The 870621-nt window shown below is 40.1% G+C and overlaps 5 protein-coding genes, 1 long non-coding RNA gene and 2 pseudogenes across 11 annotated transcripts; 2 read left to right on the forward strand and 6 right to left on the reverse strand.

Annotated features, from left to right (window-relative positions):
* The first annotated feature begins 23147 nt into the window (after positions 1-23147).
* On the forward strand, positions 23148-554741 carry CapaR (Capability receptor). Of its 3 annotated transcripts, none has more exons than XM_065217358.1 (11): positions 23148-24432; positions 121994-122687; positions 130275-130981; positions 236649-236799; positions 367094-367384; positions 373035-373211; positions 373497-373568; positions 405200-405344; positions 502048-502216; positions 546811-546927; positions 553767-554741. In XM_065217358.1, the coding sequence occupies exons 3-11, from the start codon at positions 130592-130594 to the stop codon at positions 554349-554351; spliced, it is 2097 nt and encodes a 698-aa protein (XP_065073430.1). In that variant the 5' UTR covers positions 23148-24432; positions 121994-122687; positions 130275-130591; the 3' UTR covers positions 554352-554741. The 3 variants fall into 3 exon arrangements, with proteins under 3 accessions (XP_065073430.1, XP_065073447.1, XP_065073439.1); XM_065217375.1 differs by having other exon boundaries at positions 121994-122653; XM_065217367.1 differs by having other exon boundaries at positions 121994-122504.
* On the reverse strand, positions 173826-174842 carry LOC135696893 (uncharacterized; annotated as a pseudogene).
* On the reverse strand, positions 175739-177413 carry LOC135696901 (uncharacterized; annotated as a pseudogene).
* LOC135696911 (uncharacterized) lies at positions 308889-310855 on the reverse strand. Its single transcript, XM_065216449.1, has 4 exons — positions 310423-310855; positions 310265-310354; positions 309544-309736; positions 308889-309349 (listed from the first exon to the last, which is right to left on the reverse strand). Exons 1-4 carry the CDS (start codon positions 310519-310521, stop codon positions 308889-308891), a joined length of 843 nt encoding a protein of 280 aa, XP_065072521.1. The 5' UTR covers positions 310522-310855.
* Positions 554742-560646: 5905 nt separating the features above from the next.
* Positions 560647-562118, reverse strand: Cyp40 (Cyclophilin 40). Its single transcript, XM_065216986.1, has 4 exons — positions 561976-562118; positions 561660-561907; positions 561274-561591; positions 560647-561215 (listed from the first exon to the last, which is right to left on the reverse strand). Exons 1-4 carry the CDS (start codon positions 562079-562081, stop codon positions 560745-560747), a joined length of 1143 nt encoding a protein of 380 aa, XP_065073058.1. The 5' UTR covers positions 562082-562118; the 3' UTR covers positions 560647-560744.
* A 21600-nt stretch (positions 562119-583718) lies between these two features.
* LOC135697442 (myotubularin-related protein 9) lies at positions 583719-599774 on the forward strand. 4 transcript variants are annotated; one of them, XM_065217184.1, is made up of 4 exons: positions 583719-584000; positions 584059-584283; positions 586678-587612; positions 596923-599774. In XM_065217184.1, exons 2-4 carry the CDS (start codon positions 584134-584136, stop codon positions 597554-597556), a joined length of 1719 nt encoding a protein of 572 aa, XP_065073256.1. In that variant the 5' UTR covers positions 583719-584000; positions 584059-584133; the 3' UTR covers positions 597557-599774. The 4 variants fall into 4 exon arrangements, with proteins under 4 accessions (XP_065073256.1, XP_065073238.1, XP_065073248.1 ...); XM_065217166.1 differs by having other exon boundaries at positions 584064-584283; XM_065217176.1 differs by having other exon boundaries at positions 583719-583996.
* Positions 599775-634831: 35057 nt separating this feature from the next.
* Positions 634832-637006, reverse strand: LOC135697461 (uncharacterized). Its single transcript, XR_010517425.1, has 2 exons — positions 636928-637006; positions 634832-636891 (listed from the first exon to the last, which is right to left on the reverse strand). It is a non-coding gene; the product is annotated as an uncharacterized LOC135697461 (long non-coding RNA).
* Positions 637007-685265: 48259 nt separating this feature from the next.
* Positions 685266-800923, reverse strand: RasGAP1 (Ras GTPase activating protein 1). The gene is made up of 6 exons (XM_065217333.1): positions 800165-800923; positions 742610-744534; positions 736090-736337; positions 735025-735223; positions 694835-694986; positions 685266-686646 (listed from the first exon to the last, which is right to left on the reverse strand). The coding sequence occupies exons 1-6, from the start codon at positions 800217-800219 to the stop codon at positions 686148-686150; spliced, it is 3078 nt and encodes a 1025-aa protein (XP_065073405.1). The 5' UTR covers positions 800220-800923; the 3' UTR covers positions 685266-686147.
* Between the last annotated feature and the right edge of the window lie 69698 nt (positions 800924-870621).

The raw sequence follows: 870621 nt of genomic DNA on the forward strand, positions 1-870621 counted from the left end.
ACGAACAAGGAAAAAAACATAAAGCAGATAAAGTCAACACAAATGTCACTATCACAAACGCGGAGCTTATGGCTATTCACGTGGCCCTCGAGTGGGCTATGGAGGAAAAAATATGAAAAAACAGTCATCCTGACCGACTCGGCCAGTGCGTGTGCTGTTCTAGAAAACAGAAACGAGCTGAGTAACAATTACGTGGCGTGGAACAAATACAAAATACTTCAAAAGCAAGAATGCAAGTCCTACAAGAGAAAGCCTCCTAAATAAAGCTAAATAATAATAATAATCCTACAAGATCCAGTGGATACCAAGCCATTCCGGCATAGAGGGCAACAACCGTGCGGATGAAGAAGCAGTTAAAAGAACAGCAGGAAGGCAGTCCGTTTTCAACTGTTTAACGGTGGATGATGCACTACTGCTGGCCAAAAACGAGACATGGGAAGAATGGACGAGAAAGTTCGAGGAGATGAGCCAGGACAAAGGGCTTTGGTATAAAAAAATACAAGCAGTTCCACTCAGGAAAATATGGTACAAAAATATTGTACTCAAAAGCAGCGATATCAAGACGTTAAGTAGAATACGGACTGGACATGTATTAACGAAAGACAGAAAAGCGAAATGGAAGTGGGAGTTAAATGAAGAATGCGACTACTGTGGAGAAACGGAAGATCTAAATCACTTGCTTTATTTGTGTCACAAATACAATAACATTTGCTGCAATTTTCCGGCGCTGGAATATTGTAAGTCTCTGGAAGACATACTAAAAGAAAAATGTGAAGCAAGCATGACTCAAATAGCAAAATTCACCAAACTCTGCAAAATACAAATTTGAATTAAAAACATGCCAGCTGGCAACAATGCTACTACGACAACACCGAGGCGAGATGGACCAAACTATGGTCTTAGCCGTCTGTAAAGACAACCACAAAAAAAAAACACAATCAAAATATTCTTAACTTCTGCAGAAGCTTCTTCGAACGGCAGCATACAAATCTTCGTAATCGGACGACGGATGATTCCCTTGCTGGTTTGCAGATCGACGACTCGGATGAGCCCATCTGGTCCGGGGATGGTGTTGACGATTCTTGAGAGTGGCCACTTCACGGGAGCGAGAAACTCATCGACGACGACGACTAATCTTTCGGGCTGGAATGCAGTGTTCGGTGTGATGTGTCGGTTTTCCTTCTGCAGCTCCTGCAAGTATTCGGTCTTCCACTGGTACCAAAATTGCTGGACTCTTTGCTGGAGACGCCGGTAGTGGTCCAAACGACTGGTGTCAATGTTGCTAACGTCGACTTCGGGGAGAGCGGTCATTGTAGTACCAATAAGGAAGTGTCCCGGAGTGAGCACAGCCAAATCATTCAGGTCCTCAGTCAGTGGAGTCAATGGCCGGGAATTCATTGCTGCCTCAATTTGTGCCAGCACGGTGGTCATATCTTCGAACGAGAGCATTGCGTTGCCGAACTGTCGATGTAAGTGCTTCTTTGCGATCTTCACTGCTGCTTCCCACAACCCACCAAAATGTGAGGCTTTCGGCGGTGCCATATGCCACTGGATTCCCTGGTTCGCACAGTGGGTGGCTATTTCACCGGTCGTCTTCTCCTTCTGCATCAGCTGGTATAATTCGCGAAGTTCATTTTGGGCACCCTGAAAGTTTTTTCCGTTATCGGAATGGATGTGTGCAGGGCAACCACGACGAGCGATGAATCTTCGCAGTGCAGTGATAAATGCGGGGGTGGATAAATCACTCACAAGCTCCAGGTGCACGGCTTTGGTGACGAAGCATACAAACACGCTGATGTAGGCCTTGGTTGGTGCAGCTCGTTTGTGGATTGGCCTGATGTATACTGGGCCGGCGTAGTCAACTCCGGTGACTGAAAACGGACGGCTAGGAGTGATTCCAACAATCAATACGAAACTAACGATTTTAAATTGGCTCACTACTTGACTAGCCTATTGGTCCCAAGCAAACGATTAACGTACCCCATTCTAGTCGAATTCTAGTACTACACAATGTTTGTTTTGATTCGCTATGAAAGTTTGACAGATAAAATGAGGGGTTAGTGGATTTTCCTATGTTTCGAGCAAGGGGGGGAGGTGGCTGTCAAATACGAACAATCGTCGCCTACCTCGCATGCCTCGCATAACTGGTTCCAAACGTAAACAAGCCATAAGAAACTTACAGCGTTTGTTTACGTTTGGAAGCAGTTTCATACAAGAATGCTCAGTAGGCTGATTTGACCGCACGTCCCCCCTCAGGTTTCGAGGGGTGAATCGATATGCTTGGGACCGAAGAGAGTAACAGAGCTGAGCCAAAAAGTTGAGCACGTTATTTCGGGACCTTCTAGTCTTAGAGTTACCTCTATGGTGATTCTGTCTTGGGGCAACTGTCCGGTTTGTTGCTTGGTGGGTACGGGTGAAGCACGAGCGCATCGAAAGCAGTTTCTAACGATACCATTGACCAATCTACGTTCTTGAATTGGCCAGTATTCTTGCCGGATGGCTGCTAGGGTTACACGGTTACACGGCCGCCACCGTGTAACAGTCTCAGGTGATAATGGTTGGCAACTAACCGTGTAAATGGATGGGAGCTGGGTAGGAGGATGGGATGTTTGGTTAAATAAGGCTGCTCTGAAAGACGTAATCTACCTCCAACTCTCAGAATGCCTTCCGGATCGACGAAGGGGCACAAAAGGCGTAAGTGCGAATGCTTCGGAACCGCTTTTCCCTTCCCCAAGTACCTAATCTCCTCCTCGAAAACATCTGCTTGGAATAGTTTAATTAATTTTATGCGAACCAGTTCCATTTCGTCCACGGTGATCATTGTTGTCATTTCTGCAGGGTCGCTTGACGTTTGACGACGACAGGCTCTGATGAAACGAAAACAATACGCTGTCACTCGAATCAATCGATTGTAGGAGGATGACGTGCAAAATATCGGATTCTTGCTGGGTTTGTTTTGGATCGCCGCCACCATCTCTCGCCGCTCTAGGATGTCCTCCGGTGATTTCTGCCGCGGCATTGCCACAGGCCAATCCGCTTCGGGAAGTTTTAGCCACACTGGTCCATCATGCCAAAGATCGCTCCCGAGGAAATCATCAACTTTCATCCCCCTCGAGACGAGATCAGCTGGATTCTGCTTGCCGGCGACGTGATGCCAACGTGATCCCGGAGTAGTGGTTTGGACTTCAGATACCCGATTCGCGACGAAAGTATCCCAGGTGTGCGGTGGTGAACGTAGCCATTCAAGTACGATGGTGGAATCTGACCAGAAATGTGAGGCCGAAATGGGCATATCCAGGGCCAGGATGACCTTTTGATGCAATCTAACAGCGAGAACCGCTGCCGACAATTCCAGCCGGGGAATGGATAATCGCTTGAGCGGGGCTACCTTCGATTTCGATGCAATCAGCTGGACGTGGATGTGACCTTCGGGATTGGTGGATCGGGCATAAATGCAAGCGCCGTATGCTTGCTGAGATGCATCCGCGAAAGTGTGCAACTGTACAGTGGAGTTTGGCAAGAATGCGTATCGGCTGACTCGGAAAGACGAAATTTTGAGTAGTTCGGTGCAGTAGGTGTTCTATTTTGCTCGTATAGTGTCACTTACTTCTTCATCCCATCCGCAGGGTTGCAGCCACAGCTCCTGTAGTAGCATTTTTGCCCGTATGATGACCGGTGCTGTAAGACCAAGCCGGTCGAAGTGCTTCGATACAGCCGACAGAATGGATCGCTTCGTGGGTGGTCCGTTTGTGAGAATCGGAGTGGAATCGAATCGTAGCTGATCTGTCCCGGGTTCCCAGCTAACTCCCAGTGCCTTGATGGGTTCCTCATGGCCTAATTTCAGAGCTGGTTGGGTTCCAATCTTCGAAGCATCGAGTCCTTCCAATACGGTTTGGTTGTTTGATGCCCACTTCCTAAGCTCAAAGCCACCCTTAGCTAGCAGCTCATCTAGCTCGTTGCGTAGGCGGATAGCTTTCTCCTCCGTGTCTGCTCCCCCTATGTAGTCATCAACGTAGAATCCTTTCTTCAACGCGGGACCACCGAGTGGGTACGAATCACCTTCGTCCGAAGCAAGCTGCTGTAGGGTACGCGTGGCAAGAAATGACGATGGGGCCAATCCGTAGGTTACCGTTAGCAGCTCGTAGATGGAAATCGGTTCGTTGCAATTAAAGCGCCAGAGAATTCGGACCAGTGGGGTATCTTTGGTTGGATCGTCACCGGTAGGAATCAGCACCCACAAAAACCACGATCCTGGTCACGGCACCAATATGTTAGGGCAGGATCGTGGTTTTCCGGCGGGGTATTTCGGGATCACACACGGACACTAGTCACTAAAAAATGGAACGGCAAAATCGGCGGGGTAGGCACTCAAGATCACCAAAACTTTATTTAATTGGAAAAAACGATCTTTATTTCTTGGCTGTTGGAACTTTACTAACTCCTTTTTATTCCCTTACATTGTCTATTTAAACCTACGTTGTGTTGGACCTTTTTATCTAATCAACTTGCATACAATATTGGCAGTGCAGTACTAGAACTGCCAGCACTACCTGCCTTTATCGGGCAACAATCAGTTTGAGAACTGTCAAGCACGTTAATAGTTAAGGAAAAACCTAGTCATAAGTTCAAAAGTTCTAAGAAGACAGAGAATTATAAACCACGCTATAATTATTTCAATAGAATTGACTACCCCCTTGATCCCCTTTCTCATTTTACAGCTGGTATAATCAATTTGACAGATCGATGTCTTTCTGAAATCACTGAAATGGGGTCGATTTTTGATTATCGAGTTCCACATATGTTATGTGACGGGGTATAACAAGATGATAAAATGAACTTACCTCCAGATGGCAACGGTTCACTTATTATCATTCCTATTTTCTTGAACTCTTCTTTTATTGTAAGATCATTTTCGCACAAAACTCGCAAAGCATCGTCAGCTGTAAATCGTTCGATCTCTGGTTTGGGCTTGATTGGGCAATTTGTTTAACCTTGTTCTTTGGCTATCTGGAATCCAGCCATTTTGTATATATTTTGGAAAAACAAACGCTTGTTGCGGCAGGACTTGGCATAACGTGAATCAAAGTCTGAAAAATTTAGAAATCTAAGCGATTTGTGAATGGGCTCTTCAAAGGCTTCACTTTCGGGACAAATAATTTTCTTTTGTACATGCGATTCCAGATCCCGAGCGATATTTTTTTTGAAAAATAATGTCACGATTTCCCGAACACTCACGCAGCATACTTTTATTTTCAATAATGAAATAAATACATTCTGAACTATTAAAAATAACCTACCTTCAGCCATAATTATCAGTTATATACTCCAAAATAACACAAATTATAATCCACCGGAAGAGTCAACATTACTTTGAAATAACAGAGCTTCCATTTTTGCACTTACATTTTCAGTTAGTCAATCAGTAAGTAGTAGGTGTGTGTGTGTGTGTGTGTATGTGTGTGTGTGTGTGTGTGTGTGTGTGTGTGTGTGTGTGTGTGTGTGTGTGTGTGTGTGTGTGTGTGTGTGTGTGTGTGTGTGTGTGTGTGTGTGTGTGTGTGTGTGTGTGTGTGTGTGTGTGTGTGTGTGTGTGTGTGTGTGTGTGTGTGTGTGTGTGTGTGTGTGTGTGTGTGTGTGTGTGTGTATGTGTGTGTGCGTGTGTTTTTTTTTTTTTTTTTTTTTTTTTTATAGTAAGGTTTATGAAAGCTTCAAGAAGCCTGGCCTGTAGTGAAGGTGGCACGGTGTGGTATCCACTAGTTGCCTAGTGCAGCTCCACTAAAACCCATTCCTTACTCTCTCCTCTGCCTGGATCCCCCCGGGACCACTGTGAAGCGACTACTTCGGGGGGTGGCTGTGCTCATGCACTTGTCGTACTCTCAGCGCTAGCTGGCGTTGCTAGATCGCTGCTCTTCTCTCCATTTACGCTGCAGCTCTGACATAATCTGTGTGACTGCCCTGCTGACGGCATTCCAAGAGTCCTCCTCTCGACACATTTCATCAACGACATTCTCCACGTTAAGGACGGGCATCTCCGTTCGCACTGCCTCGAACCTTGGACAGTCAAAGACCACATGCTCCGGCGTTTCATCGACGTTGCCACACTCCGGACAGAGGGGTGACGCTGCGTGTCCGAACCGATGCAGGTATTTCCTGAAGCAGCCGTGGCCAGACAGGAACTGCGTTAGGTGGAAATTGACTTCTCCGTGTTTTCTGTTCACCCAGGTCGAAAGAATCGGTATTAGTCTATGTGTCCATCTACCGTTCTCCGTCGTGTTCCACTCCTGTTGCCACTTAGCCAATGACTCCACTCTCACAACTTTCCGTACTCTTCCGGCTTCTCTCTGCCTGTAGCACTCACTGTCCTCCGCCAGGGTGATGCCGATAGGGATCATACCGGCGATAACGCATACTGCTTCCGACGAGATGGTTCTGTACGCACTCACGACTCGCATGGCCATGAGCCGGAACGTACTGCTCAGTTTCCTTTGGTTCTGCTTCGTTTCCAGCGCTGGAACCCAGGCTGGACCTCCATATCTCAGTATCGATGATGACACGCTGGCCAGAAGACGCCTCTTGCTACTGCTGGGACCAGCGTTGTTCGGCATGATTCTAGCTATCGCGTTGATGGCCTTCGAAGCCTTCTCACAGGCATATTCGACGTGGCTGTTGAAGTTTAGCCGGTCATCGATCATCACTCCCAGGTATTTTAACACACGCTTCGAGGCTATGGTGTGCTCCCCGACGGTGATTTCCGCCCGCTGTACCGCTTTACAGTTACTGACCAATAACACTTCCGTTTTGTGGTGGGCTATTTGCAGCTTCGCTCCTTTCATCCAGTTACCAATCATGTCGATTGCCTCGGTTGACAACACTTCCACCTCTTCCAGCGTCTCGCCTGTTACCGTCAAGACGACGTCGTCCGCAAAGCCAACGATCTCAACTCCTTTGGGCAGTTTCAGCGTTAGCACGCCGTTGTACATCCCGTTCCAGAGCGTTGGACCAAGGATGGAGCCTTGTGGAACTCCCGCTGTGATCCTAATCGATCTCTGTCCCATGTCTGTCTCGTAGACCAGAACCCGGTTCTGGAAATAACTCCTCAGGATCCTGCACAGGTAGTCAGGGACCCTCATTCTATGCAGTGCTTCGGCGATGGCCTCCCAGCTGGCGCTGTTGAACGCATTCTTGACGTCGATCGTTATGACGGCGCAATATCGATCTCCTCTCCGCTTCTGTTTGGACGCCTTTTCAGCTCTCTCGACCACTGTCCGAATTGCATCCACCGTCGATCTCCCTTTCCGGAATCCGAACTGCCTCTCCGACAATCCGTGCTCACTCTCCGTGTATTTCGTCAGCCTGTTTAGGATGATCTTCTCCAAGAGTTTTCCGAGTGTATCCAGCAGGCATATAGGCCTGTATGATGCTGGATCCCCCGGCGGTTTTCCTGGTTTCGGCAGCAACACTAGCTTCTGTATCTTCCACCTGTCAGGGAAGTGACCCTCGTTCAGGCATTTCTGCAGCACCATCCTGAACATGTCCGGGGATGACTGGATCGCCGCTTTCAACGCTACGTTGGGGATTCCATCCGGACCGGGAGCTTTCTTCACCTTCAATCCTTTCGCCACTACTACGAGCTCCTCGTTGGTGATTTCGACGTTATCTCCCTCTCTTTCTCCGTACGGTGTAGGTGGCCAGGTTGTTGGGTCGTGCTTCGGGAAAAGTCCTTCCACGATGACTTTCAGCTTCTCTGGGCACATTTCAGCGGGCATCGTTGGACCTCTGATCTTCGCCATCACGACTCGGTATGCGTCGCCCCAGGGGTTGGCATCAGCGTCTTGACACAGCTCCTTAAAACAGTTCGACTTGCTCTGCTTAATCACTCGTTTAAAAGCGGCCCTGGCCGCTCGAAACACTTCTCTTCGTTCCTCTCTGTCTGCTTCCGTTCTTGCTCTCTGAACACGTCTTCTGGCTCTGAGACAACTAGCGCGGAGAGTACTAAGTGCCTCGTTCCACCAGTAGACTGGACGCCGTCTGTTATTTGGCTCCAGTTTCCTCGGCATGGTCGTGTCACATGCTCTCACTAACGTTTCTGTCAGCTCGTCCGCATTTAGATCTACGGGACTCCCGTCCACACGAAGTGCCTCAACGAACAAATCCTTGTCGAAAGCTTTCGTCTTCCACTTTCGGTCACAAGTTCTCGTCCTCCGTACTGCCACAGTATTCCGTTGACCGATGCCATATCGTATCGCCTGATGGTCGCTATGGGTATATCCTTCGCACACTCTCCAATCCATGTTTGCCATCAGCGACGGACTGCAGAAAGTAACGTCGATAATGGATTCTCGGCCATCTCTGCGAAAAGTGCTGCTGGTGCCTTTATTGGCCAGCATAACTTCCAGTTTTGCCAGAGCTTCCAGCAGACTGTGCCCTCTTGCATTGGAACACCTGCTTCCCCACTCCACTGCCCAAGCATTGAAGTCTCCTCCGATGACTACCGGTCGTCGTCCGACCAGCTCTTCGGTAAGTCCATCAAGCATCTCGTAGAACTTCTCAATCGTCCATCTGGGGGGTGCGTAACAACTACACATGAAGATTCCGTTGATTTTGGCGATGACGAAGCCTTCGTATGAGCTCGCAACCACTTCTTGAATGGGGTATCTGCCCATAACTTGTATAGCTGCCATCCCAGCTCTATCCGCAACCCAGTTACCGTTATCGGGAGGGACTCGATACGGTTCCGCAATGATTGCAACGTCGCACTTTGTTTCTGTTGTCGACTGCCACAACAGTTGCTGAGCAATGTCGCAATGATTGAGGTTTATTTGAGTTACCTCCAAATTGTGTGTGTGTGTGTGTGTATGTGTGTGCGTGTGTGTGTGTGTGTGTGTGTGTGTATGTGTGTGTGTGTGTGTGTGTGTGTACAATCTAACCCCCACTATCCGGCAGTGTTATTATGGAAGAAAACTGCTTTTTATTACCCTTAAATTAAAGCTGGTTTAGTCCAGGAGTTAGAAGGTGTTAGCTCTATTGCAGCTCCAGTGACCCGCATGTTCACTCTACCTTTATCAAATGGATAATGGTATCATAAACACACTTCCAGATTCAAAAAATATTTTTTTCCAAATCTGGCACGTAGGTATATAGTTTTGAAATTTGTTCAACTGTATTAAATCGATTTGAATGGACATTTCTTATCAATTTTGTTTCGAATACCTCTTGATTCATCTGCTGGCAGCACTTACTGGCCCTTACCAGCGACCAACTCATCTGCCCGCAAATGCAACAACGCCTTAATCTCAAAGCTCTCCGAACGTCCCCTCGAAAATGCAATGGAGATATGTATAAGAACAATCTTCAACTGGAACGTACTCACCAAATCAATACATCCGGGAGCAAATTCCCGATGCTAATTTTTCTCTCGCAAACCCGTCGTCGTCGAACGGCAAAACAAGGAAATTCGGTGAGCAATTTTGTGACACGGAATTTTCACTGAACATAAACCGCGAATTCACGAATTTCACCACACCCAACTGCGAAACACGTTCAGAAGCACTTTTAATACAATTTCGATCAATTTCTTTCGAAAACACAACAAAAAAAAGTTACAAGCGAGCCAACATCAACACCGATTGTGCCGAGCTCTTTCACGCACCTTGCAGCGCGTAAATAAACTGAAATTAAAAATTATCACTCGCGATGCCACTAATTTCTGGTCCGGGAGAAAATCAAACAACGCAGATCGCGACATCTCTTCTGATGCTTGCAAACATGTTGAATCACGTCCGGGAGGCAGAGCGCCAGCGATAATCCGGCAATTGCAGCCGAAAAATATGAGAGCGAACGCACGCACAAAACAGAGAACAATCTTAAAACACAACCGTATTCAAAGGCGTTCGAAACTGCACCCGCACTTTAGGTGAATCATCCTGTCACAAAAAAGCCATGCAAGAGACGGATTCTTCATAGCCTTTCGTCAATCAGTAAGTAGTAGGTACATGTATATTCTCATTTCAACATTAGATCAGTGGGCGAAGATTTGCTGCACTCTTCTCTCACACATAAATTTTGACAGTTTTGGGTGGTTTGTTTTGGCTCCCATTCGTTGCCATCTCTTTTCCTCAGAGACATAATTATTGGAACCAAAAAGTGAGGTTAGGTTCCGTGCACTGCTCTATCAACTATCATCATCGACTTTTGTCACACGCACACATATTCGAGAATGAACATGAACATGAAGAAGCTTTGTGCATACATTAGTAGTACATAAGCAGTACATATTCCATCGTTTCCATCGCGTGCAGCCAGCAAGCCGTGCGTTGGCGAACGTTGCTTGAATAAACATTGTAGTCTATGAATTCAGATATCTCAAATACATAAAATTATATGTCCGGCAAACTTTCACCTTTGATTGATGATAAATGGTACATTGCAGAAATTAAATGACTTTTTGGTAATACTTGCTACTTTTCGAGAAACCGGATTATGAAAATCATGGTAATTTTCACTATTCGCTAATAAATTATCACACTAAAGCTTCATGTTAGCATTTTCAACCAACTCTGATATCTTTGTTATTTGAAAACCTAGAACTTTGAGTTCTCCGGCTTTTTTAAAATAATTTTTAAAGTTCTTCAACTTTGCCGTAGACATAAAACCTCTATCATGTGAAATAAGAAAGATAGTATCGCAGCACCATCTATGCGGAGAAAATTGGAACTAATTTCCCTTACTGGATGAAGGCGCATGTTAAACCGAGAAACTTTTCCAAAGACACCATTTGAATATAATGCAAACCCAATGCGCTAGAGGTTTTGTCTTGCTAATTTCGGTTCCTGGTCCAGTGTGCAATGATGCGTTCATCTAGATAAAATTGTTAAATAGCTGATTTTTAGCGATGGGCCCAATCTTAAATCCATAGCCCAACATTAGAGCCATTTTCCCTGTCATTAATTTTGTGGAAAGTCGCCAAATAGAACTTCTTTAAATTCGATCCTTTAGCTTCCCAAGTAGCAATTCAGTAACCATTTAGCATATGCTCTGATTTATGATGGTTTTATAACGGCAATGAACAATCCACTTAGTTTAAATATAGCATTTTAAAGTGTAAAACATTCCTGCTTAGTAATTCAGTTTTGCTGTTTTAAAAACCTTTTATAGTCTGGCAAGAAAGTCAAAAACTGTCTTGTTTTAAAAATAAATTTAAAACAGTTATCAATCCCTCCTTAAAACTGTTCTATAATTCAAGCATAAACGTCATTAGCAATTGTTTATTAATGTCATTATAAAATACTTTATAAACGTGTTCTATCATTATAAAAGCAACCATAAAACTATTAAGTTTTGCATTAGAGAAAAAAGTATTTATTGTTGCTTTTTAGCCTTTTTAAAAAGCATCATTAACTCCCCAATTACTTTGTTTACAAATTGAGCTTAAAAGATGGATCCTCATAGTTAATAAATGCCAAATTTATCACATGGAAATCTCGAAGGATAGACGAAGTAGGATGAAAAAATCAAGTCAATTTCAGATAAATTAACTTCTTTAGAAGAACCAGCACACCACCAACAACTTACCATCTGTCGGAGAAGAGTAAAGTGAGCCCGGCCCTCGAACTCATAAAACATTGTCTCAAGTTGAAAAACATACCAGCCTTCTCCAGATCATGCGATGACAATCGAAATAACAACCGACAGCAAACCACTGAAACTGACCTCACTGCGTCCTAGCAAGAAGTACGGTCGACTTGTTTCGCGCTCCGTTGTTTTGGAAGTTTTCTCGGTATTCGCTTGATATAAATTATCAGTTTTTTTCTCACTAAGTGACTCCTGGCATAGTTCCCGGTAAATTGATCGAAAAGTGAGTTTTTTTGTAGTAGAAAGTGTCATTTTCGGAACGATTAATCCGTGCTATTGGTAATTCGCAAACCAATTTGGTCATCATCGTTGCGTGGTCACGCATACGCGCTCACGCATACCCGCTTACGTATCATCATCATCGAGTGTGAGCACCCGTTTCTACATCTACATCGTTCATCAATCATCGTGCGCTTGTGTGCGCTGAGTACCGAGCCTCGATCAAGTGCACCACAGCGAAGGTCATCCACGCTGCGCGTCGTTTCCCAGCCATCTGTGTAAACGCCTACACATATAACGCTCGGTGGTAGTAGTATAGGATTATCAGATAAGTTTTTGTTTTTTTTTCTTGTTTCTTTTCCTCCTCCATTAGTTAAATTTTCATTTTGTATTTCTGTGTTTGTAGTGTTTTCTGTGCGTTCAGTGGGAGAGCGTTTTGCGCTCCCACTAGTTGAACAAAATGGATGTTTTGTCAGAAGACGACATGGATGACCATTCATCTCAGAAAAATGATGATGTCATCCATGGTTCGTCGTCTCAGTCTGACAATGGGCAGGCTGAGAAAAGCTCCAGATTGCGGGCCTACCCGAATGACTCGACTGGCCCATGGGTTGTCTATTTTCAGCCCAAAAACAAACCCTTGAATGTTGTTCAGATATCTGATGATCTGACAAAGCGATTCTCTGCCGTGACCGAAATAACGAAGGTTAGGCACAACAAACTTCGTGTGACCGTCGCTAACCTGAAACAGGCCAATGAAATTGCTGTTTCCCAGTTTTTCACACTGGAATATAGGGTGTACATTCCAGCCTCTGATGTGGAGATCGAAGGCGTGGTCACTGAGGCGAGCCTGAACCCCGAGATACTGGAGAAGCAAGCGGTTGGCCGATTCAAGAACCCCTTGCTTCCTCCGGTAAAGATACTGGCCGTTCATAGAATGAAGTCAGTATCGCTCAGCGAGGGTAAAAAGAGTTTTACCCCCACAGACTCGTTTCGGGTGACCTTTTCTGGATCTGCCCTTCCTCAATACATCGAGCTGGGAAAACTTCGTCTTCCTGTGCGGTTGTTTGTACCTCGGGTCATGAACTGCCAGAATTGTAAGCGGTTGGGACATACGGCCTCCCACTGCGGCAACAAGGCACGCTGCTCCACATGCGGGGAGAAGCATGAGGATGGCGCCTGCGCAGCTACTGCACCAAAATGCGTGTACTGCAACGGAACTCCTCCTCATGCTCTCTCGTCGTGCCCGGCGTACAAATAGCTCGGGGACAAAATGAAACGCTCCCTTAAGGAACGTTCCAGGCGGTCTTTTGCAGAAATGCTTAAGACAGCCAAGCCATCGACCAACGAAACAAATCCCTTCGCTCTTTTGTCAGATGACGAGTCTGGCTCTGACTTGGCTGAGGAAGGAGTTTCTTTCAGTTTTCCGGAAGGTTCTGCCCGGAAACGAAAACGCATCCGTTCGCGGAAAGTTGCAGATCAAGAACCCCAAATCAGCTTGCCCATCTCAAGGAGTGGTGGAAAAAAGGAGACTTCTACTCCTCCTGGATTCCGCAGAACTGATTATACCCAGGATTTTCCACCTCTTCCGGGGACATCCAAAACCCCTGATGCCCCAATTTTAAGAACAGAAACCCCTTCTTCATCTGGGCTGTTCTCATTTGATGACATTGTGGACGGTATTCTCAAATACCTCAACATTTCTGATCCTCTGAAAAGCATTGTCCTCACATTGCTTCCGACTGTGAAATCCTTCTTGAAGCAACTGACTTCAAAATGGCCCCTTCTTGCAGCTATCATCTCCTTCGATGGATAATTTTCCAAACGAGGTCGGGGATTTGATCACTGTTCTACAGTGGAATTGTCGAAGTCTTATTCCGAAATTAGATTCGTTCAAGTATTTAGTCCATAACAATAATTGCGATGCATTTGCCCTCTGTGAAACATGGCTCTCTTCAGAAATTGATCTCCCTTTTTTTGATTTTAACATTATTCGATTGGATCGTGAGGATTCACGTGGAGGAGGGGTACTTTTGGGGATCAAAAAGTGCCATTCCTTCTATAGAGTGAATCTTCCCGAATTCCCCGGTATTGAAGTTGTCGCATGTCAGGCTACCATTAAAGGTAAGAGCCTTTGTATTGCTTCTGTATATATTGCTCCTAGAGTCTCTGTTAATCGCAAACAACTTTTCGACATATGTGCGGTACTTCCCGCTCCATGGTTGATCATGGGAGATTTTAACTCCCACGGTACAGGCTGGGGGGAGCTGTACGATGATAACCGTTCTACTTTGATTTATGATCTCTGCGACAACTTCAACATGACAATACTTAACAATGGAGAAGTAACACGTTTGGCTGGTCCATCCTCGAATGGTAGCAGATTAGACCTCACCTTTTGCTCCAATTCACTATCGTTGGATTGCACTTGGCATGTAATCCAGGATCCGCACGGTAGTGATCATCTGCCGATCAAAATTTCGATTGCCAGTGGGTTCAACTCGTCAGAATCCGTTAACGTCGCGTATGATCTAACCCGTAACATCGATTGGACTCAGTGTTCACTCGGCTGTCGACAAAAGCAGGCCACTCTCGATGTGTGCTACGCGATCGTCTGTTTTCTCGGCAGCAACCATTGTGTGGTCCTCCTCATTGTTCTTCATCAGCAGTTCTTTCGGTCGATGCGCCGTCGACTTTGAAAAGCAACCGTTTCGTGATGAGTGTGTGAGTGCTGACCACGTTTTGCGTTCATTGATGCAATGTACGCGCTCTGACCCTCGTTGGCGTACAACAATTTGCCATACAATGAAACCACTGGAAGCGGCTCCAGTTCTGATGGAGGAGGCTTTTTGGATAGCGGAAGATAAAGTGTTTATTGTGTTGTATCTTTTGACTATAGTTTTAAAATGTATTGTATAGTGACCAAGAATCCTCGGCTCTGTAAAGTTAATTCGGTTGAGCCTTATCAAATAAATTAATAAACAAAAAAAAATCGATTGGACTAAGTTCCAATCCACGATAGACGATACAGTATCGTCAGTGGAAGAGCTTCCGCCGTTGGAGGAATATAATTTCCTCTCTAATCTCATCATCGACAGCGTACTTCAAGCTCAAACACGACCGGTGCCGCGATCGTCTATTCGTAAGAAAACACCATCGCTCTGGTGGGATCAACAATGCACGGAGGTTTACCGTAAAAAGTCCGACGCGTTTAAACTTTTTCGGAAACGCGGAACACGCGAGCATTTCGACGCATACACATCTCTTGAACGCGAACTCAAGAGCCTCATCAAGGCCAAAAAACGGGGTTACTGGCGGCAGTTTGTAGACGGATTGTCGCGCGAAACGTCTATGAATACGCTTTGGAGTACGGCGCGAAGAATGCGTAACCGGTCTACTATTAACGAAAGCGAGGAATGCTCGGATCAATGGATTCTTAAATTCGCGCGAAAAGTGTGTCCGGATTCCGTGCCGTCGCAGTTAATTCCTCGCGAAACCGCGAATTCGGTAGACGAAATCAGTCAGCCTTTTTCAATGGTCGAACTTTCACTCGCTCTCCTTTCGTGTGGCAATTCTGCCCCGGGATCTGATAGAATCAAGTTCAACTTGCTGAAAAACCTCCCAGACGTCGCTAAGAGGCGCATGTTGAACTTGTACAATCAGTTCTTGGAGCTCAATATTGTTCCCGACGATTGGAGACGAGTGAGGGTGATAGCCATTAAAAAGCCTGATAAACCCGCGTCGGATCACAATTCGTATCGGCCCATCGCGATGCTGTCGTGTATTCGGAAATTGATGGAGAAAATGATCCTTTTCCGCCTCGACAAATGGGTTGAGACGAACCACCTTCTGAGCGGTTCCATATCATTAAAGCAACGAGTAATTTTCATCTTTTTTGATTTGCATGAAACCTTGCATACAAGTTTTTGGGGAAGAAAAACGCCGTTTTGCATACTTGGTTCGCCATTTTGAATCTAGCCTTACTTATGAGAAGGGCCTATGAAAAATGCACATGATATCTTCAAAAAATTGTATCTCGGAAACGGTTTGTCCGATTGGTTTGGTGTCTTGGGCGAAGTTTTAGACAATTGTTGGTGTTATATGGAGAAAATATGCACGGTAAAAAAAAAGTTTGGTATTTGTGTTTTGAACTAAAATATAAATTTTCCCTTTAAAGTGACATGTCAATAATTTTTTTATTATCCTTATGTTATAGCTGACTGAAAATGCTATCTAGTGCACAGTAAGTTGTTCTGGAGAAAAATAGGTTACGATGAAAAAAATTGTTTTTTAAAAAAATACAATTTTCAAAAAAGCTATTAAGAAAAGTCAAAAAAGTTTGTCACCCTAATTTTATGAAAGTACATCAAATTTGCAAACAAAAAGTACTTCGGTAACATTTTTCTAAGATGCACCGTTTAGAAGATATTACTGATTTAATATTGTTTTTTTGATAACTTAATAAGTTTTGGCCCTTTTCGGATGTACTCCGTGTTTTTGCAGTTTCAAAAGTATTTTTTTCAGAAAGATTGGAAAATTTTGAGTTAAAATGACACTGACAGCTTAAAGATTCGAGTGAAATTCTCTGCCTTAAAAGTATTTTGAAAAACAAGTTACAAAATCCCACTATCAGGAACAATGATTTCTTCAAGTGATTTTTGGTGCGTTGTGCTGAAAATGTGCATTCAACTCTTGCATATCGCCTAACAGTTTAATCCATTTAAACTGGATGTGTTTATACTGTGCATATTTTCTCTCTATTGCCGAACATCGCCACAGACAAATACATTATCTCTTTCCTTTCTTGCATCTGATGCCATATTTCTACTGGTTTTAAATTCGTCTACAATTTTTTGTACTGACCATGATTTTGGCAACAATGATAAAATTGATAGTTTTTCTTGCCTTGTGGCTGAATTTAAAAATTTAATTTTCATATTTTCTATGACTTCATCAAACTCGTTTGCTTTTTCTGTTTTAGCGTCTAATTTAAAAAGATTTCTTCGTACACCTTCGACGATTTCAGCGCACTTTTTTTCAGGATAGTGAACATTTTTAACCTTACCTAAATCTATAGGCGAAACACGAATAGCTGCTATTCCTCGGTTGAATATTTCGACGTCTACAGGCATCGTGAAGTCTTCATTTGATTTAATTGTGCTTAGCGTTGACTCTGATGGTATCGTGACCAAACTTTCATAGCTTTGCGAATCAGGTACATCAGGTATGGTCTGAACAGTTGGCATCCTTGAGCCGCCGGCTACGCTTTGTTCCTCGTTTTGGGTGAGGTGAGCTCTTGAATCAATATGTAGATGGCAAGACGAACAAACACGAAAATCCTTGGTGTTCAGAGTGGATACCTTGGAAAATCCAATTGATTTTAGTTTTTGGATGATACCATCCGTGAGATATCGCAGCTCTTTCGAACACTGAATGTCTTTGAATGGGCGAATACATCTTATTTTACTCATTTTGTTATCTGTAACATAAAAAATATTTTCCAATTGTTAGTTTTGTACGAAAATATCACAAAACATATAATTAAAATGTGTATTTAAAACTTACCTTTGCACCAAAACGTGTTACACTTTCCTTTACAATTATTATGTTATCAAACAACACTGGATCTCGTTCAAAAACACAGGATTATGAGCTGAAATTACTATAATCACTATGCTACTAGCAACCTTTCTGCATTTACTGTTTGGTTTTCCCTAGTAGATACTGGATGAATTCAGAACCGAGTCAGACATTATTATACAGCTCACGGGTAGAAATCATAGAATGCTGGGTAAAGACTGTTGGAAGATAGGTAGAGTTGAACGCTCAGGTATCGTCGAACCTTCAGGTACGAGTTTGGAGAGTTGGAGCGAGGTAGATTTGCTGGCGTAGGTATATTGTTATTGAAGAAGATTGTAAATTGTATATACCTGGAATGAATAAAGAGTGCGGCGGTTGTTGATTGAGGTATCAGTCGGCAGCCCTCTAGTTTGATGGAAGGTGACTACTGCGTTCTTTTTATTTATTATTAAGGAACGGTCAACGACGGAGCTAGCCTCGTTATGGCCAGCGTGGCCATGGTGGACTAGTTCCAACAAAGACCATGTTTACAATCACCAACTGTACGTAGTACAGCTAACTGGTATCTGATTACCTGTATCTAATACTTGTTAGCACGTTTTCAGCACAACGCACCAAAAATCATTTGAATAAATCATTGTTCCTGATAGTGGGATTTTGTAACTTGTTTTTCAAAATACTTTTAAGGCAGAGAATTTCACTCGAATCTTTAAGCTGTCAGTGTCATTTTATCTCAAAATTTTCCAATATTTCCGAAAAAAATACTTTTGAAACTGGAAAAACACGGAGTACATCCGAAAAAGTATAAAAAAAAAAACAATATTAAATCAGTAATATCTTCTAAACGGTGCATCTTAGAAAAATGTTACCGAAGTACTTTTTGTTTGCAAATTTGATGTACTTTCATAAAATTAGGGTGACAAACTTTTTTGACTTTTCTTAATAGCTTTTTTAAAAATCGTATTTTTTTAAAAAACAATTTTTTTCATCGTAACCTATTTTTCTCCAGAACAACTTACTGTGCACTAGATAGCATTTTCAGTCAGCTATAACATAAAGATAATAAAAAAATTATTGACATGTCACTTTAAAGGGAAAATTTATATTTTAGTTCAAAACACAAATACCAAACTTTTTTTTTTACCGTGCATATTTTCTCCATATAACACCAACAATTGTCTAAAACTTCGCCCAAGACACCAAACCAATCGGACAAACCGTTTCCGAGATACAATTTTTTGAAGATATCATGTGCATTTTTCATAGGCCCTTCTCATAAGTAAGGCTAGATTCAAAATGGCGAACGAAGTATGAAAAACGGCGTTTTTCTTCCCCAAAAACTTGTATGCAAGGTTTCATGCAAATCAAAAAATACAAAAAATAAAAACTGGAAAAATTTCCCACTTGTTCGTGGAACCGCTCTTCTTTCAGATACTCAATTTGGTTTCCGTAGGGGTAAGGGAACGAACGACTGTCTCGCGTTGCTTTCCTCGGAAATTCAGTTGGCTTTTGCTAAGAAAGAGCAAATGGCTTCTGTGTTCTTGGATATCAAGGGGGCTTTTGATTCAGTATCCGTTGAAGTTCTTTCAGAGAAACTCCACGCTTGTGGATTGTCTCCATTAATGAATAATTTTTTGTACAATTTGCTGTCAGAAAAACATATGAGCTTTTCTCATGGAAACTCTACAGCTTTTCGATTTAGCTACATGGGTCTCCCCCAAGGCTCATGTTTAAGCCCCCTTTTGTACAATTTCTACGTTAGAGAAATTGACAATTGTCTTAGTGACAATTGCACGTTGAGACAACTTGCAGATGATGGCGTAGTTTCTATCACAGGGCCAAAAGAGGTTGACCTGCAAGGACTCTTACAGGATACCTTGGACAATTTGTCTACTTGGGCTATTCAGCTAGGTATCGAATTCTCCACGGAGAAAACTGAGTTGGTCGTTTTTTCTAGGAAGCATAGCCCAGCACAACCAAAGCTTCAACTTTTGGGTAAACCGATCACTCATTCTATGTCCTTCAAATATCTTGGGGTCTGGTTCGATTCCAAATGCACCTGGAGATCCCACATTGAGTATCTGAGACGAAAATGCCAACTAAGGATCAATTTCCTTCGATCAATTACCGGAACGTGGTGGGGAGCCCATCCACAAGATCTTCTGACGTTGTACCGGACAACGATTTTATCGGTTCTAGAATATGGTAGTTTTTGTTTCCAGTCGGCAGCTAAAACGCACATGATCAAGCTGGAACGGATCCAGTATCGTTGTCTTCGTATCGCGTTAGGATGCATGCACTCGACTCATACGATGAGTCTCGAAGTGCTGGCGGGCATGTTGCCACTATCCGTCCGTTTTTCAGAGTTATCTCTGAGGCTCCTCACCCGTTGCGAAGTAATGAACCCACTGGTGATTGCAAATTTTGAGAAGCTTCTGGAGCTAAATCCTCAAACATGTTTTATGACTTTGTACTACCTATATTTAACACAGGATGTCAGCCCTTCAAGAAATATTCCCAATCGTGTAATCTTCTCCGATTTCGGCAATTCAGTGAATTTTGATTTATCTATGACGCAGGAAATCCGCGGAATTCCAGAGCATCATCGTCCTATGATTGCTCCGTCATTATACGCTGCAAAGTTTGGCCATGTTGATTCTGCAAGAACGTTTTTCACAGATGGATCTCTAATAGAGGAGTCCGCTGGTTTTGGTGTATTTAATGAATTTCATAGCGCCTCTCGAAAACTTGAAGCTCCTTGTTCTGTGTATGTGGCTGAACTGGCAGCAATTCACTACACTTTGGAAACTATTGCTTCACTTCTTCCAGACCACTACTTTATTTTTACGGATAGTCTCAGTTCTGTCGAGGCTATCCGTTCCATTAGGCCGGTAAAGCACTTCTCGTATTTTCTCCAGAAAATACGAGAACTGCTTAGTACTTTATCCGTGCGCTCTTTCATCATCACCTTCGCGTGGGTCCCTTCGCATTGCTCAATTTTGGGCAATGAGAAGGCGGATTCACTTGCGAAGGTGGGCGCTATGGAAGGCGACATTTATGATCGACAGATCGCCTATAGTGAATTTTTCTCTATTTATCGTCAGCAGTCGCTCGTTAGCTGGCAACATCAATGGAGTGAAGGGAGCTTGGGACGATGGCTACATTCAATTATCCCTAAGGTGTCGAAGTTTGCATGGTTCAAAGGGTTGGACTTGAGTCGAGACTTCATACGCGTGATGTCTCGTCTCATGTCCAATCACTATTGTCTAAACGCTCACTTGTTCCGTGTGGGGTTGGGAGACAGCAATCTCTGTGAATGTGGACAAGGTTACCAGGACGCTGATCACATCCTTTGGTCTTGTGCGGAGTATCGTGGAGTCAGATCACATTTTTATGATTCCCTTCGGGCTCGAGGTAGACAACCTAATGTTCCAGTTCGGGATATTTTGGCTAGACGCGATCTGGAGTTTATGAAACTCATATATGTTTACTTTAAGGATATTAACCTTAGATTGTAAGTTTGATTAACCTTGTGTTTAGTTTGTATTTTGTACGTGTGGGTTTTTTTTTTCAATGTTTGTTTTCAAGATGAATAGAAATAATTTCATGCTTTAGGATTAATTAAATAGTTGTATCGTAAACCACATTTCAAACCTCCTTCTTCCCTTTTCCCATCCAAAAAATTGTAAATCTCCACTAACCTCGAGACAACCGCGAGTACTCGGTCTAGTTCCTTTAACTTTAAATTTAAGACAGTAATAATGTATAACGCAAAGGATAACTCGGCTCTGTAAAGTTTATTCGATTGAGCCTGTACAAATAAAGTAATTAAAAAAAAAAAAAAAACCACTGAAACTGTTAGTTAGCGGAGATCAGCTTGTTTCCGATCCAAAGCAGCGATTTTATTCGGCGAAAGACTCTTCGAAAATTTTATTCAACCGTACATCTCTGCATCATTGGATGGTGCACTTCTGTAACCATCCGGAAGAAGGGGATCTTTTTCGGGAACGATTGCGCTTCCAACTGTTCGAAATGCGAAATGTTGTAAAACAGTATCGCAAACTATCTGAGTAACTGCTCACAATCCATCGGGAGAAAACCACCTGGAAGAATCCTGGATCTCACAGCGCAACTCTCGAAAGATAAACAAACTTTGACGTTTAACTTTCTGCAGGCAACTTTGCCTCCATAAATGCTGCCATTAATCTGAATGGTGTAGGATCAAGCAAAATGGGTTTAGATAAATACAATTCAGCCTGCAAGTTTTCTTCATAAAAGCCATTTTTAAACCTTATTAATTTGTTAAGGAATTCTTGAAAGCAAAACAACTTTTTCACAAATGACCCATGAAAATCAACTTTTATGCCACCGCCATGTTACAATTAGTTTGCTTATTTTTTTACAATCTTTGATTTTCAATCTATGTTGCCTTGGATATAACTATGTTTTGGTAAATTTAGCAATGAGCAAACATTTAAATACGAAAATCATTTAAAAAAATGTCGGCCAAGCTCGATTTGAAGAATATATTTTTTTTTTCAATGTTAAATAATTGGTCAAATCGACGTTTTACGAGGGTGGACTTAATTTTTTCGATGTTTTCACGTACATTTCACATAAAATTGAATATGGCACTTAAAACTAGGTCACTTAATGAGAACTATTGTAATAAATTTGGATATTCAACAATATTTTTATACCATCAGTTTCTATTTTAATTATTTTGATAAGATCGGATTCATAAATCCTTTTCTATCTTGATTGATGCTTTCCTAGTGGATTCAGCATGCGGCTAGGGGAAATGGCTCGAAAAGGGTTTTTATTGTTGCTAAATAGCTTTTATTGTAGCTTTCAAATGGTTCTGAATGCGTACGTCATACAACCTTTTGCAGTAAATCAATCTTGACGAGTTTCTAGAATACACCCTTCAGAACCTTCTCCAGGGTGGGCCAACTAGACATATTCTAGTCTTAATGAGGTTTTGGTGGATGCATTAATGACAAAATAGCCTTGACCAGGGTTTTATGAATGTTGTTTTATAGTTGCTTTGTAGTATTTCATAAAACTTAAAATGTTACTTGGGTTGTCACCCTTGGTCGTTGTCACCACCCCCTCGCTACTACACTGAGTATGGCAGGAACTGTACGTATAAACCAATGAGGTACAGAGAGAGGTGGCGCAGATCGTGAAATAGGGTTGTATTAGTAAACCAAAAAATCAACGTAAACGCAAGTAGTGACGTCACTACTTGCGTGTACTTGCGTGTATCGTACAGTGGTTGTGTGAGTGATTGCTTCACCTCGGTAATCCAGCTCATTGCGTATAAACTAGCAATATGGCCCATCACAAGTATACAGCTGTGCACCACTATAGAAACGTATTCCAGTGACTGGTACATCAACAAACGATTTAATTAATTTCGATCCCTTGTAATTGTCTTATTCTGGCCAAAATAAATTCGCTCCAACACCCATGATTCAACATCACCTCCGTACTTCCAGTAGTGGCAGATACCGTGCCACGCTAGTAAGTGCAACAAAGCAACACGTGGTTTTACCCGGCATGGTAATATAGTAAACAAACCGGCTTCGCGGGCCCTGCTTCCAGTGAGTTACCTTCGGCCAATCGGTAGAGAATCCAACCTCTCTTGTCTACTCAGCTCTCATGCTCGCAGTGCCCATATTATCAACAGCTGGCGACGTGATATCCGTGATATCCCAGTGAGTACCTACCATACCTATTCTATCGTCGTTGTTGTTGGTGTTGATGCCGGCAGAGCAGCAGCTGCCGTCGTTGTACATATATCTACATTTTATCAGCATTCCTATCCTCAATCCTGCCTGGACGGAAGTGGAGTAATGCTGGAGGGCTGGCGGGGTGCAAAGCGTCCCCCGCACGGGTGAAAGAATAATTCCAAGATCACTTCTGGCAGCTCAGTTATCATCGAATGCTTGAACCGGTCGGTTCGGTTTGGTCTGCAGTCTCCGGTGCTTTCCGTTCCGTATCTACACAACCGTCGTCGGGGGTGATTGTAGGATATATGCAAAGGATAAATCGTAGATCCCGAGCTGATAATTGAACAGTAATCCGGCTGCGGAGTGCCTTTGAATTCTGAGAACTGACGACACTGTTGGGAGAGGCTTTCGAGCGGTGGGTTGGATTACCGAAATCGCGTATTCGTTAAGATCCTCACCGGAATTGTCGTGTTGATAACGAATTTGGCTGGAGTGGTCACGGTGGGCGGATGGATTTATGGGGTCGTATGGCGTAGCTACTTCCGTTCATGGTGGGAGCAATGTGCCTGGCAGTATCCGTATGACAGAGGCACGCGGAAAATGAGCATAATGGATTGAGGAAACGTGAGTGCTGAAAAGAAGTGATTTAATCTGGGAAAACATAAGTGTGGGACGGAGTAATATGTGAAACGGTGAAGACGCGCTCGAAAGCGAAGAGATTAAAAGCAATCAAATGTGAAAGGATGCTTTCCACTTGTTGATTAATTTTCGGCATATGGGTATTGATTTCAGCTTCAAGTGCCGGAACCATTCAGTTTGGCTCCCTTTGGATGAACGGAGACCGAACCCGCGTGATGGAAAGTCTTTAACGTTTTATCTTATCTCCATCATCATCGTCGTCGTCGTTGTCAAGTTCATCTCAAGATCAGTTGCAGATTCTAATCTGGTGCCACCCATCATCAGCAACATCGTGCCGTGTGGAAGTGATATTTTCTGGCCGTTTGAAGTGAACGCTGTCATTAAATGTTCCCCGGATTGTGTGGCAATTGATGGTTGTGACATACCGCGGTCGTGCTGTGGATCCATTAACGGTTGATATAAACCGATGCAACTGGCGGAAGGCGAGATGTGTCAACTGTGGTGGCTAACGAAATTAAGTTAATTGAGCGAAAATTGTTTGATTAAATGGTGGTAATGTACTGTGTAATTGAGCTGAGTGCGGAATTTTAGACACTGTTCGGCGAATCGACGGAATTCTTCAGTAGACGAGGTGAGATATTCAATTTATTTAGTTCATAATGTTCGGCACTATTAAATGAATGACTTGCGATTAAGTCATAAAACCTCCGAGGTTGATTGAAAAGACTTTTGAAATTGACCATAAGAAAATGAACCCAATACAATTACTTTTAAAGGATTCGTTTGCGTGGCGTTGACACACATTTGACAGGATTTAGCTGTCACTTTCCAAAACGCGTCATATCCGGATCTAATGTCGGTGACCCTTTATTGACAATAATCGTATTGTCATCATCATCAACATCATCAATATTATTGTTAATAATTCCCATTCGTGTCAATATATTGATACGCGTTGGGTTCGCTTATTACTTAAATTGTACGAAACATCCGCATTGCCTGTCATCTGGCAAAATGCTAATAATACGTCTTATACGAACAATACACGAACTGAATGTCGTACGAACCTGCAGATTGCTGCTCAGCTTGTCTTCTTAGGTGCCTGTTTAAATTTGAGTTGCTCCTGTTACTGATGGCGGTGATGTGCGGAGTTTTGTGTGCTGAAAAGGTTTCTGTAGCTGCTGTTGTCATCCTGCTCATATTTTTTGTTGATGTGAATGCTGGTGGCCATGAAGATGAAACCACCAAGTTGATGTTGGAGATGGGATTACAATAAGGGACGGACTTTAATCTGATGCGGGAGAATCATTGAATGGAGGCTGGTTGCCTCCAAAGTTAATTGATTCGTCAGGACCCGCTGGAATTAGTATGCTTTTTTTTTCTTCTCATCACTAATGTCGAGGACTAAATTATAGTTTAAATTGTTAGTTTAAATCATTTGTGGAATGGACAATTAAAAGGGCGATTTTACGAAATGTCTGCGTAAATGCAACGATACACAGAAAGACAATGAGTTTTTTTTTAACGAAATTTTTGTCGCCCTTTGTAGTATCATAAAAGGTGCAGAAAACAACAATCAAACGAACGATTATGTTGTATAAGCCAGATTGTATTGTCAGTGTAGGTTATTTGCTCGTTTTCAATGAATTACTCAAAATCCTTTAAAAAAAATTAAAAAAAAAATTAAAGGGTTGTGTCCTAGACCGCAGTATGACGTAGAACCTATCTACCTATCTCTATCTATGATGCATGATATATGCATTTAGGTTAACATCCGACGTCCCTCCTTTTTTACATATTTTGCAAAAAAAATACATCCGAAGTCCATCCTTTTTACATATTCTGCACAAAGCATACTATCTAAGCCCCGCAACTGACAGGATTTCCCGCCATTTTATTATGAATAGGGGCGGGGCAGAACGTTTCTTTTGTGCAGAATATGGAAAAAAGGATGGACTTTGAATGTTAATATAATTTCATATATAGAGGTACCAGATATGTTTTACAGTCAGTTGTCTGTAATTATACATTATATCGTCGAATATGTCTTTCAAGCAATTTTTTTTTCTCAAATTTGAAAGTTTTGGTGTGGGAAGAAATTAGGGGAAAAACTTCTGTTTTTACTATAATTGTGGTTTGTTTAAAATTTATTTCCCGGAAAAAAAGTGATCGTCAAAGTCCATGTCTTTTTCGGGTTATTGTTGAGGGGGGGGGGGGGGGGGAGAGGTTGTTGTGAAGGAGGAAGGTGTTTACATACATTGCTTTTCCTCATTCCTAATTGTGTCGCATTCCTCATTGTGGTCACGCCGTGATCCACCTTTAGCCAATGACTTGGTCCTGCTTGGTGCAGGACCAAGTGCCACGCCGTCCGAAGCGACAATGAGCTAAAGCACGACAACAGCGCTGTTTTATATCTTTTCAGGTTCAAGCAGAACGATGTGCAACCGAAACTGATAGGATTTCCCGCCGTTTTTTTATGAATGGGGTGGAGCAAAAAGTTTCTTTTGTTCAGAATAGGGTTTTTGATCTAATTTCCTTCCTACTAAGCACAACCCACGCTTTACCTCTCTTTTCTGAACGAGTTTAAATAAAAAATGGAATATTTTTGTCAAAGATGACTTCTAAATTTATTCACCTCTCCATACGTACCGTTGGATTTGATAAAGAGTCACAAATTGTTGAGATGTTGTTTAAAACCTAATACTGCTTCTTGATTCTAAATTCGTTCTACGAGTTTCAATTCCGTCCTAATGCATTGAAACGCCATTAGATTTTCTTCGTCCTACGGATAAACGTAGAAAAAGGGGATTCGCTAGGAGCGCTTCTTTTGTTTTGAGAACAATGATCGTACATATTCATACAATGCGCTCTAACAGGATTTATGTTGTAGCTAATGAACTAACGTAACTATTTTTGATTTGTGTACAGTGAAATCATTGATATTATTGATCTTTTCTGATCGATAGAACGGAAATGGGCGATCACGGTGAAGTAGCGCTCTACCCTATGTAAAAAAATAATGGACTTTGGATGTTAATATAATTGCATATATAGAGGTACCAGGTATGTTTTACAGTCAGTTGTTGGTAATTCATCGAGTGTATGTCTCCTGTTAAGCAATTATTTGTTGAAAATGTTGGCTCTGCATGTAAAAATATAATTGTTTATACATAATTGTGGTTTGCTTAAAATATATTTCCCGCAAAAAAAATGATCGTCACAGTTCATGTCTTTTTCGGGTTATGTTAAGGGGGGATGGGGAGAGGTTGTTAAAGGGGAGGAGGTTTTACATGCACGTTTTTTCAAGTCTCATTCCTCATTGTGGTGGACACGCCGTGTTCCACCTTTAGCCGCTGACTTAGTCCTGCTTGCTGCAGGACCTAGTGCTACGCCGTCCGAAGCGGTTATGAGCAGAGGCAGGTAGTAAGTAGTAAAATTTACGTTTATTTTCTGGGTTTTTATGTTTCAACATTTGATTTAACATTTCAATTGGTTAGCCTTTGGCTCTTCATCTTTGTTCAAGTTAATTGGTTATTCTAATGTGATGATTGCGTTTAGCGCTAATTTACAGGATACCCTTTGTGGGATTGTTTTGGTTTGAAATTGAAAATTTGAAATTTGAATTCTCAGAATTACGAGTTCGCGGTGGACTGTTAAGGATCATTCTAAGGATCTTGTTTTGGATCCTCTGAAGGATTAAGTGGTGGCACTTAGCACACCTCTCCCAGATTGACATACCATACTCAATAGCTGGCAGAATGATTTGCTTGTGGACAGTAAGCTTGTTTTTGAGGGACAGGGTGGACTTTCTGTTTATCAGAGGGTAGAGCGACCTGATCAAGATGTTACACTTGGTGGATGTCTTGTCCACATGGGATCGGAATAGCAATTTGCTATCGAGGGTGAGACCAAGGTAGACTACTTCACTCGACCATTCAATGGGAGTGCTATCAAGATGGATCTTGACGTTAGCAGGCGGAACAAGCCGAGGTGAATACGAATGTGGAAACAGAATAGTTTGTGTTTTAGCTGCATTGATACAGATCTTCCAGCTCTTAAAATAGTCGGACAAAACATCCAGGCCTGATTGTAGTTTACTCGCCAGAGCACGGATCACTCGACCCTTATAGATGATGGAGGTGTCATCTGCGAACATTGACAGGATACCACCACCCGGCAGGGGAGGAACGTCTGACGTGAAAATGTTGAATAGGATAGGCCCAAGCAGGCTACCTTGAGGGACCCCTGCATCAACGTTCAGAGGAGACATTGTTCAAGTAGACCTGGAATGATCTGCCCGACAAGTAGTTTTTGATGATCTTCACGAGGTAGTTCGGAAAGTTGTATCGATGCAGCTTGTACACTAGACCATCATGCCAGACATTGTCGAACGCCTTCTCGACGTCCAACAATGCCATGGCAGATGTATTGGAAACGGATTTGTTCCGCTTGATGATGTTAGTAACCCGTGCGAGTTGGTGGATGGTAGAGTGGCCTTTCCTAAACCCGAATTGCTCTTTGAGAAAGATGTTATTATCATTTGAAAACACCAGCAGACGGCTGAGTATCAATTTTTCGAATAGCTTCGAGATGGAGGACAAGAGGCTGATGGGGCGATAGCTTTTGGCACTGGTAGGGTCTTTGCCAGGTTTGTGAATTGGAATAACTTTGGCTAACTTCCAGCATGCAGGGAAGTAGCCAAGCATTAAACACTTGTTGAAGACCACTGCAAGGTGCTTGAAGAAGTCAACACTCAAGTTTTTCAGCTCGAGGTTGACCACTCCATCGACACCAGCGGCCTTCATGTTCTTTGTTGATTTAATCGCTGCTATTACCTCATCAGCCGATATTCTACTTTCATCAGGAACAACTACGGGGGTGGCAGCGACACTAGCCATTGCCTGTGATACTGCAGGCTCGTGGGGACTCACCATGGCGTGGCCAAGGTTATGTGAATTTACAAAGTGTTGTCCAAGAGCATTGCCCTTTTCAAATGGGGTTATTAGTAAAGATGGGTCCGAATTTTGGTTAGGAGAGGAAAGGGGAGGAATGGGCCTCGGCTTATTTTTCAAAATCTTTGCCATTTTCCAGAATGGCTTAGCACAATCTGGGAGAGAGCGAATCTTGTTTGCAAAATCGATATTTCTGAGATCCACCATCCTGGCTTGGATGATTTTGCTCAAACGGTTGCAATTGGTCTTCAGATTAGGCAGCCCAGTACGCTGGTACTGCCTACGGATCGTGTTGCGGAGTCTAATGAGGTCTTTAGTAGGCCTGTCAAGGTTCAGAGTGTTACTCACCTGTCTGGATACTGGCACATGTAGCTCCCTGGCCCGGGAAATTGCTTGATCGATGGAGCGCAGACACCGGTCAACATCTTCGGACGATTCCGGTTGGACATCGTAGTCTACAGCGGTGTCGACGCAATGTTGGAACTGACCCCAGTCAACACGATGATAGTTGCGCCGGAAAGCTTCAAATCGATTTACGGAGGATCCCACCTCAGTCACCACCGGGTAGTGGTCCGAGCTGAGTTCCTGATAGGTGATAGGTTGAGCGATGTTGTTGCCCATGTTGCTGATGAAGATATCGATGGTAGCGTGAACACCGGACCGACTCAACCGGTTGGGAGTTTCCGGACTCAAGATGTTGTACTGCGCTTCCTGCAGGTCGTTGTTCAGGATGGTGCCGTTTTGATTGCGCCGATTGTTGCCCCAAGCTTGATGTTTGGCGTTCAGGTCGCCAGCGATGATAAAGTTTTCCCGTCGTCGTGTTAGCTTGATAATATCTCGTCGCAGATCTGCTGCCGATCCGTCCCTGATGTTAACTTGTTTGGGGCAGTAAGCCGCGACGATGGTGATGGGGCCGATAGGAGTAGAAACTTCCACCCCTACGGCTTCGATGATCTTCAGCTGAAAGTTGAGCATCAGTCGACAGCAGATGTTTCTCCTTATTGCAATAGCCACTCCTCCTCCTCCAGAGTTGGTTCGATCTAGCCTCACGAGCCGGAAATCGGGAAGGTAGACGTTTGTTTCAGGCTTCAGGTGGGTTTCAGTTATGATGACAATGTCGATGTTTCGTTCATTGAGAAACTCAACAAACTCGATGTTTTTGCTCTTCAAGGAGCAAGCGTTCCAATTTACGATCTTGATGGCTTCACGGTCCATACTTAGTGACAAGGGACAGGGCAGCATGAAGCTGTTCAGATCGAGTCTTGCAGGTGCGCAAGATGATGATGACCTCGGCCACGAGCGTCACAAGTTCCTCCGAGGTGAACGGAGAATCGTCGACAGGCTCACCTGAGACAGCACCAGCGTATGATAAACCAGGGGCGGTGGAGGGACCTGGCATTGGCTGGGCAGCAGCAGCAGCGAGACGATGCTGAACTGTTCGATTGTTAGGAATACTCACATGCTTGACTTGTTGGTTGTTGAGCGGAAGTGGTTCTAAGTTCGGAACATGTCGACGGGGCTGGAGAGCTGGGTACTGGACTTCCGTGCGTGCAGGAGGCGACCGGGCTGATTATTGATCGTAGCCTTCCGACGGATATTGATGAACTCCACTCGCTTGGGACATCCGCGATTGGAGGCTTGGTGGTTACCACCGCAGTTGACACACGTTGGCTCGATGTCATCATCTTGCTCACAGGACGCAGTCGAGTGAGTTCCAGCACACTTGCCGCAGATAGTCTTCATATGGCAGTTTTTGGTGCCATGGCCGTAGGAGAGGCAGTTCATACACTGCGTAACATCACGATGTTGGGATTTGTAATGCTCACAACTGATGATGACCTGAAACAGGTCCCGGATTTTCGATCTCAGAGCCGCTAGACTTGTGGATCCCTTCGTGAAGTGCACCAGGAACAACTGGTCACGGAAGCTGGTGTTGTGGTTGGAACGCCGGTTTATTGGGAACACCGCCTCAGGTTTGAGCCCAAGCCGCTCGAGCTCGGATTTAACCACAGCCGCCTCGAACGACGGTAATCCACGCAATACCAGCTTCAGTGGCTTGCTCGATGGCAGATCGTGCGTGAAGAAGTCAACGTTGTTTTCCTTTAGGAAACATCCTGTTTGATTGTACTCCTCCAGGCTGGAGCACATGATTTTGGTGCCGATGCTGCAAAGCTTGAAGCGAGGCAGCAGCTTGTGTTTTGCCAGTTCGGCACGCAGCTTGGCAACATCCTTCTCCAGCGTGAAAAGCGGGGGAATCCGCTCTCTTGCAGCGATGGGAACGACGTCACCATCGCCATTTTCTTCGGGGAGCACCGCAAACTGGTTGGCTTGCAATACCCTTTTTCCGGCGTCATCCTGCGACGCGCTGCGCTGGATGACCACCTTCTTTGAAGGGCCCGCTGCTGAATCATTGGTACGTTTACGCACCATTTGTTTCGTGTTGGCAAGTTGCAGTAAACTTGCCAGAACGCGCGAAGATGGCGACGCTTCCACGGCGCAACGCGACAGCACAAACCGAATCGAAGCGAGAAGCAGAGGCAGGAGAGCAGCGCTGATTTATATCTTTTCAGGTTCAAGCAGAATGATGTGTAACCAAGTGGTATTTGATTATGATGACTGGGTTTGGGAAAAAGTCTTATTTCATGAAAACAGTGATAAAATTATCATTTGTACATTTTCAAAAGTTCAATTACCAACAATTTGGAAAAATATTTATTTCAGCAGGTTTGTAATGTAATATCCTATCGATTGGCGTGTTTGGATTTTAATTTTATCTATAAATGACAAAGCTACAAGCGTTCAAACCCTAACACTCACTAATTTTTGATTTGCACCCCAGTATAGTCGACAAAGACGTAGTTCTAGGTCGAAAAATCTCGTGTTAAAATGCGTTTATCTCGGTCCAGTAAGCAGATAGCCATTTATTTCCCTGGCAAAAAATAATCTTTATAAAATTGGTGTTGATGGTTGTTGCTTGAACGAAGGTTTATTTTAGACTAATGACAATTGCTAGGTTACATAGTTATATAAGCTCTTCAGTGAGTAAACTGCTACTACTCCCTCGTTTATTGAGCACTTATTAATTATGAAGTTGAGTTTTTTGAGTGCATCTAAACAAAAAAAGGTCAACTTTATTGACCGGCAGAGTGGTTAACACCCAAAACCTCTCACGTCAAAGTCACGAGTTTAACTCTCTTCCCCGGACAAGCCACAAATGACCCAAGAGTGTTTTAAAGTGACAAATTAAAAAAAAAAAAATCGGCACCTATGAACACCAAACATTGACTGTGGGTCATCAATATTTAATATTATATTTTTGATAGGATTATTGATGTCATAAGTATGAACTCGCATAGAAAAGTATTGCAACATTCATTTGAATATTGCATCACCTCACAAAAAGTTTAGCATGCCCAAAAAATGTTGCAAAACCTAACAGGCTTGCTAAATACGCTTGAGGAAGATAGAATTTGCGTCTTTGGAACTCTAAAAAGTACTGAATCACTTAAGAAAAGTTCTAAATCACTTCGGAAAGTATTCACTTACTTTTGAAAAATACATCATCACTTCGGAAAGTACTGTATCATTTCAGAAATGTTCGGAAACGCTTCGGCAAGTACGAAATCACTTCAATGAAATTCTAATTTACTTCTAAAAGAACTAAATCATTCAGCGGCGCTGGTGGTGTAGTGGTGAGCGTGATTACCTCTCATCACAGCAGGCCTGAGTTCAATCCCAGTCGGCGCCGCCGGGATGTTCGGAGGCATAAAATCTCTGATCACGCTTTCCTTCGGAAGGGAAGTAAAGCCGTTGGTCCCCGGTTCATGAGTTGATGAGTCGATAGGTACCCAAATAACATTTTAAGTTTTATAAAATACTACAAATAAACTATAAAACAACATTCACAAAACCCTGGTCAAGGTTATTTTGTCATTAATGCATCCACCAAAACCTCATTAAGACTAGAATATGTCTAGTTGGCCCACCCTGGAGAAGGTTCTGAAGGGTGTATTCTCGAAGCTCTTCAAGATTGATCTACTGCAAAAGGTTGTATGACGAACGCATTGATAACCATTTGAAAGCTACAATAAAAGCTATTTAGCAACAATAAAAACCCTTTCCGAGCCATTTCCCCTAGCCGCATGCTGAATCCACTAGGAAAGCATCAATCAAGATATAAAAGGATTTATGAATCCGATATTATCAAAATAATTAAAATAGAAACTGAAGCTATAAAAATCTTTTTTTTTTTTATCTAGTTCGTTTATTTGGAAGGCTCAATCGCGTTAGCTTTACGGAGCCGATAATTCATTGTTCACTGTGTGTAACAAAATTCACTTAATTCTATGTCTAGTAGGAGTTGGGCCGATTACTCGCGGCTTACTCGAGGTAAGAAGGGTACATTTTCGAAGGATAGGATCAGGGGAGGAGCTTGGGGTAGGGTTTCGTTGTCTCATCAGAGCGTTGTCGCCAGTATGAACGGTAGTGCTGTTCTAGCTTCGTCCGGAGTTTAACTATAAAAATCTTGTAGAATATTCAAATTTGATACAATAGTTCTCATTGAGTGGCCTAGTTTTAAGTGCCTTATTAAATGTTACGTGAAATGTAGGTGGAAACATCGAAAAAAAAAATAAGTCCGCCCTCGTTAAATGTCGATTTGAGTAATTATTTTACATTGAAAAAAAAAATTACTCAGATCGAGCTAGACCGAGATTTTTTTTTATGATTTTCGCATTTAAATGTTTGATCATTGCTAAATTTACCAAAATATAGTTATATCCAAGAAAATATAGATTGGAAATCGAAGATTGTAAAAAACAAGCAAACTAATTGTAACATGGCGTGGCAAAGAAGTTGATTTGCATGGGTCATTTGAGAAAAATTGCAGGCTGAATTGCATTTATCTAAAGCCATTTTGCTTGCTCCTAACCCGTTCAGATTTATGGCAGCATTTATGGAGGCAAAGTAGCCTGCAAAAAGTTAAACGTCAAAGTTTATTTATCTTTCGATAGTTGCGCTGTGAGATCCAGGATTCTTTTTTTTTTTGCTTTATTATAGAGACTTTCAGCCTGTAGCTGGTTCGTCTCTTTATCCAGGATTCTTCCAGGCGGTTTTCTACCGATGGAATGGGAGCAGTTACTCAGATAGTTTTCGATACTGTTTTACAACATTTCGCATTTCGAACAGCTGGAAGCGCAATCGTTCCCGAAAAAGATTTCCTTCTTCTGGATGGTTACATAAGTGCACCATCCAACGATGCAGGGATGTACGCTTGAATGAAATTTTCAAAGAGTTAATTCTTTCGCCGAATAAAATCGCTGCTGTGGATCGCAAACCAGCTAATCTCCGCTAACTAATAGTTTCAGTGGTTTTGATTGTCATCTATTCGCAAGATCTGGAGAAGGCTGGTATATTTTTAAACTTTCGACAATGCACAGTGGTCCAGAATGAAGATTTAGGTGGAATGATATGTTTTGAGCCTGAAATTGAAACGTTAGACTAAAAGTCTCTTCTACAAAGTTGTTCCTTATAGTTAGGCCCTCATTTTTATGACAATGAATTCTAGGGTGGTTCCTATTATCATTAAAATCAAAAATCTAACTTTTTTGTTTGAATAATTTAAGGTATACATTTTTTTTAGCAAAGTTATAGCTGAGCTAATTTCAAGCAACTTTGTTGGAAACAACTTTGTTGTATCTCTTAAATTGCCCGATTTAGAGCTATTTTCTTGAAATGAGTTAGGGTGGCCTTAAAAACACAGTTGTTTTTCTCTAGTTTTTTTTCGAATTTCTCAGCAAAGGTGTCTTGAAATAACTTTTAGATCTTTAGAAGGCGCAATTTTTTGCAGCACAAAGCTTGCCAATATCTTTCGCCGATCAAGAGTTATTGACGTTTTTATACTAAAAATATGCACTTTTCAAATGGCGTGGGAAACAACTCTAACCAGTTATCATAAAATTTGGATATCGCCTAGGTTTTCTTGTTCAGAATCAAATTCTGCTTAGTAATACGTATCCATATTTTCGATTTTGTCAAAAATAGATTTTTAATCCACGATTTTGTAAGCATTTTCCTAAGGCCACAACTTTTGAAAAAAAAAAATAATTAAAAAAAAAATCGGAATACGTATTTCTTACCCATAATTTCATTACTAATCAGGATTTTTGTTCGATTTATGTTACAGGATCACAGAGAAAGGAGTATTTTCCCACGCCGTTTTCCGACTTCCGTGCGAGGACGCCCGAGCGACCTGGTGCACCGGCCACGGGGAGACACCAATCGAGTTAAAAAAAATACAAATTGTAGTTCGAAAGATGACTTATAAATGGGTTATAACATATTTGCCCTCCCTGAGTGTTTTGTTGCAAAAAAAATCAACGAAAATGCCTTACTTTTTGGACGTTCAAAGTGTACTACCCCCTTAACGTTCTCACTTTAGAGTTATTTTTCGTAGTTGACTTAGGGTGTTCCTGGAAAAAATAGTTTTTTAGCTCTTACTTTTTTATTTGAAATTTCTCATGAAAGTCTACTTTTAGAGACTTTTAAGACTCTTTAAGACGAATATTTTACAGCGAAATTTGTTGCCTGTATCTCTTCTAATAAAAAAGATTAGTATAACTTTTCCGAAGAATGTATACCTCAATTTATTCAAACAAAAACGTTAGATTTTTGATTTTAATGAACCACCCCAGAATTCATTGTCATAAAAAAGAGGGCCTAACTATAAAGAACAACTTTGTAGAAGAGACTTTTAGTCTAACATTTCAATGTCAGGCTCAAAACACATCATTCCACCTAAATCTGCATTCTGGACTACTGTGCAATGTTTAATGAATTCGAGGACAACGCTCATTTTACTCTACTCCGTCAGATGGTCAGTCGTTGATGGTGTGCCTAAAAAGCAACAATAAATGCCTTTTGATCTAATGAAAAACCTAATGGTTTTATGATTGCTTTTAAATAATATAACGCGTTTATAAAGCATTTTTTCAAGACATTTATAAACAATTGCTAATGACGTTTATGCTTGAATTACAGAACAGTTTTAATTGGGGATTGAAAACTGTATTAAATTTATTTTTAAAACAAGATAGTTTTTGACTTTCTTGCCAGATTATAAAAGGTTTTTAAAACAGCTAAAAGCTGAATTACTAAGCAGGAATGTTTTAAATTTTGAAATGCTGCATTTAAACTCAATGGATTGTTCATTGCCGTTATAAAACCATCATAAATCAGAGTGGATGTCAAATGGTTACTGAATTTTTTACTTGGGTAGGGTCCAGGTGTGGGAGCCAGTGTCTGATTTTATCGTTTACCATCACAAGCATGGAGTAGCGCTTCAACCAAGTGTAGATGAATTCCGTTTGTTATGAAAATCTTCATTGTTACGTACGAGCGAAATGAACAAATGAGTTCAGTATGCAACAACTTCCTACATAGCAAAAAATAAGGAATTTACATGACATGTAAATCAAAAGCATTTTAAAATTACATCGTTTAAAACTATGTTTTAATTTAATTTTACATTAAAAATCATGCACATAAAAAAAACATGATAAAACTCGTAAAATTACACGTTTATTTGATTAATTTTCTCTTGCAGTGTAATATCACCACGTGATGTAAAAACTTGTCGAAGAGCATCGGATTTTCAACGGTAAAACCTATAAATTTACATGCTCGTGTACTTTTCGTCGAGTAACAAACTTTTCAGTCTCGGAGCACTTAATTTTACATGACATGTTTGTTTACGGTCTCATCCTTTATGTCAAAGATGGATTACGTCACGTGTAAAATTAGTTATTTCTAAGTGTGTAATATGGCGGACTAATATGGATTATTCAATCAGTTTTCTCTCCGCTCGGTTTGTTTTGTTTGTGCGCTCAGTTTTAGTTATGTGGAACGACTTATCGTGCATACGCGCGTCCACAAATAGAAAATGGATGACAGACAAAATATTGATTAAAGCGACTGCACTTTTAGTTCGTGCAGAAAATCAAAAATTTGGATATATAGAAAAATAGAAAAACATTCAAATATGCGCTCGTGGTTCCTTTTTTCTCCTAACTGATCGTTTTGATGCAGCGGTGGAAGTGTAAAGTATGTACTGTGCCGTGAAGGCGGGTATTCCACGTGGGTGAAAATTCCGCGTACTTGACAATCAGTTCGATTTTATGCAAATTGGTTCAAAAAGCCAAATGCGTGTAATTCTAAATGTCCTGTAGAATTACAAAGTGAGCCCATCTAAAGCCATTCATGTAAAATTCAAGTGACGTTTAATTTTTTCAAGTCGTGTAAATTTAAAAACCTATTTAATTTTACATGAATATGCATGCTCGTTTTATGTGCATGTTAATTCGTGTAAAATTACAAAATAATTTTAACTGTGTAGGTCCTTTTCACAAGAATCGAAGTACGCCCATGCAAACCAAGAGCACTGTTGGGAAGGGGAGAATTTTCCCTACCCGAAGGTGTTGTTAGTTTGAGTGGGCGTATTCGGTTCGCACGAAAAGGGCTTAACAAGTTTTGTGTACAAAAGTTGATAGGCCCTTTTCAAAAGTTACGCGAGCATTACTCATGTGTTAATTTTTAGTAAACAGGGCCCCGCCGGCTCCAATCCATCCGTGCATCCTGCTTAGCCTCCCAAAATTTGAACTACTTTAGTAAGAAACTGACTTGGCACAAACCATTTCAAGTTTATATGGGAATTACTATGGGAAAACTTATGTTTTTGTTCATATCTATCTAACAATTCACCACATCACTATGCTTTTAAAAATAATAGCAGTAATTGTAGCAAAATTTCTCAGCTACAACTTGATGAAAACCACTTTTCAATCAAATGTAAGGAACAAAATTTATTAATGATTCAAGCCACTGGTGTCTTATGATTATGCTCATTCAACTGTTCAGCAGGCAACATTGATGTTTCTGGTGCGAAGAATAGAGCACACATATCATGGCTACTATGTCACACTGCAGAATACAGTGTTGCCCACAGAACAGCTGCTTGATCATGCCATAAGATTATCAATCTCTTAAACAATTAACAACAATTTAATTTGACATTTGGCTGAAAAACAATATTGCGCAAAGTTGTAGCTTAGAAAATTTCCAGTAAGAATTGCTATAGAAATTTTCAAAAAAGCAATATGGAAAATGCGAAGAAGACAATGAACAAAAATTTTGGTTTTCCCATAGTAATTTCCATATAAACTTCGAATAGTTTGTGCCAAGTCAGTTTCTTGCCAAATGAGTTTAAATTTTGAGAGGCTAATGATTTAAAACCGTTTGAGCACTGTGGAGCGAAAATTCCAAATTTTGCATCAGTCTAAAATGGGTCATCACGATCATTTTTTCAGAACAATGTTTTTTTGGTTCCATTTGGGGTCCCAAACAACTGTGTAAAATTTGGAGACGATTGGTTGAAACCCGGCTTTCCGCATAGCATTTGAAATTTGTATGGAAATTAGTATGGGAAAACCTACTTTTTTGCATCTTTATTACTAGGGACCACAATTTTGCACAAATCACGCATCTAAATACGTTCAAGTATAGCCCAGGAAGTGCCTAGTAACTTTGTTAAAAAATATATTGTACTAGAATGCCTTTAAAAAAAGTTATAGCTGTTCAAAGATCAATGTTTCGAATTAAATGCCAAAAATTCCTTTTTCTGCCAACACTGCCGGTGTACCAATGAAAGTCAGACTCCAAATTCGAAGTTAATTGTTTTAACGTTTTGGTATGTTCAGATGAAATATTCACAGGGGGGATGGGGGGGGGGGGGTCACTCATATCAATAGAAGTAAAGTTTAAAAGTGAAATAACTTCGGAGTTTCTTATCTTATCGATTTGGTATGTTCAGATGAATTATTCGTTGTATAATAAATCATATTTCAAACCTCCTTCTCCCTTTCCCCATCAAAAAAATTGTAAATCTCCACTAACCTCGAGACGACCGCGAGTAATCGGTTCAATTCCTTTAACTCTAGATTTAAGACATGAATCATGTATAATGCAAATGATAACTCGGCTCTGTAAAGTTTATTCGATTGAGCCTGTACAAATAAATTAATAAAAAAAAAAAAAGATGAATTATTCAAAAACAATTTTTCAATTTCATAGGCATATAAAGAGATGAAGGGGGCTAACTATACCCCGCCCCCGTCACCCATATAAATGGAGGTAAGGCTTCGAATTGCAATAACTTCGGTGTTTGTGGTCTTGTCAAGTTGGTATGTTCAGATGTATTCAAGAACATGTGCTCCATTTTATAGGCGTAGTTAGACATGGAGGGCTTACTGTATGCTTTTCGGCCCTCACTTATATCAATGAAAGTAAAGATAAAGACTAAAATAACTTCTACTAGCAGTTGTAAAGTGAGTACTCCCATTCTCTTTTGGTGCAATATACAATGTCAGATATATTCACACAAATGCCATTGGATTGTAATGATTATATTTCATTTTAATATATTCTACGATTTCTCAGGGTACTCTTTTCGATGCTCTTCTATCCCTTGAAGCAAATATTGCTGTTGAATTAGGTCTTGGGTGGATTTCTTGATTAGTCAGAAATTAGCTTCACCCCTCATTCAGCCATATCGTTGACAACCATCAGGGAAGCAACTCGTTGTATCGCATTCAAATAATCTGTATCATTACTCCACTCGTTTGCCGGTTTTTGCATGAAGCCGGTCGAAGTTTCGAAATGGAATCAGCACTGTTAGAAGTGACGTTTGGCTTGGGAGCCCAACTGAAACTTTGCCCAACTAGCGAAATCCGACTGTATCTGTGTCTGAGACGAAACTGGTGAAGACAGTTTTCGTTTTCTCTTGTTTTTGGTTCTTGACGTACGACTACTTCTGTGTTTTCTATATGCGGGTGGCCCGAATGGCAGTTTAATATTTCAAATAAAAGCTTTGTATAGAAATTTAAAATTTCCCAGTTGCTAATAATTCAAACATTTCCTCACTAACAAATGAACCGACAGGTGGACATTAAATATTTACACTATAACAATTTTCGTTTTAAAAACTTGCATACAGTAAGCCCTTCCACCCTCCCCCCACCCCGCCGTTGCACTACGCTTACGAGATTGAGCAATATTTTGAATAATTCATCCTGAACATACCAAATCGATAAAATAAGAAACTCCGATATTATTTCAGTTTGGAATCTGACTTCCATTGGTATACCGGCAGTGTTGGCAGAAAAAGGGATTTTTGGTGTTTAATTCAAACCATAAATATTTGAATAGCTATAACTTTTTTTAAATAAACTTTAGCACCGTACTTTGTTTGACAAAGTTGTTAGGCACTTCTTGGACTATATTTGTACATACTTAGTTGCACGGTTCATGCAAAATTGTGGTCTCTAGGGATAAAAATGCAAAAAAGTTGGTTTTCCCACACTTATTTCCATACAAGTTTCAAACGCAATTCGGAAAGCCGAGTTACAACCAATGGTCCCAAAATTTTGCATAGTTGTTTGGGACTCCAAATGGAACCAAAAAAGGGTTGTTCTCGATTGGTGCGGTAAAGTTTGCGTTTTTCCATAGAACGATGACCCACTCTATTGAGTAACCTGCGATAGGAGTGAACAGTTTTGACAGGTATCGGACTGAACGGATAGGAGGAGACGAGAGAGGTGTTTGGAGGACGACGTGTGGAACGGGCGGCCGGATTGTGGACCGGATCCAGGAAGACGATAACGGATTTCAAGGGAATCCCCTACACTTACATCAACTTCAACTGATGCACATCGCCCGAATCCACCCAAATACATTACAAATTTAACTATTTTTTGCATTTTTTGCTACTTATTTACAACACCGTTAATAACTCATGCTTGATTCAAATTAATATGTTCTTAATAACCTGCCTGAATAGAGTTCATCCTAGACGTCTCTTCAAAAATATAACTTGCGTTGACTAGCGGAACAGAATCCTCAACGACGCGAAACAAAATTGCACGAAATCACACAACCGGCTCGAAAGTCAACTTTGAACTGCTACAGCAAGCGAACAGATGCGTAAAAGATAAAAACCAGTAGAGGGTATTGTTGACCTATTATTAACGTGTTCAATGCACTACTTCATTTACAGTTAGCCCCCTTTCGAAAAAATGGGTTTTGGCCAGTTGGATTGCCAAATACCCCTCCGTGCACCGGTTCACCATAAAGAACACCGTTCTCCTTAGGGTGTGCTCGATACCTGTAATACTTCTCTTCCCCCACTCCCATGCACGCAATTCATTTGTCGTCTGACGCATAAGCGCAATTTGCAATCCTTCATGTTATCCACACGCTGTAAAATATCGACACCGGTGCCGGGCTCCGGACTTGTTTTCTAAGCTCCACGATCCTACTAGAACAAATGATTTATATCGTCACGCATAAATTACAAAGACGAGATTTTTACTCAAAAACCACCAACACCCTCACCTTCCCATTCCACCACCGTTACCTGCCAATTGTCTTGCCTCCCTAGCTCCTACCAAGGTAACTTGAAATGGTAATTGACACAGGCCGTAAAGATAAAACTCAAATACCTGCTCGTTATCATGGGGCGTGAATGCTTGACGCGTGTACGAGGTGAGGTTAAAGCTAAAGAAACCGACGCCCGATGAAAGACGTCGACTACCGACCGAGACGGTGTCCTATATCAGATTCAGACTACGTGGAGCAGCGAACCATTTGCGGACGGATATCTCGCGGAAAGGTGTCACAAATTTCGAAATCGTTTGTTTTCTCCATCAACGACGCCTTGACGATGGATCAGTGTTTGATGCAACCGACAGTTTTTGCTATGTAGATGTCCTAGTAGCTTATCCAGCTAAGTTGAAACAGAAAGCATCAAAGAAGCAAAGTATATAATTCTGATTGCCATGATACATCGTTGTTTGTGACTTTTATTGCAGGGATATGATTGGATTAATGCAAAAATATCGCTTTGAAGGACGTAGGAATATTTGATACGTAATATTTGCAAATCATTGATTGAAACGGAGACTATTTGAATTGTGCAGCTTCTACTACGCCTTCGTTACCTGATTTTGCTACATTTTTTTTGCGGCTCTCAATTGACGCTATATAGTAAACACAATTTGTTTTGCAAAATTTACATATTGCTCACCTCCGCTGTATTCGTACACGTGAGCTATGAAAATACCAAACCAACTGTTTTTACCGTGCAAGCACCATGAGCTGAACAGAGTAAAATGTTGGATTGTCAGATGGATATTAAACTTTGTCCGCTAAAACTGTATTTTTGTGCATTTCTGTATGTTCTCCTAGCAGATAATCGAGTTCGTACTCACTGATTCAAAGAGTAAATGAGGTAAACATCGAACTGTCCATAATTAGGCACTGGTCAACTTATGGTGCTTCCACGGTAGTTTATACAAAAATGTAGCCATCCGACCGTTGAAAATAATTGGAATTGTTGGAATTTAATTGCAAATTCTCTTTAAATTCTTAACTATATAATGCAATATAAGGGCGAGCATAAATGAACATGCAAAAAAACTAAAATCTATGCAGTTTTCACAGCGCCGTAAGTAGCGATATATTGCTTTTTTCACATATCAAATTAATTTATTTAAAATATTTTTCGTCAATGCGAGAGATACTTTTTTATATGCTTGTCCACCGATCGTGAAGTTTTTCCATAGCCTTGATACTATGACTGGTTATCCTCATTGGGATACGAGCTCTGACCCAAACTTGTTCTGCCGATTGAACCACCTTCCAGCAGCATTGTCGTATCGTGGAGCGAGATTGTGCGCGATGAAAAAAGAAGAGCTGCTTTTCTGCTCAAATCTAGGTTTATCTGCAATCTGAGTTTCGAAAGCCAATTTCTGTTTTCCGAAGCATCAAATCGACTTGCAGCCTTCAACAAAGTTGTTCATTATAGTTTTAATTATAAAATATTTTAATTTCATGCAATTCAGTTCATTAGAATAAAAGTTGAAATGATTTTAGTGGGTCATCATTTTCTCCCATACTAATTTGATGAAAATCCTGAACAAAATTGAAATAGTTGGTGCAACCTCATAACGTTTACCAATTTATTGCATAGATGTTTGTTTTTGTATTATGAACTGAACTAGGGGGTGGCCTATCTAAAATATCGATCTTTTTCCAGAATGAAACACCCTAACGCACAACTTTCCGAAGGGCATTCTTCAAAAACATTAAGAAGAATGAGAAGGTCGATTTTGACGTCCCGTCCCGGATTTTTGCACCTGACGCATTTCGCGCCAAATCTATTCGGAGCTGGCAGCACCCTCTCAGATTTCAATGAAACTTTCTGGATGTGTGGACCTTGACTAAATATGCCACTTTGCATACTAAGTACTAGACTAACATTTGAGAAGGGCCAAACTTTTTCTGCCACTTTTTTTTTTCAAAAAAATATTATGGAAAAATGACAACTCCTACAAAAATGTGTTGTAAGAATAACTTTTAGGAAATTGTTGGAAGTTATCGAAAAAAAATACTGGAAAAAATTTCATTTGAGACCTACACTGAAAAAAACCGATTTTTAAAATTTAAAGTCGATTTAAAATTTTTCCACGTTTGATTTGGATGAAACTTTGCCTCAAGATAGGTAATTATGTTTACTACCAACCGTCCATACATTGCGAGATTGGCACTTTTAAGGAAAAAAAGTTTTTCTTACAAAAACTTTTTCATGTCTGAACTGATTTTTTTTTTTTGATTTGCCATTTTCACACAAAACTAAACCAGTGAAGCTCAAAATCATCTCAGAATCCAATGAAGCTCAATTTGCGATTCAATTTTGTCTAATCAGCACTTAAGTTCACTTAGATTAATCGAGAATTCCATATGAAAAGGGCTCATGATGCATTTCTCGCCAAATCGTATTTGGAATTGGCAGCACCCTCTCAGAGTTCAATAAAACTATTTGGACATGTAGACCTTGTCAAAAAGAATATCATTCACTTATTCTGTTGTCTACTACAAAATTTTATAATATGAGAGTGAAAAAAGACAAGATTTTTCATATATCATTTATTTATATATTTTCAATGTTTTAAACCTATTTTCATACATGATATTTTTTTCCTTTTTCCAATCAAGTTAAATATTTTTGGTTCATCTTCTGAATTAGAATATCTTTTTGCCGCTACTTTGTCACCAGTTATAGGCACAAAACTGTGGAATTTCTGTGTGCCAGATATTGTCTTTGTGCTGTTATATAGTTCTTCGAGTTCTTCTGATATTTCGATGTTCAGTGGATATGTACTCGCAACTAGCACAGTTTTATTTTTTTATTTTTTTATTGTGATGCTGCCCCATCTGACATAAAAGTAATTTTAGAAAAATCTATCGATTGTTTAATAAAATCTATCAATTTTGAGATGAACAACTGAACTGCAACTGTATCGTGAGTCATTACTGATATGATAATGAAGCTAACATTTTCAAGTTTATTGTCTTTCTTATAATAAACTTCAAATGTGGATAGCTCATCGATTCTTCCGGTTCGCCTCCTAGCATCGTGCTATAAGGTACCAGGCGATAACCAAGGTAGTTGATCGATAGCTCGATGACGTCATTTCGTTGACGTATGCAATGGGAAATTCTCGTAGCAGGCGTTGACGATGGGACGTTGTCGAGTTGTTGAATAGCAACTATCGTGGTAACTCACCGATTACCTATCGATCTGCCAAATCTGGAAAGACGTCTGCATTGAATTGTCTCATATAATAATATTCCGTCCACTATATCACAAGAAATTGCGAGTAGCTGAGAGGAATGGAGATAAGTTAAGCATTGGGTACAGGACCAAGTCTCCCCTGGGTGGTGCCAAAAGATGAGCGCAATAGAATCATCAAGTTGCCATAAGCCACGGAATGAGACTATTGCATGGCTGGGTAGTCAAAGTCTTCCATTCGTTAGTCATTTCAGGTGGATTAGAACAGGTTTAGGTGGGCGTTGGCCATATTTGGATTTTTCAGATGTAATCCTGGATAGGACCCTGTCATTGAACGTCACGTGAAAGTGGAACTTAATGAAGGCCTAAGAACTTTTTCTTAGTTTTTAGTTTTCGAATTTGAAAGATCGTCGGTTACAGTGGCCTGCTTACTGAGCAGAAAAACGCGGTCCTTACATATCAAAGAGATTTATGGTAAAATCGCTTGTGTATCGTGTATTTTGCGAAACTCGTTGTTGTCGTTGGTTCCGGGTTTGAATGGATACACAAATTTGAGCAACGGTATTATGTGATATGAGGGGCTCTGTGGCCTTAGAGCAACCGTTTTTGCTTACTGAGCAGAACATCATGAGTCTAATCTCAGGCCCATCCACATTCAAGATTCGTCAATCGTTTTATTTGTTAATATGACTACATGGTAATAACAGCAACTCGGTGATTAAAAAAGTGCTCGTCTGCCTAGTGGCAAACGTTTTTGCTTACTGAGCAGAAGACCGTGAGTTTAGTGCCAAGCTCCTTCGCGTTATATGATCGTTAAGACATCAATTCAGCTTATCGTTTACCAAAACGAACCCTGCTGCAAACCCAACCCTCTTATCCAACATTTCAGTGATTCCTCGTGGAAGTGCAGAGGTGTTCTTGGCTTCCATCAAAGCGAGTGTCATGTCAACACAATCGTTCCCATTCCTTTCTTGACCTGTGTTCGGGCGCGGCCGGCGCTGGTATTGCCAGTTTTTACACATTGAGGATGATTGCTAGTCCCAAACATCGTCTATTGGTTCTCTGTGTAATTACAGCTGATCTGGCAATAACAGAGTAGCAACCGTGGGCGGTCCATCAAGCTCAAGCAAGCTCAAGCTCATAATCCATTTTTTAATACGCCATTTTCAAAAGTGACTGTGAAGAAAAAAATTAAATGTGCAACCATTGGTAGCCGCGAACATATGAGTAATGTTTCATTAAAATCGGAAACACTCATGTCCAACCAGTTTACGTTTTGGGCTGGAATACTCTGTAGGTAATTAAAAACAATACCACTTGCTTACCAATAAGGAGGATCTCATCTAGCGTACAAAACGTCAAACACAACAGGAAATGTTTTTACCTCGGACGGGACTTGACAATCGGGTAGCGATTTCGAGCCAATTTGCTGTCAAATTCGAGCCAGTTGCTGATTGGTCGATTTGACAGTAGCAATCGTGGAATAAAAAGGACAGATCCCTCATCAATCTGGCTGGCAGTGATGTTGGAATCAATGTTGACGTCAGTGGCGTTGTTTATTGTTTGTATTTGCGAAAGGAAAATTGAAAAATTGAGCGCTCTGCGTGTTTCAAGCGATGGAGTGAGTGGCTGCTCAACTATGGTAGCAAAACCGAATAAAATCCATATTAAAATAGAAAAAAAAATATATTACATTACTGGCATCATTGGTCAACTCCGTCATATACCACGCACAACTTTCCGAAGGGCATTCTTCAAAACATAAAGAAGAATAGGAAGCTCGATTGTCAAGTCCCGTCCCGGATTTTTGCAGCTGTTTTATTAACGAAAGAGACAGTCGATGAAGAGAATCGATCGATGCAGATAGGACCTTTTGAAACGATTATCTACTAAATGCGGCTGATTCGAAGCTGCCGATAATCGAACAGTTCAGGTTGCCGAAGAAAAAGACGTTGCCGACAATAGCCACACTCACCTGAGAAGTTTGGATCGTTGTAAAAATGATTGGAATGAATATAGGGTGTCCCAGAATGTCTAAGCACGATTTAAAAATTCAAATCCGATCAGATCAGTCGTGAGCCAAGGAGTGGATTTTTGATCTCACGCTACTCATTAGCTTCAGCACAGAAGCCTTTCCAACAATTTTGGATACTTTTTCCCAGTCTTTCGCAAACTTTGTAACGTAATCCGCTGCCTTTACATGTTTCCGCAAATATGCTTCGGTCAGGGCCAAAAAAGTTTCGATTGGCCTGGCCTGGGGATAGTTTGACGGATTCATCTCCTTAGGATTTATACCAGACTACCGTGTCCTTGGAGTAATGATCCGACGCCAAATCCGGCCAAAACAGTACTGAGGCGTCGTATTTGCGGATCATGGGTAACATACGCTTGTATAAACACTCACGCATGTAAACATCGGTTGTCATTGTCTCCGTTGTCACAAACGGTTTGGAAAGCATACCACACTCACAAATGGCTTGCCAAACCATAGCCTTTTCACAAGATTTTTTGGTAAAAATCGACTTATCCGCGGCGTCAACACATTGGCCATCATGAATAGTGTAGTACTGATCTCCAGCAAGAGTTTTGTAATAAAATTTAATTCCGCACAGCAATTGGTCGTATAACTTCCGACCCTCGGTTTGACGGATGCGGTTTTTTTTCACTGTGCTTTGGCTTTTTCTGCTTCTTATACGTCTTTAGACCCATTCTTGCCTTGACCCACTGGACGTTACTCTTCGAGGATCCCACTTTTGACGAGGACTACGTCTGTGATTTCTATATGGGGGTGCACTTTCTGAAAACCGAAAATGAAACATGTATGTAATTTATGAAGATTTTGAACGCATATTTCTTCAAAGCATTAATGTGCCATTCGATGAAGGCTTCATTCAGCAATTTTTTGGCATATAGTACAAATAATGAAAATAGTTAAACAGCTAAGAATTTTTACTCAAATTGGTAGCATCAAAATTTCCCATACATATGCTTAGACCACAAGGTGTCTTTTCTAACACAGCCATCACATAGTTGGTCCCAAACGAAACAAGCCGAAGCTGAATTTCCTTTGGAACTTCGGACGTGTTCATATCGATCGCACAATACACGACATGTGGACTGGTGGACAGGCTCCCTGCAAGCAGCTTGCTTTTGCCAGAGAAGTAGTGAAGAAGCCACACCACTACTGTTCGGGTACAGTTGTTCATCGTGAGAAACGCCTCTGTGGGCCATCTTCATCAAGCGCGTCATCGTCATGCCGAAGAACATTCGTCGATGAACGAAACAAGCCGAAGCCGAACGAAAAGTCGATCTGCCTGATTGAACTTATAGAGATGTAGGATGATCGCACACAATAATGAACCATTATAAGAATCCTCCGAAAAGCCCGGTGGAAGGTGCCGTCCACCCCACAACCTTGAATAATGGTTGCTATAGTCATTCCTGAGATCTTGAACTATTTCCACATCAAACCACAAACTATCGAAACGGCCCTTTTCAGGGCCACCACAGAGGAGTTAGTTTGTAATATTTTCTAACACAAGAATACTCTGGAGTCGCATTTTACGTGTTTTTTTACACGGTTTTTTTACGCGGATTTCAGAATTTACGCGGTTTTTTTTAAATGGATTTCAGATTTTTTACGTGGATTTCAGAATTTACGCGGTTTATCGTTATACACTGGAGTCGCTTTTCACGCGGTTTTTACACGGTGTTTTTTGCACGGTTTTTTACGTGAATTTCGTAATTTACGCGGTTTTCTTACGCGGATTCCGGAATTTACGTGGGATGTATCACCCGCGTAAAAAGCGACTTCAGTGTAATTACACATGAACTAAAAAATAATCTTATTAGTAATAAACGGAAAATGGACACTGATCAATTATTACACTTCGGAAGTAATCAACGGATTTCATAATAATATCGGGAATTTTAAATAATGTTCGATCAAATAGTAATATTAATAGAATATTTAAATAGTAACTGTTTGTTGATACCGGAACAATCGGGATACCGGGAAGGCCATTCTCGTGAAACCACGTTAAACTTAGTGTTAGCTAAATGGAAAGAAAATTTGGAGCATAAAGATACGATTGTTGGTGTGTTTTTGGATCTAAAACGCGTTTTTGTGACAATTTCTAGGCCCTTATTGTTGAGAACAATCAAGCGCTTTGGAATTTCGGGTTCTGCATACAAATGGTTTGAAAGCTATTTATCTGACAGAACACAAAGGACTGTTTTTAATCATTTTGTATCTTGTCCCGTTGACAATGACCTTGGAGTGCCTCAGGGAAGTGTATTAGGGCCCCTTTTATTTATTATGTATATTAATGACATGCGACGAGTTTTACGGTTTTGTGATATTAATCTTTTTGCTGACGATACTGTGTTATTGATTGCAGCTAAAGATTTAGAAGAAGCCGTTTCACGCTTGAATGAAGATTTGCGTTCTCTAAGTAGATGGTTGAAGTATAAACAATTGAAATTGAATATAAGTAAAACTAAATTCATGGTAATTTCGCGGAATCGTGTAGATGATGATGTCTTTGTTGTTATTGATGGTGAGACAATTGATCGCGTTCAGGAAACTAAATATCTTGGTGTGATTATTGATGACAAACTCAAGTTCAATTCTCATATTGACAATGTCATCAAGAAAATTGCCAAAAAGTATGGAATCCTATGTCGCTTGAAAAACGATTTAACTATTGGTAGTAAAATACAGTTATACAAATCAATCATCTCCCCTCATCTAGACTTTTGCCCTTCCATTTTATTTTTGGCCAATGAAACACAAATATCGAGATTACAGCGTTTGCAGAATAAAGTAATGCGGTTGATTTTAAGAAGTAATAGATTCACTTCCTCAACTTTTATGCTGGACGCTTTGCAATGGCTGTCAGTGAAGCAAAGAATTGAGTTTTTGACTATGGTGTTCATTTTTAAAGTAGTTAACGGTTTGCTGCCTCGATATTTGTGTGATCGGATTGAAAGAGGAAGTGATTTCCATAGATATAACACTAGAAACGCGGATGAAGTAAGAACACCACATCTTTTGAATAATGCTTCACAAAATTCATTATTTTTCAAAGGTATAAATGTTTTCAATTCGATGCCTAGACACATCAAGCGTGCAACTACACTTACAGAATGCAAGAGACGCTGCATGTCACATGTAAAAGCTGTTTATTGAGCAGTTAAATTTTTATGAATGGATAAATCATGTATCTTGACAAAGTTATCACTAACGGATTATTTTGTATGGAGACTGTCATAAAGACATTTTAGTAATTTGTGTAGCATATACAAAAAACTACATTGTTTGCCTCGATGGTGATGATGGATTTTTAGTTTTTTGATTTTGTAGTAGTAATAGTAAAAATAGCTTTGAGTAGTCTACAATGGTTTGAGCCTCGCGCGCGGAATACAGGTATAAATGACTAATACGTGGAAATTGTGGCAAAAGCCTTGAATTAGTAAAGGGTTGGCTGGAAGTCGTTTCCTTGGATATAGTCCTGGCACTGCGGAAGCTTAAACGTGTAAATCCCAGGTCACGTGTAAATGGAAGTATTGTCGAGGACTATACTTGGACTTTTGATAACTAGTTACACCTTTGAATGTTTTTGATTGATGCCTATAGCATATTTAACAGGACATTTATACCTGTAATTGTAACCAGCTCGATTTTGTTTGCAAACCTGGTTAAAATGTTTATATTTAATTATCTTAAAGATAGCTCGTCCAGCTCAAACCTTTGTAGGGGTAAGAGGTGGGACCATCATCATCATCATCAAAAGTTAACATGTGTGAGCGTAGTCCTACGTCAACTATTCCTACAACCCCATTGGGCTGTCCCTTGTAGTTTTTTAGCCACGTCTCGAACCGAAGCATTTTTCTTGCGAGTGGAAGCCTGAACGATTCTCCAGGGTTCGGTTTACGTCAAAATGTTTGCTTGTCCGGGAAAGTTGCTTCATCACCATTGTCACGGAAATGTAAAGAACCGATACTTCCGGAGAATTTTGAGATTTGAGCGTAATTGCTTTTGTAAACAAACACGTCTATCGCCGATTTCTCGTAAATTAAAACTCAATATTGCGAACAAACCATTCCAAATGATAGAGAAATCATTTATCTACCTGTTTGTGCCTTTAATTTTTTAAATTGAGCTTTAATTTGTGAGAAATCGACAAATGGCGTATTTGTTAACAAAATCAATTACGCCCTAATCTCAAAGTTCTCCGGACTTGCGATACACGAAACTGTTGGTCGAAATGTAAACAAGATTCAGCGTCATAATCAGCTGTTTAAACGTCATCTGAAACAAGCAGGGATGTTCCAAAGTCGTGCTAAGACATTCTGGGGCACCCTATAGAGCTGCATGCAGCAAATAAATCCAAACAAACAAACACGTCCTAATTACTTTGAAAAAGATTGAACATTTGAGCGGAAAAAATTACATACGTTTTGACCAATACTGTAAAAGTATGCGACAAAGCACATCGAAATTCGAAAAACCAATCACCAATGTGAGATAAAAGTGTAGCTAACTGTTTACGATGTCAACCGGTCACTGGTCAGTCAGCGCCAGCCGGCAGTCAACAATCAGGTTTGCAACCACATATACAAAGCTCGGATGGTAATAGGTACCCAGCGCCCGGTATGTCGATCCCGTGCCCACGCAGCCCAGCGAGGGTGGATCAGGTTGCTCTACTTTGTGCATAACAATCACTCCTGCTGACTGCTGGCTGTACCGTACCCATATCTCATGCGCATACAACCGACAACGACAAAAACGGATAGAATTTTATAGAGAGCACTTCATATGTATATTATTATTTTTTATCTCATGCCCAATTATGCATATAAAACAGTAACGAACCACCCAACAGCAGTAGCAGCAATGCAGTTAGCCGAGCAAAAGCAATACTGTCTCTCTCGGTTTTGCTCGGCTTCTTGATCCACCCTGCGTCTCCATGCTTCGTTCACCATCGTTCGTCGTTTTCGTCGTTGGGGCAGCTGAAGGCGTTCCGCTCTGGATTTGATTTACGTCGTTAGATTATGGACCAGTGCATAAAATTACTCCACCAACGTGCATCCCGGTGGCTTGCCGGCTGACTCAGGCTTGGTTTGAGTGGAGCTGAGAGTCGTTTGACGCAGGTCAGCACTCGGCGAAAGCTTCTTCAGGCCTAATACGGAAATTTTAATCTTGATTGTCAATATTTTCTTACATCAAGTACCCACTCAAAATGGCTCCGGTTTGATAGGCACACAACTTCAAATAGCGAAATGTTTGCGGTATTCCTGCTGTGGGCATTATTTGGCTCATTGAAAACAAACACTGAGGATGAACCAGGAGGTGATTTGCCTCAGGCAAAGCTTTCACCTTTCAACGTTTGTGAAAATAACCATTGTTGGTTGCTGGTTGGTGGCTGATAATGGTCCGATCAATAATGATCGATTTCCTTAACCCTCCTCGGATATTAAGAAAAAGACATTAGGATCATATTGACACGAATTTCATCCCCTTGTAGAATTGTGAAATTTTAACCGACACGCAATATGTTTACCTCATTTGAAGGGTAAGAATATAATAAATACATTGCTGATAGAAAACCCGGTTACATTGGCCACCGGGAATCTGCTACAAAGGGAAGGTGGTTTTGGTATCTACAAAAGTATAATTTCACTCATAAAATCGCAGCAATTCAATGGTTGTTGATTAAGGTTGTAGTACCGGTTGTACTGGTATTGGTTTTACCGGTAATACCGGGTGATTTTCTGGTACCGAAATACCAGTACTAGCATGTGTAAATACCGATATTTTCGGTACTGGTCATTTGAAACAACCTAAAGCTAATTTCAATGTTTGATGTTAAATATGTTTTAAAGTATGTTTAGTAGCACTGTCAACGAATATTGAAATATTTCATTAACGTAGTGAACCAACAAGCTGCACAGAACAGAAGTGAAAGTGCAAAACAATCGGCAAATCAAAGAGTGAAACAGTAAGCGAAGTGCTCAATAGCACGCAGACCAACTTCCAATCTTCAAAACTACAAGCTGCATGTAATAGCGTTATATATTATATATTTGTGCTCTGGTATGTCATGGTGGTAACTCTTAGTTAATCCGATAGCTCCGTAAATCGATTTGATTTTTTTTTACGGCGGGAACTTTGTAAGTACTAACCACCTCAGTTAGGAGCAATCCTGAGACTCCCTGACTACAATGCATAGTGGTCCAGGAGGGTGTTTTTCAAGTAAAAACTAAAAAAGTGCATAAAGATGCTGTGGTGTGCTTTGAGGTGTGCAGAGTTGATTCCCCTTTGGGTACGAAGCTAACCTAAAACGTGTTTTTCTCGGATTGCTGATTTGTGCTATGGGACGAACTTGCCATGAGTGGACGTACATTTGTGGAAAAGGTTATTCAGAATGAAAAAAAACTGACGCCGGTGCGGTGGTGTAGTGGTAAGCGTGACTGCTTTCTCACCCTAATGGGTCTGGGTTCAATACCAGCCGAGGTCGGTGAGATTATTCTGATGCATACAAATCTCTGGTCACGTCTTCCTTCGGAAGGGAAGTAAAGCCGTTGGTCCCGGCCCATGTGTGTTGAATGGCTGCGATATTCTACGCAGGTGTGGAATCTGCCTTCCTGCACATTCGATTGCCGTCAATGGATGGCAATCAATGTCCGTCGGTGATTGGCACTAGATTGCGGAACAGAGACCGATGTTAAATAAAGAAAAGAAGAAGAAGAATGAAAAACGATGCTATTTGCCATAGTCATATAAGTTTCAGATCGTGCCGCATAGATGGTGCTGTAGTATATCTTTGCGAAATGGAGCTCTACCCAACTAACAATCTTCACAAAGTAAACGCTTAGCTCATTTCATTTATGCAGCCTAAAGCTGAATTCAAATGCTATGCGATATAAGGTAACCTTTACTCAACCTACATACCAGCAAATCTAGCGAACTTAGTCAGCTAAATAAACCAAGATGACTTTAAAAATGCTTCCAAAGTAGCACTAACACACTTTACTAGCTGAGTGCAGATAAAAAATACCATACCCGAATGTAATTTAGAATGTAAAACGCTGCTATTTGGCATTATCAGATTAATTTCAGATCGTGCCGCAGAGATGGTGCTGTAATCTATCTTTGCGAAATGAAGCTCTAAAGGTTATTTAGTATGTGGAATGCTGTTATTGGACATCAGAATAGTAATCTATCTTTGCAAAATGAAGCTCTAGAAAGTTGCTGTCTTCGGCAAAGTTGTTCAGTATGTCAAAAACCATAATTTGACATTATTATGCTAGTTTCAAATTGTTGGAGTAAATCGGTAACGCAGTGTGCTGATCACCTCCTTGGAGACCGAACGTCACCCCTAGCAACCTAAGTTTTCTTAAATAAACAACGGTGAAAAACTTTTCATTCCTGTTCAAGACTCCACTCAAGCTAGTCGTTAAATAAAATCCATTCTACTTTTAAACTTTGCTGTTCCGGTTCTTTCTAACAATCAAGAGGTTATGGGCGACTCACGCAAGGATTTGGTCCACGGGATCCCGCAGTTCTCGGGCACCGGTTTCGACAATTGGCAATTTCGAGTGGAGAAGTATCTGAAGTCCGTGAAGCTGTTGGATATCATCAAGAAGGATCCTCCGATGGAAGCGGCCGAGCTCACGAAGTTCCAGGAAGATGACGGTAAGGCGGCGTTCCTGCTGACGTCATTTGTTCATGACGATTTGCTGCATTTGGTGCGGGACAAGGAGACGTCCAAGGAGATGTGGATGAGCCTTGAATCCGCCTACGCCAAGAAGTCCGTCTCGTCGCAGACATTCGTCAGGAAGCAACTTGCGAAGCTACGAATGATGGAAGGTTCGTCTGTGAAAGATCACCTGAAAACCTTCGAAGAGCTGATCCGACAACTGAAGCTGGCCGGAGCGAAGCTTGAAGAGAACGATATTGTGTCCCAGCTGTTTGCTACCCTTCCCGAGTCGTTCGATCCGTTGGTTACGGCACTGGAAAATCTAGGTGAGGAAAACCTAAAACTGGATGTTGTTCGCGAGCGCCTTCTTGCCGAGGAGCTCAAGAAAACCGACCGGGCAGCGGATTCCTGCCAAGAGAAACCTGCAGCATTCCAAGGATCGAAGCAGAAGCCTGGTAAGTTCACCGGAAAGTGTAACCGTTGCCAGAAGAAGGGGCACAAGGCCAAGGACTGTCGTGTGAAGTTGAAGACAGATGGGCGCGCTGAAGCTAACGCTGCTGCTGGAGATAAGGCGGTGGCTTTTATGACCGGGATATGCTCCCAAACAAAGGACGAGGGAGCAGTTCCTTTAAGCTGGATTCCGGAGCCTCGGACCACCTTGTGAATGTGAAGCACTGTTTCGCCGACCTCACGAAGCTGAAGCACCCTGTCGTCATAAACGTGGCGAAGGATGATCAATCCCTGATTTCCCGGCACAGTGGCACGATCAACGGCGTCAACAAGGAAGGTAACTATATCAGCTTGAAGAACGTCCTCTTCGTACCAGATCTTCGAGCGAACTTGCTATCTGTGAAGAAGATGGCAAAAGCGGATCTTGATGTCACATTCACGAAAAAGGAAGCGATCATGAAGCAAGGTCGTGACCTGATTGCGAGATGTCCCATGCGGGGCGATTTTTACGAGCTCGATCTCCGTGTCGATACGGTGGCGGCCAACATGTGTGGAGCTGTGACTGGTAACCTGTGGCATCGTCGACTGGCTCATTTGGGGAGCAAGAGTTTGCAGACACTCGCGAAGCATGACATGGTAACAGGTATTCCCGAGAAACCAGATAAATTGGATTTTTGTGATGTTTGTGTTCTCGGAAAGCAGTGCCGAGAACCATTCACGGGTACTAGAGTCCGTGCTACAAGACCTCTAGAACGAGTGCACTCCGATGTGTGCGGTCCAATTACACCAGCGGCTTGGGATGATTCTCGGTACTTCGTCACCTTTATTGATGATTACACGCACTTTGCAGTAGTATATCCCATCAAGAAGAAGTCCGAGGTGTTCTAGAAGTTTCGAGAGTACGAGGCCATGGCGAGTGCCGCTCTGGGACGTTCGATTTCGAAGCTGACTGTCGACCAAGGGCGCGAGTATTGCTCCAATGACCAGCGTGATTGGTACGTTTCCAAGGGGATCCAAGTCGAGCCAACCGCAGCGTACACACCACAGCAGAATGGAGTGTTCGAACGGTTCAATCGGACAATCGTCGAAAAGGTGCGTGCGATGCTGATTGAAGCCCAAACTCCGAAGAATCTGTGGAATGAAGCGGTTCTAGCGGCGGTATACCTGACGAACAGAAGTCCAACCACCGCGGTATCTGATTGGAAGACTCCTGCGGAAATGTGGACTGGTCACAAGCCGGACGTTAGTAAACTACGTGTGTTCGGCTGTAAAGCATTTGCTTGGGTGTCCACGGCACAGAGGAAGAAACTGGATCCGAAAAGCAAGCCTGCTGTGATGATCGGCTATGCGCCGAACGCCTACCACCTGTGGAACAAAGAGAAGAAGCAGTTATTCCTAGCTAGAGATGTCAAGTTCGATGAAAACAGTTTTCCGTTTGCCACCCAGATCCGTGACGAAACTCCTTTGGTTGTTGCTCCGTACGAGTTCGAGGATCAAGATGAGGAAGACGTGCAAACCCCTGAACAGTCCGTTCAACCCGATGAGCCGCTGGTGGCTCAACATGACGACATCCTGACTGATGATGAAGAAGGCGAGGTTGAAGACGACGGTGTTGAAGAAACCGGAGCGCTCCCTTCGCAACTAGACCGTGGTTCAAACCTCGAAATGGAAACCCCGAGGCGCAGCGAACGGGAGCGCAGACTCCCCGGTAAGTTGAAAGAATTTCTGGTTGGAAAAATTTTCACTGCCGCGCAATCCCATTCTGCAGATGTTCCCCATAACGTTTCCGATGTACTATTTGACGGTTCCGTTGGACGAGATGAGGCCGAGCGTTTGATCTTCGATATCCCGGAGGCGTACAAGGAGATCGCTGGACGAGCCGACGAAGCTCTTTGGCAGCAAGCGGTCCGTGAGGAACTGCAGTCGCTAGCGGACAACCATGCTTGGCGATTGGTGAGATGCCCTGCTGGTGTGGTTCCGCTCAAATCGAAATGGGTCTTCCGAATCAAGCCGGACGAGCATGGCGAACCGATCCGTTACAAGGCGCGCTTGGTGGCGAAGGGATTCCAACAGAAGCCCGGAGTCGACTACAACGAAACATATTCCCCCGTAGCAAAGTTAGCCACGATACGAACCGTTCTTGCTGTAGCAACCCACCGAAGGATGCACGTTCACCAACTCGATGTGAAGACCGCATTCCTCTACGGTGAGCTTGAAGAAGACGTCTACATGGCCATACCCGAAGGAGTTGCAGCACCGCCGAACTTCGTTTGCAAGCTGGATCGATCGCTGTACGGACTCAAGCAAAGCCCCCGCTGTTGGAACAACAAGCTAAACGACCTTCTACTGGATTTCGGCTTTACCCGTTCCCGGCATGATTACTGTCTATATACCAGGATCGACGATCGAGGGGGGGTATACATAATCATCTACGTGGACGATTTGCTCATTGCTGGCGATCGACTGGACCTGGTGAAGGAGATCAAGCGTGCTCTTTCCAAGAAGCTCCAGATGACGGATTGCGGCGTGGTTAATCATTTCCTTGGAATGAAGATCCGATACGACCGCGCCACCGGATGCATGTACCTGGCGCAAGAAGCTGCTGTGGACCGTGTGCTGACGAAGTTCGGCATGCAAGACTGTAACCATGTCAAAACCCCAATGGAGAAAGGCTGTTTCCTGCCACCACAAGCTGCGAATCCTGTGTCGCATCCATACCGTCAATTGCTGGGCAGCCTGATGTATACGATGCTGTGTGTTCGACCGGACATATGCTACGCTGTTGGATACCTAGGGCGCTTCCAAGTTCAACCTGATGAGGCCCACTGGCAAGCCCTGAAGAGAGTGGTCCGTTACGTGAAGGGAACGAAGAACTTGAAGCTCCAGTACAAGCAAAACGACGACGCCGAGGCACTTGTCGGGTACGCAGACGCTGACTGGGCATCGGATGCTGAGGATAGGAAATCCGTTAGTGGCTTCGTCTTTAAGGTCTTTGGGAACACCGTGTCTTGGGCAAGCCGCAAGCAACAAACCGTTGCACTGTCGTCGTGTGAAGCCGAGTATGCAGCTTTAAGTGCCGCGGCCTCCGAAGGGCTGTGGCTGCACGGAATCCTTGAAGACCTGAAGCAAGTTCGACCGGACACGGCATTCAAGGTGTACGAAGACAACCGTGGGTGCATTGCAATGGCCACAAACACCGAAAGCAAGCGTGTCAAGCACATCGATGTAAAGCACCATTTTTTGCGCGACCATGTGGCACAAGGAAGACTTCAAATCGAAGCAATTGATACAGCAAACCAAATAGCGGACACGTTCACCAAGCCCCTGGAACCTGGACGTTTCCGCGAACTGAGGACCCTCCTAGGACTGACCGATTCAGGGGGGGTGTTGGAGTAAATCGGTAACGGAGTGTGCTGATCACCTCCTTGGAGACCGAACGTCACCCCTAGCAACCTAAGTTTTCTTAAATAAACAACGGTGAAAAACTTTTCATTCCTGTTCAAGACTCCACTCAAGCTAGTCGTTAAATAAAATCCATTCTACTTTTAAACTTTGCTGTTCCGGTTCTTTCTAACAATCAAGACAAATAGTGCCGCAAAGATTGTGCTGTAGTCTATTTTCACTTAATGAACATGAATCTAGACCAGACAATAAACAAAGCTACAATTGCTCTATGGATATGCAAAAAAAACATTCGGTTAACAATGGGGACTGGAACCAAAAATGATCCATTGGATTTACTCGGCAATTGTGAAACCCAGGATTATGGTGCACTGATCTGGTGAGAGAAAGTTAGAAAAACTCCAAAGGTTAGCAACTCTCTGTCAATACCAGGTGCAATGGGAAATACACCATCGAAAGCATTGGATGTTTTGCTTTATATGCTACCATAGCATCAATTTGTACAATTAGAAGCCGAAAAGTGTGCTCTAAGGATAGCAAGGTCAATGAAACTCTTTAAGGAGACCTTAGAGGACATATTAGGATTCTAAAAACTGTTAGTATCAACTCTCTTGTAAGGACCAACGAAGACTGGATGGAGAAACGATACAATTTCAATAGATTTTTTCAAGTATTTGACCCTAGGCATAATTCATGACAATTTGGTGGTCCAATTCTTCGTCCAGGATCGATTGTTTTTTTAAACAGATGGTTCAAGATGGAACAATCAAGTGGGAGCAGGAGTAACTGGCCCAAGGATAGACATATCAGTTACTATGGGCAGATGGCCAACTGTGTTCCAAGGTGAAATCCAAGCAATTTTTGAGATCCTCAAAACTGGTCTTGTCATAATTAAGTCAACTTATATTGGGTTCCTGCCCGTTGCGGGATTGACGGAAATGAAAAAGATGATGCACTAGCTAAACTCTAGGCGAGTAAGAGAGGTGACACAGTCGGAAGAAGTGTTAGTTTGTTTACTAAAATGAACCACCCATTTTGTTATGGCAATTTGCTATAAGAAATTCTCCTCGTGTTTATTAGCGAAATTCACATCAAAGATTGATTAATTGCGTAGGAAATCAGTTTGGCACGGCACACCTTCTGGTCGTATGAAACAGGTCAAAAACTGTCTAAAACCGCAGATAAAAATTTTAGTTTTGAATTTCTGTATGGCAAAATAGTGAAATTTTCGTGAACATGAACGGCAAAGAACTCACCAACACTGGGAGACCGTGAGTTCCTGCCCACCTGTCATTTCCCATCTCGAGCTAAACTCGTATCTTCTCCAGAGCGTAAAAATATTTACTACACACTTAATTTTTTCTACCGAGCTCGGCTGTGCAAATCTCGGCAAAAATAAGTTTCACTGAGATCTCAGCAGAAGTGACATTTGATTACCGAGTCTCGGATAGTACTTAGCTGAATCTCAGCAAACAAATGAAATGTTTGCTGAGATCTCAGTAAAACTTTTTTTGCTGAGATTTGCACAGCCGAGCTCGGTAGAAAAAACTAAGTGTGTACTTAGGCTGAGTGTGAAAGCACTGCACTATTCAATCCATTGTTCTGTCCAGACCGTTTTTACCAAACGGTAAAGGACGATACAATAAAAGAGCCAACAAAAACATTCAGTCACTCACGAACAGGCGACTCACACCGCTTGCCTTCGCGCACACCGAGATGGGAAATGACAGGTGGGCAGGAACTCACGGTCTCCCTGTGTTGGTGAGTTCTTTGCCGTTAATGTTCACGAAAAGTTCACTATTTTGCCATACAAAAAATTCAAAACAAAAAAAAATATCTGCGGATTTGGACAGTTTTTTACCTGTTTCATACGACCGGAAGGTGTATGCTGGTCACAAATGCCGTGCCAATCTGATTTCCTACGCAGTTAATCAATCTTTGATGTGAATTTCGCTAATAAACACGAGGAGCATTTCTTATAGCAAACTGGCCATAACAAAATGGGCTGGTTCATTTTAGTAAACAAACTAACACTTCTTCCGACTGTGTCTAGGCGAGTAAGAGAGGTGACACAGTCGGAAGAAGTGTTAGTTTGTTTACTAAAATGAACCAGCCCATTTTGTTATGGCCAGTTTGCTATAAGAAATGCTCCTCGTGTTTATTAGCGAAATTCACATCAAAGATTGATTAATTGCATAGGAAATCAGTTTGGCACGGCATTTGTGACCAGCGTACACCTTCCGGTCATATGAAACAGGTCAAAAACCGTTAAAAAAAAATTGTTTTGAATTTCTGTATGGCAAAATAGTGAACTTTTCGTGAACATTAACGGCAAAGAACTCACTAACACAGGGAGACCGTGAGTTCCTGCCCACCTGTAATTTTCCATCTCGCGACTGTGTCACCTCTCTTACTCGCCTAGCGCTCACACAGCATGTAATTGAGACAATTTTCCATAGGAAATGTACGCTCAGTCATTCAAAACAAGGATTGGGTACCATCACGGAAAAATAAACGTGCTGACTGAGCTACTGACTCGACTGTCAGTGACTCGTTTACCTCTCAATCATTCAGACTCTCACAAGGCAGTGAATGATGAGGCAGAGGGCAGTACATATTTATATGAAAATGACTTATTGAACCTGAATGTTTTGTGATCTTCTCATAAGTTCATAGGGCCAGAGCCCTTTTTTAGCTTATCGGCTGCATCTCCTAGCATGGAGCTAAAAGCGTGGGAATCTTCAAAAGTGGAGGAAAGCTGGAAGAACACTCCCATTGCTATGCAGTCGAAGCGATCCTTTAAAGCAAACATTTCTGTGACCCACAAAACCCTAGAACTTTCTAAGAAAGATCTTAGCATATATACAGGTCTTCTAACACGTTTGTGTCCGAACCGTTATCACTTGAAAATGATTGGAAAACTTCAAGGTGATGTATGTCGCTACTGTGACATAGAAAAGGAAGACTCGAAACATTTGCTATGCCACTACTGTCCAGCAATTTTCAATAAAAGGCGTAAGTTCTTCTACAAGAAGCTGATCGAACCCTTTGACATTTGGAGAACAACTCCCAGTACGGCAGTGCACTTTATTCGAAGTGTAATGCCGTGCAAACGATGGCGATCACTCCTAATAATAGTGATACGGCTACTCGATATAGCTAAAGAAGAAAATGGGGAATATATTAGACGAACGGAAGTTTGACGTAGGACCGCTAGTGGACGGAGAAATATGTTGAGCATTTAGGTCTTGATATAGGCATTAGGCATTTAGGCATTTAGGGATTGCTCGATAATCTATTATCTTAACGCTTTCCGTTCTTGAATTGTTGGCCCTGAATAGAGCCGGTTATTTTTCAAATGGTGGCTCTGAGAAGAGCCGTTATTTTTTTTTTCTCAGGTGTACTTTTGATCGTTTGGGACAGCTGATGAAAAAATAGTGATTATTGATACCTGTAATTTGAAAAGTTTGTTTGTGACATTAAATTCTGAATGACGATATTATAACTTACCTTTATAAGTAAGTATAGACCGATGGTAAGAGAAATAGGTGATGAATACTTTACATCTCAGATCTGTAATATGTAGCGCAAAGTCCGTGAGTGGTCGGAACAAACGTGTTTGCTCTTTGTTCTTTTAATTATTCGAAAATCTGTTATCTTAACTCCTTCTGTATTTGAATTGGTGACCCTAAAAAGGTCCGTTTGTTTGTTGGTGGTTGGCCCTCAAAAGGCAAATCAACTCTCCCGGACATGGTACATAGATGACATTGCGTTACGACGCCGATGATGGTGCCACTGTAACGCGCAACGCACCTAACGATGATGGCCCACAGCGGTGGATCTCATGACACATCTGTGGCCGATCAGATGTGATGCAACGTTTTTACTACGGGCTGGAGCGTTCCTGGCTGTAAGTATATGGCAGCATTCACACCAGACCAAGACGTGCTCCGGCCAGCATTGAATTGTATTGTTGAGAAAGAACAATTAGCGCTACTTGGCTCTTTCACACCAGTGCAAGTCGATGCCAACCGGATGACGGCGGCCCAGTCATGCTGCCTATTGCGGGAAACCTTTCCTCCGGTCGATGTGGGTGCATGTGTAGTCGTCTTCGTATTGGTGCGATACGTGTTGTTCCACTCATTTGCGCTATATCGTTACGTCCGTGTTTGGGATTTTTCGTTACATGTCTGAATTTTGATTTTTTCAATGTGACCCCCAGCATAGCAATTAAAAACGTAGTCCTACGTTAAAAGTTCTTCAGGATATGACATGCTGCTATTTGAAAATTCAAGATAAAAATTATTTGGCACTAGAGCCAAATCCAGTAGAACCTGGTCGTGCCACAGAGATGGTGCTATAGTATATCTTTGCGAAATAAAGCTCTAGAGAGTTGTCGTCTTCGGCAAAGTTGTTCAGTATGTAATATACTGCCATTTAACATTATAAAATCAGTTCTAGATAGTGCTACAAATATGGCGCTGTAGTCTATCGTTGCTAAATGGATTTCTAGAAGATTGCCGTTTTTTGGCGAAACTGTTCAGCACTGTTTGACGGTCAAGTTCTGTGGATCTAGAGGACTGGCAAAACTGTAACAAAGCACACAAAAGGGGATTGATATGGCAGTAACAGTCAAAAAACCCCAATACTGCACGAATTTGTTGAATATTAAGACGCCAGGACGTTTTGGAAAATCATTGGGACTGTTCTTAAGCTAAGCTAAGTCTCCTCCCTTTGAGTAAATAATCGTTCCCATAAATATAAAGAAATTTTAATGGATCTTTGTCTCAAAGTTACAAGAAGAAGTGGTAAAGTATTTACTTGAGTCGTAAACCAGAACTATGTGACTCACAGAATGTTATTGAGATGGGTGAAGATGTTTTATTTTATTCTACTCAAAATGATTTGTATTGTCATCGACATAAACCTTTTAATCAATACGAGTTCATGCTTCCAGGGTCATGAAGTGTCAATGAAAATCTCATTTCACGATTATTAGTCTCTTTGACACGTTCGCGGTCAATAACTTTTCGAGAACAATTTTGTTCCGGAATGTTTATAATTATCTCTGAAAGAAGATTTTTGAATGCTGATTACCTTTAGAGATCTTCGTTTTTAATAAGCAACTTCTTAGAAGACACCTAACCTCTAAAACAAAACAAAAATGTTTTGACCGTCTTCTTCTCAGAATGGCTACATGGTGCGACAAGCGAAGACGGGCTTCTCTGCATTACTATTAATTCGTGCAATGAGCATAAAATTAATCACCATCCTGAGATGCTTTGCCACTTTCCTTAATGCTTGTGCTAATCCACTTCTAAATTGAGCTCCCAGCATCGTTACTACCTACCTATTCAGGAGCCATCCCCTTGGAATAACTACTCGCACAATCGAACGTTCTGCATGGTTGCTAACACAACAAGCATAAATTGCATTCAACCATTCAAATAACTGTTCGCCTACATACATACGTTGCAACAGTACAAAACAATTTCTCACAAGTTACCTTCGGAACGAGTAGTTTGTAGCAGGGCGTTCCAAGTTGCTACTGAAAGCAACACTGTAGAAGAAATCGACATTCTTTTCTCAACATACGACGAACGCAGTGCTACACATACCTAAATCTTCTTTGGCTATTACATCCTTACTAGAACATAACGCCTGTCCTCAACTAACTGTTCTGGGACCTCTTCCACATAGTTAATTTTAGCATTTTCCTGGAAGGAACCGAATATCGAACTCACCACCATCTTACTTTATAGCTGAGCCTATGCCTTAGCTATGAAAGGCCCCGACTTACCAACATATTTTTATATGTTTGATATGTTGAAGCAGCCACAAAAAAACGGGAAAAAAAAAAATTCGTTTTGAAGAATTTTGAAATGTGAGGCGACTGAAAGATAGATTTTGAAGGAACAGTTTAATGCGCTTGATGTCAACAATCAGTTTAGCTTGTATGCAAGATTTCTTGAACGTTGAAAGGTTCCGGAAAGCATTTTTTTTTCTTTTTCTTTCGCAAGCATAGTGAAAGTTTTTATGTTTGATCGTGTGAGCCAGCAGTTGGCCATGAATATTTCAATGCTTAATATAAGCAACTCGTTCGATTGTAAGTTTTTCTCTTTGTACATAGTAGGTATATGGCATCTTAGGAGACTCCTTGGCAATAATTGCATGTTGATTGTGAAAGGATAAGTAAGCGTGATTACCACTCACCCTAGCAGGCGTGGGTTCATTCCTATTCTCCCATCACAACGAAAACAACATGTGAAAGAATGCCAAAAAGCACTGGATAAACTCCCACAAATCAATGCCGGTGACCATTTCCTCGGTTCCTTCCCACGACGTACAAATGAAATCCTGAAAATGAAACCAACTGTTCACCATCGTATAAGTGCTATTGAGAAATCCAACTTAAACTCATGCGCGCCTGGTGGCAGGAATAAGCACTAACCGACGGTGATAAGTCTGTGACAGCCCTTGAAAATTTCATTGATTGTTTGCAAAATTATTTAATTTCAATGTAATTTCATGAAAATTTCTTGTCAGCATGGATGAATCTTGTACAAAATGCATAAAACTATTTTGTAATGCATTGTTCTTAAATAAAAAGCTACTTCAAGACTTATAAATTACTGAAAACATGTTAAGGTTTGAAATCATCTGCCGATTGTAGGAAATGTAGGAAATGTCGAAATTGGTATAGACGTGTTCTACAAAATTTTAACAGAAATAATTTCGGAAGAAATACCTTTGAAGAAAACAAGACGTAACAGAAACACACAAAATCCAGTCTGGTTTAACAGACAAATAAAAAACTTGAAAAATCGGAAGCAAAAAGCACATAAAATTTATAAAAAAACACAATAGTAGTAATAATTTATTAATTTATTTGGATCTATGCGATCAACTGAATTTAGCTATCAGTACTGCATTTGAAGAATATAATGCAAAAACTGAACGTGAAATAAAGTCATGTCCGAAGAACTTCTTCAATTACGTAAAAACGAAATTAAAATCTGACAATTTTCCTTCAATAATGCATCTAGCGGTGCCGGTGGTGTAGTGGTAAGCGTGATTACCTCTCACCCCAGCCAGGCCTGGGTTCAATCCCAGTCGGCGCCGCCGGGATGTTCTGAGGCATAACATCTCTGATCACGCCTTCCTTCGGAAGGGAAGTAAAGCCGTTGGTCCCCGGTTCATGAGCTGATGGGTCGATAGGTAGGGTCCAGGTGTGGGAGCTGCCTTCCTGGCGTCGGTAGCATTGGTGCTCAGCACGGAAAACAAGATCGACGGAAAACAAATCAAGGAAAAAAAAATAATGCATCTAGACGAAAATGTCGGTGATAGTTCGGAAAAAAACTGTAATCTATTCGCAAATTTTTTTCAAGAAATTTATACGACATTTTCTGAAGAAGATCGTGACCGCGATTATTTTGCATTTTATCCAGAATTTTCAAGGGACATTGGCCTCAATCAACTTCAAGTGCAGGACATTTTGCAGGCTTTAAAAAATTTAGATGCCTCAAAAGGTCCTGGACCTGACGGAATTCCTCCAGTATTTATTAAATGTCTAGCAATGGAACTCACTGCTCCATTGTTTTGGCTTTTTAATATGTCCCTGGAATCCGGAACCTTCCCTAAAATTTGGAAAAGCTCATTTCTAGTACCTATCTTTAAATCTGGTCGAAAATCTGACGTACGTAATTATCGTGGTATAGCCATTATCTCTTGCATTCCTAAGCATTTCGAGTCAATTATCAACGAAAAATTATTTCTCCAAATCAAAAATAGAATTACTGACATGCAACACGGCTTTTTCAAGGGTCGTTCGACCTCGACCAACTTACTTGAATTTATAGACTATTCATTGAATGCAATGGATAATGGAAACCACGTAGAAGCTCTCTATACAGACTTTAGCAAGGCATTTGACCGCATTGACATAGGGTAAACGCTCCTATAGTTGCGGTACGTTAGAAGCGTTTGGTTCCTATAGTTGTGTATTGAGCCTCCATACACAACTATAGGAACCTAACGCTTCTAACGTACCGCAACTATAGGAGCATTTCCCCTACCAATGTTACTCTTTAAACTGCAAAACATTGGAATTAAGTCAGGGCTCCTGAAATGGCTTGAATCATATTTAACTAACCGCCAACAAATAATTAAATTCAACGGAAAGAAATCGAGCCCAATTCAAGTCACTTCAGGCGTCCCCCAAGGCTCTCATTTGGGACCTCTCCTTTTTATTCTATACATAAACGACATATCTTACATTCTCAAAAAACTTAAATTGCTTATTTATGCCGACGACATGAAGCTCTTTTTGGAAATAAGAAATGAAGAAGACATCAATATATTCCGGAATGAAATACACATATTCTACATATGGTGCAAAAAAAGTCTACTAGAATTGAATGTAAAAAAATGTAACTTAATATCATTTAGTAGAAAAAGAACAACTTCAAACATTTCAATTGTATTAGGAAATCAAACTGTAGACAAATGTGAAAGAGTTAGGGATTTAGGAATTATCTTAGACTCTAAGCTAACTTTCATAGACCATTACAATACAATTATTCACAGGGCAAATAACATGCTAGGCTTTATCAAGCGCTTTTGCTATAACTTTCAGGACCCTTACACAATTAAAACACTATATATTGCCTATGTGAGGTCAATACTGGAATATTGCAGCATTGTATGGTCTCCATTTTCAATCACGCACGAAGAAAGATTAGAATCAGTACAAAAACAATTTCTATTATACGCTCTTCGTAAATTAGGTTGGACTTCATTTCCTCTTCCATCATATGAAGCACGCTGCATGCTTATACACATACAAACATTAAAAGAGCGTCGTGAATATGCAATGGTTTCATTTGTAAATGATATCGTTTCGCAGCGAATTGACTCAACAGAACTTTTATCAAAATTAAATTTCCATGCACCCACTCGGCAACTCCGAAATCGAAATTTATTTGCCATAAAACATCATCGCACAAATTATGCAAAATATGGGCTATTAAACCGCATGATGGCCTCTTACAATAAACACTGCGAAACCATTGACTTTACAATATCTCGGCATAAACTACAGCAATATTTTTATTCCATAAGAAATAACAACTCATAAAAGAAAAGACAAGAAAGCTGACACTACTTTTTTTTATATAAATATATATTTAAGAAAACAAAACTGTATTAGTTGTACTAGTCTACGTTGGTTGACGAAATAAATAAATAAAATAAATTAAACAACAGACAAAGTTGGCCGACTAAATCAATTGACGAAAAACTATTAAATAGGCCGATTGCTCGGTGTAGCACCAGACGAAAAACGATTTAATCTGCTGATTAATACACCGACTGAAATTAATTTTTAAGTGACAATAGATTTAGTCGGTGGACGATTCGGGTGATTTGGATGAGGTTTGGATATTTGGAAGATATTTTCGAAACAAAGCACGATAAAATTCAGCATTATATACCATTATTACGAGTAGGGTAATTGATTCTGGTTGGACCTATCCAAAAACTGATGATGGTTGGACCAAGGGGTTGGTCACTCTACACAGTGTGCCAAAATCAAACTTGGGCACACCCGGGCGAAGTCATTGGTGCTGTTTGGCACCCATGGTTACAATTTTTATGATCTTTAAAGTTACTGGCAACACTGAACTTTTTCTGCGCTTGCAGTGTGCATGTGTCAAAATGTGTTATTGATGTTGCCACAATATAATCAAATTACTTTCAAAACAACCGTGAATCACCACCAAGTTTCGCCATGGATTGTCAAAACCGTTACACCCGTGACGGCAGTCGCATCCACATTTCCTCCCAGACGAAGAACAGCTGACATTGGTATCTTGACCTGAACAAGGTTTCCGGTCATGGCTACACGAACTAGCGATGCAGCTCCCACGGCTGCGGCTGCTTCCAATGCTGCTGCTGGTCCGTCTTTTTTTGGCGAATTTTACAGGAGACGAACCAGCAGAAGGATCAGCAGCAGCAGCAGCATTGGAAGCAGCCACGGGAGTTGCATCGCTAATTCGTATAGCCGTGGTCGACGATGGAAATCTCGGTCCGGTCTCGACAAGCGGTGTTTGAGATTTAATCGGAAAGTCAACAACCATACAAAAACTATACCATCCGACCATTCAAACTGCTCGAATACATCCATGGCGGTGGCTGCTACACCAACGATTCCATCATTCAACGTATAATGTTGGAGGACCGTCTTGGCAAAATCTCAAATAGTTCAACAAATTATTTGTACTTTCTTGACTTTTTGCACTTCCAACACAATAAGAAATTACCTATAATAACGAATTATAAAATTAACTACACATAAAAAGGAAAATCCTTTCTGTTCTCAGAAAAACAAACTTCCGCTCTTTCAAAGCTAACGTGTTTTCGATGTTCTCGTTGCTCCACGCACCGTTCATCTTCTTGGAGGAGGAGAAGCAAAACTTCATAATGAACGGGAATTTTGTGATGGCGTTCGCCAGGGTTGCTTGAGAACTCGACCAATCCGGTGGAGGAACTTTCCGATTTCAGCGGGAACATTCGCACTTGGGACGGGTGGCAGTCCTTGGTGGTGAATGCAGTCAGCAGCAGATCCTCGGACGGCATACGGGTGGGGTATTGCAGAAGTGGAGAATGCGATTTTTGCTGGCCTGGGAAGCGATTGTTCTTGGAGGCGCTGTAGACCTTGAAGCTGATCGAATTGTCTGGCATGGTGTACGGGTTGGTGGACTCTGACAAGTAGTTCTGCTTGGAAAATGCAATTTGAATTTTGCCACATCATTTCCATTCATTCGATGTTGTTCAAGTGATGGATGCTGCGTTCGACTGGTTCAACAACGATGGCGTCTCCCATCTGGACCATGGCGGTACCTTCGTTGGTCTTCAGGAACTTTATCCTGCCGAGATCCTGACAACATTTCCATACAGGCAGAACAGATTGAACCGCTTATTGGTGTTGACTATGTTGTTATCGTGTCCGTAGACCATCATCACTGCGCTCTGTTGCTGTGCCGGTTGAATGAAGTTGACTGGTCCGTTTCGGGTCAGCGGTGCGTCCTTCATCAGTCCGACGTGTGTTCTGGCCTGTGTTGGTTTCCAGTTTTCCGACGGATGATACTCGAGCGGTGCAAATCCGTTTCTTTCGCCGGCTCCCAGAAGGGCTGGTTGCGGGGTCGGCTCCACCGAAGATGGAAGGATCCTGTAGCAACGGAGCTCGTCCGTTGCAGGCATCCTTGGAGACGGATGCATCCAGTGTATAATCCCAACGGGAGTCCGTGTCGTTTTTGAAAACATTGAAAAACAAAACAAAAACAAGAGCTGTTAAAATACCGGGTTGCCAAGCAAGGCATTATTCACAAGCAAATGAAAGTCAGTTCAATGACTTCTTGGCACTGCCCGTACAGCTGCGGCACACTGAGGTACACTGAGAAAAATGTTGGCGCAAAATAAGTGTGTAGAGTGACCATCCCTTGGGTTCGACCTATTTTTTCAATCGCTAGTTTAGTCAATCTTCGCTAATTTTTTTTTTTTTTTTCAAAGACCACTTTACTATCATAAAAAACTCTTTTTCTTCCATTTGCATGGGTGTTTTATAGAAAAAAAAACTTCAAAATAATTGAGTTTCAATGTGTTTTCAAAACAGTTCACTTTCCACGCATTTGCTCGTCATCATGCCTTACTTTCAAACATACAAAAAAGGAATATTTTTTACATTTATTTTTATTTTCATGCAGTAAAATACTGCTTTAAGGTGTAAATAACACGTTAGTACGCCATTTATCCATTGGTTTCACTAAAATGTTTGAATAATTGACGAAATTCGAATAGATAAATATGATCATGGTTGGACCTACGCATGATGATGGTTGGACCTATGTGTTTCCTAAGACGGCCGCTAGGTGCGCTTTGGTTTGTTTACATCCTTCATGCGCAGCTGATTTAAAATTCGATTTCGTTTTGGCCGAGTGATCAGTTTCTTCGATTGAAAAAATGGCTAAAGAAAAGAGTTATACGGTCGAAAATCTTCAAGAGGCTGTTCTTTTAGTAAGAAATAAATCACTTACCGCGTGTCAGACACAGAAAAGGTACAACATTCCGAAAACGACACTTCACACAAAAATTAAGGGAAGCCACGTCAAGAAATATGGAAGGGAAATAGTGTTGAGTGTTGATTTGGAGAACCAGCTAGGGGATTGGGTTTGTATGTGCGCTGCTTCTGGCAGTGCCAAGATGACCAAAAAGATCTTGGAAGCTGCTAAACACCTTGCGTCACTAGTTTGGCGTAAATGTAAAGGAGGAATTCCATCGTCAGGTTGGCTGAAAGGGAAACCCCCGATTTCCGAACTACCACGAAAGCGCCGAAAGAATCTGTTAATATGAATTTACATTAAGCACTTCTCATACACCTTCTATGTGTAAATTAATTTGAAATAAAATGTTAACAAACTAAAAATTGCTAACTGCAACATATTTCCGAAAAAAAAACTCCTAGGAGAAAAAAGAACTATAAAACCGGAATTAAGTTCTGATATTCTGTCATTTAAAGCCCCTAAATTCCCCGGTGGCACCCAGAACATGCCCGGAAGTGGCCAATGTGGTCCAAGGCACTCAATTTTGTTATTGATCTTGTTATTGAATTTGGAAGTAATGTGAAGTGTCGCATGATAGGTTTTATTCCTTCCATGTCAAAATTAGCTCCATGTTCCATATACCCTGGAACTTGTTCCGGCCATATTTCTGGAAACAGTTGACCGATTCCAAAAAATATTCGATAGCTTTCAATGGGACCACAATACCTATAGTTTGACCTTAGAAATTTTCCAAATCGGGTCAATGATTTCCGAGAAAATGAGCCATGATGAATAACTAATGCGTGGAAAGTTAATTTTTATAAAAACGAAGTTAAAATCAAATTTTTTGATTTTTTTTAATAGGACATTCATAAAAACTGTTTTTTTTTCATAATACCAATAAGCTCTAAACAAAGTTTTTGAACAAATATGGGCTAAACTAGCATTTGCAAAAATAGGTCCAACCATCATCATTTTTTAGGTCCAACCAAGATCAGTATAGGTTCAACCAACATCATAATTCTTTGCTGAATGAAAACGTTTTATAAAATCATTTGTTCATAATATTTAACTTGCTATGTTATTATTAGAAACAAGAAAGGTAGATCTTTTCCCTAATCACGCATTTTTCATAATTATATGTTGAATTCATAAAAAAAATACTACATGAATGTTGACGTCGTGTGAAACCGGCCTAAATAGGTCCAACCATCATCAGTTACCCTACTACTTTTTTGCTCGGATCATGTTTTGACTTCCACAGAAACTCGCTGGAATAAATAGAAAATAATAGTTTTTTGGTTGAAATTTCAAAAATGTATTCAGTTTGACACATTAGTTGGAACTTATCACCGCTGCGATTGCAGCGTCACGGTGGTCGATTGAAACATGGATTTGTCAATTCCACCTGGTCAAGCAGTCCAGCTTTGGCTTCTTCTTATTGCTGACCTCAAACATCCTTTTGTAGGGTAGTTTTCTCAGCGTTTTCACAGCACCCCGAGTTTTGGCAAGTTGATTTTTCAATTGTGCTGCCTTTATATGTAGCTGCAAATGACGAACTCCTTGCAAAATTGGGTCTATGAGTTCCATCTTTTTTTCCCTCTCACTTCTTTCGAAGCATCCATTAGATATCTTCGACCAAAACCGTTTCCTCCAATTCGTCATCAGACGCTGCTGCATCCAAAATTCGTAGTTGAGTCGTGTGTCCTTCAGCACAAAGCAACAGGCTTGATAGAGCCTCACTCATGAGCGCAAATCGAGCTGAGTTTGAGGATTCCCTGAGGAGTTTGTTTTCTCTTCCCACTCACAAATTAATAGCGAATTCGTTTATTATTCAATTCCAACGTGGATCGGGTATCAAGATTTTGTCTGCTTGTTTTCTGACAAACGTCAGTTTGCTCGTTTGTTTTTAAAACCTAGCTCAGGATGAGGTTCACACTGACAAAAAGTTCGGTTTCGCACTGGGTTGGAACTGGTGTTAACCCCGATAATAAACGAATTCGCTATAAGAGTCTCAGAAAATGAGATTGCGAGTTGTGAGGAAACAAAAAATAAATAGGGGAAATGACGGCTTCGGCATGACAGACTATTTTCGGCAACCCAAATTGAAACACTATTTTCACTGGATTTTCTTACGAAAACACTTCGCTAAATGCATGCAAACGATTCTTTATGCTTTCAGCTTCAATTGTAGCTGATTTCGAGTTGCCGATAATAGAACAGCAGATTTACATGCAGTTCAAATGGAACGGTTGCCGAAGAAAAACTGGTTGCCGACAATACTCGCACTCACTAGAGAAGATTGGAGCTTTGTAAAAGCGTTTCAAAACAGCTTTTGACAATTCTTTCGACTGAAATTGTTAGAGCAGCTGGCAGCAAAAGATTGTAAACAAACCAATACTGCATATGTGTGCGTTCCTTAGAGAAAAAGGCTATAGAAAGAAGGTCGCTGCTTAGGTTGCCGAGAATACGTAAATTCCCCTAAATCATAAACTCTCACCTTCCTCTTTGATCCTGTAGCGAGTGCCTGAGCGAAAGTTATTGTAGAAGTACACTGTACACAAACATCATCCTCTGATCGAATGAAACCTCTGTAACCGATGGTTCCATAATGTGGGCTTGTGACTCTATCACAAGTGCACTCAGAATCGACTGTATAACAGTGTTGTAGAATGTCCTAAATCCAACTCTGCTGTTGGTCGCTCACTTTCCCATACCTTTCCATTCGCCTGCGGTACCACTCACTCTCATCAAACTGGTTGACAGCAGGCGCTCTGCCGAAAAGGTTGTCCATATATGGGGTAAGGGGAGAGACAACGACGGGTGAAATAAATATGTAAATACAGCAACATTTCGGGTCTGCTCGTATTTCGTGGTTTTTTGCGGATTATTGCTTGGCATGCTAGCAGGAGTCAGGTGAATTCTGTTTCAACCGCACTCGGGAACAGACTCAGTGCGCGACGTGCTAATTTTCCCAAAGGTCTAGGGCTAGTAAAAAGAAAAGTTAGTAGTGTCAGTCGTGTTTAAAAATTTCGTTAGTAAAAGTGGGTAGTTCGACCAATTGTCACCCCAAACTGACGGTTGACTGTTACCGTGCAGATAATTCTAAAAGAAAAGGTCCACAAAGGGCCTTTTTCTTTTCTTTGGCAGCATTTGTCCTGGAGCGAGCGCCATTGTGTTCGAGGTCAAAGGACAAGCCCGGCATTATTCGCGAAGCCATTTTGCAAAGGCCAAGTTGCAGCGGTAAGTCCATTGTGACACGCGTTCGGGATTGGTCCTCCAGCTGGGTTCAGGAGAACCAGCTTGGAGCAGTGCAGCAGTCGCTACCGCGGGTTCTAACGAGCCAATATCGTCCCGCTTCTTTCTCTTCCGCCACCCTCTATGCTGTTTTGGTTGCCACCGCTCCGCGAACTGCATGCACCGGGCGAGTTATCACGCAATCGCCACGCAGTCACCAGAATTAGACCAATTAGTGATTCGCCAGAATAACCACCACCCGCTTCATCACCGCCACCATCGCCCCATCGCCACCACCACCGCCACTGCCGAGAAACCCCGAAAACGAAGCCAAACCGCAAGTAAAATGTGACGTCACAATGTTAAAAACTATGTATCGTAAAATCTAGAATATAATGCTATTGTACATGTAATTTTCTTAGTCCAGAACTTTTCATACTAGTTGAAAATCTCACTACCATTTCTTTTGTGTATCGTTCTCCGGACTCGAAAGGAGTCTTCATGCCTCCCTCCCTTTGTGGTTTATTCAGTAGGAAATTGACTCTGTGGCTTTTGAGCATAGAAAACCATAAGTGAATCATTCATGTTTTCTTTCCCCTTTGCCCTGTTTATGGACAATACCCTATCGTCGTGAGTGACTACTGACAGCATAGATTGAAGAGTGAGAGTGGTATACCGTATTCCTTCCTTCCGACCCTGTTGATAACTTTTTCCACTGAGTAGCTGAGGGGTTTACACCTCAGACCATTCAAAACAAAACACCGAAATCGCTTTTTCGAATGATAGCTGCTACCGGATGACGGTTGATTTGAAATCAGATGATTTTCCTCTCGACTACAGGATGAAAATTGTTATGAGAAGAAACCGGGCCTTCAGTTGAAATGCGTAATGCTCTCTGCATAATGACTGTCATACTAAATGGAAATGCTTATGGTATTGGTTCAGCCCCATAACGAAAATCATTCAAAACGATGATGTAAATAATTCTATCGAGCGTCATTTGCTGATCGGAGCTGACAAACGAGGTGGAAGGATATGCATCGCTATCAGAGCTGTTACGAACATAGGTAAAGGATGAAAACCAATGTTTGGCTAATTCGTGGTGGAGGAGGTTTTCTCCACCACGAAAATTTTTTGTGTCCATAATGGAATGGCTTATTATGGCTATTCAGTATGGAATTGTAGATAATAAAATTATAAATCTAATTAAAAGCACTTGAATGTCACACTATTCTTAAATGTTTGTCCTCTGAGTGCCGTATGTTTTATAGCTAATTTTCAAACGAAAATCATCCTGTATTTGGATGACAGTCATTATCTGACGACGAATTCAACCATAAGAAAATCATCCGAAATTCGAATGTATATTGTTAAAGGGCTCGAGCAATGCAATAATCATTCGAAGTATTGCGGATGTTTTGGTTCAGTGTATAGAAGAAGAATCAATGAAAAAATACTCTCTAGCGTTAAGGTACACCGGGGCAAGTTGAAACGTTCAAGCAAGTTCAAATAGAGCATAAGTGATCTTTAAGCGATTTGGAATATTTAATGTAAAGCTTTCCTTAAATTTTAGAAAAAAATCTACTGTACGAGTTCAGTATAAAAAAGATAGGTTTATGAGGTTTTGTCTACTGCTTCATTTTACTCATATATTTTTCATGATTGTTCATTGCATTGGTCATCGGTATAGAACTGTGCATATTTAATTGAGTATGTACACGGATAGAAATCTCCTTATACCTTTTGGCAAATTTCCATTGCTGATTATTCATAAAATGTATAAGTCAACTAATAAGCAGACGCCTTGCAAAAAGTTAATAAAGATCATGTGTCAAATGAAATGTATAAGCGGTCACACATACCTTTTATGCATTCTAATAGCACCTATGCGGTTTGTCGTATGGAATGTATAAGGCTGATGCTTTGGCAAAAATGTATAAGTGAAACACATGAATTAAATAATTGATTTTCGTTTCGTGTAAGAAGTTGCAGTCATTGTTAAATAGTTTTTTTTTTTCTATAAAAATCTCATTTTTAGTAAGGTGTACCAAACTGAACCAAACTTTTTTTTATCCAATCAGGTGCACGCTGTCATTTTTGCAAATGTAAACAAAACGTCGCGCTCGATTTTGTACGTTCTTTAAGCAAAATGTCCAGAAAACGTTGATCCGTATTCGATATCTCAATATTTTACGAAAAAAACTGAAACGACCGGTGATACGCCAACACTCTTAACGTGTAAAACGTGTAAAAAAAAGTTAATAAGTGATCAGACATATAATTTGAAGTGGCACATCACAGCTGCGCATATTCTCTGCTTGAACGTCAAGCAGTACAGTTCAGTATTTGCTCGCTCTGTCGAGTTGTTCTATAGTTTCTAGTTTGTTCCAAACATTCGCAGTTTATTCGCGTCGTCAGTAGTGTCGGTCGCTTCGTGTGATGGGAAGACAGCGCTCCCGGAGCAGGCTCCGAGAGAAAACGGAGAAGAAGAACAGCGGTGAGGGTAGCTTGAGTGTACCTATTTCGAATAGGTACGCTACTCTTCCCACCGATGTAGAGAATACCTCCTCAGCCACGGTGAAGCGGTCAAAGAAGAGGAAGAAAAATCAAGGCCAGTCCGATGGTGCGAGTGGACTGGACGATGCCACCGCGACGAACGTCAGCGTCATTGGTGATATCGGCGACGACGTCGACAATGAAACTCCTGCCAGCCCGAGTGCAGCAAAAATGAAGCTTCCTCCACTGGTGGTGAAGCAAGTCCCACTCAACACGCTGATTGGCGATCTTTCATCGCTGGGCGTTGCAGCTGAGTTTAAGCTCGGCAGGATCGGCACCAAGGTGATGCTCCGAACGAAAGCGGAGTACGAAGTGGCCGTGAAATATCTGAAGGATACCAAGGCGGAATTCTTCACGCACGACATCCCCGGTGAGAAGCCCTTCAAGGTAGTCATCAGGGGTCTACCAAACTTCGACCCCAAGATGGTCGAAGCTGAAATCAACCGGTACAAGCTAGCCCCAATCGCTGTCTTCCGAATGACAAGGAGAGACGAAAACGTGAAGACGTACCCGGATTGTCTTTTCCTGGTGCACTTCCAGAAAGGGACGGTGACGCTCAATGCGCTGCAAGCCATCCGATCGATCTACTCCATCATCGTACGGTGGGAGCCATACCGTGGTGGATAAAATGCGCTAACTGTGGAGGTGCACATCAAGGTTCCGACAGACAGTGCTCCAAACGCGAGGACTTCAAACGCATCCGAAAGCAGGCGTCAAGCAACAATCAACCCCAGCATTCAGGACAGAGGATTTTCCGCCTCTTCGTGCTCCCCAGCAAAGGCAAGAGAATTCGCGGGTGCAACCCGCCTCCCCTCAAGAAGCTCCCGGTGATTCTGCTGGCCAAAGCTCTCAATCCCCCCTGGATTCTGGAGACAACCAACAGTGCAAAACAACAACCCCGATCTGTTCTCAGCGGATGAACTGATGGAAATTTTCGTCAACATGTCCGGTGCTCTTCGTAAGTGCCGCAATAAGCCCGAACAGATCCAAGTGCTTGGTAAGTTCATCATCCAGTATGGCGTCTAAACCGCAAACTATCGTCACCTGGAATGCTTGCTCTGTAAGAGCAAAAAAGATTGAGCTTGCCGACTTCCTCCGCAAGCACAGCATCGACGTGGGCTTTCTAACAGAGACCCATCTAAAGTCCGGCGACAGCTTCTGGTTGCGGTCGTCGTCAAGAAAGGAATAAAATACCACACTCTGTCCCATATCCGCACCTCTATCATCGAGGCCCTTGGTGTGGAGGTGGAGTCGTCGACTGGATACGTCCAGTTCATCGCCGTCTACTGCCCTCGACAGTGAGCCGCCAGCAGTGGACTAGCGGCTAAATTCAAGAAGGACCTGTCCACCATCACCCGTATTGGTTCCCGCTTCGTAGTTGGAGGAGATCTGAATGCTCGCCATGAGGCCTGGCGGAACTACCAGCAGAACCAGAACGGTCGTCTCCTGTTCGACCACTCACAGCATGGGCTGTACTCCGTTTAGTTTTCGGATGAACCAACATTCATCTCACCGGCGGGAGACCCATCGACGCTAGACCTGTTCCTGACAAATATCGGCTTGTCCAAGCCGGTAGCCTTAAACGAACTCAGCTCCGACCACCAACCGGTGGTGGCTGAACTGGGCTGCAACGTGGCTCCTGCTTCAAGCCTGCGCAAGGACTACCATCGCGATAACTGGGCCCAGTTTGGACGCGTGGTAGACAGGCACATCATCGACAACCCGCCGCTTGACACCGTGGAGGACATCGATCGAGCGTTGGAGGGACTCCAACAAGCCATAACCGTGGCTGACGAGGCGTGCGTCCGACGAGTTCCTGTGAGGGGTAAGTTTATTGCCATTGATTCCCACACCCAACTTTTGATTCGTCTGAGAAATGTTCGTAGACGCCAGTTTCAGAAGACTGGAGATCTGGGCAAAAAACGTGAAATGGCTGATCTGAACAGACAGATTGCTTCCAGAATGGACTCACTCCGAAATGAAAGTTTCGGGCGTGTTGTCCAGAATCTGGACGACCGCTCCAGACCATTCTGGAAGGTAGCCAAGGTCCTGAAAACTCATCCCAAACCCATTCCACCTCTCAGAGTCGAAAATGATGACGATCGGCTTTTAATCACCCCACAGGAGAAAGCAAATGCGATCGGCAAGCATGTCGCTTCATCGCATTTGCTTGGCTCGACTATCCAAAGTCCGCTCGAAAACCAGGTTGCGCAATGCGTTCAAAACCTAGATGCCTCCCCTTGTGTCGTGCCTCCGGCGAATATGATAACAGTACAACAAATTTGCTCAGCGCTGAAATGCACCAAGAACATGAAGGCTCCCGGGTTTGACGGTATATTCAACTTGATCTTGAAAAGACTCAGCATGAAAGTGCAGTCTCTCCTAACCGCTATCTTCAACAGATGTTTGGAACTGCACTACTTTCCAAGCATCTGGAAAGTAGCAAAAATCATACCAATCCGCAAACCCGGTAAGGATCCAACATTGCCTTCAAGCTACAGACCAATCAGCCTCCTTTCAGCGCTGAGCAAATTGTTCGAGAAACTCATTCTCAATCGTTTGCTCAAGTTTGTCGAGGAAAATAACATTATCCTTCCGGAACAATTTGGGTTCAGAAAGGGGCACTCCACCAATCACCAGCTAGTACGGGTGATGAATAACATCCGAAGTAACAAAGCTGTATCCAAGTCCACAGCCATGGCCTTGTTAGACGTTGAAAAGGCATTTGACAATGTTTGGCATGATGGACTTGTGTACAAGCTTTGTAACTTCAACTTTCCTTTACATCTGGTTAAAATTACCCGTAACTACCTCCAGCAAAGGTCGTTTAAGGTATCGTTGAATGGTTGTCTTTCCGACACGTTTTCCATCCCAGCAGGAGTCCCGCAAGGCAGTCTGCTGGGCCCCTTGCTTTACAGCATTTACACTTCCGACATTCCTCCCCTCGGTGACGGTTGCGTGTTCTTCCTGTTCGCAGATGATACCGCAATAGCCGTCAAAGGAAGGCTGCCTCGCGAAATAACGAACAAACTTCAACGATGCCTTAACGCCTTTGCTGATTATGCCACCACGTGGAAAATCAAAATCAATGCCTCCAAAACACAAGCGATCATGTTCCTCCATCGGCAATCGCCCAAACTAAAACCGGCTCCATCTTGTACTGTAATCATGGATGGCACAAGGGTTGAGTGGTCTGCCGAAGTAACCTATCTCGGGATGTTGTTCGACGAAAAGCTCCTATTCCGCTCGCATGTGGAGAAAACCGTAATCAAGTGTTCTGCCTTGGTTAGGTGTCTGTATCCGCTGATTTGCCGCAGATCTCGCTTCTCAAGGGTAAACAAACTGGCTGTCTACAAACAAATCATAGCACCTGCGATCCTCTACGCAGCTCCGGTGTGGGAATCATGTGCACAGACTCACAGGAACAAAATTCAGGTCGCTCAGAATAGAGTGCTGAGGATGGTTCTTGATCGTCCTTTCGACACTAGAATAACAAATTTACATGAAGAGGCAGGCATTGCCAAAATAGATTCCAAAATTAACGAAATTAAGACTAAATTTGCACAAAAATGTAATTTATCAGAACATGCTTTGATAAGCAATTTGTATATAGTAGGATAGGTGTATACAGTAGTTGTAGGTTAGTTGTAGTTGTAAATAGTAGTTATAAGTAGTCTCCTTTTTCCAATTCAAATCAAACCAATCCCACCAATGTGGTCATACTTTAAAATAGGCCTGATAGGACTAGTAACTGTAAATAATAATTAAAATCTCAAATGAACTAAAGTTGAAAATACGCATCTGTGTCACTTGAAAAAAATCATACATGTAAACCACACAAACACAAGAAATAAAGATCATTTAAAGTCAAAAAAACAACTGCGCATCCGGGTGTTGCAGGCAGCAATGGACTTAAACAAGAAAATACTGAACTTGGCGATCAACCTCCGACTAAGACCAGCAAAATCCAGGTAAAAATGGAGAAAACGAGTTTCTGATCAACATGGTGCGCTGGGCAACGGAGTGCAATTTGCCGATGACCTTTTTCTCTAAGGAATGTGTAAGGAATGTTCTTGGGTCGATAGAAGATGGTCTCCAAATTCAACGGGTAGCCAGATCTCGAATCATCACCTACGCTGAAGTGGTACAAGACCGCATCGAAAAGTTCATTATTAATGAAGCAAGGGGTCGCCTGGTCTGCATAAAAGCTGACCTTGCCTCCCTAAAAGGACGATCGGTACTAGGAATTAATGCACAGTACGTAAAGGATGGAAAAATAATAATCAGAGCATTAGGGATGATTGAGCGCTTCGATCGAAATACTGAACAACGCCTGGCAGAAGAGATATTGGATATTTTGAAACGATTTTCCTTAGGTATCCCACATCTTTATACGTTTACGACGGACAACGGCTCCAATTTCCTGAAAGCTGGTTCAAATTTGAGGATGGATCAGAAGTTAAAAGTTTCGGCAAGAGAAATTATTGATGAAACAGAACCGACGATGGTGGTAAAGGGTGATACGGTCAAAATTTGGTCAAGGGAAAACGCGTGTAAATCGGTGAAATCGTTTATTTAAAAAATCAAATTAAATTTCTTTTTCAAGTTCAATTAGTATAAAATTCAGGAAAAATATTCAGTTAGGCTTCCGCTTATCCAAATCCGAATTGCCGGGCCTTACGCTTGACCCCTGCCATCAGATTTTGTACAGCCACCTTGTCCACCTTCTTCGCCGCAGAAAGCCAGTTTGCCTTGAATTGCTGCTCGCCCTTAGCAGTTTTTTTGGTCTTCTTTAGGTTCCGCTTGACAATAGCCCAGTATTTCTCAATTGGGCGGAGCTCTGGCGTGTTGGGAGGGTTCTTGTCCTTGGGAACCACCTGCACGTTGTTGGCGGCGTACCACTCCATGGCCTTTTTACCGTAATGGCAAGATGCCAAATCCGGCCAAAACAGTACGGAACAACCGTGTTTCTTCAGGAAAGGCAGCAGACGTTTATTCAAACACTCTTTCACGTAAATTTCTTGGTTGACAGTCCCGGAAGCTATGAAAATGCTGCTTTTCAAGCCACAGGTACAGATGGCTTGCCAAACCAGATATTTCTTTGCGAACTTTGACAGTTTCATGTGCTTGAAAACATCTGCTACCTTTCCCCTTCCTTTTGCCGTATAAAACTCCTGTCCCGGAAGCTGCTTGTAGTCGGCTTTGACGAAGGTTTCGTCGTCCATTACCACGCAGTCAAACTTCGTCAGCATCGTCGTGTACAGCCTCCGGGATCGCGCTTTGGCCGTCGTATTTTGTTTATCATCGCGATTTGGAGTCACTACCTTCTTGTAAGTCGATAGTCCGGCTCGTTTTTTGGCTCGATGCACGGTTGTAGACGATACACCCAGCTTATTTGTGGCATCTCGGAGAGAGAGGTTAGGGTTTCGCTTGAAACTACCGGCAACTCTCTTTGTCGTCTCAGCGGCTTCCGGTTTTCGATTTCCCCCCGATCCAGACTTCCTGGCTGTCGACAAACGTTCCCCAAACACTTTAATTACATTTGTAACGGTTGATTTGGCAACTTTTAGCGATTTTGCCAACTTTGCGTGCGAGTAGCTCGGATTTTCGCGATGCGCGAGCAAAATTTTGATACGCTGCTCTTCTTGCTTGGACGGCATTTTGACAACTGAAGAGTGAATTCCAAAATCAAAATAGGAGCAACATTCTACACACACACACCTTCAAAATGAGGGGTGTTCAGGTTTTTTAAATGCAAAATTGAAAGAAATACGTCAAGTTGATATTGACCAAATTTTGACCGTATCACCCTTTAGTTTGAGGGATGCACTGGAATTAGAGGAATTGGACGATGCGCAAGATAGAAATCGCACGGACGAAGCAATTTTTTTTTTAACTCTTTATTTGTTCCAAATTCAAAATAAATTACATTTCATTTTTAACCTAGGTGCTCCAGTTACTACAGTAACTTACCAGCCTTAATTGTTATGATATATATCTAAGTGTTTTTACATTGTTCCTGTCTTGGCAATTCAGTATTTTAAACAGGTTTTTTAAACCTGCATGTCAGTATAACAATTGATAGCTTAAAACTAAATAACTAAAACTAAATCTTATCTAAGTATAAAGGGAATTAATCGTTGCAATTGAGGATTGTAACGATTTTTGCCGGAAATTATTAATTATTTTGTTGGACATTTGTGCTAAAGTCTCAACATTCGAAATTCTATGTACTTCGGTAGTACTGTACCAGGGAGGCAACTTCAAAATCATCTTCAGAATTTTGTTCTGAATCCTTTGAAGTGCTTTTTTCCTGGTAGTGCAACAACTAGACCATATTGGCACAGCGTAAAGCATGGCCGGTCTAAAAACTTGTTTAAATATTAGAAGTTTATTCGTCAGGCAAAGTTTGGATTTCCTGTTTATAAGAGGATACAAACATTTTATATATTTGTTACATTTGGCTTGAATGCCCTCAATGTGATCTTTAAAAGTTAATTTTTGGTCAAGAACTAATCCAAGATATTTCACTTGGTTTGACCAGGAAATTGGAACTCCGTTCATAGTGACTATGTGACTACTACTAGGTTTCAAAAAGGAAGCCCTAGGCTTATGTGGAAATATTATAAGTTGAGTTTTGGAAGCGTTGGGAGAAATCTTCCATTTTTGTAAATAAGAAGAGAAAATATCTAAACTTTTCTGAAGTCTGCTGCAAATAATACGAAGACTTCTTCCTTTAGCGGAAATGCCTGTGTCATCAGCGAACAAAGATTTGTGGCAACCCTGAGGCAAATCAGGGAGGTCCGAAGTGAAAATGTTATACAATATAGGCCCAAGAATGCTACCCTGAGGAACTCCTGCTTTAACAGGTAGTCGATTAGATTTGGAATTTTGATAATTTACCTGCAGAGTTCTGTCAGTTAAATAATTTTGAACTAATTTCATAATGTAAAGTGGAAAATTAAACTTTTTCAATTTAGCAATCAAACCTTCATGCCAAACACTGTCGAATGCTTTTTCTATGTCTAGAAGAGCAACTCCAGTTGAGTGGCCTTCAGATTTGTTTGAACGAATTAAATGGGTAACTCTCAAGAGTTGATGAGTAGTTGAATGCCCATGGCGAAATCCAAACTGCTCATCTGCAAAAATTGAGTTCGTATTGATGTGAAGCATCATTCTATTCAAAATTATTTTTTCAAAAAGTTTACTTATTGAAGAAAGCAAACTTATTGGACGGTAGCTAGAAGCTTCAGCTGGATTTTTATCCGGCTTCAAAATTGGAACAACTTTTGCATTTTTCCATTTATCAGGAAAGTATGCCAAATGGAAACATCTGTTAAATAATTTTACCAAGAAAGACAAGGTACTCTCTGGGAGTTTTTTGATGAGGATATAGAAAATTCCATCATCACCTGGAGCTTTCATATTTTGAAACTTTTTAGTTATAGACCTTACTTCGTCCAAATCATCACGAGAGAAAATATTCAGATAATCCCGAGCAACCTGATTCTCAATAGGAGTAGTAAGACCCAAACTGAAATTATGGGAACTCTCGAATTGCTTAGCAAGTTTCTGAGCTTTTTCCAAATTTGTGATCAAAATTTTACCACTTTCTTTAAGTGCTGGAATAGGCTTTTGAGGTTTTTTCAAAATTTTTGTGAGTTTCCAAAAGGGTTTGGAACTCGGGTCTAATTTAGAAACATTATTTTCAAAAGTTTTGTTCCTCAGGGCAGAGAATCGCTTTATAATTTGTTTTTGCAAATCCCGCCAGATAACTTTCATGGCAGGATCGCGTGTTCTTTGAAATTGTCTCCTACGGACATTTTTAAGACGGATCAAGAGCTGAAGATCATCGTCTATTATAATTGAATCGAATTTAACCTCGCATTTTGGTACTGAGGCAGCTCTTGCTTCAACTATAGAAGTAGTCAGAGATTCAAGAGCATAATTAATTTCATCTTTGGTTTGCAAAGGAATGTTTGGATCGAAGTTATATTCCATAAATGTCCGATACTGCTCCCAATCAGCCCTATGGTAATTGAAAGTAAAGCTGTTGGGATTAGAAATTATTTCTTGGGATATTTCAAAAGTTACTGGAAGGTGATCAGAACCGAAGTCAGCATGGGTAACCAATTGGCTACAAAGATGACATGAATCAGTTAAGGCCAAATCAATAGTTGAGGGATTTCTTGCAGAAGAAAAGCATGTTGGGCTGTTTGGATATTGAATAGTGTAATAACCTGCAGAACAATCATCAAACAGAATATTACCATTGGAATTGCTTTGAGCATTATTCCATGAGCGGTGTTTTGCATTAAAATCACCAATAATGAAGAATTTAGACCTATGACGGGTAAGTTTCTGAAGGTCACCCTTGAGAAAATTCTTTTGCTGGCCTACGCATTAGAATGGCAAATAGGCAGCTATAAACGTAAGTTGTCCAAATTTTGTTTCAACAGAAACTCCCAAAGTTTCAAAAACTTTGGTTTCAAATGAAGAAAGTATTTTGTGTTTGATTCGTCTATGAATAATGATGGCAACGCCACCACAGGGTCCATCAAGACGATCATTTCTATAAATTAAATAATTTGAGTCCTTCTTAACCTTATGGCCAGGTTTAAGGAACGTTTCAGTTATAACGGCAATATGCACGTTATGAACTCTTAAAAAATTAAATAGCTCGTCTTCATTATCTTTAAGAGATCGAGCATTCCAATTTAAAATGTTTAATGCTTTAAAATCCATTACTGAATTTTAAAGTCATGACAATATTATTAGCAAATTTTACTCCAGTTTGAATAGCATCAAACATAGAGTTAGATTTAAGCATATCAGAAATCATGTCAATTAATGAATTCTGTAAAAATTCCATTTTAGGAGCAGTAATGCTTCCTAAGTCAAAATTGTCAAAATTTCCGTTAGAACGTTGGTTAGTATTTTGATTTCTACCCGCTGCAATAGCAGCATAGGTAGCTCCATTAACTCGCTGAACATTGTTAGCAGCGAGGGGAGTAGGTACAGATGAAACATTTGAAGCAGGGGTGATATTTGTACCTACGGGTACGAATGTAGAATTTGTTCCTCGCTGACCGTTGTTAACAGCAGAGGAATTTGTACCTGGTCGGAAACGTGGAGCGTTTCCTACCTGACGGTTACAACGAGATTGTAGGATCGCTTTGCGAGTCTTACATTCCCAAAAATTGGATTTGTGGTTTTCACCACAATTTGAACATTTAAATTTCTTAGGATCTTCCTTCACAGGACAGTCGTCCTTTGCGTGAGAGGAATCACCACAATTCATGCATTTAGCTGGCATGTAGCAATTTTTAGTTCCGTGACCCCATCCCTGGCACTTACGGCACTGAGTGAGGTTTTGGAAATTTCCTCCAGTCTTCCTGAAGTGTTCCCACTTCACTCGGACATGGAGCATAAGGCTAGCTTTTTCTAAGGCCTTAAGGTTGTTTAGTTCACTAGACTTGAAGTGAACTAAATAAAAATCATTAGAAATCCCGTTGCGCGAATCGCCAGGACGGGATTTCATTTTCATTTTGATTACTTGGAGTGGCACAACTCCAAGTAATTTTGCCAGTTCATCTTTGATCTGATCCAGGGATTCACCACTGGGCAGTCCTTTCATGACAACCTTGAACACACGTTCAGTTTTGGTGTCGTAAGTAAAAAATTTGTGCTTCTTCTCAGTAAGATACTTGAGAAGACATTTAAATCCGTCCAAGGTTTCAGCCAATACACGGCATTCACCCCGACGTCCAATTTGTAGTGAAAACTTAACTTTCACGAAATTCAAAAGTTCCATGCGAAGAGCATGGAAATCGGTAGTGGTTATCACAATAGGGGGAATCTTTTCCTTCTTGGCATTAAGCCGGGAAAGTTTACTAGAATTTTTCTTGGATGATGGATCATTCTCATCATCCGTGAGTAAATCAAATTGATTACTCAAATTAATTTCATCAGAAGGGGGGTCAAGAGTTTGCCCCTTTCTTTTGCGTTTAGGCGCCATGGCGGCAGTAAATTTTTATCCAAATCGACTTCCAAGCAGATTACTATAAGAATCTGAAGGATCGAAGAGGAATTTTCCAAATCGATATCCAAGAAGGATTACCTCGGGTAGGGTCCAAACAAGGATCGAAGAGGAATAAGAGGAGTTGAACAAGGTAGAAAATTTTTACAGGTTTAGCACTGAAAAGTGCTGTTTAAATTTGTTGTAGCTTTAGGTAGTAGTAACACTTCCTTAAGCAAAAAGCAAATAGATCCGCACGGCAAGAGAGCACGATGCGGACTGACGGACGAAGCCATTCATTTTTCAATTGACCTTTCGGTATTCCAATCGATTCGTTGTGGAGCACATGACGTTCAGCTATCTGTATAGACCAAAGCTTGCAACAGGAACTTAGTCAAGTCAGAGAGTTAGTTAACATTATGAGAAAACTACCGTACGTCAATAATTTCCGAGATAATGGACGCAGAAAACTATTCCTCGATTCGGACACATGACGGGGATATACATTTCTAATGGTTGAATGCATAAGCTCTCAAAAGGATTGCATCACCAGTTTGCTAACAACAGAGCTGAAGGAAAAAATCAACGAGGAATTTTGGGCTTTCTCCGAAAATTTTGCAGCATCGTTGAAACCTTTGTACATCTTAACAAAGCGCATTCAAGAGCAAAATTTGACGTGTGTTGATATCTACCTATCAGTGTTCGGAAAAACTCAAATCTCATGCAAGAGTTTATGCGCCTATGAGTTTTGCCTTGCATAATTCAACGTCGCAAAAATCACCGATGAGTTTTCAGATTCAAAAATTCATTGCTTTATATTTTGGCGTTATTCGTTGTTATTACTATTGCTTGTGCATCAGGGGTTGGAAAACTAACACAACATGCATAAGCATGATATCAATTGACGTTTGAAAGATTTTTATGGAATGATTTTTCGGTGTTGTGAGTGTGAGTGTGTGAATATAGATGAGAATCTCAAGCGTGAATTTTGTTTGCCGCATTCGCACGCGAGTTTATTCTTGTAGGGAGGCTCAATGAATGAGATTTGAAAATGATTTTCCGAACACTGCTACCTATACTGGCATAAAAATACCTATACTGGCATAAAAATAAGCATTGGGAATGTACTCCCGGCTGTATTGATTTGGTGAGTTCGTTCCAGTTGAAGATTGTTCTTATACATATCTCGATTGCATTTTCGAGGGGACGTCCGGAGAGCCTTGAGATTTAGGCGTTGTTGCTTTTGCGGCAGACGAGTTGGTCGCCGGTAAGGTCCAGTAAGTTCTGCCAGCAGATGAATCAAGAGGTATTCGAAACAAAATTGGTAAGAAATGTCCATTCAAATCGTTTTATTACAGTTAAACAAATTTCAAAGCTATATACGTGCCAGATTTGGAAATAATATTTTTTGAATCTGGAAGTGTGTTTATGATACCATTATCCATTTGATAAAGGTAGAGTGAACATGCGGGGCTTATTGTAAGTAAAAGTGACCTCGGAGTGGTCGTGAATTACCAGGCATTCTGAAATGGGTCACTGGAGCTGCAATAGAGCTAACACCTCCTAACTCCCGGACTAAACCTGCTTTAATTGAAGGGTAATAAAAAGCAGTTTTCTTCCATAATAACACTGCCGGACAGTGGGGGTTAGATTGTACACACACACACACACACACTGCTACCTATACTGGCATCAATGTGTACTACATCTTATGGAGCTGAACACTCCACTTTCTTAGTCGTTGGTCACCGCTTTAAAGCAAAAAAAAAACACATGTGGTACTAAAATAAAGCATTTATTGCTGCTTTATTTGTCAACGTACGTTTGAATTGCTTTAGTCCACCAATGCTAACACAAGATGATAAAGAAATTGCAATAGTGAGTATGACTTTCTACTTTTTATGTTTAACAAAGACATTTTCAATATAGATTGCTTTTCCTATCATCAGAATATTACAGGTTTTCCACCAAATAAAGCTTGACCCTATTTCCAGATTTTTCATCATTAATTTTTAGTAAAGTAGCTTCCCTCCAATCATCAGAATATTTAGTGCAAATTTTACACTAGAAATTATTATTAAAATTTGTTTTTCTATTCAGCAGAAAGATCCAAATTTAAGACCAAAATTTTTCTGAAAATCTTGCCCATTCGTTTACCAGAACGGTCTACCACACATTTTCAATATAGCTTAATTTTAAATCAAGCTGGTGCCTTCATTTACCAGACCAGTGCGAGTTTTCCACCAGAATTTTTCAGTTCATTTCATTTATCAGAGCGATGCAAATTTTGCACCAGATATTTTCAATAAAGCATGCTCCTCCATTCGCCAGAACGGTGCACCAAAAATTGTCAGTGAAGTTTGTTTCACCATGCACCTTTGTGGTGCAATTTTCAGGCTTTGCCTCTTCATGCACCAGAATGGTGCAAATTTTCCATCATAAATTTTAAATGAAGCTTGCATTCATCAGAACGTTGTAAATTATGCACCAGAAAAATGAATTAACCTTGCTGTTACATTCACCACAATTTTGCGAACTTTCCACCAGAAATTTTCAGTTAAATATGCTCCTCCAAATTATTAGCGTGATTCAATTTTTCCACCAGAGTTATTTATTTTGATCAGTCCCTCAATGCACCACCTTGATGATATTTTTACACCAGAACTATTGCATAAAAAGCTTTTTCTTCGATTAACCACCGTGAAGGTGAATTTTCTCAACCTTAAATTTACCCTCTTCTTTTAACTCTCCATGAACCACCTTGAAAAAAAAAAATTACACCAGACATTTTTTGTATGCACCTCTGTGGTGCAATTTTTTGACCTAAAAATTTCTTTGAAGTTTGTGCCTTCATGCACCTTTGTGTTGCACTTTTCAGGCACCATCTCAAAGGAATTGATGCAATAAAAGGTTTTCAGTGCCCTTATATTATGAAATGAAGTAATTTTACCTTCAAATTAAGTTACCAAGAAATCAATTTACTTTATATCATAATTTTGTAGATGTGGAAATAAAAATCTTATTTACAAAAGGTGGGGCAATTGCCCCACCTTGGCCCACCCTGTGTACGCCAGTGATCTTTTGGCTCTTCTTTTGCAGGTAACACTTGAACAATCATAAACTAGATCCACGGAACTCAACTAAACACCGATTCTACTCAAATAAACCATCAATTAACACAACAGAACGCAACGAGAATTTGACAGAGCTACTTGTTAGACAGTTTTCTCTTGTTTGCTAGTTGTCACCAAATTTCTACAGACCCTTCTATATCAGCCACGCACGCAGGACATAGTATGCTGTTCTCCCTCAATCTTACCGAGCGAGCTGGGCTCATGAGATGCGAAATAGTATGTCTCTAAATGTACCAGGCACCTACGATGTGTACCAGGCACGTGGAGTGGAAGCACGCGTAAATTTACTCTGCTTCCGTCGTTGACAGGCCCAAAGGATGCTGACATCGTTGGCTGCCGGATGCTGATGTAGGAATATGCCTCGCTCGTTACTGTGCTACATGTGTGTTGCTGGGTGAAGAAATGCTGATGTTTGGACTTGGGTGCCGGGAGGTCATTCTGGCTTCTATTCCAACTGCTGGGTCGTTTTCAACGTCGTCGTCGGCATTGTTGTTGTTGGTATGGATGATGGTAGTGATGATGATAATAAGGATGCACCAATGAAGCAGCTTAATGTGATCTTAGAGGTTTCGTTTTTAAATATTTTTTTTGGGCGGATTTTCTTCAAAAATCATTTATGCGATATTAAAGAGGTTCTACGAACTACATTGTTTCAAAAATTAACACAGAAAGTATTGTCAGGGATGCAAAGAAAATAAGTATTAGGTTATATCCAAGGCTCGACCGTAGATTTGACGTAGGATTACGTGGTTGGTATCAATATTTGGTGACTGTGTTAAGGAAACAACTTTTTCCTATCACGGAAACGCCTCGTTTTCTGTTGACAAAGCTACGCATTTTCGTGCGCACAACGTAAGGATTTTTTGGTTTATTCAATAGATAATAAGAAAAGCGAAAATTGATCCTTGCACTTGGCTTGTACTTCAGCAGTGCTGCCATAAAGCCATTAAGCTGGCACTGTCAAAACATATTGCCATCAACTGCTTCCAAGAAATCTGCATCGCTGTCAGGACCTCAGCAATGGTATTGAAGGTGGTCGTCGCGTCTGTTTTCAACACCCGTCTCACACCCACGAATGTTTCCGTCGGCCGATCATTATCAATATACCTGATCAAAATCGCCAACTGCGTGTGGTGGCCACAATCGCTCGGCTCATATGCAAGGAATTTTTGGTTTATTCAATAGATAATAAGAAAAGCGAAAATTGATTGGAGGAATTTCTTGCTAAAATTTTCCAGTCGCGAGATATTCAATCATATAAATTCGAGATTTTTTAGCTTTTTCTAGTGTCCTGGAGAAACCTTACCTTGATTCGAAGTGTTTGTGGTTAATTGTCAACGTCATGTGGTATTCGGTCATTGCGAGAACTATTATGTACCACTTCAATACTGTTTTATAGACCACAAACGTTTGATTACTGGGTATATGATCTCCTTCTTTGGTGAACCGAGGACTCTTGAGGGCTCCTTTGATAGCTAGCTGCTAACGGGGAGCCTTTCGCTGTGTACAACGCCACGCGGTGATTGAATAATCACCGTTCGGCGAGACCGAATGGAATTCGATTTTGAAATCTGTGTGAGGGAAAGCGCTTTTTGCAAGCAATCGGTGACCTTTTCAAAATTAATAAAGTCTTAATTTTAGCAGATCAGCAGAAAAATTTCCTTAAAATCCATTGTCTCTGGATTAAAATTAGACCACTTTCATTCAACGATCGACTTTGGTTTTTGATATTGCACCCCCAATGTTGCCTTAATAATACATATGTATGTTAGATTTAAACTTATGGGAACTGACATCCAATTGATGACCTTGACAAATGCTCATTAACAAATTTATGGTGGTCCTGAAAAGGACCGTTTTGTTGTGATGGTTGAGTAATGCTGAGCTCTTAGGGTGTTCAACACAGATGAGGCTGGCGAGCTGTATGTTATTTGGAACGAGGGTGACGACCCACAGCGACTCACGAAGAGCTACTGAATCCGATCTGTAACGGTGCGACTTCTTCCTCCTTCTTCGGTGAATGGACGCTCATGAGGGCTGCAGCTCGCTGCTTGCGGGCAGCCTTTCGTTGTGTAGGTACTGGAGAACAACCCAAGTAACACATAAAATATATTTTTGAAAAATAATTAGAACGGTTTGTTTTATAAATGTATGATAAGTGATGCAGAAAACATCCCACGTTATATTTCTTATGAGGTTTTCGGAGGTTTGCCATAAAGAAAGTTGAAAGCACTTTTTTATGACATCCCATAAATTAATACAACTGAAAAGGTGCAGGTTGTCTTAGAAGAAGTAGAAAAAACTTTCAAATAACACATTAAATCTAGACTAACATTTGATAAGGGCGTAACTCCGAAATGACCATATCGAGAAAACCGCTTCCGAATTTTGATGACCTAAAAATTAATCCTATTTCACGACTTTCCATTTTTTTTGGTTTATTTTATAAGCTTGACATATAGTTAATAGTGTAATCTATCATCATGCTTCACTAAAAACTAAAAAAAAAGTTTTCTCTGTCTTGAAATTGAGCAGAAAACATCATACGCCCTGATAATTTCTTACATGTTGTTACCCCCCAGAGCTTCCACCCTTCGAACTGCCAACACTGGTGATACGTCGTGGAAGTACACCCTCGGGATTTTTTGTTTGTTGTTCCGCCTTGGTTCTTTGTTCGCAAATTTTGTGAGAGTGGAATTACGCCCGGAGATTTTTTTTTGGTCTTCTTTTTGTTCGTTGTTTACAGGTGAAATATCATTCGGATGCATTTCAAATGAATCGGGCGTCACTAGATACTACAGAATCAGTACATTTGGCATATTAAAACAATATAATTCGTAGTTTTGGTGCAAGGCGTAACAACCAGATGCATCATAGAGTTTAAAGTTGGAAATACGCCATTTAAGAAAAAACGTTTTTGATGATTTGAAGTGATATTTTCTTCAACTTTTTCGTGTTAACCGAGTAGTTTGTGAACTGTTCTCTATATATGTGGCAAAATATGGTTTGTTTACATTTTGGAGCTACGCCATTTTCAAATGTTAGTCTAGAAATGTACGCTTTGCTGCTTAAAAAACGTCTTTATGACAAATCGAAGGCGTGTTAATTGTCATGCCATTGGCAAGAACATCATAGACACTTATAAAAAAAAAACTTTCATCAAGCGGAGTTGGTCCAGTTAGGAAGTAATAAGTCTACCACGCCAAAAACCAGTGTTCGAATCCCATGCTCAAGTTTTTTTTTGTTTTTTTTTATGCCACTGGTTTCTACGATGATTCCAAAACATGTTATAAGACCATTATTTAATTTTATAAACTCCGCGTCTTGCGCTTTTTAGGTTGTTTAAATGTATTTAATGATGTATATTAAAGTATTACGGATTCTTTACGTAAGTCATTGAAAAGTATTTTCAACTTCTTTATGACAAGCCATGTTGCTTGGGAATGTTCAACACCACGCGCCGAAAGCACTGTTGCTGCTGATGATGACGACCAACCGGACACCACCCCACACGGTGAATAAGAACCGTTTGGCGACACCGGATGGAATTCGATATTGAAATCTGTGCTAGGGAAAGCGTTTTTTGTAGGCAAACAAGTGGAAAACAGAGTTAAAAATGTTACACATAGCACATATTGGTTCGTTTTGACCGTAAACTGTCCGGTGAAAAGGAAGACGGAGGAAGTTCGTGGAACGAAGAACTCTCGAGGTCACGTTCAAATTCAACTTAGCCAAAATGTTAGGGGAATCAATTATTCCGCAAAGTAATTTTCCAACAAATACAGCACGCATGTCATCTCTCCTTTTAGCCAGTGTGTCCAATCCTAAAAGCTTGCATCGGTTTTCGTATGGGGGAAGTACCACCGGATCTATCCAGGGAAGAGTTCGAAGCGCAAACCTAATGAACTTCCTCTGAATAGATTCAATCCGTGCTGACCAGATGTCGGTGTAGGGGCTCCAAACTACCGCCGCCGTCTCCAGGATGGAGCGTACAAGCGCATAATAAAGAGATCTCAAACAATACGGGTCACGAAACTCCTTTCCAACTCTCATGATGAAACTAGAGTCGGTGTACAATGAGTCACGCCAAGAGAAAAACAGTTCAACTCGCATCACGGTTTTCGAAAGATTCCCTTTCTTTTCACTTGGCAACAGAGAACTTGTGCATCAACTTCAAATGACTTCTAGCTAGGAAAAAAATTAACGGCTCTAGTAAATCATTATATCAGTGATTTTGTCGAATTATCTTAAGGAAAAATAGTAGAAATTGTCATTACTGATCATTACAAAACGTAACGCATGACAAATGTAATGCTCACTGTGTGTTTATGATCATTTCTTCGATTATATTTTATATTTAATTGCAATACCTTTCGTGGACCTTTCATAGCATCGTAATGCTTGTTTACTTTGCACGATAGGTAGCTGGTTTGACAGTTCAATAGGTAGACTTGGCTTCACTTTTGGCGTGACTCATTATACGCCGACTCTAGATGAAACTAAGGTTTTTGTTCGCTTTAGCAATAATACTATTGTAGTGGTTATGGAATGAGAGTCCTGTGTCCAACAGAACTCCAAGATCCTTCACAACTGTCACACGCTGAACTTGCTGGCAATTTATGGAATAAAGATATTCTATAGTGCTCTTCTTTCGGCTGAAACTGATTACAGAGCACTTCGGTTTTCGGTACGCTGATATTGAGCAAGTTGCAAGCACACCATCCATAAAACGTGTCAATCAATTTCTGCATCTTAATGCAGTCATCAACTGTACGAACCTCAAGGTATATTTTAAGGTCATCAGCGTACACGATTTTGCATCCTGGAGGAAGTAATAAGCACACATCGTTGAAATAAAGCGAAAAGAGTAATGGCCCGACGTTGCTGCCCTGAGGGACACCTAATGTACAGTGGAAGACTCGCGACTCAGCGTTTCCCAATTTCACAGAAAGTGAGCGATTTGCTAGGAACGATTCTAACCAGCACACAAAAGCATCGGAAGCACCTAAGTGCCTTAGTTTAGCCAACAATATAGCATGATCAACACGGTCAAATGCTGCTTTGATGTCCGTGTACACCGTATCGACTTGTGCTCCTTTATCCATGTGTTGCAGACAAAAGGAGCAGAACTCCACTAGATTTGTGTTAATCGACCGTCCAGGGAAGAAGCCGTGCTGATCAGTTGCGCAACACTACGCTGCAATAAGCCTCCAATTAAAATCTCAAAGAACTTTGAGCCAGCACAAAGTGAGGTGATGCCACGGTAGTTCGTAACATCTGCTCTGTTTCCTTTTTTGAACACGGGAAAGATGAATGACTTCTTCCAGCATTCGGGAAAAGTTTCCTGACGAAGCGACTGATTGATGATCATCTGTAACGGTTTTGATAGCGAAGTAGCACAATTCTTCAGAACAATCGAGGGTATTCCATCTGGACCAGGAGACGACAACTGTTTCATAGCATCTTCAACTTTGTTTTGTGTGAAGCTAGTTATGGTTATATCACAAACGTTCTCAGGAACGAATTGCAAGGCTTTCTGGACCTCTTGAGCTGATGCCTTGCCAGAGGCGAAAACACCAGAGAACTGCTGAGCGAAGAGGTTACAAATATCTTCAGGTGTGCTGGCTGAATGGTCACCTAGAACCATTTGCGCTGGAAGACCACTTTCTTTACGTTTATCGTTGACGAAAGACCAGAAACGTTTTGGATTTTGTTTCAGCTCATTTTGCTTACGCAAAACATATGTCGAATATAGATGACGGTTATAGTTTCTATACCGGTTGCTGGCTTTAGAAAAGTTGCGTTTGGTGATCACATCTCGCGCAAGAGAGTATTTCTTCAAAGCAGCAGAACGCTTGCGTTTAAGCCGTTGAAGCCGTGCATTTGACCAAACTGGCCTAAGCTTTGGTCTGGGTCGAGGGACATATTCACGAAGAAATGATGTCAGTGTTTGGTTGAAAAGTGAAACAGCCACATTCACATCCAGAAATGACCAATCTGTGGTCCGTAAAGCCAGCATAATCAGCACGATAGAAGTCGAACTCCCTTTCCTCAGGTATGTCATTGTACCGAACCAGAGGCGGACAGCCAAGGTTGACCAAAACTGGAGGATGGAACGGGTCAGCATCAATAAGAGCTTCAGGTGTTTCAATTACATCACAGTGTTTAACTGCATCGGAATTAGCAAATATCAAGTCCAAGGTTCGGTTCAGGTAATTCACAGTAGGGTTTATCTGCTTCATGTCGAGTAACGCCATTCCATCCACGAGTGAAGCACTTGCAGCAGTAAACGTAGAGCCCACAGAGGCAATGTAATCCTGTCCAGTAGCTGACGGCGTCCAACAAAGGCCAGGCTGGTTGTAATCGCCAAACAGCAGGTGAAAGTATTGATGTTGCAGTTTCTCAGACATGGCTAACGCGGATCCGATATGTTTATCAATGTAGGCCGCAGATGTAGATGTAGGCAGATTTTCCGAGAGCCTCCATTCACATTAACCCAGAGCTGTTCTAAGCTTCTGTCATCTTCGATAACAGATTTTGATGAACTGTACCGTTTTGAGATAGCAATCAACACACCACCACCTCTCTCTCTCTCTCTGCCCGTTCTAATAGGATCACGGTCATTGCGGTACACATTGTATCCATTTCCGAACAGCTGCGATGAATGAAACTGCCGAAAGACGTAACCCTACGTCAAAAATAAGGCCTCAAAAAAGTCGGAAAAAACGCATTATGTGATAATATTTTTCAAAAAGGCCCTTTTTCCATAAATCGACTCGTCGGAACCCCTCAATATAAATAGGTTTATTCTACAAAACTGCTTGAAATTTGTACATCTTTCGTTCTAGAGCTGAGCACCATAACTATTCAGGCCCTGATTTTTTTCGGGACAGCATACTTTTTCATACATTAATTGAGCGTATGGAAAAGTGAAAATATTTTTTTTTTATTCTCCAACTCTAAGAAATTCTTAAATTTTACTAAGATTTTAGGTAGGTGGGAAAAATTGCAGTGTCTTTCAACGGAGAAGGGGAGTCTAAAAACCCAAGTAACAATTTTGGTTTTCTGAGTTTTCTGTAGACCATGATTAAGGCTTGCAGAATGGTCTAATACCAAATATACCCTTACGTAATTTGTGGATGACCCCCTTAAAGAAACTTTTTGGCTGATAAAATTCCTTGTGGATTTCAATAAAATCAGGGGGGTGGGGATATCAAGTGGGTCCATAATTCCCTTCTGCATAACCGTAACTGAACTGTAAATAGATCACTGAGCTTAAATTAGATAAGTTTCAGTCTTTCTGGCTCAGGATTCACGGTATCTAAAATGAATTAATACAAGAATTAATATTACAATGGTTACTAGCCTTGACAAGTGACCAAGTGGCTAGTTACCCTAACATCCATGAAGAATATTTTCCCTTCAAAGAGATAAATCAATCATCATCCCGAAAACTTTTCCCGTTGTTAAGCATAAACCCACGTGCTTCTCTCAAAATACTTCCTTATCCAACTTTTACCCTGTTCTTAAGTTTCACATCCCCTCGCACGAATACTCACCCTAAACATCCCCGTATTACTCCCGATGCACGATAGCTTGAGCTAATCCAGAAAGTACGTGACTTGCTGGGAAGTTTACTGCGTTTGCGTTTACGGCTGCCTCTCACGCCTTGTCGCAAAGCTCTTCCATCATCCAGACAAGCCGCGGCAGAGCAAGATGTTTACCAAATAGGTTGTTATTGCAGTCGGATTAGGTTGTCAGCATTCGTTTCCTGACTTTTGCCGCAGTGACGACCTCTATTACTTGGAGACGACGACGACAGTTTGTGCTGCTCTTGATAAGGCCAGCACACGCACACACACCGTATACTATGTGGGCAAGGAAAGGGGGCGTGAATATAATTCTCTCGTAATGATCTTCCCCCGGGAGATAACGTTCTGTGGGCATCTCAGTCTGATTCAGCCTAGTCGAAGGTTCAACAATCCAGGTCAAAGCCGGTGTTGATTTACCGAGGCAAAACTTTTTTATCCGCACGCACAGAATCGCCGGGGAAAAGCACTCCCCGTCACATATTCGAAACGCTAGAGACAAATACTGAGAAGTCGAAACAAATTTTTTCGGGACCTTCAGAAATGCTAAATTATTCAAATTTCAGGATCTTGCGAGAATGTTGCACGCTGATTGCTGGTTTTCCTGCAATGAAGTTTCTGAGAAAATCACGACGCGCGTCCAGTGCTGACAGAAACTGATGGGCTCAATGACCATCAAAGCGAAGGTAAATGTGAAGGTGAAGGTGGTGTTGAGTGGGGCAGGAAAACGGAATCCTTGCATACTCTTTACTCCCAAGAGATTATGCATTAAGCAAACATAAAGTCAGCAACAAAAAAAAAATGTTAATGGAAAAACTTTTCTCTGAAACACCAGCTGACTGTTATCACGCATCGGAGCTATCTGAAAAGCTGAAGCCTGATTGCCATAGATAACCAACACTCGTTTGTTCACAGCCTGTGTGGAAAACGGACTGACGCGTCGCTGCAGACTATGCTCTGAACCCAGAATGAGGCCGAGCCGGAGGGAAAGGTGCCTCAGCTGAAACTGGTTCACGAAGTTTATCGTCCCGTTGTACGTTGGCATGGCAAATGTTACGATTGATGGGCCAATAATTGGTGATCTAGATGAATCTATTATGAGTAGATAATTTTCGATAATGGCATTAAAAATACAGGTTATTATATCGGAGTGGGACATTGGTTTTTGGTTATTAATGATGATGATGATGATGGTCCCACCTCTTACCCCTACAAAGGTTTGAGCTGGACGAGTTATCTTTAAGATAATTAAATATAAACATTTTAACCAGGTTTGCAAACAAAATCGAGCTGGTTACAATTACAGATATAAATGTCCTGTTAAATATGCTATAGGCATCAACCAAAAACATTCAAAGGTGTAACTAGTTATCAAAAGTCCAAGTATAGTCCTCGACAATACTTCCATTTACACGTGACCTGGGATTTACACGTTTAAGCTTCCGCAGTGCCAGGACTATATCCAAGGAAACGACTTCCAGCCAACCCTTTACTAATTCAAGGCTTTTGCCACAATTTCCACGTATTAGTCATTTATACCTGTATTCCGCGCGCGAGGCTCAAACCATCGTAGACTACTCAAAGCTATTTTTACTATTACTACTACAAAATCAAAAAACTAAAAATCCATCATCACCATCGAGGCAAACAATGTAGTTTTTTGTATATGCTACACCAATTACTAAAATGTCTTTATGACAGTCTCCATACAAAATAATCCGTTAGAGATAACTTTGTCAAGATACATGATTTATCCATTCATAAAAATTTAACTGCTCAATAAACAGCTTTTACATGTGAAATGCAGCGTCTCTTGAATTCTGTAAGTGTAGTTGCACGCTTGATGTGTCTAGGCATCGAATTGAAAACATTTATACCTTTGAAAAATAATGAATTTTGTGAAGCATTATTCAAAAGATGTGGTGTTCTTACTTCATCCGCGTTTCTAGTGTTATATCTATGAAAATCACTTCCTCTTTCAATCCGATCACACAAATATCGAGGCAGCAAACCGTTAACTACTTTAAAAATGAACACCATAGTCAAAAACACAATTCTTTGCTTCACTGACAGCCATTGCAAAGCGTCCAGCATAAAAGTTGAGGAAGTGAATCTATTACTTCTTAAAATCAACCGCATTACTTTATTCTGCAAACGCTGTAATCTCGATATTTGTGTTTCATTGGCCAAAAATAAAATGGAAGGGCAAAAGTCTAGATGAGGGGAGATGATTGATTTGTATAACTGTATTTTACTACCAATAGTTAAATCGTTTTTCAAGCGACATAGGATTCCATACTTCTTGGCAATTTTCTTGATGACATTGTCAATATGAGAATTGAACTTGAGTTTGTCATCAATAATCACGCCAAGATATTTAATTTCCTGAACGCGATCAAGTGTCTCATCATCAATAACAACAGAGACATCATCATCTACACGATTCCGCGAAATTACCATGAATTTAGTTTTACTTATATTCAATTTCAATTGTTTATACTTCAACCATCTACTTAGAGAACGCAAATCTTCATTCAAGCGTGAAACGGCTTCTTCTAAATCTTTAGCTGCAATGAATAACACAGTATCGTCAGCAAAAAGATTAATATCACAAAACCGTAAAACTCGTCGCATGTCATTAATATACATAATAAATAAAAGGGGCCCTAATACACTTCCCTGAGGCACTCCAAGGTCATTGTCAACGGGACAAGATACAAAATCATTAAAAACAGTCCTTTGTGTTCTGTCAGATAAATAGCTTTCAAACCATTTGTATGCAGAACCCGAAATTCCAAAGCGCTTGATTGTTCTCAACAATAAGGGCCTAGAAATTGTCTCAAAAGCGCGTTTTAGATCCAAAAACACAGCAACAATCGTATCTTTATGCTCCAAATTTTCTTTCCATTTAGCTAACACTAAGTTTAACGCGGTTTCACAAGAATGGCCTTCCCGGTATCCCGATTGTTCCGGTATCAACAAACAGTTACTATTTAAATATTCTAACAGCTGGCCTTTTACAACAAGTTCCAAAATTTTCTCTAATGTGTGCAACATGTTGATGGGACGAAACTCTTCGGCTTTAATCGTCCCAGCAACTTTTTGTATAGGAACAACTAAAGATTCTTTCCAAATATGCGGCACGTGCCCAGATTGCAATGATTGATTAATAAGGTCCCGCAGAGTGTGTCGAATGACATGAAAGCAATCTTGAATAACTCTAGCATTAACATTATCTACTCCAGCCGTTTTTCCTAATGAAAAGCAAATATTTTTAAGTTCATCTAATGTAATTGGGTGAAAACCATTAAATCTACAATTACTATTAATCGGCTGTTTTATTTCGTCCGGTTCATTGATCAGTTCAATAGATTGATTGATCAGTGAAACGCTCTCGACGAAATAGTCATTAAACTTAGAAGCAATTACTGGTTCTGACTGTTCTAATATGCCATCAAAAGTTATGGTCCGCGATTTACAATTACTAGGCTTCATCAAAGATTTCAAAATTTTCCATAACTCTTTGCTGTTGTTTTGATGCTGATCAATTTTCCTCTGAATATATTCACATCGAGTTTTCTTAATCGATTGTGAATATTTATTACGCACGACCGTGTACCTATTCCAATGATTATCACTATTAGATCTACAAAACTTTTTGTACCATTTGTCCCTCTTACGTTTAAGACGCAAAAGATCCAAATTGTACCAGCTGTTCGAGTTTTTCAAAGAAACAAACTTTTGTTCAACTAATTTATTGGTACAAGTTTTCAAAACGTTAGTAAGAACAGCTGCATCTTCATCTAAAGTTCCGGTAACTAATGGAAAATCCACGCTTCTCTCAACAAGATTCGAAACAGCTTGCTTCGAATATTTCCTCCAGCACTTCAATTTTACAAAATTATCGTTATCGTTAACACTGTCTAAGAAATTAATTACTAAAGTTTCATGATCGGTTATTTTCAAATCAGCTTGAGTAACTGAACTGACAGAATCAAAATTAGAATAAACATGGTCAATCAAAGTTCTACTGTGCCGGGAAATACGCGTACATTCACTTACTAATTGTTTTAAATTAAAGAAATCAGCTAATTGCTTCAGATGGTTCGAATTGCTAGTATCATGCCAATTAATGTTAAAATCACCCGCAAGTATATTTAATTTACTAGAATCTAAAAATGTCTCGAACCAGTTCTCTAAAATTTCAATAAAACGCTGATTACTTGAACTGGGAGAATGATACAAAACACCATAATTACCCATCTTCATGCCACGTTCAACTGTAATGCCTAAGAACCAATTGCCATCAAAAGCTTCGTTTTGGCAAAGATTGAATTGAACTGATTCTTTGACATAAATAGCAACACCGCCAGTGTGCCTTGAATGTGACAAACAAGCAGCAGCTTTATATCCCGGAATGCTATACTGATCAAAAGATTCAATTTCTACAATATGTGTTTCTGCTAACAAAACCAAAAGTGGACGATTTTCTTCTACAATCCGACGTAATGTTACGTAGTTTGTAGATAACCCCGCAATATTTAAATATAAAATCTCTAATTTACTCACATTACTACTGGAACTTGGTTGCTATTTATTGAAATGTAAGCTGCTTTTTTTCTGATCATATAGTTTTTTATACACAAAACAATTAGAACTAAATGCTGCGTGGTTGACGTCCAAATTTAATTTACGCTCCTTATTAGTTTTTAAACAATTAACGCATTTCAATACAGTTGACGTACACTTAGAGGTGCTATGTTGTTTGCTGCATCTAGAGCATCGTTCGCAATTTTTGCAATCCGTGCTTTTGTGCCCAAATTCTCCACATCTGAAGCATCGCAAAACATTAATCGCGGGAACTATCGAGCACCGATCAAACCCTACATTTACTTTTTTCGCACATAACAAACATTTATACGTCTCGATATCGACTTCAATCACAACACTAAACTTGTTGTAAGTGAAGCGTGGATTTTCAAACATGTTAACTACTTAATTCAAATTCAAAATTCAAAAGTGGATTTTCAAACATGTTAACTATTTAACTACTATTAAGACATTAATTAAGTCTCCCTATGCATGTGTTTATTGAGTGGAAAATTAAGCTACGTATTCGATAGAGATCAACAAGACGACACAGTGTCGGTGCCTCATTTTGTATAAAGTTTTTTTTTTAAATCTTACAGGCCAGCCTCCAGTTTAATTCATAACCCGAACCAGTATTGTAAGCGGTCACGGTAGTCGACACATTTTCTGTGATAATTGACTGCCTTTGCCTCCGACACTTGCAAAACAAGCTATCATAGTATAGTACCAAACTAAAATGACATATAACAGGCTCTGTCATACGACACTGTCGCCGAAGACCGTCACCAATTATGAATTTTAGATTTTCTCATAATAAGAGCTGCTGATGTTGTGTTTGTGTGAATTCTGAAAATAGCAAGCAATGATGTCCTAGTAATAATATTTCTGATCAGAAATGGTTTGATTTACACCAAATTCGGGAATTACAACGAAATTACATATGTCAAATGATAGCTTTTTGATAATTTTCTTTTAGCACGAATGTTATTCTACCGCTCGTGTTGTGTGAGGTAGAGCATGAGTGTTCGAATACAAACAGACTGTCGCGCACGACAACGAAGTGAGTGTAGTAAAAAACGTCAACTGTTTCAACCCCTGACCCGAACATATGGTTAAAATTGAAATTAAATTAAATGATTTGAAGTTTGTATTGAAATTATGGCGAATTTCGTTGAAGGGTAAGCGATGCATTGAGTAATTTGGCTTATTTCACCTCAAAACGAAATTCCGCGGAATTTCACGGAATAATAGGAGGTTGTTTTGATTCCTTCTTTTTTCTTTCGTTTCGCTTAGAGCAGAAAAATTCAAGCTGAATTATTTCCATGTTTTCGAAACGTAACGGAATTCCTCGGTTTTGTAGAACACATCGTCAGCCAAAAATGAAAGAATATTCAAGTGGCGTCCCAATAAATATATTCTATGGGCAACCACTTCATTAGATACGCCTTCTTTGAACTAAAAACTTCTCTGAAAACACCAAATTGATTCATCTGAAGTTTGCCCTTCTTGCAGTGTTTTCTCAATTTTGTCAGCCTCTCTTCGCGACAGTTTTTTTTTTAATTTATTTCTAATTAATGTTTTACAATCATCATCAAGATGGATGTTTTTAGCGGCGCCGGTGGTATAGTGGTAAGTGTGATTGCCTCTCACCCCAGCAGGCCTGGGGTCAATCCCAATCGGCGCCGCCGGGATGTTCTGAGGCATAACATCTCTGATCACGCCTTCCTTCGGAAGGGAAGTAAAGCCGTTGGTCCCCGGTTCATGAGTTGATGAGTCGATAGGTGGTAGGGTCCAGGTGTAGGAGCTGCCTTCCTGGCGTCGGTAGCATTGGTGCTCAGCATGGAAAACAAGATCGACGGAATACAAATCCAGAAAAAAAAGGGAAGATGTTTTTGGTATACTCCAGTGCAATCAATTCGGTGAAAAGCTTTAATCACTAGCGTGCACAGGAATCTTGTTAAGGAGGGGCAATTTTTTCTTCTATGGTGCATTCAATTTGGGGATGGAGAGAACTCCAATGTGCGTGGGAGGTGGTGCTGTCCTCCCATCACTGTTAGCCTACTGTTTAATTTAGCTAATTTTATTTATTTTTTGCTCCGGTGGTGGTTCATCTTCTTCAATGTAGACTGCTTTCAGACAGCCAATGGAAATTGGAAATTTAATCCCATCGACGATGTCAATGATGAACCGTCCCAAAGTACCGCCAGTCGGGATAACAGAAAATGATGCCGAACATTCAATATGTTTTGAAGAAGATGTAATGGACAAACCCGAATGTAACCACGGTAACAAATTACTTGAAATTTTTAGAGAAGATTCTTAGAAGAATTTTTGAAGACAATAATGGACCAAGGTTCAATCGCAAACTAATGCCCACTTTTCAATAATGGAATCCAAAAGCTGTCTTTAAACTTTGTACAGTTGCGGAAAAGTCCATACTCAGAATTCCTTGAGGTTTTTTTCGAATTTTTTTGAACTATATGAGCTCTTTTGAAATTCTTCTCAGAAGCCCTCTGGAATTATTTTTAGAACTCTTCTTGACTTTTATTCAGAACACCTTGGAACTGAAATTCCCTTAGAGTTTCAGAAGAATTTCCTCAAACAAATAATTTCCAGAATGAGCTAGAAATTATCGGTACTTCCTTGAAATTTTCCTCAAAATCCCTTTGGAATTTTACTCAAAATTTAATTTTCTCGGTATTCTTTTCGGAATTATCTTGGAACTATCTGCAGGATTCACTTGAAATTACACGTAGAATTTTTTTGGAATACTCCCAGAAATCCTTTGGAACTGTCCTCAGTATGCAATATCCTTGAGGTTCTTCTCGGATTTTTTTAGAACTCTCCTAGGAGCTCTTTTGATATTCTTCTCAGAAGTCCACTGCAATTGTAGTAAGAACTCTTCATGATTTTTCTCAGAACACATTGGAACTGAAAGAGCTAGAATTGACCTCGGAATTTGCTTGAATTTTTTTTTTAAATCCCTTTGGAATTTCACTTAAAATTTGATTTTCTCGGTATTCTTTTTGAAATTATCTTGGAACTATCTGCAAGATGCACTAAAAAATATCCGCAGAATTTTCTTTGAATTCTCCCCAGAAATATTTTGAAACTGCCATAAGAATTCATTATCCTTGAGGTTCTTCTCGAAATATTTTACCACTTTTTTTCACAGAACACCTTGGAACTGAAGTTCCCCTAATGTTTCAGAAAAATTTCCTCTGCATTCTCCAGAAATTCTTCCCAGAATGAGCTTGAAATTATTCTCGAAATTCCCTTGAAATTTTTCTCAACATACCTTTGAAATTTCATTCAAAATTTGATTCTCTCTGTATTCTTATCTTGGGACTATCTCCAGGATTCACTAGAAATTATTTGCAGAATTTTCATAAAATCATCCCCAGAAAACTTTTCTTTTAGAACTGTCCTCAGAATTCAATATCCTTGAGGTTCTTCTCGGAAGTCAAGTTTAAGTTGTCTGCCCATTCACCAAAACGTTGTAGTTTTTCTACCAGAAATGTTCAATAAAGCTTGCCCCTCCATTCACCAGAACTGTGCAATTTTTACATCAGGAATTTTCAATTCAGCTCGCCCCTCCATGCAGCAGATTGTTGCAAATCTTACACCAGCAATTTTCAATACAAACTTGCCCCCAATAAATTTTACACCAGAAAATTTCACTTGATCAGAATGATTCAAATTTTCCACCGTTAATGTTCTATAAAAATTGCTTCTCCAATCTTCTGATTGGTGCAGATTTCCTTTTTTTCATTTTCCACCAGACATTTTCAATATAGCTTGCTTCTCCTACCATCAGAATGTTGCAGGTTTTCCACCAAATAACGATTGCCTCTATTTTCAGATTTTTCAGCTTCCCTCCAATATTCGGAATGGTGAAAATTTTACACCAGAAATTATTATTAAATTTGGTTTCTCTATTCAGCAAAAGGATGCAAATTTAAGGTCAAAATTTTTCCAAAAAGCATGCCCATCCGTTCACCAGAACGGTGCAGATTTTCCACCAGAAATTTTCAAAATAGCTTAATTTTAAATAAAGCTTGTGCTCAATTACCAGACCAGTGCAAGTTTTCCACCAGAAATTTTCCGTTCATTTCATTTGTCAGAGCGATGCAAATTTTGCACCAGAATGCACCATGCATCCATGGTGCAATTTTCAGGCTTTGCATCTTGATGCACCAGAATGCTGCAAATTTTCCAACCCTAAATTTTCAATGACGCTTGCATTCATCAAAACGATGCAAATTATGCACCAGAAAAATTAATAAACCTTGCTTCTACATTCACCTCAGTGTAGCGAACTTTCCACCAGAAATTTTCAGTTAAATGTGTACCAGCAAATTTTTAGCGTGATTCAGTTTTTCCAATTTTCGCTTTGATTAGTCCCTCCATGCACCACCTTGATGATATTTTTACACCAGAAATATTCAATATTCTTCGATTTACCATAACGAAAGTGAATTTTTTCAACCTTAAATTTTAACCCTTCATGGTGGGGGAATTACACCAGAAATTGTTTTGTATGCAATTCTTTGACCAAAAAATTTCATTGAAGTTTGTCATTTCAAGCACCTTTGTGGTGTAATTTTCAGACATCATCTCAAAGGAATTGACGCAATAAAAGGTTTGCAGTGCCCCTATTTTATGAAATGAAGTTATTTTACCTTCAAATCAAGTTGTCAAGAAATCAAGTTATTTTATATCATAATTTTGTAAGTGTGGAAATAAAAATCTTATTTATAAAAGGAGGGGCAATTTACCCACCTTACCCCACACTGTGCACACCAGTGGCTTTAATATGAAAAACCATCTTCTTAATCCATCCATCATCTATTTAATATAAAAAATCCAACCTCCAGCAAAAATATGAATGGACCATCCATAAATAGCGATACATATTTTTGACAAATTTTAGACCTCCCCTCACCCTCGTAGTGAATTTTGATACAGTGCTTTCCCGATTTTGTCAGCTTTTAAACATGCATTCTTGAACTTTTCGCTATGAACTATTTTTATTCTAACCTTAGGGTAAATGAATAATGTTGAGTCAAACTATTTGTTTACTTTATGATACGATTCTAGAAGGCAAGAACATGTATTTGGGTGGTGAGATATATGAAAAAAAAAAGATAATGACAGGTACATGCTCTTGGCTTCTAGTATCGTTTTATAAAGTAAAAAAAAATAGTTTGACTCAACATTAGTCATTTACCCTTGCAATATAAAGATCATCTGACGGTACTCCGTCGCATGTCCCAAGAGTGTGTGGAAATGATGGTTATTGTACCACGACAATTTATTTTTGGATTTCGTCAAACGTCACTGACCAAACAGGCCGAACAGCTAACCCCGCTGTCAACAAGAGAACGTAGTGGTAAACAAAAGTCATCAAAATTCCGGTAGGCACTCAATAGAACATGTAGTGGTTGAGTGTGATGCGAGAATGATGAATCACATCCCGCTTACTAGCAGAGTTGAACCGTTGCTATCACATCACTGCTTCGTAAGATTGATGAGGGTCATTATATCTACGGTAGCATAGTGGTAGAGCGCCCGTATTGCGAAATGGGAGGTATGGCTTCGATTCCCACATGTAGGCAGTGGATTTTTCATTCTTACCCTTAGCTGACATTTGAAGTGAGGGTAAAACCAAAGATGAATACTAAGATGAAACTGTCGGAAGAAAAACTTTCTATTTTAGTGTCTTCTTTCACGGTCCCTTTCATCCAATGAGAACCCCCCGTATTCAAGGTAATTTTGTGGTTTTGCTGCCCCCGAGGAAGAGATGAAATTTTGCGCTCATTTTTATCAAAACAATCACACCAAAATCAGAGGTGTCCCATTTTTTAATTACTCGATTAACAACTAATCGATTATTTTTTGTTCGCTGTGCTGCCATTTTTCCACCAATGAGAGTGCAGCACATGTTTGAAACGATCGGTGATGATCCTGTGGAGATGTTAATGCTTATATCGGCATGATCTAACCGATTATAAATAGTTTACTTTTCGGTTCGTTAATGAAAATCGGACATCACTAGATGAATGTGAAACGTCATTTCAAATATAAGGCTGTTCATAAATAATGATACAATTTGAAAGGGACCGGGCTAATCACAAATTACGTCTCCATGGTAACTGGAATAAACATGAGTGTTCACCGGTTGGTAAAACGATTATACGGGGTGAGATGAGTAATTAACGATTTTAAGTACGTTTATTCATTCAAATATCAATCAATCAATAGTTAGTTAAAATGCTGAACCAGAGGGTCTTGCAGTTCAACGTGAAGGAGATTATTATTCAGAAAATCTCCCCGTTAATCATGGGAAACTTGTGGTCCTATGAACTTCCTTGAGAAGCCCCACGGAGATCCCTGTAAATTCAAAGATACTATTCGAGAAGTCCTATGAACTCCTCTGAGTACATTAACTTTGCATCAAATAAATCCTTTTATCCACTTTATTTGTTTCGAACCAGATTTCAGGGGACGCGCCGGCATCCGGAAGAGACCTTCAATGGTACAGTTTGATTTCTAAAATAAAATTCGTGTGGAATAATATGCCGCACTAGCGGCACCGGCGGTGTAGTGGTAAGCGTGATTGCTTATCACCCCATAAGGCCTGAGTTCAATACCAATCGGCACCTCCGGGATTTTCCGAGGCATAAAATCTCTGATCTACCGACGCCAGGGAAGCAGCTCCCACACATGGACCCTACATATCGACCCATCAACTCATGAACCGGGGACCAACGGCTTTACTTCCCTTCCGAAGGAAAGCGTGATCAGAGATGTTATGCCTCAGAACATCCTGGTGGCGCCGATTGGGATTGAACCCGGGCCTGCTGGGGTGAGAGGTAATCACGCTAACCACTACACCGGACCCGGCAAAGCTAAAATTGCATCTCGGAAAAAAACGCTGTAGAAAATTACCTAGCTGACCGATTCTTTTCAATCTTTCAGACAATAAAATATAACAAATAAGTAAGCTTTTGGCATATTTATTTCATTCAGCTTCAATGCCATAACCGTACGATTGCACCTTACGCTTAACTCCACTCATTAGGTTCTGTACAACATCTGGCTGCAGCTTCTTCTCTACGGAAACCAACTTTTTCTTCATTTCTTCCTCAGATTTGACCTCCTTATGATGCTTCCGTAGTGCCTGCTTCATAATATCCCAGTTTCGATAGGCCTTAGTTCTGGTGCGTTGAAGGGTTCATGTCATTGGGTACGAAAGTGACCCCGTTGGCTTCGTACCACTCCAGGACAACATTTGAATAGTGGCACAAAGCTAGATCCAGCCAGAAAATCGTAGGGCCCTCGTGTTGCTTCAACAGAAGAAGCAGATGCTTCTGTAGACAGTAGGACTTGAAGTAGATCTCCCCGTTTATAGTCCTGGTAGTCACGAACGGTGCACTCCGTTTGCCACATGAGCAGATCGCTCGCCAAATCGTATATTTCATGGCAAACTTTGAAAGTTTGTGCTTCCTTACTTCCTCCGGAACATCAAACTTGTGCTGGGCGGTGAAGAACAGTAGCCCCGGAAGCTGCCGGAAGTCCACCTGGACTTAAGTCTCATCATCCATGATGAGACAATGAGCCTTCGTCACCATCTGGGTGTACAGTTTCCGGGCCCGTGACTTTCCCAACGTATTTTGCTGTTTGTCACGATTTGGAGCCTTCTGCACTTTGTACGTATGCAGTCCCTCCCGGTCCTTGGCTCTCTGAACGAAAGACTTGGACAGATTTAACTTTTCGGCCTCATCACTGACCGAAGCATTGGGATTCCGCTTAAGGTGATTCCTTGTAGAGTCCATAAATGGCCGCTACATAGGCTATACATGCATTTCCACTTCGAATTTTCAATTACACAAATCTCAGAAATCGGTGCTCCATTTCACCTGAAATTTCTACTTCATGTATGCTGCAGTGCAGTATACGAGGAGTAGCAATTTGAATGTTGCACGTATCATAGAAGCGGATATTTGTGCACTTAAAGTTTCAAAGTGGTTACGAGAATAAGGATGTTACAGCGAATCACCTTAAACGCTTTAACGACACGCTTGTGATCCTGGTCACTAATAGAACATCCATTATAACCGCATTTTTGCTTCCGTTCGATGCTCAGAGTTTCGTAGTAACGTTTAATCACACGACTCACCGTTGACTGCACGATTCCGAGTTGTTTTCCGATTTCCCGATTTTCCAGATGATTGCGTAAAATCAATTCACGACGTTGCTATTCGGGTGACGCCATTTTTTCCAACTTTCAAAAAACTGACAGCGATAAAAATATAGTGTAAACAATACACTCTAAATTACTTTTACCTAAATGTTCAAGAGAATATACCCAATTGGTAGTTTTCTACAGCGTTTTTTCCGTGATGCAATTTGATGTGGGACTCCCCTTAGTGAAAAATAAAGCCTTGGCTCTGTTTAGTTAATTCGATTTAGGCTTATCAAATAAATTAATAATCAAAACAAAATTGACGCTATCCCATTACTATTATCTTTTTTCATTCATTACCAAATTTATTTTCATAAATCGTTAGCACATAGATTTTGTCATACATCTACGCAGATAACATCATGAAAATGTATTTCAAATTTGGGTTCGGGTGTAGGGTCTATAGTTCTATCGTTAGATCAAGTGTTTGGAATGGTGTCACAATTGAATGCATGGTCTGTCAACTCTGACGTTGTTGTGTTGAAGTTGGTGTTGTTGTCAGAAACATATTCAATTGCCCAATATTTCATGATTTGCAACTTAACATGTACCTACGTCATTATTATAGCAACCACAAATTAAATTATTCACTGCGTTTGGACTACTAGAACCATAGTTAGAACGATATTTGGGAAATAAAGGGCGTTACAATGACAATTTGTTCTACTAAAACTTGACACATTTCTTTTAATGTGTAGGTGTGTGCGTGCAGAATGATGCCTTTATATTGATTTTGACATTTGCTCTTCAGTTATCAAAATTAACGTATCTCTATTTCACTCTGTATCTTCACCAAATCCAATTTTTTAATGATGATGATGATGGTCCCACCTCTTACCCCTACAAAAGTTTGAGCTGGACGATTTATCTTTACGATAATTAAATGTAAACATTTTAACCAGGTTAGCAAAAACACGAACTGGTTAAATTTACAGATATAAATTCCCTCTAGAGTTTACAGTTGCTCCCCAGCGATATAAATGTGGAAAAGCTCAGGCGTCCACCTCTTAGTTCGCTTTTTTGTCCACCTAAGATATTCAAGCAATCAAGAGTTAATGAACAATCAACAAAGCATCCTATTACACTAGCAACCCCGGAATCTGATGCTATCATAATTTTCAGCAATGTCAGGTGAACCCCCAACATTTGCCAAAAAAACCTACTACTAACTCATGGTATCTTCCAAATAAGCTTCAAAATTGCATTTTTTTTTTTATCAAATTTTATATTCACTCCTCTTGATTCATAATTTGCGCGCAAAGCACAAACCTTTGTAGAATACTTTTTTTAATCTACTACTATTAAATGAAATAACAAACATCCATCATCACCATCATGGCGAACAAAAGTAGTTTTTGCAGTGCTACAATAATTATTAAAAAAAAGTCGTTATGACAGCTATCCATATAAAATAATCCGTTAGAGATATCTTCGTCAAGATACATAATTTGTCAATTCATAAAAAAAAAATCACTGTTCAAAAGACAGATTTGACGTGTGAAATGCAGTGTCTTTTAAATTATGTAAGTGTTGCTGAACGTTTGATATGTCTAGGCATCGAATTGAAAACATTTATTCCCTTAAAAAATAATTAATTTTGTGAAGCACAAGTCAAGAAATGTGGTGTTCTTATTTCATCCGCGTTTCTAGTATTATATCAATGATAATCACTTCCTCTTTCAATTTGATCACACAAATATCGAGGCAGCAAACCGTTAACTATTTAAAAAATGAACACCATAGTCATATATACAATTCTTTGCTTCACCGACAACCATTGTGAGGCGTCTAGCATCAAAGTTGAGGAAGTGAATCTATTACATCTCAAAATCAAACGCATTATTTTATTCTGCAATCTCGATACTTGTGTTGCATTGGTCAAAAATAAAATGGAAGGGCAAAAGTCTAGATGGGTAGAGATGATTGATTTGTATAGCTGTATTTTACTGGCAATAGTTAAATCGTTTTTCAGTCGACATAGAATTCCATACTTTTTGGCAATTTTCTTGATGACATTGTCAATGTGAGAGTTGAACTTAAGTTTGTAATCAATAATCACGCCAAGATATTTAATCTCCCGAACGCGATCAATAGTCCCATCATCAATTACAACAGAGACGTTCTCATTTAATCGATTCCGAGAAATTATCATAAATTTTGTTTAATTGCATTCAATTTCAGCTGCTTATACTTCAACCATTTACTTAGAAAACGAAAATCTTCATTCAAGTGTGAGACGGCAACTTCTTAATCCTTAGCTGCAAAGAGATTAATGTCGCAAAACCGTTAAACACGTCGCAAGTTAATAATATACATAATAAATAACAGGGGCCCTAATACACTTCAAAGGGCACTCCAAGGTTGTTCCACACGGGACTGGAATCAGAATAATTAAAAACAGTTCGTTGAGTTCTGTCAGATAAATAGCTTTCAAACCATTTATATGCAGTACTCGTACTTCCAGAGCGCTTGATTGATCTTAACAATAAAGGCTTAGACCGCGTTTTAGATCAAAAAAAACAGCAACAATCGTATCTTTACACTCCAAGTTATTTTTCCACTTCGCTAATACCAAACTCAACGCGGTTTCACAAGAATGACCTTCCCGATATCCCGATTGTTTTGGTATCAACAAACTATTACTATTCAAATACTCCAACAGCTGGCCTTTAACAACAAGTTCTAGGATTTTCTCTAATGTGTGCAACATGTTGATGCGACGAAACTCTTCGGTTTTAATCATTCCAGCAGCTATTTGAATATGGACCACTTAGGATCCCTTCCAAATTTGTGGCACATGTCCAGTTTGTAATGACTCATTAATAAGATCCAGCAAGATGTGGCCAGTGACATGATAGCAATCTTGAATAACTCCAGCATTAACATTATCTACTCCAGCTGATTTTCCTAATGAAAAAAAAAACATCTATATACTTTTAACTGGCTGTTTTATTTCGTCAGGTTCATCGACCAATTCAATGGATTGATTAAAGGGTGATACGGTCAAAATTTGGTCAATATCAACTTGACGTATTTCTTTCAATTTTGCATTTAAAAAACCTGAACACCCCTCATTTTGAAGGTGTGTGTGTGTAGAATGTTGCTCCTATTTTGATTTTGGAATTCACTCTTCAGTTGTCAAAATGCCGTCCAAGCAAGAAGAGCAGCGTATCAAAATTTTGCTCGCGCATCGCGAAAATCCGAGCTACTCGCACGCAAAGTTTGCAAAATCGCTAAAAGTTGCCAAATCAACCGTTACAAATGTAATTAAAGTGTTTGGGAAACGTTTGTCGACAGCCAGGAAGTCTGGATCGGGGGGAAATCGAAAACCGAAAGCCGCTGAGACGACAAAGAGAGTTGCCGGTAGTTTCAAGCGAAACCCTAACCTCTCTCTCCGAGATGCCGCAAATAAGCTGGGTGTATCGTCTACAACCGTACATCGAGCCAAAAAACGAGCCGGACTATCGACTTACAAGAAGGTAGTGACTCCAAATCGCGATGATAAACAAAATACGACGGCCAAAGCGCGATCCCGCGATGCTGACGAAGTTTGACTGCGTGGTAATGGACGACGAAACCTACGTCAAAGCCGACTAAAAGCAGCTTCCGGGACAGGAGTTTTATACGGCAAAAGGAAGGGGAAAGGTAGCAGATGTTTTCAAGCACATGAAACTGTCAAAGTTCGCAAAGAAATATCTGGTTTGGCAAGCCATCTGTACCTGTGGCTTGAAAAGCAGCATTTTCATAGCTTCCGGGACTGTCAACCAAGAAATTTACGTGAAAGAGTGTTTGAATAAACGTCTGCTGCCTTTCCTGAAGAAACACGGTTGTTCCGTACTGTTTTGGCCGGATTTGGCATCTTGCCATTACGGTAAAAAGGCCATGGAGTGGTACGCCGCCAACAACGTGCAGGTGGTTCCCAAGGACAAGAACCCTCCCAACACGCCAGAGCTCCGCCCAATTGAGAAATACTGGGCTATTGTCAAGCGGAACCTAAAGAAGACCAAAAAAACTGCTAAGGGCGAGCAGCAATTCAAGGCAAACTGGCTTTCTGCGGTGAAGAAGGTGGACAAGGTGGCTGTACAAAATCTGATGGCAGAGGTCAAGCGTAAGGCCCGGCAATTCGGATTTGGAAAAGCGAAAGCCTAACTGAATATTTTTCCTGAATTTTATACTAATTGAACTTGAAAAAGAAATTTAATTTGATTTTTTAAATTAACGATTTCACCGATTTACACGCGTTTTCCCTTGACCAAATTTTGACCGTATCACCCTTTAATCAATGAAACGCTGTCTACAAAATAATCACTAAACTTAGCTGCAATTACTTGTTCTGACTGTTCTAATGTGCCATTAAAAGTTATGGACCGCGGTTTGCAATTACTAGGTTTTAATAAAGATTTCAAAATTTTCCATAACTCTTTGCTGTTGTTTTGATGCTGATCAATCTTCCTTTGTACATATTCACAACGAGTTTTCTTTATCGATTGTGAATACTGATTACGCGCTATTGTGTACCTATTCCAATGATTGTCATTATTAGATCTACAAAACTTTTTGTACCATTTGTCCTTTTTCCGTTTAGGACGCAAAAGATCCAAATTGTACCAGCTGTTCGAGTTTTTCAAAGAAACAAACTTTTGCTCAACTAGTTGATTAGTACCCGTTTTCAAAGCGTTATTAAGAACAGTTGTAGATTCATCTAAGTTACCGGCCGCAAATGGAAAATCCACGCTTCTCTCAACAAGATTCGAAACAGCTTGCTTCGAATATTTCCTCCAGCACTTCAATTTTACAAAATTATCGTTATCGTTAACATGGTCTAAGACATTAATCACTAAGGTCTCATATCGGTTATTTTCAAATCAGTATCCGTAACTGAACAAATGGAATTAAAATTGGAATAAACGTGGTCAATTAATGTTCTACTGTGCCTGGAAATACGCGTATACTCATTTACCGTTTGCTTTAAATTTAAAAAACTCAGCTAAACGCTTCAAATGATTCGAATTATGGTTATCACGCCAATTAATATTAAAATCACCTGTCAATATATTTAATTTACTAGAATCAAGGAATGTCTCGAGCCGGTTCTCTAAAACTTCAACAAAACGCTGGTCACTAGAACTGGGAGAATGATACAAAACACCATAATTACCCATCTTCATGCCACGTACAACTGTAATGCCCAAGAACCAGTTGCCATCAATAACTTCGTTGGTACGAAGGTTGAATTGAACTGAATCTTTGACATAAATAGCAACACCGCCAGTGTGTCTAGAATGTGATAAACAAGCAGCAACAATATATCCCGGAATACTATACTGATCAAAAGCAACAGTTTCTACAATATGAGTTTCAGATAATAAAACTAAAAGAGGACGTTTTTCCTCAACAATCTGACGTAATGCTACGTAGTTTGTTGACAACCCCGCAATATGCAAAAAATCGAATTGATTCACATTCCTGGAGCTTGGTTGCTATTTATTGAAACACAAAGTATCTTCGCAAGGTTGTTTGGACTCTTTCGGTCTAATCACAATGACCGGACGAGTCTTACGATTATCTGGTTTGTTACTTTTACTGTTACTGTTACTAATAGTTTTACTTTGACTAGCACGACTTTGTCTTTTTACAACATCCGCAAAACTCGCATTTTTTTTGAAAAACGTTACGTTTTTTGCGTCTGGTATTTTGGTCCGATTCCGATGAACTGCGCTGATCAATCATTACAGCTTATTGGTTTTCCGCATCAATTTTAAAAAATGAACTTTTCATATTGTCCAATTTCTCACAAAAAAAAGACCATTTACATTTCGGCTAATGTCTGCCATCCCGCTTTTAACCGCGATGTCCACCTGAGCAGCAATGTGATCTCGCATGCCAGTGATCGAGTCCGAGAGTTGAAAAACCTTCTTCATCTCTACCTCTATCCTTTTGACGCGCGAGATCAGATCATTCTGCTCGTCACAACTCTGATCTGATAGACAACTATCACACTTGAACATTTGCAATATCTGGTATAAACCTTGCCGCAGTCTTAGAGCAACCGTACAATAAGGCACATTTACCAACCTCTACCATAACGCTACTTGCGTACCGGGGGTTGCTATTCAGGTGGGGGAAATTGCAATCCGCACCTTGGGAAGTAGTGAGTTCATAAATTTAGCAACCCGGTAGCAACGCATCAGACGGTTGCTATTTTGAATAAACATCAAAAGTTTGTTTTGCCGGTGTGGAAAACGGTAACTTAAATTATGACTCTGATAGCAACGACCGGTGTGGAGAGGAGTGATTAAGCTAAAATGGAAACGCTGTGCGTAAGTAAAATAATGCCGCAAATGGCAACGACTGGTACGGTTGCTCTTAGTGAGTGCCGCACAAGCGAAGTGGAACGTTCCATTGCACGGACCTACACATATAACTGGGAGCCCACTCATAGCAATAGACTGCTCGCGGACATTACACACATCCATTTTACGAAATTAAATGCTGACACTGTTAGCAGCAGACATATACAGGGGAGGAGAACACAAAATAAAATTTTACCGCCACAGCTCACTATGGGCCTGTTCATAAACTACGTAGACAGTTTTTTTTGGGATTCTTGACCCCCCCTCCCCATGCGTAGACAATCGTCCATACAAAAATTTTAAAATTTGTATGGGCCGTGGATAATTGTCAACCCCCCCCCCCCCCTAAACTGTCTGCGTAGTTTATGGACAGCCCCTATACAGAATCAATAGCGCGCCGGAGGAAAAATACAATATTAAACAAAAACGAGTTGCTAGGAAACCTTTCCTCTACTTATCCTGTTAAAAAACACAACGGGCATGCGTTGGAATAATCCTTTCGCGGCACACGGCTCAATTTCACACGAAATTATGAATTTATTTTCACAGCACAACTCAACAAAAACACTACTTTGTTCGCCATACCACCAGATTATTTCAGAATGTGCACGAAAATCGCATGTTTTGTTCAGAAAATATTCTGAAAAATACCAAAACCTGTTTGTTCCATGCATGAGAGTCTACGGATAAATGAATGTTCACCGGCGTTTTTCTCGGCTTGATTTTTTTTTTTTTTTTTTTTAACTCTTTATTTGTTTTAAATTTAAAATAAATTACATTTCATTTTAATCTAGGTGCTCCAGTTAATACAGTAACTTACCAGCCTTAATTGTTATGATATATAGGGGAAATGACGGCTTCGGCATGACAGACTATTTTCGGCAACCCAAATTAAAACGCTAATTTCGCTGGATTTTCTCACGAAAACACTTCTCTGAATGCATTCAAACGTTTCTTTAGGCTTTCAACTTCAATTTGATTACATTTTTTCACTGAGAAAAAGTAATCTAGCATGGTTTTCTTGAAATGAAACACACGCACTTCAAAATGCTGCTGATTTCGAGTTGCCGATGAAAGCACAGCCGTTTAACACGCAGCTCAAATAGAAAGGTTGCCGAATAAAAAGATGTTGCCCACAATAGTCGCTCTCACAAGAGTAGATTGGAGCTTTGTAAAAGCGTTTCAAAACAGTTTTTGACAATTCTTTCGACTGAAATTGTTAGAGCAGCTGGCAGCAAAAGAATGTAAACAAACCAATACTGCATATGTGTGCGTTCCTTAGAGAAAAAAGACTATAGAAAGATGATCGCTGATTAGGTTGCCGAGAATACGTAAATTCCCTTATCTAAGTATTTTTACATTGTTCCTGTCTTGGCAATTCAGTATTTTAAACAGGTTTTTTAAACCTGCATGTCAGTATAACAATTGATATCTTAAAACTAAAAACTAAAACTAAATCTTATCTAAGTATAAAGGGAATTAATCGTTGCAATCCTCAATTGCAACGATTAATTCCCTTTATACTTATATAAGATTTAGCTAAATCTTTGCCTGAAATTATTAATTATTTTGTTGGACATTTGTTCTAAAGTCTCAACATTCGAAATTCTATGTACTTCAGTAGTACTGTACCAGGGAGGCAACTTCAAAATCATTTTCAGAACTTTGTTCTGAATCCTTTGAAGTGCTTTTTTCCTGGTAGTGCAACAACTAGACCATATTGGCACAGCGTAAAGCATGGCCGGTCTAAAAACTTGTTTAAATATTAGAAGTTTATTCGTCAGGCAAAGTTTGGATTTCCTGTTTATAAGAGGATACAAACATTTTATATATTTGTTACATTTGGCTTGAATGCCCTCAATGTGATCTTTAAAAGTTAATTTTTGGTCAAGTATTAATCCAAGATATTTCACTTGGTTTGACCAGGAAATTGGAACTCCGATCATAGTGACTATGTGACTACTACTAGGTTTCAAAAACGAAGCTCTAGGCTTATGTGGAAATATTATAAGTTGAGTTTTGGAAGCGTTGGGAGAAATCTTCCATTTTTGTAAATAAGAAGAGAAAATATCTAAACTTTTCTGGAGTCTGCTGCAAATAACACGAAGACTTCTTCCTTTAGCGGAAATGCCTGTGTCATCAGCGAACAAAGATTTGTGGCAACCCTGAGGCAAAATGCGAAAATGTTATACAATATAGGCCCAAGAATGCTACCCTGAGGAACTCCTGCTCTAACAGGTAGTCGATTAGATTTGGAATTTTGATAATTTACCTGCAGAGTTCTGTCAGTTAAATAATTTTGAACTAATTTCATAATATAAAGTGGAAAATTAAACTTTTTCAATTTAGCAATCAAACCTTCATGCCCAACACTGTCGAATGCTTTTTCTATGTCTAGAAGAGCAACTCCAGTTGAGTTGCCTTCAGATTTGTTTGAACGAATTAAATTGGTAACTCTTAAGAGTTGATGAGTAGTTGAATGCCATGGCGAAATCCAAACTGCTCTTCTGCAAAAATTGAGTTCGTATTGATGTGAAGCATCATTCTATTTAAAATTATCTTTTCAAAAAGTTTACTTATTGAAGAAAGCAAACTTATTGGACGGTAGCTAAAAGCTTCAGCTGGATTTTTATCCGGCTTCAAAATTGGAACAACTTTTGCATTTTTCCATTTATCAGGAAAGTATGCCAAATGGAAACATCTGTTAAATAATTTTACCAAGAAAGACAAGGTTATAGACCTTACTTCGTCCAAATCATCACGAGAGAAAATATTCAGATAATCCCGAGCAACCTGATTCTCAATAGGAGTAGTAAGACCCAAACTGAAATTATGGGAACTCTCGAAATGCTTAGCAAGTTTCGGAGATTTTTCCAAATTTGTGATCAAAATTTTACCACCTTCTTTAAGCGCTGGAATAGGCTTTTGAGGTTTTTTCAAAATTTTGTGAGTTTCCAAAAGGGTTTGGAACTCGGGTCTAATTTAGAAACATTATTTTCAAAAGTTTTGTTCCTCAGGGCAGAGAATCGTTTTTTAATTTGTTTTTGTAAATCCCGCCCGATAACTTTCATGGCAGGATCACGTGTTCTTTGATATTGTCTCCTACGGACATTTTTAAGACGGATCAAGAGCTGAAGATCGTCGTCTATTATAATTGAATCGAATTTAACCTCGCATTTTGGTACTGAGGCAGCTCTTGCTTCAACTATAGAAGTAGTCAGAGATTCAAGAGCATAATTAATTTCATCTTTAGTTTGCAAAGGAATGTTTGGATCGAAGTTATATTCCATAAATGTTCGATATTGCTCCCAATCAGCTCTATGGTAATTGAAAATAGAGCTGTTGGGATTAGAAATTATTTCAAATTTTAGTGATCAGAACCGAAGTCAGCATGGGTAACCAATTGCTTACAAAGTTGACATCAATCAGTTAAGACCAAATCAATAGCTTGTTGGACTGTTTGGATATTGAATAGTGTAATAACCTGCAGAACAATCATCAAACAGAATATTACCATTGAAATTGCTTTGAGCATTATTCCATGAGCGGTGTTTTGCATTAAAATCACCAATAATGAAGAATTTAGACCTATGACGGGTAAGTTTCTGGAGGTCACCATTGAGCAGATTCCTTTGCTGGCCTATGCATTGGAATGGCAAATAGGCAGCTATAAACGTAAGTTGTCCAAATTTTGTTTCAACAGAAACTCCCAAAGTTTCAAAAACTTTGGTTTCAAATGAAGAAAGAATTTTATGTTTGATTCGTCTATGAATAATTATGGCAACGCCACCACAGGGTCCATCAAGACGATCATTTCTATAAATTAAATAATTTGCGTCCTTCTTAACCTTATGGTCAGGTTTAAGGAACGTTTCAGTTATAACGGCAAAATGCACGTTATGAACTCTCAAAAAGTTAAATAGCTCGTCTTCATTATCTTTAAGAGATCGAGCATTCCAATTTACAATGTTTAAAGCTTTAAAATCCATTACTGAATTTTAAATTCATGACAATATTATTAGCAAATTTTACTCCAGTTTGAATAGCATCAAACATGGAGTTGGATTTAAGCATATCAGAAATCATGTCAATTAATGAATTCTGTAGAAATTCCATTTTAGGGGCAGTAATGCTTCCTAAGTCAAAATTGTCAAAATTTCCGTTAGAACGTTGGTTAGTATTTTGATTTCTACCCGCTGCAATAGCAGCATAGGTAGCTCCATTAACTCGCTGAACATTGTTAGCAGCGAGGGGAGTAGGTACAGATGAAATATTTGAAGCAGGGGTGATATTTGTACCTACGGGTACGAATGTAGAATTTGTTCCTCGCTGACCGTTGTTAACAGCAGAGGAATTTGTACCTGGTCGGAAACGTGGAGCGTTTCCTACCTGACGGTTAGAACGAGATTGTAGGATCGCTTTACGAGTCTTACATTCCCAAAAATTGGATTTGTGGTTTTCACCACAATTTGAACATTTAAATTTCTTAGGATCTTCCTTCACAGGACAGTCGTCCTTTGCGTGAGAGGAATCACCACAATTCATGCATTTAGCTGGCATGTAGCAATTTTTAGTTCCGTGACCCCATCCCTGGCACTTACGGCACTGAGTGAGGTTTTGGAAATTTCCTCCAGTCTTCCTGAAGTGTTCCCACTTCACTCGGACATGGAGCATAAGGCTAGCTTTTTCTAAGGCCTTAAGGTTGTTTAGTTCACTAGACTTGAAGTGAACTAAATAAAAATCATTAGAAATCCCGTTGCGCGAATCGCCAGGACGGGATTTCATTTTCATTTTGATTACTTGGAGTGGCACAACTCCTAGTAATTTTGCCAGTTCATCTTTGATCTGATCCAGGGATTTACCACTGGGCAGTCCTTTCATGACAACCTTGAACACACGTTCAGTTTTGGTGTCGTAATTAAAAAAATTGTGCTTCTTCTCAGTAAGATGCTTGAGAAGACATTTAAATCCGTCCAAGGTTTCAGCCAATACACGGCATTCAGCCCGACGTCCAATTTGTAGTGAAAACTTAACTTTCACGAGATTCAAATGTTCCATGCGAAGAGCATGGAAATCGGAAGTGGTTATCACAATAGGGGGAATCTTTTCCTTCTTGGCATTAAGCCGGGAAAGTTTACTAGAATTTTTCTTGGATGATGGGTCATTCTCATCATCCGTGAGCAAATTAAATTGATTACTCAAATTAATTTCATCAGAAGGGGGGTCAAGAGTTTGCCCCTTTCTTTTGCGTTTAGGCAGTGGCAGGCGTGGCAGTAAATTTTTATCCAAATCGACTTCCAAGCAGATTACTATAAGAATCTGAAGGATCGAAGAGGAATTTTACAAATCGATATCCAAGAAGGATTACCTCGGGTAGGGTCCAAACAAGGATCGAAGAGGAATAAGAGTTGAACAAGGTAGAATTTTTTTTTTACAGGTTGAGCACTGAAAAGTGCTGTTTAAATTTGTTGTAGCTTTAGGTAGTAGTAACACTTCCTTAAGCAAAAAGCAAATAGATCTGCACGGCAAGAGAGCACGATGCGGACTGTGATTCTCGGCTTGCTGTTTTTCCCGATGGGACTGACATGCTTTTATGGGCAACACACTAATCTCTATACAAATTTCAGACCATTTGCGCCACCTCGGAACCCTCATCAATCTTTACAATTTTTTGCTCAGACTGATTTTTTTGGGATTATGAATCAAACTGGAGGGTGGCCTTTTAGATTGGGAATACTTTTAACAGCCTTCTGATGGAGGAGTTCCAGGCAAAGTAGCGAAACAAAATTGAAATTTTGAATCGTCGTTCTCCGATTTGTATGAAACTAAAATCTCCTAAAACCCCGTGGAATATGGACAGCCCATTAGACCAGGCATTAGGTATGGCATCATACAACATGTCAAAACATCATGTTGATGTCGTGTGGCGTGAGGTGAACGTCGATATGATGTATTGACATGCTAGCTGACGCCGCACCGCCGCCACAACAGCGCGCATCTTACGTAATATTTGAACAGACCGGCCAATTAATTTTCTTGAACATCATTTACAATCCCAAATGAAGGGCAATTTGCACTTTTAATTATACCTATCTATGCACATAATGCATCCATTTGCTACCTCTTTCCATCAAGTCAGCTCACTAACCACTATTTTTCTTCATTTCTTTTCATTTCAGAAAACGGAAAATATCTTCTGCTAGTGACATATCGCCGTGCTTAAATCCCAGGAAAATAAATTAGAAAAATGTAAACACAGATTTATCGCAAAAGCAGAAAGTAGCAGAATACTAATCACTGTTTTTATTGCGGCAACATCAGAGCAGCCACCGAAGAAGAAACCGCAAGTTGTGTAGAAGGGGAGTGAAAAATGCAATATAAGTAAATTGGAACCGTGTTCTAGTGCTTGGTTCGGAAGCTTCCGGAAAGTGCAACCGCAATCTGTGAGTTGTTTGTGAGTGTGTCGATGAAAAGTGCATCACGGTGGTGAAAAGTGGCCCCTCACGAAGTTTTCCCGTAGAGAAAGTAAAATCCACGACAAGGACGTGCGGAAAGTTGAAAAGTGTTAAGGTTTCTTCTCTTGTTTTCTTCGACTCATCTTCCGAAAAGGGTTCGCTAATGGTGGTGGCGACACGATGGTTACCTAAAAGTTGGCACAACCGACCGAAGAGTTGCCAGTCACCGAGTTGTGTAAGTGCAGTCAGTCGTTCCCGGGGCGGCCCGGTAATTGCCGAAGTAAAGTGAAATTGAGGATAAACGAAGTGAATGTGCTACTTTGTAGAACAGAGGAAAAAAAGAAGAGTGATGGATGTCAGCTTTTGTCATCCGGAAGCGGGAAGGTGACAAGGGATTTTCCACGGACTGCGCTGAAAGGTAGAGAACCGGGTGGTGGTGTGGCGTCGGGGAAATTTGATCGTTCGTCGTCGTTTGGTGAGATTGGTGGGTAACTTGGAAACCGACGACTTTGCGTTAGCGGAATCGAATGGTGTTATTGCCTATTTGAAGGGGGATTATTTTTCGCATTGATTTTCCGCGTACCTAGACAAATATGCGACTCAACCCCTCTGTCTACATTGGACATGTAGCGCAATGTGTTTCTTATCACTGCGGAACATATTGCAGGGCAAGAGCCGTACAGTTTATGTCGGCAAGCATTCATGCAACGTCGAAGCTTATGCCCGGTTTACATATATGCCCGGGCTTGTTCAGCACTGCTGGTAGCTCAAGCAACCAGCACCAGCCAACGGGGAGCCAATGTGAACTGTCAAACGGTAGTCTAATATTCTGATGCTGTTATCTTATGAAAAACAAGCATCACTATTTCTAAAAAATATATATCGATTGTTAGCTCATTTGCAGAAACCAACTAGCATAGTGAATAGAGCAACTAGCAAAATTGGTATATTGGAATCGTTTAAATGTAAGCAAACTTTATTGGAGCCATGCATTCATGCATAATTTAAGTTCCGTTCACTTACATTCGCTAAAACCACAATTACTCACAGCGCTGTCGTCAATGCGAGCTAGTAAGTCACTATTTTAACATAAGGGCACAAGTATTATGAAAGAATTAAAATGTTCAGATAAATCTCACGTCACTTTTCAAAAGGTCCTAAGTAACAAATGAAAACAAATCGAGTTAAGCCATACAAACTATTGCTCTTCTGTTATTGTATGTGATTCAAAATCACCCATCCAAATTTACTTTCATTTATTTAAGATAATCATAGGCCAAAAATTGTCCAATGCACAGTTTGAAATGATGGGTACATGATTGTTACTTGGGTAATTTGGACTGCCTAACATAATTGGTGCTCAATTTCTAAAGGCGGGGCCAATCTAAAATTCGGTACTCTACTCTGAAATCTATGAAACGGAATCTAGTATCATGTAGAACAAAACGTCCAATGTAACACTCATTGATTATGTCATTGAGAAAAATCGTCCAATGTAACATGTCCGATGTACAATTTGACTTGTCAAAATGTCCTATGTGTTTTTTTTCTATACTGTAGCATGAAATTCACAGTAAAATTGTGATTTTACCGTTTCTACTAATTTTTCAACGTTATTATTCACTACATTCAAAATAGTGTTGCAAAATGTATTGCTCTAAACAGTTAAAATAATAATCTGTCGAACAACCTCGATTTTCTCAAAATGGCAGATGTGGTCTATTTGAAAAGTGACGCGAGAAATGTCCTCGAATTTTCCTAGCACAATAGAACACTTCACGAATCCTAACCTGAAGCTCCCCGTTCCTTTTCCTCACCCGCAAATTTTGACAGTTCTGCCGGGTTTGTTTTGATTTCCGCTCGTTGCTTTCTTTTTTACCCTCATGGCGAAAAGTGAGGTTAGCTTTTGCGTGCAGATATCCATATCTTTTGTTCCTTCGACCATTTGTCCATGGACCGTTTGTCCTACTACGCTCTGAGCCCCCAATCTGTAAAGGTTAGTTTATATTAATTCAGCAGCTTCAGTAAAATTTTGAAAAAATTCATGAAGTTCTTGGAATTTCAGCGAAGGTTGATAAGTTGAGAAAATTTCATACATATTTTGAGAACTTTCGGAGAAACTCAGGGCACAGGTGGCGCCGGTGGTGTAGTGGTAAGCGTGATTACATCTCATCCCAACAGGCCTGGTCCATTGGTCCCGGTCTGTGAGTTAATGGGTCGATAGGTAGGGTCCAGGTGTGGGAGCTGTCTTTCTGACGTCGGTAGCATTGGTACTCAGTACGGAAAACAAATCAAGGAAAAAAACTCAGGGCATTTCCGAACACTTTTGAAAAGTTCCGAAATCTTCAGGGATGTCCAAAGTGATGCTTTTAGCTTTTAGGCAGTTTCATTATTTTCAGAATTGTTGCGAGAATTTCAAGGCAGATCAGAAAACATCTGAACAATTTTGTTTAATTGTTGCAAGAACTTTCAAGAAGTGTCGAGGATTGGTAAAAAATTTCAAGAATTTCAGGAAGGCTCAAAAAAATCTAAAAATTGCGGGACTTTCAAGACAATTCTATGCATACCAGAAAAAAATGATGGTACTCAATGTTGGAAGACTTTCTTGTAAATTTAAGGAAATTCAAGGAGGAATGGAAGCTTCAGGCAAGGCTAGAGAAGTTAAGAGTTAAGTTTTTTAAGGGAAGTTTCATAAGCCTCAAGGAAGTATCGGAAAACTCTGGAAAATGGGGAAAGCAAAGAATTTTCCGAAATATTAGTGAAATTTAGGTTGGTTCTGAAAATTCTTAGGAACTATAACAAAATTCCGAAGAATGGAAGGAAAAGATTCATGAACGATCTGCGGAATAATAAGGGAAGTTTCAAGAAATTCTACACAACGTCAGGCACTTCAGGGAAGCTTTGAGAACTACAAGGTAGTTCCTTCAGCTTCAGGAAAACTGCAGGAGCTTTTAGGTAGATCTAATAACTTTAGGGCTATCTGGTGAAATTTGGGGAATTTAAAAAAAAAGCTTCAGAGAAGTCCTGGGACCTTGAGAAAAAAAATTGCCAAAGAAATTCCAATAACCGCGGGGATCCTAGGTTTACAGATCTTCAGGGAAACACAGAGGTCTTAAAGGCAATCATAATAGAATTTAAAGATGAAGTTCAGAAAATTAAAAAAAAAATGTGAGCTGTTGTCATCCGGAAGCGGGAAAAAGAATTCTATATAGTTGGTAAATGTAGAAATTTATCTATCTCTTCGATGAAATTTATGTCCGGAATTCAGCTGCAAGATCATGAGAAAATTTTAAAAATCAGGATATTCAACATTCTTCTTAATTTGGGATATTTAAATTTTAACAAGCTCCAAAATCTTTCAAATTGCTCCAATGTCGACACGTTTCTATGCCTGGAAATCTATTGAATGTTTTAAAGCTTTTTTTATACGGCTTTACGAGTGGGGCCTTAAAAAACCTAAATTTAAAATTTTAAAATTTTAGGAGTATGAAACCTTGTTTCCGGTCTAAGAATATTAATAATATTTATAAGTCCGGAATTCGTCGGATCATAAATGATCCAGAATATTTTTTTCTGGTAAAAAAAGCAAAATCCAAAATCTTCAAAATAGTACGAAACCTTGAAATACGTCCCAGAAACTTTAAGAAATGGTCTATGTCTTTGATCTTTAAAAAATGCTACAAGTCAAATAATGTTTTCCTCGACTTAAAAACCCCAAGCCTCCTAAAACAATTACTTGTTTCACTTTCCTACATGATTGATGATATCATTATTATTATTATTATTATTGCAGGTATGAATGAGTATTGAGAAGTATTTTCTTGAGTTTAAAGAAATTTACCCGAAATTCCCTGAGTCATAAACGGAATTCCCTGAGATTCCTGGAATCCCCTGATTTTCCAGGGAGTCCACATCCTGATTGAATACTCAGGGAAATATTGCCACATTCAGCAATGTTCCACATGCTGCCAGAGAACTGATCAAAAATAGCCTAGAAGCAGCACCAGTTGTGTGGCAGAAATCTCATGACTAATGAAAGATTTAATCATATGAGGGCAATCTTGGGGCAAACAGTGAAATTTTATCATGAAACAAAACTTTTAATGCGAAAAAACTACATCATGAATTGACGTGTTTTTGTTTATATCGGATAAACATTATGGATAAACTACTAAATGGATTATTGGACCATTTTTCGAATTCATAAGTCAATAATTCTATAACTCGATTGTTCTTTTAATATCGAGTTATGGTGAGTGGACTGCAGCTCTATTTTCTCACTCACTGAATCAAATAAGCTCAATTAGGTGTTTCATGCTGCTTCTGGCAGCACTCACACCCAGAGCAGCCTTCAATCTTATGGGTTGGTGGAAAATCGACTGTCGAAATTCACTTCATATCAATAATGGTGCAATTTATCAAATATATTATATCTACATAATGTCACTAAAGGGTTATACGGTCAAAATTTGGTCAATATCAACTTGACGTATTTCTTTCAATTTTGCATTTAAAAAACCTGAACACCCCTCATTTTGAAGGTGTGTGTGTGTAGAATGTTGCTCCTATTTTGATTTTGGAACTCACTCTTCAGTTGTCAAAATGCCGTCCAAGCAAGAAGAGCAGCGTATCAAAATTTTGCTCGCGCATCGCGAAAATCCGAGCTACTCGCACGCAAAGTTGGCAAAATCGCTAAAAGTTGCCAAATCAACCGTTACAAATGTAATTAAAGTGTTTGGGGAACGTTTGTCGACAGCCAGGAAGTCTGGATCGGGGGGAAATCGAAAACCGGAAGCCGCTGAGACGACAAAGAGAGTTGCCGGTAGTTTCAAGCGAAACCCTAACCTCTCTCTTCGAGATGCCGCAAATAAGCTGGGTGTATCGTCTACAACCGTGCATCGAGCCAAAAAACGAGCCGGACTATCGACTTACAAGAAGGCAGTGACTCCAAATCGCGATGATAAACAAAATACGACGGCCAAAGCGCGATCCCGGAGGCTGTACACGACGATGCTGACGAAGTTTGACTGCGTGGTAATGGACGACGAAACCTACGTCAAAGCCGACTACAAGCAGCTTCCGGGACAGGAGTTTTATACGGCAAAAGGAAGGGGAAAGGTAGCAGATGTTTTCAAGCACATGAAACTGTCAAAGTTCGCAAAGAAATATCTGGTTTGGCAAGCCATCTGTACCTGTGGCTTGAAAAGCAGCATTTTCATAGCTTCCGGGACTGTCAACCAAGAAATTTACGTGAAAGAGTGTTTGAATAAACGTCTGCTGCCTTTCCTGAAGAAACACGGTTGTTCCGTACTGTTTTGGCCGGATTTGGCATCTTGCCATTACGGTAAAAAGGCCATGGAGTGGTACGCCGCCAACAACGTGCAGGTGGTTCCCAAGGACAAGAACCCTCCCAACACGCCAGAGCTCCGCCCAATTGAGAAATACTGGGCTATTGTCAAGCGGAACCTAAAGAAGACCAAAAAAACTGCTAAGGGCGAGCAGCAATTCAAGGCAAACTGGCTTTCTGCGGTGAAGAAGGTGGACAAGGTGGCTGTACAAAATCTGATGGCAGGGGTCAAGCGTAAGGCCCGGCAATTCGGATTTGGAAAAGCGGAAGCCTAACTGAATATTTTTCCTGAATTTTATACTAATTGAACTTGAAAAAGAAATTTAATTTGATTTTTTAAATAAACGATTTCACCGATTTACACGCGTTTGACCAAATTTTGACCGTATCACCCTTTATTACTTAATAGAACAAAATGTAGAAATTTTCTCACTGTTAGAAGCAGGGTTTTCGTTTTTATGGCTTTCTCAGTCTAGGGTAACCAAACAGTTAGTTGTGCATTGCCCGATGTTTCGGCCGTTTATTGTGGCCTTTTTCAAGGGTAAAACAGTCTACCGTTTGTCGTCAATTTTTTTTTGTTTGTTGCCATGATAAGCGTGTTTAGCTTAGAGGAGCTTCCTGTTCTGTGCATTAAGTTCAATATTAATTGACATAGGACACACATGAACACAGAAAAAAATTCTGAATTTTAACCATCGCGTAAAATCTCCCTTCGTTTAATTTTGAGCTATACTTGACATAAACAGTGAAATTGTTTACAAGATTGCATACAATATTGCTAATTAATGGGATATTGCGCTTAAATTTACACGAAATATCGCGTAAATTTATGCCAAATCTAGCGTTAATTTTATGTGCGCTATATCTCGTAGAAATTTACATGAATTTTTCGAACGGTGTAGCGTCATATAGTGTTCTATGTTAATTTATATTGAACTCAATGCACCATGCAGGAAGCTCCTTCAAGCTAAACACGCTTATCGTGGCAACAAACAGAAAAATTTTACGACAAACGGTAGACTGTTTTACCCTTGAAAAAGGCCACAATAAACGGCCGAAACGTCGGGCAATGCACAACTAACTGTTTGGATTACCCTAGACTGAGAAAGCCATAAAAACGAAATCTCCATACAACCAGTCGAACAACCAAATCAGTTAGAAGCAGGGTTTGAAGAGAAATCGCCGATTTTTCTAAAATCTCCATTCCACAAAACTGGTTGATCCACCACCCACGCAATACACGTGTTCTAATAACAGTTTATATAACCTTTGTATGACTGGTTTTGGTTGTAAAGCAGTTTACTCAACATAATTCTTTGTATATATGTTACTTTGGCGGGCGACATCTGTCGGATTTTATGGTGCAAATCAGGGCTGTTATCTGTTTACTCAATGCGCGCAATGTACTGATTTTCTGAAATATACAAAGTGAGAATCAAGCAAACACAAATTTGGCTTGTTTTTCACCCTGTGCAAGTGTAAAGCAGCGGAGAAGAGAAGATAGATACACACCCAGAAATAACGAAAGCTCAATGTGTAGCCATCGCTTCAAAGAGCGCCACTCAGTGTAGGGTTGCAAATGAGAAACCCAGCAAAAAGACAAAATTCTTCTTCGTTATGCCTTTCTTCATCTCATATGCATGCAGTCGTGGCAAGCAAAGTCTGCAAAGAATACAGACTCACAGATTAGCTGGAAAAGAGTGTGCGAAGTAAATGGGAGAAACACATACTCTTTGTCGAGTGTTGTGAGATGCGTGCACAAAGTTGCTTTGCTAACGCTCTGAGGTGTGCTTTCCAGCCCTGGCTGCAAACTATTACTCAATTCTATAGCGATAACCGATAAATATTTGATGAAACCAGCAGTCAATAATTCATGAATGAGGAGTCTTTCTTTATAAATGAAAGATGAAGTTTTTTGGGAAATGGTAGAAAAAGATCCACTTTATGAAAGACATTTTCTTAAATGTTCCATTTATGAGCTTGTAGGTATGCGCGAAGTACTTGGCCTACAGAAAAATGTTAATGACTGTTGGCACAGAATTCGAGTCGTTTTGCAATTTTGGACAAAGTTGTTCTGTACATATATTGTTTTCTCAATCTATGTCTCAGACTTTGAACAAAAAACAACATTTCAGTGCCATCATTTCGTAATTGCGTTTGTAAACAATGGCTTTAGCCGTCGATTTCTCGCGAACAAAAGCTCACACGTAAAATGTATAACACCAACAGGTAGAGGAATGTTGCATGAGAGCATTGTTGATTTGGCGTAAACTTTTATTTGAGATAAATTGAAGGTTTACAAAAGCAATTACGCCCCGGTGAAACTTTGGCACTGATTTGGATTAACATAAAACTGGGAACCAGCTGGTGGGAATCATCCTCATATATTTACAAAACACCAACTCAGCCGCCGTGCTAAATCTCCAAAGTTTCCCAGACAAATCGATAAGATATTCTCTTCTACCAACTTGGCAATTCCAACGAGAGTTTGCATACCACGTTCGACACCTTTCATAAAACCCTCGTCACACACGGGGATTCTACCTTTCGGCAAAAACTACATACATGATGCTCCAAAATAGAAACATTTTCATTCCAACCCTACGACAGACCGAATCATTTTCCCTTTTTCTATTCTCCCTCTCCTTCCACCACCAGCGCAACGAAATGTGTACACTTCGGCTAATAGCCTTTAAACGTGCAAATATTGAACCACCTCAAAGCGACACCAACAGTCTGATAAAGTCAGCGATAATGTTTTATATACCTACCATCAACACCATCTTCGTCGGAACCACCAGACTCGTCTTCCATCGCCATCGTTGTAGCACTGCTGCTGCTGCTGCCGTCACTATCAGATCTCAATGCAAAGTGGCACCTCATTGAGAAGCACTTGTCGTAGACAAACATACAGTCTCACCTGTCCGTATCCTTGGTCCTAACTGGCCTACAACCGCAGTCCCAGTCGGTTCAGGATGACTTTTCACAACTTTGACGACGGTAGTGCCACGGTCTCATACTGGCCTAACGCCACCACCACCACCACCATCCTCACCGCTCTCCTGACCACCACCTTTGGGACCGGCCCACCGTCTGTCACATCGACGCCACTGGATGCCGGCTGGCTGACGCTGTACGACTATGACAACAACCGATCCATCGAGACTGGTGGGGGTGGTCTATTCATCGGTGAAAATTATTCCACCTTCGGCAACCATGGGCTGACCGACGATGGCGAACCAACGCTGTGGCCACCGCTGGATCGGTGCGATCCGAGAGATATGAAAAACTTTCAGTGCACCGTGCAGGATTTTCTCGAGTATGCCCGAGGACCGCAGCAGATGCCACTGTCGACCGCTCTGTTGGTAAGTACCGAAACTTTTACGATGCCTCCTTTGAAACAATTAAACCGTATTAATTACTCCGGGCATGTCGGCTGAAGCGATCCGCAAAGGGGTCCGGGATTTGATTACACAGTCTTTGCAGACGTGTAGGGAGGTATGATAAGAGAAGCATGTCTCGTAGGGGCCAATATTATGAGAGAGCTATAAAGCCAGATATACAGACATGTCAGTACAGTCAAATTTCGCCTAAGTAAGCTACGTTTCAGTTGGGATCCCGTTAGTTGTTAGATTTATTTTAATAATAATCTAAGAGGAAGCTGAGACAACTGGCTTCTTTTTGCCTTTGACGTTTTCTTCTTCTTTCGTGGAAACGACCCAAAAACTATTTCATTATGGGGGATGCAGTCGACTGTCAATATAGGGGAAACGCTCCTATAGTTGCGGTACGTTAGAAGCGTTAGGTTCCTATAGTTGTGTATGGAGTCTCCATACACAACTATAGGAACCTAACGCTTCTAACGTACCGCAACTATAGGAGCGTTAACCCTACAAGAAAATAGATTCCCTGCTGTAAAAATGCTCGCGTTTCTATACGTTCGCCCGACCAATCAGGCGCTGGCTCGCGTTTGACAGAAAATTGGTTCATAAAAGTACCTCTATTGTCTCCTCTTCCTCTTAGATGATTTTAAACAATCGGTGTATCTCTCAACCAATTTTCAGCTATGACAGCTCAACCCAACTAACGAAAGCATTTCACTATGTGAGCTATCGGTTTAGCCCAACGAACGAAAGTTGACTGTATTAACAAAGACATTTGATCATACGAACAGGCTACGTACAGAGTACAGCCAACAATCGATACGAAGCTATCGATTTGAAATTGGCTCACTACTTGACAAGCCTATTGGTCCCAAGCAAACGATTAACGTTTCCCATTCTAGTATTAATTTCAGTACTACACTATGTTTGTTTTGATTCGCTATGAAAGTTTGACAGATAAAATGAGGGGTGTTCCTAGGTTTCGAGGGGTGAATCGATTAGCTTGGGACCGAAGAAAGTACCAGAGCTGAGCCAAAAAGTTGAGCTCGTTTCTTCTGGACCTTCTGGTCTTAGAGTTACCTCTATGGTACAGCCAACCGGTGGAAACTAACGATTTTAAATTGGCTCACTACTTGACTAGCCTATTGGTCCCAAGCAAATCGATTAACGTACCCCATGCTAGTTGAAATTCTAGTACCGTAAAATGATACATCTATAGTACAGCCTAGAGGTAGCTCTAAGACCAGAAAGTCCCGAAGAAACGTGCTCAACTTTTTGGCTCAGCTCTGGTAGTCTCTTCGGTCCCAAGCTAATCGATGCACCCCTAGAAACATAGGAAAATCCACGAGCCACTCATTTTATCTGTCAAACTTTCATAGCGAACCAAAACAAACATAATTTAGTATTAGAATTCCGACAAGAATGGGGTACGTTAATCGTTTGCTTGGTACCAATAGGCAAGTGAAGTAGTAAGCCAATTTAAAATCGTTAGTTTCCACAGCCATTAGGTTCAGTTATTTCCATCAACATTGTTTAATAGTTTCAGTGATGAATTGAGTTGTTTAAAATACATAATTTTTGAACAGCACAAATTTGCCGCAATGTAGAGTTTATATGACTACTAGGGTGCAGGGATGGATCGCTCGTGTGGGACTTTTTCATTACTTTTTAATATAGAATGCTCACGTTAAGAAAGAGGCTACTAACAGTCAGCCTCAAAAGGTGTCATGAATGATGATCATAAAAAAGTGGGATTGTCATGGTGAAAATAGTCGCCAGCAACTGTCGATGCTTTTTCCAGCACAAACACAAGAAATACATAAAAAAATTAGTGCTTGTTCCGTTGAATTATCTTTATAAACTCTCACCTTTTATTCAAGCAGTATCTTTTTTTTTTCGTTAGAAAACTGCCCTAAAAAAGAACGTATTTTGTTTCAATCCGCTTTGCGCTCTCTTGCCGTGGATCTATTTGATTTTCTCTGAAGGAAGTGATACGCTATCTGAAGCTAAAAAAAAATAAACAGAACTTCTCAGTGCTCAATATTACCTGAAAATGTAATTATTCCTCTTCGATCCTTGTTTGAACCCTACCTGAGGTAATCATGCTTGGACATCAACTTGGAAAATTTCTCTTTCATCCTTCGGATTCTTATAGTAATCTGCTTGGTCATTTTATCCGATAGATGAGTTAATGAAAGTATAGACTTGATATAATGAGAGAGAGAGAAGGATTAGTATTTTCCATTTAATTCCACTACCTTATTTGCTTATCCTTGACAGATACGCGTATTTCGTCTACAATGTGCAGACTTCTTCAGTGTCTTGTACTAATACTCGACTGAAGAAAAACATCGCATTTACCGAATATATATTAACACAGGTACATTTTCACTTAGAAACTAGGTAAACTTAAATTTAATTTTCTATAGGAACAGGTACTCCGCTGCTTACTCGTTGATGTGTCCTAGGTAGTAACTTGAAAAGCCATGTGTGTCCGTTTCCTTGATCCCTGTTGAGTAAAGTTGAATTACGTTGTTTGTTGATCTCGAGGCATTCTGCAACATCCAATTTCCATGGTGTAGATACGGTTAGTTGGTGGTCCTCTGTGAAGATGTGTTCTGCAACCTTTGATTTGAAATCATATGTTGGGGCTTTTTCCTCTTGCTTTTTGGCCTTATTAACCTCCGCTATATGTTCTTTAAATCTAGTTGCTAAAGTTCTCTTGGTTTGTCCTATGTATACTTTGTTGCAATGATTACAGCTTATTTTATATACACCTGCTTTACCTAAAACATTAACTGGGTATTTAGTGGATCCTAACAATGATTTCAACTGGTTATGTCTACTGGTGAAAACTAAATCTAATCCGAATTGTTTTAACTGTGGTCTTAGCTTGCAAGTAATATCTTGATCAAATGGAACGGACACTCGTTTCAATGGTTCAGGTGCTGCGGTGAGGGTTGTAAATAATGTCCTTTGTAGAATTCTCGCTTTTTTATCGATGATTGCCTGGATTGTGGTCTCCTTGTATCCGTTGAGTCTTGCTGTTTCGAAGATGTACTGTAATTCCTTAATCTTTCCTGTATCGCTAAGTGGAAGAGTCTGCATTCGATGAATCATGTGGTGAAAGGCGGCCATTTTCTGCTGGAACGAATGGTTGGAAGTATAGGGGATAATTCTTTTGGTGTTTGTTGGTTTCCTGTAAATTTCGTATTCAAACGAGGAAGATGATGACGATTCCCTGATGACTAGAAGATCGAGAAATGCGAGTTTCCCGTCTTTTTCTACCTTGTGAGTGAATTTGATATCCTTGTGAATTCTGTTGATCTCATCTAAAATTTGTGGAAGGGCTTCCCGTTTAACTACGCTGAAGATATCGTCAACAAACCTCCACCAACGGTTTGGTAATAGTCCTTTCTCCTTCAGGATTGTCTCCAAGTTGGCCATGAAAAGTTCACACAAGAAGGGGGATAAGGGGTTTCCCATTGGGGCTCCTTTCGTCTGCTTGTAGAAGTTACCTCGGAAAGAGAAGTAGCTATCTTCCATACAAAGGCGGGTCAGCTTAAAGTACGTCCGAACCTTGTTTCTCCATGCTGCATCCTCTCTTTGGGTTAATAGCCAGTCCTCCAAATGGTTGATCGCTTCCTTGAACCGGTACGCTGGGAAAAAGAGCTGTGACGTCGAAAGATACCATAATCTCGTTGATGTCTCCTGAAGATTGTAGCTCCTGGGCGAACTCCTGGGTGTTACTAACTGCTTTACTCTGGAACTGATTCGGCATACTCTGGAACTCTTTGACTAGCCACTTCGCTAGTTTGTGGGTGGGGGAACCAACTGCAGACACGATCTCTCGCATTTCATTTCCCGGTTTGTGGACTTTGGGGAGACCTTTGATCCTGGGTAGAATGGGATTGGGTTCCCGTAAACGACCTGCTCCATCTCCTAATATCGATTTGCACTCCTTCAGTGCTTTCTCCACGCGTTTCACTATGTTCTGTAAGGGGTCTACTCGAAGCTGTCTATACGGTCCGTTGTTAATCTTCGTTGTCATCTGATTATCGTAATCGTCCTTGTCCATGATAACGACCGCGTTTCCCTTGTCTGCCTTCACGTAGTATACTGCTTTACTTTTTAGCTCCTTTACAATCCGAATTTCTTTTTCGTTGGAGCGACTTTGTTCCTGTCCGTCCTTGATTATGTTCGATATAGTCCTAACCGTATTCTGTGATGTTGTTGGAAGCGTCTTGGTAATCGCTGTTTCTACGTCAATGATGATCTGCTCCACGTCTGGCTTGGTTGTAACCGCGTATCCTAGCCCCTTGTTGAGGTGTGGCAATTGTTCTTCCGTGAATGCGGTCGTCGATCGGTTGACAACCAACCCATCAATGGAGTGAACCCTCGGCGTCGTGGTGATGGTTGATGGGATCTGCTCACCCGTTCGGTGTGTCGCCCGTCTCCGTTGAGACTCCTGTCGTAGTCTGTTTAGCTTCCTATTCTGCAGCTTCCGCTTCCTATCCTAATCGCACTCCTCTGCTACCTTGGTCCTAGACAGAAACTCCTGGAATTTAATTGGATACTCCTTGGCCAATTTGAGATGTAGATAATAACATTCCAAAACCTTCATGTCCAGTTTGCTATATAGCCGTCTGATGCTATTCTTGATGAACTCTGCTTCCATCCTCTTTACTACGCTGGGTGGGGTGGGTGTCCGTACCTTAATCCTATGGCATATAGGTATAACCTTATATCTTTGGCATTTCTTCAGAAATGCTACGTCCTTGTGAAGCGATGCGATGGTTTTCTTCAATCCGATGAATTTATTTGGCTCCGACGGCTTGGTTGCCATGATGAATCCTGATGAATGTGGGCGTCTTAGTGGAATACCTGTATAATGAGAGAGAGAAGGATTAGTATTTTCCATTTAATTCCACTACTTTATTTGCTTATCCTTGACAGATACGCGTATTTCGTCTACAATGTGCAGATTTCTTCAGTGTCTTGTACTAATGCTCGACTGAAGAAAAACATCGCATTTACCGAATATATATTAATATAGAAAATTAAATTTAAGTTTACCTAGTTTCTAACGGAAAATGTCTTCTTCTTCTTCTTGTTCGCATTTCAAGCTTATTGCTTAGCGCATATTAACTTATTGCGTGCTCTCAGCTTAGTGTTCTAAATGCACTTCCACAGTTATTAATTGAGAGCTTTCGATGCCAATACCAATGCATGAATTTGTATATTGTGTGGCAAGCACAATGATACTCTATGCCCATGGAAGTCGAGAAAATTTCCAACCCGAAAGATTCCCTCGACCGCACCGGGAATCGTACTCGCCGCCTCCGGCTTGGTAATACCGTGCCTTTACTGACTAGGCTATGAGGCCCCTTAAGTGAAAATGTACCTGTGTTAATATATATTCGGTAAATGCGATGTTTTTTTCAGTCGAGTATTAGTACAAGACACTGAAGAAGTCTGCACATTTTAGACGAAATACGCGTATCTGTCAAGGATAAGCAAATAAAGTAGTGGAATTAAATGGAAAATACTAATCCTTCTCTCTCTCTCTCTCTCATTATACAGGTATTCCACTAAGACGCCCACATTAATCAGGATAGACTTGATAGTTCCATTAGTGTAGCGCAGTGTGAAAATTGTATATGTATAGAGAGCAGAAAGCGAGTAAAGGTCAATTTTGAGGAAGACACGAACCGATTTAATCCCCTCCTTTATCACCTTTTGCCAGAGGTGGCGGGGAGAGATACCCCTTGGTAAAAAAGATGATCAACCCAAATCGTGCCTTCCTCAAAATTGACCTTTGCTCGCTTTCTACTCTCTATATTCAATTTTCACACTCCCGTACTCTAACGGAACTATCAACTCTATGCTTTCATCTCCTCGTCTATCGTATAAAATGACCATTTTAAGTCTGATATTTGACGTTAAGCAGCTCCAACTATGTGAATTGATATTTTCACGCATGATTAGGTCAAAATCCTTTAAATGTTGTAAAAAAAGTTCTAATGTATTGTAGGGGACTTTTCTGAAGTTCTGCGAATAAGTTTCCCTATCAGCACACTTGGTTGACGGCAACTTCTTATTTTGCTTTATTTAACGTCGGTCTCTGTTCCGCAATGTAGTGCCAATCACCGACGGAAATCGATTGCCATCCTTTGACGGCAATCGAATGTGCAGGAAGGCAGCTGCGTAGGATATCGCACCCATTCAACATACATGGGCCGGGACCAACGGCTTTACTTCCCTTCCGAAGGAAGACGTGACCTGAGAATTTTATGCCTCAGCAAAATCCCACCGACCTCGGCTGGGATTGAACCCAGACCAATTGGGGTGAGAAAGCAGTCACGCTTACCACTACACCACCGCCACTGGCTGACGGCAACTTGTATGTAACTAATTTTATTCACAATCAAATTGCTGCAAGATCCTGTCGCAACTTTGTGCTGCTTGGGTTTCTGAAGTTCTGAGAAGAACTTCGCTGAAGTTCTGAGAAGAACTTCGCTAAAGTTTTGAGAAGAATTTTCCTCAAGTTTTGAGAAGCAATTTCCTCAAGTTCTGGGATGAACTTTCCTCAATTTATAGGATGAGCTTCCATTAAGTTGTGGAAAAAATGTCCTAATGTACTAAGAAGAACTCCCTTAAAGCTGCCTGAAGAGTTTCTTTAAAGTTCTGGAAAGAACTTCTTTTTCGAGTTCTGGGAAGTAGTCCCCTGAACTTGTAGGTAGGACTTTTCCGAGGTTTTTGGAAGAACTTCCCTAAAGTACTGGGAAGAACATCCCTAAAGTTCAGGGAAGAAACTCCCTAAAATTCTGGGAAGAAGTTTCATTAAGTTTTGAGAAAAACTTCCCTTAAGTTAAGGAAAGATTGTACTGGAGTTCTGAAAAAAAAAAAAAGATTCTGAAGTTCTAGGACGAACTTCGTAGTATGTCGAGGTAGAACCATAGAGGTAACCCTAAGCCCAGAAGGTCCCAAAGAAACGTGCTCCACTTTTTGGCTCAGCCCTGGTACTTTCTTCGGTCCCAACCCTACTAACAATTTTCGCAATGTAAACGCATCGATTTTATTTATACAGCCTCAAGCTGTATTAAAATGTTATACGATATGAGGAAACCTTAACTCAACATCTTTACAAGCAAATCTGGCGAACTTAGTCAGCTACTTATGGCTGTTGTGACGGTTGGGACAAGCTCTTATTGCATATCTATTTACGCTTCTACACAGCTGAACTTGAAAGGCGCTTACTCAACCTTTACCCGATTATCCAATAATTACTACACAGCTTTCTCTTGACGCCAGGGTTAATATTGTTTACGCTTTTTTGTTGTTGGTGGAATTTATCATGTTTATTTAAAGCTGTAAAACTGCACAAGTCTTAAAATAAACCTAGTTGACTGTAAAATTGCTTCCCAAGTATCGCTAACACAGGTTGTCCAGGGTACAGGTTGTTTAGTTGTTGAGTGCTTTTTTGATGTTTATGTTATTCAGCAAGAGTGGTTGGTTGTGTAGAAGCCATTAACTGAGTAATATATTCATATTATTTGCTTTGTTTTGAAGTTGAAAGTTGATTAATATTTGCATAGAAGTTACACTAGCGTTTATTGGATAATGTTATTCAGTGCGACTGACAAATTGAATAATGGTCGTGAAAAAGTTGAGTAAACGCTCTCTAAAACTTTTTTGCTAGCTTCTGCATGTGGCTGTATCTGCAGCTTTGCTTCAGCCACTTTACAGCACAACGCTGGAAAGGTTGGCTTATAGAGCTGAAAATGTTAGTTGGGAAGCTAATCGATGCACGAAACATAGGAAAATCTACGAATTCCTCATTTTATCTGTCAAACTTTCATAGCAAATCAAAACAAAAATAGTAAAGTACTACAATTTTGACTAGAATGGGGTACGTTAAACGATTGGGACCGATAGGCTAGTCCAGTAGTTTAAAATCTTTAGTTTCCACTGGTTGGTAGAATTTCCTGAATAAATGGGAACTATTTTTCTGACGTTCTGAAGAAAAAAAAACGTTCTTCAAAGTTTTTGTAACAACTTTCCTATAGTTTTTGAGAAGAACGTCTCTAAAGTTCATGGAAAATCTTCTTTTACTAACTTCATTGCAGTTCTGGAAAGAACTTCCCTGGAGTTCTGAGAAGGGGATTTTTGATGTTATGAGAATAACTTTTTTGAAGTCCTGGGAAGAACTTCTCACAAGTTTTGGATTGAAATTCCCTCAAGTTTTGGGAAGAACATCTCTGAATTTCTGGATAAAACTTTTCTGGAGTTTTGGGAAGAACTTTACTGTAGATTTGAAAAGGACTTTTCTGAAGATTTGGGAAGAACATCCCTAAAGTTCTGGGAAGAACTTCTCTGAAGATCTGGGAAGAGCTTTCTTGATATTCTTCAAAGATCATCCCTGAAGTTCTGAGAAAAAATTCTCTGAAATTCTGAAAAAAAAATGTTATCTAAAATTCTGGGAAGAACTTCCCTTCAGTCCTGGGAAAAACTTATCTAGAGTTTCGGGAAGGTTGTTCCGGAAGTTTATTTCACGGTATTGTTCAAATCTTCAGGTTGATCAGGTTTCTCTTCTCTTCAGCTGTCCTGGAATTTAAATCAACTCTCTTTCATTTTCACCCATGACACTAGAATGATCAGAAATTATTTTAAATAAAAAACGACATATGATCATACACTTCCTTTTTTTCAAGACGTCAGGTTTTTTTCCTTGATTTGTTTTCCGTCGATCTTGTTTTCCATACTGATTACCAATGCTACCAATGTCAGAAAGGCAGCTCCCTGGATTCTACCTATTGAGCTTGATTGACCGCCCACGGTTGCTACTCTGTTATTGCCAGATCAGCTGTTATTACACAGAGAACCAATAGACGATGCTTGGGACTAGCAATCATCCTCAATGTGTAAAAACTGGTGATCTTAAATTAGGCAATACCAGCGCCGGCCGCGCCTACAGGTCAAGAAAGTAATGGGAAGGATTGTGTTGACATGACACTCGCTTTGATGGAAGCCGAGAACACCTCTGCACTTCCACCAGCAATCACTGGGATGTTGGATAAGAGGGTTGAGTTTGCAGCAGGGTTCGTTTTGGTAAACGATAAGCTGAATTTATGTCCTAACGATCATATAACGCGAAGGAGCTTGGGACTAAACCCACGGTCTTCTACTCAGTAAGCAAAAACGTTTGCCACTAGGCAGTCGAGCACCTTTTTAATCACCGAGTTGCTGTTATTATCATGTAGTCATATTAACAAATAAAACGATTGACGAATCTTGAATGTGGATGGGCCTGAGATTAGACACATGATGTTCTGCTCAGTAAGCAAAAACGGTTGCTCTAAGGCCACCGAGCCCCTCATATTACATAATACCGTTGCTCAAATTTGTGTATCCATTCAAACCCGGAACCAACGACAACAACGAGTTTCGCAAAATACACGATACACAAGCGATTTTACCATAAATCTCTTTGATATGTAAGGACCTGGGACCGCGTTTTCCTGCTCAGTAAGCAGGCCACTGTAACAGACGATCTTTCAAATTCGAAAACTAAAAACTACGAAAAAGTACTTAGGCCTTCTTTAAGTTCCACTTTCACGCGACGTTCAATGTTTCAATTAGCTCTTTACGTATTTTTCAGGCTTCAAATAGGCCCTTTTCAAAAGTTACGCGAGAAATACGCACAATCGTAGCCTACCTCGCAAAACTGGTTCCAAACGACAACAAAGGCATAAGCAACGATGGATTGTTGAACTTTGCTGGCTCCGGTGGTGTAGTGCACAGCAAAAAAAATGTAATATCGATCAACGTAATTCAAGCTGATGTATGAATTGTAATTTTGTAATTTAGCAGCACACACCCTGGTCGACCACTGTAAACCAATCTGCCGTTAAGCGAGTGTGTACCAACTGAAACCTGGCCGTAGGCCTATGCTAGACCGTATAGCATAACGACCTTCTTCCACTAGCAGGCCTGTTTCTGTTTGCACAGACAGTCCCACTAGTTTCCGTTACATTTATAGGGGATAGTAGGAGATTAAAAGAATGGAGAAGAGTTATAGAGGTTTTTTTGTTGTTGTTTTGCTGAAAAGAGAGAAACAGAACTAAACGAAATTACACCTGCTGAAAAAAGATAAGTCTATTATTTTGGTTAGTGATCGTTTGGATTTGGGTCACCCCACGTTGTGTTTAGGTTAGTATAAATAAATAATACTATATAGTCATATAAATCACCACAGCTCATTATCTTCAGCGTTATCGGTTTTTGTTTCTGGATCTTTAGTTGCCTCTGTGATATACTTACTTGCGGCATACTATTTTGGGAGGGTATATGAGCGTGTACCATGTACGGTAGCTCATCTCTCATCGTGATGGTGGGACATAGTAGACAAATTAGAGAGAAAACAAGGAGGTATTAGTATTAGTTATATGTAAACAAACAAAACAAAAGAAGAGAAGAGGAAAGAAGAGCAGAAAAATAAAAAGGGGATAAAGTAGATAACAAAGAAAAGAAACGTAGGCAGATTATTAGAAAAGGCATTATCCGAGACTCAGCAATCAAATGTCACTCCCGCCGAGATCTCAGCGAAACCCTCCCCGCCGAGACCCGCACAGCTGAGCTCGGTAGAAAAAACTAAGTGTGTAGATAGATTAGTAGGAAAATAAATAAAACTACTTTATGACACAAAGTGCAATGAATGAGCGTTAGTTTCGGGATCATTTCAGTGTTAGAGTTATGTTAGTTTTGATCCGTAATCAGCCCTGCTGACCCCTCCAACATTAGTTGCAGGCAGTGGTTGTTAGATAATGCGGCACTGTAACTACTACTATTTTAGAGGTATGATTCGTCAAGTTTATACAACTCAATGTTTCAATTGAGCCAAACTATCTATCTTACAATTACAAAAGCAAACCTAAACTTACAATTATATGCAATTGCAAAATGAAACTTGACAAATCATCGTCAATCCCCTTATTACAGGGCAGGGCCTGCCGATTTGAATCTAATTTTGATCAGTGAACGGGCACCATATGGTACATTTTCTCACCATGAACCTATCATTTCCAGCCTATCTGAACTATTTAATAAATGGAAGCCATAACATGGGTTACGCTCCCCCTAAGCGGGCCCTCCGCATCCTGTCTCTGTCTTATCTCAAATACAAAATGCTAATGGTATGAAATGTATCTATATATAACTTGGAAATGACGTACAATCAAATAAACCCGTAACCCACTCACTTGGTCAGGCTTCAGAATCGTCCAGTGGGCAGTGCGCTCTACACTCCAAGTTACATTTTTTTTAAATTTACCGCAAATTTGATATTTTACCCATTGAGTGTTGATTAGTCACAATGAAAGATTGTGACAGAAGTTGAGGTTACTAGTGTATTAAATAATCTAGGTCTTATTTAGGATTATATCTGAAAAATTCAAATAGTCTCATTCCGTGCCTTATGGCAACTTGATGATTCTATTGCGCTCATCTTCTGGCACCACCTAGGGGAGACTTGGTCCTGTACTCAATGCTTAACTTATCTCCATTCCACTCAGCTACTCGCAATTTCTTGTGATATAGTGGGCGGAATATTATTATATGAGACAATTCAATGCAGACGTATTTCCAAATTTGGCAGATCGACAGGTAATCGGTGAGTTACCACGATAGTTCCATCGTCAACGCCTGCTATGAGAATTTCTCATTGCAGACGCCAACGAAATGACGTCATCGAGCTATCGATCAACTACCCTGGTTATCGCCTGGTACCTTATGGCACGATGCTAGGAGGCGAACCGGAAGAATCGATGAGCTACCTCCCCCTCCCTGGATTCTACCTATTGACCCATAAACTCATGGACCGGGGACCAACGGCTTTAATTCCTTCCGAAGAAAGGCGCGTTCAGAGATTTCATGCTTCAGAAAATCCCAGTGGCGCTGACAGGGATTGAACCCAGGCCCTTGGATTAGAGAAGTGCATGTAGATCGAAATGTCTGTGCCCAAAAATCATGTTGTGGAGTAGCCATGGGTAATAAGCTTGAATAGAACTAAAATTGTTGCACGAGTCTAAATAAAGAATAGCAGCCCTCATGGAACACCGGCAACGCCTATGAAGTCATCCACCTCAAACGACATATAACAGGAGTCAAATACGGGTTAGAATGTCAAGCTGACGAAAATTAATTGCTCTGCTTGTTGAGCGTTGTCGATGAACGTTTATTCAAAGCGCTCATCCGGCAATTCGCTGAATTTGCTGGCGAAGAAAGAGTCTACAAAAAGATAAAAAACCAAAAACCGTAAAATTGTCACCATCCGTTAATGGCTTCAAAGAAACATTACACTTGCGGTGAAAGGATTGTCATTTTCGCTTTGAAATTTAATTACAGCTATCATAAATCTGTGAAAATCCTTGTTTTCAATTGCCAGTGGAAGGAGGGTGCTTACGTCACGATTTTCTTTCGATTAAACGGACCATCTTTTACTAGTATATTGCCAGTAAAAGCCCAAACCTGGTGATAGGAAATCGTTCAGTTTTCCATCTGTGACACTCGGCGAAACTCCCAAGTGTGCCATAAAGCGAAATTTATGCACCACTTTGAATGTGCTGCTCATTTCATTACCGGTTTTACTGCCAAACCATAGTAAATTATAGGTACATAGTTCGACTGTTGACTGCGGTTGGGCCTGGCGAGAACGTATTTGCTTTTGCCAAAGCAATTTCTGTCGGTGGATAACGATCAACGTTGTGCGTATTTATTTGCCCATTACTTACTAACATATATACATAGCTTGCCGTTCGGTGGTCGTCGTTTTGACGAGGTAAATCTTGTAATCCGATTACACACAATCTGGCTCGCATCCAAGCGTCGAATCGGAGAATATTGCTATTGATATAAATGGTTGGAACAAATTTCTGCTCAGATTTACGATGGTCTGTTTTGGGACGGCAAGTGATTTTTATATCACTGCAGAACTGAAGTTCCGATTTGCTTCATGTACCATTAATAGCACCAGTCGAAAAAGAAGAATTTACGGTGGAAAATGATGGTTTTTTTTTTGGAAGTGATTGCTTCTTGTAGTTGTATTTGAACATATCACACTAGCACACTTTCTGATGTGTCATTCAATGGACTCCCTTACAAAGGTGGGCGCTATGGAGCCCTTGCTGATATGCGAGGAACGAGATAGGAGGTTTATTGGATCACACCCGTCATCATGGTGGGTAACCCGAGCAAAGTCCAGCATCGAAATGACAGCAAATTGAAATCAAGTTTTGATATCAACATCAAACTGAAATCCTAATTTGATTTCAGTTTATGCAATTGACAAATATGATAATAAATTTTGATTTTATTTTGCTGTACATTTGCTCTTCAAAAATATGTTATTGCGGGTTTGTTTTCATTATCCTTAGCATGACATCAAATTGAATACTTGTTTTGTTATCAACAGGAAAAATTGATATCAAATTGAGTTTTCAGTTTGCTCTCACTGATAGCAGAAATAATTTTCAATGTGATGTCACAGCAACCTGTGTAACCATTATCAGCGAAATCACAACATCAAATTTAGATTTCAATTTGATCTCAGACTTTGCTCGGGAAAGCTATCTGGGTGACATGGTTCCGTCCGATTGACGATCGACGATAACTCTGGACCTATCGATGTTGCCTGCAGCTCTATCAAAGTGGGAAGGGAAGCTCATCGGCGTCTGCAACAAAAAGCGGGGCGGACCCTCCGGGCATAACTGTCCTTCAGCCTCCAAAACGTCCGCTTCGCCAAGCCGAAAACGTGTGATTCAACGATAGCGAGGGGTGTCGTTGGCCACCGGCAGTATTTGTACAACTTCCGACGGGTATTTCAGGAAGGTGTGGTAGTTCTGGTGACCTGGTCGCACCCGAGTCACAAATCCACTGCTTCACACATGAGGCCGGGAATGCCGGTGGTTCTTGCGGTGAGTATTTTGAGCTCGACGGGGAATGAGTGGGTTAACGGATTCGTGGGATTCAATTAACGTGGTAATAGGGTTGCCATTTTCAAATGGCAGAACCTTCACCGGGTCACGGTGATCAATAATGAGCGAATACACACTCCAAAACTCTGGCATACGTGACTGTTAGGTTTGATCGCACATCCGAATTTAGTCATTTTCGTACAAACGGTTGCTAAAGAGCGTCGTCCGACGAAAGACACCACACGGTTCTTTAATAATTCGTTGATCAAAGCGTTGATCGCGTAGCCAAACCAAGTACGTCGTCACTTGTTGGCAGTCTCCCGTTCACTGTCCTTGGATCTTCCCCTTTCCCGTTCGTCCTCCCTTCCGCCTTCTTCTCGGACATTCTCGTGCTCGATCGGGTGGAAATTCCCTTCCATGATGACAGTAGAGACAACCGGTGGAAACATACGATTTTAAATTGGCTCACTACTTGACTAGCCTATTGGTCCCAAGCAAATCGATTAACGTACCCCATTCTAGTCGAAATTCTAGTACTACACTATGTTTGTTTTGATTCGCTATTAAAGTTTGACAGATAAAATGAGGGGTTCGTGGATTTTCTTATGTTTCGAGGAGTGCATCGATTAGCTTGGGACCGAAGAGAGTACCAGAGCTGAACCAAAAAGTTGAGCAGTAAAAGTTGATCAAAGTTTGACTGAAAATAGCTAAGAGTGTGTAACGTCTACGCTGGCAAAATTTCATCACAATCTGTCAATTGGTTATCGAGATGAAATCGAAGCAACAGCAGATTCGCCAAAACATCTTGTGCGCCGTCGTCTAAAATCTGATTGCGTCCCGTAGATGGATCAGGAAACACCTGGAAATCCATCATTCGATGATTTCCCGGGTGGTGAAGTCATTCAAGAAGACCCAGACGACTCAGCGGCGGACAGGCTGCGGTAGAAAACCATAGACAGCTAACCCGGTGAAGGCCAGGAAGGTGTTGAGTTGAGTCTGTTCAAGCGTCGGCCGAATCTTTCGATCCGCGATGCGGCGAAGAAGGCGGATGTTTCCATCTGGATTGTCCAAAAAACGATGAAACATGTCGGCATCCACGTTTACAAGGTCCGGAAGGCACCGAACCGGAACGAAAAACAAAACACGGTCGCCAAAACCCGCGCCACGAAACTGTACCGGGAGTAGCAGACGAAACCGAGGTGCATCGTGGTGGACGACGAGACTTACATCAAGGTGGACACAAATCAGTTGCTGGGGCAGGAGTTTTACGTTGCCACATCACGGTTGGTCGTTCTTGAAGAGAAAAAGAAAAAGAAGGTAGACAAATTCGCCAAAACGTTCTTGGTTTGGCAGTGCATCTGTGGGTGCGGTAAGATGAGCCAGCCGTACATCACGACGGGTACCATCAAGGGGCAAATCTACCGGGACGACTGCCTTCAGAAGCGCCTCCTACCCTTCATGCGGTCTCATGGAGGCGAGACGCTATTTTGGCCGGATTTGGCATCCTGCCACTACGCGCGTCCGGTGTTATACTCAACAGTGTTGATTTATAACCAAAAGTCGTCAACCTACCGAACTTCGTCAATTGACAAGTTTTGGGCCATTATGTAGGTCAGACTTCGTTAAACACCTAAGGTGTTGGAGGCTTTGAAGAAAAGATGGGTAAAAGTATCAAAAGAAGTCAGCCCCACCATTACCCAAAACCTTATGAGTGGTGTCAAGGGCAAGGTTTCGGTTATGGAGCGGAGATCCAAAAAAGCAATGAAGTAGAAACCTAACCATATTAGGTAAAATTTGATCAAAATCGTTTAATTTTGAATGGCTACACTAATAAAATTCCACACCTTTTTATTGACGAATTTCCATGTCAAATTCCATATGATTTTCATGTCACATCACATAAACAGAATCCACCCAGAAGCACACTTGAAATTTATGAGTCAAATTAATAGAATGTGTGGTTACACATGGCTTTTATGTGTACTCATATTAAGTATGTGTCCGACACATAGATTTCATTTGTTGATCACATTGCAAAAAATCATGTGTAGGACAAATAAAATCAATATTTGAAATTTTATTATTGTAGTCCCCCTGATATGTTTAGGGAAACATTCAAAAAAATGTTAAATTTTAAATGGCTTGCGCCCCCCTGATAAACATGTCGAGAAAACATAAATCAAAAATGGTAAATTAGAAGTGACCTGGGCCCCTGATGGAAAAATCTTATTGGCGGACAAAAGTTGGTGCACTTAATGACGAAAGATAGAAATTTTTGACATGATGATGCTTTCGAAATTCTTTCACGTTGAGGTATAGGAGGGAAGCAAGGCATAATATCATAAAAAGCTCGTAATTACTTCGGAAAGTATTGAATTCCCAAGTAGCATTTCTTGTTTTATTGCACTCTATTAGTGGTTATTGAGAACAATTTCATAAAACCGCCAATAAAATTAATAGCTCCAGCACAACCTTTTGATAACCGCTATAAGATCATCATACAGCTTAGTGGACTACTCTTGATAAGGTTTATAAAGCATGTTTGAGAATCACAATAAAGCTGTCTTAAAACCTTTTGTCAGGAAGCCTCATACTCTACAAAAGGTTCTCATAGCCTCTATAAGAGTAATATTGTATCCAAGCAGTTTTATTACGCTTTGGTGAAAATCAGTTAAAAAGCCAATTTAATTTGTATTGGCTTCAAAGCAACCGCCATAAATTAGCTTGTTGTTGTTCTGTTCTGCTGAAACTTTTTTTCCAAATGGAAATCTTTAGCGGTAAAAATAGGTTTGAGTGTTGGTGTCAAGATCACCATGCAATCAATTTTGTTTCATGGCGACATTAGTGAAAATCTTAAAGAAAATATATGACTTTTTAGAAGTTCCAAAACATATGCGCTTGAAATGTTATCGTGTATATTGAGATAATATGAGCGTTAAATAAATGCGCCTCCAAAATAATTCAAGTTAACAAAAAAGATTGTTTCAGAAATCAAATGAATTTGATGGAATCACCTTAATTTTACAGAAAATAGATCTCAATACATAAATTCATACCAATGCACACTGGAAATAATTTCGGATCTCTTATTTAGTCATTATTTTATTGAAATTTCTTGGATTTTATTCCAAGGCTAATGGTATTTTCATAATGACAATATGGCGACAGAGGACAGCAGGCAAGAAAAACACCAAGCGCAATTTCTTAAAATGTCTAATGCTTACATTGCACACTGGGTTAGGAATGCAACCTAGCGGAGCAAAATTAATAACTCCGAAACGAAGCATTTCCGCGACTTGGTGTCTTCGGCAAAATTTTTCGTCATAATAAGGACCATCTATTGACATAAACAAATAGTTCAAAACTCTTCCGCAAAGATGGTACCACAATCTAACTTCTTTCTCTGACGTTTTGGAGACTTGATGTCTTGGGCAAAGTTGTTTATCTTGACAAAATGAACAGCTCTTTCAAAGACGTTAAATTTCCACTGTCTACTGGTTCCAAGTTATATGGTGTTAAAGAAAAACATGTCGAAAATATGGTTTTTTTTCTGTTTCGGTTTTTTTGCTTACAGCTTTATAATGTTATATTTTTCTCTTATGCAAATACATTAAATAAATAGCTTTTGTGAAGAAACATACTGGATTAAGCTTCAAATTTCAAAGATATTGTTGAAAAAACGAGAAAAAAAACACAATTTTTGAACATTGATATCTCCTAAAGCGCAAAAAATCGCAACCTGACATTTTCAGCAAAAATTAAGCAATACTCGATAAACAAAATATCAAAATTTGAGAGAGGTATATTTTGGTGTTTTGTAGATTTCTTCATTTTAGTGGAACATTATTTTTTTCTATAACTTTTTTAATGCATTGAAATGGCGTTTTGAAGACTTGCATTCCTGGCCCAGTGTGCATGGGATGAAAGCAGAACAGAAAAGCATAATGCATGATTTTATTACGAGAACTATTTTCTTTTTACAAGAGCAATTCAAGCTGAACTTTGCATTAGGTCCTAAGTAACATTGATCGATTCTCTTCGTCGACTTTCTCTTTCGTTAATAACTTATTCACAGAACCGTTTCTTGATGTGTTTGTCGTATTGGATGCTAGGTAAAAGCTTCTTTTATCGATTTATGTGCTGAAAATACCTGGGAATGTCTTTACATGACCGTGGGGATGCAAAGAGAAAGTTGACGAAGCGAATCTGTCAATATTACTTAGGACCTAATGCAATGTTCAGCTTGAATTCATTTTTTTATTTGAGGGCAAATGAATATTCCTATTCTACGGGTGCAACATTTAGAAAAGTTTTGAATGGTACATTAACCTTTATGAAAAGTTATGCGTGATTTCAACCTTTTTGCCCTAGGACTGTCACCATTCCATGTATTTCGACCAAGATTCGACCGTGTCACCCCATGTATATGCGAGCGAGAACGGAAGAATCATGGAGATTGCTGACGTTTTTCTAACGCACACTACGTCGCGTACCGTGCCGATTCAAATTTCGGACACTTAAACTCGAATTTCGGACACTTTTAAAAGTTGATTATCTCGGTCGAATATGATCCACATGTCTTGTAAATTTTAAATTTTTTTGACTAGTGCCCTCCACGATCATCTAACATTATTACTTTGTTTCTAACTGGATGTAATATTTAATTAAAAATGAAAGTGTCCGAAATTTGAATCGTCCGAAATTTGAATCGGAACGGTATACGTATACACGAAATGTTTTCATGCTCATGCTTACAATTTTGTTGATTTTCTTTGCGCTCCGCTTGGAAGTACCGGAAAGTTTTGATTATTTTCTATGTTGTAAAAATAAACCACCTATTTACATTTCTGACAAGTTGCAACTGAATGCTTATAATTGTTTTAAAATAACTGTTTCATGGCCAACTAGTTTTATTGTGCTTAGTTATAAAGCAACGAAAGGATTTATTTTTTGGGTTTATAAGGGCAATTCATATTACTTTTTTGTACACTTCAAAGCAATCATAAAACCTTTCATAAGTGAAAACAGCATTAGCATCAGTTGGTTTTTTAATTAGCTTTATAGGGGTTTTGTAGATAGCTATAAGAATGTTTCATGACTTGCATTGTATATGACCGTGATAAAGCTGTAGGTAATGGTTGCAGCTGCAATAAAACCTTTATAAATTTTGAATATAGCCAAGCAGCTCTAGATTTGTTACTTGGGTTCATTTGAGAATAGTTCGGAATCACTTCGACTAGTACTAAATCGCTTCATTACAGCTTGTAGTCACTCCGGAAAGTACTGAATCGCTTAATAAAATAATTGTATCACTTCGGAAAGTAGGATTGAATCGCTTCATACAAGTTCGGAATCACTTCAGAAAGTACTGAATCATTTCAGAGAGTACTGAATAACTTATGAAAAGTTTGGACTTACTTCGGAAAGTGCTAAATCACTTCAGAAATGTTTTCAATCCTTTCGGAAAATTCTGAATCACTTCAGAATAAATTGAGAATGTTAGGAATCACTTCTGAATTTAGTGAACCGTTTCAGAACTGTTTGAAATCACTTCATAAAGTACTGAATCACTTTATAAATGTATAGAATCACTTAAAAAAGTACTAAATAACTTCAGAAAAGATCGTAAACACTTCAGATAAATTCTAAATCACTTTGGAAAGTACTGAATAATTGCGGAAAGTTCACTTCGGAAATAATTGAATCACTTCGGAAAATACTGAATAGCTTCAGGAATGTTCAGAATCACTTTGGAAGTACTGAATTCCTTTAAAGAATATTTGCGATCACTCCGGAAAGTACTGAATCATTCCAGATAGTTTGAAATCACTTTCGCAAGTACTAAATTACTTCGGAAAGAATTGATTCACTTTTGAAAAGTTTGGAATCACTTCTGAAAGAACTGAACCACATCAGAAAAGCTCTGAACTTCTTGGAATAGTATTGAACGACTTAAGAAAATTTCTGAATCTCTTTGAAAAATGCTGAATCTTTCCAAAATGTTTGTAATCACCTCCGCAAGTACTAAATCACTTTGGAAATAACTGAATCACTCTAAAAAGTTTGATGTAACTTCAGAAAGTATTGAATCCTCAACTGAATTACTTCAAAATAAGTTCGGCATCTCTTCGGAATCACACTTGAATCACTTCAGACCATTTCGGATTCACTTTGGAAAGTACTGAATCAGCCCAGAAAATTTTGTTATAATTTCCGCAAGAACGGAATCATTTCGAAAATAACTGAGTCAGTTAGGAATACACTGAATCACTTCAGACGTGTTCGGAATCCTTTCGGAAGTATTGAATCGCTTCAGAAAGTTCATAATCACTTCGGAAAGTACTGAATCATTTCAGAAAGTATCACTCCATAAAGTACTGGAATCACTCCAGAAAGTATTGAATCACTTCAGGAATGTTTGCGACAGCGTTGCCAGATATACCGATTTATCGGTATTTATACCGATTTCCGAACTAGATACCGATATACAGATAAGGTTCCTCAGAATGCCAATTTTTTAGATTTTATACCGATTTAAACCGATTTTTTTTTAATAATCAAAATTATTATTGCCTGTTCGCGCTCGAATTTCGGAGAAATTTTTTGTGAGCGACTTGTATCTTTTTGAATATCTCATATTTTTTTCAAAATTCTAAACAATCATCTCTTAAGATACCATATGCTTGATACTCTTTCGACTAATATTTGCATTTCCTCACTGTTTTTGGCTACCCATCAATCGAGAAATAGTCGATGGCTCTTTCCGGTAATTCCTAGGGAATCGAGAAAAATGTTTTAAACATCCCAGCAAACAATTTGAGCTGATTAAAAGCTGAATAAGCTATTTTTTAGCTGAAGAAGCATAATTTTCCTGAATAAGCTCTTATTCAACTTTCAATGTTTGTTGGTATTATTTAACTTCCGGAAGTTTTTACTCATTTTTAACTTCCTGAAGTTTCATCCAACTTTCCTTGGAATTTCCTTCCACCTTACCTTGCAAGCTTCTTCAGCTTTCGCTCGAATGATTCTTTCATCTTTTCCCGCCAGTCTTTTCAACTTTCCCGGAACTTCAAGGATGCTATCAGATTTTTATTGCGGATCCACACTAGCTGCAGGAATATTTAAAAAGTCCTGAAACTTCAGGAAAGTCTAGACTTTTGTGTAAGTTTCGATAAATAAAAGACAGTTTCGTTAACTTCTGTTAAAATTCGAAAACACGGACATTTCTGAAAAGCCCAGCAAACTCCAAGGAAACATCATAAATATTTTGGAAACTTTACAAGTCCAAAGAAGTTCAGGGAAATTTAATAGTTTTCATTTTCAGGAACTTTAGTGAAGCTCACAGAACATCAGGACAGATGAATTAATTTCAATGAAATTGCTGAAATTATAAAATAGTTCCAAGAAACTCAGGCAATTCCCGAAAACTTCAGCAATGTTCTGAGGGACTCATGCAAATTAAGGAAACGTAAGGGAAGCTACATGAACATTAGAACATTTTATGGGAAGTTCTATGCTTTTTCATGGCAGTGTCGATAACTTTTAAAAATTAAAAAAAATAATAGGAAGATCAGAAAACTTCAATGCTGATGTAACAATAAATTCAAGAAAATTGTGAGAGCACTTAGAAGATTTCGTAATCTTCAAGAAAGTCCAGAGATCCTCAAAGATGATTAAAGATATTCCGGTAGTCTTATTATAATAAGTGAGGTTTAGAGCGCTTCGAGGATGACATGAGAACTCCAAAAAAGCCCCTAATTTCAGGAAAATAACAAGAACTATTAAGAAATCTCGAGGAATTATGGAATATTCCTAAGTGCATTCCAGGAATATTCTGAAAACTTTAGGGAAATTGCGGAGTCTTCGGGGATGTTTCATCAGGAAATTTTTTATCAGGAATAAATATCAGGAATTTTTTTTGGATCATTAGAACATCCCCCAGGAATTTCTTTCTTCCGGAATTATGTCCTTGTTTCTTTCGACTGTTCCGTAAGCGCTCTGGCTTCCGATTTTCTTCAGATATTTCTTCCAATCTACCTTAGGAAGTTTCTTTCGTCTTCTCAATAAAGTTCAATTAATTTTCCCAGAAATGTCATTGGTCTTCTTCTTGAAGTTTGACCATAACCCAAGGTTTTTTTTTTGTTCGACTTCTATTGGAAGATTTTCTTCTTCTGGCTTTCCCTGAAAATGGCTACTTCTGGAAATTTACTACCGGTTTCCGAAACTTTTCTGGCTTCCCTTGGATGTGACATCCGATTTTTTTCCGATAGTTTATTTAAATTTTCGACACAAGTTTCTCATTACGTGTCTTGGAAGTTTCCCGGATGTTTTTCTAGCTTTTCTCGAACTTTTCTTCCGGAATTTTCCGATCATAGTTCAGAAGCTTTGCTTTGATTAACAGCTTGTCCAGTCTTAACACACTGCAACGACTAGGATGTAATCTGCCGGACATTTCGGCCACGGGTTGTGGCTTTTTTCAAGGGAAAATATTGTTTGTCATAATTGTCAATAGTTTAGTCGTTGTTGTGGCTGATTTTCCATATTTTGGTTTCATTTAATGATATCAAATTGAAAAAAAAAATACTACTTGGTTACAATTTTGATCATCACTTGAGGACAACGATAAACGATTTAAAAAAATTAAATTAAAAAAATTAAAGAGTTTTTAAAACTGAGAAAGCATTTCCCTCAAATTCCAGTCGTTTCAAAAACGGCAAAAATATATAATTAAATAAATAGTAAATACCGCTAAATACCGATATTTAATATCTTTGATACCGATAAGCTTTAATACAATCTGGCAACGCTGGTTTGCGATCACTCCGGAAAGTACTGAATCATTCCAGATAGTTTGGAATGACTTCCGCAAGTACTAAATTACTTCGGAAAGAATTGAATCACTTTTGAAAAGTTTGGAATCACTTCTGAAAGTACTGAACCTCTTAAGAAAAGCTTTGAACTTCTTGGGATAGTATTGAACGACTTAAGAAAATTTCTGAATCTCTTTGGAAGATGCTGAATCTTTCCAGAAAGCTTGTAATCACTTCCGTAAGAACTGAATCATTTCGGGAAGAACATAATTACTTCACAAAACTTTTGCAAGTACTGTATCAATTCTCTCAAGTTTGCAATCACTTCCTCAAGAACTGAATCACTTTGTAATAACTGAATCACTTCAGAAAATATTTAATCACTGCAGAAAAATTGGAATCTCTTTCGGGAGCACAGAATCATTAGAAAAAGGTGGAGATCTCTTCGGAATGTACTAAAAAACTTTAGAAAATCATGGAATCTGTACTGTACTGCATTACTGCATAAAAGCTTAAACTCACTTCAGAAAGTACTGAATCACTTCGGTACTTACAGACATAATTAAGCATGAGAATGATTAAACGCTCGCGGTTGATACTCCGTTATTTCCAGGTCACCTGTATTACACAGATAAGCAACAAACGCATCTGCAATGTGTAAAAACTGGTGATCTCATACTTTACAATAGGCAATAACAGCGTCGACCGCGTGCAAATGTAGATCAATTAGGGAATGGATAAGAATGTGTTGACGTGATTCTCGCTTTGTTAGAAACCGAGAAATCTTCCTCGCTTCCACGATTTTTTCAATAGTTTTTGAACAGGGTTCACTTAAGGGAGTATTGATTCTTAACGTTTAGCCATATTAGCACTCAATAGTGACACATCGAAAAAGGGCTCGATTTTGGCAACATAGATGAAGTATAGTCAACTCTCCGCAACTCAGTCGAGTTATAGAACCGTAGTAAAAATGAATGTCATGACTACACTGCGAAAGCGAATTTGTATGGGGATTGATAGGTCGATGATCCCTTGAATTTTGAGTTGTAGAGAGTGGACTGTAGTTATGTTTCTAAAACTGAGATCTAACTGTACTGTCATTACATTACATTAGGGAAGTTTGGAATCACTTTGGAAAAGTTTAGAAACACTTTAGTACTGAATAACTTGAGAAAAGCTTAGGATCAATTTGAAAAGTACTGCACCATTTCAGAAAAGCTTAGCACGTACAGAATCACTTGGAACAGTACTGAACTTTGCAAAAGTTATAAATCACTTCGGAAAAAATGGAAACACTGTAACCAGCCTGGGTGATCCGTCTAAAACGTAAGGCTTAAGAGCCACTCCAGAAGGGAGACCACACACCCAGTTGAGACACTCCTAAGCAGCGTTGCCAGGTCATTTTCAGAAAAATCTGGATCAGTTAAAATATAAAATCTGGAAAAATCTGGAATGCTCCAAAAAATCCTGTTTTTGATGTGCCAATCTCTCGTAAAAATGGGTCAGTTTGATTATCTGGAATTTATTTAGCAATGCTAATATAACCATCTAAAAGTAAAGAAAAATATTGACACAGTGTACCCAAAAACTTTAGGCATTCATTACGTAGCGTTTCAAAATTGATTTAAATTTTTGGTAAAATACTGCCGAAAATATTTTTAGGATTCTAAAGCAGCAAAGAGTCAAGCAACTTTGATGGGATGATTTTTTTTAACTAATAGACGATTTAGTCCCTACTATTTGATGCAGTACCAGAATATGTCTTAAAGATTATATTAGTTCTAAATAATTCTAATTTTACCCTGAGGCTGATCGGACTTGCAATTTAATTCTTGACATCATACAACTCACAACCCCCAGTAGACCAGTAGGCAATTTTATTTTAACTTAAAATTCTCCTGGCTGAACAACAACTAACATCGTGGTACTCACACACAGTTTACCTAAACTACGGGTACCTTCACATGACCATTGGAAAAAAAATTTATGCTAAAGAATAATTTTATTATATAACTAAAATGAAAGTCTGAAGCGTCATTTTTGAAGTTTCAGGATCCTTAAATGATTCTAAATTCGGAAATTTATATTTTCCTGGGTCCCAGATCATGAAATTTTTTGTTAGTCTGAATTTACTTGGAACTCTTCACAGGATATCTTCGTCCTTTTTCAAAGTGCAATTTGAATTACCCTAGAATTCCATCATACTTCTATTCTGGATTCCCCTAAACTAATCTTGATAATATTAAAACGTTCTCTGATTCCACGATTCCCTCAAATTGTTAATAATGTCCAAGAATTGGTATAATTTTGTTGCAATTTTTCTCTATGAAATACCCTTAGAATATTCTTAATAATTTCCTTGATACACTCTTTAGAATGACCGTCACATTTTTTTTTCAGACTTATCCTTTGGACTGCTTTGTAGGTAATGTCAGAATTGTTTTGAAATCTTCTTCAGTATTTGCCCCTTCAGTACTTTTCCATACTGGCCTAGAAAGTCTCTCAGAAATTGGAAGATTTCCTAAAATTTTATGAAAATGAATCTCCATTGAAAAATTGGACAGAATTCCATTGAAATTATTCTCACGATTCGTATCAGCATTCTCCTTAAATTTCATCTCTAAAATTTTCTATGCTTTCTCTTCCGAATTCTAACTATTTCCTTTCTTCACAAAATCTCCATTGCAATTTAAAAGACAATTGACACCGTCTTCAAACAGAGGTTGCACAGACTGCACTATCACACTTCACTGTAAACTATTTTCAGAATAACTTTAAAATTCTGAAATCTAGGGCAATTCAGAGTTCTAAAGTATTTCAGACTGCTAAGGTAACTCAATATTGACAGGTGCTTTAAAAAATGCTAAAAATTATCAGATGCATTTAAAATTCTCCTCAAAAATCTAATTAATTATCCTCAAAAATATTACGAACAAACTTTAAAGTCCTGGTGGTTGTCTAGATTCAAAAGCCTTGCTAATTTTCTAAAGTTCAATTTATTGCTTTCAATCCTGAACAGCATTCGATTTCTCTAAATTCTAAAATTAGGAAAATTTCTGTATACTGAAATTTTTGATTTTTATAAATCCAGGATTAAAAAAAAATAATTAAAAATAATTAAATTGACATTCATTTTAAAGGCTATTGAATTTGCAAAATAATATCAAAACATGTTCAACCTTGTTCAAATGATCACATCTTGTCATTTTAGTGGAGATTTAGTTTCAAAGTAGCTGAAAAGCAATTGAATTGAATTGCATAAATTTTACCGAAAAGTTCAGCTGTTCAGATTTCGGTAAAAATTACCGACGTCGGCGATAATTTCTAAATGTGTACTATCCTCATGAAATTACAAACACGATAGTCACTCAGAGAGTCGGTGAGAGCTCACCCATCTCAAAAAGAGAATTTTCCTCATCGGCAGTCTCGTCACTTGCCACTAGACGTCGCCCCGATCTGGAAATGGACTACTCTCCCCCAACATTCAAACTCTCAACAAGCGGACGGGACACGAAGCTGCAACCACAAACAAAGTGACAGACGACTAACTGACGAATAAATCAATTAAAATAATGTGGTTCGCTGTAATAGAATTTTCTTAAAAGCTTGTGCCATCATCCAACAGATGGGCTAGTATTTTTGTTTTGATTTGAACAAAGTTGATATTGTGTGCAATGATATTTGACAGAATCGATTCTGTTCATCGACTTTCTCTTTTGATAACCACTGCTATGCAAACAGATATCGCGCTAATTTGGTCACATGGTTTGTTAAAGGAGGTTCTTATCTAGCGTCCAAAACGTCAAATACAACAGCGAAAGGTTTTGGAGCTGAGTTTTTAACGAAAGAGAAAGTCGATGAGGAGAATGGATCAAAGCAGATTTTTTTCCTCTGTTCGGGACCTAACACTACTGCGACCAGTAAATTGATCAATTGTAGTATATTCCGTGTCCTTAGTTTAGTGCATGTCGTATTAATCCATCACTATTGAAAAATGATGAAGTATTCGATTTTTTTACAGTTGCCACTCTTGCATTTATCGCAAGGATCCGACTCTAATTGAAAGGTTCCGCTATTTATACCCTCACACCCTCCAAAGGCGCGCCCCTTTGTCAGTCAAAATTGGATTCCTTTGCAACAAAATTAAGGTATGACACCGATAATGACCATGCATCAGAACCCTAGTCTTAACCACTTCAAACTAGGGAACAACGAAAAGAAGATTAGGAATCACATATTTAGATGAAGACAACTAACTCATTTTTTTCCTTGTTTCAAGATCATCCTCGGTAGACAAAGCCGAGTCTTGTCACTATCAACAAGGCATAAAAAGTAACAAGGACTAAGATGTGTTCCTTGGATTACTGAAAAATCCTGTTCCCCTAGTTTGAAGTAGTCAGGACTAGGAATCGGTGGTAGATCTTACATCCCTTAACGTACCACGAAAAGGTGATCTACCCACGTTACGAGGGGTAATTGTGTTTCTTGTGTGTTTTAGGGTGTCGGAAGGTGTGTATGGGTGTTTCTGCATGTCGACCTAGCTTTCAAAACGTTTATTGAATATTAATGCTTACTGGCTAGCATTACATCCACTTTTGTTTATAATCAGAATTCTTTTTTTTTTGCTCTCCAAAAATTTACCAATTTAATCATGCACAGTGAAAGCACGGAATTCCAGAAATAATGCACACGTCTATGTAAACAACTTACAGGAATTCAAATTCGCATCCCTGATCGTCATCCGCAACACCTATCTAAAAGAATGTGCTGTGTATGTAGGGTATACGTCCCTAACCTCGGTCTAATATGCAGCCATAGATTACGTTTTTAATCATAACTCATCAATTAATTTACCTGCAAACGATATTCTACTGCTAAATGGTATGCTTAGATATGCTTATCATGTCGTTTGCTATCAGGAACCGCAAAAAGTTGAAAAACTTACTTTTTTTAAGACAAAAACTCACCAGGGAAATGTATGTAATATCGGTCTATTGTCCCCAAATTGGGTCTATTTATGGATGCAACTTCGTCCTATCCTGTTTGATTCTCAAAAAAAAACGCTCTTGGTAACGTTTTCTTATGTATTTTTTTTTTATCACTATCACTGTTAACTTAATACTCTTCATTCCTCAAAACATTTCTTAGAGAAAATTTTACGAAAACTACATTAAATCACTCAAGTTAAAAATTAAAAATTAAAAATTTCGCTTATCGTCTTTCGACCGCAGAATATCTAAATCAAAACATTGTGATGTTCATTATACAGATTTGGCAGAAAAAATCTCCCTTCCTGTTCGTTCCTTATCATCCAAATGCAAACCACATTGTTGACGTTACTCTTATTGCTATATGCTGTCAAATGAATTTCATGGGCCAAAGTTAGGAACATAGAAAAGAAATGTGTCCCTACAGTTGGGTCCATGATTTACTTGTGAAAACGTTGTTAAACAATTAAAATAAACATAAAATATTCAAACAGTAACTGTGAGTTTTACGTCTAGTGTGTATTATCAGGTAATTCCATTCAATAAATGCCATAATCAGGCCATTTGATGATCGTCAGTGCAACCTTCCCATCTTAACCTTAGAAGTCATGGCGGCTAAAAACTCCGAACAGAGTGATATTCTCAACCAGTTTTATTACTTACGAGAGCTGAAAATGTATTGAAATGTTGTGATATAAATTGATTTGTGTGTGGTACACATTTATCAATCATCAGTGATCAATATTTTCCTTATTTTTTGTGTAATATTCCTTAATTAATTATTTATTTGCGTGATAGGCCGAATGAAAGGACTAGACCCACATTACATACCGTAACCCTATGTCTGTAGTTCCCCTCCGATCTCAAAAAGTAAAGGGTGATACGGTCAAAATTTGGTCAAGGGAAAACGCGTGTAAATCGGTGAAATCGTTTATTTAAAAAATCAAATTAAATTTCTTTTTCAAGTTCAATTAGTATAAAATTCAGGAAAAATATTCAGTTAGGCTTCCGCTTTTCCAAATCCGAATTGCCGGGCCTTACGCTTGACCCCTGCCATCAGATTTTGTACAGCCACCTTTTCCACCTTCTTCACCGCAGAAAGCCAGTTTGCCTTGAACTGCTGCTCGCCCTTAGCAGTTTTTTGGTCTTCTTTAGGTTCCGCTTGACAATAGCCCAGTATTTCTCAATTGGCCAAATTTTGACCGTATCACCCTTTACTCCCTCAGCCGTTGCATTCTCATGTCATGATGCTTGACATCCTGGCTCTAACCAGTAAAGTCCTCTCGAATCCATCCCAACCGAATTCCAGTCGCAATCAAGCCCAGATAACCAAACTGAGCACGCCCCTAAGCAATCTCTGGATTTAAATTTCACAAAAAAAAAACAAACCTATTTGTAAGCGGCAGCTAGTAGGATGGATCTCTCTGATTTGGTATTGTGTATATGAAATCCACGACGAAAGGGCATCAAACACATTAGAACAAATATCTGTCTTCAGCTATCGATCAATAATTGATATGATAATTATTATCCGCTTCATTCATATACAGTTACAGATATTCTAGCTTGTTAGAGGTTGAAATTGTCTGTTTTTTTCAATGTTGAGCTTGATGCTGAATCTTCTTTCCTAATTGCGGGGGTGAGGGCTACTTCGGTGTCCCGGCCAGTTTTTTTTTTTTTTTTTTTTTTGTGGAATCCTACCGATTTCTGGAGGTCCCTCCTTCAGAAAAAAAAAAATCAACAAAAACAAAAAAGTGCATCAAATGAATGGCAGTGCTGCCAGAAAAGATTGAAAAATTGGTTCTCATGGTGGTTGAAGGGTGTTTGAGTGTGTCCAAGAGTGTCAAAGAGTGTTTTTGATGTGCTTAACACAAGGTGGCAAAGTGGCTTACCCCCTGAATAGAACACACAATTTTCCACTCGGTATCTGCAAACTAATGAACTATACAGATGCGCCAGAGATGCTTAAAACATAGACGTCTAAGATATGAAAAAAAATCAAAAATATCATATTTTATACGTTAATAGATGACATCTTCAAATACATTTATTTGATCTCGAAATTCTGGATCGTATGCAAAACATGAGCAAATTACAGTTTTGTCCCATATTTCACATTTTTGTCTTGTTTTATGGCTGACCATTAGAGTGTTTCAAAATAGGTCAAATCTGGGATATCAAACGCTACCCTCTGGAATGGTAGTTTTGGGGGTCAGAATCACCCTGCCAAAATTTGAAGTCATTTGGTTCACGGGAACCCCTCGCTCAAACGGCTTGAAGTTTGTATGGGGAAAATCGACAAAATGTATGGGGGAGCGAGCCACTTTCACATTCGCGGCTCTAGGTGGCGCTGTAGTGGGTCGATTTTCTTCGTGTACAAAATGTAGCATCTTTGGAAAAGTTATTAGCGTTTCAAACGAACACCACCTGCTTTACTTCTGGGGAGGGCCTAACGCGCTTGTGCAGTTTTTATTTTTACGAACAGGAATACGAATAGCAATGTTTGCATAGGTAAAACTTTTTTGTTTAACCATGAAATTGGTTGAAATTTTCACAGTGAGTAGAAAAATGTTCGAAATTATGGTCTACTAAAAATTGGAACAGATTGGTCAAGTGGTTCCGGTTTTATTTCGGGTTTCCGAGAGGCCATCGGAGGTGGTCCAGAAAATACGGAAAATCCGTAAAATTTATTGCTGCGTAAAAATTGAATAAAGCTGGCCTTGATTTTGCTCTGCAACAATGTGAAATGAAGTAAAATGGTAATTATAGATACACTAGCTGTTCAATGGCTCTGAGTAGTCACCAGATGGTCCGTCATAAGATCTGGAACATTCGTAAAATTGATTTTTGTGTAAATTTGAACGAAGTAGGCCTTGCTTTTTCTCTGCAACTATATGGAATGTGGTAAATTGGTGATTTTTTATATATTAGCTGTTCATTGTAACATCAGTAAAATTAATTGCTTCGTATGAGGACAGCTCCGGCGTAGTCGTTAGCAAGTGTGTAGGTGTGTAAGTCACACAAACATCGCATGTATTTAAATCGATTGGCAAACAGGTTGACACACATTTTCATCATCAAATAAAATATTTCAGGATAATAAAAAAAATCAGTATCTCTGAGGCACACATCCAACGAAGCCTTAAGTTATCCCCTTTCATTTCAGGGTAGTGTTCAAATATAATTTCGGGGGAACATTTTGAAACTACCCTTAACTAAATGGGATAATCTAAGATTTTGTTTGGTAAGTGTTTCAGTGATACCGTAAGTAGAGGTGATATTGGGCCAAAAAATCAAAAAAAATCGTTCCCTACCTAACAACGTTCACATTTTAGCAAGGAAAACAATGTTAAGCATGTGAATATATTCATCAATGATATATTTACGACTGTCATGGAAATGGTTTATTTTAATTGAAAGCTCATTTAACTAAAATTAATTAAAAAATAGACCAATGTAAAACCTTATGGCGGCTGACATTGGGCCAACACATAGATTTAATTAAAATATCTTAACATATCTTAAAATATATAAATTTATCGTAGCTATTAGGAGTACACTTGGTTATGATCACAACGTACTTCGTATGTATGGTTAAAGATCGCTTGTAGCCTTCGTCTATTTTCATAAAAGTGTGTTCAAACATTTTAAAAAAATCTACTACTATTTATGACACACCTTTACAGCACAAATTATATAAAATAACTAGTTAGTGTTATCTACGCTTTACCCCAGAAGCTCAAGAAACATATACTATACATCATTTTCTGTATATTCAAGATATTTGCATCAATAAACATTTTTCAATTTTGGCCCAATGTGACTACCTAGTTTCAATGTCACCCCGTCTTACAGTACTATTTATTTAATCAGTCAGAAGACCAAGGGAGCAAAATGCATGACGATGCTGCAACACTGCATGACTGTCCCGTTATTAAGAACCATGCTTGTTCACAGCATCGTCACGCGCTTTGCATCCTTAATACTCTGACTGTTAATTATGTTTCGAACAGAGATACCGTGTCCAAAACAAGTCACAAAATTGAGTTTCACAATCAGGTTGTAATGTGTATTAGTCCCACTAAGCATAATTTCCCAAGCAATACACTTCCGTCTCTAAAGGTGGAGGCAACTTGGTTGTAACCGGAATAAATCACATAGGAGTTGCCGTTTGCGACAAGTGTACTGCTAGGGTTACGTTTATTCAGGTAAATACATAAATGAAGGTAAGAGCTTCCTACCTAAGATGATGGATATTTCGTAGTCTGAATCGTGGGTACTGGGCTCATCCTACATAGGGTCGCGGATGGTTTGTTGGGTGTCGTCCTTCAAGGAATGAAGACTTCAAGGGTCCGTGTATGTGGTACCGGCTCGATGAGTTTTAGAGAGTGCCCGCCGACGGAAACTAAACTCATCGGTTAGGGTTCCAATAAACGGTGGCAATCCCCCTGGACCTAACTGGGCCTTAACCTCAAAAACTTACTAACTAATAACTTCTGAACCAGTTAATCAGGATACTGGTTACACACTACACCAGTTTAGCAGGTACCTCGCATTGTGTTGATGCTGCTGCTTCGAACCTTCGTGTTCTTACGACCACAGTACTTGAAAGCATAGTGAACTTACTGTTTACTTTCGCCGTTTTCCGTCCACCGTTTCTTTACCACTACTTGAGCTTCATGGTGTTTCTGCCCGAGCAATGTATTTCGACGCTACTGCTGCGGATTATTACTCTGACTGCGGGAAGGATGCTGCCCGTGATGACAATGCTACTTAACCACTACCACTGCTTAATGGCGAATACTCCCATGTATGATTACTTTGACTCTGTCACTCCAGATTTGTAGTCCGTTCACCGAGAGAAATGCGTGACCACGAAAGAAATGGCCCTGTATAAGCATGGCGATTAGCTTCCAGCTATAACTAAATTTAATCGGTTTGGTTACCTCATATCAAGGCCTTTTTCTGACTGGAATGCATCTAGGTATCTGTCAGATTCACCCATCCCGATGGGAGCTACAACACAAATTATAATTAGAACATTTTCTCCCAGCAAAATTATTCATATTTCTACCTTCGAAAATGTTTGTAGGACTCGTTGTGGAATTGTTCTTCAATTCGGCGGGGTAAGGGATGGTTTAGAACTGTGCTGAAAACAACACTCAATTAGTCAGGTTTCCGTTAAGTGTGCTGGTGACATTACCTCTCCAGGGTTTGATTCTGGAGGCGGAGATCATTATCACTTCTCCGATGAGCGGCAGGACAAAATTGGGTGTCCTGGCAGCTAGCTCTTTTGGTTTCTTCGGTATTCATGGAACCGTGGAGGATATCTACGAAATAGCCGTTCTTATTTTTGAGTTCCGAAGGGATAAAAAGCTGCTGTTCGGTATTGTGCTGTCGCTCCTGACATTTCACAGTCGGCGGGGGGTTTGTTGGGAGTATGTACCAAGAAACTTTTTTCAGGTTATTCTATCAATGATTTAAACCAGCGGCATCACGTTGTGTGGCAAGTACTACCAAGGCGAAAATAGTTTCTGCGCCACCGCTGCCCATGACATGACCGGTTTACAGGTCTACTTGAAACAAGCTTTTGCATGAAATAGTCCCTTCAACCACAATATTTGCCCATTTCCAAATAGTATACATAAAATAAAGTCCCCGGAAGAAATAAGCAAAATGAGTTACTGAGTGAAATACGGCCTCAAAGGTTTTATTGGAGATATAATAGTCAACAAACAAGTAACGATTACAAGAAGCTTTTTAATATAGCTGTTTTTTAGGAGTCGAATTTAAACAATTTTTAACTCCAGGAGCATACCCGAGCCAAAAGGAAAGCAAAAGTAATATATTTATGAAAATATGAGTTTATTTTTCCAGTGTACTCTGAGTTTTTTTTAGCAGTAGTGTATACCCGTTCTTTGCATATTTTGTTTAAAATTTAACAAACAAAATTTAAACATCATTTAACAACAAAATACTTGGATACTTTTTCCTTATTTGCGTGGAATGGTCTTGATCTTGCAAAAACAGTTCAGCCTATTGCTCTTTATTTAATACTAATACCAATATTTTTTTAATGCAGGTATAAAATAAACTCATCAAAACTTAATGATACTTAAGAAGGACTTGTTTGCCAAGGCATTTTTCTATTCAAAACCATCTATTGAAGAAAAGGGCATTTTTTGGTATGATAACAAAATATAAAGATCATCTTCAGTTTTCATTGAAAGTTGTTGAACAACATCCCTGCATGTTTCCAACAAGTATACGTATTACATTAAAACAAAGTATGAAATACATTAATCTTGCCCCACAGAAAGTAGATTTCCACATCATGATTTTTTTTTCTCATTAATATTACACTAAAATCTCCCATTAGTTGTTGTTGAACACTGCTTTCTATTGTGCAAGATAAATGTTACGTTTACTTTGTTTTAATGTAGTCCGTGAACTTGTTGGAAACGTGCGGCGATGTTGTTCAACAACTTTCAACATAAATTGCAGTTGTTGTTGTTGCCTGCTTTGATAAAATTTACACATAAATCAATTTTACGGATCTTCCGGATCTTCTCACGGACCATCTGGTGACTACTCAGAGCCATTGAACAGCTAATGTATCTAAAATCACCATTTTACTACACTCCACATAGTTGCAGAGTAAAATCAAGGCCTACTTTGATCAAATTTACTCAGCAATAAATTTATCAGATTTTCCGGATCTTCCGGGTTATGTCGTGACCACTCGGAGCAATTGATCGGCTAATATAACAAAAATCACCATTTTACTACATTTCACGTAGTTGCAGAGCAAAATCAAGGCCTACTTTAATCAAATTTACGCAGCAATACATTTTACGGATGTTCCGGATCTTTCGGCGAGCCACTTGGAGCCAGTGAACAGCTTGTAGCCGTCACTGGTCGATCTCGAATAAGTATGCGGCTTAAGCGCAACTCCGATAAAGGAGACCGCATACCATGTTGAGTTTGCCCGGATGAGACTGCCTCAAGGGCGAGTCCAAGTGTAATCTTCCTGAAAAGAAGAGATCGAGCCAGCTTCACTACCACCGAAATTGATCGGGTAGAAAACCTTATTGCTAAAACAGCATAATCTCTCACACCCCGAAATATTTCCCCGAAGCTCACGGTAAGAGATCACACAAACCTAAACGACGTTACACGTCAAGCTTTCCTCATCGGTAGTTCCACTTATTTCCGCCAGAGGTGCAGCTTCAACAAAAGAGGTACGCCACATACAAGTCAAATTCCAACCACGCGGAAGACAACATAATTACCCGGACCGGAAACAACGTGAAGACACTTTCTTCCTTTCATTCAAAAGTTTTAATAGGACTGATCAACAACATTACATTCAATTCAAATCAAACATTCATTTTATAACGGAAAACGGTAAGTTGAGGTTTATTGTAAACTCATGCTTTTCAGAACTTTGGATTGCTTGTATTTTCCTACTCCTCTTTATTCTATTCCTCTACCTATACTTGTGTGCGTGCGGTTCTTCTATCTACCTATCATATTGTGCTGTGCTCTTGTGTTTTTCTTCTCGGTTAATCTCACGACGATGCAGCAAGCGGGGAACGGCAAAGCTTGGCACCCGGGTGTCTCACATTAATGGGTTGGGTGGGTATCCATATATTACGATACGTGTGCACGTTGTCATGCCGACACCCAACCTCACAAATATTGGACTTATCCAAATCTTAGCAATTCATGCTCTTCGACCTGATGGTCGGCAAAAAAGGTCCTCCGTGGCGCCCTCGCCGGACGCCACACTCAACAAAGAAACAATTGGAACGGACTCACCAGTTGATGATGCTGCTGTTGACTGCTGCGCTGCTGTTACGGGCGGCGACGATGCTACTTAGCGTTCGACCGTTGGTGATTAAACGGCCAACGATTTCCACGTGGTTGGACGGATGGTAATTCTACCACAGGTGGCGCTTGACAACCACCAAGCCCCGACAAGCGATGTGGATGCGGATCGCTTTCCACCGGCCAAGGTGACGGTTGCCGGAATCTTTCGCCCCGGGGATGCAGATGATGGCGTTGGAAGAGGATGTAGCCGTCGGCTGTTGAAAATACCATTGAGCACATTGCACAGATTTTCTTTACCGAGCAGCACGTTACCTGGTCTAGCTTGTTTTTTGCACACACAAAGTCTAGCCTATGACGCACACTACTTTTAGATTGATAACTATAACTAAACAATCAACGAGGAGAAATTAGAATTCAAGTATAAAGTAAAACCACGTTGCTTTAACTCACTATACAAACTATCAAATAACGCGAACAAAAAAGGACACACTTCCACTGTTATCTGCGGTTCGGACGAAAGTGAGGCGAAACCGTGACCCTCAGATTAGGGAAGGTGACCTCAGCCGAACTTAACGGAAGTTCGATTTTCCCGCGAACTTCTTCGAACTAGATCGGCAATGCGAGAGATTATTCCGATCGCTGGTCCTTCGTTCAATGTCGGGTGTAGCCACCACTCTCTCTTTTCCCAACTTTCCCGAAGATTTCACTGGACTCGGCCTTGGGAGAAATTGCACAAGGTCGTGTGGCTTTACTCACGAGATATTCTATTTTTATAGTAAATCGACCAGTGTCGTTTCGCTACTGGCGTAGTTTTTGGCGTATGGATTAGATCCATTTCATCCTACTTTAATTATAGCTAATTTGATATTTACAACAATGAGTGACTGGCTGTTTTAATATTTGCAACACGGAGTGACTGACTGATTTAATATTTACAACACGGAGTGACTGACTGATTTAATATTTACAACATGGAGTGACCGTTACAAGCTAATATATAAAAAATCATAATTTTACTACATTATATACAGTTGCAATGAAAAATCAAGGCATACTTTGATGAAATTTACTTAGCAACCAATTTTACGGATGTTCCAGATCTTTCGGTGGGTCATCTGGTGACCATTTGGAGCCAATGACCAGCTAATATTTCAGAAATCACCATTTTACTGTATTCCATATAATTGCGGAGGAAAATCAAGGCCTACTTTGATCAAATTTACACAGCAATCAATTTTACGGATGTTCCGTATCTACCAGCGGACCATCTGGTGATAACTCGGAGCCATTGAACAGCTAACATATCAAAAATCACAATTTTACAACATTTCTCATTGTTGCAGAGAAAAATAAAGGCCTACTTTGATCGAATTTATGTAGCACTAAATTTTACGGATGTTTCGGATCTTCCGGTGGATCATCTGGTGACCACTTGGAGCCATTGAAACGCTTATATATCTAAAATCATTAATGTACTACATTTCATATAGTTGCAGAGAATAATCAAGGCCTACTTTGATCAAAAATACATAATAATCCAGATTAAGGTTGATCCAGGTCATTGGAAGGCCTTCCGGTAGACGCTCAGTATTTAGAACCAGGTTATGGGTTGATTTTGTTAAAATATTAATCAGTACTACCCATAGATGCCTGTTGCTGTGGGTTTTCAGCTCCACCATGTTGTAGACGACTGGTACCTTTTGTCCCTTCGATGGCCTCTCGGAAACCCGAAATAAAACCGGAACCACTTGGCCAATCTGTTCCAATTTTTAGTAGACCATAATTTCGAACATTTTTCTACTCACTGTGAAAATTTCAACCAATTTCATGGTTAAACAAAAAAGTTATACCTATGCAAACATTGCTATTCGTATACCTGTTCGTAAAAATAAAAACTGCACAAGCGCGTTAGGCCCTCCCCAGAAGTAAAGCAGGTGGTGTTCGTTTGAAACGCTAATAACTTTTCGGGGGTAACTCGGATTCACATCCGGTCTTCAGCCAAAATGTTCCCAATACTCCAAAAGTCCTACATTTTGTACACGAAGAAAATCGACCCACTACAGCGCCACCTAGAGCCGCGAATGTGAAAGTGGCTCGCTCCCCCATACATTTTGTCGATTTTCCCCATACAAACTTCAAGCCGTTTGAGCGAGGGGTTCCCGTGAACCAAATGACTTCAAATTTTGGCAGGGTAATTCTGACCCCCCAAACTACCATTCCAAAGGGTAGCGTTTGAAATTCCAGACTTTGACTTTTTTTTCCATATAACGCTGAAACACACTACTGACCATAAATAGTTATTTTGGCGTTCTTGTACCAAAAAATATAGATTTAGGTCCGTTTGTGCACTAACCTTCTGAAAACTTTTAAAATAATAGGTTTGGATATTAAATCCATTGCTTTAGAAAATGCATCAGAAAAATTAAAAAACACTTTTCTTTCATTTGTTTTCCCAAAATGTTACGTTGCGTTGAACTTTGTTTTAGATAATCTATCTTATGTAAAAATGCTGTGGAACATGGTGTAATCAAACCAAATATTTAGATGCATCAACTTAAAAAATCACGTTTAAAGTTTTTAGTCACTAAATTGTATTTAAATTTGGCAACACTGTTCTTGGTAATGCAATCAATTTTTTTTTCTTTAAATATTATTTGTCATGAGAATGAATCCACTTATTAAAAAAAAATGAGAAAAAAAAAGTTTTTTACTCATAATTTATGACTTTCGTTCATTCAAAATGCAATATCTCAGGAACTACGCAAATTACTTTTTGTCGTTAAGTGTTTCTTATGTAAAAAAAGATGAAAAACACGATGGTGTCCTTTAAATGAAAATTAAACGACATGAGAAAACTTCATTTGAAGTTTTCAAACAAAAATAAAAAAAAAATTTGGCAACACTGTACAGAAACAAAACTTATAGATTTAGATTTCTTGTCTAATTTCCTTATTAAAACAATACTTTATGCAATTTGTAGATTTATTTGTTCCGGATATATGAACAAAAGAAGGTACCCAACAAACAATTTGAGTTGATCAACAGCTGATTAAGCTATTTTTTAGCTGAAGAAGCTTGTTTTTGCCTGAATAAGCTCTTATTCAACATTCAATGTTTGTTGGGTAGTGCTTTCCAAAGAATCACGGAAAATGGAAAATGCGCCCCTTGGCCGAGGGGTGCTCCGATTAGCATAAAACTTTGGATTTTTGAAATTCGAACTTAAATGAGCATTCGAACTTAAAAGGTCAATTTCATGTGCGGTGTACACTTGGCGCGGAATGACCCATATGCATCTAAGTGCTCATCCAACTTGTAGTTTTTATAAATATTGCAAACGAATGTTATCTTTTTAATTTTGATAATACGGTGCGCTTTTTTGAATTAACAGTCTTGTCTCTTGATAATTAATAAAGTTCCAGATTTGATTTTCGTTTTCTCCAGCATTGCGTAATTGAGTACTTGAACGACTTTACTAGCATCGTCATGAATCAATCCATCAGGAATGGGTATGCAATCCAGTTAAATGACAATTCCAACCCTTCTTGCAGTCATAATGGTCTAAAATAAGGTATGTTTCTGAATACATTGTATGCCTCATTGAATTGGTGAGAGGGATATTTTTTCTCGATGCTGTGGTTGATGCCATTTTTTTAAATATTTATGTTTCATTTTGGGAGTAAACGTGGACGTAAATCGTGCTGGAACCATCCATTCGATTGATAGAGGATAATCCGTCAGAAAATACGTTTTAGGCTTAAAATGTTTGTCAGATAATGTTTGGTATTGATTTAAAGTGAAATTTACGAGTTCTTTGATTTCCTCTGATGAAAATGATGGTTTCGTTGTAAATGAACCATTTTTAGCAACATTTACCAGGAATATCCACTCATCTTCAGCTGGCACTAAGTCTCCTATCATTAATGTGATATTTTCCACGAAACATGTCATTTGCCTTGCTGACATCTTAAATTTCGTGGACTCAGAGTTAAGGATCGTTCGTTACGTTTTAGGTTTTTAAAAAGCTAAAACTTCACTTAACACACTTTATTCACTTAGAAACTAAACCGAGTACACAAACTGTTCAATGATGAAAGAGAGCGAACCACCTGCTCACTACCTATTTATGCACTTAAAGTGCTTACTAGGCTGTTCTACCCTACCGGCTTCCTATTGGCGCAATCCATGGCGTGATGCACCTGGATTGCGCGCCAACTGCTGCTATTGGCTAATCCAACTAACAGGATTTTCCTAACTACTCCCCGTCAACTGGAAAGCCGTCCTCGGCTTTCACGATCCTCTGCTGCTATGTCCTGGGTCTTTAGGGGTTCTCTTCTACTGTGGAATTAACCTCGGTCGCCTGGGGGGTGGAGTAGAGCTGCGTTCCTTTTCCTGTTCCGCCTGTACGTTCGCCTCCTCTGGTGGGTTGCTTCTATTTCTGCCGCATGCTGATGCCAATTTCCTTATAGCCCAAACGAATATAGCTCCGAAAATGATTGGTGTGGTTATTGAGAATGATCCAATCGATAGCCACTTCAACGTTCCCAAGTTGCCTTGTAAACTTGATGTTGTCAGGTTGAGCTTTTTTATATGCTCCCGGTGATCGACGTAGTACATCTGTAAGTATTCTAAAGGAATACGATCTATTGTCTTTGATGAATTTACCTTCAATCCAATAGTTGGAATAAATGACCTGGCTGGTATGCTGGTGTCCCAGTTGGAAAACTCCTCTCCATTTAGTTTTATAGAGCAATTTGCAAATTGTATGAGGAACGATCCAAAAAGTTGCTTACGATGAGCCAAACAGTTTGATAACATTGTCAAATTTGCATTGCTTACAACAATATTAAATTCATTAACCTTCTTTATAATATCGTTTCCGTATACCCTTTCCATAGGGCACGTTGCTGAATTTCCATTTAACAGTTGCTGGGCACATTCTTCTAGTGCTTCCAGTTGTGGGTTATTGCAGATGTAGAAATTTCGTATCTTTGGACACTGTGTTTTGACGTACCATGATTTTGGTCCTGTTAGAACATAATTTGAATGAAGGTATATTCGTGAACCATTATTAACTATTGGTTGGATGTAATTTAGTTCATAATTGACATCTTTAATTCGCGGAATTTTCAAGGCGTAAACTATGGAATTTCTGTTGTGCATGACGTATGCGCTGGCTATATCCAAAACGTTGTCGAGAGGGTCCATCTGGAGGCCATTGTCGGTTATGAATTGTTGTGCTGCTTGAAGTTCTTCGTTGGTTATGAGTCGGCTGTTTGGGATGCTGAATCTAGCTAAGGTGATTGCTTCTTCAATAATTTCTAACTGATTAATCAATTTGTCTATGTTGAATAACAAGTTTACTGAATCGAATCCATCTATTATTTCCTTTGCTATTAAATTTTGATCAGATACTAATATTGATATGCTTTTTGTTAAGTTTGCTATCCTATCTTCGAATTCCTGGTTTATTTGGATTTGTTTATCATTTTGATCAATTAACAGATTAGTAGTGGTATTTATAATTTTTAAATCGTCTGCATCTGGGCTTCCAGAAATGTATTTCCACGCTGTTCCTAAGCTGTTCCATCTTTTTTGTCTTTTAACGTGCAAGTGTTTAAGTTTCTTGTAAGTATTACCCAATTTTTCTTGTTTTGCTTTAATTAAGGGTCCAAGTATTTTGTTATCGGTTACTTTTTCTGTGACTGCTATGCCTATATAGTCTATAACTTTTTCTATCTCTTGCATATCAACTTTATGTAAAATTCTGACGTAACTACTACTAATCCTAGCTTGTCCTAACGGTATTACTGCTACTGGGTTGTGGTTCCTCTGTGATTGAAGTTGTGGCTTTTCTTAATAAAATCAATCTGTTCTTGCTCAGAGATGATATCGGGGAGCTTTAAGTTACAAAAGTGGACTTTCATGCCAGAAAGGAAATGATCCTTAAGAAGTTTCTTGCAGGATAGGATAATTTGGACAGGGGCAAATATTCCATTACTTCTGCCCGGAACAAGGCATTCTCTTAGGATTTTTAGAAGATCCTTCTGTGTATATTCGGTTTGATGGAATACATGACGCGTGTAACCTGGAAAAATAGAAACATTAATATAGGGGCATTTGGATTTGCCATCAGTAACTCTAAGGATCAGTTGCAATTTAAATTGGTTAATAATTTCGGGGTCATATGCTGGGTGATTCTCATAGTATTCGTTTTCAAGGACTAGTTGATTACTCAATTCGGCTCGAGGGATTCTTCAGAGTCCGTCGGCCACAACGTTTTGTTTGCCTCGGTCGATGACAATTCTGTACTTTTGTTTTCCAGAATTGTCCATTTTCTTCGGAACCACCCATATGGGTGATGTCCACGGGGAAGAAGATTCTCTTACTATTCCCGTTTCCAAAAGTTTCTGTATTTGATCCGATACTACACTTCTCAAATGGTATGGATACTTGTAAGTTCTCTGATGGATAGGAGATTCATGAGAGGTGTTGATCTGGTGTTTTATCTCGTGAGTGAAGGTAAGATTTTGTCCCTCTCGAAAGAAAACGTCTCTAAATGGTTGGATAGTACGAATCAATCGTGACTTTTCCTCTTTATTTAGATGATCGAGCGGAAGATCGAGCCGCGCTGGCGTTTGATCTTTCAAAATAAAATTATCGTTACGAAAGGGGTCCAGTTTGTGGGAGACAGCTTCTGATCCCTTCGTAATGTGCACAAGGGCTTCATTATCCTTTGCAGAATATAACCCCGGCTGCAAAACTACTTGAGGAGTAAGATTTACCTCCTCTTCTATTAAAAATGTCCCATTTTCCGTCGTGCAAATGGGCCCAATATTGCTTCGGTGCTCTTGGAAGTTTATTGAAGAAGGGTGATACTTCGAGAATTCAAAGGTTTTGTTGCCGATCCGCATATGATGACGCTTGGTATCAACCAATGCGTTCATTTTGGCGAGATTTTCGTATCCAATTAAGCCGTCGAAAAATTTGTTAAATTTGAAAACGTAGTACGGTAATTTTTGCTGGAAGGCTTCTGAAAAAAGGTTTGCGTGAATTACCTTATCAATAAAGAATTTTCCGTTTTTATTCGTTACTACGGATGGGTTATCAACTGTTTTAAATTTTTTGACATGTTCGGGGTTTATGTAGGACTTGTTCGCTCCAGTATCTACAAGGAAGTTTAAAATTCCTTTGGACGTTGGAAAGCGAACATATGGAATGAAATTCATGTTTGGTTCTTCGCACCTCTGGCAGTCTGAAAATTTAGTTCCTCGTCTGAGTATTCTAGGTCATCGTTCACTTCAACAGGAGTATCGGGTTCATCCACTTCCTCCAACTCATTATTGTTAGCCTCAGCTCGCTGCCTCGGTAAGAATTGCTGTTTTTTGAATGGAGCATATTTGTGCGCCGTGTTAGGTTGCGGGGTGTTGGGTTGCAATTGTTGCGAACTGCCCGCCGGTGCATTTTGCGGTTTGAATGATTTAAATTTATTTGAATGGTTTTGGTTCGAGTAAGGTTGTGGTTTGATCCGCATTTCTGCGTTTTGATTAAGCAACACAGCTTGGTATGCTTCTTCTAGGTTTTTAGGTTTTGAATTCCGGATGATGGAACTTAAAGGCTCCTGAATATTATCTAAGTATTTGGTCACGGTGATAATTTCAATTATCTCATGGCCCGTTAAGGGTCTCGACTGAAGATTGGCCTTCAGTTTGGTGTTGGTTTCTTTCATTTCATTGTAAAAACGAAGATGGGTTTTATTACCCTTCCGCGTGCGGAATAGGGTTGATAAATTCGTGGTGAAGTCTTTTTCGTCACCATAGTGTTCGACGAGAATCTTTTTGATACCGTCTATAGTGTTCGGGTTGCCGTTAGCACAAAGTAACGTCCGAGCTTCCCTTTCACCTTATTTTTGATAGCCCTTATATAGAGGCTGCTGAGGGAGAGCCCCCCGTTTTCGGTTTTGACTTTAAAGTCATTGTACAGGTCTTCGACCTCTTCCAGCCATGCTGAAAGTTCTTTCTTATTGCCCGAAAATTCGGACAAATATTTGAAAGGGTCGGGAAGCTTAAATGCGTCACCAACCTGTGGTTTTTTAATTTGCGAGCGTAGCTCATCTAACTCCGCGCGAATTTCATCGATGTCGTAGTCATTTTGATCATCGTTACGTGCAGTGAGTTGGTTTTTTAAGCTCTAGCACCATGGCTTTGAGCTGCTCAATCTCATTTTGCCGTGTCTCTGGCATTTCTTGTTGGAATAAAGCGTACACGGTAAGAAAAAAGAACCCAAAATTGAGTTCCTTTCACTCAACACGTGGCTTCCGTGGGGCTAGGTAAAATTAAGTTAAAGAAGAAAACTCAATTTTGAGTAATCCTGATCATGAATCCACGTTGACCAAGTTGACAAAAAAATAATAAAACGGAGCAGACTGGAACCGAACCATGCACGGCAAGAAAAAAATACTCAAAATTAAGTTCAAAAAAACTCAACGTTGGGTTCTATCATTTGAGGTCCGCCGTTGAGTGAATCAGAAAAGCGGCGTTGGTTAAAATTTACTCAACTATTGAGTAATAATAAATGAACTCAAATATAAGTTTATTTTCATTGAGGTTGCTCTTATGCGCCTTTAACCATTTCATTTTCACAAGCGTTGATAGACGAGTGGTCAACACACGGGCCCCGTATTCTCAATGTCCATGGTTCGGTTCCAGTCTGCTCCGTTTTATTATTTTTTTGTCAACTTGGTCAACGTGGATTCATGATCAGGATTACTCAAAATTGAGTTTTCTTCTTTAACTTAATTTTACCTAGCCCCACGGAAGCCACGTGTTGAGTGAAAGGAACTCAATGTTGGGTTCTTTTTTCTTACCGTGTGGACGTTGAGAATACGGGGCCCGTGTGTTGACCACTCGTCTATCAACGCTTGTGAAAATGAAATGGTTAAAGGCGCATAAGAGCAACCTCAATGAAAATAAACTTATATTTGAGTTCATTTATTATTACTCAATAGTTGAGTAAATTTTAACCAACGCCGCTTTTCTGATTCACTCAACGGCGGACCTCAAATGATAGAACCCAACGTTGAGTTTTTTTAACTTAATTTTGAGTATTTTTTTCTTGCCGTGTATGATAAAAGAAATGTTACTTACAGGAAGAACATAGAAGGTGCGCTTGTGGCGGATAGCAATCGGTCGTCCGGTGTTCAACTGGTCTCGCTAGGCTGCTGCTGCTGCTGCTGCTGCGGTTCGTTGATACGGGAGCAGCTTTACTATCACTTTTGAAAACACCACACTCGCGGATCCCACTTCTGACACCAGTTAAGGATCGTTCGTTACGTTTTAGGTTTTTAAAAAGCTAAAACTTCACTTAACACACTTTATTCACTTAGAAACTAAACCGAGTACACAAACTGTTCGATGATGAAAGAGAGCGAACCACCTGCTCACTACCTATTTATGCACTTAAAGTGCTTACTAGGCTGTTCTACCCTACCGGCTTCCTATTGGCGCAATCCATGGCGTGATGCACCTGGATTGCGCGCCAACTGCTGCTATTGGCTAATCCAACTAACAGGATTTTCCTAACTCAGATTTTCTTCTTTGATTCCTGAAGGAATACTCTTACGCTCATTAATATCATAATCGATTCGTTGATTCAGTATGTGTAGTGAAAAATATCCTTTTGAAATAAAACGCCTGCTGTAGGCATCATGAGCAAATGCTTCATAGAAGTCATGCATACAGTCTACTACCTTTAGGTCAGTAATATGAAAGTTCGGAATAGTGTTAAAATACGATTTTTTTTCGGTTTCCGAAAACCGACCGTTTTCAAGCGCCATTGATTCTTCAGAGCGGTATAGTGATTGATCATCCACTGTACGTTTCCTTATGTTTTCAAGATGCACTGAACAAATCCTGCATGGATGATTTGCAACGAATGATCTACTGTAATACATTATACTGTTCAAACCCATCTTCTTCTTCTTATTCGCATTTCAAGCTTCTTGCATATCGCATATTAGCTTACTGTGTGCTCTCAACTTAGTGTTCTAGATGCACTTCCACAGTTATTAATTGAGAGCTTTGGATGCCTGTACCATTTCTGGATTAGTATAATTGTGTGGCAAGAACAATCATACTCTATGCCCAGGGAAGTCGAGAAATTTTCCAACCCGAAAAATTCCTAGACCGGACCGGGAATTGAACCCAGCCACCATGGTCTTGCTTTGTAGCTGCGCCTTTACCGACTGAGCTAAGGGGGGCCCCCTGTTCAAACCTCTGTAGTATTTCTTCGTTTGAATGCGATTTTTCGACATCTGAGTATACAAATTGAAGCAGGAACATAATGTTTATTTTCCCATGAATATGCCTTGGTAAACTGGGATAATTTAAGTAAAATCCAGTAAGCGCTTGTTTGCCAGCTTTCAAACCCAATGGATTGTTAATTTCAAACGAATCTGCGAAAATAAAGAATGGAATGCAAATTTAATCAGGCCTTTTTTCAACTTTTGGCTTCCAGAATTTGCCCTTAACAAAGTTGTCAATTACACCTTCTGACGAAGTAGTGAGCTCCTGGTAGTTGTTCAATAATGCTTCGGTATTCACTCCAACAGCAAAAAAAAATTGGTAAAAAAGGTTTCTAATTTTATATACACGTTCGATTTCGATTTTTTTTTACTAATTCTTCGGTTTCAATGGAGTTTAGTTCACTAAGTAATTTGGTCAACCATAGGCATTTTTAAATTACAATGTTCTTTCAACTGCTTTACAAACATATGTTCGGTGTCTACCACATCAAATGCTTGAGTGACCTTCATGATTTAGTTTTAAACGTTGGCGTTGATAAATTACCTGTGCAAAATTTTCTATGCCACTTATTTACCTGTATTTACCTGGGGTAATGGCAAGCGATCTGCCGTTAACCTGTAGTGGTAAGTGTTCTCGTGTGTTCCACATGAGATGCACTACACTTACAAGGAGTACGGCAAAGGTTGTCATGGAGAATGTTAATCTCCTATACAAGTGTGACGATTGTCTGTCTAGTTGTGACGAGCCGAGTGATTCGATCTCGCATGTTAGAAATATTGAGGAAGAAGTGAAGAAAATATCTTCTATTTCGGCAACGATCACAAACATGCGAGATCAGATTGCTGCTCAAATTGATAACGCGTTGAAGACCGGTATGGAAGCTATCCGTTTAAATGTAAATGGTACCCTGAAGGAAGCCGTTGGCGGACTTGAAATATTATTAAATGAAAAATTGGAAAATATGACTAGTTCATTTTCGAGAATTATTGCGGACAAAAATTTAGTTGCAATGAATAATAGCAGTGGATCTGGGCCGATTCCCTCTGAAGCGGGTCAAATCCCCGATGGTAATAGTAATAGTCATGACGAAGAGAATTCTACTAATGATAAAGTTAAATGTAGTCTCGCGGATGCTTTGAAAAACGGACAAGGGGACGGTAAAAGTAAGGATATCAGTAAAAATAAAGTTGAAAATGATAAAAGTAAGTTTGGAAGTAAAAAACTGAACAACCGTAAGGCTCGCCCGGTCATTGTGATTAAACCTAAAGAGTCCAAACAAGACAGCGAGGAAACTCGCAAGTTTTTGAAAACAAACCTGGATCCAAAAACACACAAAATTAGTAACTTTAGAAACGGGAAAGATGGCTCCATTATTGTTGAGTGTGCAACAGGATACAATGTAAATGAGGTGAAAAAGGGCATTGAAAGCAATTTGGGTGAAAACTACAACGCTGTTGTTCCCACATCGGTGCCAATGTTAAAAGTGGTGGGCATGAGCGATCAGTATTCCTCCGATGTCTTCATTGACTTCTTAAAAAGTCAAAATGAAGACATCGCAATTAATGATGTAAAAGTAGTTAACATGTTTGAAAATCCACGCATACAACAAGTTTAGTGTTGTGGTTGAAGTCGATATCGAGACGTATAAATGTTTGTTATGTGCGAAAAAAGTAAATGTAGGGTTTGATCGGTGCTCGATAGTTCCCGCGATTAATGTTTTGCGATGCTTAAGATGTGGAGAATTTGGGCACAAAAGCACGGATTGCAAATATTGCGAACGATGCTCTAGACATAGACATATATATAGACAACATAGCACCTCTAAGTGTACGTCAACTGTATTGAAATGCGTTAATTGTTTAAAAACTAAGTAGGAGCGTAAATTAAATCTGGACGTCAACCACGCAGCATTTAGTTCTAATTGTTTTGTGTATAAAAAACTATATGATCAGAAAAAAGCAGCTTACATTTCAATAAATAGCAACCAAGTTCCAGTAGTAATGTGAGTAAATTAGAGATTTTGTATTTGAATATTGCGGGGTTATCTACAAACTACGTAACATTACGTCAGATTGTAGAAGATAATCGTCCACTTTTAGTTTTGTTAGCAGAAACACATATTGTAGAAATTGAATCTTTTGATCAGTATAGCATTCCGGGATATAAAGCTGCTGCTTGTTTGTCACATTCAAGGCACACTGGCGGTGTTGCTATTTATGTCAAAGAATCAGTTCAATTCAATCTTTGCCAAAACGAAGCTTTTGATGGCAATTGGTTCTTAGGCATTACAGTTGAACGTGGCATGAAGATGGGTAATTATGGTGTTTTGTATCATTCTCCCAGTTCAAGTAATCAGCGTTTTATTGAAATTTTAGAGAACTGGTTCGAGACAATTTTAGATTCTAGTAAATTAAATATACTTGCGGGTGATTTTGACATTAATTGGCATGATACTAGCAATTCGAACCATCTGAAGCAATTAGCTGATTTCTTTAATTTAAAACAATTAGTAAGTGAATTTACGCGTATTTCCCGGCACAGTAGAACTTTGATTGACCATGTTTATTCTAATTTTGATTCTGTCAGTTCAGTTGCTGTTGAGAGAAGCGTGGATTTTCCATTAGTTACCGGAACTTTAGATGAAGATGCAGCTGTTCTTACTAACGTTTTGAAAACTTGTACCAATAAATTAGTTGAACAAAAGTTTGTTTCTTTGAAAAACTCGATTGTACCAGCTAATTTGGATCTTTTGCGTCTTAAACGTAGAGGGACAAATGGTACAAAAAGTTTTGTAGATCTAATAGTGATAACACTAGTTTACAAAACAACATAAAAAGTGTGAACTTTAGTGGTTGACCAACGTTTCTTATGCAAAATCCTACGCTGAATTCAATGCCGTGGTCAGAAAAAATAAAGTAGAGCCATTTTTGAGACAAACAAAAATCTAGATTTTTTTAATTTTGGACAAAAGTACGATTACTAAAATGTCAATATCTTTGGAACTAGTGCACCAATTTTAAATCTTTTTTTATGAAAGTGAAGCTAAATAAATTTGCTATCATTTTTTAGAATATTATGTCTCAATTAAAAATTTTATTTGAAGTCATTTAAAAATTTACAGCATTTTTTTTTTTTATTTTTCCTGCGAATTTTCCATAAAAATCTTGTTTTAATCAACATTTTTAATGGGATAAAAAGATTCAAAAAATCATTCCATAACTTATTCTTAAAGTCCATTAAAAACTGGAGAAAATGAGCCTTTAATGGATGAAATCGGTTGGAAATTGTCAAAGTTATGAAATTTTTTGTAAAATCATGGAAATTGAATGTTCCAAGATTGGTCGTTGTCCCGCTCCTAGGTTCATGCACCACTTCCAGTAAGCCTTTCTGCGGACGTGTACGCATACGGTGCATTTCACTAACACTACCAGCTGTCACGCAAAATTAAATGGGATATTTTCAACAATATAATTTACGCTAGTGTTTGTGAGACCGCTCGGCGAGAACCTAACGCAACCAACTCAATTTGATAGCTTTCTTTCTTTAACATTGCTTAACGATGTATACGACAAAACGTGAATTCAAGTGTAAAAATGATCCTCAAAAGTTTTGTTACGCGTGTGGCAACTATATATTTACAAATTCGGTCAATTTCACTGCTTCGTTGCAAACTGCATACAGGCTTTATTTTAAAATTGATCCTGGAGACTTTGACGAACCGTGGATTCCAAAAGTATTATGTAGTTCGTGCAAAACGTGCTTGGCTGGGTGGATGTCAGGCGCAAGGTAAATTTATTTTTTGAATAACTTTCATATAAACAATTTATGTACAGCATGGTAGTGCTTTGTTCTTTCCTGATCGACATTATCTTACTTCATCTATTTTTGATAAGTGTTAATGTCTTACTTACTAACTCACTTATTTGTTATCTGTCAGTTGCTATTTGTCCTTTGACATGCCCACCATATGGCGTCGACCGTTTTGTCATGCAACGGATTGTTATTTCTGCTTGACAAAAGTTAAGCAACAAGGACGTCACAAAACAGTTGAGTATCCACAAGTGGCTTCTATGACAAAACCTGTTCCACATTCAAGTTCGGTCCCGTATCCTGTTTATCCAAAGCGGAAACGAGCGCCCTCTGTTGAATCGACCGTTACAAAAAGTGAAGAGGAATTCAAGGAGGAATTCGAGGAAGACTTCGAGGTGGAATTGGAAAGAAACCCAAAACTGTTTACACAATCCGAATTTAATGATTTGGTGCGAGATCTCGACTTATCGAAGGAGAAATCCGAATTGCTGGCATCACGCTTGAAAGAACACAACATGCTGAGCAAGGAGGTCAAAATTTCTTGTCACAGGAATCGTCACAAGAAATTTGACAAATATTATTCTACAAAGGACAAGGCATGTTTTTGCCATGACGTAAACGGCTTGTTTGAAGAGTTTGGTGAGCCATATGATCCAGCTGAATGGCGTTTATTCATCGATAGCAGCAAGTTGAGCTTGAAAGCCGTTTTACTGCATCAAGGGAATGAGAAACCTTCTATTCCATTAGCTCATGCCGTTAATATGAAGGAAACGTATGAATCAATGGCTCTATTGCTCAATTTGATAAATTACAATCAACACAATTGGAAAATTTGTTCCGATCTTAAAGTGGTTGCCATGTTGACTGGATTGCAACAGGGATACACAAAATATATGTGTTTTTTGTTTAAATGGGACAGTCGAGCTCGTAAGGAACACTACGTCCGAAAAGATTGGCCAAAACGGGATAATTTCACAATTGGTAAAGACAACGTTAAAAATGATCCTCTTGTGGTAAAAGAACGCATAATACTTCCACCACTACATATAAAACTTGGGCTATTCAAAAATTTCGTCAAAGCGTTGCAAAAAGAAGGGCCGGCATTCCAGTACTTGAAATCAGTATTTCCAAATTTATCTGACGCAAAGATAAAGGAAGGTGTATTTGTTGGCCCACAGATCAAAAAACTGCTCAATGATTCCGCATTCAATACAGACGGACGAAATAAAACAGCCGATTAATAGTAATTGTAGATTTAATGGTTTTCACCCAATTACATTAGATGAACTTAAAAATATTTGCTTTTCATTAGGAAAAACGGCAGGAGTAGATAATGTTAATGCTAGAGTTATTCAAGATTGCTTTCATGTCATTCGACACACTCTGCGGGACCTTATAAATCAATTATTGCAATCTGGGCACGTGCCGCATATTTGGAAAGAATCTTTAGTTGTTCCTATACAAAAAGTTGCTGGGGCGATTAAAGCCGAAGAGTTTCGTCCCATCAACATGTTGCACACATTAGAGAAAATTTTAGAACTTGTTGTAAAAGGCCAGCTGTTAGAATATTTAAATAGTAACTGTTTGTTGATACCGGAACAATCGGGATACCGAGAAGGCCATTCTTGTGAACCACGTTAAACTTAAAGTTAGCTAAATGGAAAGAAAATTTGGAGCATAAAGATACGATTGTTGCTGTCTTTTTGGATCTAAAACGCACTTTTGAGACAATTTCTAGGCCCTTATTGTTGAGAACAATCAAGCGCTTTGGAATTTCGGGTTCTGCATACAAATGGTTTGAAAGCTATTTATCTGACAGAACACAAATGACTGTTTTTAATGATTTTGTATCTTGTCCCGTTGACAATGACCTTGGAGCGCCTCAGGGAAGTGTATTAGGGCCCCTTTTATTTATTATGTATATTAATGACATGCGACGAGTTTTACGGTTTTGTGATATTAATCTTTTTGCTGACGATACTGTGTTATTCATTGCAGCTAAAGATTTAGAAGAAGCCGTTTGAATGAAGATTTGCGTTCTCTAAGTAGATGGTTGAAGTATAAACAATTGAAATTGAATATAAGTAAAACTAAATTCATGGTAATTTCGCGGAATCGTGTAGATGATGATGTCTTTGTTGTTATTGATGATGAGACAATTGATCGCGTTCAGGAAACTAAATATCTTGACGTGATTATTGATGACAAACTCAAGTTCAATTCTCATATTGACAATGTCATCAAGAAAATTGCCAAGAAGTATGGAATTCTATGTCGCTTGAAAAACGATTGAACTATTGGTAGTAAAATACAGTTATACAAATCAATCATCTCCCCTCATCTAGACTTTTGCCCTTCCATTTTATGTTTGGCCAATGAAACACAAATATCGAGATTACAGCGTTTGCAGAATAAAGTAATGCGTTTGATTTTAAGATGTAATAGATTCACTTCCTCAACTTTTATGCTGGATGCTTTGCAATGGCTGTCAGTGAAGCAAAGAATTGTGTTTTTGACTATGGTGTTCATTTTTAAAGTAGTTAACGGTATGTTGCCTCGATATTTGTGTGATCGGATTGAAAGAAGAAGTGATTTTCATAGATATAACACTAGAAACGCGGATGAAGTAAGAACACCACATCTTTTGAATAATGCTTCACAAAATTCATTATTTTTCAAAGGTATAAATGTTTTCAATTCGATGCCTAGACACATCAAGCGTGCAACTACACTTACAGAATTCAACAGACGCTGCATTTCACATGAAAAAGCTGTTTATTGAGCAGTTAAATTTTTATGAATGGATAAAACATGTATCTTGACAAAGTTATCACTAACGGATTATTTTGTATGGAGACTGTCATCAAGACATTTTAGTAATTTGTGTAGCATATACAAAAAACTACATTGTTTGCCTCGATGGTGATGATGGATTTTTAGTTTTTTGATTTTGTAGTAGTAATAGTAAAAATAGCTTTGAGTAGTCTACAATGGTTTGAGCCTCGCGCGCGGAATACAGGTATAAATGGCTAATACGTGGAAATTGTGGCAAAAGCCTTGAATTAGTAAAGGATTGGCTGGAAGTCGTTTCCTTGGATATAGTCCTGGCACTGCGGAAGCTTAAAAGTGTAAATCCCAGGTCACGTGTAAATGGAAGTATTGTCGAGGACTATACTTGGACTTTTGATAACTAGTTACACCTTTGAATGTTTTTGGTTGATGCCTAGGGGTTTTGATCTAATTTCCGTGCTACTAAGCACAACCCGCGCTTTACCTCTCTTTTCTGAACGAGTTTAAACAAAAAATGGAATATTTCTGTGAAAGATGACTTCTAAATTCATTCACCATTCCATACGTACCGTTGGATTTAATAAAGAGTCACAAATTGTGGAGATATTGTTTGAAATCTAACACTGCTTCTTGATTCTAAATTCGTTCTACGAGTTTCAATTCCGTCCTAACGCATTGAAACGCCATTAGATTTTCTTCGTCCTACGGATAAACGTAGAAAAAGAGGATTCTCTAGGAGTGCTTCTTTTGTTTTGAGAACAATGAGCGTAAATATTAATATAATGCGCTCTAACTGGATTTATGTTGTAGCTAATGAACTTACGCATCGGAACAAACCTATTATTCATTTCTGCGTGGTGAAATCATTGATATTATTGATCTTTTCTGATCGATAGAACGGAAATGGGCGATTACGACGAAGTAGTGCTCTACCCTATAGCATATTTAACAGAACATTTATATCTGTAATTGTAACCAGCTCGATTTTGTTTGCAAACCTGGTTAAAATGTTTATATTTAATTATCTTAAAGATAACTCGTCCAGCTCAAACCTTTGTAGGGGTAAGAGGTGGGACCATCATCATCATCACCTCCGACCGCAATGGACGCTGAAATTTTATGAACATGGCTTGACAGGCACGTACAGAACGCTTGCTAACGGTCATGAATTTTGTTCATGGTAGCGCTTGTTATTGTTCTTGACATTCGGCGTATCCATAATGAAATCATGAATTATTGTCATGATATCATGAATGATTTTGTTTTGTTTCATGATTTTTTATTCATGAAAATGGTAACGGATTTGTTTCCGTGTAATGTATAACGTAAATGATAACTAGGCTCTGTAAAATTTATTTGATTGAGCCTGTAGCCTATAATAAAAAAAAATATATTACACTCGGATAGCAAATATCACTATAAACCTGAAAATGGTATATTTTCTGCCTTTTTCACGCCAGATTCAATTTCTTTGGAACTGGTTTCGCTCCACTGATTCGTATTTCTATGACATTCCGTGAAGTCAGTCACTCAAATGGGCCACCGTCTTTCGACGAAAGCTCCCACTACATATTGAGAAGAGATCTTTTAGTGGAAGACGGTTTTTTTTTCTCGATAATCGAAAACGTCTGTGCGATGTCGGCAATAAATTATTCAATCCGATCCTGTACCCTTTTTCCGAAAAGGATTCTATCTAATAAAATTATCCGTTGGTGGTAGTTTACCAATTTGATAGTTGGTTCTCAAGCTCAGGGGTTGAAACAGTTGACGTTTTTTACTACACTCACTTCGTTGTCGTGCGCTACAGTCTGTTTGTATTCGTACACTCATGCTCTACCGTCATCTCTCTCACACAACACAAACGGTAGAATAACATTCGAGCAAAAAGAAAATTATCAAATAACTATCAAATAACATGTGTGATGTCGTTCTAATTCCTTAATTTGGTGTAAATTAAACCATTTTTGATCAGGATTGTTATTACTAGGACACCATTGCTAGCTATTTTCATAATTTACACAAGTACAACATCAACAGCTCTTATTATGAGAAAAACTAAAATACATACTTTCGTGACGGTCTTTGACGGTCAGTGTCGTATGACAGAGCGTGTCATATGACATTTTAGTTTGGTACTGTACTATGATAGCTTGTTTTGCAAGTTTCGGAGGCAAAGGCAGTCAATTATCACAGAAAATGTGTCGACTACCGTGACCGCTTACAAGACTGCTCAAGCTTACGTGTACTGAACATCAACCACAATGAACAGATGTTTGCCAGATACGAACAGCTACAATGACCACAAACTTTTAAAATTAGTCAGATTAATCAGACACTAAGGATTTCCGTACCTGAGTATGGATACCTACACAGTTCGAAAAAGTAGTGTAAGTGTCTGTTCAATATGGTGCACACAAATGGAGCGCCGCATATCATTCAAGTTAACATTATAAATCGTGTAAAGTTCTGAGACATTTCATGGAATGTTGCAAATATTGTAAGTAACATTTCTTGCAAACGGCCCAGTTTGCGTGAAATGAAATAAAAGTTTACATCACAGTTAAAATTCAGATTATTTTGCTGTGCACCTCCAATAAATGCTTTCACAATTACGTTCCAAGAACATCTGGTTATTCTGGTGAACAACTTCCAGTAACCGACACATGGTACGTACATATTCATGATTGTTACATCATTCAACCAACCCTGAACAACAGGCATTCATAAACATTTTAATTGGTAAACTTTATCCTTCCATCCTGGCTGACTGACTGAATCCAACCGGTAGCACTTTGGTCATGTGTGTGTGTGTGTGTGTGTGTGTGTGTGTGTGTGTGTGTGTGTGTGTGTGTGTGTGTGTGTGTGTGTGTGTGTGTGTGTGTGTGTGTGTGTGTGTGTGTGTGTGTGTGTGTGTGTGTGTGTGTGAGTCGGTGGTGGAGTTAAGCATTCAGGTGTTGGACTCAATTTTCAGACAAAGCGAGATTACTGCGGGTTTTCACCCATTGGCATCACGTTACCGTTACTGTGATCCACCTTTTTCAATCACCAACGGTGATGTGACGAAAATTTACCGATGACGATGCGATTACCTTGACAAAATAGCAGCATTTTTCCTTGATTTTTGGGGGAATCTTCTACCCAAGCCGGAAGGAAGACGGTCGGTGGCAGTGAGTGTGAAAAACTAATTTTCCCAAACGCCGTGCAGCCCGACTGGTCGGTGTATATTTTGGCAAATTCCATTACAAACGGTGGCACGAAAAACCCGTTTTCACGTCAAACCGAGCGCGAAAATGATATCATTCCGGCAACAACGGAAAAGACGACGCATTTTTCAGGCCACAATTAAATTGAAAGTAAATTCCAGCCATGATCGTTCTTTCTTTACGCTGCGGAGGAATCTTGTGGAAAAGTCAACTAAATAACGTTTGGATGCTGCGGGAAAGGAAATTGGTCTCATAATGAAATGTAAATGAGCATTAAATTATTTGAATTTGGGGTGCGAAATCAGCTGGGGGCATGTTTATCAGTACGGAGTAAAGGTCGTTAGGCCGCTGCACTATCAGGATATCAGGAGGATGAAAATCGAAAAACCGACTTTTATCAATCCTTCTTTCGGCGATAGTAAATACTTCAACTAAGAGAAATTCAAAATTCAAGCCTCGAGCAGTTTTCGTGCTTGAGATATCGGATGGCAAAGCCAAAAAAGAATAAGAAAATTTCGCTTTTTGCCTCAAAAACACATTTCAACTCACGTCAATTTTAGACCACTACACGCAAACCAAAAATCTATTACAATGAATGTTAGTTCCGTTTCCTATCATCCTCTGTTCATGAACATCGCAGCGAATGTTAGAAGTTGACCTTACAGGCGATGTAATGGTTTTTTGTCTTTTTCATTTCGTGTTCCATCTACGCTTTCGACTATACCAGTAAGCTTGTCGAACGACGCACATTGTAGAACATTGTAGAACGACGCACACACTTGCCTCGAATCTCTCCAGCAGAAAAAGCATACGAAGTATGCGAGAAAATAAGCGCTGCTTGCTTTTAGGCTATCCATATTCAGGAACATGGAGAGAGCAGTGGAGAAAGCACAGGTCTGATAATCGAAGCGTTCTTGGTTCGAGTCCAGTCGGCAATCGGATTCCTTTTTTTTTTCGACATAACTAATTTACCTCACTAATACACTCTACATTTTTCGGTCTCCAATTTTCTTGCATTGGACCGCAGCTAGGTATATCGCATCCTCGGTTCATGCGGTCTCCACTAACATCCTCTGATGATGAATTCCACATAATTGTAAGCGAATCTTACATCGGTTGGGTGTAGTACCAAAATAACCTCAAGGTAATTAAACATCGTAAGCTAGGTAATACAATAAGCTTTCCAAGCATAAAATGATTTTGTAAATTGTTTTAAAAAATGTTAAAAATATATAAAATAACTAAAAAAATAAAAAATAATCAGGAATTTTAATTACGTTGATCACAGACTTTTGAATCTTGCACATTCTCAGGCTAATTCTTAACTCTGGGTAAAGTTTTGAGTGTATCCTAGCAAATGCTGAAAGAAAATCCGGCCCCAGCTTACCCCATTTGTAAATAAAGCGATTTGACGGTCACTATTGTGAGGTTTCGACCGTATCCCGCCGGAATCACCCAACCCTTTTGGAGAGCACGCACAACCTACCTATTCAACTGCACTGCGACGAAAGAGGGGAGTCAAGGCTGCACACGCTCACGTGGGCTGATACGATGGTGGAAGACTGATGACGTGGAAGTTGCTTGTCATTCTGCTTCTGCTGCGTCGCTGCGTTATAGATGTCAACTGACAGCGAGGGGTACATAATCGCGCGTATTCGACCTGGCGATAGGGTGCTCCTCACATCCCACTCCTACTCTGGAAGAAAACAAAATGAAAAAAAAAAGAAAAAAAAAATGGACCCTACACCTAATGTTTCCGGATTTAATAAAAAACAACAAAATGTATATCCTTTATGTTCAACAGTTTTCTTATATTGCCTTAATTCTCTTCAGAAATCTACCTGATCTAGTTTTAAACTTTTACCGGCTTGGTCATAGCCAGTTTTTCTTCTCCTCCTCTACCAGACGTACATAGTCCGCGAGGTATGCCGGGATTCTCTTCTCCCTAGACGGTCGGCGTTGTGCCTGCATCTGCTCAGCTGGTGATTTTACTCCTGTGTCCTCCGTCCTCCATTCGTAAACCTTTCTTGTTTGGGATACATGCCGCTTCAATTGTTGACCGTCGCCATCCGAAAGCAAAAGATTCCCCTTGGACTGCTCCAGGACGGTGAACTTCTTTGGATCAAATCTGCTATCTCCTTTTGACCGCAAATGGCGTTCGATGATAACGGTGTCACCTGGTAATACTTTACTATCACGTGCACTGCGGCGTGCGTCCTCACGAATCTTTCCCTCCAACTTAGCTTCTCGATCCCTTTTATCGATTAATTCGTCATTGAGGCTAACTTTCCCTGGAGTTATAAGTGGAAGTCCTCGTTGTATTTTTCTGCCATTCATCATCTCTTCAGGAGCGATCTTGGTAATTGCGTGAGTAGAGGAATTATGAGCTCTAACAGCAGCTAGTAGTTCTTCTGAATATTGGGTTCCATTAGAAACGGCTGCTGCCATGGCCTTGTTAATAAGTTTCATATACCTCTCCACGAGGCCATTTTGTTGAGGAAATAGCGGCATAGAAAAAATATTCTTAATTCCTCGCTTGGCGCAATATTGCGTGAAGTCTTGGCCGTTAAAGGGAGGACCGTTATCAGTCTTAATATTTTTTGGAAACCCTTCCCTGTTGAAAATGTCCTCCAAAACTTTTCGGGTATGATCGAAGCTTGTCGACTTAACTGGACGAGCGTAAATGTACCTTGATCTGTACTCAACTAGAACCAATATGTAGATTCCTCCAAATTTTGCATACGGCCCGTTGAAGTCGAGTGCAATCGTTTCCCAGATGTTTTTAGGGGAGAAAATACGCTCCATAGGAGTGGTTTTCTCAGGTCTTCCATTGGTCGCGCAGGTTGCACAAGATTTAACCCAATCCTCCGCGTCTCTTGGCATGCCAGGCCACCACACTCGCTCTCTTAATATAGTTTTCAGCTTTCCTGCCATAGGATGACCCTCATGGGATACTTCCAAAGCCTTGTGGCGGAGAACCTCCGGAACAACCGCACGTCCTTCTTTAACCACGATCCCGTCCTTGATGCAGAGGCTGTCTGCTAGCATCTCGTATCTACGTAACTCTTTTGGCCAGCTTCCCGTTTCCAAAGCTTGCGATACCTGGGTTAGTGTACAATCTACCGCGGTCGCCTTTCTTAGTTCATCTTCTGTTAGAAATCCAACAGTATTGGCTTCTATTATTGCAATCTCCCACGGACTAACCGTTTCGTCGAAAGCTCCATCTTCTCCTTCATAGAGGCGTGATGATGGATCGGCTATGTTAAACCGTACTTTAATGTATTCCACCACATAACTGTACGGGGAGAGACGTAAGGCCCAGCCATCGGCTCTGGTGAGCGCTCTCTTGGAATCCTCCCTTGACCGATTCAAAATGAAGCTAACTCCTTTAGCATCTGTTCGAAGAATAAAGTGTCTTCCGAGGAGGTAATAAGAAAAATGTTCCACAGCCCAGACGGCACCCAGAGCTTCTCGTTGATTTTGGGCATATTTCTTTTCCGTGGATGTCAACGCTTTTGAAGCAAAGCTAATAATGCAAGGAGTTCCATGCCGACTCTCTTGGACTAGAACCGCTCCCAGTGCAATTGGGGAAGCATCAGTGAACAATACTGTTTTGTCTGCATCGGAAAAATAGCCCAAGGTAGTCGTACAGTGAGCAATTTTTTGTTTTGTAGCTGCAAAGGCTTCAGACTGACGTTGTCCCCAAGTCCAAGTTTTGGTAGTTGCGACTTCCCACAAGGGGCCCGTGAGATCAGAAAAGTTTTGAATATAAGGGCTAATGAAGGATGCGAGACCAAGGAAACTTCGTAGTTCCGAGGCGGTTGTTGGTTCGCGGAATTTTTCAACATGTCGTATTTTCGCTTCTTCGATATGGAAGCCTTTATCATCCAGCTCATGACCAAGAAATTTTATGCACTTCTTATCAAATTCACATTTAGCAACGTTTAAGCTAAGGTTGTTGACTCGTAATATTTGTAATATTTTGGTCACCGTTTGGTGAAGTTCTTCCAGGGAATCGGCAAAAAACGAGTATATCATCTATGTAAATTATAACGTTCTCAATCCCTTCTAAGATCCGGGTCATCTCACGCTGGAAGATCTCAGGTGCGCAGTTGACTCCAAACATGAGTCGTGTAAAACGATACATTCCACTTTCCGAGAGAAACGTCGTAAGGTCTCGTGATTCCTTTGATAACTCCAGGTGGTAATAAGCACTGGTTAAGTCCAGTTTGGAGAAAAATCTTGCCCCATTTAGCTTCACCTTCATTTCGTGAATTAGCGGTAATCTGAAGTATTCACGCTTTATAGCTTTATTAGGGCCCCGCATATTTACAACGAAAGTCATCTTTACCCTTTGCGACGGCTGACATACCACTGATCCATTCAGGTGCTGAGTGCACCTTTTCGATGATACCTCGATTTTCCATTTCTTGGAGTCTAATTCTTGCCCCTTCCCGGAATGCCGCGGGTACGTTGTAGTAGGCGTTCCGTTCTGGAGGGACGGATCGATCAATACTGAACTTAACTTTAACTCCCGGCATTTTTGGGAAGACTTCCACTTCCGCAACTTTTTCACAAATGTTAACAAAAGGACCAACTTTGAGAAGATTCATATCGCTTGCAGTAACTCTGCCAAGGAGGGATCGTTTTCCATTTGGTACTACCAAGAAATCAGCTTCCACCGGAGGATTGTATGATCCATCCACAGCTATACCTGCCTTGAATGCACATTCTACGTGCAAAGGTTGGTTCGCAGCATAGGATTTTAAATTTGTGGTTCTTGTGAGCTTTATTTTTGCTATCGTCACGAGGCCCATCCTACAGTCGTTTTGCAATTGTTCCCAATCTCGCCCTCCAATTATATTTACGTCCGCACCCGAATCAATAAGAAATGTTATCGGGCTAGAAGAGTCCAGTTTGCAGCTGACGAGTACATCTTCTAGTGACAGAGCGTTGATGTAATATACATAAGTTTAGGAGAGGGGTGAAAAAAAAGAAGAAGAAAAAAAATGAGAGAGTAAAACAAAAGTCACATTATCAAATTGTTTGAGATCATAGCTTGATTTGTCGAATAATTTATAATTTTGAAGAATATTTTTTTTTATTTCGATTGGAATCCGTTTCGTTTTGTAAGACTTCTGAGCCTAGATTATTGTCTAGGTAATTTGATTAATTAGATCTAAGTGAACTTGTAAACAAGCTCAATATTCATACAAGTCATTAAGCAATTGAATCGTTATCAAATAACGTATACACAGAAGTGGTCTTGATGTTACGGTGTAGTTACGGAAGGAATCGATGCATAAGATGAAACACAGTTGGTGCATAAAATGTGAATGACTTAGCTTTCTATTTAAATTAACTTGAATAAAACTAATTAATTTCCTTTTCATTCACTGTAAGCAAACGTTGTCGGTGCACATTGTCAATAACATTATTGAGACGATAATTTGGACATGAATTTCCTGTCAATTAAGCTGTTTAATAGGAGGTCAATTATAATAAATCTATCCTATCCTTCAAGGACATAATCTGGAGGGTTTTATAGCAGCCATTGGAAAATAAGAAATTATGTACAAAGTCAATTTATTTCAGCACAGAACATATCTCGAAATAACATGTTTTACGAATTCAAATCACTGTTATTTTACGTTAAATAATAATAAAAAATAATCAGGTCGTTCCCTAAATGTTGATAATGATAACAACCCAAAACAAGAAAAAAAAAAAAAAAAAACTCATACCTGTTGGTCTTCTTCCTCTGATTTTGGTGGATTTTGCTGGATAACTTGATCGACTTGGTCAACCCTTTTTAGGCGACAAGCTGCCTCGAAGTGACCTCGCTTACCGCATCGGCGGCAGTCTTTGTCCAACGCTGGGCATCCTCTTCCTCTATGATTAGAACGATCACAACGCGAACATCGGTTTCGTTTACCAGGTCTGTCAAATTTGGCATCAGCCGTTTGCCTGCCGTAGTTCTGATGCTTCCAAGGGGGGTCGTCGAATGAACCATGTGTATTGGGACGTTTGTTTCTATACCGGTCGAATGATGGGCCACTAGACTGTCCTCGAGTTGAGTTTGAGTGGTGAGCCCGTTTTTTTCTTGTTTGGTCCTCGATTCTCTTACTGCAAGCACATCCCCACCAGATAAGGTCGTATCTCCTTCGAAAGCTTCACATCTAGTCGCCGATTGGACCACAAAAGCTGTTTCATAATCGAACATCCGAGCTGTTCTCGCAAGCTCCCTGTTAGCCATTCCTTTAAGCAGCTGCGATCTGACAAAACGGATTTGATCTTCCGCGCTGTATTTGCAGAGTCGAACCTGGGCCACTAATCTGGCGTGGAAAGCTACAATAGATTCTCCACGGGCCTGCATCATAGCCGTGAACTTATCGTGTTCTGCGCCAACGTCCGGCATTGCACGAAAGTAGCTGGATATGTTTCCTACCATTCGCCTGTAACAATCTGGATCGGTAAGACTCGGTCGGAGGTCTGCGGCACGAATTATCCCTTGCATCTCATCTCCTAGCGCCAGGTACAGTAATTGGGCTTGTTGGGCAGAGTTTGTGATGCAGTTAAGTGAGATCGCGATCTCAAACTTTTCTTGGTACCTGGTGAACGCGTCCCACATACAGGTCGATGGTGTACCCTTGGGAAAAGGCGGAATATTATCAAACCTGATGTTAGGGTTTGATGCGGGAGCCGGAGGACAAGTCAATCCGCTCCAGCTTTGGTCCGTGGAAGAATTTTGCCCTAATGCCTGTTTACCAAGCACCACTTGCGTTAGGTCAGCCAGTGCCTTCTGTAATGCCGCCAACGTTGCATTTGAACTAGCTGCTGGGGTCTCGGTCGAAGCCGTGATTGCCGACTCATTCGTGCCATCATACCGGATACCCTTGTTGGTACCAGGCAAATGATTTGGATTCGTATCTTCCGCTTCTTCTATGTTGTCGCACATCGGATTATCTGCACTCAGAACTTCTGAAACGTTGCCTGGTGCACGCGATGCCTCTTCTTCACTTGACGACTCCACCCGTTCTTCATCACTTGAGTAGATTTCATACTCGTGGGGTGAGTCACTACTGTAATGTTCACTGTTCTTCGTAATTTTGACGTATTTACCGTCACTCTCCATTTTGTTGCTAAAGAAAACAACGAAACAAAAAAAAAACACAAACACAACAGGATTAGTTTGCAGTAAGCTTCACCTCATCGCTATACGATTTTTTGTTTGTTGAAAGTATATTTAAAAAAAATCCTTTACTACTTCCAGAAGTAGCTTTCTAACGGGCGTTCCAACTTGTGGAAAAACAAATCCACAGACCTTCTTACGAGCGTCCCACTTCGTTACTAAAGGTTTGCCGTAATCTTTCCACCGAGCGTCCCACACCATGGCAAAGATAGTCTTCTAGTGGGCATCTGACACCACTGTTCACCAACGAGCGTCCCACTTCGTGGCATACTTATCGTCCATCAGGCGTCCCACTCCGCGGAAGATTTTTCTTCGTAGTCGTCCAATCACGGAATAATCATTCCACCGGGCGTCCCACACCGTGGCAATGATCACATAACGTAGCCGTCTCGAACAACTTTTTCCACGGGCGTCCCACCACGTGTTTGATACCTGTTATGATTGCCTTTCAATTTCCACTTTTTAGCCCTCTCAAATCGTTGGATGATTCCAATGGAAAATGGTTCAATTTATTTTAGCACTGAATAGTAGCTAAAACCTGGCAGGATCGCCATTGTGAGGTTTCGACCGTATCCCGCCGGAATCACCCAACCCTTTTGGAGAGCACGTACAACCTACCTATTCAACTGCACTGCGACGAAAGAGGGGAGTCAAGGCTGCACACGCTCACGTGGGCTGATACGATGGTGGAAGACTGATGACGTGGAAGTTGCTTGTCATTCTGCTTCTGCTGCGTCGCTGCGTTATAGATGTCAACTGACAGCGAGGGGTACATAATCGCGCGTATTCGACCTGGCGATAGGGTGCTCCTCACAACTATGGGAGATTTCAAGACAAGTCAAGCAGGCGTAATCGGACAAAAATGTTCAACGATTGTTTTGCGATAAGCTATAGTCGCTATATTTATAGTCTGGTGGATAGAATTTCGATCTACCAAAAAGCGGAACAAATTCAGAGTTTCGAACCCCTTCGGATACGGTTGTGTGGTAAGTTTGCTTTCTGTTTTGTGCGTGCGTTCGCTTTCATAGTTTTCGGGTGCTTTTGCCTGATTAGCGCTGGCACTCTGTCTCCCGGACGGTTATACACTGAACAAAATTTTCACTTAGTTTCACATTAGGAAAGCACATAATGGAGGACGTCAAGTGAGTGTTTCATTGCAGTAGTGTAGAAGAGAAAAAGTGAAAGAGTGAACTCCAACCGAAATGTTTTGTGTTGGCGGCGATTTTGATGCGGACAACATCGAAGCAATCAAAAGTGTATTTCTAGACAAACATTTCAAAGGGTCCTATCTGCATTGATTGCCCACGTTACTGGGTAGATCACATTTTCGTGGTACGTTACGGGATGTAAGATCTACCACCGATTCCTAGTCCTGACTACTTCAAACTAGGAGAACAGGATTTTTCAGTAATCCAAGGAACACATCTTAGTCCTTGTTACTTGTTATGCCTTGTTGATAGTGACACGACTCGGCTTTGTCTACCGAGGATGATCTTGAAACAAGGAAAAAAATGAGTTAGTTGTCTTCATCTTTGTGATTCCTAATCTTCTATTTGTTGTTCCCTAGTTTGAAGTGGTTAAGACTAGGGTTCTGATGCATGGTCATTATCGGTGTCATACCTTAATTTTGTTGCTAAGGAATCCAATTTTGACTGACAAAGGGGCGCGCCTTAGGAGGGTGTTTCAACACTCCGAAGGGTATAAATAGAAATCATCATTTCTCATTAGTGATGGATTAATTTACTGGTCGCAGTAGTGCTAGGTCCCGCACAGAGGAAAAAAATCTGCATTGATCCATTCTTTTCATCGACTTTCTCTTTCGTTAAAAACTCAGCTCCAAAACCTTTCACTGTTGTATTTGACGTTTGGGACGATAGATTAGAACCTCCTTTGACAAACTATGTGATCAAATTAACGCGATATCTGTTTGCATATCAGAGGTTATCAGAAAGAGAAAGTCAATGTTGAGAATCGATCAAAGCAGATAGGACCTATTGAAATGTTCATCGAGATTTATGGTGATGCAAATCATGGTTTTGATAAAGCATGGCTTCAAACATTTTGTATATACAAATAAAATATATTACATACTAAATACGCACAGGGCATCCTCTGCTTAGTTAACCTTTTTGAAGTACTAGTCTTCACAACATAAAGGGCACCATTACGGAGCAAAAGATTTAATCAAATTATTCGCAGTTCTACTTGTTCAACGCCCCTGGCTGAGTGAGGGATGGAGGATGACAAACACACACACACACGCACACACACACACACACACACACACACACACACACACACACACACACACACACACACACACACACACACACACACACACACACACACACACATACACACACACACACACACACATACACACGCACACACACACACACACACACACACACACACACACACACACACACACACACACACACACACACACACACACCCACACACAACATTGGAGAAAAAACAAAAAAGACGAAAACGAAAAAACCAAAAAAAAATATGAAGGACGACGGCAAGACGCCAGATAGTGAAAACGGAGGAGCGAAGGTGTTCGCAAGAAGCGGAAAGCTGCAGAGATCACCAGAGTCAAACCAGGTGACCATAGCGAGTTCCAGTAGTAGCATACCCCAAGTGGAACAGCATGGACCCCAAGGAGAGCAGCTAAGTGAGGTGCCATGCCAAATATTCACACCGAAATCCAGCAGTGGCAAACAGCAAGAATTGCAGCTTGGGAAAACCAAAATGATGGAGGTTAGAAGGAAGATCGAAGAACTCTATGTGTTCGTGAAGGATAAGAACAACATACACAAGGAGGTCAAGCTACTAGCGACGGTCTTCAAATCCGGCATAACTGTGGCAGATCGGGAACTGCAAGAATGGAGAAGAAGAGCCGAAGCGGCCGAAAAGGCTCTGCTTGAGGCCAAGGAGAATGCAATGCTGGCTGTAGCGCAGGAGACGCCGAAGGGACCAACGAACCCACGTCCGGAAAAAAGAGATAGGGAAACGCCAGGAGACGAAGAGGACCCCAAAAAACACAAGGACGACGAATACGGGGACAAGGAGCAAGAAGATGGAGAAGACAATGATTGGCGTAAAGTCGAAAACCAGAAGGAGAAGAGGAAAAAACTGAAGGAAGAGGAAAAAAGGAAGACGGAACAGAAGAAGAACGAGGAGAAGGAAAAGAAGAATGAAGAGGAAGATAAGAAGAAGAAGAAGACGGAAGAGAGGAAGAAGGAAGTCAAGAAGAAGGAAAACCCCAGGCATCATAGGGAGAGAAGTAAGGGTGACGCTCTGGTTATCGAGGTGAAAGATAAAACGACATACGCAGCACTCCTCCGGAAAGTGAGAGAGGATCCGGATTTGAAGCAACTGGGCGAGAACGTGGTGAAAACCAGGCGCACCCAGAAAGGCGAGATGCTCTTTGAGCTGAAGAAGGACCCGTCGATGAGGAGTTCAGCCTTCAAGGAACTCGTAGAAAAATCTCTTGGCGAGGACGCGAACGTAAGAGCCTTATCGCAGGAGTCAGTGGTCGAGTGCAAGGATCTGGATGAGATCACAACGGAAGACGAGGTACGATGTGCGCTGAAGGTGCAAGGAAATCTGGGAGATGTGCCTATGACAATCCGCTTGAGGAAGGCGTACGTTGGTACACAAACGGCGTCGATACGACTTGCGACGGACGCAGCTAACAAGTTGCTGAAGACAGGACGAGTCAAAGTTGGGTGGTCAGTATGCCCCCTGAAAGCTATCCCTCGGGTTACCAAGCAAATGGAGAGATGCTTTAAGTGCATGAACTTTGGTCACCAGGCGAGAAACTGTAAAGGCCCTGATAGATCGGATCTGTGCAGGAAATGCGGAGAGAAGGGGCACGTTGCTAAAGACTGTATGAAGCAACCGAGGTGCATGCTCTGCAGAAAGGAGGACGGAAACGGTCATATGACGGGAAGTTTCAGGTGCCCAGCTTACAAAAAGGCGATAGCGGGCCAATAGTAATGGAGATAACCCAAATAAATCTCAATCATTGTGACACAGCACAGCAACTGTTGTGGCAGTCGACAACGGAAACAAAGTGCGACGTTGCAATGATTGCGGAGCCGTATCGAGTCCCTCCCGATAACGATAAGTGGGTGGCCGATAAAGCAGGGATGGCGGCAATACAAGTTATGGGCAGGTATCCCATACAAGAAGTGGTGACGAGGTCTTACGAAGGTTTTGTGATTGCCAAAATTAATGGAACCTTCGTATGTAGTTGCTATGCACCCCCGAGATGGACAATGGAGCAGTTTCACCAGATGCTAGATGAACTCACCGAGGAGCTCACCGGACGGAGACCAATCGTCATTGGAGGAGATTTCAATACTTGGGCAGTGGACTGGGGAAGCAGATGTACCAACGCAAGAGGGTATAGCCTGCTGGAAGCTCTGGCAAAGTTGGACGTCAGTCTGGCCAACGAAGGAACCATCAGCACCTTCCGCAAAGATGGTAGGGAATCCATTATCGACGTCACTTTCTGCAGTTCGTCGTTAGTGACAAGTATGAACTGGAGAGTGTGTGAGGAGTACACTCATAGTGACCATCAGGCGATTAGGTACAGCTTTGGCCAACGGATACCTATGGCAATGTGGAAAACGAAAGTAAGCAAGCGGAGGTGGAAGACGAAGGCATTCGACAAGGATCTCTTTGTAGAAGCTCTCCGGGTAGACAGCAGCGTCCCAGACCAAAGCGCGGACGAGTTGACCGAATCGTTAGTGAGGGCATGTGACACAACCATGCCGAGGAAATCGGAACCAAGGAACAGACGGCGCCCAGCTTACTGGTGGAACGAGGCACTTAGCAGAGCGAAGGGTGGTGTTTCGAGCAGCCAAGGTTGCTCTAAAACGGGGTGGCGCATACCGAGTCGCGATGGCGAAGATTAGAGGTCCAACGATGCCCGTTGAAATGTGCCCAGACAAGCTGAAAGTCATCGTGGAGGGACTTTTCCCGAAGCACGACCAAATGACCTGGCCACCTACACCGTACGGCGAGGCAGAGGCAGACAACACCGAAGGTAGACAAGTCTCCAACGAGGAACTCGTAGCAGTGGCGAAAGGACTGAAGACGAAGAAAGCTCCCGGTCCAGATGGAATCCCCAACGTGGCGTTGAAGGCGGCAATCCAGGCGTTCCCGGACATGTTCAGGATAGTGCTGCAGTAAGTGTCTGCATGAAGGTCACTTCCCGGACCGATGGAAGATACAGAAGCTAGTGCTGCTGCCGAAACCCGGAAAACCGCCGGGGGATCCAGCATCGTATAGGCCTATATGCTTGCTGGATACAGTCGGAAAGCTATTGGAGAAGATCATCCTCAACAGGTTAACGAAATTCACGGAGAGTGAGCATGGATTGTCGGTGAGGCAGTTTGGATTCCGGAAAGGGAGATCAACGGTGGATGCAATTCGGACAGTGGTCGAGAGTGCCGAGAAAGCGTCTAAAAAGAAGCGGAGAGGAGATCGATATTGCGCCGTGATAACGATCGACGTGAAGAATGCATTCAACTGCGCCAGCTGGGAGGTCATCGCCGAAGCACTGCATGGAATGAGAGTTCCTGATTACCTGTGTAGCATTATAAGGAATTACTTCCAGAACCGGGTTCTAGTCTACGAGACGGACATGGGAGAGAAATCAATCCGGATCACGGCGGGTGTGCCACAAGGCTCCATCCTTGGCCCAACGCTCTGGAACGCGATGTACAACGGCGTGCTAACGCTGAAGCTGCCCAAAAGAGTCGAAATCGTAGGATTTGTGGACGACGTCGTCTTGGCGGTAGTAGGCGAGACGTTGGAAGAGGTGGAAATGCTGGCCACCGAGGCGATCGACACGGTTTCCAACTGGATGCAAGGAGCGAAGCTGCAGATAGCCCACGACAAAACGGAAGTGCTGTTGGTCAGTAACTGTAAAGCTGTTCAGCGGGCAGAAATTACCGTCGGGGAGAACGCCATAGCATCAAAGCACGTGCTGAAGTATCTTGAAGTGATACTCGATGACCGACTTAACTTCAATAGCCACGTCGACTACGCATGTGAGAAGGCGGCGAAGGCCATCAATGCAATAGCCAGACTTATGCCGAACAATTCTGGTCCAAACAGCAGCAAGAAGCGTCTTCTGGCTAGTGTGTCCGCATCGATACTAAGGTACGGAGGTCCAGCCTGGATTGAAGCGCTGAAAACAAAGCAGAACCAAAGGAAATTGAGCAGTATGTTCCGGCTCATGGCCATGCGAGTCGTGAGTGCGTACAGAACCATTTCGATCGAGGCAGTATGCGTTATCGCCGGTATGATCCCAATCGGCATCACCTTGGCGGAGGACTACGAGTGCTATATGACGAAAGAAAGCAGAGGAGTACGAAAAATGGTGAGAACGGTGTCGATGGCTAAGTGGCAACAGGAGTGGGATGCAGCAGAGAACGGTAGATGGACACACAGGCTAATACCGACTCTTTCGACCTGGGTGAACAGGAAGCATAGAGAAGTCAACTTCCACTTGACGCAGTTCCTGTCTGGTCATGGCTGCTTCAGGAAGTACCTGCATCGGTTCGGACACACAACGTCACCCTTCTGTCCGGAGTGTGGGAATGTGGAAGAATCACCAGAGCACGTGGTCTTCGAATGTCCTAGATTTGATGATGTGTGAGAGGATATGCTCGCCCTTAGCACGGAGAATGTCGTCGAAGAAATGTGTCCAATTAGAAAGTAGTAATGTGCTCACACAAGTGCGAACTCTCCGTCAGAGTAGGCTGAATCCACCACCGGGGATAACCGAGAAGAACGTGACGCTGGGAGCTAAATGGCTCACAAATTGGAGAGACGATCAGCGAACTGGAAGCGCCAATTAGCTGAGGTAAAGTGAGGTGCGTAATGCACGGCCCCCTCCGAAGTAATACGACAAGTGGTTCCGGGGGAAAAGGGCAAGGTGTCCAAGGAGGTTTTAGTGCGGTAAGAATCCCACACACCGTGTCAGCGCGACTGTGCGCCCAGTCGTCAAGCGGTGGCACGATGGCCTTTTTGAAGGTTTCCTCCTTGCCAAAACAAAAAAAAAACACACACACACAAACATACACTAATTCATTAATATTGTAGACCAACAATTGAAAAGCTACTATCAACTTATAAACAAAACTTTGATATTTCTTTCCTCGCCAACCGAACGCAAATTAACAGCATCACTGGATAGCGGAAACTTTTTCCAATTCAATGATGGTGTTAGTTTGCCTAGGCGAGCCATGAGTCACGAGAAAAGGATTTCCGAAGTTTTGTTCGCAAAAGCTGATGTGCTCTTTTCTGTTGTTGGTCGTGATATGCTCGATTGGTTCCGCTATAGAGATTAGTGTCGTTTAACGCACGCACACTAGCGGGTGCATCGCCATGTATATTTGCTTATAATTTTCCTCTAGCTAACCTAGAAAAAGTATGAAATTAGTTTGACAGCGATTTGTTATGTATTTTCCTCGGATTTTCACTAACACGGACTCACAAACCGCAACAATCCAACCGGACGTGAAAATCTCTATTTGACAGCTCAATTTGTTCCCGAGATTGTATGGTATAATCCTCAATTTAAATATCGGATTTCACTTTAATACCCCGATTTCGATCCGAGATTTTCAAAAAGTACGCAGCCAACACAAAATCTGGCTCTCTCCGCTATCACACCGCTGCCTTCGTTAGTATTAGTCAGCATTTTCACTAATACCTATGTTTACCTGATTGAAAATAAAAAAAAACAAACCCCTGTAAAGTCGACAGCTGATTTCGTAGTTAAAAATAATAAACAAATCTATTTTACACGGCTACACTTGCTAGGTTGCATTAGTGAGATCTTGCGTCGAAAAGTCAATGTGCAACAAATCGACAGTGAGCATGCAACAGGGTGTACACGCGATGATCGATTCTCTTTGTCGATTTTATCTTTTGTTAATAACTCGCTTTTATTAACATTTGTGCGTTTTTTTTTTTTTTTTTATTTTTTTTTTTAACTCTTTATTTGTTCCAAATTCAAAATAAATTACATTTCATTTTAACCTAGGTGCTCCAGTTACTGCAGTAACGTACCAGCCTTAATTGTTATGATATATATCTAAGTGTTTTTACATTGTTCATGTCTTGGCAATTCAGTATTTTAAACAGGTTTTTTAACCTGCATGTCAGTATAACAATTGATATCTTAAAACTAAATACTAAAACTAAATCTTATCTAAGTATAAAGGGAATTAATCGTTGCAATTGAGGATTGCAACGATTTTTGCCTGAAATTATTAATTATTTTGTTGGACATTTGTGCTAAAGTCTCAACATTCGAAATTCTATGTACTTCGGTTGTACTGTACCAGGGAGGCAACTTCAAAATCATTTTCAGAATTTTGTTCTGAATCCTTTGAAGTGCTTTTTTCCTGGTAGTGCAGCAACTAGACCATATTGGCACAGCGTAAAGCATGGCCGGTCTAAAAACTTGTTTAAATATTAGAAGTTTATTCGTCAGGCAAAGTTTGGATTTCCTGTTTATAAGAGGATACAAACATTTTATATATTTGTTACATTTGGCTTGAATGCCCTCAATGTGATCTTTAAAAGTTAATTTTTGGTCAAGTATTAATCCAAGATATTTCACTTGGTTTGACCAGGAAATTGGAACTCCGTTCATAGTGACTATGTGACTACTACTAGGTTTCAAAAACGAAGCTCTAGGCTTATGTGGAAATATTATAAGTTGAGTTTTGGAAGCGTTGGGAGAAATCTTCCATTTTTGTAAATAAGAAGAGAAAATATCTAAACTTTTCTGCAGTCTGCTGCAAATAACACGAAGACTTCTTCCTTTAGCGGAAATGCCTGTGTCATCAGCGAACAAAGATTTGTGGCAACCCTGAGGCAAATCAGGGAGGTCCGAAGTGAAAATGTTATACAATATAGGCCCAAGAATGCTACCCTGAGGAACTCCTGCTCTAACAGGTAGTCGATTAGATTTGGAATTTTGATAATTTACCTGCAGAGTTCTGTCAGTTAAATAATTTTGAACTAATTTCATAATATAAAGTGGAAAATTAAACTTTTTCAATTTAGCAATCAAACCTTCATGCCAAACACTGTCGAATGCTTTTTCTATGTCTAGAAGAGCACCTCCAGTTGAGTGGCCTTCAGATTTGTTTGAACGAATTAAATTGTTAACTCTTAAGAGTTGATGAGTAGTTGAATGCCCATGGCGAAATCCAAACTGCTCATCTGCAAAAATTGAGTTCGTATTGATGTGAAGCATCATTCTATTCAAAATTATTTTTTCAAAAAGTTTACTTATTGAAGAAAGCAAACTTATTGGGCGGTAGCTAGAAGCTTCAGCTGGATTTTTATCCGGCTTCAAAATTGGAACAACTTTTGCATTTTTCCATTTATCAGGAAAGTATGCCAAATGGAAACATCTGTTAAATAATTTTACCAAGAAAGACAAGGTACTCTCTGGGAGTTTTTTGATGAGGATATAGAAAATTCCATCATCACCTGGAGCTTTCATATTTTGAAAATTTTTAGTTATAGACCTTACTTCGTCCAAATCAGTCCCCCAGGAATCATCAAAAATATTTTCCCGAGAGAAAATATTCAGAAAATCCCGAGCAACCTGATTCTCAATAGGACTAGTAAGACCCAAACTGAAATTATGGGAACTCTCGAATTGCTTAGCAAGTTTCTGAGCTTTTTCCAAATTTGTGATCAAAATTTTACCACCTTCTTTAAGCGCTGGAATAGGCTTTTGAGGTTTTTTCAAAATTTTTGTGAGTTTCCAAAAGGGTTTGGAACTCGGGTCTAATTTAGAAATATTATTTTCAAAAGTTTTGTTCCTCAGGGCAGAGAATCGCTTTTTAATTTGTTTTTGCAAATCCCGCCAGATAACCTTCATGGCAGGATCGCGTGTTCTTTGATATTGTCTCCTACGGACATTTTTAAGACGGATCAAGAGCTGAAGATCATCGTCTATTATAATTGAATCGAATTTAACCTCGCATTTTGGTACTGAGGCAGCTCTTGCTTCAACTATAGAAGTAGTCAGAGATTCAAGAGCATAATTAATTTCATCTTTGGTTTGCAAAGGAATGTTTGGATCGAAGTTATATTCCATAAATGTTCGATACTGCTCCCAATCAGCTCTATGGTAATTGAAAGTAGAGCTGTTGGGATTACAAATTATTTCTTGGGATATTTCAAAAGTTACTGGAAGGTGATCAGAACCGAAGTCAGCATGGGTAACCAATTGGCTACAAAGTTGACATGAATCAGTTAAGACCAAATCAATAGTGGAGGGATTTCTTATAGAAGAAAAGCATGTTGGGCTGTTTGGATATTGAATAGTGTAATAACCTGCAGAACAATCATCAAACAGAATATTACCATTGGAATTGCTTTGAGCATTATTCCATGAGCGGTGTTTTGCATTAAAATCACCAATAATGAAGAATTTAGACCTATGACGGGTAAGTTTCTGGAGGTCACCCTTGAGAAAATTCTTTTGCTGGCCTACGCATTGGAATGGCAAATAGGCAGCTATAAACGTAAGTTGTCCAAATTTTGTTTCAACAGAAACTCCCAAAGTTTCAAAAACTTTGGTTTCAAATGAAGAAAGAATTTTATGTTTGATTCGTCTATGAATAATGATGGCAACGCCACCACAGGGTCCATCAAGACGATCATTTCTATAAATCAAGTAGTTTGCGTCCTTCTTAACCTTATGGGCAGGTTTAAGGAACGTTTCAGTTATAACGGCAATATGCACGTTATGAACTCTTAAAAAGTTAAATAGCTCGTCTTCATTATCTTTAAGAGATCGAGCATTCCAATTTACAATATTTAATGCTTTAAAATCCATTACTGAATTTTAAAGTCATGACAATATTATTTGCAAATTTTACTCCAGTTTGAATAGCATCAAACATGGAGTTAGATTTAAGCATATCAGAAATCATGTCAATTAATGAATTCTGTAAAAATTCCATTTTGGGGGCAGTAATGCTTCCTAAGTCAAAATTGTCAAAATTTCCGTTAGAACGTTGGTGAGTATTTTGATTTCTACCCGCTGCAATAGCAGCATAGGTAGCTCCATTAACTCGCTGAACATTGTTAGCAGCGAGGGGAGTAGGTACAGATGAAACATTTGAAGCAGGGGAGATATGTGTACCTACGGGTACGAATGTAGAATTTGTTCCTCGCTGACCGTTGTTAACAGCAGAAGAATTTGTACCTGGTCGGAAACGTGGAGCGTTTCCTACCTGACGGTTAGAACGAGATTGTAGGATCGCTTTGCGAGTCTTACATTCCCAAAAATTGGATTTGTGGTTTTCACCACAATTTGAACATTTAAATTTCTTAGGATCTTCCTTCACAGGACAGTCGTCCTTTGCGTGAGAGGAATCACCACAATTCATGCATTTAGCTGGCATGTAGCAATTTTTAGTTCCGTGACCCCATCCCTGGCACTTACGGCACTGGGTGAGGTTTTGGAAATTTCCTCCAGTCTTCCTGAAGTGTTCCCACTTCACTCGGACATGGAGCATAAGGCTAGCTTTTTCTAAGGCCTTAAGGTTGTTTAGTTCACTAGACTTGAAGTGAACTAAATAAACATCATTAGAAATCCCGTTGCGCGAATCGCCAGGACGGGATTTCATTTTCATTTTGATTACTTGGAGTGGCACAACTCCAAGTAATTTTGCCAGTTCATCTTTGATCTGATCCAGGGATTCACCACTGGGCAGTCCTTTCATGACAACCTTGAACACACGTTCAGTTTTGGTGTCGTAAGTAAAAAATTTGTGCTTCTTCTCAGTAAGATACTTGAGAAGACATTTAAATCCGTCCAAGGTTTCAGCCAATACACGGCATTCACCCCGACGTCCAATTTGTAGTGAAAACTTAACTTTCACGAAATTCAAAAGTTCCATGCGAAGAGCATGGAAATCGGTAGTGGTTATCACAATAGGGGGAATCTTTTCCTTCTTGGCATTAAGCCGGGAAAGTTTACTAGAATTTTTCTTGGATGATGGATCATTCTCATCATCCGTGAGCAAATCAAATTTATTACTCAAATTAATTTCATCAGAAGGGGCGTCAATAGTTTGCCCCTTTCTTTTGCGTTTAGGCGCCATGGCGGCAGTAAATTTTTATCCAATTCGACTTCCAAGCAGATTACTATAAGAATCTGAAGGATCGAAGAGGAATTTTCCAAATCGATATCCAAGAAGGATTACCTCGGGTAGGGTCCAAACAAGGATCGAAGAGGAATAAGAGTTGGAACAAGGTAGAAAATTTTTACAGGTTGAGCACTGAAAAGTGCTGTTTAAATTTGTTGTAGCTTTAGGTAGTAGTAACACTTCCTTCAGCAAAAAGCAAATAGATCCGCACGGCAAGAGAGCACGATGCGGACTGTGAACATTTGTGCGTTTGTTCTTGCTGTTGATGGCCAATACAACCTGTTACAGCACTGTATTGGACAAATTTAAGAAACTTGCTTCTTTTAGCTGTAGCAATTGAAAGAGAAAATCGGCGAAGAGAATCGATCATTGCGTTTACGCCCTTATGCATGCTCACTGTCGAAATGTCATTTGCATAAAAAACATATACTGAAAAAAGTTATCACAAAGATCTTCAATTGATCAAATAGAGGAAATGGCTCTAATGTTGGCCTATGGATCTAATATTGGGCCCATCGCTAAAAATCTGCTATTTATCAATTTTATCTACATGAACACGTCATTGAGACGGTACTAATGGATATTTTTGGTCGCTATTGATTTTTTTTTTCGATTGCTGAATTAATATATGGACCCAAATTAGGGGCATTTAGGCCAACATTACATCCATTTCTCCTACCTGCATTATGTCTTCTTGATATTTTGGATAATTCTTCTGGCTTATTAACAATTATTCTGCTGATTTCTAATGATTCAAAAAATCAAATTATTTCTCTAAGATATTCCTTGAAACAAAGTCAACTGATCAGGAATTATTTCAAATACCTTCAATTGATCAAATACCTGCATAATGTCCTCTTCATATTTTGGCAATCCTTCTGATTGATTAGCAGTTATTCTGGAGATTTATAATTATTCAAAAAAAATCATATCATTTCTCTAAAATATTTATGCATGAAAATGGGTTGATCAGGAATTATTTTAAGGACCTTCAATGGATCAAATACCAGCATTATATTTTCTGGGTATGTAGGCACTTCTTTTGGTTGATAAGTGATTATTCTGGGGATCTCTATTGGTACCTTACCTTAGCGATCACGCTAAGGCCGTTGTCCTCAGCTGTCCGAAGAAGTCATCTCCACTCTACTCGATCTACGACCACACTTTGGTAGCCCCGTAAGCTGCGAAGGGTCCGCAGGTCGCCTTCTACTTGGTCGATCCATCAAAGTAGGTTGATCTGGAATTATTGCAAAGACCTTCAATTGCTCAAATTCCTGCATAACGCCATCTTGATATCATGATTATCATGATTCTTCTGATAGATTAATAATTATTCTTAAGATCTATTCTTGTTCAACAGGACAAATCATGCCTCTAAGATATTCTTTGAGTAAGTTGATTGATCAGGAATTATTCCAAAGATCTTCAATTGATGAAATACCTGCATAATGCTCTCTGGATATTATGCAGTTTTTTAATAGTTCAGTAAATCGAATCATGCATCTACGATATCCTTGCACGAATGTCGGATTATTAAATCTAATTTTTCAAAATGGCGTTTTCGATATTTTTCATTACAACTGAATAGCTCTTTTGGAAAAAAAAAGTACACACTGAGAATAAAAACACACTTTAATATTGGACCAAAATCGAAGAACATCAGCTTTAAAAAAAAAATTACAAGCAATTTTTATTGATTTTAATGCAGAAAACACTAATGGATTTGGAACCGTAGAAATCTGAGCAGCCGTTTGGAGCGAAAATTTCATATTTTGACTGTACTGTTAACTTGAGTTACCGTGTCTCTAGTTGGATTGACAAACTAGATGTTATAAGGTGTTGGTCTGACACAAGCATCAATGATTCTACTTAATAATCCAATAACTTTAGAGCAATTCGATTAGTAACCATGTCCTGTTTCCACTTCAGCAGTTCCAACGGATGTACAACGATTTAATTGAGTATCCTTCCAGTACCTACACAATTCAATTAAAGTGCTGCCATCATCAACCCCCCCTTTTGCTCTTCCCATGCTGCATGGCATACTCTAACCTGGAGTAGAGTAGTAAAATCCCCAATTAAACCATAGTTATTCAATTGAGTCAACGTTTGATGTGCTGTGGCCAGTCATGCGTGTAACTCCACCGCATCAATGTGTGCATGTCCTCCGGTTGTCGCCGCCAATTGCCTATAACGTATGTGACATGCTAATTAGAAGTCGTAGCGGGTACAATTTCCATATCAACTATATATCCATGGGAATAGCATAAGGAGTCTCTCATTACAACTACCGGAGCAAATTTGATACCAGTTTTCCGGGAGGTACGACTCGGATGGAAGTAAAATTAATTCCGTCTTACTTAGCATAACTGGGTTATTGGATAGAATCTACCAAACGCGTTAATGTTTGATGATCGGAGAGAGTCTGGTTGCGAAATTCGTCTGCAGCAATTTCAAGAATTGTCACAAAAAATCCACTCATAACAGCCAACAGTCTTGCTAGTTTAATTGGTCTGGTAGTTCCACTGGAATCAAACAGAGTCACGTTTCCCAAATAACACATCGGCTTGGACGTGAGGAGCACATCTGTGCTAGAGCTCTGCTACGCGCTTTAATGCTCATGCAAAATGGTTCCTTGTTAGCTTGCTGTATAGTAAGTATACGTGAAACTTTAGTAACCGTAACAAGGATTACGTGGTTGCGTGGTTGATTATAGGAAAAGTGAAACCTATCTTTGGCGTTGAGACTCCATTAGGGTGTATCGTTTTCATGATAATATCAAATGAAAATGTTTTAAAATTCTCCCTACCCTTTAAATTTATTGCAAACCAAGTAAAGCCATATCGTATGTCTTACAATGGTGCACCCTAATGTGCAGAACCTTGGAGGGAAACTTTCTTAACCCCAAGGGTAAACTAAACCGGAAGCAGCATAAAGTTCCTATACATAGTTAATCTGCTACCAGCTCACTGCGATATCTATACCGTCATGACAGGCTTACTTTGGACATTTCAATCTTGTTTCATGAAGTAGAATAAATAATCGATTGCTGATTGTAATGGCGAACATTTTAGTTTTTGCTAGCACTACTCTTCTTTTGTCTTCGGGACCCCTTCACCTGCCACTACCGTCGTCGTCGTTCCTCTCCTTCCTCTGGTACCGCTTCACCTTTTTGGGCCAGGGGTGGACGCCTCTACCTGTCCCGTACGCCCCTCGAGTATGGTGACGGACTCGAGGTTTCAACGAACCACAAGGGTAAGTTGGCTTGCCTGGATTGGTGGCGCACACTGTAGCTGAGGGATCAGGTTCTTGAACTGCGATTCGGACACACTACAGGCGATTGGCGTGGTCGACTCCGGAAAAATACGTTGAGTACGCAAATGTTACGGTAAAACCGCGAGGTCCTGTGGGCGCGAAGGAGAATTCGAAATGACGGTTATCGATCTTGGCGGTTATTTTCTTGGTGATGGTAATTACCTGGCTGTCCAATGATACTTTTTTTTTTTTATTTTTTTATTATGTCACTTTAACGAACTTGGGTCATTCGTGACTTGTCTGGGGGTGAGATATGAACTCGTGACTTTGACGTGAGAGGTATGGATTTAAGTCCAATGATACGTGGCAACTTCCTCTACAACTTCTTCAAACTTCCAACTTAGCTCACTTTAGCACTTTAGCTTTAGTTTTGACCTTCAAACTATTAATTTTTAGCTTTGACTTTCGCTATGTGACCGTAGTCTATAATGCTCACCAGGCTTATGACTGTGCCTCTTGGTGGACGATGACCCCGAACCGTGACCGTTGAACCGTCGTACGTACCACGAATTCTCCACGCAATGGCCCCCATTACGCCACCCCTATGGCCGTCCATTCATGACTTCACACAGCGTGCTCTGGCGGTGGCTAGTGGCATTGTCCTACAATTTATATGGAAATGTCTCCTACTGGCTGCGTTCGTGGGGATGGTTGTTTTACTTGTCCCTCTATAGTAGTAGTTGAATATAGCGTCTCCGTAATTAACTCTGTACGCTGTGCCGAAACACATAACGGCACACTAATTGGCTCGTTAGGGCACTCTTTGACAAGTATGACAAAGAATATAATATAAAACGGCATCACTGTTTTTGCTAACGTTTTTCTAATAGGCCCTTATTACGAGTGTCAATGCACGGTGAAAACGAATTGAAGTTAACAGTTGTCACTTACGGTGAAGTGATTGCCGTGTAAATAAAATGGGAATCACTTCACCGTGAAGTGACATCGGTAATAAAGGTTTCACACTTTGTTGTCAGTCGTTGATCTACGCTTTAGGATTAAATTAACAAATCCATCGGACTAGACGATCAGTTTTCAGATTAGAAGACAAACATATACTTTACTCGGATCTCTCATCCATAGAAGGAGGAGGAAGCCGCACCGCTATTGATAGGAATCATTAGCTCTTCGTGAGTCGTTGTGGGCCATCTATGCCAAGCGCGTCACCCTCATTCCAAACAACATACAGCTCACCAGCCTCATATGTGTTTAACACTCCAATAGATCAGCATTACTCAACCATCACTACAAAACAGTCCTTTTCAGAACCAATATAAATTAGTAAAAGAGTATTTTTTGGACATTTTTCAAGGTCATCAATCAAAAAGAGCTGTACTTAGGGTGTAACAGCTTTTGTAAACAATGACTTCTTTCGATGATGTCTTTAAAGTCAAGGCTCGCCCACGCAAATCAACATCACCATCAGGTAGGGTAAGACTTCCCTTACCCGACGGAAATGTTGGTTTGCGTGGGTGTGCCTTAAATTCCTAAAAATCATCGAGATAAGTCATTGTTTACAAAAGCTGTTATGCCTAATTTCAGCTGTATCTAGATATGTTTAAATCTAACATACCATGTTCTTGAAGGCAACATTGGGGGTGCAATTTTAAAAACCAACGTCGGTCGCGGCATGAAAGTGGTCTGATTTTGATCCAGAGATGATGGATTTTGATTCTTCATACGCCAATAGATAGGAATATTTTCTATGAATCTGTTAAAATTAAGACTTTATTAAAATGTAACTATTGAAATTTTCACGAATGTGCCACTGTTTCTATGATAATTAAAATCATCCCCGATCGCCTGCTAAAAGCGATTTCCCTAGCACAGATTTCAAAGTTGAATTCTATCCGGTCTCACCAAACGGTGTTTATTCAATCACCGCATAATTCGTGGTGGTGTTCTCCAGTGCACAACGAAATGCTGATTGAAAGCAGCGATCTGCAGCCCACATGAACATCTATGGAAGGAGGAAGAAGCCGCATCGCTATTGATCCGAAGCAGTAGCTCTTCGTGAGTCGCTGTGGGCCATCTATGTGAAGCGCGTCATACTAAAGATTATGAACAGAGAGAACCCCGCTCAGATTCCTATTCCTATACAAAACACAAGCTCCTGTGGCAGTTAATAAATAATATTTATTATATAAGACCACGTAGTCCTACGTCACCATTGCGTACAACCCCATTGGGCTGTTCCTTGTAGTTTTTTCTGATATAAAACTACTGTCCTGATATTTGTTGGAAGTCAGCTTTGGCATTTCTTTCATCTTCCATCACACAGCAACTGTATGTATCTGGTCAACATTTCCGTGTAGAGCTTCTTTGTGCAGGTTTTGCAACAGTTTGCTGGCGTTCACCGTGGTTTGGGAAGTTTTGAACCTTGAATACATGTAGTCTTAGATAATTAAAACATAGATTTGCCACTTCGGATAAGCAACTGGCAACAAAAATATGGCGTCTGACTGAGAAAGGCTGTCAACGGGTAAACTTTTTATGCCTCCCTGCGCATTCATAACTTTGCACACTAAGATAAATTTACCCAGATTGCACAAAGAAATTATCTTGATTGGGCGCACAGCGAGTAAACCCCAATTGTGTTCATATTTGATTTATTTTTATGCAAAATTGACCTAAATTAGCCCGTGTTTTGGTTCGTCCAATTGGAGTAAACATAATCTATATGGCTTATTTAATCATAGCGTGCAGAGTAATTTGTGATTAACGTGTATATCTGCATTTGCGTGAACAAACACTTTGAGTACCGATTTCTGTCTGGAACAACAGTGATTCATATCAGAAACCAAAATGGGATTTCGATGCTGCGAGTTTCAAAATTGTACGAGAGCTGCGGTGTCACGAAATTCTCGAAGGAATCGGTTATTTGCAGCGATCACTTCCAGGATAACGACTTCATTAATTAGCTTTGCAAAACTCAGGGGTTGATGCCTATTAATTCTCAAAAATATATTATTACTTTTCTTATCTGCAGACTGCTACCGACAGTTGTTCCGTCTTCAAATCCAAACGTTGCAAGCCAAATTTCACGATTGGATGGCATTAGTTCGATGGATGTTGATTGTCAATTTAGCGATTCCGGAACCGGATTGTATATATATTGACGATATTCATATAGTTGCGCATTATCAATATTATTGACTATATTTCCCCTCAACTTAAGATTGAACACAGCTATTAAAAAAGCAAAACAAAACCGATGTAACATAAAAAAATGTCGATTTTCAACGTCAGACGTGGAATGCGCCATCCAAAACATTAATGCACCCAGGGCAGTTTTGATTCAAAATGCGCACCAATTTCGGCTGCTAAACTTTTAGCTCACCCGTTGGCCGACAGATAGCGCGCTATCAATGTTGCTTTTCGAGTAACAGCAGGAACGCCCGACTGAGAAATCTATGTTTTAATTGTCTAAGATGTAATCCAGCTCTTGCCTTGACCTTCTGCACGTAACTTTGCGAAACATCGACCATTGAGGCGTCTTCCTACATGCTGCTCCCGGTTTCCTTCCTGCTCCGTGCTTGTGATCTAATGTCAACAAATTCTTGAACCTCAGCGGCTCCGGTGGTGTAGTGATAAGCGTGATTACCTCTCACCCCAGCGGGCCTGGGGTCAATCCCAGTCGGCGCGCCTGAGGCATAACTCCGCTCTGGATTTTCCATTTTTTCACGCGTCTTCACTTCACTCACTTCCATCTTAGCAGCATCGAAAGGGTTGATGCATATATTATGTCACGCTCTAAGGGGGGAGAGGGGTCTATGATTTTGTGACAAGCAATGCATTAGGTATAGTAAAAACGTCACGATAGGGGGGGAGGGGGTAATTTTTTGCTCGATTTAGCGTGACATAAATAATGCATGGGCCCCAACAGACAATGACGCAATTTACAGGATGTAAACAATACACTTCAAAGAGAAACTATGCACAATTTGGCACAATTTCCGCCTGGTAGGATTAAAGATACAGCCATCTGTAAGTGTTGAAATAATTTCGTGATCGCCCTTTATTAACAAGGTATAAAAAAATGACTAAGATTTGTTCCTTTGATTACTGAAAAATCCTGTTTCCCTAGTTTAAAGTAGTCAGGACTAGGAACCGGTGGTAGATCTTACATCCCGTAACGTACCACGAATATGTATTACGTATTACGGATAGAGAGGACTAAATTTAACATTTGATAAACAAAAAAAAAAGCGCTATTTGGAAGATGAATAGCATCTCTCCCGTTGATGCTTCACTACGGACTTGTCATCAAAATTAAGTCCACACTCTCCCGTGTCTAGATTAGGCAAGATCCCTCTATTTTCTCTTCAGCTTACATTTATATTTCCTACGACTAGAGTTACCTAGATTCATGCTACCTCGCACAGACAGTTTATTGACAATATTTGGAATAACCCGACTGAGACAACATAAACATAGCTCGGGTGACGCCCTTGCAAAGGTTGCAATTCGGCATAACCATGAGACATGCTTAACGGTCTCGCTATGTGTAATAAACAATAATAATTCAGCGTCTGCAGGTAAAGGTCGCAAGCGCATCAAATTCAAAAATAACCAACGTTACTGTTTTATGACCGTGATAATGAGCGTACACATCTTGTAAGCAGATTGTGCGAAATTGCTAATTCAGGAGGCGGGGGTAATCACGCCTAATAATTGATTTGGAAAAATCCTATGACTGATGCGTAGCAGGAATGCTACACCTATCCCCTTTTGAAAGAATAGCGAAGCTATTCTCAAAGATTGCGTAAACTCTCTGTCTGTGGTAGCTTATTTTATTATATTATATTTTTATATGTTATATGTTATGAATTATTTTCCTTGTGATTGAATCAGTGATGTATTACTATATTATTTTCTAGTTTTACTATTATTATTATTTTTTGAATAATTGATATAAGATTATTTATTAAATGTGATGTTTTGATTACATTTTGATTATTTATTAAATGTGATTTTTCATTGTCCCCTTCCCCCTGAAGAAGAGGAAAGAGTAAGAAGTGATTAAATTTTAATTATACGATTTTTATGTACAACTGTAGTATATCCGTTATTATCTGATAAAGTTACATTCGGATGTTCAATTTCTGTGATGTAATATGGTCCTTTATATACTTTATCTAATTTACGTCTATTTTCGTTTGTTAACATTACCTTATCTCCTATCATTACATTAATTGGGTTTGCTTTTACACTCTGATCAATAATTCGCTTATCTTTGATTTTGGTTATGATTTGTCTAGCTGTTATTGTTGCTTTTTGGAGACGATGCTTCAATTCTTGATAATATAAGTCTGTATTGTATACTGGATCAACTTTGGATGGATTTCGGATATCTTGAGGGAGGTTGGGAGGTTTTCCAAAAATTAATTCAAAAGGTGTGTACCGAACCTCTGTGTTTGGAGTGGTATTATAACAAAATGCATAATAAGGTAACCATTCATCCCAATCAGTTTGGGACTCGTTCACAAACTGTCTGACATACTCGTTCAAACAACGATGGTTACGTTCTAAGCCTCCAATTGTTTGTGGGTGATAAGGCGTACTGAATTGTTGATTTATGTGTAAATATTCTGAAATTTTTTCAAAAACTTCATTTTTGTATTCGGTGCCCTGATCCGTTCTGATGACAGATGGAGCTCCGTAAATTAAAATAAAACTCTCTACAAATGCTTTTGCTATTGAGTTTGTGGATTTATCAATAATTGGTTTAATGACAACATATTTCGACAGATCACATTGAATAGTCAATGCATATCTGTTGCCTGTATTTGATTTGTTAAACGGTCCAATTGTGTCCATAGCAATGGAATCAAAAGTTTTAAATGTTGTCGGGTACGATGTAAAATTTTCGTTCGTTTTTACACCGTGTTTGTTTTCTTTACACTTTACGCATTGTTTGACATAATCGGTAATAGTTTTTCTCATGTTGGGCCAGTTGTATAGGTTATTAAGCTTCTTATATAATCTGTTGACACCAACATGTCCTCCTAAAGGGGTGTCATGGTTGATTTTGATGATTTCCAATTGCTCATTTTTATTTTCAATAAGTCTTTTAGGCTGATAAATTATTATTTGCAGAGAATTCAGTTCTTGTGCACATTTCTCCTTAAAGATATGTGGATTAACAAGCTGAAAAATATCGCTGTTTAGCGCTAGAGCTAAAGCATTGATGTTCATTTTTGTGGCCATTCTTTCAATTTCATTCAGGATATCCATAATATTTGTGTTCTCAGGTATGAGCTTACCTTTTGATGTCGCTAGCTGACATTTTTTTGTTTTGTTGAATATTCGTATTTCTACATTTCTGACATTAAAGTCTCCTCGTGCTAATTCTATGACGAGTTTTGGTAAATCAAAAACTTCACTTAAGTTCAACGCCTCATACGCATTGAGTTGATCAGGCTCAGGCATATCGTTGCTATTCTGTGTTGGTTCTCGATCTTTTCCTTTAAGTTTCTTTGAACTGGCTCGCGTTTGGACAATGAGCGTTTGTATGTTTTTCAGAGTTTCGGAGTCGATGCTGATTCTAGACAAAGCGTCGGCTCCCACATTAAGTTTTCCTTGAACGTATTCAACGTCAAAAACAAATTCTTCAAGATCTACTCTCATCCTTGTTAGTCTAGATGAAGGATTTTTGATTGAGAATAGGTACACTAAAGGTCTGTGGTCCGTTTTGATTAAAAATTTTCGGCCATAGAGGTATGGTCTAAAGTGCATAACTGCCCAATGAATTGCAATTAGCTCTTGTTCGATAGTCGATTTATTGGATTCGCCTTTTGTGAATGCTTTGCTGGCGAATGCAATAGGAAGTTCAATATTGCCGTGTTGCTGAGCAAGCACTGCTCCGCAAGCTGTTTTAGACGCATCGGTTGTTAAAATAAACTGCTTTTTGAAATCAGGGAACTGTAGAATTGTTTCTGAAATTAGTGTGCTCTTAAGAGTATCGAATGCTGCCTGACATTCTGTTGTCCAGCTAAAAGTAACGTTTTTCCTCAATAATTTGTTGAGCGGGTAGGCAACATTAGCGAAATTTTGAATGAACCTTCTGTAGTAATTGCAAAAGGCTACGAAACGACGTACTTCGTCAGAATTCGTAGGTACAGGATATTTTTTTATAACTTCAAATTTGGACTTATCAGGCTGTATGCCTTTGTCAGAAATGTGGTGACCTAAATAGGTAACCTCGTTTTTGAAAAAGTTACACTTCGACGGATTCAATTTTAAGTTATAAAATCTCAATTTTTCAAAGACCTTTTCGAGATTCGCTAGGTGATGATTAACTGAACATCCGACGACAATAATGTCATCGATGTATAGAAATGCGCATTCTGGTGGTAACCCACTTAATGCAATCGTCATCATCCTCTGGAAGCTGTTTGGGGAAATGTTTAGACCAAAAGGCAATCGATTGAATTCATAATGCCCAGTAGTTGTTGAAAAAGCTGTTGCCTTTTTAGAGTCTTCATCAAGTTCAATTTGATGAAATCCGGACATTAAGTCCAAAGTTGTGAAATACTTTGCCCTGCCCAGATGATCTAAAATTTCATCTATTCGTGGCAGTGGGAATTTGTCTGGGATTATTCGTTTGTTCAATTGACGAAAATCCACCACTAAACGCCATTTTTTCTCATCCGTTACTGATTTCTTAGGGACTAGTAAAATTGGCGAATTGAAAGAGCTTATCGACGGTTGGATTATTTTGTCGTCTAACATTTTGTTAACCTGTTTATCGATCTCTTCAAGATGGGCTTCTGGGGTCCGATAATTTTTTATGTACACAGGATTTTCATCCTGAAGGGTGATTTTCTGTTTATAAAAATTGTTTGCTGTTAAAGTGTCGCCTTGTAAAGCGAAAATGTCGTTATATTTAAAACAAAGTTCCTTCAACTTTTCCTTTGCTTCTGGGTAAGTCTCTAAATTTATTTCATCGGATAATTTCTGTAACCTTTCCTTTTTACGATTAACCTTACGTGGTTGCGTTTTGAACTCGAATTTTCGTAGTGGTATCAATTTTGGTTTGAAGGTAGTAACGTGAACTGTAACAGGTTGTTCTTTCGAATTGACAATTTGAACATATTTCGATGTTGGACTTATGATAGTATTAGAATAGAAAACTCCAGTGTCCATTTGATCACCAATAATGACACAATCTTCTGTAACTCCTTCAATATCTACTTCCCTAATTATTTGACACCTTGGTGGGATAATGATTTTGCTATCGAATTTATCTTCGATAGGAATTTCAAAGGTTTGATTTTGGTAATCAAAAGACAAAAGCCATGTTTTTAAACAAATCTTGGTACCATAATGTGCAAGAAAGTCTCGACCAAGAATTCCATCTGTTGTAATAGGGAATTCTTTATCGACAACTTGAAAATTGAGTGGTATTTTAACGCCGTTCATTAGGATATTTGTGTGTGAAATACCGATGGTTTCAATTTGTCCACTAGTTACTCCGTTAATCATACATTTGTGATTTGTGTATATATTGGTTGTGGGTTGTAGGATGTTTTCCTTGATTAACGAAACATCCGCTCCCGTATCGACTATTAGAGTGCATGACTTGTCACACATCTCTAGTTTCAGAGTTACAAAATTCGTGTAATTTATGTCTAAATTGAAAACTTTTACGCTCTTGGTTGAGCAACCCCGGTGGGTGCGTTCGTCTCCGGCTGGGGACGGGCCGATGACGTTTGCTCGTTTTCCGCGTAATACACATTTCGACTTCTGTTTTGGCCTTCATTAGTTCGACTGCTATTATTGTCGTTACGGTTGTTATTATCGTAACGCCTATTGTCAGCATTATTATTGCGATTACGATAGCGATTATCACAGTTGCGGCTACGGTTCTCGTTCTGGGAATCGTAGTTACGGCTATGGTTGTCGTTATTGTAACCTCGATTAAAATACTGTCTTCCAGAATTTTGACCATATCCCCGGTTGTAGTTTGGCCTTTGATAATTATTCTGAAAGTTTCTTGCATTTCCGTGAAAGTCTCGTTGGTAGTTATTTCTACTGAAATTATTTCTACCTCTGCTGGCAAATGTGAATATTTCCGCATTTGGTAGGCTAGGAGAATTTGAGTTCTCCACCACTTTTGTAATGGCATCCCTAATATTGTTGAAAGTTCCGGCTTTTAAGATTAACTTTGTATCACTATTAGTGACACCGTTTATGAGGGCATCTACTCCGGCTTTATTGGCCATACTTGACGCCACATCATCCGGTATTTTATTACTTAAATACACGGATTGTAATTTTGCCGTAAGGTTTTCCAGTTCATCACATAGTGTTTGAACGGACTGTTTTTGTTTGACGTTCCTCATTTTCGCGATAATGCTGTCTGGAGTGATCTTTTCTTGGCAACGGTCTCGCACGTTGCTAATAATCAGTTCAATTGTATTGGCCGTTTCGGGTAAGCCAAGCCTTGCCTTACCCGTTAGTCTTGTTCGTAAAAATTTTGCTGCCAAAGGTTTGTGATCAGCTTTGACTAGTTCGTTTAGAAGATTCGCTGAGTCGACGAATGCTTCTAGGCCATCTGCATCTCCATTGTATGGCTGGACTAATGCAGGAGCCGTTTTAATGTCAAAATCGGTCATTTTGGGGAATCGGTTTAACCAAATGATTAGTTTTACAAGTGTTTTGAATCTGATAATTGGGTTGTCTGCGAACACTGTTGGGAAGTTATATCGTCGTAATAATACGATAAGTTTTGCTAACGATTTGAATTTAATTTTTGTAGGACGTGGAATTTGAGAGGTTGAGGTTGGAAAACGCTTCAGGAGTATACTTAGTCTCGCGACGCTTTTAAATTTAATTTTCGGTGGGCAGACCTTTGGAGGCGCTAAACGATTAACGAATATAATAGTTTTTGCAATAGTTTTCAATTTATATTTTGGCGTTCTAGAACTGATAATCGCTTTAGATAAAAGTTGTTTGCACCCTTCAAATTTCGTCTTCGTTATTTCGTAAGTTTCGTAATGCGCTTTCCAGGTGCCTTTTTGTTCAAATTCTTTCTTGCTTGACTTCAAAAGACTAACATACTCGCTGAATAAATTTCCCAAGGTTTCTTCCTTCAAAGTAATCGTCTCAAGAGTTTTAGCCTTGTTGACGCTTTTCCGGAGGTTCGTAAACTCTTTTGAGATATAATCCTCGATAAAACTTAATCTGCTCATTTAGAAGAAAAATCACACGTTTTGCCCAAGCATACAACACATTTCTTTCACTTGCTTTGACCGAGAATTGAATACATCGCCTGTTAAACGATCTACTTACTCAGAATGTTTCAATAATTTACAGAAAACACTTGACTATGGAAAAACTATAAATCTACATTTTCTAGTTATTTATTATCATCTTTGTTGATGGGTACTTATCTTGAGGCTTGAAATTTTCATCAGGGTGTCTGGTGACTGCTCGTCCTGGACTTGTGATGCGTTCACAGGGTGTCTGGTAACCGTTCGCCCCTGGTAATTGATGAGTCCTCAGGGTGTCTTGTGACTGTTCGCCCTGGAATTGTGATGCGTTCTCAGGGTGGTCATTGACCGCTGACCGTTCGCCCCTGACTGTTGACGTCTCTGTTAGAACGGACTGCTGTGCCATCAAAACGACTACTTTAATCAATTTAGTTTTTTCACTTCTTTTCTTCTTTTGTCTGCGTCTGTACCAAACAACGCTAATTATCACTGTTGACACAATTAGTAATGTTAATGTTGCTATCCCGTATATCAAATGTTTTTCGACAGTTCCACTATTTTCCACTACCTTATTTACATGATTAACGTCCGTGCTCAAAACGTTACTCCGTGTTTCTTCGATTGGAGTTGTCGGAATCGTGGTAGTTGATGTGCTTACGATTATGGGTAAACAGCCCCATACATCACACGCTGAGTAAAACATGTGTACGGTTTTCGCGATTCATTATGTTATAACACACGCGATAGTTATATTGTTCTTAGTGATCACGAACTTCTTACATTGTTCAGTTGGATCTCGTGTTGAACCACGTTTTTGATCCCCTTTTTCATGTACTTGCTGTGAAGTCTCAGCAGGAGATACGCGATGATCACAACCACCATTGTCACGCACGCGCCTGCTAGGATTTTCATTTCCGTGGTGTTCATTTCCACTTGGTTCGTGATGTAGTTGTCGGATGTGAACCAACCCATTTTAGCACTTATCACTGCACAACTTTGTACGAACACTTTAGCAACACTTGGTTTCGCGGCGTGATGAACTTATTTTTCGGAGAAGGCAGGTCATTGGCCACTTAGTCGCGGTTCGCCAAATAGCATCTCTCCCGTTGATGCTTCACTACGGACTTGTCATCAAAATTAAGTCCACACTCTCCCGTGTCTAGATTAGGCAAGATCCCTCTATTTTCTCTTCAGCTTACATTTATATTTCCTACGACTAGAGTTACCTAGATTCATGCTACCTCGCACAGACAGTTTATTGACAATATTTGGAATAACCCGACTGAGACAACATAAACATAGCTCGGGTGACGCCCTTGCAAAGGTTGCAATTCGGCATAACCATGAGACATGCTTAACGGTCTCGCTATGTGTAATAAACAATAATAATTCAGCGTCTGCAGGTAAAGGTCGCAAGCGCATCAAATTCAAAAATAACCAACGTTACTGTTTTATGACCGTGATAATGAGCGTACACATCTTGTAAGCAGATTGTGCGAAATTGCTAATTCAGGAGGCGGGGGTAATCACGCCTAATAATTGATTTGGAAAAATCCTATGACTGATGCGTAGCAGGAATGCTACAGATGCCATGAATTAGTAATAATTTTTTTGGCTGAATGTCGCGGTTTTGTGAGCATTCCTGACGTTGCTGAATATAGCATCAGATTGCTAGGTTGCTACTATATAAGAATGCTTTGTTGGCTATTCATGAACTCTTAACCACTGAGAATGCTTGTGAATATTTGAGGTGGACAAAAGGGTGAACCAAGAGGTAACCCAAGTGACAATTCAAGCTGAATAGTAAGATCAGAAGCTTATTATTGGTTGATTTAAGGTGTACAAAGCTGATTAACATCAGACTGAATATATAGTTGATTAGTAGTGCATGAAGCGAATTGTATCCCCATAATCCAACCTCAATAAGTTAACTAATCTAAAGATTGAACAAGCCTTATTTAAGCTTAACACTACTCCACAAACCAGCAATGCGTTACACAAATTTTGATAGCTTGATTTTTTAAATGTCGTCAGTATCTGTGTCACTTGGGGCATTTTCGGCATTTTAGTTCTTCTAAATTTACTGTCTACCTTCTAATTACAAGCGGTGCACGCTGGGATAGGAATGCATTAAAACAATGTATTTAAAATTAAAACACTTATTTTCACTTTTTTTGTCCGTAATTGCATTTAACTCAAAAACAGTAGGCTGTGGAGTTTTGACCTCTTAAGAAGAGTTGTTTATTTTATCAAGATGAACAACTTTTCCTTAGTCGTCAAGTCTTCAAAAGCATTAAAAAAAAGTTTATTGAAAAAAAACATGTTCCACTAAAATGAAGAAATCTAATAAACACCCAAATATACGTCTCTCAAATTGTGATACTTTTTTTTATCGAGAAATGCCTATATTTTGCTGAAAATGACAGATTGCGATTTTTTGCGCGTTGGGAGATATTAAAGTTAAAAAACTTGCTGTTTTTTTCTTAATTTTTTTTTCAATAATATCTTTAAAATTTGAAGACTAAACCAGTATGTTTCTTCACAAAAGTTATTTATTTAATGAATTTGCATATGAGAAATATATAACATTATATGGTTATAAGCAAAAACCGAAACAGAAAGAAAAAAAAACGTATTTTCAACAACTTTTTTTTTAACTCCATATAACTCGGAACCAGTAGGCTGTGGAAATTTTACGTCTTCAAAAAGGGTTGTTTATTTTGTCAAGATAAACAACTTTGCCCAAGACATCAAGTCTCCAAAACGTCAGAGAAAGAAGTTAGATTGTGGCGCCATCTTTGCGGAAGAGTTTTGAACTATTTGTTTATGTCAATAGATGGTTCCTATGATGATGAGATGCTTTTCCCAAGACACCAAGTCGCGGAAATGCTTCGTTTCGGAGTTATTAATTTTGCTCCGCTAGATTGCATTCCTGGCCAATGTGTGCAGTGGCAGCAGTAGAGACAATGAAGAGGAGATTTTTAGGAATAGCTCCAGGTAGATGTAGGCTGCGATGACGTCGGAAGAATTAACATTTATATTCCTGTGTTTTGTCTGTTATATTGCACTGAAGTTTCAAACCACATTGTGTTAACTGCACTTGAAAATGAGAGGAATGTTTTACTGTCACCAGTTGTTGTTTACAATTCTGCATTGCTGTATAATACTCTTGCGGTTGCTGTTATTCAACTTAAATTTGACGTACTTCAAGTCAATAATCATACCTTTTGTCACACATATGCTTAAGTGGTCCAGTAGGCATGGTTGACGCCTGTGACTTATATTAACAATATAAATATGTAAATTCAATTAGTGAGCAACAAGTTAAAGCAGTCCCATATAAATGCATAATATATTAAGCGGTCTTCCATTATTATTTTTGAAATAAAACTAGAAGGCTGAACAAAAGTTGGCAAATACTGTTATTTAATCTATGAACCTAAACCATACGTTAAATCGATCTTTCCTTATGTGGTATTGATGCATGTTTAACTTTTTGCGGCTGTCGGAATCAACGCGCCAACGTCTACGGAGCTTACGCAGAAGTGATTATTACAATGCGGTAGAGCTCACCAAAAGTTTTTTTGAGCTTCTGTAGTATAGAATTTGTTCGGTACGGTCGCGAAATCTTGAAATGATTGATACGTTCTTTAAATTAACTAATATGATACAAAGCTCACTAGTAAATAAAAAGAATATCTAGGGAGGAAACCAAAATTAATCAACTTGCCAACATAGACTAACACATTTATTTTTGTGGCTCTCTTTAAATGATAATAAGCTTTTTTTTCTCGCTTCGGTTGTCTCGCACGGTTTTCGGAATTCGCACGGTTTTCGTAAGTTACATAATTTAGATATTTCGTTCGAAACGGATTTACTTATTCAATCGGTTTACTACGCGCATGCATCTACGCGCACACGTCACAGCATTTTTTCTATAACTATCTAGAAGCAATACACATGGAATCCAGTGTTCAAGCGGCCAACATAGGCTAGTCCTTCTGCTGTATTGTCAAACATAGAAGCAAAATTTATTCAAATGGGACAAGTCTTGAAAACTAAGCTGTCACGCAGCTCCAGCTTGATACCCAATAAAAAAAGATTGCCCATTGCTAGTATCTAGACGAAACTTTCTCCACTGAAACACGTGTACTCTCAAAACAAATTGCTGTCAAAACATTCCAAATCTGACCACTAAATATGCTGCTATAGGATACATAAAGTTTCCATGCTTTAAGAAGGATATAAATGACTAAATTATTGGCGTTACCTTTGCATGAAAATATGTATTGATAAATCCCAAATAGCATACCTCTATTGCACCCATTGCTGACGTACGGGACATAAACTTTGGCCAAATTAATTAAAGTTTGTTTTTTTTTTTTCATTTCCGCCATATTTTTGCAAGTTAAAGCTGATTATCGTTGGTCTGCTTTCATTTTTCCCAACTTATCTTAATATGAAATAAGGTGACCGCGGTGCGAAATCATCCAAAAACTGCCCACAATTTTGTATTATCTTCTCTCTCGAATAGAACGGAAAATTCCCTTGTGCAAGTACAGAATTCCAATTTAGCAGACTTCACCTCGAGTGCTTCCTTATCACTCAAGCTCATCACTGGAAATAAAAAAACGAGTTACGTCAAATCAGAAGTAGCAATCAATATCTTCCACCGCTGAATTCATACATCAACAGTAACGTGTGCCGCAGCCGCTGCTTCCGGTACATGGTTATGAACGTACGCACGTGGAATAGAACTTTACCTTAACATCTTCATCCTCTCATCCTTCTCCCACCATCACTTCACATCATTTCGAGCGAATCCAATCAATCTGCTCGCACTGGCAGATGATTTTTCCATTACGTCATTTGTCGAGGGTGGAGAAAAAAGATTACCCATCGGTGAAAGTTTGCCACTAAAACAAATCAAGTCTTAGTCATAACATCAACCTCTCTGGGAGAAGTCGAGAAATTTTATTACGGTTTCAAAGAACTTATCCGCACGCGGTGTCAGTTTGGCTTACTGAAGTGGACCAAATGGGAGAATTTGAACGACATCAAAATTCAGATGAAATTTATTCCTCGTTTCAGTCGCAGAAAATCAGATATCTGAAAGCAACCGAGAATGAATCCTCCCAAATGGTATGCTTCATAATCGCACTACTTTTCCTGTCTAGGCTTAACGGATGATCCTTCACCCTATTTGCATAAGACTAGGATCATCAGCTCTCATCAACCACCAGGTTCAGCAGAGACCAATTCTATTGCCGTGAATAACTTTATCTTAACATGTCTGTGAATGAATCACGGGAAATGAAAAAAGAAAAGTTCCATTTCCCTACTTTTCCCCGTCTGAACGAAAATTGCTTTAAGAGCCATTCCATGTAGCTATCACCCTGCGTGTGGCAGGAAAAATAATCGTTCACTGTTGCCCGCCCAATCTGGATCCAATCTGTCCGGATTTCATCCAGTCATCGGTCAGGTGTGGTTGGGGAATAAATCTCTTTGTTTAATGTACTGTGGCACTATAAAATGGGCTCATGTATTTTTACGGGACAACTGAGACCCGGGAGCAAAATCATTACCGTCTGGATTGATCATAAACTTTCCAAGGGCAGGGCTTTCCGTACCGTTTTAAGTCCTACGCATTCGACAAACCGAGAGACATTTGAATATTATTGTGTTGAACTTTGTTCGGATCACCAAACGCCAATTTGCCCTCTCTTCTCATTCCACTACTCTCGCACGCATACAATGATCCGGATGTAAAAATACAATGGCCGGAGGGGACGTAAAAATTGGAAAACTTCTTTCATATCATCAGTAGGATCTGCTGTATAAATATTTGTCATTCGGCACTTGGCCGTCCCCACTTTGTAGGTAGATTTTCTACCTACACAAAGACTTCTGTAGTTTACCCCCGGAAAACAATAAAGCGCTTAATAAGCACCCTCTGAAATCCCAATTGCTATTTCAAATCCAGTAAAATATTTTAGGTAGAGCATTCCGAAAGGCGGGGAAGCACGTCAAACGTGTATCACAGAGGGGTTTCCGCAAAGCTTGGAAGATGACCGGTAATCAATGATAACCGCATTTTTGACGTAGGACTACGTCTTTGATTTCTATATGGGGGTACACTTTGTGAAAACCGAAAATGGAACATGTAACAAATTAAGAAAGATTTTGAACGTTAATAACTCAGCTACCCCTGGTCCAATTTCAATAATTTTATCACCAATCGATCAGAAATATGGCTACGCATTGATAACAATGCTTCCGAATGTTTAATTTCATCAAGAAACTATTGAAAAACTGGTAAATGTTCAGCATTGTCCAAAAGCGTCGAATTAACTAACAAATCCACCAATTACCTACATGCATATGCTGCTTCCCCAGCACAGTCGTCAGAGAGTAGTAAGTAGACGAAACAAGTCGAAGTGGCATTCGCCTCCGATCCTCGGGCGCGTGCGAATAGGGAGGATGGAATTGCGTAATATTTTACACACTCATCGCCATGTTCAGAACCAAACGCAAATTCTTCGAGATAACCACCATCCGTCGTCTGGCTCGCCGTGGCGGTGTCTGACGTATCTCCGGTTTGATTTACGAGGTGTGCTGAAGGTGTTCCTGAAAAATGAGATCTGTGATGCTGTCACCTGCACTAAACACGCCAAGCGTAAGCGGCCATGGATGTCATCTACGTTTTTGAAGTGACAGAGACGCACTCTGTTTGGTTTCAGAGGTTAAATCATCACCAACATTGGAAACAAAACGGCTCTTTTCAGGGCCACCAAGCTTATTACAGTAAAGAGTAGCAATAGAATTCATCTGCCTGTTTTTCCATATTCAGAACCACCGACCACACAAAATGCTCATGTGATCAAACTGGAAGCAGGGATACAAATTGTTTTGATCAACCTTGATCAACTTTGAATCGCCACGGCCGGATATTTTCGATGGAAGAAGCAACAATCTAGCATCTAATTCGACGAAGACGGCAGGAAACATTTCTGGATCAACAATAGAATAGGGCCCATCAGCATTTGTAAACAAACCGTTCCAAATCCTCACAAATTGAAGGCCGCTCACACAAACCAACACCAACATCTTGTAGGTAGAAGTTTCCCCTATCCGATGATGGTGTTGGTTTGTGTGGGTGGCCTTCGCTTTGTGAGTAAAGGGCTTTGGAACGGTTTGTTTACAAATGCTGATGGGCTCTTTTCTATTGTTGATCCAGATTTGTGAAGCCGAGTTATTTACGAAAGAGAGTGTCGATGAAGAGAATCGATCAATGTAGATAGGACCTATTGAAAAGTGACCCGAGATTTGTTTTCCGTACTGAGCTCCAATGCTACCGACGCCAGGGAGGCAGCTCCCAGAGATGTTATGCCTTAGAACATGCCGATGGCGCCGACTGAGATTGGACCCAGGCCTGCTGGGGTGAGAGGTAATCACGCAAACCACCGGCGCCGATATCTATCACGGCGAATGAGAACGACCCAAATTTGAGTTTAGTTATCTCAGAAATAAGAAATAAAGTGCAGGAACTCAGCGATGAGTAAATATTCCTCATGTTTTCCCAGGTTTTTCCAGGATTTTCCAGGGAAAAATTCCCGAATTTGAGAAGATTCTCTGCTTGTTCGTCAAGCAGTTCAGTCCGGTATTTGCTCGCTCTGTCGAGTTGTTCGATAGTTATTCCAAACGTTTATTCGCGTCGTCAGTAGTGTCGGTCGCATCGTGTGATGGGAAGACAGCGCTCCCGGAGCAGGCTCCGTGAGAAAGCGGAGAAGAACAGTGGTGAGTGTAGCACGAGTGTACCTATTTCAAATAGGTACGCTACTCTTCCCACCGATGTTGGAAATACCACCACCGCCACGGTGAAGCGATCCAAGAAGAGGAAGAAAAACCAAGGCCAGTCCGATGGTGCGAGTGGACGTGATGACGTCACAGCAACGAACGCCAGCGACATCGGTGATTTCGGCGACGCCATCGACAACGAAAATTCTGCCGGCCCGAGTGCGGCAAAAGTGAAGCTACCTCCGTTGGTAGTGAAAAATGCTCATCTTAATGAGCTCATCGCGGATCTAGCGACGCTGGGCGTTAAAGCCGAATACAAGTTGGGCAGAGTCGGCACCAAGGTGGTGCTCCGTACCAAAGCGGAGTATGACTTGGTCGTCGCCCACCTGAGGACTTCCAAGGTGGAATTCTTCACCCACGACATTCCCGGTGAGAAACCATTCAAGGTCGTCATCAGGGGCCTACCAAACTTCGACCCGAAGTTTATCGAAGCTGAAATCAGGGACCGGTACAAGCTGGCCCCAAGTGCCGTCTATCGGATGACAAGAAGAGACGAGAATGTGAAGGCGTATCCGGATAGCCTTTTCCTGGTACACTTCCAGAAGGGAACGGTGACACTCAACGCGCTGAAAGCCATCCGCTCCATCAATTGCATCATCGTCCGCTGGGAGCCATACCGTGGCGGCCATCGCGATGTGACTCAGTGCCAACGGTGTCTGAACTTTGGACACGGCACCCGCAACTGCAACATTAAGCCACGCTGCGGCAATTGCGCTCAAGACCACGCCACTTCCGACTGCCCTGCGGATGGAGCTGTGGTGTTAAAATGCGCCAACTGTGGTGGTGCTCACCAAGGTTCCGACAGACAGTGCTCCAAACGCGAGGACTTCAAACGGATCCGAAAACAGGCGGCAGCTAACAGCCAACCAGGACGCAAGAAGGACAAAGTCCCGGCATTTCGGACGGAGGATTTCCCGCCTCTTCGTGCTCCTCAGCAAAGGCAAGCGAATTCGCGGGTGCATTCCGTTCAAGCAACTTCTGGTGATTCTGCTGGCCAAAGCTCTCCATCCCCCCCTGGAGTCTGGAGACAACCACCAGCGCAAAACAACAACCCCGATCTGTTTTCAGCGGATGAACTGATGGAAATTTTCGTCAACATGACCGGTGCTCTACGTAAGGGCCGCAATAAGCCCGAACAGATCCAAGTGCTCGGTAAGTTCATCATCCAGTATGGTGTCTAAACCGCTAACCATCGCTACCTGGAACGCTTGCTCTGTAAGAGCAAAACATATTGAGCTTGCCGACTTCCTCCGCCAGCATAGCATCGACGTGGTTCTTCTAACTGAGACCCACCTAAAGTCCGGTGACAGCTTCTGGTTGCCTGACCACAACATTATCCGGCTTGATCGCACCAGCTCCAGGGGGGGTGGTGTAGCGGTCATCGTCAGAAAGGGAATCAAGTTTTGCACTCTGCCCCACATCCGCACTTCTATCATCGAGGCCATTAGTGTTGGAGGTGGAATCACCAACTGGAAACGTCCGGTTCATCGCTGTTTACTGCCCACGCCAGTGTACCGCAAGCAACGGATTAGGAATCCAATTCAAGAAGGACCTGACCGCCATCACCCGTACTAGCTCCCGATTCATCGTTGGGGGCGACCTGAACGCCCGCCATGAAGCTTGGCGGAACTACCAGAGGAACCGGAACGGATGTCTATTGTTCGACCACGCACAACATGGATTGTATACTGTGCAATTTCCGGACGAACCAACTTTCATCTCTCCAGCGGGAAATCCCTCCACGCTGGACTTTTTCCTGTCAAACATCGGACTATCCAAGCCGGAGGCGCACAACGATCTCAGCTCCGACCACCAACCGGTGGTGACTGAAGTCGGTGTCAACGTGGTTCCTGCTAGAAGCTGCCTGCGTAAAGACTACCATCATGTCAACTGGGTGCAGTACGGACGAATGGTGGACAGCAACATCGATGAAAATCCACTGCTCAACACCGTAGATGACATCGACCGGACGTTGAAAGGGCTCCAACAGGCCATATCCATGGCTGACGAGGCATACGTTCGACAAGTTCCTGTGAGGGGTAAGTTTGTTGCTATTGATTCCCACACCCAATTACTGATTCGGTTGAGAAATGTTCGTAGACGCCAGTTTCAGAGGACTGGAGACCTGGTTAAAAAACGTGAAATGGCCGATCTGAATAGGCAGATTGCTTCCAGAATGGACTCACTCCGAAATGAAAGTTTCGGGCGTGTTGTCCAGAATCTGGATGACCGCTCCAGACCATTCTGGAAGGTAGCCAAGGTCCTGAAAAATCATCCCAAACCCGTTCCACCTCTCAAAGTCGAAAATGATGACGATCGGCTTTTAATCACCCCACAGGAGAAAGCAAATGCGATCGGCGAGCATGTAGCTTCATCGCATTTGCTTGGCTCGACTATCCAAAGTCCGCTCGATGATCAGGTTGCGCAATGCGTTCAAAACCTAGATACCTCCCCTTGTGTCGTGCCTCCGGCGGATATGATTACAGTACAACAGATTTGCTCAGCGCTGAAATGCACCAAGAACATGAAGGCTCCCGGGTTTGACGGTATATTCAACTTGATCTTGAAGAGACTCAGCATGAAAGTGCAGTCTCTTCTAACCGCTATCTTCAACAGATGTTTGGAACTGCACTACTTTCCAAGCATCTGGAAAGTAGCAAAAATCATACCAATCCGCAAACCCGGTAAGGATCCAACATTGTCTTCAAGCTACAGACCAATCAGCCTCCTTTCAGCGCTGAGCAAATTGTTCGAGAAACTCATTCTCAATCGTTTGCTCAAGTTTGTGGAGGAAAATAACATTCTCCTTCCGGAACAGTTTGGATTCAGAAAGGGGCACTCTACCAATCACCAGCTAGTACGGGTGATGAATAACATCCGAAGTAACAAAGCTGTATCCAAGTCCACAGCCATGGCCTTGTTAGACGTTGAAAAGGCGTTTGACAATGTTTGGCATGACGGACTTGTGTACAAGCTTTCTAACTTCAACTTCCCATTACATCTGGTTAAAATCACCCGTAACTACCTTCAGCAAAGGTCGTTTAAGGTATCATTGAATGGTTGTCTTTCAGACACGTTTTCCATCCCAGCAGGAGTCCCGCAAGGCAGTCTGCTGGGCCCCTTGCTTTACAGCATTTACACTTCCGACATTCCTCCCCTTGGAGACGGTTGCGTGTTTTTCCTGTTCGCAGATGATACCGCAATAGCCGTCAAAGGAAGGATGCCTCGCGAAATAACGAACAAACTTCAACGATGCCTTAACGCCTTTGCTGATTATGCCACCACGTGGAAAATCAAAATCAATGCCTCCAAAACACAAGCGATCATGTTCCTCCATCGGCAATCGCCCAAACTAAAACCGGCTCCTTCTTGTACTGTAATTATGTATGGCACAAGGGTTGAGTGGTCCGCTGAAGTAACCTATCTCGGGATGTTGTTCGATGAAAAGCTCCTCTTCCGTTCGCATGTGGAGAAAACCGTAATCAAGTGTTCTGCCTTGGTTAGGTGTCTGTATCCGCTGATTTGCCGCAGATCCCGCCTCTCAAGGGTGAACAAACTGGCCGTCTACAAACAAATCATAGCACCTGCGATCCTCTACGCAGCTCCGGTGTGGGAATCATGTGCACAGACTCACAGGAACAAAATTCAGGTCGCACAGAATAGAGTGCTGAGGATGGTTCTTGATCGTCCTGTCGACACTAGAATAACAAATTTACACGAAGAGGCAGGAATTGCCAAAATAGATTCAAGAATTAACGAAATTAAGACTAAATTTGCAGAAAAATGTAATTTATCAGAACAGCCGGCGCCGGTGGTGTAGTGGTAAGCGTGACTGCTTTCTAACACCCCAGTGGGTCTGGGTTCAATCCCAGCCGAGGTCGGTGGGATTTTTCTGAGGCATAAAAATCTCTGGTCACGTCTTCCTTCGGAAGGGAAGTAAAGCCGTTGGTCCCGGCCCATGTGTGTGTTGAATGGGTGCGATATCCTACGCAGGTGTGGAAGCTGCCTTCCTGCACATTCGATTGCCGTCAATGGATGGAAATCGATGTCCGTCGGTGATTGGCACTAGATTGCGGAACAGAGACCGACGTTAAATAAAGGAAAGAAGAACATGCTTTGATAAGCAATTTGTATATAGTAGGTTAGGTGTATATAGTAGTTGTAGGTTAGTTGTAGTTGTAAATAGTAGTTATAAGTAGTCTCCTTTTTTCCAATTCAAATCAAACCAATCCCACCAAGGTGGTCATACTTTAAAATAGGCCTGACAGGACTAGTAACTGTAAATAATAATTAAAATCTCAAATGAACTAAAGTTGAAAAGACGCATCTGTGTCACTTGAAAAATTCATCAATGTAAACCACACAAACACAAGAAATAAAGATAATTTTTAAGTCAAGTAAGTCTGGTATCAGCTGCATCGATACAACTTTCCGAACTACCTCGTGAAGATCATCAAAAACTACTACTCATTCCAGGTCTACTTGAACAATGTCTCCTCTGATACGTTCAACGTTGATGCAGGGGTCCCTCAAGGTAGCCTGCTTGGGCCTATCCTATTCAACATTTTCACGTCAGACGTTCCTCCCCTGCCGGGTGGTGGTATCCTGTCAATGTTCGCAGATGACACCTCCATCATCTATAAGGGTCGAGTGATCCGTGCTCTGGCGAGTAAACTACAATCAGGCCTGGATGTTTTGTCCGACTATTTTAAGAGCTGGAAGATTTGTATCAATGCAGCTAAAACACAAACCATTCTGTTTCCACATTCGTATTCACCTCGGCTTGTCCCGCCTGCTAACGTCAAGATCCATCTTGATAGCACTCCCATTGAATGGTCGAGTGAAGTAGTCTACCTTGGTCTCACCCTCGATAGCAAATTGCTATTCCGATCCCATGTGGACAAGACATCCACCAAGTGTAACATCTTGATCAGGTCGCTCTACCCTCTGATAAACAGGAAGTCCACCCTGTCCCTCAAAAACAAGCTTGCTGTCCACAAGCAAATCATTCTGCCGGCTATTGAGTATGGTATGCCAATCTGGGAGAGTTGTGCTAAGTGCTACCACTTAAAGCTTCAGAGGATCCAAAACAAGATCCTCAGAATGATCCTTAACAGTCCACCGCGAACTCGTAATTCTGAGATTCACCACCTGGCCGGTCTTCAAACACTCGAGGAGCGAAAGACTTCCACGCTGGAAAGGTTCAGAGTCGCCTGTCTGCGATCAAACCACCAGATCATTCGTGATTTGGCAACCTAGTTTAAGTAGTTAGGTGCTCAAGTAGGTAGGTTATCAAATTTTTAAATTCAAACCAAAACAATCCCACAAAGGGTATCCTGTAAATTAGCGCTAAACGCAATCATCACATTAGAATAACCAATTAACTAGAACAAAGATGAAGAGCCAAAGGCTAACCAATTGAAATGTTAAATCAAATGTTGAAACATAAAACCCAGAAAATAAACGTAAATTTTACTACTACTGGTATCAGCTCATTTTCGCTTCGGACGGCGTGGTGAGCAATAGCAGCAGTAGGTCGTGGCAAAGGAGGTGCCAATCGTCATAGCAAATTCTTCGAGATAACTACCATCCGTCGTCTGGCTCGCCGTCGCAGTGTCTGACGTATCTCCGGTCTGATCTACGAGGTGTGCTGAAGGTGTTCGTGGAAAATGAGGTCCGTGATGCTGTCACCTACACTAAACACGCCAAGCGTAAGTGGCCATGGATGTCCTCTTCAATAAAACGGCCCTTTTCAGGGCCATCTAGCTTACATCAGTAAAGAGTTGGAATAGAATTTATCTATGCTTGTTTGTCCATATTCAGAACCACAAGCCCCCAACGACCACACAAGCTTGGAAGCAGGGGTGCAAGTGATTTTGATTGATTATCGTAATCAACTTTCTTTTTGAAAAAGATTACTACAAATTTGGATCGCCTACAATTCAAAACCGGAAAGAGTTGAGATAATAGATATTTCAGGCATAACATTTGATAACGGCACAAAAGCATTTGTAAACAAACCTTCTTAGGCCCTTTACACGCGAACCAAAGTACGCCCACGCAAACCAACAACATCATCGCATAGGGGCAACTATCACCTTTCCGTAAGTGGTATTGGTTTGCGTGAGCGTACTTTCGGTCGCGTGTAAAGGGCCTTAGAAAGTTTGTTTACAAAAGCTTTTGTGCCATTATCAAATGTTACGCCTGATATAAGACCACGTAGTCCTACGTCACCATTGCGTACAACCCCATAAGGCTGTCCCTTGTAGTTTTTTTTTTGCCTTGATCTGTTTTTCCATAGATCTTGTTTTCCGTACTGAGTACCAATGCTACAAACGCCAGGGAGGCAGCTCCGACACCTGAACCCTACCTATCGACCCATCAACTCATTGACCGAAGACTCTTCGAGCACCATCCATCAAGATACAAAAATCAGAAATGCGTTGAAAATTACTGAAGACTTATACTTTAGTTCGCGTGTTAAGGGCCTTAGAATGTTTGTTTACAAATGCTTTTGTGCCGTTATCAAATGTTATGCCTGATTTGATCAATTAAATGAACTTAATGCTCTTCACATTTATTCCGTCCACTAGCGGTCCTACGTCAAGCTTCCGTTTGTGCCCCTAGGCACAGACACTTCTACTTTTTTTTTTTTTTTACGTAGGACTACGTCTGTCATTTCTATATGGGGGTACACTTTGTGAAAACCGAAAATGGAACATGTAACAAAAATATGAAAGATTTTGAATGTTAATAAGTCAGCTGCCCCTGGACCAATTTCAATAATCGTATCACCAATCGATCAGATATATTTCTACGCATCTGTTAAATTTAAGATTTCTTTTTAAATGTCACCATTGAAAATTGCACGATTGCACAACATTTGCAATGATTAATAAAATTATCACCGATTATCTGTGAAAAGCGATTTCCCTTACACAGATTTTAAAGTTGAATTCCATCCGGTCTTACCAAACGGTGTTTATTCAATCACCGCGTGGTGAGTGGTGGTGTTCTCCAGAGCACAACGAAAGGCTCCCCGCAAGCAGATAGCTATCAAGGCTGGCCTCAACCGCGAGCTGCAGCCGACATGAGCATTCATAGAAGGAGGAAGAAGCCGAGCCGCTATTAATCGGAATCAGTAGCTCTTCCTGAGTCGCTGTGGGCCATCTATGCCAAGCGTGTCAGCGTTATTCCAAACAACATACAGGTCACCAGCCTCATCTGTGTTTATCAGCTCAGCATTACCCAACCATCACTACAAAACGGTTCTTTTCAGGGCCACCATAAATTTGTAAAAGTATATTTTTTGGACATTTGTCAACGTCATCAATCGGATGTCAGTTCCCATTTCAATGTACAGCTAGAATGAAAGGATCGCCCACGCAAATCAACATCACTATCAGGTAGGGTAAGACTTCCTCCACCCGACGGTAACATTGGTTTGCGTGGATGTGCCTTGAATTCCTAAAAATCATTGAGAGAAGTCATTGTTTACAAAAGCTGTTACTTCTAATTCCAGCTCTATCTAGATATGTGTAAATCTAACATACCATGTACTTTAAGGCAACATTGGGAGTGCGATTTAAAAAACCAAAGCCGGTCGCGGCATGAAAGTGGTCTGATTTTGATCCAGAGATGATGGATTTTGATTCTTAATACGCCAATCGATAGGATTTTTTTCAATGAACCTGTTAAAATTAAGACTTTATCATTTTTTTCAAAAAGGCACTATCGAAAAATGCACGGATGAGCAACTGTTGCTATGACAATTAAAATTTTCACCGAAAAGCGATTTTCCTAACACAGATTTCAAAGATGAAATCCATCCAGCCTCACCAAACGGTGTATATTCAATCACCGCGTGGTGAGTGGTGGCGTTTTCCAGTACACAATGAAAGGCTGCCTGCAGTCAGCGAGCTGCAGCCCACATGAGCATCCATAGAAGGAGGAAGAAGCCGCGCCGCTATTGATCGGAATCAGTAGCTCTTCCTGAGTCGCTGTGGACCATCTATGTCAAGCGCGTCATACTGTATAAACAGAGAGAACCCTGGACAAATTCCTATTCCTACACAAAACACAAGCTCCTGTTGCAGTTTACAAATAAGGTTTATTACAGGCGTAACCTTTGATAATGGTACAAAAGCTTTTGTAAACCCTTTACATGTGAACCGAAGTACACTCACGCAAACCAACAACATCATCGGATAGGGGCAACTCTCACCTTTCCGAAAATGGTATTGGTTTGCGTGAGCGTACTTTCGGTCGCGTGTAAAGGGCCTTAGAAAGTTTGTTTACAAAAGCTTTTGTGCCGTTATCAAATGTTACGCCTGATATAAGACCACGTAGTCCTACGTCACCATTACGTACAACCCCATAAGGCTGTCCCTTGTAGTTTGTTTTTGCCTTGATCTGTTTTTCCATAGATCTTGTTTTCCGTACTGAGTACCAATGCTACCAACGCCAGGGAGGCAGCTCCCACACCTGAACCCTACCTATCAACCCATCAACTCATGGACCGATGACTCTTCGAGCACCATCCATCAAGATACAAAAATCAGAAATGCGTTGAAAATTACTGAAGATATTTTAAAAATAGCGAAACATGTGATTTTTGATTGATGCTCGAAAGTTAACCAATTTTGTTAGAAGTGGTGGTTAGTTAATTTAAAAATAAAATCAAAAGCGTGTAAGGTTGTGAAGGTTTTTGTAAGGAGTAACCTTATCTCTCACATCACATATCTTATTAAAAGTTACAAACTTAGAAATGATTATTTTTACTCCAGAATTTATCTTTGAAGTAAATCATGGGACGTAAGCAAATATATCATGTAAAACTAAATGTTCCAAGACCGAAACATATGCGACGCGACGAAAAGTGCGGATGATTGAATTGAGTTTCTCGCTGATTATTCTGTCTTTAAGGACACCTAGCATGCAGTGTTCGAAAGTCGGTCGATTTAGATTCAACTCCACAGCCCTGTTTTTTTTAATATCGACAATTTAACATCGAAAAACATGGTAAAATTCTTGTAGTACTTCTTGTTACAGAAGTTTTTAATGTTTTTAATTTTTAATAATTTGGGGTACTTTCATCTTCAGATGTTATTGACATATATTTTTGTTCCATTTCTCTTCTCCACAGGTCACCATCCTTTTTACCGGTATCCTGATTACCGGTGTCATCGGTAACCTGATTGTGTGTCTGGTGATCATCCGGCATCCACAGATGCACACCGCCACCAACTACTACCTGTTCAGCCTGGCCGTTTCCGATCTGATCCTGCTGTTACTAGGTAAGCTTGAAAGACAAAAAAAAAACTGTTTATCAAACAAATAAAACTATTGTGTTAGTACCATAGAGGTAACTCTAAGACCAGAAGGTCCCGAAGAAACGTGCTCAAACGGGCTCAGCTCTGGTAGGGGAAATGACGGCTTCGGCATGACAGACTATTTTCGGCAACACAAATTGAAACACTATTTTCACTGGATTTTCTTACGAAAACACTTCGCTGAATGCATGCAAACGATACTTTATGCTTTCAGCTTCAATTTGACTATATTTTTACCACTGAGAAAAAGCAATCTAGCAAGGTTTCCTTGAAATGCAACACACGCACTACAAATTGTAGCTGATTTCGAGTTGCCGATAATAGAACAGCAGATTTACATGTAGTTCAAATGGAACGGTTGCCGAAGAAAAACTGGTTGCCGACAATACTCGCTCTCACTAGAGAAGATTGGAGCTTTTTAAAAGCGGTTCAAAACAGTTTTTGACAATTCTTTCGACTGAAATTGTTAGAGCAGCTGGCAGCAAAAGATTGTAAACAAACCAATACTGCATATGTGTGCGTTCCTTAGAGAAAAAGGCTATAGAAAGAAGGTCGCTGCTTAGGTTGCCGAGAATACGTAAATTCCCCTACTATCTTCGGTCTCAAGCTAATCGATGCACCCTTCGAAACATAGGAAAATCCACGAATCCCTCATTTTATCTGTCAAACTTTCATAGTGAATAAAAAAAAACTTAAGGACTGAACACAATGATAGCGGCATAGCGGCAATCGCAAATTATCCAATACACTGAAATCCGTTTGACAACCCACTATGAGTGCGTGGCGGCAAAAGCGGCATTGTACTAAAACGCGTTTTTCGCAACATTATGGAAATACGCGCTGCGGTTGAGCGGCAGCCTGAGAAGTGCTCAACGCTTTCAGTTTTATTTTTTGTAATTTTGAGTAAACCAGAACCTTCAAGACGTAAACCAAATAATCATCCAAGGTCGTAATATGTAATCAGAACCATGCATTCGAACATATTTCGGGTACGCCCGAGGAACTGGTCAGGCACCCACATGCGATACATCAAATTACATGATAATTCAAAAATATGATCATTGGTGGCCATATTGAGTACTGAAGACCATGTTAGCCAGATCTGGACATGTTCCGGGTACCCCCGGGGAAGTAAACCTACACCCTCATGCGACACACAAATAAGATCATTGGTGGCCATATTAAGTACCCAGTACCACGTTGGCCAGATCCGAACATATTACGGATACCCCCGGAGAAGTGAAACTTGAACCTACATCCTCATGTGACACACCAAACGATATGAGAATTCAAAAGTAAGAACATTTGTGACCATATTAAGTGCTCGGGACCCCACTGGGTGCTCCCGGGGAGATTCATAAATTGCTCGAAATTATCCTGAAGCCAATGGAACTTCACTGGAGTTCTCGGAACTTCCTTGAAATTCTCTTCAGAACTTCTCTGAAGTTCTCCTCAGAACTACTGTGAATGTCTCCTTAGAACTACTCTGACACTCTCCACAGAAATATTCTGAAGTTCTCATCAGAACTACTCTGAAATTCTCCTCCGAATTTCTCTAAAGTTCTCCTAAGCACTACTTTGAAGTTTTCGTCAGAACTACTTTGAACTTCCCAACAAACAATTGAGAGCTCTTATAAAACACCTGAGTTGATCAAACGTTGAATAATAGCTTCCAGAGTTGAACAAGAATGTAGTTGTATTGCCATTTGATTAAAAGTTTTAAAAGCTGTTGGATCACTCTTAAATGATTGTTTACGTTCGATTTAACTAATGCTTTATAAGACCTACGATAACTTTTATAGCACCTTAGTTAAACTGATTCACAAGAGCTATATAGAACGTGGAATAAACGCATCAAAACAAACCATTGGGAGCTCTTATACAACACCTGAGTTGATCAAACGTTGAATAATAGCTTCCAGAGTTGAACAAGAATGTAGTTGTATCATAGAGGTAACTCTAAGACTAGTAGGTCCCGAAGAAACGTGCTCAACTTTTTGGCTCAGCTCTGGTACTATCTTCGGTCCCAAGCTAATCGATGCACCCCTCGAAACATGGGAAAATCCACGAACCTCTCATTTTATCTGTCAAACTTTCATAGAGAATCAAAACAAACATAGTTTAGTGCTAGACATTCGACTAGAATGGGATACGTTAATCGTTGGCTTGGGACCAATAGGCTAGTCAAGTAGTGAGCCAATTTTAAATCGATAGTTTCCACCGGTTGGTTGTATTGCCTTTTTGGTTAAAAGCTTCAAAAACTGCTTGGAGCACTCTTAAATGATTGTTTACGTTCGGTTAAACTGTTTGACAGGAGCCATATAGGATGTGGAATAAACGCATCAAAACAAACCATTGGGAGCTCTTATACAACACCTGAGTTGATCAAACTTTGAATAATAGCTTCCAGAGTTGAACAAGAATGTAGTTGTATTGCCATTTGGTTAAAAGCTTCAAAAGCTGCTTGGAGCACTCTTAAATTATTGTTTACGTTCGACCAACCACCAACCACAATTTTGTTGCTAAAAATAGCACAAGTGATAGGCACGTTTATATGACCATAAGGCAATGATTATTCGACTGCAAGAGAAGTCACTCAAGATGAGCTTCATATACTTCTCTCATATGATCAAAATATGTATTCAAGAATAGAGCAGATGGAAACAGAAGCGGCTGGCAATCCGGGATCATGAGTTCGAATCTTGCTTCGAGAAACCCTCGGTGAAGTAGAGGTAAATTATATATAGGTGTTATATTAATAAATGCAAACATTAATTTAAGACATATATCATATTATCAACGATAACATTTCTAGATAAATTCTCTCAATTAATGATTAGAGAGATTAATTGAAAGAATATCAGTCAAAGATTAAACAGATGCCTGTTGCTACTTCCTCCATGATCACAGAATGTTAATTATGGCATAATTACATATTTTTTCAATGTGCACAAATCAATTAAATTAATAAAAACTGTACAAGCAATTATTTTGGCGTACCACGACAATTGTTAAACTAATTTTAATCTGTGAATATTGTGAGTACTTACACAACGGTTATTAAGGAGTCATTAAAAAGTGCTATAAACGTTTTTCACCGCTTGCTGTACAATGATTATTTAGGAGTCATAAAAGAGTGCAACAAACGCCTCTCAGGTTTACTCTCTACTAAATTTCAAAGCAGCTGTCAAGAAGTATCTACAAACGTTGTATAAGAGCTTTCACCAAAATAATAAAGCTTGAGTTTAAATATGTATCTATAAACGTTGTATAAAAGTTGCTTCTACTCCTATACCGCGTATACATATAATGCTGTAGTTGAACAGGTTCTCCAAACCAGTGTAAACAAGAGTTTTACAGAAGTTGTAATAAACAAATTGTGCAGTTATTATTCAGCATGCAGTTGAATAAAATCACAATGGAAGCGTTTCTTCAACAAGAAATTGATTTTGGGTAAACGTTTTACTGAATACGTTAGACAACACCTTTGTGTTGCAGTTGTATAGGTTCTCCAAACCAGTGTAAACAAGGGTTTTATAAAAGTTGTGGTGAACACATTGTGCAATTATTATTCAACATGCAGCTGAACAAAATCAAACCGAAAGCGTTTCTTCAACTGGAAATTGTTACTTGGGTTCTCCTCAGAACTACTCAAAAGTTCTCCTCAGAATTACTTTGAACTTTTTCTTATGAACTATTCTGAAGGTCTCCTCTGAATTACGTTGAAATTCTCCTCAGAACTACTCTGAAGTTCTCCTCAGAACTACTCTGAGGTTCTCCTAAAAACTTCTCTAGATCTTCGATGAAGTTTTCAACATTTTCCTGAAATGTACGAAGTTGTCTGAATATTCTCTTGAAGATCTTTAAACTTTCCCGCAAGTCGGGACTAGACCTGTGCGCCGTCGCGCTGTGCCGCCGCCGCCGACACTTTTTCACACGCCGCCACCGCCGTGATCACTCTTAACACGCCGCCGTTATAATTTTCCATACGCCGTTGATTTAAAGGCTTAAATACGCTTCTAAATTTTAGAAGAGGTATTTCTCGTAAACTGCCCCAAATTGGAAAATAGTACAAGCATGTTAAACGCATAAGGATTCAAACACAATATCTTTCATTGGTGGAAACAGTGCCATAATGACGTTCGGAAGCCAGGGGTATTCTACAGCTGCCAAACCCCCCAAACTTTTGGTTGAATTGCAACATGTATTCGATTTTGACGTTCTAGTTTAATAATAGTTGACGTTTTGATTCAGAAACCTACCCTGTATAATGGGAAAATTAACAGGTTGCGTAGATATTTATTCCGTTTTCATTATTCTTTCAAACGCATGTTCAGTAACAGTCCTCTTCAAGGAACCCCCAGGGAAGTGGCCAGATTATTACATTAGCCAAAACAAGCCGCATTGAGTACCAAGATCCTCATTATAGCAGATGTATTCCGGATTCTCCCGAGCAAATAAAAATAATCTGCACTTACACAATGTTTACATCCGAGAAAATTGCAGAATACACACTAAAACTCTGTAAAACACACTTAAGTCGTAGTATCCGTTTGGGGTGGATAAACTTTTTTTACGTAATTTTTTACCCTTTTTCATTATTTATCACATGAAATCTCAAGAAAAGATATAAACGCCGTATATTCAATGGCAATGTGATAAATAAACATAAATTGATAAATCATGGAGAAACACTCATAAAATTACACTGATTTTAAGGTTTTTCGAGAACAAGGCGATTTTTCTTAAATTTCTCTAACTTTTTATAAGCTCAACCAAATATGCCCAATACTGAACCATGTATGCTGTATTATGCTGAGTCAGCTGCCAAAAATTCAAAAACATTTCTTTTTAACTTGCGGTTTTAGAGCCGTTTTTCTAAAATTTAAGTACAGCTGTACGATCAATTTTGAGAAACACTATACATATACCTATGTTCCGAGTATCATCAAAGCCATTTGAAGAATAGTTCTATCATTTGGGCTACCGTTCGATTATGGTTTTGTTTTATTAGGAAACATTCAAACGCAGCAAACAACTTAAATATGTATTGTTTGCGAAAGAAAACACTGTCTTCTTCATTTTCTCTCGTGTTGGTCCTTAGTTGGCTCAAACCATTAGAGCATTACGACGATTCTGATCAGCTGATTTTTCAATTTATAAATGAACATTAGACTGCCAATGAATGTATGGGAAAAATTTGACCATCAAATTTCGCTAACAAACCATATACAAAATGTTTATTGCCTCGAAAAATGACCCTATGCAAAATTTGAGCTCAATCGGACATGATTTGGGGGTGGCGCAAACGCGTCAAAGTTTGACTTTTTTCACTCTCGAAAATCTCCCAATGAAATTTCGGAAATCGAAAATTTTGTTTTGTTGCCAAATGTCTTAAAAATGCATGAAACGTCGAGTTTTGGTGTTATCTCGAATTTTTTTTTTTTTTTTTTTTCAAAAATCGACTTTCTGAGGTCGGCTTCTAAAACTGTTCACAATTGTCTCTAACCTGCTTATATATAGAATTAAACCACCATTTAGGATCTAATACGAAATAATTCACTAGGGTGGTCCAATTATTCTTCATTAGGGTGGTGCAAAAATCAAAATAGGTATGTAAAAACCATTACTTTTTACCAAACGCATGTATCTGAAAATATCATCATGTTGTGTTTTGGAATTTTTAAGAATCCAAACTTCAAAACCTTTGATGATATTACTTTTTAGTATCTGAGACCACGTAAAATAGAAGCATAGACAGACATAAATCGTAGAATAATTCCGAAAATTGTACAGGACAACCGTTAGTGCTGTTTAGTTTACAGTACAATCAGACGAAAGTACAATGACTTTTAACATATCCACCTAATACGGGACAACCCTTTTTATGTGTTTCTTTTAAATTCCTACCCTATAGAGGTGCCAAAAAAGTACCCGCATAAAGTAGATTGTTTATCTGGCTTCCTTTTGGGTATTAATTAAAAAAACACACACTAACAGTGTTGTCCTACAGGCAAGCAACGGTCTCAAGTACTTATTTCTACGTAAACTTTTCTACCTTGGCTTTTTCTACCTATGCTTTAGTATAAAAAAGGATGCGATCTGAGGATGTATGATCAATCAGTAGTGCGTTTGAAGAAGACAACAAGCAGAGAACTGATAGAGAATAGTACGACAGTTTGTTAAAAATGGTTGACATTCGGCTAGTTGGAGAATATCTGCCGTCGTTCGGCCATTCTGATAACTTGCCGACGTATAGTGAAGTTTTTCGTAAATATATGTTTCATTTGCGTGCTGAAAAAAAAAGTTGTAAGCTTAGTGCCTTCCTAACAATAAAGGAATTAAAGGATGCTTGGAAGAAAAAAAAACTAACACATTTCATAATAATGACATAAGCATAAAGAAAAACTGTTGCTATTTGTCAATACCTGGAAAGCCTTATTAAAATGCAAACTTAGACTGGCTAAGAAAGACGTCGAACAAAGGAACACATTTCATGGATCATTGCGGAGTTTGTTTGATATCGGGAAGAATTTTAAGGCAAAAACCCGTGAAGAAAAGTAGGCGATGCAATATTTGCAAAAACAGCGGTAACAAGCTCATCTTGAAGAAGAAACTGAGGTTCTCCCTACCAATGAAACCATTTCGTGTAGCGATTTTGAGGTAGAAGGGTCAAGCCAAAGACCGGATCAAATTTGTAGTGCAACCTCAATTGAAACATCATCACAAAACGACAGCCAGGCTGGGTCAGTGTACTCGCCTAGCACATCTGAAAGAGCTTCTTCAAAAACAGGTACGTTGTGATGTTTTACTAATGTTTTTTTTTTTCTTTTAGATTGTTATACACCTATTACCATCCATATTAATATATTTTGAACGTTCTAGGTTCTCCAAAACCAGCTTTGACACGTAAATCGCAACTGATACGAGTTGTTACAGTTGAGGTAGCTGCTGCATTGGACCGCTGTAAAGTGAGTGATCGAAATGCTGTGTTTCTAATATCATCGATCGCTAAAGCTTTAGGGCACGATGTTTCATCATTATTGTTGAACAAGGAATCTGTCAGAATCGCCAGAGCAGGAATTCGCTTACAAATGAAATATGATTTAAAAGCGTCGTTTAAGCCAGATATAAATTTAACAGTACATTGGGATTCTAAGCTGCTACCTAACATATTACCATCCAAAGCTGTACCAAAAACCGAGCGCTTGGCCCATAGTTGTATCAGGCGAAGACATTAGCAAATTATTGGCTGTTCCACCCATCGAAAACTCTACGGGGGCACAACAAGCAGAAGCGGTGTACAATGCAGTCGTCAAATGGGGGCTTGCGGACAGATATGATCTTAAATATTGTATGTTCACATCAGAATTGTGACTATTTTATCGTTTGTTTTCAGAATTATGTTTACATCTTTTGATACTACTGCATCAAAAACCGGTAGAAAAAAAGGTGCGTGTCAGTACCTGGACAAATTGTTTAAGAGGCAGCTTATAGGCCTTCCTTGTAGAAACCACATACATGAACTGCTACTTGGCAAAGCTTTTAAAATTCTGAAATTTGAAACGTCAAAGTCTCCAAGTGTTGAGATTTTTAAAGGAATTCCAATCAAAATGGCACATTTTTGAAAAGACTTCATACCACTCAGGTATGGATGATGATTTTTTTAAAATAGCTATTTCGGAAACAGAAAGATTGGCGTTATTGGAGTTTTATGAAAAACAAATTAGAGAGCAACACCACCGTGGTGATTACCGAGACGTTCTACAACTTGCCATTTTATATTTGGGTGGAAAAATCGATGAAAAATTACAGATAAGAGCTCCTGGTGCGTCCCACAATGCAAGGGGATGGCAAAAATCATTTATTCTTTGGAAATGTTTATTCTTCGGCATGAATTTGCTTTACCAGATAAAACTAAAAATCAACTAGCTCGATTTTGTGTGTTCATTGTAAAAAATTATTTGAAAAGTTGGTTTCTTTCTCCGTGTGCTGCGATGGCACCCAACAACGATCTGAACCTGTTAAAAATATTGAAGGAATATGAAACTGTTGATGAAGACGTTGCGAAAGCAGTACATAAAGGAATTTTAACTCACTTGCAATATTTGGACAACAGTCTTATCGAACTACGTCTGTTCGACGAAAATGTAGACCTCCCGGTTAAGAAAAAGGTCATCGAAGCCTTACTTCTATCAGGTAAATGCTTTAATAGATACGTTTGCATTTAATTTTCTAATGATTTTTTTATTACAGATACTCATAAAAACATTACAGCCAGATCCATTGTTGAGTCCAACAATATTTCAACGATTGAAATACACTCGTTTGTACAAGGCAGCAGTGGTATTGAAAACTTATTCAAAGCCTTCAAATTCCGAAGTCGTTGCTGAATGTCGATATGGAGCAGTGGAGTAGTTCCATCGAGTTTAAACATGCCAAAAGACGGGTTCAATGTTTGGAAGTAGTTAATGATAATGCAGAGCGTGGTATAGCATTGATTAAAACATACAATTCAAAACTATCAACGGATGAAGATCAAAAGCAGTGCATTTTACAATTAGTTGAAGATCATCGAAAAAATTCTGATTTGATTTGGTGTAGCTAATAAGGAAATATATGGCAAAATATAAAACAAGTATTTTTCATCTTTTCAGGCAAATGTTCCTCTTGTGTAAAGCTCGTGATTCCCAAAAAAAACAGATTAACGCAATTCAAGATATTTTTACAATTGATTTTAGGAATTTCTGATGAAAAGTTGTGGTTTTTCATATATTTTTGAATTGTTGAACCACACTAATGAAGAATAATTGGACCACCCTAGTGAATTATTTCGTATAAGATCCTAAATGGTGGTTTAATTCGATATATAAGCAGGTTGGAGACAATTGTGAACAGTTTTAGAAGCCGACTCATCAATCTTCTATATTCCATATAGAACTCATGAAAAAAATTCTAAGTCCAAGAAAGTCGATTTTTGAAAAAAAATTGTTTTCGAGATAACACCAAATCTCGACGTTTCATGCATTTTTAAGACATTTGGCATCCAAAAAAAAATTTCTGATTTCCGAAATTTTCGAGAGTGAAAAAATTCAAACTTTGACGCGTTTGCGCCATGTCCGATTGAGCTCAAATTTTACATAGGGTCATTTTTCGAGGCAATAAACATTTTGTATATGGTTTGTTAGCGAAATTAAAAATTACCATTTTCGCTGGCAGTCTTTTTTTTTTTTTTTTTTTAACTCTTTATTTGTTCCAAATTTAAAATAAATTACATTTCATTTTAACCTAGGTGCTCCAGTTACTGCAGTAACGTACCAGCCTTAATTGTTATGATATATATCTAAGTGTTTTTACATTGTTCATGTCTTGGCAATTCAGTATTTTAAACAGGTTTTTTAACCTGCATGTCAGTATAACAATTGATATCTTAAAACTAAAAACTAAAACTAAATCTTATCTAAGTATAAAGGGAATTAATCGTTGCAATTGAGGATTGCAACGATTTTTGCCTGAAATTATTAATTATTTTGTTGGACATTTGTGCTAAAGTCTCAACATTCGAAATTCTATGTACTTCGGTTGTACTGTACCAGGGAGGCAACTTCAAAATCATTTTCAGAATTTTGTTCTGAATCCTTTGAAGTGCTTTTTTCCTGGTAGTGCAGCAACTAGACCATATTGGCACAGCGTAAAGCATGGCCGGTCTAAAAACTTGTTTAAATATTAGAAGTTTATTCGTCAGGCAAAGTTTGGATTTCCTGTTTATAAGAGGATACAAACATTTTATATATTTGTTACATTTGGCTTGAATGCCCTCAATGTGATCTTTAAAAGTTAATTTTTGGTCAAGTATTAATCCAAGATATTTCACTTGGTTTGACCAGGAAATTGGAACTCCGTTCATAGTGACTATGTGACTACTACTAGGTTTCAAAAACGAAGCTCTAGGCTTATGTGGAAATATTATAAGTTGAGTTTTGGAAGCGTTGGGAGAAATCTTCCATTTTTGTAAATAAGAAGAGAAAATATCTAAACTTTTCTGCAGTCTGCTGCAAATAACACGAAGACTTCTTCCTTTAGCGGAAATGCCTGTGTCATCAGCGAACAAAGATTTGTGGCAACCCTGAGGCAAATCAGGGAGGTCCGAAGTGAAAATGTTATACAATATAGGCCCAAGAATGCTACCCTGAGGAACTCCTGCACTAACAGGTAGTCTATTGGATTTGGAATTTTGATAATTTACTTGAAGAGTTCTGTCAGTTAAATAATTTTGAACTAATTTCATAATATAAAGTGGAAAATTAAACTTTTTCAATTTAGCAATCAAACCTTCATGCCAAACACTGTCGAATGCTTTTTCTATGTCTAGAAGAGCAACTCCAGTTGAGTGGCCTTCAGATTTGTTTGAACGAATTAAATTGTTAACTCTTAAGAGTTGATGAGTAGTTGAATGCCCATGGCGAAATCCAAACTGCTCATCTGCAAAAATTGAGTTCGTATTGATGTGAAGCATCATTCTATTCAAAATTATCTTTTCAAAAAGTTTACTTATTGAAGAAAGCAAACTTATTGGACGGTAGCTAGAAGCTTCAGCTGGATTTTTATCCGGCTTCAAAATTGGAACAACTTTTGCATTTTTCCATTTATCAGGAAAGTATGCCAAATGGAAACATCTGTTAAATAATTTTACCAGGAAAGACAAGGTGCTCTCTGGGAGTTTTTTGATGAGGATATAGAAAATTCCATCATCACCTGGAGCTTTCATATTTTGAAAATTTTTAGTTATAGACCTTACTTCGTCCAAATCAGTCCCCCAGGAATCATCAAAAATATTTTCCCGAGAGAAAATATTCAGAAAATCCCGAGCAACCTGATTCTCAATAGGACTAGTAAGACCCAAACTGAAATTATGGGAACTCTCGAATTGCTTAGCAAGTTTCTGAGCTTTTTCCAAATTTGTGATCAAAATTTTACCACCTTCTTTAAGCGCTGGAATAGGCTTTTGAGGTTTTTTCAAAATTTTTGTGAGTTTCCAAAAGGGTTTGGAACTCGGGTCTAATTTAGAAATATTATTTTCAAAAGTTTTGTTCCTCAGGGCAGAGAATCGCTTTTTAATTTGTTTTTGCAAATCCCGCCAGATAACTTTCATGGCAGGATCGCGTGTTCTTTGATATTGTCTCCTACGGACATTTTTAAGACGGATCAAGAGCTGAAGATCATCGTCTATTATAATTGAATCGAATTTAACCTCGCATTTTGGTACTGAGGCAGCTCTTGCTTCAACTATAGAAGTAGTCAGAGATTCAAGAGCATAATTAATTTCATCTTTGGTTTGCAAAGGAATGTTTGGATCGAAGTTATATTCCATAAATGTTCGATACTGCTCCCAATCAGCTCTATGGTAATTGAAAGTAGAGCTGTTGGGATTACAAATTATTTCTTGGGATATTTCAAAAGTTACTGGAAGGTGATCAGAACCGAAGTCAGCATGGGTAACCAATTGGCTACAAAGTTGACATGAATCAGTTAAGACCAAATCAATAGTGGAGGGATTTCTTGCAGAAGAAAAGCATGTTGGGCTGTTTGGATATTGAATAGTGTAATAACCTGCAGAACAATCATCAAACAGAATATTACCATTGGAATTGCTTTGAGCATTATTCCATGAGCGGTGTTTTGCATTAAAATCACCAATAATGAAGAATTTAGACCTATGACGGGTAAGTTTCTGGAGGTCACCCTTGAGAAAATTCTTTTGCTGGCCTACGCATTGGAATGGCAAATAGGCAGCTATAAACGTAAGTTGTCCAAATTTTGTTTCAACAGAAACTCCCAAAGTTTCAAAAACTTTGGTTTCAAATGAAGAAAGAATTTTATGTTTGATTCGTCTATGAATAATGATGGCAACGCCACCACAGGGTCCATCAAGACGATCATTTCTATAAATCAAGTAATTTGCGTCCTTCTTAACCTTATGGGCAGGTTTAAGGAACGTTTCAGTTATAACGGCAATATGCACGTTATGAACTCGCAAAAAGTTAAATAGCTCGTCTTCATTATCTTTAAGAGATCGAGCATTCCAATTTACAATATTTAATGCTTTAAAATCCATTACTGAATTTTAAAGTCATGACAATATTATTTGCAAATTTTACTCCAGTTTGAATAGCATCAAACATGGAGTTAGATTTAAGCATATCAGAAATCATGTCAATTAATGAATTCTGTAAAAATTCCATTTTGGGGGCAGTAATGCTTCCTAAGTCAAAATTGTCAAAATTTCCGTTAGAACGTTGGTTAGTATTTTGATTTCTACCCGCTGCAATAGCAGCATAGGTAGCTCCATTAACTCGCTGAACATTGTTAGCAGCGAGGGGAGTAGGTACAGATGAAACATTTGAAGCAGGGGAGATATTTGTACCTACGGGTACGAATGTAGAATTTGTTCCTCGCTGACCGTTGTTAACAGCAGAGGAATTTGTACCTGGTCGGAAACGTGGAGCGTTTCCTACCTGACGGTTAGAACGAGATTGTAGGATCGCTTTGCGAGTCTTACATTCCCAAAAATTGGATTTGTGGTTTTCACCACAATTTGAACATTTAAATTTCTTAGGATCTTCCTTCACAGGACAGTCGTCCTTTGCGTGAGAGGAATCACCACAATTCATGCATTTAGCTGGCATGTAGCAATTTTTAGTTCCGTGACCCCATCCCTGGCACTTACGGCACTGGGTGAGGTTTTGGAAATTTCCTCCAGTCTTCCTGAAGTGTTCCCACTTCACTCGGACATGGAGCATAAGGCTAGCTTTTTCTAAGGCCTTAAGGTTGTTTAGTTCACTAGACTTGAAGTGAACTAAATAAAAATCATTAGAAATCCCGTTGCGTGAATCGCCAGGACGGGATTTCATTTTCATTTTGATTACTTGGAGTGGCACAACTCCAAGTAATTTTGCCAGTTCATCTTTGATCTGATCCAGGGATTCACCACTGGGCAGTCCTTTCATGACAACCTTGAACACACGTTCAGTTTTGGTGTCGTAAGTAAAAAATTTGTGCTTCTTCTCAGTAAGATACTTGAGAAGACATTTAAATCCGTCCAAGGTTTCAGCCAATACACGGCATTCACCCCGACGTCCAATTTGTAGTGAAAACTTAACTTTCACGAAATTCAAAAGTTCCATGCGAAGAGCATGGAAATCGGTAGTGGTTATCACAATAGGGGGAATCTTTTCCTTCTTGGCATTAAGCCGGGAAAGTTTACTAGAATTTTTCTTGGATGATGGATCATTCTCATCATCCGTGAGCAAATCAAATTGATTACTCAAATTAATTTCATCAGAAGGGGGGTCAAGAGTTTGCCCCTTTCTTTTGCGTTTAGGTGCCATGGCGGCAGTAAATTTTTATCCAGATCAACTTCCAAGCAGATTACTATAAGAATCTGAAGGATCGAAGAGGAATTTTCCAAATCGATATCCAAGAAGGATTACCTCGGGTAGGGTCCAAACAAGGATCGAATAGGAATAAGAGGAGTTGAACAAGGTAGAAAATTTTTACAGGTTGAGCACTGAAAAGTGCTGTTTAAATTTGTTGTAGCTTTAGGTAGTAGTAACACTTCCTTCAGCAAAAAGCAAATAGATCCGCACGGCAAGAGAGCACGATGCGGACTGATCGCTGGCAGTCTAATGAACATTTACCGCAGGCAGTAACCTATCGACTGTGAGAAGCAACACCAATATCATTAAATTCTGCCGACCAACTATTATCGATTCACCTGATTACATCCCAGTGGGCTCAAACGCTCATTTAATGCACTTATGCTTGGACTCCAGCAACACGCTATCAAATATTTTCGGTGTCCAATGGGAGATCAAAAAGTGTTCTCACCGATTTCGGGAGAGTGATATTTTCATTGTTTGGATAGGAGAAGAAAATTAAAAATCGTTGAAGAATAAAATATGAAAATATTGTAACTCGCAGCTGTGTACGAATTTCGATCTCTGCTCCTGGTGTTTGCGCAGAATTATTATTCTTATGTCAAGTACCATAGTCTATAACTTCAAAACGCGATGAAAGAAAAAAGTTTGTACATAGTTCCAATCACTAACGACACAATTCCACAACATCCAGATTATCCATTTACCAGGCTTTACTCCCAAAATTTTAGCTCATATGGTTGTTTTCTCACACAGCACTGGCCTATTGAAGAAAATGGAACTGTTAGTGTCTGTTCAACTGTTGTCGAAACAGGGAGCAGCAGTAGTTGATTTCTCGGTGTTTATCACGCGTTCACCGCTCGTTTTGACTTCGAAAAAAGAAGTGCGAATGCAACCATGGGCTAAATTGCCAATTTCGTCAAGACAATGGATGCGAATGCTGCAGAGATGGAAGCAACTTTCTGGATTTCGGAGGATAAATCACTTTTCATTGATTTCAAGTAAGAAAAGTACATTTTCCATTATGCTGATGGAAAGTAGACTGTCAAATTTCAGGACTGAACTTAAAGCACTTTTTGCAAGATGCACGTAACATGAAAGGCCCGGTACATGGTCGTTCCATTGTCTCCATTCTCATGTAGCAATAGAAGTATTCCCCGAGACAGTGTCCTATACCTCTCTGGTGCGAAAACTCTCTGAATGGTCTTGTGGATTCCTTGACATGTCAACGTCTGAAAAGGCACGACCTCCAAGCACAGCAGTACATCGTTGCTTCCGTGTAAATTTCCACAGCGTGTAAATTTTCGAAAAGCAAGCCAACGACAGAACCGAAAGCTTGGATTATGAACGTCGATTCCGATGGCCCTGCTGACGATTTGGATGTTTCGAAAAACTTGATTGAATTTGTTCAACACTGCCACTGTCGGCGGTTGAGGCATGATTGCTGAATGATGCGAGTGATTCGATGGGTCGCTAGATGGTGACTGAATTGAAATAGGGATCCCATAGAACTGGTGCTCGAGCATTTATTGAGGAATGAGGAATGAGGAATCACTGTAAGTTTTTATTTATTTTAAAAGCTTCGTGCGAAAAATTCTAGAGAACAGTATGCTTAATCGATAGTCATAAAATATAGATGGTGATGCATAAGGTTCAGGATTGGAATTTGATACAGAAGCATGTAAACAAAAAACTAGACAACACTCATTTTCGAGTAAACAAGTTTCCTCGATGATTGGGCAGTATGCTAATTTGGTAAACCAATGAAATGAGAATATTGGTGGACATTATTTTTTTTTTTCAATTTGTTAAACTATTTGGAATACCTATCTTCAAATTATTTCCAACCATTTATTTTCGGAAGCATTCGAATGGTAGAAATTAAATGTATGAATCAACGTTGAAAAGTGCTCCAATTAAAAAACTTTGAATTCTTCACAGCACGCTGCCAAATCTGCACAATTTCTCATCGCAAAAACACTCATAACTAAATGCAAAAAATCCAACCTACTCACTCATCTAAATCCATGATGCCTTTTCATGAGTTCAATAAAACTTTCCACGAACCCCCTCGGCCTCAATCAACAAAAGATAAGCCAAAGTACCTATCAGAATAGAAAAAAAAACTTTCCCTTCAATGGAAAAGTAAATTTATATTCAATTCAGAGATAATATTCTTTATGTTCCCTTTTTTACGAGTAGTTATCTGCACGGAACAATCTTCCACCGAGTGTTCTCCATGCATTCGTACTGGAGCGGATTATGCAGTTCAGCTACAATTCCGTTCGGGCGAAGGAGGAAAAATCGGTTCCACTCGAGTTCAATTCGACTTTATCTCCCTCATTGAGGCTATACAATCATCCACACATCCTAAATTCCCAAATACTGCCGAGGACAGGAAACACACAAAACCGAATCGGGCGAAAATCTATAAATCAGTCAGCTGTCTGCTCTCCGGCAGCATTCTCCCAATTCTGGCTACTGTCCAGCACCGACCAATGCAAACAGGGATTATCCAGAATTTGTTTTTATCCAGCCTTTCTTTTACTATTCAGATTCAGACGCAGTCAATATGGGACTTGGTGCTCATGTAAGATCTAACTGGAATGGCCACCGGGCTCCAGCATGTTTATTACCCGGTTCCGGTCTGTCGGTCGGTGGCGGCAAAGCTTCTACATCATACAGCAATAGAGTTTTATAGCTTCCCAAAGCTGGCCAGGTGGAAATTGGACAACATTTTTGTTTAGCTCTCATAGCACATTTTCCCGTTTTCTTTGTGGCAGCCAAAGAAAAAAAAACAAGCACTTGCTTCAAATGGGGTCTTGGGAAACTCGAGCAAAATGAGTACCGTGAAACGGAGTATCTTTGATAATGCGGGATACTTTGATAGTATGATATAAAGAATAAATTTACTCGCTGTGCTTTTCCAAATAAGAAACATTGGTTCCATATTGTAGCTTAGGGTATTTCCGTTGATATGGTATATAATTTTTAAATAGTATGTGTTACATATTTTACAAAATATTAATAAACCATTTTCGTGTTTTTTGCCTTTTTGAAAAAGTACTCAAACCATCACTTATGAAATGGATTTCCGATACAGCCATCACAAATTCAATGTTGTATTCTTATTGCTAATGAAGTTTCTTGATTATATACTTATTCAAAGTTTCATATTTAAAGAACTAAATTGTTTGAGTTCCACTCAGTTTTTTTCTACATTCATCGAGCATTATCAAAGTAACCCCAAATCAAAATACTGAAGTTCGGTCACAAAACTAAAAAAATTGTGCAAACGCTTCAATTTTTGTTCAACATATTACTAACGAATTAACTCTTGGATCCTCAGTACTTGTTTTAAAAATATAAAATTTGAAAAACAGTCATTGCTGTTAAAAATATTTAGAATATACTTTAAAAAACTATCAATGTTACCCCGTTTTACGGTACTTTAATCAGTTATTTGCACTGTCATCGTCAGTTTCTCTCGTGGTGGAAAAAAATTGAATAAAAACACGTGTTGCAGCTCGTGTACGGTGGACTAGGTGCCACCATAAAATAAAAGCTGCTTTTCTGCTGAGATAGGGTTTCGATCGAATTTTGGGCCTCCATTAGCTCAGGCGGTAAAGCTCTCAATTCACAACTGTGTACGTGTTCGGGAGAAAACTTTCTTGGCGGGATGTAAAAGAAACACCTCTCTGTTAGCAGGTTCAAAGCTGAAAATTTATTTCGGGGTTAGCTTGGGTCAAATCGTTTTAAAGAAACTTACATTTTGGTGCCTTTTATAAATGTTTCCACGCTAAATTTCTCCAACAATCCTTCGTGCAAATCACTGCTATCAAAATAGCCGCAGGGCAGTCGCCACCGGGACTCACTTGGTAGCCGGCGGTGACTGCCCTGTGGGTTCGCCAACATTCCCCCGCCCGTGTAGTTCCAGTTCGCTTGAACTCTCCTCTTCTGGCTCTCCAGATGGTTCCTGAATGTCCAGCAAAGCAAACTTGGTTGCCGGTCGGCTGATCACCCCCCCCCCCCCCCCCCCCGGAAGTGTGCACCACTGCTCTTCAAACTTGACCATCCTTTCCTGACACTACATCCGTGATCATCCCTCGCAGCCATCCGTTGCGCTTGCCTTCGTCGACCACGACCACCAAGTCACCGGGTTTCGAAGGTTTTGCCGGTCGGAACTACTTGGTGCGTCGGGAAAGTGTAGGTAAATCTTCGTGTACCCAGTGGCTCCAGAAAGTATCAACTAGATTCTGGGCAAGCTTCCAGCTGTCCCGTAGAGTTGAGTGGTCTTGCACCAGATCCCCGCTAGGTTGCCTTGCGTCCCGTAGACCAAGAAGTGGTTCGGCGTGAGAGCCTCTTGCTCCGAATGATCCAAGGGGATATAGGTTAGCGGTCTCGAGTTAACTATCGACTCAGCTTCGAGCGTGACGGTTTCCAGGACCTCGTCACTGGGGCGATGTGGATGGTCTGCGATTGCCGCCATTGCCACCTTCACTGACCTGACCATGCGCTCCCACGGTCCTCCCACGTGGGGCGCTAGGGGCGGATTGAATAGCCATCTCGTGCTCACATTTGTGAATATCACACTACAGTGTTCGTTGATGGGTTTCAGCTGCTCCTTCAGCAAGTTGCTGGCTCCCACAAAGTTGGTCCCGTTGTCTGAGCAAAACGTTGCCGAGGAGCCCCGACGTGCCACAAACCTTCTTATGGCCATCAAGCACGACTGAGTGGACGATCTCGAGATGAACAGCTCTGATGGACAGGCACGTGAAGAGCGCTACCCAACGCTTGACTAAGCTGCGACATTGTTTTACAAAGACGGGTCCGAAGTAGTCCACCCCAGTGTGCGGTCAGCCAGATTTCTGGAAGAGGCGCCATGATCGGTGCCCGAGGTGCCTTCTGGATTCGATAATATTGGCACTGCTTACAATCACTGCGCGAAGTTGTGGAATCCGGAAACGCTGTCGTATCTCGTTGACTACCGTTTCGTTGTTCCCATGTAGAAAACGGACATGATAGTGTTCCACGAGCAACTCCGTCACCCGATGATCCTTGGGGAGGAAGATTGGATACCTCACATCCTTTGCTACCATCGGTGCAGCTATTATTCGACTATTCATCCGAAGTGTACAACGCGCTCGATCCTGCTATCTGCTTCGGTTCCGCGTCCGGGTGCTCTTTGTTGTAACTGAGCGTGGCGTATTCATCCGGATATTCTTGCTTCTTCACCTGCTGCCAGATCAGAGTTTCGGCCCTTCGCAACTCTTCTTGCGTAAGTGGGCCCTTTGCATTCATACCCAGGAACACGTATCCGGTCGTCCGCTGTAGCCTCGACCACTTGGAGAATCGTTGAAAATTTATCACCGGCGGTGGTGTGACTCGATAATGTAGAAAGACCGTTCGCAAATCCTCTGCCGTCGAAAAATCCTCCGAAATGCCCTTTCGCCAGTTCTCGTCCGGTTTCATCAGGAAAGCCGATCCTACATACCACCAGTCGTCGGGTCTGAAACTGGGTCCGTCTCTCCACTTCGTTGCTTGATCCGCTACGTTCACTTTTGATTGTACCTTTCGCCACTCGTCCACGGTAGTCATGCTCAGAATTTCTCCTACCCGGAAGCCGACGAATTGATGATATCGTCGTGTCTCGGATTTCAACCACGCAAGGACGGTCGTCGAGTCTGACCAGAGGTATCGAGCAGCCACTGGTATCGTCAGCGCCTTACAAATATTGTCCAGCAGTCGGGAGCCGATTAAGGCTGCCTGCAATTCTAGTCTCGGTATTGAGAGCTTTGGAGGCGAACCAGCCCAAGGCTGAAAGCCTCCCTAATAAAGTTAAATTAATTAATCGGTATTGAGAGGGGTTTTAACGGCGCTACCTTAGTCTTCGCGGCTATCAGCGTGCATCGAGGCATCCCATTGCGCATACTCCGAAGATACGCAACACAGGCGTACGCGTTCTCGCTTGCATCGACAAAGACGTGAATGTGCGAATCGCTCGGTGTAGCTCCGGTTGCCGAGAAGAAGCATCTGGGGACTTTGACTTCACTTATATTCACCAGCAATCCGATCCACTGGCGCCAGTCTTCCAGTATTTCACCACTAATCGTTTCGTCCCAGCCCGATCCAGTCCTCCAGATTCACTGCATGAGTATCTTCCCGTCCTAACGGATCAAACATAGACATGATCGTCCGTAGTACTTGACGTTTGGTAGGTGCATCCTGACTCTTTACAATGTTTCGAACCTCCTCCTTCAGACTGACCTCGAAACTGAAAACGTCTTCTGGTGGTCTCCATACTATACCAAGCACTCTCTCTACATCCGAATCCAGGTTGCGCTCGAGCACTTCTGAGGAGTTCGACGAAAAGTTTCGAATCTCCATCCCAGCCTTAGAATGCACATGTGTCACTTCCTCTATCAGCTCTACCGCTTCTTCTACCGTCTCCACACTGTCCAGGTAGTCGTCAACGTAGTGGTTTTCGATTATGGCTTTGGCTGCGTCAGGGAATGGGCCCGCATACTCCTCTGCATTCCTGTTTTTCAGATACTGTGCGATGCACGGGGAGCACGCTGCGCCAAATGTAGCAACATCCATCACGAAAATCTGCGGTGGCTGCCCAGGGCACTCTCGGAATATGAACCTCTGTGCCTGTTTGTCCCTTTTCCGGATCAGGAACTGGTGGAACCCGGAAACGCAGTAAAACAGCAAGAAGAGCAGTCAGCATGTCTGGCCCCTTAAGCATTAGATCGTTGAAAGAAACGCCGTTCACTCGGGCTGCAGCATCCCAAATCAGTCGTACCTTTCCTGGTTTATTAGGGTTCCTTACTACCCCGAGTGGCAGATACCAGACGCGTCCCGGTTCCGTAGACTCCAGTTCAGCTGCAGTTATGCGATGAGCGTACCCCTTTTCGAGATACTCTGCGATCTGTCCCCTTACCTTCCCGTCGAGGTAGGAATCCTTGGACAACCTCCCTTCGAGCGCTTCCATTCTACGCACTGCCATTGGGTAGCTGTTTGGAAGGCACGGATCATCGTTTCGCCATAGCAGTCCGGTCTCCAATCTTCCGTCAACTCTTCGAGTGGTTTCCTGGAGAATCTTTAAGGCACGCTTGTCTTCCTCCGATTGAGGACTGTGCTTGATGTTTGCCTCGTCTACTGCCAGAAACTGCCTCAACAGGTCGTGAAGTTCTGTCTCTTTTTCGCATTGCTCCACGTGAGCGTTCACGTACTCCACAAGACTACTTTGGATAGCATGTCGTCCGTAAATGCACCAACCCAGTCGAGTTTTTGCTGCAACCAACTCTCCAGTACCGCTTTCTCGACTCTTGAGTGCACTAATCAGTTTAGCGTTGTCTACTCCGATTATCAGTCGAGGAGCGACATCTGCGTATCCACGCAGTGGTAGTTTTCTCAGATGGGGATGCACTTCGCAGAGCTCCTCGTAATCGACAGTCTGACTAGGTTGTTTCAACTGTTCTACCGTCCTTGCTCTCAACGGGAAACTCTTCTCCTCGCTCCGTCCTGAGATGGTTATCTCAATACGTTGCGATCCATTCTCGGTTCTTTTCACATTACCCGTCCAGCACAGACACAACGGTTCACTGGGCCCTTTTACTCCTAGCACGTTCGCCACTTCCGGTTAAAAAAAGGTTGACGAAGATCCGTCGTCGAGGAACGCGTACACGTCCACGCTCTTCACGTTTCCGTATAGTGTCACGGGAATATAGCGCAGCAACGCAGATGAAGTTAGGGAGTGATGATGCTGGTGACCGACGTTTCTGTGATGGTGTAGTTGACTCTGGTTTCCTCGAGTACAGCAGAGGATGGTGACGCATGTAACAGTCTCCGACTCCACACTCTTGTTTGGAGCGACAAGGCCATGATGTATGAGGAACTAAGGATAGCCGACACAATCCTTTGTGCCGCATTACCTTCCACCGTTCGTCTATATTCAGCTTCTTGAACTCTGGGCACTCAGCGATACGATGGTCCGATTTTCCGCAGTGTAAACAGGGCTTACTAACTGGGCTGATGACTTCCTTTTGACCAGTGCTGCTTTCTGCAGGTCCCGTTGTTATCGACGCTTTTTGATGCACGAACAGCTTCTCCTTCGTAGGTTTTTCCCGCCTACTTTTCTCCAACTTTCCCGAACTCTGCAATCCCAGATCTTCGTGTAGAGTTACATCACTTGCCATTATTACAAGCTCCTTCATGAAGTCGTTGAATGCGGCCTAGTTGACAGTATAGTAGCTGCGTTTGTAGGATGCCCATTGTAGCTTCAGGTTCGGTGGAAGTCTATCTATCATCTCTTGCAATAGCATAGGGTTACTAATATGCTGCTGTTGGTCTGCCAGAATCATGTGCTCAACTAGATTTTCCACCCCCATACCAAACTTGATCAAGGTTTTGAGATCATCGCCTCTGGGAGAGGGAATTTCGCGCATCCGCCTCAGAAGTGAAATGATGATAACTTCTGGCCTTCCGTAGAGTCTTTGCAGTGTAGCCATAACCAAGGTTGCAAAGACTCATTTCAGCTAAAATAATGTTTTTCGGAATAATAAAACCAAAAGATGGTATGATGGCATGTTTTACTTGTAACTTACAAGAAGAGGTTACAAAGTATGCGTTGGAAACATAAAACCTGTAAATTTTGCTTTCTATGAGTCACAATCAGCGATTTGCTGATCGCTGAGTGAGTGAGTGAGTGAGTGAGTGAGTGAGTGAGTGAGTGAGTGAGTGAGTGAGTTTGTGAAAAATCGCTGATTGTGACTCTCATGAAGTGAAATAAACAGGTTTAGTATGTCAAACACATTCATTGCAACCTCTTCTTGTATCCTACCAATTCAAAATTTGATCATGGCATCTAATTATTTCATAATTTAGAAAAACATTGTTTTAGCTGAAATGAGTCTTTGCAACCTTGGCCATAACGTGAGGGACTGACTCCGGTATCAGCAAACGGCTGCGAACACTTTGCAAAGCATGACCGCGAAGGCACCGTTGAAGTCTTGCCAAATTCTCAGCATCATTGTATCCGCACGCTTCAGTAGAATTCCGGAAAGAGCTGAAGAACAGCGGCCAAAAAAATGCCTTATCGACAACATATGCAATGTGTTGCTGGAATGAAAGCCGCGAATCCAAGATCACGCCCAAGTCTTTCACCTGATTCACGCGTTCGATTGTCGAGCCAAGCAGGTCATTGGTAAATATTATCGGTTGTTATTTTCGTGAGAACGTAATAGCGGAGCATTTGGCTGGGATCATTACCATTCTGTTTAAACTGCACCAACTAGCGAATACATTCAGCTGACGTTGAAGAAAGTGACAGTCAGCAATGGAGCAGATTCGTAGGAAGATTTTGAGGTCATCTGCATATGATAACCAAGGAGCTTCGATGAGCAGATGCACGTCGTTCAAGTACACTATAAAAATCAACGGGCCCATTGTGCTTCCATGAAGTATACCTGATGTGGCGAAGAAGCGGTGAGATATGATCGAAACCAACTCAGAAGATTACCGCATACACCGAGCCTGCCGAGTTTAGCAATCGCAATAGCATGGTTCAACTTGTCGAATGCGGCGGATAGGTCTGAATAAATAGCGTCCGTTTGAACCCGATCCGACATGCTTTCGGTTATATACGATGTGCAGATTGGTGGTTGTAGAGCGGCCGACAGTAAACCCATCTTGATCAGCATTCCAATACTGCTTGCAATGGGACAGCAACGGTTCCATAATCACTAGCACGAATAGCTTCGAAACGGCACTTTTTTTTTTTTTTTTCCTTTGGTTTGTTTTTTCCGTCGATCTTGTTTTCCGTGCTGAGCACCAATGCTACCGACGTGCCAGGAAGGTAGCTCCCACACCTGGACCCTACCTATCGACCCATCAACTCATGAACCGGGGACCAACGGCTTTACTTCCCATCCGAAGGAAGGCGTGATCAGAGATGTTATGCCTCAGAACATCCCGGCGGCGCCGACTGGGAGTGAACCCAGGCCTGCTGGGGTGAGAGGCAATCACGCTTACCACTACACCACCGGCGCCGTTGAAACGGCACTTAACGATTTAATTCCTCGATAGTTACCCACAGCTAGTTTCCTTCCTTTTTTGTGGACGGGAAACATGTGCGCAAATTTCCAGCAAGATGGAAATATGTCACTGGAGAGAGACATTCGGAACAGGCGATGAAGCGGAATTAACAAGCTAGCAATATGTCTCTTCAAAAATACACATGGAACTCCATCATGTCCAGGATTGAAGGATGACTTGAGCAGAGACGCGGCCTTGGACATCATCTCAGCATTAATTGTACCCAGCGTTTGATCGTTTACTGGAACGTTCCTGGTGGCCAGGGTAGTATGGTCGTAAGTTAGTATCCCATTAGTGAATACACTGGCAAACTTGTCGGAAAAGAGGCGCCATATATCCTGAACGGTTGCAGCAACTAATCCGTTGAATTCCATAGACGATGGTAGGCCGGACTCCCTGCGTTGCTCGTTCACGTAGTTCCAAAAGGATTTCGGGTGTAGCTTAAGTTTGCACTGGAACTTGAAAAGCATTCACGACTGACTCACATAATGTAGTTTCAGAGGAAGCGTGCGATACTTCGTAAATCTTCTCAATGCTGCTCTCTTGATTGACAGTTTGTGGTGAGTTCTTTCCTGAACGTGTCTGTCAATGACATATGTGAAAAGGTTTGCGCTGCAGTCTCAACGTCATCTGGATCAAGGATGTTATCCCATACCATGCTAGACAATACATCTATGATGCTACGGTGGTTAGCTTTACGGAAGTCATAAGAAACCGTAGCAGAATAATCGTCGAAATCACGCACGCGTTTGTCCTCAACAGTGACAATTAGAGGAGGGTGATGTGGAACTAGCTTATTTAGTGCACAAGGAGCCGAGGAAATTAATGGAGCCCTGTCCTGTGTGATCACGAAGCAGAGGTCCAAACTACGATCATTTTAGTTTACTACGTGGTTAATTTGAGAAAACGTTTCTTCGCTGTAGTTGTCGAGAAGACTAATAGCTCCTGCGTGAAATGTAGAGCTATCAGGATCTGGATACAGGAATTTGCTATGAGATGGACTCCACGAAACGCCTGGCAGATTGAAGTCTCCAAAAAATGAATATCTCATCAAGTGGAGGGCCACTCCAGTCGATAACTCCAGTCGATAACTCCAGTCGATAACTCCAGTCGATAACTCCAGTCGATAACTCCAGTCGATAACTGTGAAAACTGACCGACAGTGAGTATTGATGAGCTCATTGTCCCGGGCTCGATCAGGTGGAGTGTACAGAGCGCATTGAAATAGTGTGCGATTACCCAGATTGCTGGCTCTCCAAACCTGCTCCACATAGGACACCTCCACCAGTAGATTTACGGCTGTTGTTAGGATTCCAATCGCAATGAAAGACCTCGTAGTCAGGACCGAAGACTTGACTCGAAAGCGTTCGATAATCGAGCCACGTTTCGCACAGGACAATTACATCGTAGCAACAGTCCGATACAGCTAGGCGGTACTCTTCAACATCAGAATTCATTCCACTGGCATTTTGGTAGAAGATTCCGACGTCCTGCTTGCGGCAAGGAATCGAACGACTGCGCTTTTAAGCATAACATTGTAAAACGACACACACACAATCGTTTCGATTCTCTCCAATTCCCTTTCAGCAGAAAATGCATACAAAATAAAATTATTGTACTACGAGCGCTTCTTATTCGCTTTTAGGCTATCCAAGTTCCGAAGCATGGAGAGAGAAGTGGAAAAGCACAGGTCTGATAATCGCAACGTTTGTGATTCGTGTCAAGTCGGCATCCATTGTTTTATTTTATTTATCTTTTTCGTCATAATTAATTTCCCACACTTACACACTTAGAAATTATCGCCGACTTTGGTAATTTTTACCGAAATCTGAACAGCTGAACAGTTCGGTAAAATTTATGCAATTTAATTAAATTGCTTTTCAGTTACTTTGAAACTAAATCTGCACTAAAATGACAAGATTTGATCGTTTAAACAAGGTTGAGCATGTTTTGAAATTATTCTGATCACCGAACGTTCAGCTGTTCTGATTTCGGTAAAATTTACCGAACACGAAAACAAAATCTTAGTGTGTATACACTCCACGTCATTATTCGGTTTTCTTGCATTGGACCGCAACACAGTATATCGTATCCTTCGTTCATATGGTCTACACTAACATCCAGCGATGATGAATCCCACAATTGTTAGAAAAATGTTCATCCCCCGGTTGGGTGCAGTATTCAAATAACACTAAGCTGAGAGCCGGCGCTAAGTCCCAGTAGAGACGTAATAAAACCAAATTCTTCTACTACTTTCAATTCCGTCCTAACGCTTTGAAATGACATTGAATTTCAGTCGTCCTACGGATGAAGGTAAAAATGGATTCATTTGGAGTGGATTTATTGGTTTTTGAAAACAAAAGATGTAAATATTCATACAATGCGCAGCTAAAGACTTTGTTTTGAACTAATGTATGTGATGTTTTGGAGGTGGCATGAGATGTTGATGGCTGGTTGGCCGTCGAAACTTGAAGAAGTTGTTCGAAGTGCTCAAACCAGCGTTTCAGCTGGTCAGTGGGGTCGGTAAGCAATTGTCCAGTCGTGTCCTTCACTGGCATCCTCGGGTTCATCCTTGCTCCAATCAGGCGTCGTGAGACATCGTAGAGGAGGCGTATATCGCCAGTGTTTGCGGCTTTCTCCCCTTCGTCGGCCAGGGAGTTCACCCACGCTCGCTTGTCCCGTCTGCAAGAGCGCTTGACTTCCTTCTCTAGAGCCGAGTACCGTTGACGGGCTTCGTTCTTGGCTCCTCTGGTTCTCGCCCGCTCTATCGCGGCTTTTGCTTCTCTACACGCAAACCAAACATCTATTACAATGAATGTTAGTTCCATTTCCTATCATCCTCTGTTCATGAACATCGCAGCGAATGTTAGAAGTTGACCTTACAGGCGATGTAATGGTTTTTTGCCTTTTTTATTTCGTGTTCTGTCTGTGCTTTCACCTACACAAGCAAGCATTTGCCTTGATTTTTATGTATAACATGGTAGAACAACGCACACCCTTGCCGCAAATCTCTCCAGCAGAAAAAGCATACGAAGTCGAGTGTGAGAGGAAAGGAACACTTCTTGTTTGCTTTTAGGCTATCCTTATTCAGAAGCATGGACAGAGCAGTGGAGAAAGCACAGGTCTGATAATCACAATGTTCGTGGTTCGAGTCCAGTCGGCAACCTTTTTCCTATTTTTTTTCGACATAATAAATTTACCTCACTAATACACTCTACATTTTTCGGTCTCCAATTTTCTTGCATTGGACCGCAGCTAGGTATATCGCATCCTCGGTTCATGCGGTCTCCACTTACATCCTCTGATGATGAATCCCACATAATTGTAAGCGAATCTTACATCCACCGGTTGGGTGTACGCTCCTCAATCTTCCGCCAGGTTTCATCTGTGATCCACTCTTTCCTCTGGGTGCGCAGCTCACCCAAGTTGTTCTCGCTTGTTTCTATAAAGGCATTCTTGATGGCCGTCCATTGTTCTTCTACGATGCCACCTTCTGGAACGTCCGCAGCTCGAGTCTCAAGTTCTTTAACAAAAGACCTTTTTACCGCTGGATCTTCAAGTCGGCGTGTGTTGAACCGCCGCCCGAGTCTCTCCTCCCGTCACTGGATCCGCACCATGCGTAGGCGGTTTCACCGATTAGAAGGTGATGGTCAGACGTGATGTCGGCGCTGCGTTTATTCCGGACATCAAGAAGGCTCCGTCTCCATTTTCGGCTGATGCAGATGTGGTCGATCTGATTTTCGGTATGTCCATCACGGGAAACCCACGTGACTTTGTGCACTGGCCGATGGGGGAAGAGCGAGCCCCCGATCACCATGTCGTTATTGCCACAAAATTCTGCAAACAGCTCACTGTTCTCGCTCATTTCGCCGAGACCATGGCGTCCCATGACACGCTCATCCACGACGGCATTCAGTTGACTGTAAAAATTCTCCTCGTCCTGTAGCTCGGCAGCATCGGTTGGCGCATAACATTGGATTATGGTAAGGTTACGAGCCCGTGTTCTAAATCTGGCAACGATTATCCTCTCATTAACAGGCTCCTACTTGATGAGCGCAGCACTTGCCTGGACGCTAAGTAGGAGACCAACTCCACGATGGCGGGGAGCGTTTTCACCTCGAATACCAGAGTATAGTAGTACCTGTCCCGACGGCAGTTTGTGTTCTCCAAAGTTTGGCCAACGAACTTCACTCAGTCCCAGGATTTCTAGCTTCATGCGTCGCGCCTCGTTGGCGAGTTGTGCCAGTTTACCCTGCTGGGCTAACGTCAATAAAGGGTGATACGGTCAAAATTTGGTCAATATCAACTTGACGTATTTCTTTCAATTTTGCATTTAAAAAACCTGAACACCCCTCATTTTGAAGGTGTGTGTGTGTAGAATGTTGCTCCTATTTTGATTCCGGAATTCACTATTCAGTTGTCAAAATGCCGTCCAAGCAAGAAGAGCAGCGTATCAAAATTTTGCTCGCGGATCGCGAAAATCCGAGCTACTCGCACGCAAAGTTGGCAAAATCGCTAAAAGTTGCCAAATCAACCGTTACAAATGTAATTAAAGTGTTTGGGGAACGTTTGTCGACAGCCACGAAGTCTGGATCGGGGGGAAATCGAAAACCGGAAGCCGTTGAGACGACAAAGAGAGTTGCCGGTAGTTTCAAGCGAAACCCTAACCTCTCTCTCCGAGATGCCGCAAATAAGCTGGGTGTATCGTCTACAACCGTGCATCGAGCCAAAAAACGAGCCGGACTATCGACTTACAAGAAGGTAGTGACTCCAAATCGCGATGATAAACAAAATACGACGGCCAAAGCGCGATCCCGGAGGCTGTACACGACGATGCTGACGAAGTTTGACTGCGTGGTAATGGACGACGAAACCTACGTTAAAGCCGACTACAAGCAGCTTCCGGGACAGGAGTTTTATACGGCAAAATGAAGGGGAAAGGTAGCAGATGTTTTCAAGCACATGAAACTGTCAAAGTTCGCAAAGAAATATCTGGTTTGGCAAGCCACCTGTACCTGTGGCTTGAAAAGCAGCATTTTCATAGCTTCCGGGACTGTCAACCAAGAAATTTACGTGAAAGAGTGTTTGAATAAACGTCTGCTGCCTTTCCTGAAGAAACACGGTTGTTCCGTACTGTTTTGGCCGGATTTGGCATCTTGCCATTACGGTAAAAAGGCCATGGAGTGGTACGCCGCCAACAACGTGCAGGTGGTTCCCAAGGACAAGAACCCTCCCAACACGCCAGAGCTCCGCTTAATTGAGAAATACTGGGCTATTGTCAAGCGGAACCTAAAGAAGACCAAAAAAACTGCTAAGGGCGAGCAGCAGTTCAAAGCAAACTGGCTTTCTGCGGCGAAGAAGGTGGACAAGGTGGCTGTACAAAATCTGATGGCAGGGGTCAAGCGTAAGGCCCAGCAATTCGGATTTGGAAAAGCGGAAGCCTAACTGAATATTTTTCCTGAATTTTATACTAATTGAACTTGAAAAAGAAATTTAATTTGATTTTTTAAATAAACGATTTCACCGATTTACACGCGTTTTCCCTTGACCAAATTTTGACCGTATCACCCTTTACATTCCATGATCAAATTCGTGTCCGTTGCTTTGCGCTAAAAGTCGTTGCCGTTAAATCAGTTCGTTGTCTTTCTCTGTTGGTTTCTGTAACAATTGTAAAGGTTTCAGAGACAGTAGGTGATTGGCCTAAGGTCTCCTATCCGCCGTGATGGGGCTGCCATCTTAGGTGTAGTTTCCGGGGAAGAGCATTTCTTATTCAGCCGCTGGATGCCAGTCAGACGCAGTTTGAGCCGCACCTCCATGGTGATCAGACGCTCGGGTTGGCGAAGCATTTCCTCTATCACCGTGCTATGGTTACCGCGCCAGTGTTCGCGTTGCACCTCCTCACTCTGCTATTGTCGGATTGACAACATTGCCCAGGCTACACCAACCAGCTGTGTCCATGTTTCAGCTGGCAGTCTTTTGTGATCATATGACTCGTGGAGGCGTGAGGTAGGAACTTGTGAGGACCGGAGCTAGGTATATCGCTACTTCCAGATTGTTACTCACCATTTTGTAGCCCGCTTCGGGTCGTTGCCCTGCTGAAATACGAACTTCTCTTCAAGGCCCGTCTGGATCAGCAAAACCTCCAGATTTTCCCGCAGGATGTTGATGTAGGAATCTGCCTTCATTATCCCGTCGATTTTCACGAGGCTTCCCACTACACCCCACAAAAAACACCCCCAGACTATCACATTTCCACCTCCAAGCTTCACCGTGCCTTGGATGTGCCGCTCCTGAAGCTCCTCACTCGAGTTGCACCACAAGCAAACCCACCGCTTTCGGTTAAATAGCTCGAATTTTTATTCGTCCGTCCAGAGAACCGTTTTCCAGGTCTCAACCCAAGTAACAATTTTGGTTTTATGAAGGTTCTGTAGACCATGATTTAGACTTGTAGAATGCTATAAAACCGCGATAAAACCTGCAATGTTACTTGAGAAGCGGCCTATCAGCATGCTCCTTAAGCCGTTGACTTTGTTTGCCTTACTGATAAATGGGCGCTTCCGGGCAACTCTGCTAGTCAACCCCTGTGCTACGAGACGGCGACGAACAGTTCGACATAAAACTGATAGCTGAAGGGTTTCCTGGATCTCGCGGACAGTTGCATTTGGGTTCTTCTTGACTTGGCGCATCTTGGTGTCCGTTCTCGCATCAGTTTTGCGCTTCCAGCCTCTACCAGGACGGTCCGCCACTGATCCGAACGTTTTTAGTTTCAGAAGAATTTTCCCAACCGCTGCCTTGCTGATACTGTTCAACAGAATCAAATTCGATCACTGAACAAACGCACCAGGTTGAACCGTTTGCTTGAAAACAGGTCAAAATATCAAAACATAAACAATCGAGGGATTTTCCGATGGAAACTCATCGAAAACATATCGATTTTTGAAGTGGGTACTGTTTCTTTTTTCAAAACAAATTAATTTTTTTTTTTAGTAAAATTCTTTTTGTTTCAGTATTGAGTAGTGAAACTATAAAAGAATATAGAAAATAAGATATCGAAAAAGACTGAGTGTGTTTACTTTAATTTGAACCAAATATATGAGAGCAGTTTAAAAAATGAATAAATACTGGAACGCGCAAAAATTGATCGACAAAAAAATCGTTTCTTTCAGTCAAAATTCATATCACAAAAATCTTCTTGTTTTTCTTTTGGTAGTTCAATTCATATATTAAAAGGAAAAATGTTGGTTTATTTTTTTGGTTTGTCAAATCCAAAGTGCCGTGCCTTCCCTTCAAGCCCTTCCATTAAATTTTGCACAGTGGTATCATCGACCTTATTCGCCGTCGAACGCCAGTTAGATTTAAACTGCTGCTCGTTTTCCATGGATTTATTAGTTTTTTTTAGATTCCATTTGACCAAGGCCCAATACCGTTCGATAGGGCGGAGTTCTGGGCTGTTGGGAGGGTTGTGGTCTTTCGGTACCACAACCACGTTGTTCGCATCGTACCACTCGATTGCCTTTTTCCCATAGTGGCAGCTCGCCAAGTCCGGCCAGAACAGCACAGGTCTATTAATGTTGCTTTAGGAATGGTAGCAGCCGCTTTTTCAGGCACTCCTGGACGTAGATCTCTTGATTGATGGTTCCCGTAGTAATGAAAATGCCGCTTTTTAGACCACACGTGCAGACCTGCAGGCCTGCCAGACGAGATATTTTTTTCGGGAACTTCGATAGTTTGATGGGTTTTGAAAATTTCAGTCACCTTCCCTTTTCCTGATGCGGTATAAAACTACTGTCCCGGAAGCGGCTTGAAATCTGCCTTCACATAAGTTTCATCGTCCCATGACGACACAGTCGAACTTTATGAGCAGATTCGTATACAGCTTTCGGGACCGCTGCTTTGCCGACGTGTTTTGTTTGTAATCTCGGTTCGCCACCTTCACCTTCTTAAACGTCGACAACCCGGCTCATTTCCTAGCCCACTGCACAGTATCATGGGAGACATTGAGTTTTCCAGCGACGTCCCGGATGGAGAGGTTAGGATTCCGCTTATATTTCACCGCCACCTTCTTCTTCGTCGCTGCCACGTCCGGATTACGATTGCCACCGCTTCCAGGCTTCCTGGCGGTCGACAGACGCTCCCCGAACACGTTTGTGACGGTCGATTTGGCCACATCCAGCAATTTTGCCAACTTGCCGTGTGAGAACGTCGGATTCTCTTGCTGCGCGAACAAAATTTTGACACGCTGCTCCTCTTGCTTGCATAGCAATCATTGTAAATACACTCAACTTCCAAATGCAGCAATTCAGGTTATTTTCATGCATTTTTAGCAGAAATACACCAATTTGAAGTTGACCCATTTTTGCGCGTTCCAGACTTTAGTCGCATATTAACCGTATATTGCAAAAAGGCGAATTAGCGGGCTTGTTGGTTACTTGGGTAAGTTGAGAGCACGCAATAAGCTTGAAATGCGAAGAAGAAGAGTGTGATGTTTTCCACTGGATAGGCCCAAAATAGGCTATTAGGACGAAGTAAGTTTTTACCCTACTACTATCTTGCATCTTTCCAAGAGTTGATAAAATTGGTGGCAGGTACGCAGTTGGTTCATTGAGGAAGTTTTTGTCAGTGAGGAGGAAAACTTTCATACCCGCTAGACGGTGCCACAGTACGATAAAGGCACCAAAGCAGCCAGTGTCGCATTTCCGTTTCCGCTCAGCTCAAGTTCAAGGGTATTCGGTTGTAGGGAAGCTTTCAAATGGTTCGCGTTTCTCGATGAAGGTGAACTCGGAGAACAGTTTCAAAAAGGAAATCAGACTTTATTGCTGGTTGTAGCTTTTCAAACAAATCGCTTACCTCACAATGTACACATTCATGCATTGATTGGGGCATAGAAATCTCACAATTAATAACTGTAGAATTGCATCCAGTACTCTAAGTTGAGAGCCGGGAAAACGCTCACTTCTGAAGCGTAAAAAGCCATAACCTGTAGTAAAGCTAATTATTGCACGTCTTGGTTAGTACATTAGACTTTCCTTTATTCGACATTCTTCGTAACTTAATGGACCCTCCACCATCATGATGTAGAAAAAAAAAGCACGTAAATTTTCTTAAGAATCACAGGAAAATAATGATTTTTTCGGATGTTTTACTTAAGTTTTTGTTATTTTTAGAAAAATTAAAATGTAATTTTTTTCCCGGGTCCCAACAAACGAAGCAACGACGATTTTATTCAACTGCATGCTAAATAATTTTTGCACTATTTTTAATAATAGCTTCTGCTCAGGCTTTGCTCACACAAATCTGAAGAATTTATTTAACCAAATTTGAACTACTTTGGTGTTGTATAAGGTATGTCGAGAAACTTTTATTCGACTTGCATGAGTTGTACAGAGCTTATTCAATCATTTTTTTATTATTCAGCGTTTATTAAACAAAATCATTGCTTCCTTAAGCAGCGATACTGTTATATATTACTTGATTCTCAAGTTTAATAAGACACTATTATACATTTAATAAAATAATTAATCAAGCCGCAGGAAAATTTTCATGAAAATAAGAACAGGAGACAGGCTGCCATTGGTGGTGGGTCGTGGGGTTTCCTTTAGTGATAGTGATGATTGTTTTCATTGCGAAGCACGCACTACCAGATATTAGAAAATTTATTACATACATACAAAGATATGTCGTCGTTGAACGGGGATTCGAACCATGTACCTTCTGATCACCAGCCCCTTACCTTGCCATCTGAGTCATGCCAGGTTATCTTGTTGGTCATCTACGCATCTTACAATACTTCCAAAGAGGACCAGTGATGAGTATGAATGAAGACTGGATGAAACCAGAGGACAACTATGAAATTCCTTTCAACTTATGTGAAACGGCACGTTCGGATTGGGAAACTGGTGGTCCTAACGTTCGTCAAGGCTCAATCATATTTTTCACAGATGGCTCAAAAATTGGAATACGAACAGATGCAGGAATCTTTGCCTTATATCCTTCCCTGGCAAGGATGTTCCGCACCGTTTGAAAGTTAGCGTTGTACCTTCTGGCCACATCTCGGATCAAAAGACCGGGGTTGGCTTTAACGCACCTCAGCACCTTGCTGCGCAGCTGACGATCCCTGGTTCCAGTTTTTTTCGTAGGTCCGCTGATTCATTGTTGTTTTCGGCATCTTCTAGCTTGGAACCGGACCACTCCGGATTTTTTCTGCTTTCGAGTTCCATTTGTCGTTATTTCTGAACGCGATCGACTACTTTGATCAAATTTGCACCAGTTGTTCTCTATAGAAGTGTAAACAAACCACTATCAAAGATTTTCGATCCCCAACACTAGAAGTTACTACACATCACTAGAGTTACTACACATCACTCCTCGATGAACATTTCAAATGGTCCTATCTGCTTTGATCGATTCTCTTCATAGACTGCTATGCAAACAGATTTCGCGCTAATTCTACCACACAGTTTGAAAAAGGAGGTTCTTATCTAGCGTCCAAAACGTCAAATACAACAGGGCAAGGTTTTGCAGCTGAGCTATTGACGAAAGAGAATTTGTAATGTTTATCTAGACTCCTCCCTAATCCGCGACGCCTATGAAACGACAAAACTTTTGCTGGTTCTGCGTCGTCATCAGTTTGGTGAACCCATCTGCCGGTTGGTTTGAAGTGGAGGTGTAATCAAGATTAACCACTTCGTTTCTCAAACTCTCGTGCACGAAATGATAGCGTATGCTAACGTGCTTAGTACGGGGATTATAGGATCCATTGTTTGCGATGCTGATTGCTGGCTGGTTGTCGCAGAGCATCGGAACCGGTCCAGGGGTGGTGAATTCTAACCGCAGGTTGCTTCACCACATGGCTTCTTGAATGATTCGTGAAAGTGTCATGTACTCCGCTTCGCACTATAAAAAAAAGTCAATGTCGGTTGCTTCTTCACGATCCAGGCTATAGCTGCTCCCTGCATCGTGAACACATATCCACTAGTCGATCGGTGGATATCAGGATCTCCTCCCCAATCGGCATAGCTATATCCTATTGATTCGCAGTCTTCGTTCTTCATGTACTATTTTGTACTGTTTTTTTGCAGCAGGGTTCGTTTTGGTAAACGATAAGCTGAATTGATGTCCTAACGACCGTATAACGCGAAAGAGCTTGGGATTGAACCCACGGTCTTCTGCTCAGTAAGCAAAAACGTTTGCTACTAGGCAAACGAGCTCCTTTTAATCATCGAGTTGCTGTTATTACCATGTAGTCATATTAACAAATAAAACGATTGACGAACCTTGATGTGGATGGGCTTGAGATTAGACTCAGGATGTTCTGCTCAGTAAGCAAAAACGGTTGCTCTAAGGCCACCGAGCCCCTCATATCACATCATACCGTTACTCAAGTTGTTATAACTATTCAAACCCGGCACCGACGACAACGAAAGGTTAAGCAAAATACACGATAAACAAGCGATCTTACCATACATTTTTAATATGAAAGGGCCTGGGACCGCGTTTTTCTGCTCAGTAAGCAAGCCACTGCAACCGACGATCTTTCAAATCCGAAAACAAAAGGCTACGAAAAAGTATTTAGGCCTTGACTAAATTCCACTATCACGCCGCGTTCAATGTTTCGATTTGCTCTTTACGCATTGTGCAGGCAATCATAACAAGCTATGACCGACGTGACGATTGTTTAAAGTAATATGAGTATTATTGTACAAATTACAGTACATTGTAGAAGTTACCTCATTATTCTGCAGCGCCATTGGTTTTTATTTCTGGATCTTGAGTTGTTTTGGCGATATACTTACTTGCGGCATACTATTTTGGGCGCACATATAGACGTGTACTATGTAGGGTAGCTCATCTGCCACAAACGTTTAAAATATTATCGCGACCCATCACTCGATGATGATGACGACGGTGGCGACAAGATGGCATGAAGGAAAATGGTAGCCATGCAGCAGGGAAATGAAATAAAAATATAAGAAGCACCACCGTAAGCTCAGTCAAGAAGCAAAGTGGCTCTATCTCCCCCATTTTCTGCTTTCGTGCGAACATTGCGTATACGATCAACCAAATTGCCTTATCCGTGGGCTCTCTGACGTATTCCGTTGACTGCTTGGTATGCACTCTACTCTTCTGCTTGTGCCTGTTTACGATTGTGTACTCACGGTTTTCGCGGATATTTTGGAAAGTTACCACGAAAAAAACTCCATTGCCCTATCTGTCAAGACGTTCAGAAGCACTCTGCGACAGCGTTTCATTCACAAATACACCGTTCTGTTTACAAAATGGAATCCCACACCAACACTACCGCGCGCGGCAAATCATGTTCGAAACAGGGATGCAAAATTTCATAACACTCACGTGACACTCGTCTTCGCATCAACCGACTATCGCTGACAGATCGTTTTGTCACGCAGTGAGAGTTAGAGCCATTGAAAACAACAATCACCAGTAATGGTTGCTGCTCACAAGCAAAACGTTACACTCGCTGCTGATAATAAAAAGCACAACGAAGAACAGTGAAGAATTCTGCAGTACGATTATGAGAAAAAGCGAAACGACAGAAGAAAATGAAAACAATGCCTACACTGAAACAAAAACCATAGTTAGGAATACTATTTTGCAGAAAACACTTATTTTCAGTATAACTACGCTGTTAAATCTACCATGATTTAAGTATTTTTGATTAAAAATATAATCAAATTTACTACCATTCTGTCAAAACTACTATGCTTACTCAAACGGCATAGTAGTTATGATAGAAAAAATAGTAAAATTAAATGAATTTCGTTTCTGCACAAATCTATTGGTGGGAGTATTTAATTTAAACCATCAATATAGTATTTTTGCCAATGGATTTTGTTTCTGTGTACGCATTCCAAGTTCGTCTCGGCAGGCGTGAGTGTGTGAGTTACAAACAAAGCAGGCAACATTAAACGGAAGCTGTTGGGCTCACTCACCAACACACTCACATTAGCAAGCAAAGCAGCAACTGCTTCAAAACGAACACACAGTGATGGAAAAGTTCGCAAAAACTCACTATGACTAGCGAACTTTTCCCATGGTGAACTTCATGAAATATCGCAAACTTTTCCAACACTGCGAACACATATGAGTGTAGTGATTGTCGGGAATGACCAGATCGGTGATGGATCACAACCAAAGACGACATTCACCAGTAGCTTTTTACTTCTTTCGTCAACTTGATGGATGGTCATGGAGAGAGCTTCGACGAGCACATTGATAGGAATGTACAAAGCGTTACAACCATCAGCTGTTTGATGATCGTGATTGCGATAGGTCGCAACTCTGGTTCGAAAACCGTTTTTCATTTGCTTGATGGTTCTTCTGTCAGTTTTGCTTCGCGAAAATCGGACGGCCTTCCATCTGTGGAAAGAAGAAAATGAAAGCATTTCGACTGTGTACATACCGGACTGACCGCACCGAACTAACTCACACACTCACTGCCCACGCAAATCGATTAAAATCCCTTCAGGAGCACCATCTCCAATAACCCTATCGAAACGGATAATCATTCGGTCCAATCGAAAGAGCAGAATTTTTCCAGCCCATTCCACCCAGTGCCATCGATCCGTGCCTTGATTTCCGCTCAGATTATGCTCCGTCAATTTTCTTCTTCGAACGTAGCGATCGCCAGCTCAGGTTCGATGCAAGCAGCAGCAGCCATTCATGCCGTTCGTTCTGAATGAATGACGACCAGACATTTTCAAAGCACTTTTTCCACTGCTATTACGTTGCAACCGGACCGAAAAATATCACAAATTGATTCAGCACGACCGTAACTTTACACTTTCAACACTTTTAACAAATTTCTCGCCGTTTTTCAGCGTAAAAATTGCACTTCATATCACTGCCGTCGAGAACCGTCTCATCTACCCATCCCCTTTTTCAACGGATTTTCTGTTCCGAGGTTTCACGTTCTATGCTACAGAAACGGCAGATATCGCTCTGAACCCGACCAATGTTCTTCAAATGATATCTACTCGGACAGTGCCCAGTTACTAGGCCAGTGTATATACTAAGAGCCCGTTTATTGAGCTTCAAGAGCTTTTTGGTATATGTTACATTTGGAGTTATAAATCTTTTCGACTGGTTGCACATCGTGACGGCCATCAAGTTAGACATCACCCTTTGTTCTTCCCAGCGTTTGAGTTCCATTTTTACCGTACAGTTTGATATTCCACAGTATGGTTCTGGGCCAATAAACGGTGAATTGGAACTTAATTTTGCGATATCGTCTGCCCTTTCAACCCAATATAAGTTTACTGAGTTCTGTTTGCACAGCTGTCGCAACAAGAGAATACATTCCCAGACAATCTTTGATGTACATTTGTAAGCTCGAAGCGCTTTTAAGCTGGGTTTAGACTAGGCAAGTCAAATGATCAACTCAGTTGAATTCAATTGGCTTGAAAAGTTGAGCCTGGTTCAACTTTTTTCAATTCAAGTGAGTTGATCAAGTCAGTTGAATGGCATGGTTTACACGTTCAATTCGCGTTCAAGTCAGTTGAATTCAACTGACTTGATCAATTGACTTGCCCTGTCTAAACCCAGCTTTAGTGCTGCTTGACTGTCAGAAAAATACAGATATTTGCACATCTATATTTTCTCCTTAGGCAAACACTTACACATTCAAGTATGGCCACGATTTCCGCTTGAAACACTGTTGGACAATGTCCCATCGCTGCTGAAATCTCGCGTAACATTTGAAAAGGGCCTATCCTCGTTGATCGATTCTCTTCATCGACTTTCTCTTTGGTTTACCATGGCTAAATAAACGAATTTCTCGCTAAGCTCGCAGCACAGTTCGACAGAAGATGATATTAGCTTGCGCCTAAAACAACACACTCAATGGAAAATTCATTTGCAGTCGGGTTATTCGCAAAAGAGAAAATCGATGAAGAGAATCGATCAACAATGATAGGCCCTTTTCTCGTGCTGCGCGAGAAATATTTGTCCCAGAGCCAAAGATTCCTGCACCTTTTTGTGTTCCAATTTTTGAACCATCTGTGAAAAATATGATTGAGCCATGACGAACGCTAGGACCACCGACTTCCCAATCCGAACGCAACATTTCACATACGTTGAAGGGAGTGTCATAATTGTCCTCTGGTTTCATCCAGTCTCCATTCATACTCATCACTGGTCCTCTTTGGAAGTATTGTAAAATGCTTAGGTGATCAACCAGGTCACCAGGCATGACTTTTTTTTTAACCTTTTGAGCCTTAGAGCACTTCTTTCCGCTTCTAGTTGCACTTATTCATGCAAAGGCAGTAGATTGAGGATTGCATCTAATGCTTTTGATGGGGTGCTGCGCATCGCACCCGTTATAGCAATACATGATAGACGTTGTAGTTTTGCCAGCTTCCTCTGTGCGGTAGCCTCTTTCGTTTTTGGCCACCACACTAACGAAGCATAAGTTACTTTTGGACGGATTACTGATGTGTAAATCCACATTGTCATTGTTGGTTTTTTTTTTTTTGTTTATTAATTTATTTGATAAGGCTCAACCGAATTAACTTTACAGAGCCGATGATTTTTGGTCACTATACAATACATCTTAAAACTATAGTCAAAAGGTACAACACAATGAACACTTTATCTTCCGCTATCCAAAAAGCCTCCTCCATCAGAACTGGAGCCGCTTCCAGTTGTTTCATTGTATGGCAAATTGTTGTACGCCAACGAGGGTCAGAGCGCGTCCATTGCAGCAATGGACGCAAAACGTGGTCAGCACTCACACACTCATCACGAAACGGTTGCTTTCCAAAGTCGACGACGCATCGACCGAAAGAACTGCTGATGAAGAACAATGAGGAGGACCACACAATGGTTGCTGCCGAGAAAACAGACGATCGCGTGGCACACATCGAGAGTGGCCTGCTTTTGTCGACAGCCGAGTGAACACTGTAAACATTGTTGGTTTCAAACCCCATTTCCTACCAACAGTTGTGGAGCATAACCACAGGGCACTGATTGCTTTGTTGATCACAGAATCAATCTGAGCATTCCAATTCAACTTGGCATCCAATATAAGTCCTAGGTATTTGACCTGTTCACTAAGATGGATCTGTTCTCCTCCAAGCTTGAACTCCTTTAGGTTGAACTTCCTCTTTCTAGTCAAAGGAGCGATTACTACTTTTGACGGATTAATGTTTAGGTCCTCCTTGATACACCAAGATTGGGTAAACTTTAGAGCCTGTTGCATTCTTTCTGAAATGATAGCGTCAAACTTTTCTCTAACTACGATGACTATATCAGCCCACAACTTCGAAACCTTTCGCCTCTAGGCTTCTTAGAAGATCATCATCTAAAGACCACATTAGTGGTGAGAGGACTCCTCCGTAAGGATAGCCTTTCGTTGCCTTTACTGTTATAGATGAGCTTCCCAGCCCAGAAGTGACTTTTCGTTTTTGCAAGCATAGGATGAATCCAATAAACGATGTGCGTGTCGAAGTTCCTTTTCTTCATTGTGTCAACCATAGAAGAATAGGATACGTTGTCAAAAGCTCCTTCAATATCCAAGAAAGAACAAAGTGCCAATCACTGAAAGTGATTTTTCGATTTTAGTTACCAAAGTATGGAGAGCAGTAACTGTTGATTTTCCAGATTGATACGCAAACTGAAAATTAGATATTGAATGCGTTAACATGTACATAAGTTGAATTGATGAAGTCATTCATCATCTTTTCCATAGTCTTCAGTAAAATTGACGAGAGACTAATGGGCCTAAATGCTTTTGGTTGCTTTTTATCACGCCTCCCGTTTTTCGGTATAAATATAATTCTTACCAATCTTCATTTTGATGGAATGTAGTTTAATCTTAAGCTCGCCTTATACATCTTAGTTAGAGACGGAATCAGCATTGCTTCCCCGTTTTGAAGTAGTGCCGGGAATATGCCATTCACATCCGCAGATTTAAAAGGCTGAAAAGATCTCACAGCATTCTCCACTCTGGCAATTGTGAAAATTTCATCAGCTATATCTGGTATGGTGTTTTCTGTTCTCTGAGACACTGGCGAGGTCTCTATAGAACACACTTCACCAACAGAATCAGAATTATCTGATTCCAGACACAATACCGAGCCTGGAAAATGTTTTTCCATCATTAAATTAAAAGATTCAGTGGGAGATTTGGTAAAACCTCCATCATGACATTTAAGATTACCAAGTTCAATCGTATGGTCTTTCGCAAGAGTTTTCTGTAATCTCGCGACTATAGGAGTACTTACTTTCAATTACCATAGAGCTGATTGGGAGCAATATCGAACATTGATGGAATATAGCTTTGATCCAAACATTCCTTTGCAAACCAAAGATGACTTCTGTAGTTGAAGCAAGAGCTGCCTGAGTACCAAAATGCGAGGTTAAATTCGATTCTATTATATTGCACGACGATCTACAGCTCTTGATCCGTCTGAAAAATGTCCGTAGGAGGCAATATCAACGAACACGCGATCCTGCCATGAAAGTTATCTGGCGGAATTTTCAAAAACAAATAACAAAGCGATTATTTGCCCTGCGGAACAAAACTTTTGAAAATAATGTTTCGAAGTTAGAACCGAGTTACGAACCCTTTTGGAAGCTCATACCAAAATTTTGAAGAAAAAAAAACCTCAAATCCCTATGCCAACCCAACAGGTTGCTCACAAATTCAGAAAAAGCTCAGAAGCTTGCTAAGCAATTTGAGAGTCAGGTTCGAACCTCTTCGGATACGGTTGTGTTTGTTTCTGTTTTGTGCGTGCGTTCGCTGATTTTGCCAGATAAGCGCTGGCACTCTGCCTCCCGGACGGTTATACGTGTGTGATTGGTGGTTTTCTCGCTTTCCGAGAAGTTTTGGAATCGAAAAAGAAAACGTGATGCACCATGTTTGCAGGCATCAGAAGAGATGTCGCTATCTGCGTTGTTTGTTTTTTTTTTCGCTTATTCCCCCGGTACAGAAATTTTTGGCGTCGCGAGTCATAGTTTTTGATTTCAGTTTGTTTACGCTTTGTATGATTTTGTGAGCGGTCGCTTCGTGTTCGCGTCATGGAGCAATCGACTACATTCGACCAGAGGATTGATCCCCGTAGGGCGGGTCTATGATCGGAGCTACTACACCAAGCGTGACATAGCTGCTTGCAAGGGATTCAGTTGGACTGATTTGGTGAGATAGTTCCTTTTTTCTACTTTTGTCTATTTAAACTAAATTTCTATGAATGCGTATCGTTTGGAATCATTTGATTCGGATGAGACTCTTAACTTTTATTTTTTTACATTGTGTTTCAATCGGTATTCTTAAGAACTTCACAAAATAAGGTCCCAATATTTAAATTGAGCAGCTCGACTAGCCTGGTGGCTGCCACTTTTGCTTACTGAGTAGAAGACCGTGGGGGATCCACATTGTAAAGATTCCCTATTTTCAGCTTTTCTACAGGCTGGGGTTGTTGTTTGAACCATTTAGTCTATCAATTTAATTTATCTGTATAACAATTATTCACAAGCATTCTTCCAGGTTAATTCAAGAATAAATTGATGATGATAAATCTTCCTAATATTCGCATTACAGTTATGACCCGATCCTGTCAACCTCTCCACGCATCATACTGTTATTTTTCAATAATTCCACATAATTGTAATTTCATACCTTCCTCTTTCAAGATGAATGTTTAAGGTACACATACTTTGCTAGCTGACAAAATGGGGTCATTGCTGTATAATTATTCTATTTTTGTAGCCTTCATTCAGACTGGATCTATTGATTTAAATTATTTGAGTTTTCTTCCAGCTCTTTGATGACGGAACATCATTAGATTTATACTTACAGCTTTCACCCTGGTTTTGTCTGTTGATTTGATTTGTTTGAATTGGTTTTCAGCTCTTTGGTGTTGGCAGTCGCGGGCGATCAATTTTGCTCATGCTCATGCTCTAAGTTTATTTCCAGCATTTCGATGATGGAACGTCTTCAGATTTATATTATAATGGGGCTTATTACGGGTGTCACAACACGGTGAAAAGTTGTCACTTGTCGTCACGATGAAGTGATTCCCATTTGATTTGTACGGTAATCACGGCTCTTATTCTGAGTATCACTTGCTTATCACCGTGTAGTGACACCCGTAATAAGGCCCATTGATACACCATTTGGTTTTGGCTTCGGGCAAATCCAAGTATAATGCATGATAACACTGATTCATTTAAAACCATGGTCGCATCACTTATCAAGGTGAATCCTGATCCAACGAACCCAACTTACTAACAAAATCTCCTTTCCTGTGTCTTTTGTTGGGGTGCAGAGGTAAACACGGCCCACAAACAAAAAAGGTCACTCTAATATTACTTCCCTACTCCCACCTGATTGCAAGGACGTGGCCGGCGCCGTTATTGATCTTCAAAATATAAAGTCACTGAAACTTGTACAATGAGAATGGACGGTCACTCCCAGCCCCATTCAATTGATTCATTGTACAATTTCACTGATTCTGATCAATCACGGAGGAGCAACCATTGATATGTGCAGTCAATCTAAGCTAAGCTAAGCTAAGAAGCTTGCTAAGCAATTTGAGAGATATCAGAATTTCAGTTTGGATCTTACTTGTCCTATTGAGAATCAGGTTGCCCGGAATTATCTGAATATTTTCTCTCGGGAATATATTTTTGATGATTCCTGGGGGACTGATTTGAACGAAGTAAGATCTATCACTGAAAAGTTTCATAATATGACAGCTCCTCATCAAAAAACTCCCAGAGAGTACCTTGTCTTTCTTGGTAAAATTATTTAACAGATGTGTTCATTTGCCATACTTTCCTGATAAATGAAAAAAATGCAAAAGTTGTTCCAATATTGAAGCCGGATAAAAATTCCAGCTGAAGCTTCTAGCTACCATCCAATAAGTTTGCTGTCTTCGGTAAGTAAACTTTTTGAAAAGATAATTTTAAATAGAATGATGCTTCACATCAATACGAATTCATTTTTTTCAGATGAGCAGTTTGGATTTCGCCATGGGCATTCAACTACTCATTAACTCTTAAAAGCTACCCATTTAATTCGTCCAAACAAATCTGAAGGCTGCTCAACTGGAGTTACTCTTCTAGACATAGAAAAATCATTCGACAGTGTTTGGCATGAAGGTTTGATTGCTAAATTGAAAATGTTTAATTTTCCACTATATATTATGAGTTCAAAATTATTTAACTGACAGAACTGTGTAGGTAAATTATTAAAATTCTAAATCTAATCGACTACCTGTTAGAGCAGGAGTTCCTCAGGGTAGCATTCTTGGGCCTATATTGTATAACATTTTCACTTCGGTCCTGCCTGATTCGCCTCAGGGTTTCCACTAATCTTTGTTCGCTGATGACACAGGCATTTCCACTAAAGGAAGAAGTCTTCGTGTTATTTGCAGGAGACTGCAGAAAAGTTTAGATATTTTCTCTTCTTATTAACAAAAATGGAAGATTTCTCCCAACGCTTCCAAAACTCAACTTATAATAATTCCACATAAGCCTAGAGCTTCCTTTTTGAAACCTAATAATAGTCACATAGTCACTATGAACGGAGTTCCAATTCCCTGGTCAAATCAAGTGAAATATCTTGGATTAATACTTGACCAAAAATTAACTTTTAAAGATCACATTGAGGGCATTCAAGCCAAATGTAACAAATATATAAAATGTTTGTATCCTCTTATAAACAGCAAATACAAACTTAGCCTGAAGAATAAACTTCTAATATTTAAACAAGTTTTTAAACCGGCCATGCTTTATGCTGTGCCAATATTGTCTAGTTGTTGCACTACCAACAGTTCTGGCGATGATTTTGAAGTTGTCTCTCTGGTGTAGCAATACCATAGAGGTAACTCTAAGACTAGAAGGTCCCGAAATAACGTGCTCAACTTTTTGGCTCAGCTCTGGTACTCTCTTCGGTCCCAACCTAATCGATTCACCCCTCGAAACATAGGAAAATACACGAACCCCTCATTTTATCTGTCAATCTTTCATAGCGAATCAAAACAAACATTGTGTAGTACTAGAATTTTGACTAGAATGGGGTACGTTAATCGATTTGCTTGGGATCAATAGGCTAGTCAAGTTGTGAGCCAATTGAAAATCGATAGTTTCGTATTGATTGTTGGTAATACCGAGGTACATAGTATTTCGAATGTTGAGACTTTAGAATAAATATCCAACAAAATAATTACTTATTTCAGGCAAAAATCGTTACAATACACTGTTTACATAAAAAAATGGACTTTTTTCGGATGGTGATAAAAAAAAGCTAAGATAGATAATTTATTTTGATAAATTTCACATGGAAGGTAATTATTTAAGCTTACTTCCAAAAAAATTCTACGCCCTTGCGAGCGGCCTTCCGGCAGTTAGCCGGAAAATTCGCCATGGCGGACGAAAACATGCGTGTAGGCATGTTTTTGAGTTCTTTCTTCGTTTTATTTATCAATTCCTCCTCATTTTCGCGTCAAAATTGTTGGAGTAGATCTTAGGCTTCAGGTTGGCCTAGAAATTTCTCGATAGGACGCAGCTGGGGGACGTTGGGCGGGTTCGCCGACTTGGGTACCACATCGATATTGAGCCGCTTCATCTCCTCCAACGATCGCTTCGAGTAGTGGGCCGATGCCAGATCCGGCCAGAACACCGCGTCCTCGCCCTTATGGTATTTCTTGATGAACGACGCAACTTCCGGCAGGCATTTCGTACTATAAATTTCCCCGTTCACGACCAGTCCGGAGCGAAAGAAGAGCGGCTTTGACATCCCCTTCGCGTTGATTGTCAGCGGCAGCAGCACCTTCTTGGGGAACTTGGTGTGTGAAATGAACTTCACCTCGGAGCTCACTTCCTTCGCGGGGAAGTAAAATACGAAGTGCCCTGCCAGTCGTTGCCATCCAGGGTGAAATTGGTCTCGTCGTCCATCACCAGCGCCACGTCGCGATTCGCCGGGAAAAACGAGTTGACCATCTTATTCAGCCGCTGCCGCTGCGTCATTGCTTGCAGCTCCGAAACCAGTGGACGTGACTTCCGCTTCCTGACATGTATGTTCATGTTCGCCAGGTACTTTTGCACTGTTTGGCCGGTTGCACCATAGAGGTAACTCTAAGACTAGAAGGTCCCGAAATAACGTGCTCAACTTCTTGGCTCAGCTCTGGTACTCTCTTCGGTCCCAAGCTAATCGATTTACCCCTCGAAACATAGGAAAAACCAATAATCCCTCATTTTATCTGTCAAACTTTCATAGCGAAACAAAACAAACATTGCGTAGTACTAGAATTTTGGCTAGAATGCGGTACGTTAATCGTTCGCTTGGGACCAATAGGCTAGTCAAGTAGTGAGCCAATTTAAAATCGTTAGTTTCGTATTGATTGTTGGTTGCACCGACCTCCCGGCCAAGCGCACGCAGCAATGTAGCCTCTTTTCCCTCGGTCTTCCTCTTCAACATCCTTTGGAGCTTCTTGTCGCTCAGGGTCGTCGGCCGTCCAGAAACGGGCATTCTTCCCATGCTCTGATTGTTGCCTAATAGTGCCAAGATGTTGTAGATGCCGGAATGGGCGTATCCGGCGTCCAAAAAGTGCCGCACGATGTCCATTTTCGACGCGGCGGGGTGCCGTTCTTTGAACGCGCACACTTCTGAACGGCCCAGACAACCAGAATGCACGTATATTCAAAGTTTTTTTCGTGATATACAAACATATATACAAACAAACAAGTCGTATACAATGCAAATAAATGGCTTATACGTACAAAAGTGGAGGCCATGTACGTGCATATTTTCGTTTAATTTTAAACGAGTTGATTTAACATCATATACGATTTAATCTGTAATAACAAATTCATTTTTAAAAGTCTTACGATGTAATCCGATTCAATTTGTGATACAATACGACGGAAAAATGAGCCATCGCATATAAGTCAGAAATTTGCATTCTATACGATTTAACTTAAACATAATACGAGGTATGCCATTCTTATATGCGATTTTGACTAAACCTGTAGCATTGTTATACGACTTCTGGTTGTCTGGGGGAGTTGCTTCACTGTTTTTGCCATCACGGTTAGAGTTCCACTGATAGAGCTGTCAAATTTTGTCTGCTGACTCATTGGTTACTATGATAGATGCTGCATGGGTAGTTTTGTCAGTGCGGATCGACAATTTTTGTCCATTTTTTTAAAAGCAAACGTTAGGTAAGATTTAGTTTTTGTTTTTAGATTTAAGATGTCTATTGTTGACATAAAGGTATATGGATTCATAAAAGTTAAACCAAAATAAACTTCTCCTCCAAGTTTGGTCCAAATCAGAAGAGGCCGATTTCACCTGTCTCGGACACTTGGCGCGGAATGACCCATATACAATGTATGTCATAGTTTATAATAGAAACATCAAATTTTCGAACATGGCTGACCCGATTTCTGCGTCTTATTGAATTCCATTGCATTGAATCACCGTCTTATAATGTGAGTTTGCTTAAGATAAAAGGTTCCTACAAAATCTTGTAAGTTGATTTACGATGAAGGGCAATTAGCTCCAAGAGCTGCAATTTTAGTAAATGGAAGAGTAAATTTAGTTCCTATTACAGAATTTATAAAAAGAGACATTGTTGCGGTCCTGATGGAGGTTCCAACAACTCACGGGAAAACGGAAATATATATTGCTTCAGCATACTTTCCAGGAGACTTGGGAGATGTACCTCCACCAGAAGTAGCGGCGTTTGTTTCATACTGCAAGAAACAAAATAAGGCATTTATAATTGGCTGTGATGCAAATGCTCATCACACAATATGGGCTAGCACGGACATCAATACCAGAGGTGAGTACCTTTTAGATTATATTTCTAACAATGATATAGATATATGTAACAGAGGAGATGCTCCAACATTTGTAAATGCAATTAGACAAGAAGTTCTTGATTTGACTTTGTGTAGTCCAATAATCTTAGACAAAATCAAAAATTGGCATGTGTCAGACGAAATATCTTTGTCTGATCGCAAGCAAATATTATTTGAATATGAGGCTGGTGAACAACTCACACAAACTTTTAGAGATCCTAGGAAAACAGACTGGGAGCTATATAATTCAGAGCTAGTGGCAGGAAGAGACACGATAGCAATTAACTTAAACACTTGTGAAGAACTTGAGAATAGTTCCAAACAACTTTCAAATTTGATCCAACATGCCTTTTATGAGAGTTGCATCGAAAAGGAACGCTCTACAAACAGGGATGTACCTTGGTGGAACAACAGGCTACAGAAACTTCGTAAAAAAAAGCCCGGAAGCTTTTCAATAGGGCTAAACGAACACAACAGTGGGAACAATATAAGGAATCCCTCACCGCCTATAGTAAGGAAATACGGAGATCAAAGAGGATACACTGGAGGCATACATGTGAGAACATTGAAAATACTCCAGCAACTGCTAGGTTGCAGAAAATACTCGCTAAAGATCATTCCAATGGTCTGGGCACTTTGAAAAAAGAGGATGGCTCTTTTACTACTTCTACAAATGAAACGTTAGAGTTGATGATGAGAACGCATTTTCCATGTTTTATTATTAATTCAAACGAAGACCAAAACGTGACGACAACAGCAATTGGTATCGATGAAACCAGGACGGATATTCATGAAATATTGAATGAAACGACTGAGTTAAACAGAACAAGAGCTGATGCTTGCACTTAGGCCAACAAAATCTTTACTGAAAGAAAAGTTGAATGGGCGATTGACTCCTTTGAACCTTTCAAGTCACCAGGCAGGGATAGAATTTTTCCTTTACTACTACAGAAGGGAAAAGCGGTTTTAATGCCTATTCTTACAAAGATATTTCGAGCAAGCTTAATATTAAGCTAGGCAGTGTGGCGACAAGTGCGGTTTATTTTTATCCCCAAGGCTAATAAAAAGGATAAAACTTCACCAAAATCCTTCAGACCAATAAGCTTATCGTCTATTTTGCTAAAAATAATGGAAAAAATAATAGATGAACACATAAAGTCATCATATTTAGTTACAAATCGTCTGAGAAAATATCAATTTGCATACCAGGAAGGTAAGTCATCAGTAACAGCACTTCATGCGGTTGTTACAAAACTAGAAAGATCTTTTGAAGCAAAAGAAATTTCACTTGCTGCTTTCCTTGACATTGAAGGTGCATTCGATAATTCATCTCACGATTCAATGACTACAGCTATGATGAAACGTGGTTTCGATCAAAGCATTGTAAATTGGATCAATGAAATGTTATCAAAAAGAGAAATATCAGCAAACCTTGGAAGCTCACTCATCAGTGTAAGAGCAACCAAAGGATGCCCGCAAGGAGGCGTGTTATCACCTCTATTGTGGTCTTTAATAGTTGATGATATTTTCAAAAATTTAATAGCCCAAGGCTTCGAAATAATTGGCTTCGCAGATGATATAGTCATAAGTGTACGTGGCAAATATGATTGTATTATCGCTAACAGAATGCAAATTGCTTTAAATTTTGTCTCATCGTGGTGTGATAGGGAAGGATTAAACATAAATCCTTCTAAAACTACTATCGTGCCATTTACCCGAAGGAAGAAATTTTCATTAGACAACATAAGATTGAAAGGCACACTTTTGGAACTTTCTAATGCTGTCAAATATCTTGGAGTAATCCTCGATAGTAAACTTAATTGGAATATGCACCTAGAGCAGGCAATAAACAAAGCTACTAATGCTCTATGGATATGCAAAAGCAGGGCATCTGATCGTTCCTTTTTTCTAGCGAACGGCAGCAGCAGTATGAATTCAATTTCACCACTCCCTTATGTGCGGTACTTTGTATACCATTCAATACCCCCACACTACGCTTTGCATTCATACATACCGATGCACAGTAAAGCGAATAGATACCAAAAAGCATTCCCACTTTCTCTTCTTCAAAATCCTCTCCCGTACAGTCGCTCCCTTTCGCTCTGGTTTCATTCCCATTTTGATTTCATTCAGGTTCCTTTTTTCGTTTTGGGTTGGGAATGTCCGAAAAAACAGTCAATGAACGGCATTCATCGAGCAAAGTGGTTGGTGTGTTAGATGCTAAAAAATAATATGTTGGTTTGAAAGAACAATGTTTGGTTTTTGAATAACAACATTCAAGAATCAATATGATTTTTGTTTATCAGAATGAGAGTATTTGAATGAATCTATAGTGCCTTTTCATATAGGATTGTTTATTGACAATTTTATTAAATTGTCAACCTATTAACTTCTACTTTTTAGAAATTCATCATAAATACATTCGCACGGGTTTCAGACCTTGCACTGGACAGTTTTTTAGCGGACATGTTTGGAGGCTGTCTAGCAGGTTCAAGCGGAGACCCGAAATGTATCCCAAACAAAACGCTTCCAGAACAGTTAAGTGTGTTGGATGTTAGATTGCGACAACCACACCATGTCAACGTTTGGGAGTACTGGGTACAGAAGAAAATCATGCAAAAGGATCTCTTTGAAGCAGCTGCTGTAATTTAGGCCGTTCCATCGATGCAAGTATCAGAGGAACGTGCTTTCAGTGCTCTGGCGTTAACGATTTTAGATCAGCGCACATCCTTGGGTGAAAACACCCTAGAAGATTTGCTCACTATCAAAATAAACCAACCAACTCAAATAATAGAAGTAATGGAATGGTGATGATTTAATGAACTTCAAGGCAACGTGCAATCATTTTTTAACAAGCAGAGACATAAAAACCTAAGTCTACTCTACTTAGGTTTTTTTATTTCTATGCTTGAAGTTCATTAAATCATCACCCTTCCATTACTTCTATTATTTGAGTTCAACAAGTAGTAGAGTAGATGTTTGGGGCCTCCCTTAGCTCAGTCGATAAGGAGCAGCTACAAAGCAAGATCATGCTGGAAATGGCTGGGTTCGATTCCCGGTCTGGTCTAGGAATTATTCGGGTTGGAAAATTTCTCGACTTTCCTGGGCATAGAGTATGATTGGACTTGCCACACAATTATACTACTGCAAAAATGGTACAGGCATCGGAAGCGCTCAATTAATAACTGTGGAAGTGCATCTAGAACATTAAGTTGAGAGCACGAAATAAGCTAATATGCGATAAGCAATAAGCTTGAAATGCGAAGAAGAAGAAGACTAGATGTTTGTATATTTTTTGACTTATTAATGTCATGCCGAGTTCTTATATATCAACATCGTATGACATTTGACGAGTTTAGTCACGTTAGCTCCGTAAATATTAATATTTTAATAGATTTCTTGAGTTCTAAAATGGTATCAAACATCCATTTCCGACTTCTACAAGTTACGCTGTTTCCGGAAATATCCATGTTGTATGGTATTTGCAGATTCATAGTGTTCTAGTACATCGGAAGTCGTTATCTTGTATTCCAAAATGGCGTCGAAGATCCATTTCTGGCATTTACATTCTGCACCGGTTCCAAAAATATCCATATTGTATGGTATTTGACGAGTATTCATAGTGTTCTAGCATATCGGAGGTCACCATCTTGGATTTCAAAATGGCATCGAACATCCATTTCTGGTATCTACATTCCACACCGGTTCCGGAAATATCCATATTGTAAGGTTTTTGACGAGTATTTATAGTATTCTAGAATATCGGAAGTCACCATCTTGAATTCCAAAATGGCGTCGAACATACATTTCTGGCATCTACATTCCGCACCAGTTCCGGAAATACCCATATTGCATAATGTTTGACGAGTTTTCACAGTTTTATAGCAAACATAGGTCGCCATCTTGGATTCCAAAATGGCGTCAAACTTCCATTTCCTGCATCTACATGCCACACCGGTTCCAAAAATACTCATTACTTACCTTACCAATCAGGCTAAGGCCTTGTTGTCCTCTGCTGTCCGAAGAAGTCGTCTCCACTCTACTCGATCCATGGCCACAGTTCGCCAGCCTCGTAGTCTGCGAAGGGTCCGCAGGTCACCTTCTACTTGGTCAATCCACCTTGCCCGCTGCGCGCCTCTTCTTCTTGTTCCTGTTGGGTCGCTTTCTAGAACCATTTTCACTGGGTCGTCGTGCGGCATTCTTACGACGTGCCCAGCCCACCGTAGTCGCCCAATTTTTGCAATGTGGACGATGGATGGTTCTCCCAGCAGCTGGTGCAATTCGTGGTTCATTCGCCTCCTCCACGTTCCGTCATCCATCTGCACTCCACCGTAGATGGTACGCAACACCTTCCGTTCGAAAACACCAAGGGCGCGTTGGTCCTCCACGAGCATAGTCCAGGTCTCGTGGCCGTAAAGGACCACCGGTCTAATCAGCGTCTTGTAGACAGTCAACTTCGTGCGGCGGCGAATTTTATTCGACCGGAGCGTCCTCCGGAGTCCAAAGTAGGCACGATTCCCTGCCATAATGCGTCTTTGAATTTCTCTGCTGGTATCATTTTCGGCGGTCACCAGTGAGCCCAAATACACGAACTCATCGACCACCTCGATTTCGTCACCGTCAATCTGAACTCGGGGTGGGAGGCTAACATTGTCTTCCCTAGAACCTCTTGCTTTCATATATTTTGTCTTTGATGCGTTGATGGCAAGTCCAATCCGTCTAGCTTCAGCCTTCAGTCTGATGTACGTTTCCGCCATCATCTCAAAGTTCCGTGCCATAATGTCAATGTCATCGGCGAAACCAAGGAGCTGGATGGACTTCCTGAATATCGTGCCACTCGTGTCTATCCCAGCTCTTCTGATCACACCTTCTAACGCGATGTTGAACAGCAGACACGAAAGTCCATCACCCTGCCGTAACCCCCTTCGAGATTCAAAGGGACTCGAGAGTGTCCCCGATACTCGAACAACGCACGTCACTCGATCCATCGTCGCCTTGACCAATCGCGTCAGTTTATCCGGAAATCCGTACTCGTGCATAATCTGCCATAGCTGATCTCGATCGATTGTGATAAAAAATACTCATATTGTGTGGTATTTGACAAGTTTAATTGTTTGCCTAATCGTGCGGGAGTCCTTCATTTACGCGAAATCCGCGTCGCGGATCGCTGTTTTCCAACGCTTAACCCGCTTAATATGACTGCCGATATATAAAAAAAGATATCATCGAGATGAATCGTATCATACGTATATATTCCAAGCGCTGCTATTTCACACTGGAAAGGAAAATAATGTGTGTGCGAAATGCTTCCGTGCGGTAGCCGATAGGTAATCCCGTCTGAATTTACAGCTCCCGCAGTTGGCGATCAACTTGAACAAAGCAGAAGGAATGAATTTAAAAATCGGCATCTGCAAAGCAACTGCACAAAGCACAATGCAGCGTAGAAAGGAAATCTGACTGTTTTTAGATCCCATTCAGTGCGACTGTTTTTTCATCAGGTTCAGTGAATGCCGATCACTGCGAATGATGAATGCGGAAAATGTACAAGTTCATGCAGTCACAGGCAGAATGCGTTCCCTCTTCAAGCCCTGTGCAAAAGAACATTCGGTAAACAGTGGGGACTGAAACCGAAAATGATCCATTGGATTTACTCGGCAATTGTAAAACCCAGGATTACTTATGGTGGATTGGTCTGGTGGCCAAAAACAAAAGAGAGTGTTGTTCAGAGAAAGTTAGAAAAACTCCAAAGGTTAGCAACTCTCTCAATAACAGGTGCAATGAGAAGTACACCATCGAAGGCATGGGATGCTTTGCTTTATATGCAACCATTGCATCAATTTGTACAATAAGAAGCCGAAAAGTGTGCTCTAAGGATTACAAGGTCAGTGAAACTCTTTGAAGGAGACCTTAGAGCACATCTTAGGATTCTCAAAACTGTTAGTATCAACTCTCTAGTAAGGAACAACGAAGACTGGATGAAGTAAAGATACAATTTCAATCGACTTTTTCAAGTAGTTGACCCTGGGCGTAATTCATGGCAATTTGGTGGCCCGGTTCTTCGTCCAGAATCGATTATTTTTTATACAGATGGTTCAAGATTGAACAATCAAGTGGGAGCAGGAGTAACTGGCCCAGGGATAGAATTATCGGTTCCTATGGGCAGATGGCCAACTATGTTCCAAGCTGAAATCCAAGCAATTTTAGAGTGTTCCGTTATATGTTTGCGTAGAAACTATAAGAGTTCAAATATATGCGTCATGTCCGACAGTCAAGCTGCTCTAAATGCTTTAAAGTCGGCGACATGTACTTCAAAACTTGTCTGGGAGTGTGTTCAATCACTTCAAAAATTGTCTTGTCATAATCAAGTCAACTTCTATTGGGTTCCTGGTCATTGCGGGATTGAGGGAAATGAAAGAGCTGATGCACTAGCAAGACTAGGATCTTCTCCTAAGTTCATCGGGCCAGAGACCTTTTGTGGCTTATCGGCTGCATCTCTTAGAATGGAGCTAAAAGCGTGGGAACCTTCAAAAGTGGAGGAAAGCTGGAAGAACACTTCTATTGCTAGGCAGTCGAAGCGATTTATTAATCCAAACATTTCTGTGACCCACAAAATCCTGAAACTTTCTAAGAAAGATCTTAGTATATATGCAGGTCTTATAACAGGTCGTTGTCCGAGCCGTTATCACTTGAAGCTTGATTGGAAAACTTCAAGGTGATGAATGTCGCTACTGTGACATAGAAAAGAAAGACTCGAAACATTTGCTATGCCACTGTCCGACAATTTTCAATAAAAGGCGTAAGTTCTTCGACAAGGGGCTGATGGAACCCTTTGACATTTGGAGAACAACTCCCAGTACGGCAGTGCACTTTATTCGAAGTATAATTCCGTGCTGGAATAATGCTATTAGTCAAACGATGGCGATCACTCCTAATATAGCTTGATATAGCTAAAGAAAAAAATGGGGAATATATCACAATAGATCAGAAAAATGGTCGCAGTGATGAAAATACCCGACAAGGAAAAAAAAAAAAGATAAAAGGTAATTGTGTACCAGAAGAGTACATCTCACCGATAGGTGGATAAATCAGCCCATTTCTTTCGTTTCTTGAGAAAGATTCGAAATTGCCATCCACAATGGATTGGCTGGTCGAGGCTATTTCACGGACAATTTATGCTTCATAGGAATTGTGCCTTGTTGGCGAGCTGTGTTCATTTGGTAGGTATTCGTAGAATCGGATAAAGCGATAAAGCTTCTCGCACAGCAGATTTCCTCAGGGTGTTCGTTTACGATTAACGGCTGATCCTGATACGTTGAAAAATACAACATATATTTCCTGTCGGCTTCCAGTGTGCTGATACGGTGGGAAAATGTCCATGAGCATGACGAAAATATACCATTCACGCACAGCCAGTCGATGACAGTTAGATTCACATCATAGCTGTGGATTTGGAGAACTCTCGGAGGGGTTTCGGTCAGTTTCAGAAATGCTCCTTTCACGAGTTTTCGCCTGCTCTCACTTCCACAGCTATTCATTGAAAGCTTTCTATGACAACCAATGCTTGAAACTGTTTGAATTTTCAATTCCGAAAAATGTTCTAGACCGGACCGGGGATGGAACCCGCACAAAAGCTGACAAATTAATTTAATTTTCCAGCAAGTTTTCTCTTTTCCTAACGCAACGAGTCGTTTATCGGAAAGGTAAACATGAACCGTGAGTATCGTATGATCCGGCCAGGATGTTTTCTCCTTGAGCGTTTACTGATTTCGTAAACTCTTATTCGTGTTATCCCGGTTTCGCACATTCGACACAGGGAAATGTTTTCGCCTGAAACCGGGATATTTGTTTGCATTTTTCAAGCTTCTATTGAAAATTTAATTTCACCCGTTCTGCGTCGGCTTTTTCCTGGAAGTAGATTTGCTCCCATGTGGGCATATTCGCTCATTGTTAGGATTCGATGCTCCGTTTTGGGTTTGACGGTGTAGGAGGGAGGCGTAATTAAAATTTGCCTTATAATTTCGGTTCCTGGAGGCCCGACGGTTGGTGGAAGGGGGGAAATCCTGCCGAGGACAGATGTAAAATGTTCCTTCTCGTTCCCTGGTGGTTCTTATTTTTCGTAGAAATGGAGGGCAATTTAGAAAAAAAAGAAGCCTTGGGTGGTTGGGGTGTATAAATTTTTGTAATTCCTATCATATTAGCGGCGAAATTAATTTAACAGTTCGTAATCTGGAGGGGGAGACAGCAAGAATTGCTAATGATACTCGTCCTTGGTGCGGAGAGGCTTTCAATGTTTCCGTTATGGCTTCTGTTTCTACGTGGTGGCTTGAATTCGAGGGAATGAGGGGAAGGATTTCTGACAGGCTTCTTTAAAGTGTTTGTTGATCATTGGAAACGGTATACAAATGTGTGTATTACGACTTAACTTTGTCTTGTTGAAAGATGGGGATGGCGATGTCAATTTAAATTGCCTAGATTTTCGCTTGGTATAAAATATTCAATTCTTTTCCAATTAGGTTTGTCATTACCGAATATGTTTTCCAAAAACCACGCTGAGCTACTGCGGTTTTACAAATTTCGAATTCAACTGATTAAAAGTTATTCTCTCTCTCTCTCTCTCTCTCTCTCAATCTCTCTCTGAGTAACTCTCATCGGTGGTGGAATATTCAGTTTAGCAACTTGCTCACCAGACAACGCTAGTGCACCATTTATTTTCATATTGTTAGTTTTATCTTGGCATCTCGGCAGTGAATGATGAGGCAGATGGCGGTTCATAGCCATCACTCATTGAACCTAACTACATTAGGGTTGCATTAATTTTATGAGATATATTGATTTAAATCATGCAAAAAAATTTAATCAGGCAAATTGAAATGAATATTTTTTTTTTTCAAAAAAATCAGTCAAATTGTCAAAATTGATGATGAAAATTTTATCAAGTGTGGGTTCTTAAAAAAGTTCAGTAAACTCAGAATCTTTGAAAATTAGTCATATGCTTTCATGTCCAATAAATCAAGTAAATCATAATCATAACTACAGGGCGATTCAGAATAACTGCCAACGATTTTCCAAGCATGCAATTCTCAGTGGGTAAAACGGGTATATGTTCACGTATTTTTGTTTTAAAGTGTTCACAAATATCAGCTTGTATTGATAGAAGGATTTGAAATTTCATTCGTCTTCGATTTCAAGCAGCCAAGGACGTGAAAATGGAACATGTCATAAATCTGAATAAATTCGTGTGTTATCTCTTAGAAACTTAAATCTCTTCGAAAGAATGCATCATTTATTTTTCGCATCATAATAGAGGTAAAAAGGAATTATGCGTGGAAAATCTGTTGAATATCAGAGGTTATGCCGCGGATACACTTGTACGTCCAACTATGAGCATGAGCTATATTTGTATAATAAATTATGAGCACATCCATGGTCAAACTCGTATAGTTTATGCATTTGCTCATAATTAATTATACAAATAATGATCATGTTCATAGATTTTCATTCAAGTGTATCCGCCAGGACTCCAAAGGTGCTTGAACTACATTCGTGCCAGCTGTGGTACATTTTCGCGACAAATTTTACTCTTCTTCTTCGCATTTCAAGCTTAATGCTTATCACTCTCGTGCGTGCTCTCAACTTAGTGTTCTAGATGCACTTCCACAGTTATTAATTGAGAGCTTTCGATGCCTGTATCAGTTTTGCATTAGTATAATTATGTGGCAAGTACAATCATACTGTATGCGCAGGAAAGTCGAGAAATTTTTCAACCCGAAAAATTCCTAGACCGAACGGGGAAACGTACCCAGCCACTTTCAGCATGGTCTTGCATTGTAGCTACGCCTTTACTGACTGAGCTAAGGGAGGCGTGACAAATGTGGTTGGTAGTTAATGGTAAACTGAGAGAGATTTGACTTAAAGTATGCTATTTTTAAGGTTATAAAGACCGTTCCGATAATTATAAATACACTAACGATGAACCATCATTTCAAAATGCGTGAAATATTTCACAAAATTCTGGCTCCATCCTGATGATTACATCCTACTCTAACACGTGTTGTCAGAACAAAGAAAACGGATTGTGCACAAATTGTGTACCGTGGGTGGACTTTCCTTAAGAAAACTGGCTATGGAGGAGGGTGTGAGCATTGGAGCAGTACAAACCGCATTACGGAAGTATGAAGAATCCTGTACTTTCTTAAAGTTACTGGCAACACTGTACTATATCTGCGCCTGCTGTGTCTGCGTGTGTCAAAATTTTAATCTTTGTTGTTGACACAATCCAATTTTTGGTTTCATAACTTCAACCGTGAATTTCCGGCGAAGTTCTGCCATGGATTCCACACAGCGCACGTATTTTCAAATGATAAGCTAAAAACCGGTCAAAAGTCAAAGCGGTATGAGCGAGGTCCTCAAGGCGATGCCAAGTACAACTGTAATCTGGGGTGATACTGGAAGAAGGTGCTGGAGACGCTACCGGAAGACTTCGAGATTGGAGAACCTCCACTCAAGACGATCGAACTGTTCAAGGGTCTGGTTCGGAAGGCTTTGATCGAAGTTGGAAAGGGGGTGGGATCGTTCCGGAAGCTGATTAAAAAGATGACCATGAAGGGACTGCTACTGGTCATAATGCCGATTCGGAATGTGGTTAGTGGGGAGAGCGAGACCCTGCAGCAGGAAGTGAAGGGAACAACGGCGCCGGTGGTGTAGTGATAAGCGTGATTACCTCTCACCCCAGTAGGCCTGGGTTCAATCCCAGTCGGCGCCGCCGGGATGTTCTGAGGCATAACATCTCTGATCACGCCTTCCTTCGGATGGGAAGTAAAGCCGTTGGTCCCCGGTTCATGAGTTGATGGGTCGATAGGTAGGGTCCAGGTGTGGGAGCTGCCTTCCTGGCACGTCGGTAGCATTGGTGCTCAGCACGGAAAACAAGATCGACGGAAAAAACAAACCAAAGGAAAAAAAAAGTGAAGGGAACGTTGAAGACGTTGGTAGACGGAGGTGAAATCACAGCTGAAGAAGGTTAAATGTAATTGTAAGATGTTTATTGGTAAGTTGTTGTGCTTGAAGGTGAGTTGGTTGAAGGATAGGTTTAGCTCTCGAACACAACCCTGGTAAACCAGCGTCCCGGCAAACACAACCCTGGTAACGAAGAAGTTCCGGCAAAGTGTAAAGTGACCGGTGCCCAGTGATTGGAGCAGTTCGGTGAGCATTTCAACATCGCGATGTTTGCAATAATACACGTAGAACTGATCCAATCACAGCCTTTAGAACTCTATGAGGTACGAATTGATTATGGAATCCGAGCCGCCCTAAATGTCGTAAGGGGATCGGTTTCCATATAACGCTTCACCTTCGTTGATCAGCCAACCGATATTCTATTCCATGATTCGTTGATCACTCGGACCATGTTCGGAGGTAGAATCTTCACCGGTGTTTGCATTCCTACCATCGACAGCGCCCCAGCTTTTACAGGTGTTCTCTGGCCGGCACTGCTTTTCGCCAGAGACATCATACTTCTCTCCATTTGTCCGAACGTTGGTCTGTCTGACCGTGTGGACATATTAAACCCCACCTCCAGCAGGGAAGTCTGATTCTGGTTGAAACTCCCACTAGAACGCTGGCGACGCATCTTTGACTGAGTCGATGGCTTACGGGAGAAACTCTTCCCGGAAGCGTTCATCAGAATCTATAGAGTATCTCGATGATGTACGCTCGCTTCGTCTACATACCCCGTCACCTGTGGTTCATCCGAGTCCTCATCATACTCCAATCCAGTAGAAGTTATTGTCCTATCGGAAATTGGATGTGCCTCCCCAGGAGAACGTTCTCGCTCGAAACTTCGGTTCTGTGGCCGAGGCCGTTGCTTATTAGGTTCAGTGTAGCCCTTTTCCGATAGAATTTGGTAACGACATAATTACTTTATTCAATTTCCTTTCCATCGCTGAAAGCCCCACCTTTCCCTTAAGACCCCTCATTACATTTTATGCAATGGTGGAGCCGACGTTTTTGGTCACTTTCATCCATTATTTCTTCAACTCCAGCTCGTTCTTAAACACCTTGGACGATTTTCGAACTTTGGCCTTCATTATGGCCCAAAATCTTTCTACCGGATGAATCTCTGGTGAATTTGGGGTTGGCGGTTTTTGGTATAAAAACAACGTTATTGTCTCTCTTCCGTGTGACCGCAGGAAGGGCAACAGACGCTTCTGGAGGCACTCGGTGCGGTAAATTTCGCTGTTGATGGTACTGAGTGATGTACGGTTTACTCAGTTTACCGCATTGCCAGAGCAAATATTTTTAACGAATTTGTCCACTTTCTTCTTCCTTATGTCTTCCGGAACATCAAACCGTGATTTGGCAACGTAGAACTCCAGCCCCAGTATGGGCCCATGCATTAATTATGTCACGCTAAATCGAGCAAAAAATTACCCCCTCCCCCCTATCGTGACGTTTTTCCTATACCTATTGTCACAAAATCTTAGACCCCCCTCCCTCCTTAGAGCGTGACATAATATATGCATCAACCCTATCTGATTTGCGTCTGCCTTGATGTAGGTTTCGTCATCCATAACCACACACATCGATTTCGTTAACCACTCTCGATACAGCTTCCTTGCGCGGGATTTGGCCGCCGTGTTTTGTTGATCACGCCGGTCCGGTGCCGGACCATGAATACACGAAGCCCAGCTCGTTTCATGGTTTGCTGAACGAACCAGGCGGAACATTTTGCCTTCAGAGCCGCGTCGCGAATCGAAAGGTTCGGATTACGCTTGAAATAATCCAAAACCTTCCGGGCCTTCCCAGGGTCAGCTGTCTTCGATTTTCTTCCACTTCCAGCCCGCCGCTCGGTCGTCTGGGACTCCTTAAACGATTTTCCCACCCGAGACACAGTTGTATGGGTGATTCCCAGTTGTCTTCCGATCCATCTCATGGTCGCAGTCGGATTTTCCATGACGGCGCGCAAAATTCTCCGGCGATTTTCTTCTTGTTTCGATGACATCTCAATAACCACTGAACCGATTGTTAACAATGTAACAATGTAAACAATTCACTCCAAACCAGTTATACCCAGATTTTCATCAATTTTTAACCACGGATGAAAAAGTTACACACGGTTAAAAATGGTGCATTTTTTTCGAATACAAGCCTTAGATACAATTTAAATTCCTTTCCACAAAAGCTTTTAGGTTTATTTTATTTTTCATAGAAATGGAGTAAGTTTTGGTTTAACTCATTCGGTGCCAATTTATTATTTATTGATACTTTATACAGATACTAGCTTTTTCAGTGGTTTTTATTTTATTTGATGAAAAAACACACACATAATAGAACAGAAATTTTATTTAATGTTCTAAACCATCCACACTATCCTGGAGCGTTAATTCTTGAAAAACTAGCTAAATCACCAGTTGTTCCTTATAGAGAATGTGCAAACATCTAGGTTCATCATTCAAGAATCCAATAGTTTCTATTAGCTGGGGTACTTTTGAATACTATTTAATCAACCTGCAGTCTTGAAAGAATATATGAGAGACTTAATTTGTATTTCAAACAGTTGGAGATCTTCAGAACTTGATCAACCAGAAATATCCAAAGAAATTTACTAATATCTTCGTCTATTTATCTGGAGATCTTTTGAGTATGACCTGCTGTTTAGGAAGGATTTCTGAAAAGATATCCTGTAACCTATGCAACGTTCCCTCCACATCTATACAACTCCCTTAAGTTTTACAAAATATCCTCAACTTCTACGAAGTACGCTGAATTCATTCCAAATTCCATATTTTCCATCCCTCCATTCCCCGTTCTGCGATTACTTCTGGAAAGAACCCACCATCTTGAAATATTCTTGAACATCTGGAAATTTCCTTGAAATTCAACGAAGTTCCCAAAATTTCCAAGCAGTTCATTGAGCAGTGAGTTCATCTTGCTTCAAAGATCTCTGACAAACTGCAACGAAGTTCTCTAAGCAGAAGCGAGCATCTTTGAAGATCTCAGATGTTGCTGAATTATTTTTAGATCTTCCACAACATTCCTGAGCTTATAAGAAGTTTTATGCAGCTTCTCAAAATGCTACGAAATTTCCAAAACTTCTACAAAGTTTGCTACACTTCTACGTTTCTCGTTGATTTTCCGTGAAGTTCAACGAATGGAATTTCTTGAACTTGCACGTAATTCCATGAACTATTTCAAGCTCATGAGGCTTCAAAAAAGTATCCTTAAATTATATTTAGATCCCCAAACAATAATCAGGTTTCCTAAAATTAAATAATGTTTAACTTCTACGAAGATCTCAAAACGTAAATAGAGTTCCCAATGCTACGCAGTTTTCTGAACATTGCCAAAGCTCCCCGAGTTTCTAAGAATTATTCTGAAGCTATATGAAGTTCCCAGAATTTCTACTAAGTTTCGTTCATTTCTACGATGTTTCCTGAACTTCTTAGAATTCCTTGAAGTATTACGAAGAAACCCAACGTTAACGATAAATCCCTGAACTTGGCCAATTTGTAGAGCCTGAAGCCGTCTTATTAAGCTATGGATTAAATGTCGATATAATATCGACATTGTTTCTTCTAGTCTAGAACAATAAGAAAAGTAGACATTCATAAGGATTAATAAAAATAAAAAGTAACCTCGAACGAAACTGCTTGACAAAATACCGGTGTATAAAAAAAAATCCTGGAAGGGGCCTTAAATAGCTCTGGAGGGGGCCTGGCCCCTTGGCACCCCCCTCAGCTACGCCAACGCGCATTGCCAATGACTGTAAGAAAATTCCAAGATGTATGCTCTGTAAAACTGAGAGTGGAAACGACTCCATCATGGGTGGCTTAAAATGCCCAGCATCCGAAAAGGCCCAATCATTGCGACACAGTCCAACATATGTTGTGGCATTCCACGTGCGACGTCGCAATCACTGCAGAGCCTTATCGAGTTCCTTTCGAAAATGGTAACTGGGTGCGGATAGAGCATAGAACCCGAGCAATGTCCAGCATCAAAGTGACAGGAAATCGAAATCAAATTTTGATATCAACATCAAACTAAAATCATAATTTGATTTCAGCTTGCGCGATCGACTAATTTGATAACGAATTTTGTTTTAATTTTGCTGTATTAATTTGTCTTCAAAAATATGTTGTTGCAGTTTTGTTTTCCTTGCCTTAGCAGACCATCAAATTGAATACTCGTTTTGTTATCAACAGGAAAAATGTACATGACATAGAGTTTTCACTGATAAAGGGTTATACGGTCAAAATTTGGTCAATATCAACTTGACGTATTTCTTTCAATTTTGCATTTTAAAAACCTGAACACCCCTCATTTTGAAGATGTGTGTGTGTAGAATGTTGCTCCTATTTTGATTTTGGAACTCACTCTTCAGTTGTCAAAATGCCGTCCAAGCAAGAAGAGCAGCGTATCAAAATTTTGCTCGCGCATCGCGAAAATCCGAGCTACTCGCACGCAAAGTTGGCAAAATCGCTAAAAGTTGCCAAATCAACCGTTACAAATGTAATTAAAGTGTTTGGGGAACGTTTGTCGACAGCCAGGAAGTCTGAATCGGGGGGAAATCGAAAACCGGAAGCCGCTGAGACGACAAAGAGAGTTGCCGGTAGTTTCAAGCGAAACCCCAGCCTCTCTCTCCGAGATGCCGCAAATAAGCTGGGTGTATCGTCTACAACCGTGCATCGAGCCAAAAAACGAGCCGGACTATCGACTTACAAGAAGGTAGTGACTCCAAATCGCGATGATAAACAAAATACGACGGCCAAAGCGCGATCCCGGAGGCTGTACACGACGATGCTGACGAAGTTTGACTGCGTGGTAATGGACGACGAAACCTACGTCAAAGCCGACTACAAGCAGCTTCCGGGACAGAAGGGTTATACAGCAAAAGGAAGGGGAAAGGTAGCAGATGTTTTCAAGCACATGAAACTGTCAAAGTTCGCAAAGAAATATCTGGTTTGGCAAGCCATCTGTACCTGTGGCTTGAAAAGCAGCATTTTCATAGCTTCCGGGACTGTCAACCAAGAAATTTACGTGAAAGAGTGTTTGAATAAACGTCTGCTGCCTTTCCTGAAGAAACACGGTTGTTCCGTACTGTTTTGGCCGGATTTGGCATCTTGCCATTACGGTAAAAAGGCACTCCATGGCCTTTTTACCGTAATGGCAAGATGCCAAATCGCCGCCAACAACGTGCAGGTGGTTCCCAAGGACAAGAACCCTCCCAACACGCCAGAGCTCCGCCCAATTGAGAAATACTGGGCTATTGTCAAGCGGAACCTAAAGAAAACCAAAAAAACTGCTAAGGGCGAGCAGCAGTTCAAGGCAAACTGGCTTTCTGCGGCGAAGAAGGTGGTTGTACAAAATCTGATGGCAGGGGTCAAGCGTAAGGCCCGGCAATTCGGATTTGGAAAAGCGGAAGCCTAACTGAATATTTTTCCTGAATTTTATACTAATTGAACTTGAAAAAGAAATTTAATTTGATCTTTTAAATAAACGATTTCACCGATTTACACGCGTTTTCCCTTGACCAAATTTTGACCGTATCACCCTTTAGCAGAAATAAATTTCAATGTGATGCCACAGGAAAATTTTGTTCCTCTCAATTTTGATATTTGAACCGTTAAAACGGCCAAAACGACAGCAACCTCAGTAATCATTATCAATGACATGACAACAACAAATTTAGTTTTCACTTGCATCTCAGACATTACTCGAGACGCCATTCAAGAAGTGGTTGCAATCTCAAATCATCCCCAAGATGGAGCAGTTCCACCAGATCCAGAATGAACTTTCCGAGGTGCTCATCAAATAAGAGACCGATCGTCATCGGAGGAGATTTAAATGCTTGGGCAGTTGATTTGGATCCCACGTTGGATTTTATGAGGGTTCTGTAGACCATGATTTAGGTTTGTTGAATGTTTTAAAACCACAATAAAACATGCAAGTTACATGGGATGGGTATTCACCGTCTTAGTTTTTTTTTTTCGTCATGGTTACGTTTTTGTGAACTCAGACATACAATAAAGAAATGCCCTACCCTTCTCACTGCGATAAAGATAAATTGAAACTGTCTCCGGCTGGACGACGACGGTCGTAGAAAAAAAAAATACCCTCCACCGATATTGTCTCCTGCATGGAACGCGAAATGCGAGGAAACAAGATCCTTCGAATCAGTAGAATTTATTCGTTTTTATTTATCTTCTTCAACGGTTTTTCCACTTTTACCGAGGCAGCGATAGGAGTTTGCACACAGTGGATAGGTATGTGTAAAAAAAACAAAAGGCAATACAAACGAATGAGATTCAAATCTTATCTCATTTTCAGCATTCCGGGAAAATTTTCTAGGCTTCCGTTTGTCGACAATTTGCCAATATCCCGATCCGAAAACAATTTCGATCGAAACGGCTATGATTACTAACATTACATCCATTGCACACTGGAATAAGTAGAGATAAAAATCTGACCAAAATTGTTTACTGTTGCTTTGAGAGAAATTATTGGTATAGGATAATACGTACACTCAAAAATAAATCACATAGCCAATGGAAAATATCTACGTGAACTTATAATAACTTTCATGTGATCTAACAACTTGAACATTGCACTACAAATTCACATAAGTCGTCATATGAAATCTATGTGATTACATTCATAGAATTTATGTGATTATGTGATTATGTGAAATTCAGATAAAAACATTGATTTTGTTATTGAAGAAATATTGCGTTCCCATTAGAAAGCATGTGAAAACTATTGTCAGTGTAGTGTTAATTGATTTTGAGGCAAATAGGAGCTAAACAAAATACTATCTTTTTTAACTAAATTTGCTCTAAAATTATGAAAAAAAACAAAGTTTCCAAATGGCTCGAAAATGCCAACCCGAACGTGAGTTCAAGTGGAAGTTTTATCCGTCCATAGATTAAGATGACCAGATCTCGAAAGATTCTACAACTTAAAAAAAGGGTTGTAGTCATTATGAACTGTTTATATTTAAACTCTCGGAGCCAACCACTTCAATACGGTCTAGCACTGGACTTCGGATAAGTTCAGATATTTTTATTTTTTAACGTAGGACTACGTCTGTGATTTCTATATGGGGGAACACTTTGTGAAAACCGACAATGGAGCAACTCAGCTGCCCCTGGACCAATTTCCATAATTTTATAACCAATCAATCAGAAATATTTCTACGCATCTGTTAAAACTTCGTCATTTTTCAAAATGTCACTATTGATAATTGCACGAATGTGCAACTGTCGCTATGATAGTTAAAATTATCACCGATTGCCTGCGACAAGCAATTTCCCTAACAGATTTCAAAGTTGAATTCCATCCGGTCTCACCAAACGGTGTTTATTCAATCACCGCGTGGTGAGTGGTGGTGTTTTCCAGTACACAACGAAAGATTGCCTGCAAGTAGTAGAACTCTAGCCCACATGAGCATTAGACTGATGCAAAATTTGAAATTTTCGCTCCACAGTGTTCAAACGGTTTCACATCGGGTCCTGATAAGCCTTCGAAAGTTTAAACTCATTTGATAAGAAACAGACTTGGCACAAACCATTTGTAATTTATGTATATGGAAATTACTATGGGAAAACAAAACTTTTTGTTCATTGTCTTTTAGCCTTCTTTTACATATTGTACTGTTAACAAATTCTATTGCTATTCTTATGGGAATTTTTATCAGCTACAACTTTGCAGAAAATCGTTTTTCAGCCAATCGTCAAATTAAATAGTAATTAATTTTTTAAGAGATTGATAATCTTATGGCAAGATTAAACAACTGTATTGTGGGCAACACTGTATTCTGCAGTGTGACATAGTAGCCATGATTTTTGTCCTCTATTCTACGCGCCATGAACACCAATGTTGCCTGCTGAACGGTTGATTGAGCATAATCGTAAGACATCAGTGACTTGAATCATTGATAACTTTTGATCCTTACATTTGATCGAAAACTGGTCTTGAACAAAGTTGTAGCTGAGAAAATTTTCAACAAGCTTAGCTATCATTTTCTAAAGTAGAGTGAACTGGTGAATTTGGAGATAGATATGAATCAAAATTATGGTTTCTCCATAGTAATTCCCATATAAACTTCAAATGGTTTGTGCCAAGTCAGTTTCTCACTAAATGCGTTCAAATTTTGGGAGGCTAATCAGGGCCCAATTTGGAACCGTTCGAGCACTGTGGAGCGAAAATTTCAATTATTGCATCAGTCTAATGAGCATCCATAGAAGGAGGAAGAAGCCGCACCGCTATTGATCGGAATCAGTAGCTCTTTGTGAATCGCTGTGAACCATCTATGTCAGACAGAGATAACCCCGCTCAAATTCCTATTCCTACAGAAAACACAAGCTCCTGCTCCGGAGACGAACCAGCGTTCGGCTGAAAGTCTCCTTAATAAAGATAACGAACTTATAGCAAGACTAATAGCAGGAGCTCTGCAGTTAACAATTAACATTTATTATTTAAGAACAAATAGTCCTAGGTCCCTATTGCGTACAACCTTATAGAGCTGTCCCTTGTAGTTTTTTGCAAAGGGTTCGAAAAAATAAGATTTTTTATGTTTTCATGTTCATTTTAATCTCTCGTTCACTTCTTACTAAAATTAGCGTTTTTTTAATTAAACATACATTAAAAATATGCTAAAACAGATTTTAGAGATGTGTCCCAAACATACATGAGCATAAATGAATTATTTGCATTACATGATTCTGCTCTATATACCTTCTATTCGAATATCCATGATCAGTGTTGGAAAAAACATTTCCCAAAAAAACTCTTTCGCTGTTCTTCAGAGAATCATTTCGCTGAAGAACTAGCTATGCAAAAATCGCGAACAAAATACGAATAAAAGTTCCCGAACGAGCTGTTCGAAACGGTGCAGCAAACGATTCCGAAAGGGAATTCTATTTTCACTCTCTCAACCTAATTCACACAAAATCGCGAAACGAGCTATATAGTAATTAATCATTTTGTCAAGCTTCTGCATTCATGTTCCATCAGATGTCACTGCTGTTGTTCGCGGTGACATCTGTCGGAAACTACACACAATCTGTTTTCCTATAATTGTTCACAGAGGACACTGAAGTGCTATTCTTCAATCATCATCATTGGTTTACACATACATTCACATAATATTAATACAAAAATTTAACACTTGTATTTCATGATTTTAGAACGAAAACTTCTTGGGTAAAACATATTCACTGTATTTACTTACTTGTGTTCTTCGAAGCATAGCACAATAACACACCATTGAATACACAAAACCTAAAACAACTGCTTCTCAAAACTCTTGGTGAACAAAATTGAGCACCAAGAAAACCACTTCAACTTTACTGCTTTGCCAGCAATCGTAAAACTATCATTGAAAAAGCGTTGCCAGATGACTCATTGATATATATGAGTGGATGTATTTAATGGTGAATAAATATCAGAAACTGAGTAAATAAAACAAAAACGACCATTATAGGCATTTTACCGGTCCAATTTAAAAAGCCACAGAAGATTGAATTCAACACTAACAGGGTTGATGGCAGCAGTGCACGTAGCCTCCCGAGCAAAGTCTGAGATCAAATTGAAATCTAAATTTGATGTTGTGATGTCGCTGAAAATTATTACTCAGGCTGCTGTCGTTTTGTTCGTTTTAACGGTTAAAATATCAAAATTAAGAGCAAAAAAATCATCCTGTGACATCAAATTGAAATCCGATTCTGCTATCAGTGAGAGCAAACTGAAAACTCAATTTGATATACATTTGTTCCTGTTGATAACACAACGAGTATTCAATTTGATGTTCTTCCAAGGCAATAAAAATAAAACTGCAACAACATATTGAGTTGTTGATTTGCTGTAAAAAGACACTACTGAAAACAACAAAATCAACAGCATATTCAGATGTAGATTTGCTTTAAAAATGTTCTACTGAAAACAAAATTTTAATAGCAAAATCAGTTATCGTTTTGCTTTTAAAATGTACTAGTGATAACAGAATATAATTTGATTTATTTGGTTTTATTTCTTTTGAGCTTGAGCTTGAGCTTGAGCTTGATTGACCGCCCACGGTTGCTACTCTGTTATTGCCAGATCAGCTGTAATTACACATAGAACCAATAGATAATGCTTGGGACTAGCAATCATCCTCAACGTGTAAAAACTGGTGATCTTAAATTAGGCAATACCAGCGCCGGCCGCGCCCGAACACAGGTCAAGAAAGGAATGAGAAGGATTGTGTTGACATGACACTCGTTTTGATGGAAGCCGAGAACACCTCTGCACTTCCACGAGGAATCACTGGGATGTTGGATAAGAGGGTTGGGTTTGCAGCAGGGTTCGTTTTGGTAAACGATAAGCTGAATTGATGTCCTAACGATCATATAACGCGAACGAGCTTGGGATCAAACCCACGGTCTTTTGCTCAGTAAGCAAAAACGTTTGCCACTAGGCAGACGAGCACCTTTTTAATCACCGAGTTGCTGTTATTACCATGTAGTCATATTAACAAATAAAACGATTGACGAATCTTGAATGCGGATGGGCCTGAGATTAGACTCATGATGTTCTGCTCAGTAAGTAAAAACGGTTGCTCTAAGGCCACCGAGCCCCTCATATCACATAATACCGTTGCTCAAATTTGTGTATCCATTCAAACCCGGAACCAACGACAACAACGAGTTTCGCAAAATACACGATACACAAGCGATTTTACCATAAATCTCTGGACCTGGGACCGCGTTTTTCTGCTCAGTAAGCTGGCCACTGTAACCGACGATCTTTCAAATCCGAAAACTAAAAACTACGAAAAAGTACTTAGGCCTTCATTAACTTCCACTTTCACGCGACGTTCAATGTTTCAATTTGCTCTTTACGTATTGTTCAGGCTATAAATAGGCTCTTTTAAAAAGTTACGCGAGAAATACGCACAATCGTTGCCTACCTCGCAAAACTGGTTCCAAACGACAACAAAGGCATAAGCAACGATGGATTATTGAACTTTGCTGGCTGGTGTAGTGCACAGCAAAAAAAAATGTAACATCGATCAACGCAATTCAAGCTGATGTATGAAATAATGATGTAATTGTAATTTTGTAATTTATCAGCACACACCCTGGTCGACCACTGTAAACCAATCTGCCGTTAAGCGAGTGCGAGTACGAGTTAAGCGAGTTATAACGACCTTCTTCCACTAGCAGGTCTGTTTCTGTTTGCACAGACAGTCCCACTAGTTTCCGATACATTTATAGGGGATAGTAGGAGATTAAAAGAATAGAGAAGAGTTATAGAGGTTTTTTTGTAGTTGTTTTGCTGAAAAGAGAGAAACAGAACTAAACGAAATTACACCTGCTGAAAAAAGATAAGTCTATTATTTTGGTTAGTGATCGTTTGGATTTGGGTCACCCCACGTTGTGTTTAGGTTAGTATAAATAAATAATACTATATAGTCATATAAATCACCACAGCTCATTATCTTCAGCGTTATCGGCGTTTCTGGATCTTTAGTTGCCTCTGTGATATACTTACTTGCGGCATACTATTTTGGGAGTGTATATGAGCGTGTACCATGTACGGTAGCTCATCTCTCATCGTGATGGTGGGACATAGTAGACAAATTAGAGAGAAAACAAGGAGGTATTAGTATTAGTTATATGTAAACAAACAAAACAAAAGAAGAGAAGAGGAAAGAAGAGCAGAAAAATAAAAAGGGGATAAAGTAGATAACAAAGAAAAGAAACGTAGGCAGATTATTAGAAAAGGCATTATCCGAGACTCAGCAATCAAATGTCACTCCCGCCGAGATCTCAGCGAAACCCCCTTCCCGCCGAGACCCGCACAGCCGAGCTCGGTAGAAAAAACGGTGTGTAGATAGATTAGTAGGAAAATAAATAAAACTACTTTATGACTCAAAGTGCAATGAATGAGCGTTAGTTTCGGGATCATTTCAGTGTTAGAGTTATGTTAGTTTTGATCCGTAATCAGCCCTGCCGACCCCTCAACATTAGTTGCAGGCAGTGGTTGTTAGATAATGCGGCACTGTAACTACTACTATTTTAGAGGTATGATTCGTCAAGTTTATACAACTCAATGTTTCAATTGAGGCAAACTATCTATCTTACAATTACAAAAGCAAACCTAAACTTACAATTATATGCAGGGCAGGGCCTGACGATTTGAATCTAATTTTGATCAGTGAACGGGCACCATATGGTACATTTTCTCACCATGAACCTATCATTTCCAGCCTATCTGAACTATTTAATAAATGGAAGCCATAACATGGGTTACGCTCCCCCTAAGCAGGCCCTCCGCATCCTGTCTCTGTCTTATCTCAAATACAAAATGCCAATGGTATGAATGTATCTATAACTTGGAAATGACGTACAATCAAATAAACCCGTAACCCACTCACTTGGTCAGGCTTCAGAATCGTCCAGTGGGCAGTGCGCTCTACACGCCAAGTTACCTTTTTTTCAAATTGACCGCAAATTTGATATTTTACCCATTGAGTGTTGATTAGTCACAATGAAACATTGTGAGAGAAGTTGAGGTTACTAGTGTATTAAATAATCTAGGTCCTATTTAAAATTATATCTGAAAAATCCAAATCTGGCCAACGCCCACCCTAATCCTAAACCTGTTCTAATCCACCTGAAATGACTAACGCATGGAAGACTTTCACTACCCAGCCATGCAATAGTCTCATTCCGTGCCTTATGGCAACTTGATAATTCTATTGCGCTCATCTTCTGGCACCACCCAGGGGAGACTTGGTCCTGTACTCAATGCTTAACTTATCTCCATTCCACTCAGCTACTCGCAATTTCTTGTGATATAGTGGGCGGAATATTATTATATGAGACAATTCAATGCAGACGTCTTTCCAAATTTGGCAGATCGACAGGTAATCGGTGAGTTACCACGATAGTTGCTATTCAACAACTCGACAACGTTCCATCGTCAACGCATGCTATGAGAATTTCCCATTGCAGACGCCAACGAAATGACGTCATCGAGCTATCGATCAACTACCCTGGTTATCGCCTGGTACCTTATAGCACGATGCTAGGAGGCGAACCGGAAGAATCGATGAGCTAGCTCCCCCATAATTTGATTTATTTGGTTTTATTTCTTTGGATTAAATAACTAAAACCATGGTTAATTTATCATTTTGAATTCGATTTTTATTTTAGTCGAATTAACAAATCATAACAGTTGATTTAATGCTGAGTAGTTCGTTTATATGTCTATAATAGTCGCTACACTACTAATCTACTGAATAAGTTGATTCTGTAATTCTCATCCAGAGCAAGTATGCTTACAAAAAGTTGATTTGCCATTAAAATATAAAATAAATCGTTTCAATTCATAAAAGCAAGTCACAAATTAAAAATGACAATGCTAATATAAATATATCAGTGTGCCTGAGGGCATTTCTAGCGACATTTTTAGAGTAAAAGCAAGTTAAGATAAAATTCAGCAATACTATCGCATAAAATTAATCTTAATAATAAAGTTATAACAAATTAAATTCAACGAACGATTTGACAGTCACAACTCAATAATCCAGATCTAACTACGGCGAATGGTAACGGTTTCCGGGCCACCAAATCATCGTCGTGCAGCAGAAGACGTCTCTCAATGAGGCAATCTAATAAAACAATTAAAATTAAGAAAAATAAAATCAAATATGTTTTTTCATACATTACCATTGACAAACTTCACTTTGTTTACTTCCAGCACAGTACGACCAGGGATTGTGTTGTTATTAGCATCTGTTGGATCATCATCGATTGGTTGCTGGTTTTTTTTTCCACGGCCTTTTGGATTATTCGATGTACGTCCTGTAACTGACCTTCCTGCGAATCCTTCAGGCCATATGGCATACATGAGCAGCTTGACAAAGATATAGTCACTGTCCTTTGCTACCATGGACATCTTTAATATCATGTCAGCGGTCGGACATTCAGAAAATCCATTGATTTTCTTAAAAGGCTTATGAGTCGAAGGCAGCAACTTTGACACCAAAGCCTGTTGCAGCTTGGAATGCGACCTCTCAAGATTGATTTTCCGTTTTTTCAGGAAATTGTTCTGCTTCCGAAATTTATGATTTTCAGCTTTCAGTTTTGCCACTTCCTCTGTCAAATCACAGGAACATTCTAAATAAAAGCATGAAAGAGATTACAAGTATAACCTTTTTCGAAAGTAGCATTCCAAAAACAACACGTATTTCCAAATATATTTTGCATTACTTGCAACCATGTCGTTAGAACAGATCTCAATCACGTGACACTTACGAAAATGGAAATACGCACTATTAATGTGTCTATCTGAACTTCGATAAATTACTTACCTGAATTAATTTTCATTTGCTGGTCAGAGGTCAATCCGTTCATGGTTTCCTCCAATTCATCGTCGTCGTCATCATTACAACCATACAGATCGTTTTCGATATCAGATTCACCCGAAGTCTCTTCAAAATCGGTAGCAGTTTGCTCAACTCTAGATTCTCGAGGTTTGCTTGGACCAGGTTGTGGTTCATCCTCCTGTTCAATGGAATTATTTGTTGCTTCTGGCCTTGCGCCAGTTTTACCTGATATTGATCGTTTTGGAGCCTCAGAAGCCGGTGCCAATTTTGAGGAGGATTTTGGTCCTGCAAAGCGAGGATTCTGAGAATTATTGGAGCACGGTACAGTAGTTTCTCGAGGTCTGATTGAATTAGCTTGTGGTTCATCATCCGGTTCAATGGAATTTTTATTTTCCTCTGGTCTTGGGAGAATTTTACCTGGTATTGGTCGTTTTGGAGCCTTAGCAGCCGGTGCTGATTTTGAGGAGAATTTTGGTCCTATAAAGCGAGGATTCTGAGTGGAACACGGTAGAGCAGTTTGCTCGACTCTAGATTCTCGAGGTCTGCTTGGACCAGCTTGTGGTTCGTCATCTAGTCCAACGAAATTATTTGTTTCCTCTGGTCTTGGGCGCGTTTTGCCTGTTGTTCGTTTAGGACCTTCAGTAGTCAGTGCCAAGTAAGAGGATGATCTTGGCTCTACAAAGCGAGGAATTTGGGAATTAATGACCCCAGACTTAACGTCGTTTTGCATTCCTTTGCTAAGTGAAGGTTTTTTGCTGTCAGGCTCGCCACTCAACATGCAGGATCTTGATGATTTCTGAAAACCAAAAATACGAAGTGAGTTTATGGATATGAGAATTCAGATTAATTCGCAGATTGACTTACCCTTGATTCTGGAATCTCGTTTAAAAGAAACTCAGAGTTTCTTTCGTTGGACAGCTGAAGCACACGTTTTTTTGATGCAGTAGTGCGTTTCCGAGCCATTTTAAGAAACTTTAAAACTTGAAGAAACGTTTGGCGTCCTCAATAACTACGCACACACGAGACAACGGATTATGCGGAATAAAAATAATTCATAGTTGATCGAATCGATACAGGTTGTCTAGAATTAACATCATAGTAGAACCTCACTATCATGAATAAAAAAATGTGTATACCGTTATACAGCATGCGAAATGCTTTAAAAGTAAAATGGAATACCAAAACCCAAATCTCATGCCTAAGTTTATTCACCTGTGAGTTTAACCTTGCAAAATTCAGCTGAGAAAAAGTCACCGATGAGTTTTTAGACTAAACAATTAATTGCTTTATATTTTGGCATTATTCATTGTTATTACTGTTGTTTTGACATCATTAGATGGGAAACTAACACGACATGCATAAGCTATCGATTAACGCGAGGGGGGCGACACGTTGTACGATGTACATCGATTTTGCGCAAAATTACATCTATTGATGTAATATTTTATCTGCTTTTTGCTATTACATCATTATTTCGTACATCAGCTTGAATTACATTGATCGATATTACATTTTTTTTTTTTTTTGATTATTTTTAAGAAAAAGAGCATTAATTTTTAATCATTCGATATGATTAAACTGAGTTTAATGTCAAATTGATTAAATTTCAAGCTAAATGGGAATAGTTTAATTTATCAGTGTAGCAAACTATCGATGACAAGTTTTACCCGTTCCGTAGTTTGAGAATTTACCCAACTCTGGTATGATCACACCAGCTATGATATCGTTTGTGTATGATTCCCATATGTAAGGGTGCAGCTTCCATTCGGAAAAGTGATTTCGATGTTTCGATATGAATGGTAGGAGGATTCATACGAACCGAGGTATTCTGGTGCAGTGTAAGAGCCATCCCTTCCCCATTTGAAAGATTCCCTTTTATTATCGAAATCTCACTCAGTTAGCAGCACCATAGGTACGGTTGGATGGCCTAAATCGCACCCCTGGAGTAAAATGGCCACGCGCTGTTTTTCATAGCTTTCCGATTGTCAATTCGTGAGCTTAACGAGCATCATTGCTAATTCAGTACTTAACACATAAAATCCCAGAATTACTATAGGGAAGACAATGAAAAACCACGTGGAACCATTTTACCGCAGGGTTGCATTGTGGACTTTCTCCCCTATACCTGAAAATAGGATTGCCACTCATCGAAGTTGAGGATAAAAATAAATTTCAATTTTCGTTTTGACGGTTCGTCTCGATTGGAATTGCGCGACGACAACGACGACGACATAATCTACATGAAGGAGGACGTGAGTGGAATCAAACCCCCAATGGGAACCATGGGCTTTTTACGATACAGCATGATTACCAGAGGGATCCGATTGCTCTCATGCTTCGTTCGCTTCGGTCGAACGGTTGATTTATTATTTTGAATTCAGTTGCTTTGCTGGTTCGTTTGCTGGAAATTGATATGAGAAGCTTGCAGCCACTTGTTGTTTCCACTGATTCGTGGAATAGAAGCACTACATAGAAGTGGATGGAAATCGGTTGTCGATGGGGAACGTCGCGGTCGTCGTTGATCTGAAGGGGTTGTTTGGTGAATCGAATTATCTAACGAGCACATGATGGGTTTATGGAAGTCCGTTTAATCCATTCTCCTGATGGAATTTGGGTGAAAATTATTTTCAAACGGCCATGGAATAGACGATGGAAAGCCATTGATTACATCACCAAAAGTGGCAAATCCATTTGAGAAATTGCAGTTACTCGTAATGATAAAAATAACGACCGTATGTAGACGGAGCATAGTCGTTTAGTATTCAAAATGAACCGAATTATTGCGTGAAATGTCGAAAATAGCCGAGAAATATGGTTGCAATAAAGAGTATTTTTATTTTGGTATCACATTGAAGAGAGAAAAAACAAGAGTGTCATATTATTGATTTTGATTTAAAAGCAGCTTTAAAGAATTTATTCTCCAGTTCAGCAAATTCAGCATGCCAATAAATGCTAAAGTCCTACTCAAGCACAAGTCTTGCTCGTAGATCTCGTCAGCTAATCCAAGAATAAAATCATCCTCAAGAGCCTGTAAGCAAAGAAAGGAACAGTAACTTCACAGACAAACAGACATAACACTTCATTGTGTATCTTCGTTCACGCATTCAACGGTTGTTTTGAATATTATCAGTTCCGCGAACTACTCGCTGCAGCACTGGTTTCGATCACTTTGACGTTTCTATACATTCTATAGAACTTTTATGCAATATTGTTTGCGAGTTAGCGAGCAATCTTGTTTTCCGCGAGAAGCCAGAGAGATGTCGTTACTGAGGTCTTATGTTTTGAGATACTATGTTTTCAAGAAAAACTTGTTCAAAGTGTTACGTCTGTTTGTCTGTGGTAACTTCATGCAAACGCTGATCCAGAAAGTGTTTACTCTGATGATTGAGAAATCAACAACGATTTTTTCTTCCTCAAATCATTTTATATATAACGTGTTCGTTTATGCCAGTTGAATCTGGAATAAAATGGTATAATTTCTGACTACGTTTTGAAAAGACCGTTAGCTTTACGGTTCATCCTGCTAAATATTTTTTTACAAAAAAAGTTTTTTTTTTGTATTTATGTATATATCTAGATTAACATTTCAATGGACATATCTAGATTAACATTTCAAGAGGTCCTGATTGCATTTATCTATTAATTTCATGATTAATTCGATATTCTAATTGAGTAACCACAGTTTTGCAAACATGCTTCATGCTATTTGTGACAATTGGTTTAAAGAAAAAAAAATGTAATCTTCTTTGGCTATAATGCCCCCACTAGAACTTTACGCTTGCTCTCAACTGAGGGGATTAGAGGCAAAGGGGTGCAATCGATTTGGATTGATTCTCTTCATCGACTTTGTCTTTCGTTAATAACTCACCGGCAAACATACTCCTTGATGCGGTAGCTATCCTGCATGACAGACAATAACCTCATTTATCAAACTATGTAGCGAAAATAGTGAGAAATTGGTTGGTAAAGCCGTAATTATCAAAAGAGAAAGTCGAAGAGAATCAATCAAAATCACTTGTACCCCTTTCCTCTAGCCCCTCAACTTAGTGTCCTATGAGCAATTTCACTGTTGATAATGGAGATTTCTTAGCCTGCACCATTTTTGCCCACATCTCAAATTAGTGTCTTCAATAAAGTTGTTCTCTTGACTATGGCCTTGCAGGTGGTAGACATATAAGTTCAAAATTTTCTCACTATGTGGCACAAGTAATAATGTCTTCCGTTAGCTCTATTTTGGAGAATAATATAGAAAGATTATGATTTCAGTTTGAATATTTCCGGAACAGGAGCAACATGAAGTGATCTGATATCGATATTCGACACCGTTTTTGAGTAAGGTAACAGTTGTTGAGAAATTTGAGACCCCCATAAATAGAAGACACATGGTTCCTGAGAGTTTCCGGATTCCTTGGGTCATTAACATGAAACTTCAGTATCCCTAGAAATTCCGATATATCATGTTTCACTATGTGGCTTCCGCGAAGTTCCATGCTTGAATCTAAACGCGGAGTCCTTTTTGATATTCTTATGCCCCATTTAGTTGGAAAAGCAAATGTTTTACCCTTCTTACAAAGAAGGGTATAGATATCACTTGAAAAACCGACTATCGATCCGAGGCCCGGAGGGCCGAGTGTCATATACCATTCGACTCAGCTCGACGAGATCGGAACATGTCTGTGTGTGTGTGTACGTGTGTATGTGTGTATGTGTGTGTGTGTATGTAACGAAATGAATGCGCTCACGTTTCTCAGCAACCGCTCAACCGATTTGGACAAACTCGGCGCCAAATGATAGGTCCCATTGAACGCTATTGAACGGTTTTGGAATCGGTGAACCGGTTCCGGAGATATGGCCGGAATAATATCCGGTGAATATGGGCCTTCACGCTGGATTTAACGGAAAACGTATCAAAACCATCATGCGACACATCAAATTACTACAGAATTCAAAAATAAGATCAATGCAAGTCGTGTTAAGTGTTCCAGACCACATTGGACACACTTGGACATGTTCCGGGTACCCCGGGGAAGTTGCACTTAAATATGAATTGAATTAAAACCCATTAAATCACATTAAAATACGATGATAAGGTGATTGGTAGCCTCACCAAATAGACTACACCCGGATATATTCCGGGTACCCCCAGGCAGTGGCGTAGCGTCACTGGATGACACGGGGGGGGGGGGGCTTGGTCACTGATAATGACAATAAAATAAATAAACTTGAATAAGTAAGAAGGGTCTGATCACACCATAGGTGGATAAATTCGGGTTTTTTTTTATGATGTTGAAACGACGAAAGCGCTTTTTTAAACTAAAACAAAAACATAAATTCGACGAAACTTTCACCACTTCCACGCAAACCACCACCACCATCAGAGAGGTGCCCAAGTAACAATCTAAATGCTTGGAAGATTTATTCTTATTTTATCATTGTTTTATCATAGCATCCCTTCCAGTCTGTGGTTGTATTACGGTTTTGTGTGCTAGTCATAAAATCAGGCCATCAAGTCGTCTATAAAACTGTTTTATGACTACTAAATTAAAACTCAGACTTCATAGTTTTAACGGTAGCTGTAAGGTGGTTCTGCATCACTACTTATAACTGAAGAATAAAACCAAAACAAAACATACAATTATGTTTTATGGTACCCTTTTTATGACCGATATAAAATTTGAAGCAGTCTTAGACCTTAATTAAAGCTTCATTACAACTATCATCTTTATCAGAGGCCTAAGATTCACAGATAAGAAATATACTGCTACAACAAAAAATACTCTGAAATTTTTTGTCATTATAAAAAACAAATCTATTCAGATATATGAAATGAAAACCCCTTCAGTGCTTCTGAACACGATGAAGATGAGACGATCGACAATATGAAACTCCTGGAGGAACTACAGTTATACGATCCCTACATAAGGCACAGTGCGGTGAAGGAGCTCTTAAAAATATTGAACAAGCGGCTTTCCGATACACTTCCGAAAGATCCACGAATCCTTTTTGAAGCAACGCCGACAGTTTCACTAAATCCGTTTGGAGATGGCCAGTATTGACATCACGGCTTTAAACCTTGTATTGAAAAAGCTTTTAGTGGATCCAATAAGCATTTCTTACATCTTGATTACAAGCGAAAATAGGAGGATCGCTTTGAATGTTGACTTTTTGACAGGTGGTCATGGTTTTTGTTTTGTTTTGATTCGCTGTACCGAATAAAACCAGCAAGCTAGTTATATAGCTTAAATATAACTTAACGCTCTCAATTTGGACTACGAAATGCTAAGATACAACCATTAGGTTTATGTTATGCTATAGAATTCCAATCTAGGAGAATATGTTATATTGAGGTATTTTTAAGGAGTAGCAAGTTATAACGAAAAAAAATGTCGCCGTATGAACAAATTTCACACAGTATGAATAATTACGCTTTAATTGATAGGCAATAAAACACTTTCATACATCTATGTATAATTAAATAATATGTGACTGGTTATTGCTCAACAGTAGGAACAGTTTTTTACTAAATAGATAATCTTTGAATGACTCTTTAATGCATGGTGCTAATGCAGACAAATTAAAAATATCCCTATATTTTAGTATTCATATGGCGCACTAAATTTATGCTCCTATTTGGTATAATAATCACCATAAATATTGCACGGCATGCTGTTAAGCATATACAGATTGGTTTAAAATTATAATAAAGTCGTCTTATTTTCAATGTACAATAATATCAGCCATTATTACCAACTGACAAGGATCATGATTTCACATCAAACATCGAAAGAATAAAACCACAATAAAATATTTCTCAATATTAACTATCATCCAAAAACCCCAACTTAAAACCTTCAAAGTTGTCAAAATATTTTGCGTATCATGTTTTATCAACTTCTTCAGGAGCGATTTATGCGGTTGTAATATAGTTTTATGGTAGTCATTAGAAGGCTGTTAAAACTTTCTGACCTGGAGGAGGTTTTATGTTTTCATTTTTAACAATCACGTCTAGAGTGTGATAAAACTGACATAAATCCTATGCTCCTAAAGTAGTTCGCATATCAAGTTTTAATGACTGCATTAAAACTGGGCCAATTGGCCATGACATGGCTGTATTGCGGTTCTCAGGAGATTGTTAAAGCAATGTGGTCGTCAGTGAAGGTTTTATAATTTGGTTATATCAACTGCTATAAAACTTAAATAAAACAAAAATTGTTGCTTGGGTGGTGTTAGTTTATGTGGAAGTATTGAGAGTTTCGTCGAAGCGACGTTTGATTTTTTTTTTTTAAACACATTCATCGCTATGAAAAATCATCCTTGATTTAATATTATAGAGCATTTTACAAGACGTATGTTAGACGCTCAGTTAGCTTTTCAATTAATTATTATTAATAAGAAATATCGTTTGGCTACCACTCAAACTAAGAATCACATTGCACCTTGAATAATATTTTTGTTATTTACAAGAGAAAATAATAAATGTTTAGAATCGAGACTAGAAATAGGATCGTTTTCTTTGTGCGTTCCAATGATTCGTTCCAATGACATCATTCCACGGAGGAACAATACCCGGCATTCCAGCCTCGTCGCTTGGTCCCAAATCTCCCACCGCTACCCCTCAACAATCAACGAGCCGCCCCTTCAGCTCAGCATCACCTCACTGCTGCAGCGGCCCTGCCAAATCAAGTTTCTGCCTCGGCACCTGGACTATCGTATGCCCGTGTTGCCTCAGGCGATTCAGTTGACGAATTTCCGTTTGCATCGGAGGAACTAGTAACGCTGGTTGCAGAGGTGATCGTCATCCTGCGCACCTGCAAGACTCGATCTGAACAGCTTCATGCTGCCTTATCTCTCGTCACCAAGTATGGACCGTGATGCTCTAAAAATAGCAAATCAGCGAGCAAGCGTTCCATGATGAACAAGCATAGAGAGCTACTCGATTTCCTTAACACCAAGGAGGTCGACATTGCTATCATCACCGAGACGCACTTGAAACTCCAGCTGAACGTATTCCTTCCCGACTTCCGGCTCGTCAGACGCTGGCGACCTGAACGCAAAACACCAAGCTTGGGGCAACGGTTGGAGCAATCGAAATGGCACCATCCTGAATTAAGACCTGCAAGAGGGCCACTATACCATCTTGACCCCAGACACTCCCACCCAGTTGAGTCGGTCTGAGGCCCATACGACCATCGACATCTTCGTCAACAACATAGGACACAACATCCCGCAACCTGCGACCTTCCAGGAGCTGAGCTCGGACCACTACCCGGTGGTGGCCGAAGTAGGCTTCTCGGCTAACAAATTTCAAGCATCCCGGCGAAACTACCATCGTGTTGAATGAGATCGGTTCTAGCACTGTGTCAACACCGCCGTCGACTACGAAGTACATCCGGACGCCCCCGAAGACGTTGACTGATGTCTGCGTTCCTTGAAGGAGGCGATATCCCGAGCCAGGGAACAACACGTGCCAGTATCCAGACAGGTGAGCAATACTCTGAACTATGATATTCCCACTAAAAACCTTATCAGACTCCGTAACACCATGCGTGGGCAGTACCGACGCACTAGTCTGCCTGCCTTGAAGACCCACTGCAACCGTCTAACAAAAATTATCCAAGTCAGGATGATGGACCTCATAAATGAGGACCTCAGTAGCAAGATGAACTCTCTCCCATATTCTGCTAAGCCATTCTGGAAGCTTACCAAAATCCTCAAAAATAAGCCACCACTTGTGCCGTTGAATGAACCCAATGATTCAGTCGCCGAACTTATAACCCATGAAGAGAAGGCTGATGCTATAGGTCAACACTTCGTCAGCTCTCATAATCTCGGGCTGAACATGCCTAGCCCATTCGATACTGCAGCTGCGGTAAATGCAACCAACCTTCATCGAATTCCCAACAACTTTCCTGTGGAATTCGAGGTTACTGCTGACGAACTGTTGGCCTACCTATACTAAATCATCTAAAAATATGAAGACCCCACACAGCAAAAAATTAATTTTAATATCACATCAAAGTGGATGCACTTCAATCGTGTCGAAAATATGGTGTAATATTATTTCCCAAAAAGGACAAAATTATCATTAACACAGTGCATGAACTGACATTACGCTGCTTTTACTGCATTTGTTTATTGTTGTGGCCATAAAAATTACATGAGGTTTTCGACATGATTGAAATGCATCCTCTTGGATGTAATATTAAAATTTATTTTTTGCTGTGCAGGTTGCGATCAAATTCTGAATGTGGAACTCAAACACCACACCACACACTGATTTTTAACCAGTGCCTCAGACTCGGCTACTTCCCCTCGTGCTGCAAGTCAGCTAAAGTCATCCCCATCCGGAAACCTGGGAAAAATCCATCCTCTCCTTCAAGCTACCGACCAATCAGCCTTCTCTCGGGGTTATCCAAGCTGTTCGAAAGAGCAGTCTACCATCGACTCCTGGCATCTGCCGAGGAAAACAACTTATTGCTCGAGGAGCAGTTTGGCTTTCGTAACGGTCGCTCGACGGTTCACCAGCTGACTCGAAAAACAAACATTCTCAGACAATATTTGGCATGATGGCCTGGTCTACAAATTGCAGCGATACGGTCTTCCAATCTTCTCAGTGAAGATAATTAAAAATTTCCTCTCGGACAGGGCATTCAGAGCCTCTCTCAATGGCATCACGGATACTTTCCACATCGGTGCGGGTGTCCCACAGGGAAGCATCCTTGGCCCCATCTTATTCAACCTGTTCACCTCTCTGATGTGCTGGTGGATCGCTGTCTCTGTTCGCAGATGGAAAAACCATCATATTTAAGGGTAGGGTCATCGAAACTCTGACCGCCAAAGTTCAGAGAGGTCTAAATGTCCTGTCAGAATATTTCAACAGCTGGAAGATCCGTATCAACACAGCAAAGACCCAGGTCATCATCTTTCCTCATTCAAAATCACCCAGACTTATTCCGTCTGAGAATAATAACATCAACTTACAATACAATACAATACAATCATATTTGCCACGTACAAATCTGCGAAGCCAATTATTTCGAAGCCTTGGGCTATTACATTTTTGAGAATATCATCAACTATTAAAGACCACAATAGAGGTGATAACACCCCTCCTTGCGGGCATCTTTTGGTTGCTCTTACACTGATGAGTGAGCTTCCAAGGTTTGCTGATATTTCTCTTTTTGATAACATTTCATTGATCCAATTTACAATGCTTTGATCGAAACCACGTTTCATCATAGCTGTAGTCATTGAATCGTGAGATGAATTATCGAATGCACCTTCAATGTCAAGGAAAGCAGCAAGTGAAATTTCTTTTGCTTCAAAAGATCTTTCTTGTTTTGTAACAACCGCATGAAGTGCTGTTACTGATGACTTACCTTCCTGGTATGCAAATTGATATTTTCTCAGACGATTTGTAACTAAATATGATGACTTTATGTGTTCATCTATTATTTTTTCCATTATTTTTAGCAAAATAGACGATAAGCTTATTGGTCTGAAGGATTTTGGTGAAGTTTTATCCTTTTTATTAGCCTTGGGGATAAAAATAAACCGCACTTGTCGCCACACTGCCGGTATATAGCTTAATATTAAGCTTGCTCGAAATATCTTTGTTAGAATAGGCATTAAAACCGCTTTTCCCTTCTGTAAAGGGTGTCCACGATGAAATTGCCACACTAAGAAATTGCTCTAACGTTTTAACCGTTGGGTAGAATTTAATGAAAATTTGGGTGGATTTAGTTCATAGTGCATTATTTACATCCTGCAAGTTTTAAAGTCCTGTGATCAAAACTCGCGGAAATGGAGTCGAAAGAACAGCTCGTGCGTGATAAAATCTTGCGCATTCATCACGAGAACAAGTATCTCTCGCATCGTTCCATCGCTAAAACGTTGGGAATCGCGGGCAGGTGCGGGCATTTGCGTATGGACTGTAAATAAAATACGAGTAAAATGGTAAAATGAAGTTTAATAGTTATTTCTCAATCCCTGAAAATTTGATGGCAATCGGATGAAAACTCGAATTTTGCGAATCAATTTTGTGTGTGGCAATTTCATCGTGGACACCCTTTAGTAGTAAAGGAAAAATTCCATCCCTGCCTGGTGACTTGAAAGGTTCAAAGGAGTCAATCGCCCATTCAACTTTTCTTTCAGTAAAGATTTTGTTGGCCAAAGTGCAAGCATCAGCTCTTGTTCTGTCTAACTCAGTCGTTTCATTCAATATTTCATGAATATCCGTCCTGGTTTCATCGATACCAATTGCTGTTGTCGTCACGTTTTGGTCTTCGTTTGAATTAATAATAGAACATGGAAAATGCGTTCTCATCATCAACTCTAACGTTTCATTTGTAGAAGTAGTAAAAGAGCCCAGACCATTGGAATGATCTTTAGCGAGTATTTTCTGCAACCTAGCAGTTGCTGGAGTATTTTCAATGTTCTCACATGTATGCCTCCAGTGTATCCTTTTTGATCTCCGTATTTCCTTGCTATAGGCGGTGAGGGATTCCTTATATTGTTCCCACTGTTGTGTTCGTTTAGCCCTATTGAAAAGCTTCCGGGCTTTTTTTACGAAGTTTCTGTAGCCTGTTGTTCCACCAAGGTACATCCCTGTTTGTAGAGCGTTCCTTTTCGATGCAACTCTCATAAAAGGCATGTTGGATCAAATTTGAAAGTGGTTTAGAACTATTCTCAAGTTCTTCACAAGTGTTTAAGTTAATTGCTATCGTGTCTCTTCCTGCCACTAGCTCTGAATTATATAGCTCCCAGTCTGTTTTCCTACGATCTCTAAAAGTTTGTGTGAGTTGTTCACCAGCCTCATATTCAAATAATATTTGCTTGTGATCAGACAAAGATATTTCGTCGGACACATGCCAATTTTTGATTTTGTCTGAGATTATTAGACTACACAAAGTCAAATTAAGAGCTTCTTGTCTAATTGCATTTATAAATATTGGAGCATCTCCTCTGTTACATATATCTATATCATTGTTAGAAATATAATCTAAAAGGTCACCTCTGGTATTGATGTCCGTGCTAGCCCATATTGTGTGATGAGTATTTGCATCACTGCCAATTATAAATGCCATATTTTGTTTCATGCAGTATGAAATAAACGCCGCTACTTCTGGTGGAGGTACATCTCCCAAGTCTCCTGGAAAGTATGCTGAAGCAATATATATTTCCGTTTTCCCGTGAGTTGTTGGAACCTCCATCAGGACCACAACAATGTCTCTTTTTATAAATTCTGTAATAGGAACTAAATTTACTCTTCCATTTACTAAAATTGCAGCTCTTGGAGCTAATTGCCCTTCATCGTAAATTAACTTACAAGATTTTGTAGGAACTCCTAATATCCTACTTTTATTTGTCCATGGCTCCTGGATAAGGTCAATGTCCAGTTTTCTCTCTGTGAACCTTTTACAAAGTACAGCAGTTGCTCCCTTTGCATGGTGAAGGTTCATTTGAACAAATTTGATTTTATTGTTGTTGAAGTTGTTGTTGTTCGCCGCTCGCATGGGGATTTAGTTCTTCTCCAACATTGGTTTTGCTGTTCCCCTTATTTGGATTGTTTTCTGCTTGGATCCTAGTAATTTTGTATCCTGGCTTCGATCCTTGTTTTTGTGGTGTATTCTTTTCTTTTCTTTTGTCACCGACTGTATTTGTAGTGTGGCCAGGAGCATTACAGTTTGTTTTATTGCTCTCGACACCACTTGGTCCTGGGATTCCGTCAATTTGATCTACGATCATCTTGTCATCGCCAGTGCTTACGTGGGTCTTTTGAGATTCAGTATCATCCCTTTGCCCTGGTCTTTCACTACCATCATGTAGATTTCTCTTCTGGAACTTTTTTCTTATGTTGGCATTTTCAAACTTGAAATCAAGGATGAATTTACTGTTTTTGATGGAGTTCAAGGAGTCTTTGTTGGGTAGTGTGACGGGTACGCGGTTAAACTCGAGCGAGGTTTGATAAAAGTGTTTTTATAAGCATTACAGTTGTGCGAAAAAAATGAAGTGAGGTGGAAGATCTTGGAGTGGCGTCCCTTGGACCAAAAACGCGGCTACTCGGACCGGCAGTGATTGTCTGGTACCGATAGAGGTTCATTAGCGTGCCGCATACCCGATTCAGTTTTTGTGCGACTTTCTCTGGGAAAAATCAATTCCTTGTGCACCTGTGATACCGAAAAACTAGTGTCCGCTTGAGTCCGCCACGACCGTCTGTCAACACACGGTCCCGCTACCCACGGAAGTAATGATACCTCGTCGAACGAGCTATCATCGAAAAAGAGTATTTTTGGTTCTTAATTTATTTTCTGTCGATCATGTTTTCCGTACTGAGTACCAATGCAAACGATGCCAGGGACTCAACATAATTTCGTATGATTTGCAACACGATTTATTTGCGCTATTCTACATTCACAACTCAACATCCAAAGCAAAAACCACTTAAAATGCATAAAATTCCCTCAAAATTCCTCCAAATCACTCCAAAAATGTGTTCAACAAGGTAGCATAGCTGTAGATGGTGTTCAAAATGCGCACATAGGTTTGTACGTTCAGTGGTGCCAGCTTTCCGATGGTCAAACCGGATGAGTTTTGCGCTCGCTGCAGTGCCAGGATGAGTTGTTTCACATGTTCTCTCTTCATCAGGTTCCACTTGATGTCGTACAAATCGCCGGTTAATTGATCATTCTGAAATAGCACGCAAATGAGAACCTTATCTCAAATTAACCACAGCAAAATTGAACCGACTAACCTTGACCGTCATAACCGTTCCCATAAAGCAGTACTGCGTCAACTGGGCACTAAGCATTGCCAGTGGGAAGAAGGACTTGCGAAAATCTCCTTTGAAGGCCATGAAGATGGTGCTGATCAAACCGAATATTATCGACGCGATCTTGGTGAAATTAGGATAAACGTAGTGCTCCTCAACCATGGCTTCGTACTCGAGCAGTTCCTGATGAATTCGGAATATACGAACCAATTGTTTGGAGATCTCATCTTCCTTTCTCTGTGGGCTCTCCAGCAGACTATTCAGCTCGCGTACCTCATTCTGAATACCGTCAACATAGGCACTGATTGGGATAAGTATTGCCAGATACTGGCAGTCAACAGTCACGAAACCAAATATTCCAAAAATCCAAAAAGCAGCGTGTATGCTCATGAGCATGATAAATCCCTCACCTGTAGACTCATCGACTCCGGGGAAAAACAGCGGCATATCAAAGACTCTTTCGCCAGTTCTGATGAATATCCAGCTCGTCACTATCGGCATCATGGCAATTACGGAACAGTACAGAACTTGAAGCACTTTTTGCAGGATGCACGTAACATGAAAGGCCCGGTACATGATCGCACCATTACCTCCATTCTCGTTGAGCAACAGAAGTATTCCCCGGGACTTGTCATGCAATGCCCTGTACCTTTCGGGTGCGAAAACTCTCAGAATAGTCTTGTGGATCCCTTGACATGTCAACATCTGAAAAGGCACGACCTCCAGGCACAGCAGCACATCGTTGCGTCCGATCCACAGCGTGTACAATCCCGAGAAACAAGCCAGCACAAGAATCGTCGATAGCATGAACGTTCGAAAGCCGAACCGAAAGCTTGGATCATGAACGTCGATTCCGATGGCCCGGCTGACGATTTGGATGTTTCGGAAAACTTGATTGAATTTGTTCACCACTGCCACTGTCGGCGGTTGAGGCATGATTGCAGAATGATGCGAGTGATTCGATGGGTCGCTAGACGGTGACTGCATTGAAATAGGAATCCCATTAAAAACGGGTGCATCGAGGTTGAGCATGCTCGAGCAATTATTGATGAAGAATCACTGTAACGGTTTTTTTTTATGGAAAGTATCGTGCGAAAAATGCAAGTGCTAGAACTTAATCGATAGTCATAAATTATAGATGGTGATGCATAAGGATCGGGATCGGGAGTTGTTCCCGTTGCATGTAAACAAAAAACTAACGTCCGGAATTCACAAGTGTCAGCAAAAACAAGCTGCCTCATTGATTTATTCAATATGCTATAGGGTAGGTGTTCCAGTTATGGCTATACGTTCCTATTATGGTGTGTTCCAATTATGACCTGTGGAATTCTACAGGCCATCAATGGAACACACCATAATAGGAACGAATAGACATAACTGGAACACTTACCCTTTGAGTATTAAGAAACTAGTTTTTCAGCAATCGACTTGTGACGTCTCAATCTTGGGGAAAAAAATCAGTAAGAAGGAAGCGTTTTCAAGGTTCTGGGACATAACAAACTTTCAAGATTCTAATGAAAGCAAATTTAGAATCGCAAACGCGACGATAATCGACGCTGCGTAGGCTCTAATTCGGGATGGGGTTTATAAATTCCTAAAATCTCACGCAATTGCAGATTGAAGCAAATTTTCTGAGCGTGCAATTTTCAAAGAGTGATAACAGAGTGCTTTCCAGATGGTATGAAGTTCGCATGCATTAAACCCGCAAATATGTTTTTAGATCGCTCATTTTGTCGTGTAACCGTGTTTAAACATTGCTGTCAGCACATTTGAAAATCACTTGCTGCTCTTATTAGCGGTTACGGCATCATTCAGTTGCGATTCTGCTACAGAAAGACACGCCGGATGTGCATTAGGGTGCCCCAAAAATGTTTTTTTTTTACAACACATGTGGGCTTCCCGTCCCTTCACGAAATATCTCGATGTACAGATTTATCTGTAATTATAAAGATTTTTTCAATATTTTGATACAGACATCTGTATACATAGATTACAGATTTTTAGAAAATATACAGATTTTTTAAATAAGTGGATTATCCTTTTTACTATATATTAATTCCAATAAATAATAATTTCTTCCTTTTGAGCAGCTTGAATTCACTATTTGAGCATCAAATCAAAAACTTATTTTTCACAAAACTAAAATATTATTCATAATTTTGAATGGACTTTTGATGTTCAGATGTTCAAATGATCTGATTTCTCGTTGGGAGAGATATTAGGTCGCATGAATAAATGCGGCTACTTAACTTTTTCCGTAAGAAATGCACGGGAAAGTAAAGTCAACTCTTTTTATTCATACGGCCCATTAGTTTCCCATTCTTATGGTTTAATTAACCATGTGACCGACACCATGGCTCATTCATTTTTAATTTTTTGACAAATGGGTAAACAAGCGATTTTTGCAAACTCTCTAGAAGAGTTATCTGGATATTTTGAAATTTGAATAGCATCATTTATTTATTTATTTATTTTGTTTTTCTTCATCGGACTTAACGTGTCTAAATGAAGCCTGATGGGGAAAAGCCTAGAAAAGGCGTAAAAACTCCATATCTTTTCGAAATACATGAATCAAAATAATACAATACAATACAATTACAACGAACATTAATGAAGTCGAAAAACTCGCAAAACTCGTTGAAACGCCCAGACATGAACCGTATTGGGTCATGCAAGCTGTAGTTCGCAGCACGAGGTCCAAGATGCAGGAAACTCCTCGACCGAAGAACTCGTTCGGGTGCGTAGATTCCGAATTCAGCCAAGATTCCTGGAGAGTCAATATCACCAATAAGTACTTTCGCTGCGAACACGGCCTGACTAATCGTCCGCCTATGTTCTAGTGTTTCAAGGCGGAAGGTTCACAGGGTCATTCCAAGGAAGGTGACGAAAGGCATACCGAACAAATTTCCTTTGAACAGATTCAATCCTCGCTATCCAAACTGCTTGATACGGGCACCATACTACCGAGCTGAATTCCAAGATCGATCGAACTAGAGAGCAGTATAGAGCTTTTAGACAGACAGGATCGCGAAACTCGTCAGCGATCTTGAAAATGAACCCGAGTTGCCTGTTAGCTTTCGCAACGATGCCCGAGTAATGAAGCTTGAATGTTAAGGCGCAGTCCAGCGTGATTCCTAGGTAACGAACATTGTCCACACGTTTGCAGAAGTTGGTGATTTATCGTATAGTTGAATGCCACTGGTTTCAGCTTGCGATGAAATGAAATAATATTACATTTTTGTACATTCAACGTGAGATAGTTTCTTGAGCACCACTCTTCGAAAGTATCGATTAGGTGCTGAAGCCGCAAGCAATCGGCGAAGCTACGAACAATCACATAGATCTTCACATCATCCGCGTAGAACGATCGGCAACCAGTTGGGAGGATCAGTTCGGCCTCATTCACAAAAATCGAGAATAGCGATGGTCCCAAGTTGCTACCTTGAGGAACACCGGAGCTGTTTGTAAAATAGTCCGATTGCTCTGATCCGATTCTAACACAAAGCTACCGATTGGTCAGATAGGACTTGAACCAACGAGTTAAACCCGAGGATACACCGAGTGAATAGACTGCCAAATAATTGAGATGAATTATTGCGGTCATCGAGCCAAGTTTCCGTAAGAACTATGACATCGTAGTCAGAGTCAACGGCAGTCAGGAGAAAATCATCAATCTTTGTTCGCAGGCCACGAACGTTCTGGTAATACACCAACAGGCGGTCGAACGAAGTCGCTTGGAGGTCTGCAGAATGATCGATCAGCCGAAACGAGCATGGTGGTACTCTGGAACACAGAGACGGATCAGGAGAAGAACTGTGTTCTTGTCTGATGTAGAAGGTTGGAAGACCCCTTCACCATTCTCAACCACAGGGCTGAGTGGCTCAGGGGCTTCCTTGAGGCAGCAGGCAACGCGTTCTGGTCTGGGATGATCCAAAACGTGGCGAGCAAGATCCGGTGCAGTGCTGTATGTCCCATCGGTGATGTGGGATTTGAAGCCATCGGAGTATGACGTTTCAGTCGAACCAGCCGGTTGTTGCTCTTGAGACGGTGAGGCGCTGGAAGCAACGAACGAATCAGGAGCGGAACTGATGATGACACGAACATACTTGCCTTGAGTTGCGGGTTGGAAGACCCCTTCTCCAAGCCCACACACAAGTCCAGGACGACTGCAGGACGATGACTGGATTAACTCGACTGTGGCGGGAGAAGAAGGGGCTTCCGCAGTGCAAACTTCAATGCGTCCCAGAGTGTTCAGGTGACAGGCGGGCGATGGATGGTTGATGACTGATAATGCGCTGGAACCAATGAACGAATCAGGAGTGGTACTGGTCGAGAAACAGATGATACTTGCCTGACGTAACAGACTGGAAGACCACCTTTTCAACTCACACACAGGGCCGGGACGACTGTAGAACGCTGGCACGAATGGCTCGACTGTGGTGAGAGAATTGGTGGCTTCCATGGTGCTAACATCGGTGCGTCCCAGAATGTTTTTTAACTTCACTATGCCTGGTCCATTGTTGGGGTGTCCGTTTTGGGTGTTTGCGTATTTGGATCCAGTTTTGCCAGCTTCGTTGGATGTTGAGATTTTTGCGCACCAAAATTTTCGAACTCGCGGAACATGATGCCCTCGGGCCAGGTTGCAGCATCCAGTGCCTTAGTCTTCAATCTTTTGTCGATGCCAACTTTGAAGGATACGAATGACAGCGTGCTGATGTCCTTTCCCTTGGGTACAAGTTTTATGACAACAGGGGTGTATCTGTTTCCAAATTAGCTTTCACCATGGCAGAAACCGCTTCATTGGCAGCTTCCGGATGAATATGAGATAAGTACAGCCAGAATTTTAGTTCTCTCTGGTCAGTACTTGTGGGAACAACAACTACATTGTCAGCTGGTTGCTTGCTACCCACCTGACACATCAACATCTCGTTGGCGTTTGGATGTCACGAGAGGACCTACTGTAGGTCCTCTCGTGACATCCAAACGCCAACGAACGTGACTTTTCCTCGATGGCGTTGTCGGCGCAGTGGACTTAACGGCCATCTGCTGTATTTCGTTGCGTAGCTCCGTGATAGCATTTGTTAATGAACAAATCGGCCCTGCATTGTTAGTTGGCATAGTCATTGTCCGAAAATGTGAGTTTTCGAACAGTTCCGCACATCCATCACACATCCAGAACAAGTTCTTTTTGTTGGATGTGAAATACGACAGCAAAGCGCGACTCATTCCAGGGCACGTCATGTGAAAAGTGGATCCACAGTAGCTACGACAAGTGGCGAAGTCAATATATCATATCAAGAGCAAATTTTCATTACGTCGAATGTAACAAAGGTAAACAAAGTCGAGCTATCAGTGTCAATCGATGCTCCTGCTATTACACTATATACTGTCCGAATATATGATCACATCCCATTTTGACGTAGGACTACGTCTGTGATTTCTATATGGGGGTACACTTTGTGAAAACCGAAAATGGAACATGTAACAAAATTATGAAAGATTTTGAACATTAATATCTCAGCTGCCCCTGGACCAATTTCAATCATTTTATCACCAATCGATCAGAAATATTTCTACGCATCAATAGCATTGCTCCCGACTGATGGTTTTCAACAAGAAACTATTGAAAAAGTGGTAATGTCAAGCATTGCCCAATGTAGAAATAAAAAGTGATAATTTTATCACTGTTTCTTCGTGAAATAAACGTTCTTCTCAAACCCAGTCGTCATAATCGAGTACCACTTGGTCATTCTGCTTCTACCTGAGCGCTGCTGTCTAGCCTCAACTCATTTTCGCTTCGGACGGCATGGTGAGTAGGCAGCAGAAGTATCAATAGCAGCAGTAGGAAGGTGGTTCAAGGTTGGGTAGTCCACTCTTCTACCTAACAAGCAATACCAGGAAAAGTTCTTGGTAAAGAAGGCGCCAAGCGTCATCGCAAAGTTCTTCAAGATAACCACCATCCGTCGTCTGGTTCGCCGTGGCGGTGGCAAACGTATCTCCGGTCGGATCTACGAGGTGTGCTGAAGGTGTTCCTGGAAAATGAGATCCGCGATGCTGTCACCTACACTGAACACGCCAAGCGTAAGCGGCCATCGATATCATCTACGCTTTGAAGCGACAGAGAAGCACTCTGTACGGTTTGGGAGGTTAAATCATGAACAACTTTAGCTCTTCTCAGTGCCAAAAAGTTAAGATAATAGATGACCGATCAATTAAAAGAACTCCCAAGTAACATTCGTCGAGGTTTTATAGCATTCTACAAGTCTAAATTATAGTCTACAGAACCCTCATAAAACCAAAATTTATTGTACCTTGGGCTAACTGCTCTACACATTTGTTCCGTCCACTAGCGGTCCTACGGCAAGCTTTCGTTCGTATCCCTAGGCACAGACCCTTCTACTTTTTAAATTTATTTACCAGTCGAATTGCTTTTTGACGTAATCACCTTCCGATCAAAATAGTTTTCGATGTTACTTAAGTCATCCGATTTCTATGGAGATGCCGTTTGCCTTAAGTAACAGCACTGAGAAACCCGTGAAAAGTGTACTTTCGTCGTTTCGTTTTCTCATTATTAAAGTGAATAAATCGAACTGTTTGTTGCTAAAATGATTTCGGTGGTCCTAAAATGATGAATGGGCTGCAAGTAAGGAGACGTAATTGATAATTCTCCCGAATATCCTGGTAAATACACTTTGACTTAAGTAACAATAGGGGTCACCAAACGACGTATAATAACTTTTGACTCAAAAACCAGTATTTCTTAGCATGAAAGCTAGCGATTTGCCTTTGTATGATTAAAACCCGGCTGAATATGTTAAACATTGCTATCACTATGAGATTATATGTGTTTAATTGGAAATAGGAATAACTTTTCGGTCATCAAAACAAAACTTTATTTTTCTCGGATCGGTGCGAATGTTACTTACGACATAATGAAAATTTGCTCTTAAATATTATATACCAAACAATAATGTATGCAATAAATCGGCGCCGGTGGTGTAGTGGTAAGCGTGATTGCCTCTCACCCCAGCAGGCCTGGGTTCAATCCCAGTCGGCACCGCCGGGATGTTCTGAGGCATAACATCTCTGATCACACCTTCCTTCGAAAGGGAAGTAAAGCCGTTGGTCCCCGGTTCATGAGTTGATGGGTCGAGGTCCAGGTGTGGAAGCTGCCTCCCTGGAGTCGGTAGCATTGGTGCTCAGCATGGAAAAAAAGATCTACGGAAAATAAATCAATGAAAAAAAAATAATGTATTCAATTCGACTAAAAAAGTTCTGAGTAAAAACTTAAGAAATTTTTCGGAGTAGACAAAAAACAATAACCAGATAAAAAAAAATCGTAATCTCAAACATAGAAAAAAAATCAAATTATAGTGAAATGTGACTGTTACTTCATTAAGGGGGGAAATACAAGTAACACGTCAAAAACTCGACGATTTTCGGAATTTTTTTGTGACCAAATGAAACAACACAAACGTTTGAGGTTTTTTGCATTAAATTGCTTAAATCTTCCTCTACATTTGAGATTTTTTCATTGGTGTGTGACCTCTGTGGCTCCTTGGGGTCACATCGGAAGGAGGTCGCCTCCGGTGGGGATTGGTAACTGCCGGGCGTTCTAGAGACCTGAAAAATGGACAAAACTTACTTTTATCAATTGGACCTTATTCAGAAAAGATGTTTGTTCTATGTGAACCTCTAAAACTAAAAAAAAAAACGATTTAAAAATTTAGAAAAAATATCTGAAAAAAAAGTTAATTTTTCACTGTTTTTTTTTTCACTTTAGAATAAGAAAGAGGAATAAGAGATGTGCGAACAGCTCCCGAGCTGTTCTAAAGAGTCGATTCACTAAAGTGAGCTGATAACCCACGGTTTAATTTTTAGGAACCGCAGCTCATCAGCTCACTGATATAACAAGTCTAATCCATTCAATCCGTCACTTATAGAGGCACTTTTCAATGAAGGACTCCACACTCCACTTACGCATTCGATAGCATCAACGGTAAAAGCAAACTTCCAAGCGACTTTATGGGAGAGAGACATATTTACATGTTTTACACTATGTTAAATGTCTACTGATGTTATCCAATGTATTTACGTTCCCGGCTCTTATTGCTGCAGCATATGTGCTTTCATCTCTCTTCCCAGCATTATCTGGGTGAGCGGATCCGCAAAAAAGCAGATCACCGAACAGCGAAATGCAGCTCTCCACCTGACAGCTCAGCTCCGGATCTGAATCATCAACCCGAATGATTCACTGGGAGCTGTTCAGGATGACAACTCTTGGATCCGTCCAGCTTTTCGGATCATTTTTCTCTCTCGATTCTTTACGATTCTGCTCCGGAACCGGATCCGAGCCGAGAATAGTGAGAGCAATTTTGCTGGAGAATTAACATCAGCATTAAAATCTGTATGTAAACTTAATTGCATAACATGAGAAAAGGCGTCGATTCTATCATCGCGTGTGATATAGGTATAGCTCTCTCGTATACATTTTTTGCTTTTCTTTTACTGATATGGCAATTTTGCGTGCATTTTGGTTTACGCGGTGGTTGTTCAGTTGATGCGTTAGAGGCGTTTTCAATTGAAAAGTAGGGCAATGTTGTAAGCTACGGATTTAGTGGTTTAGATTACTTTTAATATTTTATGCAGTTTTGAGATATAGGTCTATTGGGGTAGGGTCACAAAAACCATCTATTTCTTTTACGATTTAGAATTTGTGTTAAAATTTCTATAATTTCAATGTGAGCTGAAGAGCTGTTCAAAAGAATCAGCTCTCCTTATTGAGCTGAACGGGTCTGATCCGCTCAGTCAGATGAGCTGTTTTGCCCACCTCTAGGCGGAATCGGCGCTCGGAGCGCTGTTACATAAATATCGATATCTTGGCAGCTACTCGTCTGATCGCTTAGATATTATGCATACAAAAACTTCAAAGTATAAGCAATTTTTGAAGTAAAATACAAAAAAAAATCGATAAAAAAAATTTACTTGTATTTCCCCCCTTAAGGAATTGTTTTAGCCGGAAACAGATTTGTCTGTTGGAACTTTATTTTTTGTATTTTTAGACTTGTATAAAATAAACAAATCTCTTAAAAAATCATGAATGTCGGATTTCAATTTTTTTTAATAGATGAATTCCTTAGAAAGCTACCTTTATTCATTTTTCAAAATTCTATACTTCGAAATTTTTCAGATTTTTTGACAGATTTTTGTCAGTCAGACACAGATTAAAAAGATTTTTTGCTATGAAAATACAGATTGAAACATGAAAAAACGTGGCAACACTGCTCGTGATCCTGACTAAATAGAAGGTTTCAGTCTCCATCAAATTTGTTCAGTAGGTCAAGGACTTTTGGTGGGCGGACAGAAATTCAGAACTATTTCACTACGCGTCACTAATGTGCAAATGAATTTCCTCAATATGCTCTATCTTGGAATCCAGGCCATATAGAACGTTACAGTCTTAGGGAAATTTGTTCAGTTGGTCAAGAACTTTTGTTTTTGACGTAAGACTAAGTCTTTAATTATTATACAATAAAAAAAAATCAAAACGCAGACATGTAACGAAAAATCCCAAACACGGACGTAACGATAGAGCGCAATTCGAACACACGACACATTGCGCATGCTCACATGAGCGAGCTCAATGCTCGGTTGACCGCTCACCATTTCACCAATCAAAGGGAAGGAAGGAGATAAAAACTCTTGCGAAATCGTTTTCTTTGTCGAGCAACGGACGGATAAGCGTCGGACACGACGTATGAGTGGAACAACACGTATCGCACCAATACAAAGACGGCGACGAATGCACCCACATCGACCGGAGGAAAGGTTTTCCGCAAAAGAGGCAACATGACTGGGCCACCGTCATTCGGTCGGCATCGACTTGCACTGGTGTGGAAGAGCCAAGTAGCGCTAGTTTTTCTTTCACAACAATCCAATTCAATGCTGGCCGGAGCACGTCTTGGGCTGATGTGAATGCTGTCATATACTTGCAACCAGCGTTGCCAGTATTTCAGATTTACCTGGATTTTCCAGATTTTTAGTCGTCTTGCCAGATTTTTTTAAATATGTTCCAGATTTTCCCAGATTTTTTAAACATGTTGCTTTAAAATTATCACTGCAGTTGATTTACCCTCTAATAAAAAAATAAAAAGCCAAACTTGCTACTTTAATTATTAAAGGCCATCAACGTTGGACATTATTGGAACTTTAAGGTAATTCTGAAAATAGTTCACAGTTAAGTGTGAGGCGAATTCTTTGTAAAATCAAAGGAGAATTTCAAGCTACTTCGGAGTAGAATTACATCCATCTTTGTGGGCTTCGGGGTCGTGTGGCGTTATCCATCATTTAGGCGTATTGTGAGTGCCACGAAGTGAGGGTTCGATTCCCGCTCCAGCCGGTGCAAATTTTGGCAACCTGAAAATTTCCCTACTGGTCTAATGGGTGTGGTGTGTTGTCCGTTGTCTAGTGTTAAATATTCAGTCTGTGAAACCTCTGCTTCAAGACGCTGTCAATTGTCTTGTCAACTCTGATGACAATTGCATGGAGCTTTTGTCAATAAAGGAAATACAATCCGGAAGAGAAATCATAGAAAATTCTTATGATGAAAATTAAGGAGTATGCTGATACGAATCGTGAGAATAATTTCAATGGAATACTGTCCAATGTTTATATGGAGATAAATTTTAATAAAATTTTATGCGCAATTTCTGGGAGACTTTCAAAACTATTTTGGCAAAGTACTTGAGTACTTAGGTAATACTGAAAAGGATTTCAAAACAATTCTACCCCAAGCTCCTCCCCTGATCCTATCCTTCGACAATGTACCTCTCTAACCTCGAGTAAGCCGCGAGTATTCGGCCCAACTCCTACTAGACATAGAATTAAGAAAATTTTGTTGCAAACAAAGAAAAATGAACTATCGGCTCCATAAAGCTAACGCGATTGAGCCTTCCAAATAAACGAACTAGATAAAAAAAAACAATTCTGACCTTCCCTACAAAGCAGTTTAAAGGAAATTATCGGATAAGTCTGAGAAGAGTGTGACGGTCATTCTGAAGAGTGTACCAAGGAAATTGTTAAGAATATTTTAAGAATTTCATAGAGAAAAATGGACACAAAATTGAGCCAATTGCTGGGAATTATTACCAATTTGAGGGAGTTGTGGGATTGAAGAGTGATTTATAAGAGATTTCAAGAGGTAATGATAAGAACTCTTAGAATGTTACTGGAAAAGTTTAGATATTTTCAAGATTATTTTAGGGGAATATAGAAAAGAAATATGATGGAATTCTAGGATGATTCGAATTGAACTAAAAAAAAAAGCGAAGATATCCTGTGAAGAGTAAGTTCCAATTAAATTCAGACTCTATGATCTGGGACGCAGGAAAAATATAAATTCTGAAATTTAGAATCATTGCAAGATCCTGAGACTTCAAAAATGAAGCTATCAGACTTTCATTTTAGTAATATAATAAAATTATTCTTTGGCATAATGGTCATGCGAATAGTGGAGTTACCCCCCAGACAACCAGAAGTCGTATAACGATGCACAGACAGTATCGTATATAACAACAGTTTAAGGGGTTACGCAAGACCGAAAAAAACCGAAAGTTTGGATTTTTTTTTCTCGAAAATGACGCAACATATTGAAAATCGGTTTTCTGCCGTTTATTGAACACACATTAAATGGTTCATTTATCAGTCGATGCGGTAAAAACTAAAAACACTTTATACAAAGACTTGCGAAGATTTGTTTTATGCAGCCAAACAAGCTGTCAAAAAGTGCAGCCAAATGAACATGTAAGATTCGATGGTTCGGTAAGGGGGAAGCATTGTTATCCAGATTTAACATTTTCGAATAGGTGTGTGTGTGTGTCATCCTCTATCCCTCACCCAGCCGGGGGCGTTGAACAAGTAGAACTGCGAATAATTTGAACAAATCTCATGTTCCGTAATGGTGCCCTTTATGTTGTGAAGACTAGTACTTCAAAAAGGGTAACTTTTGAGGCAAGACAGGTTGTCCTCAACAAGTTAAGGGAACAGGATGCACTAGATGTCCACAACAGGTACAGCAAAACATCACATAGACGCCCTTATTCACACTAACTACTCAGGGGGTAGAAGGTCAAGAAGAGCCACCGCCGCCAACTAAAGCTTGAACCGGGTACCTGGGACTCCCACGATATACCCGCGGCAATGGTCAGCAGACGATGCCCTGTGCGTATTTAGTATGTAATATGTTTTATTTGGATACACAAAATGTTTGAAGCCATGCGTCATCTAAACCATAATTTGCATCACCACAAATACACTTGTCAACAATCTTCAACTGGAACGTACTCACCAAATCACTTCACCCGGGAGCGGATAGATTTAACATTTTCGAATAGGTAACTTAAAATGGAAAATAAAGAAAAATGCTGCAAACATGTTTTTGTTGTTCCATGCCGATTTTAATTCAATCTTTCTTTCATTAAGCGTTAAAATCTAGTGAAACTTCAATCAATTGTGTATATTTTAAATATTGTCATTCATATGGCCATAGATTTGCTGTCATGTCGTTTGTCTCGAGGAAAAATTTGCCGGCTTACTCGTAAGCGGAATTGAATATATCGTCTGATGATTTTTTCTTTCATCTTGTGACATTCTGGCAAGTGTGGTGCTGATACTACTTTCATCATCAGGTTATAATATTTCAACTCTAGATTCTCATTCAGCAATCGGAATACTGAAATATTACGTTTAAATATATCTTCCAGCTCCAAAAACAAGTTATACGTTTCAACGTTGACGTAATTTAAAGCGTTGCCTGTATAATCCTTGAACTGGGTAAACACAGCAAACTGATCGGAAACCGTATTTTTGTTCATACAACTCTCGATGCATGCACTGCATACACTCGCTCTCTCAGACAGCTGACGCATAATCATCCCAGCCAAATAGTACACCACGTTTTCTTCAGATACACGAGTTACCAGATTTTCACACTCATCTATCAATCCATCGACATCGTAGATAGACTCTGGCTGCTGATCTTTTGTGATGCTATCGAGCTTTACATTTTGTAATAATGGTTCTACTTCCGATTCCAATTTTCGTTTCTTTGCTAAGTCCTCCAAACGCTCTGGAAAGCGAGTCAGCCATTCACATGAGTCCCAGTCGTAAGATGAATTTTTCACATTCGTCATGTATTGGGATACAGTAAGGAGCTTCAAATTATCCTTAATTTGAAGAGCAGTAGGTCGTAATTGCTGACGCCGTAACTGTGAGAAAATGTTCTCCAAACAGTCTTGTGTCAGTCGTCCGTCAAAACAAACATTATCAAGCGTTCATGTGAAGTTTGCATGATTTGCAGTGAGGCCAGTTTTTAAGTAGCTTTTGTTGTTATTTTCGCTGGTTGCTAGTTCTACTGTTTTTACATCCGCAAGTCTTTGTATAAAGTGTTTTTAGTAAAAACGAGGTCCTGGTGCCCCGCACGGCTGCTCCCCGTGGACGATGTTCTAAAAAACGCTTTTTGCGGTGCCAACTGCGGTTTGTGATGTCATCATCTGAAATAAAAAAAAAAAACCATGCCAAATCGTTAAGCATGTGTTAAACTAGTCCTTGATCGTTCGGTTTTTTTTTTTTACAAAATGGCGGCCTTGCAAAGTTGAAGTGCCGATTTTTGATCCTTAAAATTAGTCTTTGATCAGCTGTAAAAAATCGAAATTAAATGATAGACGAAATCCGAACGATCGTGGACTGCACAAAATAGTTCTGAACAGAAATCAAAACGAATCGGACGAATCGAATGTATACATTTCGAGAAATTTTTGGCACCGGTTTTGAAAATATGATTCCGAGATAATCGCGTTTAAAGTTTCAAGTTGGGTTTAGTCCACTATAAGTGAATATTTTTGTAAGTCGCATAACTTTCACAATTTTCACAATTTGATCTTTTGAGGAAATATTCTTGACTTTATATACTTTCGATTAGGACAATAAAAAAATCGATTTTTTGAAAGTTTGCAGGTAGGCGTAACCCCTTAAGTCAACATCGCATATAAGTATGACATACATCGAATTGTGTTTAAGTTAAATCATGTAGAATGCAAATTTCCGACTTATATGCGATGAATAATTTTTCCATCGTACCACAAATTAGATTTGTTATGACAGATTAAATTTTATATGATGTCAAATCAACTCGTTTAAATAAATAAAAATTTGCACGTATATGGCCCCCACTTTTGTAGGTATAAGCCCTTTTTTTGCATTCTATACGATTTGATTGTTTGTATATATGTTTGTATATCACAGAAACAACTTTGAATATACGTGCAATCTGGTTAACTGGGCCGTAGTTTAGGTAAACTGTGTGTGAGTTCCACGATGTTAGGCTTTGATTCCCACTTCAGCCCGGTGAATTTTGCTTCAAAATAAAATTGCCTACTGGTCTGCTGGATGTTGTGTGTTGTATGATTTTAAGAAATCAACTGTTAATCTGATCAACTTCAGAGTAATATTAGAATTATTTAGAACTAATAAAATCTTTAAATTCTGGTACTGCGTCAAATAGTAAGGACTACATCGACTATTAGTTCAAAAAATCCATCCCATCAAATTTCCTTGATTCTTTGCTTCTCATTCTTTTTAAAAAAGTTGCAGTTTAAAAAACAATTCTAACCATATTTTCTGCTGTTTTTTACCCACATTTAACTCCATGTTTGAAATCCTGCGTAATTGATATTTGAACTTTTTGGGCACATCGTGTCAATACTTTTCATTTTTTGGATGATTTTAGCAATGCTATCAAGTTATTTGCTTTATTTAATTTATTTAAACATGTAATTTAAAACTATTCTAGTACTTTAAATAAATTCCAGATGATCATACTGACCTATTTTTATGGGAGATTGGCTCATCACTTTGATTTTATGAAGCATCCCAGATTTTTCCAGATATTATATTTTAGCTGGTCCAGATTTTTCTGAAAATGACCTGGCAACGCTGCTTGCAACTAGGAACGCTCCAGTCTGTAGTACAAAAGTTGCATCACTTCTGATCGGCCAAAGATCTATGAGATTCACCGCTGTGGGTCATCATCGTTAAGCTTCGTTGCGCGTTACAGCGTCACCATCATCGACGTCGTGAAGCAATGTCATCTATGTACCAGGTCCGGGCGAGTGAATTTTCTTTTTCAGGGCCAACAACCAACAAACAAACGGCCCTTTTCAGGGCCACCAATTCAAATACAGAAGGCGTACATGTGGATTTTTCATGACCTGTTGTTAATTTGTAGATTTTTATATATATATAATAAAGTGATCTTTTACACTGCACTGCAACGTTTGTTTTAAATAACTGCAGGGCATGAAAAATCCACATGTACGCTGTTCACAATGCGTAAAAGTTTTTAACGGGAAACGATAGACATAGGCCGAAACCAAACGGTTGAAACGTCGGGAACGTAAAAAACAAATCGTTTCTACTTAAAGACTGAGAAAGCCTCCCCATAAAGTAATTACAATCAACCAGTCGAAACCACCATTAGCTTTAAAATTACAGGTATCACTAATCACAAGTTTTTCATCAGCTACACGGTAGCCGTCCCGAACGATCAAAAGGGTACCATGAAAAAAAAGGCCCTTCTTAGGGCCACCATTTGAAAAACAACCGGCCAACAATTCAAAAACGGAAAGAGGTAAGATATTAGATGATCAATTAAAAGGACTAAATGCTCACCTGAGAAAATAAACGGTGACACCTCCGAATGGAATGATACTACGAGCCGATGGGAACAATAGGTCTTATCCCGGCTCCGATCCGGACACACACGAGTGACCCACAACATCGGTAGCGCTACCTCTTTTCGGAAGATTTGCGACTCCTGCAACACGATTATGACTGTCGAACACTTGATTGTTAACTGTCCCTGCCTCCATAACATCCGGCTATTCTATGGAATACCGAACAGCATACGTAACGCCCTGTCTAGCTACCCTTCCACGGAAGCAGCCCTTATAGTTTTCCTAAAAGATGCTGGATTGTTCTTTAAAATGTAATCACCCAATATATAGGAGACAATGGTATCCAACGCACCCCCTGGGCAGAACGCACCAGCTGACTTTCATTTGTGTTTTTCATGGCGTTTACGTAACTTTTTGCTGTCTTATCATGCAACACTTCTAGCATAGCATCTGAACTCAAAATCCTGCATGATAAATCCTAGAATTGGATTAAAAATTCCAATAAAAACTCAAAATAAAATGGAAAAGTGCGTCCTACCCCGGAGGTGCGTTATGTACCGTTCTCCCCTACAAAATAACTACGCCTCGAACATGGATACCACTGGAATAAGCCTGGAGATCACGTAACGATTACCTGACTGCCTTCGACAACGACCACCGCCATTGACACCATGATCCGCCAACCACGCTAGGAACCAAAACAGGAACTATAATGAACTCTGTTAAAAAACAGTCTGTACTAAAGGGACTCCCTTCGGCCCCACCCACCTCTAGGAGAACTCCTTCTAGGTTTTCCAAACTCTCAACTATGTAACTAGGGGAGCCACCTTCTGGGGCTACCGGAGAGGAACCAACCTGCGGCTGAAAATCTCCTAACTAAAATAAATCAATCAACTAAATGCTCAACATATTAGTTGCGTTCACTAGCGGTCCTACGTCAAGCTTCCGTTCGTGCCCCTAGGCACAGACCCTGCTACTTTGTTTGTTAATTACTATATTTTTACAAGATTAGAAGACACTGGATACGTTCCAGTTTGATGATATGCGTTTTAGCCGTTTTAAGTGTGCAGAATGAGTGATCGATTTACCCAAAAGTTGAAGCTTCGGTTGTGCTGGGCTATGTTTGCTAGAAAAAAACGACCAACTCAGTTTTCTCCGTGAAGAATTCGATATCTAACTGGATAGCCCAAGAAGACAAATTGTCTAAAGTACACTGGAACCTCCATTTACGAACCAAAACGGGGGTTCGTAAATCGAATTAGTTCGTAAAAAAAAACCTCGTTATTTGGGATTTACTTCGTAAAAAGAAAACTCGTTATTTGGGATTTACTTCGTAAAAAGAGGTTTTTGACAATATTGTCAAATACCCTACAATATGGGTATTTTTGGTATCAGGGTGACGTGTAGGGACCGGAAATCGATATCTGATGCCATTTTTAAATCCAAGATGGCGGCTTCCGGTTACAGGAAAACATCGAATATCTGTCAAATACCCCACAATACCCCACAATCGGAGTGCCGTCTAGGGACTGGAAATCGATATGTGACCCCATTTTGAAATCCAAGATGGTGGCTTCCGGTTACAGGAAAACAGAAAAATACCGATAAATACACAACAATTTGGATATTTTTGGAATCGGGGTGACCTGTGAGAACCGGGAATCCATGTCTGACGCCATTTCGAAATCCAAGATGATGACATCCGGTTACAGTAACACTGGAAAATACTGTCAAATACTCCACAATATGGGTTTTTTGGAATCGGGGTGACTTATTAGGACTGAAAACCCATGTCTGACGACATTTTGAAATTCAATATGGCGACTTCCGGTCACATAAAAATATAAAAATAATGTTAAATAACCTACAATATGGGTATCTTAAGAATCGGGGTGATGTAGTAGTATTTTCCAATTTTTTCGTAACCGGAAGCCACCATCTTGGATTTCGAAATAGCGTCAGACATAAATTTCCGGTTCTTACACGTCACTCCAATTAAAAAAACACATATTGTGGGGTATATGACAGAATTTCCAAGCTTTTCTGTTACCAGAAGCCACCATCTTGGATTTCAAAATGGCGTCAGACATCGCTTTTCGGTCACTCCGTTTCCAAAAATACCCATATTCTGGTGTATTTGGCAGAATTTCCAAGTTTTTATGTAACTGGAAGTCGCCATCTTGGATTTAAAAATGGCGTCAGACATGGATTTCCGGTCTCTACACGTCACTCCGATTCCAAAAATACACATATTGTGGGGTATTTGGCAGAATTTCCAAGTTTTTATGTAACCGGAAGTCGCCATCTTGGATTTCTAAATGGCGTCAGATACCGATTTCCGGTCCCTACACGTCACTCCGATTCCAAAAATACCCATATTGTGGGGTATTTCACAGTAAATCCCAGTTTCTCAAAATCACAAAAAAAAACTCGTTATTTGGAATTTACTTCGTAAAAAGAAAACTCGTTATTTGCGATTTACTTCGTAAAAAAAAACCTCGTTATTTGGGATTTACTTCGTAAAAAGAGGGACGTAAATTGAATACTGCGTAAAAAAAAAGACTTCGTAAACGGAGGTTTCAGTGTATCCTGTAAGGATCATTGCAGGTTGACCCCTTTGGGCCCTGTGACAGACACTACACCGTCATCTGCAAGTTGTCTCAACGTGCAGTTGTCACAAAGACAATTATCAATTTCTCTGACGTAGAAATTAAACAAAAGGTGGCTTAAACATGAGCCCTGGGGGAGTCCCATGTAACTAAGTCGTGACGCTGTAGAGTTTCCATGAGAAAAGTTCATATGTTTCTCTGACTGCAATTGATATCCTAACGATCATATAACACGAAGGAGATTGGGATTGAACCCACAATTTTCTGCTCAGTAAGCAAAAACGCTTGCCACTAGGCAAACGAGCTCCTTTTATTACAACACACCAATGATGGATTTGTTGTTAGTCCAATGTATTCTCATTAACTAATAAAGCGATTAACGAATCTTGAATATGAAGGGGCTTGAAATTAAGCTCATGATGTTCTACTCAGTAAGCAAAATTGGTCACTCTAAGGCCACCAAGCCCCTCATATCACATCATACAAGCTACGATCGTGTTGTTATTTCAATCCTTCAAAACCGACCGCGTCGGTGACGTTGATGACGATGTTAAGTTTCACAAAACACACGATAATCAAGCAATGTTACTATAAGTCTCCTTAATATTATAGGACCGCCCAAATGAAAATGTTATGGTTAATTTGCTTAACGACGTGTTCGGGGTATCATCCAAACCATTTGTGGAATAGTTCTATCATTTGGGTTATCGTTAGTTTATGGTATTTTTTATTAGGGCTGGGATTAATTAAAACTCAAACTCGACGGTGGTGCCCTTTACACTAGAATTAAATTCTACTTCTACGCAACGTTCGTTGTTTCGAATTGGTCCTTACGTAAGACGGGAACAGAATCCAAAAAACTTTCACTTTTTTTTTTTGGGTTACCGTGCCCCTTACTTCACAAAGTAAACTACGACTGACGCGATGATTTTACCAGCATACAAATATTGTACAAATTTTAAACTAGCTCGACCGAACTCTATTGCGTTTTAAAACGACTGTTTTCTCCTTCATATTTCACCGGAGCGCCCCGATTATGCGTCAAAACACCGCATCAAAACCAACAAACTACACAATCAAACACGACCCGCCGTGACTACCAGTGATGGAAAAAAATCAAGAAAATCCAAAATCAGGAACGGTCGAAAATCACTGCTGATCTTGAGATCAGCAAAATCACAAACCGAAAATCAGGGCCGATTTTACCTTAGTTGATCTTGAGAGTAGCAAAATCACAAGGCAGAAAATCAAGGCGGACTTTAACCTTAGCTGATTTTGAGGCAGGGTTGCTTCCACTCACTTGTTATAAAAAATTGTTTTCCAGAGTAATGAAATCATTAGATGATATAATGATATATTGTACTTACAAGTAACAAGAAGAGGGTGAAAAGTGTTTGTTTGACTCACAAAACCTGTCAATTTCGCTTTCAGAGCGTCACAATCAGCGATCTTAAGATTCGTGAGCGTTCACTCAGAGTGAGCGCTCACGAATGGTAAAATCGCTGATTGTGACGCACTGAAATCAATATTGACAGGTTAAATGTGTCAAATACATGCTTCACGACCCCTTCTTTTAACCTTCAAGCACTAATAACCATTATAACATCTAATGATTTCATAATTCCAAAAAACAATTTTTTATAGCAAGTGAGTGGAAGCAACCCTGTTTTGAGGTAACGAAAACCAAACGGAAAATCAATCGCTTGGTATTACAGTCAAAGTAAAAATCCAAACATCCACCGCCATTTTAGAATCCAAGATGGCGGACCAAAATCTAATATGGCGGCCCCCGGACTAGGAATATGCATCTAAACACATGCAATATGGGTATCTGCGGAATGGGCTCGATAAGTGCAAGTGGAAAATTGACATCCGCCGCAATTTTGGAATCCAAGATGGTGGACCAAATCCAATATGGTGGCCCCTGGACAGAGAATATGCATCTAAACCCATGCAATATGGGTATCTACGCAATGGGATCGAGAAGTGGAAGTAGAAATTTGAAATCCACCGCCATTTTGGAACTCAAGATGGTGGATCAAAATTCAATTGGCGGCCCCGGACTAGGAATATCAATTTTCCACTTTTCCTCATCGAGCTTATTCCGTTGATACCCATATTGCATGGGTTTCGATGCATATTCCTTGTCCGGGGGCCGCCATATTGGAATTTGGTCCACCATCTTGGATTCAAAAATGGCGGCGGATGTAATTTTTCCACTTCCACTCATCGAGCCCATTCCGTAGATACCCATATTGCATGCGTTTACATGCATATACGCTGTTTAGAGGCTCCCATATTGGATTTTGGACCGCCATCTTGGATTTGTGGAAGCCATCTTGGGTTGAATCCACCATTTTAATTTAATCCGGAATGTTGACTTGAATTTCGCAATGCCTCAAACTCTAGAGTTACACATATCTTCTAATCCTATGATTTTCGACGATTTTGATCTTGGTTGATATTGATGTTGGTTGATTTTGGGAATCATATTGGTGCCTGTGATTTTTGGTGATATTGATCTTGAAAGATTGCTGATGCGGCCCTCATGTTCGTGTCAAGGACACACCTAACAACACATGCAAAACTAATCGGTCAAGTGCCAAGCTTGCATGTGTTCGAACGTGACATTTATTTTCTTAACGAATCATGCTTCAAACTCGGCTTCAGCATGAAAAAAAAATCATGAACACATAGGGTTATTTACCCCATCTCCGGCCTATTAAGCACAACCCGCACTTAGTCGTTCTTAATCTAGCGCAGTTTAGCACCAAACAAAATGTTATTATTACTAATGGCTTCTAAATTTATTTACCTTTCCGTACGTACCGTAAGATTTGATAAAGAGAAACCAATCGTTGATATATTGTTAAAATTCTAACACTGCTTCTTGACGCCAAACTCGGCCTACTGATTGAAAACTCGGCCTAGCGTACTGAAACGTCATTGAAACGCCAATGAATTCACTTCGGCCTATCGGATGAAGATAAACATTGATTCGGTAGGAGCGCTTCATTTGTATTTAAGAATATTGCTTGCAAACATTCATATCACACGTTCTTATTGACTTCGTTCGGTAGCATTTGAACTAAAGTATCGTACCAAACGCATAATTTACTTGTTAAAGCCGTAATCATTGATTTATTTGATGTGATAGGCCCAAAATGGGCGATTAGGCCGAAGTAGTTCTCTACCCTACCATTCCAAATCAAACTATCGCGCCCGGGACACTAAACTAATCAAATTCGAGCACCGAAAACCTCCACGCTAGCACAAGGACAGCCCGAACTAAAAAAAAAAGCCCGCAGTGGAGCAAAAACACACAACCGTTCTCTAACGATTCTCAAAGCGAGCTTCTCGTCTCGACCCATTTGTCGAGAAGAAAAAGTATTATTTTCTCCAACAATTTACGTATGCACGACAACATTGCGAAGGATCGGTACGAGTTGCAATCTGACGCGGGTTTGCCTGACTTTTTAATGGCTATAACTCTCACCCGTCTCCAATCATCCGGAACAATATTAAGTTCCAGGAACTGACCAAACAAGTTCAACGTGCGCCTCTTAGCAACGCCTGGGAGGTTCTTCAACAAGTTGAACTTGATCCTATATCAGCCCCCGGAGCCGAATTGCCACACAAAAGGAGCGCGAGTGAGAGCTCCAGCGTTTGTAAAAGGCTGGCTGATCTCGTCTACCGACTTCGTCGTTTTGCGAGGAATCATCTGTGCCGGCACATAATCAGAACATACTTTTCGCGCGAACTTGAGAATCCAACTATCCGAGTACTCCTCGCTCTCGTTGATCCTTCGCACTGCGCTCCACAGCGTGTTCATCGACGTTTCGCGTGATAATCCGTCCACGAATTGCCGCCAGTATCCGCGTTTCTTGGCTTTGATGAGGCTCTTGAGTTCGCGTTCAAGAGCCGAGTACGCTTCGAAATGTACGGGTGTTCCACGCTTGCGGAAAAGCTTAGACGCGTCGGACTTTTTACGATAAACCTCAGCGCATTGCTGGTCCCACCAAGGAGAAGAAGGTTTCCTACAGAATGACGTTCCTGGAACCGGTCGAGTTTGAGCTTGAAGCGCGCAGTCCAAGATCAGATTGGAGAGGAAGTTATATTCCTCCAACGGTGGAAGCCCTTCTACCGACGTTAGGGCATCTGCTATCACATTCTTGAACTTTGTCCAATCGATATTACGGGTAAGATCGTACGCGACGTTGGCGGGTTTCGACGGATTGAACCCACTGACAACTGAAACTTTGATCGGCGAGTGTTGTTTTCGATTAACAACGGCTCTTGGAGGAATATATACAGAAGCAATACAAAAGCTCTTACCTTTAAAAATAGCCTGACATGCGACAACTTCAATACCTGGAAATTTTGGAAGATTCACTCTATAGAAGGAATGGCGATCCAGTCGAATAATGTTAAAATCATAACGTGCTCAACTGTTTGGATCAGCTCTGCTATCTTCGGTCCCAACCTAATCGATTCACCCCTCGAAACATAGGAAAATACACGAACCCCTCATTTTATCTGTCAATCTTTCATAGCGAATCAAATCAAACATAGTGTAGTACTAGAATTTTGACTAGAACGGGGTACGCTTATAGATGTACTTGTGACCAATAGGCTAGTCAAGTAGTGAGCCAATTTAAAATCGTTAGTTTCCACCGGTTTTTAATACAGATTAATTTTAATTTGGCTCTCTACTTGACTAGCCTATTGTCCCAAGCAAATCGATTAACGTACCCCCTTCTAGTCGAAATTCTAGTAATACACTACGTTTGTTGTGATTCGCTATGAAAGTTTGACAGGTTAAATGAGGGGTTCGTGGATTTTCTTATGTTTCGAGGTGTGCATCGATTAGCTTGGGACCGAAGATAGTACCAGAGCTGAGCCAAAAAGTTGAGCACGTTTCTTCGAGACCTTCTGGTCAAAGAGTTACCTGGTATTACTGTTGCGTCTTTTCAGAAACATAGGGTTTTTGATCTAATTTCCGTCCTACTAAGCACATCCCGCACTTTACCTCTCTTTTTGAAAGGGTTTGAACAAAACATGGAATGTTTTCATCAAAGATAACTTCTAACCGTACCGTTGGATTTGATAAAGAGTCAAACAATGTTGAGATATTATTAAAAATCTAACACTGCTTCTTGATTCCAAATTCGTCTTACGAGTTTCAACTCCGTCCTAACGCATTGAAACGCCACTAGATTTTCTTCGTCCTAGGGATGATGGTAGAAAAAGTGAATTCGCTTGGAGCGCTTATTTTGTTTTGAGAACAATAAGTGTAAATATTCATACAATGCGGTGTAAAAGTCTTCATGTTGTGGCTTATGAACTAACGGATCGGAACAAAGGTAGGGTAGAGCGCTACTTCGTCGTAATCGCCCATTTCCGTTCTATCGATCAAAAAAGATCAATAATATCAATGATTTCACCGTACACAAATCATCAATAGGTTTGTTTCGATGCGTTAGTTCATTAGCTACAACATAAATCCTGTTAGAGCGCATTGTATGAATATTTACGCTCATTGTTCTCAAAACAAAAGAAGCGCTCTCTGCGAATCCCCTTTTCTACGTTTATCCGTAGGACGAAGAAAATCTAATGGCATTTCAATGCGTTTGGACGGAATTGAAACTCGTAGAACGAATTTAGAATCAAGAAGCAGTATTATATTTTACACAATATCTCAACAATTTGTGGCTCTTTATCAAATCCAACGGTACGTATGGAAAGGTGAATAAATTTAAAAGTCATCTTTGACAGAAATATTCCATTTTTAGTTTAAACTCGTTCAGAAAAGAGAGGTAAAGTGTGCGTTGTGCTTAGTAGGACGGAAATTAGATCAAAAACCCTATTATTGTTTAGTACATGGTGAAATCATTGATATTATTGATGGTTTCTGCTCGATAGAACAAAGTAGCGCTCTTCCCTATGAGAATTCGGGAAGATATTGTTAATTTATTATGTTTGATGACATCGAGGATGATATCATAGAGGTAACTCTAAGACCAGAAGGTCCCGAAGAAACGAGCTCAACTTTTTGGCTCAGCTCTGGTACTATCTTCGGTCGCAAGCTAATCGATGCACCCCTCGAAACATAGGAAAATCCATCCATTTTATCTGTCAAACTTTCATAGCGAATCAAAACAAACATAGTGTAGTACTGGAATTTATACTAGAATGGGGTTCGTTAATCGATTTGCTTGGGACCAATAGGCTAGTCAAGTAGTGAGCCAAATTAAAATCGTTGGTTTCGAATTGATTGTTGATGATATCGTCCTCTTCCCTCGGCTGACCATCAACGTCCGGGCTGGCATCTGTCATGCTGAAGCCTGTCTGTTATTGAGCCCTGTTGGTGAAGTTAGCCCGGGACTTTCAACAGTTTCAATGTTCACTCAACAGATGGCACTGCATCCATTGCCTTGTTCGAGAAATTGATTAGTGGCATATCTTGTTAATTAGATATCTTTGCTAAAATGCATATATCTCGATCCAGTAAGCAGATTGCTAAAATCTTCCTGTGATAAAAATAATCTACACTAAATTTGCAATAAAAATAGTCCATTTACAATAATATAAAAAATTGGCAAGTCCCCTTTTATTGAGTATTAATAAATTGTATTCTTGAAAATTTGAGTTTTTTTTCGACCATAACGGATATAGTTGATTTCTTTGTTAAGTATTTCTAATCAAGAGAAATCCACTTTATTCACACATATCAATACGAAACATTGGCTGCTGGACTACATACTTCAATCCTATGGTATTAATTAAATATGCTTCGGTGATTTTTTCTATCCCTTGTGTTCAGTGAATATTGTTCTAAAAAAAACAGATTTTTTTCAGAAAATCGAAAAGAGAGTTTTCATGAATAAAGCTATTGTTTCTAACAGCCAAATCTACAAATCTAGCTGAGAGACAATTAACTTCTCGTAAACAATAATTTCCAGGACACCCTAGTGAACATGTGAGAGAAAATATGATTTATGATGGCGGGTCTCCAATGCGTGCGAGAAGTGGCAATCGCAGACTGAATGCGAACATGCTCGCAGAAAACTTAATGACACATTTTGTTCATTCTGAATTCCACGTCTGCACGAAGAAGGACATTGTTCTGTTGCAGTAGCAGGCACAAGGAGGTTGGTAAACAGACAGTCGGCAAACAGCAGAAATACGTAACACAGTAGCTAATACGTGCCAGGAATGAACTGCAAAATTCAGTCAAGTGCGGATCTCGTTTTGCCCTCCTTGTTTTCGTCATATTTGGGTGCTATTTGCAGAGAAGGTAAATATTTACCAGTCAACGTCACGTCGAGTCAAACATTTAGGTATTGTTGAGAGCAAAGCAAAACGGTTCCGACACCGAAAGGCACTTGGAAGTTCCGGGAAGCCAGCATCGCGAATCATTGTTTCCGTATTCGGTTCTGAGACCTGCTAAGCAAGACGGCAGTCTGGAAATCGGTGCGCGTGTGGGGATGAAACACATTTTTTCCAAGATGAACATCATCTCAGCTTAAGTACAAGTTGTTAGGCAAATCGTATTAAAAGCACATGGCAGACATGGCACTGTGGTGTCGATGTCGTCGGTGGAGATGATAGCTGTGTGAAAGTAAAAGACATACATGGTGTGTTTGCTATAGAGCAGTTCCAGGCCAAATAGCAAAAAAGTTAACCAATTTTAGATGTTTGCACTCAGAATTCCTTTGAACTTCGCATAATTGTTCGCACATTGTGTCAAGCGTCTTTTCAATTGGATGAGCTGCCCTCCCCATGGACATGAAGGTTGACGGTACTGAAGCAAAGGGTTATGTTTAGTCTCTTTATATCTGCAACTATGATGATTTCCCATAGTGAAACATATCATCTCTTCATAATGCTTCCGTATGCCTCAAACGATTAATTCTTGGTTGTTAAAGGGTGTCCCACATCAAATTGCATCACGGAAAAAAACGCTGTAGAAAATTACCTAGTTGACCGATCCTTTTCAAACTTTCAGACAATAAAATATAACCCATTAGTAAGCTTTTGGCATATTTATTTCATTCAACTACCATAACCATAACCGTACGCTCTCACCTTACGCTTAACTCCACTCCTTAGGTTCTGTACAACATCTGGCTGCAGCTTCTTATGTACGGAAATCCACTTTTTCTTCATGTCTTCCTCAGATTTGACCTCCTTGGGATGCTTCCGTAGTATCTGCTTCATAACAGCCCAGTATTTTTTTTTTCGATAGGCCTTAGTTCCGGTGCGTTGGAGGGTTTCATGTCCTTGGGTATGAAAGTGAATCCGTTGGCTTCGTACCGCTCCAGGACAACATTTGAATAGTGGCACGAAGCTAATTCCGGCCAGAAGATCGTTGCTTCAACAGAGGAAGCAGACGCTTCTGTAAGTACTCCTTGAGGTAGAACTCCCCGTTTAAAGTCACGGTAGTCACGAACGGCGCACTCCGTTTGCTACATGAGCAGCTCGCTTGCCAAATCATGTATTTCTTGGAAAACTTTGAAAGTTTCTGCTTCCTTACTTCCTCCGGAACATCAAACTTGTGCTGAGCGGTGAAAAACAATAGCCCTGGAAGCTGCCTTGACGTAAGTCTCATCATCCATGATGAGACAATGAGGCTTCGTCAGCATCTGGGTGTACAGTTTCCGGGCCCGTGACTTTCCCACCGTATTTTGCCGTTCGTCACGATTTGGAGCCTTCTGCACTTTGTACGTATGCAGTCCCTCCCGGTCCTTGGCTCTCTGAACTAAAGACTTGGACAGATTCAACTTTTTGGCCACATCCCTGACCGAAGCATTGGGCTTCCGCTTAAACGCTTTCACGACACGCTTGTGATCCTGATCACTAATAGAACATCCATTATGACTGTATTTCTTCTTCCGTTCGATGCTCAGAGTTTCGTAGTAACGTTTAATCACACGTCTCACCGTTGACTGTACGATTCCAAGTTGTTTTCCGATGTCCCGATGAGAGAGTTGAGGATTTTCCATTAAACGAACATTAAATTAACGAGGCCATTCTGGAGTCCAAGATGGCGGCCATAGGGGTCAGGAAAAGTCTCAAATACCCTACAATATGGGTATTTTCGGAACGGGGACGACACGAAGATGCCGAAAATCGATTTCCGACGCCATTTTGCAATTCAAAATAGTGATCATTGGCGTTGACGGCACCGCCGAAAAATCGTCTCTTCTAGCAAAGATTGACAGTTTCTTATGGGAATTTTCAGTGGAGTGAAAAGATAGTGCAAAGTCCGCCATGTTTCACGCGCAGTTTGACGTTTGCTTATGGATTTTACCATTGGAGTAAAGAGCTACAGAGACGCCGTCAACGCCAATTGATTTTCGGAAGTGTCAAATACTCTAAGATATGGGTATTTTAGGAACGGGAACAACGCGTAGATGTCTAAAATCGATATCCGACGCTATGTTGGAATCCAATATGGCAGCCATCAGGATTCAGAAAGTGTCAAATACCCTACAATATTGGTATCTTTGGAACGGGGACGACGCGTGGATGCCAAAAATCGATATTCGATGCCATTTTGGAATCCAAGATGGTGGCCATCAAGTTTCATAAAACGGGTAAAATACCCTAAGATAAGGGTATTTCCGGAACGGGGACAACGCGTGGATGCCGAAAATCGGTATTAGATACCATATTTGAATCCAATACGGCGCCCATCAGCGTTCAGAAAGCGTCAAATACCCTACAATATGGGTATTTTCAAAACAGGGACAACGTGTAGGGGCTGTTCATAAACTACGTAAACAGTTTAGGGGGGGGTTGGAAATTATCCACGGCCCATACAAATTAAAAAAAATGTATGTACAATTATCTACGCAGGAGGGGGGGTCAAGAATCCCAAAAAAGCTTTCTACGTAGTTAATGAACAGATGCCGAAAATCGATATCCGATGCCATTTTGGAATCTAATATGGCGGCCATCAGGTTTCATAAAAAGTGTCAAATATGTACCTAATATCAGGGTATTTTTCGGAACAGAGATGGCGCGTAGATGCTGAAAATCGATATTCGATGCCATTTGCAGGCCATCTGAAATTAGAAATCATCATCTTGACTTTCAAGATGGCGTCGGAGATCGGTTTCTGGCTTCTAGATGTCACCACGATTCCAAAAAACCCACATTGATCGGTATTTGACAGTATTTCACAGTGTCTCTAAACCAAAGCCACCATATTGGATTTAAAGACGGCTTGTCATCAATTTTCGGCATCTACGTCTCTTCCCCTTTCTGAAAATAATTTTATTTTAGGGTATTTGACACTTTTACGCAAATCGGAAGTCGCCGTCTTGGATTTCAAAATGGCGACGGATATCGATTTTCTTCCTCTAGACGCCATCCCGATTCCAAAAACACCTATATTGATGGGTATTTGATCATATTTCCCATATGTTCTTAAATTGGAAGCCGCCATTTTGGATTGCTAAATGGCGTCAAATATTAATTTTTGATCTGTAGACTTCATACTGATTACAAAAATATCAATATTGATGTGTATTTGACTGTATTTCCACTTTTTGTAAAGTCGGAAGCCGCCATCTTCGATTTCAAAATGATGTCGCATATCAATTTTCGATCTCTAGACGTCACCCCGATTCAAAAAATATCCATATTTATTGGTAAACAAACCGGCCGAAAATGATAAATTTGACATCCACGTGCACAGATCTATGCGCATACGCTTCAATGAACCAAGTGAACAATCAACAAAAGTCATAAAAACTGCGCGGATCGAACAGCTTCGCTTCAATGCAAAATTTGACAATGAAAGAAGAAATGAACACGAGTCAGAAAATTGATCGAAAGTGGTTCTGTTGATGTTGGTGGGGATCTGCTCGAAGAGAAGACAGAATGGGTTTCAATTGATAGTGACGGTTTACAGCTTCATCGTCAATTGATGATTTTCGATTGAAAGTGACTTTGTGGGGCCCTGGTGGTGAATATCAACAAACGCGTATTCGTTGATGTATAATGAACTCATTTTTCGTTTCGCTCGTACTTCACAGCGAAGATATTCAAAACGAACACAATTCATCTAAACTGGGTTGAAGCGCTACTCCTTGCGTGTGATGGAAAATGATGAAAACAAACACAGGTCACCCATCTTGCCCGCCTTACAGTTATTTTGTATGCTATTTTTGGAGCATGGGTATATTTTGTTTACCTTGCTGGACTTCTCCCACCTCCAGTATCGCTGAGAATAAGTTGAAAAAAATTCTTCATAATGGCACTTTACTCATACGATCATAGAAACACGTGCTGGTCAACTTACATATTGGGAAACCTCTCACCTCGAACCCAGAGCTCAAAATTGGTTCTGGTAAAGGAAAGTTACTTCATTGAGTTGGAGGCGAACCAGCCCAAGGCTGAAAGCCTCCTTAATAAAGTTAAATAATAATAATACTTCATTGAATGATGTTCGCACTTATGAGAGCTTCATTCCAAAATGTACCGAATGAGACATTGAATTGCAAAAATGCTAGCTCTCTATCCAATATCTATACAGCAGCAATTTGTCAACCGGCTGACAACACGACGACCGACGTGTGGATTGGAATTTCATAGCTACGTTGGAAAAAATGGTAAATGTCATCGCTTTAAAGCAGGCACCACACGGGCAAAAATATTGTCAATACTCAAAAGTATTGACAATCATATTGATGCAAATATTGACGACGCAAAATAAAAAAAAGGTTTGATTTCATGTTTTGATATTTGCCCTCTCGGTAGCTTTTGTCAAGGTGGTTGTAATGTGATTCGAAATATTCCATCGGATACCACAAATGTTAGTGAGGAGGGACCCTATATTGATGACTCCCCCTAAAATATTGATGGAAATTTTGACGAAACTTGTGTCGTGTGGGGTGCACTTGAGTCGATTAGCTGGTTGGTTTATTGCTTACATGTACAGATGGTTTTCTGAGAGCTTGTCCTCATGCCTCGCCCGATGCCCCGATATGGCACATGTCACATTCCACGGAACGATTTCATAAGCCATTGCTCTTGCTTTAGCGTAGGCGCCTCTTCTGTTTGATGACTCTATTTGGTTTTCGGTTTCAGAAAAATTGCAAGAATCGATGGAATTTTCCTATTCGATTTAGATTGTTTATCATCCTGTTGTTTGCATTTTCCGAATGATGGAGCTAATTATCTTTGCGTTTAAAAAAATCCTAATTACACATCGGTTAACATTGCACGCTTAGATTATTTTACAGAAGTCGGTTTTTATTTGCTGGGCGTTTGATTTGCTGAACAGCCGGTAAAAATTTAAATGATCGTTATTTGTGCACCCAACCGGGGGATGTAAGATTTGCTTAAAATTATATGGGATTCATCATCGAAGGATATTAGTGGAGACCGCATTAGGCCGGAACAAATATCAAGTTTTTCTTTTGTCACACCCCCCCCCCCCCCTTCAAAATTTTGGAATATCACCAAGGAAGAAATAAAAAAAAGTTTTAGTGTATATTTATTTTTCGCAAATTCATTTGGGTATGGATACCCAATGGCTCATCAGCGGTCTCATAGCCTTGTCCGTAAAGGCACGGTATTACCAAGCCGGAGGCGGCGGGTTCGATTCCCGGTCCGGTCGAGGGAATCTTTTCGGGTCGGAAATTTTCTCGACTTCCCTGGGCATAGAGTATCATTGTGTTTGCCACACAATATACAAATTCATGCATTGGTATTGGCATTGAAAGCTCTCAATTATTAGCTGTGGAAGTGCATTTAGAACACTAAGTTGAGAGCACGCAATAAGCTAATGTGCACTAAACAATAAGCTTGAAATTCGAATAAGAAGATAAGGCCCAAACGCAATGTGGACGGAAGCGGAACGGAAACGGAAAGTTTGACAGTTGTCACAAATTACATCAAGAAGCCTAACCGATGTCGATTTGGTTCTAACTAGTTTTCAATCCGACAAGTAGGCTTACTCAGAACGGGCTTTTCCGCTGCCGCTGCCGTTCCGCTTCCGCTGTCATTGCGCTTGGGCCTTGCTCGATTTTATTATGTTTTTGTTGTTGTTGTTGTTGTTGTTGTTGTTGTTGTTGTTGTTGTATCACCTTGTTCTTTTAAAGAATTTTCACATAAATTGGTACTTGATAAGCACCGCATGACAGGTCCATGAAATCGGATCAGCCGGTTTCAGTTGTTGAAAACGGATTTTATCGAACATCATTCCTAATCTTGTTTGGCAACTCACTAGGTAAGCCACCTTCAATCTGTTCGATCCCTCTTGTTCGTTGCGCACATCTTCGTCTTGTCCCAGTCGGATCACTACAAAGAACCATTTTCAGTGGGTCGTTATCCGACATTATTACGATGTGCCCAGCCCACCGTAGTCGCCAAATTTTTGCATTCGATCTACATTTCTTCTGCAATGATACTTAATGATTCACTTCTTTTCTACAGTGATTCAACAATTTCCGAGCTAAATCCAATCTTTTCAAAATTGGTTTGAAATTTTTAGAAGTGAGACCTAATCAGAAACGATTCAGGAAATTCCTAGCTGAGGTGACACTTTTCAAAGCAGATTCAAAACTGAGTCTGAACTTTTTTGAAGTGAGTTCAAACTTTCGAATAAGTCATCAATATTTTTCTAACTGAGTCTAAACTTTTCTGTTATGTTATTCAATCATTTTAAAGTTGTCAAAACTTTCCTGAAGTGATCCAACATATTCCAAATCCAATATATAAAGAATTGGTTTCGCATTTTCTGAAGTGAGGCAACATTAGCTGATTAATCCTTTTCCTAAATGAATCCAAGGTTTCCTGCATTGATTCAACTTTTTCCGGACTGAAACCAAACTAGTCAGAACGGGTTTGATATTTTCCTAAGTGAGCTTGAGATTTTTGTTAACTGCTTTGGCTTTTGGCAAGGACACAATCTTGCTTAGTGAAAGTGTAGAAAGTTTTCCGAAGTGAAGCGACAATTTTTTTAGCTTAAATTTTCCAAATGGAGTCCAACCTTTTCTGAAGTGGTTCAAAACCTTCATTAGGGAGTCCAAACTTTTCTGTTGAGTGATTGAATTATATTGAATGTTACTCTGAGCTTTCCTGAAGTGATTTACCTAACTTTTAACGTAGATTCCGCTCCCTTAGATCCCTTCCTCATTCTTGTGAGATTCACATCCTTTGAAAATTAGGCTGAGATTTTAAAGAATGGACCTTTGTGTGTTCATAGCTGATGGTAGATTTTTTTTTAAAGCAAGCACAATTGTTGAGAAAACTGAGATTACATTCTCAAAAGTACGTATTTTAATAGAAATTTGGGTTTCTTGATCAGCCAAGTTGGATTTTGGCTCCGTCCTTTGAAAAACAGGCTTGGATGTTATGGAATAGACTTTTGTGAGTTCATACGTGACGGTAGATTTTTTGAAGCCAGGTTGGATTTCGGTTCAATCTTTTGAAATTTGTGCTTGGATTTTATAGAATGGAACTTGCTGAATACTGGAAGGACGAACCTGGTTAATATTCACAAAAGAAGGTATTTTCATTGAAAATTAATTTTTCTGTTTTTCCGAACTGAATTTTGGCTTCTATCTTTGAAAAATAGGCTTGTATTTTAATAGAAGTTGCTGCATCCATACGTGGGGTGAATTTCTTCAATTTTTGAGATAAACTCGGTATAATTCACAAAAGTACGTATTTTCATAAAAAAACTTTGATTTTCTGTTCTGCCAAGTTGAATTTGGGCTCCGATCTTTGAAAATAGACTTGAATTTTATAGAATGGACTTTGCTGAATCCATACGTGATGGTGAATTTTTTGAAGCATGCAAAACTTTTTAGAAAACTGGTTTTGAATTATCAAAAGTACGTATTTTTATAGAAATTTGGGTTTCTTGTTCAGCCAAGTTGAATTCCGGCTCCTGCCTTTGAAAAATAGGAGTGGATTATACCGAATTGCGGAATTCATCCGTATTTTCATAGAAATTTGGATTTTCGGTTCTGCCAAATTGCATTTTGGCACATATCTTCGAAAAATTGGCTTGTGTTTTTTAGAATGGACCTTGCTGAATCCATTCGTGAAGGTTGAACCGGGTTTGTAATTCGAAAAAGGTTTTTTTTTTTTGGTTTTCCTTTTCTGCTAGGTTGGATTTTGATACTGTCCTTTGAAAGTTATGATTAGATTTTAAAGAATTGACCTTGCTGAATTAATATTATTTGTTAAGCCAGGTTTAAATTAACAAAACTACGTATTTTTGTTAAAATTTGGTTTTTATGTTCAGACAAGATGGATTTTGGCTCCGTTCTTTGTATATTCCGCTTGGATTTTGTTGAATAGACCTTCCTGAATCCATACGGCTAGTTAGATTTTTTTTGAAGCACGAGCAATTGAACTGTTAGGTTTGTGATATTCCGCTGGATGGTTAATCCGGAATTTATCAATACCCAAAAATCAATTACTTTGATCCTATTCATCTACATTACCAATGTTCTTCCTTGAAAAGATACAAAAACTTATGCGTGAAATGTCTTGTTGATAACTTGAGTGTAACACATAATAAAGTCAACATTTGTGGCATTAGTGTCAAAAATCACGGCTTCAAAGAAGTAGGGTAGAGAACTACTTCGACCTAATCGCCCATTTTGGGCCTATCGAGCAGAAAACTTCAAATAAATCCATGATTTCAGAGTTAACAAGTCAATTATGCGTTTGGTACAATACTTTAGTTAATAAGCTACCGAACAAAGTAAATGAGAACGCGTGATATGAATGTTTGCACTCATTATTCCCAAAAACAAAAGAAGCGCTCCGAACGAATCAATTTTTATCTTCATCCGGTAGGCCGAAGTCAATTCATTGGCGTTTCAATGCGTTAGGCCGAGTTTAAAATTCGTAGGCCGAGTTTGGCGTCAAGAAGCAGTGTTGGACTTTTGACAATATCTCAACTATTAGTTTCTTGTTTTCAAATACGGTACGTACGGAAAGGTAAATAAATTTGGAAGCCATCAGTAATAATAACATTCCGTTTGGTGCTAAACTCAACTAGATTAAGAAAGACTAAGTGCGGATTATGTTTAATAGGCCGGAAATGGGGTAGTTAACCCTATAAGGCTAAAGCGGAGGCTAAGAAAAAATGTTAGCGTTTGAAACATACGGTTTAGATATAATGTAAAACGAATTTTAAATGTTTTATTTTTCTTGTTTATTTTTTATCCCCCCTTCCCCCTCTCGACTGGTGCGAGCATCGACTGACAAAAGAAAAACATGTGATTTGTTCCGGCCTTATTATGACGAAAAAAGGGTGCCGACTGGACTTGAACCATGAACGTTGTGATTATCAGACCTGTGCTTTCTCCACTGCTTCGGATCATCGATAGACTAAAAGCGAATAAGAAGCGCTGATATTACGATAATTTGATTTCGTATGTTTTTTTTCTTCTGCTGAACAGAAATTGGAGATAATCGAAGCAAGTGTATGCGTCGTTCTACAATGTTATAAATAAAATGCTTTCTGGTATAGTCGAAAGCGTAGACAGAACACAAAAAAAAAGATACAAAACATTGCTTCGTCTGCATGGCCAACCTATATAATTCTCTGCGGAATTCGCTGCGGAGGATGATAGGAAATGCAACTAACATTGAATATAATATTTTTTTGGTTTGCGTGTATAACCATCCAAAAAAATGTAGGAGACGGGCTCTTGTCACTGTTTCTCCCGTCGCTTCATTCGTCTTTTTTTCAAGCTTCGGTAAAGCGGACGAGTGAAAAAGCGCTCGACTTTGATAGTATCTTCTTTCATGAAACGCATCAACCGAGGTTTCAAGACGTGCATGATGGAAAATGAAAATATATTTAAAGCATTTCTCACGTGAAAACACTTAAAATTTACACCTAATATGATTAATTTGTTTTCCATACACATATTTATAAATAAAACGGGACATAACGCATATTAAACAAATTGAAAGTGCGGTAATAGCAACAATCAATTCGAAACTAACGATTTTAAATTGGCTCACTACTTGACTAGCCTATTGGTCCCAAGCAAATCGATTAACGTTCCCCATTCTAGTCAAAATTCTAGTACTACACTATGTCTGTTTTGATTCTCTTTGAAAGTTTGACAGATGAAATGAGGGGTTCGTGGATTTTCCTTTGTTTCGAGGGGTGCATCGATTAGTTTGGGACCGAAGATAGTACCAGAGCTGAGCCAAAAAGTTGAGCACTTTTCTTCGGGACCTTCTGGTCTTAGAGTTACCTCTATGGTAATAGAGTGTCGGTGAAAGGGATTGAAAGTCATAATGAGGTTTTGTTTCACTCGAAAATCGACGATACTTTCATTGAAAAAGGTTATCATAACAACGACGAGTAAATCCGCAGCCAGCCTTTCGTTCCAATCGTGCTTCTTTTTCATTTTTGTTTCGTGCTGATTCTCAAGCTAGGCGTTATAGAATTGATGTGTTAAACACGTTGTACGAAAGAAATTAAACTCGAGTTCATTTTAGAGGCGCAAAAATGTAGAGCCCTGGCTGAGGCATAAGGCAACATAGCACAGTGTATTGTGCAATTTAATTATTTCGACAACATGCCGAAAATAGCTACAGAAAAAAATATATGAACATCGTGCTTGAAATTTAATGCGCATCGTATTAATTGACAGCAGATTTTTCAGCAAAATGAAGCCATCATTCGAGCAAGAGGAATTAGCATCATTTACCAACGCAAACACAGTCCGGGAGCAGGTAAGCAGTACCACCAAATCGTGTTTTGGTCTGAGAGGGCTCCCTGCTTCGAAATTAATACAAACTACATCCTGAAGAGCTGAATACGCTGTGTTGGCATCATCAGCATCCCTGTCACCAGCTGGTTCCATTTTGGGAGGGGGGAAATGATGGCTTTCAATTAATTATCCCTCGCAGATGTTGTTGACCTGTTTCGAGGGCCCTCTGCCAACCTGGAGGAGACAGGCGGCAGTGAAATGCCACTGAATTGCATAATTATCACCTAGTCGTATACCTGTGTGGCTATTGGTTCAGTATCCAATTTTAATCACTGATGAAGCCATATACTGACCGTTGGACATTCAGACACACCGAAAATGTTTTTCCTCGTCGCAAACCTGGATGAATATGCGCGGGAGTGGCACCATCTGGAATTCATTGCATATTTATGTTTATCATCTTCTTTATCGATGCGTTCGTGAAGAGGAATGCGACTGGTATTTTTATGGATTGTTTGCTGGGGTTCTAAATTTATTCAATTAAATGGCTACTTTCCGCAAATAAGAATTCCGTTCGAAGAACGTTGATTATTTTATTTTATCTTGAAAAGGTCGCACTCAACTAAGCAACTTTGCCAGGGACGGAAACTTTTCATATGATCAGGATAAGTAGTAGCATAGAGGTAACTCTAAGACTAGAAGGTCCCGAAGAAACGTGCTCAACCTTTTGGCTCAGCTCTGGTACTATCTTCGGTCCCAAGCTAATCGATGCACCCCTCGAAACATAGGAAAATCCACGAACCCCTCATTTTATCTGACAAACTTTCATAGCGAATCAAAACAAACATTGCGTAGTACTAGAATTTCGACTAGAATGGGGTACGTTAATGGATTTGTTTGGGACCACCGGTTGGTATTAGCTACATTCATTCCCCGATGTACTGCCTGAAGCTTGGGAAATATTTCGCCAACTCTTGTGGTGGCGATGTTGCGTGCTTAAGCTGTTCGTGCGTGTGCGCTGACGAAGAGTTCGAATTTGCCCATAGAAGCCAAGAGCTGCGGTGGCCTTCAAGATCTTGATGGCTCTTGTTGAATGCGCACCACTACCAACCGGTGGAAACTAACGATTTTAAATTGGCTCACTACTTGACTAGCCTATTGGTCCCAAGCAAATCGATTAACGTACCCCATTCTAGTAGAAATTCTAAGGTTGTGTTGATTCGCTATGTAAGTTTGACAGATAAAATGAGGGGTTCGTGGATTCTCCTATTTTAAGAGGGGTGCATCGATTAGCTTGGGACCGAAGATAGTACCAGAGCTGAGCCAAAAAGTTGAGCACGTTTCTTCAGGACCATCTGGTCTAAGAGTTACCTCTATGCCAGTACGGTCCGGATTACGCAATACGCTTTGATGTTGAGAGTTGGTTTCCAGGCTTGTGAAATACACATATACGTGTACTTTGATGCATTTACCTCTCCATGTTGTTACCACTAGTGGGGTCAGGCTAGTTACAAGGTAAGTTTTGCGCTTCGATGGATCTTGCAACGTTAAAAAATTAGAAATATCCTCTTGACTAGGCTATACCAACCGGTGGAAACTAACGATTTTAAATTGGCTCACTACTTGACTAGCATATTGGTCCCAAGCAAATCGATTAACTTGCCACTATCCGTCCGTTTTTCAGAGTTATCTCTGAGGCTCCTCACCCGTTGCGAAGTAATGATCCCACTGGTGATCGAAAACTTTGAGAAGCTTCTGGATCTAAATCCTCAAACATGTTTTATGACTTTGTACTACCTATATTTAACACAGGATGTCAGCCCTTCAAGAAATATTCACAATCGTTTAGTCTTCTCCGATTTCGGCAAGTCAGTGAATTTTGATACATCTTTAACGCAGGAAATCCGCGGAGTACCAGAGCATCATCGTTCTATGATTGCTCCGTCATTATACTCTGCAAATTTTGGCCATGTTGATTCTGCAAGAACGTTTTTCACAGATGGATCTCTAATAGAGGAGTCCGCTGGTTTTGGTGTATTTAATGAATTTCATAGCGCCTCTCGAAAACTTGAAGCTCCTTGTTCTGTATATGTGGCTGAACTGGCAGCAATTCACTTCACTTTGGAAACTATTGTTTCACTTCTTCCAGACCACTACTTTATTTTCACGGATAGTCTCAGTTCTGTCGAGGCTATCCGTTCCATTAGGCAGGTAAAGCACTTCTCGTATTTTCTCTTGAAAATACGAGAGCTGCTTAGTGCTTTATCCGTGCGCTCTTTCATCATCACCTTCGCGTGGGTCCCTTCGCATTGCTCAATTTTGGGCAATGAGAAGGCGGATTCACTTGCGAAGGTGGGCGCTATGGAAGGCGACATTTATGATCGACAAATCGCCTATAGTGATTTTTTCTCTATTTATCGTCAGCAGTCGCTCGACAGCTGGCAACATCAATGGAGTGAAGGGAGCTTGGGACGATGGCTACATTCAATTATCCCTAAGGTGTCGAAGTTTGCATGGTTCAAAGGGTTGGACTTGAGTCGAGACTTCATACGCGTGATGTCTCGTCTCATGTCCAATCACTATTGTCTAAACGCTCACTTGTTCCGTGTGGGGTTGTGAGACAGCAATCTCTGTGCATGTGGACAAGGTTACCAGGACACTGATCACATCCTTTGGTCTTGTGCGGAGTAGCGTGGAGTCAGATCACATTTTTATGATTCCCTTCGGGCTCGAGGTAGACAACCTAATATTCCAGTTCGGGATATTTTGGCTAGATGCGATCGGGATTTTATGAAACTCATATATGTTAACTTTAAGAATATTAACCTTAGATTTTAAGTTTGATTAACCTTGTGTTTAGTTTGTATTTTGTACGTGTGGGTTTTTTATCTCAATGTTTGTTTTCAAGATGAATAGAAACAATTTCATGTCTTAGGATTAATTAAATATTTGTATCGTACACCACATTTCAAACCTCCTTCTTTCCTTTTCCCATCCAAAAAAATTGTAGATCTCAACTAACCTCGAGACAACTGCGAGTACTCGGTCCAGTTCATTTAACTTTAAATATAAGACAATAATAATGTATAACCGAAAGGATAACTCGGCTCTGTAAAGTTTATTCGATTGAGCCTGTACAAATAAAGTAATTATTAAAAAAAAATCGAATAACGTACCTCATTGTAGTCAAAATTCTAGTACTACACAATGCTTGTTTTGATTCGCTATGAAAGCTTGACAGATAAAATGAGGGGTTCGTGGATTTTCCTTTGTTTCTAGGGGTGCATCGATTAGCTTGGGACCGAAGATAGTACCAGAGCTGAGCCAAAAAGTTGAGCACGCTTCTTCGGGACCTTCTGGTCTTAGAGTTATCTCTATGGCTATACTGTGTCAGACCTGTGAATTGGCACACATTTTTTTTTTTTTTACTTTTTATTTGTTCCAAATTCAAAATAAATTACATTTCATTTAAACCTAGGTGCTCCAGTTACTGCAGTAACTTACCAGCCTTAATTGTTATGATATATAGCTAAGTGTTTTTACATTGTTCCTGTCTTGGCAATTCAGTATTTTAAACAGGTTTTTTAAACCTGCATGTCAGTATAACAATTGATATCTTAAAACTAAATACTAAAACTAAATCTTATCTAAGTATAAAGGGAATTAATCGTTGCAATTGAGGATTGCAACGATTTTTGCCTGAAATTATTAATTATTTTGTTGGACATTTGTTCTAAAGTCTCAACATTCGAAATTCTATGTACTTCGGTAGTACTGTACCAGGGAGGCAACTTCAAAATCATTTTCAGAACTTTGTTCTGAATCCTTTGAAGTGCTTTTTTTCCTGGTAATGTAACAACTAGACCATATTGGCACAGCGTAAAGCATGGCCGGTCTAAAAACTTGTTTAAATATTAGAAGTTTATTCGTCAGGCAAAGTTTGGATTTCTTGTTTATAAGATGATACAAACATTTTATATATTGAATGCCCTCAATGTGACTATAAAAGTTAATTTTTGGTCAAGTACTAATCCAAGATATTTCACTGGAGAAAAGGACAGTTGTTGTTATTCACATCGTCGTGATTGTGCGCTGCTAAAATTGTCGATTTTTTATCACACGGGCTATCGTTATTCGTTTTTTTCCGTTCGGTATACCTGTAATATTGTACTGGTTGTTAGTGGAAAGTGCAGTTCGTTGCGATAATCATCTAATTAGAGCATATTTTGTGTTGTGAAAACAGTGAAAAAAATATCCAATCAGACATATTGTCTAGCATTGGGCGATCTTGAGAATCCAATTCCTCTTTGCGTATTAGAGCATCTCCACCGCTGTTTCTAAATCACTTTTGGAAAATGAGTCAGCCTGACTTTCGCCTGTGACCAATGCGCTAAACCAGTTAAAGGCGATGAAGAATCCGTCTTGCATGGCTTTTTTGCGACAGGATGCGTGCGTTTGCTCTCATAGTTTTCGGCTGCAATTGCCGGATTATCGCTGGCGCTCTACCTCCCGGACGTTTATACGTGTGTGATTGGTAGTTTTCTCGCTTTCCGGGAAGTTTTAGAATAAAGAAAGAAAACGTGATTCAACATGTTTGCAAGCATCAGAAGAGATGTCGCGATCTGCGTTGTTTGATTTTCTCCCGGACCATAAATTAGTGGCATCGCGAGTGATAATTTTTAATTTCAGTTTATTTACGCGCTGCAAGGTGCGTGAAAGAGCTCGGCACATTCGGTGTTGATGTTGGCTCGCTTGTAACTTTTTTGGTTGTGTTTTCCAAAGAAATTGATCGAAATTGTACCAAAAGTGCTTCTGAACGTGTTTCGCAGTTGGGGGTAGTGAAATTCGTGAATTCGCGGTTTATAGTCAGTGAAAATTCCGTCTCACAAAATTGCTCACCGAGTTTCCTTTTTTTGCCGTTTGACGACGACGGGTTTGCGAGAGAAAATAAGCATCGGGAATTTGCTCCCGGATGTATTGATTTGGTGAGTACGTTCCAGTTGAAGATTGTTCTTATACATATCTCGCTTGCATTTTCGAAGGGACGTTCGAAGAGATTTGAGATTTAAACGTTGTTGCATTTGCGGGCAGATGAGTTGGTCGCCGGTAAGGGCCAGCAAGTGCTGCCAGCAGATGAATCAAAAGGTATTCGAAACAAAATTGATAAGAAATGTCCATTCAAATCGATTTAATACAGTTGAACAAATTTCAAACTATATACGTGCCAGATTTGGAAATAATATTTTTTGAATCTGGAAGTGTGTTTATGATACCATTATCCATTTGATAAAGGTAGAGTGAACATGCGGGGCTTATTGTAAGTGAAAGTGACCTCGGAGTGGTCGTGAATTACCAGGCATTCTGAAATGGGTCACTGGAGCTGCAATAGAGCTAACACCTTCTAACTCCCGGACTAAACCTGCTTTAATTTAAGGGTAATAAAAAGCAGTTTTCTTCCATAATAACACTGCCGGACAGTGGGGGTTAGATTGTACACACACACACACACACAAGTACTAATCCAAGATATTTCACTTGGTTTGACCAGGAAATTGGAACTCCGTTCATAGTGACTATGTGACTACTACTAGGTTTCAAAAGTGAAGCTCTAGGCTTATGTGGAAATATTATAAGTTGAGTTTTGGAAGCGTTGGGAGAAATCTGCCATTTTTGTAAATAAGAAGAGAAAATATCTAAACTTTTCTGCAGTCTCCTGCAAATAACACGAAGACTTCTTCCTTTAGCTGAAATGCCTGTGTCATCAGCGAACAAACATTTGTGGCAACCCTGAGGCAAATCAGGGAGGTCCGAAGTGAAAATGTTATACAATATAGGCCCAAGAATGCTACCCTGAGGAACTCCTGCTCTAACAGGTAGTCGATTAGATTTGGAATTTTGATAATTTTCCTGCAGAGTTCTGTCAGTCAAATAATTTTGAACTTATTTCATAATATAAAGTGGAAAATTAAACTTTTTCAATTTAGCAATCAAACCTTCATGCCAAACACTGTCGAATGCTTTTTCTATGTCTAGAAGAGCAACTCCAGTTGAGTGGCCTTCAGATTTGTTTGAACGAATTAAATTGGTAACTCTTAAGAGTTGATGAGTAGTTGAATGCCCATGGTGAAATCCAAACTGCTCATCTGCAAAAAAAATGAGTTCGTATTGATGTGAAGCATCATTCTATTTAAAATTATCATTTCAAAAAGTTTACTTATTGAAGAAAGCAAACTTATTGGGCGGTAGCTAGAAGCTTCAGCTGGATTTTTATCCGGCTTCAAAATTGGAACAACTTTTGCATTTTTCCATTTATCAGGAAAGTATGCCAAATGGAAACATCTGTTAAATAATTTTACCAAGAAAGACAAGGTACTCTCTGGGAGTTTTTTGATGAGGATATAGAAAATTCCATCATCACCTGGAGCTTTCATATTTTGAAACTTTTTAGTTATAGACCTTACTTCGTCCAAATCAGTCCCCCAGGAATCATCAACAATATTTTCCCGAGAGAAAATATTCAGAAAATCCCGAGCAACCTGATTCTCGATAGGACTAGTAAGACCCAAACTGAAATTATGGGAACTCTCGAATTGCTTAGCAAGTTTCTGAGCTTTTTCCAAATTTGTGATCAAAATTTTACCACCTTCTTTAAGCGCTGGAATAGGCTTTTGAGGTTTTTTCAAAATTTTTGTGAGTTTCCAAAAAGGTTTGGAACTCGGGTCTAATTTAGAAACATTATTTTCAAAAGTTTTGTTCCTCAGAGCAGAGAATCGCTTTTTAATTTGTTTTTGCAAATCCCGCCAGATAATTTTCATGGCAGGATCGCGTGTTCTTTGATATTGTCTCCTACGGACATTTTTAAGACGGATCAAGAGCTGAAGATCATCGTCTATTATAATTGAATCGAATTTAACCTCGCATTTTGGTACTGAGGCAGCTCTTGCTTCAACTATAGAAGTAGTCAGAGATTCAAGAGCATAATTAATTTCATCTTTGGTTTGCAAAGGAATGTTTGGATCGAAGTTATATTCCATAAATGTTCGATACTTCTCCCAGTCAGCTCTATGGTTATTGAAAGTAGAGCTGTTGGGATTACATATTGTTTCTTGGGATATTTCAAAAGTTACTGGAACGTGATCAGAACCGAAGTCAGCATGGGTAACCAATTGGCTACAAAGTTGACATGAATCAGTTAAGACCAAATCAATAGTGGAGGGATTTCTCGCAGAAGAAAAGCATGTTGGGCTGTTTGGATATTGAATAGTGTAATAACCTGCAGAACAATCATCAAACAGAATATTACCATTGGAATTGCTTTGAGCATTATTCCATGAGCGGTGTTTTGCATTAAAATCACCAATAATGAAGAATTTAGACCTTTGACGGGTAAGTTTCTGGAGGTCACCCTTGAGAAAATTCTTTTTCTGGCCTACGCATTGGAATGGCAAAAAGGCAGCTATAAACGTAAGTTGTCCAAATTTTGTTTCAACAGAAACTCCCAAAGTTTCAAAAACTTTGGTTTCAAATGAAGAAAGAATTTTATGTTTGATTCGTCTACGAATAATGATGGCAACGCCACCACAGGGTCCATCAAGAGGATCATTTCTATAAATCAAATAATAAAATAATAAATAATAAAATAGACACTCAATTTTTTGCCCAACCGAACGTCAACCGAAATGTATCTCTTTCCTTCTCTCTCTCTTTCTCCCACAGGTCTTCCGTACGAAATCAGCCTCTACTGGCACCAGTATCCGTACAACCTGGGGCTGGTCTTCTGCAAAATGCGGGCCCTCATCTCGGAGGCATCGACGTACGTGTCGGTGCTGACGATAGTGGCCTTCTCGATGGAGCGCTTCCTGGCCATCTGTCATCCGCTGCACCTGTACACCATGTCCGGGCTGCAGCGTCCGGTGCGAATCATCGCCGGCCTGTGGGTCGTCAGCCTCTTCAGCGCTGTGCCTTTTGCCGTGTTCACCGACATCGATTACATCGAGTATCCACCGAGTGAGTATCGTTGTACTATATACATAATTTGTGGGGTGGGTATCGATATTTAGAGAACATGGTCCATGGTTCTACATTTGGAATACACAAATATCTCGAAGAGCGCGGTGTGTGGTGCCATCCAACTGATTTTTTTTTTAATGTGATTAGGGTCAATCTCAAACTAGGTACCTACAGAAAATAAGCGCAATTGGTTGAAGGACAGCCGTGAAAAAGCTGTGGGCACTAGCCTCCACGCCATTCCTGTATATGCAGAACACTTATAGAGTGGGTGACTATTCATAGATAGAGACGGCCGCTCATGGCAAGCCCGTCCCTTAGGACAAATCAGCAAGCCGAGAAAAACGCTTTTAACCCTCCGTTACTCGCGCCAACTTTTGTAACACGAGTACTCGCGCGTTGTACTTTGTACAACAGTGTGAGTTTTCCATTGCCATTTTGCAGCCGAGCTACCAATCGATGTGAAACCAACGAGTATTCATTAAAAAAAACTTGTTTTTAACTAAACAAGCTAAACTTTTATCACAGTTAACCCCCAAAAAATGCGGATAATAGAGAAAATGTGAATGGAAACCTCGTAAACGGTGTCCGTACCACGTGGGATTTGACTTAATTGGTTACAACATGAAAAATCTCGAGATCCTGACCAGATAGAAAGTTACTGTCTTGGGCAAAGTTATTCTAGAGATCATAACCTTTTGAGTGGTTGAGAGTAGTTCAGAATTTTATCACTACGTAGCGCTAGAATACATGTGAAATTATCGCATGTGATATATCTCGAGATCATGACCAGATAGAAAGTTACTGTCGTCGATAAAGTTGTTGATGAGATTAAAGCCTATTTCTTGGTGCACAATAGTTGAACATTTTCTCAATACGCGGCGCTAGTATACACGTGAAATTCTCATATAAAATATCTCGAGATCCTGACCAAATAGAAAGTTACTATCTTCGGCAAAGTTGTTCAGAAGGCCAAGGCCTTTTCGTTGGTGGACAGTTGTTCAAAGTTTTCTCACTTCGCGGTGCTAGTATACATGTAAAATTATTGCATATATAAAATATCTCTAGATCCTTTCTAGATAAAAAGTTACTGTCTTCGGCAAAGTTTTTCAGGATGTCGTTGATGAAGTAGTTCAGAAAATTCTTACTACGTGGCGCTATTATATACGTGCAATTTTCGCATATACAATAGCTCGAGATCCTGAGCTGATAGAAAGTTACTGTTTTCGGCAAACTTGTTCAGGGGGTCAAGACTTTTTGGCTGGTGGACAGTAGTCCAGAATTTTCTCACCACGTGGCGCTAGTAAACGTGTACAATTCTCGCGTATGCTATAGCTCGAGATTCTGAACAGGTAGAACATTACTGTCTTCAAAAAAGTTGTTCATGAGGTCAATGCCTATTGCTTGGTGCACAATAGTTCAGAATTTTCACACTACGTGTCGCCAGAATACACGTGAAATTCTCGCATGTGGTTTGTTGCGAGATCCTGACCAGATAGAAAGTTACTGTCTTCGACAAAGTTGTTCAGGAGGTCAAAGAATATTGCTTGGTGTACAATAATTGAGAATTTCCTAAGCGACGCTAGTATACACGTGAAATTTTCACTTATAAAATATCACGAGATCCTGATCAAATAGAATGTTACTGGCTTCGGCAAAATTGTTCAGGGAGCCAAGGCTTTTTGGCTGGTGGACAGAAATTCATTTTTTTTCACATCATTGCACTTGTATACACGTGCAATTCTCGCATAAGATATATTTTGAAACCGGATAAACTGTCATCGGCAAAGTTGTCCAGGAGATCAAAACTTTTTCGTTGGTCGACAGTACATAACTTTCTCACTACGTGGCGCTAGGATATACGTGACGGCTGATGAACAGTAGTTCAAAAATGTCTCAAAACTTGGCGGGCAATTCTCGCATATCAAATATTATAAAAAATAAAAATACAATTTATATCAGCCTAAGTGGGATAAGACAAGTATATTCTGGATTTCTTTTACTGGTGAAGATTTGCATACAGATTTGTGGATGCATAAATTGGGGTGAGTCGTTCCACTTGTATACCTCTGATAAATTAGTGGTAACACGTATCTCAGATGGAAAACATTATCTTAAAAGATCAATATCGCTGAAACTTGCACCAAATTAATGTTTAGGGCCTCCCTTTCATTTAGGCTAGTTTCAAAATGTCTTATCGTCTAGAACAAAAAAATCCCTGTATTTACGTGTGCACGGAGAGTGAGGCACTTTTGCTCAGTTGAATGGAGAAATTTATTAAACCGTACACTCCCGATCATAAGTTTAAGGACACGCCCTAATAACGTCCAATTTTCGTTCTTTTTAGAACATTTAAAAAAATTTGAATGAAAATATGAAGAGGCAAATTGCTCAAATTTTATATACCAAAGGTTCACCCAAATTTACACTATTTTTCAGAATTTACTCTGAAGAATCATGATTGATTTTCTCAGAATTGACCAAAGAAATAATTTGAAATTAAAAGTAGTAGTAGAACCCTTATGCTAAACCCAAAGAGATCAAAAATTGGACGTAAAATGAGAGAGCTTTGAACAAAACACATTTGCATGTTCACCATCCGGAAGAACTTTGCCGCATGTACAATTTTGACGATGACAGTTGCTTCCTGACCTTAAGCTATAGCAGATACAAATATTTTACATGCACACTAGCGCCGCATACCGAAAATATTCTGAACTATTTATTGTTCACCAGCAAAAAAAAATTTGATCTCCTGTCTCCGAAGACAGAAATTTACTAGCTGTTCGGGATCTCGAGCTGTAGCATATGTGAGGATTGCACGTGTATACTAGCGCGACGCATTGAGAAAATTCTGAACTACTGTTCATCAGCCTAAAGACCTTGACCTCCTGAACAACTTTTCCCAAGGCAGTAGCTTTCTATTTTGTCAGGATCTTGAAACATTTTATACGTGAAAATGTCACGTGAATACTAGCGCCGTGTAGTGAGAAAATTCTGAAACATTGTGCACCAACAATAGGCTTTAACCTCCTGAACAACTTTGTTCAAAACAGTAACTTTCTATCTGGTCAGGATCTCGAGGTATATCACAGGCGATAATTTTACATTTCACTAGCGATACGTAGTGAGCAAATTTTGAACAACTGTCCACGAGCAAAAATTTTGTGATATCCTGCACAACTTTGGCGACGACAGTAATTTTCTATCTGGTATGCGAGAATTTCACATGTATACTAGCACCACGAAGTGAGAAAATTCTGAACTACTGTCCACCAGCCACTACTTTGTCGTAGACAGTAACTTTCTATCTGATCAGGATCTCGAGATATAGAATATTAGACTGATGCAAAATTCGAAATTTTCGCTCCACAGTGCTCAAACGGTTTCAAATCAGGTCCTGATTAGCCTCCCAAAATTTAAACTGATAAGAAACTGACTTGGCACAAACTATTCGAAGTTTATATGGAAATGACTATGGGAAACCCAAACTTTTTGTTCATTGTCTTCTACCCATTTTCCATATTGCTTTTTAGAAAATTTCTATCACTATTCTTACGGCTTATTCTTTCTCAAGCTACAACTTGCGCAATATTGTTTTTCAGCCAAATGTCAAATTAAATTGTTATTAATTGTTTAAGAGATTGATAATCTTATGGCATGATCAAGCAGCTCTTCTGTGGGCAACACTGTATTCTGCAGTGTGACATAGTAGCCATGATATTTGTGCTCTATTCTTCGTACAAGAAACACCAATGTTGCCTGCTGAACAGTTGAATGAGCATAATCATAAGACATCAGTGACTTGAATCATTAATAATTTTTGTTCCTCATATTTGATTGAAAAGTGGTTTTCAACAAAGTTGTAGTAGAGAACATTTGCTACAACGACTGCTATCATTTTTAGAAGCATAGTTATGTGGTGAATTGTTAGATAGATATGAACAAAAACATAAGTTTTCCCATAGTAATTCCCATATAAACTTGAAATGGTTTGTGCCAAGTCAGTTTCTTACTAAAGCAGTTCAAATTTTGGGAGGCTAAGCAGGACCTAATTTGCAACCGTTTAAGCACTGTGGAGCAAAAATTTCAAATTTTGCATCAGTCTAATAGAATATGCAAGAAGGGTAAATGTATACTAACGCCACATGGTGAGAAAATTCTTAACTACTGTATACCAGCCAAAATGTCTAGACCCCCTAAGCAACTTTACCGAAGACAGCAACTTTCTAGCTGATCAAGATCTCGAGCTATTGAATATGCGAGAAAGGCACGTATATACTAGCGCCGCATAGTGAGAAAATTCTGAATTATTGTCACCCAACAAAAAGATCTTGACTTCCTGAAAAACTTCGCCGGAAACATTTACTTTCTATCTGGTCAGGATCTAGAGATATTTTATATGCAAGAGTTTCACATGTATAGTAGCACCGCAAAGTGAGAAAACTCTGAACTAGTGTCCACGTGCGAAAAAACCTTGACCACCTGAACAACAATGCCGAAGACAGTACCTTTCTATCTGGTTGGGAACTCGAGATATTTTATATGAGAATTTCACGTGCATACTAGCGTCGCGTAGTGATCTAATTCTCAACTATTGAGCACCAAGGAATAGACTTTGACCTCCTGAAAAACTTTGTAAAAGACAGTAACTTTCTATCTGGTCAGGATCTCGAGATATATCACATGCGAGAATTTCACATGCATACTAGCGCCACGTAGTGAGAAAATACTGAACTACTGTCCGCCAGCGACTAGGCGATGATCTCCTGAAAAACTTTGTCGGAGACAGAAACTTTCCATCTGGTCAGGATCTCGATATATTCCATGTTGTAATCAATTAAGTCAAATCCCACGTAGTATGGTCACGTGGTTTCCATTTACATTTTCCTTATTATCCGCATTTTTTAGGTGTTTACTGTAATCAAAGTTTAGCTTGTTTAGATCAAAACAAGTTTTTTGAGGAATACTCGATGGTTTCAGATCGATTGGTAACTCAGCAACAAAATGGCAATGGAAAACTCATGTGTGTATGTGTATACAAAGTACAACAGCGCGAGTAACGGAGGGTTAAATTTGCATCGTACCATTGCTCCTTATGTCAATAATGGGACAACCCATTTGGCTGATTTTCAAAACTTTTCCTGAATAAAATTGTTGAGTTCATTTAGTATCATGGAAATATGGGTGATTAGCTACCATCATTTTCAATGAAAACCTCAATTTTGACAAAAACGCGATGACCGGCAGTAGGTATAAGGACGGATATTGAATTAAACTAGGCTAACAAGACCGTTCGAAGGGACCGAAATAACCATCGACATAGATAGAAAATAGTTGTGACTTATCGATGCATCGAGATATGAAGAGATGACTGTAGTAAAAAAGAATCGCAACCATTACCAATAAAATACCATTTGATTGAGAAAATCATCGAACAAACATGGGATACAGTAGGTAATATTACTTTAAAATTGATTTGAAAATTGGGCCGCCACCAACTGCTTTCATTTTAAGGCGGATATTTTATCAGGGAGATTGGATCGTAGCGAAAACCAAATTTTCCTTCTCGCGTACAATTGCCTTCCAGTTTTGTTTATTTTTGGTAACCATTTCCTATCGCATTCTCCTCCATTCCCCCAACTTCCAGCACAAGAGAAAATCGAGGATTCGGCATTCTGCGCGATGCTGAGCAATCCGGAAGGAATTCCCCTGTGGGAGCTGTCGACATGCCTATTTTTCGCCGTGCCAATGGTGGTGATGATTGTTCTCTACGGCCGAATGGGAATGCAGATTCGGTCCCGGACGCAGCGGACCGAGGAGCTAGGTACGTAATATCGGGATAAAGATTTTTCTTCTCTCCGCTGTAAAATCATGGTGTGATTGTTATGAGCTCTGATGTTGATGCCGCTCAGCAAAGAACAACAAGCATGTGCTTCACGTCAATCTTCACCAACGGGCAATTGTAACGTCCATAGTCCGCGGAACGTTAAGAACGTGCCGAAAAGTGGAACGTTCGAAAATGAAATTAGTTGAATAAATCATGTTTGCGTCCCCATGAGTGCCGTACAGAATTGAATTTGCTAGTTTTTCTACGTTTTTCTACTTTCAGGAGTGCGAAACGGATCCGTTAATGGGCCCTCGAGGATATCCCAATCTAGGAAAGCGATCATTCGCATGCTTGGTGAGTATGGAGCGTTGTAATGAAATTAATTGATGTGAAGAAGTGCGTGCTCACAGCTGCGAGTGACGTGCGAACGTTCCCAATGGAGTTTAGATTGTGGATGGTGTTTTAAGGGGTGATTTTCGTTCAGTCGGTCAGTCCAAACAAATATATTTCGGTCAGTAAAAAAAAAAGATATTTCCAAGAATGAATTTTCAAATTGGCGTTGACGGCACCGTCGAAAAATCTTCTCTTCCAGCAAATATAGGCAGTTTCTTATGGGAATTTTTGGTGGAGTGAAAGGATCGAAAGGATAGTATGAAGTTTGCCATATTTCACGACGTTTGCCTATGGATTTTCTCATAGGAGTAAAGAGCTACAGAGTCGCTGTCAACGCAAATAGCCGGGTCTGCTGTTGTAAACAAAGATTCAAATGTCAATTTGACAAAACTCTTAGCTCGCCCTCGCCACCATAATGTTGGGGAAACTTTACCCTAAACGGTAAGAAAAAAGTACTCTAAAGTAGTACTTACTTTCACTCATCCCGGCACTATATTGCAGGTAGCCAAAAGTAAGTAAAGCGGGTCAAAGTAGTTTTCATTTAGTTGTGTGCAATTCGTATGGAATTTTCTACTCGCTTTCCACCCAAAAGTAAGTTAGTTGTACCCAAAAGTAGGTGAATAAAATTATACTCAACGTTGGGTTCCCACAGCAGTGTTTGGTTCACTGTTTATTTTTGCAATTTGAGATGGAAGTGTTTCCCTATTTTGGACATAACTGAACATAACCTGAACATTATATCCTTGATTTCCTCATAATTGTAAAACTTTTTTTTATCATTGTCGTTTGTAATGTGATAAGTCTAACGGTTCACAGCTGATAGACAAAATGATCAAAAATTTAAATTGGATTGACGGGGTTGGATTGAATTTTTTTCATTTACTGAAAACGAATCATACTCAGCGCCCACAAATGAGAAATTGGCTAATGTGCCTGAAACACGAAATCGATAAAAATACAATTTTAACATTTTTGTTGGTTAAATAAGGTTTACTAGATTAAATTTACCTTTGAAATGTTCATAACTGTATTTTCCTATGCAGGAAACATGTCGTTAAAAAAAATACGGAACAATTAACCAATTTCCTTAAATACTGATTTTGATACTTCACGTCGAATTTGGATGGCTGACTCGACATTATCGGCACCTGACAGAAAGTCATCGACGTAAAAGTTCTTGGCCACTGGTTCCACAGCGGTAGGGAATGAGTGACCTGCATTACTCGCCAATTTTTGGAGAGTTTTAGTGGCAAGATACGGGGCAGAAGCAGTGCCGTAGGTCACGGTCTGCAACTCGTAGGTAGCTATCGATTCGGATGCATCCTTGCGCCATTTGATCCTGTGGTACGGTCAGTCTGCCTTGTGGAGAAGCATCTGACGGTACATCTTCTCGACGTCACCGTTGAGGGCAATGGGGTAGAAGCAAAACCGCATGACGAGCGACAGTAAATCGTCTTGAACGACTGGTCCGACAAGAAGTAGATCGTTCAACGAATAGCCTTATACTGTCTTACACGATGCATCAAACACTACTCTCGTCTTCGTGGTGGTACTCGAGAGCTTGAACACGGGATGATGTGGAAGGTAGCAGTGCGGCATCGTGTTGTCCACAGGTTCGTCAATCTGTACCATGTGCCCGAGACGTTCATATTCCTCCATGAATTGGTGGTAAGAGGATTTGGTGCTGGGATCACGCTCGAGTCGGCGTTCCAAGCTGAGGAATCGGCGTTCGGCAATGGATTCCGAATTTCCCCAAACGACTGCCGGATTGTCCGTTTTTGGTAGGCGAACTACGTATCGCCCGGTAGGATCTCGGGTTGTGGTTGTCATGTAGAGTTCTTCACAGGCCTTTTCGGTAGCGGAATGAACGGATTGGTTCGGAATCGTCTCAATCTCCCAAAACCTTTGGAGAGTGGCATCCAGAAGTGCATCAGTGCTAGACATTTGGCATACCATCGTATTAGAGGAATCTTGAGAAGTTGAACCACAGAATGTCCAACCAAAGTATGTCTCAATGATGTGGGGTAGGCCTGGACCTAGATCGAGCTTCTTACCGGTGGGTGTGTAGGTCCCAATACGCTTCACCACCGATGACTAAGTCGATCTTGTTGGGAATGTGAAACTCAGGATCAGCTAACTGCACGTTCGGAAGGTTCCATGAAGTAATCTGCACGTATATGGTGGGTAGATCAGCAGTGGGATGCTCGATCACGAGGAATTGGAGTTTCGTAGAAAACGATCCGACTCTTGACTGGATTGTAGTGGCTACTACATGCTTGATCTTCCGGTGGGATTGTCCGATTCCAGCTACGGACAGATCAACCTTGGATTGGGAGCTGGAGAGCAGATTCGCAGGATCCTTAGACATAAAATGCGACATCGAAGTGGAATCCAGTAGAGCTCGGGCTTGGAAAACATGTCCGTGATCGTCAACGATTTGGAGAACGACTGTTTCAAGGAGAACCGTGCTGGCGTGGGACTGAACCGACATGCTTATTTGTTGGGATGAGGTAGACGGTCCTCGGGTAGCCAACATGGGTGGAACTTGCGCCGTTTCGTGGAAATTTGACATCACGGCGGGGTGGACGAACTCTTACCAGACTGGGATGAATCATGCAGCAACGTATGGTGCCGTTCTCGACCTGTTCGGAAGCAATTCCAACACAGCTTTCGTTGGGATACCAGCTCTCTCCGTTGGCTGACGGGCAATTTAGCGAAAGCTTGACACTGAAAGAGGAAGTGTCGTTCGGAACAAGCGAAACAAGAAGGCAAGTTTGGCCTGCTATCAGATGCAGCAGCGTTGGCAGCAACCTTGGGTTGAATGTACTTCTTTGGAGGAGGAAAGTTGCCAGCCACCTTTGCTTGAACCGGCTGGGAGCGTTGTAGCAGATCGGATGCTACGGATTTCAGAATTCGTACACGCTGGTACAGGAATTCAACAAGGTCGTTGTACTTGACGTCGTCTTGCTGGCTGGTCTTTTCTTCCCACGCACGAAGAGTAGCTGGATCGAGCTTGTAGGACAGGATGTTTACGAGGGGGGTGTCCCAATACTGGACAGGTTCATCCAACTTTGCCAGGGCCTTCACGTGCCGCTGGAACTCGTCCACGAGCTCGTGTAACTCGTTGGCGGATTCCCTTTTCAACGATGGGAAGTCATGGATACTACGGAAAAGCTGCTTTTTCAAAAATCTACGATTATCATACCTTTTTAGCAGGGCATCCCACACGGCAGCGTAGTTATCGGCCTCGATGTCCACGCTCTCGAACGGCTTGCGTGCCTCGCCTACGAGTGACTGGATGAGGTATTGGAGTTTTGCCACGGTGGGAATATCCGCATTCGAATGCACCATCGACGTGTAGGTGTCTCAAAACGACAACCACTTCGAGAAATCCCCGTTAAACTTGGGGAGGTCAATCTGCGGAAGTCTAAGGTGGAATGTACCTGTATTGGCTGGTGCAGGATGGATCGATGAGTTGAGTGCCACTTGGTTGGTATCTGCTGTTCGCTTGGACAGCAAGAAGCCTTTCGCCGAACAGTAAATAACGTGCTTCGAAATTGGCTCGTTCCGTCAGGTGATCGTTCAGCTGTTCTTCGTCATCCAACCGTTCGACTTCACCTTGCGCTTCCAGGAATTCGTGGTACACTCTGTCCAGAGATTCAAGCCGCACGGGTATCTGGCATGAATCACGATCTTCTTGAAAGTCCTTCACAAACCATTCAACGCCATCGCGATGCACGTACAGGCCTTTCTTCACGATTTCCAAATCAGTCAGCCTTTTTTCGATCTTCTTGTCCAGCATTTTGCACCGATCTAGTACGAAACGATCGCGAAAAACGGTTTCGAAATGCTCCTTCCCGACGCGGACGATATCGAAATAATCCTCGATTATTTTCGTCGGACGAAAATCCTTCTCGCCGAAATACACGGATTGCGTCGCGAATTCGCGGATCGGTGCAAACACTGTCACTATGGTCACTTTAACGTGTCGTTCGTATCTGCATTGCCGCCAATAAGGCCAAAAAATCAATAATCACTCTTCAATTTGGGCCGCACTACGGGCAAATTCTATTAGGCTAATTGCAGCACACTTCTCCTATCAAAGCAAGGCACAGCAACAATGCTTTGCTTGCCGGAGATCACACACTATTCTTTCTCGGGGATCGTACAATGCCAGCAGCAATGGTTAACGGCTATTCAGTAGCCACACAAATGGAATCTGGCGTATCCAGTATTCCGCACAACACTTGGCGCAATTGCGAGCCACCAATGCAATGGCGCAAATTTCTATACGGTCTCTTGCCGGCTATCACTTGGTCGAACGGATCGGGAAATTAGTCACCACTCGTGCACTAAACCTTCTGACCTGGGTCTCCTTCGATCCGGCTCGAAGGACCAAAATGTACAAAGCCAGTTGGCTGTAATTGCTGGACCGAAGGTTTTTCTTCGCCGTCGAAACGGCTGCCAAAAGGGCCAGTAGAATGGCTACACTAACTAGCACTTATTTTTGCTATCTTCGCTCTTTCACTAGAGCGCAAGACTAGCACACATCGATCGCGCACCGTTGGAGGAATTGAATAATCTTCTGCTTTCCCACTTTGCACTAAAGTCGCGGACAAGCACTAAAACCCAATTTCGGACCTTGGATCAAGAAAATTTGTCTTTCGTTTTGTCGCGCACAATCGACCGTGTATTCACGCTGTGAGTTGGGTTTGGACTACTTGTTTTGATCGGGTTGACCACTGACCTCTCATCGATCGGGTGATCAAATGTATTACTTGTGTTGTACAATGGTATTCGTTATCACTCTCTCTCATCTCTTATCACACATGCATCTTTAGGTATATAAGCCGTAGCTTTAGGGTAGGTTTGACAATCTTTGACTTAAATATATATAATTTAGATTAAGGATTACGGTAAGGCCTCAACACATCCATTCCATAATGCATTTTAATAAAGACTGATAAGGTGTAAAAACCGAAAAATATCTGAATCTTTAACATTTATAAAAAGTTTTTAGTTTTAAAATACTACCCAAGTAACATTTTAAGTTTTATGAAATACTGTAAAGCAACAATAAAACATCATTCATAAAACTCTGGTCAAGGCTGTTTTGTCATTAATGCATCCACCTAAACCTCATTAAGACTAGAATATGTCTACCCAAGTAACAATTTCCAGTTGAAGAAACGCTTTCGTTTTGATTTTGTTCAGCTGCATGTTGAATAATAATTGCACAATGTGTTCACTACAACTTTTATAAAACCCTTGTTTACACTGGTTTGGAGAATCTATACAACTGCAACACAAAGGTGTTGTCTAACGTATTCAGTAAAACGTTTATCCAAAATCAATTTCTTGTTGAAGAAACGCTTCCATTGTGATTTTATTCAACTGCATGCTGAATAATAACTGTACAATTTGTTTATTACAACTTCTGTAAAACTCTTGTTTACACTGGTTTGGAGAACCTGTTCAACTACAGCATTATATGTATACGTGGTATAGGAGTAGAAGCAACTTTTATACAACGTTTATAGATACATATTTAAACTCAAGCTTTATTATTTTGGTGAAAGCTCTTATACAACGTTTGTAGACACTTCTTGACAGCTACTTTGAAATTTAGTAGATAGTAAACATGAGAGGCGTTTGTTGCACTCTTTTATGACTCCTAAATTATCATTGTACAGCAAGCGGTGAAAAGCGTTTATAGCACTTTTCAATGACTCCTTAACAACCGGATAGAAGCAACTTTTATACAACGTTTATAGATACATATTTGTCAAGCTTTATTGTTTTGGTGAAAGCTCTTATACAACGTTTGTAGACACTTCTTGACAGCTGCTTTGAAATTTAGTAGAGAGTAAACCTGAGAGGCGTTTGTTGCACTCTTTTATGACTCCTAAATAATCATTGTACAGCAAGCGGTGAAAAGCGTTTATAGCACTTTTCAATGACTCCTTAACAACCGGATAGAAGCAACTTTTATACAACGTTTATAGATACATATTTAAACTCAAGCTTTATTATTTTGATGAAAGCTCGTATACAACGTTTGTAGACACCTCCTAACAGCTGCTTCGAAATGTTTTAGAGATTGAACCTGAGAGGCGTTTGTTACACTCTTTTATGACTCCTAAATAATTACTATACAGCAAGCGGTGAAAAGCGTTTATAGCACTTTTTAATGACTCCTTAATAACCGTTGTGTAAGTACTCACAATATTCACAGATTAAAATTAGTTTAACAATTGTCGTGGTACGCCAAAATAATTGCTTGTACAGTTTTTATTAATTTAATTTATTTGTGCACATTGAAAAAATATGTAATTATGCCATAATTCACATTCTGTGATCATGGAGGAAGTAGTAACAAGCATCTGTTTAATCTTTGATTGATATTGTTTCAATTAATCTCTCTAATCATTAATTGAGAGAATTTATCTAGAAATGTTATCGTTGATTATATGATATATGTCTTAAATTAATGTTTGCATTTATTAATAGCACCTATATATAATTTACCCCTACTCCACCGAGGGTTTCTCGAAGCAAGATTCGAACTCATGATCCCGGATTGCCAGCCGCTTCTGTTTCCATCTGCTCTATTCTTGAATACATATTTTTTTTTTTTTTTTTTTTTTGAAGTTACTTTATTTGTACAGGCTCAGTCGAATAAACTTTACAGAGCCGAGTTATCCTTTGCGTTATACATTGTTACTGTCTTATATTTAAAGTTAAAGGAACTGGACCGAGTACTCGCGGTCGTCTCGAGGTTAGTGGAGATTTACAATTTTTTTGGATGGGAAAAGGGAAGAAGGAGGTTTTAAATGTGGTTTACGATATAACTATTTAATTAATCCTAAAGCATGAAATTATTTCTATTCATCTTGAAAACAAACATTGAAAAAAAAAACCCCCCAGACGTACAAAACACAAACTAAACACAAGGTTAATCAAACTTACAATCTAAGGTTAATATCCTTAAAGTAAACATATATGAGTTTCATAAACTCCAGATCGCGTCTAGCCAAAATATCCCGAACTGGAACATTAGGTTGTCTACCTCGAGCCCGAAGGAAATCATAAAAATGTGATCTGACTCCACGATACTCCACACAAGACCAAAGGATGTGATCAGCGTCCTGGTAACCTTGTCCACATTCACAGAGATTGCTGTCTCCCAACCCCACACGGAACAAGTGAGCGTTTAGACAATAGTGATTGGACATGAGACGAGACATCACGCGTATGAAGTCTCGACTCAAGTCCAACCCTTTGAACCATGCAAACTTCGACACCTTAGGGATAATTGAATGTAGCCATCGTCCCAAGCTCCCTTCACTCCATTAATGTTGCCAGCTGTCGAGCGACTGCTGACGATAAATAGAGAAAAAATCACTATAGGCGATTTGTCGATCATAAATGTCGCCTTCCATAGCGCCCACCTTCGCAAGTGAATCCGCCTTCTCATTGCAATGCGAAGGGACCCACGCGAAGGTGATGATGAAAGAGCGCACGGATAAAGCACTAAGCAGTTCTCGTATTTTCAAGAGAAAATACGAGAAGTGCTTTACCGGTCTAATGGAACGGATAGCCTCGACAGAACTGAGACTATCCGTAAAAATAAAGTAGTGGTCTGGAAGAAGTGAAACAATAGTTTCCAAAGTGAAGTGAATTGCTGCCAGTTCAGCCACATACACAGAACAAGGAGCTTCAAGTTTTCTAGAGGCGCTATGAAATTCATTAAATACACCAAAACCAGCGGACTCCTCTATTAGAGATCCATCTGTGAAAAACGTTCTTGCAGAATCAACATGGCCAAACTTTGCAGCGTATAATGACGGAGCAATCATAGGACGATGATGCTCTGGAATTCCGCGGATTTCCTGCGTCATAGATAAATCAAAATTCACTGAATTGCCGAAATCGGAGAAGATTACACGATTGGGAATATTTCTTGAAGGGCTGACATCCTGTGTTAAATATAGGTAGTACAAAGTCATAAAACATGTTTGAGGATTTAGCTCCAGAAGCTTCTCAAAATTTTCGATCACCAGTGGGTTCATTACTTCGCAACGGGTGAGGAGCCTCAGAGATAACTCTGAAAAACGGACGGATAGTGGCAACATGCCCGCCAGCACTTCGAGACTCATAGTATGAGTCGAGTGCATGCATCCTAACGCGATACGAAGACAACGATACTGGATCCATTCCAGCTTGATGATGTGCGTTTTAGCTGCCGACTGGAAGCAAAAACTGCCGTACTCTAAAACCGATAAAATCGTTGTCCGGTACAACGTCAGAAGATCTTGTGGATGGGCTCCCCACCACGTTCCGGTAATTGATCGAAGGAAATTGATCCTTAGTTGGCATTTTCTTCTCAGATACTCAATGTGGGATCTCCAGGTGCATTTGGAATCGAACCAGACCCCGAGATATTTAAAAGATATGGAATGAGTGATCGGTTTACCCAAAAGTTGAAGCTTTGGTTGTGCTGGGCTATGCTTCCTAGAAAAAACGACCAACTCAGTTTTCTCCGTGGAGAATTCGATACCTAGCTGAATAGCCCAAGTAGACAAATTGTCCAAGGTATCCTGTAAGGGTCCTTGCAGGTCAACCTCTTTTGGCCCTGTGATAGACACTACGCCATCATCTGCAAGTTGTCTCAACGTGCAATTGTCACTAAGACAATTGTCAATTTCTCTAACGTAGAAATTGTACAAAAGGGGGCTTAAACATGAGCCTTGGGGGAGACCCATGTAGCTAAATCGAAAAGCTGTAGAGTTTCCATGAGAAAAGCTCATATGTTTTTCTGACAGCAAATTGTACAAAAAATTATTCATTAATGGAGACAATCCACAAGCGTGGAGTTTCTTTGAAAGAACTTCAACGGATACTGAATCAAAAGCCCCCTTGATATCCAAGAACACAGAAGCCATTTGCTCTTTCTTAGCAAAAGCCAACTGAATTTCCGAGGAAAGCAACGCGAGACAGTCGTTCGTTCCCTTACCCCTACGGAAACCAAATTGAGTATCTGAAAGAAGGTGGTTCGACGCAACCCATTTGTCGAGGCGAAAAAGGATCATTTTCTCCATCAATTTCCGAATACACGACAGCATCGCGATGGGCCGATACGAATTGTGATCCGACGCGGGTTTATCAGGCTTTTTAATGGCTATCACCCTCACTCGTCTCCAATCGTCGGGAACAATATTGAGCTCCAAGAACTGATTGTACAAGTTCAACATGCGCCTCTTAGCGACGTCTGGGAGGTTTTTCAGCAAGTTGAACTTGATTCTATCAGATCCCGGGGCCGAATTGCCACACGAAAGGAGAGCGAGTGAAAGTTCGACCATTGAAAAAGGCTGACTGATTTCGTCTACCGAATTCGCGGTTTCGTGAGGAATCAACTGCGACGGCACGGAATCTGGACACACTTTTCGCGCGAATTTAAGAATCCATTGATCCGAGCATTCCTCGCTTTCGTTGTTAGTAGACCGGTTACGCATTCTTCGCGCCGTACTCCAAAGCGTATTCATAGACGTTTCGCGCGACAATCCGTCTACAAACTGCCGCCAGTAACCTCGTTTTTTGGCCTTGATGAGGCTCTTGAGTTCGCGTTCAAGAGATGTGTATGCGTCGAAATGCTCGCGTGTTCCACGTTTCCGAAAAAGTTTAAACGCGTCGGACTTTTTACGGTAAACCTCCGTGCATTGTTGATCCCACCAGAGCGATGGTGTTTTCTTACGAATAGACGATCGCGGCACCGGTCGTGTTTGAGCTTGAAGTGCGCTGTCGACGATGAGATTAGAGAGGAAATTATATTCCTCCAACGGCGGAAGCTCTTCCACTGACGATACTGTATCGTCTATCGCGGATTGGAACTTAGTCCAATCGATGTTACGGGTTAGATCATACGCGACGTTAACGGATTCTGACGAGTTGAACCCACTGGCAATCGAAATTTTGATCGGCAAATGATCACTACCGTGCGGATCCTGGATTACATGCCAAGTGCAATCCAACGATAGTGAATTGGAGCAAAAGGTGAGGTCTAATCTGCTACCATTCGAGGATGGACCAGCCAAACGTGTTACTTCTCCATTGTTAAGGATTGTCATGTTGAAGTTGTCGCAGAGATCATAAATCAAAGTAGAACGGTTATCATCGTACAGTTCCCCCCAGCCTGTACCGTGGGAGTTAAAATCTCCCATGATCAACCATGGAGCGGGAAGTACCGCGCATATGTCGAAAAGTTGTTTGCGATTAACAGAGACTCTAGGAGCAATATATACAGAAGCAATACAAAGGCTCTTACCTTTAATGGTAGCCTGACATGCGACAACTTCAATACCGGGGAATTCGGGAAGATTCACTCTATAGAAGGAATGGCACTTTTTGATCCCCAAAAGTACCCCTCCTCCACGTGAATCCTTACGATCCAATCGAATAATGTTAAAATCGTAAAAAGGGAGATCAATTTCTGAAGAGAGCCATGTTTCACAGAGGGCAAATGCATCGCAATTATTGTTATGGACTAAATACTTGAACGAATCTAATTTCGGAATAAGACTTCGACAATTCCACTGTAGAACAGTGATCAAATCCCCGACCTCGTTTGGAAAATTATCCATCGAAGGAGATGATAGCTGCAAGAAGGGGCCATTTTGAAGTCAATTGCTTCAAGAAGGATTTCACAGTGGGAAGCAATGTGAGGACAATGCTTTTCAGAGGATCAGAAATGTTGAGGTATTTGAGAATACCGTCCACAATGTCATCAAATGAGAACAACCCAGATGAAGAAGGCGTTTCTGTTCTTAAAATTGGGGCATCAGGGGTTTTGGATGTCCCCGGAAGTGGTGGAAAATCCTGGGTATAGTCAGTTCTGCGGAATCCAGGAGGAGTAGAAGTCTCCTTTTTTCCACCACTCCTTGATTTAGGCAAGCTGATTTGGGGTTCTTTATTTGCAACAATCCGCGAACGGATGCGCTTTCGTTTCCGTGCAGAACCTTCCGGAAAACTGAAAGAAGTTCCCTCCTCAGCCAAGTCAGAGTCAGTCTCGTCATCTGACAAAAGAGAAAAGGGATTTTTGTCATTGGTCGATGGCGTGGCTGTCTTAAGCATTTCTGCAAAAGACCGCCTGGAACGTTCCTTAAGGGAGCGTTTCATTTTGTCCCCGAGCTGTTTGTACGCCGGGCACGACGAGAGAGCATGAGGAGGAGTTCCGTTGCAGTACACGCATTTTGGTGCAGTAGCTGCGCAGGCGCCATCCTCATGCTTCTCCCCGCATTTGGAGCAGCGTGCCTTGTTGCCGCAGTGGGAGGCCGTATGTCCCAACCGCTTACAATTCTGGCAGTTCATGACCCGAGGTACAAACAACCGCACAGGAAGACGAAGTTTTCCCAGCTCGATGTATTGAGGAAGGGCAGATCCAGAAAAGGTCACCCGAAACGAGTCTGTGGGGGTAAAACTCTTTTTACCCTCGCTGAGCGATACTGACTTCATTCTATGAACGGCCAGTATCTTTACCGGAGGAAGCAAGGGGTTCTTAAATCGGCCAACCGCTTGCTTCTCCAGTATCTCGGGGTTCAGGCTCGCCTCAGTGACCACGCCTTCGATCTCCACATCAGAGGCTGGAATGTACACCCTATATTCCAGTGTGAAAAACTGGGAAACAGCAATTTCATTGGCCTGTTTCAGGTTAGCGACGGTCACACGAAGTTTGTTGTGCCTAACCTTCGTTATTTCGGTCACGGCAGAGAATCGCTTTGTCAGATCATCAGATATCTGAACAACATTCAAGGGTTTGTTTTTGGGCTGAAAATAGACAACCCATGGGCCAGTCGAGTCATTCGGGTAGGCCCGCAATCTGGAGCTTTTCTCAGCCTGCCCATTGTCAGACTGAGACGACGAACCATGGATGACATCATCATTTTTTTGAGATGAATGGTCATCCATGTCGTCTTCTGACAAAACATCCATTTTGTTCAACTAGTGGGAGCGCAAAACGCTCTCCCACTGAACGCAGAGACACAATACACAGAAAACACTACAAACACAGAAATACAAAATGAAAATTTAACTAATGGGGGAGGAAAAGAAACAAGAAAAAAACAAAAACTTATCTGATAATCCTATACTACTACCACCGAGCGTTATATGTGTAGGCGTTTACACAGATGGCTGGGAAGCAACGCGCAGCGTGGATGACCTTCGCTGTGGTGCACTTGATCGAGGCGCGGCACTCAGCGCACACAGGCGCACGATGATTGATGAACTATGTAGATGTAGAAACGGGTGCTCACACTCGATGATGATGATACGTGAGCGGGTATGCGTAAGCGCGTATGCGTGACCACGCAACGATGATGCCCAAATTTGTTTGCGAATTTCCAATAGCACGGATTAATCTTTCCGAAAATGACACTTTCTACTAAAAAAACTCACTTTTCGATCAATTTACCGGGAACTATGCCAGGAGTCACTTAGTGAGAAAAAACTGATAAATTATATCAAGCGAATACCGAAAAAAACTTCCAAAACAACGGAGCGCGAAACAAGTCGACCGTACTTCTTGCTAGGACGCAGTGGGATGAATACATATTTTGATCATATGAGAGAAGTATATCAAGCTCATCTTGAGTGACTTCTCTTGAAGTCGAATAATCATTGCCTTATGGTTATATAAACATGCCTATCACTTGTGCTATTTTTAGCAACAAAATTGTGGTTGGTCGAACGTAAACAATCATTTAAGAGTGCTCCAAGCAGCTTTGAAGCTTCTAACCAAAAAGGCAATACAACTACATTCTTGTTCAACTCTGGAAGCTATTATTCAACGTTTGATCAACTCAGGTGTTTTATAAGAGCTCCCAATGGTTTGTTTTGATGCGTTTATTCCACATCCTATATGGCTCCTGTCAAACAGTTTAACCGAACGTAAACAATCATTTAAGAGTGCTCCAAGCAGTTTTTGAAGCTTTTAACCAAATGGCAATACAACTACATTCTTGTACAACTCTGGAAGTTATTATTCAACGTTTGATCAACTCAGGTGTTGTATAAGAGCTCCCAATGGTTTGTTTTGATGCGTTTATTTCACGTTCTATATAGCTCTTGTCAATCAGTTTAACAAAGGTGCTATAAAAGTTATCGTAGGTCTTATAAAGCATATAGTTAAACCGAACGTAAACAATCATTTAAGAGTGCTCCAACAGCTTTTAAAACTTTTAATCAAATGGTAATACAACTACATTCTTGTCCAACTCTGGAAGCTATTATTCAACGTTTGATCAACTCAGGTGTTTTATAAGAGCTCTCAATTGTTTGTTGGGTAGTTGGCCCACCCTGGAGAAGGTTCTGAAGGGTGTATTCTCGAAGCTCTTCAAGATTGATTTACTGCAAAAGGTTGTATGTCGAACGCATTGAGAACCATTTGAAAGCTACATCAAAAGCTATTAAGCAACAATAAAATCCACTAGGAAAGCATCAATCAAGGTAGAAAAGGATTTATGAATCCGATCTTATCAAAATAATTAAAATAGAAACTGATGGAATAAAAATCTTGTTGAATATCCAAATTTATTACAATAGTTCTCATCAACTGGTCTAGTTTTAAGTGCCATATTGAATTTTATGTGAAATGTACGTGAAAACAACGAAAAAATTAAGTCCACCCTCGTAAAACGTCGATTTGACTAATTATTTAACATTGAAAAAAAATATTCTTCAGATCGAGCTTGGCTGAGATTTTTTCTATGATTTTCGCATTTAAATGTTTGCTCATTGCTAAATTTACCAAAATATAGTCATATCTAAGGAAATATAGATTAAAAATCGAAGATTGTAAAAAACAAGCAAACTAATTGGTGGCATAAAAGTTGATTTTCATGGGTCATTTGTGAAAAAGTTGTTTTGCTTTCAAGAATTCCTTAACAAATGAATAAGGTTTTAAAATGGCTTTTATGAAGAAAACTTGCAGGCTGAATTGTATTTATCTAAAGCCATTTTGCTTGATCCTAACCCGTTCAGATTTATGGCAGCATTTATGGAGGCGAAGTAGCCTGCAAAAATTTTAACGTCAAAGTTTGTTTATCTTTCGATATTTGCGCTGTGGGATCCAGGATTTTACCAAGCGGTTTTCTCCAGATGGATTGTGAGCAGTTACTCAGATAGTTTGCGATACTGTTTTACAACATTTCGCATTTCGAACAGTTGGAAGCGCAATCGTTCCCGAAAAAGATCCCCTTCTCCCGGATGGTTACAGAAGTGCACCATCCAACGATGCAGGGATGTACGTTTGAATGAAATTTTCCGAGAGTTGATTCTTTCGCCGAATAAAATCGCTGCTATGGATCGGAAACCAGCTAAACTCCGCTAACTAACAATTTCAGTGGTTTGCTGTCGGTTGTCATCTATTCGCAAGATCTGGAGAAGGCTGGGATGCTTTTAAACTTCTCACGCTCACTTTACTCTTCTCCGCCAGATAGTCAGTCATTGATGGTGTGCTGGTTTTTCTAAAGAAGTAAATTTTGCTGAAATTGACTTGAACTTTTTTCATCCTACTTCGTCTATCCTTCGAGATTTCATTGTCATAAATTTGGCTTTTATTAACTATGAAAAACTATCTTTAAGCTAAATTTGTAAACAGAATAATTGGGGAGTTTATGATGCACTTTAAAAAGCCTAAAAAGCAACAATAAATGCTTTTTGCTCTAATGCAAAACCTAATTGTTTTATTATTTTTTTCCTCTGTTCGGGACATAACACTACTGCGACCAGTAATTTGATCTATTGTAGTATATCCCGTGTCCTTAGTTTAGTGCATGTCGTATTACTCCATCACTATTGAGAAATGATGAAGTATTCGGTTTTGATACAGTTGTCATTCTTGCCTTCATCGCACGGAATCGATTCTAACTGAAAGGTTCCGCTATTTATACCCTTCGGAGTGTTGAAACATCCTCCAGGCGCGCCCCTTTGTCAGTCAAAATTGGATTCCTTAACAACAAAAACAAGCTATGAAACCGATAATGACCATGCATCAGAACCCTAGTCTTAACCACTTCAAACTAGGGAACAACGAATAGAAGATTAGGAATCACATACATAGGTGAAGACTAACTAACTCATTTTTTCCTTGTTTCAAGATCATCCTCGGTCCAGGCAACCCGAGGACTTATCACTATCAACAAGACATAAAAAGTAACAAGGACTAAGATGTGTTCCTTTGATTACTGAAAAAAACCTGTTCCCCTAGTTTGAAGAAGTCAGGACTAGGAATCGGTGGTAGATCTTACATCCCGTAACGTACCACGAAAAGGTGATCTACCCACGTTACGGGGCTTGTTTTATGGTTGCTTTTATAATGATAGAACACGTTTATAAAGAATTTTATCAAGACATCCATAAACAATTTCTAATGACGTTCATGCTTTAATTACAGAGGTAGATTCTACTCATCAGAACAAAATTAGTTTGCCCAGATATTGACAACTCCTTACTGGATACAAGAATGGGTGCCATCTACCCAGTCACTGGGTAGATTCAGAATAGCGTGTAGAGCGGAGTGCTTCAGCTGTCATATAAGTGAAACGTTTCAGCGTTTCGTGAAATATTTCAAAAACTACGCTGAAAGAAAAGTGTCCGAAATTTAACGTGGACAGGCTTTACACGTGTCACAAGAAGAAACATGATTAATTTCACTCACTAATGTACTGCACATTTTTCATTCTCCTTTTTTGCATTGGACTGCCGCTCGGTTTTATATCCTCCTCCGTACATGCGGTCGCCACTAACATCCTGCGATGACGAATCCCTTATTGTTGTAAGCAAATCTTACATCCCCTGGTTAGGTGTAAAAATTGCTAATAATTACATAATAAATCATCCCATACAACAATGTTGGTTTTATGAGTGTTCTGTAGAATTAGATGATAGAGAATGCTTTATGCGCGATAAAACTTGAAATTTTACTTGGGATGACTATGAAAAATTACAATATCAAGGCACACCTGATAATGTTTGGATGTCAAGAAGGGAAAACATCGAATCAAACATGCAAAATCTTGTTTTTTATGCATTTATTTTCTACATAGTGTAACACCTGGTGACTCTCTCTTCGGTACAATTCATAACCGGAAAACACGACACGCGATAATCGATTTTACTCTTGCTCTGCACTATGTCCGATGTTATGTTTAACGTACAGAACGAGAGTAAAATCGAATGTCAAGTGTAGGATTTTCTGTTGTCCAACTTACTGTCGATAATTGGTAAGCATTGAAAAGAGCTGACAACGGGGTGCCTGTTTTTGCCCCTATTTGATTGATGATACACAGAAGTTTGCATGATTTTGTCGTTAATATAACAAAATAAAATTTTCAAGTAAAATTATAATTTCACACATTTCCTGAATTTAAGATGTAAAAAAATAATATAAACTATTTTATCGTGGAATTGACCAAAATTTTAGAATATCCCATCTCATTTTTTGCTATGTTAATTCTGTCAAAACCTAGTCCTAAGAAATTAGGGCAGAAGTTTGACTTAGTGCTTAGATAATTTTAATTATCTAAGCTTAATGACTCATTGGTATGATTTTGACAGTTCAAACTGGTTCGGAAACCATCTTAAACTTCAAAGGACCCAAGATCCTTGGAATGTTTCTGAACAGTCTTGTTGTTGGGTAAATATTCAAGCTTTATTATAGCCTATCAGTGCACCTAGGTGTACGAGGAAGGCATACAGAACAAACAGAACCGCAACCGCATCACGCTAGGTCTTGTGGCAACAATAAACTCTCCCCACAACAGGGTATTTACTTACCTATAACTTTCAACTAAACAATTAATATAGATGATACAATTACAACCTGAAGGACATAGAATCGGTTTCCCTGAAATCAAACTGTGGGCACTCATGTCAATAGCTTCCGGATGTGTGAAAGGTTAGATATACGATATCGAAACATAAATAGACGAAGACCTGTCTGAAGCCTCCAGAGTAAACATCTCTGCTGGTAGGTCAATTATAAACATATGCCGCACTGGCCGGAGCACGTTTCCCACCGTAATCCAACCTAATTCTAAACACCCGGACTTTGAAGAAATGATGCTAGGACTCCGTTGGGAATGTCACTTTGGCACGGCAGACAATAATCGGATGGGTATTAATTGTGTTCTCTAGATGTATACGTATGTCTGTGCACAAAGAGACTCTCTCACTATTGTACCATAGCACGAGTGTAAGACAAAGCAAACAAACCACATCCTGATCCCCTCCGGAACTGAACCACTAAACAACTGCCTGTGGCTGCCGAGAATCACAGAATACCCCGACCGACAGGGAAGTGCTGCACAAAGGCAAACAGATACAAACATAAATTTCCCAAGACGACCTTGTGGACCGCAGACCACAGCCTGCTAACCGTCGCCTTCCTCAACCCGACTCTCAGGCGCAACATGTCTGCCAACTCGGCAATGACCCATTAAAGAGTCAGAATGTGAATATAATAAACTCTTCGACAAAGTTGGAGCAATTCCGTGTATATCCCATGGATGGGTGCAAGCTGAAAGACAATTTTAGAAAAGCAGTGGATGCCTGGTAGTTTATTTCGGGAAACAGGCAGTCAGGAAATGTACTTCCTATTTTTCCTTGATTTGCTACGGATACCAGGAGAGGCAGCTCCCATATCTGGACCCTACCACCTATCGACCCATCAACGGAATAGGCCCTTTTGGAGTGAGAGGCAGTCACGGTTACCACTACACCACCGGCGCCGCTGGCGAAATGTATATGAACAATATGGTATCATGAGCAGCAATAAACATGGAAACATTACACAGACATTTTTAGTTTGATTTAGTTTTCTTCGATTCCTGAGGCTTTAGGATTCATTTCCTGTTGGATTTTAACTCATCACTTGGCCAAATCATATCTCTCCGAAGAGAAATAAGTTCTAGTTTTCTTACGTGCAAAACTGACAATTCGTCTTACCCACTAGCCTTTAAAGACACTCACACAGGACAACAGCACTAATGATAAGCCATCAGTTTGCAGTTTTATAACCCAACTTGCTCCCCATCAGGGGTAATTTATCGGCAAAATATCAACGACACTTATTCCCATCCACCCAGAGTCTCGTGCTGTCCGATTTATACACCATCGCATGAATGGTGGTGCTGTGCAATGCCAAGCAATGTCGAGAGCAGATACCGGAGCAATGTACGGCACCTCCCACGAGGACCCAGCCCCGGAGGGAATATCCATCTTCCGGCAAACCGCTTGACCTCGTTGCCATATCCGCTTGATGCAGAACGAGGCGATGATGATGAAAAAAGTGGTGGTGAGAAATTACAAACCTGTGCTCTTGCCTGCTGCTTACAGGGGACAAGAAAGCAGTCGGTGCGTCGACATGATTGCTGCAAACAGAGAAAAAACAAGTGTTCTGATTGCGCAAAACAAGGAGGGTAAGGAGCAGTGTAGGTGGGGAAAAATGCGAATTGCTACCATTTCTGGAAATTGGATGCCGAAGGTGGCTTGGTTGGTCGTTCAATACAATTGGCTTTTAGTTTGCTGCGGTAGGGGATAGTGGGGCAGTTTGGCCATCTTAAGAAAATCATCACTAATCGTACAAAATTCAGTGGAAAATTCGAATGATGTTTAACCAAATGGATAGTTTCAGGCCCTATTTACCATACCCATGAATGCAAATTGAATATTAAAAATAAATTTTTGAAACTTATACCTACAAGATGATTTAAAAAATGTTCGTTTTGTAGCCAAAATTCAACAGTTGGGGTAAAATTAGCACCCTGTCGGGGTGGAATGTGCGACCTTGTTAATAACGAGTAAGAATATTTTGTTCTCTTGAGGCTTTATGAAGGGTTAACAATGAACAATTTTAGCAAAAAAAGTAGAAGGGTCTGTGCCTAGGGGCATGAACGGACGCTTGACGTAGGACCGCTAGTGGACTGAATAAATGTGAAGAGCATTCAGTTCTTTTAATTGATCAATTATCTATTATCTCAACTCTTTCCGTTTTTGAATTGTAGGCGTACCAAATTTGTAGTAATTTTTTTTTTTCAAAGAGAAAGTTGATTAAGAGAACCAATCAAAATCACTTGCACCCCTGCTTCCAAGTTTGGTTACAAGATTACAACTCTGGAGAGCATTTTGTGTGGTCGTTGGGGGCTTGTGGTTCTGAATATGGACAAACAAGCACAGATAAATTCTATTCCAACTCTTTACTGATGTAAGCTTGATGGCCCTGAAAAGGGCCGTTTTATTGAAGAGGACATCCATGGCCACTTACGCTTGGCGTGTTTAGTGTAGGTGACAGCATCACGGACCTCATTTTTCAGGAACACCTTCAGCACACCTCGTAAATCAGACCGGAGATACGTCAGACACCGCCACGGCGAGCCAGACGACCGATGGCGGTTATCTCGAAGAACTTTGCGATGACGCTTGGCGCCTCCTTTACCAGACCTTTTGCTCCTTTGCCACGACCAGTCAATTGTTGCTTGTTGGATGTGGAAGAATGGACTAGCCACCACCTTCCTACTGCTGCTATTGCTGTTCACCACGCCGTCCGAAGTAAAAATAAGCTAATGCCATTTTTTGACTTTTTTTTTACTTTAAATGTTCTATATTTCTTGAATTTGTGTGGTTTACATGTATTACAACTTTAGTTCCTTTGAAATTTCAATTATTATTAATTACAGTTCCTAGTCCTATCAGGCCTGTTTTAGAGAACGACCACCTTGGTGGGATTGGTTTGTTTTAAAATTTGAAAAAGGAGACTACTTATAACTACTATTTACAACTACAAATAACCTACAACTACTATATACACCTAAATCTACTATATACAAATTGCTTATCAAAGCATGTTCTGATAAATTACATTTTTGTGCAAATTTAGTCTTAATTTCGTTAATTCTGGAATCTATTTTGGCAATGCCTGCCTCTTCGTGTAAATTTGTTATTCTAGTGTCAAAAGGACGATCAAGTACCATCCTCAGCACTCTATTCTGAGCGACCTGGATTTTGTTCCTGTGAGTCTGTGCACATGATTCCCACACCGGAGCTGCGTAGAGGATCGCAGGTGCTATGATTTGTTTGTAGACGGCCAGTTTGTTCACCCTTGAGACACCTAACCAAGGCAGAACACTTGACTACGGTTTTCTCTACATGCGAACGGAAGAGGAGCTTTTCATCGAACAACATCCCGAGATAGGTTACTTCGGCAGACCACTCAACCCTTGTGTCATTCATGATTACAGTACAAGATGGAGCCGGTTTCAGTTTCGGCGATTGCCGATGGAGGAACATGATCGCTTGTGTTTTGGAGGCATTGATTTTGATTAAAAAAGGCGTTAAGGCATCGTTGAAGTTTGTTCGTTATTTCGCGAGGCATCCTTCCTTTGACGGCTATTGCGGTATCATCTGCGAACAGGAAAAACACGCAACCGTCACCGAGGGGAGGAATGTCGGAAGTATAAATGCTGTAAAGCAAGGGGCCAAGCAGACTGCCTTGCGGAACTGCTGCTGGGATGGAAAACGTGTCGGAAAGACAACCATTCAACGATACCTTAAACGACCTTTGCTGGAGGTAGTTACGGGTGATTTTAACCAGATGTAAAGGAAAGTTGAAGTTACAAAGCTTGTACACAAGTCCATCATGCCAAACATTGTCAAACGCTTTCTCAACGTCTAACAAGGCCATGGCTGTGGACTTGGATACAGCTTTGTTACTTCGGATGTTATTCATCACCCGTACTAGCTGATGATTGGTGGAGTGCCCCTTTCTGAATCCAAACTGTTCCGGAAGGAGAATGTTGTTTTCCTCGACAAACTTGTGCAAACGATTGAGAATGAGTTTCTCGAACAATTTGCTCAGCGCTGAAAGGAGGCTGATTGGTCTGTAGCTTGAAGGCAATGTTGGATCCTTACCGGGTTTGCGGATTGGTATGATTTTTGCTACTTTCCAGATGCTTGGAAAGTAGTGCAGTTCCAAACATCTGTTGAAGATAGCGGTTAGGAGAGACTGCACTTTCATGCTGAGTCTTTTCAAGATCAAGTTGAATATACCGTCAAACCCGGGAGCCTTCATGTTCTTGGTGCATTTCAGCGCTGAGCAAATCTGTTGTACTGTAATCATATCCGCCGGAGGCATGACACAAGGGGAGGCATCAAGGTTTTGAACGCATTGCGCAACCTGATCTTCGAGCGGACTTTGGATATTCGAGCCAAGCAAATGCGATGAAGCGACATGCTCGCCGATCGCATTTGTTTTCTCTTGTGGGGTGATTAAAAGCCGATCGTCATCATTTTCGACTTTGAGAGGTGGAATGGGGTTGGGATGATTTTTCAGGACCTTGGCTACCTTCCAGAATGGTCTGGAGCGGTCGTCCAGATTCTGGACAACACGCCCGAAACTTTCATTTCGGAGTGAGTCCATTCTGGAAGCAATATGCCTGTTCAGATTGGCCACTTCACGTTTTTTGCCCAGATCTCCAGTCCTCTGAAACTGGCGTCTACGAACATTTCTCAACCGAATAAGTAATTGGGTGTGGGAATCAATAGCAACAAACTTACCCCTCACAGGAACTTGTCGAACACACGCCTCGTCAGCCACGGATATGGCCTGTTGGACTCCTTCCAACGCCCGGTCGATGTCATCTACAGTGTCGAGCAGTGGATTTTCATCGATGTTGCTGTCCACCATTCGTCCGTACTGCACCCAGTTGACATGGTGGTAGTCTTTACGCAGGCAGCTTCTAGCAGGAACCACGTTGACACCGACTTCAGTCACCACCGGTTGGTGATCGGAGCTGAGATCGTTGTGCGCCTCCGGCTTGGATAGTACGATGTTTGACAAGAAAAAGTCCAGGGTGGACGGATTTCCCGCCGGAGAGATAAAAGTTGGTTCGTCCGAAAACTGCACAGTGTACAGTCCATGTTGTGCGTGGTCGAACAATAGACATCCATTCCGGTTCCGCTGGTTGTTCCGCCAAGCTTCATGGCGGGCGTTCAGGTCGCCCCCAACGATGAATCGGGAGCTAGTACGAGTGATGGCGGTCAGGTCGTTCTTGAATTGAGTTCCTAGTCCATTGTTGGCGGTGCACTGGCGTGGGCAGTAAACAGCGATAAACCGGACGTTTCCAGTTGGTGATTCCACCTCCACACTAACGGCCTCGATGATAGAAGTGCGGACGTGGGGCAGAGTGCAGAACTTGATTCCCTTTCTGACGATGACCGCTAAACCACCCCCCCTGGAGCTGGTGCGATCAAGCCGGATAATGTTGTGGTCAGGCAACCAGAAGCTGTCGCCGGACTTTAGATGGGTCTCGGTTAGAAGACCCACGTCGATGCTGTGCTTGCGGAGGAAGTCGGCAAGCTCAATCTGTTTTGCTTTTACAGAGCAAGCGTTCCAGGTAGCGATGGTTAGCGGTTTAGACACCATACTGGATGATGAACTTACCGAGCACTTGGATCTCTTCGGGTTTATTGCGGCACTTACGAAGAGCACCGGACATGTTGACGAAAATTTCCATCAGTTGATCCGCTGAGAACAGATCGGGGTTGTTGTTTTGCGCTGGTGGTTGTCTCCAGAATCCAGGGGGGATGGAGAGTTTTGGCCAGCAGAATCACCAGAAGTTGCTTGAGCGGAATGCACCCGCGAATTCTCTTGCCTTTGCTGAGGAGCACGAAGAGGCGGGAAATCCTCCGTCCGAAATGCCGGGACTTTGTCCTTCTTGCGTCCTGGTTGGTTGTTAGTTGCCGCCTGTTTTCGGATGCGTTTGAAGTCCTCGCGTTTGGAGCACTGTCTGTCGGAACCTTGGTGAGCACCACCACAGTTGGCGCATTTTAACGCCACGGCTCCATCCGCAGGGCAGTCGGAAGTGGCGTGGTCTTGAGCGCAATTGCCACAGCGTGGCTTAATGTTGCAGTTGCGGGTGCCGTGTCCAAAGTTCAGACACCGTTGGTACTGAGTCACATCACGATGGCTACCACGGTATGGCTCCCAGCGGACGATGATGGAATTGATGGAGCGGATGGCCTTCAGCGCGTTGAGCGTCACCGTTCCCTTCTGGAAGTGTACCAGGAAAAGGCTATCCGGATACGCCTTCACATTTTCGTCCTTCCTTGTCATCCGATAGACGGCACTTGGGGCCAGCTTGTACCGGTCTCTGATTTCAGCTTCGATAAACTTCGGGTCGAAGTTTGGTAGGCTCCTAATGACGACCTTGAATGGCTTCTCACCGGGAATGTCGTGGGTGAAGAATTCCACCTTGGAAGTCCTCAGGTGCGCGACGACCAAGTCATACTCCGCTTTGGTACGGAGCACCACCTTGGTGCCGACTCTGCCCAACTTGTATTTGGCTTTAACGCCCAGCGTCGCTAGATCTGCGATGAGCTCATTAAGATGGGCATTTTTCACTACCAATGGAGGTATCTTCACTTTTGCCGCACTCGGGCCGGCAGAATTTTCGTTGCCGATGGCGTCGCCGAAATCACCGATGTCGCTGGCGTTCGTCGCAGTGACATCGGACTGGCCTCGATTCTTCTTTCTTTTCTTGCTGCGTTTTTCCAACACAGCTGGCTGGATATTCCCATCCATGGGGAGAACAGCAAACCTGTTCGAGGTAGGCGCCGGGCTTCGCGACCGATGCTTCCCCATTTCGGGGCACACACACACGCACGACAAACCGCGAAAGAGAGCGTGAACACTATCGCCACGAACTTTTCAAACAACTCGAGAGAGCGAGCTAATACCGAACTGAACTGCTTGACGATCAAGCAGAGAATGAGCTAATGCCATACAGCAGCGCTCTTTTACATCTTTTCAGGTTAAAGCAGAATGATGTGCAACCAAGTGGTATACAAGCTACAAAGACTCCTCCCATTATGAGTAGTTTGCTATCAAGTAGCGACACTGGCTCTTTTCCTTTTGCGTACACGGCGAATGAAAACGACCCAAATTTGAGTTTAGTTCACTCATAATCGCCAAAAGTGCGGGAACTCAGCGATGAGTAAATTTGTCTCATGGTTTCCTGTGGAAAACCTAAAAAATCTGCCAGAAAATGAGGAAATTGACGAAAATTTTATTCAGTCTCGGAATAGTACCAATAGATTGAGTGAATCCAATCTTTACCTTTCTCAAATTCGGGAATTTTTCCCTGGAAAATCCTGGTAAAACCTGGGAAAACATGACAAACTCATAGCTGAGTTCCTGCACTTTATTTCTTATTTCTGAGATAACTAAACTCAAATTTGGGTCGATCTTATTCGCCGTGATATCACTTTGAAAGATATCGGCGCCGGTGGTTAGCGTGATTACCTCCCAAGCAACACAGAAAACATCTCAATTCTTTTATTTTTTATTTAAGTTGCCCAGAAATCCTTTAAATGGTACAGGAAATACATCTTGATACGACTAAGTTTCAACATTGATGCTTCATTTACTTCAGGTTACAATAATGAAACTCAACTGTTTCAATGTACTGCTTGGATGACCTGTCAAATCATGCCTCAAATGGGAGGAGCAAACATGTTACACTCAAATTGGTATGAAGTTATATGTTACGTGATATTGTATTAAACACTTGAGCAACAAATCTATCTTGTGTTGTGTTTGTTGAATGAGAGTTCCATAAAATATTATGTTCCTTAAAACTTTGGTGCGACAGAGTGTGAACTATATGTTTTTGAACCTATTGAGCAACTGTTTCATGATGTTACTAAAAAGTTGACGAACCAAGATGTGTTGAAGAACCTATTTGCAATCTTGTTCCAACTAAGCGTATGAATCTATATGTTTTCAAACTTCGTTTTGCAACCAACTGAACCAAGTTGTCACTGTAAAGGTTTGTTGTAACCATCTAGTAACATTGATGTTGTTTTTGGACAACATTGGCAAAAGTGGAGAAATCGTAATGCATGTGCTAACATCTGCATAGGAAATAGAAGACCACGATGAGGACGATAGGATTTCGGATGGCGGGGGACGATTGTAACTAAAGACGATGCCAATAGCGGCTGGCGTGGCCGTAGTCTCTCAACCGACCGGGTGTTCCAAAGGGCTAAATAGAACGGTGAGAAGCCTGAGGTGACGATGGATTGGTTGTTGCGTGAGCTGGGGGCAGCAAATATGTTGATGTGGTCGTTGAGGATCCGTTAGAGACTGTGCTCATATATGCCGGAACTTCTGGCGAACTGGAAACGGCACCACCCGCTAGGATTGCCAGAACTAGTGGCTCAAAATGCCGAAACCTAATGGCTGCTGACGGAGGAGCTGCCCCGATGTCGCTATCACTCGATGTCACATTGCTACTGGCAAGTGACGTTTAAAGCACGCACATACTCAACCAATTCTATGATTGTTCAAACTACGCATTTGCTACTTATTTTCAACATAAATGGAACATGGATACCATCGATAATACGTAATGGTGCAGTTATGTTGACAAATCGTTGCGGTTTTGTTGCAGTTCAATATGAATAATTAATTTTAAAATCCACTCATCTGCAACGTAAAAAATACTTGTTGTTAACTTTTCATGATGTCTTGAAAAATAGTTACATTATTGTAACGTACTATTTAACATGTTTGCAACAGTTCAGTGAGCTGGATTATATCTGGATGAACCGTACACTACCGGCCGAAACTATGTTGCTATAATGGAGAATGTTCACAAATATTCCAAACATTAAAAAATTAAATCAATTCAGAATTTTACACTTGTTAATGGTAATGAGAGGACGTTTTGATTTGCTATCGGTGCAGGACATTAAAGAACTATATTAAATACTCCATTCTGGTTATTTTCTTATGGTGTAATGTTGTTCAGGTGAAGGCTTTGATTTGTATTTTGTCAAAATTTCGATAGAAATTTTGCTTTATAATTATAAGCTATTTTTTAAAGATCAGTGAATGATGACTATATGACTATGAAAAAGAAGTCTTATGGTTTGCGTAATTGACGTAGTGAAATCGCTTTAATTATCGCGCAATAAACTGGGAGTTTGAGTCTTTAGGGTTTGAAGTAAGAACTCTAAGCGTTGAAATATCGATCCCATTCACTAATTATTGAATAGTAATAATAAATCATAATGACCAAGAGCAAGGATTTATGTATTGACCAGAATTGGATGATACGCAGCAGCTAGCATGGTATATTTATTTGGAGTTGAACTTTTGTTTCTTGTTTCCGGGAGTCATACGAGTTCTACTACTAATCTTCAACGACCGGCTTTGGAATCCGTAACCGCTCAAGTTTTCTCTTTTTTTTTAGAGAATATTCTCGAGTTCCTTTTTTTTCTCAGACATCGTCGTACAAAGATGGACTCAGAAAATCAACCTTTCGGTTTTGTTGGGAGTCCAACTTTCTTTGATGAGATTGAAAGCGTATTGTTGCATGCTAATTTTCTATGAAATCTTTGGAAAAAAAATGATTTTCTTGGATTATTTATATCTTTTCCAACATTTGGGATCATCCACAAATTTAGTAACGGAATGGGGGGAGAGGGGGGTTGACATTTCCATACATACAATTTAGTAGGTGAAAAAGATAATTTTATCATAAGCGATTTAATGCCAAAACACCTCCAAATACATTAAATGCGCAAATGCATGTAAAAGTTTACCCAAATCGATATCTAACGATTTTCTGAAAATTTTAACATCTTAGAAAGATTTTCGGGGGAAGGGTTGCGAACTGCAAACTTTACAGAGATTTAATGATCATTCAAAAACCCTTACATAATTTGTGGATGGCTTCCTATTAGAAAAATTAAAACGTACCGAAAAAAAAAATCGAACCGGTGAACTTTTGTCTGATTTTCAAACCCCCTATGTCAAAAAATTACACTTTTTTAGTTCATAATATTTTCAGAATCATAAGTTTTTTTTTAATACTGCAATGCTCATCAAAACTTGAGGAGTTTGCGATTCTATTTCAATAGATAGATAAAAATTTTCTGTTCAAAAATGACGAAATTATGAAAGTTTTAGCATTTTTCAGTAAAAACAGTGGCAGTTTATGATTTTAAGTCATTAATTTCAATTGGTTTACAGGCTTCTTTAATTTGATTTTATTTCATTTATTTAACTGCTTATTGATTGATTGTTTTTTAATTGATAAAAATGTATAACATTTATTTTATTTAAAAAAATATATATTTAAGTTTAAATAGATGCATAAAATACTTCGTCAAATTAGTTTCTGCATTCAATAAACTTTCTGTCAGCTAAAAAATATTCTGTAATTATATTAATTAATATGATCTATCGGTACTGCATAAAAAACGCTTATTTGGTTTGAAAATGCTGATCACTTATTAGGCCTTGATTGTTACTTGCGAAGTGTTTATTTTAAATTAACTATGCTGGTGTGGCATCTACCAGCTTGTCAGAATATCTTGTCGGTAATTGGCTGCCTTGCCTGGGTACATTATTTACAGTGACCACTGACCATCCCAATGATTATTACTTTTTTTTTAAACATAATTTTGAGTTTTAAGTACTCATCATTATGCCAATTTCATTCGGTTAGAATGAAACCAAAAATTAATCAGATTCGCAAACACAACCGCACATACAAATAAATATGATTGTACTGAACATGTTGACCCGCAATGTACACAATCAGAATGCTGTTGTTAAGACTGGCAGCCATATGTAATCCACCAGAAATAAACATAACAAACTTATTTTTCAATTTATTCATCTTTCACTCCCTATTAACATAAAAACATGTAATACTTATTACAGCTGTAATGTTTTCCAATAGTTTGAATATAAATATATATTTTAAGAGACCGATTTTTTATTTCAACATACTTTTAAGCTGCAAATTTGTGGCATCAATTTTTAAGTTTTTGAAGGCGTACATATTTAATCGAAGCAAAATGTGTAATTTCACCATAAAACTATACGCGTTTAAAAAAAACGCACTAGTTATCAATATTTTAAAATAATTAATTTCATACTTTTATTAAAATGTTTTTTTCTACGATGACAATCTCTGATTTTTCAGTCTATATAAAAACAGCAGTATGCTTTTTTCGTATCACCTCACAAAAATATCCAATACATTTACGTGGTTAACTTGAATGTCATTTACATGTATTCGAAAACATCACAGTACTGTTTTAAAAATTTCAGTGAAACATTGCAGTTAAGTCAGTTAAAAACTCATTTACAACTTGTGTCATTCAAATATCATGTTACATGCACCTTAATTGCAACACCTTATGCCACAAACATAAGTTGCAAAGAGACTCCACCTTCTGCGCTTTTTAAGGTACAATGAGGTTTTATACGCGGTGCGTTGTTCATAATTTAGACCGTCTATTAGTCACACTAAGGTTGTTGTTACTCGCTGAGAAACAAATGGTGTTGCTTGGGCTCTCACCCCAGCAGGCCTGGGTCCAACCTCAGTGGGCGTCACCGGCATGTTCTAAGGCATAACATCTCTGATCACGCCTTCCTTCGGGAAGTACAGCCGTTGGTCCCCGGTTGAGTTGATGGGTCGGTTGGTAGGGTCCAGGTGTGGGAGCTGCCTCCCTGGCATCGGTTGCATTGGAGCTCAGTACACAAAAAAAAATCTCGCGTCACTTTTCAATAGGTCCTATCTACATTGATCGATTCTCTTCATCCACACTCTCTTTCGTAAATAACTCGGCTTCACAAATTATTCCTGCCGTCTTCGTCGAATTAGATGCTAGATTGTTGCTTCTTCCATCGAAAATATCCGGCCGTGGCGATTCAAAGTTGATCAAGGTTGATCAAATTAATTTGTACCCCTGCTTCCAGTTTGATTACATAAGCATTTTGTGTGATCGTTGGTTCTGAATATGGACAAACAGGCAGATGAATTCTATTCCTACTCTTTACTGTAATAAGCTTGGTGGCCCTGAAAAGAGCCGTTTTGTTGCCAAAGTTGGTGATGATTTAACCTCCGAAACCAAACAGAGTGCGTCTCTGTCACTTCAAAACGTAGATGACATCCATGGCCGCTTACGCTTGGCGTGTTTAGTGTAGGTGACAGCTTCACGGATCTCATTTTTAAGGAACACCTTCAGCACACCTCGTAAATCAGACCGGAGATACGTCAGACACCGCCACGGCGAGCCAGACGACGGATGGTGGTTATCTCGAAGAATTTGCGTTTGGTTCTGAATATGGCGATGAGTGTGCGAAATATTACGCAATTCCATCCTCCCTTTTCGCACGCGCCCGAGGATCGGAGGCGAATGCCACTTCGACTTGTATCGTCTACTTACTACTCTCTGACGACTGTGCTGGGGAAGCAGCATATGCATGTAGGTAATTAATGGATTTGTTAGTTATTTCGACGCTTTTGGACAATGCTGGACATTTACCAGTTTTTCAATAGTTTCTTGTTGAAAATCAACATTCGGAAGCGTTGTTATGCGATGTATAGCCATATTTCTGATCGATTGGTGATAAAATTATTGAAATTGGACCAGGAGCAGCTGAGTTATTAACGTTCAAAACCTTTCTTAATTTGTTACATGTTCCATTTTCGGTTTTCACAAAGTGTACCCCCATATAGAAATCAAAGACGTAGTCCTACGTCAAAAGCCGCCTATTTGTGAGCGGTGCTGAGAGGATGTAAACAAAGTCAAGGAATTCAATATTTATCAAGATAAATATCTTGAAAATTGAAAACGATCAACAGTTATTTACCACACCACGTGTATTCTTTAAGTCTATAAGCGTACTCGAAAACACATGAATTAGCATCAACCTTCCATCAAGTGAATAATTTTCCTGGCATATAGAAATTGAACATACATACTAAAGCAAATTCAAATTTTTCAAGAACCTAAGCACCTCAAATTGCCAGCAAACAATTCATACCTTTCGGCCATCCATGGGAAACTGTCACATTGTCAGCTCTAATTTTCATGCCGAATTGAAAATCTCTCTTCTTAAATGCAGCCTCTGCAAGCCGTCAGCCGAATCGACTCCTACTCCCACCTATCGTCGTTCCAGCAATAAATTAACTTAATTGTTCGAAAGTTTCCAAACTCTTTCATTACAAATTACAACCCGACACGAATTTCTCCCCGCTCACCATTCCGTTCTACTGCCCCGACCCCTGGCTATTCCGTGAAAAATGCCATCCAACAATCCAGGACCTCCCTCCTAACCGAGCCGTGCCAATGACGATGTAAATCGTAAATATCCAAACCACCCCCACCCTCATTTTATCAAATCAATTGTTTCCTGTTGTTTCCCTCTTCTGAGAGTTTTCAAAATTAACAACCGGGAAAACAAAACTGTTGAGCCGTGAAGATGGGAAATCGAGTTACGGAAAGATTGACGAGGTTGGGTCGTCGTGCAAGAGGGTTTGTACTTTCATTTGTTACGAAATGTCAAATAAATCTTCTCCCATCGATTCTTATAATTGTCACCTACTAAAAATATACGTGTAAAAAAATTAACAACACATGCCAATGCGTTTTTGTTTCTTGGGCAAAACAAATAGGGTAGACGTACCAGTTATGGCTATACGTTCCCATTATGGTATGTTCCAATTATGGCCTATGGAATTCCATAGGCCATAATTGGAACACACCATAATGGGAACGTATAGCCATAACTGGTACGTCTACCCTATAAAAACAGTTCTGTCAAACAAAAACCTTTCACGATAATTCGACCTGGTCGAAACAAACATTTTAATTTTTATGTAAATAACGCTATCTCACACTTGAATATTATTTACGAAATTGCAAATTTTTCATAAAAAAACCCTTGGGACCATTATCATACTTTTCTTATGCTTAAGTACACGTTGCTATTGTTTACAATTTAAGTGGACAGTATTATGAACTATTATCATTTTTTAGAGCAATAAATCAAAAACCAACCTACATGAATAATTGTTGAGGAGATTTAAAAGTTAGCAATACTCAACACTTGTTCCGCTTGCGAAACACCAAAAGGACCATTGTGACAATTGCTACGTCCCTAGATCACTCCTAGGCTCGTACCAGTAACTTTTCGTTTAAATGGGATAAATTTCCCATTATAGCTGAATTATGACAACGACGCTCTCCTCGGAGTAGGGAAAGTGAAATTTACTCAACTATATCCCATTCGTTGAAGGAGTAGATTAATGGATGGATTTCAACGTCCGACGGAGGCGACGACCCAAAAGGGTTTTGACGATGGCGATAAAAGTGAATTTCAGCAGCTAATTAAGTCGACATTTGTATTATTCCCATACAACGAATCACCGCTGATCGCAGTTGCTCAACTCAGAACATTGTTTCGCTCATTAGAGAAGAACACAGCACTCTTTTTTTTTTTTTTGGGCGTTAGCATCGTCACTCGTAGCAACAAGCCATCCACCGATAAAGGGATCTCAGCGTGCGGGTCAGCCCAATTAATTGTGTCATTAAAATTAAACACCCACCCGCCGGCTTTTCACGGTGGGATTTTATATACGTTTCAACTGCTTTTGTTATCCTTTCCTTTTCTCTATTTATTACTTGTTCAATTGGTATTCTAATTAAAAATTCCTTTCACCACCCACCTACAGCGGCTGTTGTGATCACGTTCTTCGTCTGCTGGGCACCGTTCCACGCGCAGAGGTTGCTGTTTCTGTACGCGCGGAACTGGCAACACTTCAACACTGTCAACACGTGGCTGTTCTCGGTCGCCGGGTGGCTGTACTACGTTTCTTGGTAAGTAACATTCTCCCGTCCCGTCATTGATTGATTCTTTTCGGGTAATCCAAACTGTATGAATCAATCACATGCTTATTTTAAAGAAGTATACAAATCTTAACGATCAAACAGAAATTTTGCAGGGATTTCAAGCAAACCCCACAAGTATCAATATATTGACGCGAAGGGGAATTATTGACATTAATATTGATGATGTGAATACAGAAATATTGTCAATACCGATGTATTGACGTCAATATTGATACGATTATTGTCAATAAAAGCAATCGTGTAGGGTCCACATCAGCCAAAATAATTAATCATTTTGTCAAGCTTCTGCATTCATGTTCCATCAGATGTCACTGCTGTTTGCGGTGACATCTATCGGACACTACACACAATCTGTTTTCCTGTAATTGTTCACAGAGGACACTGCAGTGCAAAACATGTCTGGTACCTCTATATATGCATTTAGATTATTATTCGAAGTCCCTCCTTTTTTACACATTCTGCACACAAAATAGCTCACCCCTCACAGAATTTCCCGCCGAATTTTATGTATGGGGCGGGGCATAAAGTATCTTTTGCGCAGAATATGTAAAAAAGGAGGGACTTCAAATGTTAAAGCTTTTGTAGTGTCAGGTACTCTATTTTGTAATCTGTGAAAGGGAAATCACAAATCTAGTGTCAACAAAATACATGGCATGTTGAGAAATTGAGGTCGTGAGAGAGAATTTCTCTCTCAAATTTGAATTGTTTTGGCTCTCTGGGGACTGGTAGTAAAGCAGGTAAAATTGTATGGGGAAAAATCATTTTTATTTAATTGTAGCTTGTTTAACAATAATTTCCGGGAAAAAACTGAACGACAAAGTCCCTGATTAATTTCTTTAGGTTGGCGTTCACTTTTTTTGACCTGAATATGCACCGAAAGCGAATTATTCCCACTTCTCTCAATTTTTATATGGGGGTTTTTATCACTTCCTACCAGCAGAACAGCGCCATCTCTGTGGAAAATGGTCGAACAAAATGATTAATTGTCGAGCTACTCGGCTCAACCTCCTGCAATGCGATCCAGTTCTTGAAACTGCCGAAAACATCAGCAGTGCTGGTGATCCATAACATATTTAAGCTCCAACCATGTAACATTAAATGCGGCATGGTTTTTTTTTTTATCTAGTTCGTTTATTTGGAAGGCTCGATCGCGTTAGCTTTACGGAGCCGATCATTCATTGTTCACTGTGTGTAACAAAATTCACTTAATTCTATGTCTAGTAGGAGTTGGGCCGATTACTCGCGGCTTACTCGAGGTTAGAAGGGTACATTTTCGAAGGATAGGATCAGGGGAGGAGCTTGGGGTAGGGTTTCGTTGTCTCATCAGAGCGTTGTCGCCAGTATGAACGGTAGTGCTGTTCTAGCTTCGTCCGGAGTTCGACCGGCTATGGTGGGTGACCAGTGGGCGACGATGAGACTCATCGAGACGGGGGGACAAGACAAACAAAAACTAATAAAGAGAGACAAAAGACAAAAGGAATTAAATTCTTATACTAGACATTTGAAGAAAAACATAAACGGACTGCATATAGCAGAGATCACGGGTTGCCAACACGTCTCTGATAGGAACATAGGGTTGTCTTCCTTGGGCCTCGAGGGTATTCAAAAGTCGCTCTCTGGCGGCGTCATTATCCGTACATTGCCAAACTGCGTGTTCGATGTCATCGTAACCGTTTCCACACCGACAGATGTTGCTGTCCACGAGGTTTATTCTATTGAGATGAGCATCTAGCGAGTAGTGGTTGGACATAAGTCTACTCATCACGCGAATGAAGTCACGACTTAAGCCCAAGCCTTTAAACCACGCTCTCGAAGAAACATTAGGAATAATTGAATGTAACCACCGTCCAAGATTTCCAGTGTCCCAATCGGTTTGCCAACTCGAAAAGGTACTCTGACGCACTAAATGGTAAAATTCATCGTGTGAAATTTGCCTGTCATACAATTCGCCTTCCTGCGCGCCCACCTTTGCGAGAGAGTCCGCCTTCTCATTGCCTGGGATTGAGCAATGTGAGGGGACCCATACAAAGGTAATCATATATGATCTTTCGACCAGCACACACATCTGCTCCCTTACCTTTGAAAGGAAATAAGATGAGTGCCTACCTTGTTTCATCGACCGAATAGCCTCAATCGAACTGAGACTATCCGAGAAGATGAAGTAATGGTCTGCGGGCATGTTGGAAATCATCCCCAATGCGAAGTTGATTGCTGCCAGCTCAGCAACAAAAACGGAACAAGGTTCCTGAAGTTTGCGGAAGGCGCTAGAGTTTTCATTGAAGACACCGAAGCCAGTGGATCCATTGAGACGGGACCCGTCTGTAAAATATCTTTTCATGCAATTGACTTGTTGGTACTTTTCAGTAAAAATACGCGGAATAATAATAGGTCGAAGTTGATCGGGAATCCCATGAGTTTCTTGTTTCATGGTCAGATCATATTCAATTGAGGAACTGCGATTGGTGAAGTGAACACGGTCTGGAGTATAACAAGGAAGACACATATCTGATGATATGTAGTGGTGGTAGATTCTCATAAATCGAGATTGTGTGTTCAGCCCAAGAATTTCTTCAAAATTAGTAATTATAAGTGTGTTCGTCACTCCGCATTTGATTAGTATTCTGAGAGAGAGCTCCCAGAAACGGTTCTGGAGGGGTGTTACTCCTGCCAGAACCTCGAGACTCATGTTATGCGTTGAGTGCATACAGCCTAGAGCAATACGCAGACAACGATATTGAATTCGTTCCAATTTTATTAGGTGACTTTTTCTTGCCGAGAGAAAGCAGAAAGAGCCGTACTCTAGAACAGAGAGAATAGTTGTTTTATAAAGCGTTATGAGGTCTCCCGGATGAGCACCCCACCATGTGCCGCAAATTGAACGGAGAAAGTTGATCCTCTGCTGACATTTTTGCTTCAAATACGTAATATGGGCATTCCAAGTGCACTTTGAATCAAACCAGACCCCAAGGTACTTGAAAGACAATGATTGAGTAATGTTTCTGCCCAAAAGATTTAGTTGCATTTGGGCTGGGTACCGCTTTCGAGTAAACACTACCAGTTCAGTTTTCTGCGGCGAGAATTCGATCCCTAGATTCATAGCCCAAGAAGATAAGTTATCTAAGGAATTTTGCAGTGGTCCTTGCAAGTCCATGGCATGTGGACCTCTTACGGACACCACACCGTCATCTGCAAGTTGTCTTAGCGTGCATTGTTCTGCCAAACAGTTGTCGATATCTTTGACATAAAAGTTATAAAGAAGAGGGCTGAGACATGAGCCTTGGGGCAGGCCCATGTAACTAATTCTGGAAGTTGTCAGTTTTCCAAGAGAAAAGTTCATTTGCTTTTCTGACAACAAATTGTACAAGAAATTATTTAAAATTCCAGAAAGTCCACATCTGTGCAGATTTTCTGACAGAATTTCAATGGAAACTGAATCAAAAGCCCCCTTAATGTCCAAGAATACTGAAGCCAATTGCTCCTTGTGCGCAAAGGCCAGTTGAATATCTGTGGAAAGCAGCGCTAGACAATCGTTTGTTCCTTTACTCTTGCGGAACCCAAACTGTGTATTTGATAGCAAGTTATTTGATTCGACCCAGTGATCGAGTCTCCGAAGGATCATTTTCTCCAACAATTTCCTAATGCACGAAAGCATAGCAATCGGACGGTATGAGTTATGGTCAGACGCTGATTTGCCAGGTTTTTTAATGGCTATTACTTTGACCTGTCTCCATTTAGGCGGTACAATGTTGTTTTCTAGCAAGGAATTGAATAAATCTAGCAAGCGTCTTTTAGCGATATCTGGGAGATTTTTCAGAAGATTGAATTTAATCATATCGCTTCCCGGTGAGGAGTTGTTCGATGAAAGAAGAGCCATAGAGAAATCCAGCATTGAGAATGGTCTATCCAGAGAGCCGCCGCTAGGAGACGCTTCTCGAAGAATATGTTGTGCTGGAACTGAGTCCGGACAGACCTTTTTAGCGAAATCGAATATCCATCGGTTGGAGTATTCTTCACTCTCATTGAAAGATGAGCGGTTACGCATGTTGCGAGCCACCCTCCACAAGGTGTTCATTGAGGTTTCTCGTGAGAGTCCCTCGACGAAATTGCGCCAATAACCGCGTTTTTTTGCTTTGATTAATTGTTTCAGCTTTGTCTCAAGCTTTGAATATTCCTCGAAGTAAGTGGAGGTTTTGTGTCTACGAAAAGCTTTGAAAGCATCAGATTTTTCTACATACAATTTTGTGCATTCTTCGTCCCAACCAGGTGTGGCTGGTCTCCTTTTAAAGGGTGCACTTGGAACTTTTCTTTTTTGTGCTTCCAGTGAGCTTTTGTAAATCAAATCGGCTAGGAATCGATATTCTTCCAATGGTGGAAGCGCATCTATTGATTCGACCTCGATTGTCACCGCCGTTGCATATTTCTGCCAGTCGATGTTCCTTGTAAGATCAAATGGAACCCGAGATGGTTCTGCAGAGTGAGGGCCACACTTTATTGAAATGATGATTGGCAAATGATCGCTACCATGGGGATCATTGATAACCTTCCACTGACAATCCAATGATAGCGATCTTGAACACAAAGATAGGTCGAGTCGGCTTTCTCGAGCCGGAGGTTTTGCTATACGTGTCGCTTCACCAGTGTTCAAAATAGTCAAATTGAAATCGTCACATAAATCGTAAAAAATAGCCGCTCTATTGTCGTCATATAGATCGCCCCACCCAGTACCATGGGAGTTCATATCACCCAGAATTAATACTGGGGATGGAAGAATCGAAACTAGATTCCAGAGTTGACTACGGCTAATGGAGGTTCTTGGTGGAACGTATACTGAAGCTATGCAAAGATCTTTGTTCTTCACATTTATTTGGCAAGCAACGATTTCGACGCCGGATAGAGCAGGAAGGGAAATTTTGTAGAAAGGGTAGCACTTTTTGATCCCTAAAAGTACTCCTCCATAAGAATCGTCTCTATCCAGGCGTATAATGTTAAAATCGTGGAAGTTGAGTTCTTTATCGGAAGAAAGCCATGTTTCACAGAGAGCAAATATATCACAATCAGAATTGTGAAGTAAAAATTTGAACGAGTCTAGTTTAGGCACTAGACTACGGCAGTTCCACTGTAGCACAGTGATCATATCTTCAACCTCGTTCGACGAATTATCCATCGAAAGATATGATTGATGCAAGGAGGGGCCATGAAACAGTCAATTGCTTAAGATATGATTCTAATGTTGGAAGCAAGGCAGAAACTAAGCTTCTAAGAGGGTCTTGTATGTTGAACATATTTGATATGATTTCCACAATGTCCGAAAAAGCTAGCAAACCTCGTTCGGACTTGGATTTCTTTTGAGAAGTTTGAGGAGCAGCTTTATTATTTTTCTTATCTTTTTTGGGCAATGGTGGAAAATTCCTGCTGCATCCAGGGATTGGTTCAGCAGGAGCCTTCGGTTTCGTTTTTTCATCCCCATTACCCTGGAAATTTGCCAATCTTCTGGAGGTGACTTTTGTTTTCTTACGGCGCACTTTCGTGGAGGAGCATTTTCGTTTTGAGGATCCGTTCGTTTTCAAAGGTGTGTGTACCACCGTAGAGTCACTCTCATCGGATGAGTCAGAGTCCGATTCTTCAGCTGACAAAATCGAAAATTGATTTTCATCTTGGACGGCTGATGCAGCCTTCACCACTTCACATATGACTGCTTGGAGCGTCCAAAGATTGAACGCTGCACTTTATCGGAGTGCTGCTTGTACATCGGGCACTCCTGCAAAGGGTGAGGATTCTCGCCACAATAAGCGCATTTTACTGATTCTTTGTGGCAAGAATCCTCTTTGTGGTTTTCACCACATTTGCCACAACGAGTTTTGTTGCCGCAATGGCTGGCCGAGTGTCCCAGCCTTTTGCAGTTGGTACAATTATATACCCTCTGTACAAACAGTCGCACCGGAAAAAAAGCACCATCAATTTTAACAAAGTTTGGGAGAACTGAACCTGCGAAAGTCACCCGGAACGAGTCTGAATGTTTATAAACTTTTTTACCGTCTAGCAAAGATGCTGAATGCAGTTGCCTTACATCCAGTATCTTCACTAGCGCGGTATTTTTGACATTTCATTTCATTTATTTTAATCTTTTTGTTATTTGTACATGATATTTAGTTAAGTGATTTAAGTTTAACTTTTTCAACCTTTAGTTAACATTCATTTTACATCAGTGATGTATGTGTTTGTTTTTCTTTGGGAATAATTGTGTGTTTGGATACTCATGTATCTCTGTGAATTTGATAATCTACTTAACCTACTTAACCTAATATTGCATACCCTAGTTTACCAGCGCTCGGATGAGCGGATGCTCCGAGAGTGTAGCACTCTCGTTGAAATTTCCAAACGATTCATCGATTCGCTCCTGTACCGTCTTGCATCCTGCGGTTCGATGTAGATCACGTATCCTCGTGCCGAACGGGGCATCCAGTATTGTCCTCAGCAGCCGGTTTTGGACCACTTGTAGCTTCTTCTTGTGGGTCTCAGCACACGTACCCCACACCGGCATGGCATAGTTGACCACCGGAGCGATGATCATGTTGAAAACTGCTAGCTTGTTCCGTTGCGACAGCCTAGACCGTCGTGCTATCAACGGGTACAACGATCTCGATAGCGCGATGCATCTGTTCTTGAGGTTGTCGGTGTGGGTACGATAGATTCGCTTGTCATCGATGGTGACTCCGAGGTAGTTGACTTCGTTTGCCCACTCCACAGGCCGGCCGTTCACTCGGATGAGGCAGTCGGCTGGAGGTAGTAGTCTTGATGCTGGTCTATGTCGGAAGAGGATGGCTTGACTCTTGGTTTCGTTCACTTTGATCTTCCAGCTGGTCAGGTACGAGACGTACGCCGTTACGCCCTGCTGAAGCCGATACCGATAGATGTTTGGGGATCTACCGTTGGCCATGATGGCACTGTCATCTGCATACAGCGCGAGGCTGCATCCAGCAGGGAGTTGTGGAACATCGGAGGTGTATATGTTGTATAGGATGGGGCCCAGAAGGCTGCCCTGAGGTACACCCGCTGGGACCTCTTGGAGTTCCGAAGCAGCACCTGGAAGATGTACTCGAAATGTTCTGTTTGTGAGATAATTTCTTACCATTCTCGCGAGGTAGGCCGGGAAGTTCGCTTGCACCAGCTTGTGGACTAGCCCGTCGTGCCAGACGTTGTCGAAGGCCTTTTCCACATCCAGGAGTACCATAGCCGTGTTGGTGGAGAGTGCCTTGTTCCGTTCGATGGTGTTCTTCACTCGGACCAGTTGGTGGACGGTTGAATGTCCCTTCCGAAAGCCGAACTGCTCCGGCACGATGACATGATGCTCTTCGATGTGTTCCATCAGACGTTGGAGAATGAGCCGTTCGAAGATCTTGCTGACTGCTGATAGCAACGTGATCGGCCTGTAGCTCGATGGGGCAGTTGGGTCCTTCCCCGGTTTTGGGATAGGGATGACCTTCCCTGTCTTCCATCTGGTCGGGAAATAGTTTAGCTGGAAGCATCTGGTAAAGATTGCTGCCAGGAAACGGAACGCCTTGTTGGAGAGCTTCTTCAGAACCAGGTTGAAGATAGCGTCGTTGCCGGGGGCCTTCATGTTTTTGCCGCGCTTCACTGCTGCACGCACCTCATCCTCGGTTACTTGACCGTCGAACGGCACATCGTCGACTTGTTCGTTGAGCTGATTGATGGTACGTTGCACCGCAGCTTCGTGGGGACTCACCATGCCTGCACCGATGTTGTGCGCTTCGATGAGTTTGCTAGCGATGGCGTTGGCCTTCTCCGATGGGGATACCAGGATGCCTCCGGTGTCGTCTTTCAGTGGTGGAACTTTTGCTGGTTTTTTCTTTAGGACCTTGGCCACCTTCCAGAACGGCCTTGAGTGGTCGCTCATATGTTCGATGCTGCTTGAGAACTGCTCGTTCCTGATCTTCGCCATCCGGTCCCCAATCTGGCTGTTGAGGTGGGAGACTTCTTGTTTTTTCAGAAGGCATCCGGTCCGTTGGAATTGCCGTCTGACGGTGTTTCGTTGCTGGATCAATTGCCGGGTGTAGACGTCAATCGTGGTGAATTGTTGTCTCACCGGTACCCAACGGATAGTAGCCTCTTCTGCAGCGTGTACGATGTTTTCGAAAGCTTCCAGCTGAGTGTCGATGGCTTCGATGGATGGCAGATCCATATCTTCGGGAAGTCGTGAGTCCACCAGGCGACTGAATGCCACCCAGTTAACGCGATGATAGTCTCGTCTCATCGATACCGGTGCTGTTGTTGGGTTGAAATCCAGTTCACACACCACCGGGTAGTGGTCGGAGCTCAATTCATGATGGGTGACTGGTTTCGAGAGTGCCAGGTCGGATAGGAACACGTCCAAGGTGGATGTTACTCCGGCTGGGGAGAGGAACGTTGGTTCGTCTGGAAAATGAATGTCACACGTACCTGAGCTGAGGTGGTTTGCAAGGAGGGTGCCATTTTTGTTACAGTTGTGATTTCGCCATAAGGTGTGGCGGGCGTTGAGATCACCGGCTACCACAAAGCCGGTTCTATTGTCGGTGAGCTTTTGGAGATCTTCCGCGAAGAGTTTTGCTGTTTCATTACTGTCTGCACACTGCCTCGGTACGTAGACGGCAAACAGCACGATGTCTCCATCAACAGCATGTATTTTTACGCCGATTGCTTCGACGATTGTTGTTTTCGGATGTGGTACGATCTCATAGCGGATGCCATGTTTTACGATGACAGCTACTCCGCCGCCGGTTGAGTTGGGGCGATCTAGCCGGATCATCGTGTGAGCAGGGAGGGAGAAATTTGTTTTTGGGTTGAGCCGGGTTTCGGTGATAACTCCTACGTCGATGTTTTGTTGAGCAAGGAAGTTGCCCAACTCTATCTTTTTCGCTCTTATTGAGCGAGCATTCCAATTGGCAATTCGCATGCTGCGGGGCTCAGTTGACCCCATATTTGCAGAGCAATTCACCAATGACCTTAACCTGGTCAGTACCTTTCTTGCACTGCTTCAAACGATCGCAGAACTCGCTAAAGATGGCCCACAGCTCGGCAGAACTGTAGAGCTTGTCTTCGCTTTCCTCGGAAGAGGAATCCGTTGTGGTTTGCGCACCGGCTCTGGTGCGAGGATCGATACGAGGTTGTTTATTCCCGGCAGATTGTTGGTCATCGTCGGGTTTCGGCCTGGGCGGCAGCGGAGGAAAATCCTTTGGGTTCGGAGCAGGCGCAGGAACCTTTTTGACTTCCTTCCGTCCCGGCTGGTGCGTGGTTGTTGCTTGTTGCCGAATCCGGATGTATTCGGCACGTTTGGGGCAGCTACGGTCTGTAGCCGAGTGAGCGCCACCGCAGTTGGCACAACGTTTCGCTGGTGCGTCCTTAGTCGGACACATTTCTGAAGCGTGGGTTTCACCACAGTTGTTACACCTGCTCTTCAGGTGACAGTTTCGGGTTCCATGGCCGTGGTAGAGGCAATTCATGCACTGCGTTACATCGGCCCGTTTGTTGCGGTATGCTTCCCACCGCACGATGATATGCGCGATGTGTTTCACCTCTCTCAGCTGCTTGAGGTTGGTGTACCCCTTGGCGAAGTGCACCAAATAGAAGGACTCATCCAGGGCTGCACAATCTCCCTTCCTCTTGATGATGTGAGCCACCTGGGCGGTGAGATTGTGTTCGTTCTTCAGGCGCCCCAGCAGCTCCTTTGGATCGACCAGCGGAAGACCACGAAGCACTACCCGGTAGGGTCGTTCATTTGGTTTGTCGTGTGTGTAGTACTCAAGTCCACACCGCTTCAGATGCTTTTCCACCTTGTTGAACTCCTCTGCGGAGGTGCAGTTGATTTTGGTGCCAAATCGGGTGATTTTGTACGTCGGCATGGCATCACATGTGTGCATCTTGTCGACGAGAGTTGCGAAATCGATGTTCTTGACCACCAGCGGCGGTAGCTTTCCCTTTCCGGCGGGATTTTCCGGCTTGGAAACCACCGGATTTGTAACCACCGGGGTGGTGACTACCGGTGTTTTGACACCCGGAGGGGAAACCACCGTGGTCGACTGATCCGTGGTGGTTTGGGATTTTTGCTGCAGCGTGATGAATGTGTTGCTGTTCAGCAACTGCTGCTTCAACTTGTCCTCGTCAACGATAGGCTTGGTTTCGGTTTTCTTCCTCTTGGGCTTGGCGCCCGTAGAGAAACCACCCGCGTCGGGCGGCGTCTCATCAACGTCCATCTCCTTCCGAAGCGCGCGAAAAATTTTCCGAACTAGCGAAAAAAACACGTCCGAACGCCTGAACGGCAGATACTGAATGTTCACGTTGAAAGCAAATTGTGGAATGAACACTAGCGCGGTAGCGAATGTCGAATTTTTAAAAGTTCCCGAGGCATGTTTCAAGTCCTCGACAGTCAGACTCGCGTCGGAGACCACGCCTTCTATCTCCACATCTCGAGAAGGGATGTAGATGTTATACTCACAACTAAAAAGCTCGTGGTCAGCAATTTTATTTGCCACATCATAAGTCGGTGCTTCTACACGCAGTTTGTTGAATCTTTCTTTGTGTACCAAGATTCCCGGATACTTACGCAGCAAATCTCTCGTTATGTCGAGGGTTTTCAAAGGTTTATTTTTGGGCCGAAAAAAGACAACCCATGGTCCTTTCGAAGAAGGTTCATAGTATCTGGTTCGCGTAACGTAGGCATCGGAAGATGCCATAAGTGTTGCGCAAAAGCGGTGCGCAACCACTTAAGAAGGAAAAAAAATTAAAACCTTCACTAATTAATTAATTTTAATTACTAGTAATTAAATTTTTGCCCGACGTACGAACAAATCAAAAAGAAAAAAAAAATCGAAAAAAAAAAAAACTTATATCTACTTGCAAAAAGTTGTTTCACTATGACCCATACTCCCCTACCAGGGGTGAGAGACAGAGTCACGTGCCACGAGGCAAAATTAAACTACAATAGGGAGGCAATGGACTTGCAAAATGTATTGTCTAATACTTATGCCGGTTGTAAACAACCTATCAGCCGGTGCAGCTAGATGGTCCGTTTGCTGCTGCTGGTGGTGATGGTTGGTGTTGGTGGGTCGGCACGATGATGAAAAAATGGCTTGACGACCGGATGGATTACCGGGGTGAACTAAAGCTGGATGGCAACTCCAAGGGGCTCGGCCCATGGAATTCCACTTCCTCTGTTGCACACTGGCCACTTGGGGCACCCAATGGGGGGGTGAAAAAACCGCTCGGGCGGAAAAAACACCGAAAAAAACTAGATGCCGCGCGACTGAGACCGGGACGTTGTTAACCGACTGAGTGTTCAACTAGGAATGAAATGCGGCATGGTTGCAACAAATTGAATGCCTTCAAAACCAAAACCAAAAAGTGATTTAGTTGTTTTCGAATTGACGAGCACAATTTGCGTGAATCATGCTTTCCTATAACGTTATCTAGAAAACTCTATCTTTTTTTTCCGTAACGTGGCGTGACATGTACCAAGCTTAATCATAGAGGAAAAGGAGGAGCTGTCAAATTAGCACCAGATCACCAGAGAAATTTGGTTCACTCGAGTTGTTCGCAGATGACAGGCGTTGCAGTCCTGTGACTCGGCTGTGCGAGCTACTGTTGAGCTAGATTGAATGTGTAGTAACAGCACGCTCCAAGTTGACATCCCGGTTTCGTGCATCATTGTCTCCAGCCAAATAATGCTAATTAATATGGACCAACAGGTCTGTGCCATAAAAAGGGAGAAATAATAAACACATACATCACAGAAGCCAGATTTACGTTGGTAGACACTCTGCACCATTACTTGATCCAGATATACACACTTAGAAAAATTAACGTAAATTTAGGTGCTCTGAGACTGACATATACGAGCGTCAATTTTACCATAAAATTGAGTCATAATAGACTAGAAATTCAGCTCCATCAAACGTACTTTTCGTCAAGTACCGAACTTATCAGTATCGGAGCACTTAATGTTACATGACATGTTTGTTTCAGTCTCATCCTTTATGTCAAAGATGGATTCTGTCATGTGTGAAATTAGGTTTTTCTAAGTGTGTAGCTTGATCAAAGCGGGAGCTACCTGAATTGGCCCCGAATCCGGGATGGAAAAGTGAATGGTGCCGCCCTTTGCCAAACCTGCACGTGTGTCGAGGTCCTAGGAAAAAAAATCATCCGGGAAACAGTTTAAACAATGCCGATTACCGTTGATCAGGGTCAGTCTATCGACTGCGTTCATCTTCTAGAACTATATGCACTTCACCAACGGATGACGCTGTTCGCAAGCATACACAGCAGAAATAAATTTTAATATTACATCCAACAGAATGCACTTCAATCATGTAATGTAATGTTACATGTAATCTCATGTAATTATTAGGGCCACAAAAATAAACAAATGCAGTAAAAGCAGTGTAATATCAGTTCATGCTCTGTATTAATGATAATTTTATCCTTTTTGGTAAGTAATATTACACCATATTTTTGACACGATTGAAGCATAGAGGTAACTCTAAGACCAGAAGGTACCGAAGAAACTTATTCAACTTTTTGGCTCAGCTCTGGTACTCTCTTCGGTCCCAAGCTAATCGATGCATCCATAGAAACATAGGAAAAATCCACGAACCCCTCATTTTATCTGTCAAACATTCATAGCGAATCAAAGCAAACATAGTGTAGTACTAGAATTTCGACTAGAATGGGGTACGTTAATCGTTTGCTTGGGACCAAAAGGCTAGTCAAGTAGTGAGCCAATTTAAAATCGTTAGTTTCGTATTGATTGTTGATTGAAGTGCATCCACTTTGATGTGATATCAAAATATTTTTTTTTCTGTGTAGCACTTGATGCGAGGACTATAGATCGCTGCACTGCACATTAAAATGTTTTTGTCAAGATGGGTACCACCGAGCAGCTCGGCCTTTTATTTTACCGAGATTTAGCTAACAAACGGGAATTTTGCCGAGATCTAATAAACATAAATATTACTGAATTTTGGCAAGTTTTCACTGATATTTTAAATATTCCTGGTAGATGATCCCTTGAGCTCATAAGATTCAGAAAATTACGTGATGAGTTATTGCGAAATGAATTTAAGGTTAATCGCTGTGACATCCTTATTCTCGGAACCACTTCGAAAGTTTAAGTGCACAATATCAGCTTCTACGACACGTGTTCAAATTGTTATTCCACTTTTGCTGCACTGCAGCATACATGAAGAAGCAATTTCATGTGAAATGGGGCACCGACTTCCGAGATTTTTGTAATTGAAAATACGAAGTGGAAGTGCATGCAGGGCTGGAATGCACCTCAGAGCGTTAGCAAAGCAACTTAGTGCATGCATCTCACGACACTCGACAAAGAGTGTGTGGTTCTCCCATTTACTTCGCACATTCTTTTCCAACTAATCTGTGAGAAAGCGATCCACACAATGAGCGGTACACTCCGTGCGGCGCAGGAAGTGAATATAATACAACAATGTCTTCTTTGAATTCTTTGCAGACCTTTCTTACCACGACTGCATGCATAGGAGATGAAGAAGGGCATAACGAAGAAGAATTTTGTCTTTTTGCTGGGTTTCCCATTTGCAACCCTACACTGAGTAGCGCCATAGAGGTAACTCTTAGACCAGCAGGTTCCAAAGAAACGTGCTCAACTTTTTGGCTCAGCTCTGGTACTATCTTCGGTCCCAAGCTAATAGATGCACCCCTCGAAACATAGGAAAATCTACTACACATTTTATCAGCCTAATTTTCATAGCGAATCAAAACAAACATAGTGTAGTACTAGAATTTCAACGAAAATCGGGTACCTTAAACGATTTGCTTGGTGAAAATAGGCTACCTTAATAAACAAATACCATAAACGAACTGTATCCCGGATGGGTAAACTATCCCACAAATGGTTTGGATGATACCCCGAACACGTCGTTAAGCAGTGAGCCCATTTTAAATCGTTAGTTTCCACCGGTTGGTAGCGCTCTTTGCGTCGGAGCATTCAGAGCGATCTGTCTCTCTCTCTTCACACTTGCGCAGGGTGAAAAACGAGCAAACTTTGTGTTTCCTTGATTCTCACTTTGTTTATTTCAGAAAATAGGTACATTGCGCGCATTGAGCGATCAGGTGACAGCCCTGAGTGCATGTATAGCCTACGTGGCGGCCATTTGTGGACTCAACAAGGAATTACCTACACAATTAAAAAAAATCATGTAAATTTAGGTGCTCTGAGAGTCATAACAGACGCGAAATATAACTCAATCAAACGTACTTTTCGTCGAACAACGAACTTTTCAGTCTAGGAGCACTTAATATTACATGGCGTGTTTGTTTACGTCTCATCTTTTATGTCAAAGATGGATTCCGTCACATGTAAAATTAGTTATTTCTAAGTGTGTAGATTTACTTTATGAAAAATAATGTTGATAAAAATAATGAATGGGGGCACAGACTGGTATCATAGAGGTAACTCTAAGACCACTGGGTCCCGAAGAAAATCATTATTATTTTTGGCTCACTCAGTACCAGAACAACGGTCCCAAGCAGTCCCAAGCTATTTCACTCACCCCTGCATGTTCTGCATGAATCCACACACCCCTGATGTTATCTGTCAAACTTTCATAGCGAATCAAAACAAACATAGTGTAGTAATAGAATTTCAACTAGAATAGGGTACGTTAATCGTTTGCTTGGGACGAATAGGCTACTAAAGTGGTGAGCCAATTTAAAATCGTTAGTTTCGTATTGATTGTTGCTGGTATCGAACCATTGACGTTGGAAGTAGGAGGCCAATGCTTTGACCACTTGTCACGAAATGACACTCACGCGACACTCGTCAACGCATCAACCGACTATCACTGACAGAACGTTTTGTCATGCAGTGAGAGGTAGAGCCAGTGATGCAAAATATAATGACACTCACGTGACACTCGTCAACGCATCAACCGACTATCACTGACAGATCGTTTTGTCACGCAGTGAGAGTTAGAGCCATGGCAAACAACAATCACCAGTAATGGTCGCTGCTCACAAGCAAAACGTTACACTCGCTGTTGATGATGAAAAGCACAACGAAAACAGTGAAGACTTCTGCAGTACGATCATGAGAAAAAGCGAAACGACAGAAGAAAATGAAAACAATGCCTACGCATTCCAAGTTCGTCTCGGCAGGCGCGACTGTGTGAGTTTCTAACAAAGCAGGCAACATGAAAGGGAAGCTGTTGGGTTCACTCACCAACACACTCACATAAGCAAGCAAAGCAGCAACTGATTCAAAACGAGCACAGATCAGTGTCGTGATTGTCGGGAATGACCAGATCGGTGATGGATCACAACAGAAGACGACATTCATCAGTTGCTTTTTACTTCTTTCGTCAACTTGATGGATGGTCATGGAGAGAGCTTCGACGAGCACATTGATAGGAATGTACAAAGCGTTACTACCATCAGCTGTTTGGCGATCGTGATTGTGATAGGTCGTAACTCTGGGTAGAGCCATGGTAATCAAAAATCGCCAGTAATGGTCGCTGCTCACAAGCAAAACGTAGCACTTGCTGCTGATGTTAAAAAGCACAACGGAAACAGTGAAGACTTCTGCAGTACTATGATGATATCATGTATACTATATTATGACCAGCGTTGCCAGATTGTGTTAAAGCTTATCGGTATCAAGGGTATTAAAGAATCGGTATTTATCGGTATTTAATATTTAATTAATTTTATATTTTTGCCGTTTTTGAAAGTGAAAATTTTAACGCTGGTGACGACTGGGACTTGAGGTGAATTGCATTGGTGATCAAAATTGTGAGAAAGTAGTTTTTTTTTTTCAAATAAATATCTTTAAATCAAACCAACAACGACTAAACTATTGACAATAACGACAAACAATATTATCACTTGAAAAGGCCACAACCCATGGTCTAAATGTCGAACAGATTACATCGTAGTCGTTGCAGTGTTTTAGGACTGATAAAGCCGTTAATCAAAGCAAATTTTAGTTTTGGACAATGATCGGAAAATTCCGGAAGAAAACTCCGGGGAATGTTTGAATAAGTTTCTGAGCGAAGCCGAAAAAACATCCAGAGAAAGACAAAAGAAGTTCTCCTGTATGAAGTTCGAGGAAAGCTCTAAGAAAAGTTGGAAAAACATCCGGGAAACTTCCAAGGCCCGAATCGAGAAACTTGTGGCGAAAATTTAAATAAACTATCAGAAAAAATCTAAAGGATGCCAGAAAAGTTTCGGAAACCGGAAGTAAATTTTCAGAAGTAGCCATTTCCAGGGAAAGCCACAAGAAGCTCGGAAAAACCTTCCAATAGAAGTCGAACAAAAAAATCCTTTGGCTTATGGTCAAACTGCCAGAAGAAGACGGAAGGAATTTCTTGGAGAATTAATTGAACTTCCTGATATTCATAAAATATTCCTGAAGACTCCGCAATTTCCCTGAAGTTTTTGGAACATTCCTGAAATGCACTTAGGAATATTCCATAATTCCTCGAAATCCCTTAAAATTTCTTGTAACTTTCCTGAAATTAGGGGTTGTTTAGGAGTTCTCTGGTCATCCTCAAATTGCTCGGAGCTTCCTTTGAATTTATTGTAACATAAGCATTGAAGTTCTCTGATCTTCCCGATTTTTTTATTTTTAAAAGTTGTCGACACTGCATTAAAAAGCATAGAACTTCCCATAAAAGGTTCTCACAATGTCATGTGACTTCCCTTACGTTTCCTAAACTTGCATGAGCTCCTCAGGACATTGCTGAAGTCTTCGGAAAATGCCTGAGTTTCTCGGAGCTCCTTTATAATTTCAGCAATTTAATTAATTAATTAATTGATCTGTCCTGATATTCTCCGAGCTTCACTAAAGTTCCTGAAAACCATTAAATTTCCCTGAAGTTCTTTGGACTTGTGAAGTTTCCAAAATATTTATGATGTTACCTTAAGTTCACTGGAGTTCGCAGGACTTTTCTGAAATTCCTGGGTTTTTTGAATTTTAATAGAAGTTAATGAAACTGTCTTTAATTTATCGAAACTTAGGGTTGATGCATATATTAGGTCACGCGCTAAAGGGGGAGCGGGGGTCTAAGATTTTGTGACAGGCAATGCATTAGGCATAGGAAAAACGTCACGATAGGGGGGGAGGGGGTAATTTTTTGCTAGATTTAGCGTGACATTATTAATACATGGGCCCTTACACAAAAGTCTGGACTTTTCTGAAATTACAGAACGTCTTAAATGTGCCTGCAGCTAGTGTGGATCCGCAATAAAAATCTAATAGCATACTTGAAGATCCGGGAAAGTTAAAAAAAAACTGGCGGGAGAAGTTGAAAGAATCATTCGAGCGAAGGCTAAAGAAGCTTCCAAGGTAAGGAAGGCTCCGAAATTCTAGCGCGGGCAGGCAATAATAATTTTGATTATTTAAAAACTGGTATAAATCGGTATAAAATCTTAAAAACCGGTATTCTGAAGAACCTTATCTGTATATCGGTATCAAGTTTGGAAATCGGTATGAATACCGAAAAATCGGTATACCTGGCAACGCTGACTATGACAGCTATAGGATCAACCGCCAGTAAGGCTTATAGTCGCTATATTCATAGTCTGGCGGATAGAATCTCGGGAACCAATAGCGGAAGCAATCGAGCAAATCACGACCAACATCAGAAAAGAGCACATCAGCTATTGAGCACAACACTTCGGAAACCCTTTTCTCGTGACTTAAGACACGCCTTCGCAAACTAACACCATCTTTGGGCTGGAGAAAGCTTCCCCTATTCGATGATGCCGGTAATTTGCGTTCGATTGGCGAGGAAAGAATAATCAACGTTTTGTTTATAAAAGTTGATAGTACCTTTTCAATTGTTGGTCTAAAATATATTGAATTGGTTCCGCTTTTTCATAAATCAAAATGCTATCCGCCAGACTATGAATATAGCGACTATATTAAGGCTGGGATTCGTTTTATTACTGGGATTGGTTTAAGCTTTAGGTACTCACTGACAGGCGGGTTAATTTACATGGGATTTCTTAGTTGTGCATATTTTTAGACGCCAATTTATCAGTGTTCCATATCTAACGAAAAAATTCTAGGTCCTAGAAAGTAGATTTATGACAATTTTGTTTCGAAAAAACACCAGATATCGACGATTTATGTATTTTTATGTCATTTGGCATCACCTCCCGATTAAAAAAAAACTCAAAATTTATCGTTTTTGTGCCACGTAAAATCACGTCCAATTAAGCCTAGATTTTACACAGCGTATTTTTTTGGAGGCAATAAACGGTTTGCACATGCGCTATTTTGCAAATTCAAGATGGTCATTTTCATTGGCACTCTGGTAAACATAACAGTTTCGAAGTTGATTACACGTTATCTTCGAAAGAATTGTATCACCAATTCCGAATATTCACACGAACAGTAAAATCCAAAATGTAAGGACACGAACGAAAGGTTGATTCAATGTAGGATTGTAAAATAATAACAAATAGATTCGCATTTCCAGTCTCATTCTTCAAACTGACAAATGCATTTTTATTTTAACGTCGTCGCGTCTCGTAGCTTTTATTAGGATTCTTGCCATTGTTAAGCATTCCTATTTTAAAGGAAGAACATGTCTCCAACCCCAAACCCCTTAACCCTGGACCCCATCATTCAGAAAGCTGCACAACAATGGAATACCTACCTAGGGACCATGCAAAAATTACGTAAGCAGTTTTTTTTTTATTATTCTATCACAGTTCCTCCTAGCAGCAGGTTTTTAAGATATTTCTGAGATCCCTACCCTCCCTTTTAAGATAACGTAAGAAAATGTCCCTTTGAATTCTTGCATAATTATCGCATGGTCCCCTACTAGGTACTACATAGAACCAAATCCGAACGCAGCCTTCGACTGTTTCGTGCTGCAATTTTAATTCGATCTCAAAGCTCAGGCATCATACTCCGGAAAGGGCGATGGAAATTGATTTCAAGTTGATTGCTTTTTTTGTATTCGATTTCCATTTCCTACAATGTTGGTAGAAACCAAGTGGCGTGGAAAAAAACCAAACGTTGTACGCTACAAATAGTCACACACCCATTTGGTGCGTGCCGTCTCTGAATGACTAGAGAAATTCCTGGAAGAGGGGGGTTGTTCTTTAATTCACTTCGAATTCCTAACGAAGGCAATCAATTGAATTGGGGACATTTTGTCATTCGCTTCTTTTCTGCATTGAATGTGTGGTGTCGCAGTCACGATTACTATCGTGGAACGGAATGGGAGCAAATTTGTAACCATTTGAAAAAAAAACGCAATGCTGCCCCAGGATAGGATCTTCACTGTTACGCTAATGTAGCTCATCGATCGGTTCAAACGTCGCTCAAGCAGATTATTCACCGTTCATATCCATCATCGAGATAGACGAGAGCTGGCAAACGGATGCGTCATTCTGAATATGTTTTTTTTTACAGTGAATTCATTAATCTGACAACCAGTTATTGCTATGCTTCCGGCGGGTTGGTATGTGCACCCATCAATGTTGGTCCTATACACTCATAAAAGTACACACGTCTGATCGAAGTGTTTAAACACTTGATTTTTCATATGCACTATCACATATATTTTAATTTCACCATGGCTCAATGTGCTCTACAAGTTGATTCCTATTGTTCCAAACTTTGAAATGTTGATAATCTTTCTCTATCAATTCAAGTGTATTACACATTGAATCACACTACTGTTCAAAACAGAGGGATTTGAAGCGTTTTGCATTTCAATGCGATGTGAATTGCTTGTTCTGCAAGGTAAACATCGAAAACATGAGTTGTGGCTTCGTTTTTATCAACCAGCCTCATATACGAGAAAAACCGTGGCCAGTGAGATCGAACGCACACCCCAACAGTCCGGGATCAATTCCCAAATCAGACTCTTTAAAAAAAAGTCATGTGTAAGCTCTGCCCTCTGGCAGCTTAGTTTATATATATATGTCCATCTAATTTTGGAGTTGATAAAGTAGAAGTCGATAAACTAGAATATTGTAGTATATTGAACTATGATGACTCCAAGTGTGTCACAATTCGAACTAATAGTGTTGAGGCATGGTTCAAACCTTAAGATTTACATATGAAATGGATGCGTTTCACAATAAGTGCAAAATTAAGTGTGAGACACATGATGATGACGTGTGGAATTTTTTGAGTGTAGGTAGCCCAAAATGGTGGTGTACATTTATGGTGGGTAATATGGGCGCTTCATGAGTTTATGCTTTGGGAGCTAGCGCGTGTTCAAGCAGACGTTACAGTACGCTTTATGAAATGATTACTACTGTGTGCGATTACATGGCAAAAATTTGCATGCTTTTCCCTCGTTGTACATTGTATGTACTTACCAAACGCTACGCTCCATTTGGCTTGAGCTGGCAATATAGCTGCAAAACATACAGCTTAGACTGGAAGGGAACCCCTTTTCTACTATCGTCGGTTGCGAACTTTGCAGCGCACCTGTTCGAGTTCCTCGCGGATGGCATACCTACCGATCCCTGGTTTGGAAAATGCACGCTCCGTGGCTGTGGTATCGATTCGCAAATGATGATGCATCAGCTTGGAATGAAAGGTTTTTTGTGCTTGAAAAAAAATCCGATAGATGTACTGCCATTATACGCATAACTGTCCGTGTTCTATGCAATCCCTATGGACCGTGGGTGTAGGTAAAGTAAAAAACCATAGTATACAATGTTTAGAGGTGCTAAGGCAGAGAGAAAAATTATACATTTTTGTGTGCAAATTCAATGCAGTTGATAGCACATGCAGGATACCCAAGTAACATTTTAAGTTTTTTGTATAGTCTATTAGCGGTTTTAAAGATCAATTTTATAAAACTTTGACTATATGTTTTAGTATTACTTCTACGTGAAGTCAACGATTTACATAGTTGAAGATGCTAATTTCAAATAACAGACTGTAGTGGTAATTTTTATACGATAGATGGAGTAGATGAAAGCATAGAGTTGATAGTTCCGTTAGAGTACGGCAGTGTGAAGATTGCATATAGATGTTAGAACAGCGAGCTAGGACAACTTTTATGGAAGGTACAAATCGGTTTTTTCATCTCTCATCTTTACCAAACTCCCCCTTTGGAGAGGGATGGTGAGGGATGGTGGTGAGTACCAAAATCATGTTCTCCAACCTGGAGGAGTTCAAACAAATAGGATGTTTCCTACAGGAAAAAAACGTGGACTTTTTCACGCATGATCTGCCATCGAGCAAGCCACTGAAGGTGGGTTTGCGTGGATTACCGTCGTTCGAGACGACTGCGGTGAAATCCGAGCTGGAGCGGTTTGGGCTCAAGCCTGAGGCAGTGTACCCGATGAACCGGCGTCCCAACCACAATACCAGCTTCCGTGATCAGTTGTTCCTGGTGCATTTCACGAAGGGATCCACCAGTCTTGCGGTTCTGAGATCCATAATTCAGGACCTGTTTCAGGTCATCATCAGTTGGGAGCATTACAAACCCCAACATCTTGATGTAACGCAGTGTATGAACTCCCTCTCATATGACCATGGCTCCAAAAACTGCCACATGAAGACAAACTGCGGCAAGTGTGCTGGAACTCACTCAACTGCGTCCTGTGAGCAAGTCGATGAAATCGAGCCAACGTGTGTCAACTGCGGTGGAAACCACCAAGCCTCCAATCGCGGATGTCCCAAGCGAGTGGAGTTCATTAATATCCGTCGGAAGGCCACAATCAACAACCAGCTCGGTCGCCTCCGTAATCATCGTTCGCCTCCTGTACTCACGGAAGTCCAGTACCCAGCTCTCCAGCCCTGTCGACTTGTTCCGAACCTAGCCCCGCTTCCGCTCAACAACCAACAAGCTAATCCTGCGAGTATCCAAATGGTTCCCAACAGTCGCACAGTTCAGCATCGTCTCACTGCTGCTGCGGCCCAACCAATTCCAGGTTCATCCACCGCCATACGCTGGTGCTGTCTCAGGTGAGCCTGTCGACGATTCTCCGTTCACCTCGGAGGAACTTGTGACGCTCGTGGCCAAGGTCATCATCATCCTGCGCACCTGCAAGACTCGATCTGAACAGCTACATGCTGCTCCAAAGTATCATTGCATGTTTTATAAAGGTTTTAAAGCATTCTACAAGTCTAGTTCATGGTCTACAGAACCCTCATAAAACCTAAATTATTACTTGGGCTGTCCCTTGTCACAAAGTATGGACCGTGAAGCTATCAAGATCGTAAATTGGAATGCTTGCTCCTTGATGAGCAAAAACATCGAGTTTGTTGAATTTCTCAACGAACGGCACATCGACATAGTCGTCACTCACTTGAAGCCCGAACTGAACGTCTTTCTTCCCAACTATCGGCTCGTAAGGCTTGTCCGCACCAGCTCCGGGGGAGGAGGAGTGGCCATCGCTGCGAGACGGAACATCAGCTGCCGGCTACTACCAAGCTTCCAGCTTAAAATTATCGAAGCCATGGGTGTTGTTTAGAGAACTTCCAACAAGAGATTGACAGAACTTCCGTCGTTCAGAGAGCTTCCGACAAGAAGTTCAGAGAATTTCCGAATAGAAGTTCATAGAAAGTTTAGAGAAACTTCGTCGAGAGCTTCAGAGAACTTCCAACTACATGTTCAGAGATCTTCTAAAGGGATGTTCCAAGAAATTCACAGAACTTAATTTAAATTCCCTGAAGTTCCAAACTTCCAAATTAAGAAGTACACAGAACTTTTGACGAAATGTTCACAGAACGTCAATAAAATTCCCTGAAGTTCCAACGGAAAGTTCAGAGTACTGCCCTTGAGAAGTTCAAAGAACTGCCGATATAGGTTCTGAGAACTTCAGATGAGAAATTCTATGATTTTCTGACGCTGAATTCATAGAATTAAAAAAAAAATGTTTACCTCAGATCGCGACTTGAGTGTGAAACAATTGATAGAGTTGTTACCGCTGATTGAAGGCACGTGAGCAAATCGGTGATCATCTCTTTTACCGATGGTAGCAGAGGGAGATAACCCTCATTATACTATTATACCGGGGGAGTTTGATAAAGTAGATAATCAACCAGATGCGTACCTTCCCTTAAATTGACCTTTGCTCGCTTTCAACTCTCTAAATAGAATTTTCACACTGCCATACTATAACGGAACTATCAACTCTATACTTTCATCTCCTCATCTATCGCATAAAACGACCTCTTTAAGTCTGATATTTGACGTTAAGCATCTCCTACTAAGAAACTCTTAGTACTTAGGGGAAATGGCTCTAATGTTGGCCAATGAATCTAAGATTAAGCCCATCGCTAAAAATCAGCTATTTATCAATTTCATATAGATGAACAGTAGTTGTATCACGTGATATGAAAATAGATGCCAATTGATAGTGGATAGCTTTAATATCTTAAAATTAACGAATATTCATATGGGACTGATATGCGATTACAGGCAGAATACTCAATAAAACCACCCTTTATAAACAAATACCATAAATCAACGATAACCCAATGTATGTTTGAATGGGTGCGATATTAGGGTGGGGCTTATTTTTCATAATCTTTCGGGGACACGTTTTCTCATGTGGAAAATGATTACTAGGCCCAAACGAACAACATATCCAAAAATGAGCGTTTTTCGTTAAAATTTAGAGGTACGCCAGAGGCCTAAGTCCAATATATCGAACAAAGCTGATTTTCGAACAAGTCTAGTGCGTCTTTAAGTAAACACGTGATTTTGTCCGTTTGGCGATATCTTTAACCATTTTCGAGATATACGGCATAGCAGGTTTGGACTTACACCCACGAATATGATCTAGCGCAAACAGTATTCTTGGCAGTGATAGATACAGTGAGCGTATTAGTACGATACAGATCGAGCGAGAACGCGAGAGTATGAGAGAGAGAGAGCGAGATAAGAGAGAGAGAATGATTAAATCTCGATGAACATTTCAAATGGTCCTATCTGCTTTGATCGATTCTCTTCATCGACTATCTCTTTTGATAACCACTGCTATGCAAACAGATTTCGCGCTAATTTCACAACATAGTTTGATAAAGGAGATTCTTACGTCAAATACAATAGGGAAAGCTTTTACAGCTGAGTTATTAACGGAAGAGAATCGATCAATGCAGATAGGACATTTTGAAATGCTTATCTAGAAATGTGTTCATTATATTTGTGTTAAATGTTATTAATCCATAAAATCCAATTCTCGAATATGACCTCACTATGACGAATACTTATCAACAATAAACAGTAGTACTTTTCTTCAAGTCAGTTAGGTTTTTCTTGTGGAAGTTTACGTTTACAATAAGATTCTGGAAATTTTCGTTTTGAGTTACATTACGCTTATAATCATGAATTTGACGGATAGCCCTTTCAGTAGAGTGGGGCTATTTTTTCAAGATCTTTCGGGGACACGTTTTCTCATGTGGAAAATGATTACTAGGGCCAAATGAGGAACATATCCAAAAATGAGCGTTTTCGTTAACATTTAGAGGTGGCGCCAGAGGCTTAAGGCCCAAAAGAAATTTTTGTTGCACACTTTGGTATCTAAGCGAGGAACTAGTTGGGCTTGCTGTATTCGATGAAAGTCTTCCCGACATGGAGCGACAGACGCACTGATCTACCATTCAAAGACTTGTTGTATGCAACTTTTTCACGTTTAGCAACAGCAAACACAGCAAAAATGTTTGATACACTAGGTATGAACAGCAGCTTCCTCACTGCCCCTGTATCGTCCTGGATCAAGAATGAAGCCTATATCCATGGAATGAACGTTGTCGATAATTTGAAAGTCGTAAACGACTACGCTAAAAAGAGTTATCCGGCAAATTCATGATTATAATCTCAACTCAACTCAATCACGTAACTCAAAACGAAGAAAGTCTCCAGAATCTTATTGTAAACGTTAACTTCCACAAGAAAAACCTAACTGACTTGAAGAAAAGTACTACTGTTTATTGTTGATAAGTATTCGTCATAGTGAGGTCATATTCCTTTGGTTTGTTTTCCATCGATCTTGTTTTCCGTGCTGAGCACCAATGCTACCGACGCACAGTGGCACGAATATGAATAAAGACGGTCAAAAATATTTTCTACCCTTTTTCGACGTTTTAGAGACTGGGTGCCTTGGGAGAAGTTGCTCAAAATTATAACTCGCATCTTTTGAAATACACACCTGAATAATATTTAAGCTAGTATTACACATCCAAATTCTAACTTTTTCCAGTTACGAGATAATGGTTCCATGTCTTGGACAAAGTTGCAGAGCAGTTGATTTCATGAACATTTGCTAAAGACACCAAATTTCTACATCTTAACTCTGTAGAGCTATAATAGATTTTCTTTTAAGACTACCTTAATATTGGTTTTTTAAGTTAATTAGTGCTTTTTTCAAATTTGATCAATTTATCATGTTCTAAGAAATTGTTGGCATCATTAAAATATACAACTTTGCTGAATACACCAATGCTCTTCATTGACATCAATGTGATATACAGCCCATCAAGCGTTTTTGTGACGTCATATTCAACGGCTCGAAAAGAGGGTGGGCGGGCCCTGGCGGGGTCTAAAACTGGTTGTATTTTGAAGATTACCTTATAAAATAGTACTTCTGAAAATTTCAGCGTTGGGTACTGAGGGGTACCTAGCCAAATCTCGATTCGAAAATGTCAATATTATATACAGCCCATCGGACGGTTTTGTGACGCCATATTGAACGGCCCGAAAAGATGGTAGGCGGCCCCTGGCTGGGTTTAAAACCGATTGAATTTCGAAGATTACATTATAAAATAGTACTCCTGAAAAGTTCAGTGCTGGGTTTCCAGGGGTATCTAGTCAAATTTCGAGTCGAAATAGTCAATGTTATATGTACCCCATCATGCGTTTTTGTGACGTCATATTCAATGGCTCGAAAATAGGGTAGGCGGGCCCTGATCTAGTCGAGAACTGATTGTATTTGGAAGGTCACCTTATAAAATAGTACTCCTAAAAATTTGAGCGTTGGGTACCGAGGGGTACCTAGTCAAATCTCGTTTATATATATTTAGTACAAGTTATAAACCAATGTGTGCTACGAGTGTGCTACTTACTCATGATACAATTTACAACTATATAAAAATTGCATTATCTTGAAATGTTATCAATGGGTTTGTACATCAACTGCATATTCTGAACTTTGATATTTTGAGTATGCCAATATTGAAAAAAAAATATGTTTTAATTACTCCTTACCTGACTATCTTCGATAATATTTGACATGACGATTTCCATGAATCTGCTCCGCCCACACTTTGAACAATTCCATCCGACAAAGATTGAATGAATTCATTTTGAACCACAACTTCAATACAAGTTGTTCGTAAAGAGACGAACCAGCTACAGGCTGAAAGTCTCTATAATAAAGCAAAAAAAAAAAAAAGTTGTTCGTGAAAAAAATCACACCTAGATAATTAAATAAACTCTATCGCTCTTTGCTATCTCCAAAACGTCAAGCCCAAAATAGTCATCTGCAGCAGCGTTTAGCGATGTGCACGAGGAAGTTTCAAACATCTGTTGTGAAGTCACGTTCCATGTTCTGAAAAGAGGGTGGTGTGGGTAGGTCCAAAGTTGGAACCCTTTAGAACCGTAGTCAGAATTTTATCATTTATTCTAGTTTTCTTGAAAGTTATACCGATATTTTAGTCCATATTGTATATAATAAAGGGCAAAGAATATACCAATATTATTAGCTTGCATTATAATATTTGCAACTATCAACATATGAGTATCAATATTGCAATGAATGTACATATCAATGTAGGTACACTGAAGAACAAACACATTAAGAACAAACCCATTAAATACATCTCCAGATTAAGCTTAATAATTTAAATAATTTGCAAGTTCAAACATGTGTAGGTTAAAATCTGGGTACTGCGGAGTCGACCAATTTTATTTTGCAAGCCAATGGAAAACTGCTTGAAAATTTTCTCAAGTTTAAAATTGATTTGCTCTTTCTCAGTTGATTCCCGCCAAAAGCTCTGAGCCAGGAGTGCTCGAGCCCCCATGACTCTATCAAAGTTTGTTTACATACATGTTTCGCCAAAGTATGTTTTACTGTAATTGAAAACTCAGCTGCCTCATAAAAACTATGCTGGTTTTTATACTTTCATCACTAAGCTTGTTGGTTTTTATCTTTGAGCTTAAAATTAAGAATGTGTTATGAAAAAGTATAGAGCATTTTAATGAGATTACAATGCTTGACGGTCGATAAGAACAGTAACTGCATTTGCTGCTTCTGAATGTTTGGCTCCCGCTTGGCAGTTCACACTGGCTCCCAAGTGACAAGCACCTTGAGTGAGTCCGCAGTACTCAGGTTAAAATCATTGATTCATAGCTCAATACCCAACGCGGAATTTTTCAGGAGTACTATTTTATAATGTAATCTTCGAAATTCAATCGGTTTTAAACCCTGCCAGGGCCGCCTACCATCTTTTCGGGCCGTTCAATATGGTGTCACAAAACCGTCCGATGGGTTGTATATAATATTGACATTTTCGAATCGAGATTTGGCTAGGTACCCCTCAGTACCCAACGCTGAAATTTTCAGAAGTACTATTTTGTAAGGTAATCTTCAAAATACAACCAGTTTTAGACCCCGCCACGACCCGCCCACCCTCTTTTCGAGCCGTTGAATATGACATCACAAAAACGCTTGATGGGCTGTATATCACATTGATGTCAATGAAAACCATTGGTGTATTCAGCAAAGTTGTATATTTTAATGATGCCAACAATTTCTTAGAACATGATAATTTGATCAAATTTGAAAAAAGCACTAATTAACTTAAAAACCCAATATTAAGGTAGTCTTAAAAGAAAATCTATTATAGCTCTACAGAGTTATGATGTAGAAATTTCGTGTCTTTAGCAAATGTTCATGAAATCAACTGCTCTGCAACTTTGTCCAAGACATGGAACCATTATCTCGTAACTGGAAAAAGTTAGAATTTGGATGTGTAATACTAGCTTAAATATTATTCAGGTGTGTATTTCAAAAGATGCGAGTTATAATTTTGAGCAACTTCTCCCAAGGCACCCAGTCTCTAAAACGTCGAAAAAGGGTAGAAAATATTTTTGACCGTCTTTATTCATATTCGTGCCACTGTGCGACGCCAGGAAGGCAGCTCCCACACCTGGACCCTACCTAGCGACCCATCAACTCATGAACCGGGGACCAAAGGCTTTACTTCCCATCCGAAGGAAGGCGTGATCAGAGATGTTATGTCTCAGAACATCCCGGCGGGCCTGCTGGGGTGAGAGGTACTCACGCTTACCACTACACCACCGGCGCCGCTGAGGTCATATTCGAGAATTGGATTTTATGGATTAATATATTTTCAAACAAATATATTGAACACATTTAATTAATCATTCCCTCTCTCTCACTCTCTTCTCTCGCTCTCTCTCTCTCACTCTCTTCTCTTGCTCTCTCTCTCTCACTCTCGCGTTCTTGCTCGATCTGTATCGTACTCATACGCTCACTGCATCTAGCACTGCCAAGAATTTTATTTGCGCTAGATCATATTCGTGGGTGTAAGTCCAAACCTGCTATACCGTAAATCTTGAAAATGGTTTTAAGATATCGCCAAACGGACAAAAAATTTTCCTTCAGGATAACGAAATCACGTGTTTACTTAAAGACGCACTAGACTCTGGCGCCACCTCTAAATCTTAACAAAAAACGCTCATTTTTGGATATGTTGTTCATTTAGCCCTAGTAATCATTTTCCACATGAGAAAACGTGTCCCCAAAAGATTTTGAAAAATAAGCCCCACCCTAGTGCGATATCCTACGCAGGTGTGGAAGCTGCCTTCCTGCACATTCGATTGCCGTCAATTGATGGCATGCCGGTGATTGGCACTAGATTGTGGAACAGAGATCGACGTTAAATAAAGGAATGGTACCTCGAACACGTTGCTAAGCAAAATAACCATACAAACTTTATTAGGGACTCTATGCTGTCAAGGTACTGCTTGTCTGCGTATCATATAATCATTATTCAATCATAGAAGCGCTACGCCAAGCAATACATAAAAAATACAATCAAGCAAAACCATTATCCTAAATTCTCATTTAATTTAATCTCTGAGCAAATCAGGCTGTTAATAATACAATACGGAAAAAGAACTACAAGTATCGTTCTCTCTTAACACTTTACTATTCTTGCATTTATTCAAAAGTGCTTCAATGCGCTCAAAGGATTGATTGTTGGACACAGCTAAAATCAAACGGATTATGAAAATAATTTATTTTTGCTCCTTGTGATAACAACTTTTAATAAAAGATTAATTATTAATAAAGTCTGTCATAAAGATGACTCACGGTGGTTCAAAATCAACGAAATCATAAATTAAATTTGAACATAAAACCGTTAGATTTTGGCAACACTAAATTTTCAGGCTCATTGCCAAAATCTAACGGGTACATCCAAAATCTAACGGGTACATTCCAGACGTTCTTTAGTGGGAATGACACTGATGAAGACTGCACATTGTAGTCGAAATACGTATCTGTCATGGATACCAAAATTAATTAAGTGGAATTAAATGGAAGATAACCTTTTTTGCTGTTTTATTTAGCATTCCGCTAACAACCCAATTTCATTACTTCAGTATTTCTATGTTTTTTTTTCTCTAATTTAAAGCCATCATCTTGATTTTCAAAATGGCGTCAGACATCCATTACTGGTCCCCACACGTCTCCCCGATTCCAAAAATATCTGTATTGTGTGGTATTTGACAGCATTTTTCTGTTTTTCTGGCTAGAAGCCGCCATCTTGGGTTTCAAAATGGCACCAGACATGAATTTGTGGTCTCTACACGTCACCACGATCCCAACCATCTTAGATTTCAAAATGGCACCAGATATGGATTACCGGCCTCTACACGTTACTCTGTTTCCAAAAATACCCATATTATGGCGTATTTAACAGTATTTCCCAGTTTTCATCCAACCGGAAGCCGCCATCTTGGATATCAAAATGGCGTCAGACATGGATTTCCGGGCCCTACACGTTACTCCGATTCCAAAAATACCCATATTATGGCGTATTTGACAGAATTTCCAAGCTAACAGGCAGTCGCCATCTTTGATTTCAAAAAAGGTGTCAGACATCGATTTGCGGTCCCTACACGTCACCACGATTCCATAGATGGCGCTGTTTATTTGGTAGGCACCGTTGAAATCCAGTATGGCAGAATAGTTAATGGATGGCAATCGATGTCCGTCGGTGATTGGCACTAGATTGCGGAACAGAAACCGACGTTAAATAAAGGAAAGAAGAAGAAGAAGAAGACCACTGTTGTATTCTGTTTCTGCTGGAGAAACTCGGAGTCTCTGGATCCTTGATTGCTTGGCTCAAATCTTACCTTCCGTTAGATTTGTGCGAGTTAACGCCGGTGCCAACCGCACTTGGCAAATTCCATCGTCGGTGCTTTCGCCAGCATCTAGGACGGATGCACAGAACGGCAACAGCAGCGAGCTTCATCAGCATTCCGCAATCGGGCGATCGATTGGACTCCGGACTTGCATAGTGGACACTTTTCGCGAGTGCTAGGTTCTCTGTAGGAATTATTGATTGAATAAAGTAGTCTTTAGGTAGCAGCAGTAGTGAGTAGATGCTTTTTTTAAAAGAACCTCCGACGTTCAAAACTTTAACTGGCGCCCGAATAGGGACCTGCCGAAGTGGAAATCGTATAAGTTCCGCGGTAAAAATCGTAAACTCAGTGCTAGTGCGAAACATCCTCAAAAGTGGAATATCACAGATTCCAGCGATTGGTCCAAGGAGCCAAGCACATATCACAAACGGGTACCACGAGCCCCACCGTAGCAACCAAAGCAGAAATCAGGACACCGTAGCCATCCGGCTCGATCGTCATCAGGGCCCCCAGTAGCATCGCAGCAAACAGGACAACCCCGAAGTGACTGCCTGGTTTCTCTCCACAGGCAGAAGTTCCCAGCGAAGACCATCCCAAAATCATCCTCAAAAGTTCAACGGAAGATGTTGACAATCTTTATACTTCCAATACTATTGAGACAAACATGGACGCTACAAATACAAAAGAGAGATCAACCAATTTTTGTTTTCGAACAAGGTGTTAGCAGAATTCAAATTCATTCCTATTATTACCTATATCATTTTAACATAGAAATCTTGAACCACCATGTAACCGATTTGAGAGATAAATTTGATAAAGTAGGAAAAACGCAGTTTACAGATATGATAGTCCAAAAATTTGACGACATAAACCTCTCACTAGGAACTATTTTACAAACCAAGAGACAGAAACGTTGGGACGCAGTAGGAAAAGTTTGGAAATTTATTGCCGGATCCCCCGACGCAGATGATTTAAAGTTAATCAATTCAACCATTAACAATCTCGTAGCTTGGGGGTGACCCCGGCGTAGTGGTTAGCATCCATACCTCTCACGCCAAAGTCACGAGTTCAAATCTCACCCCCGGACAAGTCACGAATGACCCAAGAGCGTTAAAGTGACTATAATAAAAAAAAAAAAAATCTCGTAGCAAATAACAATATACAAGTAAAAATTAACCAAGAAATGGCATTACAGTTAAAAGAGACAGTATTTAAAACAAAAGATGCCATTCAACTGTTCAATTCAAAAACTTCGGAACTATATTCCATAAATATTCTTTTTAACCTTAAGGAATTAAATGATAAAATAAACAACATTATTGATACTATAGCCTTAGCAAAAGTAGGATTATTAAATGAAAAAATTCTATCAAAAAATGAAATTGAAATGTTTAGGAGAGATTTAGAGAGAGAAAATATTACAGTTCACTCAAATTCCGAAGTCGTAACCTATGCCAAGACAGCAATCGCCACCAACCGCAAGGAGATCGTATTATTCTTCAAAATGCCGAAGTTAGACCCCAGAACTTTTCGTAGAATCTATGTTTTCCCAACATTCCACAACCAACAACAAATCCACACCACAGAGAGATCTTTCCTGATCCATCCGACACAGAAAGTTATCGTCAAGAACCTAGAACCCATCATTTATCGAATTGAGGACATTGAAGTAACCGAGTCTACATGCATACCAAACCTAATAGATGCGAGACCAGCCATTTGCAACTATTCATCAAATCCCATACAGCAGGAGATTGTTCCCATCGATAAGTATTATTTACTGGTGAATTCAATGAGCAATTTTACCCTATCATCAGATTGCAGCACCAATGAAAGAATTCTCACTGGATCATATCTGATTCGATACGAGAACTGCACCATACGAATCAACAACATTTCGTATGCCGGCTGAACTCGAACCACTGCTGGAAATCCGGTCCACCTTCATATGGACGAAATAGCTATTTCCAAGGACAGTCATATATTGAACCTTACTATGGAACATCTCCACAAACTGCAAACAGAAACACGGAAAGACTTGGACTTACTCCGTTTAAAAAGCTACAGTCTGCATTTCCCACACTGGTCCCTTTTTGGAGGGATAACCATCCTCCCCATAATCGGTATCATTATTTTCCTCAGCATTTTCTCCCGCAGAACAACAAATATCAAACTAGAGACGATGCCAAACCCTAACGATCATCGTGGAAAATCAGAACCTGGAAAAAACGTCGGAAACCTAAGTACATCTACATTTGGATATACGATGCCCCTGGAGGTTCATCACTAAGGAGGGGCGAGTTAACGCCGGTGCCAACCGCACTTGGCAAATTCCATCGTCGGTGCTTTCGTCAGCATCTAGGACGGATGCACAGAACGGCAACAGCAGCGAGCTTCATCAGCATTCCGCAATCGGGCGATCGATTGGATTCCGGACTTGCATAGTGGACACTTTTCGCGAGTGCTAGGTTCTCTGTAGGAATTATTGATTGAATAAAGTAGTCTTTAGGTAGCAGCAGTAGTGAGTAGATGTTTTTTTAAAAAAAACCTCCGACGTTCAAAACTTTAACTCGCGCTCGGTTTCCGGTAGAAATGGAGCTTCATGGTGACTCTCATCAAGTGAAATAAACAGGTTTATTATGTCAAACACATTCTTTGCAACTTCTTCTTGTATCTTACCAATTCAAAATATGATCAACGCATCTAATTATTTCATAATTAAAAAAAAAACATTGTTTTAGCTGAAATGAGTATTTGCAACCTTGGCCCAAGGAAGTCGAGAAATTTTACATGACCAAAAATTCCTAGACCGTACCGGAAATCGAACCCAGTTACCTCCAGCATGGTCTTTTTTTGTTACTGCACCGCTAATGGAGGCCCCAGCTGTCTGTGCTGTTAGATTCATTATCGGCAAATTAATTGATTCCCCTAAACTGCTTGGTCAGCTCTACTTCTACGCACCTGAAGGCAACATAATTTCGTACAACCTAGCACTTAACAGCTCGTAGCCGACAGTATGTGTTGAATAAGGTGAATAAGGTGAATTCCGTCCTGAGCGATATTTCACGCGCAGTGCGTCCCGGAAATTGACGCGCTGGCTTAAAATGGCCAACTAATTAGCACATTTATAATTCATAATTTTGGAAGTGCTACAGTTTTAAAAAGTTCAACCATATTGCCGACGACTTTAACGACGGCGTGCTTAAGATTTCCGAAACAATAGACTTCGGAAATTTCGAATTATAAATGTGCTAATTAGTTGGCCATTTTCAACCAGCCCGTCAATTTCCGGCAAGCGCTTCCAATAATTTTATATTAGGTACACGCAAAATTCAGCATATTTTTAGTTCCGTGTCAAAACTTCAACTCAATTGATCATAACAAAACATAATTGCAACATACCAAAGTTGGGTAGTTTGTATGAAAATCGACCTATTATGCTAATTTAAAGGCCACCACTGTAGTTATTCAAACATACTCCGTCAAGTGGGACCGCAATCAGAGCGATGAAATACCACTCTTTCTGATAAAATATCCTGAACCGTGCTTTTCCCACAATCCCAATGTAATCTAATTTACAGAGAGTACCTACCAATCGGAATCAAAACATTTCACAAGGGCAAAAAGTGTTGGATCGAAACAGGATAGAAAAAGAACGTTAACTTGCGTTTCAAAGGAAAATCATAAAGGCTAGCTACTTTCATGCGGTTTTGTACCAAACAACAAACATCTCCGGAGAAATGTTTTCAATAAACAAACCATTCTGCACTTCTTCTTCATTTTCTTCGTTCGCTTGTGAGTGAGGCCTGCTGGGTATTTTCTGCAGCCAGGGAAATGAGATGTAAATTAACTTGGAAAATTGTTCGGCTCTCCTCTCTATCTCTCTCCCTCTCTTCTAAGATGGCACGTGGTACTTCTAATACAACGACGGAAGCCATGCAGAATGTGGCCGGATGAAAAAAGTTTTGCAATATTTTTCAGTCTGCTTGTTATAAGTATATAGGATTTATGGTTTCTGGCGGTTTCGAAGTTTGGCTCAAAAACATTAAAAATCTTTAACCATGCCTATGAATTCAACGCTCTATATCTCTGACTTGAACATTTTGAAATAATTCGTGTAGTTATCATTAATTTAAAATTGTATCCCCAAAATTAAAACCAAACAAATAATGGATTCGGTCAAAGTTGCTGCTCCTTTTATTTTTGGCTGCGAAGTATTAATTGCTTTCGCAGATTGATACAATCCACTTCCATAATCCATTCACAGCACTTTTCCCGAATCAAAAAGTTTTTAAAAACATTCCAAATTCATCATAATATTTCGCCTTACCCCCCATCCCCATCAATCTCGTTCGGTATAAATTAATGGCAATCCGATAATTTCGACAACGGAGGAAGCCTTTTGAACGATACGGGATGGCCAAGCTATTGCTTGAAAGGATCCTCCAACTCCTCTCCGGGAGGAAAAATTATCTGATAATCAATTTAAGCCAATTGCAGGTGGGGTTCTACATCCACACCATGGACTAAAGTTTTGGCAACGCCGGAAGCGAAAATAGGGGAATACGAAAATGAACAACGACGAATATCGACAGTGGAAAAAGAAGAATGATGCTTCTTGGCCACGTTTTCTTGATTGGGATAGTTGAAAATGATTGAATATTCTGATTTGAACTAGGTGGTTATAAGTGTGTTTTGCTTGGTCTCAGGCATTCATTGAATGCAGTGTAAAATGTTGCCAGAACTTCAAGTCAGTTTGGTAAACTTCATTAAATTCTAGATGAAGATCAGATAACAGTTCCATTCACTTCAATACAGTTGCAGGAACTTTACAGAAGCTGCGATAACTATGAAGATCCTGAGGAATGACCAGATAACTTTAGAACACCTCTGAGAACTTCAGAGCAGTTCAATGAACTCGGATAGGAACTTTAAAGATGTTCAAAGAACAAAGAAGATAAAGTTCAAATATCTTTAAAGAAGTTTAAATATCTTAAGGAAAGTTACGAGAACATCGGGCAGTTCTGAGAGCTCCAGAGCAGTTCCACGACCATCATAAACATTTGGGAAGTTTCGTAAACTTAGAAATATAAGAAGTTTCTGGTAGTTCTATTTGCGTCAGGAAAATTTGGGAACAATTAAGAAGTTTTGAGTGGTTTATAAAAGCTCCAGGAAGGTCAAAGAACATTCAAAAACTTCAGAGTAGTTCTAAGGATTTCAAGATCGCCAAGTTTAAGTTCCAATAGCTTCAGTACAAGTTCATAGATTTCAGGAGAATTTCTTTATATTCTGTGAAGACTGTCAGGAACTTGTCAGAAGTTTCCAAAGTTTCGGTGAAGATAAAAGATCTTAAAGCAAGTTATGTTAATTTCGGGGTAATTTGAAGATTTCAGTATAGTTCCGTGAATTTCAAAAAATGTGTGTGCACAATAACCTGAGCGAGTTCTTCAGAGAAGTTCCAGTATTGATTAGAATTCTTCAGGGCAGATCTATTAAATTGAAGGAACTTTTATTAAGCTCCAAAATTGAAAGTAAGGTCCGAAAATTTCTGAGAAGTTTCTTGAACAGACTTGAAAAGTTTCCAGAACTTCTGGAAAAGTATTGAGCTCTTCAAGGAAGCTTCAAGAACTTCAAGATGGATGCATTAGCTTTAAAAAGTAGTGAGATCATCAAAAATATTCGGAAAGCTTCCTCAGAGCTTCAGAGAACCACTTCAGGAGAATTGCGTGAACTTCAGAAAAGCTCCGAGATCATCAGAGAAGATCAGAGAACCTCAGGGTAGTTCAATGAACATCAATGAAATTACAGAACTTTCAATGCAGTTTTGAGTTGCCAGGAAATTTGCAAAAACTATAGCCAAGCTCTGGTAGTTTAGAAAAATTGTGGAATCTATGGGTAAGTTCCATGAAAATCGGAAAAAAATGCAGTTTCGTTGACTTCAGAAAATTGTGGAAACTTCAGCGAAGATCAGAGAACATAGGTCCAGGTTGTTGTCCCATACATACATTTTCCGATCTCGTCGAACTAAGTCGAATGGTATATGATATTGGGCCCTCCGGGCCTCGAATCGAAACTTGGATTACCAAGCGATATCTATACCCTTCTTTGTAAGAAGAGTAAGAATTTTAATTAAATATCATTTGGGTTAAGATATAGAAGCTAGGCCACTTCAGTAAATCGCTCAAAATGCATTGTTCTACAACTTTGGGTTCGACATAATCACGAAAAGTAAGGATTTACATGTCCAATACTAAAGGCTGACTAAAAGTAAATTGATACGCACAAAAGACCTGTCATTCGTGATTCAATAAGTTCAAAAAGTCTATTAATGGTTGCTTTACAGTACTTTTATTAAAACTTCAAACTTACAGCATTAGATGGTTACATTTCTCCAGTTCGAACGAAATCACGAACCATCCTCTTGATGGAGCCCATCAGCGCCCGCACAGTGGAAACGGACACGGAATCAGCGCATTTCTTCCATTTTGTCCGCATTTGCTGGATGTCCTTGACTGTCCCGCCGCTTCGTCGAAGTCGCTGCTTTGAAATTGCCCAGTATTTTTCGATTGATCAAAATTCCGAGCAATACACGTTTTTTCAGGCATTCTTCGATGTAAACTTGGGATGCCATGGCCGAGGATGTGACAAATGATTCCGTTTTCAGGCCACAGCTGCAAATCGCTTGCCAAGTCATAGCCTTCTTCGGGAACTTGTCCGCAAACACGAGCTTGAATCTACACGGCATCTCCCTACGTCCAGTCGCGATGTTAAACTTTTCACCGGGAAGCTGCTTAAAATCGAGTTTGACGTATGTTTCGTCATCGATGCACCCCTTGTGTTTTGTCAAAATACGGTCTTACAAGAGCCTTGCACCCTTTTTGGCCACGGAATTCTGCTTCATGTGCCGGTTCAGATGTTTACTGGCTTTGTACGACTTGTATCCTTCCTTGGCAAGGGTGTTCCACACCGTTTGAAAGTGGGCGTTGTACCTTCTGGCCACATATCCGATCGAAAGACCGGTGTTGGCTTTATCGCACCTCAAAACCTTGCTGCACGGCTGAGGTTTTGAGCACTCGAAAAACTGTTGTTTTCGGCATCTTCAGCCAGCTTGGAACCGGACCACTCCAGATTTTTCAGGTGTTTGTGCACAATATTTTTTCTGCTTTCGAGTTCCATTTAACGTTATTTCTGAACGCGATCGACTACTTTGATCAAACTTGCACCAGTGGATCATTGAAGATGCTGAGGTTTTGACAGCACCGTACTGTGGCTACCACAGTATTTTACATTGGTTCGTCCGTATACAGTAGCGCCAAATGAAAACTGTGGTGGGTTCAAAACTCAGCCATCTAAAATGATCCGTTGTTCTCTTTAGAAGTGTAAACAAACCACTGTCAAAAAATTTCGATTCCCAACACTAGAGGCGTGCTAGCGGTGCGCGAGGGGCTTACCAATTTACTTTTAGTCGGTCTTTAGCTTAATGGCAATTTAGATGTATAAGTCAAGTGCCAAACCTACATGTTCGATCGCGGTCGCATCACACGTACCCAACCGTAACAGCTGAGCAACAGAACACTCACGATCAAGGCGTCCGCGCCAGGAAGTCCTAAACGAAAAACAATAACAAAAAAAATTAATTTATAAGAACACTTTGAACTGGATCGTGTAGTAGATAGAGTTAGTGTTGAATGAAATTAGTTGAAACGAGTGAGCGTGAAGAGTGATAGACCGTATGCAAATAGAAACTGATTGGTCCGGGAATTTTGATACAGGTAGAGGTATAATCACAGGCGTGCGCAGCCCTCTTCATTTGGGGGGGCCCGCCTACCAAATGGGGCGCTTCATAGCTTTGAGGGCGCCAATAATTTAGAAGAGTTAATGTTTACTTATAGTTATTTCTATGGATTCCCAGTGGAGTTATTCTCCTTTTAAGGGATCCTTAAAAACACCAAGTTAAATAAACTAATTTACCTCTACTACTGTTTATAATGGTTCATACAGTTTACATAAGAAATTCATTGATTTTTCCTTTGAGGTAGTGTTTAACTTTGAGTTTAAATTGATTTCGATTTACGATTTGTTTTAGTTCACTAGGTAAAGCATTATATTTAAATGGACCTATATAAGATATTCGTTTTTGACCTTGACTTGTGGAAGCTCTAATGACTGTTAAGTTTCCGGCTTGCCTGGTACTGTGAGAACGGTTGCCAATATTGATTACAAGATTAGAATGTGTTCTATCATTATGAATAATATCGTGCACCAATAAGAGTGTCTGTAGTTCACATAAACCTAAAATTGGAAGGACATTATGATTTCTGCTTGCATAGAGTTCAAAAGTTGAATATAACGGAGGTAGGTTGAAAATTATTTTTAAGCACCTATTTTGCAAAACTTGTAGTTTAACTAATTTTGATTTACATGCAAGGCCCCAAGCTATGATAATATATTGTAATTGAGAATGTATGTGAGCATAGTAAAACTTAAGTAAGACATGTTGCGGAACAAAGCTAGAAACCTTTCTCAAAACGCCACATAAAGCCGCTACTTTTTTCTCTATTTGTTTTACATGTATTTCCCATGAAAACGTAGAATCCAGGTAAACACCCAGATGTGTAATGGGCAAGTGAGCTCGCGCACTAGGAGGGCGGTTGCATTGATTGCAAAATATTACTAAAATTTTGAATGCATAATAAATCCACTGATTTTTTAAAATTGCCCTATTTTAAAATTACAATTATATTTCAGACTTGCAAACGCCTTCAAAACAAGCAAGCAAACGCACAAGAAGGGCGGTTGCATTCCTCGCAAAATAATTACTAAAATTTTGGGTGCATAATAAATCAGCTGAATTGTTAAAGTTGCCTTATTTTAAAATTACAATTATATTTCAGACTAACACACGTCTTCTAAACAAGAAAGGCGGTTGCATTGCTTGCAAAATAATTACTAAAATTTTGGATGCATATGAGCTCTTTTGAAATTCTTCTCAGAAGTCCTCTGGAATTATTTTTAGAACTCTTCATAACTTTTTTCAGAACACCTTGCAGCTGAAATTTCCTTAGAGTTTCAAAATAATTTATTCAGTATTATCCAGACATTCTTCCCGAAATGAGCTACACAGCAAAAATTTAATTTTAATATAACATCAAAGTGGATGGTGGAAATTTTCGACATGGTTGAAGTGCATCCGCATGTTTCGGAGATGAACTAGCCATAGGCTAAAAATCTCCTTAATAAAGAACTAAAAAAAAAAAAAAAAAGTGCATCCGCTTGGATGTAATATTAAAATTTATTTTTTTCTGTGTAGAAATTATCGGTACTCACTTGAAATTTTCCTCAGAATCCCTTTGGATTTTCACTCATAATTTACTTTTCTTGGTATTCCATTCGGAATTGTCTTGGAACTATCTGCAGGATTCACTAGAAATTATTCGCAGAATTTTCTTAGAATACTTCCTAGAAATCCTTCAGAACTGTCCTCAGAATTCAAGAGCTCTTTTGAAATTTTTCTTAGAAGTCAACTGGAATTATTAAACCCTTCGTGATTTTTTCTCAAAACACCGTGGAACTGAAATTCCCTTAGAGTTTCAGAAATTTGTTCCCGGAATGAGCTAGAAATCATCATCATGGATTTTCACTCCAAATTTGATTTTCTCGGTATTCTTTTCGAAATTATCTTGCAATTAACTAGTTAAAAAATAATAATCTTGGAATTAACTGCAGGATTCACTAGAAGTTATCCACAGAATTTTGTTTGAATTCTCCCAAGAAATCTTTTGGAAATGTCCTCAGAATTCAATACCCTTGAGTTTCTTCTCTGAATTTTTTAGAACTTTTTTTTTTCTCAGAACACCTTGGAGCTGAAATTCCCCTAGAGTTTTAGAAGAATTTTTTCTGTATTCTCCAGAATTCTTCCCAGAATGAGCATGAAATTATCCTCGAAATTCCCTTGAAATTTACCTCAACATCCCTTTGCAGTTTCAATCAGATTCAGTTTTTGCAGGATTCACTAGAAATTATTCTCAGAATTTTCATGGAATTCTCGCAAGAAATCTTTTGGAACTGTCCTCAGAATTCACTTTCTTGAGGTTCTTCTCGGAATTTTTTAGAACTCTCCTAAGAGCTCTATTAAAATTCTTCTCAGAACTCATTTTGAATTATTTTTAGAACTTTTCATAATTTTTCCTCAGAAAACCTTGGCACTGAAATTCCCTTAGAGATTCAGCAAAATTTCCGCAGTATTCTCCTGAAATCCTTCCTGGAATAAGTTAGAAATTATCCTTGGAATTCTCTTGACACTTTTCTCAAAATCCCTTTTCTTGGAATCATTTTCAGAAATCTTTTGGAACTGTCTTCACAATTAAATACCCTTGAGATTCTTCTCGGATTTCTTAGAATTCTCCTAAGAGTTCTTTAAAATTCTTCTCAAAACTCCTTTGGAATTATTTTTAGAACTCTTCACGATTGTTTCTCAGACCACCTTGGAACTGAAATTTCCTTAGAGTTTCAGAAGAATTTCCTCAGTATTCTCTAGAAATTTTTCCCGAACTGAGCTTGAAATTTTCTTTGGAATTCCCTTGAATTTTTATTTAAAATCTAGCTATCTGCAAAAATCACCAGAAATTATCCTCAGAATTTTCATGAAATTCTCCCCAGAAATCTTTTGGAACTGTCCTCAGAATACACTATCCCTGAGGTTATTCTCGGAAATGTTTAGAACTCTCCTAAGAACTCTTTTGAAATTATTCTCAGAACTCCTTTGGAATTATTTTTAAAATTCTTCACGATTTCACAGTTCCTGATGAATTTCCTCAATTTTCTCCAGAAATTTTTCCCGGAATGAGCTAGACATTATCCTCGGAATCACCTTAAAATTTTCCTCAATTTTGGAATTTCACCCAAAATTTTATTTTTTCGGTACTCTTTTTGAAATTAAATTCTGTTCCATTTAGAATTTGGCCGTACAAAATAGGTTATTTCTCCAAGGGGAAATAAAGTACAAAAAGGCTTAAGGTATCATTTTGTTGAATTTTTATTTAACTTTAAGGGAAAAATACAACAAAAATTATTCATCGGTAGTACTGTCATCAACCTCATCTACCATCCTTTTCCTCCATTTGCGCTTGATAATTGCCCAAAATTTTTCAATGGGACAAAAATCTGGACAATTTGGTGGATTAGCCATCCCATGAAATCGTAACAATGATTCATGATTTCGGGATGGAAATTCATGATTTCATAATGCAGAGGAATCAAGACCGCTAAAAGCGTTACACGTACTTGGCAAACCGTGTTCATAAACCGAACTACATAGGCATCTCTTATTCGCCTTTTGCCTTCCATCTTACAAAAGTACTGATAGTCTAGTGGTCAAAGTGTGGGTTAAGTGATCTCAAGGTTCATGGTTTGAATCTAGTTTGTTGCATTATTTTATTCTTTTTACATTTTTTTGGTTAAAAGTTAAACCCATGAATTAGCTCATGATTTCAACTCGGATGATTCATGATTTTGGGAATGTTTGCTGCGTTACGCAAAAGTTGCTCATGATATCATGAATATTATTCATGGTGTATTTTCATAACATGAAAATACCTGTGTGTTCATGAAATCATGAGTCATTTATCTCATTTCGGAGATAGTATTTTTTCCCGTGTAAATTTTCTTTAGCGGCGCCGGTGGTGTAGTGGTAAGCGTGATTACCTCTCACCCCAGCAGGCCTGAGTTCAATCCCAGTCGGCGCTGCCGGGTGAGTCCTTTTTCTACTGGTTGCTGAATTGAGATTCGATCCGGAACTTGTGAGAAAATGCAGGCCAACTCCCCTGCACTCGATCCTTCCTCGTTGATAAGTTAATACATTCGACTGGAGAGAATCGCCCATGAAATATGCTTCCACCTGAGAATTCCTTCCTGACATCTTCAAGTGGTGGATTTCTTTTTATTATTATTATGATTATTGACTGCACGGGAAAGGTCTGCATTAAGTGGGATTTAGATGAGGCAGGTGAGTTGAATTCAACTCAAACCGATCTGGTCGTCGGCGTTCATTTGACTTGGCAACGAATAGAGCAAGTCCGATATCGGTCAGATTTTTGGACGTTCATTTCGCAGTTCAAGTGAGTTGAACGCTGAATTGAACCATCTTAACCCAGCTTAAAGCTGGGTTTAGATAGGGAAAGTCAATTGATCAAGTCAGTTGAATTCAACTGAGTTGAACGCGATTTGAACGTGTAAACCATGCCATTCAACTGACTTGATCAACTCACTTGAATTGAAAAAAGTTGGACCAGGCTCAACTTTTCAAGCCAATTAAATTCAACTGAGTTGATCAAATGACTTGCCTAGTCTAAACCCAGCTTAAGAGAGGGTCTAGGATAAGAGATGAGCGGACGGGGACTGGCTGGTTTTGAGTCAAACGAACTGTCAAAGCCAGAGCCATACGAGCAGCGCCTATCTTGATTACATTGGCAATGTTGCTGACCCTCTCATAGTCTGCATGCTTCAATTAGATTTATTTTTATTGTTCGTGACGTAACCCACAATGAAAACACATCAATATTTAATGTAACAACAATTTTTATTGTAATAGAGTTGTTCATTATTGTTCATGATCGAATCATGTTAACAGTACAATAAATGAAAAATACGATAAAAATCATTGTAACAACATTTTATTATGTACATTCATTATGTACATCTAGGTAGCAGTTTTGCCGTTTTCGGAAGGGTACAACATTATAACAATCATTTTTATTGTCGACAATAAATATTAATGTTAGAACATTGTTTCCACTGAAAATTTCACTGTAATTTTTTTTCGGGACGAGCTCTTTCAGAAGATGATATATTTTGGCAAAATTAAAGAACCCAACCTAATCTTCCATCAAAAAGAGCAGCCCCCCCCCCACCCTCCACCTAATTCGAAACCTTGCTACGTCCATGTTCTAATTCGCAACTGTCAATGAGGCCACTTATGTATTTTAACCACAATAAATTGGTATGAATTTCATTGATATGCCTTATGAAAAATATGTGGACAAAAAACTAATAAAACTGAGACGACTGGAACCGAACTATAGACGTTTAGATCACAGGTACTGGGTCTGCAACACTAGTATATCATTGCTTAGTAGAATGAGGTGGCTAAAGGCGTATAAAAGCTATCTGATGTTAGACGAAAACCTTTTATAGCGAAAAAGTTTCCCGATGAAAACAAATCACTGACACAATCACACTTTAGCAGCAATCTCTATGGTACACTGAGGCTTAAGAATTTCATAAGGCTCGACTTTTGAACTACACATTCGAATTTCATAAGTCGCGCTTATGAAATTCATATGTGTCGTTCATAAGTCGAGCCTTATGAAATTCTTAAGTGACTGTCTTGAGGGCTGTCTTGCATCAACGTACTATAGAGAGAGCAAAGTCAGTGATGAAAAATATTGTATTAGGGTTAACTACCTCATTTCCGGCCTATTAAGCACAACACGCACTTAGTCTTTTTTAATCTAGCGCAGTTTAGCACCAAACGGAATGTTATTATTACTGATGGCTTTCAAATTTATTTACCTTTCCGCACGTACCGCAAGATTTGAAAAAGAGAAACCAATTGTTGAGATGTTGTCAAAAGTCTAACACTGCTTCTTGACACCAAACTCGGCCTAACGCATTGAAACGCCATCGAAACGCCAATGAATTCACATCGGCCTATCGGAGGAAGACGAAAATTGAATCGGTCGGAGCGTTTCTTTTGTTTTGGAAATAATGGGTGCAAACCTTCATACCACGCGTTCTCATTGACTTCGTTCGGTAGCTTATTTACTCAAGTATCGTAACAAACGCATATTTGACTTGTTAACTCTGAAATCATGGATTTATTTGAAGTATTCTGCTCGATAGGCCCAAAATGGGCGATTAGGCCGAAGTAGTTCTCTACCCTACTATCTTCATCGCACTCCAAGCAGCGCACGACAAATTCCGTATGAAGACAGTCCTCTTTTATTTACGTCGTGAAAAAACTAGCTCAGTACGTTCTCTCTCTTAGATCTGTCGGTTACTCGGAGAGGATTAAAAACTGCACGTTTTAGTCAGCCGTTCCGTTTGTTTGACAAAAAATTATGATCGTTGGAAGCAACACAAAAAACTTAAAATGGGTATAATAAACAGATCCGAACATGCAACGTTGAGATTTACAGACTTGTGTCTTTACAACTAGTCTATCAACGCCTTGAAGGATACGTAGGCCAAAGGAAAACAAGAAGCGCTCATAGTGTGGTTGCTAGTCAGTCTGCTCACATGCACGTTCGACGGTATTTGCTTTTTTTTGTCCATGCATAATACAAAAAAGAGAAGTGAAGGTAAAAGATGAGATAGGATTTGTTCAAAGGGATTACTGTCGGCTTCTCTTCGTCAATGACAAAGGATGTATGGAAATGATGGTTTTTGTACCACGAAAATTTATAAACCAAAACTATAGTTTTGGTTTTCGTCTTGTTACATTTTTTTTTAATGTATTTTTGTTGTTATTTTTTTTCGGGGTGCTCTGAGCACAATGATATTTTTTTCGATCCCAAAGATTTTCATCTCAATGTTTAAATCGGAATTGAAAACAAAATTATAATTTCGTTGTTTAACACTTAATTAACAAATTGACAGCTCGCTCCCATACAAACACCCACCGAGGGGCGGTAAGATGATAATTTGGACCGGATGGAGTGATCACTAGGTAAATCATCGTTTAACCGAAACTGAATTTTCTGTCAAACTTATTAGTCATATGACACCGGTGTTTTTAAATTTTTCAATCAAAAACAAGTTTCTATGTATTTCCATGTTCATTTTCACAAGCTTCGATTGCTATTTTTTTTTTAACTAATGCTGCATTTGATGAAATTATACGCTAGAGGTATTTGTAAATGATTGCGTCATGTAAGAACAAGTTTAAATCGATGTTGCCAAAATTATATTCGATTTTGACAACATAAAACTTTGAATTTTCTTTAAATATTCTTAAATAGCATTTCTTCATAGTTTTTGAACAGTTATTCCAGTTTTCAACTGTTTTTTTTTAACTTTGCGAGAATTTTATCCATTTAGTCAGCTTTCAAATGTTCCCGGTACAAATAAATATAAATTAGTGATAAATTCATGGTGCCAGAATTTATTTACACAATCTCCCTAAAATGAAGAGTTTTCTAACTAATGCAAATTATTGCTAAAGAAATACTAACGATGTTGGGAATATAAAGATCTATATAATAGAAATGAATATTGTAAAGTCTTTGTACTCATGTTTTTCGTATGAAATCGAAAATTTCAACAATAAGTCAATTCAGGCTGCGATGGATGGTTTAAAAAAAACTTTTGGCAAAATGGCGGCCTTTCAATTCCCTATGTTTTCTCTTCTGTCTGTTTCATTTCATCTTAGCTTTCTTCTTTGGTTATATTACACATTCTACCGGCTTGTATTCACCAGTTTTTTTAACAGGTTTGGTATTGTTACTGTAAAGTCCATTAAGTCACCCTTAAATATACTCTTAATATTTGACTAGTGCTATAAATTTTCAATAAAAATTGGTCATAAGTTTATGATTTGAGTAGTTCTAAACGATTTGATGAGCGGTTATATAACGTCACGTACAACGTATTGTAGTGCAAAACTTGATAAATCTTCAATAATATATGGGGGTTACTTTAATTTTCATTAAGTTACCGTAAAAAAACTTATTCAAAGATAGTTCAAAACCGTTGAAATGTCACTAAGAATGTGTCATTTAACCCTTTCCAGGGTAAAAAACGATATTATTGTTTGAAATTTCCAGGGGTTGTTATTTATTGTAAGTATATAAACAGTGTGACACAGATGTATTCGAACACATAAAAATTATGTACTTCTTTAAGAAAGCACATTACTTCGGATTGAATATCCGGAAGTTATTCATTGAAAATTTATAGTGGAAAAATTGCACCATTCTGCATGAAGAGACAAAGTCTGAAAATTGCACCACTAAAGGTGCATTGTGAACAAACTTCACTGACAATTTTTGGTGCATCGTTCTGGTGAATAGAGGAGCAAGCTTTATAGAAAATCTCTGGTGCAAAACTTGCATCGCATTGATAAATGAAATGAACAGAAAGTTTCTGGTGGAAATCTTGCACTGGTCTGGTAAATGGAGACACAAGCTTTATTAAAAATTAAGCTACATTGAAAATTTCTGGTGGAAAATCTGCATTCTTCTGTTGTATAGCGAAACAAACTGTAATAATAATTTCTGGTGTAAAATTTGCACCGTTTTGATGATTGGAAGGAAGAACTGAAAATTTATGGTGAAAAACCTGAAAATAGGGGCAAGCTTTAATGCAAATATTTGGTGGAAAACCTGAAACATTTTGATAATAGGAGAAGCTAGCTATATTGAAAATGTCTGGTGGTAAATGGAAAATGGAACCTTCAATGAAAATTAGTGGTGGAAAATTTACACCCTTCTGGTGACGGAGGGGCAAGCTTAATTGCAGAAAATTGGTGAAAAATAACTAAGTGTTGGTGGAAGGGCAAGCTGTATTGAAAATATTGGAGGAAAATTCGAACCGTTTTTGTAAATGGAGAATTGTGCAAGCTTTATTGAAAATTTATAGTACAAATTTAGCTCCTAGCTGGTATATGGGGGAAGGAAAACCTTCAATGAAAATTAGTGGTGGAAAATTTACACCCTTCTGGTGATGGAGGGGCAAGCTTAATTGCAGAAAATTGGTGTAAATTACTAAGTGCTGGTGAATCGAAGGGCAAGTATTGAAAATATTGGAGGAAAATTTGCACCGTTTTTGTAAATGGAGAATTGTGCGAGCTTTATTGAAAATTTATAGTACAAATTTAGCTCCGAGCTGGTGTATAGGGGAAGGGGAACCTTCAATGAAAATTAAGGGAGAAAAATTTACACCCTTTTGGTGATGGAGGGACAAGTTTTTCTGAAAATTTATGGTGGAAAATTTACAGCGTTCTGGTCAATGGAGGGGCAAGCGTTTTGTTTTGGAAAATTGTGGTGTGAAATTTGCACCGTTAAAGTGAATAGACGGGGTTTAACTGAAAATTCCTGATGTAAAATTTGATAGTACTGTTGAATAGAACTGCAAGGTGTATTGAAAATTTATACACAGTACAAAAAAATATTATAATATCAGCCTGCGGTTGAAAGTCTCTTAAATAAACAAAATAAATCAATCAATCACTTCAGTATCACATCAAAGTGGATGCACTTCAATCTGTCGATAATATGGTGTTAAATTACTTGCCAAAAAGGACAAAATTATCATTAATACAGTGCATGAACTGACATTACGCTGCTTTTACTGCAATTGTTTATTTTTGAGACCATACAAATTTCATGGGGTTTTTGACATGATTGAAGTGCATCCTCTTGGATGTTATATTAAAATTTATTTTTTGCTGTGTAGTGTTAAATTTGCAACGTTCTGATGAATGGAGGGGCAATATTAACATTTATGGCATTATTAACATATTAACAAATGGCCTATTAAGACAAGCTTTATCGAAGATTTCTGACTGGAAATTTGCCTCATGCTGATGAACGGCGAGGAATAAAAATATTATAAATAAATATTTCTCGTGGAACAATCGCACTGAAATGGTCCATGGATGTCTAGTTTTCAGAAAATTTCTGCTGTGAAAATAGCACCGCATTGGAGCATTTTGGGAGGAGGTTAGTTTCATAGCAAATAACGGGTGCAAAAATTGGTATGAAAAAGACAAATACTCAAACTGACTCTCTCATACCATCGCAAATTCTGCACAGTGTATATACACACTATAGTAAAATGAAGCAATCGTTCTGCCCTTTTTCGGTTGCTGCGCTGTATGGAAGCAGGTTTATTTTTAGAATTTCTGTTGCCCTCCCGTTCTTAATGAAACCTTCAGCGTGTAGATTGTATCGTACCTCTCGTCACTCATTTTCCATGGGCCCAAATAGACAACTAGTGAAGACAAAAAATTTAGGATTGAGATTGAGATGTACGCTGTTCGTATCCGATGTTAGAGAACTTGCATTTCCCTTAATTATTTCGATGCCACCTTTCATCCTAGGAAACAATGAATGTTTATGTAAGAAACTGTTTTTCAGGATGAGTGAAAAAAAATAAAATCTTTTCCCTAACCCGAAACAAGAATCGAACTCGAAACTTCATGATTAAAGACTCCGCACTTTTGTGCTGTGCCATACTCAACAGTTGAATTAGGGGTATCCAGTAATCAATTTATATCAATATCGAATATATTCATTGTGATGGAATTGAACATGTTCAGCCCAGAAACAGACGCCACTATTTTAGCGCGAATGTTCTGCCCAGAAACAGACGCCATTATTTTAGCGCGAATGTGCTCTTCCAAGCGTTAGAAAATAGGATTGTGATTCGAGTTTTGGGGGCATCTGTTTTGTAAACAAACATTTAAATCACCGATTTCTCGCGGATTAAAGCTCAATCTTGCAATCCAACTTAACTAAAAGGATAGAGGAATGATTCCTCTATCATCTGGTTGAGTCGAATTAACCACTTCATTCGAGCAGATAAAACGACGTTTACTACCACTCGAACTTTGAAATGAAACATTATTTTGAGATTTTTTCTTCTAGAACCTCGAAAAAAGTAGCCAACATTTGTGCGTTTCACAAAAAATAGAAATCAGTTGGTCCAGTTTTGTGAAATCGCTGGTAGAAAGTCACGCCAAAACTGCTTGACAAAGTGGTCAATTGCATTGCAAGATTGTACTTTAATGCGCGAGTAATCGACGGTTTAATTTTTTGTTCACCAAATAGATACGCTCAAAACTCAAATCACTCCGGAGTTTCGGAGGAAATGTTTTTAACCGCCGTAAGAATTTTTGTAACAAAATGGCTTAAAGCATTAATTTGTCAAAATGGATAATTCGATCACGAAAACTAACAAAACCGTCAGATAGCGTAAAGTTCTTTCTAACTGTTAGTAATGTTAGTTTGCGAGGGCAATTAACTTCTGAATTCTTTGTTTACAAAAGCACTTAAGTTGACTTGAAAATGTTTGAGTTGAAAAATCAGCTATAATCAGAAACATCTCATGAATAGGGTTAGTAATACCGGGATTGTTTTCCCAAAACCGGTTTTTCTGTACTCAGAAATGTAATACCGGTAAAACCGATACTGGGCAACATTTATAAAAAAAATGTAAATTGTTGCTCATGAAGTCATTCTTCCTGTTAGCGCGATTAATTGATACCTCACTTGTGTAACCGCTCTGATTAACTCTACGTTGCATATGGGATTAGAGCTAAATAATTCCGGGATCAGGAGGTGTCTTTTAAAAGAAAAACGATTTCTTTCCATTTATTTTAAATGCAAAATTCTTATTATACGGCCATTGATACCTTCTCAAAAGTGAACAGGATTCCACTATTTTTTTTTTAAATTGTAGTTACTCAAATATGCGCAGAAACATTGCTCAAAACTGAAGAAACGTTACTAAAAATTTAGTTAACTTGACTCAAAAACGGGTACTCAAAAGATGCGAATAAAATTGGGCAAAGCCTATTTTGATTTCGTTGGCAGGTTTGCTAGAAAATATTTTGACGTAGGTTTCCAAGATCAAATGGTCTGAGTTTGCTATCCTACAAACATTTTGCTGACTTGAAGCAGAATAAGCTTCTTTTTAGCTTAATAAGATTATTTTATCTGAATAAGATACTTTGTAGCAAACATTTTTGCTAACCATTCAATTGTTCAAACAGTGTTCAATTGATAGTACAAGTTATTGTCTGTATAATTCCGGCATGATGCATAGTTTTAGTTTATAATAAATGATCCCATCGGAATTGAATACTATTTCAACTCTAATCTGTGGTACTTTATGGACTTCAAGATAGAAGCTGTTATTTGGATAAATATCGTGTCATTTTCTTGTAGAAACCTGAATAACTCTTAAAAAATCTCAAAATGTGGATGGCTTGATTGGGGTGCTTTTGATTTGAAAGATTTTGTGTGTTCGTCGGACGTGTTGAGGTAAGTCCACCTTGCCGGCTCTCTATCCAACTTGATTGGTTTAATACGATATGTGATCGTTATATTCAAGACTTTTTTTTTACTAAACATTCTGAAGATAATCCAAGTTAAACATAAAAAATGTATTACAATAATACCGAAAATACCGGTTTTTAGTTGACAGGACAAACGAATGTTTCGTACCGTTTGTGAAAGATGTGTTTTATATGCGATATTCAGTTATACGAAACGGGTTTAAATGAAATAACTAATATTTATTTTTGATGTATGTTCTATTTACAAGGACAAATAACTTCCGGATATTCAATCCGAAGTAATGTGCTTTCTTAAAGAAGTACATAATGAAAATTTCGTTAAGAATGTGCAAAAAAATAATATCGATTTTTACACTGGAAAGGGTAAATGACACATTCTAAGTGACGTTTCAACGGTTGTGATCTATCTTTGTATAAGTTTTTGTACGGTAACTTAATGAAAATTAAAGTAGCGGGTTACATTTCCTCCGAAACTCCGGAGTGATTTGAGTTTTGAGCGTATCTATTTGGTAAACAAAAAATTAAACCATCGATTACTCGCGCATTAAAGTACAATCTTGCAATTCGACTCAACCAGATGATAGAGGAATCATTCCTCTATCCTTTTAGTTAAGTTGGATTGCAAGATTGAGCTTTAATCCGCGAGAAATCGGTGATTTAAATGTTTGTTTACAAAACAGATGCCCCCAAAACTCGAATCACAATCCTATTTTCTAACGCTTGGAAGAGCACATTCGCGCTAAAATAATGGCGTCTGTTTCTGGGCAGAACATTCGCGCTAAAATAGTGGCGTCTGTTTCTGGGCTGAACATGTTCAATTCCATCACAATGAATATATTTGATATTGATATAAATTGATTACTGGATACCCCTAATTCAACTGTTGAGTATGGCACAGCACAAAAGTGCGGAGTCTTTAATCATGAAGTTTCGAGTTCGATTCTTGTTTCGGGTTAGGGAAAAGATTTTATTTTTTTTCACTCATCCTGAAAAACAGTTTCTTACATAAACATTCATTGTTTCCTAGGATGAAAGGTGGCATCGAAATAATTAAGGGAAATGCAAGTTCTCTAACATCGGATACGAACAGCGTACATCTCAATCTCAATCCTAAATTTTTTGTCTTCACTAGTTGTCTATTTGGGCCCATGGAAAATGAGTGACGAGAGGTACGATACAATCTACACGCTGAAGGTTTCATTAAGAACGGGAGGGCAACAGAAATTCTAAAAATAAACCTGCTTCCATACAGCGCAGCAACCGAAAAAGGGCAGAACGATTGCTTCATTTTACTATAGTGTGTATATACACTGTGCAGAATTTGCGATGGTATGAGAGAGTCAGTTTGAGTATTTGTCTTTTTCATACCAATTTTTGCACCCGTTATTTGCTATGAAACTAACCTCCTCCCAAAATGCTCCAATGCGGTGCTATTTTCACAGCAGAAATTTTCTGAAAACTAGACATCCATGGACCATTTCAGTGCGATTGTTCCACGAGAAATATTTATTTATAATATTTTTATTCCTCGCCGTTCATCAGCATGAGGCAAATTTCCAGTCAGAAATCTTCGATAAAGCTTGTCTTAATAGGCCATTTGTTAATATGTTAATAATGCCATAAATGTTAATATTGCCCCTCCATTCATCAGAACGTTGCAAATTTAACACTACACAGCAAAAAATAAATTTTAATATAACATCCAAGAGGATGCACTTCAATCATGTCAAAAACCCCATGAAATTTGTATGGTCTCAAAAATAAACAATTGCAGTAAAAGCAGCGTAATGTCAGTTCATGCACTGTATTAATGATAATTTTGTCCTTTTTGGCAAGTAATTTAACACCATATTATCGACAGATTGAAGTGCATCCACTTTGATGTGATACTGAAGTGATTGATTGATTTATTTTGTTTATTTAAGAGACTTTCAACCGCAGGCTGATATTATAATATTTTTTTGTACTGTGTATAAATTTTCAATACACCTTGCAGTTCTATTCAACAGTACTATCAAATTTTACATCAGGAATTTTCAGTTAAACCCCGTCTATTCACTTTAACGGTGCAAATTTCACACCACAATTTTCCAAAACAAAACGCTTGCCCCTCCATTGACCAGAACGCTGTAAATTTTCCACCATAAATTTTCAGAAAAACTTGTCCCTCCATCACCAAAAGGGTGTAAATTTTTCTCCCTTAATTTTCATTGAAGGTTCCCCTTCCCCTATACACCAGCTCGGAGCTAAATTTGTACTATAAATTTTCAATAAAGCTCGCACAATTCTCCATTTACAAAAACGGTGCAAATTTTCCTCCAATATTTTCAATACTTGCCCTTCGATTCACCAGCACTTAGTAATTTACACCAATTTTCTGCAATTAAGCTTGCCCCTCCATCACCAGAAGGGTGTAAATTTTCCACCACTAATTTTCATTGAAGGTTTCCCTCCTTCTATACACCAGCTCGGAGCTAAATTTGAACTATAAATTTTCAATAATTTTATTAAAAATCAAATTCAATTAAAGACCCCTAGCGCCCTCTGTAACAGCAGAGATATTTGAAATCACACATCCAATTTCCCCATTTTTCAAACGCCCTCCACGAGCATGGTCATCATCAAAATAAAAACAAAAAATTAAATTCAATTAAAGACCCCTACCGCCCCTGATACAAACCAACAATTCCAATTTCAGGAAACAAAAATTAAAAAATTAAATCAAACTCAACTAAAGACCCCTAGCACCCCTTTTGCTTCAAGGAAATTAAAAGCAAAAATTCAAATTTTCTCAAACATGAAAATTAAAGACCCCTAGCGCCCTCTGTTACAGCAGAGAAATTTGAAATCACACATCCAATTTCCCCATTTTTCAAACGCCCTCGACGAGCATGCTCATCATCAAAATAAACACACAAAATTAAATTCAATTAAAGACCCCTACCGCCCCTGATACAAACCACAATTCCAATTTCAGGAAACAAAAATTAAAAAATTAAATCGAACTCAACTAAAGACCCCTAGCGCCCCTTTTGCTTCAAGGAAATTAAAAGCAAAAATTCAAATTTTCTCAAACATCACAAACGTCTTCAATTTGCATTAGTATCATTAAAAAGAAAAAAAATAAATACTCTTAGCGTCCCATAATGCAAACCATTTACATTTAATGAAAAAATCAAAACGCCTTCCAGAAAAAAAATATAGAAGAAAATAATAATTAAAATCAAATTCAATTAAAGACCCCTAGCGCCCTTTGTTACAGCAGAGATATTTGAAATCACACATCCAATTTCCCCATTTTTCAAACGCCCTCGACGAGCATGCTCATCATCAAAATAAACACACAAAATTAAATTCAATTAAAGACCCCTACCGCCCCTGATACAAACCAACAATTCCAATTTCAGGAAACAAAAATTAAAAAATTAAATCAAACTCAACTAAAGACCCCTAGCGCCCCTTTTGCTTCAAGGAAATTAAAAGCAAAAATTCAAATTTTCTCAAACATGAAAATTAAAGACCCCTAGCGCCCTCTGTTACAGCAGAGAAATTTGAAATCACACATCCAATTTCCCCATTTTTCAAACGCCCTCGACGAGCATGCTCATCATCAAAATAAACACACAAAATTAAATTCAATTAAAGACCCCTACCGCCCCTGATACAAACCAACAATTCCAATTTCAGGAAACAAAAATTAAAAAATTAAATCGAACTCAACTAAAGACCCCTAGCGCCCCTTTTGCTTCAAGGAAATTAAAAGCAAAAATTCAAATTTTCTCAAACATCACAAACGTCTTCAATTTGCATTAGTATCATTAAAAAGAAATAAAAATAAATACTCTTAGCGTCCCATAATGCAAACCATTTATATTTAATGAAAAAATCAAAACGCCTTCCAGAAAAAAAATATAGAAAAATCAAATTCAATTAAAGACCCCTAGCGCCCTTTGTTACAGCAGAGATATTTGAAATCACACATCCAATTTCCCCATTTTTCAAACGCCCTCGACGAGCATGCTCATCATCAAAATAAACACACAAAATTAAATTCAATTAAAGACTCCTACCGCCCCTGATACAAACCAACAATTCCAATTTCAGGAAACAAAAATTAAAAAATTAAATCAAACTCAACTAAAGACCCCTAGCGCCCCTTTTGCTTCAAGGAAATTAAAAGCAAAAATTCAAATTTTCTCAAACATCACAAACGTCTTCAATTTGCATTAGTATCATTAAAAAGAAATAAAAATAAATACTCTTAGCGTCCCATAATGCAAACCATTTACATTTAATGAAAAAATCAAAACGCCTTCCAGAAAAAAAATATAGAAGAAAATAATAATTAAAATCAAATTCAATAAAAGACCCCTAGCGCCCTCTGTTACAGCAGAGAAATTTGAAATCACACATCCAATTTCACCATTTTTCAAACGCCCTCGACGAGCATGCTCATCATCAAAATAAACACACAAAATTAAATTCAATTAAAGACCCCTACCGCCCCTGATACAAACCAACAATTCCAATTTCAGGAAACAAAAATTAAAAAATTAAATCGAACTCAACTAAAGACCCCTAGCGCCCCTTTTGCTTCAAGGAAATTAAAAGCAAAAATTCAAATTTTCTCAAACATCACAAACGTCTTCAATTTGCATTAGTATCATTAAAAAGAAATAAAAATAAATACTCTTAGCGTCCCATAATGCAAACCATTTACATTTAATGAAAAAATCAAAACGCCTTCCAGAAAAAAAATATAGAAGAAAATAATAATTAAAATCAAATTCAATTAAAGACCCCTAGCGCCCTCTGTTACAGCAGAGAAATTTGAAATCACACATCCAATTTCCCCATTTTTCAAACGCCCTCGACGAGCATGCTCATCATCAAAATAAACACACAAAATTAAATTCAATTAAAGACCCCTACCGCCCCTGATACAAACCAACAATTCCAATTTCAGGAAACAATAATTAAAAAATTAAATCACACTCAACTAAAGACCCCTAGCGCAAACAAACTATTCTAATTTTATTAAACATTCTAACAGCATCCAGAAGCATGAATGTCATCAAAGTAAAAAAATATATAAAATTTAATCAAATACCCCTGGTGCCCTCCTGTTGAATCACACTTTCAAATTCCTTATTTTCCAAACGCCTTGCTGTTTTATGACATGAGTATCATCGAAGTAAAAACAAATTAAATTTAAATTAGATACTCCTAGCGCCCTCTGTTGCTTTTTGTAATTTAAAAATAAAATCATCTTTTTTAATTCCTCCGCCGAATTTGCTTTTGCTTAACAATTAGAAAATAAATCAAGTTTTTAAAGATCGTTTTGTGTGGAGGCATTTAAACTAATCTTACAATTTTGTTAAACACTTCATGATTGCCTACGGCGGCTGTCTCAGAGAACTTAGATTTTTTTTGTTCACCTTGCTGATACATCACAAGAAAGGTGTGTGTTATGTTTATGGACTTTTGATTTTTTTATAATGTGTATGAAAACAATAGGAGGGCGTTAACAGTAAAGGTCTAGCATGAGGAGCATCAGGAGGGCGCATAAGGTATGAAACACAAATCATTTGGGGGGGGCCATGGCCCCCCCTGGCCCCCCCTTGCGCACGCCACTGGGTATAAATATAAGGTACCTAAATAATGTCGTTTTCGTTTTTACTACACTACACCGGTGTAGTGTAAGCAGCAATAAGCGCGAGTCATTGACAGCTCATGATCATTTGTTTGTAAACAAAGGTGCAACCGATAGCTACACCCTGAAATTTTTCGGTGTTTGGCGGTGTAGCACCGGTGTAGCGAAATCGACATAAGCTCGTTGACGGATTCTTATGACGGACTGTGGAGATAGCGGACGATAAGCAAAGGCCCACCAGCAGAAGGGATAGCGACACTAGCGGACCAACAGATTCGTAGAACCACGACTGATACTGGAAACCTTGGTCCGGTTACTACATTGGACCACCAGCTGAGCGGCAGATTCGTGGAACCATGACCGAGGCTGGAAACCTTGGTCCAGCCACGACAATGGCGCAACTCGGTTAGGGAGAACCATCCTCTTTCTTGCGAGGATGCTACTGGCGCTCCCTAAGAGGGCAGTTGAAACTCCCCTGAGAGGGTAGATGATATTCCTCCGACAGGGTAGAAAAAAATTCCTCCGAGATGGTAGAAGAAATTCCTCCAAGAGGGTAGAAGACATTCCTCCAAGAGGGCTGATAAATTGCCCCGGATCCTCAATTAAGGATAGTAGAAGAGGGGAAGAATGTAGTAGATAGAGTTAGTGCGGAATAGAAATGAGTAGAATCGAGTGAGCGTGAAACGTGATAGACCGTTTGTAAACGGAATCTGATTGGTTTGGGAATTTTTATACAGGTAGAGGTATAAATATGAGGTACCTAAGCTCAATGACGGCACACACTCTTTGCTCGACTGTTGAGCTGTTCAGTTCGTTTTCTTTTTCGCTCGAGTTCTCGCTTCGATTCGGTTTGTGCTGTCGCGTTGCGCCGTGGAAGCGTCGCCACCTTCGCGCGTTCTGGCAAGTTTACTGCAACTTGCCAACACGAAACAAATGGTGCGTAAACGTACCAATGATTCAGCAGCGGGCCCTTCAAAGAAAGTGGTAATTCAGCACAGCGCGTCGCAGGATGACGCCGGAAAACGGGTACTGCAAGCCAACCAGTTTGCGGTGCTCCCCGAAGAAAATGGCGATGGTGACGTCGTTCCCATCGCTGCAAGAGATCGGATTCCCCCGCTTTTCACGCCGGAGAAGGATGTTGCCAAGCTGCGTGCCGAACTGGCAAAACACAAGCTGCTGCCTCGCTTCAAGCTTTGCAGCATCGGCACCAAAATCATGTGCTCCAGCCTGGAGGAGTACAATCAAACAGGATGTTTCCTAAAGGAAAACAACGTTGACTTCTTCACGCACGATCTGCCATCGAGCAAGCCACTGAAGCTGGTATTGCGTGGATTACCGTCGTTCGAGGCGGCTGTGGTTAAATCCGAGCTGGAGCGGCTTGGGCTTAAACCTGAGGCGGTGTTCCCAATAAACCGGCGTTCCAACCACAACACCAGCTTCCGTGACCAGTTGTTCCTGGTGCACTTCACGAAGGGATCCACCAGTCTAACGGCTCTGAGATCCAAAATCCGGGACCTGTTTCAGGTCATCATCAGTTGGGAGCATTACAAATCCCAACATCGTGATGTTACGCAGTGTATGAACTGCCTCTCCTACGGCCATGGCACCAAAAACTGCCATATGAAGACTATCTGCGGCAAGTGTGCTGGAACTCACTCGACTGCGTCCTGTGAGCAAGATGATGACATTGAGCCAACGTGTGTCAACTGCGGTGGTAACCACCAAGCCTCCAATCGCGGATGTCCCAAGCGAGTGGAGTTCATCAATATCCGTCGGAAGGCTACGATCAATAATCAGCCCGGTCGCCTCCGTAATCATCGTTCGCCTCCTGCACCCACGGAAGTCCAGTACCCAGCTCTCCAGCCCCGTCGACATGTTCCGAACTTAGAACCACTTCCGCTCAACAACCAACAAGTCAAGCATGTGAGTATTCCTAACAATCGAACAGTCCAGCATCGTCTCGCTGCTGCTGCTGCCCAGTCAATGCCAGGTCCCTCCACCGCCCCTGGTTTATCATACGCTGGTGTTGTCTCAGGTGAGCCTGTCGACGATTCTCCGTTCACCTCGGAGGAACTTGTGACGCTCGTGGCCGAGGTCATCATCATCTTGCGCACCTGCAAGACTCGATCTGAACAGCTTCATGCTGCCCTGTCCCTTGTCACTAAGTATGGACCGTGAAGCCATCAAGATCGTAAATTGGAACGCTTGCTCCTTGAAGAGCAAAAACATCGAGTTTGTTGTGTTTCTCAATGAACGAAACATCGACATTGCCATCATAACTGAAACCCACCTGAAGCCTGAAACAAACGTCTACCTTCCCGATTTCCAGCTCGTGAGGCTAGATCGAACCAACTCTGGAGGAGGAGGAGTGGCTATTGCAATAAGGAGAAACATCTGCTGTCGACTGATGCCCAGCTTTCAGCTGAAGATCATCGAAGCCGTAGGGGTGGAAGTTTCTACTCCTATCGGCCCCATCACCATCGTCGCGGCTTACTGTCCCAAACAAGTCAACATCAGGGACGGATCGGCAGCAGATCTGCGACGAGATATTATCAAGCTAACACGACGACGGGAAAACTTTATCATCGCTGGCGACCTGAACGCCAAACATCAAGCTTGGGGCAACAATCGGCGCAATCAAAACGGCACCATCCTGAACAACGACCTGCAGGAAGCGCAGTACAACATCTTGAGTCCGGAAACTCCCACCCGGTTGAGTCGGTCCGGTGTTCACGCTACCATCGATATCTTCATCAGCAACATGGGCAACAACATCGCTCAACCTATCACCTATCAGGAACTCAGCTCGGACCACTACCCGGTGGTGACTGAGGTGGGATCCTCCGTAAATCGATTTGAAACTTTCCGGCGCAACTATCATCGTGTTGACTGGGGTCAGTTCCAACATTGCGTCGACACCGCTGTAGACTACGATGTCCAACCGGAATCGTCCGAAGATGTTGACCGGTGTCTGCGCTCCATCGATCAAGCAATTACCCTGGCCAGGGAGCTACATGTGCCAGTATCCAGACAGGTGAGTAACACTCTGAACCTTGACAGGCCTACTAAAGACCTCATTAGACTCCGCAACACGATCCGTAGGCAGTACCAGCGTACTGGGCTGCCTAACCTGAAGACCAATTGCAACCGTTTGAACAAAATCATCCAAGCCAGGATGGTGGATCTCAGAAATATCGATTTTGCAAACAAGATTCGCTCTCTCCCAGATTTTGCTAAGCCATTCTGGAAAATAGCAAAGATTTTGAAAAATAAGCCGAGGCCCATTCCTCCCCTTTCCTCTCCTAACAAAAATTCGGACCCATCTTTACTAATAACCCCATTTGAAAAGGCCAATGCTCTTGGACAACACTTTGAAAATTCACATAACCTTGGCCACGCCATGGTGAGTCCCCACGAGCCTGCAGTATCACAGGCAATGGCTAGTGTCGCTGCCACCCCCGTAGTTGTCCCTGACGAAAGTAGAATATCGGCTGATGAGGTGATAGCAGCGATTAAATCAACAAAGAACATGAAGGCCGCTGGTGTCGATGGAGTGGTCAACCTCGAGCTGAAAAACTTGAGTGTTGACTTCTTCAAGCACCTTGCAGTGGTCTTCAACAAGTGTTTAATGCTTGGCTACTTCCCTGCATGCTGGAAGTTAGCCAAAGTTATTCCAATTCACAAACCTGGCAAAGACCCTACCAGTGCCAAAAACTATCGCCCCATCAGCCTCTTGTCCTCCATCTCGAAGCTATTCGAAAAATTGATACTCAGCCGTCTGCTGGTGTTTTCAAATGATAATAACATCTTTCTCAAAGAGCAATTCGGGTTTAGGAAAGGCCACTCTACCATCCACCAACTCGCACGGGTTACTAACATCATCAAGCGGAACAAGTCCGTTTCCAATACATCTGCCATGGCATTGTTGGACGTCGAAAAGGCGTTCGACAATGTCTGGCATGATGGTCTAGTGTACAAGCTGCATCGATACAACTTTCCGAACTACCTCGTGAAGATCATCAAAAACTACTTGTCGGGCAGATCATTCCAGGTCTACTTGAACAATGTCTCCTCTGATACGTTCAACGTTGATGCAGGGGTCCCTCAAGGTAGCCTGCTTGGGCCTATCCTATTCAACATTTTCACGTCAGACGTTCCTCCCCTGCCGGGTGGTGGTATCCTGTCAATGTTCGCAGATGACACCTCCATCATCTATAAGGGTCGAGTGATCCGTGCTCTGGCGAGTAAACTACAATCAGGCCTGGATGTTTTGTCCGACTATTTTAAGAGCTGGAAGATTTGTATCAATGCAGCTAAAACACAAACCATTCTGTTTCCACATTCGTATTCACCTCGGCTTGTCCCGCCTGCTAACGTCAAGATCCATCTTGATAGCACTCCCATTGAATGGTCGAGTGAAGTAGTCTACCTTGGTCTCACCCTCGATAGCAAATTGCTATTCCGATCCCATGTGGACAAGACATCCACCAAGTGTAACATCTTGATCAGGTCGATCTACCCTCTGATAAACAGGAAGTCCACCCTGTCCCTCAAAAACAAGCTTGCTGTCCACAAGCAAATCATTCTGCCGGCTATTGAGTATGGTATGCCAATCTGGGAGAGTTGTGCTAAGTGCCACCACTTAAAGCTTCAGAGGATCCAAAACAAGATCCTCAGAATGATCCTTAACAGTCCACCGCGAACTCGTAATTCTGAGATTCACCACCTGGCCGGTCTTCAAACACTCGAGGAGCGAAAGACTTCCACGCTGGAAAGGTTCAGAGTCGCCTGTCTGCGATCAAACCACCAGATCATTCGTGATTTGGCAACCTAGTTTAAGTAGTTAGGTGCTCAAGTAGGTAGGTTATCAAATTTTTAAATTTCAACCAAAACAATCCCACAAAGGGTATCCTGTAAATTAGCGCTAAACGCAATCATCACATTAGAATAACCAATTAACTAGAACAAAGATGAAGAGCCAAAGGCTAACCAATTGAAATGTTAAATCAAATGTTGAAACATAAAACCCAGAAAATAAACGTAAATTTTACTACTACTACTCAATGACGGCAGTCTTATCGCGGACTGTGGAGAGAGCGGACGACCAGCAGAAGGGATAGCGGCACTAGCTGACCAACAGAGGGAGCACCAGATTCGTGGAACCGTGACTGAGGCTGGAAACCTCGGTCCAGTCAAGACAGATCATGCCCACCAAATCAATACATCATTATCACATACTGTAACGGAGAGCATTTCCGAAGCTTCCACGCATATTATTCTCTGGCCAAATCTAAAACTGCACGATAATTAGATACGATTAACTTTTCTTCCATAAGTTTTTAAGTTTATCAATATAAAGTCAAGCTGCACTTGCATTAGGTCCTAAGTAACATTGACAGATTCTCTTGGTCGATTTCCGCTTTGTATCCTCATGGGCATCTTAAGACATTCCTAGGTATTTTCAGCACACATATCGATAAAAGAAGCTTTCATCTAGCATCTAATACGACAAACACAACAAGAAACGGTTATGTGCTCATGTTATTAACGAAAGAGAAAGTCGACGAAGAGAATCGATCAATGTTACTCAGGGCCTAATGCAATATTCAACTTGAAGTGTGACTTAACTGTTAAATCGCATTCCTCCTAAGTAACATTTGAAGTCTTATGAAATACTACAAAGCTACTATAAAACAACATTCATAAAACCCAGGTCAAGACTTCTTTGCCATTGAAGTGTGGCCCACCCTGGAGAAGGTTCTGAAAGGTGTATTTTCGAAGCCCTTTAAGATTGATTTACTGCAAAATGGTTGTATGATAAACGCATTGAGAGCCATTTCAAACCCGCATTTAAGCTACAATAAAAGCTATTTGGCACTAATTCAAACCATTATCCGAGCCATTTATCCTAGCCGCTTGCTAAGTCCACTAGAAAAACAACAATCAAGATAAAAAGGATTCATAAATACCATCCGATCTTATCAAAATAATAAAAATAAAAACTGATCGTATAAAAATCCTGTCGAATTTCCAAAATTATGAAAAAGTTCTCATGAAGTGGCCTAGTGGCCTAGTATTTGATGTGAAATGTCCGTGAAAACATCGAGAAACTTGAGTTCGCCCACGGAAAACATCGATTTTACTAATTATTTTACATTAAGAAAAAAAATTTCTTCAGATCGATCATTAAACATAGCCGAAATTTTTGTTTTTCATGATTTTTGCATTCGAAATATTTTCTCATTGCTAAATTGACTAAAATAAAGTTATATCCATGGAAATATAGATTGAAAATCGGAGATTGTAAAAAACAAACAAATTAATTGTAATATGGCGGAGGCATAAAAGTTGATTTTCATGGGCCATTTGTGAAAAAGTTATTTTGCTTTCAAGAAATCCCTAACAAATAACTTGTAGACTGATTTGTATTTATCTAAAGCCATTTTGCTTGATCCTAACCCGTTCAGATTTATAGCAGCATTTATGGCAGCAATGTTGCCTACAAAATGTTAAACGTCAAAGTTTGTTTATCTATCGATAGTTGCGCTGTGCGATTCAGCGTTCTTCCTGGCGATTCTCTCCCGATGGCTTGGAAGCAGCTGCTCAGAAAGTTCACAACATTTCGAATTTCGCGCAGCTGTAACCTCAACCATTCCCCTTCTTCTGGATGGATCTGGAAGTGCACCGTCAAACGATGCAGGAATGTAGGGTTGAATGAAATTTTTCGAAGAGATGACCCTTTCGCCGAATAAAATCGCAACTATGGATCGGAAACCAACTAGTTTCCGCTAACTGACAGTTTTAGTGATTTGCTGTCAGTTTACTGACGCAAGATATTCAGATCGCCATCTATTCGCAAGGTCTGGAGAAGGCTGGTCTGTTTTCAGACTGTTTTGACAATTTTTTTTTATGAATTTGAGGACCACGCTCACTTTACTCTTCTCCGCCAGATGCTCAGTCGGTGATGGTACCCGTTCCGACGTGCTAGTTCTTCTAAAGAACTAAATTTGACTGAAATCGACTTCTCTTCGGTCGTTAGCATCGCTTGATTTTTTCCTCCTCCTTCGTTTATCCTTCGAGATATCCTTGTCATAAATTTGGCTTTTATTCACTATGAGGATCCATCTTTAAAGTTCAATTTGTAAGCAGAGGAGATTTTATGATACACGTTAAAAAGCCTAAAAAGCAACAATATATGCCTTTTGCTCTCATTTAAAACCTACGGTTTTATGGTTGCTTTTATAATGATAGAACACGTTTATAGAGTATTTTATCAAGACATTATTAAAAAAAATCGCCAATGAAGTTTATGATTGATTTATAGAATAGTTTTATGGTGGGATTGAGAGCTACTCTAAATTTAATTTTAAAACAAGACAGTTTTTGACTTCTCGCCAGACTGTAAAAGGTTTTTAAAACAGGGAAAAGGTGAACTACTAAGCAGGAACGTTTTACGCTGTGAAATGCTGTATTTAAACTAAATGGATTGTTCATTGCCCTTTTAAATCCATCATAAATCAGAGTGGATGCCAAATGATTGCAGAATTGTTACTTGGGCTCTAATCCACTAACCGCTGAATTAAACTTTAGGACAATTCACTAAAAACTAAAACGTGATAATAAAACAACATTACCACTGTCGAACAGCCTAGTATCAAAGGTACCCCTGTACAATAATCCATTTCAATCTTAAATTAATAACGTTTGAAAAAAATTACTGATTACCGAAAGTATGATAAAGCGGTTAGCACTTTATGTGCCCACCTCTGCCTGTCACGAATAAACCACCCCGCCCGCCCATCGCAAAAGACAAAAGCTCTCAAGCCATGCCACAGCCACAGGAAGTCAAACCGCCACAGGAGAATTATCCCACCTGATTTTCAACGCCACTTGCTACTACACTGCTCCTTCATCTCCACCACCACCGACCGGCCATTGATCCGCATCGCTGGCTGTTGATGATGATACAAACGTTCACCCAAAGAAGAATGAACCAAGCTTGGGTGGATGGTTGGAAAAAATGGCTTTATGTAAATTAGCCGGTATTTTCACACTCACCTCGCTCTGGGTCGTATTTCTCCCATCTACACGGCAAATGAGAACGACCCAAATTTAAGTTTAATACCCTCATAATTTCCAAAAGTGCAGGAACTCAACGATTAGGGAATTTGTCTCATGTTTTCTTGTGGAAAACCTCAAAAATCTGCCGGAAAATGAGGAAAATTTACAACAAAGTCTAGAAGTAGTACCAATAAAAATAGAGAATCCAATCTTTACTTTTCTCATATTCGGGAATTTGGGACAGATCGCCAAGTTCCTGCACTGTTCACATACAGCACTTTATGTGATTTATGAGTTAACTAAACTCAAATTTGGGTCGTTTTCATTCACCGTGTAGAAAAGGACAACAAAAAATTAGTGAACACGGCCAATGATAGTAGCTCAAAATTGAGTCGAATTTGAATCAAAATTGCAAAATGTGGAGTTACTCAGTGAATGAGTAAAATTGTTCTGGATTTTCCAGGAAAACCTTGTTGATTGTAAGGAAAATCGAGAGATATTTTACTCAGCTTATTAGTTTACTCCTAGACTGAGTAAAATTTTGGTCGATTTTCCTCATATTCAAGCAGTTTTAGCAACAGAAAATGTTACTCACTCACTGAGGCTGTGTTTCATTTTGGTGAATTTTCACTTAAATTTTACTGAAGGATTTTTTTTTTAATAAACCTTCTATTCCACAAGATATATTTCTGACCGACCAGAAATCAATTTTGACAAACACCTTCTCAAAAATCGGCTGTTGATCAAACATTTTAATTTATTTTCGATGCGTCAAATTTAAGTAAAAATTCATCGACTCTCGAGTACTTTTTCAAAATAACCAATGTAACATTTCCGACATAGAGCAGTTCCACAACAAATGACGAATCGGAAAATCTCGACCGTCTTCGATTTGCAAGAAACTTTACATAATTGTTTGTTATGGGCAATGATACATAATTTTTTTAAATGGCATCTTTGAGATTTTTCATAAAATTGTAGCATGGAAACGAAACTTGATCAATTGCATACTACACACTTAGAACTAACTAATTTTACACGTGACGGAATCCATCTTTGACATAAAAGATGAGATGTAAACAAACATGTCATGTAATATTAAGTGTTCCGAGACTGAAAAGTTCGTTGCTCGACGAAAACTACGTTCGATAAAGCTATATTTCGCGTCTGTTATGACTCAAATTTATGTCAAAATAGACGCTCGTATATATCATTCTCAGAGCACCTAAATTTAAATGAATTTTTCTAAGTGTGTAGTTTGCAAATCCATTTATACTCACATTTTTTTTATTTTTATGAAAAAGTGCCATTTTCCATGTTCAAATCGCAATTTTGAATCAAGCCTTATTTTGTTAAAAGGTCAATTAGAAAATATTAAGCTCCTCTTCAGAAAACTGTTGACGAACCATACGCAGGAGCTATAACCATACAGGGAACTCAAAAATACCACTCATTTATTCCTATTCCCGCAAATCAAATTTAAGCTAGATAGTTTTTAAACTGTAACGATCGAAAGAAAAATGTGAATATCATTAGGAAGTAAAGTAGCAGCTATTTCTATTTATTTATTTAACCACCATCTTTGACATTTTTGCCATACAGACGGTTTAAAGTGACTTAATCCTATTCTTAAAAACTGGTCTACTTATATTAAAATCAAAAAAATGACACACATCATTAAACAGTCTGCAACATCTATCGAGAGGATAACCGTAAGCAGTACGATGTCCACAGAAAGTAATAGTTGCGGAGACGGCGAGCTGGAGTGTGGAAATTGATGTTCCCGAGCAAACAACTGCAGTCAATATGATTACTAATCATGTCAAATATGAACATCCTCTGCGATTTGTTAGTGTTTGCATTCCAATTCGCCCGTCGAATTGAAAATGTTATTCGTGCATCCGATATCCTCAACTGGGTTAGAAAACTGTTACAAGAGAAATTTCAAGCCGCTTGGGACTTCCATCGTCCAACATTTCTCAAACGATGCAAGGCATCGACTGATAAGTGGATGGATAGAAAAGCAACGCGTATTAACTACACTAAGATTAGGTCATACTATACTAACTTAAGAGCACTTATTCAACAAAAATGTTTCAAAGTACTGCGACGTATGTAAAACCGAATTAACAATCGAGCATATCTTATTGCAGTGTGTAAAATACGATCTTATTCGCGAAGAAATAGAAATCAATAATAACCTAAGCATTACATTAGGAAACGATTGGAACGAAGAATTGAAGGCTATAAAATTTCTGGAAAAATGTAAGCCATATGATAAGGTATAATCGAATTTTCTCCAAAAAGGCGAATGAACCCGTTGGTTTAAAACCTCTATAATAAACAAAAAAAATAAGTTGAAAAATCGTAAAAATGCACTTTTTTAGTTAGTGAAGTTTTCAATATTTTTTTTTCATTTTTTTTTACGAAAATATGTGTATTTTTCAGTGTGTTTTTTTTTCTGGATAATTAATCCGTCTCTCGTCAACTTTGTCTCCGATGTCATTGCAATTAGATGACCCGTTTTCGCGCTGATTATTGAAATATATTGAATACGCCAATTGCAAAAAAAAAAAACAGGTGCGAGTCAAAATGGTCGAATTCCGGCACAAAGTTGGCTCATTGCCCCTAGTGAACAATTAAGCGAAGTTTCATGGAATTTGGAAAGGGAAAAATAAAATCGATTCGCCAGTTGGTGTGGAACTGCTCTCATATGGTGTAAAAACAACAAGCACAATAGATAGGTATGGAGACTGAAAAACCTTTTTTGGACCATCCAAGATTGCAATGGCAGTAAAAAGCAAACACCGTTTGTTGACAACACGAACAACAAAAAGGCTATCATGGCAAATTAATGGCAAACACTCGCTGTTATTTGAATATTAAATTCAAATGGCGCTAGACAACATGACAGTGACAGGACAGTAAACCGTTGGAGACTGTGTACATTCTTTACGCCACCAAATGCTGACCAATCAATTTCCAGCTCATATCAATTTGACCAATCGTCATCAGATTGATCGGTAGCATGTAGTAATTTCCTGTACCAACATTTCAACTTTTGAAACGTGATACCTACAACTGGCAAATTGTTCCTATCTCCGATCCACTCATATATCCATCAATCGGAAGATCCAATTTGCTCGACTTTATCCATCGGTCTGGACACAAATATTTGCCCGGTCGATCGGTCAATTGGGTCCGGAAACCGTGCCCAATCAAACATTGACTCCACTTCTGACACTAACATTCCACATTTCATCTCCCGGAAAACTCGGACATCCGTATCCCTTTCATCTTCGCACGTTACCAGCCAGTCCACCACCTTGCCCGGGCGTGCGTTCGGTTTTACACGTGCGAATCCATTGGACGACGATGGAAAAATCTCCGATAAATCAAGTCCCCACCCGGAAGGACCTGGCTGCAGCGATTGTTTACATTGTTTTCCGGAACAATGATTTCCATTAGCCATAATTGAACTTTCCAGCAGCCAGTCAATTAGTGGTATAGCTCTCTTTCCTAATTATGTTACCCCTACTCCGCGTGGAATTTCGTTCGTGAGAACGAATACCATAATGGTAACCGATTTCAACGTTCCGTAAAATCATAAATCCTGTACCGTAAATGTAACGAAGGGAATTTAGTTTCCAACCAAGCGGAATGATCCCAGTTATTGTTAGCTGAATGGTGGGTGTAAGCAAAAAAAGAAACTCGTAAACTTTGACCGGAAACTCAAACGGATACTTTTACTTTACGTTTGCTTTTCCGTTTTTTTCCCATCAGCCAGAATCGAATAACTGTGGCATTCTCCTTTAGGGGCTGTTCATTAACTACGTAGACAGTTTAGGGGAGGGAGTTTGGCAATTATCCACGAACCATACAAATTTTATGTAAAGACAATTGTCTACGCAGGGGGAGGGGCGCAAGAATCCCAAAAAACTGTCTACGTAGTTGATGAACAGCCCCTTCGGGGTTATCCATAAACTATGTAGATGGGGGGAAGTTGACAGAGGGAGTTGACAAGTGTTCATATTCATATATTATTTTTATAATTTGTATAAACTAGAGTCGGTGTATAATCAGTCATGCCAAGAGAAAAACAGTTGAACTCGCATCACGGTTTTCGAAAGATTCCCTTTCTCTTCACTTGGCAACATCAACTTCAAATGACTTCTTTTTTTTTTTTTTTTTTTATTAATTTATTTGTACAGGCTCAATCGAATAAACTTTACAGAGCCGAGTTATCATTTGCATTATACATGATTCATGTCTTAAATCTAGAGTTAAAGGAATTGAACCGATTACTCGCGGTCGTCTCGAGGTTAGTGGAGATTTACAATTTTTTGGATGGGGAAAGGGAGAAGGAGGTTTGAAATATGATTTATTATACAAATATTTAATTAATCCTAAAACATGAACTTATTTCTATTCATCTTGAAGACAAACATAAAAAAAAAAACTACACGCACAATACACAAACTAAACACAAGGTTAATCAAACTTACAATCTAAGGTTAGTATTCTTAAAGTAAACATATATGAGTTTCATAAACTCCAGATCACGTCTAGCCAAAATATCCCGAACTGGAACATTAGGTTGTCTACCTCGAGCCCGAAGGGAATCGCATAGCTCAGATCTGACTCCACGATGCTCAGCACAAGACCAAAGGATGTGATCGGCGTCTTGGTAACCTTGTCCACATTCACAGAGATTGCTGTCTCCCAGCCCAACACGAAACAAGTGAGCGTTTAACGAATAGTGATTGGACATGAGGCGAGACATCAGACGAATGAAGTCTCGACCCACATCCAACCCCTTGAACCAAGGACTCTTCGACACCTTAGGGATGATCGAGAATAGCCATCGTCCCAAACTTCCTTCACTCCATTTATTTTGCCAGCTGGCGAGCGACTGTTGACGATAAATGAAGAAAAATTCATTGTAGGCGATTTGTCGATCGTAAATATCGCCTTGCATAGCGCCCACCTTAGCAAGTGAGTCAGCCATCTCATTGCCCGGAATCGAGCAATGAGATGGGACCCATGCAAAGGTGATGACAAAAGATCTTAAAGATAAAGCACTCAGAAGCTCTCGTATTTTCATGAGAAAATACGAGGAGTGCTTTACCGGCCTCATGGATCGAATAGCCTCGACAGAACTGAGACTATCCGTAAAAATAAAATAATGATCTGGTGCAAGTGAGGCGATCGTTTCTAGCGTATAATGTATTGCCGCCAGCTCAGCAACATATACGGAACAAGGAGCTTGAAGCATTCGAGAGGCGCTATGAAATTCGTTATAAATACCAAAACCAGCGGACGCCTCTATTAATGATCCATCTGTGAAGAACGATCTTGCGGAATCAACTTGGCCAAACTTTGCAGTGTAAATTGACGGAACAATCATGGAACGATGATGTTCTGGGATTCCACGAATCTCCTGCGTCATAGATAAATCAAAACTAACTGAATTGCCGAAGTCGGAGAAGCATACACGATGGGGATTATGCTGTGAAGGGCTGACATCCTGAGTTATGTACACGTAGTACAATGACATAAAACGAGTTTGAGGGTTTAGCTCAAGAAGCTTCTCAAAGTTTTCGATTACCAGTGGGTTCATAACTTCACAACGGGTGAGGAGCCTGAGGGACAATTCCGAAAACCGATCCGATAGTGGCAACATGCCCGCCAACATTTCGAGACTCATCGTATGAGTCGAGTGCATGCATCCTAACGCGATACGAAGACAACGATACTGGATACGTTCCAGTTTGATGATGTGAGTTTTAGCCGCCGACTGGAAGCAAAAACTACCGTACTCTAAAACCGATAAAATCGTTGTCCGGTACAACGTTAGAAGATCTTGCGGATGAGCTCCCCACCACGTTCCGGTAATTGTTCGGAGAAAATTGATCCTTTGTTGGCATTTTCGTCTCAGATACTCAATGTGGGATCTCCAGGTGCATTTGGAATCGAACCAGACCCCAAGATATTTGAAAGACATGGAATGAGTGATCGGTTTACCCAAAAGTTGAAGCTTTGGTTGTGCTGGGCTATGCTTCCTAGAAAAAACGACCAACTCAGTTTTCTCCGTGGAGAATTCGATACCTAGCTGGATAGCCCAAGTAGACAAATTGTCTAAGGTATCCTGTAAGGGTCCTTGCAGGTTGACCCCTTTGGGCCCTGTCGTAGACACTACGCCATCATCTGCAAGTTGTCTCAACGTGCAGTTGTCACTTAGACAATTGTCAATTTCTCTGACATAGAAATTGTACAAAAGGGGGCTTAAACATGAGCCCTGGGGGAGACCCATGTAACTAAATCGAGAAGCTGTAGAGTTTCCATGAGAAAAGCTCATGTGTTTCTCTGACAGCAAATTGTACAAAAAGTTATTAATTAATGGGGAAAGGCCACAAGCGTGGAGTTTGTCTGAAAGGACTTCAACCGATACTGAATCAAAAGCCCCCTTGATATCCAAGAATACAGAAGCCATTTGCTCTTTTTTAGCAAAAGCCAACTGGATTTCTGTGGAAAGCAACGCGAGACAGTCGTTCGTTCCCTTGCCCCTACGGAATCCAAATTGAGTATCTGAGAGTAGGTGGTTCGTCTCAACCCATTTGTCGAGGCGAAAAAGGATCATTTTCTCCAACAATTTTCGAATGCACGATAACATCGCGATGGGACGATACGAGTTATGATCTGACGCGGGTTTTCCAGGCTTTTTAATGGCTATAACTCTCACTCGCCTCCAATCATCTGGAACAATATTAAACTCCAGGAACTGACAAAACAAGTTCAACATGCGCCTCTTAGCGACGTCTGGGAGGTTCTTCAACAAGTCGAACTTGATCCTATCAGCCCCCGGAGCCGAATTGCGACACGAAAGGAGCGCGAGTGAGAGCTCTAGCATTGAAAAAGGCTGGCTGATCTCGTCTACCGAATTCGTCGTTTCGCGAGGAATCATCTGTGCCGGCACGGAATCAGGACATACTTTTCGCGCGAACTTGAGAATCCACCGATCCGAGTACTCCTCGCTCTCGTTGTTTGAAGACCGGTTACGCATCCTTCGCGCCGTGTTCCAAAGCGTATTCATCGACGTTTCGCGCGATAAACCGTCCACGAATTGCCGCCAGTATCCGCGTTTCTTGGCTTTGATGAGGCTCTTGAGTTCGTGTTCAAGAGTCGAGTACGCTTCGAAATACTCGGGTGTTCCGCGTTTCCGGAAAAGCTTAAACGCGTCGGACTTTTTACGATAAACCTCAGTGCATTGCTGGTCCCACCAAGGGGTAGGAGGTTTCCTACGAAAAGACGTTCCTGGAACCGGCCGAGTTTGAGCTCGAAGCGCGCTGTCCAAGATCAGATTGGAGAGGAAGTTATATTCCTCCAACGGTGGAAGCTCTTCTACCGACAACACGGCTTCATCTATCGCGGTCTTGAACGTTGTCCAATCGATATTACGGGTGAGGTCGTACGCGACGTTAACGGATTCCGACGAATTGAACCCACTGGCAATCGAAATTTTGATCGGCAAGTGATCACTACCGTGGGGATCCTGGATCACATTCCACGTGCAATCCAACGATAATGAATTAGAGCAAAGTGTGAGGTCTAATCTACTTCCATTTGAGGATGGACCAGCCAGACGTGTTACTTCTCCATTGTTAAGAATTGTCATATTGAAGTTATCACAGAGGTCATATATCAAAGTAGAACGGTTGTCATCATACAGTTCCCCCCAGCCTGTACCGTGGGAATTAAAATCTCCCATAATCAACCGTGGAGTAGGAAGAACTGAACAGATATCTGAAAGTTGTTTTTGACTAATCGAAACTCGGGGAGGAATATACACAGAAGCAATACAAAGGCTCTTGCCTTTAACAAAAGCCTGACATGCGACAACTTCAATACCTGGAAATTGTGGAAGATTCACTCTATAGAAGGAATGGCACTTTTTGATCCCCAAAAGTACTCCTCCTCCACGCGAATCCTCACGATCCAGTCGAATAATGTTAAAATCATGAAAAGGAAGATCGATATCTGAAGAGAGCCAAGTTTCACATAGAGCAAATGCATCACAATCATTATTGTGAACCAAAAACTTAAACGATTCTATCTTAGGAATAAGACTTCGACAATTCCACTGTAGAACAGTGATCAAATCCCCGACCTCGTTTGGAAAATTATCCATCGAAGGAGATGATTGCTGCAAGGAGGGGCCACTTCAATGTCAACTGCTTCAAGAGGGTTTTCACAGTAGGAAGCATTGCCAGAACAATGCTTTTCAGAGGATCAGAAATATCGAGGTAATTGAGGATACTGTCCACAATGTTATCAAATGAGAACAACCCAGATGAAGAAGGGGCTTGTGTTCTGAAAATTGGGGCATCGGGGGTTTTGGATGTCCCCGGGAGAGGTGGAAAATCCTGGGTATAATCAGTTCTGCGGAATCCAGGAGGAGTAGAAGTCTCCTTTTTTTCCACCACTCCTTGATTTGGGCAAGCTGATTTGGGGTTCTTGATCTGCAACTTTCCGCGAACGGATGCGTTTTCGTTTCCGGGCAGAACCTTCCGGAAAACTGAAAGAAACTCCCTCCTCAGCCAAGTCAGAGCCAGACTCGTCATCTGACAAAAGAGCGAAGGGATTTGTTTCGTTGGTCGATGGCTTGGCTGTCTTAAGCATTTCTGCAAAAGACCGCCTGGAACGTTCTTTAAGAGAGCGCTCTAGTTTTTCCCCGCGTTGTTTGTACACCGGGCATGACGAGAGACCATGAGGAGTTCCCTTACAGTACACGCATTTTGGTGCAGTGACTGTGCAGGCGCCATCCTCGTGCTTCTCCCCGCATTTGGAACAGCGTGCCTTGCTGCCACAGTGGGACGCCGTATGTCCCAACTGTTTGCAGTTTTGGCAGATCATGACCCGAGGAACAAACAAGCGCACAGGTAGCCGAAGTTTTCCCAACTCGATGTACTGAGGAAGGGCTGAACCAGAAAAGGTCACGCGAAACGAGTCTGTGGGGGTAAAACTCTTTTTACCCTCGCTGACAGATACTGAGCCCAGTTTTTGGACATCCAGTATCTTCACCGGGGAGAGCAAGGGGTTCTTGAAACTGCCAACCGCCTGCTTCTCCAAGATCTCGGGGGTCAGACTCGCTTCGGTGACCACACCTTCGATCTCCACATCACGAGCTGGTATGTAAACCCTGTACTCAATCGTAAAGAGCTGGGAGGCAGCAATCTCGTTAGCCTGCTTCAGGTTAGAAACGACAACACGAAGTTTATTATGCCTAACCTTCGTGATTTCGGTCACGGCTGAGTATCGCTTCGTCAGATCAGTGGAAATTTGCATCAAGTTCAAAGGTTTGTTTTTGGGCTGAAAGTAGACAACCCATGGCCCAGTCGAGTCATCTGGATAGGCTCGCGATCGGGGGCTTTTCTGAGACGAACCATGAATGATAGGACGTTTTCGTCTTTTCTTGCCATCGAGTGGCAAACTGGTGTCATCTTCCGACAAAATGTCCATATCGTCTTCTGACGAGACGTCCATTTTGCCGTACTAGTGGGAGCGGTAAACGCTCTACCACTGAAACGATGCTTAAAACCACACAGACACAATAAACAGAAAAAAACTACAAACACAGAAACACAAAATTAAATTTAACTGATGGGCGAGAGAAAGAAAGAAACAGGAAAAAAAAACTTATCTGCTATACTACTACCACCGAGTGATTACACAGCAGCAGCGGAGCGACGCGCAGCGTGGGTGACCTTCGATGCGCGTGTGCGGGCGATCTTTGTAGTGGTGTGCTTGTATTAGGCTCGGCACTCAGCTGGACACACGATGATGGATGACCGGTATAAATGCGGAGGCAGATGCTGACACTCGATGACGATGATCTGTGTGCAGGTATGCGTGATCACGCACCGATGAAGCGCAAATTGGTTTGCGAATATGCAATTGCAAGTGAACAATTTTCTTTCCGATGGCGCCGAAAATCACTTTCTTCTCAGAAAAACTCACTTTCAGATAATTGTTTATCCGGGTACTATGCCAGTAATCACTAAGCGAGAAAAAACTGATAATTTAAACCAACCGAATACCGAGAAAACTTCCGAAATACCGGAGCGCGAAACAAGTCGACTGTACTTCTTGCTAGGTCGCAGTGGGATGGCAAATGACTTCTAGCGAGAACAAAAAATAGCGGCTGTAGTGAATCATTATATCAGTGATTTTGTCAAATTATCTTATCAAAAAATAATAGAAATTTCCATTAGTGATCATTACCAAACGTATCCCATGACAATTTAATGCTCACTGCGTGTTTATTATCATTTCTTCGATTATATTTTATATTTTATTGCAATACCTTTCATGGACCTTTCATAGCATCATAATGATTGTATACTTTGCACGATAGGTAGCCGGTTCGACAGTTCAATAGGTAGACTTGGCTTCATTATTGGCGTGACTCATTATACACCGACTCTAGTATAAACTACTGTATATACGCATAAGAATCTAAACAAACTGTCTACGCAGTTTATGGGCAGCTCCTTATGCCGAAAGAGGAAGCAAACGAACCGGGGAGCAATGTACTTATACAGATGGAAAACGGATTCACATTATAGGTAGATCCATTTTGATCGAACTCCTGGAATTCAATGTCTTCAATGAAAATAAGCAAGCAAAAAATATGGCACTGTCTATTCCGGAAAAAATCAGATTCAAAACCACAATCGCTCTTAGTCGTTGCTGTTAAGTCAGTTCGTAGTCGTCCATTGTTGGGGTCTGGAACGGTTATTATTTTCGGAGACAGTACGTGATTGGCCTAATAGCTTCTATCTCCGTGATGAAGTTGCCACCTTAGATGTCGAGAATAAGCATTTCTTATTCAGCCGCTGGATGCCAGCAAGGTGACTACATATAGGTGTTCTAATGTGTCAAATTCATGATTCAGCCATGTTGGATTTTTGTATGGGACAGCGACCGAGTTTGTTTACAATTTGCACTAAAACCGAACTTCGCCCCCCCCCCCCCCCCCCGCGACCTCCTCGCCTATATAGTGACAAAGCTGTATCACCATTTATATACCCACCATGGATGCCAGTCAGACGCTGCTTGCACTGAACCAAAACATCATCCTGGCATCGAATGATTATTGCCTCACTCAAGCCCTATAACCATAGAGGTATCTCTAAGACCAGAACGTCCCGAAGAAACGTGCTCAACTTATTGGCACCCCTCGAAACATAGGAAAATCCACGAACCCCTCATTTTATCTGTCAAACTTTCATAGCGAATCAAAACAAACATAGTGTAGTACTAGAATTTCGACTACAATGGGGTACGCTAATCGATTTGGTTGGGACCAATAGGCTATACAAGTAGTGAACCAATTTAAAATCGTTAGTTTCCACCGGTTGCTATAACTATTATCATCTGTAGGAAAAAGAATAAATCAAATGACAATCATCCATATAATGAATGAATTGCGAAAACCAAAGTAGTCATAAATCATAGGATAAACGTATTATTTTCAACTAATTATAAAATTAAATTATATGATGGAATTTCGGATGAACGTCAGGTGCAAAACATCAAGTCATGTTTTACTATTTATTTATGGTTATATTATTAACAAGTTGGGATTTAAAATGAGCTGTGTCCTTGAGAGACGAATGATGACGGCGAGGTAGAGCCAACCGAGAGTCAAAGATGTTGTTATACAGCAGATTGATGTTAGCTCCGTAGAACTCCCAGGAGTTGTCAACGATGTCATTACAGGAGTGTCATTACAGCTCTGGCTCTTAGGAAAAGTATCCGTAATTGCTATGGGGCCTGGGAAAGAATGGGAAAACTTCAATAGTCTCATCGTGCATATGTATCTGGAAGGAAACTTATCTTCTGGCCTCGTTTGTAAAATTGGTCGACCACAACGTTGCGCTGCACGTTCCAAATGCTGACATTTTTGAACAATAAATACATGTGGGTTTGCAAAATGATACGTAAACTTACATCTGAGAATTTCAATTCTCTTAAGACATATAACAAGTGTGCAATAAAGCTTTCACGTATCGTGTGTTACGCAATGAAATATTTTATAATTGAAATCACTAAAGTTATGAGCCTCCCTTAGCTCAGTCGGTAAAGGCGCAGCTACAAAGCAAGGAAAGTTTCTCGACTTCCCTGGGCATATAAGTATGATTGGACTTGCCACACAATTATACCGATGCAAAAATGGTACAGGCATCGAAAGCTCTCAATTAATAACTGTGGAAGTGCATCTAGAACACTAAGTTGGGAGCACGCAATAGGCTAATATGCGATATGCAATAAGAATGAAATGCGAAGAAGAAGAAGAAGAAGAAGAAGAAAGTTATGAGCTAGCTCAAAAGATATTTCATTCGTTTACATACTTAATGTTTTTCACATTTTATCTAACATATGTATTGCTAACGAAATACATACAAAAACATGTCAATATTCATTCACCAATCAAAAGAACATCATACGCTTCTGAATAGAAAATCATCCAACTGAGTTTTTCATACGGTTTTCAGAAAAATTGAAATTGGATGCAACTGAATGAGGTTTCATTCTATAAATGGACGATGATTTGGTTCAGTGTATCTCGCACAACTGGTTCCAAACAACAACAAAGCCATAAGTAACGATGGTTTGTTGATGATTGGATAATGAATGCGCGTAAACAGGTGACGCCCAGAAAATTTGTCGTCTCTGTCGTTTTCGGGCTGATTAAATGGATCTACCGTTTAAATATCGGGAGAACGAAAAAGATGACAAATTCACTGAGTCTTACACATTTACATCCAATTGATGGATTTTCAGTACGCTGATTTGACAACACATCCCGCCCCTGTTGTGGGCAGACTCTCGGTGATCTCGGTTTAGAGCATCTCCACCGCTGGTTCTCATTTCGGTCGTTAAATGACGCCCCGAATCGATCTCTATTTAGGTTAGAAACCCGACAACACCTGATTTCCCACCGCTGGGTTGGTATAATTTTAGAAACACAAACTTCCACCACGGGTTTCCAAAACACATTTTCATTAAGGTGACTATGTATGCAGTGGTGGCCTTTAAATTAGCACAATACCCGAGTAGCACATTTCTGTCACAATAAGTTGCAGCAACTTGTTTATGACTGATGTAAGTTGTATAGAAGTTGCCACAACCGATTTGTGACAAGCGTGCTACTAGGGTAGGCAGATTTTCATACAAACTAGCCAACTTTGGCATGTTGCAACTATGTTTTCTTATGACAAATTATGCTGAAATGTTGACACAGAACTACAAATATGCTGAATTTTGCGTGTACGTAATATAAAATTATTGAAAGCGCTTGTTGGAAATTGACGGGCTGGTTGAAAATGGGCAACAATTAGCACATTTATAATTCGAAATTTCCGAAGTGTTATAATTTTAAAATTTTCAACCATATTTCCAATGAACGAAGGCGTGCTTAAGAAAGTTATTTACGATGGAATTCCCCATCAGGATCCTTCATCAGATTCCCCATCGCAATTCGTCATCGGATTCCCCATCATGATCCATTATCGGATTCTCCATCGGGATCAGTTATTGGATGCCCCATCGGGATCCGTCTTCGTCTGATTGTAAATCTCAATCAATATGTTCGTTCCTGTGGGTTGTCGATAACCACTGCATTTTATACTTCACCTCCATGATAATCTGCATCTCGTGTCTCCGAGAATGTTTGCATTTTTGCCACCAAGATAAATAAATCATCCGAATTTCCTCGAAGCAGACATACAGCTTTAAACGAGGAGTTCTCGATCGAGACTTCTGTCAGGTTATTCCGACACTTGATACCGAAAGCCCCATCAAATCCCATCGATCCAGTTCAAATCGGCCATCGGGCTGAATCCGTAAAATTCCTCAAACTGATAGATCAGTTCTCGCTGTTTGAACTGAGTCACCGGTCGCCTTACGGCTCGGGAACATCAAAAGTACATCGCTGGAGGAATTTTTTGGTTTTAAATTTACAGTCTCGCCTGGAATGAAAGAAGAGGATGATAATGCAATATTTCCAGATTTTTCTTGTTTATACTTACCAGGATAAAATAACCTTTCTCCATCATGACCGTTTCCTACACCGGAACACGGGAAATCCGGCTATATAACCGATGAGGAAAGTTTCTCAGCACTTTCCCACATTCCCAAAAACAAAACAAAACAACTCCCGTGCTTTTATTTGTACTGCTGTCAAACCAAATAGCAACCCGTCTCGGGATGCAATTCGGTCTTCAAATTTGATGAACCGCTGCTACCCAAAGGTGCGTCCACGGTTCGGTTTCTATTTTGAACACCCATTTAGCAACCCACGGTGGGAGTCGTTACAACCCATGGGTTGCGGCAATGGGTATTAAACCCCGTTTAGTGTCTCGCGGCGGAGATGCTCTTAGGTACTCATAGCGTTGCCAACTCGCTTGAAAGAGACTGATTTCGGATATTGTGGTTTTTCGGAAAAAGGCCGCTGTTAAGTTCCACCACATTATTACGCATTTCCCACCAAACTGGACAAATAAGCGCGTTTTCACTTATTAAAAAGTGTGATAAAAGTGCACGTTTACGTCAAATCGTTTGGTTGTCTTCGGTGCACTTATTCCTCATAGAGTAAGGAATAAGTGCACCCAAGACAACAAAACGATTTGACGTAAACGTGCACTTTTATCACACTTGTTGCAGTCCAGTTTTAGTTGCAACTAACAATACTTGTCAGGAATTGCAGATTTTATATTCGAAACTAACCCTACTATCCGGTATTCGCAAACTATGGCCCCTTTGGTAGTTTCCTACCTAGCTCCTTCCAATCGAAATTGTTACCCATTAACCTCGAGCCCGCCACGAGTAATCGGACCCAATAATAACTATAACTACTGCTGTTTAAAATGTAATTTCAATCATTACTGATTTTTGGCGCCGCAAAGTGTCATACACGACTGAGCCAAGTAAATAAACGAACTAGTTAAGAAAAGCTACCATCCGGTATCCGCAAACTATGGTACCTCTGGTAGCTATAATAGGTAAGCTCCGCTGTGCTCACAGTTACTCAAACGTTACATCGGATCATTATGTGTGACAATCAAATTTTAAAAGTTTCCGGATTTGTGAACTATTTGCTGCTTTTTTATCCTTTACGGAAATCTTCAGAAGAGCCATGGAATACTCAGCAAAATTATCTTGGAATACACCACAAGATTCTCCCGTAAAGTCTTAAGAAACTCTCCTCAACATTCCCTAAGTATTCTTACAAAATTCGATTGAAATTCTCCACTAAGTTTTCTTAGAATGCTTCCAGAGGTTCACTGAAATGCTCATGAAAGTCTGTGAGGAATTTGTTGCAGCATTCTCTTAGTATGCTCTCAAATATCTCTAGGAATGCTCTTTGAAACTACCTCAAAATAACGTTCGTAATTTGCCTCAAAAAATCGTGGAAGTATTTCCATAAAATTCCCATGAAATTTTTCTCAAAATTCAGTTCATACGAAATTCACTTCATTCGACTTCCATAATAAGGCTTCGGCTTTTCATTCCTAATCAATCTTATGCAATATTTAACATTTTCAAGTTGATTGCTGCTGTGAAAAATGTAACTTTGCGGCTTTTGGCCTTCATGTCTCATCCTTTTCATCTAGTCAGACCTAAATTCGAAAACATGTCATGAAAGCGCTCGGAGAATACTCATCATTCAGGTCAGATAAAAATAAATTACCCAGATTATGGAAAAACCTCGCCCCTAAGACAGCACTCCTGCTGACCGTCAAGGGACATTGATCGGCATCAAAAAGTTTTTCCCTGCTTAAAAAGTGAAAATAACTTTCAATCGATTTGTTTTTTTTATTTTCTTTAAAAAACCGACCAACTTTGCGACATTGGCTAAGTTTACTGTCCAAGCTGAATCCTTTTCAAACCATCCACAAAAAGGTCACTGTCAACATCGATGTGCCTTGCCTCAAAGCGGACTGTCCGCCGTCAAAACCCAGTCATCCTAAAAAATCAATGATTGATCCTTATCTCATCACTAGGGGAAGTAACACACACACACACACACACACACACATTTCCAAAACAGAACAAGGGTTGGACCGTTTATTTTCCTCTATTCCGGATAGAACAGATAAGGGGAAAGAATTCATATACTTGAAATTCTGAATTCCAATCAAGTCACACAAATTGATTCGGTTGTTGGTTCCCCTCCAAACCGAGGGAAATTATACCACCCATCAAAGGGAAAATTTTCATGTAGTATTTGGCGTTTGGGTTCCAGAGTTTGCCAAGCGTTTCGTTTGACTTATCTACAAGGCAAATTAGCCATGACAACAGCCATTCGTGGATTGTATCAACCTTGACCTTAAAATGCCAAAACGACTAAACAAAAACCTTAAAACGCAAAAACGGCTTTGATGATTTTAAACCAATGAAAAATTTAGAAAGCTCAAAATTTGTCAAAAACAAATACAAAAACAAATGAAGAAGCAAAAGCATTAAACGTCAAAATAACGAAATAACCGGAAAATGGCTACTGGCCAACGTCCGAAACATGGCAAACCGCTTCTAAGTTACAGTATCATAACATGCGTAGCATTTTTTTCTTTGATTTGTTTTCCGTCGATCTTTTTTTAACTCTTTATTTGTTCTAAATTCAAAATAAATTAAATTTCTTTTCAACCCACCAGATAATACCGTAACTTACCAGCCTTAAGTGTAATGAAGTGTTTTTAACATTCTTTCTGCCTTGCAAATTCAATATTTTAAACAGGTTTTCTAAACCTGCATGTCAGTATAACAATTGACATCTTAAAACTAAAAACTTAAACTAAATCTTATCTAAGTATAAAGGGAACTAATCGTTGCAATAGAGGATTGGGACGATTTTTGCCTGAACTTATTAAAAATTCCAAACTCGACCGTCGATAAGTTCGGACGTACTTTTATTTGGCTCCGCGTTTTTAATTGGTGCGATTTTTTTTTTACCTTCTGTGATTCAGTTATTTTTACTTGCATACATCATGGTTTGCGAAATTTGTGCTTGCGACACTTCTGTCGACTCGGTCATGTGGACGTGTGCAGGTTGCCCAAGAATGTTCCACGCTACCTGCATTGGGGTAACTGTACAACGGAACTCACTTCGCAGGAAGGACAGGAAGGTATCGGACTTTACATCTTACATACTACCATGCTGCGAGTCCTGTCAAGAGCTTTTACAGGCAAAACTCGATTTTAAAAGCATTGCTGAACAGCAAAAATCGATCGAAAAGCAACTGAATGGCAATGCGGAGGTGATGCACCGGCTCACGTTTCAACAAGAAAAACCGAACCTCGTTCATGAAGCGATCGATGGCATAGAAATTTTGCTGACTAGTATGAAAAATGAGTTGGCCGCAATTAATAAAAGTAACAGTTTAGCTGGCAGTGTCGTTGCCATAAAAAACCACATTACCTCGCTACTTGATACTGCAACGATGTCAACAAAGGATAATGTTAATGTGGCGGTCAAATCAGTGACGTCAGAGCTACGTAACTTAAATGATGAGGTTAGCCATCTCACCCAGCTCTCTTTAGATACCGCGGCAAGTTGCACAATGCAAACAAATTCAATGTTGGAGCTTGAAATACTCGATGAGGTGAAGGCGCTGTCTGCCAACATAGCACACCATACTGCATGGCTACCATCTTCTCCCGACTTACACCCCAGTTTGGAGGTAGAATTGAACAAGGAAAAGGACGCTGATAGCTCCGGGTGGCGTCTTATAGGTACGAGGAGAGTATGGAAGGCCGATTGGTCTGAATACGATGCGCGGAAATTAAGACGTTCGAATCAGCAAAAACAGGCTGATAATGCAAAAAGGCGACGCAAGCGACAAAGCAGAAGGTATCAAAACATCAACAACTTTAGCTTGCGAAATCACCGCAACAATCACAACAACAATAACAACAACAATAACAACAACAATAACAACAACAATCGGAGGACAATTTTCGGCTTCAACAATAACCACGGCGACAATAATTACAATAGATCCAATTTGCTCCCCACTGATCGAGAGCTTCTAACTGTGGCAAAGGATCGCTTCTACAAACCTCTGGTTAACTATACACCGTCGATGCGATTTGAAAAAGGTGAAATATTAAACCCTTACCCGGTCAGCGGTACTGCGAATTCACATTGGCTGGCTAACCCCTCTACATCGACCGAAGCGTGTCTATGTGTCGTGTTTTCGTCGAAATTGACGCTCTCTCCAGAGGAAGTAGATGACAACAGTGTTGCAGAACCGACCGATTTTCAAGATTTGACGACCTCTCAGGACCAAGAAGAAGAGGTAATTAATTTTAATAGTTTTAAGTGTTCAGGGAATACAACATCGCAATGTATAAATGAAAGCAAGGAGCTACTCGTCTATTGCCAAAATTTTAACAGAATGAAAAGTGCTTTCAAAGTGAACGAAATTTATAAACAAGTATCAGCATGCAATTTTCATGCAATTTTAGCAACGGAAACCAGCTGGGATGCTGGAGTAAAGAACGAAGAAGTTTTCGGTGATCGATTCAATGTTTTTAGGGATGATCGTGATAAAACGTTATCCAACAAAAAAAGTGGTGGTGGTGTCATAGTAGCAGTTAGTGTTGACTATGAATCTGAACAAATATCATCTTGGAAGTGTAAGGAGTTTGATCACGTTTGGGTCAAATGTTTCATTGGAGATCAAGTTCATATTTTTGCGACAGTATATTTTCCTCCAGAATATGCAAAGCAAGATTCATACGAAATTTTTTTTAAACTAGCTGAAAATATTATTTCGAAATGTGAGGCGGAAGCAAATGTTCACATATACGGAGATTTTAACCAACGCTCAGTGAATTTTATTGTTGATGACGACAACGAATCTTTGTTGATACCGATTATAGGAGAAAATGAAACACTTCGTACTCTGTTCGACAAAAGTGCAGAAATTGGACTCAACCAAATAAATCACATAAAAAATCAAAATAACTGCTACTTAGATTTGTTATTCACTAATATGACTGATGATTTGTGGGTATCAGAGTCACCCACCCCTCTTTGGAAAAACGAAGTGTTCCACACTGCTATTGAATACTCCATATTCATACATGAAAAAACGGTAACGTTGGATAACAATTTATCTGAAACATACTTCGACTTTCACAAAGCAAACTATGTACTTCTCAAAGAAAAATTAGCCTGTATTGACTGGCAAACTACAATACGTAATCTTGACATAGAACAGGCAGTGGACACATTTTATCAAATTATTTATAAAATTCTGCAACAGACGGTACCCTTGAAGCAGAGGAAACCCACAAAGTCCAAGACACCAGTTTGGTACAATAAAAAGGTTATCAATCTTAAAAATAGGAAACAGAAAGCACATAAGATTTATAAAAGAAATCATAGTGAAGAAAATCTTACATTTTATCTAGAAGTCTGCGATCAACTGAATGAAGAAATGAAAAATGCATATGAAGAACATAATACCAAGGTAGAAAATAATATTAAAATAGATCCAAAATCTCCAATTTTTTAACTATATTAAAGAGAGACAAAAATCGAATAACTTTCCTTCTAAATAAAATGCAGTTAGATAACAGAACCGGGAACACATCTGGTGAGATCAGTAATTTATTTGCGGACTTTTTTCAGAACATTTACACAACTCATGACGAGAATGATCGCGATTATGAATATTTTTCATACCTTCCGGAGCCAATGACGGATATTACAGTTAACAATTTATCCCTCAAAGAAATCTTGCATGCTCTTGAGTCCTTGGATACGTCAAAAGGCGCTGGTCCAGATGGTTTACCACCTATTCTTCTAAAAACACTTTCAAATGAATTAGTAAAGCCTTTATTTTGGTTGTTTAATTCATCGTTAAACGCCAGTATGCTGCCTCCAATTTGGAAGGAATCTTTCTTAATCCCTATTTTTAAAAACGGGAAAAAATCCGATATCACAAACTATCGCGGGATTGCTATATTATCTACTATTCCTAAACTTTTCGAGTCCATCATTAATGCCAACATATTTTCCCAAGTTAAATCTCTCATTACTAGTAAACAACATGGATTTGTTAAAGGTCGATCTACAGCCACTAATTTGATACATTTTGTAACATATGCTTTAAATGTAATGGATAAGGGAAATTACGTAGAAACATTATATACTGATTTTAGTAAAGCATTCGATAGAGTGGATATACCACTGTTGATTTTCAAGTTGTCCAAGTTAGGTTTTAATACCAGGCTACTGCAATGGATCGAGTCATACTTGTCAAGGAGAACGCAAAGAGTAAGATTTGAAGGAAAATTGTCGTCTGTCGTTCATGTAACATCTGGTGTGCCACAAGGTTCGCATCTTGGTCCACTACTATTCATCTTATTTGTCAATGATATAGAATACATTTTGAAGCTGCTTCATGTTTCAATATATGCAGACGACATGAAACTTTTCATGGAAATATCTAAAGCATCTGATATGCAGCTATTTCAGCAAGAAGTTGACATTTTTTACACTTGGTGTAAGAAGAATTTGTTAGAGATTAACGTTAGTAAATGTAATTCTATATCGTTTACAAGAAAGCATGCCATAGTAAATGACACAATTTCCCTTGGTGAGAAAACAGTTGAGAGGTGTAATCAAGTAAGGGACTTAGGCATTATTCTCGACTCTAAGTTGTCATTTGTTGATCACTACAATAACATTATATATAAAGCAAGTAACATGCTAGGGTTTATCAAAAGATTTAGTCTGCACTTCAATGATCCTTACACTATTAAAACATTGTATGTGGCCTATGTGAGACCTCTTCTTGAATACTGTAGCGTAGTGTGGGCTCCGTATCAGGATACATATATAAACCGCATTGAGTCTGTTCAAAAACAGTTTTTGTTGTTTGCCCTTCTAAAATTAGGTTGGACGAGATTACCACTTCTATCTTATGAATCGCGATGTTTGTTAATAAGTTTAGATGGACTGAAAAAACGAAGAGACTTTGCCATGGTAACATTTATAAACGATGTTATTGCTCAAAGAGTTAATGTTCCGGAAATTTTAGAAAATGTAAATTTTTATGCTCCCACTCGCTCTCTGAGGATTAGGAATTTGTTTTACATTAACAATCCAAGAACAAACTATGCTAAAAATGGGCCTTTGAATAGAATTATGACCTGCTATAACGCATATTCCCAATCAATTGATGTAACAATGAATAAAATAACACTAAAAAAAGCATTCTTTTCAAGGTTAGCCAGGCAATAATATTTAAGACATAGTTAATAAGCATTCATTGTAATTGGTGTACGATTGATTGACGACATAAATAATAAAAATAAATAAATAAATAAATTATTTTGTTGGACATTTGTTCTCAAGTCTCAACAATCGAAATTCTATTTACCTCGGTAGTACTTGTACCAGGGAGGCAACTTCTAAATCATCTTCAGAACTTTGAACTTTGAAGTGCTTATTTTCTTGGTAGTACAACAACTAGACCATATTGGCACAGCGTGAAACATGGCTGGTCTAAAAACTTGTTTAAATATTAGAATTGTATTCTGCAGGCAAAGTTTGGATTTCCTGTTTAGAGAGGATACAAACATTTTATACATTTATTATATTTGGCTTGAATGCCTTCAATGTGATCTTTAAAAGTAGATTTTTGGTCAAGTACTAATCGAAGATATTTCACTTGGTTTGACCAGGAAATCGGAACTCCGTTCATAATGACTATGTGACTATGTGACAAACAGATTTGTGGCAACCCTGATGCAAATCAGGGAGGTCCGAAGTGAAAATGTTATACAATATAGACCCAAGAATGCTACCCTGAGGAACTCCAGCTCTAACAGGTAGTCGTTCAGATTTGAAATTGTCAGAATTTGACTGCAGAGTTCTGTCAATTAAATAATGTTGAACTTATTTCTTAATATAGAATGGATTTTTTTTTTCAATTTGTCTATCAAACCTTCAAACCAAACACAGTCGAATGCTTTTTCTATGTCTAGAAGAGCAACTGCTGCTCAACTGGAGCCTTCAGATTTGTTGGAACGAATTAAATTCTTAATAGTTTATGAATAGTTAAATGCCTATGGCGAAATCCAAACTACTCATCTGCAAAAAATTGAGTTCGTATTGATGTGAAGCATCATTCTATTTAAAATAATCTTTTCAAAAAATTTACTTATCGAAGAAAGGAAACTTATTGGACGGTAGATAGAGGTCTCAGCTGGATTTTTATCCGGAACAACTTTTGCATTTTTCCATTTACAAGAAAAGTATGCCAAATGACCACATCTGTCAAATAATTTTATAAGGAAAGACAAGATACTCTCTGGGAGTTTTTTGATGAGGATATACAAAATTCCATAATCACCAGGAGCTTTCATATTTTGAAACTTTTTAGTTATAGATCTAACTTCGTCCAAGTCCCCCAGGAATCATCAAAAATATTTTCCCGAGAGAAAATATTCAGATAATCCCGAGCAACCTGATTTTCAATAGGACTAGTAAGACCCAAACTGAAATTATGGGAACTCTCGTATTGCTTAGCAAGTTTCTGAGTTTTTCCCGAATTTGTGATCAAAATTTGATCACTTTCTTTAAGCGCTGGAATAGGCTTTCAAGTCTTTTTTAAAATTTTTTGTGAGTTTCCAAGAGGGTGTGGAACTCGGGTCTAATTTCGAAACATTATTTTCAAAATTTTGTTCCTCAGGCCAGAGAATCGCTATTAATTTGTTTTTTTCATATTCAACTGAATGCCAGATAACTTTCATGGCAAGATCGCTTGTTCTTAGCTATTGCCTCGCACGGACATTTTTCAGACGGATCAAGAGCTGAAGATCATCGTCTATTATAATTAAATCGAATTTAACCTCGCATTTTGGTACTAAGGCAGCTCTTGCTTCAACTATAGAAGTAGTCCGAGATTCAAGATCATAATTAATTTCATCTTTGGTTTGAAAAGGAAAGTTTGGATGAAAGCTATATTCCATAAATATTCGAAATTGCTCCCAATAAGGTCTACGGTAATTGACAGATGGGATAAGAAATTATTTCTTTTGATATTTCAAAAGCTACGGGAAGGTGATCAGAAACAATGTCAGCATGGGTAACCAATTGCCTACAAAGTTGACATGAATCAGTTAAAACCAAATCAATAGTTGAGGGATTTCTTGCTGAAGAAAATCATATTGGGCCGTTTGGATATTGAATAATGTAATAACCTGCAGAACAATTATCAACCCAAATATCACAATAGGAATTGCTTTAAGCATTATGCCACGAGCGGTGTTTTTCATTAAAATCATCAAAAATGAATCATTCACGGGTAAGTTTCTCAAGGTCACCCTTGAAAAAAAATATTTTGCTGCTCAACGCAATTGGAATGCCAAATAAGCAGCTATTAAGTTGTCCAAATTTTGTTTCGACAGAAACTCCTAAAGATTCAAAAACATTGGTTTCAAATGAAGAAAGAGTTTGATGTTTGATACGTCTATGAATAATGATGACAATGCCACCACCGCCTCCAACAAGACGATCATTCCGATAAAAGGAATAATTTTGTCCCTTTTAACCTTCTGGTCAGGTTTATGGTAGTATGCGTGTTTTGAATTTAAAAAAAAAAGTTAAATAGCTCGTCCACATTTATCTTTAAGAAATCGAGCATCAAGGGTTACCACTTTTTTCGTGTACAGAAGTCTGTATATATGGCAACGTTGATGTAGCTGAAAATAATAGTTTTGTTCGTTAAATCTTCTTAGTATAAAGGGGAAACAACTCACCATTTGGCGCAGAGAAGAATTCAAGACATCGGTTTAGTTCTTGCTATATGCATTGATACAGCATGATTGGTGGCATGGCATTCTTATCGAATATTATCGGACATTAAACAGTTGCTTCTGGTGTGGATACATTAGGCTTGGAGATGAAAAAATGAAGCTTGCTTGAGACGATTTTTGATTCATTTTAAATGAACGTGACTTAAGTGCCTTATGCTGACAGCAAAGTTACTAGAAGATGCACAAAAAAAGAAATTTATATTAAATCAGCTTCCTGCTATTAAATGTTCAATGTACACGCCGAATCACATACCTCCACAACAAAAACTACATAAACCGAAAAGTGTCACCACGTTTTGTTTGATTTGCAATTTACTCGGTATTTTGCTTACCCTTTTTTGCTTTTAACACTGGATGAATTCTCCACCGTTAAGCGAACTTAGTATACATTTAAAGGAAAACTTTAATCTGATCAATGTTTAAACATTGCGTAACCATAAAATGATTTAATTTTAATCAATCTTAGTATAGTAATAACTTTGAGTGCAGCACTATAGAGCTTTTTGACGTTTAATCGGCGCACACTACTGCACCATTTAAATCGAACGAGTGTGAGCAAGAGGGAAACAGATTAGTGGGAAAACAAACCATGCATTCATCCATGTGTGCTAGAAAGAGAAAGACGATTAAACGTTAAAAAGGTATATGATGCAAGCGAGGATGCAAGTGCATTTTGTTCTGTCATACCTCCTTCAGTTTAACCGTTGTCAGTTTGCCCAAAACGAGGGGTGATCAACTTCATAAATCAGCTGAATTGTAAATACACACTTCGGAAAATACCAAGAAGTAAATTTGCTGTTCTGAGTTCCTCTAGTATATTCAATTAGAGTATGTTTCAATGACAGCTGTCCAGCAATGCTCCCATTTCATTTAATGAACAATCCAATGCCTACGAGATTGTGCCGAAGGTGTGTCGATGGATGTGCCCAAGCTGTGCCAAATCTACTTTCGGCACACTGTGCTGAGTGACTTACCCCTTGTCGAGCATTCCAATTCAAAATATTAAATGATTTAAAATCCATTACTAAATTTCAAAATCATTATTATATTGTTCGCAAATTTAACTTAAGTTTGATTAGCATCAAACATGGAGTTAGTTTTCAGCATATCAGTAATCATTTCAATTAATGATTTCTGCAAAAAATCCATTTTAGGAACAGTAATACCAAAAATCAATACGAAACTAACGATTTTAAATTGGCTCACTACTTGACTAATCTATTGGTCCCAAGCAAACGATTAACGTACTCCATTCTAGTCGAAATTCTACTGATACACAATGTTTGTTTTGATTAGCTATGAAAGTTTGACAGATAAAATGAGGGATTAGTGGATTTTCCTATGTTTCGAGGGGTGAATCGATTAACTTGGGACCGAAGATAGTACCAGAGCTGAGCCAAAAAGTTGAGCACGTTATTTCGGGACCTTCTAGTCTTAGAGTTACCTCTATGGTAATACCAACAATCAATACGAAACTATCGATTTTAAATTGACTCACTACTTGACTGCCTATTGGTCCCAAGAAAATCGATTAACGTACCCCATTCTAGTCGAAAATCTAGTACTACACAATGTTTGTTTTGATTTGCCATGAAAGTTTGACAGATAAACTGAGGGGCTCGTGGATTTTCCTATGTTTCGAGAAGGGCATCGATTAGCTTGGGACCGAAGATAGTACCAGAGCTGAGCCAAAAAGTTGAGCACGTTATTTCGGGACCTTCTAGTCTTAGAATTACCTCTATGCTACTATGTTCCTTGTTTTCAAGAAAGGAGACAAACTCAACGTAAAAATTACCGTGGGATTACCTCGCTCGGGGTTGGATCTAAGGCTTTTGAGTCGCTGATAAATGAGAGATTGTTTGCTTCCTGCAAGCATTACATAAGTACATGCCAACGTGGCTTCTTTCCTGGCCGCTCCGTGAAAACGAATCTCGTCCAGAGCTGATAAATATCGCGGCCATCATGTGACAATGAGAAAACAGGCCCTCTCACTATTACGAGATGAAACTACCTATCATTGGCTTTCTTGTCATTTTCCAATGATCAAGCACTCACGAGAATAATTCTTATGCGGTTTTGACATCAACATTTCTAACTGATTTAGATCATTTAAAGCAAGCAACCGTATGTAATCGGTAGAGTGAATATATTATAAAGATTTCCTCGGAACTAGTAACATTAATGGCAATAAATGAGCTAGTAATTACAATGAACACAACACTGTCACGTTCTGTCATGAAAAAAAATTCCATGAGATTTTGAAGGAAACCTCTATCATAACTTTCTCATCCGATGATAGTGACAGAAGTATCTCTGTAAATATCACGTGAGATCTTTCATTGAAAATGACGTTTGTCAGCCCTGATTTCGTCAGTTTTACGTCGTTCTATATAAAAAATGTATGCAAGAAACTTCAAGTGGATGCCATCTACACTGATCTTAAAGCTGCGTTTGATAGAGTTGTGCACGACGTTCTGCTAGCGAAGCGAGTTGCGACCTATCACAATCACGATCATCAAACAGCTGATGGTAGTAACGCTTTGTACATTCCTATCAATGTGCTCCGCGAAGCTCTCTCCATGACCATCCATCAAGTTGACGAAAGAAGTAAAAAGCAACTGGTGTATGTCGTCTTCGGTTGTGATCCATCACCGATCTGGTCATTCCCGACAATCACCACACTCATCTGTGCTCGTTTTGAATCAGTTGCTGCTTTGCTTACTTATGTGAGTGTGTTGGTGAGTGAGCCCAACAGCTTCCGTTTAATGTTGCCTGCTTTGTTTGTAGCTCACACAGTCGCGCCTGCCGAGACGAACTTAGAATGCGTAGGCGAGCTAACACCGAAGTGAACTGCTTGACGATCAAGCAGAGAATGATGAACTGCGAATGAGCTAATGCCATACAGCAGCGCTCTTTTATATCTTTTCAGGTTAAAGCAGAATGATATGCAACCAAGTGGTATAAAAGCTACAAAGACTCCTCCCATTATGAGTAGTTTGCTATCAAGTAGCGACACTGGCTCTTTTCCTTCTGCGTACACGGCGAATGAGAACGACCCAAATTTGAGTTTAGTTCACTCATAATCGCCAAAAGTGCAGGAACTCAGCGATGAGTAAATTTGTCTCATGGTTTCCTGTGGAAAAACCTAAAAAATCTGCCAGAAAATGAAGAAATTGACGAAAATTGTATTCAGTCTCGGAGTAGTACCAATAGACTGAGTGAATCCAATCTTTACTTTTCTCAAATTCGGGAATTTTTCCCTGGAAAATCCTGGAAAAACCTGGGAAAACATGAGACAAATTTTCTCATCGCAGAGTTCCTGCACTTTATTTCTTATTTCTGAGATAACTAAACTCAAATTTGGGTCGTTCTCATTCACCGTGATATCACCTTGAAAGATATCGGCGCCGGTGGTTAGCGTGATTATCTCTAACCCCAGCAGGCCTGGGTCCAATCTCAGTCGGCGCCACCGGCATGTTCTAAGGCATAAATCTCTGATCACGCCTTCCTTGGGGAAGTAAAGCCGTTGGTCCCCGGTTGAGTTGATGGGTCGATTGGTAGGGTCCAGGTATGGGAGCTGCCTCCCTGGCGTCGGTAGCATTGGAGCTCAGTACGGAAAACAAATCTCGCGTCACTTTCCAATAGGTCCTATCTACATTGATCGATTCTCTTCATCGACACTCTCTTTCGTAAATAACTCGGCTTCACAAATGTTTCCTGCCGTCTTCGTCGAATCAGATGCTAGATTGTTGCTTCTTCCATCGAAAATATCCGGCCGTGGCGATTCAAAGTTAATCAAGGTTGATCAAAATAATTTGTACTCCTGCTTCCAGTTTGATTACATGAGCATTTTGTGTGATAGTTGGTTCTGAATATGGACAAACAGGCAGATGAATTCTATTCCTACTCTTTACTGTAATAAGCTTGGTGGCCCTGAAAAGAGCCGTTTTGTTGCCAATATTGGTGACGATTTAACCTCCGAAACCAAACAGAGTGCGTCTCTGTCACTTCAAAACGTAGATGACATCCATGGCCGCTTACGTTTGGCTTGTTTAGTGTAGGTGACAGCATCACGGATCTCATTTTTCAGGAACACTTTCAGCACACCTCGTAAATCAGACCGGAGATACGTCAGACACCGCCACGGCGAGCCAGACGCCAGTCTGGATGGTAGTTATCTCGAAGAATTTGCGTTTGGTTCTGAATATGGCGATGAGTGTGCAAAATATTACGCAATTCCATCCTCCCTATTCGCACGCTCCCGAGGATCAGAGGCGAATGCCACTTCGACTTGTTTTGTCTACTTACTACTCTCTGACGACTGTGCTGGGGAAGCAGCATATGCATGTAGGTAATTGGTGGATTTATTAGTTAATTCGACGCTTTTTGACAATGCTGGACATTTACCAGTTTTTCAATAGTTTCTTGTTGAAAATCAACATTCGGAAGCATTGTTATCGATGCGTAGCCATATTTCTGATCGATTGGTGATAAAATTATTGAAATTGGATCAGGGGCAGAGAAGTTATTAACGTTCAAAATCTTTCTTAATTTGTTACATGTTCCATTTTCGGTTTTCACAAAGTGTACCCCCATATAGAAATCAAAGACGTAGTCCTACGTCAAAATTTCTTGAACAGTGATATTATTAACTGATACGTCATTTTCCCGTTCATGTAGGTAAGAAAAATAGTTCAAATCAAGAGCATTACTGGATTTCTTATATATGTTTTGGAAAAAGCGAGCAAATTGGTTACAAATATCCTCACTATCAGTGCCAGTGTTGGCAAAATCAGAAATCAATTGATATTTTTCCGCTCTCATGTGCACGCAATATCACACGTGATATTGGAACAAAATATCATGCTTGATATTGATTTTACAAGCTCCTTTGATATTGCGAGACTATTCACAACGTGCAAAAATCAAGCTGAGAGTTGACTCGACACAAAAATGATTCCGTTGCACATCGTTTACTTAGAAAGAAATCTCTTTTTACTCTTCACCGATGGCATACACGAAGCGACTGCTGCCAGCCGTTATGGAAGTTTCAGTTGCATTCGTGTGTAAAGCAAAAATTATGAAACTCAATCTCACCACAGTTTGCTGAGATTTGCAGCTGGTGAGTTTTGTTAGCTTGATATTCCGAGCTGCGATATCACAGCTTGCAAAATCAACCGCAGTTGTTTGCTTGTTGATTTTTATCCACGAAAATCAAGCGTGATCTAGGGCGTTGTTGAGATTTGATTTTTTGATATTTTTCCAATACTGATCAGTGCTATCAAACTCTTCAAACTGCATGCGTGATGGGAATGTGCATGACTTCATTTTTTCGTTCGTGAAGTTAAAGAACGTTTAGGGATCAGATTGTATGTTGTTCTCTACTCTTGAATTGTAATTCATGCTGACGATATTTCTGCCTCAAGTTCTCTGCAAATAACAACGTGTTTTTCTAAATTTTGCACATTTTGAAACTTTTTATACGACTTGTGTGCTTTTTGCTTCCTGTTTTTAATATTTCTGATTTCTTGTGTATACCACACAGGATATTTGGTGCTGTTCACTATTCTCTTTAGTCTTTTAGGAACGAATTCTTCAATAATATTGTATAAGTTAGTATAAAATATGTCAACAGCCTTGTCCATGTTATTTCCATCTTTTAAAAGGTTTTGCCAATTTATGTTATTCAGTCTGCTGTGAAATTCAGGAACAATTGCATTTTTAAAATCATAAACTAATTCAAAATCAACAACGCTTGGACGTGACCTATGCGAGTCTGTGAACACTGAATATTCAATAGCCGTATGAAATTTTTCATTCTTCCATAATGGAACTGCTGCTTCTACAATACAAAAATCTTCTGTACAATTAGTAAACATAAAATCCAAATAGGAATTGAGCTGGTTACGAACATGGTTAATTTGATGAAGTCCTAAGTGGCTGCTTTTATCAAAGATGAATTGCAAAGTATCGTTTTCACCTACAATTGGTAACAGCTGAATAAAATTAACAGTATTCTGGTTAAAATCTCCATAAATATGAATTTTGGATCTTGGATCTTCTCTTTGAATTTTCAGTTCTGCAATAGTGAAAAACTTTTCGTAAGCTGGTTTTTTGGAAAAGTGTGGAGGAAAGTAGACAGAAGCGAAAAGATGTTCTTCACCATTTATTAAAATTTTAACCCACACATCTTCAAATTCTTTATGTTTTTCACTAGCAATTTGTTCAGCTTGAAATGTAGCATTCACAGCGATAAGTACACCACCACCTGATTTTTTACCTGATAATGATAAATCGCTGTCACATCGAAACACACTGAATTTACTACCAAAGACCTCTTCGCTATTAATACTTTCAGACCAACTAGTTTCTGTTCCAATTATTATATCATATGTGCAGCCGCTTATTTTATTTTGAATTTCATTTATTTTATACGCACTACGCATACGGTTAAAATGTTGGCAATAGACTGTAGAATCATTTAAAAAAGAGCTACTTGATAAACTAGCGACATGGTCACTTACGTCGTGCTGGTCAGGGGGTGAAGTTGCTGCATACTGCCGAACATCTCTCAAGTTATGTGAGATGCCATGATCCTCAGGCTCAGCTGTGTTGTCATATTCTACCTCAGATGAGTGCGTCAGTTGCGCCGAAAACACGCCATACCATGTGAATTTGGAAGACCGCTTACTGGGTATGGGTTTATAGTTTCCCCTTTTTCAAACTGTATCGTAGGTTGATAATTAACCGGCGGTCTGTTGAAGACATTTTTTGCTGCTGAAAGAAGCTCTCGATCAGGTGGAAGAAAACGGGGGCTGCCATGATTTCTGATGTGGAACTGATAGGAACTGTTGTTTTTGCTATTGCTGTTAATGTTGTCCTGGTCGTTATGTCGATTTATGCTCCGATGGCCTAAAATGTTGCTGTGATTGGTACTGTAACCGTTGTCGGAATTCATGTTTCAATGATTACGAGCATTTAAACTGTTGCTGTGTATGTTGTTCCTTGCGTTAGAATAATTTCGTGCTGTCTTTTGTTTTCTTTGCTTTCTAGCTTTTTCAGCACCAGTCTGCCTTCCAGACCCTCCTCGTACCCAAAAGACGCCCCCCTGAGTCATCAACGTTTTGCTCATTGTTTAACTTTCTGGTGCCTAGAAGGCGCCATCCGTCGGTGTTGTTTATTTCGTCTTCCAAACTGGTGTATGGATCGGATGGCTCGGGCGAAGGTGCGGGGTTCTGCGACGTCATTATATGAGCTGACAATGACTTCAGCTCATCATCGGTTTCCTCTCCTTTTTCCGCATTGAACCCCGCGTCTGTGACTGCACAGTAACACCGATGCAAGCAGCATGGAACACACGTGGACATCCCGCACAAGTCCACATTATCGAATCGGCAGAGGCGTCGAAGGCACACATTTCACAGCTCATGACGTTAGCAAAAATTACACTTGGTCAATACAGTAAAACAAAAACAATATTAATTTATTTGATTTATCGCGCGCGGGGCCGGAGCTTATGAAAAACGTGTCCGAATTGGTTGACGACTCGTCAAGAAGAATCCCTCATATTATTATAATTTCCCTTACGTAAGATTACGCTTGAAATTTCCTGAATTACTCGAACCCTCTGTAAGCTTTCAGCAATTCCCATCGTATTATTTGAACTGCCCGTAAATCTCTGATCTGTGGCAAACATGATGGTACTAGCGATTGAGAAACTAGATTTAAAAAGAATCCCAATCGATGTACAACTGTAGTTCAATCATGCCAGACGATGGTGTTACGTTGAAAACAACAAAACCAGCAATAGTAAGTAATGGGACTGGTATGCGACTACTTTTCCGCTCGACTCAAAATATACTCACATATGAGTCCCATCTGATCTCATTTCACATATCCTAACAAAAGACCACTGCTATGAATGTATTCATGCTATGTAATATGAAATTCGCAATTTATTTATACACATTTTGTAACATGAAAATTGTTGGAAGCTACCCCGTTTGATGGTAATAATGAGAAGGAGACATGTTCATGATTCTGGGTCAAACAAAGTTTTCAAGATTTGTTTGAGACTTTAACATTCGAGTGAATTTTAACAATGAAAAAAATAATCATGAGTGCAAAATCTTCTTAAGCGGGTATCTAGTATCATCCCTGGATGCAGCCAGGGGATACGTTTTCCAAAATTCTGGAAAAATAGTTAAGATTGTACCTGATATTGGTCTTTGAAGTGTGTCTGAGCAATAACCACATTAATGGCTGAGATATAAAAACAAAATTAAAACGAGGGGTCCAGGATCTCCACGCCCACTACAACACAAGTTAGTCAAATCAACGGCACTGAGCAGTGATTCCCGCCTCCGCATGGCCATTAAAATTCATCGAAAATTATCGTTAGTTCCCACTCAATTAATCCTCTTTCTCAGACTTTCCTCAAATCGATTGTGACATGTCACCAAAGCCCCGTCGTAATCAATGAACCGAAAATTGATCCTGATGCCATTCGGCGAAGGTGCTGATACTATTTCGATTTCACATTTTAACAACAACAACCGTTTCCCTTTCCCCCCACAGCACCATCAACCCAATCCTGTACAACGTGATGTCGCATAGGTATCGGGTGGCCTTCCGGGAGACACTGTGCGGCCGGCGGCGTGGTTTCGGAACCAGTTTTGCGCGAGATCAGTCGAGCTTCCGCGAAACGACCATAGACATCAACGTGGGCTGCGAGAGCTCCAAGCTGGTAAGTTTCCAATGATACCGCTTATTTGCCGTGTAACAGGATTTAATTTCCAATAGCGTCTGCGAAAAGGTCAACAGGATAATGAAGTTGTAAGGCCTGAAACAATACTTTTCAATTGAGTATAATTTCCTGGAAATTTAACAGGGGAACATCAAATTAAATTAAATGCGAATGGCTTCTCGGTACCGGGTCGACAAACAATACGAAATGCTTTGCGAAGCATGCAGACTTCCGCGGAATGCCCTCAGACATCATAAACATCGTTGATCCGCTTCTCAGTTGACATACTATAGGATGATTCCTCAATCGTGGCAAACCTAAACCGCGAGAAAGTTTCGACGAGGAACGAAGGATCCGACAAGATTATCATCGTATTGTGATTCGTGGCAATAAACTTTTCTCAGAAACCGGGAGAAGAAGCTTCAGCACCAGCAGAGGCACACGCCTTTGAATCCTGTTAGGGTAGATGCTCCAGTGGTTGTGGTAGTAACAGTAATTGTGAAACATCGAAACATTTCATTACTTGCACCCTGATTTGCCCACGGTATAGAACATTTATGACAGAATTTTGCATTTCAAATTGTCTTCCTTTGAACAGACCGAATAGGTATCATCGCTTGTATTATAGCCTCGGGTATAACAATATTTGCTCATCGGGAAATGATATATGTGGACACAGGATCTAATGTATAATGGACAATATTTGAGTATTCAATTGAAAACATTAAAAAAGTTTCGATATTCTCTCATGAAAATGCATCCTCCACTATAGGAACACTGAAAAGAGACTAATAGCGAATTTGTTTATTATACAGGTTGGAACCAGTCCCAACCTGGGGGGACGTGCTATCAAATCAGCCTACTGATCATTCTTGTATGAAACTGGTTCCAAACGTAAACAAACGCTGTAGGTTTCTTATGGCTTGTTTACGTTTGGAACCAGCTATGCGAGGTAGGCGACGATTGTTCGTATTTGACAGCCACCTCCCCTCCATAGTCCCAACCCGTGCGAAACCAAGGTTATTGTCAGTGCGAACCTCAACCCGAGTCAACGACGTTTATATAAGGTCCGGGCCAACCAGCCCAGTGGCAGGCGCGTAGGCAACATGTTACATGTTATACAGTGACAGCGGGCCCAGCACAGCAACATAAGTGATTTGAGCCCGGGACATGCTGCCTACTGTCAAACGCTGCTGTTGGTATAGGCCTTGTCACTGGCCTGGGGCCAACAGGCAGTGTTGTTAACTTTTCATAGAGTCCGATCCGTAGATGGGTAAATTTGTTTCCATTTCGGTAATTATTGTTAAAATTAAGGGCCACCCACATTAGATCCGTTTGCGTTGCGTTGACGTAAATTTGACAGTTAGACAATAGATTTAGCTGTCACTTTGCCGCAACGCGTCCGATCTAATGTGCGTGGGCCTTTAATGACTATTTACCTAAAACAGTCATTCAAAAAGATTTTTTTTAGCTGGGGTTTTTTTAGAATCCGTAGAATTTCTTCCGCACTCCCTAAAAATCTGGAAAATCCGTAGAATTTTATGTATCCGTAGTAAATCTAAAAATCCGTAGATCTACGGATAAACCCGTAGAACTAACAACACTGCTTGATGGTGTTAGAAGCAAAAATGTTGTAAACATTGCTGAACAGTTGCTGATTGGTCGATTTGACAGTAGCAATCGTGGAATAAAAAGGACAGATGAACAGCGTTGCCAGATATACCGATATACAGATAAGGTTCCTCTGAATACCGGATTTTGAGATTTTATACCGATTTATACCGATTTTTTTAAATTATCAAAATGATTATTGCCTGCCCGCGCTCGAATTTTGAAGACAATTATTGTGAGTGACTTGTATCCTGATGAATGTGGGCGTCTTAGTGGAATACCTGTATAATGAGAGAGAGAGAAAGATTAGTATTTTCCATTTAATTCCACTACTTTATTTGCTTATCCTTGACAGATACGCGTATTTCGTCTACAATGTGCAGACTTCTTCAGTGTCTTGTACTAATACTCGACTAGTCGTACTTATTAGTACAAGACACTGAAGAAGTCTGCACATTGTAGACGAAATACGCGTATCTGTCAAGGATAAGCAAATAAAGTAGTGGAATTAAATGGAAAATACTAATCTTTCTCTCTCTCATTATAGAGACTTGTATCTTTTTAAATATCTCAAATTTGTTGAGCCTTTAAAATAAAAAAAAAAAACATCTTTAAAAATGTCTTATGGATACGTAATGTTTCAATTTCCTCACCGTTTTTGGCTACCCATGAATCGATAAACAGTCGATGGCTCTTTCAGGTAACTTCGGGGGAATCGGGAAATACATTTTTAAATATCCAAACTTCCTGAATTTTCTTCCACCTTGCATCGTAAATTATTTTACGATTCCTCTCGGAAACTTATTTCGACTTCCCTTGGAAGCTTCTTCAACCTTCGCTCGAATGATTCTTCCATCTTTTCCCGCCAGTTTTTTGTTTTTTTTTTCAACTTTCCCGGAACTTCAGGGATGCTTCCAGATTTTGATTGCGGTTCTGAAACATCAGAAAATGCCAGACTTTTGAGTAAGTTTCGATAAATTATAGAATGTGTCAATAACTTCTGTTAAAATTCTAAAACCCGCTCCAGTGAACTCCAGTGAACTTAAGGAAACATCATAAATATTTTGGATACTTCACAAGTCCAAAGAACTTCTGGAAAATTTAATGGTTTTCAGGACAGTTCCATTAGTTTCAGGAGAATTGAGAGAACTTTAGGAAGCTCCGAGAACATCAAGACAGATCAATAAATTTCTAGGAAATCGCTGAAATTTTAAAGGAGTTCCGAGAAACTCAGGCAATTTGCAAAAACTTCAGCAATGTTCCGAGAGGCTCATGCTAATTTAAGAAACGTAAGGAAAGTTACATGAACATTAGCACATTGTGAGATCATTTTATGGGAAGTTCCGTTCTTATTAATGGCAGTGTCGATAACTTTTAAAAATTAGAACTTTCATCCCAATTTTACAATTAATTCAAGAAAATTGTGAAAGCTCTTAAGAAATTTCGTAATCTTCAAGAAAGTCTAGAGACCTTCAAAGTTGATTAGAGATATTCCGGTAGTCTCATTATAATCAGGGAAGTTCCAAGAATTTCAAAGATGAACAGAGTACTTCAAAACAGCCCGAGGAAATATGGAATATTCCTAAGTACATTTTAGGAATGTTCCGTTAGCGCTCTTGCTACCGACTTCCTCCAGAATTTTAGGAAGTTTCTTCCGTCTTCTCCAGGAAGTTCAATTAAACTTCTCCCAGAAATTTTTTTCGTCTTGTGCTGGATTTTTGTACAGTTGTTTTTTTTTTACTTCTATTGGAAGGTTTTTCCGAGCTCCTTCTGGCTTTCCCTGGAAATGGCTACTTTTGAAATTTATTTTCGATTTCCAAAACTTTTCTGCCTTCCTTTGAATGTGAAATCCGATTTTTTTTTCTGAAATTTTCACCAGAAGTTTCTCAATTTATGGCTTGGAAGTTTCGCGGATGTTTTTCCGACTTCTTTCCTTAAATTCCCTCCAGGAGAGCTTCTTTCTTCTTTCTCTGGATGTTGTTTTCAGCTTCCTCCAAAAGCTAATTCAAACAATCTCCGGAGTTTTCTTCCAAAATTTTCCGACTATAGTTCAAAAGATAAATATTTTCGCTTTCAAAAACGGCAAAAATATAAAATTAATTAAAATTGCACATACCGATAAATACCGATTTTTTTAAAACCTTTGATACCGATATGCTTTAAAACATTCTGGCAACGCTGCAGAGGGATCACATCAATCTGACTGGCAGTGATGCCGAAATCAATGTTGACGTCAATGGCGTTCTTAATTGTTTATATCTAAGAGGAAGAGGAGACAACTGGCTTCTTACTCTTTTATCTCTATCTCTATCTCTATCTATATCTATCTCTATCTTACGCACTGCAAATCAGCCAATCACGAGCTGGTCCTGTTTGACAGAAAAGTGGTTCGTTTTGGCCCCCGTATTGTGTCCTCTTCTCTTAGGTTTATATTTGCGAAAGGAAAGTTGGAATATATAAACATAATAAATTCTTGTTTGTTTATGGTTGGTTTTTATTGTGTTAAGCAAAAATTATGTGCGAGGTGCTAAACTGCTTTTCTGAAATTCTGGCATGATTGGTCAACTCCGTCAAACACCATGCACTAATTTTCGACGGGCATTTATCAAAAACATTAAGAAGAGTGAGAATCTGGATTGTCAAGTCCCGTCCCGGGTTCAGTTCGGCGTTTTGATGGTTCGTTTGGTTCTTCTTGCTTCAGTCTATGCGTGTCTCTATGCAACGTCTCTGATAAAAATGTAAACATCTGTCAAACGTAACTCACATCAGAATTTTCACTTTTTAAGGTGATGCGCTGTGACATCCTTATTTTCGGAACCACTTCGAAACTTTAAGCGCACAAATAACAGCACTGCAGCATACATGAAGTAGAAATGGGGCACTGATTTCGAAGATTTTTGTAATTAAAAATTCGAAGTGGAAGTGCATAGTGGCCATTTGTGGACTCTACAAGGAATTACCTCAAATTGAAAATTTGTCTTTTTTTGTACGTCTTTGGTGATCATAAAGCTTGTAAAATTGTAGGAAAAGTGGTCTTCTTCAAAATGAAAAATGACTTCAATGATATCACTGTTTTTTTTAACTAGTTCGTTTATTTACTAGGCTCAGTCATGTGTGACACTTTGCGGAGCCAAAAATCAGTAATTTTAGAATTTACATTTTATACAGCAGTAGTTATAGGTTAGTATTGGGGCTAGTAATTACTCCTGGCGGGCTTGAGGTTAATGGGTAACAATTTCGATTGGAAGGAGCTAGGTAGGAAACTGGTTTCTGAAGCCTCCTTCAGATACTACTCTCGGACGGTTGACCAAATCGTGGCTGGGCAGGGGCAAGTAGCACAGAAATAGGAGGATAATAAGACTGGGACACAATGGCTGGAAATTGTTTGGAAAGGAGGGGATGGTCACATCAACCTCTAACATCAGACAAACAAAGGAATTCGTAGATCGCCTGCATGTAGGGAAGATCACGAATTCCCAATACATCTCTTACTTCACGGAAGGGTTGTCTATACCTCGGACCACTAGGGTATCCAATTGTCGTGCTCTGGAGGCGTCATTACCCGTGCAATACCAAACTGCGTGATCGAAGTCATCATAACCAGTTCTGCACCTATATATATGCTGTCAACAAGATTTATTCTGTAGAGATGTGCGTCTAGCGAGTAGCGGTTGGACATTAGACTGGCCCACATTTATATAGGGGAAATTTTTTGTCATTTTTTTTTTCAATGGTCCAACCCCTAGATTTGTGCCAGTAGGTGAGAAAACCACTTTCTGAAAATTTCAGTTCATTAAGATGTAACACGAGCTGGCGCTTTTAATTTCAAATTTGTATGGGGATATAGGTTGAAATGTATGGAGAAACATGCTTGGCATACACAGTTTTACTCACGAACTGCTCATTTGCTAATACCTTTGCACAGAGTTGACGAAACATAGTTATGTTTGAAACAGTCGATAGAATAGAGTTTAAGCTTCTTATAGATACGTAAAAAAAATTGAAATTTTAATTCTAGTAATACACTGTATTTCATATTGCGTTGCAAAAATGAAGTGAGAAATGCTCGCTGCACATCTCGGACTTTAAGTGTTAAAATTCATTGGTGTTGATTCAAATGATAAGATTTACCTACTCTTTGCATTTCTACAGTAAACTATGATCATAATCTATCAATTACTTTAAAGAACACTAAATTTCAACAACTGAGTGAAAAGTTATTAACAAATGGGCAGTTGGTGTGTAAAACTGTGCATGCCAAGCATGTGGAGAAATAACATTACTTCACTCTTTCGTGCATAGAAATGATTCAGCAAACTCGATTAAGCTCAGAATTTCAGCACATGTAGTTTAAACTATAAGGAACAACTTTGCTGAAGACAGCATCACGATTCAAGTTGTGGAGATATTAATTAATGATGTGCATTCTGCTCGTATATTGCAACAAAATATAGGCAGCTTATGCAACGTATCAACTAGATTACCACTAAAAATAAAAGTTCATATTTTCGACAGCCCAACATCCAGGCTCATGTCTTTTGGTGCGATAACCACTCTCTGATTATTTCAGCTCTTTTTTTACTTTACACGGGTTGGAGCTTTTGGTTTAATGTTCATATAGGAGATTTGGTTGAAATTTTCATATACAAAATGCTTATATACATTCAAAAGCGAATAATTCAATAAAATGTAATCTTCAGCAGAGTTGTTACTCATTAACTGAACTACGAGTTTAAAAAAATTTGAATGAAATCGAGAATAAGAAAACTTTTTTATGATCAATAGAGTGTAGGAGTGTAATTTTTTCATGTGTTTTATTCAAAATTCTCATACAAAATGCAAACAAAAAGCGCCAGCTAATCCTACAATCAAATGAACTGAAACTATCAGAGAATCGTTTTCTCACCTAAAGGCACAAATGTAGGGGATGGCCCGTGGAAAATTAGAACTTTTATTTTTGTGTGCCAGTCTATTGGACATAAGTCTTGACATAACACGAACGAAGCCCCGACTTACATCCAGACCTTTGAACCATGCTCTCGAAGAAACATTTGGAATAATGGAATGTAACCACCGCCCACTGCTTGTAATAAGGAAAATAGTTGATTTTTTTTTTAGATTACGTAAACACCAGCTCCACCGCTTTACATTGTCATGGTTGTTGCATTATCTCGGAATGCAACGAGAACAAATTGGAGCGGGGGGAAAGGTTGCCACTATTTACGTATCAGAGACAGAGCGGATATGCTCCCATCGTTTTGTTTAAGCAGATTTTGTTGAATATAAGCACAGAACAGAAGGAGAAGTGCAAACAAATCGGTGAATCAAAAAGTGTTCGTTTTTCTGCTCAACAAGCGATGTGTTGTGGTAGCGTTCCACAGGGCTTTCTATGTGCACTCACACTATCATAGCATACTGCCTATCTTAACTGCAGGCAGAAGATGCCTTCTACCGCTAGGTGCGCTAGTGTTCGCAAATGACAAGTGGAGCCACTTTCTGATCCAAAGTTCCACTCCTGTGATATAAGTCCCAAAATTTGATGTCGTGGGTAATTTGAGATTAATTTCATGTGGTAGCTGCCCGGGTTGAGAACTTTGCAGCACAAACCCATTCCCCTCAATTCTTGCTTTGCTGCTGATGTAGTTCAGGCACACAATACGCTATAGGTCTCTAACATGCAACCTCTGGCGAGTATGTTTGCGATTCCGAGCTTTCGGTACCTGATGTCCTTTCGATTTCCAGCTCCAGCTTTCCTCATCGCAACGTTTCGGGTCACTCTCTTCCGTCTTCAGAACTGACCGATCTTCGCTAAACAGTCAAAATCGCGCGGTGGCGGAGTCCTGATTACAGTATCAACGAGACTAGCCAGCTACGTACACGGTAAGAAAAAAGTACCCACTTTTGCCTTCTTTTGACTAGTTTGTCTCATTTTCTCCTTCTAATGTTGTCAAAAAAGAAGGAGCAAAACCACCCAACAGGGGTAGTAAAGTGTGGGAACCCAACGTTGGGTTTAATAATATTTACCTACTGTTGGGTACAACTAACTTACTTTTGGTTAAAAAGCTAGTGGAAAATTCCATACGAACTGCACACAAGTAAATGAAAATTACTGTTGGCCGCACTGGCTTAGACGCACCTACCGTTGGTGCCTACGTGGGGTCATTGTATACACCCCTGCAATGTGACAGCGAAGTGACAGGTATCCAACCTGTCACAACCAGCGCTGCCATTTATACAGATTTATCTGTTTTATACAGATTTATCTGTTTTATACAGATTTTTTAATCTTAATACAGACCCGATACAGAATACAGATTTATCGCAGATTTTTAAATTACAATACAGATTTATACAGATTTTTATAAAATGCTTGAGAAAAAAAAATTCAAAATTTATAAAAACAAAATAACTTGCTCGATTTTATCAGCGTACCCCCTTCTCTCCAAAATTAATTGTTGTGCTAAAAACCATATTTTTTGCAGTGGGATCTGCTCGAGGCGTTGCTGTTTCTTTTATGCTTCTCTCACTCCCTCCAACGGAAAACGCAGTCACGCCCGTCACGGTAGTTTCGTTGTAATACTTAGCTCTCATTTTTGTTCTGTTAGCCATACGCCTTTTTAATGCACCACCAACGTAGAGTGCGCCACGCGAGTTCGAGAAGAAACGTCAACCAAACCGTTTGTTTACATCAGAATAAGTATTTTCCCCAACGCAAATAACAGCATTTTTCATTCAAAATCTTGCCAATTTCCATCGGTAATTGTCTTATTGTACGATTTTCCACAAATCTGAAATGATTTGCACCTTAACTATTCACACACAAGAAATCCGGAAGATCATAACCACTAAGGCACTTTTCTAACTATCCATTTTTCTCAACAAAAATATTCCTGAACACCAGCAGGATCTTTTCAAAAACGTTACAGAATTAAATTTTTCAACAGTAGATTAAGTTTTGCAGCATCTCAGATGAATCAATTGATCAGGAAAAGTAAAAACACAGACAAACAGACATAACACATTGAATATTTCGCACTGTAAAACATCGTTGCTAAAACATTACCGCCATCTGTTGAGTATACTGTGGTATACCGCTGAACAGATGGCGGTAGTGTGTAAACGTCAAACGCAAAGGAATTAACTATGCGCGCTGCAGGTGGCAGTACTACCAACTAAGATACTTTTAAATTGACCGTTAAATGCATGTTCGATGAACAACTTGCGAGTGTTATGTCTGCTTGTCTGTGGTAAAAAAGTGTTCCGCTTCCTATGTCTCAAGGCAAAAAATTATGCTCACAACACTCTTTTTGACGTTCTTTTATTCACCACCAGAGGTTGAATCGATCGTTTAGTTTCTATTAAAAAGGCCTATCAACTCCATCAAAATGAAATCAATTTGAGTTATCAGGAATAATGAAAACAACATAATTCTTGTTTTCATTTTGTTCTCACCCTCTGCTCGGGAACCTATCAAATTTCCATCGACAATTAATCATGTTATGGTGTTTTTGACAGCATTCACAACCAGAGGACCAACCGCTTTCGGATGCATATGGAGCTGGTAGTAAACGATTTGAGATTGAATGGGGATTTACAGTATTAATTGAATATTTCCAATATAAGTATGTATGTTAAATACAAGAAAAGTGCCCGAGCACATTAAAATGGTACAAATACAAGTACTCGGAAACATTTTACTTGCATTGAAAATGTATTTCGTAAGAAATTGCGGATTTTCTGATATTCTCCATACAGCAAAAATGATTTTACCAGCACTGGCGGGGCGACATCTCTCGACTTTTCGGTGTAACTACCACACAAATGATGTAATTAATTAGATGAATATATATTAAAAATATCAAATAGTAATGAACTCGTGCACTTTTTTGCATTTAAAACTGCTTATCAGGAAGATAATGAATAGAAACTAAAATCTCCATACATTTTCAAACGGCTTCATATCACTCTTATAAATAAGTATGGACGATATCACAAATGGCGCAATTATATCCCGTATGGTTAGTACGATAGCCCGAATAGGTGGTTAAGCACTTTTTATGGTTATTTTGTATGCACTGTATTTGTAAAACAACAAAACATGATTAATTTGATTTTTTATAAAACCACCTGGCAGCTCTGGTCACAACGGGTGAGTAAAAATAAGAACAAAACAACAATTGAAACAAGCCACGAAGTGAATTGCATTGTGAAAAACTTAGTATAATTAAATTAGATTTCCTAAAGTTACGGCTAAAAGTGAATTTAATAGTGTCTAGAAAATTGAACCTAGTTTTGGTGAGCTATACTTTGAATTGAAGTGATTAATCCTAACTAATATGTACATTACATATTAGATAACTTACGACCTACGACTAGTGCACCGCCATTTTCGTAAAGCACCCGCTAAATCGCAAACTACTGCTGAGAAGTATGAAAAACCCACACTGTTCACAAGCTAACTTACACTATGATTACTTATCCTAGGAATTGCCACTAAACGATTAAATCCGCTCTAAAGTACAGTGGAAAGATAGACGGATACTAAACGTAAGTAATTTATGAACTACACTTACATCTAGGACTAAAGCTAGTTGAGAAATTAATTAAGCAATGTTTAGTAAACTTACATCTATATTCGAAGTTGCCAAATGATGAGTTGATAATCTCATTTACACTCATATCTATAGTATGCTTAGTATTATTTTTTATATTACTAGCTGAGTGTGCCCGGTCTTGCTCGGGATTCAATATTAGCTTGAGTTTATGCGCCGATTTAAAAAAAAACATGCTATATTGTACGTAGCCCCCCCCCCCTATTATCTAAGGGGCTACCTCCTATGATTATCTCCTTATACCCCCACATGCCTAATTTGGTTCCATTTGCTTGATTAGTTCTCGAGTTATGCAGAAATTTCTGTTTCATTTGTATGGGAGCCCCCCCTTACAGAAGGGGGAAGGGTCTCGAACCATCATAAGAACCTTCCACGGCCCCAAAAACCCCTGTATACAAATTTTCACGCCAATCGGTTCAGTAGTTTCCGAGTCTATAAGGGTCAGACAGACAGAAATTCATTTTTATATATATAGATAGATAGATTGGTAGGAAAATTATATTCTCGCTATACGAATTACACGTCTTTTAATCGTTTCGGGCGAGAATCATAGTTTCGGAAGTATAAAGTTGATTCTGAAATCAACAATTACTTTGACCCGCTTTACCTACTTTTGGGTTCCTGCACTATAGTGCCGAGATGAGTGAAAAGAACTTAATTTTGGGTACTTTTTTCTAACCGTGTTGTGCGGTATTGAGTACCCCCCGCATAGAGATGCTAGCCGCTCCCTACCTACTACCAACATAACCCTGCGCACACCACAGCAGACGTGACGGGAGACGACGAGAGCACGCAGCGATCGTCTCTCTTCCTCTTCCTCATCGAACCGTCATCGCGTGTGGACGCTTGGGTAAGTGGATGGCAAAACCGGCAATCGGATTCCTCAGTGAACGACCGAACTTTACATTGGCGATCCTGCCAGGTCATTCCTGGGACTATTACTAACGGTTTCACATTTTCATGCAGTTCGTACAAAAAAAAAACAAGTGAAATTTTGGTTGTGGTTAGGAACGCCACAAGGTGTGTCTGGAAGACCACCGGAGCTTTGATTGAAAGAATTGAGAATTCTGGAATGAAGCATTGTGCAGATTTTTTGGTTTGTGGTTAGGAACGCTACAAGGTGTGTCTGGAAGACTACCGGAGCTTTGGTTGAAAGCATTTCGTATTAATTGTACAAATTTCTGGTTTGTGATCGAGAACGCAGCAAGGTGCGTCTAGAAGACCACCGGAGCATTGATTGAAATCGTTTTGTAGTCTGGCATGACACATTGTGCATCTGGAAGACCACTGAAGCATGTGCAGTATTATTGTTGATGTATGTGTCTCGAAAAGCATCGGAAATCGACATAACAAAAACAAAATGCAGGTGCGTCGGAAAGGCCATCTGAAAATTGATCGAACATGGTTAAATAATCCCCTCGGGCGGGTTGCAGGCATCACTTGACGTTACTGTTTGACCAGACTCCAATGTATTTGTGAATTGCAGTACTACTTTGTAAACAAATAAGGTCACAAAACCAAAAAAAAATCATTACTTTTGACAGATGCTTTCTGTGTACACGCTTAAAACAGTATACCCAGCTATGAGTAAGGATTTAATTTCGAATAAATCCAGAATATGAGTAAACGGTATGTATTTGAAGCTCAACGAATCGCTGAACAAGAAGACGTATAATTTTATGAAACTTATTTACATAAAGTTCAGTCAAATTCATTGGCGATATAATAACCTCGATAATAACCAAGTGGTATGTCTGACAAAGTGGAATTAATTAAGCCCTTTAAAAACCCGTACAGAAGCAAATTTAAAATACGGGTTGAGCGGACAAGGAGGCTTAGGTATCGTAAGTTGGACGCAAACAAAGTAAATAATCTAATTGTCAAACGTACCAGTGAAGGAAGATGATGGCATAACATCTGTGATTAGTTGGTCCCCGGTTCATGAGTTGATGGGTCGATAGGTAGGGCCAGGTGTGGGATGTAGGAGCTGCCTCTCTGGCGTCGGTAACATTGGTATTCAGTACGGAAAACAAGATCGACGTAAAACAAAGCAAAGGAAAACAAGAAGGAAGGCGATCATCCCAAGTAACCGATAAGTATTAAAACGTAGCCCTAATTCTACTTTAAATCCGAATATGAAGCAGCCATTTAATGCATATGAAGTGTTGTATGCTAATATAGAACTGATATAATGCTAAAAAGGCGAAATAGCGGGCCTTTATAATGCTAGTATGGTAGCCCGTTACTAACACTGTTAATGCTTACTTAGGGCTGATGTGAGAAACGTCAAAAATTTGAGTAAACAAATACCACTCACCGCCCCCGATGCCAAAAATAAGAAGACTCGTAAACGGAACAAAAAAATGAAAACTAATGATTTCTTTATGTTCCGATACCTTTTGGATCAAGTATCATCATTTGTGTTTCATATTTATGATTATGATACGGATATAGATGCTATGAAACTTACATCTAATGAGACTCGAACCTGGACATTCTGGAACAACAATCATGTGCCTGTACTCCCTTAGCTATAGATCATGATGGTTATTGCTTTTTAAATTGGCTTATTTAAGCACACGATTGGTAGAGGTCATCCATTTCGCGTTTTCATGGTCTCGGATCTCATCATCAAGAAGCTGTGAGGATCTCATAATTTAATTTCATACACACTTTCCTGATGCAACACTGAGTTTTATTTTCAAATGCATACATTACGTAGATCTAGAGATTTAAGGATGAGAATATACGAAGTGGTTAAACAAATCGTATGTGGACGCTTGGGATGGTCAGTCTCTATCCCGATAATGTGGAGCAGTCACTCCGATATATTTCTATCACGTGGTTAAATGGCCAACCGGGCAGCATCGGGAATGGACCATGTGTCTAACAAAACAAAAACTTCAAGTGGAATCTTCCGCTTAAGGAGCTCTTCTGTGAAAGCATGTTTAGTCACAAATCGTGGATTTTCTTATATTCTCCATACTGCAAAAATGATTTTCCTACCACTGAAGGGGCGACATCTCTCGGATCTTCAGTATAGCTACTACTCAAATCATATAATTAATTGAAATGGCGTTCTGGACTGACGATTGGATCCACCGATAAAGATCGTTTTTAGAAGCGAAGACGACGTTTCGCAGTTCAGATCAAGACATCAGATGGATCATTAATCACCTAAGGGTGTGCGATCGATGTGTGCTATTATTATGATCTAGTGAAAGAGTGAAGGTGAGTAAAGGTAACGAAAAAAAAAAACGTTTTTCTTTCCTAGTTTTCCCGAGAAGCCATTCTTTTCAAGATTCTACTAACGTTTTCTTTGACTGTAGTGATGTTTTTTTAATGGAGAAGGGGGATGTGCGGTATTGAGTACCCCCCGCATAGAGATGCTAGCCGCTCCCTACCTACTACCAACATAACCCTGCGCACACCACAGCAGACGTGACGGGAGACGACGAGAGCACGCAGCGATCGTCTCTCTTCCTCTTCCTCATCGAACCGTCATCGCGTGTGGACGCTTGGGTAAGTGGATGGCAAAACCGGCAATCGGATTCCTCAGTGAACGACCGAACTTTACACGTGTAAGTACGTCACCCATTTCCAGTCAACTGGAACAGCTGTGGATTGTCGTAGAACTTCAACAAAGCAAGGTTACACGGATAGACGAAACAACTCAAAATCGAGATAGAAAGTACTTAAAAATAAGTACTCCCGCAACACTAATGTTTTGGGTATAGTTTTTTCTCATAAATAGATGAGTACTTTTAACTTAAGCTTGAAGTATAACGATAACGTCTGCTGTACATTAATTGTACTCAAGCATAAGTCTTGAGAGAGCTCTTATTTTTGAGGATTATTTATATCGATTTTAAATTGTTTCGTTTACCGTTAAAGCAGTAAAGTATCCAAAATCGAGTGTTGCGATTGCACTTCGGTTTGGATTTAAAATCTCATCATGCGCCATGTTTATTTCGGTTTCGCTTTGTCATTTGGTACAAGCAAAAGTTTAAAAGTTTATTTAATTTTATGAAATTTAATCGGTGTAAGATCGATGTAGTAAATTAACATTACTACTGGATCTACGGACTGTTAGTTGTAGTAAGTTTACGTAAAGCATTTGCAATCAGGGTCAGACAATTATTGGAATTTCGATGTATTGTAGACATGATACGATCCAAAGCAGCAGGATATGGTGTGCTGTTCTGGTGATGGACGGAAATATACAGCGTCTCAGTTCCAGCACCGTGAAGATCTGGGATTCAATACAAATCCATTCGCTCAATACCAGCTAGGCAGGTTTGTTACTTTTAGTGAATTTTTTGTCGCGATTCCAACAGCAGCGGGTGCTTCAAATAGATTCATCAGGATATGGGATCTCAACTTTGGTATAACCACGTATAACGTTAGTCAATCTCAAGGACAACTAGTTTGCCGTCAGGAAGTACCTTTCTCACCGCACTATCAATCTCGATGTTGGTCAACGAGTTACATTTTTTTTTATTTGTTTATATCTGTTAGATTGCTTATAAGAATAAACAAAAGTTCTATGTTTGCTTATCAATGCTGAACATAAAATAAAACGCAATTAAAGGGTCATTTCTAGCAACCAAATTTGCTGAAAAAAAAACCCCGTTTCAAGTAGTGTTTACCAAGGTTGCAAAGACTCATTTCAGCTAAAACAATGTTTTTCTAAATTATGAAATAATTAGATGCCATGATCAAATTTTGAATTGGTAGGATACAAGAAGAGGTTGCAAAGAATGTGTTTGACATATTAAACCTGTTTATTTCACTTCATGAGAGTCACAATCAGCGATTTTTCACAAACTCACTCACTCACTCACTCACTCACTCAGCGATCAGCAAATCGCTGATTGTGACTCATAGAAAGCAAAATTTACAGGTTTTATGTTTCCAACGCATACTTTGTAACCTCTTCTTGTAAGTTACAAGTAAAACATGCCATCATACCATCTTTTGGTTTTATTATTCCGAAAAACATTATTTTAGCTGAAATGAGTCTTTGCAACCTTGGTGTTTACCCAATAAGCACTGTTCTAGAAACAGTTACATTTTACTCAAAACAATGTCTTCTCAAAATATTTAAAATTGGATACTTCGCAAAAACTCAATTTTGGCTGGTTGCACTTAGGTGTCAAGATGAGTGCAAAAGACTTAATTTTGAGTTGTTTCGTCTCTCCGTGTAGTGTAGGCGCAATATACCTGCCCCCCCGACCGCAAAAACGACTGCCCGATCATCCGTGAGCATGTGAAATCGTTAGGCTCGATTTCTTCTCAATTAAGTCCCTGCTCTCCCGCTTTCGTATTTGGCGACTACAATCAAGCTGGTTTGCAGTGGCGCTTTACAGACAGTGGCACACCATTAATTGACCACTTTATTCGAGCAGTTAAAATGACTTTTACTACCACTCGAACTTTGAAATTAAACATTATTTTGAAAATTTTTCTTCTACAACCACGAGAAAAGTAGCCATCATTTGTGCGTTTCTTAAAAAAATAGAAATCAGTTTTGTGAAATCGCTGGTAGAAAGTCACGCCAAAACTACTTGACAAAGTGGTCAATATGCCGGTTGCTTGATGTGCTCGTTTGAACGGTTTTAACTTTTACGGGTTCACACAAGCGAATACTTTTCCGAACCGAAATGGACGTTTGCTAGATCTTATCCTGGCAAATGATTCCGCATTACCGGGCACTTCTGTTTCCTTGCCGGTCGAGCCATTGATTGATATAGATGCCGATCATCCCGGTCTCGTTGTGTCATTTATAACGAATTTGTTTATTATCGGGGTGTGAAACCGAACTTTTTGTCAGTGCGAACCTTAACCTGAGGTAGGTTTTAAAAACAAACGATCAAAGTGACGTTTGTCAGAATACAATCAGAGCCGATCTTGATTCCAGATCCAGGTTGGAACTGAATAATAAACAAATTCGCTATTAGTTTATCTTCGCCGATTGTTTTTACGCCGTCATCTGAGTGCTACTCTTTGAACTTCGGCCGAACTGATTATGTTGCACTGAACAATGCGCTTGCGGAAATTGATTGGCAATTTATCGAAACAGCCGCTAGCGTGAATTATGCCGTGGATTTTTTCAGTGCTGCACTGGAAGACGCTATTTTCCGCATTGTTCCAGCACGACGACCCCTGCAAAAGCCTCCATGGTCTAACCCACGCCTACGCGTGCTAAAACGTCAGCGCTCTGCCGCCCTCCGAAAGTATTGTAACTCTCGCTCGCCGTACGACAAACGACTGTTCAATTTTGCGACTCGTAGTTATCGAAATTACAATCGTTTCTCTATAATCGACACGTGAGACGCACGGAAGCGAACCTTCGCACGAATCCGAAAAGTTTTTGGTCGTTTGTCAACTCCAAACGGAAGGAATCCGGGTTGCCTTGTTCCATATTTCTCGGGAATGACTTGGCTAATAGCGAAAGAGAAAAATGCGACTTTTTTGCTCGTCATTTCAAGCAAGTGTTCCACGATATCTCCGCTTCGCCGACATACACACTAAGATTTTCTTTTCGTGTTCGGTAAATTTTACCGAAATCAAAACAGCTGAGCGTTTGCTAAAACTTTGATCTTCATTTTAAAGGCTATTGAATTTGAAAATAGTTTCAAAACATGTTCAACCTTGTTTAAATGATCAAATCTTGGAGTGGAGATTTAGTTTCAAAGTAGCAGAAAAGCAATTAAATTGAATTGCATAAATTTTACCGAACAGTTCAGCTGTTCAGATTTCGGTAAAAATTACCGAAGTCGGTGATAATTTCTATGTGTGTAAGTGCTGGATGCTACTGTTGGGATGTCACGTGATGTGTTTAGTTTCGATATTCTGCGCATTTCAGAATACATATTGATAGCAGCAACACGCAAACTGAAGCTCTCGTTCGCCGCCGGACCTGACGGCATTCCGTAATCAGTTCTAAAACGTTGTATAGCCAATCTCTGCCTTCCACTTGCGAGTGGAAAAGTAGATAAACGGAATGTCACAAATTATCGTGGAATCACCTCCCTGTGTGCCTGCTCAAATGTGTTCGAGATTATCATAAATGATGCTCTGTTCGCGTGCTGCAATAATTATATCGATACAGAACAACACGGCTTTTACCCGAAGCGCTCCGTGTCCATGAACCTGGTGCAGTTTACTTCTAACTGTTTGCGATACATGCATGGATTCAGGATGGCAAGTCGATGCTGCGTATATGGATCTAAAAGCTGCATTTGACACGGTGGACCATAATATCTTGCTGGCCAAGCTGGCGTCTCGTCAACGGCTGTGGATTGGTTCAGATCTTACTCGGTGAATCGCTATGTACGGGTTAAGATTTGCGAGTCGTAATCGGATGTTTTCTCAAACAACTCAGGAGTTCGCAAGGACCGCTAGCAAATAAATGCAGTTTACAATCAATTTGAGGTTATTGAGTAAGTGATAAAGACTTAAGTGAATTAGAAGTACCACTATTATAGGAATACGTTATGCTATTATAGGAACATTGCCACAACTATAGGAATACAGGTTGATATCGGACAAAGTTCATTTTCTGAAAGTTAAACTATCAGAATGTAATTTTTTCGATATGTAATCAAAGCCAACATAAAGAAACATCTTAAGTACACATATTTATTTATTTTGACGTAGGACTACGTCTTTGATTTCTATATGAGGGTACATTTTGTGAAAACCGAAAATGGAACATGTAACAAATTAAGAAAGATTTTGAACGTTAATAACTCAGCTGCCCCTGGTTCAATTTCAATAATTTTATCGCCAATCGATCAGAAATATGGCTACGCATCGATAACAATGTTTTGAATGTTGATTTTCACAAGAAACTATTTAAAAACTGGTAAATGTCCAGCATTGTCCAAAAGCGTCGAATTAACTAACAAATCCACCAATTACCTACATGCATATGCTGCTTCGCCAGCACAGTCGTCAGAGAGTAGTAAGTAGACGAAACAAGTTGAAGTGGCATCGCCTTCGATCCTCGGACGCGTGCGATTAGGGAGGATGTAATTGCGTAATATTTTGCACACTCATCGCCATATTCAGAACCAAACGCAAATTCTTCGAGATAACTACCATCCGTCATCTGGCTCGCCGTGGCGGTGTCTGACGTATCTCCGGTCTGATTTACGAGATGTGCTGAAGGTGTTCCTGAAAAATGAGATCCGTGATGCTGTCACCTACACTAAACACGCCAAGCGTAAGCGGCCATGGATTTCATCTACGTTTTGAAGTGACAGAGACGCACTCTGTTTGGTTTCGGAGGTTAAATCATCACCAACTTTGGCAACAAAACGGCTCTTTTCAGGGCCACCAAGCTTATTACAATAAAGAGTAGGAATAGAATTCATCTGCCTGTTTGTCCATATTCAGAACCAACGACCACACAAAATGCTCATGTAATCAAACTGGAAGCAGGGGTACAAATTATTTTGATCAACTTTGAATCGCCACGGCCGGATATTTTCGATGGAAGAAGCAACAATCTAGCATCTGATTCGACGAAGACGGCAGGAAACATTTGTGAAGCCGAGTTATTTACGAAAGAGAGTGTCGATGAAGAGAATCGATCAATGTAGATAGGACCTATTGAAAAGTGACGCAAGATTTGTTTTCCGTACTGAACCCCAATGCTACCGACGCCAAGGAGGCAGCTCCCACATCTGGACCCTACCAATCGACCCATCAACTCAATCGGGGACCAACGGCTTTACTTCCCGAAGGAAGGCGTGATCAGAGATGTTATGCCTTAGAACATGCCGGTGGCGCCGACTGAGATTGAACCCAGGCCTGCTGGGGTGAGAGGTAATCACGCTAACCACCGGCACCGATATCTTTCAAGGTGCTATCACGGCGAATGAGAACGAAATAATAAAATAATAATAAATAATAATAAATAATAAATAAAGTGCAAGAACTCAGCGATGAGTAAATTTGCTTCATGTTTTCCCAGATTTTTCCAGGATTTTCCAGGTAAAAATTCCCGAATTTGAGAAAAGTAAAGATTGGATTCACTCAGTCTATTGGTACTACTCCGAGACTGAATAAAATTTTCGTCAATTTCCTCATTTTCTGGCAGATTTTTTAGGTTTTCCACAGGAAACCATGAGACAAATTTACTCATCGCTGAGTTCCTGCACTTTTGGCGATTATGAGTGAACTAAACTCAAATTTGGGTCGTTCTCATTCGCCGTGTACGCAGAAGGAAAAGAGCCAGTGTCGCTACTTAATAGCAAACTACTCATAATGGAAGGAGTCTTTGTAGCTTTTATACCACTTGGTTGCACATCATTCTGCTTTAACCTGAAAAGATATAAAAGAGCGCTGCTGTATGGCATTAGCTCATTTTCGCTTCGGACGGCGTGGTGAACAGCAATAGTAGCAGTAGGAAGGTGGTGGCTAGTCCACTTCTTCACACCTAACAAGCAACAATTGACTGGTCGTGGCAAAGAAGGAAAAGGTCTGGTAAAGGAGGCGCCAAGCGTCATGGCAAAGTTCTTCGAGATAACCGCCATCGGTCGTCTGGCTCGCCGTGGTGGTGTCAAACGTATCTCCGGTCTGATCTACGAGGTGTGCTGAAGGTGTTCCTGGAAAATGAGGTCCGTGATGCTGTCACCTACACTAAACATGCAAAGCGTAAGTGGCCATGGATGTCCTCTTCAATAAAATGGCCCTTTTCAGGGCCATCAAGGTTACAACAGTAAAGAGTTGGAATAGAATTTATCTGTGGACAAACAATGTTCAGAACCACAAGCCCCCAACGACCACACAAAATGCTCTGCAGAGTTGTAATCTTGTAACTAAACTTAGAAGCAGGGGTGCAAGTGATTTTGATTGATTCTCTTAATCAACTTTCTCTTTGAAAAAGATTACTACAAATTTGGTACGCCTACAATTCAAAAACGGAAAGAGTTGAGATAATAGATAAATGATCAATTAAAAGAACTAAGTGCTCTTCACATTTATTCCGTTCACTAGCGGTCCTACGTCAAGCTTCCGTTCGTGCCCCTAGGCACAGACCTTTCTAATTTGTTTTAAACCGATAAGTTGACCTTCTTGAATGCTTTTTAATATTATACCGCTCTATTACTGGAACATCTACCTTAGTTTGCTTGTTGTTTAACATGGCCAAACATTCCATTTCTACGCAAAAGGGAGGATCGTTCTATCAACATCTCCGTGCGTACGGTGGCACACTGTCGTCGAAACACAATCAGCCTGCCTTCCTAAGTAGTTACCGGATGCGACACGTGCCGAAGAAGGAAGGGAACATCAAACGGGATTAATTTGATAATTCTAAATTGTTTGGCGATGAGAACGATGCGAAAGTATGTCATATTCTTGATTGCAACGCTGGAATAAGAAAATGTGGGTGGCATGGATGGGTTGATCAACCAGCGGAAACTGTTTGCTGATGTAACCAAGGCGAAAACAGGAACTTTACAAGGTGCGAAACAGGGACTCGTGTTGGATTGGGAATGGAAATCGAAAATATCGAGCGACGGGCTATTGTTCTAAACTCTTGAATATTTTACATGCAATTTGGTTTTGACACCATCAATTATAGACTATTGAGGGGGGAATTCTTGCAAATCTTTATATTTTATCGATAAATTTGAATATCGTGTAAGCTGATATAGTTTCTACTGCTGCTACTAAATTGCGTTTTTTTTTTCATTGAATATGATTGTTTTATTTGATGTTACATTTCAAGTGATTCAACTTATTTTACATTTTGCTTGCCTTAGCAGCATAGTTGAAATTTGATAATTTGATCTGAACCATGCTAGGAAGAATGCTCTCCACTCCTTCAGTGTCTTAAGCGGGAGCCACAATGAAGGGTACTAAAATCCTATAGATCATGTTTAAATATTTTTGGAGCAGGTCAACTGGTTTGTAATGTTTTCTTTTAAATCGTGGAAATTTTAGAAATTAAAATTTTAGTATTTAATGTATTATAACAAGTACGCCATGGAATGATTTTAGCCGAAGGAATATCAATTATGAACTTCTGTACAACTAAATTCCCTGAACTTTTGATTGATGATTTGATTTGATTTTAATATTTTGATTTACCCTGGAAGATCTATTAAGATCCCCCAAAAGTTTCGTCCGGCTTCTCTGGAAGTCCACTTGTTCCAGATGTGTCATCCGACTTCTCCAGATTTTTTTCCGATTTCTTCTGACTTTCTTCAGGAATTTATTCTAAGTACATCCGGGCGTTTCTCTGATTTCCTTTGAAAGATTCTTCAGACATCCCTTGGAAGTTTTTATATACTTTCTCTGGAAGATTCTTCCGACTTAGTCTGATATTTTATTTTCTATAAGACCACTCCTGGAAATTTATTCTAGTTTTCTTGAAATGTGTACCTCAACTTTCTTCCATTTTTCCGCGTAAGCTTGGTCCAGTTTTATATGATGTTTTCACGACTTCCATCGGAAGAGTCCTGCAACTTCTCCTGGAAGTTAATTGCGGTTTTTTCAAAACTTAATCTGGAAGTTTCTTCGGCCTGACATTGCCCAATTCCAACGATTTATCTTGAAAGCTCCTTGCGAGTTCCCCCAGAGGTGCTGCTGACATGCCCCGGAAATGTTTGCCGACTTCTTCTGGAAACTTCTCGAAACATTTTATGTAAGTTTCTTTCGACTTGACCCGGAAATTTCTTCTGTCTTGGATGTCGGGAGTCTGTGAGCTTTCTCTGCAATTGTCTTCTAGCGAAAGTTTTTTTTTCTGGCTGCTCTGGAAGCCAAGGTTGCAAATACTCATTTCAGCTAAAATAATGTTTTTCGGAATAATAAAACCAAAAGATGGTATGATGGCATGTTTTACTTGTAACTTACAAGAAGAGGTTACAAAGTATGCGTTGGAAACATAAAACCTGTAAATTTTGCTTTCTATGAGTCACAATCAGCGATTTTCGGATCGCTGAGTGAGTGAGTGAGTGAGTGTGTGAAAAATCGCTGATTGTGACTCTCATGAAGTGAAATAAACAGGTTTAATATCCAGAGTTGGTTGGAAATGCTAACATGAAGCTTTAGTGTTATAATTTATTAGCTAGAGAATGAGCTTTTTAGAAGAGAGTAGGTGGATAGTTCCGTTAGAGTACGGCAGTATGAAAATTGAATAGAAGTTGAAAATGAGCGAAGGGCCATTAATGTGACAGTTTTTTGAAGATAGACGCACATCTTTTGCCTAACCCGTACGATGTACGCGGAGACTTGAAGTATGTCTCCAAGTCTACAGGCAAAAAATGTGCGTCCCTCTTTTGCTCATAAACTGACTGCGGCTGTGGAATAGTTCTAGCGACGTTTTCATCAAACTGTCGCATTAATGGCCCTTCGCTCATTTTCAACTTCTATTCAATTTTCATACTGCCGTACTCTAACGGAACTATCCACCTACTCTCTTCTAAAAAGATCATTCTCTAGCTAATAAATTATCACACTAAAGCTTCATGTTAGCATTTCCAACAAACTCTGAAAATCGCTAGCTTCGCGTAAGAAGTAACATAAAACACTTTGAATGAGGTTTAATATGTCAAGCACATTCTTTGCAAGCTCTTCTTGTATCCTACCTATTCAAAATATGATCATAGCATCTAATTATTTCATAATTAAAAAAAAAACATTGTTTTAGCTGAAATGAGTATTTGCAACCATGTTGGAAGCTCTTCCCAACCTCTCCAAAAAGTTTCCATCAGCATCCATTCGAAATTTCTTTTAATTTATTGATACAGTCAGAAATACTTATTGCCGGATTCCTTATTGCTGGCATCCCTTATTGCCGGATCCTTATTGCCGGGCTATCCGCGAATAAGGATACCCACAGCTTATAGGATTTGCACTAATAGGGACTGTAGTGGATTATCTCATTTGTTTCAATATATAGAGCTATACTATCTTCGACAAAGTTGTTGCACTGGGATGGACCAACAAGTCTGTATCATTGGGTTCAGGTTTAATTGGGAAGTAGGCCGCTAGAGGCGCTTCACTTTTATGTTACTTATGACGGGCGCTATGATATATGGATCTTAGGTGCAACATAGAATATTTCGTGATCCTGGCCATATAGAAAGTTACTGTCTTCAGCAAAGTTATTCAAGTGACCAAGTCATTTCGGATGGTCGCCATATTAGTTCGGAACTCTCTCACTACGCAGTGCTAGTGTGCACATGAGCTTCGTCTATAAGCTGTATCTCAAAATCCTGATCATATAGAAGGTTACTGTCTTCAACAAAGTTGTTCAGGTGATCATGTCCTTTTGTATGGTGTTCATATTAGTTCATAACTCTCTAACTACGCAGCGCTAGTGTGCATGTGAACTTCCTATATAAACTGTATCTCGAGAACCTGGCCATATAGAAACTTATTGTCTTCAGCAAAGTTGTTCAGATAACGAAGTCCTTTCGGATGGTGGTCTTATTATTTCAGAACTCTCTCACTACGCGGTGCTAGAATGCACATAAACTGCCTTAATATGTTATGTCTGGAAATGCTTGCCCATATAAGATGTTGCTGTGCAATGTGAGAACACGAAACAGAATAGGAATGACGTGTGGAGAGACTGGAAATCGATTTCGGACGCCATTTTAAAATCCAAGATGGCAGCCATCGGTTCAATAAAAACTGTCAAATACCACAATATGGGTATTTTCGGATAGGGAACGACGTGTAAAGATCAAATATCGATGTCTGCCACCATTTTGGGATCAAAAATGGTGGCAATTGGCTTTCCAAGGGACATTTAGTGAACCGTTTACGGGGTAGGTTTGGCGATATTCCACTAGGAACATGAATTTTGCCTAATTAACTTTTTAGGGTATTTTGGAGCTCAAAATTTTGCCTCGCATTAATTTTCCTGGCTAAGGCTTACCAAGCATATTGAGTATAATTTGTATAATGTGTATAGCGTATCATTAAGCAAAATATCGGAAGGGAAGTAAAGCCGTTGGTCCCGGCCCATGTGTGTTGAATGGGTGCGATATCCTACGCAGGTGTGGAAGCTGCCTTCCTGCACATTCGATTGCCGTTCAATGGATGGCAATCGATGTCCGTGATTGGCACTAGATTGCGAAACTGAGACCGCCGTTAAACAAAGGAAAGAAGATTAAGCAAAATGGCAACGTATCGTGGAGAATTCCTCAAAACAACAAAACGCTTTAGTTTGTTTTGTTTCTTCTTTCGTAAACTGATCTAGTCAACAATGTATTTCCTCTTTCATAACAAAGAACCAACCAGCGCTGTCATGGTTTATGCATTCTACTCACCCTTGTTCTTCCACTCCTTGAGAAGGGTTTCGACTTCCCTTAGCAAATCTAGCATGTTTGCACTCTGTTCGACATTACTGTCCAACGTGCAAAAGTTTTCAAACTCCGAGAGTTGATTCATTATGAACCCGATTTCTGCCGTGGTGGGATGAAAATATAATCCACATTCACATCCATATATTATAGCGCCCGTCATAAGTAACATAAAAGTGAAACGCCTCTAGCGGCGTAGTTCCAAATCAAACCTGAATCCAATGACGCAGGCTTGTTGGTCAATCCCAGTACAACAACTTTGTCGAAGGCAGTATAGCTTTATATATTGGAATAAATGAGATAATCCACCACAGCGCCCATTAGTTAAAATCCCATAAGCTGTGGATATCCTTATTCACGGTTCCTTATTTACGCTTCCGTTACCCCAGCAATGAGGATTCCTGACTGTAGTTCTTAACAGAGTTAAGCTCCCGGAAATGTTATATTTAGATATACTTTTTTCAAGAAATAATGTATTTGTTGATACTGAGACAAAAAAGTACGCATTTATGTTTGAGAGCGATGATGTATATTTTAATTGCTTCAAAGCTGTAAATTATATTATGAGGCTTACCACCTCACCAGTGATAGAGAGTCACATGACTCGCAGAATAAAGGGTTATTCTGCGCGGTGAGGTGATTTGAGTGGGATGAACTCTCACCGGATTCTCTCAGTCGTTTTTCGGTGGCAAGCATCGTATTGAAGCGACATTTTCAGGTGAGTCTAGTCGATACGTTCGGAGGTGACGACTCCGATGAAAATAGAACGAAAATTGGATCAGCAGTCGATCAAATGTTTGTGGTAAATACAATTAACTGTTTAAAAAGTTTATTTAATGTATATCTGTTTTGTCAGCCAGAAGTCTACGTAGAAATTCCGTGAAGTTCACAAAGTTCCTTAAATTCGCAGGATTTTCCCGAAAGTTCGCAGAACTTCCCTGAGGTTCACAAAATTTTAATGCAAATCGCGGAATGTCCCAGGAGTTCACATAATTTGCCGGAGGTTCTCTAAATTTTGCAGAACTTCTTTGAAGTTCGCATAAATTACTGAAAATTGCATAACCAATACTGCTGAATCCGTAGATAATTTGGCTTTTTGGTTAACTAAGTTTTAAATAGATAGTTAAGTTAGGAAGACTAAAGTTTACCAAAATTTATCTAGCAAAAAGGTTTAGCTAATGAATTTTGATACAAGCCGATTGCTCGTAATTAGATAAGATCACATAGAAGAATATTAAATATTAAGATAGTTTCATAATCCGTGAATGATCGAAGTAGACCACGCTGCGAAAATGACGTGTTTTTGTTTTGCTGCGTCGTTTTCGTTCTAGTGAAAATGTTATAAATTTACAATTTCATTTTTTAAAAGTGTTAATTTGAAAGTATCTATATTGTGATGTTGAAAAGTGCATTAAGTGAAAATTTTCAAATTCTTATCCGTTGCATGTGGTACCGACTGTTCTAACCTAGGGCCCATGCATTAATTATGTCCCGCTAAATCGAGGAGAAATTTAACCTCTCCCTCTATCGTGACGTTTTTCCTATACCTAATGCATTGCTTGTCAAAAAATCTTGTTTTGTTTTGTTTGGCTCGCTCCACCCATGTGTGGTGAGGCGGGAGGAACGAAGTTCCAGGAAGTATGTGAGGAGGTGAACTCCGCTGCAAGGCACTCTGGATCCAAGTTCGCCATAGCTTCTACGAGTTCTTTACTTGCTCCCTGGAAGTTTGTAGCTCTGTCATTATAGATAACTGCTGGTACATCTCTTCTAGCCATGACGTTTCTTAGTGCCATAATACATGAATCAGTAGTCATTATGTGAACGATTTGCAAGTGATGGCACTAGTGGTAAGACGAGTGGCGAGAAATACCCAAAGCTTCTCGCGACCACGTCCAAGGATGGTCATAAATGGGCCAAAGTAATCCACCCCTATATAAGTAAACGGACGAGCGTAAGAGATGAACTAGCCTTAGGCTAAAAATCTCTATAATAAAGATTTAAAAAAAACGGACGAGCGTAGGCAGCCAGAAGAGGCAGTGGCAAGTCACTCATGACCGGTGGTTGCGGTTGTGCACGGTCATGCTTGCATTGATGACAGCATAGACGAATACTGTTGTAGGCAGTCTTCAGACGAGAGATGTGATGATGATAATACTTGCTGTGGTAGTGAGATACGATGAGACGGGTGTGATGTGGGGACCTCGATGAAGGATAATGGGATTCACTGCATCCTGATTAACGAACAGACAAGCGCTGGTTCTACCACGAGAATGCGTAGTACATCATGTTCGTCTAGGAACGGACAATGGTGAACAACTGAACTGTTTCTCGTTATCGTCAATGTTGAGTTTCCGAACGCTCGTATGTCCGATAAGTGGACCCTACACGATTGCTTTTATTGCCAATAATCGTATTGTCTTCTTTTCTTTATTTAAAGTCGATCTCTGTTCCGCAATCTAGTGCCAATCACCGACGGACATCGATTGCAATCCATTGACGGCAATTGAATGTGCAGGAAGGCAGCTTCCACACCTGCGTAGGATATCGCACCCATTCAACACACATGGGCCGGGACTAAAGGCTTCACTTCCCTTCCGAAGGAAGACGTGACCAGAGATTTTTATGCCTCACAAAAATCCCACCTACCTCGGCTGGGATTGAACCCAGACCCATTGGGGCTCACCACTTACCACTTACCACCAGCGCCGGGTATTGACAATATTTCTGTGTTATCATCATCAATATAACTGTCAATAATTCACCTTCGCTGCCTCATCTGCGTAAGAACTACTTTGAGCAAGTCGGTGCAAGTAGTTTTCAGTCATAGTTAGCTCTGAATCTAGCAACGCTCCAACAGTTCTTTACTCGGGTTTAGATGACCTCACGTTCTCAATGAATCGAAACACGTATGCAGTTAGACGTAGAAGTGGAGTCCATTTAGAGCGGAAATTTGATGTGGACGCAGTTCCTCCGTGGTAGCACTATCGGTGTGTAGTTCCACGGGCTAATCTTCTTCAGGGTTCTTGAGAAATGCCGGACCATTAAACCATCGTTCCATCATCAGCGACGTTCTTCTTATAGCGGTTTTTTTTTTATTAATTTCCAACCTGGATTGGATATCAGAATTGGGTCGGCTTGTTTCCTGTCAAACGTCACTGTAAGCGTTTGTTTTTGTAACCTGGCTAGGGTTGAGGTTCGTACTGGCAATAAGCTCGGGTTTGCATGCTGATCTCCGAATCTTCGACAATCTCACTCACTCGAAAAGCAACAAATTGTCTATACCTACGATGATCGGATTTGAGCCAGCTGATGACGTCGCTTGAATCTGTCCAGAAGAAGTGCCTATCAACCTTGATAGACAGTGATTGCGCTATACTTCTCGTCAACCTGACTCCGGTGATGCAAGCTTGAAGTTCCGAGCGCGGAATGGAATGAAGCTTGATTGGTACAACACGAGTCTTCGATCCTACCAGAGCAGCTTCGACGATGGGACCTTCGTCAAGTTGCAGAAACACCACTGCAGCGAAACCCTTTTCACTAGCGTCGACGAATATGTGCATTTCGAGCTTCCGGCAGATGTAGCCGTCCTGTAGCACCGCGGGATTTCTACCTTTTCTACTTCAGGAAGAACCTTCAGCCACTGCAACCACATCTCAACTTATTTTTCTTCGATGGGGTCGTCACATCCGATGGACGTTCTCGAAATTTCCTGCAGTACCACCTTCAGGTACATTAAGAAATGACCGATGAGTGCTAAGGGGTCGAATATCTTCATCATGGTCCTAAGCACTTCTGCTATATTGAGGTCCTTCTCTTCTGTCTTTCACTCATGCAACGGTGGGCAGTGTGAGATCTAGTTTATCATTTCAAAGCCGACTTCTGCATGTATTTTCTTCACTTTCCGTGCGAGGTCTACTACTTCTTGTTCACTTTCAACACTTACAAGCATATCGTCGACATAATGTTGATCAACGATACCTCGAACAGCGGTGGGGTGTTCCTTCTCAAATCGCTGAGCGTTGGTGTTTTTGACATACTGTGCAATACTTGGATCGCACAGCACTCCAAACGGTAACAACGACATGATGTACACGCTTGGATCCGCGTTGCCTTCATGCTCCTTCAAAAAAAAACACAGTCGAACATCTTGCCTCAGTAGAACCTGCAGATACATCTCTCGGATATCCCCGCAACTTGCGATCCGGAACTCTCGAAATTGGACGAGAACTGCAAGTAGCGGCATCAACACATCAGGCCCCTCTAGTAGCAGTGAATTGAGAGAAACGTCAAAAGCAGGAGCAGCTGAATCTCGTACTAGCCGTACCTTACCTGGCTTGTTGGGATTCACAACAGGCAATACGGACAGGTTCCATTCCTGAGACTGATGTGTGTTGAGTTCATCGTCCGTCAACTTCCGAACGTAGCCTTTTCCTATATATTCACCCATCTTAGTCATCTCGGTTTGAGTAAACTCCTTATCGTGCTTCATACATCGGTATAAGCACTTCTATAAGCCATTCATTTGCTTGGTCATCTTTTGACCACATAATCTTTTCTGGCTTTCCAACCCCAATGCTATATATAGTAGAGTGAAGTAGGTTTTCATGGCAGTGTGCAGGTTCTCGCCCGCTTCAAGTTGACACTCACACACATTAATCGTGTAAACATTCACGTAATTTAGCTGTCGCTTTGTTTGTGAACAACTCCCGTAGACTATCCATCCTATAGTATTGAGATATATACCCGATTGATCCTATAGCGCTTATAAGCGCGTTTTGACAGCGATAGGTTCGTAAGGTTTTCCTTCTCGACTTTTCAAAGTATGCCCAAGCGACGCACGGTCAAGACCAATCAGGATTCGAGGACAGACGTTATTGTAGGATTCGACAGGTAGCCCACCGAGGTGTTGAAACCGTTGCAGCAACTCAGAGTACACTAATGTTTGCGGCCGAAGTTGTAAGTCTTCAATCGTATGCACATTCGACTTCGAAGCATTTCCGATGGCTGATATTTGCACCTCTAGTTTCTGAGGTGCGTTCTCCACTCTTTTGGTACCACCTGTCCATCGAGGCCCTTTTACTCCTAACTCCTCTGCTAGGCTACCCTCCATCAGTTTCAGCTCAGAACCGTCGTCTATAAACGCGTACGTCCGGACTACCATCAACGGACCATGGAGCAACACGGGATCAACATCAATTCTTCGCTGGTTTGAGCTTGATGGACGTTGCACCTTCCAATAGCTAGTGCCTCCTGCTTTTCGTTGTGCAATAACGGATGGTGCAAAAAAGTGCATCCTTTAATTCTGCAAGGTTTTTTGCTGCCTGCATGCACCATTGTGCTTCCCCAGGCATTTACGGCATAGCTTTGCCTCCCGTACAACCGCCCATTTAGCATCTAGGTTTAGTTCAGCAAACCTTGTACTGCCCGTGTCTTTACCGTATATTGATCGGGATCGTTCTGGTTCTGCGTCAGAGTGGACATTTATAAGTCCGTCATTCTTTGCTCTACGACTTCTTTGCAATAGACATAACCGCACTAGCATCTTCCGCGATTGAATACAGCCACTGACTGAAACGTAATAGGTTTGGTGCTGGGTTATTCCTAGAAAATTTTGCCCAATCCAGCTTCAACCCGGGGGGAAGACGTTCCACCAGCTCAAATTTCAAAGCCGCATTGTAGATGAAATCTTCGACACCGCATGTCTCTATCGTAGCTACCAAGGTTTCAACCGTCAATTCAAAAATGACCACCGTGTCAAGCTTCTCTAATTGTGCCGACGGTAACGAACGGATCTTCCTGATTGATGCCTGGACGATTGCTTCTGGTTTACCATAGCGCATTTTCAATGTGGACATTACACTACAAACGTTTGACGGATATAGTAGTCAGCTAGAGAAGCCGCACATTTGCTTTGAGGAAGTGTATGCGGAGAAGAATAACGGCCAATCTTCAGGATTTCCGTAAAACTCAGGTAAATCCTTGAACACGGCCTGACGTGCTGCCACCTGACTACGGTTGAGGATGCATATGTTCTCTTCAATATCGCGATAGTCTGCATCCGGATTTCTGAAATTGTGGTCTGAAGTTGAATCTCCATGATGAATGGTATTCGCTGGAAGGATTTCGATACTGGTTTTCCGATACGATTGACGCTTTAGGGCAGAAATGGCCATTCGGAGCAGCAATCGAGTACCCTGGATTCCTGAAGCTGTTCCTACTTGAGGAGCAGTCGAATGATGGAATTGGACTCTTGGATTTGGAACCGCCCGAGGGTCCTGTCGCTGATGCAGCTGGAGGAGCTTGCGGGTGGAAAAACTGGTTTCCTGACGCTGGACCTGGCCGTGGAACGTGGGATCGGTAGAACTGGTTTTCTGGAACCGCACATGGGGGCCTTCGAAACAGACCTTCTGGAATGCTGGTGCTGATGGTCGATATAACTGATCATTTGGAACAGCAGGCTGATGAAATTGCTTCTCTGGAACTGGTGCCGGTGGTTGGTGGAACAGGCCTTCGGGAGTTGGTGTTTGAACTGGAGCTTGAAGTACTAGGCTTCTCAGTCTAGTACTAGTCGTTGATTGGGAACAAAACCGTGTAGAGTTGATCGCGGTTCTGCTTGCTTAGCAATCGGTGCCTGTTGAACGATGGACTGCGAATGATCGTCGTTCATGTCTTCTTCAACTAGACCTGAATCATAATCTTAACCACAATTATCGGTATCTCTCAGCCGTCCTCGTACTTTGGAAATCTCTTCGGATCCTACGTCATCATCACTAATCACAGTTTCATTGCCGTCATCCTCTTGGTCCAAAATCCGGTATTTTTCATCCAAAAACTTCTGCTCCTACTGCTTGCTTCTGCTCTTCGTTGATTACTCCGATTGCTGCCAGTGAACTTCCTTGAGTTGAAAATATTTGGGGGTGGATCCACCGGTTGAGCCTGTTGGGCTGTTGGGATATTGGTGTTTGCTCCACTTGATTACTGGAACCGAAATGCATATATGGACACTTTGAACATATCCAACTTTGGTTTGCTACCAACCACTTATCGCAACCATCACGCTGCACCATTCTACTAGTATCACGTTGACTGCACAATTCGCAATGACTGTACCGAGTTATGTGTGTAGTTGGGTCTCGCGTTAATGGCGATATTTGAAGACCGAACGGGTTTGCCATTAATATTGGCCCCAGGCCTTTATTTTGGGTTTGGTTCCCTTTACATGAGCCTTCATAGGATTGGCAACGTCAACATTTACCTGAGAAATAGGGTGAGGAGGTACTTCCATAGAGGTAACTCTAAGACTAGTAGGTCCCGAAGAAACGTGCTCAACTTTTTGGCTCAGCTCTGCTACTATCTTCGGTCCCAAGCTAATCGATTCACCCCTCGAAACAAAGGAAAATCCACTAACCCCTCATTTTATCTGTCAAACTTTCATAGCGAATCAAAACAAACATAGTGTAGTACTAGAATTTCGACTAGAATGGGGTACGTTAATCGTTTGCTTGGGACCAATAGGGTAGTCAAGAAGTGAGCCAATTTAAAATCGTTATTTTCGTATTGATTGTTTGTACTTTCTTTACCGCAGACGCATGGCTCTTTGCACTGGCTACCGTTGTCGTCGGTTCCTTCGCTCCGCGTTCCGCGTTGGTCACGATAGTGAGACTGTTGATCCCGGTAACTACATCTGCATCGGTCGTTGGAACTCCTGTGTCTTTGTCCGTTGCACCTTCAGCGAAGAGTTGACTCTCAGCACCTGTGGCAGAACTCAATTCCGACCTGGAACCAGTAGTTGACGCCTTGCCAGACATTTCTCAGTGTTCTTAAAGAATTGTAGCTATTATCTTATAAGTTGTTTCAGGCTTCTTAACTTGCCTTGAACTGAAATGCATACCATGACTGCTATAAAACATCGTAGATTGATGAGCTGTAATCTTGAAAACCTGTTGAGTAACACCAGAACACATCTGAATTTGCAATGAATACTCTGAAATTGTTCTCGAGGTCCTAAAGTCTGGAACGCGCAAAAATTGATCAACTTCAAATTGGTGTATTTCTGTTAAAAATGCATTAAAAAAAACCTGAAATGCTGCATTTTGAAGTTGAGTGTATAAACAATGGTTGCTATGATGAGTTTTCACGGTTTGCTCTCCAGTTTTCAAAATGACGTCCAAGCAAGATGAGCAGCGTGTCAAAATTTTGCTCGCGCGGCAAGAGAATCCGACGTTCTCACACGCCAAGTTGGCAAAATTGCTGGATGTGGCCAAATCGACCGTGACAAACGTTTTAAAAGTGTTCGGAGACCGTCTGTCGACCGCCATGAAGCCTAGAAGCGGCGGCAATCGTAATCCGGACGTGGCAGCGACGATGAAGAAGGTGGCGGTGAAATATAAGCGGAATCCTAACCTCTCCATCCGGGACGTCACTGGCAAGCTCAATGTCTCCCATACCACTGTGCAGTGGGCCAAGAAACGAGCCGGGTTGTCGACGTTTAAGAAGGTGAAGGTGGTGAACCGAGATTACAAACAAAACACTGTATACGAATCTGCTCACAAAGTTCGACTGTGTCGTCATGGACGACGAAACATATGTGAACGCGGATTTCCCAGGACAGTAGTTGTTGGCCTATCCCATTAGGCCAGCGCGCTCACCTTCAACGTCGGCATACATTGCGAACCGACAGCATCGAACGCCGCCCGGTGGCCGCTCCGAAAACGACAGAGTGACAGGTTTGGAGTACTGTCATCATTGGTGAGTAGAGAATAAGACAAAAACAAAACGAAAGGTAGTCATAGAAATGTTGATAGTCGAACGTCTATAACATTCATGAATTTGTGCTACGGCTCGAACAATTGAACTAGCCGTTGATACCGGTAAGGAAAATTGAAAAGAGGAACATGAAACAATACACATTCTTAACCTAACTTAATTTACTTAGGACCTACCTCTAGTAAACTACCGTTCCGATTCAAATTTCGGACGATTCAAATTTCGGACACTTTCATTTTTAATTAAATATTACATCCAGTTAGAAACAAAGTAATAATGTTAGATGATCGTGGAGGGCACTAGTCAAAAAAATTTAAAATTTACAAGACATGTGGATCATATTCGACCGAGATAATCAACTTTTAAAAGTGTCCGAAATTCGAGTTTAAGTGTCCGAAATTTGAATCGGCACGGTACATGCTAGACTAAAACTAGATTCTGGACTAAAAAGGGATACTAAACGTAAGTAAATATGATCTAAACTTACATCTAGGGCCTAAACAACTGAGAACAATGAATGCGTTGTAAAATGAAAAATGTTGCGCAAACTTACATCTATCTTACAATCTAAATAATGTGGAACAAACTTACATATATCTTACGTTCTAATGAATGTAACGAAAACTAAGTTCCTTTGCTAAGCAAATTTATCCTAATATTTAAACTAATATGTACTTAAATTGTCATTTGACAGGAAAATTATATTCTCGTTCACTCTACAACAACCGGATCGTGCGTTTCATTTCGTTTCCGAGAATTATAATTTTGGAAATCCCCTTTCGTTGAATTAAATTCAATAGTAGTTTTGAATAAGGTCGATGAGACCACTGTGCAAAATGTAATGGAAGGGGCTAAGCGGAAGGCACGGCAGTTCAGATTTGGCAAACCAAAAGAATAAACGAATCTTTTTTCCTTTAAATATAATTGATCTACCAAAAGAAAAATTAGAAGATTTATGTGATATGAATTTTGACTGAGAGAAACGATTGTTTTGTCGACCAATTTTAGCGCGTTCCAGTCTTTATACAAATACCCGTGAACATCAGAAGATTATCCTACCATATCGTTCTACTGTCATACCTGACACATACATACAGTATATCTAAATCACATCATATGAGCACTTTTGGTGGGATTTCATTAGGGTCTGATTTCACTATAAGTGGATTAATTCAGGTTTGTGGGTGTATTTTGCTAAATACTAATGCATGTTGAAAACTAGATTCAATAAATTATAGCAGCGCGCTTCGAGCTCAAACTCGGCCGGTTCCAGGAACGTCTTTTCGTAGGAAACCTCCTACCCCTTGGTGGGACCAGCAATGCACTGAGATTTATCGTAAAAAGTCCGACGCGTTTAAGCTTTTCCGGAAACGCGGAACACCCGAGTATTTCGAAGCGTACTCGACTCTTGAACACGAACTCAAGAGCCTCATCAAAGCCAAGAAACGCGGATACTGGCGGCAATTCGTGGACGGTTTATCGCGCGAAACGTCGATGAATACGCTTTGGAACACGGCGCGAAGGATGCGTAACCGGTCTTCAAACAACGAGAGCGAGGAGTACTCGGATCGGTGGATTCTCAAGTTCGCGCGAAAAGTATGTCCTGATTCCATTCCGGCACAGATGATTCCTCGCGAAACGACGAATTCGGTAGACGAGATCAGCCAGCCTTTTTTAATGCTGGAGCTCTCACTCGCGCTCCTTTCGTGTCGCAATTCGGCTCCGGGGGCTGATAGAATCAAGTTCGACTTGTTGAAGAACCTCCCAGACGTCGCTAAGAGGCGCATGTTGAACTTGTTTTGTCAGTTCCTGGAGTTCAATATTGTTCCAGATGATTGGAGGCGAGTGAGCGTTATAGCCATTAAAAAGCCTGGAAAACCCGCGTCAGATCATAACTCGTATCGTCCCATCGCGATGTTATCGTGCATTCGAAAATTGTTGGAGAAAATGATCCTTTTTCGCCTCGACAAATGGGTTGAGACGAACCACCTACTCTCAGATACTCAATTTGGTTTCCGTAGGGGTAAGGGAACGAACGACTGTCTCGCGTTGCTTTCCACAGAAATCCAGTTGGCTTTTGCTAAAAAAGAGCAAATGGCTTCTGTGTTCTTGGATATCAAGGGGGCTTTTGATTCAGTATCGGTTGAAGTCCTTTCATACAAACTCCACGCTTGTGGCCTTTCCCCATTAATGAATAACTTTTTGTACAATTTGCTGTCAGAGAAACATATGAGCTTTTCTCATGGAAACTCTACAGCTTCTCGATTTAGTTACATGGGTCTCCCCCAGGGCTCATGTTTAAGCCCCCTTTTGTACAATTTCTATGTCAGAGAAATTGACAATTGTCTAAGTGACAACTGCACGTTGAGACAACTTGCAGATGATGGCGTAGTGTCTATGACAGGGCCCAAAGGGGTCAACCTGCAAGGACCCTTACAGGATACCTTAGAAAATTTGTCTACTTGGGCTATCCAGCTAGGTATCGAATTCTCCACGGAGAAAACTGAGTTGGTCGTTTTTTCTAGGAAGCATAGCCCAGCACAACCGAAGCTTCAACTTTTGGGTAAGCCGATCACTCATTCCATGTCTTTCAAATATCTTGGGGTCTGGTTCGATTCCAAATGCACCTGGAGATCCCACATTGAGTATCTGAGACGAAAATGCCAACAAAGGATCAATTTTCTCCGAACAATTACCGGAACGTGGTGGGGAGCTCATCCGCAAGATCTTCTAACGTTGTACCGGACAACGATTTTATCGGTTTTAGAGTACGGTAGTTTTTGCTTCCAGTCGGCGGCTAAAACTCACATCATCAAACTGGAACGTATCCAGTATCGTTGTCTTCGTATCGCGTTAGGATGCATGCACTCGACTCATACGATGAGTCTCGAAGTGTTGGCGGGCATGTTGCCACTATCGGATCGGTTTTCGGAATTGTCCCTCAGGCTCCTCACCCGTTGTGAAGTTATGAACCCACTGGTAATCGAAAACTTTGAGAAGCTTCTTGAGCTAAACCCTCAAACTCGTTTTATGTCATTGTACTACGTGTACATAACTCAGGATGTCAGCACTTCACAGCATAATCCTCATCGTGTATGCTTCTCCGACTTCGGCAATTCAGTTAGTTTTGATTTATCCATGACGCGGGAGATTCGTGGGATCCCTGAACATCATCGTTCCATGATTGTTCCGTCAATTTACGCTGCAAAGTTTGGCCAAGTTGATTCCGCAAGATCGTTCTTCACAGATGGGTCACTAATAGAGTCGTCCGCTGGTTTTGGTATTTTTAACGAATTTCATAGCGCCTCTCGAATGCTTCAAGCTCCTTGTTCCGTATATGTTGCTGAACTGGCGGCAATACACTATACGCTAGAAACGATCACCTCACTTGCACCAGATCACTATTTTATTTTTACGGATAGTCTCAGTTCTGTCGAGGCTATTCGATCCATGAGGCCGGTAAAGCACTCCTCGTATTTTCTCATGAAAATACGAGAGCTTCTGAGTGCTTTATCTTTAAGATCTTTTGTCATCACCTTTGCATGGGTCCCATCTCATTGCTCGATTCCGGGCAATGAGAAGGCGGACTCGCTTGCAAAGGTGGGCGCTATGCAAGGCGATATTTACGATCGACAAATCGCCTACAATGAATTTTTCTTCATTTATCGTCAACAGTCGCTCGCCAGCTGGCAAAATAAATGGAGTGAAGGAAGTTTGGAACGATGGCTATTCTCGATCATCCCTAAGGTGTCGAAGAGTCCTTGGTTCAAGGGGTTGGATGTGGGTCGAGACTTCATTCGTCTGATGTCTCGCCTCATGTCCAATCACTATTCGTTAAACGCTCACTTGTTTCGTGTTGGGCTGGGAGACAGCAATCTCTGTGAATGTGGACAAGGTTACCAAGACGCCGATCACATCCTTTCGTCTTGTGCTGAGCATCGTGGAGTCAGATCTGAGCTGTGCGATTCCCTTCGGGCTCGAGGTAGACAACCTAATGTTCCAGTTCGGGATATTTTGGCTAGACGTGATCTGGAGTTTATGAAACTCATATATGTTTACTTTAAGAATACTAACCTTAGATTGTAAGTTTGATTAACCTTGTGTTTAGTTTGTGTATTGTGCGTGTAGTTTTTTTTTAATGTTTATTTTCAAGATGAATAGAAATAAGATCATGTTTTAGGATTAATTAAATATTTGTATAATAAATCATATTTCAAACCTCCTTCTCCCTTTCCCCATCCAAAAAATTGTAAATCTCCACTAACCTCGAGACGACCGCGAGTAATCGGTTCAATTCCTTTAACTCTAGATTTAAGACATTATTCATGTATAATGCAAATGATAACTCGGCTCTGTAAAGTTTATTCGATTGAGCCTGTACAAATAAATTAATATAAAAAAAAAAAAAAAAATTATAGCGATAATATGAGAGATATCAACACTTAATGTTGATATCTTCCATGGAAATTTACCGAGATCTTCATACAATCAACAACCGGAGTATAGAATCAATCCAAATGGTGACCAAATAGAGCATTGTTCTCCATAGAGCAATTTCTCCATTTAACATGTATGATCTGTTTCCTGGTTTCCTCAATTGGCTGAAGCAGCATGAGATTGGAAATTATTTCCAAGCCCAGCTTATCGTAACCAGTCGAGCGTTTCCACGACTTCACCACTCACTAAATATGTGCCTTTGCACCGTTCCGACGTTCCTAAACCTGTGGTTTTGCATTATTGATACAGCAATAATAAAGAACCAAATTGCTTTCATCTGCCGCCTTTGGTTTACCACACCGATGTTCCCTTTCATATATAAACAACCTACTGGTAGCGGAAATCCTGTTTGTGAGAGTGCCGCGAAGCCACCATTCCTTGATCCTCTGCGCTCGCTTTTGTTTTTGATGGTTGCTTTATAAATAGGTAGGAACTCGGTTTTCCGCCAAAATTTTCATTCGTTAGAAGCCTTTTAATAAAACTCCAAATCCCATAAAAATCCTAATGTATAATAAACCCAAGTGTGAGCAATAACTCACAAAAGTCAGTAATTCGAATGAATGATGGTGCCGCGCTGACGGCGACTGGCGGTTCGCTCATCAATCTTCGATTATGAAACGTCGATTTTCCGAGCGATGAGCAAAGGATTCATTCGCACCCAATCCGTTTCCTTCGCCAATGGGAGTGTGTGGCTGATTAGTTCATCAGTCAATAGGCTAAAACCAGCAGAAGATGGGGTCTTAAACGTTTTCGTGGAAGGAAAAGTATAAACGGGGTGCCACAAATCTAAATGATTTCACATTTGAAATTGGAGACACAATTTCTCGCATGTTTACAAACAACCGTGTGTCTCCATCTCACCATTAGGAGACATTTTGACGTTGGATAACGTCTTTCGGCAACATACGGGGGTACAAAATTAAAAACAGTCATTTTGGATGAGTTACGAAAAATTAAAAGATTTTGAACGATAATAACTCAACCATCTCTCGATAGATTTACGAGATAATGGCATCAATCGATTGGAAATATTTCTAGCAATTTACTGAATGTTTCAAAACTATTGATTTCATTCTGTAATTATTGAAAAATGGTTAAAAGTAAACCATTGTCTAAAGATGGTGAAAATCGATTGATTTTTTATATTCTTATACTTTCTCCAACTGAGACATCAGATGCGAGTATCTGACACCTCTGATATTTTCTGTTCTACTATATAAGCGTCCAACAAGGTCGCCCGTTCCTGATGATTGGTGGAGTGCCCCTTTCTGAATCCAAACTGTTCCGGAAGGAGAATGTTATTTTCCTCGACAAACTTGAGCAAACGATTGAGAATGAGTTTCTCGAACAATTTGCTCAGCGCTGAAAGGAGGCTGATGGGTCTGTAGCTTGAAGACAATGTTGGATCCTTACCGGGTTTGCGGATTGGTATGATTTTTGCTACTTTCCAGATGCTTGGAAAGTAGTGCAGTTCCAAACATCTGTTGAAGATAGCGGTTAGAAGAGACTGCACTTTCATGCTGAGTCTCTTCAAGATCAAGTTGAATATACCGTCAAACCCGGGGGCCTTCATGTTCTTGGTGCATTTCAGCGCTGAGCAAATTTGTTGTACTGTAATCATATCCGCCGGAGGCACGACACAAGGGGAGGCATCTAGGTTTTGAACGCATTGCGCAACCTGATCTTCGAGCGGACTTTGGATATTCGAGCCAAGCAAATGCGATGAAGCGACATGCTCGCCGATCGCATTTGCTTTCTCCTGTGGGGTGATTAAAAGCCGATTGTCATCATTTTCGACTCTGAGAGGTGGAATGGGTTTGGGATGAGTTTTCAGGACCTTGGCTACCTTCCAGAATGGTCTGGAGCGGTCGTCCAGATTCTGGACAACACGCCCGAAACTTTCATTTCGGAGTGAGTCCATTCTGGAAGCAATCTGTCTGTTCAGATCAGCCGTTTCACGTTTTTTGCCCAGATCTCCAGTCCTCTGAAACTGGCGTCTACGAACATTTCTCAGGCGAATCAAAAGTTGGGTGTGGGAATCAATGGCAATAAACTTACCCCTCACAGGAACTCGTCGGACGCACGCCTCGTCAGCCACGGTTATGGCTTGATGGAGTCCCTCCAACGCTCGATCGATGTCCTCCACGGTGTCAAGCGGCGGGTTGTCGATGATGTGCCTGTCTACCACGCGTCCAAACTGGGCCCAGTTAACGCGATGGTAGTCCTTGCGCAGACTTGAAGCAGGAGCCACGTTGCAGCCCAGTTCAGCCACCACCGGTTGGTGGTCGGAGCTGAGTTCGTTCAAGGCTACCGGCTTGGACAAGCCGATATTTGTCATGAACAGGTCTAGCGTCGATGGGTTGCCCGCCGGTGAGATGAATGTTGGTTCATCCGAAAACCAAACGGAGTACAGTCCATGCTGTGAGTGGTCGAACAGGAGACGACCGTTCTGGTTCTGCTGGTAGTTTCGCCAGGCCTCATGGCGAGCATTCAGATCTCCTCCAACGACGAAGCGGGAACCGTTACGGGTGATGGTGGACAGGTCCTTCTTGAATTTAGCCGCTAGTCCACTGCTGGCGGCACACTGTCGAGGGCAGTAGACGGCGATGAACTGGACGTATCCAGTCGACGACTCCACCTCCACACCAAGGGCCTCGATGATAGAGGTGCGGATATGGGACAGAGTGTGGTATTTTATTCCTTTCTTGACGACGACCGCAACACCACCCCCCCTGGAGCTGGTGCGATCAAGCCGGATAATGTTGTGGTCAGGCAACCAGAAGCTGTCGCCGGACTTTAGATGGGTCTCGGTTAGAAGGCCCACGTCGATGCTGTGCTTGCGGAGGAAGTCGGCAAGCTCAATCTTTTTTGCTCTTACAGAGCAAGCATTCCAGGTGACGATAGTTAGCGGTTTAGACGCCATACTGGATGATGAACTTACCGAGCACTTGGATCTGTTCGGGCTTATTGCGGCACTTACGAAGAGCACCGGACATGTTGACGAAAATTTCCATCAGTTCATCCGCTGAAAACAGATCGGGGTTGTTGTTTTGTCCTGTTGGTTTTCTCCAGAATCCAGGAGGGGATGGAGAGCTTTGGCCAGCAAAATCACCGGAAGCTTCTTGAGGAGGGGCGGGTTGCACCCGCGAATTCGCTTGCCTTTGCTGGGGAGCACGAAGAGGCGGAAAATCCTCCGTCCTGAATGATGGGGTTTTGTCCTTCTTGCGTCCTGGTTGATTGTTGCTTGACGCCAGCTTTCGGATGCGTTTGAAGTCCTCGCGTTTGGAGCACTGTCTGTCAGAGCCTTGATGTGCACCACCACAGTTAGCGCATTTTATCGCCACGGCTCCATCCGCAGGGCAGTTGGAAGTGGCGTGTTCTTGAGCGCAGTTGCTGCAGCGTGGCTTGATGTTGCAGTTGCGGGTACCGTGTCCAAAATTGAGGCACCTCTGACACTGCGTTACGTCACGATGACCGCCACGGTATGGCTCCCACCGTACGATGATGGAGTAGATCGATCGGATGGCTTGTAGCGCATTGAGCGTCACCGTCCCTTTCTGGAAGTGCACCAGGAAAAGACAATCCGGGTACGTCTTCACGTTTTCATCTCTCCTTGTCATTCGGAAGACAGCGATTGGGGCTAGCTTGTACCGGTTGATTTCGGCTTCGACCATCTTGGGGTCGAAGTTTGGTAGACCCCTGATGACTACCTTGAAGGGCTTTTCACCGGGGATGTCGTGCGTGAAGAATTCCGCCTTGGTATCCTTCAGATATTTCACGGCCACTTCGTACTCCGCTTTGGTTCGGAGCATCACCTTGGTGCCGATCCTGCCGAGCTTAAACTCAGCTGCAACGCCCAGCGATGAAAGATCGCCAATCAGCGTGTTGAGTGGGACTTGCTTCACCACCAGTGGAGGAAGCTTCATTTTTGCTGCACTCGGGCTGGCAGCAGTTTCGTTGTCGACGGCGTCGCCGAAATCACCAATGACGCTGACGTTCGTCGCGGTGGCATCGTCCCGTCCACTCGCACCATCGGACTGGCCTTGATTTTTCTTCCTCTTCTTAGACCGCTTCACCGTGGCTGAGGTGGGATTCCCTAAATCGGTGGGAAGAGTAGCGTACCTATTCGAAATAGGTACACTCAAGCTACCCTCACCGCTGTTCTTCTTCTCCGTTTTCTCTCGGAGCCTGCTCCGGGAGCGCTGTCTTCCCATCACACGAAGCGACCGACACTACTGACGACGCGATTAAACTGCGAATGTTTGGAACAAACTAGAAACTTTTGAACAACTCGACAGAGCGAGCAAAGACCGAACTGTACTGCTTGACGTTCAAGCAGAGAATCATTCTGATGACATTTCGACCGTCGAGGGTGGTTTTAAACCTGCGTCGAGTAGCATATTATGAATACAGGGACGGTACAATAAACCACTGTGGGTAGCAAAATACTGAAAATGGGATGAGTGTCGGTTGTCTCTACGGGCATGAAACGAGACAGCGTTGCCAGTATTCCTGATTTATTTGATTTTCCAGATTTTTAATCGTCTTGCCAGATACTTACCCAGATATCACTTATATGTTATTACGTTTATTTCAAGAATTTTTAATTATGTTCCGGATTTTCCCAGATTTTTTAAATATGTTGCTTTAGAGAATTTCCAGCCCAAAACGAAAACCGGTTGGACATGAGCGCAGGGGTTGAAACAGTTGACGTTTTTTACTACACTCGCTTCGTTGTCGTGCGCGACAGTCTGTTTTTATTCCTACACTCATGCTCTACCGTCGTCTCTCTCACACAACACAACCGGTAGAATAACATTCGAGCGAAAAGAAAATTATCAAATAACTATCATATGACATGAGTAATTTCGTTCTAATTCCTCCATTTGGTGTAAATTAAACCATTTCTGATCAGAAATGTTATTCCTAGGACATCATTGCTTGTTATTTTCAGAATTCACACAAGCACAACATCAGCAGCTCTTATTATGAGAAAAACTAAAACACATACATTCGTGACGGTCTTCGGCGACAGTGTCATATGACAGAGCCTGTCGTATGACATTTGAGTTTGGTACTGTACTATGATAGCTTGTTTTCCAAGTGTCGGAGGCAAAAGCAGTCGATTATCACAGAAAATGTGTCGACTACCGTGACCGCTTACAAGACTGCATGAGCGTTTCCGAATTCAGTCCAATAGAGGCGATGGGGGCAAGAAGACCATACGGGGCGAGAGGGGCCACCGTTCGTTTGGGCATAATACCTATTAACTCAATCTATTTTTTTTTACAAACTTGTTGAAAATGCTTCTAATATGCATCTCCATGAAAACCGTATCAAAATTCAATTACATGTCTAAGATAATAATGGAAATGTAACATTAGCTCAAAATCTCTAGAATATTATAAGATATGCAGTCAAGAAAACAAGCATCGCATTCACTATATTACATTTTACTGATCCGCTGGTTCTACGGCGAGCAATACACGTAACTGTTGCTAAAAGAACTTATGTTTCTATTTCACTTGATTCCTGCATGTTATTTTCTAGTGAAAACCTGTCAAAACCTTAACTTTTACTAGGGTGCTCATATTGCCCCGTATGGTTGTTGATCGGAGCAAAAACTGAAATTTTTAAAACATAATCATTTATTCAGTCTGTCATTCCAAAACCACAACCAAAACGGCCCTTTTCAGGGCCACCAATAATTCGACAAAGAGTTAGTTTTGAAGACAATTTCTATCCAGAATATCACAGTTACACTTAAATTTGGGGACTATACTGGGGTGTGGGAACGCTGGAAGGGGAGATGCTGTCTGTCTTCGAACTACCAACATCATTCCAAAGCTCCTCCAGGGCGACAGAGTAGAGCAAACCCAACAACATCAGCCCAACAAAACGGCCCTTTTCATGGCCACCAAACTTTCGCAAAAGAGTTGTTAAGGAATATTCCTAAAATATAATATACACAATTAAGTACAACACATAACAGACGTTATCCAACGCCAACCCTGCGGTCGTATCTAGTATACAACCCTTCCAACTTTTTTCTATTGACAAGTATGCATGTCTCATTTCCAATCAATGTGAGATTTTCTCTGGAGACCCGTCTTCTGAGCAATAGCAATTCCCAAGTGTTATTCCCCCTTTCGACGATACTGAAACTAAAAGCACTCACATACTACCGTAATGCTCCGAATACCGGTCATGTTAAAATTTACGTGCTATTTTGAGCATGGTGGGCATTGAGAATCAACTTTTAAAAGTGTCCGGATTTATGGACCAAATGTCCGGATTTCGGTGTATGACGGAACATACACACAGACGTTTTTATTAGCTTCTGCCAGAGCTCGATAGCGAAGTTGATTGGATGATTGAAGAGGACGCGGAGGAGGCATCGAAAAAGCCCGTTTATTTTGGGAAATGCTGCTATCCGGAAGGAGATTACCCAGTCTTCTGCACAAAGGCAGTAGGTGTCATTGCCATTACTCGATTGATTTATTCAAATAACAGCTTGGTGCAATTCACAACCATTCACTGAAAGATGATTAATACTATTTAAATGTATACTGAAACACCGGTGAGGTAATTTATACGTCATTATTTTTTTCCGGAAGCGGAAATTTATACTCTCTCACAAAGGGAAGCAATCATCCCTCTATCAGTTGACGGCATCAACTGATCCATAAATCAGTCATTCTTTAGGGATGATAAATTTCGCATTCCTCGTAAGTCACAATTAATGTAACCACCATCCATTTTCCATTCTCTTCCACAGCTCCGGGCCCGGTCGATGATGCAGTCCTCCAAACGGTCACGATATAAAGGCGGCGGCCTGCACACGAACAATAGCTTACGATACGGCGATAACTACATCCGGCGGAATTCCCTGCAGGTGAGTGAGGCGGTGGCCCGTGACCTACACTCCAATGAGCGGAATAACTGTGCTATTAAATATATTGCATCAATGGGTTGTGGTGTGTTTTTGATTGACTGAATATGTTAATAAGGTTACGGGATGTAATTAATATATGTAGATCCAGAAGCACTATAAGTAGGTGGGTCAGATAGGACATGTCCTACGTATAAAAATGCCTGGGTAGGACAGTCAAAACAATGTTCTACCCATGATGTTATAGAGAAACTATTTAAAAAAATAACGAATTATTTAAATATTATTATAAGTTTCTATTCAAGGCATCAGATTAGCGCAGTTCAAATACAAATTATGAGAATTCTTCTGTAACAACTACAAAACTTTGAGCCGAACACGATTGATTCAAAGTCTTTGGTTGTGACGTTGTGAGTATTCGCGGATAGTCGACAACCACTTAGCACCAAACAAAAAATTAAAAATCATCTGGAAAAGCGCAATCGATTTTGGATTACGAGAAGCGAAGTCAAATTTTACTTGGAAAAGCTTAATCGAATTTAGATTACGAGAAGCGACGTCAAATTTTACTTTGAAAAATACAATCGATTTTGTATTACGAGAAGGGAAGTCAATTTTTACTTGGAAAAGCGAAATTGAATTTGGATTACGATAAGCGAAGTCAAATTTTACTTGGAAAAAGGCAAAAGAAATTGAATTACGTATTACGAGAAACGAAGTCAAATTTTACTTAGAAATGCGCAATCGAAGTTGGATTATAAGAAGCGAAGTCAAATTTTACTTGGAAAGCGCAACAGAAATTGGATTGCGAGAAACGAAGTCTAATTTTACTTAGAAATACGCAATCAAATTTGAATTTCAAGAATCAAAGCCAAATTTTACTTGGAAAAGCGCAATCGAAGTTGTATTTCGAGAAGCGAAGTCAAATTTTACTTGTAAAAGCGCCGCTGAATTTTGAATTCGTGAAGCGAAACCAAATTTTACTTGGAAAATCAAATTTGGATTACGAGAAGCGAAGTCAAATTTTTCTTAAAAAAGCGCAGTTGAATTTGTATTACGAGAAGCGAAGTCAAATTTTACTTGGAAAAGCGCAATCAAACTTGGATTACGAGAAGTGACGTCAAATTTTACTTGAAAAAACGCAGTTGAATTTGGATTACAAGAAACAATCTTAAATTTAATAGGAAGAGCGCAATAGAATTTGGATGACAAGAAGCGATGTCAAATTTTACTTGGAAAAGTGCAGTCGAATTTGAATTACGAGAAGCAAAGCGAAATTTACTTAGAAACGCGCAATCGAATTTAGATAACGAGAAGCGAAGTGAAATTTTTCTTTAAAAAGCGCATTTAAATTTGGATTTCAAGAAGCAAAGTAAAATTTTACTTAGAAATGCGCATCCGAGTTTAGATAACGAGAAGCGCAGTCAAATTTTACTTGTAAAAGCGCAGTCGAGTTTGGATTACAAGAAGCGAAGTAAAATTTTACTTAGAAAAACACAATCGATTTTGTATTACGAGAAGGGAAGCCAATTTTTACTTGGGAAAGTGAAATTTATTTGGAAAAGCGCAACAGAAATTGAATTACGAGAAACGAAGTCAAATTTTACTAAAAAATGCGCAATCGAATTTGGATTACGAGGAAAGCGCAGTCGAATTTGGATTACGAGAAGCGAAGTAACATTTTACTTGGAAAGCTGTCCCAAGTAACCAAAAGTTCTGATTAAAGGCTATTTATGGCTTAAGCAGCTTGGTTGAAGGTGGTCTATAGAATTCTAAGCTGCCTCATTTTTAAGTCGTTATAAGAGCATAATTGAAGAGCATTCTAAGCAGCCTCTGGCGGAACTTAAACGGAACTTTTAGAAAATAAATTAAAAAAGGTTTTTGTCCTCTACGCCAATATTTAGTCGCACTTTTATGAAAGTTATTTCTAAAGGCAGGTTTTAATGTGTATTGATTTATCATATCAGCATTAGTAGTAGTAATGGAGCTATTTGAAGAATTAAACCCAGTCCTTTTTTGCGTGAGAGTCTCAGCACGAACCGCTTCGTCATGTGAAATATATTAAAGTGAGCTGTTGTCCCACCTATTGTTGAAGTTTTCTGAGCCAGCTGACTGACTTGAATACGAAACACAACACCTTGATGAATTTTAAATTGGTGTTTGTTCGCATGGTGTGATGGAACACTTGTGGCGCAGTGGTTAGCAATCGCAGATCGCATGCCAAATACACTGGTTCGAATCCAGGAAATTACTTCTTTTTTTATGAAATGTTGCATAAATATAAGAATTATGATTTATTCGGGCCACTGATCATTTCATATTTTAAGTACATTAAATTTTGTTACAAATAAAGATTTGTGCGGATTGCTTCATGTGGCTTGAAAGTTCTGTCGGAACTTTATTTGAACTTTATGGAACTTGAAAGTGCTGTCAGAACTTTATTCGAACTTTATGGAACTTGAAAGTGCTGTCAGAACTTTATTCGAACTTTATGGAACTTGAATGTTCTGTCGGAACTTTATTTGAACTTTATGGAACTTGGAAGTGATTTTAATCGATGAATGCGGAACTTTTGGTTACTTGGGTAGTTAAGTTTGAATTACGAGAAGCGAAGTCAAATTTTACTTGCAAAAGCACAGGCGAATTTGCAATTCCTGAAGCGAAGCCAAATTTTACTTGGAAAAGCTTAATTGAATTTGGATTACTAGAAGCAACGTCAAATTTTGGGTGAAAAAGTGCAATCGAATTTGGATTCGAGATACGAAGTCAAACTTTACTTAGAAAAGCGCAATCAAATTTGGATTACGAGAAGCGAAGTCAAATTTTACTTAGAAAAACGCAATCGAATTTGGATTACGAGAAGCGAAGCCAATTTTTTTTTCTTGTAAAAGTGTAGTCGAATTTGGAATTTGTGAAGCGATGCCAAATTTTACTTGGAAAAGCTTAATCGAATTCGGATTACTAGACGCAACGTCAAATTTTACTTGGAAAACCACAATCGATTTTGTATTACGAGAAGGGAAGCCAATTTTTACTTGAAAAAACGAAATCGAATTTGGATTACGATACCTACCTAAGTACCTGATGGGCGACGACTTGTTGGCCAAATCTGCGCCGAACGAAGTAACCGTCTCCATTGGTCTCGGTCCTGTGCCAATCGCTTCCAGTCGCCTTGGACGTTCAAGGACCTAATGTCCTCCTCAACTGCACAAAGCCAACGCGTGCGTGGCCTACCCCGAAGCCGACGTCCTCCTCCGGATTCCCTGCTGAATATTGACTTCGCTTGACGCTCTTCCGGCATTCGTGCCACATGCCCAGCCCACTGTAGCCTGCCGTGTTTTATAAGCTTCACAATATCCATGCCGTTATATACTTGGTACAACTCGTGATTCATGCGACGCCGCCAGATGCCATTTTCCAGTTTACCGCCGAGTATTGTTCGCAGCACTTTACGCTCGAAGACACCGAAAGCTCTCCGATCGGCCTCTTTCAATGCCCACGATTCTTGGCCATAAAGGGCTACCGGCAGAATCAACGTATTGTACAGCGCGAGTTTCGTTTTAGTACGCAAGCTGCGGGACTTCAGCTGGCTACGCAACCCGTAGAAAGCCCTGTTCGCGGCTGCAATACGCCTTTTCACCTCGCGGGTAACATCATTATCGCACGTCACTAAAGTACCAAGATAAACAGATTCGTCCACAACTTCAAATTTTTCGCCATCTAGCACCACTTCACTACCAACACCACTATTGCTACCACGCTTTCTACCAGCGACCATGTACTTCGTTTTGGTAGAATTTATCGTGAGACCAATCCTTGCTGTCTCCCTCTTAAAAGGCGCGAACGCTTCTTCCACTCCTCTACGGTTGATTCCGATGATGTCGATGTCGTCCGCAAAACCAAGGAGCATGTACGACTTTGTGATGATGGTACCGTTCCTCTGCACGCCAGCTCTCCTAATCGCTCCTTCGAGGGCGATGTTGAATAGCAAGTTCGAAAGAGCATCTCCCTGCTTCAACCCATCTAAGGTCACGAACGAGGCCGAAATCTCGTCTGCAGCGAACCATCCAGCGTTGCACGAATCAGCCTAATTAGTTTCGTCTGAAAACCGTTTTCTTGCATTATCTCGTTTCTCTTTACTGAATCGTACGCTGCCTTGAAATCTATGAACAGATGATGAGTCTGCAAGTTGTATTCCCGGAACTTCTCAAGGGTTTGACGCAGGGTAAATATTTGATCCTTCGTTGATCGACCCTCACAAAAACCAGCCTGGTGTTCGCCGCCGAAGGATTCTTCAAGCGGTCTCAATCTGTTGAACAGAACACGTGATAATATTTTGTACGCCGAATTCAGAAGCTTGATTACTCTGTAATTGGCGCACTCCAGTCTGTGTCCCTTTTTGTAGGGGGTCAAACGAGACCATCCAACCAACTAGCGGGCAATTCTTCCACCTCCCATATCTTGAGCAGTATACGGTGGATCATCTGGTGCAGCTGCTCACTTCCGTGTTTGAGAAGTTCGGCCGGGAGCTCGTACTTCCCCGCAGCCTTACTGTTTTTCAGCTCTCGTATCGCCTTTTTCACCTCTTCTAGCGTTGGTGGTTCCACAGCTTGGCCATCGTCGTCGATGTGTGTTCTGTTTGTAGATGCTCTCTCGTTCTCTCCGTTCAGCAACGTCGTCTACTCCGGTTTCTCGAACTCGTAACGGTCGATAGACGCGCTCGAATTTTTGCGACAACGAGGTAGTGATCCGAGTCGATATTAGGACCCCTGAAGGTCCTAACATCTACGACATCCGAGAAATGCCGACCATCCACCAACACGTGGTCGATCTGGGAGCAAGTTTCGCCATTAGGGTGTCTCCAGGTGTGCTTTCGGATATCCTTGCGTGCAAAGTGGGTGCTACTGATGACTATATCACGAGCAGCAGCGAAGTTTATCAGCTTCAGGCCATTATCATTCGTTGCAGAGTGAAGGCTCTCTGTTCCAATGATTGGGCGAAAGAATTCCTCTCTTCCGACCTGCACGTTTGCATCTCCGATGACAATCTTCACGTCGTGTTTAGGGCACTCATCATAGGTTTTATCCAGGCTTTCATAAAACGCGTCCTTCACGTCATCGGATTTATTGTTAGTCGGTGCGTAGATGTTGATCAGGCTGTAATTGAAGAATTTGCCACGAATCCTCAAAACGCAGATGCGCTCGCTAACCGGTTTCCACCGCATAAACCGCTTCATCTGTTTCCCAATCACTACGAAACCAACTCCGTGTTCTGCTCTATCGCCACCGCTGTAGTAGATATGGTATTTGAACGATGTGTTGGCGATAGGATCTACCGCCCTGAATTCACGTTCTCCAGATCTAAGCCACCGTACTTCTTGAATAGCAGCCACACTCACATTTACCTTTTGCAGTTCACAGGCCAGAAGGCCCACTCGTCCAGGTTCATTTAACGTTCTGACATTCCAAGAACCGAGTTTCCATTCATTGTCCTTATTTCGTTGCCGTTGCGTCAGTTTCCGAAGATTCCGTTCGTTTTTTCTTCTTCTTACGTCATTTTTCTGAGTACTTTTATAATTCAGTATGCTACCGTACCAGGGTCGCGATACCTACATCGTGTTGATGGGGCTGCCATCTTAGGTTTAGTTGACATGATTAAACATTTCTTGTTTCAGCCGCTGGATGCCAGACAGACGCTGTTTGAGCCGCACCTCCTGGTGGACAGACGCTCGGGTTATTGTGTAGATGGGGCTGTCATCTTGGATTTAGCTGACACAATACAGCATTTCTTTTTCAGCCGCTGGATCCCAGACAGACGCTGTTCGAGCCGCCCCTCCTGGTGGACAAACGCTCGACGATTCACACCTCCTCAGCCTTGCTATCATCACGATATGGGTTAATAGTGATGACATTGCCCACACCCCGCTACCAGCACATATATGGGCATATACTGGCTGTCATCATCCGACACGTGGAAGCGTGAGGTAGGAGCTTGTGAAGACCAGCGCTATGTTGGACGCTCTTCCCCCTGTGGTCCTCACCATTTCGGGGTGTTGGATTACGATAACCGAAGTTAAATTTCACTAAGAAAAGCGCAATCAAATCTGAATCACGAGAAGCGAAGTCAAATTTTACTTGGAAAAGCGCAACAAAAATTGGATTACGAGAAAAGCAGGCAAATTTTGGTTCAAATCGGAGAGGGTCGATGCAACTGACTCGGTACTTGAGATGGAATGACCCATATGCTACGGAATCTAGTGGCAATGACCGTATAGGAATCCAGTGGCAATGACCGTACTATAGGAATCCGGCAAGAACGAATCCGTACCATAGGAATTTTGACTGTACAATACAATGATGTAATAATTCCACGAGATTAAAAATGTGTGTATTGTATAAAAACCTAAGCCTCAAAAGATTTATCTTTGTGATTGACAGACAATTTCCCCTTGCTTTCCACCAAATTTGTTTTCATTCTATCTAGTATTATCTAGCTTCAATTTATTTCCTATAATTTTGTAATTTTCCAAAAGTAAAGCCAAATCCCAATATTATAAATGGAAATAACTGATGAAATTTTCTTACTAACTGCATCTGAAATACGGTCACAAGATCCTTGAGCGAAATGAGAGAGCGATATGTTCTATCGACTTCCAGACGGAAAGTGTCGCAAAAAGCTTATATGTATCTGTTTGCCGTTCAAATCCCATCAGTTGTTTACCGAAAACGAAAACCGCAATCTCATCGTACCATCTCATACCATAATTCGTGCTGCCCTATCTACATATGTAATAAATAACAAACCACTTATTTCAAATCTGTTTTCCATCTTCCACTTTGCAGATCGGCCGCCTTCCTGGAAGCCGCGGGTCACTCTCCCCGAACATGCCAACCGACGTCGTGGTCATGTTGGAAAACAAGCTGAGCGGCCGACCACGTTGTTATACCACGTCGACATCAACTCTGACGACGACGCTGGTGTCGGCCACGTCCACAACGACCACCACGACCACCGCCACTGCCACCGGCGAGAACAGTCTCAAAATACCGCTGATAAGCATCAACGGCGATATGGGCTGCCTTGTAAACAATGTAAATAGCACTAGCACTACCAACATCACCACCCCAAACAACAACAGCAACAACAACATCAACCGTAGTATTAGCAAGGAAAACAATCTCTCCACCGCATCCACACCGTTGGCGTCGTCCCGGGCGTCGTCAAATCTATCAATCGAGCTAGCGGGCTACGATGGTAAACAATTGCCCGACCCGAGCGAATCGCCGTCCGACGGAACGGACAGCAATGATTTCCATCCTCACCAGGAGCAGCATCTGCTGCAGCATCCGAATCATCAATTAATTAATGGATACGATAGCGATAAAAGCGGTAGCCAAAGTAGCCTGAAGCGTGAAACATGTATTTAACAGCCACCACCGACGACCACGGCCATCACCATCACCATCAACACCCTCAGCGAAAAGAGGAACAGCAGGGCGCTGAAGTCTCTCCTCTGTCAGTTACGTAAACAGCTGCGCGATTAGAGTGCCGGACAAGCCGGATCCGGAACCTTGCGTGCGAGGAAGGATTTTGTATGGGCGACAAACCTTCCACTCGACTCGGTCCGAGAACCGATTTTGGCCGGCCGGTCGTTTATCTCTTAGTGAAACCAGTCTGAGGCCTACCAGCAGCGTCGGTGGGAAGCGTTAAATAATGCAAACAGAGATGGGAGGAACAGAAAAGAACCTTTTAGCACAGACAAACAGACGTAAATCCTTTAGATAAATGTTTCTTAAATATATCGCGACCGAGCTCACGAACGATGACATCTCAAACAATACTGCATACAAGTTCAATAGAATGTATAGTAACGTCAAAGTGATCCGATGCCAGCGCTGTGGTGAGGGATTCGCGCAACAAATATTATTTAAATTGAACATTAAATGCGTGTACGGCTATTGAGAAGAAAGGATACGTCTGTAACTCTGTGCTTTTAGGCTGCCAGACTAACCGAGTCCAATATTACAACTCATGCGTATTAAGAAAGGAATCTCGTTAGGACAAGGTCATTTGTTTACTCTTTTGTTTTTAAACAATCAAGTGTGCTAAAAAAAGAAAATTAGTAAACCGGAACAATGTGCACAATCCGTAAAACGTTAAAAGGGGATTTAAACGGCTGGTGAACTTCCCTGTCGCTGATTAATGATTTCCCGACACGTGCCGTTTTTTGTTTGAGCATGATGCGTTTTTTACAACAAATTTGATAACACAGATAATGGTGCAGGGTCGTTCAGACTGACTCAAAATTGAGTCGAGTCGAGTCCATTTCGGCAAACTTGGATTTACTCAAAAATGAGTTGAATTTTCCGGGCTTTTCCAGGAAAACCTTCATGATGATGAGGAAAAACGATAGGGGTTTTACTCAATCTGTTAGAATAGAATACTTCTGGAGTGAGTAAAATTTTAATGGATTTTCCCGATGCAGGAAAGAATTAGTTTTGATATGGTTAGCTGCGCGCACGCTGAGTAGATAGAAAGCAGATTGATGACGATTCTGTAGATTTCCTGCGAGCAAATAAATGCGAGAAATAAAAGATGATTTTTCATAGATTTATTTGTTAGTGTAAGATTTTTCGAACATCTAGAATAGATCAGTGCACGGTCTCTAACCTCACTTTTTGCTCCCTATCATTTTGCTTCTGAGTAAAAGAGATAGCAACGAATGGGAGCCAAAACAAACCACCCAAAACTGTCAAAACTTACGGGTGAGAGAAGAGTGCGGCAAATCTTCGTGAACTGATCAATTGAGATTTAGATGTGACGTCCCCCTTTGATTTTCCTAATATTCGAGAAGATTCTCCTGGTTTTCCACGGCTTTTGACGAGGCTTAAGGCCTACGCACATTAGATTCGGATCGGACGCGTTGCGGCAAAGTGACAGCTAAATGTATTATCTAACTGTCAAATTTACGTCAACGCAACGCAAACGGATCTAATGTGGGTGGGCCTTTAGAGTGTGTTTATTGTGCAGAGTATACAAAAGGGAGGTACATTATAGAGGTACCAGGCATATTTTGTAGTGCCAGGTACTCTATTGTGTAGTCTTTGAAAAAGATTTATAGGTTTTTGACTGCACTGTGGACAACTAATGGAAAACAGATTATGCGTAGTTTCCTATAGATGTCACCTCAAACAAAATCAATGTCATATAATGGAAAATTCAATGCCAACATTTCAAAGGGCGTTATCGCTTTTGTAATTAATGACTTTAGCCATCGATTTCTCGCAAATACAAGCTTACCTCTCCAAATTAACAATGCTAGCTGGTAGATGAAACATTCCTCTACCTGTTGGTATCATTAATTTTCATGAGTGAGCTTTTATTCGCGAGAAATCGATGGCTATAGCCATTCTTGGCTAATACAATTACGCCCCTTAGAAATGTTGGCTCTGAATTAACGAAGAAGCTTGACTAAAACATTAATTTCTGTTCGAAAATCGTTTGAACGACATTGTCGATAATACAAGAATGTTCGAAATATATTCTAATGTTGACGGAACCGGAACGGAAACGGAAAGATTGACAGTTGTCACAAATTACCTAAAGATGCCTAACCGAACTCAATTTGGATCTAACGTGTTTTCAATCCGACAACCCGCATAAACGCGAACCATAAATTGACCTTACCTAAAATGGTTAAAAATTGTTTATAATCCCTGCTAAACTTTAACTGAAATGGTTATGGAACTTTACATGAACGTTTAATGATAAAGTTTCAACCTTATGTATTATGGTTTTTTGGAAATGGACCTTACAAATAATGGGTTGTTAAGAACCATTACCATTCCAAATTCTTGTTTTCTCCATACATTTTCAGAAAGAGAACTATATAAGAACGTTTTTACTTATGATTTGAGAACATTAATGGTAATGGTTATGGTAGTCAGTAAGGTCCATTAATGGTTTTGTATTATCGCTTAACTTTACGTGGAATATATCGTGAATTGGTAATCAGTAAATTACAGGCAACCAATTCGCGATATATTCCACATAAAGTTGATCGATGTTACAAAACCATTCGTGGACCTTACTGACTACCATAACCATTACCATTAAAGTTCTCAAACCATAAGTTAAAAGGTTCTAATATAGTTCTCTTTCCGAAAATGTATGGAGAAAACAAGAATTTGGAACGGTAATGGTTCTTAACAACCCATTATTTGTAAGGTCCAGTTCCAAAAAACCATAATACATAAGGTTGAAACTTTATCATTAAACGTTCATGTAAAGTTCCATAACCATTTCAGTTGAAGTTCAGCAGGGATTATAAACAATTTTTAACCATTTTAGGTAAGGTCAATTTATGGTTCGCGTTTATGCGGGAAGTAGGCTTACTCAGATCGGGATTTGCCGCTTCCGCTGCCGTTCCGCTTCCGCTGTCATTGCGCTTGGGCCTTAACGAAACAGAAAGTCGATGTAGAGAATCGATCAAAATTACTTGCACTATACACAGTTAGAAAAAAGTACCCAACGGCCAGTTCACCTTTACCTACTTTTGACTAGTTTGTCTCCTTTCCTCCTTCTAATGTTGTCAAAAACGGAGGAGCAAAACCACCCAACAAGGGTTGTAAAGTGTGGGAACCCAACGTTGAGTAAAATCATATTTACCTACTGTTGGGTACAACTAACTTACTTTTGGGTTGAAAGCGAGTGGAAAATTCCATACGAATTGCACACAAGTAAATGAAAATTACTTTGACCCGCTTTACCTACTTTTGGGTTCCTGCACTGTAGTGCCGAGATGAGTGAAAAGAACTTAATTTTGGGTACTTTTTTCTATAGAAGTCCTCTGTTGCCAAGTGAAAAGAAAGGGAATCTTTCGAAAACCGTGATGCGAGTTCAACTGTTTTTCTCTTGGCGTGACTCATTATACAACACCGACTCTAGTTGGGTAAAGAAGAATGCATTACAGCACACCATCGCCTGGAAATGCTTTCGACAACGTGGGGCTTTAGTTAGTGATAAACGATCACTATTCCACAGCCACACTGAACTTGGCGCAAGTTTTATGAATTTATCGCAAAATCTATGATCTTGTCGGACATTCTGTGAACTTGCCGGAGGTTCTGTGCATTTTAGTAAACCTGTCGGAAGTTCGGAGGAAAATCCATGAATATGTTCTTCTTCTTCTTCTTCTTTCATTTATGTTTTTTTAAGATATCATCTGCTCTTGTCTCTCTGCTTACAACACGATTATCCGTCCCTTTCCACCAGGTATACGTCAGACGGGCCGTATTTAAATAAGGCCGGTGATCTTGCCTACTGTCAAACGTATAGGATTGATATGGGGTTGCCAGTCTACTGCGCAATCTAGTGCCAATCACCGACGGACATCGATTGCCATCCATTGACGGCAATCGAATGTGCAGGAAGGCAGCTTCCACTCCTGCGTAAAATGTCGCACCCATTCAACACAAACATGGGCCGGGACCAACGACTTTACTTCCCTTCCGAAGGAAGACGTGACCAGAGATTTTTATGCCTCAGAAAAATCCCACCGACCTCGGCTGGGATTGAACCCAGACCCATTGGGGTGAGATAGCAGTCACGCTTACCATATGAGTATGTTGGTAGTACAGTGAACCTGTCAAAAGTTCTGTTAACTCGTCGAAACATCTGTCAAGGAAGTTCTATGAACTTGTCGGAAGTTCTGGGTACTTGACGAAAGATCTGTGAACTAATCGGAAGCTCTGTGAACTTGTTGGAAGTTCTGGGGACTTGTCGGAAGTATTGCGAACTTGACGGTAGTTCGGTAAACTGCCGTTATACGCATAAGTGTCCCACGGTGCATAAGGATTGCATAGAACATGGGACAGTTATGCGTATGACGGCAGTTAACTTGTCAGAAGTTCATCCATTAACCAGCTGCAAATTCAGTGAACCTTTCAAAAATTCAGTGAAATTGTGCGAAGTTGGAAGTTCAGTGAACCTGACGCAAGGTCTGTCAACTTGTCGGAAGCTAAGTGTATTTATTGGAAGTTCTATAAATATGGCGGATGTACTGTGAACTTGACGGAAGATCTATAAACGAGTCGGAAGTTCTATAAACTTGGTGAAATATCTGTGAACTTGTCAGAAGTTCTGGAAACATGTCAGATGTTCTGAAAACTGATCTGAACATTCTCCAAAAAATTAACTCATTTGGTTGCGATCTCATACTGCACATACTCATATTTAATTTTTTATTTTTTTTATAAAAGCTTGTACAAATTCAATGTTAATATTTCAGTTTATAAATATTTTACAGATTTTTAAACTTTACCCAACAGTTCCGCAATTCAGAAATAACGGGAAAGCTAATAATGCAGAATTAGAGTGTAGATTATGATATCAATACAGCCTATATCACTTAATATAGGCTATAGTGTGAATGGGGTATTACACCTACTGGTTTTATTCGTAAATATCAGGTCATGTTTGGTCAAAAACGACTTTGAAGACATTTTTGAAACCTCTCAGACTTTCAGGAGCATCATCTGACACCTTTGATCAGGGCCCCACAAAGTCACTTTCAATCGAAAATCATCAAAGTGACAATGAAGCCACCGACAAACCGACATGACACTTAATTCTGACTTATGCCCGAAAATCGTAAACGGCCGATTTGAATAATAGTTTTCGAGTAATTCATTGCGTCAATTGAAACAAGTCTTTGAAATGAAATGAACTGAAGCATTTGACGAACGAAAGAAGCGATAGTCAAGTCATGTTTGAAAGGAGGAATGTTCATCGTGACTCGATAACAATATCGAAAATGATATTGCTCGAAATTATGCGATTCTGTGGATAGTTCATTTTCTTTTCTTTGTTTCGAAAATGCATGGCCCTGCCTCTGATTATTGGTAAATGCGGTAAATGCTGTCTGTACATATTGTATTGAACTCGATAAACAACCAAGCGTCTCCATTCACGCTGAAATGATTCCAAACGCTGAGCACCGAGTTTGTTCAACTTGATGCTGATGTGAGTCGAAAGTTGTAGCGCCAACCGGCAACAATCAAATCACGTCTAACAAATTCAACAGCCGTTCAAACACCCTCCAAATTTAAGATAAGCAAGTCGCGTCAAACCTAAGATAAGCAACTGTCTCGAAACGGAACTGTCCAACGAGAGTCCTATACTCTGCGAAATACATCGTGCAATCACAGACAGATTGTCTGTGGTACAATCAAATCCCACAATCTGAGCGCAAACAACCAAAAAATATCATAAAATATGTGTCTAGTGAGCACAGCTAGGCTGGAAATAAGTAAACAAAAGCAAACGGAACCAAACTGAAACTGTGAACAAAACGCTACACAATCGATAAACTGGTCGTAAGTGATATTGTAGAACTACCATTATAGTTAAGGATTAGAATGTAAGATAAAAACAAAAGGCATACGCAGAAGAAACTAAGACTAAACCGAAGCTTTGCGAGATGTAAGATTTTAAATTATAATGATGTTGTACGTTTAAAGCTATCGTTATGCGTTGAAAGAGTGTAAATAGCGCAATCATTGTTGAACCGATGACGAAAACAAAGAAAATGTGATTTGTACATATTTGTAAAGAAATATATTACTCTGTAGCGCAAAACCTCTAGCCTATAAGAAGATGTATATTGATCGTTGTATATTTTAAGATTTTTAAGCAGAAGGAAATAAAAGTACACTTACAAAAATCCCCTTTTATTTGTGTCGAAACAATAACACCAATTTTCACAGCACAATTTGTAAACAGACCGTCACTGGCAACACGAACGAGTAACAAATACAATCTCAGTTAAAGTACTTGGTTAGTGCGATTCGCTGTTGCGCCCGGTAGTCCCCTAGTTTGGCTTTCACTTGGCTGAGTTCGGTCAAGACCAACTTATCGCTGGGAATCTGCTGCACCACCTGGGTCAGATCTAATATGGCCAGTTCATAGTTTTTCAACTTGTGGTGTGCCTGGCCTCGCCGAAACAAGGCTTTGGCATTGATTGGATCCAGCACCAGAGCAGAGTTGCAAGCAAACAGGACATTGTCGTAGTCTTTTAGCTTGAGCAGAGCGGCCGCCAGGTTGAGACAGTTCATCAGGTGGAACTGCTCCAGTTTGGTGCGATCCTCGATCATACTAATGTTGTTGTTGAAAAAGTTAAAGTAACGTTCGGCTTTCTTGTACCGCCGACACGCCTCCACCCATTGTTTTTCCTTGAAGAAATAATTTCCTGCTGCTTTGATACGGTCGAGGTGATCCAGCATCTCAAGAATCTGAAAAGAACTTCCCATGTCATTCAATCCGAAAACAGCAAAACTGGTTTGCAATTACCGTGAAAGTCTCCTCAAATTTGCACCAATCTTTCGGAAAGGGAGGAAGCTTGTCCCCGGTCTCGTCATCATCGTTTATGCCCCAATCCTCCTCTGGTGCAATCTGGCCACAGTCAACGATATTGATTTGCATTGTCGGCATTCCTTCGTCGGAAGCATACTTCTCCATCTCTCCGATCACTCCAATCCCTTTGATGACATATCCCACCACCACGTGCGTTTCATTCAGGTGGGGACACTCGCCGGAAGTGATGAAGAACTGCGAATTGTTTGTGTTCGGCTTACCTAAATTGGCCATACTAACCGCTCCATCTTCGTGCTGCCAAAGACAAACACACCTTATAAATCTTCCCGTATCAAAACCGAATTTCAACCTTTTCTACCGACCAGCAAAGTGAAGTTCTCATCGTCAAACGTCTTCCCGTAGATACTTTCGCCACCGGATCCATTGAAATTCACAATATCTCCTCCTTGGGACATAAACAGCGACTTCACCTTGTGAAATGGGCTGCCCTTGTAGTGCAGCCGAGTACCAGTCGATTCCGACAGTCCCTTCTCGCCGGTGCAGAGAGCACGGAAATTCTCCGCCGTTTTCGGAACCACATCGGCACGCAGCTCAATCACCAGTCTTCCAACTAAAAATTCTCAAAAATTACAGTAGTTCTTTACCAGAATTACACCAAACACTGAAGAATTTATATACCTCTCTCCTCGCCGATTTGCACCTCCAGGAATACGAGCGGATTCTTGGGGTTATGAATTTCACGCATTAGTTTGATGGCGAACTTTTCCGACATTATGCCGTTCATGGAGGGAACAATTCGGTAGAAGTTCCGTCGGTCGATACGTAGATTTACACTGCAGGAATCCTATCACGAAACACCAAAACAAGCCCACTCCCACCACCCCCGCAACGACGATATACGGCGAATGAGAACGACCTAAATTTGTGTTTAGTTCACTCATAATCGCCAAAAGTGCAGGAACTCAGCGAAAGTAAATTTGTCTCATGGTTTCGTGTGGAAAACCTAAAAAATCTGCCGGAAAATGAGGAAATTGTCGAAAATTTTATTCAGTCTTGGAGAAGTACCAATAGACTGAGTGAATCCAATCTTTACATTTCTCAAATTCGGGAATTTTTCCCTGAAAAATCCTGGAAAAACCTGGGAAAACATGAGACAAATTTTACTCGTCGCTGAGTTCCTGCACTTTTGGCGATTATGAGTGAACTAAACTCAAATTTGGGCGTTCTCATTCGCCGTGTAAACTAAAGCCTTATACACGGTAAGAAAAAAGAACCCAACGAAAAGTTCACTTTTACCTACTTTTGACTAGCTGGAGTAACATGTCAGAAGGGCCTATCTAGAATTTGACAGTTTTGAAAAAAATAAATTTCAAATTTTGGTATAAATTTTCAAATCCTATTTAAAACAGTAACATTATAGAAAACATTAAGGAACACTAAAAGAAGCACAAAAACGAAAGCTTTAAGTATAATGCATCATATCCGTCGAAAATCCACTACCAACATGTAAAAAATGCGAAAATGTGAAAATAAACCGTAATAGTCCCTTTATACTCGTTACCCTGAGTTAGACCCTTTCTGTTAGCACGTATTTTGTCTTTAATTTTAGTTAGAACCTTTTAGTTGAATCTTTATTTACATGGCATTTTGATTAGATCTTTTTTGACTAGCTGCAGATTGTTTTGAATTCTTTATTTATTGTGATAAAACCGGTGGGTTGGGTATTAATTGGCCGATACGGCCGACGATTTAGTCATCTACGTATCCAACTGACACCCTTAAATGGACGTACAGGCTATGGACCGCCTCTATCGTATTGTTCAGAAAAAGCAGTTTCATCAACAAAAATACCGTTGAAAAGATTGTAGAACGGGCAGAAAAATAGAAATCAAGATTGTTATTATAAGCTATAGCTTTGTAGAATACAACACCTACGTGGCGATCAATGAAGAAAGCGGAAAGTTAGACTGATAATGTTTTCCGTTATAAGACTACGGACTACACTAATAAGAGTTAGATTTGTAACGTTCAACATATTTTATTTAATAAATTGTATTTGTATTAATATATGTGGATAACGATTGATAACAATGCTGAACAATAATTGTAGAACGGTTGTTTGGGTTTGCTGGGTTGATGGGTTTTTGCTGGGAAACCAGTGAGTGATTTGTACTACATAGGCCACTCGTTGTCGACTGCCTCTAAATATTCCACTGGCCAGTCGTCAGTGTTTGGATCCAAATCAGCATCGAAGTGGTCTTTTTCAATCAGTTTTCTTTTTCTGCCTCGTTTTGGTGCCACGAGATTTTTAAGTAGCGTGTCATAATACTGCTTGTTCTGAATGAATGGCATCAACTTTTTAAGATCATCCAGCTTCTCCTTGGGTAATGGAATCGGTTCTTTTTCTATTGGCAAAAGCTGAGGGAGAGGCATATCTGTGTCTTGAAATACTTTCTCATCGCCCAAAGTGAAACTAGAGAAGTCTTGTTCCTTAATATTCGTTTTATAAAATACAACGCCAGGAGAGGTAGTGCGGTATTCAAACTGCATGATTTGTTTGAATTTGATTAGGTGTCCTGACGAGTTATGCTTTGGGCGTTTATATCTGGCTTCAAGTGATTTTAAAGCGAAAAAATCGCTTTGCTTTAATTCCGTAACATTGAACGGAATTTTTCTTTTAACCTGGGATATAAAAACCGCCCAGTCCCGCGGCGTTTCAATATCCATCGTGTTCTGCTTCTTGGCCCGCTCAATGGCAGCGTGTACAGAGTCCACCTCCATGGCTATGGCCACTGACCATAAAGTTATGCTGAATGGTCATTTCTCGGTTTGCTCTTTTGCACTCCTCAATGAAAAGGCTCATTATCATGCACATTGTAATATTGTGATTCTGTCCACCGCACCTATCTGAATAAAGTTTGACAACACGAACTTTAGAGTAAGAATCTCCATTTAGTAGAGACCGAAGGTTGTGTAGGATACACGACCCAATTTCTTGTGATCCCCGGCGAGCCTTTGATTCATCCCACAGGAAGCATCGAGCGGAGTTTCGTCCCTGGCAAGTTTCGAAAATGGTGAGATTGAGAGTGTATAGTTGCCGGCTGTAAAATGCTTGCCCGCACAAAAGATGGGGTGTTGGCAGGCATTTTTGTAAATCGAACGATGCGGTGTATACCGTATGATCGACCTTAGCATCTTGTACATCCCTTTTTTTCGCTGCGTATACATACTGCGCCAGTTCTTGATGCTCTCGCTGGATGGCTTGGATTTTTTCAAGTTCCGCCGTGTTAGCATGTTGTTTTATTTGTATATTCAGTCTATCACACTCGCAGCACGTATCCGTTTTAGGCTTGCGGAAGCTCATATTAAACTGTTTAAATATGAGCCGAAAGCTATTATAGTGGACTGGATTTAAGCTGTCTTTTGTACATTTTGATTTGTACATTTCATACATCTTTGCAACGTTCAGGTCACTTGACAAATACAACTTTGATGACTTTTTCCTGCTGTAGTGGGACGTATAGGCTGGATATGATAGAATATGATCCTCGATGTATTGTTTTGCTTCGATGCTGATTGGATTTCTATTACTATTATCACCTCGCTTATCGTCGGCACTGACTCCCAAGCCGTTCAATTTCTTCACGGTTAAGCATCTCATTTTTTTGGATGTAACATCCAACGTGGCCAAAAACATCGACTTGCACACTCGTGCCATCCCACCAACTCCTGGAAGAAAATATCTTACAGTGTATTCTCTTTTCGAATTGACAACCTAAAATAAAATGCAGAATAAAATTTAAAGCATACAAATATAAATATGTTTTTAGCTCACCGTATGAATTTTCACATGCGATACAGCGATATGGCAACTCAAAAACTGATTTTGCGCAGAAAACGAAAGCTTCAAAAAATTATTCAAAATCTTTTTACGTATATCGTCGTGATATTGTTCGTCACAGCAAAGCTTTGAGCAGGCACATGCTTGCTTAACGCTGCGTGCTGCAACCTTGGCACCATTGTATCGGCTGTATTCCAGTCCTTTCTCTTTTAAATTTCTATTTTTCGTTCGTTTCCGAAGAGCATTAAGCTTGACTATGACGTTCTCTTTTTCCAACTCGATAAATCCAAGGTCATCTATTCCAACGACAGCGGATCGGGAAGACGGACCTGTTCATAAAATCTATATTCATAACCACAACTTAATCAGAACAAAACATTATTAAATACCTGCGGAGTAATCAGACTGTAAACACTTCTTTGGATCAACACAAGATTTTACGCCAACGATTTCTTCATCCTCGTCCCCAATCACTGCTTGGTTACGATACGGCTCAAAGTATTCGTGTATCGAAAAATCGTTCAGAAGAGTAGCGTCACCAACTTGTTCATCATCATCTTCATCACTTCGTGGAATCCAGTCCTCATCTGTGATTAGCGGAGCTTCCTTCTTCTGATCTGTTCCCGCTGATTTTTCTGAACATAAATTAATACTATGTCCATGATCGCGATCATTAAATGAAGTACCTGAACGACTGGTGTCGCAAGAATCCGTGTTTCGCATTGGTTGACTTTTCTCTATTGTGTGAGCACTGGTGATTGAATGTTCCGGCTGAGCCACGGCTTGGACACTACCGGCAGAAGTATCGTGCATTGCATATCGTGGTTGGACTTTGTAACCAAAACTGCGAGCTAATGCCGGACTGGGTACCGTAACAGCACTGCTGTTTTTGTACGGACCTGTGTGAGAATGTGTAATAACATTCATGTCCAGATGTGCCAGAGGGCTACGAGCATAAGCTTGCTGGCTGCTGTTAACCGATTGATAAAATGTAATAGGCAATCTAGAAATGATTTTATTCACAGGAGCCAAATTTAGTGGAGCACAGTCATTCACTGGCATAGATGCAGTACGTTCGTTACGACTGACAGGAGCTAAGTCCAGTGGGGTATCGAGAACACTACACGTCTCATTGCTTCTGTACGACAAATCGAGTGGTGCTTCTTCTATGAAGGACTGGGAAAGGTCCAGAGCAGGAAATATCACTGGGTCTCCAAATTCTCTAATTGGAGTTGATGCAGCAATATTGGCGAAAGAGACACTCGTGTTCCGGTAACAATTTCCAGACGCCAGACAGCCTGTGAAGTTCACTTCCTCATACTGCGCTACGGTTGGTGTTTCGCAAACAACACCGATATTGACATCAATGTCTTCCTTGAGGACAACTTCTGCCGCTTCTGGAATTGAATATTTTTAAATAATGCTACAATCTCGGCTACAATCATGAATTAAAAGAATATTTACCCAACAAAAGCTGTAATCCTCTGCTATGCTCACGATTGTTCTCCATCATAATAAACTGACCGGCGATTATCACGAACAATTAATTCGATTTGCAATTAATACGAAAAATAATGAAAGAAATACAACAATGAGAGAGAAAATATAAACAAATACTTTTAACAAAAAGGCCTATCTCGTAAAAAGTTCCAATTCTAATTATACCCTTTTGCACTAAAAGGGACTAACTCAAAAATTGAGTAATATGAGTTAGGCCTTTTCTTTCAAAATAATTTATGTATGTTTTCATGTATTTTACGCATTTTTTTATTAATGGAAGCGTAAAATGCCCACGTCATCATGCGAAACACACAAAAAAAAGTTTGTTTACATTTTCGAGTTAGGCCCTTCTGACATGTTACTCCAGCAGTTTGTCTCCTTTTCTCCTTCTACACTCAAAAAATATTCAAATCTATATAGATTAAAAACTACGCTAAATGGCAACTCTCCTGCCTGACGCATAGATCCGTATAGAGATTGCTGACGTTTATCGAACGCACACTACGTAACGTATACATATACGCAAAATGTTTTCATCGGGAAAAAAAACCTCATAGCGGAAAATTTTCCCGATGAAAACAATTCACTGACACAATCATACTTTAGCAATCTCTATAATGATAGAGAATACAAACTTAGTATAAAAATGATTTATTTACTGCTTAGTATAAACTTGCGATATCCCTAGGATGTATAAAGTCCATTTATTGGTCAAAATGCATTAAGTGACTGCTGTCAAGTGATTTATTGATAAAAAGTAAACGAAGGATTCAGTAATGATCTCGGTAATGATTAATGATAAACCATTAATAAATAATAATATACCACAAAAAGGAATAATAATAATGTACATTGACTGGAAATATCTGCATACATCGGTGATACCTCGTAATAAGTAATCACAGACGGATCACAGCTGTAACAATATACTCTCGTTGATCGTGCAGTGTGCATTTGAGGAGGGCAGTATTTTTGCCGGAACATCGGTGCAGGCTCGTATCACATACTGCTTGGCGATCATACATCGAACTATATCTGCTATTAGTTTCCCAATACCTACCATGACTGTTGTTTAGCTTGAACCGGGTGAACAGAAGCTTTTTCGTCCACAAGTTGCAGGTTCTGGATGTCACCGTCTTCTGTAGCTTGATAATACTAGGACTCATCTGCGGTGTTGAGTGTAAGAATACAGTGGTCAGTGCCTTTTCCTTACAGTTCATCAGCACCGATATTCACGCCTTCTGATCGACTCCGTCCTCCGCTTGGAAGTGGTACGATCTAGTTCAGATGGAATCGTAGTTAATACATAACTCTTCCATATTCCCAACAATACTTACGGCTAATCAGATCGAATTCACCCAGGTTGACGATTTCGTTTCATCTGCGAGGTAAATATCCAGGAGCCCATCGTCCGTCACCGTCACAACAATTCTTCAGTATATCACCAAATCGGGTGATTCCATGCTTTTTATCGGCATCTTTTTCATTGAAAACGTTCGCCTTTAATTTAGTCCAGCAAGACCGGGAAACTTGTTTTTTTTTTTTCCTTTGGTTTGTTTTTTCCGTCGATATTGTTTTCCGTGGTGAGCACCAATGCTACCGACGTGCCAGGAAGGCAGCTCCCACATCTGGACCCTACCTATCGACCCATCAACTCATGAACCGGGGACCAACGGCTTTACTTCCCATCCGAAGGAAGGCGTAATCAGAGATGTTATGCCTCAGAACATCCCGGCGTTTCCGACTGAGATTGAACCCAGGCCTGCTGGGGTGATAGGTAATCATGCTTACCACTACACACCGGGAAACTTGTTAATGTTATGAATTCACGGGAATTTCACTAGCAAAAACCACCACACCGTAAGATTAAACGAAAAAACCACGCCAATGACCTCCGAGCAGTTTTCGTCTGCAAGCCTATCAAAAGCAATACAAACGAACAAATTCCCGTCCGTAATTCGGAGTTAGTATACATTTGAAATACATTTTAATCGAATCAATGTATAAACATCGTTTATTGGCGTTGACGGCACCGTCGAAAAATTTGCTCTTTAAGCAAATATAGACAGTTTCTTATGGGAATTTTCAGTGGAGTGAAAGGATAGTACAAAGTCCGCCATGTTTCACGCACAGTCTGACGTTTGCTTATGGATTTTCTCATAGGAGTAAAGAGCTACAGAGTCGCCGTCAACGCCAATACATAAAATTATTAATTTTTAATCTTTCTTAGATTAGTAATATTTTTGAGTGTACTGTTGTCAAAAACGGAGGAGCAAAACCACCCAACAGGGGTAGTAAAGTGTGGGAACCCAACGTTGAGTATAATAATATTTACCTACTGTTGGGTACAACTAACATACTTTTGGTTAAAAAGCCAGTGGAAAATTCCATACGAATTGCACACAAGTAAATGAAAATTACTTTGACCCGCTTTACCTACTTTTGGGTTCCTGCACTATAGTGCCGAGATGTGTGAAAAGAACTTAATTTTGGGGACTTTTTTCTAACCGTGTACACGGTGTTTCGCGAAAACCCATTAATGGGTATAAAAATACCCATTTCCGCTAAAAGTGCCCCTCCTCATTTAATGGGTAAACTATGGTTTACTCATAAATGGGTAAATGGGTGATCTGTCAATAAATGGGTATTTTTTTCACCCATTTTCTTAAATTGTGTTTATCGTAAAATTGGTGAAAATATACCCATTTTTACAAATGGAGGATGCAAACGCTCGTTGATGTAAAAAACTTTCTAATACATTGAGAACAAATGCAGGTGTTCCTCTCAAATTTTACACGAAATATTATAATACCATATTGGTTTATTCGTATTGACTTATCCGTAAGCCTCTCCACCGTTTCGGATTCTAGCATTTTCCCGAGATCGCCTATTTTCGCTAAATATGTTTGCATTCCCAATGAATCGGTGACGGAAATGAGACGATGAAATTTCGAAGTGTTTTTTCACCCATTGGTGGGTAAAAAATATACCCATTATTCATCCGTGCAGTGATTGTTTAAATGGGTATTTTTTCACCCATTTTATGATTTCAAAATTCCCCCATTTTTTGACAGCTGCATACACTCAAAAAATATTGAAATCTAAATAGTATAAAAGTTACGCTAAATCGCAACTCTCCGTACCGACGCAAAGGTCGGTATAAAGGGAGAGAATGCAAACTTAGTATAAAAATGGTTTATGCGTGCCATAGTATGAAATCGAAATATACTTACAATGCATAGGTACAGTTTATTCGAGAGAATGTATTTTTCGCTTCTTTATTTGATTTATGGTAAATATTATTGTTTTCAAAAAAAAATAAAAATTGTCTCAGTAAGCTTTTTTAATTAGTTTATTTTTATGAATATTATTTTAAAAAAAAATACTAACAGTTTCGATGCTGCCCAGCTTATCACAGGCACAGTAGAAATCCGCCGTGACAAAGCTCTTCACCAGCACGAAGCTCCGAAGGGAACACTGATCGAATTCCACTCCGTTATTCGGACTTAGTATAATTTTGACGAAAATTTTAATCGAACCAATGTATAAATTTTGAAAAAGCATAAAATGCATAAAATTTAATCTATATTCGTGGGGGCGACTCCGGCGTAGTGGTTAACATCCAAACCTCTCACGCCAAAGTCACGAGTTCAAATCTCACCCCCGGACAAGTCACAAATGACCCAAGAATGTAAAAAAAAAAAAAAAAAAAAAATCTATATTCGTTTTGTAATATTTTTGAGTGTACATGGTTTGAAAATGCGTATTTTTTTACCTATTAATGGGTTTTCACGAAACACCGTGTACACGGTAAGAATAAAGTACCCAAAATTGAGTTCCTTTCACTCAACACGTGGCTTCAGTGGGGCAAGGTAAAATTAAGTTAAACAAGAAAACTCAATTTTGAGTAATCTTGTTGAAGAATCTGTCGTAACCTTTCCGCAACATTTCACTTGGTCACACGTCACACGAGCAGTCACCGTGTTCTTCCGTCAATGTGTATTAAATCTCTGTCAACAATAACGAACTGCGTGCTCGTTCTTCCGTTAGTTCCTTCTCTAAACCTTTCTCCTTTCTTCCCTTAGCTGGAATGTCGATTCTGGAAGTAGCTTGTTTTTTCTTGGCGCTTGGGCTGTAATAGAAAAGTCAAGAAATATAAGTCAATGAGCACTGTTCTCTACGAAACATATTGCGCGCATGTTTTCGGTGTTTGCTATTCACATCCGTAAAATTATCATCGTTCATTCGCATTCCGATTCGCGTCCTCTCGCACAAATTAAAACAATGCAAAAAAATATTCGTGTCCTCTCGCACGAATTAAAATAATTCAAGTCTGATTCGCGTCCTCCCGCACGAATCTACATTTCCATACTGATTCGCGTCCTCTCGCACGAATCCCAACATAATTTTCTTTATTTATTTTTGATTCGCGTCCTCCCGCACGAATCCTAACATTATTTTATTTCTTATTTTTTTTTATTCTCGTCCTCACGCACGATCGCACGAATCCTAACATTCATATTTGATTCGCGTCCTCTCGCACGAATCCCAACATTCATATTTGATTCGCGTCCTCTCGCACGAATCAAAAATTCACAAGACACGGGGCTTGTTCACAGATTTGCATTTTTCAACAAAGCCACCACCCTTCCCCCAGACAAAAGTCCTTCTTCACGTGAAACTATCAAGCCAACATGGCCGCCGCCTGTGGTGTTCCTCAGCCTCACCAACCCTTCCAGCTTATGCCTCCAATCACAATTTTTTTTTTTTAACATTCTTCACAATTGCAATTTTTTTCACATAAACGTATGCTGCACTTTTTCTTTTTAAACACCATCCATTCCCAATACGTACCAGTCCCTGGGAGCCGCCGCGCCATTGTCGTAACCTTTCCGCAACATTTCGCTTGGTCACACGCAGGCATGGAAAATCATTTACATTCATTTGCCTCTAACTTTTTTCATCAACAGCATTCCGCAAAATGATGTATAGACCTTTTGTAGGTTTTGTTATTAGCTACAACTTTAGCTCATAATTTAAATCTGTATCTCTTATGCATCACGAACTAGAGTGGGCAGAACTTGTTACTGTTTTTCAGTGAATGTAAAATACATTCACTGAAAAATGGTAGTGGCTTCTGTTCGCTCTGGTTTGCCATGCATAAGAGATACGAATTTGACTTGTTAACAAAAGTTGCAGCTAATAACAAATCCTACAAAAGCTCTATACATTATTTTGCGGAATTCTGTTCAAAAAAAAAAGTTAGAGGCAAATGAATGTAAATGAATGCACGAAATGAATGCACGAAATGAATGCAAATGATTTTCCATGCCTGGTCACACGAGCAGTCACCGTGTTCTTCCGTCAATGTGTACTGCTCGAAAAATTCTATGTGGTCGACGATCGTCGAGCACTGTTAAGTAAATCCACGGCGATTAGATACTGTGTACTGATGCTAGGTTTGGGAGTTCCGTTACATGAACCATCAAACAGGTATGAAGCCAGCGAAATATCGAGAGTCCATTGCGAAGAACCTTTTCCGAAATTTAACATATCGCCGGTTAAGCTCAACTACGATAAGGAGAAACCCCCGTGTAGAAACATTTTCATGAATATTCCCCAAGCATTGAAGCCGATCGTTGAGCAACGCCTGCGCAACCATGTCACCACAGAAATAATCGAACCTGTGTCCGATGGAATGTCTACGGATTTTTGCTCATCTATGCTTGTCGTTCCCAAGGGCAAGGATGACATCCGGCTAGTCATCGACTTACGAGGACCAAACCGATATATCTTTAGAACGCCTTTTGCAATGCCGACCCTTGAAAGCATTATTGCAAACCTGAATGGAGCTTCATGGTTTTCCATCATTGATCTACAGAACGCCTTTTTCCATATCGAGCTACACGACGAATCTCGTCACCTTACTAACTTCTATACCGAATTCGGGATGTTCCGATGCGTCCGCCTGCCGTTTGGCTTATGTAACGCGCCGGATATTTTCCAGGAGGTTGTCCAAAGGAAAATTCTCGAAGGTTGTAAGGGTGTCGTAAATTACTTGGACGATGTATTGGTGGTAGGGAGAACCAAAGAAGAGCACGATGCCAACTTGGATAAAGTGTTGGTTCGTTTCAAGGAGCACAATGTGAAACTTAACATAGACAAGTGTGTTTTCGGTGCTCAGGTAGTTAGATTTAAGCTGACTCCGGACGGATGGCAAGTAGAAGATGACAAAGTGCAAGCTATTAAGAACTTTAGGCCTCCTCAAAACTGCTCCGAAGTGAAAAGTTTCCTCGGATTGGTTACTTTTACGGACCGATTCATCATGAATCGCGCGGACAAAACCATCCGGTTGCGTGCTTTGGCTACAGCTGATCAGTTCTATTGGACGGATGCAGAGGAACAGGAATTCAACTTTTTGAGAAATTCGGCCTTGAAAGAAATCAAAACCCTTGGCTACTACAGTACGACGGATAGGATTGAGCTGTATGTAGATGCGTCACCCGTGAGTTTGGGTGCTGTGCTTATGCAGTGGAACAACTCTGGAAAACCTCGCGTGATTGTATGTGCCTCGAAAGCGCTAACGACCACGGAGCGGAAGTATCCACAAACCCAAAAAGAAACGTTGGCAGTAGTTTGGGGGGGGGCGGAACGTTTTTCCTTTTATTTATTGGGACGAACTTTTGTAATCAGAACAGATGCAGAGGCAAATGAATTTATTTTCAACAGTCAACATCGATTGGGAAAACGAGTAGTATCTCGTGCTGAATCCTGGGCGCTTCGCCTACAATCATTCGATTTTACGATTGAAAGAGTTACTGGAAAACTAAACGTAGCCGACGCACTGTCCAGGTTGATAAACGAAGCACAAGAAGCACTTCCATTTGAAGAGGAAGATTCTGGAAATTTGCTTTACGCACTGGAGGCCGGAGTCTTAGAAATAACCTGGGATGATATCGAATCATGCTCGGAAAATGATAGTGAGATCCGGGAAATACGCGAAGCAGTGAAGTCAGACATATGGCCAGAGAACTTACGAAGGTTCGAAGCGCAAAGAAGAAATTTGTATGTCCTGGGGTGTACCGTTTTCAAAAACGACAGGGTTATTTTACCTGACTCTTTGAGGCGCAAAGCTATGTCGTCAGCACACGGAGGACACATAGGGGAGGTGAATATGAAACGGATCATGAGGGAATTCTTCTGGTGGCCTGGCATGGCAAAGGAAGTAGAAAAATTCGTGAAGTCTTGCGAAACCTGTGCTCTGCTGTCTCGGAAAGGCCCACCTCAACCGCTATCGCCTAGAGAGATGCCCGAAAATCCCTGGGAAATTATTCAGATCGACTTCCTTTCGATCCCGGGATTTGGAACAGGGGAATTCTTGGTAATCGTGGATATTTATTCACATTACTTGTCGGTAGTGGAGATGAAGCAGACTGACGCGGCTCACACAAATGCGGCTTTGTGTGACGTTTTCCAACGATGGGGACTTCCACTCGTACTCCAAAGCGATAACGGAACGCCTTTTCATAGCTCCGCTTTTGTTTCCTTCTGGGAAGAAAAACGACAGAATCCATTGAGTAAAAATTACCTAACGATCAATCGAATGGAATAGGTGAAAAATACCCAACGTACCAGCCGGTTTTCGTTGCAACTTTTTTTGTCACTACCCCCTACGGATACCATACACAAACGATATCATAGATGGTACGACCATACCGCATAGAGTAGGGATGATATCCTGAATTGGTGATTAGGCGTTTCTTATGTTTATGCGGGATATGTACCAAACTCTAACGAAGACTAATGCGAGGACTAATTGAGCAGGAATGGAGGCGATGGATCACAAACAAACGACAGCGTCGATGGCAGTGCAGGTTGCTATGATTTTCGCCGGAGGTGAACCAGCCCAAGGCTGAAAACCTCCTTAATAAAGAAAACCTAACCTAACCTATGATTTTCATCCAAAATTAAGTTAAAAGTACCCAACGGTGAACACATAACGGTTAAGTACAACTGAAAATTGAGTTATTTTTAACTTTGAATCGCAGCGTATTTTAGTTAAACGGAATGTTTCGATAAATATTTCAGGATATTCTTCGTAAATTGCTTTACGCAATACAATTCAATAAAATACAATCAATAATGACAAATACAAATACAAATACTACGTTTTGAGCTAAACGATGATTAACAGAAAATTAACTTAAATTTGAGTTCATCTATTATTACTCAATAGATGAGTAAATTTGACCCATCGCCGCTTTTCTGATTCACTCAACGGTAGACCTCCAATGATAGAACCCAACGGTGAGTTTTTTTTAAACTTAATTATGAGTATTTTATTCTTACCGTGTACACACTAACACAAAATTACCCATTAAATGAGTTTTTTGTACTCATTTTTTGACATGGGTATTTTAATAAAATAAAAGCGGGTACTCTTTATTAATTTGGGAAAATATATTCTAGCCCTAAAAATAGCTAAAAATGTGTTAAACCATTTTGTTGATTCAAAAATATTTTTTGTTAAAATAGTGATACAATATGTTTGAATCAACAACAAAATACATTAAGCCCTGAAACAAAAATCAATTTTTCTGCGTGTAATAATGATTATTTTTCTATAGGGATTAGCTATGAAAATGATATAAATCACTTACCCTCTAGCTTGTCTACCACTGCTCTGTTACAGCTTGGACCGAGGTTTGGACTGTAGTTTCTCCATTTTTCTGTTAAAATTGCTGAAACTTTTTTCGGTTAGGCAAATGGTGTCCATCCAAAGTATAAAAATACACATATTTGACAGGTACTACATTCTTAAAATGTGTATTTTTTTACACATTTTAAGATCTCCAAATTTACAAATTTTTTTAGAGCTGCATATAAATGTACAAAATGTGTATTTTTTTACTCATTTATGTGTTTACGCTGGTACCGGATTTTCCATTAGTTTCTAGATGTCTGTTCACACCCATTACATCCCGCATAAACGCGAACCATAAATTGACCTTACCTAAAATGGTTAAAAATTGTTTATAATCCCTGCTAAACTTTAACTGAAATGGTTATGGAACTTTACATGAACGTTTAATGATAAAGTTTCAACCTTATGTATTATGGTTTTTTGGAACTGGACCTTACAAATAATGGGTTGTTAAGAACCATTACCATTCCAAATTCTTGTTTTCTCCATACATTTTCAGAAAGAGAACTATATAAGAACGTTTTTACTTATGATTTGAGAACATTAATGGTAATGGTTATGGTAGTCAGTAAGGTCCATTAATGGTTTTGTATTATCGCTTAACTTTACGTGGAATATATCGTGAATTGGTAATCAGTAAATTACAGGCAACCAATTCGCGATATATTCCACATAAAGTTGATCGATGTTACAAAACCATTCGTGGACCTTACTGACTACCATAACCATTACCATTAAAGTTCTCAAACCATAAGTTAAAAGGTTCTCATATAGTTCTCTTTCCGAAAATGTATGGAGAAAACAAGAATTTGGAACGGTAATGGTTCTTAACAACCCATTATTTGTAAGGTCCAGTTCCAAAAAACCATAATACATAAGGTTGAAACTTTATCATTAAACGTTCATGTAAAGTTCCATAACCATTTCAGTTGAAGTTCAGCAGGGATTATAAACAATTTTTAACCATTTTAGGTAAGGTCAATTTATGGTTCGCGTTTATGCGGGATATCACCAGTTTTTCACCATGAAATATATATATATATATATATATATATATATATATATATATGCGTGTGTGTGTGTGTGTGTGTGTGTGTGTGTGTGTGTGTGTGTGTGTGTGTGTGTGTGTGTGTGTGTGTGTGTGTGTGTGTGTGTGTGTGTGTGTGTGTGTGTGTGTGTGTGTGTGTGTGTGTGTGTGTGTGTGTGTGTGTGTGTGTGTGTGTGTGTGTGTGTGTGTGTGTGTGTGTGTGTGTGTGTGTGTGTGTGTGTGTGTGTGTGTGTGTGCGTGTGTGTGTGTGTGTGTGTGTGTGTCTGTGTGTGTGTGTCTGTGTGTGTGTGTGTGTGTGTTTCTGTGCGTGTGTGTCTGTGTGTGTGTGTCTGTGTGTGTGTGTCTGTGTGTGTGTGTCTGTGTGTGTGTGTCTGTGTGTGTGTGTCTGTGTGTGTGTGTGTGTGTGTGTGTGTGTGTGTGTGTGTGTGTGTGTGTGTGTGTGTGTGTGTGTGTGTTTGTGTGTGTGTGTGTGCACAATCCAACCCCCACTGTCCGGCAGTGTTATTAAAGGAAGAAAACTGCTTTTTATTACACTTAAATTAAAGCAGGTTTAGTCCGGGAGTTACAAGGTGTTAGCTCTAAAGGGTGTCCACGATGAAATTGCCACACTATGAAATTGCTCTAACTTTTTAACCGTTGGGTAGAATTTAATGAAAATTTGGGTGGATTTAGTTCATAGTGCATTATTTACATCCTGCAAGTTTTAAAGTCCTGTGATCAAAACTTGCGGAAATGGAGTCGAAAGAACAGCTCGTGCGTGATAAAATCTTGCGCATTCATCACGAGAACAAGGATCTCCCGCATCGTTCCATCGCTAAAACGTTGGGAATCGCGAATTCCACGGTGTCGCGAGTGATTAAGCGGTTCGAGGAACGGTTGACCACCGATCGGAAGCCCAAAAGAGAAGGAAAAAGTATTCCGTACAACACCAAAAATCACAACCGCGTAGTTGGGGCCTTCAACCGAAATCCGAACGCCTCCGTTAGGGATGTGGCTAAGAAGCTGCACCTAAGCCGAAGTTTTGTCCAGAAGGCCAAAACTAAGGCTGGGCTTCGAACGTTCAAGGTACAAAAGGCCCCTAATCGCGACAAGAAGCAGAACAAGTCCGCCAAAACCCGTGCCAGGAAGTTGTACCTCAACATGCTGACGAAAGTTGAATGCTGCATCATGGACGACGAAACATATGTGAAGGCCGACTTCAAACAGATCCCCGGCAACCTGTTTTTCACGGCCAAGGATAAGTTCAGCGTTCCGGAGCATGTCCGCACTCAGAAGATGTCCAAATTTGCGAAGAAATTCCTGGTTTGGCAAGCCATCTGCACGTGCGGGAAGCGGAGTGCACCTTTCGTGACCCAGGACACGATGAACGGACAGGTGTACATAAAAGAGTGCCTCCAGAAGCGGCTGCTTCCTCTCCTGAAGGCCCACAACGTCCCAACAATCTTCTGGCCGGATTTGGCCTCATGCCACTACTCCAAGGACGTGCTGAAGTGGTATGCGGACAATAAGGTCAATTTCGTGCCGAAAATGTTCAACCCTCCCAACACTCCGGAGCTCCGCCCCATCGAGAAGAACTGGGTGATTATGAAGCAGCACCTTCTTAAACGATCTAAGGTAGTGAAGACAGTCGAGGAACTGAAGAAAGTATGGGTTTACATGCAAAAAACGGTTGATTCACAGGTTGTGCAGAATCTTATGGCCGGGGTTAAGGCCAAGGTGCGGGCATTTGCGTATGGACTGTAAATAAAATACGAGTAAAATGGTAAAATGAAGTTTAATAGTTATTTCTCAATCCCTGAAAATTTGATGGCAATCGGATGAAAACTCGAATTTTGCGAATCAATTTTGTGTGTGGCAATTTCATCGTGGACACCCTTTATTGCAGCTCCAGTGGCCAATTTTAGAATGCCTGATAATTCACGACCACTCCGAGGTCACTTTTACTTACAATAAGCCCCGCATGTTCACTCTACCTTTATCAAATGGATAATGGTATCATAAACCGAGGGGGTGACACATCTAAATCTCAATTCTACACGCAGAGAAATGGTTTTTAAATATGGATAAATTTTTGACTCAGGGCCTAATATATTTTTGATATTGTTTCAAATATATTATTAGGTTCATTCAAAGAAAAATATTTTTGAATCAATAAACCGGTTGTAGAGTCAATAATCTGTTTGTTGATTCTAAAAACCATTTTGTTGATTCAAAAATATGTTTTGTTGAAATAGTGATACAATATGTTTGTATCAATAACAAAATACATTAGGCCCTGAAACAAAAATCAATTTTTCTGCGTGTAGATGCTCAACAAATCTCACACTAGCGAATCAATCATTTCTCCCATCTACTTGCATCGCACATCATCTTTTTGCAGGAAATCTTAAGAATCGTCATCAATCTTCTTTCTATCTACTCAGTGTGCATGCAGCTAACCACAGCAAAACACAATTTTTCCTGCATCGTAGATAGAGTCGCCCCCCTCGTCATAAACACACTTCCAGATTCAAAAAATATTATTTCCAAATCTGGCACGTATATAGTTTTGAAATTTGTTCAACTGTATTAAATCGATTTGAATGGACATTTCTTACCAATTTTGTTTCGAATACCTCTTGATTCATCTGCTGGCAGCACTTACTGGCCCTTACCGGTGACCAACTCGTCTGCCCGCAAAAGCAACAACGCCTAAATCTCAAAGCTCTCCGGATGTCCCCTCGAAAATGCAATCGAGATATGTATAAGAACAATCTTCAACTGGAACGTACTCACCAAATCAATACATCCGGGAGCAAATTCCCGATCAGTGGCGTCACGTGAGAAAATTCACTAGTTGTGCACCTATTTTATTTATATTTTGTCTGTAACAGTAGAAGCCAATTTTGATGCATAATAAAAAAAATAGGATACAAATCTTTCGACGGGGGTACCTGCATAAAAAATAAACGAAATGATGATGGGAAACAGTTCTGCTACCAGTTTTGCTTACTCTTGCATAGAAACATTGATTTTCGTTTTAAGTCTCATGTTTATGATATTTGTCATCGTTACTCACCTTCTGGCAAACGGTCTTTTCAGGAGGTCATCAACAATATCCTGTTCCATGATTCCTATTTAATTTTACACTAAATGTTGGCTACTAAATGAAATGCAGACATGGTAGTGAGAAAATTTAAAAATTTAAAAATTCGATGTGTGCGTGTGTGACGAATGACGGCTCTCCAAGATTCAATCAATTCAGAGAGAAACTCAAATGCGACGTAGCCTATACGTGCCAATTTATTCTCTTCTCTTTAAACTGTGCAAAGATAGAAGTGCACAAAATAAACACTAACACAGCGGCAATTATGCTTACGGGACTTCAATACATATACAACTGATCTGGTTGTAAATACGAGCGTTTCTGGTGCACAAGCATAAGTGCTCAGACTGGGAGAACTTAGCATGCGGTGGCTTTGGTAGAACGAAGGCATATTTTCCTTGCTTGTTTTGTGTCGCTCATTCGCCATAGAAGCCCAAAAAGAGTGTTGTCTGCACGTGGTAAAATTCCAGCGTGCCCGTACGTGAAACCAAGATCGCTATGCCTCGCTTCTGTTTTACGTACATTTCTTTCAGTGGTGGGTAAAACGGAGGTTGAGCAGCGATGTGGTAAACAATTCAGCTACTATCCAGTGATGAGGTGGATAATTCAGTTACTATCCATATGAAACCAATAAATAGGGCGGACAAAAATGGTTTTAATTGAGTATTAAATTTTTGCCTCTTAATTTTTATGAAATATAAATTTTACTTTTTGAAAATTTGAGACTGTGCAGTGCACGAGGTGCACATATGGACGAGACGCCACTGTCCCGATGGTTATTTTTCTCTCGCATGCCCGTCGTCGTCGAACGGTAAAAAAAGGGAACTCGGTGAGCAATTTTGTGATACGGAATTTTCACTGAACATAACCGCAAATTTACGAATTTCACCACTCCCAACCGCGAAACACGTTCAGAAGCACTTTTGGTACACTTTCGAAAACACAAAAAAAAAGTTGCAAGCGAGCCATTGAGCCATTGAGCTCATTGAGATCGATAAATGCGCCTTTATTCCGCCGTTTGCTCTGATATGATTAATTTACTTATTAAAAGCTTTATAAACGTTGAATGTCTTTCTTATTCAAAACCAGAAGTTTAATCTAATAACAAACTGAATAAGTGTAATTTTCACATACATTGTCGCTTTAATTCGACTGTTTTCAATTGCTTTAATAAAATGCTTTATTAGACGTCTTATAAATGTTTTCTAGCTCCATTATTAGATTTCATTGCATTACTGTACAATATTGCTGTATAAAGGTGAATACAGTCAGCAAAATAGCTCTTATACCACTATGCGTCCATGTTTTAGTTGAATGCTTTGTAAATGCTTTATAAACGACGTATTAGATTCATTATTCTACAACACTGCCCAACAAAAAATTCAGAGTCACAAATAAGCATATAGATTGAACAAATGCTTTATAACAGTGTACAATGCAAGAGCAAATTTTCATTATGTCGTAAGTAACATTCGCACCAATCCGAGAAAAATAAAGTTTTGTTTTGATGACCGAAAATTTATTCCTATTTCAAAGTAAACACATATAATCTCATAGTGATAGCAATGTTTAACATATTTAGCAGGGTTTTAATCATACAAATGCAAATCGCTAGCTTTCATGCTAAAAAATACTGGTTTTTGAGTCAAAAGTTATTATACGTCGTTTGGTGGCCCCTATTGTTACTTAAGTCAAAGTGTATTTACCAGGATATTCGGGAGAATTATCAATTATGTCTCCTTACGTGCAGCCCATTCATCATTTTAGGACCACCGAAATCATCTTAGCAACAAACAGTTCGATTTATTCACTTTAATAATGAGAAAGCGAAACGACGAACGTACACTTTTCACGGGTTTCTCAGCGCTGTTACTTAAGTCAAACGGCATCTCCATAGAAATTGGGTGACTTAAGTAACATCGAAAACTATTTTGATCGGAAGGTGATTACGTCAAAAAGCAATTTGACTGGCAAATAAATTTAAAAATGTGATTTGATCCTATATTCGGACAGTATATAGTGTAATAGCAGGAGAATCGATTGACACTGATAGCTCGACTTTGTTTACCTTTGTTACATTCGACGTAATGAAAATTCGCTCTTGAATGCTGAATAAAACGGGTTGTCAAATTATGTGCTCAGAAAACCTCATTGAGATCGATGATGCGCCTTTATTCCGCTGATTGCTCTGATTTGATTAATATACTTATTAAAATCCATACAAACGATGACTGTCTTCCTGATTCAACACCAGAAGTTTGATCTAATAACATACTGAATAAGTGTAATTTGTACATACATTGACGCTTTAATCCGACTGTTTCAATTGATTTAATAAAATGCTTTATTATACGTCTAATAATTGTTTTCTAGCTCCATTACTAGATTCCATTGCATTGCTTAACAATATTGCTGAATAAAGGTGAATACAGTCAGCATAATAGCTCTTATACCACTATGCGTCCATGTTTTAATTGCATGCTTTACAAACGGCGTATTCATTCATTATTCCACAACAGTGCTTCAGACTAATAACAAAACGAAATTGGTAGCATAGTGGTTACCGTTTCCGCTTTCCAAGTAGAAGGTCGCGAGTTCAATCCCAGGCTTAACCCTTTTTTTTATTTATGTTCTACTCCTAATTAATTTAAATCGTAATCATAAATCGTATCACTCACGACAACCAATTCATAGATCTATAGAAAAGAATAGCATCCTCCTTTCCGTCGAAATTAGAGGGATGGAGAGGTAACGTTGTTCTAACGTTAAACAACTATGAATGAATTAATCATTCTCACATCTCCTTGAACTAGCTAGAGTTACGGCTGGAAGTGCTGATAGGTTTTCAGATTCAAGCTTTTATTGCTTATTTAGCTGCTCATATGATGTATTCTAGGATAGCTCAGATGGCAAGGCAAGCGGCTGGTGATCGGAAGTTCATGGTTCGAATCCCATTTAACGACATGTGTGTGTATATGTATGTATGTAATAAATTCGACAGAAAAAATGTGACACAACAATCACAAACGAGAACAACCCTGCTCGTGCCGTTCTTATTTTCGGATTAATTATCCCGTAGTTGAATAATCGTTTAATAAATGTATAATAGTGTCTAATTAAACATTGTTTCACATGAGAATCAAGCGTCTATATACACCTTTATACCATCGCTGTTTAAGGAAGTACAGATGTCTAATAAACGCTGAATAATCAAAAATTTGATCGAATAAGCTCTGTTACAACTTTTGTAAGTCGAATAAAAGCTTCTAGACATACCTTATTCAACACCAAATATTTCGATGTTGTGGTTGAATAAATTCTCCAGATTTGTGTGAACAAAGCCTAAACAGAAGTTATTATTAAAAATAGTACAAATATTATTAAGCATGAAGTGGAATAAAATCGTCAAGAAGTCGTTTCTTCAATAGGCAATTGTTTGTTGGGTAATTTCTGGTCCGGGAGAAAATCAAATAACGCAGATTGCGACATCTCTTCTGATGCTTGCAAACATGTTGAATCATGTTTTCTTTCTCTATTCTAAAACTTCCCGGAAAGCGAAAAAACTACCAATCACACACGTATAAACGTCCGGGAGGCAGAGCGCCAGCGCTAATCTGACATTGCTATGTTCTAAGATGGATCCAATAAACGGTACATGTCGATTTGTTTCAGTATACATATAGAGATTAGTGACGTTTAACGCACGCACACTATCGGGAGCAACGCCATGTAAACATGTGTAAAGTTGTTTATTATTTTCCTCTGGCTAACCTAAAAAATGTATGAAGGTAAAATGAGTTTAACATCGATTTGTTATGTATTTTCCTCGGATATTCACTAACACACTCTCACATATCGCACCAATACAACCGGACGTGAAAATCTCTATATAAATATACATATTCGAAGTTTAATCGTATAAAAATTAATCCTTCTTTGCATAATAATATTTTTGAGTGCATAATTTTGGGTAAATTCTAGTAAATTCAAAAAAGGTTTTCTTGCACTTCTCTGACGTTTGTGAAATGCACAAGTATTAGTGCAGAACTTGTGGTAACTTTGGAAATTATAGTCTTTCTCTATCTAGCACACAGTGATGAGGGGTACGATACAAGTCATTAGTGACATCACTAAATGCGCTTACGTAGATTTTTTGGATTACTTCACAATATTTCTCGATCTGCCGAACCTCTTCCTGTTTTCATTGCATTGGGTTTAATTTTATTTATAACGTCATTGCTACTACACACAAGTTACAGTGTTAAAACTTTCACCCTCTGCCGAAAGTGTTAATTTGATAATACGTTCTAAGTAGCAGTTTACGAATACGTCAGGGTCAGAATAATTGGCAAAACTATGTGTTGAAAAGTGTATTTGGGATTTAAAGACAAACCAGCCAATGGCTGAAAGTCTCTTTAATAAACTAACCTTACCTAACCTGCATTTGCCATTGTTGGGCAATGTTTCACAATCGAACGCCATGATTGTGATAGGTGGGCGAGATGCGTAGGAGCGCCGGATGTAGGTTGTAATTTCAACATTAAATGAAATTTACTACCACAAGCCACTCATTGAGAGTGTAGTTAAGTGCAAGTACGAGCAGCAACAGTAAGGGGGAAAAGAAAAAGAAGGAGTATTGCCAACGCGGTGAAAGCAAAATGGAGTTTGCTGAGCTTATTAGAACTCCAAAGCTGGATGGCGTGCAGATGTACGAGCAACTCCGACGGGAGTCCATCGATGGAACGCTTTGCATCACCGGTCATCACCTGATACTGAGCACACGGAAGGAAGGCGCACGGGAACTTTGGGTGAGATTATTTTATTTTTTTCTATAATTGGTATTACTTTTACTGCCCATAAAAGCAGAACTGCTTGGTTTCCTATTCATACGGGATGATATGCTTTTATGGGTAGTTTTCAGTGGCATTTCCTTAACCTCAATGCACCATTTATCAAAATATTGCTTGCAATGGATAGATATCGAGTTAACTAGAAGATTAAGTGTATTTTTCAACCGATTCGAGTATGAATATGGTATTAAATCTGGTTTTGAAAGTTGGTGCACAGGTAAAAAGTGAGGTTACGGGACGCCACTGGGCATTTTAGCAAAATCTGTGCTAGCATATGGTTTGTGTATCGATTTGAATTGACCACTTTGTCAAGCAGTTTTGGCGTGACTTTCTACCAGCGATTTCACAAAACTGGACCAAATAATTTATATTTTTTTATGAAACGCACAAATGTTAGCTACTTTTCTCGAGGTTCTAGAAGAAAAAATCTCAAAATAATGTTTTATTTCAAAGTTCGAGTGGTAGTAAACGTCATTTTAAGTGCTCGAATAAAGTGGTTAATTATACGGATTTTGCTATGTTCAGGCTACAGAGGTTATAATATATTACAAGAGTATTAGGTCAAAGAATAATTAACAAGAAAAACGTCATCAAGATAGCCTTGCAACGTGTTACAATTCCGTAGTCTGAACATAGCATTGGCCAGACTGAGCAGTTATAAAATTTTCTGAGCCTATAAGGCATTTTTCTTGTCGATAATTATTATAACATGTTATTACTAGAGTCGGTGTATAATGAGTCACGCCAAGAGTGAAGCCAAGTCTACCTATTGAACTGTCAAACCGGCTACCTACACGGTGTTTCGTGAAAACCCATTAATGGGTAAAAAAATACCCATTTTCAAACCATGTATGCAGCTGTCAAAAAATGGGGGAATTTTTAAATCCTAAAATGGGTGAAAAAATACCCATTTAAAGAATCAGTTCACGGTTGAATAATGGGTATATTTTTTACCCATTAATGGGTGAAAAAACACTTCGAAATTTTATTGTCTCATTTCCGTCACCGGCTCATTGGGAATGCAAACCTCGATGCAAACAGTTACTGTCCGCAGCAACGATCTCCGGAAAATGTTAGAATCCAAAACGTTGGAGAGACTTACGGATAAGTCAATACAATGGATAATTTGTATTATAATGTTTCGTGAAAAATTTGAGCGGAACACCTGCATTTATTTTCAATGTTTTAAAAACATTTTTACATCAACGATCGCTTGCATCCTCCATTTGTAAAAATGGGTATTTTTTCACCCATTTTACGGTAAACACAATATAAGAAAATGGGTGAAAAAACACCCATTTATTGACAGACCACCCATTTACCCATTTATGAGTAAACCATAGTTTACCCATTAAATGAGGAGGGGCACTTTTAGCGGAAATGGGTATTTTTATACCCATTAATGGGTTTTCGCGAAACACCGTGTATCGTGCAAAGTAAACAAGCATTACGATGCTATGAAAGGTCCACGAAAGGTATTGCAATTAAATATTAAATATAACCGAAGAAATGATCATATACACGCAGTGAGTATTACATTTGTCATGCGATACGTTTTGTAATGATCAGTAATGACAATTTCTACTATTTTTCCTTAAGATAATTCGACAAAATCACTGATATAATGATTTACTAGAGCCGTTAATTTTTTTCCTAGCTAGAAGTCATTTGAAGTTGATGCAGAAGTCCTCTGTTGCCAAGTTAAAAGAAAGGGAATCTTTCGAAAACCGTGATGCGAGTTCAACTGTTTTTCTCTTGGCGTGACTCATTATACACCGACTCTAGTTATTACAAACTAGTTATTGGTTGAGGTTGAGGTCCCCACTGACCAAAAGTTCGGTTTCCTCAGCATTCTAGAAGAAAAATATCAAAATATTGTTCCACGGTAAAGTTCTAGATGTAGGACACATCATTTTAAGCAGCTAGAATTGTATGCTCCCTTGATTTCACAACATTTCACAACACCATATTTCGAAATTGTTCAATCGGTAAACGACACATCATCAAATTCTTGATTTCACAACATTTCGAAACGATCGAGTTGTTGAACACATCATTTCAAACTGCTCGAATGATATGATATCAGGATTTCACAACATTTCAAAACGCCATATTGTGTAGGTACACAGCAAAAAAAAAAGTAATATCGATCAAAGTAATTCAAACTGATGTATGATGAAATCATGATGTAATAGAAAAACGCAGGTACAATATTACATCAATTGATGTAATTTTGTTCGCAAAATCAGCGGAATGACCTCTGTGCAGCTGTGTGGATGTAATATTCAACAACTTTTTTTTTTCTGTGTACGTTAGGTGTGTACTCAAGGTGTCGTTATCTTTTACTTCCAGTTGCTTCATCAAAACGTGGATTTAGTCGAACGGAAACCATACATCGTTAACAATGTACTCGAGGGAGGTACCATCACGCTCAAGTGCAAAGATCTCCGGATCATCCAGCTCAGGATCAACTCCCCGCAGGAGTACTTTAACATTTCCAATTCCATCGAGCAGTTGTCGAATTTGGAGGAAACCAAGAAACTGTACCCGTTTTTCTACATCCCAATGTACAACGTGATGCAAGATGGCCACACCGAGTACACCATTGAGACTGAATATGCTAAACTGCTTGCCACGGACGAATGGCGTCTGTCGACGGTCAATCACGATTTTAAGGTTTGTCCAACCTATGGCTCCCGAATGTTGGTGCAAAAGTCGATTAGCGACGAACAAATCATTCAATCAGCTGCCTTCCGCGATGGCGGACGATTTCCGGTGCTGGCATACAAGCACACCAACGGAGCGGTGCTATTTCGATGTGCTCAACCCCTCGCCGGACCTGGTGTGAAACGATGTCGAGCAGACGAAGCCATACTTAATTCGCTGGTCGAACCAGGTGCGAAGAAGGGCTACATCTTCGACACGTGGGGTAAAACGAAAAATACCAACACCGAAATCGAACCTCACTACCCCCAGTGGCGGATACTGAGCCGGCCCATTGGGTCGCTAACGTCGTCCATCTCCAGTTTATTGGATAGTTTCGTGAAGCTGATGGATGCATGTAACGATGTCGCCACCAGTTCGGATCGGTGGCTTTCGCGGCTGGAAAGCTCCAGCTGGTTGAGCTTCGTGCTGAATGCGATGAACGTTTCCTGCGTGGTGGCTCAATGTCTGGCCAAGGAGGGAGTGCCCGTCGTAGTGCACGGCGGCAAAGGACTGGACACGCCACTGATCGTCACTTCGGTGGCGCAGATCATTCTAAATCCCGACTGCAGGACAATAAAAGGGTAAGTGTTGCCTACAATCGCATATCAGTCCCATGTGGATTTTCGTCATTTTTTTTTTTTTGATAAAAACGCTATCCACTATCAAATTGACCACTTTGTCAAGCAGTTATAGTGTGACTTTCTACCAGCGATTCCACAAAACTGGACCAACTAATTTCAATTTTTCTAACGAACGCACAAATGTTGGCTACTTTTCTCGTGGTTCTAGAAGAAAAAATCTCAAAATAATGGTTTATTTCAAAGTTCGAGTGGTAGTCATTTAACTGCTCGAATGAAGTGGTTAATTGGCATCTATTTTTCATATTATGTGATAAGAATATCGGCCTTTATATTGAACAATTTGAAAACAACATCAAGGCAGTTTGTCCCAACAAGCAAAGTAATCGCATATCAGTTCCATCCTGCAATTCAATCGGTCAGAGCAGTGATAGCATAGTCAAATTAATATTTTTCCGCTCCCATACGCGCACAATATCACTTGATATTGATTTTACAAGCTCCTTTGATATTGCGAGACTATTCACAACGTGTAAAGTTTATGCCTCGATTGAAGCTGAGAGTTGAATCGACGCAAGAAATGATTCAGTTGCACGTTGCACCTGGTTTTCTTAGAAAGATAAAGCTGGGTTTGGACTAGGAAACTCAGTTGAATTCAATTGACTTGAAAAGTTGAGCCTGGTTCAACTTTTTTCAATTCAAGTGAGTTGATCAAGTCAGTTGAATGGCATTGTTTACACGTTCAATTCGCGTTCAAGTCAGTTGAATTCAACTGACTTGATCAATTGACTTGCTCTGTTTAAATGCTATCTCTTTTTGTATCTTCACCGAAGGCAGACACGAACGACTGCTGCTATATAGCCATTTTCGGGAGCGTTCGGGTGTAAAACAAAAATCATGAAACTCAATCTCACCAATGTTTGGTGCAGTGTTGCCAGATTTTTCAAAGCTTATCCGTATCAAAGGTAAAAAAAATCGGTATTTACTATTTAATTAATTTTATATTTTTCCCGTTTTTGAAAGTAAAATTTTTAACAATGGTGACGACTGGGACTTGAGAAGAATTGCTTTGTTTAACGGCTTTCTCAGTCTTAAAATACCCTTCAATTTTTTTAAATTACCGTTGTCCTCAAATGGTGATCGAAATTGTGACCAAGTAGTTTTTTTTTCAATTAAATATCATTAAATGAAACCAATATATGGAAAATCAGCCACAACAACGACTAAGCTATTGACAATAAAGATAACTAATATTTTCCCTTGAAAAAGGTCACAACCCGTGGCCGAAATGCCGAGCAGATTACATCGTAGTCGTTGCAGTATTTTAAGACTGAGAAAGCCGTTAATCAAAGCAAAATGTTTGCTTTTGAACTATGATCGAAAAATTCGGAATGTTTGAATTAGCTTCTGAACGAAGCTGAAAAAAACATCCAGAGAAAGACAAAAGAAGCTCTCCTGGACGAAGTTCGAGTAAAGTTCTAAGAAAAGTTAGAAAAAACATCCGGGAAACTTCCAAGACACGAATTGAGAAACTTGTGGCGAAAATTTAAATAAACTATCGGATAAAAAATCGGATGTCACATCCAAAGGAAGCCAGAAAAGTTTCAAAAATCGGAAGTAAATTTACAGAAGTAGCCATTTCCAGAAAAAGCCAGAGGAAGCTCGAAAAAACCTTCCAAAAGAAGTCGAACAAAAAACCTTTGGCTTATGGTCAAACTTCCAGAAGAAGACGAAAGAAATTTCTGGGAGAATTAATTGAACTTCCTTAAGTCAGAAACCAGACCGCTTACGGAACAGTCGAAAGAAATAAGTACATAATTCATAAAACATCCCTGAAGAGTCCACAATTTCCACAAGTTTTCGGAACATTCCTGAAATGCAGTTAGGAATATTCCATAATTCCTCGAAATTCCTTAAAAGTTCTTGTAATTTTCCTGAAATTAGGGACTGTGACTACCGGAATATCTCTAATCATCTTTGAAGGTCTCTGGACTTTCTTGAAGATTACGAAATCTCTAAAATGCTCTCACACATTTCTTGAATTTATTGTAACACTCGTTGTAACATCAGCATTGAAGTTCTCTGATCTTCCCGATTTTTTTTTGATTTTTAAAAGTTATCGACACTGCCATTAAAAAAGCATAGAACTTCCCATAAAATGTTCTCGCAATGTTCTAAGGTTCTAATGTTCATGTAACTTCCCTTACGTTTCCTAAATTTGCATTAGCCCCTCAGGACATTGCTGAAGTTTTCGGAAATTGCCTGAGTTTCTCAGAACTCCTTTATAATTTGAGCAAATTGATTGAAATTAATTGATCTGTCCTGATGTTCTCCTAAGTTTTATGTCTGGGAAACTAGTTAACAGTAGTGATCGTGGTGAAAATAAACTCGAACGAAATAAAAGACCGTGTTCACAGTTGGAGGTATCACAAGCAAGTGCCGTAATCAAACTTTATTGCTTTCGCTTTACAACTTTCAAAAGGCTCACAGATCAACTGAGTAATTTTTCGCTCTCACGGCGAATGAGAACGACCCAAATTTGAGTTTAGTTCACTCATAATCGCCAAAACTGCAGGAACTCAGCGATGAGTAAAATTTGTCTCATGTTTTCCCAAGTTTTTCCAGGGAAAAATTCCCGAATTTGAGAAAAGTAAAGATTGGATTCACTCAGTCTATTGGTGCTACTCCGAGACTGAATAAAAATTTCGTCAATTTCCTCATTTTCCGGGCAGATTTTTTAGGTTTTCCACAGGAAACTATGAGACAAATTTACTCATCGCTGAGTTCCTGCACTTTTGGCGATTATGAGTGAACTTAACTCAAATTTAGGTCGTCCTCATTCGCCGTGTTCGCTTAACGCTTTTCGCCTGCACGCTCAAGGCAGATACCTTAGCTCTTCCCCCTTGGAAAGATTCTTGTCAGTTAAATTCATTATTTTAATTTAGTTTCCTAATTCACAATATTAGTATGCGTTAATAATTTTAATCAGAAAGCAATCCTTATTATAATATGCACAATTAATTCAATACACAAATTCTCCGTCAAACTTTCCCTTCCTTAATCTCTTAGAACGCCTTGGAGCCAGATTCGATGGCGTTTCGATATCATCTGTCGAATTTTCGACTACGTATTTCCGTTTACGCCCACGCTTGATTTTAGCTTCCGAAAATCCATTGAATTCTTCACTGCTTCACTGCTCTTGATTCCATTTTAGATTGCATCTGTAATGTGTTACGAGAATATTTTTTTTACAAAATGTGCCTTTGGTCATTTAGCCGAGTAAGGGGGATTGTGGTTTTTATACCACACTTCATCCCCTTCTGTCAGGTTTTCGAATGGATCTGGTCCATTAACGGGGTTAACCCCACTAACTTTCGTATTAACCTCATCATCCAAGGGAAAAATTGATCAACCCTTTGGCCATATTCGTCTTGCACCGCTAGGTGTTGTTTATATTGCATTTTGGGATTCAACAAATCAAAAATGATTTTTGGTTTGTATGCAAAAATCAAATGTGATGGAAAGTTTCCGTCAACAGTTGTTTCTATAATTGATTAAAAACAGGCTAATTTGGTCCTCCAAATCCAAATGTGAAATTTCTGGATCTAATAGAATTTTTTTTAGAACATCCTTTACAGTTCTCACTAGCCTTTCCGCTTGTCCGTTACTGGAGGGGTTGTAAGGTGGACTTTTAAGTACAACTATCCCCTGTCGTTTTAAAAAGTTCATAAACTCAAAAGAACTGAATGGCGGTCCACCATCGGAAACCAATACATCAGGTAAACCAAACCTAGCAAATTGAGCTACTAATTTCTTCAAAACTTTTCCACAATCAGTACCCGTCTTCATCCATTCAATCTCCAACCACTTCGAAAATAAAAATGTACGATGATTAAAATAAAAGAAGTCGATATGAATTCTGCTAAAGGGTCGTGTGGTTGGAGTCCATTTAGAGTCAGTTTGTATTTTGGAACAGCTGCCATGCCATTGCACGCATCACAGTTTGCTACATATTTTTCAATATCTGAGTTTATTCCAAACCAGTAAACATTTTGTCTTGCTAAACGCTTCATTTTTACCATACCTGTATGATTAGCATGTAAAAGCATAAATATGTGTTGTTTCATTGATGAAGGTACTACAACTCTATTCTGATATAAAATATATTTATCTACGAGCTCTGAATCTTGCTGATTAGTCGACAAATTGTTTACCCACCTTTGATGGCCAACCTTTTTGTATAAATGAAATAACTGATTGCTTTCAATGCTATCGCTTTATGGTCTATAGGAAATTCTCCACTAAAATTTATGCTACTGATTAGTTCTTTATCGTATTCATCGGGGACTGCCCGATCCAAAGGAAATCGAGAGCAAAAATCAGCGTTACACCTTCGCTCTGACTTTCTATATTGTATCTCAAATTCATAAATTGATAGCTCGAGTACATATCTTTGCAACCTAGTGGCATAAATGGCATTTTTACCATCTTTACCAAAAATTCCTACCAATGGTTTGTGGTCAGTGTAAATGTGGAACTTTTTCCCGTATAGAAATTTATGAAATTTCTTCACAGTACATACTGAAGCAAGTGCTTCCAAATGAAGGATAGGGTAGTTCTTTTGAGCTGAGTTCAACGAAAACGATGTAAACAATATTGGCTTCTCAACTTCTTCAACAATGTGAGCCATTACTCCCCCTAAACCATATCAGACGCATGTGTATCTAACAAGGATTTCTTACTTTCTTGAAAAGCTTTATCGCAGTTTTCATCCCATACAAACTGGACGCCATTTTTTAACAAATTATATAAGAAATACAACTTTGATGATAAGCGTGGGATGAATCTGTGATAATAATCAATTAATCCCAACAATGACTTCAATTCCGTTTTATTTTGTGATGCATTTGCCCGTTCTATAGTTGAAATCTTGTCTGGGCATGGTTCAGGGTGGCAAGTGAACCAGGAAAACCGGGAAAAAGTCGGGAATTTATTTTCAACAGGAAAGACCGGGAAGTCCACCAGAAAAATTATCTTGTTTGTATAATTTAAATAGGTTTTAAATTTTATGTATGTCAAAGTTTCTTTTTATAATCAGGTCAAAACTAACCATTTTGTTCAAGCTAAATCTTTCATACAACTAAACATTCATGAACAAAATTTACCCTGAGAATTTAGTAAATATATTTTGTATTTATTTTTAATTTGATTTTCTCTCGAATCAATTGCATGTATGATTTGTGCTTAATTGATAGCAGACTTCAGCAGTGCCGACGCGTAACTACTTCGAAGTACCTGTTCAACTTGTTCAATAAAAAAGTTCTATTTCTAAAAACTTCAGATAAGGCCTTCGAACTTCATGCAAGTTCTACAAAATTCGGGAAAGTCTTACAAGTTTCAGGAAAAGGATCAGGATCGTGGATTTACTACTTTTACGGATGTTCCGGATCTTCCGCTGGATGGTCCGATGGCCATCTGAGTCCATGTCCCAAATTCATTCTTATATCACATAGGAGCTATAGGATCAGTTTCATGGATTGTCCACTTTTACGGATGTTCCGGATCTTCCGGCGGACGGTCTCATGGCCAGCCAGGTACATGTTTATGTCACTACCCCAAAATATTTTTTTATATAACAGTTCCTAATGTTTAAAAAAAAAAACCACAGAGCTCTAGGATCAGGTTCACGGATCGACCACTTTTACGGATGTTCCGGATTTTTTGAGGACCGTTCCGTTGTCTCCAGGATCCATATATAGGAACCATGACTGTTTTCTGGCTAATTGTGAACATTTGTGCCCATTAATTTAAATTACAGATCTTGCGCCACTTGCAAAACCCTACAAACACACCTCTCAAAAAAACGTGTAACAACTCTTTTCGCTTTTTAAAAAAGTAGACTATATGTACTCTATTTTTAATGTTTTTTGCAATCAAAATTATTTACAAACCCTAAGAATTCTAAAGGTACCACAAAATTGAAATTCGTTGAGAAATGCCTAAGTTATGACATTGCAAACTTGCCGTTACACGTTTTTCGGAGGCATCGTATTCGGAGTGTTAAAGTTATGAGAACCTAACGATAATGCCCTCCCCATGGACATGGAGGTTGACGGTACTGAAGCAAAGGGTTATGTTTAATTTCTTTATATTTGCAACGATGATGATTTCCCATAGTGACACATATCACCTTCTTAATGCTTCAGTATACCTCAAACGATTAATTCTTGGTTGTTAATAGAACTTCCTTGATGCAATCGGCTGCTTCATGCAGACTGAGCAATTCTGATTATAGTATCAGATTTGTTCTGTATACAGAGGAACTGGGAGGGCTTATTAGAAACTTCTCACCAATAAAGTAATGACCTTCTAGTAAATTTTGCATATCATTTTATTAATATTTTATTTTATTTAAGCATATTATTTTTGTTACAGTCAATTAGCATTAGCATACAATACAAGAGATTTAATATTACTTGCTCGGTTTTGCGTAAAAAAATCAATATGTATTTTGCTTGTAATTACCTTTGAATTTTTTTTTTTTGTGATTTCAAAATTTTCCTAGTTTGGTTAGAAGTTTCGAAGCTAACACATGTCCACAGGCCTAATAGAAAGATAGACAGACAAAGCGTATCATGAAGAATAGTTGCATGCAGGGTTGCTTCCACTCACTTTCTATAGATGAGTGATTTTCGGAGTTTTGAATTCGTTAGATGTTGTAGTGGAGGTTTGTGTTGTTGGATGCGGGAGGAGATTGGAGGGCGGGTGTTTGACCTGTGTTTGAGCCTGTCAATTTCGCTTTCAGAGTGTCGCAGTCAGCGGTTTTATGATTCGTGCTCGCGATTCGTAGAATCGTTGATTGTGACTGCCAGTGGATTTGGCGGGTTTTGTGTGTCGGACGCTTGCTTTTTGGCCTTTTCTTGTGTCTAACATGTGCAGAGTATCATTATAGCGTCTAATGGTTTTGAGATTCCTGGTTGCGTAAAATATACTTGTGAGAATATCTTTTTGAGATTTTAGTAGTCACGTTTTGTTTGTAGTTTATATGTTATTTCTTCTATGTAATTATCGTAAATAATAGTTATTCAATAATAGATACACTCTGAAAAATCTTCACGTCCGATCTACCTGAGAACATAGGTGGTTTTCGTTCACCCTACTTTTCACGTAACTTTGACTGGAATACTATGTAGCCAAAAAAAAATCAGTTTCATTTGTCTACGTGATCAGTCAAGTATATAAGGCATGATTTCCACGTACTACTTAATTGAGTAAAAAATACAGGAAACATTCGTAATTTTTAAGTGATATTCCGTTTCATTCGAAATGCGTTTCACGTCATTTGCACGTGATTTTGGAGTGATAGTAATTGAACGTATTAATAGCAGCAGTCAATATTTTGCAATTTTATCGGGCAGCTATAAATGTTGCGTGTTGCATTTGATATTTATACCTGCTCATAAAATTGCAAATTATTGACTGTTTAACAAAATATTTATAAATCTGTTTCAAACTCTGTTTCAAACATTTATTTAAATTATCATTAAAATTATTCTTAACTCTAAACATGTACGAATTTTCAACGCGATGTAGTGATACAGGCTGACTGTCAAAATAATCTATGCTAATTATATTTACCAAACTTAAACGATTCATCGCTTGGTATGCTAAAAAGTGTTCTTGGTATTGGCCTACATCCCACATTTGTACTATTAAATACAATGAATTTTCTAAATACATTATTTCAAGAATCTCATATAAAAGTGTGGTACCGTTTCTGAACATTGTCATGACATTTCCTGTTCGATAATTAGTTCCTTTGTTATTCACACTGCCTGAAAGCATCACTTCATAATCTGTCTGTAGACGCAGAGGCTAACAAGCTCGGAGAAGTATTTTCGTAATCGAATATCGCCCATCTGAAATCCGAATAAATATGACGATGTGCGCGAAATATCTTTATAGCCCAGCTCTTCTAAGCATGCTAAGAACTGATCCTCGGATGCAGTAAGGAGGTTAAAGATACCGAATCCACCTTCTGAAATTATAAACATATAAAAGAAGCTACGTTAGTGACTCATAATCTTAAACAAATAAAGTAAAATAATCAAATTACCGTCCAATACTTTCAGCAAGCTGTCGGGAAATTTTAAATCGTTGAGGAGTTCTTCCGCCAAATTACACTTTGACGCCATATTGATTTTTTGCATACCTGAAAATCACGTAAACCTAGTTTCACTGAAATGTCAAAGTCGGAAACTCACTAACACAGACACACTAAATATGTTCACGTGAAAATATGGTAGATTTCACTAACATTTTTAGTGAACATGACGTGTGATGCAGGTCAAAGTGACTAACGTCACGTAACATTTGAGGTTTTCTAAAATCAGAGCAGCTACGAGATATTTCACGTAAATCGGACGTGAAAATTTTTCAGAGTGTAATTCATCCATATATTCAATAATAAATTTACGAATGACTATAATTTGGATACCTAACAATTGGACAGAATCACTAGCAAGAATAGGTTGTGTTCGCCTTCGAAAATATCGATTCGTTTTTTCAGGGTTGTAGTTTTGGTTTTCATCAGTGGCCCGGCTCTGATTGTGAACGATTTAGGTAGTATTCTTAGGTAACTATTTAGCTTTTAGCACAACTTTGCTACTACGAATCCACAAAAGACATTAAATTGGAGGCGGATTCTGGTACGGAATTACAGGCTGCTATTCTGAGCAACTTATCTTCATAAAATTAAAAATTACATTTAGGTATTAATTAGCAAATATGAATAGTAGTTAACTTTAACATAATTTTGATAAAACAATCATTTCATCCAGTTCACTTTAAAACAAACAAGTATGAAAGGAGATTGCTTAGAATAAAGATAAAAGTAATAAGCGCAATATTAAACGACCTTAAATTTGAATCTGATACGGTAGGCCATATAACAGAGTCGATAGCCATTGCAAATCAACCATCTCTACCTGCTTATTTTCCTAACTTTCACTATTATTGCTGTTACTCTGACTATCCCCTATGTTCAACAGCTTTCCTTACTATCCGGTATCGTAAACAGGATTCATTTGACCCCTGTGGTTATTATTCTGTGATGCCAAATCTATACCTCTACCCTGGTGCAGTATGGACAGCGATTTTTCGCTTGTGACTTGGCCCTATGACCCCCTTCTGTGCTTGAAAATGAAAATGAAAATGAAAAATGAGAACCTAACGATAATGAAAAAAAAAAAAAAATCTGGCCCCCATGAGTATACACATTTTTTAACGTCCTATGTTTTCCTCCTATTTCCAGATTGCAAGCTTTAATCGAGCGGGAGTGGCTGCAGGCAGGGTACCCATTTTCGACCCGCCACAAAAACTCGTGCTACACCCCATCGGTCCAGCGACACAAGACGTCCAGCGCGACGTTCGTGCTGTTCCTGGACTGTGTGTTCCAGCTGTACCATCAGTTTCCGTGCAGCTTCGAGTTCGATTCCCGCTATCTGATAGTGCTGTTCGAGCACAGCTACAGCAGTCAATACGGGACGTTCCTGGCGAACTCGGAACGGGAGCGGATCGAACTGCGCGTACGGGAGCGGACTACTAGTTTGTGGAGCTACATCAATCGGCCGGAAGTGATCGACACGTTGCTCAATCCGATGTACATTCCGAACTCGGTCGTAATATGGCCCTCGGTGGCACCGCTCAGCATCGTTTTGTGGTCGGACGCGTACACCCGGTGGGTGATTGATCAGAGCGTTGCGCGGACCAACCGAGATCGGATGCTCGGAATCGTTAGCGAAGAGAAGGAGCTGGAGAAGAAGGTGAAAAGGCTCCGTCGGGAATTGTCCGATCTGCAGCGGGAGTACATCCGCTTGAAGCTGGAGGAGACGCTGCTGTCCGACGAGGGAACCGAGGAGGACGCCGACGCCAGTGACAGTAAGTAGGATCTAGAGAAAGAAAGAAGAAGAAGAAGGTGCTAAACAATGACAGAGCGAACAATGATCGCCTTCTATCTCTCTCGAATACCTAATCCCTTAAGTGAAACCGTGACATTCCCCGCCGCCGTCTGGTATCAACCTAGTTGTTGGATTGCCTTTTATATCTCTATTTTAAAGCTTTAAAACGTCGTCGAATAGGACTCCAACAGGAGGAGGCCACCTGTTATTTTGGAACAATATTATTAGTACCATTCATTGCACGCATTTAATTCAAATCTCGATTCGATCTTTCAAATTGTTTAGAGTCTAGTCAGTTTTATTTTCGTTAGATTTATTAAGGTAGCACGTAAGATTATGCGTTGAAAAGTGCAAGTTTTGATTGGAGCTTCTTTTTTTTATGGGCCACACCGTTATGCGGGCAGGAAACGAGACTTGAGGGAATTTACCGGTAGCAAGTTTTTGGGACAGCAGCTCTCAAAACGTGAACAAATCTTACAATATTGCTACCAATGGATAAATATTAGTAAAGCTAGAATTTACTAGAATACTTAGTGCACAGATAAAAAGTGCGATTACGCGACGCCACTGTATCGTCGGTTGCATGCAATACTTTCACAAAGTAGAAATTTCCCAAATTTAGAGATTTTGATGGCAAATGACGGCAAATTGTGTGAAGTATCATTCCACAGAAACCCATTGTGTAATTTGAGAATAATCGAAAAATATCATGAAAGGCACTTTTTTGAGTTATGCAAGTTTTCTTCATGCTATATGTTCACAACTCAAAAAAATAAACCCATTTTTGCACAACTCAACATATTTTCTATAGAAAGTAGTAAACATCGTTGGTTTGCTAAATTTGTGTACGAATTTTTGATAAAATTAATGAAACACACCCGCTTTATTCCAATAGAAATGAAAAGAATCATGCGACAGTATTGCATGAAACCGACGACATATCCTTTCCTACTCCATGACCTCTCCAATATCGAGTTAGGCCTCCTATGTTTCTTAAATATTGCCCACTCTAATTTCAACCATGTTCCTATTAAACTAGCGAAAGATTGAAGGGATTGTGGCACGAGGCATAAAACGGTAAGTCCCAATACATTAATTGATAGATTCCGATGCTCCGTTTCGATTTTCTTTCAAATGAAAACCTCTGGTCTTGAACTGTCCGGAGAAGCCCACTATGTTCGCCTCCATGAACGGCACCCGATTTAAACTCATGCCAGTGCTGAGTGACTGGTATGTTAATACTTTTTCCGCACTACTGTGTTACCTGACTTATAACGAATATATGATCAATGATTTTGATTTTTTGAACTAATTTGAGTTCAGTTTACTCATAAATCGCAAAATGTGCAGGAACTCAGCGATGAGTACATGTTAAAGCCCTCTAGTTAAAGTATGGACGACTGTCACCACAAAACTGACCAATCGAGCAAAGCGGTGCATTTTGACGGTTCGATTGGAACAACTTTTGACAGACGTCCATACTTTTACTGTAGGGCTTTAGTAAATGTTCCTTGAAGGTGTCGGATCGCAGTGTTGCGCTACTTGAAGAGTACAACACACTTGAAATGTAAAGTTGGAATGTTTGAAAGACCTCTTCCGATGATTTAGATTTCCTATTACAGTTTGTTTTTGAGCCGAAAGAAATATTTCACGATCTTAGTTATGGCCATATAAAACGTATCGATTTAGTCTTGTTGCCTGTATTTGAAGGCGTCTACCCAACAGAGGTTTTCCTGTATAGCAAGTTTGCATATCACATTGTTCGATCGAGCAGACTTCAAATGGGAGAAGGGCTTTCTTGTTGTTCAAGCGGTATCCAAACTATGGTAGACTCGTTCCGTGTTGACTTCTCGATGCTCTCTGTAAACTTTTCGAAACTGTCGCGTTGTTTGGTTGCATTCAGTTTCGCGATTATGGTACTTCGGTGCAGTGGAAATGCAACATTTTTCTTTTAATTTGTTAATAATTTCGTCGACGCTAGCAGGGTTAATATTCACTGCCGCGCGAGCCTAGCCTTCCAGTCGAGATAAAATGGTTTGGATAGCAGCTTGCTTATTATTTTCGTTGATTAGAGGTTTGCATGCGTTTAAAGCTGCTAAAACACTTTCTAACTTGTTAATTCATGGTCATACAACTTCCGTTTGGATGCTGGCCACATACTGTTTACGTACTCTTCGTGATCCCATACCCTGGGATGCACGACATTAGGTTTTGCACCGTCGGGGTTAACCTCAATCTGATGACAGTTTAGTGGTACTGTTTACGTGGACTTAGTCGATTTTTTCTTGGGTGGATTTTCCCGATAATTTTTCAGATTGCAGTGAGATGTAAACCACATTTCTGCAATGTTCACGAGCGTAATCCTTGCAACGCGCTGTTCCTCGACAATTTTCAAGTTAAAATTCGGAAATTTTAGAATTTTTTTTTTCGAAAAAACGACTAAGTGCTTGTAAACAGTACCACTGAACTGTCAAAAAGGTTCAGCCTATTAACACTGAGTTCATTCGTGACGTCACGCTGCAGAACCTAATAGCGTTTGAGATGGCTGTAGAGATTGCTGATGGCTTGTTTATCGTACTCTTTAAGCACTTCAGCTCTGTGTCGATTTTGGTAAGCCGCTCGAGTAGTTTCACCTGAACTGGGGTAGTAGTACCATTCTTGAGGTCATCATATGATGAGGCAAGCGAGGTGATAACTTTAATCACTTCTATTATACTTGCCATTTTTTCTCTTTGTTATTCTTATACAAAATATTATGATTACAATTAATGATTTAAATTCTGAACTTTTCCTTGCAGTTTGCAGTCTAGTGTTGAAATTATTTATCTCAAATTTTAAATTTCTACTACCATTTATGTAATGATTCAATCTATCGCGATTTATTTCATATTCATTTTCTAAGATAGTTTCTGATTTTTTTTTGTATAATTCTTCAAACGTTATTTTGTTTTTTTTTAAACGTTTTTAGTAAATAGTTTCTATATGGGTTCTTATGAAGATTTAAGTCTTAGTCTTCCGGTAGCATTTTTGAGTCCACTTTTGTAATTTGTTCTTGACGTGGATGAATGTGGATAAAACTTCTATCGTTGATATGGTTTCCAATACTTTCACTGCGTAAGAGTTTTTGTGTTTCTTTACTATCGTTAGCACTTTTTTTCCGATTCTAACATGTCCAATACTGCTTTTACCCTTTTTTCTTCTTCTCCAGATATACCCAAGTTGGGTTTCTGCAACATTTATTCGGGTTGCAAATACCTAGCTTATGCTTCAAATGAGCAATTTTATCTAAAGCGTGGTCTTTCTTATGCTCATTTTCACTACCGTGTTAACAGTGTTTTATCACAAAACTCGACTTTAGACTTCAGTTAATTTACTAATTGTATGCACTATCACTTCGCTGCCATACGCTCTCGTTGATTTCGGTTGTGGTTCTTGAAGATTTTTAACACTCCATAGGCTAGAGCTATGAACGCTAGGGCTGTTAGGGCCACAGTCATGGGTACTAGTATCGACGGACTGTACAATCTCGTCTGAACTAAACCATCCCATTATGAGTTCACTTCGGTCACTTGTGCACTTTTCGATTACTTCGAACACTTTCACTATTTTTGAAATAATTTACCAAGCGCGAGACGGTTTGAAAAATTTCGACTTTTAATACTTCGTGACTCACTGTCACGGTCAGCCATGTAGCAGGTTTGCATATCACATTGTTCGATCGAGCAAACTGCAAATGGAAGAAGGGTTGTCTTTGTTCATGCGGTATCCAAACTATGGTAGACTTATAAAAGTATCTACTAACTTTGTTCAGGCTGAAGGGAATGTTTGTTTACGGTTGGGTTATTGTCTTGGTTGTTTGTAGGGATGTACATGACACCTGCAAAAAAAGTACAAGCGATAAGTAGCGCATCATGTAAACGTAGTACTCTTCATTATAACCCTCGTCGTCAGCAATATCATTTGCGATTTTATATGTAGGCGCAGTTACACGCAGTTGGTTCCGATTGACCTGATGAAATTCGGTCCCCGGGAAACAACGCGTCAATGTTCTTTTAATCCCTAAGAAGTTTAGGGCTTAGACAGAGTTTAGACAGCCCATGGCGAGGCAGAGGACGACTGATAATGGGAGGCTTACTGCTCTCCTTTGGACCATCCATTATAAATCGAAAATAGTCGTCAAAAAGTAATTATTATTTTACTTTTTTTTATTAACGAACCACCCTAAGTGGAACGATTCCACTGGGGGATTGTCTTCCTTACGAACAAACGGTATGTTATGGGTGGTCAACCAATTCACAGTGCCTTTGCGTGACGCCTGGCTTAAAGTACTTAAGGCGCACGCACATTACATCCGGATCGGACGCGTTGCGGCAAAGTGACAGCTAAATCTATTGTCTAACTGTCAAATTTACGTCAACGCAACGCAAACGGATCTAATGTGTGTGGCCCTTTACGGCGCAGCCAATTCAGTCTGGATGCTCGCTTGTAACGTTTCACGCCCTTCACCTTCCGGATTCTGACCACCGTACTCTGCGACGTGTCGAACTTCTTGGCCAGCTTCCTGGTGCTGGCGCCAATCTTGTTCTTGACGGCAGCTTTCAATTTCGTCCGCTTGGCGGCGCTTATTTCGCTCCGTTGGCCTGGTTTTTTTGTATAGTCGCTATATTCATAGTCTGGCGGATAGAATTTCGATCTTTGATAGAAAGCGAAACCAATTCAATATATTTTAGACCAACAATTGAAAAGGTACTATCAAACTTATAAACAAAACGTTGATTATTCTTTCCTCGCCAATCGAACGCAAATTACCGGCATAATCGGATAGGGGCAACTTTCCCCAACCCAAAGATGGTGTCAGTTTGCGTAGGCGAGCCTTGAGTCACGAGAAAAAGGGTTTCCGAAGTTTTGTTCGCAATAGCTGATGTGCTCTTTTCTATTGTGGGTTGTGATTTGCTCGATTGGTTCCGCTATTTGACAGCTCAATTGGTTCTCGAGATTCTATCCGACAGACTATGAATATAGCGACTATAGTTTTTTGTTGTTGGTCATTGGCCCTCCGTCAAAAAATGCCTCGCCACACACTTATCCAGTCAGTAAATTTTACCGAGTTTTTGAATTGCGGAACTGTTCGGTAAAATTAAAAAAAAAATCTGTGAAAAATTCAAAGTTGAATTAATGTGTTACGAAAATTTACAGACTTACTTCTGTTAACCCCGTTTAATGTTGAAAAATAAAGTTTGTCGATTTTATCGAATCTTTGCGAATAACGGTCATTTGAATTTTAACCGAGTTTTTCAGTAATTCGAAAATCCAGTAAAAAAATACTGACACCTGTAAAAAAAATCTAAGTGTGCATCTACGATTTCGGATGCTGTCCAAGCATCCGAAAGACGCACTCCCGGAGAAAACTCTGTTCCGCGACCTTCATCGTAAACGTACGAAAACAGACTGAGCACGAACAACGCCCACAGAGAGGAGAACAAACACACAGCTAATGTCTCTCTCTAGCGCATGTGGCGGAAAACGTGACATGAATTTAGTCCCGCTACTTATAACTCAGCCGTCATCAATTCAACTGACTTGAACGCGAATTGAACGTGTAAACCATGCCATTCAACTGACTTGATCAACTCACTTGAATTGAAAACTCAACAGGCGCAACTTTTCAAGCCAATTGAATTCAACTGAGTTGATCATTTGACTTGCCTAGTCTAAACCCAGCTTTATGGCTGTATGGCCATATAGAACACAGCAGTTTTGTCTTATTATCTATTTTTGAAGGTGTCCATCAAACAGAGGGTTTTCTGCAAAAAAAAGATCAATCGCGATAAGTAGCGCATCATGTATTTTGCAATTTATAAAACTTCAAAGGTTTTTGTTTGAACCGAAAAAAATAATTTTGCAATCTTGATTCTACTTTCTTGCCAGTGTTTGTTTATATGGCCGTATGGCCATATAGAACATAGCACTTTTTTGTCTTGTTGCCTTTAGTTGAAGGTGTCTATCAAACAGAGGGTTTTCTGCAAAAAAAAAGATCAATCGCGATAAGTAGCGCATCATATATTTTGCAATTTATAAAACTTCAAAGGTTTATGTTTGAGCCGAAAAAAATTATTTTACGATCACAGAACTGGTAGTGAGTCACTTTTTAGTGACTTGTGCGTGGTCGGCGGTCATCAAACAAACTACCCGACACTGGTTTAGATACAACAAGACAGCAGAGCTTTCCGACGCGCCAATCTTGACATGTACATAGCGATTCACCAAGTAAGATCTGAACCAATCCACAGCAGTTGACGATATGCCAAGTATCTCCAGCTTGGCCAGCAAGATATTATGGTCCACCGTGTCAAATGCAGCTTTTAGATCCGTATACGCAGCATCGACTTGCCATCCTGAATCCATGCATCGCATACAGTTAGAAGTGAACTGCACCAGGTTCGTGGACACGGAGCGCTTCGGGTAGAAACCGTGTTGTTCTGTATCCATATAATTTTTGCAGCGTGCGAACAGAGCACCATTTATGATAATCTCGAACAGTTTTCAGCAGGCACACAGGGAGGTCATTCCACGATAATTTGCGACATTCCGTTTATCTCCTTTTTGTACACTGGGAACAGATAAGAAAGTTTCCAGCGGCAGGGGAACTCACATTGCTGTGCCGAGAGATTGAATAGCCTCGCAAGTGGAGGGCAGAGATTGGCTACACAACGTTTTAGAACTGATGACGGAATGCCGTCAGGTCCGGCGGCGAACGAGAGCTTCAGTTTGCGTGTTGCGGCTGTCACCATGTCTTCTGAAATGCGCGGAATAACGAAACTAAACACATCACGTGGCATCCCAACAGTAGCGTCCAGCACTTGTTTTCGCGAAGCGGAGAAATCGTGGAACACTTGCTTGAAATGACGAGCAAACAAGTCGCATTTTTCTCTTTCGCTATTAGCCGAGTCATTCCCGAGAAGCATGGAACAAGGCAACCCGGATTCCTTCCGTTTGGAGTTGACAAACGACCAAAAACTTTTCGGACTGAAACGTAAACACGGCGATAAGTGAAGGGCGACAGTTTTTCAGGAAATCAAAGCAAGGCGCATAGTATTGGGCGATCCACATATAAAAAACGACGAATTCTACTTTGTTCAATTTTCACACGCGGCAACCGTACACGGTGTTTCGTGAAAACCCATTAATGGGTAAAAAAATACCCATTTTCAAACCATGTATGCAGCTGTCAAAAAATGGGGGAATTTTGAAATCATAAAATGGGTGAAAAAATACCCATTTAAAGAATCAGTTCACGGTTGAATAATGGGTATATTTTTTACCCATTAATGGGTGAAAAAACACTTCGAAATTTTATCGTCTCATTTCCGTCACCGGCTCATTGGGAATGCAAACCTCGATGCAAACAGTTACTGTCCGCAGCAACGATCTCCGGAAAATGTTAGAATCCAAAACGTTGGAGAGGCTTACGGATAAGTCAATACAATGGATAATTTGTATTATAATGTTTTGTGAAAAATTTGAGCGGAACACCTGCATTTATTTTCAATGTTTTAAAAACATTTTTACATCAACGAGTGCTTGCATCCTCCATTTGTAAAAATGGGTATTTTTTCACCCATTTTAAGGTAAACACAATATAAGAAAATGGGTGAAAAAACACCCATTTATCGACAGACCACCCATTTACCCATTTATGAGTAAACCATAGTTTACCCATTAAATGAGGAGGGGCACTTTTAGCGGAAATGGGTATTTTTATACCCATTAATGGGTTTTCGCGAAACACCGTGTACACGGTGTTTCGTGAAAACCCATTAATGGGTAAAAAAATACCCATTTTCAAACCATGTATGCAGCTGTCAAAAAATGGGGGAATTTTGAAATCATAAAATGGGTGAAAAAATACCCATTTAAAGAATCAGTTCACGGTTGAATAATGGGTATATTTTTTACCCATTAATGGGTGAAAAAACACTTCGAAATTTTATCGTCTCATTTCCGTCACCGGCTCATTGGGAATGCAAACCTCGATGCAAACAGTTACTGTCCGCAGCAACGATCTCCGGAAAATGTTAGAATCCAAAACGTTGGAGAGGCTTACGGATAAGTCAATACAATGGATAATTTGTATTATAATGTTTTGTGAAAAATTTGAGCGGAACACCTGCATTTATTTTCAATGTTTTAAAAACATTTTTACATCAACGAGTGCTTGCATCCTCCATTTGTAAAAATGGGTATTTTTTCACCCATTTTAAGGTAAACACAATATAAGAAAATGGGTGAAAAAACACCCATTTATCGACAGACCACCCATTTACCCATTTATGAGTAAACCATAGTTTACCCATTAAATGAGGAGGGGCACTTTTAGCGGAAATGGGTATTTTTATACCCATTAATGGGTTTTCGCGAAACACCGTGTACTGGCTCATACTGGAGAGATACGTTTGTTCTTGGCGGCGTTTTTTTTCACTTGTACATTACGTTAATTGTTTCAATCCAAGTTAAAACCGTTTGACTTGGTAATCTTTGCAATATGAGCGTAAGATATGCTCAACTATAGTTCACTGTCACTTCCTGACTGTTTTTTCTCACTGAATGTCAAAGACTTCCACAGTCATCGGTCGCCATTTGGACTTTTCCTGGAGTTTAGTTTGGTCATCGACAGATGTAAAACAGTCTCCACTGTTTGGTGGTTAAACGAATAAGCGATTAGCTGTGAATTGACATGACCCAGATATGTTTGTGGGAACATGCCATGTAAGAAATATCGATAAGCGCATCCAACTTGCGCGTGGGAATGTTCAAATAATGTGGTAACATTAAAAGATCACTGATATATGATCTTAGGAAAATCTGTTACAGTACAACGTGTAGCTTCTTGATGGTGAATTAGGTGAATTCTCCAGTTGGAAGCCATCAGGATGAAATCGTCCACTGAACCTACTTTGTCATACAGAATGTTGTCAATCCCAGTCATAAACGAAACATCGCACAATGATCTTGTCACCTGATTTACTTGCACAACTTATTTTACGATCTTAATGTTTCTTCCTTGTCAGTGTTTGCAAGTTATATGTCTATGACCATATAGAACAAAGCAGTTTTGTCTTGTTGCCTATATTTGAAGGTGTCTACCAAACAGAGGTTTTCCTGTAAAAAAAAAAGTACAAGCGTTAAGTAGCGCATCATGTAAACGTAGTACTCTTCATTATAACCCTCGTCGTCAGCAATATCATTTGCGATTTTATATGTAGGCGCAGTTACACGCAGTTTGTTCCGATTGACCTGATGAAATTCGGTCCCTGGGAACGCGTCAACATATTTAATGAATTCTTCATTTCCAATTATTACTTGTACCTGGCGATTTCAGCTCTGCTGCTGTTGCTATGAGCAGCCCGCAGAACACTCATTTCACTTATATAAGTTTAGCCTGTCTACAGGTAGCCATGTTGGGTCATGGTCCTCGGACTCATGACCGTGATATCTTTTACTAACCACGACACGTCACGTTTGAAGGTTGAAATGTAATTGATTTATTCTGTTTCATATTTTTCATACAGAGTCTAAGTTGGAGACACTTGATGCACCGAGTATATAAAATGCTATTTACTCGGACACTGATGGTGATCAGTGTCCATGCTAAAAAGGGAAAGGAATAGTATCCGAAATCCATGACTGTACACATGGTAACAGCATGTATCAAGAGCTTGTCATACGACACCTTTATTTGTCGTCATAAATGCTGAGTAGGTTTGAACAAGCATTGAACTGAAGGTTCAATGCTGGGTGTGATTTAGCTACGCAGCATATTCCCACAAGTGTGGTCTGCTAAAAGTGCATGATAGAAAAATAGCAATGACATGTGGTACGCACATGTCACAGTTCTTTTAATCCCTTAAAAAGTTTCTTAGGCTGGACTTGTTAATATTTTTCACCACCTCACTAATTGCACTAAGTCCTATTTTAACTGGGGACTTGTAAAATTTTCACCCATCACACAACTGTCGACGGTTCGTCATGTGGAGATTTTCGAAGAAGGCAAATTGTCGTGTGGTACACGGTTGAAAATGAATAGTGTAGTGTTGTCTAGTCTAAACCCAGCTTTATGGCTGTATGGCCATATAGAACATAGCAGTTTCGTCTTGTTGTCTATTTTTGAAGGTGTCTATCAAAGAAAGGCTTGCCTGCAAAAAAGAACAATCGCGATAAGTAGCGCATCATGTATTTTGCAATTTATAAAACCAACTTCAAAGGTTTGTTTTTGAGCCGAAAGAAATATTTTACGATTTTATTTTTTTCCGTCCTTGTCAGTGTTTGTAAGTTATATGGCTATATGGCCATATAGAACGTAGAATTTCCGTCTTGATGTCTATTTTTGAAGATGTCTTTCAAACAGAGGTTTGTCTGCAAAAAAAGAACAATCACGATAAGTAGTGCATCATGTATTTTGCAATTTATAAAACCAACTTCAAGGGTTTGTTTTTGAGCCGAAAGAAATATTTACAATCGCATTTATTTCTTCTTCACTGTTGTTTAGTATCACAATTAGTCGTCAGAAGTTTTATGGAGTTTTACCGATATTTGAGCAATTTGTTTTTTTCCGATCACAATTAGTCGTCAGAAGTTTTATGGAGTTTTACCGATAATTGAGCAATTTGTTTTTTTCCGATCACAATTAGTCGTCAGAAGTTTTATGGAGTTTTACCGATAATTGAGCAATTTGTTTTTTTCCGATCACAATTAGTCGTCAGAAGTTTTATGGAGTTTTACCGATAATTGAACAATTTGGGCGCTGGTACATCGTGCGCATGTGCACTTTACTGCTATGCAAGGGTCTAATTCACCTACGCTCAAGTCCCTACGTACAAGTCCTATGGCCTTCAATGCATCGCCTAAGTGACGATACGGTTTTATTTACGTCCCGAATTTTATTACCTTTCTTCTAATTTCGGGAGTCGGGCGATGCGTATGATCATCCCGCGCTACAATTCTTAAAAAATTTACTTCTTAAAGTAGACGCGGGCCTTACCTCTTGCAGGTAATTTACGGAACCTTCCCTAACATCTTCTAGCTGGTTCTATAAATGCGCCCTTGCTTATTTAGATGAAATGGACGATTAAGTTGAAGACTGTAAGTTGTGCTTCCTTTAGAATTAACTTAATATGTGTATTGAATGGGTTGTCATTGGATAATATGCAAGAGAATATCAAAGACTTGAGCCTGGCATTAAAACCCATATCACTATAGATCTTGGCAATGCGCCCAATGTCAATTTTGTTAGTAAGGAACCCCTCAACATCTAAACCCCGTAGTTTGAGTGCGTTTTTTAATGCCCTCAACCGGTTGGTCAGTGCAAGCTTCATGTTAGCATCCGTTCCTGTTTTAATTAGACAAAAGACATTACAGTAAACATATGCGTATAATGTCTCCTCTTCAATCAAAACATTATCCCTCCCATCTACATTAGGAATACCGAACGCATTTCCTACCGATAACGCGAGGATGTTCCTCTGAACCAAGCTCTCTCTATGTTCCTCTGTTTGATCATCTAGGTTGGGTAGGTGGTCAAGATGGAAATAGGTTCTCATAGACACACTTGAGTCTGGTTCATCCCCATACCTTTCCATATCTTCAGCGAAATTAGGTATGAATGCAAGGGTCGAGAGATAAGCAAGTATGTCAAATCGGTTGTTGTCATGATACAAGTTTTGTTTCGCTCTTATGTACGGCATTGTGTTTTCAGCGAGGAATGCCAAGTCACTCCCTCCGATTACGTAGATGGTTGCTGCCCTGATACTAGCCATCCTCACCAGTGATTCTTCTCTTCTTCTAAATACCGAGTCCAGGGTCTTGTTGGTTGCATTGGTAACCCTTATGGAGACATTGTACTTCACTGTCACCACACCGTTTTCATTTACCATTCGCATTCCCTTGTCTTGATACCAATCCTCCAATGTTGCCGCTTGGGGTTCAATCTCCGTTCGCTTCATCCAACCAAAAATCCTGGCAATCTTGTCGCCATTAGTTGCCATAAATATTGTTCCAACATAGTTGTTCTGCCGCATGTTTACCACATCGGCTGGGACATGCTCACGGATCAAACCCAAGTGGGCTACTGTTAATGGGAAGATCTCCATGCTTATTCTTCTACGGCTTAGGTATCGTTCTTCTAATACTCGGCCGTACCACCGCGTATCGATTCTTTTACGACCTTTTTATGGGCTAGCGTTCTATCCTCATTTCCCTATCGAGCAGATGCCCTTCGCTCTACGCACGGTTCAAGTGCACGCCTAGCGCGCTGCATGCTATGATGCCCTTTTAAACGGAGAAGCGGCAGAGAAAGTAAAAGTCTATTCTTATCGGCAGGCATTCGTACTGTGCGTACGGTTGCCTTACTAGGCATGGGCTTGCGGCTTTGCTTGCCGGCGCAAGGCTGAGCAGTACACGTGTGTATCTATGCCGTCCTTTGGCTTGTGCTACCTCGGTCGTAAACATGGATTGACTTTCGTCACCATGCGCTGTTTATTTTGGTGCAGTACCAGCAGGACCTCTTCCGAGCAGCGGCTTGCCTTTGGTTTCTTTTCTCTTTTGCCTTTTTTTATAAATAATAATTTCCTACCGAAATACTTTCGCTTTCCCTTGCCACTCTCATAAGGTGAATGACCTGGCAGAGGAAGCCCTCCTCTCGATTAGGGAATTTATAATAATTACGATGTCGCGTTCGCAACAATATGGCCATATAGAACGTAGAATTTTCGTCTTGTTGTCTATTTTTGAAGATGTCTATCAAAGAGAGGTTTGCCTGCAAAAAAAAAAGAACAATCACGATAAGTAGCGCATCAATGTATTTTTAATATTATAAATCTTCAAAGGTTTCTTTTTGAGCTGAAAAAAAATTTTACAATCGCATTTATTTCTTCTTCACTGTTGTTTAGTATCACAATTAGTCGTCATAAGTTTTATGGAGTTTTACCGATAATTGAGCAATTTTTTTTCCGTAAAATCTATTAGTGTGTGGAGTCTACGCGCGGGCAATTTTAATCTTTTTTTGTGTGTTAGGACTGAGGAAAACAATGTGTAACGTTTATTTAGTTCAACACACACTCTGTTGCTCGCGGGATTATCGGGATAGTGAGGTGTCTACCGGACGCAATCTAGGTTTGGTTGTTGTGGGTACATTTCACTTTTGTGCTTATCGATTTCTCGGCACAACACTTTAACTTTATTTCCCGTTTTTACATGTTACTGCACAGCACTTTGAACTTCATCACCCGTTTTTACAAGTTGCGTATCACACGTACACGGTCGCCATGAGGTGTCTACTGGATGCAATCTAGGTTTTCGGATTGAAGTATACTCGACAACTTCCAATTTGAGATTGATTTTTATTGAAATGGAAATCTTACCAACTAACTTACAGAGTTTTCCTATGGGTGGAGCCTGGACTGTCTTATTGGATAAAAAATACTATACTTAAGAACGGGCTTCGCCAAATATGTAAACGCACTTAACACACACTATGCATCAAGAAGTATGTCACTGCCGGTCAACATTTGCCTCACGCGTTGTTGAGCGGTGGTGTTTAATTTCATGTAGCTGGTGTTGTTAAACACGCGGTCGTTTTGGAAAAGATGTTTGAAAAGGTTTGGAATTTGATCCACAACGTGGATGCGTGGAATCGTTTTGGGTTTGACTTGGAAAACATGTTTTGAGGAAACGTTTTAACTGAAGTGGTTTCGATGTAACTGAAAATAATAATTGTCACATCGCAATGAGGAAATTTATGAGATGTTTGCCTTACGGGAAACGTCGAACTACTTTTTGAAATGCAACATGCTACCCTTACGAGAAACGTCGGTCATGGGAAATTATTTGAAATGGTGACACATGGTTTGGTGTTTATGGTGAGAAATGATTACGGTTACTTTTATGGTACACTACAATAGGGTTAGGAGGTTGGGAACTGGGTTTGGTTGCACCACGTGATGGTGTTTTGGCTTCCGTTGCGAGTATCGTTTAGAGTACGATCCAAACGGTTACCAAGCCGATGCGAAGGTTACCGGCTCACGCGTGCCGGGAGGGTTTGCGAGCGGAGTTTTCCTTCATGAGGATAGTGAATTTGAGCTAATTAGACCTTTTCAATCCGGATTGCTGGCTAGATGCCACAACCTGGTATTGATTCTAATCGGTTAGGATCCACCTAAAGAGAGTCCGGTATTACTTGCCAGTCTTAAGGGTGGCAGTATGAGGCATCCGGAGACAAGCTTTAGTTTGGATTATGTAAGCTACGGCTTACTTGCCAGCCTATAGCTGGCCCGATTTTACCCCGGCGGGGCGGTCTCGAGCAAGGGTACTTCCCCCAAAGACGTTCGGATTTTTGGGTGGGACAAAACAACAAAAAGAAATGCAATTTTAGACGTCTATTCGCTACTTATCTCTGCCCTCTCCTCGCTGTTGCTGCTGCTGCTCTTCGGTGGGGCCCTTCGACGACGGTATGGCGGCGGTTCTGCTGCTACAAAGCGCGGACTGTGCTGAGCGGTTTGCTTATTCGGCTGCTTAGCAGCTGTCCTTGACACTTAGGGGGGGGGGATGAGCTGGGCTCGTCTGTTGGAACCCCCCCGGCGACGTTGGTGACGAATCACCGGATTGCCTACTCGACGTAGGCAACCCCGGCAGACACCGCAGTGTTTCTGCCCAGGCGAACTCACCTCTGGTATCGCCTGCTTCGTCCTGCTTGACGATTAACTGTGGTGGCGAGACTGGCTCTATTGGCTGAGCCACCGCAGTCAGGACGGCGAGTGTCTACCGGATCCTTTGTGGTTAGCCGGGGAAGCGATTAGCTCCTTAGTGTTTAGCTTCCCACAATGGCGATCCGACACTCTGTTGCACTCAACAACACTAATTTTCGCAGCCACGGGGCCGGCTTCCACTCGCGGTGCACTGGGAAGATGCGTACTGGCACTCGCGTCGCGGCTGGGCAAACTTTTCCCAGGTAAAGTCCGTTTTCTCGGGACTAAGAAAAAAAACGTCTCCGAACGAAAAACCCGCGTAGACTCCACCGTGGCTCGAACTCTTCACCTACTGGAACGAAGGGATTTCCCTCAGGCATCGGATCAGCGAGTGGCGTCTCGTCATCAGGATTGGGTTCCTGTTCTCTCGGAACCTTTAGAGATTTGCCCTTCCCTTTGGGCTTATCATCCTTTCCTTTCGGGGGTAAACCAGAACTACCTTTTTTCCCTCTGGGATCAGGTTTAGTTACGGTTAAACCTCCGAAGGTTTTCATATTAGCAACAGTTGTGATGTCACCAATAAGAATCGGAAACTTCATACCGTCGAGTTCAATCGTCGAACTGGACATCCGAACCTTTGGATGGATAAATCCCCTATCCACTTCAGATTCGAGACGTCCATATTCAAACAACGCTTGAGCGTTAATTTTTAATCTAGATTCGGGGAGATTAAACCAATTGCCTAATCCGTCGATTCGATAGCCTCTATCGAATTTTTCAAGATTAGACAAGGCAGACACTGAAGAAACGAAAGTTTCTCCAGGCTTATCCCCATTGCAAATATGATAGGTGGCAATGCGTGCGAAGCGGTCAACACCTTTCAGGTTCATCGTTAAAAGCACCGATGAGGTAAATACACCTTTCCTCAAAGCCATCTCGGAACGGAAATGATTGTCACTAAACAATATAGAGACACTTGAACAATTTAAAATATTTACATATCAGGCAGTGGTGATTATGTTGCCGAGCGTGTGACCAAAACAAAAACAAATTATAACAGACAAGACGCACGCTCATGGCAAACACGACAAAAGGGTGGTTTATAATTGTCACCCTGGACGAGGGTTACAATTACTAACCGTTCCGAAATAGAAGATCTAAGTTAACTTACCACGTAATAATAAGTGCTTCTCCTCTCAATTTTGTATACACCACATTCAACAAAGGCTCTTGGTTCCCGTTTTCTGGGATTCCTTTTGCGAAGTAATCTATTTGAATTAGGAAGGGCCGAAGCTCTTCCGGTTTCCCATGGAATTCCGGAATACATTGTATTGCGGTTACCATTGGGAATTCATAATTGACTACTTCTGGCATTGTTAAATTTTCTGCTGAATAACTTTTTTTTTTTTTGGAATTTAAATGTTGGTACGTTGAGAGTATTATCACTCTCTGACGCCCTTCTCGTGTTTCTTAAGAGAACCAAGTGGTTTTGGGTTCCTTTTCCCTGTACTATTTTCTTGGATGATAGCGGTTTCATTCAATATTTTAACGCACTCTTTAATTTGAAATTGAACTGCAATTAGATTATCTGCAAGTTCATTCCAATCGTCAGTATTGCCCTTGTGTTGTAACTTTTGCACATTAGCTTCAAATTTTATACCGGATTCCTTTAATTTGTGAGTTTTTTCGAGAATGCCTCTCAAAGATCTAGGCCTACCTTTACTTTTTTGTAGGTTTGCAAATTCTCTATTCACCTCCTTCCTAATGATCTCACATTCGTCCTATAAATTCATCACTATAGTAATATTTGATAACTCAAAGAAAATATTCGTGTATAATTGCTTTACAGCAAGAAGAAAATGCTTTTATCTCACTTACCCTTCAAATGACGGTTTCATTCCGGTTGATGGTTGGATATTCAGGAAAACTCCAATGTTCAGCTATGTACGGAGAAGGCTTGTTTCGTATAAATAAATGTCATACCTTTTAGGGTTGAAAAGAAATCCAGAATTGCTCCCTCGATTTATTTCGGTTTTTTGTTTTATATCAGTTACAACGAGTATCTTAAATCTATGTATTGAGGAACGTGGATTAGCGTTCGGTAAAAGGTTAACCAATCAGAAGTTAGCATTCTGATCGGTACATAATCGATTCTAGCATTTAGATGGATGGTGCATGGAGGGGATGATAGTTTTATATTTCTGCTCACTAGCGAAAGACAACCGATTTATCAACTGATGAGGAGGACTGCGTAAACGGAGTAGATTTTATAATGGGTAGGAACGCGATAAAAAGTAAACTAGTTCGTTTGAAGTTTCAACCAAAACTGTCGATCGTTTATTTTCTAGATCGGTTGAAAGCTATGTTTACCAAAAACATCGCCCGAAGGTGAACCGAAGCATGTCGTTTGCGCGTGCGCATGGAAGTACACGCTAAATGAAAATACTACAATTCTTCCCCCTTCGGAGAACGTGTTGACATACATTAGAACGTCGGTCAACTTCGTCAAACTTTGTATTCACATTATTTTCATGTATCATCAAATTCAACAATCTTAAAAATTCGATAATGTAAACAATCAGAACTTATAGCAAAACTCTTCATCTATCTTCATTTTTCTTCTTCTCTTCGATCTTCGCGGTTCTTCGATTACTGAATTATTCAGCTTTCTCTTTCTTCGTTTCTGAACTGGGTCTCGTTCGATATCCCGGCCATTGCCCGTCTATCGGGTTCTTGGTCGCGGTTCGTATCCGTTTTCCTCACCACTATGTTGGGCCGTTGCCATCCTGTTGCCTCCCTGTTAATCCTCATTTGGCTGCGATGCGCCATTACGTCCGCGCTTCCAGCATGTATCTGGAAAATGTGTTGAGAGTACTTTTTAATGAATGTTGCTTTAATGCATCTTGCGGGATGGTGTGGGTTGTTATTCTTGTACCATATTACATCACCAGCCATCAGTTTATCTATTGCATCATTAGATTGCTTCGGGATTTTCCCGTCCAACTTAGGTTGGATGATTTCATCCTCTGGTGGTGATACGGATAATTGCTTTTTGTAATGTTTCTTCGGGTTTACTAAATCTAAGATAGTCTCTGGCATATAGGAAAATATTCTTTCTGACGGAAAATGCCCGTCACCAGTCAAATTGTTGTTTCTAAAATTAAATAGAAACAAGTTAATCTGGTCTTCCAGATCTAATTCTCCAATACCTGGATCCATTAAGAATTTCTTCAACACTTCTTTAACAGTTCTGACTAATCTTTCTGCTTGTCCGTTGCTTGAGGGATTGTACGGTGGACTTTTCATCACCTTGATACCTTGCCTTTCAAGAAAGGTTATGAAACTGTGAGAGTTAAACGGAGGACCATTGTCTGACACTAATACATCTGGTAAACCAAAACGAGCGAAAACTGCTACTAGTTTTTTTTTTTTTTTTTCAACACCAAGCATAGTGTCAAGCTGGGTTTTTGTGTAGATGCTGTAAGTCCTCATATTCCAGTGCTTGTCGGAGTCTTGTCCAGCCTTGATCTGCCTTGTAGCTGGTGCAATATGGTAAATTACTAGTTCCATTAAGTTGAGTGCCTTGTTCTTGCTGTTTGCTGTTGGTTCTTCAAATATGCTGGGTAGTAGTTTTACAACTTCAATGAGCATATCCCAGAAGTCAAGAGATGATGCACCTGCTCTTTTAAACACACTATTGAATTCAAAGTCAGTCAACAGATAATCCTTAGACAATCATCCTTGGCTTCCGAAATAGCTTCCTTCAGGCTCGCAACACTGTTGTACAACACTGCCTTGAATGCCATATTGTGTAGCTTCAGCTATAGAGTGTGCAACTGGCAAATTTTCTGTTTCGAGATAAGTGGTTAATGGTATAAGTCCAATTTTAGTTTCAGCCCAACTTGATGACTTGATAACTCAACAAAATCTGTTGAGTTAAACTTTGTTTTAATTGGTATTACAATTTGTCCTTCAATTAATTGTACTATTGGATATGGACAACCGCACTTACAAACACTTCTGTTTGTGCTAACTGTTGTTTTAATCGTTATGTAACTGAACATTAAGTCCTCTGCTTGCTGCTGCTGTGTGAGTGATATCGTCAGCCACTCTTTGACACTATTCACACGCGAAATTTGTAATCCTCGTCGCCACTTTTATATTTCTGCTCACTAGCGAAAGACAACCGATTTATCAACTGATGCGGAGGACTGCGTAAACGGAGTAGATTTTATAATGGGTAGGAACGCGATAAAAAGTAAACTAGTTCGTTTGAAGTTTTAACCAAAACTGTCGATCGTTTATTTTCTAGATCGGTTGAAAGCTATGTTTACCAAAAACATCGCCCGAAGGTGAACCGAAGCATGTCGTTTGCGCGTGCGCATGGAAGTACACGCTAAATGAAAATACTACAATTCTTCCCTCTTCGGAGAACGTGTTGACATACATTAGAACGTCGGTCAACTTCGTCAAACTTTGTATTCACATTATTTTCATGTATCATCAAATTCAACAATCTTAAAAATTCGATAATGTAAACAATCAGAACTTATAGCAAAACTCTTCATCTATCTTCATTTTTCTTCTTCTCTTCGATCTTCGCGGTTCTTCGATTACTGAATTATTCAGCTTTCTCTTTCTTCGTTTCTGAACTGGGTCTCGTTCGATATCTCGGCCATTGCCCGTCTATCGGGTTCTTGGTCGCGGTTCGTATCCGTTTTCCTCACCACTATGTTGGGCCGTTGCCATCCTGTTGCCTCCCTGTTAATCCTCATTTGGCTGCGATGCGCCATTACGTCCGCGCTTCCAGCATGTATCTGGAAAATGTGTTGAGAGTACTTTTTAATGAATGTTGCTTTAATGCATCTTGCGGGATGGTGTGGGTTGTTATTCTTGTACCATATTACATCACCAGCCATCAGTTTATCTATTGCATCATTAGATTGCTTCGGGATTTTCCCGTCCAACTTAGGTTGGATGATTTCATCCTCTGGTGGTGATACGGATAATTGCTTTTTGTAATGTTTCTTCGGGTTTACTAAATCTAAGATAGTCTTTGGCATATAGGAAAATATTCTTTCTGACGGAAAATGCCCGTCACCAGTCAAATTGTTGTTTCTAAAATTAAATAGAAACAAGTTAATCTGGTCTTCCAGATCTAATTCTCCAATCCCTGGATCCATTAAGAATTTCTTCAACACTTCTTTAACAGTTCTGACTAATCTTTCTGCTTGTCCGTTGCTTGAGTGATTGTACGGTGGACTTTTCATCACCTTGATACCTTGCCTTTCAAGAAAGGTTATGAAACTGTGAGAGTTAAACGGAGGACCATTGTCTGACACTAATACATCTGGTAAACCAAAACGAGCGAAAACTGATACTAGTTTTTTTTTTTTTTTTTTTTTTGAGCCAAACGTGCTGCCACCATGGCCTGAACTGCCTGGACTTCTTTGTCTATCACATCATATGCCCATTCCTGCGGAACACCACCTGTGGCATATTCAGCCATTTTCCTGAATAGGTCCTTGGCATATGGTTTATGCGCAGCGACATATTGTTTGGTGGTTTTGTTGCTGATGGATTTCTTCAGCTTGTCATCAGTGAGCGCATACGTTGCAGTGTATGCACATAGCAATGCGATGTCCATCCTTGATTCAGGCAGATGTTGTCCACCAGATTGTGCTGATGAGTTGATAGCAATGATTAAATCTTCCCTTTTCGGGTAGATCTTATTAATCAATTCATCATCATGCATGTCATCAATTGACTTTCGTGAAAAGATTGCACCAGCAAGTGGAGTCAATACAATGTAGTTCGCTTCAACTGCCATAGGTGTATATGTGTTTAGGATATGTATAGCAACCAGAGAAATCTGTTTCATCGTTAGAGTAATTCCATTATTCGCTGAAACTTTTGGTGCATCAAGAGGTGCTGCAACACTTTTAAATGTTGCACAGGTGATTGTTCCACTGATGTGGTATACATCTCCAGCTGCAACATGATTCCTTTTCCAGTATACCACTAGAGCACCAAACTTTTTGGCATAAATATGATCGTCCTTGTTTTCTTGGGTAATTCTCTTATCTTCTGGGACCATCATGTTGTATAAAGTAATTCCAACACCAAGCATAGTGTCAAGCTGGGTTTTTGTGTAGATGCTGTAAGTCCTCATGTTCCAATGCTTGTCGGAGTCTTGTCCCGCCTTGATCTGCCTTGTAGCTGGTGCGATGTGGTAAATTACAAGTTTCATTAAGTTGAGTGCCTTGTTCTTGCTGTTTGCTGTTGGTTCTTCAAATATGCTGGGTAGTAGTTTTGCAACTTCAATGAGCATGTCCCAGAAGTCAAGAGATGATGCACCTGCTCTTTTAAACACACTAGTGAATTCAAAGTCAGTCAACAGATAATCCTTAGACAATGTAGTTGTCAGAGTTGCCCTCAGCTCAGCATCATGGAGATTGAAGCAATCAGCAAAATCATCCTTGGCTTCCGAAATAGCTTCCTTCAGGCTCGCAACACTGTTGTACAACACTGCCTTGAATGCCATATTGTACAGCTTCAGCTATAGAGTGTGCAACTGGCAAATTTTCTGTTTCGAGATAAGTGGTTAATGGTATAAGTCCAATTTTAGTTTCAGCCCAACTTGATGTATTGAACTCAAAATCTGTTCCTCTTCCGAGCAGCAGCGGCCTGCCTTTGGTTTCTTTTCTCTTTTGCCCTTATAATAAATAATAATTTCCTACCGAAATACTTTCGCTTTCCCTTGCCACTCTCATAAGGTGAATGACCTGGCAGAGGGAGCCGTCCTCTCGATTAGGGAATTTCTAATAATTACGGTGTCGCGTTCGCAACAATATGGCTATATGGCCATATAGAACGTAGAATTTTCGTCTTGTTGTCCTTTTTTTGAAGATGTCTATCAAAGAGAGGTTTGCCTGCAAAAAAAAAAGAACAATCACGATAAGTAGCGCATCATGTATCGTCGTCATAAGTTTAATGGAGTTCTACCGATAATTGAGCAATTGTTTTCGATAAAATCTATTAGTGTGTGGAGTCTACGCGCGGGCAATTTTAATCTGTTTTGTGTGTTATGTGCGTGGCCGGCGGTCATCCAAAAGCACTACCCGACACCGATTTTAGGTACAATCAGATAACCTTTATTCATTCATTTGAAAAGTTGTCCCTCTATCTGTTAGTATTAGCCACTTGGCTTTCGGTATGATAAAATCAACTCAACTGCTCGCCTCCGTGTCAGAACTAAGAATCATTTTATTACTTCTCTCTTATGCTAACTTAACCTACCTAGCGGTGGCGGACGTGACCCTTTCTGCTGGATCAGCACAAACTGCGTTCGCTGCCCGAGTGGCGTGATCGCGTTTATGCTGATCTTTTTGTTTACATACATTTTATCGTCCGTCTGCGCATTGCTTGCGCAGGGCCGTATCCACCACACATTTCTACTTAGGGGCTGTCCATAAACTACGTAGACAGTTTAGGGGGGGGGGGGGTTGATAATTATCCACGGCCCATACAAACTTTAATTTTTTTGTATGGACAATTGTCTACGCAGGGGTAGGGGGGGGGGGGGTAAATAATCCCAAAAAACTGTCTACGTAGTTTATGAACAGGCCCTTATATATACCCTAGCATACTTCTCCTGTACTAAAAAGTTCATTCTACACTCTATTCTCTAAGAGGAGCAACATGCTGCTGAGAGAAATATCAAAACAACCTGCTGCGGCGCGCGTTGCGTTGTTGTGTGAACTTGAAAAAAAAACTGCTACCATTAGCAGAACCAAAATTTAAAGGCCCGCGCTCGGGGTGCCATCGGTATACCTTAGCTTCCTTCTTAATTGTATAACTCTAGGTCACTGTCTGTGACATTATGTGACGGCCCATGATAAAATGCAAAACATGGAACGGGGGTCGTCTTAAAAGTATAATTTGGTAATTATAGGTATAATAATTATACTTTGTTCATGGTTTTACGCATAAAATGCAGCAGTATTGTTGCGACTGCTATCACTGTGTGAACAGCGAGCATTATTAAGATAATGTTTAATTTAAGTTCATGACTGACATGAAACTCGGTGTGAACCTCCTGGTTCTCCACAATTGTCACTGTTTGATCACCCATGGTCTTGGGGGATTGTTCCTTACTTTCCTCGGTACCCATTTTGGTTTCGCTTGTCCAAAATCACTTTAACCACTGGTTGTCGAACTCTTTATAACTGTTAGCGTTCCAACTCACTTCAACTACCGCTTCACGGTCAGCCAGGTAAAGTATAATTTGGCTGTGATACTTGTTTCGGAGAAAGCATCCGTTTCGGTTCGCGTAACGGTTAGTAGTGAATTTTATTTCTCTAGCTTAAACTAACGAAACTTAAACTCTACACATTTCAAGTAGTCTGAGAGAGAGGTACCTTGTCTGGTTTACAAAACATCATGAACCAATACACTCGCTATCGTGTACAAGGAAGTTCATAGACGAGTGTAGCCGAAACAGGAAGGGAAACATGTGGTGACAATTAAATCAAACGTTAACATTCTAGTGCAACATGTGCGCAAGTCGCTTGTTGCTATTTTACATCTCTGTTTTGTCAATTGGCTTAAGTGTGTCAACTTGGTGGACTACAACAAAAGTCTTTGTTGTCTTTGAGAAATTCGACACTGTTGCATGTTATGGAAATTTGGGTGCTGTAAATCTAACAGCCCTGAAACTTAGAGAATTTGAGATGCATTGAAATATTATGCTACAAGTCCATCTTGTTATCAATATTTGAAGGTGTATTTCAAACAGAGGTTTGTCTGAAAAAAAACAATACTCACGATAAGTAGCGCATCATGTATTTTGCAATTTATAAAACCAACTTCAAAGGTTTGTTTTTGAGCCGAAAGAAATATTTTACAATCTTAATTTGTCTTTGTTAGATAATGCAAATTCCGGGTCTTGACTGCGTTTAGAATGATTTTTTGTGGTACAACAGAAGTGCAATAAATGCATTTTAGGCGATGTTGGGACATCTGCTTCCTCCTCTTGTTTTTTCTTCACTGCTCGATTCTTAATTGTTCAAATTGTTCATTGTCAAACACTTTCAAACACTCGCTAAAGCATTGCGAGCTTCACGTTGAGCCACTTGCTGTGTTTGTCGCTTACTATATGCAACAAAAAGTCGTAATAGTCCGAATATCACTAGCGATCCAGCAATAACACAAAGAGCTAACTCAATTGGGCTCGTCTTTGATTCACTGGTGTTGGCTGTACTAATAATCTCATCAGATGAGAACCAACCCATTTTTCACTTTACAATTTTTTTTATGAACTTTGGAATTCCACTGTGTTTTTGAACTTTAGAATTCCACTGTTTTTATGAACTTTTGGATTCCATTCCACAACTTGAAACGTTACTTCAATTTTTGTAACACCGTTTGGTTTGTTGTGAATCACTTCACCGTGAGTGATAAGTTGTCACTTCACCGTGAAGTGACATCGGTAATAAGGGCCATTATGTTTCGGGTTTTAATAAACCCTTCAACTCTTTCATCCAAGTTCGGAATTTGCTAGCCCATTGGCAGGCGCGTAGGCACCATGTTATACAGTGACCGGGACATGCTGCCAACTGTCAAACGCTGCTGTTGGTAGGGGCCTTGTCACTGGCCTGGAATTTGCACAGTACATTGCGAGTTTCGCTCCTACATGATTGTCTAAGCCACTCATAACTGCACTGTGCTTAGACCAATGTACTGGATTGTAGCCTAAACGCGATGCAAGATGCGTATTTGACCAGCTCTCACTAGCGGTCTCGAAATACGTCAAAGCTTCTGGTTGCAACGGTTGCATTCTAGGTCTGTATCGAAGTCTACGGGCTGGACTAGCCTTCTAGTAACTAACGGAGATATGCAGACTTCGTACTTGTTGTGGGCACACCGAAGTCTTTACCTTGATAGTTCACTCGCTTCTTCTTGGGTACCTACCATGGTCGCATGATAGTTAGGGACATAATCGTATCCTGTCTTGTCCTTGAATCGGGCTAAATCTCATGACGGCGTCAGCGTTGAGCATTCGCCCCAGGTCTTCGACATCGACGCTTCGCTAGCTTCATACTTATTAGTTTGGGCGGAGACCACTCTTTTTCTTCCTTCTGTTGCGGTGGAGGCCGTTGGCGCCTGGGAGAACGAATGAGATGAACTACGAGGGTATTCAGAGTTTAATTCCAACGGCATTAAACCTTAGAATGCTGAGAAGACTTCAGAGGTATCTGTGAGTAAACTCGGAAGCAGTTTTTAGTAAAATTCCAAGATGATTGTGTGGAGAATTTTACAACCACTCAAACGTCAACAGATAGCATGCTCGTTAGGGTGGATCAAAACCATCCTCCCCATTGATCTTTCGATCTGTACTTGTACGACCCGGGAATGTACACCGTCACTGCTTTTGGCATGCACTTGATCGACATATTGTTTGTTTTTGTTTTTAAATCGTGGACCGTGACTGGTATGTCCACACTTATGGCGTGATTCCACCATTTTGTTGTCGTATGTGCCAAGATATAAGGGCCTAACCACGATTGACCTCATCCAACTGTTTGATTTCAGTTTACGCGATTGACCCTCGAGATGACCCCGCGATGAACATTTCAAAGGAGAATCGATCAATGTAGATAGGATCTTTTGAAATGTTTATCTAGATCGCTAAGAAATGCACTGGTGCGCTCCCATGCTAGCAACTAACCACCACAATTTCTATTAAATATGTTGCAATGAGCAATTGCGTGAACGCGGGATTTACTAATCTCGTCCACCGTGCTTTCTATTACACGCTATTTTTAAACTACTCAAATTTGGGTTAGAATTCACTCGGATCGGTCAAAACTGAACCTACCAATTTTCGGGTGGGTTCAGTTTAACCGATCAGGGTGGTTTCTAGCCAAATTTGGGTAGTTTTGAAATAGCGTGTAGTTCCAAGCTATTATGTGATGATGTCATGATGTCATCAATAAAAGTATGACCACTCTGGTTAGATGTTTAAGAACGACTGCTCGCCAACTTTATTAAATGCTTTTCAACATGCTGACGAAGCACCGTTCACACGGTTCGACCGTAGTGTACGAATTGATAACGTCCCGTCGGTCCCACAGATCAATAACACGACGTAACCATTTCTCAACAATGCAATGGTGCGCTTCCACACTACAAACTAACCACCACAATTTCTATTAAATATGTTGCAATGAGCAATTGCGTAAACGCGAGATTTACTTATCTCAACCTGTTGAAACGAATGAAGCAAACAAAGTCCTTTGCTTATCGTCTAGAACCGAACAGACCCCCAATTTTATTCATCATTTTGCTTGAATAATACCCTACGAACGACACTCATTCTCGCACTTGTCAATAATCCACTCTGGGCTAATGTTATGTTGCTGACGTTTTTTTTTTTTCTTTTCGCGCTGGTACGATTGAATTTACCTTCACTGGTAAGGGCCACCCACATTAGATCCGTTTGCGTTGCGTTGACGTAAATTTGACAGTTAGACAATAGATTTAGCTGTCACTTTGCCACAACGCGTCCGATCCGAATCTAATGTGGGTGGCCCTTCAAGAGATGCATTTTGATGGTGAAGTGTGAAATGTAAACAATAATAATTTACCATTCATCTGACAGATCCCGCTAAAATAGGATGACTTCTATCAGTATAAATTTCGAGAGATTCGAGTCGTAACTTGTATATGAGTATAACATCTTTTGTGAAGAAGCGTTACACGGAAAATTAATCTAACTCATAATTGACAACCGCTCACTCAAATTAGCAAAAACGTACACGGTAACCGCAAAATACCCAATAATGACTACAAAGTAAGCATTTTCGAGGGAAACTGGGACTACCCATTAAATGAGTAAAATTTTACACATTTATGGGTAATTACAACTACAAAAATAAGAAGAGAGAAACAAATACTCATAAATGGGTAATCTTTTTGCTAATTTAATGGGTAGTCCCAGTCTCCCTCGAAAATGCTTACTTTGTAGTCAATATCGATTCTTTTATAGTCATTATTGGGTATTTTGCGGTAACCGTGTACTGATAGAATGAGTAGCTTTTCACTCAAATATATGACAGTAAATGATATTTATTCATATTTGAGTAAAAATTTACTCATTTTATGAGTGACCTACGTTTTTGCGAATTTGAATGGACGGTACTCAAATATGAGTTAGATTAATTTCCAAATAGTTTAATATCAACCTGTGTAAAATCAACAACCGCAATCTCTGTGAATGTGGACAAGCTTATTTTGGGTTCTTGGATTCTAAAATGGAATCATCATCCATTTTCGGCCCCTATATGTTGTCGTAGTCCCGAAAATACACATTCTAGGGTCGTTGACACTTTTTCACAACCTGGAAGTCGCCGTATTGGGTTCGAGAATGGCGTCAATTATTTATTTCTGACCTCGCCACGTCGTCCCCGTTCCGAAAATATCCATATTGTGGGGTATTTGGCACTTTTACAGCTTTTACTATTTACACCGGAAGTTCATGGGCCGCACTAGCGTAAGTCCAATATGTTGGCTTCCAATTTTCTAAAAGCTAACAATATGGGCATTTTTGGAACGAGGACGATGTGTAGGACCCGTAAATCAAACGCCATTTTGAAATTGATTTTTGACAATCAAAAGCCGATCGACATATGGACATAGGACCTATACTGAAAGGACTCCAGAGCAATTTGCGACAAACTTTACATTTCGTGGCCTGATCTTTTCAACTTGAAAGGAAAATTTAACTCAGCCTCTGAGTTACCGACGTTTTGACGATTTTGAGTGCACTAAACGCAATTTTGAGTTAATCCCAATGGCCGTGTGCAAAATACTTAAACACAGCTTATGAAGGAAATTTACATGCACACTAGTAGTATGTAACCTGAGATATTTCACGTTGGAACCAATAAAGTCAAATGTACATGTACCACTTTTCCTCGCAACGAAATTGATAAAAATGACTTATGTACCACTTTTGCTTGCAACGGTTCAATGCTGAAAATGTTAGTTGGGTGGTTCCTTCTTGTGGTGCTGTATCGATTAAGCAGATCCGGTGTTTAAAATCAATTTAGAGAGCTGATTTTGCTTTTCAATGTTTCGATTCCAGCTTTGGTTGCCATTTTGATAAGCAACCTCCGTTGGAACCTTGTCACCCATGCATGGAGCAGATCCCATCACGAACATTGACTCATACATTCATTCCCGCGCCATTAAGACGATTTGTTTCCGATTGGCTTCTTTAACTATGAACTTTTCCTCCCTTTCAAAATAGGATATCAGTACTTTAACTACTTTTTTTGCCAAGGGAAACTCCTGCCCGACAACGCACTACGCTCCAACATTTCACAGTGGGTCAAGAATGCAGTCTAGCGGAACGAAGTTAATAACGCCAAATCGAGTCATTTTAATGATTTTTTGTCTTAGGCAATGGTTTCTGTTATGAAAAGCGGCGCCTGTCATTCAAAAAAAAATCCACAGTTTAATCATCAACTGTACTTTCTATTACAATCGCATTTTAAACGAACGAAAAATCCACGTTGGTAAATCGATCAAGGAGAAGGAAAAAGGAATTTGCTGTCAATCAATAGTTTGATCATGCTTCTGGTTTCCGGCGAATGAACATAAGGCATGCTTCTCAAATCATCCTTGCTGCATATCGCTTTCTTTTGTGATAGCTGCTGAGTGTTGATTCGCCGGGAACCGATTTAACAGGTGTTTTGCACCTCCACAGTTAGTTTTGAAAACAAAAGCTGACTTAAACCAATCCAAACATTTCTATTAAACAAGTCATAGCGATCAGTTCTTCGTATTCCCAGAGCGAGCAGAAAATAATCTCCGTTAAACATAAGTTACGCATTGAACATAAGTTGGCGTGCCCTAATGAAATTATAGCAAGTGGATTGTTATTTAAATCGTAGATTTATAGTAATAATAAATATCTTACAAAACTATTTTTTGTACCAAAAGATAGCGCCCGTCATTCAAAAAAAATCCACAGTTTAATCATCAACTGTACTTTCTTTTACAATCGCATCTTAAACGAACGAAAAATCCACGTTGGTAAATCGATCAAGGAGAAGGAAAAAGGAATTTGCTGTCAATCAATAGTTTGATCATGCTTCTGGTTTCCGGCGAATGAACATAAGGCATGCTTCTCAAATCATCCTTGCTGCATATCGCTTTCTTTTGTGATAGCTGCTGAGTGTTGATTCGCCGGGAACCGATTTAACAGGTGTTTTGCACCTCCACAGTTAGTTTTGAAAACAAAAGCTGACTTAAACCAATCCAAACATTTCTATTAAACAAGTCATAGCGATCAGTTCTTCGTATTTCCAGATCAGAAAATGGTCTTCGTTAAACATAAGTTAAGCATTGAACAAGTTGGCTTGCCCTCATGAAATTATAGCAAGTGGATTGTTATTTAAATCATAGATTTGTATAATGGCATTTGCGATTTGTAGTAATAATAAATATCTTACAAAACTTGAAACTGTGTCGAAGATTTAATGATTTTGAACCAAAACCATTAAATTGCCCTGTCAACCCAAAACCATTAAAAATACCTGTCATTAAAAAAAAATTCCAACACACAAACTTACTAAAATGGCCCATTTTGAAGTTATTAATTTTGGTCTACAGGACCACTGTGCATTCGTTGCATGGTCCAATATTAAAGTCTCTTTAATGCATGGGAGTTCCTCTAAATCCAGACCTGCATCCATCGAAGATGATTATCACATAAGTAATCAATCGCGAGGAGCTTGAAAATCCATGATTTATGCACTGTTCACTCATCAACTGTACTTTCTATTACAATCGCATCTTAAACGAACGAAAAATCCACGTTGGTAAATCGATCAAGGAGAAGTCATACCACCATCATCAATCAAGAATTAAACCAAGCCTCTGGTTTCCGGCGAATGAACATAAGGCATGCTACTCAAATCATCCTTACTGCATATCGCTTTCTTTTTTGATAGCTGCTGAGTGTTGATTCGCCGGGAACCGATTTAACAGGTGTTTTGCACCTTCACAGCTAGTTTGGAAAACCGAAAACTGACTTAAACCAATTAAAGACATTTCTACCAAACAAGTCATAGCGATCAGTGCTTCGTATTCCCAGAGCAGAACATAGTCTTCGTTTAACATAAGCCCATTTTGGAGTTATTAATTTTGGTCCACTGGATTTTGGACTGTGCATTCACTACATAGTTCAAGATTTTGTCTAATATTAAAGTCTCTTCAATGCATGGGAGTCCCTCTAAATCCATCGGAAGATTATCACATAGGTAATAATTCACGAGGAGCGTGAGAATCCATGTTTATGCACTGTTTAATCATCAACTGTACTTTCTATTACAATCGCATCTTAAACGAACGAAAAATCCACGTTGGCAAATCGATCAAGGAGAAAGGATTTGTTTTTCAATCAATAGTTTGATCATGCCTCTGATTTCCGGCGAATGAACATAAAGCATGCTACTCAAATCATCCTTGCTGCATATCGCGTTCTTTTGTGATAGCTGCTGAGTGTTGATACGCCGGGAACCGATTTAACAGGTGTTTTGCACCTCCACAGTTAGTTTTCAAAACGAAAACTGACTTAAACCAATCTTAAGATATTTCTATTAAAAAAGTCAAAGCGACTAGTTCGTTCTATTCCCACAGCAGCAAGTAGCCTTCATTAAACATTAGTTATGCAAGTTAGGGTTAAGTTAGCGTTTTTTAAAAGGAATTCGGAATAGAAGACCGTACTCGTTCTGTAGAAGTAGAACTTATTTATTCCATCAGCATATCTTAACAGCTAAGCTATCCGGCTTATGTTTATATTAAGATGAAAGGAATTCGAAGGAACATTCGTAGCCATAACCTGACTCTTCACTGCCTACTCGCGGTGTACAGTTTCGAACATTTCTTTTTTTGTACCAAAAGATGGCGCCTTTCATTCCAAAAAACATTACCCAGGACACAAACTCTAAAATGGCTCATTTTGAAGTTATTAATTTTGTTCCGCTGGATTGCATTCCTGGAGATTTTGTCTAATATTAAAGCCTCTTTAATGCATAGGAGTCCCTCCAAATCCAGACCTGCATCCATCGAAGATCATCACATAAGTAATTAATCGCGAGGAGCGTGAAAATTCACGCTTTATGCTCTGTTTAATCATCAACTGTACTTTCTATTACAACTGCATCTTAAACGAACGGAAAATCCACGTTTGCAAATCGATCAAGGAGAAGGAAAAATGCACTGTTGTTAATCAATAGTTTGATCATGCCTCTGGTTTCCGGCGAATGAACATAAGGCATGCTACTCAAATCATCCTTGCTGCATATAGCTTTCTTTTGTGATAGTTGCTGAGTGTTGATTCGCCGGGAACCGATTTAACAGGTGTTTTGCACCTTCACAGTTAGTTTTCAAAACGAATGCTGACTTAAACAAATCTAAGACATTTCTATTAAATAAGTAATAGCGATCAGTTCTTCGTATTCCCAGAGCAGAAAATAGTCTTCATTGAACATAAGCTACGCATTAAACATAAGTTGGCTTGCCCTAATGAAATTATAGCAAGTGGATTGTTGTTTAAATCGTAGATTTGTATCATGGCATTTGCGATTTGTAGTAATAATAAATATCTTACAACACTTGATACTGTGCCAAACCTTGAACGAAAACCATCAAATTGCCGAAGTACAATGGCTGAAAGAATATTCTTCGGTCGAAAAACGAGAGTTCAAAAGATCTTCCAACTCTGTTGAGGACAAGTCGGTGAAATAAATGTATTTAGATGTTAGAACGGATAGTCCAAGGTTGCCGGTGAGCCATCGTAGGGTTGCACCAAGGCTGGTGGTCTGGAATTGTGTTTCTTTTGTTATTTTCCCCTAGTTTTCTATTGAAGGTAGACGTTTTTAAAATTTTCCTCTATTGTTAATAAAAGTTTTTTTTTTAGCAACTTCTAGTTTTTCTATGAAGGTTTTTGCTTGTAATTACGTTATTTATGGATTTTTTTTTAAATTTATTAGCCAAATAGATAGACTTTCATATTCTTTCACATCACTGTTATTCAAAAATTAGAGCACCTCTTGTTTTTTTTTTTCACGGACCTCATAAAGCTGGTGGTGTTGCTGTGTTGTCTTCTAAAACGTTGAGCGTTTTCTTTGCATTTCACGATATGTATTTTTCTTCTGATAGTTCTTGTACTGTATGAAAAGAGTTCACATATTTTGAGAGCTTGATCGTTATTTCACCTCTGCTTCTACTTTTTTATTTTTAATAATTGCTCCTTTTCTAGTTCACGCATTAAACTTAACACATTTCGAGATTCCATGAAGGTGACGGTTGGATGTTTTTGGTATGAAATTTAGGGATGCCTACTTAGACACATTACAATAGCTTGTGTGGCGTGTGATATTGATGAAGCACATTTTAGTTGTGATGTAAGACCTGGAGCCTACGCTCCGTTTTATTTTTATATGATTCTAAAATCTACCTGTCATTGCACTGTTGCTCCCGATCCGACTACATTGCAAGTTTTCTATTATGACCTTTCACTTATTACCATTCTAGTTTATTTACCTGAAGGGCCTAACGATCGGAACTTATTTTAGTTAAGACGGGACAGAGTAAAGAGAAGGGACAGACATGTGGCGACGTTTTGGCCACATTACATCCCCCCCCCCAAAGAAAAAGGTTTTGTATTGGAAATTGTTCATATATAAAAACTTTTCATTATTGTTTATTTAGATTAATTTCCTAGTTATATTTTTTTTAATTTTCTACTCGTATTCTTATTTAATCTATTCTAGTTCCTCTATTGACCAGTTCTTCCCATGTTTTTGGGATATATCCTATTTCTTTCATGAACTGGGGCTTCTATTTCTGGACCAATTCATTGATTTCTGCAACTAATTAAATAAGTCTAAAGTTTAAAACTTAAAATTGCCAGAATACAAATTGTTATAATTATCGCTTCCCATATAGAAAATGAATGTTCTTCAAGTTCGATATTTAGTAATTGGACTTTATTTGCATTCAAATTTTTCAAGTTAACGATTTCGTGAAATAGTTTCTGTTCATTTGTTTTAGTGATAACACTATTTTTAATTGTTTCTGGTACTTTATCAATACTCAACTTCGATCTGATTCGTAATGATCTCGTCTGAAATAATTGTTGGGTTGCCTAATCGCGTTTGTTGATTTTAGTATCGTTGGTTTGATTGTTGTGTTTGGTGAAATCTTTCATTTTTATTATTTAATTGATTGGACTGGTGTTATAATTATTTTTATGGTTGGATTCAAGACTTGCTGCGTATTCTGCGGCTTTATTTAGATCTGTTAAATTGTTAGCTTTTACGATATTACGAACATCGTTTATACGTAGGCCATTTATGAAATATTCTAGAGTACCTTTTTTATAAATGTACCCCACCATGGTTCAAGTAATTTGCATTTTAATGCAGAATTTTTCAGTAATGCCTCTGAGATCAGGCTAATTCTTTCTTGAAGAAGAATTGCTCTGTCTCCATATGCTCTTGGATCTTCGAAATCATTTTGTTTTAAATCTACGGCATCCCATATCAGCACGCTGAGGGGAGTGTCTTCATCGTATTTTCGGGATAATACTAAGGAAATTTCATTATATGTAGTACAATTTCTACATAATGTGAAGGCTTCACTATTCAATTTTTGCTTTATGACTAACAAGTCCAGCATTATTTTCACCTTCATTCAAATCTCTGTGTAGTTCATCGCATATTGCAATGAATTGGGGAAAGTTTGATTTTCCGATGAACTTAGGGATGGTTTCCCTCGCCTCTTTGGCATCATAATTAGCCATACTTGATAAGTTTGAATAGGGAGATGACCCTACTGATGATTATGGTGATTCAAATGTATCGTCTTTGTCGTCAAAACTTCTATAAATAGTTCTTCATCTCAGAGACCGAAGTTTTGACATAAAAGAAAATCTTCGAACTTTATAATTTGAATTAAGTTAATACCCAATGCACACGCCGCCAAACTTTCTATATTGTTCAAGAGTTTATGTAAAAATAGCTGTACACTGCATCAATTATTCACTTAATTGAAGAAAAAAATAAGTATGAAATTAGGCAATAATATACATTTCATTTGGGCTAGTTTTCCTAATGTCTTTAAATCAATTTCAATTAATCAATCAATCATTTTTTACGTCCTGGGACGGGTCATCATCTAGCTGGCTTCTGTTTGCACTTTTGCTTATTAATATTGGTCCACTGGATTGCATTCTAGTTCATCTTAGTATGTACATCTGCTGCGGTATGCGTATTAATGACCCTACCTTTGAGCCACTTATATCGTGGTGAATTGTTGTCCGTAATAAGAACAATGTCGTCTTTGTTTAAATGGATTAACTTTAGCAGCCCACTTGTTTCTTTTTATTAAGGTGGGTAAGTATTCCTTTCTCCACCTATCCCAAAAATGTCGTGCATAGTGTTGCACTAACTTCCACTTATCTCTAGATAGCTCTCCGACTAATGGATCGTATGCAGATACATATTCTCCTGCCCGCCCGATTAAGACGTGGAATGGGGAAACTCTCCATTGGCATATGAGTTAGAGGACGACGGTTTGGTATTAATGTTAATGCAGTCTGTTAGTGGGAACATAACGCCATTGTTCCATTTTTGTACTTTCAAGTATTTCACCAATTCGATGAGCTATGAATGGCTTATACGTTCGAAGATCGGACGAAAATGTACATGCGGTTGGTTGAATTCTCAATTCTTGTTTGACAGTGTATAATAGGCGGAGCCCAAGATTGCAGCTTGCAATTTAAGTCTTGGTATTGAAAGCTTACGAACTGGTGCCACTCTTGACTTTGCGGTCATCAGTTTAACGCGCATAGTTTCTCCGGATCCTCCTACGTCTCTCACGTAGATCACTGCTGCATACGCATATTCTGATGCCTCGACGAAGGTGTGTAGCTCAAACGTTTTGTAGGATCTACTTAAAACCCACCTTGGTATTTATATATTTGTGGCTGTTTGTATGATTTTAAGCCAATGGTTTGAAATTACGCTATCCCAATCTGACGTCTCCTTATGGACTTCTTACATGAGCATTTTTCCATGGATTGTTAAATTTGATATCAATCCCAGTGGATCGTAGATGCTCAGTATGAAGGATAGTAACTCTCTCATAGTCGGGTTTTTACCTTCGTTCCTTATTTCCGGATCTAGACGATTAAGCTTTAACTGGAAGCCTAAATAGTCCAGAGTCGTGTTCCGAAAAACACCAAGGATTTTTTCATCCATTGCATCCTTGTCTTCTAAAATGCGTACAGTGCCTTGCTGTACTCGATCCTTAGGTAATGTCGCTAATACAGCTTTATTGTTTGAAACAAAGTTTCTTACATAGAATCTAGCATTATCGTGAATTTCGATGACGTCCTTTGAAACTGTCGATGCAATCGTCGACGTAGTGTTGTTTTACTACTGCTTCCGCTGCCTTGGGATTTATATCCTTATACAGTGCAGCGTTATAGTTTTTAACGGCTTGTGCACGGGCTGGGGAGCAAGTAGATTCAAATAACATTACTTGCATAACGTAGACATCTGACTTTTGATTTTCATCATCTCGAAACATGAAACACCGTATGTGCATCAAACAAACTGTTCAAGACGCTAAGACTAAATCAAGAGAGTGTTACAATAGCGTGGTTGCGAATTTTGATAGACCGAAAAGGAGTGCCTTTAGCATCAGGTTTTTGGACTTTGATTTTAGACCCGGGACTGAACTTCTCACTAAATTAGAAATTCTGGTCTCAACAGTTATCTAAGTTTAAACCTGATGAAGGTACTGGATGGAAGAAATTCGGATCTTAACAGATCGACAGACGATTTAAGACTAACGAAAACATTCGATTTATTAAGTTGAAAATTTGCCTTACATAGGGGTTTGAGTCTAGAAAGATTTGACTCCTGCTAAGATCTTCCTAACGCAATGTTGATAAGAACGAAAGAGACAGAAAGTATTCCTAATCTAAACTTATTCATCGTTCTCCTTCAAGATCGTGTGATGCATTTTGGGACCAACTTTACTATCGTGTTCATTGAACCTGGTTAAGCGAAGGGATGATAAAACAGAACAGCTGTTTATATTTGACTTTGAACTTTTATTTCTTTGCATCGTCTTGGGTGATTCGAGAACGTTCTTCAATTATTGCTAATTAATCGCATTCACAACAGGTTACATGTACATATTTGTTGCTATGGTAATAGTTCAATGTAAAATGTTCAATGTATTCTGTTTCTAACGCTATTAACTTCAATGACTGAACTTGAGATTCATTAATTCATTCGTATTGAGACTCAAGAGAGATGGTTTTGCCTATTGCGTTTACCTTCAATTTTTAGACCGTGGTATTACTAAAGAGGGTTAAAGTCGCTTTAATGCATCGGAGTCCATCTCAATCCGGGCCGGCATCCATCGGAAGATTATCACGGTAATTATCGGAAGGTAATAGTTCACGAGTAGCGTGAAAATCCATGCTTTAAGCACTGTTTAATCATCAACTGTACTTTCTATTACAATCGCATCTTAAACGAACGAAAAATCCACGTTGGTAAATCGATCAAGGAGAAGGAAAAAAGTTCCTTTGTCAATCAATAGTTTGATCATGCCTCTGGTTTCCGGCGAATGAACATAAGGCATGCTACTCAAATCATCCTTGCTGCATATCGCTTTCTTTTGTGATAGCTGCTGAGTGTTGATTCGCCGGGAACCGATTTAACAGGTGTTTTTCACCTCCACAGTTAGTTTTCAAAACGAAAGCTGACTTAAACCAATCTACGATATTTCTATCAAATAAGTCACAGCGACTAGTTCTCTGTATTCCCACAGCAGCAAGTAACCTTCGTAAAACGTAAGTTTTGCAACTTAGGGTTGAGTTAGCGTTTAAAAAAAAAGGAATTCAGATTAAAAGACTCGCGGTGATAGTTTCGTTCGAATACCTTCTTGATTCCGTAGTGAAGGTGGGAAGAGCACATTCTCATAATGATAGCTATCCGTGAGTTCGTTCGCGATAGCTATCCGTTACCCAGGCTTGCATTTATCGGAAGATTATCACATAGGCAATAATTTGCGAGGAGCGTGAGAATCCATGATGTATGCACTGTTTAATCATCAACTGTACTTTCTATTACAATCGCATCTTAAACGAACGAAAAATCCACTTTGGCAAATCGATCAAGGAGAAAGGATTTTTTTTTTCAATCAACAGTTTGATCATGCCTCTGGTTTCCGGCGAATGAACATAAGGCATGCTACTCAAATCATCCTTGCTGCATGTCGCGTTCTTTTGTGATAGCTGCTGAGTGTTGATTCGCCGGGAACCGATTTAACAGGTGTTTTCCACCTCCACAGTTAGTTTTCAAAACGAAAGCTGACTTAAACCAATCTACGATATTTCTATTAAATAAGTCACAGCGACTAGTTCTCTGTATTCCCACAGCAGCAAGTAACCTTCGTAAAACGTAAGTTTTGCAACTTAGGGTTGAGTTAGCGTTTAAAAAAAAAGGAATTCAGATTAAAAGACTCGCGGTGATAGTTTCGTTCGAATACCTTCTTGATTCCGTAGTGAAGGTGGGAAGAGCACATTCTCATAATGATAGCTATCCGTGAGTTCGTTCGCGATAGCTATCCGTTACCCAGGCTTGCATTTATCGGAAGATTATCACATAGGCAATAATTTGCGAGGAGCGTGAGAATCCATGATGTATGCACTGTTTAATCATCAACTGTACTTTCTATTACAATCGCATCTTAAACGAACGAAAAATCCACTTTGGCAAATCGATCAAGGAGAAAGGATTTTTTTTTTCAATCAACAGTTTGATCATGCCTCTGGTTTCCGGCGAATGAACATAAGGCATGCTACTCAAATCATCCTTGCTGCATGTCGCGTTCTTTTGTGATAGCTGCTGAGTGTTGATTCGCCGGGAACCGATTTAACAGGTGTTTTCCACCTCCACAGTTAGTTTTCAAAACGAAAGCTGACTTAAACCAATCTAAGATATTTCTATTAAATAAGTCATAGCGACTAGTTCTCCTTCGTTAAACGTAAGTTTCGCAACTTAGGGTTAAGTTAGTGTTTTTTTTTTTAAAGCATTAAAAGTCGCGGTGAAAGTCTCGTTCGACTACCTTCTTGATCCTTAGTGAAGGTGGGAAGAGCACATTCTCATAATGATAGCTATCCGTGAGTTCGCTCGTGATAGGGATCGCACTGATCACAAATTACGCCTGTGAACCAGTCAGACTTCATGGAAAATCTACAATTTCGAAGCGGACTAGTTATTAACATTTTCAAATTTACTAATTTATTGAAACTGTTTATTATATCTTTTAATTGATCAAAATCAATAGGCTGTAGGATTCTTACTTATCCTAATCTAACTTGTGCTTGGCCTAATGAAATTATAGCAAGCGGATTGTTATTTAAATCGTGAATTTGTATCATGGCATTTGCGACTTGTAGTGTAGTCATAATAAATATCTTACAAAACAAGAAGCTTTAAAGATTTTGAAACAAAACCATTAAATTACCGAAGTATAAGTTTAGTACATTTCTGTTTTTGTACCAAAAGATGGCAGCTTTCATTCCAAAAAACATTTCCCAAGACACAAACTCACTAAAATGGCTCATTTTTAAGTTATTAATTTTGGTCCACTGGATTGCATTTCTGGACCACTGTGCATTCGCTGCATGGTCCAAGATTTTGTCTAATATTAAAGTCTCTTCATAGGTAATAATTCGCGAGGCGCGTGAGAATCCATGCTTTATATGCACTGTTTAATCATCAACTGTACTTTCTATTACAATCGCATCTTAAACGAACGAAAAATCCACGTTGGTAAATCGATCAAGGAGAAGGAAAAATGCACTGTTGTTAATCAATAGTTTGATCATGCCTCTGGTTTCCGGTGAATGAACATAAGGCATGCTACTCAAATCATCCTTGCTGCATGTCACAGTCTTTTGTGATAGCTGCTGAGTGTTGATTCGCCGGGAACCGATTTAACAGGTGTTTTGCACCTCCACAGTTAGTTTTGAAAACGAAAGCTGACTTAAACCAATCCAAACATTTCTATTAAACAAGGCATAGCGATCAGTTCTTCGTATTCCCAGAGCAGAAAATAGTCTTCGTTAAACATAAGTTGGCTTGCCCTAATGAAATTATAGCAAGTGGATTGTTATTTAAATCGTAGATTTGTATAATTGGCATTTGCGATTTGTAGTAATAATAAATATCTTACAACACTTGAAACTGTGCCAAACCTTGAACGAAAACCATTAAATTGCCGAAGTACAATGGCTGAAAGAATATTCTTCGGCCGAAAAACGAGAGTTCAAAAGATCTTCAAACTCTGATGAGGACAAGTCGGTGAAATAATTGTATTTAGATGTTAGAACGGATAGACATCGGTTCTTCAATCTACGAAAATAGGACAAACAATTGCGTTTACACTTTTTTCGGCAGCCGCGATGGTTTGCACGTATTGAATCTTAAGATACTCAGAGTCACTCAGAGCAGGCTTAACGGCATTTTTTTATCATAAAATCGAAGACATGAAACAACCGTTCGGACAACGGGGTATCGGAAGCCGAACTACCCTCTCGTCGTCCTGGGTTGAAGCCCATCAATCAAAATCCTCATCTGATATTTCTATAGGAAAATCCTTAAACTCATTGAACCTATCAATGTCTTCAATTACGGATGACACAAAATTTTCATAAACATGCGCGGCAAGGACTTCGGCAAGGATACCAGAGTGAATACGGAGTACGTTACCATTACGTTTCTGAAAACCCAGCATAGTTTCACTAAAATGGCTCATTTTGGAGTTATTAATTTTGGTTCACTGGATTGCATTCCTGCATGGTCCAAGATTTTGTTTTATATTAAAGTCTCTTCAATGCATAGGAGTCCCTCTAAATCCTAGCATACATCCATCGGAAGATTATCACATAGGTAATAATTCACGAGTAGCGTGAGAATCTATGCTTTATGCACAGTTTAATCATCAACTGTACTTTCTATTACAACCGCATCTTAAACGAACGGAAAATCCACGTTTGCAAATCGATCAAGGAGAAGTCATACGACAATCATCAATCAAGAATTCAACCAAGCCTCTGGTTTCCGGCGAATGAACATAAGGCATGCTACTCAAATCATCCTTGCTGCATATCGCGTTCTTTTGTGATAGCTGCTGAGTGTTGATTCGCCGGGAACCACCATCATAATCTTTGATCAATTTCCATGTGAATTCTGATGGGTAAGATTTTCTAACAATTACAAAAAAAATAACTCCACGCCACAAGGATTACTAGAGATAGGCTTCATCATGCTCCATCAGAATTTCTTTATCAAATCTATAACTTCATTGATAATTCTCCGAAAATCAAATATGAAGAACATCTTAAATATTACAACCACAGGGTCATACTTTAACATCGTTGGAAGAAACTCAATTACGAAGTCCAAATTAGTCCCTTTATTCATACTTTCTGCATCCATTGTTATAAGGAAAGGAGGAAATTCTTGATATGCTATTTCAAGTTTCGCCAAAAACTCTGGACTCTTGATATTGGTCCCTCCATATGCCAGTAAATCCATATTTTTAGCTCGTTGTGAAGTTGAGAATCCAGTGTTTGTGAAAGCAGGAGGATTATGACCAGTGATATCAAATCTTAAATCAACTGAGGGAATGAGAAGTGAATTATAACAAATTTTAGACACCTCTCTTTTTGCCATGTATTGTTCAACCTAACGGCTTGTGATATCTGGAGAAGGAAACCCTTTCAGGTTCGCGTGATGGTTACGAATCTTCTGTATTTAAACATCTTAATTCTATGAATCTTCACTGGAACTTAATTCTATTATATTGAGGGCAGTGGTCCTCATTTTCTGTCTTATCGGCAAATTTAGTAAGCTCAATTCTTACAGTGGCGTGGATAGTTTTAGCTACATATGACAATGCTTTCTGCACTGTTTAATCATCAACTGTACTTTCTATTACAACCGCATCTTAAACGAACGAAAAATCCACGTTGGCAAATCGATCAAGGAGAAGTCATACGACAATCATCAATCAATAATTCAACCAAGCCTCTGGTTTCCGGCGAATGAACATAAGGCATGCTACTCAAATCATCCTTGCTGCATATCGCTTTCTTTTGTGATAGCTGCTGAGTGTTGATTCGCCGGGAACCGATTTAACAGGTGTTTTGCACCTTCACAGTTAGTTTTCAATATAATATAGCTTGCAAAACGAATGCTGACTTAAACCAATCTAACATATTTCTATTAAACAAATCATTGTGACTAGTTCTTTGTATTCGCACAGCAGCAAGTCGCCTTCGTTAAACATAATTTTTGGAACTTAGGGTTAAGTTAGCGTGTTTTAAAAGGAATTCGGAGTAGAAGAAAGTGCTCGTTCTGTGCTCTAACTAGAACTTATTCATTTCATCAGCATATCCAAACAGCTAAGCTTTGTGGCTTATGTTTATATGAAAATGAAAGGAATTCGAAACCATAACAATTATGGATATGGATTCTCAGGAACGTAGCCGGCTGCCACCAACGGTCAACTGAGGTGAATACATAGTTAAGCTTTCAGTCGTAGGCTGGTTCATCTTTGTTTTTTTTTTCGCTCTTGTAAACCTTGCTAAGTTTATAGTCAATACGCTTGTCTGACTCTTCACTGCCGCCTACTTGCGATGTACAGTTTAGTACATTTTTTTTGTGCCAAAAGACGGCGCCTTTTATTAAAAAAAAACATTTCCCAGGACACAAACAAACTCTCTAAAATGGCTCATTTTGGAGTGTTTAATTTTGTTCCGCTGGATTGCATTCCTGGAGATTTTGTCTAATATTAAATTCTCTTTAATGCATGGGTGTCCCTCTCAATCCTGGCCTGCACCCATCGGAGATTATCACATAGGTAATAATTCACGAGGAGCGCGAGAATCCATGCTTTAAGCACTGTTTAATCATCAACTGTACTTTCTATTACAACCGCATGTTAAACGAACGAAAAATCCACGTTGGCAAATCGATCAAGGAGAAGTCATACGACAATCATCAATCAAGATTTTTTTTTTTTTTTTTTTACTAGTAAAATTTGTTTTATTCAGAAAGTTAAAAAATAATTACAGTACAATCATTCAAACTTCGTTTTCCAAAGCAAATTCTAATGCGGTTACGTCGACATTGCATAATAAAGGTGACATATTTTACGAACAATTTGAGTAATTTACATTTTTTGTTTGTGTCTCTCTACACTTTTCACTGAATGTTTATTTTGCCTTTTCACCTGCACTCGTTCTTTTATTCTGCGTAATTGTTCACGCCACTGTTCTTCCATGATTAATGATTTTCACTATCGTCATTCGCTTAATCCTTTTATTCGTATGTTAATTGTTCTTTGTGTGGCATTATAATATTTTCACACCACCATGGAGGGAAAAATCGTTCACGAATCTTCCATTTGCCGTAGCTCAGTGACTTTTCACTTCACGATGTCACTTTTTCGTCCGCTATCATTACTAACTTTAATCAGGTTCTATCCGAAGATTGCAGTTTTTTCACATTTAACGGTCGCCATTTACCGTTCTTTTGACGGGTTTAATTAACGAGTACCAACGCGCGCACAACTTAGCATGGAACGAACATGGACTTTCTCTTACGTGCGAAATGCCTGGCTGGAGATTTCCAGCCGGGTCGCAGAGAATACACTTGATTTATTGAGAATGTCGAAATGCCGAGATGGGTAGTCCCATTCGGATCGAGCTCAAAAATCAGAATCACTGTTTATTGAACATGCTTATCCTTTTATACAAATTTGGTTACATTGGTTTATGTGTGGTAGAGTAAGATATCTATGGTTTAGAGTGAGACGACTGGAGTGACATATAATTTGTCCAAAATTGCTCATCCTAGAATAATCGATAAGTTTACATGTACTTTACTTAAGCGCTTGGCGTTGTCATCCGAAACCTTTCCTGCTGCGCGAACGACCTCGGACCACACCGGTAGGGTGGAGAGAGACGAGAGCGCGCTGAAAGTCCAGTATCGAGTGGCTACACATATGGCTCGTTTAGAATTGCATAATTGCATTCTTTTTACCCGGGCGTTGCCTTTGCTGTCCGGGGGTGAATGAATATTTACTGTTTTGGTTGTTTAGTTATGTCAGGGAATGGAGTATCATATTTGTTTATTTGTATTTTACTGCAATAGGGAATGGTATACCACACCGGGAACCGATTTAATAGGTGTTTTGCGCCTCCACAGTTAGTTTTGAAAGCAAAAGCTGACCTTAAGATATTTCTATTAAACAAGTCATAGCGACTACTTCACTGTTTATGTACTCTAATTTGAGTGACAGTATGTCTAGTATTAAAGTCGGGGCTCTTTCTTTGGAAATATTTCCCGAGTACAAACGCGAAGGTTTGAACTGGCCGTCACGGCGATATAGTTAAAGGACTTAATTGAACCTTACCGTAATATGAGAAGTTCGGAGCTTGTTTTTTTAGACAATTTCAAACGCGTGTGCACTAGAAATTACCTTAATTTCCATACAATGAGATAAGGCTGGGAAGGGACTAGCACCATTCTACGTTGTGGCCTATCTTCCACTTTCCGGGAGACTTATTTGATTGAAGCAAATTCAAGGGGCTTCCAAAAGAGTCTTTTCCTTGGATGAAATTCCCTTGCAACTCAAATAACTAAAAGAGAAGTTGATTTCCACTTCGACTAAAGACGAGGAACGGCCTAGTACCAAACTGTGTTGAGGTCTATGTTTCTATTTCCGAGAGTCTTAAGTAAAAGAGAGATATTTGAGGATAATTTTCGAAGTGTCCACATGACTTCGACGTAGTAATAATCGTTCTGTTTTTGTCCATAACCTATGGCCGTTGATCTGCATATTTATTTTCTATAAAGTCGATGAACTTGCTCAATAATCGGCATGGTTTGCTAATTTGACGATTATTATATTTTATTTTTGAATTTACTGTTAGATCAATATCGCGTTCGTAACAGCATGGGAGTTCCTCTAAATTCGGGCTTGCATCCCACATAATTCGCAAGGAGCGTGAAAATCCCTGTTTTTTAATCATCAACTGTACTTTCTATTACAATCGCATCCTAAACGAACGAACGTTTAAATAGATCTTTTTCGATCTGATTAACGTTAAGCGGTTTTTGCTTGTGCCGGAAAAAAACAACCTATTTCGAGGCGTCTGGGTATGCCTTATAGCGGGGGCAGTTTTTGTTTTCTTGGCGGGTTTAGGCGGAGTAGGGGGAGACGGTTTTGGTGGTTGATGAGGTTTTCTGCCGCTCCCGCATCCGACTCGTTTCCGACATTTTCGAGGTCTTTATAGGACAGAACTATGATTAATAAAATTATTTCACTTGAGTTTGTTTAATCTTTAACATTAACATAAGGTTCTGTTTCGTTTTAAATGTTACTCACTGAATCTGATGAAGTCCTCATCGTGGCTAAACCGTCCGTATAGCAATGGTGATTTCTAGCGAGTATGTCCTTTTCCCACTGTTTGTTTTACCAGTCCGGTTTGTGATATAGCGAGATGTTCTCAGCAAGCATTCCATTCCTGCTCACTGCTGTTGGTTTACCATCTGCAGCGACGATAGTTCAATATAAGCGTCCGCAGAAGCCCAAAAGCTCTCCACAGACATGCCCTTTTTTGGTATGTAATTTATTGTCGGGTTTTCAATTCTTTTCAACCCGTACAACATTCTGTAGTTTTCAATACCAATTTGGTCCATCACTTTAAAACTTTCTAATTGTTCAGTAATCTGACGTAGTCAGATGTCTGAATGTCTGGGTTTTGTCAAATGTGTCATTGTAAGGATTTATTAACTGTGGGAAGTTTGAAACCTTGAAGCATGAGCTGATAAAGGCTTGAGGATAATGTGTGGCATGCATGTTTCATGTCACTGGCGTTCATGATAATTTATGATAATTTGGAAATATTAGAAATGCTACAATTTGGGATGCTACAGTGATAGCTTCTGAGTGTTGATTCGCCGGGAACCGATTTAACAGGTGTTTTGCACCTTCACAGTTAGTTTTCAAAACGAAAGCTGACTTAAACCAATCTAATACATTTCTATTAAATAAGTAATAGCGATCAGTTCTTCGTATTCCCAGAATAGAAAATAGTCTTCATTAAACATAAGCTACGCATTAAACATAAGTTGGCTTGCCCTAATGAAATTATAGCAAGTGGATTGTTGTTTAAATCGTAGATTTGTATCAAGCATTTGCGATTTGTAGAAATAATAAATATCTTACAAAACATGAAACTGTGCCGAAGATTGATTGATTTTGACCCAAAACCATTGAATTGCCAAAGTACAAGTTTAGTACATTTATTTTTTGTACCAAAAGATGGCACCAAATAAAAAAATATTTCCCAACACACAATCTCACTAAAATGGCCCATTTTGGAGTTATTAATTTTGGTCCATTAGTTTTCATTCCTGGACCACTGTGCATTCGCTGCATGGTCCAAGATTTTGTCTAATATTAAAGTCTCTACAATGCATGGGAGTCCCTCTAAATCCAGACCTGCATCCATCGAAGATTATCAGATAAGTAATTAATCGCGAAGAGCTTGAAAATCCATGCTTTAAGCACTGTTTAATCATCAACTGTACTTTCTATTACAATCGCATCTTAAACGAACGAAAAATCCACGTTGGCAAATCGATCAAGGAGAAGGAAAAATGCACCTTTGTCAATCAATAATTGGATCATGCCTCTGGTTTCCGGCGAACGAACATAAGGCATGCTACTCAAGTCATCCTTGCTATATATCGCTTTTTTGTGGTAGCTGCTGAGTGTTGATTCGCCGGGAACCGATTTAACAGGTGTTTTGCACCTTCACAGTTAGTTTTCAAAACGAAAGCTGACGTAAACCAATCTAAGATATTTCTATTAAACAAGTCATAGCGATCAGTTCTTCGTATTGCCACAACAGCAAGTAGCCTTCATTAAACATAAGTTTCGCAACTTAGGGTTAAGTTAGCGTTTTTTGAAAAGGAATTCGGAATAGAAGACCGTACTTGTTCTGTGGTCTAGAACTAGAACTTATTTATTTCATCAGCATATCTTAACAGCTAAGCTATCTGGCTTATGTTTATGTTAAGATGAGAATTCAAAGGAACATTCTTAGCCATAACAATTATGGATAAATGATTGCGTGAGTGCTATTGAATCGGCTGGTCGGGTCGACTATGGCTAACTCATTGTTGGTTCGGTCTCCAACACAAACATGCTACTAAGCCATATAGTTATGTTTGAGTGAGTTCTCTAGGTCTAACAAACCGAAATTTATATCCTATTAGAGCCAGCCGGGGTCGACTTTCAGGATCGTGGCCGGCTGGCACCGACGGTCAACCTCGGTTAATACATGATTAAGTTTTCAGCCGTAGGCTAGTTCAGCTCTGTTTTTTTTTCGCTCGCGTAAACCTGGCTAAGTTTATAGTCAATACGCTTGCCTCACTCTTCACTGCCGCCTACTTGCGGTGTACAGGTTAGTACATTTCTTTTTTTTTGTACCAAAAGATAGCGCCTTTCATTCCAAAAAACATTACCCAGGACACAAATTCTCTAAATAAGCCTTTTTTGAAGTTATTAATCTTGTTCCGCTGGATTGCATTCCTGAAGATTTTGACTAATATTAAAGTGTCTAATGCACGGGAGTCCCTCTAAATCCAGACCTGCATCCATCGAAGATTATCAGATAAGTAATTAATCGCGAGGAGCTTGGAAATCCATGCTTTATGCACTGTTTAATCATCAACTGTTCTTTCTATTACAATCGCATCTTAAACGAACGAAAAATCCACGTTGGCAAATCGATCAAGGAGAAAGGATTTTTTTTTCAATCAACAGTTTGATCATGCCTCTGGTTTCCGGCGAATGAACATAAGGCATGCTACTCAAATCATCCTTGCTGCATGTCGCGTTCTTTTGTGATAGCTGCTGAGTGTTGATTCGCCGGGAACCGATTTAACAGGTGTTTTGCACCTTCACAGTTAGTTTTCAAAACGAAAGCTGACTTCAACCAATTTAAGACATTTCTATTAAATAAGTAATAGCGATCAGTTCTTCGTATTCCCAGAGCAGAAAATAGTCTTCATTAAACATAAGCTACGCATTAAACATAAGTTGGCTTGCCCTAATGATAGCAAGTGGAGTATATTTTAAATCGTAGATTTGTATCATGGCATTTGCGATTTGTAGTAATAATAAATATCTTACAAAACATGAAACTGTGCCGAAGATTGATTGATTTTGACCCAAAACCATTAAATTGCCAAAGTACAAGTTTAGTACATTTATTTTTTGTACCAAAAGATGGCACCAAATAAAAAAATATTTCCCAACACACAATCTCACTAAAATGGCCCATTTTGGAGTTATTAATTTTGGTCCACTGGATTTCATTCCTGGACCACCGTGCATTCGCTGCATGGTCCAAGATTTTGTCTAATATTAAAGTCTCTACAATGCATGGGATAATAATTCACGAAGAACGTGAAAATCTATGCTTGATGCACCATTTAATCATTAACTGTACTTTCTATTACAACCGCATCTTAAACGAACGAAAAATCCACGTTTGCAAATCGATCAAGGAGAAGTCATACGACAATCATCAATCAAGAATTCAACCAAGCCTCTGGTTTCCGGCGAATGAACATAAGTCATGCTACTCAAATCATCCTTGCTGCATATCGCGTTCTTTTGTGGTAGCTGCTGAGTGTTGATTCGCCGGGAACCGATTTAATAGGTGTTTTGCGCCTCCACAGTTAGTTTTGAAAACAAAAGCTGACTTTAAGATATTTCTATTACACAAGTCATAGCGACTAGTTCACTGTTTATGTATTTGAGTGACAGTATGTCTAGTATTAAAGTCTCTTCAATGCATGTGTCGCGGACGGGGCTCTTTCTTTGGAAATATTTCCCGAGTACAAACGCGAAGGTTTGAACTGGCCGTCACGGCGATATAGTTAAAGGACTTAATTGAACCTTACCGTAATATGAGAAGTTCGGAGCTTGTTTTTTTAGACAATTTCAAACGCGTGTGCACTAGAAATTATCTTAATAATCCATACAATGAGATAAGGCTGGGAAGGGACTAGCACCATTCTACGTTGTGACCTATCTTCCACTTTCCGGGAGACTTTTTTGATTGAAGCAAATGCAAGGGGCTTCCAAAAGAGTCTTTTCCTTGGATGAAATTCCCTTGCAACTCAAATAACTAAAAGAGAAGTTGATTTCCACTTCGACTAAAGACGAGGAACGGCCTAGTACCAAACTGTGTTGAGGTCTATGTTTCTATTTCCGAGAGTCTTAAGTAAAAGAGAGATATTTGAGGATAATTTTCGAAGTGTCCACATGACTTCGACGTAGTAATAATCGTTCTGTTTTTGTCCATAACCTATGGCCGTTGATCTGCATATTTTTTTTCTATAAAGTCGATGAACTTGCTCAATAATCGGCATGGTTTGCTAATTTGACGATTATTATAGTTTTATTCTTGAATTTACTGTTCGATCAATATCGCGTTCGTAACAGCATAGGAGTTCCTCTAAATTCGGGCTTGCATCCCACATAATTCGCAAGGAGCTTGAAAATCCCTGTTTTTTAATCATCAACTGTACTTTCTATTACAATCGCATCCTAAACGAACGAACGTTTAAATAGATCTTTTTCGATCTGATTAACGTTAAGCGGTTTTTGCTTGTGCCGGAAAAAAACAACCCATTTCGAGGCGTCTGGGTATGCCTTATAGCGGGGGCAGTTTTTGTTTTCTTGGCGGGTTTAGGCGGAGTAGGGGGAGACGGTTTTGATGGTTGATGAGGTTTTCTGCCGCTCCCGCATCCGACTCGTTGTGTCGAGGTCGACCGAGCGTCCGTCAGATGGTCCCGGTGCTACTTCGACTGCGGCTCCGAGGACGCTGTTAGGGGCTCTATAGAACTGAGGGGCTAACTCGCTACGGGTTCCCCTCACTTAACGTTTGTAGTCCAAAGTCGAATGTGTTCTGTTATTAATTTTGGTCCACTGGATTTCATTCCTGGACCACTGTACATTCGCTGCATGGTTCAAGATTTTGTCTAATATTGAAGTCTCTACAATGCATGGGAGTCCCTCTAAATCCGGGCCTGCATCCATCGGAAGATTATCACATAGGTAATAATTCACGAGGAGCGTGAGAATCCATGCTTTAAGCACTGTTTAATCATCAACTGTACTTTCTATTACAATCGCATCTTAAACGAACGAAAAATCCACGTTGGCAAATCGATCAAGGAGAAAGGATTTTTTTTTCAATCAACAGTTTGATCATGCCTCTGGTTTCCGGCGAATGAACATAAGGCATGCTACTCAAATCATCCTTGCTGCATGTCGCGTTCTTTTGTGATAGCTGCTGAGTGTTGATTCGCCGGGAACCGATGTAACAGGTGTTTTGCACCTCCACAGTTAGTTTTCAAAACGAAAGCTGACGTAAACCAATCTAAGATATTTCTATTAAATAAGTCATAGTGACTAGTTCTTTCTATTCCCACAGCAGCAAGTAGCCTTCATTAAACATTAGCTACGCAACTTAGGGTTAAGTTAGCGTTTTTTTGTAAAGGAATTCGGAATAGAAGACCGTACTCGTTCTGTGGTCTAGAACTAGAACTTATTTATTTCATCAGCATATCCAAACAGCTAAGCTTTGTGGCTTATGTTTATATTAAGATGAAAGGAATTCAAAGGAACATTCGTAGCCATAACAATTATGAATATGGATTCTCAGGATTGTGGCCGGCTGGCACCAACGGTCTACCTCGGGTAATACATGGTTAAGCTTTCAGCCGTAGGCTAGTTCATCGCTGTTTTTTTCGCTCTCGTAAACCTGGCTAAGTTTATCGTCAATTGGCTTACCTGACTGTTCACTGCCTACTCGCAGTGTACAGTTTAGTACATTTCTTTTTTTGTACCAAAAGATAGAGCCTTTCATTCCAAAAAACATTACCCAGGATACAAACTCTCTAAAATGGCTCATTTTGAAGTTATTAATTTTGTTCCGCTGTATTGCATTCCTGGAGATTTTGTCTAATATTAAAGTAGTTTTAATGCACGGGAGTCCCTCTAAATCCAGACCTGCATCCATCGAAGATTATCAGATAAGTAATCAATCGCGAGGAGCTTGAAAATCCATGATTTATGCACTGTGGAATCATCAACTATACTTTCTATTACAATCGCATCTTAAACGAACGAAAAATCCACGTTGGCAAATCGATCAAGGAGAAGTCATACGACAATCATCAATCAAGAATTCAACCAAGCCTCTGGTTTCCGGCGAATGAACATAAGGCATGCTACTCAAATCATCCTTGCTGCATATCGCGTTCTTTTGTGATAGCTGCTGAGTGTTGATTCGCCGGAAACCGATTTAACAGGAGTTTTGCACCTTCACAGCTAGTTTGCTAGTTTCAATCAATAATTGGATCATGCCTCTGGTTTCCGGCGAATGAGCATAGGGCATGCTACTCAAATCATCCTTGCTGCATATCGCTTTCTTTTGTGATAGCTGCTGAGTGTTGATTCGCCGGGAACCGATTTAACAGCTAGTTTTGAAAACGAATGCTGACTTAAACCAATCTAAGACATTTCTATTAAACAAGTCATAGCGATCAGGTCTTCGTATTCCCAAAGCAGAAAATAGTTTTCGTTAAACATAAGTTGGCTTGCCCTAATGAAATTGTAGCAAGTGGATTGTTATTTAAATCGTAGATTTGTACTAATGATAAATAGCATACAAAACTTGAAATTATGCCGAAGATTTAAAGATTTTGAACCAAAACCATTGAATTGCCAAAGAACAAGTTTAGTACATTTATTTTTAGTACCAAAAGATGGCGCCTGTCATTAAAAAAAAAATTCCACAGTTTAATCATCAACTGTACTTTCTATTACAATCGCATCTTAAACGAACGAAAAATCCACGTTGGCAAATCGATCAAGGAGAAGGAAAAATGCACCTTTGTCAATCAATAATTGGATCATGCCTCTGGTTTCCGGCGAATGAACATAAGGCATGCTACTCAAATCATCCTTGCTGCATATCGCGTTCTTTTGTGATAGCTGCTGAGTGTTGATTCGCCGGGAACCGATTTAACAGGTGTTTTGCACCTTCACAGTTAGTTTTGAAATCGAATGCTGACTTAAACCAATCTAAGACATTTCTATTAAACAAGTCATAGCGATCAGGTCTTCGTATCCCCAAAGCAGAAAATAGTCTTCGTAAAACATAAGTTGGCTTGCCCTAATGTAATTATAGCAAGTGGATTATTATTTAAATCGTAGATTTGTAGTAATGATAAATAGCATATAAAACTTGAAATTGTGCCGAAGATTTAAAGATTTTGAACCAAAACCATTGAATTGCCAAAGAACAAGTTTAGTACATTTATTTTTAGTACCAAAAGATGGCGCCTGTCATTAAAAAAAATTCCACAGTTTAATCATCAACTGAACTTTCTATTACAATCGCATCTTAAACGAACGAAAAATCCACGTTGGCAAATCGATCAAGGAGAAGGAAAAATGCACCTTTGTCAATCAATAATTGGATCATGCCTCTGGTTTCCGGCGAACGAACATAAGGCATGCTACTCAAGTCATCCTTGCTGCATATCGCTTTTTGTGGTAGCTGCTGAGTGTTGATTCGCCGGGAACCGATTTAACAGGTGTTTTGCACCTTCACAGTTAGTTTTCAAAACGAAAGTTGACTTAAACCAATCTAAGATATTTCTATTAAACAAGTCATATCGATTAGTTCTTCGTATTCCCACAACAGCAAGTAGCCTTTTTCTAAACATAAGTTTCGCAACTTAGGGTTATGTTAGCGTTTTTTGTCAAGAAATTCGGAATAGAAGACCGTACTCGTTCTGTGGCCTAGAACTAGAACTTATTTATTTCATCAGCATATCTTAACAGCTATCTGGCTTATGTTTATATTAAGATGAAAGGAATTCGAAGGAACATTCGTAGACATAACCTGCCTCTTCACTGCCTACTCGCGGTGTACAGTTTAGTACATTTCTTTTTTGTACCAAAAGATGGCGCCTTTCATTCTAAAAACATTACCCAGGTCACAAACTCCTTAAAATGGCTCATTTTGAAGTTATTAATTTTGTTCCGCTGGATTGCATTCCTTGAGATTTTGTCTAATATTAAAGTAGTTTTAATGCACGGGAGTCCCTCTAAATCCAGACCTGCATCCATCGAAGATCATCACATAAGTAATTAATCGCGAGGAGCGTGAAAATCCATGCTTTATGCTCTGTTTAATCATCAACTGTACTTTCTATTACAACTGCATCTTAAACGAACGGAAAATCCACGTTTGCAAATCGATCAAGGAGAAGTCATACGACAATCATCAATCAAGAATTCAACCAAGCCTCTGGTTTCCGGCGAATGAACATAAGGCATGCTACTCAAATCATCCTTGCTGCATATCGCTTTCTTTTGTGATAGCTGCTGAGTGTTGATTCGCCGGAAACCGATTTAACAGGAGTTTTGCACCTTCACAGCTAGTTTGCTGACTTAAACCAATCTAAGACATTTCTATTAAACAAGTCATAGTGACTAGACCTTCGTATTCCCAACGATCTCATCCGCCAAGAACCAGCCCTTTATCAGTTGTTCAATCAAAAATTCAATATTCGATAATTTAGTTTCTCGTGTTTGGACACTATATATACACTGTCTTTTTAATTGATGCTCGTAATTCACAGCGTAGTTTTCCAACTGCTGCTGTGTTCCATTTGCCTTTTCTTCTCACGATTTAGTGGCAAATTCAATCACACTTCCAGCAGCTCGTACTCAGTCCAGTCTGCCTTTCATACCTTCCAAGTAGACGCCATCCTGAGTCATCGTTGCACCGTTGTTGAGACTATATTTGCTGACAGTGACTTCAGTTCGTCAAGAATATCAAGTTCCAGTTCAGAGCTAGAACTCATTGTGCCAGTTGCCAGGAGCTCTGTAGATATGTCAGACGTCACAGTTCTCAATGACGTGGACACTCGTTTCTTCGATGCATCAAAAAGCGACGTAACATGATTTTTGCTGACAACGACACTGCCTGCGGCAAGTTCATTTTGTATGCCTACAAGCATCATCTCCAGGCCTTCGACCGCTTCGTGTACAATACGAGGATTTTCTCGTTGCAACGCGAAACGATGTCTCCCCTCCATGTTGATGAAACTCCAACTTGGCTGGTAGACTTGACAAGATTCGCAGCATGGTAGAGTATATGAATTTATATCAGTAGTGAATTCCTCTGCACGGTTGCGGCAATTCACCAACATTTCTGTTCCCAACTGTGTTCGAGGTGAAGTACTGCATTGTTTCAGTCGACATATTTGAATTATTAAAAACTAATTACCTCTCGCTCTAGATGTAGAGAGGTCGTCAAATCGTGGATAACGTTGGGTTCTGCACAAGCGTTGTCTGCAATTCGTCGTCATCTACTTCTATGGAATACGCCAATAAAGTCGAACACTCGGTCGTGAACAGCAGGCTTCACATGAACCACTAGCGGAGTCCAGCGTACCGGTGTACTTGGTGATACCTCAGCATACTCCTCTTTCGAAGCGCACTATCGGGCGAAACGTAGTATTTCTATGAACGGTAGAAAATTATTAATCATTCTTCCCAAAGAATTATTATATAAATGAAAATTTAGGTTTTCCACTGTGTGTTCCGGATCCATTTCAACATTGGTGTCATAAGGGTATTCTTCGGGTTCTTGAGAATTTTGTGGGGTTTCTTGATAAGGCGGGTTTTGGTTTTGCGAAATGAGGGTGTAGCTGATAGGTATAAGTTTGTATGCTATTTTTGTTTGCTTTGTGGCTTTTAGTTTCGCCATCAGAGTTCACTATAGCCGTCGATATAACTGATAGTCTATGATGCACGATCACCTGTAGAGTTTGTTTCTATACGGCATACTTTTAGTCAATTTTAATATAGTCTATTTGACTAACGGTATCCGTTGTAATTCACTACACGGTGTCTACTATCATTGTTTTTTTTCACTCAGCACTTCTGATATTACACATGGTGCACAGCTACTGCTTTTTCGGCTGCTTTGGACAATGTTTTTTTTTTGTTAGCTTCATAATTAATTTTATGGCTGCAATCACAGCGTGGATCGCTAAAATTGCCATGATAATGTTCAATTTGATGTTATGGCTTTCGTGTAAGCCTGTGTGGAGTTCCTGGTTCTCCACTATCATGACCTTTTGGTCACCTATCACTTTAGGGCTTTCTTCTTTACTTTCGTGAGTGCCCACACGATTTTTCACTATTAACACACTTCACGGTCGCCATGTAGTGGCTAAACGTTTGGTTTGTGATATCTGAAGAAGACAACCTTACCGGTTCGCGTAGTGGTTACTAAATGAATCTTTATTTCCATATCTTAATTCTAGAAACCTTCACTCAAGCCTAACTCTCGCTAGTAACTTATTCTATGGGAGGTAACCTTACTGGTCTCCAAACATAGTCAACCAGTCACATCAATTTGTCACGTGTGTTGGTTACTCGTTATGGCGTTCCATTCGTCATAGTACATAGACGAATGGTGACACGCCTCAAGGTGCAGAAAACCAACATCTACGCATCTGGATGGATGGGCCGATTCCGATTTCGTCCTCCGTCTTCTTCGACATGCAGCTGCACCGAAGAATGAATCGCAATCGAAATCGGAAAAGCACTGAAAAATAACCCTGCACAACCCTTCAAAGTTTATTTTGAAACGCGCACTAAACTCAGGACCGTTTCAAAAAGTCGCTGGTTTATTTTTTCCAGGCGAAGCTATAAAGCAAGACCATGCTGGAGGTGGCTGGGTTCGATTCCCGATCCGAAATTTTTCGGGTTGGAAAATTTCTCGACTTCACTGGACATAGAGTATGATTGTTCTTGGCACGCTATTATTAGTAATGCAAAAATGGTACAGGCATCGGAAGCTCTCAATTAATAACTGTGAAAATAATAAGCTTGAAGTGCGAAGAAGATGGGATTACTGTGGCATTGACGGAGATGGAAAAGAGTAAGAAGAATATAGACAGTTTTGATCATGCCCTCAAATAAAACTAATACCGTTTCCTTCCCGTGTGCGCTGATTGGCACACAATAGAGTGAAACACTCATGGTTATCTTTATTTACAAAGCACCACACTTTTCTAAACACACTAAACAAAAGAACAACTGAATAACGCAAAGCCTACACGAATGAGCCTAAAACTAGTTAAGTCATGTACTACCCATAAACGCATAACAGTCCCATTTGAATAGGAAAACAATTAAAGATGTGACTGTTATGCTTTCATGAACAGTGTAGTAAGCTACCAAAACAATGATGAACAGAAGAAGAAGAAAACCTAGATAAGAATACGACAAACTGTCAAAGCAGAGCTTTTAAGGCAGGATTCTTGCCTTTTTATCCCTTTATTTAGCAACAATTTGTTTCTCGCTATAAGCATTCGTTCCAGCCATGAAAGAAGGGCACATGCTGGCAACAAGAAAACTACTCAAACATCATCAATTCGTAAAAGCAAGTCAACACAAAAATGTCAATTTGGAACTTAAATCATATTGCCTACATGAAAGTAAGGAAAAATTAGAAAACGGAATTTTATAAGCCCCACTATCGAACCGCCGAACTCGGTGTTTTATGCCTACAAGCGAGAAACGTTTACGAAAACTATTAGGTACTGATAACTAGGAGTTAGGCTACAGAATGATCCAGTCGTTTCTGCACCGTGAACGTACTGACAATTAGACGGATATGTAATGTCTTATGTATGTAAATGTTATCGATGATAGTTATATTTGCAGAAATGAAATAACGTGATATAAAACAATAACACAAATCAGAAGATTATGGCGGTTGTCAGTTGGTCAGTGCTAATATCACTTCCTTTTAACAAAATGTCTGTCATTAGGGCCATATTTACGCCCTTTTTTCATAGCAACCAACATTTTTCTCAGTGTGCCGCGCTCTGCCGAGAGTGCCAAGCATCGGACTGACTTTGGGGGGATTTCAACCAGCCGGTCTGATTTTTTTTACATGTGATGTCTAACATGCGAGAACTAGTCACTCGCAGAAAATCAGAGCGCTTGGTTGAAACCCCACCGAGACAAAGCGGTGGGTGCAACTCAGTGGGTAACGCGTTCTTCGGCGGAAAGCTGTAACTGTATGTATGGCAACCCGGTAGCGATAGAAATATCGTACGTGTTCGTGACACACTCGCGAACTTCTCAAAAAAACGACGGCGTACCAGGAGTTCAGGAAAATTACGCCAGTTGTAAACTTGGCGGAATGAACTGGTGAAATAACTGATTCGACACTTTCGAAGGCGAAACGCGGCGGACTGTTCGACCTATTCGAATTTGGAATGAGACTCGGGTATACGTGAGTTTGATGGCTATATTCATACCGAAGTTCAATCGTTTTATAAATTCATGGTTCTCTTATCAATCCTATCGGTGAGTATGAATCGGTGAGCAAACGAAAAGGAAATAGATCAACGCGAACTACAGCTATCCCACGAAGAACGCGTTACCTGCTGAGTTGCACCCACCACTTTTTCTCGGCGGGTTTTCAACCAGTCGGTCTGATTTTTTGCATGTGAGTAGGGTCAATGGAGAACTAGTCACTCGCAGAAAATCAGGGCGCTTGGTTGAAAACCCACCGATACAAAGCGGTGGGTGCAACTCAGTGGGTAACGCGTTCTTCGGGGGAAAGCTGTATATTGGTTTCAGCGGCGCCGGTAGTGTAGTGGTAAGCGTGATTACCTCTCACCCCAGCAGACCTGGGTTCAATCCTAGGGGCAGATCACTTGAGGTGCATTTATTATAACAAAAAACAAATTCTTCTTCTCAGTGCATTTTTTGCTGTGTGACATTTCCCACCAATACATGAAGGGTTTTGTCCTGTTTTGTTGTTCGCTTCAGTTCGTTCAAATCCACACTTCTGACTTGAGAAAATTATTCCGCAGAAAAAAAAACGTCGAAATTTCCGATGGCAGCATTAAAAATCTCCACCGGAATCGTGCAAAGCCTCCTCCACCGAAAACGCGAAAAAACTCCGTCGAAGCTCACTCGAACCGCCTTTGGCAGCACCGAAAATCTCCACTGAAATCTCTCGGAACCCTCTCCGCCGTGAATATCTGAAAACTCCGTCGAAAATTCAGATGCTGCCAACGGAGTCGGCGAAAGAGTGAATATACCAGTAAAGAGATTGGATGCTGCAGACGGAAGTTCTAGGCATTTCTCACGTTATCGATGGCGCGATTTCGGTGATTTTGGATGCTGCCAGCGCGAGTTCTTGGAAGCTCCAAAGGATTTTGTTTTGTCTTCTCGGCGAATTAAATTCTGCATGATTTTAAAGAGGATTCTAGCTGCCAACGAAGGTTCTACCACCAGGATTACGTTTGACTTGGTTTTACTAAATAAAATACATTGGGGCTACATTGAGTCTGTTGATGTTGACAAATAAATATATTACAATAACATAAAAAAATGTGAATTTTCGATGGCGTTTTCTTGCGATCATGGCGGACGAGGTTCCATACGGTTTAGGTGGCGATTTATGATGCTGCCAGCGGAGGTTCCAGGGAATTTTACCTGAGTTTTCTCGTGTTCTCAGCAAAAGAGGTTCTGCCAAGGGGTAAGTCACTCAGCACAGCGTGCCGAAAGTAGATTCGGCACAGCTTGAGCACATCCATCGACACACTTTCGGCATTGTTCATTTAATCTAATAGGAGTGCTGCTTTACAGCTGTTATTGAATATTGTTCACAACATTACGCGCTGTTTCACTGTGTATCTCAGAAACATACTTTAATTGAATATAACAAGGAACTCAGACCAGCAATTCACTTCTCGGTTCACATTTAAATTCGAAACGTAGGCTTCCGTATGCTGTCGATTGATATCGATGCCGGTCACAAGTCTTTCAGCTACTACGAAATGCAAGAACAAGTTGGATGGCGATTGGATACGGAAAACTCAAAGGAGACGATTACTTACCTCACGTCACAGAATAAGGGGGTCTGAGGCAACGATGGATATGCTTTGATGGCGGTGAAGGGCTTGCTGAAACTCCTCAAACTCACTGAAGGTTTAAAAAAAAGTAGAAGGGTATGTGCCTAGGGGCACGAACGGACGTAGGACCGCTAGTGGACGGAACAAATGTGAACATTTAGTTCTATTAATTGATCAATCATCAATTATCCTAATTCTTTCCGTTTTTTATTTGTGCATTTTTGTGCATTTTGGTATTAAAGTGTATTCAATTCACCCCTCACAGGATTTCCTCCGAATTATATGAATGGGGCTAGGTGGAAAGTATCGTTTGTGCAGAATATGTAAAAAAGGAGGGACTTTTAAAGATTGAACTCGTGAGAGCTAATTTTCTCACAAATTTGATTTTATTGGCTTTCTGGGGACTGAATATACACCCAAAGCAAATTATTCCCACTTCTCTCAAATTCTATATGGATTTTTAACACTTCCTACCAGCGTGTTCTGGAAAATGGTCGGACGATGATTAATCTAACCAATACATTCGGGCCTACAATTCCACACCTTCTATAGAGACCAGGTTGAGCCTTGATAGCTAGCTGCTTGCGGGAACTGATGACCTTGACAAATGTCCAAATAATACTCTTAACAAATTTTTGGTGGCCCTGAAAAGGACCTTTTTGTAGAGATCGTTGAGTAATGCTGAGCTGAGCACGACGAGCTTCTGATTCCGATCCTAGCCTAGCGGTAGGACTTCTTCTTCCTTCTCTATGGTTGCTCATATGAGCTCTGCAGCTCGCTACTTGCAGGCAGCCTTTCGTTGTTGTTGTTGTTGAAAGCACTACTGCTGCTGCTGCTGGACTGGACACCACCACTTACGGTGATTGAATGAGCACCGTTCAGTGGGACCGCATCGAATTCGATTTTTAAGTCTGTGTTAGGGAATGCGTTGTTTTCAGACATTTGGTGATAATTTTGATCACCATTGCAACAGTTGGACATTTGGTATTTTTCAATAGTGACCTATTGAAAATTAAATAAGATTTCATTTAAGCAGATTGGTAGATAAATTTCCAATCGTTTGGCTTGTTTAGGATTAAAATCTATCTGCTATTGGTCGAAACCTGACCTCTTTTCGTAATGCTGTGTATTTTGGTTTTTTGAAATTGCGTGGATTGTATAGATCCTGTGGAGATCTATCCAGCCCTGATGTATGTGTTGGTAGAGGGCCAAAATGTAAACTTTACGGGAGACCATGTCTTAACGCTCGAAAGCAATTTTGTGAAATATGAATTAAAACAAATTCCAGCTAGTTCTGCATGATGATTTTGTTTGATTTTATTTATTTGTAAAGTCGCCGGGAAATACCAGCTGGCGATTTGTTTTTTATGATAACTCCTTGCTTGAAAACAGGCAAAAACTCACAAACAGGCTGCTTTTTCATGGTATACAGTGTGATAATTCAATAATCAATCAATTATCTCAACATTTAGTGGCAAACCATTCATAAATTTTGGTAACATACAAAAAGTTCTATAATCCACATTAAATTTCATATATAAGCGCCGATTGAAACAATCTTTTCGACGTCACTACAAGGGTGATTGATTAAACGAAAGAAACTAATCGTGCGGAATGAAAGCCGAGGTAAAACTAATTGCACCAATATATTCAGGCCTACAATTCCACACCTTCTATAGACAGGTTGAGCCTCGATAGCTAGCTGCTTGCGGGAACTGATGACCTTGACCAATGTCCAAATAATACTCTTTAACAAATTTTTGGTGGCCCTGAAAAGGACCGTTTTGTAGTGATCGTTGAGTAATTCTGTGCTGGGTGTTCAAAACGGATGAGGCTGTCGAGCTGTATGTCGTTTGGAGCGAGGGTGACACGCTTGACATAGATGACCGACCCGCAGCGACTCATGAAGAGCTACTGATTCCGATCCATAGCATAGCGGTGCAGCTTCTTCCTCCTTTGATGGTTGTTTATGTGGGCTCTGCAGCTCGCTGCTTGCAGGCAGCCTTTCGTTGTTACTGGAGAACAATTTACTAATTTCGACGACCGAACACCACCACACAGTGGAGAGTGTGGTTCTGAGTATGGCGATGAGTGTGCAAAATATTACGCAATTTCATCCTCCCTATTCCCACGCGCCCGAGGATCGGAGGCGAATGCCACTTCGACTTGTTTCGTCTACTTACTACTCTCTGACGACTGTGCTGGGGAAGCAGCATATGCATGTAGGTAATTGGTGGATTTGTTAGTTAATTCGACGCTTTTGGACAATACTGGACATTTACCAGTTTTTCAATAGTTTCTTGTTGAAAATCAACATTCGGAAGCATTGTTGCGTAGCCATATTTCTGATCGATTGGTGATAAAATTATTAAAATTGGACCAAGGGCAGCTAAGTTATTAACGTTCAAAATCTTTCTTAATTTGTTACATGTTCCATTTTCGGTTTTCATAAAGTGTACCCCCATATAGAAATCAAAGACGTAGTCCTACGTCAAAATTCTTGTCCTGCGAGTTTAGCCAGCCCTCAATTCGAGTAAGTGGCAGCAGGAATATGGAAGAAGTGAACAAAAACTCCTCGAGAGAGAGGGAGAGTGAACTTCAGCGAGAGGATGATTTGACGTGAGGTGCGCTTTTCGAGACTCCGGATGACTTTTTTGTTCGACGCAAGAAGCTCAGAGTTCACCCAGAGTGAGAGTAAGAGCACAGACAAACAGACGTAACTCTTCATTGTGTATCTTCGTTCATGCATTTAACGGTTGATTTGAATATTATCAGTTCCGCGAACTACTCGCCGCAGCGCTGGCATCGGATCACTTTGACGTTTCTATATATTCTATTGAACTTTTATGCAATATTGTTTACGAGTTAGCGAGCAAGCTTGTTTTGCGCGAGAAGCCAGAGAGATGTCGTTACTGAGGTTATATGTTTTGAGATACTATGTTTTCAAGAACAAGTTTTTCAAAGAGTTACGTCTGTTTGTCTGTGGTAAGAGCATGTGATAGAAAACATGAACATAAATGGCAGCAAACCTCACTCTCATTTTATCCCCCTTCGCTCACAAGCTCTGAAGCTCAGTGGAATGCTTTGGCACTAGGCATCTACTCCTCAGAAAAATGCTACGCTCGGCTCATTTCAAACTCGCGAGTGACAGGTAACAGCTGTGGCTTTACCACCGATGCGACGTATGTAAATTTGAGGTGATATTTCTGTTTAAATTAGAATTAAGTAAAAAAGTTGTTTTACTTTCGGATAGGGTTAACTACCCCATTTCCGGCCTATTAAGCACAACCCACACTTAGTCTTTCTTAATCAAGCGTAGTTTAGTACAAAACGGAATGTTATTATTACTGATGGCTTCCAAATTTATTTACCTTTCCGTATGTACCTCAAGATTTGATAAAGAGAAACAAATCGTTCAGATATTGTCAAAAGTCTAACACTGCTTCTTGACGGCACACTCGGCCTACGGATTCTAAACTCGGCCTAACGCATTGCAACGCCAATGAATTCACTTCGGCCTATCGGATGAAGAAAAAAATTGATTCGTTCGGAGCGCATCTTTTGTTTTTGGGAATAATGGGTGCAAACCTTCATATCACGCGTTCTCATTGACTTCGTTCCGTAGCTTATTAACTTAAGTATCGTACCAAACGCACAATTGGATTGACGAACTCTGAAATCATGGATTTATTTGAAGTTTTCTGCTCGATAGGCCCAAAATGGGCGATTAGGCCAAAGTAGTTCTCTACCCTATGTACCATCTTATACGAGATGGAATAAGTGGTTTCCGATTTGTGAAACATTAAAAAAATGTAAATTAATTAGGTTGAGCGGAAGCAATAAAAAATCCGTTTGATTGTGCCGGTATTGTTTAAGTGAGTTTGGTTTTGTAGATGAACAATTGACTAATTGACCAAGTGCTGGTTATTTGCTGCTAAAAAGTAGGGTCCTTACAAGGCCACATCCTGCCACTCCCGAGCCGTTGCCACAACATAAAATTTACATTTCACAAACAATACCGAACCACTTTTCACGGCACAATCACACGGAATGTCTATTACTTCCACTGAACCTAATTACCTTACAGTTTTTTAAACCGAATTTCACTTGGTGAGGTACTACGAGTGAATTCTCCCGGAACTCCAACCCGATGGCAAAGCCGAACGTCTTAGCTTGGGAGGCTCTTTCTTGGCATAATCCATTCCGACGTCGAAAACCTCTCCACCAGTTCCTCTTCCAGATTGAGCAGAGAGGTGTAGTGCTTCTCAATCGTTTCCGTCGGATTGCCCAACAACGTTCGGACGACATTGGAGCAGTAGGACTTGTAACGCGCACCCAGAGCACAGATGATTGATCCGAAGTGCAGATAGTTCTTGTCGCTGAGTTTACTGAACTTCAAGCTGTGATTGCCACCCGACTGGATAATCGCCGGGTAGCGCATGTCCAACTAGTTGGTATCCACACGGGAGACGTACCTTTTGTCCATCACAGCCTACTACGACAGTTTGGCATGTTTTACTTTTTTATCAGCATCGATAATCTCCATGATGTGCTCTTCGAGGTACTTGTTGAATACGTCTACCGTCAGTAGACAAGCCTTCTTGATGGTTATAACCTCTGAGTCCTCCTTGGAGCACATGATGTACTCGATTGGGACGCTGATGTCCACCGTGTCGAAGCTCTTATCCTTGATGAAGGCTCGCCACGATTCACAGAATTCACATGAGAACTTGTCCTTGGAGAAGACGCCCAACGAATTGCCACCGTTGGATCCCTTGATTGCCTCCATCATGGTTTTCAAAATTGGCCTTGTCTTTATCGTTCTTATCCCGAACCAACAGCTTCATCGACGGAATGCCCTTCTCACCGTCCTTCTCGATCTGCTTCAAGAAGTCGATCTTTTTCTTGTTGGTCAGGAAAAAGATGGGCTTTTCGCACAGCATCGTGTTGGCTCTGCATGTAAAAAATTAATTGTTCATACAATATTAGGGTTTGCTTAAAATTAATTTCCCGAAGAAAAATTATCGTCAAAGTCCATGTCTTTTTCGGGTTATTGTTAAGGGGGAAGGGATTGTTAAGCGGGAGGGGGTTTAACATGCACGTTTTTTCAAGTCTCATTCCTCATTGTGGTGGACACGCCGTGATCCACCTTTAGCCGCTGACCTAGTCCTGCTTGATGCAGGACCTAGTGCCACGTCGTCCGAAGCGGTATTAAGCAGAGGCATGAGAGCAGCGCTGATTTATATCTCTTCAGGTTCAAGCAGAATGATGTGCAACCAAGTGGTATTCGTTTATGATGACTGAGTTTGGGAAAAATGAAATCAGTGATAAAATTATCATTTGTACATTTTCAAAAGTTTAATTACAGAAAAATTGGAAAAATATTTATTTCAACAGGTTCGTAAGGTAATATCCTATCGATTGGCGTATTTGAACTTTAATTTCATCTATAAATGACAAAGTTACAAGCGTTCAAAACCTAACACTCCTTCACCACACATATTTTTTGATTTGCACCCCAGTATAGTCGACAAAGACGTAGTTCTACGTCAAAAATGACAAAATGGTACACTCTTTGCACACTGTCAAAGAATCATTGTACACAAAATCAACTTTGTTCAAATCAAAACAAAAAAACTAACCCATCTGGTGGATGATGGCACAAGCTTCCAAGGAAATTCTATTACAGTGAACCACATTATTTTCTGTGACCATCAAAATCGGCACCCTGAGAAAAGTTGCGGAGACTGGTGTGCGGTGTGACCTACTCCTTGGGTTCTGCACAATTTTGGTTGAGGTTTTTGATTCTGCCAGTGGAGATTCCAGTTTCGACGGAGTTTTCGCGTATTCACGGTGGTGATTTTCGGTGCAGCCAACGGAAGTTTCAGGAAATCTGTACGCTATTTTCTCGTGTTTTAGGTGGAGGAGCTTCCGCATGATTCCGGTGGAGATTTCCGATGATGCCAAAGGAGGTTCTACGGAATTTTGACGGAGTTGTCTGGTGTTCTCGGCGGTGTAGGTTTTGCGTGGATTTTGATGTTGGCAGGGGAAATTCCGGAGGGAGCTTCTGCACGATTTCGTTGGAGACTTTCTTTCCTGCCGGAGATGGTTTCAGGGAGATTTTCGCAAATTCTCTACTCTGAGTTTTCTTTTCCTGGAAATTAAGGCTGTGTTCCATTTGGTGAATTTTCACTTAAATTTGACACTTCGATAATAAATTATACTCTTCGAAAATCCCTCTTTTGTTGATCGTCCATAAGTCTGCTCGAATACCAGGTTTATTTGAAAAATTTCCATCTGTCAAAAATTTAAGTGGAAATTCACCAAATGGAACACAGCCTTAATTTCCAGAAAAAAGAAAACTCAAAGTAGAGAATTTGCGAAAATCTCCCTGAAACCATCTCCGGCAGGAAAAAAAGTCTCCAACGAAATCGTGCAGAAGCTCCCTCCGGAATTTCCCCTGCCAACATCAAAATCCACGTACAATCCCAGTCGACACAGCTGGGATGTTCTGAGGCATAACATATCTGATCACGCCTTCCTTCGGGAAGTAAAGCCGTTGGTAACCCGGTTCATGAATTGATGGGTCGATAGGTAGGGTCCAGGTGTGAGAGCTGCCTCCCTGGCGTCGGTAGCATTGGTGCTCAGCACGGAAAACAAGATCGATGGAAAATTAATCAAGGAAAAAAAGAACTGTATTGATTTCATTTCTGTAGCGTAACGTTTTTTAGACGGACTAACTAGACTAACGTAACTAGACGGAAATTTATATTATGAATATTATTTCAATTCAAAACTATAACAAATTTCAGCTCTCGACATCCCGGGCCACGTAAACCAGCCTGGTTCAACTATCCTTGGTAATTAGATGCACTGTCCTCGATAACCGGGTCGTTCTCGTTGACTTCTCCCTCTGACTCGATTGGCAGCACACTGACCTCTGTTACTGCCCGCTTGTAGAGACCAGGACAGGTTCGCACTAACACGACGCGTACTAACCGATCAGATCTGGAAAGAGTCCCAACAACTTTTCCAAGAGGCCATGTAAATGGCGGAAAGTTGTCTATCGTCTCTGAGAAGGACGATAGTACCAACCGGTGGAAACTAACGATTTTAAATTGGCTCACTACTTGACTAGCCTATTCGTCCCAAGCCAAATCGATTAACGTACCCCATTCTAGTCGAAATTCTAGGACTACACTATGTTTGTTTTGATTCACTACACGGTAAGAAAAAAATACTCAAAATTAAGTTAAAAAAACTCAACGTTGGGTTCTATCATTTGAGGTCCGCCGTTGAGTGAATCAGAAAAGCGGCGTTGGTTAAAATTTACTCAACTATTGAGTAATAATAAATGAACTCAAATAGTTTATTTTCATTGAGGTTGCTCTTATGCGCCTTTAACCATTTCATTTTCACAAGCGTTGATAGACGAATGGTCAACACACGGGCCCCGTAATCTCAACGTCCATGGTTCGGTTCCAGTCTGCTCCGTCTTATTATTTTTTTTGTCAACTTGGGCAACGTGGATTCATGATCAGGATTACTCAAAATTGAGTTTTCTTCTTTAACTTAATTTTACCTAGTCCCACGGAAGCCACGTGATGAGTGAAAGGAACTCAATTTTGGGTACTTTTTCTTACCGTGTATGAATGTTTGACAGATAAAATGAGGGGTTCGTGGATTTTCCTATGTTTATAGGAGTGCATCGATTACCTTGGGACCGAAGATAGTACCAGAGCTGAGCCAAAAAGTTAAGCACGTTTCGGCGGGACCATCTGGTCTTAGAGTTACCTCTATGATAGTACCAGCTTCGATGTTCTTGGTCGCGTTTCTCCACTTGGTGTTGGATGCTCAAATAATCTCTGGACCAGCATTTCCAGACATTTTGGACATCTCGGCGCATTTCATGAAATCGAGACAGTCTAGAAATAGTGACGTTCGAATCATCGGGCTCAGGAATGGAAAACATCGGCTCCCCGATGATAAAATGACCTTATTTATTTATTTATTTGTCGTCAATCAGTGTAGACCGTTTTACAATAGTTCTGTTGCCTTACACGCTATTGAAATTCAAACGTTTTATTTGAAATTGTCAATAAATGTAAATTACATATACAAATATCTAAGAAATAAAAATTGTTTAAACTTAACGAGATGAAAGCCTAGCAGTTAGTGTTCTCCTTACTGTATCTTTAGACATCGTTAGATCTATACGCTCACAATAATTATTATAAACTCTCATCATTCTGTTGATTGGTCCATTTTTACCATAATTCGTTCTGTGAGGTGACAGTTGAAATACATTTCGAGTTCTTAACATGCGTGATGGTACGTAAAAATTTAAGCTTGCTAATATTTTTTTCTGAATTTACGCGTTGTGAGATAATATCATGGAAATTTCTCTTCGTTTCTTAAGTGTTTCAATGTTTATCAACATGCAACGGGACTCATAAGAAGGAAGGGGAAAAGAGGTCCAGCCTAGTTTCCTAAGAGCAAATAACAAAAACTGTTTTTGAACTGATTTTATACGATTTATATAAGTTTCATGATATGGAGCCCAAACCACACTGCAATATTCGAGAATTGATCTCACGTAAGCTATATAAAGTGTTTTGATGGTATATGGGTCTTTAAAATGATAACTAAATCTTTTTATGAATCCCAACATATAATTTGCTTTGTGAATTGTGGTATTCACATGATCTACAAATGTCAACTTCGAGTCTAGAATTACTCCTAAGTCCCTAATTTTATCGCACCTTACAACCAGCTGGTTTCGTAGAGTACATGTAAAATCTAGAGTAGTGTGTATTCTGGAATAAGATATAATATTGCATTTTTTAACATTAATGTCCAACGCACCAATTGTAGAAAACATCAATTTCATTTTGAAAATGTAGCAAATCAGAATTGTCAAAGATTTCCATGTGCAGTTTCATATCGTCAGCATATATGAGCACATTTAAACGATTTAACACAAACTTCACGTCATCCACAAATAAAATAAATAATAAAGGACCTAAATGAGATCCCTGTGGAACTCCCGACGTAACATTAACTGGCGAAGATAGTTTTCCTTTAAAGCGGACCATCTTTGTTCTTTCTGTCAAGTATGATCCAATCCATTTTAAAAGTGTACTTGTCATACCTAAACGTTTTAATTTAAAAAGAAGTAAGGGAATGTCTACTCTGTCAAAGGCCTTACTAAAATCAGTGTATAAGGTTTCAACCGTATTGCCTCTATCCATTGCTTCAATAGAAAAGTTTACAAATTCCAAAAGATTAGTAGACGTTGACCGACCTTTAAAAAAACCATGTTGATTATTTGAAATGCGATGCTTAACCTGGTTAAATATTTTTTGGTTAACAATTGCTTCAAACATTTTAGGAATACATGACATAATTGCAATACCTCTATAGTTTTTAATGTCAGACCGTTTGCCAGATTTAAATATTGGGACTAAAAATGATTTCTTCCAAATTTTTGGAAAATCACCTGTTTTGAGAGATAAATTGTAAAGCCAAAACAATGGTTTAACAAAACTAGTTGCTAATTTTTTCAATAAAAATGGAGGTATTTCATCAGGACCAGGTCCTTTGCCGGCATCGAGACTTTCATTCACGTCATTTTCCCCTTCATGTAGGTATGAAAAATAGTTCAAATCAAGAGCATTACTGGATTTCTTATATATGTTTTGGAAAAAGCGAGCAAATTGGTTACAAATATCCTCACTATCAGTGCTGCATGCGTGATGGGAATGTACATGACTTCATGACTTAACACCCGGTCATTTTATCATCGGAGAGGAGAGGTCATCTGGATGATCCGTAAGGGGGGTGAGAGGTCGGGAGTTGAGGATACTTTCAATGTGCGCAGCTACTGTTGTTAGCTCGTCGATAGTGTATAATGAATTTCCGAAAATCCGTCGAAAATGGTACTTGAAGGATTTTACCCCAGTCTCCCACAAACCCCCGAAGAGTGGAGACCGTGCCGAGATAAACTTGCAAGTGATACCCGAGTCGAAGCAGTGTTGCTCCCATTCATCAGTCTGAAACTGCTGCTTATACCGACGACCTAATTCGTGCATCTCGCGATCAGCCCCGACTAAGGCTGTCGCATTATCGCACAGGAAGTGGTGTCATCTTTTGTTTGGCACTTTGTGTACAGCGAAAGCACGTAACCGAAGACTACAAATCAAGAAGACTGGCAACTGTTCCCTTCTCCCATACAAATGTCAAACTTCACTGATAACAGCGCCTCTGTCAATCAAAGGTGGAACTTTGAAGCACAGGTGTTAGTGAGACTGCTCATAAACAGTGACTGTGTGTGTGACCTAATGTCACCGAAACTCGTCGTTGTTTTTGTTTTGCTCTACAAAATTGCACGGCAATTTTTATTCTCATCCCAGCAAGCCGGTGGTTTTCCAACTCCAACCCGAAAAACTTTTCATGATGGATGAAGTAGAGGATTAAAACTCGGATCGATACCTAGTGAAAATAACTTTTACTTGTCAACGAGGAACCGAAATATTGTTTATTTTGCCTGTTAGAAGCAATCGATTACAATGAATTGGCAGCTTCCACCACCATTGAGTGAACTACCATCATTCGGAAGCTGCTGTAAATTCAAGGATTCAAAAAGAAGAAAGATCCGGTACCTACATCACGATCCAACGGAAGGCGTAGCAGGATCTAATGTTGGAGAAAATGAAAATGAAAGGTTGAAGGACTACAATCCTAAACGGTACCTGGATAAAGAATATATTTCCATTTTAGATGTTGTCAGAACATGAAACAACCGGATAGTGATCCTCTGTATGCTTTAAAAATTCTTGGAATCGACCGAGCTCTTCCATAGACTGATAACAACAGTGTCGGATTGGCCAGTGACATTCAAATGGTCAGCGAGTACTGTGCCAAGTTGCCAAGCGTCAAAACTTAACTTCCCTCACTGTGGACAGGTGCCAAAGCCATGCGGAACGGGCATGCATTTTACAAATGCACCATACGAATGCCCATTAATACATCACTAAAGGGCTTAGGAAAAGTGGAAGATAATTCTGAGATAGCAAATTAAAGATCGATGAAGGTCCCACCATCATTGTGAATGGCATCATTGCAAAGAAAAAAAAAAAACTTTTCACTTTTTACGACAATCATAACAAAACCAATCTAACGGCGCCGGTGGTGTAGTGGTAAGCGTGATTACCTCTCACCCCAGCAGGCCTGGGTTCAATCCCAGTCGGCGCCGCCGGGATGTTCTGAGGCATAACATCTCTGATCACGCCTTCCTTCGGATGGGAAGTAAAGCCGTTGGTCCCCGGTTCATGAGTTGATGGGTCGATAGGTAGGGTCCAGGTGTGGGAGCTGCCTTCCTGGCACGTCGGTAGCATTGGTGCTCAGCACGGAAAACAAGATCGACGGAAAAAACAAACCAAAGGAATAAAAAAAAAAAAAATAACAAAACCAATAATTGACAGCTATTCATTTCTGCCTATGTGTGTGAATGCACTCGTGAATTAACACACCATCATAGACAGGTTCCACTTTTGCTCAGAAGAGGCGTTGCCGTTACTGTTTCCTGATTTTTTGGCAGAGTTGCCAGTCTTCTTGATTTGTAGTCTTCGACGTAACGCAGGTTCGAACGATTCGACGCACTAATTGTCTTCCTCGTATTGGCCAATAACGTTGTCGCATCGTTGAAAGTAGTAGAGATGGTCCCGAATGAGCAGTACGTAGATGTAACGACCGAGCTATCAATCAACTCAAATGATGATTTGCAGGGAGCAGCTCGGGGAACTTCGTGTCATATGGACCATCTATATTTGCTAAACGACTGTTGAAGAGGAGTAACCCTTTGTCATCAAGAAAAACGTTGAGATTCTTTAAGGGTGACTTAGAATCAAAGACGACATTACGATTTGGTTGCAATTTCTTGGGTGTTAGTTGATGAAATTCGTTGAAAAAAGAAGTATAGGAACGTACCAGCTGGCGCCTCACGCCTCGCCGACAATCGAAAGGCGTTCATATCCATTGGCATGCCAGCACCCAAGAAGATACACAGAAGTGTTATCAGCTAACATACTTGATTTTTATTATCCAACCAAAACTTTAGTTGTGGTGACTGATGCGTCGTCCTATGGTTTAGGAGCCGTATTGGCTCAAACAGTGGATGGTATAGAAAAACCAATATGTTTCACCTCATCAAGCTCATGCTCAAATTACATTCAGAAGTAAAACTACAGGAAGTTTTATTTAAAGCTGTGCTGTCCCTAGTGATATCCATATGGATAGTAATGTCAAAGCCGTACCGCCTGATAGCATGCCTTACTACGAATATCAGAGTGGGAAGTGAATTTGAATTCCTCAATGCAGTGGCCACCCTGAACTTCACTTTTGCCGAAATTGAGTCGAGTAGATTCAATTTCGTCAAAAGTGAATTTGCTCTAAAAGTGAGTACAATTTTCCGAGTTTTATCAGGAAAAACTTCTCGAACATTTGTAAAATCCTTGAAAATTTTACTCACACACTTCCGTCATGAAAAGGTACGGCAACTTGATTGTGACCGGAATAAGCCGTATAGGAGTTACTGAACCGTGTTGCGACAAGTGTGCTGCATCATATTCGAAAGATCCGAAAAATTCAACTCACTTTTGACAAAAGTTGACTCGACTCAATTTCGCGTTGGTCTAATTGGCGTCTTGTAGTGAAACTTTTCCGAGCTTTCGCCTCCTACATTTCGAAGTGAGAACTACTAGAAGGAGGATAGTTTCCAAATTTTCCAAGTAAAACAGACGATTTTTGGGGCAAATCGGTCCATAAAGAAAAACTAATAATTTCCCGTGGAAACTTTTGCTTGAATCGTGTAAGAAAACGAGTTTGAAAACTAATTGTTTTTATTTCGGTATGAATCGGAGAGGTTTTCATGGAAAATAATGCATAACAAGTTTGCACCCACAGCGAGAGCTGCATTTTTCGGAAAATGGTGAATATGTGTGCGATTTTCACTAAGATGAAAGTGGAAATTAAGTTAATTTACTTAGGAAAGGTTGTATCATGCTGGTGGTAATGGATAATTGGTTGTATAGGACGCCAATATTCAATAAATGTTCATGTTGGCCTTTTCTAAGCAAACATATTGATACTCACAATTTTCGACGGAAAACGTAACGGAACTTGCTTTACTCAACACGCACCATACTATAAAATTGTGCTAGATGGTCTTCAAAGTGATAACAAGATGACAAATCATCTTTATTTTGAGTAATTGAGCAATTTACTTCTGTTTACATCATATTTACGATGCAGCAATGATGGAGCCTCGAAATGAAATGAATATATCTTATGAAAGTTCAACTGGAAAAGTCAAAGATACACATCAGTCTGATCGTAAAAACGTTTTCTTCTTCAATTCGAATGTTATATTGGAAGGATTTTACACAAGCTTGATGAAAATTATGATTTAACGCTAATTTTCACTAATTTTATATGCAGCCTGTCAACATTATCATCATCATGCAGTGGCGTCATCTGCGTTGAGCTTTTACGGAAATCTTCCAATCGTCCGTGCGTTAACACTGATAACGAATCTTACTCAGAGAGTGAGTCACTTTTACTCATTTGTATGGAGAAATTTCTAAAAGTGTACGTTACTCATGCTCTGAGTGACGGACGCTTTCAGCATTTTTTCCATACGAATGAGTAAAAGCTACTTAACTGAGTAAAAGTGACTCACTCACTGAGTATCTTTGGTTTTCAGTGTAATAAAGATAACTTGTAAGCAAGTTCAACAGCGGTAAACTTTAAGCATAGCGTGACATCTATCTGCATTAGTTGTGAAACTTAAGATGAAATTGAAATGTAAACACAGTAACCGCAAAATACCCAATAATGACTGCAAAGTAAGCATTTTCGAGGGAAACTGGGACCAGTACTGTAAATTTTCATATCATTCGATGGAAGATGCACCAATACAACCATTCAATTCAGTGTAAACGAATTCTCACATGACCATCATTTGAAGAGCCCCTTTCTCATTCGAAGCTTATAGAGATTGCTGACGTTTATCGTACGCATATAAGTATACACTAGAGTGTTTCAAAATAGGTCAAATCTGGGATTTCAAACGCTACCCTCTGGAATGGTAGTTTTGGGGGTCAGAAACACCCTGCCAAAATTTGAAGTGATTTGGTTCACGGGAACCCCTCGCTCAAACGGCTTGAAGTTTGTATGGGGAAAATCGACAAAATGTATGGGGGAGCGAGCCACTTTCACATTCGCGGCTCTAGGTGGCGCTGTAGTGGGTCGATTTTCTTCGTGTACAAAATGTAGCATCTTTGGAGTATTGAGAACATCTTGGCTGAAGACCGGATGTGAATCCGAGCTACCCCCGAAAAGTTATTAGCGTTTCAAACGAACACCACCTGCTTTACTTCTGGGGAGGGCCTAACGCGCTTGTGCAGTTTGATGAGCTTAGTGATAGAAGTAAGCGAAGGAAAACCGATGAAATATTTGGCGGTAATGTTGGCACTATAGAAAGGGCTCTTTTACTCACAAGACATGAGGATTCAAATATGGTGAATTTGATTGGCCATGTTCTCAAAAATCGAGAAAGTGCATTTAAAATGTTTACGACTCTCAAAGATTCGCATGGAATGATGTCACCTGAAGAGGCGTTCGAATATTTTTTAGACTGCGATTTTTCTAAATATGCATATGAGCAAACAGTAAAAAAGAACCCATCAAGATTTCCGAGCTACAATGTAATTAAGAGTATGAAAAAAGTATGCTCACCTTCATCCGAGTCAATCGAAGAGTCATCATCAAAAATTCAGGTAGACATAAATATCCACATATTTTTCCAGTACACCAACTTTAAATGTTTCTTTCTTTTCAGGTCAAATTACAGGTACTCATAAATCATACAACAGAAAGAATCATTCAAATCATCGATGCGGAAATCGTCCAACAAATGAATATCAACGATGACACAGAGCTAGTGCTTTTAAGCAGCTGGGGTATGGATGGCTCAACAGGCTATTCACAATACAACCAAGCGCTATCAACGCCAAATCAAAAAGATGACAGTGACGTCTTTTCAGTGACAACTACTCCTATACAACTTTATTATAAGAACAACAAGAAAAACATTTTGTGGCATAATTTAACGCCCCAAAGCATTCGGTTCTGTAGGCCAATTATGCTGGAATTTATCAAAGAGTCAAAAGAGATGGTGCTTAACACCAAGAGATATATTGAAAATCAAATAAGTCAGCTTCCCTAATACATGGGTACCATACACTAACGCTATCATAGATGGTACGACCATACCACACAAAGTTGGGATGATAACCCGAATTGGTGGTTAGGCGCTTCTTATGGTTATTGTTTATGCGGGTTGTTCCAGTAAAAATCCAATTTTCGAATGGTGAATATGTTTTGGTTGATTTTATTTTCGTTATGAGTATGATCGACGGCAAAGTTCTTAATTATGTAACTGATACTTCTTCCATGTCCAACTGTCCAATTTGTGGAGCTACTCCGAATGCAATGAGTGATATAGAGGTAATATTTTTTTTTCAAATTTTAAGGGCCATAAAAATAACAATGTTTTTTTTTATACTTTACAGAAATTTGAAGCATGATACGATTCGAACGAAGATGCTCTGCATTACGGCATATCTCCACTGCACGCTTGGATGCGATTTTTTGAGTGTTTATTACATATTTCCTATAGGATGGAAATTAAAACGTGGAAGATCACGAAGGATTTAAAGGCCAAATATCTTGAACGGAAAAAAACTCGTTACTCAAAAAATGTACGAAGCGTTCGGAGTACGAGTTGATCAACCCAGGGCAGGTGGAGCTGGGACCAGTACAACAGGAAATGTGTGTCGAAAAGCATTTTCAACTCCTGAATTACTTTCCAAAGTTTTGGATATCGACGAAGAGCTTATTATTAGATTTCGTAATATTTTAATAGTAATCAATTGCCAAGACCCGATCAATCCTAAAAAAATGAATGACTATTGTAAGGAAACATATCGGCGGTATCTTAATTTGTATGATTGGTATAAAATTCCAGCAACAGTGCATAAAGTACTCGCTCACGCTGGAAGCATAATAATCCATTCACCTGCTCCTCTTGGCATCCCTAATAAAAATTGTATGGTTAATTTGCTTAACGACGTGTTCTGGGTATCATCCAAACCATTTGTGGAATAGTTCAATGATTTGGGTTATCGTTCGTTTATGGTTATTTTTTATTAGGGATGTTAGCTGAGGAAGCAGCAGAGTGCCAACATAAACTACTAAAAAAATGTCATACCCATCATGCTAGGAAAAGGTCACGAGTTGATAATCTACATGACGTCTTTATTCGAGCTATGAACTCATCTGATCCTTTGATAAGTTCAATAAATCTAGGTAATAGAATCCGAAAGCAGGTATCACTTGAGTATCCAGATGTTGTGAAATCACTTTTAGTATTCGAAGATCTTGACAGCTCTGAAAATATAAACACTGAAGGCAATGCACTAGATGCATTAATGGATGATGTTGAACAACTGGATGATGATTTTGGTCTTGATGGAAATGTAGAAAATGAGTAGAATTGCTTGTGAATTTAATTTAGTTTTAAGAGAAAGTTATTAAATAAATTTTATTATAAATATATTTTATTTTGTAGTATATTCATCCCTGCAGTATAAAAAATTTAGTTCAACTTAGTTAACGATGTTGATATGTGTTCAGTAAAAATAATGGAAACATAGAAAAAAAATAATCGTTTCGACTAGCTTTAATGATTTATTTCTCGCCTTGAGTATCATAACGGCATAACTGCATTGATCGATTTGTCTTCATCGATTTTATCTTTTGTTAATAACTTGACCAAATCGAAGCCGATCGACGTGATTTTTTTACTGAAAAGGATCATAACCAGTGCTGCAAAATTTCGACACTAAAAACTGATCATAACAAAACAACCCTGGTCACTCATTTCAGCAGAGAGTCACCATCAGTAGCAATCAATATCAATTATCAGTGATATTACTATCAGTGACGACGATGTGCAGTTTTTTCATTTGCTGAATTACTATCGAAATCAAATTAATTTAGCAAAATAGTTACATAGAACCATCAAAGTGAATACGAATCATCATCATTATCAGCCTGGAGAACAATAATGTGACACAGAATGCGCAAATTCACAGTTTTTTCACCAAGGGAATCTTTGTCACTGACAAAGAAAAGAGTGAGATTTTGACAAAGGAAATTTTGATTTTCAGTTCTATCAGTGTTGCTGCTGAAATGAATTTTGTCTACATCCACTGAAGTTTTCTCAATAAAAATGACAAATCGCAGCACTGATCATAACATCTTGCCACAGTCCAAAAATTGCGTCGATCGGTTTCGGTTTGGCCAAGTTATTAACGAAAGAGAAAATCGATCAATGCAGATACGCCCTTATGATGCTAAAGGCGAGATTTGGACGGAAAAAATATTTTCAGTAGAGGGGAGGTTCGATAGACAAATAATTCTTCATCAAAATACCTGATTGGTAAAACAATACTCTTATATCACATATATAAAAAAAAAATGGGGGAGGGGTCAGGTCTTGGCTAGGATGGGGGGGGGGGGGTTTCCACCTCCACCTTTCCTATTTAATCTTATGCACAGCAACCTTATTCTAGTTTTGATTTGCATTTGAACTGTCCCTAAAATTAAAAACAAACTTTCAAGTTTATTGTTCAGGAATAAGTAGCTCATTACTGGGTTTAATACTAGTTACACCTTCCGGATGCGATAAAAATACATAAATATGACTAATTTTATGCTTAACTTACTATAATACCATCAAAAAGTGCGGAAAAACCGAGGGGGGCGACACATCTAAATCTCAATTTTAGATGCTCAAAAAATCTCAAACTAGCGAATCAATCTTCGAAAAATCATTTTTCATTTCTCGCATCTACTTGCATCGTGCTTCATCTTTTTGCAGGAAATCTTCAAAATTGACATAAATCTTCCTTCTATCTACTCAGCGTGCGTGCAGCTAGCCACAGCAAAACACAATCTTTTCTGCATCGTAGATAGAGTTGTCCCCCTCGGGAAAAACCAATAAAATATTTTTGGCCACCACTTTGTATGGAGCCGCCCCATAGTGCATCGGGGGGAGAAAAGGTACCAGTCGTCTAGAACAAGGTAGTGCTGGAAATCCACAGCAACAAGCATTCATGGGTAGTGCTGATTAATATTTTAACAAAATCAACCCATAACCTGGTTCTAAATACTGAGCGTCCACCGGAAGGCCTTCCGATGACCCGGATCAACCTTAATCTGGATTATTATGTATTTTTTTTTATCAAAGTAGGCCTTGATTATTCTCTGCAACCATATGAAATGTAGTAAATTAATGATTTTAGATATATAAGCGTTTCAATGGCTCCAAGTGGTCACCAGATGATCCGCCGGAAGATCCGAAAAATCCGTAAAATTTAGTGCTACATAAATTCGATCAAAGTAGGCCTTGATTTTTCTCTGCAACAATGTGAAATGTAGTAGAATGCTGATTTTTGATATGTTAGCTGTTCAATGGCTCCGAGGTAGATACGGAACATCCGTAAAATTGAGTGCTGTGTAAATTTGATCAAAGTAGGCCTTGATTTTCCTCCGCAATTATATGGAATACAGTAAAATTGTGATTTCTGAAATATTAGCTGGTCATTGGCTCCAAATGGTCACCAGATGACCCACCGAAAGATCTGGAACATCTGTAAAATTGGTTAAATGAAATTTACCATCAAAGTATGCCTTGATTTTTCATTGCAACTGTATATAATGAAGTAAAATTATGATTTTTTATATATTAGCTGGTCACTGGCTCCAAGTGGCTCGCCGAAAGATCCGGAACATCCGTAAAATGTAATGCTGCGTAAATTTGATAAAAGTAGGCCTTGATTTTGCTCTGCAACTACGTGAAATGTAGTAAAATGGTGATTTTTGTTATATTAGCTGTTCAATTGTTCCGAGTGGTCACGACATAACCCGCTGGAAGATCCGGAAAATCTGATAAATTTATTGCTGTGTAAGTTTGATCAAAGTAGGCCTTGATTTTACTCTGCAACTATGTGGAGTTAGTAAAATTGGCAGCCATCGACTGTTTTCGGCAACCACAATTCAAACGTTAATTTCGCTGTATTTTCTCACTAAAACACTTCGCTGAATGTGTTTAAACGATTCCTTAGTCTTTCAGGTTCAATCCCAATACATTTTAACGACTGATAAAACCTGTTATGTCAGGTGTTTCTTCAAATGAAACAGAAGCACATGAAAATACAGCTGATTTCGAGCTGCCGATAATAGAACAACTGGTTAACACACAGTTTAAACGGAAAGGTTGCCGAAGTAAAAGAGACTGCCGACAATAGTCACACTCACCTGAGAAGTTTGGAGCGCCTTAAAAACGTTTTCAAACCGTTTTGGACAATTCTGTCGATTGAAATGGTTAGAGTAGCTAGCAGCAGATAAATGTAAACAAACAAACACGTCATATGTGCGCGTGACACTGAGGAAATGCTAATAGAAGTGCGAAAGCTGCTTAGATTGCCGAGAATACGTAAATTCCCCTACCTATGCAAACATTGCTATTCGTATACCTGTTCGTAAAAAGAAAAACTGCCCAAGCGCGTTAGGCCCTCCCAAGAAGGAAAGCAGGTGGTGTTCGTTTGAAACGCTAATAAATTTTCGGGGGTAACTCGGATTCACATCCGGTCTAGCCAAGATGTTCCCAATACTCCAAAGATGCTACATTTTGTACACGAAGAAAATCGACCCACTACGGTGCCACCTAAAGCCGCGAATGTGAAAGTGGCTCGCTCCCCCATACATTTTGTCGATTTTCTCCATACAAACTTCAAGCCGTTTGAGCGAGGGGTTTCCGTGAACCAAATGACTTCAAATTTGGCAGGGTGATTCTGACCCCCCTAACTACCATTCCAGAGGGTAACGTTTGAAATTCCAGACTTTGACTTTTTCCATATAACGCTGAAACACTCTAATGTGCAGTGATCGGGACGCAGTTCCTGTGCATATAAAACGTACACTCGTACACGTACACGTACACTTAATTAAAGGCAAGTTCATGTTTTTGCGGATGCACCGTGTATTCGGTATGAGTTAGGTAAAACTAGAAATACTCAGAGGTAGAGATAGGCGGAGAAAACAAAACACAATTCGGCAGCAGGGATTTGTTCCTAAATTATCTTGCAACCCTTGCTAGAAGCTAGTATTTCTAAAGACTTTTATTTTTGATTCGATATACGTGCAAAATAATAATTGATTGCATCGCAATATTTTGCACATTTCTGGTTGCCATTTATTAACCAACGAAGATCAATTAATCAATAGAGTTAGAATATTGCTTTTGGTTCCAAAAACTAGTTGAATTTGAGAAGCACACAAAACATAAAGGTGATTGAATTTCTGTTCGATTGCAATACTCTCAAATTTATTCTAGTAAGAATAATAAATCCTCGGAAAAATCTAATTGGAATGATCGATTGGCTCAGATTTTGACAGTTCATTTGGCTCAAAACATTCTCTCCGCCCATCTCTCCCTCTGAGTATTTCTAGTAACAACTGTTGCAAGTTTTTATACACCGACTCTAATAGCGAATTCGTTTATTATTCAGTTCCAACCTGGATCGGGTATCAAGATTGGGTCTGCTTGTTTTCTGACAAACGTCAGTTTGATCGTTTGTTTTTAGAACCCAGCTCAGGTTGAGGTTCGCACTGACAAAAAGTTCGGTTTCGCACTGGTGTTGGAACTAGAAATACTCAGAGGGAGAGGTAGGCGGAGAAAACAAAATACAATTCGGCAGCAGGGATTTGTTCCTAAATTATCTTGTAACCCTTGCTAGAAGCTAGTATTTCAAATGACTTTTATTTTTGATTCGATTTAGGTGCAAAATAATAATTGATTGCATCGCAATATTTTGCACATTTCTTGGTGTCATTCGTTAACCGGTGAAGATCTATTAATTAATAGAGTTAGAATATTGTTTTTGATTCCAAAAACTAGTTGAATTTGAGAAGCACACAAAACATAAACCCCCTTATTCTGCGAGTCACGTGACTCTCTCTCACCGGTGAGGTGACAATAGTCACCTCGTGTGAGGTGACTCTCCATTTGATTTACATGGAGAGTCACCTCACACGAGGTGACAATTGTCACCTCACCGGTGACAGAGAGTCACGTGACTCGCAGAATAGGGGGGAAAGGTTATTGAATTTCTGTTCGATTGCAATACTCTCAAATTTATTCTTGTTAGAATAAGAAAAATTAACGGCGCCGGTGGTGTAGTGGTAAGCGTGATTACCTCTCACCCCAGCAGGCCTGGGTTCAATCCCAGTCGGCGCCGCCGGGATGTTCTGAGGCATAACATCTCTGATCACGCCTTCCTTCGGATGGGAAGTAAAGCCGTTGGTCCCCGGTTCATGAGTTGATGGGTCGATAGGTAGGGTCCAGGTGTGGGAGCTGCCTTCCTGGCACGTCGGTAGCATTGGTGCTCAGCACGGAAAACAAGATCGACGGAAAAAACAAACCAAAGGAAAAAAAATAAGAAAAATTCTAATTGAAATGTTCGATTGGCTCAGATTATGACAGTTTATTTGGCTCAAAACATTCTCTCGGCCCATCTCTCCCTCTGAGTATTTCTAGGTAAAACAGTAGGGTAATCTTCTGATATTTTGAAGGACCTCGAGAGCAATTTCAGAGATCAAAAGAACTACAAAATGTGAAAGCTATGATGTCCGTTAAGGTCATTTTCAAAAATCGCTTAAAGTTCACAGAAATTCTCTGCATATCATAGGAATTGCCTCATGTCACCTGAAGTTCACAGAAATTAAATGAAGTTTGCAGAATTTTCCCGAAGTTCGCAGAAATGCCAAGAAGTTTGCAGAGCATCCGTCAAGTTTGCTCCTCAATAGTTTCATATTTCATGTCGTAGAAAGTTTGTCTCAGATTTCACTTTATGTCTTCAATTATTTTACATTGAATTACCCTAATAAAAATTGTATGGTTAATTTGCTTAACGACGTGTTCTGGGTATCATCCAAACCATTTGTGGAATAGTTCAATGATTTGGGTTATCGTTCGTTTATGGTTATTTTTTATTAGGGTAGTTATGTCATGTATTTAACTTTATGAAACAATTTATTGCACTACCACGGGGTCCCATGGTCCAGTGGTCAACGGTATTTAACCAGTTTGATCAATGCATATTCAATGCATCCACGGGTTAAGGACATTTCTATAAAGATTGTTAGTTTCTTTATGAATTTATGCCCTTGACGATTAATTAAAAGACGTTCTGGGCGTTGGCCAAATTTGGATTTTTCAGATATAATCCTAAATAGGACCTAGATTATTTAATACTCTAGTAACCTCAAGTCCGTGCTCTGTCACAATGTTTCATTGTGATTAATCAACACTCAAAGGGGTAAAATATCAAATTTGGGGTGGATTTGAAAGAAAGGGAACTTGGAGTATAGAGCGCACTGCCCACTGGACGATTCTGAAGCCTGGCCAAGTGAGTGGGGAATGGGTTTATTTGATTGAACGTCATTTCCAATGTATATATTGATACATTCAAACCATTGGCATTTGAGATAAGACAGAGATAGGATGCGGAGGGCCCGCTTAGGGGAAGCGTAACCCATGTTATGGTTTCCATTTATTAAATAGTTCAGATAGGCTGGAAATGACAGGTTCATAGTAAGAAAATGTACCATATGGGGCCCGTTCACTGATCAAAATCAGATTCACATCGTCAGACCCTGCCCAAGAATAAGGGGATGGACGATGTCTTGTCAAGTTTTATTTTGAATTTGCGTTTTGCATTTAATACTCTAGTCAATCTCGCGTCCGTGCTCATTCACAACAGTGTGAGGTGTCAATACTCACTGGGTCATAAAGGGTGATACGGTCAAAATTTGGTCAAGGGAAAACGCGTGTAAATCGGTGAAATCGTTTATTTAAAAAATCAAATTAAATTTCTTTTTTCAAGTTCAATTAGTATAAAATTCAGGAAAAATATTCAGTTAGGCTTCCGCTTTTCCAAATCCGAATTGCCGGGCCTTACGCTTGACCCCTGCCATCAGATTTTGTACAGCCACCTTGTCCACCTTCTTCGCCGCAGAAAGCCAGTTTGCCTTGAACTGCTGCTCGCCCTTTGCAGTTTTTTTGGTCTTCTTTAGGTTCCGCTTGACAATAGCCCAGTATTTCTCAATTGGGCGGAGCTCTGGCGTGTTGGGAGGGTTCTTGTCCTTGGGAACCACCTGCACGTTGTTGGCGGCGTACCACTCCATGGCCTTTTTACCGTAATGGCAAGATGCCAAATCCGGCCAAAACAGTACGGAACAACCGTGTTTCTTCAGGAAAGGCAGCAGACGTTTATTCAAACACTCTTTCACGTAAATTTCTTAGTTGACAGTCCCGGAAGCTATGAAAATGCTGCTTTTCAAGCCACAGGTACAGATGGCTTGCCAAACCAGATATTTCTTTGCGAACTTTGACAGTTTCATGTGCTTGAAAACATCTGCTACCTTTCCCCTTCCTTTTGCCGTATAAAACTCCTGTCCCGGAAGCTGCTTGTAGTCGGCTTTGACGTAGGTTTCGTCGTCCATTACCACGCAGTCAAACTTCGTCAGCATCGTCGTGTACAGCCTCCGGGATCGCGCTTTGGCCGTCGTATTTTGTTTATCATCGCGATTTGGAGTCACTACCTTCTTGTAAGTCGATAGTCCGGCTCGTTTTTTTGCTCGATGCACGGTTGTAGACGATACACCCAGCTTATTTGCGGCATCTCGGAGAGAGAGGTTAGGGTTTCGCTTGAAACTACCGGCAACTCTCTTTGTCGTCTCAGCGGCTTCCGGTTTTCGATTTCCCCCCGATCCAGACTTCCTGGCTGTCGACAAACGTTCCCCAAACACTTTAATTACATTTGTAACGGTTGATTTGGCAACTTTTAGCGATTTTGCCAACTTTGCGTGCGAGTAGCTCGGATTTTCGCGATGCGCGAGCAAAATTTTGATACGCTGCTCTTCTTGCTTGGACGGCATTTTGACAACTGAAGAGTGAATTCCAAAATCAAAATAGGAGCAACATTCTACACACACACACCTTCAAAATGAGGGGTGTTCAGGTTTTTTAAATGCAAAATTGAAAGAAATACGTCAAGTTGATATTGACCAAATTTTGACCGTATCACCCTTTATGTCTTAGACCAGTTCCAGATTAGTTTGCTATTAATATCTTCTGCATCGCAGTTCGCGATAGATTACTAAATATGGGTTCTCTTTTCCGACCATAATAGTGTGAGGGAAGGGGGTGAGTTAAACGTTGCGATATGAGAGCGAATAGAGGCAAATAAATAGGGAAGACAACACCATGACCCAAATAAGTAACCAATGCATGCGACTCACACTTAACTTGTTCTATTTCTTTCTTTCTTCCTATAATGTACTAATATTAACTGCCTGAGGACAAATGGGAACACGACCAGAAGTTCAATAGGAGAAAATTCGAACAAGAAAAGAAGAATTCAACTTGCACCGGCAAGGGGAAGCAGACAGAAAGGATCATGCCGGTTGGAGACAACTGAACGAAGCTTGTATCTAGGAAAAGTCGTATGTGCAGGAAACCGTAAGTAGGATAAGAATCGTAAAAGGTGTGTGCTTGCTTGATAAGATCCTAACTTTACTTTAAATACACTGTAGGAATCGAATATCCATTTATGATTAAGGTTTTGCCCATTTTTCAGTGGGAGTGGCAATACTCATTGATGAGTGATTTATCGTACCCAACTGTTAGCAGCTAATGATTAATTGATTTACCTATACTTCACATCAGAACCTCATTTCCTTCAATTACTACTCCGTCGCAGCACACACCTTATATGGATCGCTAACCTTTATTTAGTTTCAGCATTTTCGATATTATAATCAAAAGGTGAGTTGACCTCCCGTCGTCCAAGGTGGCTCTACGACCGTGCCGATTGGGAAGGTTACGAAATAAGCATCAGCAGCATATGTCAGGAGAACCCACCTCTGAGACTGGACGAGCTTACGGAAAATATGGTAAAGGCAGCGAACCAGGCCATCCCCAAATCAAAGGCGAACCCGGGACACAAACCCCTTCATTGGTGGTCACCCACAACGAAGGCGGCCGTCAAAGCCAGGCGCAAGGCCCTCCGCGCAGCCAAACGTCTACCGCAGGGCCACCCTGATAAAGAAAAGGCCATCGAAGTGTACCGCTCCGCCAGGAACCAGTGTCGGCAAACCATCCGGGATGCCAAAAAGGCCAGCTGGGAAAGCTTCCTAGATGAGATAAATGCCAACCAATCTGCGTCTGAGAACTGGCAAAGGATCAACGCTATCCGGGGAAGCAGGCGAGCCCGGGGCTTCACCCTCCGAGGACCAAACGGAATAACCCGAGATCCGGAGGAAATCGCCAACCTCCTTGGCGATTATTTCGAGTCGCTGTCCAGCCTGGGAAACTACGACGAGGGTTTCCGAAACCGCAACTCCACCTCCAGCATCAACAATTTCCAAATCCCCGACGACGGAAACGACCTCACCATCAACAGGCCTTTCACAATGGAAGAGCTGGGCTTCGCCCTCAGAAAGGCCAAGGGCAAATCCGCCGGGCCGGATGAGGTCGGATACTCGATGATAAGGAACCTCCCACCCACGCAAAAGGCGACCCTCCTCGAACTGTTCAACCAGGCCTGGACTGACCGCCAGATGCCGAACACCTGGAAACACAGTCTAATCGTACCCATTCCGAAAAACCCCGGACCGGCATTACTGCCTAAGGACTTCCGACCGATCTCCCTGACCAGCTGTTGCAGCAAAATTATGGAGCGCTTGGTTAACCGAAGACTGACGGGCTTCCTCGAAGGGAACAGCCTGTTGGACCACCGGCAACACGCTTTTCGACCTGGCCACGGAACCGGCACCTATTTTATACCTATTTAATAGCCTCGGCCAGATCGTCCAGGAGGCACTCCGTAAGGACCAACACGTAGAGTTAGCCTCCCTGGATCTGGCTAAGGCTTACAACAGGGCATGGACACCACAAGTCCTACACCAACTGTCCAAATGGGGTCTTGGAGGAAATATTCTCTACTTCCTGAGGAATTACCTATAGGACAGGACATTCCAGGTGACCATCGGTAATCATCGATCCAACACCAGGCGAGAGGAGACTGGAGTTCCACAGGGTTCCGTAATTGCTGTCACCATCTTCTTGGTGGCAATGAACGGAATCTTTGTGGGCCTGCCAAAGGAAATATACATCCTGGTGTATGCGGACGACATCTTGCTCCTAGTAGTCGGGAAAACTCTAAAAGCAATGAAGGTAAAATTGCAGGCGGCGGTCTCTGCGGTTGGTAGATGGGCCGCCAAGACAGGCTTTGCGATATCAGCCGAGAAAAGCTCGGTTTCCCATGTCTGCCGGCATGGTCACCGACCACTACCGACCCCGATTGGGATCGACAAGCAGGCAATCCCCAGGAGGAAATCTATCTCCATACTAGGAGTCACGATTGACCGAAACTTCCGGTTCGGCCCCCACCTCAACGAGGTCAAGGCCAACTGTCGAACAAGACTAAACATCCTTCGCTCCCTATCCGGTCCACACAAGGTGAACAACCGAGGTATTGTGATGAACACCGCCAGATCCATCGTCCACAGCCGACTGACATATGGAATCGAACTTCTATGCGCGTCCAGCGACTCCATCATCTCCCGTCTTGCACCGATATACAACCAGGCTACTCGGATTGCAGCCGGTCTACTGCCATCAACACCAGCCGACGCCGCATGCATTGAGACCGGAACACTACCGTTCCGGTTTTTCATTGCGGAGTCGGTTTGTACGAGAGCCGTGGGACTCGACGAGCAACTCAGTGGAGACGGAGATTTCTATCTCCTCTCGGAGGGGAAACGAATTCTCCAAGAGACCGCCCACCAGGAGCTCCCTCCGGTGTCTAAACTCCACTGGGTCGGAGCCAGGGAGTGAGATGCCTCCCCCATCCGATCAGATAGAACCATGGCCAACCGATTCAGAGCAGGGGACAACTCGGCGGAAATGAGAACCTGCCTCACCGAGCGACTGAGAACGATGTACCATAACCACCAACTCCGATACACCGACGGATCGAAGGCTAGGGGCCGAGTAGGTAGGGGCCCATTTCTGGAAACTCCTGGACCAATGCTCGTTCTTCTCAGCAGAAGCAGCAGCCCTACATTACGCGGCCTCCCTACCATCCTCCTCCCCTCTATGCATACTCACGGACTCCGCCAGCGCTCTGGCTGCAGTGGAGTCTTCCACTGCACGCCACCCGTGGATTCAGGCCATCCAGAAGCACACACAACCCGGCACCACCTTCATGTGGATACCGGGCCACTGCGGAATCGCCGGTAACATTGAAGCCGACCACCTCGCGGCCACCGGACGAAGCGGCCGTCTTGCCCACAAGTCGGTCCCCAGACAAGACCTGAAAGTCTGGATAAAATCTACCATCAGGTCAGCATGGGGCAACGAATGGAACAGCAACCAAGAGCTTTTCATTAGAAAGGTCAAAGGGGAAACGGCCCCATGGACGGACACCAAAAGTTACGCGGAACAGCGAATACTCTCAAGACTTCGAACCGGTCACACCCGGATTACTCACAACATGGGAAGCAGCAGCGGTGGAGGCTTCCGGAGGAGATGCGACGCGTGCCGAACAACGATGACGGTTGAGCACATCCTTATCAACTGCCCGTGTTTCCACGGATCACGGGAGTTGTACGGTCTGGCCGACAACATTCGTGACGTCCTCCAAAACGACCCGGTAGCGGAAATCCAACTCATCTGCTTTACGAAGGATGCAGGAATCTACAAAAATATTTAAAATACGATATTGATAGCAGGCCCGGCAACCCTGTCGGCAGCGGCTGCCAGGGTCACCTGGCAGTTTCTGCCGGTGGGGTTCTACCGGGGTCCTGAATTTAGTTACTATAACACGAAAAATACTATTTTGATAGCAGGCCCGGCAACCCCTGCCGGTAGCAGCTGCCAGGTTCACCCGGCAGCCTCTGCCGGTGGGGCTCTACCGGGATCCTTTAGACAGCCTTTGAAATAAAAATTTGACAGCTAGCTGAGACAGGAAACATAAGTTTCAAAAACCAAAACCCCCTTTTCCCCTAGGAATACCCCCCTCTGGGGTATTCGGAGACGAGCCAGCCAACGGCTGAAAGTCTCCTTAATAAAGAGATAAAAAAAAAGGTGAGTTTTAAAAGTATAATTACCATGCATATAGATAAGTTAATGTACCAGAACCTGGACGGACACGAGCCTACCCAGGGGAGGACCCGGATACGACCACCCATGTGTGTCTAGAGTATCGCACGAGCTGACGAGTGCAACGGGAAGGACAGTAGGTGTATAGACTAGGGGGTTGGTCCCTAGATAAGCCTTCTTAGCGGAAGGCACAGCCTATGCACTGAACAATTACAATTACAATTGACGATTAATTAAAAGACGTTCTACATATGTAAATCAATACACTTGCTGCTGCAGTCATTTCAAGCGAATAAGGTAGTCCCACGGCCCTGCAAGTGATTCCATATCAATTTCAACAAAATGATTGCCAAGTAGGTCTTTAAAGGAGCCCTTCCAAGTTTGCATTCTCCCGGAATTTCGCAGCCAATCCTGCTACCTGTCTAAGAACCTAGATAAAAGTCAGAATTTTTTTTCCTCTTTTCGGGACCTAACACTACTGGGACCATTAAATTGATCTATTGTAGTATATCCCGTGTCATTAGTTTAGTGCATGTCGTATTACTCCATAACTATTGAGAAATGATGAAGTATTCGATTTTTTTTAAAGTTGCCACTCTTGCATTTATCGCAAGGATCCGACTCTAATTGAAAGGTCCCGCTATTTATACCCTTCGGAGTGTTGAAACACCCTCCAAAGGCGCGCCCTTTGTCAGTCAAAATTGGATTCCTTAGTAACAAAATTAAGGTATGACACCGATAATGACCATGCATCAGAACCCTAGTCACATAGATGAAGACAACTAGCTCATTCTTTCCTTGTTTCAAGCTCATCCTCGGTAGACAAAGCCATAAAAAGTAACAAGGACTAAGATGTGTTCCTTGGATTACTGAAAAATCCTGTTCCCCTAGTTTGAAGTAGTCAGGACTAGGAATCGGTGGTAGATATTACATCCCGTAACGTACCACGAAAAGGTGATCTACCCACGTTACAGGGCAAGAGTTTATTTATTAGAAACAAAAAAAAAAGATGATTTGAAGTGCAAACTTACCAAAAACCACAACTATCTCTGTTGTATTCCCGTCTGTTTATATCCAGTCGACTGCTGGAAAGGTGACGACTCTTGTCACTTGAAATCATCACTTCAGTACGACTGTGAGAGTAAGGTGAGAGTTCATCGGGTTCAAGTGACTTTTCTCACCTCACTCGCCAGCTGGAATCGGGTGACACTAGTGACTAGAGTCACCTCACCTCATTCGCCACGCAGAATAACCCTGAAAGAACCTGGATAATCATGTCCACCATGATGTGGCTTCGTTTTGTTCTTTATTGTTTATTTAGTGAATATTGGGCCGGTGATAGAACCACTTCCTGTTTCAGCAAACTCATCAGGTGTCGATTGTTTGCATCTGGTTTTGTTTTATTTATAAATGTATTCATCAGCTAAAAAAAACTAGAGACATTCGATACTCAGCAGCAATCCTTCTCATCAAAATAATGTTCCTCTTTTAAGTTCAGTTAGTGTCCACAGTGTAGAAAGCAATAGTAGTAATAGTAGTTGATAACCAAAAAAAAAATCATACTTTTCTTTTCAAACTTTAGCTCGCCTCGTGGCTCAAATATTGAACCGACGGGTGACGAATTTTAACACCTAAGACGTCGTCCTCAAATCAAAGCATAACTCCTCTTCGCATTTGGAACTTTCGTGGAGGAAGCCCCATGTGCAACAGATCGGAAACACTCCAATTGCTTTCACTCAAAGAAATTTATTTTCCTCTTTCTCTCTTTCTCTTGGCCTATTTTAGGATTTATACTTTAGTTAAACATTTAAACGTAGGATCCAGTCGTTTGAGATTGCGCGGTTTGGTACATTTGCTAAACAATACTTCGCTAGTTCGCTGAATTCCTGTGTGTTAATCGCAATGATAGTGATATAATATGGGTGCAAAATTAAGATAATGCAATATGGTGCTGGTCGGGTTTCCGGGTGAGGTTCTGTACAATTAACTTTACATACGTTGAGTAACGTAAAAGGAAATGCCTGTGCGTGACGCATTAAATATTTTAGAAATTAACGTTGATGTTAAAGCTTACAACACAATGCGGGGTGAAGGATTGTGAATTTTCTGCGCGTTTTCCGTTTTCTTTTATTCCTAAACTCGAAGTTTTTAAATTTTCTAAATTTTAAAAGGTTGTTAAATACACAAAAAGGGTTTTAAAAAACATAAATAAATTAACTTTTCCTACTAAATACAGCGAAACGTAAGGAATAGTGTAAAACTTAACACTGAGAGAATCGTTCATTATCCGAACTCCGCAGTGGGTGGTTGCGGTGGAACAGATTTGGTGACTTGTCAAAGTGCTGCGACGGTAGGATGGAAGAGGCAGCGGCGGCGGCGGCTGCTGCCGTGGCGGCTAAGTTGCCGCCACCAGCCGCCATCATCCGGGACGTGTGCAGATAGTTGTCGTCGCCGATCGGGGCCTGCCGGCTGCCGTAGCGCATTTCCCGCACCAGCATCGTCTTGTACTTCCGGTGGATCCGCTCGAGCGAGTTGGCAATTTCGTTCAGCTTCTTGATGGTTTTCCGAGCGGCACCCGGATCCTCGCAGGCGGCCGTCAACGTGGAATCCAGCTCCTCCAGGCCGTTAAAATTGGCCATGATCAGCGAGTGCAGCCGCTGGAGATCCCGTGCCGGATCGAGAGCCGTTGCCAGCTCCATCTGGAATGGTTTCGGTGAGACGGCCGTGCAGCCCGATGCGTACTGGTCGTTTTCGCTGCAACTGGAAGAGAGGAACCAGAGAGCGGAAGGTAAGTCAAGCGTTTAAATGGTATTTTGTACATATATACAGTCTGAAGGACTCAATTAGAACTACATAGCTTCTTTATGTATGGAGCTGAAATTAATGTTTAGTGCTTGCCATTTTCAATTTCAGATCTGCATTTGGTTTCTGGATGATGACACAAAGTGGTGAAGCAGATGAGGTTTTGCTAAACCTTGTCTTTAAACACTATGCATCAGGGGTAGTGTAATATAAACCTGAAGTTCAACGTTTTTTTAGCCTTAGTTTGCATAACAGTAGAAGTTATCCCCGTACAAAATCATTCAGTTTTTAGGCATCTAATTTTGGTGATTTTAAAATTTCAAACAAAAAAAAAATCGCTTGCTGCTTCAACCAAATTTTATGAAATTTTGAACACTTATGCACTGAAGTGTATAATTAATGGGGAACATTCTGGTCACCAGGCCGGATTTTCACCGGTGGTTACCTGGGTCAGACAGGATAAAAACAGACCAACTTCCTTTTCATTTGAATAGGATTTTTGGGGAAACTTGTTTATTTAGCTACATAAAACTTAGTTCTGTAGACTAGATAGCTCTCAGGACGACCTGAATCATTCGGTTAAAGTGGTCAATTGATAAAACTCGTCCAAGAGCGCCACGCTTTTTTCAAAAATGCTTGTATTTGTGTTTTCAGACCTATTTTGGAGTGGCCCGGAATATCTGGAATATCCGGAACAACCGTAAAAATAGCTAATTCTTGATACTCATCCTAGAGCAATGCGGTTTTTTAAAAAATGCTTGTAGATACATTATCAGACGTAATTTGGACTTGTGACCGGATTTAATTTACCTGTGAAAATGTTTTTTTAAGTCATCATGGCAAAAAGTTGGGGAAGTTTACCGCTCCGAAAAAAATAATTACGTTTCGATTTTTCTAAAATTTTTGGAAAAAGATATCAAAAATCAATTTTCTTCTAATTTTCTAAAGGAAATTCAGGTAGAACAATATTTTTTTAAGTCATCATGGCATAAAGTTGGACTCAAAAAACCACAAAACATCGACTTTTCGGTTTTGCTGAGTCCAATTTTTTTTTTTGAATTACAAACTAATAAGAACACAAAATTTGAACATGTATGGGCCAAAGCACTTATTGCTGGTGAAACACACATTTTTACTTCTGTGTATTTCCCACCTGAACATGCGAACAAACATTCTTTTCAGTTATTTTTCCAAATTGTCGAAACCTTCATGTCAAATATGGAACCAGAAATAAAACTGCATATATATGGTGACTTCAACCAACGCAACGCAGACTTTATCACAGACATTGAAAACGAATAATTTTTACTTCAAATCGTAGATTCAGATGAAACATTACAAGTTTTTTTTTGACAAAATCTCATATTTAGGTCTACATCAAATTAACCACGTGCAAAATCAGCAAAATGCATATTTAGACCTTTTATTTACGAACTGTACTGAAGACTTCTGTGTGTATGCATCATTATCACCTTTATGGAAAAATGAAGTGTTTCACTCAGCAATTGAATATTCAATCTTCATACAAAATACTTCTTCTCTCAGCGACTGGGAGTACGAGAAAGTGCCGGAATATCATAAAGCAAATTACGAAGAAGCCAAACGTAGACTATGTACAATAAATTGGCAAAATATAATAAGTATTGAAGGAAATGTCGACAATGAAGTTGGTAGATTTCATTCAATAATTCGTAACATAATTTCAGAAACCGTACCAATAAAAAGAAGAAGGCGAACACAAAACAACAAACTGCCAGTGTGGTTCAATCCACAACTAAAACATTTGAAGAACAAAAGGCAGAAAGCACACAAATTATACCAATGCAACCAATTCAACACAGCCATTAACACTGCACATGAAGAATATAATCGTAAAGTCGAAAATGAAGTCAAATCATATCCTAAGAACTTTTTCAATTATGTAAAAACGAAATTGAAAAGTAATAATTTTCCGTCACGAATGCATTTTGATGGAAATGTAGGTGAAAATACTCCTGAAATCTCCAATCTCTTTACACATTTCTTGCAGGAAATATACACCTCATTTTCTGATAAAGACCGCGACTGCGACCGCGACTTCTTTGCATTCATTCCCGAAGTCTCTACATATCTGTCAATCAAATATTTCAACATGAAGTCCTAAACTAAACAATTTGGACGCATCTAAAGGACCAGGACCTGACGGAATTGCACCTGTATTCTTGAAGAATCTTTCAGACCAACTTACCCTTTCTTTAGAACGCCTTTTCAATATGTCTCTGAAAAATGGGAAATTCTCTGAAATTTGGAAATCGTCTCATTTCGTGCCTATTTTCAAATCAGGCAAGAAATCTGACAATCCGTAATTATCGTGGAATTGCATCCCAAAATTTTTTGAATCAATCGTAAACGACAAAAATTTTCAGCAAGCAAAAAATAAAATTACAAACAAACAGCACGGCTTTTTTAAACCTCTAATTTTCTTGAATTTGAGGGATTCCATCCAGAATGAGCTGAAAAAACCTGAAATCGTGCTCGACCATCTTCGATTTGGATGATACTTTGCCCATATTTTCAGTATGATAGACCAAGTATTTTCCGCAGGAGAGGAAACCCTTTTGACTCAAGGGTAATTTTTGAAAAGGGCCTATGTGTTTTTGCACACATGCTTTTAAAAAATGTAGTTCGAAAACAGTTGGTTGTAGAAAAAAATTTACTAAGAAGGAGTTGTAGGAAACTAATAAGGCTTTATAAAAAAATTATACGCGGATTTTTTTTTTCATTTGTTTACAAAAAATATTAAAAATAAACCTCAAAATTCAAATAACAAAAAACCGTATTTTTGATTTTTTTTTATATTTTTTGTATAAAAATTTGAATAGAAAGCCGAAGTTTTGAAAACAACTCTAGGATGGACAAACTTTTAATAAAAAAGTTTTTCTAAGAGCAACTTTTGAGGCATTTTTGAAAATTTCATTATTTACGGCAAAATGTTCAGTTTGATGTTAGTATATGATTATAAAAATCATTTCAAACGATAGTGCACATATCGATAAACTTACTAAATATAACCGTTTTCGAGATATTTCAAATTTACTTTCATCAAAATCATTTTTTTGTAGAAAATAAGCCATTTCCATAAGTTAATCGTGATTCTCCATCAGCATTGATAAGTTTAGCAAGATACACATATATTTACCTTCAATTTGTCTTTTGACGATTGAATCCTCCCCTTGGCTAGTTTTTGCACCTTGATGCTGGTGGGCGGGCTTAATTTCATGCTTTTTAGTGGAGTGTTGGAGACGGTAGGTTTATGGCCGGCGTTGCTGGCTCATGCCGCGATAGAATGGCGCCATGGGCAGGCAATGGGGATTACTAAGCTTCCCCTCTCTGATAAACCACTGCATGAGAGAACCAAAGATCTAGTCTAGCAGTGATAGTATCACACTTGTTACTCCTTCGATTGAGAGCCGCGTCGTAGTACGCTTACGTATAGGCACTGACGTTGGGTGTGATACTGGGGGGTTTTGCCGCAAATCACTCTTAATTTATTTATTTTTACGCAGATAGATTTATTTGGGTTTGCAAGGGAATTATACTATTGAAATATTTCAGAAAGTGCCCATCGATGCTCCTTCTATTTGCGTGACAAGCTTTCATTGTTGTTTTCATTGAGGTATTACTCAGGGAACAATGTTAAACACCATTTTTGTACATGGTATTGTAACTAATCTTATATGTGCTTCATTTTGATTTGGGATAAGTGTTTGAACTATGACTCGGGATTTCCACTGTGGTGTGCTTCTATTGTGACATACCCATATGTATTTTTGTGGTGCGACATAGTGGAAACGTGAGAGCGTAATTGGAACATTTACCCTATACAATATACAGTTTAAAATTAGCTTGGAAACTTACTTCAAAGTGAAGCATTTTAGTCACTTGAAGGTCAAAGCCAGAAGTACTTGAAACACGTTAAATTTAAGTTTAAAAGCATGGGTTATGATTGTGTAGGTAGATTAGAGATTTCAGTTATTTATTAAATAAACTTCAATTAGAGAATTCAGAAAGTTAATTAACATAAGAGATAGGACGCGGGGGGTCCACTTAGGGAGGCGACTAGCCTTTGAAGTTGTATAATAAATCTTTCTATTTAGTGTATTTGTTAATTACAGGCAATGTTAATAGCGAAAGTCATATCTTAAACCAGACGCTTACGAACAAGTAAAGTTTTAGGAAAGATGTGTTAAATATGTGTTATGGGGCCTCCCTTAGCTCAGTCGGTAAAGGCGCAGCTACAAAGCAAGACCATGCTGGAGGTGGCTGGGTTCGATTCCCGGTCCGGTCTAGGAATTTTTCGGGTTGGAAAATTTCTCGACTTCCCTGGGCATAGAGTATGATTGTACTTGCCACACAATTATACTAATGCAGAAATGGTACAGGCATCGAAAAAAGCTCTCAATTAATAACTGTGGAAGTGCATCTAGAACACTAAGTTGAGAGCACGCAATAAGCTAATATGCGATATGCAATAAGCTTGAAATGCGAAGAAGAAGAAGAAGTGTTAAATATGTTGATAGGTTTGAAGTAAGAATTAGGATTGTTGTGCTTTAGGTAAGGTATGATGTGTCAACAAAACCCTTTTGAGCAAATTTTCAGACATCAAAGAGATTTATTGAAAGACATTGCGTTGCGAAAATTGACAAGTCATACCATCTAACATATTAGTAGTAGCAGTGTCGCATAATCTTATCACAATATCGCGAATTGGTTGCCTGTAATTTACTGATTACCAATTCACGATATATTCCACGTAAAGTTGAGCGATAATACAAAACCATTAGTGGACCTTACTGACTACCATAACCATTACCATTAATGTTCTCAAATCATAAGTAAAAACGTTCTTATATAGTTCTCTTTCTGAAAATGTATGGAGAAAACAAGAATGTGGAATGGTAATGGTTCTTAACAACCCATTATTTGTAAGGTCCAGTACCAAAAAACCATAATACATAAGGTTGAAACTTTATCATTAATCGTTCATGTAAAGTTCCATAACCATTTCAGTTAAAGTTTAGCAGAGATTATAAACAATTTTTAACCATTTTAGGTAAGGTCAATTTATGGTTCGCGTTTATGCGGGTTATCTATGCTTTTTTCTAGTGTTTGGATCAAGTACAACTAATACTAATCTACCTTTATGTATGTTTTACTCCCTGTTAACCCATTATCTTTATGAATGGCGAATCATATGATGTGAGACACGGGGATTTCAATTGACTAAGGAGAAGGAAAAGAATAACTTCGAACAGGATATCAAACAAATTCAGGACCAATCCAAATGAGACCAGAAATCAACAAGGCATCGGGGCGTTATATACTCAGAGAAGTATTTGATAAATAATCAAAAAGTGGTAAGTTAAAATCATAGTGGAGCCAAGGATCATGAGAGGTAATTGTCTATAATTCATTAATTAGTAGAAATCTCGATAACTTTTTCAAGGCGGTGTGTTTGGTAGTCGATTTGGCGTAGCTGATGGCTAGCCCACGCATGCTAGCACTATCATCAGATAGGGAAATTTTCCTCTACCTGATAGTGGTGTTGGTAAGCGTGTGCGGGCTGCCGGTTGCGCCGGATCGACGATCGGATGCATTGTTTGCAGGAGCTGGTGCTTCCCTTTGAAAAAGTAATCGAGAAACAACCATATTATCCTGTAATTGATATTACTATTTTTATATATCAATGAAATTAGTCATGACAGAGTAACAGAACGAGTTTAAAAGACACAAGTTGACACAATAAACAAGATAAGTGGGGGTTAATACACAAGACAAAATGACAAAATGAGTGACGACAGAAGACAAGACTGGGACAAAAATCAACCTTAAAAAAAGAATGCGCAATTATATTATCAAAACTATTTGGATCAGCACAAAACCAACAGTGACCAAACGGGCACCATAGCCTAGGAACGTCTGTGTGTTGATTTAAAATAGAGGCTCATAGAAGCAAAATTTATCAATAAAAGGGGTCCAGTGTAGAGTTTAAGCAAGTGCTGCCATTGGATCACTACAATAAAAAAATTGTCTTTTGGCGATTGAACGATCAGACAACCCGTTTAGAATTTACAGGGGAAATGAAAACACTATTATTTTAAATATAGAAACCAACACAAGTTAAGTTGCACTTATTTTCATTATCACGCGTAGTTTCATCCTATTTAAGTTGGTAATATTGATGTACCTATCCATCTTATTATTTTAGGTACATTATAATGTCTTCCATGGCATTCCAAAAGAGCTTCTCTGTTAGAGTAGCTTCAATACCAAAACAATATTTATACCTGAATATCCAAATGGTACCTACGTTTGTATATAAGCATGACCATCCTTTTGAAAACAGACATCACTAAAAAAATCTTTTTGAGTGAACAAGTATAATTTGAATATGGAATTCAAGAAGGTCGAGTGTTGCAAGCTGTTTCCTAATAAACGGTGTTCGTCAAAGCTTCGTAAATTATCCGAAAATTTGATTGAAAAACATAAGTTCCTAGAGTGGAAATTTAATTTGGATACATTTCTATCAATCTGTGATACGTGTCGCTTGAATTTAAATAGAATCGAACCATGTGCTGAAAATCTGGAACTAGAAGTGCAACCGTCAGTCATGGACATCGCGGAGCCGCAGCATTCTACATCTCGACATGGCCTCGAAGAAATACCATCAACTACGTCAATAACAACAGCATCATCTCAGGATAGTGGAGAGCAACAATTTTCCAGGACGCATAATATTGAGCTATTCAACAAGGGCATAGCTGGTATCAACGTATCGCCAATATCGACAAAAAAATTCCAGAATGTTAACTATCCCCGGAGAAAGTATATGGACATTACCAATGGCATTAAGAAACGCATCTTCGGTTTTCAAGCGGAAGAAGATGACCTGGAGCAACTAAAATTGAAAGCTGCGGAACACAATGAGATGATCGGACAACTGAAGGAGAGATTTGCTGATCCAGGTTCATCGAGAGACGATCAAATAAGGATTCTGACGATTTTGCCGAAATCTTGGTCAACGCAAACGGTAATGGACGAGTTTGAAACAAATAAATACATTGTATTGCAAGCTCGATGCTTGGCAAACGGGAAAGGAGTATTGGCCACCCCCAACAAAAGGTTAGGACACAGTTTGGATCCCGAAATAAAAAACGAGGTATTGCAGTTCTTCGAAAGCGACCAGATAAGCAGAGCCACGCCAGGACTAAACGATTACGTTTCAGTGAAGAAGAAAGGTAAGAAGAGTCATATTCAAAAGCGACTTTTAGTTTGTACATTGCGAGAAGCTTTTATTAAATTTCAAGAAGTTAGTAAAAATAGCATTGGATTTAGTTCATTTGCAGCACTAAAACCAAAGCATTGCAAATTACTTGGTAGTTAAGGTTCTCACAATATTTGTGTTTGTACCATCCATGAAAATATTAATTTAATGCTTCATTGTCTTAGAAAATATTCATTCAAAAAAGATTTCAACCATTATTTTGAAGAAATATTATGCAGCTCATCATCCAGAACTAAACATTGTTATCTCCGCGAATACGAACGTTGTCCAGGTCTCTCAGATTTTGAAAGAAGTTTTTCAGAAAAATTCGAAGAACAGGGTATGTCTGAAATATGTTTTGAACAATGGGTTTCAACTGATCGATGTAGTTTAGAGAAACTTGTAAAACCAGTAGATGGATTTGTTCCTTATTTTTGCGAAAAGTTGGATAAACTGGTTATAAACATGATTATATCAAAACTCAGCAGTCTAGTTTCTTGAGAAATACAAAAAATACTCTTAAAAATGGATAAGTTGTCATAATTTGTGATTTTTCCGAAAATTATTCATTTGTTCTTCAAGATACTGCCCAAAGTAGTTACTGGAATAATCAACAAGCTACTATTCATCCAGAGTGCACCGGACACCATCAATAAATATTGTTGTCAACAATTTCCCTTCCTATGAATATATTAGACCGACTGGTAAATATCTTTAATCTTATTCATTTGCAGACTTTGTTGAACTTACGAAAGAAAACACTTTAGCTAGATGCATATAGCGCTGCTTTCCCTCTTATCAAAACTATCAAGGAGTTCGAGAGTTGTCTACTACAGAACTTACCAGGTCCACATGCCGTTGATGTAGGCGCAGGGATGAAAGTGCTCCAACCGTGCTTTGTTGCTCTGGCAGATCTTACTCAGCAGGTCGACCCATTCCTTCTCCTCGACGCAGTTGGCCGTCTGGACGTAGAGTGGACGTTCCTTTCGAACAATCTAAAACGGGAATTTTACAATTAAAATCAGTCTTTTCTTTTCGGAAAGCCTCTAATCATAAACGGATGTCGATGGCAAAACAGGGCTTCACTTTAATCTTCTCCTAGTACGTAGTTATTATTCTGATCGAAACATAAATTCATTCAAACAATGAAAACACGGGTGCTTTACAACATACCGATTGACCCATATTTCCCTCACCGAACCAGTGGAAATGCGTTCCAGCGACTGAATTCCACAAAACAATCGGCTACTCTCAGGCCGGTATTTCCTGTGCAGCACATAAACAACATCAACAACAGCAAGCGAAACCCCGTTAATTATATTGTGTGTGTGTGATTGTTATTTTGATTGCCAAAGGAAATAAGTTTATGTACGCACGCAATTGTTTTATTGTCCAAGCCCAAGTCTCCCAGCATACAAGTTTTATGCTACGGCAGTCCGCCTCGCAAATAGCATAGTGACCTTAATTATCCATTCCTTTTGTACACTAGGCAAGGCTGTTGCTGGCGGCTACTAAAAATGTCATTACCTTTCTAAGGAGGCATGAAATTAATAAATTTGCATATTTGCACCACCCTCGCACCGCCAACAACCAAAGCTCCTTGGGTGGCTCAGCAGCATTAACCGTTCATTAAGACAAAAGATAGTCGTCTTCAGCAGGGCAAAAATCTGAATGGAAAAAAAAACGGAGCAAGCCCACATAGCCATCTCAGAGAGCATGTGCTGCCCCTGAACCGAATGGGAGTGAATGAATGAATGAATGGATGAATGAATAGGCGAATCGAAGCGAATGAACAGCTTTGTTCTCGCAGCAGTGCTGCTGCGATTGCGCCCTGCTCAATTTTTATGAATGAAAAATATAAGCTTGGAGCAGCGAAGCTTGACTTGGGGGTAGCTCCATCCCCCATCCCTCCTCTGGGGCGCCGTATCTTTGAGTAGTATTACGTTTCGCTTGGGCAAATATCTTCAGGAGTTAGGTAGGTAGGTAGGTAGGTATGGAAGCGAATGAGCGAGTGAGCTGAAAAAGCTGTTTTCCCACGCGATTTGTCAATCGATGGGGCTGATGAGAGTGAGCACGACAAAGGGTGGAAGGGTGCTTGTGCCAATACTATACTGTAGAGGTTGAGAAGGGGTGAATGGGGGTACGTTTGTGTGGTTTTCGTTTTCTCATTTGGAGTTACAACAATGTTGGAAAACAGATTTTATGTGGACGATTCAAGCGGGAATGTAAGAAGTGTATCTTAGCTTCATTAGTCTTTAAATACTCGACTAAAGGAATATCTCGATACCTTACATTGGTATGGATGAGTCTGACAAATGTTCCCACAATATCATTCCAATACCAAATTAAGCAAATGCAATACCAAAACGATACCATACAGGCAAGGAATCAAAAATATCTCCAAATGACAAAATGACAAGCGATTACGAACCGAATAATAACGCCATGTCAGAAGTGGAAAGCAATAATGATATAATCTTCTTCGTTATTTTTCATGACAAGCAGCCCGTGCGGCACAACTCACTCGGGGCGGTAGAAGGAAACGAGCAAATTGCTGGCAAGCTGCTTCACGAAGTAAACCCGAAGGTGATACACGTGTGTTAATGGGATTTTTTTTGTTATGTCTTTTCTCGATTCATATCAAGCTTTGTTCTCATCCGTGTATATTGCAACAAAGCAGGCAAGCAATATATCATTATCCTTCTACCACTCGGATCGAGCTATGTTACAGAGCGTGTTTGTCATGGTAGTCGTGGCAACCGATTTGTCTGTATCGTTGGTTGCTTTATGTGTTTGGATTCGCTGCATACAGGTATTCTTTTGGTTTCCAAATATATTTGTGTGTGATTTAGATAGTATTATGCATGCAATGTTTTGATATTTTAACTCTCAGGTATGTCAGGCTGATATTTATAAAATTTTGGAATCAGGACCAGAATTAGTTATTCATCAGTTATCGATATAAATCTAGAAAAAAAGGCTTACTTAATCGCTTGGTCCATTTCTTAACTCAATTTACTCACTGATACGAGAAGAAGTCCTTCACATGTCAATTTTCTCACCCTTAGAAGTTATTTTCTGACTGCTTCCGAACTCAACCCTAGGGGCATAAATTCATCCAGATCTCTTCATGGTGACCAGCAAATCTCAATTAGCAATTTCTCGTTTTTCTCCCGGATATTTTTTTTTATGTTCCAGGTTTACATTTGAATTAAGCCTGAAATTGAATGCGATTGAGTCGAAGTAAAATGGGTCATTTCTAATACAGCAGCACAATTCTGCGACACGTTCGAAGTCTTCGATCAAAACTTTATAGACTGTTATTTGATTGAGTGTTCTTTTCAGAATTCTTCTAAAATAAATTTGAAATTGCTGAAAATTATGATAGCATCAGATTGCGGGGTTCCTAGTGTAATAGGATGCATTGTTGGTTGTCGGAATATGGAGTGTTGTTGAATGACAAGAAATGTGTGTATAATGTCAGGTCACTTGAATTTCTCGTTCACAAACTATCTGTTGATGGTGTTCGTCCAACGGAAAGCAGAATAGATGCAATCCAAAGATTTCGAGAGCCACAAAACGTGACCGAGTTGAGAAGTTTTCTCGGACTGGTGTGCTACGTTGGCCGATTTATTCCGGATCTGGCTACTAAAACTGATTCTTTGAGATAGCTGCTCCGTTCTGGTGTTCAATTTGAATGGACAGATCAGGAACGCGAAGATTTTCAAGCAATCAAAGCCGTTATCTGTAACATTGATTACCTAGGATTCTTCAACCCCCGCAATCGTACTAAACTCATTGCGGATGCTAGCCCAACGGGCCTTGGAGCAGTTTTACTCCAAGAAGACTCCTATGGTCAAATCAGAGTAATAGCCTATGCAAGTAAGGCTTTGATGGATATCGAGAAGAAATATTTTCAGACAGAAAGGGAGGCGTTGTCACTCGTATGGAGTGTGGATAAGTTCAAACTTTACCTCCAAGGGATAAAGTTTACATTGTTGACAGATTGTAAGGCATTGAAGTTCTTGTTTAGTCCCAGGTCTCGACCTTGCGCTCGTATAGAACGATGGGTTCTACGATTGCAGGCCTACAGCTACGATATCGAACACATACGAGGATCAGCCAACATTGCAGATGCTTTATCCCGATTGGCAGTGTATACACCGGAACAGTTTGATGCAGGAACTGAAGAATACATTCGTAATGTAGCCGAACAAGCAATACCAATTGCCTTAAGTATTGTTTAAATCACAAAAGAAACTAAGGCAGATGACACTATCCAAGCAGTTTTGAAAGCTCTCGAGACAGAATCAAGAGAGGTATTACCAAAAGAATATAAACCGTACGAGACCGAATTATGTGACGTCGATGGCATACTACTCAGAGGAAACCGGTTAGTTGTTCCAACGATATTACGAGACCGCGTAATAGATCTGGCCCATGAAGCACACCCAGGTATTGCAGCGATGAAACGTCGTCTTCGGCAAAAAGTATGGTGGCCATTAATGGATAAAGCCGTGGAAGCCTGTGTTAAACGATGTAAATAGTGTACGCTTGTCTCATCGCTAGGAGTTCCCGAACCGATTCAAAGGACAAAAATGCCAGTGAAGCCATGGATAAACATAGCTGTGGATTTCATGGGTCCTTTGCCGTCTGGTCACAATCTACTTGTTATAGTCGACTACTTCAGTAGATTCACCGAAGCTGTTGTAATGAAACAAATCACAGCCAAGCGTACTATCCAGGCACTACATGAATCTTTCTGTAGATTTGGCATTCCAGAATCAATAAAGGCCGATAATGGCCCACAATTCATTAGTGACGAGTTAGCAACATATTGCAGAGAGTACGGCATCCAGGCCAACGGTGAAGTTGAGCGCGCGAATAAGACGATTCTCAAATGCTTAAAAATTAGCCAGGAATCAGGTAGTCTAAACTGGGTCTGGGATTTACGTTCGTTTCTGCTGATGAACAACTCTACACCACATGCGATAACTGGAGTAGCTCCATCTGTGCTGATGTTTGGACGTGTTCTACGAGACAAACTTCCAAGCATGGAAAACAGGAGAGTTCGAATGGATGAGGAGGAGATTCACGATAGAGATAGGACGAAAAAGATCAATGATGCAGAATACACCAACGCTCGTCGCCGCGCAAGATTTACGGTTTTGAAAGAGGGAGACATAGTTGTCGCTAAACGTACAAATAAAACAAATAAGCTATCAACAACATTTGCTCCTGAAGAATTTCAGATAATCAAGCTGTCTGGGTCAGATGCAAAACTACGATCAACTGACTCAGGTCGTGTAATACATAGGAATACAGCCCACCTGAAGTCTTTGATGAAGAATATATCTTCTGGAGAAGACAGCACCAAAGGAACAGAAGCCGAAGAGGGTAACACGTCGCAACAAGCAAAACACGGGGACTTTCTAGATTCATCTCAACGTGTTTGGAGACTATATGGGAAACATCGTGGCGGCCGTTAGTGATGTGACTGTACCAAATTCAGCGGACGGTGTGTTCAGTAAACCCAAAGAAAAGGAGAAATTGTTCGTGAATGCTCACTCTTCCGATGGAACAGATTCAAAGAATGAAGGTCATCAATTTAGGAACACACTACGTAAGGAAAATCATCAACCAAAGCCGTGCTTTATTTGCCAAAAAGCTGGTCATAAATCAAAAGACTGCCATGTTTTTTTTTGGATTTGGATTTGAGCGAACGCTGGAGAAAAGTACAAGAAAATCATCTCTGTCGACGTTGTCTTATGGCTCACGGAAGATTTCCCTGCAAAGCGCCAAACTGTGGAATAGCAAAGTGCAACGAACGCCATCATATACTACTACATCCAGGAAATCCGGAATCTATCACCAATCCCTCAGAAGCACCATCAACTTCAGGAACTGTGTCAATGCATCGCCAACTTCATCATTCTATCATGTTCAGAATCTTACCAGTGACACTGCATTGGAAGAGCCGAAGTCTTGACACTTTCGCATTTCTTGATGAAGGATCATCGACGACACTGATGGAAGAAAAAATCGCAGAAACGTTGGAATTGCAAGGAGAGACGCATCCTCTATGCATACAGTGGACCGGAGACGTTGAACGAACGGATGAAAATTTGAAGATGGTTGAATTGGAGATTTCGGGTTTTGGAACTCGGAAGCGACATATTCTGAACGACGTCCATACTGTATCATCTCTTCAGCTACCTATTCAGTCGTTGAAATTCGATGAACTCAGCAAACAATATCCATATCTGCGTGGAATACCAGCACATAACTACCAGGACGCTGTACCAACAATATTAATCGGCTTGGACAATACGCGCTTGAAGCTTGCGCTAAAGGTTAGAGAAGGTAAAAAAGGAGAACCGGTTGCTACCAAAACAAGATTGGGATGGGCAGTATATGGACAAGTACCTGCAGGATCAACAACGGACTATAATCATCATCTGCACATTTGCACGCGGTCATCGGACAGTGAACTTCATGAGATGGTGAAACAATTCTTTTCTGTTGAAAATTTGGGAGTGTCCACCTTGTCACCAGTAGAAGGCACTGAAGAGAAGCGAGCTAAAGAAATTTTGAAGAAAACTACTGTACGACTACCATCCGGGCAGTTCCAGGCAGGACTATTATGGAAATACGACAATATCGAACTACCGAATAGCAGACCAATGGCAGAACGTCGATTGCAGTGCCTCAAACGGCGTCTGAAAAAACAACCAGATATGTATGAGAAAGTGAGAAAGCTGATTGCGGAATACGAAACAAAAGGATATGCCCACAAGCTAACTGTTGAAGAAATGAAGTCGCTTGATCCAAATCGTATTTGGTACTTGCCATTAGGAGTTGTCCTCAATCCAAAAAAAACCAAATAAAGTGCGACTGATATGGGACGCCGCCGCGAAGGTTGGAGGATACAGCTTCAATTCAACCATGTTATCTGGACCAGATCTCCTTACTTCGCTCCTATCGGTTCTCTGCAGATACAGACAACGAGAAATTGCTATCAGTGGGGATATAAAGGAGATGTTTCATCAGATCCTAATAAGAGTGGGAGATAAGTACATGCAGCTGTTTCTGTGGCGTGATGATCCTTCCCAAATACCGGAGGTTTATGTAATGGATGTCACTACATTTGGTTCAACTTGTTCTCCATGCGTAACACAATACGTCAAAAATCTCAACGCTCAAGACTTCGCAGAACAGTATCCCACTGCTGCTACAGCTATCGTTGAGAATCATTATGTAGACGATTACCTGGATAGTCTTGATACAGTTGAGGAAGCGGTGAAACTAGCATTGGAGGTAAAACTTATCTACGCCAAAGGAGGTTTTGAGATGCGAAACTGGTTGTCGAGCTCTAAAGAAGTGCTGGAACAGGTCGGGGATTCGAGCCTAGAATCTGTCAAGAATTTCAATACACAACCTACTTTAAGTTTTGAGAGAGTGCTAGGAATGATCTGGGTGCCGGAATCAGACGTCTTCACTTTTTCTGGAATTTTCAATCAAGATAATCAATCAATCGTAACAGGTGAGATAATTCCAACGAAGAGACAGATGTTGCGATTAGTAATGAGCGTGTTCGATCCATTGGGGCTCATATCAGTGTTCGTTATCCATGGAAAAATATTGCTGCAAGAAGTGTGGAGAGCTGGCATCGATTGGGATAATGTTCTGTCGGAAGACCTGTTGCCGCTATGGAATCTATGGATAAAGCTCTTAAGGAACCTGGATGAAGTACGAGTGCCTAGGTGTTATTTCCCTGGCTACGATCCTGAAAGTTATGGAAACCTGGAATTGCATGCAAATTCGATGTTCGCTGGTCTTGTCAAAAACGAAAGTAGCTCCTTTGAAACTCATGTCAATTCCTCGTCTTGAGCTACAGGCGACTGTACTCGGAGCAAGATTGGCAAAATCTGTTGAAGAAAACCACACTTTGCGAATTACGAAACGAACATTTTGGTCGGATTCGAGAACTGTAATATCCTGGTTGCGATCGGATCAACGAAAATACCGGCAGTTTGTAGCTTTTCGAGTTGATGAAATCCTAGATGCGTCACGAATGGATGAATGGCGGTGGGTTCCCTCACACCTAAACGTTGCAGATGAAGCTACCAAGTGGGGAAAAGGCCCCACCCTTAGCGAGGATAGTCGTTGGTTTAATGCCCCAGGATTCCTGTATGAAGACGAGGCTACATGGCCATAGCAATCGGAAATCTTAACACAACCTCAAGAAGATGAAGAAGAACTCCGTACCGCTCACGTGAATGTGCACAACTTAACTCCACAATTATTCAACTTCAAGAGATTTTCAAAATGGGAGCGACTTGTGCGCACAGTTGCTTATGTCCACAGATATATAGACAATCTTCGTCGTAAGGTTCGCAATCAATCGGTTGGAAAACCACAATGGTTAAACCAAAATGAACTTCAAAAAGCGGAAGAAACTGTCTGCCGATTAATACAAAGAGAGTCGTATGGAGAAGAAATATCAATTATGGAGCAAAACCTGAAGGTGCCCCGTGAAGAGTATCAACGTATATCGAAAAGAAGTCAACTCTACAAGTTATCCCCGATGATTGATGATCGAAGTGTAATTCGCATGGATAGTAGGATTCCAAATGCTGTGCACGTTCCAGATAGTATGAGGTATCCTATCATTCTGCCTAAGGAACATCATGGAACACAACTGTTGGTGGAAAGGTATCATCGTCAATACAAGCATGGTAGCAACGAGACTGCGGTCAACGAAATGCGGCAAAAATATCACGTAGCCAAATTGAGAGCTCTGTTCCGGAAAATCAAGAAAAACTGCATGTGGTGTAAGGTTTATCAAGCAACACCACATATTCCCATGATGGCCCCACTTCCTGAAGCAAGAGTGACACCGTTTAATCGAGCATTCAGTTACGTTGGCATCGACTATTTTGGACCTCTACTTGTTAAACAAGGTCGCAGTGAAGTCAAGAGGTGGGTGGCGCTGTTTGTTTGTCTGACGGTTAGAGCAGTTCATCTGGAGGTTGTCACAAGCTTGTCAACAGAATGCTGCAAAATGGCGATAAGGCGATTCATCGCACGGAGAGATGCTCCGCTGGAAATCTACAGTGATCAGGGAACAAACTTCACCGGCGCTAACCGGGAACTGGACAGAGAAATCCGCCAGTTAAATCAAAACCTGGCACCAACGTTCACAAATACTACAACACAATGGCGATTAAATCCTCCGCCTGCAGCGCACATGGGGGGTCATGGGAACGCATGGTTCGATCGGTAAAGAGTGCGTTGGCGTCACTTTCAACAACACGAAAGCCCAATGATGAAACGTTTGTCACATTTTTAAATGAGGCTGAGGCAATGGTGAATTCGAGGCCGCTTACTTATATTCCTTTGGGGTCAGCTGAACAGGAAGCACTCACGCCGAACTGCTTCCTCATGCTAAGCACCAGCGGGGTAAATCAACCAGCTAGATTACCAGTGGGTGAAATAGCAACACTTCGGTCAAGCTGGAATATTTGTCAACACTTGCTGGATCAATTTTGAACTCGGTGGATTAAGGAGTATCTTCCCACAATTACGAAACGAACTAAATGGTTTGAAGACACAGGCTCAATCAAGGTTGGTGATCTGGTAATCATTGTGGACGAGCGAACACGAAACAGTTGGACGAGAGGAAAGGTGGTAAAGGTGTTTCCGGGACGAGATCAACGAGTTCGTAGTGCAGAAGTGAAAACGGCTACTGGAATCTTGCACCGCCTTGTTGTAAAGCTGGCTGTTCTAGATGTAGATCGTATAGCTGAAGCAGGTTCCGAGCAATACAGGTCGGGGAATGTTGTTGTAGAACAGGTAGGCGCTGCATAGATACCGATTGATGAATGAATAGAAGTAGGCATTGGAATATTAGGAGTAAGGAATCATTTACAAGTTAAACGTCCAAGAGACAAGAAGTGATTTGTTGCTCTAGATAGAAGAAAAAAACTATAAATCTTGAAGCAATAAAAACTGTATTCGCTTTCAAGAGTTTGTCTTCTTCGTCGCAACAATCAAAATATAAAAAGTGGTGTTGCAGCCAACCTCCACCAAATTCCATTTATTTAACGTCGGTCTCTGTTCCGCAATCTAGTGCCTATCACTGACGGACATCGATTGCCATTCATTGACGGCAATCGAATGTGCAGGAAGGCAGCTTCCACTCCTGCGTAGGATATCGCACCCATTCAATTCAATACACGTGGGCTATCACCAAATTCCCAACAATTTTCATGTGGAATCCGAGATTACGGCTGACGAACTGTTGGCCCCAGTTTTCGACCAAATTCTGATTCTAGAACTCAAACACTTGAGTTCCAGATTCTTCAACCAACTGGCACTGATTTTTAATCTGTGCCTTAGACTTGGCTACTTCCCCTCGTGCTGGAAATCAGCTAAAGTCATCCACATCCGAAAGCCTGGGAAAGATTCCGACCCATCAGCCTTTTCTCGGGGTTATCAAAACTGTTAGAAAGGGCAGTCTAACACCGGCTCCTGGCATCTGCCGATGAAAATAACTTGTTGCTCGAGGAACAGTTTGGCTTCCGTAAAGGTCGCTGGACTGTGCACCAGCTGACTCGAGTGACAAACATTCTCAGACGGAGCAAGTCTGTATCTAAAACATCTGCCATGGCATTGTTGGACGTTGAAAAAGTGTTCGACAATGTTTGGCATGATGGCCTGGTCTACAACTTGCAGCGATACTGTCTTCCAATCTTCAGATCAAAAAAAAAAAACTATCTCTCTCAGACAGGACATTCCGATTCTCTCTGAATGGCATCACATCGGATGCCTTCTACATCGGTGCGGGTGTTCCACAAGGAAGCATCCTTGGACCTATCTTGTTCAACCTGTTCACCTCCGATTTCGTGGCTCTCCCGCATGGTGGATCGTTGTCCCTGTTCGCAGATAACACATCAATCATCTATAAGGGTAGGGTCATCGGAGTTCTGATCGCCAAACTTCAGAGAGGACTGGATGTCCTGTCTGATTATTTCAACAGCTTGAAGATCCATATAAACGAAGTGAAGACCCAAGTCATCATCTTTCCTCATTTCAAATCTCCCAGACTTGTTCCGCCTGAGATTAATAAGGTCAACTTGAACGGCACAGTCACAGGGAATGGTCCAAAAAAGTTGTGTACCTCAGACTAACACTAAACAGCAAACTTCTTTTCAGGGAGCACATTGACAAAACTAACACTAAGTGCAAAATCTTGATAAAATCACTGTATCCGCTTATCAATAGAAAGTCAACCTTATCCCTGAAAAATAAGCTTGCTGTCTATAGACAACTAATTCTATCTGTTATTGAATATGGTATGCAAATCTGGGAGAGTTGTTCCAAAAGCCATCACCTTAAACATCAAAGGATTCAGAACAAGATCCTTAGAATGATCCTCGCGGACTCTGAGTTCCACCTCCTGGCAGGAATTCAGACATTATAAGAACGGAGAGTTTTCATCCGGGAAAGGTTCAGAGACACTTGTCTAAGATCAGATCAACAGATCATACGTGATCTAGCACGTTAGGTAAAGTTATATTTGTAGATAGGTAGGTTATCAAACTTTTCAATAAAAAAAAAACACCCCAGTAGTTGAAAAACGCAAATATTAAATTAGAATATCCAATGAAACAAAGATGAAGAGCCAGATAGAATTGTTAAATCAATGTAGAAATAAACGTAATTTTACTACTACTACTACTACTACTACTCTACAGTAATACAAACCTTAAACATTTAAATTTCATAGTATTTTAAGCTGTTCTAGGTTTTCCAGCATTTCGAAATCCTGTATATATCCAGTTACATTGATTTCAAGATACGCACATTTGACTTAACCAACCCTCCCAACTAGTAAAGTCTGGAACGCGCAAAAATTGGTCAACTTCAAATTGGTGTTTTTCTGTTAAAAATGCATAAAAAACCTGAAATGCTGCATTTGAAAGTTGAGTTTATATACAATGGTTGCTATGATGAGTTTTCACCGTTTGCTCTTCAGTTTTCAAAATGACGTCCAAGCAAAGTTTCCAAAATTTTGCTCGCGCAGCAAGAGAATCCGACGTTCTCACACGCCATGTTGGCAAAATTGCTGGATGTGACCGTGACAAACGTTTTAAAAGTGTGCAGAGAGCGTCTGTCGACCGCCATGAAGCCTGGCGGCAATCGTAATCCGGACGTGGCAGCGACAACGAAGAAGCTGGCGGTGAAATATAAGCGGAATCCTAACCGCTCCATCCGGGACGTCGCTGGCAAGCTCAATGTCTCAATGGCCAAGAAACGAGCCGCGATCCCGAAAGCTGTATACGGATCTGCTCACAAAGTTCGACTGTGTCGTCATGGACGACGAAACTTGTGTGAAGGCGGATTTCAAGCAGCTTCCGGGACAGGAGTTTCATACCGCATCAGGAAAAGGGAAGGTGGCTGAAATTTTCAAAACCATCAAACTATCGAAGTTCCCGAAAAAATATCTCGTCTGGCAGGTCATATGCACGTGTGGTCTAAAAAGCGGCATTTTCATTACTACGGGAACCATCAATCAAAAGATCTACGTCCAGGAGTGCCTGGAAAAGCGGCTGCTACCATTCCTAAAGCAACATAATAGACCTGTGCTGTTCTGGCCGGACTTGGCGAGCTGCCACTATGGGAAAAAGGCAATCGAGTGGTACGATGCGAACAACGTGGTTGTGGTACCGAAAGACCACAACCCTCCCAACAGCCCAGAACTCCGCCCTATCGAACGGTATTGGGCCTTGGTCAAACGGAATCTCAAAAAAACTAATAAATCCATGGAAAACGAGCAGCTGTTTAAATCTAACTGGCGTTCGGCGGCGAATAAGGTCGATGAGACCACTGTGCAATATTTAATGAAAGGGGATAAGCAGAAGGCACGGCAGTTCGGTTTGGCAAACCAAAAGAATAAACGAATGAATTGAACTACCAAAATAAAAAAAATAAGAAGATTGTTATGATATGAATTTTGACTGAAAGAAACGATTTTTTTGGTCGACCAATTTTTGCGCGTTTCTGGCTTTAATTAAACGCCTCTTGAAAAGCAATTAAAACCGAAGAGCTGCATTTACGGCAATTGAAACCTACGCGTTTGGTTCAGCACTTTACGGGTACTACACATTCTAGCACGCAATAATCAGCGCCAGTCGAGCCAGTCTTACGAGATGCGAATATTAAAACGAGTGGCCGCTCGTATGCAAAAATCCACTGCATATCGCCGCACTCAAGTCCGTGGAGGTAGAAGTGGAGTCATTGTCGATAGCAACCCGCGTAGCTCGCTGCACCTATATGATTTATGCTTCAAATTTCGAACGGGTGATGGTAGTAGCGAACAGAACAAAAGCCATCCATCGGCAGGGTCTCACCACCGACCGTCATCGTGAGTGAGTGAGCGAAGCGACATAATTGTGGGAAAGTTGGACCCGTTTTCCCCATAACCCCTCTTTCTCGCAAAGCTCAATAAACTGTCCCGTAGCGTCTTAGTTTAGTAGTAGCATACGCTCCATAAAATAATAATTATTAAAATGCAAACAATTGGATTTCTGTGGCGCCTCCCCGACGATGACGACCGAGGGGCGGGGTCGCATAGTAGTTTGTTACCAGATCGTAAAATAGCACCAATATGGCAATTGAATGGCTTTTGTTGTCGGTTGAGTGAGGTGTTTCTTCATGGCGGGTTTTCCCGCATTAGTAATATTGGTAACAACCGGCAGCAGTAGCATATCGCGTGTGTCCTGGGAAAATATCAATGAGTGATTGGGCAATTCGTGGTTCCAATTTGTGGCGGCAATAGTGCGCTCCGGAGTGATTTACTGCGTTACGCTAAATTGGTCTTACTGAACGGTAAAACAAATCCAAAACAAGAAGATGTTATTGCTCGAATGAGATCGCGCGTGTGAAAATGGTGTAGGAAAATGGGATTGGCTATGGCAAATTGGATGCTTCAAAACCCATACCGATAATTGGTGGAATCGGTTGTGAATATAACGATCATTACTTTTCGGGTTTCTTTTTCATTGTTTTTGAGTACTCTTACAAATCTGAATCGACTGTGGTGATGTCTTAATATACCATGGTCCTACTACGATATATGGATTGATTTTCTAGTCGTACTACAGTGATAGACATTTCTTTAGCCGAGGGCTATAATTTTTTTAAATAGCTGAGAAAAATATCTAAAGCATGTTTTCAATTGGGATATTTTTAGTCGTAGTGGTAGTGTACTTGAACCGCTTTCATGAGAAGGAAACGAGTCGCACGCACACACACCGAGCCGGTAGCAGCGGATGTAAACATTCAAACAACGTTTTGACCCTAGGGGCTGTTCATAAACTACGTAGACCGATTTTTAGAGGTTTTAGAACCCCCTCTCTTCCCACGTAGACAATCGTCCATACATTATTTTTGGAAATTTGTATGGACCGTAGATATTTGTCAAGCGCCTCCCCCCTCCCCCAAAGAGTCTACGTGGTTTATGAACAGCCCCCTAGACATTTGTTTAGCCGAGGTGCAAAATAAATAGTTTTTGTTTAATTTCTATACTGGGGGTCACATTAAAAAAAATCCAAATTAAGACATGTAACGAAAAATCCCAAACACGGACGCAACGATAGAGCGCAAATCGAACACACGACACATTGCGCATGCTCACCAGAGCTAGTGCAATGCTCGGTTGACCGCTCACCATTTCATCGATGAAAGGAAGGGAGAAGAAAAGCAGCGATAATAAAATAGCTTGTCAAATCGTTTTCTTCGTCATTTGCTTTCGAGCAACGGACGGATAAGCATCGGACACGACGTATGAGTGGATGATGATGATGATGATCTCACCTCTTACCCCTACAAAGCTTTGAGCTGGACGATTTATCTTTAAGATAATTAAATATGACATTTTAACCAAACCAAACAAAATCGAACTGGTTACAGTTACAGATATAAATTCTCTCTAGAGTTTACAGTCGCTTCAAAATGTTATAAATGTGGAAAAGCTCAGGCGTCTACCTCTTAGTTAGCCTTTTTGGCCACCTAAAATACTCATAATCATTACAAACAATCAAGGCTTAATGAACAATCAACAAAGCATCCTATTACACTAGCAACCCCGCAATCTGATGCTATATAATTTTCAGCAATGTCAGGAATGCTCACGAACCCCTGACATTTGCCAGAAAACTTACTACTAACTCAAGGTATCTTCCAAATAAGCTTCAAAATTGCATTTTTTTTTTTTCAAATGTTAAATTCAGTTACCTATATCCGTAATACGCGCACGAGGCTCAAGCCTTTGTAGACTACTATTTTTTTTTTACTACTACTATTAACTTCTTTAAAAATGAACACCATAGTCAAAAATACAATTCTTTGCTTCACCGACAACCATTGTAAGGCGTCCAGCATCAAAGTTGAGGAAGTGAATCTATTACATCGCAAAATCAAACGCATTATTTTATGCTGCAAGCGCTGTAATCTCGATATTTGTGTTTCGTTGGACAGAAATAAAATGGATGGGCAAAAGTCTAGATGAGGAGAGATGACTGATTTGTATAGCTGTATTTTACTGGCAATAGTTAAATCGTTTTTCAATCGACATATCAATGTGAGAGTTGAACTCAAGTTTGTCATCAATAATCACGCCAAGATATTTAATCTCCCGAACGCGATCAATAGTCTCATCATCAATTACAACAGAGACGTTCTCATTTAATCGATTCCGCGAAATTACCATAAATTTAGTTTTGCTTGTATTCAATTTTAACTGCTTATACTTCAACCATTTACTTAGATACTGCAAATCTTCATTCAAGTGTGAGACGGCAACTTCTAAATCCTTAGCTGCAATGAATAACACAGTATCATCTGCAAAAAGATTAATGTCGCAAAATCGTAAAACGCGTCGCAAATCATTAATATACATAATAAATAAAAGAGGCCCTAATACACTTCCCTGGGGCACTCCAAGGTTATTCCCCACGGGACTGGAAACAGAATCATTAAAAACAGTCCGTTGAGTTCTGTCAGATAAATAGCTTTCAAACCATTTATAAGCAGTACTCGTAATTCCAAAGCGCTTGATTGTACTTAACAGTAAGGGCCTAGAAATTGTTTCAAAAGCGCGTTTCAGATCCAAAAAATAGCAACAGCATGCATCACACCAATACGAAGACGACTCAGTGTTGTCACATTATTTCCAATTTCAATCTGTATTTCTGGCTGACAATAATAAATATGTAAATTAATATGTATAAATTCTATAGTAGATCTTATTGCGGATCGTCGTTAATATACTTTGAGTTCATTTGAAGTTCAGAAATAGTTTGTTCATGGTTTAGAATCCTGAAGAATGTCTTAAGTTTGATTTCTAAAGAATTAATCTAAAGTCTGTTCCTGTTAGTATTTGGCCGCTTCTTTTTAATTACTGTAGCGCCTCTAGTTGTCGCAGCAAGAAACTATTGACAGCGTTTTGATCCGGAAGGATTGTTTATCTAGTAGTGAAAATTGCATCAGGATTCATAAACTTGTTCAAAAGTTATCGAAGATGGAACGTGACAGACGTGAAAAAATTCTGCACACTCACGTGCAAAATCCTACGTGGTCTGGAGGAATGATTGCAAATCATTCAATCAAATTTCCAAAATCGACTGTAAATACCGTGCCTTAACGTTACCGGTAAACACTAACGTTGGATCGTGCAAAACAAAACAAAAGTAGAAGTGGAACATATGACCGAAAACTACGAGCGAATGTCATAAGGGCAGTCCAAAAGGATCCTGGGATCTCCGGTCGTGATTTGGCGAAAAGGTTCAGTTCGGTACACAGTACAGTTCAGCGAATCTGTATGCCAGCAAACATCCCAACAGGACGCTCAAACAAAACCTGGTTGCCAAAAACCGTGCAAGGAAGCTGTACGAGCAAATTCTGACCAAGTATAACGGATGTATTTTGATGGACGATGAAACTTACGTAAAAATAGACTTTGGACAAATCCCGGGCCAAACATTTTACTTTGTACTACTGTGCAAGACATTTATTTCACCTTGGAGAAATGACCTGTTTTGTGTGGCCAAATTCTAAATGGAACAGACTTTATTTAAAAGATCTCGAAATCCTGAATCTTGATTTTTTTTGAGTGATTTGTAACTTTTCTAAAAGTCTAAAAATACAAAAATCAAGTCCTAAAATCAATGAGAGACAAACTGAAAAATAAAAATTAAATTTAAGAAACAATCACATTTTCGATAAATTTCAATTTTTTGTGTCCGAGATTACGAAAATCTTTGTCAGGTCATTTGTTTTTTATACTCAACAATTTAAGAAAATGAAAAATAAGCATTAAAATGTTATGAAGTATTAGTTGTAAAATGTTATGCTCGATGTTTCATTTTCTCAAATTTTTCTAATCAAAGCAAATTTCAACTTTATCTATTCATTTGAATCGAATCGGTTGCTCGGATTTGGAATGAATCGCCGAACATCAAATGGAAGAAACTGCAAGGAAAACCGAAGCTTAACCTCACTCATAAGCAGTACCGGCTCAAGTTCGCCCGGAAGTACATGGAGTGGAAGACAAAATGGCGTAATGTTGTGTTTTTTGACGAGAAAAAGTTTGGGCATGATTCCGTGAGATCGAAGCGAAACTTTGGGGGTGAAAGTTTGATGGTATGGGGTGCCTTCTCCTACCATGCAAAGCTCTCGATTTGTTTCATCTCAACCCGGATGAGTTCCGAAATGTACCTGGAGCTCATGGAAGATGTTTTGATCGGTCATATTGAGAACGAGGCGAATAACGACAACGTTTTTCAGCAGCACAATGCATCTATTCACGTCTCCAAGCAATCCAAGTCTTGGTTTATTGAGAAACACATTCCACTACTGGACTGGCCAGCTTGCAGTCCTGATTGCAATCCCATAGAAAACCTACGGGGAATCTTGGAAGCAATGGTTTATGCAAACGGACGTCAGTTTGACAGCATTTCCAGTCTTAAAACAGCAATTCAAGAGTGTTGGGCCAAAATCGACATGGCAACACTGCGAAAGCTATCTGATTCGATGCCAAACCGTATATGTTTAAACAGGGTGTCTACTCTATCGAAGGAATCAAATTCCCCGAGTTTTCCAAGTTTTTCCAGGTCAAATGAAAAAAATTCCAGATGCATACAAATTATACACATTATTATTTTATCTATTTATCCATCTGGAATCCCTTTTATGTACTCATTGATTAATGTTATTTTCGATTGTTCAAACTTGGGCGTTGGTACTTATAAGTCGGCACAGCAAAAAAGTTATTGAATATTACAGCAGAACAGATGCACATAGGTTGTTTAATATTAATTTGTACAATTTATGTTTAGTAAATGCACTAATAGTGGAGGTACGTTAGTGCAATGCACTTCTATGGCGGCTTAGGGAGACTCTAGAAGCCAGCATAGGAACACATTGCACTAAAGTTCCCTCACTATTGGTGCATTTATCCTGCACATAATTTGCGAAAAGAAATTATATCCATGGGTGTAATAGGGGGAAAGTTGGCTTCGGCAATACCTTAACCTATTATCGTCAGGGGGGTAAACAACGTCCTTGAGAGCTCAATTCTACATGATTCCTTGAGTTCTGAAAATTTCTGTTAACAACTCAATTCTGCAAGGTCTTCAAACCATCTGACGTCCCTGAAGTTTTGTTTCTGTTCTCCGGTAAAATTTCTTTAAAGATCAACAATCTTTCCTGACGATCTGCAAATTTCTCGGAAGTTCTACAGATTTCTTTGAAGTTCTGTGTGTTCTTCAGAAGTTCTGCAAATTTTCCTAAAAATCTACAAAGTTCCTGAATCCCTGAAGATTTAAGATCCTTGAAGATCAAAACTTATCTCCTGATGTTCACAAAATTTCTAATAATCTACAAACTTCTCGAAAGTTCTGTAATTTTCTCTGCAGATTTTCATGATTCAATGAATATCTGCAAATATCTCTGAACATCTATACAATTTTCTAAAGAATTAAAAGATTTTTGAGCTTTCCGGAAGTTTTAGAAAGTATTCTGAAGTTTTTCTAATTTTTCTGAAGCTGTGCAAATATCTCTAAAGATCAGCAAACTTACATGAAGTTCTGTAAATGTCTCAAAATCCAAGAACCGCAGTAAAATTCTGAAAATTTATTTAAACATTTGCTAATTTTTTAGTAGATTTACGATCTACCCTCTGAACGTTTCTGAAGTTCCTAAAATTTATTTCTAATTCTGTAAAGTTTTCTGAAGTACTGTATTTCTGCTCTAAAGATCTACGAACAGCCCTGAAGTTCAATAAATTTCACAGTAGATCTCTGAATTTTTCCAAATTTCTTTGTGGATTCTTGATCTAAAGATCGGCGAACTTTCCCGCAGATCTGTGAGTTTTGCTGAAGTTTTGCAATTTTTTCTAAAAACGTACGAACTTTCTGACGTTCTACACACTTCTCTGAAGTTTTTTAGATCTATCTATTTTCGACTTCCATGGAGTTCTGCAAAATATTGTACTTTTGTACTTCGTTGCGATTTGTTTTTGGAATTGAGCTGATTTTCTGACATTTAACGAATTTTTCTGAAGATCTCACATTTGTGTGAAACTGTGAAACTTTCTATCAAATTCCTGCAAATGTCTTTAAAGTTCTGTAAAGTTGTCTTAAGCTCCGTAGCTCTATTCCCAAGATCTACAAAAAAAAAAACTTGAGGCTCAATAAATTTCTCAGTAGATCTGCAAACTTCTCTGATGTTTTGTAAATTCCTCTCGGGTTACCCTGAAGATGTGAAAATTTCCTTGAAGATTACCTAAAGTTGTCAAAGATCATCTGAAAATATTTGAGCTTCCTTGAAGTTTAAAATGTCTCTCTTAAGATCTACAAACTTTCCTAAAATCGTGTAAATATATTTTTTTTTACTTTGTTTTACTGAAGATCCATTAACATTTCTGAGATTCTTGTGATTTTTCAGAAGTCCTGTAATTTTTTTCAAAGTTCTGTAGCTTTGTTCTGAAGATCTACGAACTTTTCTGATGTTGAATAATGTTTCAAAGATCTCCAAACTGCTGTGAAATACTTTATATTTCATTGTAGATTCTTAGACTTGTCTGAAGTTATGCGAATTTCCCTGAAGATTTGCAAAATTTCACTTATAGTTTTACAATAATTTTTGCTTGCTTGAAGTTTTGAAAATTTCTATGAACATTTATCTGAAGATCTACGACCTCACTTGTGATTTTGTTTTTATGAATTTCTGTTAATTACTTTTAATGTGTTTGTAGTTCTGTTCTCAAAATCTACGAACTACCCTGAAGCTCAACAAATTTCTCAGTAGATCTCCGACCCTCTCTGAGGCTCAAAAAAATTCTATTTAGGCTCTCAGACCTGCTGTCTGGCATGCTTATTCTTATACAATACATGCTTCGTATGCTTCCTTTTGACGGTTGCCAGTGTCTCTTCTTCGGCTGTTTCCTTTTTACGACGATTTTGATCCTCCACATACAAATCAGCGAAGAGCAAGCGTGACCAGACTCTCTGAATGAACTTGTCTCGTTCGCACACGTTGTCTTAGTTGTCAGATGCTTGTCAAGTTCAGTGCCCTTAAGAAACGTTTCGAGAAACTGAACGAAAAACTTCTTTTGAATTACGAATGAAGTGATAATTGGAAAATTCCCTGAGTGGAACCAAAATTCCCTGAATATTCCAGGTTTTTCCAGAAAAAATAAAATTTCCGGTTTTCCAGGTTTTTACAGGTAGTAGACACCCTGTTAAAGCAATCCGAAACGATGGCGGCCATACCACATATTAGCTATCGATTGTCTATGAAATTCAAATTAAATTAAAATTTAACCATTCGGCTAAACGAACGTCTTCCCATTTTCCAATTATTATTATTATTATTTATTAACGACACTTTACCATCATCGTGGCATTCGTGTCGGGTAAAAAGATATTACATAACAAATTCCTCATGGCAATTAATAAGATTAGATTTCATTATATAGGTTGCTATCTTTGAAAAATTGTAGAACTGCTGCCTCTTTCCGTGAGTTGTACGCCAATATTTCAGCTAATGATCCATTGATCCCGCAAGCGATTCGTGTTTGAGCATATTCCCTGCAGTCGACTAATATATGCTGTATTGATAGTTGCACTCCGCAACATCTGCATATTGGTGGAGGGTTCTTGTTCAGCAAATGCGAGTGGGTGAGTCGAGTGTGTCCTATTCGAGTCCGTGTTAAGATGCGTTGTTCGGAAGCACATTTGCGATCCGGATTTCCCTGATGTGTGTTTGATTTGCCTCAGTTGAGCTTGGCTGTGGTACCATTCGGATTCCCAGGCAGCCCAAATGTTCCTTTTGATAGCATGTATGACGTCTTGAGATGGTATTGGGATGTCGAGTTCAGCTTCATTTCGTCCTTGTTTAGCAAGGTTGTCTGCTTCTTCGTTTCCGGTAATGTCGGAGTGCCCTGGAATCCAACTGAATGTGACGTTTCGGCCTTCTACGGATTTTTCGACAGATTGGATCCATGGATGTTTAGATCGACCACTCCGTAGGGCATCGAGACAACTAGCAGAATCCGTCAGTACGATTGTGTTTTGCTGATTATGCAACTTTGATACAGCAGCGTTAAGGGCAAAGCCTTCTGCAGAGAAGACGCTGCAAATACCTGGTAAACAGTAACTGAATTGATCGCTACTTATAACCACTCCAGCACCAGTGGAGTTTCCATCTTTAGAGCCATCAGTGAAAACTTGTGTGTGTGAGTGGTAGCGATCAGCGATGAACTCTAAGAACTTTGGTATTACGATTTCCTTGTTTGTTCCCGCTCTGATAGTGCTTCTCAGATGATTGTCGATTTGTGGAGTTGGTGTGTGCCAATGTCTATCAGTGACTCTTAGAATGCTGCTTACCTTCGGAAGGGAGAATCCTGCAGATTCTTGCAGAAGTTCTTTAGCTCGTTTTACAACTGGATAGTCGATTGTACTTGGGTTTTTTTCAACGAGTCGTACTGCTAATTGCAAAAGACGTTGTATGAGTGCTAGTCGGAAGGGAAGGCATCCGGCCTCAGCCATGATAGAGATGATTGGGCTGGTTGTAAACGCACCAGATGCTTGGCGCACTACATCATTATATGTGGGTCCAAGGATTCGTACCGTATCTTCAATGTTAATGCTAGTGAGCCCTAAGCCAAAGAACAGTTTGGACACAACCAACGCTGAGCCAACCTTTAGCAGGGTGGTTCGACTGCTTCGCTTCAACCGGTGCCCAAGGATTCGCAGGATCTGAATCCTTCTGCTGCAACTTCTTTTGACAGAGTTCAGGTGTTGTATGAAGTTGAACTTTGCGTCCACCAGGACTCCAAGAATTTTCATTTTTCTCACCCGTGGAATTGGGGTGCTATTTATATTGATGGCCCGACCTCGTTTTCGATGCTGTAGGTGACAGGCGTGTAACAGCTTGGATTTGGTTGGGGCGATAGAGAAACCAACGCTGAAAGCCCAATCCGTAGCGGCGTTGACACCTTTCCTCAGGGATTGACGAATTGTTCCGTGATTTTTTCCCTTCACTATAAGAATGACATCGTCGGCATACAGCAGAATATCGACGTCAGGTGGCATTTTATTGAAAATTGGTTGCATGGCAACCAGAAACAAGGTCACAGACAGTATGGATCCTTGCGGAACCTCATTTTCCGCTTTTCTGAGGCTTGAAGTGGTTCCGTTAGCAGCCACTTGGAAGTACCTATCAGAAAGGAAGCTAGAAATAATGTTTATCATTCGTCCAGATATTTTCCAATCTGCTAGGGTGCGAAGAATACCGGATCTCCATGTCGTGTCGTAGGCTTTCGATATGTCTAGGGAAACTATTTCCACGTGTTCATCGTTACCGAGACTGATGAGAGTTTCTAGCTTGGCTAGATGAGTGTCGACACCTTTTCCAGCACGGAATGCGTGTTGGCGTGGATCCAGTTTTTTCGTAGCTTCCAGTTCAGTGATCAGGCGGCGGTTCACCATTCTTTCAAACAGTTTACCGAAACAGCTTAGAAGAGTTATCGGTCTGTAGCCCTCTGTTTTGCTACGGTCCGCATCAGGCTTTGGTATGGGTATTACTGTACCTAGCTTCCACTGCTTCGGGAACGTGCCATTGTCCCAAACCTTATTTAGGAGCTCTAACAGGGCAGTTTTGGCAGAGAATGGTATCCGTTGCAGCAGAAGGTAGCTTATGTTGTCAGCACCAGTTGAGGAGCCTGCTTTACGATCAAGAGCCCACATCAGTTCTTCCATCGAAAAATCTACGTTGTAGGGTTTGTGTAGGTTTGGACGCTGGGTTTTGACGAAAGTACGAGCGTCTGCTTTATGCTTCTTCTGGAATTTTTCAGGGTAGTTGGCATCAGATGATTTCCTTTGGTATTCATCGGCCAGTGCGTCCGCTACTTTTTGGCCGTCGTTGGTCGTGCCCGTTGGAAGATTCAGTGTGATTGTGTTGTTTTTTCTTTTACCATTAAGTCTATTAATGTTGCTCCAAACTTGGCTAGCTGAGCTGTTTGGATTTATGCTTTCAACAAAGTTCGCCCAACTTTTTTGTTTCGCGTCGCTGATGGTTTTACGGCATGTTGATCGAGCTTCCTGAAATTGCTTCAATGCAGTAATTTTTCGTGGATCATCAGGGCTCAGCCGACGAAGAGCACGAAGTCGTTTACGCCTTTCCTTTATTGCTGCTTTGACCTCTGTATTCCACCATACTACAGCCTTCGGTCCGTTCTTCCCAGTAGTTTGTGGGATGCTAGCTTCTGCCGCCGAAATGATCCTGGTTGAGAATTCCTCCACTGTCATAGGTTGTCCCGGACGCAGAGTTCTGCTAGTGAGATTTTCATACAGGTCCCAGTCAGCTTTATCGTAGATCCACCTTGCTCGATGCTTCGGTTCATCTGAGACACCGTAGATGTCAATTAAAATTGGGAGATGGTCACTATCGGAGCAGTACGGTAGGATCCTCCAGTTGAATTTGGCAGCTATCGATGTGGAACAAACGGAGACGTCGAGAGCTTGAGAGGTCCCGGTGGTGGGATCTATCCGAGTATGAGAACCATCGTTGAGCACGAGCATGTCGTGTTGTACCACTAGATCTAAAATTTGTTCACCTCTTCTTCTCGCCTCTGAAGCTGATGGGCATAACCTACTACCCCAAGCTGTGTGGTGTGCGTTTAGATCACCCAATAGCAGTACAGGTTTCGGGAGTTCGACCAGCAATTCACGAAATAATCTTGCAGAGTTTTTGTCTTTAGGTGGCAGATAGACCGATACGACTGTTATCTTAGTCGGAGCGTATAGTTGAACGGCAATTGCCTGGATGTTGGTTTGTATTGGAAGCTGATGAAAAGGAGTTCCGCTCTTGATAGCCAAACCAGCGCCTTGTCTGCCATGGACTGAGCATTGACTCAATAGAAGCTGGTACCTAAAATTTAACCATTCGGCTAAACGAACGTCTTCCCATTTTCCAATGTTATTTCTATCTTGTTATTCAAACGTGAACTAATGTTAAGTTTTAATGATGATTTTGTTGAAAATAAAAGAGACCTATCCTACAAGTCCAAAAAACATAATTACGTTGTGTCTCATTTCCGAAATGCATAAAAAAAAAATAGGGGTCGGCTAAGCGAATGTCTACCACTGACTGACGAATGACAAGTTCTTGCCGTTTTAAAGATGTTCCCTAATGCAATCTGAGTCCTGGGAAGAGATTTCTACACAGGAAACAATCGACTTTCTCCCCTTGCCAGTTACTAAATTAAAGAATTGCTTCCATTCATACATTTTTCCTTACTAAACATCATAATAATTTCACCCGATTAGAGAGTTGTGTGTGTGTGTGTGTGTGTGTGTGTTTTTTCGAGGCGCGCGTGGGACACCATCCCACAGTATCGCACCCGCAAAAGGGCACCAGCTATGATGACAGTTCGCAGCGCCATCATTGTACCTCCAACATGTGGAAAGACAAAGTAATAACTGCCGCGGTAACATACACCACTCGCTTAGATGCGAAAGAAAAAGAAAAAAATAAGCATTTTAACGATAACAATCGAAATTGTTGCACACTAATGCTTTTTCAACCAACCGCCCCCATTCCACACTCTTGCCCATCTGCCCACCGTTGTCGTCGGCTGCGGTGGCGTGAAAGTAATGCTACAGATCGGCATTGTTTCGTCCGTGGGTCTCCCACGAATTTCACTCATCCACCCCGCAGTGCTCCTCCCACATGAAAGCACACGTGCTGCAGTTCAAAACGGGCAGTGGATTATCCACTGTCATAATTATGTGAAAATTAATGCTAATTAGACGCGGCACGCGTCATCAGAAGAGTTGCATTCTATGCAGCTGCGCGCACTAGGTGGATGGCCTACATTCGATGCACTGACCTAAATTTAGGGCTCCACACGGGTGCTGCCCGCGGTCAACAAACTTGTGCCATTTTTGTGCAGACCTCCTTTTGGCGACCGACGCTGGTCTGCACATGCCCATGCGCACGTAGACAGGATGTGATTGGAATTTTATAGCCAACGACCGCGACGATGATATCGATTCCTCGGAACTCTTCCCCAACTTAGTTGAGATGATGAATCACTCTATTTTGTCTCCGATGGAGGGAGGCGGGCGATCCTTTGATGGATGGGTGTAAGGTAAAGCAGGTCCACTGGGAAGAGGTGTGCGAACTTGGGTGGTTTCTTTGTTGGGTAACTGCGGCCGGCTCAGTCAGGCAAGATTGCCCAAGCGTGCTACCGCCGTGTCCGCCCCGTGGATGATTATTAATCTGGCTGACTGCGATGAATTTTCTGACTCACAAAGCTGGATGTCTGCTGGAGCGAAGAGGAAATTCTAAACGTGAAAATTAAGACGTGGGTTAGTTGCGTAGGACGGGGTTTTTAATGTAGGAAAGAGATACGGGCCGTTGTCAAACTTTATCTTGTCGGACTTGTATGAACGTTTCTCGGCCATATTTACCACTTCTGTTGCATTCCATTTCCGAAATACAGTGCTTTCCTGATTTTGTCAGCCCCTTCTCAAATTTTAAGCTGACAAAAACGGGAAACTGACAAAATCGGAAAAAAATTTCCCATTATTTTTTTGATCAAAACTATTACAGAATAATGAAATCCTTATCCCTTTATAAGGCCGTGGAAACCAAGCAAGGAATCAACAAAAACTACAATAAAACACAATGCTTACTCGGTCAAAAGCTCAAATATATTTTTTGTTTGGGAAAATAGTTGAAAAACTTGAAAAAATTAGTGACAATATAGTTGCCACTGCCTTCGAAGTCCAAAAACCTTGGTGGCAATATGTTTGCCACTGCCTTACTAGCGCAACAATATTGGTGGCAATATGTTTGCCACTGCCCTGCAGGTGCACTTTATTTTTGGAACGAATTGTAAGATAGACATAGATCAATTTCAATTAAGTTTTACGTGAAACAAATCAAAGCAAGGTGTTGCGCAAAGTGGTACCTTACACTTGGAACATTGAATTTTGGACCTCTTATTTTTAGCCTTTGTACTACATAGGCGACAACGACGATAGGTAGCCAACTGTTCCAGTTTACGACTTCCAACATCTGAAAAGCGTAGATTATCTGGTACTCCTTCTTTTTGAAAGTTTGAAGACATTGTAGGCTTCTTTCTAGAATATCTTGGTTCGCTTTGTAGACTGCGCTTCCTCGAAGTATAGTTACCAACAAGGTCTCGTGCCTCAACCTGAACTGCAGCTGAGTCACGTGATTTCGCACATGGTTGTTAGATGCATACAACAAGTATGCATTCGTAATAGCCAAATCAATGCAGAAATTGAAAATCCGCAGCCACCACCTCTGGCTTCTTCTACCGACCCCATACGTGCTTCTCTTTTGATCAAACCGATCAACTCCGCCCATCCGCTTTGTGTATTCCTGAACCGCTTTCGGACATACGATGGTTTTACTGGTACCATCATGTTGCTTCCTTTCACACGTAGCTGTCGCGGTTTTAGGATGGAATGCTGTAGTCGACATTGTTACCATTTTGGAATCTTGCCACATTACAAAAGCAACGTTTTTCTTCAAACGCCACTTGTACTCCCCTCTCAGGAAACGCTTTCGCCTTTTCGGTTGGGACTTTCTTTTGTACTTTTTTAGTAGTACAGGTAGGTCCGATCTATTACTGTTCACTGTAGCCGTTGCATAAATTCCGTGATCATATAAGTATTGTAATATACCGTATGAGGCGAAGAAACTATCAAAGGTCACATGACCTTGAAATCCTTCATCAATTAGTTTCTGCGTTAGATTCTTGACTACATTGGCCCCTAGGCCTATAGTAGTAGACTTGTCATCGCGTTTGCCAGTATAAATGTCAAACTCAAATACGTAACCAGTCTCACTGTCGGCTCTTGTCCACACCTTATAGCCTCTCTTGATAGGTTTTAGTGGCATATATTGTTTCAATGTCATTCGCCCTTTGAACAGAATCATCGATTCATCCATCGATTGCGATGATGTGGACTGTACTGCTCTCTGGCATGCAGTGTTCAGTAAATCAAGAAGTGGACGAATCTTGTACAGTTTGGCAAAATGATCTGAATTCCTTGGAGGCATCATACAATTATCATTCAGATGCAAATTCTCTAAGATTTTTTTGAATCTCTTGCACGGCATAATGGAAGCAATTTCGTCCGTACGGAAAAATGGATCACTTGACCAGTACAAATCAACACTTGCAAGAGGCTTGAGACCCATCATAATGGTAATCCCTAGAAAAGCTTTGATTTCTGCTTCAGATACCGGTTCCCAGTGTCGACTTTGCTGTTGGTCTGCGTAGATGTTAGTTTGGGTAACTATAAGTTTCAAAATGTCATCGTCGAAAAACTGTGCGAAATAGGCTACAGGTCTTGCATTTCCCGGGACTGCATTCAAGGCTTGCAAACGAACATTATCAAAATTGGCTGTATTGGTATCCTGGGACCAATCGCCTTTTTTTTCAGTCAACTTCATCATCGTCTGATTGGTCCACTTGGGAAAAATCTTCGCTTGATTGATCGTCATCCGATTCATCTGAAGCTGATGTTTCGGATAATGCTTGAGTAGTTGGCTTTCCTAATAAATCGGTAACATATATAAACGATATCAGATATGATCCAACAATATCATATAAGGTTAGCACAATGACCCGAATAGATGATTAGACACTTGCAACAGTTTTCAATGCGGGTAATCGTGCGTGGGTGAGGAATCGCTTTTAAATGCTTACGGTTGTGATAACCCGAAGAACACGGTTGTGGTTCATCAATGGATGTGTGCCGTTCAGTCCCACTGCCCTTAGCAGCATCATCTGAATCATCACTTCCAGCGAGAATATCGATCAGAGATGTATCTAGCTTGCTCAAGGTAGAGAGTTCCGGATCAGCTTCCTGTTCATCATCGGACACATCGGGATTATCAGGTAGTCCACAAATTTTCGCCAGCTCTCTTTCAACCTCGTCATCCGACTCTGTATACGGTATGTTCGACATACTTTTAGCTGAAACGTAAAATAGCATGTAACAGTATTGCGAGTATTTTTCATTGTAGAAAACTGTAACATTTGACATGAACTACAGATCAATGTTTGAAAAAAGTACATGATCTAAGAAAGGAGTTCCAAAACAGTACCGACTTGTGGGATTTGTAATGAGTTTTAGCTGATATTCGTATTTCCGCTCGAAAATGGCGGTTTGTTTGTACAAAAATAACTCCCAAATACTCAGTATCCACTTGTTCTGGCTCAAAAAAAAATTAAAAGTGTTGCCAGATATCAGAAGTAGCCAATGCACGGAAAAAAACTGCAACGGGATTGTTTGTGTGGAGAAACAAATACAGATTGTTGGTGGCAATATAGTTGCCACTGCCTATGAATATCAGTGCTTATTTACGTGTTTTGCAAAACTTATTTAATGGAGTTTCACCCATAATCACTAGAAGAGCTGCAGAACAGTCATCTGGGAAATTGTTTACATCAAGTAGTCTTTAAATAGTACGAGAAAAAACGCTGTTGGTCATATAACGCCAGAGTGAGTTTTACCCCACCTTGTCCTATTATTTGTAAAAACTCTTCTAAACCATAAAATAATTAGAATTAATAAATTAATTTGACGATAATGAAATAGGGAAAATGGATGTAATATCGGCCTAAATGCCCCTAATTTGAGCCCATACATAAATTCAGGAATCGACTAAATTTTCAATAGCGACCAAAATCATCCTTAAGTACCGTCCCAATGACGGGTTCATCTAGATACAATTGATAAATAGCAGATTTTAAGCGATGGGTCCAATCTTAGATCCATAGGCCAACATTAGAGCCATTTCCCCTATGTATCAACTTTCAAAGCACACTCTAAAAAATCTTCACGTCCGATTTACGTGAAATATCATGATGTTAGTAACTTTGACCTGCATTACACGTCATGTCCACTGAAAATGTTGGTAAAATTTACCGTATATTCACGTAAACAGATTTAGTGTATTTGTGTTTGTGTTTTGGAGATTTACGTGATTTTCAGGTACCGTGAGGGTGCCTTATTCTGCGCAGCTCCTAATTCTGCGCATTTTTTCATTAAAACATTTTTTGAATTCTATTTACGGCTATAATCATCTTTATTACACGATATAATGAATCTGAATCATGTAGTCTACGATATAAATATGTACCAATTCAAGAAATTGCCGACATCATTGGAAAAATAAATAAAAAGAAAACCGGCAGCACTGAAAACGTCAAAAAATGGCATCCGTTAGCAGCAGCGCTAAGAAGCCCGTTTGAAAACATTTCTCATTTGTAAACATTGGAGTGTGTTTATTTCATTCATTTTTGTGCTGATCGCTAGATGTAAGTATTTTTAATTTGATCCAAATGGATTTCAGTGCATATCGAGTATATCGCACTGTAAAAGAAGTAATTTATTTTGCGCAAAATATGGTACAAATATTGACTGCATGTTCCTAAATCTGCGGATAGGTCGAGAAAATGAGTTCCGGAAGAAAACATATGCAGTACACTCCCCAGCAAGTTGAGTCGGCAATTCTAATGATAAAGAAGGGCTTTTCTATTCGCCAAGCTTCCAAAGCACATCACGTTCCGGAAAGTACGTTAAGAGCAACACTGGCTCGCGGCTCCGTATCTCATCATCCCGGTAAGCCAACCGTTCTAACAAAGGAAGAGGAGGATCGTATTGTGCAATGGATAATTGATTCAGCAAAAGTTGGCTTGCCAGTAGATTCCTTGCGCTTAAAAGTATCCGTGGCATATTACCTTGGTATTACACGCAAGTCGAATAATCCGTTCGCTGTAAAAGCTCCTGGACGTAAATGGTTAAAACATTTTCTTGGCCGACATCCGAACATTGCTCGTAGAATTCCAAGCGCTTTGTCTAAACAACGGACGTGTGTTACAGAGAACCAAATTCGGAATTGGTTTCGTGAAATTCAGCAATTCATCCATCAGGAAGAGTTACGTGATGTTTGGCAAAATCCACAACGCGTTTTCAATATGGATGAATCGTCTATGCGATTGGTTCCCACGAAAGAGAAAGTTCTAGCGAAAGTCGGACAGAAATACCACAGACAAACAGACATAACACATTGAATATTTCTCATTGTAAAACATCGTCGCTAAAACATTACCGCCATCTGTTGAGTACACTGTGGTGGGTAGTACGCTGAACAGATGGCGGTAGTGTGTAAACGTCAAACATAAGGGAATTTACTATGCGCGCCACAGGTGGCAGTACTACCAACTGAGATACCTTCAAATTGACCATAAAATGCTTGTTCGATGAACAACTTATGAGTGTTATGTCTGTTTGTCTGTGGAAATACGTTCACACGGCTAACGCAAACTCGGAGAAAGAATGCTACACCGTATTATTTTCGGCAAATGCAGCCGGATCGCTGGCGCCACCATTAGTTTTATTTCCATACAAGCAGCGGCTTCCTGCGGAAATAGCGAACAGTGCGCCAGATGGTTGGGCTATCGGAAAAAGTGTATCGGGGTGGATGAACCAGGAAACCTTCTATTACTATCTGAAGAACGTGTTCTATCCATGGATTATCAAAAGCGATATTCCTCTACCGATTGTGCTTTTCGTCGACTGGCACAAGTCCCATGTGTCCTTTCAAACAACAGAGTTTTGTCGAGCAAAAAAGATTGTACTGATTTGTCTCTTCCCGAATTCCACCCATGTACTGCAGCCATTAGATGTGTCGTTTTTCAGAGGGTTGAAAGTGCAGTGGAATAAGCATCTTATTAAGTGGCGCACTTTCCATGCTGGTGAACCCATAAAAAGGCACGAGTTTACGCCGTTGCTAAAACGGGCTGTGGATAATATTCCAAATATGGCAAAAAATATCAAAAACGGATTTCGCAAATGTGGATTATTGCCGTGGGATCCAGACTACGAGATGCTTCTAAATACGGAAATCCAGCACAGCATTACGGTTCAAACCACAAGCTCTTCCGTATCAGATGCTAGCCCATTTTCCAATGCGACTGTTATCTTGGACGGATTAGAATCACATCTCACATTGCGACAACTGAAGAATTTTGAACAAAATCAAAAAAAGGTACAATGGCCAGGACAGGTTGAAGACGCTAATTTGTTTTACGTGTGGCAACGTGTAAAACAAGATGTAGAATCTGAGAAATTGTTGAAAGTTAACACGACTTTTTCGTCAGAGGACGATTGCTTCCGTGGATTCGAGGAATTTGATCTAGACGGTAGTATCTTACTATGACATTTACAGTTTTCCTAATCATGCATGCAACAATATTTTCAGCCGATCGACGAAAGCTTCTTGTTAAGTACCAACTTCAAAGCACTGTCGAAAAAGATCCTGCTCCGTTGGAAACAGGTGATATCAGCCAAGGAAACCCTCTGGCGATGGAAAATTTTCGTGTTTATGAGAACGTACCAATTTAGTATATTTATTTCCCATAATTGATATTTTCAGATGATTGCCATTCTATCGTTGGGGAACCCATTATCAGAAGCGCTATTGACCCAGGTACCGGTCGTCCGGATTGTATGCAAGAAGCAGGTGGAAGTCAGCATCAATCAGTGACAGATTCTTCAATATTGGAACCACGCACATTGCAGAACCAGAACATGGCATCGACGATGACTTTTTCGACAAAGCTTTTCAAGTACCCTCTTCTGCGGCGCGTAAAACTCGTAAATTAAAGAAGTATAAACCACGACCTCCATCTGTGGCTACGAGTGAGGCATTCAAGGCTTATTTTGAAACGATGGAATTAGAAAAGCATACGCAAGAGCAAGAAAAACAACAAAGGAAGGCCATTCGAGAAGAAAAAAGTTTGGCAGCGAAGAAAAAGCTGGAAACACTTACTGGAAAACGCCAGCGAAAGCTTTAAGGAAAAGGCTGAAGGAGCTGGTACTAATTTGGCAGAAATTGAATAGACAGTTGTGAAAAAAGTGATAAAGTTTAAATTATGATAAAGTTTGCTTTAGAAAGATTTCCAAGAAAAGTTGATTAATTTTTTTGTACATAAATGCTTAATACTCATACAAGAATAAATACCATGATTTTACATGCTGTTTTTTTGTGCGCAAAATTAGGAACACAGTGCGCAGAATATGGAACATTTGAAAAATGATGCGCAGAATTAGGAACATCATCACATACTCAAAAAATACTTTGTTTCATGTTACCGTTTTTCATTAGATCAACATTTATATTTTTTATGTATACCTACATGCTAGAGCTATACAAATACTAAATCAAAATATTTCAAAACAATGCTGAATTTTTCTAGAAACTCTTTTTTTGTAGAAAATGTCTTAAGTGCGCAGAATATGGTACCATAACAGGACGCAAAAAATCAATATGGCGTCACAGGGCGTGAAGGAAGAACTCCTCAAAGATTCAAAATTCCTCAGCACCTGCTGCAAATGTTGGACGGTAATTATATTCTTTTACATTAATTTATTTATGATTATATGTACCCTTTTTCAAGTTTTATCATTTCAGACGGTGACATCAGCATTTTGAGTCTGCAAACAGGTGTTAATATTTTGTCAGAAAAAAAACTCATGCACTTTTTTTCCTTATAATAATCAATTAGTCAATATGTTACAATTTTATGAGTAGATATAAGTATTATATTGACATTATTCTCATTAAAAATTCACGTACAAATTACATGAAAAGCATTTTAAACAAAACGGAATGTATGTATGTATGTAAGTAGCCACCATCCTAGCTTGGGTCTTGCCCTGCATGCGGCTCCACTCAACAGCAAGATCATATTCCGTCATCATTCTGAATTCAACATGCTGCTGTATGAAGGGCCAAAAAGGATTGGACGGGCCCGTAAGCAGAGGCACTTACGCGAAATCCGCGGGAATAAGAGAATCTCCTTACAACAATATGATCCAACAAAATGAATAACGAAATTCGCAATAAACTAAACTTGTGCAATAATATGGCATTATACATTATGTATCTTATAATGTGCAATAAACAATAAACTAAACTGATTTCCTTGTATCGGCGAGACGACGAATCATGGCACATAAAGAAACAGAGAAAAATACTCTGAAGTCTTTTTTACACGGTTTTTTTAAGCGGTTTTTTTTACACCTATCGACTTGATTCCAATCACATTATCCGTTTCAAGCTATAGGTAATCGAATGGCATACTTAAAAAAAATCACAATTTTTGGTGTAAATACAGAAATTTTTAAAATATGTCTATATGGACCATAGCATGCTATAATTACAAATGGCATCAAAATCCGATTTTTTAAAAACATTTAAGCATGTGAAAAATCAAAATCTCGTAGGTTTTTTTTACACGGTTTTTTTTACACGGTACGTATCCCCCGTGTAAAAAAAGACCTGAGTGTAAATCTTGCTGCATCGATGATCAAATACGTTCACACAAACGATTTACTACTGACGGTATCATCGAAAGAATCTTTATATTCGTGTGTACCATTCGGCATGGATTGTGTGCGTTAGTTTCTGTTCATGATACATCTGCGTATCGCAGTATAACACTGACGAATGGTTCATATTCAGCAACATGTAATGACACTGAATATGGATGGTCAAAAGCTGTTGCATAAAGTGAACATTAACTTTTCACATCGAATTACGTGGGTTATTGGGGGAGATTTTGTATTGCCAGGTTCCTAATTTTGCGTATATATACTAGTCATTGTAAATCCATTGAAATACTATATTCCTGAAAACTTTTTCAGAGGATTTCCAACAAAACATAATCCCTAGTACCCCTCATGATCTTGACTGGATTTTCTTTATTGGTCGGGATGTTAAGGCGTCGTCCACTGTTGTGGTGATGTGGCATGTGGCCTCTCATTCCACAAAACACGCATGCAACCTCGGTTAATGTCAGACACCCACTGCCCCACTACTGTGGCGGCGATGTGGCGTGTCAAAACATTATGCTGAAACATTACATGTGGCGAACGTCAACATGATTTTAGTCAAGTTAATTTCTGATATGGCGGCGGAGTGGCATCTGCTAGCGTGGTAAAAAAGCTTGTCGAGGTTTGCCTTCCCGAGCAAAGTTAGAGATCAAATTGAAATCAGAATTTGCTGTTATGATGTAATTTATTTTGAATACTCCATCTGATCTCATTTTGGTTGACTTAACGGTTAACACAGCAAAAATGAGAGCAAAATTTTACACTGTTGAATCAAACGGAAAACTAATTCTGCTTTCAATGAAATCAATTTGATTACTGATTTTGCATTCATAATGTTTGACTGAATACGGGCCTGTCGTAAATGGTTAGCATCCATGCTTCTCACGCTGAAAGATTTGAGCTCAAATGTCACCTCGGGCTAGTCACGAATGACCTAAAATGTGTTAAACAAAATAAATAAACAATAATCGTTAGTTCAACGACAGACGAACTTAAATCAAATTTTAAACAAGAAATTAACTGCAGAACTTCAAGTTAAGTTGCTTTGATTTAAAAAGTCTTGACTGCATAATGAAAGCACAATATGATATCAGACTTCTGTCGCGACAATTGAAATCAAAATGAGTTTTCATTATGATAGGAACTGCAAACTTTAATATCGATTTGCTTTCATTTTGTTAACCGACTTTGCTCGGGTTACGCCACATTACATCCACATGATCTTTTGGCATGTTGTATGATGCCGCACCGTCGCCACAACAGTGGGCGCGCGTCTCGTGTCCACGGTACGTTGTTCTAGAGTTTTTATTTTCGATTACACGAGTGAATCCCGTAAATTTAATACACGTATCATGTGGAAATTTGATTTAATTGGTTCCAAAATGGAATATCCCGTGATCCCGGCGATATAGGAAGTTACTGTGTTCGGCAAACATTTTTAAGTGACTAAGATTTTTCCGATGTTGGACATATAAGTTCAGAGTTCAGTCACTAGAAGGCGTAAGTGTATATATGAGATTTTGTATGAGCCATTTATATCTCATGAACCAGAAATTCATGGAAATTACGGTCCTCAACAATGTTTTTTTTTTCCCGGTGGACAAGGCCTTCTACATGAAGAACAGGTTAATTGCGAATGCTCTTGTTACGCGGCTCTATTGTATATGTGCTTTATCACAAGATCCTGACTTTCTTGGAAAATACAGTCTTCTACATAGTTGCTAAGCTAACCAAGTCCTTTCAAATGATGGACAATACACTCTTAGAAATTATCGCCGACTTCGGTAATTTTTACCGAAATCTGAACAGCTGAACTTTTCGGTAACATTTATGCAATTCAATTCAATTGCTTTTCAGCTACTTTGAAACTAAATCTCCACTAAAATGACAAGATTTGATAATTTAAACAACGTTGAAAAAGTTTTGACATTATTTTCAAATTCAATAGCCTTTAAAATGAAGGTCAAAGTTTTACAGAACGTTCAGCTGTTCTGATTTCGGTAAAATTTAACGAACACGGAAGCAAATTTTAATGTGTGTAAGTGTGTATGATACATGCACAAGCTCTTACGTACACTGCGCTAGTGTACATAAGAGCTTGTGCATGTATCATAGCTCAAGATTTTGGCATTTTGAGAAATAACTGTTCACTGCTAAGTTGTTCAGATGGCCAAGGTCACTGCAAAGTTGTCCAAAAATATATATGAAAACTTTCCCGAAGACACCCATTCACGGATTTTTCATACGTTGTAGCAAGCGTGATTGACCATTTAATGGATAATCCGGATCATCTGGACAACTTATTTGTGGCCTCAATGCCAAATTCAGTGAGATAACACATCAACAAGTGCTTGCGCAAAAAAAAACATGGAGCTCTAGGACCAGTTCAATTTATTTACCCTTTTTACGGATGTTCCGGATCTTCCGGAGGACCAGTCTGTGATCATCAATATTATGGCCACAATATGAAATTAATTCAAAAAACACATCAACAAGTGTGTCCGCAAAAAAAAAAATTGAGCTCTAGAAACAGTTTAATTAATTGACCACTTTTACGCATGTTCCGGATCTTTTAATGGACCAGCCTTAGCCCTCCAGGGTACATATTTGGACCAAAACCCCATATTTTTTCTCAAAACTCACCAATAAGTGCTTCCGCTAAAAACTGCGCAGCTCTAACTCCAATTTCATGAATTTACCACTTTTACGGATGTTACGGTGTCCCGCTGGAAGACACATTGTACCAAAAGGAGGACAGTTAACAATTTCCCCGAAGATACCAGGAAGTTATCTATTCATATAACTTTAATATCAGAGTTTTATTGACTGTAGGGTTACGGTATGTAATGTGGGTCTAGTCCTTTCATTCGGCCTATCACGCAAATAAATAATTAATTAAGGAATATTACACAAAAAATAAGGAAAATATTGATGACTGATGGTTGATAAATGTGTACCACACACAAATCAATTTATATCACAACATTTCAATACATTTTCAGCTCTCGTAAGTAATAAAACTGGTTGAGAATATCACAATGTTCGGAGTTTTTAGCCGCCATGACTTATAAGGTTAAGATGGGAAGGTTGACTGACGATCATCAAATGGCCTGATTATGGCATTTATTGATTGGAATTACCTGATAATACACACTAGACGTAAAACTTACAGTTGCTGTTTGAATATTTTATGTTTATTTTAATTGTTTAACAACGTTTTCACAAGTAAAACATGGACCCAACTTTAGGGACACATTTCTTTTCTATGTTCCTAACTATGGCCCATGAAATTCATTTGACAGCATATAGCAATAAGAGTAACGTCAACAATGTTGTTTTGCATTTGGATGATAAGGAACGAACAGGAAGGGAGATTTTTTCTGCCAAACCTGTATAATGAACATCACAATGTTCTGATTTAGATATTCTGCGGTCAAAAGACGATAAGCGAAATTTTTAATTTTTAATTTTTAAATTGAGTGATTTAATGTAGTTTTCGTAAAATTTTCTCTAAGAAATGTTTTGAGGAATGAAGAGCATTAAGTTAACAGTGATAGTGATAAAAAAAAATACATCAGAAAACGTTACCAAGAGCGTTTTTTTGAGGATCAAACAAGATAGGACGAAGTTGCATCCATAAATAGACCCAATTTGGGGACAATAGACCCATATTACATACATTTCCCTCGTGAGTTATTGTCTTAAAAAAAGTAAGTTTTTCAACTTTTCGTGGTTTCTGATAGCAAACGACATGATAAGCATATCTAAGCATACCATTTAGCAGTAGAATATCGTTTGCAGGTAAATTCATTGATGAGTTATGATTAAAAACGTAATCGATGGCTGCATATTAGACCGAGGTTAGGGACGTATACCCTATATAGATTTAGTTTCATTCATTTTAAACCGACCATGACATTGATCCGTGTTCATAATAAATCAAAACTAACTAACTTATCCGAGTTCCATTTCTTCGATTATTTCTTCCCTTATTCGCTCGTAAGGTACCGCAGGACGAAGGAATGTTTCTTATGTACCTAGCTGCGCTCTGCTACTGTCAGAGTTGGTGCGGTAGAAAGATGACGTTTGCGATTCCTTATGTATCATCCACTGCTTTGTATGCCGGCAATGTTGTGCGGTAGACACGAAGAGAAGATATGTGCAGTTCAAAGTTGTATACAATCATTGAACGCATTATTCGGTGAACTGTTGAGGTCGTTTTTTTTTGTGCAACCATCGTTCTTCGTTTCGTTCATTCATTTGGTGCTACAAAACTGAATACTGTTATTCGTCAAAGGTATCTGACACTTCACTCATTTGTGAATATCTATTCATGACCAGTTACGAACCTGACACACGGTAGTTCAATGGCATGTTGACAGATTTCCAAACACTGCGCTTAAGATCTCTAGATCTAGCTTTTCTGAGATCAATAGAACTTCATTAAAGTTTCCACATTTTTGATAGTACGAAACGTCAAGACATTAAAAATGTTGTGATCAAAACATATTTTTAACACATTTCATAAATAGCATTATTATTATAAACCTGGAAATTATCCGCCAAAGTTATGGAAAAACCTGAAAAACTCAGGGAACTTTATTTAGCCAAATGAGTGGACACCTTGTAGATAGAGAAGAATGATTAAACGTAACAAAAACTCTATACCAGGTCGTCAACTTCGAATTGTTTAAAAATAGAACAAAATATAGGCCTATCCAGAAAAATGATCAATCTTGAAATAAATTCTCGTTTAAAAAAGTTTGAAATAGTGACTTATTACAAGAAAAAGTGACATTAGTGATTTGGCCTTAAAAAAAGAGACTTTTTAGTGACTGGCTTGAAAAAAGTGACCAAGTCACTAAAAAGTGACTCGCTACCAGCCCTGTATTATGCTAACGATTAAATGTCGATATAAAGGGCGAACACGAAATTATTGCGACACCGAAAATGTCATGCCAATTTTCTTATAATGTTTAGAATCAAACCAAAATTTTAGGGTAGTTTTATACATATATTTACTTCAAAAATCAAAAGAAAAGTTAATCGATGAGGCCTTGAGTGTAAAATTGAACGCATTTTCGCTTGATGCCCTCCATCAAAGTCTTTACAGTGTCATCCGGTACCAGTTTCTCAGTTTTTTTTTTCCATTTTCTTAACATGTCCTTCTCGTCTTTGACTGTCTTCTTGCTCTTCCGAAGTTCCCGCTTCATTATTGCCCAGTACTGCTCCACCGGGCGCAGCTCCGGACAGTTTGGCGGATTCATGTCCTTTGGAACAAAATGGACAGAATTGGCCTCATACCACTCCAGGACACTTTTAGAATAGTGGCATGATGCCAAATCTGGCCAAAATAGCGGAGCTTCATCGTGCTGCTGCAAGAACGGCAAAAGGCGCTTCTCGAGGCACTCAGATTTGTAGATCTCGCCATTTACTGTGCCCTTTGTCACGAAAGGCTCACTCCTCAGTCCGCAAGAGCAGATGGCCTGCCAAATGAGATATTTGGAGGCGAACTTCGACATTTTCTTCTTCTTAAATTTGTCGTCCACATCGAACTTGCTATTGCCGGTGAAAAACTCCAACCCCGGAATTTGCTTAAAATCGGCTTTTATATACGTTTCGTCGTCCATCACACAGCAGCCATATTTTGTCAGCATCTTCTCGTAGAGCTTCTGTGCCCCAGTTTTAGCCGTCGATTGTTGCCGCTCATCGCAGTTTGGGAAGTTCTGTACCTTGTATGTATGTAGTCCAGCTCTCTTCTTTGCATTCTGGACGTAGCTCTGCGGCATGCCGATCTTTTTAGCCAAATCACGGCTTGAGACGTTGGGATTTGCTTTAATCATCCGCTTCACCTTTCCCTCCGTCTTTTTGTTCTCCGGTCCCGGTTTTCTTCCAGCTCCTTTGCCGTGGTCCAACGTCAACCGCTCCTGGAACCGCTTCAACACTCTGGAGACGGTTGAATGGTGAATGTTCAACATTTTTCCCAACTGCCGGTGCGACAGGTCAGGAAATTCCAGGTGTTTGGAAAGAATTTGTTCTCTCAACTCGCGTTGGTTCACCTCCATTTTCGTTGAGTTGAGTTTGACAGCATGTACACAATACACATCAATGAGAAAGTGTGCAAAATTTGGTTGATTTTTACCCAATGGTAAAAAAGTTATGCCCTGTTGAATGTGTCGCAATAATTTGGTGTTCGCTCTTTAATGTAAATTCTTGACATTGTTTATTCTAGTCTTGAACATTTAGAAAAGTAGACATTCATAAAAATCAATAAAAATAAAAAGTAATCTTGAAACTGCTGAACAAAATAGCGGTGTATAAAAAAACACCAAAAAATCCTGGGGGGGGGGGCCTGCCCCCCTTGGCACCCCCATTAGCTAGGTCAATGTTCTTAGGATATTTTAGATTGCACCCTGAAGTTTACCTGTTGACGTGTGGAATTTTGTAGTTTGAATTTAACTCTGAGTTCGAGACCTCAAAAATGTTCCTCTAAGATCCTGCTTATGTCCAACATTTCTAAAACAATTGCTATGCACTAACTCTTACAGTTTCCCACATTGGGACTATCGATCAATTCGGCTAAATGGAACTCGCCCAGGCTCACCTGAATTTAAAGTCGAATAGCGCAACGACACTTCATTTATGGTTCCAATGAAAGATAGTTGATTTTACTGAAGCTAGAAAGCATTCCGACGTTTTCTTCAACATACTGAAAGTACTCATTACTTATCTTCGTACCCAGTAAAATGCTCACTTACGAGTCGATGATCACGAATTATTTACGCTCATAGATTCAACCCCTGTTAATAAAGTAAATACGGCCAATCGTCCGTCGAAAACCATCTCCAATCGACCGTTAGAGAAGAAGAAGAAAAAAAAAATCTAGGACACCCACATATCACCGATCGACATCCGTTCATTGTTCCATCGGATAACGCTACGCTAAGCGGCAATGCACTGCGCAAAAGCAATAATTACACCATTCAAAAAACCCCACTCCGCACGCTCCTCACTCACCTGGAAGATGTTCTGCATCTTGAAGCTCCGCTCGGTGAGCCGCTCCACGGCCAGAATCTCTGCCAGCGGTATATCACAGATCGGTCTCTTTCCCTTTGCCTTGGCGTAGCTGAGCGATTGGGTCGTTAGCCGAAAGTAGCGCTGCTTGAAGTTCCGCCGACCGAAACGCTTCCGACCTTGGGCCCGCTTGGTCATCATCCTACATCGGGGGGGGAAGCATTGTTATGCGTCGTCGTCGGTCGTCGATCCGCGTGTGGGTGGAACGGGGAGGAGAAAGAAGCAAAGCGATTTAAGCGTTAGATATGGTCAATCCGATTTCCACTTTTCTTAGACTGTGCTAAGCCATTATTCTTTTCCAGGTGAGGAATTATTTCACGATCAATGAATAAAGACAATGAAGGAACGAAAAGGGGCATAGCAACGCTACAACAACAGGTATGCGCATATCTTTTGGCTGCTTTCAGGAGAATGGGTTGTAAATTAGGAGCGAAAAAAACAGAAAAGAATGAGTGCGAGTACGCGAATAGGTAGGTAATAACACAAACGAACGAAAAAAAAAGATTAGAACAATGAGACACTAAAAAGACGATTACGGGTAATTCGAGCCGATTGATGGCTGCCATGTGGCCGAGGAGAAACTTACCATTCGCTGTTCCGTTCGAGCACAATTGCCATAGATCCAGCACAGCACCGGTTTGGATTTGTTTGTGGTTTGGAAAATATTTGTTTTCGGTATTTACAGTACACAGGTTAGTAGTTTGGAAGAGAACGAGAATCAAAGGGAGAGTGAGAGCAAGAGCGAGATAGCGAGTTAAAAAATTGAACGGAAAGTTAGTTTCGCAGAAATTGGGTCATGGAAAAACAAAATTGAGATTTCGGTATTCGGTAACAGTAGACCGACGAATTCGGATTTCCCTACGACACAGGGACAGGGTTGGCTATAGACTTTATTAGGGTACATCGAGTGTGTTGGATAAGCTCCACGCATTTGAATGCGGTGGGCGTGTTATTTTTTCAACATCTATTATAATAAGGTGGTATGAATCACTTGAAGCGGAAACTTACCCCTCCTTGAGCACCACCGCCTCCAGCATCGTCGTCGATTCGTCATCGCAAATGTTAGCACCCACGGTGGAGATCACCTCCAGAAAGTGTTTGATCGCATCGACGTGCTTCTCGGTGCAGAACTTTTTGTACAGCTGGCCGGTGTACTGCTCCTTGCACGGTTGCTGCGCCGACCGGGAACTGACCAGATTGCCCAGCGATTGGATCGTTTTCGAGATCAGGGTCAGAGTACGGGTGGTTTGTTCGTCCTGCGGAATCAGAGATGATGGGAGGGTTGGTTAGTTAGTTAGTTGGCTTTAACATCGAGAGGTTTAGCTCATTGAGTCTACATGCGATTCGCGACATGTATAAACTAAACTGGGTTACCTCAATTGCACTATGGGCGATTTCGATACAAGCAGTGGACAAAAAAGACGTTCATATTTTTTTTCGCAATTTCTGGAATTTTCCTTGCTTGGTTTGATCAAAGTACGATGTTAATAAATATTATCCAGCATTTCACGACCAACTTTTGTAAAGGGCTCAACTTTTTGTTGTTTTAAATTTAATGATAATATTTTGAAATCGGTTACAGCTTTTAGTTTGATTTCAAAGAATAGAACCTTGAAGATAATGCGAACTTTAAAACAAAGATAATTAACAATTGGTTTTGGGCAGCGTAGAATAAGAGGGGCATAGTGAACAGGTGGGGCATAATGAGCATCCCGCACTCCAGTTCTAAACTTCTAATTGTTCAAATCAAATTAATTGGGAGTAGGTTCAATATCACCATTGCAATGATCATTGACCAAATAGTTTGTTTCAAACCATAAGAAATCCAAGGCTAAAACACAGGAAGCTCACTATGCCCCTCCTTCCCCATACATTGTAAAAAAAAACAGTGAATACATACATTTGATCAGGTTACATTTTTTTGAAATATGTTTATTTGTTTTAATAAATCTTCTGTTAATAAAAAAAAAAACATTATATACCAACAAATATAATTTTCAACGAATTTCTCGATCATTCTTCTGTAACAATATCATCACGAACAAAATCTTCTTCAATTTCATCGACAGCTTTCATAAGTTCCTCCAATGCATTGTAGTTATTAGTATCAGCTATTGAACAGCTTACATAATTTTCAAATATCATGAAACTTTTCACCATGTCGAGATAATCCAGAAATACTTTTTTCTGTCGTCTTTTCGCCATTCAAATGAAACTGATCAGTGGGTCTGATTCATTCATGGTACGAATTAAGACATTCTGTATGTTTAACCTCAACCTGTGCACCAACTCTCAAAACATAAACAAGCCTTAGAAAAGTGGTCCCCCAGCCACATTGCATGAGTATCATGCTTCTTCTTCTTCTTCGCATTTTAAGCTTATTGCATATCGCATATTAGCTTATTGCGTGCTCTCAACTTAGTGTTCTAGATGCACTTCCACAGTTATTAATTGAGAGCTTTCGATGCCTGTACCATTTTTGCATTGATATGATTGTGTGGCAAGTCCAATCATACTTCTATGCCCAGGGAAGTCGAGAATTTTTCAACCCGAAAAATTCCTAGACCGGACCGGGCATCGAACCCAGCCGCCTCCAGCATGGTCTTGCTTTGTAGGTGCGCCTTTACCGACTGAGCTAAGGGAAGCCCCAGTAGCCCCAATCTGAATATCATGCTGCTTCAACCTTTGATAATATACGGGGATGTCCTGACGGCCGAAGGAATCGATGGTGCTAAATCCTGCAGTATAGCTTCGCCGCCCTCAACATCCTCTGGTCTCGCAGGTTTGCAAGGTCCGTCCACTTTCCGATGTCGCCTTTAATTTTTCTAATAAACGGAAGTCTGGCACTGGACCATTCCGTTGCCCACGCTGTCTACACTGTGCAAGTGATCCATCTCTTCACGTCCTGCAACGGCACCTTATGCGAGTACCGAGGACCAGATGGGCCTGACCCTGTCCGCCTCGATGTTCCCTGGGATCCCACCATGTCCGGGAATCCATGCGTAGGTAGTGTTTGGTGGCGCAACCTTCAGGATGCCCTGGATCCAAAGGTGGACCGGGACCTCCGAAGAAAGGGCCTGAATAACACTGTGGGAGTCCGACAGGATGAGGATTGGGCGATCCACAGGAACCGTGACGGCATGAAGAATAGCCGCTGCTTTTGCCGAGACCACCGAACATTGTTGTGGCAGACTTCTACTCGTTGGGGAAATGTCACCAGCGATTCCCATTCTGACTCCAGCTTTCGATCTTGACCCGTCCGTGCAACGATGCATGTACCGTATGCGTGCCATTGAGCAATGTCAAAATAAAAAAAAATTATTCAAAGAGGGGATGTTTCTCAGAGTCTTAAACTATGTTAATCATCGATCGAGTTTCCACTTGCTGCAATTACGGCCTCCACACGCTTCCGGAATGCACGGAAGTTTCTTATAATGTAGTCTGGATCCATTTCTATCCAGGTACGGGTCAATGTTTGTCTGAGGCTTGTTGTACTCGGGTGGCGTTTAGAACAGGCCTTGGCCTTCATGACGCGCCATATTGAGTAATCCAGCGGATTAAGATCGGGGTTGGATGGCGGCCACATATCTTTCGTCTAGAACGGAAGATGTTCCTGCAACCACTTCTGAGTACGGTTCGAGGTGTGGCACGGAGCCCCATCTAGTTGAAATACAACATTTGGCTTCGAACCGTACTGATCTTTGATCCCGATGTAGAGCTCCGTGTTGACCTTGTCGCCTTCTGGAATGAATACCGGGTCCATTTTTTACCATCAGAAGCCACCAATCCAAACACCATAACGCTAGCAGGATGCTTGGTCAGATACACGTTCTTGTGCTCGTCGGCCACGTCGTGGCCGACGTGGAATTTGATACGGGATCGACGGTAAACATGCTCTCGTCGGTGTACAGGATCACCGGATTTGTTCGCTTAAGGAAGTTCAAGATTTTCTTGCATCGTTCGACTTGTAGCTCCCGGATGCGGTTGGTAATCATGTGAGTTTTTTTCCGTGCCCTCGACTTCGCCCCGCAATCTTCTTTTACGATTTCCGTGCCGTAAAGTCACTGATCCCGTGTTCCTTTGCCATTTTCCTTATTGAACGCACTGGATTCACCCGAATCTTCCTTTTGATAGCAGCAATAACCCTCGGAAACCGAGCTGACCTCGGACGACCTGTGGCCACCTTCGCGGATAGTTGTCCTTTCTTTAATCGGTCCACCTGGACACTCCCACGGCGATTGAAATGTCTTTTTGCGAAATTTGCGCGTGGGACAAATCACGAATACGCTGCCACTTCGTCATGGTGCAACTGTCAAACTAAGTAAATCATTTTCTTTTATACACAGCCTACTACGGTATGAACTATAGGTTACGTGCATGCAAACCAAGGCATTGTATGCACAGGTGAAACGGGAACCTTATTTGTACGATGGTGCAAACATTATCACGCATACGGTAGTTTAGGTACAATCCGGTCAGCTCTGCTACCGATCTCCTAAGGGCTACGGAATTTTCCTCGGCTCTGAACATCTCCTTTATCCGGCTGTCGATGTTTGGTGCGGAAGATTGCCAACTCTTATCTCCGTACCGAGTAAATCTTGGCCAATGGGGGGGAGCTCTGCGTTGGCGATTGTATGGAGAACTCTGTCCCCCTTGCTGAGGAGGCAGATTTTGTCGTTTCCGGCGGTATTTGCTGAATATTCAGCGGCTTTGTTGGCAATGGCTGCGTAGATGCGGTACCGGAAAAGGGGGATTTCCGGCTTTGACACAACTGGCATCGGCTGGCGTCGAGGGTAGGAGACCGGAGATGATGCGCGTGTAGCTATTGTACACCGGAGCGAGTATTTGTATTGCCAGCTCGAGTCCATACATCAGCCGGCTGTCTACGATGACTCTGGCAACACGGAAACGTACTTCTCTGTTGTTGGACCGATGATGACGGGAGATTGTGCGGATGAGGATGATCCTGCTGCGACAGCTGGCTTTGGCCCCTTGAAGATGCTGGTCAAAACTCAGCGACCGGTCAATGACAACCCCCAGCAGTTTCACAGTTTTCTTCAATGGGATAGCTTGATTGCCGATCTTTACGGAAGGTCCGCAGACCCGATGTCGGTACTGGCAAACGTGGCACCTAGCGCTCTTTCCAGCAGACAGCTGAAAGCCTTCCGAAGCAGCCCATGTGGCTACGGCGGAAACCCCTGCTTGGGCACTAATCCTCGTTCGTCCCGGAGCTTGACCTGTTGCTACGATTAGCACGTCGTCTGCGTACACGAAAATGTAGATGTTCGCTGGTAACCGCTCGAGGACACTGTTCATGGCTACCAGGAATAAGGTGACTGCGATCACTGAACCTTGGGGAGCGCCAGTTTCCTCGCAGCAAGTACGGGATTTGGAAGAACCTACCGAAACTCGGAAGGATGTGCCAGTCAGGCAATTTTGAACGAAATTGATGAATCTAACCCGCCACCTCTGGCTTGGTAATACCATGCCTTTACTGACTAGACTATGAGACCCCTCAAATTACTCTAACATTCCTTGGAATTTGAAGTTCCTCGAAAGCAATCGTCAGATTTGGCATCAAGTTTTCCTCACAATTTTTTCCAGAACTCTCTTGGAATTCTCCTCCCAATTTCCCTTGAGTTCGTTAGAACTTCTCATCAAAACCTTGAAAATTTTGGAAAATTATTGTACTTTAATGGTACAATACTTGGTAAGAGAAATGTAAGATGATTTTTTTTTGAGAATTCCAGGTTTTTCCAGGAAAAATAAAACTCCCTGAAGATTCCTGGATTTCCTAGGTTTTTCTTAGAAGAATTCAAAGGGAGTTGTGAGAAGAACTTCGAGTAGAATTCCTACATGATTCTGATGAGATTGGATTAAAGTGATTTGGCTTATTTTCTGTTTATCCTTGACATTAGTTTCGTATTTGATTTTTCTAGGTTTTCACTCACATTTGTGTTGCTTTAAAGTTTATGTGAGGCTAGTTACTGTATGTTTCCGAAAATGATAAAATATGGGCCGATGGTAACCAGCAGAACCCGATAAGAAATTTCTCGTTTTATCCTCCGGAATGTTGTTTCTTTTTCCGGTTATGCGATATACATTTAAATCAAGCATAAACCTGAATGCGATTGGGCTGAATGGAGCACTATGTTAAATGGATCAAGATGGACTAATACAGCAGAATTTTTCATGGATCTCGAATTTGTTTCTACTTTCAAAGTCTTCAAACTTTTTTCTGTATTCGCTTAAAACTCTATTTTAATTTTCTCAAACATTTCCTTTAGAATCATATCCATTCAGAGTTATTTTCAGAATTCCTCTAAAATAAATGTGGGATTATCTCTGGTCCCTTGAAAATGTCTTTATCTCTCCAGAAATTCGCTACAGAACACTTAAAAAAATCATGAAATTGATCCTAAGATTCCCTTCGCATTGTTTATGATTCATCCAAGAGCTCTCTGTAGCTTACTTCAACAATTATATTTAAAATTCGCTTGAATGCTCCTAAAATGTTCTTGCAATTCACTTCAGAATTGTTTCGAAGTTCTGCTCAGAATTATCCTAGCATTGTCCTATATAATCTTCTGATCATTGACCTGGAATCCTTCTTAGAAATTTCTTGAAATTCCTTTCAAGATAAACTTGGAACTATCCTCGAAAATTCCATAAAACTTTTCTCAGAACTCTTTTCTAACTATACCCTAAAAATTCGAAACCCTTGCGAATATCACGGAATTACCTAGGAGTTCTCATCAGAACTCTCTTAAAACTCTTCGCATAACTTATTTCGAAAATTCATTAGAAATGGACCTGTAATCCTCCTTACAATCGTCCTAGAATTCTCCCCAGAACCACGAAAAAATCTACTTTAAACTAACACCATTTACTTGGAGTTCTAGTCTAATCTGTCTTAGAGTTATTCCAAAAGCTCCTTTGGAATTTTTCTCTGACACACCTTGTCATAGTTATCTATAGAATTTATTTCAAAACCTCCTTAAACAAATTTCAACGAAATTATCTTAATAGTTTTCCAAAGTTATTGAAATTTGTCCAAGGTCCAGGATCTCTGAGAGGCCGAAGTAAATTTTTCCCGGATCATATTCCGTTTTCAAATTTCCCGATTCACTGGAAAGGAAGTCATTCACTAGGATTTTGGAAAAACAAAAACTTTTTTTAAAGCAAAAAATACACCATACTCAAGAAGCGTATAGAAGCGTGATTTCCGAGTAGACGACTACCGAAATCGTATTTCATGAATCAAGCGTCATTCAACCTACGCAGGCTTATTTTGGGAATTCCCAGAAAAAAAACAAACAAACAAGCCAGTCCCAACCATTTCTTTTCATTCAACTAGAAAAGTCCATAAATGCTCGAAAACAGTTCAATGATAAGATAATGATTCTATTTTCAATCAAACGAACGACAATCATTTCCGCCCAAAATAGACTGATACATAGTCGTTATCAATTTACCTCTCGCCCTCGCCCCCAGCAAGAAAAAAATAAAGAGAAGATAATGTACTCACCACTGGTTCGGTGGTCAAATCGAACAGCTTCGGGCCCAGGATGGCCGGCGCGAAAAACCGCAGAAAAATGAACCCAGACACGACCGAATACCGGACCTCCTTGTTCTGCGGAAAGTACTTGGCCGCACATTCCCTTAGATCGTGAAAGATCTGACACAGCACGGCAGGGCACTTGACCGCACTCTTGGTGATCGCTTCGAATACCTTCTCGACGTACTCCTGCAGGTTGATCAGGTTGGTGTCGATCATGCTTTTGTCCTTGACCCGCGCCGGATCGATTTCGCAGGGTTTCTTCTCGGAGAAGATTTCCTCCACTATGGGCCGGAGGGTGTTGTGCAGGTAGTGCAGCCCGGACAGTCGCATCGCTTCGTCCATCATTTTCGAGACCAGCGTGTTGCCGCGGAAGATGGTCGTTGGATCGGTGAGTTTGGAGATTTCGTGATCCGCCAGGGCTTTGATCATCGGAGCGATCAGGTTGGTGTAGGTGAACAGGCGGACCAGCGGTTGAGCGACTTCGGTTTTATTCTGGATGATTTCACCGAGGATGTGGACGGCGCTGGCGGTGATGGGTTTTTGATCGATGGATTGAATGAGGATGTTCAGGAGTTGATCGTAGGTTGCTAGGGGGAACACGTGATCGGCGGTATAGTTAAGCTTGAGCCGAAGCGAACCAAGCGAGTTATCACAAGAGAGCCGGGTTCCGGGAGGAGTAGCACAGGTTCGCGTCGGCCGCGATTGGCTTGTCCGGGGTTGTAGGTAGTACCACGCACTTTGCTGCACCGCGTTCAACTGCTGCTTCCCACGCACCGGAAGCTTGATCTCACCGAGAAACACATCGTCGCCCATACCGGGACTGTCATGCCAAAAAGCTATCACAACCTCACACAGGTCCGCTCCCCCCAGGGGTGCCACCGTGTAGGTATTGTTACTATCACTTCTCGAGTCACTTGCACACGAGTCCACGCACAGGTCAAAGCTAACTACTTCTCCGAACTCCGGATTGACCGTCTTTTTTCTCACCTTAGTACGTTTCGTAATTTTCTTCTTATTCGAATAGTGAGCAGTTAGTATTGCGTACGGATCACAAAGGCCATTTTTTCGAGCCAAGTTCATACACTCGGTCAGTTTGATCGAGATGCGCGAACTTCGGCCGGAGCTGCTGCTGGTGTCGAGAATGTTTCGAAATGGTTGCTGCTGTACGTTGTTGCCAAAGTCACTGCTGCCACCGAAGATTGTCTTTAGCGTCCCGTGGCCACCTCCGCCACTTTTGGATGGAAAACTTAATTTTAAATTTGTACTATTCACAGAATTGTTGACCATGTGATGATGTAGCTGTTGTTGTTGTTGTTGTTGTTGTTGATGATGATGGTGGTGGTGGGGATGGTGGTGCAGGTGATGGTGGTGATGGGATGAGGTGGAATTCTCTTTCGTATCACTACTACCGCTACTGCTGATCACACTTCCAAACGAAGAAGTGCTATTATTGGACGACTGGAAGTTGCTACAATCGTCAAACTCGTTGTTCTGCTTTAGATTGCCGACGCCGTCGTCGATGGAGATCTCCAGGTGAGCCATGCCCTGCACTTCCGAGTCCTCATCGACGGGTCTCAGCGGAAACCAGTGATCCTTGTGGTTGTACTGATGCAGATCTTCCCGCTTGATTGCAATCTTTCCGTAGGGTTTGTCCTGCTTTAGATGCCGGTCCCTGTCCCACACGTACACCGACAGGTAGCGGAAGCTGCGCGGAATCTCGAACTGGTACTCCTCGCCGAAGAACGGACTGAGCGTCCGCTCGATCGTCGGCGTCCGGCAGATTTCCTCCTGGTCCAGTGCGATCGTGCAGTACGCGTCGCGGTTTTCCTTCGAGCCCGATGAGGAGGCGCCGCAGTTGTTGCCATTGCGACCGAGGAGGTTTTTCGCTTCGCCTGCAAGATGGAGATAAGAAGATAGGCAGGATATATTAGTACAGGGGTCATGAACGGAATAGTGCGTAATAAAAGAGTCAAGAAGGTGGTAAGTGCCAATTGTGGTTTGATGTGAGGTCCGTGCGTTTCTCTTAACCGTTATGTGCGTGACGGTGTACTCGGGCCCATTTGAATAACATCCTCGGTTACGAATAGATTGCTAGAACAGTGTAGGGTCAGATGGGGCAAGAGTGCCTTCCCTAAAAGTTTTGAAAATAAACATATTTTCAATGCTAACTAACCCATGATTGGTGTTCCTATGCAGCATTGTAGAAAGTTCTGTCCAAAATGAAGTCTAACAAAAATTGCAAAACATCATTTTGCGCTGATGTGTCGAAAATCGTAATTATTAATAATAATTAGACACCATAAAATAAGGATTTCAGAATTTCCAAATATTGTTTCACTAACAATGATTAATTGGAACATCAGTAAATATTCCCTTTAATTGATCAAAAATCATCTTATCAACAATGAACCTCACACGGGGCAACAGTGCCACCCCTACAATTATGAATAAAATTATACAAAAATGTCAAAGAAATTGCTTACATTGTGAATTTAAGTCTTCGGTAAGCTTGATTTCACTAAATTTGGCAAAACCAGCTACAGGTTTTTTGATGCGATGGGAGTCCGCACAAAAGCCGTAAATCTACTGGTAGAGGCGTTCTCATAGCGGTCGGCTCTGGATTGAAGGCAAAAGTTATCGAACACGATTCCTGGAATTGTGTGGAACAAGTTTGGATTGCCATTAAGCTCGCTGACCGCACTTTGTTTTTGTGTGTAGTTTACTTTCCTACGGATCGAACTCGCGAGTCACAGTCAGTCTATTCGAACTATAATGGAGATCGCTACAGCTCCTGACGAGATGATAATCATTGGCGACTTCAATCTACCGGCAATTTCTTGGCCATCATCTTACGATGGATTCCTGTATCCGAACCACGACCGTTCTACATTTCACTCTTGAGCTGTAAGCCTTTTGGATCATTACAGTATCGCCACTCTGAAGCAAATCAACCACGTGGTTAATGAGAACAATCGTAGCTTAGACCTTTGCTTCGTCACCGCTCAGGATACTGCTCCGCATTTGTCTATGGCTGTTTCTCCGTTGATATAGACTGTTCCATACCATCCTTCTTTAGTTATTACACTTGAAGGCAACCAAATTCCTGAGGTTATTCCACCCCCTAGAGGTCTCCTACGATTTCCGAAATGCTGACCACAACAGTATCGGGGAATTTCTTTCGAATTTGGACTGGCACAGGATACTCGTCCCTGCCGATGTCAATGCAGCTGTCCAAACGCTCTCGCATATTTTGGCTTACGTCATTGAGTGACACCTTCCGAAAAAAAGTTCCTCAACAAGGTAATCATCATCCTTGGCAAACAAATGAACTCCGTATGTTAAAGTCTTCCAAAAGAGCCGCGCTAAGAAAATACACCAAGTACCACACCGTACAACTCAAGGACCATTAAGCGATGATCAATCATGCGTAGCAACGAACCAGTTATCGGCGTTATCAACGAGATGTTCAACGGAAGCTTCGATCTCACCCGAAAATTTTTTGGAATTATGTGAATGAGCAACGAAAGGAGTCTGGCCTTCTTTCGACTATGGTACTGAACGGCGAAGAAGCTTCATCCCCTCAGGACTCATTTGCCGTCTGTTCTCAACCAAGTTTGCGAGTGTATTCTCGGATGAGAACCTACCTGACGAGCACGTTTCTCTGGCAGCCAGTAATGTTTCAATGTCTGGTCAATCTTTGGCAGCTATCAACATCGACCTCGCTATCATAACTAGGGCGGCTTCGCAACTGAAGTCTTCATTTATGCCTGGACCTGACGGAGTTCCTTCCATCTTTCTCAAGCAACACATCGACAGCCTGGTGGCTCCTCTCTGCCTTCTGTTCGAAATGTCCCTCTCCAGTGGGGTGTTTCCTTCCTGCTGGATATCAGCTAAGATATTTCCAGTTCATAAGAAACATCGACAACTATCGCGGTGTCACATCGTTGTGTGCCATATCTAAACTGTTCGAGTTGGTCGTTATGGAACCATTAGTCTCTCACTTCAAGCAGCACTTGAGCGAATACCAGCATGGTTTCATGGCAGATCGGTCGACTACTTCCAACCTTCTGTGTCTCACCTCGTACATTACGGAGAGTATGACAGACCATATGCAAACAGATGCCAGCTACATTGACCTATCAGCCTCCTATCGTCAAGTTGAACCATCCTATAGCGATCGCCAAACTGGATAGGCTCGATATAAACGGCAGTCACCTACGATGGTTCGCATCCTATTTATCTGATCGTCAGTTGGAAGTTGCAATCGACGATTGCCGATCTCCTTCGTTCCCTGCCACTTCGGGTATTCCGTAAGGTAGCCACCTCGGCCCGTTGATATTTCTTGTGTATTTCAACGACGTCAATTTCGTCCTCGACGGTCCACGACTGTCGTTCGCAGACGACATGAAAATGTATCTCCAAATCCGAGCCATCGCTGACTGCCAACTCAACGCTTTTGCTAATTGGTGCCAACTGAACCGCATGGTTGTAAATCCAACCAAATGTTCAGTAATCACGTTCTCACGGAAGAAACACCCAATTACATTCAGTTTTATCCTAGAAGGCGTTGACGAACATCGTGTGAATCACATGAAGGATCTGGGAGTCATCTTAGATTGTCAACTCACATACAGCCAGCATATCTCGTACGTGATCGACAAGGCATCCAGAACGCTCGGCTTCATTTTCAGGATAGCTAAAAGTTTCACGGACATCTACTGTTTGAAGTTGCTTTACTACTCCCTCGTCCGGTCGGTGTCAGAATACTGCTGCCCCTGTATGGAATCCCATTTGCCAAAACAGTGTACAAAGAGTAGAGTCTATTCAACGACGATTCATCTGGTTTGCCCTTCGACGATTGCCTTGGAGGGATCCTCATCGCCTTCCAAGCTACGAAAGTCGGTGCCAGTTAATTCACCTGGATCCTTTGTGGAGTTGAAGAGATACGACAAGGGTCCTGTTTGTGGCAGACATTCAACAGGGCAGAATCGATTGCTCTTTTATTCTAAAACAAATCGACGTTAACGTCAACCACGAGCACTCCGTAACAACGCAATGCTGAGGATACCTTTTCGTTCGTATGGTGCTATCAATGGGCTACAAAGGGTTTTCAATCGTATTGCTTCCTTATTTGATTTTTACTTGGCACGCGAGACGCTGCGTCAGAGATTCCGTGATATATGTTTAAGAATTAGGAATCAAGTTGGACTTAAAGGTCTTTGCAGATTGTTAATTCTTGACTATATTGTATTTCCTAGTATTGCTTAATCCATCATTAGAACTAAACTCAGTCTGTTGATGTAGTATTTAGTATTTGGAACAAATGATATTTTACATTAACAGTAGTTTTCATTGGTAAGCATAGTTCATGTGTTATGTATTGAATAATATTGTAAAATTCAATAGTTGAGTAAAAAATAAAAGCATGATTAATAATCAAAAGGCTATGTTTATAAACAAGCATCAATCGATTTCACTCAATTTAAGACGCATGGCCCTTTTGCCCCATAGGGGTTGGCACTCTTACCGCATTGCAGTTTCAAAAACTGATTTGAGATGACAAGTGGACGTTTGTGGAGACTTGTTTACTCCAAATTTCAAAGTTACGTCTCACTCCAAAGTGCCGTCGAGCGGCATCGCCGCGTAATCAAACTGTAGCAACGAGACAATTGTTAATCATTTCCGGTCGTTGTTCTTTTGTCTACTCGTGAGCGATGTTCTTCTTCTATCTCGGAGAAGTGCCCATGGGCAGAGATAATGCACGAATGAATGAAAACTGAATGAATGGATTGAGCCAACAACACACACTACACCATCTTCCGCTAATAATAACACTCACCGGGTATGGGTGTGTGCAAACAATCAAACATAGACCTGATAATTACACTGTGCACAACAATTATCACAGCACTTCCCCCCTAATGGGCCATTCCCATCCTGGTTTCATTCATTCATGTGTATACATGTGTGTTGTACACCCTATCAGCTCTGTTTGATCTTCTTGTCAGTGGAACCCATCCAAGATCTGGGCCTGGGGAGGTGTCAACCAATACACAACTTCCGGTGCGATATTGTTTGGTTTTTGGGGCTCGTCAGCCGTCGTATCGAAATGGAATTTGGGAAGCTTTCAATGGCACCAGCAAATCGAAACTGATTTGTCAAATCAAAATTTATCCATCGAGTCACTTGTTAAAAAGTAACTCCCATTACGGTAGGTCACTCTGGCGCGGCGAAGCCGACAAGCGGGCAAATTGATGAATGAATAAACGAGCATCGGCCCCGATAGTTTTCCACGTTCAAGCAATCGATCGATCAATTCAGAGCAAGCTTCTCCTAGAGCGTCGGTATTGGTATCGTGCTGAAGTCGTGACCTACGCGAATGCTTATTTCTGTACGATCAGCATTCTTGATGAATGGAGTGCAGGGAACTTAATTCAATTTGCGACCAGCCGTGAATTGAATATTTATTGAGTTATCAATGAACGACCAAATGGAAGATGCCATAGTTCAATCGACACATCGACCACGTTGTTCACTGGATCAGTGGCGGCTGCCCGCTATCATCCAATCTCGATGTCAATCATAGCAACTAGCATCGTACCAACTGTAGTTGTTAGGATAGGTCGAGTTCAGAAATGCCATCTGTCAATTAGTGAGCAAATGGAACACTGAAAGGGTTATCAAGGTCGGTTGCAGCTGAGCACACCTCATTACCGAGTCACTTCCTGGAGTGCTACTAATGCACTCGTCGTCATCGTTCCTTAGAATCCACTCCCCGGATCGGATTACTTTCAGCTATTTTTCCCTTACCCACGCAACGTAAAACCACAAACGGGTCACACTGATCATACTCGCTCGCCTCGCACCACCAGATGGTTTAGTCTTACGGTGGGAAAAACAAACAGTGGGTTGACTGGCATGGAAACGTACTGAACCGTAACTGTAAGCCTCGGAACGTGTAGACTAGGCAAGACGCCAGTGTTGCCAGCTGCGGGTCGGATTCGTGGAAACAACTAACGACAGAACGTCCGCTTCTGCCACCACATTGTTCCCGAAGTGACACATCATGTGCTCACTTTTTCCGTAGTTGCATTCCATCATGTACGCTCACTAATAGTGCAGCACAACATCCCCGGCCCATAGACTAAACATGCTCTGTGTAGGTTCCGAAGTCTGAGCACGGCTATTTGAGCGGGTTTTTTTTTTATCAGTTCCTGTCCTGTTCGTTCTCTTTCAGTCACTTCTAGCTTTTTTATATTTCATACACGGTGCGTGATGCGTGGTTAGAGAGCACATGGTTGGTGTTGAATCATGCGGTCAGACGAGAGTCGGTTTCCGTCGTAGCGGCTAAGCCAGAACGCTTGTCGCTGGGTAGTGCATCGCGTTTGGATTACGGCCATATCAGCAGAAGCAAGCGATGTGGTCTCATTACAATTAGCGTGAAGCCACGAGTAACCTCTTGCACTTCGATTCCGGTGTGTACTTTGACAAATCTGATTCTTAGTCATCAGCAACGTAGGGGTGGCGGTGAAGAAGGGATGTCTAATTTACTGAGGAGAAGTCTGTTAGTTTGCAGACTTTTAAGGCCATTCTTATAGAATAAAGTTGTGTCAAGCATAGCACTTTTGATTTCTTATGCAAAACTGTTCGATGTACACTACCCGTTTTATGTATGGAAAGTATTGCCACTCTCATTTAAATATTGCATTTATTTCTAAGATAATCAAGTTCATTTTTGCCTGTGGACTTGGAGACATACTTCAAGTCCCCGCATACATCGTACGGGCTAGGCAAAAATGTGCGTCTATCTTGAAAACTGTCGCTTTAATGGCCCTTCGCTCATTTTCAACTTCTATTCAATTTTCATACTGCCGTACTCTAACGGAACTATCCACCTACCCTCTTCTAAAGATCATTCTCTAGCTAATAAATCATCACACTAAAGCTTCATGTTAGCATTTCCAACCAACTCCGAAGTACATTGACTTCAGCGTGAGAGGTATGGATTCAGATCTTTATATTATACAGACTATCCAAGGTATTCTACGATATCCTGACTAATCTTGTGTACCTGATTAGCACAAAGTACAGAAATTATTTTCCATTATTCATCCAATGACAACCAAAAGAAATTCTAAAAAAAATACTCTGTAAGCAATCTTGGTATGAGCAACGAGTGAAAGAAAAGAATAAATTTGTTTTGTAATTTTGAGGAATTTGATAGTGGAAATGACGGCTTCGGCATGCCAGACTATTTTCGGCAACCCAAATTGAAACACTATTTTCACTGGATTTTCTTACGAAAACACTTCGCTGAATGCATGCAAACGATTCTTTATGCTTTCAGCTTCAATTTGACTATATTTTTACCACTGAGAAAAAGCAATCTAGCAAGGTCGCTGCTTAGGTTGCCGAGAATACGTAAATTCCCCTACTTTACCACAGTGAAAGCATAATATGAAAATCAAAACAGAAGTGTAAACAAATGAATATATCCTGATGAATGTGGGCGTCTTAGTGGAATACCTGTATAATGAGGGAGAAAAGGATTAGTATTTTCAATTTAATTCCACTACTTTATTTGCTTATCCTTGACAGATACGCGTATTTCGTCTACAATGGGCAGACTTCTTCAGTGTCTTGTACTAATACTCGACTGTTAGTACAAGACACTGAAGAAGTCTACACATTGTAGACGAAATACGCGTATCTGTCAAGGATAAGCAAATAAAGTAGTGGAATTGAATGGAAAATACTAATCCTTCTCTCTCTCATTATAAATGAATATAATTATGTATGTGATATAAAATTGATTGACTCCATGTAAAATTGAAAATTTTGTAAGGGTTTAGATGATTCTTGAAGACCAAATTATGGCCTACAAGACTATGATAAAACCAAAATTGTTACTTAGGATGAGTATACATTATCTTTCCCGGTGTTCTAAATCACTTCGGGAAGTACTGAATCAATACATAAACATTCTGAATCACTTCGGAAAGAACTGAATCACTTCGAAAAGAACTGAATTACTTCAGAAGGGTTCTACATCTGTTAAGACAGTAGAACGGAGTCACATAGGAAAGTATTGAATTACATATAAAATGTTCTGAATTACTTCGGAAAGTACTGAATCACTTTATAAAAACTCGAAATCGTTTCTAAAAGAACAGAATCATCTCAGAAATATTCAGACTCAGTTCGAAAATAACTGATTCACTTCAGAAAAGTTTTAAATCACTTTGGAAAGTACTGACCTACTGGTGAATAATTTTAAATCACTTCGGAAATGATCGGAATCACTTCGAAAAGTACTGAATCACTTCAAAAAATACTAAATGACTTCTAAAAGAACTAAAAACCACTTCAGAAATGATCGGTATCACTTAGGAAAATATAAAATCTTCAGAGAATGCTGAATTGCTTTTGCAAAATTCGGAATTCTTTCGGGAAGTACTGAATCACTTCAAAAATTATTGGAATCACTTCGGAAAGTACTGATTCACTTCAGAAAAGTTATGAATCACAACTGAAAGGTTTGGAAAGAACTGAATCACTACAGGCTCTAAATCTCTTAGTGTAGTGTTAGATCACTTTAGAAATATTCGGAGTTACATTGGAAAGTACTGAATCCTTGAAAATAACTGTTTCACTTCAGAAAAGTTCTAAATCACTTTGGAAAGTACTGACCTATTACTACACTTCGGAAATGTTCTAAATCACTTCAGAAATGATGGGAATCACTTCGAAAAGTACTAAATCACTTAAAAAAATACTAAATATCTTAAAGAAGAACTATGAAATCACTTCAGAAATGATCGGCATCACTTAGGAAAATATTGAATCACTTCAGAGAATGCTGAATTACTTTTGAAAAATTCGGAATTCCTTCGGGAAGTACTGAATTACTTCAAAAATTATTGAAATCACTTCGGAAAGTACTGATTCACTTCAGAAAAGTTATGAATCACAACAGAATGAACTGAATCAATTCAGAAAGGTTTATAATCAGTTTGGAAAGAACTGAATCACTACAGGTTCTAGGTGTGAATTTTGAGCTTCAAGTGCAGTGGAATGCGCCGAATGCGCTCCCGGGTGAAGTGATTTGGTGAGTACGTTCCAGTTGAAGATTGTGTGTGAAGTGTATTTGTGGTGATACAAATTATGGTTTAGATGACGCATGGCTTCAAACATTTTGTGTATCCGAATAAAACATATTACATACTAAATACGCACAGGGCATCGTCTGCTGACCATTGCCGCGGGTATATCGTGGGAGTCCCAGGTACCCGGTTCAAGCTTTAGTTGGCGGCGGTGGCTCTTCTTGACCTTCTACCCCCTGAGTAGTTAGTGTCTATGGGGCCTCCCTTAGCTCAGTCGGTAAAGGTGCAGCTACAAAGCAAGACCATGCTGGAGGTGACTGGGTTCGATTCCCGGTTCGGTTTAGGAATTTTTCGGTTTGGAAAATTTCTCGACTTCCCTGGGCATGGAAGTATGATTGGACTTGCCACACAATCATATCAATGCAAAAATGGTACAGGCATCGAAAGCTCTTAATTAACAACTGTGGAAGTGCATCTAGAAGACTAAGTCGAGAGCACGCAATAAGCTAATATGCGATATGCAATAATCTTGAAATTCGAAGAAGAAGAAGAAGAAGAAGGGTGTCTATGTGATGTTTTGCTGTACTTGTTGTGGACATCTAGTGCATCATGTTCCCTTAACTTGTTGAGGACACCTTGTCTTGCCTCAAAAGTTACCCTTTTTGAAGTACTAGTCTTCACAACATAAAGGGCACCATTACGGAGCATGAGATTTCATGATATTCGCAGTTCTACTTGTCCAACGCCCCCGGCTGGGTGAGGGATAGAGGATGACACACACACACACACACATCCACAACTGAATCCCTACAGGTTCTAAATCTCTTAGTGTAGTGTTAGATCACTTTAGAAATATTTGGAGTCACATTGGAAAGCACTTCTGAAAGAAGTTAATCATCCCAGAAACATTCGGACTCAATTCGAAAATAACTGTTTCACTTCAGAAAAGTTCTAAATCTTTTTGGAAAGTACTGATTTACAGATGAATAATTTTAAATCACTTCGGAAATGTTCTATATCACTTCAGAAATAATCGCAATCACTTCGGAAAGTACTGAAACTTACCAGAAATGATTGGAAACACTTCAGAAAGTGCTGAATTACTTTTGAAAAATTCCTTCGGGAAATACTGAATCACTTCGGAAAGTACTGATTCACTTCAGAAAAGTTAGGAATCACAACGGAATGAACTGAATCAATTCAGAAAGGTTCATATTTCAGGGCTAGTAGTGGGTATTTTATGTAATAGTAGTGACTTTAGTGACAAAAATAACGAAAATAGTGATCAAATAGTGACATTTATTGATCTAAAACATGGTTCCAATCTATCATTGATTGCGACTCACTTCGAGAACTTTTATAAATCCACAATTACAACCAAATAATGAGCGTTTTTCATGCTCCTTTGAAATAAAATAAATGATTTAAAGATCCCATAAATTAAATCTAAAAAAAAAACTGATTAATCATTATTAAGTAACAAAATCATAACTAAATTAATTGCATAAACAAGTCCATTTCCTCATTTTTCACTAATTTTTCTTAGTCGATTTTATGAAAACAAACTATTTACTCAGATGATTTTAGACTCAGATGGTGAATTGGTCATTAGAACTAAAAATTGAGACACAAAGCAAATTGTTCAAAGTCTCGTACTATTTAACAATTTTAAGACAATACATTCAAAGATCTCGGATAAAGGAACTTTTGTAGCACCTCAAAAGTCGACCAATTTTCATAACTTCGAGACCTATACAACTATTCTAGATGGTAGTTAAGAACAAATCTCCTTATTCTGGAACGAGGAAAATTTTCTGCATGCGTCTAGGGCTTCAAATCTCGATCTCGACAACAAATATAAGATTATCGGGCGTTTTAAGGAAAAGGGAATTGAATTCCGAGGATAGTCGCAACAAGATTTTGAGGAAAATTCCTAAAGAATTTTGAGAAGTATTCCAATGTTATTTCGGTGATAATTTTTAGAAAATTAAAAAAAAGAGTTCCAAAGAAACGATGTGAATTTCAATGAATTAATGGAAAATCCGAGCAGAATTTAAAAGGAATCCCTATGGTAATTCCATGTGAATTTCAGGAGAATACTAAGGGCATGCTCAGGAGAACTTCACGTGATTTTTTTTCAGGAGTATTGTTGGGAGAATTGCTAGTATTATTAATAGTATAAAGAGCATTGCTTCAGCGTTCTGCAGAAGATTTTCAAGAGTATTATAGAGAAAATTATAATGGACAATTTTTTTTTCCATTACATTCGGAAAGCATTGAACCACTTAAAATGATCGGAATCCCTTCGGAATGTTCTAAAGCACAACAGAAATGTTCGGAATTTCGAAATTATTTCGAAAACTACTGACTCACTTTTTTTCCTTGATTTGTTTTTCGTCAATCTTGTTTTTCGCACTGAGTACTAATGCTACCGATACCAGAGAGACAGCTCCCACACCTAGACCCTACCTATTGAACCATCAACTCGTGGACCGGGGACCAACGGCTTTACTTCCCTTGATCAGAGATTTTATGCCTCAGAAAATCCCGACGGCACCGACTGGGATTGAACCCAGGCCCTTTAGACAGTCACGCTTACCAGTACACCACCAAAGATGCTTACTGATTCACTTCAGAAATGTTCATGATCACTTCGGAATGAACTGAATCACTGAAGAAACTTTCTTAATAACTTCGAAAAGTACTGAATCCATAGTGACCAGCAAATGTCGATTATCAATTTCCTGGTTTATTTTCCGATTTATTCCCGATATTTTGGAAATTTTCCTGGTCAAAATCTAACAAAATTCTTGGATAAATAGATCATGGCTACGAGAAAAGAATTTTTCCTGGGGACGTGACCAGTGTAGTGGTTAGCATCTACCTCTCACACTAAAGGTCACGAATCGTTAAAAGCTATCGTGGACAAGTCACAAATTTCCTAAAATGTGTGCAAGTGACTATAAAAAAAACTATTTTCGGGTTTATTAGTTATTTTTAACTGATTCCGATACGTTTATCATTTGTCTAAATTGAACTATTTTGATAATTCACTCAGAACTCTTTACATGATTGTCTTTAGAGCCATTCCTTTATAGATTTTTTTTTCAGAATTCCCCTAATTTAAACATGAGATTTATTATTATTATTGCTTTATTATCCAGACTTCCAGCCTAAGGCGGGCTCGCCTCCCTGAACATGAGATTCTCTCTGATATTCTCTTCGAATTTTTACCCAACATTAGCTGTAGAAACACTCCAAAACCTTCTTTTAATTCACCCTAAGATTCTCTTCACCTTAATGAATCTCCCAAGTATTCATCCGGGGAACTTCTTAGAAAAATATTGAGGCTTCTTGAGAAAAAAAAAGGAAGCCAGATAAATTTTGGAAGTCGGAAACGAATTCTAGGAGAAGCTATTTCCAGAAGAAACCAGAAGAAGATCGGAAAAAACCTGCCAATAGGATTCGAAAAACCCCTACACAGAATGGTTTATGGAGAAACTTCCAGAGGAAGACGAAAAAAAAAACTTCTGGAAGAAAATTCTGGAGAAAGTCGGCAGCCACCGGACTTCTTGAACAGTCGAAAGAAACGTCAAGATTAAGTTGGGAAAAAACTACACTTTGGAACATCCCATAATTCCTCGGAACACCTTAAAAGTTCTTACCATTTTTCCTGAAGTTAATGCTCATCGCCGAAGTAGTAGGATCTTCCCCGATTATAATGAAACTACCGGAAAATCTCTTATCTTCTTTGAAAGCATCTGGACTCTTAAGAGCTTTAACAATTATTTAAACATCTCATTTAAATTCTTTGATCTTTTCGAATGTTTTCGAACTGCCATTAAAAAGCACGGAACTTCCCATAAAAAGGATCTCACAATTTTCTTATGTACATCTAACTTTCCTAACGTTTTCAAGATTTCCATGAACTTTTCGAAGCTTTGCTGAGTTTTTCATCAATTTCCTGAGTTTCTCCGAACTCCTTTAAAGTTTCATCAATTTCCTTGAAATTAATTTATCGGTCCTGAAGTTTTCTGAGCTTCACTAAAGCTCTCTCAATTCTCGGAAGATTCCCTTACAGATCTTTGAACGTACCCAAAAGCCTGGACTTTTCTAAAGTTTAAGAACTTCTTAAACGTTCTTGATGCTAATGGATCCTCAATCAAACTCTAGCAGCATCCCTGAAATTCCGGGGAAGTTGAAGAAAAACTGGCAGGAGAAGGCGGCAGAAGCTTCCAAGGGAAATCGAAAGAACTTTCCGGGAGGAATCGGACTGGGTAAGGTGGAAGAAAATCCCATGGAAGAATCTTCTAAGGAAAGATTAAATAAACTTCAGGAAGTTATTAACATTTTGATTTGTTTATTTGTTCACGGAATAAAAGTAATGAGTGATTCCCAACAATTACAAGGATTAGCCAGCAGTTGTTTCTCGATTCCCGGGTAGTCAAAAATGACGAGGAAATGGCCACATTAGTTGAAATATTATCAAGCATAAGACATTTTTAAAATTCAATATTTTTTAATCATTTTAAGGCTAAAAAAAAAATTGAGCTATTCAAAAACAACTCCCATAATAGTTCCCTCTGATAACTCAGTGCCGTCTGTATAAATCGGTATAACATAATTATCATAAACATTCAGAGAAACCTTATCTGTGTATCGGTATCAAGTTCAAAAATCAGTATAAATACCGATAAATCGGTATACTTGGTAAAGCAGGTCCAGGTCCCTTAACAAATGTGCAACAATCATGACATTTGCAGGGCTGTTACAAAATTTTCTAAATTTGATCCGCGAAATCCGCGATTTCTCAAAAGAAATCCGCGGCTTCAAATACTAATCCACGACAAAAAACTGTTTTCATTACTTCAAAATACCATTTGTATACTATTACATGGGGGGCGACCCCGGTGTAGTGGTTAACATCCATACAGATACACAATGAAGAGTTACGTCTGTTTGTCTGTGCTTGTACCATCATTCTTCGCGCAATGCGGAATTTCACAAACCATTATTAAGGTTCTTGTGAATGCCCGTGAAATCTTTATCTGATTGTTTGCTGTAAAGAAGCTAGTAGGGATCCGCGCTACTTCGTCGTATTATGATGCCTATTTCCGTTCTATGTGCTAAAACTATAATAGCAAAGCGTTTTCACTCATGTTTTTACAAAAACATCTTTGCTCACAAGATTAATTACGATTGACACTGAAAAATTTGCGATAACCCGTAAAATGAGCGATTTTAGGGGTGTATGACGAAGCAAAGCTGAGATACGACGGACTAGCGCGGAGCCCTATCTAATGTCTGAAATTTAGAGATCTATAAGCCCCTAAATCTTGAGATTTCTATTTAGAAACTGCGATTTTTTTAACTTTATTATTGAGATTTTTAGCCAACGGGCTAGTTTATCTCAAGGTGAAATTGCGAAGAGTGATATGAATGAGGACTCTTTAAACAAACCTTTGCTTCTAACAATTTTACGGATGTCCAGTTTGTTTAAAATTTTCGCAAATTGTCAACGATTAAGGATCTTATTGAGTGGAATTTTGATTACCACTTGATTTTAAAATCATATGATATTTCATAAACAACGCTTATTATTAAAAAGACTGACTGCTGAAGTTCATAGAAACTCCCTAAAGTTCGTAGAACTTCCCTGAAGCGTTAAGGTTTTTCCTGAAGGGTTCATTGAAGTTTGTATTGCCTGAATTTCATGGGACTTCTCCGAAGTTCGAAGGACTTTTTTAAGATCTTAGAACTTCCCTGAAGTTCGGAGTTTTTTTTTTAAATTCATAGGAATTTCTTAAATATCGTAGAAGTACCACGAAGTTCGTAGAAAATCTCAGAAGTTCGTAAGACTTCCTTTCAAGTTCGAAGAACTTTCTCGAAGATCTGAGGACTTTCCTGAAGTTTGAAGGACTTAACTGAATATATGAGGACGCTACATTTAGAAGAGCTTCCCTGAAGTTCATAAGGCTTTAAATATCGAAGGGTTTTCCAAAAGTTTGTGGGTCTTTCCTTAATTTCTTGGAAATTCCCTGAAGTTTGGAGAGCTCCCATGAATTTCGTAAGACTACCTGTAGTTCAATCGACTTCTCGGAAGTTCTAGGAACTTTTTTGAGCTTGGAGAACTATGTTAAGTTCAGAGGACTTCCCAAGAGTATTGAAGACTTCTCTGAAGCTCGGAAAAAATCCATAAGTGTCATAGGATTATCCTTAAGTTTTAAGCAATGCCTAAATGTCGTAGAAGTTACATTAAATCTGTAGAAAATTCTGTAAAATTCGTAGTTATTCCCCAAAGATTAAAGGACTTCCCTGAAGTTCGTAAGACTTCTCTGAAATTTATAGAACTTCTCTGAAGGTTCGGAGAGATTTCCTGACCGTCGTAGGTCATCACAGTAGTTCACAGGATTTTCCTGAAACTTGTAAGACTTTCCCAAACTTTGTAGAACTTGTATGAAGTTCGAAGGCCTTTGAAGTTTTTAGGAATAGAACTTTTTTATTGAACATGTTGAATTGTTGAACAATTAAGCACAAATCATACGAGAAAAAAAATTAAATTAAAAATAAATACAAAATATATTTACTAAACTCTCAGGGTAAATTTTGTTCATCAATGTTAAGTTGTGTGAAAGATTTAGCTTGAACAAAATGGTTAGTTTTGACCTGATTATAAAAAGAAACTTTGACATACAGAAAATTCAAAACCTATTTAAATTATACAAACAAGATTATTTTCCTGGTGGACTTATGAAATTCCTGGTTTTTTCCCGGGTTTTCCTGGTGAAAATAAATTCCCGACTTTTTCCCGGTTCACTTGCCGCCCTGATTATCGTTTGTGATTAAAAAATTACAATGTATCACCTTCAATTATTTATGTATAGTATAAATTCTGAGTAATTATTGAACATAATAAAACACCCTTACATTATGAGTTTCCATTGAATAATACCGGCCTAGATTTGATTAAACATTATTTAAAAAAAATAATATTGCATTTTCATTTTAAATGCAATTTTTCTTGAACGTTAACCTTTGCGTCTCTGACGTATTTTGCTGTCCCAAGTGTTGTAGTTAATTTGGCTCTATTTTTCTCATTTTTTGACCGATTCAAACCAAACACCCTGCACATAATCGAGAAATTCCCAGAGTTTCATAAGTCACACTTGTTGGTCACGTCGCGGCTCTGTATTTACACGGATATTCCTTGGGGTATGTCCAATGGTTAGACATTTTCATGATTTTTTTGACGTAGGACTACGTCTGTAATTTCTATATGGGGGTACACTTTGTGAAACCCGAAAATGGAACATGTAACATATTATGAAATGGAGGCGAATCAGTCCCAGGCTGAAAGCCTCCCGAATAAAGATAAATTAATTAATTAATATTATGAAAGATTTTGAACGTTAATAACTCAGCTACCCCTGGACCAATTTCAATAATTTTATCACGAATCGATTAGTAATATTTCTACGCATCTGTTAAATTTAAGACTTTATCATTTTACAAAAAGTCACTATTGAAAATTGGAAGAATGTGCCACTGTTGCTTTGATAATTAAAATTATCACCATTTGCCTGCCAAAGGCGATTTCCCTAACACAGATTTCAAAGTTGAATTCCATACGGTCTCTCCACCAATCACCGCGTGGTGAGTGGTGGTGTTCTCCAGCACACAACGAAATGCTGACTGCTAGAAGCGAGCCACAGCTTACAAGAACATCCATAGAAGGAGGAAGAAGCCGCACCACTATTGATCGGAATCAGTAGCTCTTCGTGAGTCGCTGTGGGCCATCTATGTCAAGCGCGTCATACTAAAGAGTATAAACAAGAGAACCCCGCTCAAATTCCTAATACTACACAAAATACAAGCTCCTGCTGCATTTAACGAATAAGATTGATTTTATAAGACCACGTAGACCTACGTCACCATTGCGTACAACCCCATGGGGCTGTCCCTTGTAGTTTTTAAATTCTAATATGAACCTAGCACTTTTTGTTGTCAAATCATAACCGAATTGTATATATGTGACTTTGTGTATCATGCACGACTTATTACTATGTATACCGGAAATTATAGGTTTTCCCAATCGTCCAGGACATCAGTTGATTTGTTATACTAGATCAACCAAGGCTGCAATAATGTCTGTAGTATCGAAAAATGTCCATATGTGGATCATGCATGATCTATTTCCAAATAATCCAGATGTTGTAGGTTCTTCAAATCGTTCTGGAGTTAAGATAATTTGATCTACTAGATCAACCGAGATTGGGACAATGTCTTTAGTATTAACATATTTCCAGACAGATGCACAGTGTCTATGTGGATCATGCATGAACTGCATGCCATGTATACCAGATGTTTTAAGTTATCCAAATCGTTCTGGAGTTTAGATGATTTATTCTACTAGATCAACCATGACTGGGATAAAGTCTGTAGTATCGAAATAACGATATGGAAATCCTAGAAAATTTGGCATACACGAAAATATGTTGGCATGATCCACATAGAAACTGCAAATTTGTTTGTACATATTTCGATACCACATATATTGAATTAGTCTTGGGTGATCTAGTAGAAAAATAATCTGATCCCCAGAATGATTTCAGAACCTATAACATCTTGTATACGTAGCAATAGGTTGGGCACGATCCACATAGACACTTTGAATCTGTTTGGACATAATTCGATACTACAGCCATAATTGCAGTTTTGGTTGATATAGTAGAACAAATCAATTGAGCTCCATGACGATTCGGAGAACCTAGAATATCCGGTATACATGACAATTACTCGCATATATACGATTCGTTTATGATTTGACAACGAAAAATGCTATGTTCAAATTGGAAATAAAAAAACATGAAAATGTCTCACATTGGACAGACCCCAGGGAATTTCCGTGTAAATCCGGTGTGACTTATGGAATTGAGATCATTTCTCGATTATTTGCAAGGTGTTTGGCTTGAACCGGTAAAAAATTGAGAGTCAAATGAACAATAAAATTGAGGACAGCAAAATAATCCGGGACGAAAAGGTTACAATGAATTCACAATTTTTTTGACAGCACATCTGTCCCTTCGCGATTTTCGCGACATCATTTAAAGTAACGCGATTTTCGTAACTGAAAGTTCAAATCCGCTACAAATCCGCGAAATTTGACTGCATTTGACATTTTTGGTTACACGAAAGTCTAGATTTTTTATTATAGTAATCTGTCGAACACCCTAGAAGGATTTTGCCACCTATGGCGCAGCAGTTGCGCAACATGAAAAATCCCTCGCCTTTTTAAATAAGACTGTTGAAGCAGAACCGCGACATCACGACATCAATTAATAACTCAATCCGGACAGTAGTGCACCGTGGGCTACCAGAAGGCCTTTCGATCAGCATTAGTAGCCCTGATTGTCACGCCTCTAGTGCAATATGATCATCTAGCGACCCACGATGATGACAGCTTAATGCACCGTACGACAACATAGGATAAGCTACGATGATGGCATCCATTGACCTAGCGGAGCGGAAATTAAACCGATTCAGTAGCGAACCAAGCGTGTGGTGTCCGATTGGATCTTAATCTCTCCGCTTTTAGGTTCAAAAACATTGGATTACGAAATCCGACGATCCGACGACGATCAGTCGACTTTGGTTCCAGCCCAGTTACTCGATACGCACTTTTTCGGATCCGCTCTTCTGCGAAGGGCAAATCGCGGCTAGCGCCGATCGCGATGAAAATAAATCACACGTTATTCTCACCAGTTCACCGTAAGCAGCCGTATCTATTCCGTAGATAATCGAATCTAGGGATGACTAAACCCATGCTCCAGTATAGAAGCGAACATAACGGCTCATAACGACGAGGCAAATGAAGCCTATTTCCTAGGTAATATAAATGAACGCCAAGATCTGTATCAAAAACAGAGTGGGTTGTTTGTTGTCTTCCACATCGTGCGTGTGTGAAATCTCCGCAGACAGATACCAGCTGCTACAATTCTTATGAAGAACCGCGACCGTAGTAGAATGTCGCAACCTAGCAGTCTGTAAGATACCCAGCTCAGTCGAGTCGGTCAAGTCAGACCCTCCACCCCCGTCACCGTCGACGAGCGATTTCTCGCCCATTGGAAAGTTGCGAGGGTTGAATTGATTGCCCAAATTGCACCGAGCAGTTACACAGTGGGTGCTGGCTATCGTCGTTGGAGTTAATCGGATCGATTGAGCCGGCAAACGGTTGGCCATTCGAGGGTATTTATTAAAATTAGCCTACACAATACGAATGGTGAACCACGCGCGCGTAGACTAATCACCTCCTGATGGTGGTTGGTAACTTATGGCGAATACTTTCCACTCACTGCTCCGACTGGCGGGGTTGATGGTCTTCGTAATAATATAACGGCCGGCGGTGGTGGCGCCCACATGCACATTACATGTGCAATGCAGTTCAGGCATGCGTGCGAGTGATTCAGATCGAAACAAATGACCCCCATCGCCAGTTTACACACATACGCGCTGGGCTACCTATCGACTGGCTCTTACAATCCGCCGATTAACGACGGCGGAAGGTCTACCCACTCTTCTTAGGAAGGGGAGATTGCGTGCTACCCAGTTTGGCCTTTTCGACGGTTATGCGGTGCTTTTGAGGCATTTGTTTACATCAACGGCACGCACAACGGCCAGATTTTTCTCATTCATATCACCACCTCTGTGTGGCAATCCAGTACCACGCGAAGTGATTCCCTAATGCTGCCTCTACCGCGAAGTTGGCATTCTTCCTATTGTAGCCAGACTGACTCCGGACGATTGCTTCCAAGGTTGATAATTAAATTGTTCCGAGGAAATCGACCGTTTTATACATTCAGTGCGGCAGGGGTGCAGTGGATATTTTTTTTTAGATGTTTAAGACCTCCCCCTCTCCCTGCGCGTACAATCATGCAGACGAATTAAAAAAAATAAGGGTTTTTTTTCCATAGCACGACCGCATTGCTGACCTAGGACTACTCGAGATTATTTTTGCTGCTCCATTCAATAATACATTCATAACAAAGTAAATGGTTTAGCAATTTAACTCCAAAATGAACAATTCATTATTGAAAAATTGGGCGGTTGTTGAATAAATCCTAAAATTAGGATGAAATTTCTGAAATTAGAAAATCAGTTCCTTTATTATTCATAATAAGGTTCCCAACATGTTCACCCAACTTTTGGAAACTTACTAATGTTAGTCATGGCAGAACAACTTTAGAAATCAAAGTGCAACCTGACATCACAAATCTTTATGTTGGAGAAATATGACAGATAAGTGGCTTTCAACTAAAACTGATCCTTTACCTGTCCTCAAAAAAAAATCTATGAAATAGCAAATGGAATGTCAATTTGATTGTTTCATTGAAGCATATTAAACACCTAATAGAATGGATTAAACCCTATGTATACATTGGAGGCGAACCAGCCGCAGGCTGAAAGCCTCCCAAATAAAGATAAATCAATCAATCAACCCTATGTATACAGCATATAGTTCTAGTGATGGTTTTCATAACTTTCATTATTCATCGTTCTTTTTTTTTTGGGAATTCACCCATATTCTTGTTTTCGTCCGAACCAAAACAAAAAATGTTCAAAGTGTTTTTATGTTACTTCATACGCGAAGTTAGCGATTTTCAGAGTTGCGCTGTAGACTTGGAGACATACTTCAAGTCTCCGCGTACATCGTACGGGTTAGGCAAAAATGTGCGTCTATCTTTAAAAACTGTCGCATTAATGGCCCTTCGCTCATTTCATTTTCAACTTCTATTCAATTTTCATACTGCCGTACTCTAACGGAACTAACTAAAGATCATTCTCTAGCTAATAAATTATCACACTAAAGCTTCATGTTAGCATTTCCAACCAACTCTGAAAAAAATGTTGTTTGTGATTGACAAAACAAGATTATGTGTGCTTTGTGTAATCACCACTTCGCTAGTAACGGCAAATATAATGAAAGTTGAAGACAGACGCATAGGTTGACGCAGACAGACGCAGTTGGAACGTTACAATAAAATAAGAAATTTGTTATATTCAGCAACCTTCTATGTAGCAGAACAGTCAAGTTAAAGCAAGCAATCAGTCAAATGGTACATAAGTACCGACATAGATGAGAATTCTGATGTGAGATGTCCAATAGGTCTTATCCATCTGAATACCTTTACTAACAGGGCTGGTAGTGCTGATGCGATATAATAGTAGTGACTTTAGTGACTAAAATTACGGAAATAGTGACCAAACAGTGACTTGAAAATACTAAATAAGTAACCATTTATATGGTAACTTAGAAATTCAAATACGGTTTGATATTGAAATAAACTTTTTTTTTGTCATGAAACTTTAAATAAAATTTCATAAATTCCTCTAATTTAATCGAATCTCACAACGGATTCTCCTGTGAAGAGCATTTGTAGTGATTTGAATAATTTACTTTTGCTTATGTTATACACTGATGTCTAGCAAATAGTAATTCCCATTTTTTATGATTCTGCGTTCGAAATCTTTAAAATTTTGATAAATATATCTAGGTAGATAACATTGATAATTCGCTATGAACTTTTCACAGAATTTCTTCAGAATGATCTCAAGAACTTTTTTAGAATAATTCCCCTTCTCTTAAACTCAGAGGCAAATAATCTTTTACAAAAATAATACTGCATTCTTAAAATTCTTGGAAATAGATTATTTTCGTAGTTGGAAATAATGCTTAACACATCAAATATCAGAATTAAAGTGGACATTTTATACGATAGATGAGGAGATGAAAGTAAAGAGTTGATAGTTCCTTTAACGGAGTGGCAGTGTGAAATTTGTATATAGAAAGAAGGAAGCGAACAAACGACTATTTTGAAGAAGGTACAAATCGGGTAGAGAATCTCTTTTACCAAGCTCATCCGTTCATGAGGAATGGTGAGGGGTGTTTCACATCACTAGCAAAAGGGATGATCGCCGATTTGCTCATGTACCTCCAATGTGCGGAAACAGTTGTATCGATTATTTCACACTCAAGTCACCATCTGACGTAAACAACTACCCGATTCGTACCTTCCTCAAAATTGTCCTTTGCTCGCTTTCTAGTTTGTCCATACAATTTTCACACTGCCGTACTATAACAGAACTATCAACTCTATAATTTAATCTCCTCACCTATCGTATAAAATCTCCACTTTAAGTCTGATATTTGACGTTAAGCATCTACAACTATGTAGGGGAAATGACGGCTTCGGCATGACAGACTATTTTCGGCAACCCAAATTGAAACACTATTTTCACTGGATTTTCTTACGAAAACACTTCGCTGAATGCATGCAAACGATTCTTTATGCTTTCAGCTTCAATTTGACTATATTTTTACCACTGAGAAAAAGCAATCTAGCAGGGTTTTCTTGAAATGAAACACACGCTCTACAAATTGTAGCTGATTTCGAGTTGCCGATAATAGAACAGCAGATTTACATGCAGTTCAAATGGAACGGTTGCCGAAGAAAAACTGGTTGCCGACAATACTCGCTCTCACTAGAGAAGATTGGAGCTTTGTAAAAGCGTTTCAAAACAGTTTTTGACAATTCTTTCGACTGATATTGTTAGAGCAGCTGGCAGCAAAAGATTGTAAACAATTCAATACTGCATATGTGTGCGTTCCATAGAGAAAAAGGCTATAGAAAGAAGGTCGCTGCTTAGGTTGCCGAGAATACGTAAATTCCCCTAAATCGTAAAATTCACGCATGAAGTAATAACACATGATTAGTTAAAGTAGATCATTTTCGATTTTTTATTGTTTCTTCTAGGAACTCCCTGAAGGCTCGTTCCATTAGTCTAATTTTTTTTCCTTTGATTTGTTTTCCGTCGATCTTGTCCGTGCTGAGCACCAATGCTACCGACGCCAGGGAGGCAGCTCCCACACCTGGACCATACCTATCGACCCATCAACTTATGAACCGGGGACCAACGGCTTGACTTCCCGTCCGAAGGAAGGCGTGATCAGAGATGTTATGCCTCAGAACATCCCGGCGGCGCCGACTGGGATTGAACCCAGGCCTGCTGGGGTGAGAGGTAATCACGCTTACCACTACACCACCGGCGCCGCTATTAGTCTATTTTAAATTTATTTGAATTCTCCTTAGAATTTCCATGCAATGGACCTCAGAAGTTTCATAAATTTCTGCTTAGAATAGTCTTGGACTTACAATTGGAAATTCAATTCGTATTCTCCTTAGAATTCCAATAGTATTTCCTCAGAATTCTCAAAACAACAAAGGCGTCGCGTGCCTCATTTGTTTTCCTGTGCACCAAACTTTGTTCGTTATAGTTTACCACCACATATAAGTTTTTTTTTCAATGCTCCATGAATTCGAGGGACATATTCTCAATTACTATATTAATCACTACCTAACGTAATATTTGAAGGGTCTATCATCTTGTTTAAACAAAACTTGTATGGTCCTTTTCGCGCTAACCAAAGTAGGAGGAATTGCAAAACTTAACTAATTATCGTTTTTATCACAAGGCTAACTCTTTCGACTGATTACAATATCCGTCAAACACTTCCGAAAACATTTTTGATACAAAACAGTGTCAAAATCTAGAGAAAATTCATGAAGTCCCCTGGGTAGCAAACTTGATTATTGAATTATCAATCAACTCTTTATTCATCAGAACAACACTATCAGAATTAACCAGGGGAAGCTCATAAGTTTTGACAGGCGCACAGGCGCAACCATCGGTAATTGAGAGATTTACAACAAGAGAGTGAGAGCGAGCTTTTGCGCTCTCTTTCTCCATTACTCTCGTTGCCTGCAATCAGATATCCAAGTGCACACCGAGAAATGCACGCTTAAGGCACCCATACATCACAAATGTTCTTCTAATTTAAACTCACACATTCATACCGGTCTGCGAGTATGACTGCTGAAAGTTTCAATTACAACTAGTGGTGCAAACCGCCATGTATTGTGGAAAATTTGTGGTATTTAACTAGTTTTGTCATGGTAGTGATATCAACAAGCTTTGAAATCAATGCATTAGGGATTAGGCAGACCATCCGAACTGAATTTAATCATTTTTGAAGCAAACCAAGGTCGAAGATTTAATTGAGCCACACTATAAAATAGTGCATTCATGGTGACTGGAGTGAAGAAGTACACACACTAATCGAGTCAGTACGGTTTTACTGAGTTTTTGAATTGCGGAACTGTTCGGTAAAAGTTTAAAAATCTGTGGAAAATTTATTAATAAGAAAATTTGTTCTGAACTTGTGTATACTTAGTTATGCTAACCCCATTTAATGATAAAAAATAAAATTGGTCGATTTCATTGATTCCTTACGGATAACGGTCATTTGAATTTTTACCGACTTTTTCAGCAATTCAAAAACCCAGTAAAAAAATACTGACTCCTGTAAAAAAATCTTAGTGTGCAGCTATAATGTGGCCATAAAATCTATAAAAATCTAAACGCATTTTTAAAAATTATTTACACCTGTGTCGTGCACAGGTTGCACATGTGGACGCGACGCCGCTGCAAAACAAAAATCCGTCAAAGAATAACTTTGAAAATCTTCTCAGATTTCCTTTGAGATTGAACCTTCAAAATTCGATTCCATTGGAATTTTCGGAATTTATTTCGAACTCTTTAGAATTTTCTTGGAATTTCAGAATTAATTTTGAATTGAGGGGGTTAGAAGGAAAGGGGTGGAAGTGACTTTGAACGATTCTTTTCATCGACTTTCTCTTTCGTTAATAATTCAGCTGCAAACACATTCCTTGATTCGTGTGCCATTCTGGATGCTAGATGAGAACCTCTTTTATCAAACTAGGGGAAATGGATGTAATGTTACGCCCAAGACTGGACGGGCAGTAGCTGGTGGCCGTGAACGGTTCCTGGGGAAAGCACTAGATGCGACCCTCCTCCCAGATGACCATGGCAATACAGGAAGTATTGGTATTGGAAGGTAATTGCTATTAGACATTTTGCAAACAGTGACAGATAGCGGACATGAAGAGCCAGTGGAGGTGCCGGGCAAAGGTGTTTATCCTAGATAAATGGTAAGTTACAAATTCGCTGTGTCATTCCGTCTCGCACGCTGAGCCGATCAAGTCGCATCGGTCTCGTTGTACGACACTAGTATTTGAGTTTTTGAGTTTTTCCCCACGCGAGGGTTTTTTCTCGCCAAAGTTAGTTGGCATAGTGTTTAAACAACTAGTGCGCGAGTGAGGAAGCCGTTAACCATACGCCGAGCGCTTTGCTTACGGTCCAGCTTTAATCACCATCATCGCATCATCACATCATCCCATTGATAGCAACAACGAAAGCACGTTAAATTGCCTACCGAGGCGACCGAGGCATACCAGCTATCAGGTTATCGACCCAGCAGCCGTTGGGGCAAACAATAACCTCGCACCAGTCATCTGCCGCCTCAGTGTAATAGGTATACCGTGTCGCTTTGTTTTCACCAGTATCGCATCTCCCCGCATGGTCCAGTATTAGATTAGGTTGGGTCATAATTAGGGTGATTCAAAATTTTGTAAATAGTATATATCTATAATTTTTTTTTTCTCTTGTTTTTTTTTTCTCGTACTATTTATAAGTAGAGCATAGTTAGGGTGATCCAACAACATTTTTTTTGTATATATATATTTTTTTTTTCTTTTTTTGTTTTTTTTTTTCCTTCTTTCGTATTACTCTTTATTAGAGTAAAACTATATAATTTTTTTGAATTTATTTTTTATTTTTTATTTTATTTTTTTCTTTTGCATTTTTTTGATACTACTGTAATTATTTGTAAAATATTTATTAAAAACACCATTGTGGCGATATTTAACCGCAATGGATGAAAATGATAAAGGCGGGGGATGGTCGCTTTCCATCTCAGACGACGAAACTCTTAATTCCTCACACGAAAGTCTCGAGGAAGTTGTGGAAATGGAAACCCTTGACGTCCCAGTTGACTCGCTCTCCAGCAAAAATACTGGAGCATATCCCAAGAAAAGGTATCCCCCACAACCCTCTCCCCCACCATCACCTCCTCGTCCTGCACCCCCCACACCATTGCCCCCAAAAATCTCTGCGCTCCCCCGCCTAAAGGCTTACCCAGAAGCCTCGAAAGGCCCATGGGTTGTTTTTTTCCGGCCCAAACAAAAACCTTTGAACATTCCGAGGATCTCTAAGGATCTAACAACACATTTTTCGGCAGTTACCGATATTTTCAAGGTAACACCAATAAAACTGCGCGTTACCGTTGATGACCGGAAGCAGGCTAATCAAATTGTTGCGTGCGAGCTTTTTTCATTGGAATACCGAGTCTACATACCCAGTAGTGAGGTAGAAATTGAAGGAGTGGTCACCGAAGCGAGTTTGACTAGCGATGATTTCTTGGGTCCCGATTCCTTCGGAATCTTTAAAAACCGTGCTCTGCCGAAGGTGAAGATATTGGACTGCCTTCAAATGCAGTCAGTATCCGTAGTAGGCTCCAAAAAAACTTATTCCTTGTCAAACTCGTTTCGTGTGACCTTTTCGGGTTCAGCGTTACCTCACTACGTCGCTATTGGCAAGGTTCGGCTGCCTGTACGTCTGTTTGTACCTCGGGTAATGAACTGCTCGAAATGTAAACAACTTGGTCATACATCGGACTACTGCTCGAACAAACCACGCTGCGATCAGTGTGGCGAGCAACATCAAGAGGGCCCTTGCGGTGCTCCTCCAAAATGCGTGTACTGCAAGGAAAGCCTACATACCCTGACTGACTGCCCGAGGTATAAACAGCAGGGAGAAAAACTTAAGCGGTCTCTGCAAGCTCGCTCCAAGAGAACACTAGCAGAACTCTTGAAGAATACCGCTTCATCTTCTCAGACCACACCAAAAAGCAGTAACACGTTCTCCATTTTGCCAGTTGATGATCTAGACTCTGACTCAGAGGTCGGTGAGGGTAGTCCGTTTGTCTTTAAAGGCAATACGAGAAAACGAGCAAAACAACACAACACCGAAAAGCCTCGTAAGGCCACTCGTACGGACCACCCTTCCACCTTGGAAAAATCAAGAGGTAACGGAAATGCACCGAAGCCCATTCCACCGGGTTTTCAACCTTGTAATTATGACAAGAACTTTCCGTCACTTCCAGGATCATCTAAAACCCCAGATGTCCCAGTTTTTCGGCCAGAAAAGCAGCTGAATAATCAGCAAGAACATGCCCCCATGTTCACGTTTTCTGGTATTGTGGATAGCTTCTTCAGTATATTCAATGTCTCTGACTCAACGAGGAGCATTATTAATTTAGTGCTGCCAATGGTGAAAACTCTTTTGAAGCAACTAGCTTCTAGGTGGTCCTTCCTTGCATCGATCATATCCTTTGATGGATAATTCTCCGAATGAGGTCGGGGATATGATCTCTGTTCTTCAGTGGAACTGTAGAAGTCTTATGCCAAAACTTGACACATTTAAATTTTTAGTTAACAATTTACTTTCTGATGCATTTGCCCTTTGTGAAACATGGCTCTCTTCAGACAACGATCTTGCTTTCCACGATTTCAACATTATTCGCCTTGATCGGGCAGATTCGTATGGAGGGGTGCTTCTGGGGATTAACAAGCTCCATTCCTTCTACAGAATCGATCTGCCTTCGGTGACAGGCATTGAAGTTGTTGCATGTCAGGTTAATATTCGAGGTAAATGCCTCAGTATTGCCTCAGTATATCTTCCACCGAGAACCGCGATCTCTCGTCAAAGTTTCGCGGATATCTGCACGGCTATGCCGGAGCCACGGTTGATCTTGGGAGATTTTAACTCTCACGGTACAGGCTGGGGGGAACTGTACGACGACAACCGCTCAACCTTGATATACGACATGTGCGACTTCTTCAAAATGACAATTCTAAACACCGGGGACGCAACACGAGTAGCCAAACCTCCAGCAAAAATAAGCAGATTAGACCTCTCACTTTGCTCGAGTTCACTATCGTTGGATTGCTCGTGGAAAGTAATTCAAGATCCCTACGGTAGTGACCATTTGCCAATCAAAATTTCTATTACCAATGGTTCATCTTCTACTCGCTCGGTCGACATCGCGTACGATCTTACGAAAAACATTGACTGGCGAAAATTCGCGACCGCGGTTCTTGATGCCAGTCAATCGGTCGACGTACTTCCTCCGCTGGACGAGTACTCCTTTCTCGCGCGTGTCATCATCGATTCTGCGCTGCAAGCACAGACGAAACGTGTTCCGGGTGTTTCCGTCCGCAAGCGACCTCCCACCCCGTGGTGGGATAAGGATTGCACCGACGCGAACAGCGAGAAGTCCGCCGCGTTTAAACGCTTCCGCAAACACGGCAAGGTCGGGGATTTCGAGCGGTACACCGACCTCGAGAAAACTTTTAAGGACTTAATTAAAGCAAAAAAACGCGGTTACTGGCGTCGGTTCGTCGATGGTTTGTCGCGAGAGACTTCCATGAGAACACTCTGGAATGTCGGCAGGAGAATGCGAAACGCGTCTACACCGATTAACGAAGACAAGGAGTACTCGGACAGATGGATTTTCAGCTTCGCGCGGAAAGTTTGCCCGGATTCGGTGTCGGTTCAAACCAACGTTCGTGATCGTCCGTCGGGTAATAACGAAATAGATTACCCGTTTTCGATGGTGGAATTCTCACTTGCTCTCCTTTCATGTAACAATTCAGCTCCAGGAATGGATAGAATCAAGTTCAACTTGCTTAAAAATCTCCCAGATGTCGCGAAGAGACGCTTGTTGAACTTATTCAATCAATTTCTGGAGCACAACATTGTTCCGGATGACTGGAGACAAGTAAGAGTTATCGCCATTCGAAAACCCGGTAAACCCGCGTCGGATTATAACTCGTACCGTCCCATCGCGATGCTGTCCTGTATACGGAAATTGTTGGAGAAAATGATTCTTTTTCGTCTAGACAAATGGGTCGAGTCGAATGGTTTACTTTCAGATACGCAATTTGGATTTCGGAGAGGCAAAGGAACGAGCGACTGTCTTGCGTTGCTTTCAACTGAAATTCAACTGGCCTATGCGCAAAAACAGCAAATGGGTTCAGTTTTCTTGGACATTAAGGGGGCTTTTGATTCTGTTTGTATCGATGTCCTTTCGGATAAACTCCACGATAGTGGGCTTTCACCAATTATAAACAACTATTTGAGCAACTTGTTGTCTGAGAAATATATGAGCTTTTCTCATGGAAACTCGACAACTTCACGAATTAGTTACATGGGTCTCCCCCAGGGCTCATGTTTAAGCCCCCTTCTTTATAATTTTTATGTAAAAGACATTGATGGTTGTCTTGATGAAAATTGTTCGCTAAGGCAGCTTGCAGATGACGGGGTTGTGTCCGTTATAGGGCCAAGTGCACCGGACCTGCAAGGACCATTGCAAGATACCTTAGACAATTTGTCTACTTGGGCTATGAAGCTGGGTATCGAATTCTCTCCGGAGAAAACTGAGTTGGTTGTTTTTTCTAGGAAGCATCATCCTGCACAGTTACAGCTTCAACTAAAGGGTAGAACAATCACTCAAAGTATATCTTTCAAGTATTTAGGTGTCTGGTTCGATTCCAAAAGCACGTGGGGAAAACATATTGCGTATGTGAAACAAAAATGCCAACAAAGAATCAATTTTCTTCGTACAATTACTGGAACTTGGTGGGGAGCACACCCGGAAGATCTGATCAGGTTGTACCGAACAACCATCTTGTCGGTTCTAGAGTACGGTAGCTTCTGCTTTCAATCCGCGGCGAAAACACATATCCTGAAGCTGCAACGGGTTCAATACCGTTGCCTCCGAATCGCGCTTGGCTGTATGCACTCGACGCATACGATGAGCCTCGAAGTACTTGCGGGTGTTCTCCCACTGACAGATCGTTTCGCGGAACTGTCCTTCCGGTTTCTTATCCGTTGTGAAGTAATGAACCCATTGGTAATAGAAAATTTTGAGAAGCTGCTCGACAGAAATCATCAAACAAGATTCATGAGTCTCTATTACGAGTACATGACGCTGGAGATTGGCCCTTCTTCATTCAATTCCTCTCGTGTTTGCCTCCAAGACTTTTATAGTTCCTCTGTAAATTTTGATCTGACCATGTTGCAAGAAATCCGTGGAATACCAGATCACCATCGGTCGATGGTTGTTCCCTTAATTTTTGCAAACAAGTACCACCATGTTAGTAACAATAAGAGTTTTTTCACAGATGGGTCAACTATAAACGCTTCCACTGGATTTGGAGTATTCAACGAATGTCATAGCGCCTCATATCAACTGCAAAAACCCTGTTCCGTATACGTTGCGGAACTAGCAGCCATATTTTACGCAGTAGAGCAAATTGCCTCACTACCATCTGATCACTATTTTATTTTTACTGATAGCCTTAGCTCGTTGGAGGCTATTCGATCAATGAGGCCGATGAAGCACTCCTCGTATTTCCTGACCGAAATCCGAGCTAAATTGAGTACTTTATCTAACTGCTCCTATACTATCACCTTAGTTTGGGTCCCATCTCATTGCTCAATTCCGGGCAATGAGAAAGCGGACTCGCTAGCTAAGGTGGGCGCTATGGAAGGCGATATTTTTGATCGACAAATCGCCTTTGCGGAATTTTTCTCAATTACCCGTCAGCACGTCCTCACCAACTGGCAACAAAAATGGAATGAGAGTGATCTGGGAAGATGGTTACATTCTATTCTCCCACAGGTATCGAACAAGCCATGGTTCAAAGGATTGGACATGAGCCGTGACTTTATACGTGTCATATCAAGGCTCATGTCCAATCACTACTCGTTAGACTCGCATTTCTTCCGAATCGGGCTCGCAGGCAGCAATTTGTGCGCTTGTGGTAGTGGCTATCACGATATCGACCACGTACTTTGGTCATGTACCCTCCATTGTGTTGCTAGATCCGAGTTATCCGCATCCCTCAGGGCCCGAGGAAAACAACCTATGCGGCCCGTTAGAGACATCTTGGCGAGCCGAGATCTCGACTATTGCAATTTAATATATGTGTTTTTAAAACGGATAGATCTGAGGATTTAGTAGTTAGTGTCATCTTGTGTTCCCCCAAGTTGTTAGCTGCCCATCGGTGTACCCCCATGTTTGTCTTTTTCATCAGTTGGTCGCTTAGTTCGAGATCAAGAGCACATTGCTCTCCAAACCTTGTGTTCTCAATCCCTACCCTGCCATCCATTTGTTACAATTTGTTACCCCTAACCTCGAGATAGCCGCGAGTAATCGGCCCCCGCTTTACTAACGTTAGTCTTAAGAAATTTTGTAACCTAAACAATGAATATCGGCTCCGCAAAGCTACGGCAAATGAGCCTGAAAAAATAAACACATTAAAAAAAAAAAAAAAAAAAATTCGCTGTTGTCGTTGTCGTAGGCGCCGTCGTAGTCGCCGTCGTAGTCGCTGTCGTAATCGCCGTCGTAGTCGTAGGCAGTAACGTTAGTATATTTAAAATCAACCACCAACCGCTGAAAATATGAATTATCGCGTATTTCTGTTGTTCATTACATGCCCAGTAAAATTCGAGAACGTAATTTCATTTGAATAGCTTGTTCAACCAGGTCTTAAACAATCGGCACGTCGGTCATAGCTTTTTATGATTACCTGAACCATGCGTAAAGAGAAAATCGAAACATTGAACGTTGAATATTAAAAATGTATGGTTAGATCGCTTGTTTATCGTGTATTTCGTAAAACTTTTCGTTGTCGTCGGTGCCGGGTCTTAATAGTCATAAAAAACTTGAGTAACGCTATAATGTGATATGAGGGGCTCGGTGGCCTTAGAGCAACCGGTTTTGCTTACTGAGCAGAACATCATGAGTCTAATCTCAATCCCATCCACATCAAGATTCGTCAATCGTTTTATTTGTTAACATGACTACATGGTAATAACAGCAACTCGATGATAAAAAAGGAGCTCGTCTGCCTAGTGGCAAACGTTTTTGCTTACTGAGCAGAAGACCGTGGGTTCAATCCCAAGCTCCTTCGCGTTATATGATTTTTAGGACATCAATTCAGCTTATCGTTTACCAAAACGAACCCTGCTGCAAACCCAACCCTATTACCCAATATCCCAGTGATTCCTCGTGGAAGTGCAGAGGTGTTCTCGGCTTCCATCAAAGCGAGTGTCACGTCAACACATTTCCTTCCTTCCCTTCCTTTTTTGACCTGTGTTCGGGCGCGGCCGGCGCTGGTATTGCCTAGTTTGAGATCACCAGTTTTTACACATTGAGGATGATTGCTAGTCCGAAGCATCGTCTATTGGTTCTCTGTGTAATTACAGCTGATCTGCAAAAACAGAGTAGCAACCGTGGGCGGTCAATCATGCGCATGCTCAGGGGAAATGGATGTAATGTCGGCCTAAATGCCCCTAATTTGGGCCCATACATAAATTCAGCAATCGACTAAAATTTCAATAGCGACCAAGAATATCCATAACTACCGTTCCAATGACGGGGTTCATCTAGATACAATTGATAAATAGCGATGGGCCCAATCTTTAAATTTTTGGTAATTTTGAGAAGTGTCTCATGGCAACTGTAAGGTAAGTAACGGTGCGTTTTATGGTAGTTAGAGCCTATTATGGGAACATAATTATAATTCCAGGGAACGCTAAAACTACCCTCTAATTTCAGGGAACTCTAGGGAGCCCAGAATGGATTTTCAGGGCATTCGGAGTCTCGTTCCTTCAAAATGAATTCATTTTGAGGGAATTTCAGGAAGTTTTCGGGAGAATTTGGCAAGACATTTTGAGAATATTTTCAAGTAGTGCCCAAGAAAATCTGATGAAATTTCCAAAGGAATACTAAGGCGAGTTTCAAAAGAATTCCAATATAATTCCAAGAGATCCTTTTAAGGGCATTTTGAGCAGAAATCTGAGGTGAAATCCAAAAAAAAAATGTTTATTGCTGCCACTATCTTAAATTTTCTAAATTTGTTTCGATAAAAGATTAGAACATATATTTTGCCATAAATCTACACAATGAAATCATGAAAATATATTTCAAATTTGATTTAGACCCTACGGCCAAAAACTGAAGCGCTAGTGCCAACATTGGAACACTTTACCCTAAATTTCTGAATTCTAAATGGCAGACCAAGCGATTTCCGAGCAATATTCCAAACGAATCCTATAGAAAATTATGGAGAAAAAGGAAACAAATTGTTGCGAGAGCTGTTAAGAATGTGAAGATAAATTAAGAGTGAATTTCAAGAGTTTTCAGAAAGAAATTCCTAAAGTGTTCAGCACATAATTCCGAGATTGTTAAGGAAGAAATTAGGGAATACCGGACAGAATCATACGATTTTTGAGGAAAACTGAAAGTAAAAGTGATTTTGAAAACTTTTTGGAATGATATTAAGCAAATCCTTGACAAATTTGCAAATATATCCAGAGATGAGTTCCTAGTCGATTTTTCATCAAAAATCATTTTTTCCCTACGAATCAATAAACAACTATCAGAGTTAATCCACGATTTTTTTTTTCATTCTACCCGATCCTCGGCAACCCTCGTCCGACATGAACTAGATTCGATTGCAGATTAACCGTTCGGGCTCAAATTTTCCAGTTGCTGTAGCAAGTAACAAATCCCAATCACTTTCGAAAGCATCACACAGCGCCGAACGTTTTAGCGTTTACCCACTCTCTCATTTCGTTTAATCGGACCAGTAAGTAGATGGAACAGTTTTTCCCCGCATACATTTGGTTTCCGCCTCTCCGCTTGCACCTTACCACTACCCAGTACAGAGGAACGTGATTTTAATTGCAATCATCACAATTGCAGTCGGCCGGAGCGCGATTTACCGCCTTGTTTTGCCACAAGCTGAAATTTTGCCTTTTGCGTTAGATTACGTCGGCTCTAGTCGGGTTGGAAATTGGTACTTCCATTGCGGTCGACGCACTTTCGGAAGTTTTAAATATTGCTTACTTAGGTAAGAAATTAAGCACTCACAAAAAATCGATGTTCGATGAGCAAAAACAAGAAGTCTTGGGTGGCGTACCGGTACCACTATGGTAATTGGCTAAAAAGTAACTTTGGTAAAACGGCGACGACGACGGTGATGATGATGATGATGATGGTTTTAGAGGCTAGAGGCGGCACGAGCCCAATTAGAAAATTGCAGCCGCTTGAATAGAGGGACTGATTTTCCGCTTCGCTGGAGGTTGTGCTTTGGAAGCGCAAGCCAACTTGGGCCAACAGCGTTTTCGCCGTCTCAAACTTCCGGGGTAAAGTGCAGATTTTGTTGCTTTGCCTTGTTCAAAGTAAACAGTGCACCACGACTGTGCGCAGAGGAACACGGCACTGTAATAATGGGCAGTTCGAGTAGCAGTAAGCCATCGAATTCGTCTTTTTTTTCGGTGCCAATGTAGGAGGGCGTGGCATTATTTGCAATTAACTTTGACTGAAAGTATGGATATTTCTGAGGAAGGAAACTTATTGTATGGGTTGCACTTTGAATTTCTCTTTGATTCATGTTGCGTGCTTTTCTCGCTTAATACAAATGGCCATCACCGTGAGTGATTGTTAATGGGGAAGGAAACTTTCTTCAATGTAAAAATTTGATGGATCGATCGAAGGTTTCAAAATGTTTGCAGAAAAAATAACGAATGCATAACACAAGGACCATGTGATTCAGTGTTGCGATTCATCACTATCCTTGGATCATTGAACGCGATTTTGACGAACATATTTCAGTCAGTGTCGTGACAGTGAAAAAAACGATTTGTGAGTTTAGGAAACACAGTCAACTCTCTGTTATCCCTAACGCGATGAAATTCGAAGTCGATTCCATTTTGAAAGCAATGCTCTCTTCCTACCTAGATACCTCATTTACTCGATGTGTTTTGATAATTTTTTCCATGTATTTTCACCTCCCTATGTCGATTTTTTTTTGTATGTAGGGTAGAGAACTACTTCGGCCTAATGGCCCATTTTGGGCCTATCGAGCAGAACGCATCGGCGTTAACAAGTCAATATCCGGAAATTGCTTTTGTAAACAAAGACGTCAATTGCCGATTCCTCTTGAATTATAACTCAATTTCATAAAAAAACTTTACCAAATGGTAGAGGAATCATTTCTCTACCTCATAGCGTTATTTGTTTTTTTTTCAATCCTTGCTGGGTATTTTGATCACTGCGACCAGTACTTAGATCTATTGTGATATATTCCCCGTGTTAATATTGCTTTATCAGCATGCCGTATCACCATTTTATGAAGCAACCGACGTAGAGTGACCGAAAGCATTTTCCCAGTCAGGTGTTACATTTCGAAGCCCCCTTATCCAGAAAAATACACCTCTTATTGAGGATTGCTGTACAAAATCATAGCAGGTGTTCAGAGTCTTCTTTTTCTATGTCTCATAATCGACACATGTCCTCTTGAAATTTAATAAACCGTTTCGACTGCCTAGAAATGAGAGTGTTGTTCCAATTGATCTTCACTTTCATTTTTTTCCATTACTTGAACTCCATTCTAAGAGAGCAAGCAGAAACTTCACATAATGGTTCTGGTCCTATAAATTGTTGAGATGATCCAAGCCTAGCTAGTGTTTCGGCTTTCTCAGTCCCTTGAATTCCGCAGTGACCAGGAACCCAAAACAGGTTCACTTGGTTTTGGCAGGCCAATTTTTGGAGTGACTTTGCACATTCCCATACAAGTTTAGAATGACATGTTGCTGATTTCGAAGCATTTAGTGCTGCTTGGCTATCAGACATAATGCAGATATTCGAATGTCTATTATAATTCTAGGCAAGAAAATTTTAGAACATTCAAGCATGGCTTGGGCTTCTGCTTGGAACACGGTAGGCCAGTAGCCCATAGATATTGAGATATTTATTCCTAGACCTGTTACCCCTGCTCCTACACGATTATCCAATCTAGAGCCGTCTGTATAAAAGACAATTGATCTTGGACGAATGTTTGGTCCCCCATTGTCCCACAAATCGCTATCCGCATCTGCTACATTGTAAATACGATCGAAGTGATATATTTTCTTCATCCAATCGTCATTTTGTATCACAAGAGAATCAATATTGAACCTTTTTAGGATGCTCATATGTCCTCTAAGATCACCTTTAAGGAAGTGCTGTAATGCCAAGTCGGATCCTTAATGCACTCCTTTCGGCTTCTAATTAAATAAATTGATGCAACGGAAGTAGATAAAGTAGAGCATCTAGTGCCATACTTGGTGTGCTGCTCATTGCACCAGTCTTTGCAGCCTCCCCAGCTTCTTCTGAGTTGATTTATCATTGGTTTTAGGCCACCAAACCAATGATGCATAGGTTATTCTGGGTCTTACAATCGTCAAATAAATCCAGTGGATCATTTTAGGTTTTAGTTCCCATGTCCTACCAAAAGTTTTTTTTTACTTATCCAAAGAGCATTTGTTGCTTTACTGATGACTTGCTCTAGATGCGAATTCCAATTTAGTTTGCTGTCAGAGTAACAACTCCCAGATACTTAACTGTGTTTGAAAGTTCTAAAACTAAAGTTTTCGAAATTGAGCTTTTATTCGCGAGAAATCGGTGATTGACGTGTTTGTTTACAAATGCAATAACGCCCAAATCTCAAATCCCTCCGGAATTATGCGTTTGGTATGATACTTTAGTTCAAAAGCTACCGAACGAAGTCAATAAGAACGCGTGATATAAATGTTTGCACCCCTTATTCTCAAAAACAAAAGAAGCGCTCCAACCGAATCAATTTTTAACTTCATCCAATAAGTGAATCCAATGGCGTTAAAATGCGATTGGCTAAGTTTAGAATCCGTACGCCGAATTTTAGGTCAAGATGCAGTGGTAGTTTTTTAACAATAATTCAACAATTTGTTACTCTTTATCGGAAAGGTAAATAAATGTAGAAGGCATCTGCAGTGAAAACATCCGCTCGAAAAATAAAGGAAATAGGTGGGTTGTGCTTAGTAGACCCAAAATTAGATTAATGTTCTAGATGCACTTCCACAGTTATTAATTGAGATCTTTCGATGCCTGTACCATTTTTGCATTAGTATAATTGTGTGGCAAGTACAATCATACTCTATGCCCAGGGAAGTCGAGAAATTTTCCAACCCGAAAAATTCCTAGATCGGACCGGGAATCGAACCCAGACACCTCCAGCATGGTCTTGCTTTGTAGCTGCGCCTTTACTGACTGAGCTAAGGGAGGCCCCGCTAATAGCTTAAATATAGTTAAATAGATCATTACAACGAAAGCATTTTTTTTCTAAGATCTTGAATTTGATTCTCCGTTAGAAATCTTTAAAATGTATCTCACGGAATGATCCAAAGAAATTGTTTAGCATCATTCCGCTTCTCTTAAACTTGCCTCTAAAATAAGCTTAACAAGCCTTCTTCAAATTCTTTGCCGAACAATCAGCAAAATTGTTGGAAATAGATTATTTTCGTAGTTGGAGATGCTTAACGTCAAATATCAGACTTGAAGTGGACATTTTGTACGATGGATGAGGAGATGAAAGCATAGAGTTGATAGTTCCGTTGTAGTACAGCAGTTTGAAAATTGTATATAGAAAGTATAAAACGCTCAACTTCACTAACTATCATCAACTATCATTTTCTCTGAAGTTTTAACAATTCGCTGAAGTACTCAAAACTTCTTTAAAATTTATGTAATTTCCCTAATGCTAATTGAACTGTTCAGAGATTTTCTGTTCTTTCCTGGACTGCCGCTCATGACAAGTCCGAAGAAAAACGCGTTTTAAATTTGCTTCGTACCATTATTTCTTATGTAATGTGACAACCCGTTTGGCTGTTTTTCCAAACTTTTCCAGAACAAAGTTTTTGAGTTCATGCAGTATAAAGAATCCATGGGTGACTAACTAACATTTCCATTGAAAAACTTAGTTTTCACAAAACGCAAATGGAACTGGAAATCTAGAAACTTCTTAAAATTTTCCGCATATTTTCTGAAACTGATGGAACTGAACACACCTAGAAATTCTCGCTATTTATGGAGCTTACTTAATTTCTTTGAAATGCTTCCAAAGTTCTCGAAATGTTTCTGAAGTTTTCTAAAATTTTTAGAACTTCTTTAAGCACCCGCAATTTATGTGGAATCAAAACGAAATAATTAATGTACATAGTTCTATGATTTCCACTGAAATTCTCGCGATTTTTCTGAAGTTGATGGAGCTGCCGGTAAATTATTGACACTAATTTATAACTTCTGCAATAGTCTTTCCTGATGTTATTAAAACTGCCCAAAATATTTCTGAATGTTCTTAAAGTTCTCTAGAGTTCCCTGATTTTTGTTCAAAATTTGTTATAAGAAACTGAAATTTTACTGAAATCAATTGAATTGCCTTGAAGTTTCCACAATTTCCCATAAGTTTTATAAACTTGATAAACACTCAGGGAGCTTTTCCTTATATCACTTATTATCCCTGAACTTATCTGGACATCCCTGAAGTTTTTGTATGCTTGCCTGAAGATCTCTAAATTTGTTTAATTTGTGTGAATTTTCAGATATATAGGGGAAATGGCTCTTATGTTGGCCTATGGATCTAAGGTTGGGCCCATCGCTAAAAATCTGATATTCATCAATCTTATCTAGATGAACGCATCATTGGGACTATTGAAAATCTAGTCGATTGCTGAACTTAGGGGCATTTAGGACGATATTACATCCATTTCCCCTATATTCATAACTCCCTGACGTTCCTGAAATTTCCGGATCATCATAGGATTCTTGGAATATCCTATATTTCCACAGATTTTCTTAAGGTAATTTCGCTTAATATCATGAAACTATATCAAAATGTCTAAATTTCTTAGTAGTTCTATGGAATTGATTTGGAAATCAGTGCTTGTTTAAAGTATCTACTTTTTTTAAATAATGAAACTTCGTTGACGGTCGACGCTAAATTTTCGCAATTTTGTACGTTCTTGAAATTTGCATGATACTCTCTACTCTCTAAACTCTTAAAATACTCCCACATATAAAGGATGCACTCGGTTCTGCTATGAAAGAAATGTAATTTTCGTAAACACTTTTAAACTTCCCTGAAATTCTCTGTGCTTCCCTGAAATTCCTGGAACATCTTGGATTCTTAATTTTTTTAAGCACATCATGAAAACATCCTGATTTTTTCTAAACTTACGCTTACAGATCTTTAAACTGCTTCAAAAGTCTGGACTAAAGTTTTGAGAACTGCTCTTAAGATTTCTGAAATTCCACAAAGATCTCTAGATCTAGCTTGTCTGATGTATTTAGAACTTTTTAAACGTTTTCACAATTTTCCTCAAGTTCTCGATATTTCTAAGGTTTTCTTGAAGCCGGTAAACTCCCGGTAACCGCAAGTCAGTCCCACCTGTATTTTTATCAATTTTGAGTTAGCATCATTATTCAGTTTATCTTTCTATGTTTTTTAGCTGTGCTATTGAAAAAGGTGGTTTGTTTAAGAAAAATTAAAAACAATACCATGTCAAACTGTCACACAACGAAAAGTAGCCGTAATCAGTCCCATCAGTTTTTAGGCTTGCTTCTATAGAATTAAGAATGTTAGACAATATATCGCATCATGAGATTTGACTCAAGACAGATTCTGTCCACTTCCCCTAGGGTACCCGGAACATGTCCGTATGTGACCAATATAGTTTTTGAACATGGCTTTGAATTCTCATGGGATTTGATGTGTCGCATGATGGATTTTGATTTAAAAAGGTTTTACCGCTTCCCCGGGGATACCCGGAACATGTCCGTGTGTAGTCAGCATGGTGCTGGTCACTCATTATGACTCTTATTGGTTTCAAATTCTCATGTGAATTGATTTATCGCATGGTGGGTTTGGCACGTTTTGAAAAGTCCTGGTCTGAAGACCAATTCTCGCCGGAATATGTTGCGGCCATTGCTTCAGAACCAGCGGAACGAATTCAGAAACATTCAATAGCGTTCTATGAGATTATGGTATCTTTCTACTGTTTAATACTGTGCTAAGCTAATGCAGCATCGTCATGGCATTGTGACTGACTTGCGATTATTTTTCTCATTGATGTTAAATGTAATCGCTGGTCAGTCCCAGTCCGGATTTTGTCATAAAATAAAATTATACGGTATTTTATTCAATATTTTTAGTAAACATAGTGATAATATATAATAACATATAATACTTTAAGAAATGTTCAAGAATCTGGAGTCAAAATCCATTCACAGTTTTAAAAGCTCGTTGAATTTTATTATAATTTCTAAGGACCTCATTTCAAGGAAGTTCTGGGAAAAAATCTTTCAGAAAAACATCAAATGCAATTTAGTTCTGAGGAATTTTAGATTTCTTGTGAAGCCTGAAAGTTTTGAGTAGAATTTCAAGAAAACCTGAATTGAATTAAAAGCAAATTTTAATGAAAACTCTGAAAATTTCTGAGGAGCACAACTCCTTCAGAGCAAAATTCCAAGGGCCTTCTGAGGATAATTTTATAAAGTTGTGGGAGAAAATGAATCCGGAGCATAAGTCCTTGGAATCTTTTTGAAAATACTAAAGGGATGATTACAATTAAATCTGAGAATAACTCCAGAACATCTTCAAAGGAATTTGGAAAATAAATTCAGGAGGGTTTGCCATACAAATTATGAGACGAAATCTAAGAAATTTGTGAGGATAAATGCCAATGAATTCTTAGGAGACTTTCAATGTGAGTAGAATTCCATGGGAAGGAGTGAGATTCAAAAGGAAATCTGAATTGAATTCAATGAATATTCGGAGAATTTTTCCAAATGGTTTCTTATTGTGGAGAATGTCAAGGTAATTCCGAGGAAAACTAAAAGAAAATTGAATGAAGAGGATAGCTTTATTGAAATGTTGAGGAATATTTCAATGGAAATCACAGATTTGCACTGAACTATTCAAATACAAGAAATCCAGAATATAATAACCACTAAGGCACTTTTATAATTTTCCATTTTTCTCACCAAAAATATTCCTGGACACTAGCAGGATCCATGCAAAAACGATACAGAATTAAATTTTTCAACTGTAAATCAAGTTTTGGAGCATCTCAGATGAATCAATTTATCAGGAAAAATAAAAAAGTGTTCCGATTCCTATGTCTCACGACAAACATTTCTGCTCACAACACTCTTTTTGACATTCTCCTATTTACCACCAGAGGTTGAATCGATCGTTTAGTTTCTATTAAAAAGGCTATTTTAAGAAGGATTCCAATTAAATTATTAGAAGGGGTTGTAAGGAAATTCCAAAAAGAAATCACTGGTAATTATTACGCGGGGTGTTTTCTGGCTTATTTCAGAAGAGTTCCAAGTTAATTCTGGAATTCATATCGTGAGAATTTAGAACAGGGTTTTAGCAAAAGAATAATTCAGTTTCGGTTTTTACAAATTTTTGTTTCCAAAGTCCAGCATCTTCAATTTTTTCTTTTAAGGACCAAGCACTTTACATCTGAAATTGAAACGACAAAAATCAATTTGCAATATTGCTGAGTGATTAAATTCTAAAAACAAAATTATGCAGCAAATAGAGCAAGAAATTCATTTGGTAAAGGATTACTCTGTTTTAAAGGTTTATTCTGAAATTCTGGTGTGAAAATTTGTTCCTATGGTATGGTTAATTTATTTTTCCCCGTTCTCTCACTGAATTCCCGGGTTTTCCCGGTTTTCACGGTTACTTTTCAAATTCCCGGATATTTCCCGGTTTGCTGACCACCCTGTTAATTGCAGTTGTTGCTGTTTTACCAAACAAAGCGTAGTTTTAACGCATTAAAAAAATAGATTTTTTATTTTAAACCTCTGGAAAACTCTGGGAATTTCATTTAGCCAAATGAGTAGACACCATGTAGATAGAGGAAGACGATTAAACGTAAAAATCTCTCTACAAGCACAACACCTACAAATTGTTCGAAAATTAGAACAAAATGTAGGCATCGATTATCGGATTCTAACCAATCGATCTTGAAATAAACTCACGCTAAACAAGTTAAACATAGTGACTGACTGACAAGAAAAAGTAACTTTAGTGACTGGCTTGAAAAAAGTCACCAAGTCACTAAAAAGTGACTCGCTACCAGCCCTGAAAACTGCATCCTTCTATTTACCACATATCATGAGAGCTTAATTCTATAAAAGTTGATAAACCGAATTTTATCTTAAGACTCTAACACCATTCTAGTAAGTCAATTCCGAACTAAATTGTTTACCATTTTCAAGAGATTGGTTCATAGAACAATTTTGGTGAAGACATGTATAATTTTTTAACTCCAGTTTCTCGACGGTAATCTAAAATGTAACTGATCTATAAATGGGTGTTAATGGGTTAAGTGTGTGCCTCCCTTAGGTCAGTCGGTAAAGGCACAGCTACAAAGCAAGACCATGCTGGAGGTGGCTGGGTTCGATTCCCGGTCCGGTCTAGGAATTTTACGAATTGGAAGATTTCTCGACTTCCCTGGGAGAGTATTATTGTACTTGCCACACAATTATACTAATTCAAAGCTTTCAATTAATAACTGTGGAAGTGCATCCAGAACACTAAGTTGAGAGCACGCAATGAGCTTGAAATGCGAGGAAGAAAAGAAGTGTGCACCCAATAAGCCTCGCCTTTTTTTTCGTTAGTCGCAATCACTGTTCTTGTGCTCGAAAGGCATACATTTGAGTACCAGGCATGTCAAGTTAATCAAATGTCTGAAGTAACAATCAAGCACCCTTCGTGCCAAACTGTAAATTGGACAGTTTGTTCACCTATAATTTTCCTAAATAAATGGAAGTAAATTGGGTGGGTATTTTTGTCCTCATTCAATACTTTAAGTGTTATAGTTTATATCGATTTGATTACATTTTTAACATACGACGGATTTTACGACTCTTTCGATATGGGGGAAGTGTTTCGTTTTCGATATGATAGTACAAATGTACCGTTTCATTTATCATAAGAAGCATATAATACAGAGGATGTATGAATCACAAACATACTTTGGTTTGCGGGTACAAGCTTCTGGAAGTGTTCAATGTTATGTGGCTCAGACACTGTTCAAGTGCTCTGTTAAACCGAAAATGGCCCTTGAAATCACAGCAGCAGCAGCTGTGGTTTCGTCGAGGCACTTTCTACCTCGCTAATCTCATTACCTTGAAATCACCTGAGAAGAAGATGGTACACCCCATTGAACCAGCAACCAGCCAGCAGCGCGGGGGAAAAAATCCCCACAAAAGGGTTCACTGCCCTATTACTCACGCTTGACTGGTGGTGGCACTTTCGTTGTTGGAACAAAACCGCGCTGTGATCCATCATCAACGTGTAACGCGTTTGTATATGTGACTCTGATTAAGAAAGCTTTCGCTTTCGCTGCCCAGTCAATTGCGGTTTCCACCCACCGGAATGGGAATCCATAATGGGAGCAGAAAAATGCAAAACAGGATGCCAGACAATGGCAGTGAAATCGACGCCCACGCTTCTTCGCATCATAGTCGACAACGACGACGACGACGACAACACGCGTACATACCGATTGCGCCATTTTTGCCATAAACAACCACGGGGATTCGCACATTAATCGCCCAGGCACCGCAGGAAGATGTCAGTGCATCTGAACTTAGGAAGATTTTCTTGGACTTCTCTGCGGTTCCTCAAGAAATTCACCGCCACTGATCTTGGCACGCAGAGCGCGGCTTTGAACCATTGTTTTGGTCAATTAATCCCGGGTGAGAAAACACTAGTGGTAATAAAAGAAATGCCATAAATTATCCGGTCCGGCATTGCGCGAGCAGCCCAGTCATGGGAAATGAGGAAAAACTATGAGCAATATTTGTTTCCTTTGCTTTCATGAATTGTTGATATAATTATTATACAACCACGGCGGCGACGGCGGCTGCCCACTGTCGGCGTTATCACTGGACCGCAAGGCACCGTGCTCATATAACTTCCAGGAGGAGAGAAGGGGTTAAATAGTGTTACGCCAAGTGCCAAGTCTTACGCAGATCGGTGTGATGCAGTGTTTAGCTGTCTAGAGATTAATTTAATGAAATGAAATGAAATAGAAAGTGGTAAATTAGTGCAAAATGTTAATTGGTGATGATAAATTACAAGGCATGCGCTGCGCGTCTTCGCTAACTGGCTGCCGTCTTCTGTCGCTCCCGACTTGCTGGGAAGACAATATGGATCACATTACGGCCGGACTCTGGAGACAGTTGGTTGGAACATTTGAATTATTTCACTCATTTGGACTTCAGCTTCACACACTTACAGCAATCACAAAACAACGCGGTACATATGACGAGCGAATTGTTTGTAAATGGGGCATTGCTAGTTTTAATTGGTGATTGTTTTGTTTATACCTTCTGAAATAGCATCTGAAATGTGTGACGCATGGCTGTGGAATGAACCGGCGGAGAGTGAGTTTCACTTTCAATAATTAGGTGATGCGTGGGAAGATATTAATTTAACTGTAAGGGAAAGTCGAAGGCATAACGAGAATCGTTTACCCATCATTTAGGTGATTTAAAAGAAGTAAGAGATCTACAGTTGCCAACCCCGTCCCAGAATCGAACGGCTTTGTGGTTTTGTTGCCAAAATCGAACCGTACCAAAGTCGAACGGGTACTGTACTCACAAATAATTTTTCTCTTTAGAAAAATGCAATGGAATTGCAGAAATAATTTCTTGCTTTGAGTTGACTCCTACTTTATATTAAAACTTGTTCTTTAACGGATAAATGCTTTTAAAATTCTATCATAAAATACTCATAAATCATTGATTTTTTTTCGGAAATTCCCGTAAAATCCTGATTTGAACTCCCGTGGAATTTTTTTTATAGAATTCCCTTGGAATGCTCCTGGAATTCTGTTTAGGATTATTCTAGCAATCTTTAGATACTTTGACTATATGTTTTGTATTACTTCTGCGTGAAGTCAACGATTTACATAGCTGAAGATGCTAATTTCAAATAACAGACTAAAGTGGTAATTTTTATACGATAGATGAGGAGGTAAAAGTATAGAATTGATAGTTCCGTTTGAGTACGGCAGTGTGAAAATTATATATAGAGAGTAGAAAGCGAGCAAGGATAACTTTAGGAAGGTACAAATCGGTTTGATCATCTCTCTTTACCAAACTCCCCCGTTGGAGAGGGCGGTGAGGGGTATTCCTCAGAATTCCTTTAGATTTATCCATAGACTTCTCTAAATAAGTCGCACATAAGTCTAAAAATTCCCATCGAAATACTTTTGATAATGAAGGTATTTTCATCAAGCCCAAGAGCCTTGAAAACTTTACGATTAGTTTTATGATTGTCGGGGCTGGTAGCGGTCACTGCTGTCAGAAATAGTGATTTTAGTGACCATGTTTAATAAATAAGTGACCAAATAGTGACTTATAGTTGTAAAAATAGTGACTAAAAAGTGACCTAAGAGAAGGCGCATCAAATAAATTTTTGATGTTTAGACTTATTCAATTATTATCTCATAAACACTTATGTACGATATGAACCTTCAAAGCGAAAGATTCAATAGAAAGTTTATAACCGAACCCTCGGTATTAGTCACGGTGTCTACTAACTTCAAAAATCTGGAAAACCGGGAATAATTGGGAATTTTTTGTTTATTAAAATACCTGGAAGTCTCAAAGAGTTTAAAAAATTCTTACTAAGGAATATTTAAAGAAAATAATGAATTTTAAAATACAACAATTTTATTTTTCTCGTTATTTTCATTCACACTTTGAACTTAAAAGATTCACAGTGGATTAATCATCAGTAAGATTTTTTTTTTTTTGGTTTCCAAGGACCACTATCCTTCTGTGAAGTTTCCGATGTTTTTCAAATTTATGGAACTTTTGTGCTCCGGAAATTTTCATGGAATTAGAACGAAATAATTAATATAGTTCTATGATTTTCACTAAAGTTCTCCAGATTTTCCTGAAGTTCATAAAACTTCCCTTAACTTCTTCAATAGTCTAGACTTTCCTTCGATTTGATCTGAAATGTTCCACGAATTTCAGGGAAGTACAGAGACCTTCAGACAATTTATGAAAACTTCAGAAATATTTCAGAAACTGCACAGAAGTCCAGAGAATTTCCAGAAAATTTACAGGTGTTTACGGGAATTCTGGTTATTTCCGAGAAGAACAGAACCTTCAATAGAACTAAGAGCTTTATGGAAGCTTCGAGAACATCAAGACAGGTCAGAGAATCAAATAAATAATTTCAAGGAAATATTAGAAGCCTTAAAGAAGTTTCGAGAAACTCAGTGAATTTCCAAAAACTTCAGCAAAGCTCCAAGAGAATTCCTGGAAATTTTATGAACATCCGGAAAACGTGAGAGTATTTTAAGGGTGTTATATCATGGAGGTTTCAAAAACTTAAAAAAAATGCGAAAATTTAGCATGATTAGAGAACATCAACGAAGTTCCATTAATACAAAAAAGCGAGAACTTTTAGCAATTAGCGATATTTTCTAGAAATTCCAGAGAACTAAATTTAGAAATGTTTAGATAGTTTAATGATATTCAGCGAACTTCCGAATACTTCGAGGAGGATCAGATAGCTTCAGAATTATCCCATTAACTTCAGAAAATTTGCAGCGATTTACAAGGAGTTCCGTGGAATTATAGGGTATTCCAAGAATTCTATGATTGATCTTAAAACGTCAGATGCGTAAGGGAATTATGAATATATATCACAAAATTTGCTGGATTATTAAACAAGTTTAGAGGACTAAGCATAGATAAGTTCAGCGAAAAGCGAGTGTTAATAATGGCTATAATACTCAAAGAACATTTTCGAAACTTCAAAGCAAATTAATCAATTTCAGTAAAGTTACGGGTTCTTAGAAAATACTGATAAATTCATGGCAGTCTAGAGAACTTTAAAGAAATTCATCAGGTTTCTCGATTTGTTTTTCAGCACATGAAACTATCTTGAATTTATCTAAATTTACGATTATAGAGTTTTAATCTATCTAGCTTTTCTGAGATGCTTAGAACTTCCTAAAAATTTGCACAATATTTCTCAAGTTTTCGCAATTTCTCAAGATCGCTTGGCACTTGTGAAGTTCTATGAAGTTCGAGGAACTTCATAAAAGTTTCTGAAAAGTCTTGGATGTTGAAAGAACCGCTTTGAGGTTCTTACAGCTTCCAGTAAGTTTCCCATATTTTCAGCGTGTTAACTTCCCTTATGTTCCTACAGTTTGTTCATAGAGTTTCACTGAAAGTCTCAGCATGTCCTTTCATTCATCAGAACTTCTCCAAAGTTCATACAATTGTTGTAAAGTTAATGAGACTGCATTGAAGATTTCTAATCTTTCATAAAGTTACTTATGAACTTGAAATAAATCATTTATTTTTTAACTTTATTCAGACACTTTGCATATTTTCAATATCTTGAACTTGTACATGGAATACGAAACTTCAAGATATTGAATATTTTTAGATCTTGAACTTACTTAGTTACTTACTAAACTCAGGTAATTTTATCCAGAAAAATGAGTAAACACCCTGCATATAGAGAAAGACGATTAAACGTCACAACGCAAAGAATACTCAATCTTGAAATTAATTCACGCTAAAAAAGTTGAAAATAGTGATTTATTACAAGAAAAAGTGATTTTAGTGACTTGGCCTTAAAAAAGAGACTTTTTAGTGACTGACTTGAAAAAAGTGACCAAGTCACTAAAAAGTGACTCGCTACCAGCCCTGGATTGTTTTTGAAACTGTGACCGTGGAAAGTTTTCAAAATCCGATACCTTGGATTCTTTTTATTTTTCAAGGTCCTAGATCTCGAATGAATTGCTAACTTCTAGTGGATAAACTAAACTTCATATTTGATATGTTTGAGCCCCTCAGTCTTGGAGATTTACGTTCAAATTATCCAACATAGTTGCTGTGTCCATTTTTTTTTCAGTCCGAAGTTCTCCCAAATGACCCAGTTAGGCAAATACCGTTCATAAGCTTTAAAAACAGTCAGTGATTCTGAAACGTAAGTAAACTACATTAAAATTTTCAAGACTTTAAAACACTCTAGAGATCGAAAGCATCAACTAAATAATTAAATTCATGGAAAAAAAAGTTACAAAAGTCAATTAACCGAAAAATTACATCTACATTTAGAAAAGTTTTGAGGCTCTGTCGCTTTAGGTTGTAAAATTATGTACCGTCAGTGGCGTCGCGTAACCTCACTTTTTACCTGGTGTACCAACTTTCAAAAACAGATTTAATGCCATATTCATACTCGAATCGGTTGAAAAACACAATTAATCTTCTAGTTAACTCGCATCCTGAGGCAACATCTGCGGCACGTTTGCAAGGCTTCAACAGGGTAGCGGTCAATGAGTTTTTCGATGTTTTGATTCGCGAGTTGGAAGGAACCAAATTTAGTGCAAGCAGGACTTTCAACTTTGACGAAACATCGGTAGTTACCGTAAGTTGTGCAATATTTATTTCCATGAGTTGTGCATTCACATTCCTTCATTTACTATATTGTTGCTAGGTTCAAACGAAAAGATCTAAGATGTTTGCCTTGAAGGGCCAACATCAAGTAGGATCAGTGACTTCTGCGGAGAGAGGGCTACTGTCCACAGCATGCATCTGCGTATCAGCTTCTGGACAGATACTTCCGCCAATGCTGATCTTCCCCAGGGCTCGATTGACAGAAAACCTGAAGAAAGGTGTTACACCGGACACAATTTGTTTGTAACTCCTCCGGATGGATGACGGTGAAGGATTTCAACACCTGGTTCGAGCATTTCGTAAACCACACACGCCCGACATCTGATCTGTGTTTCTTCTGTTGGATGGGCATAGCTCCCATACCAAAAACCTCATCTTTATCGAAAGAGCAAATGAGTGCTTTGTCACAGTTGTGTGCTTGTCTCCACACTGCAGCCACAAGCTACAACCACTCGACATAAGCTTTATGGGCCCACGACGGCTTTTTCGAAATCAGTGGAGGATTATCTCAAGTCTAATCCGGGTAAAGTTGTGACCCTCAACGAAATCAGCCAGCTATTTGGCTTGGCTTTCATGAAAACTTCCAGTGCAACTCTAGACATCAAAGGATTCCGTAAGGCGGGCATTGTTCCACTGAACAGGTTCATTTTCACCGATGAAGATTTTGCACCAGCTGATGTAACGGACGTCCTTCCCGATACAGATAAGATTCCTTCATGCAGTGGAATGGACGATATATTTGCTGATTCCAAAGAGATAGATTCCAAGCCAGGACCTTCACAGACCATGAGCAATTCATTCGGAAACGTTGAAGATGGTACCATGCTGACCCCTAAGACCAAACCTGAACCGTTTCCATCGAATTCAACACCTGATTCATCCTTTTCGAGCTCTTTCAAAGTTTCACCTTCGGAAATTCTGCCAGTACCAAAAACAACCACCAGAAAAATTGCACATGGCAGAAAGCGGGAAAAGGTACGCAATATAACATCAAGTCCATATCGGAATGAGCTGAAGTCGTCGCAGGCTTTGAAAGAATTGACCATCAAAAGAGAAAGTGGATCAAAACCCGTTTTCTACCAATGATTCCGAAACCCCTAAATGAAAGCGAGGTCGACCAAAAGGAACGAAAAACCAGAAAAATAACATGATCACGCAAGATGCACCTCTAAGAGTGATAAAATCTACTATTTAGTAAGGTGCTCATTATGCCCCATACGTCAATTGTTTGAGTGGTTTCAGACCACAACCCTTACTCGTATTTTTGCGCATAATACCTTGTTTTTACTGACTCAAATCAGCTTGTCCATATATTTAGTATATTTCTGTAGACCAGCACCGTTTTAGCACGGAGTAAAATTAGTAGTAAAATTATGTTTATTTCTGTTGATTATGGTAGTACATTGATTTATCATTTTAATTGATTAGCCTACTTGGCTCTTCATCTTTGTTTAATTTGATATTCTAATTTAATATTTGCGTTTTTCAACTAGTTTACAGAATATCCCTTTGGGGATGTGTTTTATTTGAATTGAAAAAAGTGATAACCTACCTAACTATTTTAGCACGGATTATTTTACACGATACATAAACTCCGACAAAAATTTTAGAAATCTAACTCTAGATCATTCTAGAGAATTTTGATGAGAATGCCAAATGAGTTTTGATGAGGATTGTAGTCCTTTATAAATCATATTCTTTAAGGATAATTCTGAAGAATTTTACAGACAACTTTTTTAAAGTTTGAATAGAAATTTCAGGTAATTTTTAGAAGTATTTCATGGTAAATCTAAATAGATTATTATCGGGATTAGAAGTAGAATTCATCTAATTTCAGCCCATTAATTTACGAGCCTAAGACACTTATAGGCAAACATTATCGCAACGGTAGCTTTCATAAAATATCCGAAGATTTCGTTTCGAGTAACTGAACTTATAGGGTAGAGAACTACTTCGGCCTAATCGTCCATTTTGGGCCTATCGAGCAGAAAACTTCCAATAAATCCATGATTTCAGATTTAGCAAGTCAATTATGCGTTTGATACGATACATTAGTTAATAAGCTACGGAACGAAGTCAATGAGAACGCGTGATATGAAGGTTTGCACCCATTCTTCCCAAAAACAAAAGAAGCGCTACGACCGAATCAATTTTTATCTTCATCCGGTAGGCCGAAGTCAATTCATTGGCGTTTCAATGCGTTAGGCCATGTTTAGAATCCGTAGGCCGAGTTTGGCGTCAAGAAGCAGTGTTAGACTTTTGACAATATCTCAACGATTGGTTTCTCTTTATCAAACTTTACGGTACATACGGAAAGGTAAATAAATTTGGAAGCCATCACAGGGCTGGTAGCAATCACTGCTGTTAAAAATAGTGATTTTAGTGACCATTTTGATGAAATAAGTGACTTATAGTTATAAAAATAGTGACTAAAAAGTGACCTAAAAGTAAATTTTAATGAAAACTCTTAGGAATTTCTGATAAGCACAACTCCTGTGAGCTTCAGAGGAAAATTTCTAGGGCATTCTAAGCATAATTTCATAAAGTTTGTGCATTTTTCTTTTGAAAATACTAAAGGAGGATTACAATTAAATCTGAGAATAACTCCAGGACATCTTCAAAGGAATTCGGAAAATGAATTCAGAAGAGTTTGCCAAACAAATTATGAGAAGAAATCTAAGTAATTTGTGAGGAGAAACGCCAATGCATTCTTAGGAGACTTTCAATGTAAGTAGAATTCCAAGGAAAGGAGTGAGATTGAAAAAGAAATCTGAAATTAATTCAATGAATATTCGGAGAATCTTTCGAAAGGGTTTCTTATTGTGGAGAATTCCAAGGAAAACTAAAAGAAAATTGAATTCGGAGGATAGCTTCACCAAAATTTTGAGGAATATTTCAATGGAAATCTCCGTTGAATATGGAATGGACTATTCTGAGGTTTTCAGAACTACTTTAAAGTTCCCAATTTTTTCCTGAAGTGTTACCGGAACTGCTCTGAGATTCTTTGTTCTTTTCTGAAATTTTCAAAACTTCTCTAAAGTTTTAGCAGTTCTCATCAATCTTGTTGTACTGCGCTGAATTTAATTGAACCGCCCTAAAAATGTTTAAGCTTCAGTGAGCTTCTGAACGTATGCGAAGACCTCAATTAACTTTTTAACGTCTCTGAAGTTATCTCAAGATCTGGGAACTTCTTTAAACTTCCCACTAATTTTCTGAAACTAAAGGAACTGGCCTCCCCAATGTTCATACAAAATCCTGAATTTCGCGGATCTCTCCTTAAGCTCCATAGATTTCTATGAAGTTCTCGAAATGTTTGTGAAGACCGCTGCCCTTCTGTGAAGTTTTCGAAGTTCTTCTAAATTTCTGGAACTTTTGTGCTACCGCAATTTTCATGGAATTAGAACGAAATAATTAATATAGTTCTATAATTTTCATTGAAGTTCATGAAGCTTCCCTTAAATTATCGACACTTATTTAAAACTTCTTCAATAGTCTAGACTACCCAAAAGATTATTGAATTTCCTTAAAGTTCTCTAGATTGCCCTGAATTTTCAGTATTTTTTAAGAAACCGCAACTTTACTGAAATTAAATTATTTGCCTTGAAGTTTCGACAATTTCCTATAAGTATTATAACCATTATAAACGGTCCCTAATTTTCCCTGAACTCATCAGTGGTTACCTGAAGTTCAATTTTTTTTTTTTAATAATCCAGCAAGTGTATCTCAAAATTGAGTGTACAGATGTCCTTAACTTTCAGAAAAACAGCTTTAAAAGCACAATCTAAAGAGATACGTTTTACGATCTGAATTTCTGGCTGCTAAATCATCATTAATTTATCAATCATTGATTGGGCTTATTTGGTTGCGTTTATTTAAAGTAAGAGCTATTTGAAAAAAAAATCCTTTTCCTTGAAAAACCTTAATATCTTGAAATATAATGAGCTAAACTTTTTGAAATTTTTCTCACTTTTAGTCATAAAAAAGATCATTCATATTCCACTAATTTTATTAAAATTCGTCCACTAGGTAAAAAGTTGAAAATCGTGCGTTTCACTAAAATAAATTTAACTTCATACAGGTTCTTCCAATGAAGTCCAAAACTAAAACGATAAATCAATAAACATCTATTCAACCACCAGTGAAGATTGAAAAAAATAATCCATTCAGAATGTTTCAAAAAATGTTCCACTAGGGTGTACGCTCAATTTTGCGATACACTGTATATTCATAATTCCCTGACGCTTCTGAATTCTCTGAGTTTCTCGCAACATCTTTAAGGTTTCTACAATTTCCTTGAAATTGTTTGAACTGCCCTTTGATTCTATAATCTGTCGTGATGTTCTCGAAGCTTCACTAAAGCTTTCAATTCTATTGAAGATCTCGGTTCTGCTGCTCGGCAATAAATGGAATTCCCGTAAAACCCTTTAAATTTTCCTGAAATTCTCTGGACTTCTTTGAAGTTTCTGAAATATTTCAGAAGTTTTCTTAAATTCTCTGAAGGATTCTGTACTTCCCTGAAATTCTCGGACAATCTTAAGGGTTCTCGATGTTTTTTCAGCACATGATTTTTCTCTAAATTTACGATTATAGACATTTGGAGACAAGGGCTGAAAGTCTCCTTAATAAAAATATAAAAAATATAGATATTTAAACTGCTCCAAACGTCTGGACTAAAGCTACGGAAACTGCTCTTAAGGTCTGAAATTCCCCAAAAATCTCTAGATATAGCTTTTCTGAAAAAAAAAATGCACAATACCCCTCATGTGTTCTATGTTTCTCCTGTGAAGTTCCCTTACATTCTAGGAACTGCATAAAAGTTCCCGCAAGCTTTCGGATGCTAAAAGAACCGCAGTTTTTTTATGGAGCTTCACTGAAATTCTCAGTTTTTCTTTTCATTACTCAGAACTTCGCCAAAGTTCCTACGAACTATTTATTTTTTTATTCTGGCGCTTTGAAAATTTTCAATGTCTTGAACTTGTACATGGAATACGAAACTTCAAGATATTTTATAATTTTAGATCTTGGAAATACTCAAATTGAAAAGTTTTTTTTTTTAACTTTATTATGTGAGAAATTAAATAAGTGATAAACTTCAACATTCAATGGATTTGATTGTAAAGCTGTTTCTTTAAAACCGATTGACATGTCTTAAAAACGTTTGGGTAAATTGCTGTTGTTTTTGATCTACGCATTTAAAAATTTAGCTTTTTTATTATAAACCTGAAATTTATCCGTTAAAACACTGGAAAAACCTGGAAAAGTAAGATAATTTTATGTAGATAGAGAAATACGATTAAACGTCACAACGCAAAGAATACTCAATCTTGAAATAAATTCACGCTAAAAAAAGTTGAAAATAGTGACTGATTACATGAAAAAGTGACTTTAGTGACTTGGCCTTAAAAAAAAAGAAACTTTTTAGTGATTGGCTTGAAAAAAAGTGACCAAGTCACTAAAAACTGACTCGCTACTAGCCCTACCATCAGTAATAATAACATTTCGTTTGGTGCTAAACTGCGCTAGATTAAGAAAGACTAAGTGCGGGTTGTGCTTCATAGGCCGGAAATGGGGTAGTTAACCCTAATATCGGTACAGTTGAAAACCGGAATAAACCACCAGCGACAATGGATTTTACTTTCGTTCTGTAAGTTGAACAGAGTATGGGAAGTAGTGCGCTGTAATCGCTATACAGCGCCCTATTTCCGACACTATGTTCAACGGTCAAAGCGAGAGTAAAATCGATTTTAGCTATTGGGTTATTCCGGATTTCAATGACGCTTGTCTCACAGTAAATGTTCTATCGCTCGTCGAACCATTTTTTCCCTAGCACAGACATCATAATCAAGAAGTGTCGTCCAACATCCAGTGAATTTAACATTACATTTTTAATACGGCTGGAGAGCATCATTTTCGTTGTGAAATTACAAAAGAAAAAAGTGTTGTTATCAAAATCGTAATATTAACTATTCTTCGAACTTAAAGTGGATATGTGTCGTCGATTCCTTTCAACACGGTTCATGATCAGTTAAGTTTAGCTTTTTTTACTATCGAGACTTACAGCCGGAGGCTGGTTCGTCTCCTTGTTCAGTTCAGTTCAAGAGTAAAATGTGAAATTATGTATGACTATGGATTAGTTTTCTAAGCGACGCATTTTTCTGTTTGCAAACACAATCATTGCTCTTTACTTGAAAGGCATATGAGTGCCAGACACCTTCTTCCTGCATTGCTGCAGTTCCATTTTGAACGTTATCGAGTGTGTGAAGTTAACGATATTCCTGTCGTTATCGAGCGCTTGGACATTGCTGCTGCGATAACAAGCAATGAAGTATAGGATACTTCCAATCAAACGGCCCTTATCAGAACCAATCATTTTGGTTGCAAGGTTTTAAATTGAGCGATTTACCAAAGGATTGACTTTCGAAGTGACTATTTTGAGGACGAACAGTGTAGTTTCAGTAGATCTGAATCAAAATTGAAGTCAACTATTACGAGAATTACCAATAGGCCGATATTTAACGTTGCAAACTTAAAAGCCTTATAAGAAGACATTAAAGCGCATACCACACAATTTAATTTAAATTCTCTCTAAAAAATATATGTAATGTTTGGATAAGAAACACTATAATTATTAACTTTATTAAGAAAAAACCGTCACAAGAGCTTTTAAAAGCCTTTAAAATAGGAATGGAAAGAGGTTCTCATATTTTAAACAACACTTTTTGGTTTGTTTACATTTTGAACATACGACCATTTCACCTTGAATTGTCTACCAGAAGAACTTTGTCCAAATGAACCAACACCACACAATTGGATTGCAACTTTCCATCACAAAATCTGATGCAAAACTTGATTTCACTCATTTTTGCGACACTCTCATTCTCTACGATAGTTTACAAATGAAAGTAAAAAAAAATGAGCTTCAATGTTTGACCTATAATTCTTATGCAAAATCGTGCGCTGAGTCCAAAAATGGCAATCATATAATTGATATAGCTTCATTACAGCCGGTGATATTTGTATTTTAGTAAGCAAACTTTTTTTTGAGTGAAATTTCATATTTTGGATTCAGCGCACGATTTTACATGGGAAATGACCATCAACGTTCAAAGTTCAAATATGTTGTAAACTAGTGTTATTGTTCTTATTGCTTAAAACACGTTTGTCCTCCCCAACCGCTGCTTTGATATTATTTTTTACAACCAAAGTTATCTCCCGCTCGAGACTCCCTAGGCAGTTCAATAACATTGATATGAACCATCCGACAGCACAGATCAATAAATTTGCACCACAACATCAAGCATTCGCCTAGCAGGGCTGCTGCAGACGGTTGGAAGCTTCTAGGTCACACTCCAACACATACGCTCTGACAGAGACAGAGAGCGAGATAGAGACCGAAACCCCGCCAGGAAACGGGCCCAGCAGTACACTTCCTGTCGGGGCAGCTGCTCCGGCGATGGATCGGCAGTTTCCCACGAGGAGCTCAGCCAGAAAATCAGGATTTTTTACCACCTGTTTCAGCTTCCTGCCGTACGCTTTTTTGTCTCTTCTCTTCTCATCCCCCGTGCTTGTGTTGGTGCTAGTGCCGTATGTTTTTGTCTCTTCTCGTCGTCGCCCATTGAGTAATTCATAATAATTCTAGACGAAGGCGATTGACAGATATTTTGGGTAAATCCATTCGCTGCTCAGTAGCTCTGTTGACATACAATTACACCAATACCAACTCCAGTCATCACTGACTGGAAGATATTTCTTCAGCTCTTTACACTTGTATGGGTGGATACTTTTTTTTTTTGGGTTCCAGGGATCTCTGCTGCCATTGAGAAGCTGGAGGAAAGACCTTTCGGTGGAGAAAATCTCGGTATTGTTCCGACTTTTTGGAGGCGATTTTTCCATTTTGCACTAGCACGGGCACCGTTTACACTACCGTTCACTCACTTGACACTGTTTTTCCAGCCGATTACGAATGCGATTGCAGGGTGGAAATGTAGCACAACTTACCTATTTTTATCTTTAATTGTTCCTCAACACGGACTTTGCGTGTGTCGTCAGCCATATTGAATCCATAACTAGTACTGCGAATGTGTGTACACAAAACTGCTGCTGCTGCTGCTTCTCCGAATGACTGACACTGTATGCGTATGAGCACCTCGCTACATGAATCAATCGAATGGTACACTAACACCAGCGCAGATCACTCACTGAAGTTTATTCATAAAAAAAATCTCGGTAGCCTTTCTTCTTCGTCTTCACGGCGCACGTTCCAGCACACTTTTTGAGCTGTTTGATTCAGAAATTTTCTAACAACACCAACACATATCTAGGCTAGCACTCACACATCCGCCCGTGATACTGTTGCACAATGAGAGAGTCACTCACTCGTGGGTTCAACATATACACAGCCCAGCACAGGATGTTAGCTTTGATCAAACTTCTTTTTTTCCTGACTATTTTCCCTGCTACTTTTGCTTCGTCTTCAGTGTTTGTTATTATTCATTCATCTTTTTTTTTCGTACATTTCAGCGCACTTTAAAGGCATTTTTCGGTCTTCTCTCATTCCATCACATCCAAACATCGCCAAGGGCGGCGTGCGGTCATACCTTTCCAGCAAACAACCTGGATTCGCTTCCTCGTCCGCCTTCTTCTTCAAAGGTCCATTCTAAGAGTACGTGATAGAAGCACACATTTCCTAATATTCACTCGCACTAGGGGTCCGCTACACCCGCGCACTATCTCAATGGATGCATGGACATGCATAAAACTGCAAGAGAGGTAGAAAAAATATGTAAATTAGTATTTTGAATTTCTACGACTTAAAGCTTGATTGGTTAGTAGGTAGAGCATTTTGGACAGCCAATCAAGCGAGATAGAGAGAGAGAGAGAGTATGTGGGTTTAACACCTGGCCGTGCGTTGGTGGATGCATCGCTGTAACAGTTTTTTTTTTTAATTTTGCTGCTCAAAAGACACCTTTCAATCGGCAAACGAGACACGCGCTGAGCTTCGTGTGTATTTTACTCGGCAACGACGCACGACTGAAAAACGCGACCGACGACGCTGGCGGTGGGACACGAACTGAACTCAAACGACGAGACGATTCCGTTGAGCTTCCTCGTCGTCGTGTGTATGGTGTTTGGTTTGGTGTTCGCTGCAGCAGTAGACTGGTCCACACAAATAAAAGTTCTAATTTTCCACGAGCCATCCCCTAGATTTGTGCCTTTAGGTGAGAAAACCATTATCTGCAAGTTTCAGCTCATTTGGTTGTAGGATGAGCTGGCGCTTTCAGTTTGCATTTTGTATGGGGATTTTTTGAAGTTTTTTTTATTCTCGATTTGATTAAGATTTTCAAAACTTGTAGTTAAGTTAATGAGTAACAACTTTGCTGAATATTGCATCATGAATCCAGTTAGATTTATTGAGATATTCGATTTTGAATGTGTATGAGCATTTTGTATTTTAAAATTTCAACCAAATCTCCAATATGAACATTAAACTAAAAGCGCCATGGTCAAAAAACCACTGAAACATTCAGAGAGCGGATCGCATCAAAAGACACGAGCCTGGCCTGTGGAAAATAAGAACTTTTATTTTTAATGGTAATCCTGTTGATACGTTGCATATATATGCTGCATGTATTTTGTTGCAATATACGAGCAGAATGCACATAATTGATTATTATATCCAGAATACTAACATGAATCGTGATGCTGTCTTATGTAAATTTGTTCTTTATAGTTTAAGCTACGTGTGCTGAAATTCTGAGCTTAATCGAGTTTTCTGAGCCAGTTCTATGCACGAAAGAGTGAAGGAATGTTATTTCTCCATACAATTCAACCAATATCCCCATATAAATTTTAAATCAAAAGCGCCAGCTCGTGTTACATCCGAATGAGCTGAAACTTTCAGAGAGTAGTTTTCTCAATGGCACAAATCTAGGGGTTGACCCGTTGAAAAAAATGAGGAAAAATTTCCCCCATTTTAATGTGTGGGCCAGTCTACTGCAGCAGCGCTGGTTGATGCTGAGTTGACTGAAAGTGAGATCGCGAAGAAGGGCGCACGAATAGAGCCGACGTCGTGTACTATGGGCCAGTTGGAAAAAAATAATGCCGGAAAAAATTGGATTCAAATTTTAAACAAAATATATTGGAAATTTTCCATCGATTTTGTTTAGCAAATTTTAGCATCTTCATTACAAAACTGCTATTTTAAAACTTCCTATGAAACTATTAAAATATGCCAGATTACAGTGGGCCTGCAGCGGTACTGATAATAGAAGAAATAAGTTCATATTTTTGCAAACCTTCGTTTTTTTTTGTATTAAATACGCCGTGTCACAACCAGCATTGCCAGGTCATTTTCAAAAAAAAATCTGGATCAGGCTCCAAAAAAATCTTCTTTTCAACATAATGCTATTGAAATCAAAGTGATGTGCGAATCTCCCGTAAAATAGGTCCGTATGATAATCTGGAATTTATTTAAAGTACTAGAATAGTTATAAATTACATGTTTAAATAAATTCAATAAAGCAAATAACTTGTTAGCATTGCTAAAATCATCCAAAAGTTGAAAAGTATTGACACGGTGTGCCCAAAAAGTTCAAATATCCATTACGCAGCATTTCAAAAATTTAGTTAAATGTGGGTAAAAAAACAGCAGAAAATATGGTTAGAAATGTTTTTTAAACTGTAACTTTTTTTAAAAAGAATGAGATGCAAAGAATCAAGGAAATTTGATGGGATGGATTTTTTTGAACTAATAGTTGATGCAGTACCAGAATTTAAAGATTTTATTAGTTCTAAATACCTAATTTTTTTTTTTTTTTTTTTGTAGTGATCCAGTGGCAGCACTTGCTTAAACTCTACACTGGACCCCTTTTAATGATAAATTTTGCTTCTATGAGCCTCTATTTTAAATCAACACACAGACGTTCCTAGGCTATGGTGCCCGTTTGGTCACTGTTGGTTTTGTGCTGCTCCAAATAGTTTTGATAATATAATTGCGCATTCTTTTTTTTTAAGGTTGATTTTTGTCCCAGTCTTGTCTTCTGTCGTCACTTATTTTGTCATTTTGTCTTGTGTATTAACCCCCACTTGTCTTGTTTATTGTGTCAACTTGTGTCTATTGTCCTTCCCCATCTGTTACTCTGTCATGACTAATTTCATTGATATATAAAAATAGTAATATCAATTACAGGATAATATGGTTATTTCTCGATTACTTTTTCAAAGGGAAGCACCAGCTCCTGCAAACAATGCATCCGATCGTCGATCCGGCGCAACCGGCAGCTCGCACACGCTTATCAACACCACCAGCAGGTAGATGAAAATTTCCCCTATCTGATGATAGTGCCAGCCCGCGTGGGCGAGCCACCAGTAAAGCCAAATCGACGACCAAACGCACCGCCTACAAAAGCAGATACGCTCCCTTGAAAAAGTTATCGAGATTTCTACTAATTAATGAATTATTGACAATTACCTCTCATGATCCTTGGCTCTGAGTTTAACTTACCACTTTTTGATTATTTATCAAATACCTCTCCCAGAATATATAACTCCCCGATGCCTTGTTGGTTTCTGGTCTCATTTGGATTGGTCCTGAATTTGTTTGACATCCTGTTCGAAGTAATTCTTTGAGTTCCAGCTTGTACGTGTCTCACGTCATATGATTCGCCATTCATAAAGATAATGGGTTAAAAGGGAGTAAAACATACATAAAGGCAGATTAGTATTAGTTGTACTTGATCCAAACAATAGAAAGAAGCATAGATGACTCAGTAGAAAAATAAAACTGATATATAACTAAAAGTGCAATGGATAAGTGTTAGTTCCGGGATCATTTTAGTGTTAGTAGTTATGTTAGTTTTGATCCGTATTCAGCCCTGCCGGCCCCTCCAGCACTATTTGCAGCAATTGTGATAAGATTATGCGACACTGCTACTACTACTATGTTAGATGTATGAGTTGTCAATTTTCGCAACGCAATGTCTTTCAATAAATCACTCAATCAATTTGATGTTTGAAAATTTGCTCAAACGGGCTTTGTTGACACATCATACCTTACCGAAAACTAAAGCACAACAATCCTAATTCTTATTTCAAACCTATCAACATATTTAACACATCTTTCCTAAAACTTCACTTGTTCGTAAGCGCCTGGTTGAAGATATGACTTTCGCTATTGACATTGTCTGTAATTAACAAATACACTAAATATGAAGATTTATTATACAACTTCATAGGCTAGTCGCCTCCCTAAGCGGACCCCCCGCGTCCTATCTCTCATTTTAATTAACTTTCTGAATTCTCTAATTGAAGTTTATTTAATAAATAACTGAAATCCCTAATCTACCTACACAATCATAACCCATGCTTTTAAACTAAAATTTAACGTGTTTCAAGTACTTCTGGCTTTGACATATATTTATTATATCTTTGTTCGTCCCAGGTGACACCTTCAAGTGACTAAAATGCTTCACTTTGAAGTTAGTTTCCAAGCTAATTTTAAATTGTATATTGTATAGGGTAAATGCTCCAACTATGCTCACACCTTTCCACTATGTCGCACCACAAAAATACGTATGGGTATGTCACAATAGAAGCACGCCACAGTGGAAATCCCGAGCCATAGTTCAAACACTTATCCCAAATCAAAATGAAGCACATACAAGATTAGTGACAATACCATGTACAAAAATGATGTTTAACATTGTTTCCTGAGTAATACTTCAATGAAAACAACAATGAAAGCTTGTCACGCAAATAGAAGGAGCACCGTTGGGCACTTTCTGAAATATTTCAATAGTATAATTCCCTTGCAAACCCAAATGAATCTATCTGCGTAAAAATAAATAAAATAAGAGTGATTTGCGGCAAAACCCGCCAGTATCACACCCAACGTCAGTGCCTATATGTAAGCATACTACGACGCGGCTCTCAATTAAAGGAGTAACAAGTGTGATACTATCACTGCTAGACTAGATCTTTGGTTCTCTCATGCAGTGGTTTATCAGAGAGGGGAAGCTCAGTAATCTCCATTGCCTGCCCATGACGCCATTCTATCGCGGCATGAGCCAGCAACGCCGACCATAAACCCACCGTCTCCAACACTCCACTAGCATGAAATTAAGCCCGCCCACCAACAGCAAGGTGCAAAAACTAGCCAAGGGGAGGGTATTAGTTCTAAATACCTAATTATAATATTACTCTGAGGTTGATCAGATTTACAGTTTAATTCTTGACATTATACAGCACACCCAGCAGACCAGTAGGCAATTATATTTTGAAGCAAAATTCACCGGGCTGAAGTGGGAATCAAAGCCTAACATCGTGGAACTCACACACAGTTTACCTAAACTACGGGTAACTCCACTATTCGCATGACCATTATGCCAAAGAATAATTTTATTATATTACTAAAATGAAAGTCTGATACTTTCATTTTTGAAGTCTCAGGATCTTGCAATGATTCTAAATCCCGGAATTTATATTTTTCCTGCGTCCCAGATCACGAATTTTTCGTTAGTCTGAATTTACTTGGAACTCTTCACAGGATATCTTCGCCTTTTTTTTAGTTCAATTTGAATCATGCTAGAATTCCATCATATTTATTTTCTATATTTCCCTAAAATAATCTTGAAAATATCTAAACTTTTCCAGTAATGTAATTCTTGTTATCTCTTATAAATCACTCTCCAATTCCACAAGTCCCTCAAATTGGTAATAATTCCCAAGAATTGGCTCAATTTTGTGTCCATTTTTCTCTATGAAACTCTTAAAATATTCCTAACAATTTCCTTTGTACACTCTTCAGAATGACCGTCACACTCTTCTCAGACTTATCCGATAATTCCCTTTAAACTGCTTCGTAGGTAAGGTCAGAATTGTTTTGAAATCCTTTTCAGTATTACCTAAGTTCTCAAGTACTTTGCCAAAATGGTTTTAAAAGTCCTCCCAGAAATTGCGATTAAAATTTCATTAAAATTTATCTCCATAGAAACATTGGACAGAATTCCATTGAAATTATTCTCACGATTCGTATCAGCATACTCCTTAGGTTTCATCATAATTTTCTATGATTTCTCTTCCGGATTGTATTTCCTTTATTGACAAAATCTCCATGCAATTGTCATCAGAGTTGACAAGACAATTGACAGCGTCTTCAACCAGAGGTTGCACGGACTGAATATTTAACACTAGACAACGGACAACACACCACACCCATTAGACCAGTAGGGAAATTTTAGGTTGTCAAAATTTGCACGGCTGGAGCGGGAATCGAACCCTCACTTCGTGGCACTCACAATACGACTAAATGATGGGTGACGCCGCACGACCCCGAAGCCAACAAATATGGATGTAATTCTAGTCAGAAGTAGCTTGAAATTCTCCTTTGATTTCACAAAGAATTAGCCTCACACTTAACTGTGAACTATTTTTAGAATTACCTTAAAATTCCACTAATGTCCAACGTTGATGGCCTTTAATAATTAAAGTAGCAAGTTTGGCTTTTTATTTTTTTGTTAGAGGGTAAATCAACTGCAGTGATATTTTTAAAGCAACATGTTTAAAAAATCTGGGAAAATCTGGAACATATTTAAAAACAAATCTGGAAATATACGTGGTCTGTCCGTGTATCTGGCAAGACGACTAAAAATCTGGAAAATCCAGGTAAATCTGGAATACTGGCAACGCTGATCACAACTTACTGTTCCTTGAGCACTTATACAGTTGTTAATTGAGAGCTTTCAAAGCCTGTACCATGTGTGCATTAGTGTTATTGTGTGGCAAGCACAATCATACTCTATGCCCAGGGAAGTCGAGGAATTGTTCGACCCGAAAAATTCCTAGACCGGTTCGGGAATCCAACCCATCATACATTAAAATGTGATGTTAAATCAACTGGATAATGTACGACACTTCTTGGTTGTCAATATCACAAAATATTTATATCTTTTCTTGATTCTGATGTCTGTGCTAGGGAAAAGTGCTTCCACGAGCGATAGACTATTTACTGATGTTTTAGATGTTTTATGAAAGCTATCCTACTCAACAACAAGAAATATACCAAAAAGTATCGACGCCATATTTATTTATTTATTGTTTACTGTCTTCGCTGGCACACACAGACAATTTTCAGCTTAGTTTTAAAACAGTCGTTAGTGATATTAAAATCAAATTGTTCACAGACAGAACAATAAGCTCTAAGGCAATAGCTTAACGGACTATTGAACTTGTTATGTGTCCGGGAATGACGATGAGGCGCGCTGAGTGTAACTTCTTGCAGCAGGTCTGGACAGTCAATGTTGATCATCAAGATGTCGAATATAACCAGCTGTTGCAATTCCAGGCGTGTTGTCGAGAGTAGATCTAAATTGGTCAGTTGGTGGTAGTTTGGAATATGCAAGGGATCGTTCCATGGGAGGTTGCGAAGTACGAAGCGAAAGAATAATGTTTGAACTCACTCAATGCGGATGACCTGGGAGTCACGTGATTAGGTGCCCAAATCGGAACAGCATATTCCAGAATTCTGCGAACCAGAGCTCAAAATAGCGATTTTAACGCGTACACATCAGTTAGGTGAGTAGCATTGCGGCGAATGAACCCCAGTACCGAGAAGGCTTTGGCTATAACTACGAAGATGTGCTCGTTAAACTGAAGTTTAGAGTCCATTATCACATCCGAGTCCCGAACGCTGTGTACCCGTTCCAACGTAGTAGTGTTGATATGGTACTGGCGAATGATCGTCGACCAGCTTCGGCTAAACGTGATAACTTTGCATTGTTCACCGTTCTCATTACACCATTGCAGCACCTCGACGATATCGGTCTGCAGCGCAATACTGTCTAGTATTAATAGGAGGGATAATTCTGTATATTTTAAATCATCAGAATAGAGCAATTTACCAGAAGCGATTCGAAGGCAGAAGTCGTTATACGTAAAATATGTGAGGCAGTAGTATAATCTGGGCTCCATATCAAGCCACTCATATAAACAGCATTGAATCAGTTCAAAAACACTTTCTATTGTTTGCTCTAAGAAAGTTAGGCTGGACAAGTTTATCCTTACCATCTTATGAGTCTCGATGTTTGTTGATCAATTTGGATGTACCGTAAAACGGGGTAACATTGATAGTTTTTTAAAGTATATCTTAAATTTTTTTACAGCATTGACTGTTTTTCAAATTTTATATTTTTAAAACAAGTACTGAGGATCCAAGAGTTAGTTCGTTAGTAATATGTTGAACGAAAATTGAAGCATTTGCACATTTTTTTAGTTTTGTGACCGAACTTCAGTATTTTGATTAGGGGTTACTTTGATAATGCTCGATGAATGTAGAAAAAAATGAGTGAAACTCAAACAATTTAGTTCTTTATATATGAAACTTTGAATGAGTATATAATCATGAAACTTCATAAACAATAAGAATACAACATTGAATTTGTGATGGCTGTATCGGAAATACATTTCATAAGTGATGGTTTGAGTGCTTTTTCAAAAAGGCGAAAAACACGAAAATAGTTTATTAATATTTGTGTAAAAAATGTAACAAATACTATTTAAAATCTTAACAATATGGAACCATGTTTCTTATTTGGAAAAAGCACAGCGATAAATTTATTCTTTATATTATACTATCAAAGTTACCCGCATTATCAAAGATACCCCGTTTTACGGTACTTGAAAAAGCGAAGGCAGTTCGCAATGATAGCTTTAATAAACGATGTTGTAGCACAAAGAGTGAATGCCACAGAGATGTTAGAAAATCTATTGTTTATGCTTCCACTCGTTCCTTAAAAAGCAGCCATATGTTTTATATTAACAACCAAAGAACAAACTATGGCCATAGAATCACCGTAGATGACGTTGTTTGGCAAACGGTTGTTTGTTCTTTGAGCCTTAACGTGTCTCCAGAACATCGATGGGGTTTGCTTCAGATTTGATTCCAGTCTGTGCATGTACAGTTGGTAGCTTGAAGTAAGATGCTCGTTGTAGGCCGATTCGATGATGCGAAGCGATTCTCGGTTCTCGAAAATTCGGTAGCGTGCTTTTCTCAGTTTGATGCGCAGGGAACGCAGCTCAGCCGTCCACCAAGGTTTCCTGTTAACAATGCTTGAGACGCGACGATGACGAGGAACATTTGAATGAAGTATTTCGTTAAGCTTGTCATAGAACAGGAAAACATTTGCATCAACAGAGTGTTCGCTCAAGAATGACTCCCAATCGACAGATGAAAAAGCGTCGCCAAGTGCAGCAAAGTTGCAGCGCCTGAAATCCAAGTCGATAGCATCCGGATGAGGTTCTATTTGATGGAAGGCGCGACTGTGCAGATCGACTAGCAATATCTGGAACATTTGTGAATGCTAGATCGAGTAGTCTGCCGTTCGGGTTTGCATACACGCTAACTTGAAAGTACCCATTAATGGTTGAAAAAGACCCATTTTGAAGAAAAGTGGCTTAACTCATTAAATGAGTAAAAATTTTACCCATTAATGAGTATCTGTTACCCATTAATGAGTAATTGTTAATCATTAATGGGTAACAGATACTCATTAATGGGTAAAATTGTTTAATCATTAATGAGTTAAGCCACTTTTCTTCAAAATGGGTCTTTTTTTACTCATTAATGAGTACTTTCAAGTTAGCGTGTAGGAATTCGTTTGCAATAATGGGCACGAAAAGATAGAGTCGGTGAGATTGAGTTCCTGTTCACTAGAAGCATTCGATGTTAGATATTCATTAACGTCTTCGTCGAAACACCACTGAAGTTGAGGGACGTTGCAGTCACCGAAAAGAAGACACATTTTGGACAGCTGAAGCGTGAGCCAAGTATAACCCTGCATCGGAATTCGGGCAAAGATAAATGCCAAAGATGTACAGCGATCGTTCTGGAAATATCACACGAACAGCAATTTGGTCGAGTTGCCTACAATCGACCAAGGAAACCTCAGTACATGGCAGCCCAGTTTTCACAGCTACTGTAGAACCCCACCACCTCTAGTGTTGTTGCTGGTAGTTTCACTACGATCACATCGGAATATAGAATAGTCCGAGGTCAGTACCACGGGACTTATATCGGACCGGAGCCACGTTTGTGTAAAAACTACAAAATCGTAATCACAGCTTGATAAACTTTATTTCAAAGCAGTCGTCTTAGTACGAAGGCCCCTGATATTTTGGTAATAGATTGATAGTAAACGATGTCCTGGTTGGGCTGTGTCGTTGTTGCTATTGACCGCGTGATGATTGGATACAGCGCTAGAACCGGAAAACTTATCAGGAGATGAACTGCTCATAACTGGCTTGTACTTGCCATGAATAGCGAGTTGGAAGCACCCTTCTCGCACCCCACACAGGGCCAGGACGACTGACGCACGGTGACGGGAAAAGCTCGACTGTGGTGGGGGGATTAGGGGCTTCCATGATGCCAACATCGGTGCGTTGAGTTGATATCATCGGAAAAAGTGGGCTGATCGCCGGAGCTCTCAAACCGTGGAGTGAATCCGGAGTTGATCTGGTCGGAAATTAATGGTACTTGCCTATAGCATTGGGTTGGAAGGTCACTTCTCCAGACTCACATACAGGGCCGGGATGACTGTTGAACGAAGACAGGAATGGCACGACTGTGGCGAGAGGATCAGTGACTTCTATAGTGCGGACATCGATGCGTCCCCGAGCACCTAACTGTTGCGGTGAAGAGAGAGTTGTTTTTTCGATTCGTTCCACAGGACTTATTGCGATGATATTGGAGGACGAAGATTTATCGGAGATGCATCGATTTTTGGCTGGAATCTGCGAACGTTTACTCCATCAGGCCAGTAAAATGAATCACCTACAACTGATTCCGGTATATGTACTGATATAGTGATAGTGATGAAACGTCGCTAGAACTATTCCTCAGCCACTATTTAAACAAAGTCAGGTGCACATTTCTTGCCTGCAGATTTGATGACATACTTCAAATCTCCGCGTACATCGTACGGGTTATGCAAAGAGTGTGCGTTTGACTTGCACTGTCGCATTAAGGTGATACTCTAAGGAAGCCTTAGAGTGAAACTTCAAAGGCACAAATGTCAGCTTCCACAAAACATACAAATTTGAAATTGCTTCTCTCTGTTTGTAGTAGCACAGCAAACAAGGAGTAGCAATTTCAAATTTGTATGTTTTGTGTAAGCTGACATGTGTGCCTTTAAAGTTTCACGCTAAGGCTTCCTTAGAGTATCACCTTAATGGCCCTTCGCTCGATTTCAACTTTTATTCAATTTTCATACTGCCGTACTCAAACGGAACTATCTACCTACACTCTTCTAAGACCATTCTCTAGCTAATAAATTGTCACACTAAAGCTTCATGTTAGATAGCATTCCAAACCAACTCTAATTACGTTATGATTTTTCTAAAAATATTGGAATCTATATCAAAAGAAGAAGAAGAAGAAGACGAATAATAAGAAGGAGGTGCATCTGGAACACAAAGTTAAGAGCTCACAAAAGAAGCGTAAAAAGCCTAGATGAAGAAGAATGTAAGTAATTGAGCTTCATGCCATTTGTTTTGCGTGTGGAAGAAATTTCCGGAGAAAATTGGGTCAGTTGGAAGAAACTTGCGGGAGATGTTGTTCGAAACTTTCGCACAAAGTCGGCCAAAGTTTTAATTCTTATGAATAACTAGGCAAGGCACCGGATAAAAATCGTTGTTTCCCAAATCCCGTCTAGTTAAAAATGACCGGGAAAAGGAAACACAAGTCTGGAAATTGGAATTTTCCGTCCGTAACGTCTAAAATCATCTTTAGAAACGTCTCAGATCTCCGTCGGGAAAGTCATTTTTAATTAATTCCTAGCCCATAGTACGACAAACAACGAAGAGAAAGATAATACGAACGCCAGCACTCTGCCTCCGCTGCAGCAGTATACAGACCGAACTCAAGGAACACAACGACCAACGACGACGACGACGATGACGAAAACGACGGATGACGAAGCCGTTCATTCATGTAAATTCATTCATAGGTTTTTTTTTTACAAAGGCGAGCACAACACATATTTGATTATCTTAGCGTGGTTGGTTGGTTGTTTGCTTGTTTTGGGATAAGAAGGGTTACGCCAGCAGGAAAGGGGCAGGCGCGATCGATTGGGGTGGTGTAGGGCGACAAAATGAATCGGCACGGAACAGGGTTTGAATGTGTGTTTAGGGGTTGGTTGGCGATTGACATGTGGTAGTTGACAGCGTTCCGTTCCGTGCCAAGCCTTGGACGTGGTCGGACCGGATGGAGGACAGGCAACCCTCTTGGGCTTCCATAGGATATGCGCGAATTGGCTTCCCCTCTCGTTCTCCATCTTTCTCTGTCTCTCTGAGTGTGTCTGTCGTCGTCTCCGGGGGCGTTCGGTTCGATCCGGTTCTATTGTATAGGTTTGCCGACTTGACCAAGAACAAACTGCTCGGCAAGCTGACAGGAAAAAGGAAGTGGGTTGCAGCAGCGACAACCGGCAGCTGGTGGCGATTTTGCTTCTGTGCTTGGCGGTGTGCGGTGTGGTGGCCTGACATAATAATTCCTTAGTGGGAAGCAGCTGGGGCTGTGTGCGCGGCGTTGTGGTAGTCGATTTGTGAATGGGATTGGCAGTCGGTTACATGATAGCTGTTGTCTTTGCGACGTCGGTGTTGTGGTCTTCTTGCTAGAGCCAATATTGATCGATTCATTCATAGTGGGAAGATATTTTCATCGGGTTTTACATGTGCAGAATAGAAGGTTCGATTACAATCTCCGCTGTCGTCAACAATATCAACGAAGGACGGGTGTTAAACATCAGCTATAGGTGCTTCGAAGGTTAGGTTCAGTACGAGCAGCTTGTATGTACATATCAAGTAGTACTTAAAGGAGAACATAATGTGTTCAAATGTAAAGTATCGAAAGTAATGTAAGAGTGACGGTTTAAATGCCATCCGAATTGTAATGCAAAAAGTCTAACAAATTTCTGCGCCCAGCATTATAATGTACTAAAATTCAATTTTTACAAGGGTTGTTAATTTATAGACCGACTCTTCAGATTTGAAAATAACCGACTCCGACTCCATTTCGAACAAATTACAGTAAATATGTGCTTCAACGAATTTTAGTTCAATAAGTATTTAAGAAAAGATTGTAAATTTTAGCAAACATATTCCATGGGGAAGCAAATTCATTGATCGATTTTTCAAAGATAATTCGGATATTTTTGAAAAAGATATTTGTTCACTGATTCAAATACTTGCTGTATGGAAATAAATTAAAAAGCAAATTTATTATAAATAAAGTGAATTATGCTATAGGGTGGAAAAACATCCTTATAATCATTTTAAAATTTATTTAAGTAGTAATATCAGAGAGAGAGAGTCCCTTATAATTTGCTCCATAATGCGGTTGAAATTCTCTGCAGAATACTCTTTGAATTCACTCTGCATTTTCAAAATAATTATTACGTTGGAATTCCCCCAAATAATTCTCCTAAAAATTCTCTTAGTATTCTTCTCAACATTCGGTACGTATTCTTCCGAAACTCCCATGGAGTTCTCTCGAAATTCTGTTCTAGTGGTCCCACAAATTTCCTCAAAATACCCTTGAATTGAATGTTTCGCAATAGAACTCTCCGCGGAATTGAGAAGGATTAGTAATTTGGGGAAAAAATGATTGATAAGTTACATTTAATATCACGACTTTAAATACATATCCTGACAGATACAAGTATTTCGGTTACAATCAATACCTACAAAATGCTGAATTTCTCTATTCCTGATATCAGTATCAGTTTGCACAGTTATAACACAGACATAACACTCGAAAGTTGTTCATCGAACAAGCATTTAACGGACAATTTAAAAGTATCGTAGTTGGTAGTACCGCCACCTGTAGTCAATTCCCTTGCGTTTGACGTTTATTAACTACCGCCATCTGTTCAGCGTACTACCCACCACAGTGTACTCAATAGATGGCGGAAATGTTTTAGCGACAATGTTTTACAGTAAGAAATATTCAATGTGTTATGTCTGTTTGTCTGTGGTTATAATATCAATGTCAGTGCGCAAATGATATTGACATCGTAAAGGGGGCACTGATATTCAAAGTTCTGCCGCATTTGTTTCTTATATACGCCAGCTAATCGAGAACCGATCATTAGAAAACTTATTAGTAATATTAAAACAATGCAACGGTTGACAAAAACGTTGATTAATTGAACTAAAAGTAAGATTTTCAACTTTTCCCTTGTGATATTCATATGGATAGTACCGTATGTGTGATAAACATATTCAATATATGTTAATTAACCACTTTATTCGAGCACTTAAAATGACGTTTACTACCACTCGAACTCGAAATAAAACATTATTTTGAGATTTTTTCTTCTAGAACCACGAGAAAAGTAGCCAACATTTGCGCGTTTCATAAAAAAATATATAAATTATTTGGTCCAGTTTTGTGAAATCGCTGGTAGAAAGTCACGCCCAAACTGCTTGACAAAGTGGTCAATTATCGATCGAGTTTCGACTTGCTGCAATTACGGCCTCCACACGCTTCCGGAATGCACGGCAGGTTCTAATAATGTAGTCTGGATCCATTTCTCTCCAGGTACGGGTCAATGTTTGTCTGAGGCTTGCTGCAATCGGGTGGCGTTTAGAACAGGCCTTGGCCTTCATGACGCGCCATATTGAGTAATCCAGCGGATTAAGATCGGAAGAACATACTTACTTAAAATCCTGATGTAGTCCACCATGTTGACCTTGTCGCCTTCTGGAATGAACACCGGCTCCATCCTTTGCCATCGGAAGCCACCAATCCTAACACCATAACGCTAGCAGGATGCTTGGTCAGATACACGTTCTTGTGCTCGTCGGCCACGTCTTTTTCCGGAAGAGAACTAATATACCGGTCGGTTCTGGAATTTGATACGGGATCGACGGTAAACATGCTCTCGTCGGTGAACATGATTACCGGATTTTTTCGCTTAAGGAAGTTCAAGATTTTCTTGCATCGTTCGACTCGTAGCTCCCGGATGCGGTTGGTGTAAGTTTTTTCCGTGCCCTCGACTTCGCCCCGCAATCTTCCTTTACGATCTTTCGTGCCGTTAAGTCACTGATCCCGTGTTCCTTTGCCATTTTCCTTATTGAACGCACTGGATTGACCCGAATCTTCCTTTTGATAGCAGCGATAACCCTCGGAAACCGAGCTGACCTCGGACGACCTGTGGCCACCTTCGCGGATAGTTGTTCTTTCTTTTCTCGGTCTAAAACCCTTTTGACGGTCCACCGGGACACTCCCACGGCGATTGATATGTATTTTTGCTACATTTGAGCGTGGGACAAATCACGAATACGCTGCCACTTCGTCATGGTGCAACTGTCAAACTAAGTAAATCATTTTCTTTTATACACAGCCTACTACGTTATGAGCTATAGGTTACGTGTATGCAAAGAAAACCAAGGCATTGTATGCACAGGTGAAACGGGAACCTTATTTGTACGATGGTGCAAACATTATCACGCATACGGTAATGTGAAAGCCGTACCGCCTGATATCATGCTTACTACGAATATCAGTGTCGTAAGTGAAATTCAGAGCTAGAACGATATCTTACATCAACTGACATTGTTGACAGCACGCAGCACTGGTTACAATGCGCAGACTTCTTCAGTGTCTTGTACTAATAGACTAGTTTCACCAAAGACGCCAGAATTCATCAGAATTTCTCTTGGAATTAAATTCCTTTGCAATTTTTCACGCAATTTCACACATACTCTCCTCAGAATTCCTCTAGGCTTCTCTGTTCTGACAACACAACTCCAAGCTATTACGATTCTATTACGATGTACGCGGGAATTTGAAGTATGTCTGTTTCTCACATATTCTCTCAGGAAACCAGATGATTCCCAATTTTTCCAAAAATCTTCAAGTGATCAGAGATTTCTCTAGATATGCTTTCAATACTTCTGGTTGATCAATTATTCCGACGATCTTCTATTTTCCAATAATGCAAATCACGTCTCTCAGATGTTCTCTTTTGATACCAGGTGGCTCAGACATTATTCCAAAGGCCATCAGAGATTTTCATTAACAACACAGGGTGGCCAGTGACTTTTCATTTTGAAATTCCCGGTTTTTTCCCGGTTCAAATCTTAAAAATTTCCAGGTTGTTGATATTCAACAAAAAACGAAACTGTACGCATTTTTGAAAACGTGGCCAACTGTAAATTTTCAGTGGTTATTTGTGGGGAAAATGCCAAATTACAGAAAGTGTTTTCTAAAACTACAGGAAAAATTAAACTCTATGAATCACTTAATGCATTCAAAACAATTTATTGATCTTTCAAGATACTTTGATAAATCGGATTCTACCACTTGTTATGATCGATACATCTTATGATTCAAGCCCTAGAATTTATTGAGTGACAGAGATTAAGGTTACTGGGCCAAATGCTATCTGGATGAATAGGTGAATTGTGCAGAATAAGAGATTTAATTAAAAAAAAATGTTTCAGAAAAATGAAGTTGGTACAAATGAGAGCAAATTAATAGTGATATCGGATAAAGAAGATGTGTATTCACTGAAAGATTATTTACTAAAAAGATAGATTCCCAAGATTCTGGGGCATTGAAATTTGTGTAGGGTCTGAAAATAGAACTTTTCTTCAAAATTTGGGATTAATAACAATCTTCGTGATGCAAGATTTGGAGAAAAAATAGTTAAAATGTGAGAAATTAAAAATTTTCCAAGATTTGAAAAAAAAAAATCATGCTTATTAAAAAGTCGTGCAGTCATAATTATCAAGGCTCTGAGACTAGGAAGTATTTTAAGAGTTAAAACAAATTACAGAACAATCGATAGAATCTTGCGGACAAACCCTGGAATTTTCAGTAAAATATAAAAGTATTCTAAGTGTTGATTTCAAATAACTATTGAGGAGGATCCCACATAGTTTTCGAAGGAGAAGTTCTGAGCAGAATGCCAGAATTATTCTGACATGAAGTCCTTAGAAATTGTTAGAAGAATTTGGAGGGATTTCTGTGGAGAAGATTGCAAAATCTAAATTAAATTATTAGGTAATTTTTGAAGAATCCCAAGCGAATTATGATGAGAATTCAACAAGAAACAGAGTTCTAAGAGTGTTCTGGCGATAATTTCAACCCTAGTGTGAATGATTCATCAAAGAGCTCCAGCAAAATTTATTTCAAAACATTGCTAATAATTAGGAAGAAATTCTTTAAAATACTCCAAGGGGTTTCTAACTAATTCCAAATTTCGAAAGATTTATGCTAGAGTTAAAAGAAAATTTTGAAAAGGATTTTAATGAAGTCAAAGTCTCCGAATAGGTTTAAGAGAATTCTAGGACGGATTCCAAACAATTTTTTAGAAGGGGTTTCAAGGAAATTCCAAAAAGAATTCAATGGTAATTATTACGCAGAGTGTTTTCTGGTTAATTTTAAAAGAATTCTATAATAATTCAGAGCAGAATTCCAAGTTCATTCTGAAGTTCATAACATGAGAACTATTAATAAAATTAAAACCCGGGAAAAGAAGAGTTCATTTTCAGTTTTTACAAATATTTGTTTTTTTAAATCAGCATCTTCAATATTTTGTTTTAAGGCCCATGAACTTTACATCTGAAATTGAATCGCAAAAATCAATTTGAAATATTGCTGAGTGATAAATTCTAAAAACAATAAGGCGGGAATCTGAAGAAAATTATGCAGCAAATAAAGAAAGACATTCATTTGGTAAAAAATCACTCTGTTTTAATGGTTTATTCTGAAATTTTGGTGTGAAAATTGATTCCTACGGTGTGATTAATTTATTAATCCCGATTTTCTCATCGAATTCCCGGATTTTTCCCGGTTTTCCCGGTTACTTTTCAAATTCCCGGATATTTCCCGGTATTCCCGGTTCGCTGGCCACCCTGTTAACAACAGGTACAAATCTAAAGGTATCTAACAATTCAAATTGCATCTCTCAGATATTCTCTTATGATACCACGTGTCTCAGAAATTATTCCAAAGGGCATCTCAAAAAACTTCTTTGAATATTTTTTCAATACTTCAGGATGAACAAGTATTATTCTAAAGATCTTCAACTGTCCAGTAATTTTAGTTAGTTTGATCATGACACCAGGATGATCAGAAATCATCAGGTGATAGTGATCTTCAGGAAATTCGTAGGATATTTTTCCAAGACCACAGGTACCATTCTGAATATCTCAAACAGTCCAATAATTTAAATCTCGTCTCTTAAATATTTTCTCATGAAAGCAGGTGTCTCAGAAAATATTCATTCGACTATGAGGTGATCAGAGATCTACAAAGCCTTCTCTGGATATTTTTTCAATACTTCAAGTTGATCCAAGTGTTATTCTGAAGATCTTCTACTGTCCAAAAATTGAAATCAACATCTTTCAGAGATCCTCTCAAGAAACTAGGTTACTTAGAAATTATTCCAAACACCTTCGGTTGCTCAGAGATCTGCCAAAACATATCAGTATATTTTTTATCAATACTTCAGAATTATCTAGTATTATTCTGAAGATATTCAACTGTCCAACAATGTAAATTAAGACTCTCAGATATTCTCTTATGAGATACGGTGTTTCAGAAATAATTCCAAAGACCTGCAGGTGCTCATAGGTCTTCAAAAACGTTTCAGGATATTTTTTCAATACTGAAGGGTATTCCAGGAAACATGTTCTTGAATCAGAATCACCCTGTCCGTTCGTGCTTAAATCACCGAGGCAAACAAACTTTGCTCACGCACTCATATGTAGGGATGAATACCAAACACCTTTTAAAACTGGGCGGGTTCGTTTTTGGTAAACGATAAGCTGAATTGATGTCCTAACGATCATATAACGCGAAGGAGCTTGGGATTGAACCCACGATCTTCTGCTCAGTAAGCAAAACAGTTTGCCACTAGGCAAACGAGCTCCTTTTTAATCAGCGAGTTGCTGTTATTACCATGTAGTCATATTAACAAATAAAGCTATTTATTTATTTATTTATTTATATGACTGAACATCAACAGGCGTTATTTGCCCCAATGATGTAACTTAAACTAAACATGAAAAGTACTAAAACAAAACATCAATAAGTACATAGATAGTCATCTCGTAAAAAAAGGAACATTACTAAACAAACTAAACTGATCTAAAAAAACGAACTAAACCTCCGGCGAAGCAGCTGGCGAGTCAGGTTAAAATCAAACAGTGCGGAGACCCTATTGAAGAGTCTCTGTAAACCACCGATTTAATTATAATTAGTTCGCTGTATGGGCAGGCGCAGCATTGAATTATTCCGTAGGGCTCGGGGTTGAACATTGATGTCAATTTGCTCAAGCAGGACAGGGCAATCGGTGCGTCCTTGCAAAATATCCGCAATCAGCAATACCCTTGCTGTATCTCTTCGGACCGACAGGCGCTTCAGATGGATCGTTTGCAACGTAGCTAGGCAATCGGAAGGGATCCGTCCACGGCAGTTTACGTAGCGCATATCTCAGGAACCGTCGCTGAACAGACTCAACTCTTTCGACACCGTTGTTGTAGTGAGGAGTCCAGACAACCGAGCAGTATTCTAATATGGAGCGAGACAAGGAGCAGTACAACGATTTAAGGCAGTAGATAAACCCTAGAATTCTGGAAGCTTTGTCGACGGCGTGCGAGGTGTGCTGCTTGAAAGAGAGTTTTGTAACCAGAATCACGCCTAGGCTGACCCGGTCAATTTCAGTGCCTAACAAAACATACTTGAACATAAATAATAGTCTCTTTCTTGCGCGAAAAAGAGACAACCGAGCATTTGGACGGGTTAACCTCCATACGATTCAGAATACACCAATCAGCAAAAGCATTCAGCTGACGTTGAAGGAAGCAACAGTCTTCAATTGAGTGAATTCGGAGGTAGAGTTTAAGGTCATCTGCGTAAGATAATCGTGGTCCCTCAATTACCAGATTCACGTCGTTGAAATAAATCAGGAAAATCAAATACCCTGAGGTATGCCGGATGTGGCAGCAAACGTACGGAACTGGTGATCACCAATGACAACAGTAAGATAGCGATCGGTGAGGTACGACTTAAGCCATTGCAAAAGGAAGCTGTGGATACCAAGCCTGTTCAGTTTAGCGATTGATATGCGGTGATTCAATTTATCGAAGGCAGCAGATAAGTCAGTATAAATGACATCCGTCTGAGCACGATCCGACATACTGTTAGAGATGTAGGAAGTAAGGCACAGCAAGTTAGTGGCAGTGGAGCGACCAGCCATGAAACCATGCTGGTCGATACTAATATATGGCTTACAGTGAGCGAGTAACGGTTCCATAACAACGAGTTCGAACAATTTAGCAACAGCGCTAAGCAAAGTAATGCCACGGTAGTTGCCAACGTCTTGTTTGTTGCCTTTTTTATGTACTGGAAACATGTGCGCTAGCTTCCAACAGGATGCCAAAACTCCGACGTCCACAGACCGTTGAAAAACGTGCAGCAGTGGAGACAACAAACTGTCCAAGTGCGTTTTGAGGAACGCCGATCGAATTCTGTCAAGACCCGGATTGTACGACGACTTGAGTTTCGAGGAAGCCCTGAAAAACATCTCGGGATCAATTCTGCTCATGGTTTGGCCAGCGAGTGGTACGTAACTGGCAGCCAGTCGGGCATGGTCGTCACTCAGTCTCTCGTCCGTGAAGACACCAGCAAAAAATTTCAGAGAACAGCTGACAGATATCTTGCGCAGATGAGGCCACGTTACCATTATGTGTCATAGACGACGGCAGACCAGCTTCATTGATATCATGCTATTGACGAATCTTGAATGTGGATGGGGCTGAGATTAGACTCATGATGTTCTGCTCAGTAAGCAAAAACGATCGCTCTAAGGCCACCGAACCCCTCATATCACATCATATCTTTACTCTAGTTGTAACCATTCAAACCCGGCACCGACAACGACAAGTTTCGCAAAATACACGATAACCAAGCGATTTAACCCTACATTTCTTTAATATGAAAGGATCTGGGACCTCGTTTATCTGCTCAGTAAGCAAGCTACTGCAACCGGCGATCTTTCAACTCCGAAAACTAAAAGCTAAGAATAAGCAATTAGGCCTTCATTGAGTTCCACTTTCACGCGACGTTCAATGTTCCGATTTGCTCTTCATGCAGGTTATCGTGCCTCTTACAACATAATAAGCTATGGCCAACGTAATGATTGTTAAGGCCCTGATTAAGACCTGTACTCGAAAAAATGCACCAGACAAAAGTGTTCGCCACAAATTTATTTTAAGTCGGATTTTCTTGAAACTTTCAGGATGGATTATGTTTTGGCATAATTACTTTATTTAATTTCCTTTTCATCGCTGAAAGCCCGCACCTTTCCCTTAAGACTCCTCATTACATTTTGTGCAATGGTGGAGCCGACCTTTTTGGTCACTTTCATCCATTCTTTCTTCAACTCCAGCTCGTTCTTAAGCACCTTGGACGATTTTCGAACTTTGGCCTTCATTATGGGGGGGTTTGCTTCGGCAAGCCTGAGCGTCTGTTCTCCAGGAGGAGCGGCTCACAACAGCGTATGTTACTCATGTTAGGGGCGGCTGATCTACGTCCGAGTGCCAGTGAAGGACTTTAAGCACAACTGTGCACCCTGGTCCTCCGGAAAGTTAGGGGGTTGGTGTCAGGCCCTGCGAGCCAGCCGTAAAAAAGCATTGCAACCAAAATCAGCAACAGAGGAATACGAACCGAGACAAACGGCAACGACCCCAGCGCCGAAATAGGACTTGCGATTGGAACCTCGGCACGTGGAACTGTCGATCTCTCACCGAGGATGGAGAGCGGCAGCCGCAAACCGAGTATTGTGGCGTACTATTGTTGATTATGTCTTATCTTAAATGTGATGTTGTACAAATAAATGTATGTATGTATGGCCCAAAATCTTTCCACCGGACGAATCTCTGGTGAATTTGGGGGGTTGGCGGTTTTTGGTACAAAAACAACGTTATTGTCTCTGTACCAATCCAACGTTGGTCGCGCGTAATGGCATGTGGGACCGCAGGAAGGGCAACAGACGCTTCTGGAGGCACTCGGTACGGTAAATTTCGCTGTTGATGGTACCCATTGTGATGTACGGTTTACTCAGTTTACCGCATTGGCATATGGCCTGCCAGAGCAAGTATTTTTTGGCGAATTTGTCCACTTTCTTCTTCCTTATGTCTTCCGGAACATCAAACCGTGATTTGGCAACGTAGAACTCCAGCCCCGGTATCTGCTTTGCGTCTGCCTTGATGTAGGTTTCGTCATCCATAACCCAGGGCTGATAGCACCAAATATATCCAAAAATAGTGATTTTAGTGACTAAAATGAGTAAAAAAGGGACCATTAAGTGACTAAAATGAGTAAAAAAGTGACCATTAAGTGACTTTTAAGGCACAAAAAGTGACCAAAAAAGGAGACCCAAGTAGAACTTATTGAGCTCCAATTTAAAAATGTATAAGAAGATTTTAAGCATTTTGACAATATTAGTAGTATTTGTTCTTGTATGATCGGTATCTGTTGTAAACAGACATGAGTGATTGATTTTTACTCTAGCCTGCTGCTGGCTACTCTTTCATTTTGTTCAATTTTCAAGATAAATCCTTTTTTCAGTAAACCTGCCCAAAATGCGTGTTACATTTTAAACATTATGCTATGAAAATTCATTATAGGGTAAATGTCGGCTTCGGCACCCATTGACTGTTTTCGGCACCCAAAATTTAAACGTTAATTTCACTATGTTTTCCCATCAACACACTTCCCTGAATGCATCCAAACGATTGTTTAGTCTTTCAGCTTCAATTTGATTGTATGTGTACGTCTGAGCAGTCCTGTTATGGCAGATTTTTATTCAAATGAAGCATACGTACTCTAAAATGGGGTTGATTTCAAGTTGCCGATAATAGAACAGCTGGTTAACACGCAGTTCTAATGGGAAGGTTGCCGAAGAAAACGAGGCTGCCGACAATAGTCACACTCACCTGAGAAGTTTGGAGCGTTGTAAAAACGCTTTCAAACAGTTTTGAAGAATTCTGTCGATTAAAATGGATAGAGAAGCAAGCAGCAGATGAATGTAAACCAACAGGCACGTCATATATGTGCGTGACGCTGAGAAAATGCTAATAGAAGTGTGGACACTGCTTAGATTGACGAGAATACGTAAATTCCCCTAATTATCGTTAATAAAAACAATCGCTATTGTATGGGTTTTTGCCTGTTTTATAATACAACAACCTATATAATCCGTCTTCATCTGCAGGAAAACACATCTAAATTTCAGCTGTTCGATGGAACACAACGTACCAAGAAGACTGGCAATTCTACTAGCTTTCATGCGCATCCATATAGTATTTCATTAGAACAAATACCCTCAAGCTTTGAGCGTTGAATGGCGAGACTGTGACCCTGGGTTGGTATTGTATACAAGCACTTGTATGTTGTCAGTTTTCTTACAGGCAGGGCTGCACATCAGTCCCATATGAGTTTTTGTCAGCTTTGAGTTCGCAATACTATTCGTTATCTAATGGCATCTCCTAATGCATTACGCCTCTTATTAAATTTGACCGCTTCGTTTAGTGCACTATTGGTATTATTGTAATTGGTAACTGGAGCGATTATCCGGTAAAATCCATTTCCTTTCACAACTCTTCAGTATCTATTTTATGAAAAATATTGATTAAATCAAACGGAAAATTACCAATTACGGAAGCACAGCAAAATCTAACATATAGTCAGATGTTCCAAATTAAAACCCTAAAGCTTTCAGCATCCCATAGTGAACCACTTGTTTTAATTAACATTTTTTGCAAAAAAAAATGTAAAATGAATGTCTATTTATTTTATGTGATTCAACCTTATCTTATGCTTCTCGCTGAATAATTGAAGTTTTTTGTTCGGAACTATTCCAGAGGACCCCGCTTCTTGCTCTACGGTTAGATGCATTTGGTTAGCACCGTGTTGAGCGATCCATGCATCTCTATGTTTTGCGGACCTCGCATGTTGATCGATGGCCTGGAATCCTTTCGTAATCGAAAATGATTTTCTACAGATTTTGCAGAACACTTCCGTTTTTGAATGTTTCTTGGTCCAATCCGATACCGTGCATCCACTGGAATCCACTTGCTTTAACCAAACAACACGGAAACAACATTTTCCCATCTTTAAGCACAGGGAAACGCGACAGTTGATACACTCGAACTGTTAAAAAACAAAACAAAATTAATTCAATTCGTTTAGAATCTTAGCTTATTAATTGAATATGACCTGAAATTATATATTTTTTTAATACAATTAACGAGAACATCCAGTCTTTGAAAGAAAGATGATTCTGGTTCCCAAAGAAAATTCAGCAAATTAAATATTGCGCATTGCCCACCCTACTGAACAATCTCGCTGACTTTCAAAAGAGCGGAAATAGCCATAAAACTGCGCTTTTGCGTTGCATCGTCTCGATGTCTTTGGCTTACTTATAGGGAAGGGGCACTATCAGTTGACGGGTCGAGGACGATTAGAAAAACGTAAACAAAAATGGTATGTTTTTGTCAACATTTCGACAAGCATTTTCAGGCGTATTTTATTAAAGTAATGTTTATATGATGATACGGGGTGAAAGTGTGAAGTTCGTAGAGTCAGATTTTCATGTCATAGTAATTTTCTACTAAGCGAAACATTGAGTTTTCTCGAATGAAAATGTGAAAATGCACTTGAGTTCGAAGTGAAATGTGAATGAAAATTTTGATGTTAAAACATTGTTTGATAGATGTTCTTCAGGTGTACATTGAAAACCAACCGAATTAGTGCTTTTAAAAAGCGTTTTTGATGAAAAGAAAACGCACAAATTTTTGCACTTATAGAAGCATCAATTTATGTTCAAAAAATGTTTCCTTTTCAATGTTTTTTGACCGATAGTTACTATTCCATGTGAATACAAAACACAACAGCCATTTTTTCACAGTTAATCTGACATCGGACCTCGAAAGTGTTGATTAGCGAAGAGATTCCCCCAAGGAATGTATCGAAATGAGTGGACGACTTTCTTCGCCCTGTAGAATCATGGAAGAGGCTTGATTAGTTTATGGCAGCTACATATCAATGATATTAATTGGTTTCCATTGTTTAGGGTTTATTTCGTACACCAAAAAGGCATACTTTACCTGCCGACGGTAGCAAATATCATCCTGTTCAAAAAATGCCTAATTTATCAATTCTTTTAAAGCTTGGATGAAAATTTGTATAATTTTCTAAAAATTGAAGTTTGGACACACAATTATACACACAAAAATCATCGATTCACAAATCGCCTCGTTATTCAACAATGCTCCATGGAATCATTGATTTTATACATGAAAAAGGTTGAACATAGCCACTTCACCTAAAAAACACATAAAAACTATTGGTATGGACTCAAACTATTGAAACGAAAACAGGTCTTTTCGTGCAACTCACTTTTTTTTACATATTTATGATTCTTCTCTTAACTCAAGTAGGTGTCGCTACCGTACAACAACATCCCCGTATTCTAAAGATATTTTATTTTGGTGCAACAATTAGTTTTTCTCAAAAAAACAAAACAGTTTAGTTATACTTAACCAATTATATTACTATATAAACTCACTTATATTTTTCTCACTGAGAAGATGAATAATCCTTCATTATGTGAAATTAATTTGTTAAAATTATTTAATAGCTTTATAAATGTTCTTATTTCTTAGACTTCAGTAATTCACTTCAACGAAACATGGAGTACACGACAATTTTAGAGGGAAGCCCTCAGAACTTTATAAAAGTACTCATCACTTCAAGAAGTTCCATAGATATTAATGAAGTTCAGAGAAGATCATTGGGAGAACTTCAAAATTATTTAAGAACCTTGCGTCAGTTTATTTCAACGATATATAGTTTAAAAAAATCTCAAAAGTTAAGAGCAATTTGAAGGGTTTATTGAGAATCCTCCAGCATGTTATCTTAACTCAAAGCCTTAAGAGAAGATCATAAGTTTTCAGAAAGTTTTAAAGAACTACAGGTAAATTTTGAAAATTTTAAAGATTTTTCTCAAATTTCAGAGAAGTCCTAAAAACTAATGAATTTTACAGAATTTTACAGAATTTTAAAGAAGTTTAAAAGTTTCATAGAAGATCCTAGAACATCAGAGAAAGTTTAAGAATTTCAGACAACTTTATATATTGAGAGAATTTCTCCCAGCTTCTAAAAAAATTAAACAACTTTTAGAATCTGCCAGCATTTCGAAGAAGTCTAAACTTTTTTTTTAATCCTTTGGAAATTTTTTATAATTTCAATAATGTTCAAAGCATATAAAAAAGTTTCCTGAATCTCAAAGAATTCCAAAGAACAAAATATTTCAAAACCAAACTAACTAAAGAGAGGGTTATAGTTTTTCATTCAATATCGCAGAACATCAAAGAAGTTTGAGGAACTTGGCAGAATATGTCAGAAGTTCAAAAAGCTCTTTGAGCTTCAGAGAAGTTTATTGATTTTAAGGACGAAGGGGTAGGGGGTCTTGAATTATTAAAAAAAATGCTACGCTAGAAGAATGCTCCTTTAGAAAATGTGAGAATTCAGGAAAAGTTCATAGAACTTTAAATTATTTCCCAGAACTTCAGATAGTTTCCTTGCACATCAATTTTGTTTTTCGGATTGAAGTTCTAGTTCAATTAGTCCAAATACTTAATATAAGATCACCAAGCTTCTCCAAAGCTGCTAAAAATCAAAAGAAGCTCCCAAAATTGTAGAGAATACGAAAAATCTCACAAGAATATCCCAGAATTTTAGAGAAGTTCTCAAATCGTCATAGTACCTTCAAGTACTTCAAAGGATTTTCCAGCATATACCAGGTTCAAAATAATGCACAATATATTTAGCATAAACCAAAATTTACAACACCGGTGTTGAGGTTTTTTATAGTTCTAAATAAACCGAAACCAGGATTTAGGACTACGTTGAAGAAGCCCGTAGAAATGATGGTTTCGAAAACAACCAAAAATACACTAACGAAAAACCAAAAGCAACATTTCGAACGCTAGGCAATTTCCGGGAAACTTGATAATGTGGGACGTTTTGCATGACATTTGGTAATGCGGGACAGGAAGGCGAATCCGGGACGTCTTGTCACTTTAGCGTATTCCTTACGAGGCAAGGAAAAAGTGCGCCGAACACCTCAAGCCGATGCAATGCAAAAGCGCAGTTTTACGACCATTTCCGCCATTTGGAAAGCTACCGAAAAAGTAGTTTAGTTGGGTGAGAAATGCACAATAAAAAAACGCACTAGGTGGGGCAATACAAAAATTTCGTGGTGGAGAAAACCTCCTCCACCACAAATTAGCCAAACATTGGTTTTCATCCTTTACCTTTGTTCGTAACAGCTCTGATAGCGATGCATATGCTTCCACCTTGTTTGTCCGCTCAGATCAGCAAATGACGTTCGATAGAATTATTTACATCATCGTTTTGAATGATTTGCGTTATGGGGCTGAACCAATACCATATGCATTTCCATTTAGTATGACAGCCTTTCTGCAGAGAGCATTACACATTTCAACTGAAGGCCCTTCCCTTCTCATAACAAGTTTCATCCAGTATTCGAGAGGAAAATCATCTGATTTCAAAACAACCGTCATCCTTTTGCAGATATCATTCGAAAAAGCGATTTTGGTCTTTTGTTTTAAATGGTCTGAGGTTTCATTCGGTCAGAGGATGATGTTTGTGTACAGTGTAAGAGGATCTTCATATGAACTCTTTACTCCTTGTGTGAATCATTCGTATTCATTCACTCCACAGAAAATCCCCATAAGGAACTATCAACCTGTGCACCATATTTCGTAGACCCGAATAGAAGTGAACTTCAGTCAACATTTAACCTGTCAAAGCGAAAAAGAATTGACCGATATTCCTAAACAGAGCTGAGTGCTATACATAGGTGATCTGAAAATGATTTTATGGTTGAAAAAAAAATTTTCTTCATTGAGCGCCTCCTTCGCTTTAAAAAAAGTGACTTTAGTGACTTTTTGACGAAAATAGAGACTTTGAAGTGACCACCTTAAAAAAGTGACAAAGTCACTAAAAAGTGACCCGCTATCAGCCCTGATAACCACACACATCGGTTTCGTTAACCACTCTCGGTACAGCTTCCTTGCGCGGGATTTGGCCGCGGTGTTTTGTTGATCACGCCGGTTTGGTGCCTTTTGGACCTTGAATACACGAAGCCCAGCTCGTTTCATGGTTTGCTGAACGAACCAGGCGGAACACTTTGCCTTCAGAGCCGCGTCGCGAATCGAAAGGTTAGGATTACGCTTGAAATAATCCAACATCTTCCGGGCCTTCACAGGGTCAGCTGTCATCGATTTTCTTCCACTTCCAGCCCGCCACTCGGTCGTCTGGGACTCCTTAAACGATTTTACCACCCGAGACACAGTTGTATGGGTGATTCCTAGTTGTCTTCCGATCCATTTCATGGGTGCAGTCGGATTTTCCATGACGGCGCGCAAAATTCTCCGGCGATTTTCTTCTTGTTTCGATGACATCTCAATAACCACTGAACCGATTGTTATGAAATTTTGCACATCTAAACAATTCACTCCAAACTAGTTATACCCAGATTTTCATCAATTTTTACCCGCGGATAAAAAAGTTACACACGGATAAAAATGGTGCATTTTTTTCGAGTACAAGCCTTAAACAAGATATTAAAGGGTGTCCACGATGAAATTGCCACACTATGAAATTGCTCAAACTTTTTAACCGTTGGGTAGAATTTAATGAAAATTTGGGTGGATTTAGTTCATAGTGCATTATTTACATCCTGCAAATTTTAAAGTCCTGTGATCAAAACTCGCGGAAATGGAGTCGAAAGAACAGCTTGTGCGTGATAAAATCTTGCGCATTCATCACGAGAACAAGGATCTCTCGCATCGTTCCATCGCTAAAACGTTGGGAATCGCGAATTCCACGGTGTCGCGAGTGATTAAGTGGTTCGAGGAACGGTTGACCACCGATCGGAAGCCCAGAAGTGAAGGAAAAAGTATTCCGTACAACACCAAAAATCACAACCGCGTAGTTGGGGCCTTCAACCGAAATCCGAACGCCTCCGTTAGGGATGTGGCTAAGAAGCTGCACCTAAGCCGAAGTTTTGTCCAGAAGGCCAAAACTAAGGCTGGGCTTCGAACGTTCAAGGTACAAAAGGCCCCTAATCGCGACGAGAAGCAGAACAAGTCCGTCAAAACCCGTGCCAGGAAGTTGTACCTCAACATGCTGACGAAAGTTGAATGCTGCATCATGGACGACGAAACATATGTGAAGGCCGACTTCAAACAGATCCCCGGCAACCTGTTTTTCACGGCCAAGGATAAGTTCAGCGTTCCGGAGCATGTCCGCACTCAGAAGATGTCCAAATTTGCGAAGAAATTCCTGGTTTGGCAAGCCAACTGCACGTGCGGGAAGCGGAGTGCACCTTTCGTGACCCAGGACACGATGAACGGACAGGTGTACATAAAAGAGTGCCTCCAGAAGCGGCTGCTTCCTCTCCTGAAGGCCCACAACGTCCCAACAATCTTCTGGCCGGATTTGGCCTCATGCCACTACTCCAAGGACGTGCTGAAGTGGTATGTCAAGGTATGTAAGGTCAATTTCGCGCCGAAAATGTTCAACCCTCCCAACACTCCGGAGCTCCGCCCCATCGAGAAGTACTGGGCGATTATGAAGCAGCACCTTCTTAAACGACCTAAGGTAGTGAAGACAGTCGAGGAACTGAAGAAAGTATGGGTTTACATGCAAAAAACGGTTGATTCACAGGTTGTGCAGAATCTTATGGCCGGGGTTAAGGCCAAGGTGCGGGCATTTGCGTATGGACTGTAAATAAAATACGAGTAAAATGGTAAAATGAAGTTTAATAGTTATTTCTCAATCCCTGAAAATTTGGTGGCAATCGGATGAAAACTCGAATTTTGCGAATCAATTTTGTGTGTGGCAATTTCATCGTGGTTAGTTAAGTGTCCTGAGCGCCATCCCTGGCGCAAAGGGCCAACGTGAAAGATCTCCATCCTGGGCGATTGTTTGCTTTCGCCTTGACCTGGGCCCAGGTCAAATTCCGGTCGACTTGCTTAATCTCCTTGTTTAGGCTTCGCCGCCATGAGCCCCTGGGTCTGCCTCTGCTGCGATGTCCGGCTGGATTCCAATCCAGCGCTTGTTTGCAGATTTCATTTCCGCTCTTCCGTAGAGTGTGGCCAACCCACCTCCACTTACGTTCCCGAATTTCTGTCGATATCGGCTTCTGGTGACACCGTCGATGGAGCTCGGCATTCGAAATCCAGTTGTGAGGCCACCAAGCACGAATTATATACCGCAGGCATCGGTTGATGAACACCTGCAGCTTCTGTGTGATCTCCGCTGATACGCACCATGTTTCGCTAGCGTACAGCAGTACAGATTTCACGTTAGAGTTGAAAATTCGGATCTTCGTGCGGAGACTAATCTGATTTGACTTCCAGATGTTTCGTAAACTCGCAAAAGCAGCCCTTGCCTTCTTGATCCGTGCACCTATGTCACTCTTGGTTCCGCCGTCCGACGCTATCTGGCTGCCAAGATATTGGAAACTTTCAACCTTCTCCACATCCTGACCAGCTACCGTAAAATTGGATGGATTTCCCGTGTTGATATCCAACGATTTAGTCTTGCTGACGTTGATGTTGAGACCTGCCGCTGAGGAGCGTTCGGCGAGATCGTCGAGCTTACTCTGCATGTCAGAACGCCGTTGTGATACTAAAGCAACGTCATCCGCCAAATCTAGGTCGTTTAGATGCTCCATTGTAATAGGCTGCCAGAGCAACCCACGGTTCGGCACACGGTCGATCGCACCAACCATTATCTCGTCGATTACGATGAGGAACAGTAGCGGTGATAGAATACATCCTTGCCTCACTCCAGCGACTACCCGAATAGGGTCAGATAGGGCTCCGTTGTGCAGCACCCTGCACGTGAAAGCCTCATACTGAGCTTCGATGAGGTTGACGATTTTATCCGGAACTCCCTTGCGCCTTAGGGCGCCCCACAGGTTTTCGTGGTTGAGTCGGTCGAAAGCTTTTTCGTAGTCAATGAAAACCAAGTAAAGGGACTCTTGGAATTCGTTGACCTGCTCCAAGATTATGCGGAGCGAGACAATATGGTCCACACAGGATCTTCCAGCACGGAATCCCGCCTGCTGCCGTCGGAGAGTCGCGTCGATCTTCTCCTGTATCCGGTTGAGGATAACTTTGCATAGAACTTTGAGAACACAACACAGTAACATAATGCCACGCCAGTTATCGCATACAGTTGGGTCCCCCTTCTTTGGGACCTTCACTAAGACGCCCTGCATCCAGTCAGCCGGAAAAGTCGCGGTGTCCCAGATATTGCAGAATAGTTGATGCAACATTTGTGCAGATAGCATGGGGTCAGCTTTGAGCATCTCTGCTGATATGCGATCGACCCCGGGAGCCTTGTTGGATTTCATGGTTCGGATAGCAGCTTCGATCTCCGGTAGGGATGGCGCCTCAGAATTGACGCGAGTGATGCGTCGCACTCTTGGCGGTTCATGCCGAGATGTTGATGGCTGGTTGACCGACGAAACTTGTAGAAGCTGTTCGAAGTGTTCAAACCAGCGTTTCAGCTGATCAGTGGGGTCGGTGAGCAACTGACCAGTCGCGTCCTTCACTGGCATCCTAGGATTCATCCTTGCTCCACTCAGGCGTCGTGAGATATCGTAGAGGAGACGGATATCGCCTGTTGCTGCGGCTTTCTCACCTTCATCGGCTAGGGAGTCCACCCACGCTCGCTTATCCCGCCTACACGAGCGCTTCACTTCCTTCTCGAGAGCCGAATACAGTTGGCGGGCCTGGTTCTTCGCTCCTCTAGTTCTCGCCCGCTCTATCGCGGCTTTTGCATTTCTCCGCTCCTCTATCTTCCTCCAGGTGTCATCCGTGATCCACTCCTTTCTCTGAGCGCGCAGCTCGCCCAGGTTGTTTTCACTCGTTTCAGTAAAGGCATCCTTGATCGCCGTCCATTGCTCTTCTACGCTGCCACCATCAGGAATATCCGCAGCTCTGGTCTCCAGTTCCTCGACGAATGACCTTTTTACTGCTGGATCTTCCAATCGGCGTGTGCTGAATCGCCGTCCGAGCCGCTCCTCCCGCCGCTGGACCCGCGCGATACGAAGGCGGATCTCTCCAACGAGGAGATGGTGGTCAGACGCGATGTCGGCACTGCGTTTGTTCCGAACGTCAAGAAGGCTCCTTCTCCATTTTCGGCTGATGCAGATGTGGTCGATTTGATTTTCGGTATGTCCATCACGGGAAACCCACGTGACTTTGTGCACTGGTCGATGGGGGAAGAGCGAACCCCCGATCACCATGTCGTTATTGCCACAAAACTCTGCCAACAGCTCACCGTTTTCGCTCATTTCGCCAAGACCATGGCGCCCCATGACACGCTCATAATCCGTGTTGTCGGAGCCGATCTTCGCATTGAAGTCGCCGATGTAGATCTTGATGTCACCTCTCGGAATTTTATCCACGACTGCATTCAGTTGACTGTAAAAGTTCTCTTTGTCCTGTAACTCGGCAGCATCGGTTGGCGCATAACATTGGATTATGGTTAGGTTACGAACCCGCGTTCTGAATCTGGCAACGATTATCCTCTCATTGATAGGTTCCCACTTGATGAGCGCCGCATTTGCTTGGGCGCTAAGCAGGAAACCAACTCCACGGTGGCGGGGAGCGTTTTCACCTCGAATACCAGAATAGAGTAGTACCTGTCCCGACGGCAGCTTGTGTTCTCCAAAGTTTGGCCAACGGACTTCGCTTAGTCCCAGGATTTCGAGCTTCATGCGTCGAGCCTCGCTGGCGAGTTGTGCCAGCTTCCCCTGTTGGGCTAGCGTTAGTACATTCCATGTTCCAATTCTTGTCCGTTGTTTTGCGCTAAAAGTCGTTGCCGTAATATCAGTCCGTGATCTTTCTCTATTGGTTTCTGTAACAGTTGTAAAGTTTCGGGGACAGTAGGTAGTTAGCCTAAGGTCTCCTATCCGCCGTGATGGGGCTGCCATCTTGGGTATAGCTTTCGGGGATAAGCATTTCTTGTTTCAGCCGCTGGATGCCAGGCAGACGCTGTTTGAGCCGCACCTCCATGGTGAACAGACGCTCAGGCCGTGTAGGCCGAACCCGCTAGGGGCCCCCTTCCCTGTCAGCATATGACCAAAGCTCCCACCGGGGTTGGTTACCCGATCTTCGCTAAGGTTGCTCATATCCCAGGAGACACCACGAGGAGGTAGGGATAGGAGTTACTGGGTAAGAGGCTAATGGACCACTAATGGGGTCTATTTTATCCTTCAAGTACTCGCGGTACTGGTGGTACGCATTACCCAGTCGTTTGCCCCGCTGACCAATGGCCAGCGGTGATGAAAAGAATATGATACTTTTTCATCGTGGACACCCTTTAAAATGAAATAATGTTCTCGAGAGCAGTCAATAATGTATCATAAACTGGATCAAGCGTGCACTCTTTTTTCCTAAATATTCCGAAGTATTCCACCCAAGATTTAACACGTACAATTTTCTACAATAGTGGCCTGGGAAAAATCGTAATGTAATTTTTCCACAACACTCAACTATGTTCTTGCACTCGGATGCATACCATACCGACAATATCGCTTTTCTTATGTTATATCTAAAACCACAAAATAGATCACGCGCGATCGAGTTCATCCCACCAGGAAACGGATTGTTTTTAAACAAGCTTACCAATTACAATCAGCATGGTAGCACCAACACAACCTTAAACAAATTTTGGAAAATTTCAAAAAGTAATAAAAGGAAAAAAATATACACACCACATAAAAACACATATACAAGGAACATGGCACTCTTCCTAATAATGCAAAAGCCACCACCATAAAACCTCCATTGAACTGTTTTGTTTCACAACACATTATAAACAGTGACGATCCGAAAAAGTTCTAAAACCGATTAATCAAAATAATGAGCGGAATACGCGTAATAATCCGAAAAAAAAAAACTTTTGTCAGCAACCCACCAAAATCGTACACCACGAACGAAGGTCACCGGTAAAACTATGACCGATTTACGGTGCGGTAAGATTGGTGCCCAAATTGTGCGTCAAACTACCGCATCAAAACCATCAAACCACATAATCCAACACGACCCGCCGTAACTACCGCCAGTCTTCAACCACGGCTCTCATGATCGTGTTAAGGACACACCTAAGAACACATCAACAACTAATCAGTCGAGTGCCAAGCTTGCATGTTCGATCGCGACATTTATATTCTTCAACATGGAAAAAACCGTAATGCATTATTCGTAGGAACCTAACCATAAACCGAGGAACATGCCTCATGCGATCCCTCTGGCAAATGGGAAACGATGAAAATAAATCTCGATTACTCCCCGGAAGGGACGCATCCGCTCCTGCAAACAATGCATCCGCTCCCCACTCTGGCGCAACCAGCATCCCGCCCACGCATGCCAACATCACCATCAGATAGCGGAATGTTTTCCCTACTTGATAGTGCCGCCAGCACGCGCAGGTGATCCACCAGCCACAACAAACGGACCATCAAACTCACTGTCCACAAAAACAGACACGTCCCCTCGAAAATGCAATCGAGAAATGTATAAGAACAATCTTCAACTGGAACGAACTCACCAAATTAATATATCCGGGAGCGCATTCCCGATGCTTCCACACATATTTTTCTCTAGTCATTATAAACAGTTGCTTCTCCAGCGATTCCAATCACACAATACAAGTATACCTCGATACAACGTAACTGTCCCCTTTAAACTTCCATCGTCAATATCTCCCTAATAACAATTGAATCATACAAATTAATATTACTAATAGATGGGGGATTACCTCATCTGTCCGATGAGGTTATTACTTTGCTTGTTTGAATGATCGTTTGCGAGAAATCGGCGATGGAAGTCAAAAGTGACAGTTACGTTATATCGAAGTATACCTGTAACTAGATATCACTTTTCTTTTCCAAATCACTCTGTGCACAAAAGCAATGCAGATCGCAAAAACCTAACAATAGATCAGTGCGGTCGAGTAACACCGGCAACAAAGGGAAGCGAGAGCACACCAAGCACCTAAGCAAAAGGGGAAACATCAGCACAAACCTTTCCAGATCAAATTATCGCGCCCGGGATACAACACTAATCAAGTGGTAGCACCGAAAAACTCCACGCCAGCACAAAGACAGCCCGAACTCAAAAACAAAAATAAAATAAAAGCCCACAGCGGAGCACAACCGTTTTCGAACGATTCTCAAAGCGAACTCCTATGGAAGGATCGAAAACTAGTGTTAGATAAAAAAAAAATACTATTTCTATTCTAATTGATTACTTTTCCAAATAAATCTTTTCTAATAAATCTCCAATCATTTCTCTTAGACGTTGCAAATATATAAAGATTTTAAGGTAAATGTGCAACTAATTGACTATCATTTCTCCAGAAACTCATGAATGACTTATGCACTGCATTGCTACGAAACTAAAACGCAAACGAAATGCTTCGCAACGTAGATTACGGCGATTTCGTTCTCTGGCTAATAAACGTAACTTTCACTTGGCGTGTAACGAGTACCGTAAGCTTAACTCTTCGCTCTACAAATCGTACGTTTTACGTGTGCAAACTAACCTAAGACGAAACCCCAAGAGCTTTTGGAGGTACGTAAACTCGAAGAGGAAAAATTCTACTATACCCGCAACCATTTTTCTCAATGATGTTGAAACATCGATAAGCGACGAGAAATGTGAGCTCTTTGCTGCTCATTTTTCGTCAGTATTTGTCACAGAATCTGTCGACTCGGCTGAACTTGCCTCTGCTATTTCGGATGTTTCTGCGAGTCTTGTAGACGTGGATACCTTCGAAGTAACGCCCTTAATGGTAACTAATACCGCAAAGAGAATTAAAAGCACCTTCACGCCTGGACCAGACGGCATTCCTCCTGTAGTGTATTGCCGAGCTATTGGAGTTCTTGTTGAGCCGTTTTGCAGAATCTTTAATGCATCGTTTGTGGAGTCGAAATTTCCTGCTGTCTGGAAGGAGTCATTTATGGTTCCAGTACACAAGAAAGGAGACAAACGTGATGTTAAAAACTACAGAGGAATCAGCAACCTTTCAGCTGACTCAAAATTGTTTGAGATAATTGTGAGTGGGGTAATTCTTGAACGTACCAAATGTTATATCTCCTGCGACCAACATGGCTTCATGCCAGGACGTTCAGTTACTACAAATCTCCTGGATTTTACCACGACGTGTTTCTAACAACTGGAGAATGGGGCGCAAGTAGACGTCATCTATACGGACCTAAAAGCAGCGTTTGATACGATCAACCATGATATTCTGTTGGCTAAGCTATCCAAACTCGGCACATCAAATCGGTTGACATCGTGGTTTTGCTCGTACCTGACTTGCAGGTCTTTGCGGGTTAAACTTGATTCCAGTACTTCCTCGTATTCTACGAACTGGTCGGGCGTACCACAGGGTAGCAATCTTGGCCCGTTGTTGTTTCTTTTATTCTTAAACGACGTATTGCTTGTACTTGGAGATGGTTGCAGGCTTGCGTATGCCGATGACCTAAAGCTGTATTTCGTGGTGCGATGTACTGAGGATTGTATTCGTCTTCAATCGCTATTGGATCTATTCGTTAGTTGGTGCAATCGGAATAGGCTTACCGTGAGTATACCAAAATGCATGGCGTTCTACTAGATAATAAATTATCGTTTAACCTCCACCTCCACCAACTGCTGTGATCACCAAGGCTAACCGTCAGTTAGGATTCGTGTCGAAAATATCAAAAGACTTCTCTGACCCACACTGCTTGAAAGCTCTTTATTGCTCCCTTGTTCGACCTATCCTGGAAAACGCCTCCTTGGCCTGGTTTCCTCATCAGTTGACCTGGAACTTGAGGATCGAAGGTGTTCAGCGAAAGTTTATCAGAATGGCATTGCGTAACCTACCGTGGTGCGATCCGCAAAATCTCCCGCCGTATTCTGATCGCTGCAATTTGCTGAGTTTGGAATGCCTGGAACGTCGACGGAAGAATCAACAGGCAGCATTTGTTGCCAAGTTATTGAATGGGGATGTTGACTGCGTGAGTATTCTTTCGCTGTTAGATATCCGAGTGCCGCCGAGAACATTACGAAGTGGTACCCTACTCCAACCACGATACCATCGAACAGCATTCGGTTACAACGAACCACTAACAACTATGGTGCGTACGTTCACGGCTGTTGAAGAATTGTTTGAATTTGGGGAACCTTCTGCTCACTTTTTGACTCGTATTAGAAACGCATGAATGGTATAGTTTTTAAGATATTTCATGTAGACAACAGTCAGATGATTAATTAAACAAATAAATAAATAAATAAATAAAAAGCGATCGACATTAGGCGTATACTCTTTTCAACAAAGTCGTTTGTTATAAAATTTCATATTAGCTGTATTAAATCGTTATTAATCGATGATTGATGATTGAAAGGCATTAAAATATTGTGAATTCTGAATTGAAAAAAAAAACAAATTAAGAAAAGATGGACCCCAAGGTTGGGTTGCATTAAATTGTGATGCGTTAGAATTATTTGTTCAGCTATGACTATTCAAAATCGACTATATTTCAAAAATCTTATCGGGGCTACCATAAGATATCACGTTTTCAGAGTTATGGGCGCACAAAAGTATTTTTTGTAACATTTAAAGGGTTTTAAAAAAAATATATATATTGCAATTGAAAACTCAGTTGAGTCATAAACACTATGCTAAGTTATCACTGAGCCTGATGTTTTTTGCTTTTGTTCTTAAAATTAAAAAAAAATTATGAAAAGTATGGATCATTTGTATGAGATTAGAATGCTTGACGATATATAAGAACAGTAACTACATTTGTTGCTTCTGAATGTATGGCTCCCATTTGACAGTTCACACTGGCTCCCAAGTGACAAGCACATTGAGTGGGACCGCAGTACCCAGAGTGGAACCACATTTTTTGCATTAGTATCGAGTGATTTTGAGTCAGAAGTGAAAATTTTCATGTCGGTACCAAACCTATTAGAGCACCCACACCAATGCGTTGCTAAAGCTATTTTAGCAATCTCCACCATAACGCAGTAGCCGCACTAGGGGTTGCTATTCAAGTGCGGGAAATAACAATCTGCCTCTCGGTGAACAGCGGGTTGACAAATATAACAGCGCGATAGCAACCGGCCCAAGTGTTGCTATTTATGATATGTTTGTTTTGTTTTTCATTTGAACATTGTGATATATGAATAAATTTGGACCCAAGGGACAGCAAAGCATTCCTCTGGTAGAACCGGAACATCCGTAAATGTGGAAAAAAAGATCTAGATTTTTTTAATCAACTTGTTGTTATGCTGCATGAATGAATTTGGATTTGAAACCAGTATGTGCACTCTGGTGGTAATGGAACGGTCCTTCAAAAGGCCAATTCGTAGAAAAGATCCTAGGGCTCCGTATTTTTTTTAATCACTTATTTTGATGCTACATTAATGAATTTGGATCTGGGATCAGCATGCAAACTCTGCTGGCTACAACCCGGTCTTTCGGGATGTGCGCACCATGCGTAAAAGTTATAAAAAAAGATTGAAGAGCTTCGCGATTCACTTATTCTGAAACTACATGAATAAATTAGGATCTAGGACTAGCATATACAATCAGGTAGCGGTGTGGCTCTCTGGAAGATAACATTTTCTGAAGACCTCGCATTGCCTCGATGCTTCAGAACATCGCAAAATTAATAAAATTATTGAAAAATCCCATAATTCCTTTGAATTGCTTCAAATATCCTGCAATTTTCCTTAAATAAATGAAACTGATATGAAGATCTCTAATCATCTACGAATTTCCGGGAACTTCCCAAGATATAATGAAACTACTTAAAAATCTATATACTTCTCTAAAGGTCTCTAGACGTTCTTGAAGATTTCTGAACATTTTAAAAGATCTCGCGATTTTCTTGAACATAATCTGATCGTCGCTGAAGTTCCTGCATTTTTTTGAAATTTTGCAAACTGCATTGAATACCATGGAACTTTCTTAAAATGATCTCAAATTTTCCTGATGCTCATGTTTCTAATCATCTCTTACCTTACCTTACCAATCAGACTAAGGCCTTGTTGTCCTCTGCTGTCCGAAGAAGTCGTCTCCACTCTACTCGATCCATGGTCACACTTCGCCAGCCTCGTAATCTGCGAAGGGTCATCAAGTCGCCTTCTACTTGGTCGATCCACCTTGCCCGCTGCGCGCCTCTTCTTCTTGTTCCTTTTGGGTCGCTTTCTAGAACCATTTTCACTGGGTCATCGTGCGGCATTCTTACGACGTGCCCAGCCCACCGTAGTCGCCCAATTTTTGCAATGTGGACGATGAATGGTTCTCCCAGCAGCTGGTGCAATTCGTGGTTCATTTGCCTCCACCACGTTCCGTCATCCATCTGCACTCCACCGTAGATGGTACGCAATACCTTCCGTTCGAAAACACCAAGGGCGCGTTGGTTCTCCACGAGTATAGTCCAGGTCTCGTGGCCGTAGTGGACCACCGGTCTAATCAGCGTCTTGTAGACAGTCAACTTCGTGCGACGGCGAATTTTATTCGACCGGAGCGTCCTCCGGAGTCCAAAGTAGGCACGATTCCCTGCCATAATGCGTCTTTGAATTTCTCTGCTGGTATCATTTTCGGCGGTCACCAGTGAGCTCAAATACACGAACTCATCGCCCACCTCGATTTCGTCACCGTCAATCTGAACTCGGGGTGGGAGGCTAACATTTTCTTCCTTAGAACCTCTTCCTTTCATGTATTTTGTCTTTGATGCGTTGATGGCAAGTCCAATCCGCCTAGCTTCAGCCTTCAGTCTGATGTACGTTTCCGCCATCGTCTCAAAGTTCCGTGCCATGATGTCAATGTCATCGGCGAAGCCAAGAAGCTGGATGGACTTCCTGAAGATGGTGCCACTCGTGTCTATCCCAGCTCTTCTGATCACACCTTCTAACGCGATGTTGAATAGTAGACACGAAAGTCCATCATCTTGACGTAACCCCCTTCGAGATTCAAAGGGACTCGAGAGTGTCCCCGATACTCGAACAACGCACATCACTCGATCCATCGTCGCCTTGACCAATCGCGTCAGTTTATCCGGAAGTCCGTACTCGTGCATAATCTGCATATTTGCGGCATTTCTGCAGAACCTGCCGAATCGCGAAAATTTGGTCCGTGGTAGCGCGGGCACCCATGAATCCCGCCTGGTATTGCCCCACGAACTCTCTTGCAAATGGTGACAGGCGGCGGCATAAAATTTGGGAGAGTACCTTGTAGGTGGCGCTCAGTAGTGTAGTTGCAGCAATCCAACTTGTCGCCCTTTTTGTAGATTGGGCATACGACACCTTCCATCCACTCCTCCGGTAATATCTCCTCCTCCCAAATCCTGGCAATTATCCAGTGCAGCGCTCTAGCCAGTGCTTCACCACCGTATTTTAATAGCTAACTTGGTAGTTGATCTACACCAGTTGCTTTGTTGTTCTTCAGCCGACCGATCTCATCCTCAACTTCTTGAAGATCAGGGGCCGGTAGCCTGTCGTCTTCTGCGTGTGCTCCAAGGTATGTTGCCGTGCCACCTTCGTTTTCTGCTGCTTCACCGTTGAGGTGCTCGTCATAGTACTGCTTCCACCTCTCAATCACCTCACACTCGTTCGTGAGAAGGTTACCGTCCAAGTCCTTGCACATATCGGCTTGCGGCACGTAGCCTTTGCGCGAACTATTTAGCTTCTCGTAGAACTTCCGTGTGTCGTTTGCACGGTACAGATTTTCCATCGCCTTGCGATCTCGGTCTTCCTGCTGACGCTTCTTCCTTCGGAAAACCGAGTTTTGTCTGTTCCGCGCTTGTCTGTATCGCTCCACATTCAATCTCGTGCGGTGTTACAGCATTCTTCTCCACTACTAACAGTTTGCATTCGCCGTCAAACCAGTCATTTCTTCGGTCGGGGATTGCAGTACCTAGTGCCGCTGCAGCAGTACTACCTATGGCGGAACGGATTTCCATCCAGCCATCTTCAAGAGAAGCTGCGCCAAGCTGCTCTTCCGTGGGTAGTGCAACTTCCAGCGGCTGCGCGTAATCCTGGGCAACTCTGGCGCCCAGTAGTTGCTCAATGTTGGGTCACGGCGTTTGACTTCGACGGGTGTTATGAACCGTCGAGAGTTTTGAGCGCATGCATACTGCAACTAGGTAGTGGTCCGAATCTATGTTTGCACTGCGGTACGTGCGGACGTTGATAATGTCGGAGAAGAATTCCCCGTCGATTAGAACGTGATCGATTTGGTTTTCTGTGTGTTGGTCAGGTGATCTCCAGGTGGCTTTGTGGATATCCTTGCGGGGGAAAAAGGTACTTCGAACTACCATTCCTCGAGAGGCACGCACGCATCGTTGGCCTTTGTCGTTCAATACTGCATGCAGGCTGTTTGGCCCGATTGCCGGTCTATACATTGTCTCCCGTCCTACCTGATCGTTCATGTCACCGATGACGATTTTGACGTCCCGTTGCGAACAGCCGTCGTACACCTGCTCCAGCTGCGCATAGAACGCTTCTTTCTCGTCGTGTGGGCAGTACACGTTGATGATACTGTAGTTGAAGAAACGGCCCTTAATCCTCAACTTGCACATCCTCGCGTTGATCGGCTGCCAACCAATCACGCGTTGGCGCATCTTACCCAGCACTACAAAGCCGGTTCCCAGCTCGTTGGTGGTGCCACAGCTCTGATAGAAAGTAGCCGCTCGATGCCCGCTTTTCCATACCTTTTGTCCCGTCCAGCAAAGTTCCTGCAGTGCTACGACTTCGAAGTTGCGTGGTTGAAGTTCGTCATAGATTAACCTATCGCAGCCCTGGAAGCCGAGCGCTTTGCAGTTCCATGTTCGAAGTTTTGTAACCCTGAATGTTCTCCCGAGCTGAACTATAGAAACGAAAGTGGATGGTTACATGTGACCAGTAACTTATGCGCCACCTTCAAAATGAAGGGTCACTGGTACGGTTTATGTCCGGCCAAAGACTCTTTACTCCGGGCAGGTTGTTTTTCCCAACTCACTCGAATTTTCTCCTAGCACCATACTCGAAACCAAACAAAGGAATTAACAATAAAGGAAACCAATTTCAAACCTATGAAATTTATAGCAAAAGAAACTAAGCAGTACCAAAGAAAAGTGCTCGAAATAAACCTTCTAAACAAAATTCAAGTTATATAATGGAGACACGTTGTCGTTCACGCCAAAATCATATTCAGACGACCAAATCTTAGCAATAGAAATTTAATCGAACCTAATTCTAGACCATTTCCCAAACTAATGAACTAAGAAAAGCAAAATTCAGCGTTTTTTTGAAGGATTTAATTCGCGAAAGAGTGTAAAACAAAATAAAATACGGACTAAAGGCACCTAACTTCTAATTTACAAGAGATAAACTAGCCTATGGCTAAAAATCTCTCTAATAAAGAAAAAAAAAAAAAAAAAAAAAACTTCTAATTTACTTTATATTTACAGTTTTTACAATTATTTACAGCCTTGGCGAATGGCTACGAGCTCGATTTTTCACATGTGCACAAAGAACGTTCTTACTTGGGCGCCGGCGTGGCTTGCAGGTCCAACGATGGCTGACTCGTGATGGCGTCGACGCACTGAACTATCTCGGTGTGGTTTCCAATCGTCGTAGCCTAGCGTGGCCGCACAGCGGATTCGACGGGTAAATTTTCGCCCCGGAATCGAAGTTGGTGGTTTGCTGCTTGCCACCTAGCGACGACCGAGTGTTCGAGCGGCACGAACGGGACTTTGCCTCTCCAGACTAAACACCCACGTTGAATGGGGTAAGTCTCCTATTCAACGTAAATTTTTTTTAAGGCGAGCACTCAAACTATTTTTAATAAACTCTTACCTTATATTCCGATCGACTTTGCTTGACACTCTTTTTGACTTTAAAAACACTACCGAAAATATTAGCAAACTAACCGTTCAAGATTTTACCCACGAGAAACAACTTTGGTCTAGAAATGATTTCACCTTATCTCGTCAACGGTTTCCACCAGATTAACTCTGATAGCGCTTTTCGGTTTACTCAAACCCTTCTATTTGGCCCCCTTCTATTGTTTTATGTTTACTTAATTCCGATTGGCTGATATTTGGTTTCCGGATTTTCTTTTGTGGTTTTTCCTGAATTATGATTGGTTCAATTTTTGGTTTCCGGCTTGCCTTTGTATTCAGGCAAACTAGAACGATTCAAATAATGTTTTTGCCCCTAAATTTATACTTATTATTTATATCGTTTTAGTACCAATATTTAGTATATATTCCTGCCAACAGGTGTCGTACTAGGACATTGACAATAAAAACATAAATAAGGACCTATATACACCAACTATTAAAAGTGACACCTTTTTCACTCTTAATTAAATAACCAAAATATTGAAATTAAAAACATGTAACAAACCGGTTTGTTACAGTTTCCAATCGTAGTCCTTATTTTGTCGCGTAGGTCTGTGCCGATTGTTCCGATTCGTATTTTTTTCTTCAGTATTTGCAACTTTATGTTTTTTCCAGGGCGGCTTGTTGGGCCTGCCCCAACCCCCTGTCTCGCCGGGGGACCATCGTGCACAGCTCTGTTTAGAGTCCCACGCTGGCACTAGCACGGTGATCAGACGCCGGTTTTGAGCCGCACCTCCATGGTGAACAGACGCTCGGGTTTGGTGAAGCATTTCCTCTATCACCGTACTATGGTTACCGCGCCAGTGTTCGCGTCGCACCTCTTCACTTTGCTATTGCCGGACTGGCAACATTGCCCAGGCTACGCCACCCAGTTGTGTCCATGTTTCCGCTGGTAGTCTTTTGTTATCATATGACTCGAGGAGGCGTGAAGTAGGAACTTGTGAGGACCAGGGCTAGGTATTCCGCTCCTTCCAGGCAAGGTTGCAAATACTCATTTCAGCTAAAACAATGTTTTTCTAAATTATGAAATAATTAGATGCCATGATCAAATTTTGAATTGGTAGGATACAAGAAGAGGTTGCAAAGAATGTGTTTGACATATTAAACCTGTTTATTTCACTTCATGAGAGTCACAATCAGCGATTTTTCACAAACTCACTCACTCACTCACTCACTCACTCAGCGATCAGCAAATCGCTGATTGTGACTCATCGAAAGCAAAATTTACAGGTTTTATGTTTCCAACGCATACTTTGTAACCTCTTCTTGTAAGTTACAAGTAAAACATGCCATCATACCATCTTTTGGTTTTATTATTCCGAAAAACATTATTTTAGCTGAAATGAGTCTTTGCAACCTTGCTTCCAGGTTGTCAACTCACCATTTTGTAGCCCTGATCATCTCTTATGTTTCTGAAATTTAAATAAAGGTCTTGGTACTTTGATGAAGTTTCGGAAATTCCCTGAGTTTTTTGGAACTTCGTAAACATTCTTCAATTTTCATGAAATTAGAATTTTTTTTTCCATTCCTGAAGTACTCTCAATTCTATTGAAGTTCTTGGTACTACACTGTACTAGATAGAACTGTCAAACAATTCTCGAAGTTTTGCTGAATTTGATTGAATTGACCGAAATTTATCGGAGCTTACGCATACAAATCTTTAAACTTCCCTGAAAGTCTGAAATTTCTTGAATTTTTCGAAGTTATGAAGTTTATTGGAAGCGCCGTTAATAAATTTAAAGTTCCCTAAAGCTCTCTAGTTTAACTTCTTTGAGGTACTTGGAAGTTCTTTAAAATGTTCAATTATCTCCACATCTCTGAAATTATTTTGACTTCCCTAAAGTTCTCTGGGTATCCCTTAATTTCTCAAATTTTCTTGAAAGTTCCAGCAGTTTCCTGAAGCATTTGGAACCACTTTAAAAATCCTGAAGTTTGCCTAAAGTCCACAAAAATTTCCAGAAATTTTGCGGAACTTTCCTTTTGTTCCCACAGTTTGCCTATGAAACTTCCTGAAATTCTCAGTACTTCTTTTCATTCTTCAGACTCTCCTGAAGATCTCTATTGTTTCCTGAAGTTTAAGGAACTTCCTTATGTTTTCCTGCTGATGTTATTGGAATTGTTCAAAAATTAATGGAACTGCCCAGAAGATCTTTAAATTTCCCCTTTAAACTTGGATCTTGTGTGTAGCTTTCTTAATGTTTTTAAGATCATTCACTGAAGTTTTCATTCCCTTAAATTTTCGGAACTTCTTGATGGTTTCCTTTATTTAACTGGAATAAATGGAACTGCCATAAAGAACTCGAAACGAGCCTAAAGTTTAAGGAACTTAAGTTCTCACAGTTTTCCTGATTTTCATGGAACTGCCCTAATATTTTTAGAACTTACTCGAAGTTCACGTAACTTACTCATAGGTCTTTAAGCTTAAATTTTCCTGAATTTAATGAAACTACCCTGAAGCTCTTGATCTTCGCTGGAGTAAATTTTCTTGAAATCTATTAGATTGCCCTGGAGCTGTCGAAACTTACTCTTAAAGATCTTTTAACTTCCCCACATTTCCATCAATCAGAACTTCTTGAAGGTTTTTTCAACATTTTTTGATACATTCACAAGCTAAAATATGTAATGTAGTAATCCAGATGGACATCCGAAAATGCCTTTATGCATTTTGGTGCGCAACTTTTATAAGAGGAGCATACGAAGATCGATATTTCGATCATTTTTACGAATTGACCACTTTTATGGATGTTCCGGATCGCCCAGAGGAGAGTTTCGTCACCAGCAGTGTGCGCAAATTCATTCATGTAGCATCACAACAAATGATTTAAACAAAATCGCTGGGCTATTCGGATCTTCCGGAGGACCGTTTCTTGAGTACCTAGGTCTGTAGTTGGATCTTAACCTTCAATCTTCAGTCTTCGTGGTTAGGTATATCAATATTGTCGAAAAAAAAACAATCACGAAACTCTGTGATCAATTTCAGTTCGAAAAACGACGATAAGTTTAGCAACTATCGGTGCGAAAGCCGAAAATGTAAATTCACAATCGTGATAGCAACGACCGGTGCGTAAACAAGTTGCTAACTAAAATAGCAATAGCTAAAGTTGTCAAACTAGCAGCCCGAATAGCAACGCATTGTGCTCTTAAGTGTTTTATTAAAATTGATTGAAATATTTTCGGAAATGAATTGCAAGTATCCATCGTATGTTTATTTACAGTTCGATTGGTTGACTCTGTCGTACCCAAAGTAAGCAAAAATCCGCGTGCGTACACTGATTATGGATTCAGAATCACACACTCACTTTCCCAAGTTGTAAACAAACCAACCGAGACGATCGGTACATTTCTTCCGTTTAATTGGCCATCACAATCACAACTCGGGGAGGGTGATTAGAACGGGTCTTTCTTTTGCCCGATGCCATTAAATTCATGTCCAAACAAGCGCCAGCGAGACGGCGGAATGAAACGAAATCGAAAAGGATGACCGAGCGTACAATCTCGTCTAAAATGGGCAACCTAGTATTTTGATGACGGCAAGCAGACAGCCAAAGGTCAACGAGCCTCAATCTGCTCCATTTAACTCCCATTATCAACACGTTGATTATAGGTTAAGCGCTAAACATTTGTGGACGCAACTAGTTTTCAATTCAATAATAAATCCCATTTCCTTTAAGGCTACCAAATTCTAAAGGTCACATCTGTTTCAGGTTTTGATATAACGTAACTGTCCCTTTTGACTTCCATCGTCGATATCTCGCAAATCAGTCATATAAATTGGCATGACCAATATATCCGATGGTGTTATTACTTTGTTTGATTTAATGATTGTTAGCTAGAAATCAGCAATGGAAGTCAAAAGTAACCGTTACGTTATATCGAGATATACCTGTAATACACATTTGACACCTTTATACCTGCTTTCGTTCGTTCATATCGCGGTCAGTAATGAGGATGGTCGGTAACAGGTGTGCCCAAACAGCCAATAAAAGTCAGAATGGTTACTTCCGGAGCCGGATGACGGACGACGACAGCAGTCGTGCAACCGAAGCGGAATTTTTCAACTCGGTCCGCCGGTCCCGGTAAATGACTCACCGTTCTGATCTGCTTCGCTTCGCTCGTTCTGTATAGCCAAACCATATGATATGGCATTCACACATTTTGCTCGATTTGCACTCGTTTGTTTTACGCTTTTTTGTTGTTTTGTGTTTTGTTTGTTTCACTTCCCGGCAGCTGCCGGTCGCCGTCATCAGTCAAACGCTCTCGGTGTTGGAAATGACCGACCAACAACCGATAACAACTGCCTCGGTCCGGCTCATTATCCCTTTCAAAAGGAACGACCCAAAGTAAGTAGGTGTAGCATACCTTGAAACCATCATCTGCAAATCACTTCAACAACAACTGTTCGAGCTCTTCAGCGAAAAAAAGAAGAATTATTTACTTTTACCTGATGTGCCAAGAGGCGATTTGTTTCCTTTTCTGTTCGTGATTTTTCCTGTAAATTCCGACCAGTTATACCCAAGAGCGTAAACTTGGAATGGTAGACGAGCTCACGCAACCGATCTGCAGGCGGAATGGTTGCAGTTATTATGTGCCACTCCAGTGTTTCGGTGTTTTGCAACGTACTCGTAAAACATCTAGGAGATACCACGTTCAAGAGTTTGAACTCACATGTATCATAATTTTATAAATAACTCAACATACTAAGAGCTCCTGAACTGAACTCATAATACCTACGCTACTGTTAAATAATTCTGTCCTACATGTTCTCGGAATCTTACCTGGAATGGTTCAAAACATCATGAAATATCCCGATCAACCATTCGAGGTTCTTCTTCAAAGTTCTTTACATGGTGTTTCAGAATAACTGTCACCGATTTCGTAAATATGCAATTAGGTATTCGTAATCTGCATTAAAAATGGAACCCAAACCCAACATTTCATCAATTTTGGTACATTGGAACTATTTTGAATAAGTACGATTACATTTGCAAAAATCACCTTATTAGCGCCCCTTGGTGTCACTTTGTATGGGAGCGAGCTGTCAGTTTGTCAGTTTAGTGTCAAACAGTGAAGTTATTATTTCGCTTTAAATCTTGATTTAAAAATCGAGATGAAACTGGTTCGAAAAAACAAACAACGAAGCTCTTTCAGATGATATCAGGCGTAACATTTGATAACGGCACAATAGCTTTTGTAAACAAACTTGGTAAGGCCCTTTACACGCGAACCGAAGTACGCCCACGCAAACCAACAACATCATCGGATAGGGGCCTCTCTAACCTTTCCGAAAGTGGTATTGGTTAGCGTGGGCGTACTTTGGTTCGCGTGCAAAGGACATTACAAAGTTTGTTTACAAAAGCTTTTGTGCTGTTATCAAATGTTACGCCTGATATATAAAAACCGATATATTTTTTTCTAAATTAAAGAACCCAATTCTCAATGGGTAAAATGGGTACATGTTCAAGTATTTTTGGTTTACAGTGTGTACAAATATCAGCTTGTATTGATAGTAGGATTTGAAATTTAATTCGTTCTCGATTTCAAGCGTCATGGACGTGAAAATGGAGCATTTCATAAATCTGTATATATTTGTGTGTTATTTTTTAGAAACTGAAATCTCTTTATTTTTCGCATCATTATAGAGGTACAAAAGAACCATGCTTGGACAATCCATTCTATATCAGAGATTAGACGCAACGCCAGGACTCCAAAAGTACTGGCACTAAAACGTGCGTGCCACAGCTGTGATTCATTTTCGTGACAAATGTGGCTGGTAATTAAAGGTAAAATGAGAAAGATTTGAATTAAAGTATGCTAAGTTTGAAGTTTATACATATAGTTGTTGGCACAGCACTAGGCGTAGAGTTGCATCCACAGTTCTATTGTTTACTCACAATTAACCACTTCATTCGAGCAGTTGAAATGACGTTTACTACCACTCGAACTTTGAAACAAAACATTGTTTTGTGATTTTTTCTTCTAGAACCACGAGAAAAGTAGCCATCATTTGTGCGTTTCATAAAAAAATAGAAATTAGTTGGTCCAGTTTTGTGAAATCGCTGGTAGAAAGTCACGCCAAAACTGCTTGACAAAGTGGTAAATTCAGTGACTCAACAATAATATTCTAAGCCTGCTTAGCCTGCGATAACTCTTTCTAGACACTTTACCTAGAATAAGTTGGTATTTAGATCTTAGTATTAAGCTACGCAATAAGGTTTTAGATTTACTCACAGTTCGTAGCGTAGCAGTAAGTTTTAGTGTTAATTCAATAGTTTATCCAATAGTATAAACAATCCGTGAATTGCTAACCTAGAAGGTGTAATGTTAATATTAAGTACTTAAAAGGAAATATTAATTTTATTCATCCTTTAACTTACGGAATGTTATATTCAGCACTTTAACAACTATTAGGGTAGGCTAACACTTTAATGTTAATTCCAAGTCACGCTAAACTTAACTTTTAAATAACATGGAATTATTCTGCTGACTGCCTGCATCCATTCCTTTTGTTTTTATTACATCCCTTTTCTACTTTCCATGCCATTCTGTCTTATCACCAATCGCACAACAGTAGCTATCATTAATCAAATCTGTTCCAGCATCCCTACGGTAAATTCCTCGACGGGAAATCCTTCTCCGACATTATCAACGTCCGCACGTACCGCAGTGCGAATATAGATTCGGACCACTACCTAGTTGCAGTATGCATGCGCTCAAAACTCTCGACGGTGCATAACACCCGTCAAAGTCGAACGCCGCGACCCAACATAGAGCAACTACGGGACGCCGGAGTTGCCCAGGACTACGCGCAGCAGCTGGAAGTTGCACTACCCACGGAAGAGCAGCTTGACGCAGCTTCTCTTGAAGATGGCTGGAGGGACATCCGTTCCGCCATAGGTAGTACTGCTGCAGCGGCACTAGGTACTGCACTCCCGGACCGAAGAAATGACTTGTTTGACGGCGAATGCAAACTGTTAGTAGAGGAGAAGAATGCAGCACGGTCGAGAATGCTGCAACACCGCACGAGATTCAATGTGGAGCGATACAGACAAGCGCGGAACAGACAAAACTCGGTTTTCCGAAGGAAGAAGCGCCAGCAGGAAGACCGAGATCGCGAGGTGATGGAAAATCTGTACCGCGTAAACGACACACGGAAGTTCTACGAAAAGCTAAATAGTTCGCGCAAAGGCTACGTGCCGCAAGCCGATATGTACAAGGACATGGACGGCAACCTTCTCACGAACGAGTGTGAGGTGATTGCGAGGTGGAAGCAGTACTATGACGAGCACCTCAACAGCAGAAAACGAAGGTGGCACGGTAACAGTTGAAGTTGAGGAGGAGATCGGTCGGCTGAAGAACAACAAAGCAACTGGTGTAGATCAACTACCAAGTGAGCTATTAAAATACGGTGGTGAAGCACTGGCTAGAGCGCTGCACTGGGTAATTGCCAAGATTTGGGAGGAGGAGATATTCCGGAGGAGTGGATGGAAGGTGTCGTATGCCCAATCTACAAAAAGGGAGACAAGTTGGATTGCTGCAACTACCGCGCGATCACACTGCTGAGCGCCGCATGCAAGGTCAGGGTGTCGACTCAAAGTCGAAAACAAAATTCCCTGACTTTCCCTGACTTTCCAGTCGGTTTTCAGAAAATTTCCAGTCCACAAAACTACGTTATTTTAACCTAAGAAGCTACAACGTGATGAGCTTTATTATACCCAGTGCTGTGTTCCTAAAATTTGAGCTAAGTAGTCGCACCCAATATTGACCGGCGCCCTTAAAATATAAATCTGCCTAAAATAACGATGCATTCGCCCGCGACGTTGATGGCGTTCACATAGTGTTTTATCTAGTTTATAAGTCCCTTTACCCTTTCTTCTTGAAATTAAGATTAGTTCAATTATGAAAGTTCCGTCAACATTTTCCCAGTACTATCATTTGTGTTTTCTAATCTATATCATATTTATCTTGCTTGACTTTCTCCTAATTTCAGGAAAAACCTTGAACAATTTCTAGAATTTTCCTAAACATTCGTGGGCAAAGCAAAATTTCCAAAACTATCAGTATGTTATCAAATCAAAACCTCAGCAGTAAGAAGCCCTTACTGCGCTAACTGCGCAAAGGCGCAACGAACTTGTGTTTCTCCGAGGCACTCGGTCCCCCTTCTTAAGTCACAAGTACTAGGCCAATTAAGGGGAAGATCATGGATATGATGATAGTTAAAATCAAAAAAACAAAAAATTAAGATACATAAAGTGAGTCTATCTTTAAGCGATTCAACATTTTCCCTACTGAACTCAAGCTTTTCTGAAGTTATTAAATATGCTATGAGCTGAATACACGAATCCAGTGCTTCCAATGTTTCCGAAGTGATTCAAAACGTTTGTAAAGTTCAGTACTGTTTGAAGATATTCTGTTGGCTGTTTTTTTTCTGAAATGGTCCAGTACTTACCAAAGTGATCCTAATTTTTTCTCAAGTTATTCAGTACTTTCTGAAGGGATTCTTAACTTTCCAAAGTGATTCTAAACTTTCCTAATGGAATGTAATGTCAGTATAGACAGATCTCGTTTTTGGAAACGTAACTACAGTGCATTCTCTACGACTCGAGGTACCTATAGAATTATCGAGTTATAGAATAACAATCTCATACAAATTCGCTATCTCAGTAGCCATGACACTCATTTTTATGATGGTAATATAACTGTATATCGAGTAACTGAACATCGAGTTGTGAAGAGTTGGCTGTTCTTCATCTATGTTGCCAAAGTCGAGATCTTTTTCGATGTGTCACAATTAAGTAGCTTAGCGATAATAATCAATACTCCCTGAATTAAATCCTGCTGAGAAACTGTTGAAAAATTCCTGGAAGTGAGGAGGATCTCTCGGTTTTTGACGGTCTAATTGACCTACATTATGAAGCGGCCGGCGCTGTTATTGCCTATCCTTAAGTATGAGATCAGCAGTTTTTACACATTGCAGATGCATGCTCGTCCAACGCATCGTTTTTTGCTTCTCTGATAGGTGATCTGGCAATAACGGAGTAGCAACCGCGAGCGGATTTTTTTTTCTTTATTTAAGAGGTTTTTAGCCTAAAGGCTGGTTCGCCTCTGAGAACCGCGAGCGGTTAATCATTCTCATGCTCAATTATGTCTGTGCTATTTGAAGTGATTCAGTACTTTCTGAAGTTTTTCTGCAGTAATTCAGCACTTTTCAAACTGATTCCGAGATTTTCTATCGTTTTTCAGTACTTTCAGAAGAGATTTTGAACTTTTTTTTAATAATTCTGTGATGCCCAAAGTTATTCCGATTTTTCTGAAGTGACTAAATATTTTCTGAAGGGATTCCAAACTTTTCTGAAGTTATAACAAAATGATCTCAGCTCTTGAAGAAGTGATTGCAAACTTGAGAGAATTGATAAAGTACTTTCCGAAGTTTTGTGAAGATGTTCAGTTCTTTCCGGATTTTTTTTTTTCGTTTTTACGAAAGCGATTACAAACTTTCTCGAAAGATTAAGTATTATCCAAAAGGATTCAGAAATTTTCTTAAGTCACTCAATACTATCCGAAGAATTTCAAAGTTTTTTCTGAAGTGTTAATTATCCAAGTAACATTGTAAGTTTTATTGAGGTTTTAAAGCACTCTACAAGTCTAAATCACGGTCCACAGTACCCTCATAAAACCCAAATTGTTACTTGGGTACTTTCAGAATTGATTTCAAACTGTTCAAAAGTGATTCAGTTCTTTCGGAAGTGATTACAAACTATCTGGAATTATTCAGTACTTTTCGGAGTGATTCCAAACAGTTCTGAAGTGATTCAGTACTTTCTGAAATCATTTAGTGCTTTGCGAAGTGATTATGAACATTCTGAAGCGATTCAGTATTTCCGACGTGAGGCTGAACGTTTCTGAAATGATTCTGTGCATTCCTAGCTAATTTAATCATTTTCGAAGTTATTCGGTTCTCGCGGAAATTATTACAAACTTTCTGGGATGATTCAGTACTTTCCAATGTGAATCCGAAATTTTCTGAAGTGATTCAATACTATCCCAAGAGATTCCGAGCTTAAAGTGGTTCAACACTTTCCGAAGTGATTCAGTGCTTTCTGAAATAATTCAGTACTTTCCGAAGTGATCATGAACTTTTCCAAAGTGATTCCGAACATTACTGAAGATATTTGGTGTTTTCCGAAGTGATTCCGAACATTTCTCAAGTGATTCAATTATTTTCAAAGTGAACTTTTCGCAATGATTCAGTGCTTTCCAAAGTGATTTCGAATATTTATTGAGTGTTTTGGGTCTTTTCTGAAGTTATTCAGTACTTTGTGAAATGATTCTCAACATTTATGAAGTGATTCAAGACTTTCTGAAGAGATTCAAGACTCTCTGAAGTGATTCCACACTGTTCTAAATCGATACAGTACGTTCAGAAGTGATTTCGAACATTTCTAAAGTGATACAATACATTCCTAAATGATTCAGTAGTTTCCGAATTGATTGAAAACATTTCTGAAGTGATTTAGCACTTCCTAAGTGAGTCCAAACTTTTCTGAAACGATTCAGTACTTTCTGAAGTGATTTCGAACTTTTCATTAGTTATTCAGTGCGCTCTGAAATGATTCAGTACTATCTGAAGAGATTCCGTATTTTTATGAAGTGATTCAATTATTTCCTTAAGTGATTCAGTAATTTTTTAAGTTATTCCGAACTATTCTCAAGTGATTCAGTACTTTCTGAAGTTATGTCGATCTTGTTTATATGATTTCAAACTATTCTCCCATACCTCACCGTGAAAGAATTTTGAAAGCACCATCATGTCAAAATTTCTATCTTACGCCACTAAGTAGCGCCAACTTTTGCCCACCAATCAGGATTTGCACCGTTAGTGGTTAACCTCAATTAGATGAACTTTTGAACAGTTCAGTGGTATTATTTAACTTTTTTTCCCTCGATCATGGACACAGCTCGAGCAAAGTCTGAGATCAAATTGCAATCTAAATTTGATGTTGTGATTTCGCTGATAATGATAACTCAGGTTGCTGTCGTTTTGGTCGTTTTAACGGTTAAAATTGCTATCAGTGAGAGCAAACTGAATACTCAATTTGATATCAATTTTTCATGTTGATAACAAAACAAGTATTTAATTTGATGTTATGTTAAGGCAATGAAATCAAACCCGCAACAACATATTTTTGAAGAGCAAATGTACAGCAAAATGAAAACAAAATTTATCAATTGCATAAACTGAAATCAAATTACGATTTCAGTTTGATGTTGATATCAAAACTTGATTTCAATATGCTTTCATTTTGATGCTGGACTGATGCTGATGCTATTTTTTTTTTCAAAAAGATTTTCTGCATTTCTAGATAGAGCTGGAATTAGGGCGTAATAGCTTTTGTAAACAATGACTTCTTTCGATGATTGCTAGAAAGTTAAGGCTCACCAACGCAAATCAACAGCACCATCGGGTATAGGAAGGCTTCCCCTACCCGACGGTTATGTTGGTTTGCGTGGGCGTGCATTGAGTTCCTAGAAATCGTCGATAGAAGTCATTGTTTACAAAAGTTGTTACGCCCTAATTCCAGATCTATCTAGATTTACCTAAAAACCTCTCTCTGCATTGGCGTTGCCATGCGATAAGGTACATCTTTGAAGATATTCTGGATACCACGCAAATATTTGAAAACATCCCAACTGATGCTGCAAACACTATCCTTGAATGCATTATGCAAAATATACAGCCCACAGCTTCCCAGATCTATCAGCTTCTCGCCACCTTTTTGTACCTGTTGCTTCAACTTGTTCGAAGAGATACCGGCAAGGGCGTCCATAAACGCAGAGAGTAGATCTGATGCCCGGGATCTTCCCAAAAACGTTGACGTCATGCACTGATAAAATTTCAAAGATTGTTTTATGTGTCCCACACATAATTTTTAGCAATGTGATCAACATTATTTTTTTTCCCTGACCTACACTAAAATTCCCTGACATTCCCTGACTTTCCAGATCATAAATAGAATTCCCTGACATTCCCTGACTTTCCAGGTTTTTCCAGGTAGTCGACACCCTGAAGGTACTCTCCCAAATTCTATGCCGCCGCCTGTCACCATTTGCAAGAGAGTTCGTGGGGCAATACCAGGCGGGATTCATGGGTGCCCGCGCTACCACGGACCAAATTTTCGCGATTCGGCAGGTTATGCAGAAATGCCGCGAATACAACGTGCCCACACATCATTCGTTCGAGATCAGCTATGGCAGATTATGCACGAGTATGGATTTCCGGATAAACTGACGCGATTGGTCAAGGGGACGATGGATCGAGTGTTGTGCGTTGTTAGAGTATCGGGGACACTCTCGAGTCCCTTTGAATCTCGAAGGGGGTTACGGCAAGCTGATGGACTTTCGTGTCTGCTATTCAACATCGCGTTAGAAGGAGTGATCAGAAGAGCTGGGATAGACATGAGTGGCACGATCTTCAGGAAGTTTATCCAGCTTCTTGGCTTCGCCGATGACATTGACGTCATGGCACGGAACTTTGAGACGGTGGCGGAAACATACATCAGACTGAAGGCTGAAGCTAGGCGGATTGGACCTGCCATCAATGTATCAAAATACATGAAAGGAAGAGGTTCTAGGGAAGACAATGTTACTCTCATACACTCTCAATATCACGCGTGATATTGGAACAAACTATCATGCTTGATATTGATTTTACAAGCTCCTTTGATATTGTGAGACTATTCACAACGTGCAAAATCAAGCGGAGGGTTGAGTAGGCACAAAAATGATTCCGTTGCACATCGTTTTCTTAGAAAGAGAAAGTATAGTTTGCTATCCCTTTTTACTGTTCACCGATGGCAGACGCGAAGTGACTGTTGCCCGATGTGCGGTATAAGAGGTGAGGAGAAAGGAAACTAGTGGACTCTTTCGTTCTCGCGTCTTCTTATGCAGCAACAGACGTGACGTCACGTCTGCTGTTGCATAAGAACACCGTCAGAATGAAAGAGTCCACTAGTTTCCTTTCTTTTCACCTCTTTTACCGCACATCGACTGTTGCCAGCCGTTCGTTATGGAAGTGTCAGTTGCGTTCGGGTGTAAAGCAAAAATCATTAAACTCAATCTCACCACAGTTTGTTGAGATGTGCAGCTGGCGAGTGTTGTTAGCTTGATATTCCGAGCTGCGATATCACAGCTTGCAAAATCAACCGCAGCTGTATGCTTGTTTATTTTTGTCTAAGAAAATCAAAAAATGATCTTGGCCATTGGTGAGATTTGATTTTTTGATATTTTCCCAACACTGTTCACAGTCAGTGCTGCAAAATAACAATACCTACAAAATGCTGAATTTCATCAACCACCTGATGTCAGTATCAGTTCATACAATTAGAATATTAATATCATTCAATCACGTCTCCTTACGTGCAGCCCATTCATCATTTTAGGACCACCGACATCTTCTTAGCAACAAACAGTTCGATTAATTGACTTTAATAATGAGAAAGCGAAACGACGAACGTACACTTTTCACGGGTTTCTCTGCGCTGTAACTTAAGACAAACGGCATCTCCATAGAAATCGGGTGACTTAAGTAACTTCGAAAAATATTTTGATCGGAAGGTGATTACGTCAAAAAGCAATTTGACTGGTAAATAAATTTAAAAATGGGATGTGATCCTATATTCGGACAGTATATAGTCTAATAGCAGGAGCATCGATTGACACTGATAGCTAGACTTTGTTTACCTTTGTTACTTTCTAAGTAATGAAAATTTGCCCTTGAAATGGCAATTACACGGCGCTCATTAAGAATTTTTTTAAATGGTACCCCGAAACACCAGGGGTAGGGGTACCAGATGAACAAATTCTAGATTAGTGCAGTGTAATTTACATTTTAGCATTATAATAATTATTATTGGATTACAAGTAGTTATGCTCACCATTGCTGCCAATTTCTTAACATTCCTTTTGATTTCTCGTTTTTCTCTTTCTCTGAGTTGTGCTCACATAAAAACATGCTGCTTGCAGCACACTTGTGAATTTTAATGCGTACCAGAAAGGCTGATTCACAAAATAAATACTCAAATTAAGCCAAATTCAGTCACCACACTGCTTATAATTTTTTTTTTTATTATTACCACTTTTCACTCCAGTAAATCACACCGTGTCCATGTCTTCGGGTTTTATTTCCCCGAACCGCACAGAAGAGAGCCCCTGGCCGGAAGGTACGTTCCACTGTATTCATTTTCTGTAATTTTTCACGCACAAAATAGTTATTCAAGTTTTCACAGAACTACTGCACAATAATTATACTTTAATTCACCGCAAATCTTTCGCTTCGTCTTTGCGCAAAAACCACGACAAAATAAGAAGCACATTCAACGCGACTTAGAATAACCATCAGTAAACACACCGAATGACAGCAGGCAGCCAAGGCGAACGAGAAGCGTTCGGGAGTGCGGGTTGCAACTTGCTGAGTGACCACCAAGAGAGAAAGATGGAGAGTGAGAGCCAGGAGCAGGGATGCCAGTTTTTTTTAAAAGTCTGTCGAAGTCCGATTAAAAATGTCTGGTGTAGAATAGAAATACTCAGAGGGTGAGATGGGCTGAGAGAATGTTTTGAACCAAATGAACTGTCAAAATCTGAGCCAATCGAACATTCCTATTAGAATTTTACCGAGGATTTGTTATTCTTACTAGAATAAATTTGAGAGTATTGCAATCGCCTTTATGTTTTGTGTGCTTCTCAAATTCATCTAGTTTTTGGAACCAAATACAATATTCTAACTCTATTGATTGATTGATTTTCGTTGGTTAATTAATGGCACCAAGAAATGTGCAAAATATTGCGATGCAATCAATTAACCACTTTATTCGAGCACTTAAAATGACGTTTACTACCACTCGAACTTTGAAATAAAACATTATTTTGAGATTTTTTCTTCTAGAACCTCGAGAAAAGTAGCCAACATTTGTGCGTTTCATAAAAAAATATAAATTATTTGGTCCAGTTTTGTGAAATCGCTGGTAGAAAGTCACGCCAAAACTGCTTGACAAAGTGGTCAATTATTATTTTGCACGTAAATCGAATCAAAAATAAAAGTCATTTGAAATGCTAGCTTCTAGCAAGGGTTGCAAGATAATTTAGGAACGAATCCCTGCTGCCGAATTAATCATGTTTTGTTGTTTTTGACATCATCCACATCCAGAGGGCCAGTCACTTCGAATGTATGGGAATGGTAGGAAACCATTTGGAAGTGCATGAAAATTTTCAGTTTTTATTCATTATCGTCTTTATTGGCAGTTTTAGATGCACAGAAATTGCACGAGTACATTACTATGGTGATAAGGTAAACACTCGTTTATTTGTTTTCTTCTGTGAATGCATGTTTAGTCACAAATCGTGGATTTTCTGATATTCTCCATACTGCAAAAATGATTTTCCTACCACTGAAGGGGCGACATCTCTCAGATCTTCAGTATAGCTACTACTCAAATCATATATATATTTTGTTTTCTCCGCCTATCTCTCCCTCTGAGTATTTCTAGTGTAGATCTGGCACATCAAATAATTAACCACCTTCATTCGAGCAGTTAAAACGACGGTTACTACCACTCGATTATCTTTCGTTAATAATGTGTGCAAAGAACCGTTTCTAGAGTAACATTTGAAATGGGCCTATGTCCAAAACGTAAACAAACCAGAAAATGAATTTTAAATTTTTCCCGCACTATTCAATTCATATTTAAGAAAATTGAAGTATTTTAGGCATTTATATTGTTCACAATAACAATAGTAACTGTATCTCAGTATACAACATTCAAAATATGCGAAAAGCTTTCAAAAATATATGAAAATCGATAACATTTTAATTTCATAAATTAATAAGCCTTTTTGTGAATCTTTCAATGGACAGGCCCTTTTTGTTAAGCCGTTGTGCTTGTCATTACAAATGGTACGCCCTTTGCTAAGCCTTTTCGCAACGTCAAATAAATTCAAAACAAATCATCGGCCCTGCCACAACTAGTAGGGCCTAGCTTTCGTTTGAAAATTATCAATCATCGGCCCTTCTACGTCACTAGGCTTATCAATGAAATGAAATAAATGAATGGTTGGCCGTTTTAGCGTGCGGGCCTATTAATAAATCGAAAAATTTCGTTGATCGGCCGTTTCGAAAATCGAGTTATTTTTAATGATTTTTCTCGATTATGCCGTACTTTTCTACACGATTAGAAGCTATCAAGCGGTGCTAACGTATGGTTTTAAAAACCTGATTTGTTTACGTTTTGGACATAAGCCCATTTCAAATGTTACTCTAGGTTTCTTGTTGTGTTTGTGTAAATGCTAGATAATAGCATCTTTTATCGAACTGTGTTCTGCAAATACCTGTGGGAATGTATTTACAGGCGTAATCATTTCTAGGGGAAGCCAGAGTCGATGTTATAATAAGAGTCCTGCCAAGAGGAAATGTTGCGAACAACCACTGTTTGTTGTTTATTTTTCGTAAGAGTAAACGCCAACCAAATTTTTTGCGTTAGCATCGGAACACTTTCATTCAGAAGTGAAAAATTTCATGTATAGATAACGGAGACAAAAACAATTATAAAACCTGAAAAAGGTTCAAACAAGTGCTTGGCATAACCACAAACGAAGTGACAGACTTGCAATTTGATTTGACGCACTTACATTTTAAATTTTCGAGTGTACCTCACGGCAACACTATCTACTCATATGTACTAGCTTAAAGTAGTTAATGCCACTGGGGTACCGCCTGTTATCTCTTTTTCTCTAAAGAAATTTGAAAGGAGAGCCTGTTGTCAAACAGCATATCATTATGTCGTCTTCGTTATTATCTGCACTTCTTTTGTATAATGAAAGACTATAGATCAAAATGATTGGGGGTAAACACATCGAGTTAACATTTGCTTACATGTAAACGATGTTGAGCTGTCAATGACCGACAGTTTTTGCTGAAAATATGTTATGTTTGAAAATACTATGTAGCAATTTTTGACAGCAGTCATAAAAAAAATCAAAACAAGTGCTCCACCATCGCGAACCGTCTGCCAGTTACAATTTTTACAACGGAGTCAGCTTGCCGATTTTTTTTTTTTCAATTTCGGTGATTATTTCTACGTGCTTTGAAAGGTAAGCAATAAGATTGGAGTAATCAAAGTTAAATTAAACATTAGATCAGTTTTCTCCCACATATTTTCAGCTTGTCATGAAGGCAACTGCAGAAAGAGACTGGATGTTTCGGCTCAGCATCAGCATCGCTAAATCGACGCATAATAATACCCTCGATGGACGAATATTGCATGCTTCCTTCAATGAGTTTTCTCCGGAACTGCACAGTAAAAATAGCTATTTTTTTTTCATGAAAAACAAAAGGAACAGTCTGCTGAAATTGATCAACGCCGATGCTGAAGTTTGGATCAGTACCACGACAAAGGGTAAGTTTCTTATCTACTGAATGTACGTACGGCTGGAAGATTCTGGCAACTGTTTCCTGGTGCCATACCTTGACGTATGAAAGTTTTCGCAATGGTACAGGAGCTGACAGTTGCGCGAATGGCAATGAAAACTATTTTTCGTTCGCTGGGGAAGAAGCAACTGATGATGATGTTAAATTTTTACATTTTTTTGTAGATGGATTAGATGAATCTGCTGCAGTATGAGAGCTTAAGAGCGCAAGTTTTAATATCTCTTCACGGTCTTGGTCACAAGGAAGGCGCGTACGATGAGCACAGTCCGACAGAACAGGCCATTTGCAGAATCGATGCTTGCTGAGGCGGGTGCTGACACCAACTATCATCGATACCATGCTCAATGCTTATAGAGGATTACGTCATCTATCATCAAAGTTGGAATCGCATGAATGTTTGTTACTGATTTGTATTTGTTGAATATTTTAATGCATCTATTAAAGTGGCTTTCATTTTGGTAAAATTGTAAGTAAAAAATAGCAAAATTGAAAAACAAAACACAAAATACTATGCCATAATGAAACATCACAGAACATAGTAAAAACCACAATTATTCCATAGTAGAATCTAGGGAAAAAGTCATCGTAAAATAGCATGTACGGTTAAAAATACTACGTAATGCGTTTTTTTAGTGCATAGTATTTTTGAATGCACTTGTGCTCGTAGCGAATTCACAATGTAGTCTGGAAAAACATATAGGTGCATTGCATTTACTTTAAACCCCCAATATGGTAGATTATACTTTCCGTGCAGTCATCTGAGACCGAGAAGACATGGGACTGCGCAGCAAAAAAAGTTGTTGAATATTACATCGAAACTGCTGCAACCAGGTCAATCCATCGGTTGTGTAATATCACATTGTACGATGTACATCGATTTTGCGAACAAAATTACATCCATTGATGTAATATTGTATCTGCTTTTTGCTATTACATCATTATTTCATACATCAGCTTGAATTACGTTGATCGATATTACATTTTTTTTTTGCTGTGTGGGAGAGCAACAGTTATTCAGCAACAGAAGCCAAAATTTACATCCAAAATCAAAGAGGTTCCGCAAGTGGTGCTACAATTGATGTTTCTCAACAGCGAACTTTGGCCCTTATTACCGATGTCACTTCACGGTGTAGTGTCAACTTATCACTCACGGTTAAGTGATTCCCATTTGATTTACACGGCAATCACTTCACCGTGAGTGACAACTGGTCCCTTCACTTCGTTTTCACCGTGAAGTGACACCCGTAATAAGGGCCTTTATGTTTTGTCGGCTTTTCCTCGAGTAGATAGTTCTTGGCACTGGGTCAAAATTACTTCCCCAGTTTTTGCGGTTTACGCCCTTTTATCCCCGAAAGAGTTCCTGCGGAGAGCTTAATGATAATAATTATTAATTGTGAAAGGGAGCTTCCTCCGTTTTGTTGTTTTTATGTTGCAGTTGAAAGTTAGCGGTGTATTTATTTTGGCTTGATGACCATCAACGTATCGCAGTGTCGTAATCTACCAGTAGCAAGCTACGAACACCTCCCAATCCATGTCGATAGGTCAATGCTAATGTTCCACCCAAGCCACATACGCACCCAAGCCGAGCATCGTCATCAATAGGGGCAAAAGACCACTCCTACAAATAAAGTTAATGTTCCGTTCCACCTACACTGCGGCAACCGCAACCGACATGGAAAGACGTGCCCCTTTAATGACCGTGTTGCCGAAGTAATTAATACCAAAATCGTTATCGAAGATGAAGGAAAGAACCGACCTCGTCCTCCTCTACATAGTTGTTTGTTAGACGATTAAAATTAACTTAACCATAATGCTTTTGAGTTATCGAACTCAAGGATCCGGAAACCAGGAACTAGAGATGAACTAGCCTAAGGCTAAAAATCTCTTTAATAAAGATTAAAAGGAAACCAGGAATGAACCGCAAACATTCCAAACGAGCGATACATCGAAACAGGAAGCTACCGATTCCGTGTCGATACTTGTCGGTCGTTAGAGCCTAAAGCTAGCCCATTAGTTTCTGTCGTACGGCTCGTTCTCTCCCAGAGCGGGAAGGACCACGACGACGGGAAGAAACCTGATTTGGACCGACAACTGGCACCCATGTTCGCCATTACCACTCTGATGTTGCCGATGTTGCTGCTGCCGGTTATGATGCAAGAAAATCAAGCTGAACATTGCATTAGGTCCTAAGTAACATTGATCGACTCTCTTCGTAGACTTTCTCTTTCGTTAATAACTTGAGCGCATAACTGTTTTTTGTTGAATTTGTCGTATTAGATTAAAACTTCTTTTATCGATCTGTGAGCAGAAAAAATCTGGGAATATCTTTAATAAGCCGTGAGCATACAAAGAAAAAGTTGACGAAGAGAATCAATGTTACTTAGGACCTAATGCAATGTTTAGCAATCACTGATTCAATTACACAAGCCCACTTCATCTGGCCCGTTTCAAATGGATGTTGTGGGAATGGGGGTTGAATGCGAGAGGCTCCCAAACATACAAACTTTGCTCTTTCATTATCACGACGTTCTTATGCATAATCCAGTGTGACGTAACGTTGGATCATGCGTAAGAACACCGTGAGAACGAAAGAGTCGACTATATTCCTTCTGCCGTACCTATAGTAATGCACACGGTTCCCGCGCTGACTGTTTCTTACTTTTTCACTCTAATCAAAATTTCCTCCGATGAGTGAGAAAACAGCACCCCGTCAACGCGAGTTGCCAGATCATTGCACACAAAACCAACTTGAATTAATTCAAATCAAAAATACTAGCGAACCTGGCGGTGAGCGGCGGAAAGTGGTCTAAAATTCTATTACAGAGAACCACATTATTTTAATTAATTTCTTCGGAGAAAGTCGTCTGTAACTTCGTTTGTGGTTTACACAATCCGAATTTAATAATTTGGTGCGAGATCTCGACTTATCGAAGGAGAAATCCGAATTGCTGGCATCACGCTTGAAAGAACACAACATGCTGAGCAAGGAGGTCAAAATTTCTTGTCACAATTGCATTGCATGAACCGTTTTTCGATAAATGTGCTGCTAGGGAAGTTCCAAAATCTTCAAGAAAGATTGAATAGAGAACTTCTAAACAGCCCCATTAACTTCATGAAAATTGCAAGAACTTAAAGGCGTTCCGATGAATTATGGGACTGCATTTCAGGAATGTTTCATAAACTTCAGGAACATTGTGACGTCTTCAGGGATATTTTATAAATATCAGGAAAACTGCTGGGTCATTAGAATGTGTAAGGAACTTCAGGGAATATTGTGTTAATATCCCCCAGAAATCTCTATGGATGCTTCCCCACCTTCTCCTTGAAGTTTCTCATGACTGTTAAGGCCGGCGCACAATAGATACGTTTTCGGGTTTTTTGACAGATAATGCATGGGCTAACTGTCAAAAAACCCGAAAACGTATCTATTATGCGCCGGCCTTAAAGGCCTCTGGCATCCGACACTTCCTCCGTCTTCTCCAGGAAGTAAAATTAAACTTCTACCCGATATATCTATTTAATACTCCGAAGAAGTTTCTGTCGCCTTCTTTTGGAAGTTTTTCCATAAGCCATTCTCCGTCTTCTATTGGAAAGTTTTTACGAGCTTCTTCTGGCAACTCCTGGAAATGGTTACTCCTGGAATTTGCTTCCGATTTCCGAAGCTTTACTGGCTTCCTCTGGATGTGTCATCCGATTTTTTCCGAATGGTAAGTTAAATTTTTCGAAGAAGCTTCTCAATATTTGGCTTGGAAGTTCCCAGGATGTTTTCCGATTTTTCACAGAACTTTCTTCAAACTTCCTTCAGAAAAGCTTCTTTATTTTTTCGCTGGAAGTTTTTCTGCTGGTGCTTATTCAAAGGATCCCCGGAAATTTGTTCGGACGTCTCCTGAAAAGTTCGGAAATAAACTAGTCCGTGACTAAAAATCTCCTAAATAAAGTTTAAAAAATAAAAATCCTGAAAAGTAAATTTTCCGTTCTTAGCCCTAGTTATGAATATAAAATTAATAAAAATTGTAAATACCGATAAATACCGATTTTTTTAAACTTTTTTGATACAGATAAGCAAGAAAACAATCTGGCAACGCTGACTACACGACCGGCGCTGGCAGTATAAAATCTCAAGTTTGAAATTCGGTATAAACACCGATAAATCGGTATATCTGCCAACATTGGTGTGAGTCTCTTTGTGACTGGGGAAAGAACACTCGCTGTCTAGGATGAGTTCCTATAGAGATTGCTGACGTTTATCATACGCACACTATGTCATGTATACGTATACGCAAAATGTTTTCATCGGGAAAAAAAACTTCATAGCAGAAAATTTTCCCGATGAAAACAAATCACTGACACAATCATACTTTAGCAATCTCTATTGGAGGAATGCAGTAAAAGCTCTACGAAGATGTCGCCACTGCATGATAATGATTAGGTTGGCTCTCGTGGTGAGCATAAGAACTATTGGTTTAAAATTCCTTCACCGATACCACACTGGAGAGAATTTTTAAAATGCTTGTATTATATTTTCTAAGCATTTCAATTAAATTTGGTATTCACCGCCGGGGATACAAGTTAATATCTATTTTCCCCCGTTGTTACAACAAAATTTAATTTATATGCACAGTAAAAAACATACAAGCATTTAAAAAAATTATCTCCCATTCCTCACCGGCAAGGAATTTTGATAATAATATTATTAATAATAATAATAAAAAGTCAAAAAAGAACATTATTCATTTTCAAAGAAATACCTCCTCTAGCTTTACTTCATTTGGTTGCAAGTGTACGCGTGTCGAGGAACACACGTGCATAGTGATGCTCTACTTCAAAAGAGACTTCCGTGGACAAAAAAAAATTAAGTGGTTTATCGCAGCAACGGAACCGTGTCACGATCATCTGGAAGGCACAGCAGAAGCACCAAAAGTGGAAGGATGGATGTCCCGCCGTCAGCAGAACAGCATCGTGGTAATTCAGAGAACAGAGCAGTTTCATCCAGCGGCAGTTTGTCCAGGGTATAATACCAACAATCAATACGAAACTAACGATTTTAAATTGGCTTACTACTTGACTAGCCTATTGGTCCCAAGCAAACGATTAACGTATCCCATTCTAGTCGAAATTATTGTACTACACTATGTTTGCTTTGATTCGCTATGAAAGTTTGACAGATAAAAAGAGGGGTTCGTGGATTTTCCTATGTTTCGAGGGGTGCATCGATTAGCTTGGGACCGAAGATAGTACCAGAGCTGAGCCAAAAAGGTGAGCATATTTATTCGGGACTTTCTGGTCTTAGAGCTACCTCTATGGTACCAGAGCTGAGCCAAAAAGTTGAGCACGTTATTTCGGGACCTTCTAGTCTTAGAGTTACCTCTATGATAATACCAACAATCAATATGAAACTATCGATTTTAAATTGACTCACTACTTGACTAGCCTATTGGCACAAACGAAGTGACAGACGACTAACTGGCGAAGAAATCCATTTAAATAATGTGGTTCACTGTAATAAAATTTTCTTGGAAGCTTGTGCCATCATCCACCAGATGGGTTAGTTTTTTTGTTTTGATTTGAACAAAGTTGATTTTGTGTACAATGATTCTTTGACAGTGTGCAAAGAGTGCGTATCATTTTGTCATTTTTTTATGCATTTCAGTTTTGAATAGAGTGAAAGAGATAGAACCAAAACATTCTAATACATTTGGTGAAAATGATAGTACAATCCAGTAGTAGTGTTGCCATGTGGTACAATCCAGTAGTAGTGGTGTTGCCATGTGGTACACTGAAAAATTGAAATAGCAGGTTAGTCACCAAAGTTTTCGAGCCGCTCCGTCTGTCACTTCGTTTGTGCTATTGGTCCCAAGCAAATCGATTAACCGTACCCCATTCTAGTCAAAATTCTAGTACTACACAATGTTTGTTTTGATTCGCTATGAAAGTTTGACAGATAAAATGAGGGCTTAGTGGAATTTCCTATGTTTCGAGGCGTGAATCGATTAGCTTGGGACCAAAGATAGCACCAGAGCTGAGCCAAAAAGTAGAGCTCGTTTCTTCGGGACCTACTAGTCTTAGAGTTACCTCTATGATAATACCACAGAGGTAACTCTAAGACTAGAAGGTCCCGAAATAACGTGCTCAACTTTTTGGCTCAGCTCTGGTACTCTCTTCGGTCCCAAGCTAATCGATTCACCCCTCGAAACATAGGAAAAACCAATAAACCCTCATTTTATCTGTCAAACTTTCATAGCGAATCAAAACAAACATTGCGTAGTACTAGAATTTCGACTAGAATGGGATACGTTAATCGTTTGCTTGGGACCAATAGGCTAGTCAAGTAGTGAGCCAATTTAAAATCGTTAGTTTCGTATTGATTGTTGATAATACCACAAACGAAGTGACAGACGGAGCGGCTCGAAAACTTTGGTGACTACCCGAAAAAAAAATTACAGTGAAATTTTCAGTGGAAACAATGCTCTAACATTAATATTTATTGTCGACAGTAAAAATGATTGTTATAATGTTGTACTCTTCCGAAAACGGCAAAACTGCTACCTAGATGTACAATGAATGTACATAATAAAATGTTGTTACAATGATTTTTATCGTATTTTTCATTTATTATATTGTTAACATGATTCGATCATGAACAATAATGAACAACTCTATTACAATAAAAATTGTTGTTACATTAAATATTGGTGTATTTTCATTGTGGGTTACTTCACGAACAATAAAAATAAATCTGATTGAAGCATGCAGACTATGAGAGGGTCAGCAACACTGCCAATGTAATTAAGATAGGCGCTGCTCGTATGGCTCTGGCTTTGACAGTTCGTTTGGCGCAAAACCAGGCAGTCCGCCTCCGCTCATATCTTATCCTAGACCCTCTCTAAAGCTTAATGGAGACCTTTTCCGTGCAGTCAATAATCATACAATAATAATAAAAAATTCCACCACTTGAAGATGTCAGGAAGGAACTCTCAGGTGGAAGCATATTTCATGGGCGATTCTCTCCAGTCGAATGCATTAACTTATCAACGACGCTCAACCACCAAGGAGACGTGACCTAGGGATATCGAGCGCAGGGTAGTTGGCCTGCATTTCTCACAAGTTCCGGATCGAATCTCGATCCATAACCAGTAAAAAAAGGACCACCCGTAACAGACATACCACCCCCTTCCCTTCCCGGGGCAATGTTTTATTTTTTCTATTTATTTTTAAAGTCGATAAAGTAGATCTGTCAAGCCAACACATACACTCTAAAGTACACTGTTATTTTTTTTAATCAATAAATTCGCCAACCAACAGTAAAATAACAATAATATATAATGTTATTGAAAAAAAATTATATGGGAAAATCACGAAAATTTCATTGTTAAGATACTTAACAACCCCCCTTTTTTATTGTAAATTTTCCATTTACCATGAAATTTATTGTTTTGTACAACATAAATCAAGGTAAATTTATTGTAGACGTAACAATATAAATCATTGTTCAGACAATAATTTTCGTCTTATTGTTACATTGTTTTTTAATGTATTTTTGTTGTTATTTTTTTTCGGGTAACCTGCTATTGCAATTTTTCAGTGTACCACATGGCAACAACACTACTACCAACAATCAATACGAAACTAACGATTTTAAATTGGCTCACCACTTTAGTAGCCTATTGGTCCCTAGAAAACGATTAACTTACCCTATTCTAGTTGAAATTCTATTACTACACTATGTTTGTTTTGATTCGCTATGAAAGTTTGACAGATAACATCAGGGGTGTGTGGATTCATGCAGAACATGCAGGGGTGAGTGAAATAGCTTGGGACTGCTTGGGACCGTTGTTCTGGTACTGAGTGAGCCAAAAATAATAATGATTTTCTTCGGGACCTACTAATCTTAGAGTTACCTCTATGCTACTACTGGATTGTACCAACAATCAATACGAAACTAACGATTTTAAATTGGCTCACCACTTTAGTAGCCTATTGGTCCCAAGCAAACGATTAACGTACCCTATTCTAGTTGAAATTCTATTACTACACTATGTTTGTTTTGATTCGCTATGAAAGTTTGACAGATAACATCAGGGGTGTGTGGATTCATGCAGAACATGCAGGGGTGAGTGAAATAGCTTGGGACTGCTTGGGACCGTTGTTCTGGTACTGAGTGAGCCAAAAATAATAATGATTTTCTTCGGGACCTACTAATCTTAGAGTTACCTCTATGCTACTACTGGATTGTACCAACAATCAATACGAAACTAACGATTTTAAATTGGCTCACCACTTTAGTAGCCTATTGGTCCCAAGCAAACGATTAACTTACCCTATTCTAGTTGAAATTCTATTACTACACTATGTTTGTTTTGATTCGCTATGAAAGTTTGACAGATAACATCAGGGGTGTGTGGATTCATGCAGAACATGCAGGGGTGAGTGAAATAGCTTGGGACTGCTTGGGACCGTTGTCCTGGTACTGAGTGAGCCAAAAATAATAATGATTTTCTTCGGGACCCAGTAGTCTTAGAGTTACCTCTATGATAATACCACAAACGAAGTGACAGACGGAGCGGCTCGAAAATTTTGGTGACTAACCTGCTATTGCAATTTTTCAGTGTACCACATGGCTACCCCACTACTAGTGGATTGTACCACATGGCAACACTACTACTGGATTGAACTAGCATTTTCACCGAATGTACTAGAATGTTTTGGTTCTATCTCTTTCACTCTACTCAAAACTGGAATGCATAAAAAAAATGGCAAAATGATATACACTCTTTGCACACTGTCAAAGAATCATTGTACACAAAATCAACTTCGTGCAAAACCAAAACAAAAATACTATCCCATCTGGTGGATGATGGCACAAGCTTCTAAGAAAATTCTATTACAGCGAACCACATTATTTTAATTGATTTCTTCGCCAGTAAGTCGTCTGTCACTTCGTTTGTGATAATACCATAGAGGTAACTCTAAGACAAGTAGGTCCCGAAGAAACGTGCTCAACTTTTTGGCTCACCTCTGGTACTATCTTCGGTCCCAAGCTTGTCGAATCACCCCTCGAAACATAGGAAAAACCAATAACCCCTCATTTTATCTGTCAAACTTTCATAGCGAATCAAAACAAACATTGCGTAGTACTAGAATTTCGACTAGAATAGGGTACGTTAATCGTTTGCTTGGGACCAATAGGCTACTAAAGTGGTGAGCCAATTTAAAATCGTTAGTTTCGTATTGATTGTTGGTACAATCCAGTAGTAGCATAGAGGTAACTCTAAGATTAGTAGGTCGTTTGTGATAATACCCCGTACAGACTATGGCTTATATCATTTAATATAGGCTGTCTTGCAATGAGCACTCATACATCTAGTTTTCACTGGAAATCCTATGTATGAGTGCTCATTGCAAGCCAGCCTATATTACATGATATAAGCCATAGTCTGTCCGGGGTATAAGACTAGTAGGTCCCGAAGAAACGTGTTCAACTTTTTGGCTCAGCTCTGGTACTATCTTCGGTCCCAAGCTAATCGATGCTCCCCTCGAAACATAGGAAAATCCGCAAACCCCTTATTTTATACGTCAAACTTTCATAGCGAATCAAAATAAACATTGTGTAGTACTAGAATTTTGACTAGAATGGGGTACGTTAATCGATTTGCTTGGGACCAATAGGCTAGTCAAGTAGTGAGCCAATTTAAAATCGATAGTTTCATATTGATTGTTGATAATATGCTTATTCAGCTTTTCAATCAGCTCACACCGTCTGTTGGGCAGTATCTGAATCTCGCGGAATTTTTGAAAATTTCAAGATATAATTTGGCCGTGGTGGCCATTATCCAGAGCTTCCATAATCCGGTTCCGGAGACCAGTTTGTTCTCACTGACGGTATATAGGCATGTGAAACTTCACATTCGAGCAAAAAAAAAAAA

This window comes from Ochlerotatus camptorhynchus, unplaced genomic scaffold (assembly GCF_037179485.1).
Source record: "Ochlerotatus camptorhynchus isolate MF236.1 unplaced genomic scaffold, CSIRO-AGI_Acam_v1.1 ptg000007l, whole genome shotgun sequence".
Classification (NCBI taxonomy): Eukaryota; Metazoa; Arthropoda; class Insecta; order Diptera; family Culicidae; genus Ochlerotatus; species Ochlerotatus camptorhynchus.

Excerpts from the sequence above, each read along its gene's own strand:
- CapaR (XM_065217358.1), top strand. The coding sequence starts at position 130,592 with ATGACTTTTCACAACTTTGACGACGGTAGTGCCACGGTCTCATACTGG. Across the intron at positions 373,569-405,199 it reads AGCGATCATTCGCATGCTTG|CGGCTGTTGTGATCACGTTC; the intron begins GTGAGTATGGAG and ends ACCCACCTACAG. Across the intron at positions 546,928-553,766 it reads TCCGGCGGAATTCCCTGCAG|ATCGGCCGCCTTCCTGGAAG; the intron begins GTGAGTGAGGCG and ends TCCACTTTGCAG.
- LOC135696911 (XM_065216449.1), bottom strand. The coding sequence starts at position 310,521 with ATGGCTCGGAAACGCACTACTGCATCAAAAAAACGTGTGCTTCAGCTG. Across the intron at positions 309,737-310,264 it reads AAAACGACGTTAAGTCTGGG|GAGGATGAACCACAACCTGG; the intron begins GTCATTAATTCC and ends TCCATTGAACAG. Across the intron at positions 309,350-309,543 it reads GCAAATGAAAATTAATTCAG|AATGTTCCTGTGATTTGACA; the intron begins GTAAGTAATTTA and ends GCTTTTATTTAG.
- Cyp40 (XM_065216986.1), bottom strand. The coding sequence starts at position 562,081 with ATGAACGGCATAATGTCGGAAAAGTTCGCCATCAAACTAATGCGTGAA. Across the intron at positions 561,908-561,975 it reads GCAAATCGGCGAGGAGAGAG|TTGGAAGACTGGTGATTGAG; the intron begins GTATATAAATTC and ends GAGAATTTTTAG. Across the intron at positions 561,216-561,273 it reads AATTTGAGGAGACTTTCACG|ATTCTTGAGATGCTGGATCA; the intron begins GTAATTGCAAAC and ends AGTTCTTTTCAG.
- LOC135697442 (XM_065217166.1), top strand. The coding sequence starts at position 583,978 with ATGCGTAGGAGCGCCGGATGTAG. Across the intron at positions 584,001-584,063 it reads CGTAGGAGCGCCGGATGTAG|TGCAAGTACGAGCAGCAACA; the intron begins GTTGTAATTTCA and ends AGTGTAGTTAAG. Across the intron at positions 587,613-596,922 it reads GACTGCAGGACAATAAAAGG|ATTGCAAGCTTTAATCGAGC; the intron begins GTAAGTGTTGCC and ends TCCTATTTCCAG.
- RasGAP1 (XM_065217333.1), bottom strand. The coding sequence starts at position 800,219 with ATGGCTGACGACACACGCAAAGTCCGTGTTGAGGAACAATTAAAGATA. Across the intron at positions 736,338-742,609 it reads ATTTGACCACCGAACCAGTG|GACGAACAAACCACCCGTAC; the intron begins GTGAGTACATTA and ends CTGATTCCGCAG. Across the intron at positions 694,987-735,024 it reads AGATGCAGAACATCTTCCAG|ATTGTTCGAAAGGAACGTCC; the intron begins GTGAGTGAGGAG and ends TTCCCGTTTTAG.